Source organism: Pleurodeles waltl, chromosome 12 (assembly GCF_031143425.1).
Source record: "Pleurodeles waltl isolate 20211129_DDA chromosome 12, aPleWal1.hap1.20221129, whole genome shotgun sequence".
In the NCBI taxonomy this organism is placed as follows: domain Eukaryota; kingdom Metazoa; phylum Chordata; class Amphibia; order Caudata; family Salamandridae; genus Pleurodeles; species Pleurodeles waltl.
The window spans coordinates 87,505,330-88,582,639 of record NC_090451.1 but is presented as its reverse complement, the minus strand read 5'-3'; the positions used below and the strand labels follow the sequence as shown (position 1 = coordinate 88,582,639).

General features: G+C 45.8%; 6 protein-coding genes and 2 long non-coding RNA genes across 12 annotated transcripts; 4 read left to right on the top strand and 4 right to left on the bottom strand.

Moving 5' to 3' along the window:
- Positions 1-172,461: 172,461 nt before the first annotated feature.
- NDUFA11 (NADH:ubiquinone oxidoreductase subunit A11) lies at positions 172,462-187,522 on the bottom strand. Its single transcript, XM_069216994.1, has 4 exons — positions 187,366-187,522; positions 182,744-182,836; positions 174,307-174,429; positions 172,462-172,698 (listed from the first exon to the last, which is right to left on the bottom strand). The coding sequence occupies exons 1-4, from the start codon at positions 187,442-187,444 to the stop codon at positions 172,586-172,588; spliced, it is 408 nt and encodes a 135-aa protein (XP_069073095.1). The 5' UTR covers positions 187,445-187,522; the 3' UTR covers positions 172,462-172,585.
- A 332-nt stretch (positions 187,523-187,854) lies between these two features.
- Positions 187,855-214,347, top strand: LOC138267929 (t-SNARE domain-containing protein 1-like). The gene is made up of 2 exons (XM_069217203.1): positions 187,855-189,116; positions 210,401-214,347. The coding sequence occupies exons 1-2, from the start codon at positions 188,615-188,617 to the stop codon at positions 211,378-211,380; spliced, it is 1,482 nt and encodes a 493-aa protein (XP_069073304.1). The 5' UTR covers positions 187,855-188,614; the 3' UTR covers positions 211,381-214,347.
- Positions 214,348-256,932: 42,585 nt separating this feature from the next.
- LOC138267931 (vimentin-type intermediate filament-associated coiled-coil protein-like) lies at positions 256,933-281,469 on the bottom strand. Its single transcript, XM_069217206.1, has 2 exons — positions 280,561-281,469; positions 256,933-262,717 (listed from the first exon to the last, which is right to left on the bottom strand). The coding sequence occupies exons 1-2, from the start codon at positions 280,749-280,751 to the stop codon at positions 262,369-262,371; spliced, it is 540 nt and encodes a 179-aa protein (XP_069073307.1). The 5' UTR covers positions 280,752-281,469; the 3' UTR covers positions 256,933-262,368.
- Positions 281,470-310,910: 29,441 nt separating this feature from the next.
- Positions 310,911-337,521, top strand: LOC138267930 (vimentin-type intermediate filament-associated coiled-coil protein-like). The gene is made up of 2 exons (XM_069217204.1): positions 310,911-311,886; positions 334,369-337,521. Exons 1-2 carry the CDS (start codon positions 311,588-311,590, stop codon positions 334,724-334,726), a joined length of 657 nt encoding a protein of 218 aa, XP_069073305.1. The 5' UTR covers positions 310,911-311,587; the 3' UTR covers positions 334,727-337,521.
- Positions 337,522-360,541: 23,020 nt separating this feature from the next.
- LOC138267797 (calcyphosin-like protein) lies at positions 360,542-452,257 on the top strand. Of its 2 annotated transcripts, none has more exons than XM_069217003.1 (5): positions 360,542-360,658; positions 377,039-377,202; positions 402,540-402,717; positions 426,497-426,706; positions 450,667-452,257. In XM_069217003.1, the coding sequence occupies exons 2-5, from the start codon at positions 377,066-377,068 to the stop codon at positions 450,766-450,768; spliced, it is 627 nt and encodes a 208-aa protein (XP_069073104.1). In that variant the 5' UTR covers positions 360,542-360,658; positions 377,039-377,065; the 3' UTR covers positions 450,769-452,257. The 2 variants fall into 2 exon arrangements, with proteins under 2 accessions (XP_069073104.1, XP_069073105.1); XM_069217004.1 differs by lacking the exon at positions 360,542-360,658 and adding an exon at positions 361,739-361,757.
- A 111,751-nt stretch (positions 452,258-564,008) lies between these two features.
- On the bottom strand, positions 564,009-944,977 carry RANBP3 (RAN binding protein 3). 4 transcript variants are annotated; one of them, XR_011199903.1, is made up of 20 exons: positions 944,840-944,956; positions 869,823-869,930; positions 855,135-855,190; positions 848,494-848,530; positions 816,835-816,921; positions 815,604-815,675; positions 764,101-764,166; positions 750,187-750,279; positions 740,466-740,575; positions 692,864-692,983; positions 650,452-650,543; positions 635,689-635,799; positions 619,949-620,027; positions 612,510-612,612; positions 606,788-606,912; positions 606,487-606,607; positions 605,934-606,076; positions 603,354-603,537; positions 595,457-595,586; positions 564,009-567,127 (listed from the first exon to the last, which is right to left on the bottom strand). XR_011199903.1 is itself a non-coding variant. In XM_069217335.1 (19 exons), exons 1-19 carry the CDS (start codon positions 944,859-944,861, stop codon positions 567,081-567,083), a joined length of 1,776 nt encoding a protein of 591 aa, XP_069073436.1. In that variant the 5' UTR covers positions 944,862-944,977; the 3' UTR covers positions 564,009-567,080. The 4 variants fall into 4 exon arrangements, 2 of the variants coding, with proteins under 2 accessions (XP_069073436.1, XP_069073435.1); XR_011199904.1 differs by lacking the exon at positions 869,823-869,930 and having other exon boundaries at positions 944,840-944,971; XM_069217335.1 differs by lacking the exon at positions 595,457-595,586 and having other exon boundaries at positions 944,840-944,977.
- Positions 944,978-952,257: 7,280 nt separating this feature from the next.
- LOC138266955 (uncharacterized) lies at positions 952,258-961,144 on the top strand. Its single transcript, XR_011199757.1, has 3 exons — positions 952,258-952,366; positions 957,505-957,620; positions 960,570-961,144. It is a non-coding gene; the product is annotated as an uncharacterized lncRNA (long non-coding RNA).
- Positions 961,145-976,296: 15,152 nt separating this feature from the next.
- On the bottom strand, positions 976,297-1,062,567 carry LOC138268185 (uncharacterized). The gene is made up of 4 exons (XR_011199951.1): positions 1,062,362-1,062,567; positions 983,862-983,914; positions 976,807-976,834; positions 976,297-976,685 (listed from the first exon to the last, which is right to left on the bottom strand). It is a non-coding gene; the product is annotated as an uncharacterized lncRNA (long non-coding RNA).
- Positions 1,062,568-1,077,310: the final 14,743 nt, after the last annotated feature.

The window sequence follows — 1,077,310 nt, the reverse complement described above, 5'->3', positions numbered from 1 at the left end:
GTTCCGCGGTCGAAAGACCGCGGCGGTAATTCTGACTTTCCCGCTGGGCTGGCGGGCGGTCGCCTTCAGACCGCCCGCCAGCCCAGCGGGAAAGAGGCTTCCACGATGAAGCCGGCTCGGAATCGAGCCGGCGGAGTGGAAGCTGTGCGACGGGTGCAGTTGCACCCGTCGCGTATTTCACTGTCTGCGCAGCAGACAGTGAAATACATGTAGGGGCCCTCTTACGGGGGCCCCTGCAATGCCCATGCCAGTGGCATGGGCACTGCAGGGGCCCCCAGGGGCCCCGCGACCCCCCCTACCGCCATCCGGATCCCGGCGGTCGGACCGCCGGGATCTGGATGGCGGTAGGGGGGGTCGGAATCCCCGCGGCGGTGCAGCAAGCTGCGCCGCCGTGGAGGATTCAATGGGGCAGCGGTACACTGGCGGGAGCCCGCCAGTGGTGCCGGTCCGACCGCGGCTTTACCGCCGCGGTCGGAATCCCCATTGGAGCACCGCCGGCCTGTCGGCGGTGCTCCCGCGGTCCTCCGCCCTGGCGGTCTTTGACCGCCAGGGTCAGAATGAGGGCCTTAGTAATCAAAATGTAGAAGAACCTAGATTTTTTACGAAAAAAGTGAGAGATGTATCATTGGTTTTTAATGTTTCTACCTGCTCGTGATAGTACAGTGTTCTTTTTTCTATTTTACTGCTACTTAAGCTCGTGCACCTTGAGAAAGTGTGCAGGCCTTTGAGGATCAGCTTCAACAAAGCGAAATCCAATATACTCCAAAGCTATGGCTTGCATTCCATGACCAAAGCGTTTAATGTGGCATATGCACTGTGGAATCCACCAGGTAACCTAAGCAGGATCCCCATAGATACTTTATAACCTTCTCTGTGGGGGGCGTGCAGGTTTGGGAAGGCTGTCTTTCAACTTTAGCACTTTTTAAATTTAATTTAAACTTCACACACTGCACAATATTGAAGCACTTCCTTGCTACAGCATATTTGTCGGTTACCTCTTAATTTATTAACCGAGCTATATAGAGGCTAATGAACCGCTGGATGGTTCCAACTGATTTCTGCCACAATTTCCGATTTGTAAATATGATGTCCTAGAGCGTTCCAACACGCTTTGGGCCTGATTCACAAAGGTAAGCGTACACTGTGTAGTAAGTTTACTACTGTGTTGCTATTCACAACCTTCATGTGTCTGCCACAATTACAGTCTCTACAGTCTTAAAATTAATATTAATAAAAACACACCCTTAGTTTGTGAATACCAAAACATTCGCAAACTCAAGTGTAGGTTTACCTTTTTCCTAAACAGACCCACACTGTTTCCCCCATTTGTCATTACATTCAGGAGTGAAAAATTACAGTTTAGCCACTTTTCCTCATTTTTTTGCTTCTGCAAAATTGTGACAGTTTTCACGGGTTCACACAGAGTTGTTTTGGGGTGAAATTCTGTGGTCTGTTAAATGTCACCAAGCATAGCCGATTGTGAAAAAACTGGTACATGGATTCCACAAGCAGATACCTCCAGGGCAGGTTTCGCAAATTAAGCATTTCAGTGTAAAAGGTTGCCCACTGCTAGGTTTTCCGTTCCCCCTATTGATAAGAGGCAGATCAATGTCTCCTCAGTAAGCCATGGATCACCTTTTTTTTTATCAGTGATGCAGTTAGTTCTTTGGGAGTGTTGTGCTGCTCCACGTGTCCCCTTTTATCACTTCAAAATAGGAGCCTAGGTGCCAAAAACATAAAATTATCACATGCTAAACGTCCACCCTACGGGGAAATATAGGGCTAGATGTATCAAGCTCCCGGTTTGTATTTCTTAAATAGCGAATTTTAAGAAATCGCTATTTGAGAAATGCAAAATGGGATGTATGAAAATTGTGATTCGGTAATAGCGAGTTCTCAAAAATCGCAATCACTATTAGCGAACCACAATTAGGGAATGGGACTCCATTCATTCCTATTGGCCTGTAGGCCCATAGGGTGCGAATGGCTTTGCATTTCCGAATTTGCGAATTCCTGTTAGGAGTTAGCAAATTAGGTAATGCAAATCCCAGAGTGCTAGGGTCCCTTAGGCCCCCTTTGATGCACCCCAAAAAAATATTTGTGGACATGTAAAGCGTACACATGCCCTAGGGGCATGTGTGCGCTACATGTCATTTTTAAAAATGCATTTTTAATTCATTTTTTAAAATTGTACATGCTTACCACCAAACTTCAATTCGTGGTAATTGCAGTTCCTAAATGCCAAATTTGCATTTAGGAAATGCATGATACCTGTGCACTGGTAATGGCAAATAGGTATTCCCTGTTTGCGATTACCTATTCAGGGAATCGCTATTTTATCCTGAAAGGCATTTTTGCATTCGGAAACAGTGGAATTTTGAGATTTGCACTGTTTTCAAATGCAAAAAGCTTTGCTACATCTGGCCCATACTTTCTTATTGTGCTTTGATTATCTCCACAAATGTTGGGAGGGAAGTAAAAGCAACCCAACGAAACCTGATGGTTTGTGAGCTAATCCCAGCTTCTTGATTTGAACACATTGTGTGCTCCTAGGCAAGCTTCTTTGTTTGTCTGTATGTCAGTTCTCTCTACCGGGATTGAAGCTCTTAAGTGCTCCCATTCAGGTCACTGTGTAAACACTGGACTTTTGCAAATATAAATAGTGCTTCTGCCTTGTTTCTGATCCTTTAGAAACCTGATTAATAGTGACCGGGAGGCCTAGCTACCACCATATGAGTGACACAGAGGCCTAGCTTCAACCGTGCTGGGTAGCCTGCTTAGACTCAAGCGCCATCAGTGTATAGATTTTTTCCAATTAGCAAATTAGAACATTTCTCTTGTTCACACTTTGTGGGGCTAAATGTACCAAATAAAACAAGGAAACTCAAGCATCATCCATAACTGGCAAGAACACTAACATTTCATTTGCCATTTGCAAAGCAGGCGTTATGCTAATGGCCAAGAACAGATGTCTAGCGGTCTAGGTAGCATATTCTAGGAGCCTAGAATAATTGCGAGTGGTGACAAAAGGGATTGTAGGTACAAGAGATTGAAGTCCTTCATAGCAATGTGAGCTTCGCACATGTACTCCAACACTGATTTGCATATGTTTGCTTCCATCCTGGAGTGGCACAGTGGGCAAAAAAATAATGGATTGCTCTACGGCCTGAGCTAATTCCAGTGGCTTACACTTTGGTAAACATTCTACCCATCAACTTTTATTATTTACATGTGACGCCTTAAGTATGAAGGGTATATCCAGAATTGTGTCTCATGTTTGCTTCACCTTATGATCTAAAGTGCACCTCACTGAGGAGGCCCAACCAGGCTGAAAACTATGTGTGGTTGCTTGTGTTTCATTCAAAGTAAAGATGTTCTGGCTAGTTGGTATGGACTGCTCCTCCTGGAGCAGGGATAAGGCTGATTTCCATATGGTTCCCCCCATGTGAAGTGACATAGTAGGCAAAAAATGAACATCTAAGACACACTCTGAGTGATTCATAGGGCTGATGTTCTTGCAGGTATTTCACCAATCATCTTTAGCTATTTTGAAATGTGATGCCATAAGTGAGACGGGCATGCCAACAAGTGGGTCGCCTACTCACTGTGCCATTGGATCCATGCATGCTCCACCCCACCGATGAGGCCACACATGGATTAACCTTGGCAGGAGTTCCAAGCAGAAGTAGCCAGGTGGACCTGGACTGGACTATTCCTTTTGGAGGTGGAAGCAAACCAATTTGCATGATATTTTTCTCCCAGTCTGGTGCAGCATAGCGGACAAATCAATTATGAATTAGAAAGCAGGCTTGAGTGATTACCAGTGACTGAGACTTTTACAAGCTTTCCGCTCCTTCAACAAGGATGGAACTAGTTTAGGGTTGATTGTGTTCTAATTTGGAGTGGATGGTCCCCGGCAGTCTGGTTGGACTATTCCCTTTTGAGCAGGTCCAAGAGTGATTTGTGTGTGGTTGTGACCTGTCAGGAGGAGAAGTGGTCTAAAACGTGATGGACTGTAATGCAGCCTAGAGCGACCTCAAATGGGTTGTACTTTTATTGTGGACTCAAGCCACTGCTCTGAATTAAACAGCTAAGAAAGTCATGGTACATCTCAGCAAGGTTCACAACACAGTAAATACATCAATCGGACATCTTCGCAGAGGGCCTCCCCTGTAATGATTTGACACCTAACGCTTGGCTCTGAGGTCAGGAGCGTCATATCACCAGTGACAGTCTAGAAGATCCAGAAGATGTCAAACTTGGAGAAAATGAAGAACAGTCCAACGTAAATAAACATACCCGAATCGAAGTGAGGCAAATCAGTTGTGCTGCACCAGCAGCATTAGGCCCAGCCCTAGCAATAGCACTTCAAGGTCAGTAGAGTCAGAAGTGGTATAAAGACTACCATGTGAAAAAGCACGTGGTCTGCAACCATGGTTGTTAAGACTACTTTGCTTAGTTTTCAGTGTACTCTCTGCGTAATCATTACCTCACCTTTGTTGTTTTTCCCCTCCACATTTCCTTCGGCTCCTTAGCTTTTATTGGTCATGTGACATGCCAATGTCTTATGTTTGTTAGTTTTGTCCCCCTACTCTCAGGCTCACTCCCCTCACTGTGCTGCAGTGGTGAAGGGTCTCCAGGTACATTTGGTAGCCATTGTGCTGCTCTGGATGAAGTCTATGAAAACTCTATTCAAATCCCTTTTGCGTGTTTTCCTTCCCTGATTTGTGCTGTCTTTTCCCAGTTTGCTGATCCCTTGAATCTTGATTTATGCTGTAAATGTCCATGCACGAGTGTTTCTTTCTTTCTTCTTCTCCTTACCCATTTTTTACCTTACATTCTGGTTCTCTTCATAGACCCAGAGATAACATCAGGTGGTTTGCAAATCCATAAGGGAAGAGGTGAGATTAGCCTCAAGATCCTCAGTGCTGTCAGAGCATGGGCGTGACAAGGAATGGCACACAACGTGCATCCCCTTTTGAAAGTGACTACTGTAGCCTCACTGGCTTAACATACACTGGCACTGATGACAGCAAGTGATAATGGTAGAAGTGACCCGTACTTTTTCCTTATTGTCTTCACAACAGAGATGTCTCATGGCCTTGTCTAGTAAAAAGTCTGACAGCGCCGAACCTGGGCTCTTCACTTTATCAGTGTGAATCACAAGTGGAGAAGAAAGATTTACTCGCAGTAGGAGGCTGTGTGAGCAACCAAGACATGGAACATCCTCCCTTAACACATCAGAGCCTTCTTCAGACCTCTGGAGTTCCAAATGAAGTTGAAGACCTGGCTCTTCGTATAAGCACCTTGAAGACCACACACCTACACACCTGCCCAAGCACCTGGATACCCTCTCGGGTGATTAGTGCGCTATATAAATCAACATAACATCACTGCATGGTGTATGCGTGTTGTGCTTCACTAGATGGGAAGGGAAGTGCATCATGGTTTGCCTTTGGATGAATACAAAAATAAAGGATGGGTTTGACTCTGCTTAAAGTATTGTCTAGATTTAGGGATTCCTGGGAGCAGTCCACCATCTGGCTTTTGAAATGGGATAAACTCCAGCTCCCTGGAGCTTCGGGCGGTGATGCCCCTGTCTAGTGCAAAGGCTGCACCTGCCCCTTCCTGCAGGCAGGTATTTGTAGTAAAAAAGGGAAAATGCATCCCTCTTTTTTTGTGCCTTTTGTTTTCCGCATGCTTGCAGGGCACACACAACCACACCGAACCCTCCCAGATGGTTATGCAAATGAAAGGACTAAAGGTCTTATTTAGATATTGGCGGAGGGGTTACTCCGTCACAACTGAGATGGAAATCCCATCTGACGGAATCTAAATCACATTATTTCCGGGGGGATTTAGATTTTGGTGTATGGGATATGTGTCCCCATTGTGACAGAGTAATCCCTCTGCCAATATCTAAATCAGGCTCTATGTCTTCAAGGGCCTGTGCTAAACTCTTGAAGATCTCGAAAACGAGTTGTGAAGCGAAACAGAGAGGATGATCAGAATTCACACTTGAGTCTGCCAACCAAGGATAAATGCAGGACTGAAACCCAGTGTTCCAGTGATTTTTCGCAGTCTTTACTCATCAGTGTTGGGAACAAAGGGGCATCTTTATACTCTGTCTGCGCCGAATGTGCATCAAAAGGTTTGACGCACACTCAGCGCAAACCTTGCCCATATTTATACAATGACGCCCGCGAACGTCAAAATCCCTCCGTGTGTGTCATTTTCTGGATGTGGGAAATCGCCTTGCGTTAATGACATTCAAGGTAGGCGTTCCCATCCAAAAATTGACTTTAAGGCATGTGCGCCTTATTTATACCCCCGCGTCATTTTGACGCACAGGAGGTGGCGGGCCTTAAAAAACGGCACACAGCCTGATGTGTGCCATTTTGTAACGCCTGGGTGAGGGCAGGCGTTAAGGGACATGTGGGCCTACTTCCATGGTCTCTAACCATGGAAGCAGTCAACTGGTGCCCTCCCCTGCCCCCAGGGATACCCCCTGCCACCCCTGCTCACCCCTGGAGGACACCCATGGATGGGGGACCATCCTTGGTAGGTACAGGTAAGTTGGGGTTTTTTATTTTTTAAAGTGGCATGGGGGGCCTAACTTGGGCACCCCTACATGCCACTGTGCCCAATGGCCATGCCCAGGGGACAGAAGTCTCCTGGGCATGGCCATTGGGCAAGGGGGCATGACTCCTGTCTTTGCTAGGACAGGAGTCATTTCAATCGGGGATGTGCATCAAAAAATGGCGCAAGTCTGGTTTGAGCCATGATTTTTGACTCAACCCTGACTGGCACCAGTTTTTGACACACAACCCCCATTTTTTCCTACGCCGGCGCTGCCTGGTTTGAGTCATTTTTTTTTTACTGCAGCGCCGGCTAACGTCAATCCTTAAATAAGGCGCCCGCCTGGCGCGTAGGAATGGCGTTGTCCGGCGGTATTTTTTTTTACGCAAACCAGCACCGGCGTTGGTTTGCGTCAAAAAGTATAAATATGGGCCAAAGACTTCTGAGTCCTGGAGCAGTTGTTTTTGACTGCCATTTCTCCTGCCTGTTAGGGAACTCAACGCGTTTGTCCCGACCCGTCCTTCAAGACGCACTGCTTTGAAGAAGCTGTACGGAAATGAGCAATCACGGAGGAGAAAGAAGTATGTGAAGTATCGGTACAGGGAGGGGCGGTGTAGAAGATTAACTGACAGCCCCACTGTCCAGGAAAAATCATTGCTGTCCGGGGAGGACTAGACATATAACTGCTACTACAGTGTGGGACTGTGGGGTACTGTGGGCCCCCCTCCAGAATATGATGAGGGGCCGAGTCTCCCATATGTCAGAGATATTCATTGGACCTGGGCTGAATATGGGGCTGGGAGCCCCTGGGGATTGGGGGCTCCCTGTGCCACAGGGGATGCTGGGGGCTGCATTACACCCATGACGTGGGGCGTCAAGAATGAAGCCATTGGCTCATTTCTGTGGTGACCCCGCTGCTGTCCGGCCTGCCAGTGTGCATCCCCATCACCACTCCCTGTGGATCAAGCGCATAACCTTGGGTCTGAAACAACACATCAAACATCCAAGGGATTGGAGAAAATAACATTTATTGGCTTGCAGATTGCATATTAAAATAAATTTCCAGAGAGGAACAACTTTGTTAAAAGTGGCAATGCCTCTTCAATATGATTCCAGATCATGCTACAACCATGTATATTCTGGATTTGGTTAAATCCCTTTAAAAAAAAGCACGATTAACGCCATGACATAAACCCTATATGTAGATGTGTAGAGTATAAAGTGATTTTAGAGTCCATTGTTGAAAGAGGAACAAGGCTTTGTATAAAGTGACTAACACCCTTAAAGACATTTTAGTGAATGCAAACTTTATTTGTATGTACAGTCAAAGGCTGAACGACCGCCTTTTGATCCAGAGTCAGTATTTGAACACTGCATGACGGATGGAGTTTTGCCACTGAAAATACACTAAGCATAACAAGAGCCTCGTTTATCACACCGACAATGTCTGCAGAGTTGGATAACTTCTAATGCTGACACTACTGTGCAGAAAGATCTGCACCCCCTCAGTTGGAAACAGCATGCTGTCTTCTTTCAGGAAGCCAATTAGAAACTCCATGCTCGCACTTCTTAAGGAGGAATGTGCCAGTCCAACCACCATCCGTAACTGTCCATGGACTAAAAGTTACACTCGCCATTTGCAGAGCACGTGCTGCACACACTTTTGATCCCATGCAGCAACTGACACGTTAGCCCCAGCATCTTATAAAGTGCCTGGTTTTCGAGTGTCCCGTTATCAGGTGCAATACTTAAATCACACTTGGATGTTCAGAATTTAGGGCCAGATGTATCAAAGTGTTTGGGCTGTTTGCGATTGCAAAAACTGCATTTTGGTATGTAGCCAATCCAATTTGCGTGTCAAGGGCGTCCCTTCCTAATACCGAATCGCAGAGGTATGTATGATTGTTTTGTGACCGTGAATGCGGTCGCAAAAAAAAATCGCAGTTCCCACCAATTTCAAATTGGTGGTAACCCATTCGCACCTCTTCCCCCTCTGTGAATGCATTTGAAAACATTTTTTAACAGCAAGCAGTGGTCCCACGGACTCTGTCTCCTCTTAAAAAATGTAAAGAAAACTCTTCGTTTTTCTTTTTTTAAACACATCCCATTTTCCTTTAAGGAAAACGGGCTGCATTAAAAAAAAAAAAAAAAGATTGCTTTATTGCAAAGCAATCACAGACATGGTGGTCTGCTGAGCCTAGCAGGCCACCATCCCTGTGATTGTAACCATTCACAATGGCTTGCAAATTGCAACCTACCTCATGAATATTAATGAGGTAGGTCCATTTGCGAGCCCTCCTGGAGTTTCATACATTCCAATAGCGATTACTTAATTGTGATTCACAAAAATATGCAATTCGGTAATCGCTATTGGATATAATGATACATCTGGCTCATAGTGTACTTGGAAATTAGCACCTATTCTGAGTTGTTTGGGAATGACATGGATTTTGCTGATTACGGGACAAAGTCCGCATGTTCCGGTAATAACCAAATAACCAGACAATTTCCCTGCGGTAAATGTCGGAATGTTTGAGCTCGTGAAATTTACCAGGGCAAAATTGTGGGCATGTAGTATTTGCTGCAAAACTCATGATTCCCCGTATGTGAAAGTTGCAAGACTTATTGCACATATCGGAATGTAGCGGGACAGTTGTTACAATGGGACTTGAGACTAACAGCATTGTAGAGTAGTACTTCTTCATGATGACACGCCCACTTATTCTTTCCATTACCACTGAAGAAATGGAGTGATTTAACAATGATGAGCAATAGTTGGTTCTCAGTCTGGAGGGGGTGGAGCTTCATAGAGCTGAGTGGCTACCATTAGACTAAAAGGTATATCTACTCATATCGAACACAGACAAGGTGATCAAAGGATTGCTTGCAATAAGTCTAACCACTGGCATTCGCTCGTGATACTATAAATGAAAAGAGTACACTGTTCCAGAGAAATCTGTCGATGAGGACGAAAAAGTGTCAGTAATGTAGCAGGAGTGCCCTCAAGCATCATTCAGCACTAGAATGGAATCTCATTTTTACCCCATAGATAGCATTAATTAATGTCCTCTCGGACCTATAAACATACAGATGCACACAACCCTTGAAACAGTTCACATTCTTGCAAAAAGAGGCATGAGAAAATAGGGAGATGCTAACCCTCCTGATTTGGAGTTCTGGGCAAGGGGAATAGATCACTGCACAGCCGGGAAATCCTGGTCTTCAAAGCCAGGAGGTGTCCCAAAAAGTATGACAAAATAAGGAGAGATTGGATACAAACATAGAAGTATTGGGAAGCCTTCATATTCTTTGTGGGATCTATTTACTACTTACTAACTAACTGGTGTGACTGATCTACTAATGAAATGCAGACAAAAATGGTTGTCCTTTTCTTAATGTCTCAATTCATTGATACCGTGTGTTATATTCGCCTGTCCAATGTGGGTCTATTATACAAATTGCCAATCAAATTGTTTGATTAAAAAAAAAATAATAATAAGCAGCTTTGGTATTCAGCTGTGCCTTCGGCTTGGGTCTATAACTTGGGTTCAGGGCCTTTAACAACCAGTATATGTATAGCCCTCGCATGCAGGCTTTAAAACTGTAATATGGAGGGCTGGGTAAATGAATCCACCGTTCTTACAGTCCTGGTTTAGGCAAGGAACAGTGCCAGCTCTGTTGCCCTTGCAGCTGTGAAAGGAACCTCCACTACATGGCACTAGTATACCATGAAGTGCTCTGCATCTTACAAAGAGATTAAAGAAAATCTAGATGTGCTAAAACGAGAAGCATGTGGATTATACTACTCCATGTAAGGCCTGGGCATTATTTTAATTTTGATCAGGAAATTTGATAATTACATGAATGTTGCTGAGAAAGATTTTCCGCATGAATCAGTTTCTGACAGGCATCAAGTGTGATTTTCTTATGCTAGTTATAACCTTGACAAGCCATACTGCTGAACAAATTTTCTACAATTTTGTTACGTGTGAAAAGAGTCATTTCTCTGTAAGTTTAGGCCTGTGGATATTAAACAAATTCAGCTCAATAGAAATAGTAAATGATTTCACCAGCACTTAACATAGAAGTTTTTCAGTGTTAGCTTTATATCCCAGAACTTAGTATAACAATCATGAACCAAATCTTTAAATTTTACTTTGACCTACAAGGCAACAAATTCAACTTTACTTTTGCATTGTATCAGCTTTTTTGTTGTATCTTGAACTCTCTGGCAATTCAAATTAGGTGTAGGATTCTTTCCATTAAATTTAAATATTTGATTACATTTGGAAGTTTTGTGTTAATGCTCCCTGACATGTTCGCTGACATGTTAATGATTTCCATTGCACAACCAATGATTAATGATATCCAATTTGCAAGCCTCGAAGAGAACCCGTGGTCTCTGTGGTGCTGATCAAAGCTTCCAGCTGTTGCCTTCTAATCCACTTCTCACTTTATCCCTTAGTTGGTGCAATGAAGATATCCCAAGAGTTCCACCGCAGGCCTCATTCGCTAACCGCGATCATCTCCTGCAGCAGGGGGCTCCATACACATGCCGTCTATTTTCACAAGGATGCAATACTGACTTTATCACACTGGAACAAGGGAGCAAAAGTACAATGCTGGAGCCTCATACTACTTCAGTTACTCTTCCCGGGAAATATTTTCATTATTTTATTTGGTCATTTTGTGAAGTGATTCTAACCACCTTGTGTAGTTTTGAGAACCTTTCACGTAATGTACTAATAAAAGTCCAGGATACTATTATTTTTCACATGGCCTGTTTTTCATCTTTCTAGCCCTTACATCTGTTCTAGCACCCAGCGTCCCTTGGGCCCTCACACCTTAATGTCTACCTTCTGTAAACTCTGTAAGCATTGATTGTTTATACATCCAATGCCAATCAATTTCCATAAGGTATATATTATTATCTGCAAGTTGAAGTACTTTCTTGCAGGATGTACACTTTCCTGATAAGGATTATCGACTCCACTCAAGATAACGCCTGACTTTGGAGATGGTTTGCAATCGGCTTGTCAGCCATTATGTTGGTTTCATCCTCCCTCAGCTGTAAGCTAAAGGTAAGGACTAAGGGAGCTTTATTTGATTTGACAACTTGGACACAGCATTGCCAATAAAGTGAGCTGCAACTAGTGGACATTCGTCAATTGACTATATTGAATATCAATAAATTTATATCATGAAATCTACTCTGTAGTCATCCTTGCCTCCTAAAACAGCTCACCAGTAGGGCCAAGCAAGAACCAACCAATTACTGAAGACCTATGATTCTCTTTATAACTCCTCCTTTACCCTAGGTTTTTCATGTTTTAAGTACTTATGTGTAAAGCTTTTGCAAACAGAAGTATGCAGATGCTATAAGTAAAAAAGTGATGGGAGAAATTATTTAAATAATCTGAGCCACTATTGATTGCTCGTCACATTCCAGTCCATTGTTCTTCATCCACTGTGCCATTCTAGACTGAGACCAACCACATGAAAAGCTTTGCATGCACTTTAAAAGCTGATGTGGGATGTTTTTTTTTCATTTTTAAATAAAATAGGGAGCCAGAGTACTTGGTCAGGTAGCAAACCAGGGTTTTTCAAGATGAGCTTTTCTAAGAGAGACCATGAGTAATGTACTAATTACACACATTTGAATTGTAATTAAATACAGTTTAATGTGTTGATGTTCTGCCTTCATGGACATGGCCATGGCAATCTTCCTAGAGAAAACACTTCATACTGAGATGATCCTGAGTGTAAAGTTGAAGTGACCCACTATAATCTGAAGCTCGTGGAGAGCTACCGTAGGTGACTTTAAGCAGTCAAACAGGGCTGCTCAAAAATACTCCACCTTAGCTTCAATGGTTAAAAAAGCATCCTAGTCATTAATTCTTAAGCCTTTTTTCTGCTAGGGGCATTCTGAATGCTTTCATTAACATTTGGAAACCTCAGAGAGGATTGCTTCAGACCTCAATCCCTGGGGAATTATATATGAGCCAGAATTTGCCCATTTCTTACTTAGGTGCCAAAACCAGGGGTGATCAAATCAGGTTTGCTAAAGGTGAAACGCAAAAAGACCCAGCCACCCACCATGCCCAGACTTCTTTCTTCATCTTCTACTTAGCGACTTCCGGTTAGAAGGAGGACAGATTTTTTATTCTTTGAAGGAGATAGGAATGTGTTGCCTTGCATGGGCTGCAATAGGCACCTTTAAAGTCAAACTTCAAAGTGTTGTGATTATATTTATACAGCGCTTACTACCCCTGATGAGGTGTTGAAGTGTTTCTAGTGAGTAGCACGCTACTTTCGGAACCCAAAAGATTAGAAGTGGATTTGTAGAGGGGTATATATGCAGGGCCACTGGAATTATGCAATTGTGCGGCTGCAGAGATTTCAGCATAAATATACATTTGCCACATAATCGATCATCTGCCACATAGTCTGCAGATTTAACAAAAAAATTGTTTCAAGCTCAAACAGTTCAAACATTACTAAAATGCAGCAACATGTGTTGATGCATGCTGGAAGGCCTGTTGCAAAACCGGACTGGTCACCTTTCTGTTGCTTATTGCTATAGTTGGGTGTTAAACTGGTACTAATAAAGTGCAACCAATGCTCAGACAGTGCCATCAAGTTTAACACTGATGAAATAATGTATTATTACAAAATGTGCTGCATTATACTGCATAATTTGTGTTTTCTTTCCACATAATTTTCTCAACCCTGCCACATAATTTGGTCTTCTCCTGTTGCATAATTTCAGTGGCCCTAAATATAATCTGTTAATTGGACTGGTGGACATGTGAGTCTGTTAGTTTGATTGAATACGATAAAGAAGGGATGGGGAGGGAAGAGGCTAACTAATGGTATTTGGGAGATCATATTAATAAGATGAGGTTTGGGATAAGTCAAAGGAGTGATAGAGGTGGAGAGAATCTAGGAAGTGTTATTAGGGAGATCCTGGTAGTAAAATGAGGTTTGGGATGAGTCCAAGGAATGACGCAGGAGGAAGAGCGTTTTAGGGAGAGCATAGTAATAGAACAAGGTCTCGGATGAGTCAGAGTGGAGGTAGAGGATATATTGAGAGGGGTATAGGGTGAGACATAGAGTATTGCATTGGAGGTAGTTGAAGTTGTTTTTTTTTTTTTTTTTCTTCTTTCTACAGTTGGAGTAAAGTAATACATCTATAGATATATTTGTTCATGTATGGATAGTTAGTTAGAAATTCAGACTTTCAGGTGTTGCTGTACATAAAGCTAATTTATTTGTGTGGATATATATATGTGTGTATGTGTGCAATATTTATTTTATTTTTATATTTCCCCTCAATATTTCAGTAGTGAAGCACTTATAGATGTAATTGTTATGATTCTCTTGACATACTGTGATAGATTAAAAAAACAGAGGCCCGTAAGCAACGAATCAAATAGCTTATATGAAAACTATGCAGTGACCTACATAAACGTTAAGCATAAAATAATATATGGGTGTCCTGCACTTTTTAAAATACACCTTCACTTAGATGACCTTGATGTTATATTGCATTCATGACGTACCTGGGAAGCACTTTGGCTCCTTCCCTGACAAGTTAAACTCAAAGCCCTATCACTGTTTTTCAGCCAAACAAGCTCCATGTGCCAGCGCATTCTCCAGAACAAGGCGGTCTGCATGCGCCCTAGCAGCGCTTCGCATCAAAAATGTGTTTCCAATCGCAGATTCCCACGTATTACACAAATTCTTTTTTTAGCATGTTGGAGATGAGAAGAAATTGAAAATATTTTCCAGAAAATTCCTTGTCTGATCATAAAAATTTAACTAGCGGTGCTGTACGTGGGTAGTGGCCAATCAGCAGAAGGTATTTCCATCAATACTAAGAGAGAACAAGGTGAGGCGGGTCTATATATGGAGTTTGACATACGGGTTACTCCATTAGAAATGTGACAGACATTCCGTCTGCCTTATTACAAATGCTATAGGATATAATGTTCTTGTAATAAGGTGAACCGACTATTCGTCACCTTTGTGACAGAGTCCCCATCCACCAAACTCTGGACCAGGACCATGGTTTATAAAATAACCTTCATGGGGAAGATTCCTTGTTCTTAACTACCAATGCTACAATCTGCATTTGAAATCTCTTATCTTATACTACAGTGTTATTTTTTATTTATTACTTATTTATTCAGGTGTGTTGTAAAGTGATGCTCCCCTCCTAGTGAATACTCAAGAGTGCGGTTTCTTTCAAATGTAAGCCTAGGAAACTGGAAAAGCAGGATTCCTATCGACTATGAGGATTGAGTTCGTCGTAAGAGTTCCTTGTGCGAAAATATAGTCTGACATAAATACCGTACCCTAAATATCATTTACAAAAATGCTATCCCATTAGGTGTTGATTAAATGCATTTTTGTAAACAATATTAGGATAAAATATTTACGTTGGATGATATTCTGTCCAGGATATCCCTGTACCATACCAAAGTGTGAGCATGTTCCACTATTCCCCACTCATCATCCAAAATTCTGAGATCTAATCAAATGCTGCTTTTACGGGCTCCATGTTTGGAACTATGCCTCAAGTACAGGGCTCTGTCCTCAGGGTCGAGTTTGGATTTTTCCTCAGTTGTTGGCTCTGACCTCCCAGTGATCTCCCTCCCAGCTTCACTTTCCAGAAGGTTTTGTTGGATGATTCAAGGTGATGTATCTGATGAGAGATTCTCGAAATGGCAAGGTCATTAGTGTGTCAAAGGGAGAATTATTCCAAGGTTGTTTGCTTTATCAGGCCCCAAAACCTGTGTTGAAAATCTGATCATCTAGTCCAAAGCAAGCCTGCCCTGTTTATTCATGCATCTAACATGGCCTAAACCACTACACGATTCCAGATACTTACATTTGGCCAGGCATACCCGAGGGATGGCATAATCACAGGATCTTTGCACTGCTACCATTGCTAGAAGTCTACTGGGTCAACAGTTGAAGACAAAGGCCCCTTAAGTAAATGAGGGGCAAATAGTTTTGTGAATTTTCCTTAAGTCACTAACACCTTTTAAGTGCGCAAGAGGGTGTGGCTATTTTCACTGCATCCAGTGTAGCGGTTCAGCGGTATGGTGAGCCTCTTACAACCCAATTACCACTATCTTTCACAACCAAACCAAGGAGCATTTCATCCTTACTAAGTTAGTGACACACATATAGGGAGTTTGGTCCCAATCCTCCCAGCGGAAATCTAGTTGGCCAACTCCCACATCCCAAGGGCAAACTCATTTGGCCTCATGATGCTGTGATCAATAAGCGATAACTTCATGGTCAGCTAAGTGCACCCGTGTGTGCGGCTCCCACATCAGTTGTCGCATAGTGCCCACAGCCAAGAAATCATGTACATTTTCAGGAAGCTGGCCTTTACCACTGATTAGTTTCTGATGCAGCCGCATTGTTAACAATGCAGAAAGGAACATCGGCGTATTAGGCCTATAAATGTTCCGTCATCTGCTGCTGAGATTTCTTGAATATTTCTTGAATATTAATCACAGACCACGACTGCCATACTGTTTCATTTAAAACTATGCGCTAAACGGGAACACGTGGTAATGATGAAACCATGTAACTTTAACATGACATGTATTTGCAAAGCACATATTCACCACTTGGGGCGCTAAATAACAAATATTTATTGTTACTTAACTCAGTGGCCCTCACCTTATCAGCCTCAAAAGCATGAAAGTCTGAATGCACCCACTATGAATTTAACCTGTGACCAGAAAGTCGAACACAAATTCCCAAGAGGATCCATCAGTTTCTCAGCCAACCGACCCAGCATTGCCATCCTTTTGGGGTCTAAGGATATGAGATTTTACTCCAAGGAACATTCCCACGTGAGAAATGATTATATGTTCAGATATTTCCCTCAGTAGAATCGCTTTATGTAAACAATTGTTTGCAAACAAGCACTAATGTATGTGATTGAAACATGCCATGCATCACCATCCTAGCCAGGCACCTTAAATCAGTGTAAAGGCAGAACTTACCTGTAGCCTTCCACAAGTCAACCACTAGCCATTTGGTTGCCTCTGTTGATTTTATAACATCCATCTCCAGTGGTTCCCTCAGTTTTTTGCCTATCACCACTCATGAAGCAAAGGGAAAGTTCTCCACCTCACCCACAACTCACTCATATCCAGTAGCTAAAACTCTTCAACCAACCTAGCAACTTAAAAAAAAAGTCAATGAGACAAGTCCACCTTTGGCTTCTGATTCCTTCACTCAGCCGAAGCACTTGCTACTCGACCTTTATGTCAAATTTGATCTATACGCCTGGTTAGTGAGTCCAGCCTGGTAACACCCATCCTATTACATAGTCTATCGTGGCACTGGACGCCTTGAATCTCAGCTCTGGATCAAAGTAAAAGCAAAGCCTTCTTGCTACTCAACCAAAAGATCTTCAGTAAACTCCTAGTCAATTCTTTAATCAATGCATTTGTTTGCATTTCGAGGGTGCTCATGGACAACATGTTAATCATCTCAGCTCCACCTCTAAATTGCTCCCTGCGGCTCTTTGTTAAGTGACCTGCATTTCACTATGAACTTATGTCTTGGACACTAATGAAGAAGCAAAATGCAGAGGAGTGGCTTTTTCAAGGCAATGTCTGGCCCTCCGGGCACTTGTTAATCTGATCACAAGTGCCCCCCCCCATTTAGTGCCTTTTTCCGGCTTATTGTGAATTTCTTAGACCCACTTCAAAGTGTGTTCACCACCTTTTGATACTGAAATTACTTTAGCAATGTGAAACAATGCTTCATCCCTGAACCTTTCAACCAGATCCCTCTTCACTCATACTCTGACATTTCAGAATTGCTGTTGTATGTGTTCAGTACACATCTTTCAAGTGTAGATATGGCAGCCACATAGGAAAATTATCGGAAAACATTCTCATAGGTTTCACCGGACTTGAGCTCTCACATTCAAACCGGTGCTGTACTTTTGCCTATCACGGTTGAAGAACTTTGTAACACAATCTTCATAACCATTCCCACTTTCATTTTGCAACTGTCCATCACCCAAGGCCAATAAACCTGCCTACACCTCTGTGCCAAACCATTGCATCAATGGAGTCTGTTTCCTTATTTCTTCCAAAACTTAGTTTAAAAAACATTTTACATGAAAAAACATTTGCTTTAGAGTGAACTCAACCAGAGTAGGCAGTAAATGGGATGCCACTTGTAGGTTCTCCATTTCTTGGTGCCTCACTCAATATCCCCCTAACAACATTTGCTTTCCCACAACACCAGGGCAAGTTGTGACACCTTTCAACGCTCACAAATCACTACTAGCTCCACTTAGGCCACACACCTGAAGCCTCAATCACACATTGCAACCACAGCACATCTGGACAACTCCTCTGCTCCACAACCCCAGGCAACTGAGTACCCAAACTACTGCAGAGGCTGATTAACCCCCTGTTGTTTCGCTGCCTGTGTGTGCATTTCAGCAACAGCTCCAGTGACACCTGAAGATGTTTTCTCTTTGAAGCATATCTCATCTCAGAGACACAATTTTCAAAATAATAAAATAACTCGTTTTCCCAGTCTGTTGCACTGCTCACACAGTCCTCAACCTTTCCTTAATCCAGTTATTATTCATTTTTCCAATATTTCCTTATTTTCAGGTATACCAGTTCCCATTACGTCTAACAAGAAGGAAAAGGCCTGTTACTTCTACCAAAACCATAATCTTGACCTTAACAAGGTACAGTCAACTCTCATTATCACCACCGAGACTCAATTCATGCCCACTTGTGCTGATCCATCCTGGTTGTTTTGGTCATCTGCTCTATTATCTAATTTCAAACACCACAGAAAAAGAACACTATAAATGAAAATGCAACAATATTAATAATTAGAGAGTGTTAGGGTTTTGTAAATAATTTGTTGACTTTTCTGATTCTTCTCCTTGCCTCACAGGGGCCGCCAATGATTTCTGAGTCTAGAAGGCAACAAGCCAAAAAGCAAGTGTAATTAGAAATAAATATCAGAAAGCGCTTCACTGTAGCAAGTAAAGTGACCAACTATTTCAGAAAATTGTTGAAAAATGGAGGCAGGTTTCAGACAATTGATGAAGACACCTCTGTTATAGCTCTGCTACTGCTGTACAGCACCTCCTGCATACCACTGAGCTTTCTCTGGGACCTGTGCCAATCCTTGGAGGGTTCGTTCAAACTCTCACATCTAAAACTACCCAGTGTAAATATTTTGTTAGTACATTTTCAAATCCATCAATCTTTTTTCCTCTTCATTGCTGAATTCTCTGGCCAGCTCAGTTAATCAACAAAAGTTTTTTAAGGAAAGTGATTTCACTGGAGATGGCCCAGAATATTTTGAGACTTGAAAAATGTGCATATGATCCGAGAAATGTCTGGGGCGGTCCAAGTGCCTTTTAACTGCCCGCTACGAACAACCTCGTTCATCATTCATGGTCCCAACCAAAGCAAGTGAGGTCTCTACTTGCAGGAAACTTGGAACTCTCAGCATGTCCCTGTTTAATTTAAAAGAGAGCTCTGTTCACTTGGCTGAAAAACTAGCTCCATTTTATCACTTCCTTCCCCATGTGGAGTTGACGAAGGATACTGATGTCAGAAAGTGATCGGGGCTTGTGGGAGTGTAGAATGGAGTTCGAGAAGATAAGAAGCATTTGTTTGCCAGAGATCTGCGATTAACCCTGGGCTGCCTGAGAGACTTCTCACTTTGAGGCCACTCCGTCAAGTACGTTGAACAAAGTATAGTGGTCACCTCACCATTAATACTGACCACAATATTGAATCTGTATCAAAATAGTCAAAAGTCATTACATTTTGTGCTTGCAGCCATCCTTAGCACTAGTTCTCCATCTTTCTGTGATGAATTATTCTAAACAGGATGTTTGCCATTCTAGATTTGGGGGTGTTCTTTCTGTAAAACAAAATCAGTCCTAAACGGACCACCTAGATTTGCAGTATTTGCAAACTTTAGATATGGCCGAAGAAAGATGTCTGTTCAGCCACTGCAGACAGAGAACTCCGCCTAACCAAAGACAAGGAGGCCCACCCTTCCCCCGGTCAGGGGCCAATTGAGACCATTAATGTTAGGATAACCCCATACATATTCTGAATATTAAAGGTAACACTAACCCAAGCCATATTCAAACTCTTACCTACACAAACATTTAGTCCTCCTGGACACTAGTAAAAAATTTAGTAATGATTTATCTGGGTGTTTCTTTGCAATGGCTTTAATTTGGGGGATCCTTAGTAGTGAGTGGTCTGTCCTGCACTGGACTTTTTTCAACACAATACTGAGGTTCAGGACTGTAATGGAATGCCTGGCGGTCCCAGACAAAAAATATTTTTATAAAATGACCCCCATATCGTGGGATACAACTCCCATTGTTTCAATGCCATTAGCTTATTGTTTTTCAAAAACAAATTCTTACTTTTGGAGTCTGTGTTTTGAAAACAAAAAAGTTTGATGGGAAGGCATTTGAAACATGGTGGGTGCTCACAAGACGTTAGTGCCTTCAGAGAATGGTAGATTCCCTGAAGGCAAAGCTGTCCGCAGGGCTGGAGAAGGTCTCAAGATACGGTGGGTGGTAGCCAGCCAGGTTGGTAAGCGTAATAACGGCAGGCCACCCAACATAGTCTAAATGAGTCCATGACTCCTGTCAAAGTAAATCTAACTTCAGCATGGGAACACCCTCAAACCTTGGGGGTGGTAGACAAAAGGTTTCCTCCACGCGGAAGGTTATTTTTCAAGAGCAGAAATAATGAGCAGATGCCTTTATTGCAGGCTTCCTTCTACGCCAGGCACAACGACACACCACTAATTTATTTCCATAAACCTAAATGAGAATTAGCAAAATTCATCAGGGAATATTCCTGGACAAGTTGCAACTGTGCCAGTTTTAAGAAGTATTCTTGAAATCCTTTGTAAAGGTCAGAAAATCCACGCTCAGATGTAGGTGTATCCCCATAAGTTACACTTTTCACATTTTTTTGCGATTGGGAGTCTGTGTGAGTGACCAGGGAGTGAACAGCAGTGGGCACCAGACTCACTCTTCTAGCAGCAGAAGTTGAGGGTAGCTTGCATCTGCTCTCTGTACCTTTGTTGACACAGAGCCTGCTGGTCACTCTAGAAGAAGCGTGTCCAAGAGAGGGTCAGGAATTCTGGATCCAGATCGGATTTTCAAGATATCCACATAATATGTCTTTACAATGACAAAATCTAAAGGGAATTGTCACTTATGGAACACTGGCATGGATCCGTCCTCCTGGACTTACATTGGACATCCCTTAGATATTGGAACCTTAATATATGGGCATACCAGCCAATGACGTTTGCTGCTAAATTAATCTGTAAGTATAGATTTCTCAAGTCATATGATTATAGGACCAAAATCTGTCAAATTATTCCCCATTCTCGTTTTTATGAAAAAATAAATATATTTCCAAGATTTGGGACCCTGTCATCTGATATTTCCCAAAGCCAGATGTGTCTTGATGTTCTGCAGTTTCTGCCTCGTTTCTTCTTCTGTGTCCATTTGCTGTTTTCAATAATTGAATTATGCTCCCATGCTGAAACGTTTTCTGAGGCATTCGTTTTCTTTCAGCTCAGAAGCGGATGAACTCTGCCAAGATATAACTCCAGTGGGTTTACAAAGTCAGCCCAGGCAAGGCAGGATTCCTACCCTACTATGCGTTCTAAACGCGACTAGGTGACCACCTGCCTCCAGGCCTTTACAGCTACTGTTTCCAGTCCTGGACTTTTGTGCAACATCCTAATGCATTCTGGGTGTTGTGGTCTTGTTTGGAATCCATTTAACGAATTAGACCAACACATCTGGAATCAGTGATTCTAGGTGTAATGTTCAGGACTGGAAACCGTATCTCCAGTAACCCAGAAGGAGGTGGTCATCCTGTCTCTGAGTCACAGCCCGGCACACTACTTTTAGCCGTCTAAAGGATGGGACAGTTATGACATTCAGGCCCGTATTTATACTTTTTTAGCGCCGCATTTGCTTCTTTTTTTGATGCAAAATCAGCGCAAGCTTACAAAATACAATTGTGGACCATATTTATACTTTTTTAGCGCTGCGTTTGCGCCACTTTTTGACGCAAAAACGGTGCAAACTTACAAAATACAATTGTATTTTGCAAGTTTGCACCGCTTTTGCGTAAAAAAAATTACGCAAATGCAGCGCTAAAAAAGTATAAATATGGGCCTGTATTTTGTAAGTTTGCGCCGATTTTGCGTAAAAAAAAGGCGCAAATGCGTCACTAAAAAAGTATAAATACGGGCCTCAATCATCTGAAGTTACTCTTTGCCATGAAGTCATTTTACAGTATAAAAAAACAGAGCCAGATTACTTCAGCTCTGTGTTAGTAATAAACTGTGCCTGAAAATGAGGACAGAATTAAGAAACTTTGTACCAAGAAGTGTGAAGTTCCCTGACTGTGTCTGACTCATAGGTTCACTTTTTCCTACCCATTCCCTGCAGCTGGATGTCTCACTTAGACTGACCACTTCCCTCCAGATCATTACAGACGCCAGAGTATTTATTGCCTTTGCAACCTGACTAAATGCTTGCACTGTGTTCCCACCATTTGTATAATAGAGGAACTTCGTTCCAGCCCTCAAGCAGCCGAGAGGTGGCACCTAGGGCGTGTGCATTGTAGATTATATTTTAAGAAAATCAAAAAAAAGATTTTAGGAAAATTAAAAAAAAGTGTTTTATTAGCCAATCTAATTTATGGAATAGCAGCTGAAATCTGCGAGAAACTTGTCAGATTCAGGCAGTGGTGGCCCGTCCTTTAGGGCGAAGGGGCCACGCCCCCCCACATTTTGCCCCTCATGAAGAGTGTCTGTCAGGCTGAACAAAGGTCAGCCTGACAGACACTTCATGTTCAGGTCAGGCAGCCAGGAGCAGACATGCGCGATTTGCGCAGACTCCTGGCTGCCTGAGCTGAACTTTGCTGAGCTGAGGAGGTCACAGCTCCTATGGGCGTGACCTCCTCGGCTCAGCAAAGGTGCCTCGAGGCCCTCCCCTGGGTGACGAGGAAAGCGTCACCAATTGACACTCTCCCTGGGCGCTTCAGGTTTAAGCCCTGAAGTGCCCAGGGCGAGTGTCAATCAGTGACACTTCGTCACAGAGTGGGGTGGGGTCAGCAGTCTCACTGACCCCATCCCACTCCATGATGAGGCTGGGACTGCTGCCGTCCCTCATTGGCTAATCTAAGGTCAGTCAATGAGGGAAAGCAGCAGTCCCAGCCCTCCTGGGACCTGGAAGCTGAAGGTAAGTGTGTGTGTAATCTAAGGTCAGCCAATGAGGGAAAGCAGCAGTCCCAGCCCTCCTGGACCTGGAAGCTGAAGGTAAGTGTGTGTGTGTGTGTATGTGTGTGATGTTTTAAATTGAATGTTTGGTGCGTGCGTGCATGTTTGAATGGTATGAATGTTGTTAATGGATGTGCGTGCGTGTGTGAAAGAATGAGTGTGTGTGATGTTTTAAAATGAATGTTTGGTGCGTACGTGCATGTTTGAATGGTCTGAGTGTTGTTAATGGATGTGCGTGCGAGTCTGTGTGTGAAAGAATGTGTGTGTGTGTGTGTGTGTGCGTCCCGCCCGCCCCCCTCCCTCCTAAAGCTACCGGCCGCCACTAGACTCAGGGCAAAAAAGAACGAGCGGTGCAAATGCGAAATGTTAACAAACTTTAACAAAGCCTATAGAACTGACTGCCAGCATGTTGGCTTTGCCAGTGATTGTTTTGTTGTGTCAAAGTTTTTTAAAACCTCATTGTTGCGGAAACATTTGGGCTAACATCAACTTAAAACAAATTGGTAACGCAGAAATGTTTGTTTTAGTCTCAAAAGTCACAGATTGCCCCAGCAGTTTCTGGCAAGAAAGGGAACTACTTTGGGTGTGTATATGCTTTTGTGAAAGGGCAGAATGTGGTTACTCACAGTGAAGTTAGCCAGTGACTGAAGAGGGTTGACCCATCACCTCATCCTATATGCTCTAGCAGGTGGATGAAAACATGTGAATCGCAGATCGATTGATGAGGAGGGCTGGAAGCCCTATGAATAAGTCCTTCATTCACATACTTTTAGCATAATCAAAATAGTTTGGTGAACAACAGACCCAAAACAAGCATAGTTAAATCCAATAGTCCTGGCATTGTCTAACAGTCCTTTAGCTTTGTCAATGATTGCTTGTTTCATCATGGGGTTTGGTAAACATTCTTGTTGGTGGATCATCTGAGCCTTGCCCCATCTATGAAAAAAATGGCTAAAAGCATAAATATGTTTTGGTCTCACAATGCACTAGTTTCCCAGTGTAGTTTTTTTTTTACAGTTTTGCCAGGCTACAATGTGTGGATGTGCGGATGTGCTTTTGTGTGGATGTGCTTCTGGGTTGCCTGTGTTCTGATGCAAGGAGGATCTTGCCTGGAGTTCAGGCTAGAGTGTTCCTATTGGAGCAGTGTCAAGACTGGTTTGCATATAGCTGGGTCCAAACTGAGTTAGCATGAATAATGATGGACGGGGATGAAGGTCCGAGTAATTACCAGTGGCTGAGATTAATTCAAGTATTCCATCCATAATGTTTTTCGTATACTTATTTTGTCATCCACAGGCTTTGCCCCAGGGCAAGTGAGAGGACAGAAAGGGCAAAAGAAGGCGGAAGAGAAAGACAAGAAAACAATGACAAACAGAGAACGTGTTGATAAAAAAGAAAGTGCAAGAGTTTGGTAGAGAGACAGGAATTGAGGGGTGATTGAAAAAAGAGGCACGAGGAGGCCACATGACTAGGTAGCTGTGGTGTTCAGCAGCCATGGCATCATGAGATGCAGTTGGCTCCCAAAAAAGGTTACGGCTCCCAATATTTTTTCACAATCAAGACCTGCTTGTCATCTAGAAGTACAGATTCAAGAATCAGCATTGACCTGCATTTTGGGCACAGTCTATAGATGGGTTTCTCCATTGTGTGGTCCTCAAGGCGCTTTATCACCTGTGACCCAGTTGAATAGCTGACGCCATCTAATGGCTACTTTTTGCGTGCCTACAATCATGAAATAATGCAACTGGTGTATGTGCCCATTTAAAAATATTCATGAGAGATGAATTTGCACTTATACCACTGGATTTTACCCTTGCAATTTCCTTCAGGTGTTATCTGGAGTCACTGTAAAAACACTGCAAGAGTAAAACAGCACCCGGTTCTACCAGTTTGTAAATTTGGTTCTGCAAATATTTCCTGATGGTAAATTCAGATTTGGGTCCAAGACACACAGGGTAATACCACCACCTCACTATAACAGTATTTTCTCCAAGTGGTATTTGCTCCTATTACAAGGATGTCACTCCGCATGATTTGCTAATAAAGTTGAGATGAGAATTTAGTGGGGTGTTAATGCCAACATAAAAAGGGGAAGGAACAGAGACGCTGCAGCACGGATCAAAATCAGCAACATACATAGTCAAATTCCCTTTTTTGTTGTATCCTTAATAATGTGTACAATTCTATATTTGCACATACATATAGAATGGATCTTGGAACATTACCTGAATTATTTGTATATGGTGTGTACCTAATCATGGTGTTATCAGACGACAAGTGGAATTAATGGATAGACAAACACAGGAACAGCTCTTAGAGGGCTGAGAGGTTATCTGCCTCACCACCAAGAGGAGAAAAGTCTACTTGAGACCAATCACAAATGAAATTTACAAGCAATCATATAATCAAGAAAAATACTGCTCAGTAGCAATTAGTGTGCCAAGACTGAGGAAAGTGTTTACCCAGATAAGCAGAGAATAAAACAAAGGACCACAACACTCTCCTTTCTACACAACCTTTCTCAGTGTCAAGCAAACATTCAAGTTAAAGCAAACATACGTATTGATCTGTTTAGCTAAACTGTTTCCTGAATTATTTCCTATTTACATTGCCTTATCTGGTCCAGCCAAAGACAACAAAAACAATCAGTGGAAGAAGAAAGGCTCCATGGACAAAGAACATACAGCATCAGAGACTTGATATCCCTTTGGCAGATCTAAGGGAACTTAATGCAGGAAGTCAGCAGTGAACTATGTCAATCCCAAAAACAAATGGATGCAAGGGAGCTGCTTATAAGAAAGGTGAAATCTTCCATAATGCAATTAAAGAGAACTGTCCGTCCTATCCATCTGGGTAGTAAAGGTCATCCATAATTAGGGTGCAATGGGCATCGCTGCCTGCTGTACTAAAGATAGCCCAGCCTGGTCCGGCTCAAACTCAACTACTCAGATCTCAGTAAAGAGGAGGAAGATGAAACAGCTATTGAGGACAGAGAGACTGGTGAGATCTGCTGGACAGACGAAAGTACCAGCTATAATGCTAAGAGGGGATTCAAAGGTTTGCAGAAAGTACCGTGCTGGGGATTCTCGAGAATTCAAAAATTCGGGATATCAGTAACCTAGGAAGAACGAGGAACAATGCAAAAGATGATAGAATATTTTCCTCTGTCAGAAACAGTATTAAGGGTGTAAAGCTTGTAACCCCGAAGAGTGAAGCTAAGGGTCAATCATCTGCTAAATCTATTCTTGGAGCATGCATAGAATAAGATCAAAGTAGCAGATGTCAGACAACCCCATAATCATTGGAACAAGTGTTTGGCTCTGTAGCTTTATTTTGTACCACCAACCAAAAATGGTATGTAAATTAGACGTAGTGACTAGTAATATTATGTTTGTAAAAGAACTATGAGACCAATCCTGAAGAAGGCCTTGTGAATGAGTTTACACTGTGAATAAAGACTGTGGACTCAAGCCAATTTCTGTACTGAAAGCAACTCAAACATTAAATTAATATTACCATTGTATTCTTTGCTACAGCCGCATGCAGACTGTCATTTCAAAATTCAGACAAACTCTACTTAACAGGTTTGTACTTTGTTAAGCAACAGCACAATTGAAAGAATCACACATCTGAAAATATCCGAAATGGGTAAACAACTAAACAACTTGAAGTAGAAAAAAGCCTAATAAAAAATGATGCACATCTGTCAATCTCCCCATAGATATCTAAATAATGAAGTTATATGAATGCTATAAAAAGTAAAATAAATAAACCAAAAAGTAGGATCCAGAGGGCAAATTTGAAGATGTTTGGTTTCCCTGAAAAAATGATTGGTGTATAATAGGTCATCTAAATGTTGGAACACGGTTCCAAGAATTTGAGGCTAAGGTCGTTAGTTGGAGTTTAATGAAAAAAGAGCACCTCTATATGTTGGCAGTGTTCCTACTGTGCCAAACATATGGTTGTCCCGCTCTAGAGTCAGTGAAGCACTAGGCTTACGTAGCTAGAGCCTCAGTCAGCTCTGCCACTATAAACCTGTGACCTCGAAACATGTCCCACCCAATTGATGTGTGACCATCACTCATTTTTCCATGCGCGTGTCCACTACTTGATGCAGGACAGTCACGAACAGAAGAAATATATAATGACCCCACATACAGAGAGGAAAGTCCCTGCTTTTCAGGGCCATTCATTATTGGTTACGGCTTACAGGGTTTGTTTTCTCTGAGCTGGTGGCTCAGAAAACATTTGGTGCTGAAAAGGGAGACCCTAAGTAGGCAACTCCCTTTACTGTATTGAGATCTTCAACATGAGTATAATATGAGATCCTGCTCATTCAACCAATACCATTATAAAACCTCTTCAGAGTGACAAAATTCAGTCAATTATAAATTTATATTTGAGACTTCTAATTGAAAGTTGACTAGGTTTGACTTTCTTTTTGAAGGCCATTCCTAGATTCAAGATGTAGAAGCAGCACCATACACCGAAGACCCTAATATTGATCAGAATTATTTTTTCAACAAAGTTAAGAGCTGTCAGAAGCTGATCTGTCCCCTCCTGTTCACAGAAGAGAATGAGGGACTTACACATTGACTGCCTTTTGGCAACAAGCTCTAGCAAATCTAATAAATGTTGGCAAATCCAACAATATGTTAGCTTTCACACTTTAGTTTACCATTTGACCACTGCCATCAGCCATACTGGATTGTTAAAATACAAAATGCGAAATGGCCAAGATGGCTGCCATGTGCTGGCATTTGTAGCAACACATGCGTCTCATACCGCTACATATGTGATGCATACATCTAAACACTCCATGGCTATTTTGCCTTTTTTTGATGCACCATTTGAAAAATGTGAAGAGTAAATTAATGACAATATTTTTACCAAAGGATAATTAAGGCATTTGAGTATCTGCAAAATTGGTAGAATGTCCATACATATTCTATCTGATCTAATTCAAACCAAATGTGGATGGCCCTCAAATTAGTTGAATATCATTCTTTCTAACAGGCAGCACATACAACAATGTATTCACCTCATTTTAAAGGACTCATTCCCTGCTTTGGTCCAGCATGGTAGAACACATGTATGTAGGGGCAACATCAATAGTCCTATTGCTGTTGAAAAAAGACATTTAAATAGGATAAAAGGGCAGGGTTTTCCTAAATAGGACTAAGATGAAATCAAAACCCCCCAGGCTGAAGGATGTTGTGACTTGTAAAAAAGCAAAAGTTGTCATTACCACTGGAGACCCTTCTCTTGGTGTTTCTATATTTGTTGGTCTTACTGTTCAATACATTAATTTCCAAATCAAACTAACAGTAAGTAGAGGTGGACTAAGGTTTGTTCAACAATATTGTCATTGAGTAGTTATAAGGAAGTAACGTAGAGCTAGTCAAGCAGCATGATAGGATACACCCAACGCCAATCACTCAAGGAGGCAGTAAAAGTTAAAAGCATATTGAACTGCAAAATAAAACACCAACCATGGAGGTATCTTTTGGAAAGGGACATTTCCCCCTTCACCAGCATAAGGCCTTTGCTGGTAAAGGTAAATTTAAACATTCTTCAAAAATATAAGATCCAAAATACAGTCATATCTTACTATGAAAGATAATGGCTGAAATCAAATGGAAGGGATCCATGCACAGAGACTATTGGATGAATGGGTCCTTAAAGACACGTCCTTTAAAAGATTCTCTTATAAACTTTTGCAGAAAAGAGGTTAATACATTTAATTTGAAAAAAATGGTTGAAGATATTTCATCACGATCTGCTGACAACACTCAGATGTAGGGTTAATTATGACTACTGCTCCCCATTGAACACACTTCAATTTTCAAATTTGTGATGCACAAAAATAATGCAATCTGGGTTTAATTCTTTTGGGAATCAGGTTGGGGGACTACACTACTCATAAATCACAACACTGGTAATGTCAGTAACCAATTGTAGTGAAACAGAACACGCACACACAAAGTCAAGTCTGAGTATTTCACTGGCATGTATTAATTTAACAAGCTCCACACCTATAAACTATTGTCTATTTGTATGAAAATACATTTTGCAATCAAACTTAAAGCACTATAAAGATAGTTTTCACACATGCCACAAGTCTCTCTGAAATGTATGCAGGCATTATGGTGGTCATTACGAGTCTGGTGGTCTCTTGACAGCCAGACTCGCAGTGGCGTTCAGACCCCCGCCAATGAGGCGGTCTGAGCGCCACATTATGACCACGGCAGTCGTGCTGCGGTCGAACTGCCGGCACTGCCAGGATTAGTTGTCCCGGCAGTCTGGCGGTTGTGGCGGCCCTAATCTGCCAGGGCAGCGCTGCAAGCAGTGTCGCCCTGGGGATTACGACTTCGTTCTCTGCCAGTGATTTCATGGCGGTAACACCTCCATAAAAAGGCTGTCTGTGAACTGGTGCAGGGGGCCCCAGCGGGGCCCCTGCACTGCCCATACAGTTGGCATGGACAGTGCAGGGGGCCTGCTGGCCAGCACTGCTGCAATGTTCACTGTCTGCTTTGAACAGACTGTCTTTGCAGAACATTACAAGGGTGCTGGTGCACCCTGCATCCTACAGCACTGCCGCTGGCTCCATTATGAGCCAAAGACAATGTTGTAGGGTGTTTCCCGCTAGGCCGGTGGGCAGAAACTCAGGTTTCCACCTGCCGACCTAGCGGGAAACTCGTAGTGGACCCAGCGGGGAGGTAGCCACTATGGCGGCAACCTCCCCGTTGGAAGTTCAGCAGACGGGCAAAACCGTCCACCGAACTTGTAATCTGGCCCTATGTCTGAAGGTATCAGCCTGGTGGATTCTAACAGAGAAATACAAATAAAAAAAATGCCAACTATGTTTTGAAGAAGATAGATTATCAATTTTGATTCTGAGAAAATAAGGAAGAGCAAAACCAAAATAAACTGATGTTTGGAGTATTTTTTTTAAGGTAATGAGTATAATGGGTTACACAATTGACCTTACTTTGAGAATGATGTATTTCTTTTTATGTGAATCCTGAAGGTACCAATCAAATTGTCAAATTGTTCTCTACTAGATTTTTGACTGCAGTTAATCAAGACTTAATTAAAGTAAATTTGAGTTCCAAAACATGTGTTTATGATTTAATGACTGGTCTATTCCATTAATGAAAGGGCATCTCTTAGCTTCTAGGCAGAGACCATTTTTCACCTTACTTTGTTTTAAGAAATAAAGGAAAACTGAGTGCTGTTCATAGGTGTGGCAGCACATGCCTAGAAATGTGCCATTTTTAAAAGTCTGCCTTCCCAACTATGTGAAAATGTATCAATATTTTGGGGCATTTTTGGCCTTTCTCCATTTTTGCCTCCTGAAACAAATTGCAGCAAACAGTGTTTTGCAGGAAAACATTTGTTAAAAAGTGGATTAATAATTTGGGGTGTTTGAGCCACTACCGTAACAACGTACATGCTATAATTTTATCCCTTGAGAAATTGGAGATAGATTCATTCAGTGCAACAGTGAAGAAAACAAAACAATAAAACGTTCAAACCATTTGTGAACAAACAAGGCACATGCACCTAAAAACACCAAAAATGTTTTTAAAAAAAATTATTAAGTGAACCTGATATATGAATTTAACATTTGTAGAGCAAACAGCAGTAGGAAACTTGGAAAGAACCAATCAGCTTCCATGTTTGCAGTAGTCATAGACCTAGGAGATATTTAAGGCTGAGGGTGATGGAGCATGGGTCCAGACTGCCTTGCAAGTCGCACCAGTCAAAAGATTTACCCCTTCAATTGTGGAGGTCAGTAGACTTTGGCGGACAGCATGTCAGTCCACCAAATTTCAACCAGCAGAGCTGGCGGAGGCACCATCAAGGAATACCCTGCTTCCCGGGTCCCTTTCTGTCTATCATGAGATAATGGATGGCATGAGTTATGGCGTGGGTTGTGCTTTGCACTCCATAACTGGTGAATTTCATGCTTTGTCAGTTTGTGTTCACTAAACTGCAGCTAACTTCTAAATGTGTTTTTTTAATTAAATAATATATCTTCATGGCACATAGATGTGGAGTCAATAATAGTAAGTCTGCATTGACCTGTACAATCTCACCTTCGAGCTATGAAGGACGTTGATATTTTGGATACAACATTTTAGAAGGGGGATATTTAAAACTCATTTTTGGGGGGTGAAACACCTTTCATATTTGGACCACTCCAGTAGTCCCATTTCTTTTAACAGAGTCATGAACCAGAGTTTTTTAATTCAAATGTCTCAACTCTAACTTTTGTAAAGTTTGATGTCTTGCTTTGGTCCAGGGGCCATTCGTTTGTCAGACACTTGTTTGGAGAGTTATCAATATGCAATTGTTCCTAAAAAAAAACCCTATATATATATATATATATATATATATATGTGTGTGTCGCTGGTGTTGCAGGGTGCTCATTACTAGAGCTGCTCTCCACCTAAACTTGGGAACTACCCAGAGTTCTCTATTCTTTTTTGCATAATTTATGTGTCACTCTAACCCTGAAAGGGATTTGTTTTGATATATATATATATACATATATATATATATATATATATAAAATTCCTATGCCTGCGGCTGATGCACGGCATCAGCAGTGAGCCCCCTATTAGAAGGCGGTGCGAAAAGAGACAATTGGTAATGGGGCAGCAGGCAACAAGAGGCCAAGACCCCAAAAAAAAGAACCCACCAATGACACAGCATGAGAGCAGCAGTATTCAGGAAGGGCAAGGACAACCTGTGCAGGGATTATGGGGTGGGAGGGGACAACTGAAGAGAGGAGGGAGACAAACTTATGACCACTGCCACAATGGAGTCATCTTGGTGCGCATGATGGGTCAGGGAAAACCTGTTGAGCATGGTGGCAGCGGACAGATGGGGACCGGTGACAGATACGGAAACAGGAAAAAAACAACCTGCCCCAGCCAACATAACATTGCCGCTGGGCTGTACTGAAGTGGGTAGAGAAATCCCACGTAGTTGTGTTTTAGCTGGGACAGATGAGAAGAAACAGGGGGTGAGGACACTGAAAGAAAGCAGCGACTACTAACACAGTATGACATCTACAGCAATGACCGAAAAAGGGGAAACGGCAGGCTAGTTGTCTCACTGGGATATAAATATACTATATCAGGGTAGAGAGCAGAAGCTCAGAGGATGCAACTGGGTAACAGAACTTGTAAGCGCAACTGATTGCCTGCTATCTCCAACATGCTGCATAATAAGGCCCATATTTATACTTTTTTAGCACCGCATTTGCGCCACTTTTTGACGCAAAAGCGGCGCAAACTTACAAAATACAATTGTATTTTGTAAGTTTGCGCCGATTTTACATCAAAAAATGACACAAATGCGGTGCTAAAAAGGTATAAATATGGGCCTAAGTGTGTGAGGAGCTCAGTATTCGGAGTCACCTGGGAGGACCGGAAGTAGTGCAAACGGGTGATTACTGGGTCCACCAAGAGCTGCCTTTGGCTTTTAAAAGTAAACTTGGACCAATAAGTCTAACCACTCCTATGGTACTGTTAGCTGAGAAGCCAAGACTGGCTAAAAGCCACCTCAAGGCCTGGTGTTTCAGGAGGTTAACATTCAAGGAGAGATCTACCACTTTTAGCTCGGGGACTAACTTCAAGTGTGTACTAAACTGTCTGCCAGCTCTGTTGTCTCCGGAGATTCCCAGATATACTTCTGTATACAGATCAAGCTCCAACTTCTGAAAACAACGTGAGTCATACAAACAGAGGGATGCTTTGGACAGAGAGCTTTCCAATTATAGCCATCTGAGTGCCCTTCATTTGCAGCTGTGATATGAATTCCCTTTCCCATGTCCTGATTACTAAAACCCCTTGTTTCCCTTTCAGCTATTGGTGGTGTACCATACAAGGGTCAACTGAGCATTTAAAAAAAAGTTTACAACTCCTTATTGAAACATTCTGTAACAGTGAATGCTGTATTATTGAATAATAATATTCATAAAAGAAATAAACATGTAAGCTCACAAAACCTAGATGTTCCTTACTATCCAAACATAAAGCAAATTCAGCTTTTAACTGATTCTTTCCTAAAATAGGAAATGTGAGAGGAATCAAATATTTAAGTTGGGGTTGACTCACCAAGGCCCAAGTTACAGTCTTTAACCTGCTCTTGTGTTACTGCTGTGCAGATTCCCAACTTTTGTAGGGATTTCACAGAATCACAAAGTGTGTTATGTTATGACTTTCAATAGAATGCACATCTCACCCTGGAGAGCATCTAGACCCAAGACAAGAAGGGGGCTGAGCTGGCCGGTTCTGTGATCTAGGTAAACAGCTGTGCCTTCAGTTTCTTGTGGAATACAACGACAGAGGAGTCAATTCTAATGCGCAGGGGGAGGACATTATTTGCTTATTTGCAGGGTACCATTGGCGCGGCCACCGGCTGCAGGTATGTGGATACTGTGGATGTAAACGAGCAGAAGTTAGGTTTCTGGTCAGAGTGTGTAAGTTGACACTGCTGTTGCGGTAAGCTGGTCCTAAGTTGTGCAAGGCAAGGCAAAGTTTGTGACCTGGCGAAAACCATTCTCTTACGCCTCGTAACAATGGTGGTGTTCCATCCACTTTCCCAACGTTCACCCTTAAAGAGGATAAAATCCATAAATTTCAAACTTTGAAAAAAAAAACAGCATGAGGCAATATACTACAACACTCTGAAAGTTTTCAATTTTGAAAAATACATCCCAGTTTGGCAGTGGGGAGGGTATTGCTGTTGGAATAGGAGCTCAGGCACTTAAAAGGTTAGAGGCATCAGTTCCTCCAGTTCAAATAATGGCCAGAGTTCAAGAAAGACATTTATATTTTTGATTATTTTGACATTTCTCAACAAAAATAATATGTTGTGTTTGTGAAGCATTGCATGTTTGGTTTACCTTATGGTCTAACGCTAACCAAAACGTGCACGGCGGGTCATGATCACCCTGTAGACTTGGATCCTGGGTATCCCACCTTTCACTTATAGATGAACCGCCTCCTGTTGCACTGCTTCAGGACGGCGAAGGAAACCTTGGTCCAGCTGAAGGGGAGAGGGGATGAGAAAAAGTGAGGGAATCCTATCACTATCTGGTCGGAGATTAGGAGACCTGGACTGGTCTTTTAGGACTGCAGGAGGCACAGTCACACACGTTAAAGAAGGCATGTCATTTTTCATACTATAAAGGGAACAGATCACCAATATGTGTACAAGACTTAGACAGCATGGGCCCTTTGGAGTCTCACTGCAACTATTCCCCAGGCAAGCTGTAAACTAAACCGAGAACCGAAGAAGGGCAAATTCCATAGGACCAGGTTAGTTGAGCAAACCAGGATATCTAAAACAGGACCACTGAAAGAAATGAATAACCAACTAGGAAACACCCGAGCAAGTCAATGAGTACAACATAACGAGAACAGAACAAAGGAACTGAGGATGGAAAACAAAAACCACGTGGAAATGAAAAAACGTGCAAACTTATGGGAAAGTGTTGTAACAACTACTATTGTCAGCTCTGAGTTCAGACAGAATCTCTATAAGGCTCTACCTAGTGTGCTGTGGAAGTGCCTGATCTCTACCAGCTCTAAAACACTGGAGGAGCATACATGTCATACATGTCATATCGACCCGGAAGTGTTTGTCCTCCGTGCCTGTAGCTGTCTTGGCCCTGTCCTCTATCTTCTCCAAGTGGGAACTTTCTACACCTTTTCTCTTGGAATGCTGGCAGTGGGTAATCTGCAATATGCATGCCTTTCCATTCCTACTCCTGGTGACGTTTGTGAATCCCCTAAAAGCTATGTACATCTGTGGAGGAATCCTTAGATGTGGGGACATTTTCAGGATTCTTTTTTTATCAGTTTATTAGCATGAACTGGTATTTTAGTTGCCACCAGAACTGCCCTTCTTGTTTTCTTTGTAAGACTAGGGGTCCTAAACATTTCACAATTGTTAACCTTTAAATTAGCATGGTTGCAGCATTTTAAGCCGCAAAATGGCATTTTAGCGTTTACTAAACCCGTTTTTCCGGTGAGGCGTTCGAATCAGTGTTTTGGGACTCATTCAGAATCACAATTAGGAAGGGGCATGAAAGGGACATTCCCTCGGGCCCAGGCTGGCTTACCAGGCACCTGGCATTTTCCTGGTGGGCATGCAGGGCGGGGTTGGTTGTATTGGTGGGGGGGGGCTGCTTTCGTTGCTGGTTCTTTTGCTTGGGGCTGGGGTGCCTGCTTTTCTTTCATGCAGCGCTTTGACTCTTTCCAAACAACGCAAATCAAATGGTTTCAAAGTGCTCTGCTCAGACCAAGCTTGCTTCAAAGCCAATTGTTTTTGTATTTGGATGGTTCCTGTCTCCTGCAGGTTCTCCACAAGCAGCGCAGACCTTCAGATGCCTACTGTTGCTTGGCTTAGAGAGTCAAGTAGATGTATGGAAAGACTTTTCAATTGAAAACAGTGTATTCCTTTATTATGTGACGTTGCAACACATTTCAGTTTATGAAGTTAAACAATACCATGGCGTTGAGTAGCAATTGTTAGGAGTGATTCTAATCGTGATTTAGAAACATTCCTACCCCTGCGCACTACCCTGATGACGATGCTATTAGTGAACCAAGAGGATGGTCAGTTGTCTTCTGCTGCTGAACGTGGCCTAGGGTGGTACAATAGTTTGATTCGCATTATAGTCTTTTTTTGTGCAACACCTACCTGCAAATGATGTATTCCAAGGTGCTCTCATGTGATGATATAGGTAAAGGAGGCATTTTGATAAAAGTAATTACCTAGAATTACACAATTCTGAAAAGTGGAAGCCGGATTAATGCGAGGTTTCCTGGTTTCATGTTGTGCATATGGCCACTACATAGTTATTTTTCCCACCAAAGCTAAACGCTTTGTTTTTAATTATCTGATACTCTAAATCAGTGTATTATGATAAATCAAGTAGTCTATGCATGTTTCACAAGGATTGGTGGTGGTAGTGTTTAGGGAGGCTGATGGTTTAACGCAGACATTAAAATGAAAACCAGAGCACCACCCTTGCTCCGTGCTTTAAGACCATTTGCTCCACATAGCTAAACGTCTTTATTTATTGACACCCATCCTTGAATGAATTCATCCACCCACTAGTCACCCATCCAACAATTCAGATATTAATTCTTTGAGCCCTGCGGCGACGTCTTAAATCACCATCTATACATCCATCCACACATCCATCCAATTATTGGAAAAGTTTTAATAATCAAAAAATGTGTTGTAAAACATACCACACTTGCTATTGGATTCAAAACGTTAATATAGGAGATCACCCCGTGCAGTGGTCACGCTTGCTCGCTGCACTCAGTCGCTACATGCAGTAGGTGACCTGGCAAAACCTGTCCCTGCAGCTTTTGTTCACGTCCCTGCATCGACTGACGGAGGAGGTAACAGACTCACAAAGGGAAAACTGCTGCATCTGGTCTGCTACCCCTTCGGGGATTTTATGTGTTTGTAGCCAATGACAGGAGGTTGCAAATACTGACCTACCTTATTAATAATCCTCAGGCAGGCCATCCTGTGAATCCCTGTGACTGGAGATTTTGTCAAGCGCTTTATAAGTATATAGGTGCATTACAATTTCAGAGACCGCTCACAACAGTCAGTCCGTAATTTACGATCGCTATTTGCAACCTGTCTCTTTCCCAAACTGGCCCATCTTATAATGTTCAAAAATACATTTGCTGCAAGCAGAACTGGTAGAAACTACTTGTAAGAGGCAAACCAGAATTTCCACCTGGGAGAGCATCTATAAATGTGAGTAGTCTCACCTCTGTCTTAAAAGGTTTCACATGGAGTCCAATACAATGCATAGACACCTACAGAGAATGATGCAGACGGTTGAGATTACTGAGTGGTTTCATAAAATAAGCGAACATCCCCTATTCATTCCAAAATTCAGGCTAAGCCTTCAGGGACGGAATAGAAGCTACGACCCGGATGATAATCGCTTTTGCCCGGCCTATGTCAAGTCTTTGAACCCTCCATTATTGAAATCATGTAGTTTGAGAGTCACTGGGTCTGCGCCTCTCCACATTGAATGGTGAAATCTGTTTCGGGGCTCTTTGGTAGTTTGCATAGTCCGCCCCAATAGAGATCCCACCATCCATTCTCTGTACCATCAACATTTTGTAGAATTTGCAAACATCTGCAGCTGATGCCTGACCTTAGAAAAGCCGAAAAGCTTACCATCAGTTCCACTAGCCTAAAAAGCACATTTGAGCCAGTGCCGGCCATAGTGCCAAACCAAGAAACCACATGAAAAGCTGCCGGGAGCTTGGACCGCCTCAGCTCCTTTGTCTCCATCCACTAACCAATCATTCTCAATGTTGTATCCAAAGATGTTCTTACGTATGCTGACAACTTAAAGTCCAGCTTCGAAAATGTCAGATCATATTTGAAAAACAGCTATTTCTTAAGAGAAGTTTTACCAGCAGTGCAGAAAATACTAGCACACATGGAGCAAATCCAAAATAGTTTTTGTTTTTTTCTTCAATTTCACAATCATAATAAAACATGTCATTTTTTGGAGAAGGCACGCTCCAGTAAGTCCCGTGGTGCAGGAAAATCAGTGTTTTTCTGTGTTGTAAGTGAAAGTTAACCAACTGGGCCTGAGGACACACCCCTGGTTGATTTTAAACAATTTTGAATGTTTCTTGCTTAGCACAAGAGGGATTTAGAGGCAGTAAAACGCACTGCAAATTTTCCCAACGAGGTTGTTTTATCATGGGAAATTAAAGACAATAATAAAAGGGTCGTAGAAGCCCTTTGGAATAAATTCAAATAACGTTGGCTTGTTTTTCATTAAGATCTGTTGTAATAGGAAACATATTAGTGGGAATAGGTTTGGGAAAATTGAAGGGGATTAAGGTTGGATGATTACATTCTTATTCACTTTCCAACAAGACTACAGCCTTGGTGTGTGTTTTTACTTAGATCTGTTTCCTTCGCTCCCACACACACAAGAAGGAGGGGTTTAGAGATTGACCAAGCACAAATCAAGTTCTATGCCTCTAAGCATCATTTAAGGACATTAGGAAGTGGATCCCTGCTTCCAAAATAGGAATCTTGACTCACGGATTCAGTTTTTCTGGGTAGAGATGTACTCACCCAAAGGGAAACGCCCACTTTCATCACACACTGTTCTCTTTAGATAAGGTTAGCATAGAAGAGTGGAACAAGCCATGGATTTTGGTGCCGCAGAGCCATATGGAAAATTTTTGGGAACACCACAAATGCCAAGCCATAAGACTATACTCCGAATTGATCAATACTTCAAATGCCAGCATATCCAGATGGTCTGTGCACAACTGAAAAGTAACTTCACATAAACTTCAGAAAAGTAACATCACTTTTTAACTCCTCAGGGGGACCATTGCCATGAAGAGCCTAGCCAAGCAAAGATCTCACTGACGAATCTTCCTTCAATCAAACAATCTATTATTTTTCAAGTATTTATTTGAACAGAGTTAAAGAGAACAGAATACTTTACAGGGATTGTATCATTAATCAATGCACCATGGAATAGGTTAAATTGCCATTTCATGTATCATTTTAAAATTTCAGAGAAAGGATTCTTAGTGCGCTTTCTGAAACTCGTCTATCAAGAGGGTGTGAATGACTTCTTTATAATGATGACAGTTTATTAAAAAAAAAAAACACTGAGGTTCCTTATTCATTCGGATTTATGACATTTCCAAAGTACATTCAGCGGGTGGCTGCAACACCATAGCCAATTGACACAATTTGTAGCAAACTAAGAATCTTAAAGGGGCCACTCAGGGTAAAGAGGTTTGCCAGCTCTGCATTACTAACACTCACCAAGCATAGGTGTTCTAGAATGTTTTACTGGCTGGTTGCTTGATGATGTCAGCTTGAGTTCTGAAATAGGTTGTATGCCGGAATAACGCAGGCCTTTGCATCACGCATTATGCGTCTTTGCCACACATTCCTTTATCACGCATATCGTTACAACGACATGGCTTAGGGAAAGCGTTTGACTTTTGAGAGGCATAATTTACTATTCCAACTCCTGTCTGCTCATCAGTAGGGAAAGCATTGGTCGTTGAAGTCCAACGCCGCTTTCCGTAAGGCATGTTGTTGTAAAAATACGCATGGTAAAGGAATGCGTGTTAAAGACGCATTCGTTGTAACACTTGCGATGTAACAGCATGCGTGGTTCGGGCCACGTTGTGAATGCTGCTTCCCACTGAACTATATTGTGACATCATTGAGCCGTGGCCGCTTTAAGTCCCAGCAGACATCAGCAAAAATATTCTAGAAAACTTATTGTTGAATTTGTCCCTTCACTGAATGTCCTGTTTATGTGTTAGGAAGTATCTTGCCTGTTAGCAGAGAGCGTATTTATAATGAATTGAAGGAGAAAATGCAGAAAGACAAGAAAAATAAATAAAAACAATATGTCAGGCAACTAAATTCCCACTGGGTCCTTTTTGTTTCTCACTTCTCTTAGAAACAGGTCTGTGTTCTATACTTCAAAGCCAACATCTGTCGGATGCATGTTTTCTCCACTAACGTGATCCATTTCCTGGAATTAAAATGAAGGGGGAAAAAAACCTCTGCTTTGCTCCATCGCCAGAAACAATGTGAGCAATGTGCCATGTTATTATGCAAAATGTGCTGTTTGTCATTGACTACAACCAATACCAAACATATGAGAGCTTCTTACAGATACATGCTCGCTTGTGTGTCTGTCTTTCCAAAATGAATTATTTATCAATCAAATTAATGAATCACAGAAGTGCCAAAGAACTGCAATTTAATAATATTCTGGCCACACCTTATGTCTTTAAACACCTCCCACTTGGGAGCTCAGTGTACAGGTTTTTGGATAAAGTTCATGCAGTAAATGAACAGTGTGGGGGTAAAAACATAACATTTTGTGAAACGGCATGGAAGTGGGCTGAGAACTTCCCTTCAACTTTTATAAGGATGATAAGAATATTTATAAAAGTGTTCAAAAGGCTGAGGTATATTATTTGAAAGGACTTGTTGAATGGTTTCTTAATTCACAAGTGTTGCAAAAAAAACCTTAAGAGTCGCAGCACAAACTTTGTAGTAGTTATGAAACCATTCTCTGGCACTATGGAGCCCATGAAAAAGCTTCTGACCTCACTTGCTTTGTGGATTTAATGTTTCTAATTTGTCTCAGCTACAGTAATACTAGTTATCCATTATCTGTGGAAGGATACGTTTCTGAGTGTGTTCGAGTGAAGAGGCCCTCTGTGCTGCTTCACAATTCTTGGTCCTTTCAGAACTTTGAAGAAGCTTGTAAGTGATAAAGACTCAACTGTATCAGTACTACCCCTATTCTTTCTGCGATTTTAAGACAAATAGTTGACTTGGGTGGGAAGTATGAAATTAAGAAACAGAACTATCGAAAAGAATAATGGAAAAACTATTTTCCAGACCCTTGGGCCTTCATATCTGCTATGCTACATTACAGTCACTGCATTTAACTGCCTTATACACCGCCATAAGGGCCAAAAGAAAGTCCCAGATTGCAAATAAATGTTGAAAATGGATCAAGAGTGCCCAAACAACAAAATATCATTTTGCCTGGGGATCCAAAATTCCTAGCAACGGACCTGCTCATAGTCATTATTTATTTATTAAGATATATTTGACAATGAACCTGCGCAGAGGTGATGAATACATAATAGCTGTACAACTCCCCACCTTCTGCCTAGTGAACATGGCTTGGCACAAGAACAACATATGTCAGAGAGCCCAGACTGGAACTTAACATGCCTGTGAAGATGTGGCAACTGCTTGTCTCGCATCCACTAGGGTCTGTTTATCTTTCTAGGGTCTAATTGCAGCGCCCAGACCAACTCACTTTCTCTCTTTCCAAAGAGAAATAAACATGGCGGATGATATAATTACAGTGCTAATCACGCCTACCAGCTCCTGGAACACACACCCAGCAAAATGGGGATTAGGGAGACGTCTGACAGTGTTTAAAGCATCCTAGAGCAGCGCTGGACTTCAGTGCAAGGCCTCTACAGCCACATAAGCGGTTTCACTAGGTTTGCATTTAATTGCGAAAGTCATGGAAAGAAGCTAAAAAGATATAGGTCAGGACAACAACAAAAAGCGGACATGTCTGGCAGTGACCTGAATGAGAGAGGCGATTCCATGTAAGAGAGAAAGAACATTCTAAACGCAGGAGAGAGTTAGAAAATTACAATTCTAGCCAATTCCCAAAGTATAAGAGACTATAAAATGAGTATTTCTGTCTGTAAGGAAATTGTTTGAAAGCCCTTTTGAACATCATTCAAAAAAGCCTTACTGCTCTGAAATAGAATGTTTCTGCATATGTAGCAGGACGTGGGTGACGTCTGGAGCTAGTCACGCAGAGGATGCTTGGTCCAGGCAACGTCAATAAGGACTACAGCATAGCTCCTCAATTGCCATCACCATGACCTCCACACGCTAAGATGCTTTTTTGGGGGCTAAGAGACACCTTTAGTTGACTGGGTAATCTCATGTTTTCCAAAAGGTTCCTAATTATAACAAACTTTTTTTTACACGTATACTGGGCTTTAGGTCTGCCCTCTTTGGTCATTGGTATCATCGATTGTCACCCACGTTTAACTCTTCCCACCCGGCACACAACACGGGCAATGGATCATCTCACTCCATCCACTGGCTGTCTTGTCTTGTCACCGCGCCCCGAAAACGAGCAGACTCCAGTACCTGTCATGTGCACCTTGGCTGCGGCACCAATACTTTTCAATAGTTCTGTATGCTTGCCACTGTTTTGCATATGCCTGCAAAAAAATACAAACTATAAATATTGCATGCGAGCCAAACTGGGGCTAGCCCTGTTGATTTTTCCAGTGCTTGTTGAAATTGGTCGTACCTTGGACCAGTACTGATCTATCTCTCTTCCAGAAAAACTTTAAAACCTGGCTCTTCCAACAAGCTTAATATGATGTTCAGCATTTGTGTCGGCAGCCTACGATTAACGTCGGGACACTCCTTGGAGTATGCGCACGCTCTATTAATCTCTTTCATCATCACCAACATGAAACTGCAAGCATGAGCGTTGTGAAGGTGACTCTCATGGAAGAAGTTGCATGTTATGTTTCAGGAGATCATTCTGCTATAAATTGAGCATAACCTGAAGAGGAGTACCCTGCCCTTCAAACCCTACATCCATCTCCTCTATCTAGAGGTGATGGGTTGGCAGTGATCTCCAAATATGGCAGGCGGTAGTCAAGGAGGTCTTCTAAGGTCATGACCTCAGCCTCCTTGGCAGACAGGGGGTGCGCCCATTGAACTTTAAATCAGCCGCTGTATCCTAGATTTTGACTCCAGTAGATTGTACATTGTAGCTTAGTCAGAGATAACAGGTCGAACAGGATTTCTTTGTTCATTTTTTCAAAGATACTTCCTGACCACCAATGCAGTGTGGAAGATTTGCCTGTGGTTTCTCATAACATGAGCAGGCGTGTGGCTTCCAAGCAGAATGAAAAGCCCTTCAGTTATCTAAAACATCATTGTAGGAAATTGACTCCCTTTTTGCCAGGCCTTAGCTTCTCCTATACACCTTCTCCTGTGTCCTAGTGATATACAAAGTTGTTCTCTAGATCAAGAAGCAGGGGAGCACCGGTCTTTTAGGTGGGTCACTGTAGGAAGTTGGCTCTGTATGTGCTATTTCAAAGTAAGGAATAGCATGCACAGAGTCCAAGGGTTCCCCTTAGAGGTAAAATAGTGGTAAAAATAGATAATACTAATGCTCTATTTTGTGGTAGTGTGGTCGAGCAGTAGGCTTATCCAAGGAGTAGTGTTAAGCATTTGTTGTACATACACATCGACAATAAATGAGGTACACACACTCAGAGACAAATCCAGCCAATAGGTTTTTGTATAGAAAAATATCTTTTCTTAGTTTATTTTAAGAACCACAGGTTCAAATTCTACATGTAATATCTCATTCGAAAGGTATTGCAGGTAAGTACTTTAGGAACTTTAAATCATAAAAATTGCATGTATACTTTTCAAGTTATTGACAAATAGCTGTTTTAAAAGTGGACACAGTGCAATTTTCACAGTTCCTAGGGGAGGTAAGTATTTGTTAGGTTAACCAGGTAAGTAGGACACTTACAGGGCTTAGTTCTTGGTCCAAAGTAGCTCACCGTTGGGGGTTCAGAGCAACCCCAAAGTTACCACACCAGCAGCTCAGGGCCGGTCAGGTGCAGAGTTCAAAGTGGTGCCCAAAAACACATAGGCTAGAATGGAGAGAAGGGGGTGCCCCGGTTCCGGTCTGCTTGCAGGTAAGTACCCGCGTCTTCGGAGGGCAGACCAGGGGGGTTTTGTAGGGCACCGGGGGGGACACAAGCCCACACAGAAATTTCACCCTCAGCAGCGCGGGGGCGGCCGGGTGCAGTGTAGAAACAGGCGTCGGGTTCGCAATGTTAGTCTATGAGAGATCTCGGGATCTCTTCAGCGCTGCAGGCAGGCAAGGGGGGGATTCCTCGGGGAAACCTCCACTTGGGCAAGGGAGAGGGACTCCTGGGGGTCACTTCTCCAGTGAAAGTCCGGTCCTTCAGGTCCTGGGGGCTGCGGGTGCAGGGTCTCTCCCAGGCGTCGGGACTTTGGATTCAAAGAGTCGCGGTCAGGGGAAGCCTCGGGATTCCCTCTGCAGGCGGCGCTGTGGGGGCTCAGGGGGGACAGGTTTTGGTACTCACAGTATCAGAGTAGTCCTGGGGTCCCTCCTGAGGTGTTGGATCTCCACCAGCCGAGTCGGGGTCGCCGGGTGCAGTGTTGCAAGTCTCACGCTTCTTGCGGGGAGCTTGCAGGGTTCTTTCAAGGCTGCTGGAAACAAAGTTGCAGCCTTTCTTGGAGCAGGTCCGCTGTCCTCGGGAGTTTCTTGTCTTTTCGAAGCAGGGGCAGTCCTCAGAGGATGTCGAGGTCGCTGGTCCCTTTGGAAGGCGTCGCTGGAGCAGGATCTTTGGAAGGCAGGAGACAGGCCGGTGAGTTTCTGGAGCCAAGGCAGTTGTCGTCTTCTGGTCTTCCTCTGCAGGGGTTTTTCAGCTAGGCAGTCCTTCTTCTTGTAGTTGCAGGAATCTAATTTTCTAGGGTTCAGGGTAGCCCTTAAATACTAAATTTAAGGGCGTGTTTAGGTCTGGGGGGTTAGTAGCCAATGGCTACTAGCCCTGAGGGTGGGTACACCCTCTTTGTGCCTCCTCCCAAGGGGAGGGGGTCACAATCCTAACCCTATTGGGGGAATCCTCCATCTGCAAGATGGAGGATTTCTAAAAGTCAGAGTCACCTCAGCTCAGGACACCTTAGGGGCTGTCCTGACTGGCCAGTGACTCCTCCTTGTTGCTTTCTTTGTTCCCTCCAGCCTTGCCGCCAAAAGTGGGGGCCGTGGCCGGAGGGGGCGGGCAACTCCACTAAGCTGGAGTGCCCTGCTGGGCTGTGACAAAGGGGTGAGCCTTTGAGGCTCACCGCCAGGTGTTACAGCTCCTGCCTGGGGGAGGTGTTAGCATCTCCACCCAGTGCAGGCTTTGTTACTGGCCTCAGAGTGACAAAGGCACTCTCCCCATGGGGCCAGCAACATGTCTCTGGTGTGGCAGGCTGCTGGAACTAGTCAGCCTACACAGACAGTTGGTTAAGTTTCAGGGGGCACCTCTAAGGTGCCCTCTGGGGTGTATTTTGCAATAAAATGTACACTGGCATCAGTGTGCATTTATTGTGCTGAGAAGTTTGATACCAAACTTCCCAGTTTTCAGTGTAGCCATTATGGTGCTGTGGAGTTCGTGTTTGACAGACTCCCAGACCATATACTCTTATGGCTACCCTGCACTTACAATGTCTAAGGTTTTGTTTAGACACTGTAGGGGTACCATGCTCATGCACTGGTACCCTCACCTATGGTATAGGGCACCCTGCCTTAGGGCTGTAAGGCCTGCTAGAGGGGTGTCTTACCTATACTGCATAGGCAGTGAGAGGCTGGCATGGCACCCTGAGGGGAGTGCCATGTCGACTTACTCGTTTTGTCCTCACTAGCACACACAAGCTGGCAAGCAGTGTGTCTGTGCTGAGTGAGAGGTCTCCAGGGTGGCATAAGACATGCTGCAGCCCTTGGAGACCTTCCTTGGCATCAGGGCCCTTAGTACTTGAAGTACCAGTTACAAGGGACTTATCTGGATGCCAGGGTCTGCCAATTGTGGATACAAAAGTACAGGTTAGGGAAAGAACACTGGTGCTGGGGCCTGGTTAGCAGGCCTCAGCACACTTTCAATTGAAAACATAGCATCAGCAAAGGCAAAAAGTCAGGGGGCAACCATGCCAAGGAGGCATTTCCTTACACAACCCCCCCCCAAACGAAAGAGGATGAGACTAACCTTTCCCAAGAGAGTCTTCATTTTCTAAGTGGAAGAACCTGGAAAGGCCATCTGCATTGGCATGGGCAGTCCCAGGTCTGTGTTCCACTATAAAGTCCATTCCCTGTAGGGAGATGGACCACCTCAACAGTTTAGGATTTTCACCTTTCATTTGCATCAGCCATTTGAGAGGTCTGTGGTCAGTTTGAACTAGGAAGTGAGTCCCAAAGAGGTATGGTCTCAGCTTCTTCAGGGACCAAACCACAGCAAAGGCCTCCCTCTCAATGGCACTCCAACGCTGCTCCCTGGGGAGTAACCTCCTGCTAATGAAAGCAACAGGCTGGTCAAGGCCATCATCATTTGTTTGGGACAAAACTGCCCCTATCCCATGTTCAGAGGCATCAGTCTGCACAATGAACTGCTTAGAATAATCTGGAGCTTTTAGAACTGGTGCTGAGCACATTGCTTGTTTCAGGGTGTCAAAGGCCTGTTGGCATTCCACAGTCCAGTTCACTTTCTTGGGCATTTTCTTGGAGGTGAGTTCAGTGAGGGCTGTCACAATGGATCCATATCCCTTCACAAACCTCCTGTAATACCCAGTCAAGCCAAGGAATGCCCTGACTTGAGTCTGGGTTTTTGGAGCTACCCAGTCCAGAATAGTCTGGATCTTGGGTTGGAGTGGCTGAACTTGGCCTCCACCTACAAGGTGTCCCAAGTAAACCACAGTTCCCTGCCCTATCTGGCATTTGGATGCCTTGATAGAGAGGCCTGCAGATTGCAGAGCCTTCAAAACCTTCTTCAGGTGGACCAGGTGATCCTGCCAGGTGGAGCTAAAGACAGCAATATCATCAAGATAAGCTGTGCTAAAGGACTCCAAGCCAGCAAGGACTTGATTCACCAACCTTTGGAAGGTGGCAGGGGCATTCTTTAAACCAAAGGGCATAACAGTAAACTGATAATGCCCATCAGGTGTGGAGAATGCTGTTTTCTCTTTTGCTCCAGGTGCCATTTTTATTTGCCAGTACCCTGCTGTCAAGTCAAAGGTACTTAAGAATTTGGCAGCACCTAATTTATCTATGAGCTCATCAGCTCTTGGAATTGGATGAGCATCTGTCTTGGTGACAGAATTGAGCCCTCTGTAGTCCACACAAAACCTCATCTCTTTCTTTCCATCTTTGGTGTGAGGTTTGGGGACTAAGACCACTGGGCTAGCCCAGGGGCTGTCAGAGCGCTCAATTACTCCCAATTCCAGCATCTTGTGGACTTCCACCTTGATGCTTTCCTTAACATGGTCAGACTGCCTAAAGATTTTGTTTTTGACAGGCATGCTGTCTCCTGTGTCCACATCATGGGTACACAGGTGTGTCTGACCAGGGGTTAAGGAGAAGAGTTCAGGAAACTGCTGTAGGACTCTCCTACAATCAGCTTGCTGTTGGCCAGAGAGGGTGTCTGAGTAGATCACTCCATCTACTGTGCCATCTTTTGGGTCTGATGACAGAAGATCAGGGAGAGGTTCACTCTCTGCCTCCTGATCCTCATCTGTTACCATCAACAGATTCACATCAGCCCTGTCATGGAAGAGTTTAAGGCGGTTCACATGGATCACCCTCTTGGGGCTCCTGCTTGTGCCCAGGTCCACCAGGTAGGTGACCTGACTCTTCCTTTCTAGCACTGGGTAAGGGCCACTCCATTTGTCCTGGAGTGCCCTGGGAGCCACAGGCTCCAGAACCCAGACTTTCTGCCCTGGTTGGAACTCAACCAGTGCAGCCTTTTGGTCATACCAAAGCTTCTGGAGCTGTTGGCTGGCCTCAAGGTTTTTGGTTGCCTTTTCCATGTACTCTGCCATTCTAGAGCGAAGGCCAAGTACATAGTCCACTATGTCCTGTTTAGGCTCATGGAGAGGTCTCTCCCAGCCTTCTTTAACAAGGGCAAGTGGTCCTCTTACAGGATGACCAAACAGAAGTTCAAAGGGTGAGAATCCTACTCCCTTCTGTGGCACCTCTCTGTAAGCGAAAAGCAGACATGGCAGGAGGACATCCCATCTCCTTTTGAGTTTTTCTGGGAGCCCCATGATCATGCCCTTTAATGTCTTGTTGAATCTCTCCACCAAGCCATTAGTTTGTGGATGGTAAGGTGTAGTGAATTTATAAGTCACTCCACACTCATTCCACATATGTTTCAGGTATGCTGACATGAAGTTGGTACCTCTGTCAGACACCACCTCCTTAGGGAAACCCACTCTGGTAAAGATACCAATGAGGGCCTTGGCTACTGCAGGGGCAGTAGTCGACCTAAGGAGAATAGCTTCAGGATACCTGGTAGCATGATCCACTACTACCAGGATATACATATTTCCTGAGGCTGTGGGAGGTTCTAGTGGACCAACTATGTCCACACCCACTCTTTCAAAGGGAACCCCCACCACTGGAAGTGGAATGAGGGGGGCCTTTGGATGCCCACCTGTCTTACCACTGGCTTGACAGGTGGGGCAGGAGAGGCAAAACTCCTTAACCATGTTGGACATATTGGGCCAGTAGAAGTGGTTGACTAGCCTCTCCCACGTCTTAGTTTGTCCCAAATGTCCAGCAAGGGGAATGTCATGGGCCAATGTTAGGATGAACTCTCTGAACAGCTGAGGCACTACCACTCTCCTAGTGGCACCAGGTTTGGGGTCTCTGGCCTCAGTGTACAGGAGTCCATCTTCCCAATAGACCCTATGTGTTCCATTTTTCTTGCCCTTGGACTCTTCAGCAGCTTGCTGCCTAAGGCCTTCAAGAGAGGGACAGGTTTCTTGTCCCTTACACAGCTCCTCCCTTGAGGGTCCCTCTGGGCCTAAGAGCTCAACCTGATAAGGTTCAAGCTCCAAAGGCTCAGTTCCCTCAGAGGGCAGAACTTCTTCCTGAGAAGAGAGGTTCCCTTTCTTTTGCTGTGCTGCAGTTGGTTTCCCAACTGACTTTCCTGTTCTCTTGGTAGGCTGGGCCATTTTTCCAGACTCCAGCTCTACTTTTTCACCCTGTGCCTTGCATTGTGCTCTTGTTTTCACACACACCAGTTCAGGGATACCCAGCATTGCTGCATGGGTTTTTAGTTCTACCTCAGCCCATGCTGAGGACTCCAGGTCATTTCCAAGCAGACAGTCCACTGGGATATTTGAGGAGACCACCACCTGTTTCAGGCCATTGACCCCTCCCCATTCTAAAGTAACCATTGCCATGGGATGTACTTTTCTCTGATTGTCAGCGTTGGTGACTGTGTAAGTTTTTCCAGTCAGGTATTGGCCAGGGGAAACCAGTTTCTCTGTCACCATGGTGACACTGGCACCTGTATCCCTCAGGCCCTCTATTCTAGTCCCATTAATTAAGAGTTGCTGTCGGTATTTTTGCATGTTAGGCGGCCAGACAGCTAGTGTGGCTAAATCCACCCCACCCTCAGAAACTAGAGTAGCTTCAGTGTGGACCCTGATTTGCTCTGGGCACACTGTTGATCCCACTTGGAGACTAGCCATACCAGTGTTACCTGGATGGGAGTTTGGAGTGGAACCTTTCTTGGGACAGGCCTTGTCTCCAGTTTGGTGTCCATGCTGTTTACAGCTATGACACCAGGCCTTTTTGGGATCAAAGTTTTTACCCTTGTACCCATTGTTTTGTGAAGAGGCTCTGGACCCACCCTCCTGTGCAGGTTTTTGGGGGCCTGTAGAAGACTCTTTACTATTTTTAGTTTTGGTTGTCTCATCACCCTTCCCCTGGGGAGTCTTTGTGACCCCTTTCTTTTGGTCACCCCCTGTTGAAGTCTTGGACACCCTTGTCTTGACCCAATGGTCCGCCTTCTTTCCCAATTCTTGGGGAGAAATTGGTCCTAGGTCTACCAGATGCTGATGCAGTTTATCATTGAAACAATTACTTAACAGGTGTTCTTTCACAAATAAATTGTACAGCCCATCATAATTACTTACACCACTGCCTTGAATCCAACCATCTAGTGTTTTCACTGAGTAGTCTACAAAGTCAACCCAGGTCTGGCTCGAGGATTTTTGAGCCCCCCTGAATCTAATCCTATACTCCTCAGTGGAGAATCCAAAGCCCTCAATCAGGGTACCCTTCATGAGGTCATAAGATTCTGCATCTTGTCCAGAGAGTGTGAGGAGTCTATCCCTACACTTTCCTGTGAACATTTCCCAAAGGAGAGCACCCCAGTGAGATCTGTTCACTTTTCTGGTTACACAAGCCCTCTCAAAAGCTGTGAACCATTTGGTGATGTCATCACCATCTTCATATTTAGTTACAATCCCTTTGGGGATTTTCAACATGTCAGGAGAATCTCTGACCCTATTTATGTTGCTGCCACCATTGATGGGTCCTAGGCCCATCTCTTGTCTTTCCCTCTCTATGGCTAGGATCTGTCTTTCCAAAGCCAATCTTTTGGCCATCCTGGCTAACTGGATGTCCTCTTCACTGGGGCTATCCTCAGTGATTTCAGAGGTGTTGGTCTCTCCTGTGAGGGAACCAGCATCTCTGACTATTATTTTTGGAGTCAGGGTTTGAGGGACCCTGTTCTCCCTAGATAGGATTGGTAGGGGGGAATTTTCCTCCAAGTCACTATCCTCTTCCTCTGAGTTGCCACCCTCAGAGGGGTTGGCCTTTTCAAACTCTGCCAAAAGCTCCTGGAGCTGTATTTTGGTAGGTTTGGGGCCCATTGTTATTTTCTTTATTTTACAGAGTGACCTTAGCTCCCTCATCTTAAGATGGAGGTAAGGTGTGGTGTCGAGTTCCACCACAGTCACATCTGTGCTAGACATTTTGCTTCTAAAAGTTGGAATACTTTTTAAGAATCTACAACTGGTTCTAGAATCTAATTCAAACTTTTACAAACTTTTAAATTCTAAAAGAAATGCTAAACAGGATCTAACACAAGGCCCTAGCAGGTCTTTTAAGAATTTAGAAAACTTTTCAAATTGCAAAAATCAATTTCTAATGACAATTTTGGAATTTGTCGTGTGATCAGGTATTGGCTGAGTAGTCCAGCAAATGCAAAGTCTTGTACCCCACCGCTGATCCACCAATGTAGGAAGTTGGCTCTGTATGTGCTATTTCAAAGTAAGGAATAGCATGCACAAAGTCCAAGGGTTCCCCTTAGAGGTAAAATAGTGGTAAAAATAGATAATACTAATGCTCTATTTTGTGGTAGTGTGGTCGAGCAGTAGGCTTATCCAAGGAGTAGTGTTAAGCATTTGTTGTACATACACATCGACAATAAATGAGGTACACACACTCAGAGACAAATCCAGCCAATAGGTTTTTGTATAGAAAAATATCTTTTCTTAGTTTATTTTAAGAACCACAGGTTCAAATTCTACATGTAATATCTCATTCGAAAGGTATTGCAGGTAAGTACTTTAGGAACTTTAAATCATAAAAATTGCATGTATACTTTTCAAGTTATTGACAAATAGCTGTTTTAAAAGTGGACACAGTGCAATTTTCACAGTTCCTAGGGGAGGTAAGTATTTGTTAGGTTAACCAGGTAAGTAGGACACTTACAGGGCTTAGTTCTTGGTCCAAAGTAGCTCACCGTTGGGGGTTCAGAGCAACCCCAAAGTTACCACACCAGCAGCTCAGGGCCGGTCAGGTGCAGAGTTCAAAGTGGTGCCCAAAAACACATAGGCTAGAATGGAGAGAAGGGGGTGCCCCGATTCCGGTCTGCTTGCAGGTAAGTACCCGCGTCTTCGGAGGGCAGACCAGGGGGGTTTTGTAGGGCACCGGGGGGGACACAAGCCCACACAGAAATTTCACCCTCAGCAGCGCGGGGGCGGCCGGGTGCAGTGTAGAAACAGGCGTCGGGTTCGCAATGTTAGTCTATAAGAGATCTCGGGATCTCTTCAGCGCTGCAGGCAGGCAAGGGGGGGATTCCTCGGGGAAACCTCCACTTGGGCAAGGGAGAGGGACTCCTGGGGGTCACTTCTCCAGTGAAAGTCCGGTCCTTCAGGTCCTGGGGGCTGCGGGTGCAGGGTCTCTCCCAGGCGTCGGGACTTTGGATTCAAAGAGTCGCGGTCAGGGGAAGCCTCGGGATTCCCTCTGCAGGCGGCGCTGTGGGGACTCAGGGGGGACAGGTTTTGGTACTCACAGTATCAGAGTAGTCCTGGGGTCCCTCCTGAGGTGTTGGATCTCCACCAGCCGAGTCGGGGTCGCCGGGTGCAGTGTTGCAAGTCTCACGCTTCTTGCGGGGAGCTTGCAGGGTTCTTTCAAGGCTGCTGGAAACAAAGTTGCAGCCTTTCTTGGAGCAGGTCCGCTGTCCTCGGGAGTTTCTTGTCTTTTCGAAGCAGGGGCAGTCCTCAGAGGATGTCGAGGTCGCTGGTCCCTTTGGAAGGCGTCGCTGGAGCAGGATCTTTGGAAGGCAGGAGACAGGCCGGTGAGTTTCTGGAGCCAAGGCAGTTGTCGTCTTCTGGTCTTCCTCTGCAGGGGTTTTTCAGCTAGGCAGTCCTTCTTCTTGTAGTTGCAGGAATCTAATTTTCTAGGGTTCAGGGTAGCCCTTAAATACTAAATTTAAGGGCGTGTTTAGGTCTGGGGGGTTAGTAGCCAATGGCTACTAGCCCTGAGGGTGGGTACACCCTCTTTGTGCCTCCTCCCAAGGGGAGGGGGTCACAATCCTAACCCTATTGGGGGAATCCTCCATCTGCAAGATGGAGGATTTCTAAAAGTCAGAGTCACCTCAGCTCAGGACACCTTAGGGGCTGTCCTGACTGGCCAGTGACTCCTCCTTGTTGCTTTCTTTGTTCCCTCCAGCCTTGCCGCCAAAAGTGGGGGCCGTGGCCGGAGGGTGCGGGCAACTCCACTAAGCTGGAGTGCCCTGCTGGGCTGTGACAAAGGGGTGAGCCTTTGAGGCTCACCGCCAGGTGTTACAGCTCCTGCCTGGGGGAGGTGTTAGCATCTCCACCCAGTGCAGGCTTTGTTACTGGCCTCAGAGTGACAAAGGCACTCTCCCCCTGGGGCCAGCAACATGTCTCTGGTGTGGCAGGCTGCTGGAACTAGTCAGCCTACACAGACAGTTGGTTAAGTTTCAGGGGGCACCTCTAAGGTGCCCTCTGGGGTGTATTTTGCAATAAAATGTACACTGGCATCAGTGTGCATTTATTGTGCTGAGAAGTTTGATACCAAACTTCCCAGTTTTCAGTGTAGCCATTATGGTGCTGTGGAGTTCGTGTTTGACAGACTCCCAGACCATATACTCTTATGGCTACCCTGCACTTACAATGTCTAAGGTTTTGTTTAGACACTGTAGGGGTACCATGCTCATGCACTGGTACCCTCACCTATGGTATAGGGCACCCTGCCTTAGGGCTGTAAGGCCTGCTAGAGGGGTGTCTTACCTATACTGCATAGGCAGTGAGAGGCTGGCATGGCACCCTGAGGGGAGTGCCATGTCGACTTACTCGTTTTGTCCTCACTAGCACACACAAGCTGGCAAGCAGTGTGTCTGTGCTGAGTGAGAGGTCTCCAGGGTGGCATAAGACATGCTGCAGCCCTTAGAGACCTTCCTTGGCATCAGGGCCCTTGGTACTTGAAGTACCAGTTACAAGGGACTTATCTGGCTGCCAGGGTCTGCCAATTGTGGATACAAAAGTACAGGTTAGGGAAAGAACACTGGTGCTGGGGGCTGGTTAGCAGGCCTCAGCACACTTTCAATTGAAAACATAGCATCAGCAAAGGCAAAAAGTCAGGGGGCAACCATGCCAAGGAGGCATTTCCTTACAGTCACCCTTGAATCAAAATGAGGTGCTTTCCACTTCTCTGTCATTTGGTTGTTGCACCAGTATAAATAGTCCCTTGGGAATCCTATCTCTGATCAGTAGCTGTAGGAAGTTGGCTCTGTATGTGCTATTTCAAAGTAAGGAATAGCATGCACAGAGTCCAAGGGTTCCCCTTAGAGGTAAAATAGTGGTAAAAAGAGATAATACTAATGCTCTATTTTGTGGTAGTGTGGTCGAGCAGTAGGCTTATCCAAGGAGTAGTGTTAAGCATTTGTTGTACATACACATAGACAATAAATGAGGTACACACACTCAGAGACAAATCCAGCCAATAGGTTTTTATATAGAAAAATATATTTTCTTAGTTTATTTTAAGAACCACAGGTTCAAATTCTACATGTAATAGCTCATTCGAAAGGTATTGCAGGTAAGTACTTTAGGAACTTCAAATCATCAAAATTGCATGTATACTTTTCAAGTTATTGACAAATAGCTGTTTTAAAAGTGGACACTTAGTGCAATTTTCACAGTTCCTAGGGGAGGTAAGTATTTGTTAGTTTTACCAGGTAAGTAAGACACTTACAGGGTTCAGTTCTTGGTCCAAGGTAGCCCACCGTTGGGGGTTCAGAGCAACCCCAAAGTCACCACACCAGCAGCTCAGGGCCGGTCAGGTGCAGAGTTCAAAGTGGTGCCCAAAACACATAGGCTAGAATGGAGAGAAGGGGGTGCCCCGGTTCCGGTCTGCTTGCAGGTAAGTACCCGCGTCTTCGGAGGGCAGACCAGGGGGGTTTTGTAGGGCACCGGGGGGGACACAAGTCCACACAGAAATTTCACCCTCAGCGGCGCGGGGGCGGCCGGGTGCAGTGTAGAAACAAGCGTCGGGTTCGCAATGTTAGTCTATGAGAGATCTCGGGATCTCTTCAGCGCTGCAGGCAGGCAAGGGGGGGATTCCTCGGGGAAACCTCCACTTGGGCAAGGGAGAGGGACTCCTGGGGGTCACTTCTCCAGTGAAAGTCCGGTCCTTCAGGTCCTGGGGGCTGCGGGTGCAGGGTCTCTCCCAGGCGTCGGGACTTTAGGTTCAAAGAGTCGCGGTCAGGGGAAGCCTCGGGATTCCCTCTGCAGGCGGCGCTGTGGGGACTCAGGGGGGACAGGTTTTGGTACTCACAGTATCAGAGTAGTCCTGGGGTCCCTCCTGAGGTGTTGGATCTCCACCAGCCGAGTCGGGGTCGCCGGGTGCAGTGTTGCAAGTCTCACGCTTCTTGCGGGGAGCTTGCAGGGTTCTTTAAAGCTGCTGGAAACAAAGTTGCAGCTTTTCTTGGAGCAGGTCCGCTGTCCTCGGGAGTTTCTTGTCTTTTCGAAGCAGGGGCAGTCCTCAGAGGATGTCGAGGTCGCTGGTCCCTTCGGAAGGCGTCGCTGGAGCAGGATCTTTGGAAGGCAGGAGACAGGCCGGTGAGTTTCTGGAGCCAAGGCAGTTGTCGTCTTCTGGTCTTCCGCTGCAGGGGTTTTCAGCTGGGCAGTCCTTCTTCTTGTTGCAGGAATCTAATTTTCTAGGGTTCAGGGTAGCCCTTAAATACTAAATTTAAGGGCGTGTTTAGGTCTGGGGGGTTAGTAGCCAATGGCTACTAGCCCTGAGGGTGGGTACACCCTCTTTGTGCCTCCTCCCAAGGGGAGGGGGTCACAATCCTAACCCTATTGGGGGAATCCTCCATCTGCAAGATGGAGGATTTCTAAAAGTTAGAGTCACCTCAGCTCAGGACACCTTAGGGGCTGTCCTGACTGGCCAGTGACTCCTCCTTGTTATTCTCATTATTTTCTCCGGCCTTGCCGCCAAAAGTGAGGCCTGGCCGGAGGGGGCGGGCAACTCCACTAGCTGGAGTGTCCTGCTGGGTTGGCACAAAGGAGGTGAGCCTTTGAGGCTCACCGCCAGGTGTGACAATTCCTGCCTGGGAGAGGTGTTAGCATCTCCACCCAGTGCAGGCTTTGTTACTGGCCTCAGAGTGACAAAGGCACTCTCCCCATGGGGCCAGCAACATGTCTCGGTTTGTGGCAGGCTGCTAAAACTAGTCAGCCTACACAGATAGTCGGTTAAGTTTCAGGGGGCACCTCTAAGGTGCCCTCTGTGGTGTATTTTACAATAAAATGTACACTGGCATCAGTGTGCATTTATTGTGCTGAGAAGTTTGATACCAAACTTCCCAGTTTTCAGTGTAGCCTTTATGGTGCTGTGGAGTTCGGGTTTGACAGACTCCCAGACCATATACTCTTATGGCTACCCTGCACTTACAATGTCTAAGGTTTTATTTAGACACTGTAGGGGTACCATGCTCATGCACTGGTACCCTCACCTATGGTATAGTGCACCCTGCCTTAGGGCTGTAAGGCCTGCTAGAGGGGTGTCTTACCTATACTGCATAGGCAGTGAGAGGCTGGCATGGCACCCTGAGGGGAGTGCCATGTCGACTTACTCGTTTTGTCCTCACTAGCACACACAAGCTGGCAAGCAGTGTGTCTGTGCTGAGTGAGAGGTCTCCAGGGTGGCACAAGACATGCTGCAGCCCTTAGAGACCTTCCTTGGCATCAGGGCCCTTGGTACTAGAAGTACCAGTTACAAGGGACTTATCTGAATGCCAGGGTGTGCCAATTGTGGATACAATGGTACATTTTAGGTGAAGGAACACTGGTGCTGGGGCCTGGTTAGCAGGGTCCCAGCACACTTCTCAGTCAAGTCAGCATCAGTATCAGGCAAAAAGTGGGGGGTAACTGCAACAGGGAGCCATTTCTTTACACAAGCCCCCCCCAGCCCACAGGCCAGGAGACTCAGCCAACGCTGGAAGAGTCTTCCTAGTCTGTCAGGCGAGGAAGAGTAGAGGAAATGGCTGGTTTGTGGCAGGGCCTACTCTGCCTTACATCCTCCTGTTCAGGTCATTCCCTCTGGGGAACTGACCCACTTCCACAGTGATAGGACCTAGTCTGAACTGCCTCTTGTCTGTGCTTTTTATGTCTTCACCCATTCTCCCTATTTTGAGGTCAGAGGTATCCACCTCTGCTAATCTTATCTTAGCCAGGGTCACCCCTAGCTTACCCAAAGAGGTTACCCAGAGCTGGAGTAACCCCACCATGACCAACAGGGTCAGGGGGCCTAACTTGTTATTTGGCATGGGGTCAGACCACCATGCCAAGGATAGTGCGGCCATAAAGGCTAACACCCAGCAGAGGCCACTGACAGCTGTCAGTGCCCAGAACCACACCTTTAGCTCTTCACCTAAAAGGGAAGGGGCTAAGTTACAGGCTTCTTTGGGTTCAGGTTGCCTGTCTGCTGTATTAGAGTGGGGGGTTACCACATCTTGTAGTAAACACCCTTCTTCCACTCTTTCTTCTGTTAGCGGAGGAGCCACCCACTCAGGTTTAACAGTTGCCTGACTAGCCAGGACTTCTTGTGGGTCAGGTTGGACTTTATCAGGGCCATTTTTGGAGTTCTCCCCTACTGGAGCAGAATCTCCTTGGCTTGCTGTAACCTTGGCTAAAGGTTGTCCACCCTTCCTACTCTGTTTTCTTTTCTTCTTCTTCTGGGGTCTGCTTGCATTTACTGCAGAGGCAGGACTTCCAGAATCCTTGGGAGAGGACTGGCACTGGACCAGTTCCTCTCTTGGGCTCTGACTAACCTCTGGGTAGTCATTTCCAAGGAGACAATCAAGGGGGAGGTCTGTACTGACTACTACCCTTCTCCAGCTAAGAGTGCCACCCACTTCTATGGGCACTAAAGCCACAGGTCTCTTAGTGACCCTGTCTAGGCTAACTCTTACCCTGGCAGTCTCACCTGGGATGTACTGGTTTGAGAGCACCAGCCTGTCATGCACAATAGTGTGACTGGCACAAGTGTCTCTCAGGGCAGTGGTTGGGATTCCATTCACCAGTAGGTGGTGGAAGTGTCTACTTCCCTCTGGAATCTCCAACCCACCTGTTGGGCCCTGTTTCCAGTTGAAGGCTATGAAGACCTCCTCATCTGAGGAGTCATCTCCCATGGCTACACTGGTTACCCCTGGAATCTTGTTCTGGGGTTTGTTTTTGGGACAAGAAGTGTCCTTGGTGTGGTGCCCAGACTGTTTACAGTTGTGGCACCATGCCTTAGTGGCATCCCAGTTCTTACCCTGGTACCCACCTTTGTTTTGGGTTGTGTCTTGGGGCCCACCCACCTGTTCTGGTTTTTGGGGGCCTACAGAGGACTCTTTTTCTTTGTTTCTAGTGTCACCCACTTTCTCCTGGGGAGTTTTTGTAACCCCTTTCTTTTGGTCACCCCCAGTGGAAGTTTTGGTTACCCTAGTCTTGACCCAGTGGTCTACCTTCTTTCCCAATTCTTGGGGAGAAATTGGACCTAGGTCTACCAGATACTGATGCAACTTTTCATTGAAGCAGTTACTTAAAATGTGTTCTTTCATAAACAAATTATAAAGCCCAACATAGTTACACACTTCATTTCCAGTTAACCAACCATCCAGTGTTTTGACTGAGTAGTCTACAAAATCAACCCAGGTCTGGCTCGAGGATTTTTGAGCCCCCCTGAATCTAATTCTATACTCCTCAGTGGAGAATCCAAAGCCCTCAATCAGGGTACCCTTCATGAGGTCATAAGATTCTGCATCTTTTCCAGAGAGTGTGAGGAGTCTATCCCTACACTTTCCAGTGAACATTTCCCAAAGGAGAGCACCCCAGTGAGATCTGTTTACTTTTCTGGTTACACAAGCCCTCTCAAAAGCTGTGAACCATTTGGTGATGTCATCACCATCTTCATATTTTGTTACAATCCCTTTGGGGATTTTTAGGATGTCAGGAGAATCTCTGACCCTATTTAAGTTGCTGCCACCATTGATGGGACCTAGGCCCATCTCTTTTCTTTCCCTTTCTATGGCTAGGAGCTGCTTTTCCAAAGCCAATCTTTTGGCCATCCTGGCTAACTGGATGTCCTCTTCACTGGGGTTATCCTCAGTGATTTCAGCGGTGTTGGTCTCTCCTGTGAGGGAACCAGCATCTCTGACTATTATTTTTGGAGTCAGGGTTTGAGGGACCCTGTTCTCCCTAGATAGGACTGGTAGGGGGGAATTGTCCTCCAAGTCACTATCCTCTTCCTCTGAGTTGCCACCCTCAGAGGGGTTGGCCTTTTCAAACTCTGCCAAAAGCTCCTGGAGCTGTATTTTGGTAGGTTTGGGGCCCATTGTTATTTTCTTTATTTTACAGAGTGACCTTAGCTCCCTCATCTTAAGATGGAGGTAAGGTGTGGTGTCGAGTTCCACCACATTCACATCTGTGCTAGACATTATGCTTCTAAAAGTTGGAATACTTTTTAAGAAACTAAAACTGGTTCTAGAATCTAATTCAAACTTTTACAAACTTTTAAACTCTAAAAGAAATGCTAAACAGGATCTAACACAAGGCCCTAGCAGGTCTTTTAAGAATTTAGAAAACTTTTCAAATTGCAAAAATCAATTTCTAATGACAATTTTGGAATTTGTCGTGTGATCAGGTATTGGCTGAGTAGTCCAGCAAATGCAAAGTCTTGTACCCCACCGCTGATCCACCAATGTAGGAAGTTGGCTCTGTATGTGCTATTTCAAAGTAAGGAATAGCATGCACAGAGTCCAAGGGTTCCCCTTAGAGGTAAAATAGTGGTAAAAAGAGATAATACTAATGCTCTATTTTGTGGTAGTGTGGTCGAGCAGTAGGCTTATCCAAGGAGTAGTGTTAAGCATTTGTTGTACATACACATAGACAATAAATGAGGTACACACACTCAGAGACAAATCCAGCCAATAGGTTTTTATATAGAAAAATATATTTTCTTAGTTTATTTTAAGAACCACAGGTTCAAATTCTACATGTAATAGCTCATTCGAAAGGTATTGCAGGTAAGTACTTTAGGAACTTCAAATCATCAAAATTGCATGTATACTTTTCAAGTTATTGACAAATAGCTGTTTTAAAAGTGGACACAGTGCAATTTTCACAGTTCCTAGGGGAGGTAAGTATTTGTTAGTTTTACCAGGTAAGTAAGACACTTACAGGGTTCAGTTCTTGGTCCAAGGTAGCCCACCGTTGGGGGTTCAGAGCAACCCCAAAGTCACCACACCAGCAGCTCAGGGCCGGTCAGGTGCAGAGTTCAAAGTGGTGCCCAAAACACATAGGCTAGAATGGAGAGAAGGGGGTGCCCCGGTTCCGGTCTGCTTGCAGGTAAGTACCCGCGTCTTCGGAGGGCAGACCAGGGGGGTTTTGTAGGGCACCGGGGGGGACACAAGTCCACACAGAAATTTCACCCTCAGCGGCGCGGGGGCGGCCGGGTGCAGTGTAGAAACAAGCGTCGGGTTCGCAATGTTAGTCTATGAGAGATCTCGGGATCTCTTCAGCGCTGCAGGCAGGCAAGGGGGGGATTCCTCGGGGAAACCTCCACTTGGGCAAGGGAGAGGGACTCCTGGGGGTCACTTCTCCAGTGAAAGTCCGGTCCTTCAGGTCCTGGGGGCTGCGGGTGCAGGGTCTCTCCCAGGCGTCGGGACTTTAGGTTCAAAGAGTCGCGGTCAGGGGAAGCCTCGGGATTCCCTCTGCAGGCGGCGCTGTGGGGACTCAGGGGGGACAGGTTTTGGTACTCACAGTATCAGAGTAGTCCTGGGGTCCCTCCTGAGGTGTTGGATCTCCACCAGCCGAGTCGGGGTCGCCGGGTGCAGTGTTGCAAGTCTCACGCTTCTTGCGGGGAGCTTGCAGGGTTCTTTAAAGCTGCTGGAAACAAAGTTGCAGCTTTTCTTGGAGCAGGTCCGCTGTCCTCGGGAGTTTCTTGTCTTTTCGAAGCAGGGGCAGTCCTCAGAGGATGTCGAGGTCGCTGGTCCCTTCGGAAGGCGTCGCTGGAGCAGGATCTTTGGAAGGCAGGAGACAGGCCGGTGAGTTTCTGGAGCCAAGGCAGTTGTCGTCTTCTGGTCTTCCGCTGCAGGGGTTTTCAGCTGGGCAGTCCTTCTTCTTGTTGCAGGAATCTAATTTTCTAGGGTTCAGGGTAGCCCTTAAATACTAAATTTAAGGGCGTGTTTAGGTCTGGGGGGTTAGTAGCCAATGGCTACTAGCCCTGAGGGTGGGTACACCCTCTTTGTGCCTCCTCCCAAGGGGAGGGGGTCACAATCCTAACCCTATTGGGGGAATCCTCCATCTGCAAGATGGAGGATTTCTAAAAGTTAGAGTCACCTCAGCTCAGGACACCTTAGGGGCTGTCCTGACTGGCCAGTGACTCCTCCTTGTTATTCTCATTATTTTCTCCGGCCTTGCCGCCAAAAGTGAGGCCTGGCCGGAGGGGGCGGGCAACTCCACTAGCTGGAGTGTCCTGCTGGGTTGGCACAAAGGAGGTGAGCCTTTGAGGCTCACCGCCAGGTGTGACAATTCCTGCCTGGGAGAGGTGTTAGCATCTCCACCCAGTGCAGGCTTTGTTACTGGCCTCAGAGTGACAAAGGCACTCTCCCCATGGGGCCAGCAACATGTCTCGGTTTGTGGCAGGCTGCTAAAACTAGTCAGCCTACACAGATAGTCGGTTAAGTTTCAGGGGGCACCTCTAAGGTGCCCTCTGTGGTGTATTTTACAATAAAATGTACACTGGCATCAGTGTGCATTTATTGTGCTGAGAAGTTTGATACCAAACTTCCCAGTTTTCAGTGTAGCCTTTATGGTGCTGTGGAGTTCGGGTTTGACAGACTCCCAGACCATATACTCTTATGGCTACCCTGCACTTACAATGTCTAAGGTTTTATTTAGACACTGTAGGGGTACCATGCTCATGCACTGGTACCCTCACCTATGGTATAGTGCACCCTGCCTTAGGGCTGTAAGGCCTGCTAGAGGGGTGTCTTACCTATACTGCATAGGCAGTGAGAGGCTGGCATGGCACCCTGAGGGGAGTGCCATGTCGACTTACTCGTTTTGTCCTCACTAGCACACACAAGCTGGCAAGCAGTGTGTCTGTGCTGAGTGAGAGGTCTCCAGGGTGGCACAAGACATGCTGCAGCCCTTAGAGACCTTCCTTGGCATCAGGGCCCTTGGTACTAGAAGTACCAGTTACAAGGGACTTATCTGAATGCCAGGGTGTGCCAATTGTGGATACAATGGTACATTTTAGGTGAAGGAACACTGGTGCTGGGGCCTGGTTAGCAGGGTCCCAGCACACTTCTCAGTCAAGTCAGCATCAGTATCAGGCAAAAAGTGGGGGGTAACTGCAACAGGGAGCCATTTCTTTACAGTAGCTCTACTTTTTGGAGACGTCATTCAGACACTTTTGGTTCTCAGAGTCTGACTTAGGCGGTCATTCTGACCGCGGCGGTCGCCGCCCGCCAAGCGGTTCCTGCCGAAAGACCGCACCGTGGTCAAAAGACCGCGGCAGTCAGTCCGGCTTTCCCGCTGGGCCGGCGGGCGACCGCCAGAAGACCGCCGGCCGGCCCAGCGGGACAGCCCCTTCAACAATGAAGCCGGCTCGGAATGGAGCCGGCGGAGTTGAAGGGGTGCGACGGGTGCAGTGGCACCCGTCGCGATTTTCACTGTCTGCTAAGCAGACAGTGAAAATCTTTGTGGGGCCCTGTTAGGGGGCCCCTGCACTGCCCATGCCAGTGGCATGGGCAGTGCAGGGGCCCCCAGGGGCCCCACGGCACCCGTTCCCGCCATCCTGGTTCCGGCGGTGGACACTGCCAGAAACAGGCTGGCGGGAAGGCGCTCGGAATCCCCATGGCGGTGCTGCAAGCAGCGCCGCCATGGCAGGTTCCCTGGGCCAGCGGGAAACTGGCGGGAAACCGCCAGCTCCCCTTTTCCGACCGCGGCTTTACCGCCGCGGTCAGAATCGCCCAGGAAGCACAGCCAGCCTGTTGGCGGTGCTTCCGCCGCACTCCGCCATGGCGGTCATGGACCGCCAAGGTCAGAATGACCCCCTTAGAGTTTGATGGAGAGGTATTTTGTCACAAACATGTCAAGATATCTTGTCTGCCATATTACGAGTGCCATAGGATAGAATGCACTTATAGTAAGTCAGATGGGGTATCCAACACATTGTTGGTGGAGTAACCCTGTCTTTGCAGACTCTAAAGCTTGTCGTTAGTTTGAGAACTGAGAAACTCGGTTTCTGGCCTTCCACAAAAAAATACCCACAACTGACATTAACCTGTTCATCTCCCTGTGGGATCATTTATTCCTTTGTGAATTTGGTATTGGTCCCCTTTGCATTACAAGCAACCCCCTTTGAGTTTCTTGTAAAAGTTGCTATGAATTTCCTGCCATTGAAGTTCTGGTGCTGATAAGATAGCCCTGGTGTATGGGTGAACAGCGAACGCGTTTCACGAATTATTCCTATTTCATGGTTTATCAAATCCCTATTGTGAAGGTTCCTCCTTTCTCAATGAATTGAGCTGCTTCACTTGAAGACGTTCACCTTAGTTTACCAGCTACCTGAAGCATGGGACGAGTAATAGGCACTAGAAGTAAATCCAGGCTCCTGCTTTAAATCTCAAAGACTGAGAAATTAAAGATTCTCATTCTGGCCTTCTCTTGCTAGGCATCCATAGTCTAGATTCACCTCCTGTAGTACTCAGACTCAACACGAACTTGGTGTCTTTCTGAAAAGGGCTACAAACTCACACCCTCTCTACTCACTGGATGTCCAGAAACTGTGATTCCCCGTTCCACTCCATGTTTTTCTTAACTATTACAGGTGCTGTATATTATTTTTATCTCTGAAGCGCTCATTTGCATATGTGGCAATGTTCATGCTATTGAAATATCTGTAATAAAAACTAAATAAATATAAAGACTCAGTTAATTGTTTGTAGGAAGTTGGCTCTGTATGTGCTATTTCAAAGTAAGGAATAGCATGCACAGAGTCCAAGGGTTCCCCTTAGAGGTAAAATAGTGGTAAAAATAGATAATACTAATGCTCTATTTTGTGGTAGTGTGGTCGAGCAGTAGGCTTATCCAAGGAGTAGTGTTAAGCATTTGTTGTACATACACATAGACAATAAATGAGGTACACACACTCAGAGACAAATCCAGCCAATAGGTTTTTGTATAGAAAAATATCTTTTCTTAGTTTATTTTAAGAACCACAGGTTCAAATTCTACATGTAATATCTCATTCGAAAGGTATTGCAGGTAAGTACTTTAGGAACTTCAAATCATCAAAATTGCATGTATACTTTTCAAGTTATTGACAAATAGCTATTTCAAAAGTGGACACAGTGCAATTTTCACAGTTCCTGGGGGAGGTAAGTTTTTGTTAGGTTAACCAGGTAAGTAAGACACTTACAGGGCTTAGTTCTTGGTCCAAGGTAGCCCACCGTTGGGGGTTCAGAGCAACCCCAAAGTCACCACACCAGCAGCTCAGGGCCGGTCAGGTGCAGAGTTCAAAGTGGTGCCCAAAACACATAGGCTAGAATGGAGAGAAGGGGGTGCCCCGGTTCCGGTCTGCTTGCAGGTAAGTACCCGCGTCTTCGGAGGGCAGACCAGGGGGGTTTTGTAGGGCACCGGGGGGGACACAAGCCCACACAGAAATTTCACCCTCAGCAGCGCGGGGGCGGCCGGGTGCAGTGTAGAAACAAGCGTCGGGTTCGCAATGTTAGTCTATGAGAGATCTCGGGATCTCTTCAGCGCTGCAGGCAGGCAAGGGGGGGGTTCCTCGGGGAAACCTCCACTTGATCAAGGGAGAGGGACTCCTGGGGGTCACTCCTCCAGTGAAAGTCCGGTCCTTCAGGTCCTGGGGGCTGCGGGTGCAGGGTCTCTCCCAGGTGTCGGGACTTAGGATTCAAAGAGTCGCGGTCAGGGGAAGCCTCGGGATTCCCTCTGCAGGCGGCGCTGTGGGGGCTCAGGGGGGACAGGTTTTTGTACTCACAGTCTTAGAGTAGTCCTGGGGTCCCTCCGGAGGTGTTGGATCTCCACCAGCCGAGTCGGGGTCGCCGGGTGCAGTGTTGCAAGTCTCACGCTTCTTGCGGGGAGCTTGCAGGGTTCTTTCAAGGCTGCTGGAAACAAAGTTGCAGCTTTTCTTGGAGCAGGTCCGCTGTCCTCGGGAGTTTCTTGTCTTTTCGAAGCAGGGGCAGTCCTCAGAGGATGTCGAGGTCGCTGGTCCCTTTGGAAGGCGTCGCTGGAGCAGGATCTTTGGAAGGCAGGAGACAGGCCGGTGAGTTTCTGGAGCCAAGGCAGTTGTCGTCTTCTGGTCTTCCTCTGCAGGGGTTTTCAGCTAGGCAGTCCTTCTTCTTGTAGTTGCAGGAATCTAATTTTCTAGGGTTCAGGGTAGCCCTTAAATACTAAATTTAAGGGCGTGTTTAGGTCTGGGGGGTTAGTAGCCAATGGCTACTAGCCCTGAGGGTGGGTACACCCTCTTTGTGCCTCCTCCCAAGGGGAGGGGGTCACAATCCTAACCCTATTGGGGGAATCCTCCATCTGCAAGATGGAGGATTTCTAAAAGTTAGAGTCACTTCAGCTCAGGACACCTTAGGGGCTGTCCTGACTGGTCAGTGACTCCTCCTTGTTTTTCTCATTATTTTCTCCGGCCTTGCCGCCAAAAGTGGGGCCTGGCCGGAGGGGGCGGGCAACTCCACTAGCTGGAGTGTCCTGCTGGGTTGGCACAAAGGAGGTGAGCCTTTGAGGCTCACCGCCAGGTGTGACAATTCCTGCCTGGGGGAGGTGTTAGCATCTCCACCCAGTGCAGGCTTTGTTACTGGCCTCAGAGTGACAAAGGCACTCTCCCCATGGGGCCAGCAACATGTCTCGGTTTGTGGCAGGCTGCTAAAACTAGTCAGCCTACACAGATAGTCGGTTAAGTTTCAGGGGGCACCTCTAAGGTGCCCTCTGTGGTGTATTTTACAATAAAATGTACACTGGCATCAGTGTGCATTTATTGTGCTGAGAAGTTTGATACCAAACTTCCCAGTTTTCAGTGTAGCCATTATGGAGCTGTGGAGTTCGTGTTTGACAGACTCCCAGACCATATACTCTTATGGCTACCCTGCACTTACAATGTCTAAGGTTTTGTTTAGACACTGTAGGGGTACCATGCTCATGCACTGGTACCCTCACCTATGGTATAGTGCACCCTGCCTTAGGGCTGTAAGGCCTGCTAGAGGGGTGTCTTACCTATACTGCATAGGCAGTGAGAGGCTGGCATGGCACCCTGAGGGGAGTGCCATGTCGACTTACTCGTTTTGTCCTCACTAGCACACACAAGCTGGCAAGCAGTGTGTCTGTGCTGAGTGAGAGGTCTCCAGGGTGGCATAAGACATGCTGCAGCCCTTAGAGATCTTCCCTGGCATCAGGGCCCTTGGTACCAGAGGTACCAGTTACAAGGGACTTACCTAGGTGCCAGGGTTGTGCCAATTGTGGAAACAATGGTACATTTTAGGTGAAAGAACACTGGTGCTGGGGCCTGGTTAGCAGGGTCCCAGCACACTTCTCAGTCAAGTCAGCATCAGTATCAGGCAAAAAGTGGGGGGTAACTGCAACAGGAAGCCATTTCTTTACATTGTTCAATTGTTAAAAAAGAGACAGATTTACAGAAGGTGTAAAAGGCAATGAATTTCCTGGGGCTGAATCACTGTGCCTGCGTCTGGAGTGGGGAGATCCGATGGCTTCTAGTTGGGCAATATCATGGGGCAGCAGAAACTGTGGAGCTGGGGAGACCTCTACGTGAACTGGTCTCCCACCACACCCTTGCAAGATTCAATGTCTGCTGCATTTCAGCAGCCTTCTGGCCTTCACCGCCATCTTCAAATAATCAACTTTCAAAACAACGGAAGGGTTCTGTTGTTTAGGATTAGCATCAAGATTCACAATCCTTTTGGTCCAGTAAATTAGAAAAAGACAACAAAGGCAACAATGGAATTGCTTGGACCGCTGCTTGTCCGGGGACCGATGAAGCTGGCTTAGCAGAGGGGATCAGGCAGCTACTCATGCCAATGCTAATCATTAACATCCGCGCACTAACTCCGCTCCTATAAACATGGCTCGGCCGATGGAAGAAGGAGCCTAGATCCTGCTCCCAGACCTGCACCCACCCTTCCTCGCGCCCTCCATGCTTCCTTCAGGCCCTCACTAAGCACACTTGGAGAAAGTGAGCCTGGGATTTGTTCAAGGCAGCTGTTCCTGGGGAGGCGGTGGAAACAAACTGACTGACCTACCATCCAGGCTGCCGAACTGAGCTAATCATGTGTGAAGCTGATTGTGAGGAACAGTAGAAGTGACATCTGGTACTAACATAGACATCCCATGGTTCACACCTTAAAAACATAAAGACACTCAAAAGCATCTTATTTGATTCTAAGGGGTTAAAAAAGGGCACGAATAGGAATCAACTTCAAGGCAAACATTGTTCTTATAGTCACTGCTTCTGTCCTTATGACCTCCTAAACTCAGAGATAGTAAAAACCAGTGTCATGGAGAATTAAAAGACATCCCAGGGATACCACTCTTTACCTTTAAGTGTTGTCCATGGTCGGTGTCAGGCCCACTCAAACTGTTAACAATCAGAAAAACTCTTGACAAGAGAACTTTCAGTGTAGAACCCACTGGTACTCCCAACACAACTCAAAATAGGATGGATGGAATGTGAGATGAAATTGGTGTACATGATCTGTGTGCTGAATCCACCATTACACCTGCAGGTGAATCTGACAATGGCCCAATAATGTTCTAAGACTTAAAGGGACTTCATTACTCCGAGACGCATTACTTCCTATCTCAAGTCCTTTCTTCCCTCCAAGGACAAAATTATTTTCCTTTTAAAAAAATACAAGAAGCAAAATTTAAATTACTTAGTATCTGGGCCAGATCTACAAAGCCCTTTTGCATTACTTAACGGTCTGAATCGGTATTTTGGGCTGTTAAGAAATGTAAAACGGCCTCTTCTGATGTTCAAAGGCCTTTAGGAAATCACAAGTTGCAATTTCCACCCTGTAGAAATTGCAATTTGCGATCCCCAGAATAGAAAATCGCAAATAGGGGTTACCTATTTGCGATTCCTATTCTGCTGTCCAAAGCATTTCCTAAATGTGATTTGGGCATTTAGGAAATGCAATTACCATCGACTTGATCGCAAAATGCTTTTTTAAACTGCAATAGAGCACACCCATGCCCCTTGGGTATATGTATGCTTTACATGTGCACCCCTCTTTTTGGAGTGCACCAAGAGGGGCCTTTTGTCCATTGCCATCCTTCGTTGTGCATTTCCCAAATATCGGTTTCCTAACAGGAAATCGCTATTTGGGGAATGGAAAACCGGCCTATTGACACAAATGCAATGGGATTTCTTAATTGCAAATTCCTAATAGCGATTCTTCCTTTGTAGGAATCGTTATTAGGAAAGTGGTATCTCTGTACATAGCATTTTGCATTTTCTAAATAGCAGTTTCTATGAGGTTGCTATTTAGGAAATGCAAAATCGCATTTTAGTACATCTGGCCTGTTCGTAAGTTCTGATAACTGTTTATCAAACTTTTCAAATGTTTTTTCTTTTCTGAAACAAGCTGGCAAAGTAGGAGTTTGTTTCAGAAAAACTAAACAATTATGACCCTCATACCTGCAAGTTTTCACCCTGAGTGTGGGCATCATTATTTTTTTGTCTGGCAGTAAGGGACAGGAAAAAAAGACATTACACCACCCACCCAAATAGGACAGACAGTCAAATGACCTTCCTTCAATCGCCCCTACTCGTTCAGGCCATGAGAGGAAGATTTCTGCTGACAGTCAACAGGGGTTCCGTCTTCAGAAAACGTAAGGTTTCCCAGTCTTTAAATGAGGCCAGCAGTTTCAAGGTTTCTTGGACAGGGTACTCTGATGTATATGTGGCACAGTATCCTGCCTGCCAAACTCTAAGTCTGGTCTCCATCATCAGGGTACCACTTAGACACTTTGGGCCTGATTATGATTTCGGCAGACGGTTTTACCCGTCTGCTGAACTTCCAACACGGAGGTTGCCGCCACAGTGGCTGCCTCCCTGCCGGGCCCATTATGAGTTTCCCACTAGGTCAGTGGGCGGAAACCAGAGTTCACCGGTTCATAATCGAGCAGGTAGCGATACTGTAGGATGCAGGGCGCACCAACATCCTCGCAATGTTCACTGTGTGCAAAGCAGACAGTGAACATTGCGATGGTGCTGGACAAGGGGCCCACTGCACCCGTTCTCCGCCAGCCCTTTCATGGCGGTGAACAAAGTCGTAATGCTTGCAGCGCAGCCCTGGCACATTAGTACCGATACGACTACCAGACCGCCCGGACGACTAATCCTGGCGGTGCTGGCGATCCAACCACGGCACAACCGCTGTGGTTGTAATATGGCCATGAGACCGCCAGGTTCATAATGAGGCCTTTTGTGCGTGAGCATGGAGATGTTGGCTGAATGCGAGCAGAAAGGCTATACGCCAAAAGCGTGGACCACATTCCAAGCCAGATCACTCACAAGAAATGTTATGTTGTTAGTGCAACAGGAAAGGTGCTAGGTTGCATTTGCTCACATGCAAGGGTGTGTACACCCACACTTGATGTGGCTGCCCAATCAGGCAAGAGAATGCACCTGAGAAGAGATTCCAAAGGGGCCACTATTCGGTTTTCAATCTTATTTCCTGGAAATTACTATAGATAAATTATGAAGAAATGCCACAGGTTTAATCATGCATGTTTCCCCTTGAACTATGTGTCATATTTATAACAACACTTTTGAGAAAGGTTCTTTTGTTTAACAAGATGCTGCGCATTTAAGAACATTTCCTTTTGTTTAACAAGATACTTTGTCAAGCTGATAGGAGAAGCCAGGAAACAAACGCTTACAACTAGTTATCAAGCAAAGTAAATAATCCAAGCTGAAACTTTGTGAAGTTGACAAATTGTTGGGAACTTGGCCATGTTGTTTCAAAAAGCACAAGCTTATAAAGACAGACATTGAATATTTCCTCTTCTGCGAATACTTTTTCCTATGAAATCAAGCACGAACTCAGGAACGACTATTAGCATTCACAACTGCGAGAGTAATTAAGATAAGTAACCTTGCATTTATAATTAACACCCAGCTTCATTAAAGATGTTGAGTTGCTAGAAAAACTGGGCTGACTTTTAGAAGGAAAAAGCCAGTAACCAGACATTCTATGCCTCTTATCTGTGCCCCCCCCCCTGCTCCCTAAGGCTCAGATTCAGAATGGAATGCTAAAATGCTGCTTTTAGTGTGTGCAAATGGCTGCAGGCGGTAATTCACCGGGGCTGCTGGCCCAGAAACCAACAGGTCAGTCCTGCCGTGGGCCTAAGACTTAGAGACACCTAGGGCCATATTTATACTTTTCGACGCACAACTGCGCCAACGCAGTTGTGCGTCGAAAAAGTTAACGCCGGCTAACGCCATTCTGAAGCGCCATGCGGGCGCCGTATTTATACAATGACGTTAGCCGGCGTTAGCCGGCGGCGCTGCCTGGTGTGCGTGAAAAAAATGACGTACACCAGGCAGCGCTGGCGTAGGGGAATATGGAGCTTGGGCGCCAAAAAATGGGGCAAGTCAGGCTGAGGCAAAATTATCGCCTCAACCCGATTTGCGCCATTTTTTTCGACTCCCAACCCCCATTGAAATGACACCTGTCTTAGCAAAGACAGGAGTCATGCCCCCTTGCCCAATGGCAATGACCAGGGGACTTCTGTCCCCTGGGCATGGTCATTGGGCATAGTGGCATGTAGGGGGGCACAAATCAGGCCCCCCTATGCCACAAAAAAAAAAAAAATTACTTACCTGAACTTACCTTATGTTCCCTGGGATGGGTCCCTCCATCCTTAGGCGTCCTCCTGGGGTGGGCAAGGGTGACAGGGGGGGGGTCCCTGGGGGCATGGGAGGGCACCTCTGGGCTCCTTCCGAGCCCACAGGTCCCTTAACGCCTGCCCTGACCAGGCGCTAAAAAATGACGCAAAAGCGGCTGGATGTCATTTTTTTTGACCCGCCCACTCCCGGGCGTGATTTTTGCCCGGGAGTGTAAATACGGCGCACATGCCTCGGAGTCAATTTTTTTAGACGGGAACGCCTACCTTGCATATCATTAACGCAAAGTAGGTGTCCACGCTAAAAAGTGACGCAAACTCCATGGACTTTGGCGCTAGACGCGTCTAACGCCAGAGTATAAATATGGAGTTAGTTTTGCGTCGAATTTGCGTAAAAAAAAACGACGCAAATCCGGCGCAAACGGAGTATAAATATGCCCCTTAGGCCCATATTTATACTTTTTTAGCGCCGCATTTGCGTCATTTTTTGACGCAAAAGCAGCGCAAACTTACAAAATACAATTGTATTTTGTAAGTTTGCGCCGATTTTGCGTCAAAAAACGTCGCAAATGCGGCGCTAAAATAGTATAAATATGGGCCCTGCACTCTAGGTTCCCACTATCACACTTTCCCAACTACATACAGGATTTGGTTCTGGCTGCTGATCAACCACAGAACACATTCTCTATCCAAAGTTCCTGAATCACTGCTCTGGCCCTCACTCTTGCAGTGCTACTGTGCACTCGCTGCTAATGATTTAGCTTAGAACTAGACACTAAACCCCTTTTGCATGTAGATCACAACATAAATGTGAGTTTTTGGTCTCAATTCAATCAAGACAAGGGGTGGACAGATCTGCCTCAGCCTTTCGTTAAAGGGTTAATGGGACATTGTGAGATGTTTTCTCTGTGTCCTGAAGAAAACATTTGTGATTAGGCAATATTCTGGTCAGTAGTTTTGTTAACCACTTGTGTCACGTAGTGCAGGTAAGTCAATTCAATAAATAAAGCACTTCCTTTCTACAAAATCGCAATAGAGACAGGGAGCCTGGTGGATCATCGGTGTAGAGTTGTGACATTCGGTGTAAATGCAATATAAGCAGACAACATCCATTACGCCTCTTTAATCCTATTCTCTAGTTACTCAATCAAAACTTCGTTCGGCTTAATCCTCCAATACTTCCTATACATGGGCCAGGCTCTCATCAGTTTTGGAACTCAATGGGGTTAAGATATTTCACAATCCACTTTTGTCCCTTGGCAGTGATTCCCATAATTTTTTCATCATTCAGGTCAGGCCAACCAGCCTGTTGTCGCCAAGCTGCACCTGCTTCTTCTCACCGGCTTGTAAATAAACAATACAAGTGATGTTGCTATGAAACAGTCTTTAAACTCTTCGAATATCCTCTCTCTGCTCACTTTGAGTTTTATCCAGCCCGGTTGCTTAAATTACTCTTTGGAAGCAAATGAAGTTGACAGACTTCGCCTCTTTCTAATTCTTATATTTGTTAAACTTTGTCAATCTAGTAAACTTCAAGAATTTGCAAAGGTTTCAGTAAAAAAACCAAATATCAACATATTTCTTCACATAGGGTTTTGAGGGGAAAATGCCAAAATCTCGAGTTAACCAGAACATTTTCAAAGGAAAAGCTCCCAGTGGCTTTCCTCTTCTGTCCAGGTACCATCATTCTTAAGGCTGTCTTATGTGTGCTGCTGACTAACTTGGAATATGGATTCTGGAGCCTGATTACTATTACTTGGCTGTGCACCTTTACCGGATGTGACAAACACAAACAGGCGTACGAGGGTGAAAAACACATTGGGGGAGGAGAAAAAGACAGAAAAAACGTGGCAAAGGGAGAAATGAGGAACCTGTAAGGGAGAGCTAAAGGGGCAGGAGTATCTGGTGGTGAATGCAAATGCCATGAAGTGGAACCAAGACTTCACAGCCTTGGCGTTCTGCTCAGCATCATTCTGTGCAAAAACAAGGGGATGGAATTCTTGAATTAATGTCAGCTACTGGCAATCGCTTGGGGCTGCATCCCAATCCATTGTTTTTTTGCCCACCATACCATCCCAGTTTGGGCCCTGCCATATGCAAATCAGTCTTGACGCTGCTCCCCATGGGAACAGTCCAGCCCGAACTGCCAGGCCAGGTCCTCCCTGGACCGGAAGCAAGCATCCTGGGAACGCTTTGGGTTATCACCCCTCATCAGTCAGGCTAGCTGGAAACCAGTGACACAGTGACCCCGAGACCCACTTCTGGGCATACCCAGCACACTTAGGGCAGCAAATGTAGAAGTAACAAGGTGATGGATGGAAATAATGCTTGAATAAATCTCAGCAACTGGCAATTGCTGGGGCCGCATCCTAATCCATCATTTTTTTACCCACCATGCCACCACAGCGGTGTGGCAAGCAAAAACGAACGATAGATTTAGGCCCAGATCTGTGAGATGGGGTGAATGTTTGACATTGGTCAGCATTCCATCCATCATCCGCTCTTTGTGCATTCACCATCATTCAGTTTCACTGGCAGATGACTTCTGAGCAAACAAATTGAGCCCCGGTCCATAAATGTTTATAAATTAAGCACTGAAGAGGCTCAACGTACATGCTGCTATGAGTTTTGTTTTCTAAATAGCTCAGTGGGCTAGGCCGTCTGTTGCAGAGGTCAATATGTTGCCTGCAGGTCACAAATTCTTTGTAAAATAGCTTATTGAGTTGAGTGAATTACGAACTGGCATCAAGGGGCTGAGTGCAGACTTCAAGGCATGGGTTTCGTCATTCTCATATTTCTAAAAACGCTTTCGCTTGGTGGTTATAAATGTTCATTAGTAAGTGTAATATAAATTGCGTATTAGTGTAATAACTCGTAGAGATAGATGCACCTGACATTCTTAGAGTGCATAAGTATCATTTACAAATGTAACTTTGTAAAATCAAAAACCTTCCTTTATGTCATTCTTTATCCCTTAAGTGCTTGCGTACTGACACTTGCTGTGTGTCCTTGTATCCAGGGCATTGCCATCAAGGTTCCAGCTAGCTCCCATCCACACGATCAGAGCTGAACAAAAAGAGTGTTGAAGGCCTTTAATCAGGAATTTGTGTCGATCCTAGGTGGAACTGAAAATAAGAGATCTCTTTCACCCACTTCATCTTGCTGTTCTGGATGCAAAAGTCACACAGAGTGCAAGTGATATGTTCAGGTATTGCACCTGGGTGCAAGGGCATAGGCCAGCACCAGCTATGCTAGTTTAAGAGGGGGTGCTTAGGAAAGATTACTTTATTCTAACAACATTCACTGCCAGAATACCTTGCTTGTACAAAGTGCTTTAAAAAATCTTGTTTGGTAAAACAACCTTTCATAACTGTAGCAATTTACATACAATCTTTTTACATGCAATTCTTATGTAATCAGAATTGGTACCCTTTCATCACTCTCAGAAGGATGAAAAGTTGAATCGACCCTGCCAGTATTCAAACCCGCATCTTGCCGATGACACACAGATCTCAGCAGTCAGCGCTCAACACCATGAGCTGTCTTACCGGCTGATCTGACAATCCTTAATGATATCAAGATGGCGAAGACCAAAGGCCTGATCCCGTGCCGAGGAGTTCAGTCTTGTTGAAAGGTCGCTGCATAACCCTGGAAGGCGCGCTGAACTCAACAATAAACGTACCAAGGGCCCCTAACAGGCGCTGGAACTAATGGCTGCTGGTTCCCGCCCAGGCAGGGGCCTTGCAGCCGCCCGGAGCACGCGCACGCCGGAAGCCACGTCTGCGGACGAATAAAGGACTGAAGACCCCAGCTCCTGGTGATAAACTAACAAGTAATCTACTTACAAGAGATAGTACCAGTGTCTGGGGTTAATGAAAAATATTTCACTCATCTCTTTTCGGCTATGAACATGTTCACCCATGTAAAAGTGGTGCAAATTGAATCTGCTCCTTTTCGCCTCTAAATTAATTTTTGGGCGAACTTTCACAGGTGAAAATGGGACTTACAAATGAGAACATTTTGCACCAGTCCTTATAGTGAAAACAATAAATGTGATCTCCAAGTAATTTGGCCTATGTTGGCCTTTGCTAAGCACGACAATGTAGACGATAGACACGTTGGCATGTTCCAGTTACAGTGATATGCGAAGCCAAGCGGTTTAACACATGGCAAGAGTGATGTTGCACATACATCTGCCTTGTTCACTGTGACCTCTGTGGACATGGGATGATAAGGGTCGTGTTTGCACGGTCCATTTCATATCAGCGACAAACGTTCATATGTGAGAAATGTGATTCAAATTAACGTCTATGAATCTCGTTCATTTACAGCAACATGCTATGTTTACATGTGTCCAAGCAACTCATGTTCACATGGGGCTCACGTGAAGTCACATGTCACATTCACGTGTGCTGAAGCTGTGTTTGCTTGGAACTCAGAGCACAGTTCACACATGCAGCAATAAGTCATGATCACATGTAATCTCATTAATGGTGTTTACCTAGGACTATGAGTTAATTTTACATGCAGCTACAAGTCATGACCTCGTCTGAAGCTGCGAGTTATGTTCACAAAGGACTCTGCAACAAGTTCACATGCGGTGACTAGTCACGTTCACATATGACCATGCTACTCATGTTCACACTAGGCTATGATTAAAACTCACATGCACTGACATGCCACACTCACATGGAATGGTGCAAGCCATGTTTGCACGGAACTATGAGTTTCCATGCAGTGATTTCCCATGTCCACATGTAACATGATTCATGTTCACCTAGAACTATGAGTCAAGTTCACATGAAGTGACAAGTCATGTTAACATATGTTGCTGCAAGTATTGTTTCCACAGGACTCTGAGTCATGCTCACGTGCAGCAAAAGACTTGTTCACATATCACAGGCAATTATGAGTCCAGTGCCGGTCAGCAACAACTCACATCCACATGTGAGGATGTGAGTCATATTTATAAGGACTATGAATCTAGTTGCTATGGAGTGACGTCATGTTTACATGTAACCATGTGACTCATGTTATTATGGGATTGTGATTCATGCTCACATGCACCGACGTCATATTTACAATGATGGTGCTAGCCTTGTTTTGACACAACCATGAGCAGAGTTTACGTACAGAGATAAGTCATGTTCACGTAGACTGAGTCAAGTTCATATGAGGTGACAAGTTATATTCACATATAAGATTGGAAGTCATGTTCACAAACTAGTCTGAGCCAAGATCACATGTCATAGTCACACGTGACTGTGAGTAATCTTTGTGCAAGTCTCTGAGTCAAGTTCACTTACGGCAACAAGCCATGTTCACATGTTCCAGCAGGTCAAGTTCTCTAGCACTGATAAAACCTAGTCACCTGTGTAAGTGAGATTGATGTACGCACTAGACTATTGGTCAAGTTCACGAGGCATCAAGTCTAATTCATATGTGATGCTGGAAGTCAAAGTCGGGGGTGCTCAGGGTCCAGTTCACAGGCGGCAACAAATTATGTGCATATGTGACATTATAAGTTATATTCAAATGGGACTAGAGTGAACTTGACATGCAATAACAAGTAATGCTCTCTTTTGACATTGCTTGTCATGTTCGTTTGGGACTATGAGTGAAGTTGACACCCGGCAAGTTATGTTCATATGTGACTGTGTGAGACATTTTCTTAGGTCTAAAATCGTAGCTAAATAATGAAAAGTCATACCCAGATACAAAACTAGTTATATTTATATGCAATAGTGATTCATGTACATATGTGATACAGGGTGACATTCACATGTTGCTATGATGAACTTATATACATGTGCTATTCTGAAGACAGTCAAACATCAATGCAATTTTTACACCGATATCAGTCGAATTTGGTTAGACATACATACAAAAAAATAGATTCTTAAACCAACCACATATAAAGTCAAAAACAATTGTGCTGTAAATTGGTGCACAATTTGTGGGCCGGAATATTTTCCAATGGAAATTTGGGAGCTCAGTTAGAGTTTCAGTTTCTCCGGAGTGTTGCGCATGATGGAATGGGGGTACAAGCCTTTCGCTGAGAAAAGGTAGACGGGTCAATTTTCAAATGCCGCCCTGTGCTGGGTATGCAGGTTTACCACTACTTGCAGAAGAGATATTCCTTGAAGGAGTAGTCTGATAGCTCAGTAGCCGCCTGATACTACGGCAAGGTTAAATGTAGTGCTTCATCAAAACCATAACAAATGAATATTTCAAGTAATCAATTAATTACATTAAATGAATGGTTGATGGTGTTAGTCATCTTTATGGGATGCTGGTCCACATCCTAAAGTATACAAAAAGTGATGGATGAATGCTTGAATTAATCCCAGCAACCGCTACAAGTTTGGATCGCATTCCAGTACAACGTTGTTTTGCACTCCATGAAAACCTCAGCCTGGACCCAGCTATATGCAAATCAGTCTTGACCCTGCTCCGATGGGAACAGTTCAGCCGGAACTGCCAAGCCAGGCTGAGATTAATTCAAGCATTCCACCCATCATTTTTTTCTATATTCTAGCACATCCAAATACACAGCAGAAGAGGATATGTTGAATGGATCTCTTTATTGAAAACTTTTACTTTCAATTTTAGGGATGTCAGGCTAATGTGTTGCTCTGACTACTCAAGATTAGCATATTTTCTGCTCTGACAATCTGCTTTTAATTGCTGTTAGGATCCATGATGACAACTTTTCCAAGGTCAGATGGGACAAGAGTTGGGAACCACTAAACATTTCCACTAAAAATGGCCTACACTGTATCCCTACCTCTACTCTCCTCTGTTATAATCTGGACAGAGGCTCATTTGGCCGAATGCAATAATGATGAACATGAAAAATGCTAGCAGGAGTAAATGTGCCACACTAACGCTAAATCAAATAAATCCAACCCCATTAACACCAAGCTCTATGGGGGCAAGGCTGGGAGTGCACTAGGAACGTCAGCACTGCTTAGCAAATGGTTCTTTGTATTTTGAGAAAGAACTTTGTGTAGGCATCTGAATATATGCCACAGAACTCTCTCGATGTTTGGAAATATCAGCATCCATTATGAGGATTTCAAGTACACGTTTCTTTAGTTGTTTAGGGAGTCCTTGCTAGGCAATCAAGATAATTTGTACCTGCACCAGGACAATGTTACCTCGTGAAACCATTGGATTTTTTAAGTTAGATAACTGAATACAGAGAACCATATTAAGGAACTCATCGTATTTTGATACCTATGTGTCTATCTATATATCTCTCTATACATGTATCTATATCCATATATATATTTATCAAGTTTGAGAAACAGCTATGAATGCAGCCTTGAATGTACAAGAATAGAATTAACTCATATAATAGAAATTTTAGCAGTTTTAAGAATATCAAAGTTCCAACAATATCCCAGAGAGTTGAAGACACAGAGATATTATGAAGCTGTCCACAATTGCTCATTAGCTGTCAGTGACGAGTCAGAATGGTGACATCCAGTGTCCCTAGAATTTCTCTAACCCCCTTCTCTGCTGCCCAGCACTAGTGCTACCCACATATTCCTATTATGCTTGGTGGGTGGTGGAGAAGTGTGAAAAACTCTTCATTGTTACCATTGGGTCCAGAATTCATGTCAGTATATTCTGACGACTAACCATTCTCTGTGAATTAATTGTGGGGCATTGCTACCTATAACAACGGGAATGCCCACTGATCTTACAAACACAACCAATGCATTTGGAATCCAAATACGGCCACCAACTACTCTCACAAGGCAAACCATTTGGTCACTTACATTAGAAAAGGAACCACCCACTCATCTAGCAAATATTACCAATCCACACAGGAGTTAATGGACACCTCCCACATGTCAAAAAAGGAGTCATCTAGCTACTAGAGGCCCAAGAGGACTGTCCATCCCTCTGGAAAGAACTGCTCACCCACAAGAAACACCATGGAGATTGCCCACAGGCAATCACTAGGTGTCTTCCCAGAGTCTACAAACTCATGGTTCACAAAACTGCTCAAACCCATAAAACTGTTTGGAGACCACCAACTCCTAACCTAGAGGTCTACTTGCACACCAATGACTACTCACTCATTATAAAAAAAAAACTGCCCAGCCACAGTGACTCATTGGAGACCCCCAAAGCCACCAACACAAGCCACCTGCTAACTTTCAACCCAAGGCAAACTGCACATTCTCCGACAAAAGCTGTTTGTTCATCTGGTTCTCTGACATCTCTATTCCGAAGTCACCTGTACACAGTGAAGATCTCACTCTCCTGTCACCTGTGCACTCACATCACGTCACCGTCACTTCTAACTAAATCTTCCTGCACACCAGAGTGAAATAAATGGCACCCACTGCCTTCAAACCAATCAATCACTCATTTGTAGAGTGTGTCACTGTCACCCCTGAGGGTATCTGGGTGCTGGGTTGTGAAGTCTCTGTCGAAGAGTCAGGTCCTTAGTCTCTTTCTGAAATCTGCCAGTGAGGGTGCAGTTCAGAGGGGGAGGTCATTCTAGGCCTTGGCGGCGATCTAGGAGAAAGATTGGCCGCCCCTGCAGCTGTGCTGCATTCTGTGTGTGTGTGCGAGGGCCAGAGAGGAAGGACGCAGTGGCCTGATGGGTTTGTGAAGTGTAGACAGTGGTTGATGTAGTCTGGTCCTTGATCGTGTAGGGCTTAGTAGGCATGCGTGAGGAGCTTGAAATGACATCTCTTCTGGATGGGGAACCAGTGGAGCGTTCTGAGGTGGGGGTGATGTGGGTGTGCCTGGCAAGGTCCAGGATGAGTCTGGCGGCAGTGTTCTGTATTGTCTGGTGTCTCTCTGGGGGGATATGCCAACGTAGAGAGCATTACCCTACTCAAGGCAGCTGGTGACGAGGTCCTGGATGACGGTTTTCCAGCTGTTGCCTGGGATCCATCTGAAGATGCTGCAGAGCTTGAGGAGGGTGTGGAAGCAGGAGGAGGATACTGCATAAATCTGCTGCTTCATGGTCAGCTCACTGTACAGCATAATGCCAAGGATGCGAACATGGTCTGTAGGTGTGGGAGCTAGCCACCGGCAATGGTCCGAAATGGAGGTGTTTTTCCTAAAGATCAGGACTTTCATCTTGATGTAGTTGTGCTTCAGGCAGCTGTTTTTTTCCATCCAGTCAGCTACGATGGTTATGGCGTTGCAGAAGTTAATTCTGGTGGTGGAGGGGTGCTCAGTAAGTGAGAGGATCAGTTGAGTATCGTCTGTATATGAGATGATGTTGAGTCCGTGCAATCTAACAGTGTTGGCCAGAGGGGTCATGTAGCTATAGAACAGAGTGGAGCTGAGGGTTGAGCCTTGGGGTATGCCGCAAACTATGCTCTTGGGTGAGGAGGTGAAAGGGGGTAGTCGGACGCTCTGAGTGCGTCCTGTCAAGAAGGCGATCCATTTGAGGGCATTGTTTTGTATTCCAATGCCGTGGAATCTGTTGTTGAGGGTGTAGTGAGAGATGGTGTAAAATGCTACTTATAGGTCGAGGAAGATCATGGCTGCAGTTTCCTCACAGTCGAGGAGTGCTCAGATGTCATCAGTGGCAGCGATGAGTGCAGTCTCAGTGCAATGGTTGGAATGGAAACCTAATTGGGAGGTGTCCAGAAGGTTGTTTTCTTCCAGGTAGCTGGTGAGCTGTTGATTGATGGCCTTCTCCAGTTCCTTGGCCGGGTAGGGGAGTAGAGAGATGAGTTGGTAATTCTTGAGTTCATCGGGGTAGGTGGAGGGGTTTGATTTCCGCATGTTTCAATTTGTCTGGAAAAACTGCTCAGGTGATGGAAGTGTTGAGGATGCTGGTGAGTTCCGTGCTGATGGGGTTGGTTCTGAGGCTGAAGGGAAGGTGGGGGCATGGGTCGGTGGGTGCCCGGGAGTGAATGGATGACATGAATGCTGAGGTAGATTGAGTGGTGAGTGGTGCCCACGTGGAGATCGTACTGTTGGTGTGCCCTAGGGGTTTGAGAGAGCTGACGTTGGAGATAGTGAGTTGGGGTCAAAGTTGTTGTAGATGGTGGTGATCTTGCTGGGACAGTAGTGTCAGAGGGTGTTGTAGGGTTCTTGGGAGGGGTAGATGGTGTTCTCGGTGGCTGCTTGGTTGGAGTATTCTTTGATTATCTTGAAAAGTTATTTTGTGCGGTTCGATGCTGAGTAGATGCGGGTCGTGATATCCACTATCTTGGCCTCCTTGAATTGTTGGGCTGAGGGCTGATTTGCGGACTGTTCTGTTGGAGGGCTTCCTGGTGGATCACCATTGTTTCTCGAGTTTGTAGCAGCTGTGTTTGGTGTCTCTGAGCTTCGGAGTTTACCAGCTGGCATTTTTAGAGGTTTTGTTGGTTCTGGCTGGTTTAAGCGGGGCAACTGAATCTGCACTTTCTGTGATCCAGGAGAAGAAGTTCAGGATGGCCTGATCGAGGTCGGATGAGGCGCTGGGTTTGGATGAGCTGACAGCCTGCGCCCACTGTGATTCAGTTACTCTGCTCCAGTTGTTGTAGTCGGCTTTGTGGTTCCTGGTGGTGGTTTGTTGGACGTCAGGGATGGTGAAGTGGACAATGCTGTAGCCAGACCGGGAAAGTTCTGTGGCATGGCTGAACCTGACTCTGTTGCTGGAGGTGAAGAGTGGGTCGAGTGAGTCTGGCATGTGTGTGGGTACATTTTCTAGTTGGGTGAGGCCTATGTTCTCGTGGAGGGTGGTGGAGATGAGGTTGTTGGGGTCATTGATGTGGAAATTGAGGTCGCTGAGTAGAATGTAGTGGTTGGAATCAATGGCTAGTGGTGCTATGATGTTGGGATGGTGTCGCAAAAGGCTGGTCAGTATTCTGGGGGTCTGTATATGAGGGTGACTCTTGGGGTAGTTTAGGCATAAGTTGGTAGGTGGAAATTGAGGTGTTCCATGCAGCGTGAGGTGTTGTCGTTGGTGGCGATGCATCGAATGGTGTTCTTGAAAATGATGGTGATGCCCCCGCCCTCTTTGTTGGTGTGGTCTCGGTCAATGATCTTGCAGTAGTCAGGTGTTGCGGTGGCAATGTCAGGGTTCGAGGAGGGGTGTAGCCAGGTTTCTGTGATGAAGGCAACATCTGATGAGAGGGAGATGATGGTGTCCCAGATTTCTGTGTCGTGTTTGCATAGGGATCCGGCGTTGAGCAGGATACATTGGAGAGGTTCCAGGTTGACTGAGGTCTTCCGGTGGGTGCGGCGTGGGGTCCTGTGTGGGCTGGCAGCTCAGTGCTATAGGAGAAGCAGGTGAAGGGTCCTTTGGTAGCACGAGGGGATGTGGTGCAGCAGTTGTTGTGGCATTCAGGATTCAAGACTCTGAGCTCCTTGGTGGAGTAGCAGTGGGTGGCTGGAGGTTCAGGGTTCCTGGTCCAGGCACGGGCAGGCACAGATGCGTGCACCCACTGTGCAGTCTCACTGCAGCCTCCATTAGGTAAGTCCTGGGGGGAGGGTGGGACATTGGGTTGCAGAAGGCGGGAAAAGGTGGGAGGAGGGAAATGGGGAAAAGAAGAAAAGGAGCAGAAAAGAGGGGGAGATGGTGCAGAAAACAAGCAGAAAGGAGGAGATAAAGGTGCAGAAAACAAGCAGAACAGAGGAGAAGGTGCGGAGAATGAGTAGAAAAGAGGAGGGAAAGGTGCAGAAAATGACCAGAAATGAGGAGGAATAAGTACCTAAAGGAGCAGAAAAGAGGAAGAATAGGTGCAAAAAACGAGCAGAGCAGAGGAGAAAAGGAGCAGACAACGAGCAGAACTGGGCAGCAGAAGGTGGCAGAGGTCAAGCTAGACAGAGACTCTCATGGGGGAGCTGGCATGAGGACCTGCCCTATTTACCACCATCCACCTGTAACCAAGTGGAGACCATTGCCTCAGTTATCAGGTCACCTGTCCACCTGTGATACCACATAGGGCACCCACCAATCAGATAAGCCATGCTGAAAACCCAGGTGCATGGAGCAGCTAAGGTTATCAGATGACTCCACGTTGCCAGGGATACAATAATCTAGTTCTGGGCTTTCACTTTACAAGCAGTTGCTTCCAGGTATGGTAGTCCTGATGGTACACCTGAAAAAAATCAAGACCACAACCCTAGAAGGCATTAGGGTGTGACAAATGACTTATGGGTGGGACTCGCGAATGGCGCAGGCGTACTGCCTCTCTGGTCCCATCTCTCCTAAGGGACTGTCAGTTCGCCACCTATTTCGGCCCACGTTCTCATAAAGGGTTTGTTTTCCTTCCCTCTGAATAAACCAGCCCTCTCCAGAGAGAGCCTGGCTTGTATTTACCTGCCTGTCTGCTGGCTTGCAATTCAGCATCTCCAGAGACATTTTAGAGAGCGTCTGTCATCCAAGATTATCTGCTTATTTTATGGCAAGGGAATGATAAACACTGAGAAATTACGATGTAAACAGTCATAATCCCTCGCTTGCAGTCCCAAGGTATAAAAGTGTATTTTTAGGATGGCGGCCTCTGCAGAGGGCCTCGTCAGTGCGGGAGGCTCGTGGCCCCGAGTTCCCGCTCAGCGGGACTGAGAACAGGACGTAAACTCGGGACGTCACGTCACCGCGTGCCAGGCGTCAGGCCTCTGGCGCCCGAATGGCCGAAAGACAAGGCGTCAAATGGTGTCTTTTGAAAGCGAATTTTGCAGATAAAGGGGCACTTAGCAATGAAAACGCAGCAAACCCTCACAAAAGCCTTCACAGACAAGGCTGGCATGGTGTTGGGGAGACGATGTTACAGCTTGGGTCGCAGAGCCACAGAACTACACATCTCTCTTTAAAAAAAAATTAAAAACCTGCCTACTTAGCTCACGCTGATTAACGAACATAGAGCCAAATTTGCATACATGCCAACATTTTACAAGTGGAAAGTGGGAGATTTAAATAAAAAAATAATCTGGAGACTGTACCCGTTGACTTCTATTGAAGTGGAGGCAATTTCAGGTGGGAGACCACCAATATCAACCCATTTGTGGCTTTCATTATCGAGAGTCTCATAAATCGGGGCTATTGATATGTATGCATTTACAACAAACATTCTGATGAACAGCTAACCTGGAAAAGAAAAACGCAAAAGTGCCAGCTACAACTGATGCATCAGTACCATTCTTTATGCCAACCACCAGTCTTTGCATGGTCAAGGCTTGACTATGTCAACGTGTGCACCAATGTGGTTGGGTATATAAGTTAACATTGGTTTGGATCATTTACCCAAATTACCAGAGTGTAGCCAACTTTCCTGGACTGCAGTGACAAATGCCAAGCACAACCTTGGATTTCCTGGCCACATTTTCCCGTGGGCTGGACATCCAGTACCTCAGACTGCTGAGGGGTCTGCAAAGGATCCATCAAATCTCCTTCATATCCAGGTAAGAGAGATGAAGGGAGGAGAATGAGGGGTGTAACGCAGGTCGCTGTAGCCCTGTCCCCAAGCTACAATACTATTGTACTCGTAGGCCCATGAGGCCTACTCATCTGGGTGGGAGATGAAGGACATAGGATTACTGTGGGATTTCTCAGAGCGTGGGGTGACAGATTCTATCTATCCAAGTGGGAGATGGTGCTGGTGATGGGCTACCTCTATGGTCCATGTGAAGGGGCAGGGGTAGTTGAGGGGCTATGTTTGAGGACATGACTATCCCTGTAGAGCATTGCGAGGTTTATTGCTGCTGTAAAGGATTGTTGACACTATCTATCCTTTTTTTTAAAAACAAAAAAACTTGTTTTTTGTTTGTAAAGCAAGCTGAGTTAAAAAAAATGCAAAGTTGTGAATTGAGAGACTTAGAAACTCTGTACACCCCTAAACCAAGTCCACCAATAAAGCTCACAAAAGCCAATGACCATCCACCCAGCCCATGAATACCATATTAATCTCTTTTTAGAGCCTCATCTGGTCACAGGGATGGGACTTCCACGAAAATATGGATGTCCCAATTGCCCTACTCTCTGTGCTGAAACCCCATTTAGGGGGCAGCAGTAGGTTTTGATCTCGATGAGGGAGCCGCTGATAGGCGCAGGGTCAGGAATACTCATTTAGCAGACGTACAGGAGAATGAAACAGTGAATAATCCTAGTCTCCCACTAATTGTTTCAGTTCTATGCGTCTTCTACTCCTGTCATTGTAATGTTTCTCTTTCAAATGTACCTTTTACATTAGAAATTGCAAATACTTCTCTATAGCGCTCTGAAATTATTACGCTCAATGATTTGATAACTGCTAATAGTCCAAACATTGCGTGCAGCGCTGTGAAATTCCTTTTACATATACGCCTTCTACTTATGTTGTTATTACCTCTCGTACAGGTTTTGAAACCCAGGTAGTTGGAATCACATTTTTAAAAATAGGCATTGGAAAAGCCAGAGGTTTTACATTGGCTGACAGCCTTTTGGCTTTGTCAATGCTTGTTTGTTTTGTCATGCTTTTTGTGTTGAGAGAGATGGTGTGACCTAGCCATTAAAAAATACATATATAAACACTGGATAAAAAAAAAATATATATATATTTGCCAAAACATGCATTGTCATACATAGTAGTAGTCCTGGCTACTGAAAATAGCTATTTTACGTGTGTGTGAAAAATCAGACTGCCGTCACTCACAGTGAAGTCACCAATGGCTTAAGGGGGCTGACCATTTGATCCAGCTGTATGCTGAGGTTGGCTGAAGAAAAATGTGAATGACACAACAACAGACCAATAGATTAAGAGTGCTGACTGAAAGCCCATTTCTGTTTTTTTATATACATATGTTAAGTAAAATCAAAAGGTCTTAGCTAAAGGCAGACCTCGTAAAATAAAGTGATAGTTCCCATGATTTTTTAAACACATTCTTTGCCAGTATTAACTTGACATGTGCTACACTGGTGACCAGCCCTGGTGGGCCTTTGGAAATAATTAATCAGGAATCTGATCTAGACAGTGTCAGAGGAAGGGGCCCTGGGCTAATCCACAGTCCTCCAGGTCATCCCCTATCTATCACCAGGGGCAGCATGAAAACCGTGGAGGGTAGTCCATCAATTTCAGCCCATGGAAGCATCAGGGCAGGGGGTTGGTCTATTAGCAGCACCACTAGATTTAGCAGGGACACGTGTTGGGTGTGTTGTGCCACCCGAAAAAGCAAATTATCTAGAATTTTGTGCAAATAAGGGCACTAAATGGGATCTTTCTGTGACATTATTCTCTAAATATTATTGAATTCAACACAAATAGTGATACAAAATTGATCAACATGACTTAGAAAAATGAACTTTCTTCTAACAAAGACGCCTACTAATTGTTCATTGATTTTGTTCAAAATGAGGTTACTTCACAATCAATAATTTTGGAATCATAGGCACGCATTTTTTAAGACTACCCTCTATACTTCCAAAAGTTGAATAGTTTGCTAAGCGCAACATTGTTTATGTTTTACACAATGGACAAAACTTTCTTGTATGAGTGACTGCAATTGAAGACCTGGGGTCTGCCAGGTCGTAAAAATTGATCAAATTGTGAAAGTGTAATCGGGGAAGCCTGCAGACATTAATGAGAGCACTGACTGTCCCTTTCACCTTCCCTTGATGGATATATGCATAGTGAAAGCTATCCCACATGGACGTTGTCCACTGTGCAAATGGTTGAGACGTGACAATGACCTTTGGTAACCATTAAATGATTGTCAGTGACACAAGTGGTCAGAAAAAAACGGATGCAGTTCTTTGCAAATTGCAAGAAAAGGCAACATCATTTTGCCAGTACTTTTGTGTTGCAGTTCAAATGGAATCACAATGTTTCTGGTTTGACTGGCATACATTAGTGATTCACAATATTGATTTGTTAAATTGTGTTTTCGTTTTTCCTCCCTTGTAAAGCCCGCTAGGTTGCACAGTGCAGAAATTGCAAGGGAGATAAGCCATCCTATTAGCTTTTTCTGTCATCTTTAGACAAAAGCCTTACAGTCAATCAATCAGGTATTTATAAAGTGCGGTAAATCACCTGTGAGGGTCTCAAGGCACTGGCGTTGCTAGCTGCTTCACAGTGCTCTGTCCTTTTGGATAGCCATGTCTTGAGTCATATTCTGAACAACCAGAGTGATGCTGTGTTCCTGAGGTGCAGGGGAAGTTTGTTCCAAGATTTGGCCACCAGGTTAGATATGGAGTGTCCTCCACTGTTAGATCGTTCAATCCAGGGGGTCTCTGCATGGAAGAGGGAGGGGGATCACAGGTGTCTTGTTGGTTGATGGAAGGTCATTCGTTTGTTGATGTATGGTGGTCCTTCGCTGTGCAGGGCTTTGTATGCATGGGTCAGCATCTTGAACTGGCAACTCTCCTGGATCAAGAGCCAGTGTTGCTTCTTGAGGTGTGGGGTGATGTGAGTCCGTCTTGGGAGGTCAAGAATAAGTCTTGCTGTTGAGTTTTGTATTGTCTGTAGTCTCTTCAGGAAGCGTGCAGTGATTTTTTATTTAAAGAGTGTTTACCGTAGTCCAGCCTGCTGGTGACCAGGACCTGAGCTACGGTTCTTTCTCTAGTTCTCCAGCTTTGGAGTAAACTAGGGTTATTGGTACTATTCAGGAAAAACTGTATGCTCCTGAAGGCCTTGATGCAGCAATAAATGTGCTGAAGTTGTCAAGTAAACTTCTGTAATGCTTCGGGAGTTCCAGCCTATGGAATAGCACAAGTAAAATATTAGTGGTGCTAGGCACTGGTACTAGGCCACAAACAGGTGCATGTGGTGTTATGAAGGCCAGTATTAACACAATTTTGCATCTACAAGTGGGCAATAAAAGTGGTAAAGCGAGAAGGCTGCTCTGGAAGGTGACTCACACCTCTCAAGTAACTCTCATATAAATAATGTCATCCACCTTGAAATCCTTTTTACCCTGCCAACATTCCAACTACGTCCCAAAGATTCCAATTGAAGGAATCTTCCCCTAAAATCTTCTCTCCCATCAACCTCCCACCGCCAGTCTATTCAATGTGACCACCTACCAAGCATGTACCTCACTTCACCCACCAACAACACTCAAAATGCTGAGACCAGCCTATATGCAATAGGGAACGGCCTAAAGACTCACCCAGAAGGCCAATTAGACTATGTTTCTGTGTCAGTGTGTGTGCTGTTCTTATTCTAAGGTGGACTTTTTCTTGATGGTTAGTCCAATACTAATGTAAGTACTAATGAAAACTAACACACACGATCCTAAGTGTGCATGCAGACACACACTTAAATTTCAGCATGCCCATGTAAATGCCTTGAAACATTACATTTGGACATAATTTGCCCCAAGTGTCCTTTAACAGATAATCTCTGTAGTCTTTATATGAGTGCCCTAATATTCTTCTAAACTGACCGTTTGTCACAAACTTTTGCGTAAGTCTGCAGTTGAGATGCTTCTAATACAGTGTCATAAAATGTCTTGAAAGTAGCATTATAGCCATCTGCCGAGAGACAAACCAGTCAATAAAGGTAATCTATGTGAATTCTATGACTGGACAACATCCGAGGACCTAGAGCGAGGGAGAGGGTCTTAAACCATAGTATAGCCTGAAGTAGAAAGCCTATAAATCTATCTGAATAGTGTTATATATAAATTGTTATAAATTTTATTTGTATAGTGCTTACTACCCTTGATGAGGCGTCAAAGCGCTTTGCAGTGAGTAGCGGCTACTCAGAAGCCAAATTAGTGGTCAATTAACTGTTTGTTGGGGTTAGTTTTGCATTCAAGACAGTTTTTTTGTGGTAATTGTCAACATAGGTGTGATCATTAGAGGGGGGCTAGGTGAGGGCTAGGTGAGACACAATTCCTAGCTGGATTTAATAGTTATTGTTATGGTTTCCAAAAAAGCTTTAAGGCAGTTAGGTATGAGATATTTAGAGTGTCTTTTATACAGAAGAGGGATACAGAAGGTATAAAGAAGCGGAGGGCGATTTTGAAAAACATAAGTGATGGAAGGCAAATTTTTCATGCTGAATTTTAAGCGTTAATACAGGTTGAGAATTTTTGCATGCGAATTGTGAATCTAAACCTGTTGAAAGAATCAGTTTCAATGATATTTCTCACAGTATACTACACCATATTTAATACTACTCTATAAAGCATTGTTAGTTGATGCAAATTATATGCACCATAAACAATATATGTTATAAAAAAAATGTTATGTAAATACCCCACCAACTTAAAAAAATTATTAGACAATTACTATAGACACATTGCAGTAACCATTAGCATAGTCAGTGCCATGTTTGTCACCCATTCATTGTCTGGTTTGGAAGGTGCTGTCCCCTTTATCTGCCTCAAGTGCACCCCACAAAACAGACACCACACCATGTCCAGCATAATGGATATGTCTGGGGTCACCTTCTCCTTCCATCATCCACCTTGCTTCCTAATGCACTATTTGAGGGTATTATAGTGTTAGGTTAAAGGGGAAGAGCTGTAAACAATATAATGGAATGTTGGAGAAGAAGACATACATAGACCATTATAGTATCTACTGTCTGCAAACAAGCACCCAACATCCCAAAGTTTCATGATTTACGAATGTGGAAGACGTTTATTTTTGTCAAAATTCTCTTACATTTCAACAACTTTTAAAACTGATGGGGTTGCAGTAAAGTTCACCTCAGCAAGCTCCGAAGGTGGTAGAGCATTTTTAAAATGTATCTCTTAGTGTGTTTTTTTCATGTGTCCTTTTTGTTGCTCTAGTTCAAATCATGGCCATAAGGACTTCTTGTCAGAATGAATAAAGGAGCATGATAAAATAAAGCCACTATTACTATGCCTGTGATTTTTATGGTCTTGCTGAAATAAGTATAGAGGCTTCCTTCCTATTTCTGTTGTCGCAATACAAAAAGTGGACTTTTCAATAAAAATATCTTGGAAAACACATTTTCAAAAATGCAGTCATGAGATTAGGAAGCCATTGCACTTTGTAATGTAGATGCTGATCCTAATAGACAAAATCATCTCACCTTAGCAGATAATGAATCAGGGAACAGTTTAAGGTCGCTAAAAAACACAGCCCGGGGACCATTCTACAGGCATTCCTATGCGGGTTCTGCCCAGACTTTGCATTCCCACTGAGCAGGGCACACATGCTTTCAGTTTCACCTTCGACACTCAACTCCCATTGGGTATCAGCATTAATTAAATTTTCCGCCTTTGTATATTTTCATCTTTGAGCTCTCAGGACATGTCCAGCCGTGTTCCCCTTCCTAGGAGTGACTCAAGTCTTCCACTGAAACTTCATTGCTGGTCTGTGGCAATGGCCTCACCCTTGGCCTTACTGCCTACTGGTTCACAACCGTACCTTTTTAAAATGCAGTCAAACTTTTTCTGACCTGTGCAAGGAAACGTAAGTGCACATCACTCCGGCAAAGTGCTCCTAAGTCATTTAAAGGCATTATTGCTGTATTCACGTCATGGCTGGACCATAGCCATCTACAATGTGTTGCTGTAGAACTAGGCCTGACCCTTACCTCGTTCATAGATTCATTCCAAGAATTATCAGATCCCGAGGCAAATTCTTTTTTACTTTTTAGGTGCTCATTCTCCCCTTTTCAACAAGACCATACTTGAGATGTTCAGTTGCATCTACTGATCTCTTGAGGTGGTTGCCTGTTCTTGGTGTAAATGAAAATCTGTGCTGTGCACATGCCAATTGCAGACTAAAATTGTTTATTAACAAAAGACAAGAATATTATCATTAAGTCCCAGATTCCAGCAGCCAGGGGACCCCCAGCAACAAACAAATAAGCAGTCTCACTAAATAAAGCTATGACACAAATATATAGGGGCGGATTTAAGAGCCCCTAGCGCCTCCTTGTGCGACAATAGTGTCATTTTTTGCTAATGTGGCCCAACGAGGCCAAAATCGCCGCACCAAATTTACAAAGTGCTGCAATGCAACCCTTTGCGCTATATTATGCTTGTGCCAGGCATAATGTATGCAAAGGGGGTGTTCCCCCATTAGGGAGGATGAAAAAATGGCGCAAAGAAATCAATGAGATTTCTTTGTGTCACTTTTTTGGGTACTTTTAACTCCTGCTCAGAGCAGGCAGAACAGCCACATCACTCCCCTTCTGAGAGACCTACACTGGCTCCCCGTGAACAAAAGGATAACCTTCAAGCTCCTCACCCACGCACACAAGGCACTCCACAACACCGGTCCAGCCTACCTCAACAGACGACTCACCTTCTACATCCCATCCCACCAACTCCGCTCAGCCGACCTCGCCACCGTCCCCCGCATCCGAAGAGCGACTACCGGAGGCAGATCCTTCTCCCACCTCACCGCCAAGACCTGGAACACCCTTCCCTTGCCCCTGCGACAGACCGAAGACCTGCTGACTTTCAGGAAGCGGCTCAAAACCTGGCTATTTGAGCAGTAGCAGCAGCCCTCCCCTCTCAGCACCTTGAGACCCTCACGGTTGGTAGTGCGCTCTACAAATACCCTGATTGATTGATTGATTGAGGCATTAAAAGGAGGCACACCATTGTCTACAATGGGCCTCAATGGGCTTTGCAGGATTAGCGTCAAACTTTTTGATGCTAATCCTGCAAAGCTCCGAACCTGCATCAAATAATTTTACGCTAGTTCCCCTAACTACCGCCATGGTGCGCCGTATCTTAGATACAGCGCACACATGGTGGTCTTAGGGGGGCGCTACAGGGCGCAAGAAAAGTGGCACTGCTCTGGGAACAGCGCAATTGTTCTTAAATCAGTCCCATAGTTGTTCCTAAACATCACATGTCAATCTGAAACAAGAGGAGTACACAGGTGCCAGGTCTGAGATCATGAATAAGAGAGAAGACGACCCTCAGCTGCTGCAAGAATGTAAACTTTTTTGACTGAGCGACCTAGTCAACATTGTCTCACCTCTAGAGTCAAGATGTGAACGAGACGCTCAAAATGTCATAGGTGGGCACTTCCGTTAGGCGTGGTTATCATGGGTAAGTAACATCTGCAATAGCTTGCATAGCTGAGCGGACCCGATCTTTCCATTCACTCCTGCTTTTTCAGAATAAGCAAAGCTTAATTTTTAATGAAGTTTGCAGTCAGCAAAAGGTTGCGTGATATAAACCTGCTAAGAGTGCAGTGGGCTTCGCAGACTCAGGATCGGTTCTGCTTTGATGATGAAGTCCACTGCTTTTTCTCCTCTCGAGCCATTCTTCACTTTGCGTATCTGAATATCGCGCTTCCACTACTTTTGTGGTCCTGGAGCATTTTCGGAGACTGGGTGTCCTCTACAGTCGTAGGTTCTTGTTGACCAAAGTCAAAGCACTCTTTTGTATTGTAGTTCTTTAAGGGTTTTGTGGGTATTGATGGGCAGTGCACAGCAAGGGTAGGTGTTTTATATTCAGGGCCACAGGAATAATGCATAATTAAGCATTAACTGCACTTGTAAGGTAATCCATCACCAGATGCCTAATTTCAAGAAATAAAAATGTTTCGACCTCAAATGAATCAGAAGTTCTTTACAAAAGCGTCACCGATGGTACCAGGCATTGGAAGATCTTTTGCAAAGGTTAACTGATAAACCCCCCATTGCTGGTTGGTGCAGTATTTAGGTATAAAACTGGTATTAATAAAATTAAACTGTTGCCCAGTCTGTATTAATATACCTTAACATTATGAAATAGGCATAGTCCTGTCACATAACAATACTTCCGCAAACCTGCTTTACGCTACATAGGTTGCCTTTGCTTGTCACATAATTCGGTCAGTTTTGCACATATTTTGGTCCTCCATGCTGCCAGTGTCATCTTAAAGATCCGGGGTCCCAAGGCAAGAAATATTTCGGGGGCTCTCTTTTGGGACAGCTTTGAATTTTTATTATCCGTTTTTGCTCATTCAAGCCCTATGTTGCCTAACAATATTGAATTATGTATTGAAAGTTAAGATACAAAAATACACAGAAGTGAGCTAAAGGGAAAGTTCACTTTCCTAGGGGGTTCCTTCAAAGGTGGGGTCCCTGGGCAATTGCCCACTTTGCTCATGTCTTAAAAAGTTTCTGCATGCTGCATAAATACAGTGGTCCTCTAACTATTTGGCAGTCGTTAATTGAGTTTTGTTACAGAACTGTATAGACCACCCCCCATCCCCCCATGTGAATCGATGCATATACCAATGGACTTTGACATTTCTCTTCTGGAGAGCAGGGCTGCCTGTAGCTCAGCTTTGGGTTGTTGGTAAGTCATTGTCGAGTGTTTTGTGATGGGGGGACTAAGAACACCAAATTGTATTAGGTGGCCTTCTTAAAAACCCGATACAATTTTGTGAATTATCTTACTGACAGGACAGAAATGACCCCCAATGCCTTGGGCCACTATGCCACTTCCAATGGACTTGGCCAGCGTAGTCTTTGTTGGCAGAACCAGAGGCCACACATCCTGCTGTTTTTCATTTTAGAAAACTCAAATATGATCCGGCTCCCCAAATAATTTTCTCATCATTTTGTTTTCTCTTTGGTCCTGCCAGTTCCCTGCAAACGTCCTCCCTTTTACCAACCATATGGTCCTCTTCCAAGGCCTCAGTCATTCGTCACGGGCTATCGGGTGACGACTGGAGATCCTGGCCAGTCCTTGCGTCCCTCCCTATGATATCTGACCCGGGGATTGGCATCCGGGTCAGCCTGGGCGCCGCTCACCAGAGCTTTCAAGGCTCGTTCTGAGGAAACGCTCCACAGCTGCTTTGATTGAGCGCGAAAACAAACAGCAGCTGGGCTTCCCCGGCAGAAGAAAGGGCACCGAGGCCTTCGAGGCGCGGGAAGTACCTCCAAGGACCCGGCCTGCGGCTCCTAGCGCCGGAGAGCTCCATTTTAACTCCTTAATTCTTTGGGCTAATCAGAAAGTGCTCGGAGCGCCAATGAATGAGTGGAAGCAATGTGTTGTTTTTCCAGTGGTTTTGCCTTTGTAAACATTTCAAGAGATGTCAAGGGGTTCTTATTGCTTGTTTGGAGCAGCGTTGTAAAGTTTGCGCGTCCTGCTGGGTGGCCGTGTAAGAACCGGTGACTGCGCGCCGATGTGCGCCATTCCGGAAATGTGAAATTTAAACAGAAGCATGAGTAAATGAATGAATAATATGTGTGGAGAGCATTACTACCCCCCAACTGTGTTTAATTATACCTAGATTGTGTAGACAGAATACCTTGTCAAAGCATGATAGAGATTCTAACCTCCATATTGCAAGTACCATAGGATATAATGAGCTTGTAATACTGCAGGCGTGGCACCTGAAACATCTGTGGTCGGATATCCTGTCTGCCAAACTCTAAATAAGGCCCCGAGTAACTGAGAAGACCGGCTGGAGAGTAGACTAGAGTGCAGGGAAAAAGTCAAGTTTAAGAGATTTGTCAAAAACCTGATGGTTGATTGCACTCCAGATCTCACCAGAAAGTGAGTTCTGATGTTTGGTGATAAGATGACAAAGTGACACTGTCTAACTGAGCACGAATCTTAGGTACTTGCACAGATGTTGGAAGAATCTGATTAAAGCAGTCTGGAACATCAATAGGGAAGAGAGGCTCTGGGCCAGATATCAAAGGCCCTAGTGCCTCCTTGTGCCACATTAGGGTAATTTTTTTTTTCTAATGTGGCTCAAAGAGGCAAAAATCATCCCGCCATATTTACAAAGTAGCGCAATGCATGCAATGTGCCACTTTGCGACCCCTTGCACCATATTATGCCTGCGTCAGGCTTAATGTATGCAAAGGGGGTATTCCGGCATTAGGAGGCCCGCAAAAATGGCACAATGAAATCTAGAAGATTTCACTGTGCCATTTTTGGCGTCATTTTTAACGCCCGCTCAGAGCAGGTGTTTAAAGGATGCACCCATTGAAATGAATGGTCCTCCTTGCACTTTGCTGCACTAGCGTAAACATTTCTGATGCTAGTGCAGCAAAGCGCCACAATAGCGTAAACATTTTGATGCTATTGGCTAACATGCACCATGGTGCACCATATTGTAAAGACGGCACACCCATGGTGTCGTTAGGTGGTGAGGTGAGGGGGGGCGCAACAGATCTGGCACACCAGTACTGATGCTCCAGATTCTTGTAAATCTGGACCTCTGTTCCAGATAAACGTCCCCGCCCATTAGAAGGCTTGATTGTGAATTTAATGCACTTTGGCACTGGAGGTAAGTGAAGTGTATTGGAAGACTGATCTAGGAGTCCAAGGATGAGGCTGACACTAGGACTGTGTCCAAGTTGTTGATGCTGAACTAGGCGAGCAGGAAGACCACAAATTGTAATACTCCAAGCGGGACAGAATGGCCTGATGGATCACCAGTTTGCCGCGTTTGGCTGAAAATAATGAAATAATCTTTGTCAAAACAGGTACACAGTGAAATACTAAAAACATACAATAATAAGTATCTAGATTACACTGCAGTTTAATCCTTATGCATCTCCATTCAATACACAATATGGCTCAGAATTATTAAGGATTTGCGTTATCTTTGCATCACGCAAGTCAGCACAATTCAACCCAAGTCCTTAAGTGATGTTTCTTAAGGCACGCATGGGTCGATTTGTGCTGCCTTGAGTAACTTTGTAAAGAAATGTAATGCAACACAGTGGCTTATGCTGCATTGTGCTACATTTTCTAGTGGTAGGCATTCTATGGGTGGTGCATGGCATTCCCATGCATCCACCCATGGATTTGACACAATCCCAGATTTACTAAAGTCAGTAAATCTGAGATTGCACTAAAATGGTGTGTCTCCCAAGGATGGCGTAATACAGAGACATTTTTTTATTTTTCCTCATAACTTCCTCTTTCTATACGTGATGCATTCCACATTACACATCAAAAGAGGATATGGCTTCATGGAATTGTTTTTGCCCAGTAATGCATCACTCCCTGCACAAAAACAATCCTGCCTGTAATGCAAGCAACCTGGCACCCTTGCACCACGGTGGAAAGGAGACTGCATTGGCCTTGGGCACCACACATTGTGCCAGCACAAGGACAGAGCAGAAGCGCACCATACCTTATTAAATATGGTGCATTTCTGTTCTCTCTGTTTCACGCAACTCAGTGCATCAAGTTCCCTTGCTCCGTTGACTGAAACTTTAGTAAATCTGGCCCAACATCTATTAAGCCAAAGCTATGTGGAGGTAGCGGTCTCTTAACGCATTAGAACACATTGTGACAGTGGTTACAAGTAGTAGTGTAGACACACAGGCCCTTATTACAATTTTGGTGGTCTTTTTGAAAGATCGCCGAAGCCACGGGTGCCAGAAGACCTCCAGCATTGGTGATTCAAAGACTGCCACATTATGAGTTATGAAATCCGACACCATCGGCCTGGCTGACGGCGGAAGAGGGGCGTTTCCACTGCTAGCACCACCATGCTAACAGGACACCGCCCGCCGTATTACGAAACATAATACAGCGCATCGGTTTCCTGAACGATAGTGCGGTGCTGGTGGTCAAACGCCGAGACCCATCCCCTCCCAGACGACCGCCTCGCCAAGACACGTAGGTAGACAGTCCTAAAATGTGAGTGGGGGGGTGTATGTCAGTGTGAGAGCAGGTGGGGTGTTAGTATGGATGTGTGTGGTGTCTGCGTGTGTATAAGAATGCGGGGGGGAGTGTCTGTGCTTTTGCGAGTGCAGGGGGTATGGGGTGTCTGTGAGTGCGCGTACGCCAAGGGGGGCGTTGTGTGTGTGTGTGTGTGTGTGTATGTGTGTATGTGCCTGTATATTTGTGTGAATGCGAAGGGGAGAAGGGGGTGTCTGTTTGAGTCCATGTCTGTGAGTGAATGGGTGTATCTGAGTGCGTGTTTGGGTGCGAGTGTGTGGGGGTGTATGTAAGTGAATGCGTGTGCAACTAGGGGTGAGTGAATGTAGGTGTGTGGTCGTGTGGGGGTGTGTCTGCCGGTGACAGGAATGGAGATTCCTGTCGCCGGGTGCATGACCGCCAGTCTTTTCGTGGCAGTGCGACTGCCACTTAAATGCTGGCAGTCTGCTGAGTCGTAATACCGATGGCAGTATTATGGCTACCACCGGGCCGGAGGTGCTCACCTCCGGCCCGGCAGTCCGACCACCCTGGCGGTAAGGGTGATGTTTTGTCGGTTTGGCTGAAGTCGTAATATCGAACTCGTAATGAGGGCCACAGTCTTGTGTGCTGAACTTATTTTTCTATCCCCTCACTTTGACCCAGAGCAGCAGAGAGGAAAGAGCCACTACACATTTTTGTTTCGGTCACATATTACGTCCCCACCATTCAGTACCTACACTAAAACAATACATCTTACGGCACTTATTCAAGTCCAACACAATCCCAGATGATAATTGCTCACCCGGTAGACCAATAATGCAGAATATGGTATTTATTGAGTTCGCGATCTGCACATCATTCCAAGTTTCCTGCTCAGAATGCGGCATATCATCGATAATTTAAATTTTCATACCTGATTGCCATCAGCTTTGACTCTTTTCAAGCAATTTTTCTTTATCCCTTTGCACCAGGTTCCTCGTGATGAAACAGGAAAGGGAACATTTCAGCTAGTTACTAGTTGCGCTGAAGTCAGAATTGTGATTCAGGTGCAAAGTGGATTTTCGGACTCAGGATTTGCAGGGACCTTCCAGTGATGCACTGTAACGGATAGATGCTTAAACCCGCAAACCACTTGCAATAGGTAGATTACCAATGGTTTAGAATAAATGGCTAGCAATCTCCTTTCCATTGTGTTTTTTCAATCATTTATGTAGACATGAACAGTATCTTTGGGTCAGTAGTGAAGAACTAAAAACACACAGAACTTCAGTATGGAATAGGAAAAACACTATGGTATTTGAAAGAGTAAATGACATATATTTACAAAGATCATAGCAACCTCAGAAGGTATCCCACGGCTAGAAAATCAGGCACATCGGGCAGCACTTGGGCTACAGTAAGTGCAGCAAGCCAGGTTTTAAGATCTTTTTCATGAAACATAAGATGTTTGCAATAGTGAAAGTTTCGAAAGGAAGAGGAATCCTCCCATTTATCCAAACATGTTTGATATGTAACCTGGTCGCAGCCGCAGACCTAAATCGGATGAAGGAGGGGATCTCCACAAGCAAAAGTTGAAAAAGATGGATCCCTGTGATCAACAGCTTTGTGGCAGATACAGAAGTAGACTCAATCCTTTTTAGTACCGGCAGCCAATCCATTCGAGACAGATGGCTTGAAATATCTTCTCTTTGGAAAAGAACCAGAATTAATTGGGCTACAGTATTCTGAATGACCAGAAGTCTAAAAGTATATTTGGGAAGACCTAGAATGATGCCCTCACCATAATCTAAACATGATGAGACAATCTCTTGGGCCACAGTCTTCTAGTGTCAACCACAAGACATTTCTCAAGGTTCTACGGCCCATATTTATACTTTTTTTGCGCTGCATTTGCATCATTTTTTGACGCAAAATTGGTGTAAATGTACAAAATATAAAGTTTGCACTGCTTTTGCGTAAAAAAATGACGCAAATGCAGCGCAAAAAAAGTATAAATATCGGCCTAAGTGTAAGGAAGCATAAAGCTTGTCCTTTGGCTTCCGGAGACAGAAAGGTCGAGTTGGTTTCAAAGAACTGCCCAGATATATAGTTTAAGTAACCTGAAGTGGTGGCTCACCTCACCCTGTTGGCCACCAGACATTAGTTTAGGGGAATGTGACACCTTCCAAACTGAGGGCATTATTAAGTGTTTGGGAGACTGTAGGAATGTTGTAAATCAGCTGCTATTTCCTGGCATCATGATGGTGGTCATTCGGCCCTACTGAGGGCATGGCGACCTTCCCTCAATTTCCCTGCCCGTGTCCAGCATGCAAAGTATGAAAAACTCTAGCAGGGAAAATGTTAAAGGGCCCCAGTCTGCAGAGAGCGAAATTTCCCTGTGAGTCTACGCCATTTGTTTTTTTTATTTAGAGCTGGGGAAGCCCCTCCACTATGTTGGAGGAGAGTCGCCCCACTGACAAAAAGTGGGGTGGGGTGGGCCAGCCTCTTCTTAGCCAAGTGGAGGAGGAGTGGTATGGGTACTTCTAAGTGTGCATGTCAGTTTGGCTGGTGTCTGAGGCCGGCCAAACTGACATGCGCACTTAGAAACACTCCACCCAGCTGTATTTTACAGCTGGGCAGAGTGCCCCACTTCCTCCCTGAGCGGCATTTCTGCCCGCTCAGGCCAATTGCGGCACTTCTTTCATGCTGTGCAACAGCATGAGAGAGGCGTCATGATTGGTTGGGGAAGGAAGCACACGAGACAGGGCAGCTGGCGGGAGCAATGGATCGCAGAGGGGCAGGTAAGTCTATTTATTTTTTTAACTTCCTCCCTCCGCATGCTGCCACCCCTACACCCCACCCCTTCCTGGCAGCAGCCACAACTGGTTTAGAGAAGCAAACTCTGGAGCTTTTTTGATTTTGGTAAACAAGAATGTTTGCTAAGTGGGCATTTTACATACGAATCACTTTCTGCAACCTCATCTCGAAATGGGGCCAGTCCAACTCTGGCTGACTGGCCCTCAGAGTCTACATAACCACATATGAGTTTCCTTTTTTTCTGAAATCAATTTCAGGCAGATACCCCTTCTCCAGTGATGGGTAGCCAACAGAGAATCATGAAAACAACTCAGTGGAGGAGAAAGAGCTATCCAAATGTGCTGTAAGTTAAGATTCATCAGGTTAGAAGAAAAATTTAAATTGAGCAGCTGACAGTAGAGGAATTTAAATTCACTGTTTTGTTAATCAATAAACTACAAATAGTTTTTACCAGTCAATATTAGGAATTTATCATGTAAACAGACAGAATCAAGTCTTTGAAGACAAATTGGCAATCTTTGGTCAGGCACGATTCAGTGAAGATCAACAACATCTCAACTTTCATATTCTCAGTCGATGTGCGTGTTCACCTTTTTAGGTCTGGGTTTTGTCAGTGTAGCTTTAAGCAGACCTATTAATTATGCTGGACTTAGAGTGAGATTTGGGTCTGCCCGTATTCAGCCATTGTCTTTCTTCGAGCTGCCTTTTTCAGCCATTGGCTTGACACTTTGTCAATCATATCCTGGCTCAGCCCTCCTGAGTAGTCACCTCTCACCTAATGCTATTAGCTAGTCAACTGCTTTGGGTGTATCCTTCCACCTCCTACCTAGTGCTTGCATTGCACTGCATGAGGGAGTACTTTAGAACTAAAGCTGCCTCTGTTCCCCGGTATGCCGGGCTCTAATGTGCTAACCATGCATGCATTAGCACGTTAAACCTACACCTTTCGGCTTTGGCTTGTTAAAGTAATGTTAGTTAGCAAGACTCTATTACAAATGGTAAATGTGATAGAACATTGGCATGCGTTATTTGTATATTGAAACCTACTCGAAAGGCATTATCAAAAGCTAAGTTATAGTGCTCAGAAGTAAAATGCCGCACAGTCATCTGCTGTGTAATCTGCAAAAGCTAACAAAAACATTTTATTGTGCAAATGGGCCCAAATTTACTAAAAATCAGTTTTACTTGTTGCCGTTACGTGGAAGACTCTTCGCAAAAGGTTAACTAGTCACCTTTCTTTTGCTTATTGCTAAGCTGGTACTAGTGAGATGAAACCTTTGCTCCGACAGCGTTAGTATGTGTAAAAAAATGAAGAAAAAATGAAATACTATTAAAAATATGCCACATTATGCCACATAATTTGACATTTCTTACCGCATAATCTAGTCAACCCTGCCACATAATTTGGTCCTCCACTGCCGCATACCTCCAGTGGCCTGCCTGTACTAATATCTAGATGAAAGAAGCATGCAGCGGGAGTCCCCCAGGCCCAGGAGATGCACTGTAGTAACTGGGGCAGTCGCGTGGGCCCAGAGTGAGGATGAGCAGACCACAACACGTTATCACCTCTGTAACTGGAGGGGTGAGTCAGGGTGAGGGATCCCGGTGTACAACAGTTATACAAAAAGTGCATTACTAAGCATCAGTGAAAACATGTGCCTTCCATCTCCACTTCTCCACCTTGTGCAGAGTCAGTGAAAAATGTGATGAAGACAAGGACCTGTCCCTGGGGTGTAAATCTGCCATCATTGGCTCAGAACCGCCCTCGTTTGTTTGGGCTTTGTGGGCTGGTCCACGGTCTGCAGCCCATTAATATCATGAGATGTTCCTTGAGTAACCCGGAGTAATCTTCCTGCTGTAAACAGAGGCGCTCCAGCCAAGCCAGGGGGTATTAGTCATGGCCTGGAGTGTGCCCATAGCAGGAGGCATGTGGGGGAGGCGCCTCCTAGCATGCACCGAGGAGCTGGGGGATGTGGGAGGAAACTGCATGATACTAATGATTAACTTGTAAAAATAATCATAATTTTTATAAATATATATATATATAGGTTTTCCTAGGAGCCAGCCGCTAGTGTTGGCGAATGCTTCTGTTACTGAATACCGAGGCTGCCCGGTCTTGACTTCACATCATCTCTCTCCCACATTGTGCAGTTCCAGTTGTTTCCATTTGTCACTGTTTTCCTGTCTTCCTCCTTCTATCTCTCTTGGATGGCTCCCCTGTCTCTTGCTCTGGTCCTGAGTGTTATGGTCAGTGGTTCCCAACTTGTGGTCCGGGGACCCCTGGGGGTCCGCGAAGCCTTCTCAGGGGGTCCGCGAGAGCCTAGAAAATAAAAAAATATTACCAAATATTGACAAATTAGGTCCCCAGCTTCCAGTAATGACTCAGGCGGGGGTCCCCGGTTTCCCATGATGATTCAGTGGTGGTCCCTGGGTTCCATTAATGTTAAAGTGGGGGTCCACAGAAATCAAAAGGTTAGGAACCACTGGTTATAATGAAAACGAAGTACTGGACCCAAAAATTAAGGTTTTGCACCCTCCACAAACGACAGTCAGACAAATGAAGCACTGATGAGTGCATATGCTACAAAGGCAGGAGGTCTGGCAGTGGGAAAAGCAAATATATTTCTAGGAATTAAACTTTGCAATTTTATTTTCTCTTTACCAGTGATGAATGATCACAGGCCATGGATGCTTTTTTCTATTGCTTCCATCCACCATAAAACATTTCAACAGTATTAAGTAAAAGGCAATAGCATACCACAGGGCTGTGTGCACGGTTACCACACACTTGTAGCTGACACCATCAAGTACCATTGGTACGTACCCGTTCGCGTGTCCTGTCCACCAGCAAAGAACCTAACAGTATTCTATCCCCATTTAGAAATCATTTGCTTTAGGTTATGCGCCAAGCAAATAAAGCCGGTAATTTTTTCAACCATGGACTGAAGGGGTCATACTATCAAAATACGCTTACCTTTATGGTCATATAGTGTATGGTGTACTGGGCTCAAATTCAGAGAGAGGTCTTCCTCCAAGATCAGTTCAGGTATATCCATGACCCTGGGGCGCTGCCCCCCTAAGCTGTATTTTTATAAGCAGTCACGTGGGATTAGTAATGTGTTTGTTGGCATTTTCAACCTCTGGCTAGAGATTTGCTAGAAGCTGTGTTCAATCAGTCCAAATAATAAGAATCTGCATAATTTAAAGGGCCATTCATTTCTTAACAAATTATCCATTAGATAAATAAAGGTTTGAGACCCCCAACAAAGAGACTCATTCTGAGTGATATGCTATGGATGCAGCAAACAGGATAATTCATCCACGCATACAAGGCCCTCCACGATCTAGGACCCGCCTACCTCAGCCACCGCATCACCTTCTACTCCCCCACCAGACCGCTCCACTCAACAAGCAATACCCACCATACCACGCATACGGAAGATCTCCCCTGGTGGACAATCCTACCTCGCGGCAAAGAGCTGGAACACCCTGCCCCTGCACCTCAGGCAGTCACCATCGCTACCTCAATTCAGGAAGGACCTTAAAACCTGTCTCTTCAACTGAATCTCAGAGGACAAACCCTCTCAGTGCCTTGAGACCCTTACAGGTGAGTAGTTGCTCTATGAACCCTGATTCTTATAAGTGATATAGGTTTTGATTTGGATGGGTTTGACCCAACTGTCTGCATCTGATTTTCTACTTGTGCTGAAAAAGGTTGACCATACTTGTCGGCTTACCGAAACACTGCTTTCTCTTCATGTGTGGAAACACTTTGATAGATAAATAAGGTCCTCATATATAGACAAGAAGTAAATCAGATATTTGGGATTCTTACCATGTAGCATGACATGGATGATTATGTACCGACTGACAGCTGGTTTAAAAAATGTACATAAGTGAGGATTGCATGAGTGAAAAGATATGGTGACCCATGTGTCCATGTTGTTATTTTCCAGGTAGGTGTCCAGGTGCCCTTACATAGCAGGTAGAAGCCACACATGCCCATTTATACCCTCATGTTTGTTAGTGACACCACAACATGCCTAGGAATGCCCCATTTTATGCCAGCCAATGATGTTATATTCCAGATATAGCTCATAACCATTGCAATACCCCCATAAGCCAGGTACCCCATCAAATAACATTACAAGAATGTATGTGCCCCCAGGTATTGCTAAACATATATGCACAATGCATAAATGATGTGGGGTATACTGATAGCCAATGAAAACACTTTAAAATTAGATTCACATGATCAGAAGTCTCTCCATTAAACATAAATAAAGCTGGCCTGGTTTGGTGTGCTGGACCCTGCGGTTTTATGTTGTGGGTGTCTAGTAAATAACCCATACTCGTTCACTGTGGTGGGACGCCAGCTCTCCTTAGTTAATGGGCGAATGTGGGTACAAGGGAATGGACTGAGGTTTCCCATCTAAGTACTATGAAAGCAGCAGTATACAATGTCATTGTTTGCTTTGAAGGTCACAGATTCTCTTTGATTTGCTTGTCTAGGTTATTCCTGAATTGGCCAAAGTTGGGATATAACCTTGAGTATTGAGCCCTTTGAATGAAAGCTTGTTGAGTCGAAGGACTATTTGGAACCTGGATATTTATTTCGTCTCCATCGATGACACATTTCCTCTTGCTCAAATTTGGGCCTTGTGGAGAAATCCCTTGACAAACATCTCCTCCCATGCACTCACTACTTTTGGGAGTGCTACTTTCCCAGTCAGACCCTGGAAACAGAATTATTCACGCCCTTGACGGCAGAAAATCTCCAACCGTTTCCAGAGCTGGAACTGTCTGAGGAAAACTTTCAAGGCGTTCCTAACCGTACAGGACATTCCACCCTGAAACTTTAATTCCTCGCCCAGCTAAACTGAACCTCCACACACATAGCTCTGAAATTAAGGCACTGGCTTTCCTTACTTCAAGAATTTAACCCCCTCATCTGTGGTTTTCCTCCTTCACAACCAGTCACAAGCCCTCCAGGTAGAATTAACTTGTAGAAGGACTTTTGTTCTTACTTTTGACCCTGCAGCAAGTTCTGCTTCAGGAAACAGATCCAATTTCACTTTCTCTTGACCATGAAGAAACATCTAAGAATAAACTACCATTGATCTTACAAATGTGTTGTCTCATGAACAGACCATGAATGGTGTGACTTAGATGGTATCCCCATATGGAAAACGGGTTTCAAGCCAGTGTTAGCGAATTCGCATTATATTCAATCAAGACTTTCTCCTGCACTGAGGTTTTCTCCTTAAAAGAGAGAAATCTTTGTGCTGCGACGTGCACGCTATATTCAGTCAGAATTTGGCATCGCTTCTCCATGGATGCCGCTGTAATGTATTCCCTGTGCCCGCTCCTTCCTCCTGTCTGCTGCCCAAGATTACTGTTCATGTGAAGGAATTTCTCGGAAATGGGATGCACTTGCTGAAGAAAATGTATTGATAACATTGACAAATTCAATAGATAGAATGATTTTTAAAAAAGATAAATAAAAATATTGCAGAGTACAATTTAGAACCAAAAAGAACAAAAGATTTAAAACCCAAACTTGAGCGGCGTTAGGCACTTCGTTCAGAAACTAGAAACATTGTTAATTGCTAATATGCTCTTAAAATTACGTAAAATGAGATAAAATCTAAAATTAATTTGGTATAACTGTTTAGATCAACATCTAAAATACATTATTAGTTTATTAGTTAATCCTTCACCTCAGAAATTCAGAGCCTCTGAAGTTGCCAGTAGGATTTACCTATCAAAATGTAAAATATTAGTTTGCTGATTGCGATATGTTTTAGTGATTAGTCGTAATAATGTGGCACAATAAGAAGTGTACTTCTTCAGGATGCCATAATCTTTTTGTATTTCTATATGTCCATATCACCCAAAGGAGATAGATAGAAAGATAGATAGATAGATAGATAGATAGATAGATAGATAGATAGATAGATAGATAGATAGATAGATAGATCATTTTATATCTGTAAAGATACTTTTGGAGAGAGAGTTCTACCTTGAGGAGGGAGTGGTGGAATGGTGCTCTTTGCGTCACTGACTATCTATGTAGAGGATGGAATAATGTAGAGGATCCTCCTTGGCCTGTGCCTTACACGCTCCATTTATGCCTAGGGGCACCTCGATTTCTAAATTGAGCATATTATCTACAGAGGGACATCTGGACGCCTCAAGAATACTCTCAGCTCGGAATGCTCGCAAGCCTTACTCTGGCTGAGGTCCAGCATGAGCCTGTTCTAGCATCGGTGGACCTGATGGACAGAGCCATAGAGTACGAACATGTATTCAAAGGAGATAATTTCACCATCATCCGCAAAAGAGCCTTGTGTAGGCCACGTATTCTTGAGCGCAATAATGCCAGAAATTATCCAGTGTGGCTGGTGCTCTCAGCCCCCGCTTGTTCGAACTCCCTTGAGCTGAATTATGGGGAGGCATACAAAAAACCTTTTTGAATGTATGCACCCAGTCCCAAAGCAAAATGACCACATTTACAGCTAATTGTTTCAATATGGCACTTTGGTGCCCACTGCTGGTCGAAGAGTAAGACATTCCACTTTATTTCAATCTATGGCTGCATTGGCAGTGCTGAACCAGCCTCCAGGGTGCATTCTAAAGACTCTTTTTGTTTCCAACCTATGACCCTTCAGGAAAACAACATTTACAGTTTTCCCTTTGTACATTAAACAGAGCTCCCTTACCTCCTGCGTGCATATCACACAGCGCCTATTGCACCAATGTGATCAGTCACCTGTCTGAGTTGCCCAGTTGTGTCAGACAGGAATCCTTTCCGAGTAGATTTTAAACAAAGCGTGTACTAGGTTAGAAAACCGCAATGAAGTAACAACAAGAGAATGAACTAAATAAACGTAACACTTGAAATGCAGAAAGATGCTACCACACAAGGTATGTTACACGTATAAATTTGACACCAATGTAAAGCGAGCCATCCAACTTCCTGTTAACCTAATGAGTGACAGCCATCTAAGCCAATCACCAATAGGATACCCAACCTCACGCAAGAGAGGCCTCTTTTAGTCTTAACATAACTGCTGGCTTGCTCATCATAAACGTAAAAATGTATGGAAACAAACATATACAAATCAAATCATATTAAAAGCCATCGCTATCACAGTCTGTCCAGAATATCCGACAGTAGAGTTGCTGACTCCGTAGTTTAAGATCTCTTTTTAAGCGTTGTTTCAGAAAACGAGCAATAACGTTCCCTATGTTGGGTGTCGACGATATTTCAAGACACTAAGGCCCTCATTCTGACCCTGGCGATCGGCGGAGAGGCGGCTGTCGGACCGCGAACAGACCGGCGGTCAGAAAAATGGCATTCTGACCGCGGCGGTCACCGCCGCGATCGACCGCCACTTCCCCACTCCGACCGCCACGGCGGTCATGACCGCCGGGCTGGAGTTTGCGCACTCCGGCCCGGCGGTCGTCCCAAGACCGCCAACGGTATCATGACCCTGCCTACCGCCGCGGTTTCTTGCGGTCGGGAACCGCCATGCGAACCATGGCGGTAAGCACTATCGGGGCCAGGGAATTCCTTCCCTGGCACTGATAGGGGTCTCCCCCACCCCCCACTACCCACCCGAGTCCTCCCCCCACACCCTCCACCCCCCTGCCACCCCCCAGAGGTGGTACGAACCCCCTCCCCACCCCCACCCCGACATGCACATACATGCACCCCGACATGCACACACCCCCAACATGCACATATACACACCCCCTACACACACATACACAACGGGGACACATACCCGAACAGCACACATTACCCATAGACACAGCAGCACCCCCCGCCCGCATACACGCACTCACACACCCCCTCTACACACTCCCACGCACACCCCCATGCACGCCCACATCACACAACACCCCCCCTCCCCCTCCCCTCACGGACGGTCAACTTACCTCGTGTGTTGGTCCTCCGGGAGGCGACGGGAGCCATGGGGGGGTGACCGCCAACAGAACACCGCCAACAGAAGACCGCCACACAGATATGTGGGTCGTAATTCTGTGGGCGGTGTTCTGCTGGCGTGGCGGTGGAGGTTGACCAGTCTCCACTTTTCCGCCGACCGCCAGTGTGGCTGCTGGCGGTTTCCCGGCGGAACGCTCCCAGCGGTCGGAATGCGCACAGCGGCATACCGCCGCGGTCGGCGGTCTTCACCGCGGCGGTAACTCGGCGGTCTCGCGAAAAGACCGCCAAGGTCAGAATGAGGGCCTAAATGCTGCTTTGCAGCTTTTAAAGAAAACATAATATGCATCGTAGTCTGTAAATCATGTAAGGACATGTAGTCCATAGGTATTTCATGGGCTTGTTTCATTGGTGTGTTGGCCCATATTGATGTACATAGAAAATAAGGAGATAGTTTGATTTCATCTTCAAACTAATCTGCCGAAATTCTTTGTGAGATGAACTATGTGGAGTCCTTTAGAGCAAGCTTAAGGGACACCTACGGAATGGATGTCCCCCTCTTGGATAGAAGCTGTACGGGCAAACCCCTAGTCTCTGGCACCACCACTCACTGCAGAGTTACATTCACTTTTTTAATAAAGAGAGCATGTCTTTCATTGGTTTGTTGCCTAAATAGTTTGCAAAAGTAAAACTTATTGCAGTTATCTCAAGAAATCTAAATCTTTTAGATTTTAAGAAAGGTGTCCACTGTCTGGAGTTGTCAAAGGTAATTCCTAAATATGGGAATGCCAAGATCTTGTCCAAAATAGATTTCTTAATACAGTAGGCTCGTGATTGACAATTCTTTGGGCCTAATGTCAAATATGGGTTTTTGATGGCTTGGTAGCAAGGTCAACGTTACCCATAGCATTTACATATGGGATATAAGATTATTAAGCCCTTTAAAAGCCCTGGACATTATTTCAGCTTTATCAACGTACAACAGAGATGGGATTGTCTTTCCACATAGTTCTGGGATATCCTGCCGTGGCCCGTCGCTCACGACTCAAGTTTGTGTACAAAGCAAACATTTAAGGCGCTGACCCATATCCTTGACAAATGCTGTGGTAAAATCAAACTGCCTTGTGCATTCTCATATTCAGGATTTCAGGTCAGTTGGGAAAAGGGCAGAAGGACAATCTCAGAGGATAGGACCTGTGGTACACGACCACAATAGCACCACACCATCTCACACTTCAGCCATAACAAATGCAATTCAGACAGGGAAGGAACGGGCGACTGTGGAATCGTGTATAAGCATCACGGGGTCAGACCTTCTAAGGACAGAGGTTACCGCTAGTAGAACCAGTACTTAACCACAGGGTACACGTCTTCTCGCCTGGCAACATTTTGTATTTGTATTGGCTCTCCCTTTTGCTCAATTATCACATCTGACCTTGCATGCTAGCAGATCTGTTGTTTTCCTCCTTCCCAGCTCCATCCCAGGTTAGTTCTCCCCCTGTTCCATCCACAGCTTGTCACTGCCTCTTCTTTGTTTGCTGTTACTCCTTCTATGCGTCTGATGCTGTTTTGGAATCTTCTCTTCCATGGTGTCCTGGAATCAGCACAGGTATCCTGGGTGACATCTGGTCTCATTACTGCCAGCACACAGGTGAAGCTACTAACTCTGACTGCAAATAACATCTCTGCACCAGCTCTTATTTTATAGTTTTTGTGTACTGACCTTTTTGCTTATACCTTACTTAATGTGAAAGGCATGCACCCGCCGACTGAGGTCCAGTGCACACGGCAGGCTTCTAACAGACAGATGTCCACAATGGGTAGTCTTGACAATGTGACACCACAGCTAGCATCATATTGTTTTCTCTCCCCTCCCCATTTCCCCTTCTTTCCCTTGTGAAGTATTTGAATTTTCTGGGATTCTCATCGGATTTTCACTTTCAGCCCAAGCTTCACACCTTTTTCGGTCATCCTTAACCCTATCCCGAAGGACTGGGTTCAATTACTTTTTTCTAGTCAACCTTACTCTGTTTGGAAGAAAGCGCGTGGTGGTGGGATCACATAAATATCATTGAGTCTTTATTTTCTAAAATCTTCATTTTGATACCTAATTGCCTAATGTCCCTGTAGGCCAGTTCACCTGATATATGACTTACAGCACCAACACATGAATAACTCCAAGCAAAAAGCAGAGCCTCGTGGGCAGCTTGGAAGACAAAACACATTCTGGACTGGAGTCTCCATGATGAAAACAAGAGTGTCCCTCTGCTCAAGAGCTGCACTTCACTGGTCCTGTTGAGTATATTCTTCAGCACTTGGCTCACTCACTGTTTTTCTTTGAAGGCGAAGAAAATACCTCTCTGGCTTTCATGCATCTGAACAGATCACTGCACCATTCTCTGGCACAAGAAAGCTTTTTAAAATACATCTTAGAAAAGATTGTTGAGAACCCTCAGTGCTCTCCATAAGAGCAGCTGTGTTTTATACCAGAAGACAGCAGGGTTAGAGTAATTCTAGAGAGAGGAGAGTGTAATTACACCAGCAGTGACAGAAGTGCTATCAAACACCCTTTCACTCTACCGACATCGCTGTGAGATCACAACACCGTCAGTAAAAGTGCTCTTATTCACGAAAATTGCAAGTTAAGAAAAAAAACTCTGAAATTCACTTAAAAACACAGTTAAAGTATAGTTATGAATTACACATGAAAACTCTAAATTTCACAAGTTATGGTTACTTCCACTATACATAACTCATAATATAGCCATGTAAACCATGACTCACACACAGACTGATTGACAGATAGGTGGGTGGATAGTGATGGATGTATATATATATATATATATATATATATATATATATATATATATATATATATATATAGAGAGAGAGAGAGAGAGAGAGAGAGAGAGAGAGAGAGAGAGAGAGAGAGAGGGAGAGAGAGAGAGAGAAAGAGAGAGAAAGAGAGGGGCATTGCATGCACTTCCGGAAACCCAGTCACTCTGAGATTTCTCATTTCATTCCCGAGCAGAGGAAGCTTTGTTAAGCCCTTTTGTTTATTTGACAACTAGAGGCTTACATTCTCAGACATCTCAGCAGGCCCTTCAGGGCTGATGAAAGAGAGCTGAACCTTTCCAAGCATATAAGGGAAACATACTTGGCCTGTCTAGAAATATAGTTTCAGTAGAATCTCTTAAATGACTTTAAGGGCTTAGTGGAATATGATAACAGTGGTTCTGGCCCCAGGAGATGACACCCGACAAATGCTTGTGGCATTGGGAACTCCCACGGTCCAGGGGTGGTCAATGTTTAGACAATTATGTTGAAGAAGTATTAGGAATGAGGGAGTAAGGAATGTACCCTTTAAGGGGATATAAATGCATTTGAGTACCTGCTGCAGCGGTGGGAATGAAGGAGGGCGGAGGGGGGCAAACAGTGCGCAGTTTGTGGCTGCAGGTGATGGCGCCGTCACTCATTTTTCATCATAATCATTTGATCAAGAGAGAGAAATGCAGGAAAGAGATAAAAGAAGGACAAAGAGCAAAACTATGAGAAGGGGAAAAGGCGGGAATGAAAGGGACCTGCAAGAGTGAGCTATAGAGAGATGACGTGTAGGGTGTTGGAAGAAAGTGGCGCGAGGTGGAATAGCGCATAGACAGCTTTAGCATTCAGCAGCACCAATGGAGGGCTCTTAAAAATACTTTGGTCCCATAATTTATTCTTATATACACAAATGAAAGAGTTAGGCTGATGAAATTGGAAATTCCAGACACCCGTGAACATGCCGGAGTTTCTGAAGGTCAAGGGCATTGTTAGCCACCAATGGTCCATGGTCATCCCTCATGCTGGACTATGCACCCCCTCGTCTGAGAGCTTCAGAAAGTTTGCGCACCCCCACTTATGGCACGGAGCAAAGAGCCGACTATATCATCTAGATAACGCCAGGCACAGGGTGCGACCACCTAGGGCTGCACAAACTAGCATGAAATCCTTACATTTGATTTTTGTTTGTCATTCCTACTGTCTTGTAGGTAGGTTGGCCTATAGAAATACCACAGACATATATATTTACATATACATACGTGGAGGTTTCTGACCCTTTTAGATAGGCAGACTGTGGGAAGAACAAAACAGCGGGAAACAACAAAACTGAGTGTAAAAAGTGTACAACCTCCTTTTAGGTCTGGATTTTGACTTTGTTACAGGGCTTCTGCAACATTCTATATATTGTTTTAAAAACACAGAGCGATCTATGCATTTGCTTAAGAACTATGCCATATAAGGGGCCCTATGATGGCTCTATAGGATCGCACTAACTTGTTTAGTTTTATAGAGTTTGCTATTTTGTAGCAAGGGGTACCACATCCTGACTCAGCTGGGCTCCCTGTACTGGACATGAACGTCTCAAAGGCAGAGTCAGCTATTTTAAGATTCCATCCTCTGACCTTCCAGTCGAACACAGATCTGCAGAGGGTGCATTGACTGAACCATCTTAGTGGACGCTAATGCTATAGCTTTCTATAGGGTATCACTTTTCGGATACTCAGTCTTGTTGTTTCCTGCTGTTTTGGTCTTCCCACGTTCTGCCTGTCTAACAGGAAGGGTCAGAAATCTCCATATTTATGTTATTTCTATAGGCACACATAGCCACAAGACAATCTCCAAGAGCACAGCATAGGTCATCATCAGATTTGTTACAGGTTTGAGCTCAAACTGATTCCTTGCCTTGTTAAACCCAGTGGTGGGCAGGCATGGCATCATGGCATGTACTGGCGTGGCGGGCTATCATGGGTAAGAGTCATAGAAAAGAATCAAAGGTAGTGATTCCTTGTTAGTTCATGGAGCCATTTATAATCCAACCCTTATGCCTGGTGTTATCTGGATGACGCAGTCAGCTCTTCGCCCTGAGCCATAAGTAGGGGTGTGCGGAATTTGTGTACTTTGCTTCAGTGTAATAACTCATAATTCCACAAATAATAAATTATACAATATGCAAAACTGGTCTATAGCACTGGAATTAAGCAGCAGGGAAGACCAGCTAATGCAGCAGGGTGAATTACACGGCAAGAAATGGCAAAATTATGTGGCGTAATGTGGAACATTTTATAATAGTAATATTTCATTCTTTTGTCATTTTTATACATGTTAATACTGTCTTGGTGAAGGCTTCTCCTAATTAGTACCAGTTAAACACCCAAATACAGCAATAAGCAACAGAAAAGTGACCAGTCAATCATGACGAGGGGCATTCCACTGCATTTTTAGTAACTTTTGATCCGTATGAGCTACATTTTTTTGTTAAAATCTGCGGATAGGGCAACAAATAGTGTATTATGGGGAAAATGTGTCAAATCTATAATTGTGGAGAAAATTCCACGACTGCAAAATCGCATAATGCCAGTGGTGTCAACTATATGTTAGTACGAAACCCAAGGATAAATAACACGCTAAAAACACACAAAAAACCTTGCAATGCGTTGGATGAAAGGACTGTTACCTACATTAGCAGAATGGCACGCAGACATGGCATACTGTAACACGCAATCTGATGCATATCACGACTTTATGCCACTTCGTAATCGCCCCCGGAATGTATGGGGCCATATCAGGAATACATGATTCGTAGAGCCCTGGAGGCTGGGATGGGAACAGTGCTTTGTAGTGCTTCCAATTCTGAGGATCACTGGTACACTATGACTGGGGGGTGGGGGCTATGAATTGTGCGGAGGATTGTAGTCTGGATTAGGTGAATGGTACCCCTGTGTCTCTAACTGACCACCTTCAGAAACTCACTGTAGCACATACTCAATGTTGGACAGGAAATGGTACTGGGCTATGTTTCTGTTAACCTTTCAAAGGAACTTCTGCATGCCAGCCACCCATTGGCTGTATTGCATATGCTATGCGTGCACTTACTATGTAATGTAACTGAGATTCCCTGATGCTGAGTGATTACATTGCAAAAACTGGAAAGAAAGTTAAAAATAAATACCTTAAATACAACAAACAAGAACAACTCACATTTTGGTCCATCTCATTGCTCTTGTGCCCACAAACCTCAATTTATCCCTGAGCTAAATATTCCACGAGCTATAATGACATAATTTCAGGAATGTTGTGTAACAAACGAAATCAGAATTTGCAAGATTATTCCAGCATAATAGATACTTTGCCCAGGCCTACTTTAAAGGAATTGAAGTGTCCCTATTGGTAGGCGCAGACAAATACAGTACCTTCTCAGGGCTGCATCTAATTGAATCGTCAGAGCACCTTGGGCACACAACAGATGACGAGCCGGTGGGTCTTCCCCTTGTATATGTTACTCACAAGTACTGCTCATGGGATTATTATTGAATCTAGGTTGCTCCCCTCAAGCATCAATTTGTCCTGATGAAGACCCGCCCATTAGGTTTTAATTGGTCTAGGCTTGAAACGGCGGCAACCCCTATTTCTACAGCCTAGGCTGATTACATGGTCCCCAACGGGGCTACATTGATTTATGCACTATACCCATATACCGTGGATGACAACTGTTTCCAAAGGGAGTCTGTCAGAAAGTTTAATATTATAGTGTTTGTTATTGTAATTTGTGGAGTTGATATTGTACTCTTTGCTTTTATTTTTTTCCCCTCACATATGCACAAGCACTTTTTCCGAGCACTTGTATGTCACACAATGGAGCAACCATGAAATGTAAATAATGTAGATATATATCTAATTTAATTTCAATACAATTTTGAATTCAGTTGCATTGATCATTTTATGTGTTGTAATGTTATTGGACTCTTATCTTTATTTTAGGATTGGCATGCTCCCTCTTGTCGGAGTTGAGGGCATGTGACAACCGTTATAGAGGCAGGATTGATCAATTTTTTTATTTTATTTTTATTTACACATACGCTAGAACCAATTGTAGTTTTGTATCATTTAGTACCCAGGTCCTGTTGGCCTATTGGGTAACCCCATTGTTATGTAATGGTATTCAGGGCTTAGCATCAAAAGAGGACTAGTTTAAGTATAAAGGGCGAGTTAAAATTCAGAATATTGTTAATTTGTGTTTATGTGCTCACCTGTCTCCTTCACCTGGCATGTTGTGGAGGAAGGATGCTGTGGGTCACGTACGCATGCAAAGATTCTCAAACCCAATCCAGACCTGGTCCCGGGTTTCCTGAGGCAGACTGGCATGAAAGTAATAATTTATTTAGCCAGAAAGGACTGGGGGCTTGGACCCATACCAGTGGACTATAAACTGTGCATCTGATCTATTGAACTAGAGGTATATCCTGCTTACATTGAATTGCTTTCTGTCCAGGGGCCTAAGCTACCATTGGTGCAGCAGGTACAGTGGCATTAGGGTCCGGAACCCTGAAAGGCCCATTGAACCCTGATAAATGCTTTATCTTAATGCCTCAACAGCAATCAATGGGGCTATTTTTCTTGCTTGCACCAGGGCCTACGTTATCCTTGATATTCTACTGTTTCCGTCTTTGAAATACATATAGCACTGTAGATGGAAAGCTGTCCAAAATGGGGGTGACTTTCATCAAAGGGTTCCAAATGATGTCAGAGGGAAGAAGTCAAGCTAAGGTCATCAGGGATGTCATTTTGGGGCGTGGCCAAGGTTCCGGTGATGGCGCACGTCTGATTCCATCGCTCTGGAGGGGCCGATGGAATAAACCGTCGTAAAGCGAGCCAGTCTGGGCCGGCCGAAGCTTGAGTGTGGGCGCTGTACTGGGGGCCGGCCCTAGATGCTGCCGGGCCCCCGCTGCAGACCTGGAGGGCGCGGAGGAGAGAGCCGGGCTTGATTGACGGGGGAGGAGGCAGGCGGCCCCTCCCCTTGCCTGAAGCCACGGCCTCGTGTGAAGCTGAGGGCCGCTGCAGGAGCAGAGCGGACGGCCCGGGTGCAGTGGGGGACCTCGCTCGGGTCTCCCTGCTGCGGCGGAGGTGCCGAGGCGGGGCCTGTGGGCCCTGGGGGGGCTCCGCCCCGTGTGGCAACGAAACAGTGAAGCCGGAGAGGCGGGCGCGGCCCTGTATCGTGCTGGGGCCGGCCCCCGAATGTGGCACTTGGCCCGGCCGGGGCACTGAGGAGATGATTGGCGGTGCGCCCCCCGTACTGAGAGGGGGCCGTCTGACACGCCAATGGAGAGGGGCAAGTGACCCCGAGAACAAAGTGAGCGGCGGTGAGCCCTGTTGGCTGGGGACCCCCGTGGGCCCCTCTGGGCCCCTGAAGGGCTGAAGGAGGCCAGAACAGGAGGCGGGGACGCAACCCTGCCTGGAACAGGAGCTGGCCCGCGACCGCGCTGGCCAGTAATTACTGAGGGCCGGACTGGGAGCGAGGGGAGGCCGCCCCCCTGGTGAGCTTGAGCTGGTGCAGAAGTGAAATGACCAGTGGAGCTGGCGATTGAGGAGGCACACCCCACAAAGGAACAAAGGATTGACTGCCTGGCAGGGGAAGACCGTTGAACGCCCCAGGTGCCTTGGAGTGCCGCCGACCCCTGAGTGAGTACACTGTGGATGGGGCTCCTGGAGAAACTGGGCCCGTGTGGTGGTGGAGTGTGCCCAGGTGTGATGCTGACGTCACAGAGGAAGCACTGAAGAGGGGGTAACTACCCCGTGAGGGAAGGTGACCGAGCCGTGGCTGCGGCGCGTCTCTGGGCCCGGGTGGTGGGGCGTGGCCCTGGACGCGCACTGACCGGAGGAACGGTTGAGACGACCGGGGCTGAAGTGAGTGGCAGCCAGCCACCGACCGACAACGTGGAGCCCCCCAATCCTGTAACTGGAAGCTGAGGATAGCTGGCGGGGTGCCTGGGGTCCTGCTCGGGACTGCCCGGGGGCCGCGGTGAGACCCGTTGAAACCAGAGCATGGGGACACGGAAGAAGAAGAGCATACAATAACACTCGGGCCGCTTTCTGGGCTTCACGGTGCGACCCCTTACTCGTCCGATGCCCCCCAAGGGCCGACACAAGAGCAGAACCATGGATCCCGCGGTGCCGCCGGTGAACAGAGAGGCGGACCTGCAGGACCAATCACAAGTCAAAGTTCAGGACACCCTAGACAAGATACCCAGGGCGATAGAATACACAAAGACAACACTGCAGCGCAACATCAATCAAGTTGCGGTTGAGGTGGGTCTTCTGAGAGCAGGTCACCATAAACTGGTAGACAGAGTCAAAGAAACGGAATCCATGTTGGCGGATATCGTGCCAAAGCAGAAAGACGTGGTGGCCGAGATGACTTCCCTTGCTAACAGAGTGGCACGACTTGAACAGAGAGCCGAGGATGCGGAGGGGAGAAACAGGAGGAACAACGTGCGTGTGGTGGGCCTCCCCGAGGGGGCCGAGGGAGCGAACATGGTGGAATTTCTGGGGAAATGGTTAAGCACGGTGGTCACACCTGGGTGCCTGACCCCCTTCTAAACGCTGGAGCGGGCGCATCGGGTGCCGTCAAGACCTCTAGCCCCTGGCAGACCTCCCCGTGCTGTGATCGCCAAACTTCTGCACTACAGGGACAGAGACATCCTCTTACAGAAGGCTAGAGAGATGGGCCTGTTTAAAGTAGCAAATGGGGAGGTGACGCTATTCCCAGACTTCACACTGGACGTCCAGAACAAGCGAGCTTCATTCCTAGCAGTTAAAAGGGCCCTACGTGACGAAGGGATCCAGTATTCGCTGCTTTATCCAGCCAGATTAAGAGTGATGATGGAGGGGAAGACCACGTTCCTCCAGTCCCCAGAGGAGGCATGGGAGTGGCTCGAGAAACATGGGTCCCAAACGGTGCGATCCTCACGAGAGGGCCCGGCTGGGAGCAAGGCGTGCCGGGCCCCGAGAGGATGGAGACCCAGAGATCGCCCGCGACTGGCGCCAACACAAACACAGAAAGAGAGGGGCAGGAAGGCAGCCCTTGAGGCGGCAGCCCGTGTGGGTGGAGAGGTGTCCCCCCAGGAGGGCTCTGAGGGGGAGTCGGACAACACATTGGTGTCCTCTGCCGGGGACTTGGGGTGCTCGACCGGCGCCCCGAGGGTGACCCCGGAAACGGCTGACAAACTCGGATAATCCAGGACTGCAGAAGCGCCCGGAGAAATGGCACAACGAGTGAACGAGTGGCCCCTCCGGACCTGGCCACCCCCCTGACTAGAATCTCACCTGTCCAACCAGGCTGGCGAGTACTGCAGTTATGCGTTTGAACAAGTTGCACTGTTGCACAGTTTTCTGGGCAGCCTACAGTTCCGGAGGCGCCCTGGGGAATGGGAGTTGGGGTATACAGTTACGAGTTAAAATGGCAAAGTGGGTGGGGAAGACCGACCATAGAAAGGGTCTGAACCTGCGAAGGGGCCAATCCGAGTCCTGGGCGCGGCAGGTACATTTTTACCAGACTGAACGACTAAGATGGCAGACTACAATTTCTTAACCTGGAATGTCAGGGGGATGGCCACGCCGGCTAAAAGACACAGAATTCTCTCCTACTTAAAGAGAAGGGGCGTACAGGTGGCAATGCTACAAGAGACCCACCTGGCATCAGGGGAGGGAGAGAAACTGAGACGTAGGTGGAGGGGGCAGGTGTTTGCCACGGAGTACTCGGCTTATGCAAGAGGTGTATTGATATGGGTCAGGGCAGGGGTCCCCCTAACGATTGACTGTTCCAACATAGACCGGGAGGGCAGATTTGTGATACTGGAGGGGAAGCTACACGGTACCCCGATAGTCTTGAGTTGCATTTATGCCCCTAATCAGGACCAGGTCTCCTTCATGACAGGTTTATCAAGCCACCTTGCCCGCCAACGCACTGGAGAATTACTAATAGGAGGGGACTTCAACGCAGTATTAGACATAAACACGGACAGGTCAACCCTGCCACTACAGGGGGCAGCGTCAACTAAGATAGCCCAAAGACTAGGTGAATGGCTGGGCACTTGGGGGTTGGTGGACGTCTGGCAAGAGCAACACCCAGATGTTAGAGACTACTAGTTTTATTCGGGCCTCCACCGGGTGCACACCAGAATTGATAGAGTGGTTTGTATGGCGGGTCTGGCCCGTAGTATGACTCACTCTGAATACCTTGCCCGCACTCTGTCGGACCATAATCCCCTGTTGTTGTCGTTGAGGGTGTCGGAAGACAGACCCTCCATACCGTCGTGGAGAATGGCCCCTGCAGCGCTTGAAGATCAGGCGTACAGAGATGCCCTGCGTTGCCACCTGGCAGAATACATTGAGACCAATAGTGGATCCACCCATTCTAGGGCCACAGAATGGGAGACACTCAAGGTGGTGACAAGGGGCTTCTGTCTGGGGCAGTCGGTGGGGGTGAAGCGCACACTTGAGAGGGAACTGACTGCCCTTGAGAAGGATATGCATGAGGGGGAATTGAGACAGGGGCCAGTAGCTCAAGAAAATGAGGAATATAACCGTGCCCGTAGAGAACATTCCCGAATTGAGGAGCGGCTTAGGTGTCACAGCATGCAAAAATATTTGGCATCCCTACAGTCAGAGGAGGGCAGATCGGGGAGACTGCTGGCGTGGCTGGTGCGCCCGAGCGGAGATAGCGAGCCCATCACAAGCGTACTGGACAAAGGGGGACTTTGTAGACTTAGACCAGGCCCCATAAATGACGCATTTAGGGATTATTATACACACCTGTATGGGAGACCTGGCAACTTGGAGACGGAGGCCTTTGATAACTTCCTAGAGCAAATCCCACTGCCGATACTGAATCCAGAAGGGAGGGACAGCCTAGGGGGATCAGTGACAGCGGAGGAGATAAGTGAGGCCATAGCGCAATTAGCCCCTGGGAAGTCCCCTGGTACGGCCGGTCTTCCCATGGATTTTTACAAAAAATATAAACCATTATTGGTTCCCCAGTTGGCGGAGATGTACGCGGAGGCACTGCATCGTGGGAAGCTGCCGTGCACACTACGGGAGGCCTTGGTGGTACCACTCCCCAAGACAAACAACAAGGAAGCATCGGTGACCGACTTTCGTCCTTTATCGATGCTAAACAGTGACTTTAAGATCCTTAGTAAGATCATGGCTGGCCGGTTGCTCCCCCTCATGACCACACTGGTACATGTGGACCAGAACGGCTTTGTCCCCGGTCGCAGCACCTCCCTGAACCTAAGGCAAATCTTCGCTATTTTGCACATGCCCAACGAGTTGAAGCCGCCAGCGGGGGTCTTGCTTGTGGTGGACTTCAAGAAGGCTTTCGACTCGATTAGATGGGACTACCTAAGAGCGTGATGTTAAGAATGGGACTCGGGGAGAGCTGGGTTAAATGGGTGGACCTGTTATATTCGTCCCCACTGGCAAGAGTGAAGACGGGCAGAACAATTTCTAGTGCATACCCAGTATTTCGGGGAACCAGACAGGGGTGCCCCCTGTCCCCACTGTTATTTGCCCTGGCAATTGAGCCCCTGGCGGCCCAGCTGCGGAGGGAAGGTGTGGGTAGGGGGATTGAATGGGGACCAACTGAACATATTGTCTCTCTATACGCCGACGATATATTAATTTATCTGAGGGATGGGACTGATGGACTCCCATGGGCTCTACGGGTCCTGGAGGACTTCCGGGTGGTGTCAGGGCTTCGCCTTAACCACGGCAAAACATTTGTGTTTCCCATGCTGCCCGGCTGCGTACGCCCCGGAGCATGCCTGATGGATGTGAACTGGGCCCCACAGACCTTCAAATATTTGGGCATTCAAATATTTCATGAGCTGAGTGATCTCCGGGATGGTAATCTTGGTAGGACGCTCCGCTCCCTGCGGTCTTCGGGTGGGTTCTGGCACTCATTGAAATTAACAATAATGGCCAGAGTGGCACTGTCCAAAATGATTATGCTTCCTCGCCTCCTCTACTACTTTGCTAATTTACCATTACTGATCCCCCCAGCGTGGTTTCGCGAATTGAACACTTTGCTCAGGGAGCTAATATGGGACGATGGATGTAGACGCACAGCACTGACGACCATCTGCAGACCAACCCACATGGATTGGCTGGGTGCCCCTGTCTTCGAGGCATATTACCTGGCATCCCAATTACAGTGGGTGTCTGGTTGGCTGGTGGGCAGGGGACATTTGGACTTTTGTACCGCCCACGGTGTAATTGATACAGCTCGGATTGTAGGGCATATGGCAGACAGGAAGATTGCCCCATTAGGGGACAACATAATGAATAGAGTTGCGATGACATGCTGGAAAAGGTGCGCGAGAAGGGTCGGAGTGGGCCCACCATGCTCTCCAGCTTTGCCGTTATCGGTCCTTGCTCTGGACCCGGGAGGAAAGGGACCAGGGGGTCTGGGGCTGGGTCCTTGGACAAGAGCAGGAGTAGACACAATTGGGGGGCTCTTCGGTGAGGGAGTGCTGAAGAGCTTCACTGACCTAACAAGAGGGGGTATTCCCCAGGGACAGTTTTTACTCTTCAGGAAGCTAGTGCATATCCTGAAGAACCACTGGGACACGATTAACGCGTAACCCACTATCCACAGGGTGTTACACCTCCTGTTGACATCAGGAGAGGAACCTCATTTGATTGCTAAAATATATTGGCCCAGATTGAGGCCGCACTAGACCTCCTGCATTCCCTGAGAGAAAGATGGGGGAATACGATCGGGCGGGACTTATCTGAGGCAGAGTGGAGCAGAACACTGGCTTATCCCCGGATGATCTCACGTAACACGCGGTTAAGATACATTCAATACAACTATTTACATAGGACGTACCTCTCTCCTCACCGACTGTTCCGCATATATGGGGGGACCCCTAGGACATGCCATAGGTGTGGGGGTGGGGAAGCGGACTTTGACCACATGGTGTGGGGATGCCCGGTGCTCCAGACTGGTTGGAGGGAGATGATGACGATTCTGTCAGGACTATTTGGGACAGAACTGCTGCCCACCCCTGCTTTGTGCTTGCTGGGCCTCAAGACTGGTGCACTGCGGGGGAAGGTTAGGGGTCGTTTCCTGGACCTGACCCTGGCCCTTTACAAAAGACTGATCACGAGGGGCTGGAAGGCCTCTAGCCACCCCTCACGGACTGAATGGAAAGGCGACACTGTGAGATGGACTAGGGATGAACTGCAGGTACTGAAGGCTGAGGAAGCCAGGGGCATCCGTCAGGCCCCCATTGCTCCAGAGTGGGAGGACTTAGTGACGAGCTGGGATGACCTAATGAAGGACCCGATAGGCTCCGAGATAGAAGTAGGAGACGATTAACACACCCAATGGGGTTGGCCCTTGGGGAGGGTTCCCAAAGCTGAAGCCGAGATATTGACGAATACATCAACAGACCGCACCAAGCGATATAGAGCAGAGATGGGTGAGACACAAATTGCCACATCATTGTTGGCAGGGGGGGGAGAGTGGGTGGCTGGCCGTCCCCTGTACATTGACGTGCCCTAGGAGTGACTTCCTTTATCAGCCACAAGACCCACCCACACAAAGCCATTAAGTTGATTTTTTTTATTTATTTATGGTTTAGAGTTGATTTAAGACTGTTATGTGGTCACACAATTCAAAATGGTAACACAGAACCGCAAGGAGCATAACCCCTTAAAGCAAGGATGTTAGTATATTAGATCTAGTGATTAATGAATACAAAAAGATAGATAACAGTACTAAGAAGATGTGTAACAAAGTACATGAAACGTATAACATAAATGCGGATTATTTGATCGATATGTATGATAAGAACAAGATGTTACCACAAATGGACCTGCAAATGTAAGACAGCGAAGTGTTAATAAAAATATATTAAAAAAAAAAAAAAGATCAGGGATGTCATTTTGCCATGATGTGAACCCCCCCCCCTTACCCCCTCAAGGCAACTACCAAATTAAGGAGCATGTGAGTCCACTCTTGATCGAGTTTTGTATTACTTAAATGAAAGTCTATCAGCCTACGTTTCGCTGCGATCAAGCACACCTCTGTGAAGCGTCAATTTCGAGGAAACCTAAATAGAGTTTTTGTCACTGTTTTTGCAGGTGGTGGGCACTAGCGCTCGTTTTTGGAGACCAGGCCTTATTTTTCAGCATCAGACCTTGACCCAGAGCAAGAGAGAGGAAAGAAGAAAAGTGAGAGAAGAGAAGAGGAGCAGGAAAAAGATGGGATAACAGTGACAATAGGAGAACGCAGGGATGAAAAGGAACATGTGGAGTGCGATAGAGAGACAAGAATAATTGGACGATGGTAAGAATTAGGACTAAGGAGAACTCATGACGAGGCAGCTTTGGTATTTGGAATCCATGGTATTTCGATGCAGCACCACAGGGTATCTAGAACATTTTTGGCCTCCCAGTGTTTGTTTTTTTGGCGTTTTTTTTACAAATTAAGATATCGACTATACAAATTTTCGTGATCATTCACCACAATAATTGCTGACCAATCCCACCAAGGGAGTTAATATTCAATTTTACAGAAAACCGCCTAGAGAAAAACATAGTTACACAAGCTGACACAGCAGACCACACAAAGTGCCACATAGTCCTGTTGCTAATGCACTCTTGAGTGTTTTTTTCCTTTGTGATTTGTTACTGGAATCCCTGAATTTATAAGGGGAATGCAAAGAAACTAGACTGGATGAAAAATAAAACTTTGTTTTAGTATAGTGCTTCAAAGTGCTTTGTAAGTAGGAGGTATTGCTGTCACCCAACTTATAGACCTTGAAATTACAAGAGATGTACACCAGGAAGTATATCTAGTAAACATGGTGCATCTATTTCTGGATACACAGGGAAGAGCAATTATTGCGACAGATAATAATCATTCCTATATACATTGTACGTGGACTCTCTTCAGAGGAACAGACTAATGAAAAGACTACCAAAAAATCTACTTTTTCATTTGAGAATCGAATATGAGGCTTCTAAATTTGTTCCTCCACACATTATGCTGGCTCCCAGTGAAGACTCGGATTGCATATTATAACTTCCTTGTGATGTAGATGTTTCTAGATCAATCGACTTATGCATCCGTTAACGACATCTCTGCTTTGCCATAGCCATCTCGACATTCAGCCAACAATTTCTTAACACTGATTGGGTAGCAAGGCTGTCACAGAATTAGAATCCAAATTGTGGAATCTACTTCAAACTGATGTAAAATAAATGTAGGACCTTCCAACCTAAAGCAAAAATCGAGATTCATCCCTTTTGTAGTGCTCAATAGGTAATTGCCCGAGCCCTTGCATGCCTTCGGCCAAAGCTCTATTTAAATACACATGGGATGGGATGGGATGGCACGAGGATGGGATGGGGATGGGATGGGACAAGTAGTGGAAAATCACTGGATGTCTGGAACTACAGCAGTACTTCTAAGCTTGGAAGTAGTACTATAAATAAAATGAAATCTATGGATGTCTTCAATTTCTTGGTTCATTCTTAAAATGAGTTTGTGTTTTTTCTAGATTACAAAAAATCTATGAAAAGAGTCTTTTAAAAAGGTCTGTTAAAACATGTTAGAAACAAGCATTTACAATGCATTGGGTCTCGCGTTTGCTCGTGTTAGAGCCGATCGCGTTGTAAACTCCTAACCCGACTTTTCACCTATCGGGCAAAAGTGCATTTATGCACGTAATCCGAAAAAGTGAAATCAAGTAGGTAAAGCGTTCGACTTCTGCCAAGCGAGATCAGGCTCGTAAATTAGTTTTAAAAAAAGTCCACCAGCCGGATGGAAAACAGCGAGCCTCGCATGTTTTCTGTACTTGGTCGCTGCGCTCGAGGAGGGCTAGCCACCGGAAAAGGCACGACCTATGCGTGCCTTCGACTAATGAAAGCAAGCCGATTTAATTAGGGAAGCCCACGAACCAATAAAAAGCACTGACGTGAAGTTGACAGGGCTTGGGGCCCTTTTCTAAATACTAAAGAGTCTCCCTGCTATACGCATGCGCGAGCGCATGCAAAGCAGGCTCGACCCTAAAAAGGGGGAACACCAAAAAAGCGTTATATTCCAGTTTTGTCAGAGGCCTTCACTAAGTTTCTGAAATGCAATCATGAGTAAATAATTCAAGTTAAACCTTCATAGGGTTTACACCTGCATGGCCTCTGGTCTGATTTTTGCAGTAATGTTTCAGGATGTCAGACGTACCAGGAACAAAGTCTGAGTTGAGAAATCCATTTTCCGGACAAACAGCAGGAGTTGAGTGGAGTGGGTATTCAGTGCTGGTGGTGACTGTGTTGGCTTGGAAGTCATTAAGATGGAGGGGCGATGCCCACTGCCTTTGAAAAGTGTAGCGCATCCTGTATCACTCTCAAGATCCTTGTGTCGGCATAACTCAATATAAGGCACGCATTTTAAGTCTGCAGACGATAAAACTTGAAACAGAAACAAGCATGCTGAGTTAAAAAGCCAGGCATTCGTTTTCCTTTCTCGCTCTGTTAGAAAAGAAAGTGGAAATCCTTCGTGACAAATCAGATATTCAGCATGGCAGTCAGAACGTTCTGCCTCCTCTTGAGGAAATCTTTCAGGTAACAGATATGCAACTGCAAGACACATTTTCTGCGAATTGTCCTTCCAGGCTGCCCTTTGGAAGGATTCCCTGTGGTGGGGAGAACCAAGTGAAGGCTCAAGCCAACCAATGAAGCTCTCAGGGCTGCCTGAACTCAGACAGGAATTCCACATATGAGAGCATGTTGCTGGCTGCTGTGGGTGCTGTCGTTTCACAACTATGCCTTGCTCAAGGTCAACCCAAGGTGAGGAGGTATCTTTCTGGCAAGAGGGAGGTCTACCGTGTACACGGCATGTGTGAAGTTTTGCAAGTTGAGGGATTTTCAACCTTATTGAAGGGTGGTGTTTCAACATCTACTTTCGCCTAAGAAAAGTTTTGTTTTCTAAATTTCCAATTTTGATCTAATTACAAGATAATTATTGCACAAACTGAATCACGAGAGTTAGAAGATGTGTGGAGATATTGCCTTTGCAATGTTCCTTTATGCTGATTTTGAGTGCACAATGGTTTTGCACCGGAAAAGAACAGTAGCATTGTCATTTGCAGGCCCACAATATTTCTTGGCAGTAAAACTGTCTCTGATCTAGCATTACCACACCTTGCTGCTCTTCTCCTGGCACTTTTACCTCCCTATTGTAAATTCCCTCTTTGAAATTAGAGATTTGTGGTACTGTGGTGGTTTGCCTTCATTCTGAGCTGTAGAACTTCAAATCAGGTGTTTTTTTACTAACACAAAATCTTCTATGTAAAACGTAGAGGAGGTGACAAAAACATGGGTGAGGCAAAATGACTCCATGACTTGGAATCGGCGTTACTATTGGTAGGCTGTGACTCCACCCAGGGGAGCATCACTCTCTCACCTCCTGCCATTGACTGGTTCTGTATCATCACCGACTACAAAATGCTTGATTTGCATTGATTGAGGGACCCTGGATCACCACTCATTATAATCTTAATCTCACACATACATTAATTACAGAAAGCTATCACATTGCTTTCTTGTTTTTCAGTGAGGCGGGCTTTTTAAATATTTTTATAAGGGCTCAAAAAGCAAGCCTGACCTATTGACTTTGCCAATGCTTGTTTGAAATCTCCTTTTAACTGCTGGGAGATACCATGCTCGGCTGCAGACCTCATTTTGAATGCCTGGCAGACAGACTCCTTTTCTTAATGACCTCACAAAAGAGAAGAACAGTGGCTGCTTCCAGGGGTCAGGTCGTGATTTACTAATCTGGTAAATTGCTGATTTTAAAAAGTGCACAATATACAAAGTTAGTATATTTTTAAGGCACAGACTAATAGCACCACCCTTGCCTCACCCTTGTGGAGCCAAAAGTTGAAGATCATTGTGCATTGTTTTTACATTTGCTTGTAGCCTTGTTCAGGCGTAAAAAATGCAAGAAAATGTGTTCTGAAGCCAGGAGAAAACAGGCCTGTGTGGACAGCTCATGTGTGACGTCAAACATTTTGAGATACTTGTTCTCTTTCCATGGCTCGTCAACACGTTTTGAAGTAGAACAAAGTGTGCAGCCTTTAAAACCTTGGTCCAATGTTTCTTATATGTAGTCTTTTTTATAGGTTTATGTTTTTTTCCTACAGAAGTATGTCAGTGGGCCCTGCCATTGTGGTCCTTCTGCGTCCATGGTGGATGCCAATACTTAGGGCCTGATTATGACCTTGGCGGATGGGATAATATGTCACAAACGTGGCGGATATCTCGTCCACCGTATTACATGTTTCATTATATCCTATGGAACTTGGAAAACGGCGGGCGGGATATCCATCGCGTTTGTGACAGAGCATCCTTTCTGCCAAGGTAATCGTCTTTCTGTATCTGTGGTTTTCCAGACTCTCTAGAACAAGTATTAGGGGTTTCACTTATGAGGTGACACTGCCTGCTCATCGAGATTCCAAGTGGATCAAATTGCAGAGAAAGGCGAGAGACCAATTGGTTTGTTGGAATCATTATGTAATTCAATATTCTCTTAAGCCTCTTCCGAGATGTCATATATTTCCAACTCTGGTAAGGAAGGCCTTGGATTTCAAGTTATTTTTTAGAGCCAACACTTTTTGGCAGAAAAAGTTAAACAATTACATTGTCCTGTTCTTTTTGACTGATAAGCAGATAAATAACCCCCTAACATGCCCATTCCACAATACATATTTTATGAAGCAATGGAGTGTTCCCTTCCCCAGCAGCCCTGGTCTAGGAAGGGGGCTCTTCGTGACCCCTCTGGGCAGACGAAAGCCTCCTGCTCTGAGCTCAGGCAGCTCTGCCATGCAGCTGGGCTGTTGGGGCGTTCAGCCTCCGCCCCTCTCAGTTCAAGGGGGGGCAGTTCCTAGAAGCTTCAGGCACTCTGGAGAGGAGAGGCGAGGCCTTTATTGGTGCTTGGGTGGGATGAGCCTCTCGTCTTTCACGTTTATTTCCGACCACACACTCAACATTTATTTTCACAGCTCGATTTTCGAAATGTCAGTCAGGAGCAGAGTGTTTTAATCGTTTGCATCTATTTGACAGCAAGAACATTTTAAGCAGGACTGCTCTGCATAGAATGTGTAAGAGTGCACAGATCCAGGTCTATCCTGCGGGGCCTGGGTCAGAAAGGTTTTGCGGGGCCCACTGTAGTGTTCATCTTGAATGGAGAAAAGAGCAGTGTTTGTAGCCATATAATGCCAAGGCTCGTTTGGTTACTGCATTGTGAGTGAGCGGCCAGTCATGCCTTTTTAATATTAATTGTGAGAGTCCTGCTTGTGGCAGGACCTTGCCCCACTTAACTAGGCTCAGGGCAAAGATCCACACCTTACCCCACCCCCTTTAGGTCTGCACAACTTAGGTAAAAGCCGAGGGGTAACAGACAAGACAAAAAGGAGGTTCCTGTCTTTTGGGGCTATGCTGGTGCCAGTGTTTGTAAAATACAGCGCGGAAGCAGGGCGGCTCAATATGTCACCTGTGCAGCCAAGCAAAGTACAGTATACATATGAAACACAGTAGATGGCATGTGAGACACACTCAAGACACATATCAAGGTCTGTGGGCGTGTGTGTCACCTACAATCGACAGGCATGTGAAATATTGTCACGAGGTTTCACAGGTACAGTGAATATTCATTTCAAGAACAATCGACAGGCAGGTGAAATAAAGACAGGAGACATGTCAGATACAGTAGACAGGCATGTCAAGTACAGAAGACAGGCATGTCAAGTACAGAAGACAGGCATGTGAAATACTGTCAAGAGATGTCCGGTATAGTGGAGATGCCTGATAAGTACAATAGACATGTTTGCCAAGTGCAACCAACGGGTTTTTGAAATAGAGTGAAGAAACATGTAAAGTGGAGTGAAATAAAGTTCCATTGAAATGGTTATTTGTTGGATGCATTACATACCTCTTTGCCAGGTTTAATAGTTATTAAATTATTTAATAGTTATTATACTATTGGAAGCCGGATCCTCCACCATCTAAGTCAGTGGTTCCCAACCTTTTGACTTCTGTGGATCCCCGCTTTATCATTACTGGAGCCCGGGGACCACCTCTGAATCTATATTGGAGTTCGGGGACCCCCCCACTGTGTCATTACCGATAGCTGGGGACCTAATCTGTTAATATTATTTCATTTTCTAAGCAGTCGCGGACCCCCTGTGGAGGCTTCACGGACCCCCAAGGGTCCCGGGACCACAGACAGGGAACCACTGATCTAACTCATTTTTGTCATACGAACCTCAAAACAATACACAAAAATACAGAAACAAGTATGCAGCAAATACACAAATCATGGATTGATTTATTTTAGTCAGAAATATTCAATAATTGAAATTTTAATTCTCAGGGGAAGGCTAGAGATTTTCATTTTTTCTAATTGTTTCCTTAAAGGGATGTGCCAGATACCATGCCACTTTTTATTTTTTGCCCCTAATGCATTCTCTCTTTTTGTTTAAGCACAACTTCATTTTTAACCTTCAATTTCAGCCCTTCACATTTATGGAGCATTTTAAAATGTTTATGTTTTCTTTTTTTCCTTCTTGCGTATATATAGTTTATTAATCTGCAATTATTGAATTTTATGAGCAGAGATAACCCCTTGACCAGGCACAATGGCCCCCGGAGGTCAGTGAATAGAAGCTCAGAACCCCTGATGAGGCAGTACAGCTATCACACATTACCTCCCGTCCCTCCCTCGCCTTCCTTTTAACCAATGAGGCACCAAGTGATGTCTGCTGATGGGCGAAACCTGCCCTAGGCGGCTTGTGTTCTGGTTGGATGAGCACCTGGCCAGGCTCTTCGGGCCGGACTGTTCCTCTTGGAGCAGGGTCCAGGCTGACATACATATGGTTGGGTCCAAACTGGGGCGGCGTGGTGAGCAGGAGGAGTTTGGATGCCACCCTGAGTGAAAGCCAGTAGTTAGACACATTACACGCATTCCTCCCATCACAATTTTTTTGTGGGTCTGATGAAAATGTTGTATGCGTAATGACTTAAAAACTGTATATCTGTGCCAAATTGAACAATCTCCTTTCCAAAGAATAACATATATTTTTGTTCATTTCATCAGAGCCCCCCGACCCCCTGTTTAGCAGCAGCAAGCCCCCTGGGGCCGTGAAAGCGCCGCTCTCAGCCCCTCTCGGTCTTATCAATAAAACTTTATTTTATCAAGTCTCCTCACGGAGCTGACACTTGATTCTCGTCTTTTGCTCTGTCCGGCGGTGTCAGAGCTGACCTTATGTACGCGGAATGTAAAATAAGCCGCGTCACCCCGGCCCCGTCCGTGCCTGACCCCGATATCCCGACCAGGAGGCGTGAGTACGGCAGCAAAGCCAGGAGTCACTCGCGTGACGTCATAAGCGGAGGCCCGGCGAGTGACGTCACGGCGGGTCTCAAAGTCCAACCAGGCGTCATCAAAAGAATGGGCCGGGAGTCCTCGTTGGTGGCGACTGCCAGTGATGCGAGTCTGGACATTTCACAAAAATAGAAGGACTAAAGTTTTATATCCACTGGGGGACTCAGATTTAAGCGCTCATCAACATAAAGTCGCACACTAAGGAATTAGGGCCAGATGTAGCAACCCTTTTGCGAGTCGCAAACGGCGAAAATCGCCGTTTGCGACTCGCAAACGTGGGTTTGCAATGCACAAATGCATATTGCGAGTCGTTACCGACTCGCAATATGCATTTGCGACTCGCAAATAGGAAGGGGTGTTCCCTTCCTATTTGCGAGTCGGAGTGGTATGCAACTCCATTTGCGACCGCGTACGCGGTCGCAAATGGAGTCGCAGTTACCATCCACTTGAAGTGGATGGTAACCCACTCGCAAACGGGAAGGGGTCCCCATGGGACCCCTTCCCCTTTGTGAATGGACCCCAAATTATTTTTTCAGGGCAGGGAGTGGTCCAAGGGACCACTCCCTGCCCTGAAAAAACCGAAACAAAAGGTTTCGGATGTTTTTGAAATGCAGCTCGTTTTCCTGTGAGGAAAACGGGCTGCACTTCAAAAAAAAAAAAACCTTTATTTAAAAGGCAGGTCGCTAACATGGAGGCCTGCTGACGTCAGCAGGCCTCCATGTTAGCGAGTGCCTATACTCGCAATGGGGTCGCAAACTGCGACCCACCTCATAAATATTTATGAGGTGGGTCTTTGCGACCCCATTGCGAGTTGCAGAAGGTGTCTGAGACACCTTTCTGCATGTCAAATTGCGACTTGCAATTTGCGAGTCGCACAGACTCGCAAATTGCAAGTCGCAATTTGATTTTTTCCTACATCTGGCCCTTAAATCGCTATTTTTAAACTCAGTATCATACCTGCTGATTAAACTGCTGTCTGAAACCAGCTGTTAACCAGTCCTGCTGTAGAAGACATGAAATGTGCACCCCACTGTTTTTAATCCACGCTCTGAAAACCGGGACCTGAGTCAAATTTGCTGAAATCTGACTGGACAGCTGCTGGAAAAGGGGGACTGTCCCTGGAAATGCCCAACCACCCTACAAAATAGGCCTCACGCCACAGCTAGTCCTCGTCAGACAGGGAGGCCATTCCCGCATCCTCACTGTTAATGTTTGCTGGGTTGCAGGTTCGAACATGGTGAGCTGCATGCTCTGAGCCCCTCCATAAAACAGAGCTTATATAGAAGTACTTGAGGCGGTGATTACCTATGAGTAGGAAAAGAGCAAATCTAATGATTTTGCAGAAATAATGCAATCTTGAAAAACTCTTGCGCTGAAGTAGTTTTCAGGAGCATTGACAGGTATAGGAGCATCATGCCACTGAATGCCATATCCAGAATAGTAGTGTGATTACTAAACCCAGATTACAATCATGTATGGGGAGTGTGATTGGATGGTACTAAACAGCACGCTGGGAGGCTGTTTGGAGATCCCGGAGAAAAATGTGGCGCCCTAGCTAATGGTAGTGAATTAAATGAGGCAGCGGGGGTCTGTATTGTGTTCGCCGGTCAGTACCTGGATGAGCAGCGACTGGTCCCTGAACGCAAACATACCCAGACCTAAGGTAGTGAATTAAATGAGGCAGCGGGGGTCTCTTTTGTGTTCACCAGTCAGTACCTGGATGAGCAGCGACTGGTCCCTGAACGCAAACATCCCTTGACCTAAGGTAGTGAATTAAATGAGGCAGCGGGGGGTCTCTTTTGTGTTCACCAGTCAGTACCTGGATGAGCAGCGACTGGTCCCTGAACGCAAACATCCCTTGACCTATGGTAGTGAATTAAATGAGGCAGCAGGGGATCTCTTTTGTGTTCACCGGTCTGTACCTGGATGAGCAGCGACTGGTCCGTAATACAACCATCCCCGGACCTATGGTAGTGAATTAAATGAGGCAGCGGGGGTCTGTTTTGTGTTCGCCGGTCAGTACCTGGATGAGCAGCGACTGGTCCCTGAACACAAACATCCCTTGACCTATGGTAGTGAATTAAATGAGGAAGCGGGGTCTCTTTAGGGTTCACCGGTCAGTATCTGGATGAGCAGCGACTGGTCCGTGAACACAAACATCCCCGGAGGTCCCCCAGCTCGCCTAAATCAGCGATAGCTGAGCTGCCTCACGCAGATGATGGTTTTGTTGATGTTTGTCAGCCGGGGTGAGAGGGTGATGGGAGGGCAAGGAAGGGGGCAATAGGGGCGTTAAAAACATCACCCGCAGTATGATAATGAAAGACTAAACCACTTGAAACTGGCAAATCAGACAGAAAGGCCCAGGCGGGGACAAGGCTGGGGCAAGATGAGGAGAGCGCTGCTGTTAGCATAACCTTAATGCACATAGCTCCGTGCACCCCTCAGGATATTACGACCCGGGCCCGGGTCCACTCGCCCAGGCTAGAGGCCGGCCCGGCTCACAGTGAAACAACCGGGTCTCTATTGGACCCTCTGTTCATGTCCTTTACTTTGCAGGGGGAAAAAACCTATCGATTTCCGAACAATGACCGTAAACATCGTCAAGGTAATCCATATCAGTGATGCAGTCCCTGTTTACATTTCACACCTGTTGCTTAATCGTGCATTCCCCAAGTGTGTTTCCTTTTTCCGGGATGGTATTATGCTTCTGTGGTTGTTTTTGTGCAGCATATTACTCCTGTATAGTGCTTACTGTGGACTGGCCCTCCTCTAGTGTCTGGGTGCAGGCTCTGGGCTGGTGATGGGCCTGAGTGAAAGCCCAGGGGCTGACTGTGAAGGCAGTGCAGGTGTCTCACAGTGCTTGTCAGTGGGACATAAAGGTGTTCAGACTGCATGCACATCCTGTGCTTGGCCTCTCTGCCCATCGCACAGAGCAATCACCTCTGCCCGTTGTAACTGTGATTCTGTGGGAATGAGTGTGACAAAGGTACACCGCTGTCGAAGGAGAAGCACGCAGGGGAGAGTGAAGAAAGGGGATTTCAGAAAGATGTGGGTGGGAAAAGGTGTTAACATCAAACAGAGCGACTTCAGAGAAAAGTGGCTTGAAGGGACCAACCTGAGTGACTGAGGCACCCCGAAGAACACGAAGCCTTCCACAGACATCAGTAATGGCTAATTCACAGCTCAGTCTCATTTCAAAACAAAATCATTTTCGTTAACTCATTTTCTGATGCTGCTAACAAGCATTGGTAAAGCCAACAGGCTTGTTTAGAGTCAGGCCCATAACTTTGCGATCTGTCTGGCTGCAATGACAGAAGCTCACAGAGAGGGACCAAAATACTGATCAGGGGGTCCGCTGTGGGAAACACAGGGTTTTAATTTGCATATTTTAACTCACACTCTTAATTATATAGGCCACCACACATCTCTTCGTAAGGATACCTACTTATGCTTTTTAGGACACGCCCCTTCTAGAGAACCCTGTCCCACCCCACCGACTTTTCTCATACCCCATCCCATTCATCCCTAGAGCACTTGATATCGTTTAATTCCCAATTTAATAGGGATACAATGCCTTCGGAGAGGTAGGGCTTGCCTGGACGCCTGACCATGAAAGATACAAGCTGACACTGTTTATCAAGAGGTCACGGGAGGCAGAGGCCAGGGGGTGACAGGGCCTGACAAATGGGGATCCAGCCATCCTGGGCCTGATCGTGACCCGGTGTTTGTGCAAAAGGCGGCTTTGCCAGGCCCTGGGTCACGAAATCCCGTGATCCATCAGCGACCAGCTATTGTAAGCCTCACAGATACATAAATATTTATCCATACTTGAAATTGCATTGTGAGCAGGGGATGGGCTCCCCGTGCCGCCTGCGTGGCTTGATGTCTCACCCCCAGACACCTGGCTGGCATGTATCATCCGAGGGTGGGCAGAGGTCGTGTCGTGGTGACCTTGCCGAACTAGAGGTCATGACATGGTTTACACGAGGCATCTGCCCGAAGCTTTTCATCACTGAAGTGAGATGCTGATGTCACGCTCTTCTGTTACAACCGAGAGGATAGCTCAGAGGGTTGTGTGCGCGCTGCTAGGGTCCGAGTATTAGCAGCCATTTACAGATTCGGACCTCTGCAAAGCCGCCTCTCCTCTGCATCCTACACGATCGACGAAGTAATTGTTAGCTGGTTAATAAAAATAAAACAAAACACTGATTCAATCAACAAACAACGGTCCGCGTTGTGATGTGCTCTAGAAAGATGGGCAATATTATATTTTCCTGGGAGCCCAGGCTACTTACCTGCCCTGACTACAATATGGGGGTAGAGCCACTCGGATTGCTGCTCTCTGAAAAGCCCCCCAGAGGGGCACGGATGGATGCACTGATACGCCAGGGGTCTGCAAGTCAAAGGTTCGACCATCCAAAAGGGCCTACTTAACGTTTCATCCTTCCAAGAGCACTGATGGTGTATCTAATCAGCTTGTTTCCTGTTACACCCCAAACTTCAGGCACCACACCTTGATCCTGACTGCTCGCCATCTGCCTTAAATAACTCCCAACTTTTCAGGCACTGCCTTTCATAACCTGCTCTCCCCAAATCTTCACTGAAGCGCCACCTATCTGTGTCAGGTAGTTCACCTTTATCAGCCAAGTACCAGTCAAGCCACACACCCTAAGGCATTCTGGGACACATGGGTGAATAATAGTCTACCACATCATGAATTAATCTTAGTTTCCAATGCATTCTGGGATGTTTAAACATTTGCTTACCAAGCCCAGGCGAGGAACCAGAGCTTAGATCCTATTGCATTTTAAATTTGCAGTTCTTGTCTCCGCTCCAACTACAGGACATATTTTAGATTCGGTGCATCCTGAGCCGTGAACATCTTGTCTACAAAGTATAGTTGCAACATTGCACCTCAGACTGACATCTCTTCTAGAAGGTGAATCCTGTTCGACGCTAGCCAGCCAGCATTACATTTTAAATCCCGGTTACATTCTGGGATATTGAAAGGTTTGTTGTGTGCAAAATCCATGTCACAGATTCCAATAAATTCTGGGACATGTAAATGTTGTTCTACGTGTCAGTTTTTCTTGCTTAATTCAAGGTCATCTATTACATATATGTCCCAATGCATAGTGGTAACTGCTGGGTTACGCAATGTCGTCAATAAAACATCTTTGTAACCTAATTGACATACCTGCTAACTGTTCCCAAGTCATAAATGATACCCCGAGGGAATCTGGCTTCTTAGCCCAGAGAACGTTGCATTCTGGGACTTGTAGTTTCACTTTAACATTGCAATAATGGGCTAGAAATGTCAGCATGCAAAGATTTTTGGGCTAAAATGACAAGTGGCATCATGGCAGCTGTGCTTTTCATATTTGATGGGCTGTTGCACTTAAGAGGAAATCAGCCCCACTCTCCAAGTTCCTAACCATGTTGTGAACTTGTCACCTTTTCACAACTTTTTCACAACTTTAGAAAACAAATCAGAAATCATGTGAGATGTAGGTTGATTCACAGAGCTGCGTGGCCGTTTTTGGATTCCATTTCCTACGTGACTATGAAAGAGCCCAGTTTCCCTCCCTTGACCCATGATTGGTCTCTGCGTCTGCTTTACGCCACTGTTGTTCACTGCGCTCATTAATGACTTGGCAGAGTTTACAGTCCCATTGGAGGAGAAGAGCGGTAACTGAGCTGCAATGCGTCGCTTGCCAATGACTTCATCAGTCGCCATTTTAGAAGAAAGGTCTGGGGCAGGCAAAGGCTGTACGCCTGTAGGGACATGAGCTTACTGCGTGTGGAGATACCAGGAGTTATTCCCATAGTCTGATGTCCCTGTAAAGCTGGAGGAGCAGGGAAGTGTTATTGGGCTTTGGGAGCAGCAGCCCTGAAAGATCAGTGGGGCTGAGGAATTGTCAACAAGGCCTGTCACTCAAATAATGCTAGAGCTAAGAGCATACAACCAGGCCGGTGGCACTGTGCGCCCAATCACAGGACGCCCTGGCAGGCCTGTCCTCTAACTGACTTTTCCACAGCCTTACCACCTTTCAAGGGGTGACACCATTAGCAACACCACCACTCTTTGCCTTTGGTGCCTGGCAGGCAGTGCATGGATATGGCTGAGGGATGTCTATGGGCCATGGCAAGGCTGTTTGCACTACGTCACCAGATCTACAAACCCACGCGGCGCCATTCCGTGTCACAAGACATTAGCTCTCTTCACGCGGTCTCCCAGTGAGGGTACCCATATAAAACTCTGCGCAGAGCTGCAAAACAGAGAGCAGGATTCCAGCACATTGTGTATAAACTTTTGGCAGTCAACGTCCACCAAGGGTTTTAAATTCTCCCTGGAATTTTTGTGACAGCCTCACAAGCCTTTGTAAATTGTTTTGGTGAGTAGGGTGGTTTGCTTGGGCACCCAGCTTCTATGACCCACCCCCTTAGCCCCAAAGCCCCCCCATGTTTGACTTGGTGGCAATTGGCTCAAAGTCCCTCCCATACTCCGGACCCCACCCCTTCAAGGTTCGGTCACCTTCTACCACAATAAAACAAATTAAAAAGTTGCAGGTCTGTATTACTGCAGACACTATGCAGAATAACTGCTTCTGTTAGATTAAGTCAATACCAATAATTTCCCCACATTTGCTCCTGGGGGCCAAGTTTGAGCGTTCGGAGCCTTCATTGGTCATATTCCTGCTCCATATAATAAGACCGTCTTGAGTGATTAAACTTTCACGTTGTAAGTCACCCTCTTGTGTTCAGAAACAAAAGGGACGTGTCCTCCGTGAAGCATTTGGTTTTTGGGTATCTTACGCAAAGCACAAACAAACAGGCCTGACAACTTAAACAAATCACTGTGTGATGAGGGTGGCAGCGCCTTGGAAGAGTGGGGCTTCATGCCACTGTCTGAGATGTATGTCTGACCTGTATACTTTCCCCTCACTAACCGCTCTCCACAACAAAGGTTTCTAAGGGTGCTGCTGATGCCCTGTGGTCTTTCTACATCCCTTAAAGGACATCAGCTGCTTAGAAGGTCCATGGACAACTTTGAAACCCACTCACCTTCTAGCTCGTCTTCTCTGCCACCGTGTGATATCAGCTTTTCACTTGATGACCATGTAACTGGAGCCAATATCATGTGGCATTCTATGTGAGGTGGCAGGTCTCCGCAAACATAGCTCCATGGAACTCCTCAGCGCTTTACAGAGAACTTTTTTTTATTTCAGTCATAGGTTCTCAATCAGGTAGCGCTGTATATAGACCAGAATTGTTGGCGATGAGTGCTGGAGGCGACTTGTTGACACCAGAATGCGATGGGGACAGAAACATGGAGCAGAACATTCCCTGAGATTATTGTCATATTTTGCATCACGTATATTTACGAAAATCTATGTCAAAACATCTTAAAATTTAAGGCACAAGGAGATAACTTGATTTGCCAGCATCACATGACCTTTGGTGAAGCACTGAAGTTGTGACTAGAAAGCGGGAATCCATCATGGAGGACAAGAAATCTCTTCATGCAGAGTCAAATTCACAAGTAAATGTACAGACCTTGGTTTACACCTACGTTTGCGTGTAGATTCACAAATAACTAAATTCTCAGAGTTTTCCTCAATGCTGCAATGGTAAAAACACTTTCTGGAGTGCCCATAAGCAATTACTCCGCCATGATTGTACTTGGGGTACATCTAGCCCAGGGTATATTCTTACTTAGGGTGTGCCTGTACATGCTGATGTTTGGTAGTGTTTTATACCACCATGAAAATACTTTTACCTGTGGGGAAACCTCGTCCACTACTCAAGGTGTATTGTACTATCTAAAAGTGTGTAACTACTCACAAACTTGTATGTTTCTGGATGTCCAGCCAGTTTCCATGATATAGCCATCGAGTAATGCCACTTCTGTCTCAGAGTGCAAATCTGCTGCCACTAAAATTGCCTTACACTGTGTAATATTGAATAAATCAACTTATGAAGACACTTTTTGTGAGTTACATTGTGTGTATCGTAAGACCCTAGCACGCTTACTTCTACATTCTGTTGTACAAATAGGTTTGTGAATCCAGCGGGCTGTCGTTGGCCAAGGAGGCCACTGGGTCGCAAACAGCAGCCTGAGACTACATATCCCGTGATGCCCTTCTTTCCTGTCTTTGAAAATGACAGCCTATAGGATGATTTCCCGACAGCCCTTCTTCTGTTGCTTCAAGTTTCCCGCCACTAAGGCAAACTTAATCTGAAAGTACTTAATTCGTAGGTAATTATACACAAATCCCACAAACATGAAGACAAATGAAGATGGAATGTTCACAAAGTTAAGAAGAATTGTATACACCTTTAATTGTTATTTTTCGTTAATACTCTTAGATGAATCATTATGATTCAATTAATTATACATTGCATGATGTAAAATCTGTCACACCCAGATATTTGCCTCGGCACCAGCAGATATGGGGCAGTAATATCTTTTTCAAAGAGGGACAACATTTCATTTCATTTCAGTTTCCTTAACTCTGCTAAGCGCACTGAAGGCTGCTGGTCAGACGCAAACATGGCCGCCATTTGCCACCTGTAATGGCATTTCACTATGTAAATAAAGCTGCAGCTTGTAACTTTTGCTTTTCTGCGCCACCACTCCCCCTCAACACCTAAAATAAGAGACATACTTTGTTAATGTGAGTTTGTTTTCAATTCCCACTTAAACTAGCTCATTTTGAGTGCAGTGTAAAGTAGCTGTTTTCAATACATTTGCAGATTACTGTTGGTCATCCACCCAAAACTGTTTTGCCATTCGTATAGCATATTACTGATAATTTCAGACATTTCTGTTGAACGCATTGATAGTCATTCAATGCATTTTGGTTGATATGTTGGTCAGAATCTTAAGATTGCATGATGACTTCATTCAGAAAGCAATTTACAAGTACATGTCTGGCTTGCATGTGTAACTAGCCATTCTTTTTTAGGAATGTGAAATTAAATTTAATATTTGTATGTCACTTTGTCAGTTTTGCCCTCGTAAAAGGGCTCCTCCATGTGAGGAAATTCCCTTCTCTTGCAGAAGATTAGACCTCAGAGGGAGGCAACGGTTGAAGTTAGAGGGCAATGTCTTCATACAAGAGTCTAGAGGCACTCAGGTAGGAGGTAGATCTTCATTTCATGGTAGGCCGTTAAGGTTGGCCATGTTACAGCTCCATCTTCCCACCAGCTGTCCGTCTGTCATAGCTTCCGTTGCAGACTACGCTCCAACATTCCATTACATCATTCACTCTCAACTTTCCAGACACCAGCTAAGACATACAGCGATATACACAGGATAATACAGAAATGACCGGGAGTTCGGTGAAAGCCCAAAACCTTTGTGTCTATTGAGAAAGTATTTTCAGGCCCCTTCACAACCTTTGAGATGGTTGCTGATTAGATCCTGTCACAAGCCAGGGTAAATCCAATTGAGTGTTTCCATTGAAATAAGGGGCAAGAAACACCCTCCCCCAAAACTGGTTGAGATGTGTGAGAAAATATTTTCCTATGGAGGGCAGAAAATAGAAAAAAATGGAGCAACAGTGTATGCAAGTGTCTCTCTTTTTTGGGGTGAGGCTGCAAAAAGATATGCAGGTCCATTTCCTTACAAGCAAAAAAGGAATTCATATAAACTTTTCAGGATTATGTAGTCAAATCTAGGGCTCAGATGATGGATTAAATGACTTGCATGGCATTAACCTGCCATGGATTACAGTAATGAATGTATTAAGGACAGTGGATATTCCAGCCATGCCAGTACTGCATTAGTAAAAAAACATTGGTTTAGTCATGATATAGCAGAGAGAAAAATAAGAAGGAATGTATCCCTTACTAAAGGCATTACTTAATATAAACAAAAACTATTTTAGTTGTTTCTTAGAACTTCCACTTGCCCCTCTTTGTGAGAAACAGGCCAAAACTAAATTAGATTTGTTAATTTTTCTTTGCTGTCAGATTTAAGAGGAAACATTGAAACCAGTCCACTTGAAATTTGTGGTTGCTTCACTTTTGGACAGAAAAAATCAATTTTGTTGAACTTTCGGATGTTGGCAGCCGTCCTTTTAATGAAATCCTCTTTACAAAAACATCCCGGCGAAATAAACAGATTATATGATTCTAGCTCGGGTGAGCCAATGTGTAAAAGAAGCCGCCGTAGGGAAATGGGTCTCAGCATTCCACTGACATGTGCGAATGGGCGGGCTTTACGAAGGAAAACTATGGGTAATCATGTCACTACAGCAAAATCATAACAGAGCAGAAGTCAATATGGCCGGACGGTCTCTTGAGAACTGGCCATTGGTGACATTTGAGGGCGTACTGGAACCCTTTGCTGGTTGCCTATATCACTGGCTATAGAAGAGCCCTCTCCCAAGTTTCAAACATCTGAGGAGCGCTCAATATCCCTTTATCTCACACCCTTTTGTTATATAAAGTTTCAAATGTGATGTAATTTACTATATAATAATGGATCAGATGTCCATAATGACTGAATGAATGCCAAATTTCAAGGACAGACATCATGGAATAAATACAAATAGAACAAATGTAAGTGGCAGTCATTCAGATTAAGGGTAATATTTGTCCATAACATCTGGATTCATGCCACGTTTTCAGGATATCCACTTACTTTAAATATATATACAATTGGTGATCATGGGAGTTGTTTAGATTGGCAGTAACCAAGGTTTGTCCTCCATGGCTGGATCCATGTCATATTTCCAGGACATGTGTATTTTGCAATAAATACACATACAATTGATGTAATCCAATGTTTGTCCACAATGGATAGATCCATTCCATAGTTTGGGAATATCCACGTCTTGAGATAAATAAACATTCAACTAATGTAAATGCAAAATATTTAAATTGAGGATATCCAATATTTGGATGGTGCTATCTTTTTATGTGCTGAGACTCCACATTCGTAAAGAGACTACTCGCAAAATGCCTTTGTGAATAGCAAACTGTCGTAAACCTACACAAAAGTGTAAGTTTACCTTTATGAGTCAAGCCCCTTGTATGTAAATGTATCTCATGTTGAGACCCTGAATATCTGGCATGGCTGGCCCATTCTCGCCCAATGTTGAACAGCCAAGACTTAGAGAGCCAGCGCTTATGCTGAACATATTTCCTGGATGCAACTCACACGGACTAATGCTGAACTTCCTTGATTTGGAAAACTAAGAGTTACATTGAACCAATAGCCTGTAAGTGCTTGGCACAGCCTGGAAGCTCTCTGAAGAATACTTCATCCATGAGTCTGAGGGTTTATAACATGCCTGCAAGGAGACAAGAGAAGGTCTGCTTCAGATAGTTAGATCATTGCAGCAAAGAAGTCAATGGTCATCTCAAGTGGGTTGGCAATACTTCTCAGGTGTGTTTAGCAAAATTATCATTCATTCCTAGGAGTCAAGGAAGAAATGGCAACTCACAAGTGAGTCTCTGTCTAGGGATGTTCAGTGTAGTTTCAGTGGGAAAGACCCCAGATCAAATTTGTTGGCTAATCAGTAATGATGTAAACAAGTCTTACCTACATTATTTACATATAAATACATCTCATGTGCCTATCATGAACATCTGGCATAGAGATTGGCCCTCTAGACCAACAGTGAACATCTAGAACTTGCTCTTGTGGGTTAGCTGGATCAGCTGTGGACTTTGGCATCTTAGGGCCTGATTACAACCTTGGCAAATGGGATACTCACAAACCTGACAGATATCCCGTCCGCCATATTGCAAGTTCCATTATATCCTACGGAACTTGTAAAACAGCTGGGGGATAGCCGTCACGTTTGTGACGGAGTATCCCATCCACGAAGGTCATATTCAGGCTCTTACTCTCTGAAGCGGCTTTCAACCACTGATGCAGGATGTAGTATTCTTTTGTGATGCATAAGTGTTTTTTTTTCAAAAAGATGACAGTGCTTGTGCAGCTCTTCTTAGTTGAAAGACATAAATTAAACTACCTTCCTCTATTTTGTTAGTAATGTTTCACTCCCAGAATTCTCGGGTCAGAACAGCTTAAAAAATCACACAGCCCGGCAAATACCAGCTCAATGGATGAATGTGTTAATTGCAGGGCCCTCGGTGTAAGCATGTGGTCACATATATTTGGTCCCAGGTGGGACAGGCAGTAATTTATTCCTACAATGTCAACTAAAGCAAGTGGAAACCTCTTTAGCAGGAGAAGCTGCTATTTATTTTGCACTGCTCTACGATTACCCTAACACTTGTGGCCATCAAGTCCTGTGATACTGGAGAAAAAAGAGGGCAATATCCCTGAGGCCCAGGGAGAAAACTCCCTGCTCACCAGGGTTTTTTATCTTTACTTCTCAGAAACTAATTCCTGCTTTGGGGTTTTTGTTTCTGAAAAGCAAGGACAAGGGAATCACATTGACATTGAGGCAAGCTCAGCTTCCGGACTGCGCACGTGACACAGTTGCAGCTTTTGCTCCCTCTAAGTAGACAATCTCTCAGTAGAGTGGGCTGGTGGTAAAGATCCATGGACCTCCGCAGAGCCACGGGACACACGCCATAGGCCAAATGACGCCCTAGGTCCTCGACTGATGTCATTGTGGCATGGTTTTCAGAAACTGACACTATCTTATCTTTGCTTTTCTTGAACCGCTGGGAATCAGTTATTGATCACAAAACCTTACACCTGCTTCAGAGGTACATGGGCGCTTCCTTCATGTCTGCGGTGAGTCGCAGTCCACTGGTGTACTTAGGCGCCCAGTACAAGTAATGCAGATTTGTGGATGGAGATATGCGTGGCCAGAAATAATATTTTAGGCCGGTCTCTTCACAAATAAATCAACTTGAATGAGTGAATCCCACAGAATGGGAAATAACCTCGTGGATACGTGTCTTCCAGGTCAGTCTGCACACATAACTCATAACTCCATGTGGATTTCCGGTCCCTTTCATCCCTTGTTCTGAGAAGATTATAAGTGACAGCAGCTGGGTGATGCTGCGCAGGTTGGTGGTTGGTGTGGCACTGGGCAGAGAAGGATGGGGCCTGGCATGGGTACCCCTACATGTTACCCTCCCCGCCCCCTCTGCTCTGCCCCTCTCCCTCGGCAGTGGGAGGGTGTCAGGCATGGGTGGGTGACCACAGCCAAACAGAACTTGTAGCCAAATCCTAAAGCGACTTTGCCAGCCTGATACTTTAGGGATAAAACTGTGTCCAGCGTTTGGACATCTGGATGGTTCGGTTACCGGAACACCAGGACAGTTGTGGCTGATCAGAGAGAGAGCCCAGCCGAGGCTAGAGCTCTGTTCAACCTTTAATTAGGCTCTTATTGCTTTTAGAACAACAAACTATTCCTTTTCACTCCTCACAAACAGAGCACAACTAATTCATCTAAAGATACCTTTCCTATTTGTGTCTGGAGTTACCTCTCCTCCTTCGTATGTGTTTGATTTGCCTCCGAACTATGTCGGAACCATACTCCTTGTTCCTGGACCTTTGTTGGACATCCCGCACATCACCAAATGCACAACATATTTAAAATTAATGAAAACAAATAAACATGAGCACTTTACATTTCAATAAATAATGAATGGCTCCACTTGTGAGATAATTAAACACACACCAATTTATTTTGTTTTATTCTTAAAAGGACCCTATTATTTTCTGGACAAGCTCCTTTGGCAGTGACCGAGGAAGACGCCTGTGCTAGGGTGGGCCCAAGTTGACATTTGTCGCGAGAGGGGGTTTTGAGTCCTCTGTCACTTTCTATGCAGCACCTACTCCAATACCGAAGGGCTGAGTGTGAAATAAAATGGCCATATTGTCTTGAATACAGATTTTTTGGGAACCCGTAAAGACTGTAAGAGAACATGCAACTTGTGGTGGAGTGGTGTCTGCTTTCAGGGATAATGGACATCGCCCTAAAATAACTTGTCCACTGATGTATACAGTCAACAGGAAGAGGCTGACTTCCAGGCCTCTGTTTATCCTCAAGCATAAATATCTGGGCGGATAGGTCCCAGTTTTCCCAGCCAGCCTTTTGATGGAATAGTATGGGAATGGACCTTTTGGCGGTTAGAAGCTGGTGTCTTCTTCTCTCTTGGTGGGAGTCCAAAAGAGCACTCAATCACCAATGACCCAGTGACCTTCTACTTGGAAGCCATCGGCTCATCAAATCAATCTAGATTCCACAGCATACATCCTTGAAACTTGGCTTCAGTTTCATCATCTACACCAATCGTGAATAGCGAGCTTGTCTGCCCTAATGGTGGTTCTATCGACCCTGCGTACATTTTGTTGGTCTGGGTTTGGTGTAAGGATGTGGGCCATACTGTTTAGGCAGATTTTACGTTTTGTGCCTTTTGCATTGGGTTGTGTTGAAGATAGGCATGTTAGTTTTGGTGGAGGGATGAATCTTGTATGTTTGTGGCTCTGTTAGTTGCAAGGTAGTTTGCTGCTGGTAAACAGTGTTTGAAACCATTAAGCTGGTGCGCTACTTCTGTTTTGATCCGTCGAAGAAGCAGTCAACATGTTGCAAGCTGAATCGCTTCTGCACCGTTGTGCTGTGTGTGAGTGTGTGTTTTGCGTGTTCTACATGTGTCATATATGTGTTGGCATGTCTGTATGGTTTTGGAGTGTATGTGCAGTTTTGGTGTGTTTGGGACCTCTCACTGTGTTCCCTTCATTTGGAGTTTGATACAGGCTCAGTATTGTATCTTCTGAGTTATGAGTGTTGTGGGCGTCACAATGCTCTGTCTGTGCCTTATAGTGCAGGGACCCAATACTGCTGTATTTGTTTGTTTAACATGATGGGACGTGTTTTCAGCAGTGGGTGTTTTCCTAGCAGTTAAGTACCAAGCAGTAAGTCTGTGTCCTCCCTCCATGTGTTTAGCGCTGTTATTGGAGAGTGACATGTTGGCATTTGTGTAGATTTTAGCACCGTGTGGGCTGCATAAGATTGTCGACAAATTGTTTCATAAATATTTTATACACACTACTGTTGCCCAAAATACTAATGTTGACGTAATCTCTGCACGCGTGTAGCGGTTATCCTTAATATAGGCCTGTTTACCACTGAGGGGCACATGCTAAAGATTTCTGTTATGTTTGCTGTGTCGTTTCCAGGAGGCAGCGATATTTCTCAAGCCTGTGATGCTGTGGGCAGTGAGTTATATGAAGAGGCAATGCACCAACCAGTGGTTAATTTGAGCCGGTTGTTACCGGTTGGGGGCCCCGGCACTTATTTTTGAGGGCCGGCACTAATTTTTCTGCTTCGAGCATTTACTGCGAGCAAAAGACATATATGGGAAAGAGGGAGGAAGAGAAACACGAAAAAGCGTACAAAGGGAAAGCAGAAAGCTGCATGAGTGAGCTCGAGGGGAAGGGAGTGGCTGTAAATGGGTTAAAGAGATCCCAGATGGCCTCAGGATTACGCTGCCTCAGTCTTCTCTGCTCACACATTTAATTACAACAGCTGTGTGTTTCAGATGAGAGCTTTGGAGACCAGCACGTTTTTATTTACAAATTAAGCACTGGAACCGACGCCATGTTTGAGAGTTACACCTCTGAACAGATGACCTCACATTGACCTTTGAGTTCAGGGTGCGTTTCATCTTCAGTTTCTGAGCACATTACGGTAAGGGTCCACAGAAGGAGCTCTTAGATCAATAATTAAATAAGACTTTTCAGGAATGACTTCAAGGCCACGTAGATCATCTCACCTCGTTCACAGACCATTCTTGGCCTGTCAGTGTTAGCAATACAATCTACACTGAGACCCTGACTGATACACAAAAGCCTTTCCAATGTACCCCTCAGTACTTCAGTCACTTACACCAACTGCAAGTGAACCACAACTGCAGAGCACAAAATAAGGAAAATTAATTTTGTGTTAGAATGAATTCTCACACTATCACGCCCTTACTCAAGGCACCCCTAAAATACACTCTCACCGTCACACCCACCATCACAAAGTGCCTTTAGTCCCTGATGTCATTATGACCTTCCTCACACCAGCTACTGCACACTTACTCTGTCACAGGAGCACCATGCTGCCACTAATCTGCTGTGTGTAGTGTCAGTTGTGCGTCACACTCCAGCTCTGCACTTTCTGTGTCACACGTACCAGTACACGCCTTGAGACCCTCATGGGTGAGTAGTGTGCTTTACAAATTCCTGATTGATTGATTGAATGCACCCTTCCCTCCCACACTTGCTATTCTGCTTTTATTCTCGTAGGTCCCATAGTGCACTCTTGCCCTCTTGCACTTATTGTTGCACTCTTAGACCCTGGTTACAAGTTGCTTGTTAAATTCCGTGCCACGCATAAACAGCTGATCATGCCGGGGACCGATGTACGAGTTTGCTTTTATTTCACGCATCCGATAAACAACGATGCGTTTATTGACGCAATATTCAGAGGAAAACGTACGATGCTCACCATATAAGGTGGATTTAGGTGCATTAAACAGAAAAGTACACATGTTATTCCCCACATACTCATAATAGGTGTTATTTATTGGAACCGATAAATAACGTACCCCCTGATATCGTTATTTATCAAGGGTGATAATGTCTCACCTCGTAATCAGGCCTATAGTTTTTCACACGTAGTACTCCAACCCGTGTAGGCCCAAATATTGCACACTTAATACCACAGTATGACTTTGCTATTATTACACTCTTATTGTGTTAAATGTAGCCTTGTCCTCATACTATCTCACCCCTCAATTGCATTCTTACACTGACACGCACAGTATCGTTCTCATTCTGTTGGACAGAGTCTTGCACTCTGACCCTGCGTATCAAGTTTTGCACTCTTACCAGGGTACACCTAATATTACTGCACTATTTTCCTGCTTACCTAGTATTGCACTCTAACCCTATCGCACTTGCATTGCACTCTTACCCTGTCTGACCTAGCGCTGCACATTTAGCCTGTCACACCTTGTATTGCACTCTAACCCTATCGCACTTGCGTTGCACTCTTACCCTGTCTGACCTAGCACTGCACACTTAGCCTGTCACACCTACTAATGCACTTTAACCCTATCGCACTTGCGTTGCACTCTTACCCTGTCTGACCTAGCGCTGCACACTTAGCCTGTCACACCTAGTATTGCACTCTAACCCTTTCACACTTGCATTGCACTCTTACCCTTTCTGACCTCGCACTGCACACTTAGCCTGTCACACCTACTATTGCACTCTAACACTTTCGCACTTGCATTGCACTCTTACCCTGTCTGACCTAGAGCTGCACACTTAGCCTGTCACCCCTAGTATTGCAATCTAACCCTGTCGCACTTGCGTTGCACTCTTACCCTGTCTGACCTTGCGCTGCACAATTAGCCTGTCACACCTACTATTGCACTATAACCCTATCGCACTTGCGTTGCACGCTTACCCTGTCTGACCTAGTGCTGCACACTTAGCCTGTCACATCTACTAATGCACTCTAACCCTTTCTCACTTGCGTTGCACTCTTACCCTGTCTGACCTAGCGCTGCACACTTAGCCTGTCACCCCTAGTATTGCACTCTACCCATTTCACACTTGCGTTGCACTCTTACCCTGTCTGACCTCGCGGTGCACACTTAGCCTGTCACCCCTAGTATTGCACTCTAACCCATCGCACTTACATTGCACTCTTACCCTTTCTGACCTCGCACTGCACACTTAGCCTGTCACACCTACTATTGCACTCTAACCCATCGCACTTGCATTGCACTCTTACCCTGTCTGACCTAGCATTGCACACTTAGCCTGTCACCCCTAGTATTGCAATCTAACCCTGTCGCACTTGCGTTGCACTCTTACCCTGTCTGACCTCGCGTTGCACAATTAGCCTGTCACACCTACTATTGCACTCTAACCCTATCGCACTTGCGTTGCACGCTTACCCTGTCTGACCTAGCGCTGCACACTTAGCCTGTCACACCTACTAATGCACTCTAACCCTTTCTCACTTACGTTGCACTCTTACCGTGTCTGACCTAGTACTGCACACTTAGCCTGTCACACCTACTATTGCACTCTAACCCTATCGCAACTTGCGTTGCACTCTTACCCTGTCTGACCTCGCACTGCACACTTAGCCTGTCACACCTACTATTGCACTCTAACCCTATCGCACTTGCATTGCACGCCTACCCTGTCTGACCTCCCGATGCACACTTAGCCTGTCACACTAACTAATGCACTCTAACCCTTTCTCACTTGCATTGCACTCTTACCCTGTCTGACCTTGCATTTCACACTTAGCCTGTCACACCTAGTATTGCACTCTACCCGTGTCACACTTGTGTTGCACTCTTACCCTGTCTGACCTTGCGGTGCACACTTAGCCTGTCACCCCTAGTATTGCACTCTAACCCTATTGCACTTGCGTTGCACGCTTACCCTGTCTGATCTAGCGCTGCACACTTAGCCTGTCACACCTACTAATGCACTCTAACCCTTTCTCACTTGCGTTGCACTCTTACCGTGTCTGACCTAGCGCTGCACACTTAGCCTGTCACACCTACTATTGCACTCTAACCCTATCGCACTTGCGTTGCACTCTTACCCTGTCTGACCTCGCACTGCACACTTAGCCTGTCACACCTACAATTGCACTCTAACCCTATTGCAATTGCTTTGCACGCTTTACCCTGTCTGACCTCGCGCTGCACACTTAGCCTGTCACACTAACTAATGCACTCTAACCCTTTCTCACTTGCATTGCACTCTTACCCTGTCTGACCTCGCAGTGCACACTTAGCCTGTCTCACCTAGTATTGCACTCTACCCGTGTCACACTTGTGTTGCACTCTTACCCTGTCTGACCTTGCGGTGCACACTTAGCCTGTCACCCCTAGTATTGCACTCTAACCCTATCACACTTGCGTTGAACTCTTACCCTGTCTAACCTCGCACTGCACACTTAGCCTGTCACACTTACTATTGCACTCTAACCCTTTCACACTTGTGTTGCACTCTTACCCTGTCTGACCACGCTCTGCACACTTAGCCTGTCACACCTAGTATTGCACGCTAACCAACACTTTCACACCTAGTATTGCACTTTTACCATGTCACACATAGGATTGCACTATTACTCTCTTAAATGCAGTTGTGCACTTTGACTCTCTCACCTTGTTGTGCATTCTTCTCCTGTTACCCTAGTACACGCAGTGTTGCACTCCTACTTATGGTGTGCAATATTAAAATACAGAGATGGTGAAAAACTATGTTACACCTTACATTGCACCCTTTGTGGATCTTAGCAATGTAACCTCACTGATAACATCTGCCTGCACCCTCAATCAGGCGTGTCGCTCATATGTGAACATGCATCCTCACTGGAGGTGCTTTGTCATATAATATTACACTGTCGCTTAACCAGAACCTATCACGTCACAAGCACTCCTTACCTTTGATACATGTCTCTTATATACCAACACACTCGCACCCCGCCTGTGCCTCTCACATGCTGCTGTGCAATCATACACACTATGCCTGTCACATACAAATCGGCCTTCTATAGTCTGACAGGCTATTAAATGTCAAATGAAGCATGCATTTTGTGTGGTGTGGTTCACCAGTCATAGTCCTGTTCTGTTTCCATGTATGATGGAAACCCTGGCCACGTGCAGCAGGTACGTGGTACACTCATGGCACAAACGTGTAAATGTCTTTGTCCTCAGTGTCCATTGCTTGCCCTAAATTGCTGTATACGACACAGATTTTATTAAATCACTTGCAAGTTAATCTTTGTACAAATTTTGTACAATTTTCACAGCGAATTGGTTTTGGAGCAGCGCATGTCTTCAAAATGGAGTTTTTTTTTAAATGTTCCACGCTATTGGGATGGCAAAGTCAACGCCAATAGAACTACGCAATTCTGTGGCCTCAGTGTTTTTTGCATAACTAGAACTGTGTTAGATTTGCTACATAATCCAGGATCTGATACATAATCTGCAGATTTTAACCCAAAAAAGTTTTTCTAGCTCAAATGGTTTATAAATTGCTAAAAACGTAGCAAAACATGTTGCAGGGCTGTGGAGGGCCCTCTGTAAAGGTTTTCTGGCCACCTTTCTCCTGCCTATTGCTATATTTGGGTGTTAAACTGCCACTAATGAGGTGCAACCAATGCCCAGACAGCGTTAACAAGTATAAACATTTCAAAATAATGAACACTATTCCAAGATATGCCACGCCGCATAATTAGCCTTTTCTTACCGCATAATTTACTCAACCCTGCCGCACAACGTGACCCTCCACTGCCGCATAATTCCAGTGTATATGCCACCCAATCATTCATCACGGCGGGGCATTCCCTTGGGAGGAGTGTGTTGGTATCACACCACAGGCAGTCCGGCCACCCTACCCACGGCCTGCGGCCCCAGGGCTGGTCCAGGAGCCCCCCCCCGCTATAAACAAGGCATTAACATTCCCGGGCCTGCCTCGGGCGGGTTCACCGGTGCCTGTCAGTCATCCAGAGCCGTGCTGGCCCCGACGGCACGCTCCTTACACCGACAGCAAGCATCCGGCGCACGTGCGCCCTTCCCGCCAGCCGGGCCCCGAGCGTCCGGGCCGGGGTCGCCCCCACGGGGCCCCGCTCAGGAGGGCCACGCGCAAACGTCTTCATTAGAATGTGATTGTGTTTGTTGCGTGTAAGTGTTTGCAGCTGAGCTGAGTACAACTTGTTCAGGGCGCTGTCCGGGGCGGAGAGGGCGGGAGCTCGTCTCTCCCTCCCCGCATAATCCGACTTGACGTCCTCTTCGCCTCAGGCGGAGGTGAAGGAGTGTTTGTGTCGCAGGGGTGAATGTTGGGGGCACCAGACCCACTAATTCAGCGAGAGTCTGTTCGGACTCCTCCGGGAGCCCACCCTGACCCGGAAGTGAATGTGCAGTTCGACAAGTCTAGTTCACACTCCCTCCAGCTGTGGAATATACATTTATGGGGGGTGGGCCACATACGTTCAGCAGAAAAAAAACAAGAGAATTTCCATACATTAAAAATACAGAGTGATGATAACACACAGTGACTTAGCTATCATTGGTGCAGCAGGTGCAGTGACACCAGGAGCCAAGGTGTTCGAGTGGGTCCAGCATATTAGGACATTTTACTACCAATCTAGGGGGCGGTGGTGAGCAATTTCTTACTTGCATTAAGATCCCTTGTGGCCCTTGCTAGGCCTCTGTCTAAAGATCTAGTAAGGCACCAGGAACCACTTACCCAGAAAAACAAATCACATGGAATGTTCTGCACAGAAGTTCCCAACATGGCCAAAAATCCATGTGCCAGAAGTTGATCTGCCAGAACGTTTTTTTCAAGAGGTCAACGGAATTTACAGAAGAAGAAAGCCAACAAGGGCCCAACAGCAAGGGGAGATTGGAGGCATTTTGAAGATAATACGTTTGCCATGGCTGTAGAACCTTGACTAGTCACCGAAATATATCTTATCTGCAAAGTTACTTTTACTGTATTTGGATCACTTTTTCTTTTCTTCAGTAATTACGAAATTCACTATTTTAGTCTTAAACCCATATCCAGCCATGTAGTACAATGGGCTGACATCAATGACATAAACATCTATGTTTATGTGCACCTTTAAGCATCGTAGCATGCATGGTTGAATAGGCCATAGGTGAAAATGACCTTTGACCGATGGGGCCAAAGACACTGGTCATCCTGGACCATTTTCATCTCCCAAGCTTGGGCCTCTTTGAGCCATACAAGCAGGGCAACACTGTGTAGACTGCTTGACTCATCTTCTACCCAAGGACCTACTGAGGGATGCTGCACAATAGTGCTGATTCATAAGTAAGCCCCCTTTCTTCTTCGTGGCCCAGCTTAGTTTTGGTCCCAATTTGAGCAACTGGCCTTTCAGCCCCCCTGGCATTATCCTGATGGGTTGCAGGCTAGAAGCTGCTGTCAGTTCAGGATGGGCTTCCATGACCCAAGCGTGCCTCCAAGGTCCCGCTCTAGTCGTGGTTTGCTGCAGTGGAGATGGTTTAAACAGTTTTGCGAGGGCTGTTTTGGTTTCCTCTCTGGCCATGGCTAGCCTGCTCCGTTTCTTGGTAGCTGGGTTGGGTGTAGTGGCTCCCCTTCCAAAGTGGATAGGCAGAGACCCTGTGATCAAGCCGGCTTTTACAATGGGCAAGCTAGGCCCTTGCCCGGGTGCCGACCTGCAGAGGGGCGCAGGACCAGCTTGCAGTAGCCTCCCTCTGACCTGGGTCCATAGTAAAGTGTAATAACCACTGTTCTGAAGTCTGTTTTATTCCCTTCTCTTGCCCCCTTCACCGCCCTGTATCTAACCCATTTTCCCACACACCGACAAAGATGACAAGTTGAAAGAGATGCCAAATCGTGTTTTGCGCAAGGTGCTATCTGAGCGACCGCGAGCTCTGCGCGTGATGCTTCCAGTTTACATAGTAATCTTAAAAATATAGAGATCCGTGCAGCTCAAATTGAAAGGAGAACTTTGGGAATATAATGATCCTATGTACCTGGGAAACAATTTTAGCAGTAACTGCACTCAATGAACATTTAGAGGTTTATAAGGAATGGTTGGGGGTAATAACAGTCTCCAATAAAATAAAGCCTTACACTTACAAATTCATTAGAGCCCTGTTTCCATGGGACATTGATGCACTTATATCCAAATAATATTATTTTAGTGTTTTCTTTATTTATTTGTAGTTACTATAGCTTGTTAGGCGAACAGATTGAAAATCACTGGAAAAAGATATGTGTCAGACGAAGAAAAATTGCATTATCTCCATATATAGTGAGTGGTACAGGCATTTTATTGAACGAGGCTAGAATGTGTTTTGCACTGTCCATGCATTGAGGGGTGCCCCCCACACATGGCATCAGAGAGAGAAAGTGGTCAGAGATGGAACTTTTTGCAAGAAATCGCATGTATTTATTTTTCTCCTGCATTTTTAGACACTCCATCCACAAAAGCCAGCCATGGATGTAAACCTATGTACACATGAATGATATCTACATTGGTGCTTTACATCTGTCCACACAAGGATACCAGTGATGCCTAAATGGTTTTATTGCTGTGTAGTGTCCACCATGACTTGATACAATGACATAGGAGTGAACCCACACAGGAGGTGTGGAGGTGAGGACAAAGTGTGACGTGTCATGAGATTCTGCGAACACTTGTGAGACTTATGAGATTGTGACCATTCACCCGGGGGCGGTAACTGCAGCGTAGGAAGCACATGACTTTTGGGAATCAAAGTCGCCTGAAGAGGAACAGTGTGGCACCAGACTCACAGGTCATGGTTTAAGGCATGAACCTGCTAAGCTCTTAAAGCTTGACATGGCGGCACTTCTCCCATTGCTAAGTCTCTCTAAGATGTCGCTGACGCACTGCTCTGTGGCCAGGAAGGGCTGTAGCAGTGACTGTGTGCAAGCCCCTCGCTTGATGTTCTATCATCCAGAGGCCAGGGATTGGAGGCTCAGGCAGTGAAGACGTGAGACCCTTGGTGGTGAAGTGGAGCCTGTGTGCCCTGCTTTCTGTTGATGGCTGATGTGGCAGCGATACCTGCTTGGAAAGACGATGATGCACCGGTGTAGGACCAGTTCCAAGCTCCTGTGACATGACCCTACTCAATAACTACAACATGGTGTTACCATCCATGAGAGCTTTGGAACCCTATTACTTGCCCTGAGAATTAAGGGATGTGGGTGCATAGTGGCGTTGAGCGTGCCTAATGCCCCTGGAAGAAATAAGAGCAAGGAATCGGGGAAGAAATAGTCTTTCACGCCGTGCCAGTCAGGGAAATAGGAAAACAGTAAATGACCTTGGCTTCTCTATCTAGACCCCAAAAGTTTCTTTACTTTTCCACCTCCTTAATGATTTTATGATTACCACACACAATCCATGTTGCAAAGTTACAAGAGCAGTTTGACTGAATTGAAAATAAAGGTCAACAAACAGAGAAGAAGGTTGATGATTGGACAATACGGTCTTGAACCTGAAGTGGAGGTGAAGAATTACAAATAGACTAGGAACAGCATTATATTTTAAAACCTTTGCAGTATCCTTAAGGTCTGCATGGAACATGAGGTGAGCGACTTGATGATGCTGCACAAACCAAGATGGTGGAGCCAGTTTCACCACCATGTTGGAAATCCACAATGCGCTCCACAGTCAAGGCACGTAGTATCGGATGGGAAACTGCACTGGTCAAACTTGGTAGTCTGCCACAATGACAGACCATCAACCAAAAATGGAAATTTGAAATTCAGAGACTGTGAGGTCCTAGTTTTCCCTTATCTCTCCCACGTCACTCAAGAAAACAAGAAAGAGTCCAGTCATCAAGAAAGAACCTTGGTGAATAGTACATGATGGTTTGGTTCAGTTTCCTAAGGTTATGGTTTCGAAAAGATTCCGTAACACATCAAAATTGTATGTTACGTATAAATAAATTCATCATCTTCAAACGGTGTTGCATCATTGCGAGCAGTGGACATGGTGGTTCTCATGCTTGATTTGTTAGATGTACTCGTGGCCACTGGAACTATGTGGAAGGGGGACACCAAATTATATGGCAAGACAACACCAAATTATGTGGCAAGAAAAGGCAAATTATGCAGCATAGTGCAGCATAGTGCAGCAGATTTTTTGATTGCATTACTTCATTATTTTGTTACTTTTACACATGATAATACTGGCTGGGCAAATATTTCACCTCATTAGTACCAGTTTAAGAATAAAAAACAGAAATAAGCAACTGAAATATGAGCAGTTAACCTTTGCGAAGGGCCTTCCAGTGTGAACAAACACGTCACTACATTGTTAGTAACTTTTGATCTGTTTGAGCTAGAAACATATTTTTTATTAAAATCTTCAGTTTATGAAGCAGATGATGGATTAGGTGGCAAATCCATAATGATGTAAAACAGCTGCAGCCACAGGATCACATCATTCCAGTGACCTTGGTTGTAGTCACATGGGTGTGCAATTCTCCTGATTAGTAATAAATGGTTTTGGGTAGAGACTTTGGTATTTGGAGGAGGGATAATGTTTTGCTAAATGCAATCTCTCTTTGCCTTCTCTCCCTTCTCTTTCTACTCGTTCTGATGTCGTACAGAGGAGCATTGCTGGAGGGTGAGCTTCTAGGGATGTTCATGGGCTTACTCTCCACTGATAGTTACAGGTGATGAGCACTGAAACCTATTTTTGAGAACTGGAGTTATTTTCCAGAAAACAGTAAGAAAGAGAGAATCAGAAAGGGAGAAACAATTAGGAAGAGAAGAGGAAGATAGTGTAGGAAAGTGCCCCTTTTCTTGGCATGGTTACCCCTGTTTCCTGCCTGTTGTCAGTGTGTTTGACTGTGTTCAATGGGATCCTGCTAACCAGGACCCCAGTGATTATGCTCTCTCCCTTCTAACTTGGTAACTTGTACCATTTTCACTCCACATTTGGCATACTGGTGCCCCCATGTAAGTCCCCAGTATATGGTAGACAGGTACCCAGGACACTGGGGTACCAGAGGATCCCCACGGGCTGCAGCATGTACCATGCCACCCATGGGGAGCCCATGCAAAGTGTTCTGCAGGCATGCCATTGCAGTCTGTGTGAAAGGGTGCATGCACCCTTTTTCACCATAGGTCACTGCACCAGATCACTATAAGGCACCCCTAATGACAGGCCCTTCTAGCCCAGAGGGCAGGGTGCAAGTACCTGTGTGTGAGGGCACCCCTGCACTAGCAGATGTGACCCACGAACTCCAGTGCCATTTTCATGCACTTTGTGAGTGGGGGACGCCATTTTACATCTGTACTGGACATAGGTCACTACCTATGTCCAGCTACATAATGGTAACTCCGAACCTAGGCATGTGTGGCAACAAACATGTTGGAATCATACCTCAATACTGTTGCCAGTATTGGAAGTATGATTTCATGCACTCTGGGGGCTCCTTAGAGGACCCTTAGCATTGGGTTTCTAGGCAGTCCAAGCTGCTGCCACCCCTCAGACAAGTTTCTGCGTTCCTGCTGCTTGAACAGCTCAAGCCCAGGAAGGCAGAACAAAGGATTTCCTATGGGTAAGGGGGTAACACCCTCTCCCTTTGGATATAGGTGTTACATGGCTTGGGAGGGGTAGCCACCCCAAGCCACGGGTATGCTTTGAAGGGCACATTTGGTGTCCTTCATGCATATACCAGCGTATACCAGTTCAGAGACCTCCAGTCCCTGCTCTGGAATGAAACTGGACAATGGAAAGGGAAGTGACCACTCCCCTGTCCATCACTGCCTCAGGGATGGTGCCCAGAGCTCCTCCAGAAGGTCCCTGGGTTCTGCCATCTTGAATCCAAGGTTGGCAGGGACCTCTTGGAGCATCTGAGTGGCCAGATGAGGCAGGTGATGTCAGAGCCCCTCCTGATAGGTGGTCAACTGGCTAGGTGACCAATCCCCCTTTCAGGGTTATGTAGGGTCTCTCTCTTGGGTGGGTCCTCAGATTCAGATTATAGGATTCCAGCAGAACTCCTCTGCAACCTCCACTTCGACTTCTAGCCACTGAAAACATGACTGGACCCTCCAGGAACCGACAATCTGCAACCACAAAGAAGACTCTTCTTGCAACATTGTTCCCACGGCTCCTTCCAACATTTCCCTGGCTGTGTATCCTCTGAGGGTGGCAAGTCTTCAGTCTGCAGGAGAAAAAAGAAGGAATCTCCCTTGGAGTTACTCCCCTGCATCCGCAGGCACCTACTGTAACCACGACCGGCTGCATGGATCTTCTCTCATCCTGAGCTGCGTGGATCCTGGTTCACAGGTGGTGGTCCAGAGTAGTCCTCTTGGTCCTCTCTTCCAGCTGTGCAACTTTGGTGGAGGTAAGCCCTTGCCTTCCCACGCAGGACAGTACCCCTGTGCAACACGTCTCTTGTAGCTGCCAAGGATTGTTTGGATATCCTCCAATGGAACTTCAGGCTACCTGCAGCTCCAGCTCTCAGCACTCCTTCCTGTGATGCACAGCTCTCTGCATTGTTCTCCTGCGGCGTGGGATCCCTTTCTGTAGTCCCCGTCCTGAGGGACTCCTGTGGGTGCTGCCTTTGCTCCTGTAGGCCCTCTGGGTCACTGAGGGTCCCCTCTGGCTCCCCCACCTGGGCAGAGTCCTCCTGGGCCTTGCTGGTCCCCAGCAGCACCACTTTTCCACTAAACGCGAATTTGCCTTTGCCAAGACTTGTTGGTGGAATTCCAGTGATTTACTCCTGCTTTCCTGGTCGCTGAGGATACTGTGTTACTTGCCTCTGTAGTTTTCTAGTACTCCCAGCTCCCCTCTACACATTCCACTTACCTAGGTGGGGGTCCTGTGTACACATTCCATTTTCTAGTATATGGTTTGGGCTCCCCCTAGGGTCACAATTGGTTATCTACATTTGTACTGTTTTCTAACTTTTTCTATGCCTATTACTGTTTACTAGTGTATATAATTAGTGTATTACTTACTCCTATTGGAGGGTTACCCTTCTAGTACCTTGTGGTATGGTGTGACTAAAAATAAAGTACCTTTATTTTTGTACAACTGAGTGTTTTCTTTCATGTGTGTAAGTGCTGTGTGACTACAGTGGTATTGCATGAGCTTTGCATGTCTCCTAGATAAGCCTTGGCTGATCATCTACAGCTACCTCTAGAGAGCCTGGCTTCTAGACACTGCCTACACTTCACTAAGAGGGGATACCTGGACCTGGTATAAGGTGTAAGTACCTTAGGTACCCACCACGCACCAGGCCAGCTTCCTACAGATAGGAAACCAATGGGAAAGTGAGAAAGCAGGGATTAAAAATAACCTGCAAGACTGAACTAAACACCCACTGAAGGTAGGGCGGTGAAAGAAAGAGGGAATGTTTTTTACAAAATTGAACACTAGATGTTTGCTCAGGGGTGTACTAATTGATGTATTGCACTACGTGAGACAGTGATTTTGATTTCTAAGTTTGGGGGGCAACTCTAAACCTCTAAAACATCTTCAAAATAGTGCTCAGACTTGGTGGTGGTTCAGGTAAACTTCTTGAAGCCAGTGTCAACCAACGATAGCCAACACAATCAAAAACCCTACACAGGGAAACGTCCACACATCTGATCACTAAAGAACTGAAATGTCTCTAATATAACTGCAAGAATCTAAACATTTACATATGTATTTATTTATTTTACATTTTTCAACACCGCCACTCTATTGACGGGGTGCCTATGCATTTTACATTGAATTAAACTGTGAAGACCGAAGGCTTTATTGCATGGAGATCCTAAAATTGAATAGCGTTAACAATGAAGATTCATAGAATAGACCCTTGATAAGTCAATAATGATTTTGTCACAGATACAGACGTTGCCAGCAGAGGGATGGGATTCAAGCGTGTGCTTATTCAAACTCCATTACCCAAAAGCTCTCTAGCCCACAAGGACCAACTGCATTAATCAATATCTCTTTAGATCAGACGTGTAACAGGTTTGTACAGCTCTAGCCCACAAGAACCAACTCCATGATTCTAAAACTCTCTAAATCAGCTGAGTACAGTCATTCTGCATTAGGAACAACTGCACTGATCAGGTGTGTAGAGCCCTAGTCCATAAGTACCAGCTCCATCGATCAATGGTTCTCACGAACCCTAGTCCTTGAGCACCAAGTCCACTGATCGAGAGGTCTCTAGATCAGGTGTGGAGAATAGGGTTGGGAAGAACTCACTGAGTTTCACTCTGTGCAATTCCACGGAGTTACATAAAAACTCTGCGAGATTAAGCGGGCGGAAAGCGGGCGGAATTCGGGCATGTTGCACTGCTCATGATGAGTTTTAGCACTGGGAGCTTCTTCCCTGCTGCCCCTGTTACATGGATAATTGCACACTTGCTGATAGGTTTGACTACAAGCAAACTTCTTTTTCTTTTTGTGTCTCTCCTTTGCGCTCATGCTTATGGCGGCCATGGCGCTTCGAATCAGCTTGATTATGTCAACTGTTTTACTTTTCATTTTCAATTTAGGTGGCAAGAAAGTCCAGTTAGGAATTTACAATGCTAATAGCTCTAACTCGAGCAAACGTGAGACCCATTGCATTGCAGATGCTTGTTTCTCACTGTCCTCCCTCCTACCTCATCCTCATCTCTGTTACCCTTCTGTTCCACTGCTTAACCTTCCCTCTCTCCACTTCAGTCTTCTTTCTCTCATCAGTTTAGGACCTGAGGAGTAATAGCAGCACTATAACCAGGGCCACAGGAATCATGCAACACAGAAGGACCAAATTATGCGGCAGGGTTGACTGCATTATGCAATTCTGTGGCTGCAGGGTATTCTCGATTATTATGGATTTGCTACTCTTGTCACATAATCCATCATCTGATGCATAATTTGCACATTTTAACAAAAAAAATATTTTTAGCTCCAATGGATCAAAAGTTACAAAAAGCGCAGACGCTTGTTGCTGCACAATGGAAGGCCCTTTGCAAAGGCTGATTGGTCATCTTTCAGTTAGGGATTGCTTTATTTTCGTGTTGAGCTGGTTCTAACGCGGTGTAACCTTTGCTATGAGTGTTAAAGAATAGTAGGTAGTATTAATAATGAAGGAGTATTATAACACAACTTGTCACATAAAACAGCTTATTTTGCCTTTTCCTGCCACATAATTTAGTCAATCTTGCAGCCTAATTTGGTTTTCCCCAGCTGTATAATTCCAGTGTCCCCCGCCGTAAATTAGGAATAGTGTCACAGCGGAACCATAAAATAAAATAAACCACTACCAAGATACATATCCTGACTGGATGGACATTTTCACTTACTTTTCTTGAAATAGCAAATTCCTACACACTGTTTTTACCATAAAATTGTTTTAATCTCTTAATTACTGTGCCATATGAGCCTGCGGTCTCGATACAGTGGGCAGTGTCAGGTGCCCCTTCTATTTACACCTGCACAGTACTAGCAAGCATCCCCTCTGGCCTCACGCCTGCCTCCAGGCACTAATGGTAGCACGAGGCATTGACATTACACATGACAGCTGCACATTTTGACTTTCATAGGGAGGCTGCAGTACTATTTTATTTTTTTGTATTAAGTAGAAAACCAAGTGTTTTTTTCTACTTGTAAATTGGCCTTTGGGGAGCCCAAGCGCTATTTTGGGAGGGCCTAGCCCACCCCCTGGAGCCAGGCCTTTTTAAGCTTAGGGTGACACCGCTTGGAAGTGATGAGTCGCTACAGAAAAAGATATGCGACAAAACATTGCCTCGGTACATGGTCCACCCCAGTGAAAACTAAACAAGAACGTTTCTGAACCCGTCTGCAGAAACTTTCTGGGGGGTACAAAACGGGGTTTCCGATGCTGGACACCAGCAGTGTTGAAAAAAAACTCAGGGTAAGGCAGGAAACTATTGACAGTCGTCGTGTCCAGAATAGGCTAGAAAAGGAAACTATGGCAGGGCCTCCGTGATGGTAAATTCGCACAAATTCTAAGCTCCACGCCACTGAGGATGGAGAAAATTGCTTCGGGCGTTCGGTTTCCGACAGTCTATTTCTTATCTTATACTGCCACCCTCAGGATTCAAGTAGGAATACTGCAGGTGGAGATACTTTGAACAATAAAGGAAATGCAACATGAAAAATTTCATTTTTTCTCTTCAAATATGTGCATCAGGTTGATAAAAGAACCAAGGTGTGCTCCTCTTAACCCGGATGTACACATCTACTATGAGCAATAATGACAAATCGGGAAAAAAGTTGTAAAGGCATGTGCTTAGAAACCACTTTCCTCCGGCTTCGTGCCCGCGAAACGCAGACACTCTACTAAGAACTTAGCGTTCTCTCAGAGATGCAAGCAGACACTCATGCATTAATCCTTTCACTGAAGTGCCTTCTCTGTAGCTCCACGTCACGAGTTACACAATCTTCTGCCCTGTTGCACCAGGGACGCGTGCCAGGATTGTGTTCTAAAAATAGCACCTAAGAAGGAGCTAATTATTCTCCGGGGCTTAGCTGGCTGTGCCCACTTAAGCAGCACTCCAGTGGATCAGAGTGCATTCACACGCACTTTGTGCCTCACAGACCAGGGCCCCTATTATATAACTATCCCGTTTGCGCCTGGTGCATCTTTCAAAAGCTGTACTTGTGCACTGGTGCAGTTACTACCAATGAACTGCCCTCAGAGCGGGTGTGAACTTACACCTGTCCTGTGGGCTGCTTCAAGCAGTCCCTGTGTCCTGTGCTGTAAAGGCGCTATCTACTTGCATTTCGAAGGAGGGACAGAGATCACACTCCAAGTGCTGAGTGACTGCACCCACCTGCCGGGGGATGTCTGAGGTCCATGGGAATGACTATCCCACTTTCAGGGGCTGCCCTTAATGGCGACCACTGAGAGTGCACCATAATTTGTGGCACGCTGTCAGTGCACGTCCTGATTATATTTCTGCCTCTGTGTCTGCTTCAGTAATACAGCGCACAGGCAACATTGTTCTCATTTGCATAGGGCAATGACGCATGCAAGCGAGGTTGCGTTTGCTTCAGATAGTGTTGGTGCAAACAGTATTACAGAAGGGGCCACACAACCATCTAAACCCTCTTGTGTATTGCCAAAGTGTCCTGGGAGCACGAGAAAGGGGGCACAACGCAAGTTGCATCCCTGGGGCACTGTGTGTAATGTGGCCCCTGGTGTGTATCAGTGATAATCAGCCGGGCCAATACCTGAAGATCAAATGCTTGAGACATCCCTGTCCAATTCTCCACCTCACCATTACTAGCACTCTAGCAAATCTGGGCCCCGACACAGGATATTCGGTGCCTGTCTCGTGTCATCCCGCAGACCATAGTACATCCACCCAAGTCACTCAGCTCTGAATGTATCTTCTCCCAGACCAGGATTTCAAAGATCAGCTGTTACCATGGCAGCAGTAGGTAAATCAAGGGGCACATCCTTAGCAAGTGACATCAGGTCATTTGAAGTTTGTTGGATGCAGAAGGTTGTTCACATTTTATATATAAAAATTAGCTTTTTCTTAAGCTTTACATCCTTGAAAACAACCTAAGTTAAGGATGAAATACGTGTTGGCTGCAGGGGCGTATAACTATAGGCAATGGATGACCACCACTCCAAAGAAAGATTGTTCAATTGTATTATAATACGAATTTTAAAAAAACAAGAACTCTTGATTGATATTATTATTTATTATAGTGCTGATATTACAGATTTGAGATGTAAAACAAAGTTATGTTTGAATTTCAGAGAAGTCTGCCTCATTAAGGCATGCACATGGAACTATTCTCTCAGAACATCAAATCCGTGGTAGACAACGCCATGTGAAGCCCAAGGTGCGGTTGCTGTCCATTCATCGTTGTTCACATCAGGAACATCTTGCACAGATGTAAACAAAGCTAGGTGCCATGTGTAGGTGCTTGAAATTCATGAATAAGTTACACATAAAACTGGAGGAAAAAACACCTACTCAAAAAATAATTCTAGTAACAGGCCCTACGAGTGCAGCGTGCTATTCTCTTAGGACCTCAGATACGTTTTTTTTTTTACTGAAGAATTCCTGATTTGGTGCAAATTACCCTTTAAAGTTAAGTAATTTATTTCAAAACCTAGCTCAGAAAGTGAAGAGACATCTGGGAAAATAGTTTGAAGATGTTCGCAATCTTCCCACAGCCACCTCTGACACCCCCTCGGTTCACCCCTCCCCAAACCTATAGTTATGATTTCAGAGCATTCGTCTTACTTGCTTCCACTTTAAACAGCTGTAATGTGCATCTGTAGTTATAAATGTCTACAGTGGCCACTTCAGTGACTCATGGTTGACTTTTTGTTACCTAAATAGCACTCTTTAGTTCTAAGTAATTCTTAGGAACTCGCAGACCTTATTCCAACTCCCGCCGTGACCCTAAGAGAATCTTCTTCTCAGCCAACTCAGCTCAGAGTATCCCAAATCAAATACACCTAGCAAGGCGTAGGTAGGGACCTGTCTGTGGAAGCATTTGCCTGTGACCTTGATGAGTCAAATCAATCCATCAGTAGATTTGTAGAGCGCTGCTTGTCACCTGTGAGGATATCAAGGTGCTTTAGCATGAATGAATGAGTAGCCGTTTTATGAAGCACATTCAGAAGATATTCATTTATTCTCTAATCAGGGCCGGCTTTAGCACTGGTGGCACCCAGTGAAACAATCTTTTATGGCACGTGCCTCACGACCTCCTAGGATTCCCTTTCCACCACCCAGAAAAAGTACCCGTAATGTCCGGAAATCCTCTCTCATAAACATTTCAACCGTTTTAAAGCGCTGGTAAAGGCTGGATTTACTTAAAATACAGATATGATCTTTGCAGCAGGCATAATAACTCTCAATGCGACTTCATGACAAGTCAAAACTGCCAGTAGAAAACTCTCTAGCAGGAACAATAATCACAGGAGTTATCTTGACATTTTTATTGCTGCCTGAAAGTAGGATGCACAAGGAACTCTGCATCAGGTGCTTTTAACTTGTAAATTATACCTAAACACAGTGTACACCACCAACACCCCCACCACCACCAACTGACACCCCCATCCCTGATGTCAGTGCCTCAATCAGGTCAGCCCCCAGGGGGCCGCATCACCCTAAACCCAGCCCTGTCTCTAAATTCAGGTCGCTATCATACTTTTTAGCATGCGACTGCACCAAGTGCCATGAAACACTCTTTTACAGAGGCACTACAGACATAGTTAATAGGGCGTAAAAGAATCAACGCAGTGATATTTGTGGTGTCGCTGGTCGGTGGCACAACCGGCCATCCGCCACCTTCCAGTGGAATGGGGGAGGCTCCTAGCACAGTGGACTTGGATAGTCCCCGTATGTTAAATGTGAATTTCACCTCTGGTTGTTTGTGTTGTGGTTTGCTTTGAGGCCTCCGGCCCGGAGCTATTAAAATAAAGAGAGGCGTGGTCGGGGCAGGCAGAGGGAGCAGCGCAGAGAGCGGAGAAGCATCCGCGCAGCGATAGTTAAGCCGGCCTAGGCCTGACCCGACCGCGTGTGAGAAGCATAATTAAAACAGTGTCGGGAGTGCATTCTTTTCTGCCGCGCCGCATCTCCAAGCTGTTGGGGCCCTAGGCAATCCCCAACACAACATTTGGCGACGAGGTCGGTGGCCCTACGCCGTGGATGTTGCCCCGCAGCGGCCGCAAGTCACGCGGCGCTCGTGCGGCGGGCGCAATATCTCGGCCCATACCTACCAAACAAAGCGGCGGCCGCGCGTCACGCAGTGCTCGTGCCGTTTTGTGGGCATGCTGGTCAACGCCACCACTAGGCACCTCTTCTAATCTCCTGCAGAGTCTGAGGGCTAGTGCAGCACAATTTCCAACCACCTGCAGAGTCAGAGGGCTAAGGCAGAACAACTTCAAGGATCCTGGGCACACATGACCGCTGGATCCCATCAAAACAGCCAGCCTGAACAAAGCTGAGGCCTACAGTGAAACACATCAAACCGCAGTGAGTAAATTGGTGCCCTGTACACCCCGTGCCTACGGTTTTGAGCCAATCAACACCACCGGACAGCATTCCCAATACCGATAGAAACAACCAGGCCCTGCCCAGCCCAACTGGCCATCATGTCTGCCATGCCTCCAGTAGAACCGTTCATTGTCGAAGGAGCCCCATCCGCGCAAGCCCCAAAATGGAAGGAATGGGGGGAAAGAGTACTCCTTTTCTTCGAGGCCACCAAGGTAGCGAATGACCAGAAGCGTGCCATGCTCATCCATATAGGGGGGAAGGACATATATAAGATATCCAAAAACCTTGCGGAAGACATCCCCAAAACACATGTAACGCTCATAGCAGCATTAAATAGGCACTTTGAACCCATGGTCAACACTGATTATGAGAGATTCATATTCAGGCAAGCCAGACAACAAGCGGAGGGGTCGCTGGACGCCTTCCACATGAGGCTGAGAGAATTAGCGAGCACTTGCTGGTTCAATGACGAAACAGAAGAAGTGAGAGGACAACTAATCCAAGGATGTGCCTCCTTAAAGCACAGGGAACGCATCCTAGAAGAATCCGGAAAATCCCGACCGGACATCCTGCAAATGGGGCGCACGAAAGAGCTGTCACGGGCCCGTGTATCACACATGGAGGCAGCCCTACAGCGACCTATAAAAGAAGAGACGGCCAACGCAATCACGGCGCCCACGAACAGACCCAAACAACGACCGAACAAGGCCCGAACAATGCAATGTGAGTATTGTGGTGGGATACCACACAAACCGTCAGAGTGCCCGGCAAGAGGCAAAGTGTGCTCCAGCTGCGGTAAGATAAATCACTTCGCAAAAGTCTGCAGATCCAAGAGAACCGGAAACGCATCAGTCAACACTGCATTGGATGAGGCCCCTCCAAACAAGTCGGAGCATGGGAGTGACATGGACGATGATGAAGCCATGATACACGTAGTCCACTCCCTTTTCACCGTCAAGCACAGCTTCCAAAGTGCCAGATCCACATGGGCAAGCATGAGATCGTCTCAGTGGTAGACACGGGAGCGTCCATCAACCTCCTGGCAGCAGAGGAACACCGCCGGATAGTACCAACTCCAACACTAACTAAGGCAAACGTAAGGGTCTACGCGTATGGGCAGAACACTCACCTAGCCCTGAAGGGCATGTTCCGAACCACCCTCACCCATGGATCGCAGTCCACCCCAGCGAAGGTCTACATGACCGAGGAAGGGAAAGGGATGCTGTTAGGCTGTAAAGCTGCAGAAGAACTGGTGATAGTTACGTTCGCATTTAGCATTCACCAAGAGTCCATAACCGACCTGATAGCCAGATACGAAGGAGTGTTCGAAGGAGTCGGGTGTCTCCAAGACCATGAGATCAAGCTCCACATTGATGAAACGGTACAGCCAGTAGCCCTCGGCCATCGGCGAGTTGTGTTCCACCTTCGGCCCCAAGTGGAGAGAGAGCTGGACCACCTCGAAAAGGCAGGAATCATCGAAAAAGTCTCTGGACCCACACCGTGGGTCTCACCCATCGTGGTAGCGTGGAAACCCAAACAACCAGGGGAAGTCTGCATATGTGTGGATATGCGCCTCCCCAATGCCGCTATCAAACGGGAAAGGCATCTGACCCCCACGATTGACGATATCCTGGGAGAACTCAGCAAATCCCGTTGGTTTTCTAAACTAGACCTTCGGTCCGGATACCACCAGCTTGTGCTAGCAAAAGACTCACGATACATCACAACATTCTCCACACATGTCGGGCTGAGAAGGTACAAGCGGCTGAACTTCGGAATATCCAGTGCCGCCGAGGTGTTCCAAAATGTTATACAAGAACTGTTGGCTGACCTGCCCGGAACCATCAACGTCAGCGACGAGATCCTTGTCCACGCGCCCACCATTGCGGAACACCACTCCTGCCTCCAAATTGTCCTACAGCGCATCCAGCATTCCAGACTTACCCTGCACCGCAGAAAATGTGAGTTCCTAAAGGACAGGATACAGTTTTTTGGCTACACTTTTTCACCAAGTGGCGTAGCCCCAGATACGGCCAAGGTGAGTGACATCAAGAAAGCACCCCCTCCCACAAATATCACGGAAGTCCGGAGTTTCCTAGGAATGGTCAACTACTGCGGCCGTTTTATCAAAGATTTATCCAACCTCACCCAGCCAAATCAAATCATAAACATTTATAAAGTGCGCTACTCACCCGTGAGGGTCTCAAGGCACTAGGGGGATGGGGTTACTGCTGCTCAAAAAGCCAGGTCTTGAGTTGCCTCCGGAATGCGAGGTGGTCCTGGGTGGTCCTGAGGTTGGTGGGGAGGGAATTCCATGTCTTGGCCGCCAGGTAGGAGAAGGATTTCCCACCTGCCGTGGTGCAGCGGATGCGAGGGACGGCGGCGAGAGCGAGGTTGGCGGAGCGAACTTGACGGGTGGGTGTGTAGAAACTGAGGCGACGGTTGAGGTATTCGGGTCCCTTGTTGTGGAGGGCTTTGTGTGCGTGGGTGAGGAGTCGGAAGGTGATCCTTTTGTTGACGGGAAGCCAGTGCAGGTGTCTCAGGTGGGCGCAGATGTGGCTGTTGCGGGGTATGTCGAGGACGAGGCGGGCGGAGGCGTTTTGAATTTGCTGCAGACGTTTCTGGAGTTTAGCGGTGGTTCCGCCACTGCGACTGCCACTGCGGAGTTTAACCAAAGCCTCTGAGCCATGGAAGTGGGGGCCAGCGGAACAAACTGCTTTTGAAACCATCAAGGAAGTGGTTTCCAGCGAAACCACCTTACGATATTTCGACCCAAAACAAAATACAAAGATCGCCGTTGATGCTGGACCAAAAGGACTAGGTGCCTTATTATTACAAGAACAGGCAGAAGGGATGTGGTCCCCAGTCGCCTACGCCAGCAGGTCACTCACTGAAACTGAGCAAAGATATTCTCAGATAGAAAAGGAAGCTATTGCAGTGCATTGGGGCTGTAAGCACTATCATATCTATGTTTACGGCCACCCATTTGTTGTGACCACGGACCACAAACCATTACTACGCCTCTTCAGCGGCACGGTCTCTAAACCTCTGCCGAGGATAGAGAAGTGGATGCTACAATTGCAAGACTATCGCTGCCAATTGGAGTACCGCCCGGGGTCTGAGAATTCCGCAGACTACTTGTCAAGACATCCACGAGCAGCTTCGGACGTAGAGGTCGAGTTAGCACAGGAGACCACAGAGTATGTCAGATATATCACAGACCGGTCCCGACCGATACCCATGTTGATGAACGAAATTGTGCAGCACACCAGAGATAATGAATGCCTACAAAAGGTCCTAGTAGCAATGCGGAACAGCCAATGGTACATTCTAAAAGGACAGCTACTGTTGCTGACCTCAGGATCCGAGTGTGTCATAGGGAGTCTGTACAATGACAGGAACGAACTCACCACTGATGCGGATGGGTGCATACTGAGAGGGAATAGGTTGGTCATCCCGTCATCCCTCACCACCAGAGCGGTCAAATTGGCCCACAACGGCCACCAAGGCATGGTCAAAACGAAGAGCCGCCTCCGGTCGAAAGTGTGGTTTCCCCTCATGGACGAACAAGTCGAGAGTATGGTGAGGTCATGCGTGTGGTGTCAGGCCACTGGGAAGTCAAGTAGACCCACCCCCATAGAGACTGAGCCCTCACCAGAAGGGCCCTGGATGTCTGCTAGCCTGGATTTCGGAAGCTTGCCTGATGGTCGCCACACCATGGTCCTCATCGATGATTTTTCCAAGTACCCCGAAGTGGAGATCATCCTGCCCTCACGGCAGACGTAGTGTTCTCGGGTCTCGAAAAGGCCATGGCCACTCATGGCCTGATATCCGAAATAAAAACAGACAATGGGCCACCATTCCAAAGTCGGGAGCTGGCTGAGTACCTGAGTACCACTGGCACGCGCCATCGACGAATCACCCCACGATGGCCTCAGGCCAATGGGGAGGTCGAGAGGTTCATGAGGACGCTGAACAAAGTGATTTGCATCGCCCTCGCCGGTGGTCAGGCTGTTGACTATGCTATCTTCTCGTTTCTGCGCAATTATCGACAAACACCCCACTCCACCACCAACAGAGCACCGAGTCATGTTGCATTTGGGAGGACCTCCATGGATACTATCCCACATCACTCCTCCTGGAATCCTCCAGCCTTGGCTCGGGACCAAGCTCAGGAGAAGCGACATGCGTCCAACCAGCACGCTAGCCGGGCTCGAAGAGCGACTCCTTCTGACCTCACTGTGGGGGATCAGGTGTTGCTGAAACACGTCCTACCGGGGAGTAAGTTCCGCACGCCCTTCAGCACCGACCTGTGGACAATCATTCACAGAAAGGGATCTGCCGTTGTAGCCCAGCATGGGAGTGAGACCGTCACCCGCAACATATCCTTGTTTAAAAGATTCTACCCTCAAGTGAGACTGTCAAAGAAGATGCTTGTGACACTGGTGATAGAGACCCTTCGTCATTGTCAATCGGAAGTGACAGCCCCAGCTCCCATCCCATTGGTCAACGTGAAGAGCCCCAGATCCAACCCCACCTGAACTGTCGGATATCCACTTGGGTCTGGATTCCACGCAAAGCCGGTCAGGGGCTACCAATTACAATTTGCGTAACAACCTCTGCCCGTCCACGCGTTTGCGTGACCACTTATGTGACGGGTGAACCACCATTTTTGTGTTGTGTTTTATTTGTTAATTATAAATTTGTGGAGGAATGTGGTGTCGCTGGTCGGTGACGCAACCGGCCATCCGACACCTTCCTGTGGAATGGGGGAGGCTCCTAGCACGGTGGACTTGGATAGTCCCCGTATGTTAAATGTGAATTTCACCTCTGGTTGTTTGTGTAGTGGTGTGCTCCGAGGCCTCCGTCCGTGAGCTATATAATAAAGAGAGGCGTGGTCGGGGCAGGCAGAGGGAGCGGCGCAGAGAAGGGAGAAGCATCCGCGCTGCGATAGCTAAGCCGGCCTAGGCCCGACCGCGTGTGAGAAGCATAATTAAAACAGTGTCCGGAGTGCATTCTTTTCTGCCGCGCCGTATCTCCAAGCTGTTGGGGCCCCAGGCAATCCCCAACACAATTATCAAATTAATACTGCTGGGCACTATACAGCAAATGCGAACAAAAAGAATGAAATATTGTCCTATGTCGCCCTCTGGTGGTTAAAATAGAAACGTTTTGAAAAGGTCAATCGCCGGCTTCCTTGGGTACCTAATTTATGGTCCAGGTGAACTGTGACATTCATCCTTTTTTCACTTCGGAAGATCTCATACGTACCCCCTCCCCCTTGCAATGGAGTAGTTTTAGAATTTTATTTTCTACAAAATAACTAGAAAAATCGGCGTATTCTTGTGTCTGAGCTGCCTCAATTGAGCTCGAGCACGTGTAGGCGGACAACCTGCGGTTTTGAAAAACCAGTCTCAAGCGCCTTGAGGCATGGAATACCTTGCTCATATTTCCAAAGCGCCACCTTTTGTAAAGTGTATACCTTCTTGCAGTGGAACCGCTCAATAATTAGTTAAGTACAGTTTTATGGACCTTATATCTCATTAACAAATTTCGCCTTCCCCCACGGCCAGGTCATTGTGAAGCTTGCCAATATCAATTTCGCGAATAAATAGTTGGCATAATCAATGTGGACACGGAGCACAGTCATGGCAAAGGTCATTTCACATGAAAATAGATTTAAAACTTGTCGAGTAGTTTTTTTCTTCATTTATTTGCATGTGTCTTCTTGGTACCTATTTTCACTCACCGACTGGGAAGGGGACGTTCTTTGCCTAGCTGGTCACCCAGACTGAAGTTATTCGGGATTGTCGCCCGCTGGAGGTGGCCCAGCCGATGCAGGCTCGGTGGGTGCGAGACGTTAAGAGCCCTCAGGCTGGATCTCTGCCTTCTGAACATTCTGGCGCCAGTTTTGCTGCACTCACAACTGCAGACTTCTGGCGACCTACAAGTCTCACGCGGGCCTATCCGTCAGCCATCCTCAGATATAAGCACGACCTGCACATCTTTTATGCTGCGCACTTCACACCCATTTAACAAATTCGCACACAATGACTAACTAGTCTTGGTTCACTCCAGCTTAACTAACACACCTGAAAAGAATAATAAATGTGAAGTTTAGGACTAGATAGGTAGGGCCCGGAGGACAGAAGTGGGAGCCCACGGGTACGAGGAATCTACTGGGACGATTCACCAAGCAGTACGAGTATGTAAAAGACAACTCGCCATGTTATTGGAGCGGATAACCATGCAGTGTAGTCGGTATGCTGGGCCATGGCTACGTTTTGTATCGGAAATGTTAGCTATTAGAACCTGACTTCTAAGATAATGCCATTTTTGCACAATATTGCTGATCGTGGGAATGCAAGTATTGTACTAGGTCGCTATCGTTTTTTTTTTTTTTTTTTTTTTTTCCAACTGGATTAGCATATTTTAAGCTCTTTGCTCTATCGGCTTCGATAAGACTAAAGTTTATAATGGTCAAATGTAAAGTTATAATATTTAATTGCTATCTGTGGGGTTCGGGGTGGGAAGATTAGGAGGATTTAGGCTCCTCGCACACTTTGCCTCTATAAGTGTAACGTTTGCAAGTTTTAACTTTGCTGCAATAATATACAACTACTAACCTGGGGACCCTGGATGGAATGATTTTTACACACATGGTTGAGACCAGAAATGGGGTAGGTCTAGTAATTACGTTTTGAAGCATATTTACATTTGATTGAATTTCATGGTTATTGCATTTTGGTGCCCAGGTTTACTACATAATGTTATTTGCTTCTTGCACAATTTTCGGCTGCGGGCTGGTAGTATTGTGTTAGGTGATCACTGCATGAAGTTAGGAAGGTGAATCTCCAATGGGATATACTTCTTTTGCGGTCTTTGCACAATGTGTTATTGTAAGCCAGTGTTGCCATGGTTGAGAGGCATGGATTTGGATTTGAGTGTTTTATGAATTTCTCAATGGATTTCAAGCCCATTGTATCTTTTATGCTATTTTATGAGTTGTGGAGTTTGTATGGCCTAATTGGCCCGATATCAAACAAACAAAATACAAAAATACAACTCCCATAGTCCACCTTTACATACTCTTACACACTTTGTGAATTGGCTCCAGAATATAAAAAATGGGCATATTCAGGAAAACTTTCATTAGGACAGAAAAACATTGTGCACTCTTTATACTTTTACTACTAGGGATTGGAGATTCTCAAAGGTATGGAAGAGTATGAATTAAAAAAAAAAAAGTACATCAGGTGATACTACTCCGGTAATCAAAGATGCTTTAGTGATTCAACCCTCGTGTGTTCTAGGTTTTACTTCTTTGGTCTCCTACACCCAGATAACCAACAACACCTATCAATTCCAAACGCAAGCGCGAACCTAAACTAGGGTTGGTGAAGCCTCGCCGCCACTGTTCAAACAGAATAATATCTTGTCAATGGCATAAATTGTACATCTTTTGCATGGACATCCAATTTTGATCCTTCAACTGTATTCGGGGTTAGAATACGCATCTCATTGAAGATCGCTGCATTCCACAATGAGATTCATTCATACACCCAAAAGAAGTCGGTCTCTCTCGCATTTAAGGTAGGTCTATCATCACCACTGACAAGAGTTAATCACAGATCTTCTGGGTCTCTGGTACCACAGAATGACCCTCACCCTTGAAGGCCATTCACTATAAATTGTCAAGAGTAGCCCAGGAGACGGTGTAGTATTGCAGATCCAGGAGCAGAGGTAGCAGCAATGGACAGAAAAGAGGAAAGTGACAGACACGCGGGGGCTGCAGGCAGAAGCATTCACTGGACTCAGAGAGCAGGTGCCAACCAGTTCCGGTCAAGGAAAGCAAAAGAGTCAAATCCCAAAAAAGGTGATGTACCAAAAACAGAACAGCAGGTTACTCACAAGACTAGTCAGCTCCAGGTAGGCATTACTGAAACTACACAAACTACCTGGACTACTCGGCCTCCATCCACTGGACTGGAAACTCTCCCTCCGGACACCGGCCTCGCCTCTGTGTTCTTAACCCAGATTCTTACTCCACTATGAGAAGCCACGTATCCGTAAGAACACCGCCTTCTGAACCCCAACCATCAACACATTCTCTCTGTGGCTGCTTGTGTTCAGGAGTGTTGGTGCCCCCTCCATCCTTTCCAAGTCCCCCTCCATCCTTTCCAAGTCCCCCTCCATCCTTTCCAAGCCCCCCTCCATCCTTTCCCAGCCCCCCCTCCATCCTTTCCCAGCCCCCCTCCATCCTTTCCAAGTCCCCCTCCATCCTTTCCCAGCCCCCCCTCCATCCTTTTCAAGCTTTGCCTCACTATCCCATCATAAATGCAGCTCCCTTCCCTTCTTCTAGGCCAATGTTCATCGCACAGCACGCCCAAATATCCCTGAATCAGCCTGCGAGTATACAAATCTGAAAAGGACGGGGTTATCTGTATTGCACTTTTATTCAAATGCTTGCACAGTTCACGCTGTAAGTCTAAATTCTAATCTACAGCAAATACTTGGGACAAAAGCAGGAGTTTGATGCATTTATAGGGAACAAACGCTGTATTGTTTCTGAAAAAACGAAAGGATTATTGAAACTGGAACATTTAAAATAGAAGAGGGGTATTCAGATTGGGCAGTGAATCCAGCATGAAAGGTGGTCTCTGGAAGACACTGGCAGGATATTCTTTAAGACTTGGAGAGGGTTGAGATCGAACTATAGTATCGAGCTGCTAGTGCTTCAGGAAGTCCAGCAGGAATTGATTTTGTTATTCACTACCTAATGTCTTGCGTCTCCAATGCTCTTTTCATTTCAGATATCGTGGAAGGCTGAAAGTAAACCAACACCAGAGATTTGGGAATCATTTGAGTAGGCTTAAAATGGCTGACTGCAAGATCCCCCTAGTCAGTCTGTAGTAGAAACACTGTATCAATAGAATCAACTAAAAGCAAAAAAAGAAATAAATGTTATAAAAAAAATAATAAAAAAAATGGGCAGACGATTTCTTAAAATTGACTGCCGATCACCTGGAAGGACACGCGGCTGAGAAGAGACAGTCAAAGAACAAGCACAAAATATACACGCCACTATAACGAAGATTCTTTTAAAAGGGATAGACAATGTCACGAGTCAACTTCGAAAGTCACAGCCAATGCACAGGACTTACATAAAAAAGGTACATTATTGTTCTGGATCATTTGTTATTCTTAGTAGCATTTTGTAAGACAGCAAAATATGTGAGCGATGTTGCTCTGAAAGACAACCAAGAAGCTGCCTAGAGATACTCCTCTTCTACCCAATACTTGGGAATCTCTCTGTATCTTCCTATCACCTTTCCGCACCATGGTTGTCAGACACTAAATCTAACATTTAGTCAAACTGAGCTACATTGTAGTGACCACCAAACATCATAGTGCAACCCTAAGCCCTGTAGATGTCTGAAACTTATTAGGCATTTTAAAAAAGTGACAACGTACAATAAAATACTGTTAATAGAGTTTTTTTTTTAGCAAAAATGGGAACGCCACATAATTCCATAAAAATTATCTCCCATCCCCCAGCTCCAAGTACTTCGACTTCAGAGCAATAATTGAAGATGAAAACGACTTAAGACGATTCACATACACAAATATATTCTTTATATTTTAATAGATAAACCACAGAATAGTTTTACAGATAATAGCTTCCTATTTTACAAGCAATGTTGCAAAGACGGATTCTACAACTCAAGTCTCGCGCCACACTTTGACGCAGTTATAGCCGTGGTGGCCCAATGATTCGGATATTTTCCATCTTGGCGATCTTTGCAAAGGCTGCAATTGTGCCAAAGGCCAGGCATGCGGTTGTACCAGTCATGTAGTTGTGGGCTGTGAAGACAAGGAAAGAAAGATGAGTTGTCAGCAATGTAATCTGGAAACAACCATCTTTTTTTTTTAATCAGTGCCTACTTCTTTTTTGTAAGAAGTATCTATTGAGATAGATACACAAAATAGACAATACATACTGGAAAAACTACTGGGTCACAGAAAACGTACTTTCTAACAGTCAGTGCTTCACTATTGAATGAATTTCAATAAATAACTTGAATTCAATAGTACTTGTTTGTTGCCCTCAATAAAAATTGGTTTTGAAAACGTGTCCAAAAGTGAAATACTGCTCCACAGACACATTCAATTACAATTATTTGTTTGGTTACTTGTGGAGGTGGTTTAGTAGTTTTAATTAGAATGAAACATGGTGGCCTAATCGGATACATGTCTTTTCATCCCAATATATTACAATTTAGTTTCTCAATGAACAGCATTTCAGTGTAAACATCAGATTTGCCATGGGTAATTAAATGGAGAGTGTCATCGATTTGACTGAAAAATGTTTCATTGAAAAAAAGTATTGATCCACAGTAGTACCCCGCCCGGTCCTTTGCCTTAAGAGTTTTGGAACATTTAGCCAAAGCCTACCCTTACATATCACCTGTGAGCCTAAGCTTAACCTCGACTCTGGTTGGTTAGCCTGAAACTCACCCTAACTACATCTCCTGGCTTTCCCTCTAATCACTACCTCTGCACTAAATTACACCAAACCTAGGACCATATACCTAGTCTCATCCCAACATTTATTCTACCCAAGCTTGAGCCCAAGACTCCCAATCTTGACCTAAATTTACATCTTAGTATTATAATTCACACATTGTAATCAATTTAAATGTTTCAAAATACTTTTTCATAAAGTGAAACTGGGACTCGGGAATGTACTGTGATGAGATGGCAGGGTACTTTGGTCGTATCAGATGGTACGTGAAGTCAAGTGTTTCAGATGCTCACTCGTAAAATGACTGCCGGACCAGTGTAGGACAGTGATCCTAAAGTGTTCTGTTCTCTTCCTGAGCAGTATTTGTACGTGTGGCACTCGAGTAAAGAAGTCCAGACAGCTGGCTCAGAGTAAAGCATGCCCTAGGTTCACCGACCGTAATGCGCAATGCATGCCAGAAATGCGTAATCCTGAAGTGACAACTCACTTACATTCAGATGTCAATGCAACTGCTGCACAGTAGTGTTCATTCTTGCTTGTGTGGGTACACGAGTGTGGTGGTTTTAACATAAAATCGCAACAGTCAGCAAGTATTCGCAATTCAATTCACCTCGCGTTCACTTGAGTTAGAGCTGTTAACGTTGTAAATTCCTAACTGGATTTTTCTTGCCACTTAAATTGAAAATGGAAAGTAAAACAGCTGACATAAGCAAGCAGATTCAAAGCGCCATGGCTACCTTGAGCGCGAAGGAGAGGCAAAAGGAAAAAGAAGTTTGTTCGTAGTCAAACGTATCGGAAATTGTGCAATTATCCATGTAACAGGGTCAATGTAAAGCGTTTACCAATGATAACAAAGGGTTTTTGAAAGGCAAGCCCACCAACGAGTGATAGTGATGGGCGTGTCGTTGTTAAAGCCTCAGCCTTGCACAGACTAAGTCACTACTTACTTCTCACACCAAGAAACACTCCAGATGCACATCCACCTGCAAAGTAATTGAGCGGGGAGTCCGGCTTCTCACGGATCTGCGCTGTGATGCAAGTGGTCATGCCAAATATAGCTCCGAGAGAGGCTGTGGACAGAAAGCAAAACCAATTGTATAAAATTACAGAAAAATACTGCATTGGCAATGTTAAAACAGACAATACTGATTAAAGAACAATAGCATTTGTGAGCAAATGTTGGCCAGCGTACCCGGTGATTAAGAGCGGTTACCGCAATTATCGAGTTTACATGTCTAAGGGTCACTCCACGGCCTCCAAGGACACCTCTGATTTGCTTTGTAGTTGGGGTGACCAGGCGTCCCGGATTTGCCAGGACAGTCCCGGTTTTTCTCCAGCTGTCCTGGCAGATTTCGGGACATTTAGCTCATGTCCCGGTTTTTAAAGAGAGTCGCCTGAAAACTGTAAGAAGTGGTTTGTTTTTGTTTTCTAAAGCAGAAATACAAAGCAGGTGTTATTGGAAAGCTATTTAATTAATATGCATTATACTGGCTTTAAAAATGGCATTTGTTTTGTGTTCTTAGTGCCTCTTCTGTAATTCTGTGGTGATGAGCGCTGTCATTCTCGGCGTTCGGTTGAAGAAAACTTGTTGACTTTCTTCTATTTTTGTGAAATGTCCCGGTTTTTGGCTTTAAAATTCTGGCCACCCTATTTGTAGTCCCTGAAACCAGCAGCCGTCTCATCAGATACCACTGCAAATTACACTTCTACTTGTTCTGTTTTGTACTTTCCTACACTATGAAGTTACCCCATTTAATGCCCCTCCTGTATTATCACCAACATTAACTTTCCAAGGGTTTTTAAGGAGTACATGTGCATCACAACATATGTTCCTAAGAAGATGTACAATGAACAGGAAAGATCTCAGCGGGGAAAAGAAAAATGGACAGTTTCTTTCCATCACTTCCGTTCTGCTTGCTGTAAATCTGCCTGGTTGGCGCCTCCTGATCCTAACAGCCCTAGCTCTACTAATGCTCTGTTCTGCTTTCCTTCAGCTCCACTCTGATGAATGTGTGTTTCACTCGCAGGTCTGGCCCTCAGTAATGCCCCACTCTGTCTTATAGCACAATTCCGATTGGCATTTCCTTTCTTTCTTGACCTCATCCCCATTCATGCTCGGTTTCTTTCACTTCCTCACTAATATTTCTTTCAGAAATCGGCCCCCATTAATCCTTACTTTTGTTTCCTATTCGAGTGCCGCCTGATTCTGAACAAGAAAGCGGGGCACACCAACATTCAACCATTGATGACCATCAGGTCTAGCAGTGGATATCTCAAAACTGGCAATGCCTTGGGGTTTGAAGACAGGAATTCTGCTCATGAGCTCAATGGTGCAGACACCTTCCTTTCAGATGACAGACTTAATGGGAACTTAAGCCACCTTTAGTGAGTGGTTGTAGCCACAGTATGAAGAGTGGGCAACCTAACCTTCACACCCTAGATCAGCGGTTCTTAAGCTTTTGATTTCTGTGACCCCCCCCCCCTTCCCACACACACACGTAACCATTACTGGAACCCGGGGACTCCACTGAATTATTACTGGAATCCAAGGACTCCCAATGAGTCACTACTCGAAGCCGGGGACCCAGCATAAGCATTTTTGCTGGTTTGAGACACAAAACAATTCACAAAAAAGAGAGAAAAAAAGTATTCAAACAAATAAATAGATCATTAAATCAGTTACTTAATTTACAAATATAATTTAAAAAAATCTTAATTTTAATGGGAAGGTTAGAGCTTTTCTAAATTCAACTTAGGCCACTCATCGTCCATGCTGTGTTCTGACTGATGCACTTGCAGAGCTCTCACAGATCAATCTGAGGATACTGACTTAATTTTAACAGAACTTTAAAAAAAAAATGTCAATGTAAAAGTTTGCTGCTTTATTCATATACACTTTAATAATGTCATAATCATATTTCATTTCCTAAGCGGTGGTGGGCCTCCGAGAATGCTTCTCAGACTGCCATGGGTCCCCATCCCACAGGTTATGAGCCACTGCACTAAATCCATGATGAACCTCAACAGCGCTCCATCTTTGGCGTTCAGTACGTAAAGTAACCCAAACTACTTATTTTGTGCACCTCCAAGGGAGCACCTGCTTCTGTCAGTAATTTCACATCTGGATTATTTTAACACCATTTATTGTTCAAATTTCTTTATTTAAGATTTTAAGTGTGAGGAAAGGGGGAAGAGAAGAAAAGACAAAAAACACAGTGGGGTGTCACAGTACCCAACAGTCCCCGAGGAGAAACAGGTAACAGGCTGGTTCCCCCCCCTAACATCCCCCATCACCCACCCCACCCCTCCCCTACCTCCTGAGAACGCTAGCTTGTAGTCACAGCTGTAGGACTAAGAATGGGATTTCTAGCACTTCCACCCACCCGTTCGCGCATCAGGGAGTCTCCTTTTCTTGTAAACGAAGATGTCGCAAATATCTAGGACATGTCAATTCTCTAAACTCCCCAGAAAGCAAAGCCAAGAAGGGATGCCATAGCTCACTATAGGAGTACCCCTGTGACATAACGGAAAAGGTGAGCTTTTCCATCCCCAGGAGATCAACCAAATTCTATGTAACCATCCCAGCTGCGTCAGGATTTGAGGCGTTCCCCAATGAGTCAATATGTTTTGGAGAGCTGCCCCCAGTGCTAGACCGATCTGTCGGGCCCACATGGATTTGAGCGGGAATGTTAGGGGGCTAGGGGGGCCTAGTATGATGTATGCTGGAAGGCGTGGGAGTTAGGTGTTCATGTGAGTGTCAATGTCATGGAAGATTCCCTCCCAGTACATGGACAGCTTCGGGCATTACCATAGGATGTGGGTCAAAGTGCCTAAGCTGTTGCACCCCCTCCAACAAAGTGGTGATCGTGTGCGGTCCATCTGATGAAGTCGGGCTGGAGAGAGATACCAGTAAGTGCTATCTTTATGGCAGTCTCCATGCCGGCGGCGCAGCGCGCTGTATGGTGTGCCCTCGAGTGAATCGCCTGCCAGTCCCCCGGCGTCAAAGATCTCCCCAAATCTGTCTCCCAACAAGCCTGACTCAGTATTTTTGGGATAGGGACTGCCCTCTGGAGTAAGTCATATAGCTCCAATATGACGGGTTTATCTGTCTTCCTGGTTAGCAGCCATCTTTTGTATTGTGTGAGGGGGCGTCTTGCTTTCTCCCTATTCGAGGGGTGTGACACCCATTGGCGAATCTGGAGGTAACGCATTCTCTCCGTCTCCGTAAGAGGCTGGGACCCTCTAAGGGCTTCAAAAGAAACTATGCCCCTCTCTTCAAACAAATGTCCAATGGAGCGACGGCTGGGGGCCGTCCAGTCCCTGTAGGCATTGCAGTCCAGGCCCGGGGAGAAATCTGGGTTCCCCACAATAGGCGTTAGGGAGGACAGAAAGGAGGTCAGTCCGCTCAGTCGGGCCGTCTGGTCCCACACTTTCATTGTGGCTGTGGTGGCAAGGGACGAGTACAATCCCCATGGCCTATGGCAGCGCAGTAGGAATGGAATCCCCCACAAGGAAGTGCCCGCCCCTGTACGGTCCATGAACAGCCACCACTTGTCCGATTCTGGTCTGGACCACTCCACCAGGTACCTTAGCTGCGTGGCCTTGTACTATTGCCGAATGTCTGGGATTGGAGACTGGCTATTCTGAGCCTCTTACATCTGCCCCTACCCCTCCAACTCCCCTCCCCCATATACAGCGCTTGATTTTGCTCTGTAGCGCCTGTAGAGTGCCAAGCGGAGGCTCTGCCGGTAGCGCCTGGAAGAGAAAGAGTGCCCTGAAGAGGACTGACATTTTGACGGCGGCTTTTCTGCCAGTCCACGAAATGGGGTATTGTCTCTATTTTTCCAGGTCGGACCTGACACCTCTTAGTAGAAGCCGGTAGTTCCCGGACACAGTTTCCAATACTGTTCTGGCTATCTGAATACTCCTGCCACCTAAAGGGATAGCGCTGTGCTAATTCGTTCACCGTCTCCCTCGGGAGCGTAAGACCGAGCGCCTGGGACTTTTATAGATTTACCCAGAAGCCTGACATCGCACTGAAGGCCTCCACCTCCTCCAGGAAGGCTTGGAGGGCTCTTAAAGTGTTGTCATCTGTCACAACAATGTTGTCTGCATAAAGCGCAATGGTGTACTCTTCCCCTCCAAACATGACCCCTGTAATTTCCGCTATATCCCTCACTCTCTGCGCAAAGGGTTCCATATATATAGAGCGTAAAGTAGGGTGGGACAGCGGGCACCCCTGGCGAGTCCTGTGGCCCACGAGAACGGGGTAGATGTCACCATTCCTTGTGTAAGACTATGTTAAAGCCGCCCCCTATAAGCACTTGCCTATCGTGGGTAGCCATTACCTCTACGAGAGCTCCAAGAATGACCCCACCCTGACCTTCGTTGGGAGCTTAGATAGACGCCATCACCATCTGGGTCTCCCCAATGTGAATTCTATAAGCCAGGAGTCGTCCCCGTATCTCGGCAATCCTGTCACCCACCCTCCCCAGGAAAGAGGGAAACACCAGAAGCACGACCCCCACCACCTTACTCCTGCCGCAGAAGTGTTGTGTAAGAAAAGCTCTAGATCGCATTCTATGCTGATTCGAAGAGACCAAGCGGGTCTCCTGGAGGAGACATATGTCCGCACCCAAGTGTTTTAGGTATGAGAGCAACGCTCTGCGCTTGATTGGGTTATTTAACTCCCTAACTTTGAGTGTAACAATTTTAACTATCATGTGGGTGATGTGAGTGGTGCGATGTCGACCAGTGTGTCCCAGAGTGCGTCCCATTGTGTCCAGCCTGATGCTGGGGGGTCTCAGTCTGGATGTAAGTTCTGTCTGCGTGGCTACTGCTAATGTTCGTCGTGCTCCTGTTTACCCCCTAAAAAACAAAACATATTGATACAACATGGTCAAACAACCCCGTGAAGGGGAGCTGGATAACCCGGCATAGTCCGGAGGTTGAGCCCCAGTCCAGGGAGCCTGCACCTTACGCATTCTGTTGTTTGTTTGGCTCCCCCCACCTCCTGATACTATTACCGTGGCTTTTAGGCCCACAACCCTCACCCTTTGTCCTTAACAGACAACTTCTTGTCCCCATTAAGGGACTCCAGGACTGCTCTCCTTTCGGGTGCCATGGTCTCTCGGTCCGGCCTGGATCTTCCATGTGATACAGTCTGCCAGCGTGCACGTCTCCTGTTTCTGCGTTCCATTGTCGGCTCTCCCTGGCTCTCCCAATAAGGTCCTCCAGCTGCATGACGTTGTAGGCCTCCTTCAGTGAATTGCAGTTGGTGCAGTTTACCCTCACGTCTGAAAATTTGCCAAAAGGGATGACCCCAAGAGTAGGGGACTTTTTTGTCTCTTAGGTGGGAGGTAATCAGTCGAAAATGTCTCTGTTTCTGGAGGGTAATGGCAGCTAAGTCCTGATAAAGGAGCAGTGTGTGACCCCGGAATTTCAGGGGAGGTTGCTCCCTCGCCACTTGGAGTATGTGTTCCGTTAGAGGGAAGTCATGGATTCAGGCCAGTATATTGGCCTGCGGTATGTGAGACGGCCTTGAAGGGCCCACCCTGTGGACCCTATCTATGCGCACTTCTCTCTGAGGATTCCCCCAGGATTTGGTGCAAGAGGGCCTGCACATAAGATAGTATGTCCCCCTTTCCGGTCCCGGTTGGTGCCCCTCGGATGCAGATGTTGTTCCACCTCGACCAGTTCTCCAGGTCCTCTGCGTGCGCCTGAAGTTCTATTTGCTATTCCTGTAACCAAAGGATTTCCTGTTGTAGCTGCTCGATCTCCTTGCCTCTGGCATTTGCATGCTCTTCCAGAGTCGCAATTCTCTCACCTACCTCCTCCAGGTACTGGCGCACCACCTTCAGTTCCTGCGAGGGGTCCCTCTTCTCCACCTTTATGTCGCCCTGGAGCAATGCAAAGAGACCTTCTAAAAAGCACCTTGTAACGGTTGTCCCTGCATCCTCCTCTGTCTCCTCCTCTCTGTGCTTTCCAGTCCCAGGGACACCCGCCTCGGTTTTGCCAACTGGCGGCTTGGTTAACATGACCTTGACGGATCTTTCCTTTTTAGCTCGCATGGGCGCCATTGTCCTACTCACCCTTTGCTCGGCCCCTCGGGCTTCGCACCATTCTCCTCTGCGCGAGGGGTGTGCTGATCCCACCAAGACACTCTTGCGCAGCTCTGCGGTTCACTGCTGTGCTTCTTCCGGTACCTGGTCCCATGGCAGCGCCACTCCTGCCCAATCGGCTTCTCCTGGGTGGCTCCCCAGATCCACCGTCGGCCTCACCCCGCTCTCTCTCGCTCCACTTCCCGGGGCCCAGCCCCCAGTCAGCCAGTCCTCAGGGGGCTCTCCCCACCAGCCTTCCTCAAGCAAGGGGGGGGGGCTGTAGAATCCGCCCCGCCACCACGTGGGCAGGTATCCCCGGCCGCACTCTTTCTGTGCCTCCGCGTTGCCCACCGCTTCGTGCCGGGTCCGCCCTCTCCTCCCCTTTCTTCAAACGCCGGGGACCCCTCCTCTGATGCAGCTCCCCGGGCCTTCTCCAGCCGCTTCCACCAATTCACCTGGCAGGCGGCCCACGTTACCTTTCAGGGCCTCCACCACATTCCTGGCCAGGCCCCGGGTCCACCACTGCTCCCGGCGCAACCAGCCTCCCCAGCGGTAGTCCTAGGCCGATCTGGCCTCCACCCAAGCATCTGGGGCGCCGGGGCACCAGGACCCCGATCCCCGCTGTCCACCGCTCTTTCCTCTGAGGCCAATCGGCGGGCCTCGCCCCAGTCCTAGGTCGTCTCAGGGTCCCGGCGCAGGAATGCACTAGCGCCACCTCTGACGCCACAGCTGCCCAGCTCAGCCACACTGTCCCTCCGGCCAGCAACGAACCACCTTCAGCAGGTCCACCTGGGCCGCCGTCCCCTCGCGGCTACTCTAGAAGCCTGAGTGCACCGCCATTTTGTATCGCCCCAGGTCCGCGGCCCTCACGTTTTATTCCCCAAGGCCAAGCGAGACCCACCTCATGCACCCCTGTAGCCGAGGATGCTGCGCTGGTAGTCCCCCCCCCCCCCCCCAAGGGCAAGAGGCGATGGATACCCTGAGAGAGGGGACGGAGAGGTGCAATTGTGCAACCTATCCATCCGTCATCTTGGTTCCGCCCCTAACACCATTTACTGAGGATTTCCAATACAGACCCTAGAAATATTGCCAAAGATTTAAAAAACTAGCCCCTCGAGTCTTTTGAATGTACTTCAATCATCACACAAAAGCCACTAATACCCTTCAATCAATCTTAATCAAGGAAATGGATTTGAAAGACTGCATGTAGCTCACAGAGCACTGCACGAACGTGCCACAGAGACAACTCTGAGGTGTTTAGCCGGCACCCGCGTTCTGCTTCACACAAGTGACTGACCATCCACAAGGCTAGTTTTAAAGGTTTGGGTTGGGTCTCTACAAATCCAGTGCCCAACCCACATAACTCCAGCCTGCAGCTACAAAGACTTCAGACCGATTTCCTGATGTTTTGTAGAGGTCTATAAAAAGCACTCACTTTAAACACTCTATGGTCTTGGAACACCCTAATCTTACGGATCAACCCAAACAGTGCACCCCGCTATCAGACTGCTAGTTATCTCCACCTTCTCTCCTAGGCTATAGCTTTGGTGGAGGTTCCACCCCCGTCTGTACGTAGCACATACCTCCATGTATATGTTACCTTCCGTTATTCAGTTTCTATAAGAACACTCAAACTCCATGAATGTCCATTCAGATATGTGACAGAATTAATGTTGTGCGCTTTACATTTTTAAACAAATTATATGAATGGAAAAGCTTTGTACAACAAAGCCTATTGTGCAATGTCAGGGAACATGGTGCTGACAAGAGCTTGCTTTCCAAGAGCCTGTATGGTTTAGAACAATCACAAGTGGAACAGCTTTTTATTCTGTGCAGCGTAAGAAAAGAAGAAAAGCTTTTACAAAGGAAGCTTCTCAAATTCTGAGAATATATGTGCATCTATGTGCGAAATAAATGCAGCCTGTACGTTCTTCACTTACAACGTGCACCTCACAAGGAAAACGAAAGAAGATATTTAAGAAAGGCAATCTATCAAGGTTTATGGACTATACAAACCAGTGTAGACAGCATAGTAATGCCCAAGCAAGAAACCTTTTTTTTGGTTTGGATTTTAAAATCAATTACTGTAAATGAGAACACCACAATCATTTACATTAATCGTGACATCTTCTAAGATAGCCATCATCTTCACTAAAGACTGTGCTTCATAAGGTATTTTCAAATCTGATTACGGCTGTCAAAAAGTTCTTTCTGCATTTGGTAATAGTTTACCCTTGTTAGACAATAAATGATGATACCAAAGGCTAGGGTGGGTTGTACTTACCCATCGTGAGAGTGGCCGCAGAAGCCCGTTGTAATCCCTGTAGGGCAGTCTCTGGCTGGTTTACGACAAGATGATAAGCAGAACCGACCAGTCCTGCAAAAAAAAAAAACACAATGTGTCTAAAGTAAGGAATGTCTTCTTAATACAGAAGAAAGGGAGAATTTCAAAGCCAGGCTGACATATTTGGCTTCCTGATTCTTCAAACAAACAAGAATTCATTAAGCAGCAAAAGTGGAAATACACAGATCCTTTCTCTGCCTATTTAACACTCACATTCCCGCCACCACCTGGTATTGGAAGGAAAGCCACAATGCCCCCATCCCAATCTCTGTCAATTCTCCCACCATCCCATTCTTCTGCATGATCTGATTCTCAGAGCACAGAGGAATTTCCTCATGGAGGCAGGTTAGAATTCAGTGAAGTAAAAGAAGGAACATAGTCAGACAAATGTAATGGTATGTTAAGTGTTGGCTGCAAATGTGAAAGATGATTAGAAAACACAAAGGACGAATGATGTTTTGGAATGGTGATGTGACAGCCTATCAGAGGGCGTGTGGCTGATCATGATGATGGTCGTGTACTTAAGTGCCAAAAGGTAAACGTCTTTTTCAACACAATTTAAATAGTGAGGTAAAGGCAGTATATCAGCACTTCAAAGTGCTTGTCGCATTACGCCCTCACGACCCTGCCTAACCAAGGATGACGTTTTGTACAACAGTACCAATAGCCATCCACGGACTGACTGTGGCTAAAACTATGCACCCAGCATCAAGCTTTAGTCCTGGATTTAGCTGACGGTGATAAATTGTGCCAGGTCAGCTTGATGTGAAGGAGATAGGACCCTCTACGAATCTGCAATCGGTAGACCCCCCAAAAAAATAACTTTTTGAAATTTCCCATTATAATCAGTTTATTCCTTACTTCCAAAAATGTTTTAACATCATCAGACAGTTCTCTACACGAATCTCAACCTTCCTGCAAGGGGGTACATCTTTCTCCTTGCATGCTTAAACTATTTCTCTACAATAGCTGGTACTGATATGTATAGAACCAAAATCTCACCTGTAACATCTTCTTGTGTTTTGGTGTCTATAGGCATTCAGGACAGTCCATCGGCAGCTAAACTATGTTCTTCGAGAACAGTCTCAACTACTGCACCTTTCAAAACCCAGAACCACTTGGTCACCCAGAGAGTGGTGTGCTGAAGCCCTTTAGATGTTAAATCAGATGTAAGTGGTGTGTGACCTGCCCTTAATGTGAAAGTCAAAACCCACAAGAACAACTTAAAATCATTATTTGCCCAAAAGCCAGGAAGAGCTTTTCTCCACTTTTGAAATAGTTACACTTGTATTCCTTTAAACTGTGAAATGCAGAGGCCACCTTTCTTTCTCTTCCTTCCACATTTGGGAAAGAATGGTGTCAAGAACTTCAACAACAGCAAAAGTCGTAAGGATAATTTGGTGGTTGAGGGGGAGCACTAATAAATTCAATGTTTATGCACTGAAAAGCATCTTGTCATAATAATTCCCATCTGAATTGAATCAATTTCTTTGGTGGCATATTTGAGGGATATACCATATTTAAAAATATTTTAATGTATTTAGATATGTATTCCACAAGGCCAGAAATTACTTAAATTATTCCTTGCAGGAAGGTGTTGGTGCTTCCTCATCATCCTCAATTTCTTTTGTAATAGGACATGTAGGTGACCTATTGTGCCAACCCAAAGCAACATTTCTTTTCTTCATTTTAACTGTTAAACCTTCCCAGTTGAGAACGGTTAACACCTCGCGTAAGGAGCTATTATGTGTGGCTTCTGACGCACCATGAATTAGGCTGTCATCCTTAAAATGCAGAACGTTTTGGGGATTACATAGGATATGTCGCATTATCCTTCGGAATATGACTGCTGCAGATTTCAGCCCCAAGGGCTATCCGGCAGCACCTATACATACCAAAACAGGTAGTGTATGGCAAAGATCTAGATTCAGGATGTAAAGCGACCTGATGGCAGGCCAACTACAAGTTGCTGAAGCTGAAACAACTGGCTTTACCAATAAAACCAAGCTTTCTATTAATCCTAAATAAGCAGTCTATGTTGCCACAAATCTCTGCATGTAACTCTTTCAAACGAGTACCTTTTCCTCATGCTTTAGTGACAATACCTATTGGGGCTAACAACTCAGCAGCTTCTATGGGTTATATCACACCCTGTTCTTTACATCTATCAAACTCATCCCTCAGAAATTCTTTCAAATGCTGGGGAATATGGGGAGCTTTATGTACCACTGGTGCCACGTTTGATTTTAATGCAACCTTACGGTAAAAGTTTCTGAGCAAGCGTAACTTATTGTAAAACAGTTTGGGAAAATCTTTCCTCATATTCATTTCTGTGAATCATCCAAGTACTAAAAGAATGTGTTGTTTGGGTCTAATCTAATCTCCAGTTCTTCTACACCACTAAAGAAACATTCTGCCATTATTTAATTATTGAAACGGCCACCATTAATACATCAGCTAAGGGGCATAGAGTAGTTTCATTTTAAACACAGAGAAGGTTGTGTTAACTGCCAAAAGGCCGAAAAATGTATGCCCCAGTCTCACAAACCTGCTTTTTAAGAAGGATAGATAAAGTAGGTAATAGAGTTTCACGAACCAGGACACTGGTGTTTTCAGCTTACACGCGTAAGTAAATGAACAAAAGCATAAGGAACTGGACTGTTTTATACATATATATGACATGTAAAGACTTATTGATATAAAAAACACTTATTATAGATTCAATGGTGGTACTGACAACATAATATTAATAACAAAAAATGACAGTCATGTTGCAAATAAATGTCATGATGTTTATTGACTTCTTTCTGGTCAACAGTGTGTGACCACACTGAAGTACCTCCTCACCATGATCAGGGCACATAATTAACGCAATTTAAGGATAGGTGTGAGTAACATATAAATGCATTTAAAAAAAAACACTTGAATTAACATGTAGTGCTGATTTGCAAACATACACTTTCACACTAGTGCTTCGCACTGTCCACCAAATAGTGGAGTGGACTGAATATACATACACATCCTGTAATTTCATTTTATTTGGTTTTTTTCCAACTCAAATTACAGGTTTGCCCAAGAGAGAGACAATCAGGTATGAGAGCCTTATGTCTCGTTAATAAGACTGGACTGGGTGTTAAATAGGCTGGGAAAGCCCTTACAATAAAGCCTTGGTGAAGGTTAATTGACCCAAATGGACATGCCTAAGGTCGAAACATGTTGGCTGTATAAAAGTGGATTGATGACTCATTGTATTTCACCTGATATCCATTCATGATTTTATTTTAATCATATGGAAGATACTCAATTGTTAAATAATAACCTTGTGAGTATAACCCGAGGTATTTTGAAGGTTACACATTGATCTTGCATGTATCCATTACTATTTCATTGAGAACTCCTAAACACTAGTTGAGACTACCAAGGTGGTAACCCACCTACCACAATGTGGAAAAGTCACCTATGAAAAAGCATGCCACGACAATAAGACAGGAGAGCTCTCCGTATTTTCGGGGGGGGGGGGACCTGTGACACACATGGAGAGCTAAAAGAATTTACCCTCAAAGTGTGCCCTAGCATTATTGGTGGTTTAAGTGTATTGACGGAGGTTGTGCTAGGGTACTTTACCTCTGATCTTCAGTGGTGTACATAAGCTCCTAATGCTGTTCAAGGCAGGAACCACTAGTATAGTTAATATACTGGGTGGCGCTTTTCTTGTACACTTAACTTTGTACTATGTAGAACAGATCTAACATATTCATAAACTAGGGATTCTGCTAACTGCATATGTTCAAAATAGTAATTTCCTTTTTACATGTTCTCTTTAGGATACTAATTCATAAAAAGAAAAAGGGTTTTCTAAAAAGACTGTTTCCATGGTTAGAAAAGTGTAATGACAAGTGTATTCTCTTGCACGTCGTTTACTGAATTGCACAACGCGTAACAAAGAAAAGAAAAAAAAGACACAAATCCCCATCTTGTGCTATTCCAAGAAACCTACTTCACTGCGCCTCGTTCACCTCAACTGCCCAAAGTAATCATTATGCCTTGCCTACTGATTTTCTCCCATCAACTGTAGAGTAATCTAGTCTATTTCATGTTTATAATCCAATACTAGTAGTATTGTTAATTTTGTCAACTGTCACTAAATACAGCAATGCCATTCTATGCTCTAAGTTGTGAGGTAAAGGTTAGAGATGGAAACGTTACATTATGTAGTGTTTATTTTGATTTTACACTGCATTGATTTTTAGCTATCTTCAAGGACTCGGCCTGTACGTTGTTTTTTAGTGGCAAGCCACCTTGGCCTTGCTCGACTGTCTTAATACGTTTGCTGTCATTAAAAACCTGCTTTTTTAATAGTTGTAATAATAACACCCCACCCGTCGGCATGGGGTCAGAATGTGACCAGTTAATTCCTCCATCAGCTATGCTTGTCCCTAAATGTCACCAGTGTACCGCAGTGACCCTCTTCTAAATGAGAGCCACATCTGCCACCAAGTCCCAAAATCTCACAGCCCCCACTATGTAGAGTTGTGTGGATTCTGGCAGAACCATGCCCTCACCAACGGCAGCCCCAAGCTTGGTGGGGATCCATGTCTTCTGCAAACAGTCCGTCCCGTCTGCGGCGTCCCAGTACCCCATCTTCAACGCTGCAAGGGCACAGTGAGGCAACTCTCGCGATAAGAGCGGCTGCCAGTCTGGGTCATGGACACAAAAAAAGGACGAGCGATCTGCGAAGGCTAACTGGGAGGCCATTTCGAAAGAGCGCCATCTTCTTCGGGAGAAACGTTGAAACCAACAAGCGTCACCCGAGCGCCCCATGGTCCGAATCGTACGGCTTGCGCTCGTGTAGTTTTATTGCCGGAATAAAATACAAAGTTTGCTTTAAACCATTTTAATAATAATACTTTGCCACCAGTGACGTTCTGTATTTTCGCAAACCAAGATTTAAACATTATTCGTTTTTAATACTGTACAAAATTATGATGCCCGATGTTATCATCATTCATACTTTTTTCGTTCCAGTTTTTACGGCGTTGTGAGCTAATAAACTATGAGCGGTTAAAGATGGCCCCAGGTTGCCCAACTATTGAGGGCAGCGGCCAACTGAAGTCCAGCCTGGCTCTGCCTGTGCAGCGGCGGATCGCCCTGCCCATGCGCACCGCCTTTGTTGGTCTGGTGTACTCGATGCCTTCGGAGTAACCGGAAATCGACGGCCTTTAAAGAGATACTCCAAAAGTTCCTGCTCGGGTATCACTATAATTTTTGCACTATAGACGTCGGAAGCCTTACCGATTGGATGCCTGCCTCGTATTCAAGAAGTAAGTCCCGCTTCTGGCCGCCTGTCTGGACCCATAGACTTTAATGGAGGGTCACACCTGGCCAGGTCTCCTGGATCCAGAGGCTTGAATGTAGGGCCACATCTGGAAAGCCCAAATGGGCCCATGAAACTCAGCCAGCCTCAGCGAACTCCTAGACTTTAAGGGTGTTTCATTCCTAACATGACTCAGTGGATGTATGTGTTTCACGCCTGACAAATCTTAAATGGAATCTAATGTGTGACAAGCTGAGGTTGTATACACCCATGGACTTAACATGAGACTCTGAGCTGTGCAAAAAGACAAAAGTCCTACAATACATACTTAAGAAGGAGTAACATGGAACTCCAAGTGCATGTGTGCCACTAAGTACACAAGCTACCAAAATCACTTATATAGCACATGTATACAGTACGTTATCAAGAGTTGTTAGCTGACACATTGGGCTGGTTTCAGAATACATATTGCTGTATTAACAACATACCAGTATACAATGATCTCAATGCCAAAAAAGACCATGAGGTCCAACCACCTCCCACTTCATCTGGTACGACACTATCCAAACAACATGGATGTCGACAGCAGTGTGAATCCACCTTACAGAATGCAAAAACGAAAGCGCAATTTTACAGAAACAGAGGCGGATATTCTAATTCGCTACGTGATGGAGCACTATCCAGCCCTACACAACAACCAGGGACACAATTTAAATGTTAGGGCCAAGCAGGCCATGTGGCAGCAGGTGACTGATCAGGTCAATGCCATGGGTGTTGAGCGCCGCACTGTTACTGATATCAAAAAAAGGTGGCAGGATGAGAAGCGCCGAATCAGGGATAAGGTACTGCGAATCCAACTTGCTGCTGCATTCCCAGGAGGTGGTCTTGGTAACCACGAGAGGCTGACCGCGAGGGAACAGGCCGTATGTGCTCTCATCAGTCCCCAGACAGCGACGGAGGCTGGTATCGGTGGTCTGGACACATCCAATATAGATCCAGGTATGTGAAAATAAACATATGTGATAATAGCGAGCTTTGCCAAATCCACTGGCGCCTCATCATATCTAGTATGGGCATTCTTAGTTGTATACACTAGAAACTAAACCTTCCTCAACATGTGTACCGACCAGGCAATCCCCAATCCAGCACTTTTCACTTTCTCGCATACTCTCAAAAGCTTGCAGCGTAACTACCATGTAGCTAATCTGTATTAAACCTCTCCCTATAGAAGTTTGGCTTTGCACTCAATCCAACATCCTCATCCATGAACACTCTATAACAGATGACATCACTTCAGAGCTTCATGTATAATCTTATACTCTTTAAATAGGAAACACAACATAAATAAAACAGGTCACACAGTCCATCTCCATGTAGCTATTACATATGAAAATCCTTAACAGTTCTAGCAAATTTTAACTACAAACAGATTTGTTTCAAGTTAGCTTTCAAGGAGAATATCTTCAGGTGAAATACAGAACTTGCTTGCTGTAACCCGATGGATTAGAAATGGCACTGATTATTTCATTTTCAGTACATTGCTCTCCAACAACATTCTGACAATCTATCGGACAAATTGACTGCCTTCATTGGGCATTCGAGTCTCAGATTAGAAAATACCAGAAGCATGTGCAACATTTTGCCATTTAGAGGTGTCAATGCAACCTTAGAAATTTCTGAACAGAAAATCTAAGACTCGTGCTAGTCCATCATGAATTATGTACCCCAATAAGGCCATTAACCATTTACCTCCATTGCTGCAGCAGTGTTCTACTAGTTAAAATCCTGCTCAATCATTATTTTGTGTTCCCACATATTGCTGCAGAACCTCCAAAATCCTTGCATGGTTCCATCACCATAGAAAGTTACATGCCAGTGATATATTATACAATCCGTCAAATAGTGCTGTGTCAGCAATAGCAATTTGTCTGTAATAAAGTACCTTATGCCACAGTTCTGACATTTCTAGATAGAGCTGTCACCGTAGATGGATTATCTTCTCTAATTTTCATGTTTTCAGGATGAAGCAAAAACAGCAGCATCTGTGGGTAATTCAAAGTCCATTTTGAAAAATATTTAAATGATCATTTGAAAACTTTTGCTGTGGAGGTAGTACTTCAAATTGTTTTTAAACCGATTTGAACGTTGAAATTCAGCACCTTGAGCATACACCCGAGTTGCAGACGTCAACGTTGTTTCAATATATGCATTTTGAAACAGCACCCCCCCTCCACCCCCATTTTTCACTATCAATCATTTCGGATCACTCTAACTTCTCTTGGTGCACATCATGATCAAGTGACCTTTGTGGACGAATGTCCATCATAGTAGATGTCACCTTTTGGTTGAAATTCATGATGCCTGGAGGCAAGTCTAGCTACACAAGCATGCAGTTTTCCTCCTCTGCATAATTCTTGCCATCAAGGTAAAAAATATTCCCACGTACTACAAGTGAAACATCACTGTGCTCGCAATAATGGAATGCTTTGGATATCCTAGAATGCAGAGTTCAAGATTAGGAGACCATTTTGTGTGTGGCCATGGGAAGCAGACTTTTCCCACCAGTTTCCCCACAAACCAGTCACGTTTCTGCACATATATTTAGCCACGTATTCAACATGCAAAATGTGGCTACAGAAAAGCCTGAGAGCGATTTTACTGTATATCTGATAATCCTGATTCAGGAGGAAACTCGAGTTTCTGTATCACCTGTTCATGTTAACATTTTATAGATACTAATTCTCAATTGATTCTTCCGTCACAATGGACCTTTTATATCATTAGTTGCCTTTCTTAGTTGATCTCCCAAGTAAACGTCACACCTGTTTTAACAATTATTTGAAGAGCTCTGTTTTATATGAAAATATTTCAATTAAATTAATGCAAAACTTGCACATCTTATGGAGGTGCTGAGTGTTTACGTGGAGAAATTACAAGAACACGTCACTTTAATTACATTTTGTATTTACATAACTTCAAAATACTTCACTTCATTTTGCAGTACCATACACTTAACCTTTCCCAGACAAACATTCCTGGATTTGACAATGTTTACAAATCAGAACAAAATAAAATAATGTTTGTCTACAGTCTTCCCTTAAATCAGTATGTAATTCAACCTTACTTTTTTCACTTCATTAAACATGTTTATCAGACGTTGCAAATCAGCATATGCAAAAACAAGAAAAATTCTCAAACATTGAAATGCACCAGTCCAGGTATGTACTTTCGGCAAATGGTCTTGACTGTGCTTTTAAATCACCTGATTGTATGTTGTACACAATTTGAATTTTAGAAAAATGTCCTCGACAGTCTTAACAAGGGCATAATTTCCTGTATTTTGAAATCCACTTAAATTTATAATTGAGGTTTACTCATTCTACATGTGCAACTAACTAATTTTGTTGGAAATTACAATAGGCAAGCTTCTGTGGAAAAAAAACAATTGGGTTGATACTCCGAACAGAGCACATGTTGTGCAACATTTAAAAAATCATTTCAAAGGTTGAATAGTCTACTCTAAAACTCGGAACCTCACCGGTATTTCCTACTCTTAAATTTTATCCCCCAAAAAGCCTTTTGTACACCTCAAAATATATTGATAATACAAGTTTGGTTGGATTATCTCTGAAACTTCCAGTTTGTAAAATCTTAATAATTAGGTCAAAGCCTACCTGACAGCACAGCTCTATGGCTGAGAAAGGCTTCTTGGGAACATTCTGAAAGTTCCCTGGGAATGCATTTCACCCATTGCTTACCATTAGCTTTATTGTTTGTGGCTGACATTTGCTTGTTTTCAGATTTCTGGCTTTATTTGTTTTAGGCTGGTAGCATTTCTTCAAACTTAGCCTGTTTACCACCTCTCTGATTGGCTCCTTGTATTGTACCACAAATGCTCACTTTCTGGAATTTTGTTTTAGGTTTCACTTAAACAGCACATGCTCTGTCTCTGCGATGCATTTTGTTTACATACAGTGGGCGTACCGCCGGCCCATAACTTACCATTTGTTGGCTTCAGTCTCGCTCTCATTTCCTCCTTTCCCGTTTGTCTTGGCATACCTGCGTCATTTCCTCTTCTTGTGCTTGACCCTCCCCTGGAGCATGGACCAAATACTTGTGTCCTTCCCCTGCTCCAGATTGTGGTGCTACTTTTTTGGTGGTGTGGGAGGTCTCAAGCACGCCATATGAGTGGTTGTGATTTCAGTCCGTCTCCCATATCACCATCTATGTAACTTCTATTCCCTCCCACCAACCCCTTTCCATGTTGCTTCTTTTCCCTCCCATCACCTGCCCAACAATGTAAGTAAATCAGATCATTTATGACAGCAAATAGGTCTCCTGTTGCATACAATACGCATATTGTTGTACTGTAAAGTGTAACTGCGATTCTGCAAGCCTTCCAAAAAAAGAACACTGCAACATTATTTCTTGTCCCCCAAATTATATTTACTGTGTAAAACATTTTTTGTGATGCGTTCTTCTACTTTGTCCAAAATATAGTACTCACCAGTGTAGTGCTTCTGTGAAAGATTGACAAAACCCATGAGAGATTAAGAACCCTGCAGAGCTTGTACTGAGACTCTGATATAGGTCTTTGACTGCATTCATCTAGACCAGTGCACTCTACACAACTCTAGTCTACTCTGCACCACAACACTCTTCGCCACTCACTCTGTGCCACTGCACTCTTTTGTTCTGCTCTTCTCTGCACTCTATGCCACTCCACACTATGTCACTCTACTCTACACCGCACCACTCTCCTCTATGCCACTGCACTTTACTCATCCCTGTACCTCTCTGCTTCACTCTACTCTACACCTATGCACTCTGTGCCACTGCAGTGTGCACTACGCTACGCCAGTCTGCCCTACACGACTCTACGCCACTCTTTGCTGCTGCACTCTACTGTGCTCCACACTATGCCACTGTACTCCACCCCACCCCACCCCACTTCATGTCTCTCTACTCTGCACCACTCTGTTATATGCCACTGTACTCTACACCACCCTAATCTACTCCACTGCATTCTAAGCCAGTTCACTCTACTCTACCCCACTCTAATCCACACAGTGCTGCCCTACTCCACTCTACCCAACACAACACTTTGTGCCACTCCATACCAGGCAATGCCACTACACTCTATTCCTGTGCTCCGCTCAATGTCACTCTAATCTATGTCACACTACTCTACGGCACTCCAGTCTATGCCACTCACTGTACTCCACTATATGCCACTCCACTCTACTGTACATCACGCTACAACACTCCACTCTATGCCACATCACTCTACCACACTCTGCTGTTTGCCCCTCTTCTCTACCCCACTTCACTTTACACTACTTCACTCTAAGCCACTCCAAGCAACTGTATGCCCCTCTACTCCACCGTACAAAATGGCTAAAAGACCTTGGCAAAGACAATAGCTCTTGCATAGATGAAACCTATCAGCGTTGCCAATGCTTATTTTCTTTTTCGTGTGGCACTCCAGGAGAGTAGATGTGCATGCTAGTCCACAGCAGTAAACTGCTGTATTTCTGTCAAAAGGTTTCCTGCCTCCTGTCTTTCTGCTTGAATGATTCTACTTATCTCTGCCTTTCCAGGTCATCTAACTCGCATGCTTGTGAGGAACAATGCTCTGTTTACCAGCTTGTTTACTTTGGTTAGTGCTCTTTACTAAAAGCAACACCCCCAAAATAACAATACTGCAGTTCAGAAGTGAATGAGCAATAAAAGGCCTTTAAACTTTGTTTTCATCTTGTCGCATTTGGTGTGCATTCAAAAGACAGAGGTCAAATGTTAGGCTCTGTCTCTCGGGGAGCTTGGGGTTTACTTTTCTTTCTCCACTGCAAAATGAGAGAATTAATATGACAATCTTACTAGGTACGATAATGTAAATAGGTTATTGGGTGTTTTCTAGCACACAACAAAATATAAATGCCTGTAAATGAACTGTACAAATGTGCCAGAATTAGGAAACCACAAATTAAGCCACCTTTTTTTGTAATTCTGAAATGTGGTGGAAACATTTATTTTAATAGGATCAAAACAAATCAATACACCGGGTGATGTTGATTCCCACATTATTTGTGCGCTGGATAGTTTTATGAGTAAAACTGTATGTCTTTGCAAATTTCAGATGAGAATGTGTTTGCTGTAATGGCATTGCACTACCACACTAGGCATACTCCATTCTGTGCCATTCCACACTACACCACTCTGCACCACTCCACGCCATTCTACTCCACTCCACTCCACTTTCTCTGTTTTTCATAAAGTTTCTCATCCTTGTATTTTTTCTGTTATACACCCTAAATCAGAAGACTTAGCAGAGCTGATGGGTTCCTCCACATGTTGAGGAGCTATTATTATCTAGCTCAATGATTAATTTAAAAACGTGAACCCAACCACTATTTCATCTTTTGAAAATATTAACCCATCCACGAAGTGTTCAAATTTGGCTAGCTACATACATTTCATATAGCTCCTGAGCCTCTCGTCAAGTATGTGCTTCTTTCCTTCCCATGACTGATGGGTTGAATTTTGAAATTATAATTTTTTCCATCTTCATATGCATCTAACTCTTCATCATCAACTTTATTTTCTAAGAGAATTTTCAAAAATATTTTCTAAAATTCTTCTCAATTCTGAGCGTGGAACAATCACCTTTTTTCTAGCTCTACTAAATCACTCATAAGGCAAACCATCTATATACACCTTCTAGTCTATGTTTAGATATGATTACATTGTTGTCCCTCCCTTTAAATTATCAAATACTATTTTTGCAGCATTGAAGTTCGGAAAATATTAATTATGCCCTGAATTAGAACACTAATCTTAACGCTCTAAGCAAGGAGCGCAACTTAATCTAAAATGAGGACAGGGCTTTACATTTAAACAAGTTTCCTACGGACCCTTTTTTTGAAGAAATAGCAAAATAATTCTGAAATATACATTCTGCTGCTTGTGATACTCATTCTTCTTCTCAAGAATAAGTAAGAATAATAAAGGGTGGCTTGAAATCCTATAGCTGGGGTCTGATTCTAACATTTTCCATTGATAGTGGCATGTATTGTTAATCCCCAGATATGCACAAGAAAACACAGCTTTGCAGACACGAAGGAGTGCACACAGCTTTCTCTGATGGAACCTGGTGTGCATTTTCCTCCCAGTAATAACACAAGGACTAATAATTGCAAATAAAAATACATTAATAGCTAGAAACAGTCCAGTCTGTGGTGGCTCTGCAGACCCTGTGACCTGATATGCCAATACCCACCTCTGAGTATTATCAAATAAACAGCTTCACTTTTCACTCCCCTTTTATCCCCCTTATTTAATTTTTGATTTTTTTCTTCTTTTCTTACTTTTTCCAATGGCGCAACATCTGTGGAGAATAGTGGTTAGCCCCAGGCTTGTCTGAAAACTAGTGAAAGAAGCGTTTTCAAGTACATCCCTCTGACAAATTATTCAGCGTGCAGGACTTACAAATAAGACATTTTGGTTAGGTCGCCAGGGCCTGGCTGCTTTCTTGGCTCAGTTCTATGTGACAACTAGACACAATTAATTCACTCTAGCAGCTTGCACTAGCATAATAAAAACCATTCTCATGTAATTAGTAAGTAAAATTATGCCTTTTGCCACATTTTATTCCCTGACAGCCTCACCGAGGCAGCAAATAACAGCTTGTACAGTTCCTAGTAAGCCAGCAATGCTTTAATGTGCATGCATGCAATCATCAGTATTCGTCAGATAGATGACCAGCATAGAAACGATTGTTGAGATGCAGATTTACTAGAGTTTGCCGTTACCAACTGAGATAATGAGCTAGAGTAAACAGCAGGCACCCTCTGTACCGACACAACACATACAGGCCTGCAAAATGAGCAGCCTCGTCCCTGATAGGATCCCATAAGTCTGCTACAAGACCTGCTACTTTTACCTCCAAATCAACATTGCCCACAGTAATCATTCTGCATGAGACGTTTACATTGCTGAGTTAGTAACATAAATATATCTGTAGTGTTCTTAACAAGAATACGTTGTAGTACAACAAAGATGTGGTTCTTCCATAATCCTCACAAGTCATGGAAATGATGCAGTTAAAGCGGAACATTGAAAATAATATAATCCAGATGTGTCCGTGGAAGAAGACTCTCTTAAAGCATTCAGAAAGAATTTTGAGGAAGCTGTAAAGCAGAGGTAGACAATCATGTATAAGCCATTAAATCAAAAGGATGAAAGTTAGTTGTGTCAGATGGAAAAATGTAAGTCAATATCAGTACTCAGAGAACAGGTAGTGAGAAGGAAGAGACATGAAAGTATAAATAATACTTCGAATATATTTCATAAATCATTTTTGCGGTCAAAGGATGAGCAAGGTGAGCTGTGGTTTATAAAGGAGTTGAGTTTCCGTTCCTGTGAGCCTTGCCACTGAGCAGTGGAATCTAGGCTACCACATGAGGGGGCTTTATCAGTTCTCTTAACAGAACATTAGTGACACAGATGGTGTTCTCAGTACCCTGTTTTAGTTGTCCACTTTTGCACTAACATTTGTTATTTGTATTATTTACAATGATCCACTATGCTCTATTTCTTTATTCCGAGTTGCAAGGATGCAAAAAGAGCTGATTGACTGGGGGGGCATGTGCGGCTGGGATTGACTGCAGGGCCTGGCCTGTGACCAGGCCCTGCACCTTACCCCCTATAACCTCCCAACTCCAGCCTTTGGCCATGCTAAATATGCAGCACACTGCGTGCAGAAGCATTATTACATGTGTTTCCCTTCCCGCATGTCTGCGGGCAGGAAAACAGATGAAAACTCTACTTCCAGCAAGCGGAAGCAGTGTTCACACTCCCACTTGCTGGGAGAGGAGTTAGTGTTTGCTTTTACTTTGTGTGAGCTGTCACAGCTCCTGCCAAGCAAAAGCAAACAGCTGTCTCCCAAGGGTGGGCACCTCAGGAGATAGCATGAGCCGGCCCTAGGGGTGGTGGTCCCCAGGGCCATGAATGGCTCCAGGATGCCCCCTCTCCTTTTTTTTTTTGCACGGGGAGGCCCCCTCCCTCTTTTAAAAACAGAATTTGTCACAGGGGCATCTGAATGCCCCAGGAGGGGATCCGTGCGGCCTGCCCCTTTTTTGGAAAAAGACCCAGGGAGTTGATCGTCCCTGGGGCCCGGGGGCTCCGCCCCCGCTCATATATTTATTATAATGTAGCCCCAGAGAGGTGGTTGTCCCCGGGGCATAAGGAGGCACTTGGAGGGGGTCCCGAGCACCCCGTTCCATTTTTAAAAATACAATGTGCATGCCCTCGGGGCCTGGTCCACCCAGGTGCTACTTTAAAAACAGTGCAGGAGACCACGCTTATTTTATTTTTTAATTTACAGCGAAATTTGCTGATATCCACACATTTCACTGTAAATTTAAAAAGAAAAACATTTTGCCTGGGCGGGGTCCCAGGAGGACCCCAAGACCAAGGCTACGAGGTTAGAGTATTTGTACCCTGCCTCCTTTCCTTTCCAAAATGGCTGCCAACACTTCCTAGTTGAGGTGTTGGCAGCTAATCAGATCTCTGCACAAGATCAGTAGTATTTGCAAATTCGTTGCAACCCTAGATATACAAATTTGGAATTCCTCTAATTTCTCAAAAACTACTGAATGGATTTACACCATATAACAAAAGTGCTTTCTGGATCAAGAGCCACCTTTCTGCCAAACTTGGTGTAATTCCGTCCAGGGGTTCGGGCTGTAGTCGTGTCTGAAATCTCGATGGGAATTAAAATGGGAAACACACTTTTTTTTAACCCACCTTTTTCTCAGCCCTGCTTGACGGATCAGCCCGAAACGTTCCATGCACAACAAGAACCATCTTGACACTTTTTGGGGGGAAATTTGATGAAGATTCGTCAAATGGCACCAAAGATATAGCCAAATCAAAACACGCTTTTCCTATGGAAGCTGGGCCGTAACTATAAATACCTACTGGCATATTATACACTTGCAGTCGCTACTGTGTAGTGATAGGTCAGGATTTCTATAGGAAGAGCCTTTTTTATCTTGCTAATAACTTTGGTGGCATTTTACGATCTGCGTCAAACTGTAAACAAGTGTGTTCATCACCTTCCTGGAAAGTTTCTACGTGATCCATCAAGTGGGGGCCACAAAATGTTGATTTCCCATGTTAATTTTCTTTGTTTTTTTTGTTTTTTTGGATGCTTGAGAAACAGTTAATTACAAAATAATGTATCCAGTGAAAGGAAGTAAAAACACCACGTATTCTATTAACATATGTTCTTAGCTACTTTGAAAGTTTAAAATTCCAACACTTCTTTTAAAAAGCATTAACAATGAATTGACCCATAGGCTTACCAGTTCCTTAAATATAACATGAGGTAAAGATAAGCTACATTTATTAATACAGGTGGTTCCCATCAATTACTGAAGGCCCAACCGTCCGCTTCCCTCATCTTATCCCAGGCCAAGGTCTATTAAACAAAGTGCTTAAAGTGCAGAAGAAAAGGGCATAGGTGCAGAAGGAAAGTGCATATTGTGCCTAGTAGAAGAATAGTACCCTTAGGGGTCCAATGTAAACATCCAAATACATATAGAACAGATGCCACTTTGGTAATTACCAGCTGCCGAGAGTTGACTCATTCTTATATATATATATATATATATATATATATATATATATATATATATATATATATATATATATATATATATATATATATATATATATATATATATATATGACGCCATGTGGTAGCTACACTCAAGCGATATACAGCCCTTGATAAAAAAATAAAAAACCTTCACTCTATACTTCCCGGTATCTCTAAAACTCCTAGAAGCATGATACTTGGGGTAAGTTCTGCATCATATTTCAATTAGTCTTTTAAAAATGTTGTGATCTCAGCCTTCAGCGGGTCTAATCTTATGCAAGTTGCAAACCTATTTGTAAGATCCGTCTCGAGTCAATGACACCTCGGGCAATGTGTCCTCTCTACCCTCCCCCACCAAGCTGTTTTGGCATGGGTAATATATAAATCGAAGGCTGTCTTATAATGTTGAGTCTGCGGTTCTGATTACATGAGTAAAATGTAACTTAGCTCAAGAGATTAAAAAAAGGCCCTGATATTTAGTCGAGTTCGCAAGATCATCATGTTCAGAGGTGAGAATCGAATACAATAAACTTATTGAAGATCTACCTCCCCCTTTCAGTATCTCCAAGCGGGTAATCTTTGAGCAGCCCGCCAGTTTTCTTGAATAAGAAATCTTGCACTTGGAAGTATTTAAAAAATCCACTATGCTCAAGCCCATGTCTCTCCTGGAGATCCTCAAATGTTCTCATCCCGGTTCCCTCGAAAAAATCCCCAAGTTTTTGAAGCACCTGCCAGCTCCATTTTGCAAAACAGCCATCCCGAAATAATTCTGGGAGGAGGGAATTATTACACGTTGATGCATACTGATCTAACCTTCCAAGGTCTACTTTCTTTCGCCAAGAATTCCAACATTTACAGGCAGCCTCTAACACCTTGAACCAAACTTTCTTGGAGTAGCTGGGCTCCACCAACATTAGCAATCCGCCATTTGACACAGAATCAATTAGCAATTCATAGATGTTTGGCATGTATTCTGCCCCTTTTGGACCATCCTCCTTTCTTGCCACCAGAGGCTGCATATATTGAAGGTCTGCAGCAATCTGATATAATCTTAAATTAGGCAGGGACCATTCGCCCCTCTCCCTGGGTAAGACCAGATATTTGCTTGCCCTTCTGGTCTTTCCAAATGACCAAATAAATCTAGTTTTTTAATTATATATAGCTGTAGACTCTGTCTGTACAATACTAGAGGAATTGCCCAAAACAGATACAGGACCTTTGGAACAAATATCATTTTAATTATATTGCAACAACCCATTATAGACATGTGCAAAGTATCCCGCCTGCTGAAGTCTTGTTTTGCTTTCCCTAAAATTGGCATCAGATTTAAATTAACTATCTGGTCCACTGTAGCGCTGATGTCAATCCCGAAATACATTGCATGTTCTACCCTCCGGTTGTCTTGTGTGAAGGTATGGTGGGATTGGTCACAAGCAGAGTTTTATCTCTATTCAGTGAGTACCTCGAAAACTTGCCAAACTTACATGCCACCATTTCAATTTCTCCTAAGGCCTCATACGGTTTGGCCATTACCACAACCACTTTGTCTGCATAAGCTAGGATTTTAGTGTCCCATCCACAGCACCTTACTGATATAATAGCTGGGTTGTTTTCCAGCTGTTGAAGTAGGGGGTCGATACACAGTGCAAAGAGTAATGGGGAACTTGGACACCCCTCTATGGCGCCCTGCCCGATTTGTATAATATCTGATTAATCTCCCATCATTTGTAGACAGACAACTGGCCTGCTGTATATAGCCTGAACTGACGTTATAAAACCCCTTCCAAGCCCATATTGATCCCATGGCTTTCCATAGATATTCCCAGTTGACCCTGTTAAATGCTTTTTCGGCATCCAACAGGGCCAGTGCCTTAGGTTTACCAGCAATACTGGTAGCATCGAACAACGTTCTGACCCTTGTAATATCGTTCTGACCCTTGTAATATCGTTAGTGGTATTTCTCCCTGACACAAATCTGTGTTGATTTAGTGTGACCAGTTTATTTATGGCAGTGCGCAGTTGACATACAAGGACTTTGGAGTAGATCTTAGCATCACTATTTATTAATGTTGTGGGCCTGTATGAACTTGGGTTTTACTTGTGTGAAAGGTTCTAGCATAGTTGGTAACAGTGCATTCATAAAAATCTTATAAATTTCCAGAGGGATTGCGTCCGCCCCTTCCGCTTTTCCAGTGGTTAGATCTCGGATCGCATCTTCTAATTCCTCAATCGTAATCTTGGTCCCAAGTCCCTCACGCTCACCCTTGGTGATCCTATCAGCTTTTACATTGCTCAAAAACACATTCATAGATTGTTCGCCTCTGAAGAGGTCGCTCTGTAAAGTTCTTCATAGTACCTGCAAAAAACATCTCTAATATCATCGGGATCTGAGGCCAGCCTCCCCAGTGAATCCCTTATTTTCCTAATTATGCCGGCGGCAACCTTCTGACGAGTTCGTACAGCAAGAAGGCGCCCAACCTTTTCATTATATACGTAGCACTCCATGCGTCTAGAGAGAACCTATTCTGCGATCTTTTTAGCAGAAATTTCATTGATTGCGGCTTTTGCAATTGCAACCTTCTGCAGGGCAGCATTGAGTTCTAAGCCTTCCGCGACATCAAGTACAAGCAGAGTTTTTTTCTAATCTGAGTTTTTTATATATCTCCCTAATCAGACCTTGGGTATGTTTCTGCAGCCCTAGGCCAAAATTTAGGGTTTCTCTGTGGATCCCAGCTGTTAAAGCATCCCATCGTACTTCCACAGGGGCAGTACCCCTATTTAATTCCAAAAAATCCAAAAGCCATATATTTATGACCAACTCCTCCTGCTTCTTTTAAGACCCTCCATGGCAAGTTCTAAAACCAAAGGGTTGTGATCTGACATAAAGCGTGGGTATCGCTCCAAACGCGCCCCCCTTATTAACTCTGGGGTTATGAGGAAGAAAATTTGTTTGTCTGGATTACTATGTGGAGCGGAAAAATATGTATAGCTGGGATCTGGTGCGTTCAGAGTTAACCAAGCATCCACCAGTCCGATCTCTTTTTGTAAACTGTGATGCACTTTGAACACCCCGGGTTTGCGGCCGGAAAAGCTGCCAGAGTTAATTTCCTTGGTTACCTTCAAGCCACCCAAAGATCCATTAAAATTCAGATCACCACATGGGGGGGCGGGCCACTCAGCTAATTCCACTGCCAAAAAGTCGAATACTGCAGGATCATCAAGCACTGAGCCATTTAAAGAGCACAAGGTAAAGCCTCCTGTAGTATGACAGCATTCCGTGACAGCCCATCTTCCATTCTTATCTGCAGCATGCTGGATGAAATGACAGCCCCTACTGCTCGCTAATATGGCAACCCCTCTAGTTTTCGCGTTCTGTCTGGTACATATCACTTCCACCATCCAAAAAGAATAAAATATGTGTCTATTAAAATATTTTACATGTGTCTCCTGCAAACAGTATGTGTCTCCCCTTAGGGTTTTCAGATCTTCAGCTATCCTTCTCCTTTTCTGGGCATTATTCAAACCACAAATATTAATAGAGGCTATACAAAGCTTAGCAATTTTCTCATTGCCAATCAGGTACTGTGCTGAGCTGGCAACGTCTAGGGTCAATCCTATTTACCTTACAGTAATCATGTTTACTGTTTAATCCTACTACCAATTTCCACACCTCACACATTCCTTAGTTCTGTTATATCTTATTTTAGTCTCTACTTTAGCTTTCATAGCACCTTCCTCCCGCCTCTACCTCTGCTTGCTCCATTTTCCAAGCATACCTTTGACTTGCACCCATTCCTCCCTCCCTCACCCATCCCATCCCCCGCATCCCTGACCCTTCCTCTCCCATACCTCCCACCTCTGCCATTTTAAGCAATCAGATCCCCAGTGGTCTGAGTGATAGTTCCCTGAGTGCCCTCTGCAGACCACCCCCCCCCCAGCCAACCGGTACCATGCATATACTCAACCCCCTGGAAAGCCAAACGCATGATTGGGGTGAGGATACAATAATTAGTGAAAAGGGGAAAAAAGGCCCTGTGATTTGCATCATTTATACAAACCAAAGATCATAATTCACAGTACTGGTTCTCATATACCATTGGTCCATTGATCCAAATTACAAATAATAACCCCCCTTGTCATTTATTATAACACTCAACTTTATGAACCCATTAGGGAAAAGTCATCAGACCTACAGTCAAGTACCTATCAAATGAATTAATGTATTACTTCCGGCCCAGGAGCCCACACATAATTTCTTATTTTCTTATTGCAATTACTCCCATTTCTGAGGAATTAATTTATTCAGATATTCCTTTGCCAGAATCTCAGAAGTAAACACTTTAATCCTTCCTTTGACTACTGTATTCATTTGTGCCGTGGCCAGTAAGAAGGCTTCTGCTCCAGCTTCTTGATAAGGCTTAATTAAAAGCTGTAACCTCCATTGGCGTTCTACTGTAGTGTGGCAGATGTCTGGGCATGTGAAGAAGGTGTGGTCCTACACACATCTTGGAGACTCAGGCTGGTCCTTTTAAAAAAGGTCTTGAAGAAGAAAACCAGTATTACTCTTGGATGTTTAATGTCAGAACCTTGATCTTTCCCCCTCCCCTACTTAGGAGGAATCAATGCACCCTCTGTATTCCTGTCTTCCAGTCCCAGTTTGTGATTTCAGGGAAGGCTTTCCTCAGATGGCTAATCATAAATGCCCGCATGTCTTTGCCTTCTGCCCCTTCCTTTATCACTAGGAAGTGCAGATTGTTCCTCCTTTTCGGTTTTGGTAATCTTCCAGTTTCCACATGATGTCAGAGTCTCCTCCCTTTGATTCAGCATGCTCCTTCAGCATCTCAACATCAGCCACTACCATTGATGTTCTTGTTTCAGTTGAGTTCAGTTTCTCTTCAATTTCAACACAGGTCTTAGCAACCTTCCTCACTCTAGTCTGGAACTGTTTGGTAGCCATCCTGGCCCTCCGGCACTCTGTCCGGGTTCTTAGCTTCTTTATTGTGCCATATGTAAAATGTAACATCAGTTTGTCTATGCTAAATATACTACCTGTGAGGTTGTTTTCCTTATGCCCCTCTCCAGTACCATTCTCAGATGAAAAAGTCTCAGGCCTCCCTTCCGGTCATGGCAATCTTGCGCAGGAATAATCCCATTTCAGGGTTGCTGCTCTCTGCCCTGCTATGTTTTGTTCCATCTGTTGATCCAGATTTCACCCTCATTAGCCTAATTTGTCACTGCTGCTGTTTTACTGTGTACCTTGGCGCTGTTGATAGGCTGGTTCCACTATCGGAGGAGAGTCTAACTTCATCCTCACTATGATGAGAACAGCTGCTAATAGCCTGTGCGTCTTCAGTTAGTGAGTAAAACGTTTACCCTCCTTCCCGAGACGAGCCTGAGTTCCTTCTATTCCTTCTGTTCTTCCCTATGTTTTTGAGAAACCCTTCTATAGTAGGGCCCCTACCTGTACCTGTTCAATATAATTTTTGTTTACTGCTCTCCTCAGTGTATGGCTCTGCCAGGTTATCGCTGTTTCTGACACAGACTGTATTGCTGCTCCTTTTTGATATTTCAAATCCACTATTTTTTTGCATTCAGGTGTTGTCCAAACTACCAAGTGGTGGCCCTCATCTTTTCCCCCAAGTTGCTTATTTCAAAAGGTTGACACTCATCCATAAGTTGCAGTCCGCCCTCTCCCCCCGTTGCCCTTTGGAGCGCTGCACCAGCTTGAGTCCGCTTATCATCTGGGCTTATAAAGCCAGCGGTGGGGGAGTCAACGTGCTTGCCCACAGCAGCTTTTTTGGGTAATATTACATCTCTTACAGCCATCTCTTGTCCATTTCTGTTGGGGCGAAGAGAGTCGGCTGTTGCTCTTCTGATCTTCATTGCTTCCGCTTGTGTACCACCAGGAAGGGAGCTTAGCTCCACGCATTCACTAGCCTGCCCCTCGGTGCTAAAGAATTGAGTGATAGTGGGTCGCAGCCCTTCCCCTTGCTTATGAATAGGCTGCTCAATGCCATCTAAAGCCTTAGGGGTAACTTCACCAATTGTAATACTCTTTTTTTTTTTTTTTTTTTTTTTTTTTTTTACTGAACCTTTTACAGTCTAGCTACATGCTGGGGCCCCACTGTTCTGTTCCTGTCCCGTGCTCCGAGTGCCAGTCGACCACCAAGTGTTACATCATCTCTTTTATCTCTTGCAGCACAGGCGTTCTTTTGTGTCATATCCTCCACAGTTACTCTGACCGGCTCCACCGTGCTTGCCTCCATCTCGTTCCTTTTCTAGTGGCTGCCCTAGTCTGCAATCCTGCGTCGGGCTGCCAGAGCCAGCAGAGCCACGTCGTGTGAATCGCACCTTGAAGAAGACCAGGATGCTATAGATGCTGTCTGGGAGAAGCAACTGCGTCTTCCTCGCTGCAAGAATCCAGTAGATCTTGTGAACCCTGGGGCACTCCCAGGAAAACATTGAGCTTCCCCTCACTCCCATCAGCTTCCTCTTGCACCGTAGCGCTACCGCACCCTGCATCCTCACTGCACGCCCACACACACGGATCCGGGGGCGGAGCCTGCAGCCATCTTGCTTCCCTCCTGTTAATTCTCATAGGAAATTGATGTTGCAAATACAGAAAAAACAGCTGTTGGAATTACGCTATATTTGTGGAAAATTTGAAACTTTACTCAGAACGTGTGCTTTTTTGTGATTTAGAGTAAATCCTTTTAGCTGTTTTTAAGAATTGTGCATTTAAGAAGGTACTTCGGGTAGTCATAAAGCAGTTAAAGAAACATATACTCATATTGGTCACCTTAAAGGGTTCAAGCCAATCCTGATTGGCTGGCCACAGCATGAAGGATATGTAATGGCAGCCATTACAGGACTCAGGGATCAAGTCCCAGTGACCTAAAAATAAATGAAAAAAAAAAACATACAGTGGCACACAGTGAGAATACTCTGACCTCAGGGGCATGTGAGGATGGTGATCCCAAAGGGACGGCCCCTTGATTGGCTACCTGCAACACAAATAATGGGCTTTATTACGACTCTGGTAGTCTGAAGACCGTCAGGGTCGCGGTGGCGGTTGGACTGCCCCCACAATATGACCATGGTGATTGCGCCACGGTCGGACCGCCAGCACCGCCAGTTTTCCTCCATTGGAGGGGCTGGCGGTCCCTATCCGCCAGAGCAGTGCTGACCTGGGGATTACAACCCCCTTCTCCGCCAGTGGTTACATGGGCAGTAGCACTGCCATGTAACTGCTGGTGGAGATGGGATGCAGGGGCCCCCTGGCCAGCCCGTCTCAGTATTCACTGTCTGCTTTGCAGATAGTGAACATCGGGACAGGTGCTGGTGCACCCTAAGCACAACATTGCCACCGACTCTATTATGAGCCGGAGACAATGCTGTTGGGCATTTCCTGCCGGACTGATCCAGTGGGCAACTCTTAATGGGGCCTGCAGGATGACAGCTGCACTGGCGGCAACCTGCCAGTCAGGACTTCGGCGGACGGGCTTTTCTGTCCGCCAAAGTCGTAATGACCCCCAATATGTTGTGTCAGCTATTGCCTGGAGTAGAATCTGGTTGATGGTCCTCACTGAAATGCATTGTAGTGAATGGCAGTTTTTGAGGGTCACAAAAAGGAGTACATGTAAAAGGTGATAACAGATTTTAGTCACAATAGTTATCAAGTCAAATAATCTTTATTCAGCACAAACTATAAAAGATAATAAAAAGTGCATATAATACATAAGACAAATAAATAATGCCTTTCCAGCTAAAAAGTAAAATTATTAAAATATCAGTTCATCAACCAGAATAGAAATTATGTAGCATAAAACAAAAGGATAACAATATCCATACAACACTCACTAAAGAGAAAGGTATTATTAGTTGAAAGAAGTTAAAATCATACTGCAGATATCCATCAGGTAGTGCGGAGCAGAGTCAATGCGTCTATCATAGGAAGATAACCTCATACCTTTTTTTGATAGCTAATGCCCTTAGAATGAAATGTATCACCGTGTTGCATGTTTCTATAGTAGAAAGGTGAACAATTCTGTAGAAACACCAGGCCTTCCCAATAAGATCTAAGTTTGGATTTCCATAAAACAGGCAATAAAAAGGAGCATCTAGGCCCTGCATGAACAGTATAAAATGACAAGTACTTTGTTTTGCTGCATGGTCAAACCGACGTGGGGTAATTCCTGTGCCATGCACATTGGAGGATTAAGGTGACCTTGCAGTGTATCATGCAAAGTCTGAAAACGGCGAGATAACAGCAATAGAAAGGATTCATAATCCAGTGAAAATATGGTTCTAGGTTGGCTCTGGTGGAAATTGTTACATACCATTGACACCATAGGCTGCACCCTCTGAAGCCTTAGTTCCGAACAATGGTTAAGAAAACACAGTTTGACTTCTTCGTTACATTTAGGAGTGATCATGAGAGGGTTGGCAAACAACTCTTTCATGCCTATCATTTTGAAGGTATCTTTCAGATATGCAACCCATGGGATCCGGGCAACCCTATTCAGAGCTAGACTGTTGGTAATGCAAGATCTGACCAGAGAAGCCGCCCTGGTTTACTCAGGACTTCACCCTCAATAAGAGCGGGGCAAGACCCTGCTGATCCACCAAATAAGTAAAGCCTACTTCATGGCAGATCAGAGTAGCGGCCCCCTGGGGAACAAAGAGAAACCTTTGTAAAAACGATTTTCAACCTGATGGAGAATATTTGCATGTGCGTACCCCCAAAGACCTGCTCTGTATGACCCTGCAGAACTTAATTTGCTTTTATACAAGTAATTCAATTCTTTAGTAGGTTTCTGACCCAGCCTATGATGGAACCTGGACATTCCCTTTACGTTGTGCTCTGGTGGTTAAAAGTGAGTTTCATTTAAGAGAGGAACTGAAGAGGACCCCTAGATAGTTAAAATCATTCACTTTCTCCAGTGCTGATTTTCCCTTAAAAAGTTTTTTGATTTTGTACAATAGTTATCATTGTTTGTGGTGTTATAATCATGTCAGGAACTCTATTGTTTTCGCCATGTGAAAGATCTTGATTCACTGATGGGCTTGAGGAACCATGTTTGAGAGAAAACATTTTTTTCTAAGGATTGTCTCGGAAAGGGTGTGGAAGATGCTCTAGAACCTAAAATGAGAGCACATTTTCTCTAGGATCACACTATCTTCCTCAGTCATGTGAGAATAAAAGCTTATGTTCTTTGTAAAGCGTACATCCAACAGCAACATTCTAGATTAGGTAACTTTCTAGTCTTCTACTGCAGCTTTACCACAGAGTTCTAATGAACAACTAGACAGCTAACATTTGTATTTATGAGAAAAGTCTGGCAAGCCTGAAGCATATTTGATGGATTCAAAGTCATAAAACGTAAAGCATTTTCTTTTTAAATGAACAAAATGAGGAGGTTCTTTTTGTCAACGAAATTGTGGTTGGTGCTCTGGGTAGCTAAAATGAAGACTAATTTTCTATGGGCTCGCAAATACATTTCTCATCCATTTTAGTAAATCATTCTGAAATGCAGAATCGTTACTTCCATTGCCAGTGCCATTCTATCAGTCAACTCCCTAGTAATCAACGTCAGCATCACCACAGAATTCTAATGAACAGCTGGAGCAAACTATTTTTTATTCATGACGAGAGTGAGACACTCTGAAACTTTATTTTATTGGCATAGGAGATGTTGAATTGAAAGTTTTTACTGAAGAGCAGGCTGAAGTAAATGACCATTGAGATGTTAATGCAGACATGAAACCAGAGGGTTAAAAATGTGCTGGGAGGTTTGGGTTTTTAATAATTTTAGGCATAATATATTTTGAAGGTGGCTGAAAATATTGAAAGTAAAAGATGGCTGCAGAAGTACAGGATTCCCTTTGCACATCTGTTTACTTGGCTCTATCCATCTTCTCAATCGCAGTGTATAGTTTCTATATAATTTGTTTCTCTGAGAAAACAAAGGTTAAAGTGACATTATATTTACGTTACCTGCTAAGACTATAGCATGTTAAAAAACACAGAAATTCATTGAGTTAAAGTTTAGTGAACTAACTATAACTTGCACCCCCAACATGCACTGTTTATGACCCCACATATTACATAACTCATGAACTGCTAAAAGACACTGTTGATTACATCACTCTTGACATATTGAGTCGTAGCCTCCAGCCAGACCATGCTTCCAATCTGGAAAATATATATATTTTATAAATAAACTGAATAACACCCTACTAAGTGTAAATGTCAGGAAGCTTGCCACGCAATGTTTATTCAGTCATGAATATTCTTGAACTATAAGGTGCCAATCCTCATATTGTACTAGTCATTTTTGCACTCTTATCTTTCATGTCAAGCAACCTAAACATCAAGCAACTATGCATATATTACAGTGTTTGTGCCTGCGAGGTGGACAACATCAAGTAAATAATATTTGGCCCACTACTGCGATTCTTTACACAGCATTCTGGTCTCTTTGACAAAGTATTTGATACCTCTCCTTGTCACACCTATGAGTCCTGGGATCTTCAATGTAACCCCTGTCTTACCTTTGCTTATTGTGCCACAACTCGCTTATGTACGTACCAGCCAGGAAGATGTGCACCACAAGCCTGTAGACAGTTTCCCTCCATCTAACCAAATAGTATTTACTGAGTTTCACATCCTGCTACCATACATCATAACCATCCTGTGTCCCAATTCCAATTAACTACCAGGAGCTCCCCCTCCACACCTTTCAAACAAGTCAGAACTTATCCTGGCAAAAAGGAAACATAGCACTCACAAGCTTTAACCTGCTATAGGCACCTCAACATGCGAAGCACACACTATGCGTATGGAGGGCTGACATGTCTATATGTAAACCATCCTCAGAATTCCCTATGACCTGTTTAAGTTACTCATTACTGCTAAAAATTTGTGTTCAGAATTCCGACCAATGGAATTTTACGTCCATAGCACTCAATTACTAAATCTGTCAGGCATTCTACAAAGCCATAACCTACCACAACCCGCTCTTCTCACTGTCGTCATACCTAACTGTATTTAGTTTGGCATCCTATCCTAAGGCTATAAAAACAATTTATCCTAGCTGTTATCTTCCTACATATGCTATATGACATATCCCCTCACCAGCTGTCCCATGAAATACTTTCATGACCACCTTGTCATGTAATTAGTGCCTAAAGACGCACTGAAAATATACAAATTATGAACGTGAATAGTTTCTATGTGACCATAGCATGGCCTGACCAGTACATTGATGACCCATCCCTAATTTTCCTTGGCTGACCAATCGTGCCTTTACAATAGTACACATATGAACCTTGGGAGATGAAATATCAACAACTTCTTCTCCTCCCAGACTTCTGCATTCATTCACCTGTACACAACCTTTCTAACCACTGCATTCCTCCAGATAGCCTTGAAGATGTTCCTTACCTCCTTTGCAAATAGGGGCATTCAGTAATGATCTGCCACAAACAAGGTGCCATCTTGTATTGACATTGTGAATGCTAATGTTGAATCATGTCAGAGAATAAGTCTGTTCCTCTGATAACCTCTGAATGTCACTATTGTTGAGGATTTGACTGTTGTATACATTTATTTCCTATGCAGATGTGACAATTATTAAAGTAGACCCGGATGAGCCAACAACAAGCCAGGGACGAACGTCCAAGAGAAGGGAAAGCCTCCTTGATTTCCAAGCCACACTCAATCATCAAGAGGACTCAGATAGTGAAGATAAGGCACATGCACTGCAGGGACCCAACGCTGTGGCTGCTACCAGCTCTAGGTTGATGGATGCACAAATATCAAGGGGGCAGCCACAGAAATCACACATAGATATCTATGGAACAGTTTCATCACTGCCCACCTCTCACTTGCTGGCAGAAGACATTGAGGAGGAGGATGGGATGCCATCAAATTTGGATACACAGCCCTCCAGCATTGGATCGCCTGGACAGCCTTCTCAAATTACGTCTCCTGAAGGCCCTCCTATCACCAGTCAGGAGGCAACACCAGACAATACCCCAGTGCGCACACCATTGCCACAAATGAGTCACAGTCAGTGGATGCATGGATCTGTGACAAGGGGTGGCGAGAATGGATGGGAGTCAGACTTCTATATGCAGCCAGAGACTGTACAGGAATCACTCACTGCAATACAAAACAGCTTGGAAGGGCTCCGTCAAGACATAAATGGCGTCAGCCAGAGCATGTTGGCACAGACAGATGCAACTTCCGATGTGGCCTCTGCTATACACCATACGCGCCATGACCTGCAGCAGCTGTTGATGGCACAGCATCATGACAGGGTGGCCCAGCACCAGGAACTGATCCAGATTCACCGCCAAACCCTGGATGTGTTTAGCCGCATAGCCACCGCAATAGAGCACTTTGTGGGCTTGTCAAACTCCTCCACAGTTGAGCCTTCTGCCCAGTCGACTACACTGTCCACGCAAACGAGTCCTCCACGACAAGATTCTGATGTGGAGGTACCAGACGCAGTTATGGCTTCACCATCCCGTAGGCCCCTACGTGGCACAGAAAAACGCCGCAGAGGACAAGCACGTCATTCATCACCCGCAGACTAAGTTTCTCTATAGCCCCACACCAGCACTCCTCAAGCCTTCATGCCATATTAGGAATCGTCCTTTATAGTGCATCCCTACTCGCACATGCAAGTGTTGAGAGGGACCCAGACAACCTTACCTTATTTCCGACATGTACCCCCCCCCCAAAGCACCAGCACAATCGTCTCATCTTTGTAATACCACCAACACCCTCATTCCAGCACATATTTGGCATTTGTAGCCCAGGCTCTCTCTATTAGATAGTGTTTGGGCTGGATAGTATGTTTTGATTCTCAGAGACAGTTGCCAGTATTCATGATACAGAATATTTTTCCATAATCTCTGTAGTTGCTGACGATCTAGCCACTATACTAGATCTAATATTCTAGCCACTTAGTTCACTCAGCCATTTTGAGAACAAAATGCCAAATTCGAAGACTTGAAAAATGTTCTGCTTGTCTAGCATGTTTAGTTGTGCTAAGACCTCTACACAAAAATACTTCTAGCTACAAAGGCCAACTATTTACACTGTCAAACTATGTTCTCAAGTAATAGCTCTAAAAAAAACTATTTTAGTATTTCTTGTTGCATACACACTCCTCCTGCACCTGATATATCCCATTACGCCACCAGAGTCTGTGAGATAAATGCCTTCTTCAGTAATAAAAAAATCACAGTTCTTTACAAGTCGTGTCAGAGAAAGTTCACAAGTACTATAATAAACCTCTGTTCCTTTGTCATAAATTTGCCAGACACCTTTTGGAGGACTTCTGATTTTCATTGAAATGCAAGAGGCCACTCTTTAGTCATATTAAATCTTATTATTCCACTCTGTCTCAAACTATTGCCCATTAGCCTGTAGTAGATTCCTTTTTGCTGGTGGTATGATTCATTGAACGCTTAATCCCAGTTTGTCTGAAAGACTTCATTGTGCCTCTGAGATCATGCAAATTGCCATTCCTTCATTAAAACCTTAAATGTGGGAATTTTCTGAGTTTGGTTTTCAGCGGGTGTCCTCCGTCCACAGCTCCATTACTACTTAACAGTGTTACTTCTTATCTCCAAGACAAGCACATGCTGTCCCTTTTTACAGCAGTGAGCCAAACTTGCATGTTCTATACTAATGAGGTCAGTGGTTAAGACTAGGATGAAACAATCAACCTCTGCAGAATAAGAATTAAAAGGAAAAGGTAGATACTTATTCTCAACTCAAACATTGGTATCACTTAATCCTGTATCAATTGCAAGAGTTGGTGGTGCGGGACAGGATTATTTTTAAGATATTTTACTTGGTACACAAAGCTTCATTTGATCATACTCCATTTAATCAATGACCCCGGATGAGGAGCTGAAGCCCTTTAAGACTTGTTTGTTCACCAAATTCAATCACATTAGCACTTTCAAAGTGAACTTCCAGAAGTACAGAGGTACTTTCTATGCAGTCAAAAGTACAGCTTTGTCCATGTCTCACTACCTAACAGATTGCGCTTTCGCTGTCTGTTGGTGACAAATGTGTTCTACAAAGCATTCGACCTCTGATTCTAAAACTTTGTAAGATACTGGCCTGGCATGAAATGAAGGCAGTACATGGCATGCATTGTATTGCAGCACCATGAAACATCTAGACATTAACATGAACATCACACTTAAGCTGACATCCAACCCTTGTGTGTCATTAATGCACCTTCCTTCAGTTGTTGGATAATGCCATGAATGTGATAGAGCATGAAGGTGCCTACTTTGTGGTGCTTCTAGAACTTTAGGGACCTCTAACATGAATGATCATTGAGCAGAAATTAATATTTATTAATTTTCATGGGGACTGTGGGGTTTTGTTGTGCACCACATTTAATCATTTTTATGTCAGTTGTGAGTTTGTTTGGATGAGGACCTGCAGATCAGATCCACTCCTACAGATTGCCTTATGTTGCTAACTTTGTTCAAAATCCACATGGATGCACAGGACTATGTAGTGCATAGCCTGGTATCTCCTTCCACCACTGCATTGATGCCTGTAAGTAGCATATGTGGGAGATGTCCAGTACTTGATGGACTGCCTCTCTGCGGTTGAGTACTGGGTGCCAGATTCACTACCTCAAAATTAAATCATGTTACAACTTAAACTACTTTTATTATAAGCGTAACTCTACCCTCTTCCTGTTCATTCATGACTTTCCATACTGGCTACTTTTTTAATCCAAAATAATGTTGTCCTCAGGCAGGCCATTAAGTTGTGTTTTGGTCTCCTCTCTCAAAATTTAAATCCCCATGCAAAATCATGTACATGTCACTTTACAAATAAGTTAAATCCCTTGTCTCTGATCCTGACTTCAGAAAGAGTATCTAGACCATGTGTTTTTCAAAATTAGAAGTTGGTATAGACATTGTCTGTGGTTGTCCTTATTCTCACTCCTGTCCCCTGTAGGGCGTTCTGTGTTCAGCTGCATAATTGATCGTATGTCTGTAAATTTGAGATTGTTGCATAAATTGTTCATTCCTTTGCTTAGCCATGCCAATCAGGATTCTTGAATATCGTAAAAGGCGTTAAGTTCTCACCAGCCAAATTATTGCTTACAGCAAGTTCAGGGCAACACACAGGATATTCTGCGGTTGATAATCCCGAAGTATAGGCAAGGAAAACTATTCTCAAGCTTTTTCAGCAGCTGCACCTTTTACAGTGGGCATTCACCTGCAGCCCTCCGTACAGGCCTTCCGCAAATTCCCCACTAACACAATGCTTTAAGCTTTTCTCCTCAGTTCCTGTTTAATTTAGGACATTGTAATGTCTTTCAGTTATTGCTCTTCCCTTAATTTTTCTTTTATTTTAAATGGTATTTTTATTCATTTTTTATTTTCTCTATGTCTTTTGTTTTTCAAATTTGCTCAAATATTATCTCAGCTATTTTCATGAACTGTACTACACCCCTTTACACTTGGAGGTGTTGGTGTGCTTTATTTCATGTTAAAAATAAAATTGTATAAAGCTGGGTTTACTGTTGTTTCTTCTTGTGTGCCACATTGGATCACTCAGGAGCCTTGGTAGGGAGGGAATGGTTGTCTTATATGCAAACATCCTAAAGAAAATACCATCCCACAAGTTAGGGGAAGTAGAACATTGCATTTGGGTTGTCTGCATGGAATGAGTGCTTCAAGGAAGTAGAATGGATATAAAAGACAAATTATGTGGAAGTTCTGCCCAACATTGGTTCAGCAAGAACAAATCAATGGCAAAAGATTTTCAAGGTAACTCCTGAGCATACAAAACAGTTGCATTTAAAATTAGTTGTATATGAAGTTTTGGGGCATGTGTCAACCTGATGTTTAGTGTTGAGTTTGGAATATTCCAAGTTGTTTTTCTTTTTAATTACTTTTTCTTTCAGTTGCATAAGTGTGATAAAAGACTAATTAGCCAGTTCCCTAGAACCAACAGCATACATGGACTGATTCCTCAGATTGTTGGGTTTTTGCTAGGCAGTTTGATAGTTCTTGCAGGTGCTGCTAAAAAGAATCCATGCCTTGTTGGATAATTTCACCCTTGATGATCTGCTAATGTTCTTTAAAGGTGGAGCAGTGGAAAAATTGGAGCTTCCGAACCACAATCCAGAGAAAACCTCTATGATTCTAGCAACCTCAATTTATCCAGAAACCATGCAAAGTCAAGTTGGTGTACATGACAAACTATTGGTACAAGTTAACTATTGACTTTGAAATGAGAGCCAGTAGGCCTATTATGTCATGGTGGCCTAAGAAGACTATGCGGTAGAGGTATTCAAACTGAGGGGTTGCATGTTCATGGAGGCACATTTCCTCTGCAAAATCAGTAGATCCTTTGCTACTCTGTCAGGCCATCGGATGGTACTTTCTGTCAATGGAATCAACAGAAAGATGTTGGTCCTCCCAACCCTAAATAGGGCAGGCGCACAGGTTACTTTTGATGTGGTTTGGCTATGATTTAATTGAGGAAACGTTGCTTATGTTTATTGCAGCACCTGGAAATGGGTATCGAGCAATATGAACCAATAAAAACAAGTATTAGTAATTAAGGAATAGCTTAAACAGCTCTGAAAAACTGCTGAATTTGTTTGTTTGTTTTCAGCTGCTCTGAGTTTACATGCTTAAAAGATTTTACCCAGGTGTTCTGCAAAAACCTTGAAGATCTCTGCCGTATTGAGGAGGACACCAGAAATGAGAGGGGAAAGATGTGTCCGGGGAGCTGTTAACAGTGATTGGCAAGCAGGAACAGAGCGAGTCGCGGTTTCAGTATGTCAGAGGCATCGATCCTGCTGAATTTTCAGGTGAGAAAGTCCCGCAAAACCTACAGTGCACAGATCAGAGATCATGCTGAAGACCACACCAACAGTTGCTAAATAAATTACCATTTCAACACCATCGAACTGGAAGTCCACCTTTCTTTCAGCATCTTCCACGTTGAAATAAGCTCTTGAGTTATAAAAACAGCTTAGTAAATGACATCAAGCTTAATACAAGGATCAATGATGAAAGTAGGCTTGATTAGTACTCCCCTTGAAAAGATGCTTAAGCTTCACATTAGGACTGACCCCAAAATAAGGCTTAGCCTCAACGCAAGGAGTTTGATCTAACAAAAAAACAAAAAAAAAGGACCACTAGTTAAGTGACCTGAAAGGATTATATTGAATGGTTGATCGCTTGGCACAGGAGGTTCAGCTTGAATACCAGATGTCAAAAACATTTAATTAGGCCATGTCCTAAACATTGTATTAGGAACGGGCAAAGATTTCACTTCACACAGACAGTCTCCCACATGAACAAGATATCAGACAAGCATTTATCCTTTTAGATCCTAATACTGGTCATCCCTTTACCTCCTTACATCATTGACAAGTCAGGTACAAAAAAAAAAACAGGATTCTCACCCACAAGAAAGCTAGTTCAGTTGAGCCAGACAGTTTCCCCATTAGGAGGACTAACCCGCTTCTGAGGAGCCACATGCCAACATGGCAGTTCTTTCCTGTGGTCACCTGTAACTGTCTAGTACACAGATTCAGAGGAGGAGGGAGGGGAATTTACATGAGGAGTAATTACTTAACATGTTACATGTTGAATAATTATTGGTTTGAATTATCCTGCAAAAAGGCCTAGAAGCATATCCCATTAAAGTGTCTGCCACTCACGAGAGCCACCATATCTTGTCACCAATCACACTGCTTCCTTCACAGCATTGTTATGCCTACTCCTGCCGCTACTGGCGGGAGAACGCTGTCTAAGATTTTAATTTTACTTTGTGGGCACTCTGATTGTCATTTGCACACTTTGCTGCTTGGGGGTGATGCATTTTGAAACAGATGCTTTTTAACGTTTAAAGTCGCTCAGTTTGTGTTCATTTCTGTCACGCTGAGCTCTGTCTGGGATTGGCCGGGGTGGCGAATCAGGCTGTCGTGAGGGCGTAGTCAGTCAGATCTCCTGGCCCCATTTAACTCTGGTGGCAGCGCAGATGTGTTTCTACTGGTGGGTGAACACTAAGATTTCAGTAGTACTTTGTGGGCAATTTAATTGTCATTTGCACACTTTGCTGCTTGGAAGGTGATGCATTTTTAAAGAGACGCTTTTTAACTTTTAAAGTCACACAGTTGGTGCTCATCTCTGTCGCACTGAGCTCCGTCAGAGATTGGCTGGGGGGTAGCCAATCAGGCTGTCGTGAGGGCGCCTGTTCCTATTTAACTCTGGCGGCAGCACGGACACGCGCAGTGGATGCGCCAAAGGCAAGCCTGTCTACGCCTGTCCGGGGCCACGGGCCAGACACTATGGCCAAAAATTGGTATATTTTATCAAAAGACTTCAGATCCCTAGCCTCAACTACCTCCTATCTTGAGGCGCCCCCTCATAGAAAAATTGTCTAAACTGGGAATCCTTCCGATCCAACTTCCAGCCTCTTCACAGTCGGAGAGGCTGCCGTTAGATATTTCTCCCCCTATGATGGTTGATAATGGCCTTTGGCCCTCGTCCAGACATATGTTTAGGGACCTAAATATTGTTTACCGTAACACACATTCTTTAGTTAAGCATCTACCTGAGATATACTATCTTCTTGAATCAGAATCTCCAGATATACTGTTTCTCATGGAAACTTGGCTGACAGATGACTCCATGCCTGATATCTTAGCAGCTCTTCCAAAAATGTATTACTTACTTTATCAGTAGGCACCAGGCTAAAAAAAAAAGGCAGTGGAGTTGCGGCAGTTATAAAAAAGCATTTATCCTTCATTAAACTTTCTCCCTTGCCTCTTCTGATGGCCCAAAACTTGGTAATCAAGTTAGATTTGCCCACCTTTTTTTTTTTTTTTTTTAACTCATTTTTATTGGTTTTACTACAATTTAATGATCATACAGGTATGAAATGTTTACACCCAGTATAAAGGACTCCGTATGCGTATGTTCTTCCATCTGTTCCCATTTCCCTAAATCTTTACAAGCTTGCTGTTGTTCACCTTCCCCCTTCCACCCTGACTTCCTTCCCCAATGAATCATAGTTTGTGATGTACACAGTGTGGTGAGGTCAGTCATATCTTTTTTTCTGTGGGTGGAATAAATTCAGGTTTTTAGTCTGAGAGATCTCTGTCATTAGGTGGGGGTAGTTGGGTCTTACCAGTGCCTCTCTCATCCTGGGTCCAGGGCATTCCGGGCCGTCCCTCTCATAACTTCCGCTATATTGTCCCATGCTCTTGCTACCTCTAAGAGTCTCAGTCCCCTTTTGGCCTCCCTAAGTAGTGCATCTCCTTCACATCTAGCTCATTTTTCTAATTCCCTGTGCCAGCTGGTTATTCTCTGACCAATTGGATTCTTCCAGTTCATTGCAATATCCCTCTTGGCTAGTATGTAATCTAGGTCCTGGAATCTGCTGGTGACCTTCGTTTTAGATGTATGTGGAAACCATCCCAAAAGGCAATGACTCATTGTACAAGGAACCGTCTTATGTATTGCGCCTGCTACAGCATGGGTCACCTCCCCCCAGAATGTCCCAACCTTTGGGCAGTCCCAGAACATGTGCTTGAATTCTGCGCTGAGGGCCCCACATCTTGGGCATGACGCTCCTTCAGTTGTTGAAGTGCCTATTAATCTGTCCGGGGGTTAAATATGCCTGATGTAACACATAAAAGTTAATTACCTTAAACCTGCCATTTTCTCGACCGTTTAGGTGTTCCCTCTAATATCTGCTCCCAGGCCTTGTCAGGGATATTGTTTTCCAAATCTCCTTCCCATTTTAGCCTCAGTGAGGTCAAGGGGAGAGTCATATCAGTTTGTTTTCTATTATATAAATTCGGTATGGCCTTTATCCTTCCCGTTGAGGTCGCCAGATAGGTACAGGTTCTTTGTGCTTGGGGGGTTTGCCACAGCCCCACCCGCCAGTAATGTCGCATACCTGTAGAGACCAAGCCATATAGTAAGAAGTGTCCTCCCGGCAGGTCGAACTCTGTTCTCAAATGAGATAATTATGTGTTCTTTAAACAGGGTCCCATCTGTCAACATCCCTGCCACATACCAGGTATGTAACCCCTCGCAACTGCCCCAGTGTGGCAGCGCCAACAGGAACAGCAGAAAGATGTCTGGAAAGTAGGGAGTATTTATCTTAGTTTTGCGCAGGTAGCTGGCCCAGCATTGTATGATTGTTTTCAGTTCAGGGGAGTCTTTCTCTCCTTTGTTACAACGGATTCCTAGCAATACCTCCTGTAGTCTCGTCAGCCGGAGGGGTGAATGACCTCACCAATGCCTGATCCTCTCTGCTCGCTATCCATTGTGCGAGTCCCTGGAGCTGTGCTGCGAGGCAGTAACCCTAAAAATCAGAGACTGCCAAACCTCCCTCCGAAGACTATCTTTGAGTTTAGTCGGGGCCACTCATCGTCACCCACTGCCCCAGACGAATGATATTACTAGTGCATTCAATTCCTTGAAGGTTTGAAGGTTGCCTTGGGGATCCATACTGGCAATACTGTGAAATAGTATAGTAGTCTGGGCAGGACTATCATTTTAAGAAGCGCTACCCTACCTGCTACTGACAGCGGCAATGTCTGCCAAAAGGCCATGCTAGTCTGAATGGATCGCAGGGCTTTCCCGACATTTCCCTCAAGGATGTCCTGTGGGTCGTGATGTATTTTAACCCCTAAATAGGAAAGACAGCGTTGTTTCCATATGACGGAATTCAGCTCGGGGGGGGGGGAGACCCGGCTGGTCCCAGGGGGAATAGTCAGGTCTTGTCCCAGTTAACTCTAAGAACCAAGATGTCACCAAACTTAGCCAGTATCATTTGTGCCCTCGGTGGATCCCGCTGCATATTCTTCAAGAAGATTAGCAAGTCAACCGCATACAGGGCAATACAGTGACTACCCCGCCAGCTCGTATCACTTGACCACGTACCCCACTACGAGCCGCCGCCGCCGCCAGTGGTTCTATTGCTATCACAAACAGCGGCAGGGGGCCGCCCTGCCTGGTGCCCCCCTCAACTTCATAACTGTCTGATATTGTCAGGCCGGTACGGACTATAGCTGTTGGTTCAGTATATAGTAGCTTTACCTATGTGATGTAGTCGTTCCCCAATCCCATCCTTGCCATCACTGCATACAAGAAACACCACTCTAGGGTGTCAAAAGCCTTCTCAGTGTCCACTGCTAGTACACCCGCCGTCATGGCCTCATAGGAGGTGTCTCTCATGACTGGCAGCAGTCGCATATGTTACCTGCCGTGTTCCGGCCTGGAACAAAACCGGCCTGGTCTGGGTGTATCAACTTCAACATGTGAGGGAGAAGTCTTACTAAGGATCTTGTAGTCCAGATTCAGCATGAACAATAGTCTGTACGCCCCACATTCTGTGGGGTCCTTACCAGGTTTCAGCAGGGGTACTACAGCTGACTCCCTCGCCATCGCTGGCAATATGCCCCTCTCCCTTAGAGGCCATATAGAGGGTTTCCAGCCTTGGGGCCAATAGGTCACCGTACATGACATAAAACTCTACAGGAAAGCCGTCAGTCCCTCGTGTCTTACCTCTGGCTAATTCCTTAACGGCCCTTTTAATTTCTTGCAGTGAAATGGCTCCTCACAGCTGCTCTGCTATCTCTGGTGTAAGTGTGGTGAATGGTATCTGTTCCAAATATGGTTCAGTGGCTTCCCTATCATACTAAAGGGTGCTCCTATATATCCGTTCGTAAAAAGATAGGAAGTGAGTATTAATTTCCTCCTCCTTGTAAAGACTGTTTCCCATTTCTGTCCTCATTTCCATAATGACTGACCCTCTCTTGGTCTGTGATGCCACCCATGCCAACATTTGGCCCGCCTTATCCCTTTCTACAGGAGCTCTTGCTATGTAATTTTTATAATCAAAGCAGCAAAGGCATTCAACATGCTCAGCTACTATTTCTTTTAATTCTAAAATTCCCTGTTAGCGTTCTGGCTGCTCTGGTCTATTCTTTTCTGCCTCTCTGTTTGTTCTCAGCTTCTATGGTACCTCTGAATAAAGCTCTTCACACTCCCACCGCGCCCGCTATGTACCTCCCCCTCAGCACTACTTTAAATGCATCCCATTCAACCAGGGAGCTGCTGGTTGTGGCCTCATTATCTACAAAGAATTGAAATCAATATGTTGTGTCATCTCCCCTTGGTATATTCTGGTTTTAGTTTCCACATGGGGATATGGGGAAGAGGCGAACCCCACCTCTGTGTAAGTAGTATTGGGTTATGGTCTGAGATAGTGCGGGCCAAATACTCGGTGTTATGTATGCTAGAGAACACATCCTGCATGCAAAGAAATGAGTCCAGTTGCACATGTTAATCATGTAGGTAGGAGAAATATGAGTAATCTCTGGTGTCTGGGTAGAACCTCCTCCATGCATCAACTAGGTCCCAGTGTAATTGCCAGGCTGTAAATTGCTGTGCCACTCTTGTGGTTGGGGAGTCATGTAGCGGGGTGGGATCTGTCTTTTGCAGGGTCTGCCACACAATTGAAATCCTCTCCCAATATTAACGTATGTTGTAAAAATAGGGCCAGGCGGGCGGGAAGCTGTGCAAAAAAGGTTCCCTGATGCATAGATATTAATCAATGCAAGCTCCCTGCCCTCCAATCTCTCACATACAGCTACGTATCTTCCTTCTGGGTCTATGCTGCTGTCTAGCAGTGGAAACGGACCCTTTCTCGTATCCATATCAAGGTCACTCTGGCATAAGCAGAGTGTGTAGTATAGTATGCTTGGTCCCTCCACCATTTCTGTATGGCCCTCCCTTCTACGTGTTAGGTGTGTTTCCTGTAGCATTGCCACTTGGACTCCTCTGCAAATACGAGAAAACTTTGTACCTTTTAGTCATTGTGTGCATGCCCCAGACATTCCATGAGATAAATATATATGAATTTAATGTAGCCATAATACCCCTATGTACGGGCGTTTCAGCACCCATCTTGCCCACCCTGATACCTCTAGCCGGCCCGCTCCTCCACACCGTGCACTTGAATTCACAGTTAAGAAACCACAAGACTCATTATTCCTTGTGTAACTTACCCAGCAATGAACTTCCCAACTACCCTTTCCCAGGGCAAAAGAGTTAACACCCCTCATCCAAACCAAAACAATTACATCAACTAGTCTATCGAAGCTGGGAGCGGTCCTCTAGTTTGTGTAGAGGAATCCACTGCGTCGCCTGATTCCCCCCTCCCATCTTTACTTTCGTGATTGTGTTAGTGTGCCTAGCCCCTCACCATCAAGGTTCGTCTTCTCGTTCCCCTCGAGTCAGAAAAGATAACTCAGAGACAGGTGCCGGTAGGTGTGTGATGCTGATATGGACCTCCTATAAAGTTAGGGGAGAAAGGGTTAGCGGATGCAATCCAATGTTCCAGGCGTTACCCTTAGGTCCCGCCTCTTCGAACGAGTGTATTATGTCTGATTCTCAATCTGATCCTGGGTGTTCAATTTCCTCGGTTGGCGTTTGGGAAGGGTAGGCGTCCTGTCCACGCAGGGAAGCCACTGCTTCCATTACCTTCTGGCGTTCTTGTTGCACTTCTCCGTTAGAAGGGTCCAATAGCCTGTGGGTCAGTCTATGACTGGGTCCCCTATTGGGTCTCTGCTGAAGGTTACCTGGGGGACGGATCTCATTTGATGAAGATTGATTGTCTATCCACTGCCAATGGCTCCTCCGGTGAGGTAAAAAATTGCGTTCCTCCCTTGGCCATCACCCTCAGTCTTGCCGGGACCATCATTCCTTACTGGATCCTCATTTGTCGAAGTTTTTGTTTAGCTTCTCTGAAGTTGGCCCTTTGTTTCTGCACTTCATGTGAAAAGTCTGGGGAAAATGCAGACTGTATTATAGTCTACTGTGCTGTTGCAGTTTTTCCTCACTTGGCCCAGCAGATAGCCCCTGTCCCTATAGTGCAGCAGGCGTGCTATAACCGACCTTGGCAGGGCCCCCGGAGGCAGAGTTCGTGCCGGAACCCTATGCGCCCTCTCAAGTGTGAAAAAGGGCAAAAGCCCATCCAACACTTCCTCCTTAAGCCAGCACTCCAGAAACTCCACCATATTATTATTTTCTATGCGGTCAGACAGTCCAATCACAGGAATACTTCTCGATCCATTTTCTGCATCCTCTGCTCGCAGTTCCAGATCATGAATTTGCTTCTCATCTTGCTAATAGTCTTGGCTGCAGCGCTAACCGATGGTAGGATCTCCTCAATTTGCTTCTCTGCCGTAGCTACTTTTTCCCCCAGGCGACGATGGTCATCTCTGAGAATGATTAAGGCGGTCATTCTGACCCTGGCGGTAAAAACCGCCAGGGCCGTGGTCCGCGGGAGCACCGCCAACAGGCTGGCGGTGCTCCTTTGGGCATTCTGACCGCGGCGGTACAGCCGCGGCCAGAAGCGGAAAGTCGGCGTGTACCGCCGGCTTTCCGCTGCCCAGGGGAATCCTCCATGCCATGGGGATTCCGACCCCCATACCGCCATCCTGTTCCTGGCGTTTTCGGCCGCCAGGAACAGGATGGCGGTATGGGGTGTCGTGGGGCCCCTGGGGGCCCCTGCAGTGCCCATGCCAATGGCATGGGCACTGCAGGGGCCCCCGTAAGAGGGCCCCACTTAGAATTTCAGTGTCTGCTTAGCAGACACTGAAATTCGCGACGGGTGCTACTGCACCCGTCGCACCCCTTCCACTCCGCCGGCTCCATTCGGAGCCGGCTTCCTCGTGGAAGGGTGTTTCCCGCTGGGCTGGCGGGCGGCCTTTTGGCGGTCGCCCGCCAGCCCAGTGGGAAACCCAGAATGACCGCCGCGGTCTTTTGACAAGGCATCAATTTTTCCTTCTAGCACTTCGTGGGAAGCTGTAATAGCTTACAAAATGTCTTGGAGTGTCGGGTCTCCCTTCTACTCCATTGTGTTTGTTCTGTTAGTTACTTGTGAGCCGGGCAAGGCGCTTACATTGCTTTCATCTTTCGCCTCTGCATCTTTCTTGTATCCTATTTTACCCATTTCTGGGCTTCCTCTGGCCTGTGCTGTTCTTTCCTGTAATGGCTTCAAGATCTGCCCATCCTCCGGAACAGAGGGTTCCTTCCCTTTTATTAATGCTCCAGGTCGCCAAAATCTATGGGTTCTCCTCTATGGTCCAATCCGTTCTATCTTGTCTCTAAGGTCATCGCAGTACTTTGGTAGGCGGTGGGTCCAGGGTTTCTGTCTCTGGCCTATTCGGTTTATAAGCCTCTCGATTACTGCCTGTTCAGGTCGCTATGGCACTCTCCTCGCTCACGCTCACTCCCTCATCCGGGCCGGGCGGTCCTCGGCTATCCCTGTCTGCTTCTTCTCTTGCCCTGGATCACCATAAAATCTCCCTTCACAGGTGAAGCGCGAGTCCATCTAACCGGTGTTCACATCCGTAGGTTCGCTCAGTACCCTCTTTTTACAGTCTAGTGAGGAAGTGGCCCCAAGGCTTAGCTTCCCCTCTCTGCTGCTCCGGGGTCCCGCCACTATCCGGCATCCAGAATGGAGCAATTTGCCTCTCTCCTACCACAGAGTTGTTGGGGCCCCCTCCTGCATTTGCGGCCGCATTCTGGAGGGGACCGGACCTTTCTGGGTGACAGGATTTTATGGGGTGGGGAAATACTGGCAGGAGCCTCACAGAGAGACTTTTTCCGCCATCGGCGTTCAACCACGCCCCTTCTTAGATTTGCCCACCTCTTCCTTTACATGCATTCTAATGTACAGACTCCCAGGCCATATGCCTCAGTTTCCTTCATCATTGGTTGATGTTTTTTCTACCTTTGTTGTTGATTAGGCAAAGATATTATTTTTGGGTGATTTCAGTCTGTGGACCAATGAGAAAAATGGAGCCCGTATATCTGCGGATCTTACGGACCATCTGTCTAGTCTGAACTTTGATCAGCAAGTGTTTACCTCTACTCATATGGGGGGCCACACACTTGATCAGGTCTGGTCATTAAATTTGAGTATATCCAAGCTTGTGGTTATTCCTTGTACCTGATCAGATCATCATTTAATCAAATTTCATCGACATGAAACAGCGTTAAGGAACTCCTCTCCCTCTCCGGGCACTTTTTATCGAAATTGGAAGCAAGTTAATCTGAATACTCTTTGTCATTACTTGGCTCAGTTCCAACCCTCACTCAGCAAGAGTTTAAATCACTCTGACAGGGCTATCACCACATGGCTCAAGGTAGCCAGCGACATGTATGCCCCAATGCGCAAAACACAATCTATACGCCGTCACTAAGCATCCAGATGGTATCTAAAGAAAGTGAAACTCGCACTACATCAATCGGAGCGGCTCTCGTGGAAGTCATATTCACAGTACAAAAAGGACTGCTTTGTAGAGCAGCTCAAAGCTTACAAGAAATTGATTTGGGAGGCCAAACATTCTTATTTTTCTAACAAAATCTTAAGAGCAGAAAACAATACTAAAGTAGTATTTGACACGGGTACCGAAGTTGCCAACCCAAACCGTTTAAATGCACCGGTGGTCCCTACTCAAATATTGTGCATTGATATGAATTCATTTTTCATCGAAAAAATTCAGACAATAAAAAAATAGCATAGCATTCCTTCCACTTCGTCTGTTAGTGTTGGTCTCCTGGAAGATACAATCCCTACTCAACTGACAGCACTTCCGGCTATCATTAAGATGATTTACTGAAGCTGATGATCAAGGTCAAATCTGGATCACCTAGTGATATCAGCCCGCCCCTCCCCCCAAGCATTCTGGTTTTTCTGAGTCCCCTAGTCCAGCTATCTCGCTGCTCAATCTATCCTTTAACCAGGGTACGGTTCCCCTTACGTTTAAGGAAGCAGTGGTAGTCCCATTGTTGAAAAAAGAGTGAAATGACCCCTCAGTTTTAAAAACTATTGCCCCATTTCCCTACTACTATATCTTGCCAAGATATTGGAAGCGCATATTGCGCATCATATCGGCGCTTTTTTAGAAGACTGCTCTTTCCTGGACTCCCATCAGCCAGGCTTTCGTCCTTCCCATTCCACAGCAGTGATACTAGCTGTAGCAGATGACATGAGAGAAGAAGCAGGCAAAGGATAAGCCCAGGCATTACTCCTGTTGGAGTTATGGCTGCTTTTGACACAGTGGATCATGATATTCTAAGCAACTGTGTCAGGGCAGCTGGATGGCATGGGGCTGCCTGGGATTGACTGGTATCCATCCTATCCGATCGATATCAATCGGGCCGTCTTTACCCTTTCTACTCTCTGAGGTCAGACCTGAGTGTGGAGTACCACAGGGCTCTTCCTTGTCTCCCCTGTTATTCAGTCTCTATATCTGTCCCTTGGTTCATATTCTACAGAAGCATGAAGTGAAGGTGTACAACTCTGCTGATGACATGTAGCTTCTTTTCAATGTGGATGATTCTCCAGAATTTATCATTCTTCCAAGGCACCATGCTCCTCATCCGTGATTGGAAATATTGTCATCAGCTGAACTCAGATAAAACTGAAATTGTAATGACCAAAAATAAATTGTATAAATGGAATCCCTCCTTCTGGCTTGTGGAGTTCGGTGCTTCTCCCACTCCAAAAAGTGCAGTTAAAAGCCTCGGCATTATGGTCAATGAAGACCTCCCACTGAAGCCGCAGATTGGCGCAGTGACCTCGGCCTGCTTTTTTTTTCTGCAAAGTGAAAAAAAAAATGATTTTTTTTTTTCCATTGAGCCTTTTATCCAGATTATAATTGCCCTCATCATGTCACAAATTGATCATGCAAATTCCCTCTATGTGGGCCTGCCTAAGGGTTAGAGTCGGAGACTACAGCTTGTTCAAAATCAAGCGGCTAGATTGGTTTGGCGTCAGCCCAGATTCTGTCATATTAAACCTTTACTGGCCAAATTACACTGGCTCCCAGTCGCCCAGAGAACCTTTTTTGAAACTGGGTGTATTATTTTTAAATTGTGTTATGGTAAAAGTCCTTCCTTTGTGAGCTCCAGAATTCGGAACTATACTCCCAAGCGCAATTTGAGGTCTAGGTGTCAAAATCTATTAGACGTCCCCAAGTCCAAGCAGAAAAAACCGGGGGGATCCAGGTTCTCTGTGCTTACCCCCGGCTTTTGGAATTCATTCCTAGCAAGATCAGAGCGTATACCTTATATGCGAGTTTTAGATCTTTGCTGAAGACTTGGCTTTTCAGACAGGCATATGATTAGCTCTTGCAGCCTCCTTGCGCGTCCTTAGGTCCATGAAACCTTGTTTGGTGTGTGTGTGTGTGTGTGTGTGTGTGTGTGTGTGTGTGTGTGTGTGTGTGTGTGTGCTTTACAAATTAATTATAACAACTCCACATGCCATTTGATTGGCAGCATTTAGTTAGTCCAAGTGGATGAAATGTGGAGAAGAGGGTCCCTTGCAACCCTGGGGCCCCATGGCACTGCACAACCTTTACTATTGAAAGCTGCATCCTGGTAGATCACCAAACAACTGCTTGCACTCAATTTGTCGATGGAAAAGAAGTACAAAGTACCATATAACGTTAAAACCCAGATCAGATAATAAATTACTTCCTAATGTCACAAAATAGCAAAACGTGCTTATACTAAACTCTTGCAGCCTCCCCGCGAGTGTGTTCTTAGTGCCATGAAACCTTGTTTGGTGTGCGTGTGCTTTACAAATTCATTATAACATAACTCCACATGCCATTTTGAACCGTATAAGAATGTTACCTGTTTGTTGTCTATGAGGCATTTGGATACAGTTGACCAATTGACTGTCCCTAACTAATTTTTTGCACAACATATGTACCGTCAAGGGTGAACCTCCTGGAACCATGTGCACTCAGACACTGTATACTTCACACAAACTCTAGGCACATGACATTACCACCCATACTTTATAGTTGGCCGGCGTATTATATCTAGACCTTGATCTGGGTGGCTTTCTGCAACTGCTGTGCTCCATGGGGCCAAAGGAATCACATAACATCCACCACCACCGTGCCCTCAGTGCGCTGTGGCACAGGTGGGGCCACTGGTGCCCCAATCCATCATGCATCAGCTTAAGACTATAAGGTAAGCACAGCCCTCATAGCTCCCTTACTGTGTTCTGGAAGTATCTCATCTCAGCGGATTTACACATTTTTGTACTTACCTTGCTAGGGAGTGCTTCCATGACGTCCTCTGTCTCTGCTCCATCCCTTGAGAGGCTGCTTCTCAGTTGGTCAAGTCTTTCTTCTTTGACTGTTTCAGTCTCTGGTCACAGGTCAGATCCTCTTGCACTTCCCTTTTGTAAACTTCTGAATGTCTCAACGGGCTTCCCCAGTACGCCATGTCGGTGGTCGGTGCACTGTTTTGGGTAGAGGGCTTCACTAGATGAACTTATTGGCTCAACGCTGTTACCAGTTGTAGGCGCTACTGACCCTTGTTCTCCTGCCAGCAGAGTTGAGTTTACTTTGTCCAGTCTGTAACTCCTAGATTTGATAAGAAGGCCGATTTTGCTCTGCACCATCAACCATGGCAACAAGTCCACTGCAATGTATTCTGATCCTCATCCAAATTCAGGGGGCGCCCTCGGGTCATTTTTCTAGCCTCTCTGTTGCTGGTTGCTTGAGGAAAGGCCCCAGTGGTAGGCTGGTGGTATCAGTCTTGTTAACGGAAAGGGTGCTGCATCAATACAAGTAGTTATCTTTCTGGTGTCCGGGGGCTAGCTCTGTATCATGTTTCTCTGGGATGTGGCGTGAAAAGTCACAGCCATTTTCTCTCTGAAGCACATGTTGACTGATGAATGTTCTTTGTGGTGGTGCAATTTATGTTCTGCACCAGGGGGCAGTGTGGCCAGTCACTGGCCCCACACACGTTCCCGGTGATGGCTTTATGCACCATCAAAGCAATATGCAAAACGTACTTCTTCTCCGCTTTCTATATGCTAACAAGGTGCATTGCAGCTATCGTGGTTTTTTTGGGACATGCCTCTTGTTGCGCACTATCAGTGGTTATCTAGTGTTCTTAGCCTGACCCTGTGCTGTGTGTCGTTTCCAAAACCAGTATTAATAATGTGCCCATCACCCAGGCGTTTCCTATTTCGGGGTTGATAAAAACGACTTCCTTTAGGATGAGGTTCACCTAGACCAACACAGAGGATGGAATATGGTGACATTTACAACTCTATGGGGAAAGGGGAACTTTTCCATTCTGTAGGTCGCTGAACTCCTATGAGTATAGTCCCAGGGTGCACTGATTATAGCGATTTTTCTTTTTAGTTTTTATTCTTATCTATTACGATCATCACTTTGGGGCATCTGATTGGAAACATTGTATATAATATTATTACTACATTCTCCTTCTGAATTCTGGGAAAATATAACCTTTTACATCCTTGATGTATGTCACAGAATCATATTCCCCTCTTCAGTTGTTAGCCCCAACTAGATTTTAAATTATTCTTTTTTTGCATAAGTAGAGGCTAACAACGGAAACATAGTCAGGGCGAAGTTAGCCTTTTGTAAGCTCCTCTAGCTATGCAAAGAAATAAATAAAATCTGATCGTGCCGGAAGTGGCCTAACTTTCCAACAACAAATATTTCATATACAGAAAAAGAATTTCGGACTTTAACTAGCTTAAATCCTCATTCGTCAGCACCAACAACCCAGTGATTCTAAAGGCGAGGTCACTGTTTCTTTGGGTTATTACTTCCACTTTAACAGGAGACCGGTGACTTGACACTTCCGTTGGTCTCGTGGCGCAGTAACCTTTGAACCCTCACGTTTCAGTCTGGACTAGAAGCAGCCCTAGTGTCTGACGAAGGAACAGTGAGAAGGAACCCAGCAATAAAGGGGCAGACGGGAGGGAGCGTTCTCACAGACGGTTGTTATGCAAACATGTATTTAGGTGTTAAAAACAGGCAGCTCTGCAAGCCTCCCGGGAGTGTCCTCTATGTGAAACTCGTTAAAAGGCCTGGTAAGTCTGCATTTTGTTTCTGTTTCTTCGAACTCAGTTGCTTTCCTTGAATGACCGAGACAGTATTATAAGTTGGTTATATCCAGCAGTTCGTATCCTGCCGAAGCTATTTGTAGGCGCTGTAAATAAACGTTACTATTAGCCAATTTATTGTACCAAGTTTACTGGCCTCAGAAGGATGGAAGGCTGAAAGTGACCTGCTCCATAAACAAGGCCCGCCAGGGCATTTCCATGTCGCGACAGAGCAGAGGAAAGCAAACATCTTTTATACAAAGAAATCATGTAATCCATGCTTTATTGGTATCATCTATGCTTCTTACAGAACATTTAAAAATAATAAGCGTGCTATGAAGACACATAGGCGGGTCTTAAATACAGACCTGTAGGTGGGGTCAAATAGCTGTTCTGTATGTTTTGTTTTAAAATGTTTTTCTGTGCCTTCATGTAACTCTTAAAACACAAAAGTTAAATTTTTTTAAAAAATAGAGAGCACATTTTAGTTACAGTGAACATGAGGTGTCTACAATTCTTTCTCTTTGTGCTAGTTGTATGTTCAATTGTTCATTCAAGCGTGAAAGAGATACAAGTGATTTACTAGAGGTAAAATGCATATTTGTGTGTGTGTATATGTATGTATATAAGCTGACGTGTATGGTCTACTAATCTAAAACGAGGATGCAAGAGGCTACGTTTGTGCACTAAGGTAAAATCACATTGAAAAGGCCACCCACCTCATTAGTAGAGTTGTTTCCATGTATACTTGTATCAACCATGAACTGGGACAGGAAGCTGTTCAGTTCTTCCTGAGTAAAAGATCGGCAAGTTTATGGGAACACACGATGATGGTAATGGATATGATCAATGTGATCTTAACAAACAATGTTTTTGTGTTTAACAAAGATTGGGATCGACAAAAACAGGGTGTGGCAATGGGCTCCAAATTCTCCCCCTCATATGCGAATCTTTTTATGGGGTGGTTTGAGCATAAATGGGTTTGTGGCCCGTTGTCTACTCAATGGCAAACATATATATTGTTCTGGGGACGGTATATTGATGATTGTTTTTTAATTTGGACTGGTTGTGAACAGAAATTAATTGAATTTTGTACCTTTTTAAACTCAAATACTATGAATGTACAATTTACATATCGTTTCAGCGCGGATAGTATTGAATTTTTGGACGTAGAGGTTTACTTTGCTGATGGTAAAATCCAGAGTAGACTCTTTCGCAAAGTGACTTCCTGTAATTCTGTACTTCATGCTGAGAGTGCTCACCCCAGACACCAAATAGTGTCAATCCCTTATGCTGAATTAGTAAGGGCCCGACGCAACTGCAGTGTGAATGAGGAATTCCTAAATCAGGTGGAAGACATGAGTACGAAGTTTCTAACACGAGGGTACTCTAAGAAACTGGTAAGGAAAGCTCAGATCAGAGCTAAACATCTTGACAGAAGGGATACTTTGAAAAGCAGGGGCCCTATCAAAAGGGTGGAACATGACAACAAAGTACGATTCATAACAGACTATAATGATGCCTCCTTGTTAATGATAAAATTTATGTCTAAACATTGGGGGATTTTATCACATGAGTCCTCACTGAAGGACTTTCTACCTGAAAGAGTCCTAACGACATATAGAAAAGGTAGGAACTTAAAGAATCTTTTGAGTCCTCATTTCACCACCATTGGTGTAGATAAGACGTGGCTATCTACTAGAACAGTAGGTTTCTATAAGTGCGGTGATTGCGGGGTGTGCCGTTGGGCATGCCATAATATCAAAGATTTTGTACAGGGTGACAAACACTACACAATTAAGTCATTGATAAACTGTAATACTACTTTTGTGGTATACATAATACGATGCAAATGTTCTAAAATGTATGTGGGTAGTACAATACGTGCACTCAAAGTGAGAATAGGTGAACATGTTCGGGCTTTGAAGAATTTAGATATTAGATACCCAATTGTTTCACATATTATGGAATGTGACTCACAGACGATCCAGAAATGCTTTGAATTCTTTGGATTTAAACACGTTGTTAGAGACCCAAGGGGTGGTAACAGAGAATTAGCCCTTCAGAAAAAAGAAGCATTATGGATTATGAGACTTAGAACCGTTGAGGTTGGCCTTAACTCTGATAGGGAACTAGAATTTTTCTTGGGGAAATGAAGTAAAGACTGAAATGACTTGTTTATGAAACATGATGATACACAATACACTGTGATGATTACAACAACCAAAATTCTCCAACAATTTACAAATGGTTATTAAGTGCTGGAACAGGAATAAGTCTTTAGTTGTTATATTGATCAAATCAGTTTTCAGCACTCAAACTGATTAAATTATAAATTATGGATTGGTGTTTGATTTGCGGTACATCTATTATCTGAAATTTCGGGCATAGTTTAAAATGTTGATACGAGAGTTTAAATAATTGGTGAATAAGGGTAAAAAGTGGATAAGGTGGATGTTTGGCTTTAATTATGTTTGATGTGATGGGAGTAAAATGAGGAATCAAAGGGTATAACAGTGGTGATTAGTATCCGTCTACAAGGTACATCGTAATTCTCTATAGCTGTCCGAAGTAGAAAGAAGTTTGTCCGGTTTGAGATTGGCTCTTTACTGCGGACTCACTAAGTATTGTTAGATGAGGTACAACGAACATGATCGCTAGTCCGTTGTTTGTTTCTACGATGTAAGACTCAAATTCACCTCGGAAGCATATTTAACTTCCGGGTGAATAAGACGCGTTGTGCGTACTCGCAACACGGCGTCTCTTTACTTTGTATGCCGTTTTGAAATTTTGTCGGAGGTACTCAGGTAAATGTATTGAGATAAGGTAGCGCTACTAAACAGGTTTATTTGCTTTATTAGAAGATTACTAATGGCAAAACAAATTTTTCACATAGATGCGCGTTGGGGCTATCTGGTTAACACATTGTGTTACTCGATACATGGCGTCCTTCATCACCGATTTTTTACTTAAATAACCGCTCTTATTAGCCAGGTGAGCAATTAAGCTAGGGCAGTTTTATCATAAGGGTTATATGCAATTTGGAAGATAACTAATGGTATATTATTTTACATTTAGAGTCGCATTGGAATATTCCGTATAAAAGCATAAGGAATTGATGGAGATCTTTATCATTGGAAGATATAATCGAGGTATTATATGTGAAAGTACCTTTATTTGATGCAAACATGACTTTGATCACCATATGAAGTTATCTTATTGAGTTTTATTTGTTGTTGTTTTGAATACTAGAGACGGATAATTAAAGTCAAGTGGTGAGTATTCAAACAACTAAGACAGGCGTAGCTAATGCAATTCTTGACTCTAATCTAAGGCACCAGCAATAAATAGGATGATTGGTTACTTGAGTACATTATAATTTATAGAGGGCATGCAACACATTGGGGTAGTTATTGACACAGAAAGGTTTTTGCTTATTACTCGGAGGTGTACATTTGGTGGTGTTTATCACTTTGATATATTAACGCATGTTGGTAGCACAATCCCCTTTTCAGGTATACTATAGATGTCTGGGGTTGGGGATACCCCATTGGTGTTTGATTTTACCCTTTGTCATCTTTCACATAATTCAAATATCTTTCCAGTACAAGAGTGCCTTATCTGGTTTACTCAGAATCTTTATATACTTTTAGTTTTTCTGTTGGGACCTTTGGAGACTTTTTTGAATCTTCAAGTTGGAGCATTTTGGTTTTCTTTGATTAAATTATACATTTAATTTGCTTACAAAAATCTTTTCAGCCCTGAAGAAGTCGTTTGGGATGAGAGAAAACACTGTCCCGAGACGAAACACGTGTTGGCTTGATTTGTAAAAAGGCTTGATTTGTAAAGGCTTGATTTGTAAAATGGCTTGATTTGTAAAAACATGACGGATGGACTACAATGAATGTTTGAATTAATTGTCACAAATTGGCTTGAATTGTAAAGACAGGACGGACGAGCTATAATATATGTTTAAATTGATTATTATAAAATGTAATCATATTTACAATTTGTTTTGAGGCATGAATTGTATAATCATGGACACAAAAGTCGTTTTGAATCAGAATACTACTTATGAACAACAATAAATGTTTGGTTTTTGATTGGTTAAACTGAAACTATATTTAAATGGATTTTTCTGTTGGAAAATTATTCTATCAAGATTGGATTCTAACAATTTTTATGAGAGGTACCGCACTTTGTTGCGATTAGGTTTTAGGTTCTTTTGAACCTTTTGGAGGGTTGGGTGATTACCCTCGTGCAGGCATCCTCTTTTCTTGAGATCTTCGGTCTATTTGAATCCTGAGCGCCTTGTGAACCCTAGTATTTCACCCCATTAGTAAGTTTGTTTCCACGTTTAAACTAGTTATGGTATGCAATCTGTGAGGCCGGACACTCTTTTTTTTTTTATGGCAAGTTCTTGCTTCCGTGGTAAGAAACTACAGTATGACATTTGCACTGTAATTATAGTTATACATGTGTGTTTATTAGTACAGTTGCTCTATATAAGGTTTTATTGGGCCATAATTATAGTCACTGTGCGTATATCTATATAGTTGGTTGGTGTTATGGAATGTAATTGGCGTTTTTCCCACAGTAGCAAAACCTTCAAGGTTGCACATAAGTGCCCTTCTGGTGAGGAACTGTTGTGTTGCACTGGGGCATTTCTAGTTCATGAAATAGCACGACACCAGGTGCAGACTCCTGGCTGTTTCATTCTAGGATTTAACCCCTTCGCTGCCAGGCCTTTTCCCCCTTCTGTGCCGAGTCTTTTTTTGGCTATTTGGGGCAGTTCACGCTTAGGCCCTCATAACTTTTTCTCCACATAAGCTACCCACCCCAAATTTGGGCCTTTTTTTCCAACATCCTAGGGATTCTAGAGGTACCCAGACTTTGAGGGTTCCCCTGAAGGAGACCAAAAAATTAGCCAAAATACAGCAACAATTTCGTTTTTTTTAAAAAAAAAATGCGAAAAAAGGGCTGCAGAAGAAGGCTTGTGGTTTTTCCCCTGAAAATGGCATCAACAAACGGTTTGCAGTGCTAAAACCACCATCTTCCCAGCTTTCAGGAAGAGGCAGACTTGAATCAGAAAACCCCATTTTTCAAAACTATTTTGGCATTTTACTGGGACATACCCCATTTTTACTATTTTTTGCGCTTTCAGCCTCCTTCCAGTTAGTGACAGAAATGGGTGTGAAACCAATGCTGGATCCCAGAAACCTAAACATTTCCGAAAAGTAGACAAAATTCTGAATTCAGCAAGGGGTCATTTGTGTAGATCCTACAAGGGTTTCCTACAGAAAATAACAGCTGAAATAAATAAATATTGAAATTGAGGTGAAAAAAACCAGCCATTTTTCTCCACGTTTTACTCTGTAACTTTTTCCTGCGATGTCAGATTTTTGAAAGCAATATACCGTTACGTCAGCTGGACTCTTCTGGTTGTGGGGATATATAGTGCTTGTAGGTTCATCAAGAACCCTAGGTACCCAGAGCCAATAAATGAGCTGCACCTTGCAATGGGTTTTCATTCTACAGGGAGTGCAGAATTATTAGGCAAATTAGTATTTTGACCACATCATCCTCTTTATGCATGTTGTCTTACTCCAAGCTGTATAGGCTCGAAAGCCTACTACCAATTAAGCATATTAGGTGATGTGCATCTCTGTAATGAGAAGGGGTGTGGTCTAATGACATCAACACCCTATATCAGGTGTGCATAATTATTAGGCAACTTCCTTTCCTTTGGCAAAATGGGTCAAAAGAAGGACTTGACAGGATCAGAAAAGTAAAAAAATAGTGAGATATCTTGCAGAGGGATGCAGCACTCTTAAAATTGCAAAGCTTCTGAAGCGTGATCATCGAACAATCAAGCGTTTCATTCAAAATAGTCAACAGGGTCGCAAGAAGCGTGTGGAAAAACCAAGGCGCAAAATAACTGCCCATGAACTGAGAAAGTCAAGCGTGCAGCTGCCACGATGCCACTTGCCACCAGTTTGGCCATATTTCAGAGCTGCAACATCACTGGAGTGCCCAAAAGCACAAGGTGTGCAATACTCAGAGACATGGCCAAGGTAAGAAAGGCTGAAAGACGACCACCACTGAACAAGACACACAAGCTGAAACGTCAAGACTGGGCCAAGAAATATCTCAAGACTGATTTTTCTAAGGTTTTATGGACTGATGAAATGAGAGTGAGTCTTGATGGGCCAGATGGATGGGCCCGTGGCTGGATTGGTAAAGGGCAGAGAGCTCCAGTCCGACTCAGACGCCATCAAGGTGGAGGTGGAGTACTGGTTTGGGCTGATATCATCAAAGATGAGCTTGTGGGGCCTTTTCGGGTTGAGGATGGAGTCAAGCTCAACTCCCAGTCCTACTGCCAGTTCCTGGAAGACACCTTCTTCAAGCAGTGGTACAGGAAGAAGTCTGCATCCTTCAAGAAAAACATGATTTTCATGCAGGACAATGCTCCATCACACGCGTCCAAGTACTCCACAGCGTGGCTGGCAAGAAAGGTTATAAAAGAAGCAAATCTAATGACATGGCCTCCTTGTTCACCTGATCTGAACCCCATTGAGAACCTGTGGTCCATCATCAAATGTGAGATTTACAAGGAGGGAAAACAGTACACCTCTCTGAACAGTGTCTGGGAGGCTGTGGTTGCTGCTGCACGCAATGTTGATGGTGAACAGATCAAAACACTGACAGAATCCATGGATGGCAGGCTTTTGAGTGTCCTTGCAAAGAAAGGTGGCTATATTGGTCACTGATTTGTTTTTGTTTTGTTTTTGAATGTCAGAAATGTATATTTGTGAATGTTGATATGTTATATTGGTTTCACTGGTAATGAAAAATAATTGAAATGGGTATATATTTTTTTTTGTTAAGTTGCCTAATAATTATGCACAGTGATAGTCACCTGCACACACAGATATCCCCCTAACATAGCTAAAACTAAAAACAAACTAAAAACTACTTCCAAAAATATTCAGTTTTGATATTAATGAGTTTTTTGGGTTCATTGAGAACATGGTTGTTGTTCAATAATAAAATTAATCCTCAAAAATACAACTTGCCTAATAATTCTGCACTCCCTGTATACCGGGTATACAGCAATTCATTTGCTGAAATATAAAAAGTGAAAAATAGGTATCAAGAAAACCTTTGTATTTCCAAAATGGCCACAAGATAAGGTGCTGAGAAGCAGTGGTTATTTGCACATCTCTGAATTCTGGGGTCCCCATACTAGCATGTGAATTACAGAGCATTTCTCAAATAGACGTCTTTTTTACACACTGTCTTACATTTAGAAGGAAAAAATGTAGAGAAAGACAAGGGACAATAACACTTGTTTTGCTATTCTGTGTTCCCCCAAGTCTCCCGATAAAAATGGTACCTCACTTGCGTGGGTAGGTCTAGTGCCCGCGACAGGATATGCCCCAAAACACAACGTGGACACATCACATTTTCAGAAAGAAAAAAGAGCTGTTTTTTTACAAAGTGCCTAGCTGTGGATTGTGGCCTCTAGCTCAGCCGGCACCTGGGGAACCCTAGCAAACCTGTGCATTTTTGAAAACTAGACACCTAGGGGAATCCAAGATGGGGTGACTTGTGGGGCTCTGACCAGGTTCTGTTACCCAGAATCCTTTGCAAACCTCAAGATTTGGCAAAAAAAAACACTTTTTCCTGTCATTTCGGTGACAGAAAGTTCTGGAATCTGAGAGGAGACACAAATTTCCTTCCACCCAGCGTTCCCCCAAGTCTCCCGATAAAAATGGTACCTCACTTGTGTGGGTAGGCCTAGCGCCCGCGACAGGATATGCCTCAAAACACGACGTGGACACATCACATTTTCAGAAAGAAAACAGAGCTGTTTTTTACTAAGTGCCTAGCTGTGGATTTTGGCTTCTAGCTCAGCCGGCACCTGGGGAAACCTAGCAAACCTGCGCATTTTTGAAAACTAGACACCTAGGGGAATCCAAGATGGGGTGACTTGTGGAGCTTTGACCAGGTTCTGTTACCCAGAATCCTTTGCAAACCTCAACATTTGGCTAAAAAAACACTTATTCCTGTCATTTCGGTGACAGAAAGTTCTGGAATCTGAGAGGAGCCACAAATATCCTTCCACCCAGCGTTCCCCCAAGTCTCCCGATAAAAATGGTACCTCACTTGTGTGGGTAGGCCTAGCGCCCGCGACAGGATATGCCCCAAAACACGACATGGACACATCACATTTTCAGAAAGCAAACAGAGCTGTTTTTTACTAAGTGCCTAGCTGTGGATTTTGGCCTCTAGCTCAGCCGGCACCTGGGAAACCTAGCAAACCTGCGCATTTTTGAAACTAGACACCTAGGGGAATCCAAGATGGGGTGACTTGTGGGGCTCTGACCAGGTTCTGTTATCCAGAATCCTTTGCAAACCTAAAAATTTGGCTAATAAAACACATTTTCCTCACATTTCGGTGACAGAAAGTTCTGGAATCTGAGAGGAGCCACAAATTTCCTTCCACCCAGCGTTCCCCCAAGTCCCCCGGTAAAAATGATACCTCTCTTGTGTGGGTGGGCCAGGTGCCTGCAACAGAATAAGGCCCAAAACTTGTAGAGATAGAGGGGATAGCACAGCAAGGTTATAAGGACATATTCTTCTTTTATACATCTTTAGGCTGACTCTGCTTTGGGGACCCACATAAGTGAGGTGTCATTTTACTTGGGAGACTGAGGGGAACACTGGGGAGTAGGAATTTTGTGCTGGAGCGGTGATCGTACAAACGAAAGTCAGGAAAATATGCTTTTTTAAGCACATTTTGAGGTTTACAGAGGAGTCTGGGTAAGAAAATGTTGGGAGATCCACGCAAGCCACACCTCCCTGGACTCCTTGGGGTGTCTAGTTGAAAAAAATGTCTGGGTTTGGTAGGTTTCCCTAGATGAAGGCCGCACCCAGGACCAAAAACATAGGTGCCCCCTCCCCCCCAAACACAGGTAGTTTTGTAATATATCATTTTGATGTGTCCACATACGTCTGTGATGTGCCAAACACTAAAATTGTGAAAAGAAACGCTCTTAGGTTATGTGAAAAAGACCCCTCACCCACCAACCAAGTTGGTGGCATGCTTCATCATCGGGGTCCCACCCGAGGCACCATAGCGTGTCACAGGTGTGCTGCGACGCCTGATTACAGCGGAGCAGGTTTTGTCATTTTTACCACACATACTGGTTGGATTTGGCACGAGTGATGGTTCAGTGGATCAAATTTTATTAACAAAAGATTTCACAAAAATGAAATGCACTGTTAATAACTGAAAGGCAAAAAAACTGAACCAATGACTCACAGCTCGTGAGCTGTAAAGCCGCGACAAGGCACCAACCGCTTTACAGTCCATTCACACACCTTTCATACATGACACGCATAAGACCATTCACACCGCCAGCCACGGGCCCAGCACATTACAACACTCACATCGACAGACAGCGCCACTCAAGGGCCCATCACTTACATACGCCCACATGCCTGATACAACAATCACACCAGCTGATGGGAGTGTGTGGACTGGTGTTTGGCTGGCAGTGTGTTGCAGTAGCCAACAGCAAGTCGATATGTACACTATGTACACCCTCAGCCAAGCCCCACTCCACACACAATGGCATCATTTTATTTATTTTTTTAAACAGAGGAACCCCTAAGTAGAAATAATTACAAAACTACAAACACAAAAGCTCTAACTAAGTACATGACAGAAATGCTAACCATGAAACTGAACACATGAAAATACAAAACAGACATGAGTTTACACTCATGGTTGTTCCCAGTAATTCTTCTGGGTGTGGTAATTCTTAAAACAACCACCCACACACAGCCCAGGCTTTGAAGGACAATCTGGGCAGTACATTCGAGTCACCCTCCGGATACCTCTTCGAAGACACACTCTACATTTCTTAGCTGGAAAGTCTTTTTTGGGTGTGGGAGGAATGTGCTCAGCAAAGTGGCGATCTTTTAATCTAGCCACATCCTCCACCACTGCTTCTCTAGGAACTCTGGCCTGTTCCACCACAATAAAGCTCTCTATCACTGACTCCTGAAATTTCACAAATGTCATCTTTGACTCTGGAGACCTATCCTTAAACACAATAAAAGCATTAAAGGTTGCTAAGTGGAAGAGGTGAATTGCTAACTTCTTATACCAAACGTAAGACTTACGAATAGCAGTATAAGGTTCCAACCTCTGATCAACTCTATCTACACCTCCCATGTGCTTATTATAATCTAAAATGCATTCAGGTTTGCGCACTTCAGCAACCTGGCCCCAAACAGTCACGGGGGAAGTACTCTCATCATGGATGGTACTTAGCATGTAGACATCCCTCTTGTCTGAAAATTTCAAAGCTAGCAGCTCATCACTCCGCAAGGCACAGCACTGTCCCCTCTCAAGTTTTTTACAAACAAGCTCCCTTGGATAGCCTTTCCGGTTACAACGAATTGTGCCACAAGCAACAGTGTCCACTTTAAACAATTCCTTGAACAACTGCACTCCAGTGTAGAAGTTATCTACATACAAATGGTGACCTTTGTTGAACAGTTGTCTACCAAGATCCCACACAATTTTCTCAGTGGCTCCAAAAGTGGGAGGACAACCAGGAGGGTCAATATTGAAATCCCTACCAGTGTAGACACAGAAACTATACACATATCCTGTACTACTTTCAGACAGCATATACAATTTAATTCCATATCGTGCCCTTTTGCTAGGAATGTACTGCCTAAAAAACAAACGACCCTTGAAGAGGACCAAAGACTTGTCCACACTTATCTCTTTGCCTGGAACATAGACCTCCGAAAACCGATCTACAAAATGATCAAGGACAGGCCTAATCTTAAAAAGACGGTCAGAATCAGGGTGATCTCGTGGCAAGGCTAATGCATTGTCAACAAAATGCAGCATCCTAAGAAGAAGCAAATACCGATTACGACTCATGGTCGCAGGAAATATAGCTATTGCCATCAAGGGACTAGTAGACCAATAAGAAGCCAGTGACGGCTTCCTTATCAACCCCATCCAAAAAGTCAAACCCAAAAACTTTTTTATCTCCTCCAAATTTGTGGGAATCCACTGGGCAGCTCTGGAGTGTGGCCTAAGTCTAGCAGCGTTGTCCCTCGAATGCTGCTCCGCATACAAATTAGTCTGCTCAACAGTCTCTTCCAAAAACACATCATCCATGAATAACTCAAAGAAATTGACAGGGAAAAAGTTCTCTGTATTGGCGCTACACCCCGGGGGACCAGTAAAGGCAGCCAAATCTGGCTGCTCCATGTTTGGGGCAACCCAGAGATCAGGTCTTATAACGGGAAACCTTTCAGCCCCAGGTTGCTGCACTAATGGCACATCAGTGTCCTCCTCTAAAACAGGCCCTTCATCTACACTGAGTGTGGCTTCCTCATCAGAAGATTCCTCTCCAACAGAAACATCACTGCCAGAATCTCTCACTTCCTCCTCTGCCTCAGATGCAGAGTCCGTCTCATAATCATGATCAGACAATGACTCAAAAAGCATACCAACCACCTGCTGAGCGGTCATCCTGCGGCTAGCCATGATCTTTCCTACTAAAATTAACTGGACAAATTCACCACCAACAACCAGCACTGTGTAAGATAAGTAATAAAGTGTAGCTTTATTAGTAAGAGTTATAAACTCAAAAACTATACCGCTCACTTACCTGAAAAAGCTTGAATCACCAGCAACTACTCTGCACAGACACAGCAATCACCAATAATATCCCACTAAAAAGAAAGAAAGAAAAGCAAATTAGAAATAAGACAAAACAAATATCATTGTGCACAAATCTAAGGGCAATTTCACACACAATCCTACATTTAGTACACCCCTTACAAACGTCATTCATGCATGGCAACAATACTCCTTTGGAGTAAATTGTTTTTACTTACCTAAAACATGCAACTATGCAAACCGCAGGTCAACAACCGCCAAAACCGTGAGGAGCCACAGCAAATAAGAAAATTAGTTACTTACCTGTAACTGCAGTTCTCCAGTATTGGTATCTTTCATAGATTCACATGCTTGAATCATCCCCGTCGTCGAGGTGGGAGCCTCACGGTAAATTTAAATATATAAAAAGCAGTAAGTCAGTAAAAATAAAACCAGTAGGCCCAAGTAGGCCTCATAAGGTATTTTACAGTCTATCCACTTTGTTTTGTGAAAAGACCCAAACTTGAGTATCAACCAATCAGGATTCAGCCCCTCCCAAACACTCCCAACAGAGGCTGAATTCCCTCAGATTTTCTATTAGGAGTGTGAAGTTTAATATCTGTATAATAGGGGAGCCTCTGAGGGGAGGAGGGTGGGTCGCGTGTGAATCTATGAAAGATACCAATACTGGAGAACTGCAGTTACAGGTAAGTAACTAATTTTCTTCTCCAGTATTGGATCTTTCATAGATTCACATGCTTGAATCCGAGTAACGAGCAGTAATGTTTTCTTACTTACTGAATTACATTGACTGTAATTCCATCGTAATTCTATACGTGATGTGATTCACATTAGTTCAGTTTTAAATATGCACTTACATATAATTATATTTATATTCACAAACATACGAATATAAAAGCAATAAAATGTGTGTGGCAAGAAATCCTGACACAGTTTATGCTATTATTATGGAGAATACGACACGTTAAACAGTAGAAGAAAATGAACCATTAATGACCATACCTCGAGTGTGGTGGTGGGATGTGTAAGAGGCTCACCTTAACGAAATAGATGCCTCAGCACTGCTTGTCCCACTGCTGTATCGACCTGGTTTGTCTCCTCTAGACAGTAATGTCTTGTAAATGTGTGTTGGCTGGACCATGTTGCTGCTCTACAGATGCTATGTAGTGGTACACCTGCAAAGAGTGCCGCTGAAGTGGCTACCGATCTTGTAGAGTGGGCTCTCACCTTGGTGTGGAGCGGCTTTCCTGCTTTTGAATGGCAGAATTGAATCGCCAGGCCAATCCATCTTGCTAAAGTCTGTTTGGACACCGCGTGTCCCTTCTTTGTTCCGCCGAACGCTACAAATAATTGATCCGACTGGCGGATGGCCTGAGTTTTCTGTAGATAAAACTTTAAACATCTTTTAATATCGAGAGAATGTAATGTTTTTTCCGCCACTGTTTGCGGATTTGGAAAAAAGGTTTTTAAGATGACTGGTTCATTTAAATGAAATGTTGAGGGAACTTTCGGAATGAATTTAGGATTTGTCCGCAGGATGACACCTGAGTTTGTAAACTGGAGGAACGGCTGTTTGATGGTGAAAGCCTGAATGTCACTGACTCTTTTTGCCGAAGTAAGAGCTAACAGTAACGCTGTTTTCCATGCGAGGAATTTTAGGTCAGCTTTGTGGATCGGCTCAAAAGGAGCTTTCATGAGTTGCATCAACACAACATTCAATGACCATAGAGGCGGGGGTTTCCTAATTGGTGGGAAGACCCGAAAAAGGCCCTTCATAAATTGTTTGACAATTCTTGTGGAACACAAAGAGAGTCTATCTGGTGATCTGCGGTATCTGGAGATTGCCGCCAGATGTACCCGTATGGAAGAATATGCAAGTCCTGATTTTGCCAGGAGGAGGAGATATGGAAGTATCTGTTCCGGAGTAGAAGATAAAGGATGTATATTTTCCGCTGCACACCAAACACAAAACCGTTTCCATTTAAGTCTATAGGTTTTGTTGGTAGTGTCAGCTCTAGCTTTTGCTAAGATGTCTCTACACTCTGGGGAGATTTTGAGATTTAAGTATTCATTGTGTTCAGGAGCCAAGCCGACAAATGAAGAGACGACGGATGTGGGTGTGTGACTTGTCCCTGGTGCATCGTTAAAAGAGTCGGACTCTGTCTGAGTGGTAGATGTGGTCGTTCGGAGAGCATGAGGAGCTCCGTATACCATATTTGTCTGGGCCATCTGGGAGCTATGAGTAGAAGTCGACACCCCTCCGTCTTCATTTTTCTGATGACTCTCGGAATGAGCGGGATCGGAGGAAAAGCGTAGGCATAAACTCCTGACCATCTCATCGAAAACGCATTCCCCCACGAATCTTTTTGGGGAAGCCAACTTGCGTAGAACTGGCATTTCTTGTTCTCGAGAGTGGCAAATAGGTCTAAGTTTGGTTTGCCCCATAATAGAAACAGGCCATTGAGAGTTTTCTGGTCTAGCTCCCACTCGTGATAAGGAATTACTGTCCTGCTCAAGGTGTCTGCTAGAACATTGATCTGTCCTGGCACATGCTCCGCTTTTAGTGAAATATTGTGTTTGATGGCCCATGTCCAAATTTGTTGGGCTAGCTGCGAGAGTTGTAGGGACCTTGTGCCTCCTTGCTTGTTTAGATAAAAAATGCTGGTCATGTTGTCCGTCCGGATTAAGACGCTTGAACATTGTATCTTTGGCAAGAAAGCTTTTAGAGCTAAGTGTATTGCTTTGAGTTCTAGATAATTGATGTGGAGCTGGCTCTCTTGCTGATTCCAGATTCCGCTGATTTGCAGGTCCTGGCAATGTGCACCCCATCCTTCGAGAGAGGCATCCGTTGTTACTATGTAACTTGGTGTTTGAAGAAGAAAAGACAGCCCTTTTGAGAAATTGGTTGGAGTCGCCCACCACCTCATAGTGTTCTTCATTAGAGGCGTTATGCGAATCTTGTCTTCGAAGGAGCCGAGGACCTGTGTCCATTGTATGTCCAATTGCTCTTGCAGGGGTCGCATATGGAGCCTGCAATCTGGGACTAGCGGAATGCACGATGATATCATTCCGAGCAATGATTTGTAGATGCGGACTGAAACAAACTTTTTTCTGGATAGGTTGTTTGCCAACGAGGTTAACTTTTGTTTCCTCTCGTGTGATGGGTACGCTTTGCTGCGTACTGTGTCCAAAATTGCTCCCAAGAAACTCAATTCTTGTTTGGGGTATATCTGAGATTTCTGGTAGTTGACTACAAACCCCAGGCTGTGTAACAAATGAAGGCAATAGGAAATATGATTTGTTACTTGGAATTTTGAGGGTGCCTTTATAAGCCAGTCGTCCAGGTAAGGGAAGACGTGGATACCTGCCTGGCGAAGATGTGCTGCTACTGGAGCTAGCATTTTTGTGAAGATTCTGGGGGCTGATTTGAGACCGAATGGTAGAACCCGGAATTGGAGGTGCATACTTCCTACCCTGAACCTTAAAAATTTGCGATGGTTGCGATATATGGGGATATGAAAATAAGCATCCTGGAGGTCTAGGGATGCCATCCAATCGCCCGTGTTTAAGAGACGCAGGACATCCTGCAACGTTACCATCCTGAACGATTGTTTCTTTAGAAACTTGTTTAGTGCTCTCAAGTCCAGGATGGGGCGCCAGTCTCCTGAGGGTTTCTTGAGAAGGAAAAACCGGGAATAGAATCCCTTGTTCCTTTGAGATAAAGGGACTGGTTCTATTGCTCCTTTTGTTAGCATTATCCTTACTTCCCTGAGAAGTTGGCTCAACCTCAGAGGCGGTGTACCCGATGGTGGGACACTCGGTGGTGTTTGGATGAATTCCAGAGTATGACCTCTGGTCACCACATCTAGTACCCATCTGTCCGATGTTATAGCCTTCCACTTGGGGAAATAAGAATTGATGCGACCTCCGACCTTCAATATTGATTGGGGAGGTATTGAGATTATCCGCTGGTCATTGCTTTCTGCCTGTATCTCTTGCTCGGGCAGCTCCTCTTCCTCTAGCCGGATGTTTGTAAGCTGCGGCTGGTGGTAATCGATAATGCTGCTGTTGTTGATGGTGCTGATGTCCTGGTCCTGTGGAGGAAGATGTATATTGTGACCTGTATTGTTGGTATCCACCTCGAAAGGAGTAATTACCTCTACCCCTTGCTCCACGAAAAGGTAGTTTTTTATATTGCAGGGTACCTAGGGATTTTGCCGTATCGGTATCCGTCTTGATAGCCTGCAGCATATCATCGACATGTTTGCCAAACAAACTCTCTCCATCGAAGGGCATGTCGAGAACACGAGTCTGGACTTCTGGTCTGAATGAAGTAGCTTTAAGCCACCCTTGTCTGCGCAGGACTGCTGCTCCAGCTAATTGTCGAAAGCCAGTGAGGGAAATATCTATTGCACTGTCTATTATCTCTGCGGAAACCCTTTCTCCCTCCTGCAAGACCTTTTTAGCCTCCACCTTGAGATCTTCTGGCAGTGAATCTACAAAAACGGACATGTCTGCCCACATCTGCCGATCGTACCTTCCCAGGATGGCGAGGGAATTTGCCGCCTTGACCGTTACTGCAGCAACCGAGGAGAATTTCTTACCGATATTGTCTAGTCTCCTTCCCTCTTTGTCTGGGGGAGACGCAATAGGTGTAGAGGGGTTTTTGGATCGTCGTTGAGCCGCCTGTGATATAACCGAGTCAGGTTTCGGTTGTGAGACTAAACAGGCCGGAGAATCATCTGGGGCCTTGTATTTTTTCTCTAGCCTTGGCATTTGTGAAGGCACTGTTGCCGGGTTTTTCATTGCTTTCAAACCCTCCTGCCACAAAAAATCCACAATAGGTATGGCTCTTACAGATCTCTTTGATGGCTCTTTAAAGTCATACAAAAAACACTCAGTTTCATGGGAAACAATTTCCAGGCCAAAACGTTTCGCCGCTCTCTCTATGATATTATGGAAACCTCCTATGTCTTCTGGAGGAGAATCCACTGGAGCTGCTGGAGGTGGAGATGGTGTGGGAACGAGATAGTCGTCCCATTCACTAGCAGCTGAATCTGCTAGCTCGCCCTCTTCCCTTTCGTCGTCCGACGAGAGGTAAGCTTCCGGAGCTTGGCTAGTTACAGGTCTACTAGCCTGTGGCGTTTCGGAAAGATTAGTAGTTTGAGCTTGCTGGTAACTCTGAGGTCTAGGTGGCGTGGACTGAGTTGACGGTGGGAACCTTTTATAGTAGTCCTTCAACATATGTTGTAAATCTGTCACTAATGTGCTAGGCATAGCTAGAGGCGATGGTTGGTTTGCCTGTGGATAAGATGTTGAAGCATAACTATGCTGGTAATGTTGATCCTCTTCTTCATCAAACTCTTGACATTTGACATTTAGTTGGGACGGGCTACTAGCTGCCCCAAACATGCCTTGAACGTCATCATCCTCATCGTCTAAAAGATGTTGCGGTGGGTATGGCAGCACCTTACTTGGTGATGTATGCATCGGCAAAATGTCAGATGGCTTGTCCCCTATATTAATAAGGGAAAGGGGTAAGAATCTGGTGGAGTCCTCATGATGGTATGAGGAATGAGCTGGTGAAATGTCCAAAGGTTTGTAAACTGTTAATGCTGTGGTGATCGTCGGATCCATCGTCGACGGTTCCCTCGTCGACGGCTCCCTCGTCGACGGTACTGTCGTCAACTGTACTGTCGTCGACGGGTCTCTCGTCGACGGGTCTCTCGTCGACGCTTCCGTCCATGACTGCGTCTTTTCCTTAGTCGACGGTCCCTTCGTCGACGGGTATTTTAGCGACGACGGTCGCTTCGCCGACGTAGTTTGCGTAGATGGGAGTGCCCTGGATGATTTGTGAACCCAGGAAGCCTCCGCTGTCGACGATGTGGTTGCCGACAAAGCTCTTTTGAAGATTTTTGCAGTAATAATCGTCGTCGATGACAAAGGCGACGACGTCATAATCATCGGTGAGGATGGTGTTGTGAACGTCGACGATACCGTGGTCGCTGTTACCGTCGACACTGTCGTCGACGGGGCGGTCGTCGACGGTTGTTTTTTCACCAAAAAGAGTTTTTCTGACTCTTTTTGTGGTGACAGAGACAGGGATGGTTTCTTTGAGGTGCTTTTCCGGTGTAACGGTGTAGTAGGTTCTGAATGAACCTTTTTTGGTCCATGTTTAACTGCCTCTTCAGTTAAGACTTGTTTAGTCTTTTTGTGCATTTTTCTTGGTGGTTCATCCGCACCTCTATCTCTCTCACCTGTTCTTTTCTGAGGGCGAGAAGTTTGTGGTGACTCTTCGCTGTCTGATGAAGGATGCTCTAAGGCTTTTTGTTTTTGCAGCCATAAGAGAAGTCTACCCTCTCGGTCTTTGAGGGTTTTTTGACTAAAGGTGCGACAGATTTTGCAGTCTCTCACCTTATGGTCTGGATGAAGGCAGTAAATACACTTCTTGTGGGGGTCATCAATATGTAGTCTCTTCTTCCCACAGTTGTCACAGTCTCTGAACAGACCCTTCTTTGCCTTTTCAGACATAGTAAAGTTGTAACTAGTTTCCTGAGAGAAAAAACAATCTTCAGTCAGAAAATAGGAAAAAAAAACTGAGCAGAGCTCAGGGAGACTCCCTTCACACGACGTGCGGTAGAAAATCTTAGGGAATTCAGCCTCTGTTGGGAGTGTTTGGGAGGGGCTGAATCCTGATTGGTTGATACTCAAGTTTGGGTCTTTTCACAAAACAAAGTGGATAGACTGTAAAATACCTTATGAGGCCTACTTGGGCCTACTGGTTTTATTTTTACTGACTTACTGCTTTTTATATATTTAAATTTACCGTGAGGCTCCCACCTCGACGACGGGGATGATTCAAGCATGTGAATCTATGAAAGATCCAATACTGGAGAAAGCAAAAGCTTTGAACTAGAACAAAAAGGAGGATTTTTTTTTATTATCACAAATGCAGATACTTCATCAGTTGACAAACACCCCACCATCAAACATTTAGAAATTGGTGCCTAAGTGGATTCTGCCATAGGGGCAGATGGGCCTACTAAACTAAATAGGCCTATCTGCCACAAGGAGGGCAGAAAATACCTTTAGTAGTGTGTCCCCATGGGGAGAGACCCTTGCCCAAGGGGACAGCCCCCAAACACAAAAAACACACACACACTATCCCTGGTGCCTAAGTGGCTTCTGGGCCTAAAACAATAGGCCCATCTGCCCCCAAGGGGGGCAGAAATGGCCAACAGGTCAATGCCCCCCACAAAAATAAACATTAAATAAAAAAAATCTCTGGCGTTCTAGTGGTTTCTGCCCCCCTTGGGGCCAGATCAGCCTAAAAATAATAGGCCGATCTGTCCCCAAGGGGTGCAGAAATGGCCTTGGTACATGTGCGCCCAAAGGGGGGCGACCCTTGCCCAAGGGGCCGCCCCCTCCCCCCCATCCACTAACACACACACACACACACACACACACACACACACACTATCCCTGGTGTCTAAGTGGCTTCTGCCCCCCCTGGGGGCAGATGGGCCTAAAAAAATAGGTCCATCTGCCCCAAGGGCAGAAATGGCCCTAAAAGACATGCTCCCCAAAGGGGAGTGACCCTTGCCCAAGGGGCCGCCCCCCCCCATCCACTAAACACACAATCCCTGGTGCCTAAGTGGCTTCTGTCCACCTTGGGGGCAGATGGACATAAAAAAAAATAGGCCGATCTGCCCCCAAGGGGGGCAGAAAAGGCCAACAGTTCTATGCCCCCTTGGGGGGGCGCCCCTTGCCCAAGGGGGCACCCCCACCACATAAATAAACAAAAATAAAAACATCCCTGGCGTTCCAGTGGTTTCTGCCCCCGCAGATCAGCCTAAAATAGTAGGCCAATCTGCACCCAAGGGGGGCAGAAATGGCCGTTTATAACTTGCCCCCAAAAGGGGAGCGACCCTTGCCCAAGGGGCCGCTCCTCGACACTCAACAATCACATGAAAATAAAAAATCCCTGGCGTCTAGAGGCCATTCCTGCTGCCCGATCGCATTGCGATCGGGTAGCAGGAATGCGCAATGAGACACTGGGGGAAAGGAAAACCCTTTCCTTTCCCTCTGTGCCTCTTTCTTTCAAACCCCCCACCCACCGGGAAGAGAAACTCACCTCTTCCTCCGTTGGCGCACAGGAAGCAAATGGCTTCCTGCGCGACTGGCACCCTGTAATGAAGTCAGCGCGCGATCCCGCGCTGATGTCATTATGGGGGGGTGGAAGGGGAAGGGCTTCCCCTTCCATCCCTGCCTTTGCGGGGTGGGGGGAAGCCCACAGAGGGAGCGAGAGCGCTCCCTCTGAGCTGTGTGCCGAGGACGTAATGGTTACGTCCTCGGCACAGCAGCACTGTGCCGCAGGGCGTAACCATTACGTCCTAGGCACAGAACCGGTTAAGCAAGTACGCTACTTAGGGGAGAGCGAGTGCCGAGCGTCCATGATGGGGAGAGTATGAAGAATACCATACCTGATGCTCGCCATTTTAGCCCAGGTATAGGGTATTCTTTCTGTAAAATCCTGTTTTAATGAACAATCTAAGTGCATGGAAGTAGCTGAAAGGCCATGGGGCCTATTCACTAACATAAACTGATTTAAGTTTACTCTTACACATTGAATAACATTTGGCCCCATTTAAGAGTGTATAGTTACTAAAAAGTCTACATGTGTAGGTCTCCAGCACCTAATACATCGAGTAAAGTTACTGCCACCAAAAGAAATAGCAGTAAGTCCGGCACCACACTTGGCCAACGGCTGATACGTCATAACTCTTCCATAGAAAACAATGGATGTAGGAACCTAAAATAGAACCAAAGGAAATTATGGTAAATTAAAAAATATATATATATGGACTTTTATTAGAAAAATATATACATTTTAATTCAGAATTAAGAAACAGGTTTTCTAAATATTTAATGTTTATAATATTTTCATAGCATTTTTAATATAAAAAGAAATGTAAACAACAAATGAATTGCAATTCATTCTTTAATTAACCTTTTGTCATTTTTAATACGTAATAAGTAAATATAGACATTTTACTTTATGATTTTTTTAAAATCTTTAACATGTATTTTATTTAATGTAATACATTCCAATTAATTGAATAATCATTTCCCATTCTCGAACACTAGAACGGCTGAAAGGGAGGAACTCAGGTTGTACAAGGAGGTTAACAGTTGTTGGGGCACCCTGAGTAGGGTCACACTACATGCAATGTCTGCACTGGGAGGGGGATAAATCTGGGAAACCTTCGGCGTGGATACTGAAACGGGAGATGGAGGTGCCCCCCATTGTGCACATTAGGAATACAAGTGGCGAGATGCTCACTAAACGTAAGGATATCCTTCGGGTGTTGGTGGAGCATCTGCAGGGGGTATCAAGGGCTGGTGCTCCACTCCTAGAGGATGGCTTTGGGGGGGGGGGGAGGTTCTGCGGCAGATGCGGCTTCCCCGTTTGGAACCGGAGAGTAGGGATGCTTTGGAGGCTGCGATTACTGTGGAGGAAGTGAGTGAGGCAGTTAATGCGATGACCAAGTCCAGGTCTCCGGGTGGTGTTGGTTTTCCGGTAGAGTTGTACCAAGCGCTCTCCCCACTCCTGCGGCAGAAGCTACTGGCGGTGTTTGAGGAGGATCAAGTCCGAGGCATGTTGCCAGAACCCATGCGTCAGGGCATTGTTTGCTTGATGCTGAAGCCTGGAGGGGATCCTGGTGACCCTTCTTCATATCGCCCGCTTACCATGCTGAATAGTGATGTAAAGAGACTGTGTAAGATTTTGGCTACTCGGCCTCGTGGGGTGATTCGGAGCTTAGTGCACGAAGATCAATGTGGTTTTATCCCTGGTCGCAGTACGACCAATAACTTGCTTCGCTTGGCACATGTTCTGAATGAAACCGAGGACGAGGAGGATGAGTTGGCGCTAGTATCATTGGACCTGGGGAAGACCTTCGACACAGTAGAGTGGGGCTATCTCTTAGAGGTGCTGCAGGGCATGGGGTTTGGCCCAGGCTTTTGCGCATGGGTGAGGTTGTTTTATACTGCCCCCTCTGCACGCGTTCGAAGTAGGTGGAGAGCTATCGGACTCCTGGGAGATTGGCAGGGGTACTAGACAGGGATGCCCGCTCTCACCACTCCTCTTTGCCCTAGCTGTGGAGCCGCTGGCGATCTGGCTTCGGGAGGAGCTAGGACCGTGGGGTACGCACATTGTTTCCCTATATGTAGATGATGCATTGGTGTATCTTCAGGAACCCAGTGTCTCAGTGCCTTTGTTGCTGCAGATGTTGGGTGCCTTCATAGTTGTCTCTGGTCTTAAGGTGAATAGGAAGTCTCTCCTGTTTCCCTTGGGGTCCCTTTACCGTGTCCCTCAGGATGATTTGCCGAGGGTAGGACTCAGGCGGGAGATTGAGTTTCCGTTATCTTGTCATATGGGTTACTCACGCTGTGGTGGCGCATGAAAAACATAATGGAGGAGTAGTTACCGGTCTGAATCGTTCGGTCTCATTTTGAAACAGATTATCTCTTTCTGAAATGGGCAGGGTAGCTGTAGCACAAATGGTGTCCCTGCCCCTGTGCCTTTACTTGGTTCAGAACTCCCTGTTTCCGCTGTCCGCTCGGCTCTTCTGCCATCTGAATAGCTTGTTGATCTCATTGGTGTGGGCAGGTCGACGTAGTAGGGTGGCATTGCCTGTATTACAAAGGGATCTTGAGGGAGGAGGGCTGGCGATTCCCAATAATAGACATTATTTTTACGCGGCACACCTGCAACACGCTGAAAAGTGGATGACGGAGTCTGACAACTGGGAGAAGAATTTGTTGTCAGGAATGCTGGGTGGACGGATGTTGGCGCATCTATTGATGTCGGGTGGTCGGTCTGAATCAGTCATCCCCTATTTGGTCAGGACCACTTCCTGGATCTGGGAGCAAGCCATTAAGACTGTGCTCCGACGGGCAACATTTGACAGAGTTGAGGATATGGGACTTAGCACCCTTTAGGGACATGGAAAATCTGATGTCCATGGAGGGTTCAAGGCTGCAAAGTGGTTGGAGTTCTATGCCCCAATGGTGAGTTCATTTCCTTTAATGAAACTCTGGATACGTTTGGTCTGGGTCACGGGCAGTTCTTGCAACATTCAAAAATGAAGTGTGTGGCTGGTAAGATTTGGGGTTATTTTCCGATGGCCCCACCGGTGCTGAATGGACTGATTAATTGGGGCGAGGGGACTCACTTGATCACCCAGTTTTACAAAGCCCTTCGGGATGATCAGCTGGATATGATAAGTGTGGCACGTAGAACATGGGAGCATGAGTTGGGGGAACACATAGAAGAAGCTGACTGGAAACTGGCATTATCGCTGGTGCTCACGGTGTCATGCAAAAATAGGTGTAAGCTGTTACACTTCAACTTCGCGCACAGGACATACCTCACACCTAACCGACTAAATAAGATCGACCCGAGACGTAGAATGGGGTGATCCAGGTGTGGCGCTTTTGGTGCTTCCTTCCTGCATTTGGCTTGGACCTGAAGGATGGTGTATAACTTCTGGCAGGCAGTGGTAGGGAGAGTTGAGGATGTCATGGGATTGGGGTTGGAAGCAACACCAATGACATGCCTTTTGGGAGTAGTGCAGAGACGACAGGGCCGAAGTATCCCATATAAGCTGGCGCTGGTGTTGGCCAGGCGCATGGTAGCTATTGGCTGGATGAGTGCCCGGAGTCCTTCAATCCCATGTTGGATTCGAGATCTAATGGAATGGGGCGCGGCTGAGGAACAGCACATGCGTCTGACACGCAGGGATGAGGGTGCTTTAACAGATGTGGTGGCTTGGGGTGCACTACTGGAACGGTTCACTTGAGTGGAGGACTTAAGTTCTGCAGAAAACACAGAGGATGAGGGTGTTAGAGTACGCCTTGAACCAAATGAGTAGATGACGTCCAACTATGGTGAGGTCATGTTTCTGCTTTATACAATATGTGTAATAACTGGTCTCATGCGGATCTTCCGACGGGGAAGAGGGGGTCTGAGGGAAATTCTGCTGCAGTGGCTGCTGTTAATGAGGCCCTCAGGTACTGTGATATAATGATACGCCCATGTCTCGCAATATCCAGCAGTATGTTTATTGTTGATCATGTTTTTCAAACTCAATAAAAACAGAGTTATAAAAAAAAAGAATAATTATTTGTAAAATAAGTTAATATTATAAAGTTACTCTTAGTAACTTCACATGTAGGTGGAGTGCTCTGTATGGCAAAGTAAATGGAAAAGTGTTTTAAATAAAAATAAAAATACAAACATATTTTACAGTCACTTAAATAACTTTATATATTTAATTGAAGAGCAGCATAATGTCTTACAGCATTAATACCTCAATTTAAATCTGAAGTGTAATTATTTTGTATCTGTTAAATTAAAATAGTATTTTCCTGACTGGTTAAATTATAAAGAAAATACAACCTTAAGTAATATATATATATTTTTAATATGCATTAAAAATTGATTGATATAGATTTAAAGTAATTTAGTTATATTTTAATCCAAATTAGTTATATATTAATTTTTAAACTAAAAACGTGTAAAAATGTTTAAAATTATTTATTTTTAGATTCTCTTGTATATTAAATTACATTTATTTATAGTTTCACTGTGTAAATAAATTGACTCAACATTTGGTGCAGTACTAGATGTTGGCCATGTTTGGTGCTGGACTTATCCTGCTCTGAAGAACTTTTACAACTGTTTTCAGTCTCTTTTGCCCGTAGCAAATTTAGAAGTGCAATTTGTGAATAGGAATGGGCTCAGTCTTAAGTGGCTGGGTGCACCTCTCACCCTTAACGCATCCCGTTTTGTAGTAAGTATTCCCCATTTTCCAGCCACTCCACTCTGTCCATCCGAAACTTAGGTGGTCATTACGAACATGGCGGTGTGGCTCGCCATGCTGGCAGTGGTGGGAAAACCCACCAGCCGGCATGGCGGTCCACACCGCCACATAATGAACACCTCACTCACCGCCAGGCTGCCTCCGTCAGGCAGCCTGGCAGCGGTCATAATCATTATCCGACAGGGCAGCGGTGCTGGCCCTCGGATAATGATTCCTCAGCCTCCAGCCTTTCCCTGGCGGGTTTCCCCGCCAGGGAAAGGCTGACGGAACGGTTGTACCGGGGCACTCCTGGGGGCCCCTGCACTGCCCTTGCACTTGGCGTGGGCAGTGCAGGGGCCCCTGTGCAGTGCCCCATCGCGCAGGTCACTGCCCAATTTTCGGGCAGTGATCTGCCCAACGGGTGCAGCTGTACCCGCCGCACAGAGGCATTGGCGGCGGCTCCATGTAGAACCGCCGTCAATGTTACGGCCAGGCATTCCTGTGGGCCGGCGGGCGGAAACACTGTTTCTGCCCGCCGGCCCACAGGAATGTACATTATACGGCCGTTGGGGATCCGGGGACGCTGGCGGTCAGTGGTTTGACCGCCAGCATGAACACAGTGGTTTCAACCGCCGTGTTCATAATGAGGGCCTAAGTATTAAATTGTATACTTACATGTGTGGAGACTCTACATTTAGGGCGGAGATCACTGCACGGAAAAAGATAGGAGATGCAGAACCTCCGCATAGGTAAGTGACTGTCAATTTGTACAGTTAAAGTAGTACTACTGAATGTACCACAAAATACAGTTTGCGAATAGGCCTCAATGTCTGAATACTATATAAAACACCTAGATATAAAAGACCTCAGTACTTCTTTCTCCAAAATTTACAAGCTAGCTCATGAATGGTCTGAACCACTCTTTCTGTGAGCCAATGCCCTGTGTGGACCTGCATTTCTCTTTTGCTGAGGTCACAATTTTAATAAGTTAGTTGTGGTCATTAGTGGAGACACAGCCTTACAGTTTTGTCTGAAAATATGTCACACACACCGACTTTCATGGTGCCACTGACATCACTGGTATAGTCTACAATTTAGAAGCGTTCGATACAGCACATTCAAGCGTTGTTAGCATTGTGTTGTAGGGTTTGGCAGCATTCTTTGTAACAAAAAATGCTTTAAAAAAAAAATATATCTTTAGAACAGCACAGTTCACTGTAAAAAGTACCAGAAATGCTTGCAGAATCCTTCACCTTACGTGACATTTTACTCAGAATGTTGCTATGGCATTATGATTTTCAAAAAAGAGAACCATAAAAGAGGTGAGGGTATTGCACAACTGTGCTGAAACGAGTATGGAATGCATGAAATGTGGAGGAGTTTGGAAATATATTCTGAACACCCTCTTGACTTATTAAAAAAAGCTCCACTTCTTAATGCTGCTTGTTTTGAAAATGATGCCGAAGCGCATTCCTGCTCCAAACACAATGAAAAATGTAATTGTAACTGAGGGTTCCTTTCACCCTAATTCTGCTCTCTGCCAGGGAATTCAATATCCCCCAAAAAACAAAAGTATGGTTTATAAGCTGAGAGGGGAACATTTAAAACACCTTTCTGTAATATCAGTCCCTGAACATTATTATTAGAATACTGGATAAATCGGGATACAAGGACGTTGAGGTAAACAGTTGGTTACACACTGCATCCATAACTTTCAGTGAGACTTAAAACACTCTTACTTGAAGCTTAATAAATGGCAGAAGGCAAAACACACAAAATAACATATTGACTACAGACTATCGTGGGCTATTGGTGCACTAAATTATAAAAAGCAACACAAGCTATAGCATCAATCAATTTAAACATGCAAAAGGATTCTTGCACAAAAAGTTGACTCAAGTGGAACACCAAATGTCATTGCGTAGTGTAGATGCAAACAACTGATAAATGATGCAATGGTGCATAAGGGCAACGAAACAGGGCAAATACACTATGATTTCTCACAAAGCCAAATCAACATAATTAATTTGAAGAAGAGTGACTTGGCTTTGGGGGAAATGCTATGAAACTAGGTGTAAACACTTGCAAAAAGGAAACTGGGTAATATTTTCAGGCATGATACATATAATGACTGAGAATATTCTACATATTACACACCTGACCCTCAAGGTTTGGTGTGTGCAAAGGGATTTTGTGCTTCATGCTCACTTTTGCACCATGGCACAATGTTAATCCTAAACACAGCATAACTAGTGCGTATATTGGACTGCTCTGTCTAGCTTTACTAAACTCATGTGGTCCAAAATATCATAATAAAAATTTATAAATAAAAAAATCTTCTTCAAGGATTGGCCTGTTCAACTGTCATTCACATTTTACTTCTTCCAATCACAGTATACAAACATGTACGATGACATAGTTCCAATACAACGAGGGAAAAGGAATACTGACTTTAAAAAATGACAACTCTCAGATCTCAGTTTTAACAAGCATCAAACGAGTCAGAGCTCTTAATAAAAGTAAAACACTAATTTGACCGAACTTAAAATAGTGGCACACAAACCCAGGCTAGGCTCAAGCCCTTGCATTGAAATGTTAACTTAAATTTTATTGAAGAAAATAGACACATTTCTCAATCATAGTCGAACATTTTGAATTTGTATTGCAAAAAGGATGGCCAGCATTTTACATTTTTTATTGTGTTACACATCTACATAAAAATGAACCCTCCTGATATACTTTTCACACAATTGTGGTATTTAAAATGTTAATCTCATATAAAACATTAGAATATTGGCATTTTGTATCTATACAAATATATATATATTTCTGTGATATAAAAAAGGAAAATTCATCTTCATATTAGAATTGCATGTGCACCAGCTTCTGTTGTCAATCATTTTATAAGCGTTTGCAAGTTAGGCGGAGTTTGGAAATTAAGTTTTGTTGATTCACATACAATAATCATAATATTTCATATGATACTGCATCTGGCGTTCTGAACCACGATGTCTGAGGTGTCATAGGCTTGTACTCACCTTCCTAGTTACTATATACTTTTATAAGATAACTTTACATTTAATTAATCTAGATGGAAATCATTTCCCAAGTTATTGGTCACACTGAAAACCTGCCATGACTGCAACCCCAAATAATCAAACTTTAGCTTCCCTTCCATAACCATATAGATTTGTATAGATGTTATTATTTAAAACAATATTTTAAGTGTGATCTGTATTAAATACTGAACATTCAAATACATGACCAGGCCCCTGGACACAAGAAATACATAACAGCCATATAATCTGATGATTTCAGAAAGAGAATAGTGTTTGCTTTTGGCACAGACAGTGCAAAATTGCACATGCTAACTTGAAAGAACATGTCCTTTAACTGCATGGTGCAAAATACAAATATTTAATCCCACTGCCCAATCGTACTCAAAGTACAGCAATTATAAATTCACATGTGTGAAGTTTTTTATGAATCCACTGAAAACTACAAAATTGAAAACAAGAGCAACACCGGGCAATATAACATGGGGCCATTCTGAAAACATCCTAACATCAGTATATCTATATTTACACCGCTTGCCAGACAGGTTAAAAAAATAACAAGAACAATGCTTCAATGTATAGTAAGTAATTCAATATCTATGTCAGCAAACCAATGCTTAGAGTGTTTTTCCGTTACTTCACTGCAATATAATCAAGTTTTTGGTAGAGGATTAAGAATCTTTTCAAATCCAGCCCAACCCCAACTTATAAACCTTTGAGATCTATGTGGTGGTACCATGATCTGCTGGCCTTACCACTGCTTCTTAGCAGCAGCCATACACATGTACCTAGGCCTTCTTGCCAATGTGAATAGGGGGACATTCTAGGTCTTAATGTGAATTGAAGGGAATTGGGGCAGAGAATGGTGGTATGCCCTTTAGATGGTCAAACAGACGATGTTGTAAGAGTCATGCTGGAGTGAGGCATACAAAAACAAGAGCACTTTTATGTACCTTTAAGTTACTGTGATTGTTAATCCTTTTGTCATTTATGATAATATATTGATATCTAAATTTTGAAAAATAAATACTACATGAGCAACAATAGTAATAATGAGGAGTGTCTCTCTTTTGTTGTTTTAGAGTAGCATGATTCCTTCTAGTTATGATGCAAATATCCACACTCTGGCACCCGCTACAATCTACTAAGTATATACGTGTGACTCTAAATTAATTTTAATTAAATGTTTCTACAATTTCTGATATGGTTTTCCTTCTGCATTGAAAGGACTATTTGGAGCAGGTTTATGGGTTCTATGTTTATTTTTTAAATACATCCTTCTTTTAAATGGTGGATATCCTTCCAGCTTTTGTTGAGAACACTGACATCAGTGAGTCAAGATCTACTTGTTAACAAGTATAATAAAAAACAATCTTAAAATATAACATACTTAAGAAATTAACATAACTGCCAAATTAAGGGAGAACTTTACTTTCATTAGCAAACGTATGTTAACATTCCTAGAAATGGAAGATTCAAATATACATACCATCCATATCCCCCCCCCGTTTAAAAAAAAAATACATATTCCTTGGCATACTTCTAAGGAGAACCATGGAGAACATGAACAGTACTACACTTCCTGTAAAGTGACATTTCATATAACAGTCACTGACGGTTAATGCAGAGCAAAAGCAGGAAAATCTACACAGCCAATTCAGGCTGGTTGGGGCTCCTTTACTACTTTGGCTATTTTCAGCTCTATAAACAAGTGCTTACAGCACCATACAATAGCTAATCCTCAGGAGAATGTTGAATGAACAGGATTACCCAGAAACAAGTCCCTGAATCAACATCTCCCAAGACATCCTGCCTAGCAAGCTTCGCTTAAGTACAATTTTCACAGATATCACAGTCAGCTCTTCTAAAAGTAAGATTTTTGATAGCATTACATTGCAAAACAAACATCTATTCAAAATACGAAGCAACCAATAAAATAGCTTCTTGGGCGTACACTAGCCAGACAGCGTACACTGACATCAATTTAATTTGTGAAACCCCAATGCCATAACACCCTTTTGTGTTTTTCACATTATTATGCATATAAAAATAATAGGTAAAAAATAGATCCGTAAACTGTGCTTCATCAGTTATTAATAGGAACAGTATACAAACATTGTAACAGATTAAACATGAGGAACGTGGGATAATGAAGCACATTAAGATTGTTATGCCATTCTAAACAGGATGATAAATTACAATGTATGACCTTTTTGGGAGAGTCCAGAACTCTGGCTGTATCATGCTGAATGTGGAGATAGCCATCTTATATGACAGAGGTAGAGCCACATCCTAAAGGTGATGTCTACCCAATGTTCAGGGTAGATACATGTGGTTCACTCTCACCCATCACCTTCAAAGTCTTTGTTGGACCACATTTAGAAAGAATGCAGACATGTGGCCCATGTAACGCAACTCTTAGATCAATCTAACCAATTTTTTTAAATATTCCAAACATATAACACAGAATTACAAGACTTTATCCCAGGTCATCAAATTCACACACTGTTAGCCAGGTACTTAAAAGCATGGCCTCAAGGCTGTATAAGGATCACTTGGCAAAGTGAAATATCTTTATTTTGGCATAAGGTGAACACTTCAGCTTGAACTTGGAGACTAATATTTGAATCCTCTCCATATTAATGGAAAAAAAAAAAACAGAAGATATTCTTCCTTTTATGTCAGAAGGTAGCGCAGACTTTGGCCTTTGATGTATTCACTTATAACTATATATAAAGTTGTAATACCCTGAAAGGCCTTGAAGGAACTCCCTTGTAAACAGAGACATAGGGCCTGATTACGAGTTGACCGCCAGACCTGTGGTGAGGAGACCGCAGACGAGGTGGCTGTCTCTCCACTGCCCCTATTATGACTTTCCCACTGGGCTGCCGGGCAGGAACCATGGGCCAGATGTACGAAAGGATTTTACCCATTCTGTGTCTATGGGAAAAAACTTTCGTACATATGGCCCCAAGTTCCCACCCATCAGCCCAGTGGGAAAGGTGCAGCAGCAATTCCGCCGGCTCATAATAGAGCTGGCGGCAGTGCTGCCGCAGGCAAGGGACACCAGCATTCTCAAAAGGCGCACTGTCTGCACAGTAGACAGTGTGCATTTCGAGGGTGCTGGGCAATGGGGGCCCCTGCACTGCCCATGCTCTTGGCAAGGGCAGTGTTGGGGCTCCCTAGGGTCCTCTGCCAGCCTTTTCATGATGTTTGAACTGCCATGAAAAGGCTGGTGGAGAACAAGATTGTAATCAGCAGGGCGTCATCCTGTTGGGATCGGAGATCCTGGCGGGAATGGGAGTGGGCTGGTTGATCTGCCCGCCAACCTCTTAATGTGGCATTTGGACCGCCACAACCAGGACGGTCCGACCGCCACCGTGAGTCTGGCGGTCTAATGCCCTTAGTGCCTTCTTATTTTGCCAACAGAACAGAATTAAATAACTATATTTGTGAGTTTCCTCAATTTGTTTGCATTCTGTAGAATGTTAGTCCTGCAGGCCAGCAGATAATCACAGCTTCTACGTAATGGCAGTGTCCAGTTGCGGTACAACAGAAGAATCCAGCATTGTCAGGTAGGTATGGTTTCTACGATAATTTGACCCACCTCCGGGTGCACAGGAACTAGAGACCAGTGGTGAAATAGAGATGTTAATATTGTCATGATGAAAACAGCAACACACCCTTTTCCTACTTTTCCTTAACCAAGTCTGTAAACGCAGGAGGAAAACTGTTGTTGGATTGCTCCCACCATTCTTTTTAGAAACAAAAACACAAGAATAAATGTGTTATCGCTGGCAGTCTGTAATCCATATACGCTGAACAGTTGCTATGTATTAACTTTCTGAACACAAATTTGAGACATAATCTATACCTCTGAGGCTTTCCAACTTTTGCCTGTTTATAGTGCATGGTTGGTTCAAAGATGGAGTATGTCTTAGTGTAAATATGCTGTTCTCACATAAAATGGGAAAGGAAGTGAACTGACTCATAGTGGAGGCTTGGCACTTTCACTGGGGACACGCCAACAAACAGTACAATAAGGGAATGACCAAATCTGAAGAATTTGCTGTTGGAGTTGCATGTGTGATGTTCCCAAACTATTGATGATGCCCTCTGAGATGCTTCACCATGCAGGCAGATTAGCTCTACTAGGTCACTATGGCTTCTCCAGCTTATTAAATAAGGCATTAGTAAAGGGGTAGCAGGAAGTGCAATGCCAACCCATCAACCTGCACGTAAACCTATCACAGCATTTAGTGACAGGACATGTGGATAATTAATAGTAATTTTATTCTAGTCTTCTTAATGTACTGTTGAACTCTTCACTTTGGGGACTGGTTTAAATGTTATCAGGGAATGTAAGTGTGCAAGTTGCATATTGTAAAGGTCCAAGCTGCATGCCCCAAAAAGTGTTGTAAAAAGTGCTAGAAAAAATAGACAGTTGATTCTGCTTACAAATTCAGCAAACATCCCACCACCCTTGACGCTAGTAAACATCCCTATAATAAGAAACAGTTAATGGGACTTTGGCAACAAAGCAGACAATAGAAAGGTCATGGCGTCATGTAGTAAGAAGATCTTTTACAAAGACACGTTGAGCATGCACAGAATAGATCCTGGATAAAGTAAGGTACATTTACACCCTTAAAGATGTCTGCTTTTCGTTCTGTCAGAACCACTGACATTTCAACAAAGTGAAATACAGCCAGCTAAAGTAGTGTGGAAAGTCACAAAGCCTGAAAAGAAAGAATTGTGTGTAGCAACCATTCCATAGTCTTCTATTCCAAATACCAGATGGTGAAAGTATGATATACTTTGATAAGATGTGGAAGGACAGAGAGGTCTACCCGTCAGAGAACCCACAGTTCTTGAAGTTTCATACAACGGAACAGATACAACTAAACACATTGGAGCAAAGCTTGTATAAAAAGTAATTCCCACCCTCAGGCACATCCTAATTCAGACAGTAGTGCCAAATAATGTCTTTTCCAGTTCCTGGTCCTCACTATCGTTTTCACAGAGGGAAAAATGATCATTGCTAATGAGCACCCCGTTGCTTTGGGGTACTCTAAAGATCACAGGTGATTCAGAGCTCAGGTCAGATCCTGGAAAGGCTCCCAACCGCTCGCCCTCTGCCATGTATAGCAACAGGCTGTCCAGGAGGGGCCGGCTCTGGCAGATCTTGCTCAGCAGTTGGCTGCGGTGTGTCAGCTGAGAAATAACATCATCCTTCTCCTTGATCACTCCCAGGAGCTTCTGCGCGGTCTCCTCTGATCGAAGGAACCTTTCTTGAAGGTTAGCAATTTCCCTTTAAATAGAAAGAAAATGCAGAATTAAGCAGCTGTCAATTGGTCATTACTACTTTCATGGTTTCCTTTACCCCACCTCACATGGGCTTCCACTTAGATCACCATGCTGTAAAAAGGAATTAAAAAGTTACTTACCTGAAGCAAACATTCTGTGCAAGTCATGGGTCCACAACCATTAATCTGCATCCCTTCATTTAAAGAGCCCGTGAACACTTTAACGAAAGTAGTACTTTGCTCATCACATCTATGAATCGAGTGCCCTCCAAAGGAAACCCTGAACACTTGAGATGAAAGCAGTACTGCACATTTGACTATCAATTCTTTGCCCTCCAAAAGAATCCTCCATGAATTCACTCCTCTCTAAAAGAGATGTCAAACACTTTAAACATCATTTCAATCATGCACATCAGTGTTCCCTCACAATTATGCTACAAGAATCCATGCCAACTCACTTTTACTACTTTCCTGCTAGAATATAGACCTGTCTGGCTGACTTGCCGAGGTTTAGTCAGTTACTGTAATAAAATGAGTTGATATGTTTACAGAGAGGATCTAACAGATGCTAAGCTTATGAGTAGAGACTATAGGAAGGGAGTGAACATCATAGGATGCCAATACGAGATCACAGTCAATGACACTTTGCTTGGAGCAGTAGGAAGAGAGATGGTTAATATTTAGCCAAGAGTTCTAGAGTGGATGCAGACATACGCAATATAAATTTAAGGAAAACAGAATAGATGAAGTTTCACCAATAGTCCCATTAGGAGTAAGGTTACATTTCCTTTAAACCGTCTACAGAAAGGGGATGTTTTCTCAAGGTATGAATTCGCTATTCACTGTCTTTTAATTAAAGGGACAGTTACGCTGAAGACGCATACACCCGGTCACAAGATGATCAGCTCCTGCAAACGAAGAGTACAGATTCATATTCTGAGGCTTTTGAGACAGAGCCAGCGGTAAGGTTTTGGCCCACATGGCAGGCATGAGTATGAACAGAGCGGGTTTTGAAAGACACTGAGTGACCCAAATCAGCCAGTGCAAAAAGCAGCAGTGTCATGGAAATGTTTACAGTTTGACATCAGAAAGGAGATTCTGATCTGGCACTGGAAATTTGCCTGGGCGTACAGTAAGCAGATATCAAAACCAAATCACCTAGAAGAGTCGGATGATATCCCTCTGGCCCTGATCCACAGCAGAAAGGAAGTATGGAAAGAAGGGATAATACGCATAGGGTGCACTCAAGCCTATCTGGAAAGGGATTGTGAAATGAAAGACTAGTACATCAAGGGACTCCCCTTAAAATGAATCTCAAACAGAATGTGCACCTTTTTTCTTTGATTATGGGAACCAACCACAAAACTGTGGCCAAATAATTTAATGATTCTGCACATAAAGTGGATTATTCTAGTTGGTTGCGGACTAGTACAACCTGCTGAGCAGCTTTGAAATTGGTTTCCCGTATTTCTATGTAATGGCTAACTAATCAGATTAGAAATGATCATCTATTCTGCCTTCTTCTCCCAATAGTATATCAGTGGAGTTGTTGTGACTACATTCCTATTGTACTGAGAAAAAGTAAGAAAGTCACGTTTATCACGTGTTTGTGTCCTGTACAAGTGCTGAAGTATAAATGATTTTTAAAAAAAAGCTTCTAGACCAGTGGTTCCCAACCTGTGGTCCGGGGACCCCTGGGGGTCCGCAAAGCCTCCTCAGGGGGTCCGCGACTGCTTAGAAAATTAAATAATATTAACAGATTAGGTCCCCAGCTTTCAGTAATGACTCAGTGAGGGAGTCCCTGGATTCCTGTAATGATTCAGTGGGGGTCCCCGGGTTCCAGTATTGATAAAGTGGGGGTCCTCAGAAGCCAAAAGGTTGGGATCCACTGTTCTAGACTAAACAGTTCTGTGCACACTCTTTAGAGGACAACAATCCTGCCCAGACCTGTAATTGCACACATTCCAAGCTATATATTTTTTGGATTCTACGAATCTTTGGGAGTCACCGCTCTTTACAAATCCCCAACTGCAAAAACAAAAGCCATCCCTGAAAATTAGGCTGCTGGTTATTTGTACAAACGTTTGTTTTATTTTTAAAATGTTTTCTACTTCTGTCTTAGAAACAAGACTGTGAGGACAGGTTTCCAAATAGGGTTCTCAGTTTCAGGATATCAAATATTCATAGTTGGCACATGGATTCTCAAAATCATCTTTGTAATGATGCCTGATCTTAGCCCCATCATACCTAGGATGCAGGTCCCATCACTGTTTCCATTTGTTGAAACCCCATTAAAGTTAAGAAATTATATATGTGTCAGGATTTACTCCAGATAACTCACGTTGAGAAGCATGTGCTAATTGTGGAGGTTTTATGCACGGTGGTTGTGGTGTTCAGGGGGTCAGACTTGTTGCTAATAGGATAAGATGCATTATGGCTGTGGGAAAACTATAGCTTAAAATAACGTAAAGGTATTTCAAACACAAAAGTCAACATGCAGCTTGCTTTCTAGTAGCCGAGCTGAACACAAGTCTTCTAAATACAATATAGTTACACAATTAAAACAGAATACAAAATGTGAAAGTTATCATTGAATTTTGCCATAAAAAGACATTTTGTCAACATGTATTAAACATCATTTTTAGGAACTATTTTTTTTAACGGCGGATTGTGTATCTATCTTTTTGTAAGTAATTTCAGTATCCTAAACCAGCAGCTTCAATCTTTTGAGTTTTGAGAACCCCCACTAAATCGTTACCGGTATCGGAGGGACCACCACTGAGATATTAATGAAAGACAGGGCTCCCCGCTCTAAGACATGTTTATGATTTTGAATCTCAAACAGTACACATAAATAAACAAGTATACACCACACAAATAATCACACAGTGAAATATTTTGTTTAATTCAGTCAAATACAGAAAACGTTTCAATTTTGTTTCTTTATTTGTATATACTTAATTACGTTTCATATATTAATTGTAATATTATTTAATTTTGTAAAACTGTTGCAGAAGCTTGAGCAGGCTCACAGACCCACATGAGTCCTCGGACCACAGGTTAAGAACCACTGTCCTAAATAAACTAATTAGACATGATCATAAACTATATATGTAAAAGTTTGTTAAGGAAGAAAAAAAAAAATACTTCTATTGAAATAAGTAACATGAACGAAAAATAGATGAAGTATAAATCAATCTTCACATTTAAAATAATATATATGTATCCCAACATCTAAAAGGACATAACTGACATAGTAATTTTTAACTATGTTGGTAATGCAGTAGTAGAACAGATGAGAGCAAAAACAGAAACTCATTTTAAGACAAAAGGTTTTGAAATTCAACTTGCCACTTTTTCAAAATTGGCCGTATGGTAATTCCTTTTTATTTTTCTGTATTTTGTTTATTTATAGAGAAAGTTACATAAAAAGCTTTGAATTTTTGATGTTATTGATTATATAGCCCCAATGAAGGGACATAAATATCTATCTTGAAATACGTGTTACCAAGTTTTTAGCAAAAGGTGTTGGCAATTCTGTGGCAACTTTATAGCAATGAGCTTTTGAACATCTTAGAATAAAATACATTACCACTCAAAATAAATAAGCACCTCCAAATGGTGTTCTGTGGTTTTCCTTCTGAATATGATTTGTGCTCATAAATGTGTCAGGATGTCGATGTTATACCCATGGGATTTTTCTCCTTAATATGATTGTGCATCCACATGAGATTTTGCTCGTAAAAGTGACACTTAAATGTGAATAGGCACATGGATGGGGTTATGCTCCCATATACTGCCCACACCCAAATTCATGCTGTCATGTGTGATTTTGCATCCTATTTCTGTACCAAAAAGTGATATTCAGTAGATGCACACCTTTTAAACCTAGTATCTTGCTTCTATGTATTCTTTCTGTATGGACTGCTTTTGCACCTCCGTGCAAACCAACATTCTAATGATTTTGCACCTAAAATGTGATTTTTTTTTTTAGGCCTTCTGTCTTTTTGATTTAAGGGCCTCATTACGAGTTTGGCAGTCCACAGACTGTCAAACAGGCCGGTGGTGGTTGGACTGCTGCACTCCTGGCAATCAGAACGCCAGGTGGCCTCCGCCGGGATCATGGATCCTGACGGGTTAGCGGTGGTCAGACTCATGCTCAGCCATCTTGGCAACGCCATGCTGATCACGACTTCCCTTTCCACTAGCCTTTCTATGGCGGTTGTACCACCATGGAAAGGCTGACGGAAAGGCAGTGCTGGGGGCCACAGGAAGGGCCCCTGCAATGCCCACGTCCATTTCTAAGGGAGCCGAGGCCAATGCAATCACACTGTTTTCACTGGGCTGACTGGTGGAAACATCATAATAATACGACAGAGGTGAGGCCTCCTTGACAGCAGCCTCACCCCTGGCATACTGGCGATCTCAGTGGCAATGCCACTGAAATCTTAATCAGGCTCTAAGTGTCTGAGCATTCTCAGATATGTTGCACTTAGGTTGGCTTTATACCCAAGTGTGATTTTACACCTAAAATGTGTTTCCACATTCTTGCTGATGTTAGAACAGAAGTGAATTTACCCTAAAAGTGTTTTTGCACATAGTGGTGATTTTTGGTCCTACAACTGTATTAACACTCCTGTTAATGTTGCAATAAAGATTATTTTGCACCTATGTGTATGTTTTTGCTGTATCAATTTCCAGAATTCAGTAATGGCACCAATGGTGGTTATGTACCTAAATGTGGTTGGGTACTTAAAAGTTAATTTGCTCCGAAATGTTACAAAATTCCTGCTTGCTGTCTTTGCAAAGGGTGATTTTGCATGTAAAAGTGATTTGCACTTGGAAGAGATTATGCCCCTAAATATTATTCTACTACTAAATGGGATGCGTGCTATTAAAAGGTATTTTCAACTTTTGTTCTTTTTGAGGAAGAAGGTGAGGAGTTTGGCTCCTAAATGTGTTTCTACACTTCTGCTGATGCTGCACCTTAATGTATTTGTCACTCAAATGTGATTTTGCATAGAAATGGGATTTCTGCACCTGAACGTTTTCCAGTGTTATGATGATGCTGCACCAAAGGTGATATTCCAACTCAGTGTGCTTACAATTAAGTGTGACATCATACTGAAGCACACTTTATACATCTAATATGGTATCCTACTTTCTCTATGTACTAATCACTGCAACAAATGTAGTTTTGCACCCATTGTGGTTGTATATCTAAATGGTGTTTTTGCTTCTCCTGTAGATTTGGCAAAAATTGAGTTTTTGCACTTAAATGAGATTTTTAGCAGAACTATGATTTTGCTTCTAAATGTGGTACTACATACCTGCTTTCTTTGCACCTATTCGTGATTGTGAAACTAAAATGGATTTTTTTCACATAAATGTGAATGTTTCTTCTTTTGTTCCAATTCTCAGTAAACTGGCGAGTGATGTGATATTTACCACAACCAGAAAATACCCGTACCATAGGTTGAGTAATTTCCCAGGTGTGATGTATAACTCTTATTCTGATTTTTCACTCACAAAACTGGCATAACATTTGGAATTCAGTACGTAACCACAGAACTCTGCATGTATCTGTATGTAGAAGGTATCTTACACCAGTAGATTTCTGTTGGTATAACTTTCTGAAATTACCTGAGGGAAATTGCTCAGGGTGAAAACATTTCTGTACATTCTGGAATTTCAAACCTTACAGAAACACAAGTTACAGAATTTTATTGGCAATTCGAAATTAGGGCAAGGTACTTAACTTTGGTAACGCCTGATCTGATAGAGACTCCTTCTAGCTGCAGATTTCTCACCTTAGAATATTTCCCAGGTGCCAGACTGTATCCAGAAACTTTTTCTGAGCAGTCCCCTTGCACGCCATTTGTGACGTTGTTCGGCTCCGCATGGTGTTGTCCGCGCTGAGAGTGACAACCACTGTGCTTGTATAGGCACCACCCCAGCGCACTGACCTCAGTTTCATGACTATTTTTCAGAGGGTTGTGAGAGTGCTTGCAGCTTGCATACTCTCCAGGGCATATGTAATAGGCACAAGAAGGACTTTTAATGGTGAGCAATAAGAGTGCAGCCGTGCACGGGCTCCAAAGGTGAGCGCATCAGGAACATAAGACCTAATTTAAGGTATAAAGGTGTGGGAAAAAATATGTTCTAAAGCTGACAGGATATGAGTCACAATGGGTGATATGAACAGGGAGGGTTGGTCTGTTAACCACAAGAAGTCCCAAATGGCTAAAAGGTACCCTTTAACTGTGCCCAAAACAAGGCCTTGGTGGGCGAAGGACAATGCAGGCAAAAGAACTTCAGATAAGGGTGCAGACAGAGGATCAATGGATTTGGGAGAACACCAAGCCACAAATTTGTCACATCAGCAGGCATCTTGATGGAGGGATGCCTGGCCACTAAGATGATGTCACATACTTTAGGAGGCAGATAGAAGACTGTCAGCTGTCGCCAATCAATCTCCATACATGCTGGTGGAGAGTGTGCAGGTTTGCCCTGTTGCTGCGGCAGGTGACCCTTCCGAAGGGGCAGCCTGATCGAAGTACCAATTCTCATGCTCAGGAAATCTAGAGCAACTAGATTTGGGTCTGGTTGTTCCTGATCTTCTTGAGAACCAGTGGCAGGAGTGGTGTCGGTGGGAAGGCATACAGAAGATATGCATTCCACTCACGACTGAACATGTCTGTGAGCGAGAGTTGCCTTGGAAACTCCAGTGTGCAGAACTGCTGACATTGCACATTCTCAGCAGTGTCAATTAGCTCTAACCAAGGTTGTTCTCAATCTGTGAAGACACCTTGCACTACCCCTGGATGAAGATGCCATTTGTGATCTGCGAGGCATCCCACTTGGTGCTACACGATCAGGAATATGACCTGAACGTGCCAACCACATCCAGAGGCCCACAGCTTCCTTGCAATGTCAGCGACTTGACGTTGCAGTACCACATGGCGGTGGTGTAGTCAGTGAACACCTCTTTGATGGATGAAGAAAGGCTTTCACTGCCAAGCTTAGCACTCTCAACTCCAACAGGTTGATGTGAAGCTGAGACTCTGCTGGAGACTAGAGTCCTCTGATCTCCAAATGTCCCAGATGGCTGTTCCCAACCCAGTGGTGATGCATCTGTGACCGTGTGAGTTCTGAGTAGGAAAGAGGAGGTTGAGCCAATCATAGTTCATTAGACACCACTGCAGGTTTTTTGCAGTTCCTTCTGATATCTGAACCAGGTTGGAAAGATTTGCTTGATGCCGAATCCACTTGGTCTTCAGGCCCCTCTGTAGAGCCCACATATGCCAACAAGCATGCTTCACCAGCAGGATGCAGGAGGCCACAAGGCCCAGCATCCTCAGTCAGTCTCACTGAAAACCACAATAGAGGTCGAAACATTGGAACTGCACTGTGTCCAGAATGGCTCAAATGAAAAGGAGTGTCTAAGAAGGAGTCAGGTCTGACTTTGCCATGTTGATGGAGAACCCCCGCGAATGCAGGAGGTCTGCGGTATTTTGAAGGGGGGTGACAGCTGGCTAGGGCGAGCTCGGCCAGAAGCCAGTTGGACAATCTGAAGCACCCACTTGTCCAAACTTACTGTTTGCTACTGGGGCAGGTGGTGCAAAATCCTTCCACCAACCGGCTGTCCAATATGGTGTGAGGACATATTAAAGCAGTTTTGAGGCTGCGGCTGCTGGCAGGAAATGGCAGACTGGGTAGACCTCTGGCATTGGTTCCCATGAGATCTGTAGGAGCCACTTCTGTGGCCATGAAAGGTCTGAGGAGCCAGGTGGCCGTGGTGGCTGGGGGTGAAAGGACGCGGATGGTAGGCATGGAAGGAGCAATAGGCAGATTGTGGCTACCGAGCGGATAAGGTGATCCCTAAAGACCTAACGGTGACCCTGCTATCCTTAAAAAGCTCAAGCATCCGCCTTGACTCCAAAATGGGGAGTGCCATAGAAGGGCATGTCCATTAAGGATGCCTGGGCATCCCCTGAAAAGCCAGTTGACCTCAACCAGGCATAACATCTGGGTGCCAGCGATGATGCAATCACTCTGTTTAGTGAGTCAGTTGTATCCAGTTTGCAGGATATGGTGAACTTCATTTTGTCACTACCATCAGCAACTGTGTGGAAGACTATGGCACGGGCCTCGTCCGAGACCATTGGCAGCACTTGTGCAACCAAATTCTACACAGTATATGGCAGGGCAAGGGCGGTGGAAGGAAATAAAAAAAACCTTTCCAAAGGTGTCCAGCCTCTATCTGGTGGTGTGCCAAGGTTAACTTTGGACATAGAGGCCTGGAGCCCCATACTCTCAGGGGTTAGCTGCTGGGTGAGGAATGCTGGGTCCCTGAGTGCGGGCAGATGACCCTGTGCACAGGAGTGCTTGTGCAGGGCTTCGCCCGGGCCCCAAGCAGGACATCAGTGAGGGTTTCATTAAATGGGAGTATGGGTTTTGAGGGGGATATCCCTGGTTGGAGCACCTCTGTCAAGACGTTTGTTTCAACGTACATTGTAGGCAGCATAAGGTCCAGGACCTCAGCCGCTCTATGCACTCGTATTGCAAAGGAGGACACTTCCTCCATAGTCACTGTAGGAGGAGAGTGAGGCCAGTGTCAGGTGAGGTATCCAGCTCACTGGCATCAGCCAGATCCTCATATCAAATTCCTCCCAAGTTGTCCTCGGACATGGTCTCTTCTAAGGGGCCGGAATAACTATAGGGATTCTCTGATCCATTCATAATCCTCACAGGGCTTTTCTGGGAAATAAGGCTCTGTCCCTGACTCAGACTGACTCGGTCCGATTGATGCTGATGTCAAATGTTACCAGTCAGGCTCCATATCAGAACTAGAAATTATGCTGGGATTGGCACCACCGTAACAAACCTTGTTGGCGGTTGTGGAGATATGACGGGCCAGTCCGGATTCAGGAACAAATCCTGAAAGCACGACTGACGCAGAGGGCGAACCTGCCGGCAGAAGTCCAGTCGGCGTCACTTTTGGACCCATGGGGCCCAAAGCTGTGCTAGAGCGGTCCCACCGCCCAAAATTAGGTGTATGGCCTAATATAATTCCTTTAGTGAGGGGGAGTCACTCTGAGAAATTCTGGAAAGTGCAGGGCAGACCCAGACTCAGGCTCCACGTGAACGACGTGGGAGCGGGGCCTTAATTTGTGGCGTCTTTACTGTGCCTCGTCCAATTACTTGGACCAGTGCGGACAAGTTTAAGAATGCTTCGCCTTCTTTTTGTGGCACTTACCAGAGGGAGTCTGGGATCATGACGTTGACCATCGCAAGTGACTTCAAGAGCAGTCCAGGGACCTTTCTTGCAACCTGGACTAGCAGTGGTGCTGAGTCTAATGACGAGCTGCCAGGAGCTTCATGGATCTCTCATGAATTGCCTTCAGATGCATGATCTTGCAATCCGGGCAGACCCTGGAGTCGTGGTCCAGCTCGAAGCACCAAAGGCAGACCAGGCAGCGGTCTGTCACAGACATTTGCCTGTGACAGGCACCACAAGGCTTAAAACCAATAGGTGTTTTAGCGAACATAGTCTACAAATTATGTAAAAAGTCACAATGGTTGAAAGTGTTTGACAATTAATAAAAAAATCCAGTCAAAAGATGACTGAGGGAAGCTTGAAACAGATCTACGCTGATGGCATGGAAAATGAGGAATTGAGGTCAGTGTTCTGGTGTGGTGTCTATAGTCACAGCACACATTGCCATGTGGAGCCGAACAACGCCACCTGCCGGTGTGTTGCCAGTGACTGCTCAGAAAAAAGTTTATAGATCCAACCTGACACCTGGAGACTGTCCTAAGGTAAGAAATATCCAGCTAGCAGTCTCTATCAGATGTTTTCCACTATCTTGCTGATATTTCATCTGAGTGATTTTGCACCCTTTGTGCTATCAACGAAATCACTCTGTGCTGTCAACCAACCATACTGATGTACACATTTTGCATCTAAATTAACATCACTGCATTTTCTCTCTGGATAAAATGAAAGCCCATGGCGGCATATTGTGGTTCTCCCATACTGAATGTGGCACTCAAGATCAATGCAAACATAAGAGAGGTTCTCATATCAGATCAGACTTCAGGCTATACAAAATGACACTTCAGAGATCCTATTCTTCCTGACATACCCTGCTCGAGAAGAAGACTGTACCTTCACACCGATGCACCAAAACAGGCAGCTAGATCCATCTATATTGCCTTATTCAGTTTAAATATTTACATCAAAACAATTTATCTCCCCCTTCTACAACTATGACTCATGCAGATTAGATTTGACCCACCTGCCTCAGATGTAAATCTGAGATGGGAGACTTCCAGCAAACGGTTTGGTCATGTAAACTTTTTCAGCCTTTTTGGCAGGCTGTGCAGGACACCATATAAACGATCCTGGGTCGCCCTCTAAATGTATCTCCCAAAACGGCACCCCTTTACACAGTGGAAGACAGAGATGTCACTCTTAATCAGACGGCAGTGGGTCATATGGAAAGGAGAAATTGTTCAGAAATGGATAGCACCCGATTCACCACCGACTGGTGGATGGAAGGCCAGCATGAACACTGCCTGTACACTTGAGAAGCCGACTTATGAGGCATGAGGATGCCCTCAAAGCATAGCAAGGCTTAGGATAACTAGAAACCATAAAGAGGGTACACACATTTAAGGGGAGAGAGAAAGAATCACAAACAACCATTTATGTTTATAGAGTTATATTGTCACTTGTCGCAGATTATTACTTGTACTTCGTATGGAACTGTTCTACCTTAGAGGGATGGAGATACTGGAGGCAACATCACCTTAAGAAATGTTTATATTTCCTAATAAATGCAAATAAAAAGAATTGATAAATAAAAATGTCTCAATGAGAGGTCAGTTATTGAAATCAACCCAAACATTGTAGATTCAGTGCAATCCCCTGGCTTCATAATGGACAAGAACCTGAATCTACAACTTAACACTATAACCAAGTGTACATAATTCAAAATGAGAGTGCCACATGGGATCAAACTCCTGCTACTATCCTCGGACTTCAAAAAGTCATCCAGGACCTGGTTTTGTCAAGAATAGAATAGGACAACTCTCTGTTAGTGAGAATTCACGAAATCCACCTGGCTCCCCACATAAATTCCAGGCTCTTGCCAGACTGGTCCTGAGATTCAAGAAGTCTGAACAGAACTCATCCATTCATAGGTCCTCGAACTAAACCAGAAATATGCTCGCACTTGGATTCGTCATCTATAATGCTTTACATGAGGACACCCCTAAATACCTCACTAAGGAAATTCAGGCCTCATAGTGTCACCACCACCCACTGCTTAATTTCAGCCGGTGGGGAGCAAAGGCACTTATATTTGGAGACCGGCACTTATTTATCTGCATTAGACTTTTTCTAAGACCAAGAGATGGAAAAATAAAAAATAAAAGAGGAAAGGCAGGGGAAAGTAAAGACATAAAAAGCGACACAGAGGAAGAAAACCAGGAACCTGCAGAAGTGAGAAAAAGGCAAATGGGGTGTCCGTTAGTGAATTAAAGATGAATGACGTGGATTTAGGCGTACACAACTTTAGAATTCTGGGTGTGCACATTTTTATTGCACCAGTCGTGTGTTTAATGCAGAGGTTGAGAACTGTCACTATTTCATTTACAAATTAAGCACTGCCACCACCTAAGGAGATATGACTGCCTCCGCGGAAGGCAACCTATGCACAAATCAAAAATATGTAGTCATCCTTCAGTGGCGCCCAAACGTAGGGAACGTCATTATCCCAAACACAAATACAATAACTTTATGCATTATTTTTAAAAAGGAACTGACATTTCTGTTGCTTGTGCGCCATTTACTGATCTAGACAAAAAGGCGTATTCACACCTTCTGTACCATAATACCATATACACATCTCCATCGCACTAACCTGTGTGTAACCACAATTTTTGAATAAGCAAAGTTCAAAACACTAAGCTTTTTAAATAGAATGAGATGATGTCCAGTTTTAATAAAGCAAACCAACTATTGTAATTACCACTTTTTCACTAAAAGCTCCCTGTTACCCTTGCGTCTTTTTAGGTTTTGCCTGCACAGAGCTTGCGCTGTGCTTGCAAAGTCTTATGTCACTAAAAAACAAAAATTCCTTAAAGGGACTCAGAACCTGCCCCTACTTCACCCCTTACTCACCTAAACTTCCCGTTTGTTCATCCAAACGTTGCTCCAACATCGCTTTTTGTTGGCTACCATGTCACTTCCTACTCTTCTGTTCTGAATTCTGTTCTGCTTTTGCCGTCATGTGGAGCGTGGTTTTGGTTGATTGGTTACTTCTTAGTGTTTGTACGTGGAAAAAATGAACTGAATGCAAGTCAATTTACATTGAAATCTGTGTGTAAACATGTCGCCCATCTTGCATTGGAGTATCGAGTGCAGATATAAAACAAGCAGCGAGTAGGCTCAATATTTTGTTTTTCATTACTTAATAATTACATTTCTTATGAATTACAGTTGTAAATATTTAAATTATTTGTGTGTTCGTTTATTAAATTACCACTCACTCATTTTTAGGTTTCGCCTGCAGAGTGCTTGCGCTGTGGTGAAACCTTTTGTATTAGAATTAAAAAAAATGTTTAAAGGGCTTACAGCCGGCCCACATCCTTCCCATCACTTACCACCGGTAGACTTCCCAGGTCACACTCCAGGCAACACGCATTTGCTGTATGCAAGACCTGATGTATTCAGTAAAAGGACTTTGATCCCACCTGCTGCTTACCATAGGTTGGCAGCAGTGCCGCTCTTCTTTGCTGCCTCCTAACTGGTTCCCACAACCGATACCTCACTTCTATTCTTGGCTGAGGAGCACCGGCCAAGTACGCCTTGATTTTTTTTTTTTTACTGTTTGGAGGAACTCTTTTTTTTAAATTGGATCTTGCCTCTGCTCGTGTTCTGATGTATGTGTTTGTGAGTCAGCACTTGTGTTTACACGCGTGGTTCGTTTTCTGCATTTGTCCTTTCTTGTTAATTACTTTACACAATCAGAAAAAGCTTGTAGTTATGTCTTATCTGTGTGTGTTTTTGTTCATTTTTCCTGTAGCTTTAAGTAGTGTGAAATCAACCAGAAGGTATTAAATCCTCAACGCAGCTCTCCCAGCACAGGGGTAGAGCTGATACTACAGTATTCGCTGGAAATTAGCCCGATAATGCTTTGCGGGGCATTCCTCTTCCCCAAAGGTTTGCATCCTGTGAATGTACCTTATAAATTCAAGCACAGGTTTAATGCTGGACTTGGGGACGGCTCCACAGTGCTGAACCAAGGGTGCTTCTGTTCTGCTCCTCTCAAACCACAAACAGATGACCAGTCGCCAGGCAATGGGGCGCTGCATGCTTACGTTACATGGTTCCCATCGCTTGCCAGCCTTCCTTTTCCCTCCTCCAGCTGCACTTCACAATTACCGCCTTGGTTGCCTAGCAATAACAAACGCTAGGAGATGGGGCCTGGCTGCCTAGCGCTACCTCCTGCTAAATTCTGGCTCCCTTGTGCCTTCACCTTACTCTCCCTTCTGTGGAATTTGAGGTGTAAAAGACGAAGTACATGTCATGGGTGATTGGTGAGTTTTGGAGGCAGACAGTTCGTTCTCTTTTTCTATCATGTGACGTAAAGTAAACTTAAGGTACGCTGCATGCGCCCTTTACTCTTTGCAACCAGAGTGCTCCTTTTACCTACAGCAAGCACCCAAACTGCGTGTTTGAACTGTAAGTGTCCCGTGCTCCACAATTTCTGCCAGCGTTGCCAGATCCTCCAGGGCCCGGGGTATTTAAATGTTGGCAGCCGCCTCAAAGCTTTTAGTGTGTGCTGCTCAATGTCCAAAGCTTCCAGTGTGCATAGTGATCCCATTGCTAGCAATCTGCTGACGTTGTACTTCCGTTGCCCCTATTTCCCTTACTGTGCAGAACATCTGAAGCGCTGTCAGTGCCAAGTGGTACTAAGCACTCGTGTTCACACACGTGGTTTGTTTTCTGCATTTGCCGTTCATTTGTTCATTACTTTACATAATCAGAACATCCATGTAGTTGTGTTTTGTGTGCTTTTGTTCATTTTATTTTGTGGCTTCACGTAGTGTGAAATCAACCGGAAGTTATTAAATCCTCAACGTGGCTCTCCCTGCACAGCAGGACAGCAGATACTACAATATTCACTGCACTTGAGAAACTTGCCCCATAATGCTTTGCATGCCATTCCTTTTACAAGACACTTTTGCCCATAACTCAGTCTGTGGCAGTTGTAGGCTAACAGGACCACCACCAGAACATTCAGCACAATGTGCTCTTTCAGTCCATGCTATCTTCTGGGTCGCACTAAGTTGGGAGGGGGCAAAATCATAACCTCTCCCACCATTTAATGTCTTTTTAAGCTCACTTATAGCTGGAACAGTTTTTTTGTACCTGAGAGTAATTTGTGTTCTAAGGCCCATGTTTGTAATAATATTCTAGCAGGCCCGCTAAGCTTTTTAATGTGTAATGCACTATGCCCACTACAGACTGAATATATAGTTACACTGTAGTGCTCTCTGCCATTCTTTTTTCATGTGGTTATGCCCTCTAGGGGCTGACTATATAATTACGTGACCATGTTACTTCCAAATGCAATTTTTATTGCGGTGCCCTCTAAGAGATGTTCTGACCATTGCAGTCTACTGCCAAGTGTATAAAGGAATGCACAAACACAGTTTATTCCTGATAAAGTTTTAAGGTGCCGCATGGTTAAATACTTATAAGGTCGCAAAGGGGAGATTGTCTTTGTCAGTTACAACGCCAACAGCTCTAACTCTTGCTAATGCGAGACCTATTGCATTGCAACTGCTTGGTTTGCTTCTTATTGGTCAGCAGCAGCTGCTAACATCATCTGGCTGCACTTCCTCTCTTTGTTCCTCGGCTTCGGCTGTTCCCTGGCATTTGGACCAAGTGCCCTTTCCGGTTGGCGATCAGTGGCTGGCAACCAGTGTCCTTCCACTAGCCACGTTCTTCTGAGGTACTATTTTTTATCATTACATGCCCACACTCTATATGAGATTTGGCTACACCTTATGTTCTATCGGTGTGCAGGTTTGGAAGACGGCCCTGATGCAACAGACTGCATGAATAAATCCCCCTCCCCCTCTGAAGCCCATGAACACCAGGTCCGATAGACCGGTGCGCCGATTAACGTGAGGAAACTCTCAAATGAGGGTGGGGTTCGTTCTGTGGGCAATGCCCGACACTGGTGTGCCCTCCAGCGCCATGTTAAAGCCGGATGCCTTATCAGGGTGCCCTCTGAGACTGAGCCCATTGTAGGCACTAGGTGGACTCGGGGAACACAATTACATTTAACACACTCAGTCCGTCTGACAATCCCTTTCCGTACAAGATCGTTTCTCAGGCTGCTGCAGGCCCATGCTTGCCACAGATGCTCTTTAGCCTGGTGCAGTGCACTTCCCATTTTGGGGCCCTTCACAAATAATGTGTCCCTTGATTTCAGTCATAATGATACATTACTCCTCGCTGTGAGCGTGGTGTACAGGTCCACATTTGTATTAATCGATGCTTAACACAAAATAAAATGATTTACTCTGTCATTCTTGTATCATCATAACTAATCTTTCAGGAAAGAGGGCACCCGCACATGCCGATAACTCTCCCCAAATATATAAAAAAAAAAAGTTGAAAAACTAAGTGTATTTGTGACTGTAAAAGTAGTAAACACTCCAAACAAACTAGAAGCTCCCTGCATAAAAAACAACATGTTTGAAGTAAATGTGTGAACGTTGCTAGGCTGAGAAGAATGTTATGTTTTAAATTCGGGCAATAAAAATATTGCAGGTAACATCATCTGTACTGTAAACATACAACGGTGTATGACTTGTTGCTTTGCTTTCCAGAGAATGCTTATAGTTTTTAAAAGCTAAATCGGAAAGCTTTTCTGTGCCAAGCACCCCCACCACGCAAAATGATTTGAAGTCAAGCTCTCCGCGCCCCCCCCAAACTTTATGGTCGAGAAAGGGGGTGAGAAGGGGTTAGGCAGAGGGTGTGGCTTTTTAAATTATTTCATGGTTACGCATTTAGTCCATAATGCACACTAGATGTACAGTTTATACTATCTTGAATGCATCAAGCAAAAAGAAAAACAAATCAAAACATTATATGATGCGTTATTCCCTATGAACTAAATACAAAAGTGAATTCTAAAACAAGTATGGTGCCCCTTCATTAAACAACTGTGCTCTTCCGCTAGGCCATCACTCAGAAGCCCCCAGAAGATGTCCTACAGCCCCATTATAGTTATGTTCTAAATAGCGGGAAATGCAGATTGTGATTTCTAATCGCAGCAAATCACAGATGTTCCTGCTGAAGAGGGATCAATTTTGTCTAGTGGATATTTTTTTTTTAAGCATTGGCAAAGCCAGTAGGTTTTGCCTATTGTCTGTATCAAGGCACTTTTTTAACTTTAAGTTATATTGCACAGCCGCTCAATTGCTCTGCAATATGTTAAAAAAAAAAACACTGACAAAGTCAGTAGAATTCACATAGGCGAAACCTATTGGCTTTGCCAATGAAAAAGAAAACAAATTTGTATAATTGGGCAACGTTTTATTTCAAATTGTTATGCTCTCATTGACTAATTAACAGGCAGTCACAAGTGCAGTTATCCTGCAGGCATTGGGGTCATGATTTGAATGGTGCTGCAGGTGCAGTAGCACCAGGGCCACAAGGTGTCAGAACCCTTCTAAACACAGATTATTCCTACATTTTACTACTAAACCCACAGTCACAAGTGCAGTTACAAAGTAGGCCGTAGGGTCATGATTTGAATGGTGCAGCAGGTGCTGTGGTACTGGAGTCAAACGTTGTGAGAATTCCTATAAGCACTAAAAATTGCAATATTTTACTACTAACAGGCAGTCACATGTGCGGTTATCTTGCAGGCACTAGGGTCATGATTTGAATGGTGCAGCAAGTGCAGTGGCACCAGAGCCAAAAGTTGTCAACCCCTCTAAACACCAAATATTGCAATGTTTTACTACTAAACAGGCAGTCACAATTGCAGTTACCTGGCAGTTAAAAGGGGCATGATATGAATGGTGCAGCAGGTGCAGTGGCACTTCACTAACTACACATTACTATACTCTAGTGCAATGCATAATAAATAAGATACAAATTACAAGTTTGGAACCCTGGGATATTAGTTCAACATACATCTATTAACTATTAACAGTTTTTCAAATTTAAAACAAACATTTTTATAACCTTTTTCTAATATTAGTTATCCAGTTAGTAAGATAGAATGCAAAAGAAAAAACTAAGGCGAAACCTATTGGCTTTGCCAATGCTTGTTTATTATTCTTAATGCTAGAGTTCTGCTAGTTCTTAAACATTATGAACCTTGACCTGAGGTAAGGTGGTAATAAAGGTTACCAGGAAATCATAAAGTATAAAAGTAAGGTTTAATACGAATGCCCCTCAATGACACTCAAAGCCATCCATATAACTACTCCGCAAAATAAACAACTGACACCTCCAGCTCAAAGATGCACCAATACTCATACTAGTCTTTAAAAAAACCTTGGTGCTTCTCGGTGACGGCTCATTCTGGAAAGAACACTGCAATTAACCAAACCTAATAGCCTTCAGGAAAGTGAAAATCTCAAGACTCACTATTCTCGCACCACACGTGGAAAAAGATCAGAAGTTTGCTTGAAGACAAAAACGAGAGAAGAATGAATTTAAGTTTGGGTTTCCAACACCACATTCACATATGAAGTGGATTTCAGATGCCCAGATTTATAGCAGACTCGTTATCTACCCTTACCATACCTGTCTTTCCCTTCTGTGATCTCCCGGATTGTTGTGCGGAATTGTTCATCCTTCCGGATCAGGCTCTCTGCCTGCTCCCTCACAGTCTCTTCGGTGGTTCCAAGGCGCTGCTCCAGTTCAGCCACCCGCCGGTGTAGCGCCACTAGATGAGCATTGGCCTCCTTGATCTGCAGCGGCGAGAGTATGGACATTGCTCGGAGGTTCCTCACAACACTCTAAATCCTACCTAGGTTCTATCTGAGAAGGCAGAGGAACCTGGGACTGTAAAAACAGATCCAGCATGCGTTTTTCATTTAAAACGTAAAATTTGATATATATGCGGTATTATCAATTTGCTCTTAGCAAATCTCGGTTATCAAAAGTAAAAAGTCACTCGAGTAGATGTATAAACAATTGCTGCGTTATAAAGGCATTAAGTGGGTTACATTTAATCTTCAAAAGACGATCTTTCTGTTCTAGCCACAACTAGGAAACTTTAAAGACAACAACAATACTAATTTCAAGTCTGGACATAACATATGGGCTATATTTATATGTAAAAAAATAACTCAATAAATCTGTAAGGTCTTTTTTACGAGGGAGTTTCGCCCCTGACTCCAGTTCCTATGCTCAGCAGCTTCTAGCAACTGTCCCTGTACCACGAAGGGCATCCTTTTGGGGCTGCAGTCACCCTCCTTCTCATTTTCTTCTCTTAATGTCGCTGTCCCTGCTCAGTTTGTGTCTGCAAGCCGCGACATTGCGGCTGTCCCACAAATCTTGCAATCCTGCTGCCCTAATAGTAGTTCCCTCGCACGCCCTCCTCCTGTACCCCTTCTTCTGGTCCTCCCCTCAAAGTCTGACTCTTGCTTCCTGCTTTTCCAACCAGGAAGTGTACAGGCATCGGGCGAGTAAAAGCAGCTTCCTGATTGGTTAAAGTGAGAGCAGAGCCGGTTGGTGCGTTTCGTGGCTGAGTCGTGCCTGTGGCGATGGAGGTAGGTTTTTTGACAGCTGTTCACCCGAAAGTGAGCCTTGAAGGTTTGGAACGAAACTGAGTGACTTCGCGTTAAATATTATAAAACGCACACCTAAAGAATGTGCCAGTAAGACAACATAAATCTTACCTGCTCATGGGTACGAGGATCCATCCGACAAGTAATTCTGCAGAAAATTTGTGGATATTTCTTGGATCCGTGATCTTTCTTTTTATTAACCCCTTAGCTGCCAGGCCATTTTTTGGCTATTTGGGGCAGTTTGCACTTAGGCCCTCATAACTTTTTGTCCACATAAGATATCCATGACAAATTTACGTCCTTTTTTTCCAACATCCTAGGGATTCTAGAGGTACCCAGAGTTTGTGGGTTCCCCTGAAGGAGACCAAGAAATTTGCCAAACTACAGCGAAAATTTAGTTTAAAAAAAAAAAAAAAAAAAAAAGGGGGAAAAAGGGCTGCAGAAAAAGGCTTGTGTTTTTTTTCCCCTGAAAATTGCATCAACAAAGGGTTTGCGGTGCTAAAATCACCATCTTCCCAGCTTCCAGGAACAGGCAGACTTGAATCAGAAAACCCAATTTTTCAACACCATTTTGGCATTTTACTGGGACATACCCATTTTTACAATTTTTTGTGCTTTCAGCCTCCTTCCAGTTAGTGACAGATATGGGTGTGAATTCAATGCTGGATCCCAGAAAACTAAACATTTCTGAAAAGTAGACAAAATTCTGAATTCAGCAAGGGGTAATATGTGTAAATCCTACAAGATTTTCCTGCAGAAAATAACAGCTGAAATAAAAAATATTGAAATTGAGGTGAAGAAACAGCCATTTTTCTCCACGTTTTACTCTGTAACTCTTTCCTGCGATGTCAGATTTTTTAAAGCAATATACTGTTATGTCTGCTGGGCTCTTCTGGTTGCGGGGATATACAGGGCTTGTAGGTCCATCAAGAACCCTAGCTACCCAGAGCCAATAAATGAGCTGCACCTTGCAATGGGTTTTCATTCTGTACCGGGTATACAGCAATTCATTTGCTGAAATATACAGAGTGAAAAATAGGTATCAAGAAAACCTTTGTATTTCCAAAATGAGCACAAGATAAGGTGTTGAGAAGCAGTGGTTATTTGTATATCTCTGAATTACGGGGTGCCCATACTAGCATGTGAATTACAGGGCATGTCTCAAATAGACGTCTTTTTTACACACTGTCTTACATTTGGAAGGAAAAAAAGTAGAGAAAGACAAGGGGCAATAACACTTGTTTTGCTATTCTGTTTTCCCCGAAGTCTCCCAATAAAAATGGTACCTCACTTGTGTGGGTAGGCCTAATGCTCGCGACAGGAAACGCGACATGGACACAACACATTCTTACATTGAAATCTGACGTGTTTTTTGCAAAGTGCCTACCTGTAGATTTTGGCCTCTAGCTCAGCCGGCACCTAAGGAAACCTACCAAACCTGGGCATTTTTTAAAACTAGACACCTAAGGAAATCCAGGATGGGGGCTCTTGTGGGACTCTTACTAGGTTCTGTTACCCAGAATCCTTTGCAAACCTCAAAATATGGCTAAAAAAACACTTTTTCCTCACATTTCGGTGATAGAAAGTTCTGGAATCTGAGAAAAGCCACAAATGTTCTTCCACCCAGTGTTCCCCAAGTCTCCTGATAACAATGGTACCTCACTTGTGTGGGTAGGCCTAGCTCCCGCAACAGGAAATGCCCCAAAAAAAACAACGTGGACACATCACATTTTCCCAAAGAAAACAGAGCTGTTTTTTGAAAAGTGCCTAGCTGTGGATTTTGGCCTCTAGCTCAGCCGGCACCTAAGGAAACCTACCAAACCTGTGCATTTTTAAAAACTAGACACCTAGGGGAATCCAAGATGGGGTGATTTGTGGGGCTCTCACCAGGTTCTGTTACCCAGAATCCTTTACAAACCGCAACATTTGGTCAAAAAAACACTTTTTTTTACTCACATTTCGGTGACAGAAAGTTCTGGAATGTGAGAGGAGCCACAAATTTCCTTCCACCCAGCTTTTCCCCAAGTCTCCTGATAAAAATGGTACCTCACTTGTGTGGGTAGGCCTAGCGCCCGTGACAGGAAATGCCCCAAAACCCAATGTGGAGACATCACATTTTCCCAAAGAAAACAGAGCTGTTTTTTGCAAAGTGCAACGCTGTGGATTTTGGCCTCTAACTCAGCCGACACCTAGGGAAACCTACCAATCCTGCGCATTTCTGAAAACTAGACACCTAGGGGAATCCAGGATGGGGTGACTTGTGTGCCTCTCACCAGGTTCTGTTACCCAGAATCCTTTGCAAACCTCAAAATTTGCCCCAAAAAACACTTTTTCCTCACATTTCGGTGACAGAAAGTTCTGGAATCTGAGAGGAGCCACAGATTTCCTTCCACCCAGCGTTCCCCCCCAAGTCTCCCGATAAAAATGGCACCTCACTTGTGTGGGTATCCCTCGTACCCGCGAGAGGAAATGCCCCAAAACACTATGTGGACACATCAAAATGATGAAATACTAAACTACCTGTTTTTGCGGGTGGGCCTGCGTTTTTGGTCCTGGGCTCAGTAGCCATAAAGGGAAACCTACCAAACCCAAACATTTCTGAAAACTAGACACCTGAGGAAATCCAGTGAGGTGTGACTTGCGTGGATCCCCCAATGTTTTCTTATCCAGAATCCTCAGCAAACCTCAAATTTAGCTAAAAAATCAAATGTTTCCCACATTTCTGTGTGAGATCACTGCACCGGGAGAAAGTTCCTACCACCCAATGTTCCCCTCAGTCTCCTGGTAAAAATGATATCTCACTTGTGTAGGTGGGCCAAGTGCCTGTGACAGGGAAGAACCAAAAACATGTCGAAATTCAGGGGGAACCAAAGCGCGTCACAAAGGGCAGTTTGAAAAAAAACATTTTTAGGCTGACAAGTGCGGCAGAATTTTTATCGGTATAGATGAGACAATTCTGGGTAGGAGGAATTTTGTGGATTCCTGCAGATTTCGAAAGGTTCCATCAAAAATATGGAAAAAATGTGTGATTTCCAGCAAAGTTGGAGGTTTGCAGGGCATTGTGGATAAGAAAATGGTGCAGGGGTGCATGTGAAGCACACCACCCTGGACTTACCCAGATGTTTAGTTTTCAGATGTGTCTAGGTCCTGTGGATTTTTCTACATGGCAGCGTCCCAAAGTCCAAAAAGTACAACCCTCACCATTCCAAGTGGGACGATTTTGAGAGTTAGCCAAGCTCAAATGGCTCAAATTTAAAACCAAAACCCCAAATAATCAAATCTCCTCTTGCTTGCTATGGGATAAGATGTTTTAGTGTGCGGGGGGAGAGCTGAAAGACTGTTACCCCCTTCAGTTGAGGTGGGGATGTAACCATGCCCATACTGGTTGGTAGCAACCACCACACTATTTTTTTTTTAATTCCGTGGCATCTAGTAGACTTTCTGTCCCCCCTCCCCCCCGGGGATGGATCGGGGGTAATTGGGCAGAACAACTTTGGCCCCATTTATTTGGGGTGGGGGTATGCCATACTCCACCCTATTATTTTGAAAAAAATCTTCCCTGGTTTCTGGTGGGGTAGATATGGCCAACAGTAATGTGCCCCCAAGGGGAGCGACCCTTGCCCAAGGGGCTGCCCCCCCCCCAAACAAAACACACACATACACACACACCAATCCCTGGTGCCTAAGTGGTTTCTGCCCCTCTGGGGGCAGATCAGCCTAATCATAATAGGCCGATCTGCCCCCAGGGGGCAGAAAAGGCCTACAAATATTTTGCCCCCCCAGGGTTCGGCCCTTGCCCAAGGGGCCGCTCCCCTTATACGTAAGTATAAAAAAAAAAATCCCTTGTGTCTAGTGGGCATTTCTGCTGATGCGATCGGGCAGCAGAAATGCTTGCAGAGACATGAAAGGAAAGGCCTTTCCTTTCCTTTCATGTCTTTGCCTGCCCCCTCCTCCTGAGCGGAAGAGAAATGCTGAGCATTTCGTGCTGAGCTTCCAGCACGATGAGAGGTGACCTCTGTTGAGGTCAGAACGTGATCGCGGGCTGGCGTCATCAGACCTCACTGGGAGGTATCGGAGTGGAAGAGGACACGATTCCCCTTCCATCCCCGACTGGGGTGTGTGGAGGGAGGCCCACGAGGGAGCGCTAGCGCTCCCCCTGTGGGCCGGGTGCAGGACAAGCTGGTCTCGTCCACAGCACACGGGAACCATGTGCGAGGACGAGACCAGCTTGTACCGGGCACACTAGGGGTTAATTCCCTCTTCAACAGTATGTTGGAAATAAAGTTGAAAATTCACAGGATAATAAACAAAATATAGTAAAGTTAATATTGGGTTGCATTTGATTAAAATTATAAAACAACGCAAATTCATATAAACATAAAACTATAGAAATGTAAAATGTGAGACTAATCTGCAATACCGAACTTCAAACCCAGTTTTACGTTCAGAACCCGTATCGTGTACTCTAGTTAAAAACAGAGCCTTTACACACTGAGTAAAATTTACAGTGAAAACATTAATGAAAAAATAACTACATATCCTACATTATAGGGATCCTGCGTTCAGTGACGTGTACTGTATTGGAACATATACAGCTATTTCTACCAGTGAGAGAGGCTGAATCGCTTAAAGGCAGGTTAGTATGCTACTTCTTGGGATGCCAACGTTAGACATTTTGTAATGCATTTGAAGTTAGAATTTATCTAGCTAATTATCACACGGTTGTCATTACACTTTGTCAGTCGGCAGCGAGGCAAGCTGGCCTGCAATTAATTATATTTATTTATATATTTTATATAGTGTGAATGTGACAAAAGAGCATTATGCAAAAGAACAAACACACGTTATGCATAATAATAAACAAAATCAATAAAAAACCCAGCAGTAAAAGTCAACCACAACTAATAAACAGAAAAGGTAACCAACAGTAAGAAAATTATGCATATGTGGTGCTATTACAGACAAGCTAGGACAAGGGGGAGGCAACAAAGTGCGTGTTGGGCAGGTATTGAAGGGAAAAAGCACCAAACATGGGCGACAATAAGAAAAGACACCCACTATCCTGGAGTGCTGCATAAAAAAGCAAAAAGCCCACGTTGCTGCCTGACAGATGACAGGACTGGAACTCATCGAGCTACTGCAGTGGTTGCAGCTGTTGCTCTAGTAGCGTGAGTGCGCTGAGCCTCTGGGGACTGCATTTTAGCCAATGCGTAGCACATTTTAATGCATTTAAAGCATCTAGAGATGGTTCTCTTCTGCACTGCTGCCTGACCTTTATTCACACCCACATACCCAACAGAGTTTATCATCCACCTGGAAGACTTTGGTAGATTAATGTAGAATGCCAATGCTCTTTTTGGATCCAGACAGTGGAGTCTCTTCCTTAAAAGGATGAGGGGGTGCGTAAAAAGTAGGCACATTGATGAATTGGCCTACATGAAAGGGCATGACCACTTTTGGCAAAGAAAAGAAGCCCTGGTGCAAAGCACCACTTTGTCAGGATAGATGGAAAGGTAGGGTGGCTTAGATGACAACACCTGCAGCTCACTCACCCTGCGGGCAGATGTAATGGCCACAAGGAAGGCTGTTTTTAATGTCAGAAGCATGAGAGGACAATTATGGAGTGCACATTAAGAAGGTAAGAACCAAATTCAAATCCTTTTTGTTTGTTTTTAATGGTGATGGAGGAAACATCTGGATAAGATCCTTAAGGAACCTACAAAATAAAGGAGACTTAAACAAAGAAGGTTAATCGGGTAATCTCAGAAATGCAGAGAAAGCAGACAGATAACCTTTGAGGGTGCCCACAGCAAAGCCCTGCTGGGCCAAAGAAAGTATAAACAGGAGGACCTCCTAAAGAGGTGCAGAGAGGGGCGTCATCAGAATGCACCATGCTGCCAATTTGTTCCATCAACAGGCATGTACCGTTTTGGTGGAGGGACGCCTAGCTGCCAAGATAACGTTACAGACTTCGGGCGGAAGGTCATAAGCTGTCAACTGCCACTGCTTAATTGCCACGCAAGAAGGCTGAGACTAGTCAGATTTGGGTGGAGAACCCTCCCCTGCTGCTGTGACAGAAGATCCTCCCGAAGGGGCAGTCTGATCGGAGGATCGATGGCCATGTTCAATAGCTTGGGATACCAGACTCTTTGTGCCCAGACCGGAGCCCAAAGGATTGCTTGGGCCTTGTCATTCTTGATCTTCTTGAGAACTCTGGGCAGAAGTGGTATAAGCATAAAGGTGTACAGGAAGCCTGAGCTCCACTTGAGATGAAAAGCGTTGCAGTGTGAGTGCCGCCTTGGAAACTCCAGCACACAAAACTGCTGACATTGCTCATTCTCTGCAGAGGCGAACAGATCTAACCAAGCATGTCCCCACTCCTGAAAGAGACCTTGCGCCACCTCCGGATGGAGATACCATTCGTGATTGACCAGGCATTGATAGCTGAGTTTGTCCGTTCTGGTGTTCAGAGAGTCCGCCAGGTGATGAACCACCAGGGAAATGCCCTGATGTTCCAGCCATGTCCAGACGCGCAGAGCCTCCTGACAAAGGGTCTACTACCCTACCCCACCCTGCTTGTTGCAGTTCCACATGACGGTGATGTTGCCCTTGAACACCTGTACTACTTTCTTTTTGTGAGAGGGAAGAATGCTTTCAATGCCAGTCTGATCATCCTGAGTTCCAAAAGATTGATGTGGAGCCCAGATGGTTCTGATCTCCACCTCTCCCATGGGCCACCCATCCCAGGAGTGACGCATCTGTCACTACTATCAGATATGGTTGGGGAAGGGAGAGGCATCTGCCTCTGACCCAATCACGTTTCATAAGCCACCACTGCATGTCTTGCGCAGTTCCCTCCGAGATCTGGACCATGTTGAAGAGATTACCCTGATGCTTCGCCCACTGAAACTTTAGGTTCACTGCAGAGCCCACATATGCCATCTAGCATGTGTTACCAGCAGGAAGCCATGAGGCCCAGCAGCCTCAGAGTCATTCTCACCGAAATCCAGGATAGAGGCTGAAACATCGGTTTCATAGCCTGGATATCCTGGACTCACGACTTTGGAGGCTAAGCCCGAAACTGCACTGTGTCCAGAACAGCCCCAATTAAAGGGAGCGTCTGGGAGGGAGTCAGGTGTGACTTCGGCACTTTTATAGGAAACCCCAGTGAAAGCAGGAGTTCCGCAGTAGTCTGGAGGTGGGAGACAACAGCTTGCCTTCAACAGCCAGTCATTGAGGTAGGGGAAAACTGAAACCCCTGACCTGAGCAGGTCAGCTGCGACCAGAGCCATCACCTTGGTGAACACCCAAGGGGAGCTGGTAAGGCCAATGGAGAGCACAGTGCACTGACAATGCTTGTGGCCTACCGTGGACCGCAAGTAACGTCTGTGGGCAGGTAGGATGGGAATATGGAAATAGGCGTCCTGCAAGTTCAATGCTACCATCCAGTCTCCTGGGTCCAGGGCAGATAGAACCTGAGCCAGAGTGAGCATTTTGAACTTCTCTTTCCTGAAGAAGAGATTGAGGACCGAAGGTCTTGGATAGGGAGGAGGCCCTTGTCCTTTTTGGGCACCAGAAATTAGCAGGAGTAACAATCAAGACCTACTTCTGGCACAGGGACCCTCTATGGCTCCCCTGGACAAGAGAGCTGTAACCACCTTGCGTAGAAGTGCCAAGTGATAGTGGCATCAAGGGAGGAGAAGTCTCAGAGAAGAGGGAGTAGCCCCTTCAGGCTATTTGCTAAACCCACCTATCTGACGTGATGGACTGCCAGCGGGGCAGGTGCTGACAAATCCTGCATATGACTGGTCCCTGGTGGGGGAGCGACAGTCTTGGAAGGTTTGGAGACTGCTGCAGAGGAGGCAGTGGACTGGCTAGACTGCTAGCTCCCTGATCCATGAGGACGTTGGATCTGTCAGGATACTTCAATTCGATTTCCTCAGAAGCAGAAGATAACTCCTCAGTCCCGACCCGAGCTACTCACAACAAATTTTAATCCTTCGTGCTGAGTACCCCGGAGGGGGAAAGGGGAATGGGATTGTACAGAGACTGCCACAGAGATGATGAACGTCAGTACTCAGTCTGCCTCTTCACGTCTAAGATTGGATGCAGCACCTGCAAGAGTCACAGTCGCAATTACTAGGGACATACAACATCAGTTTTACACTTTCTACTCTTAACACGTAATTCTCTTTAATTCTATTATTTCTTCACTCACCCTGAGTTCTCTGTAGCCTTGCTTCTCTCTATGAATGATAAGCTCTTCTTAAAAATGCTTATTACGGATTCCGGAAGAACTTCTCAACCTTTGTTTGAGATTGGTTTTATGTTGCTATATATATATATATATATATATATATATATATATATATATATATATATATATATATGTTCAATGGCATGTGTAGCTGCAGATACACATGCTGTGCACATCCCGCCATCTGGTGTTGGGCTCGGAGTGTTACAAGTTGTTTTTCTTCGAAGAAGTCTTTTTTCGAGTCACGAGACCGAGGGACTCCTCCCATTTCGACTCCATTGCGCATGGGCGTCGACTCCATCTTAGATTGTTTTTTTTCCGCCATCGGGTTCGGACGTGTTCCTTTTCGCTCCGTGTTTCGGGTCGGAAAGTTAGTTAGAATCTCGGAAAAATCGTCGGTATTGTTTGCGTTCGGTATCGGGTTAGTTACAACAGATCGACACCGAATTAAGAAGAGCTCCGGTGGCCCTTCGGGTTTTTTTTCCATCAACGTCGGGGCCTGGTCGGCCCGGCCACGTGTCTCTTCAAGGCTGATGGATTGGACCCCATTCCGCTTCTGTCCAAAATGCCATAACAAGTATCCATATACAGATCAACATCTGGTCTGTAACTTGTGTTTGTCACCAGAACACAAGGAGGATACTTGTGAGGCCTGTCGAGCGTTTCGGTCCAGGAAGACACTCAGGGACCGAAGAGCAAGAAGACTGCAAATGGCGTTGGCGCCGACAGGACAAGAGCGTTTCGAGGAGGAGGAAGAAACATTCTCCACCCAGGAGTCGGACTCTGAGGAGATCGAGCCCGAGGAAACGCCTAAAACCGTGAGTAAGACGTCGAAACCAAGAACTCACGAGAAAAGCGCTAAAGCCCAGGGGACGCCACCGCCAACAGGCCATGGCTTAACCCGAAAAGTAGGTGACCGTTCATCGGCACCGAAAAAGGGCGAGCTGGTGTCGAAGTCATCCGACTCCGGTCGAGATACCGGCACACAGCAATCTCGGGCCCGAGATAGTGGCTCAGAGAAGATTCGGCACCGAGACAGCGGCACCGAAACGGGTCGGCACCGAGAGAGCACGACGCCGAAAGTAAAAAAGGTTTCGTTGGAGCCGAAAAAAGCAGCCAAAAAGGTTTCGGTACCGAAATATCCGGCCTCGGAACCGAAAACAAGTTCCTACACTGAGGAACAAGGACTGTCCACACAAATGAAGACACATAGATTTGGACAGGAATTACAGGCAATAGAGCCAGATCACACACAAAGACGGCTCTTTATTCAAAAAGATACAGGGAAGATCAGCACTCTTCCTCCAGTCAAAATGAAACGCAAGCTTGCCTTCCAAGACAAGGACAAACAGCCACACGCAAAGGTGGCTAAACAAGTAACACCGCCACCATCCCCACATCACTCTCCGCAACCATCACCGGTAGCCACTCCACCAATGATGCAATCCCCAACTCATACAGGAATGAGTCAAGATGACCCTGACGCATGGGATCTTTATGACGCACCAGTGTCAGATAATAGTCCAGAATGCTATCCAGCTAAACCATCGCCACCAGAGGATAGTACAGGCTACGCACAGGTGGTGTCAAGGGCAGCGGCATTTCATAATGTCAGCCTTCATTCAGAGCCCATTGAAGACGACTTTCTTTTTAATACACTGTCGTCCACACACAGCCAATATCAGAGTCTTCCTATGCTACCCGGAATGCTAAAACACTCCAAACAAGTGTTTGAGGAGCCTGTTAAAGGGAGAGCCATTACTCCAAGAGTAGATAAAAAATATAAACCGCCACCAACAGACCCAGTGTACATTACACAACAGCTAACACCAGACTCTGTTGTAGTGGGAGCAGCGCGCAAAAGAGTCAACTGTCATACTTCAGGAGATGCACCACCTCCAGATAAAGAAAGTCGAAAATTCGATGCTGCAGGCAAAAGGGTGGCGGCACAGGCAGCAAACCAGTGGCGCATTGCAAATTCGCAAGCTTTGCTAGCCAGATATGATAGGGCCCATTGGGATGAGATGCAACACCTTATTGAACATTTACCCAAGGAGTTCCAAAAAAGAGCGCAGCAAGTAGTAGAAGAAGGACAGGGTATCTCCAATAATCAGATACGGTCAGCAATGGATGCTGCAGACACAGCTGCTAGAACTGTCAACACAGCAGTAACAATAAGGAGACATGCATGGCTGCGTACATCAGGATTTAAACCAGAGATACAGCAAGCTGTGCTGAATATGCCATTCAACGGACAGCAGTTGTTTGGGCCGGAGGTGGACACTGCGATCGAAAAACTTAAGAAAGACACTGACACGGCCAAAGCCATGGGCGCACTCTACTCCCCACAGAGCAGAGGCACATTTCGAAAGACACAATTTCGAGGGGGGTTTCGAGGGCAAACCACAGAAGCCACAACCTCACAAACAAAGCCCACTTACCAGAGCCAGTATCAGCGGGGAGGTTTTCGGGGACAATATAGAGGGGGACAATTTCAAAGGAATAGAGGAAAGTTCCAAAGTCCCAAAACTCCTCCAAACAAGCAGTGACTTCAAGGTCACAAATCCCCAACACATAACACCTGTGGGGGGGAGACTAACCAAGTTTTACAAACATTGGGAGGAAATAACAACAGACACTTGGGTCTTAGCAATTATCCAGCATGGTTATTGCATAGAATTTCTCAAATTCCCTCCAAACATCCCACCGAAAACACACTATGTCAAAACAACATATAGATCTTCTAGGACTAGAAGTTCAGGCATTGCTACAAAAAGAAGCAATAGAGTTAGTACCAAAACAACAAATAAACACAGGAGTTTACTGCCTGTACTTTCTGATACCCAAAAAAGACAAGAGTCTGAGACCTATACTAGATCTCAGAACATTAAATACCTACATCAAATCAGATCACTTTCACATAGTTACATTACAAGACGTTATCCCACTGCTCAAACAACAAGACTACATGACAACACTAGACCTAAAGGATGCATATTTCCATATACCAATACATCCTTCACACAGAAAGTACCTAAGGTTTGTATTCCAAGGGATACATTACCAATTCAAAGTGTTGCCATTCGGAATAACAACTGCACCAAGAGTTTTTACAAAATGCTTAGCAGTAGTAGCTGCACATATCAGAAGGCAGCAAATACATGTGTTCCCGTACCTAGACGATTGGTTAATCAAAACCAACACGCTAAGACGGTGTTCACAACACACAAAATATGTCATAGAAATCCTCCACAAACTAGGTTTCTCAATCAACTACACAAAGTCACACCTTCTGCCGTGTCAAAAACAGCAATACTTAGGAGCAACAATCAACACAGCAAAAGGGATTGCCACTCCAAGTCCACAAAGAGTTCACACATTTCACAATGTGATACAGACAATGTATTCAAATCAAAAGATACAAGTCAAACTGGTGATGAAACTACTAGGCATGATGTCTTCATGCATAGCCATTGTCCCAAACGCAAGGTTGCACATGCGGCCCTTACAACAGTGCCTAGCATCACAATGGTCACAAGCACAGGGTCAGCTTCTAGATCTGGTGTTGATAGACCGCCAAACATACATCTCGCTTAAATGGTGGAACAGTATAAATTTAAACCAAGGGCGGCCTTTCCAAGACCCAGTGCCACAATACGTAATAACAACAGATGCTTCCATGATAGGGTGGGGAGCACACCTCAATCAACACAGCATCCAAGGACAATGGGACATACAGCAAAAACAGTTTCACATAAATCACTTAGAACTGTTAGCGGTATTTCTAGCGCTCAAAGCATTTCAACCCATAATAAGCCACAAACACATTCTTGTCAAAACAGACAACATGACAACAATGTATTACCTAAACAAACAGGGAGGCACACACTCAACACAGTTGTGTCTCCTAACACAGAAAATATGGCATTGGGCAATTCACAACCACATTCGCCTAATAGCACAATTTATTCCAGGAATTCAGAACCAGTTAGCAGACAATCTCTCTCGGGATCACCAACAGATCCACGAATGGGAGATTCACCCCCAAATACTAAACACTTACTTTCAAATGTGGGGAACACCACAAATAGATCTATTTGCAACAAAGGAAAACTCAAAATGCCAAAACTTCGCATCCAGGTACCCACAAGATCAGTCTCAGGGCAATGCGTTATGGATGAGCTGGTCAGGGATATTTGCTTACGCTTTTCCCCCTCTCCCACTCCTTCCATATCTAGTAAACAAATTGAGTCAAAACAAGCTCAAACTCATACTAATAGCACCGACATGGGCAAGACAACCTTGGTACACAACACTACTAGACCTCTCAGTAGTACCTCATGTCAAACTACCAAACAGACCAGATCTGTTAACACAACACAAACAACAGATCAGACACCCAAATCCAGCATCGCTGAATCTAGCAATTTGGCTCCTAAAAATCCTAGAATTCGGACACTTAGACCTCACACAAGAATGTATGGAGGTCATAAAACAAGCTAGGAAACCTACCACTAGACACTGCTATGCAAATAAGTGGAAAAGATTTGTTTATTACTGCCATAATAATCAAATTCAACCCTTACACGCATCTGCCAAAGATATAGTAGGATACTTACTACAATTGCAAAAGTCAAAGCTAGCTTTCTCTTCAATAAAGATACATCTGTCCGCAATTTCAGCCTACCTGCAAATTACGCACTCAACTTCATTATTTAGGATACCAGTCATAAAAGCATTTATGGAAGGCCTAAAGAGAATTATACCACCACGAACACCACCAGTTCCTTCATGGAACATCAACATTGTCTTAACATGACTCATGGGTCCACCTTTTGAGCCCATGCACTCTTGTGAAATGCAATACTTAACATGGAAAGTTTCATTTTTGATTGCCATCACATCTCTAAGAAGAGTGAGTGAAATTCAAGCATTTACCATACAAGAACCATTTATTCAAATACACAAGCATAAAGTAGTTCTACGGACAAATCCAAATTTTTTACCAAAAGTGATCTCACCGTTCCACTTGAATCAAACTGTAGAATTACCAGTGTTCTTCCCACAGCCAGATTCTGTAGCTGAAAGAGCACTGCATACATTAGACATCAAAAGAGCACTAATGTACTACATTGACAGAACAAAACTAATTCGAAAAACAAAACAACTATTTATTGCTTTCCAAAAACCTCATACAGGGAATCCAATTTCTAAACAAGGCATTGCTAGATGGATAGTTAAATGTATTCAAACCTGCTATCTTAAAGCAAAGAGAGAGCTGCCTATTACACCAAAGGCACACTCAACCAGAAAAAAAGGTGCTACCATGGCCTTTCTAGGAAATATTCCAATGAACGAAATATGTAAGGCAGCAACATGGTCTACGCCTCATACATTTACCAAACACTACTGTGTAGATGTGTTAACGGCACAACAAGCCACAGTAGGTCAAGCTGTACTACGAAAATTTTTTCAAACAACTTCAACTCCTACAGGCTGAACCACCGCTTTTGGGGAGATAACTGCTTACTAGTCTATGCACAGCATGTGTATCTGCAGCTACACATGCCATTGAACGGAAAATGTCACTTACCCAGTGTACATCTGTTCGTGGCATTAGTCGCTGCAGATTCACATGCGCCCACCCGCCTCCCCGGGAGCCTGTAGCCGTTTAGAAGTTGATCTTGAACATTTGTAAATTTGTAAATATATTACTTTAAACTTCATTATGTACATACGTATTCACTCCATTGCATGGGCACTATTACTAGCATACACAACTCCTACCTCACCCTCTGCGGGGAAAACAATCTAAGATGGAGTCAACGCCCATGCGCAATGGAGTCGAAATGGGAGGAGTCTCTCGGTCTCGTGACTCGAAAAAAGACTTCTTCGAAGAAAAACAACTTGTAACACTCCGAGCCCAACACCAGATGGCGGGATGTGCACAGCATGTGAATCTGCAGCGACTAATGCCACGAACAGATGTACACTGGGTAAGTGACATTTTCCATATAGTTGGTGATAATGCGTTCTCCAAATCAGCTGATGTTAGTTGGTTTCTACTTTACATTAGAGAGTTCAATTACGTTTATTGCATTGGTAATTCTTGCTTGTGAAAGTTTGTTTCTCCTGTCTTATTTTGACTTCTGTCAATACTTGTATTTGTAAATGCTTGATTATTAAAGTTTGTTTCTCCTTTCTTACTTCGACATCTGTCGATAACTTGTATTTGTAAATGCTTGTTTATTAAAGTTTGTTTCTCTTTTAAACTCTACTTTGGTTTATTACCGTTGCATTTGTAAATGCTTACTTGTTAACATTTATTTCTCCGTTACACTCGGCCTTCGTTTATAACCTTGGTATTTGTAAATACTTGCTTGTTAAAGTTTGTTTCTCTTTTGACTTGGTATCTTAAACAGGAACCTTGTAAACATAAGGTTTATTCATACATTAAACTCTGTAGCCTTGCCAAACCTCCACTGGAACAGTCTACTATCAAACTCCTCGAATAAACCTTGACAATATTGATCACGTTTTCTGTAAAATAGTCTCCAAGTGTAATTTTACCTCACAGGAGTTTCTGCTCTGAAGCGCGCTCTCTCTCCACACAGCTGATTCCTGTCAGACCTCAGTTGAAGTGCAAAGCTTCCAGCTGGTGAGCTCGTAACCTAGCAACCAACTGATTGCAAGACTAGAACTGTAACTAACCTTCAGGACTCTCGACGGCCATCTTGAATCTGCTCTTCTTGATTCTTCCTTTGAAATAAGCGCAAGACTACTCTGCAAACCTTCTTCCAGTTTGGGCTTTGCTGTCTCCACTGAGGATATCTCTTTGCATTTCTCAAGCATTTCTTTGCTTTGATTTGGCAAGTTTGTGGGGTCATGACAGTACTCCCCCTCAAGGAACAGTTCTCCAATTTAGGTTTGCCTGGGTAGGTTCTATGAAAGTTTCTCACTAATCTTGAAGCATGTACATACTCGTGTGTCTCCCAGGATCGTTCCTCTGGACCATAACCTTTCCAATCAATTAGATAATAAAGCTTGCCATTACGGATATTGGAATCTAAGATTTGATTGGCCTCATACTCTTCTGCAGAGCTAATCTGGGTAGGACTTGGAGGGGAGTTTTGACGTAAATTTGGAGGACTGTTCTTTAACAAGGAGACATGGAAAACAGGATGTATCTTTAGATGAGCTGGCATCTGCAATTTAACTGCCACTGGATTTATCATCTTGTCAACTTTAAATGGGCCTATAAATCGTGGCTGAAATGTGCGATTTCCTTTGAGACGTAAATGACGAGTGGATAACCAAACTTTGTCTCCTTTCAAATAAATGGGTCTCTCTCTTCTTTTTCTATCAGCCTGAGTCTTATATGAATCTTTTGCTTGAATTATGTTTTTTCTAGCCCTAACTAACATGGTCTGCAAATCCCTCACCATCTCTTCTACTGCAGGCACTGAATCATCTTCTTTACCCACCATTACATTAGGATGTCTACCATGGTTCAGATAAAAGGGGGTGAACCCAGTAGTGGAATGAACAGCATTATTGTATACAAATTCAGCTGCCCACATCAACTCGGGCCATTCCTTCTCTTGATCAAATAAATTGAGTCTTAAATACTGTTCTAACTCTTGATTCACTCTCTCTGTTTGCCCATCGGTTTCAGGATGGTAACTGGTAGAGTAACGAGAATCAATTCCTAATCTTTTACTAAAGGCCTTCCAAAAGCGAGAAACAAATTGGGACCCCCTGTCTAAAACTATAATTTTTGGGATACCATGGGCACGTACTATGTGTTGTGTAAACAACTGTGCAACCTGTGGGGCTCGAGGGATTTCTTTCAAAGGAATGAAATGCGCCATTTTAGTGAAAGTGTCTACAAAAACTTAAAACCTTGGCTACTAGGGAGGTCCACTATAAGATCCATAGTAACAGTATGCCAGGCATGGGGTGCAGTGGGCAAAGGTCTTAACAGACCTTGTGAAGCTGTTCTATTTGAGTTCCCTCTTTGACATTTGTCACATGTTGACACATACTGTCTTATCTGAGTTTTCATTTTTGGCCACCAAAATTCTCGTTGTATCAGATTTTGAGTTTTTTTAATTCCTTTGTGTCCAGCCAATTGATCATCATGATAAGCCTGAAGAATTTTTTCTTGCAGTTCCACAGTCGGAACATACAGTGCACCTTTAAAGTATGGCAAACCATTTTTGATTTCTCTTCCTTGGCCTTCTTTGGACCACTTCAGCATTCCTTCGAATGTTAAGTTTTCTTGAATTTCTTTGGTTAAATCTTCATACAATATGGCAGATATGAACTTCTCTTGTGGAATAAACAAATTCTTTTTCTGGAGGCTCTTTAACTGCACCGGTATCAATTTGAGATAGAGCATCTGCCTTCCCATTTACTTTTCCTGGTCTGAAAGTGATAACAAAATCAAAGTCTGCAAAATATAGGGACCAACACAGTTGCCTAGCTGTTAGAGTTCGAGCTGATTTTAAAAACTGTAAATTTCGGTGGTCCGTGTAAACGGTCACTTTATGCTTAGCTCCCAAAATGTAATGCCTCCACTCACGAAAAGTTTCTTTGACTGCCAATAGCGCCTTATCCGCAATTGAATAATTTATCTCTGGTGGTGTTATTTTTCGAGAGAAATAGGCCATTGGATGTAATTGACCTGTATCTTTATGACGCTGGGAAAGGATACCTCCTATGGCAACATCTGAAGCATCTGCCTCCACATAATATGGCTCATCTGGATTGGGGTGGAGCAAGATTGGAGCTGAGACGAAGGAATTCTTCAAAAAGTAAAAGCATTTTCAGCTTCTTTTGTCCACTCAAACCTCACTCCTTTTTTCCCCAATCGAGAAATGGGTGTAACTGTTAGAGAAAAATTGGATATGAATCTTCGATAAAAAATTAGCGAACCCCAAGAAACTCTGGATCTCTTTGACATTGCAAGGAGAAGGCCAATGTTGCACTTTCTTTATCTAGGTAGGATCCATACTAACTCCTTCTGGTGTCAAAATGAATCCTAAGAACTCAACTCGTTCCACATGAAATGCACACTTCTCCAATTTTACATAGAGATGGTTTTCTTGCAACCTTGTGAGGATGGATCGAACATGGGAAATGTGCTCCTGTAGATTGTCGGAAAAGATTAAAATGTCATCTATATAAACCACAGCAATCCGGTCGAGGAATTCTCGTAATATATCATTAACAAAATGCTGGAAAGCAGCAGGAGCATTGCATAACCCATAAGGCATCACTTAATATTCAAATAATCCATACTGAGTCCGAAAAGCGGTTTTCCATTCATCCCCTGAAGCCATTCGTATCAAATGATATGCTCCTCGCAGGTCCAATTTGGTGTAGATTCTAGCATTCTTTACTTGATCTAATAAAAATGACACTAAAGGCAGTGGGTATAGATTCTTGATGGTAACCTGATTGAGGGCTCGATAATCAATGCAAGTTCGAAGACCCCCATCCTTCTTTGGTATGAAAAATAGTGGGGATGACACTGGGGATTCAGAAGGACGAATAAAACCATTAGCAAGATATTGATCCAAATACTCCTTTAAATGTTGGTTCTCTGCTTCGGTCAATGCGTATATTCTGCTACATGGCAATATCGCACCTGGCTCCAGTTCAATTTTACAGTCATAGGGTCGATGTGGCGGCAATTTCTAAGCCTCCTTTTCATCAAAAACGGCGACTAAATCCTCATATTCTTTTGGGATTTCTGTTGTTTTTAGTGCACAGATCATTGAAGAGTGTGATGATAAACAGGCCGCTTGGGACTTGGTGGACACTTCCACTCCATCATGAAAGAAATTCTCTTTGCAGTAAGAGGAATTCATCTTGATCGTTCTCTTGCTCCAATCAATTTGTGTATTATGTTCTGTAAGCCAGGGCAGACCCAAAATGAGTTGAAATTGTGGAGCATCTATCAAATTAAAGATGATCTGCTCCTGATGCCCACCAAAACCTTGCATCTGAATTGGTTCGGTCTCATGGGAAATGGGTCCTGAAGAAAGATTGGTTCCATCCACAGCTCTTACTACTTCCAAAGTAGATTTCTTGATAAATCGAATACCCATTTTACGAGCGTATTTGATATCACAGAAGTTGCCCGTAGCTCCAGAGTCTATCATAACTGAGATCCCTTGAATTTCCTTCTCAAAGGTCTTAACTGATACTGTTTGTACCAAATGTGGCGCTGCGGTTTGTAAGGTATTTGCCACTCGTTGATCTAAAGGAGTTGTCTTGGGTTCTGCTTTCATCAGGGCAACTCCCTCTACTGATGAAGCTGGCCTTTTCCTGACTGAAGAGCTTTGGGTTTCTTGGGACAGTTTTTAACAAAATGCCCAGATGCACCACAATATAAACATAGTTGATTCACTCTTCTTTTCTCTTTTTCTTCCTTAGATAAAGGACCTCGGATGGAACCAATTTGCATTGGTTCTTCTATCGTTATCCCTTCTCCAGCTCTCGTATGATCATTTCTTACACAATCAATTCTCTGGGGAAATGGTCGATATTCTCTTCTCTTTTCTGCTCTTCGTTCAGTTAACCAGTGGTCAATCTGTAACACAAGATCAATTAACTCCAAAATTTCAGTGGGTCTATTTGGAACTTGTGCTAAGGCATCTTTCAATTCATCTCTCAGTCCCCGATAAAATATGGCGGCTCTTTTTGACTCCGGCCAGGCAGTCTCTACAATGGGTTTATTGAAATGAGCCAGATAGGCTACTAGATCTTTATTACCTTGCCTGAGTTCCAATAGTTCATTGTCAGTGGCTTGAGCTGCAGTTCGCCGATCAAATATTCTTAAGAACTCTTCCTTGAAATTTTGGAAATTATATAAAACAGGATCATTTCTGGAAATTATTGGCATGGACCATGCGGCCGCATCACCTGTCAGATAAGACAATATAAATGCCACTTTGGACTGGTCTTCGGAAAAAATGACTAGTCTAAATAAAAAATGCAATGAGCATTGGGTCAGAAAAATCTGCGCCTTATTTGGATCCCCACCGAAGTGCTCGGGTTGAGCCAAAGGAATAATAGGGGAAACCGCATGAATTACTTTAGTGGATATACCTGCAGACTGTGAAGGGCTAGAGATTTGTGAAAACACAGATTCATTTGATTTAGCGGTGTTCCCTAACTCATGTATTCGCTGTTTTATTTGGACTGTTTCTTCTATGGTGTTATTTAATTGTTTCTGTAACCCTTCCAAAACGGTGGCTACTGCTTTTATATCAATTCCTTCTGCCATTCTGCTCAGGAGGAAATCAGTTTTTTCCCTAAAATTAGGGTGAAGGCACATCAATCTGTCAGGATACTTCAATTCGATTTCCTCAGAAGCAGAAGATAACTCCTCAGTCCCGACCCGAGCTACTCACAACAAATTTTAATCCTTTGTGCTGAGTACCCCGGAGGGGGAAAGGGGAATGGGATTGTAGAGAGACTGCCACAGAGATGATAAACGTCAGTACTCAGTCTGCCTCTTCACATCTAAGATTGGATACAGCACCTGCAAGAGTCACAGTCGCAATTACTAGGGACATACAACATCAGTTTTACACTTTCTACTCTTACACTTAATTCTCTTTAATTCTATTATTTCTTCACTCACCCTGAGTCCTCTGTAGCCTTGCTTCTCTTCATGAATGATAAGCTCTTCTTAAAAATGCTTATTACTGATTCTGGAAGAACTTCTCAACCTTTGTTAGAGATTGGTTTTATGTTGCGCTATATATATATATATATATATATATATATATATATATATAGTTGGTGATAATGCATTCTCCAAATCAGCTGATGTTAGTTGGTTTCTACTTTACATTACATTAGAGAGTTCAATTACGTTTATTGCATTGGTAATTCTTGCTTGTGAAAGTTTGTTTCTCCTGTCTTATTTTGACTTCTGTCAATACTCGTATTTGTAAGTGCTTGTTTATTAAAGTTTGTTTCTTCTTTCTTACTTCGACATCTGTTGATAACTTGTATTTGTAAATGCTTGTTTATTAAAGTTAGTTTCTCCTTTCTTACTTTGACATCTGTCGATAACTTGTATTTGTAAATGCTTGTTTATTAAAGTTTGTTTCTCTTTTAAACTCTACTTTGGTTTATTACCGTTGCATTTGTAAATGCTTACTTGTTAACATTCATTTCTCCGTTAAACTCGGCCTTCGTTTATAACCTTGGTATTTGTAAATACTTGCTTGTTAAATTTCGTTTCTCTTTTGACTTTGGTATCTTAAACAGGAACCTTGTAAACATAAGGTTTATTCATACATTAAACTCTGTAGCCTTGCCAAACCTCCACTGGAACAGTCTACTATCAAACTCCTCGAATAAACCTTGACAATATTTATCATGTTTTCTGTAAAATGGTCTCCAAGTATAATTTTACCTCACAGGAGTTTCTGCTCTGAAGCGCGCTCTCTCTCCACACAGCTGATTCCTGTCAGACCTCAGTTGAAGTGCGAAGCTTCCAGCTGGTGAGCTCGTAACCTAGCAACCAACCGATTGCATGACTAGAACTGTAACTAACCTTCAGGACTCACGACGGCCATCTTGAATCTTCTTTTCTTGATTCTTCCTTTGAAATAAGCACAAGATTACTCTGCAAACCTTCTTCCAGTTTGGGCTTTGCTGTCTCCACTGGGGATATCTCTTTGCTTTTCTCAAGCATTTCTTTGATTTGATTTGGCAAGTTTGTGTGGTCATGACAGGATCCCACGTCCCCAGTCATTGATTGGAGGGGAACGGAGGCGGTTGGGCGCCACTTCTGTAGCCATGAGAGGGTCAAAAAGCAGACTGAGGGGGGAGAGGTGCAGCTGTGAGGCCTAAGGGCCTGGTCATAGCCCTGGACTCCTTAAAGTGCTCGAGGGCAGAGTCTGCTTTGTTTCCGAAGAGACGGGTGCCATCAAAAGGCATGTTCGTAAGAGTGGATTAGACATACCCCAAAAAGCCAGAAGTCCTCAGGTGTGATGCCTCAAGGCCACCGTCGATGCAACCAGTCTGCCTAGTGAGTCAGTCATATCCAGCGCACATCATATTGTGAACTTTGCTGTGTCTCTCTCATCAGCAACAGCTTGGGAGAGAATGGCCTGGGACTCCTATGGGACCTTTGGCAGAACCTGCGCAACCGTGTCCCATAAAGTATGGTTGTAATGGACCAAAAGGCGAGTGGTATTCACAGACCACACTGCCAGGCTGGAGGAAAAAAAATCTTCTTCCCAAGCTGATCCAGCCTCTTGGATTCCCTATCTGGGAGTGTGGAAGGGAATGCACCCTAAGACGTGGAGGCTTTGATAACCAAGCCCTCAGGGGTCGGGTGTTGCATTAGAAACACTGGGCCATTTGGAATAGGTCTATTGCTGCAAGCAATTGTCCTGTTCACAGAAGCCCCTGTGCTGGGTTTGGACCAGGTACTTGAGCAGATATCAGTGAGGGCTTCATTAAAGGGCAAAAGGGGTTCAGAAGTAGAAGCCCCAGGCTGAAGCACCTCTGTCAGGAGGTTAGTCCTGACTGCCACCAGAGGCAGCTCGAGGCCCAGGACCTCAGCGCTGTCTGTACCACCCTTGAGTAGGGCGCTCTCTGCACCACCATTGAGTAGGACATCCTCTCCCCTGTAGCCACATTAGGGGGAAAAATCATGCCAGGTCCATCCGCCAGTCCATGGAATCTTCTAGCTGGTATTCCAAAGGGTCCAGAGGCCCCCCCCAATCCTCACTGTACCCCAACCCAAGAGAATAAGGGTTAGGATTTTACCTAGGGAGCAAGGTCCCTGTCGAAGCTGGAATCAGCACTACACCAGTCCGGCTCTGTGTTGGAGTCAGCAATGAGGATGGGGGTTGACGCCCCCCGGGGGGAAGATGGAGGTGGTACGACCGATGCCGGTTCGGATCCAGGAACAGATCCATGGTTGCCCCCCCCCCCCGGAGCCGAAGCCGCTGGTGTGGAACCCCAGGGGACCCCTGCCAACCCCCTGGGGCCAGAAGGTGCTCTGGCAGATTCAGACTGCCCAAATATGAGCCACATGACCTCATAAAACTCAGCACTTTGGGTGAGGGTCGCACCTGCTCTTAGGAGACTCAGGGAGGCGCTGAGTCGATCCAGACGCAGGCTCCGAGGACAGAGGCCTGGAACGACGATGCTGCTTTTCCCTCGTCGCGTTGGCTGACGAATGGGGTGAAGTGGAAGAACGCTTCTTCTTTTTGTGCCTCAACTTACCAGACCGTCCTAAGGACGATGAAGAATGGGGGGTCCACAACCGTTCTCTAGACCATTCTCTTGACCGAGATCAGGAGCAATATGGAGCCTAGTGTGGGGCCACAATGAGCTTGAGGGGCCACTCTCACAAAGCTTTCGGATTCATGGCCCGGCACTCAGAGCACGGCTTCGGGTCGTGGTCGCGTGCCAGACACCACAAGCATTGGAGGTGCGGATCCATCACGGACATCGCCCAGTGACAGGATCTGCAGGGCTTGAACCTGGTCTTGCGTGACGACATACTCGACACACCAGGAGTGTAGACACTCAAAAATCCTCGACAAAAGTTCAAGTACAAAAGTGCCTGAGGGGTAGCTCTTCTTCGGATCTGCGCTGGCTGACGCAGAAAGAAAAGAACTGACAGTGCGCCAGGGTGGTGCCTATTTAAGATCCTGCAATGTAATAGCATGGGTGTATGACGCCAACAACGGATGCGGAGCCAACCAACGCCACCTGACGGTGTGCAGGGATACTGCTTGAGAAAAATCTCCAGATCCAGACTGACACCTGGTGAAATTCTAAGGTAAGGAATCTGCAACTAAAAGTCTCTATCAGATTTGCATCTTTGGAGATAGATCGATTTTGAGGCAATGATTCTCATGTTAGAGCTCAACCAGGTTGAGGTTAGTTGCACAGTAACTGGTCATGGTTTGCGAGTTTAGAGCTTGATCAAGGGGAGAGTAAAATATTTTTGGAATTCTGGGCCTACTACTTATAATATTTATTTGGTGGTAGAGATACTTGCCACAGTGGCTGTTAATTTATAACTCATCTTGTTGAGAGTTTTTTTTTTTTTTACAATAGTAGCACTGCAGTTAAAGACCTGCAATGGGTTAAACCCTTTCTTTCTGAACCCGTCAGTTCTCTGTAACCTCTTCACAACTGTAAAGTTATCTATGAGCTAAGAGTGCGAGAGCTGTATGACTTAAACGTTTTCCCTGAATAATTTCAAAGTGGGTCCGTTGTCAAAATATATGACTACAAATCTATTTGTAAGGGACAGAATGAGTAAATTAAACTGAGCGAACATGATATATGATTATGCAACGTAGTATGCCAGTGAAGTTGTTTATCAAGATGCTTTTAAAACTACTGATTTGTAGCCAAGGTTTTAGTGAAACTGTGCTACAAATCGCACTGTTTTTAAAAGAATAATAGGGAGTGTAAACTAAAGTTGGATACGTCACTGAAAGCTTGAGCCGGACACCAGTCTCTGGCTTGAGTTCTACTCGGACCCTCAAAAATAAATGGAGCTTACTTGTGGTCTATGCCAACCACCACACTCTAACCAGGGTCTAACCTCATGCACGAAGATTAGAAGACAAAGGATTAACCTAGGTACCCATCTAATGCCTGAACTGCGCAAATGCAAAACAAGAAAACTTGTGATCAATTCCATCGGCCCTGCATACAAATTGTGTGATTCTGGGCAAATATACTATTTCACTGAACCTCCACTTCCTTCGTTATCACATACAAGAGGTCGTTGAAATACGCGAGTTCATGGTCTGTGCTGTACAAAACCTCTTGCGTTTGATTTATTACCTTATATATTTCTTAATCTAGAATAAGAATCTAGACATTTAGGGTACGCGTGACAACTTATTTCTGCTTAGTTCGCTAATGGCACTGTTCTGGGGCAGAGGGATCCGCAATGTTACTTTTAATGTACCAAAGCGACACGCTTCCGTATGTTTCATAAATACAGTTTTTTGAAAACATGAAGAGAGTGTCATATTTTTAAATGATGTTTTTTGGATGCTTTAAAAACAAATATATTCAAGACTGGGCTCTGGCCTGCCTCTCCCTGTTTATTTGTTTAAAAACCCACCTCTATTGTGAACCTTAACAACCGGAGGAGGCTTGGGCTTGCTTGGCACACCATGAAGCATTAGAATCAGCCTTATCACCAATTGGAGCACTGGGACAATTCGTGAGTACACCTGTAAAATATATGCATTTTTTGTTAATTTATGTGAATACTGTAAATTAAAATGCATTATTTGGGTCCTGGTTTGAACATTTCCTTGGTACAAAACCCCCCTCCACAAAATCACTCCGAGGAAGGGAAGCACACTAGCTGCACACTCTTGAGGTGTGGAAATTGTGGCCGGTGTTTCCACTCTAAGCTACCAGATTCAGTTTAGCCACACGAGTCCTAGTTTTGTTCTCCAGGCGCCTATGTTGTCAAACCAATCCAGTATAGGGACTTAGCTCCCATACATATTACAAGGGGCGCTGGACATGTAATTCCAGCCCTGATTTGGCCTTTCATTTGGAGAGGTGAGAACTCATCCAGGGGTTCAGGAGTGCCGAGCAGTCTCCAGATGGGGTTAAGGGTCCAGGGCGACAGATGTCTTCAGTCCCAGAAAACTGCTTGTTTGACCTTGAAAGCAGCGACTTGGTGAAATGTGATCCATGGACGTCTGAATCCTTCTTTGCGGTTTGCTGACTCAGCACAGCTCATGCAGAGCCTCTTGAAACCCAATCTCTGCTTAACGCGGGGCTGCAGAGCTACTGCGAAATGATGGTAGATAATTTCTTCAACTGACTGCGTACTCATTTTATAAATCCCCTAGTCATTTTCTTAAATGCGGCAAGGAAATATGTTTAAAATAAGACACCTCACCAAGGGTAATATGTACTAAAGCATTTTCCCATAGACACAGAATGAGGTAAACCTTTTGATACATCTGGCCCCAAGAGTCTAAGGACTCGCACCGCCTATAGAGACGCTCCCAGACATGGGAAACTCACAGCACATCCATGCATTCCTCACCTAAAAAGGAAGTGTGTCTTACACCTCAGGAGCACCGTACATACTTGCAAATAAGCACACACCCAACCATGGATGAGACACACACAAACAACACATAACCACAGATACAAATACACACATACACAAATACACACATGTAGGCATGACACACATACACTCACGCGCCCCAAATGATCTGCCCATGACAACTGACTTGCCTCTTAGTTCACTAATGGCATTGTTGTCAGGGTTGGGGGAGGCATGAATTTTTTCTAAGTTCATGTTTAAAAACTACCACTTTTCTCCAAAACCTCTCAATACAGTGAAAGAATCCAATCTACTAAGGTGAAAAGATTCTGCATATTAAGGATACACGCAAGTTTGAAGAGACTTTATAACATTTTATGTGTTCGTTGAATCATTTACATGACAAATATTTGATGTCTACTCGTGCACTGGCAAAGGCTCCCCGAGGGCTTGGTTGGAGCTTGGCTGTCCCTGTTATTATTTTCGTCCACATATAAGAACTACAAAGTTATTACCTTGTAAATAAATGCCACTGTGAAAGATGGCCCTCTCAGCCTAAAAAGAATTAGATATGCAAGCAATATTTTTTGCATATGTCTCTGCATGGCGACACACCGCTTTTTGGCAAAGTATATCCTTCTTTTGAAGAGTGCATATAGTTCTTGGCTCTTCTCAGTGGTTAATTTGTAAAATAATGTGCCAGGGCCTAAAATGTTGTCCAGGTACCCACATCCCGCTGTAACAAACATCAGGGTGCTGAATACCAAGGGTGCGTAGTCTTGGTCCCACCTCTTGCCATCACCTGACACTCCCTGCCTCATTATCCTACTCTAGAAGGTTCTTTTACACCCATGCTTCCCCTTTTGTCACTCTTTTTCCATCTTTCTCTTCCTCCTTCTTCGCTTTTTTTGATTGTTCTCTCTAGCGCTGAATCAAAGCCAGTTGAAGAAAAATAATTGCTGGTCCCCAAAAATGAGTGCTGGCGGGCCCCACCTCCAACCACCGACTCAAATTTAACGCTGGCTCTTCTAAGGTGAGATTCAGGCATGGTCAGTGTGGAGTTCTTCCCTGCAAGGACTTGGTTATGTCTCTTTTGGGTTGGGGTGCAGACACATGGATTACCTTCGATCTGTATGTCACCGAAAAAGGCAGAGTGGATTCCACATTGACTACAAATTACCCTGGAAACTAAAACAAATACTACTGACCCACTATAATATTTAAAGTATTTTACAAACTGGCCGACAAGCCCTTGCTAACGCCTTGTACCAGTAGGGTACTTTGAGTGGCATGTACTGTTTTTGTTGAGAGGACCCTACTCTTCTGCCTAGTCTCATAGTGTTACCACCTGGCGAGGTCAGCTGTTACAGGATTGGTTTCCACAGTGTAGCTTTGCCTTTGGAGAGTCTCGATATATCTTTACTTTGTCCTGATTTTGAATGTCTCCTTGGTTCTTCCTTTTCATTCATGTACCCCAAATTTCTTGGCCAGTGTTCATGCTCCTGACACTTTCCATACTCCAATGCATGTCTACTATATGATGAAATGTAAAACGTTTTGCAAATTATCACCTGTAAATGTCAACATTCCACAAAAGGTTGTAACTATACAATTAAATAAATATACAGATGTGTTATTTTTGTATTTTTGCCTATTAAGCATGCTCATATTACAAGTACACGTTAGGTTTCAGCACGTTATTCAGTATATGTTTTTGCCATATCTGAAAAATGTTAAATGCATGGCTGCCAACAGGCCCCATGACACGAGAGTCACAAAGATCAGGTCTGGCATTTGTATGCTGGGACTTGTACATCTCTTAATGTAAAGTTGACATGGAAAGTACATGCTACATGTTCCAGCGTCCAAAATGCAAAGTGCTGGGGCATATATATGTGAATCTGATACTTCTGTAGCTGTTAGGTTTCGTCTACCCCAATAACATGGTCTTGACAGGTATGTTTCAATACATACTTAAATTTAGGAAAGTGTTGTCAAGGGATAGAAGAAGAGTGGCGCAAAAGGGAGATACTTCTTCTGCCCCAGGTCGTCTGTCTATAGGTAGAGAGCCTGTTTTGGGCACCCCAACCTAGGTGTCTAATTGTCCGGTAAGGTATAACCAGTTTAGAGCGAAAGGCGTACATCGTAGAGTCTTGTGAACAAGTCATAGGGTTCAGAATCCGACGTGTTTTGAGGTCGGTAGCCAGTTAAGTGTCATCAGAGCAGGTAGGATATGGTTGGTACACTTTAGACTAATTATAAGACATGCAACACCATCCTGTACTCGTAAGTGTTCACCCATCATCTTGTATGGAAGACCACTAGAGATTCCACTGCAGTAATCGATCAAAGTAACGAGCAATACCGGAATAAGAGCGGTGCTTTTTGGCCTGATAAGTTGAGGTAGGAATCCATGGCGGTCACATACGCTAGAAGACATTCTTTCAGAGGTGCTGACCTGAGGGATATGGGACAGGTTTGAGCTGCCAAATGCCACACTTTTTGAGAAAGTTGTTGAGAAAACCTCAGAGTGAAGGGGCAGTCAAGAGAGAGTATGGCATTGATGTCTTTACCAATTAGCGGAATGCTGGTGTTAGAGTAATTGAGATATAGCAAGTTATAAGGCTCAGAGCATCTGACATGAGGCACTTAGTCTATGATACGCTGCCAATTGCATTTATTGTTTGAAGACTAAGGCTACCAGTCCCAGCATTCTTAGCGATGCTGAATGAAATGCTAGTACTGGTGGAAGGTCACCCACATGGCAGTTGAACATAAACCCAATGAATAAGATGCACTCATAATCCAAAGTCATCTTGAATAGTTCTGGTTTGGAAATCTTTCTGGGGATGAGGGATCCTCAGGCATTTTGTTCAAAGAAGCCACCACACATACTGTCATGATGCATCATTCTTGGAAGTGCGACATAAGGGTCAACTGAAGGTCTCCGGGATCTAACTTGATCATCTGCTATTTGTATATATGTTCTTGCCAACTTACTCCATGCAATGGAAGAGATTGCTGTTGATTTCGATTTAGAGTTACAAAAATACCTTTTTACTAGAATTATATGTATAAAATACTTCTAGACTGCCCTCTTCGTCCAACAGTTTATTATCCTTTCCGACACATTTCTCCCACTACATAATAGGGCAACAGATCATCTCACTTCAGCCATTTGCTAAATCCACTGTGAGTTACGGCATTTTACCCTTTCACACAGGGCACATCTGTACATAAACTCTAGTGCATGTGGCTGGTATGTCAATGTGTGCTTTTGGTAGCTGCTATGTCAATGTGTGCTTTTGTGGCTGCTATGTCAACGTGTGTTTTTGAGACAAAAAAATATATTTGCTTTGAGCTAATGTTCTTGGTCTTTCGCTGACGAGGGTTCAGCGGCGTCCACTGTAATAAAGCTTTGCAAAAATCATGACAAAACAAAACATGCTTTGACAAATCCGAAAGGCTGTCAGCCAGTACCTGACCTACTGGCTTTGCAAAGCTTGTTTTTTGGGTTTGCACGCTGAGCTTTTGGGTTCACGTCTATCATCAGATACATTGTATGTGTGGCTATAAAAGTCCCTTCACGCTTAGAACTGTTGCTTGGGAAAAAGGACTGTTTTTGAAAGATAATGAAGCCGAGGTACAAAGTGATGCATTGATCTGCCCAGGATCACTCGATGGAGTGAGGACTCGGTGCCATAACTTGAATGAATATGTATCTCTTGGCTCCACTGTGCTGGACCTTGATATGTGCTCGTTTGCAATATGCTACATTTCTTTTGCATTTTTCCTACCTTAAACATAACAAGAAAAGAAGGTACAGTACAAACGGCCCCTCTGGCATTGACCCTGTCATTCCAGTGATAAACAACATTGCAAAAGGCGATGAAAAGTACGGCTTTGGCCACCGATCTGTCCGCAGGATGGGAAGGATGAAGCGCATCGGTCATGTGCTGCTGTGAGGAAACCCGCCAATCGGATACAGCACTGCCGCCCACCAATCCGCGGGGAGTTTTATTTGCGCCACTACCAGGGAAGGATGCTTAGTCTCCACTGAAGGGAGGAAACCACTTCCCCGGGGGCCGCAGGAATGGAATTACACTGGGGGCAATTTATGAATAATTAACATTTTGTTAATCAGCGTTCTACAGTCGACGACTCCTGGATCAACTGTGGGCAGGCATAACATTATGGCTTTCGTTTTTCAGACGGAGCGGTTCAGCTGTTCTTGGAGGATGGAAAACATATCCCTCAGTCTTGAAGGAAAAATGTAACCATGCCGCAATTTCAGTGGACTATCCCTATCGCCGGAGTCATGCGCGAGGATGAAACTGGTCTGCGGAGTACCATCGGGCGCACCAAGAAATTATAGGCGGTGAGAGCAGTGCCGAAGTAATCCTGCGGTGGGGTGGGTGTCAAAACTTGGCGTTCTGTTGGCGGCGGGCTGTGCCCCTGCTTCGGTCACCTTCAGACCTACAATGCAGCCTACAAGCAGCCGGATCATCCAAAAAGGTGAAACTGCGCATTATAGCTTCTCATTTTACATCACTTTCGGCAATTGAGGTTGGAGGTGTTCCCTTAGTTCGTGCCCATTGGCCATCAAAACTCTATTGGAGGTCAGCAAGGTGATACCCTAACCTCCCTCCATGGTTCCTGATGTCCTTTAAAAGTAATCTGACCAAGTAGCGGATGTTGCCCTGTTCTCTGGAGTTTCTGTTGGGATTATCCTGGTGCCTGCATTGGCACTCTCCTGTATGTGGACACTTATGTGCAGAGAAGCTGAAGGGCGCTTGGCACATGGCTTTGCCGTCACCAGTGCAGATCAAGGAGGCCAATGCCCATCTGGTGGCAGTCCACCAGCGTGCAGCCGAGCTTGAAAAGCGCCTGGCAGTCGCCGAAGAGACGGTGAAGGAGCAAGCAGAGAGCTTGATCAGGAAGGATGAACTCTTCCACATGGCTGTCCGGGAGATTGCAGAAGACAAAGACAGGTATTGGGCTGTGAGTGAACGAGAGGGGTGAACACATGGGCACGGGCTCCATCAGGTGAAGGACCTCTTTCACTTTCCCAATTGTTTTCTTAAGTGTACTCATGTATTTGATACTGCACCATCATATCACATTCAGGCCTCTTTCATCAGACTGTGAATGAGCATGAGGCTAGACCTCCAAACAATTGGGAAAGTGGAAGACATGAATGAGTGAAGAGTTGTGATAGAAAAACAGGGCCTCATTTAAATTTGGGCGGATATATGAATTGTATTTGTATGGCGCTTACTACCCCTGATGAGGCGTAAAAGCGCTTTGCAGTGAGTAGTGGTCAGTCAACTGGTTAATGAGGTTAGTTTTGCATGCTCATTCCGTGCATTCTGTGGTAATGGTTGACATAGATGTGATGATTAGAGGGGGGCTAGGTGAGAGACAATTTATTGCTGGAATGAATAGATATTGTCATGGTTTCCTAAGAGCTTTAAGGCAGATAGGCATGAGATTTGTAGAGTGACTTGTATACAGAAGAGGGAGACAGAGGATAGAAAGAAGCAGAGGGCGATTTAAAAAAAAAAAGTGATGGAAGGACAATTTTTCATGCAGGATGTTAAGGGTTATAACAGGTTGAGAATTTTTTCAGGCAAATTGTGGATGTACACCTGTAGAAAGAAACAGTTTTAAAGATACTTATCACAGTAAAAAAGGGAAACACAAGAGACCATATTTAATACTATGCTATATAAAGTATTGTTAGCTTATGCAAATTAAATGCACCATAAACAATATTATAAAAAATGGTATGTAAACACCCCACCAACTTAAAAATATACCAAGGCAACTAATATAGACACAATGCAGTAACCATTAGCATATTTAGTGCCATGTTTGTGACCCATTTAATGTCTGGTTTGGAAGGTGCTGTGCCCCCCATATGTCCCAAGAGCACCCCCATAGAACAGACAGCAGGTCAAGCGGAATGGATTTGTCTGGGGCCATCTTCTGCTTCCAGCATCCACATTGCCTCGTAGTAATGCCATATGGTACATCCCCAAAAAGTTGGATGTCCCATACACCGTACCAAGAGTGCATGATTATCAATAGCACTTTAAATATGGTGGAACGGATATCCAGCACTTTCTGGTGCATGTCCCACTCAGCCAAAATCTAAATAAGGCCAATATTTGTTTTGCCATTTACCCCTTTTAGGGTAGGTGTTCAGTTATTCTCATGTATCGTTACAGGTCTTTGAAAAACATGCTCAAGCTTCTCAACTTGGTCCTAGCTCATGAAGACATGTCATTGGGCAGGTGTGACTTACTACTAAGTTTAGAAGAATAAGCCATGAGTAATCGTTTGTGCTATCTGTAATCAACTTTGTCAGTTTCTGCTTTTGAGTAATCTTAAGGGTACATTTAGACTTCTCTTCATGGCACAGATTCACTATTGTACACCTTGTGACACTCGTGGGAACAGAACTACAAAAAGTGTTTTTAACTGGCCTACATAAACTAAGGTTCTGCTAAGAATTATTGTGCTCTGTTCCGAATGAATATGTTTACGTCAAAATACATTTTCTGGATGCAGCCAATAGTTTTGAAGCACTGTACACAAAATCAGTTCAAAAATAAAGATTGCTTTATGTTTCACCTAAAAGTATGTACGAATGAGTGTCCTGTTATGGGCCTCAGTTCTCAAAATGTTTGGTGCACCTACGAAATGAAAAAGGTGCACAAAAAGCTGAATAAATTCCATATTCTAATACACAGGTAGAATTAGAGAAACTTCACTTTGTTACATTATTCTTAATAAGATGGGAAATCCACCGTATGGTTAGGTTAGTATAAAGTTTATTTCGGAAAAAATAATCCATAAATTGTAATTATCAATAAAATATACAGATATTTAATTTTCGATCAATCTTGAATCTCTATTTACATTACTCCATTAAAACACCTAAAATCACAGTATACATAAAAAAAAAAAAACAATTATACATTTAACTGGTGACTAACCGTAAAAGTAATTCTCTTTGGGATACAGTAGAACCATATATAAGGGACTTCTCATTTCCATCTGTTCCATCATCTACTAATACATTATGTAGACTGATACCTTTTACCTAGGATGACACTCTTTCATCCTTCATGATGAGTGTCATCCAAAGGGCAGTTAGATATCTTAAGACAGTCGTATTCTTCAATTGAGGGACGTCTCTGATCTGAGCACGATGGACTAGCCTAAAATCTTAACCCATGCACTTTCCTGATTGGCCACACTGCAAAGAGATAGTTACTTATAATAAAAACCGCATGAGTAGATGTATCAACCTTCATTAACCGCAGAGCCTCCATGTGCCTCTGAATACCAAAGGATTTACACAGTGGGCGTATCCATTTCTGTCTGGGCTTCTTATAAACTGGGCAGAAGACTAGCACATGAGGTAGGCTTTCAATGGCTAGCAGGGGGCACAAAGTACAGACAAGCGAGGGAGCATCATTCGTCCTAGCTTTCCAAGATGTTATACATTTCCCAATTTCAAGTGTGTCATAACGGAATTTTAAATATAGAGTTTTTGCTAATTACTGCAAAGGGATGTCTAAAAATGAAGTGGTTTGCGAGTCTGCCAAGGGAAGGGTTACAATGGAGACTGGTAAGCGTATGCTCCCAGTAACGAGTTTTTAGCTGAGCTTTTGAGGATGCCACCAATCATTTGGGATCTGTCTAAAAGCAACCTAGGCCGAGCTTTTCAAACCAAGATTGGACATACTTGAACCAGGGAACGGTACAGTGGCCATCAAAGGTTACTAGTTCCTTTAGTGCACTCCGATATGGCCGAAGCTCCTCTGTGGTCCAGATCCTCACCCCATATAATAGGGACTTTACTCCAGCAAATTTCATATAGGTCGCTGAGGCTTGATACTGGGCCACAACCCTTCTCTTCTGTATATGGAGAGACAATGATAGCCTGCTGTTGAGCATTTTACTAAAATTTGAAAATGTGCTCCAGGCTTTCATTACCCAGGGACAAAGTTTGCTTAAATGATTTATGAAGTCTAACTGCCATAAACTTCGTTTTCGAAATATTTATCTCCAGGCCCTTGGTAGAACAAAAAGTACTAACATTTACCAGAAGTTGCTTCAATACCAAGGGGGATGTGAAATTAGGAGGGTACCATCAGCAATTAATACAGCAGGCACCCTTTACCCATCCAAATTTGGTGCAAATCTATTTTCCTGCAAAAGAGTCTCCACTATATCATTAACATATAGGGAGAATAGGGTAGGGGTTAATACGCACCCCTGCCTTACCCCACATGGATGTTTTTATGCATTTGTAAATTCATGGCAAATATAACCATTCCATAAAAGGATGGACTTGCGGCCTTAAGGTAGATACCTGCAAATTCTGTGGTCCATGAATATTCGTGAACATCTGCAGGTACTTTCCAACTCAGAAATCACATGCAAAGCTACTGCAGCAAAATACAGAAGTAGTATGAAGGGAAAGGGCAGAGATCACATACACTATTTTCCAGAAAGAAATAATACACAATTGTATTTTGCACGTTTGCGCCGCTTTTGCGTAAAAAAATGATGCAAATGCGGCGCTAGAAAGTATAAAGATGGGCCTATGTGTGCAACTGCATATTTGACTTCCTATCTGTACCATAAAAATACCTCAGAAGACACCAGAAGGAAAAAAGTTATTCATACTGCGTGAGTGGGAATAATATGATTTTTAATGAACCAAACAGGAATGTTTTCAATACTTTGCTGAATGACAAATGGTATACACTATGGATGAATGGAGTGGCAATCTTTGTTGGAGCCAACAAAAATGAGTGAATACTTCTGTAGCTTGAGTGTCTAATACGAGACATGTGCAAAAGGAGTAGCGGCTCCAAGAGGGAAGGTCTTGGGGTCGCTGGTTGCAAAACAGTGCCCTAAAAACAAGGCAACTGAATCCCATATACAGGGATTTGTGGCCCAAAAATAAACCCTTCAGTAGGATCTGTTGCTAAGTGGAAACCAGTACAATCTCCAGGTGACTTCACAGACATGATAAGACTTTAACACTCTTTTAGCTATTGAGATGTCAAAGTTTTGCAGCTGTTGACGTTTAGCTAGGTTGTCCACCAAAGATACAAATGGCTCCATGCGCCAAGACTCAAAAACATCCATGGCTACTACTCAGGGAATGCAGCAAGTTAAACAAGAAAATATATTTAACAATAGATTGAGATTCATTTTAACCCTACTCTTCAAATTGAGGGATGGAGCTGAAGGGCCCCCCATACAAGGAGACCAACATGCCATTTTCCAATGGAAAGTGTATCTGCTTTTGAGCAAAACCTCTGTTTCAACGGCCTACAGTCTGAGAAAGTTGTGGATCATTCATCTTTATGCGGTAAACTGACCGAAGAAGCTTTCAGAAAAATAGGTTGAACATTTAATTGCATGTCAACTCAAGACACCTGTTAATGGCCAGGTTAACCAACTGTTTTCCATTTCTAAAAATTTAAATTTACCTTCAAAATACCTATCAAGATTAACTGATTGCCTTTATTTTAAGTTCAATGTAGAACTGAGAAGAAATGCGCCAATTTGGAACATTTCAGAAACTCAAAACTGCATGAAAGCAGTTGGAAAATGAGAGAATGGTCAGATAGAAGCCATTGGGAGTAAAAGAAACTATCCATGACTGGAGTGTGGGCGGGACTCTTTGGGGGGGAGAGCAAAAATCTTTGAAGTCTAACAGCCCCTGTGGCACAAACTATAATAAAAAAATAATCAGATTGCTGCACACTCGATAGCACACCTAGCCTTTATTTTTGTCAAAAAAGCGCATACTTTTCGAGAGTTAGAGCATAGATACACGTTTCATTTCCTCAGAAAATTATGTCAACACTATTCATACCATTCACTTTCTACGTTTTACCATAATAATACATAATATCATTCTTATCTGAATGTTTGTGAAAGCATTATAGTAGGAGCTCAATAAATCTATCTGCTAGAGCAATTTCACCTGACATTTATACAATCTTATGTTTAAGACTCAAGGGGCAAATTCTAAAAAAAAAAAACCTCTGCCAGGTTCATATTCTATTCCTGCGGCAAATCATTATGTTGCAGTGAAATAATGATACACCACCAGTCTTGCTTAAGAATTTCTGCATCATCCTCAAGAAATACAGGCAACACCAGCCCATACTGCGTATGCTGGGATCACTAGGTTTCAAGAGGCATTCCAGGCGATGATGGGTGTTGAGACTCCAGGGCAATGGATAAGAATGTGAGAAATCAGATAAAGCTAATCACTCAAACCCTTCTAATAGGTGTTTCACCAGTCTCAGTTAAAGGATGTCCTAGCATACGTTTGTTAGATCAAGGAAGTCCACATTCATATTTGGAGATGCTGTCCAGTTTGAAGGCAGCCAGTGCGCGGGCATAGCACACGGAAGAATGGATCTCTGCAACTATCCACAGCTAACCCAATCTACATAGCTTTGCGTCAAGTGATTTGCACAGTCACATCAATACTGTGCACCTAAGACACCACCAGCACAGACAACACCTTTATTAGGAGACTGTAATGAAGTTCTCTCAATCTTCTACACCCTTAATGAAATACTGTAAGGAGCAATTCCTTTACACTGTCTCCAGACTCCACCATACCCACAACTCAAATAGGTTGGTTTGGAACATCTCAATGAAAACATCACTTTCAAAGCACTGTGGTGCCTACAACTTGATAAATGACTATCATTACGAGTTACACACCCCTTACTACAAGACAAATGCTTTAGGCTGGTATCAAAATGCCCAAATGTATATGTGCAACCTCATCCATATCAACTTGGTCAATAGCAGGAAACTCCACATTTCAAAGTTTCCACAACACCCATTCTAACACTTAGCCTGTAATAATAATGTACACCGCAGACTTGAATCAGCCACAAATCTGACATGCAACGTACACATTCATTTAAAAAAAACTCTGCCACAAAGAAAATTGCAACAAGGACAAAGTTGATAGTAAATCTGTTCTGACTTGCTAAATCGTCGCTTGCAGGCTGCATGTTAAAATAATATAAGGTTTTAACCCCTTCGCTGCCAGGCCTTGAACCCTTCCTGTGCCAAGCCTTTTTTGGCTATTTGGGGAAGTTCACATTTAGTCCCTCATAACTATTTTTTGTCTACATAAGCTATCTACACCACATTTGCATCCTTTTTTTCCCAATATCCTAGGGATTCTACAGGTACCCAGAGTTTGTGGGTTCCCCTGGAGGAGACCAAGAAATTAGTCAAAATACAGCTAAAATCTGTTTTGGGGGGAAAAAAGTGCTGCAGAAGAAGGCATGTGTTTTTTCCCTGCAAATGGCATCAACAAAGGGCTTGCAGTGCTAAAATTGCCATCTTCCCGGCTTTCAGAACAGGCAGACTTGAATCAGACAACCACATTTTTTCAACACAATTTTGGCATTTTACTGGGACATACCCCATTTTTACAATTTTTTGTGTTTTCAGCCTTCTTCCAGTTAGTGACAGAAATGGGTGGGTGTGAAACTAATGGTGGATCCTGGAAAGCTAAACATTACTGAAAAGTAGACAAAATTCTGAATTCGGCAAGGGGTCATTTGTGTAAATCCTTCAAGGTTTTCCTAAAGAAAGTAACAGCTGAAATAAGAAATATTGAAACTGAGTTGAAAAAAACAGCCATTTCTATCCACGTTTTCTTCTGTAACTTTTTCACCTATGGCAGATTTTTTAAAGCAATATACCGTTACGTCTGCTGGATTCTTCTGGTTGCGGGGACATGTAGGGCTTGTAGGTTCATCAAGAACCCTAGGTACCCAGAGACAATAAATGAGCTGCACCTTACAATGGGTTTTCATTGTTTACCGGGTATACAGCAATTCAATTGGTAAAATATAAAGAGTGAAAAATAGGTATCGAGGAAACCTTTGTATTTCCAAAATGGGCACAGGATAAGGTGTTCAGAAGCAGTGGTTATTTGCACATCTCTTAATTCAGGGGTCCCCATACTAGCATGTGAATTACCGGCATTTCTCAAATAGACTTCTTTCTTCCACACTGTCTTACATTTGGAAGGAAAAAATGTAGAGAAATACAAGGGGCAATAACACTTGTTCTTCTATTCTGTGTTCTGCCAAGTCTCCCAATGAAAATGGTACCTCACTTGTGTGGGTAGGCCTAGTGCCGCGACAGGAAACGCCCCAAAACGCAATATGGCCACATCACATTTTTACACTGAAATCTGGCGTGTTTTTTGGAAAGTGCCTAGCTGTGGATTTTGGGCTCTAGCTCAGCCGGCATCTAGAGAAACCTTGCAAACCTGTGCATTTTTTAAAACTAGACACCTACGGGAATCCAGGATGGGGTGACTTGTGGGGCTCTCACCAGGTTCTGTTACCCAGAATCCTTTGCAAACCTCAAAAGTTGTCCAAAAAACACTTTTTCCTCACATTTCGGTGATGGAAAATTCTGAAATCTGAGGGGAGCCACAAACTTCCTTCCACACAACATTCCCCCAAGTCTCCCAATAAAAATGGTACCTCACATGTGTGCGTAAGCCTAGTACCCGCAACAGGAAATGCCCCAAAACACAACGTGGACACATCACATTTTCCCAAAGAAAAGGGACATGTTTTTTGCAAAGTGCCTAGCGGTGGATTTTGGCCTCTAGCTCAGCTAGCATTTAGGGAAACCTAGCAAAACTATACATTTTTGAAAACTAGACACCTAGAGGAATCCAGAATAGGGTGCCTTGTGGGGCTCTCACCAGGTTCTGTTACCCAGAAGCCTTAGCAAACCTCAAAATGTGGCAAAAAACACTTTTTCCTCACATTTCAGTGATGGGAAGTTTTTTAAATCTGAGGGGAGCCACAAACTTCCTTCCACCCAGCATTCCCCCAAGTCTCCTAATAAAAATGTCACCTCACTTGTGTAGGTAGGCCTAGTGCCCGCAACAGGAAACGCCCCAAAACACAACACGGACACATCACATTTTTCTAATGAAAACTGACCTGTTTTTTGCAAAGTGGCTAGCTGTGGATTTTGGCTTGTAGCTCAACCGGCACTTAGGGAAACCTACCAACCCCAGACATTTTTCAAAACTAGACACCTAGGGGAATCCAGGATGTGAGGACGTGTGGGGCTCTCATCAGGTTCTGGCACCCAGACTCGTTTGCAAATCTCAAAATGTGGCAAAAAAACCCCACTTTTGCCTCACATTTCGGTGATGGAAAATTCTGGAATCTGAGGGGAGCCACAAACTTCCTTCCAACCAGCATTACCCCAAGTCTCCTGATAAAAAATGGTACCTCACTTGTGTGGGTAGGCCTAGTGCCCGCAACAGGAAATGCCCCAAAACAGAATGTGGACATCACATTTTACAAAAGAAAACTGACGTTTTTGCAAAGTGCCTAGCTGTGGATTTTAGCCTCTACCTCAGCCGGCACCTAGGGAAGCCTAGCAACCCTGTACATTTTTTAAAACTAGATACCTAGGGAAATCCAGAATGGGTTGACTTGTGGGGCTCTCACCAGGTTCTGTTACCCAGAATCCTTTGCAAACCTCAAAATTTGGCAAAAAAAAAACTTTTCCCTCATATTTCGGAGATGGTAAGTTCTAGAATCTGAGGGGAGCCACAAACTTCCTTCCATCCAGCATTCCCGGGAGTCTCCCGATAAAAATGGCACCTCATGTGTGTGGGTAGGCCTAGTGCCCACGACAGGGAAGGGTACAAAACGCGATATGGACACAACAAAATGCCAACCGCTGCCCTAAAATATAAATAACACAAATCCCTGGTGCCTAGTGGGTTTCGATTCCCTACCGTGATTAGGAGAGGTGAGCCGAAAAAGGCCCGATCTAGCCCCAGAGGGGGCTGAAGCTCTGATCAAATATTGCCCCCAGGGGAGCGACCCTTGCCTTAGGGGTCGCTCCCCTAAATAAGCAAGAAAAACATCCCTGGTGTCTAGTGGGTGGGTTCCTGGTCCATGTTCGTGGGCCTTGCCCATGATCGTGGAGCAGGAATACATTCAAAACAGGCACAGGGGGAAAGGAAAAACTCTTTCCTTTCCCCCTGTGTCTTACCAAAATGGTGTCCTTTCTCCAAAACGCGCTGGAAGCAAATGCTTCCAGTGTGTCCCCACCAGCATCGGATGACGTAGGTGTGCTGTGAGGGTGCCAATGTCATCAGATCGCCGGGGGTGGTGGCAGGGGAAGCACTTCCCCTGCCATCCCTGACCGTGGGGTGTGGGTGGGTGACTGAATAGGGAGCTCTAGCACTCCCCCGTGGTCCTGGTGGAGGACAAGCTGGTCTTGTCCTCAGCACAGGAGCCCTGTAGCTGAGGAAGAGACCAGCTCGTCCACGACACGCAAGGGGTTAAAGCCAGTTCTACAAAGATCTATGCGTACACACCAGATTTTGTTGTATAATAATGGTGAGATAGCATTGATGAAGTCGAGCAGTTAGGCTTCAGATAACTTCCTACAAGGAGAATATTCGAAAAAGAGTGCTGATGACTCTTTAAGAGTGATGTTTGTGTTGGGCTTAGATAGAACTGAAACTAAGAAGACATACCACATTCCCTGCACTGACTACGCTAAATACAAAGTACTCTAAGGGCCTCATTTCGGGTTGCGGCAGTCCGACCGCCACATTAAAACCCTGGCAGTCAGACCGCCAGCACCGTCAGGATCCATGATCCCAGCAGCCTGGCGGTGGCAGAGATCGTAATCATGCAGCGCTGCCCTGCGGATTACGACCTTGTTCTCCACTAGCCTTTTCATGGCAGTAGCACAAGCATGAAAGGGCTGGCAGCGAATAGGTGCAGGGGGGCCCCTGCACTGCCCATGTACTTGGCATGGACAGTTCAGGAGCCCCACTAACGAGCAACGTCGCAATGTTCACTGTCAGCTTTGCAGTGAACATTGAGTGGGTGCTGGTGCACCCTGAGGGCTACAGCATTGCCGCCAGCACTATTACGAGCCGGAGACAATGTTGTAGCCTGTTTCCCACTAGGCCGGAGGGGGGAAACTGAGGTTTCTGCGTGCCAACCTAGCGGAAACTCTTAATAACGCTGGCGGTGTGGTCGCCACGAAGGCGCCGACCACCCTGTTGGGAGTTTGGCAGATGGGCTTCCCAGTTCACCAAACTTGAAATGAGGCCCTAAATGCCTTGCTGCTGAATGTGCCCCTGTGTCGGCACAGGAACGAAGTCAGCATATTTCACCAATGTTGGCCCAGATCCAGGCTTCAGCTTAATAACAGATACCATCCCAGGTATGGCTGGCTTCCGAACGTTGTTTTCACTCAGCATGCAAGGTCATGTCGTTTTTAGGGTCGAGCCTGCGAGTCCATGCGTTGGCGCATGCGTCTCGGACTCTGTTGTGTTCAGTAAAGGGCTTGGAGCCCGCGTGTCGCTCACCATTTGTTGGTTTGCGTGGCGCTCTTCTTTAAAGCCACGTAAGTTGTCAAGGCATATCTCCGTTCCTCTGTGTGGAGCAGGGATCAAGCACTAATTGATTTTAACTTAATTAGTGCCCATCCACTGCTTCCGATGTGATCGAGGTACTAATTTGTTCTAACTTCCAGTGCTCCGCAAACCAGCATGGCCCCCGCCAGCAGCAACCACTGCAAATCCTTTAACAACGAAAGGATAATAAACTATGTTTATTATCCTTTCGTTGTTAAAGGGGTGGGGCATTAGTGATGACGACCACTGACGTGAGTGCACTGTGCACTCCCCTCAGTGCGCATGTGTGTTTGGCCAGCCCTCCCCCAGCGAGCTGCTAAGCCCCCTGTAACCTGTGCAAGCCGCGACTGCCGCAAACAGCAGCATTGTGACTGGCAAAAACGTGCCCAGCAGGACAAACAAAATTGCAAAGTTTTATTTTTTAAAGCTAACTTTATTTGGGTGCTGTTGTCAAAAAATGACAATTGTTCAAAATATGCAAGACCTATTGCATTGCAAATGCTTATTTTTCTTGTTTGGAACTGCTAGACTTTACCTAACTGTTCCAATCAGGTAAAGATTATGTCAGAATGTCCACCCCAAATAGGAGCGATAGTCGGCACTACTTTGACCAACAGCCCAATGTCGATCAGGAACATTGGTCTAAGGTGGTCGTTGGTGCAGCCAGCTGTCATGTACCCCTGAAGAGAGCAGGGAAACCACAAGGGCATGTCAAGTTTTGGACGATAGCCTCTGCACCAAATTCAAATTATTGCCCTTTGCACCAATTAGAGGCAAGAAACTGAGAAGTGGGTCAAGATTATTCGTGCTGAATATATGCAACAACCACTCACAAATAAACAGGCCTCCTTACGATAATGGCAAACAGCTTCCCCTAACACTAGTTTATAAAGCTTTTGGTGCAGGGTCCGCAAGGATCAACAAAAATACTGTAAGCAGCTACACTTTTTATCATGAAAAATTCACTCTTCTATCATACAATTATCAAAAGATTGCGAAGAAATCACCAAAATTACCAAGGTCGTCTGGCCTCAAAAGGTAATGCACCAGGGCAGTGCTTAATTTGTAAATAAAAATGTGCCGGTGCTCAAAGCCCTCCTCTTAAACATGCGGCTGCTGCAATTAAATATGGGAGCACGGAATAATGAGGCAATGTGATCCTGAAGCCATCTCGAGACTCTTCAATATATTAAAAGCCACTCCCTGCCCCTTCAACTTACTCTTGCAGCTTTCTGCTTTCTACCATTGCGATGCTTTTTCGTTTTTCTCTTCCTCTGTCTTTCCCATATGTGCCTTTTCCTCGCAGCAAATGCTTGGGGCAGAAGAATAAGGTCCGGCCCTCAAAAATAAGTGCTGGTGCTCAGCACTGGAAACAACAAGCACAAATTAAGCACTGCACCAGGGTTTGCTAAAGATGAAAACTTGGCACTACCAGCAAATAAATGACTGCCTACAGGACAATCAGGAATCAACGTAAATCCTCAATCTGACCGACAAATACTGTTGCTTCTCTCTGTTTCAGATACACAACACGCTTTTGTTTATGACACGGACACCCTTTTGCCGCAGCAGTTAAAACTACAATACCACGAAAAACACAGACCGTTGGTAGTGCATATATTCGTAACGCACACACACAAATTAGATAAAGCATGCAGGCCCTCTACGACAGTGGTTCCTAACCTTATGACTTCCCTGGACCCCCACTTTATCATTACTGGAACCTGGGGACCCCCACTGAATCATTATTGGAATCTGGGGACCCCCCTACTGAGTCATTACTGAAAGCTGGGGACCTATTCTGTTAATAATATTTAATTTCTAAGCAGTCGCGGACCCCCTGAGGAGGCTTAGCGGACTCCCATGGGTCCCCAAACCACAGGTTGGGAACCACTGCTCTACGAGGTCTCCTGCAAGAATGGAAACAGACATGGGCTATCGCTGCCTGTGTGTTACCTCTAATGTGTAGTTTGTGAACCTATTTGTAAACGCTAACTCCAGCTACTCTTTATCACTTTAACTTAACAACTACACTTTCAACTCCTACTAGTCCTACATGTAAATACTTCACTATATTTATCCAACAAGGTTTAATGCATAACACAGTTTCGAACAGGTATGTTTACCTATTTTACCTTCTTTTTTCTTAGTTTTGACTCAAAATTAGGTGTATTTGCTCCTTCTCTATATGCTGCTTTACAGATAACAATAAAACATCGAATTGCACAATGTGTTTCTGTTATACCAATGTCAAAATGACAACATATATATTTACATATATATTCTGGTTCCTTCTCCAGTAATGACATTATATTATGCCAGTCACTCCATTGCGCACACTCTCTCTAACTATATATATATATATATATATATATATATATATATATATATATGTATATATATATATATATATATATATATATATATTTCTTACCTAGTGGCGGCCACCACTCGGCAGTTGTAGTTAGGACCATGTTTCATAGAAAAAGTGTTTTTGACTTGCCTATATCTTTGGCGCCATTAGACAAAACTTCATGAAATTTTCCATAAAAAGTGTTTCCGAGAATCTTGTACATGGGAAGTTTCGGTGTGATCGGTCAAGCGAGGGCAGAGAAAAGGGTGGGGGGGGTCCAAAAAGATTTGTTTACTATGTTAAGTCCCATAGAGCTTTTGAACATGACTACAGCCCAGACTGCTGAACGGAATTACACCAAAGTTGGCTGAAAGGTAGCTTTTGGTCAAGGAAGAAGCCTTTTTTTTGTTTGGTGTCAATCTACCCAGTAGTTTTTGAGATATTAAAAGAAAAAGAAATATAGATATCTAGAGGAGCAAAAGACTCATGAATAATAACAAGCTCGTGCAGAGAAATGCATAGCTCTGAGTGCCAGGGAATTCCTTCCCTGGCACTGATAGGGGTCTCGCCCGCCCCCCACCCCTGAGTCCTCCCCCCACATCCCCCACCCCACTGCCCCCCCCCCCCCCAAAAGGTGGCAGGACACCCCTACACCCAACAATGGAACACACCCCCACCCTACATGCATACAGACACCATCAACACACACACCCGCACACATACCAACAAACATGCCAACAGACACACACACAGTCATACACACACACCTACATACAGACATACACGCACACATACATACAGACATACAAACAGACAGACATGCACACATTTTCAAACACACAACACCCCGCATGCATACATGCACTCACACACCCCCTCTACATACTCACACGCACACCCCATGCACGCACACAACACACAACATCCCCCCACCCCCCTCCCCTAACAGACGATCAATTTACCTTGTCCGTTGATCCTCCGGGAGGGGACGGGATCCATGGGGGCTGCTCCGCCACCAGCACCCCGTCACCAGAACACCACCAAGCCGAATCATGGAACGTGATTCGGTGGGCGGTGTTCTGATGACGGGGCGGTGGAGCAACCTCCACTTCCCCGCCGACCACCAGGATGGCTGCTGGCGGCTCTCTGTCCGAAAAAGGACAGAGGGCTGCCAGCAGTCATAATTCGCAGAGCGGAAAACCGCCTGCACTGGCGGTCTTCAGCACGGCGGTTCCGACCGCCGAGGTCGTAATGACCCCCTATGTGTCCGGCGGGGGGGGGGGTGGTAGTCGCGCTGGTGGTCTTCTATTGACCGCCAGCGCGGATCTCGGCGGGTAAAACCACTGAGATCATAATGAGGGCCTATATCACATATTTTATTTTTTGGGAACAGGTGGATTTCAAACTGGTTACCCATATTACTATGTTACTTGATCTGCAGCTGTAGGCAGTAGGCAGCAATGCCTCCAGCACAGCCCTGGCTGGTTTTAGGTAAGAGGAGCTCAACCTGAGCCAGACCCAGGCATCTGGCTGGTGCGTCATTTTACTTCCACTGGCTCACTCACCTCTAGAGCCCATTCAAACAGGCTCAATTCACTGTCAGCATGCTGGACATGTCCCATGCAGTGCATCAGGTTAAGTATAGGGCACTGTCACAATTTTGCATTTTTACTTTAATAAAGGCCCTTTTAGCACACAGATGGGATCTACAGGTGAAGGTGGGTTAGCCCTTAACTCCGTCTTCGTATAGGGCTGTCAGGTGGCTACCTGACAAGACTGCATAAGTTTGTGAAACTCATCCAAGGCAGAGAGAATCCTTATAGGATGTCAGGGGATCATTTGCAACTCTAAATCTCGATTACAAGTTGTAGCATTACTGTATGAGTATGTTGAGTGTCTCTGACCTGAGATCAGTATTACTTTAGATTTTTCCACCCTACCCATTCGAGGTAGAAATAAGAAAGTTACCTTCAAAATCTGAATAAAAGAGGAAGAATGGAATAATTGAGTGAATATATTATATATATTTTAAAAAATGATGGGCAATGTGATGCTGCATACTCAGTTATTTAAAGTTTCTGTAATAGGTGGTGCTTTTTAGCTAAATTGAAGGAAAACTGTAATGAAAAAAATGCTCTATTTTTCCGGTTACATCACTTTTTCAAAGTTTTCTTGCGAAGAGTCAGCTCTTGTGCATGGTAAGGCTTATCAGGCACACCAAAAGAAAAATGTGAATAGTTCCTTCAGTACTTATAGATTTTAAGACACTTTGGACCTCACTACGAGTCTGGGTGTCTCTTGACTGCCAGACTCGCAGTGGCGTACAGACCGCCGCCAAATGCGGTGGTCCAAATGCCACATTATGACCACGGCGGTTGTGCTGCGGTCGCACTGCCAGGATTAGTCATCCTGGTGGTCGTGGTGGTTCTAATCCGCCAGGGCAGGGATTACGATTTTGTTGTCTGCCAGCAATTTCATGGCAGTAACACCGTCATGAAAAGGCTGGTGGAGAACAGGTGCAGACAGTGAACATTGCAAGGGTGCTGGTGCACCCTGCATCCTACAGCATTGCTGTTGGCTCGATTATGAGCCGTCGACAATGTTGTAGGGTGTTTCTTGCGAGACCGGCAGGCAGAAACTCTGGTTTCCACCCACCGACCTAGCGGGAAACTTGTAATGGGCCCCGCAGGGAGGCAGCCACTGTGGCGACAACCTCCCCGTTGGAGGTTCGGCAGACAACCAAGACTGTCCGCCAAACTCATAATAAGGCTCTTTGTGCAGATATCGTGCTCATCTTGGTCCTGTATTTTCAGACTTTTGGGGGGGGGGACTGCACTTACAAATACCCCATAGAGGTAGGTTTTATAAACCCCACTACTTTTACCATTTAGAATAACCCACTAGTATTGGATGCAACTGTCCTTCAGGAGCAGAGGTGCAACACGCACAGTTGGACGAGTCGTAAGGTTGTTCGGTGGGTCAAAGACATCCACTCCATCTTAGTCTGATATTGCTGCCACCACTGCCCACCGGATAAGGAATATCCCTATATTTCTATTTCCTTTATAATTGACTCCACTGCAGCGAGGGACATTATCAGAACCAAGAGCATTAACAGCATCAATAATAGAAGGGGCCGTGCCCTCGCTCAGCATATGCGTCTGGTACAGGTGGGAGGACAAGCGCAGCTGCTGTAGTCAGCCGCTGCTGAGTGTTGAGCCCTGTGGGTTCACAGAAGCGGCCCAGCTAGGTCTGGGTGAGGCTTGTGAACGCGTCAGTGAGACCCGCTCGTTCTCGTATCTAGAGTGAACCCCTGAGAATTCCGCCCTCTTCAAGCAAGCCAGGAAACCTTGTCAGTACGGTTGCAGAATCTATTTACCTTATCACATTAAGTGCTAGTGCCAAAACAGCACATCAAAGCAGCACACAAGTAGTGAATCCTTGACTTTTGGGGAAATAAGGACCAACTTGAACAAATCCCACCATTGGTTTCTGCCCCTTTCATATGTCAGTAAGTAAGCTAGCATGATGCGTGGTGGCAAGCTTTCGGGTTGATCCCGATGGTGGGAGGATAAGACCCCCTAAAACGAGCAAGGTATTGCCCCCCAGTAAACTCACCAGTAGTATGTTTAAGCACTCCTGGTATTGAAGGGGTACAGCCCACAGAACAGAGGGAACCCAATTTGGAATCATCTTCAATGCCATCAGTAAAAAAAGTGGAGTATAAAATCACAGACTTTTTTTCTACTGGGCATTCACGTTTGCAGGAACAAAAATAAAGTATCGACAGATCTAGCAGATGTGGTAACAGATGTGGTACCAGGCTTAATTCTGAGAAAGATCTCCGCCTGGGAGATCATTCTTCCACTCCGCAAGAGCCTGAGAGGTTGGACTTCAGTAAGGAGAGCTCGAAGGTCAAAACTGACAGACCAGATTGTTCAGGGTCAATTCTAGATCTGGATTTTAGCGTCTGGGAGGATCAAGCCCCAAGCACTCAGACAAGGAAGGAGTCGGATTTGCCAGACTTGGGTGGTATTTCTGACCATCCCCCTGATAGAACTTGTTGAAATGGACTCCCTTGAGGGTGACACTAGTACGGTACAAGGGAAAAACATTCCTCCTCATGAATCCAGCCAAAAGCACTAAGAGGACATGTTGCGTACCATAATTTCCCTTAGTCCATTTCAGGATAGTACCTGCAATTCCCAGCCTCAATCAGATGTTCCAGTCAACACGTGAGGCTCACTTCTGTAAACATTGGACGTCATGGGAACTGCAATAAAGCATCAGGTAGATAAGCAAGATATTCAAGTCGACTTACTCAACATCATGGCTAAATATATCGTGGGTATTGATACAAGCCCTCAATGATTTGATCCAGAGAGCCCAAAAACAGAACTATGTACAACAAGTGGTGTGTGGTTGTGCGATCTCAGGGAATAATCCTCAGATCATCGTCCCCATACTAAAGGATATATTAGTGGAAGTCAAAGCACAGGCCCTAAGTACAAGGGAAAGACTCCTTAGAACTCGATGAATCAGGAAAATGTGAAGAAGAAAACATTGTCATGGAAAATCTGTCAAGAGAACCCTTCAATGCATCTTCCCCACAGGCCACGAGACAAATAGAGCCCGGAAACTCACTTAGCAGTTCACATGAAGGGGTCCACCATACAGGGAGTCATTGCAAGAATCTAAGTACTATTAAAAAAAATTGAGGTGAATGTCTCCCATAGTGCCTCACAAAGCCCAGTACATCTAGGGTCAAAAAGGGAAAAGAAGAAGCAAAGGAAAGCAAGGAAAAAAGCAAAATCAGTTAAACAGAAAAGCATATGTCAATTATTTGCGCATCATACGCAGCCAGCCGTACTGAACGTCAGTAATACTAATGCTAATGCCTTTTCTCCATCTGATACCAAACTATCCGTAACGGTTGAGGAATGTCCTAGTTCAGGCCCAAATTTTCAAAGTCCTTCTGTACCCCTAGTAACAGAGGGCCAAAGACACAAGGAACAAAGCTGTCTCTTTGGACAATCAATGGTGGGAAAACATAATGTAGCAAAAGTGTCATATTCTATCAGTAAGCTGATTAATAAAAACCCGGTTCCCAGGATATGTACGGCAGTAAATTCCCCAACAATCACAGAGTCTTATGGCACTGTAGACCATCAGCATCCAACAACAGAGGATATCAATCAGGAATATGACAAGGTGGGACAGGCCCAAAGATGGAATGAAAGGAGTTCATCCAGCCCTAGCACGCAGCCAAACTGTCTGCCACAGCATCAACCGGACATAGGTTATAAGCGCTCGACCCAGAGCAATGAAGCATTTACGAAAGTTTAAATGGCAGTGACACACACAGAGGCGCATAAACTACTTCTCATTCTGCACTTTAAATCAGAGGGAAATTTTGACATCCTGAATAGAGGAAACATTCTTAAATTGATTGGGGAAATAAGAGGCCTATCCCAGATCTCATTGCTGGATCTGCTCTCTGTTGAATTTAAACCCCATCCACTTGGGTGCGATCGAGAGGCCACACTCACCACTTGGTCCACCGTAGACCATGTGCATCACCTAACGTCATATTCTGACAATTTTTATCATGGGGCATTGAACTACGACAAATAGCCCGTCCTTGCTACCCAGGTCCACTGCGGGCCCCAGGAACTGTAATAAATCAGTGTTAAGAGGGGCGACAGGGGCAGATACAACTTCTTTGGCAAGGGGAAAGTTATCAGTTGTGAAACAGGAATAGGCCACATATTTTGGGCCTCCAAGGAATCTCTCCCTTCTATTTTGCAAAGATGTTCCTGACAGCAGTCAAAAAGTCAGGAACCAGGGTGCAGTTAGTCCATATGTCAACATTTGTTCATGGAACGTCCATGGTATTCAAACACTTTTTACATGATCAAGAGTTGCAATCCTTTTTCCAGGCATACGATATTCTACTCCATGATACTTGAGTACAGAGCTGATTGCAGTGTCCGGGTACGACGTCTCATACATTCCAGCAAGGTCCAATAGCAAATACGGTCATGCAAAGGGAGGCCTGCGACCTTGATTTCCACGACCCTCATATACCATAAAACTTAAATCGATATAGAGTCAAACTGGATCCAGGCAACTAAGATCACATTAGGTAGACCACAGTGCAGCCAACTAGATTTAATCCTCATAAATGTGTACATTCACCCAAAAAAAGCCCATAAGGGGGGGAAATTGGAAACTCTGGGTGAATTCATCAAAACCATACTGAGACAATATCAGGAGTCCATACTCATCATTAGTGGCGATTTCAATCTTAATCTATTGCCCCCAAAAGGAGAAAACACAAAGAACCATAGTGCGAGCAGCCCCAGACATCAGCTAGAGAAACTAGGTCTATCCTTTCTAAATGGAAGCAGCAAAAAGGACTTTCCGGCATCTATTACCTTTGTAAGTGGGAAATAAAGTTCAACCATCGATAACACCCTTATAAATTCCTCTGCTAGGGCCCTGGTAAGGAATTTTCAAATAAAATGCAGAGTGGAGAGTGATCATTTTCCACAAACATTGGAATTCGCTTATAAACCCAAGTTGTTTCAACCCTCGAATGATCTAATAAGTCCTCCAGAGTTGTTTAATCTAAAGAGATTGAAATGGCATGAGAAAGGGATAGCAACAGTGATGGATGAGGTGTACCAGATGGCTGGCGCCCTGGGAGAAAGAAAAACACTTGCGGATATGCAACAAAAGGAGCCTACCTGCAACGTGGATTGGAACAAAGACTGGGCCGTGCTATGTCGAGGCTTGTTGCCAAAATTCCCAGCCACCTCTAACTCAGCCTTCCAGGGATCGTCTTATGTATCCAACAGGGACCGTGTTAGTCAACCTTGGTTCAACAAAGCTTTGCGCAACCAGAAATCACAAATTGCGCATCAAACCAGGAAAATGGTGAAACCGATCCAACGGGGAGAATGCGAGGAAAATCACATTTTATGGACATTGCAAAAAAAGTATTGTTTCGATTGTTGGTCCGCAAAAAGAAGCTATCAAGAACATGCATGGTCCAAATTATTATGGGCAAGCCGAATGCCAAATAGCCAGGTCTTTTGGGGGTTAGTAAATGACCTGGCTGTGGGGAAAAGCAGACATCACAATTGTGGGATAACTCAAGCAGCTGGGTGAGCCATGTCAGTAGTCTGTATGGGCTAACAAACAAGCTGTCAAAAGGCGGAGCCAGGCTTCCTCCCTTAGTGATGGGGTCAGAACCATCGACAAGTAATAATCAATTACTAAATCTCCAAGCCGAGGGCAGGATCTTAGACATCGCCGAAAAGGATGATCAAAAGCAAGTTTGGGAGCTAGCACAACTAGTCGGCCTGATCAAGAAACTGAAGTCCGAAGGGGCAGCTGGACCAAATGGACTCCCGAATACAATCTTCAAAGCCGACCCAGTATATTGGGCACAATATTTTCTGCCACTTTTCAACTCTATCGTCCACATCAACAGGATGCCAGAATCTTGGAGAGGCAGTATAACACATAGCATCTATAAAAGTGAAAATCCCACTCTGCCTTCAAATTATAAGCTAATAGCCCTCACTAACGTAGAAGCCAAGCTATACGGCTCATGTTTGCTGCAGCATCTTCAAGCCTGGGCTGATGAAAACAAGCTATTCCCAAGGTTTCAAACAGGCTTCAGGGCAGGCATGGGAATGTCATTAAATTTAATTGCACTTTCCCTTATAGTGGAAAAAGCCAATCACAAGAAGCTGGGCTTCTATGCAAGTTTTATTGACCTCAGATCGGCCTTTGACCAGGTCCCCAGGGAAAGGGTGTGGGCTAAGCTGGTTAAATGGGGTATCCCCAACAACCTACTGAGGGCCATTATAGATCTCTACGCTGATACCTGGGTCCAGATTAAAATTGGAGATGGTTCGAGATTAACAAATAGAATACCTACAAAATCTGGCCTAAAGCAAGGTTGTGTTCTGGCACCAATTCTCTTTAATCTATACCTGGCAGACCTTGCTGGCATGTTAGCACAAGTGAATAGTCTTCCCAAAGCATTGGGTTCAGAGAGCATTGGGTGCTTGCAATATGCAGATGACATCGTCCTGTTGAGCCATACCCCCGAAGGTTTGCAACTAATGTTATCAGCACTTAACATCTTTATGGCCGAGCAAGGCCTAGAAATAAATCTGGATAAAACTAAACTGATAAGGTTTCTTGGCGCAAATTATAAACAATTTAATTGGTACCTGGGAGAGAAAAAAGTGGAGATGGTGCAGTGGTACAAATATCTAGGAGTCCATGTTAAACCACGCCTGAAATGGAAGCGCCAATTACAGGTGATCAAGGCAAAGGCCAACTCACTAACTTATAGCTTTAACCTGCTCAAAAGGAAGCTGGATTGTTCAAACTGGTCCCATTTATTAAAAATCATGTCTGCACAGCTGCTTCCAGCCATCTCTTATGGGTCTGAAATATTGAAGGGCCGCGAGATCGGTGCTTTGAATAACAGTCAGGTTAAAACATACAAGACCGTTTTTAACATCCTTAAATGTAACTCCCCGGCCCAGGTTAGACTGGAGATGGCCTTGAAAAATCAACATTTCGAGTGTCAGGGCACCTTTCTTAAAGCATCATGGAAGTTGCATGCGGAAGAGGATTCTTCCATACTCTACTCCTGCTGGCAAGAAGTGCAGGCACAGCAACTTGGTAATATGAAAGGAACATGGGGAAGCTACCTAAGCCAGGTTATTATTAGCCTGGGAATGGAAGAAGTCTGGAAATTTAACATTGGGAAGGCTGAATTTAACAGATTAGTTAACATTACTGTTCGTTCACTCTCGCTCATCAAAGACAAAGCCATTCTGGCCAAAAGACGGCATGTCTGGGCAATCTTGGGGTCCTACTCGACATTGTCCCCATAGGGGTATTTGGTTGAGCACTTTTCTGTTCACACGAAACATCAATTCCTGTTATATCATATGGGTTTTTTCGACACCAAAGAAGATCGTCCTTCCTGGAAAGGCCAGAATATGCAGCTATATTTTAGAATCTTTGCTGCATGCCCTTTGCATTTGTCCAGCTTTAGGTCTGGAAAGAAGAAAATTGTTAAAACATGATTTTATAGCTAATAACATCCACTCATGTAGACCGGCAGTAATAATCTGGCTCAAGGGTGAGAATTTCATTTTACTGTAGGGGGGTAAAAATTTTACAACTGCTCCGTAAGAAACCGAACAAGGTGGACTTGGGAAAATTGCTGTAGGTTAGTTCTTAAAGATTCAACATAAACATTTATTTTGGTTAGAAATGTTTTTTAGCTGTTTAGCTTTTTTAACTCGTTTTATTGTCAAGTGTTAATTTTATTATTTGTTGCACGTTTGTTTTATATTGCAATGGTTTTTATTAATCGAGCAATAAAGTTCTACTCACTCACTCATAGCAGGATGTGGATGCAAGACCGGTTTTGTAATTTTCGTGCAATTTGCACATTCGAAAAAATATAAATAGGGATTTTAGTGATTTTATAGACCAGCATTTTTAAACAAAATTGCTGGTGTCCGGAGAAAATATTGTTTTTTACTTCTGTAATGCTAATGTTTATTCACATTTTTGTTTTCACAGAGAAATTGCAGATCTGCAGGAAAAGCTCTGCCGCTCGGAGGAGACTGTTCAGAATCTACTCAGTGAAATTAGAGGGAAAGACGAGATGGTTGCCTACCTGAGACACAGGAGTCAACTGCTCACTGACATTTGCCGGAGCAGGCCTCTCCTCGACACCCTGCTCTTACACATGGCAGAAGGAGAGCGAATGGAGACATTTCCAGAACCAGCCATAACCACAGCTTCACCAGAACACTCTGGATTACCTGAAACAAATGGCTATGATAACTCCAGCTTCAACAGTGACGAATTCTCCCCTAGTGAAGAGGACACAGAAGGCCAAGATTTGGGCCAGACGCTATTTGGCACAACAGTTTGAAAACTTGAAGTCTCTGGATTGTTCATGTTTGTTTCTGCATGAGGATGTTTCTTTTTTCCCCCCTGCTTAACATTTTCTTCTGAGAAATCTTTGTGATGATCCCTTTGTCAGACCCAGTTCCATTCGAAGGTAGTTTCTAAAATGCTGATAAAAGCCTTAAAATGCCTCAACCACAGATCCTCCCAATGTATGGGATCAGCTTATTTTTCTACCCACAACCATTTCTTCAGCTCAGGTTTAAAATCTGGCCATCAGACCAAGTACTTTGTCCCAACCATACAAAAGTACACAATCCAAAAAACTATTTTCAATTAAAAAAGCCTGCAATCTGGCTTCCTGATGCAGGACGAGTCTGTTGCGCTATCTCTCTTTGGTTATCATTTTACTACTGGCCTCACTCACATAACAGACTCCACTGTCTGCTCAGGGTAAATAAGACCCAATATCAACACCAGGGGCATTTGGCATGTTTTGCACCCAAACAAAATGACACATGTTCGGAATTTATTAGGCACAGATTCACAGTTTTTCTCCAGCACTGCAAAAAAACAAGTAGATTGTTGTTCTTACAAGATGAAAATCTCTATGTCCAGGTAATTATTGTTTTTTTCTGCTGTTAAAGTCCAGCAAGTTTGAACTGCAGAAATTTAACAAGCAGTGCAGACTTTATCACACTCAGTAAATACCAGGGACGATACAGTCCGCGCAACCAGGATATTGATCCTTGTGCATACATGGGTCTGGGCACAGGTTTAATAATGTGGGCTACACATAATCAGGCCTTTACTGACTACCTAGGGGCACTTCTGCACAAGTATTTTTCTGCTGTGTCTTTTGTATGGCCATGTGTGCTGTAAGCAGTTCTCGGTCATGATGGTGCATAGTTATAACACAGTATTACACCCACTAACCTCAAAGTTCCATAACAATGATCTGCCCAAGAAAGTATGTGTAAAGGGCTTTTCTAATTTTTAAAGGCAGAAATATGAAAGTTCCATAACAATGATCTGCCCAAGAAAGTATGTGTAAAGGGCTTTTCTAATTTTTAAAGGCAGAAATATGATAGGACATAGGGCACAGATCTTGGATTTAGCTCTCCAGTATTGTATTACATATCACTTACCAAGGAGTAGGCCATACTCATATGTTTTGTTTGTACTAGACATTGTTGGGTAGAAAAAAATGTATCTGTTGAAACCAAGAATTTAAAGGGCCGTATCCATTCTATAGCACAGAACACTTGACACATTGTTTAACTACCTAAAGGAAAAGCAATGCCTTAAATTAATAAATATAATAGTAATAAATGAGATTGAAATTATATTAATGAAGGCACTCTTTTTGTATGTTTTTATTTAGGAAGAGCTTGCTTGTCCTACGTATTAGAAATTTCCAGAGCACTAATAAAAACTGGTTGTATTAGGTTGCTATTCCAGGCTTTAGACTGCCATCGTTTTCCCACCTCGATATTGCACAGTGAGTGGTGCCTTATCCAAGTAAGCCTTCTCCGTATTGAATTTAAAACTTTTGGCTGCATTTGAAGTTTGACGGATCAGTTTCTGCATCACAATTGTGATAGATATCTCGTCGCGCTCACTACAAGTGCCAAAGGATATAATCAGTACCAAATTAATTATGCAGTGGGGAGAACCAAATTATGCAGCAGAGTTGACTACACTGAGTGGAAAGAAAAGGCAAAATATACAAGCCTAATGTGGCACATTTTGTGATAATATCACTTCATTGCTTTGTCAACACAGCAACACTCTCTGGTAACATATCTCACCTTATTAGTAGCAGTTACATATCCAAACACAACATTAAGACCCTGAAAGATGACTAATTAACCTTTCCGAAGGGCCTTCAACAGTGCAGGATCATGTGCTGTATATTTAGTAACTTTTGATTCGTTTGAGATAGAAAACAGAATTTGGGAAAAATCTGTGATGGATTATGTGGTCAATTGATAATCCCACAGAAAATGCAGCGGCAGTGGCAAAATCACATTAATTACAATTGCCCTAGATCTAATGTACTTGTAATAAGGTAGACTAGATACTTGTCATGTTTTTGATGGTGTAATTGGCCGCCAAACTTTAAATCAGGCATGTTGTGTTTATGTGTTATTGGTCTCTACTGTTTGTAGATGTTTCTTATTTCTAAACAATGTATTCATCTCTGAAAATAAAAATATATGTTATGCTTAGCAAATTCTTGCAGCACCAGGAGCCAACTTGAACACGACAAACGCCTGATTCTAGAGCTGACGCAAAAGCAGACCCAACAATTACTTGGTGGGAAAAAAGAAAGTGTTTGTGCAGCTACCAACTTTCTTATTTCTGGTTTTCAGAGCATTGCAGGCACTGACATACACAGTCTTTTACAAAAACCACCCAACAATATATGTCACTACGCAGGCTTCTCTTCATTCTACTTAGTGAGAGTTACCCACTGCCTGATGTACAGTTAAAACTTGCACAAATATTTATAAAGTATAATGTAAAAATGTTCTTTCATGATTTGCTTATCTCCTTTGTTACTCCACTGTGTAGTAAAGAGACCCCCAGGAACATACCTTATTACTTACTGTTTAACAGTCAAGTGCATTACAAACATGTCAAGCAGAAAAAAACAACCCCGTATCTTAACGGACGAGTGGTGGTACTTAACTACTACTTTGGTAGTAACAGGACATCCGTAACACACCTCCTACTTACTACTGACAGAAAAAAAGGAAAATAAAATGTTCAACTCAACAGCTGACTTCCAGGGGGTGATAATGTCTTTGTAATTGTAGTAAAAATAAAAATGTAAAACAAATCATTACTGAGCACACAAAGACTTCCATGTAACAAAAGAACTGGTGTATCGTGAAATTAGGGCTGAATTAAACAACTAAGGGGCCCCTTTAGATTTCGGCAGCCAGCCCGTTTCTCCGCAACAGTGAGGATGTATTTCACTCCATCGCTCTGATGGAGATGCCTCTTGCTGAATTTATAAATGACCCCCAAATTGGCAGTCATTTATAAATCATTAGTAGGTACCACCAACATGGCAGTTGCTGTCAATGCCTTTTGCGGTTTGTTGGAGGGCTCCATCAACAGCACAGAGCCCTGCACCAAACCTTTTTATATTTTTAATATATAAAAAAGAGAATTCGTAAAAGAAAATACCTACCTCTCCATGGGAGTCCTTTTCCATGACGAGGGGAGCATTTTGCAGTTTTCAATGCCCCCTACCACCAGGGTTTTCCTGGCGGTGGCAGGCAGTGAAAACTGACCTCTAATTCTGCCCATCTAAATCGAGTGGTTGGAAATATAGGTCTGTCTCTGATGGCCCTTACTGCCCAGGGCAACTGGAGGGCTTTAATTATGGTGGAGACAGAGTAGTCTCCGCCCTGATTAATCCTATGTCCACATGCATCTAAATTGTGCAGGTGCACCATTTTCTTAGTGGTATAGATACTCCGTCGCCTTTGCAACGGGGTATCTATTCCCCCAAGACACACATCCGCATCTACGTTTCACACATTGAGTATGTATAATCTTTCATTGAGGCTGAAGTTTTCTCACAGAGTGCAGAGATGACCCCGGTACAGGCATTACTTAATTGTAAACAATCTTTAACCGACCTAGAAATACTGTGCAGACAACACAAGTACGGAAGGACCAGACTACCCCAAAATACCTTTAGCGGAAACCTTGTAAACCTGCTTTTTTCACATAAACCATGTCACTCTCATGCCAGCTTATAGTTTTAACCTTGTGGCTCCTATAGTACCAAGCTTTGAACTTATCACGGTATCTTCTGATCTTCTTAGTCATCAACATCCTTTCCAGTACTTTTATTCTCCTTCCATTATTCAGACACACAAAGCTCGATTTATGCCAAGCATTCACTCCTTGAGGTTCACAAATAGGGAATCCCATGCCATACTATTGGGAGTTGTTCTGTGAGCCCATAAGGCTTCATGCAACAAGCTCTTCAAATGTTTCCTTAAATCCATTGTCTGTAAACGTTTAAAAAACTAGCTCAGCTAATCCATTGTTGTAAGGGGCTTAAAGTGCAGTTCTCTCATGTGATATAGCCAACCCTCGCACAAAATCCTGACTGTCCTTATACTTGAATTACACCCTGTTGTTAGTAAAAAGGACATTGAGAGTACCTTCAAATGCCTCATGTAAATGAAAATATTCTACTCCCTCCATCTACCTGCTTATGCAGAAAGTAGCTGTAGGACGCTGGCCTGGCTTGTAGTGGGTACCAAGGGGTACTTACACTCTGTACCAGGTCCAGTTATCCATTATTAGTGTAGAAGAGGTGTTTCTAGCAGCTTAGGCTGATAGAAGGTAGCTATAGCAGAGCAGCTTAGGCTGAACTAGAAGACATGCAAAGCTCCTACTATACCACTGGTGTCAAATGCACAATATCATAAGAAAACACAATACACAGATATACTAAAAATAAAGGTACTTTATTTTTATGACAATATGCCAAAAGTATCTCAGTGAGTACCCTCAGTATGAGGATGCCAAATATACACAAGATATATGTACACAATACCAAAAATATGCAGTAATAGCAAAAGGAAGAAATGCAAGCAGTGTAAAGTTACAATAGATTGCAATAGGAGCACATAGGTATAGGGGCAACACAAACCATATACTCCAAAAGTGGAATGCAAACCACGAATGGACCCCAAACCTATGTGAGCTTGTAGAGGGCCGCTGGGACTGTAAGAAAACAGTGAGGGTTACAAAAATAGCCCACCCCAAGACCCTGAAAGGTAGGTATAAAGTGCACCTACAACCCCCAGAGAGCACAGAAGTCATGATAGGGGGATTCTGCAAGGAAGACCAACACCAGCAAAGCAACAACAGTGGATTTCCGGACCTGAGTTCCTGTGAAACAAGGGGACCAAGTCCAAGAGTCGCGACAATGTCGAGAGTGGGCAGATGCCCAGGAAATGCCAGCTGAGGGTGCAAAGGAGCTGCCACCAGATGGAAGACGCTTGGTGTTTTGCAAGAACGAAGAGGACTAGGAACTTCCCCTTTGGAGGATGGATGTCCCACGTCGTGAAGAAGCTTTCAGAGGTGTTCCCACGCAGAAAGACCGCAAACAAGCCTTGCTAGCTGCAAGGGTCGCGGTTAGGGTTTTTGGATGCTGCTGTGGCCCAGGAGGGACCAGGATGTCGCCACTTGGATGAGTCACACTCACAGAAGCAGGCAGCACCCGCAGAAGTACCGGAACAGGCACTTAGGAGAGGAGTGAACCGGAGTCCACCCGAAGTCAGAAAAGGGAGTCCCACGACGCCGGAGGACAACTCAGAAGGTTGTGCACTGCAGGTTAGAGTGTCGGGGACCCAGGCTTGGCTGTGCACAAAGGAAATCCTGGAAGAGTGCACAGGAGCCGGAGCAGCTGCAAATCACGCGGTACCCAGCAATGCAGTCTAGCGTGGGGAGGCAAGGACTTACCTCCACCAAACTTGGACTGAAGAGTCACTGGACTGTGGGAGTCACTTGGACAGAGTTGCTGAGTTCCAGGGACCACGCTCGTCGTGCTGAGAGGGGACCCAGAGGACCGGTGATGCAGTCTTTTGTTGCCTGCGGTTGCAGGGGGAAAGATTCCGTCGACCCACGGGAGATTTCTTCAGAGCTCCTGGTGCAAGAAGGAGGCAGGCTACCCCCAGAGCATGCACCACCAGGAAACAGGCGAGAAAGCCGGCAGGATGAAGCAATACAAGGTTGCAGTAGTCGTCTTTGCTACTTTGTTGCGGTTTTGCAGGCGTCCTGAGCAGTCAGCGGTCGATCCTTTGGCAGAAGGTGAAGAGAGAGATGCAGAGGAACTCTGGTGAGCTCTTGCATTCGGTATCTGAAGAATTCCCCAAAACAGAGACCCTAAATAGCCAGAAAAGGAGGTTTGGCTACCTAGGAAGGAGGATAGGCTAGTAACACAGGTAAGAGCCTATCAGAAGGAGTCTCTGACTTCACCTGCTGGCCCTGGCCACTCAGAGCAGTCCAGTGTGCCAGCACACCTCTGAATCCAAGATGGCAGAGGTCTGGGGCACGCTGGAGGAGCTCTGGGCACCTCCCCTGGGAGGTGCAGGTCAGGGGAGTGGTCACTCCTTTTTCCTTTGTCCAGTTTCGTGCCAGGGCTGGGGGATCCCTGAACTGTTGTAGACTGGCTTATGCAGAGATGGGCACCATCTGTGCCCATCAAAGCATTTCCAGAGGCTGGGGGAGGCTACTCCTCCCCAGCCCTGACACCTTTTTCCAAAGGGAGAGGGTGTAACACCCTCTCTCTGAGGAAGTCCTTTGTTCTGCCTTCCTGGGCCAGGCCAGGCTGGACCCCAGGAGGGCAGAAACCTGTCTGAGGGGTTGGCAGCAGCAGCAGCTGCAGTGAAACCCCGGGAAAGGCAGTTTGGCATTACCCGGGTCTGTGCTAGAGACTCGGGGGATCATGGAATTGTCTCACCAATGCCAGAATGGCATTAGGGTGACAATTCCATGATCTTAGACATGTTACATGGCCATGTTCGGAGTTACCATTGTGACGCTATACATAGGTAGTGACCTATGTATAGTGCACGAGTGAAATGGTGTCCCCGCACTCACAAAGTACGGGGAATTTGCCCTGAACAATGTGGGGGCACCTTGGCTAGTGGCAGGGTGCCCACACTCTAAGTAACTTTGCACCCAACCTTCACCAGGTGAAGGTTAGACATATAGGTGACTTATAAGTTACTTAAGTGCAGTGGTAAATGGCTGTGAAATAACGTGGACGTTATTTCACTCAGGCTGCAGTGGCAGGCCCGTGTAAGAATTGTCAGGGCTCCCTATGGGTGGCAAAAGAAATGCTGCAGCCCATAGGGATCTCCTGGAACCCCAATACAAAAAAATAAATTAACCAAGGGCCGATAATCAGTCCTTACCAAAAAGGTAACACCTTAAAGGAAAAACTTAAAATTATGGATTGCTGCAACTTATTAAACATGAGATGCAAATGCTACAACTCTTCTCTTAAATTGCAAGAGTACGGCTTCCAAACTATGCAAACTTTTATCCACAATTAAAACCGTCTTCCGTTTACCATCAGCATGCCATGATGTGTTGACATTTTTACCTATTCTTTCCTAACTTCAATGAAAGTTTCATGACACTCATTAAACCAGTTAACTTTTTTTCCCAACATCCTAAAGACTCTGAGGGTGCATACTTTGCTGGCAAGGGTGTTGATACATTTTGAGTAGTAGTCAACTGATCCCAAATACAGGCGGAGGTAGTTATTTTAATGTTCTGGAACAGACACCTTGACCATAGATTCCATCAAATCCTGTTTAGGACTTATACCTTCTCCAGAAATGGTGTGTCCCAGATATGACTCAGTACCTACTATGAACATGCACCTTTCTCACTTTGACCAACAATCCACCCTTCCCCAGAATTACCCACTGTGTCCCATCATGTTTCCAGTCTTGGCCACTCGGTAAAGTATTATACTGGAATAACATAACTTTCTTTACCCCTTCCAATACCCTCTTCATCACCCACCAAAAGCGCACTGCTGCAGACACCAATTCAAAGGGTTTCCTGACAAAGAGGCTAGCTCCCTGTGGTGTCACAAAAGAAGTCAAAGACCTTGATAAATCTTCTAACAACACCTGATGGTATGCTGACGATTTACCTGTAATGTTAAATATCTGCCACACCTGAGAGAGCCAATTCATCTAGAAGGCAGCAGCTGCCATTTTACCCATGTTTTTTGTTTAAATCTCGTAAGTCTATACATAAGCAAATATTTTTTCCTCTATCTTTGGTGCCAAAACAACTGGAGCCAACCATTAAATTTCCTCTATTATGCTAAAATGCATTAACGTTTCTAACTCTCAATTTTTCTAATAGGTAACTCTCTATCTCATGTACCACAGGCTTAGTTCCCTTCTTCAAAACAATCTTGTGTTTGAAGTATTTCAATAATCTTAAACACGTCTCAAAAATTCTGGGAAACCTCTTCACGCTATCATTAGCCTCATTCAAGCTTGCCTTCAAAATAATCTGTTCTATTGCATTGGGATTGACCGTGATGCCTAAATCTTGGTGAGAAGGCGGTCAAACATTTGTGCAAGCTACAGGCCCAACTGACCTCTCTGTTAGTAATTTTTCCCTTACTGATGCCTCAGTGAGGCCTTCACCAAATTCCTCTCTCTGTGTTCCTAATGGTCACGCTTGAATCACTTGCAGCTTGTTGTGCACTGTATGCGTGGAAAACCCCTTTTCAATTTGACCGCCAGGTAGCATAACATCAACATTACACAATATTTCCCTATGCTTTTCAGTCAAGTTGGAGTCAGAATTTTAATTTTGCTGCAGACAGTGTTTGTAACTCTTATGAGGCTACTGTTAGAAACACATACAAGACAACTGTGGCACACACTGCCAATTCATTTGCTCCTACTCTGGTGAATTTGCTCAAAGCCTATACGTTAAATCCAACACAATAAATTCTACAGTAATTTAATCTATTGCAGTGACCAGCGTGAATACTTGATTTCCATGTAGCCAAAATATTCAGGTGGTTTAGTTTGTGTTGAGTAAGCTGGCCACTTGTTGCTACCAATGCATTCTTCCCCCTAAAGCAGTAAGTACAGCCGAGGTTTTCTTGTAACAGTGCTTTAATACCATTAAGAGTGGCAACACCAAGAAATACGAAGCTGGTGGTAGTGCACTTTCCACTGACTTGGCAGAATTCTAGGCTCCAATTTCCAAATTCCTCCCCACGTTTTCCAGCAATGATAATAGTGTCATCCCGAAAAAAAAGAGACAACACAAAACTCTTTCACCAATGGTTCCACTACTCTTTTGCCAGGCCAGGCCGCTGGGCCGGCGGGCAGAAACAGTATTTCCACCAGCGGGCCCAGCGGGGAACAGGGCCGTAACATTACGAGCCAGCTGCAATGTGGCAGGTGCATCAGCACCCGTTACGCATTCCACTGCCCATGTCACATGCATGGGAAGTGCAGGGACCCCCCGAAGACCCCATTCCACCAGCTCTTCCATGGTGGTGTAAACCACCATGGACAGGCTGGCAAATGGGGACTCGTAATCCCCGGGGCAGCGCTGCCCTGGCGGATTACAACCGCCGGGATTGCCACTGGCAGTCAAACTTTGGCGGCTCCGCCACAGTCATAATGTAGCAGTCAGACCGCCACAACCTCAGCGGTCCGATCGCTCTGACCCCACCGTGAGTCTGGCGGTCTGAAGACTGCCAGACTCATAATGAGGCCCAAAATGTCTCAACTTCAAAAAGGCATTTCCGGATCAAAGGACTTTACCAATGCTTGTTATCATTAGCACTGCCAAATTAAAAAAAAAAAGAAATTCCAAAATGTCCACCAGTGCATCATGACGGGTGCGCACTCATTGGCTTCTAAATTTGAATGGTCTTTATTTATTGAAAAATAATTTCAGATGTCCATCTGTGCATCATGATTTTGACATTGTCATTTAAAATTTAATTTACCATCCCATGATGGTTGACATCCATGTTAGAACATTATTATTATTTTTTTTAAAGTATGTGCACAAGTGCATAAAGATAGAAACAAGAGGTGGGTAGCAGGATGCAACATCTGGCCTCTAATAAAATAATGTAAAAAATATTTTAACATCAAGCAGGGGCCATTGTGCAGTCGCTAAGCATCTGTCTTAATCCCAGTTGCCATTGCTGGCTGGCATGGTAGTGTTCGACTGCTTCCTCTTAGTGGCAAAACCCAATCCATAGTTTTTATTCAGGCATGCCTGTTAAGTCTTAAAAGGAGGGTGAATGATACTATAAAAGATGGACATCTGTCAAACCCCTAATTTGTCGTTTTTACTGAGGAAAGACTAGTAGTCCAATGGAGAGTACAGGGTTACACACTGACAACTAACCAGTGCTAACGTCTGAATAGGACTACTAAGTATGATACTTCAAGTATCAAAAGAACTATTGCATTAAACCCAACTTGATGCTCAAGTTGAATTTTATGTAACTTTAGTATGTAGCCATTTTTGTTGCCCAAAGTTTCCCAGTGACCATTTATGGGTGCAGGCCACAAGACAGCCTTCTGCCCTCTTGAAGGGAGATGTGAATCACTTTAAGGAGGGAACGCAAAGGGGCTAACGTTGGGAGAGATGTGAACTCTCCGTGGCAGAAAGGTCAACCAGGAAGTAAGCCCAAAAGGCGAGCTTCAAAGGAGAAGCCGCCTTTAAAGGGCAAATGGACACACTCAAGGGAGGGGGGGGCAACTCTTTTGTTCTTGCAGACAGGTTGGTGTTGATGACAGAGGAGGAAGCCATTGACAAAGCATTTTTTTCGGTGGACCTGTGTCTCCCAGGTAGCTACACCTCTAGGGTGGGCTGGGGAGCAGCACACAAGAGAATGGTCCTGCCATCTTGACATTGGGCAGAATGGTGCATTCTGGGCTACCTAGATGCCACACTTCACAGAAAGTCATCTCTAGGTGGGAGGAGACCTGGTAGCCCATTGGCTAGTAGTAGCTACTTCCCCCGAGGGTACATAATGGGCATAAAAGTGGCACCCAGACCTCTGATCACATCTGTGCTGAAGAGTGGGCCAAAGGGCTGATATGCTATTCCCTTAACCAGCAAAAAGAGTCTGCATGAAGCCTGGTCTGCACCTGCTGCTTCTCGGGCTAGCAAAGAGAGGACTGTTCCTGTGGTGCCATGCTCGATAAAAAGTTGCCTCAGAGCCTCAGACAGAAGGATTGACTGAAAGTGTCAGTCAGCTGATTTCCTGTTACAGCTACAGGGCCACAAACGCTGAAGAAGCCTGCCTTGGAGAGTTTATAGTCAAGAACAGCTGAATGCCAAAGTGCAGCCGGGGAGACAGAGTCTTGACTCTCAAAAGTTTGACCCAAGAATGCTGGACCTGGAAGAGCTGCTGGAGTGCAGTTTGGTCACCCAAGACAGAAGTTACCACCAGTTAAAGGGATCTGCTGGTTTCGCTGTAACTAGTGCCAGTGGAAAATGTTTTTTCGCTGGACTTCCACCGAACTTCAAGTGACATCGACCTCTGTGACCAAAGTCACCCCATCGTGTTTGTGGACTAAGGAGTAGCCCCAGGAAGACCCCCGTTACCGGAGCAGCAACCTCAGCATCTTTTATCCTTTGCATCAGGGCCACTCCAGTAAAGTGTACGGCGGTTCGCCCATACTGCCTGGAACTGGACCAGAGGCTGCTTTGTAGGTGAGGTAACTGTTCAACCAAGCCACTTTAAAATGCTGTCTGCCAAAGTTGGTTGCCTAAGGTCGGAGTGTAATTTACAACTTTATCAAAGTTTGACCATGAGCGCTGTCCATTACAATGAGTTATTGTGTTGAATGAAAAAGCAGTTCATTACCATACGCTAATCCAACCAAGGCCCTGCGGCCAACCCCCATAACCACCCAACCACATGCTGCGCTCGGCCTTTGGCCATGCGCGGCAGAAGTTTGTCAAAGGACCTGTCTCTGGGTGTGAGAATACGAGTGAGAGGGTGCCTCTGGGTGTGAGTAGGTGTAAGAGGGTGTCTGGGTTTGAGAATGGGTGTGAATTGTCTCTGAGTGGGTGTGTGTGGGTGAGTCTGAGTGGGTCTGTGAGTGGGTGCATGAATGTCTGAGTGGATCTATGAGTGGGTGCATGAGTGTCTAGGTGGGTCTGTGAGTGGATGGATGAATGTCTGAGTGGGTCTGTGAGTGGGTGCGTGAGTGTCTGAGTGGGTGCATGAGTCCGAGTGGGTCTGTTAGTGAGTGTGTGAGTGTTTGAATAGATCTGAGTGGGTATGAGTCTGAGTGCGTCTGTGAGTGAGTGCATGAGTTTCTGAGTGAATCTGTTAGTGAGTGCATGAGTCTCAGTGAGGCTGTGAGTGTGTCTGTGAGCCTGAGAGGGTCTGTGAGTGGGTGCATGAATGTCTGAGATGGTCTGTATGTGGGCGCATGAATGTCTGAGTAGATCTGTGAATGGGTGCATGAGTGTATAATTGGGTCTGTGAGTGGGCAGGTGAATGTTTGAGTGGGTCTGTGAGTGGGTACATGAGTGTCTGCATCTGTGAGTGGGTGAATGAGTGTCTGTGTGGGTGTGTCAGTAGCTGTATTGGTGACTCACAAAGGAACCTTACCTGCCCTTTTAATCCAACAAGTGTTACAACTCTGTCGTCCCATCTCTGGGCTGTGCTGTACATGGACTATCTGTAGCCTGGGAATCACCATTAACACTCACCCAGAGTCCCTTTCAGACTCCTGCTTGCTTCCCATTTCGATATTGTATGCTATTGAAGACCTATATTGGACTTCATGTCCCATAATGCACTGCCTAGAAGTTAGTAAGACCTGGAATCTGCTGTCCATTGCTTCCAATGGAAATAGTCTTGCTGTTACTTTGTACTGGATTCTCTCCTTCAGGACCTGTGAGAGACTGAAATTTCACACACCTGTGACCACCCTTGTGCAGCCCAGCCATGTGACTCCACCCTGGGCTTGCTGCTGCCTGGGACTGCTTATAAGCTGCCATTTCCTGACGCTCCCTGTCATGCATTGGAGTTTGTTTCCCTTGTGTGCCAGATCTCTTGTTGGCTTGATTTCCAGTCCTGTTCCTGCTTGCTTCAGCCAGAGCCTGCTCCCTGTTTCCCAGTCCTGTCCCTGCTTGCTTCAGCCAGAGCCTGTGCCTTGTTTTCCAGTCATGTTCTTGCTTGCTTCAGCCAGAGCCTGCTCCCTGTTTTCCAGTCCTGTTCCTGCTTTGCTTCCTAGTTTGTTCCTTCTGTTTATGTTATTATTTTCCCTTTACTTATTCCTTTTGCTTCTTCCTTAGCACCTGTAATTTCTCTTCTGAATCTCAGTCGTGGCCCCTAGTTTCTGTTCTCTTTCTCTGTGATTCCTGATGTCTCTGGTTCTCTTGTAGTTAGCCTCTTGCTTGTTACAGTTTCCTAGAATTCCTGTGTATATTTTGGTGCTTCAGTTCTAGGTCTTACTCTGTAATTTCCTCTTGTATTACTGTGTCTGGTAAGTGTACTATTAGTCCTCACCTGTGTATAAGTGTTTTCCTTTCTACAAGGGTTGGGTCCCGGTCTTTAGGAGGCAATTCCCGCCCCATCATTTGTCTAGTGTTGTATGTAGTCTTGAGTGCATAACTGCGACAGTGTGCCATTGCTGTTTTCTAGGAATTGCCCCTGTGTTTCCAGTTGGACCTACAAGGGCTTGTCTTGTGTAATGTAAGTGCAATCCTTACATACAATCCTGGTTGCGCTCAAAGAGCCCAGAGACAGAATCACTTCTGCTGTCTCCTTTCCATGGGGCTTGGGGCTTGACTACCTGTAACAGTAATCTGTACAGAGGCATTGACGTTCCCTGTTGCTTGGGAAGTTCTGAGCCTTACCTGTGTACAACCTTAGTGTTAACCCAAGTGTGGTTGTCCATTACTGATACGTTCCCTGTTTGGTCACACTACGGTTGCTCTGCCTTCACTATTCTGTTTCTGTGCTTTACTATGACTGTTCACTCCTGGTGTATGCTTTTATCTGATCCTCTGCTTTGATACACTACATCCATAGGAAGATATTCTGTGACCTCAAAGGGTGCTCCGGCCGGAGTCCTGCTAGAACCGCCCAGAGTCCTGACAACAAGAGTCCAAAACTGTGCACAAAATATATAGTGATGTTCTTTCTGCCTTCTTGGGTAAATGTCCAGTATGTATTCTACACTACAGTTGTGTAAAGGAGCACAAGGAAATGTCACCAGTGACCTGGTATTCGCTTTGGCAACTTGATTGTTCCTGTTGTCTCTTTCTCTAGAATTCTGTGATAACATAAATCCTCCTGTAGGGAAGCCCACAAGACTACAAAGGCATAAATCTCCACCTAACCAGGGTCCTTCCTCTTACCTATATGACGTAAGTGCTTCTTTGTTTTGTGGAGCTGTCCTCATATTACGCGGCATTAAGAATGTGCCACCAAAATCGGCGAAAAACGCACTGCTGGGCCCTTTGGTAAGCTGTCATCCTGGTAAAATGCGGGAAGACGTTTGCATACTACTAAAGTGCCCCGTGTTGGGCCAAGCGGCTGCAGCTTACAGGTTATTTTCACATTTATTCCTAGGAACTTTAGACAATGATACAGAAAAAATGGCTGAACTGAAGAACACCTAATTTGTCAGAAAGCTAGATATTTACTTAGAAGGTGTGCTTTTTGTACTTTGGTGTAGAACTGCTCGGTGGTTTTTGAGAAATTAAGGTTCAAACTTTATAGACATATTGACGGATGTACCACAAACTTCAGCGGACCGAAAATTCAAAACATTTAGTGTTTTCATTGGTCCTGGGTGTTTTTTGTGCCTGTTGGCTGGCTCAGTCCACATGAGCTAGCTGTCTAGCTGTACAGAACGTCACTAGGTGGCCGCAGCATAAAAGAAAATGTTGCGTCCACTATTACAGGATATGTTGACTCAGTCCTTGTGTCTGAAACTTTAAAAAAATTAAGAATAGTATATGGAAGGGCCAGGGTACCCTGGCCCCTCTGACAGACACCCTCCCCCACACCTCCCTGACCCAAAAAAAGCACTATGGGCCAACAGGTCTTCTGGACTCTTGCATAAGATTTTGACAGCTGAATTAAGAATCAAGAGGGACCCAGCACAGCCCCTCCCCAATATAGACTAGTTGGACTCTCACAGCCAGTGTAGACCCCTGTGTTTCAGCGGCAGTCTGTGTGAACGGTGGCAGTGTTCGTCCCATTGTAAACTGTGGAAATGGGTAAGGAAAGAAATGTTCTCCTCAAATGGATTTCTAAATATCAAACCAAAAAATAGCTTTCTGATTCAGAACTGGAAGAACATAAGACGCATGGCTCAGTGAGATCTTTGCAGCCACGTGCCACAAAGCTATCCAACCAGATTTTTTAGTCATCAACAAAAATTGTTTTGGCGAAATTGGAGGCATAACTCATCCATTAAAAATATCATTAAAATAACACAAATTGAAAACCACACCATAGACAGCTCTTAATCCTTGATTACAAGATGTCACCCCCACCGCACTCCAACTAGAACTTATTCCATCCTCTTAATGTATAGACCACCACTCAGGTATGCAAACTTTAAAGATTTCTTACTAGATACAGTGACATTTTAGGAAACCTCAACATGTGGCACAGCAAGATGAATGCTATCACCACCAAATGTGATGCCTTCCACCTCCAACAAATTGTTTCTGGCCCAACTCATCCTCTGGACATACTCAGTCTAGATGACATATTTGGGCCATTAGATAAAGTCACGGTTGCAGACAACTCTGATGTAAGCTGGAGCTCGCCTGCAATATCAACACTCCTATAAACTACAACACTTCAAAGACACCACCAACAACAAATGCTCATACAGATAATGATCAAAACCAGACATCCACAAACTCAACTCCCATCTTGAAAGAACCGCAATAAACATGCAACCAAATAACATACAGACGTTCTACAACAACAACTTCACAGTATTGGATGAACGGACACCAAAAAAGACCACATCCAGGGATGACCACAGAAAGACCACAATACAGATTAACCACAGCATTAAAAAATATAAATACAACTCAGCATACTACTCAACTCTTAACTGGGGTCATCTTCTATGCAGATACTCATTAGTTCGCCGAGCCTAGCACGAAATCCACCAATTGTCCAGCCGTGCTTTTATCATGCCTGTCTCGTTTTCAAATGTTCAAAAGCAGAGGAGAGCTGGAGGTATTGTGAGCACCACTGGTGCCCATGCACTGGTGGCAGTCTGGTTTGCAGCTACAGTTAGGGAGATTGTGCAAAAGCTAGAAGGTATTTCACCAGGGAAGATGAAGCAGCATTGCTCTTTTGAACTCACTGTCAGTTCCTTTAGTGGTTTGGAAATAGTGGTTCAGGCAACCTATCCAAACATGACTAGAGGGAGAAACGGTGGTGAGTGCAGTGTACTCATTGAAAGGAAAAAGCAGTTTGGTGTTATTGCCCATGTGGTGCACTGGATAAGTATATGGCGTTCCTCCATTTTCCTTGGGCACTTCAGATGCAGAGGTAGGGGGCAGGCCCTGGTGCCAGAGAAACAACCCAATGAGGGTTCACTGTCCCTCCCTGATTATTATTAAACATCATGGGCCCTATAAAATACATGCTGCAAAGTATGAGTAGAAGTAATAGCAGGTTTTGTGTTCAGAGGAGCTGGGCACTTAAAAAAAAGACTATGTCAAAATGCAGTGCATGGTGCACTAGATGGGCTTGCTCATACCCACAGTTTTTTGGTGTGTTGTCCATGGTAGCCTGGGCAGCTTCATGACTGTGTTTGGTGTGTCACAGTGCGTTACTGACAACAGTGCAGGAGCTGCCATGTGTTGAATGAAGCTTTCTGTTTTGAATGCGTCCAGGCAAGGATGTGTTGATGCTCTCTGGCGCACTGCAGGACAGCCAGAACCTGAAGATGCAGATGTGCTGGAACAACTGAGCAGGCATGAAAGGTCTACACATCCAGTAGTAAGTGGTGCCTTGGATCTAGGTAGACTTTATAGTCCCTCCACTGGTAACATTAGCAGTAAGCTTCAAATAAACTGACCATGTCACCACTGTAGTATTTATTTTGTGTTGATGACAAATGCAAAGACCAGGGCTGATGTATCTGCGTCAGCTCATACAACGTTTTACATAGTCCGATGCTGCACGGTGCAGGGATGCATAATGTGTTTGCACATTACATCCTTGATGGAGCTGCTCATGTAATCAGGGATAAGACCCCCCAAAAAAATAATTTTATTAACTTGGCTCCCACTGACAAAGCTCTTAGCAAGGGTGTTAAGCTCTAGACCACCTCATCAAACAAGTTTCTATTGGATGAGCCTCTCTACTAACTAGTGTTGACACCTGTCCAGTACTTTTTAGGTTTAAGGCTGTAAATTAAACTGATAGCCAGTGTTGGAAATGGCCCTTTTTGAGGGTTATCCCCAAACTTTTTGCCTTCTTCCTCATATTTTTTAGGTCTGTTTTTGCTGGTTTATTGTCTCTGCGCACTTTACCACTGCTAATCAGTGCTAAAGTGCAAATGTTCCCTATAGAAATTGTACTGTTGATTGGTTTATCCATGATTGGCATATTTGATTTACTGGTAAAGTGTACTAGAGGTGCCTAGGGCCTGTAAATCAAATGCTACTAGTGGGCCTGCAGCACTGGTTGTGCCACCCACATTAGTAGCCCTGTAAACATGACTCAGACCTGCCATTGCAGTGTCTGTGTGTGCAGTTTTAAACTGCCAATTCGACTTGGCAAGTGTACCCACTTGCCAGGGCTCAACCTTCCCTTTTACTACATGTAAGGCACCCCTAAGTTAGGCCCTAGGTAGCCCTATGGGCAGGGTGCAGGGCATGTTTAAGGTAGGACATATACTAGTGTGTTTTATATGTCCTAACAGTGAAACACTGCCAAATTCGGTTTTCACTGTGCAAGGCCTATCTCTCTCATAGGTTAACATGGGAGCTGCCTTTAAATATCCTTAAAGCTCAGATTCTCTTTGGAAGCAGATACAAATGTGGAGTTTAGGGTCTCTGGGATCACAATTTAAAAATACATCTTTTAGTGAAGTTGGTTTTTAGATTGTTAGTTTGAAAATGCCACTTTTAGAAAGTAGGCATTTTCTTGCTCAATCCATTCTGTGACTCTGCATGTTTGTTAATTCCCCGTCTGGGTCAGTTTGACAGTTGGGCTGTTCACACCTCTCCTCTAGACAGTGGCACAAAGGGGGCTGGGGTGTAGCCTGCATATCTTGATTAGCCATCTGTGCTGGAGGGGATGGGAGGAGTGGTCACTCACACCTGAAAGGGCTGTGCCTGCCCTCACACAATGCTGTCTCCGACCCCCTGGTGAGTGTCTGGGGCCTGGCCTGGACAAGGAAGGATCTTGCAAACACTTGAGACTTTGCTTTGAAGTTTGACAACTTCAAAGGCAGAACTGGGTATAACAAGAAGACCCAACAAACCCAGACTTTTAGAATCTTTCTGGAATCAAGAGGAACCTCTGCCCAGGAGAAGAGCTGAAGGAGGAGTACTGTCCCTTTGCTGTGTTGCTTTGCTGGACTGGCCTGCAGTTGCTGCTTCTGCCTGAAAAGAGTGCAAAGGGTGAACTTTGCTGTGTGTCCTGCTTGAGAAAGTTCTCCAAGGGCTTGGAGTAGAGCTTGCCTCCTGTTGGAAGTCTCAGGGACAACAAAGAATTCAGTTTCCTCGACCTGCAGCACTGGGAACTGTGTGTTTTGTGCTGCTCAAGAAAAGAAACCACTGTGATGCCGGCAACGACGCCGCTGGCCTGCACCATGACCTGCAGATTCCGCACAGTCGCATTGCCCCGCTTTGCACCGCGACCCTGGTCTCCCCAACGGCGTCATCAGATTACTTCACCGAGCCGCTGCTCGCACCGCAACCTGTGGGCCCCTCACTCCGGCATCGCCTGCTCACACCGCAGCCTGGGCATCCCCGCCGCCGCCGCTCCTGCTGACACTGGCACCGCCGCCTGCACCGTTGCCTGTGGACAACACTCGTGAGGTACACGAAGCACCGTCCCATCCCACACCGCAGCCCCGGTCCACCGACGCCAGCACCATCGACTCCTGTGTCGTCACCAGGCATCCTGCCTGCACCGTGGCCTGTGGACACCGCTCGTGGGGATCACGAAGCACCGTCCCGCACCGCTGGCTTGGGCCTACCGACGACAGCGCTTCAGCAACAACAACAACGCTGCCTGCACCATGACCTGTGGACACCCCACGTTGCACCGGCACGCTTCACAACGCAGCCCTGGTCTCACCGACGTCGCTGAACGCCGTCACCGAGCCGCTGCCTGCACCGTGACCTGTGGGCACCGCACGTCACGTCGTCCCACTTCGCACCGCAGCTCCGATGCCATCCACGCTGGCGCACCTGACTTCATCAGCCTGGAGTTCGATCTGCAACGCGTGTGACCTCAAGGGCCCAACGACTCCAGAACCTACACTGCGACGTCAGTGACGCCGCTCTCCGGAGCTCACCGCAAGGATCACGATGCCCTGCAAATCCAAGGTACTGTTTGCGGATCTTCCCGACACCGTAACTGGCCCACAATGCCGCGGCCGGCCTGAACTGTTGGTTTTGTTGATCACGACGCCGTGATAGCCCTAGGTGGAGCTATCGACTTCAAGGAACGGTAGTTTTGAGTAAATCTTGCAGAATTCATATTTTTCTTACTGTATGTTGGATTTTTATCGCATTTTGGTCTTGTTTTATATAGATAAATATTGGCTATTTTTCTAAAACTGGTGTGGTGTCCTTTTGTAGTGTTTTTACCTATTACTGTGTGTTATAGGCAAATGCTTTACACATTGCTTCTGAGATAAGCCTGACTGCTCGTGCCAAGCTACAAAGGGGGTGAGCAGGGGTTATCTGAGCGGGTATCTCCCTTCTCCTGACTAGAGTGAGGGTCCCTACTTGGACAGGGCACAAACCGACTGCCAACTAGAGACCCCATTTCTAACAGCCAGTAAAAATGTCACTCAGTATTTAACCCAATTGAAATATAAAGTTAAAAGCGGGGTGCAATAAAATTGTTCTAAGGCTGCCTAATGTTTTCCTTAAGGATTATTAAAAGAAAGAGACATAAATACCATGTTAAAAAAATACTGAGCATTTTACAATCTTGGTAACATTCTAGTAAGCTCCTGGTCTTTCAATATTTCCAAACAGGAAAAAAATTGTCAGTATGTTTATAGGAGGAACCACACTTGAAACTTATGAAGAGCAAAATTTGGCAGCATCATCCAACAGTGATGGGTGCGGTAACCTCTGCTGAATAAACATACAGGCCCATGGCGACATATGGCGTCTTTTACATTCAGTAGACCGGGAATACTCGTACTTGTCGTTCATGGCTCACAATCACATTTGGATTTTTTATTGATGGCACACCCGTTGCTTCCCCTTCTGTGAGACCTCAATATTAGACCACTCCCCTATTGCCCTGCAGGTTGATATGGGCCTATCACGGCCAATTCGTAAGCCCTGGGGTCTCAATGTGTCCCGCTATAAACACCTGGTGGGCAAGAACCAGCTCATTCCACATGCAAACTTACAAGGAGAACAATGACGGTTTGGTTGACTCTGCTTTGATTTTATGGGCAGTAGCGAAGGCGACCATCAGCTGATGAGGGATGCAGATCTGTCCAACAGGCAGAGGGAGGAGAATCAGAGGGCACTAGAAGAGGATATAGTCCACCTCATGCATGCCTGCACGGCCCACCCTTCTGCTAGTACAAGGGCACAGCCTTGAGAAGGCGCATATGGACATCAATACTCTTTTTACCTCTGAAGCTGAGTAGGCACTAGAAAGGTTGAAATACCAGCACTACGAACAGGGAGTGAAGGGAGGACTACTGGCAGGGCAGCTAAGGCAGAGAGAGGCAGGCATGGACATTCCTGCTATCATCACTGACTGGGGCGCTGGTCAACAAGCTACTGGAAATTACAGATCCATTTGCATCCTACTATAGGGCCCTCTACTTCTCAGAAACTTCTAGGATTCAGTCCAGATGAACGCCTTCTTGGATAGTATTCACTTACCATGCCTCTCAGAGGAAGGTAGGCAACTGCTTCAAGGCACAATCACTAAAGAGGAGATTGAGCAGACCATCTCAGATCTACGCTATCATAAAGACTCGAGCGAAGACGGCCTCCCGGCAGAGTTCTACAAATGGACCAAATCCGGAGGTGGAGGATCTTCTCCAAGAGGCCTTCACTGAGGCTGATCGCATGGGCTCCTTGGGTTTAATGTCCAACAGGGCACTGATTTTGGTCTTTCTCAAACCAGGAAAAGACCCTCTTTTTTTGCAGCAGTTTTCGCCCCATATCCCTGGTCAATGGAGATGTCAAGATACTGGCCAGTATTCTAGCTGCCTGCCTCAAGCCTGTCCTCCCACCCTCTTATTCAATATTTGCAAGTAGGGTTTGTCCCAGGCCACTCATATCGTAACTATCTTCACGTTAGCTCATGCTATCTGGCTAGCAGCGATCTTCCGGATGATGCCTTGGTACTGTTGTTGAATGCTGAGAACGCATTTGACATGATACACTGGGACTACCTGTTTGCCGCACTCCACAAATTTGGCCTGGGTGATGACAATCTCCAGAGTGAGTTGGCTCTACGATTCCGCCTCGGCACAGGTCAATTGTGGGGGCTTTCTTTCTGATCATTTCCAATCCTTCAGGGGTACCTGTCAGGGTTGCCCACTGCTCCCCCTGCTATTTCTCCTCACGACAGAGCCTTTAGCGACGTCCCTACGCCAATCAGACCAGATCACATGTATCCCTATGCCCAGAAGCCCCTCAACACTGCATTTATACACAGATTACATTTTACTCACCTTATAAGCCTTACCATCCTCCATTCCTGCAGTTCTTGAGATAACGTATGTCTTTGCAGCAATATCAGGTTACATTGTGACCTGGGGAAAGTGCGAGGCCTTGCCGCTGTTGGAATCACAACATGCCACCACTGCTTGTTTTCCATTCCAGTGAAAGAATTCCCGCCCTAGGTACCTGGGCATCCTAGTTAACAGAGGCCTGGAGCGCATGGTGGTGGATAACCTGGACCCACTTATGAACCAAATGCGATTAGGCTTTGTGAAGTGGTCCAACCTGAATCTCTCTCTGGGGACGGACTCAAGCAGTGAAAATGGTTACCCTCCCCTGAATCACGTACATGTTGGGCATGCTTCCCTAACTAATACCCCTATCAACCCTCTGTCAGATAGACAAGACCATTAAAGCCTTCATCTGGGGTTTGGCAAGACCTCACCTGGCAATCCGGAAGCTTATTGCCCATAGATCAGCAAGAGGACTAGGCCTGCCCTCTGGCACATATTACTTAAATGCACCCTCGGGTCCAAGACCCCCTGTTATGGGTTACTATCGAACACAGGTTCCAAGAGGCCTCTTTAGGACTACAGGCCCTTTATCTTCCTGGACCACTTGCTGCCAGATCCCCAAACGCTATGCTGAAAGCCATGTACGCCACCCGGAAATGGGCTCACAAACTCCTTTCGGTTGATGCATATCTCCATGACAAGGCTTTCCTTTGGAACAAGACTGGTATTCGCATAGAGGGGACCATGCTTGACTGGGGCCCCTGGCGCAGAGCTGGGATTCTAATCCTCAAATGTCTCATTTCTGGGGGTGAGCTCAAGTCCTTTAAGATGGTACAGGGCGAATTTGGCCTGCTGCATACTCAACAATGGTGTTATAAATAATTACCTCATTGTCTACTAAGCTAACTGGGTCCCCAACCCCGGATCATCCCCTGTTCCCCAGTGCTCTTTTACCTTAACACCTGGGGTCAGTTTAAAGGTGTGATTTGGGGTTCTACAATCTTCAGTTTTGCCACAACTTCTCCCATACACAACTGGCTTTCCTCAGGATGAATTAGCAGGCTCGTCTGCAGGTGGATTATGATGAGAAGGACTGGGTAGAACTCTTGGAAGCTATGGAACGGGAAGTCCGGGAAGCACGGATGAAGTTCAGTCTATTTATGATTCTTTAGGGTTGGCACTGGACCCTGGCATGGCTTCAGATTGCAGGGTTTCTCCCTCACTCTGCCTGCTGGCGATGTGATCATGCATCCTGTGATATAGTTCACACATTACTGGATTGTACTGCCATTCATCCTTTCTGGACAACATTGGGATCTACACTCTGGGAATCCATGGATTTGCCCTCATCACTTCCGGACCCAGTAATTCTCCTCCATGACTTACTGGATCTTTCCGAGATGACCCGCCATGCCCGTCGTCTGCTCGTCACTGCCCTTACAGCTGACAAGATCTGTATTCTACGACATTGTTGTTCTCTATAACAGCCGTTGCATGAGGAATGACTCGCAGAAATGTACAAGACTTCGTCCTACGAAGAGGTAATTTACAATTTAATGTACAAAGCAGATATTTTTCTTCTCACATGGTCTCCATTTCTGTAGGATGGCCTCCCCCCCAATTTGCCATGACTCTGGATTCTATCTTGTAATTGTCACTGCACCCATCCCCCCCCAGCATTACTATACTTGGACTTCACCTGAATGATCCATCTCCCTACCCTCTCTGCCCTGCGTTGTAGTTATGCCTTCCCTCCCTTCTTTTCCCTCCTGTCCTTTTTTAGGTCTCGCTAGACAGCGCATGAGCTGCCTCTTCCAGGCATGTTGCTTTAGATCTGTGTGCTTTAACCAGACTTGCCACTTTTATTTTGTTCCTTCCTGTGCCTTTAGAAATTCCATGCTTTTTAGTAGTGAATTGTTGCCATTTGTCCCTCCTTTTGCTGTGTTGTTCCCTTCCATGTGCCCTGGCCATGTTACATGTCTCATTGCACTTCTGTCCATTTACCTTACTTTCGACTAACTATTTTTTTTGTTGGTTTATGGACATAAACACAAGCAATCGTGTTTCCAGTCGCTCCGTTCCTGTTTTTTATTATAATTTTTTGTGGCCGTAACACAAGTGAGTCTGTCAGGGGAGCTGACCTCTGATAAAAGCTGCTTAATTACCTCTGCTGCAGCCGGCCCCTTTCACCACTGCTCACAGCTGCTCCCTTTTACCAGACCGGGAAAATGTAAGACTACTTGAAGCGCACACAGGACATGCTGGTAAGAGCCCTCTTGGGGGTTCAGATAAAGTGCACACTGCAGCTTTCACCATTTACTTGCACTGAGCGTAAAGAGCAGTGTTGTTCTTCAGAGTGAACATTTTGTTGCAGCAAAAACATTGCCACCATAACATTATGCATCAATGATATTTATTCTGCTGCAGGAAGCTCCTCCGAGGAGGGCATTGTGCTTGGTTATGAGAACCAAGGCTGCAGATGTTCCCCCAGAAGCGGCCTGTAAACATGACTTGTATGACTCTCACTAGAGCAGCAGAGATCCACACTCATCCCGTTTTTTATTTTTTTATTTTTATCCCACCCGTGTGTACATTAGGGAGAACGTTTTCAGCAGCGTGGGGGAGTGAGGGTAACTTTCTAGGCTTGCTTTGTGCGCTGAAGGAGCCTATGGTATTCCTAGGTTGGTGTCAGAAGGAGCTTGGTCTCTAAATCAATAAATGAATGTGTGATGCTTAAAAGGGCACACTTAAGTTCCAGTGCTACCCTGAAGCAGCCTTAAATCCAACTTGTGGGCACTGTGTAAAACAAAATGCATATGTAAAAGTGTAGTCTTCACATGCTACAATTTTTGTGTTTCTGTTTTTCTGTGTTTCCCTGACTCGTATGATTTGTTTGGCATTTCTCACGTGTAAAGCGCTGAAAGCGGCCCCAATGTAGGGCAACCGTGTGATTTTTAAAAACAAAATCCTGAACGTCAGTTCAGTCAATAGATCACAGTGGGCCTTCATCCAATCACAAAATATATTTAAATTTTTGTTACATTATTACTTCACAGCAATGAGATGTTATGATGTCACAATGCTCAGTCCTAGAAAGGGTGCCTGCCTCAGTCAGCCCATGTTTACTTCCGAATTTACAGTGCCATAAGACAAAAATAGTAAATATGCATTCACATCCAAAAGGCAAGACCTGTTGGCTTGTTCTTTCTTTTCTTCTCTCCATCTTTACCTTATTTTTTCACTCCTGTCCCTCATTTTTCTTTATTTCTTATATTTTAGTAACATTTGGTATTGGTGCATGCATTGCTAACAGCATTTGTGTCTTACTATGAATTTATGCTGGACTTGCAGGTCTTTGAATTTTCTAGTATTTCTCTTTTTGGTACTTAATTTTGGCAATAACATAATTGATACAGATAAATACAACGTAGTCGAAACCGTAGTTTAGTAGCTGGGTAATTTAACTAAAGTCACCGGGTTAAGTTCCTTCCACATCTTAAGGCCTGTCCTCAACTGCCTGAAGGTCTGTCTGCGCAGCACACAATCAGGCGCGTTTGCGCGGGAGAAGTGAGAAAATCATGGGCGAGGCGAGTGCCCGCTCGTCTCGCGCCCACTTTACCAACCGCCACAGTAAACCGTTGGGGAGCAGTCGGCGAGAGGCACCAGAAGAGCGCGCTCGAGGACGTCGCGTGAAGCTGCGCGTCAAGGCGCGAATTACATCCGCCATGTTGGAATAAGAGTTAATACACGTTTCTAAACTTAGCCAAAACATAGATACAGTAGTAATCAAGACACTGCACGATATATCAATTGCCGTTATTTGGAACATCCAACATATAACGTCGAAATAAGTGACAATGAATACCTACATGAAACGTAAAACAAGTAGACGTTTATTGAAGTAAATCTGACGATCGAATAGGGCGTTCTGCAAACTGTCTATTGGGAGGTCCTTAAACCCGCCCTGTCACGCGTTGTGCTCCTACGACGTGCGGCGTCCAGTTTGATTATTCATTAAAAACTTGACGTCAGCCCGCTGTAAATATTGAACTGTTTTAATCAATCTGACTTTATTTTCAAAGAATGGCACCTTCTTTTCCTAGCAGTAGTTTTTCATAAGGAGCGTTTACACTATATCGCTTTCATTTCAACTCGCTATTACACTTATACTTGGAAAGCATTGCGGTTTTAAGACGTGTATTTATATGTATTAATTAGTAACGGACTAGACCAATGCTCAGAAAACTACGTCTGACCCGCAGTCCCTCCTCTATGTCCATAGTTTTCCTGGGGGAGCCGTTGCCAGGACCTCAGGGCGACGCCCAGCCGCATCCCGACCCTTGCCTGCTCTGCGGCTGCTCTGCGGCTCGCGCGCGGGGGGCGTGGTCTGGGGCGGGGTGGGGCTTGCGGAGGCAGGTGCAGCGAACAGCAGCCCGGACACACCTTAAGCAGCAGTCGGGAGCGCGAGACGCACCAGAGGCAACAGAATTTATTACTGGGTAATGTGGCAAAACTTCTGTAATTAGACTGGGATAGTAGTACTACTCAAGGAATATTTAAGTTACAGAAGCGTAATATTACTACGAAAACCGTTATCATGAGATAGATTTAATAAGTACTTGGACAATATTTTGCGAATCCTTATTTACATTAGTGCTTTGCGTATGTATATATATATTATATTTATGAAGACAGGAGAAGGCATCAACATTTCAGTGTATATTGCCTTAACGCTGCTGTAGTTTCTCGATCATCTGTTTATGATCGGGTGCAAGAGCATCTGTTTGTCACTATTATTTCCGTAACTTTGGAATAAATGTATTCGGGATAAATCCAAGGAGCTCCTGCATTTGTGAAGTGTGACTGCGCAGCGCATGGACGCTTTTTTTGTTCAGTGCGTGCATAAAAGAATCACAGTAATCTAACCACATTGTGTAATAGTTTCTGTTTTAAGAGAGGGAGTGGGAGACCGGTAGTCAGGAAAAAGAGTAGTTTATAGTAACAGACATAACTATCCGGAATACAGCAGAATAATGATACACCGAGTATGCACATTTTAAAATAGAAATCATCTGCGTTACACGTTCTAAATTATCACAGAAGAATCTTTGATGCACAGACATTTTGGATAGGGCCTATTTCCAAAGTAATGTTACCTTATGCAATTTTGGCCTCTTGATTCTTCTATTCAGTGTCTTGAGGAGCCTTCCTGTAGGTTGGACCACTGGAGGTCAGAGTCATCTTTAGGCAGACATGCGTCTAATTTCAGATGAATGGAAGTACCCCATGAATATACCTGGGACAGATTCCAGTGGCAGACTTGCACCCAGCCAATGCCAAAAAAGATTTGTCAATTATAAAAAAAAAAAAAAAAAAAAGCATCAGACAGGATAAACAAGCCATTGGCAGTGTATGCGTGAGCGCCTCGTTCGGAGAACAGAGTACAATGTGAATGATCTCTGTCTGCCTCCAGGAGACATTACAGGTTCCAAGCGCCCTCCTTCACCAGAAAGGGGCCCCAGAGACAAGGGGACCCTTTCTATTGAAAGAAACAATGCTCGGATGCTGCCATTGCTGGACTGCAGTACTCCTAGAATGGTAAGTTTGTGGGTTTGAGTGTGGGGGGGGGGGGGGGGGGGGGGGTGCTGTGAGCATTTTATCATTCTTAACCTAGTGCTTCATTGCTCTTCCAGTTATGATCTTAATGAAGAAGTATGTTCTTGTAACCTTTTTCACTTGCTTATGTCCTGGTGTTATGTGCAGATTGTTGGTTATCTCCATAAATTCTCAGTCTGATCTTGTTACTTTCCTCTAAACTTTGTATGTATGGTGAAATGTGGATTGCACTTCCTTAATTTGAAAGAATGAGTTCCAGCACTTATCAGCAATCGGCAGTACCTGTAATGGGATTTTTTCACACTTCATAGCAGAAAACAAGTGCTCTGGCACACTGATTGCTATAAGGAAGCAAATCGCCATGGAGAATGTAAAAGACATTTAAAGTGAGAAGTGGATCATTTGGAAAGTACATTTCAACATGTCTTGTCTTACATTCACTTATAAAACTCATTGCATAATTGTTTATTTATTTACTTGGGTATTTACAGTAACTTTAACATGTTACCCGCTTATTAAACAGTCTCTATGGACCTGACGAATAAGAGCGTGGAGACTGCAGACCTGCACTGGCAGTGGGATGGTCTTCATTATGTGGTATTAATTGTCTCCTTTATTATATTCATGAAAATAATTTGAAAAGCGAAATAACTGGCTTACAGACACGTGCAGGGCAGTGGCACTAATACCTTTTGTAATGATAAGTGTTTTAATCCTATTTTAGGCAGAGCTAAAACGCACAGCGCAGAGATCATAGAAGCCAGTACAGTGGGGAGAGGCAGTCCTGCATCAGGTGATGAAGGCAGCTCATGATTTGGAAAAAATATAAAACATAAAACAAATTGTCCTCACTAGCGTAAAGGAAAATCATACTTTAATTATAGACGCAGAGACACATAATATATTTTTTGCATTTAATTTTCTAACGGTTAGAAGAATTATATTTCCAGTGATCCAAAACCACACTATATGACACACAATGGCTACCATGTTGTCCCCATAAGAAACCCCTCTGCTTCTAGCAAGTCCCAGTTTCAGCTATTAAAATAACACGCACTACATCCAGGCACAGACAACAGTGCCAGTAAATCCAGGTGCAAAACCAAAAATGAAAACACCCTGTTAATACCAGATGCTGGATGTTGCTCCTGTTTCTGAAAGAAGCAAAACAGGAAAATAAATGGATATTGTTTTTATTACCTTTCTGAATTCTACACAGTTGCTGGTTTTCTTGCTGTCTTTTTTTTCGTGAGGTGTTCCTTAGATTCTTGATCTAGGTTCTTTTGACACTGCGTGGATGTCTGTCAAGTTTCATTTTTTGTTATACAACAGATTGTGATGTTATACAACATAATATGAACTCCTCTCAGACTGCGTTTATCAGTATAAATAAAAAGAAGTCAAATGTCTCCTTAAGAGCCATTGACACAACCGGAAGATACTTAATCCCACCTTGAATTGGGAACTGTAGGTAGCAATCTCTATCTGGCAGCTTCCATCTTGGAAAGGGCCTTTCATAAGGTTAGGCCACAGCCCTCTCTTCTAATCATTAGCTGCTGAAATTAAAGGGCTAACACAGGGTCACAAATGAAAAACTGTACGAAGGAAAGCTTGAATACTGTAAAATGCTGAAACATTAGTAGCACTCTTTTATAAGAACATTTGTAAACTGGTAAGAAGCTCACTTATCTTGAGTAGTACTGAAGTAGCAATGCAGCAGATATTGATCCAAACTTGAATTATTTTGATGTATTTTCATATGGAACTGGGTATGGTAATCAGAGAAAAGAGCTTGTACAATTCCTGATGTTTTTCACCAAGCTTCCAAAAATGTGAAAGATATTAAATTACTCTTTCAGAAATAATGAATAATGGAGTTAATTCAAGCACGAAAAATGTCTGTCACAAAATAATGAGCGATTTCTTCTGCTATAGGTAACTTATACAAAGGATAACGAAGTGGCATATGCAAAATGATGTCTACTGTAACAACTTTACTTTCATATTCTTCTGAATATAGAGGCTGAGTTAAGAAACTCTGTAGAGACATAATGCCAGGGTTAAAGATCCAATGGTAATGGCTTCCGATATCCAAAACGTGTAGAGCACAAAGGATTTATGTTTATAAATAAAATGGATAAGTAGGAACAGCTTCTTGAACACGAGAATGAATGGTGGGGCACTAGAAGGGTTGTAAAACTATACCCTGATTAGTCTTAACACCTCCATATCCAAAAACAACAAAGCAATGACACATCTGCATCACATCAAACCGTCAGTGTTGTAAAAAAGGCCCCCTTTTTTGACATGGTAACCCCCACGTTTTTGTCCGGTACTTGTTGCAATTTTGACCGTAGTGCACTGGGTTCCTGATAACAAGGTCCCCAGTGCCAGATCTTTTCCCCTAAAACTGTGTAACTGATCCCCAGTTGGCAATACCTTTAACACCCCTGTAAGTCCCTAGTAAGGACTATAGCATGTATTATGTGACTCTAAGGGGCGCCTCAGCACACAACATGGTGCAGAGAAAAATTAAAACACGACATGGCACTCCTCCTGTGTGCCCTGCTTACAGATACTGCATGCAGTATAAGTAAGCTACTCCTACAGCAGGCCTTACAGCCCTAAGGCAGGGTGCATGAGCAGATATGCCCCTTTGATATGTACGTCGATTCTTAGATATTACAAGTGAACAGGGAAGCCTTTTTAAGTACATATGCTGGACACTGGTAATTAGGAGTTCCCCAGCTACATGATGGCTTCACTGAAACCCAAGATGTTTGGTATCAAACATCTCATATTAATGAATCCACACTGATTCCAGTGTTGTATTTATCGATACATGCACCCAGAGGGCACCTTGGGATACCCCTGAAAAACTGCCAACTACTAGTGTTCTGGCTGACTGTTCCTGACAAGCCGGCCATCACAGACGAGTTTCTGACCCCTTAGAGGTGAGAGCCCACACTTCAGAGGTCGTAAACAAAGTCTGCTCTGGGCAGAGGTGTTACCACCTCCTCCAAGCAGATTGGCCAGTTATCAGAATATCAAGGCAGGGAGCTTCAAAGGCCTCTGCTGCCTTTGTTATGCGACCCCGGCTTCCCCAGTCAGTGGAGATGTCACCCCCCTGCACCGGGCCCAATTGGCACCAAGATAGGCAGGAAAATTAGCTAGTCAAGAAGTGTGCTCCCTATCAGGCTAGCTCCACCCCTAAGGTGGTCTACCTCATGTGAACACAAAACATAGAATTCCACCATCTTGGTTTTTGGTGGAATTGGGCTCACTGGGTCAGGGGTTATGCCCACTCTCCACAGCGAGTGGTCATCTAGGGGATATAGTCACCCTAAAGGTAAACAGCCCATAGGCTACTACCTGTCACACCCCTTAATGACCCTATATTGAGTATTTAGGAGGCACCCCTGATGCCGGGAATTCAGATTCGTAAGAAAAGGCGAATGAAGAGCCATGAGAAAGTGTAAACAGAAGACTTGATGTGGATTTTTGGCACCAAACCCTGACTGGTTGCCCCAGTCTTGATAGTCGCGACAAAGTGACACGTCCTGCAGCTGAGCTTCTGCCAAGGACGCTGGTAGACTGCAATCTCCCTTGAAGTAGAGGAGCTAACCCCTTGCAGTCTGCAGGCTCTGAAGCAGCAGAGTCCGGTTCATTGTCTTGTAGCTCCCAGTCAGCCTGTTGCTGCAACTGCCCAGGAAGAGGTACCTGCACCCCAGAAGGTCAGACCTGTTACCCACCAAGTGTGAAGACACCAGGACCAATCGGAGCCCCACAGCACCAATACCCAGGGTACCAGACTCCTTGCACCAGACCAAGCATATGTGAGTCCAATACAGACTTCCACTGCACCGAGACCGAGCCGCCACTGAGGGATGTCAGCAGCAGAAAGCTCCTCTTCCAGAGTGGCTCAGCTGTCCTGTTTTTGCACCCTCAATTAGTAAGATCGATAGCTGTGTGGGACTTGGACGTGCCCAGCCAACATATTTACTCTGCACCTGAGCATCTCAGTTGAAGGTACCAGAGAATCGAGTGTGCTTTCTTGCTCCCAGGAACCTTGTGACGCAAGCACCCAGTTGGAAGATCCCAGACTTGTCTCCAAGTCCATCTCTGCAGCCTGTTTCCAGGTGGCCTTCCTTCTTTCCTCAGGCATAGCACGCAAAGATGCCAACCCGACCACCACCTTTGCACCCGGACGTTCCAGGGCAGATAATGAGTTACTGCTGGTGGTACTTTGGACCTTGATCCTCTACAACCCGAAGTCCAGAAGGAGACCCCAAGAAACCAACCATAAATAACTGTATGCAACACATGCCTTTTTCTCCATAGGAAAGCTCTGCTACGTAAAGTCGCATTTGGGTGAACATTTTAATTACCTGTAAAAGTCGATAAAAAGTAATTACTTGATAAGGAAGTGCTTGGTATCAAAATTATCATAAAAATACATTTTATTTTTCTAAATTGTTTTCAGATATTTTTTTTGAGTGTGTGTCTCATGTATTGCCTTTGTGAGTACAATACATGCTTAGCACTACCCTCTGATAAGCCTATACTTCTAGCCCACAGAAAAGGCCATTTAATGTTATCATTTGTGTCTCTGTAAGCCTATAGGGGTTTGCCTGGGCTCTTTACACAGCATACCTTGTTTTAGTCCACTATGTAAAGAGGCAGCTTCACAGAAGTCTTTATTAGGAACAGAAATTACTAGGTGACTGAAGTACAACTAATTTCGTCTTACGGCATGTCTTAAAATGAAGGCCCTTTAAATCCATTTGTTATTGAGCAAGTGTTAGAAATGGGGTCTCTAGTTGGTAGAGGTATTCATCTCTGTCCAAATAGGGACCAGAATCCTAGTCAGCGTAAATCACACATAATCCAGCTTATCCTGTGCCCACCCTCTGGTAGCTTGGCACTGAGCAGTCAGGCTTAACTTGAAAGTCAGTGTGTAAAGTATTTGTGCAAAAAACATACAGTAACACAATGGAAACACCACAAAAATACACCACACAGGTTTATTAAAAAAATATAAGATTTATCTGGTTAAAGTGAGGACAAAACAATAAAGATTCAGTAAGCACAAGTTTAGATATCAATTTTGCAAGATTAAAAAGAGTCTTAAATCTTAGAAGTCAACAGTTGTCTCTTGGTTTCACACAGTACCTGGTTTGCGTAAAAAATAACACGCACACAAGATGGCGCTGAAGACGGATGCTCTTTGAAGAGCTCCGTAACGGCCTCTGCCCAAAATCCTTAAAAAAACATCCTACCCCCTCTGCACTACACCGGGGCAGAGAGACTGCCTCCCCGGAGTGTTCCCTCGACGAGGAGCTGCCAATCGAGGAGAGAGACGCAGCCGCGGGGCGATCGGAGCGCTCCCGGGCGGCTGTGAGATCAGCATGGCCCGGCCTGGGAGGCTTCAAAGTTTCCCCGCTGAGGAAGATTGGATGGAGGCAGGGTGCCTCGGAGTTGGACGCAGCGGGGAGTGGACGGAGGTGAGAAGAATCCGTGACGCGGGTCCCTCAATCGATAGCCCTGCCGACGGAGCACCCCCTGGAGCGTTTGTGCAGCGGTGTGGGGTAGGATAGCTGGACACGGGGAACGGTCCCCTAAGGACCAAGAGGAGGAGCCGATACAACACACCAAGGGACGGATAGGGCCCCATATGTCAGAAACCAAAGTCCTTAATAAGGACATTGTGTGGCGGCTGATGGACGCCGAAAACCAAGCGCGGCGAAATAACCTACGTTTCATAGGATTTTCGAAGGGGCTTCAAGGGACAGATATGAACCGATTTTTGGATACATGGCTCTGGAGAGTCCTCCCGCCCAAAAAGTTATCTACTTGTTTTGTGAATGAACAAGCCCATAGATCGCTGGAAGGGAATCCTCCTCCAGGTGCACCTCCTAGACCAGTGATTGCCAGTTTTTTAAACTACCAGGTCCAGGACATGATCCTAATGGAAGTACGTAGAATGGGTGAGGTCCGGTATGAGAGCTCTAAGATCCTGGTCTTCCCAGACTATACTAGAGAAGTTCAGAAACAACGCCGTACTTTTGACTCGGTTAAAGCCAGGCTTTGTGGTCTTCAGCTCCAGTACATGTTCCTCTTCCGCCAAATTGAAGGTCCTGTTTCAGGGGAAAGCTTTCTTTTTCCAATCTCCGGAAGAGGCCTGGGGGTGGCTGGAGGAACACCCTCAGTTCTCAAGGAAAGGAAACGGAGGGACAGATGACGGGCCCCAGGAGAGGGAAGGAGCGAGGCCCAAAGAGTGGTCTCTCCCTAGACGCAGGGGGACAACGAATACTGAGAGGTGGAAGAGACACCCCGTAGCGGCTTCCCTGGCAGACCGGGAGGGGAGCAGATACTTCTTATTCAGAAGGGAATCACAGCATGAGTAACCGGAAGAGAAACAGGAGTGGAGATAGAGATTCCATCACACCAGAGAGTCACTTTGAGTAGGGCAAGGTGTCTCCTCATCTGCTGCTTGAGGTCCTTGACAATTTAGAGAACGGAAAAGAGGCCCCAGAGGCCCATAAGTCCGTAGGGGCAATCATATGAGTAGAGGCTGGAGGAGTGTGGGCTGATCTTATTGCCTCCCCCAGTTGATAGAGACCTCACATATGTCTATTGGTGTTTCTCTAAGGGGGCAAGGAGACTTTTGTGTATTGAGTACTGAACAGTGGGGTCTCCACTTCTGATACTGGGAGAACCCCCTAACTGAGTTTCTTAAGTTTGAACTGTTGTGGGGGGAGGGCGGGGGGGCTACAGACCTCTTGAATCCTGTGGAGCTGGTGTGCGGGGATGAACACTCACAGGGACTATCGGGAGGTGGGGAGGGAGGTGTGTTGGGGTTTCATTCCGGGAAGTTTTGTTCCTTTTTGGTTATCACTTTACACAGTTAAGCCACAGACACAGATAGATGGTTACTTTATTCATAGGGAGGTTGCTTCTCGAACTCCCCCTTTATGCTCCTGGGGGCCTTGGTGGGCGAAGAATTGTACAAATATGGCCAGTTGTTTTAAATGGCCTCCATGACTAAAAGCAAGGAGGCACACAGGGAGGGGGTGAGCAAGGCCTTGACGGTCCTCTCCTGGAGCGTGAACGGACTGAGTGACAAGGTTAAACGCAGTTTTATGTCCCAATATATAAAAAGGCAGCAACTGGATATAGTACTCCTTCAGGAGACTTATCTCCAGGGTACAACGTGCACATTCCTGAGTAGAGGCCCCTTTGTTATGTTCGCGCATGTGGGATATACGTCTGGATCCAGGGGAGTGGCGATCTTGATTCGTAGGTCTCCCCCCTTCCACGTCACCCACCAATGGTCAGATCCTGAGGGCAGATGTGTAGGACTGAAGCGGCTTGGGGGATGGAAGGAGGTTTTGCTTCTGAGTGCATTTGCCTGCCGAGACTCCAGGCCCCCTTGCTGGAGAAGTTAGCAAAGATCCTGTTAAGGGTTACTTCCCCGCTTTATGATCTGGGAGGAGATTTTAATGATGTGATGGAGGTGGATATGGATCGCTCCGGGTCGAGGAAATCTTTGTGTCCCACTACCCCACTCTGTGAGTTAGCTACAGCATTGGGGTTGTCGGACCTGTGGAGAAAGACCCATCCCACAGACAGGAAATATTCCTATTTTTCAGGGACTCATAGGGTGTTCTCCTGACTGGATTTCATCTTTGCCCCGGCTGGAGAGGTGGGCACTATACAACAAGCAGATTACTTAGCGGGAGGGTTGTCGGATCACTCCCCTCTGGTGGTGCGTCTAGGCGTCCGGGTGAAGGGGCACGGAGGGTGGAGGCTGGGAGCACGGGACTTACAGGACTGTGAAGTGGCATGTGGGCTTCGGATAGACACTGAACTATACTTTAGAGAAAATACAGGGTCAGTTGAGTCAGCAGTGGTGTTATCGGAAGTTTATAAAATGGTACTTCAAGATAGTGAGTGCTCAAAATCTAGTAGCCCAGAAGAGAAGGAGAGAAAATGAGCAGTTGAGTAAATTGGAACATCAGCTCCTCGCATTGGAGGAAAGCATAGGACAAGCGCCGATACACTCCGCACTTCGTCAGCTGGAACTGGCGAGAGCTGAATATCAGGAAACTGCAGAAAAGGAGGCTAAGAGTCATTTGCAGGCCGTCCAACATAGACTGTATGAGACTCGGGATGAGGCTGGGAAATTCCTGGCTTAGCTGGGGAGTAAGGAGAAGGAAGCTAGGTGGATACAGGAGGTAGAGACCGAGGAAGGGACTAGGGTGTCCACTGATAACAACACTGCGGAGACCTTTGCCTGCTACTACAGGGACGTTTATAGGGCAATACCACTAGAAAATGTTGAACACATCACTGAGTATTTAGGCAGTATAGATGTTCCCGCCTTGGATGCAGAGGGGCGGGAAGAGCTAGAGGGAGATATCACTTTAGAGGAGGTCACAGCCGCCTTGACAAGGCTCCAACAGGGCAAAGTCCAGGGACCCAATGGGTTTCCGGCGGAGCTCTTTAAGAACTTTAGCGATATCCTGGCTCCCCATCTCTTAGGTACGTTTCTAGAGGCCCGAGGACAAGGAGCTCTCCTCCCTGACTTAAGAAGGGCTGAGATAGTAGTTATACATAAGGAAGGGAGACCCAAGTGGTTGTGTGCATTCTATAGACCGATCTCCCTTCTGAATGCGGAAGTGAAAGTCCTGGCCACAATATTGGCAACTCGCCTAAATGGAGTTATTTCCCCACTAGTTCACATTGACCAGACCGGCTTTATGCCGGGATGTTTCACAAGACATAATTTGCGACAAGCGCATGTTTGGCTGACTACCATAATGGGCCTCCTAGACCCCCATTTATTTTTAGCCCTGGACGGTGAGAAAGCATTCGATGCGGTGCATTGGCCTTTCCTGGAAGCCACACTAGAACGATATGGATTTGGCCGGAGATATAGGGAGTAGGTGTGACTGCTGTATTGTAACCCAGTGGCGGCAGTAAGAGTAAACCGGGTCCTTTCTTCCGATTTCCCCATCGCACGGGGCACGGGGCAGGGATGCCCCATGTCCCCCCTATTGTTTGCCCTCACCTTGGAATCATTAGCGTGTAAGATCCATACTTATCCGGGACTACATGGTTTCAGGCTAAGGGAGGAGGAAGATGTGGAGGAGCGTATTTCACTGTATGCGGATGACATTCCCCTATATGTAGCACACAAGGAGTTCCTTGAAGAGATGAAGTCTTTTTGGCCTTCAGACTTCAGAAAACAGGAGGCAAGCTCAATCCAAGCACTTGGAGAGCACTTCTCAACACAGTCAGAGGGCAGCAGGGCAGCAGTCCTTCTCAGCAAAGCAGTCTAGATGAGTCCTTTGGGAAGCCAGGCAGTTCCTCTTGACAGGTTGCAGGTTCAGGACCAGAAGTGTCTGGGTTGATGGGGTCAGAGATCCAGTTTATATACCCAAGAATACCTTTGAAGTGGGGGAGACTTCAAAGAGTGGTTTTGAAATGCACAAGGTCCCCTTCCAGTACAGGTCTGTCAGTAGGTGGTTTGGCAGTCAATTGTGTGAGGGCAGGCCACTAGCCTTTGAAATGTAAGTGTCAGGCCCCTCCACCCTCCCTGCCCAGGAAGACCCATTCAGTATGCAGATGAGTGCAGGTGTGACTGAGTATCCTGTGTTTGTGGTTGTCAGGGTAAAATGCACAAGGGAGCTGTCAACCAGCCCAGTCCAGACGTGGATTGGAGAAAGGCTGTAAGGCACAGATTGATTTTAAGTGCAGAGAAATGCTCTTTCTAAAAGTGGCATTTCTGAAATAGTAATATAAAATCCAACCTCACAAATAAGTAGGATTTTCTATTACCATTCTGGCCATGGTAAATATGACCTGGTTACCCTTTTCTGATCAGAATCTACCACTCAAACAGTATATCCTTCTACATGCCAAGTCGAAGTGGCAGTGAACTGCACACACAGGCCTTGCAATGGCAGGCCTGAAACATGGTTAAGGAGCTACTTATGTGGGTGGCACAACCAGTGCTGCAGGCCCACCAATAGCATTCACTTTACAGGCCCTGGGCACATGTAGTGCACTGCACTAGGGACTTGCAAGTACATCAGATATGCCTATAGGTCATGATCCAATGTTACCATGTTTAAGGGAGAGAGCATATGCACTTTAGCACTGGTTAGCAGTGGTAAAGTGTGCAGAGTCCTAAAACCAGCAAAAACAATGTCAGGAAAGTGGAGGGAGGCAGGCAAAAATTTGGGGGATGACCACCCTAAGGGTGTCCGGACTAACTGCAAGCTTAACTTGAAGGAAGACTGAGCCATTCTAGCCGCACAATTTAGACAAATCACAGGTTGATCATAAGTGACGATTCAGAATAGCAAGATAAGGTATCAACAAGGGGAATCTTTGAAGTAGGAATATATGTGACACTTTGTGAAGAACAACACCTAGCTTGTTGATTTTTCCCACATTGATTTTTTAGCCACTGCAAATTCCTATGAACAGTTTAAATTTTAAAATGTCCTTTAGTGGCCAGCAAAATATGTCTCTATACTGTACTAGCCATCTTCATGGTTAACAGCTCTCTTTGAAGGGCTAAATAATGTTATTTACGCTTTAACAAACAATGGGGGGAAAAACAGATTAGGGGGGTCATTATGACTTCGGAGGACGATTTACACCTTCTGCCGAAGTCCCGACGGTCAGGTTGCCGCCAGTGCGGCTGCCTTTCCACAGGCCCCTTTAAGAGTTCCCCACCGGGTCAGCGGGCAGAAATGGTCTTTCTGCCAGCTAGCCCAGCAGGGAACGGCCTACAACATTGATGCAGGCTCATAATAAAGCCGGCGACAATGCTGTAGTGCGTATGGTGCAGCAGCATCCGTTACGATGTTCAACATTGTGACGGGGCGAGCCGGGGGGCCCCTGCACTGCCCATGCCAAGTGCATGGGCAGTGCAGTGGCCCTCTTTGGGGCATCCTGCACCCTGACTCCACCAGCTTTTACATGGCGGTGCTTCCGCCATGTAAAAGCTGGCGGAGAGGAGGGTTGTAATCTCCAGGACGGTGCTGCTTTCAGTGCTGCCTTTGCAGATTAGGACCGCCAGTCCCTCGTGTGAAGGAGAACTGGCGGTGCTGGTGGTCCCACCGCAGCACAACCCCCATGGTGTAATGTGGTCAAAGCTTTGGCGGTGGTCAGACTGCCACTGTGATCCTGTAATTCATAAAACGTTTAAAATTAGTAGGGGAATCCGAAACCCAAATGCTATTACCTGATATTCAAAATGCCCAAATTGAGTGCATACATTTGTTTTACTCTCATGGCCCTCCTTTATACAACACCTCGTAAATCAAGTTTGACGACTTCTTATGAAAGTTGAAAAATATAAATTGTTAATTATAATTTGGCATGTTGCATTGATTTTCCCTATGAGGCGGATCTTAAGCTTAGCAAAAACTGAAGAAAGAGCATGGTACTAAATTGGCACCAAACAACGATTAGCTATAATTAGGTTTGACCACTTGGTGACTCATAACAACATGAAGCATAGCAATGATTCATGACAAAACAAAAGAGAGAAGGACTTTGTTCTGTAGACCAGCTGATATACGGATTATGGGGGTCATTCCGACCCCGGCGGGCGGCGGGCGCTGCCCGCCGGGCGGAAACCACCCAAAGACCGCACCGCGGTCAAATGACCGCGGGGGTCATTTCAACTTTCCCGATGGGCCGGCAGGCGATCTCCAAAAGATCGCCCGCCAGCCCAGCGGGAAAGCCCCTGCAAAGAGGAAGCCGGCTCCGAATGGAGCCGGCGGATTTGCAGGGGTGCGACGGGTGCAGTAGCACCCGTCGCGATTTTCACTTTCTGCTAAGCAGACAGTGAAAATCTTTGTGGGGCCCTGTTAGGGGGCCCCTGCACTGCCCATGCCAGTGGCATGGGCAGTGCAGGGGCCCCCAGGGGCCCCACAACACCCGTTCCCGCCAGCCTCTTCCTGGCGGTGTAAACCGCCAGGAACAGGCTGGCGGGAACGGGTGTTGTGGGGCCCCTGGGGGCCCCTGCACTGCCCATGCCAGTGGCATGGGCAGTGCAGGGGCCCCCAGGGGCCCCACAACACCCGTTCCCGCCAGCCTCTTCCTGGCGGTGTAAACCGCCAGGAACAGGCTGGCGGGAAGGGGGTCGGAATCCCCATGGCGGCGCTGCAAGCAGCGCCGCCATGGAGGATTCCCTGGGCCAGAGAAAAAAACGGCGGGAAACCGCCGGTTCCCCTTTTCTGACCGCGGCTTTACGGCCGCGGTCAGAATGGCCCGGGAAGTACCGCCAGCCTGTTGGCGGTGCTTCCTCTGCCCTCCACCCTGGCGGTTTGAAACCACCAGGGTCGAAATGAGGGCCTATGTTCCTTTAACCAACAAATCTGTAATAACAAAGCATAATAGGCAGAGGCTAAAATGTCAAAGTAAAGCATTTTTAGTATGACATACAAAAGAGATCTGCAAAGGTGAAGAGCCCTCCATTACCAAATCTTAACTTTCTTAGGAATACTATTCTTAGTGACCAAGTCCTGAGAACATTCCAAAGGCTTCACTGTCAAGTAGAGCTGATGCTTTTATAATTTCCCTTTCTCGTTCTCAAGGTAGTTGTCAAAAGAAACAAATGATGCTAATATTAATCACAGATTACACACTAAGGAAGACACCGTGCTCTTGTCTTCATCAGAGATGATTGAATTCTCCTAATTTCTGTAGGCCATTTAGATAGGTCTGAATCACGTGCTAACCACCACCACCACATTATTTTGGTAAATGCTTATTACCGATGTTGACACCTTCTTTGTCTGTTTGTACTGCTGTCATTCCTTACAATTGAATAAAATATTGCCACACTCCTTTACTTTGGAAGTGGTCACCAAACGACTTTGTTTTTAAAGGAGGTGTGATTAAAACAATGCTTTTAGTTTTGTGAGTTGCATGGATTAAAAAATTCAACTTTACTAACGTAACTACTGTGTTGCCTGTTTACCAGTATGTAATTCTTTCCTTGAAACTGAGATGCTGGCTGGTTGTTGGCTGGCTTTTCCAGTGTCCTCGCTCCTATCTGCCTTCCTCCATTTTCTGCTTTATAGATTGCTACTGGTATGACATTTCTTAGATCAAGCACACCTAAAATGTGTACATGGCTACAGTTTAGCATGTAATAAGTACATTAAATGAACTTCAATTCAGTGAGCATTTGAGTTATTCAGTTACAACAGCTTCAAGCCCTTTAGCTAGATACGGCACAATATACATGTCTCTCCAGTCTTACCATTTTATCAGATCTTGCAGCTTTGTCAGTAAAATGGTTCCTTCGACTCTTCTAAGTTGACTAAGAACATCAAAGATTATATCATGTGGTTAATTTCACAAAGGTTTCCACAACAGAGGCATTTAGGTTAGTCTTGAACACTAAAGAATAAGAAATGATTTTAGTTGAGTGTTCCAATTTCCTTTTGCAACTAGCCTGGGCAACTGTTCATGGTATTTCAAAGTGGAGACAGAAGCTTTTTTTCTATAAGTAGAAATTACATTTACTCCTGGAATTTCAGACTGTAAAAAGGTGGGTGTTAAATAATAGTAGATGTTTACTTTTGTACATTGTGGTTTTAAACATCTTATTTTAGCAGCCGCCCTGATCCTGCTCGACCTCTCCACTGTCTTTGACACTGTCTTCCACCATACACTGATCAGCCACCTACGCCAGATTGGGATCTCAGACAATGTGCTCGGATGGATGGCATCCTTCCTCGAAGGAACTCACTCAGAGAGTCCTCCTCCGCCCCTCCTTCACCTCACAAGTCAAGTACACCATCAGTGGTGTCCTCCAAGGCTCCTCCCTAAGCCCAACACTTTCAACGTCTACATGACACCACTTGCAGACATTCTGAAATTGCATAATATCAACAGCATCTCCTATGCTGACGACATAGAGCTTGTCCTCTCGCTCTCAACAGACTCCACCAAGATGAAGACCAACTTCCACAACTTTATGAAGAACATTTCAGCCTGGATGAACGACAACTGTCTGAAGCCCAACACAGACAAAATGAAGGTTCTGATCTGTGACAGGCACTCAACCCTCTGGAATGACTCTGGTGGCCAGCAGAGCTCGGACCCACCCCCACACCAAAAGATCACGCATGCATCCTCGGCATCATTCTCAACAGTGAACTCTCCATGAAACGCTAGGTCTACACCGTTTCCTCAGCCTGGTTCCACATGCTCCGCAAGATCTTTAAGTGGCTCCCCATCGACACGAGGAAGACAATGACGCAGGCACCACCACCAAAGTCATGTAGAGACTCCAGATGACCCTGAACGCAGCTGCCAGACAGATCCTAAACCTTCCCAAGAGAACCTACATCACCCAGCACCTGAAGGACCTCCATTGGCCCCCCAATCGCAAAGATGCCGCTGCTGCGCTGGAGGGTGCTCCTTCTCCCACTTCGCCGCCAAAGCCTGGAACGACCTTCCACTTCCGCACTGCACCCTCACTGACCCACTTCAGGGGCTGAAAACTTGGCTTTTCGAATAAACACCTGCAGCAAGCGCCTGGATACCCTCTTGGGTTGGGTCACAAGCCGCCCTATACAAATAAACCAGATTGATTGATTGATAGAAGAAAAGGGTAGAAAGCATACTTGAGTGGAACTCATGGATAAACCATTTTAAGTATTATGGGTCGGTTTAACAGTAATTAAGTTTAAGTATCTCTCTTAATATGCCAAAAGCGCGCCTTGCAAGCCACCTTCACTTAAATGCTTTGCTCACAGCCGCTTTAAAGGTTAGTTATTGAATTTTATATCACATGTTTAATGAGAAGAACTTGGTTTCTCATACACTTTTTAAGTAATAAAAAGGTATATCTGTTACACTACCAATGATCTTGTGTTAAACACGTTTGATGTATGTTTGCTGTACTCCACTTTCTGAATCTCTTTCTCTTTCTTCATTGAATTAATGTCTGACATTCTGCATTATAGTACTATGTTTTTGCTTGTCATCCTTATTTATCATCCCTTGATTATTGTCATCAAAACATTTTAACTCAAACAAGTAAGTCCCCCCGAAAAAGTTTCTTTCCACCTTGATTGCTGGTATCCAGAGGATTTGTTGTGTCAGTTATTCCTAGTTCTGTCATTGTAATTACCATATTCTGGAAGACTTTTAATTTCTTTTGCTGTTTGAAACTTGTTTACAAATTGTATATCTCTTTTGATGTGACCTTTCATATTTTATAGCTATCTAGTTCATGAGCCCTCTTTAAGATGTCCGGTAGAGCACTCCTCGAGCGAGACATGGTTTCCAATGCCAAGAAAAAGATGGATAAGTGCCAGGACCCTGTGGAAAAGCTGAGGCTACAGTGCTTAGCAAGAGGGTCCGCAGGAATCAAGGGCCTGGGCAGGTAGAGTATTGCAAACAGCCTCAATGTTATAGACGCTTAACAAATAATTAACAGTAATAGCCACTTACCCCAAAGTTAGCTTTCTCTGCTTTTGCTTCAGAATTCCTGAGGCGAGACCCTCTAAATAACCACTCAAGAGTTTTGGGCAGGTTTGGCTGTGCAGTTGGGATGAAGGTCTGCTTTGTAAGGCCTAATAAATTAAATTAGTTAGGGGCATCATCTCTTAGAGCACAAAATTACACTAATGAACCACAAATCACCCCTACACACTGATATTTAATTTTCATAGTCGCCCAGTGTAGTGAATGTGTACACACAAAATACATGTTATATTAAGCTAGCAGATAGTCCAGACGAATAACCACACAATGTTTGTAGCATTGCTCTCCTTATGAGGCGATAGACTACATTGCACATATGTAGGCAAAGGCTTTTTGTTGCTAGATTAGAATTTGATTTCTGTATATTTGTAGTGCTTTCTTTAGAGTGTAATATTTAGTTTGTGGAAATGATTAAATAACTACACAGTTCTGAAGGGCTTACTTATAGCAATATAGGTCTGCAGGAAGAACTTATCAATTGAAATGCACTATTTGCCTCAGTGTTTAGATCCATTTATTATTTTTGGAGCTATGCTCTTTAAGACCGAAAAAATAACTTTGAAAAACAAACATCAGAGGAACAAGTTCAAAGAGAATACCTTTATCCAGCCGTGGAGCTGACGCAGTATCAAGGCACATCTTGTCTTCGGAACAATGTGGTGTGATGCGGAAGTTCAGAGAGAGGGCTAATGTCTTGCTTTGTATTTCATCAAGGTGTATTGTGTGTGTTTGTGGTGGGTGTGGTTGTAGGGCAGAAGGGTTGTTGTAACTTGGCAGCTGTGCAAATTAAGTTTGGCTTCCAAATGGCAGCAATCCAAAGACTTATTTGCTCTTCTTTCTGAGTGTGAATATTTTGAAAGTTAAATGGAGGCAGGGAAAATTATAAGCAAGTTCAAGAAGTCTATTAAGGTGGTGTAGTGTTCATCAGTGTGGAGTTTATTTATACTGAGCCGTTACAGAATCTGCCAAGACATTTTGCCCGCACCCACTGCTCTTTTCACAAGAGGATGAAACACTTGGTCCTGGGATATGTTACGATTTTGGATAATTAAAAGGAGCCTAGCTTTTTGTTAGATCTGTCAGGTCCCCTCCCTCCCCAAACATTTTGCGTTCTCTCCTCCTGTTTTGCTGAATTAGTTTTTGTTAGCGTTGCAAGTGCTAAAAGTGCTTGTGCTCACTTCTTTAAACATGGTGAAATTGGCTTACACCCAAATCACACATTTAATTTACTTTTAAGCCCCTAATAAAGTTGTACTATAGATACCCGGGCCTGTAAATGAAATTGCAGCTTGTGTATGCATGTTTACACTACCATTTTGAGCAGACAAATAAACCCCTGGCCAGGCCTAAACCTTTCTTTTTAATACATATACGTCTTACGTTAGGCTCTAAACAGCCCATAGGGCACAGTGCATTGGTTTTAAAAAGCCCGACATGCACTTTTAAGTTTTACACACCTTGGTAGTGAAAAACTCCCAAATTATTTGTTTCGCTATTGCAAGGCTGATAACATAGGAAGGATCACCTTATTAACATTTACTAAGTGATAACCGTGATTGGGAGCAAGTAGGAAACTCATGTTTGGTGTCTGAGAAATCATAATTTAAAACCCTCTTTGATCATAATGTCAGATTTTAAGTTCATGTACTAACTATTTGGTGCTGCAGTCTGTTCCTGGGTCATATGACTAGGTGTAGTTAGCAGTGAGCCTTTGCATATTCCTCCCAGACACTATCATTAAGGGGTACTAGGTGTTGGCAGGATGAATTATCTCTGGCAGGATGAGGGGCTAAACCGTCATCTACCACACTTGCACTTCAATGGAGCTTGCTCAGCACACCCACAAAGGACTTCACACTAACAGGAAATTCCAGACACTTCTGTAAAGGGAATTTCCAGAAGCTTCCCCACTTCAAAGTGGGCCCCAGGTATAAAAAAAGGGACCCTTAGAGACACTTTTCAGTAGATTCATGAACCTGTGGATACTAAACAAGAAAACACCCTCCTGGTAAACCCTGCTGCTTGAGGTCTGCTCTGCTTGCTGAGAAGATTGGACCTGCACCTTTCATCCAGGCTGACCTAACTCAAGGGGTCAGCAGACCGACCGCCTGCTCTGAGCTACAGGAACACAACAACACCAAAGGTCTCTCTGGAACTGCCCAGCTGACCTGCTGCTAATGGACCTGTGTGAGCCCTGATGGCCTTTGCTGGAGTGAGTTCCTGATCCCCAAGAAGTGCCTCCCAGGTCCTTGTGTGCCGTCAGTTTAGCTCCTCCTTGAAAAAAGAAGAAATCCTGTAGTTTTAGGCTCTTTGCAACTGCAAATTGGCCTGTTGCACCAAGATCTTGCAGCTACCGTCAACGCACAACACGAAACACCGGTGACCCCCTGACTCTTGGTGCTACAGTGATTGTCAGCAAGGACTGGTTAAGCACTTCATGCTACAGCATTGACAGCCTGCAGTGACTGCCAATACAAATCTCCAGCAACGACTGTCCGTGACTTCCAACAGGATCTTTGGGCTACAATGACGACTGTCTACAACGCCTAGCCTGCTGTTCGCACAAAACAGAGAAGACCATTTTCAACTCTCCCCTTGCTCTTCACGCTACAGTGATAACCATACACCACACTCTCCCTGCTCCTCACAGCCTCCTCCACCACGAATGGAACTCTTTGCGCTGGACTTTAGAAAGAAAATTTTCAGCAGGACTAACCTAGTCCCTGTATCCGGCTAATGTTCAATTGTGGTCAGCCTGAACTTGTGACTTTTTCACCTTGTCTCTTGTGTGACCAGATAGCCACGAGTGGTGCTTTGTGCTTTTAGATGCTATACTTAACTTAAGTCTTTGAATTTGCATATCTCCGGTTCTACTGATGGGATTTTTGACATTTCCGTGACAAATAAACCAAAATAATTACATTTTACTCTGTTTGTCTAAATTGGCGTGGGATTCTTCCTGTGTTGTGGTTTCACTTCATTATTTTAAATGCTTTACACATTGTGTAGGAAGTTGGCTCTGTATGCACTATTTCAAAGTAAGGAATAGTATGCACAGAGTCCAAGGGTTCCCCTAAGAGGTAAGATAGTGGCAAAAAGAGATAATACTAATGCTCTATTTTGTGGTAGTGTGGTCGAGCAGTAGGCTTATCAAAGGAGTAGTGTTAAGCATTTGTTGTACATACATACAGGCAATAAATGAGGAACACACACTCAGAGACAATTCCAGGCCAATAGGTTTTTGTATAGAAAAATATATTTTCTTAGTTTATTTTAAGAACCACAGGTTCAAATTCTACATGTAATATCTCATTTGAAAGGTATTGCAGGTAAGTACTTTAGGAACTTTGAATAATCACAATAGCATATATACTTTTTACATAAAACACATATAGCTATTTTAAAAGTGGACACAGTGCAATTTTCACAGTTCCTAGGGGAGGTAAGTTATTGTTAGTTCTTGCAGATAAGTAAACCACCTACCGGGTTCAAATTGGGGTCCCAGGTAGCCCACCGTTGGGGTTTCAGAGCAACCCCAAAGTTACCACACCAGCAGCTCAGGGCCGGTCAGGTGCAGAGTTCAAAGTGGTGCCCAAAACACATAGGCTTCAATGGAGAAGGGGGTGCCCCGGTTCCAGTCTGCCAGCAGGTAAGTACCCGCGTCTTCGGAGGGCAGACCAGGGGGGTTTTGTAGGGCACCGGGGGGGACACAAGTCCACACAGAAAGTACACCCTCAGCAGCGCGGGGGCGGCCGGGTGCAGTGTGCAAACAAGCGTCGGGTTTGTAATAGGAATCAATGGGAGACCAAGGGGTCTCTTCAGCGGTGCAGGCAGGCAAGGGGGGGGGGCTCCTTGGGGTAGCCACCACCTGGGCAAGGGAGAGGGCCTCCTGGGGGTCACTCCTGCACTGGAGTTCCGATCCTTCAGGTCCTGGGGGCTGCGGGTGCAGGGTCTTTTCCAGCCGTTGGGATCTTAGAGTCAGGCAGACGCGGTCAGGGGGAGCCTCGGGATTCCCTCTGCAGGCGTCGCTGTGGGGGCTCAGGGGGGACAACTTTGGTTACTCACAGTCTTGGAGTCGCCTGGGGGTCCTCCCTGTAGCGTTGTTTCTTCACCAGTCGAGTCGGGGTCGCCGGGTGCAGTGTTGCAAGTCTCACGCTTCTGGCGGGAATTGCAGGGGTCTTTAAAGTTGCTCCTCTGGAAACAAAGTTGCAGTCTTTGTTGAACAGGGCCGCTGTTCACGGGAGTTTCTTGGTCCTTTTTGAGCAGGGCAGTCCTCTGAGGATTCAGAGGTCGCTGGTCCTGGGGAAAGCGTCGCTGGAGCAGTTTTCTTCCGAAGGGGGGAGACAGACCGGTAGAGCTGGGGCCAAGGCAGTTGGTGTCTCTGTCTTCTCTGCAGGGTTTTTCAGCTCAGCAGTCCTCTTCTTCTTAGGTTGCAGGAATCTGAGTTCCTAGGTTCAGGGGAGCCCTTAAATACTAAATTTAAGGGCGTGTTTAGGTCTGGGGGGTTAGTAGCCAATGGCTACTAGCCCTGAGGGTGGGTACACCCTCTTTGTGCCTCCTCCCAAGGGGAGGGGGTCACATTCCTATCCCTATTGGGGGAATCCTCCATCTGCAAGATGGAGGATTTCTAAAAGTTAGAGTTACTTCAGCTCAGGACACCTTAGGGGCTGTCCTGACTGGCCAGTGACTCCTCCTTGTTATTCTCATTATTTCCTCCGGCCTTGCCGCAAAATGTGGGGCCGTGGCCGGAGGGGGCGGGCAACTCCACTAGCTGGAGTGCCCTGTGGTGCTGGAACAAAGGGGGTGAGCCTTTGAGGCTCACCGCCAGGTGTTACAGCTCCTGCCTGGGGGAGGTGATAGCATCTCCACCCAGTGCAGGCTTTGTTACTAGCCACAGAGTGACAAAGGCACTCTCCCCATGTGGCCAGCAACATGTCTTGAGTGTGGCAGGCTGCTAAAACCAGTCAGCCTACACGGGTTGTTGGTTAAGGTTTCAGGGGGCACCTCTAAGGTGCCCTCTGGGGTGTATTTTACAATAAAATGTACACTGGCATCAGTGTGCATTTATTGTGCTGAGAAGTTTGATACCAAACTTCCCAGTTTTCAGTGTAGCCATTATGGTGCTGTGGAGTCCGTGTTTGACAGACTCCCAGACCATATACTCTTATGGCTACCCTGCACTTACAATGTCTAAGGTTTTGCTTAGACACTGTAGGGGCACAGTGCTCATGCACTGGTGCCATCACCTATGGTATAGTGCACCCTGCCTTAGGGCTGTAAGGCCTGCTAGAGGGGTGACTTATCTATACTGCATAGGCAGTGTGAGGTTGGCATGGCACCTTGAGGGGAGTGCCATGTCGACTTACTCGTTTTGTCCTCACCAGCACACACAAGCTGGCAAGCAGTGTGTCTGTGCTGAGTGAGGGGTCCCCAGGGTGGCATAAGATATGCTGCAGCCCTTAGAGACCTTCCCTGGCATCAGGGCCCTTGGTACAAGGGGTACCAGTTACAAGGGACTTACCTGGATGCAAGGGTGTGCCAATTGTGAAAACAAAAGTACAGGTTAGGGAAAGAACACTGGTGCTGGGGCCTGGTTAGCAGGCCTCAGCACACTTTCAATTCAAAACATAGCATCAGCAAAGGCAAAAAATCAGGGGGTAACCATGCCAAGGAGGCATTTCCTTACACAACCCCCCCAAACGAAAGAGGATGAGACTAACCTTTCCCAAGAGAGTCTTCATTTTCTAAGTGGAAGAACCTGGAAAGGCCATCTGCATTGGCATGGGCAGTCCCAGGTCTGCGTTCCACTATAAAGTCCATTCCCTGTAGGGAGATGGACTACCTCAACAGTTTGGGATTTTCACCTTTCATTTGCATCAGCCATCTGAGAGGTCTATGGTCAGTTTGAACGACAAAGTGAGTACCAAAGAGGTATGGTCTCAGCTTCTTCAGGGACCAAACCACAGCAAAGGCCTCCCTCTCAATGGCACTCCAACGCTGCTCCCTGGGGAGTAACCTCCTGCTAATGAAAGCAACAGGCTGGTCAAGGCCATTATCATTTGTTTGGGACAAAACTGCCCCTATCCCATGTTCAGAGGCATCTGTCTGCACAATGAACTGCTTGGAGTAATCTGGAGCTTTTAGAACTGGTGATGTGCACATTGCTTGTTTCAGGGTGCCAAAGGCCTGTTGGCATTCTACAGTCCAGTTTACCTTCTTGGGCATTTTCTTGGAGGTAAGTTCTGTGAGGGCTGTCACTATGGATCCATATCCCTTCACAAACCTCCTGTAATACCCAGTCAAGCCAAGGAATGCCCTGACTTGAGTCTGGGTTTTTGGAGCTGCCCAGTCCAGAATAGTCTGGATCTTAGGCTGGAGTGGCTGAACTTGGCCTCCACCTACAAGGTGTCCCAAGTAAACCACAGTTCCCTGCCCTATCTGGCATTTGGATGCCTTGATAGAGAGGCCTGCTGATTGCAGAGCCTTCAAAACCACCTTCAGGTGGACCAGGTGATCCTGCCAGCTGGAGCTAAAGACAGCAATATCATCAAGATAAGCTGCACTAAAGGACTCCAAACCAGCAAGGACTTGATTCACCAACCTTTGGAAGGTGGCAGGGGCATTCTTTAAACCAAAGGGCATAACAGTAAACTGATAATGCCCATCAGGTGTGGAGAATGCTGTATTTTCTTTTGCTCCGGGTGCCATTTTGATTTGCCAGTACCCTGCTGTTAAGTCAAAGGTACTTAAGAATTTGGCAGCACCTAATTTGTCAATCAGTTCGTCAGCCCTAGGAATGGGATGGGCATCTGTCTTGGTGACAGAATTAAGTCCTCTGTAGTCCACACAAAACCTCATCTCTCTCTTTCCATCTTTGGTGTGAGGTTTGGGGACTAAGACCACTGGGCTAGCCCAGGGGCTGTCAGAGTGCTCAATTACTCCCAATTCCAGCATCTTGTGGACTTCCACCTTGATGCTTTCCTTAACTTGTTCAGACTGTCTGAAAATTTTGTTTTTGACAGGCATGCTGTCTCCTGTGTCCACATCATGGGTACACAGGTGTGTCTGACCAGGGGTTAGGGAAAAGAGCTCTGCAAACTGTTGCAGGACCTTCCTGCAGTCAGATTGCTGTTGGCCAGAGAGGGTGTCTGAATAGATCACTCCATCTACTGAACCATCTTTAGGGTTTGATGAGAGAAGATCAGGGAGAGGTTCACTCTCAGCTTCCTGATCCTCATCTGTTAACATCAACAGATTCACATCAGCCCTGTCATTGAAGAGCTTAAGGCGGTTCACATGGATCACCCTCTTGGGGCTCCTGCTAGTGCCCAGGTCCACCAGGTAGGTGACCTGACTCTTCTTCTCTAGCACTGGGTAAGGGCCACTCCATCTGCCCTGAAGTGCTCTGGGAGCCACAGGCTCCAGAACCCAGACTTTCTGCCCTGGTTGAAATTCAACCAGTGCAGCCTTTTGGTCATACCAAAACTTCTGGAGCTGTTGGCTGGCCTCAAGGTTTTTATTTGCCTTTTCCATGTATTCTGCCATCCTTGAACGAAGGCCAAGTACATAGTCCACTATGTCTTGTTTAGGCTCATGAAGAGGTCTCTCCCAGCCTTCTTTCACAAGAGCTAGTGGTCCCCTTACAGGGTGGCCAAACAGAAGTTCAAAGGGTGAGAACCCTACTCTGAGGCACCTCTCTGTAAGCGAAAAGCAGACATGGCAAGAGGACATCCCATCTCCTTTTGAGTTTTTCTGGGAGCCCCATGATCATGCCTTTTAATGTCTTGTTGAATCTCTCAACAAGGCCATTAGTTTGTGGATGATAGGGTGTAGTGAATTTATAAGTCACTCCACACTCATTCCACATGTGTTTCAGGTATGCTGACATGAAGTTGGTACCTCTGTCAGAGACCACCTCCTTAGGGAAGCCCACTCTGGTAAAGATACCAATGAGGGCCTTGGCTACTGCAGGGGCAGTAGTCGACCTAAGGGGAATAGCTTCAGGATACCTAGTAGCATGATCCACTACTACTAGTATGTACATATTTCCTGAGGCTGTGGGAGGTTCAAGTGGACCCACTATGTCCACACCCACTCTTTCAAAGGGGACCCCCACCACTGGAAGTGGAATGAGGGGGGCCTTTGGATGTCCACCTGTCTTACCACTGGCTTGACAGGTGGTACAGGAGACACAAAACTCCTTAACTTTCTGGGACATGTTGGGCCAATAGAAGTGGTTGACTAGTCTCTCCCACGTCTTGGTTTGTCCCAAATGCCCAGCAAGGGGAATATCATGGGCTAAGGTCAGTATGAACTCTCTGAACTCCTGAGGCACTGTAGGAAGTTGGCTCTGTATGCACTATTTCAAAGTAAGGAATAGTATGCACAGAGTCCAAGGGTTCCCCTTAGAGGTAAGATAGTGGCAAAAATAGATAATACTAATGCTCTATTTTGTGGTAGTGTGGTCGAGCAGTAGGCTTATCCAAGGAGTAGTGTTAAGCATTTGTTGTACATACACATAGACAATAAATGAGGTACACACACTCAGAGACAAATCCAGCCAATAGGTTTTTATATAGAAAAATATCTTTTCTTAGTTGATTTTAAGAACCACAGGTTCAAATTCTACATGTAATATCTCATTCCAAAGGTATTGCAGGTAAGTACTTTAGGAACTTCAAATCATCAAAATTGCATGTATACTTTTCAAGTTATTCACAAATAGCTGTTTTAAAAGTGGACACTTAGTGCAATTTTCACAGTTCCTAGGGGAGGTAAGTATTTGTTAGGTTAACCAGGTAAGTAAGACACTTACAGGGCTTAGTTCTTGGTCCAAGGTAGCCCACCGTTGGGGGTTCAGAGCAACCCCAAAGTCACCACACCAGCAGCTCAGGGCCGGTCAGGTGCAGAGTTCAAAGTGGTGCCCAAAACGCATAGGCTAGAATGGAGAGAAGGGGGTGCCCCGGTTCCGGTCTGCTTGCAGGTAAGTACCCGCGTCTTCGGAGGGCAGACCAGGGGGGTTTTATAGGGCACCGGGGGGGACACAAGCCCACACAGAAATTTCACCCTCAGCAGCGCGGGGGCGGCCGGGTGCAGTGTAGAAACAAGCGTCGGGTTTGTAATGGAAGTCAATGGGAGATCTAGGGATCTCTTCAGCGCTGCAGGCAGGCAAGGGGGGGGTTCCTCGGGGAAACCTCCACTTGGTCAAGGGAGAGGGACTCCTGGGGGTCACTCCTCCAGCGAAAGTCCGGTCCTTCAGGTCCTGGGGGCTGCGGGTGCAGGGTCTCTCCCAGGTGTCGGGACTTAGGATTCAAAGAGTCGCGGTCAGGGGAAGCCTCGGGATTCCCTCTGCAGGCGGCGCTGTGGGGGCTCAGGGGGGACAGGTTTTTGTACTCACAGTCTTAGAGTAGTCCTGGGGTCCCTCCTGAGGTGTTGGATCGCCACCAGCCGAGTCGGGGTCGCCGGGTGCAGTGTTGCAAGTCTCACGCTTCTTGCGGGGAGCTTGCAGGGTTCTTTAAAGCTGCTGGAAACAAAGTTGCAGCTTTTCTTGGAGCAGGTCCGCTGTCCTCGGGAGTTTCTTGTCTTTTCGAAGCAGGGGCAGTCCTCAGAGGATGTCGAGGTCGCTGGTCCCTTTGGAAGGTGTCGCTGGAGCAGGATCTTTGGAAGGCAGGAGACAGGCCGGTGAGTTTCTGGAGCCAAGGCAGTTGTCGTCTTCTGGTCTTCCGCTGCAGGGGTTTTCAGCTGGGCAGTCCTTCTTCTTGTAGTTGCAGGAATCTAATTTTCTAGGGTTCAGGGTAGCCCTTAAATACTAAATTTAAGGGCGTGTTTAGGTCTGGGGGGTTAGTAGCCAATGACTACTAGCCCTGAGGGTGGGTACACCCTCTTTGTGCCTCCTCCCAAGGGGAGGGGGTCACAATCCTAACCCTATTGGGGGAATCCTCCATCTGCAAGATGGAGGATTTCTAAAAGTTAGAGTCACTTCAGCTCAGGACACCTTAGGGGCTGTCCTGACTGGCCAGTGACTCCTCCTTGTTGCTTTCTTTGTTCCCTCCAGCCTTGCCGCCAAAAGTGGGGGCCGTGGCCGGAGGGGGCGGGCAACTCCACTAAGCTGGAGTGCCCTGCTGGGCTGTGACAAAGGGGTGAGCCTTTGAGGCTCACCGCCAGGTGTCACAGCTCCTGCCTGGGGGAGGTGTTAGCATCTCCACCCAGTGCAGGCTTTGTTACTGGCCTCAGAGTGACAAAGGCACTCTCCCCATGGGGCCAGCAACATGTCTCTGGTGTGGCAGGCTGCTGGAACTAGTCAGCCTACACAGACAGTCGGTTAAGTTTCAGGGGGCACCTCTAAGGTGCCCTCTGTGGTGTATTTTACAATAAAATGTACACTGGCATCAGTGTGCATTTATTGTGCTGAGAAGTTTGATACCAAACTTCCCAGTTTTCAGTGTAGCCATTATGGTGCTGTGGAGTTTGTGCTTGACAGACTCCCAGACCATATACTCTTATGGCTACCCTGCACTTACAATGTCTAAGGTTTTGTTTAGACACTGTAGGGGTACCATGCTCATGCACTGGTACCCTCACCTATGGTATAGTGCACCCTGCCTTAGGGCTGTAAGGCCTGCTAGAGGGGTGTCTTACCTATACTGCATAGGCAGTGAGAGGCTGGCATGGCACCCTGAGGGGAGTGCCAGGTCGACTTACTCGTTTTGTCCTCACTAGCACACACAAGCTGGCAAGCAGTGTGTCTGTGCTGAGTGAGAGGTCTCCAGGGTGGCATAAGACATGCTGCAGCCCTTAGAGACCTTCCTTGGCATCAGGGCCCTTGGTACTAGAAGTACCAGTTACAAGGGACTTATCTGGATGCCAGGGTCTGCCAATTGTGGATACAAAAGTACAGGTTAGGGAAAGAACACTGGTGCTGGGGCCTGGTTAGCAGGCCTCAGCACACTTTCAATTGTAAACATAGCATCAGCAAAGGCAAAAAGTCAGGGGGCAACCATGCCAAGGAGGCATTTCCTTACACAACCCCCCCCCCCAAACGAAAGAGGATGAGACTAACCTTTCCCAAGAGAGTCTTCATTTTCTAAGTGGAAGAACCTGGAAAGGCCATCTGCATTGGCATGGGCAGTCCCAGGTCTGTGTTCCACTATAAAGTCCATTCCCTGTAGGGAGATGGACCACCTCAACAGTTTAGGATTTTCACCTTTCATTTGCATCAGCCATTTGAGAGGTCTGTGGTCAGTTTGAACTAGGAAGTGAGTCCCAAAGAGGTATGGTCTCAGCTTCTTCAGGGACCAAACCACAGCAAAGGCCTCCCTCTCAATGGCACTCCAACGCTGCTCCCTGGGGAGTAACCTCCTGCTAATGAAAGCAACAGGCTGGTCAAGGCCATCATCATTTGTTTGGGACAAAACTGCCCCTATCCCATGTTCAGAGGCATCAGTCTGCACAATGAACTGCTTAGAATAATCTGGAGCTTTTAGAACTGGTGCTGAGCACATTGCTTGTTTCAGGGTGTCAAAGGCCTGTTGGCATTCCACAGTCCAGTTCACTTTCTTGGGCATTTTCTTGGAGGTGAGTTCAGTGAGGGATGTCACAATGGATCCATATCCCTTCACAAACCTCCTGTAGTACCCAGTCAAGCCAAGGAATGCCCTGACTTGAGTCTGGGTTTTTGGAGCTACCCAGTCCAGAATAGTCTGGATCTTGGGTTGGGGTGGCTGAACTTGGCCTCCACCTACAAGGTGGCCCAAGTAAACCACAGTTCCCTGTCCTATCTGGCATTTGGATGCCTTGATAGAGAGGCCTGCAGATTGCAGAGCCTTCAAAACCTTCTTCAGGTGGACCAGGTGATCCTGCCAGGTGGAGCTAAAGACAGCAATATCATCAAGATAAGCTGTGCTAAAGGACTCCAAGCCAGCAAGGACTTGATTCACCAACCTTTGGAAGGTGGCAGGGGCATTCTTTAAACCAAAGGGCATAACAGTAAACTGATAATGCCCATCAGGTGTGGAGAATGCTGTTTTCTCTTTTGCTCCAGGTGCCATTTTTATTTGCCAGTACCCTGCTGTCAAGTCAAAGGTACTTAAGAATTTGGCAGCACCTAATTTATCTATGAGCTCATCAGCTCTTGGAATTGGATGAGCATCTGTCTTGGTGACAGAATTGAGCCCTCTGTAGTCCACACAAAACCTCATCTCTTTCTTTCCATCTTTGGTGTGAGGTTTGGGGACTAAGACCACTGGGCTAGCCCAGGGGCTGTCAGAGCGCTCAATTACTCCCAATTCCAGCATCTTGTGGACTTCCACCTTGATGCTTTCCTTAACATGGTCAGACTGTCTAAAGATTTTGTTTTTGACAGGCATGCTGTCTCCTGTGTCCACATCATGGGTACACAGGTGTGTCTGACCAGGGGTTAAGGAGAAGAGTTCAGGAAACTGTTGTAGGACTCTCCTACAATCAGCTTGCTGTTGGCCAGAGAGGGTGTCTGAGTAGATCACTCCATCTACTGTGCCATCTTTTGGGTCTGATGACAGAAGATCAGGGAGAGGTTCACTCTCTGCCTCCTGATCCTCATCTGTTACCATCAACAGATTCACATCAGCCCTGTCATGGAAGAGTTTAAGGCGGTTTACATGGATCACCCTCTTGGGGCTCCTGCTTGTGCCCAGGTCCACCAGGTAGGTGACCTGACTCTTCCTTTCTAGCACTGGGTAAGGGCCACTCCATTTGTCCTGGAGTGCCCTGGGAGCCACAGGCTCCAGAACCCAGACTTTCTGCCCTGGTTGGAACTCAACCAGTGCAGCCTTTTGGTCATACCAAAACTTCTGGAGCTGTTGGCTGGCCTCAAGGTTTTTGGTTGCCTTTTCCATTTACTCTGCCATTCTAGAGCGAAGGCCAAGTACATAGTCCACTATGTCCTGTTTAGGCTCATGGAGAGGTCTCTCCCAGCCTTCTTTAACAAGGGCAAGTGGTCCCCTTACAGGATGACCAAACAGAAGTTCAAAGGGTGAGAATCCTACTCCCTTCTGTGGCACCTCTCTGTAAGCGAAAAGCAGACATGGCAAGAGGACATCCCATCTCCTTTTGAGTTTTTCTGGGAGCCCCATGATCATGCCTTTTAATGTCTTGTTGAATCTCTCAACCAAGCCATTAGTTTGTGGATGGTATGGTGTAGTGAATTTATAAGTCACTCCACACTCATTCCACATGTGCTTTAGGTATGCTGACATGAAGTTGGTACCTCTGTCAGACACCACCTCCTTAGGGAAACCCACTCTGGTAAAGATACCAATGAGGGCCTTGGCTACTGCAGGGGCAGTAGTCGACCTAAGGGGAATAGCTTCAGGATACCTGGTAGCATGATCCACTACTACCAGGATATACATATTTCCTGAGGCTGTGGGAGGTTCTAGTGGACCAACTATGTCCACACCCACTCTTTCAAAGGGAACCCCCACCACTGGAAGTGGAATGAGGGGGGCCTTTGGATGCCCACCTGTCTTACCACTGGCTTGACAGGTGGGGCAGGAGAGGCAAAACTCCTTAACCATGTTGGACATATTGGGCCAGTAGAAGTGGTTGACTAACCTCTCCCACGTCTTGGTTTGTCCCAAATGTCCAGCAAGGGGAATGTCATGGGCCAATGTTAGGATGAACTTCCTGAACAGCTGAGGCACTACCACTCTCCTGGTGGCACCAGGTTTGGGGTCTCTGGCCTCAGTGTACAGGAGTCCATCTTCCCAATAGACCCTATGTGTTCCACTTTTCTTGCCTTTGGACTCTTCAGCAGCTTGCTGCCTAAGGCCTTCAAGAGAGGGACAGGTTTCTTGTCCCTTACACAGCTCCTCCCTTGAGGGTCCCCCTGGGCCTAAGAGCTCAACCTGGTAAGGTTCAAGCTCCAAAGGCTCAGTTCCCTCAGAGGGCAGAACTTCTTCCTGAGAAGAGAGGTTCCCTTTCTTTTGCTGTGTTGCAGTTGGTTTCCCAACTGACTTTCCTGTTCTCTTGGTAGGCTGGGCCATTCTTCCAGACTCCAGCTCTACTTGTTCACCCTGTGCCTTGCATTGTGCTCTTGTTTTTACACACACCAGTTCAGGGATACCCAGCATTGCTGCATGGGTTTTTAGTTCTACCTCAGCCCATGCTGAGGACTCCAGGTCATTTCCAAGCAGACAGTCCACTGGGATATTTGAGGAGACCACCACCTGTTTCAGGCCATTGACCCCTCCCCATTCTAAAGTAACCATTGCCATGGGATGTACTTTTCTCTGATTGTCAGCGTTGGTGACTGTGTAAGTTTTTCCAGTCAGGTATTGGCCAGGGGAAACCAGTTTCTCTGTCACCATGGTGACACTGGCACCTGTATCCCTCAGGCCCTCTATTCTAGTCCCATTAATTAAGAGTTGCTGTCTGTATTTTTGCATGTTAGGCGGCCAGACAGCTAGTGTGGCTAAATCCACCCCACCCTCAGAAACTAGAGTAGCTTCAGTGTGGACCCTGATTTGCTCTGGGCACACTGTTGATCCCACTTGGAGACTAGCCATACCAGTGTTACCTGGATGGGAGTTTGGAGTGGAACCTTTCTTGGGACAGGCCTTGTCTCCAGTTTGGTGTCCATGCTGTTTACAGCTATGACACCAGGCCTTTTTGGGATCAAAGTTTTTACCCTTGTACCCATTGTTTTGTGAAGAGGCTCTGGGCCCACCCTCCTGTGCAGGTTTTTGGGGGCCTGTAGAAGACTCTTTACTATTTTTAGTTTTGGTTGTCTCATCACCCTTCCCCTGGGGATTCTTTGTGACCCCTTTCTTTTGGTCACCCCCTGTTGAAGTCTTGGACACCCTTGTCTTGACCCAATGGTCCGCCTTCTTTCCCAATTCTTGGGGAGAAATTGGTCCTAGGTCTACCAGATGCTGATGCAGTTTATCATTGAAACAATTACTCAATAGGTGTTCCTTCACAAATAAATTGTACAGCCCATCATAATTACTTACACCACTGCCTTGAATCCAACCATCTAGTGTTTTCACTGAGTAGTCTACAAAGTCAACCCAGGTCTGGCTCGAGGATTTTTGAGCCCCCCTGAACCTAATCCTGTACTCCTCAGTGGAGAATCCAAAGCCCTCAATCAGGGTACCCTTCATGAGGTCATAAGATTCTGCATCTTTTCCAGAGAGTGTGAGGAGTCTATCCCTACACTTTCCAGTGAACATTTCCCAAAGGAGAGCACCCCAGTGAGATCTGTTCACTTTTCTGGTTACACAAGCCCTCTCAAAAGCTGTGAACCACTTGGTGATGTCATCACCATCTTCAAATTTTGTCACAATCCCTTTGGGGATTTTTAACATGTCAGGAGAATCTCTGACCCTATTTATATTGCTGCCACCATTGATGGGTCCTAGGCCCATCTCTTGTCTTTCCCTTTCTATGGCGAGGAGCTGTCTCTCTAAAGCCAATCTTTTGGCCATCCTGGCTAACAGGAGGTCATCTTCACTGAGAGCATCCTCAGTGATTTCAGAAATGTGGGACCCTCCTGTGAGGGACTCACTATTTCTGACTAACACAGTTGGAGACAGGACTTGAGGGGTCCTGTTCTCCCTATTTAGGACTGGAGGAGGGACATTGGCCTCCAAGTCACTAATTTCTTCCTCTGTGAGGTCATCATCAGAGGGGTTGGCTTTTTCAAACTCTGCCAACAGCTCCTGGAGCTGAATTTTGGTAGGTCTGGAGCCAATGGTTATTTTCTTTATATTACAGAGAGATCTTAGCTCCCTCATCTTAAGATGGAGGTAAGGTGTGGTGTCGAGTTCCACCACCTGCATCTCTGTATCAGACATTATTCTGCTAAGAGTTGGAATACTTTTTAAAGAATCTAAAACTGTTTCTAGAATCTAATTCAAACTTTTAACAAACTGTTAAACTCTAAAAAGACAATGCTAAACAGGGACTTAACACACAAGGCCCTAGCAGGACTTTTAAGAATTTAGAAAAATTTCAAATTGCAAAAATGAATTTCTAATGACAATTTTGGAATTTGTCGTGTGATCAGGTATTGGCTGAGTAGTCCAGCAAATGCAAAGTCTTGTACCCCACCGCTGATCCACCAATGTAGGAAGTTGGCTCTGTATGCACTATTTCAAAGTAAGGAATAGTATGCACAGAGTCCAAGGGTTCCCCTTAGAGGTAAGATAGTGGCAAAAATAGATAATACTAATGCTCTATTTTGTGGTAGTGTGGTCGAGCAGTAGGCTTATCCAAGGAGTAGTGTTAAGCATTTGTTGTACATACACACAGACAATAAATGAGGTACACACACTCAGAGACAAATCCAGCCAATAGGTTTTTATATAGAAAAATATATTTTCTTAGTTTATTTTAAGAACCACAGGTTCAAATTCTACATGTAATATCTCATTCGAAAGGTATTGCAGGTAAGTACTTTAGGAACTTCAAATCATCAAAATTGCATGTATACTTTTCAAGTTATTCACAAATAGCTGTTTTAAAAGTGGACACTTTTGTGCAATTTTCACAGTTCCTAGGGGAGGTAAGTATTTGTTAGGTTAACCAGGTAAGTAAGACACTTACAGGGCTTAGTTCTTGGTCCAAGGTAGCCCACCGTTGGGGGTTCAGAGCAACCCCAAAGTCACCACACCAGCAGCTCAGGGCCGGTCAGGTGCAGAGTTCAAAGTGGTGCCCAAAACGCATAGGCTAGAATGGAGAGAAGGGGGTGCCCCGGTTCCGGTCTGCTTGCAGGTAAGTACCCGCGTCTTCGGAGGGCAGACCAGGGGGGTTTTGTAGGGCACCGGGGGGGACACAAGCCCACACAGAAATTTCACCCTCAGCAGCGCGGGGGCGGCCGGGTGCAGTGTAGAAACAAGCATCGGGTTTGTAATGGAAGTCAATGGGAGATCTAGGGATCTCTTCAGCGCTGCAGGCAGGCAAGGGGGGGGTTCCTCGGGGAAACCTCCACTTGGTCAAGGGAGAGGGACTCCTGGGGGTCACTCCTCCAGCGAAAGTCCGGTCCTTCAGGTCCTGGGGGCTGCGGGTGCAGGGTCTCTCCCAGGTGTCGGGACTTAGGATTCAAAGAGTCGCGGTCAGGGGAAGCCTCGGGATTCCCTCTGCAGGCGGCGCTGTGGGGGCTCAGGGGGGACAGGTTTTTGTACTCACAGTCTTAGAGTAGTCCTGGGGTCCCTCCTGAGGTGTTGGATCGCCACCAGCCGAGTCGGGGTCGCCGGGTGCAGTGTTGCAAGTCTCACGCTTCTTGCGGGGAGCTTGCAGGGTTCTTTAAAGCTGCTGGAAACAAAGTTGCAGCTTTTCTTGGAGCAGGTCCGCTGTCCTCGGGAGTTTCTTGTCTTTTCGAAGCAGGGGCAGTCCTCAGAGGATGTCGAGGTCGCTGGTCCCTTTGGAAGGCGTCGCTGGAGCAGGATCTTTGGAAGGCAGGAGACAGGCCGGTGAGTTTCTGGAGCCAAGGCAGTTGTCGTCTTCTGGTCTTCCGCTGCAGGGGTTTTCAGCTGGGCAGTCCTTCTTCTTGTAGTTGCAGGAATCTAATTTTCTAGGGTTCAGGGTAGCCCTTAAATACTAAATTTAAGGGCGTGTTTAGGTCTGGGGGGTTAGTAGCCAATGGCTACTAGCCCTGAGGGTGGGTACACCCTCTTTGTGCCTCCTCCCAAGGGGAGGGGGTCACAATCCTAACCCTATTGGGGGAATCCTCCATCTGCAAGATGGAGGATTTATAAAAGTTAGAGTCACTTCAGCTCAGGACACCTTAGGGGCTGTCCTGACTGGCCAGTGACTCCTCCTTGTTGCTTTCTTTGTTCCCTCCAGCCTTGCCGCCAAAAGTGGGGGCCGTGGCCGGAGGGGGCGGGCAACTCCACTAAGCTGGAGTGCCCTGCTGGGCTGTGACAAAGGGGTGAGCCTTTGAGGCTCACCGCCAGGTGTCACAGCTCCTGCCTGGGGGAGGTGTTAGCATCTCCACCCAGTGCAGGCTTTGTTACTGGCCTCAGAGTGACAAAGGCACTCTCCCCATGGGGCCAGCAACATGTCTCTGGTGTGGCAGGCTGCTGGAACTAGTCAGCCTACACAGACAGTCGGTTAAGTTTCAGGGGGCACCTCTAAGGTGCCCTCTGTGGTGTATTTTACAATAAAATGTACACTGGCATCAGTGTGCATTTATTGTGCTGAGAAGTTTGATACCAAACTTCCCAGTTTTCAGTGTAGCCATTATGGTGCTGTGGAGTTTGTGCTTGACAGACTCCCAGACCATATACTCTTATGGCTACCCTGCACTTACAATGTCTAAGGTTTTGTTTAGACACTGTAGGGGTACCATGCTCATGCACTGGTACCCTCACCTATGGTATAGTGCACCCTGCCTTAGGGCTGTAAGGCCTGCTAGAGGGGTGTCTTACCTATACTGCATAGGCAGTGAGAGGCTGGCATGGCACCCTGAGGGGAGTGCCATGTCGACTTACTCGTTTTGTCCTCACTAGCACACACAAGCTGGCAAGCAGTGTGTCTGTGCTGAGTGAGAGGTCTCCAGGGTGGCATAAGACATGCTGCAGCCCTTAGAGACCTTCCTTGGCATCAGGGCCCTTGGTACTAGAAGTACCAGTTACAAGGGACTTATCTGGATGCCAGGGTCTGCCAATTGTGGATACAAAAGTACAGGTTAGGGAAAGAACACTGGTGCTGGGGCCTGGTTAGCAGGCCTCAGCACACTTTCAATTGTAAACATAGCATCAGCAAAGGCAAAAAGTCAGGGGGCAACCATGCCAAGGAGGCATTTCCTTACAGGCACTACCACTCTCCTAGTGGCACCAGGTTTGGGATCTCTTGCCTCAGTGTACAGGAGTCCATCTTCCCAATAGACCCTATGTGTTCCAGTTTTCTTGCCAGTGGACTCTTCAGCTGCTTGCTGCCTAAGGCCTTCAAGAGAGGGACAGGTTTCTTGCCTCTTACACAACTGCTCCCTTGAGGGTCCCCCTGGGCCTAAGAGCTCAACCTGATAAGGTTCTAACTCCATAGGCTCAGTTCCCTCAGAGGGCAGAACATCTTCCTGAGAAGAGAGGTTCTCTTTTTGGTGTTGTGTTGCAGCTGGTTTCCCAGTTGTCTTTCCTTTTCTCTTGGTAGGCTGGGCCCTTTTTCCAGACTCCAGCTCTACTTTTTCACCCTGAACCTTGCACTGTGCCCTTGTCTTGACACACACCAGTTCAGGGATACCCAGCATGGCTGCATGGGTTTTCAGTTCTACCTCAGCCCATGCTGAGGACTCCAGGTCATTTCCAAGCAAACAGTCTACTGGGATATTTGAGGAGACCACCGCCTGTTTCAGGCCATTGACCCCTCCCCACTCTAAAGTTACCATAGCCATGGGATGTACTTTAGTTTGATTGTCAGCATTGGTGACTGGATAAGTTTGTCCAGCCAGGTATTGACCAGGGGAAACCAGTTTCTCTGTCACTATGGTGACACTGGCACCTGTATCCCTCAGGCCTTCTACACTAGCCCCATTAATTAAGAGCTGCTGCCTGTATTTTTGCATATTAGGAGGCCAGGCAGCCAGTGTGGCTAAATCCACCCCACCCTCAGAGACTAATGTAGCTTCAGTGTGACACCTGATTTGCTCTGGGCACACTGTTGATCCCACTTGGAGACTAGCCATTCCAGTGTTAGCTGGAGTGGAGTTGGAAGTGGTACTTTTCTTGGGACAGGCCTTGTCTCTAGTTTGGTGTCCAGGCTGATTACAGCTACGACACCAGGCCTTTTTGGGATCAAAGTTTTTACCCTTGTACCCAAAATTGTTTTGTGAAGAGGCTCTGGGCCCACCCTCCTGTGCAGGTTTTTGGGGGCCTGAAGAAGACTCTTTACTATTTTTGTTTTTGGATGTCTCAACACCTTTCCCCTGGGGAGGCTTTGTGACCCCTTTCTTTTGGTCACCCCCTGTGGAAGTCTTGGTCACCCTAGTCTTGACCCAATGGTCCGCCTTCTTTCCCAATTCTTGGGGAGAAATTGGTCCTAGGTCTACCAGATGCTGAAGCAGTTTATCATTTGAACAATTACTTAATAGGTGTTCTTTCACAAATAAATTGTACAGCCCATCATAATCATTTACACCACTGCCTTGAATCCAACCATCCAGTGTTTCCACTGAGTAGTCCACAAAATCAACCCAGGTCTGGCTCGAGGTTTTTTGAGCCCCCCTGAATCTAATTCTATACTCCTCAGTGGAGAATCCAAAGCCCTCAATCAGGGTTCCCTTCATGAGGTCATAAGATTCTGCATCTTTTCAAGAGAGTGTGAGGAGTCTATCCCTACACTTTCCAGTGAACATTTCCCAAAGGAGAGCACCCCAGTGGATCTGTTTACTTTTCTGGTTGCACAAGCCCTCTCAAAAGCTGTGAACCATTTGGTGATGTCATCACCATCTTCATATTTAGTTACAATCCCTTTTGGGATTTTCAACATGTCAGGAGAATCTCTGACCCTATTTATGTTGCTGCCACCATTGATGGGACCTAGGCCCATCTCTCGTCTTTCCCTTTCTATGGCTAGGATCTGTCTTTCCAAAGCCAATCTTTTGGCCATGCTGGCTAGCAGGAGGTCCTCTTCACTGAGGATATCCTCAGTGATTCCAGAGGTGCTGGTCCCTCCTGTGAGGGAAGCAGCATCTCTGACTATCACAGTTGGAATCAGGGATTGAGGGTCCCTGGGTTCCCTAGTTAGTACTGGAAGGTGGGAATTCTCCTCCAGGTCACTACCATCCTCCTCTGGGTTGTCATCCTCAGAGGGGTTGGCTTTTTCAAACTCTGCCAAAAGCTCCTGGAGCTGTAGTTTGGAGGGTCTTGAGCCAATTGTGATTTTCTTTAGGTTGCAGAGTGACCTTAGCTCCCTCATCTTAAGATGGAGGTAAGGTGTGAGGTCGAGTTCCTCCACATTCATCTCTGCACTAGACATTATGCCCCTCATTCTGATTCTGGCGGGCGGCGAAGGCCGCCCGCCAGAATTCAGCCCTCCATAATACCGCTCCGCGGTCAAAAGACCGCGGAGGGTATTATGAGTTTTTCCCCTGGGCTGGCGGGCGGTCTCCAAAAGACCGCCCGCCAGCCCAGGGAAAAACTCCCTTCCCACGAGGATGCCGGCTCGTAATCGAGCCGGCGGAGTGGGAAGGTGCGACGGGTGCTGTTGCACCCGTCGCGTATTTCACTGTCTGCCAAGCAGACAGTGAAATACTTGTAGGGGCCCTCTTACGGGGGCCCCTGCAGTGCCCATGCCATTGGCATGGGCACTGCAGGGGCCCTGCGACTCCCCCTCCCGCCATCCGGTTCCCGGCGGGAGAACCGCCAGGAACTGGATGGCGGGAGGGGGAGTCGGAATCCCCAAGCCGGCGCAGCAAGCTGCGCCGGCTTGGAGGATTCCTGGGGGCAGTGGAAAACCGGCGGGAGACCGCCGGTTCTCCCGTTCTGACCGCGGCCAAAGCGCCGCGGTCAGAATGACCAAGGGAGCACCGCCGGCCTGTCGGCGGTGCTCCCGCCCCCGTTGGCCCTGGCGGATTGTATCCGCCAGGGGCAGAATGAGGGCCTATGTTTCTAAAAGTTGGAATACTTTTTAAGAATCTAAAACTAGTTCTAGAATCTAATTCAAACTTTCACAAAACTTTTAAACTCTAAAAGAAATGCTAAAAAGGGACTAACACAAGGCCCTAGCAGGACTTTTAAGAATTTAGAAAAATAGCTCAAATTGCAAAAATCAATTTCTAATGACAATTTTTGGAATTTGTCGTGTGATCAGGTATTGGCTGAGTAGTCCAGCAAATGCAAAGTCTTGTACCCCACCGCTGATCCACCAATGTAGGAAGTTGGCTCTGTATGCACTATTTCAAAGTAAGGAATAGTATGCACAGAGTCCAAGGGTTCCCCTTAGAGGTAAGATAGTGGCAAAAAGAGATAATATTAATGCTCTATTTTGTGGTAGTGTGGTCGAGCAGCAGGCTTATCAAAGGAGTAGTGTTAAGCATTTGTTGTACATACACACAGGCAATAAATGAGGAACACACACTCAGAGACAATTCCAGGCCAATAGGTTTTTGTATAGAAAAATATATTTTCTTAGTTTATTTTAAGAACCACAGGTTCAAATTCTACATGTAATATCTCATTTGAAAGGTATTGCAGGTAAGTACTTTAGGAACTTTGAATAATCAAAATAGCATATATACTTTTTACATAAAACACATATAGCTATTTTAAAAGTGGACACAGTGCAATTTTCACAGTTCCTAGGGGAAGTAAGTTATTGTTAGTTCTTGCAGATAAGTAAACCACCTACGGGGTTCAAATTGGGGTCCAAGGTAGCCCACCGTTGGGGGTTCAGAGCAACCCCAAAGTTACCACACCAGCAGCTCAGGGCCGGTCAGGTGCAGAGTTCAAAGTGGTGCCCAAAACACATAGGCTTCAATGGAGAAGGGGGTGCCCCGGTTCCAGTCTGCCAGCAGGTAAGTACCCGCGTCTTCGGAGGGCAGACCAGGGGGGTTTTGTAGGGCACCGGGGGGGACACAAGTCCACACAGAAAGTACACCCTCAGCAGCGCGGGGGCGGCCGGGTGCAGTGTGCAAACAAGCGTCGGGTTTGTAATAGGAATCAATGGGAGACCAAGGGGTCTCTTCAGCGGTGAAGGCAGGCAAGGGGGGGGCTCCTCGGGGTAGCCACCACCTGGGCAAGGGAGAGGGCCTCCTGGGGGTCACTCCTGCACTGGAGATCCGATCCTTCAGGTCCTGGGGGCTGCGGGTGCAGGGTCTTTTCCAGGCGTCGGGATCTTAGAGTCAGGCAGTCGCGGTCAGGGGGAGCCTCGGGATTCCCTCTGCAGGCGTCGCTGTGGGGGCTCAGGGGGGACAACTTTGGTTACTCACAGTCTTGGAGTCGCCTGGGGGTCCTCCCTGTAGCGTTGTTTCTTCACCAGTCGAGTCGGGGTCGCCAGGTGCAGTGTTGCAAGTCTCACGCTTCTGGCGGGAATTGCAGGGGTCTTTAAAGTTGCTCCTCTGGAAACAAAGTTGCAGTCTTTGTTGAACAGGGCCGCTGTTCACAGGAGTTTCTTGGTCCTTTTTGAGCAGGGCAGTCCTCTGAGGATTCAGAGGTCGCTGGTCCTGGGGAAAGCATCGCTGGAGCAGTTTTCTTCCGAAGGGGGGAGACAGGCCGGTAGAGCTGGGGCCAAGGCAGTTGGTGTCTCCGTCTTCTCTGCAGGGTTTTTCAGCTCAGCAGTCCTCTTCTTCTTAGGTTGCAGGAATCGGAGTTCCTAGGTTCAGGGGAGCCCTTAAATACTAAATTTAAGGGCGTGTTTAGGTCTGGGGGGTTAGTAGCCAATGGCTACTAGCACTGAGGGTGGGTACACCCTCTTTGTGCCTCCTCCCAAGGGGAGGGGGTCACATTCCTATCCCTATTGGGGGAATCCTCCATCTGCAAGATGGAAGATTTCTAAAAGTTAGAGTTACTTCAGCTCAGGACACCTTAGGGGCTGTCCTGACTGGCCAGTGACTCCTCCTTGTTATTCTCATTATTTCCTCCGGCCTTGCCGCCAAAAGTGGGGCCGTGGCCGGAGGGGGCGGGCAACTCCACTAGCTGGAGTGCCCTGTGGTGCTGGAACAAAGGGGGTGAGCCTTTGAGGCTCACCGCCAGGTGTTACAGCTCCTGCCTGGGGGAGGTGATAGCATCTCCACCCAGTGCAGGCTTTGTTACTAGCCACAGAGTGACAAAGGCACTCTCCCCATGTGGCCAGCAACATGTCTCGAGTGTGGCAGGCTGCTAAAACCAGTCAGCCTACACGGGTTGTTGGTTAAGGTTTCAGGGGGCACCTCTAAGGTGCCCTCTGGGGTGTATTTTACAATAAAATGTACACTGGCATCAGTGTGCATTTATTGTGCTGAGAAGTTTGATACCAAACTTCCCAGTTTTCAGTGTAGCCATTATGGTGCTGTGGAGTCCGTGTTTGACAGACTCCCAGACCATATACTCTTATGGCTACCCTGCACTTACAATGTCTAAGGTTTTGCTTAGACACTTTAGGGGCACAGTGCTCATGCACTGGTGCCATCACCTATGGTATAGTGCACCCTGCCTTAGGGCTGTAAGGCCTGCTAGAGGGGTGACTTATCTATACTGCATAGGCAGTGTGAGGTTGGCATGGCACCCTGAGGGGAGTGCCATGACGACTTACTCGTTTTGTCCTCACCAGCACACACAAGCTGGCAAGCAGTGTGTCTGTGCTGAGTGAGGGGTCCCCAGGGTGGCATAAGATATGCTGCAGCCCTTAGAGACCTTCCCTGGCATCAGGGCCCTTGGTACCAGGGGTACCAGTTACAAGGGACTTACCTGGATGCCAGGGTGTGCCAATTGTGAAAACAAAAGTACAGGTTAGGGGAAGAACACTGGTGCTGGGGCCTGGTTAGCAGGCCTCAGCACACTTTCAATTCAAAACATAGCATCAGCAAAGGCAAAAAGTCAGGGGGTAACCATGCCAAGGAGGCATTTCCTTACACATTGCCTATAAGTTAAGCGGACTGCTTTTGTACCAAGCTACCAAAGGATTAAGTACAGTTTACTTTTCCTTGTTTTTGTGGCTCATCCTGACAAGGATGGTGGCTGGTGGTTGAGTAGGTCCGTCATACCCCTGTTACCCCCCAACCAGCACTATTATTTTTCAGGTATAATTAAATATGATTCTTGTAGTTTTGAGAACTCTTGAAATATTTTTAGTCTGTTGAATCATGGTTTCCTACCTCATTTTCAAATCTGGCTGCATTATGGTAAAGGCTTTGGGTGAGAGTTAAATACATTACAGGATTTCATCGCTATGATGTTTATGCAATTTCATCTTGACGTGAAAAGCACAGCCTGCATCTCACTGATACATTTATTGACAAATGTTAAAGATCGAGCTGGGAACCAGCATAACACTGACACTCTTTCACAGTGTTGGCTTCTTCTCTGCACACAAAATAGTAAAATATGAGCATCTGTGTACTTACTCCATACTGTTCACTTTATAATGAAGAATAACAGGCATATTTCTAGAGTGCTGTGGTTCACTCTCCACAATTGTGAGCATTTGGTCCTGTCTTGTGGGCTGAGCAGACCAAAAATGTGACATAATACAGATCAATAGTGTGCTGGAGTTAATTCTTAAGAGACTGTGGTAACTTTGTTAAAATGAAAAACGTGCTTTCTCCCTTAACTCTATCCTTTGCAGGGCTTTTCGAATCATGGATGATAATGGAAGTAGGTCTTTGGACATGGAGGAATTCTCTAAGGGCTTACATGATTATGGTGTAGTTATGGACAATGACGAGGTGGAGACGGTATTCAAGCTCTTTGACAAAGACGGCAACGGGAACATTAATTTTGAAGAGTTTCTGATGGCCCTGAGAGTATGTTCAATCTTTTTCAAATGCATATAATATTCAGTAGATTGCACATGCTTTCTCTATCGCCTTGTGATATTTTGCAAATAATGTTCTTTAAAGTAACATCATGTGAATTGTCTTGCAAAGTATTAATTCCTAATTTTTTACCAAACAGCTTTGAAAATAATCTGCAGAATTAGAAAACATCTATCCTTCACTTGAGCTGATCATCTAAGTGCAGAAAGGGTGTCCCTTTTATTTACGAAAGACAGTAGAGCAGTTTCCGATGGAAACACGGCAGCGCTATCAGACGCTGCGTGGCAAGTACATACACCGTCTTTCTTTTACTTCCCGGACTCTTCGGGGAGATACAGGCAGGGTCTATTTAGACCCTTTTGTTTACATGTCCCAGACTTGGGGTCATGCTTCTTGAGGTTTTGAAGTTATTACGCGTAAGGAATACCTGGCCTTGACTTGGAAGGAACGCGGATCCATTACCTTGGATTCTTTTATAAATAAAAATTTCTTTGGTTTACCTCTCCTCATTTGAGTTAATTCATTATGTGGATATAAAACTGAACACCGTTAGCTACTCTTCTCTAAAAGTTTTTCTAGAGCCTTGAAAAAGTCCGAGAGGACGAAACACGTGTTGGCTGTTTTGGTTCTCATCTTTGCCTGTTCATTCTGAGGAGGCAGACTGTTATTGCAACCTGCCATTTACTTTTTTCAGATGTGGACTTAAACATCTTTGATTTATGATTCAACTACCTAGCACTGAGGATTAAACACTGCATACTAAGTCACCCGACTTTGGACTCACTTATTTGGAGTGCCCTGGTTGCTCTCTTCTTATATCCTTCACTTGAGCTGATCATCTAAGTGCAGAAAGGGTGTCCCTTTTATTTACGAAAGACAGTAGAGCATAGGCGGAAACCGATGAGGCAAGTGAAGGCAACAAATAATGGCTGCACCAGGCATAAAGAGTGTGTGGTGGTGTACAGAAGCCTATAAGCAGCCAGGAGAAGGCAACAAATAATGGCTGCACCAGACACAAAGAGTGTGTGGTGGTGGACAGAAGCCTATAGGCAGCCACAGAAAGAGAGTGATTTGCACTGGACAGCAAACAGAAACATGCATGGGCAAAACAAACAGGTGTAACACATTTTCACCCATTTGGTTCAGGCTTGTACACACCATATAAACATATGTTATGGGTCTTTATACAGCACTTACTTCCTCTGACCAGGCGCCAGAGTGCTTTGCATTCAAGTAACAAGCTACTCTGTGTGAGTCCAATGTTAGTGACTTAGGGCCTGATTAAGAGTACGGCGGTCCGAAGACTGCCCTACTCGGGGTGGCGATCCGGCTGCTGCGACCTTGGCGGTTCGACCGCCAGACTACTATGCTGATGGTCGGACTGCCACAAGACCATCACCAGGATCGTGGATCCTGACGCGTTGGCGGAGCTGAAAGCCGCGTTTAAGCACGGCGGTGCCGATGTCGGCATCACCATGCTGATCATGACTTGCCTTTCCGCTGGCCTTTTCATTGCGGGCACCCCACATGAAAACGCCTTCGGAAATGTAAAGACGGGGCCATGTCATGGGCAGTGGAGAGCCCCCCTGTCAGCACATTCGGAATTCAGTTACGTCAAGTAGTGATCATGCAAGCAGACATGTATGTATCATGCGCACATATAGCTACATTCTGGCAATAGTGGTACTTATGTAATTAATACTAGTTGCAGTCATCCCAGAAGCAACAGATTCCCAGCCACTGGTGGTACTGCTAAACCCAACAAAAAGGGGGACTGGGAGAATTGTGGCGGTCCAGTGTACAGTCTCCCAAACCATTCATATATTAACTATTGAAGTACACTCTTCCGAAATGTGGACGGCCTAAAAAAAATATTCATTGAGAACGTACCAGTCACCCAAAGCATTTGCTTAGTAGGAGCAAGTGCCCTCACCCACCAATTAGGTGGCATGCATCATCTCGGGAGTTGCTACTCATCAGGCAGGTGCTGCAATGCCCAGCGGACCCCCCAAGGGGGCTTTTTGTTCGAGATCTTTTGTGATAATGCCATGAATGTCAAGTCTATTTTGGCTTGAGTGTGAAAGACGTGTGAAGGATTGGGAAAGTGAAATAAAATTGGCTAACATTTTCAAGATACCCATCCTGAAGGACCAGTGACATGAGCTATTTACTGAGTTTGTAAATACCTTCTTAAAAATGTAGCACAACATCCTGAATTCAGTCTGCTAGAATTTGTTCTACACAATAATTCAGATTTCTGTGCAATTATTTTTGCACAGGGATTGGAACTGTATGGCCCACTTGAGACCAGGTATAAATAACCCACTTGCACTGCTCTACATTACCATGCAGTGTATCGTACTTAAAACAACTTGTCTCCTGTAGCCAGCATTGCTAAGATAATTACCAGGAGGCTAATATACCCTGGCACAGTCCAGTAGTCAGTCCGAAAAACAGCTTAAAGGAACCAGACCCTTCTTAGGGCATTTTCTTTTACAAGTCAATAGAGTAACGTTGAACAGACTATGCCTATAGCCTGAGGAGGCAAATCAACAATAATGAGGAGGTTAGTCAAATTACTGATGGAGGTAAGTGTATGTGATTGAAACCAGTCCCGTGGAAGTTCACTGAAGCCATAGGGATGTGATGAGCTATTTTTGCCATCTGATTGTAGCGATCTTGCAAACATAAAACCTACAGCAAACATGCTTGGCCTTGGAAAGCACAAGAGCAATATACGCTTTGTTTTCCTCTGTATCCTCCTCCATGTCATGGAAACTAAAAGCTTTAATCAGGTGTGGCTCATCCCCAGAGGCTGCCATCGGTTTTCCTTCCTGTTCTGTTGGGAACAGCTGTTGACTGTAAGTTTGGCCCCAGTGAGTTGCACCATCGAACTTTAACACACATTTAATTTGCTTAGGCTAAAGAAGACTTTGATAAACTTTATATTTTTTATTTCTTGTTAAGAATTGGATCAATTCTATCACACATCAATTTAACTTGGTTCTAGAAGGCGTTATGAATGAAACAAAAAAACTGTGAAAACCATTAAAATGCATTGATGTTATCAATCCCTTTTTTCTGGCTGTTTGTGTGTTTGGCGGTGGATGTTTTGGTTCAGTTTGTAGTTTTTATATCTCAACCAGAGTCCCATAACTGAGTTTTTTAAATTAAATTTAGAGTAATAACTTAAAATTATTTTTCAAATTTCACAAACTGCAATCATTGCTTTATTTTTGTGAGTAAACTCATGCTACCACAAAACAAAGCATCAGTACATGTAAAAATAATGCTAACTGATTATGCACTCTATTTTATATGTCAAATCAAGGATCATCTAGGTCGAAAACTAAAAAGAATGACTGCTCTCCATAGGGCTAGTTTCATTTTTTTCCCATGAAAAGTAGTATATCACAGCCTTTGTGCAGGATTCCACGGAGACATTCTAAATATGTCAATTTTCTTTTTCGGAATTTTTTTTATATAGGAAAGAAGCATAAATACATCAATTTTAACGGTTTTTCAGCACTATAAATTAAATTTGGCGGAGAATAGCCACCTTCTTTCAAACATTACCAATAAAAAACAAAGCAGGAAATGGAGTCATAGCCATTGCATATTCCATGAAAAGAAATGTTGAGCCTATTAGAATCTCTGAATATGTTCGGTCACAGAATGCATTGTACATTCAGTTTATACTCTTTTCACTCCAGAGAGCAAGAATACACACACATCTCTCAAGGCTTTAAATATATCTAAAAATACATTTCGAAAGTACTTTTTCTAGTTTGCTCATATTCTTTGACTATTGAACATAATTTATTTTCGAAAAGGTAATATTTTTACCCATTTCTTCAATAAAGGTAAACCTCTCTTTTCACAGTTTGAGACACTTTTGAGATAATATATAATGTTGGAAAATTAAAATACCATTGATGTTTTGAGACATTACATGACATTTTAGACGTATGAAATCTTGAGATTTATGGTCTTAAAAAGGATATTACAACAATTTATTTTAAATATATATTTTTAAATGGGTATGCAATGTAATGTTTATATTTGGTGATTATACAGTACAAATATGGATTTATTAAAAAATATATATATGTAAAAATAAAGAATTAAATATTATCAACAGAAAGAGATTGAGCAAGTTGTTTATTATGATGGGTTTGAATATGGCCATATGATAACTACTATATTACCCTTGTGAAATATTTGTTATATGCTATCAACATTAGTAAGGATTCCTATTGATGAAATCCATAAAGGGAATTTTTTATGTTTGTTATATCTATAAAACATTACATATAATATCACCTAAATAATACAGATAAAATGAACATGAAAAATTCACAATACAGAAATACAGCTCTGCTAAATATTTTAAGGGTACAATAAGTAAGTAAACTCATTAAAATACAGATGACCCTTCAACCAATAAATATATTTGTCTGTTTTACGAAACAAGAAACCACAAAGATCATCAGTATTGAATTGATTTTAAAAGCACCATAAAGATTGTGTTTTCTTTACATTCTCTTCTTAGACTATATAGACTAGCTTTGTAAATACCAATATTCTTTATCAAGGGCATTACATTTCCGATACAAAGAGTAAAACAATAGAAAAAGTGTCTGAGACTCTTCCACCAGTAGGCAAAATGGGCAGATTTTGATCTGATGTATATCCAGCAACACAGTAAACAGTAGAATGCATTATCTACATTTTAAGTACAATATTTGGGCCATCAAGGGTTCAATCTCATCAAGGTACATTTCATATTTAGGATTACGTTTCGTGATTCTTTAGGGAGTGTAACATAGCAAATATATTGTTTTAAATTCTTAGAGTTTCAAAATTATACATTTAAGATATGTTTATTACAGTGAAGACTCTTTCAATATCCTCGAGTTGGATTTCAATACCAATTGGATTAGTCCATTTATTAGCTAAAATCATCAGATCATTTTTGACCAGGCTATTCGTGGCCACGTACAATTCTCTGGTCAATATCAGTTTTTACTGGAATATAAGACTTCCAAAATGACTAAATCTGCAACTTAAGGTTATGGGTGATATTCTGATCTAGAGTTACTTATTTGTAAATATTTAAAGAAAATATTGTGGGGTAAGTTAAATATCAGTTCCCCCATCCAAGGTATTTTAATCTCTTAGTGTACCAAGATTTCATTGTAATATGCTGGAAAATAATAGGTAAGCAGGGATTTTTCCACAAGGGACTATAAGGATGTGTAAGTGGAATCTGATACTGTTTACACAATTCATCCCAGATTTTCTTTATACCAGTAATAATCTTGAAGTGTTCCTGTTTGTAATATTAGGACCGATAGGCCACTGAGAAAGTACTTAGCATCATCACCAATGGGTAGTTTATGTATAAGTTGATTTTTAGGACCTGAATTGTCAGTTAAAAGGGAACTAATATAATACCCAAATGCTACCTAATAGTGTCGTTTAGCATCTGGTAATGACCTTCTGCCCTTTTGTATGGGAAGTTTAAGAAATCACCATGCCCTTGGATATACCCATATAAAACGTCCGATAACAGTTTGAAAAACGTTTTATGTACTCATAGAGGTAAAGCCCTGAATATGTACAGAAATGTAGGTAAGATGTTCCTTTTAACAGTATACCCACCCTTTAGCACAATAGGTCAGTGTAATATTGCTAAAATATTACATCGACCTATGATGCTATGGGGAAGTCAATGCCAGGCACACATTTGTGCTACACTTTGTCTGAGCAGTTCTTCCTAATTAAATAGAACAATATTGTTAATTTGGCTTGTGATATTGATACTGAGGTATAGTGCTTAGTGATGTATCTCTTATCTGTCAGTGTAATCTGTGTTTTATGAACTTTGATTTTATTACCTGATAACCCGTTGAATCGGATTGCTTCTTATTCAATATGTGTCATAGCTTGTGCAGGAAGCTGGCCTGGTTTGTGGTGAGCACCTATGGTGTTATCCCCTTATACCAGGTGCAGGTATCTCCTTTTAGTGAGGTGTAGTCAGTGTCTAGGGAGACCGAGCTCTCTAGAGGTAGTTGTGGATGAGCAGCCAAGACCTACCTAGGAGACATGCAAAGTTTCTTCAATACCGTTCTAGTCACACAGCACTTACACACATGAAAGAACCACACAGTGTTACAAAATAAAAGGTACTTTATTATGGTAACACAAATACCAAAATACTAAATAGGCAATACTCCAAATGGAGGTAAGTAAACACACTATTATATGTACATTAGAAGTCAGGAGTTAGCTTAGGATGCAATAGAAAACAGTGAAAGTAATAGACAATACTGAAGGCCTGGGGGGGGACCAAACCGTATACTAAGAAAGTGGAATGCGAAAGTCGGGCCCCCCACCCAAGGAAGTTGAATTGAATACCAGAGTGCCCCGCAGGAACCAGGAGAAAAGAGGTAAGTATCTGGTTCTCCCCAAAACCACCAGAAGGACTTCAGAAAAGGCTAATGCTAGACCCAGACAGGACTGCAAGAAACCAAAGGTGGATCATGAAAGTGGAAGACCGGGGAAGGAAGGGGCCCAAGTCCAGTTCACGTTGGAGTGTCCAGTGGTGGCAGGAGCCACTACCCACCCGTCTGTGGATGCAGGACCAGGTCAGCGGTGGATCAAGGCGGTCAGCAGTGCAGCACTGGAGCACTGGAGCAGCTGAAGAGTTCCTGGAGTGATGCAATCTACGTCCCACGCCAGAAGAAGAATTGTAGTCACTCAGTGGTGTGGAAGAACCACCAACAAGCCTTGACAAAGGCAAATGTTGTTGGAGAAGAAATGCTGGGCTGCCAGGTACCAGCAAGGCCCAGGGGGACTTAACCCACGGAGGGGAATCCCAGGTGACCCTCAGCAGTGAGGAGAGTCACAGGAAGAGGAGGCATCCCCCACAGGCAGCAAGCACAGAAGTTGCGATAGGGCCCTTGCAGCACACCTTGGAAAGAGTCCCACATCGCAGGAGAAGCACGCAGAGGGCTGTGTGTCGCAGAGAAGAGTGCTGGGGCTACATGGAGCTTGAAGATCCCTTGGAGAAGATGCCAACAACCCTTGGTAGCTGCAAGAGAGGCAGTGCACGGGGGTACTGTCCTGCGTGGAGACGCAAGGACTTACCGTCTCCAAAGTTGGACAGCTGGTAGAGAGCACCAAGCTGACCATTCCAGAATACCACCCGTGATGCAGTATCCATGCAGCTCTGGAAGAGAGGAGATCCACAGAGCCGGTCGTCGTTGCAGTTGGTGCCTCCGGATGCAGGGTAGTGACTCCTTCACTCCAAGAGAGATTCCTACTTGCTTCTTGTGCAGGCTGAAGACTCGTCGCCCTCAGAGGATGCACAGCCGGGTAAATGTTGCAGTTGCTGGAAGGAGCTGTAGCTGCAGATTTTAGGTTCCTGTGAAGCCAGTTGGGGTTCCAGTGGCCAAAATTTGAAGAAAACTTTGCAGAGTAGACCTGCTGGAATCTTGCATGTCGAATCTGAGGACCCACCCAAGAGAGAGACCCTAAATAGCCCAGGAAGGGGGATTGGTCACCTAGCAGGCTGACCACCTATCAGGAGGGGGCTGTGATGTCACCTGCCTGTCCTGGCCACTCATACCAACCTTGGATTCAAGATGGCAGAATCAAGTGGCCACATGGAGGAGCTCTGGGCACAACCCTGACAGGGGAATGGTTACTCCCCTTTCCATTGTCCAGTTTTGCGCCAGAGCAGGGACCAGGAGTCCCTGGACTGGTGCAACCCGGTTTATGCAAGGAGGGCACCAAATGTGCCCTTCAAAGCATACCAGTGGCTTGAGGAGGCTGCCCCTCCCAAGCCATTTAACACCTATTTCCAAAGGGAGATGGTGTTGCATCTCTCTCCCAAAGGAACTCCTTTATTCTGCCTTCTTGGGCTTGAGCTGGCGAAACCGCAGGGGGGTAGAAACCTGTCTGTAGGATGGCAGCTGCATGGGCTGCCCAGGAAATCCCTGCAAACTGGTAGGAGCAAAGCTCGGGGTCCTCTAAGGAGCTCCCAGAATGCATGGGATCATGCAACCAATACTGGCAACAGTATTGAGGTATGATTCTGACATCTTTGATACCAAACATGCCCAGGTTCGGAGTTACCATTATGTAGCTGGACACAGGTAGTATGACCCGTGTCCAGTACACAGGTAAAATGGCTTCTGCACACTTACAAAGTCCAGGAAATGGAGCTGGAGTTTGTAGGGGCACCTCTGCTCAGGCTGGGGGTGCCCTCACTCACAGTTACCTGCACCTCTGGGCTAGGATACTCTAGGGGTGACTTGGTGCAGTGACCTAAAGTGAAAGGGTGCATGCACCTTTTTATGCAGGCTGCAATGGCAGGCCGGCATACACATTTTACAAGGGCTCCCGTGGTTGGCATACTACAAGCTGCAGCTCATTGGAAACCCCTGGTGCCCCAATGCCCTGGGTACCATATACTAGGGACTTATATGGGGGCACCAATGTGCCAAATATGGGGGGGGGGGGGTGAAATCCCAGGGGGGGAGGGGGTGAAATCCCAGCTGTCTCCAAATCTGTTTCTAGACCTTTGCCTGGGCATGCAGAGTCTGGATTATGTAGGTTTTGATACATAAAACACTGTTGGAGTATAGCTGGAGGCTCTGGATGTATATTACCTTGGTTGCCACTAATACATTTGCTTATCTTATGCAATGGTTTTTCTTATGTTTTATGTGCAAGGATTTTAGAACTAGATTCACCATCTTCAGTCATGACCTGTGGGTTATTCATGATGAAGCAACTTTTGTTCTGTTGTGCTAGATTCGCCAGGCTGCAGCGTTCAATGATAGCTAGAAAGGCTTCACACTCCAAAGTATCCTGATCGTACATTCATCTAACACTTCCCTTTCCAAGCCTAAGTAATTCCACATTGTTTATCTCTTGAGTTTTGCTTGTGTGCCTTATTTAATTCTGCTGAGTACTTGATTGTGATCCTGCAAATTTATGCTTTTGAAGCCTCCCTGACTCAGCAGATGTGAAACCTGTGTTAAACATTATAAATTCCTGAAGAAAGGTAGCCATCATACTTGTAAGTGGGGACGAAAGTAGAGCATGTAAGAAAGTCCACAGTTTCCTTTTATAATTGGTGTATGGATTTTTAGGCACAAAGTACACGGTGTTATGATCTGAAGTGATCTTCGGCATATGTATATTTCAGAAGCTGTGAGCTCCTCCTTCATCAAGAGCATATCATGTTTATGAGGTCCAGAATAATATGTGTATCATTGCTTGTCTTTTGCCAAAGATCTGCATGCACCTACCTTCTTATAAAGCTTTTTTCAAATCTACTATAATGGGCTGGTCTTAATCATACAGATGTTAGCACAATGGTGTGTGGAACCAACCTTATAACCCATAATGCATAAGCTCGTAATATAATCGAGTATCTAACCTTGCCTGCCAATTCAATGTTTAATTGATTGAAAATATGGGGGTCAGATGTATTTGGGCCTCAGACTGCACATATATAGAATATATAGTTTAAAATCTGCTTCTGAAGTTGTAATTGGGCAATTCCCCAGCTCCCCTGTATATGAGAAGCAGTTTTGTCAACTTTACATTCTGAGCATTCTGGGCTTTCTAAGTCTAGCTACGCCCGGATAGACAACTGTTATGATATATATATATATATATATATATATATATATATATATATATATATATATATATATATATATATATATACACACACAATGAGTTGGTAACCTAATTGTCAAAGAACAGAGCAAGCCTTATATGGAATATGGATTTCAACCAAGCATATTTTCACTAAAAAACAATGGTTAGAGGGACGTTATAGTTATGTTCGGATTTTACATGCACAAAACCATAGAAATTCAACAGTTATAGTTATACTTATCTTAATACATTATAACTCGTGCTCTAAGGTAACTATAACTCACGCCACCAAGCACAGTTTTCTAATCGATAATTTTATTGCAAATGTTGCAGTTATATTATATATTATGTCATAGAAGATGTTATTACTGATGTAATATGTGGGGTAAGTGTCAGTGCATGGCGAGGGTGCAAGTTATAGTTACCTTAGGGCATGAGTTATAGTGTATGGAGATACGTATAACTATAACTGTTGAATTTCTATGGTTTGTGAGTGTAAAGTCTTTACCTAACTATAATGCCCCTTTAACCTTTGTTTTTTTTAAAGTGAATTTGTAGTTTAAAAAAAAATGTTATGTAATTTTAAATTACCTTATGTTAATCTAACCCTCGGTGCTCATGGGCCATTGGCCATGCACTGCAAGAATTCACTGCAAGGGCTGTCCTTCAGATAAGCCCTGCGGCCAACCCCTCGTAGGCACCTAACCCCCTCGTTGGCACCCAACCCAGCGCCACGAATGGCCTTTGGCTGTACATGGCAGGGGTTGGCCGTGGGGACTGACCTGCGGCCGGGCCTTGCAGCCAGTCCCCCGGGGGCACCCAACCCCAATAGGCACCCAATCACTTGCCGCAGATGACCAAGACCACGCTTGGCGGGGTTGCCCGATTTCTCTATGTTCTGGGTTAGAGGTTTAGACATAGTTACGTATTAGGTTTTATAATTTTCCCCTACCTATTACCACTTAATTGAAGTGTTACTAAGTAGGGAAACATTATATATACTTTCTATATAGTTTTTAAAAAATTCACAGAGTACTGCAATACTACCAAGGAAACAAAACAAAAAAATAGTATGTATAAAAATAATAAAACAAAAAACTGTGTAGTAAACTATATTTCAGAAACATAGTGTACTATTTTTTTTTTTTTTTTTACATATTTAATTATTTTTTATTAAAGAAGAAAAATGCAGAGTACCATGCAAATACATAGAAATTACCACAAATCGTATAAACAATTAAAAAAGAAGGTATATTTTTAAAAATGGAACTTGCTAAGTACAAGTGCGATACCTCGCAAACTTTTTTTTAAAATATAGGAAAATATTAATTTCCCTACTGATTAACAATTTTAAAAAGTGTTAATAGATAGTAAATTATGAACAAAATTAACTTTCCTTCAGTAATGCCTTATCTGCTATAGATCCTGTCTAGACTCATATTCCTTACAAAGCCAGGCTAACCTTACCGGGCATCTGGCGTTTGCCTGTGAGGCTGGAAGGGTGGAGCGCCACTTTTGTTTCTGGGGGCTGGTTTTGTAGCAGTGCAGCAGTTTTAAAAGCACAGCAGTTCCTTGATTATCCAACGGTTTTTAGGCAACAATAAATGTGCCAAGATAAATCTGGTGATTAATGTACCTGCTGGAGAGAGATTGGGGTTTTGTATAGTGGCAATTTTGAATCATCTAAGGTAGCACACAGGCTTAATATGCCTGCTGCAAAGAATGTGTACTATTCAGATCACAGAACAGTATTTTATGTGCATAGATCAGTAGGATACTGCTTTTGTCATAAAGATCCTTTTGTTATTGTGCAGTTCATAGGTTACAATCATAATTTAGCGCAGTGAGCTACGAACTGCCATCAAAGAGCTGCATGCAAACTGCATGGTAATGGTTAGAAGAACATGTTACTTACCTTCGTAGCAAATTATTTGGTAGAGGCATATCCTTGTTGCAGATTCATTACCTTAGAATTTCCCTCAGGCGTCAGTCTGGATCTGGAGATTTTTCTTGGAGCAGTACCCTTACACGCCATCAGATGGCATTGGTTGACTCCGCGTCCTTCGTTGGCGTTGTGGTCACTGTGATGACATTGCGGTTGTATATAGGCACCATGCCGGCGTGCTCATGTCAGGTTTTTTTTCACGACTTTCAATGTCAAGAGCGCGGAGCCATGAAGAACACTGAGACTGGTGCACCAGAACTAGGGCCCTGAAAGGGAGTCCCTGTCCCTAGAAATCAGTTTGCAGAGCGGAGAAGATGGGTAGGTCCATAAGGAATCTGCAACAAGAATATGGGGGTCATTCCGACCCCGCGGGAGCACCGCCAACAGGCTGGCGGTGCCCCGCCGGGCATTCTGACCGCGGCGGTTTTGCCGCGGTCAGACAAGGAAAACCGGCGGTCTCCCGCCGGTTTTCCGCTGCCCTTGGAATCCCCCATGGCGGCGCAGCTTGCTGCGCCGCCATGGGGGATTCTGACACCCCCTACCGCCATCCTGTTCCTGGCGGTTCACCCGCCAGGAACAGGATGGCGGTAGGGGGTGCCGCGGGGCCCCTGCAGTGCCCATGCCAATGGCATGGGCACTGCAGGGGCCCCCGTAAGAGGGCCCCACTGTGTATTTCAGTGTCTGCAATGCAGACACTGAAATACGCGACGGGTGCAAACTGCACCTGTCGCACATACCCACTCCGCCGGCTCCATTCGGAGCCGGCTTCCTCGTGGGGAGGGGTTTCCCGCTGGGCTGGCGGGCGGCCTTCTGGCGGTCGCCCGCCAGCCCAGCGGGAAAGCCTGAATGGCCTCCGCGGTCTTTCGACCGCGGAGCGGCCATATGGCGGTTCCCGCCCTATGTCTCTATTCGGTAGCGAAGGTAAGTAACCTGTTCGTCTAGTAGAGACTGCTAGCTGCAGATTCCTTACCTTAGAATAGATAGCTAAGCAATACCATCCTCGGAGATCGATCTGCGAACCAAGATCATACTAGGAAGTCCTGTAGGACCGAACTGCTAAAGTAGCCGTCCCTGCAGTCCTCACTATCTAGGCAGTTGTGTTTTGTAAACATAGGCAGGGGCGCCTACGTTGCTGCCTGGCAGATGTCCAGGACTGGAACTCCGCGTGCTAACGCAGTGGTTGCAGCAGCTGCTCTGGTGGAGTGAGCACAGAAACCCTCAGGGGGTTGTTTCTTTGCATCCGGTCCAGAGCCACAAGGATTACTTGGGCCCGGTCATTCTTGATCTTCTTGAGAACTCTGGGCAGAAATGGTATTGGCAAGAAGGCATACAGGAGGCCTAAGTTCCACTCAAGATGAAAAGCGTCACTGAGCAAGTACCTTCTTAGAAACTCCAGCGTGCAAAACAGCTGACATGTCACATTCTCTGCAGGGGCGAACAGATCTAACAAAGGATCTCCCCACTGCTGAAAGAGTCCTTTTGCCACCTCCGGGAGGAGACTCCCTTTATGATCGACCATGCATTGATGGCTGAGTTTGTCTGCTCTTGCGTTCAGAGAGCCTGCCAGATGTTGAACCACCAGGGATATGCCCTGATATCCCAGCCATGTCCAGAGACGTAGAGACTCCTAACAAAGTATCCATGGCCCCACCCCGATCTGCTTGTTGCAGTACCACATGGCAGTGGTGTTGTCCTTGGACACGTGCACCACTAACCCTTTGAGAGAGGGAAGTAATGCTTTCAATCCAAGCCTGATCATTCTGAGCTCCAGAAGATTGATGTGGACCCTGGACTCAGCCGGAGACCAGACACCTCTGTAGTCCGCCTCCCCCATGTGGCCGCTCCATCCCAGGAGTGACACATCTGTCACTACAGTCAGATCTGGTTGGAGAAAGGAGAGGGATCTGCCTCTGATTTAATCGCGATTCAAAAGCCACCACTGTGGATCTTGCGCAGTTCACTCCGAGATCAGGACCACCTCTGAGAGAGTCCCCTAATTCGGCTTCCACTTGAACTTCAGGTCCCACTGTAAAGCCCTCATACGCCATCTGGCATTTGTGACCAGAAGGATGCCATGAGGCCCAGCAGCCTCATAGTCATTCTCACTGAAACTAGGACAGATGTTGAAACATCGGTTTAATAGCCTAAATATCCTGGACTCGTTTTTAGGATGGATAGGCCCGAAATTGCACTGTGTCCAGAACAGCTCTGATGAAAGGGAGGCGGTTGAGGCGAGCCCACCTTCAACAGCCAGTCGTCCAGGTAGGGTAAGACTGAAACCCCTAGCCTATGCATAAGAGCTGCGACCACCACCATCCCTTTCATGAACACCCGAGGGGCACTGATAAGGGCCAAGGGAAGCACAGTAAACTGAAAGTGCTTGTGACCTACCATGAACCGCAAGTAACGCCTGTGGGCTAGCAGCACGGAAATGTGGAAGTAAGCATCCCGCAAGTCCAACGCTACCATCGAGTCTCCAACGTCCATGGCAAATAGGACCTGAACCATAATGAGCATTTTGAACTTCTCCTTACTGAGGTAGAGGTTGAGGGACCAGAGGTCTAGGATTGGACGAAGGCCCTTGTCCTTTTTGGGCACCAGAAATTAGCAGTAATAACAACCACAACCTATTTCTGGAACAAGGACCCTCTCTATGGCTTCCTTGGCCAAGGGACCCGTAATTTCCTCGCGGAGAAGTGCCAAGTGATCCTCTGTCCTCTGATCGTAGGATGGTGGCATGGCCGGGGGGTAGTCTTGAAGGAGAGGGAGTAGCCCCTTCGGGCTATTTGCAAAACCCAATTGCCATTGTGATAGATTCCCAGGGGGGGCTCATGATGGCGAATCATGCCTTCAACTGGTCTGGGATGGAGCGATGGACTAGGAAGGTTTGGAGGCTGCAGCAGGGGTGGTGGTGGACTGGGCTGACAGCTGGCTTCCTCATCCACGGGCACGCTGGATCCCATGTCCGCGGCCACACAGAGGCTGGCGGCATGTGAAGCACTGTGGCTAGAGGGGAATGGACGTGGTTAGTGCCCCTTCCGTAGCCACAAAAGGGGCAATAATCGCACTGAGGGGTGCGTGGAGCAGCTGCGAGACCAAGGGACTGAGCCATTGCTCGGGACTCCTTAAAGTGCTTGAGCGTTGAGTCCGCTTTGTCTCCGTGGAGACGGGTGCCATCGAATGGCATGTCGATACGTGATTGCTGGACATCCACCGAAAGGCCAGACATCCTTAACTAAATGTGGCACCTCACGGCCACTGTTGACGCAATAGAGCTGCCTAGTGAGTAGGTTGTATCCAACCTACAACGTATTGTGAACAACGGCTTGAGATAGAATATCCTGGGCCTCCTCCAGGACCTGCGTGACCATATCCCATAAAGTATGGAAAAAGCGGCCCAAAAGGCATGCAGTGTTCACCAGACTGGAGGAAGGGAACAACTTCTTCCCAAGCACCTCAGCCAGGAGTTTTGTTCTGACTGCCGTTGGAAGCATCTTTGCTGGTGCATGGGAAGGTCGCGATGGCACTACCGGCGTCAGCATGGAGCTGATAATGGATCCTGGGGTGCCCTCCGGAGCAAGGTCAAAGCTGCTAGTGCAGAACCCGAGGGGACCCCCTCTGATCCTCCTGGGCCCGAAGGCATCGTAGGAAAGTCAGTTTGCCCAAAAATGAGGTGCATGACCCCGTAAAACTCCCTGAGTTGGGCAGGGATGGCTCAGGGTAAGCGCGGAGCGGACCCAGAAGCAGGCTCCGAGGACAGAGGCTTAGAGCATCAATGCTCCTCCAGCGTTGCATTGTCAGAGCAATAGGGACTTCTTCTTGTGACCCCAATGTTCCGAGGACTTAGAGTGGGACAAAGACGAGAGGTGGTGGCTCTTCTCCAGTTCTGCCCATAGGCAGGCGTGGAAAGAAAAGAACTGAGGTCAGGGCACTGGGGTGGCACCGATACACAAACGCGATATCATCACTCCGACTATGGTGCAAGAGACGGACGCAGAGTCGACCAATATCACCTAATGGCACGCAAGGGAACTTACTGCTTGGAGAAAATTCTCTGGATCCAGTCTGACACCTGGGGGAAATTCTAAGGTAAGGAATCTACAACTATAAGTCTCTATCAGATAGTTATGTTTTTTTCCCCAGTCTTTGATTCTCCTAATTTTGCTAAAAGGGTTTGTTTGGGGCAAAATAATTTATTAGTAAAGGCAATCTTAACCACTGTGGTACGTTGGGAATCCTGAGTTTATGCTTCTCCAAACCAAGCACTCTTCAAAAATGTCTACCATTTTAAGTGACCTGTGAATCCTGGACATTGTAGTCCCCCTTTGTCTTATGTAACATTTGCTATATACTGCTTTTTTCTCAGTACGTTTGTGATGTAAAGTGCACCAACACCCTACACTCGTGAGAGAGGCACTATAAAACAAATTAAATACACGTGAGAGAGGGGCTATGGAGAAATGAGAGGCACTGTTAGAGGGTGTTGGTGAGGGAACCATTGAAGAGCCCGAAACAAGAATGCTGTATCCTGGTGCTCTTTAAGGTCATCATTTACTATGCTTTAAAAACGAACACAATTGAATATACAATGAAAAATGTGTTGTAGAATGCACCGTTTTTGCCATTTTCCCCCAAACTTTTCATAGGAGGGAGGGGAAACCACCCAAGTCCCATTGTAGTGGTCACCCTTGATTGGTATCCACTATATGGGGGCTGGTCTGGCAAAATTTACCAGGATTGCTTTGGGTTTCCGGTCCAGCCCTGATTCCTTACATTACAATTATCCCCAGGTGTGAGACTGGATCTGGAAATTTTTCGTGAGCAGTACTCCCTGCGAGCCGGTAGATGGCATTGTTTATCTCTATGTGGCGCCGTCACGTCGCCTGGGCTGGAAGTGACGAGCACAGGGTCTATATAGGCACCAACCCAGCACGCTGATGCGAGTTTCTTTTAACACCAGGAGTGCTGAGCCACGAAGACCATAAACTACTGATTGGTAAAAATAGGGCTGTGAAAGGGGAAAGCTCTGTCCCTAGATATCTGTTTGCAGAGCAAGGAGGATAAGTGGATTGGTGAGGGATCTGCGGCTAAATATTCTGTGTCAGATCAGGTGTTACTGAAGGTAAGTAACTTATTAATCTGTTAGAGACCTCTAGCTGCAGATTCCTTACCTTAGAATAGATACCCAAATAATACCTCCCTGGAGGTGGGTCTTCGCACAACAATTTCACATCAAAAAGTCCTGCAGGACCAAACTGACGAAGTGCCCATCCCTATGGACCTGACTATCCAGACAGTAGTGCTTGGTAAACTTGTGCAGAGATGTCCACGCTTCTGCCTGGCAGATGTCCTGAAATGGAACTCCATGTGAGAACACAATGGTCACAGCCTCTGCTCTGGTGGAATGAGCACCCAACCCTCTGGGTGTTGCTTCTTGCCCAGTGCATAGCAGATTTTAATGCAGAGTATGATACATCAGAAGATGGTCCGTTTTTGTATGGCCTTCCCTTTTTTGACCCCTATATACCCCATGAAGAGTTGATTGTCCACCTGGAAAGTTTTAGTGCGGTCAAGGTAGAATGACAACACTCTTTGGTTTCATCCAGTGGACTCTCTGCTCTTCTTTAGAGGGATGAGGCAGAGCATAAATAGTGGGCAAAGTGACTACCTTTAGCCAGAAAGATGCTCGAGTTTGAAGGGCCAGTGTGTCAAAGAAAAAAAAGATATGTAGGGAGGCTGAGATGACAGTGCCTGTAGCTCACTGACCCTCTGGGCAGATGTAATTGCCACCAGAAAAGCCGTCTTGATGGTAAGGGGTTTAAGAGGACAAAAGTGAAGCGGCTCAAAGGGAGTGAACGTTAAGAAAGTATGAACCAAGTTAAGGTCCAGTTGAGGCATAACAAAGAGAGCTGGGGGAAGACAAATGGGAACTTGAAGAGAGAGGGCTCATCAGGCAGCTGCAGAAAGGCAGAGATGGCATATAAATAACCCTCCAAAGTGCCCAATGCAGAGCCCTCCTAGGGTAAGGATAAACAAAAGAACCTGGGAAAGGGGGCCAGATAAGGGATCAATCTGTTTCTCAGCAAACCATGCCTCAAATTTATTCCAACGACTGACATATACCATCTTGGTGGAGGAATGCCAGGCTGCCAAGATAACATGGCAGACTTTGGACAGAAGGTCGAAAGCTGTTAAATTTTGCTGCTCAATCTCCAGACATGAAGGCAGAGCATTGACAGATTTGGGTGCTGAAGCCTCTACTGCTGCAATGACAGAAGATCCTTTCGAAGGGGCTGCCTGGTGGGAGGACCTATGCCGTGCTCATACACTGGAGAGTATGAGAAGGCCAGAAGACAGATTGATAAAGAGGAATATTTTACAAAGCAAAAATATGAAGTACTGGAACTTGATTGTGGAAGATGGTGTCTTGTCAAAGATCAGGGCTCTGTTGCTAACAAGTATGGTTTGTGTTATACATGTCCCAACAAATAAATGCACAAAGGATCTGGCTGCAGTCAGAAAGCTGATCACCAAGTTCTGGCATCCTGTGCTTACGGTAGAGAATTAGAGGGAATACTGTGATTGGATGGTGATCAGTGGGGTATTTTGAGATGCTGCTCACAGCCTTCTCGGGATTTGGGTTACCGTGACTATGGAGATCGTGCGAGTGCTGCTTTTGCATGTAGTGCAACAGTAAGTTCAGTTTGCATAGGTGTGTTAAACCACAAATAACTGGTTTAGGTTTTGGACCAAATTCTGGGTATTATATGCTGGTGAACAAGTTACTTACCTTCAGCCACTTTTTCTGGTAGATCTAACCGTAGCTTCCTCACATTTAGAAAATCTGCCCTGGAAGTGAGAGAGCAGGGCCGCATATAGGTGCCACCCATACATGCTGACAATTTCTTAATTTTTCTCCTATAGCGCCCGTAGCCACTGATGATGTAAACTAATTGTACATGGCACGTGGCAGTGTGCTCAAATCTAACACGCAACCATATTATACTTTGCAGATGTCCATTCCACAGAAGGAAAGAGGGAGGGCAGTGGAGAATTTGGTGTTAGAGTATCCACTAGAAAGGGCGTTATTTTAGGCAAGTAACTTTGTTCTGATGGATATTTCTAACTGCAGATTCCTCACCTTTGGAATACATTTCATAGCAGGATCTCCCAAATGTGGAGGGCTTGAAAAGCGGACTCAAAGTATGACCGAGCGGCAACATGGCCTTGCTGGTGACCTATCTATCAAGGCAGTAGTGTTTCGTGAACATGTGCACTGCCAGCCACATCGCAGCCTGGCGAAGTCCAGGACAGGCACTTCTCTTGCTGGCATAGTTGTTGCACCTTTCACCACAATGGGCCTGCAAACCCTCAGGGGCCTCTTTTCTCAGCAATTCCTAACATGTTTATACAAAATATTATCCATTTTCCATTGCTCTGCCTTTCTTAATCTCAGCGAAAGCAATAAAGAGCTGTTCATCCACATAAGTCACTTGTGCAGTCAATATGTAAGCTTAGTGCTCTTTAAGCTCATAAAACCTCTGTTCCTCTATCAAGGGATGTGGCGAAGTGAAGAAGGCAGTATGGTAATCGACTGTTGAACATAAAAGGCAACACAATTTTTTCAGGAATGTAGCCTCTAGTCCTTGGAAGCAGATTGCCTGGAAAGAAAGAGTAGGCAGGATGCAACTACAGTTCTGCCGCAAGGTGGAAGAAATAGCAACAAGAAAATATAGTTAAGATTGTCAGAAGTTGTATGGGAAAACTATAAATTACCTTAGCACACGAGAAGCAATTTGAGATTTCACTGGTATATCAAAAGGTTTAGTAGGAAAAGCTTTCAGAATGTGCATCACACCAGGTGACTTGATAAGGGAAGACTGATCTGGCAAACAGACAAAAGCTGAAATGGCGAGCATGTAACACTTAACTGTACCCACTGCAAGACTTTGCTGAGCCAACAACAAAACAAACAACAATGCATCAGAAAGTTTGGTCTGCCGAGTCTCAAGATGATGACATACTTCTCCCACTGGTCAGCTGAAATGGATTACATTGAAGGCAGCATGGTTGACATCCACTACTTTGACAGCAAATCAAAGGACCTCCACCATTGTTGCTCAAACTCCATGGAGGTAGTTGTGGAGATTTGGATGTATGATCCTCTATTTTTGCTAAGAAAGGCGATCCACCCGATTTGGAAGTTGGACTGGAGGGAAAATGTTCAGGCCGAGGAGATCTGGATACCACACTGTCCTTTCCAAATCTGAAACTAACATGAAGTGTGCTCAATCCGTCTTAATTTCCTTCACAACTTGAGGCTAGAGAGGTAATGCTAGAAGGCCATACTGGGGAATCCCAGACAGAAAATGTATCCCAAGAACTTGCCTAGAGTGAACTGTGGTGCAACTGTTTTGACATTGCACATTTATAATGGTGGCAACAGATCTAGCTACTGCAGACCCTACTGTTCAAGGATTCCTAATGCCATCTCCGGATGAAGATGGCATTCGTGGTCCAACAGCCGATGCCTGCACAGTTTATCCGCTCCAGCATTCAGGGGCCTTTAAAGGTGGTTGGCCACCAGAAAGATCTACTAGTGCAGTCATCTCAACAGGCACAAGGCCTCAGTACAGGATTCAGGACCACCCTGCTTGTTGAAGTAGGACATGGTAGTTGTGCTGTCTGAAAGGATCTGCAACAAATTCCCTGTTGGTCTGGAGGAAGTCTTTTAGGACCAGCCCCATTTCACAAAGCACCAAAAAGATTAGCTTGGTGTTCATATCCTGCAATCTCTCCCAATTGGCCCTTTCTTTGTACCTGTGAAGTTTCTTTCACAGCCATGATGCCTGGATGGAGAAAAAAGACTGGGCTACAGCAGATCAGGTTGGCCACCTCAGAAGCTCCCTCATCTGTGCGCTGAGAAATCTGGATGGAATCAGAGACATCCCCGCTGCTGGGCCCGCCTAATCCAGAGGTTCCATTGCAGGGCTTACATATGCAATGTGGCGTGTAGAAGGAGGCGGGTGCACATGGCTAGGAGCCTCTTAACCACCCTCACTAATACTCAAGACTGAGCTGGCAACACCTATAATATAACCTGAATGTTCTCTGACTCGCTGTGGTGGTGTCTAGGATAGCCCAATAATGGGAGGTCTCTATTTGGGTCTCCTATGGGAGTTCAGCGAGCCGATGGAAAACACCAAGAAGGTCAAGAGAATGGCTATCGTTCGGACATAGTATGTGACTGACTGCATCAAACCCACTTTCAACAACCATGTTTCAAGATATGGTAACGCATGCGTCCTGGACCTCACAAGATGAGCTGCAACCATCACCATAACTTTCAAGAGCAACGAGATAAGGCCAAAAGGCAGAACACCAAAATGGAAGTATTCAGATCTCACCAAGGGCTGCAGGTAGTGACTGTGGGACTGCAGGAGGTGTGTCTGAAGGTACACATCCTGAAAGTCTAAAGGACACCACCTAATCTACAGGATACAGGGCAGCAAGAATCAGTGCCAAAATGAGCATTTTTAACTTATCCTTTTGCAGAGAGGCATGCAGTAACCAGGCTTGCTACGGGCCTGAGGCCTTTGTCCTTCTTTGAAGTAAGTAGCACACTTTGCCACCATCAGAGTCAGCACTGGTTCCATGACACTCCTGGTCAGCAGATGATTTACTTCTTGCATTAATATTTGGCATTAGGATATTTGAGGGATATGAGGCATGGAAAAAGAGGACTGCACAATTCATCAGCAATCAGTGTGATCTTCTAGATTTCCAGACGTAGAGCAAATATTGGATCCTGGGCTCTACCAGCTGACACTTGTGAGGGAAGTGTAACCTTCTTGAGTGCCGTCACCTCTTCTGCCTCGGAGAGGCTTTGCTGAATGCTGCAGTTGTCGATATTACCAGTACATAGGCGACTTGAGTATCCCCTAAACGATCTAAACTGTTGGAGAAAATGTCAGACTGGCCCCAATAACCCCACAGAGTAGGTTGTGGCACTACTATATTTAAACCACTCGACCTCTGAGTCAGCTATTTCTCAATAACAAAAACTGTAGATCTGCTTAAAGGACATGACTCTGAATGATGCCTGAATGTGTGCAGAAAACCTAGTTGCCCACATCTAAGCATGTTGCCTAAATATTACTCTGCTGCTGATGGCATGGCGTATGCTACTGGTGGACTTCCTATCGGGGTGTTCTCAAGGGAAGGCATGTAGATTCCACCTTAATTGTTGATGCCTGCACCGCACAAGGGTTTCGGGTGTAGGGTGTTTTGTTAGAAAATCAGGTTCACCTGAGGGCAGTTTACATCTCCAGGCCGCAGGTCGACTGGCCCAAAGAGCTGACCCTAATTTGACCAAGTGGCCAAGAGGGTGTCAGTGAGTCTCTCTTTAAATGTCAAAGGACTGTGATAAAGGTGACCCTGGTGGAGTTTTTTCAGTCAGCAACTGGATTCAGTTTCAGTCGTAGCAATTTAGTGGCTCTGATGCTCTGGGCACTACACCTGCAAAGAAGACACTTTTTTCCTTAGTTGGACTAGGTAGTGAGTCGCACTCGATCTAAGTGGTGGTGTCTAGCCACTGGCATTTGGTCTAGGTGAATTATTTGATCAGCTTAGTTTGGGGGAGGGGGCAGACTGTTCACAGCCTAGCCATCGAGAACATTTTGAGGAATGTTTTATAGGCAGTGGACTGCCTCAGAATTGGAGCCAAATAGAGCCTTCACCCTGTGGTAATACTGGTGGTGTGGAGGAGGCTGAGGATCTCATTCAGTGATCACTGACTATTCCTTGGGAAATCTCATAGCATGACATAGGACTTGAGCTGGCTGATATCAGTTTTGGGGGTGAGAGACTGGTGCCTGGATCGGACCCGATACCTGGCACAGAGGAGACCTAGGAATCAAAGTGGATGTCTGCACCGGTGCGGGTTCCAGAGTAGTTCCCGAGGAGAGCAGTTGGCGGCATGGAAAAGCCAGTGGGCGGAAGTATGACTGGAGACCCATGTGGCTCCAAAGGCACACCAGAGGGTACAAATAGGGTCTGGACTATCAGAATGGTCTCCTTGAAGGCTGCAATTTTATCAAGGGTCGATGATGAAGTTGGGGTGCACCTCTGTGGCAGTGGATATGATTCTCAAGACGTTGGACGTGAGAAGCCCTGTGAATCTCGCTTTCACAATTTTTTGCCTCATTGAGTGGCAGGATGAGGTCGTGGTCCTCTTGGCTTTCTTTGGCTTATGAAGCATTTTTGACTTACCTGATATTTCAAGAAACCAAGTCACTTGAAGCAAGGACACTGTTTCAAACGTAACCTTTAAAGCTTGGCAACCTAGAGTTTTTCCCTACTCTCTAATCTTCATTAGGTAAACTAGGGCATACTTTTCACATGACTTGCATTGTGACCAATCCATAACTGACATCTGTTTCCTGCAGTTGTAGCACAGCATAAATCTTGTTGTCTTTTAGGGAGACACCTTCCTCAACCCACAGTGTACCTTTTTTGAAGTCGTCAGAGAACTGCTAAAGTTAGGAGCTGATTTCCAGATTTGTATCAAAGAGTGAGGAAGGTAAGGTAACGGACATCTTTACACCGGGGTGTTGCCTAGAGGCGTCCCTACTCTGTCATTTCTGGGGCAAATTGAGACTGCTGTGAAGCCATCCAGCACCGTCTTGATGAGTAGAAGCCATTACTGGCAGAAGTTTCTAATCCAGTCTGAAGCTGGGAATACTTGGATGAAAAAAAGTGAAGAATCTGCTGTTAGAAGTATCAATCAGGTTTGTTTTTCTTCAGGTTTAACCTTCTGCCTCTTGGTAGTTTTGAGTTTACATCTTTTGCATTTTTATTACTTTTCATAACTGTTCGTGTTCTTTCAGCGGAAGGTATGTTCTATGGTGCTGTTTTCTTGCCCTACTCAGCTGGTATTTCACAAAATACCATTAGATCACAAGGTTTGTTTTCATGCTTTGACAGATGCACGTCTGGTATTGTTAGTATTGGCACAGCTACTATTTGGTGTAAGTCAGTTTGTACCACTTGCTCTGTGCCTACTGGAGAGTCAAAGCAGTATTGGACCAGTGTAATATGTAGTATTTAGTTTTTAACAACAGTGTTTGGTATTACTTTTAGCCACCAATGTCTGAGACAAGAAAGCGAGTCATCAGTGATGCCTTCAGTAAGCTGGATAAGACAGGTGATGGCGTTGTGACTATTGCAGATCTAAGAGGCACTTACAATCCAAAAAGTCACCAGAAGTACCAAAATGGAGAGTGGAATGAAGATCAAGTTTTCAAGCATTTTCTGGACAACTTTGATTCACCTAATAACAAAGATGGAAAGGTATGTAGACATGTATTTCTTCGTAGCTATTGTTTTATGTTCATATACCTATATATAAAATAGAGGCTGCTATTGTGAACAAGACAGAAAAATAACTTTCTGTGCATAGCACAGTATCTTAATTTAAACCAATGTTAGCCTATGAGTTGAAAGTACACAGCACACTCACTGCCCAGATGGCCACCATTGAATTGATTTTGTACAACATGCAAGTGTGATAGTCGCCAGACAGTGCCCTGCTCTCTGCTACCGTTACCTTAGAAACATCTGAATTTCATCTTTTCACATCACCTGGACACTCAGCTTCACCTACAGCTTCTCAGAGACCTTTTTCTAGGGATTTGTTTTCTTCTGGGATGGGGAAGTTTCACTGATAATGCACCCTTCCGTCAGACAGAATAGATATCTGTCTTCAAGGCCTTTTCGGCTTGTGAATGAAAAACATTCTTTGTGGTTGATCTGCATTTGAAATGCCTTTATTGTCTTTATCTGATACATTAGGCATCCAGTTGCGGCATCGGTGAGACTTTTCTTCAAAAATTTAACATGACAGAGACCGGGTATCTACTCTTATTGCTCCAAGACCACAAAAGAGCTCCCAATACTGGGTATGCCTGCTCTTCAGCAGACTATTCTTCAAAAAGGTACCCCTCCAGCAACTTCTGCTAAAAAGACGAAGGAAAACATGTAGATGTCGGATGTGTTCAGCAAGGACGCACGTGCAAACCTGATATTTGCTCTAAAAAAGGCAGTCCACCTTTCTCGATGCAATCCTATACCATGCTGACACACTGCTCTAAAAAGTGGCACAAAAAAGCTGCAGCAGATGTTCTGGTGCCTTTCTTGCCTACCACATCATCTAAGAGCAAAATATTTCAGGTTTGAAACCACCGACAGGCACATTGTCATAGACAACCTTGTTGTCGCCTTTCAATAGCCATGGGCACTTTGTCAATGGATGTTAGCTGCTTCCTCATGTTTGGCACGTCTGCTGGCTTCAGTGCTGTTTCAGTCAACAGGCTTGGATTTTGGCCAGATATAATTCCAAAATTGCACAGGTGCACCTGAGCTTCACACAACACCCTTTTCCCATTAGATTACTACTGAGATTTTAGATAGAGGATATAGATGTCCTTTCAGACAAAGACTAGTCTGACTGCTTATAGTCCCCAACATTGAGGGTTCAGTACATACCAGGATACTTGCCTGACCCACCACACTATTAGTGCAAAGCTGGCAAATCCAACTGCATTCTAATGGCAGCCTGTGCTCTCTGTTGGTCAGTCAGTTGGCATGTACAACCACCTCCGGTTACTCCACCGCAGATGCTGCCTCTTCCACCTTAGCAACCCGCACTTCCACAACAGCAGCCTATTCTACCTCTTTCACATTCAGCCTAAAGGACATGTGTGCCTCCCAAGGACAGTGGTTGTTTCACTGAAAGGAACTTCAAAGATACAGTTGATGATATAGGATTGAATGATAATTTGGAACCAAAAATTACTAGGATTATAAACCTCAAACCAAAGAAGATCATGAGGCTTGCACAACGGACAGTGCTCAGGAGACACATGCTGCAGCAGATGGTTCACCAGACCAGATGATGTATCCAGGTTACATGCTTGATTGGAGGACATCAACGGAACCACCACCATGTTTTTATATCATTTTACAGAACAGCCTAACAAATCCATAAAGGCTGTCCTTTTAAGGATTTGTTTGCAAGAGGTAGTGCAGCTTAGGAAGATGTTGGTTACCTTTCCAGATGTTGTTCGATGTTAGTGCTGCAGATACCCCAAACAGCATGCCCATTGGGCTATCCGTGCCAGGAATTTGTCATTGCTTCAGCATTACAGCGAATATCGCAGAACCTGATAAAGCCGACCACTACACCTCCAGATATGAAATGACATTTCATGTTTCCAGTGTTTGAAGGTGGTCTGTGCTTGCACCATCTTGGGCTGCTAAGAACTTTCGATATTGAGTGACATTACCCCATTCCTAGAGCTCCTACCAGAAAATAAACGGAATACAGCTGACTGAAGTATGAGGAAAGCAATAAAGACTTCAGATGCAGTTATTAATGCAGCATGTAGGCCTTGCCATTTAAGTGAAGAAGCAGTCCTGTGTCAACAAGGTTGGCATAAGAATTGACTGTTTCACCCCCAAGGTGAAGGGGAAAGTGCTGGAAATGTGTTTCTGATGGATACAACTACCTGTGGATTCCTCACCTAATGAATACTCCCATGGCGCCAGCATTCAACGGAAATCTTCTTACTAGTCTCTGCACGTCGACGAGGACGTCACTCTAGCCCACGCGACGCCGTCTGACATCATACAGGCAATAAGAGGTCCTCGACGACGTGCGGACGTCAGTTCCCTTTTTTCCGTGCATTCGAAACGGTTATCTTCGAGGGAGCAACTGTTACTTTTGTGGTTACAGTGTATTTTTGCTGCGTATTCTTTCGCTGTGGTAATAATGTCGCAGAGAAAGTCTGGATTCAAGCCTTGTCGTGAGTGTGGAGGCAAGATGTCGGTGACGGATCCTCATTCCGATTGCCTTTGGTGTTTGAGCTCCGACCACGATGTCTCGACTTGTGATTCATGCCAGCACATGAATCCGAAGGCCCTCAAAGAACGTGAGGCGAAGCTGTTTATGGCAAAATCGAAGGAAAAGCATCACAAGAAGTCTTCTTCTCCAAGACATCGGCGTCATCGAGACTCCCGGCGCCGTAGAGAATCTCGGCGTCATTCGAAGGAGACTCGTTCCAGGTCGTCGGATCGGCGCCGAAGGACATGGGAGATCAGTCCCACGGTTACGCTGCATCCTTCGACGCCGTTGCCCTCTCCGGCGTCTCCAACTTCACCTGGACAGGCGTCGGTGATTGAGGTATTGGAGCCTCAGGTGTTTTCTCCGGCGCAGACGTCGAGGCCGGCGTCGGGGTCGCCTCCGAGACAGGCACCTCAGTATCCGGCTTTTCCCACCCCTGGAGCCGATAGTTCCGCATTCTTGAATGCGATGTATGCCATCTTCCAACAGATGGCTCCAGGGGGTGCTCCGGCTGGGCCTTTGGCCTTTTCTTTGGGTGATCCTGCGCCTCTTCGGCCGGCACCCTTTATGCCCTTTCTCCCTTTTGGGAACGTGGGCTCGGCGCCAGTGTCGGCGCCGGTGGCCGCTCCGGTGGCGTCAGAAGGATTGGCCCCGGGGATTTCCATCCCGTCGACGTCGGGATTTCGGCCTGTGACTCCGGTGGGTCCATCTGCTTCAGCTGCTTTTTCGTCGGCGCCGAAGTTACCTGTGGCGCCGGACGCGGCGTCCGTGGCTTCTGAAGATCGGCGCCGATCTTCGACTTCGGCGGAGGCATTGTCGACTCCGCGTATTGAACAACGACTTCATTCGAGGAGACGTGCTCTGTGTATTAGAGGAGCAGGAGTACCAACGAGCCCTGGAGGAAGGAGAGCTAGAGGACTCGGGTGATGGGCTGCGTGGTCTGGAGTCGGCCAGTGGGCTGGACACTTCCCCTGAGTGGGATCTTTCGTCCCCGGGAGAATATACTGAGGAGGCTGCTTCCTTTCATGCAGTGGTATGGAAGGCAGCTAGTTTTTTGGACCTGCCTTTGCCGGTGGTGGAGGCTAAACAAAACCTTTTAACAGAGGTGTTACATCCGGCCTCAGCTGCGGCGGAGCCTCTTTTGCCATTTAATGACGCTCTGCTGGATCCGGTGTTAGAGGTGTGGAAGAGGCCGGCATCTTCCCCAGCAGTTCACAGAGCCGTGACCAGGAGGTATCGGGCGGCTCCGACTGACCCTGGTTTTCTATCTAGGCACCCTACGCCGGAGAGCTTGGTGGTGCAGGCCTCCTGTTCATCCAAGTCAGCGCCTGGTTCTTTCCCGACGGTGCCTGGGGACAGAGATTGTAAGAAACTAGAGGCGCAGTCCAAGAAGATTTTTTCGTCCTGCAGTCTGGCGTTAAAAGCCACTAATGCAACCTGTTTCCTGGGGAGGTATATTCATGCTCTGATGGATGACATTTCCTCATCGTTTACAGAGCTTCCCCAGGGTCTTTTGGATCTTGCTTCAAATGCCCAGGCTGCTGCGACCCAGATTATCTAGACGGGACTGGATACCACCGACTCGGTAGCCAGAGCAATGGGCACAACTGTGGTGGCAAGGAGACAGGCCTGGCTCCGTAACTCGGGCTTTTCTGCGGATGTACAGTCCACATTGTTGGATCTCCCGTTTGATGGGGACAAACTGTTTGGGGCCAAGGCTGATTCGGCCTTAGAACGTTTTAAGGAAAGCAGGGCCACGGCTAAGTCGTTAGGGCTCCAAGCTCCTTCTGCCACGGCCTCTTCCAGATTTTTCAGGAGGTTTCGTGGATTTGGGCGTGGCTCTTCCTCCTCTTCCTTTCGGGGAAGATATCAGCAACCTGCCTCTTCCCATCCCTATAGATCTTTTAGGGGGAGAGGTAGGGTCCGCACCAGAGGAGCCTCTCAGCAGCACTCTGCCTCTTCCTCATCCTCTGGCGGGGTGCAGCAGGGGAAGCAGCCTTAGGCTTCCACCATTTCCCACTCACTCCTCTCCTGTAGGGGGAAGATTACAGCATTTTCTCACAAAATGGAAGACTGTTACAACGGACACTTGGGTTCTCAGTATTGTGGGAAAAGGCTACACCCTTCCCTTTCGGGAGTTCCCGCCCCTCATCCCGCCCCGCCCTTCTTATTGTTCAGAAGAACACCTCCTGTTGCTAGAACAGGAGGTACAAGTCCTCCTTTCAAAGGGCGCGGTGGAGTTGGTCCCAGAGCAGGAAAGGGGTCGAGGATGTTACTCAAGGTATTTCCTGATTCCCAAGAAGGATGGTCGTTTGAGACCAATTCTGGACCGGAGGATCTTAAATTGGTTCCTCAAGCAGGAAAAGTTCAAGATACTGACCCTAGCACAGGTGCTTTTGGCGTTGAACAAGGAAGACTGGATGGTGTCTGTCGACTTGCAGGATGCTTACTTTCATATCCCGATACTCAAGTCACACAGGAAGTATCTCCGGTTTATGGTGGGATCGCAGCACTATCAGTTTGCGGTCCTTCCGTTTGGTCTTACTTCAGCACCTCGAGTCTTCACGAAGGTGATGTCGGTGGTTGCGGCAGAACTCAGAAGGAAGGGGATAGCAGTATTCCCTTACTTGGACGACTGGTTGATCAAAGCCAAGTCCCCGGAGCTTGTGTCGCATCATCTGCAGTCAACAACCCAGTTGTTGTTCGACCTGGGTTTTTCGGTGAACAAGCCCAAATCTCACCTAGAGCCCTCTCAGCGCCTCTTGTTCATAGGGGCAGTACTGGATACAACATTGGGTCGGGCCTTTCCTCCGCCTCAGCGGATTCAAGATATTCAGGATTTGGTTCCAATGTTTCGAAATGGAGCGGTAGTTCCAGTCCTCAAGGTCCTTCGTCTGCTCGGTCTGTTTGCCTCCTGCATTCTGTTGGTCACGCATGCTCGCTGGCACATGAGGGCTCTTCAGTGGTGCCTCCGAAGGCAGTGGTCTCAACACAAAGGCGATCTAGAGGGTACTGTCAAGATCTCCAGAGATGCTGCTGTGGATTTGAAGTGGTGGATTGCAAGCAACAATCTTTCACAAGGAAAGCCGTTCCAGCAGTCGCCACCAGTGGCCACAGTCATAATGGATGCTTCCACTCTAGGGTGGGGAGCTCATCTGAGGGATCTGGAGATCAAAGGTCTTTGGTCTCCAGAGGAACAGATGTTTCACATCAATCTGTTAGAGTTACGGGCTGTACGTCTGGCTCTCAAGGCCTTCCTCCCTTCCCTTTGTGGTCAGTCGGTACAGGTCCTAACGGACAATACTACCACGATGTGGTACATAAACAAGCAGGGAGGAGTGGGGTCGTACCTTCTCTGCAGAGAAGCTCTTCGACTATGGTCCTGGGCAAAGGACCATCAGATTTGCTTGATAGCAAACCATCTGGCCGGAGTCTTGAACGTGCGTGCGGACAGTCTCAGTCGCCATTTCTCAGCAGACCACGAGTGGCGTCTCCATCCAGATCAAGTCCGTTTAATCTTCCAGAGGTGGGGGTTTCCTCGGGTAGATCTGTTTGCCACTCGAGAGAACGCGCATTGTCTGTTATTCTGCAGCCTCCAGTATCCGATGCAGGGAGCGTTGGGGGACGCGTTTCAAATAACCTGGTGCGGCCAGTTGCTTTACGCGTTTCCTCCCATACCCTTGATTCCTCGAGTGTTGAGGAAGATTCGCCAGGACCGGGCTCTAGTCATCCTAATAGCTCCGGATTGGCCAAGGAGGGTATGGTACTCCGACCTTCTCCAACTCTCAATGTGCCCTCTGCTCCGTCTCCCTTTCAGGGCAGACCTCCTCTCGCAGTCGCAGGGGCAGGTTCTACACCCCAACCTCCAGAGTCTGCACCTACATGCCTGGAGATTGAACGGGGCAACCTGAGTTCCTTCTCTCTCCCACCAGAGGTAGTGGATGTTATATTAGCGGCCAGGCGACACTCCACTAAATCTATCTACGCTAATAGATGGTCTAAATTTGTTGCGTGGTGTGGAGAGAGGCAGATTGATCCTTTGCATGCTCATCTATCGGACGTTTTGTCTTTTGCTCTGTCTCTAGCGCAGAAAGGTTGTGCAGTGGCTACCATTAAGGGTTATTTGTCAGCCTTGTCAGCCTTCATTTATCTTCCAGACCAACCATCTTTATTTAAATCCCCTATTGTTATCAGATTCTTGAAAGGTCTTCTAAATAAATATCCTCCAAAGCCATTCATTATGCCGCAATGGGATTTGTCCTTGGTCCTGACTTTCCTTATGGGGTCCCCTTTTGAACCTATGCATTCTTGCCCCTTAAGGTATTTGGTTTTAAAAACAGTCTTCCTGATAGCTATAACATCAGCAAGGAGAGTGAGTGAGTTGCAGGCCTTATCAGTAAAGCCCCCTTATACAACTTTTTATGGGGAAAGGTGGTGTTGAGGACCAAGGCTGCTTTCCTCCCGAAGGTTGTTTCACCCTTCCATTTGGCTCAGGCAATTACTTTGTCCACGTTCTATCCTCCGCCTCATCCTTCCAAAGAGGAAGAAAGACTGCACCGTCTGGACCCAAAGAGAGCGTTGAGCTTCTTTATTGATAGAACAAAGGATTTCAGGCTGGAGGATCAGCTGTTTATTGGATACGTGGGCAAGAGGAGAGGAAAGGCAGTCCACAAGAGAACACTATCCAGGTGGGTTGTTCTTTGCATTAAAATCTGTTACTCTTTGGCAAAGAAGGATCCTCCTGAGGGCATTAGAGCTCATTCCACCAGAGCTAAGTCGGCCACTTCGGCCTTGGCCAGAGGTGTTCCTGTGGTCGACATCTGCAAGGCCGCAACTTGGTCGTCCCTTCACACTTTTGCAAAACATTACTGTTTGGATTCTGAGGTTAGAAGGGACGGCCATTTTGCACGGTCAGTGCTGCAGGATTTCTTGGTTTGACCATTTAGGCACCCACCGCCAGGCGTGGTACTGCTTTGGGACTCTATTCATTAGGTGAGGAATCCACAGGTAGTTGTATCCATCAGAAGAACGAGTTACTTACCTTCGGTAACGACTTTTCTGGTGGATACATTAGCTACCTGTGGATTCCTCACGGTCCCACCCGCCTCCCCGTTGCCTTTCTGGTCTTGCCAAGTAATCCTTGAGTACGCTCCTCTTGGTCTTTGAGGATGCAATGGGCGTTGTATATATATTATATGTATATATCTTTGTGTATATACTTGATGTGTAGATATATATATTTTTTTAAAAAGAGAGAGTTATATATATATATAAAAGATTTACAGTTATTCATGCAATGTTGTGTATTTTTACAATGTAATGGGATGTTGCCTTGCTCTTTCATTGCATTGCCTGGTTGTTCTCATGCACGTAAAAAATGATTGGTACTGACGTCCGCACGTCGTCGAGGACCTCTTATTGCCTGTATGACGTCAGACGGCGTCGCGTGGGCTAGAGTGACGTCCTCGTCGACGTGCAGAGACTAGTAAGAAGATTTCCGTCGAATGCTGGCGCCATGGGAGTATTCATTAGGTGAGGAATCCACAGGTAGCTAATGTATCCACCAGAAAAGTCGTTACCGAAGGTAAGTAACTCGTTCTTCATGGCCAGACACACTTCGGCAAACATATAGATGAGGCACTACATGGCTTCAAAATATTTACAGCATTCCCGTTGTGGTGCAACAGTTTCACAAATTCTTTGCCCAACTGTGAAGTCCTGGAGCCTTGAAATTCAGAGTAGGATCCTCACAATATGAATCTCAGAAAAGATAATGTAGTTAATACATTCAACCCTACAATTATAAAGAGTAATTCAGGGCTCAGCAACAAAACTACAGAAAGTCTTTGCAAATGAGAAAAGGAGTGTCTCAGGCTTGAAGCCTAAACACCCATAAATGAGACTTCCAACTACTGGAAGGGGGGTTGGGAGCACACTGCCTCATATCGCAGCACAGTTCACCCCTTTGCATCCTGGTAAATGCAGTTCACAGTTAGCGCTTCCTCGAAAATTATCTGTAGTTTATCACCAAAGTTGGTGCAGACATTGCTGTATATCTCTAGACACGTGTTTCTGGGTTTAGCCCTTCATCAGGAGAGAGTGGAGAACAAAGAATAGTATCTGGGGTTGCTGGAAATGCTGCCAAAATCCTTTCAGTTTAAGTACCACTCACAGGCACACAGGTGCATCTCCAAGGCTCGTCAGCACACTGGCTCAAGGGAGCCTTTTAAACAGGAAGGGGGATTGGGAGCACACTGCCTCACATCCCCAGCACAGTTCGCCCCTTTGCATCCTGGTGAATGCAGTTCACAGTTAGCGCTTACTCGAAATTTATCTGTAGTTTTTCACTAAAGTTGGTGCAGACATTGCTGTATATCTCTAGACACGTGTTTCTGGGTTTAGCCCTTCATCAGTAGAGAGTGGAGAACAAAGAAAATGTATCTGGGGTTGCTGGAAATGCTGCCAAAATCCTTTCAGGTTAAGTACCACTCACAGGCACACAGGTGCATCTCCAAGGCTCGTCAGCACACTGGCTCAAGGGAGCCTTTTAAACAGGAAGGGGGGTTGGGAGCACACGGCCTCCCATCCCACCACAGTTCGCCCCTTTGCATCCTGGTAAATGCAGTTCACAGTTAGCGCTTACTTGAAAATTGACTTCTAACTACTGAGTGCAGCTTTGTCTATCCAGTGCAATGGAACCTTTCAGATTTTGCTGTGGAATGGGAGAAGATCACTTCTGAAGGTTGGGTTAACTGTGATAATGCATTATGGACTCACCCTTGAAAGGGCCATGATGACAGTCAATCTTGGGAAATAATCATCATTTGATACTTCCAGCTATTGAAACAGGAAATTCAGAATGCTTCCTCAAAAGAGGAATAGAGAAAGTGCTGCAACATCAGTACAGTCAAGGCTTCAACTTTTTTTTCCTGGTTAGAAAGAGGCAGCTGGAGACACATATTTGATCTTGGAAAGCTAAGCAAGTGTTTATGGCCATAGTGGTTCCAGCTAGTTACGGTTCAGGAGGTCCTCTACTACAAGGAATAGAATTACTGATATCTCTAGATCTCCCAGATGCTTATTGCATATTCCTATTCATCAGAACCATTCGACATCAGCAGTATCTGAGCTACTGGTAGCTGGACAGCAAGAACCTCAAAGCCCTTAATTCGGTGTCAGAACAGCCACAAGAGTCTTCACAAAGTGTTTAGAGCCAGTGGCAGTAGATCTACACAAAATTTGATGTAAAGGTTTTCCTAACCTAGACGACTTGCTTATAAAAGGATCCACAGGCAGAGGCCGCAGACTGAATGACCATCTTTCTAATATTATTCCATCTAATGGAGTTTATCATGACTATACCCAAATTTTCCAACCAACTAACCTGACTTAGCTTGGAGTATGCCTCAACAATCTGCAAGGAAAAAGTTTTTTTGTTCGAGTGGCAAAACTGGTGCTATAGCCGCCACCATTTTGGTACTTCCAATGCTCCAGTGAGGCTGCATAAGTCATTTCTAGGGCTCCTGTCATCCTACGTTCTGCTTATCCCTTATTGCAGACTGCAGATGCGACACATCCAGCAGGAATCAGTCCTTCAGTTGAGCAAAGATGTAGAATAAAGGGATGAAAATGTGCTAGTTATGTACTGCTTAAATATGGTGATGTGGTGGAGAATGTCAAATCTTACAAAAGGTTCGCTGCCTCATAGTAAAACATACAAAAGATGGTTCAATTAAAGGATGGGTGGGCGTAAGTAAGAACTGAGAACCAAAGGAAGATGGCGAGGGACTGAAAATAGTTTTCACTTAAATGTCCTCAATTTTCAGACAATTAGTGTATGCCTTCAAGCATTGGAACATCAAACGTCTTCATCATTCAAGTTCCCCTTCTGTGCAGCTGAAAGTTCATCCAGATCTTCTGTATGAGTAAGAGGGAACAAATTGCCCAAAACAATCACGTTCCTGAACATCATCTGTGGCCTCCATTCTATACAAATTCTACAGCAACTTTACAAGACTGCAGAGAGGTTTAGATAAAAGCATTTTTCCATCCACTTCCAGAATATACAATGCAAACTGGAACACTTCTGTATCTAGTACATTGAATAAAGTTTAAATTAGCTGAACTAGCAACCTCACAGAATAGTGCTATATTAATTGCATCTACCAAAATGCAGCCTCAAATGTGCTTTTGTAAACGTGCATCTGGCTTCAGTGTTCAAATTCAGAGGTCCACTTATCCTCTATCAAAGGATTATCAAATAATTTATGAAAAGCAATTTCAAATGTATTCTCGTTTGTGCTGGCCACCAGTCCCTCAAACATTCAACACAGGTTTTGGACTCCTCACAACACTAACATTTATACCTGTTCTTATGGCAGAATCTAATTTCCTTTCCTATAAAACTTATTGCCTTGACCTCTTTGTGAAAAGGGAGCTGCATGCACTAATGATCGCTTCCTTTGGTTCTCAAAGGATAAGCTAGTAATGCATCCAGATCCAAAGGTTATGGCAAAAGTACCTTCTGACTTCCACTTCAATGAACCAGTGATTCTTTCTGCGTCTCTTCTTTCCGAATTCCTCCTTCAGTGCTGAACACTGTCTGTATTCTCTGGATGTGTGCTGGTACCTTAAACCTTAATTTGACAAAATAAATGACATACGACAAACGGACTAGATTTTTGTGCCTCTGGTAATCCTGGAAGAGACTGTCCTCTCTTTAAGCAGAGACTTTTGAGGTGGCTCTCAGTCAGCATTAGTTTAATCACAAAAAAGACAAACACACCCCAGATATGAAAAATGACACACTCAGCCAGAGGTATTTCTTCAGTGTCAGCCTTTTATGAAGAAATGCCTCTGCTCTGTATCTGTTGGGATGCAACCTGGAAGAGCAGAAATACATTTACCAAGTCTAGTGCCTGAATACAAATGCAGTTGTAGACTCTTTGACGAGACAAGCAGGTCTATGCATTCTTTTTAAACAAGGTAAGCCTTCTACCCTCCTCCTAATGTATAAATTACTGCTAGCTATGTGATGTGTGTAGGAGGCCAAATCATTGAGGCAGCAGATTGGGACCAAGGTGGAGAATCGGACAATGAATTGAAAATAATGGCAGGTTATGTAGTGAGGAGGTGGCCAAAATGTCAGGATTTACCTTCATCTGGAAAAGGATAATAGAGTTTGCATGAAGAATTGTATCGTCTAGAGCAGAGGTCTTCAAACTGGGGGGGCCTCAAGTGATCCTGAGGGGGGGGGCACCAAACTCTGGCCAAAAGAAATATTATACAGATAACATGCCTTTGTTTTAAGCAGAAGCATGTTATTGCAGTTTTAAAAAGGTGACAGTACTTAACTGCAATGTTTAAATAGGTTTAGACCTATTTAAACATTGCCATCTTTCTAAAATAATTGTGGAAAATTCGGAGGGGGTCCCAATGATTTTTATTATTCAACTGGGGGGGGCGCGGCATTAAAAAGTTTGAAGACCACTGGTCTAGAGGGTAAGTTATGAAGGATGACAGACAGTCTCTTCTCAAGTGAGTAAGGGATATACCTTGCACTTGAGCAGCATGCAGGACAGATCCAGACTAAAGCAAGAGTGAGAGAGCAGTACTGCTGGTCAGTAGTAAATAATATGTTTGAGAGCATTGTAAAGGATTGTGTCTCATGTCTGAGCAACAGTAAGAGCTGATCGGTGTCCTGCTTGCGACCTGGTGCAAGTTGAGGATGGACATTGTTGGTCTTTTTGAATTTCAGCAACTCCAAGGAAGACATGCTTCAACAATTTCGAACTAAACAATCCAATAGATTGTGTGTTGTTACTGTCTGTCCCATATGACACAGGAAAATTAAGTCTTGGGAGAGCAGTTCTGGAATGTGGATACTATTCTAGTCCAGGAATGTGAATCTATGAGTTGCTGGAGAAGAAAAAAGGTTACTCACCAATAAGTACAGTTCTCCAGCAATTGTAATTTTCCTAGATTCACAGAACACCCACCCTCCTCTCAGATAAGTCTTACTTCTAGATCCCATTCACTCCTGAGTTTTGAAAATCTGAGCTTGGTGGTTCTTAGGAGGAGATTAATGCTCAATGCTGTCACATCATTGGCTAATGTTTGATGCTTGTCAGTGAGGTGATGGGCTCTCAAATTAACACTGTCCTTTTTGCTTTTTGACAGTGTTTATTATTGACTTAAAGTACAGTGATACCCTACAAGCAGAGCTGACTGATAGCCAAAAATCAAAGGGAAGCCATTAGCAGATAACTGAATATATATATAAGACAACAAAAGTTGCTGAACTTAGTTCTTGTCCCCATTATCCTGCCAGTGCTCAAATATTTTTGTGGCCTCAAATTCTGTGTGACAAAATTTGACATGCCCATCCCTCAAAATCTTCAGACGAGCAGGCTCTTGGAGAAATATCTGATCGTCGACCACCTTTAAAGGATCAATCAGTTGGTGCCATGTCAGCGTCTCTCCATTGTGGACTTGCAAAAGTCTGAGTGCACACAGAAAGTTACTGAACTCATGTCAGCGGCTGGGCCTTTGAAAAAATTGCCGATGTAAATCATCAGAGGTCAGGGCGCGCCTCATCTGTTTCGAAGTTGGGCCGCCGTATTGGAAGGCGATAGGCCCTTTGTATTTGACAATCCATATCTCAGTCAGATAGCTCGGGAAAGCCTTGCCAAATATGTGAATTATGAATTGACGAGGGTCATCCCCTTATCTGCCCTCCAGGATTTCAAACTCCCTTAAGTTGTTCCATCTTTGATGATTCTCTAAATCTTCAATTTTGACTTGTAACTGTGTGAGCCATCCCTTGTGGGCTCGGATCGACTGAACAGAGGCTGACACCACTTCTTCTGTGTCAGCCACTCGCTGCTGAAGATCCAAAACCTGTTTTGTAAGGGCAGGGACATTACCAGTCATTTCAGCGACAGACTGCTGAAGCTGTGGGCTGTCACTCCTCACCTGGGCATAGTGTTCCTGTGCCTCAGCACACTGTACCTACATAAGTTGAATGATGGCGGCCAGAGTTGGTTCTGAAGTGGTAGAGAGAGCAAATAATAAAAGCTAGCCCCCCCCTCCCCCTCCCTCTGTGACTGATGGCCTGGCAAACACTCCTCTAGACGAGCACCCAGTCTTATCAGGAGGCAGGATAGATGGAGAAACACTGGGTTCCTCCAGAGGACAAGACATATTCAGATGATGGTCATCTGGGGGCGTAGAAGATTTAGAGTCCGGCTTTTCCTTAACCCATTGTTGCAGAGGGCAAACTAAACTGGGGGAGGGGGGGGTGCTGCACAAGTTTATTCTTTTTAACCATGACCCACTTCGTGCCCCCAGAGGCCCTCAGATCAGGAGATTCCTTGATTGTAGCAGAATGAGGTGGCCGGAGAGATGGTGCAGGACCACGTGGCTCAAACAGAAAGAATTCCGTACTGTGGCTCTCGTTGTTATTATTTGGAGGATCCAGCTCCCCTCTGTCATAGCAACTTATCATTAGCTAATGCCACTAAGGGATGCACAGCTATTACACCGGATAGAGCCCCCTACGATATTGCCAATGGTTCGCGGTGGTGTGGTACATGCATGATTCGCCCTCACCGCCCCCCACCCCGGTGGCGGTGGCACCTAAACCACTGTCCTTAGCAGGAGCTTGAGCTTGAGCATGAACTAGGCCAACAACAGAAGTATCATCAGAATGGCCAGAAGACAACAAATTATCAGCAGACAAGGAAGAAACCAAGTTACCTGTAGGCTGCATCCTCGTGGCAGCCTCTTCCACTGAAGATAAATTGTTGCATCGTGTGGACGATTGAATGACAACTGGGCTGGTTGACACGGTGAACGCCAACAGGAAAATGCTAGCAGCAGGCGCAGGTGCAGCGTAAAGTGATGATCCGCAGTGGCTGCCAGTAGCAGGAGTGCTTCTGCCGCTGAGTTCGAGCTACTACGAAGGTATGTGGCCCGTGACAAAAAGCCCTCTAGCAGTATCACATGCTTGCGCTGCTGCTGTGTATAACTGTATCCTTGCCATGCATCCTTGCTGTGTTCTCAGCGTCTCTAGTGTCTCAGGAGATCAGGCTGCCACTTGCTACTCGTCTGGAGGCAAAGGCTGCAAAAAAGAAGAAGATTGTAGCAGTCAAATCAGTCACTAAGGTAGCAGCAGGAATACCTGCAATGGTAACCATAGCCGCACCATTGTAGCAGCAACATGGACCCATGGAGTTGAGGAGCACACACAAAGCAAGTCAGTTCATGCCCTAAGGTAATTATAACTTGTGTAGTAAACTGGTCTGGTGTGTGGTGAGCACCTATGGTGTTATCACCTTATACCAGGTATCCCCTATTAGTGAAGTGTAGGCAGTGTCTAGGAAGCCAGGGCCCTCTGGAGGTAGCTGTGGATGAGCAACCAAGACTTATCTAGGAGACATGCAAAACTTATACCACCACGGTCACACAGCACTTACACACATGAAAGAATCACACAGTGTTACAAAAATAAAGGTACTTTATTATAGTAACACAAATACTGTATTACTGAATAGACTGTACTCCAATATTAGGTACGTAAATACACTATTAATGTAAATTTTAGAAGTCAGTGATTAGTATAGAAAGCAATAGCAAATAGTAAAAACTATAGCAAATAGTGAAGGCCACGGGGGAGACCAAACCATATACTAAGTAAGTGGAATGTAAAAAAACAGTCCCCCACCCTAAGAAAGTGGAATCAGTAGAGGGGAGCTGAAGGAACTAGGAACCCCAAAAGGTAAGTATCATGGTGCCCCCCAGCAACCATGAGAGAAGAGGTAAGTACCTGGTTGTCCCCAAAACCAACAGGAGGACTTTAGAAAAGGACTGTGCAAGACACAGACAAGACTAGAAGAAACCAAAGGTGGATCCTGACAGAAGAGGACATGCAAAGAAAGTGGGCCAAGTCCAGTTCACGTTGGAGTGTTTGGCTGCGGCAGTAACCACTATCCACTCTTCAGGACCAGGTCGATGAAGAAAGTCAGCAGTGCAGCACAGGAGCAGAAGAGAAGTTCCAGAAATGTTGCAAGTGATGTCCCATGTCTGCGGTCGTGCTGCAGTCAGTTAGTGGTGCTGGAAAACCACCCGCGAGCCTTGGAAAATGCAAGATTCAGAGAAGAAGGTTTTACAAGGCGGAAGAGAACGAGCAAGTCGAGGTGACTTGATCCAAGGAGGGGAGTCTGAGGTGACCCGCAGCAGCTGAGAGAGTCACAAGAAGAGGAGGCACCCCCACAGGCGACCCATGGGTAGCAGACACAGGAGTTGCAGTGAGGCCCACTCAGCATGCCTGGAGAAGTGTCCCACGTCGCTGGAGCAGCAGACAGGAGACTGTGCGTTGCAGGCAGAAGTGCTAGGGTCGGGGCTACACAGAGCCTGAAGATCCCTTGGAGGAGGAACAAAGAAGCCTTGGTAGCTGCAGGAGTTGCGGTGCACAGAGGTACTGTCCTGCAAGGAGAGGCAGGGGCTTACCGTTTCCCAAGTTCAACAGCTGGTAGAGAGGACCAAGGGGACCATCTCAGATCACCACCTGTGATGCAGGATCCATGCAGTTCCGGAGGACTGAGGATCTTCGCAGCCAGTCGTCGTCGTCGTAGTTGGGGCCTGCGGACGTAAGTATCTCGTTCTCCCTAAGCCCACCAAAAGGACTTCAGAAAAGGCTAATGCAAGACCCAGACAAGACTGCAAGAAACCAGAGGTGGATCCTGAAAGAGGAAGACATGGAAAGGAAGGCAACCAACTCCAGTTCACGTTTGAGTGTCCGGTGGTGGCAGGAGCCACTACCCACCTGTCTGTGGATGCAGGACCAGGTCGATGAAGCACTGGAGCAGCTGAAGAGTTCCTGGAGTGATGCAGTCGGTTTTCCACGCTGGAAGAAGGATTGCAGTTTGTCAGTGGTGTGGTAGAACCACAAACAAGCCTTGGCAAAGACAAATGTTGTTGGAGAAGAAATGGGGGGGCTGCCAGGGACCAGCAAGATGCATTAGGACTCAACCCACAGAGGGCAGTCCCGGGTAACCCTCAGCAGTGAGGAGAGTCACAGCAAGAGGAGGCAGCTCCCACAGGCAATCCACAGCCAGCAAGCACAGGAGTCGCAGTGGGTCCTGTGCAGCACACCTTGGAAGGAGTCCCACGTTGCAGGAGAAGCGCGCAGAGGGCTGTGCGTTGCAGGGAAGAGTGCTGGGGTCTGGGGCTACACGGAGCCTGAAGATCCCTTGGAGAAGATGCCAACAAGCCTTGGTAGTTGCAAGAGAGGCGATGCACGGGGGTACTGTCCTGCATGGAGACGCAAGGATTTACCATCTCCAAAGTTGGACAGCTGGTAGAAAGGACCAAGGGGACCATTCCAGAACACCACCCGTGATGCAAGATCCATGCAGCCGGTCGTCGTTGCAGTTGGTGCCTGCTGATGTAGGGGAGTGACTTCTTCACTCCAAGAGAGATTCCTTCTTGCTTCTTGTGCGGGCTGAAGACTCGCCACCCTCAAAGGATGCACTGCCAGGGAAATGTCGCAGTTTCTGGAAGGAGCCGGAGAAACAATGATTCAGAGCGGAGTCGTCGCTGGAGTTGCAGATTGTCGGTTCCTTGAGGGTCCATTTGCAGTCCCGGTGGCCAGAAGATGAAGTAAACGATGCAGAGGTGTCCTACTGGAATCTTGCACATCGAATCTGAGGACCCACCCAAGGGGCAGACCCTAAATAGCCCAGGAAGGGGGATTGGTCACCTAGTAGGGTGACCACCTATCACGAGGGGGCTGTGATGTCAACTTCCTGTTTTTTGGTGGTGGCCATCTTGGGGGTAATTCCAGTCAGCAGTCTAGATGCTGACCGGTGTTTACAGGATGATTGGGCCCTCTGTATTTTTATCAAGGGCAACGCAGCCGCACCCGACTGGGGCCGGGGGCAGGAAACTCTGCCCCTCTCAAGCAAAATTCTGTCTGTTCAACGTAGTCCCCACAAGCGCTTTATACCTTAGCTGAAAGACAGAAGTGTAAGGGACATGCTCAGGCTGCCCCTGATAAACTAGATGGAGAGTTGCTATAACAGTGATTGGGCACCTGGATTGATGCCCCGCACTGATAAATTTAATACTCAACATGACTGGTTAAGGAGCTGCGATGGGAAAGAGGACGCTAGCACCAAACATAAAACTGAAATAGAAGACATGATTGTCCACCAAAACTTAGATTGTTTATTCATCACCGAGACCTGGGCCAAAGAAGATTCGGGCCCCAAAATTATAGTGGCTTCCACTCCCGGCTACAAGTTCTTCAGACTTGATAGAACTGCAGGTAGGAGAGGTGGGTCTAGCTATTATTTTTAAGTCAATATATTGTTGTCATGAGGAAGCTATAAATGTTACACCAACAATCTGTGAGAGCGTCTACTTTAAGTTTCATCTGAAAAATATTGTGCTCTTTGAGGACCTGATGATTTATCAACCTCCTGGTCCAAAATCCATTTTCTTTCAGCACTGGCCTGCTGTCATCGAGCCCATCACCATGGCCTCCAAATGTTTTGTCTTGGGAGATTTCAATATTCATCTTGAGGATACTCGGGTCCCCCACACTAGTGAGTTCCTGAACCTCATGGTGAATCTTGATTGGGAACTCAAGGATACCTCATCCACTCACCAGGCTGGCCATCTATTGGATGGGATATTTTCTAGATATGATAATTGTGTTTTTTGGAGAATAGGGCCCTTGAATGGACAGACCACCATCTTCTTACTTTTAGGCTGACAAAGCCTTTGTCACCATCCCATTCTTCCACCCCTTTAATGCCCATCAGACACTGGAATAGAATAAAGGAACAGAAACTTAGTCCGGCACTGACCCTAGGCTGGGAAACAGCTAAGGAACTTCCTCTGTCGGCTGTTGATAGATTTAACTTTGGGGTCAAAATGGCTATTGACCATCTGGCACCTCTAAGAATACCTCACCTCCTGGTCGAGAAAAAAGCTGGTTCTCCCTGGTACACCAAAGACCTTAAGAGCCTACAAAGAACATACCGTCAACAGGAATGTAGGTGGAAATTAAATCCTAACCCAAAGGAAAAAAAGAAGCCTCAAGCTGATCAATAAAGAAGCGATAAATAAAGCTAAAACCGAGTTCTACTCACGTAAAATAAAGGAAGCTAAGAACATCCCTAGAGAACTATTTAGAGTGGTACGCTCTCTTACAATTCCAACTGCCTCTCCAGAACTGGAAAACTCTCAAGATTTTTGTAATAAGGTTGCTAATTTCTTTGAAAACAAAGTTACTCAAATTCAAGCCAGCTTTGCTCAATCTTTTCGCGGGCACCTGACCCCTACAAACACTTAAATAGTTCAGTTAGCAGTGACTCTCCCATTCTTACTGATTTCCAGCCTCTTCGGATGGAGAGGATAAAAGAGCTTCTGATGAGTATTAAGTCAGGTTCCCCCATTGACCCCTGCCCTCAACACGTATTGCAGATTGCTCTGGAGTTGGTGTCATCGGCCCTTGTGCCGGTGTATCAGGAGACCCTGAATATAGGAGAACTTCCCCCTTCATGAAAGGAAGCGATTGTTGTTCCTTTGAAGAAGAAACCTGGTGGAGAGCCGAACGATCTTACAAATCTTCAGCCCATGGCCCTGCTATCCTTCAGGACAATTTTTTTTTTAAAGCACCTTAATACGGAATTAGCCCAATTCTTACAAGACTCAGGCTGCCTGTAAGCTGCAGTGATTTCAGAGCTCCCCCATACCAGTTACCATGTGGAGTCCATCAGGGCTCTTCCCTCAGTCCTACTTTGTTTAATATTTATGTTGCCCTGTTAGCCAGACTTATCCGGTCATTTGGCTTTTTAGCCACCTCCTAGGCGGATGATACTTAGTTGATTATTCCCATCCATAAGGACTGGGAGGAAGCAGCAGGCAGATTCTATCGCTGGATGAGTGAGATTAATAACTGGATGGGCTTTAACTGGCTCAAAATGAATGGCGACAAAACGGCGATCCTTCTCTTTGGTGCTTGTAGGAATCTGTGGAGTTCATGCTGGTGGTCACCATTTTGTGGCGACCTGCCTGTCCCCATCGCCTCCACCAGAAATTTAGGGACTATGTTTGACAACTCTTGGTCCTTCAAGTCCCAAGTAAATTCCACCACCAAAGCAGGCTTTTGGATTCTTAAAACCCTGAAGAAAATTTTCCCTTATCTTCAGAATCCCCCCCCCCCCCGGGCCTCTGCTCGACAAATAACCCCAAAACGTCCTCTGCACAACAAGATCTTGGGCACACTTTTTTTGAGAAGATTTGTCAAACAGTGCCATCAGTATATCTGTCTATTTGTCAAACAGTGTTTATCTATCTATCGCTCTCTCTCTCTCTCTCTCTCTCTCTCTCATATATATATATATATATATATATACACACAACTCCACTGGTCTTCAAACAGTGACGCACTCTGGCTGCTGGTGCAGATAGAGGGTTAAGACCAAAACATATTGTTTAAAGTTCGCATCCGGACCCCAATTTTCCTTCAATGGCGAGGCCGCATCGGCACCAACAGTTTTCACTCACAAACACTCACCAATGTTTATTGCTAAGGTTGTTAACTCTGTTTGAAGTTGCGCCATTGAAGGAAAATTCAGTGGCAATTGGGGTCCGGATGCGAACTTTAAACAATATGTTAAGAACTGTGCATAGCTGGCACTTTAAGTCACGCTACAAATTGAAAAACGAATTAATAACAAATGAAATAATCTCTGAGTCTGGGGAATTATGTGAATAATATTTGTATTGGCACGAAGCACCACAAATAATGAACACTAAGAGATATTAATTTATCTACTACTGAATGAAAGAGCAAAAATCGTGCCAAAAACGCTAAAATGAAGTCAGCAGGCTCAGGTGTGAATCAGTGACTTAACTACCAATCCCAGAATCCAGTATAAAAGCCCTTAATGTGAAGATGGTGGGCTAGCAGCAGACAAAACCACTTGAAAAAGACAGATTGTTGAAACGCGTTGTGGAGTCTGATGGAATTCTAAATTGCACGTTAATAAAGATGTTGGATGACTTAGCCTCCAGGAGTGCAGTGCTCTTTTGTTGTTCGATATATATATATATATATATATATATATATATATATATATATATATATATATATATATATATATATAAAAACCTAGGGGCGTTTGCCACTAGGTAGTTATAGTTAGGACCTAGTTTCTATAGTAAAAGCATTTTTTAATTGCCTATATTTGTGGCGCCGCTGACAAATCTTCTATAAAAAAAAATTAACATTCGTTTGAGCTGCTGTCTGACAGTTTTGGGGTGATCCATCAAGCAGGGGCCGAGAAAAAAGGGGGGTCCCAAAACCATTTTCCCCCATTCAATTTTCCATAGAGATTTTGAACAGCGATAGCGCCCGAACCACTGGACAGAATTATTCAAAATTTGCCAGAAAGGTAGCTCTTGGTGCAGAAAACAACCTTTTTGTTATTTGGTGTAAATCCGTCAGTACCTTTATAGTGATTAAAGAAAAAACAAATTTGTATATGTAGGGCTGCGAAGGCTTTGCAAACCCTCCTGATCTCGTGCTGAGATCTGATTGGCTGCCAACACTTCAACAAGGAAGTGTTGGCAGCATGTTGGGCAGCCGAGTCCCTGAAGAGAAAAAAAGTAAAAAAACTTGAAAAGGGGCCCGGGTATGGACACCCTGGCCTCTTCGCTCTGGTGCTGGGGTCCCAGAGGAACTCCCCAGGGCTTAGAAAGCATTTTTTAAACATTTTCAGCACAGATGATACTTGCAGTGACAGGAGAATCAAGAGCAACAAACTGATAACGTTTGAAGTATTTCCTTATGTTTATTTTGTGAAAGATGTCTGAGTGCCTTTAAAAACGATGGCGCTTTGTTCCACTTTTTGTGAACTGACCAAGACCTTGTTGGGCGATACGTGTGAGCGTGAATAAATCTCTCTAAACAGCATCTCTGAGTGCGGGCAGATTTGTTGATTCCTTGGTGAATACCCCCAATGTTCTACTCTGACATGGAGCACTGAATACTGTCACACACCCAAGGTGTCTGAAATGTTACAGAAATACATTTCGAAAGGCACTTGAAACTTTGATTCTAAGTTTTTTTTTTTTATAATTAAAAAAAAAAACTAAGGTAAGGCAATCAGTCTCAACATGTCAATGTAATTTTAACCATCTGGCACCTCCTTAGGGCCACAGTTCAAGGGTGTAGCTGTCAATAATGCAACTTGTGAAGGGGCCCAGGAATGTCAGGGACTTTGCACTTAAAAGTGGCTCTTTTTCACTACCCACCTGGGGAATTTGGGTCCATTTCCCTTGCTTGTACTAAGGCCTTGGCAACTTTCCTTCTCTACTGCTACAAAGGATATATGCTGTGCATAAACAGGTTAGAATTCACAGTGGCCTAACTAGCGAGGATAGACTTCCAGTTCTTTATTAAAATATTGTTCGGTCAAAAGCTAGAGGATGAAGTGGTACATCACTAATTTTAGGATACACATCTAGGCCAGATGTATCAAAGGCTTTTACCCATTCTGTGTCTATGGGAAAATGTGTTCGTACATATGGCCCCTAATCCCAAAAACATATGTCTTACAATGTACCCAGATTGTCCATTAACTTTCCAATTAATGACTGATAATAGTGAAATAGTAGCCCTAATGGCTCTTAATCAGCCTTGTTGCTAATTTATAAAACACAGAAGTAGCTTAACTGCTAGACTATATATCAGCGTCATCCATTTTCTAATATGGTTCTGAATACTATCTCACCGAATGTTTTAAATCTCTATCAAAAGAATATAATTTATTTACCAAATTCTATTTTATATAAAATTAGAACAATGATTATTGAAGTAATTTAAAATAATATTTGATTGATTAATCAATATACAGAAAGCCAATCCAATACCCACATTTTGGGTTTGGTGGACAATTAGGACATAAATGAATGTTAAGCGGAGCACAGACTATGGAGCATATTTACCAGCCCCTTGCGCCACATTAGCACTGCCATAGCGTAATTTTATTTTAGGCTAAGGAAGTGCGAAGGTGGCTTTTCTGTCGCTCCATATTTACAAAGTGGCACAATGCTTGTATTGTGCCACTTTGCAACCTCTTGCACCACATTATGCCTGCATCAGCCATGTGTGTGCAAGGAGGGGCGTTCCGGCGCAGGGAGGACAAAAAATGGTAAAGTGAAATTTACATTTCACTGCACCATTTTGTCTGTCATTTTTAACGCCTGCTCAGAGCAGGCGTTAAAATGACGCACCCATTATATTCAATGGGCTTTACTGTGCTTTGCTGTACTAATATCAAAATGTTTGACGCTAATCTAGCAAAGCGTCAACATTTCTTATGCTTTCGTGCTAAAGACGGCCATGGTGCCTGTATTGTAAATACTGCTCAACCATGGTGTTGTTAGGTGCCTGTAGGGGAGCGCAAGAAAAGTGGTGCATCATCTATGACCAGCCAATTTTTTGCAAATATGCCCCAACGTCTTTTCAGAAGAAATAAACCACCATCTATGGACCAGATGAGAATCTAGAAAATGTGTGTTTTTGTTGTAAGACCTGAAAATATGTTGGCCTTTTGGTAGCCTCAGCATAGAATATTGCCAGCTTTAGGCATTCAACTGACCTCAGGAATGAAAATAGTTGTCATCTATATACCTGTTTTGACACAATCTCACTTTATTCTTACTTGAACACTAGCCCTCATTGGTGCATTAATTTTATTGATAACTACCTTCACTTTATTATTTCTTACTACAGTAAAGTTTGATTACATCATGGACTGCTTGTTTGCACTTGTGCAGGTACTATCACTTTAATTTGACTAGGAGCAAGACATTTATGTTTATATTCATAAAAAATAGAAGTGTTGTATTTTGCATAGTAAAGGTACACAGGTGATTGCTACTGACTAATCCTGCTATATTGTATCGCTTTTATTATTAAAATGTGTATCTGGTGGAATAGTTTGCAAAATAAAAAATGGCACAGCACTTAAAAGCATCCCTGGGTATATGTGCCAGTCAGCCTTCTGTTCAGTAATTGCGTGTGTAGAACATCTGTTATCAACACCCCAATATGGATCATTTTTCTTTCAGTGGATGTTTCCATTGTCCATTGGTTTAAGATATACATTGATAGTTTCATTGTTTATAGAGCATGCCAAAGCTCATCTGGATCCACATCTCCATATTAAAAACTCATAAAGCACTTGCTAAAATTATATTCAATTATGCTTTTATAAATGATCTGATTGAGACAGAATACACATCCCAATATGCAAATGCCAAATTTACTTTTCCCAAATATGTTCACCATTATCAAATCTACAATTGGATGTTTCCTTTCTTACCATAGGTGACTTCTGAGGAGTTCTTGAATTATTACAGTGGGGTGAGTGCCTCTATCGACAATGACGGGTACTTCGTAGTCATGATGAAGAACGAATGGAAGCTTTAGACCTCTCATCCTCAGTTTTGTCCAGGTTCCACTATGACAATGAGAAAAACTTCAGTTGGTTGCAGGACGCCAGTTAACGTTCTGCCCACATGCCATATGAGCATGCATATTTTTTTTGTTTTTTATTTATGAATCAACTTTGTTTTTTTTTAATTATATTAGCAATTGTCTTGGTGTCGTGGTGACTTACTGACCAAAGGTTTGTGACATAACATCAGGATACATGTTCTGATGTCATATATATTACTTGAAATGAATATGTTTCTTCAAAGGCTTCTCTTTACAGTTGCTACGAAGCAAACAGAAATGATCATTTTCCACATTTTGGGAGGTGTTCCCTCTGAGTGCTGGGACAAAGTCTTAAATTGATTTCTTTGGTTGCTTGGCACAAAGTCTAATATTGTGACGTGCCTTGCTTCTGCTGTTTGAAAACATGGTGTATATACATAGGCTCTGCCTCTTTGCCCAAAGATGTGCATTTTCAATGCATGTTTTACTATAGGTCATCATCATCAGAGATGCCTTAAAATTCACTACCTACTTCTATATAAATTTTGAGTCTGCGGTCTTAGAATAGAGCCATTAATAAAGATTTTGGGGCTAAACATTTAGGAAATAAAGTCAAGTAAAATCTCTTGATTCCTGTTGGATGCAGAGAAGCTGCTATCATTTGGATTAGGACATCCATAATATACAATGGTAATTCTGTCTCCCACAGTCTTGTCGATAGCGGGCTAATTCATCCACCTAAAACTAATGTTCCTTTTAAATTTTAATAGCTTCACAAATTTTATTCAGATGACCCGTCAAATTATATAAATCAACGTGTGATGTATACTTTTAGACAACAGAAAATGGATTCTCTCTCTGGACTGAAGATAAGTGTTAAAGAATCTTTTTTTTCCCAATAAGACATTTTAGAAGATCAGCAGTCATCAATACAGTTTGGGATCTCGTAAAAGACAAACCGTGTGAATCCCTAAGCCATAGGGCAACTGAATGTTCAGTTTTGTCCATTGAACATTCCTTGGACATTCAGCAATCTTTGTTTGCCGGTTGGGTAAGCTTAACAGCTGCACCTGTCAATTGTCTTTTTCTCCCTTCCTGGAAATAAAATTGTGGCACAGTGATGACATCCAAAATGAATGAGGGTTTCACTAGTAGTTAGTGTGAACTGCACCTGGGAATAAAGGGTAGAGTAATGAAATCAAAATACATTTACCCTAGCTTTCCTACTTGTCTCACAATTTATCTAGTTAGAATTAAAACGTCTACTTCTTTCTATGTCCTGCAAGCACCAGATTATTCCAGTAGCGAGAATTGCTAATAATTTGTTAAGGAGCTGTATCCAGGTTGTTTTTATGGCATAGGGTTTGTCTATGTCAACTCAGTTCATGTTAACACTTTAAGAAATGTGAACATACAACTTATATGTTTACCTGTGTATAGAATTCAAAATTGTACATGTATTTTTAACTGTATGCTAATTAAAAAAAAAAAAAACCATACTATTAACCAAACTGCGTTATCTTCTTTCATCGCAATTGTGGTAAAGCACTGGCATACCCCAAAAATATGGAACATAGTAGGCACATTTCTCCATTCATCTATGGGGAGAAAACTGTACAGTTTGAATAGGCAAAATTGGATTTAGGAGACAGATGGCGGCTGGCAAAGAATCCAGTAATAGAAGGGAAGGGCCGTTGGAGTTTGTGGCTGAGTACCATTCCTTGCTGCTTCCCTATATGAAATGTTCATTGTGCTAAGCAAACAGCTTTATGGTAGGAGTTGTGAGACAAACATGCAGCACAAAAAGTTTTTCCTGTATCTTTATAGTTCTATTGGCAATTGAACTCATCCTTCTGAACTGATTGTTCTGGATGATGCGGCTCGGTCTAAGACCATTTATTTCCTAATCATTTATGATGTGCTTTCCTGTTGCCAATTCCATCATTCCTTTGTGTGGATTTTCTAGTTGTTTGCCTTTCACAGCAGTTACAGTGGGAGGTGGTTTACTAAAGGAAGGCAGTATTAAGCTGTAGTTACCAGCAGTATTAAGCTGTAGTTACCTCAAATTAAAATTGAGCTAGTTCTAGCAACATTATTATCCAGGAGGCATGATTAGACAGAACAAGGAACTACAAAATTTCAAAGATGAGTAACTGAATATAAAGTATTGGATACGTTTTGGTGTAAATATGTATTGTCAGTACTTTATTTTGGTTATAAACCAATGAAGTATACATCAAATACATTTTAATAAATACATATTTAAAATACATTAATTACTAAACAATTCTACTACTAAAATCAATATAGGAATATGGACAATAATTAATATTTTATTGAACCTGCTTCTAAAATGTTAACTGTAAAGTCACATCAATTAAAATTTCAGACCCATCTTCCTGCATGTAAAACCCACTGCAAGTAAATATTTACTCCCACCATATACTATATAAGGAATTGCTTCATGTTTCATAATAATAAGAGCCTCTTGGTATTTCTGATCTCTCAAGTCCTACAGATGGGTCTAATCCATTTCCTTCTATGATTGTTATAAACTCGGCAAAAAAATAACACGCGCAATACTTGCATTGCAATCAAAAGTGCATAGTGTGCAAAGTTCAGCTTCTTTGACATTATCATGCATTTCCATTTTACAGTCAATGCTTTTACTTGGAGAATGTCATATCGGAATTTCAAGTATAAAGTCTTAGCTAACTGAGGCTGAATCATATCGAGAAACTCTTCAAAACCTGGAATCACTTGACCATAAGGAATTATGTTGATAGCCTGCCTCGGCTAGAGGTCTGGTGTAAGGCCTTTAAAATATACTCCCAATATATTTGTTTCAGCAGGGACTTTGATCTCAATGTCAGTGTGTGAGGTTCAGTCCAAACAGAAGGTAAACCAAGCTTATGGAACCAGTCTGTATATGACAGAGCCACGGAAAAGTTAAAAAGGTATCAAGTTACATTAATTCCTCAAGGCCTTCCCTATAGTGGGTCAGTTCTCAAGTCGTCCATATTCTTACCCAGTAGAGCAACAGTCTAAGAGGGGCTAAGTGCTCTATTTGTCTAATGTTCAAATCCTGATGCATGGGTACTAATGGTGTTGATATCAGCAGCCCCAATAAACCTCCCAGTAACTTATTTTCACTTAACGTAAGTTGGTTTAAATCTTCTGTACCCCAAAATCAGCCCCTTATAGTGAAGCCGCTTGAGCCTTGTGCTTATAAAACTGTAGCTGGAGTAACCATTTTAATTTTGGAACCTTGATGCGTCCTAGCAGTAGCCCTTGCATTATGAACTAACGCTGTTTTTGCTTTGATTAAATGAGGAAGCCATGAGAGCTTCGAATCTAGGGTTATACTCAAGTAGCTAAAGTTGGTCACAAACTCTAGCTTTTGCTCATGGATTTTTAGGTTTATCTTTGAAATTCTCTGAGGATTAATGGCCAAGCATTTTGTTTTACCAGGATTTATTTCTAGTCCCCTTCCCTCACAGTATGCATTGAATTCATCAAGTAGATACTGAAGGCTCCTGAGCATCTGTGAGATCAAAATGTTATTGTCTGCGAAGAGTAATGCTGGGACATGAACCCGATTAAGCTTTGGGAAATCATGACTTCATTTTTTTAGATGGTCAACTATGTCGTTTACAAAGAGCGAGATGCAAGAACACAGCCCTGCCCAACTCCCCTATTGATGGGATTGGCTTTGTGAGTGCACTATGCTTGCCTCACCACACTAGGGCATAGTTGCCTTGATGCAATCTTATAATTTGAATTAAAAGGTGGTCACGCACTCCCTGTCTCTTAAGGATGGTCCATAGAGGGCCCCTCGGAAGAAGAGCAAAGGCTGCCCTAAAATCTATAAATGCAATATGCATTTGCCCTCTCTTGACTTTAATATATTTCCATAGAATGCACAAGAGCCTCAAGACTGTACTCACACTGGTTCTAAAGCCTGCCTGATATGGGGAGAGAATGTTATCATCCATCCACTCGCTCACTTTTCCAAGTACCTGTCTGGCATACACTTTTTGTAATACATCTATAAGACTAATTGGGCTATAGTTGCCTGGTTTTTGCTTGGTCCCTTTCTTATAGACCGGCACTATTTCGGTTCCTTTTCATGTTCGGTAACTGGCGTTCATGAATCCACTGCATTGGTAATCATATTGATTATTGGAGCCCATACCTCTTTTTCATGCTTAAATAAGTGCCCCGGGATTTTGTCCAGGCCGGGAGCTTTGCCTGGTTTAATAGCCTCCAATGTTTCCTCAGTGCTAAAATAGTTACAGGAAATCATAGTTCTCTCAAGGGGGTTAAAGGAATAACCCTGTCTCTCTAGTCTATGCCCTATGGGCTCAGAATATAAATCTGCATAGTGTTGAGTCCAACTGCCAGGGTCTAAGTGATGTTCAGTGCAAGTTGATTAATTTTTACTCCCATGGGCAATTATTTTCCAAAATGTAAGGGAGTCCCAGTGCTTTACTGCTTCCAGCAAATCCTCCCAATTCTGTTCTTCCCAGTCATTTTCTGCTTCACATGAAGTTCTCTTCTATTTAGCCTGTGCCTCCCACAGCCCTAGTGTATCTCCTTTGTTTAGAGCTTCAAGTAGTGACTTCTTCACTACTTTCCATTCCTTAGAATACCAGGGATTAGACTGGGAGGCTCTCTTGGCGACTTGCCCTTTTTTACACACAGGCAACTTTGTCAAGTACAGCCTAAGGGCTATGACCAGGAACTGATGAATTTCCAAAATTGAGATATCACGAGAACTCTGGAGTACATAAGGGCCCACTATCTGCAAATGTGTTGTAAATACTAGTTAAGATTTCTGGGTTATTCAATACAGCATGCCATCTTTTTGTTCCCAATTACCGGTTGCATATATACTTTGCTCATACCTGATGTTCATGTTTCAGTTGGGCTACCTACTAACATCAAACGTAACAGAAAATGGTCACTATCCTCTCTTGGATCAATTGTAAAGGTCATTAATCTATCCCATAGAGTTATACTTCATAGAATATAATCTAGTCCTGATTGGGCATTACCCCTCTGATTTCACTTAGGAACATTTGTTATAAACAATTTGTGGCCTCTCGCTGTTCTTCTATCATCCCTAAAACATCGCTTGTCGCTTTTTATGTATCTTTGGCCATACTCCACCCTATTTTGTGGGTGGTATGTGTTTCGATTTCCCATCTGGCATGTGAGTGGCCTAAGGTATTGTGGCGCATTACACAGAACCTTCCCTGCAAATTAACCATCTGTGTCCATTGGTCCCCTCTCTTCCCTAATACATCTAATTGTCTGATTGCCATATGGTACATTGCTACTTCTCTGCCACCAAGATGTACCTACAGGCAAGTAATTTGGCTAAACTAAAGCTGGTCATAAAAGTGTGTTTGGAGGATTTTGAATTGGAAGATGAGATAAATAAGTCAATGTAGTACTAGAGCCTATATGTCTACTTGGGGGTAAACCATCATGTCCCTTCAAGTGCATTATAAATTTGTTCACAAGGTGTTTTAAGCCAGCAATCTAATTTGTCAGGATATCTATTTTTACCTTTAATTCGCTCACCTCTTCAGTTGAATGCCCATACCCTAAGATGTTTTGAGGTGGCACTGGCTCTTTCCTCTTTTGGGCCTTCTCTCTTATTCGCTTGTTTGATTGCCTGGTAGGACCTTATCCTTCCGGATTTGCCTCAGTAGCCTTTATTGGCTCGCCAGTTGATAGAGGAGTATATCTATTTGAACAAACAAATCCCAAGGTCGAGTCCCCTTCTCCCCCTTCATCTACTCCTGTATGTATTGGACTCCTTGCTAAATGTAAGCCTGGGAGTTGAATTGCAGTCATTGCGGATTTCCCACTCCCTTCAGTTAACAGAGATTGGTGATCCTTTCGCTCCACAGCATCACCTGATGCTAGTACCTGTCATGTGTCCAGTTCTCTCTGGGAGTCCCCCCTTTTTTGTAGATAGCAGTAATCTTCGAAGTAGATGGTTTACCCAGCTTAGACCTTTAATTTAACATTGTCTCAACCTCCTATATTAAGCATCTATTTCTGCAATTGTGCAATTATGCCCTGCACTCCTTAATATTTTGGGGTGTTTCCCCTTACCAGGTAGTGCTTCCCTTGCCTTACGCTTACCCATAGTTATCACAAGATACCAATCAACTTAGGCAACACTGAGTAACCTATATGGCAGGAAGCTACCTCTCCCTCACAGCAAAACATAATAATCTAATTAACTGATTCTTGGGCAGACTTCCTTCTTCTAATGGAGCCTAATATATTACCAGATTGTCGTACCGCCCCCTAGCTTATTTTGATGATAATTCTGTTTGGCCTCCATCTTGATCGTATAATATCAGCAGGGTGTTCGAATACGAGAACCAGCTAGCCTAGAAGCAACTCAGCTCAATTAGGCAAGAACACGTGTGCCTAAAGCCACATATGGACTCGCAGTCACGAAATCACCAGGTCACCAACGCAAGTTAAATCAGCTGACAGCACCGGAAATTCAGAAAAAAAGAGGGGTGGCCCAGCCTCCTCCAGGCATGGAGGAGGCCGTCCTTGGCCCAGGCGCATCCCGCGCTGCAGGGGAAGAGGCAGCGCTTTATGTGCATTGTAAGCGCCTCCCAAAAGCAGCTGATGTCGATTCAGGAGCAAGGCACCCATGGACAAGTAGTCCAACCAGGGCTGCTGGCAGACAAATAACGAGTGTCACCAAATGTCACAACAAAGAAGGGCATAAATACACCCTGGGACACATGGGCCCACCAGGGCGAGAATGGTTCTCTCTACAATTTGTCCCCCAAGTTCATCTGCTTCCCGTGGGGGAAGAGGTAGCGCTTTATGCATGATGTAAGCGCCTCCCTCACACAGCTGATGTTGATTTGAGGAGTGAGGGATCTGGGGACAGGTAGCCACCAAATGTCTCAACGAAGGGTGAGAATGGCTCCCTCTACAATTTGCCCCCAAAGCACAGCTGTGTCCTGTGCTGCGGGGGAAGAGGCAGAGCTTTATGTGCAATGTAAGTGCCTCCCCCACACAGCTGTCGTTGATTCAGATGCGAGGCATCATGGGACAGGCAGTCCTGCTAGGACTGCTGGCAGACTAATAAGTGGCTCCACATGTCACAACGAAGGAGGGCAGAAATACGCCCTGGGACAGATGCTCCCACCAGGGCAAGAAAAGGCTCCCTATACAATTTGCCCCCAAGTACAGCTGATATATTACATTTGTTTTCTGATGGATACTTCTAACAACAGATTACTTTCCTACAGGGATTACTGAAAAGGTAAAGGGGCATCCTTCTGACATGGTTAACCCCACTTTTTGCCAGGTGTCAGTGTGTTTAGGTTGAATTGCACTGATAACCTGCTACTCAGGACCCCATTGCGCTCTTTAAATTTGGTTGCTAGTGAACTTTTTACAACCACAGTTGGCATACTGGTGCACCCATGTAAGTCCCTAATATATGGTACTTAGGTAGCCAGGGCATTGGTACACCAGGGGACCCATGCAAACTGTCTGCAGTCTGCGCTGAATGGTGCATGCACCTTTCACTTCAGATATAAGGTTTGCCTTATATCATGGTCACTGCACTTAGACACTGTGAGTCACCCCTCTGGTAGGCCCTTCAGTCCAAGGTTACAGTGCATGTCCCTAGGAGTGAAGATACACCTGCATGAGCAGGGTGCCCGTAGAAACCCCACACTCCATTCCCTGGACTTCATAAGTGTGGGGAAGTCATCTTAAGGTATGTAGTGGACACTGGTCAACACAAGTCGTCCAACTACATAATGGCTTCTCCGAACCTAGGCATGTTTGGTATCAAACATGTTGGAATCATGGAACTACACCAATTCCAGTGCTAGTGGCATGATCCCATGTACTCTGGGGGTTCCTTAGAGGATCCCCTAGTTCTGCCTGTGCAGCTTTATGGTCTGACTGTCAGCACACGCTGCAGCCAACCCCAGACACTCTTCTGCCTTCCTGCTTAGGAGCCTAACTCAAGCAGGGGAAGGTAGAACAAAGGATTTCTTGCAAGGGAAAGGTGTGACTACCTCTCCCTTTGAAGTAAGTGTCTCTGGGCTAGTGTGGCCCTTTGTGCGCCACCAGACTGCTTTGAAGGGCACACTTGGTGCCCTCCTTGCATAATCCAGTTTGCACCAGTTCAGGAACCCCTGGTTTCTGCTCTGGCTCCAAACCACACAATTGACAGTGGAGTGACCAACCCCGTCCAACTCCTCCTCTAGGGAGGTGTATAGAGCTCTGCCAGGTGGCCACCTGATCCTGCCATCTTGAAAATAAGATGTGCAGGGGCCCCTGGGAACATCTGACTGGTTAGGCCAGGTAGATGACGTCCTTGGCCCCCTCTGATAGGTGGGTCACTTCAGAGAGTGACCAACCCCCTTCTAGGGTTACTTAAGGGCTCCCCTGGGGGTGCGTCCTCAGATTCGTTAGCAAGACTTCAAGGAACTCTCTGAAAGACATCTTCTGCTCCCGGCGTCTGGAAACCGCTGCTGGTCTGCTTTTGGAACTGAAACAAGACTGTATTCAGTTAGGAAGGCTTCCACTGCAAAATTGTTTCTCCAGCTCCTGCAAGATTTCTGCAACATCCATGGCTGTGCATCTTTCAAGGTCACAAGGACTCAGCCTGCATCCAAGAAGGAATCTCCTTCGGAGTGAAGGAGTCACTCCCCTGCATCTGCAGGCACGTCAAGACAACGACGACCAGCTGGTGAATCCTGCTGTTCCAAGGACAACAAATACTCTGCTCACAGGTGGTGGTTCTATGGTCCTCTCCGGGTCCAACGTGACTTCTGACCAACTTGGGAGACAGTGGACCCTTGCTTCAACCACTGGAACTGAACACCTGTGCACTACGACTGTTGCTCTTGCCAAGGCTTGTTGGCTCTTCCTCCAAGAAGATATCAAGCTCCATTAAGCCCCAGCCTCCAGCACTCTGCAGCTTCAGATTCACCTCCTCCTCTGCAGCCCCTGCGATGTGGCACTCCTGTTTGTTGTGCTGCTGAGGCCTCCTTGCGACTCCCTGTGCCTCTTGCCACTGGGTGACACATGGGGGCCCCTAAAACTCTGGCTGGCTTTCCTTCCTGCTGAAGGCCTGCCCTGACTCCCCAACAAGGGTTGAGTCATCATCATCATTCATTAACTTTATTTCGGTAAGTAAAAAACATACCATAAAAGTACAATACAGGCATCAAGTTTTTTGTTTTTTAGGATTGAAGAGACACTAAAAATATAAGCACAATAAAGAATTTAAAAAGGTAAAAAGAAGTTAAAATCCAAACAAAGTAATCAGAGTATATGTCTCCTAAAAATAGAATGATCCACTCAACAAGGGACCTATTCCCTGCACCCATAGATGTTCGATAGTACAATGAAACAATATCTTTATACTAAAAACTGAGTGTTAAAATCAGACAACAAGAGTCCATAAATATACATACATAAGTTTAAAAGTTAGCTACCCAGTCTTATTCTTTAAAATTGCTAATCTAAGACGCCAGATGGATTCGAGAAATTTTGCCACTGGTAAAACTACCTGGACAGATGAGTCAGATTTGAAAATTCTCTCAACATGAAGATAGGACCTGGCACCTATAGATTTACAAAGCGGAATGATCCAAAGAGCTCTTTGTTTATGATATGCATGGCAATGAAAAAGAACATGTGAGATAGACTCTTCACTTTTACGGCCCATCGGACAGAACTTGGATCTATTGGTGGAACTAAGCCATTTGTACGTTAAAGAGCACAAAGGGAGGGACCCTATTCTGAATCTGACAAAAAGAGCTCGCGCAAATGGAGATAGTGCTATGTCCATGAAGGGCTCGAATTTGTAATGGCATTTGATTGATAGATAACTATCAGACATAGACAGCGGGACAATCTTAGTAAATTGCACAATCTGGACATTATGCCAAAAAGCATCCTTCAATAACTGCACAGCATTTTTAGGAATGGAAAATGAGTCCAACCAATAGGACCCTAGACCAAGATGGGTTAAGGACTCTTTGACATAAGCACACCATTTAGTTTTGATGATAGTGTTACTGCCCACCAGTTTGAGAAGCCCACAGCAAAATGGAGAAAGGGCGTCTGTTGACCAAAGCCGGATCCAAAATAGCAAGGGCCTTAAGGCAGCAATCTGCGAAATAGAAAAAAGATTTAGGAAGGGCACAGATGGAGTAATGGAGGGAACTTTTAACAGCATTTTCAAAAATTGATTTTCTGCCCTTGCCAAATCCACCAGGTTGCAATGGCCCCAAAGTTCGGCACCATATAGGGCCCCCCCCCCCCCCGGCTTGAGATATGTATATTTCAAGGGCGGGAGACATTGCAAATTTGGGAGATCTAGAAGCAAATCTTGCAATGCCACCCGCCCTTTGCTTCAGGCACAATAAGGATTTCTGACAGTGAGCATGCCAAAGGTGCGAGTCTTCCAATTTAATACCTAAGTAGTCGAAGGTGCCCACTCTTTCCAAGGGAGTGCCTTCTAGGTATACCGGTCTCTTCATTTTACACCTACAGTCCCCAAAGACCATATATTTTGTTTTTGCTGAGTTGATTTCCAACCCAAGGTCCTTGCAAAACTCCAAAAATCGAGAGAGCAATCTGGAAAGACCCATGGCAGTTCGTGAGCGTAACAGAGTGTCATCCGCGAACAGAAGACAAGGGAACTTCTGCCCACCCAAATTCGGGGCATCGCCATGACAATCTAAGAGGTATGGGATACATGCATTAATAAACAGTAAAAATAGGATAGGCGCAAGAACGCACCCCTGCCTCACACCTCGTGCTGTTGGAAAAGCTGGGGTCAGGTCGCCAGCCGAACCCCAGCGAACTCTGGCATAGTTATCAGAATAAAGATCTTGATAATATTGATCATAGAACCCGGAACTCCAGTATTGCTCAGGACCTCCCAACGCTTAACACGCGGGACAAGGTCGAACGCAGATTTCAAATCAACAAAGGCCACAAATAGATGGCCTTTGTCTGCGTCTACGATCTTCCACTTGATGGTAGTAAATCGGAAGACCTGATCGATGGTACTGACCTTGTCCCTAAATCCAGCCTGGAGATGGCTTAAAACCTGTTTTTTTGTTATCCAGTATTTTAGTCTGGATAGCAACTGAAAGGAGAATATTTTTTGCAAGTTGTCTAATAGACTGATAGGTCTATAATTCCCTGGGGAGCTCTTATCTCCTTTTTTGTGAATGGGGACAATAATAGCCACCTTCCACGAGTCTGGGTAAGATCAAGTTGTCAAAACAATATTCGATACCCTATTGATGTACCGGGTCCAAACGGATAAGTCTGATTTATACAAATCCGATGGAACACCGTCTGAGCCAGGAGCCTTCCCTGTTCTTTGGGCACAAATTGCCAGCTCTGTTTCTTTTAGGGTAAAGGGCGGCACGGCTGGGAGACACAATAAAGAATCAGTAGGAGTGTTGTTCAAATCCGGGCAGGACCCATAGAGTTCCCCAAAATGGGAGAGCCAAGTTTCTGCATCAATGTGGCATTCAGGAATAAATGAAAGGGTGGGGTCTCTACGTGAGACCAAGGTCCAAAAAAGTTTAGCATCACGAGCACTGGCCGCCTCCGCAAGACACTCCCATAGATTTTCCTCATATTTGAGTTTAGATGATTTGCAAGTAGAAACATAGTTTCTTCTCGCATGTATAATGGCATCCCGGCTCTTTAGCTTTAAAGCTTTGGACACAAGGCTCTTAGCCTCCCGACACTCCTTAACGAACCATTTGCAGTTAGGCAAAGAAGATTTCTTTTGAGTTGTAGGAGGTTTAGTAAAGAGCTCCTTGAGATCCGCAAAAAGAGCCACATGAGAAGACATAACTTCTGAGGGAGATAGAACAGTAAGGTCATCAAAGAGCTGATGGCAGGAAACTAAGGCGCGGAGCTTATCATTAAGCAGATTGGATTTCGAAAACGAAGACCATCTCACCACGCGCCTATTGCTGGATAATTCCAGCAAATCTTTGGAAACATCCGAAACATGAGGTGGAGCATGCCCTATAAAAAGACTTGCATTACATACAATTTGTAAAGGGGCATGGTCACTAGTGCACTGAGAGCCCACCTCTACATTAATTATAAAATGCCAGACTCGCAGATCAAGAATAACGTAATCCAGATTACTACTATAGGGGCCTCTGAAAAAGGTAGGTCTGACAGGGTTGTCATTTGGAAATCGACCATTTCCAAAACGAAGGCCATATGTTACTACAAGATCTATTATCTGCGACACCCTAGGGGGAGTACATGACACTGATTGGGTTAAGAGCGGGGGGAGATTCCATACTTCATCTTCAGCCTGGATAGACTCAGCAAAAGCTGAGTCAAATTCAATTTGAGCGTTAAAATCAGCTGCAATAATAACACAAAATTTAAAATAAAGGTCAGATGAAAGATTATGCAGCAGATGAATAGTATCAGACTGATGGTTAGAGGGGCCTGGTCTGTTATAAATATTGATGCATAACACAGGAATACCTGAGATTGGCCATATTGCTATTGCTAAAATGTCGCAAGAGTCGATAGCAATTTCCTTTACCCTGCCCACCTCAGTCAGCTTGACCCAGGTACATAGACCCCCAATCGCCCTTCCCCTAGAGGACTGGATCGCCTTTTTAGTAAAACAGCAATAGCCTTGCCTGTACACACAATCCGTAGACCAAGTTTCCTGAAACATCCATATGGAAAAAGATTCAACATTAGCCCCCCACTCCGGATCAGATAATTTGCTCTTGATGCCAGCCACGTTCCAAGACAGTAATTTCCCTGATGTAGTACTACAAACTGGCATGCAAGAGTCAGCGTCGGGAACTGAATTGGAAGTCCCATTAATAGTGTAAGATGAAACCCCTATAGTATTGGCGCCCAAACCAAATGAAGATCTTGAAAGTGGCGCTACCTGGGGGTGTGGAACGCTGTGTTTGCAAGAATTAGGGTGGCGTAGTCAATCCACATCTGATGTGTCCCCTGGGGTGACGGGGTCTGGTATGATAGAACCTTTGATGTTACAGACCATAGCAGCCCCAGCACCAGGGAAAGGCAACAAGCCGGGGGGGACAGTAGAAACAGGAACATTGCGAGATATTGACTTGACTCTAGGTGGACGAGAGGACAGAATCTTGTATCCCGTAGCAGGCAGACTTTCTCTAAAAAATATATCAGTCTGTTCTTGATAAGTTGCGAGCTTCCATCTGCAAAAAACCCTTAACTAAAGCGGGGCTGACAAGATTAAGTTTAATAATGTCCCGCCCACCAGGACCTCGCACACGCGAAGCAGAAACAATATCAGCGTGGATGATAGAGCCACAACCCCTAGTGTGGCGAATCCAATACGACACCTTATTAATAAGAGAGGAAGTGTCTTCCCTCGTATGAGGTGAAAGTTGAGGGACATTACACGTCGATACAATTTTGGTTGGGCACGTGAATAAAATAGGCCACAGACTGACCAGGGTTAAAAGGAGAGGATGACGAGTTCACTAGAACTGAGGTCAAGTGATTTCCGTGATGAGGTCTATAACTGGGACCCTTGTCAGTTTCCCGTAGCAGTGGAGAGTCTACTGGCAGGGCAACAGGAACCGAAGGCCGAGAAGCTTGTGCTGGCACTGGAATCGAGATGCACTGAGGGGTTAAGTCAGGTTTTTTGAGGAGTTTGAGGACCTCAAACAAAAGACTCTTCAATTCCCCAACTTCACGCTTTAGACTAGAAACCATTGTTAAGACATCTTCGCTAGGTGGATCACAGTTGGATTTAGAAGGCACAGAAGGCAAAGACTGTTTGGCACCCACCAATTCTGGTTGGTCCAAAACAGAGAACCGATTTGCACATGGAATCCCATTAAGGATGAGGTCGGAAAAAATTACATCCAAATTGGAACCAATACCAGGCGAGGACGAAGAATTGGCCAGACAAGTCAAATTGGGAGGGACAGAAACATGGGCTGAAATTTTCAGAGGCTGTGTATCAGTAGGGTTGTTGGGGCCGGTTGTTAAAAACGGAAGTAAAGATCCTGATTTCAGCCTCTTGCGGGCATTGCCCTCTTGAGGATAGATTCCACTTCCTCAATTAAGTTGTCAATTGGAATGGATTTGCGTTGCTCTATTGATTTGGAGGTTTTGGATTTGGCTATAGCTGGGTCGGGGCTAAAGCGAACCTTACGCTTTCCCATGCTGAATAGTAAAAAAAAAAAAAAGGAAAAGACTCACTCAGCACCGCTGGTCAGCACAACACAAAAAACAGAAATTAAAAAGTGTGGCCCAGCCCAGCCCAGCCTCTTCCGGGCACTGACGGGCGAAGGACGGGCCCGCCCTTGGCCCGGGCGCGTCCCGCGAAGCGGGCGCGCTGTTCAAATTTAAAGGGGGACTTGGCCCCGCCCCCTGGTGCCGGTAGAGAGTCCTCGTTGCGGGCGTGCAGTTCAAATTGAAAGGGGGACTTGGCCCCGCCCCCTGGTGCCGGTAGAGAGTCCTCGTTGCGGGCGTGCAGTTCAAATTGAAAGGGGGACTTGGCCCCGCCCCCTGGTGCCGGTAGAGAGTCCTCGTTGCGCGCGTCCCGCGAAGCGGGCGCGCTGTTCAAATTTAGAGGGGGACTTGGCCCCGCCCCCTGGTGCCGGTAGAGAGTCCTCGTTGTGCGCGTCCATAGGGTTGAGTCACTAGGACTTTGCTGGTCCTCCAAAATCTGCAAACTAGGACTTTGCTGGTCCTCCAAAATCTGCAAACTTCATTGTGACTGTGATTTGCATTTGCCATGGCTTTTTGTTGTTCCTTCCGGCCACTGACCCTCCTGCAATCCGGCAATCGACATGGAACAGCTCATGGGCAACTCCAAGGATCTTCTGCATCCCCCGGGAGTCTTCATCTGGACTACTTCTTTCTCTGTCCAGCAGGAACTTCACCTCCAAGAGGGTGGGCATTGCCTACCTGCACTGTCTGGACATCTCCTAGTAGTCTGGATACTGTCCCCATCTTTTTCAGGTTCCTCTCCACTGGAATCCACCTTTGGGTTCCACCGACCTGGTCCACGGGTCACGACAGCAGCTGGACAACCAAGGCTTCAACTGATTCCAAGAGTTTCCGACACCACTTCACCCCATGCACCTGGGCTCCCGAGTGTAGGTAATCCGGTCTTCTGGGTATCCACGGGTGGGGGAACTCTCCAAACTACTTTGTGCCAACTGGTTTCCTCGGGGTCCACTGCGAAGGGTCCTGAATCCATAAAAATCCAAGCGTGACGGTCCTATGTTAGCCCATGGGACACCGGGCTCGATAAAAACTCTGTACCGTGGACGCCTGTGGGATTTCTAGTACTTACCTCTGATAATTTCCTACTCCCCCAACCCCTGGGATCCTAACACACTTACCTTGACCCAAGGACACACTGGTGGCATGCATGCCCATTGCCAGCACAGCTGCCTGCAGTCCCTGTAATGGGTCAGCCCTTGACCCCTTTGTAGAACCGATCCAGACTTCTACCTCAGCCCCAAGGACAACAGTAGTTCCTTCTGTTTCCGTGCAGCAGCACTGCCAACTATCTCTGTGATGGATCAGCCCTCAAGCCCACATCTGCCCACAACAGGCCCGTGTCATTCTAGGAATAACTAAAGTGCAACCAACTTCACTAGAACCCAACTCACAGTGTATTCCACAACACCAACACTATCAGAGGCTGGAGGCCGTGCTAAACTGCGATTTGGACGTGGTTCAAGACCTTCAAATTGTTCCTCATGATGAGGAAGCGGTCAAATTATTCTACACTGTTTACACCAATAAAGTATTTGTTTTGGACCTACAAAATGCTAGTGGGTTGAATACCTTTCAAGGAAGGGAGTTAGAATGCCCTCCTAGTACACCAACTGAGAAAGCACGTATTTTTCAGTGGCAGTAGTGAAGGCTGTGGAAGTCCTGGACCTACAACTCCCCACTGTAGAAAGAAAGTCCAATCTGTTGACTGAAAATCTTCAGCCTCTGTGCCCTTCAATAAGCCATTTATGGACCCTTTGACAGCCACTTGGACAAAGCTATGCTCTGCCTCTCGTGTCTGTTGAACTGTTGCTTGACGTTCAGGGGTTACTCACAGGAACTGGCGCACAAACAACAACAGCCAGTTCAACACTGACGCAAGCCTTTAGTGGCTAAAACTGTCCTTACCAACAAGGTCAACAATCTTATATCTCCTCCTCCACTGCTGCATCAGATCACAAGTTGCTGTAATTCAGTCTTTTAGGAGCACTCAATAGGTAGGGGGCAGGATCTGATTTTCCTCTCTTGCAAGAAATCTACCATCTCAGATCGATGGGAATTACAGACCATTACATTTCATCTACTTCATCAATCCCCAAAGCAGGCATTTTCAACAGACCATGGTACCCATCTCATGCAGAAGGCCCATATGCTCATCCACAAGGATGACATCAAGAAACGTCTGGAATAGGAGTTTGAAGTAGAAGCAGGGAATTATTTCTGCTACTTCCTCATACCCAAGAAAGGCAGTACTCAGTACCATTATAAAATTCCTGCCTCAGAATGCCTTCTTCAAAGTACTTTCTCTGACTCAGGATTATTCTGGATAATGCTTTTGGTTGTAGGACATTTATTTTCATACACCTGTTGTGCAGTCCCGTGATGTCACCTGTGAGTTAGGGGAGTTCAGAACACTTCCAATTTGCCGTCCTACCCTTTGACCTCACCTCGTCCACTCAGGTGTCCACCAAGGTGATGTCAGTGATCTTGGCTTATTTTCTCAAGTCAGGGACACATATTCCTGTACCTCGATGACTAGCTTTTCAGAGTTGGCAGTCACTGACAACCTCCAGATGATTGCCTTCTGTCCTTACAGATGATTCACTTTTTAGGGTTGCTTCTCTGTGGCATTCAGGCCAACTAATCGCACAATCAGGATATGACCCTTCCTCTCCGATGTTTCAGAACCAATGAAGATGACACTGATGCTTCATGGGCCTCAACCCTGCAGCATCTTCCTCATCCCATGCGTCAGATGGCACATCCTAGTCCAGCAGAGGAATATTTGTTTCAGTGGGGCATAGCAGCCAGAGGAACTGTCCAACACCATCTGTATCACAAAGGAGATGGTCCAGGACCCTCTGTGGTAGAAGTGAACACCAATCTGACCTTTGGCCAGCCACTCTTCTTACCCAACCCAGAACCCTCAATAGTGATGGATGCAACATCTCCGAGTTGGAGGTTGATGTGGGAGAGGTGATCAGGAGCCTGTGGTCTCCAGCACAGCGCCAGCTTCACATCAACCTGTCATAGTTGCAAGCGATCCTGAAATCCTTCATACTGACCTTCAAAACATGGACTTAGTGAAGGCACTCATAGACAATATGACTGCAATATGGTGCTGTCACAAGACGTCGGCTGGAGTCGTGGATCCTGCGCAAAAGGGTCTATGCTTTTGGAGTTAGGTGGATCAGAGTAAGTGGTTTCTAGTGACCAACCACCTGGCAGGTTCTCTGGATTCTCGAGCAGACAAACTGAGCAGGTGTTGGCTGCTGGATTATGAATAATGTCTAGTTCATGTGGTGGCTTAGGATACCTCTGGGCAGTAGGGCGTTTCCTGACTGGATCCTTTCACTAACACTGGGAATATACAGCGTCAAGGCTACTGTGTTGCAGTTTCCACTAGGATCATTAGGAGACCGTAATGGACCACAGGCACGCTGAACACATTCTCACCATTACTTCTACCCTCCCAAGTTATGAAGAAAGTCAGGACAGACTGGGCCCAAATCTTTGAGTGTGTACCAGGATGTCTTGAGCCTTTGCCCTCCGATCCAGCTACTGCTTCAGGAGGACCTCCTATCTAAGCAACAGGGTGATGTTGATCCACAATCTACACCGCTACGAGTGGAGATTCAACAACAAAAACCGAGTTGTTTTGATTTACCATCTGAATGGTGAATCTGATCGTCGCAACCTACATGCCTCAACCACATCTGTTTATTCAAAGCACTAGGAGATGTTTATGGCCTGGTATAGAGACCATAACTTTGATCATTACAAAACAAGTTATCAAATGTGTAGACTGGCCGTGTTGTCATTAATTTGAGCAGATAACGTTTCTGATATAGACTTCCTATAGCAGATTCCTCACCTTGTGAATTTCTCCCAGGCGTCACATTGGATATGGAAACTGTTTGCTAGCCATACCATTGCACATCAGCAGATGGTGTGGTGCAACTCCACATTTGATCCATCAGTCCCTGGATGTGATGTCAGGGTGCCCCCTATATATGCACAACCCTGTGCGCTGTCAGTACCTTTCATTCCATATCTTATGATGTAGGTCCAAAGCTTCTCGAATACTGTCATTCCCACAGAATTTTCACTCTCCAATTATCCATCTAAAGTCTACAGACGTTTCTCTGGCCTACTACTAGAGGCTATAAACAGTGTGGAGACTGTCACTGATAGACATCAATGTCAGATACCAATTTCATCTGTCTTTGGTGTCTTGGATCCAAACACAGACAAGCACTGTGTGAGTGCTGAGTGAAGATGAATCACAAGGCCATTCGTGAGCACAAACCAAAGCTCATTGTCACGGAGCTTCGTAAGGAGACGTCACTCTCTTGTACCTAAAACTGCTCCTGTGACGGGTTGTCATCGAAGTCATGGGCTTTGGTAGGAGAGAAAAGAAACATAAGAGGTCCAAACATGGATCTCGTTGTCCTGCCACTCCCCCCATTCGGGGGCGCACAGCTGCCCATGCACCACTAGGCCACAGTCATTCCCCACACTTCAGGAAAAGATTCCATTGATGATCCTGATGCATCCTGAATCCTCCAGGCAATCAGCAAAGCCACATTTGCAAGAGCAGGAAAATGTCTTAGAAACTATCTTTGGTTCCCCACCAAGTTGGCCTACAGTTGGGATGCCACAAGCAGATCTATCCCTGACACAAACTGTGCTTCTATCCAAGGCTGGCCACTGCCTCCAGCACGGCACCGCCAACCCCAGCTCAAAGAAGAGGAAGTCTTCTCAGCATGATCATAGTTACAGCATATGCTATGTGTGACACATGTTAAAGAGACAGGGTCACAATAGCTGCTAAAAGAGAACTTCTGCGATCAAAGAATCCACCTCTTCCAAGGCCAGACTCCAGAACCATTCAAGATGTGATACTTACATAGTGAAAGTAAGAACCAGTTCATCTTGCTGGAGAACTTCAACAGGCCTTCTGCAGATCAACGTGAGGCTGTCTTGGAAGTGGAAGGAATGGTTTTCTAGAACTGAGAGTGAGGCTTATGTCTTGCTTGACTATCCAGGTCTGCTGGTGGTGTCAGGTCACTATAACAGTATGCGATATTTAGCTCTGTTTTTTGTAGTTTAAATGTTTAGCTTACCCTGGGAATGACAGGAGAGGGAATTACATAATGTGCTAGTTGTGTGCAAGTCCATTAAGACAAATTTATTGTGCAGGAGTTCAGGTAGTTTTGATCTCGTGTTATGTCCTACTGGAATCATATATGTAACTTTTTGCTATGGTATGCACAGCAGCGTATTAGTTGTATTTGGCTTTCTGACATTTCATGATGTGGTGATATTCTGTGTTGTATCCTAGTGGTGCCGTCCATTCCCAGGCATCGGTTGGAGGCTCTACTTTGTTGGCTATGTCTGTGGGTTCCTTTGCTAATAAAATAAACAAGCATTTACAATGCAATGGGTCTCGCATTTGCTCGAGTTAGAGCTATTAGCATTGTAAACTCCTAACCGGACGTTTCTTGCAACATCAATTGAAAAATAAAAGTAAAACTGTTTCACATAAGCCAGCCAATTCACAGCGCCACAGCTGACATGAGCATCAGTGTGAGGAGACACACAAAAGGAAAAAGAAGTTTGCTCGCAGTCAAACTTAATCGGCAAAAGTGCAATTAGCCATGTACCGGGGCGATAGCCAAGGTGGTAACAAAACCTCCCCAAGGAGGGACAAACGTAAGCCATTCAAAAACTTTTGGAAGGGCAAGCCCTCGAACAAGTGGTAGTGGTGGGCATGATGTGGGCGTTGTTAAAAGCCCAGATACATACCAACACAGCGGAAAAGCAGTGCCTGTGCGCTGCTATGCTCGACCCAAAAACAACTTCTACAGTTTGTAGTTCTGCCTACGCCTCATCATTCATAAATAGTTTCATGACAAAGAAGGATTGGCAAAGACAAATAACTCGGGTGTTGGTAGTCAGAAGTTTGGCTTTACCATGTTATTTTTTAGTTTTACATTGTTAGGGGATCTGCTGGGATCACACTAACAAAGACAAAATACATAAAAGCAACAAAAAAAATGGTTTTGGTCTCAAAACAGAACGAGAACTACTTTGTGTGTGATTGTGCTGCTTGTGAAGGGGCAGAATGCTGTCCCTCACAATAAAGTTAGCCAATGACTGAAGTGGGCTGACCCACTGGCACGTATTTAATATTGTAGTGAGCAGCCGAAAAACACGAATGCCATAATAACCAACCAATGAATGAAGGGAGTTGGCTCAAAGCCCTTATAAATAAAAATATATATTTAAAAACAAACTAAAAGGTCTTGCCAGTCATAATGGGCACAAGAGACTTTGAGCTCTGCTGCAGCAGCCGAATCATTAGCTTTCTACAGCTCATCAAGCAACACTGGCTCACTTTTATCCACTTTGTGGTAGCAACAGCATCATATGCTTAACCGAAGGGGATCCCTTCTTTGATGAACTGTAAAGGGGAACACCCTGCAGCAAGATATGAGAGAGTGTGACATGGCAAATCATCCAAAACGTCTATGTTACGTAACAAGGTATCTTCAGTAATGCTCTTTCTGGTAAAGAGTAGCTTCACACTTCTCACCTTATGAATATTCCCCAGGAACCAGACTGTATCCGGAAACATTTCAGCAGTACCTCAGCACACTGGAAAGTGGCGTATTGCTGCTCCGCACTGACAACATTGGGCTCCAGGAATGACGTGAGTGGCCTATATAGAGGTCACTCCCGCATGTTGTCAGTTGCTTTTCAGACTGTCTTCACCCCCAGACAAAGCTCAAAAGCACATTGGAAAACAGTTTGCAGATTCCAAGACTTGCGATATTATTAATGTATACAGTCCTGTCACAGAACTGGGACAATGGTAGGGTTGGTGATGAATCTGCAGGTACAAAGAGTGTTTAACAGAAAGCTACCAAAGGTAAGTAACTTGTTCTTCTGACAGTGACTTCTAGCCACTGAGTCCTCATCTTCTGAGTGGATACCAAAGCAATACCTGTTTGGAGGTGGGTATGAGTGGACTCAAAACACTAAGGCCCATATTTATACTTTTTTAGCGCTGCATTTGCGCCGTGTTTTTACGCAAAACGGCGCAAACTTACAAATACAATTGTATTTTGCAAGTTTGCGACGTTTTTGCGTAAAAAAATGACGCAAAAACGGCGCTAAGAAAGTATAAATATGGGCCTAAATCCTGCAGGACCAAATAGGCAAAATACCCCTCTCGGTAAACCTGACTGTCCAGATAGCAAGACTTTGTGAACATGTTAAGGCATGCCCATATAGCCCACTCACAAATATATAGGATGCCAACACAGTGGTAGCAGCTATGGCAAAGATAGAACAAGCATGCATTCCTTCCAGAGGCTGCTTTTCAGCCTGCATGTAGAAGATCTTAATGCAGAACATGATCCAGAGGGGATGGTTCTCTACTGCATATCCTTGCATTTTTCGCTCCAGAGAATCCCGCAAAGAGCTGATCATCCACTCAGTGGTCTTTGGTATGATCTATGCAGAAGTTAAGTGCCCTCTTAAGGTCCAAGTGATAAAAGCTTTCCTCCTCCGCATACAGCATACAACGCCGTCAGGTGATGGTTTGATCAATGTGCAACAGCATCACAACTTCTGGCAGGAGGGATTCCTGTGTCTGCAGAGGCACTTTGGGGTAAAAGGAAATTTAAGGTGGATTCACACAAAAAGCCTGAAGCTCACTCGCTTAGTGCCAAGGTGATGGCAACGGAGGAATGCAGTCTTGATGGTAAGGAGCCATAAGGAACAGAAGTGAAGCAGCTTAAATGGAGAGCACATCATATACATCAAAACTAATTAAGTTCCTTTTGAGGCATGACAGAAAGAGAAAGGGAAACATGTTGCAGCCCTTTAAAAAAAAAAAATCACATCACAACTGATCTCTTAACAAGGATGGGAGGGCTGATTTGGCAGCCTTAGGAAGGCCCAAGGAGCCAAAGGATAAACTTTAGCAGTGTCCAAAGCCAGACCTTGCCAGCAAGAGATAAAAACAAATGAGAACATCAGGTCATTTGGCATGGAGGGGATCAATATGACGTGTGCCACAACACACCACCTCTAGAGAAGTACAAAGGTGTTCAGCTGTCACCACTCAATCTCCATGCATAAAGGTGGTGATTACGAAGCCACAGAACACTGCACTGTTGCTGTTACAGCATGATCGAAGGACATATGCTCAAACCCAGGCATTCTGGATACCATGCTCTCCATGTCCAGTTTGGAGGCATAATTATGACTTTGGATCAGTCTGTCCTGAGCTTCTTGAGAACTCGGGGCAGTAGTGGCATCAGCAGAAATGCATAGAGGCGTCCTGAATTCCACTCTAGGGAGAATACATCTCAGAGCTTGAGATGCCTTGGAAAACTCCAATGCGTAGAAGTGCTCACGTTGGACGTTCTTGGCGGTGGCTAATAGATCAAGTCAAGACTCTCCTCCCTACGTGGAAGAAACATTGTGCCACCTTCTGGTATAGCTGCCATTCATGATACACCAGGCATTGATGGCTGAGCCCGCCAGCACTGGTATTCAATGATGCTGCCAGGGGAATAACACCAGGAGAGAATTCTGTGGCAGTCCCGAACTTTGTGTGTCTAGAATCACTCCGATGAAGGGGAGGGTGTGGGAAGAAGTAAGGTGTGACGGCACGTTTATAGTGAACGCCAAAAATGACAGGAGGTTATCTAGAGGTGGTTGACCTTCAACAGCCAGTCGCTGAGTTAGGGGAAGACTGTCACCCCTGACCACTGAAGATGTGCTTCATCCACCACCATCCCTTTCATGAACACCAGAAGAGCGAGACCAAAAGGGAGCGCAGCAAACTGAAAATGGTCCTCTGCAACCAGGAACAGCAGGTAGCATAAGTGGGCCAGCAGAATGGGAATATGGAAACAGGTGTCCTGTAAGTCCAATGCTGCCATTCAGTCTCAAGGGATGAGGGCAAACAAGACTTGGACCAGGATGAGCATTCTGATTGTCTCCTTTCAGAGGAAGGAATTGAGAGGGCCTGCGTCTACAATAGGTTGTAGACCTCAGTCCTTCTTGGGCACCAGAAAGTAGCACGAATAACAAGTATGTACCACATCCTCTCAACGGCCAAAAGAGCTTGCACTTTCTGATGGAAAATAGTGAGATGGACCTCTGGCAGTTGCTGAGGGGGCGGTGAAACGCATGGCAGAGAAGAGAGAAAGAGCAAGGCTTATAACTTGCAAACAGTCTGTAGGACTCACTTGCCTTATGTGATAGCCTCCCAACCCAGTAAGAATTAGTGGATAGTGTATTCTGCCTCCCACCAGTTGAGTGTGGTGATAAAGGGGCACACTAAAGAGGTTTGGCAGGTGGGGCTGCAGGGGGTGGGTGTGGACTGGGTGGCTCGCTGACCTTGTCTGTGGGGGCAGCGGGTACACAGCCTCCAAGGTAAAACTGCTGTGTTCCTAGTGATGGCTGGATGTGTTGCCGTTAAGGAACGCCACAGCCAAAGCTGCTCAAGGAACAGGCAAGTCCCATCAAAGGGCATATCGATCCTGGTAAACTGGACATCGCCCGAAAACCCAGTCAAGCGCAGACATGCAAGGCAGGGAATAGCAAAGCTGGTGCTGTTGTGCGTTCTTCTTAGTGCCTGGGTTGGACACCTTATTTTAGCATTAGGCCCATAGCCTGTGCCTTTTACATGTAGGCATGTTTTTATTCATTTCACATTTTAGCACAGCCTGCTTTTAGCTCGTTGTTTTTATTTTTTAATCAGTTCCTTCATTCTTTTAAGCCATAGTTGTTCACACTGCACATTTTATCAGCCCTTTGAACATATTTCACTTTGTGCCCTGTTTAAGGCTGTCATGTTCGGTACATGATAATTTAACTCGTATTGCCTCGCCAGGAGCTCAGGAGTTGGTCCCTAACTCCTAGACATATTAGCACGTCAGGCCTTTTCTTAACACACTGCAGGATTTATTACATAAACATAACATTGGCCTAAGGGGGCCAGAGGGCATTCCAGTCAACTTTGTTGATCCTGGCGCTGACTTCAGCTAAGTGAGAGGATTGCCATCCAGACAACAGGCAGAACCCTTGCTAACCTTTTCAGCTATGGGGGCGGGGACCTTCTCTTAGACCGGGATAGGCAGAAGGGTTACCACAGCTATTCTTTCGGATTTTAGACGTAAGGGATAGGTAGGAATCTTTAGCCTTTAGGATCATTGAAAGATGTTGGAGTTGTTTATCTGCTTCCCTCCGATTGTAACAATGATCACTGTATTAAATTTCATCTGCCTAATTATCGCAGCCCATGCTTTTTATAACTCAGTCACCCACACGCGGGGTGCTGCTGCAGTCTTATTACCATTATAGGAACCGCAAGACAAGGCCTATGGCATTCCAAATAGAACTGGTGGAGTCCAAGCCACAAGGATTTGTGAACCTGGCAGTATCACAGCCATCATAGATCGAAGGTATTTGGGCACACCAGAGAGGACTTGTGGCACCGATTTCCAAAGGGAGCAAGAGTACCATCCCAATAAACAGTTGGCGTTGACAGATCGGACGACAAAGATGGTAGAAGAAAAGACACAGCTGCCAAGCATTTTCACTCCCTCAGATTCCCTATCATGGGAAGTGGTGGGAAATTTGTTTGGATTAGACTGGCTGGCGGAAGCATGCACCACTAGGCTTTCCTGGCGAAGGGTGCTGCAAGAAAAGCTGAGTTGCCTATAGTAGGGCAATGACATGTGGCTCTCTGTCTATTGACTGGGAGGGCCAGAGCATGATTTGGTCCATGCTCCCAATTAGGTATTTCTCAGTGCCTCGTTAAAAGGAAGGCGCTCCGAAAAGGGTTGTCGTGGTTGGAAGACCTCCACTGGGACATCCGTTTTAACCTCCGAGGTGGGGAACTTAAGGCGAAGTACTTTGACCACCCTCAGCATCACCTTATCATAGGAAGAGGACCCTCTTGTGGCCGGCTAAGGAAGAGTAGGAACAAAAAGCTGTCTCAGGGGAGGTATCTTGGCCTGTAGCCTCCTGTGAGGTCTCGTATCACTTGTCATCTTGGGAGGGCTAAGAGAACACAGCAGCTGGATCATAATCATTATCAGAGTTGGTCCCAAAATGGAACAGAGAGAATGTTGTCTAGGCTGCTACAAGTGTCAAGAGGGGGGCAGCAGCGCCTCAGGCGAAATTGGGCACAACATCGTCTGAGGTTAGGCAGACGTCTGAGAGAACAATTCAGGCCTCTTCTTCAGGGGGCAAAGACTGTATCGGCAACAACATGCCTGTGGCCGGCATGTGCTGATGAAAAGTTTCTAGATCCAGTCTGAATCCTGGGGAATATTCAAATGGTGAGGAATATACACCTAGAAGTCTGCCAGAAGTACATAACATCAGCAGCTGAGATGACAGGCCTTAGGCCACACCGACTTAAAAGGTAGATTTTGACAAGAGAAGTGTTTTTCCTCTAAGTATACATTAAAATATTTACTATTTCAAATATACTCACTGTACTTTACTTTCGGGCGTGTCTGAATGTAAACTTGTACATTTGGCCGAATGGGTTTGCTGTAGTGTAAGGGGGTCAGATCTTGGTTGACACCTGCATCTGCATTCACACATGTGATGTTTTTAATTTTCTTGCAAGCAACTGTTTCTTTATATTCCTGTTATTCGACAAGAGTATGTGGCCTCCACAGGAATATATTTATTGCTGTTTTGACATTTTGGCCAGAGAGGTTTGGGCACTTTGAGTGCCCGTTGGATAAATAACTTACTTAAGATAACATTCATTTGACTGGATACTTAAATATGCGTCAATTGTACATGATTAGATTAGTTTACCTTGTTTAAGGGAAAAAGCACAGGCAACCTGGTTAGGAAGAACCCAGTGCACCTTCGGTCGAAAACCTCAGTACCAGTGGCAAAAAGTAGGGATGACCATGTCAAAAAGGGCACTTTTTCACAGCCACCAACTACAAGCGTGAAAAGGGCAGTCCCTGTCTCACACCGATGTAACTCACACCTAGGAAGCCACAGCGGCACCAATTCCATTAGGGGAAAAGCTGACCCAGAACTGTCTTTGCAGAGAGAGTTCCCCATTTCCCTAGACACACATCAGGGGTGTGCCCAAACATTCTGCCATGCTGTTTTTGGCAGAGCAGGACACTCTCGGAATATTAGGGTTGAAGTCCCAGGAACTGATGTCAAAGTGGGTAGGATTGCCCCTGGGAACTTTTCCTTATTGGTTAGAGTCACCTCCACCCACAAGCTAATACCAAGCACTAAAGAGGCCCCGAACTACCTTCCTCAGAAGACTGCTGGACCACATCCCACTTGACACCAGGACAGAAGAGTGGATTTTAAGGGCCAGTTGACTAGCGTCCTGTTAAGCTACAGGAATAGAAAAGCTGAAAGGAGCCTAAAACAACAAAGAGCTCAGCGAGATGGAATCGAAGCCCACTAAGTGGTTGCCAAAAAGCCCAACCCTTGGCTGGTGTTAGCGCATGCTCTCGTCCCCCCACAAGGTTGCAAAAGTGGATACTTAGAGACTATGGCTGAACCTTTTCCTAAAAGAGCCAAAGGTTACCACGTGGCTGCTGCTGAATCGTAGCTGCCGATGTTGCATTGCCAGTCAAATTCAACTTGCTGGTTTGCTCGATTAAAAGCAGAGCAACATGGAGTATTTCACCGTGATCATCAAGCAGCACTCCGCTGTTGTCGAGCCCTGTTGGATTCAGCCAGCAGCATGCCCCACTAACAAGTAAATTCTTCCAGAAAACAAAATGTCAGAAGGTAAACTTTTCACAAGGCAAAGCTGCCTAGCACGACCAGATGCCAGTGGATGCAGATTTGCCCTTTTTGGTGCTAGAACACTTTAAAACTTCTTTCATTACCCTGATCAGATTTTTTGTCATTTTGGTGTCTACTTGTTCATTACACATTTCTCCTACACCAAGCCTGTCTGGTCTGTGTCACAGCTAGCCAAGACTGAGCAAATTTAAATTAAAGTAACCCAGCTGGATCTGATACAGAGGAGTTACATTACTTGGTGAAGTCTCACAACCACCCCAACTAATAATCAATTTTTTCATAGGCAGCACAGAGCACAGTTGAAAGCATACTGGATTACCCTAACTCTGGGCTGGACCAGAAAGGATGTTACTGCGAACTGCTGAATTCCCACATCTGCTCCTGTCTTCAAATTCTCTTCTAGCGGTTCTGCTCTCTCAAAAGCAGGCAGCATATTGCATCCAAACCTCCAATATCTGTTTCCATGCATGGAGATACAGTTGAACCATATTAAAGATTATTTCTTCTGTTGAAGGTGGTGAACGTCATTTTGGATGCTCTTCTCACTTCCACAAAGCTTATCTTTTTAGGCTGTTTTGTGCAGGCACATCTGGTGTGAAGAAATGCAGACTGACCGTTGTGTGCATTTCTGTTTGTGCTGTTGACCTGAAGCCCCTCTCCCAGGTGACCCACCCCCACTACCCAGCAGAGATGCCTATGTCACAACTGTGAAGTCTGGGCGGGGAATAAAGGCCCTCATTATGACTTTGGAGGTAAATCCAGCTTAGCGCTGCAGTGACGGCCGCCAACATACCGGCGCAGTGGCGTATATCCATTCGCCTTGTTATCACACACACACACACACACACCAATCCGTCAGAACACTGCCACAAACACAAATCCGCCAGCCCTAAGGTCAGTGCTAAAGTGGTGGTACGAACACCCATACTGTTACGCCAACAAAACAATGCCCACCACATTATGACCCACGAATCATCACAGTGGACATTCAGTGGCGATAAACCATTGGCGGTACACACCGGCGCGTTCAGAATGGACACCCTAATACAAAACAAAACAACATTGCCCAAAATGAAAATCAGACACCGGACACTCATACACACACCAAACACACACCATAAAACACCTGTACAGGGACCTGAGTCCACACCTCACCCCCAAGACAATCGGGGACCTGGGGTCAGTGGTAGTCGTCACACCGTTCAGGGGACAGAGGCACAGGGACACTGGGAGAACCACTGTTCACCAGGGGGAGAACAGGCCCAGGGAACCGACTGTCCAGGAGGCAGTCACCAATGTCTTGGGGGCTTACCAACAATCCCAGGACAAGCTGGGCAAGATCCTTACCAACATGCAGGAGAACAAGTGGCTGCAGGAAGTACACCATCAGGAGATCAGAGAGGATTTGCATGCCTTCAACACTACCATGGTCTCCATAGCAGAGTTGCTGGCAGATATGGCCAACATCATGAGGGAATGGACAGCACACCAGGGGGCCCCTACCACTAGCCAGTCTGCTGACCAGCCCACCACTTCCGCTGCAGCTAGTGGGCAGGAGGCCCTGCCATAGGACCCACAGGCCACCAGCACCCCTCCCCCTGCAGAAGGTGAACCACCCGCAAACATTCCCTGCAACCCAGACAGAAGCCAGAGAAACTTGCCAAGACCAAGACCACCGCCAGGAAATAAGACCCTCCTGAATGTCCCTTCCTATGGCCCCTTGGACACTGGACCTGTGCCACAAACAGACTGGAACAAAAACCTGGAATAACTTCTACCATCACCCCATTCAATTGCACTTTTCCATCAGTTATTTGCACTACAAAAAAACACTCATGAACATAACCTAAGTGAAAGTGTTTTATGTGATGAAAATGCGCATATATGGAAACAGTTACATCTTATGCAAATGATCTGAACACTGTGATATTATATATTTTAAGACCTGTATCTGTCTGTAGACATCACATCAGTACACTGTTGTCATATCACCAACATCTGCAAAATAAAAAGCCATAGGTGACAATAAGTAGCGATGCAAAAATAGTGAATGTCATCCTGCTACAGCTACACTGAAAACATCACTAATTAGAGGAATAGTCAGTTCCATTGTCTCACCTGTGTGTCATTGGAAGTATTGACGTATAACTGATGTTCTGTTGTCCATATCCTCATCCTCCTCAGGGTCCACTGCTGCCACAGGGGCATTTCCAGTTTCCTCCTGCTAATAAGGCACATGTTGTCTGAGGGCCAGGTTGTGCAACATGTAGCATGCCTCTACCATCTGGCAGACCTCAGGTGAGTAGCACAGGGATCCACCGGTTAGATGGAGGCATCTGAACCTGTCCTTCAGGAGGCCGAAGGTCCTCTCAATAATTCTCCTGGTTAGCCCATGTGCACCATTATAGCGATTCTCAGCCACTGTCCTGGCATTCCTCACAGGGGTCAGGAGCCACAATAGGTTTGGGTAGCCAGAGTCACCTGCAAGTATTGAGGGACAAACAGCCTTACACAATGGTATAGGGTCAACACCAGAAGGCATACACTGACATACATTGGGTGGGGACTTAGCCACACCCTGTGCCTCTGTAGTTGTGCCATCACAATTGGAATGCTGCTATTCCTCAGAACGAAGGCGTCATGCACCGACCCAGGATACTTGGCTGTGACGGGTGAGATGTACTGGTCAGCCAGGCACACCATTTGCACATTGTTCATTCTGGCAGAGGAGGGGGCAAACACAACATGTACTGTCAATCGCCCCGATAATATTTGGTACATGTCCCATTTCATAGAATCCTGCCTTCACAGTGGCCAAATCTTCCACCTAGGGGAAAGCAATGTAGCTGCACATGTGTTTCACCAGGCCAGAGAAAACCCTTGCCAGCACGATTGAGAACATTGGCTGTGACATTCCTGCTGCCAAGCCCACTGTCACTTGGAATGAACCAGTTGCCAGGAAATGGAGCACTGATAGAACCTTCACTAGAGGGGGGATCCCAGTGGGATGATGGATAGCTGATATCAGATCAGGCTCCAGTTGAGCACATAGCTCTGTGATTGTGGCCCTGTCCAGTCTATAGGTGAGGATTATATGCCTCTCCTCCAGTGTAGCCAATTCCACAAGGGGTCTGTACACGGGGGCCTGTCTCGTCCTTCGATTACTCCTCAGTGGTAGGTATCTAAGGGAAACAAGAGTGAGTAGGCTGTCACAATTTAAACAATGGATCCACAACCTCAGTGTACATAGAGCAGGAACGTGATGGGACATTGGGAATGGAAATGTATGTGCAAAAAATTGAATTTATGCAGTTCTCGATTATCTGTATATTTTCCACCACCATGAAATGTCGACTGCCTGTCCTGTATGTAGGGACAAGTGGAAGTGAGGTTACTCCGCCAGCGTTGCAAGTCATGGCGGAAGGCAGTCATGCACCACCATGCTATTCCACATTGGATAACATGGGGCTCTACGGAGTGCATTGGCCAAAGGGAATTACCAGCGGCGTTGACGGTGTACACCGCTGCGGACGTGGCCGCCATTTTCTATCCATAACCTCACTCGATTCTTGACTTTCCACAGGACAACACCTACCTTCGTGTGTTGCTGTGTCTGGATCCTGCCATGGCCCGTGTGACCTAGCCAATGTAATGCCAGTGCGATGCATGGGACACAATCCTGAACCCTGTGTGTGACGGTACTGTGTATGCCATCTGTGGTGTTGGTGCTGTAATTGACCCAGTGCTTACTTTCTCTCTACCCCCATTTGTTTCTTCTGTGATCCTGTACATGTGTGCATTAGCATCATCTGGTGGAGGAGCATGGGTACCGGTGACAGAGGGTGCTGCATCCCTCAGGACCCAGAAGGTAGAGTCCACTCACGCCGAGGGGGACCAGTGGGACGGAGGGCAAGGGGAGCACCAGGGAGGAGACAGGTGGTGTCAACACAGACTCTGATACCTCCTCCGATGGAAGCTCCCTGGTGGGGGCAGACACCTCTAGAACCACCCCAGCTACAGCTGCCACCCCCTATACCAGCATCACCCTATCAGTAGCCCCTCACGAGTTGCTTGTGCCCACTCACCCAGGAAGGTGGGCATCTCCTTCGCCCTAGGCACCTCAGGCCCTACCTCAGTGAGCCCTGCTGCCCTCAGTGAGGAGGCTACTTTCCTCCTGAGAACAATCTCTGTAGGGCAGTCAACCATTGTGAATGCCATCCAGGGGCTGGCATCCCAGATGCAGCAGTGGAAGGCATTCCTGGAGGGCATTCACAGTGTATTGGTGGCCCAACAGAGATTGTTCCAGGCTCTGGCCTCCTCTCTGATGGCAGCCATTGTCCCTGCACCTACTGTCCCAGTCCCAATCTACTCAACCCCAACCCATCCCATGCACACCTACAGACAAGCATGCACACAAACCATCACACAAGAGTGGCACAGACAAACACAGTCAGCACACTTCAGGCAACAAGCGCTCACACACACAACAGACAGTTGCACACATGTAGGAAAGTACCATCTTGCCTGGCATGTTACCCCCGTTTTCACTGTATGCATGTTTGTTTTTGCATATGTGTCACTGGGATCCTGCTAGGCAGGACCCCAGTGCTCATAATGTATGCCCTGTTTGTGTTCCCTGTGTGGTGCCGAACTGTATCACTGAGGCTCTGCTAACCAGAACCTCAGTGTTTATGCTCTCTTTGCTTTTAAAATTGTCACTGCAGGGTAGTGACTAATTTTACCAATTCTCATTGGCACACTGGAACACCCTTACAATTCCCTTGTATATGGTACCTAGGTACCCAGGGTATTGGGGTTCCAGGAGATCCCTATGGGCTGCAGCATTTCTTTTGCCACCCATAGGGAGCTCAGACAATTCTTACACAGGACTGCCACTGCAGCCTGAGTGAAATAACGTCCACGTTATTTCACAGCCATTTTCACTGCACATAAGTAACTTATAAGTCACCTGTATGTCTAACCCTCACTTGGTGAAGGTTAGGTGCCAAGTTACTTAGTGTGTGGGCACCCTGGCACTAGCCAAGGTGCCCCCACATTGTTCAGGGCAAATGCCCCGAACTTTGTGAGTGCGGGGACACCATTACACCCGTGCACTACATATAGGTCACTACCTATATGTAGCTTCACAATGGTAACTCCGAACATGGCCGTGTAACATGTCTAGGATCATGGAATTGTCACCCCAATACCATTCTGGTATTGAGGGGGACAATTCCATGCATCCCAGGGTCTCTAGCACAGAACCCGGGTACTGCCAAACTTGCTTTCCGGGGTCTTCACTGCAGCTACTGCTGCTGCCAACCCCTCAGACAGGTTTCTGCCCCCCTGGGGCCTAGGCAGCCTGGTCCCAGGAAGGCAGAACAAAGGATTTCCTCTGAGAGAGGGTGTTACACCCTCTCCCTTTGGAAATAGGTGTGAAGGGCTGGGGAGGAGTAGCCTCCCCCAGCCTCTGGAAATGCTTTGATGGGCACAGATGGTGCCCTCTCTGCATAAGCCAGTCTACACCGGTTCAGAGATCCCCCAACCCTGCTCTGGTGCAAAACTGGACAAAGGAAAGGGGAGTGACCACTCCCCTGACCAGCACCTCCCATGGGAGGTGCCCAGAGCTCCTCCAGTGTGTCCCAGACCTCTGCCATCTTGGATACAGAGGTGTTGGGGCACAATGGACAGCTCTGAGTGGCCAGTGCCAGCAGGTGACGTCAGAGACCCCCTCTGATAGGTGCTTACCTTTCTCAGTAGCCAATCCTCCTTTTTGGGCTATTTAGGGTCTCTCTTCTGGGCTATTCCTCAGATAACGAATGCAAAAGCAAGACGACTACCAGCAACATTTTAGCGCCTCATCCTTCCGGCTTTCTCGACTGTATCCTGGTGGTGCATGCTCTGAGGGCTGTCTGCCTTCACCCTGCACTGGAAGCCAAGAAGAAATCTCCTGTGGGTCAACGGAATCTTCCCCCTGCTAACGCAGGCACCAAACATCTGCATCACTGGTAATCTGGGTCCCCTCTCATCCTGATGAGCGTGGTCCTTGAAACACAGGAGCTGGGTCCAAGTGTCTCCCACAGTCCAGTGGCCCTTCTGTCCAAATTTGGTGGAGCTAAGTCCTTGCCTCCCCACGGCAGACAGTAATCCTATGTACTGCGTGATCTGCAGCTGCTCGGGCTTCTGTGCACTTTTCCAAGACTTCCTTTGTGCACAGCCTAGCCCAGGTCCCCAGCACTCCGTCCTGCATTGCCCAACTCGCTGAGTTGGACTCCGACGTCTCAGGACCATCCTTTGTAGCTGCGAGTCGACCGCTGTCATCAGATCTTCTAAGTGCCTGTTCGGTACTTCTGCAGGTGCTGCATGCTTCTGCGGGGGCTCTCTGAGTTGCTGAGCGCCCCCAGTGTCTCCTCCTCCAAGGGGCGACATCCTGGTCCTTCCTGGGCCCCAGCAGCACCCAAAATCCTCAACCGCAACTCTTGCAGCTAGCAAGGCTTGTTTGCCAACTCTGCATCCTCCAGCACACCATGGGACATCTTCTGACCAAAGGAGAAATTCCTGGCACCTTCCCGTTGTTGCAGAATCTTTGGCTTCTTCCACCCGGAGGCAGCCCTTTTGCACCTTCATTCGGGGTTTAGTGGGCTCCTGCCCCCCCTGGACACTTGTGTGACTCTTGGATTTGGTCCCCTTCCTTTACAGGTCCAGGAATCCGTGTCCAGTGTTTTGCTGGCAGTTGTTCTTGCAGAATCCCCTATCTCGACTATACTGTCTTTCTAGGGTAGTAGGGTAACTTTACTCCTACTTTTCAGGGTCTTGGGGTTGGGTATCTGGGACACCCTTAGTGTTTTCTAACAGTCCCAGCGACCCTCTATAACCTACCATAGGCCTGGGGTCCATTTGTGATTCGCATTCCACTTTTGGAGTATATGGTTTGTGTTGCCCCTAGGCCTAGTTCTACCTATTGCATTCTATTGTGATTCTACATTGTTTGCACTACTTCTCTTACTGTTACTTACCTGAGTTTGGTTTGTGTATATTACTTACCTCCTAAGTGAGGGTATCCTCTGAGATACTTTTGGCATATTGTCACTAAAAGAAAATACCTTTATTTTTAGTAACTCTGAGTATTGTGTTTTCTTATGATATTGTGCTATATGATATAAGTGGTATAGTAGGAGCTTTGCATGTCTCCTTGTTCAGCCTAAGCTGCTCTGCTATAGCTACCTCTATCAGCCTAACCTGCTAGAAACACCTCTATTCTACTAATGGGGATAACTGGACCTGGGACAAGGTGTAAGTACCACAAGGTACCCACTATAAGCCAGGCCAGCCTCCTACAACACACAACATCCACTGCCTCCCCCTCCCTCACTCTCACACCTGCATGCACTATATCAACAGCCACCATCACCACACCAAGCAGCACACAAACACACCCCTCACTTGCAGACACCTCCACAACATCCATCCACGTGTCCCCTATCCTCTCACACCCTGTCTGCCCCCACCTCCTAAGAGACACAAACGCACGCAGACACCCAACAGCCATCCACCTCACATCAGCACACTGCCCATGCACCTGCACCCAAGTCCAGAATACGTACACCTCCGACAACCACTACCTCAACCTCCACTCCCCTCCCCCATCCCTCATCCCACCCCACCATCCCTAAGAAGCCTTTCCTTGCCCAGCCTGACATCTTCCCTCCCCCTGCATCCCATGTCCTGCCTGTAACAGCAGTGGACAAGGTGCCCTCACCTCAGGCAGGGACACAGCAGCCCTCACCTCCAGCAGAGGGCATGTAGGCCACCCCCAGGGACTGTTGTACAAGGAGCCCCCTCCAGAACCAGTGAGCAAGTTCCCCACCTCAGAGACTGTGACCTTGCACTCTCAAGCTAATTGTAATGGGCACGGATCCCCCTCCAGACCCAGTGGGCAAGTTTCCCAACTCAGCTGAGGTGCCCACCCCCTTCCCCCTGAGGTGCCTGGCCATTCCCACCATGATGCCCCTGCACAGTGTAGTGATGATTACGTCAGGGAAAGAGTTGGGGCTTGGACTGTGGCCATGTGAGCCTTTTGTACTTTGGATTGGCCATTGGCCCTTTCTGCACAGACTTGTGTATTTTGTCACATGGACAATATGGTGGCTGTTTTCATCCAATTACACTTTCAGTTCTGGAATGCTGTAGTCCTTGCATTATTAGGACGTGGGTCTGTGAAATTGTTTTTCGTCTGCATCAGGTTGTGTCTATGGTGTGTGTGTGTGTGTGTGTGTGTGTGTGTGTGTGTGAATGGTGTGTGTTGTGTGTGTATCACTCTCTTTTTCCTCTCTCCCTCCCTTGTGTGCTAGGCGGCTATGCTCACCGTCGTCTTCGTTGGCGTTCCAGTTGGAGCATGGCGTAGAAGAGCATCGGAAAGACAAAGTTCGGGTTCCATGGCAGCCTTGTTCTTCTCTGTGTATCCGAGGGCGAGTCTTTCGTCCTCGCTGTTCTGTTTCCGCCAGGCTTTTGATGGCGTTGGTACCGTCCCGGGAAATCCTGGCGGTGTGCTATGTCTTAATATGGTGGGTGCAACCTTGTCTTCTGCCTGGCTGTTGATGTCTAGCGCCGTGGTCAGTAGTGTTAACACCGTGGCTGTTGGTGTGGTACATTGGCTGTCTATGGGAGTTATCACCGCCATGTTCATAATTTGGTGGTAATTTCCGCCAGCCTGTGCCACTTTATCACTCACTGCCAATGTCATAATGACCACCAAAAGTGTCCTGACTCAGAACAGGTTGGTGTTTGTCTGCCATCACAGAAGAACCCGAGACATCTCCTGCTATATGGATTGCAAGAGGGGACACTGATCCTCGGCCGACTGAAACAGGCCTACATATGGCATTTGGGATGAGAACGATGCACAAGGCTAGGAGTCCAGACAGTCTTAGAGCTGTCCTAATTGAGAGCAAGGATTGAGCAAGAAACATTACAATCCTATCCTGAATCTCCAAACTTGCTTCAGTAGGGAAAAAGCTTTGCAAGACGGTGCCCACGACAACCCTAATGAAGGGTATCTTCTGAATGGGGCGAAAGTGGACTTTGGCTTGTTGATGGAAAATACTAAAGATTTCAGGAGTTTGGTTGCTGTATATGAGTGACTAGTGGGAGTCTAACCTGAGCAACAAGTCGTCGAGGTATGGGCATCTCCACCTTCCACGAGTGCCCGGCGCCATCACTTTCATTAATACCCAATGGGATGAAGTAAGGCCGAAGAGGGAGCATGGCTAATTGAAAATGTTCAGACATCACCATGAACCACAGAGAATGCAGGTGGGACTGCCACACAACTACTGCAAAAGAGGCCCTTTCTTTCTTTCATATATAGCCCAGGTGCATAATCCAGCTGCGTCTATGGGGATTTATCTAGCCCACTGGCATTTTTGAAAACCATATACACTATCTGTAAAGTGGGTGGGGAGCACGTTGACCACCTCCTAGGCATCATCTGTGTCAGGGGAAACCCTTTGAAGACCTTAAATTACAAAAGGGTCCGGTCAGAATAAGGCCTGGAGACCCATGTAGTCAGATACAGATGTTTACAGTACGGTTACAAATTGACTTGTTGCTCCTTTTTGATTTCATAGCATGACAGGCCTGGAGCAATCTGATGAAAACTCAAGGTCAAAGACTGGCGTTGGCAGCGGCTTGTGGCATGTATTGTATTGTAATAGTATTTATATAGCGCTTACTACCCCATACGAGGCGTCAAAGTGTTTTTCGTCGAGTAGCACGCTACTCTGGAACCCAACAAGAATTAGTGATGGATTTGTATCGTGGAATACGAGTACAGTTTTAGTATTATTATGAGTTAATTTGAGCCGCGGATATGAGAGTTTGTTAGACTGACTGGAGTAATGGAGGGGTGGAGGAGGAGGAAATAAATCCAGAAGTGTTAATTGGGAGTATATCCCTCATTTACTCAACCCAAAGGCTTGGGATGAGTAAAGGGGGGTGGAGGAGGGAAGAGTCTATGGTAGGGTTAGGGAGATCATAGTAGCAGGGTGAGATAAATGAGGGAGAATTTAGTAGGGTTGTGTGGGAGGTCATGGTAGTAGAGTGAGGTTTGGTGAGTTAGAGGTGGAAGCGGAGGGAAGAGCTTAGGTAGAGTTATTTAGGAGATGAATGTAGTAGAAAGGATTTGGGATGAGTCAGAGTGGGAATGGAAGATAGTTTGATAGAGACATGACATATGATGATGGGTAGATAAGTGTGATAAGATGAGAGCAGGGATTCATAGATATCTAGTATAACGACCCACCCAGGAGCCATGCATTGACCCACGAACATACCAAGCACAGAAACAACATATTCACATACATACATACGTATATATACATACACACACACGAATACACACATATATGTACATACAATACATAATTAGAATCATAGGTAAATATACTTAGTCAAACAGGTTTAAAGAGTGTGTGTGTATTTTATTGTTATGACATAGTAGCAATACATATTTTCTAAAGAACTATACATAAATAGAAATAGACACAAAATCCGAAAAAATATTTATCAACATAGGCATATGCAGTCCATAGTTGTTTGAATATGGTGGTTATGAAGGAAAGAGCCAACTCTTGAGTAGTTTTCTGAAGACAAGAAAGTTATCTGTGGCTCTTATAGTTGGGGGTAATGAATTCCATAGTTTGGCTGCTTGAACGGAGAAGGATGTACCACCTATAGTCTTTTTCTTGTATGGTGGTGTTCTAAGGCGGGGTGCCAATCTTGAGTGGAGGTTTCTTTGTTGGATGTATTTGGTTATTTTATTTCTGATAAAAAGTGGTCCTGTTCCATGTATAGCTTTGTGGGTGATACAAAGCAGCTTGAAATTGCATCTTCTGGCAACGGGTAACCAGTGTAGTGCTCTCAAGGCAGGGGAGATGTGGGCTTGCGGCTTTACATGTAATAGTAGCCTGGCTGCGGAGTTCTGGATACGTTGTCGTTTTTTCATAATAGATAGAGATGATCCATGGTAGAGGCCATTGGCATAATCCAGTTTGGATAGTACAAGCGAGATAGTAGCTTGCACCTTGTGCGGAAATCCGAGGTGGGGGAAGATGCGTTGTAAAGTCTTCAAGGTGATGAAGCTTTTTTGTGCTAATTTGTCCACTTGGGCATTCATAGTTAACTTGGAATCCATGGTGATTCCAAGGTTTTTAACTTCCTTGGATAATTGAGGAGGTGGTCAAAGATAGTCAGGCCAATCACACAGAGGTTCATAACTTTTCCAGTCACCACATATGAGTATTTCTGTTTTGGAGGTATTTAGTTTGAGATGGCTCCAGGTCACCCACTGATCAACGGCTCTGAGGCAACTGAAGATTTCTGAGTTTTCAATGTTTTTGGGGCATTCTAATTTAAGTAGTATTTGTGTGTCATCTGCATAGTTGTAGCATGTGAAATGGAAATCATTGATCAGTTCTAGTAAAGATATCATGTAGATGTTGAAAAACAAAAGTGAGATGATTGATCCTTGGGGGACCCCTACTTTTGTGAGGTAGGGTTCGGACGAGAAGGGGGGCGAGTGGATGATATTAGATCTTTTTGAAGATGGGAAGTAATCAGTCAAGAGCAATCCCTTGTTTGCCGGCTTCGTGGAGTCTTTGAATTAGGGTGTCATGGTCAACCGTATCAAAGGCAGCAGAGAGGTCCAAAAGAAGTAGTGCAGGAACTCCATTGCGGTCGACTGTGTTTTTAAGATCATCCCAGATTGCTATGAGTGCCGATTCAGTGCTCCTTCCTGGGCGGAATCCAGTTTGGAAGTCTGAAAGTATAGAATTGTCTTCATTGAATTGTGACATCTGGACGAATGCTGCTCTTTCTATCAATTTGCCCAGGAAAGGTCCATTTGTGATTGGTCTGTAGTTGTTGGGGTCTTGCGGTTCTAGGTTTGTTTTCTTTAATAACAGTCGTATGTATGCCTTTTTCAGGTCTACAGGAAAAGTTCCTGTAGTTAAAGAGTTGTTGAGGATTCTTCTTACAGGTGTGGCAGCAGAAGTAGATAGAAGAATGTTCTTGAAGATTTGTGGTGGGCAAGGGTCAGAAGGGCAACCAGAAGGTCTGCTTGCTTTGACCAAATCCATAAATTCACCTTGGGATATTTGGTGGAAGGACTGTAGAGGTTGGGTTGGTTTATTCTTAGAGGGTATTTTAGGAAAGGGGTTGGTGCTGATGGTTTTCTTCTGTTTTAAATAGGAGTCCAATGTGTCTGCCTTGGTTGTGTAGTGAGTTGCCAATTTGTTTGTGAAATCTTGAGTAGTGGGATGACTTCCTTCCATGCATGTAGGTTTTCGAAATTCATTGAGAATTTTATAAAATTCCTTGGTTGTAGATTGAGCATTTTGAATTCTGTCTGAGTAGTACCTTTTTTTAGCTTTTTTGATTGATGATTTGTATATTCTGTTAAGTTTGTGTAGCTGCCGTTTGTCGTGACTGTTTGTTTTGAGCCAGGTCCGCTGCAACTTTCCGATTTGTTGCTTTATCTTTTTAAGTTCTGTGTTCCTCCAAGGTGTTGGTTTTCTTTTGTTGTGTTTAGTTTTTTCTGAGTGATATTAGGATATCAAAAGCTTCCTGTAGCCACTGGAGGGGACCCTGGAGACAAAGTCAAAGCCTGAACGTGCCCATGCACAAATCCCACAGTCAAGTGGCACTGTGATATGATCTGCCATTGAAGTCCAACAGGAGCTCCTTCCAGCTCTGTATGGTCCAGAAGTGCAGCAGAAGGAACTAGAAACATCTAAAATAGCTGTAGCCTGGTGTACTTTAAGGCAGCTACTGAGTCAACAGCCTGAATAATTTGGGGGAATACTGTGACCAAGTGCAGGAAACGATCAGAGTCGGAGACACTTGTAGGGTATGACCCTTTAATGCCCTTACATCTTTTCAGCCGATTTTCAAATTTAGGAACGTGGTCAAGTCCCACATGGGCTTCTAGCGCTAGGGAACAACTATTACTGGAGCTTCAAGCAGGGATGGAACTTCAGGCGGAATGGAGTCCTTGAAATGGACCACATATGGCCCAGCTACTTGAAATAGGATCCATTTTTCAACCTCTTCTTCAGATATATACTTTTGCTTCCTGCGTACATTTACTGCATGACTTCAAGTTAGGACTAGAACCCCAGCACCACTGAAACACTTTGTTTGAGTCGTGACTGACAACAGTTTCCTGCAGTCAAGGCATAGCTTAGCTCCTTTTCTTTTTTTTTATGTGGAGTGGGTAGCATGGGTTTGTGGATGGGACATCATCCCTGGAACACAGTTTTTATTTTTTTTATTTTTTTTAAAGTCATCTGAAAACTGATAAATTTGGGAACTAAACTTTGGATTTGTGCCGAAGGGCATGGATGCCCACAAGTGTGGTACTTATGTGGTTCTCCTATAAAAATTCCACAGGAAAAAGGATTCCCTGCAGAGCTACATTGTACCACTCGCCAGAGCGAAGGACTACTGCTTAGAAAAGTATTCTGATCCAGGCAGAAACCAGAAGATATTCTTAAAAGGAATCGACAGAAGTATCCATCAAAATAGATCTGCTGATGCTGGACTGCAATCCCCTATATCCACCTCTACTCTGAGGCGATCTGCATAGTTACTGGAGTTTATGGTGCGGCTAAGTAGGTTGGCTTTGCCAGTGTTCTACTACCCATGAGTAACAACAAACCTTTTATATTGTTGGTTTAACGGTCACTCTGTGCTGGGCCTAGGCAGAGCTATAAGGTCTCTGAAGTGCTTCAGGCAGAAGTGAGCATTTTCCCTGAATTCATCTAAGCTTGCCAGTGAGGCGACCAGACCAAGAAACAGTGTCAGCAGAGCACACGCCACACTTCAAGTCCTATTTGGATGCCTCCTGTTAGAAATGGGGTCTCTAGTGGGCAGTCAGTTTCCACCGTCACCAAGTAGGGACCCTCACTCTAGAAAGGATAAGGGAGATATGCAGCTCATAAGCCCTGCTCACTCCCTTAGTAGCTTGGCATGAGCAGTCAGGCTTATCTCATAAGCAATGTATAAAGCATTTGCACCTAACACACAGTAATACAGTGAAAACACCACAAAATGACCACACCAGTTTTGGAAAAATTAGCCAATTAATATTATCTGTGTAAAAGAAGACCAAAACGAGACAAATCCCACCTACATTAATAAAGATATGAATTTGACAAGAATTAACTTAAAAATACAGTTCTTTGAAGTTGATAGCTCAGACTGGGGCTATAACGGCATCATGAACAACAAATCCAAAAGCTCAGGCTGGCTGCGGCATCGCAGGGCAGCTACGGTGTCGGGAAGACTCGCAACCAATACCTTGGAAATGCAGGGTGTCATGATCCTCATGAAGAGATCGGGAGTGCAGTGTTGCAGGTATTGGTTCTGGAGGTTGGTGTGTGGGACATCAGGCCCTAGAAGCCAGACACGTTGCAGAACAAACTACGGGCTCATGACGAAGTCAGGAGCGCTGGTGTTGATGGCGTCAGGGCTGCAGTGCAAAGCGGGACGATGCGATGTGCAGTACCCACAGGTCACCGTGCAGGTAGCGGCTTGGTGTCTGTCCTGCGGCATTTGTGAGATCAGGGCTGCTGTGTGAAGCAGGCGGTGGAACACGCGTGGTCTCCAGGTCCAGGTGCAGGCAGCGGCGTTGGCTTTGCTGAAGCTCTGTCGACAGTAGGCCCAAGGCGGTGGCACGACGTGTGGCAGGCTCCAAGCCATGCCTGCGGGTCGTCTGTTGACAACACTGGAGTCGATGACACTGGCATTGGTGTACTGGGGCTGCAGTGTGGGGCGGTGCATCATGTACTTCACAAGCGGTGTCCTCAGGCAAGGGTGTAGGCAGCGTCAGTGTGGAGCTGGGTCATCATGTATGCCAAGGCTGCGGTGTGATCAAGGCGGTGTGGAAAGTGGGGCCCACATGTCTCGGTACAAGCAGCTGCTCGCTGATGGCTTCGGGGAGACCAGGGTTGCAGTGTGACATTGGGCACGGCTCCGTGTGGCGTTGTCAGGACACGGTGCAGTCAGCGGCATCGTTGATGGCGTTGCAGTGGTTTTTCTTCGGTCGTAGCACAAAACACACAGTTCCCAGTGCTGTAGACAAAGGTATCTGAAGTCTTTGATATCCCTGAGACTTACAACAGGAGGCAAGCTCTACTCCAAGCCCTGGAGAAACTTCACAAGCAGGATAAACAGCAAAGTCCAGTCTTGGCGTGCAGTTTCTGATTCTGCCTTAAGGAGGGCAAACACAGCAAAGCGGCAGTACTCCTCCTCCAGCTCTTCTCCTTAGCAGAGGTTCCTCTTGATCCAGAAGTGCTCTCAAAGTCTGGGGATTTTGGTCCAATACTTATACCTCTTTCTGCCTTTGAAGTAGGCAAATGTCAAAGGAAAGTCTGTTGTTGACAAGATTCTGCCTTGCCCAGGCCTGGCTCCAGACACATACCAGGTGGTTGGAGCCTGCATTGTGTTAGGACAGGCACAGCCCTTTCAGGTGTGTCAGCTTCTCCCTCGCCACTCTAGCTCAAGAGACTGATCGGGATATGCAGGCTAGACCCCAGCTCCCTTTGTGTCACTGGCTAGGGGATTTCATAACAGCCCAACTGCCAGTCTGACCCAGATTATGGTATACACAAGTAAGCAGAGGAACAGAATGGTTTAAGCAAGAAAATGCCCACTTTCTAAAAGTGGCATTTTCAAACTGACAATTAAAAAAAAAAACGTTACCAAAAGGTGTTTTTTTAAATTGTGAGCTCCGAGTCCCCGAACTCCAGGTCTTTATCTGCTCCCAATTAGGAACTGCACTTAAAAGATATTTAAAGGAAGTCCTCATGTGAACCTTTGAGAGAGATAGGCCATGCAACAGTGAAAACCGAATTTTGCAGAATTTCACTGTCAGGACATACACTGCACCCTACACATGGGGCTACCTAGGGTCTACCACAGGGGTGACTCATGTGGTAAAGGAAAGGTTTGGGCCTGGCAAGTGGGTAACACTGCACACACATACACTGCAGTGGCATTCTGAGACATGTTACAGGGACCACTTGTAGCATCTGATTTACAGGCTCTGGGCACACACAGTGCACTTCACTAGGGACTTATAAGTAAATCAAATAGGCCAAGGGAACATTTGCACTTTAGCACTGGTCAGCAGTGGTAAAGTGTGAAGAGAAAATAAACCAGCAAAAACAGAGTCCAGCATAACATAAAAACAGGAGGTCAGAAGGCAAAAAGACAGGGGAAACATGCCAAAAGACACCAGGTCTAACATCTACAATCTGTCTTTCACAGATCTGTGAACAGCTTTTTCATTGTTCATGTCATCTAGCAAATTAACCATTAAGTTTGTCCAATTATCATTAGCTGTAAACATAGCAGCCCTGAATACAGGTGGCATCATTAATGAGGAGGGCCAGGTTGCCCAAATCAATTTTTGGCCCAAAAGTCAGGTTCCTTCAACTATTTATCAGGAGGCATTTAGTTTCGAGTTCAAAAAATATTTAGACAACAAACTTTACGGTCGCTAGTGAGCTGGCAAAATGTGGGTAACAGCCTGAGTGGGCCCATTGCACCTGCTCGTCAAGGGACTGCTGGGCAAAAAAAAGGGTTTCTACCATAGTTATGAAAGAATCCAAGAGACCCTCTTTTAACAGAAGCAGTGAAGTTCGCTGCAGCTCAATTATAATCCAAAATCCAAAACTTCAGCTGCTTTTCACACAACTTTTGTGAATAACAAACTTCTTCTAAAGCAGATCCAAACGGTAAGGGATGCCCACTTCTACTGACGTGACCACGTCAGTTGCATTCTTTAGGTTAAAAAATAAGCCAGCATCAGTATTATAGTGGGTAAGAAAGATATCAGCCTTCATCAAACCATCATCCTTTCTGCAGCCACTGCCCTCAAACATTGCAAGGGCACTGGCTCCACCTGGGCAAATCTGAGTTCCAGGATAGTGCTCAAATGAACAAGTTACTTACCTTCAGTAACAATATATCTGGTAGAGACATATTCTAGTTGCAGATTCCTTCCCTTAGAATTTACCCCAGGCGTCAGACTTGATCTGGAGATTTTTCTTTGAGCAGTACCCCTGTGTGCTGTTAGGTGGCATCATTTAGCTCCGTGGGTGTTGTGGTCACCATGACGACATTGAGGTCGTAGATAGGCACCACCCCGAAATGGTGATGTCAGTTTCCTTCCACAATTTTCCACACCCATAGGGCACAGCCATGAAGAACACTGAGAATGGTGCACCAAACCAGGGCCCTTAAAGGGGAGTTCCTGTTCCTAGAAAAATCAGTTTGCAGAGCGGGGAGGATGGGTGGGTCAGTAAGGAATCTGCAACTAGAATAGGTCTCTACTAGATATATCGTTACCGAAGGTAAGTAACTTGTTCATCTGATAGAGACTTCTAGTTGCAGACTCCTTACTTTAGAATAGATACCTGAGCAATAACATCCCTGGTGTTGGGCTGCGAACTATGATTACACCAAAAAGTCCTGCAGGACCAAACTGCCACAGTAGCAGTCTCTGCAGACCTGGCTATCCAGGCAGTAATGTTTAGTTAACATGTGCAGGGAAGCCCACATGACTGCCTGGCAGATATCCAGGACTGGAACTCCGCGTGCTATTGCTGTGGTAGCAGCAGTTGCTCTGGTGGAATGAGCACGCAAACATTCAGGGGGTTGGTTTTTCACTAAAGCATAGCACATCTTGATGCAGAGAACTACAGATTACGAAATGGTCCTCTTCTGCACCGCCCTTCTTTTCTCTGCACCCACATAACCCACAAAGAGTTGATCATCCACCTGGAAATCTTTGGTACAACTGAGGTATAACGCCAACACTGTTTTTGGATCCAGGCGATCAAGTCTCTCCTCCTCATGAGGGATGTGGCAATGCGTAAATTGTAGGCAAGTAGGTGATTGAATGGCCTATATTAAAAGGTGTCACCACTGTAGTAAGGAAGGAACCCGTGGAACGAAGCACCACTTTGTCAGGATGGACAGCTAGAAAGTGTGGCTTTGAGGAGAGAGCCTGGAAATCACTCACTCTGAGAGCAGAGGTGATAGCAATCAAGAAGGCAGTTTAAAGAGTTAAAAGCCGCAGGGAACAGTTGTGGAGCTGCTCAAAAGGAGCACACATGAGATATATGATGACCACATTCAAATCCCACTGGAGCATTATGAACGGCGTAGGAGTGAACATGTGGGCGAGTCCGTTAAGAAACCTCCCAACAATGGGAGATTTGAACACAGAAGGTTGGTGTTGGCTGCTCATCCACAGCTACCTCTAGAGAGCCCTGGCTTCCTAGACACTGCAGACACTTCACTAATAGGGGATACCTAGACCAGGCATAAGGTGATAATACCATAGGTGCTCACCACACACCAGGCCAGCTTCCTACATTGGTGGTGCAGCAGTGGGATAAGACAACTGCAGTTGGCTTACCACTCAGTCACTGGTTACTTTCCACAGGAAAGACCCTTACTAGCTGCTAGGTACACAATACACTTAATTGTTAGGATTTCTAGTCTCCTAAGTTTGGTCCAGCATAGCTCTTGCTCCAACCTTTCTTGGAAGCCTAGTTGTTAGAGTAGTTAGGTACACCTACACCACTCTAGCAAGCAAATGTCTTCAGTAGAGCACAACTCTCAGACCCCAGGCTCTCTCTATGAGGGTATTCCCGTGCAAGAGCTGAGGGGGATGTGTGCCGCTAGAAAACTGAAGACAAGGAGAAATCTCAACAAAAGTCTACTTCTTACCTTACTTCTCCAAGCTGACCAGCACAATGCTGGCAGCCAGGAGGAAGAAGTAGAAACTGACCATCCAGTCCTAGACAGGGTAAACTTAGGCTAAACTTGGAAGGGTCAGTAAGAACCTGGGGAACACCACAGCCCTGTTAGGAGCACTACCAGCAGTGAAGGGGGGGGGGGAGGTGGGTCATTCCAGTAGACCCACCTTTACTTCTAGAGGGTTGGTCCAGAGATTCCCCAGGAGGAGGAATAGATGCTCCTCTGTCCATTTCCATGTCTCCTCATTACCTGAGGGGACCCACTGCTCCAAATCAGGGGAAGATTCCTTAGACAGGGACCTTAGGAAACTGAGGTTGGAGGAGGCCAAGGTGAAGATGCAGCAGCAACAGCTGGCCCTAGATAGGGAGGCTTTGGCAGTGGAGAGGTAAAGACATGGCTTGGGGGGTTAGCAGCCCATGGTGGCAGCAACTTTATCTTTGGGGACACCAGAATCAGGGAGGACTCCTAGGATTCTAGGAACCTGCGCAAGATAATCCCACCCTACAAGGTGGGAGGTCACATTTACAAATGGTTCATTGCTTTGGAGGGGGCATGTAAAGTTCAGAAAGTCCAAAGGCAGTGGGCAGCAATCTTGTGGGTCTCCTTCCCTGACAAAGGCAGAGAAAAATTCTTCACTGTCGGAGAGGAAGACGCAGACAACTATTCAGCTCTGAAAAGTGCTCTTTTAGATGATTTTGTTTTGACAAATTAACAATGCGGGATCAAGTTCAAGGAAACCAAAAAGGAGCCCTCCCAAGATTGGGTAGATTTTGTGTACTGTACTGTGAAAGCTCTTGAAGGCTGGTTGCATGGGAGTAAAGTAAGTGACTACCAGGGCTTATACAATTTAATTCTGAGAGAGCACATTTTGAATAACTGTATATCTATTCAGCTGCATCAGTGCCTGGTGGACTCTGATCTGACATCTCCCCAAGAATTGGGAAAGAAGGCAGCAGGGTGAGTAGGAAAACACACAGGGGGTGACCACAAGAAGGAAGTAGGAAAGCACAAGGATAAGAGTGGAAACAAAGGTAAAACTAGAGTCATCCAGTCCACAAAACTCCTCTGGGGTGATAATAAATCCTCTTTCTCAAATGTTAAAAAGCCTTGGTGCCACATGTGTAAAAACAAAGGCCATTGGGAAGGAGACAGCTCATGTCCTAAGACAGACACCAACACCCCCCTACCACCACCACTTCTACCTCTAGTGCCCCTAGCAATAGCAGTAGTGGTGGTAATAGCACTAGAAGTAATCATTACAAAAGTGTAGCTGGGTTCACCTCGGGGACTGTAGTGGGATCTAGGCTAGTCAGGGAGACCACTGAGGCTGCGTTGGTCTCTGATGGGGGCATGGACTTTGCCACCCTAGCTGCTTGTCCTCTTAATATGGGTAAATGCAGGCAGCATATCTTGATGTTGTGGAGGCTGAGGCCTACAGGGACACAGGTGCCTGTGCCACTATGGTGACTGAAAGACTTGAGTCTCCTGAGCAACACCTACTTGGTCCCACGTACTAACTGACTGGTGCTCATAGTGATACTTTGTGCCACCCCATGGCAGTTATTGATTTCAACGGGGGGGGGGGGTTACTAGCGCTAAAAGGTTGTAGTGTCCTCTGATTTACCCATAGAATGTCTGCTACGTAAAGACTTGGAGACTTCAGCTTGGACTGAAGTGGAATTGGAGGGCCATGCAGCAATACTAGGCATTCCTGTGCACACCTTTGCCCTCAACAGAGCACAGACTAAGAAACAAAAAGAACAGAGAACCCTGGAGCCTGGAACAATGGCGTGGGGCTCCTAAACAAAAGAGCAGAAAGGGTAAAAAGGTACCCCGTGCTCCAGCCTCCAGTCAGGATTCAACTCCTGAGGAAGAAGAATGTACTACTTGGGGGGGATCCTACACCAGAGGAGCTCCAAGCTGACCCAGCTGAGCGCTTGGGTGCAGGCGGGAGGGTTGGGGGGTTAGGTGCACCAGGGAAGAACTCAATATGGAACAGAAAAACTGTCCCACACTGGAGAGCATAAGGCAGCAAGCTGCAGCACAAGAGGCAGGGGATATCAGTGGCACCCATAAGATGTACCCAGATAACAGCCTCCTATACTCAGAAGCAAGGGGCCCTAAACCTGGTGCCACCAGGAGGCTGGTTATCCCTCCGAAGTTTAGGGAGTTCCTGTTAACCCTAGCACATGATATTTCCCTTGTTGGCCACTTGGGACAAAGCAAGACTTGGAACAGGCTTGTCCCTCACTTTCTCGGGCCCCATATGTCAGAAGACACCAAGGAGTTTTGTCGCTCCAATATCACTTGCCAAGCCAGTGGCATGACAGGTGGGCAACCCAAAGCCCCCTTTAATTTCATTACCAGTGGTTGGGGAGGATATCGTTAGCCCCTGGACCCTCCAGAAGCCTCTAGTAATAGATCCATACTGGTGGTAGTGGACCATGCCACCAGATATCCAGAGGCCATTCAGACAGGGGTGCAAACTTCAAGTCTGCTTAGCTTAAAGCCATGTGGAAGGAGTGTGGTGTATTTTATCAATTCAAAACCCCTTACCATCCACAAACACATGGACTAGTTGAGAGGTTTAATAAAAACTCTCAAAGGCATCATGAGACTCACTGAGAAACTCAGAAGGAGGTGGGATGTCCCAATACCTTGCCTCCTTTTTGCCTTTAGGGAGGTTCCTCAGAAGGGGGGGGAGGGGAGGGGGTTACAGGCCCTTTGAACTTGTTTGGACACCCTGTTCAGGGTCCCCTTGCTACTGTAAAAGAAGGCAGAGAGCAACCTTTCAAGCCTCTAAAACAGAACATAGTGGACTATGTACTAGGCCTCAGATCTAGGATGGCAGAGTATATGAAGAGGGCTTCCAAAAGCCTTTAGGCCAGCCAAGAGTTGCAAAAACAATGGCATGACCAGACGGCTGTGCTGTGTACCAGCCAGGACACAATATATGGGTCCTGGAACCTGTGGCTTCCAGGGCACTCCAAGACAAATGGAGTGGACCACACACTATAGTGGAGAAAAAAGGTGAGGTCACCTACTTGGTTGACCTAGGTACTCCTAGAAGCTCTGTAGGAAAAAGCCACTGTTGGTATGGTCACCCCCCACTTTTTGTCTAGTGTTGATGCCATCTTTGATTGGAAGTGTGCTGGGACCCTGCTAACCAGGCCCCAGCACCAGTGTTCTTTCTCTAAAAACTGTACCTTTGTTTCCACAATTGGCACAGCCCTGGCACACAGTTAAGACCCTTGTAAAAGGTACCCCTGGTACCAAGGGCCCTGTGGCCAGGGAAGGTCCCTAAGGGCTGCAGCATGTATTATGCCCCCCTCAGATACCCCTCGCTCAGTACATGCACACTGCTTTGCAGCTTGTGTGTGCTAGTGGGGAGAAAAGACAAAGTCGATATGGCACTCCCCTCAGAGTGCCATGCCTACAAACCACAGCTTGTGTCATAGGTAAGTCACCCCTCTAGCAGGACTTGCAGCCCTAAGGCAGGGTCCACTATACTACAGGCGAGGGCATAGTTACATGACCACTATGCCCCTACAGTGTCTGAGCCAATTTTTAGACATGTAATAGGGTAGCCATAATGAGTATATGGTCTGGTAGTTTGTCATTACAAACTCCACACCACATTAATGGCTACACTGAACACTAGGAAGTTTGGTATCAAACTTCTCAGCACAATGAAACACACACTGATGCCAGTGTGGGATTTATTGAAAAATGCACACAGAGGGCATCTTAGAGAGGCCCCCTGTATGTTCGCCCAACTGCTAGTGCAAGGCTGACCGGTCTGTGCCAGCCTGCCACTTCCAGACGAATTTCTGACCACATGGGGTGAGTGCCTTTGTGCACTCTGTGGTCAGAAACAAAGCCTGTCCTGGGTGGAGGTGCTTCACACCTCCCCATGCAGGAACTGTAACCGGACGGTGAGCCTCAAAGGCTCAAGCCTGGTGTTACAGGACCCCCAGGGCACTCCAGCTAGTGGAGATGAGAGCCCCCACTTTTGGCGGCAAGTCCGGAGGGATAATGAGAAAAACTAGGAGTCACCCCTCCAGCCAGGTCAACCCCTAAGGTGACCAGAGCTGAAGTGACCCCCTCCTTGAGAAATCCTCCATCTTGCTTTGGAGGTTTAGGACCAATAGAGATAGGGATGTGCCCCCCTCTCCAGAGGGGGTGGGCACCAGGAGGGTGTAGCCTCCCTCAGGGACAGTAGCCATTGGCTACTGCCCCCTGACCCTAAAACACCCCTAAATTTACATTTTAGGGGCGACCCTGAACCCAGCTCTTTAGATTCCTGATGAACTTAAGAACGGACTGCTGAGCTGAAAACCCCGCAGAGAAGAGAAGGAGACACCAACTGACTCGGCCCCAGCCCTACCACCCATCTCCTTCTTCGAAAAGCTACAAGAAAAGAAGCAATGCATTCTGCAGGACCAGCAACCCCCGAAAAGCCTCCAGGGGACTGCCTGCATCACCGAGGACCAAGAAACTCCTGTGGACAGCAGACCTGTCAAAAAAGAAGATCAAGAAACCAACTTTAAAGGGACTCTTACCTCACTCCAGAAGTGTGAGTCCAAATACTCTGCACCCGACGCCCCCGGCCCATGTTCAGAGAAACCAGCTATCCAGAGATGAGCCCCAGGTGACTCCCATGACGTGTCCACCCTGCGCTGACCTCTCTGCACCCCCACGACACCGCAGAGAGAATCCAGAGGACCCCCCTGACCGCGACAGCCCGGGACAAAGATTTCAGACACCTGGAGAAGCACTGCACCTGAAGCCCCCAGGCCTGTGAGAAACCGACTACCGGTGCAGCAACGACCAGCAGGCGGCCCTCACCCATGCCCAGTCGATGGCTTACCCGAGAGGCCCCCCCCAGTGCCCTGCCTGCAGCGCCTAAGTGACCCCCCCAGGTCCCACTGAGGGTGTGTTTTTTGTGCCTACTTGGGGCCCCTCCAGTACTCCTCCAAACCCCCTGGACTGCCTTCCGACAACAGGGGTACTTACCTGCCAGCAGACTGGACCCGAGTACCCCCGTCTCCATAGGCGCCCAAGTTATTTTGGCTCCTGTTTGACCTGTGCACCTGACCGGCCCCGTGTTGCTGGTGCTGGGTGTTTGGGGTTTTTTTGAACCCTAACGGTGGGCTACCTATGCCCCGGAGAGTGAATCCGTAAGTGTGGTACTTACCTCAGAAACTGTACTTTACTTACCTCCCCCAGGAACTGTTGAAAATTGCAGTGCCCACTTTTAAAATAGGTTTTTGCCATTTAAAAAAAAAAAAAAGTGTACAATATTGAATCTATTTAAAGTCCTAAGTATTAATATGCAACGTACCATTCATTTACTGTGCTTACCTGCTAAATGAATCTTGTGGTTCTAAAAATAAATTAACAAAATACTATTTTTCTATATAAAAACCTACTGGCCTGGAGTTAAGTCATTGAGTGTGTGTTTTCACTTATTGCTTGTGTGTGTACAACAAATGCTTAACACTACCCTCAGATAATTCTAATGCTCTATTCGTGGTAGTGTGGTTGAGCAGGTAGGCTTATCAATTATTGCATCTGTCAAGCCTCTTGGGGAACCCCTGGACTCTGTGCACACTATATCTCATTTATGTATATTATATACAGAACCAGCTTCCTACAAGCCCACAGGGTGCTTCATGTGAACCGCCTGAAACCCTACTATGACAGGTCTGACATGACCTTGCTAAGGCAACTGATGAGGCACAGGAAGAAAAAAGAGTGACCCTCTCCGACCTCTTCTCCCACAATACAGTGGATGGCTCTGTAGATGGGGTTGTGCTTGCAGACTGCCACTCTGTGTCACAAAACAATGACTGCAGACACCTCCTGGGACAGTTCTCTGAACTGTTCTCCCTGACCCTTGGGTCAAACCACATGGTGTGAATACACCATTGACACAGGTGACAGCTTGCCTGTTAAAAGTAAAATTTACAGGCAGCCTGATCATGTCATGGAGTTCATCAAATATGAGGTGTAAGATGTTAGACCTGGGAGTTATTGAGCCCTCTGACAGCCACTGGGCTGGTCCTGCAGTCCTTGTCCCCAAATCACTTTCCTAAAATGGTAAAAAGGAGAAGAGGTTTTGTGTGGACTATAGGGCTCTCAATACTGTAACTGAAACAGACACTCATCCTGTCCCAAAGGCAGATGAACTCAGATACACTGGCCAAGTATATGAGCACTTTTGGTCCGACTGCTGGCAGATCAAGTTGTAAGTTGCTAAACCAAAAACTGCATTCTCCACTCCTAGTGGGCACTACCACTTCAGTGATGCCCTTTAGATTAAAAGAAATCACCTGCCACAGGTGGACAAAGTTCTCAAAGGTGTGGAAAGCTTCAGTGCAGCCTATCTTGATGATATAGCTGTCTTTAGCTTCACTTGGGAGGACCACCTGGTCCACCTTGGGAATGTATTGGAGGCCTTAGAGAAAGCAGGCCTCACTATCAAGGCCTCAAAGTGCCAGAGAGGGCAGGGAAAAGTGGATTATCTAGGCAACCTGGTAGGTGGGGGCCGGATTCAACTACTGCAGGGCAAAACCCAAACCATTCTGGATTGGACTGCCCCTACCACACAAACCCAAGTCAGACCCCTCCTAGGCCTGACAATATACTCCAGGAGGTTCATAAGGAACTACGGCTCCATTGTCGTCCTTTTAAATGACCTCACCTCTAAAAGGATGCCCAGGAACGTTTTGTGGACAGCTAGCTGCCAAAAAGCTTTTGATGACCTTAAACAGGCCATGTGCTCTGCACCTATATTAAGAAAGCCCTGACTATTCCAAGAAATAAATTGTGCATACAGACGCTTCTCTTGTAGGGATAGGGGCAGTGCTATCCCAGCTGAAGAGGGCCAGGATCAACCTGTAGCTTTCATTAGCAGATTGTTGACCCACAGTTGCTCAGCCATAGAGAGGGAGACCTTTGCGGTGGTCTGGGCTTTAAACCATAGGATGAGTTTGTTTAAACGAGGAAGTGAGGGCCAAATAAGTATGGCCTCAGCTTGTTCAAACAGATGAAATGTGAAAATCCCAAACCTTTGGACTATACAGTGGAACATAGACCTGGGGGTAACCACTCCAGTGGAGATGAACTCTTCAAATATTTCCACTTAGACAATGAAGACTCAACTGGGCAAGGTTAGTCTTATTGTCCTTCATTTGGCGGGGGATTTGCAGGGGTTTATGTAGGAAAGTACCCTCTTTTTGGCATGGATACCCCCACTTATTGCCTGCTGTCAAGTGTGTTTTGACTGTGTTCACTGGGATCCTGCGAACCAGGACCCCAGTGATTGTGTTCTCTTCCTCTATATTTGGTTGCTTAGCACTTAGCACTCTCCACAATTGGCATACTGGTGCCCCATATAAGTCCCTAGTATAGGGTACATAGGTACCCAGGGCATTGGGGCACCAGGGGTTCCGCAAGGGCTGCAGCATATATTGTGCCACACATGGGAGCCAATACAAAAAATGTCTGCAGGCCTGCCTTTGCAGCCTGCGTGAAAAGGTGCAGGCACCCTTTCACTACACGTCACTGCACCAGGTCACTGTAAGTCACCCCAATGGCACACCCTCCTAGCCCAGAGGGCAGGGGGCAGGTACCTGTGTGTGAGGGCACCCCTGCATGAGCAGAGGTGTCCCTGTGAACTCCAGCTTCATTACTCAAGACTTTGTATGTGCAGGGAAACCATTTTACCTGTAAACTGGACACAGGTAACCTGTGTCCAGCTACATAATTGTCACTCCGATCCTGGGCATGTTTGGTATCAAACAGGTCGGAATCATATCCCAATACTGTTGCCAGTATTGGTTGTATGATTCCATGCACTCTGGGGGGCTCCTTAGAGGACCCCCAGAATTGCTCTTACTAGTCTTCTGAGGTTTTCCGGACAGCCCGCGTTGCTGCAACCCCTCAGACAGGTTTCTGCCCTCCTGCTGCTTGACCAGCTCAGGCAGGAAAGGGCAGAACAAAGAATTTCCTGTGGGACAGGGAGGCAACACCCTCTTCCCTTGGAGGGGCAGCCTCTCCAAGCCACCAGCATGCTTTGAAGGGCACATTTGGTGCCCTCCCTGCATAAACCGGATTGCACTAGTCCAGGGACCCCCGGTCCCTGCACTGGCACAAAACTGGACAATGGAAAGGGAAGGCCCCTGGGAGCATCTGAGTAGCCAGGTCAGGCAGGTGACATCACAGCCCCCTCCTAATAGGTGGTCACCCTGCTAGGTGACCAATCCCCCTTCCTGGGCTATCTAGGGTCTCCCTCTGGGGTCTGTCCTCAGATTCGATGTGCAAAATTCCAGCAGGACTCTTCTGCATTGTTTACTTAATCTTCTGGCCACCGGGACTGCTACTGGACCCTCCAGGAACAAACAATCGGCAACTCCAGCGAAGACCCTGCTCTGAAACATTGTTTCTCCGGATCCTTCCAGCAATTGCAACATTTCCCTGGCTGTGCATCCTCTGAGGGCAACGAGTCTTCAGCCTGCACAAGAAGTAAGAGGAATCTCCCTTGGAGTGAAGGAGTCACTCCACTGCATCCACAGGCAGCAACTGCAACCACGACCAGCTGCGTGGATCCTGTATCACAGGTGGTGGGTCTGGAGTGGTCCTCTTTACCAGCTTTCCAACTTGGGAGACAGTAAGCCATCCCAGTGGCCAGAAGATAAAGTAAACGATGCAGAGGAATCCTGCTAGAATCTTGCATGCCGAATTTGAGGATTCACCCAAGAGGGAGGCCCTAAATAGCCCAGGAAGGGGGACAGAGTCACCTAGCAGGGAGACCACCTATCAGGAGGGAGCTGTGATGTCACCTACCTGACCTGGCCATTCAGATGCTCCCAGAGGCCTCTGCCCACTTTGGATTCAAAATGGCAGAATCAAATGGCCACCTGGAAGAGCTCTGGGCACTACCCATAGGGTGGTGATGGACAGGGGAGTGGTCTCTCACCTTTCCTTTGTCCTGTTTCATGCAAGAGCAAGGACTGGGGGTCCCTGGACTGGTGCAAACCGGTTTATGCAAGGACACCGAATGTACCCAACAAAGGTACCCCTCCCAAGCCATGCAATAACTAATTCCAAGGGAAACTGAATTGTCTCCCTCTCCCACAAGAAATCCTTTGTTCTGCCTTCCTCTGCCTGAGCTGGTCAAGCAGCAGGAGGGCAGAAACCTGTCAGAGGTGGCAGCAGCACGGGCTGCCCAGAAGACTGGTAGAAGCAATGTTGGACCTCTTCTAAGGAGCCCCCAGAGTGCATGGAATCATACATCCAATACTGGCAACAGTATTGGGGTATGATTCCGACGTGTTTGATACCAAACATGCCCAGGTTCGGAGTTACCATTATGTATCTGGTCACAGGTTGTGACCTGTGTCCAGTACATGGTTAAAATGGCTTCCCCGCACTTATGACATCCAGTGAAATGGAGCTGGAGTTCGTAGGGGCACCTCTGCTCATGCTGGGGTGCCCTCACACACAGGTACCTGCACCATGCCCTATGGGCTAGGAGGGCCTATCATAGGGGTGACTTACAGTAACCTGGTGCAGTGACCTGTAGCGAAAGGGTGCTTGCACCTTTTCAAGCAGGCTGCAATTGCAGGCCTGCAGACAACTTTTGCATAGGCTCCCATTGGTGGCACAATACATGCTGCAGCCCATGGGGAACCCCTGGTGCACCAATGCCCTGGGTGCCCAAGTACCATATAATAGGGGCATCAGTATGCCAATTATGGGGTGTACAAAGTCCTAAGCAACCAAAGTTAGAGGGAGAGAGCACAGTCACTGGGGTCCTGGTTAGCAGGATCCCAGTGAAAAAAGTAAAAAAAAAAAACACTGATAGCAGGCAAAAAGTGGGGGTAACCATGCCAAAAACAGGGTACTTTCCTACACCATGCCACAATTTTTTTCCAACAACAGGCGTACACCGTTTTGGTGGAGGGTCACTTGGCTGGTGAAAGGTTGAAAGCTGTCAACTGCTGCCGCTCAATCTCCATGCAAGGAGGCATAGACTGGACAGGTTCGGGTGAAGGGCCGTCCCTTGCTACTGCGACAGAAGATCCTCCCGTACGGACAGTCTGATCAGAGGATCGATAGCCATGCTCAACAGCTCAGGGTGCAAGTCTCTTCATGCCCAGTCTGTAGCCACCAGGATTACTTGGGCCCTGTCGTGCCTGATCTTCATAACTCTGGGCAGAAGTGGTATTGGCGGGAAGGTGTAAAGGAGGCCTGAGCTCCACTCCTGACAAAAAGCATCATGAAGCGAGTGCTGCCTTGGAAACTCCAACACGCAAAACAGCTAACATTGCGAGTTATCTGCGGAGCGAACAGATCTAACCAAGGTTCTCCACACTGCTGAAAGAGGCCTTGCGCCACCACCAGATGGAGACTCCATTCGTGATCGACTGTGTATCAACAGCAGAGTTAGTGTGCTCTGGCATTCAGAGAGCCCACCAGATGTTGAACCACCAGGGAAATGCCCTGGCATTCCTGCCATGTCCAGAGGTGAAGAGCCTCTTGACAGAGGGTCCACGACCCCGCTCTGCCCTGCTTGTTGCAGTACCACATGGCGGTGGTGGTGTTGGTGAACACCTGCACCATTTTCTTTTTGAGAGAGGGAAGGAATGCTTTCAATGCAAGTCAGATCACCGGAGCTCCAAAAGGTGATGTGGAGCCCGACTCCACCAGAGACCAGAGGCCTCTGATCTCTGCCTCTTCCATGTGGCCTCCCTATCCCAGGAGTGATGCATCTGTCACTACTGTGAGATCTGGTTGGGGAAGGGAGAGAAATCTGCCACTGACCCAATCTGAAATCGACAGCCACCACAACAGAACCAGTGCAGTCCCCTCCAAGATCTGGACCATGTCAGAGAGATTCCCCTGATGGTACGCCCACTGGAACTTCAGGCCCCACTGCAGAGCCTGCATATACCATCTGGCATGTTGCACCAGCAGGAGGCCATGAGACCCAGCATGAGACCCAGCAGCCTCAGAGTCATTCTCAACGAAATCCAGGATAGAGGCTGAAACATCAGAAACATAGCCTAAATATCCTTGACTCGCTTTTTGGGGGCATGGCTGGAGGGGAAGTGTCGAAGGGGAGGGAGTAGCCCCTTTGGACAATTTGCAACACCCACCTGTCCGTGGTGATAGATTCCCAGTGACGCAGGTGATGGCAAATCCTGCCGCCAACTGGTCTAGGACGTTCCAATGAACTAGCAAGTCTTGGAGGCAGTGGAGGAGTTGAGGGTGGACTGGGTGGACCGCTGGCTCCCTGATCCATGAGCACCTGGGATCCCACGTCCACGCAGAGGATGTGAAGCATGCGGGGGTAGTTCTAGCGTTTACCGGACATCTCACCACTACGCTGCTTCATGGTCATTTATATAGGCTTATCAGGGCCTCCTCATATCTCCATTTTCACGCAAGCCTTTTACGTACGTACCTGCAGCTGCCTAGCGCAGCCACACTTATTACAGTTCTTTACCACTTACTCAGCCTTGATGAAGTCACCTGTGTGACGAAACACGTGTTGGCTGTATCTCCACGATGACTCAATGCTTTCTAAGCATCTACAAATAAAGACACCATCTGCAAACAGGATTTGAGACTCGTTTCAACTATATACTTCCCTCAACCCATGGAACCACACCAGGAATATCTTTTCCTGCTTTACTGTTGGACATGCAGGGGTAGGTGACCGGGAGGAAATTAACGCAGCTGGGTGCCCTTTCCGTAGTCACGGAAGGGGTGAAAAGCAGAGTGTGGGGGCCAAGGAGCAGCTATGAGGCCAAGGTACCGAGCTGTAGCCCAGGAATCCTTAAAGCGCGTGAGCACGGAGTCCGCTTTGTCTCCAAAGAGACGGGTGGCATCAAAGATCAAAGGGCATTTCCAATAAAGATTAGACATCCCCTGAAAAGCCAGACTTCATCAACCAGGTGTGGCACCTCAAGGCCACTGTCGATGCAACCGATCTACCACGTGAGTCAGTCATATCCAGTCCACAACGAATCATAAACTTTGCTGAATCCCTCCTGTCAGTAACAGCTTGGGAGAGAACCGCCTGGGCCTCCTCCAGGACTCGAGGCAGCAACTGTGCGAAAGTATCCCAGAGAGTATGGGAGTATCGGCCCAAACGGCATGCAGTATTCATAGACCACATCACTAGACTGGCGGAAGAAAACACTTTCCAAAGCTGACCAGTATTTTTTGATTACCTATCCGGGGGAGCAGACAGGAATGAACCAGAAGAAGAGGCAGCCTAAATCACAAGGCTCTCAGGTGTAGGATGTTGGATCAGGAATTTTTGGATCCGGTCAGCGCAGGCAGATGGCAGCAGGCAACCGTCCTATTCACAGGAGTCCCTGTGCTGGGTTTGGATCAGGTACCAGGAAGGAAGTCCGTAAGGGCTTCATTAAAGGGTAGGAGGGATTCCAAACTGTTTTTGTGGAGGAACGCCTGGCTGCCAAGATAACGTTACAGACTTTGGGAGGAAGGTTGAAAGCTGTCAACTGTCGCCACTCAATCTCTACGCACGAAGGAGCAGAGTTGACAGGTTCAGGTGGAGAACCCTCCCCTGCTGCTGCAACAGAAGAACCTCCCGATTAGGCGCCGGATCGGAGGCTAGATGCTCATTTTCAGAAGCTTGGGCTACCAGACTCTCCGTGCCAACTCCAGAGCCACAAGGATTACTTGGGACTGGTTGTTCTTGATCTTCGTGAGAACCGGGGGTAGGAATGGTATGGGCGGAAAGGTGTACAGGAGGCCTGAGCTTCACTCGCGACAAAAAGCATCACCAAGAGACTGCTCCATTGGAAACTCCAACATGCAATATTGCTGACATTGCATGTTCTCTTCGGAGGCAAATAGATCTAACCAAGGCTGTCTCCACTGCTGAAAGACCTTGCACCACCTCCAACTGGAGACGCCACTTGTGATCTGATAGGCATTGACGGCTGAGTTTGTCTGCCCTGCTGTTTAGAGAACCTACCAGGTGTTGATCCACCAGGGTCATGCCCTGCTGTTCCAGCCATGTCCAGAGATGCAGGGCCTCTTGAGAAAGGGTCCATGACCCCACTATGCCCTGCATGTTGCTGTACCACATGGGGGTAGTGCTGTCCACGAACACCTGCACTAACTTACCCTTGACAGAAGGAAGGAATGCCTCCAATGCCAGTCAAATTGTCCTGAGCGCCAACATGTTTATGCAGAGTCTGGATTCTGCCAGAAACCAGAGTCTTATGATCTCCACCTCTCCCAGATGGCCACCCCATCCCAGGGGTAATGCATCTGTCACTACTGTAAGATCTATTTGGGGAAGGAAGAGGAGTCTGCCTCTGACCCAATCATGGTTCTCAATCCACCACTGGAGGTCTTTTGCAGTTCCATCAGAGATCTTGACCATGTCGGAGATGTCCATGATACTGCGCCCACTATAACTTTAGGTCCCACTGCAGAGCCTGCATATGGTATCTGGCATATTTTACCAGCAAGATGCAGGAGGCCATGAGGCCCACGATAGAAGTTGAAACATAGGTATCATAGCCTGAATAGCCTGGACTTGCTGCTCGGTAGGATAAGCCTGAAACTGCACTGTGTACAGAACAGCTCCAATAAAAGAGGGCATCTGAGAGGGAGTCAGGTGTTAGTTCGCAACATATACAATGAACCACAGCGAATGCAGAAGGTTCACTGAAGTCTAGAGGTCGGAGACAACAGCCTGGGGAGAGCCTGTCTTCAACAGCCAGTCATCAAGGTAGGGGAAGACTGAAATCCCTGACTTGCGACCACCGCCATCAATCTTGGTGAACACCGAGGGGTGCTGGTAAGGCCAGATGGCAGCACAGTGAACTGAAAGTGTTTATGCCCTACCCTGAACTGCAGGAAACGCCTGTGGGTAGGCAGGATAAGAATATGAAAATACACATCCTGTAAGTCCAGCACTACCAACCAGTCTTCTAGGTCTAAGGCAGAGAAGACCTGAGCCAACGTGAGCATCCTGAACTTTGCCTTCTTGAGGAAGAGATTTACGGTTTGTAGGTCTAGAAGTAGGGCAAAGACCCTTATTCTTTTTGGGTATCAGAAAGTAGCGGGAACAACCACTGCCTACTTTTGATGTTGGGATCCTTCCTATTGCTCCCTTGGCCAAGAGAGCCCTAACTTCCTCTCGGAGCAGTGACAACCTATCCTCCCCCCAGCCTTTGGGAAGCTGGCAGTATGGAAGGGGGGGGGGGGAAATTGGAAAGGCATAGCCCTTCCTTAGTATCTGCAGTACCCATGCGTCTGATGTTATGGGCTGCCAGTGGAGAGGATGGTGTATTCTCTCTACAGCTGGACCAGCACAGTCCTGCAGAGTCAAACTAGGAGGGCTTTGAGGCTGCAGGTGCCGGGAGCTCTGGGGCAGATTACTTTTAGCCTGCAGACCCTCTAGGTCTGAAGGAACCACAGGCACATCCTTACATGGCCTGGGTAGGTTGCGTGGGACAGTGGCTGGCATAGGGTTGGAATGGTACCACACCCCTTCCATAGCCACGAAAAGGGCAGAAGGCGGACAAAGGGTCGCCAAGAGGCCCAAGACGTTAGCCGTAGCCCTAAATTCCTTCAAGCGATCCAGCACCAAGTCTGCCTTCTCGCCAATCAAGTGCCACCATCAAAGGACATGTCCATCAGGTTTGCCTGGACATCCCCAAAAATAACAGATGTCCTCAGCCAGGCGCGGTGCCTTAAGGCCACTGTTGATGTTGTATCTAAGGTACACCAAATGGTGAACTTAGCTTTGTCTCTACTTTCTTTTACCGCTTGGGAGAGTATAGCCCGGGCCTCCTCCGGGACCCGAGGCAGCACTTGTGCAACCGTATCCCATATGGGATGAGAGAAACAGCCCAATAAGCACAAGGTGTTCACAAACTTCAGTGGCAGGTTGGTGGAAGGTAACAAAGTCTTCCCAAGATGATCTAGCCTCTTAGATTCCTTGTCTGGGGGAGCGGAAGGGAATGTGTCATGGGAAGTGGAGGCTTGGACTACCAAGCTCTCAGAGGTAGGGTGTTGACTGAGGAAGCTAGGGTCTCCGAGCAGTGGGCGATCACCCTATTGGCATGAGTCCCTGAGCTCAGCTTGGACCAAGTTCCCAGTAGGACACCTGTAAGTGCTTCATTAAAGGGCATAAAGGGTTCAGATGTAGAAGCCCCAGGCTGAAGCACTTCCGTCAAGATGTTTGTCTTGACAGCCACTGAGGGCAGTTCGAGGACCTCCACTGCCTTACACACCACCACTGCATAGGAACCACCCTCCTCTGTAGCCACAGTGGGGGGACAAAGCAACCCAGTATCTGGAGAACAGTCCAGACCACTAGTCTCTCCTAACTCCTCACACCAGGCCAAAGTATTCTCCAACTACTGTTCCAGTGACCCCTCCCACTCTACTCCCATGTCTGGCTGCATACATTAAGACTCAGGTAATGATCTGGTACCTTTTGGCACCATCGGCGCTGGAATAAGTGTTGTGCCACATCGTTCAGGCTCATCGAAAATCAGAATTGGGCTGGTGGCGCCGGGAGCATGAGCATCTGGACCGGCACCAGAGAAAGTCTAGTAGGTATGACCGGCGCAGGTCCGGATCCAGAATCAGATCCATGAGACCTCACCAGAAGTGAGGTGAAGCTGCCGGCGTAGAACTGGTTCGGGCCTCCTCCGAACCACAGGCGCACTAGAGGGGTCGGCTAGCTTGAATGCAAGGCGCATAGCCTCGTAAAACTCTTAAATGAGAGAGTACCAATCCAGCTCCCGGAAACAGGAGGCGGTGCGGAGTCGAACTGGGCAACAGCTCCACAGAACCGTCTCGCTCACGCCAATGTTTCCTGCTCGTCTCGTCGGCCGACAGCCAATGGACAAGGTGAAGTCGAAGTCCTCTTGGACTGCTACTTCTTCTTGTGCCTCTTACCCAAGTGTCCTGAGGACCTCAAATGGGACAAAGAGGACTTTGGGGCCTATGCAGCAGTCCGGCAACCTCCTTCTCGACCAGGACTAAGACTTCCTAGGAGTCACGTGTGCCAGTGTTGCCGACTACCGGGCTGCAAGTAACTTTAGGGACTACCCCTCAAAGCATTTGGCACCATAGTCCGTCAGTCCAGAGCATGACTTGGAGACGTGGTCCTGCTGGAGGCACCAGAAAGAAACGAGATGGGGGTCCATAACCGACATGGCGTGCTGACAGGCGCCACACAGTTTGAACCCAGCCTTCCTTAATGACATCCTCAACACACTCCAAAAAAAAAAATGTTAAAAAAAGGCCTGTCAAAAAGCGACCGAGGGATAGCTCTCTCCAGATCTGCACTAACTGGCGCTGAAAGGGAAGAATTGACAAACGCGTGTCTGGGTGGCACTTATGTAGGTGACTGCAACATCACTTCCGGCACCATGTGGAGCTGTAGGGAGCCACCCAGTTGAGCTCCAAAGGTGTATTGCTCAGCTAAAGTTTCTGGATCCAGCCTGATGCCTGGGGAAAATTACAGGTGAGGAATCTGCTGCTAGAGTTTGTAGGAAGCTGGCCTGGTGTATGGGGAGCACTTATGGTGTTATCACCTTATACCGGGTCCAGGTATCCCCTATTAGTGAAGTGTAGGCATTGTCTAGAAAGCCAGGGCTCTCTAGAGGTAGCAGTGGATGAGCAACCAAGACTTATCTAGGAGATATGCAAAGCCTATGCAATACCACTTTAGTCACACAGCACTTAGACACATGAAAGAACCACACAGTTGTCACAAAAATAAAGGTACTTTATAAAGATAACAAATACTAAAATACTATATAGGCCAGACCCTAACTGGAGGGAAGTAAACACACTATTATATACACATTAGCAATCAATGAATAGCATAGAAAGCAATAGGCGTTGGTAAAAGCAATAGCAAGTAGTGGGGGTCCTAGGGGAGAGCCAAACCATATTCTAAAAAAGTGGAATGTGAAAGGCAGTGCCTAAACTAAAGAAGTGGTCTCAGTACAGGGGAGCTGGAGGAACTGGGAACCCCAAAAGGTAAGTACCAGGGTGCCCCCGAGCGACCAGGAAAAAAGAGGCAAGTATTGGTTCCCCTAAAACCAAAAGGAGGCCTTTGGAAAAGGACCGTGCAAGACCCAGACAGGACTAGAAGAAACCAAAGGTGAATCCTGACAGAAGGGGACCTGCAAAGGAAGGGGACCAAGTCCAGTTCGTGATGGAGTGTCCAGTTGTGGCAGGAGCCACTACCCACCCTTATGTGGATGCAGAACCAGGTTGACGGTGAATGAAGAAAGTCAATAGTGCAGCACAGGAGCAGAAGAGGAGTTCCAGAAGTGATGTCCCACGTCGGCGGTCGTGATGCAGTCGGTATGTGGTGCTGGAAAACCACCAACAAGCCTTGGAAAATGCAAGAGTCAGAGAAGGTTTTGCAAGGCTGAAGACGACCAGCAAGGTCGAGGGGAATCAACCTGAGGAAGGGAGTCCGAGGTAACCCTTAGCAGCTGGGAGAGTCACAAGTCGAGGAGGCAGCAGGCACAGGAGTCGCAGTGGGGTCCACTCAGCACACCTGAAGAGCAGTCCCACTTCGCTGGAGCAACAGGCAGGAGACTGTGCTTTGCAGGAAGGAGTGCTGGGGGCCGGGACTACACGGAGCCTTAAGATCCCTTGGAGGAAGAACAAACAAGCCTTGGTAGCTGCAAGAGTCATGGTGTGCAGCGGTACTGTCCTGCAAGGAGAGGCAAGGGCTTACCGTCTCCCATGTTGGACAGCTGGTAGACAAGACAAAGGTACCACTGCAGACCACCACCTGTGATGTAGGATCACAGGTGATGGTCCTACATCACAGAGAGAAGATTTACAGTGTGTCATCATTGCAGTTGGTGCCTGCAGATGCAGGGGAGTGACTCCTTCACTCCAAAGGAGATTCCTTCTCACTTCTTGTGCAGGCTGAAGACTCGCCACCCTCAGAGGATTCACAACCAGGAAAATGTTGCAGTTGCTTGGAAGGAGCCAGAGAAACAATGTTGCAAAGCGGAGTCGTCGCTGGAGTTGCAGATTGTCGATTCCTGGAGGGTCCAGTTGCAGTCCCGGTGGCCAAAAGATGTAATGATGCAGAGGAGTCCTGCTGGAATATTGTACGTCGAATCTGAGGACCCATCCAAGAGGGAGACACTAAATAGCCCAGGAAGGGAGACTGGTCACCTCGCGGGGTGATCACCTAGCAGGAGTGGGCTGTGACTTCAACTGCCTGACATGGCCACTCAGATGCTCCCAGGGGCCTCTGCCAACCTTAGATTCAAGATGGCAGAATCAAGTGGCCACCCCTGGGGTGGGGATGAACAGAGGAGTGCTCACTCCTCTTTCCACTGTCTAGTTTCGCATCAGAGCAGGGACCCGGGGTCCCTGGTCTGGGGCAAACCGGTTTATGCAAGGACACCAAAGTGTGCCCTTCAAAGCATACCAGTGGCATGGGGAGGCTACCCTTCCCAAGGCTTGTAACTCCTATTTCCAAGCGAGAGGGTGTTACCTCCTTCTCCCACTGGAAATATATGGTTCTGCCTTTCTCTGCCTGAGCTGGTCAAGCAGCAGGAGGGCAGAAACCTGTCTGAGGGGTGGCAGCAGCACAGGGTGCCTGGAAAACCCCAGAAGACTAGTAGGAGCAATGCTGGGGGTCCTCTAAGGAGCCCCAAAGAGTGCAAGTAATAACACAACCAATACTAGCAACAGCAGTGGGGTATGATTCAGACATGTTTGATATTCAACATACCAAGGTTCGGAGTTACCATTATGTAGCTGGACACACCTGCGCCCAGTACACAGGTAAAATGGCTTCTCCATACTTACGAAGTCCAGTGTAATGAGCTGGAGTTCGTAGGGGCACCTCTCATGCTCATGCAGGGTGCCCTCACACACAGGTACATGCACCCTGGCCTCTGGGCTCGGAGGGCCTACCATAGAGGGTGACTTAGTGACCTGTAGAGAAAGTGTGCATGCACCTTTTCAGTCAGGCTGCAATGGCAGGCCCGCAGACACATTTTGAATGGGCTCCCATGGGTGGCACAATACATACTGCAGCCCATGGGAAACGCCTGGTGCCCCAATGCCTGGTGCCCCATATACTGGGGACTTATTTGGGGGCACCAGTATGCCACTTGTGGAGTGTGCAAAGTCCTACACAACCAAATTTAGTGGGAGAGAGCACAGTCACTGGGGTCCAGGCAAAAAATGAGGGTAACCATGCCAAAGAGGGTACTTTCCTACAGAAGTCTGTATCAGATGTAAAGGTTCACAGCAATTTGAGTCTCAAGATTATGAAGCCTAATAGAGTAATTGATTGGCAAAGGCTGAAGGGGGTCTCAAACCTTGGCAGGAATGCGGTCTTGGTTCTCATTGCCTATTTATATAGAAAGATGATGCTTGCTGATCCAGCCATCTCCAGAGTCATGCTGCCTCCTGACACAGGGGCCAGAACCCACTCCATGCTTATTGCAGTACCAAATGGAGGTCAAGTTGATCTTTAGGATCAGCCTAAGCCTCCTTTTGATGAAAGGCACCCTAAGAAACTTCTGAGCCATCCTTTACGAGTCCTAGTACCCACCCTGACACATTGTGATTATATCCTCAATGTCCTAGACTTGACACCGCGGAGGAAAGGTCTTCAATGCCACCATGCCCAGAACTTCAGTGAACTCAAGTTTTTGCACTGGGCTTAGCAGGGACTTTAGCTCATCGATGATGAAACCCAATGATGTCAGAAGTTCAGCAATCGTTCACAGATGGTCTACATCTGATTGCTAGGGGTGGGCAGCCAACTCCGCTCCTCCAATGGAGTTTGCAGAGTTTTTGCCACTCCTTGCTCTGCTTGTAGAGCGGAGTTTGGCATGAAAGCTGCAGGTCCCGGCTGTGCGACCCCTCTTGTGGCTCTCTCCTGCTCCTCCACATTGCCACCAGCTCCGGTGTGAGCACACTGCTTCTATAATTCTTCAGGTCTCTATGGCAGTGGTTCCTAACCTTTTGACTTCTGTGGACCCCCACTTTATCATTACTGGAACACAGGAACCCCCCCCTGCCCCCCAATGAATTGTTAAAGGAATACAGGGACCCCACTACTAAGTCATTAAAGGACACCGGCCTAAACATGGTTGATGATTTGAACCACAAAACAATACACAAACAAGCATTTGCATTACAATAGGTCTTGTGTTTGTTTGAGTTAGGAGCTATTGGTGGTGTAAATTGTTAACTGGACTTTTCTTGCCACATAAATTGGTCAACCCTGCCTCCTAATTTGGTCTTTTCCTGCCACATAACTCCAGAGGCCTGCATATACGTATATTGAGTTCTGAAGCTGGGGGCTCACTACTCAACCCTTTAAAGCTCGTTCTCACAACTCAGACACATTGTATTGAGACAAAGCAGAAGTTCTGCGCACTTTACCCTTCCTGTTCCTGTCTAGCACCCACACTTTTCACTATCGATGAATCCAGGGTCAGTAAATGAAGAGCAGCTAGGCCTAACGTGATTCATTTAAAAAGAAAGCAGAGATAAAGCTTGTATTGATCCATGTGGACAGCACACAAAGCATAACTTACTTGCTTCTAAGCCAGACTGCAGAGACGTAAGTGTTTTGCAATGAGCTCTTTATCGCAAACTCCATTTTAGTTGCATGATCAGGAGAGGAGGTCAGGACAGATGTATTATCCCCCCTCTTAACTTTTGCATGCTGTGTATTACTCAAATAGTAGGGGGCAGCAACTAAGAAAAAATAGACTGGGACTTCTGCTCATGGACTGGGCACAAAAGTGTCTATTCCATCTGCTCAGGTCGCTGATGCAGCTGCACTGCATCACACAGCGCTTTATCAAAGTGTTGTGTAGGTTCTCATTATCCTAATGAGACTACTGGATTTGAATCACTTGTATTGCATGAGAATGAGTCTGATCCCACACCAGGTGACACCTGTCGGCCTAATACGGGTTTTGTTCAGGCTAACTAGCAGTGGCTCATCTCCACCCAAGAGTAGGGATGATTGGGCAACCGGGCGCATGACAAGTGACTCCTCAAACGAATAGTGGTCACTCCGATCGCATCCGTTTCTCTCAGTTACATTTGTCTCGCATATGCAAGGACAATGAGAGGCACAGTAAGGTTCAATAAGGTTTTATTGACGTAACTGCATCTTAAATAATAATGCATGTATAGCAATAACTAGGACGGTGAAGCACATTCAGATTAAAATTGTGACAAGGAGTAAAACACAAGAACAACACTACCATACGGTCACTAAGATTTGTAGGGGTAGTTCTTACCTAAGCTATGTTAGAGCACAGCATGTTAAGCTCTAAATCTGCCTTTCAGGTTCCCCCAGGGAAGAGATCATCCCCCATACGTGAGCAAGAGGCCTGTAGCCTACATAAGCAGCTGCAGCGAAGTAATCAGCATACAGCCGTGGTCTTCTGGCTGGAATCTCCCTCTAATATACTTGGGTCAAAGTAGTGTTTTTATAATAAAACAGCTGATGTTCCGAGAAAGTATCCCCACGTAAGAGTGGGTATGTTTCTGTGAACATTGGAGGCAAAGCGTACCACTTTTGCCAGCAACCTATCTTACTGCAGCCTTGAGAAAAGCACATAGTGAAAGAGATGTCTTGTTTAAGAAGGCAGTGCTGACCTAGGCTAAGAACAGCTAGATCGAGAAAATAAAACAAGACCGCAAATGTAGCTATTGTTAAAATATTAAAAATAAAGCTGAATCAAATATATATAGCTTAAAGTGCACAGCGGCAAGCCTAGTATGCTAAAATAACATGTCTAAAGCTTATAGCTACAGTGGCTACACAACACCCTCCCCTTGCTGGTTCAAAGCCTAATTACATAAAAAGCTATTCAAATGTATCCTAAGATATATATATATATATATAGGAATGTCAATGACAAGCTAAAGACTTGAGCATGTATTAAAAGGACAATTTAGAATGTTATTTGTGGCGTCAGGGAAAGGCCGAATTTCAAGTCAGTCATTTTGGAAGTCACCAATTGAATCTGGGATAATTGAAGACAGGAAATCTTCAACTTCATCAGGTGGTAAATTAGGAAGTTCGTCGCCAAGGAAAACCAAGGATCATTCATGTTCCAGAGCCTGAGCTTCAGCCAAGGCAGCAACATTCTGTGATGTGCACAACAATGAGTTTAGAGCTGCAAGAGCCACAAACGGCAACTCATAAATACCTTCCTGTAGCAAACGCACCCTCAACTCTCAACTGGTAATGAGACCTCAGAGAGAACATCAACAGATCAGCGTCTAGTGAAGGCAAGCTCTACGTAGAAAAGACAAACAGTGCACATTGAAAAGAGCACCAGAGGCACCAAAACACAGGCTGCACACAATGGAAAACCGGTCTGAATAACAGAGACCAGTCACACTCCAATTGCTCCAGGAGTGATGCTCCAAAGCACTGCATCATGCGTTCACGACACAGCTGCGCTGTTGGAAACGCTTTCAGTCCTCCTTGTTGTAACGGGTTAGCCATTTCGCAGAAAAAGTAGCAATAGCAAGATGAGACCTATTGTAGCCAAAGTTATTGGAAATCCCCCGAAAATACTGGAGAATATTGAGCAGATGGCTGAAGGTATTAAGCCAAATATAGAGGAGAAGATGTGAATGAAACCAGAACCAACAGCCTTAAAGAAATTTGTGATTCCAGTAGTACTGGACGCATTAAATATCCGTCTCACGAGTTCAAAGTGTCTTGGAAAGTTAGTACATAAAAGGGACTGTATCTCTGCCGAAGACCTCGTAACCTGAAGTGAATAGGTTTTTGAAACAAAGACTTGAGTCTGCTCAACTTGTCAAAATTCACATTTGAAATAGCGATATGGGGCCAAATCTCAACTACTTCCCTCTGGCGTGTAGGAGGAAAAAGTTCATTCCTGCAGCATGTAACAATTTTGGAGACTGAAACGACAAACTATTCCGGCTTGCATCCCACAGTAGCTCTCACTATTGAGGAGGACATAGCTGCCATTCAAGAGCACCTGGAACGCAGGTCTAATCAAGGAGACTGGGACTCCCTTCAGATAACAAGCCAAGTTCGCTGCCGAAGCATTACACGTTCCGTGCAAGGATAACTGTTTACAAACCATTGCATGGCTGACAGAAGTCTTGCATTCACTACCGCTAAGAAAGACCTCTTTCATGCCGCTGATACATCTGTACGAGAAGGGTAGCTCCCACACCTCATGGATGTAACTATCTCCTAGCCTTTCATATCTGCCCACTGGAATGTGTTTTAAACAGGATGTGAATTGTAGTGTTGAAATAGGCAGATTGATGACCCTGTGTATTAACCACTCAGCAGATGGTATTTCAGCCACAGTAAAGGGCAACTTTTCTAATTTCTCAATATTTAACATGACATAAGTGGTTCCTTTTTTAGCCATTAGTTGTTGACACGTTAAATTAAATGTTACAAATATGTCCCTTGCGCTAACGTGTTGCCAGGTAATGCGACCTGCCTTCAGTGTTTATAGTGTCCAACCTTACTGCATAATGGATCTTAGTTGACACTGTCCAAGGTGTAAAGAGGACATGTCTCGCTGAATTGTCTATTGCAGAAGAAACAATGTTGTTTAAGGTGTATATCTGGTCGAACAGGGTATTAATCCCATTATCTACAACAGCTAATGCCTTCTGTAAGTTTTCATGGTCTATTTGCCATTACCGGGCAGCAGCTCCTTGTTGAGAAAGCTTCCAAATTTCATTATACACTGCATATAAGAAGCGCTTTCTGCATTGTTTTCTGGGCCTAACAGGAAATCCTGTCAGTCAGTATGATCAGAGAGGAGACTGAGGTGTTCTCTAACAGCATCTAGTGAGGATCTCTTCAACCATTGCTGGCATAGTTTCCCTAAACTGTATGGTGTTACTATACCTGCATGTTGGGATAACACATAGCGAGGGTCCGGCCCGGTTGTTCTTAAAATAAAAAATAAAAAACCTGTGGAGTCTACAAAACATTTATGACACCCATTGGTATCTATTGGCCACAATAACCACCCACCAGGACGTGAAAGTGAAGCATTAAACATCCCGTTCTGGACCCATTCATTCATTGAGCTGATCTACAGTTGCATTTATATACTTTTGCCATTTGTAAAATTTTCAGGGTCAGGAATACTGGGCAAATTCAAATCCTTAATTTTTGCTAAGCCTAAACAGCTTGTCTGCTGTACAGTTCCATTTAAAAATATCATCTGAACAGGTATCAGGCATCCTCTGAATAAAGTTTCCTTTCCCCTTATTTGCCAATGTTTTGTTCCCCACACACTTTTTTAAGTCAAAAGACTTTAACCAATATTCATAGCCTCCTATAGCCAACTGGGAAACAAAGGAATCCGAATAAAGGAATGTTGTATCTGTTAACAATATGTACATTTTCCATAACTGGCAATTTGAAGTAATATGGCTCAGCATTTTTAACATTCTTCCCCCCAAAAAATGCACATTTTTCAGAATATGTTTTACAATTCCCTTGTGGTGGAGTTGAACAATGTTCCCATTGTGTGTAATTAAAATTAGTCTTTGGGGTACTTGCTCTCTGAATAAAATGGTGTCCATAATGATTATAGCAAAACATGTCACCATATTTCTCTTTAGATTGATAAACATCCTCACTTTCAAATACAGTAAAATACTGCAACTCAGTCATCATACAAACAACTGTTTTCATATCCCAGTCATCAGAAACAACTCTAGGTATTATTACATAGTTCATAGAAAGTTTAAACACATATGGTATTTGAATGACCTCCGTCGGGCCGTATATATCAAATGTGACTTTATCCCAAACAATCCCATCAGGAATTGGTATAGTGGAAATTTTCACAAATAACTAGTCTCTGAGGAAGAAAAGTTGGGTTTTAGGACCTCATCCACCAGTTCAACTGTTGATCGTTCAGGAAAGTTCTGACCATGTAGAGGTAGAAAGAAAGTAATAAAGCCAATCCAAAGGAGGAAAGCTAATACAGTCAAAGAAAGCTACAGACAGTTCCATGGGAAAATAATTTGTTTTAAGTCCATTTATCAGCTTCCATGTTTTTGGCAGTTCAAGGGTAGAAGAGGCAAATGAATCCAAAAAGGTGTCATTGAGGTCGGCAAAGTATCCAGAAGCAGTTAATGCAAAAACTGGAGCAGTCTATGAAGGAGGAGAACTACAGGAATCTCCTGCGGTGGTTCACTGTAAATGATGCCATCCGTTTGTGTAGAGGTGGAGTCAAATCGATCAGCAATTTCTGTGTTGCTTGTTGCAAAAGATGTTAGTGGAACTAATGCAAGATCATTTTCCACCCTCCCCAAGCTCGGAGAGGTGTCACTGTTGCTGCTCAAAACTTGTAGAGGGACATCTTGACCAGTAGTGAGAGGGATTTGGGTACTACTGGTTGTTCCGCTTGGTCTGCTGTGCAGGATCGGCAACATAGTGTAACTTGACATTGTCGATGGAGACAAAGCGGTTTTCTTTAGAACCAGGCAGCAGTGGTAGAATAACAGTTCTGGTACCGTGGAGTCCCAGCACTGGAACCGGTGCACAATAGGAAGGACCAAACTCCTTTTTCCACAGCAATTTTGTCACGTACTAGATCCCCAACCTTTGGGATCCAGCCGGTAGATGTTATTGGTACATCCTTAATGCCTAAGGAGGCAGCACTGACAGAAGACTTGTCGTCACTGAACTGTTGTAATTCCTGCAAGACAGTGACAATTTCATTTATGTCAAAAGGTGTTTCTGCTGCCTTCATTTGAGGACCATCAAGCTCTGGAACATACATTCGAGTTCCAAACAGGCACTCATATGAAGTACAACCCCCTTCTAGGCAGATTATTAAGTGCTCTCTCGACTCCATACAGGTGATTAAGCCAACTATGACCCGTATCTAATACTCTGGCTGTTAAGGATGGCTTTAAATCTCGGTTTCATCGCTGCGCGACACTGTTTCCCTCAGGATGAAATGGAGATGAGTAATGGAGTTTGATCCCATAACATAGCCATTTTGACCCTGAAGCCCTTGAGGCAAAAGCAGGGCCCTGGTCCGAATGTAAAGCCGCAACTGCATATGTGCCAATAGACTTGGAAATCTTTAATAACAGTCTGAGCATTGTGGCCACACCCATAGAAATCTGGAGCAGGAGTCAACAGCGACGAAGATGTATTTGTATGCACTGTCAGGTGACCGCAATGGTCCAAGTACACACATTGTAATGAAAATGTCACTTACCCAGTGTACATCTGTTCGTGGCATCAGTCGCTGTAGATTCGCATGTTTTGCATAGCTCGCCATCTGGTGTTGGGCCGGAGTGTTACAAGTTGTTTTTCTTCGAAGAAGTCTTTCGAGTCACGGGACCGAGTGACTCCTCCTTTTGTCTCCATTGCGCATGGGCGTCGACTCCTTCTTCGATTGTTTTTCCCCGCAGAGGGTGAGGTAGGAGTTGAATTGTAGTAATGGTGCCCATGCAATGGAGTGACTAAGTATGTACCTATTTAAGGTTGAGATGATACATATACAAATAGTTGAAGGTAACTTCCAAACTGCTACAGGCTCCCGGGGAGGCGGGTGGGCACATGCGAATCTACAGCGACTGATGCCACGAACAGATGTACACTGGGTAAGTGACATTTTCAGTTCGATGGCATCTGTCGCTGTAGATACGCATGTTTTGCATAGACTAGTAAGCAGTTATCTCCCCAAAAGCGGTGGCTCAGCCTGTAGGAGTGGAAGTAGTTTGAAATAATGTTCTTAATACGGCTTGACCTACTGTGGCTTGTTGTGCGGATAACACATCTAAACAGTAGTGCTTGGTGAATGTGTGAGGCGTAGACCATGTGGCTGCCTTACATATTTCTTGCATTGGGATGTTTCCTAGAAAGGCCATGGTAGCACCCTTCTTTCTGGTTGAGTGTGCCCTTGGTGTAATGGGCAGCTGTCGTTTAGCTTTAAGGTAGCAGATTTGGATGCATTTAACTATCCATCTGGCTATACCTTGTTTAGATATTGGGTTTCCTGCATGAGGTTTTTGAAATGCAATAAATAGTTGTTTAGTCTTTCTGATGTTCTTTGTTCTGTCAATGTAATACATTAATGCTCTTTTGACATCTAATGTATGTAGTGCCCTTTCAGCTACGGTATCTGGCTGTGGAAAGAACATTGGAAGTTCCACTGTTTGATTTAGATGGAACGGTGAAATAACCTTTGGCAAAAATTTAGGATTAGTCCTTAGGACGACCTTATTCTTGTGTAGTTGTATAAAAGGTTCTTGTATTGTAAACGCCTGAATCTCGCTTACTCTTCTTAGGGAAGTAATGGCGATGAGAAATGCAACCTTCCAGGTTAGGAACTGTATTTCGCAGGAGTGCATGGGTTCAAAAGGTGGACCCATAAGTCTAGTTAGGACAACATTTAGGTTCCATGAAGGAACAGGCGGCGTTCTTGGTGGTATAATTCTCCTAAGGCCCTCCATGAATGCTTTAATGACTGGTATCTTATATAGGGAAGTTGAATAGGTAGTCTGCAGGTATGCAGATATTGCTGCAAGGTGTATTTTAATGGAAGAGAAAGCCAGGTTAGATTTTTGTAAGTGAAGCAAGTAGCCCACTACATGTTCTGGAGTTGTGTGTAAAGGTTGTATTTGATTAATATGGCAGTAGCAAACAAACCTCTTCCATTTACTTGCATAGCAGTGCCTGGTGGATGGCCTTCTGGCTTGCTTTATGACTTCCATACATTCTTGGGTAAGTTGTAAGTGCCCGAATTCTAGGATCTCAGGAGCCAGATTGCTAGATTCAGCGATGCTGGATCTGGGTGTCTGATCTTTTGGTTGTGTTGTGTCAACAGATCTGGCCTGTTGGGCAATTTGATGTAGGGTACTACTGATAGGTCTAGCAGCGTTGTGTACCAGGGTTGCCTTGCCCAAGTTGGTGCTATTAATATGAGTTTGAGTTTGTTTTGACTGAGTTTGTTTACCAGGTAAGGAAGGAGAGGGAGAGGAGGAAAAGCGTAAGCAAATATCCCTGACCAGTTCATCCATAGGGCATTGCCTTGGGACTGTTTGTGTGGGTATCTGGATGCGAAGTTTTGGCATTTTGCGTTCTCCTTCGTCGCAAACAAGTCTATTTGAGGTGTTCCCCAGAGTTTGAAATAGGTGTTCAGAATTTGGGGGTGAATTTCCCATTCGTGGACCTGTTGGTGATCTCGAGAGAGGTTGTCTGCGAGTTGATTTTGGATCCCTGGTATAAATTGCTGTAGGAAGTTGGCTCTGTATGTGCTATTTCAAAGTAAGGAATAGCATGCACAGAGTCCAAGGGTTCCCCTTAGAGGTAAAATAGTGGTAAAAATAGATAATACTAATGCTCTATTTTGTGGTAGTGTGGTCGAGCAGTAGGCTTATCCAAGGAGTAGTGTTAAGCATTTGTTGTACATACACATAGACAATAATTGAGGTACACACACTCAGAGACAAATCCAGCCAATAGGTTTTGTATAGAAAAATATCTTTTCTTAGTTTATTTTAAGAACCACAGGTTCAAATTCTACATGTAATATCTCATTCGAAAGGTATTGCAGGTAAGTACTTTAGGAACTTCAAATCATCAAAATTGCATGTATACTTTTCAAGTTATTCACAAATAGCTGTTTTAAAAGTGGACACTTAGTGCAATTTTCACAGTTCCTAGGGGAGGTAAGTATTTGTTAGGTTAACCAGGTAAGTAAGACACTTACAGGGCTTAGTTCTTGGTCCAAGGTAGCCCACCGTTGGGGGTTCAGAGCAACCCCAAAGTCACCACACCAGCAACTCAGGGCCGGTCAGGTGCAGAGTTCAAAGTGGTGCCCAAAACACATAGGCTAGAATGGAGAGAAGGGGGTGCCCTGGTTCCGGTCTGCTTGCAGGTAAGTACCCGCGTCTTCGGAGGGCAGACCAGGGGGGTTTTGTAGGGCACCGGGGGGGACACAAGCCCACACAGAAATTTCACCCTCAGCGGCGCGGGGGCGGCCGGGTGCAGTGTAGAAACAAGCGTCGGGTTCGCAATGTTAGTCTATGAGAGATCTCGGGATCTCTTCAGCGCTGCAGGCAGGCAAGGGGGGGATTCCTCGGGGAAACCTCCACTTGGACAAGGGAGAGGGACTCCTGGGGGTCACTTCTCCAGTGAAAGTCCGGTCCTTCAGGTCCTGGGGGCTGCGGGTGCAGGGTCTCTCCCAGGCGTCGGGACTTTAGGTTCAAAGAGTCGCGGTCAGGGGAAGCCTCGGGATTCCCTCTGCAGGCGGCGCTGTGGGGGCTCAGGGGGGACAGGTTTTGGTACTCACAGTATCAGAGTAGTCCTGGGGTCCCTCCTGAGGTGTTGGATCTCCACCAGCCGAGTCGGGGTCGCCGGGTGCAGTGTTGCAAGTCTCACGCTTCTTGCGGGGAGCTTGCAGGGTTCTTTAAAGCTGCTGGAAACAAAGTTGCAGCTTTTCTTGGAGCAAGTCCGCCGTCCTCGGGAGTTTCTTGTCTTTTCGAAGCAGGGGCAGTCCTCAGAGGATGTCGAGGTCGCTGGTCCCTTTGGAAGGCGTCGCTGGAGCAGGATCTTTGGAAGGCAGGAGACAGGCCGGTGAGTTTCTGGAGCCAAGGCAGTTGTCGTCTTCTGGTCTTCCGCTGCAGGGGTTTTCAGCTGGGCAGTCCTTCTTGTAGTTGCAGGAATCTAATTTTCTAGGGTTCAGGGTAGCCCTTAAATACTAAATTTAAGGGCGTGTTTAGGTCTGGGGGGTTAGTAGCCAATGGCTACTAGCCCTGAGGGTGGGTACACCCTCTTTGTGCCTCCTCCCAAGGGGAGGGGGTCACAATCCTAACCCTATTGGGGGAATCCTCCATCTGCAAGATGGAGGATTTCTAAAAGTCAGAGTCACCTCAGCTCAGGACACCTTAGGGGCTGTCCTGACTGGCCAGTGACTCCTCCTTGTTTTTCTCATTATCTTCTCCGGCCTTGCCGCCAAAAGTGGGGCCTGGCCGGAGGGGGCGGGCAACTCCACTAGCTGGAGTGTCCTGCTGGGTTGGCACAAAGGAGGTGAGCCTTTGAGGCTCACCGCCAGGTGTGACAATTCCTGCCTGGGGGAGGTGTTAGCATCTCCACCCAGTGCAGGCTTTGTTACTGGCCTCAGAGTGACAAAGGCACTCTCCCCATGGGGCCAGCAACATGTCTTGGTTTGTGGCAGGCTGCTAAAACTAGTCAGCCTACACAGACAGTCGGTTAAGTTTCAGGGGGCACCTCTAAGGTGCCCTCTGTGGTGTATTTTACAATAAAATGTACACTGGCATCAGTGTGCATTTATTGTGCTGAGAAGTTTGATACCAAACTTCCCAGTTTTCAGTGTAGCCATTAGGGTGCTGTGGAGTTCGTGTTTGACAGACTCCCAGACCATATACTCTTATGGCTACCCTGCACTTACAATGTCTAAGGTTTTGTTTAGACCCTGTAGGGGTACCATGCTCATGCACTGGTACCCTCACCTATGGTATAGTGCACCCTGCCTTAGGGCTGTAAGGCCTGCTAGAGGGGTGTCTTACCTATACTGCATAGGCAGTGAGAGGCTGGCATGGCACCCTGAGGGGAGTGCCATGTCGACTTACTCATTTTGTTCTCACTAGCACACACAGGCTTGTAAGCAGTGTCTGTGCTGAGTGAGGGGTCTCTAGGGTGGCATAAGACATGCTGCAGCCCTTAGAGACCTTCCTTGGCATCAGGGCCCTTGGTACTAGAAGTACCAGTTACAAGGGACTTATCTGAATGCCAGGGTGTGCCAATTGTGGATACAATGGTACATTTTAGGTGAAGGAACACTGGTGCTGGGGCCTGGTTAGCAGGGTCCAGCACACTTCTCAGTCAAGTCAGCATCAGTATCAGGCAAAAAGTGGGGGGTAACTGCAACAGGGAGCCATTTCTTTACACAAGCCCCCCCCAGCCCACAGGCCAAGAGACTCAGCCCACGCTGGAAGAGTCTTCCTAGTCTGTCAGGCGAGGAAGAGTAGAGGAAATGGCTGGTTTGTTGCAGGGCCTACTCTGCCTTACATCCTCCTGTTCAGGTCATTCCCTCTGGGGAACTGACCCACTTCCACAGTGATAGGACCTAGTCTGAACTGCCTCTTGTCTGTGCTTTTTATGTCTTTACCCATTCTCTCTATTTTGAGGTCAGAGGTATCCACCTCTGCTAATCTTATCTTAGCCAGGGTCACCCCTAGCTTACCCAAAGAGGTTACCCAGAGCTGGAGTAACCCCACCATGACCAACAGGGTCAGGGGGCCTAACTTGTTATTTGGCATGGGGTCAGACCACCATGCCAAGGATAGTGCAGCCATAAAGGCTAACAACCAGCAGAGGCCACTGACAGCTGTCAGTGCCCAGAACCACACCTTTAGCTCTTCACCTACAAGGGAAGGGGCTAAGTTACAGGCTTCTTTGGGTTCAGGGTGCCTGTCTGCTGTATTAGAGTGGGGGGTTACCACATCTTGTAGTAAACACCCTTTTTCCACTCTTTCTTCTGTTAGCTGAGGAGCCACCCACTCAGGCTTAACAGTTGCCTGACTAGCCAGGACTTCTTGTGGGTCAGGTTGGACTTTATCAGAGCCATTTTTGGAGTTCTCCCCTACTGGAGCAGAATCTCCTTGGCTTGCTGGAACCTTGGCTAAAGGTTGTCCACCTTTCCTACTCTGTTTCCTTTTCTTTTTCTTCTGGGGCCTACTTGCATTTACTGCAGAGGCAGGCACTCCAGAATCCTTGGGAGAGGACTGGCCCTGGACCAGTTCTTCTCTTAGGCTCTGACTAACCTCTGGGTAGTCATTTCCAAGGAGACAATCAAGGGGGAGGTCTGTACTGACTACCACCCTTCTCCAGCTAAAAGTTCCACCCACTTCTATGGGCACAAGAGCCACAGGCCTATTAGTGACCCTGTCTGGGCTAACTCTTACTCTGGCCATCTCACCTGGGATGTACTGGTTTGAGAGCACCAGCCTGTCATGCACAATAGTGTGACTGGCACAAGTGTCTCTCAGGGCAGTGGCTGGGATTCCATTCACCTGTAGGTGGTGGAAGTGTCTACTTCCCTCTGGAATCTCCAACTCACCTGTTGGGCCCATTTTCCAGTTGAAAGCTATGAAGACCTCCTCATCTGAGGAGTCATCTCCAATGGCTACACTGGTTACCCCTGGAATCTTGTTCTGGGGTTTGTTTTTGGGACAAGAAGTGTCCTTGGTGTGGTGCCCAGACTGTTTACAGTTGTGGCACCATGCCTTTGTGGCATCCCAGTTCTTACCCTGGTACCCACCTTTGTTTTGGGTTGTGTCTTGGGGCCCACCCACCTGTTCTGGTTTTTGGGGGCCTACAGAGGACTCTTTTTCTTTATTTCTAGTGTCACCCACTTTCTCCTGGGGAGTTTTTGTAACCCCTTTCTTTTGGTCACCCCCAGTGGAAGTTTTGGTTACCCTAGTCTTGACCCAGTGGTCTGCCTTCTTTCCCAATTCTTGGGGAGAAATTGGACCTAGGTCTACCAGATACTGATGCAACTTTTCATTGAAGCAGTTACTTAAAATGTGTTCTTTCATAAACAAATTATAAAGCCCAACATAGTCACACACTTCATTTCCAGTTAACCAACCATCTAGTGTTTTTACTGAGTAGTCTACAAAGTCAACCCAGGTCTGGCTCGACGATTTTTGAGCCCCCCTGAATCTAATTCTATACTCCTCAGTGGAGAATCCAAAGCCCTCAATCAGGGTACCCTTCATGAGGTCATAAGATTCTGCATCTTTTCCAGAGAGTGTGAGGAGTCTATCCCTACACTTTCCAGTGAACATTTCCCAAAGGAGAGCACCCCAGTGAGATCTGTTTACTTTTCTGGTTACACAAGCCCTCTCAAAAGCTGTGAACCATTTGGTGATGTCATCACCATCTTCATATTTTGTTACAATCCCTTTGGGGATTTTTAGGATGTCAGGAGAATCTCTGACCCTATTTAAGTTGCTGCCACCATCGATGGGACCTAGGCCCATCTCTTTTCTTTCCCTTTCTATGGCTAGGAGCTGCTTTTCCAAAGCCAATCTTTTGACCATCCTGGCTAACAGGGGGTCATCTTCACTGAGGCTATCCTCAGTGATTTCAGAGGTGTTGGTCTCTCCTGTGAGGGAACCAGCATCTCTGACTATTATTTTAGGAGTCAGGGTTTGAGGGACCCTGTTCTCCCTAGATAGGACTGGTAGGGGGGAATTTTCCTCCAAGTCACTTTCCTCTTCCTCTGAGTTGCCACCCTCAGAGGGGTTGGCCTTTTCAAACTCTGCCAAAAGCTCCTGGAGCTGTATTTTGGTAGGTTTGGGGCCCATTGTTATTTTCTTTATTTTACAGAGTGACCTTAGCTCCCTCATCTTAAGATGGAGGTAAGGTGTGGTGTCGAGTTCCACCACAGTCACATCTCTGCTAGACATTTTGCTTCTAAAAGTTGGAATACTTTTTAAGAATCTACAACTGGTTCTAGAATCTAATTCAAACTTTTACAAACTTTTAAACTCTAAAAGAAATGCTAAACAGGATCTAACACAAGGCCCTAGCAGGTCTTTTAAGAATTTAGAAAACTTTTCAAATTGCAAAAATCAATTTCTAATGACAATTTTGGAATTTGTCGTGTGATCAGGTATTGGCTGAGTAGTCCAGCAAATGCAAAGTCTTGTACCCCACCGCTGATCCACCAATGTAGGAAGTTGGCTCTGTATGTGCTATTTCAAAGTAAGGAATAGCATGCACAGAGTCCAAGGGTTCCCCTTAGAGGTAAAATAGTGGTAAAAATAGATAATACTAATGCTCTATTTTGTGGTAGTGTGGTCGAGCAGTAGGCTTATCCAAGGAGTAGTGTTAAGCATTTGTTGTACATACACATAGACAATAATTGAGGTACACACACTCAGAGACAAATCCAGCCAATAGGTTTTGTATAGAAAAATATCTTTTCTTAGTTTATTTTAAGAACCACAGGTTCAAATTCTACATGTAATATCTCATTCGAAAGGTATTGCAGGTAAGTACTTTAGGAACTTCAAATCATCAAAATTGCATGTATACTTTTCAAGTTATTCACAAATAGCTGTTTTAAAAGTGGACACTTAGTGCAATTTTCACAGTTCCTAGGGGAGGTAAGTATTTGTTAGGTTAACCAGGTAAGTAAGACACTTACAGGGCTTAGTTCTTGGTCCAAGGTAGCCCACCGTTGGGGGTTCAGAGCAACCCCAAAGTCACCACACCAGCAACTCAGGGCCGGTCAGGTGCAGAGTTCAAAGTGGTGCCCAAAACACATAGGCTAGAATGGAGAGAAGGGGGTGCCCCGGTTCCGGTCTGCTTGCAGGTAAGTACCCGCGTCTTCGGAGGGCAGACCAGGGGGGTTTTGTAGGGCACCGGGGGGGACACAAGCCCACACAGAAATTTCACCCTCAGCGGCGCGGGGGCGGCCGGGTGCAGTGTAGAAACAAGCGTCGGGTTCGCAATGTTAGTCTATGAGAGATCTCGGGATCTCTTCAGCGCTGCAGGCAGGCAAGGGGGGGATTCCTCGGGGAAACCTCCACTTGGACAAGGGAGAGGGACTCCTGGGGGTCACTTCTCCAGTGAAAGTCCGGTCCTTCAGGTCCTGGGGGCTGCGGGTGCAGGGTCTCTCCCAGGCGTCGGGACTTTAGGTTCAAAGAGTCGCGGTCAGGGGAAGCCTCGGGATTCCCTCTGCAGGCGGCGCTGTGGGGGCTCAGGGGGGACAGGTTTTGGTACTCACAGTATCAGAGTAGTCCTGGGGTCCCTCCTGAGGTGTCGGATCTCCACCAGCCGAGTCGGGGTCGCCGGGTGCAGTGTTGCAAGTCTCACGCTTCTTGCGGGGAGCTTGCAGGGTTCTTTAAAGCTGCTGGAAACAAAGTTGCAGCTTTTCTTGGAGCAGGTCCGCTGTCCTCAGGAGTTTCTTGTCTTTTCGAAGCAGGGGCAGTCCTCAGAGGATGTCGAGGTCGCTGGTCCCTTTGGAAGGCGTCGCTGGAGCAGGATCTTTGGAAGGCAGGAGACAGGCCGGTGAGTTTCTGGAGCCAAGGCAGTTGTCGTCTTCTGGTCTTCCGCTGCAGGGGTTTTCAGCTGGGCAGTCCTTCTTCTTGTAGTTGCAGGAATCTAATTTTCTAGGGTTCAGGGTAGCCCTTAAATACTAAATTTAAGGGCGTGTTTAGGTCTGGGGGGTTAGTAGCCAATGGCTACTAGCCCTGAGGGTGGGTACACCCTCTTTGTGCCTCCTCCCAAGGGGAGGGGGTCACAATCCTAACCCTATTGGGGGAATCCTCCATCTGCAAGATGGAGGATTTCTAAAAGTCAGAGTCACCTCAGCTCAGGACACCTTAGGGGCTGTCCTGACTGGCCAGTGACTCCTCCTTGTTTTTCTCATTATCTTCTCCGGCCTTGCCGCCAAAAGTGGGGCCTGGCCGGAGGGGGCGGGCAACTCCACTAGCTGGAGTGTCCTGCTGGGTTGGCACAAAGGAGGTGAGCCTTTGAGGCTCACCGCCAGGTGTGACAATTCCTGCCTGGGGGAGGTGTTAGCATCTCCACCCAGTGCAGGCTTTGTTACTGGCCTCAGAGTGACAAAGGCACTCTCCCCATGGGGCCAGCAACATGTCTTGGTTTGTGGCAGGCTGCTAAAACTAGTCAGCCTACACAGACAGTCGGTTAAGTTTCAGGGGGCACCTCTAAGGTGCCCTCTGTGGTGTATTTTACAATAAAATGTACACTGGCATCAGTGTGCATTTATTGTGCTGAGAAGTTTGATACCAAACTTCCCAGTTTTCAGTGTAGCCATTAGGGTGCTGTGGAGTTCGTGTTTGACAGACTCCCAGACCATATACTCTTATGGCTACCCTGCACTTACAATGTCTAAGGTTTTGTTTAGACCCTGTAGGGGTACCATGCTCATGCACTGGTACCCTCACCTATGGTATAGTGCACCCTGCCTTAGGGCTGTAAGGCCTGCTAGAGGGGTGTCTTACCTATACTGCATAGGCAGTGAGAGGCTGGCATGGCACCCTGAGGGGAGTGCCATGTCGACTTACTCATTTTGTTCTCACTAGCACACACAGGCTTGTAAGCAGTGTCTGTGCTGAGTGAGGGGTCTCTAGGGTGGCATAAGACATGCTGCAGCCCTTAGAGACCTTCCTTGGCATCAGGGCCCTTGGTACTAGAAGTACCAGTTACAAGGGACTTATCTGAATGCCAGGGTGTGCCAATTGTGGATACAATGGTACATTTTAGGTGAAGGAACACTGGTGCTGGGGCCTGGTTAGCAGGGTCCCAGCACACTTCTCAGTCAAGTCAGCATCAGTATCAGGCAAAAAGTGGGGGGTAACTGCAACAGGGAGCCATTTCTTTACAATTGCGCTATTAGGCGAATTTGGTTGTGAATTGCCCAACGATTTTTTGTGCTAGCAGGCTTAACTGCGTGGAGTGTGTCCCCCCTTGCTTGTTTAGATAATACATTGTTGTCATGTTGTCTGTCTTGACGAGAATGTATTTGTGAACTATTATTGGTTGGAAAGCTTTTAGTGCTTGAAAAACTGCTAGAAGTTCTAGGTGATTTATATGCAGTTTTGTTTGATGTACGTTCCATTGTCCTTGTATGCTGTGTTGATCGAGGTGTGCTCCCCACCCTGTCATGGAAGCATCTGTTATTACGTATTGTGGCACTGGGTCTTGGAAAGGCCGCCCTTTGTTTAAATTTATGTTGTTCCACCACAGAAGCGAGAGGTAAGTTTGGCGGTCTATTAACACCAGATCTAGAAGATGACCCTGTGCTTGAGACCACTGTGATGCTAGGCACTGTTGTAAGGGCCTCATGTGCAGTCTTGCGTTTGGGACAATGGCTATGCATGAAGACATCATGCCTAGGAGTTGTAATATCATCTTTGCTTGTATCTTTTGTGTTGGATACATGCGTTGTATGATGGTGTTGAAATTTTGAATTCTTTGGGGACTTGGAGTGGCTACTCCTTTTGTTGTGTCTATTATGGCTCCTAGGTATTGTTGTACCTTGCACGGCAGAATGTTGGATTTCGTGAAGTTGACGGTGAACCCTAGTTTGAAGAGGGTTTGTATGATCTGATTTGTGTGATTTGAGCACTCTATTAACGAATGGGCCTTGATTAGCCAGTCGTCTAGATATGGGAACACATGTATTTGCTGCCTTCTGATGTGTGCAGCGACTACCGCTAGACATTTGGTAAAGACTCTTGGTGCGGTTGTTAATCCGAAAGGCAGTACCTTGAATTGGTAATGTATTCCTTTGAATACAAACCTTAGGTATTTCCTGTGCGATGGGTGTATTGGTATATGGAAATACGCGTCCTTGAGGTCTAAAGTTGACATGTAGTCGTGTAGTTTTAGCAATGGTAATACTTCTTGTAGTGTGACCATGTGAAAGTGGTCTGATTTGATGAATGTGTTCACTATTCTGAGGTCTAGGATTGGTCTCAGCGTTTTGTCCTTCTTTGGTATCAGAAAGTACAGTGAGTAAACTCCTGTGTTTATTTGTGTGTTTGGCACTAATTCGATTGCATTCTTTTGCAATAGTGCCTGCACTTCTATCTCCAGGAGATTGGAATGATGTTTTGTCAAATTTTGTGCTTTTGGTGGTATGTTTGGAGGGAATTGTAGAAATTCTATGCAATAACCATGTTGGATAATTGCTAGAACCCAAGTGTCTGTAGTGATTTCCTCCCATGCTTTGTAATAATGACTTATTCTTCCCCCCACTGGTGTTGTGTGGAGGGGGTGAGTGACATGTGAGTCACTGCTTAGTAGTAGGGGTTTTGGGGTTTTGAAATTTTCCTCTATTCCTAGGGAATTGCCCTCCTCTATATTGTCCCCGAAAACCTCCTCTGTACTGTCCCTGGTAACTGGACGGTGTTGCCTGTGAGGTGCTGGCTTGTGTGCTCCGACCCCGAAACCCCCCTCTAAAGGGTGTTTTACGGAATGTGCTGTAATTCCCTCTGCTCTGCGGGGAGTAGAGTGCGCCCATGGCTTTAGCAGTGTCCGTGTCTTTTTTGAGTTTCTCAATCGCTGTGTCCACTTCTGGACCGAACAGTTCTTTTTCGTTAAAAGGCATATTGAGAACTGCTTGCTGAATCTCTGGTTTAAATCCAGACGTTCGGAGCCATGCATGCCTTCCGATAGTTACAGATGTATTAATTGTCCGTGCAGCTGTATCTGCAGCGTCCATGGAGGAGCGGATTTGGTTGTTGGAAATGGTCTGCCCCTCCTCAACCACTTGTTTTGCCCTATTTTGTAGGTCCTTGGGCAGATGGTCAATGAGATGTTGCATCTCATCCCAATGGGCTCTGTCATAGCGCGCAAGTAGTGCCTGGGAGTTAGCGATGCGCCACTGGTTTGCAGCTTGTGCTGCGACTCTTTTACCAGCTGCATCGAACTTGCGGCTTTCTTTATCTGGGGGTGGTGCATCTCCAGATGTGTGGGAGTTGGCCCTTTTCCTAGCTGCTCCTACAACGACAGAGTCTGGTGGCAGCTGTGTAGTGATGAAAGCCGGGTCTGTAGGAGGCGCCTTATACTTCTTTTCCACTCTTGGTGTGATTGCCCTACTTTTGACCGGCTCCTTAAAGATTTCTTTTGCGTGCCGGCGCATACCAGGGAGCATAGGCAGGCTTTGGTAGGAGCTGTGGGTGGAGGAGAGTGTGTTGAATAAAAAGTCATCCTCGACCTGTGCTGAGTGGAGGCTTACATTGTGAAATTGTGCTGCTCTAGCCACCACTTGAGAATACGCAGTGCTGTCCTCTGGTGGAGATGGCTTCGTAGGGTATGCCTCCGGACTGTTATCTGACACTGGGGCGTCGTATAAGTCCCATGCGTCTTGATCTTGGTCACCCTGGCTCATGGTGGTGTGAGCTGGGGAATGTGATGGAGTTTGTGCTGGTGAGACGTTAATCACAGGTGGAGGAGAGGGTGGTGGGGTAACTTTTTTCACCACTTTTGTTTGTGGTGTTTGTTCAGTTTGGAACTCCAATCTTCGCTTTCTTCTAATAGGGGGAAGGGTGCTTATTTTTCCTGTCCCCTGCTGTATGAAAATACGCTTTTGCGTATGGTCTACATCCGTTGAGTGTAGTTCTTCCTCAAACCTATGCTTTTGCATTTGGGAGGTTAGCGAGTGCTCTTCTGTATAAGAGCCTGAAACTGGGTCGGTTGCAGTTTGTTTTGGCACCGAAACCCTGTCTGCATCTTTTTTCGGCTCCGAGGTGACTTTTCTCTTTTTCGGGGCCGAAACCTCTCAGCGTCGATCTTCTTCGGTGCCGCTGTCTCGGCGTCGAGCCGTGTCTACACCGGTATCTCGGTGTCGATGCTTATCTCCAGCACTTTCTCGGTCCCGAGAAGGCTGCGTGCCGGTGTCTCGACCGGAGTCGGACGATCTCGGCACTGTTTGGGCCTTTTTCGGTGCCGACGGTCGGTCACCGAATTTATGGGTCGAGCCTGGGCCTGGTGGCAGTGGCGTCCCCTGGGCCTTGTAAATCTTCTTCTGAGTGGTTTTCGACGTCCTACTCACGGTTTGTGTATCGTCGAATCCTTCGGAGTCCGATTCTTGGATCGAAAAGGTTCCCTCCTCTTCTTGTTCCTCGAACTCCCGGTGGGCTGTCGGCGCGGACGCCATCTGAAGTCTTCTGGCTCGACGGTCTCGGAGAGTTTTTCGGGACCGGAACGCACGACAGGCCTCGCAGGTGTCTTCACTGTGCTCAGGTGACAGGCACAGGTTGCAGACCAAGTGTTGGTCTGTATAGCGGTATTTATTGTGGCATTTGGGACAGAAACGGAACGGGGTCCGTTCCATCGGCGTTCTTCTGCACGCGGTCGGGCCGACCAGGCCCCGACGGGGGATCGAAAAAATTACCCCGAAGGGCACCGGAGCTCTTCGATCTTAGACGCGGTGTTGAATCTAACTACGCCGACCCCGAACGCAACAATACCGACGAAAATCTTCCGAAATTAGCTATCTTTCCGTTCCGAAACTCGGAGCGACAGGAACACGTCCGAACCCGATGGCGGACAAAAAACAATCGAAGATGGAGTCGACGCCCATGCGCAATGGAGACAAAAGGAGGAGTCACTCGGTCCCGTGACTCGAAAGACTTCTTCGAAGAAAAACAACTTGTAACACTCCGGCCCAACACCAGATGGCGAGCTATGCAAAACATGCGTATCTACAGCGACAGATGCCATCGAACTGGTTTATTTGAAATTAGGAGGGGTGCCTGGGTTGGGTGTTTGACTGTGGACCCCTTAATTTGTTGTCAGATATCTCAACAAAGGACATACTGCTTGGTCTGTTTGTATAGACCTTGCCACCAATAATGAGCCTCCAACAATGATATTGTAGCCGCCACACCAGCATGGGCAGAGACAACCCCTTCATATGCTGCTTTGATCAACTGTGGTCTTTATTGGGAAGTACTAAACCTCCCACACCTGGTATTTTTACTTCTGCGTCAAGGAAACCTCCCATCCGGTAGGAATATTTACTGGGCTATCCTTTAGGTAAAGGTGTGCCACCAGCCGAGGCTTTCACGGCAGCCAGTATTTCATTGTCCCATTTCGTTCTAGAACGAGATACTGACGCAACAGAAGCTACTGCCGATTTGGCTGCTCTGTCAGCCAGTGCATTTCCATCAACGTGTATTCCAACACGATGATGTCCAAGTGTATGTACAACATGGACATTTGGTAGCATTTCCTTCAGATCTGCTACTTTTCCCCACAGAAGTCTGTGTTTGATGTTGTTACCTTTAGAATCGCTGAACCCATTCTGGGACCAATAATGCAGATATATTCATTAAATGACGGGACACAGACAATCAGTGTTAGCTGGCCAGGCTTTGCTGTGGTGCAGTGCAATCCCCTAGGTTTACGTAAAGGTATGTTGTGGATAGAATTTACTACCTTCCATATAGCCATTTACGACAGCGCAAGCAGCGGAGAATTGATGCTTTGTGCCTACAGCAGGTTGTGCTGAGCTATCTGTGTACATGACTCTCTGATACTGATCAATAGGCAATGTATTTGCTGGAACTGGGTATTCTAGTTCATATTGCAAGAATTCTTGATTTTGTAATTTTTGGGTCAAAGATATAGTCAACATCAGTGGTTGTCAGAGACGTTGGCCATTGGATCCAACGTGGATGTATTGCTTTAGCATTTTGAATGCTGGCTTTGGTAACAGCCTCAAGGGCTGGGATTGGAGATACGACAATGTGTTTCCCCTGGGCTAGTGGTCTTTCTTTAATGACAGCCTTCTGAACAGTAGAATTTTCTCAGTGGGCACAAAATGTTGTTCTGCTGTTGAGTACAGATGTGATTTGTATGCAATCGGGACTGTCTCACCCTCATTGAATGTTACATAGGTGAAACCAATGGCACCAGCAATGACTGATGACCAGATGTTTTTTATTGTACATTGTGTGTAATTTTTGTGCTGCAAGCATGTCTTGTTGCAATGCTCTGCGAATGTGTATGTTCCACTGTCCAGAATTTACTGGAAAAGTCAGGACGTATTAAGTCATAACGGTGTGATGCGTAATCTGGAATGTATATTCTGCCAGAATTTAGAAAAGCCAGTAGGGTTTGGAGTTTTTTTTAGTGGTATTTGGAGGTTGCAACTGTGCAAATTTTTCTAAGAATTGTGGCGCTAGGCTCTTTCCTTCATTTGGTAGTTTGTATTCCAGAAACAGGACACTAAAGAAGGCAATTTTAGTTTTTTTGAAGTTGAATTTATAGCCGAATTCGGCAAATCCTACAGCAATGCGGGGTACTCGTCTTAGATGTTGCTGTAATTCATCGTCCGTAAGGTAGATATTGTCTACATAGGACAATGCTTCAGGGTCAATGTCGTGCAATATTGAAGTTACACGAGCCGCAAACAGTCCTGGACTGTTCTTATACCCCTGTGGTAGATGACAGAATTTTTGAGAAAGCCTAGTGTGCTGGAACGTATTAGGTCTCTACTCTCAGGCGCTATATTTTGGCAGAAGAAACCATTTGAAATATCCAATGTTTTGTATTTTTTGCGCACTATGTTGTTCATAAGTGCTGTGCGAGTTTTGTATAACATATGTGCGTGTGAGACTGCTTAAGTTTCTGTAATCTAAGACTATTCTGTACAAATCGTTCGGTTTAGCAACAGGGAATAGAGGATTATTCACAGGGTTCGATTACGCCCTGGTACTCTAGTTGTGAGGATTTCCCTCATGGTTGCTTTAGCATAATGTTTTATTGGATACTGGGGCTGAGGTTGGGGTTGATTCTTAATTGGAATTACATGATAGGGGGAAATCTTTATCCCACCCTACGTGGTGGCTATATAACGTGGGTGCCTGCGCCAATGCCCAATCAATGTCGTAGGATTCTGGGAGCTCATCGGGGACAAGAAGCAAGAAAGAAGGTTTGATAACCTCTTCCCCAGATGGGCAAGTACGGACAAATTCAGGTGGCCAATCCTTTTCGGCCAGTAGAATACCTTAAAATGTTTACAACGTGGTCCCAAAAGTTTGCGTTGATTGTGCATTCAAGGTCTCCTAACTGTATCGTTACTTTGTACACCCTGTCAGGCGTGGAGACACGCATGTCCGCAGTTTCAACTTGTAAGAAGTTATCAGCTGCTCCAGATGCTCTTGAAGATTTCGGCGAACTATTGTGACCTCTGCTGCACTGTCTAGCAGAGCTAGCACCCACGTCTTGTTCTTCAATAGAGCCCTCTTCTTGGGTGGCATGACGAATCACAACGGCTGCCACTTTTCTTTTTAAATTGCATTTTATGTTAGGGAAGTTTCTCTTTTTTTAACAGAAACTTCCGTATGGCGTTGTGGTTCCGGTCTCGGTTTCATGTACTCAGTTCTTTGCTCTGACCGCCCACCACTCACTGTGTTTTTCCAGTGAGTCCTGAAAGGAACGAGATTGGCATGTATCAGTATATTGATATCTGTCAGGCGTTTTTATATTATCTCTATTTCTGAGATTATATTTATTCTGTGGGGTCTCCGTACACGGATATTCTCCCCTTTCTTTTTTAGTTTTTTTTTTTATCCCAGCATTTTTTCAGAACCCTCTGGTGCTTGCTTGGTAGAATCTTTATTAGATTTACCCTGAAACTGTGGCTTAATGGGTCTGGCCCTCAGACTATCTCGACCAATACTAGAGTAGGTCTCTGCAATAATCTTTGGCAGCTTACGTTCCTGATCCTGTGGAGGAACGTCCCAGAGCTGCATATGCACTGCTAGTGCTACTGCTTCCCCTTTAAGGTTACTCAGTATAATGGCAGATACTGTGGCAAAATTGCCCATAAGTTGCATCCCCAAGTCTAGGTCCAGGGCAGCCCCGTATTGATCTTGAATTTGTTTTAACACTTCCGAAGTGTAAGGAAATGCCTCCTTGTTATGGTTACCCCCAGACTTTTTGCCTTTCCTGATGCCAAGTTATGATTTGAAAGTGTGCTGAGGCCTGCTAATCAGGCCCCAGCACCAGTGTTCTTTCCCTAACCTGTACTTTTGATTCCACAATTGGCACACCCTGGCATCCAGGTAAGTCCCTTGTAACTGGTACCCCTGGTACCAAGGGCCCTGATGCCAGGGAAGGTCTCTAAGGACTGCAGCATGTCTTATGCCACCATGGGGACCCCACACTCAGCACAGACACACTGCTTGCCAGCTTGTGTGTGCTAGTGGGGATAAAAAGACTAAGTCGACATGGCACTCCCCTCAGGGTGCCATGCCAACCTCACACTACCTACAGGTATAGATCAGTCACCCCTCTAGCAGGCCTTACAGCCCTAAGGCAGGGTGCACTATACCATAGGTGAGGGCATAAGTGCATGAGCACTATGCCCCTACAGTGTCTAAGAAAAACCTTAGACATTGTAAGTGCAGGGTAGCCATAAGAGTATATGGTCTGGGAGTCTGTCATGCACGAACTCCACAGCACCATAATGGCTACACTGAAAACTGGGAAGTTTGGTATCAAACTTCTCAGCACAATAAATGCACACTGATGCCAGTGTACATTTTATTGTAACATACACCCCAGAGGGCACCTTAGAGGTGCCCCCTGAAACCTTAACCGATTATCCGTGTAGGCGGACTAGTTTTAGCAGCCTGCCACACACCAGACATGTTGCTGGCCACATGGGGAGAGTGCCTTTGTCACTCTGTGGCTAGTAACAAAGCCTGTACTGGGTGGAGGTGCTTCACACCTCCCCCTGCAGGAACTGTAACACCTGGCGGTGAGCCTCAAAGGCTCACCCCCTTTGTTACAGCACCCCAGGGCACTCCAGCTAGTGGAGTTGCCTGCCCCTTCCGGCCATGGCCCCACTTTTGGCGGCAAGGCCGGAGGAGATAATGAGAAAAACAAGGAGTCACTGGCCAGTCAGGACAGCCCCTAAGGTGTCCTGAGCTGAGGTGACTGACTTTTAGAAATCCTCCGTCTTGCAGATGGAGGATTCCCCCAATTGGGATAGGAATGTGCCCCCCTCCCCTCAGGGAGGAGGCACAAAGAGGGTGTAGCCACCCTCAGGGCTAGTAGCCATTGGCTACTAACCCCCCAGACCTAAACACCCCCCTAAATTCAGTATTTAGGGGCTCCCCAGAACCTAGGAACTCAGATTCCTGCAACCTAAGAAGAAGAGGACTGCTGAACTGAAAAACCTGCAGAGAAGACGGAGACACCAACTGCTTTGGCCCCAGCTCTACCGGCCTGTCTCCCCACTTCTGAAGACACTGCTCCAGCGACGCGTTCCCAGGGTCCAGCAACCTCTGAAGCCTTAGAGGACTACCCTGCATCTAGAAGGACCAAGAACTCCAGAGGACAGCAGCTCTGTTCCCCAAAGACTGCAACTTTGCAACAAAGAAGCAACTTTGAAACAACACACGTTTCCTGCCGGAAGCGTGAGACTTTGCACTCTGCACTAGACATCCCCGGCTCGACTTGTGGAGAACAAAAACCACAGGGAGGACTCCCCGGCGACTACGAGACCGTGAGTAGCCAGAGTTGACCCTCCTGATCCCCCACAGCGATGCCTGCAGAGGGAATCCCGAGGCTCCCCCTGACCGCGACTGCCTGCTTCAAAGACCCGACGCCTGGTAAAGACTCTGCATCCGCAGCCCCCAGGACCTGAAGGATCCGACCTCCAGTGCAGGAGCGACCCCCAGGTGGCCCTCTCCCTTGCCCAGGTGGTGGCTTCCCCGAGGAGCACCCCCCTTGCCTGCATCGCTGAAGAGACCCCTTGGTCTCCCATTGATTTCTATTGCGAACCCGACGCTTGTTTGCACACTGCACCCGGCTGCCCCTGTGCCGATGAGGGTGTACTTTGTGTGTGGACTTGTGTCCCCCCCCCGGTGCCCTACAAACCCCCCTGGTCTGCCCTCCGAAGACACGGGTACTTACCTGCTGGCAGACTGGAACCAGGGCACCCCCTTCTCCATTGAAGCCTATGCGTTTTGGGCACAACTTTGACCTCTGCACCTGACCGGCCCTGAGCTGCTGGTGTGGTAACTTTGGGGTTGCTCTGATCCCCCAACGGTGGGCTACCTTGGACCCAAACTTGAACCCCGTAGGTGGTTTACTTACCTGCAAAAACAAACACTTTCCTCCCCCAGGAACTGTTGAAAATTGCACTAAGTGTCTAGTTTTAAAATAGCTATATGTCATTTATGTGAAAACTGTATATGCTATTTTGCTAATTCAAAGTTCCTAAGTGAAGTACCTTTCATTTAAAGTATTACTTGTAAGTCTTGAACCTGTGGTTCTTAAAATAAACTAAGAAAATATATTTTTCTATACAAAAACCTATTGGCCTGGAATGGTCTCTGATTGGGTGTTCCTCATTTATTGCCTGTGTGTGTACAACAAATGCTTAACACTACTCCTCTGATAAGCCTACTGCTACACCACACTACCACAAAATAGAGCATTAGAATTATCTCTTTTTACCACTATCTTACCTCTAAGGGGAACTCTTGGACTCTGTGCATACTATTCCTTACTTTGAAATAGTGCATACAGAGCCAACTTCCTACAGCAAGTGTTGGTGTACCGTGTGCGGTAGTATAGAGCATGGCAAATACCGTGCACCAAGTGTTGAAGTTATCTACTGTGTGAACCATCCCACATGGCAAGCACATTGTTAATATTCTATGCTTATCCTGAGGTCCCGTACGGGTAAATACTGCTTCCAGTGCATTTATTTTTTGAGCTAACCAAAACAATCTCTTCCCGTGTGACGGGTACCTTACCCATAATCAAATATACAGTCGCAGGATAAATACCCAGCATTTCTGCATATGGCTGTGCCGCAGTAGCACATGCTAGGTTTGTATTTAATGTTTGCATTACAAACTGTACTAATAATCTGTATATTGCAGTAAGTTCAGCATATAAACGGCAGACTTCAGCTACTGTTAAGGTTGCTGCATCAGAGTGCAGTGAGTGTCTACGTAGCCAATAAAGGCCAGGTAGGACCATCATTGCTTAGAGGTCCTACCCTAACTGGTAGGATTGTATGTGGTAGGGCGCTATCAAGCCAATTATTATGGTCTTGATAAGATAGAGGTATTTCTAGATATGCATATGCTCTATATTGTGCAGGTATATTTGCAGGTGTGTAGTAGTGAAATGTATTTGTGTTCCCATCGGCTGCTGGAAATGCGACCCAAGAACAGAAAATTCAGTAAAGGGTGGTCACATATTGACTGCACTTGCTACCCCCGTTGTGGGTTTGCCCTGCTGAATAATTTTAGTTGAGAGATAAGTGCACCAAATGGGAATTATCCTTTTAGAGTTCAAGCTTGAACAACCTACAGCACTAGTTAGGTACTCCCTACTTAGCCGAGGAGGAAAATCCTCAATATCACGGACATCTCCGTAAATAGTACTAAGGTGTCTTTGCATGTAGTGAGACAGATATTCAGGAGGACCCCAAAATTAGTGCCTGACCAAACATTGGTGGCACCATGTCGCGTAGGTTCTCATCCTAATGAGACTAATGGATTTGGGCGGCAGAATCACTTGTATTGCAGGGGACTGAGTCTGATCCCACACCAAGTGACACCTGTCGGCCTAATCCGGGTTTTGTTCTGGCTAACTAGCAGTGCCTCATCTCCACCCAGGAGCAGGGATGATTGGGCAACTGGGCACATGACATAAGTGACTCCTCAGGGGAATCGTGGTCACTCAAATCTCATAAGTTTCTCTCACTTACATTAGTCTCATGTATGCAAGGACAATCAGAGGCACAGTAAGGTTAAATAAGGTTTTATTGAAGTAACTGCATCTTAAATAATAAAGCATGTATTGCAATAACTAGGAGGTGAAGCACAATAAGATTAAAATTGTGACAAGGAGAGTAAAACACAAGAATAACGCTACCATACTGTCACTAAGATGTGTAGGGATAGTTCCTACCTAAGCTATGTTAGAGGACAGCATGTTAAGCTCTAATTCTGGTTTGCAGGTTCCCCCTGGGAAGACATCATCCCCCATACCTGAGCAAGAAGCTTGTAGTCTACATACGCAGCTGCAGCAAAGCACTCAGCAATCAGCATACAGTCGTGGTCATCTGGCAGGAATCTCCCTCTAACGTACATGGGTCAAAGTAGTGTTTTTATAATAAAACAGTTGATGTTCCAAGAAAGGATACCCACATAAGAGTGTATATGTTTCTGTGAACAATGGAGACAAAACGTACCACTTTTGCCGGCAACCTATCTTACTGCAGGCTTGAGAAAAACATAGTGAAAGATGTCTTGTTTAAGAAGGCAGTGCTGACCTAGGCTAAGAACAGATAAATAGAGAAAATAAAACATGACCGCAAATGTAGCTATTGTTAAAAAAATAAAAACAAAGCTGAATAAAATATATCTAGCTTAAAGTGCACAATGGCAGTCCTAGTATGCTAAAATAACATGTATAAAGCTTATAGCTAAAATGGCTACACAAAAAAAGCACCAATAAATAAATATATTATGCTGAACAGTCGAAAAGGCCACAGTATAATCACTTTCGCTTCCATACGGTGCATTTGAAAATTTTATGGGCACCAGTCTCCGCATTTACCCTTGTGCCTGAAAGCCACCAGCACATCTGCAGGGACAGAGTAAGCGAAGGGTGATGTCCTGGGATTAGCAGGACGGTGGTAGCTGTATTAATCGCAGTGCCAGTAAAAGAGCTTTTCAAATCGTTGGTCAATGGTTCTGGTTGTTCATCATGTACAATGGCAGAAAGTTGCCCACTGAGATCCTCTCTTTAAAGCAACTATTTCAGCCTTGGCATGTGGGATTTGCAGGATTTGATTTTATATGCAGTGAAAACTGCAATGGATTCTACTGACATTTTAAAAGACAAAAAGTTTGAGCTAAGAACAGGAATGGCTCACAAATTCTTAGAGCACACTACCTGAGTGCAGTGTTGTCTGAAGGGAAATGGGTGCAGCAGCCTCCCATGGTGGTAGTATAAGGGTGGGGGGGCTGCCCTGCTCACTCATTTTCAGCTCACAGGTCCGTGAGACGGTGAGGTCTCTTGGCTGGCTTTAGGATTGCTGGGGGAAAGGTTGCTCGGCATGGGTGGCTGGGCTTTAAGCCATGACCTCCCTCAGCGCGACTCTGGGTGGGAAAATGTGAATACATTTTTTTTTTTTTTTTTTTTTTAAAGCCGAAGCATTTCAGCTCTTCCGCCGCCATGGAACGGAAAGACAAAGGAAACAATGTGAAGTCACTGGTGCTCATGCAAAGCTAGCCAATACCACCAATTGAGTTCAAGCTGCATGCAACTGAGAGCACCATGCAGCATGAAGAGGAGAGACAAAATAAAACAAGCATTTGCTAAACAGGTCTTGCGTTTGCTCAAGTTAGAGCTATTAGTGTTGTAAATTGCTAACTGGACATTTCTTGGAGAAAGAAAAAAAAAAACTGAAAATGAAAAGTAAAACATTTGACTCAAGCAAACCAATTCAAAGTGGCACAGCCTCCTTGAGCCAGAGTGTGAAGGAGAGACACACTCGCAGTCAAACTTATCAGCAAACATGCAATTATCCACGTAATGGGGTCGATGGCCAAGGTGGTAACAAAACTACCCCAAGGAGAGACAAACGTAAAGCATTTACCAATGAAATAATTTTTTTAAGTCAAGCCCATGAACTAGTAATAGTGATGGGTGTGCGGTTAAAAGTCCACAGATAGATTACAACACGTTCGAGCACCTGAGCTCTTGACCTAAAAAAGTATTCTGATGGATACAACTACCTGTGGATTCCTCACCTGATGAATACTCCCATGGCGCCAGCATTTGACGGAAATCTTCTTACTAGTCTCTGCACGTCGACGAGGACGTCACTCTAGCCCACGCGACGCCGTCTGACGTCATACAGGCAATAAGAAGTCCTCGCCGACGTGCCGATGACAGTTCCCTTTTTTCCGTGCATTCGAAACGGTTATCTTCGAGGGAGTTACTGTTACCTTCGTGGTTACAGTGTATTGTCTGCTGCGTAGTCTTCTCTGCGGTAACAATGTCTCAGAGGAAGTCGGGTTTCAAGCCCTGTCGAGAGTGTGGGGGCAAGATGTCAGTTACAGATCCTCACTCCGACTGTCTATGGTGTTTGAGCTCCGACCACGACGTCTCGACTTGCGATTCATGTCAACACATGAATCCGAAGGCCCTCAAAGAGCGCGAGGCCAAGTTATTCATGGCAAAGTCAAAGAAGAAGGAGAAACATCATAAGAAGTCTTCTTCGCCAAGGTCTCACCGGCGTCATCGAGACTCCCGGCGCCGTAGAGACTCACGACGTCACTCCAGCAAGGAGTCTCGTTCGAGGTCACCTTCGGCTCGGCGTCGGAGGACTTGGGAGGTCAGCCCCACGGTCACGCCGCATCCATCGACGCCGTTGCCCTCTCCGGCGTCACCGACTTCACCTGGTCAGGCGTCAGTGATTGAGGTGGTGCAGCCTCTTGTGTTTTCTCCGGCGTCGCAGACGTCGAGGCCGGCGTCGATCCAGGCACCCCAGTATCCGGCTTTTCCCACTCCTGGAGCCGATAGTACCGCGTTTCTTAATGCGATGTATACCATCTTTCAGCAGATGGCTCCAGGAGCTGCTCCGGCTGGTCCTTCGGGGCCCTTGGCCTTTTCGTTGGGTGATCCTGCGCCTCTTCGGCCGGCACCCTTTATGCCCTTTCTCCCTTTTGGGAATGTGGGCTCGGCGCCGGTGCCGGCGTCGGTGGCCGCTCCGGTGGCTTCGGATGGTTGCCCCTCCGTCGAAGTCAGGATTTTGCCCTGTGATTCCGGTTGGTCCATCGGCTCCAAGACCTCGTCCTCCGGCTCCTGCCTCGGCGCCGAAGCTGCCTATGGCGCCGGATGCGGCGTCAGATGCTTCTGGAGATCGGCGCCGTTCTTCGACGTCGGCGGAGGCCATGTCGACTCCGCGTATCGAGGAGAGACTTCATTCGAGGAGGCGTGCTCTCCGTCTTTTAGAAGAGCAAGAGTACCAGCGAGTCCTAGAGGAGGGAGAGATTGAGGACTCTGGAGACGGACTGCATGGTCTGGATACAGCCAGTGGGCTGGACACTTCCCCTGAGTGGGACCTTTCATCTCCAGGGGAATATACGGAGGAGGCTGCTTCCTTTCATGCTGTGGTGAGGAAGGCAGCGAGCTTTTTGGACCTGCCTTTGCCGGTGGCAGAGGCAAAGCAGAATTTGCTGACAGAGGTATTGCATCCGGCCTCTGCTGCAGCTGAGCCTCTCTTGCCATTTAATGAGGCTTTGCTGGATCCGGTGTTGGAGGTGTGGAAGAAGCCGGTGTCTTCCTCGGCCGTTCATAGGGCTGTGGCCAGGAGGTATCGAGCTGCACCATCTGACCCTGGCTTTCTCTCTAGACACCCTACGCCGGAGAGCTTGGTGGTGCAAGCCTCCTGTTCCTCAAAGTCAGCGCCTGGTTCCTTCCCGACGGTGCCTGGAGACAGAGACTCCAAGAAACTGGATGCGCAGTCCAAGAAAATATTTTCGTCATGCAGTTTGGCGAATTTCCAGTGCACAGGACTTCCCAGCAAACGAAAAATAAAAAGAATCTCTTCACGATTTGTTAATTGTGGGAGAAAAAGACTTCATATTGAAGCCCCCCACAAGAAGTGTATATACTGCCTAAATCCAGACCATAAGGTGACAGATGCAAATTTTGTCACACCTTCAGTCATAAAACCCTGAAAGTCAGAGAGGGGAGACTTTTATTATGGCTATAGAAACAAAAAGCTATGGAATGCCTTTCTTCTGAGGAGAGGGAGGCCTCCTCACAGGTTTCTCAATCTCTGCACAACCTCCTAAGAAAGTATTGAAAAAAAATCTAAACACCTTTCTTTGGAACAACAGAAAGTTATGCCTCATCATCATCAGAAACCCAGGTAAAGGCCTTAAAAAAGGTCCACTCAGAACCTACAATTTTGTTAGTAAAAAATAAAAACCACCTCCAAATAGTGCTTCTCTATCACCGATGAAAAAAACAAAAAAGTATCCTACAGACTGACTAAAAAGGCTAGTCGACGAGAAAACTGTAGGCGACAGTCTACAATAACAACAATTACGTCGACTTTCACCACAGCAGTGTCCTCTATGATAGTCACGTCATCGACGACTATCGTAACAGCTAGAATCTATAAGAAGACTCCACCGACTGCTATTCAGCCAACAACTACACATGCGTCGATGAGGAAGTCATTGACGAGGGACAAGCCAACAAAGAGCATGTCAACAAGACCCGCTGATGAGACACACAGCAACAGCTCAGCTAACGAGGGACTCGACGACAAGGGACCTGTTGACAATGCAACCATCACAGACATGCCCGGTGACTACAGACCAGTCGACGATAGACACAGCGATGAGAGAATCGTCGACGACCGACCCGACGGCGACCACGACTGGAACATCAAAATTCCTTCCACTATTCTTGAGAACTGTGGGGGGGAAAAAAAACACAAATATTTTACCAATGCATACTTCCCCCCAAGTAAAGTATTACCGTATCCGCCTCAACACCTATTAGATGACGACAATGACGTATATTCTCAGGACGAAGAAATGTTTGGAGTGGCCAACAGTCCCTCATAACTCAACGTCAAATGTCAAGCCTGGATGATGATGATCAATATCAGGACACCTAATTACTCAGCAAAAGCCCAAGCACATCTGTCGTATTCTGAATATGGTGATAGACACACCTCTGTCCCTATGCCAATGTCAATGGTGACAGATCTACAAAACATGTATGAGTACTATAGAAGATTTCCACCCTCAGTACCAGCAACACCGATCCAACAGCCATATGACCTACAAACAGGACTTCGGACCCCTATACCTAGCCATCTAGGGACACCACTCAGACCAGATACAAATATCACTTCAGGACAGCCACCTCAGGATGACCCTCAGTCCACAGATGAAGAAAGGGAAGAGGGATAAATACCAGAGACCACACCTAGTGAGTGGGACGAATACCTAATTCGGACGTCATCACCACCTTTTGCAGGACCAGTAGACTGGCGGATACCAATCCGGAGAACAATATCAAACTGCCCAAACAGGCTTTAGACAACAGTACGGACAACAGCAAAACAGGTTACCACCTACAGCTGTCTACAGGCATTCCACAAGATTAAGATCCTCAACCCGTGGCAGAGAGCCAGGCAGAAAACAATGACCACACATTCATACCAGCCCCATTTGTGTATCAAAGATTGTAGGCCGCATCACTTACCACGTCCTCCAGTGATCAAGGATAACATTGACAGGTAGGTAATAGATATAGTGTCCAAGGGACATACACTAGAATTCCTCCAGAAACCTCCAAATCAGGACTACCACCTCCACGCTTAAAACAGCTCCTCAAGGAAATATATTCCATGATACGCAAAGGAGCAATAGAAGTCGTTCCAAATCTACAGAGACCGGAGGTTATATTCCTGCTTTTTTTCTAGTGAAAAAGCCTTCCGGGGCTGGGGGTCCCATTCTGGATCTGAGGGCCTTTAACAAGTTCCTGAAAAAACAAACGTTTCATATGGTAACACTTCAGGACATGCTACGACTCTTTAACACAGGGGATCGCATGACATCTCTAGACCTTCAAGATGCGTATTTCCATATCCCAATACGTCAATGTCCTTGGAAATTTCTCAGGTTCAGGGTAGCTGGTATGCATCTACAGTTTCAAGTCCTGCCATTCGGACTAATCGCCCCCCAGAATTTTTACCAAAGTGCTGGCCCCAGTAGCAGCACATCTACAACAACTAGGAATACAGATCTTTCCATGTCTGGAGGACTGTCTCATAAAGGCATCCACAAGAAATCAAGTGGTACAACATACATTCACTTGCCTCAATTGTTCGAAACTCTGGGCCTTACCGTCAGTTATCACAAATCACATTTCCATCCCACAAAGCGGCTGAATTTCCTAGGAGCACTACCGGATACTACCCAAAGCAAGGCATTTATGTCCCAAGAGACAGCAAAACATTTGCAAAATGTCTCACAAGCTATCTGCAAAAACGTTAGTTCCAGTTTGAATCTACATGTCAATCATGGGAATGATTTAGTTATGTATTCCACTGATCCCAAATTGCCGACTGCGTATAGGACCTCTACAGGAACAACTAGACACTCAGTGGCTCCAAGTGAATGGCTCCTTCGACGATCAGATTCAGGTCACATCAAGAATAAAAACTGCCATGTCTTGGTGGAAAAAAAAGTCAAGTCTATTCAAAGGCCTTTCATTTATACAACAAGTGCAGAACTATATAACAACAGATCCGTCGCTCGAAGGTTGGGGTGCCCACTTTCAGGATCTACAAATAAGTGGCAACTGGATGCAAAAGCACAAAACGCTTCATATAAACCAACTGGAACTGAAATCAATACATCTGGCACTGAAGGCTTTCTTACCGAAAATCCGTAACTCAAAAATTCTCATCTGAACAGACAACACCACAAGTATGTTCTACCTGAACAAACAGGGCGGCACAAAATCGTTGCAGCTTTCACGTCAAGCCCAGAGCACATGGAAGTGGGCCATAGAGAATAAAATTTCTCTAAAAGCAGAACATGTGCCAGGACAATCCAACCTCCTGGCGGTCTCTTTGAGCAGAACAATTATCCCGTATCATGAGTGTGAACTCATACAACAGGTTCTCAACCAGTTTTTCCAGAAATGGGGCATGCCAAATCTAGACCTTTTTTCCACATGCGAGAACAAGAAATGCCCATATTACGCAAGCTGGCATCCCCAAACAGTGTTGTGGGGAAAGGCTTTTTTGATGAGATGGTCAGGAAACTATGCCTACGCTCCCCCCGCCCCAAATTCCGCTGATTTCCAGGGTGATCAGCAAGAAGAAAGCAGAGGGATGCTGTCTCCTCCTAGTGGCACCCAAGTGGCCTAGACAGTTCTAGTTCACAGAGCTCCTTCTGTAATCGGAGAAAACAAATGTTCAACTCAGACAGCCCGCCCTACTGACCATACACCAGGGTGAAGTCAGACATCCGAATCCTTCATCTCTGCACTTATCAGCCTGGCTCCTGAATTCAATGAGTGTTCCACCTTAAACATTTCATCGGAATATAGAGAGATATTAGCAAAATTCAGGGCTGAAACTACCAATAAGACCTACAAGCTTAAATGGAAGCTCTTCTGCTTGCCGTGTGTTGCGGAGGTAATCCATCCTATGACGTCACCTTTGGAGCAAATACTTCCTTATATATTATATTTGGCAAAATGCAGACTTTCTTATTCCTCAATAAGAGTACATGTAGTGGCAATTTCAAGATTCTGTCTCTCAGCAGGATCCCTCACTATACTCTTCCAGGATTGTAAAACAATTCCTCAAGGACTTTTTAGGGTGTTTCCCCTGGTGTGTAAACCTCCACCGTTATGTTGCTAAACATAGTGTTAGGACAACTCATGAAGCCGCCTTTCGAACCAATCCACAGGTCAGAATTAAAATTAATCTCTTGGAAGACATCGCTTTACTCACATCAGCAAAGAGCGTGAGTGACATACAAGCCTTCACCATCAAGGATCCTTTTCTTCAGTTCACTCCAAATGGTGTTATACTTCGAACAAACCCTAAGTATATACCAAAAGTACCATCAAATTTCCATCTAAACGAGCCGGTGGTTTTAAGAATGTTTTTTCCTAACCAGCAAACGGCTGCGGAAAACGTTTTATCTTCAAAAAACGCATAGCATACGAAAATCAGACCAGCTATTCTCAGCATATGGAGATACAAGGAAAGGCTCTGCTCAATCCAAGCAGACCTTTGCCAGATGGATCGGATCAGCTATACAGTTTTGTCATGCCCAGTCAGGAAAGCCTTTATGCAGTAGGGTTAAAGCCCACCCTACCAGAGCAGTAGCCACATTGATTCAAACATGTGAATCTATGAAAGATCCAATACTGGAGAACGTGCAATTATCCATGTAACACTGTCTGAATATGCAAGGGGTGACAAACGTAAAGCATTTACCAATGAAATGAAGGGATTTTTGCAAGGCAAGCTGAGGAACGAATGAAAATGACAGACATGAGGTGGGCGTGGTTAAAAACCCACAGATAGATTACAACAGGTCGCAAGCACTTCTGCACTCGACCTAAACATACAGAAACAAGCATGCCATTGAATATACACAATTATAACACATTTTAATTGCCAAACAAAAAAAAGAAAATTTGAATAGGACGATTAGGGCTTTAACTAAATTGAATTTAAGCCCCACATTGTCCCTACTATAGTGTGTTTGATGCACCAGCACTGCTCCCACAAATTTAATTTTTACCCTCCAATTTAAAATTCCTTGACATTTAGAGTACATTTAAAAAATGTAAACTGTTCATTTAGGCACTTTAGATACACTTTATTAATCTGTTAATTTTAATTTTGTAAGCAGTCAAGGTCCCCCTGAGGAGGCTATGGGAGGTTGGGAACCACTGCTCTATGGTGATGAGCTTCAAGTATTCCAGAAGAAATCACTTTCTGACAGAAGTGTTTTTCTTTGGCCTGTTTGAATAAGGAGTGCAAGCGCAGGTACTCAGAAAAAAGATTGAGCAAGGTAGCTGGCGTTACTGGTGGATGCGAAAAGCACCTATGTGCTAAGCAACCTGGCAAAGGTAGTTGACTGTGTGCTGATGAGTTTCCTTTCCACCAAGGCTCTGCTAAGGACAGCCTGGTAAGCAGGAGGAAGAGAAGGTGGGGATGGAAAACCTGGATTTTTGCTTCTGCATTTATCACAATGTTTTAATTCACAGAAGTGTTGTGTCTTCGTTTTTGGAGTTAAGCTTGGAATGTTATTAATTGTGTCTCACTAGTCATCAAATGCCCGACCTGTTGCTCAAAAGAAAACTGTTGCCTTTACAGCCCACACACAGGTCTAATAGGTAAGAGAACAGTGTGCAGGCTGCATAACAAACACCTGCCATTAAACTGCAGCAGACTTCATAAGCAGTGTAAGGAAGTGTTAACTATACATTCCATTAATCCCCTTGATTTGCTTTTCAGTTGCCCTAATCAGACCTGGGCGCATGGTTTCATTTTATGCAGACCGCTCACTTCCTTAATTAGTTTGCAAAGGGATTACTGGGGCCATTGCACAGGAGGAAACAGCAGTTCTGTTTCAGACAGCATGTTTGTGATGCAGGCACGGCATGCCAATCCTGTGAGAAGCAATGTGGTTGGTGTAGGAAAGTACCCTCTTTTTGGCATGGCTACCCCCACTTTTTGCCTGTCAGTGTGTATTGCCTGTGTTCACTGCGATCTTGCTAATCAGGACCACAGTAACTGTGCTTGATCTGTCTAAATTTGGCTGCTCAGGACTTTGCACACCACACAATTGGCATACTGGCTCCCCCATATAAGTCCCTAGTATATGGTACTTAGGTACCCAGGGTATTGGGGCACCAGGGGTTCCCCATGGGCTGCAGCATGTATTGTGCCACTTAAGGGAGCCCATGCAAATGTGTCTGCAGGCCTGCCATTGCAGCCTGCGTGAGAAGGTGCAAGCACCTTTTCACTATAGGCCACTTCACCAGGTCACTGTAAGTGACCCCTATGGTAGGCCCTCGTAGCCCAGACGGCAGGGTGCAGGTACTTGGGTGAGGGAACCCCTGCATGAGCAGTGGTGCCCCTATGAACTCCAGCTCCATTACGCTGGACTTCGTAAGTGCAGGGAAGCCATTTTGCCTGTGTACTGGACACTGGACAGCTGTTTTCAGCTATATAATGGTAACTCCAAACCTTGGCATGTTTCAGTATCAAACATGTCTGAATCATACTCCAGTACTGTTGCCAGTATTGGTTGTATGATTCCATGCTCTCTGGGCGCTCCTTAGAGGACCCCCAGCATTGCTCCTACTAGTCTTCTGGGGGTTTCTGGGCAGCCCACGCTGCTGCCACCCCTCAGACAGGTTTCTGTCCTCCTGCTGCTTGACCAGCTCAGGCATAAGAAGGCAGAACAAGGGATTTTCTGTGGGACAGGGAGGTAACACCAACTCCCTCGGAAACAGGTGTTACATGGCTTGGGAAGAGTAGCCTCCCCAAGCCACCAGTATGCTTTGAAGGGCACGTTTGGTGCCCTCCTCGTATAAACCAGTCCAGAGACCCCCGGTCCCTGCTCTGGTGCGAAACTGGACAATGGAAATGGGAGTGACCACTCCCCTCTCCATCACCACCTCCTCCAAGTGGCCAGTTGATTCTGCCATCTTGAATCCAAAGTGGGCAGAGGCCCCTGGGAGCATCTGAATGGCCAGGTCAGGCCAGCTAGGTGACGTCACAGACCCCTCCTGATATGTGGTCATACTGCTAGATGACCAATCCTTCTTCCTGGGCTATTTAGGGTCTTCCCTTTTTGGGTGGGCCCTCATTTGACGTGCAAGATTTCAGCAGGACTTCTCTGCATTGTTTACTTCAGCGTCTGGCCACTGGGTCTGCAACAGGAATTGACAATCTGCAACTACAGTGACGACTCCGCTCTGCAACATTGTTTCTCCTGATCCTCCCAGCAACTGCAACATTTCCCCAGCTGTGCATGTTCTGAGGGCGACGAGTCTTCAGCCTGCACAAACAGTAAGCAGGAATCTCCTTTGGAGTGAAGGAGTCACACCCCTGCATCCGCAGGCACCAACTGCAACAGACTGAGTGGATCTTCCCCAGAGCTGCGAGGATCCTGCATCACAGGTGGAGGTCTCGAGTGGTCCCCTAGGTCCTCTCTACCAGCTATCCAACTTGGGAGACTGTAAGCCCTTGCCTCTCCCTGAGGACAGTGCCCCTGTGCACTGCGACTCTTGCAGCTACCAAGGCTTGTTTGTTCCTCCTTCCAGGGCTCTTCAGGCCTGTGTAGGCCCCAGCCCTTCTCCCTGCAACGCAGTCTCCTGCCTGCTGCTCCAGCGACATGGGACACTTCAGGTGTGCTGCATGGGCCTCACTGCAACTCCTCTGCCTGCTGCTAGTGGGTTGCCTGTAGGGGCTGCCTCCTCTTCTTGTGAGTATACCAACTGCTGAGGGTCAGCCCGGACTCCCCTCCTTAGGTAGAGTCCCCTAGGCCTTGCTGGTCCTCTTTAGCCTTGCAAAACCTTATTCTCCGACTCTTGCGTTTGTCAAGGCTTGTTGGTGGTATTCCAGCACCTCTGACCGACTGAATCAAGACCACCGATGTGGAACTCACTTGCATTACTCCTGGAACTCCTCTTGTGCTCCACTGCTGACCACCTTCGTCCACTGTCAGCCTGGTCCTGCATCCACATATGGGTGGGTAGTGCCTCCTGCCACAACCTGACATTCCATCACAAACTGGACTTGATCCCCTTCGTTTGCAGGGTCTCTTCTGTCAGGATCCACCTTTTGGTTCTTCCAGTCTTGTCTAGTTCTTGCACAATCCTCTTCCAAACTCCTCCTGTTGGTTTTGGGTAAAACCAGTCACTTACCTCTTCTCTCCTGGTTGCTGGGGGGGGGTCACTCTGGTACTCACCTCCTGGGGTTCCTAGTTCTTCCAACTCCCCTCCGATTCCACTTCCTTTGGTGGGTGACTGCCTTTCACATTTTATTTTTAAGTACATGGTTTGGCCCTAGCCTAGGGCCCTCACTGTTTGCTATTGCTTTTACCAATGCCTATTGCTTTCTATGCTATTTACAGATTGCTAATGTGTATATAATTGCGTAGTTACTTACCTCCAGTTGGGGTATTGCCTATACAGTATTTTAGTACTGGTGTTACTATAATAAAGTACCTTTATTTTTCTAGCATTATGTGGTGCTTTCGTGTGTGAGTGCTGTGTGACTATGGTGGCATTGCATAAGCTTTGCATGTCTCCTAGATAAGTCTTGGCTGCTCATCCACAGCTACCTCTAGAGATCCTTGGCTTCCTAGACACTGTCTACACTTCACAAATATGGGATCCCTGGGCCTGGTATAAGGTGATAACACCACAGGTGCTCACCACACAGCAGGCCAGCTTCCTACAGTTGGTGTACTTTGATTGCACTGAGCTTTAATGTTGAAAATAATATCTTTATCCACACCCTCTGCCTGTCCTGGCAAATGTTAATGTCATGTACGGCATTTGTTCAAGCGACCTTTGCGAGTACCGCTGTCCACAAGATGGCTGCCCTTTCCAACCATCACACACACACATATATATATACAATTTTTTTATGTTATTGTTCATTTCATTTATCTATTAGTCTGTTGTATTAGTTTTATTATTATTTTTGTTGTTATCATTATTATTAATAAACATGGTGTACAGAGTAGTAAGCAACGTGGTTGTAGGAAGCTGGGTTCTTGTTGCAGTACCCCCAGCCAACTTTTTGCCTGGTTTTTGATACAACTTTGAATGAAGTGCACTTGATTTCTGCTGACCAGGTCCCCAGTGCCAGTGTTTGTTTCCCCCAAAACAAGACACATGGTCACTTGGTCCAAGTGGCCAGGTCATTTACTACCTGTCCCTGGTAACTGGTACCTCTGGTACCTAGGGCCTAGGTGCTGTAAATGTCCCTAAGACAAGCAGCACAAATTGTGCCACTCTAAGGGTCCCAGCACTAAACTCATGCAGACTGCCATTACAGGCTGCGTGACCAGGTGCTCCAAAAGGTGAAAACACAACATGGCACACACTTGTGTGCCATGTCCCCTAACACAGTCTGTATTATTTGTAAATCACCCCCTACAGCAGGCCTCTCAGACCTAAGGCAAGATGCATTATATTACAGGTGAGCCCCCTAATTTGTCTGCCGAATCTTAGACATTGTAAGTGAACAGGGAAGCCATTCTAAGTACATGTGCTGGACACTGGTCAATATGAGTTCACCAGCTACAGGATGGATTCACTAAAATTAGTGATGTTTGGTATCAAACATCTCTTATTAATAAACCCTCAGTGATGGATTTATTAATACATGCACCCAGGGGGCACCTTAGAGGTGCCCCTTGAAAACCTACCAACATGCTGGTGGGCTAACTGACTAGTTCTAGCTAGCCTGCCACCAACAGATGAAGTTCCGAACACCCCCCACCCCAGGGTGAGAGCCTATGCTCTCTCGAGGTCAGAAACAAAGCCTGCTCTGGCAGGTATGTTATACACCCACCAACAGGATGACTTGCAAATATGCATTCCAAGGCAGGAAGCTTCAGAGAAGCCCACCGCTTTTGGTATGCAGATCTGGCTCTTCTCAGAAGGAGATGCAGACTCCCCTGACCCACGACCCATTTGGCACCAGGACGGGTGGGAAAATTAGCTATACTGGCGCCATTTTGCTTTTGCAGGCTGGACATACACCTACAGTGGCCAGCCTGAAGTAAACACAGCCGCAGGAATTTCGCCATCTTGTGTGTGGTGAAATTATGAACTCTGGGACAAGATGATGCCCACTCCCTAAAGGAAGTGGTCATTTAGGGGGTGAGGAGCACAATGGACTTGGCACCTACCCTGCCAGCATGCCTGTTGCACCCGACCTTTGTGGAGCAACTGACCTGTCCTGTCCTGTCCTTGCAGCCTCCAAGGAACCGGGACAGCTGCCAGTGCTTTGCAAATCGCCAAGAAGAACTCCTTTGGAGGAGAGAAGCTGCTTCTGTGCATTTACAGGCAACCAAAGAAAGAACTGCGAGGACAGATACTGCCAAAACCAGACGCCGGGCATCACCACTGCACCTGAGCTGCCTAGCCAGAGCTGAAGTGGCTAAATGGTGTCAACGTGGTTCCAGACCCTCCAGGGACAAAGCCCGCCCCTTGAGTTCGCCCAATGTGGACCTCAACGACGGCATCTGCAGCCCCTTTCTGCAGATCTGGCCCCCCCCCCCCCCCTTACCACCTCTGATGAATGAGACCCGACGGTCCACTGCACCTCTGCACCCAGATGCCCCGCACTGATGAGAAGAGGACCACTGGTGTCCCTACGTCCCCCCCAGGCTTGTGAGACCCGAGCCCAATTGTTGGTTCGGCTAGACTGGTCCCCCAGCCCATGCCTGCAGCCTGTTTCTGCGGGCCCGCACCACCGGTGATGGAAATGCGATGGTCCAAACAACCTCTGCACTCGGCTTCCCCAGAGCACAAACAGGACCACTGGCATCCCTACATCCCCTTCCATTACAAGAACTGAACTCCCTTCTGTGGTTTACCCGGACTGAACTCAGTCAACCACTGCAGCATCTTTTTGACTGGACCGATCCCCACTTACTTACACGGGGCCACCGAACGGTTAACTGCACACAGCTGCCCTATTGGTGTGGCCTAGGACTCCGCCCTGTAGTCACCTTAAGTCCAGAAGATTAGTTCTATAAGTTGCTGTGAAGTACCTGTTTGCCGTGTATGTTTTCTCTTCCACAAAGTAGCACTGCAGCTACAGAAAAACGCAGTCAACTTTAAAATCCTAAAAATTCCAATCTTGAAAAGTACTCACCAGAGTCTGGAGATCTTAGTATCTAAATTTAAATGAAAGTTTGTGTTTATTTTCTTTATTGAGTATTTGTTTCAACTACTGCCTTACATGCTTAGCACTACCCTCTGATAAGCCTAAGTGCTCGCCCACACTACCACAAAAGAGTGTAGGAAAGTACCCTCTTCCTTGGCATGGTTATCCCCATTTGTTTGCCTGTTAGTGTGTTGGATGGTGTTCCCTGGGATCCTACTAACCAGGAACCCAGTGATTATGCTCTCTCCCTTCAAACATGGTTACTTAAACCATTCCACCCCACATTTGGCATACTGGTGACCCCATGTAAATCCCTAGTATATGGTACCCAGGGCTGCAGCATGTATTATGCCACTCCTGGTGAGCCCATTCAAAGTGTTCTGCAGCCGTGCCACTGGTGCATGCACCCTTTTTCACTACAGGTCACTGCACCAGGTCACTGTGAGCCACCCCTATGGCAGGCCCTCCTAGCCCAGCGGGCAGGATACAAAGGGCACCCCTGTACTAGCAGAGGTGCCCCCACAAACTCCAGTTCCATTTTCCTGGACTTCGTGAGTGCGGAGACACCATTTTATGCGTGTACTGTACTTTGGTCACTACCTATGTCCAGCTACATAATGGTAATTCCAAACCTAGGCATGTTTGTTACCAAACATATTGGAATCCAACCCCAATACTGTTGCCAGTATTGGAAACCTGATTCCATGCACTCTGGGGGCTCCTCAGAGGACCGCCCAGAATTGCTCCTACATGCCTTCTGGTATTTTCTGGGCATCCCAAGCAGCTGCCACCCCTCAGACAGGTTTTTGTCCTCTTCTTTGGAGTGAAAGTCAGTCCCCTGCATTTGCAGGCACCAAATGCATGACGACCAGCTGCATGGATCTCCTCTCATCCTGCGCTGCATGGATCCTGCCTCACAGGTGGTGGTCCGGAGTAGTCCTCTTGGTCCTCTATGCCAGCTGTCCAACTTTGGTGATGGTAAGCCCTTGCATCCCAACGCAGGGCAGTACCCCCGTGCAAGGTGTCTCTTACAGCTACCAAGGTTTGTTTGCATCTCCTCCAAGGGATCTTCAGACTCCATGTAGCCCCAAACCCAAGCACTCCTTCCCCCCCGCATAGCCCTATTCGTGCTTCTCCTCCGGCGTGGGACCCTTCATCAGTTGTGCTGCGAGGGCTCCTCTGACACTCCTGGTTCCTAGTCCAGTGGGTCTCCTGTGGGGTCTGATTCTTCTTCTGTTGACTCTCTGCGTTACTGAGGGTCCCCCTAGGACTGCCCCCGTGGGTTGAGCCCTGCAGGTCCCCAGCAGATCCACTTTTGCTTCACAGTGACTTCTGCTTTTGCCAAGGCTTGTTGGTGGCTTTTTCATGCCACTGACCGACTGCAATCATCCATCTGGCGTGGGACGTAGAACGCATCTTACAGGAACTCTTTACTTGCTCCAGGGCTGCATTCCTGACTGTCTTCGTCCTACCGTCGACCAACTCCTGCAACCACAGCTGGGTGGGTAGAAGCTCCTGCTCCTTCTGGACTCTTTCGACTTCTGGACTTGGTCCCCTTCTTCCAAAGGTCCTCCTTTTCAGGAATCCACTGTGTGTTGCATGCAGTCTTGTCTGGGTGTTGCATTTTCTTCATTTTCTTCCTTTTGGTGGTTTGGTGAAAATCCAGTAACTTACTCTTTCCTCCTGGTCACTAGGGGGCACTGTGGTACTTACCTTTGGGGTTTCCTACTGGCCCCAGCTCCACTGCAAACATTCCACTTACATAGGTGGGGCTCCTGTGTTTGCATTCCATTTTTTTTTTTTGTATATGGTTTGGGCCCCCCTAGGGTCACTATTGTATATTTGCAGATACACAGTTTGCTGTCACTTTTTATGCCTATTTCTGATAACTAGTGTACATATTTGATGTGTTTACTTACCTCCTATTGAGGGGTTGCCTATCTAGAGTTTTGGTACTGTGCTACTGTAATAAAGACCCTTTATTTTCGTAACACTGAGTTACGACTACAGTGGTATTGCATGAGCTTTGCACATCTCCTAGATAAGCCTTGGCTGCACATCAACAGCTACTTCTAGAGAGCCTGGCTTCTAGTCACTGCTTACACTACATTAATAGGGGATACCTGGACCTGATGTAAGGTGTAAGTACCTTAGGTACCCACCACACACCAGGCCAGCTTCCTACAGAGAGCATTTGGGATGTCATCTGTACCTCTGTGATACCTTTGCTGGTTGCCAGGACTCGCTGCACAGTTTTGGTCCACTATATAAAGAGCCAGCTTCCCAAAGCAGTTAAAAGTAAGGGTGGGCGGGGCTCCATACAACAACTATTGTCCTTGGACGGGTAAAAGACTGAGTACCTGTCAGTTACAGTTTGCTTATGTGCCATTGGGGAGAGGTAAACTGCCAGGGACATTTTTACTGTTCTTTGTGTGAAGCTCTTATGAACTGGCAGCGGCTCCTTAGTGTAGGGTGCACTGTGCGTGTTGAGGATGGAGGAAGCTAGCAGCGCCTTGCTTTTTTATTCACATAGCAAGCACCAGTGCTTAATGAAGTTCAACCAAACACTTGACACTGCAGCAACAAGGTAACAGCTTTACTGCCATACCCTGGGCCTGGGTACCAGTAACACAAGCCCAGGAACAATAGAAAGCGCAAGGCTCTGCATTTCACAACTGAGACCTAGGATAAGTGGAGAGGGCAAGGGTCGCCGTTTTATGTCAAAAGCATCCCAGACCTTCATAAATCACAATGTTCTATTTTGTCTGCTTTATAATATCAGCACGTGGAGTCATGAGCTTTCAAATCACACCACTTTCTGCAACACAGATGATGAAGGACAAAAGGAAGCCTGGTCTAAACTTCGTATAATTCTACAGAGCTTTTATGTAACTGCATAATTTCCCCAGAGTAAAACTTTTGAGTCCCGCCTAGATTTACTGATTCCAGTGAGGTAGGGGAATATATGTACTCACAAAATATGAAGATGGACAGAAAACCACCGCCATCACTTTTGTGAACACATGAGAGGCCAAGGGAAGGCTAAGGTGGAAAACAGTAAACTGAAAATGTTCCTGGCCCATCTTAAACAGCAGGTAACACTTGTGGAACTGCAGGTCTGATATATATAAATAAGTGTCCTGCAAGCCCAAGGATGCCAACTACTCTTTTCTGGGTCAGGGTCTGGCCGAATCTGGGCTGGTGTGATCATGTTGAGCCTGTTCTTCCACAGAAAGATGCTCATTATGTGGAGGTCTAAAATAGAACTGGAGCCTCCATTAGTCTTTGAAACAAGGACATAATACAAACCGCATCCTTCTTACCTCTCCTATTCTGTCATTCCTTTGATGGCACTTTGGACAACAAAAGGTTGACTTCCTGTAGCAAAACTGCAGGGTGCTCCTCCATTCTGTTGGTGAGGAGTAACATGGTGGGAAGGACCTGCAGGGCATACTCCCTTTTGAACAATCTGTAAGGCTGCCTCTGTCACACAACAGATCTCCTGCTGGAGAGAAAATGCATGTTCTGCCTTCAGCTAGCCAGCAGGAGCCCGAATGGGCAAATTAATGCCAAGTAGTAGTCAAAGAAGCAGGAGAGAAAGAATTGGAAGAATGTTGTCCCTCCTGGACTGAATGGTTCCAGTTGCTGCCACGTTTGTGGCCTTTAAAGTTACTAGGTTGGTTGATCCACTACACAGTGGGAAGGATGGCACTTGTCTATTAACTAGTCACCTGGTGCAATCCCTGACATTTCTGCTGACATCTCTGTTGATGCAGTCTGTAGTGTCCATAACAGCTCAGAACCAATACTTAGCCACCTCTTGATCAGCCTGGGTAGTTTGGACCAGCAACACTCTGAAGTTCCTCTGTGACAAACGCCCCGATTTGTCTCATTATGGCCCACAGTACATAAGTGTAACCCCTCAGAAGACAGACTGCATTAATAAATTTGAGTGAAGCGACTGACCGATGAAAACATTCTCTTTACAAAACCACTGATTGCCTTTTTGGTGGATTGGCCATAAAAGAATTTGGATTATCCATACTTGTCCAGGTGGCTCTCCAGTGCTGGGTGCTTGGTTACGAAGTCCTGGTCACCGCAGGCTGGTCTATGTTGCCTTGTCACAGGTTGACTGACTAACGGGAATGAACCTGCAGCCTGAAGGAATTTAGTGAGGATTTCATTAAGTGATAATGGTGCAGAATAAGCTTGCTCTGGTTGAAGCATTCCAGTCAAAACATTTGTATTTGTCTCTACAGTGGCCAACTGCAATTCTAATACTTCGCCTGTACTCAAACCACTGAAAAAGTAGGCTTGTTCTGTGGGTGGTCCAAATGTCAGGGCAGAGATACTAAACTTGAACTTGGCTGGATAAGCACAGGTTTCCCTTTTCTGTTTCAAAGTGTGACACAGGCCTGGATCAGCCCAATATTGGAATTTGGAGGTGGAGGGTTGTGTGTGTCTAACACTGGAATCAAAATTCATCTGCGCTTGAAGTCTGTATTGACGCTGATATGGAGGGAGCCAGTCTGAACCTCGGCCTCTTAGTGCATGTCAGTGTAGGAGTTGCTACAGGTCTTCTGCATTCCCTTGCAGGATGTGGCGAAACAGTCGGTGGTTGTCTGACTAGTGACCCCTTTGGTTCTATAGGGTCATAAGGCATTCCGGAGGGAGCTAGAAAAGCACAAAAAATCTGCAGCATGGCCTCGTTGAAGTTATTTGCTACAGCGTCAAAGATGGCCCAGGGATTGCCGGGATCAACTGAGGGATCAGTTCAGACTCAGGAGTGCGATCTTTATGAAGACATCCTGGCGCCATCTTGCTAGACTTCGAGTGGCGAGATAGGTTATAGCCCAGCCTGGTCTTATTGTATTGTCTCTAGTCTTTCGTTTCGACTTACCAGAAAACCTTAACCTAGAAGTGAAATTCTCATGGGAGTAGCCTTCAACTAGGCCAGGCTTTGGAGAGGTACCTTTGCTCTGACTACAATCTCTTCTGCTTGGCGACTTAGTTTCACCTTTTTTCAGCATATCCTCAATGTAAAGCCTTTAAAAAACAATCTTCTTCCAGAAGCTTTCTCCCAGCCATTTTTTAGTGTGTCCACAATGTAAGCATCTACAAGAGGTCAAGATTAGTGTGCTGCAGTAATATGCCTACCCACTTTGAAACAGCCTTACATAAAACCAAAAAAAATTGTGGCCAAACTTTTTGTTAAAAGTTTTAATGTAATTTCCAAATACATTTGATATGACAATTTTACAATAATCTTTCAAAACACATGGGCATTTTCTGGTTTTACTCGTCACTAATTCACTAAGGCTGAAAGCAGAAAAGTATAACAAGTTTTTGACCTAGACGAACTACATCTTGCTGGACGGGGGTTGAAATTAACATGGGCATATTGGTTTAGTTTTGATCATTTAGAGGTTTAAACACAGTGGATGGCATACGACTGAAGTGTCCCTTTTAAGAATCACATTAAGTGTCCGTTTTTGGTTTAAGTCAAATTATTTCATGAATGCCACCTGTAATTTAGGAATAATTTCACAGTGTAAAATTAAAAAGATTTTTGGGGACTGTGTGTAGAGGTTATTGGCAATACCTCACCATGCCCACCCCAACGCTAAATACAGGGAGGGAAACATTATCCATTTCAATTACTGTTTCCATTAAATGTTACGTCTCCAGTAGTAAATGTGACCAAACAAAACTGTAAAAGTATCTCTGAAACAAATGCTTTAAAAAAGAAATTAGTTCCTTCATAAAAAAAAGGAAGCAAGAAATTGTTTGCACTGTCATACTATGGCCTATGTCACCAATGGTCCTTTCTAAGCCTCCCTCTACTGGTTAATCAAGCCCTTGAAGCAAAGTGAACGTGGACAGCTTTACATACGGTTACACGTTTGCTAAACTGCCAGAAAGTTGTCCTCTCCAGTACCTAGATTCATACTTTAGACAAGTCATCAGGCAGCACAACTGTATTAGACTGAAAAATACGTTTGTAAACGGTCTTCCGTTTATTTTTTTCAACCGGAATTGTTTTAATTTATAATAAAATAGGTTTTTACCAAAGGAATGGAAAGCGTGGACACTTGAGGAGGAAAGAAAAAGTTAATTTTTGAAAAGGAAATAAATAGTTAATTTTGAGCGTTCAATGTCATAAGAAAATGTACACTTTGTAGCCTGAAGGAAACTAAGTACATATTCCGGAACTGGCTATAAAACACAAAATATCACGGATTGAAGATTACCGTGGCCTGCATGGTACACTGTTTCATGTCACATTACATACTAGACAAAACTAAGTCAACAAGTGGCTCCAAGAATGTGACCTATAACATATCCTCAGGCAACCCACGTTAATATTCCTTTAGACTACAGATTTATTATGTGGTCCATGAAACCACCATAAAATATCCTTACTGCTTACTTGAGAAGTTGAAAGGAAGAAATGGTGCCAAAATCCAACAGCAGTAACCGCATCAGAGAGCTGCGGGACTTTCTCTTCTGGACATTGTAGCTTCAATCAATTTCCTCCTGACTCAACAATCTTATTTCCACTCACCAATGTTTCTATACGTAGTGCATGAAACACATCCAATGCCAACAGGTGTGAGATAACAAATGTGTAAAAGCTCTGACAGAGTTTAATCAGAAGCTTTGAATGCAGTCAAAATACTCGTCAGTAAATCGGGTTCTTCTCGGAATTTCCAAACTTAGTTCAATATTTAAAACAATTTCGCACAGGAATGAAATGTACATAGAAATTTCTAAATTTGTTTTTGACTCATTGTTGAAACATCTTTTCAAAAGACTCTTCACCATTACAACCTGATTTGACTTTAACCAAATGTGGAAGATGCAGCTGAAGAACTACAACTTCTATTTTACAAATCAATGACAGGTACCCATTGGCATACGCTGTGCAGTTGTAACATCTAAAAGTGCTCAAACCATCTTCAGTAAGTCACATTCAATATAGTCTGTTCTCTATGTCTAAGACACCATACATTGGAGGAGTTCTGCAATTATCTGTTAACTGTGACATCTACATTTGTGTTCCCATTCAATAAACTTCTGGTTATCTCGAGAAGGGAGGTGTGTAATTAGAAATGGATTCCTAAATAAAATCGACTTTTGCAAGTAGATGTAGGCCTTGAGATCTAGTCACATAGGAAAATTAAATTAATTGTTTAGCTGAAAATAATTGAAAGTTTTTCTAATCTTTGAAACAAAGGACTAGGGGTTTTGTTTTAAAATTTCTTTTCAGAGAATCTGCTCTTCAGATTTTGTGACAGTGTCATCTGCCTATCAACCTCACCCACAAGCACAGTCCGGACAATACATGAAAATAAACAAAAACATACTAGGAAAACATTGTATGGAACACCTATGATGCAAGATATATAGTGGCTTTGCTCTCTTAAATATTAACAGAACAGTACAAAATATAACAGAGCTCACTTTCAAATACACCAGATCTTCCTGAAAACTAAAAAAATAAAATAGATCAGCGCAGTACAAATCCCCAAAAGAGACTACTGGAAACAAGAGGATAAAAAGCAGGTAAGAAATGTCTTTGAGCTGGTTATCGACTGCCCCAAAGAAATGTGGTTGTATTACCTCAATATAGAAAACTACCAAGTGAAAGATTGGAGGTCACAATGAGAGCCAGGATATCCAAAAAATAATTATTTTGTGGTGCTGCCCCCTATATGATCCAGCAAGAAAAATTCAGGAAACCCACCACAAGAGAATCTCCACAGCAAAGAAAGGAAAATGCAGCATCCCTGCGAGGTCACCAGGAAATAAAAAGGAAAGAACGAGGCTGCTATGTATAAAATAAACAGTTAAACTTTCGAAATTTAATGTCAAAAGTCTGATAAAGAGTGAACGACTGACGGGAATGGGGATGGAAGGTCCCAATGGAAATCGTGACAAGTCTTAAGTGTGCCATTTCAATTAAAGGAAACGAAAAAAAGTAAAGTGTTTTTCAGCTCATCAATATGATGAGCAATCATGTCCCAAAGCACATTCAAGGCAGTCTTTAAAGTCTTTAATAATTTTCCTCGTCTTCATTTGTGGAATTGACCGAACCAGACTTCCCCGCCCACGAAAAAATATACTCAAACATAGGACGAAGAGGCAGCGAACTGAAGATTCATATGTTTGAAACCTCAACGCTGCCTAGAACAAAAGCTGGTCTGTGGTGTCCACTGAAGGTCATAGCAAGGTAAGGTGGTCAAGCAACAAATTTGATGGTACTTGGGTTTGTAGTTATGTGCTGCTGCCAACGGTTTGCCCATCCCCTTCATCAACCGGCCCTGTAAGGAAAAAAATAAATACGTTTATCTCCAGGCATGCACAACATGTGTTACAAAAAAACTGCAGCTTACTGCCTGCAACATCAGAGGCACAACATGCCCATTAGCACACACAATATGATAGAGACTTCTAGCTGCAGGTTCCTTACCTTTGAATTTCCCAGACGTCAGACTAGATCCAGAAACTTTTGAGTGAGCAGTACCCACGCGCGATGTCAGGTGGCTTTGTTCAGTTCCACGTATCTGTCGTTGGTGCCAGAAGTGACATTGCGGTCACGATCATCTATATAGGGATCACCCAGGAATGCAGACGCCAGTTCTTTTCGTTCCGTGCCAGTTAGCGCTGATAAGAGCAACCCCTCTGTCTTTTTGACAGGATTTTTTGGCTTTTTGTCATAGTTTTTTTCTTACTGTGTGTCGAGGAGGTCCTCTAGAAAGGCAGGGTTCAAGCCATGTGGCGCATGTTACCGAGCCATGTCAGTTATTGACCCGCACCTTGCCACCTTGTAGTGTATTGAGCGCAACCACGATTCAAAGTTGTGCTCAGACTGCAAGGCCATTTCACTGAAGGCATTGAGGGACTTGGTCCAGATCAAGATGGCGGTCACTGGACTGCTCCAAGAGCCCAAAGTCCTCTTCGTCCCACTCAAGGTCCTCTGGACACTTGGGGTAGAGGCACAAGAAGAAGTCCAAACAGTTTTCAACTTCACCTCTTCTGTCAGCTGATGTGACAAGTGGGGAACGTCGGCATTCCAAGCACAGTTCTGCTCGGCCGTTACCAGGTTAGACTGCGTGCCTCCCCCAGTTTACAGGAGCCAGAGCGACCCCTACTCAAATTAAGAAATTCTACGAGGTCATGCCAGTAGGGCCTATAGATCTTAGGTCATTGCCTGAGCATTTTGTGGAGTAGACATGCATGGGAGAAGAGTGGGATGGGTCACTAGACCCTTTAGAATACCAGTTTTAGACCACCAGTGAGGTTTTCGACTGGTGTGTGGAGCTAAGAGATGCCAGTGGACAGGACACCTCCCCCAGATACTGGTTGGCTCTCTCCACCTACTGTGGCTACAGAGGAGGGAAGAGTCTTATGCAATGGTGGTGAAGAGGGCAGCAGAGGTCCTTGACCTCAAACTGCACTCTGTGGCAGTCAAGACTAACCTCTTGACCAAATTGCTTCAACCTGGGGCTTCCTCATCCAAACCCATATTGCCCTTTAATGAAGCACCTAAATATGTCCTTCGGTGAACTTGGTCCAAACCAGCACAGGGGCTCCTGTGAACAGGACAATTGCCCGCCTCCATCACCTGGCATCGAGTGATCTTAGTTTCCTCAGCCAACACCCCACCCGAGAGCTTGGTGGTCCAAGCGTCATCTTACCATGGCCGCTTTCCGGACAGGGAGTCCAAGAGGTTGGACACACTTGGTAAGAGGAGGCTTTCTTCCGCCAGCCTGACATTATGGTTGGTGAAAACCACATGCCTTATGGGCCGCTTCTCCCATACACTATGGGATACAGTTGCTTAAGTGCTGCCACAGATCCTGGAGGAGGCCCGGGCCATCCTCTCACAAGCAATGAAAGACAGGAGAGACGCAGCGAAGCTACTATTAGGTGTGAGACTTGCTGGGCAGAGTGGGTTTTCATTTACAGTGGCCTTGTAGCGCCATGTCTGGCTGAGAACATCTGCCTTCTTAGGGGATGTCCAGGCCAGCCTTATGGACAACATGCCCTTTGATGGGACTCGTCTCTTCAGAGAGAAGGCACACTCGGTCCTGGAGTGTTTCAAGAACTCGCAGACTATGGGCAAGCCCTTGGGCCTCTCAGTGACCACGCCCCCCCCTCCCTCTCACGCCTAGTCTGCCTTTCATGGATACAGAAGGGGCATCCCACCGTGCCAGGCCTATGCCTACCACTGTCCTGTGCAAGTTCCCCAAGCTGTGCAAGGATGTGGATGCAGTGCATTCTCACCCGTGGGTGTGCCAGCCAGAGGTCGTCCGCCACCCACCCCCGGCAGCTGCAGCGTTTAACTCCTCCTAGTTTGGTTTCCAAGACCATGGGTGCCAAGTTGGAGGGAGAATCCAACATCATCTCGTCCACTGGCAGTCCATTACATCAGGACAAATGGGTCTTGCAGATCATTCAGAGCGACTCCCCTCTCAATATTTCCCTCCCACTATACTGCCATGTCCAGAACGTTTGGCGGAGGATCATGTGACTTTGCTCCGAGAGGAAGTTCCAGCTCTCTTAGCCAAGGTGGTTATAGAAAGGGTTCCGATATCAGAAGTAGGCAGTGGTTGTTAGTCCTGCTACTTTCTGATTCACAACATGAACAAGGGCCTTTGCCCTGTTGCAGACCTGTGAACTGTCAAACGTTTTCTCAAAAAGGAGACATTCAAGATGCTCACTTTGGCCTAGGTCTTGTCTGCCCTACACCAAGGAGACTGTCTGATAGCGTTGGACTTGCAAGATGCATATTTTCACATCTCCATTCTCCCTGCCCACAGGTGTTATCTGCAGTTTAAGGTAGGCCACAAGCACTTTCAGTTCTCTGTGCTACTCTTTGGCCTTACCAGTGTCCTTCGGGTGTTCACCATGATGGTGGTGGTCACAGCTCAGCTGTGCAGGTCAGGGGTTTCAGTCTTCCCCTACCTCGACAACTGGCTGTTGAAAGCAGGCTCGCCCCAGGCTGTTGTCTCCCACCTTCAGACTATGGTGAACCTCTTGCATTCGCTGGGGTTCACTATAAACGTACCAAAGTCACACCGGACTCCTTCACAGACGCTCGTTTTCAGCGGAGCTGTTCTGGACACAGTGCAGTTTCAGGCTTATCCTCCTGAGCAGCGAGTTCAGGATATTCAGGTTATGATACCAATGTTTCGGCCTGTATCCTGGATTTCGGTGAGAATGACTGAGGCTGCTAGGCCTCATGGCCTCCTGCAGACGAAGCATGCCAGATAGCATATGTGGCCTCTTCAATGCAAAAGTTCAAGTGGGCGCAGTATCAAAGGAATCTCTCCCACATTGTCCAGATCTCGAAGGGCACAGCAAAAGACCTGCAGCGGTGGCGCAAGAACCTCGATTGGGTAAAAGTCAGACTCCTCTCCCTTCTCCAACCAGATCTGACCGTTGTGACAGATGTGTCACTCCTGGGTTGGGGCAGCCACCTGGGAGACGTAGAGATCTGAGGACTCTGGTCTCTGGCGGAATCCGGACTCCACAAACTTCCTGGAGCTCCAGACAATCCGGCTAGCATTGAAAGCATTCCTTCCCCCTGTCAAGGGGAAGTTAGTGCTGGTGTTCACAAGCAACACTACTACCATGTGGTACTGCAGCAAGCAGGGCAGGATGGGGACATGGACCATTTGTCAAAAGGCCTTGCGTCTCTAAACATGGCTGGAAGAGCAAGGCATATCCCTGATGGTTCAACAGCTGGCAGGTTCTTTGAATTTCAGGACAAACTCAGCCATCGATGCCTAGCGGACGACGAGTGACGTCTCCATTCAGAGGCAGCGCAAGGACTCTTTCAGCAGTGTAGAGAGCCTTGATTACATCTGTTCGCATTTGAAGGGAATGCGCAATGTCAGCAGTTTTGCACACTGGAATTTCCAAGGAGGCAATCACTCTGAGACCCTGTTCGTCTTGAGTGAAGTTCAGGCCTCCTGTATGTCTTTCCGCCCAAACCACTTCTGCCCAAACTTCTCAAGAAGATCAAGAATGACCTGGCCCAAGTCATCCTTGTGGCTCCTGACTGGGCACGGAAAGTCTGTTATCCCAAGCTTCTGAAAATGAGAATCGATCCCCTGATCAGGCTGCCTCTTCAGGAGGATCTTTTGTTGCAGCAGGAGGGGAGGGTCCGCCACCCGAACTGGTCAACTCTCCACCTCCTTACGGGGAGACTGAGCAGCAATAGTTGACAGCTTTTGAACTTCCTTCCTAAGTCTGTAAAGTTATTTTGACAGCCAGGCGGCCCTTCACCAGAAGGGTATACACCTGCTGTTGGCAACAATTTGTAAAATGTTGTACAGATAAGTCTATAGACCCTCTTTCTGACATTCTTCTCTTGATTCTTATTCTTGCCCAGCAGGGCTCTAGTCTGGGCACTCGTGTTATCCCTCTGCTCTGTCCGCCTTCTTGTGGCTGCCTGACCAACCTTCTTTATTTAAGTCCTCTACTGTACATATGTTTCTCAAATGTCTGCTACATAGATTTCCCCCTTCGCCCTTTAGAATGTCTCAATGGGATCTCAACTTAGTTCTCTCCTACCTTGTGTGCGCTCCTTTTGAGCTGCTACACAAATGTCCCCTCCGACTGCTTACCGTCCAGACAGATCTTCTAGTGGCAGTAACATCTGCCAGGAGGATGAGTGACCTGCAGGTTTTGTCATCAAAGCCTCCCTTATCTGTGTTTCCAGACAAAGTGGTGCTTCACACAAGGGCCTCTTTCCTCCCGAAAGTGGTGACCCCATTCCATCTGGGACCATCTGTCACCCTGTCTACCTTTTACGCTCCCCTCACATCCCTCTAAAGAAGATCTGGACCCAAAAATGAGCATTGTCATTCTACCTTACCCGCACAAAAGAGTTCTGGGTGGACCAACTCTTCGCGGGGTATGCTGGAGCGAAAAAGGTTGGGCAGTGCAGAAAAACCATTTTGCGCTTGGTCTTTCTGTGTCTTAAGGTCTGCTACTTCATGGCTAAAAGCAGCCTCCTGCGGGCTTGAGGGCCCATTCCACCAGAGGAAAAGCTAGGACCCATAGCGTTGGCTTCTGGAATCCCAGTCCTGGACATCTGCTAGGCAGCAAAATGGGCGTTCCTGCACATGTCTGCCAAACACTGCTGCCTGGACAGTCAGGTCTGCAGAGACGGGCATTTCGCCTATTTGGTACTGCAGAACTTTTTAGTATAGTCAATATGTCCGCAGCCCACTGCCACAATGGTATGGCTTGGGTATCTATTCAAAGGTAAGGAATCTGCAGCTAGAAGTCTATCAGATGAACAAGTTACTTACTATTGGTAACACATAATCTGGTAGAAACTATAACTGCAGATTCCTTACACCCATCCATGCCTCCCCGCTATGCAGACAGATTTCTAGGGCTTTCCCCTTTCAGAGTCCTAGTTTGGAGAGGCACTCGTCAGTTCCCTTCATGGCTCTGCATTCCTGGCGTGGAAAGTCGTGAAAAGCAATTGACGTCCACACGCCTGGATGGCACCTTTATAGTTGACCACGACATCACTTTCAGCGCCAACGATGCCGATGTGCAGAACCGAACAAAGTCACCCAACAGCTAGCAGGGGTACTACTCACACAAAAGTTTCCAGATTCAGTCTGACACCTGGGAAATTCTACTGCATTTCTTTTGCCCCTAATTCTCAACTTTTACAAATGTATTTTTTTTTATCATCCACTTGGAAGATTCTAGTGTGAAGGACACGTTTATCGACATTTCTTGAATGCTGTGCCTGCCCTCCCTTGAGTAACGTGGACAACAGGAACTCTGCAAAGTAGAACCAATCACAGTGTAAGGAAGCCCAGCTACACCTCTAGGGCAGAGAAACACCATCAAGTCACAAGTGGCAAAGGTAAAGGGCATCTTAAATGAATGAATGATTGATTTTATAAAACACACTGTCACTTTCAGATATGCATCCTAGCGCTATCGGAAAAGTATTCCATTAACTAAGCTAGATAGGCCACTTTCACCACATGTCCCAAGCCAGGGCTCTTTGAAATCTGTCTTTGAAGAGACTGCAGCCAGACAGGATGAGGGACAACAGTGACACCCTAAATTTAGGATTATGGATGAGGTCCGTGGCTAGAGGGTGGACAATGCTGCCCCATGGATTCCACTAGATGAGGGGCGCCACAGAGATTTCAGTGCCACTTCTCATGTTTTAGATTTTCCAACTGGATAATGCCAGGATAAGCCCAGGTTGTCACCCATTATCCAGTTGTATAATACCGCCCCAAAATCAACAGTGTCACTGTACATACTCTGGATACCGACAGAAGGTGTGATTGCGCTGCTGACCCTGTTGCATGCCCAATGCAAGACCACTGAATGTATAACAAATATATTCAAAGCCACTTTCTCCAAAGTATGTGGGGAAAGCCATGACCCCAAGATTGAATTGAAATACTGCATGTTTTGTGAGACCCTCATAAAGCTGCCAATGGTGGTAGCTGGCCCCGATAACGTAGGATTGGCACCTTTCTAATACTTTTCAAACAATCCTATCGAGAAGGAACTGCAGCACCTTACAACTTTTGGGTGTGGTACTGGTACAAGGCCCCAACTTGCCATTGATTGCAGTCAAGGGCCCTAGCCCACCATTTCCTCAGAGAACCTACACACTCACAGCTCCTGTTTGGAATATTAGCTGAAAACATGATTCAGAGACTGTGGAGATATCAGTGTATACATGTTCACACTACTGTGGCCGTTTTCCATTTTTTAATTCAACAAACATTATCTGTACATCAACCTCCGCTCCAAGAAAGAATCCTGCATGCTGTAGGTTGTCACACGGTCTACATGACTGACAGATTGATATTAAAAATAGAGCACCAGCTTTGAAGACAGGAGAGCATTTTTTCCAGCCCTACTGGCCATTATGTGTAAACTGATTGGTTTATGTCCAGCCCCATAACGAAAGAAGACAGGTGGATCGCTGTGGTCAGGAAGTGGCTGATGACTGCCTGGGAGAGCCTGCATTCTACAGCCAGTCGTCAGGGTAAATGAATATTGGTACCCTTGACCTCCGAAGGTGTGCTGCTACCACTTTAGTTAACACCCGAGGGGCACTAGTTAGACCCGGGGGAAGCACAACAAACTGAAAATCCTAATGTCCCACCACAAACCGCAAGTAACGCAAGTGGGCCTGTAGGTCAGGTATATGAAAACAGGCATGCTGCACATCCAACACCACCATTCAGTCACCAGGGTCGGGGTCAGACAAGACCTAGGCCAGTGTATTTTGAATTTGTCCAGGGGAACACAGAGAAAAGCAGGTCTGAAATGGGACAAAGACCTCTGTCCTCCTTTGACAACAGAAAGTAGCAGGAATACCAACCACGAACCACTTCTGGCATAGGCACACTCTCAATAGCCCCTTTGGCCAAAAGGGCTTGAATTTTCTGCCTAAGACAGACGGACAGCCTTCAGTCAGTCACTGTGGGGAAGGTGGAAAGTGCGGCAAAGTGGGAATGAAGGGGGAGGCTTACCCTCTCTGGACTAGCTGCAGAACCCATCTGTCTGAAGTTATGGTCTACCAACACAGCAAAGAACTGTTGCAGCCTGCCTCCAAATGTGTGGTTGTGCATCACTAAGGGTATGCAAAGGGGTTTGGCAGGTGGAACATTCAGGATGCAGTGGGTTGAGTGGCACACTTATCTGGACCACAGGATCGGTGGGAGCCCTGGCCTCAGCCGCAATAGGTTTGGCACCTGGCTGAAGCTGAGGTGGTTGGCAGTATGGGGTACCTCTGCCGAAATAGTGAAGGGAATGATAGGGTTGCTGCGGCTGGCAAGGTAAGGCAAATAGGCCTTGCCCTCTTTCAGCCAGTCTCCTGCCGCCCCACACCCCAAGAGGAGAGTCCTGTCAAATGAAATGTCTATATAGGATGACTGGACATCACTTGACAACCCTGACAATTGTAGCCGGGCATGGTGATGAATGACGACACTGGTTCACAGGACTACAGACTTGTCAGTCAATACCTGAACTAGATTACCCTTGATAGAATGCAGGAAGGCATTCTGAGACAACCAGACTGCAGGAATCTCCCAAAAAAACAAAAAAAACCAAAAAGAATTCTGATGAAGTGCCTCAAATTTCGACTTCATTAAAATAGTATACACACAGAATGGAGAGGTGGGCTGGATCAGTGAGGAATCTGCAGGGAGATTATCCACTTTAAAGATTGTTACTAGATCTGAGTAGGTTTGTCTGGTAGATATTTCTATCTGCAGTTTCCTCGCCTCAACTAGTAGATCCAAGTTAATACGCTTGAGAGGATGATCAAACCAGGAAGCTTCATAGCACAGATCTGGAAAAGGTGGCCCTTCCCTGAGGACTTCATACACAACACAATATTGCCTATGTAGGTATAGACCAAAGCCCATGTAGCAGTCCAGGAAAAGAACACCCCTGATGCCCTAGCAAGGATCTTCATAGACAAAGTGTAGCAGATTTTTAGGCACACTGATCCAGCAGGAAATTTTGAATAGCTCTGCCTTTCTTGGAATCACCGTAGCCATGCATGGGGAAGCCGATCATCAATCTGGTACTGTGAGGTGGCAAGTTTAATGTTGGGCAGGGGGGAAGGGGAGGATGGGGGTGGAGATGCACGGACTCAGAATGACATCCTGCAGGACTTTCAAACTATAGAAACAGGATAAACAGAAACAGCCTAAAGCTTGCCAACATCAAGCTGAGTTAATGAAGTTCAAGAAAAGGTTTTTTTTCAATAAAGAACCATAAAAGAAGACTGTGCATAGGCTCAAAGGGTGATGTAAACACCAAGTCATGGCCTAACTGAGGCATAACAAAAGGAGAATGCAGAAACATATGGGTGAACTCCTTCAACAAATGTTTAACTACAGGAAACAAATTATGAGATGACCTGTAATCTAAGAAAAGTTAAAAGGGTAGACAAATAGTACTTAACACGGACAACAGCTAGTGGAGGGCAATAAGGTCAGATGAATGTTATGTCATCTGTCACCAGGCACCAATGCAGCTCATGAGCCATCCCTCAATCCAAATCAAATTCAATACAAATGTTGTCCATAAGTACTCCCTAGTGGTAGGCCTACTGGAAGCACAGAGACCACTTGTGTATATGATTCATCAAACTCAACTGTCATGCCGGAAGAAGAGCTTGGTCCTCAATCATCAAGATTATAGCCTGACTGTACCCAAGTGTTTGAGGACAAAGCAAGCCCTAGAGGGAGCTTGTATCCAACTCCGCTCAAGGGAGGCTTGAAGATGCAGCTATTTTAGGGGGGGAGGGTTTAAAAATCCCAGTTGTTACATTTGCAGAGGTATACACCATGTACACAATACTAGTCAGGGTAAGTCAATTACACAAACTAAATTAACCTGTGCTCAACCTCTGGTAGCTTGGCGCAGAGCAGGCAGGCATAACTTAGAAGGCAGGGGATGTGGCAGGGGATTGAAGTGGGAGCTACTGTAACACCAGCACGGAGAGTGCACTTGTCGTGCAATGGTTAGGTGGGCCAGTCGCTGCAAGGCAGTGGTCCGCCCCGGTCAGATGAATGCATCTGGTACCTTCCGAATACCACCGGCTGAACCCACAGGCAGTGGTCTTTCTGATCCCTAGTAAAGGCATGTGAGAGCATGGGAATGGAGCATGGATGCTCTATCAGCGCTGAGCTCACACAGGCGGAGTCGGAGCTGCCCGTGTCACTTTGGCAAACAGCACTATTGTCAGCCACCTTAGCAGTCGGGTTGGGGATCCCGTCGTTCGAGTTCAGCAACTTAAAACGACCTTGCAGGACAGTGGAAGAGCTGCAATGCTGTGCAGATAACAATACAAAGAGCAGGATCCCAGGCACTGGCATGGCACGGTTGTTCCAAGAAGGGGTGTGCAGTTCTTTAGCCGCTCTCAGACCTAAGAGAAAAACAGGGGGCAAGCCAGCACGCCCTTGGAGACACTCTGGAGGTGGTTGTTGGTTCTTGGGTTGCAGGGCAGAGATCAGAGGCAGAGGGCAGCACAAAAGGGCAGAGCAGCAATTCTGGAATGCAGCAGTCTTTAGTCCAGCAGAGACTTCTTGGGTCCAGAAGTGTACTGTTTTTGGGAGGTCAGAGACCCGGTACTTATTCCAAAAAGTGCCTTTGAAGTGGAGGATGGCTTCAAAAAAAAGTCTGTGAAGTGCCTAGCCCCCCCCTTTCAGCTCAGCTCCAGACTATCAGTGGGAGGTAACCAGCCCCTTTGTGCAGACTTTGGTCACCACCCTTTGAAGTGTACGTGTGAGCCCATCCCAACCACTTCCACTGTAGACCTATCAGTATGCAGATAGATGCAGATGAATATCCTGTGTTGTGGGTGTCTGGAGGGGATGCACAAATGTAGCTGTCACCTAGCCCAGGTTTGATGTGTACTAGAGATAGGCTGTAGACACACAGGGCAGTGGGTGCAGAGAAATGCCCACTTTCTAAAACGTTTACCAGTAAAAAGGATTTAAAATTACCATTCCAATAATACTAAACATGATGCAACTACTCCTCTCAGATCTTGAATTACAGCATACAAGTATTATAAGGAATTCCCAATGCTGGCCTATGAGAGGGGCAGGCCTCACAATAATGAAAATCTACTTTGGGAGTTTTTCGTTACCAGGCAATGAGAAACTTAAAAGGTACATATGCTACCTTTTATTTATATGGCACCCTGCCCTATGGGCTACTTAGGTCTTACTTTAGGGTTACTTCTATGCAAGAAAGGGAGAGTTTAAGGCTTGACAAGAGGTTTTAAATGCCAAGTCAACGTGGCAGTGAAACTCTGCATTGGCAGGCCAGAGTCCTGTTTACAGGGCTACCGGAGTGGGTGGCACAATCAGTGCTGCAGATCCACTAATAACATTTCATTTACAGGCCCTGTAAATTTAGAAGAGACATACATGTAAATTAAATCTTCCAATTGTGGATACACCAATGTTACCATGTTTATGGGAGAAGCACATGCACTTTAGAACTGGTTAGCAGTGGTAAGGTGCTCAGAGTCCTAAGGCCAACCAAAAGATACAGCAACAAACAGGAGACGAAAGGCAAACAGTCTGGGGCAAGACCACCTTAAGAATGCCAGGTCTAACACCAGTCTTGGGGAGAAAGGAATCTCCTTCATGGAGCTCTAAGACGCCTTGGGGTGAATGCCAGAGATCCCAGGAAGCCAAAAAGCTGATCCACCTGCTTTTGACCAAGACCATTACAAACAGGACAAGGAATGTGAGGACCATGCACAGGACAGGCAACACAAGTGGCTGCGGAGACACTACACCCTTGCCTTGCTTAGTATCAGCAAGACCAGATGGACACAGTCGAACAGAAAAGACTGGCTCCAGTAGGAACACTGATGCTTTCTGGACATGATGAAGAGAACACCTCCATACACTCAGGGAGTAGCATTGATGCTATTGCCAGCAGCCTATAGAACTCTGATTGGTTGGGAACCCCACAGTTCCTAAATCATCAGAGACCTTCTGCTCAAAGAAAAAGCGGATCAACAGGAATGTTATCCAGTGCTACACACCTACAAACAGCAAAGAGGAAAAAAGTAGTTTTACAACAGATTCCAGTCCATCCCTGAGAAACGCCTCGAGAGAGAGAGAGATATCACAATATTGATGAAGTACTTCAGTACTGGAGGCAATAACACTGGGTATGATGTGCTCATGGGCAAGCACGGCCTTGGCAACATGACTGAAAATGTTGAAAGGCTTGTAGATGTCCGCTCCCTGAACAGTCTGGTGATGTCATACAAAAGAATACACAAGTCAACATGGGTCCCACCAGACCATTCAAAAAGGAATCAGATCAACCATGTTCTCAATGCCAAGAGATTCCGGAGGTCCCTGCAGGATGTGAGAGTGATGAGTGGCGGATGTGATATCTGACCATTGTCTTGTCATGGCCAGGCTGAAGCTAAAGTTGAAGAAAGCAAGGATGCAACAGACTAGCGCATAACACCACCCTCCTCAAAGATGAACGGAAAGAAAATAAGTTACTTACCTGTAACTGTAGTTCTCCAGTATTGGTATCTTTCATAGATTCATATGCTTAGAATAATTCCCAGTCGTGAGGTGGGAGCGCCACTGTGCCATTAGAAAGCAGTGCATGGATAAAGATAGACTGCAAGAGGCCCTGAGACCTTCAGTTTAGTAACCTATCTTCGTTATTTTTTCAAAACACAAACTTAAGCTCCAACCAATCAGGTTGTGTCATCCGGCAGAACACCGCTCTTAGAAGCTTGAGTCCTTCAGATATTAGAGCAACAGTGTGAATAACCAGCACATGAAAGAAGGTGAGCATCTCTGGAGGACGGTGGGTCGCATGTGAATCTATGAAAAATACCAATATTGGAGAACTACTTACTTTTTTACTCCAGTATTTGATCTTTCATAGATTCACATGCTTGAATCAGATTAAGTAGCAATCGAATAAGCACATTTTTGTGAGAAAATTAAAATACACTTTTCAAGTGTGTACATATGTCTATATACATATATGGAAAATTTCACTTACCCAGCGTACATCTGTTCGTGGCATGAGACGCTGCAGATTCACATGCTGTATATTAACCTGCCATCTAGTGTTGGGCTCAGAGTGTTACAAGTTGTTTTTCTTCGAAGAAGTCTTTTCGAGTCACGGGACCGAGTGACTCCTCCCTTTCGGCTCCATTGGGCATGGGCGTCGACTCCATCTTAGATTGTTTTCCCCGCAGAGGGTGAGGTAGGAGTTGTCAGTATATTAGAGGGGCCCATGCAATGGAGTAGTAATGTATGTATCTAATGTCTATTAAAATAATATTTATTTACAATTCTCATGCAACTAAAAACGGCTACAGGCTACCGGGGAGGTGGCATGTGAATCTGCAGCGTCTCATGCCACGAACAGATATACACTGGGTAAGTGACATTTTCCGTTCGGTGGCATGTGTAACTGCAGATACACATGCTGTGCATAGACTACTAAGCAGTTATCTCCCCAAAAAGCGGTGGTTTAGCCTGTAGGAGTTGAAGTCGTCTGAAATAATGTTCTTAATACAGCCTGTCCTACTGTGGCTTGTTGTGTTGCTAACACGTCTACACAGTAATGTTTAGTAAATATATGCGGCGTAGACCAGGTGGCCGCCTTACAAATTTCTGTCATTGATATATTCCCAAGAAAAGCCATTGTGGCGCCTTTCTTTCTAGTGGAATGTGCTCTTGGTGTAATAGGTAATTCTCTTTTTGCTTTAATGTAGCAAGTTTGAATACATTTAACTAACCATCTGGCAATGCCTTGTTTGGATATAGGGTTACCTGCATGAGGTTTTTGGAAAGCTACAAACAATTGTTTTGTTTTACGAAATTGTTTCGTTCTGTCAATGTAATACATTAGCGCTCTTTTTATGTCTAATGTATGCAAGGCACTTTCAGCTACTGAGTCTGGTTGTGGAAAGAAGACTGGGAGTTCCACAGTTTGGTTTAGATGGAATGGAGATATCACCTTTGGCAAGAATTTTGGATTTGTACGGAGAACCACCTTATGTTTATGTATTTGTATAAAGGGTTCTTAAATAGTAAATGCTTGTATTTCACTCACTCTTCTAAGTGATGTGATAGCGATTAGAAAGGCTACTTTCCAAGTTAGATATTGAATTTGACAAGAATGCATAGGTTCGAATGGTGGGCCCATGAGTCGTGTTAATACAATATTAAGGTTGCACGAAGGTACTGGTGGTGTCCTTGGTGGTATGATTCTTTTTAGTCCTTCCATAAATGCTTTAATGACTGGGATTCTAAAAAGTGATGTATGTGTAATCTGCAGATAGGCAGATATTGCAGTGACATGGATCTTAATGGATGAGAATGCTAGATTAGACTTTTGTAAGCGTAACAAATAGCTTACAATGTCCTTTGTGGAGGCATGTAGTGGTTGAATTTGATTAGTTTGGCAGTAGCAAACAAATCTCTTCCATTTGTTTGCGTAACAATGTCTTGTTGTAAGTTTTCTCGCTTGTTTAATGACCTCCATACACTCTTGTGTAAGATTTAAATGTCCGAATTCTAAGACTTCAGGAGCCAGATTGCTAGATTGAGCGATGCTGAATTCAGGTGTCTGATCTGTTGTTTGTGTTGAGTTAACAGATCTGGTCTGTTTGGTAGTTTGATGTGGGGTACTACTGATAAGTCGAACAGTGTCGTGTACCGCGGTTGGCTAGCCCAGGTTGGTGCTATGAGTATTAGTTTGAGTTTGTTTTGACTTAGTTTGTTGACCAGATAAGGAATGAGTGGTAGAGGGGGAAAAGCCTAAGCAAAGATCCCTGACCAGCTGATCCATAATGCATTGCCCTTGGACGGAGGGTGTGGGTACTTCGACGCGAAGTTTTGGCATTTTGCATTTTCTTTTGTTGCAAATAGGTCTATGTTTGGTGTTCCCCAGCGGTGGAAGTGATCCTGTAGGATCTGGGGATGTATTTCTAATTCGTGAGTTTGCTGGTGATCGCGATTGAGATTGTCGGCTAACTGATTCTGAATGCCTGGTATGTACTGTGCTATTAGGCAAATGTGGTTGTGAATTGCCCAATGCCAAATCTTTTGTGCTAAGAGACACAGTTGTGACGACTGTGTCCCCCCCCCCCCTTGTTTGTGGATAGTACATTGTTGTCATGTTGTCTGTTTTGACAAGAATGTTTTGTGGGCTGCTAGTGGTTGAAACACTTAATGCTAGAAAAACCGCTAGCAGTTCCAAGTGATTTATGTGAAGTTGTTTTTTGTTAATTGTCCCATTGACCCTGTATGCTGTAATTGTTGAGGTGTTCTCCCCACCCAATCATGGAAGCATCTGTAGTGATAACAGCTTGAGGCACTGGGTCTTGGAATGGCCGCCCTTTGTTTAAATTTATAGGGTTCCACCATTGAAGCGAGGAGTGTGTTTGGCGGTCTATCAACACTAGATCTTGAAGTTGACCCTGTGCTTGTGTCCATTGTTTGGCTAGGCACTGTTGTAAGGGCCGCATGTGTAGTCTTGCATTTGGGACAATGGCTATGCATGAGGACATCATGCCTAGAAGTTTCATTACAAACTTTACCGTGTAGTGTTGGTTTGGTTGCATGCTTGATCTTACATTTTGGAACGATTGGACTCTTTGTGGACTTGGAGTGGCAATTGCCCTTTGTGTGTTGAGTGTTGCTCCCAAGTATTGTTGTATTTGGGATGGTTTCAGATGTGATTTTTGGTAATTTATAGCGAACCCCAGTTTGTGTAGTTTCTATGACATTGCGTGTGGAGAAGTCACAGTTGTTGAGTGTTGGTTTTTATTAGCCAGTCGTCTAAATATGGGAATACGTGCATGTGCTGTCTCCTTATGTGATCGGCTACTACTGCTAGGCATTTTGTGAATACCCTGGGGGCTGTTATTCCGAACTGTAGCACTTTGAATTGATAGTATATGCCGTGCATTACAAACCTTAAGTATTTTCTGTGAGAAGGATGGATATGTGGAAATACGCATCCTTGAGATCCAATGTTGTCATGCATTCCTCCTTTTTTAATAAGGGAACTACGTCTTGAAGTGTTACCGTGTGGAAGTGGTCTTATTTGATGAAGAGATTCAGTGTTCTGAGATCTAAGATAGGTCTTAGCGTTTTGTCCTTTTTTGGAATCAGGAAATATAGTGAGTAGACGCCTGTTCCTTTTTGATGATTGGGTACGACCTCTATTTGTAATAGGTCTAAGTGTTGTTGGGACAGTCTGTGCGTTTTGGGTGGCACATCTGGAGGGAATGTTGTGAATTCTATGCAATAACCATGTTGGATTATTGATAGGACCCATGCGTCTGTGGTAATGTGTGTCAAGTTTTGGTAGTATGTGGTTAGCCTCCCCCCCACTGGTGACAAGTGTTGGGGTGTTGTGACATTGAAGTCACTGCTTGGTGTGGCTTGGTTCGGTTGGAATTTTCCCCTTCCTTTTGGGAATTGTCCTCTATAGGAACCACAAAACCCTCCCCTTTGGTACTGCGATTGATAGGTGGGTCTGGTTTGAGAGGTGGAAGGCTCAGATGTTTGTTGCCGAAACCCTCCTCTGAATTGTGGTTTTCTAAAGGTGCCTCTGACTTGTGGGGAATAGAGCGCGCCCATGGCTTTGGCCATGTCCCGTGTCTTTTTTCATTTTTTTCAATGGCTGTATCGACTTCCGGCCCAAACAACGGTTGTTGATTTAACGGCACCGCTTGTTGAATCTCTGGCTTGAATCCAGAACTTCGCAGCCAAGCATGTCTGTGAATGGTTACAGCTGTGTTGACAGTCCGTGCTGCAGTGTCTGCTGAGTCTAGTGCGGACCTTATCTGGTTGTTAGATATGGCCTGTCCTTCCTCCACTACTTGCTGGGCACGTTTTTGATGTTCCTTGGGCAAGTGCTGTATGATGTCTTGCATCTCGTCCCAGTGTGCCCTGTCATAGCATGCAAGTAGGGCTTGTGAATTCGTAATTCGCCATTGATTGGCTGCTTGTGATGCCACTCGCTTGCCTGCAGCGTCGAATTTTCTACTTTCTTTGTCAGGTGGTGGGGCATCTCCTGACGATTGAGTTTGCTCTTTTCCTTGCCGCCCCTACAACCACTGAGTCCGGTGTGAGTTGCTGTGTTATGAACACAGGATCTGTTGGGGGAGGTTTGTACTTTTTTTCAACTCTAGGCGTGATAGCTCTTCCCTTTACAGGCTCCTGGAAGACCTGTTGTGCATGCTTGAGCATGCCCGGGAGCATCGGCAAACTCCGATAGGAAGCGTGGGTGGATGCCAGAGTGTTAAAAAGGAAGTCATCCGCCACTGGCTCTGTGTGCATTGCTACATTGTGGAACGTAGCTGCCCTGGATAGTACCTGCGTATATGCAGTACTGTCTTCTGGTGGTGACTGCTTTGTTGGATAACATTCTGGACTGTTACCCGATACTGGCGCATCATATAAGTCCCATGCATCAGCATCATCCTGTGTCATCCAAGTATGTGTGGGTGACTGCATCATAGGTGTTCCCACTGGTGACAGTTGTGGTGAGTGCGGTGGGGACGGTTGTGGTGAGACCATTGGTGGTTGAGATTTGTCTCGAACCACTTTTGCGCCTTACGTTGCATTTCTGTCTCCTGAAATACAAGCTTCCTTTTTGATTTGAGTGGAGGTAAAGTTTGTATTTTGCCAGTCTCTTTTTGGATACGTAACCTCCTTTGTGTATGGTCAGGTTCTTCCATACCTAACTCTTGCTCGAATCTATGTCTTTCCTTGAGTTGGCTAGAAAGTCCTTACTCTTCTGTATAAGAGCTTCTTTTCGGCTCCGAATGCGCTTTTTTCGGTACCAAAGTTTCTGCAATAAAAGTATTTTTCAGTTCAGAGGAGATTTTTCGGGGTTTAGTCGATTCGATCACTTGGTGTCGAGATCGTTCGGTGCCGGATTCTCGACCGGAGTCGGAAGTCTTCGGCAACTCTTTGGCCTTTTTCGGTGCCGATATTTGGTCACCTTCCTTTCGGTGGGTTGAGCCATGGCCTGCTGGTGGTGGCGTCCCCATGGCCTTAAGTGTTTTTGTATGAACCTGACTTTGGGACGGGGCAGGTTTACTCACGGTTCGTTGTACCGTCGAGGGTTGTTCACTTTTGGATTCATCCGAGTTAGTCTCTTGGATGGAGATACTTTCCTCCTCTTGGACATCGAGCTGTTATTTCGGTTTCGACACCATTTGCAGTCTTCTTGCGCGTCAATCCCGCAAGGTTTTTTTTCGATCGAAACGCTCAGCAAGTTTCACAGGTATCCTCTCTGTGTTTGGGTGACAAACACAGGTTACAGACCCGGTGCTGGTCTGTATAAGAATACTTTGCGTGGCACTTAGGACAGAAACGGAAGGGGGTCCGGTCCATTAGTCTGGGCTGACAGGTGTAGTCGGGCCGACCAGGCCTCGGTGAAGAGTGGAAGCCCCGGAGGGCCGCCGAAGCGGTCTTGATATCGGTGCCAATACACTAACACTAACCCGGTACCGAGCGATAAAAATACCGTCGAATTTTCGATACTTTACCTAACTTTCCCGATTCGAAATACGGAGCGAAGAGGAACACGTCCGAACCCGATGGCGGAAAGAAAACAATCTAAGATGGAGTCGACGCCCTTGCGCAATGGAGCCGAAAGGGAGGAGTCACTCTGTCCCGTGACTCGAAAAGACTTCTTCGAAGAAAAACAACTTGTAACACGCCAAGCCCAACACTAGATGGCAGGATAATGCACAGCATGTGTATCTGCAGCTACACATGCCACCGAAGATATACACACACACACACACACACACACACAAATAATAAAACATGTGTGTAACGCATTAGAGGATGGTGGTAATCTCTTACTACAGTGGCTCAACTTTAGTAGAAAAGATGTCATAATAGCGCTTGGTTCACTGCCACTTCTCTGTGATCTGCAGTCTCCAAACAGTAGAGCTGTATAAATATGTCTAGTTTTCCACATCTCTGCCCTACAGAAATTTCGGAGACACACACTGGCAAATAATATTGTTAAAGTCGACCTAATTCTGGTGGAATAAGCACGCATACTTGTTTGCAATGGCATGACAGCTTTTTGGTGACAAAATTGAATGGCACTAGATATCCTTCCTGCTATGCTCTGTTTTGATAGTGGATAACCTTTCCTAGGAGAACTGTATGCTATGAACAGTTGACTGGAATTCCGGAAGTATTTTATCTCGTCAAAGTAAAATGTTAGGAACTTCTTGACATCCAAACAATGCAATGCCCTTTCTGCTGCAGTCTTGAGATCCAGGAAGAGAGTTTTCAAAATTAACAGGAAGTCTTATGGAACATTTGGAATTAATTTTGGATTACTTCGAAAGACCACAATTGTTCCTGAATTGCAAGAAAGGTTCTTAAATGTTGAAAGCCTCTATCTCATAGACTTGTCCTGTTGATGTAAAAGCCAAGAGAAGAGCAATTCTCCAAGACACAAATGTAATGTCCACTTTACAGTTGGGCTCAACAGGGTCTTTCATTAGTTGGGAAAGTCCAGTGTTCAGTTGCTAAAGTGGGGGAGGACGCCTCAGTGGCAGGAAGACCTCAAATAGACCATTGAGGAATTGTTTCATGAGCCCGGTAGACCAAAATGATGGTGATTCCGCTTATCTTCTAAATCAGGAAAGGGTGCTTGGAAAACTTTTCATGGAAGAATGAGAGAGACCCGATCTTGCTAGATGTGGGAGGTAAGGAAGGTTTTCTTCCAGTGCAGATGACATTGGGTGTATGTTACAGCATTGACACCAGATGCAAAATTGCTTCCATTTAAGGCTATAAGTCCAATTTGTACTAGGTGCACAAGCTCTGGCTAGGATATCCCTGCATTCTCCTGGGATGTTCAGATGCCCAAATTCACTCTACTCAGGAGCCAGACAAGTGCAAGGATTTGGGATCTGGGTGTAGTACTTGGTCCTGGCACATGGTCAATAAAGACAGAGATGGTTGCAGCTGGATGTGCTGTCTCTCCGAGAGAAGACTTACCTCATGTACCAATGCTGGTGTCACCACCTCAGGACTAGGAGTTGCGCTTTCATCTTCATGAGAACTTTTGTGAGGAGAGGAATCAGAGGAAAGGCCTAGGCAAAGATTCTGGACCACGCGATCAAAAACACATTCTCCCACAATCCTGGTTGCAGATTCCTGCATGCGTAGAGCCAGTTACGGGATATTGTCAACAGGATTCGGTCTGCCCCATTGGTGAAAAATGCCCTCCAGGATGTCCCGATTTATCCCTCATTCTTGATAAGCGCTTCTCATTCTGTTCAGAGAGTCTGCTATGATGTTTTCCTTCCCCGGAACATGTTCTGCCTTCAGATTCACCTTGTGACGGATGGACCATTCCCATGTCTTTTGTGGTTCTTGGTGCAGCATTTGAGATCTTGTGCCACCTTGCTTGTTGATCTAGTGCATGGTCATAGTGTTGTCTGTGCAGATGAACACCGCATAATTTTGTATCCTGGGAAGGAAGGCTTGCAAGGCTAGATGTACTGTCTTCAGTTCTAGCAGAGTGATGTGCAGTAGCAGCTTAGAGGCCAACCATTTTCTGCTGACTTGCAGGTCCTGCAGATGAGCTCCCCAACCCTCTAAGGAAGTGCCTGTGGTGATGACCAACAGAAGTCTGGGGCATGAAAGTCAGGCCTATGGGAAGATTTGCCTCTAGAGTCCACCAGGAAAGTGCTATTATCATCACTGTGGTGACATGAACAATATTGCCAAAAGAGCCTGTTTGAATCCACTGCCTGTCCAACTCTTCTTCCAGCTGTCACATTCGCATGTGGCAGAATGGCACCAAGGGAATGAAAGATGATATCAACCTTAGTAGGGATTTGTAGAGGCAAACAGAAAGGGACCTTTTTCTTTGCACTAGATGTGCCCAAACCTAGCGATCTGATTTGTCTTTCTGGTGTGGTGTTTCCAGCACTGTCAAGCGAAGCCCCTAAGAATGTTATCTTCTTGGATGGCTGGAGAGCTGATTTTTGCGGACTTAAACGTAAGGCCCAGTTTTTTTTAACAGGTGTTGGTTGACCACTGCGCAGCCTGGCGAGAAGGTGCCTTGACTAGCCAGTCACTGATGGAAGGAAAAGTTTGATGTATTTCCTGCCTTCAGATAGCTGCTACTGGTGCCAAGCACTTTGTGAAAATGCGAGGGGCGGATTTGAGGCCGAATGAGAGGACTCTGAACTGATAATGGCTGCCGGCTACTGTGAATCTAAAGCATTTTTGGGGCTGTGCGTGAATCAAACATGAAAAGATATATCTTGGTGATCTAATGTCAATCTCCTAGGTTTAGAAGTTGTAGTAAATCCTGAAGAGTCACCATGCAGAACATCTGTTTCCTGATATAGGTGTTTAGGTTTCTCAGATCAAGGATTGGTCTCCACTCCCCTGGCTTCTTCCGAACCAAGAACAAACAAGAATAAAAACCTCTCCCCTTCTGGGTTCCAGGAACCCATTCTATGGCCCCTCTGCTGAGCATGGTCTTGACTTCCAACCTGAGGCGATGCAGATGTTTTTGTAAGAACTTCTGGGACGGGGTTGGAGACGCTTTTTGTAAGAATTCCAGTTTGTGGCCGAATTGCATGAGAGCCAATACCCATTGGACCGCTATTTCCTTCAACTCCTGTAGATGTTTGGATATTTTGTCTCAAATACAAGTCACAGGGGATGTTGGTGTAGTCAGTGCCTGAAGTTAGTCATTGACAATGGCTTGCCTCCTTTCCTTGTCGGCCCAACTTCCCTTGCTGGAGTTGCCTGGAGTAGGCCACTTGAGAAGGTTGCAGCTGTTGGTAGTGCAGATGAGGGATTCTATTGAGGGAATTCTGCTGCTTCTCTCTCTCTCAACACCTACGTACATTTTGTCTGGTGGTGTTCTCCAAATCAGTGAATTTTTCGACAAACTTTGTGAAGGTTTTTCTTCCTCGTGTTGGATAGCCAAGTATCCAGACCCAATGGCGAGAACAAATAATTTGAATATAGGGACTAAAGGTGGGAGCTTCCAGAGAAGGGGATTCGACATCACAGGAAGCACTAAAAGTGCAGATCTGTCAACGCTCAACATCACTCAAACAAAGAGGACTAAAAAAAAAAAAAAAAAAAAAAAAAAAAAAAAAAGAGAGAATGCCGGACCCAAACACAAGATTGCAAAATAATTGACAGCATGTGAATCCAGAAAAGATCTATGTTGAAAAATCACAGATTCATGGATCGTTTTGCCACAGAATTCCAGGAAGCAGTAAACCATGGAAACCTGAAAGAAATCTATGACATAACAAGGAAATGTTCTGGCAGATACAGCAAGAAAGAAACACCTGTTAAAGACAAAGCAGAGAAGACAATCATGGGTAACAAAGGCCAACAACAAAGAAGGGTGGAGGACCTTGAAGAACTGCTGAACCACCTCATGCCGCAGTCTCCACCAGGCATACAGCCAGCACACAAGGACTTGCCAATCGACTGCAGGAGACCAACCAGGGACGAAATATGGCAACCCATCAAACATCTGTAAAAATTGGAAAGCAGCAGGACCGGACAACATCCCTGAAGACGCACAAAAGACAGACACTGAAATATCAGCAGACATGCTCTACCGCATGATGTTTGGAAGGATCTGGGAAGAGGAAAAGGGGCCATCTCATCAAGAGCCCCACGAAAGATGACAGAGTAACTGCGCAGATTACCATGGGAAAACTACATCAACCCCAGGCACAGTGTTCAACAGAGTCACCCTGAATAGAATGAAGGAACAAGTCTACGCTTAGTTGCAAGATTAGCAAGTTGGCTTCTGCAAAGATAGATCATGCACAGAACAGATTGCAACATGTGCATCATAATTAAGTAGCCGATGGGATGGAACTTGCCCCTCAATGTCAAATTCATCAACTGTGAGATGGCATTTGTAGAAGCTGAGTTCTGGTTGTAGTACCGCCACCAAACTTTTTCCTGGTGTTTGGTACACCTCTGACTGAAGTGAACTGGGTTCCTGCTAAACAGGTCATCTGTTCCTTCCCCAAAACAAGACACCTGGTCACTAGATCTCCAAGTAACCAGGCCTGTAAGCACCATTGTAAGTCTCTAGTAAGTGGTACCTCTAGTACCTAGGGTCTATGTGGTGCGGAAGGTTCCTAAAGCTGCAGCACAACTTGTGCCACTCTAGGGGATCAGCACCAACCTCATGTCAGACTGCCATTGTAAATTGCGTGATCAGGTGCTCCCTTAAACTGAAAACACAACATGGAACACCGCATGTGTGCCATGTCCCCTAAACACTGCATGTAATATTTGTAAGTCACCCCTACAGCATGCCTTACAGCCGTAAGTCAAGGTGCATTATATTACATGTGTGGACATATCTGCATATGCAGATATGGCCCTGCTATGTCTGTGGCTTCTTAGACATAGTATGTGAACAGTGAAGCCATTTTAAATACATGTGCTGGACACTAGTCAATATGAGTTCTCCAGCTACATGATGGCTGCACTGAGAATTGAGATGCTTGGTATCAAATATCTCATATTAATAAACCCTCACTAATTCCAGTGATGGATTTATTAATACTTACCTTAGAGGTGCCCCTGACAACCTAACCAAAGCTGGTGAGCTCACTGACCAGTTCTAGCCAGTCTGCCACCAACAAATGAGAACCGAATAAGCAAGGGAGAGAACCTTTGCTCCCTGGAGGTCAGAAACAAAGCCTACTCGGGCAGGGGTGTGGAATACCCTTCCCCACAGGATGACCTGCATTTCAAGGCAGCTAGCTTCAAAGAAGCCCACCGCCTTTGGCATGCAGATCTGGCCTTCCTCAGAGGAAGATGCCAACACCCCTCCCCCGTGCCCATCTGACACCTGGACAGGCGGCAAAATTAGCTATGCAGCAGGTGTGTCACATTTCCAGACTGGGAACACCCCTCAGGTGACCTGCCTGAAGTGGACACAACTTAGAAAATGCTGCCATCTTGCATGTGTTGGAATTTAGGAACTCTGGATAGGGCGATGCCCACTCCCCACAGGAAGTGGTCATATATTGGGTGTAGTGACCCTTCAATCCCCTTAAAGTCCCCTAAATTGAGTATTTAGGGGCCCACCTGCTACCAGGACCTCCGATCTTTGCTGGACAAAAAAAAAAAAAAAAAAAAAAAAAAAAAAAAAAAAGGAGTGGACAAGCAGCCTGCTGAACCCGAGAACTGAGGACCGTGACGGACTTGGTGGCAACCATGCTAGCATGCCTGCTGCATCAGACCCTTGAGAAGCAACTTACTTGTCCTGCCGCTGCAGCCTCCAAGAACCTGGGAGAGTTGCCAGTGCTTCACATATTGCCAAGACTAACTCCTTCGGAGCAAAGGTGCTGCTTCCCTGCATCCGAAGGCACCACAGAAAGAACTGAGAGGACCAGGACTGCCAAAAACCCGACGCCTGACATCACCACTGCACCAGAGCTGCCTAGCCTGCGCTGTAATGGGCCAATGGTGTCAGCGTGATCCCCAGGCCCTACAGAGACAAAGCCAGCTTGAGTTCGCCCACTGTGAAATTTAAAATGGCATCTGCAGCCTGTTCCTGCAACCACCCCTCCCACTTCTTTCCCCCCAAAAGCAACCGCAATGGACCAGGAGACAAAGACCAGACACCTCTGCACCCCAGATCGAGAAGAGGATAACTAAGGGTGTCCTCTTGTCTCCCAGCCTCGTGAGACCTGAGCCCACTTGTTGGTTGGTCGAACTGGACCCCCAGTCCACATCTGCAGACTGTTTCTGTGGGCCTAAGTGCAACTGCGATGAACTCCAGCACCCACTGCACCCGTGCCCCACAGCCCTGGATAAGTGGACCAACAGTGTCCCCACATGCCAGAGGACCTCAAGGGGTGAGCCCCCTCCTCACCCCCCCATGGGTTACCCTGGACTGATCTTGCACTCCAACCCCGCAGCAACTCTGTAACCAAACTGATCTCCATAGACTTACACAGGGCACCTGATGCTGAGCTGCAGTCCTGCACCAGGCTGCCCCAGTGCCTCCAGAGGTGACCTGCTGGTGTGGTCTTGGACCTTGCCCCATCCTTACCATAAGTACAGGAGATTTGTCCTGCAAGTCACTGTACTATACCTGAATGCAGTGCTTGGCCTTCCTCCATAGGATAAACATTACCACATCTGCAAAATTCACCAAGTGTCGACTTTTAAAAACTCTAAACGAAAGCCTAACTAAAAGTACTCACTGGATTCCAGTGATGTTGGTATCAAAAGATAAGTAAAACTATGTTATTTTCATTTATTGGTGCTTTATTTCTTTATTGAGTGTGTCTCACTGTACGAGTGTGTGCCTTACATGCTTAGTACTCCCCTCGGATATGCCTAACTGCTTGACCACAATACCACAAAAAAGAGCATTTGGGGTGGCATTTGTGCCTCTGTGGTATTTTATTTTGGTCGACTATATTAAGAGCCAGCTTCCTACGCATCCAACAGAGACCCTTTGGAAACTCCTTTGCCACTACAGTGTGCCATATAAACTCTTAAGAATCATCAAGAACTCTTATGAGGGAATGACCTGCAAGACAGACCATATAGGACAACTTCCAGAATACTTGTGAAGTGAAGACTGGAGTCTGCGAAGGTGGTCTGCGCTCGTCTTTTCTTTTCCTGCAGGCTTTAGACTGGATCATGAAGACATCCACAGCAAGGAGAAGAAATGGGATCAAGTGGGCGCCTTGAATGCAGACAACCTGGCCCTACTATACCATACCAATCAACAAATGCAAAAAAAGACTGACAATGTGGCAGCCACATCAGAGCAACTGTTTTAAAATCTGCAGTGATAAAAACAAAATCCTGAAGGCTAACACGGCCAGCAGAGCTACAGTAACTCTTGCTAACAGTGTACTCGAAGAGGTCGAGGCCATCACCACCTACCTGGGCAGTGTCAGAAAAGCAGGGTGGCACAGACTCTGATGTAAAGCATGGAACTGCCAAAGCACGGACTGCCTTCATTCAGCTAAAGAAGATCTGGAGCTTAAAGGCCCAATGCCACAAACCAATATCAGGCTTTTTAACACCAAAATAAAGTTGGTTCTCATGTATGAAGCAGAAACTTTGGGGCAACAGTGACCACAAGCACAGACTCCAGATGTTCCTCAACACCCATCTGAGGAAAATCCTCCAAAACTGCTGGCCAAACATCTTCAGCAACAACGACCTATGGCAGCAGACTTCCCAACTTTCTGCCAATCAAATAATGAAAAGATGCGGAGGCTGGATAGGTCACACCCTCCGCAAACCCAGCTACAAGACCACCAGGCAAGCCTTAACCTGGAACCCTCAAGGGAAAAGAGGAACACCATAAAACACCTGGCGCCGAGGCCTCATGGCCGACTGCAAGGAGATGGGATATACCTGGAGTCAGCCTGAAAAAAAAGCCCAAGATAGAGCTGGCCAGAGAGTCCTGGTTAACAGCCTATACCACAGGAGGTGCAGTAGGCATAAGTAAGCAAGTAAGGAGCAGAAGGGAGGCAGCATTAGCGGGATGAAAGCTGCTGTTAGTGCGGGGTCCATTACTGGGATTGGAAACTCCCGCAATGAGTGGGGTGTGCTTGGTCTGGAGTCAAGGCTGAATAGAGTGCCAGCAGCATCTCCATCAAGCCTTACAGAGGAAACTTTGTCGCTAGAGTCAGTGAACGTATCTGCAGACTAGTATGCTGGGATCAGGAGCTGTGTAATGAACCCAAAATTTCCTTTTTACCATGCTTCTTGTGTTAATCTTGAATAAAAAAAAATTGTCTCTGGAAGCAGCCTGCTTCAAATGCATGATTGGCAGGTTAGCCAGAATAGTACCAGTTTGGGGCCAGATTATGAAATAATCACCTTTCATTCCCTGATCGCCTTAGCCTACTCAAAAATGCATCTCTTTCACATTCTAAACCCGTTTTTAGTGCCCACGCACAAGACAGTTATAACATGAGGGTCCAAGCACAGTTTAAACACTGAAATATTTCAGCTGAAACGTCGTCTCCAAACACTGCAAAATACAATTTTTGAAGACAATATTCCAAGAAGAGCAACTCTGGTTTAGCTTTCAAGAGCATGGATAAAGGTAACATCAGTGGCACCCTATATGGCTCAATTATCATATGCAGGGTAGCTCCAGGAGCAGTGATGCCACCTATCGGTGCAGAACGTCCTGAAGGGCATTTAAGGAATGAGGGCTGTGCAAGTGAAATTATCCGAAACAAATCTTCATTCTTACCAAATTTAAAGGGGCTCATTTTATCAATATCCTTATGATAAAAGGAAAAGAAGACCATTTGGGGAGTCGAGACTGATACCATAGGGTTAAACAGATCTCTGCAGTGGAAGGATTAGTCTACTGATTCAATTTCCATCCTTCTTACAGTCCATCAGCCATGTTGCACTGGACCTAACATGGCAGCAGAAAATGAAATCTGAAAAAGGTGGAATTGGGGGGTTTCTGATTAACGTAAGTATCATCACAGACATATGCAATTGATGGCATAGCAATTTGCAAAAAGTGAGTTACTAGTGGGAACAACAGCTTGTTAAGTCCTCCATTACATATGCTCAGTACTTTTCTATGTTGTCACTAAAGGAATCAGTCCCACTACAACCTTTCACGCTGATGTAACAAATCTCTGGCTTAGGAGGCACACAATTTTAAAAGCAAATTATAATCTGTATGGTTAGGCTTTTTTGAAGAAGAGTTGCAATGTACTCAGTTGTCCAGGGATGACTTTCCAAGTTCTAAGACGTTCACACCAAGGACGAGTTAGATTTGTCTGCATGCCTGCGTTGCACTCGATCTCTTGGCAGTTTTCTAGAAACTGCATTGAAATTCAATGACTCGTTCAACATTTTACTGTGCAACATACCATTATGCTTTTTGTGCAACAATCCAACTCATCCAGCTGGAAGTATTCACAAATGTATTTAACAGACAAAAGTATTTCATAATTGTAACAGGACACAGACATGTAAATAACATATGTTATTTCTGCAGGGCTATTACATTTCCCTCATGCGAGTCAATTAGTTTTTATTTATTCTCTGGATGAACAACGATTGGTGCACTAGATTTACATCTTTCTAGACCGTCATGTAGATGCTTTTAAAATACCTTTTAACTGCCCCAGTAACGAGTATTTCCATTTTATTGAATAGAGACCTGTTCAAACATAGGCAATTCTATTGTACAGTTCAAATAGAAATGCCCTGAGCAAATGTTAAAGACTACCTGAGGGAGCAAAGCTTCAAGACTAAGTGCTTCTTTTACATGGCTATATTTCCTGCACTGTACAATAAAGACGTACTTAAATTGTAGTGGCCTCTGGCACACCATTTGGAAACAGAAGAGAGGCTGACATATCATTATTGTTTTACTGACATGAAAGGAGAATATTTGGATGGTGTGTGAATGTTTGACAATAGAAAAAATGGCTGTATGATGTCACTATGACAAAAGCAAGGTTTTGGGTACCCGCAACATGTTGGGATACTCGAGTCGATAAGCCACTTCTACACACTCACAGGATGTGCACTGGGAATCAAGAAAATGCGCCATTCCAATATGGACATCTTAACATATTTCACTGTTCTTCAGAACACCACCACTTTTTCTTTTCTTGGTAACAAGCCTTAAGCCAATGACAAAATCCGGGCTCCCATAATATGGAGCCATTTATTGGTGCATGGATGCAGGGAAATGTGTCGAACACTGCCATGATCCACTGACCATTATCAAAAGAGACATTTGCTAGCTGCAGGAATGCCTGTAATGGAACATCCATAATTCTTGAGCGCATGCAAAGAGATTATTGAAAGAACAGCCTGCGTGCAACTCGTTGTGTTTTTATGTTTTGGTTCCTCTCTTAAAAGAGGGAGAGGTGTGGATCAAATCTTAATGGGGGCTGACATGGTGACCAAATCACCGGACCCCTGAACTGTTCTCCTCTCCCACCCCTGAGACTTGACGCTCAGATCTATTGTAGACAGAAGCCTAAATCTCAATGGGGTTAGGGGCAACCTTGATAAAATGTCAACTGGTGGTCTTACCTTTGTCCTCTAGACCACCAATGCTGTCAGCTCTGGCCTTCAGTCCCCTTGGTGACATCAGGATGCAGAGACTGCAAGGGCCTTGGAAGTGAGGATGTCCTAGACATCTAAGGCATTGATCATTGGGATCCTGCAAAGTGAAAACGGTTGGGCAGCTTTTACAGGCTTTAAATGTACTTTTAGTAGAAACCTCAGAGCTGTAAGCATGAAAAGTCACAACAGCGTAAGAATAAGTTTTTTTTTTTTTAGAAAAATTATTAATTTGTAAAGGAAATATGACTGGAGAAATACGGTAGGCCAAGAAAATACGCTAAATTAAAACCAAGTTTAAAATAACAACCACCCAAGTCAATGGCAGAAAAAAACTTTGTGAATGTACTGAAGACCGCCAATAGTGAAGAGGCTATTCAATGGAGGCAATTATGAACTGACAACACCTGCACTTTTGCAGCCGTGAAAAATCTAACATTGAAATCATTGAAGAGAAGGGTCCATTAGAAGAAATCTTTGAGGCAATCCTACTGTTTCGTTACGTACCTAGTTTTAATAGCCGAAAAGAGTCTGTGCTGAAGTAATGCTTTATTAAATCATTTAATAAGTAACTACATTGAATAAATACATCCCCTCTGCTTCGGAGGTGTACAATAACGGTCATTCACTCATATACTGCTGAAGCAGTATGGATTTTGAAGAGTAGCACACTTGTTGTAATGGGTTTTGACCAAAAAATAAAACTCAAAAAATCGATTTTTTCTGTTTCATATTAAAATGTCTTTAGTCACGAGTACGCATTTAGTCTCCTGTTCCAGAAAAACAAAACAGAAAACACTATCTGTTCACAAGTCATCATCTCCCCTTCAGCAGTCTGATGAAGCCTAATTGGTCATGAATGGTCTGCGCTTCGCTGCTCTTCCACATTTTTCAGGAACGTTTTCTACTGTCAGTGTTCACCGCTTCCTCTGCGGTTTCTATGAATGATAAGAGTTAAGTTTAAAGGATTTCCCCATCTTCCAGCTAGCTCAAGCAGAGGATGTCTACATAAAATATGACTGAGATAAAGTTACCTACCCGTAAAACTGCATCTTCGTTATACATCTCGATACACAGCATTAGTAAGAAATGTAAAAACAATCGTTAGGAGAATGAAAAGATAGAATATAAAACCAAAAGCTTAAAAAATAATTTCAAGTATTAGCTATATATATGAATAATCCTTCAATGCAACCCTAACGGTATGAAGTTCTCCAGCACTGCCCCCATTCATAGATTCAGTTGCTTGAATTATTCTCAGTCAGGCTGGGAAGCCGCATACTATGTTTAGGCTATCTGTTTCATTATGTGATACACTCTAGCCTCGGAGGTTCCACAGTTAAAATTTTCGAGGCTCTCCAAGGGTAATTGTACAGCCTCAGAAAAAGACAAGAGGACTGTTAAAAGATAAATCCACTCCTGGGGAAGGAAAACGTACTTATTAAGTTACACAATTGAATTGAGACCAATATAGCTTTCCCAGAGCAAAATGGTATACTAGAATGAGGTATGCCTTAAACCTACAGGTTAGGAATCACTCCTTGTCCCACTGTAAACTAGGTTCTAGGCTGCACACAAAGCTATAAATATATGTCCTCCTAATAGCCACTCTGCAGATCTCACAACCTTTCTGTTGCTAAGAGAGCAGTAGATACCGAGTTGCTTCTGGCACAATGAGCTAACAATTGTCACATGAAGGTTTGTCAACCTAAACGGCAAGCGTAGTGCAGGAAACAAAGTCAAGCCTTGCTTCAATAAGGGATTGCCCTTTTTTGTTAGAAGAAAGGCAACAAATTGCGGGGCACACTGATCAGAGTTTTATCAAAGTAGAAGTTCCAACATTTTTATTGTCAAACAAGAATAACATACGTAGACAAATATGCAGATTAAGGTGAAAGAAGATGCGTAAGTAATAAACATTGGATTCAATAGGTTGTCCTTAAACTTAAGTAAGGCTCTTTGATGTTGAAATCATACATTTCGCTAATCCACGTGGCTTCGGCGATGGTGAGCAGAGGCTTGGCCTTCCATGAGAGGGTGGATGAAAGTCCTATGAACTGCCTTAAAATAAGTCTTCTTAAGGCTGACAACACTCTGTTTAGTCCCCATTTTGAGGGGAGCCTCATTGTTGATGGGAATGTTAAAATGAGTCCCTTCATTAATTTGTTGACTAATCTGGAGTACAATAGAGATTGGTATCCCTAAATAAGAGCCAATGTCATCTAGGTGTATCCAGATCAGAGTAAAGACCTGCTCTAGCAAGATGGATTTGGAACAACAGAAATGGATTTGGAGACATTGAAATTGTATCCAAGTTCGTATCTCATACTCACATTCAAAATCATTTTCAATTTTAAAGTGGAAGGCTTCTTAGCAACTTGCAGAATTTGCTGACAGACCTCACGCTGGTCAGTGCCAAACCTCTGGGCAGTCAATGTCTGGTGTATACTAGCACCACTAGAATCACTCATCAGTACTCCATCGTCATCTTTCACACCATCAAGAGGAATAATGGAAAGGAAGGATAGGCACAGTGAAACTTGACAAACTAGTCCAACGAAAAGACCTTTCCTTGAGACCCTAAACAAGTCCATCTGCCAGGAAGGAGGGGAATCTTGACATTCTGATCTATTGCTAAGAGCCCTGTTGTACAGTCCCCCAACATTGGAATATCAGGAGAACCAGTCAGATGTCAACCAATCATAACAGCGTGCATAGTTCTGCTCAAGCGATCTTTGTGTTGTTCATTCCAGTGACATGCGTTGCTGAAATGGCAACTGTAAACTTGATTAAAAAAAGGGATAAACAGACCGAATCCACAGACAGAAAGGGACCACACCATCCACCAACAAGCTTTTAGATGTAGTACATTTTTTGCTATATGTTCCTCAGGCTATTGGACTACGAATAGAGATTTTGTGCCATAATGGTCAATCATATCTAAAAGGAATTATTGAAGGGTTAAGCAGCTGCCAGCTATCATATTAACATGCTAGTGTGATGTATGAAATAGCTAGATTCATTAAGTGCAATGGGCCTTGACTAATATCAACAGGTGTTTTCAACCTGATTGAGAAGGACGAAAGGCTGAGGCACCCAGGGCTTGCTATGTCTCAAATCTACAGACTGACTTGAGCAGTAGCTTCTAAAATACGAAAAGGCTCTATTGCTCTTCAATGCCTTCTCTTTGAAATCAAAAAGGAAAAATGAGCTTTCTGTAGAAAATGTATGCAAATGGAATTTCAGAGGCTCCAGCAAGCTCTGAAAATTACCAATATTATCCATTGCAGATTCCCTGTGAACTACCACCATGAGAAATAACTATTTCATAGCCTAGCCGTCAAGTGGATGCTCAGAAGGTTACAGACAGATCTTCAGGAGACAACTTGCAAATATCACCTACAGGAACATTACTCACAAAGGCATGAAAAGCTACATTGCCTCTCATGTAATGAACTCTTAGTTTACGTAGTCCAATCCAGCAAAGTTTTAAATTAAATGCAATACAGATACTACCCATCTATCTAGGTGTTATTTATGAGGGCACCAAAAAAATACAAATGTCCCTACTAAATAATATTGGCTTTATTTTAAGAGTGTCCCTTATCTTCTCTTGGAAGTATCTCAAGGGCAATCTTGCATCCTTTACATGGCGCAGCCTCTCCTCAGAGTTGAAATGGTAAAGAAAGAAAAGGAGTTAACAAAATACCCTGAAATGTGAAGAAACCTTGAAGGGTTTTTTAGAAAGAGGAATGGGGATTTGTCAATGAGACCTTCTTATAATGAAATATATTCAGAAGTGCATAAAGCTGTTTTTTATTCACCCTCACGACTAATAGCCAAAACAAAAGCCTTCTTCCATAAGCAATACTGTAGATGGGACTTGTGCCCAAGTTAAAAAGCAGTGGCCAAAAAGCTTGAAAAGATTATGTTCAATAATAGTGAGTGGAAGATCTCAATCCCAAGAAGGCAGATCACTAGATCTGAAACAAGACTGGAGAAAGCCCTGAACTTTCCACGTGAATCAGTACCAAGTTTTGCTCTAAAAGGAACCAAGGGATGTTGTTTAGCTCATATAATCCTAGGTTATGAACCCAGCCAGAGACCTGCCAAACGACTCTTGCTGCTGGCTGCTTTAGGCCCTGAGTTGGGGTTGGACGGCTGTATCAAGGTAAACTGCTTCCTCGTGTGCCTTTTGTGATATAAAGAAAAATGTGGCATGCCCAGAATCCGGTGAGTCACAGACTTCCCTCTTGGAGTAAAGACACTATACTCACTAGTTGGACAGCAACCGGCTACACAGCCAAAAAACAAGGATCACCCACTGGGTGGAGAAGAAGTCAAGAGATGGGGCCATAAGGTGAGGATGAGACTGCAACAGAGCAAGCGTCAGGTAGGGCCTACGATAACTTAGGCAGGCTTGCTCAAACCAATGTACAATGATTGGTCTAAACCACTGCACAAGGCATGCTTTGCAATACAAGGAACTGGAAGAAAATTACAGGAGTTTAGCCAGTGTCTAGATTGGAGGAAGGTGTTATACTCTAGAGACCTTTGCTTATTAGTTGGGAGGGGTGGAAAAATCAGGAAAAAAAAAAAGAATCAAAACATTAAAAGTACAATAAAGGCTATAGTGTTCAATATGGGAAGTTGTTTAGAACACTAATTTGTGTCACTGGACAAAATTTAAGTGGGAAATTGTGTTTAGAAGTGCCACTTACTGAAAGCAACCCATCAAACTCCCCATACATTCTAACATACTGTATTTATAAACCTTCAGACAAACCAAAAGAGTATTTTAAAACCTATTCCTCATTGGAAACCGCTCAAAAATCTTTCAACAAGGGGAATGCGCTTCATACTCCACTCACCTTAGGGACAACAGGAGTTCATATTTCACAGCAAGTTTTTTTGGATAAGGTACATGCAAAGTGAGACTCCCAAAATGGTGAATCTCTGAAAGCTGGACAACTTTACTTACAGGTAACATTTGCTTCTCTACCAATACAGGAGACATTACCCAAATTGTACGAGGTAGGTGTAAAGGCATTTAATCTTAATGAAATGTAGAATGGAAATTGCATGACCCACCATAGTTTTACCATTCATTTCCATGTAGTCATGCGTCTTGGACATTTGTATGCCCTTATTTTAGATGGCTTTACAGATGTCCTGCAGCAGAACTCGAGTCCCATGCTCAGTAGATTTGGAAGCAACATTCTAGAGTTTTTCTTAGCTTTCATGTGGTGGCAAGCAGACTCCAGATCAGGATTCTTTGCTTTGAAAGTGGGCTCCTTCTAAATGATCAACCAGACTAAACAAAAAGTTAGAAATCTAGGTTGAGGTCTTGGGTTTTGCTGAAGCAATGATAGACATTGAGAGGGCGTGAAGGGTTAGTTTCGTTTTGGTAGAAGGATTTGGGAAGAACATACTATTCCACTGTCTGATGGAGCCTTTGAATTAACTTTTGTGCCTGTATAAAATGTGACACTGACCCTAGTTCCACCCTCTCCTATAGGGAGAAAAAAAAAACTTTGTGATCTTTTGTCTCAAATCCATTGATTTTGTTGGCGAACAGGTCAGCTTTGTTAATTGGAATCAAAAAAAGCATGGGGTGTGTGTGTGTGCATCCTCTTGGACATGTCTCGGATCAGTTCACTGGGTGATGGAGGACGGCGTACTGGGGAAAGGCTCTTAAAAAAATGTCATGTGCCCTCCTTTAGAACCCTTACAATATTAGGAAAGAGGCCATACGTTCTTGATCCCTTCTGCCTGATTGGCTTAAGAGTGTCTCCCCTCACTTCGTTTAGCCATGAATAGAGATACACAGACAGGTACATTTCCCAGTCAGACAAGGTCCCAAACATCTTTGGGTATAATAGGGGGTTTTGTTCGACCTAGTTTGTTTATACAATACATTTACAACATTTGGTGACTGGATCGTGGGGGTGGGAGAGAAAGCAAAAACCGTTGAAAACACATCTCAGATCTAGTATCTTTATGTGAATATGTTTATTAAAGATGTCTGGAGAATAAATCTTGCTGGTAAGTAATCCACCTGTTCAACTAGGATATCAGTTGTCAAATCGAACTGCACCGTTGGCCACTTGTACAGTAGGTCCATAGCGAGGTTGCGAACGTCCTGTATTCTCTGCCGTGCTATCTTTCGTTACTGTGCAAAACGCACCACTTTGTCCCATGATCCTGTTATTTTCAGCCAATGCCTGTTTGTTTCAGTACCCGTATGCAACCAGCCAGTAAGAATGTACCAAGAAAGTAGCATCCAAATGGCCTTGCAGCAAAAGAAAATCTAAGTTATTAGGTAGTTTGGGCCAACAGGTAATCCAGCTAATAGCAAGATACCCACTGGGCCATAAAAGTATTGCAGTCAGTCTCATTAAACATTCCCCAGGGAACCTGGATAAAATCATTTTAGAAAAAGGACCCACTTCTGCCTCAGTTCCACATGAACTGTTAAACATACAATGATGGGCATGGTGGTCCAAATGTCAAAACATAAGTCGGTTGCTTTGGCCATTTAAAATAAATCTCCAAACTACCTATGAACACAAAAACGTGCCAAACATAACCAAAGAGATTTAAATACACACAACCCTTCTCTACTAGTGATCTTACTAAAAGACTGCAAACCAGGGATCAGGCATCTTAGAAACCTAGGCAGGTCATCTCTATTGCATATCTGAGACAGGTAGAGGCCTGTGTTTTGCTCACCGGTGACAAATACAAATGCTTCCCGATATAAAAATGTATTCCTTTTTATAGGAAACGACAAAAACAAATATCTGACAAATTTCCTCCAGCTCTTCAAGTTTGAAACGCTGACACAACTTACGTTCCGCATTATCTCTGTGCGGTACACCCTGTAAATTCTGTCAAATTAATTTAATCGTCTGTATCCCCTGTAACATTTTTTGCAGCTCAAATGACCGAGTTTGCTTACCCAGTTACTTGGGACTATTACTGTCATGAACATGTGGCAGTATCATACTTGCTAAATAAGCCAGCCACCTTCACTAGTCTTACTTTCGTGAAAACATGGCTCTGTACAACTTAAGCTGCCCTTTGTCTACTTTTTGCTTTTTCACTCCTGAAGCCTTAAGACACTTTTTAGAGTCAACATTGCACTTCACAATTCAGCTAAAATAAGTAAATAAATTAAATACCATAAATAAAGTGGATTCTTTCTTTCTAACTCAAAACTCCACTGGGTTGCAACGGAGTACAGCTTACTCGCAGTTTTTGATAAAGTACCAGGGTCTATCTGAATCAACCAGGCCAGTAAACATTCAATAAGTATGAGGTTAGTGAAGATCAAACTCAAGAGCACTTAAGAATCAGAGGAAAAAAATGAAACCCTTTTGTAATAAGAAACGAAGAATAGCACCTAGCCTTTGGTCTCCTCTGCATTGTTGCACTCAAAAGATCAACTATCATAAATCGAGGCCTTTGACATACTCTGAATGAGTAGGAGGGTCCAAATTGGGCATTTGCCTGTTCAAGTAGTGCCTTTTACATTTAATTAACTGCAAAACTATACTTGGTTCTAGGCTTAGCTTACCTGCAGGTGGTCATCAGCATCTGAACAAGCCCAGTCTTCAAAAGTCTTGAGAAAACTCTTCTATTAAACTGCATTCCATTAAAGCTCACTGAACAAAATGCCAAACTATACGTTTGTCCAAATAAATGATTAGCTACTGGGAACTCTCAAAGATCAGCAATCTGTCCAGCTCGAGAATAAGGCATAACCCTGATCTCCCAAAAAAAAGTATAGAAAATTAAAGAGAACTTCAGAGTGGGTTAAAGTGATAAGTTCTAGGTGTCAGCCAGTACCCTGCCACAAACTCACCACTTCCGTTAGATCCTGAGGGAGGAATACCATCTTCATCATCACTGTATTCCTCATTGGACTGTGCCACCTCTGGTTCAGGGGCTGTGCTCTTAGATTCTTGTTCTTGCTCTACTCTACACCGCAGGGCTAGTATCCGGTGGTGCAGTGCTGCATACAGTTGTCCAGTATCTTTGGAACTTGCCTGAGTAGATTGGCCAAAAACAGAAGAGATTAAATTGTTAGTGACTGCTCTTCCCAGCCTCTCATCCCAACAGCAGAACTCTTCTAATCCTAAATGTCTATAAACGTTCCTATGTTGTATTACTATTGTTACAGCCAAGTACAATTTTACAAATGCATATGCTCCACAACTAAATGATGTGGTAGCAGGCTTCACACTATTACAGCACAATATGATCAGATGAGAGCACTTTCAACAGAAGATTCTGGTCCATCAGAAATAGGACACCACTTTAGTTGCTTCAAGAGACAAATAATGGAACTATTAGTAAAATCAGCCACAGAACCACCTTCTCGATCCTCAACTAGTGCTGATCCGAACAGAGGTTGGACCCATTTCAAACAGATGTTTCGGATTTGGCAAAACAACTCTATCCACCAAAAACTGCCTAGTCAGTCTTGGAAGAGTTCAACATTTGAGTCAATGACCCCTGGATTCATTCATGCAAGGTCTGACGAAAAATATAAACAACCTGGACTTCACTTAACTGGAGATGGGGCAAAGAAATACTCACCTCTAACACCATCAGTCCATGAGAGTATCCACTTATTTGGGGATATGGACCATAGATAAAAGCTATGCCATCTACTATTAAACCAGAGTTAGATCAGAGAGAACCCGGAAAAGGACCTAGGCAACACCTTTCTCCCAGCAATTCATAACATTGTCCTACTCCCAGGAATTTCTGGGTCTGAAATAACTTCCACACTTTCTACACTTTACTAGGAAACAAAATGTCAATGGAATATGCTAGTTGAGACTGAGCAACAACATTCAGCTTCTAAGGACAGATCCTTTTGGAAGCTATTGGGCTAAATCATGAATCACTTGCACAGTCAAACTGAAGTGCACACTCTTAATAAATTTCCCAAATAGCCGCTCAACTGCTGTAAAAATGACTGAAAAAGAAAAAAACTTCTCAAGTAGAGATCTTCACTAACAAGGTTTAGGTTCAGAAGGAACTGCTCAATATCATTCCTAATTTACCTGCTGTAACCAATTCCTAAATCTCAAAACCCTCAACTAATTATGGAGTCCAAATCATCCTCTACTGAGATGATATAATCTGAGCCAGGGATCCTGAAAACTAAGCCAAAGGCCAAGCAGACAACTCATTTAACCAATGGCCCAATCACATCTATCATCATGATCTTCATCTGCCAGGGACACAGCCTCACATATGCATGCAGACAACCTCCAGATCTAAATAGGGACTAGGGAGTAATTCAGAAGTTTATGCCAAAACACTGGATGCAAAGCAACTGGATACACTTAAATGGACACAAAATAGAAGTTTTGCTTCTAGAATTTGCCAATCATACCTCTTGTTTATCCGGTTGACCACACTCAAGGGCACCAACAATGTAACACCAAATGTTTAATCTAGCGAAGATATTACAGATTAAGAGCTTTTACTCAAATGTCGGTCGACAAAGCCAGCAGTAAAAATATGAACCCCCGGAACATTAAAAAAAAAAAAAAAACATCTAATTGCATTGCTGAATGTTTGGAAAATAAACTTAACACTTCTTGACCAGACAAGGAAGACATACTACTTTCCCTAGCAAACCCTGGTATAGATTATGCAATGCTTCCAAAATACCGACACTCCGCTTTCTTCATTTGAACAGGATTATGGCATTTCCCTACCCCGGACAATTGCTTTCTCCAAAACTGAACACTGTACCATAACAAGCCTTCTTTCTAAATAATAGGCGCTCTCCAGCAAGATGAAAACTACTCTGTTGACTTTATCATTGGCATAAAAAAACAGTGCACTGACTGCTGTCTAAATACTGGATCGCTCTGCACCAGACTCTTGATACCAAACCCAAGACATCAGATGTAGGCCTCACAAAATATAGCTACAGAACCCAACATAATTTTTATTTTGACTCTACAAAGAAAAAGTGATGTCAGATCCCTTTGCATTGAAGCACAATTCAGAAAACACCAACATGTACAGCTCATCAGACAAATTTGTTCTTAACTCAGAGATATCTAAATCTAAGAAGCATTGGTGAGTGACTTCTCTTCTGATCCCAGTCTACCCCTCCCACCCCCCACACTTTAGTATATGTGCGTGCTGGGACGCCACCAATATGGCATGTGCTATATAGACACAAATATAATTTAAAAAATCAAAAATCATAACTATAAAAAAAGACAACGGTCATTCGTGCATAAACAAAGCAATAAACATACATGAACCCCTCAACAAACCAGGTTTAAAATTTGTGAGCGTTGGATTTAAGTCTCTGTACACTGACAGCAATTTCCTAATCATGGGTACCCAACAACCTTCTTCTTTAGAGTGCCATTTGCATGGTTTTATTCAACAGAAGATTCCTTCTCACCGATATGAGGAACACTTTCACTCCTTGGTCCTCTGTGTCCATTGCTGTTATTCGGATACTCTTTTCACTGGCTTTGTCTATCTGCATCTGAGCCCAGAGTTTAGTGTTAAGAATTAACCTCAAACTTCCCTGGGTCCGCATCACTAGAAAAAGAAAAAAACTCATTTATCTAATGCATGGTCATTTGCCCTAACGTTGCATTGCAGAATGTTGGCAAAACAAAATGAAAATGCAAAAGACATGACCAGGATGCCATTCTGCTTTCCATGACAAATCCCAGTCTAGGTTATGGAATGTTTCCAAAACAAGCTCCTAAAGGAGCATATGGAGCTGTATAAGACAAAGGAAGTGTAAATTTACTTGCAACCATAATTCAGTTGGGCTTTACAAAGAACATATGAGTGTGTGTTTGTACACTAGATTAAGAATGTTGTTTTGAACTATTAAACAGATTCAGTTTCTGACCACTCAATAAAATGATAAAATCATAGAAATATGGATGTCCTAAGTTAGCTTCCAAAACCCTAAACCAGTCTCCATCAGCTTGTCTCACCTAGTCGAGACTGCAATGTCCCATCATCTGCTGAAGCCATGTCGTTGAGCCTCAAAAGTCCTCTCCCTCTTTCTACCCACGACTGGGAGGTCTTGTCAAACACAAACAGCTTGCATTGAATCTGGCAGAAAGGAGTCGCATAAAATTTTTTAATGACAGGGACACATTTAACAAGCAGTTTATTTCACACTCAACCCCATACTGTGTAGTCTATATGAAGTTGTATTATTTACGTCCTTAACAATGAACGAATCTGCACAGTCACATATTAGTTCTATTTTTTTTTTTTTTTTTTTTTTACCTGTAATACATTACTCTCCGCCTCTTCCCCAGTTATCACCTCCACTTTTTCCAGCAAACATTTTCTTGCTGTTGCCTTTGTATAAGCTGCAGCAGACTCTGCCAGGGACTCTGAAATACTATTAGCTGTAACAAGGAGATAACAAGCTTTCAGAATTTGGAAACAGAAGATTTACTTAAAAATTCACTTCCACACAGTAGACAACCAAAGAGAAAGCCTAAAATGTCAAGCAGAGAAGCTATATTTGAAGTATTTTAACATCAAAAGCAACTGGATTTTAAAGATCCTCCATCACAAAGGGGGGTGCTCAATGTGACCAATCAATGTGCTGGATCCAGAACTTGAGCCACCTTGCTCACACATCGAGAATTACAGCAGAACAGCTTGCTCTGCCAGTACATTGAAAAAAAATCCAATGGCCCAAAATTAATACAGAAGAAACAGGCCTACAGATATTTCTTATACACCTCACCAGTAGAATCATCAAGGTCTATTCAGTCGATATTCTGAGGAAACCCTGACATGTCCATGCCGAAACGTGTCAACATGTTCACTGGGGTAGGAGATTATGCTACAGGTGTTGACAAACAATAACCAAGGGGGCCAACACTTGGAGAAATCAACCAGGATTCCTTCCCTTCTCTCAATCCTCTACCTGTAGGAAGGAGGACAAGGAGCCAAAAAAACACTATAAAGTCTATTGGCACCCCAAACTTAATTACAATAAATTGACTGAGGAATATCTAAATCATATCTATAAAGAACACCTTAGAGAAAATTCTCAGATTCCATCCCCTGAAAACTCAACCTTTTTCCACACAGGGATTAATAGGTAATAGCTCCAGTGTGATTAACCGACTCCAGTGTAAAACAAAATATAAATCAATAACAAGCTTGGCAAAGGCAATAGGTTTTCCCTTTGTTAGGGCGAGCGTGCAAGTGCTTTTTGACCTGTTGTGAGTATTCTGTGGGCTTTCAACCACGCCCATCACTTTCACTCATTTGAGGGCTTGCCTTTCAAAAATCCCTTGATATCATTGATAAGTGCCTTACGTTTGTCCCACCTTGTGGCAGTTTTGTTACCGCCTTGCAGACTGACCATGTTACATGGATAATTGCACAATTGCAGATGTTTTACTGTGAGCGAACTACTTTTTTCTTTTAGGTCTCTCCTTTGCGCTCAAGGCAGCCATGGCACTTTGAATTGGCTCGCACTGCTGTCCCCCAGCACCTCCCGCCCGTCTCAGAGTCTCCTGTTCGTGTGTGCCTGTCCCCACCACACCTCCCACATCGTTGCTTGTTACTTTTGGTTTTACTTCACAACTAGAAAGTGATATGTGGAAAGATGTATGTTGACCCTAAGGCACACCGGTTTATGATTATTAGTACCTTACAATTTACTTTTTTTTTAAATATAAATTTACAGTCCCCATGTTTGTAGGGCTGTGCAACTTTTATTCAGTGTATTTGAGGCGCAGTAACTGCCACTTGAAAACCAGACTGGGCAGCAGTGTGAAGTGTTTCATTGAAAGCCTTACTGAATGCAGCTAGCCACTTAGCTGACAGTGTTGATTTCATTTGTAGTCTGTGTATTATGGTTATCCGACCTATCTGGATTCAGTCGACCACTGCCACCTGCCTTGACAGTGGTCAGCCATGAAAGGATGCCAGCTAGTGTCACTCAGGGCAGAGAGTGCAGCAATGGCATTTCTGGTTGTAACGGTCCTGGGACTTTTGTCCACACTACGGCAGTGTTGTGAAGTGATCAGAACTGTTATCTGATGTTGCGATCAAAGTACAGGGTTGTCTTAAGCCTTTATCAAGAGGCAAGCATGTGTGTGGCTGCAACTGAAGACTGTTACCGGCATTTGAGTAGCACATTTCCACCTTTCCCATGGCTTCGGAGCACTCTGGCTTCTGAAAGAACCATTCCTAAACGGCCTCTGATTTCTTACTGACTGGACTGAGGAGCACATGTGTTTGTGCATGAGGCGTGCTAGACTTAGATATTGACCGGGTGGGAGGAGTGTGTATTCTGTCTGCAGTTGCATCCATATTCTGGCAGCTTTGAGTCGCTTTGAAAACAGTTGTACTGCAACACAGCTAAATTGTTTATATCGACCACATACAGATGAAACATTAGGTCATCTTAGTAGGATTTGTATACACATCGCACATTTCTGGTCTTTGGACTCCCTTGCCCTTCCTCTCTCGTTCTGCCTTTCTCTCCAACTGCCTCCATCTCTCTCCTCCTTTTCCCTTAAGGTACACTTCTTTTTTTTTTTCCCACCTGAAGTCGCAGATAATTTTTCCCACTGTCTGTCTCTGCTTTTCTTCAACTGTTCCTACGAAGCCACCTTACTATATCCAGACTCTCAAGTCCTCAGATCTTTGGCCAGCTGGCTTTGATACTACCTACCAGGTGCCTGTGAATCCTCCGTTTACGTCATGAGAACTTCCTGTTGCAAATTATGGGGCAAAAATAACAAAACCTGTTGCATGCATCTGTCTTTAGTGGAACATTTATTCAAAGGCTCTTGGTTAAACTCTTAATATTTAGTTTCAAGTTTAGGTTTGAGAGCTTGTGCAAAAAAAAAAAAAAATAAGTAAACTTTTTTGCCCAAAATAATAGAAATAAATATACCAAATCGTAATATTTTCATTTTTTGCTGCAAATAGCGGAAGAAGGTAAATGGAAGTGCTGAAGTTATAGGCAGGGACACTGGAATTATGTGGCAGAAAACCAAATTATGTGGCAGGGTTGACCAACTGATGTGGCAAGAAGTGTCCAGTTATGCATTTAAAACACCAATAGCTCTAGCTCAAGCAAATGTGAGGACAATTGCACTGCAAATGCTTGTTTTTTTCTTTTGCATTCTATCTTACTAACTGGAATATAAATATTAGAAAAAGTTTATAATATTTGTTTCAAATCAGATACACGGTTAATAGTTATTTATGTTGTGATGCGTGTTGAATTCATATCCCAGAATTCCAAACTTTTAATTTGTACCTTATTCATTATGCCACTGCACTAGAGTATAGTAATGTGTAGTTAGTGAAGTGCCACTGCACATGCTGCACCATTCAAATCATGCCCCTTTTAACTGCAAGGTAACCACAATTATGACTGCCTGCTCAGTAGTAAAATACAGCAATAGTTGGTGTTTAGAGGAATAGACAATGTTTAGCCGTGATGCACTGTGCCTGCTGCATCGTTCAAATCATGACCTTATTGCCTGCAAGGTAACTGCACTTTTACAATGTAGTAATAATTTGTGTTTAGTGGAGTTCCTAGAGGTATTGGGCCTACTGCCACTGCACCTGTTGCACCATTCAAATCATGACCCTAAAGCCTGCAAGGTAACTGCACTTGCGATTGCCTGTTTACTAGTAAAATTGAGCAAAAATCTGTGTTTCGAGGGATTCTGATACCTTGTGGCACCAGTGCCACTGCACCTACTGCACCATTAAAACCATGACCCGAGTGCCTGCAAGATAACTGCAATTGTGACTGCCTGTTTAGTTGTAAATTATAGCAATATTTGGTGTTTAAAGGAGGCCTGACAACTTCTGGGCCTGGTGCCACTGCACCTGCTGCATCATTCAAATTATGACCCTAGTGCCTGCAAGATAACTGCACTTGTGACTGTGTTAATGTCACATAACAATTTGAAATTAAATGTCGCCTAATTATACAAATGACATTTCTTTAAAAATTAGTGACTGGTACTTCAAGAAACAAACGCAAATAATTAATCAGAAATGATATTGTTAAGTAATGAAAAAAACATAATGAGCCCACTCACTGCTTGTTTTACATCTTCACTCAATTTTCCACTGCAAGATGGCGGACCTGCTTACACACATTTCAACGTGAATTCACTTGAGTTCAGTTCATCTTTTTGCGCACAAATACCAACAAGTGACCAATCACCAAACTGGAAGGTGTACTTCACCCACACGCCACACAACGGCAAAAGCAGAAATCAGAAGAGCAGGAAGTAACCTGCTAGCCAATAAAATGCAAGCGACGTTGGAGTGACATTTGAATGAACAAAAAGAAAGTTCAGGCAAGTAAAGGGTGAAGTAGGGGAAGGTTTTCAGTCCCTTTAAATAATTTTTTTAAGACTTCGCAAGCGATGTGCAGGCAAAATATAAAAAAAGGGCCAAAAAGATTGAATATATTACAGTTTTCATACAAAAATTATTAGTTAGAAATAAAAAATCATAATACCCTTCTTCAAAATACTTAAGGATATTTCAGGTATGACCAATTTGCAAAGGATGACTACACCATAGATCATATTAGGACAAAATGCAATATCTGATCTTCGAACGGCTCTTGTTTCTCAATTTACCACATTCTTTCATCCTACAAGAATGGAATTTATCTGATACATCCTCTTTGGTTGATGAACTTTAGATATTTCTCTCCAACAACTGATTATATTATTTTCTTCCCACTTGTCACCCTTTATTCCAGTTTGTTTTTGATGTGGGACCGTCAAGATTTCTTCTGATTCAGTGAAACCCAAAGACAGGCACATGGTGTTTGAGTTTATATTCCCATATGCACTGTGCAGCTATGCCTGCCTACATTTCTCTCTTGCTCCCCAGTTACCTTGTCTTCTTGAAGACAATTTATCTATAATGCAATATAGAGTGGACTTTGGGCCAACTCCTTGGTAATGACTGGATGCTGTGATGTCTACCTTAGTGAAATGCTTATTATCCTAAGGCACGAGTCTGTAGCATACGTGTCATTACACAATCTCAGGATGAAGGCCACAGTTTTTTCAAACTTCTAATTGAAAGGCTATAAATGGCGTGCCAGTTAACAGACTCAAGTTTCTTATGTATAGTATTTCAAGCATTAGAATAAGAAAAAACATTGTGTACGGTCATTGAGAAGGAAGCCAAGCAAACAACTGGTAACCAAGGACAGAGTTTTGCATCTAATTGACAAAATATGAAGACCATTTTCCATTCCATTGAACATGGCTATAATGAATTAATTCACTAACTGTTTAAAGAATGGTGGGTATTGTATTAAAAAACAAAACAAAAATAAAAAGTCTTTCAGGAGGCCAACAAAATCATTCACTTTTTTTTTTTTTTAAATCACTGACAGGTTTTTTTTATTTTTTATTACAAAGTGGAAATTATTGTTGCCACATTTACTTTTCAATAGATCTCTAGGAGGTTTGAGATATGAGTTTATGGATGACGAAGAGAATGGTAGCTTCCAAACTGCTCAGGTGTTCAAATACACCTTAAACTTCACACACAAAACAGCTACTTCAGAGACTATATCAGGCATAATGTGAGAATGTAAATAATATTTTAAATTAAAACTACATGCACACCTTGATAGCTGTGTTAAATATCTGTATATTCTTGCAGAACCTAAACTGCTAGGGCATGGAAAATGTACTCATTTTTTTTAGTATAACCTAACCCATGCCTTGGTGCCACAGAATTTTTGGAAAGGAAAATTGTACCACTGGAGAGGTTTGTCAAAATAAAAAGTATACATAGAGATTGTCAGAGTGAAAGATCAAATGCCACAAGGTAAAGCATTGCCACATTAGTACCAGTCTAGAAGATCAGGCAGATGATAGTAGCTTAAGTAACATGGAATGCAATTTTTGTTCTGAGACTTACTTTAAACCATTTCTCCTTCTGCTCATTCATATACAAAGAATAAGTGATAGCTTACATTTTTCCGGTGTGGCTTCCTGTGATGAACTCTCTGAGCCAGACTCAACACCAGCGTTTTCCCTGTTACTCTCTGCGGCAAGTTCATTAATTTTAGGTGGACTCTGATGGAGATAAACATCAATAAGATTCCAAAACTGTTATTTCTAAGAATCAGGCTGCAAGATGAATCCTGAGCATTCAACATCTATTTAACAAGTTGCACGAGAGACTTGGAATATAAATCACAGTTGGAAACTTACAGTAAAGCAAAAGTGCAAGAAACTGAACTTACACCTTTTTTTTAAATATGTTTCTATTGTTTTCATACAGAGCAGGCCAGGAAAAATTCACATTTCAGGTAACAGTAGCATCAACAGTATTATAGTTGAAACTTATGTAGCACTGATGCATATAGAAACACAATTGAACAAAAAGAAAATAAACCAACTTTAAAGTGTGCAAGGGAGAGGCATATTCTACTTCAGCAGGGAGTGTATTGTGGCACTAGGCAGTGGAAAGTTCAGGCAATGTGCCCAGTGTGCGATACAAGCAGAAAGGGCAGGGCTTTTTTTTGGGGGGGGGGAGCTTGCACCCCCAAGCAAGTAAAATCTGAAGGACCATGGGTTAGAAAGATGAGGGTGTCTTTCACGGTAGCCGGGCATCATTCTTTGCCTCCATGTAACCGATATAAGTCTCCCAGCATCGCAGATGCGTCAGTGGACGGTGTTGTGTATAAGATCGAGATTGCAGGTCAGGTACTGCTGCCGGACGAGAGCATGTGTAGTGTTGGCGATTAAAACGGTTCCGCCCCACCGAAACAATGATCATATGCTGTACCGCACAGTGTGTCCGGAAATGGCCTGCACCAAAATCGTGTGTGTCTACTGTAGGAAGCTGACTGTATATACTATACCTAAGTAAGGTACAGTGTGCAGAGTTCAGTGAATCCCCAGAGGCTTTACAAAGCCTGAAGTATATAATCCTAATGCTCTCTTTTGTGGCAGTGTGGTTCAGCAGTTAGGACAGTGCTCCGCATTTATTGTACACACACACAGTCAGAGGGAGGGGGGGGGAGGGGGAGACGCGCTACAGGTCAGTGCCAAAAACACCCTCAGCGGCACAGGGGCGGCTGGATGCAGGGTGTAAACACACCATCAGGCGTCCAATTCTGTTCAATGGTGGAACTTAGGAGTCCCAAAGATGCTGCAGGCGTAATCCAGGGAGTCAAATGAAGAAAACCAACTGCTGGACAGGTACTTAGAGAGCCCACTGGACGCTGCTGGACAATCAGTTGAGTTCCCCAAGGTCAGGGGGTTGCAGGTGTAGGGGTACCTTTCGGCGTAAGGAAATCTTCACCGGAGTCGGTCGCCGTCAAGGGGGGTCTTCTGGATTTAGGCTACAGGGATCCTCGTGTTGACCAGGAGGGGACAGCCTAGGGTGGACTCTAGGTTGGAATCTCCTGAGGAACTTCTCTGGACTAGTGGGCCACCTGGACATGGGCAATGGGTGTCAGGTGCAGAGTGGGCAGGACTTGCGGATCTGGGACGGCTATGGCATCCTTCTTAGAGCTTTCTTTATAGACAGGGCTGCTGTCCTAGGGAGATCATGATCCTTGGGAAGGCAGCCAGTACTTTGGAGGTTCGTAGATGTCGCTGGTCCTGCAGGACGAGTCGTCTTCTTGTAGCTAGGTTCTTGAGGCTCCAGACAGGCTGGTAGGGCTGGGTGTCAAGTCAGTTGTTGTCTTGAGTCGCATTTAGTGGCGCTGCTCTTTAGTCCTTCTTTTGAGAACACCAGGAATCTGAAGTACAAGGCTCAGGTGTACCCCTAAATACTAGATTTAGGGGTGTCACAAGGGTCAGAGGGCAGTAGCCCACTACTACTGTCCATGATGGTGGCTACACCCTTCCTGTGCCCATTTCCTTTTTGGGGGGAAAGGAGGGGAGTGGCAGGTGCACACTCCTAACCATATTGGCTAACACCCTCCAAAGCAAGATGAAGGATTCTGCCAGGAGGGTTTCATCTCAACTCTTGGTAACTGGGGTGTTTGCGGGAGGGGAGGGGCAGCTAAGCTGGACACTCGTCCTAGTGTTTACTAATTTTCCTGCTGAACCAACCGCCAAAGGTAGGGCCTTTTCTGGGTTTAGCTGGAGTGGCCTGAGGCAGTTTAACAGGAGGCAGGAACTTTGAGGCTCATCGCCAAGTCTTGCAGTTCCTGCAGGGGGAGGTGTGAAGCTTCTCCTCCCAGAGCAGGCTTCGTCCATTACCCCAAAGAGCACAAAGGCTCTCTCCCCATTGGGTCAGAAACGTTGGTTAGTGGCAGGCTGGCACAGACCGGTCAGCCCTACACCAGAGGTTTGGGTGAAATACAGGGGGAATCTCTAAAATGGCGTGTGCATTTTTCACTGGTATCAGTGTGGATTTATTGAGCTGAGAAGTTTGATATCAAACTTCCCAGTCTTCAGTGAAGCCATTATGGAGCTTTGGAGTTTGTAATGACAACCTCCTAGTCCATGTACTCAATACGGCCACACTGCACTTACAATATCTAAGAATGCACTTGGACACTGTAGGGGCATATTGCTACTGCAGAGATGCCCTCACCTGTGGTATAGTGCACCCTGCCTTAGGCTGCAAGGCCTGCTAGAGGGGTGATTTACCTATGCCACTGGAAGTGGTTTGAGGGCATGGCAACCAGAGAGGGATGCCATGTCGACTACCCTTTCCCCCCTTCCCCCCCCCCCCCCAAAAGCACACACAAGCTGCGATGGCGGTGTGCAAGTGTTTGGTGATAGGTCCCTTAGAGTGGCATAATACATGCTGCAGCCCTTAGAAACCTCCCTGGCCACAGGACCCTTGATATCACTGGTACTTTTTTTTTTCTTTTTTTTTTTACACACAGGACTTAGATGTGTGCCAGGGGTGTGCCAATTGTGGAAACAATGATACAGTTTTAGGGAAATAACACAGGTGCTGGGGCCTGGTTAGCAGGATCCCAACACAGTCAAGTTAGCAAAAAATAGCAGGCACATGGCGGGGAGGGCTTGGGGGGCTGGTCACCTCACAGAGGCCTGCAACTGCCACACCAAGATTTGTGGGGAGTATGGCAAATTGGGCCTTCCCCCCATGTATATATTGTCTCCAGCAGAGGCAAGCCACAACCATCTGGTGCGTTTCGTCTTGTGGGCAAAATCCTGGGTCGGACAGCCACGTATAAATGTTGGTCCCTGCTAGGATCTGGAGGATGTCTGCTCTCTCAGGACAGAGGGTCGTACCCAGCCATTGCAGTGGCCACTGTAGTTGCGCCACTGCATAATACAGTTCATAGTTAGGAGCAGCAAGTCCCTACTAACACGGTCCGTTGCAGCTTGACACCACCAGTAGTTTGTCTAAGCCCCATGTAAGTTACAGCAGGAAGCCATGGAGTTCCTCAAAGAAACTCTCTCCCCCCTCCCCCTCCCCCTCCCCTTCCATTCCCCCCAGCTAGGCAGACCCTGCGTCCCCACCCAACATCACCGACTAAATAACAAGAGGAAAATTCCTGTGGGAAGGCCCGCTGTTGATGCTGGCACGTCTGGCCCAAGGCCAGAGTTAGTTAAGCTTGGACTACCAATGTCAGCATCAACCCCATTGTACAGTGTAGAAAGCATCGAGAAGAGCTGCATCAATAGTTAAAATCGTATCGCCAGCCATTTGCGGCGAGGGTAGGGCTGAGAACTGTGTCTGTCGTCAAAGTCCCAGAGTCACCAGTGTCTGGACTAGCATCCGAGGTATGGTGCAGTCTGAGGGCCTCAAAGGGGATTGAGATATTTTGCAGCACTTCTGCCACAGCCCGCACTTGCTTCCTGGTCATCTGGTCCTGAGTAGGACAATTCCTGACAACTCGAATTCTCTTGTTGCGGGGTCCGGGTAACAGCCATTCTTCAGCCAGTTGGTCCTCCCCAGAGGCAGTTGGCAGCCCTTAAGCATGAAGCCAAGTTCAAACATCTTCAAGGAATGAGAGAACGTGTGATGTGTCACGGTCCACCACTAAGTTTCACAGGGTACAAAAGGGCATATGTGATTTGTAGCTCCTGGAGTCGTCGTTTGACCCTGACGTAAGAGTTATGAAGAAGCTATCCATCTGACGTGAAGTCTGGGTAGGTTGTGAGCACCCCATGGTCAAATCACCAGTAACCCTTCATTTGGAGCGGCTGCAGAATCACGTCTTAGTAGTTTAGCAAGAGAGGATGTGTTACAGCCCCCGGAAGTGCGATGTGCATGTTCCACAGAAAAGTACTTTGGGACCCTGTTCTCTAACACCATGGACATCAACCAGTTCATAAGAAAAGGTTTGACACTCAGGCCTTCCGCCTGTTCTGGGAACTAATAAATAACATTTCCATGACCAATGACACAAAGTTGTAGGAAAGTACCCTCTTTCTTGGGACGCTTACCACCATTTTCGTCCTGTTGTCAGAGTGTTTGACTGTGTTCACTGGCATCTTGCTAACCAGGACCTCCGTGATTATGTTCTTTCCCTTCTAACTTGGCAACTTGTAACATTTGCACCACACATTTGGCATACTTGTGCCCCCATGCAAGTCCCTAGTATATGGTATACAGGGACCTAGGGCATTGGGGACTCGGAGATCCCCATGGGCTGCAGCACATATTATGCCACCCATAGGAAGTCCATGCAAAGTGCTTCTGCAGGTCTGCCATTGCAGGCTGCGAGAAAGGGTGCATGCACCCTTTTTCACTACAGGTCACTGCACCAAGTCAACCCTATGGCAGGCCCTCCTAGCCCAGAGGGCAGGGTGCAAGTACCTCTGTGTGAGGGCACCACTTCACTAGCAGAGGTGCTCCCACGAACTCCAGTGCCATTTTATGACTGTACTGGACATGGGACCTATGTCCAGCTACATAATGTGAACTCCAAACCTAGGCATGTTTGCTATCAAACATGTTGGAATCATACCCCAATAATGTTGCCAGTATTGGAAGTATGAGTCCATGCACTCTGGGGGCTCCTTAGAGGACCTCCATCATTGCTCCTACCAGTCTTCCAGGGTTTTCCAGGCAGCCCAAGCTGCTGCCACCCATCAGACAGGTTTCTGTCCTCCTGCTGTTTGAACAGCTCAAGCACAGGAAGACAGAACAAAGGATTTCCTTTTGGAGAGTGGGGTAACACCCTCTCCCTTTGGAAATAGGTGTTACGTGGTTTGGGAGGGGTGGTCTCCCCAAGCCATCGGTATGCTTTGAAGGGCACATTTGGTGCCCTCTGGCATTAAACCAGTCAACACCGGTTCAGGGACCACCAATCCCTGTTCTGGCACAAAACAGGACAATGGAAATGGGAGTGACCACTCCCCCGTCCTTCACCAACCCCAAGGGTGGTGTCCACAGCTCCTTCAGAGGGTCCCTGGGTTCTGCCATCTTGAATCCAAGCTTAGCAGGGACCTCTGGGAGCATCTGAGTGGCCAGGTCAGGCAGGTGACGCCAGAGCACCCTCCTGATAGGTGGTCACCCGGGTAGGTGACAAATCGCCCTTTCAGGGCTATTTAGGGTCGGTCTCTTTGTTGAGTTCTCAGATCTGGCTTGCAAAATTCCAGCAGGACCACTCTGCAACCTTACTTCAACTTCAAGACACTGGGACCGAGACTGGACCCTCCAGGAACCAAAAATCTGCATCCAAAGAGACGACTCTTCTTGCAACATTGTTTCCACGGCTCCATCCAGCTTTTGCAACATTTCCCCAGCTGTGCATCCTCTGAGGGTGGCAAGTCTTCAGTCTGCATGAGAAGGAAGAAGAACTCTGTCTTGGAGTGAAGGAGTCACTCCCCTGCATCCGCAGGCACCTACTACAACGACGACCGGCTGCGTGGCTCTCCTTTTTTCCGGAGCTTCGTGGATCCTGCATCAAGGGTGGTGGTCTGGAGTAGTTTTCTTGGTCCTCTGCCAGCTGTCCAACTTTGGTGGAGGTAAGCCCTAGCCTTACCACGCAGGACTGTAACCCTGTGCACTGCATCTCTTGCACCTGCCAAGGCTTGTTTGCATCTCCTCCAAGGGATATCCAGGCTATGTGTAGCTCCAGCCCCCAGCACTCCTCCTTGCGACGCAAAGTCCTCTGCATGGTTCTCCTGTGGAGTGGAACCCTTCTTCAGGCATGCTGCGTGGGCTCTTCTGCAACTCCTGTGTCCCCACCTTGTGGGACTCCTGTGGGTGCTGCCTTTGCTCCTGTGGGCTTTGTGCTGCTGAGGGCCCCCTCTGACTCCACTTTTCGCCAACCACAATCTTTGCTAAGGGTTGTTGGTGGATTTCCTGCACCAACACCCGACTGCAATTCTTCTTCCAGTGTGGGACGTCGCCTGCATCCCTCAGGAACTCTACACCGGCTCCAGGGCTGACCTTCACATCACCGTTGACCAACTCCTGCATCCACAGCTGGGTGGGTAGTAGCTCCTACTCCTCCTGGACTCTTTTGTGACTTATGGACTTGGTCTCCTTCTACAGGTCATCAAGAATCCACCGCTGGTTTCTTGGAGTCTTGTCTGGGTGTTGTATTTTCTTATTTTCCTTCCTTTTGGGTGGTTTGGGGAGAATCCACTAACATATTTTCTCCTGGTCGCTAGGGGGCACTGTGGTACTTACCTTTGGTATTTTCTAATACCCCCAGCTTCCCTCTACACATTCCACTTACCTAGGTGGGGGTCCTGTGTTTGCATTCCATTTTTTTGTGTATATGGTTTGCCCCCCCCCCCCCCAGGGTTGTGTGAGAGTGTACTTTTTGGTACTGTGTCACTAAAATAAAGTACCTATTTTGTAACAGAGTGTTTGCTCTCATGTGTGTGACTACAGTGGTATTGCATGAGCTTTGCATGTCTCCTAGATAAGCCTTGGCTGCTCATCCACAGCTACCTCTAGAGAGCCTGGCTTTAAGACACTGACTACACCACACTAATAGGGGATACCTAGACCTGGTATAAGCTGTAAGTACCTTAGGTACCCACCACACACCAGGCCAGCTTCCTACACAAGTTCTGTATGGCTTTTTTGCAACAACATCTAAAGAAACAACTGTTAACAGTGACAGTGGAAAACACATTTCTTGACACATTACAGGCTATACACATTATCTCACACATCTATGAATTATAGGAGGTTTCAAATTGGTGGAAATTGTAAACTGTATTAACACAAATGCACTATGCTTTATACTGCAATAAATACTACTGTGTATTTGACACAGTACATCTAACATTTTAAACTAATTACCTCACAGGATCAGCAAGCTCAATTAAAACTAAATGCAACACAAAAGGGACAGATAGGATGGTTTTCACAGATTGCTCAGATATATTACTTTTAGAAAAGATAGCAGTGTCCTTGTTCAGCTCTTTAGTGGCCAACAAGCATCCTTCATTGATTAATATATATATATATATTTTTTATTAAATACTACACGAAGAACATACTCACCAAAACTCTTTCACTCATATTCTGACCAAATACAAATTTGGTGCCAGGGGCATCTGCGATGCTTACAGAGTTCTCTAAACTGAAGAGAAATACTGTTTAATACTAGTCAACTACATCAATTTAAGTCCTGTTTTATTTCAGTTTGAAAAAAACTATTTAAAAGAACTAGAGTTTTACAATGCATTATTAGCAGTTAGAATTAGTGTGAAAGGTGCCTACACAGTCTCTAAACACAGCATTTTTTCATAATATACTTAATTACAATGTAGATGAAAATATCCATAAACATAATACCTTTGACCCTTTTCACCGCATTGTGCCATTCCAGTAAGCAGCTATAGATGAGATAATTAATTCACGTCCATGCTGATTTTAGAAGTCAGCAGTTAATTGATGCTAACTCACTATATAGCACCCAATACAAATTCACTTTCATAGCTGTATTAAAGTAATTTCTTGCCTTCCTATACTAAATTCACAAGAGGGCAATAATTGAAACGCACAAAGGGGCTTTTGGTCGGGGATCTTTATCCATTAGTCAGCTCAATAGTCAGTAACCCTTACTTTTAGCCTATCAAAGAATAAAGAACTGGTTGGCTCCCCTCGGTATAACTGACAACCTTTTATACAATATGGATCAGTCACACAGAATATAGGACTTAACTGCAGCCTTTCTGGCCAATGTTTCCTTTTATCTTTTTTTCACTATTTTATATGTTATGTTTTTTTACAAGCACACAGCAGCTCTTCGCACAGTGTTACTGGGCTCTTTGCTAATCTTTTGTGTAAGGCAACCTGTGTGTACTTTAGTTTTAAATTACTGTTTAAAAGTAGCTATAAGCTGCCTCGAGAGTTAAACCAATGTTAGGGACGGCAAAAACCCTTTAAAAAGACAGCTTGTGTTTGGGTGTACATACGTTAGGCATCTGTGAATATGTTTTCCATTCAATACAATACACAACATACAAAAGATGCCCTCCATGCCCATCTCCTCTACTTGTACTGCAAGCTCCTATTCTCACACACCTGTTACTCCCAAGATACTAGGCACATGGTCACTCATTTTTTCTCTAAACGTTTAGATTAACAATTCTGAAAAGTTGGCAAGTCTAGTTTAGCTAGAAAAGTGAAACAAATCCCTATTTGATAGGTCAAGTATTTAACAAAAACAAACAGTCAGGAAAAAACAAAACAAACAGCATCCTAGCACTATCAAGGCTGAAGACCAAAAAAATGTTCATCAACAGAGTTCCTGGAAACACATGGGAAGAGGGCTTAACTGCTAGCTTTCACATAGTTGAGTAAGAAGAAAGATCTTTGACAATGTATTCCTTTCAGAGGAAGAATATCTGGCAGGCTGGTAAATTTGTAAACAGAGCACAGAATCTTAGAGAATAGCAAGCTTGAAAGTTAGTTAACGATCAAATCCTAAATCCAATATTGGAGAAATTTAAATCTGGTGACTGACTGTAAAAGGCAGTAAAAGCTACTAAGGCCACTGAAATGGTCTTGGCAAATGTCCAACAAGCATTTGCAATGCAACGGGTCTCGCATTTCTCCGAGTTAGAGCTATTAGCAGTTGTAAACTCCCAGCCAGACTTTTCTTGCCACATTAAATGGGAAAAAAAAAAGAGCGCGATCACGCTGCTACAGTTCACTCATAGTGAAACCTATCGGCAAAAGCACTCGACTTCTGCCAAGCGAAAGCGCGCTGCGAAAAAAGATAAAAAGTAGTCCACAAACCAAATGGAAAACAGCGAGCCTCGCATGTTTTCAGTACTTGGTCGCAGCGCTCGAGGAGGGCTAACTACCCGAAAAGGCATGACGTATGCATGCCTTCCACTAATGAAAGCAAGCAGATTTTAATAGTCACAGCCAAGAACCAATGAAAGACCCTAATGTGACATGGACGGGGCTCCGAGCCCTTTTCTAACTACTAAAGCGTCTTGCAAGCGCATGCGACGCAGGCTCGACCCTAAAAATGGCAGGTAAAGGAAATCTATACATTTTAATTTAGGAATATGAAATTGCAAAATTCAGTGAGTATAACCTGTTTTCATAAAATAAGGATTGTTATGATTTCCAGAATACAAATAATATCTTGTGGTTTTACCTTTATTTTTGTTTATTTCACATTTTCAACTGTTTAATGAGCATTCACTGCATACCCTGCACATCTGTTCACAAAGTAAATCTTGGTAATAGGACTGCGTGAATAGCAACAGATCTTAATGGTTACTTATTTGTAGTACTGTCTCTAAACTGGAGTAAACTCTGAATATATAAACGTTGCAATAACCCCCTGCTTAGAGGGGAGATGCAGGAACACCTCATTGCTATCTATATATACATATACACACACACACAGCTATAGATAGCAATGAGGTGTTCCTATATATATATATATATATACACACACACACACACACACACACACACACACACACACACACACACACACACACAAGACAGTGGCAGTCACCACTGTGTGTGTAATTATAGTCTGGTCAGAGTTTCCATAGGAGGTGCATTTGTTTGCTACTAACGTTTTCCCAAAGATTTTTTAGCACTTCTGTGCGTTATCCAGGGAGACACAGTATGGACCCAAACCAACCTGGGAAAAATGAAGGAAAAAGAAAAAAACTAAATGTTTTCACACCATAGGTAAAGCAGTATTCACGCAAGTCTTAGCTCAGCGACCTATGAGGTTCCGCAGAACTTACCTCGGCCAACCGCAAGACTCTTGGGGGATACATACTGCTAATGTAAGGTGCACAAACTGAATTCTGAAAGGTCTTGCGGCGCTGTACCATTTTTTGATGCTTGGTGATGGTACCGTAGTACCAAAAATATATATTCCAAAAGTATTATGAAAGTTGTATTGTAGGGTTGTGTGAGTGGTTGGCTGCCTGAAAAGGCTTGAGATGCCAACAATGATGTTAGCTAACATGTCACAAGTGACTCAATAGCGCTCAGTAAGCTATAGGATTTTACCAGATAACCATGACATTTTAACTAATTCAGTTATCACCTGATCCAAGTAGGTAGGACGTGTATGCAGGGGCCTGTTCATGAGGTGTGGGTTGAGGGAGGGGCATGGATGGGAGTAGTGGCGGGACAGGAAGGTTTTTTCTTTTCCAATCAGGAAGAAGCATTGGCTGACCCCCTTGTTAGAAGGAAAAAAAAGCAGCATGAGACTTGGTGGCGCATGATAACCTAACCGTTAATTATTAGACCAAAATTAAAGCATGCATTCATTTCACTCCCCGATTTGTAATCACGCCCTTAGTGGATTTATCAATTTATACAATCATAGCACATGTTCTAGGGTACCCCTTACACAGAGGGAATTATTCTAACATTTTTGACTATCATCAATGGAGGTCCTGGGATGCAGAAGTATATGATGCAGTGCAGTTCCTTTAAATAAAATGGGCAATCTTGATTACTGTTAAAGTCCCTGGTCTAGTGTTAATCATGTAGTCAGGCTAGTAATGATCTAGTGGCAAAATCATTCTTTTATTGCATTACATAATTCCAGGTGGAACTTTCCACGTAAATTAAAGAATACATTTTGGGAGCATACAAACCATTAGTTGCTCATTATCAAACATAATAATTACAGTTCTTCGATTTCAATTGTGTGTTGTAAGGGTGTTGTAAGGGTCTGCCTTATTCCTGACATTAGGTGATTAAAATATTCATACAGTTGCAGACAAGGTGAGCTCCAGAAATATAAACGATGCCTGAATAGGTTACCATACACCATCATGTATAAATGTTTCCCAAATCACAATATGCCATTGGTCTAAACTCCTGAGATGTGTCTACTAATGGGACTCATCTAGTAATGGGACTCCAACCCTCGTTTTTACTTTGGGGAATTGCATCAATTCCGAAATAGGAAACAAGATTTCCTACTCGCACTAATTTGATACTCCTGTGGAAGGAACAACTGATTGGTAGCCAGTCGGATTAAGAAAACAAACTTAAGTTACCCAATATGAAGAGAATCTTTACCTTAAAAAAAAGTTAAATATGATGAAACGGGTCAGTTGCACTATAAGCTTTGTAATCATGCTATCTCAAGATTAACCAACCACCTTGCAAGGCACACTTGACATCCAACAAATATAACTTTTATTCATTTTGTTGGATAAGCAACTACTGATTTATGAGTGCTACCCAAATCTATAAATACTGAATCCATCTTATTTATTCCACACACCATTTTAGTGCGATCCTGAATAGCAAAAGTAGTGTTCCTTACATAAGCATGCACTGGGTTTACCACCTTGTATTTACTTTATGTACTGCATACTGAGACTAACTGGTGGATGCGCGATTTAAGTCGGACGGTTGCTGTCTGTTTTGCAATAGTAATTGCATCTAGTGAACTATCGGTACGAAAGTCTCCCTTTTCACTGTATCCCACACAGAGCGTTTCTGGTCATATATGGTGTCTTTGAACGACTATGCCAAAGAATTATTTGGGGATCCAGGAAGCAGTAGCACTTTCTTCACCACTAAGACAGACTTTTAAAAAACAGAGGGATTCAAACAAACACTTATCAGGCTAGTGAGAGTAGCGTGACATCTATATCCTGTCTGGTGGCATGCAACCCCTTAAAACAAGTTGATTGAGATTAAAAGGGTTACACAAGGACCAGGATTCTTTTACTTTCCTCTTTTTTAAAAAAACCTGACTAACAGCCTGATAAAATGTGTTTACAGAAAACAGATAAATTAGATGATGAAATCACACAAATCAACTCACCCTCACCAGAAGTGATGATCAAAAACCTTCAAATCTTAAAGCAAGTAAGACATGGCTGTTAAAATTATCTGTACGGTGCCTGAATGGCCCACTTCTGCATGGACTATTTTGTCACCATGTTGTTAAAACATACCAAACAATAGGGCATAAACTTTGCCCACTTAAAAATGTGTGTGGACTGCTGAGTGATAACATACAGAGACATAACTGTGGGGTGATTCATTTACTGAAGATACCCAATCTAGCATTCCTTTCAAGGCATCCACAAGATTATATCAATTTCTTAGCAGAAGTGTAGACAAACACCAACACAATGTAAATACATAAATCAATACTTAGATTAAATACAATCAAACAGTTTAGAGGACACCAAGGAAAGTATACCAGTGACCCAGATAAGCAACTTCAATGTACTCTTTGACCACAATATCAACATATGGATTTAAATGATACTGATGATTCGCGACTGGGTAACTGCAACAATTCATGCAGTCTCTGTACCAAATACAAAATATCAGTTAATGCTGAGCACAACTCTTACAGAAAGTATTGCTTAATCTGTATTGGCCTACCTTGGATCTACCATCAGTTTCAGATAAGTCAATAAAGCTTTTGAAGCACTGCAGAGTATAGATCCTGGGAACCAGCACTAATGTGGTGTGTCAGAAGTTAGTGATTTAAGGACCAGAACACCCTGTGCCTTTACTCAAACTGCGTACGTTTCAGTCATGTGAAACTGATAGTGCTCTTGTTTGTCACCAGGGTCTAGAACTTTCATCCACCGGATGAATAGGAAGCCTCAAACTCTTCTAAACTCATACTTATTTTTCATGAAATATATACATCTGTCCTTTGAACTTGTCTTTATTCAAAAAATTAAAAAGAACTGAAAGCTAGAGAAAATTAAAGTCAGCCGTACACGATTTGTCGTGGAAAAACCATTGTTGGTATGGAAAGGAGTACAAAGATTCTTCATAGGACACAATGATGAGAATGATTACGTTCAGTATAAAAAAAAAAATACTGAAAAAAAAAGAATTGTAAATGCATACATATGATAAAACAGCACAGTGCTAAAAAGCAAGCGCAGGTACACAACTTTTTATTGGTACGAGTTAGTGAAAATAACAGCAGCTCTTACTAGTGTTCGCTAATATCAGATTGTCCAATGCACTAACATCTTGGATTACTAATAAAAGAACTAATATACTTGATTGTGTACCTAAACAATCACTGGTGGAGCAGGGATAACAGACAATGTAAAGACTTATTTGGCAGATTAAACAGGTTCTGAAATGAAAATGTCACTTACCCAGTGTACATCTGTTCGTGGCATCAGTCGCTGAAAATTCACATGTTGTGCATAGCCCGCCATCTGGTGTTGGGTCGGAGTGTTACAAGTTGTTTTTCTTCGAAGAAGTCTTTCGAGTCACGGGACCGAGGGACTCCTCCTCTTTGTCTCCATTGCGCATGGGCGTCGACTCCATCTTCGATTGTTTTCCCCGCAGAGGGTGAGGTAGGAGTTGTTTGTTAGTAATAGTGCCCATGCAATGGAGTGAATAAGTATGTACCTATTTAAGATTTAATATATTTACAAATGTACAAAGTTGAGGCTAACTTCCAAACGGCTACAGGCTCCCGGGGAGGTGGGTGGGCACATGTGAATCTTCAGCGACTGATGCCACGAACAGATGTACACTGGGTAAGTGACATTTTCAGTTCAATGGCATCTGTCGCTGTAGATACACAGGTTGTGCATAGACTAGTAAGCAGTTATCTCCCCAAAAGCGGTGGCTCAGCCTGTAGGAGCGGAAGTAGTCTGAAATAAGGTTCTTAGTACGGCTTGGCCTACTGTGGCTTGTTGTGCTGATAGCACGTCTACACAGTAGTGCTTGGTAAATGTGTGAGGCGTAGACCATGTGGCTGCCTTACATATTTCGTGCATTGGAATATTCCCTAGGAAGGCCATGGTAGCGCCTTTCTTTCTGGTTGAGTGTGCCCTTAGTGTAATGGGCAGTTGTCTTTTTGCTTTAAGGTAGCAGATTTGGATGCACTTAACTATCCATCTGGCTATACCCTGTTTCGATATTGGGTTTCCTGCGTGAGGTTTTTGAAATGCAATAAACAGTTGTTTCGTTTTTCTGATGTGTTTAGTTCTGTCGATGTAGTACATAAGTGCTCTTTTGACGTCTAATGTATGTAGTGCCCTTTCAGCTATGGAATCTGGCTGTGGGAAGAACACTGGTAGCTCTACCGTTTGATTTAGGTGGAACGGTGAAATAACCTTTGGCAAAAATTTAGGATTGGTCCTTAGGACTACTTTATTTTTGTGTAGTTGGATAAAAGGTTCTTGTATTGTAAACGCCTGAATTTCACTTACTCTTCTTAGAGATGTGATGGCGATGAGAAATGCAACTTTCCAGGTTAGGAATAGTATTTCGCAAGAGTGCATAGGTTCAAAGGGTGGACCCATGAGTCTTGTTAAGACGATGTTGAGGTTCCATGAAGGAACTGGTGGTGTCCTTGGTGGTATAATTCTTTTGAGGCCTTCCATAAACGCTTTAATGACAGGTATCCTAAATAGTGAAGTTGAATGGGTAATCTGCAGGTATGCCGATATTGCTGCTAGGTGTATTTTAATGGAAGAGAAGGCCAGGTTCGATTTTTGTAAGTGTAGTAAGTAACCCACTACATCTTTTGGAGATGCGTGTAATGGTTGAATTTGATTATGATGGCAGTAGCAAACAAACCTTTTCCATTTGCTTGCATAGCAGTGTCTAGTGGATGGTCTTCTAGCTTGCTTTATGACGTCCATACATTCTTGTGTGAGGTTTAAGTGTCCGAATTCTAGGATTTCAGGAGCCAGATTGCTAGATTCAGCGATGCTGGGTTTGGATGCCTGATCTGTTGTTTGTGTTGTGTTAACAGATCTGGCCTGTTGGGCAACTTGACGTGGGGTACTACTGATAGGTCTAGCAGTGTTGTGTACCATGGTTGCCTTGCCCATGTTGGTGCTATCAGTATGAGTTTGAGTTTGTTTTGACTCAATTTGTTTACCAGATATGGAAGGAGAGGGAGAGGGGGAAAAGCGTACGCAAATATCCCTGACCAGTTCATCCATAGGGCATTGCCTTGAGACTGCCTGTGTGGGTATCTGGATGCGAAGTTTTGGCATTTTGCGTTCTCCTTTGTTGCAAATAAGTCTATTTGAGGTGTTCCCCAACGTTTGAAGTAAGTGTTTAGAATTTGGGGGTGAATTTCCCACTTGTGGACCTGTTGGTGATCTCGAGAGAGATTGTCTGCAAGTTGATTCTGGATCCCTGGAATAAACTGTGCTATTAGGCGAATGTGGTTGTGAATTGCCCATTGCCATATTTTTTGTGTCAGAAGGCACAGCTGTGTCGAGTGTGTCCCCCCCTGTTTGTTTAGATAATACATTGTTGTCATGTTGTCCGTTTTGACAAGAATGTATTTGTGAGTTATGATTGGTTGAAATGCTTTTAATGCTTGGAAAACTGCTAGTAGTTCGAGGTGATTTATATGCAGCTTTCTTTGATGTACGTCCCATTGTCCTTGTATGCTGTGTTGATTGAGGTGTGCTCCCCACCGTCATGGAAGCATCTGTTGTTATCACGTATTGTGGCACTGGGTCTTGGAAAGGCCGCCCTTTGTTTAAATTTATATTGTTCCACCATAGAAGCGAGAGGTATGTTAGGCGGTCTATCAACACCAGATCTAGAAGCTGACCCTGTGCTTGTGACCATTGTGATGCTAGGCCGCATGTGCAACCTTGCGTTTGGGACAATGGCTATGCATGAGGACATCATGCCTAGGAGTTGTAATATCATCCTCGCCTGTATTCTTTGTGTTGGATACATGCGTTGTATAAGTTTTTGGAAATTTTGAACCCTTTGTGGACTTGGAGTGGCCATTCCCCTTGTTGTATCTATTGTCGCTCCTAGGTATTGTTGTACCTTGCACGGCAGAATGTGTGAATTCGCATAGTTGATGGTGAAACCGAGTTTGTAGAGGGTTTGTATGACCTGATCTGTGTGGTGTGAGCACCTTGTCAGTGAGTCGGTCTTGATTAGCCAGTCGTCTAGATACGGGAATACGTGTATTTGCTGCCTTCTGATGTGTGCAGCCACTACTGCTAGGCACTTTGTGAAGACTCTTGGTGCAGTTGTTAAACCGAACGGCAATACTTTGAATTGGTAATGTATTCCTTTGAATACGAACCGTAGGAATTTCCTGTGCGACGGATGTATTGGTATGTGGAAATACGCGTCCTTGAGATCTAAGGTTGTCATGTAATCTTGTTGCTTTAGCAATGGTAACACTTCCTGTAGCGTGACCATGTGAAAGTGTTCTGATTTGATGTATGTGTTTAGTGTTCTGAGGTCTAGGATTGGTCTCAGTGTTTTGTCCTTCTTTGGTATTAGAAAGTACAGTGAGTAAACCCCTGTATTCTTTTGTGTTTTTGGTACCAGTTCTATTGCGTTCTTTTGCAGTAAAGCTTGGACTTCTATTTCTAGGAGGTCTGAATGTTGTTTTGATATATTCTGCGTCTTTGGTGGTGTGTTTGGAGGGATTTGTAGAAATTCTATGCAATAACCATGTTGGATAATTGCTAAGACCCAAGCGTCTGTTGTTATTTCCTCCCACGCTTGGTAATATTGACCTATTCTTCCCCCCACTGGTGTTGTGTGGAGGGGATGGGTGACGTGTGAGTCACTGTTTGCTTGCAGGTGTTTTGGGGCTTTGAAATTTCCCCCTGTTTCTAGGGAACTGTCCTCCTCTGTATTGGCCCCGAAAGCCTCCCCTTTGGTACTGTCCCTGGTAGGTGGACGGTGTTGCATGTGAGGTGCTGGCTTGTGTGCTTTGACCCCGAAACCCCCCTCTAAAGGTTGTTTTGCGGAAGGTGCTGAAAGTGCCTCTGCTCTGCGGGGAGTAGAGTGCGCCCATGGCTTTTGCAGTGTCTGTGTCCTTTTTTAGTTTCTCGATTGCAGTGTCTACTTCAGGGCCGAACAATTGTTTCTCATTGAATGGCATATTGAGCACTGCCTGCTGTATCTCTGGTTTAAAACCAGAGGTTCGTAGCCACGCGTGCCTTCTTATAGTTACTGCCGTATTAACTGTTCTTGCCGCTGTGTCCGCTGCATCCATGGAGGAGCGTATCTGGTTATTAGAAATGTTCTGTCCCTCCTCAACCACCTGTTTCGCCCTCTTTTGTAGATCTTTGGGTAGATGCTCAATAAGGTGTTGCATCTTGTCCCAATGGGCTCTATCATAGCGCGCTAGGAGCGCCTGAGAGTTAGCGATGCGCCACTGGTTTGCAGCTTATACTGCGACCCTCTTACCGGCTGCATCAAACTTGCGGCTCTCTTTATCAGGGGGTGGTGCATCGCCTGATGTGTGAGAGTTGGCTCTCTTGCGAGCTGCTCCCACCACGACCGAATCTGGTTGCAGTTGTGAGGTGATGAAAGCAGGATCTGTTGGAGGTGCTTTATATTTCTTTTCCACCCTTGGTGTTATTGCCCTACTCTTGACCGGCTCTTTGAATATTTTCTTTGCGTGCCTAAGCATTCCTGGGAGCATAGGCAGGCTCTGGTAGGAGCTATGGGTGGAGGAGAGGGTGTTGAACAGGAAGTCATCTTCGACAGGTTCCGAGTGCAAGGACACGTTGTGGAACTCTGCTGCCCTAGCCACCACTTGTGAATATGCTGTGCTGTCCTCTGGTGGTGAGGGCTTTGTAGGATACGCCTCTGGACTGTTGTCTGACACTGGTGCGTCGTATAAGTCCCAGGCGTCTTGGTCTTGGTCTTGATCATCTTGGCTCATGGTGGTGTGAGCCGGGGAATGTGACGGAGTCTGTGCTGGTGACCTTTTTCACCAGCTTTGTTTGTGGTGCTTGTTCTTGCTGAAATTCAAGTCTCCTTTTTCTTATAATAGGGGGAAGGGTGCTTATCTTTCCTGTTCCACTCTGTATAAAAATCCGTCTTTGAGTATGGTCCACCTCGTGGATTGTAACTCTTCCTTGAATGTGTGCCTTTTCATTTGAGTGGACATTGATTGCTCCTCTGAATAGGAACCGGTAGTTGGCTCGGTTGCGGGTCGTTTCGGCACCGAAACTATGTTTGCGCTCTTTTTCGGCTCCGAGGCCACCTTTCTCTTTTTCTGAGTCGAGCCCTCTCGGTGTCGATCCTCCTCGGTGCCGCTGTCTCTGCGTCGAGCAGCTTCGGCTCCGCTATCTCGGCGTCGATCTTTGTCGACAGCACTATCTCGGTCCCGAGATGGCTGGGTGCCTGTGTCTCGACCGGAGTCGGACGATCTCGGCACTTTTTCAGCCTTTTTCGGTGTCGATGGTCGGTCACCGATTTTATGGGTTGAGCCATGGCCTGACGGCAGTGGCGTCCCCTGGGCCTTGTCACTTTTCTTGTGTGTTATTTTCGATGTCTTACTCACTGTTTCATGTTCGTCGAATTCGTCAGAGTCCGTTTCATGGATCGAGAAAGCTCCTTCTTCTTCCTCGAACTCTCGGTGTCCTGTCGGCGTGGACGCCATCTGCAGTCTTCTGGCTCGACGGTCACGGAGTGTCTTTCGGGACCGGAATGCACGACAGGCTTCGCAAGTTTCTTCTCTGTGCTCGGGCGACAGGCACAGGTTACAGACCGAATGTTGGTCTGTATATGGGTATTTGTTGTGGCATTTAGGACAGAATCGGAACGGGGTCCGTTCCATCAGCCTCGATGTTACACGCGGTCGGGCCGACCAGGCCCCGAAGGGGGATCGAAAATACCCCGAAGGGTTTCTGGAACTCTTCCCGATTCGGTGTCGATCCTATCTGATCCCGATACCGTTCGAAACAATACCGACGTATTTTCCGAAGTTCTAACTGTTTTTCTGTCCCGAAACACGGGGCGAAAAGGAACACGTCCGAACCCGATGGCGGAAAAAAAACAATCAAAGATGGAGTCGACGCCCATGCGCAATGGAGACAAAGAGGAGGAGTCCCTCGGTCCCGTGACTCGAAAGACTTTTTCGAAGAAAAACAACTTGTAACACTCCGACCCAACACCAGATGGCGGGCTATGCACAACATGTGTATCTACAGCGACAGATGCCATCGAACCTGAAGTTATAACAGTGGAGCTGCAGCCCTTTCTTTGCTACAATAGGCTTTAATTCTATAATGCAGAATAGATTAAAGCTTGCAAAATAACTGCATACAGTCAAAGCAAAGGAAGTCTTTGAAAAGATTCCCACATCCAATGTTTTAAAGGAAACAAAGAACTGTTTAAGTTACATCTTTTGTTCATGCTAAAACATTAAAACGTCCTGATAACAGGTCCTAAATGTAGCCTTACTGTATCTTAGGCGATCTAGTTCAGCCTTTTTAACTCCAAGTCAACCCGACAAACAGTTTGCCTTAATAACAATCTACAATATCTTCACTAATAGGCTTAGTATAGAATGCTCTGAGATTGCCAACACATGGACTACCTCCTTACCCATCTAGAGAAGACTAACTGATCAGATGGATAAATGTAATCTAGCCACAGGGTAGGTGAAGGAAGTTGGCTCTGTATGCACTATTTCAAAGTAAGGAATAGTATGCACAGAGTCCAAGGGTTCCCCTTAGAGGTAAGATAGTGGCAAAAAGAGATCATACTAATGCTCTATTTTGTGGTAGTGTGGTCGAGCAGTAGGCTTATCCAAGGAGTAGGGTTAAGCATTTGTTGTACACACACACACAGGCAATAAATGAGGAACACACACTCAGAGACAATTCCAGGCCAATAGGTTTTTGTATAGAAAAATATATTTTCTTAATTTATTTTAGGAACCACAGGTTCAAATTCTACATGTAATATTTCATTTGAAAGGTATTGCAGGTAAGTACTTTAGGAACTTTGAATAATCACAATAGCATATATGCTTTTTACATAAAACACATATAGCTATTTTAAAAGTGGACACTTAGTGCAATTTTCAACAGTTCCTGGGGGAGGTAAGTTATTGTTAGTTCTTGCAGGTAAGTAAACCACCTACGGGGTTCAAATTGGGGTCCAAGGTAGCCCACCGTTGGGGGTTCAGAGCAACCCCAAAGTTACCACACCAGCAGCTCAGGGCCGGTCAGGTGCAGCATTCAAAGTGGTGCCCAAAACACATAGGCTTCAATGGAGAAGGGGGTGCCCCGGTTCCAGTCTGCCAGCAGATAAGTACCCGCGTCTTCGGAGGGCAGACCAGGGGGGTTTTCTAGGGCACCGGGGGGGACACAAGTCAGCACAGAAAGTACACCCTCAGCAGCACGGGGGCGGCCGGGTGCAGTGTGCAAACATGCGTCGGGTTTTCAATAGGTTTCAATGGGAGACCAAGGGGTCTCTTCAGCGATGCAGGCAGGCAAGGGGGAGTGGGGGGGGGGGCTCCTCGGGGTAGCCACCACCTGGGCAAGGGAGAGGGCCTCCTGGGGGTCACTCCTGCACTGGAGTTCCGATCCTTCAGGTCCTGGGGGCTGCGGGTGCAGGGTCTTTTGCAGGCGTCAGGATCTTAGAGTCAGGCAGTCGCGGTCAGGGGGAGCCTCGGGATTCCCTCTGGAGGCGTCGCTGTGGGGGCTCAGGGGGGGCAACTTTGGTTACTCACAGTCTCGGAGTCGCCGGGGGGGTCCTCCCTGAAGCGTTGTTTCTCCACCAGTCGAGTCGGGGTCGTCGGGTGCAGTGTTGCAAGTCTCAAGCTTCTGGCGGGAAACGCTGTTGTCTTTAAGTGGCTTCTTTGGAAACAAAGTTGCAGTCTTGGGTAAACAGGGCCGCTGTTCTCAAGAGCTTCTTGGTCCTTTTAGAGCAGGGCAGTCCTCTGAGGATTCAGAGGTCGCTGGTCCTGGGGAAAGCGTCGCTGGAGCAGTTTTCTGCCGAAGGGGGGAGACAGGCCGGTAGGGCTGGGGCCAAAGCAGTTGGTGTCTCCGTCTTCTCTGCAGGGTTTTTCAGCTCAGCAGTCTTCTTCTTAGGTTGCAGGAATCTGAGTTCCTAGGTTCAGGGGAGCCCCTAAATACAGAATTTAGGGGTGTGTTTAGGTCAGGGAGGGCAGTAGCCAATGGCTACTAGCCCTGAGGGTGGCAACACCCTCTTTGTGCCTCCTCCCAAGGGGAGGGGGTCACATTCCTATCACTATTGGGGGGGATCCTCCATCTGCAAGTTGGAGGATTCCTAAAAGTCAGAGTCACTTCAGCTCAGGTTGCCTTAGGGGCTGTCCTGACTGGTCAGTGACTCCTCCTTGTTTTTCTCATTATCTCCTCCGGCCTTGCCGCCAAAAGTGGGGCCGTGGCTGGAGGGGGCGGGCAACTCCACTAGCTGGAATGCCCTGTGGCGCTGGAACAAAGGGGGTGAGCCTTTGAGGCTCAACGCCAGGTGTTACAGCTCCTGCAAGGGGGAGGTGATAAGCATTTCCACCCAGTGCAGGCTTTGTTACTAGCCACAGAGTGACAAAGGCACTCTCCCCATGTGGCCAGCAACATGTCTCGAGTGTGGCAGGCTGCTAAAACCAGTCAGCCTACACAGGTAGTTGGTTAAGGTTTCAGGGGGCACCTCTAAGGTGCCCTCTGGGGTGTATTTTACAATAAAATGTACACTGGCATCAGTGTGCATTTATTGTGCTGAGAAGTTTGATACCAAACTTCCCAGTTTTCAGTGTAGCCATTATGGTGCTGTGGAGTTCGTGTTTGACAGACTCCCAGACCATATACTCTTATGGCTACCCTGCACTTACAATGTCTAAGGTTTTGCTTAGACACTGTAGGGGCACAGTGCTCATGCACTGGTGCCCTCACCTATGGTATAGTGCACTCTGCCTTAGGGCTGTAAGGCCTGCTAGAGGGGTGACTTATCTATACTGCATAGGCAGTGTGAGGTTGGCATGGCACCCTGAGGGGAGTGCCATGTCGACTTACTCGTTTTGTCCTCACCAGCACACACAAGCTGGCAAGCAGTGTGTCTGTGCTGAGTGAGGGGTCCCCAGGGTGGCATAAGATATGCTGCAGCCCCTAGAGACCTTCCCTGGCATCTGGGCCCTTGGTACCAGGGGTACCAGTTACAAGGGACTTACCTGGATGCCAGGGTGTGCCAATTGTGAAAACAAAAGTACAGGTTAGGGAAAGAACACTGGTGCTGGGGCCTGGTTAGCAGGCCTCAGCACACTTTCAATTCAAAACATAGCATCAGCAAAGGCAAAAAGTCAGGGGGTAACCATGCCAAGGAGGCATTTCCTTACAGTAGGCATCTAAAAAGGGAATATGCCTGCACAGACAGGAGAAGAATGAGAACAGGTCAGCTTTTCTTGAAATTAATATTTCTCTATAGTCCAGAATTTATGAATCACATCAATGCACACAACAGACCCATCTAAAAACATGGCCAACAATTCAATTTGGCTCACGCATAGGGCACAGAAACCCTGTATGTCCGGCATAACTGATTTATGGAGGCCAAATATTAAAACCATTTTGTATGAAGAGAACAAATAATAAAAGAGAACCTTATTCTAGAGCTCTGGGGCACAAGTTCAATGTGCATGCATGTACTGACATATCTAATCTGTACTTTATTGGGTCACGATTTGTAAATTAATTTTTAACAGGATGTTAGGTTATATAACAAAAGAAACTTGGATCATAAACAGGATTCAATGAACACAACTTGTCAAACCATTTAACAGATTGAAACATTGCTCCATGTTCCACCGGAGAAATATTCTTAGGTGGACCAAACAGATTGTTTGCTTAAGTACAGCAATAAGGGGATTAACCAAACATGTTAAAAACTATAGCATTTAAGGAAGATAGTCATTCAATTAAGCTTCTGTTCTAGCAAGGACTACAATAAGTTCATTTCTGGAAAAACAACAAAAAGTATGGTGATATTGTGTGTTTCATCTGAGATGAGCTCAAGAATAAAAATAAAATAAATCCCACCATGAATTTTCCTCCTGAGAGTTTATGTCGCTGTTTTTTCTCCCTCTGCTTTGTGGTGTTGGATGCTGGCTTGAACTCAAGATTATGGAAGTCATCTGACGTTTATCGGCACTGGATGCCGATTAAGAGAGAAAAAGAAATAACTTCATACTTAGCAAAAATGTGTAAACAATGCTCAAAACATTCTGTTTCATATTAGTACATGTATATAGATAACTAAGCATATTAAAAAGGCGTGCAAACATTCTGTGTTGGATATGAATTCCAGAAGGCTTGTGGCATACAAGGAATATAATCTCATTCAACAGAAACTAAACTCACCAAAAGGGTGGATACTTTATGGTGAAAATTAGAGTTATCATTGAGCAGGCTGAGGCACCACAGAGATGGGTTGCCAGTTCATGTACAAGGTCAGTGCTAAAAACATTTTTTGCTAATCAATGACATAACTGACTCAAAAATAGCAATACATGTTAAGGTCCTACAGTGAGAGAATAAAATCCTGTAACAGTCCAGTTAGCTTATTATTATTCATATCACTGATAAAAGAAAGAAAAAGTTAAAATGCGAGTCCAGAGTTTTGCAGGGGCGACAGAAATTAGAATTGATACCTGACCAAGGTTGACAAACTCGTTACTCTGAGCCTGTAAGGGGTCACAGCAATTCGTCCGTCTCCAATCGACAAACGTATGACCTTACACGAGTCCTATCCAGGAGAACATCTAAACAGAACATTTCTTTGAAGGCTCCACAATTAGTTTCTATAATTCTGGAAACATTACAGTAAAAAGCTGCTAGGATACCCTTGCTGAGATCAGTACCTGGCATCCCAGTGCAACAGCAATCCCCAGAAAGTGTCTGAGGGAAAATGCAAGGGCATCAAATTCTGTACAGATGACCTCCCAAAACATCGTCAGCAAGACTTTTCTGAAATGCTGCATCAGCATTCACTGGTCTCTAACCAAATTAGTGTAGTTGATTCAGCAGAATTGGCAGCTAGAGAATACTATCCTGGCATATAAATTTGCAGGCGGAGGCCTACCTAAAAGATTATGAAACTCCCTTTTTCAGAGTTGGTTTTGTTTGGGAACACACAAAGGAATAAATGTTAAACACGAAGAACAAGATGGAGATTCTGAAGTGAGTGAGTTTTGAAGATATTCTTGTTCAACAGGTCGTAAAATCAAAATCCCCATCGACAAAGCATCTCATCTCCAAAGGAAGTCACTCATCTGAATCTAATACCCTCTTCCTGTTCTCACTCCACTGGGGACAGCGGTATTCTTGCATCTAGCAGAGGGGACTTCAATTATACGAGAGAAATGGGTGCTAAACATTGCAGCTCATGGATACTTTCAAGCGTTTCAAAGCCATTCCTTTGGGAGTTACTCAAAAACCAACACTGACATCAAAGACACCAATAAAGAAACAAACATCAACATTATAAAAAAAGTGTGATCAAGCTAAATTTCAGACGAATGGTTCAAATTCATTAAGGAAACATTTTGGTTGTTGGCCTTACAACAGATCTACCTGCGTCTGTGGCGCAGAGAATGGATTTCTGCAACAGATGCAGAAGATGCACATTTTCACATTCTAGTGGCAAAGCCACACAGAAAATGTGCAGCAGGAAAACACCCACTATCAAAACAGTCTTCTCTATTAGACTCAAGTCCGCTCCTCATATATTCTCAAAATGTATGCCAATAGAGGTTACTTACGAAGTAAAGAAATGTTCATCAATCCTTTACTGGACAACTGGCACACAGTAAGGAAAACGTGGAGCAGGGTTTTGTGACACCGATGAATCTAGTGTATACTCTGAGTTAACAGATCAACCGCCATAATCCGAAATCAACGTTTGTGCAAAAACGGTCACATTTGGGGACAAGTATACACTATACTAAAGTGTGTATTTTTCAGTGGGGAGTTACTCGCCCAGGACAAATGCTGCATCTAAGGAAAACATTCAACCAAACAGCCAGTCGAATAACCTCCCTTTTAGAATCTAGTACATCCAGTATCTACATTGTCCATGATGGAAGGTTGACCACAAGATCCCTGAAACAATGACCTTAGAACTAACAGTGGCAGAAGAATAGTTGGGAAAACAAATTGATGTTAACCTCTCCAGCAAAATAATCCCCAGCAAGTTGATGCAAGAAGCAGTACTTACTAAAGGAAGCTTCTAAAGAAGCTACCATTGCAGACCATAGTAACATAGCTTTCCTATCAAGATTGGAAGCTCAGTTACAACATTTAAAGGTATGGAGCAATTGAACACTTGAAGATTCATTGTTCCACAAACTATCTAGCACTGAAAGTAGCCCACAAAGTTGTCCACTTTCCCTCAAGACTTGTATACAATCCATGAAAAGAGATCTACAATTCAGATTCAAATGTCTGTTGGGTTTACGCCATGGAACGGCCTCTAAAAAAAATTGGCGGCCGATTTCTTGACCTGGCGTTAGTGCTCTCTAGGAGATGCATTACTATGGGCTGGAAGTCCCCTAGATGTCCCTCGTTGACGGACTGGAGTCGGGCTGTGATGAAGTGGGCTAGGGCTGAATTGCAGGTTTTAAAACGTGTAGAGGCACAGGGAATACGCCAGAAACCCATCGCTTAGCTGTGGGAGGAGGTGCTGGACACGTGGGAGGAGCAGATGCGGGAAGGGGGAGCAGAACTGAAGACATCGGGGGAGGTGACAGATGTGGATCCAGCTGCTGCGGGTGTGAGTGGGGACAGCGGGATGCAGCAGCATCAGGGATGAGTGGAGACTAACCCAGAATCGGGGGAGGGCGGAAGTCTGGCAAGATGTAGATGGGAACAATCCAGTGCTGCCGAGGCCCGAGCTGCGACACTGCCTGGCGGAACGATCTGTTAACTCTAGTGGTAACTTACTAGGAAGTTGGGAAGGAGGTGGGCAGGCCTAAACCCCCATGTCTTATCCTCTGCTTTAGAGCTAACTCACCTCTCCACTGCACCATTATGTTTAGTTAGTTTAGAATTAAAGTAATGATGCGTTATAAATATCGACAGTGGCAGCTCAGTGTTTGCCAGAGGAGTACAGGTGGGGAATGGTCACAATAAGTCTAGATGGAAGGAACACTGTCACTGTAGGGCTGACCAATACTGTACGAAGCGCATGTGAAATATGGATACCTGTACATTGACAACATAATTGAATATAACTCCTGATTCAATATGAGTATGTCACTGTGATAAATTGAATGGATGATGCATAAAAGCAAAATTTTAATAAAAAAAAACAGTTACTGCATACAGTTCTCTTCCAGGGGTATCCTCATCAAAGTCATAAACAACCCACCCTCCTCCCCGGACACACGTCTACTGGAAGTGCAGGACAGACAGTATTTTGATTCAATTATACAAATTGTCACCGTAAAAAGAACTGACCTAACTGTGAACCAACTGTCACCTTTCCTTCACCCCTGAGGCATGGTGGGATACTGGAGGTGCTCAGGGTCTTAAAGGCACAGTGCCAAAGTTTTTATGGTTCTCCTGTGTTAACCTACATGCAGCCTATTGGCTAAGAATGCTTCATTGTTTTTCAATGCAGTTTTCTCTATTTTTTCACTAGAGTTTGCTACTGCTTACTTCCCCAAGCCTAATTTTAGGAGCTTGGGTACTTATTTATGCTCTATTGTAGTATTTAAAAAAAAAAAAAAAAAAAAAAACTTCATAGAAATAAAGCATTTTAGCCTGTTTTTAACATAATAGCCTGCATGACTGTTTGTTACACATGTATAATGTGTATATATTTTATATATGCTCCGGGGTCCCCGCACAAGGGCGGGAATATTCAATGTTTATGACTTTGATGAGGATCCCCTGGAAGAGAAGTGGCTCAATATTTTTAGGTTGGCAGTAATATACAAAACGTTTCCATTTATTTGCGTAGCACTGCCTGGCTGTAGATTCACGTGCTTGTTCTAGAATGTCCATACATTCTAATGGAAGCTGTAGGTATCCAAATTCTATGACCTCAGAGGTCAAATCGCCAAGTTGGACACACTGGGATTGAGATGCCAGATTTGACCTCTGTTCTGTGTTAACAGGTCTGGTCTGTTTGGAAGCTTGTGATGTGGTACTGCTGACCGATCCAACAGTGTTGTGTACCAGTGTTAACGTGCCCACGGGGGACCTATGAGTATCATAGTGAGGGAAGAGTGACACATTTTGTTGACCAGGAATGGAATTAATGGGTGGGGGAAAAAGCGTAAGCAAATATCCCTGACTAGTTGATCCATAGAGCATTGCCCTTGGATTGAGAGTGTAGGTATCTGGATGTGACTTTTGGCATTTTGCGTTTTTGCTTGTTGCGAAAAGGTCTCTGTTTGGTGTTCCCCACATCTGACAGTAATGTTGAATTACTTGTGGGTGAATCTTCCTTTCGTGTATTTGTTGCCGTGTCCTGCTTAGAAGGTCCGCTAGCTGGGTGTGTATCCTGTCAGCAGGTGAATGCGATTGTGAATTGCCCATTTCCAGATTGTTTGTGCTAGAAGGGACAATTGGGATGAGTGTGTACCCCCTGTGTTTTTTTTTTCTTTCAGATAATACATTTTCGTCATGTTGTCTGTCCTTATTATATGACTATTTTGTGTATGGTCTGTGGTTGGATTGCTTTGATGGCTAAGAACACAGCTAATATTTCCAAGTGGTTTATGTGGTAAGTTGATTGTGTTAAGCCCCATTCCCCTTGTATGGTTAGGTTGTTGAGATGAGCTCCCCAACCGGTCATTGACTCATCTGTTGTGATTATGGTCTGTGGCACTGGGTCTTGAAAGGACCGCCCGTTTGTTAAGTTGTTGTGAATCCACCACTGCAGAAATTTGTAAGTTTGGCGGTCTAACACTAGATACTGTAACTGACCCTGTGCCTAAGACCATCGTTGTTAGAGACGCTGTTGCAGTGGTCTCATGTTCAGTCTTGCATGCAGTACGATTGCTATACATGATGCCATCATTCCCAATAGTTTCATGATAAATATTACTGTGTAAGTCTGATTGACCTGGATTTGTGATGGGAGGTGTTGTAAATCCTGTATTCTCTGTGGATTTGGGTAGGCTAATGCTGTTTGAGTATTGAGAATTGCACCTAGATAAGGTTGAATCTGTGCTAGTTGAAGATGAGATTTCGGGTAATTGATTGTGAACCCTAATGTGTGTAGGGTATCTACTGTGTATTGAGTGTGCTGTTGACACTGTAGAATAGTGCTGAATTTTATTAACCAATCATCTAGGTAAAGGAAGACATGTGTGTGTTGTCTTCTGATGTGAGCTGCTACTACAGCTAGACATTTTGTGAAAACCCTTGGAGCCGTTACCTCGAACGGGTAGTATTTTGAATTGGTAGTGGTTGCCTGATATTACGAACTTTAAGTACTTGTGGTGAGCTGGATGTATGGGAACGTGGAAGTAGGCGTCTTTCAGATCTAACGTGGTCCTATAATCGTGTTTTTGTAGTGGGGGAATGATGTCCTGTGGAGTGACCATTTGCAAATGTTCTGACAGGATATACTGATTTAGAGGACTGAGATCTAGAATGGGTCTGGAAGTGCCATCCTGTTTTGGTATAAGGAAGTATAGCAAATATACTCCTGTCCCTTGCTATGAAATGGGAACCATTTCTATTGCCCCTTTTAGTAAAAGAGATTATACTTCTTGTTTTAGTAGAAGAGTGTGTTCTGGAGAGAGTCTGAGAACGAGGGGGAATATTTGGTGGAGTTGAGATGAGTTTTAGACAATAACCACTGTGGATAATTGAGAGTACCCACTGATCTGTGGTGATGTTTTGCCAGTGAGAGTGGAATTGTTGCAGTCTTCCTCCCACAGGAGACGTGTGGGATTGTGGGATGTTTGGGAAGTCTTTGTTTTGTGGATGTGGTAGCACTCTTTGAGGCAGTAAACTTTCCTCTGGCTCTGAAGTTTTATCCTCTTTAAGAGCCTCTAAATGACCCTCTTGCAAAATACTGTTGCGTTTGTTTTGGATGGGAGGTGGAAGCCTCTGTAGTTTGGGGTTTAAAACCTCCCCAAAACTGTTGTTTCCGAAAGGAACCCCGACAAGGTGTGGTATATAGAGTTACCATGGCTTTGGTAGTATCTGAATCCTTTTGGAGTTTCTCAATAGTAGTATCTACTTCTGGTCCGAAGAGAAGCTGTTTATCAAAAGGCATTTTAAGCACTGCCTGCTGCATTTCAGATTTAAAACCCGAGGACCTTAGCCATGCGTGTCGTTGGATTGTAACGCTAGTATTAATACTTCTAGCTGCAGTGTCAGCTGCGTCTAGGGCAGATCTAATTTGGTTATTTGCAATAGCCTGACCCTCTTCTATGATTTGCTGCGCTCTCTTTTGGTGTTCCTTGGGTAGATACTGCAAGAATTATTGCATTTCATCCCAATACGCCCTGTCATATCTTGCCTACAGGGCCTGGGAATTGGCAATATGACATTGGTTGGCTGCTTATGTAGCTACCCTTTTCCCTCGCAGCATCAAACTTCCTACTTTGCTTGTCAGGGGGTGCGGTATCTCCTGAAGACTGACAATTAGCCCATTTCCTGGCTTCACTGACCACAATAAAATCTGGTGGCAGTTGTTGCATAATGTAGACTGGGTCTGTTGGTACAGGCTTATATTTTTTTTTAATCAATTGTTGGGGTTAGAACCCTAGCTTTGACTGGTTCTTTGAATATGTCATCTGCGTGTCTAAGCATACCAGGAAGCACTGGTAAGCACTGGTAGTGTTTATGGATAGAGGATAATGTATTAAAAAAAGAAATCCTCTTCCTTAGGTTCTGCCTGCATTTGGACCCCATGGTATGCAGCTGCCTTAGATAGGACTTAGGTGTAAACTGTACTATCCTCTGGTGGTAATGGTTTAGTAGGATAACGAACAGGATCATTGGATGGTATAGGGTCCGAGTCATACATGTCCCAAGGGTCCACTGTCTCTCCCTGGGAGTAGGTGTGGGAGTGTGATGGTGACTGTAGTGGTGGTGGGGTAGTAAATGGTGGTGGAGAAAAAGAAAGCTGTGGCGAATGTGGTGGAGAAAGTTGGAGAGGTGATGGCTTTGCCTTTCGCTTAAAATCTTTTTCTGGTGGTGGAGCAGAATCAAGAGTCTCTTGAAATGGCAACTTTCTTTTAGTCTGTGGAGGTGGAGAAGCAATAATTTTTCCAGTCTCTCTGTGGATGTGTATTCTTCTCTGCTTACTGTCCATAACCTCCAAAACTGTTTCAATATCAGATTCCTCTATGTTTTTGTGCCCTTAGAGGGTTGTTCTCTGGCTGTTTTGGGCATATATTTTAAACAGCTCGAAAGTTCTGTCTCTTCTGTGTAGAAGGATGTTTTTGGCTCCGAAGCGGTTCTGAGCTTTTTCGGTCCTGAAGACATTAGCCGAGGTTTCGGCTCCGAAGCCAGACGCAGTGATTTCGGATCTGAAGATTGTAGGCATCAGCTCGGCTCAGAGGCGGAGCTTTTTATTCTTTTGCTCGACTCTGGCACCGAAACAGGCATGGCCTGTTGATGGGGTGACTTGGCCTTTTTCGGCGCCGCACCCAACGGCCGGTCGCCAATAACTTTTTCGGGTGGAACCATGGCTTTCCTATTGGAGGGTTGCCTCTACTATTTTCTAATACTGTGTTCCAAAAATAAAGTGCCTTTATTTTTGTACAAACAAGTGTTTTCTTCCTTGTGCGTAAGTACTGTGGGACTCTAGTGGTATTGCATGACCTTTGCATGTCTCCTAGATAAGCCTTGGCTGCTCATCCACAGCTACCTCTAGAGAGCCTGGCTTCCAGACACTGTCTACACTTCACTGAGGGGGGATACCTGGACCTTGTATAAGGTGTAAGTACCAAAGGTACCCACCACTCACCAGGCCAGCTTCCTACAACCACCCATTACCCACCACACACTATCTGAACAGGCAAAGAGGTACTAGCTCTAGACCACTTTCTGTGGAAGCATAGACCATCAAGCACAGAGCCAGGGTCAAAAAACTAACACTGCAAGTTGCACATTACAGGAATGAAGAATCAACAAGCAGAGTCACAGGCCCTTCTTTAAAGAGTGTCACAAATGGGTCCTACGCGATGATGTCTTAAATAGCATTTTCAAAGAATGGAGAACACATTCTGTAGACTTCTTCACAAGGACATAGAACAAAACAAATGCTGAAACTTCACATCCAGGCTACCAGAACAAGTCTCTTGGGAATGCTCTTTTGATCAATTAGCTAAGTTTGCTTCTGTAATAATTTCCACCAATTCTGCTATTTTCCCCAGAAATAGTGACGTCCCAAAGAGATACCCAGCAAAATGATACTAATAGTGGAAGATCAGCTCTGGCATTGGTGGTACCCTGACCTTCTCTAAATGGCCATGGAATCACATATAGGACTTCCGTGCTACCAGACCTACTATTTAGGCTTCAGGGACATATTCAACATCAGACTTGAACATCACTGGATTTGGCTGCTTGGCTCTGAAGAGAGATAGTATGGTCATGTGACTCTTCCATCACCCTGCATGGAAATACTGAAAAAAGTGTAACTTTCCTTACCAAGACTGTTATTTAATTACAATGGAAAGGATTCTGCATTTGGTATCCTGATAATGTGCACAATCCAATCACCTGTCAGGAGGATATTGTGTTGCCCCATCTGCTTAATTCAACCCTAGCCAAGCTACAATTCACATAACTGGCAATTCATTTGTGGGGTTTACAGCTTATAGAAAGAAATGCGTTAGAGAAAGCCCAGTTAAGGGACTACCCAAAGCTAAAATGAATTATCATGGATCACATGTCATGCAATAGTTATTGCAATTGCAAGAGTTAGAGTCATTGGCGTTGTGAATGACAATGTCTTTGCCTATGTGTTGTGTTTTAGTTTGGAGTGTAGTCAATGTATGTGGTGTGGAATTATGTGGGTTGTGTTGGAAGTGTTAATTGTGGAAATGTGTGGAGTATATTTGTGCAGTGGAATTATGTGACGTACTGAATTACAGAAGCCATTTACGCACTTATGACTTGTGGTTGCAACATCATGCCTGATGAAAGCATGGGGGAGTGGAGATATGAGGTATCCTCAGGTGAGTGGTGCAATTCAGAAAGTAGGGAAATTATAGTTTGGTTAGGGGGTTTAAATATCTTTAGGATGGATGGCAGAAAGAGAATCATGGCCCAGAATGCTGAACAATGGAAGTAAATAGTATACAACACTCTGGCCTCAACATATCCACTAGGTATAGCTTAAGAGCAGACAGACCAGCACTTCACAGTGGATGAATGCTTATAATGAAAACAGTTGGAGAAACAGGGTATGACGGCCTTCAGTAAAACACAAAGGCTGGGGTGTAAGTTCATAGGCTGTTTATTTACAACAGGGCAGAAGGAATCACAACACCAAATATGGTACACAAATTACCTTTGACCAACACTTGTTAACCCACAATGAAGATAAAGGGGGACCAAGGCTCATTTAAACACTACACCCCTAGGATCTGGAGAGTACCCAGGGAAACCCAATCATTACATGTTTAAAAGAAGCAAAATATTTTGTATTACTACATTTGTGTGTTTTACATGGTGCTATCATACACTCAAGTTTCCCAAGTCTATGCATGAGTACCTTTTGTAGGCCATGTTATTTTTTTGCCTTCTAGGACTTGTAGTGACGATTTCAAAACAGACAAAAAAAGACTACAGGTGCCACAATGCAAACCAAAAACGTGGCATGGATGGGCTTCTCACACGTGGGCAACTTACGAGCTTTGCACTAACAGTGTGGTAAACAACTCTCAAACTAAGAACGCCCATATTTGAGTCGTTCATAAAGTCTTTCAATCCTGGCACTTAAAGGCCTGGTTATTCCATTTTAAATCCATAACTACAAGTACCAGAAAAAGTAAAAGTATGGACTGGGTTGGCAACTGAGCCACAGATCTAGTAGACTTTAATGCTCTGCTTATAGTTTCACACCACTAAAATTATTATTAGTGTAACCCAACAGTACTCATTTTAAGGACAACAGAAGTATGAAAAGCTGCTGAAATTCAAACCTTTAACCTGCTGCACACACCAAGCGCACTAACCCATTGAGCTATTTTGCTAACCTAGAAGTAAATTATATTAACGTTTGCATTTGCTGGCAAGAGTTGTGCCCTACTGTTCTTTGATATGCAACTGTTTTCAGGATTTATATGACAATTCATGGCTTTCCTATGTAATGTAACACACCCGGAGAGATCTGTTCCTAATGAATTGTTATTCAAAAGAGGCAATCAATTGTTTGCCACAGACACCGCAGGTCCTGGAGGTGCTAAATCTGGTGAATGTTTCATGTCTGTTCCGCTTTCGCTTCTGATCACAGAGGAAGAACGTTGCTCCCAGCTTACTAAGAAACTGCGTGCCTCCTGCAGCAGTATTTGCTATAGAACAATACTATTATTACTCGTTATCCTATAAAACATAAAAGCCATGTAGGAGCTAGAAGATATCCCAAAGTATGCCTCACACGCTATGCTCACTACTCCTCCAGTGCAACACTGCAGTTTTGTTGAATGACTTTCTAAAATAACAAATCAAAGAAAAATGCTATTAAATGGCTTTATTTTCTTGGGCACCGCAAATGGGGCCGCAGACGACGGACTGGTTCAGTAATGTTAACCAACATCCCGGTAAACCCTGTCAAGTCCCCTAAATATGAAGCAAATGCCGAAAGTGTTTATCTGCCTCCCAACTGGGTTTCTGGGTGCAATCTGCTGTGCGCTCAAGCAAAGCAACACGCACGTATGTTTAAATCAAGTCATTAAGAAAGAGCTCAGTCAAAGCCCACTGTCGGAGGAGCGCGGTGCCAGAAGAGGAAAGTTGGTATGCAGCAGGGAAGATGAAACAGAGTGCCCATTTCACATGCCTGTGCCCTGGCGGTGTGATATGAGCCTCTCCCTGGGCAGCCCCATTCACAGGATCCTCGCCTCTCCTGCCCCATAGGGTAGAGAGCCAGACGAAGGAGAGGTTTGGAAATCCCCATGTCTGGCAGCCACCCCCAAAACTGATAGCGAGAAGGCTACTCACAGCATGGTCCGGCCATCCGAAGCTGTTGTCCAGGCGCTGGCTCGCTGATTATCCCTCCCGAGTCTGCCCACAGCCATCCGCTACTCTCACCCCTCCAGCACCATCAACCAACCAAGCTCATGGAATAGCACTACTGGTGCGCCTGCTTGTATTGCTTTTTTTACTGGCAAAAGAAACTTTAACTGTTGGGAGGAGGAAAAACCTGCAAGCCTAGCTATGGCTGTCAAATGTGTAGAGAAAAGAGTGCGCCTGCCCTCTCAGAGCTGCAGAGCACAACCGCTGGTCTTTTCCAGCATGAGAGGCGGTGGAAAGGAGATGCTGCAATAAAGATTTACAGCTCTGTTTACAGAAAAGCTCGGAAAGACAAGCACTCCTTTCTAGGACAGATCCTCCCTAAATTAGCGAGGCCCTCTTCTTTTTTAAGTTTCTCTTATAAATCATAAGGGAACTATTTAGTTTCTACAATCCCCGTCAGCAGCAGATTGCACACAGCAGAGGCATGTTTTAATAAAGAATGTCATTTTACATATCATAACTGCTGAGAAAAAGGGAAGGAAATAATCCAGAAGTGTATCGTCTTTGCCTGTAGCAGTAGACTGGAATCAGGAAGCTTCACAAAATCCTGAAAAATAGAGAGCCCTGTCAGAGGATTATCTCAACTCCACTTGTGGTAGATGATCTGAGATACAGAGGTCTCTTTAACAAATTGAGTTCAAATAGTCTACACCAAATATGTTGAAGTGTAGTCTGCGGTGTCAGAGTATTTACTGCTTTACAAATAACATTTTAGCAAAGCTTACCAGGTCAATGATGGGGAATAAATGAAACGTCCAATCAAGGATCCAATGCTGGAGAACTTGTGAAGTTACCTTGAAGTGCTGCCCCTAGAGATACTAACTTTTTGTCCATGGTACCATTACCGATGCAACTGCAGATAAGACTGTGCTGGTATAATGACATGTACAGCCCTGTGCTCTGGGGTGAACTGTTTCTCACAATTAGAGTGGTTTGATGTGAAACTATAGCTTACTAAGGGTCCTATTGTAGTGGATTGCAAAATATCGGACATCTTGGTGATCAGAGGTCTCCAAGATGTTCTTTTGATGTAGAATACCGAACTCACTAAAGGAGTCTGAAAAGTATTATTTTGTCCTACAAAGTAAAGTAAGCGATGTATTAATACTTAAATATTAAGATCCTAATATTAAGGAGAGAATGGAACAAATAGGTGGGATGGAACACAGATAATGGCTATCTTTGATGCCTCAGCAAGAAATACATTATGGGGGATTTATTACAAAAGCTCACAGTCCATTGCATCCACAAAACTACTTCAAAATCTGCTATAGTTCTAGTTATTTTGTTGTGAAAGCTGAAAGGAACAAGAACAGTTGAAGAAGAGAGGACTACTATAACCTCACAGAAGCTGAAGGAGAAGGCCATTTATTTGTGCTGCAATTCAAATATTACTGACAGCTTGCAGAACAAATCACCAAAAATAAAGCCTCACCAACGCATGCTTTATACTGTACATGGTGTTGCCCATTCTGTGATTACACTTAGCTCCCAAATGAGATCCTCTTCCTAGTTCTAATGTAGAAGGTAAGCATTCAGGCCATCTATCTTAATATAATGTCTTCAATGCCTAAGTGTAATTGAAGAAGTTCATGAATCCAATAGATAACAGAAGACACTGCAACAAGTAGTACATCTTCACCATACTGGTCGTTTAACCTACTTTGGAGCTCAAGAGTAGTCTAAAAAATCAGTGCAAATGTGGAGCATGAGAACATTTCACAGAATGAAAAAGTCCAGAGACCTCTATGATGCTGATGGCAAAGGTTATGATTATCAGTGCAGCCAGTGATGTCAAAGTGAGGTCCATGAAAGCCACAAATAAGATAAAGGCCTCCAACCTGCCTCGAAGACCCTTGTTAAAATTGATTAAGGATCGGTCTTTCTATTAGGAAACCCCTTTTGGTTCTCTGAAACAAAGGTGGATCAGTCACCACCTGGTACTCCAAGCGGACACTGTAGAAAACAAAGGATGTAAGATCAACAATGAATCATGTATAATCTAATCGTTCACTTGTATGGCATGATCACCTTCTTTCACAAAATGTCGTAAACAGGTTAAACACAGTGCTGCATCAAAGTCCTACGTGGTTTGCACTCCAAAAGGAAATTAATACATAAATAATTAAATAAATAAATAAATAAAAATGTCAACGCCCACAAACAAATACTTGTGAATTTTGGAAAACTTACATTATAGGAAGACAGACCTTCTTTCTAGTACCAACACATTTTATGCCAAATACTTAAAATATTACAGTGCACCAATGGTGGGAAAAAGAGAAGGTGGTCTTGTTTCGTTGTCAGGCAGATAAAAAAAAACTGGTGCCTCCGATAAAGTTTTTGTTTATTGCATTCTTACATTTACTATTTTAGTGCAGGCTACGGAAGTGCTCTGTAGGAGAAATCAAGATAAAAACTTCAATGAACCCAAGCAGCCCCCATTTACTAATATTACAGAAGAAAAGCAGAGGAAAGAATGGCAGTTTTTTTAATGTAAGATTTCAACATATTACCAACCAACTGTGCAAGGTATTAGGTGAAGCCAAATCCCTTTTCAGAGGATTTGGTTGCGTCCTGGTTAATCAACAGTAGATCCAAACTAATAAATAGGTACAGAAACCAGATGCAGGCACCCCAGGAAACGGAAAGCAAATATGCACGCAGTGCTGGCCCATTTAAGGTCCTTAAAAAGTGAACTGGTCATTGCAGGGGTGCTTTCTAAATAAAGTAGGCTTAAAGGACGACAATGAGCATCAAAGGAAGGTTCAGGAATGTCATTAAAGATCCAAAAACTGGGATTACTGCATTAGTACAATTTTGTCGGCTCACATTTTAATTGGTTACTAAATGGGGGGAAGAAGTTAAGGCTTAGATATAAAACAAAATAAAAAAAGGGCTGCCTTGCAACTTAGTATTTGAACCTGCAAAACCTTAAACATCAAGACTGCTATGTGCAAGGATCCCTAACTGTTAAAATCTTGTATTACGTTCAGAGCTGTTGGGAAGAAACTGTGAATGACATGGGTGCATACAAGGCACTTTAAGGACACCAGATGATATGAAATTAGATGTGAAATAGTAAAAGAAAAAGCCTCTTCTCCACCCACGGCATGACTGGAGTATAATAAATATAGCAAAAACCAACAGCCAGAAGTGAAGAGAAGCAAACTGATAGGATTAAAATTCCTGGAAGCAAAATCTCAAACTAATAAGTATTCGGTGGAATTGGGGGAATTTAATGAGGAAAATGTAAAAAAAAAAAAAATACACCTGCCTTCATTGTCAGAAACCCATTTTTTTTTAGTATCTATGTGGTCTAGAAATATGGAAATTAAATCGTAACCAACATACCCGCTTACAGCAACATATAGACATTTAAAAGCCAATAACCTTGCTAGACTTGCTTTTGTGAAAAAAAATGCTTACAAAAAAACTATAATTTTAATCAAATATGACACAAAATCTGGTCTATTTGTTGTGTAAATACTTATACTTTTTTTTAGTTGTCCATTTGAAAAAGTTCCTAGTCTCATTTTTACCATGCTGGACCTGAAAGTTAGTGTAAAAACTCTTAGCATCAAGTTTCACCTGGGGCTGATACACTGCAGGAAGTAGTTTGTCGCAGAAGGATTGTCAACTGCAGTCTGTCCATCCGATGAGCCTTCACTTACATCTCCTAGCTGAAAACAACACAGATTTCACAACATTATGCACAAGTAGAAAACTGATCTCCAGCCAACAAAGACGATCCTGACCTTAGTGATGGCACTGCTGGAAAAGAAAATTCAGGCTCCAAACTAATTTTTGTTCTTTTGTGAACAGTTACCTTGCATGACCACAGTGTCACATTGTGAATTGGGATCATCAAAGCAATGCGCAATTTTGAAACTGAACTGCAATACTGGGTAGAAATAGTTTATTTGCATTCCTTTCCTTGTAAGTGGATTCTATCATGGCAAGACCATAGCAGCTCTGTTTCACCAAGCCAAATAGTTCTTATTTTTATTAGTTATTGTTATTGGAAAAATAAGTAGTATCTATTTTCAGTACTTCACTTAATGAGCAAAAAACTTAGCTTTTGAATGTTTTCTTTGCATATTGATGAAAAATATCAAATTAACCGTAAAATGTTACCTTCACTATCAGCATTCCATATCTGAGAAAAAAAAAAATTAATTTGGACTTTGATGTGGGTAATAAAATAGAACATAAAATCACATGCTGTGAAACCTTATCACCCTATGGCGCATATTCCTCCAGGATCCCAAGTTAAAGCACACGCTTTTGAAGGGAGAGAGAAAAATGCTTGGGAGCAGAATACAGAGCAATCAGATTTTGAAATCTACTCAATTCATGCGCTGTGGCTTTAGGTTAAAAAAAAAAAAAAAAAAAAAAAAAAAAGAAGATCTGATACGAGGGGGTATTCCATGTTTCTGCAGATGAGGAGCAGAAGCATGACACGAAAAAGCAACATTTATCAGAAACCTGTGTTGAAAGGAAGGATACGATCATATTTCATTATTATCTCAGGTACTTCATACCTCTTAATTAGAAAACCTTGCCTGAATTACAATGCACTGAAGAGTCAGTCTCTCCTTTTACTGTAGCAGAAGATGTCTACTTGTATATCACAAGTCTGAAAACTATTATTTTCTATATATTAATCCAGAAAAATGGGAGTGGTGATTCACATGCACTCTTCACAAGTGCTAAATGAGTTCCACTATGAGATCCAGCCCCCGCAGGGATAACTAGCCTCACCTTAGATGGCAGTGAGGCAGAAGATGGCAAGGGTTTGGAGCACTGAAAGCCCAGTCCACGTCACAACCGACTGGGCAACAGCTAATGCAAGGTCTTCAACACCTAATGAGAACTTCTTCTGCTAACCCAGAAAACCACTGTAGAAGGCCAAGCTTCAACTGAAATGAGTTTGACCCCTTCTCTCTTTTCCTTTCACCAAATTCAGCTGTAGCTACAGAAATACGTATTTAGTAAGAAGAGGAACGGTGCAGAGTGACTAGTATTTTGCTGAAAGGTCCTCCATGCTTAAGACTCATTCTCTCTATCTTGCACACATCCTTCCCCCGTGTTACTTCCAACATATTCCATCTCTGTCTTTAATTCTGTCAATTCTTCAAATTGATGAGTCTCGCATAAAGCACTACATAAAATCAATATAGCTTTGTTAACTTCATTGATCCATGCTAAATGAGAATATTTTTGACTTGCAAAAAAAATCTGTATGCTATGCATCAAAGAGAACAGCATACTATATTGAATTAAACCTTCATTGGCATACTCTTCCAGTCCACGTATATAAATGCTTTAGGCAGCAATATAGATGCTTCTGAAGAATCAAAAGGATAGCGTACTCTTTATGAACTGCAAACTCCAACTCAAAGATAAGTCCTTCCAAAATGGGCTTAAGGTTCAGATAGATTTCACGGAATTAATGAATAATCTCTAAACACGTCTGCATTCATAATTTTATCTAATTTTCCACTGATGTTAGTCCTAGGATTTAAGAAGGTTTCAAACAAATTTCATAGGATCAATACCTGCCCATTTTACTAAGAGCTAATGGGTATTATTTTTAGTCAATAACCCTTTCTATTGAGCAAAACTCTAACCCCATCAAGCATAAATCATGCACAGAGTAATCACATTCACTCTTCAAAATCACTGAAAAAAAAATGCCCACAACTCTCACATCAATTAGTCATGAGTAACTGCATTTATACAGCAAATGTTTTTTCTTCTTTTTTTTTTTTTTTTTTTTAGCATTAGAGGTGGGGGGCACTCCTTCGAATTAGTAAGCAATTGAATACCATCATCTCTAGGTAGGAATCCAAAACGTATTTTAAAACATCAATCAGGTTCCCAATTCACAGTGATGGGTGGAAAGTGGAACTTGGAAGGGTGTGCAGACACCCAGGAGATAACATGCCAAAGCTTGATATACACATGCATCATTACGTGCTAGCATTCTTTACACCAAGATGAGGAAGGTCAAGGGACCAACCCACAAGAAGGGAAGGAAGCTGAAGATGAGTTACTCGCCTGTAACTATAGTTCTCTGGTATTGGAATGTTTCATAGAATCACTTGCTCAAATCATTCCCAGTTGTCGAAGCGGGAGTCCCACAGTATTATCAAACAGCAAAGAAGAGAGATTTTACATATAAAGTAATGTTAAAGTGCATTCACTTTCACAGCTTATTCACATAATTTGAAAAGACCTGAAGTCCAGCAAGCCAAGCGACAGCACCCTTTAGAACACTCGCCACAGAAGCTTCAGTCTCTCAGATTTTCCAGCACAAGTGAGATAAATATTGAGAGCCTCTATGGAGAGGAGCAGGTCTCATGTGAATCTATGAAAGATACCAATACTGGAGAATGAAAATGTCACTTACCCAGTGTACATCTGTTCGTGGCATTAGTCGCTGCAGATTCACATGTTTCGCACAGTCCGCTGCCTGGTGTTGGGCTCGGAGTATTACAAGTTGTTTTTCTTCGAAGAAGTCTTTTTTGGTCACGGGACCGAAGGACTCCTCCCTCTTCGGCTCCATTGCGCATGGGCGTCGACTCCATCTTAGATTGTTTTCCCCGCAGAGGGTGAGGATGGAGTTGTTTGCTATAAATAGTGCCCATGCAATGGAGTGAATACGTATGTACATAAAAAGTTTATAATAATTATTTACAAATGTACAAATGTTTAAGATTTAAGATCTACTTCTAAACGGCTACAGGCTTCCCGGGGAGGCGGGAGGGCACATGTGAATCTGCAGCGACTAATGCCACGAACAGATGTACACTGGGTAAGTGACATTTTCAGTTCGATGGCATATGTTGCTGCAGATACACATGTTTCGCATAGACTATAAAGCAGTTACCTCCCCTAAAAGCGGTGGTTTAGCCTGTAGGAGTTGAAGTAGTTTGGAATAATGTTCTTAGTACAGCTTGGCCCACTGTAGCTTGTTGTGCATTTAGTACGTCTACACAGTAGTGTTTAGTAAATGTATGAGGCGTAGACCAGGTTGCAGCCTTACATATTTCGCTCATAGGAATGTTTCCTAGAAAGGCCATTGTAGCACCTTTCTTTCTGGTTGAGTGTGCCTTTGGTGTAATAGGCAATTCTCTTTTGGCTTTAAGATAGCATGTTTGAATACATCTGACTATCCATCTAGCAATGCCTTATTTAGAGATTGGATTTCCTATGTGTGGTTTTTGAAAAGCTATGAACAGTTGTTTTGTTTTCCTGATTAGCTTTGTTCTGTCAATGTAGTACATTAGTGCTCTTTTGATGTCTAATGTATGTAGTGCCCTTTCAGCCACTGAATCTGGTTGTGGGAAGAACACTGGCAATTCTACTGTTTGATTTAAATGGAATGGTGAGATTACTTTTGGTAGAAATTTTGGATTTGTTCTTAGAACTATTTTATTTTTGTGTATTTGAATAAATGGTTCTTGTATGGTAAATGCCTGTATTTCACTTACTCTTCTGAGGGATGTGATTGCAATGAGAAATGCGACTTTCCAGGTTCGATATTGCATTTCACAGGAATGCATGGGTTCGAAAGGTGGACCCACGAGTCTTGTTAAGACGATGTTAAGGTTCCATGAAGGAACTGGTGGTGTTCTTGGTGGTATAATTATTTGTAGCCCTTCCATGAATGCTTTAATAACTGGTATTCTAAATAGAGACGATGAATGAGTAGTTTGTAGGTAAGCAGATATTGCTGCGAGGTGTATTTTTATAGATGAAAAAGCGAGATTCGCTTTTTGCAAATGTAGTAAGTATCCCACTATGTCCTTTGTAGAGGCATGCAATGGTTGGATTTGATTGGTATGGCAGTAGCAAACAAATCTTTTCCACTTAGATGCATAGCAGTGTCTAGTGGAAGCTTTTCTAGCTTGTTTTATGACCTCCATGCATTCTTGTGTGAGGTCTAAGTGTCCGAATTCTAGGATTTCAGGAGCCAAATTGCCAGATTCAATGATGCTGGGTTTGGATGCCTGATCTGTTGTTTGTGTTGTGTTAACAGATCTGGTCTGTTGGGTAGTTTGACATGCGGTACTAGTGAAAGGTCTAGTAGAGTTGTATACCAAGGTTGTCTTGCCCATGTGGGTGCTATCAGTATGAGTTTGAGTTGGTTTTGACTCAACTTGTTTACTAGATATGGAAGGAGAGGGAGAGGGGGAAAAGCGTATGCAAATATCCCTGACCAACTCATCCATAGAGCATTGCCTTGTGATTCGCGGTGTGGGTACCTGGATGCGAAGTTTTGGCATTTTGCGTTTTCTTTTGTTGCGAACAAATCTATCTGGGGTGTTCCCCAAATTTGAAAGTACTTGTTCAGAACTTGGGGGTGAATTTCACATTCGTGGACTTGTTGGTGGTCTCGCGAAAGGTTGTCTGCTAGTTGGTTTTGGATCCCTGGAATAAATTGTGCTATTAGGCGAATGTTGTTGTGAATCGCCCACTGCCATATTTTTTGTGTTAGGAGGCACAATTGTGTTGAGTGTGTTCCTCCTTGTTTGTTTAAATAATACATTGTTGTCATGTTGTCTGTTTTGACAAGAATGTATTTGTGTGTTATTATGGGTTGAAAGGCTTTTAACGCTAGAAATACTGCTAACAGTTCTAGGTAATTGATATGAAATTTTGTTTGGTGTACATCCCATTGTCCTTGAATGCTGTGGTGATTGAGGTGTGCTCCCCACCCTGTCATGGAAGCATCTGTTGTTATAACGTATTGAGGCATTGGGTCCTGAAATGTCCGCCCTTTGTTTAAATTGTTGCTGTTCCACCATAGAAGCGAGAGGTATGTTTGGCGGTCTACCAACACCAGATCTTGAAGTTGACCCTGTGCCTGTGACCATTGTGATGCTAGGCACTGTTGTAAGGGTCGCATGTGTAGTCTTGCGTTTGGGACAATGGCTATGCATGATGACATCATGCCTAGAAGTTTTAGCACAAATTTTGCTTGTATCTTTTGGTTTGGAAACATAGCACTTATTACCTTGTGGAATGCTTGCACTCTTTGTGGACTTGGAGTGGCAATTCCCTTTGATGTGTTGATGGTTGCTCCTAGATATTGTTGTGTCTGACACGGTTCGAGGTGTGATTTTGTATAGTTGATGGAGAAACCCAGTTTGTGAAGGGTTTGTATGACATATGTGGTGTCGTTTGTGCACTTTTTTACTGTGTTGGTGTTGATTAGCCAATCGTCCAGGTAAGGAAACACATGTATCTGTTGTCTCCTGATATGTGCTGCTACTACTGCTAGACATTTTGTGAACACTCTTGGTGCAGTTGTTATTCCGAATGGCAACACTTTGAATTGGTAATGTATTCCTTTGAATACAAACCTTAGGTACTTTCTGTGAGAAGGGTGTATCGGTATATGAAAGTACGCATCTTTTAGGTCTAATGTGGTCATGTAATCTTGCTGTTTGAGCAGTGGAATGATGTCTTGTAGTGTGACCATGTGAAAGTGGTCCGATATGATGTAGGTATTTAGTGTCCTGAGATCTAATATTGGTCTTAATGTTTTGTCTTTTTTTGGAATTAGAAAGTACAGGGAGTAAACTCCTGTGTTTTTTTGTTGTACTGGTACTAACTCTATTGCATCCTTTTGCAGTAGTGCTTGAACTTCTAGTCCTAAAAGTTCTAAATGTTGTGGTGACATTTTGCGTGTTTTTGGAGGGATGTTTGGTGGGAATTTGTGGAATTCTATGCAATAGCCATGTTGGATTATTGCTAATACCCAATTGTCTGTTGTAATCTGCTGCCAAGATTGGTAGAATTGGCTTAGTCTTCCCCCCACTGGTGTTGAGTGAAGGGGTTGTGTGACTTGAAAGTCACTGTTTAGGTGGAGGTGTTTGTGGAGTCTGGAATCTTCCCCTACTCCTTGGGAATTGACCCCCTCTATATCCCCTGAAACCTCCCCTTTGGAATGAACCCTGATATGGTGTGGTTCTTGTTTGTTGGCTGGTGGTGTCTGTGGGTTGGCCACGAAACCCCCCTCTAAATGGAGTTTTTCTAAAAGAGCCTCTGCTCTGCGGGGAGTAGAGTGCGCCCATGGCTTTGGCCGTGTCTGTGTCCTTTTTAAGTTTTTCAATGGCTGTGTCCACTTCAGGGCCAAAAAGTTGTTTCTCGTTGAAGGGCATATTAAGGACAGCCTGCTGGATTTCAGGTTTGAAGCCTGAAGTGCGGCGCCAAGCGTGTCTCCTTATGGTGACAGCAGTGTTGACTGTTCTCGCTGCAGTATCGGCTGCGTCCAGTGAAGAGCGGATTTGATTGTTTGAGATCGTTTGTCCCTCTTCAACTATTTGCTGCGCCCTTTTTTGGTATTCCTGGGGAAGATGGTCTACGAGAAGTTGCATCTCATCCCAGTGTGCGCGGTCATATCTGGCCAGCAGCGCTTGAGAATTTGCGATGCGCCACTGGTTGGCTGCCTGTGATGCTACTCTTTTTCCTGCCGCATCAAATTTTCTGCTTTCTTTGTCCGGAGGTGGGGCGTCGCCAGATGTATGGGAATTTGCTCTCTTGCGAGCTGCCCCTACTACTACGGAGTCAGGTGGTAACTGCGAAGTAATAACGCTGGGTCTGTGGGTGGTGGTTTGTATTTCTTATCCACCCTTGGGGTGATGGCTCTTGATTTTACGGGCTCTTCAAAAATTTGTTTTGCGTGCCGTAACATCCCTGGTAGCATTGGGAGACATTGATATTGGCTATGTGTAGCCGAGAGGGTGTTAAATAAAAAATCATCCTCTATAGGATCGGAATGCAGTTGGACATTGTGGAATTCTGCAGCCCTAGCCACCAGTTGCGAGTATGAGGTACTGTCCTCTGGCGGTGACGGCTTTGTGGGGTATGAATCGGGATCATTGTCCGGCACTGGGGTGTCATATAGGTCCCAAGCGTCTTGATCCTGATTATCTTGACTTATGGTAGTTTGCGCTGGTGAGTGCATTTGTGGCGGTGTTTGTGCCGGCGATGCCTGTTGTGGTGGAGAGGGCGGAGGCGTGACTTTTTTAACCACTTTGGCTTGTGGTTGTGCGTCATCCTTGAGAAGTCCGATCCTTCTTTTCCTCATTATTGGGGGAAGGGTTGATATCTTCCCTGTGTCTTGCTGGATGTACAGTCTCTTTTGTGTGTAGTCTGATTCTACACTTTGGAGCTCTTGTCCAAATCTGTGCATCTGGCCACTTATTCCTTGTTCCTCTGTGTAGGATGAAGGTGTGGAACTTTTCGGCGCCGAGAGAGAATCTTTTTTCGGCTTCGGCACCGACAGAATTTTTGTGGCTTTCGGCAGTGTGTCTCGGTGCCGATGTTTTTCGGTGCCGGCATCTTGTTTTTGCCTCTCGGAGCCGCTATCTCGGCTCCGAGGTTGCTCCATGGCGGTCCCTCGACCGGAGTCGGGTGTCTTCGCTATGGGCGTGCCCTTTTTCGGCGCCTTCGACGGGTCGCCGGTTTTATGGGTCGAGCCATGGCCTGTTGGCAGTGGCGTCCCCTGGGCTTTTGTCTTCTCGATGGTTTTAATTTTCGACGTCTTACTCACTGTTTGTTGCTGTTGTTCGACGTCGGAGTCTCCGGATTCTGATTCCGGAACCGAGAATGTTTCCTCTTCGTCGTCGAAACGTTGTTTTGTTGGCGTGGACGCCATTTGTAGACGCCTGGCTCTTCGGTCCCGGAGTGTTTTTCTGGACCGGAAGGCTCGACAGGCCTCACAGGTATCCTCCTTGTGCTCGGGGGACAAGCACAAGTTACAGACCAAGTGCTGATCTGTATAAGGATACTTACTGTGACATTTTGGGCAGAAACGAAACGGGGTCCGTTCCATCGGCTTCGATGTCGCACGCGGTCGGGCCGACCAGGCCCCGATGGGGGAATCGAAGCTACCCCACAGTCTTCCGATGATCGGTGTCGATGTACCTAACTATCCCGATACCGAACGGAACAATACCGACGCTTTCTTCCGAGATTCTGACTAACTTTCCGAACCGAAACACAGAGCGAAAAGGAATACGTCCGAACCCGACAGCGGAAAAAAACAATCTAAGATGGAGTCGACGCCCATGCGCAATGGAGCCGAAGAGGGAGGAGTCCTTCGGTCCCGTGACCAAAAAAGACTTCTTCGAAGAAAAACAACTTGTAATACTCCGAGCCCAACACCAGGCAGCGGACTGTGCGAAACATGTGTATCTGCAGCAACATATGCCATCGAACCTGTAGTTACAGGTAAGTAATTGTCTTCTGCAGTATTGGATCTTTCATAGATTCACATGCTTGAATCAGATTAGCAAGACGTTTTGTAATCTTTTTACATTGTGACCTTATCACCCTTGCGGATGGTGGGTTGTAAAATAATATACATTTTGTAATGCATCAATACAGAAGTATAATGTGCAATTAATTATTAGATATTGAGTAAAGTAGCATTCAAGACAACAGAGACTCACCTTATTGAAATAGATGCAGTAACACTGCCTATCCGACTGCTGCATCACTGCTGTGTGCCGAATCCAGGCACTAGTGCTGACAGTGGGGACGCTCTTACACGTTGTAGCACTGTAGATTTTCTCCAAAGGAACACCTGCGAACAAGGCAGCTGATGTGGAGACTGCCCTTGTGGAGTATGCCGTTACCTTGGAGGACAGAAGTTTGCCCGCTCTGGAGTGGCAAACCTGTACAGTTGCTGAGATACACCTTGCAATGGTTGCTTTAGTAACAGGTGTACCTTGTCGAAACTGTCCATACGTAACCAAGAGTTGCTCAGTTTTATGAAACTGTTTGGTACAATGCAAGTAGAACTTAAGACATCTCTTAATGTCCAGTGTATGCAAAGACTGCTCTGCCAGGGAGGCCGGATTTGGGGAAAAAAAAAGTTTATAAAATGATAGGCTCATTAAGGTGAAACAGCAAAAGGTACCTTAGGAATAAATTTGTATTAGTCCTTAGAATAACACCCTCGTCTGTGAACTGGAGAAAAGGCTCCTGGGCTGTGAACGCTTGAAACTCACTCTCCCTTGTTACGGATGTTAGTGCCAACAGTGTATCTACCTTTTGGGTAAAGAATTTTAGATCCGCATTGTGAGTCAGTTCAAATGGCGGTTTGATGAGTTGGGAAAGAACGATGTTAAGATGCTAGTCCAGCTTGGACTGGAGGGAAAACTTGGAAAAGTCCTTTCATGAATTGCTTGACTACCCTTGTGGAGCATAGCGACAGAGCTGAGAATCGTCTATATCTGGATATTGCTGCAAGATGTACTTTCACAGATGCATGCACCAAACTTGAGCGAGCCATAAGCATAGCCATACGCAGAATCTTTTCCATTTCAGTCTGTAGGACTTGTTAGTTGATTCTGCCCTTTTGCAAGGATAGCCCTGCATTCTTGGGGAATATTCACATTCTGGAATTCATGGAAATTCAGGAGCCATGCATATAATTGGAGAGAGCCTGGATCCTAGTGTAGGAATTGGCCCTGGTTCATTGTAAGCAGGGTTTGCTTGGTCTGAAGACAAACTGGGTTGAACCCAGAAAGCGGGAGGAGCTCCATGAACCAGTATTGCCTGGTCCTCCAGGGAGCAATCAGGATCAACTGGTATCTCTCCACCTGCATCTTTCTGAGAACTCTCGATATTATGGGGATATCCCAGACCATCTTATCAAAAAGGAATTCCCCTATGAACCCGAGAATGGGTGGCGACTGGCGTACAAGCAGCATTTGTTCTCGTTCATGGCAAAGAGGTCTAGTTCTGGTCTGTCCCAAAGTTGAAAAATTTGGTTCAATTCTTCTTGATTCAGCTCCCATCCGAAGCAGCTCTCTAGAGATCTGCTGAGCATGCCCACCAAAGTACTGCTTATTCCTGCGACATGCTTGGCCTTCAGAATTGTAAGCCAGTGCCATAAGTCTTCGGCTTCCTGGAAGACAGCCAACAAGCTTGTACTTCCTAGCTTTTCTTATGGAGCGCATGCTTGTCGTGTTGTCTATACATACCAACACTGAAGGTGTTTGTATGAGAGATAAGAAAGCTTGGACAGTGAGAAACATGCCCTTCAGTTCCAGGTGGTTTATATGCATGGACTTTTGGGAGGTAGACCATTTCCCCTGGATTTGCAGGTACTGGAGATATCTGCCCCAGGGAGTCATTTGTTATGGTGAAGTCGGTTATTAACAGCAAAAACATGAGGCCCTTGGAGATATGGGTGTGGGACCACCACCTCAAAGCTTGGGTCATTTGTTGAGTTATTTTGATGAAGTCGAACAGCCCTTCCATCTGTATCCAATGGTGTTGTAGCTCCTCTTGCAAAAGTCATCTGCAGGAGTACTAAGGGGATGAGATTTATTGCAGAGGACATCATCCCAAGTAATGACTTGTACAGACTTGCAATGAAACAGACTTTTTTCTGGAAATCTTGAGGGCCAGCTGAGTCAATCTTTGCTGTCCTACGGAATAAAAGCTTTGTCCTGCCTGGTAGCTAAGGAGGAGCCTGGAAATGTTTTCTTTTGTTGTGGAACAGCAGACACCTTTTGAAAGTTTAGTGTGAGTCTCAATTTGTGAAACAAATACAATACAATTGGATGCTTGCATCGGTGTTTGCGCTTTAATCAGCCAGTCCAGGTACGGGAATACCTGGAGACAGTGTTTCCTGAGGACAGCTGCTATTGGGGCCATGCATTTGGTGAAAATGGGGGAGCTGATCTGAGACCGAATGGAAGGACTTTGACATGGTAATGGGTGGCAGCTATGGTAAAGCGGTAAAGCAAATGTATTTGAGATACTTGGGATGTATGAAAATATGCATCCTGCAAAGGGGGGGGGGGGGGGGGGGGGGATGGCAAAGTGCCAACTAAGATGGCCGCCATTTAGCAGAGCTCCGCAGTTAGCTTTTTATTTGCCCAAATATCCGACCAATTATTTGAATTGACTGCTGGGAGCGGGGGTCCGGGCGCATCTGGAGTGGCGGGGCAGCTGTTTTGGGAGGGGGGCTGCCAGGATCGGAGCCCTGTGCGCCTTCGTGGGCGGTGCACGAGCGACCTGCGGCCTGGTGACGGAGGTGCGGCTGCAGAAAGTCTGGTGTCGGACCTCGGAGGGCAGAGGCGACAGATGAGGAGAGGTGCTCGATCAGGGTTCCCTGGAGGGTTGGACCAGGCCACGGACCAAGAGAGCGGCGGTCTGGGACACGGGGGGCCTTTCCTTACCCCTGTCTTGCAAATGGAGCCGAATGGCCCAGGGCTTCGGCGAGGTCAGAGGTTAGCAGAGCCAAGAAGCGGAGGGACTAGTGGCAGTCTGCCTCCTGCACGTGGCCTGCTGTGGGGGCTACAGGGCCCAGGACGAGACGACACGCAGGAGTGATACGGCTTGGTTTTGACACCCGTTCTGACAATAGCAGGGCCTCTTTGGGGGAGGGTGGGCGTTCACCCCCCATTTCCCACATTCACCAGAAGAGCCACAGCGGCTGTGTTTGTTGCTTGGGGACTGGCGTGACACCCCACCCCCAAGAGGAGTAAGATCAGGCAGGGAGACACTGGTGTGGGTACAGAACCGCAGGACTGGTACTGAAATTCGGTTGGGTGGAGGAGGGTTATCAAATGGCAGAACCAAGAGCTTGCACCCTTAGGGTCATGGCATGGGATGTGAATGGTCTGTGCAGTTGCATCAAAAGGACCATAGTCTTTTAGTTCCTGCGCAGATATGGCCCTGGTATTTTCTTATTGCAGAAAACGCACCTAAAGGGGAACTACTACAAGGCGCTGGACAGGTTTAGGTACCAACTGGTTGCCCATGAGGGCTACACAGCAGATTCCCAGGGAGTGGGCATCCTTCTTAAAAAAAATCAACACCATTCATTCCGACATGCATCTGGTGGGACACACTGGGACGATATGTGGCGGTCTCGGGGATCTGGGAGGGGCACACTCTTAACATGTGTTCAGTCTATGCTTCGCTGAGAATCCAGGGGTCTACCCTTGTGGACCTGGGTGCATTGCTGCCTGACTTCCCGACGGGTCTCCTGGTTCTGGGAGGTGATATGAATCTTGTGGTTGACCCGAGGTTGGACAGAGTTTCTCATGTAAGGACACCAGACACTTCAACAACATTGAAGTCCTTTTTGGACTACTTTGGCCTGGCGGACTTGTGGAGGGAGCAGAATCCGGGGAAGAGAGAGTTCACGTATTCCTCAGTCCTCCCCATAGTGGCTCATCTAGGCTAGACTATCTATTCACGCATTGGACTCACTTGGGTAGGTTCCCAGAGGCTGTGCAATACCAGAGAGGGATCTCCGACCATCCCCCTGTGAGAGTTACCATGCTGGGTCCTTCACAGTCTTACCCTTAGCTGCCTCGACTGGATCCCTGGTATTTGAGAGACAAATCCTTTGTTGACAAATTAAGGGAAAGGGCGACCCAATACTTTGAGTCTAACGAGTCCATAGCAGAGGCCTTCGCCGCATACTATGAGGAGGTCTATACTTCGGTGACTCGGATGATGGACTGTGTGGACCTCCTACGGGATATCCCGTTACTGGGGCTCTCGAAGGCGGAGAGAGGGGAGTTAGATGCTGAGCTGACGGAAGAAGTTGCCTCAGCGTTACGAGGGCTCCAGTCAGGCAAGGCGGTGGGACTAAATGGGCTCCCGGTGGAGTTATTTAAATTCATGGGAGCAGTGTGACTAAACACATGTTGGCCATGTTCCAGGAGGCACAGGAGGTGGGACTGTTGCCGCTGGATCAGAGGATCGCGACTATCGTGCTGATTCCGAAGAAAGATTGACCCCCGGAGAGATGTGTTTCTTATAGGCCCATCTTCCTTCTTAATACAGAGGTAAAGGTCCTGGCGAAGGTTCTGGCAACTAGACTGTGCGCAATTATTGCTAAGCTGGTCCACTCAGACCAATCCAGCTTCATGCCGTCCAGATCCACACGTCTGAACTTGCCGAGACTCTACAGTGTCTTACACATGACAGAAGGCCAGAATAAGGAACAGGCGGCGCTCCTATCTCTCAACGCCAGATGGCCTTCGACAGTGTGCAATGGCCATATATTTTTGCGGCACTCAGGCGGTTCGGTGAGGGTCCACGGTTCCTGACCTGGATTAGACTGCTATATTGGGAACTGGTGGCCTGGGTACAGGTTAATGATACGTTATCGCAGCCCTTTGCCCTACACAGGGTCACCCGGCAGGGGTGCCTTCTCTTCTCCATTTTATTCGCCCTGGCACTCGAGCCCTTGGCAGAATGAATCAGACAAGATCCTCTGATTCGGGGTATGGACTCGGGTGCAACATGGGAGGAACGCATCTCCCTGTATGCGGACGACATTTTGCTATATGTCACACAACCCCATTGGTCCATCAACAGGATAACGCAGGTCTTTCACATATTTGGGGATCACTCCGGTTACCAGATTAACTGGGATAAATCGCAGGTCTTTCCCCTGGCTGGGGTCCCGCCCACCATGCCCCCAGGCTGTAACATACGGATCTGTGTGGAGGGTTTCAAATATCTGGGGATGTGTCACTAGGAACCAGGAGTGCTTTCTACAGAAAAACCTCCAACCTCAGTTTGATAGATTCTACAGGGATGTGGTCCACTGGAGGACAGTATCTCTTTCTCTCATGGGTAGAGCAGCCCTCTACAAAATGATGACACTGCCTGTCTTCCATATGTCTTCCAGAACACTCCTTACAGGATACCGGCAGAGGTATTCTGGAGTTTGGACCAGGACATCAGACTACTGCTGTGGACGGTGGCTGTTCCCATGTAACATTGTTGAAACTGAAGCTTGGGGTGTATGAGGGTGGGCTGGTAATCCCAGATTTCCTTTGCTATTATTGGGCGACTCAATTGGTCAACATTAATGATTGGGCCTTCGCAGACCAGGAGGACTCAGCGTTTTGGATGGACAGACAGATGTTTGGGTGGTATTTTCTTTTTGGGGGGGGGGGGGAGAGAAATATGAGCCTGCCCTTTATGCCCGTGCAATTTTGTGATCGTTGCCAGTGCACAATGCAACGGTGGTGAAGGCGTGGCATGATGCCACCCATTTTCTGGGCTGGGAATCAACCTTGACACCACAGCCTCCACTGTGGTGTAGTGACATGTTGGGGGACCTTAAGACCTTGGGTGGATTCCGCAAGTGGTCTCTTCTGGGGATCGAACACCTGGGGGATGCCTGGATAGATCAGGCACTTGTGACGTTCGAAGTCCTACAACAAGAATATGCTATGTCAGGAATGGAACAGTTCAGGGACCTGCAGCATGCATTCAGTCAGTATATCCCGGAACATGAGAAGTTGCCAGAGGTGGCTCCTCTGGAGGACCGCATTTTCATGGAACCTCTGGTGACGAAGAACATATGTCTATTGTACAAGATATTGTTGAATAATTCCCCAGACCAGATGACAGCTTTACAGGACAAATGGGCGGTGGATCTGGGTGCATTAAATGACGAGGACTGGGGGGGGGGAGGTGAGACGGGGTCCTAGGGTCGTGGCGATCATAGCACAGTTTAGATTGATCCAGCTGCGGATTCTGCATAGGGCATACTATTCCAGGGTGGTGATGCATAAGATGTGTAAGGCACAGACTGCGCAATGCTTGTGATGATGTGGGTCGGAGGGCACCTTCTATGGACATGCCCAGCTTTGCAGACCTGCTGGCATGGGGTGGCCGGGGAGGCAGCCCGGGTGATTGGAAGGGCGGTCCAGCGGGATACCAAGCTGCTTTTACTGAATTTAGTGGGGGAGGAACATTGGCCGAAACAGCATGCACTATGGTTGACCATAGCAGTAATGGTAGCTAAACACAATATTGCGCAGGCGTGGGGGTACTGAGTCCCCGCCTTGTCTAAAGGACTGGCGGACAGACCTAGGCTTGTGTTGCAGTGCAGAAAAAATAATCTATGAGAGTAGGCGTTGCCCTGGGAAGTGGGAGAAAATTTGGGACGGGGTGGGGGCCTATAGGGGCATGGAATAATCCAATGGTGCAGGTGGGCGGGGAGACACTGAGCCGACTATACAGCTGCAGACTACCAGGAGAGAGGGGGGGGGGGGGGAGAATGCTTGATTGAGAGGTTATATTTTTGATGCTTGACTTCTACTGTAATCCTACTCTGAATTGTAGATAAATGATGGGTCTTATAATGTCACACGCTGTATGGTACAATGGCTGTTTTGTTCAATAAAAATATAATTATCTATATCTATATCTTTGTACAACACGCTCCATTGAGGGGCCACAGACCCTAACAGGGCAGCCTCCGCATGAGAGCGAAGCATCCCATCTTAACATAGAACAAAAGTAGCTAAGGCACCAGTTTGGGATCCATCAAAACATTTTATTCCAGAGTGAACAACAACTCTCCTTTTTCTGACGCGTTTCGGCTCCAACTGCCTTGTTCACAGGTGAGACAATACAAGTGATCACAAAGCCAGTGCTTTTTAAATTGTTGATCATGTGACCTGATAATCACAAACTCCATGTCCCAAGGTGCACCATTCCATGTTCTTAAACTCTGGTGCTGAATCATTGTACTGCATAAAATAGCGTTCGCCGACGAAGAGATGACAGGACTGGAGCATCGACAGCAGAAGTCAAAGGCCTCGTTGACGAGACAGTGGTAACCATTGCTGTAGCCTCGATGGGGAAGATCTCACTGACTGTGCCTTTTTATGGATCTTAAGCCTCTTCGTACACTTCCTCAGAACCGTCTACAAACATTCTGAAGACTTAGTAATTGGTGTAGTAAGCTCAGAGGAAGTAGTTTTTGAGGATAATTTTGACGCTTTGAGTACCCTTCAGAAACCCATGACGGGATGTCTTTAAGGCCTTTCTGCCTTCCTCAGAGGTCTCCTGGTTGTAGTACCTTTCCCGCTTGAGAGACTTGGCAGAAGTGTTACTCTCCTCCACTGAAGATGCATCTTTCTGAGACCGGACCTTTTGGAGCCACAAACAAAGTAGTCTGTCTTTCAATGTCTTGGATGAAAAGGTGTGACATAGCTTGCAATCCTTCACTTTGTGCAGAGAATAAAGGCAAAAAGAGGCAGCCTCTTTATGTGGGTCATCCACATATAGTCTTCCCCCCACCCCAAGATTTTTCGATCTAAAGAGTCTTTTTTTAAACTATCAGACATTCTGATGCCTTTGAGAATCTGAAATTAAGAAGACTGAGCAGCGCTCAGGGAGATTCCCTTCACGCGACATGCAGTAGAAAATCTCAGAGACTGGAGTATCTGTGGTGAGGGTTCCAAATGGTGCGGTTGTCTGACTGGCTGGATTTCGGATCTTTTCAAATGAAGTGAATACGCTGTGAAAGTGAATGCATTTTAACATGGTTTTGTATGTTAAATTTCTCTATACTGCTATTTGATGACATTGTGGGACTCCCACGTAGACGACGGGGAATGATTCAAGCATGTCAATGTATGAAAGATCAAACACTGATAAACTTTATGAGCACCAGTGGGAAACAGGGGATACATTCTCCCTACATTTAAACGCAATTAACATAAGAGAATCCCTCTGCCAAGCCAAAGAGAGGGTGCGCTCCTAGACTGAATGCCATCTCTCAGAAAAGTGGGGAAAAAGGAAAATTAATCCTATTTTATATGTAACCCTCAACAAATCCTTTAGTGGCATGCTTTATCATTGGGTTCACCATGACCCTTACAAGTCAGGATGGACTCAACCTTTTTCCAGGGAGCTCTACGTAAATTAGTGTGTTCAGGGGGCGCTACGTATAAAATAAGTCCTCATCCACTCCTAAGGTGTCCCTTTATTAGTGGGGCATAAGGGAAATGAATAAAAATAAGCTATTAAAACAAGGATACAATGGCCCTATGACTTTGACCTGTAGGGGTCAGGGTGAACCTCCATGATGAAGCATTTCACTATTAGAGTGGGTGAGGATTACATATAAAATAGGATTCATTTTCCTATTTGTCACTTCTCTGAGAGGTGGCATTTAGTTTAGAAGTACACCCTTTCTTTGATTTGACAGAGGTATACTCACGTTGATTGTAGTGGTGCTATTATTCAGCTGTGAAAAAGTAGTTGGCTCAACTGCATGTCATGGTGGTAAGGATACTAATAACAGTTACCAGCAGAGCAAAGAGCTGGATTCTAAGAGTATCAACTATTATATTTTCAGTTAAGAGGAGGAGGGTAATTATAAAAACACATTACAATACTTTGCACCACCCAACACTGTTTGGGAAAATTAGGCAAAAGAAATGGTGACAAATGACTGATACCCACGTTTAATTAGTTAAAAAACAATCAATTAAGTTCAACTGGGATAATCATAAAGAAGTATTAAAAATAAGGAATCATATAACCATCATCAGATTAAATAAGATATTTCTTAAGTCGTGCGCGTGGAACAACAGCTATTGAACAAGGGAACGCAAAAGGCAAGGATAGAATCAAAAACATTGGAAATACTTTGAAAAAACGCAGTGTGTATAATTCTTCACTTAAGAAATGGCTGTCCTAGTAAAACTTTAATGTTTACTTTCTTCCTCAAGGAAGTGCTCTGCCACAACACGTCAAGTAAGTTTGCATCCAACCACTATACATTGCTTTGTTGCTCCCCATTCAATATACCGTCTATTTAACTTTCTCAGATCATGTAGGTGGATCAAACTATCTGGTGTAACAAGTCAAACGGACCGGGGTTATGTCTCTCCGTATCTTCAAAGGTTTGTGACTTCCTGGTGAATTTGAATAATGATACAACTCATTCTCCTACCCTTTTGTGTGTTTTATCACAATTTCCTCTTTAAATCTAACAGCGCAGAAGCTTGGCTAAAGGTTGAAGCAAAACACTGCGGTCTCAGCATTCAAGGATTCAATATGTTTTGGAATTTCTAATACAATGTTTGATGCCACTTCAGAAGTTCCTGGTAGTATCTGATCTGAAGTAACCTTAGGTTGTTGGTATGGAGTAATATGCCTGCCTATTGTGTTCAAATCTGGAGAGTATATTTGTTGCAGCCAGGTGCTGGCGTGCTTTAGTTAAGATGAAGGCAAGAGGTCTATCTACTTTTAGAAATGTTTTTCTTGTGAAGGGGTTAGAAAACTTTGCTTTAACTACAGTTTGAGAACATTTCTTCCTCAATGTTCATAACACCTTTTGTTTGCATACATATTGCTTCAATCATCTATTGCTATGACCGTAGCTGAACAGCTTAGGAGGTGGCAAATTCAAGTAAGTAAATTTTGCCCCCGACACAGACTAGGTTTGCCTTCGAAAGGTTACTTAAAATTATTAATCACCTGTTTTGAGGTGAGAGTACTGGCTTACCACCTGTCGTGAATTTCTATGGCTACTCACAAGACATCTGACAGCAGTATACAAAAGGGGACTGATGTGGTTCTGATTAAATTAGACCCGATATCTAGAGGCCCTTCTCCCCTCCTTTATTTCTAGTAAAGCAAACCTATGCTAGCTAATTCACGTTTAGAGCTAATATTCTTACGACTTCTAATTTATGCTGTTCCTATATTTCTTGTTTCTGTTTTACAGTCCGCATGGGGGTCACAGAGCAAAAGGATATGTCCAGCTTGCTGACTGTTAAGGTCTCGCAGCTCACAATCCCAAGTTTCTCTGAACAACAGGGCACTGCTGCTAGGGGTTTGCCGATTTTTGGCTTACAAATAGAGTACTTTGAGTGGATGGCTTGGTAAGAACCCCCTTAGAAATCCATTTCTAAACACATGCTTCGGAGGTTTTCACCCCAAGGGTTATTTAACTGACAAGGAAGTTTTAGTGACCCAAACAACTCAACTTACCCTACTTTTACTTTCAACCAGGGTGATCCTTTTTTGGTACAGCATTAAGTGGGGGGTTGGGATCCCGGCACATTACAGCCCTTTGAAGATGCAGCAGTCTGTCAGCTTCTTCTGGTCTATTACCACAACACATCAGTAATATGTGGTGACGTAGAATGACATCAATAAAGCTGAATACCTCAAGAGTTAATATACAGCATGAAAGGTGTATGTGGTAGTCACAGTCTGGCCCACAGCACACTGTCAAAGCACTCTCCCCATTCATCTTCCAGTAAAAGGTGCAACTCCCCAAGATGCAAAAAAATGAAATAGCCAATAACCAATTGAGCAGTAGAGAACAAGACTCGCTTATCACACTTACATGTTCTATGAGACCCAATGTCAGGAGCAGTATGGGATTGAACTCCTCAAAGTAAGCCCAAAGTTAGAGCTCTTTTCAAGCTGTCATGCAGTTACAAAGCAAGCTGTCATGCTGTCACAATGAAGCTGTCCATCAATTCGCCTCAGCCTCTAACTCTGAACTGTTTCAGCAACCACGGGGAGAATAGAAAGTTCTCTAATTGGAAAGAGGATTTTGTTTTTAGATACTTTCTAAAAATAAATTTTTTAATCACTTGAGAAGCGGAAGGAGATAGGTTTTGGTAGGCAGCATCAACAGTACCTTTATAGATGGATTAAAAAAAAAGGGCATCCATTCTATTTAATCTGTTTTCTCACTATTTGTTGAGCGTTCGCACTTAAGACTTCCACAGTTGGACATTTTGACTCTTCTGCTATTAGGTGCTAAACAAGAGCTTCAAATATCTACAGCTGCTGCACTAAGGGTCAGGCAGAAAAGTTTAGTGATGAAGGTGCGATGTGAGAGTGCAATTGATATCTTGGGAGAGAGAATTCAAAGCTTCAAAAAAATAGAAACATTAGCAAATTAGGCTATTACTGTAGCTCTGAATAAAAGTACAGACAAATGTGTTACACTGGTGAACGATACCAAAACAGAAATATTGGCTGGAGTGGTTTATGACAATACATCTACAACTGTGCATGTTGTTTCAAACTCAAATCTGCACAACTTGTAATTAAGGACACAAAATCAAGAAATAAAAGTCAGCATGCAAGAACAACTTTCTGAACCAAAATAAGTTTAACTGTATGAATATTAGCAAACATGGTTACTTTCAATAGTATCTTTTTTCAAAAAGGCACTTATTTACTAAAGACAATCACAAATGTGTTTGTCTCCCTTACTCGTAGACATTCTTATTGTGTAATGTACTGAAAAGTTAAGTATTTGGTATGTCCATTGTCAAAAAGTACAGCATATAGTATTTAAGGTAGGACCCTAATGTCTTATTTCAGTCAGAATAAAAAAAAAAAAAAAAAAGATACCCTGGTAAAAAACAATGGCACTACTGACAATTTTACACCACAAATTAGCCACAGATTTAGAGAAGTTATTACTTAAAATGCATAATGTCCTCTTTTGGCTATGAAGAGAATATTTGTCGTACTGTGATTACTGTTAGATCTCATTTGAATTAAATATAACCAAGCACAAGTCATATTGTGAATTTGCATAGTGTATATAAGGAAAGTGTTGCATGATAAAAGGATAGTGTGTTGTTAGGGGCTAGCCCCTCGTCCTTATTGAAATAAAAATTGTTCCCCAGCAGGTGAAAGAAACCCAGACCTTTAAACTGCTTCAACTCCACAAAAAAGGTGAAGTCAAATTTTTTTTTAATCACAAACCTGGTTGAACCCTTCCAATGTCTGTCTGCGCAGACCAGAGTCTGACCCTTTTTCAAGTGGTTTCACTGATATTGAGCAAATATGTCTGTAACATCGTCTTTGAAATTGTTTCCATACAGACACATTCCCACAAAGATCTTCACATTCATACATCATTGGGCAAGAAGTTTCATCTTGTACAAACTCACTTGTGGATATGTTTGTGCATTTCTACTCCTTTTCAGGGCTTAACAGCTTTTGTTTGTTGTTGAAAGATCTTTTCTGGAAACTTAGTGGGCTTGCTACTAGCCCACTTCTTACCACTAGTTAAACTTCTTTGTACTTTCGTCTTCTTGTGTTTGTTTGCCCCTCCCCTTGAATCAATGCTTTTCACTGAAATCACTTGCATCCTTCCACTGCTGATATTAGGGAACTACTTCCTTTTTCTTCAACACTCCATGCAAGTGCATGAGTTTTCTGGCGTTATCCAGAAAGTACTGTTTCCATCCTCAAACCCTGTACACTGTTGCTCTAAGAACATTCCAGCTTGTCTGTAAAAGCACAGAAAAATATATATTTCAGACACAAGTGTAATCTTTAAGGGCTGTTTTGTCTTATTCTTGCATTCCACATACTGCATGAAGACTTTGCCCAAAGGCATTTCTGGCTGTAGTGGCGAGGCCTGCAGCTGCACTCAGTTGCAGTTTGAAGAAGGTGTAGTTATGACTGAAAAGAAGATCTCTTTTCTCCTGGTGTCCGATAACTCAGCTCCCCGGCCTACTACAGAGAAACAGCTTAAGCATTTGGCAGGGGATGCGGGAGCAGCTACCCAGACAGCGGTTTCATCATTGTGGTTCTACCAGTCAAATGGATATTGCGAGTAGGTGAATGTTGGAGCAAGGTATGGCCAGGGGGCTGTTTGGCTGCAACAAACAAGACATGGCACCCAAAAACATGCAGACTTCTTGGGGGAAAGCAGAGAAAAGTGATAATGCAAGAACTAACAGCTACATGGTGACTGGAGGAGCACAGCAGAGGCGGGCTGGGAAGGACATAAGCAGAAGTGGCTTTGCAGGTAGGCGGTCCCTAACAGGACCAAGTAAACTAAGCAATAAGACTGGTGGCAGGAGTTTTAAGGATGTAATTGGCAGCAGCAGTGGGGTACAGATTGTGGTTTAGAAAGTTAGCAGCAGGTTGAAATACAAGCTGCAATCACTGACTTAATCACCAGTGGGGTGCAAGACAACGGAAGCACAGGGCCACTGCTCCTGCATGAAAGCAGTAATATAAACGGAGCACTGGAGCCTGCACAGACTGGAGCAAAATTGGCAATTGGCCCCTTGCAAATGTCAAAAGCCCGAAATGAGACGGAGAATCAGACAGCTGAACTCATGGGATCAATAGATTTGGCTGCATCAGCTGAATTAGCCACCAGCAAAGACAGAACAAAATTGGGGCTCAAAAGGGACAAAGAGGCCTCTCGAAAATCTGCTGACATTCTGACAAAGCCCAATGGAACTAGGGCCAGAAGGAATGGGAATCTAGCAACAGAGGAAACCCTAATTACACAGGAACAAGATGTAGAAACAGGGAAGAATGAGAGGAATGGGAGAAACACAGACTTGTCTAAGGAAGGTGGGGACAAGTTTTACCGACTTACTGAAGACTCGGAAGCCAATAGCAATGGCGGTACACAAAGTGATGAAGATAATTTTTCATCTGATCTGAAGACCAGCCTGTCATCAGCCACTGGCACCACTGTAAAGCAGCTGCAGCAGCAGCGTAAGCACATAGGCACAACCAGGATCAGCAGCTGGAGTGACAGTAGCAAGACAACGCTGCAACCCTTAAATAGGATTACTCAGGAATCAGTCTGTGTAATCCAGAGAAGGGCCCGAGACTCTTACGCCATTCAAAGATGATGGAAAAGGAAGTAGAGAGGTGGAGTCTAAGGGCAACTCAGAGGAAACAATGCTGCAATTGATATATGGCACGATGAAGGAATTACAAACAAACTCGATCAGAAAGCCGCAGGGCCAGGTTGGCAACCAAACAACTTCATGTCACAGTACGAAAGGTAGCTAAGTCCTGTGGGGAAATCGAAGAAAAGCTCAACGCAATGGAGAACAGAGCCTCCACAACAGAGGCAGACATTGAGGTATTGAAAGATCAGGCGGGTACACAAGGAGAGCAGCTAACAGATATCATGTGGAAGATGGAAGATTACAAGAACCGACAGCAGAGGAATAATCTGCGCTTTCTAGGCATTGAAGAAGGGGCGGAGGGCAACAACAGCAGAAACTTTATGATTGATTTACTTCGAAAGTGCTTTCCAGATTTAGCGAAGTGGGACTGGGAGATGGAAGTACAAAGGTGTTACAGGTTTCCTCCTGTTAGGCAATCTAGAAAGCACAGCACTGAAACCAACCACCCGAGGGACATTCTGTTTTTTTCGGTAATTTCCTGTAAGGCAAGCAGTTTTTGAAAAAACACGCCCTAATGCTCTAAAAACAGTGGATAACATAACTTTTTTTTTTTTTTACACAACCAGACTACTGTCATGTTATTGTAGAACACAGATGGAGATTACAACAGCTGATCAAGCCCCACCAGGATGCTGGCGGGGAGAGCTCACTAGCTCCGGCACGCTTGAAAACTATAATTAAGGGACAGAACAAAGTATTTACCTCTGAGATTCAGGCAATATTGCAACTCAATGAGGGGGGGGGGGGCTTGAGGGTGACATCTCGAGAGCCGTCACCCAGACCAGAGAGGGTCTGATTGTCTGGTGCGGGAGTGGGAGGGGTGGTAGGGTAGGGTATAGGGGAAGGATGGAGATAGGAGTGGATCAGGAGAGGTGGCGGTTGGGGGTGCAGCAGGGTGTGCAGGAAAAGGGATGCTTGAGGTACGAGTAGAACAGAGGATGACGAGAGACAGAATGAGGGAAGGAATAACAAATGATGGGGAAGACTAGAAGGCTGCTGAATTAGATTTAAAGTAGAGCTGCAGAAGAAACAGAGCAATAATGTATGAATGTGGTGCTTCTGGGAACTCTTTGAGAAATATCAGATTTATAAATGGCTAAACTTCAGATAGCATCTATAAACATATGTGGTTTATCAGCCCCCGAAAGTAAGGGAAAATAGCAGAAGATTTAAAAACGCTAAAAGCGGACATTTATTGTTTACAAGAAACACACATTGAGTATTGTAACAATCTATACTAGATACTCTTGGGCTGAAGGTAGTGGTACGCTGAACAAAAAGCTAAAACCAAAGGGGTGGCTATTCTAACTAGGAGCATGCAGTGTGAGTTTGCCCGGCCTAGGGCGGATCATTATGGAAGATGGGTCGTGGTAGTGTGCCAATTGAGTAAAACGAGTTTTACCTTATGTTCTCTGTGTGGCCCAGTGCTAGATGACTGGGCATTGTTAGATTTTCTCTCAATTGAATTATCAGAATGGCCGGCCCCTTATATGTGGTGATTTGAATTTTAATGGCTCTTGGGATGGGCTAAAAAATATAATAGATGTTAATACTAAAAGCTACTCAGGCGTAAACTCAAAGTATTTCAAGCTCTTCGCAGCTTACAAAAGGAGGTAGGAGTGGTGGATATTGGGACAAAACTGAGGGGACCAGATCCGGGGGACACATATAACTCAGCCCCCACACAGAAAATTGGCCCGGTTGGACTAATTTTTTGGTCTCTCCTGAATTATTAGAAGGGGCAGATGTGGAACTATATTCTCGGATTACGTCAGACCATAACCCTTTAATCTTAGGGATTAAAAAGGGGGGGTATTAAAAGCAGCAGGAAGGGCTGGACCTTTGAGAGAGGACTTTTGAATGACCCAGGATATTTACATGACATGAACGTAAGGCTGAGAGAGTTTCTTGAAATAAATAGGTCTGCTCCAGCAGAAATTGTATGGGATACTATAAAGGCAGGGATTAGGGAGGAAACGTGGAGGTTCAGCATAAGCCAACAGAACATGCTTCAGAACAGACCCAAGAAGCATATGCAAAGCTTTGAGAGGAAGAAAATCAACTCTCCATGGCTACTGAATGTGGCTGTGATGTTAATAAAGAAAGATTGGCAGAAAAATATCTAGCAAGACGCAAGGAATGCTACGAGTATAGTGAAATAAGTGGGGTGCCTACTGGCGGTACGTGCTCAGCAGTACATGCTCGAAAGGAGGTAGCCACTGGTATAATCAGAGAAATTAAAGATATGCAGGGCAAGCTAGTTTCAGACCCTGAGCAAATTAGAGAAGCCTTCTGTAGGTAATACGCAGAATTATATAAAGCAGCCCCTGAAGTGGAGGACCAAGCATTGAATAATTTTTTTTTAAGCAAAGTAGAGACCAGCAGGATCACCCATGATGAACAGAGGGGATCAGGAGACGAGATTACAATGGGGGAAATTAGAGGAGGCGATCCGTGGGTTACCTATTAGGAGAGCTGTAGGAACTGATGCAATCCCTTTGGAACTAATTAAGCATTTTAAGGCCCTATTAATGCTAATAATGTTATAACTGTTTACTCACATATAATAAGGGGCCAAATCCCCTCCATCCTCGGCATCCGCCAATATAATAGTATTTCTGAAGAAGGGTAAAAATCTGCTAAGCCTTAGCTCATATAGGCCCATTACACTAATAACGATGTTAAGATTTATTCTAAAACTTTTGCAGGTCGCCCATCTACTATTATCCGTAACTTAGTCACATAGAAACAGCACAGGTTTGTTCCAGGGAGGAATACTACATTTTTTCTGGTGGATACAGTAGATACCTGTGGATTCCTCAACTTATGAATTCTCCCAATGCGCCAGCATTCGACTGAACTTTTCTTCCTAGCTCCCCACGCCGACGAGGATGTCACAATTGCAAGGCTCCGCACGCGACTCCGTGTGACGTCATCGTGGCAAAAAGAAGTCCTCGCCGGCATACTGACGTCAGTTTCACCAGTTTTTACGTGCCTTTGAGGCAAACAGGCTAATACCAACCTCACAAGAACAATATATGCCAGCCCAAATACAAATATAAACCACAATATCTGTTTATATATAAACACCAAAAACATATATATACACATTTATAATAAAAGAAGTCTTGGTATGACCAGACAGGCAACGGGGAGGCGGGTGGGACTGTGGAATCCACAGGTAGCTACTGTATCCACCAGAATGAAAATGTCACTTACCCAGTGTACATCTGTTCGTGGCATCAGTCGCTGAGATTCACATGGTATGCATGAGCTCGCCATCTGGTGTTGGGTCGGAGTGTTACAAGTTGTTTTTCTTCGAAGAAGTGTTTTCGAGTCACGGGACCGAGTGACTCCACCTTCTGTGCTCATTGCGCATGGGCGTCGACTCCATCTTCGATTGTTTTCCCCGCAGAGGGTGAGGTAGGAGTTGTACTATAGTAATAGTGCCCGCGCAATGAAAAATGTAAGTATGTACCTATTAAAGGATTAAGTGATATATATACAAATGTACAAAATTGAAGGTAACTTCTGAACTGCTACAGGCTTCCGGGGAGGTGGGTGGGTCCATGTGAATCTCAGCGACTGATGCCACGAACAGATGTACACTGGGTAAGTGACATTTTCAGTTCGATGGCATCTGTCGCTGTAGATACACATGGTATGCATAGACTAGTAAGCAGTTAGTTCCCCATAAGCGGTGGTTTAGCCTGTAGGAGTAGAAGTTGTCTGAAATAGAGTTCTTAATACAGCTTGACCTACTGTAGCTTGTTGTGCGGATAGCACATCTATACAGTAGTGTTTGGTGAATGTGTGAGGCGTAGACCAAGTGGCTGCCTTACATATTTCTTGCATTGGGATGTTTCCTAAAAAGGCCATTGAAGCACCTTTTTTCCTTGTTGAATGTGCCCTGGGAGTAATGGGCAGTTGTCTTTTTGCTTTAAGGTAGCAGATTTGGATGCATTTAACTATCCATCTGGCTATACCTTGTTTTGATATTGGGTTACCTGCATGAGGTTTTTGGAATGCAATAAATAGCTGTTTAGTTTTTCTGATGTTCTTCGTTCTGTCAATGTAGTACATTAATGCTCTTTTGACATCTAATGTATGTAGTGCTCTTTCAGCCACAGAATCTGGCTGTGGGAAGAATACTGGTAGTTCTACCGTTTGATTTAGATGGAATGGAGAAATAACTTTTGGTAAAAATTTTGGATTAGGTCGTAGGACGACCTTATTTTTATGTATTTGTATAAAAGGCTCTTGTGTTGTGAACGCTTGAATTTCACTTACTCTTCTTAGAGATGTAATGGCGATGAGAAAGGCAACTTTCCAGGTGAGGAATTGTATTCCGCAAGAGTGCATGGGTTCGAAAGGTGGGCCCATGAGTCTTGTTAGAACCACGTTTAGGTTCCATGAAGGAACAGGTGGTGTTCTTGGTGGTATAATTCTTTTAAGCCCTTCTATGAATGCTTTGATAACTGGTATCCTATACAAGGAAGTTGAATATGTAGTTTGCAGGTATGCAGATATTGCTGCAAGGTGTATTTTAATAGAAGAGAAGGCTAGCTTTGCTTTTTGTAAATGGAGCAAGTAATTTACTATATGTTTTGGAGTTGCCTCTAGTGGTTGTATCTGATTATGATGGCAGTACCAAACAAATCTTTTCCACTTACTTGCGTAGCAGTGTCTAGTGGATGGCCTTCTGGCCTGCTTTATGACTTCCATACACTCTTGGCTAAGTTGTAAGTGTCCGAATTCTAGGATTTCAGGAGCCAGATTGCTAGATTCAGCGATGCTGGGTCCGGGTGTCTGATCTGTTGGTTGTGTTGCGTTAACAGATCTGGTTTGTTGGGCAGTTTGATGTGTGGTACTACAGACAGATCTAGCAGTGTTGTGTACCAGGGTTGTCTTGCCCACGTTGGTGCTATTAAAATGAGTTTGAGTTTGTTTTGACTCAATTTGTTTACTAGGTAAGGAAGGAGAGGGAGAGGAGGAAAAGCGTAAGCAAATATTCCTGACCAGTTCATCCATAGGGCATTGCCTTGGGATTGCTTGTGTGGGTATCTGGACGCGAAGTTTTGGCATTTTGCGTTCTCTTTTGTTGCAAATAAGTCTATTTGTGGTGTTCCCCAGAGTGTGAAGTAGGTGTTCAGAATTTGTGGGTGGATTTCCCATTCGTGGACTTGCTGGTGATCTCGAGAGAGATTGTCTGCCAGCTGATTCTGGATCCCCGGAATAAACTGTGCTATTAGACCAATTTGATGGTGGATTGCCCACTTCCATATTTTTTGAGCTAACAAGCTTAACTGCGTTGAATGTGTTCCTCCTTGTTTGTTTAGATAATACATCGTTGTCATGTTGTCTGTTTTGACAAGGATGTATTTGTGGGTTATGATTGGTTGGAAAGCTTTTAGTGCTTGAAAAACTGCTAATAATTCTAGATGATTTATATGCAGTTTTGTTTGATGTATGTTCCATTGTCCTCTTATGTTGTGTTGATTGAGATGTGCTCCCCACCCTGTCATGGAAGCATCTGTTGTTATTACGTACTGTGGCACTGGGTCTTGGAAAGGCCGCCCTATGTTTAAATTTATACTGTTCCACCATAGAAGCGATAGGTAAGTTTGGCGGTCTAGCAACACCAGATCTAGAAGGTGACCCTGTGCTTGAGACCACTGTGAGGCTAGGCACTGTTGTAAGGGCCTCATGTGCAGTCTTGCGTTTGGGACAATGGCTATGCATGAGGACATCATGCCTAGGAGCTGTAGTATTGTTCTTGCTTGTATTGTTTGGTTTGGAGACATGTGTTGAATGACCCTGTTGAAATTGTGGATCCTTTGTGGAGTTGGCGTTGCTACTCCTTTTGTCGTGTCTATTATGGCTCCTAGATATTGCTGTACTTTGCTTGGCAGAATGTTTGATTTTGCAAAGTTGACGGTGAACCCTAGATTGTAGAGGGTTTGTATGACTTGATTTGTGTGCTTTGAGCATTGTGTGAGCGAACTGGTTTTGATTAGCCAGTCGTCTAGATACGGGAACACATGTATTTGCTGCCTTCTGATGTGTGCAGCGACTACTGCTAGGCATTTTGTGAATACTCTTGGAGCGGTTGTTAAACCAAAAGGCAATACTTTGAATTGGTAATGTATTCCTTTGAATACAAACCTTAGATATTTCCTGTGTGATTGATGTATTGGTATATGGAAATATGCGTCCTTGAGGTCTAGGGTTGTCATGTAGTCGTGTTTTTTGAGCAATGGTAGCACTTCTTGTAGTGTGACCATGTGAAAGTGGTCTGATTTGATGAATGTGTTTACTACCCTGAGGTCTAGAATTGGTCTCAGTGTTTCGTCCTTTTTTGGTATCAAGAAGTACAGTGAATAAACTCCTGTGTTTATTTGTGTGCTTGGTACTAATTCTATTGCATTTTTTTGCAGTAGTGCTTGAACTTCTATCTCTAGAAGCTGTGAATGGTATTTTGATAAATTTTGTGATTTTGGTGGTATGTCTGGAGGGAATTGCATGAATTCTATGCAATAACCATGTTGGATAATTGCTAGGACCCATGTGTCTGTAGTTATTTTGTCCCATGCTTCGTAATATTGATGTATCCTCCCCCCCACTGGTGTTGTGTGGGAGGGGTGAGTGACGTGTGAGTCACTGCTTGTTGGTAGTGGTTTTGGGGCTTTGAAATCTTCCTCTATTCCTAGGAAATTGCCCCCCTCTATACTGGCCCCGAAAACCTCCTCTGTACTGTCCCTGGTAGGTGGGCGGTGCGGACTGTGAGGTGCTAGCTTGTGTGGCCTGACCCCGAAACCCTCCTCTAAAAGGTGTTTTGCGGAAGGTGTTATAAGATCCTCTGCTCTGCGGGGAGTAGAGTGCGCCCATGGCCTTGGCAGTGTCAGTGTCCTTCTTGAGCTTTTCTATGGCTGTGTCGACCTCCGGACCGAACAGAAGTTTCTCGTTTACTGGCATGTTAAGCACTGCCTGCTGAATTTCTGGCTTGAATCCAGACGTTCTGAGCCATGCGTGCCTACGGATGGTAACCGACGTATTAATGGTTCTTGCGGCCGTGTCTGCTGCATCCATGGAGGAGCGTATTTGATTGTTGGAAATGTTTTGACCCTCCTCAACAACCTGTTTTGCTCTTTTTTGCAGATCTTTTGGGAGATGTTCAATGAGATGCTGCATCTCATCCCAGTGGGCTCTGTCGTATCGCGCTAGCAGCGCTTGTGAATTTGCGATGCGCCACTGGTTTGCTGCTTGGACAGCAACCCTCTTCCCGGCTGCATCGAACTTCCTACTTTCTTTATCTGGGGGAGGTGCATCCCCAGAAGTGTGTGAGTTTGCCCGTTTTCTGGCAGCCCCTACCACCACAGAGTCTGGTGGCAGCTGAGAGGTGATGAATACGGGGTCCGTAGGAGGCGCCTTATACTTTTTGTCCACCCTAGGCGTCACTGCCCTACTTTTAACTGGCTCCTTGAAAATGTCCTTTGCATGGCGTAGCATGCCTGGGAGCATCGGCAGGCTTTGGTAGGAGCTGTGGGTTGAGGAGAGGGTGTTAAATAAAAAATCATCCTCTACTTGTTCCGAGTGTAGTTCCACATTATGGAATAGTGCTGCTCTAGCCACCACTTGTGAGTAGGCTGTGCTGTCTTCCGGTGGTGATGGCCTAGTTGGGTATGTGTCTGGGCTGTTATCAGACACTGGTGCGTCGTACAAGTCCCACGCATCCTGATCGTGGTCATCGTGGCTCATGGCGGTGTGAGCTGGCGAATGTGACGGGGTGTAAGTTGGCGAAGCCGGAGTTACAGGTGGAGGCGAGGGAGGAGGTGTTACCTTTTGTGCTGTTTGTTGCTGAGGAGTAAACTGAAGCGTTCTCTTTCGTTTGACAGGTGGAAGGGTACTGATCTTCCCAGTCCCCTGCTGAATAAAGATACGCTTTTGCGTGTGATCCACGTCAGTGGATTGCAGTTCTTGTTCAAATCTATGTTTCTTCATTTGAGAAGACATAGAATGCTCTTCAGTGTAGGAGCCAGAAACAGGGTCTGATGTCGCTTTTTTCGGCTCCGAAAACCCTGTCGATTGTTTTTTCGGCTCCGAGGTAACCTTCCTCTTTTTCTGTGCCGAAAATTCTGGGCCTCTATGGTCTTCGGCGCCACTGTCTCGGCGTCGATCGGTGTCGACACCGAACTCTCGGTGTCGATGCTTCTGTTTAGCACTCTCTCGGTCCCGAGGAGGCTGCGTGCCGGTGTCTCGACCGAAGTCGGACGATCTCGACACTGAATGGGCCTTTTTCGGTGCCGATTGTTGGTCACCGAGAATTTGGGTGGAGCCATGGCCGGTTGGCAGTGGCGTCCCCTGGGCCTTCTTTCCTTTTTTAAGGTTTGATCTCGACGTCTTACTCACAGTTCTTGTAGAGTGTAGCTCGTCGGAGTCTGAATCCTGGATGGAAAAGGATTCCTCCTGTTCTTCTTCTGTCTCGAACTGTCGACGCTCTTTTGGCGTGGACGCCATCTGCAGTCTTCTCGCTCGACGGTCGCGCAGAGTTTTTCGGGACCGGAACGCCCGACAGGCCTCGCAGGATTCTTCACTGTGCTCGGGTGACAGGCACAGATTACAGACCGAGTGTAGGTCCGTATAAGGATATTTGTTGTGGCATTCGGGGCAGAATCGAAACGGGGTCCGTTCCATCGGCGTTGTCCTCCACGCGGTCGGGCCGACTAGGCCCCGACGGGGTGCCGAAATCTACCCCGAAGGGCACCGAAGCGCTTCGATGTTCAACGCGTCGTCGTATGTGTCTATTTCTAACCGGATCGCAACGATACCGTCGAAAATCTTCCGTTTTCAGCTATCTTTCCGTTCCGAAACTCGGAGCGACAGGAACACGTCCGAACCCGATGGCGGGGAAAACAATCGAAGATGGAGTCGACGCCCATGCGCAATGAGCACAGAAGGTGGAGTCACTCGGTCCCGTGACTCGAAAACACTTCTTCGAAGAAAAACAACTTGTAACACTCCGACCCAACACCAGATGGCGAGCTCATGCATACCATGTGTATCTACAGCGACAGATGCCATCGAACAAAGCGTTACCGAAGATAAGTAACTTATTCTTTTGAGGGATACAATTACCTGTAGATTCCTAACCTTATGAATAGAATCCCAAAGCAGTCCCGCACTCGGAGGTGGGTGCCCGGCTGGTCAAACCAAGAAGTCCTGCAAAACAGAACGTGCAAAATGGCCATCCCTCCTAACTTCCGAGTCTAAGCAATAATGCTTTGCGAAAGTGTGCAGGGAAGCCCAAATCGCTGCCGTACAAATAACTGGTACACCTCTAGCTAAAGCCGAAGTGGCAGTCTTAGCCCTGGTGCAATGGGCCCTAATACCTTCAGGAGGAACCTTCTTTGCTAGCGCATAACAAATCTTTATGCAAAGAATGACCCACCCTGAAAGAGTTCTCTTGTGGACAGCTTTGCTCTTCATCTTACCAACATATCCAACAAAGACTTGATCATCAATTCTAAAGTCTCAATGTAGAAATTCAGAGCCCTTCTTGGGTCCAAGCGGTGCAGTCTTTCCTCCTCCTTTGAAGGATGGGGAGGAGGGTAAAAGGACGAGAGTGTTATAGATTGTCCCAGATGAAAGGGAGTGACTACTTTAGGAAAGAAAGCCGCTCTGGTTCTCAGCACCACCTTGTCAGCACGAAAGGTTGTAAAAGGAGGTTTCACACTAAGAGCCTGAAGCTCACTCAAACGTCTAGCAGACGTGATAGCTGCGAGGAAAACTGTTTTTAAAACTAAAAGTCTCAACGGGCAAGAATGCGTAGACTAAAACGGCGACCCCATTAAAAAAGTAATAACTAAATTAAAATCCCACTGAGGCATTACAAACGGAGTGGGAGGAAACTTGTTAGTTAACCCTTTAAGGAACCTAAGAACTAAAGGGGACTTAAATAAGTAAGGCTGATTAGGAAGGCAAAGAAAGGCCGACAGTGCTGACAAATAGTCTTTCACTGTCGCCACTGCACTACCCCCCTGTGCCAGGGAAAGAGCAAAAAGCTAAATATCAGAAAAATGGGCCTTCAAGGGATCAATTTGTCTCTCCCCACACCAAGCAGCAAATTTCACCCATCTGCTAGCATAGTCTTGGTGGAGTGTCGTCTGGCCGATAAGATAACATCCACCACTTCAGGAGGGACAGAAAAAGAACTCTGATTGCCCAGTTCAAACCCCAGGCATGTAGGTGCAGGCTCTGGAGGTGGGGGTGTAGAACCTGCCCCTGCAACTGCGAGAGGAGGTCTACCTTGTAAGGGAGACAGAGCGGCAGGCACAGTGAGAGTTGGAGAAGGTCTGTGTACCACACCCTTCTTGGCCAACCTGGGGCTATTAAAATGACTTGAGCCCGATCTTGGAGAATCTCTCAGAACTCGAGGAATCAAAGGTATGGGGGGAGAAACACGTAAAGCAACTGGTCACACAAAGACATCTGAAACGCATACCCAAACACTCTCTGCACCAGACACTGGAGGCTGCAGAATGACGGGCAGTGTGCGTTCTCCTGGCAAACAGGTATAGCTGTGGAAATCCACACATCCAGAAAATGTGAAGAACCAGGTCTGGATGGAGATGCCACTCATGATCAGCAGAGAAATGCAGACAGACTGCACGCACGTACGTTGAGAACTCCGGCGAGATGGTTTGCTACTATGCAAATCTGATGGTCCTGTGCCCAGGACCATAGCCGCAGAGCCTCTCTGCAGAGAAGGTATGACCCTTACTCCACGCTTGTTGATGAACCACACCGCGTTAGTGTGGTCCATCAAGACTTGAACTGACTGACCGCGAAGGGACAGGAGGAGGGCCTTGAGAGCCAGACGTATTGCCCGTAAGTCTAACAGATTGATGTGAAACATCTGTTCCACTGGAGACCAATGACCTTTGATCTCCAGGTCCCCCAGATGAGCTCCCCACCCTAGAGTAGAAGCATCCTTTATGACTGTGGGCACCGGAGGTGGTAGACAAAACGGCCTTCCCTGGGAAAGGTTGCTGTCCACGGCCCACCATCGTAGATCCACTGCAGTGTCTCTGGAGATCGTTATTGACTCCTCGAGATCGCCTCTGTGTTGAAACCACTGCTTGCAGAGGCACCACTGGAGAGCCCTCATGTGCCAATGTGCATGCGATACCAACAGAATGCAGGAAGCAAACAGACCGTTCAGACGTAGGACCTTGAGGATTGCAACAGCCGCTCCATTCTGAAACACTGGAATCAATGCCTGAATCCTCTAAGGAGGAGGGTAGGCCCGATTCAATGTTGTGTCCAGTACTGCCCCTATGAACAGGAGGCGCTGAGAGGGCTACAGGTGAGATATGGGCACATCTACTGTAAAGTCCAGGTTGAACAACAACTGGGTTGTCACTTGCAAGTGATGCAGCACGAGCTCTGGGGACCCGGCTTTGATCAGCCAATCGTCCAGGTAAGAGAATACAGATATTTCCCTTCCTTCTGAGGTCTGCTGCAACCATGGCTATCACCTTCGTGAAGACTCGAGGTGCGGACGTAAGCAAAATGAAGGGCCGCAAACTGGTAGTATTGCGACCCTACCACAAACCGGAGATACTTCCTGTGCGACTTCAGAATAGGGATATGAAAATAAGCCTCCTGCAAGTCGATAGACACCATCCAGTCTTCCTTGTTCAACACAAGAAGCACCTGAGCTAGGGTCAGCATTTTGAACTTCTCCTATTTGAAGAACCAATTCAAAATCTGCAGATCCAGGATAGGCCTCAATCAACCATCCTTCTTGGGAATCAGGAAATACCTTGAATAACATCACTGACCCTTCTCCTGCTCTGAAACCAACTCCACTGCACCTTTTAACAAAAGGACTTGCACCGCCTGCTGAAGCAACAGGAGATGATCTTCCGTGCAAAATGAATGATGGGGAGGGATAGGAGGAGGAAACTCCCGAAAAGGAAGGGCATAACCTTTTCCCACTATATTCAGCACCCAAGAGTCCGATGTGATTGACTCCCACTCGTGGGGAAAATGGAACAGTCTTCCCCCTACAGGTAAAACATGCTGGAATATGGAGAGAAAACTAGGGCTGCTTTCCTTGATGGGCTCCCCCAGAGGAAGAGGATGAAGCAGAAAGGCTGCTGAGTGGCTCCTCGCATTCTACACTCCCACGTCCCCTATAAGATCTGTAGGGAGGGTTGGCAGGCTGCTGAACGTTGGATTGTGGCTTTCCACGAAAAGAGGACCCACGGCCAAAACCTAAAGACCTAAAGGGTGCAGACGATGAAGCTTGGAGTCCCAAAGATTTTGCAGTAGCCCTGCTTTCTTTAAATCGTTCCAAAGCCGAATCTGCTTTGGTCCCAAGCAACTTCTCTGAGCCACGCATGCCTCCTGTTTGCTACAGAAGTGCCCATAGCCCTGGCAACCGAATCTGCAGTGCCCAAGCCAGACTGAATGATCTGCTTTGCTGCCGCTTGACTGTCCAGCAGGAGTTCATCAAAATGCCCCTGCACATCCTGAGGCAATCTTGGCACAACAGCTCTTGCAGAGTCCATCATGGCATGGATATACCTCCCCAGCACACATGTAGCATTGAGAGACTTCAAGGCCATACTGCCCGAGGAGAAGCACTTCCTAGCAGTCTGCTCCATATGCTTAGACTCCCTATCAGATGGAGTTGCAGGGAAAGAACCAGGAGCAGATCGTGCAGAACAAGAGGCTTGCACCACCATGCTCTCAGGCATTAGATGTGAGCAAAACTGAAGATCTCCCGGCGCAACTCTATCTCCCAGCCACAGTACTGAAAATCGCTGGAGTCGTGACAGGCTTCTTCCAAAGTTCTAAAATGGGCTCAGTAAGGGCATCATTAAAAGGGAGGACAGGTTCAGAGGACGTAGCCGATGGATGCAACACCTCAGTTAAAATGTTTGTTTTCGTCTCCGATGTCGGTAATGGTAGGTCCAAAAACTCAGCAGCCTTATCACACTGTGGTAAGAAGCTGTCTCCGGTGTAAGTTCTCCTCCAGGGGGATGAGAAATCCCACTCAGGGGATGTATCCAGACTACTAGCAGAGTCTAGGCCCTGAAATTCCCCTAAAGGCTCAGTAATTTCCCCTTCCTCCAACAGCTGTTGATGACACTCTTGCTCCTCCAAGAGTCTCAAGGCCCTCCTTCTCGAGCCTGGACTCCAAACACTGAGTCGACAGAGAATTAGCCGAGGTCGACGACGGCGGTTTCAAAGTGGAAGGGCGCTCCGGCGGAGGAGAGGGAGTCGAGACACTGTGGGTCGATCGGGATCCTCAGGCACCGGTATCAGCGTCGTCAGCACCATCATCCGGGGTAGAGGAGGCAAAATCATTGGCGCCGAGCCAGCCCCTTCACCAGGAAAAAAAAGGGTACAAACAGAGCCTGCTTGTACAGAGCTGGCGACCCCAGCGTGAATGCCAACGCACCCGTGGGACCATCAGGTGCACCAGAAAGGGCCATAGCACTGTTAAATATGCTCAACATAGCATTGAGGAACACTGAAGGATCTGCTCCCGGAGCCGGGAAGGCAGGAAACCTTTGCTCCTCCTGAGGTGTCTGAACTGACTCAGATACTTGCACACCTGACTCCTGATCATGAGTTGACCCAGGAGATAACAGAGTCATAGGGCTCTCAGGGATCTCGGAGATTTCAATCAAAGTTGGTGCCGGAGAAGCCTGGGAACTCTGAGGCTGAAGAGACACTGGTGGGCTGATCTCCCACACCGTGCAGCACCGTCTCAGAGGGGACCGAGACCGATCTCTGGAAGAACGATGTCAAGATTTGTGTCGGTTCCGCTTCTTATGTGACTTTAAAGATCTATACGATGATGTCTCCCTCGCCTTTGATCTTCGGTGACACCTCTGCTCCTTTTTTAGCTTTTGCCAAGAAAAGCTTAGCCTCTTTCATTCAAGGCCCTCAGGTTCATCCGATGGCAGAACAGTGCATTCCTCCACGTCACAGTCTGAGCTCAGACACCACAAGCAATTTTCATGAGGATCCGTCACAGACATGCGACCCCCACATTTGTTACAAGGCTTAAATCCTTATTTCTTTGGTGGAGACATTGTAATGCTCTAGAACAATTCCTCGAAACAGTAACTGCCAAGAGGTAGGAATAAACCACTAGCGCTGAAGGCGCGGAAAAAAGGGAACCATCATCAGCACACCGGCAAGAACTTCTTATTGCCACAATGACGTCAGACAGAGTCGAGTTCGGAGCTGTGCAATTGTGACATCCTTGTCAACGTGGGGAGCTAAGAAGAAAATTTCCATTGAATGCTTGCGCATTGGGAGAATTCATAAGGTGAGGACTCAACAGGTAGTTGCATCCATCAGAAAAGTTATTAAACTGTTCAATGCAATCAACGTCGCTAAAAGAATCCATGGCAATGGCCCTGCTGGATGCTGAAAGGCATTTGACAGGGTTAATTAGAATTATCTGTGGGAAATATGTGGACTGGGAAGTAGTATCATCACTGCAATTAAAGCTACATTCAGGCACCCAAATGCCCAGATACAAGTTGGGTGGCCAATCGAAGGCCATACAAATCGAACGAGGCACTAGAAAAAGGTGTCCATGCTCCCCCTTGTTGTTTGCACTTTATATTGACCGACTGCTACGACAATTAGAAAAGAACCCAGCTATTATGCCAGTAAGTCGTCATGGCTGGGATACTAACATTTTAGCTTACGTGGATGACGACACCGTCGTAACAGCTAACCCGGATGAGGCTCTACTGGAGATCGAAAAGGTAGTATATAATTCTGGAAGGGTATCCGGGTATTTATTGAACAAAGATAAAACCCAGGTAGTGGTGAATGAGCATGTTAAGAAACGATTCTCGAGGGTGGGTCATGCAGTTTATTTAGGGATGCTAACATTTTAGCTTACGTGGATGACGACACCGTCGTAACAGCTAACCCGGATGAGGCTCTACTGGAGATCGAAAAGGTAGCATATAATTCTGGAAGGGTATCCGGGTATTTATTGAACAAAGATAAAACCCAGGTAGTGGTGAATGAGCATGTTAAGAAACGATTCTCGAGGGTGGGTCATGCAGTTTATTTAGGGACTGATATCAGGTCTAATGTGGAACAGATAGTGCAGACCAACTTGACGCCGATAAAAAAAACAAAATTAAAAAAGCCAAATACGATTTTAGTAGATGGAATCATTTGCATATGCCCATAATGGGGGGATGCAATATGGTCAAAATGCTGTTCTTTCCCAAGGTGCTTTATTCCGGGTAATTCAGCTGGAGTTTGGAAAATCATGGTTCAAAGCAATGGATCAGCTAATGATGAGGTTCATTTGGTCCTATGATAAGGTCAGAAGAGCTAGTAAATAACTGACTTTATCAAGGGAAAAGGGGGAGGGGGGAGGAGGTGGTTTTTACCAAATTTAAAACTATCACCTGGCAGCTGCATTCCAATTTATGCACCCATTGATGACCAGTAGAGGAACTGTGAGAGGGGTAGGATATGTTCCAGATATTTATGAATTATTATTTTGGTCCACTGGCTAGTGGTGGTTTGCTGACGTTAACAGAGCCTACTTATTATAAGAAAGTGCAGTTCAAGGTGTTAGATGCCGCTTTTAAATGTTGGAACCCCTGGCGGAAGAAAATACGATTAGGTTGATTTAATAGATAAACTTTGATACAAAGTAACCCATCTCTCCCGGAGATATTTAAGGATAGACAAATGGCAAAATGGAACATTCAGGCAGTGCAAAAGTTAGGAGATCTTCTTGAAAGATCTGGGATGAGAACATTTGAGGATTTGAGGAGAAATATTGCCTGGAGCAAAGGTTTTTTTTTTAAATATCTTCAAGTGAGAGATTTTTTACATAGGAAAACCAGTGGGCTGCCAGGTTTCGCAAAATGTCCTCTTATGGAGATGCTGACAATCCGTGCAAAGACTATAAGCTCACTGTACGCTACACTGAATGCAGAACAGCCAGAGGATTTAGAGAAGCACTGCAAGAAGTGGGAAGCTCGTTTAAACATTAGAGATGCTGAATTTTACAAATCCCTTGAACTCGGCTGTAGCATTCAGATATCAGCATCACTCCAGACACAACATTATAAAACAATCTTTAATTTATATTTTATCTCAGATAAAATAATTAAGTGTGGCAGGACAGAGGGGACGCACTGTCCGAGATGTCAGCTCTTTGGTGCAGACCTCTTACACATGTTTGCTTCATGTATGAAATTAGAACCTTTGAAAAGGGATATTAGTCAGTTTTTAAATGAGGTTGTAAAACAGGATGTGGAACTAACTCCCGAGATTATTGTATTAGGTGTATCTGAAGTAAAAGGAACTGCACGACCAAAGATTTCTAATTTTGTTTTTGTTTCAATGGATATTTACAGGTTATGTATAGCCTCTGCATGGCTGGACGCACAACCTCCAGAATTTCAGCACTGGTTGGGATGCCTCCTAGCTATATATCAGCTCGAGTGCTCACTGTATCAACGGAAGGGGAGGGAAGCGACACGGAAGGGGCAGGCAATTTGGGGGTTGTTCAGCGATTGGATTAGAACTAAACAGCTGGTAGTATGGAATAAAACTGCTGCAGGGAGCACCAGTACACGATTTAGAGGAATACACATCGTACGCTACGTATTTTTCTCGGTTTCTGTATGATTTTTATGTTACCATCTCTACTCTTTCTCTAGGATATTGATCTATGTACGAGACCGCATTTACCAAGGTATACAGCATTCTTTCACTATTGGTGCATTGCTATATTATTGTACAGGAGATCTCTTCCTCCCCTGCTGATGTAATTGATGGAATAAATGTAAAGAACTGTCTCAGGCATCCAAATAAAAAAATACAAAACTTAAGTCAAAAGTGCAACTTATCCTTTATGTAAGCACAGCCACTGGATACTGGCAAAGTAACATATTGGAAGAAAGGACCCATTTCAATGAAAGTGATTATACGGTCAGATGTGTGACCTAATCTTGCCTCACATAACTGCTATGGTCTGAACACAGCAGATGAGAAAACCATTAAAAGCTCACTCACTATTACTGACTCCAGCATAAGTGTCCTCAATTACAAAAGTCAGAAACACATTACTTTGAGAAGGGACTGAAAAACATATGCCTTACACAATCATTCCAAAGTGTGTGGTAGGATTCTTGTCTTTGCAATGCTTAGAGTCAATAAGCAGAAATAGTTTTCTTCAAAGAGTATAGTTGGTCTTATTAAAACATGTAGTAAAAAAAGAGCATGTAATTCCTATGTTAAAGTGTGTCCCTAATTTACCTATAATACAAAGGATTCTGCAATGCCTTTATTAAAACCCATCTTTAATTTCTTTATAATACATGGGATTCTGTAATCCCTGTATAAATGACAGTCACTAGTTTCTTTATTGGCCACTTGTCACACACCAACTCTATGATAAGGAAGAGACGTCAGAACATTATTATAAGGTTATTACAGTTCACTTCTGACATTCCAATGCCTGATGCCAGAGCCAGCAGCTGAGGTGAAAGGTAGGTCGGGTCACAGAGCATAAAGAAAGCAGCTGTTTAAAGCAACAAAGGAAAAACAGCTTTTCTTCTGCTCTACTTTAATAGTTTACAGTGACAAGAAGAGAGAATGTTTATTTTTTGCACTCCTTAGATGGAGAAAAGCTAGACTCTTTCAGCATGTTTCTGTAAGTTTCGTACTACTGCAACTTTTTGTTTTTATTTTTAAACTGACTTGTTTCTAATATGCATTTGCAACAAATATCTAAGTTTTTTGATGGGTTCCATTTTGCACCAGAGGTTTTATTTTTAATCTTTATTTTGCAAACATGCTTGCTATTTCATATGAAAGAGCTATGCACCAAGGTAAGTGGTTTGTGGGAAAGGTGATTTGACATTTTTTTTTTTTTTTATATGGGAATAAAGTACCCCCCTGGGGTATATAAGGATACTGCAAGTCACCTCGGCGTTCCATACCCTTATAAAGGAACTCTGCCTCAGGCCTTGTTCCTCTATACAGTCATGGAACTCCTCAGTGGCTTGCAATATCCTTAAAATGTACGACAGGGAGTACTTTATCCCCTATTTTATAGGTGGCTTGTGACGCACCCAGTTGCAAATTTTAAAGAACAACATCAGACCTGAACTGTAATAACTCAATGCAGTTGAGATCTAACGTCACAATGCTTGCTGCCAGAGGCAGCAGCGTAGGGGAAAGGCAGGCCAGGTCACAGGATACAATTAAAGCAGCTTATTAAAGAACAAAAATTAATCACTGCTTTTCTTTCTTCTGCTGTTTTTCTAACTGTAAAGAAACAAGCAGAACGTAGATATTTATTACGTTTCTTTTTTACACCCTTCAGGCAATTATACAAAAGTAGTATTTCTGCCTGTATCTATTGCACCTTCAACAAAAATCTGACTTGTATTAAAATGATTATACTATTTATTTGCAAAACATATCCAACAGCTTTTTTGATGTGTTTAATGTTGCAGTAGAGATTGTATTTTTATTCTTTATGTTTGCCAACAAGCTCTCTCTTTCATTTCACAGAGCTACCCACCAAGTGTTTAAATTCACGGTACCAATATAGTTTTCATTTTTGACAAGGATTTAAGCGGTTTGTGGAAGGTATGATGGAGTGACTATGTATAATAACAGCTAAAATAACTTATGGTAAGTGTTAAAAAGGATATTGCAAGTCCCCTCTTTGGTCCATGACCGTTTAAAGGAACTCCATAGTGACTTGCTATATCCTAATGACGTACAACAGTGGTACTTTAGCCTTTAAATATCTCCATTTGCCTCAAACCTCCCTCCAGCCCCTCCGAGTGAGGTCCTTCAGTTCCGCATTGTTTCTCTTGAGTATTTCTGTCTCACAGAACTGAATCATTTATAGTTCAAAATAAGTGTGGATTTTCTTTCCTCTTTGCAATTTCCATCATGTGATGCAATCAGAAAAAGTATTAAAACAATTCCATTATGACAATTATCAAAACTGGCACACTGAAATCATGGACTCATTCCATTCCAATTTGGGTGGGGGGTGTGGGGGGTGGGGGGCCATGCATTTGAAGATAAGGTGAAATAGGAAAACAGTTTTGACTCTAACACCCATTATTAACCACCCAGTATCTCAGATATTTACTTTTAATCTATTCCAACTGAAGCAACAATCCAGATAGGTTACTGCCAAGTGGCATAATGGTCTAGCCCTGTTCCATTGTCAATAGCTGTACACAGAAAAAAAACAATTCAACTTTTCAGGGAAACTTTTAACTGTACCTAGAGCTCGGGTTAAGACCAAATCCTGCTAATGATGCAAGTCTCGCTCGAGACATAATTGACCACAATCAAGCTTAATGTTTGACTGCAGAATCTAAAGCAGACGGAAAAAGACATTCTGTTCAAGACAGACCACGCACAATTTGATTGCGCCAATTACCTACCTTAACTCTATCCCTCAGGTTGTGCCCAAACACAAATGCCTCTTGAGCATTTTGCTCATCCTTATGAGAATTTTCATCACCTCTACTGCAGACAGAGTCATAATGTTGACTCTCAATAGCCTATGGAGAAAAGTGTACAATTTTAAATAAGAAACATGAATGAGTTCTCCAGTAACAGGTGACACTTATGCAGAGCCAAACAAGCCATGAAAGATCATGGCAAAGGCTTTGGGGCTAATAAACAAGATGGCTGTAGTCATGAGAATGAAACCTATACTATCTTGATTTTTATCACTCATTAAAAAAGAGAAACTATTTTTAACAGCAGAGATAAAATATTACTAACCTGTAAACACAACTGTAGGAAAGTGTCCCTTTTTGACGTGGCTAGCCTCAACTTTTGCCTAGTATTTGATGCAACTGTGAATGAAATGCACTGGGTTCCTGCAAACCAGGTCCCCAGTGCCAGATCTCTTTCCCTAAAACTGTGCAATTGTTCCCAAATTGGCAATACCTTTAGCACCGAAGTAAGTCCCAAGTAAAAGGTCCCTAAGGGCTGCAGCACGTATTGTGCCACCCTAGGGGACCATTCACCACACTCATGCAGACTGCCACTCCGGGCTACATGACATGGTGCAGACCAAAGTGAAAACACGACAATGGACACATCCTATGTGGCATGCCAGCAGGCACTGCATGCAATATATGTAAGTCACCCCTACAGCACGCCTTACAGTCCTAGGCAGGGTGCATTATAATACACATGTGGAGGTATATGCATGAGCAGATATGCCCCTGTGATGACTTAGTCAATTCTTAGACATTACAAGGGAACACTGAAGCCATTTTAAGGAATGTACTGGGCACTGGTCAAAACTAATTTCCCAGCTACATAATGGCTTCACTGAAACTATGGTGTTTGATATTAAACAACTCATATTAATAAACCCACACTAATCCCACTGATAGATTTATTATTACATGCACCCATGAAGCCTATTAGCACTCTAGTGTGCTGGCTGACTTGTATAGTCCTGCCTGCCACCAAAGACAAGTTTATGACCCCCTACAGGTGAGAGTACAAGCTCTCGGAGGTCAGAAACAATGCTTGCTTCAGAGGAAGATGTTCACACCTCCTCCAGCAGAATGGTTAGTGATTTAGCATACGAAGGCCAGGGACTTCAAAGTCCTTGCTGCCTGTGATATTCTGACCTCAGCATCCCCCAGACCTACAGGATGCCACGCCCTGCCAAAGGCCCATTTGTTACTAGGACAGGCAGGAAATTAGCTACGCTAGGAGGCCTGGAATACACCCATGTCTGACTCACACCCAAGGTGAACTCCCTGATGTACCTCGCTCTATGAACATTCTCCCATCTTGGTTATGGCAGAATTAGCAACTCTGGGACAGGGTTAGGCCCACTCCACAGAGGAAGTGGTAACATAGGGAGTGTAGTGACCCCAAGGGTAAGTATCCCATTGGCTACTACCCTTCACTCCCTGTAACACCTCTAAATCTAGTATGTAAGGAGGGGTAGTGGGCTGGCACCAGGAAAACAGATTTGTCTGCCTGGAGAAAAAGAAGGACAACGAAGAGCCCAGGACATGAGAACTGAGGCCCAGCAACTGAATTGGCACCAACCCTTTCAGCTGTCCCAAACAACTGCACAGACCCAGCTTGTCCAAAAGGCGGTGTCACCTCCAAAAGCATGACCCACAACTTTAACTGACCTGCAACATCTCCCTTGGAGCAGAGGAGCTACTTCTCTGCATGTTTGCAGGCACCAAAAGGACACAAGCCACCCAGTCCGAGGTACAGTGAACTGACAGTGCCACTGAGGCACAAATACCCTCAAGAGCCGAGCCCCATCTTGGGTTTAGCCGGACTGGCCACCCAGTACCCACCTGTGTCTGCAGAAAGAGCCTCTAACACTGTGACCCAATGCCTGAAAGCACCACTGCACCTGTGCCCTACATCCATAGGAGAAGTAGACCAATGGTGTCCACAGGTCTCGAGACCCTCCACAGCTGAGGCCCCCTTTGGGTTTGGCCGGACTGGTACCCCCAGTCCACGCCTGCAGCCTGTTTTTACTGGCCACCACAAACCGCGAGTGTCTCCTGCTGCGCAAACCTGCCAGAAAAATCATCACTGTAGCCGAGTTCCAATGGACCAGTGGTGTACCTACGTGCGTGAGCATCTGAAGGATTTAGCCTCCCTGTAGGTTTGCCTGGACTCACCCCCAAAGTCCCTGCTTTGCTGCCTCTTCGTCACAGGACTTGTTCCCCATTGATATCTGTAGGAAGTTGGCTCTGTATGCACTATTTCAAAGTAAGGAATAGTATGCAGAGTCCAAGGGTTCCCCTTAGAGGTAAGAGTGGCAAAAAGAGATAATACTAATGCTCTATTTTGTGGTAGTGTGTCGAGCAGTAGGCTTATCAAAGGAGTAGCGTTAAGCATTTGTTGTACACACACAAGCAATAAATGAGGAACACACACTCAAAGACAATTCCAGGCCAATAGGTTTTTGTATAGAAAAATATATTTTCTTAGTTTATTTTAAGAACCACATATTCAAATTTTACATGTAATACTTCAAATGAAAAGTATTGCAGGTAAGTACTTTAGGAACTTTGAATAATCACAATAGCATATATACTTTTCAAATAAATCACATATAGCTATTTTAAAACTAGACAGTGCAATTTTCACAGTTCCTAGGGAGAGTAAGAGTTTGTTAGTTCTTGCAGGTAAGTAAACCACCTACAGGGTTCAAGTTTGGGTCCGAGGTAGCCCACCGCTGGGGGTTCAGAGCAACCCCAAAGTTACCACACCAGCAGCTCAGGGCCGGTCAGGTGCAGAGTTCAAAGTGGTGCCCAAAACGCATAGGCTTCAATGGAGAAGGGGGTGCCCCGGTTCCAGTCTGCCAGCAGGTAAGTACCCGCGTCTTCGGAGGGCAGACCAGGGGGGTTTTGTAGGGCACCGGGGGGACACAAGTTAGCACAGAAAGTACACCCTCAGCAGCACGGGGATGGCCGGGTGCAGTGTGCAAACACGCATCGGGTTTCCAATGTAAATCAATGGGAGACCAAGCGTTCTCTTCAACGATGCAGGCAAGGGGTGGGGGGGTGGGGCTCCTCGGGGTAGCCACCACCTGGGCAAGGGAGAGGGCCTCCTGGGGGTCACTCCTGCACTGGAGTTCCGATCTTTCAGGTCCTGGGGGCTGCGGGTGCAGAGTCTTTTCCAGGCGTTGGGATCTGGGAGTCAGGCAGTCGCGGTCAGGGGGAGCCTCGGGATTCCCTCTGCAGGCGTCGCTGTGGGGGCTCAGGGTGGGCAACTCTGGCTACTCACGGTCTCGTAGTCACCGGGGAGTCCTCCCTGAAGTGTTTGTTCTCCACAAGTCGAGCCGGGGGCGTCGGGTGCAGAGTAACAAGTCTCACGCTTCCGGCGGGAAACGCAGTTGTTTTAAAGTTGCTCCTTTGGAAACAAAGTTGCAGTCTTGGGTGAACAGGGCCGCTGTCCTCGGGAGTTTCTTGGTCCTTCTAGAGCAGGGCAGTCCTCTGAGGATTCAGAGGTCGCTGGTCCCTGGGGAGAGCGTCGCTGGAGCAGCGTCTTTAGAAGGGGGGGAGACAGGCCGGTAGAGCTGGGGCCAAAGCAGTAGGTGTCTCCGTCTTCTCTGCAGGGTTTTTCAGCTTAGCAGTCTTCTTCTTAGGTTGCAGGAATCTGAGTTCCTAGGTTCAGGGGAGCCCCTAAATACAGAATTTAGGGGGGTGTTTAGGTCTGGGAGGGCAGTAGCCAATGGCTACTAGCCCTGAGGGTGGCTACACCCTCTTTGTGCCTCCTCCCAAGGGGAGGGGGTCACATTCCTACCCCTATTGGGGGGGATCCTCCATCTGCAAGATGGAGGATTCCTAAAAGTCAGAGTCACCTTGTAGGAAGTTGGCTCTGTATGCACTATTTCAAAGTAAGGAATAGTATACACAGAGTCCAAGGGTTCCCCTTAGAGGTAAGATAGCGGCAAAAAGAGATAATACTAATGCTCTATTTTGTGGTAGTGTGGTCGAGCAGTAGGCTTATCAAAGGAGTAGTGTTAAGCATTTGTTGTACATACACACAGGCAATAAATGAGGAACACACACTCAGAGACAATTCCAGGCCAATAGGTTTTTGTATAGAAAAATATATTTTCTTAGTTTATTTTAAGAACCACAGGTTCAAATTCTACATGTAATATCTCATTTGAAAGGTATTGCAGGTAAGTACTTTAGGAACTTTGAATAATCACAATAGCATATATACTTTTGAAATAAAACACATATAGCTATTTTAAAACTAGACACTTCGTGCAATTTTCAACAGTTCCTGGGGGAGGTAAGTTATTGTTAGTTCTTGCAGGTAAGTAAACCACCTACGGGGTTCAGATTGGGGTCCAAGGTAGCCCACCGTTGGGGGGTTCAGGGCAACCACAAAGTTACCACACCAGCAGCTCAGGGCCGGTCAGGTGCAGAGTTCAAAGTGGTGCCCAAAACGCATAGGCTTCAATGGAGAAGGGGGTGCCCCGGTTCCAGTCTGCCAGCAGGTAAGTACCCGCGTCTTCGGAGGGCAGACCAGGGGGGTTTTGTAGGGCACCGGGGGGGACACAAGTCAACACAAAAAGTACACCCTCAGCAGCACGGGGGCGGCCGGGTGCAGTGTGCAAACACGCGTCGGGTTTTCAATAGGTTTCAATGGGAGACCAAGGGGTCTCTTCAGCGATGCAGGTAGGCAAGGGGGGGGCTCCTCGGGGTAGCCACCACCTGGGCAAGGGAGAGGGCCTCCTGGGGGTCACTCCTGCACTGCAATTCCGATCCTTCAGGTCCTGGGGGCTGCGGGTGCAGGGTCTTTTCCAGGCGTCGGGATCTTAGAGTCAGGCAGTCGCGGTCAGGGGGAGCCTCGGGATTCCCTCTGCAGGCGTCGCTGTGGGGGCTCAGGGGGGACAACTTTGGTTACTCACAGTCTCGGAGTCGCCGGGGGGTCCTCCCTGAGGTGTTGGTTCTTCACCAGTTGAGTCGGGGTCGCCGGGTGCAGTGTTGCAAGTCTCACGCTTCTGGCGGGGATTGCAGGGGTCTTTAAAGCTGCTCCTCTGGAAACAAAGTTGCAGTCTTTGTTGAACAGGGCCGCTGTTCTCAGGAGTTTCTTGGTCTTTTTAGAGCAGGGCAGTCCTCTGAGGATTCAGAGGTCGCTGGTCCTGGGGAAAGCGTTGCTGGAGCAGTTTTCTTCCGAAGGGGGGGGAGACAGGCCGGTAGGGCTGGGGCCAAAGCAGTTGGTGTCTCCGTTTTCTCTGCAGGGTTTTTCAGCTCAGCAGTCCTCTTCTTCTTAAGTTGCAGGAATCTAAGTTCCTAGGTTCAGGGGAGCCCCTAAATACAGAATTTAGGGGTGTGTTTAGGTCAGGGAGGGCAGTAGCCAATGGCTACTAGCCCTGAGGGTGGCTACACCCTCATTGTGCCTCCTCCCAAGGGGAGGGGGTCACATTCCTATCCCTATTGGGGGGATCCTCCATCTGCAAGATGGAGGATTCCTAAAAGTCAGAGTCACTTCAACTCAGGTTGCCTTAGGGGCTGTCCTGACTGGTCAGTGACTCCTTGTTTTTCTCATTATCTCCTCCGGCCTTGTCGCCAAAAGTGGAGCCGTGGCCGGAGGGGGCGGGCAACTCCACTAGCTGGAATGCCCTGTGGTGCTGTAATAAAGGGGGTGAGCCTTTGAGGCTCACCGCCAGGTGTTACAGCTCCTGCAAGGGGGAGGCAATAAGCATCTCCACCCAGTACAGGGTTTGTTACTAGCCACAGAGTGACAAAGGCACTCTCCCCATGTGGCCAGCAACATGTCTCGAGTGTGGCAGGCTGCTAAAACCAGTCAGCCTACATGGGTAGTTGGTTAAGGTTTCAGGGGGCACCTCTAAGGTGCCCTCTGGGGTGTATGTTACAATAAAATGTACACTGGCATCAGTGTGCATTTATTGTGCTGAGAAGTTTGATACCAAACTTCCCAGTTTTCAGTGTAGCCATTATGGTGCTGTGGAGTTAGTGTATGACAGACTCCCAGACCATATACTCTTATGGCTACCCTGCACTTACAATGTCTAAGGTTTGGCTTAGACACTGTAGGGGCACAGTGCTCATGCACTGGTGCCCTCACCTATAGTATAGTATAGTGCACCCTGCCTTAGGGCTGTAAGGCCTGCTAGAGGAGTGACTTATCTATACTGCATAGGCAGTGTGAGGCTGGCATGGCACCCTGAGGGGAGTGCCATGTCGACTTACTCGTTTTGTCCTCACCAGCACACACAAGCTGGCAAGCAGTGTGTCAGTGCTGAGTGAGGGTTCCCCAGGGTGGCATAAGATATGCTGCAGCCCTTAGAGACCTTCCCTGGCATCAGGGCCCTTGGTACCAGGGGTACCAGTTACAAGGGACTTACCTGGATGCCAGGGTGTGGCAATTGTGTAAACAAAAGTACAGGTTAGGAAAAGAACACTGGTGCTGGGGCCTGGTTAGCAGGCCTCAGCACACTTTCAAATCAAAACATAGCATCAGCAAAGGCAAAAAGTTAGGGGGTAACCATGCCAAGGAGGCATTTCCTTACAATATCTATAAGGGAACCAGACGCTGAAAAGCATCTCTGCACATTGTCCCTTACTTATCTTAACACTAGAACACTGATCCTGTAACTTGCTTCTAAATACCCATATGCAATGTATGTCTCTTTTCCAGAAGGATAACATTCCTGCATTAGAGTCAATACAAGTGTATTTTCTGTAATCTTCAAAACTTCTAACTTAAAACGTACTTCCCCAATAACAATGTTCTTGGTGTAAACAAATATATAAAATACAGGTTATTTCTCTAAACTAGCGTCAGTGTATTATTGACTGTGTGTATGCAGCAAGTGTCTAACACTCCTCTGATAGGCCTAAGGCTGCTAGACTACTGTTGGAAATAGCCCTTTCTGCAGGGTTAACCCCAAACTTTTTGCCTTTCTCCTCCTATTTTCCTGACCCTCTTTTTGTTGGTTTTAGGACTCTCAGCACTTTACCACTGCTAATCAGTGCTAAGGTGTATGTGTGCTCGCCCCTACAACATGGTGTAAATGATTTACACCTGCTTGGCTTATTTAATTTACCTTTGAGTCCCTTGTAAAGTGGTATACCACATACCCAGTGCCTGTATATTAAACGCTACTAGTGGGTCTGTGTCGTAGAATGTGCTACCCACAGAAGTAGCCTTTCAAACCTGTCTAAGGCCTGCCACTGCAGGGCTTGCACACACAGTTTACTGCCACACTAACTTGGCAAGGTCAATTACTTGCCAATGTCTAAACTTTCTTTTTACTGGACCTGTCACCACTAAGGTAGGCCCTAGATAGCTTTATGGGCAGGGTGCTGTGTATGTAAAGAACGAGTTACTTACCTTCGGTAACGACTTTTCTGGTGGATACATTAGCTACCTGTGGATTCCTCACCTAATGAATACTCCCATTGCACCAGCATTCAACGGAAATCTTCTTCCTAGCTTGTGCACGTCGACGAGGACGTCACATTTGCCCATGCGACGCCATCTGACGTCATACAGGCAATAAGAGGTCCTTGCCGACGTGCTGACATCAGTACCAACATTTTTTACGTGCCTGAGAATAATAATCCATTGAGATGAAAGAACAATAGCAATATTTAATGACATTGCAAACAACACATCATTGTGAGAAGTCGGTCTACAAATTTTTTTTTTTTTTTGTTTAAAGTAAATAAATATATGAACTATATATATATATATATATATATATATATATATATATATATATATATGGAAAATGTCACTTACCCAGTGTACATCTGTTCGTGGCATTAGTCGCTGCAGATTCACATGCTGTGCACATCCCGCCATCTGGTGTTGGGCTCGGAGTGTTACAAGTTGTTTTTCTTCGAAGAAGTCTTTTCGAGTCACGAGATCGAGGGACTCCTCCCATTTCGGCTCCATTGCGCATGGGCGTCGACTCCATCTTAGATTGTTTTCCCCCGCAGAGGGTGAGGTAGGAGTTGTACATGCTAGTAATAGTGCCCACGCAATGGAGTGAATACGTACGAACATAATGTAGTTTAAAGTAATATTGAAAATGTCACTTACCCAGTGTACATCTGTTCGTGGCATCAGTCGCAGTAGATTCGCATGTTCTGCAATAGCTCGCCATCTGGTGTTGGGCCGGAGTGTTACAAGTTGTTTTTCTTCGAAGAAGTCTTTCGAGTCACGGGACCGAGTGACTCCTCCTTTTGTCTCCATTGCGCATGGGCGTCGACTCCATCTTCGATTGTTTTTCCCCGCAGAGGGTGAGGTAGGAGTTGAATTGTAGTAATAGTGCCCATGCAATGGAGTGACTAAGTATGCACCTATTTAAGGTTGAGATGATACATATATAAATAATTGAAGGTAACTTCCAAACTGCTACAGGCTCCCGGGGAGGCGGGTGGGCACATGCGAATCTACTGCGACTGATGCCACGAACAGATGTACACTGGGTAAGTGACATTTTCAGTTCGATGGCATCTGTCGCTGTAGATACGCATGTTCTGCAATAGACTAGTAAGCAGTTATTTCCCCAAAAGCGGTGGATCAGCCTGTAGGAGTGGAAGTAGTCTGAAATAATGTCCTTAATACAGCTTGACCTACTGTGGCTTGTTGTGCGGATAACACGTCTACACAGTAGTGCTTGGTGAATGTGTGAGGCGTAGACCATGTGGCTGCCTTACATATTTCTTGCATTGGGATGTTTCCTAGAAAGGCCATGGTAGCACCTTTCTTTCTGGTTGAGTGTGCCCTTGGTGTAATGGGCAGCTGTCGTTTAGCTTTAAGGTAGCAGATTTGGATGCATTTAACTATCCATCTGGCTATACCTTGTTTTGAAATTGGGTTTCCTGCGTGAGGTTTTTGAAATGCAATAAAGAGTTGTTTAGTCTTTCTGATGTTTTTTGTTCTGTCAATGTAATACATTAATGCTCTTTTGACATCTAATGTATGTAGTGCCCTTTCAGCTACGGTATCTGGCTGTGGAAAGAACACTGGAAGTTCCACTGTTTGATTTAGATGGAACGGAGAAATAACCTTTGGCAAAAATTTAGGATTGGTCCTTAGGACGACTTTATTTTTGTGTAGTTGTATAAAAGGTTCCTGTATAGTAAACGCCTGAATCTCGCTTACTCTTCTCAGGGAAGTAATGGCGATGAGAAATGCCACCTTCCAGGTTAGGAACTGTATGTCGCAGGAGTGCATGGGTTCAAAAGGTGGACCCATAAGTCTAGTTAGGACAACATTTAGGTTCCATGAAGGAACAGGTGGTGTTCTTGGTGGTATAATTCTCCTAAGGCCCTCCATGAATGCTTTAATGACTGGTATTTTATATAGGGAAGTTGAATAGGTAGTTTGCAGGTATGCAGATATTGCTGCAAGGTGTATTTTAATGGAAGAGAAAGCCAGGTTAGATTTTTGTAAGTGAAGCAAGTAACCCACTACATGTTCTGGAGTTGTGTGTAATGGTTGTATTTGATTAATATGGCAGTAGCAAACAAACCTCTTCCATTTACTTGCATAGCAGTGCCTGGTGGATGGCCTTCTTGCTTGTTTTATGACTTCCATACATTCTTGGGTAAGTTGTAAGTGCCCGAATTCTAGGATTTCAGGAGCCAGATTGCTAGATTCAGCGATGCTGGATCTGGGTGTCTGATCTTTTGGTTGTGCTGTGTCAACAGATCTGGCCTGTTGGGCAATTTGATGCAGGGTACCACTGATAGGTCTAGCAGCGTTGTGTACCAGGGTTGCCTTGCCCAAGTTGGTGCTATCAATATGAGTTTGAGTTTGCTTTGACTGAGTTTGTTTACCAGGTAAGGAAGGAGAGGGAGAGGAGGAAAAGCGTAAGCAAATATCCCTGACCAGTTCATCCATAGGGCATTGCCTTGGGATTGTTTGTGTGGGTACCTGGATGCGAAGTTTTGGCATTTTGCGTTCTCCCTTGTCGCAAACAAGTCTATCTGAGGTGTTCCCCAGAGTTTGAAATAAGTGTTCAGAATTTGGGGGTGAATTTCCCATTCGTGGACCTGTTGGTGATCTCGAGAGAGATTGTCTGCGAGTTGATTTTGTATCCCTGGTATAAACTGTGCAATTAGGCGAATTTGGTTGTGAATTGCCCAATGCCAAATTTTTTGTGCTAGCAGGCTTAACTGCGTGGAGTGCGTCCCTCCCTGCTTGTTTAGATAATACATTGTTGTCATGTTGTCTGTTTTGACGAGAATGTATTTGTGAACTATTATTGGTTGGAAAGCTTTTAGTGCTTGAAAAACTGCTAGCAGTTCTAGGTGATTGATATGCAGTTTTGTTTGATGTACGTTCCATTGTCCTTGTATGCTGTGTTGATTGAGGTGTGCTCCCCACCCTGTCATGGAAGCATCTGTTGTTATTACGTATTGTGGCACTGGGTCTTGGAAAGGCCGCCCCTTGTTTAAATTTATGTTGTTCCACCATAGAAGCGAGAGGTAAGTTTGGCGGTCTATTAACACCAGATCTAGAAGGTGACCCTGTGCTTGAGACCACTGTGATGCTAGGCATTGTTGTAAGGGCCTCATGTGCAGTCTTGCGTTTGGGACAATGGCTATGCATGATGACATCATGCCTAGGAGTTGTAATACCATCTTTGCCTGTATCTTTTGTGTTGGATACATGCGTTGTATGATGGTGTTGAAATTTTGAATTCTTTGTGGACTTGGAGTGGCTACTCCCTTTGATGTGTCTATTATGGCTCCCAGGTATTGTTGTACCTTGCGTGGCAGAATTTTGGATTTTGTGAAATTGACGGTGAACCCGAGTTTGAAGAGGGTTTGTATGATCTGATTTGTGTGATTTGAGCACTGTATGAACGAATGGGCCTTGATTAGCCAGTCGTCCAAATATGGGAACACATGTATTTGCTGCCTTCTTATGTGTGCAGCGACTACCGCTAGACATTTGGTAAAGACTCTTGGTGCGGTTGTTAATCCGAAAGGCAGTACCTTGAATTGGTAATGTATTCCTTTGAATACGAACCTTAGGTATTTCCTGTGAGATGGGTGTATTGGTATATGGAAATAAGCATCCTTGAGGTCTAAAGTTGCCATGTAGTCGTGTAGTTTTAGCAATGGCAATACTTCTTGTAGTGTGACCATGTGGAAGTGGTCTGATTTGATGAAAGTGTTCACTACTCTGAGGTCTAGGATTGGTCTCAGCGTTTTGTCCTTCTTTGGTATCAGAAAGTACAGTGAGTAAACTCCTGTGTTTATTTGTGTGTTTGGCACTAATTCGATTGCATTCTTTTGCAATAGTGCCTGCACTTCTATCTCCAGGAGATTGGAATGGTGTGTTAAATTTTGTGCTTTTGGTGGTATGTTTGGAGGGAATTGTAGAAATTCTATGCAATAACCATGTTGGATAATTGCTAGAACCCAAGTGTCTGTAGTGATTTCCTCCCATGCTTTGTAATAATGACCTATTCTTCCCCCCACTGGTGTTGTGTGGAGGGGGTGAGTGACATGTGAGTCATTGTTTAGTAGTAGGGGTTTTGGGGCTTTGAAATCTCCCTCTATTTCTAGGGAATTGCCCTCCTCTATATTGTCCCCGAAAACCTCCTCTATACTGTCCCTGGTAAGTGGACGGTGTTGCTTGTGAGGTGCTGGCTTGTGTGCTTTGACCCCGAAACCCCCCTCGAAAGGGCGTTTTACGGAATGTGCTGTAATTCCCTCTGCTCTGCGGGGAGTAGAGTGCGCCCATGGCTTTGGCAGTGTCCGTATCTTTTTTGAGTTTCTCAATCGCTGTGTCCACTTCTGGACCGAACAGTTCTTTTTCATTAAAAGGCATATTGAGAACTGCTTGTTGAATCTCTGGTTTAAATCCAGACGTTCGGAGCCATGCATGCCGTCTGATAGTTACAGATGTATTAATTGTCCGTGCAGCTGTATCTGCAGCGTCCATGGAAGAACGTATCTGGTTGTTGGAGATGGTCTGTCCCTCCTCAACCACTTGTTTCGCCCTATTTTGGAAGTCCTTGGGCAGATGTTCAATGAGATGTTGCATCTCGTCCCAGTGGGCTCTGTTATAGCGCGCAAGTAGTGCCTGGGAGTTCGCGATGCGCCATTGGTTTGCAGCTTGTGCTGCGACTCTTTTACCAGCTGCATCGAACTTGCGGCTTTCTTTATCTGGGGGTGGTGCATCTCCAGATGTGTGAGAGTTGGCCCTTTTCCTAGCTGCTCCTACAACAACAGAGTCTGGTGGCAGCTGTGTAGTGATGAAAACCGGGTCCGTAGGAGGCGGCTTATACTTCTTTTCCACCCGTGGTGTGATTGCCCTACTTTTGACCGGCTCCTTAAATATGTCTTTTGCGTGCCGGAGCATACCAGGGAGCATAGGCAGGCTTTGGTAGGAGCTGTGGGTGGAGGAGAGTGTGTTGAACAAGAAATCATCCTCGACCTGTTCTGAGTGGAGGCTTACGTTATGAAATTGTGCTGCTCTAGCCACCACCTGAGAGTACGCGGTGCTGTCTTCTGGTGGAGATGGCTTTGTAGGGTAGGCCTCCGGGCTGTTATCTGACACTGGGGCGTTGTATAGGTCCCATGCGTCCTGATCTTGGTCACCCTGGCTCATGGTGGTGTGAGCTGGGGAGTGAGATGGAGTTTGTGCTGGTGAAACGTTAATCACGGGCGGAGGAGAGGGTGGTGGTGTAATTCTTTTAACCACTTTTGGTTGTGGTGCTTGTTCCGTCTGGAACTCCAACCTTCTCTTTCTCCTAATGGGGGGAAGGGTGCTTATTTTTCCTGTCCCCTGCTGAATGAAGATACGCTTTTGCGTATGGTCCACATCAGTTGCTTGTAGCTCTTCCTCAAACCTATGCTTTTGCATTTGGGAGGTTAGCGAGTGCTCTTCTGTATAAGAGCCTGAAGCTGGGTCGCTTGCAGTTTGTTTCGGCGTCGAAACTTTGTCTGCGTGTTTTTTCGGCTCCGAGGTGACTTTTTTCCTTTTCGGGGCCGAAACCTCTCGGCGTCGATCTGTTTCGGTGCCGCTGTCACGGCGTCGAGCCGTGTCCACACCGGTATCTCGGTGTCGAGGCTTGTCTCCAGCACTTTCTCGGTCCCGAGAAGGCTGCGTGCCGGTGTCTCGACCGGAGTCGGACGATCTCGGCACTGTTTTGGCCTTTTTCGGTGCCGACGGTCGGTCACCGAATTTATGGGTCGAGCCATGGCCTGGTGGCAGTGGCGTCCCCTGGGCCTTGTAAATGTTTCTCTGTGTGTTTTTCGACGTCTTACTCACGGTTTGTGTATCGTCGAATCCTTCGGAGTCTGAGTCTTGGATCGAGAAGGTACCTTCCTCCTCCTGTTCCTCGAACTCCCGTCGGGCTGTCGGTGCGGACGCCATTTGAAGTCTTCTGGCTCGACGGTCTCGGAGTGTTTTTCGGGACCGGAACGCACGACAGGCCTCGCAGGTGTCTTCGCTGTGCTCAGGTGACAGGCACAGGTTGCAGACCAAGTGTTGGTCTGTGTAGGGGTATTTATTGTGGCATTTGGGGCAGAAACGGAACGGGGTCCGTTCCATCGGCGTTCCTCAGCACGCGGTCGGGCCGACCAGGCCCCGACGGAGGATCGAAAAACTACCCCGAAGGGCACCGGAGCTCTTCGATCTTCGATGCGGTGTTGAATCTAAGTACGCCGATCCCGAACGCAACAATACCGACGAAAATCTTCCGAAATTAACTATTTTTTCCGTTCCGAAACTCGGAGCGACAGGAACACGTCCGAACCCGATGGCGGAAAAAAAACAATCGAAGATGGAGTCGACGCCCATGCGCAATGGAGACAAAAGGAGGAGTCACTCGGTCCCGTGACTCGAAAGACTTCTTCGAAGAAAAACAACTTGTAACACTCCGGCCCAACACCAGATGGCGAGCTATTGCAGAACATGCGTATCTACAGCGACAGATGCCATCGAACATATATTTACAAATATACAGATGTTCAAGATCAACTTCTAAACGGCTACAGGCTCCCGGGGAGGCGGGTGGGCGCATGTGAATCTGCAGCGACTAATGCCACGAACAGATGTACACTGGGTAAGTGACATTTTCCGTTCGGTGGCATGTGTAGCTGCAGATACACATGCTGTGCATAGACTAGTAAGCAGTTATCTCCCCAAAAGCGGTGGTTCAGCCTGTAGGAGTTGAAGTTGTCTGAAACAATGTTCGTAGTACTGCTTGGCCTACTGTGGCTTGCTGTGTTGTTAGCACGTCTACACAGTAGTGTTTGGTAAATGTATGCAGCGTAGACCATGTAGCTGCCTTACATATTTCTGTCATTGGAATATTTCCTAGAAAGGCCATGGTAGCACCTTTCTTTCTAGTTGAGTGTGCCTTTGGTGTAATAGGCAGTTCTCTTTTAGCTTTAAGATAACAGGTTTGAATGCACTTAACTATCCATCTAGCAATGCCTTGCTTAGAAATTGGATTTCCTGTATGAGGTTTTTGGAAAGCAATAAATAATTATTTTGTTTTGCGAATTAGTTTTGTTCTGTCAATGTAGTACATTAACGCTCTTTTGATGTCCAATGTATGTAGTGCTCTTTCCGCTACAGAGTCTGGCTGTGGGAAGAACACTGGTAATTCTACCGTTTGATTCAAGTGGAATGGTGATATGACTTTTGGTAAAAATTTAGGATTTGTTCGTAGAACTACTTTATGCTTGTGTATCTGAATAAATGGTTCTTGTATGGTAAATGCTTGAATCTCACTTACTCTTCTTAAAGATGTGATGGCAATTAAAAATGCAACTTTCCATGTTAAGTATTGCATTTCACAAGAGTGCATGGGCTCAAAAGGTGGACCCATGAGTCGTGTTAAGACAATGTTAAGGTTCCATGAAGGAACTGGTGGTGTTCTTGGTGGTATAATTCTCTTTAGACCTTCCATAAATGCTTTTATGACTGGTATTCTAAATAGAGAAGTTGAGTGCGTAATTTGCAGGTAAGCTGAAATTGATGTAAGATGTATTTTAATGGAAGAGAAAGCTAGCTTTGATTTTTGCAAATGTAGTAAGTATCCTACAATGTCTTTGGCAGATGCGTGTAAGGGTTGAATTTGATTGTTGTGGCAGTAATATACAAATCTTTTCCACTTATTTGCATAGCAATGTCTAGTGGTAGGTTTCCTAGCTTGTTTTATGACCTCCATACATTCCTGTGTAAGGTCTAAATGTCCGAACTCTAGGACTTCAGGAGCCAGATTGCTAGATTCAGTGATGCTGGATTTGGGTGTCTGATCTGTTGTTTGTGTTGCGTTAACAGATCTGGTATGTTTGGTAGCTTGACATGAGGCACTACTGAGAGGTCTAGTAGTGTTGTGTACCAAGGTTGCCTTGCCCATGTTGGTGCTATTAGTATGAGTTTGAGTTTGTTTTGACTCAGCTTGTTTACTAGATATGGAAGGAGTGGGAGAGGGGGAAAAGCGTAAGCAAATATCCCTGACCAACTCATCTAGAACGCATTGCCCTGAGACTGATCTTGTGGGTACCTGGATGCAAAGTTTTGGCATTTTGCGTTTTCCTTTGTTGCAAATAGATCTATTTGTGTCGTTACCCAACTTTGGAAGTAAGTATTCAGTATTTGGGGGTGAATCTCCCATTCGTGGATCTGTTGGTGATCCCGAGAAAGATTGTCCGCTAGCTGGTTCTGAATTCCTGGAATAAATTGTGCTATTAGGCGAATGTGGTTGTGAATCGCCCAATGCCATATTTTCTGTGCCAGGAGACACAACTGTGTTGAGTGTGTGCCTCCCTGTTTGTTTAGGTAATACATCGTTGTCATGTTGTCTGTTTTGACAAGGATGTGTTTGTAGCTTATTATGGGTTGAAATGCTTTCAGCGCTAGAAATACTGCCAATAGTTCTAAGTGATTTATGTGAAAGTGTTTTTGGTGAGTGTCCCATTGTCCTTGGATGCTGTACTGATTGAGGTGTGCTCCCCACCCTATCATGGAGGCATCTGTTATTACGTATTGTGGCACTGGGTCTTGGAAAGGCCGCCCCTGGTTTAAATTTATACTGTTCCACCATTGAAGCGAGGTGTATGTTTGGCAGTCTACCAACACCAGATCTAGAATTTGACCCTGTGACCACTGTGATGCTAGGCACTGTTGTAAGGGCCGCATGTGCAACCTTGCGTTTGGGACAATGGCTATGCATGAGGACATCATGCCTAGTAGTTTCATCAGCAGTTTGACTTGTATCTTTTGATTTGGATACATGGTCTGTATCACATTGTGAAATGTGTGAACTCTTTGTGGACTTGGAGTGGCAATCCCTTTTGCTGTGTTGATGGTTGCTCCTAAGTATTGCTGTGTTTGACACGGCAGAAGGTGTGACTTTGTGTAGTTGATTGAGAAACCTAGTTTGTGGAGGACTTCTATGACATATTTTGTGTGTTGTGAACACCGTCTTAGCGTGTTGGTTTTGATTAACCAATCGTCTAGGGACGGGAACACATGTATTTGCTGCCTTCTGAAATGTGCAGCTACTACTGCTAGGCATTTTGTAAAAACTCTTGGTGCAGTTGTTATTCCGAATGGCAACACTTTGAATTGGTAATGTATCCCTTGGAATACAAACCTTAGGTACTTTCTGTGTGAAGGATGTATTGGTATATGGAAATATGCATCCTTTAGGTCTAGTGTTGTCATGTAGTCTTGTTGTTTGAGCAGTGGGATTACGTCTTGTAATGTAACCATGTGAAAGTGATCTGATTTGATGTAGGTATTTAATGTTCTGAGATCTAGTATAGGTCTCAGACTCTTGTCTTTTTTGGGTATCAGAAAGTACAGGGAGTAAACTCCTGTGTTTATTTATTGTTTTGGTACTAACTATTGCTTCTTTCTGTAGCAATGCCTGAACTTCTAGTCCTAGAAGATCTATATGTTGTTTTGACATATTGTGTGTTTTCGGTGGGATGTTTGGAGGGAATTTGAGAAATTCTATGCAATAACCATGCTGGATAATTGCTAAGACCCAAGTGTCTGTTGTTATTTCCTCCCAATGTTTGTAAAACTTGGTTAGTCTCCCCCCCACAGGTGTTGTGTTGGGGATTTGTGACCTTGAAGTCACTGCTTGATTGGAGGAGTTTTGGGACTTTCCTCTATTCCTTTGAAATTGTCCCCCTCTATATTGTCCCCGAAAACCTCCCCGCTGATACTGGCTCTGGTAAGTGGGCTTTGTGAGGTTGTGGCTTCTGTGGTTTGCCCTCGAAACCCCCCTCGAAATTGTGTCTTTCGAAATGTGCCTCTGCTCTGTGGGGAGTAGAGTGCGCCCATGGCTTTGGCCGTGTCAGTGTCTTTCTTAAGTTTTTCGATCGCAGTGTCCACCTCCGGTCCAAACAACTGCTGTCCGTTGAATGGCATATTCAGCACAGCTTGCTGTATCTCTGGTTTAAATCCTGATGTACGCAGCCATGCATGTCTCCTTATTGTTACTGCTGTGTTGACAGTTCTAGCAGCTGTGTCTGCAGCATCCATTGCTGACCGTATCTGATTATTGGAGATACTCTGTCCTACTTCTGCTACTTGCTGCGCTCTTTTTTTGGAACTCCTTGGGTAAATGTTCAATAAGGTGTTGCATCTCATCCCAATGGGCCCTGTCATATCTGGCTAGCAAAGCTTGCGAATTTGCAATACGCCACTGGTTTGCTGCCTGTGCCGCCACCCTTTTGCCTGCAGCATCGAATTTTCGACTTTCTTTATCTGGAGGTGGTGCATCTCCTGAAGTATGAGAGTTGGCTCTTTTGCGCGCTGCTCCCACTACAACAGAGTCTGGTGTTAGCTGTTGTGTAATATACACTGGGTCTGTTGGTGGCGGTTTATATTTTTTATCTACTCTTGGAGTAATGGCTCTCCCTTTAACAGGCTCCTCAAACACTTGTTTGGAGTGTTTTAGCATTCCGGGTAGCATAGGAAGACTCTGATATTGGCTGTGTGTGGACGACAGTGTATTAAAAAGAAAGTCGTCTTCAATGGGCTCTGAATGAAGGCTGACATTATGAAATGCCGCTGCTCTTGACACCACCTGTGCGTAGCCTGTACTATCCTCTGGTGGCGATGGTTTAGCTGGATAGCATTCTGGACTATTATCTGACACTGGTGCGTCCTAAAGGTCCCATGCGTCAGGGTCATCTTGACTCATTCCTGTATGAGTTGGGGATTGCATCATTGGTGGAGTGGCTACCGGTGATGGTTGCGGAGAGTGATGTGGGGATGGTGGCGGTGTTACTTGTTTAGCCACCTTTGCGTGTGGCTGTTTGTCCTTGTCTTGGAAGGCAAGCTTGCGTTTCATTTTGACTGGAGGAAGAGTGCTGATCTTCCCTGTATCTTTTTGAATAAAGAGCCGTCTTTGTGTGTGATCTGGCTCTATTGTCTGTAATTCCTGTCCAAATCTATGTGTTTTCATTTGTGTGGACAGTCCTTGTTCCTCAGTGTAGGAACTTGTTTTCGGTTCCGAGGCCGGATATTTCGGTACCGAAACCTTTTCGGCTGCTTTTTTCGGCTCTGACTAAACCTTTTTTTTAAAACTTTCGCGTCGTGCCCTCTCGGTGCCGACCCGTTTCGGTGCCACTGTCTCGGTGCCGAACCTTCTCTGAGCCACTATCTCGGGCCCGAGATTGCTGTGTGCCGGTATCTCGACCGGAGTCGGATGACTTCGACACCAGCTCGCCCTTTTTCGGTGCCGATGAACGGTCACCTATTTTTCGGGTTAAGCCATGGCCTGTTGGCGGTGGCGTCCCCTGGGCTTTAGCGCTTTTCTCGTGAGTTCTTGGTTTCGACGTCTTACTCACGGTTTTAGGCGTTTCCTCGGGATCGATCTCCTCAGAGTCCGACTCCTGGGTGGAGAATGTTTCTTCCTCCTCCTCGAAACGCTCTTGTCCTGTCGGCACCGACGCCATTTGCAGTCTTCTTGCTCTTCGGTCCCTGAGTGTCTTCCTGGACCGAAACGCTCGATAGGCCTCACAAGTATCTTCCTTGTGTTCAGGTGACAAACACAAGTTACAGACCAGATGTTGATCTGTATATGGATACTTGTTATGGCATTTTGGACAGAAGCGGAATGGGGTCCGTTCCATCAGCCTTGAAGAGACACGTGGCCGGGCCGACCAGGCCCTGACGGGGATGGAAAAAAACCCCGAAGGGCCACCGGAGCTCTTCTTAATTCGGTGTCGATCTGTTGTAACTAACCCGATACCGAACGCAAACAATACCGACGATTTTTCAGAGATTCTAACTAACTTTCCGACCCGAAACACGGAGCGAAAAGGAACACGTCTGAACCCGATGGCGGAAAAAAAACAATCTAAGATGGAGTAGACGCCCATGCGCGATGGAGTCGAAATGGGAGGAGTCCCTCGGTCTTGTGACTCGAAAAGAGACTTCTTCGAACAAAAACAACTTGTAACCCTCCGAGCTCAACACCAGATGGTGGGATGTGCACAGCATGTGTATCTGCAGCTACACATGCCATCGAACACATATATATACCCTATACCAATCCTCAAAACCAAGAGGAGCACACTCAAGAATTACTTGGTTAGACCAAACAGGCAACGGGGAGGCGGGTGGGACCGTGAGGAATCCACAGGTAGCTAATGTATCCACCAGAAAAGTCGTTACTGAAGGTAAGTAACTCGTTCTTCTGATGGATACAACTACCTGTGGATTCCTCACCTAATGAATAGAGTCCCAAAGCAGTACCGCACTCGGTGGTGGGTGCCTGAATGGTTAAACCAAGAAATCCTGCAACACTGACCGTGCAAAATGGCTCTCCCTTCTGACCTCAGAGTGCAAACAGTAATGTTTCGCAAAAGTGTGAAGGGACGAACAAGTTGCGGCCTTGCAGATGTCGACCACAGGAACACCTCTGGCCAAGGCGGCCGATTTAGCTCTGGTGGAATGAGCTCTAATACCATCAGGAGGATCCTTCTTTGCTAAAGAGTAACACATTTTAATGCAAAGAACAACCCACCTGGAGAGTGTTCTCTTGTGGACCGCCTTTCCTCTCCTCTTTCCCACGTAACCAATGAAAAGCTGATCCTCCAGCCTGAAATCCTTTGTCCTGTTTATGTAAAAGCTTAGCGCCCTCTTTGGTCCAAGCGGTGTAGTCTCTCTTCTTCCTTTGAAGGATGAGGCGGAGGATAAAACGTGGACAGAGTAATTGTTTGGGCCCAATGAAAGGGTGAAACAACCTTCGGAAGGAAAGCAGCCTTGGTCCTCAACACCACCTTATCCCCATAAAAAGTTGTATAAGGGGGTTTTACCGATAAAGCCTGCAACTCACTCACTCTCCTTGCAGAAGTTATAGCAACCAGGAAAACTGTTTTAAGAACTAACAGTCTTAAGGGGCAAGAATGCATAGGCTCAAAAGGGGACCCCATAAGGAAAGTTATGCCTCAATGGGATTTGTCCTTGGTCCTAACGAAAGGATTTGGAGGAAATTTATTCATAAGGTCCTTCAAGAATCTAAGTACAATAGGAGATTTAAATAACGAAGGCTGGTCTGGAAGACAAATGAAGGCTGACAAAGCAGACAAGTAACCCTTAACAGTAGCCACTGCACAACCCCTCTGTGCTAAAGACAAAACAAAAGATAAAACGTCTGACAAATGAGCACGTAAGGGATCAATCTGTCTCTCTCCACACCATACCACAAATTTAGACCACCTACTAGCGTAGATAGATTTAGTGGAGTGTCGCCAGGCTGCTAAGATAACATCCACTACATCAGGCGGGAGAGAAAAGGAACTCCGGTTGCCCCGCTCAATCTCCAGGCATGAAGGTGCAGACTCTGGAGGTTGGGGTGTATAACCTGCTCCTGCGATTGAGAGAGGAGGTCTGCCCTGAGAGGGAGACGGAACGGAGGGCACAGTGAGAGTTGGAGAAGGTCGGAATACGACACCCTCCTTGGCCAATCCGGAGCAATTAAGATTACCTGGGCCCGGTCTTGGCGAATTTTCCTCAACACTCGAGGAATCAAAGGTATGGGGTGGAAACGCGTAAAGCAACTGGCCGCACCAGGTTCTCCGAAACGCGTCCCCCAACGCTCCTTGCACCGGATACTGGAGGCTACAGAATAACGGGCAGTGCGAGTTCTCCCGGGTGGCAAACAGATCTATCAGAGGAAACCCCCACATCTGGAAGATTAAACGGACTTGATCTGGATGGAGATGCCACTTGTGGTTGGCCGAGAAATGGCGACTGAGATTGTCCGCACGTACATTCAAGACTCCGGCCAGATTTGCTAGCAAGCAAATCTGATGGTCCTTTGCCCAGGACCATAGTCGAAGAGCTTCTCTGCAGAGAAGGTACGACCCCACTCCTCCCGGTTTGTTTATATACCACATCGCTGTAGTATTGTCCATCAGAACCTGAACCGACTGACCGCAAAGGGATGGGAGGAAGGCCTTGAGAGACAGCCGTACAGCCCGTAACTCTAACAGATTGATATGAAACATCTGTTCCTCTGGAGACCAAAGCCCTTTGATCTCCAGGTCCCCCAGATGAGCTCCCCACCCTAGAGTGGAAGCATCCGTTATGACCGTGGTCACTGGCGGAGGCTGCGTGAACGACCTTCCCTGGGAAAGACTGTCGTCCGCAATCCACCACTTCAAATCCGTGGCAGCATCTCTGGAGACCTTGACAGAACCTTCGAGATCTCATTTGTGTTGAGACCACTGCCTTCGGAGGCACCACTGAAGAGCCCTCATGTGCCAGCGAGCATGCGTGACCAACAGTATGCAGGAGGCAAACAGACCGAGCAGACGTAGGACCTTGAGGACTGGAATGACCGCTCCACTTTGAAACATTGGAACCAAACGCCTGAATGTCTTGCATCCGATGAGGCGGAGGAAAGGCTCGATTCAATGTTGTATCCAGTACTGCCCCTATGAACAGGAGGCGCTGAGAGGGCTCTAGGTGAGATTTGGGCACGTTCACCGAAAAGCCCAGGTCGAACAACAACTGGGTTGTCGACTGCAGATGATGCGACAAGCTCCGGGGACTTGGCTTTGATCAACCAGTCGTCCAGGTAAGGGAATACCGCTATCCCCCTCCTTCTGAGCTCTGCCGCAACCACCGACATCACCTTCGTGAAGACTCGAGGTGCTGAAGTAAGACCAAACGGGAGGACCGCAAACTGATAGTGCTGCGACCCTACCACACACCGGAGATACTTCCTGTGCGACTTGAGTATCGGGATATGAAAATAAGCATCCTGCAAGTCGACAGACACCATCCAATCTCCCTTGTTCAATGCCAAAAGCACCTGAGCTAGGGTCAGCATCTTGAACTGTTCCTGTTTGAGGAACCAATTCAAAATCCTCAGGTCCAGGATTGGTCTCAACCGACCATCCTTCTTGGGAATCAGGAAGTACCTTGAATAACAACCTTGACCCTTTTCCTGCTCTGGAACCAACTCCACTGCGCCCTTTAAAAGGAGGACTTGAACCTCCTGTTCTAACAACAGGAGGTGTTCTTCTGAACAATAAGATGGGCGGGGTGGGGGGGGCGCAAACTCCCGAAAGGGAAGGGTGTAGCCTTTTCTCACAATGCTGGTAACCCAGGCGTCTGATGTGATGACCTCCCACTTGTGAAGAAAATACAGTAACCTTCCCCCTACAGGAGAGGAGTGAGTGGGAATTGGTGGAAGCCTAAGGCTGCTTCCCCTGCTGCACCCCTCCAGAGGAAGAGGAGGAATGCTGCTGAGAGGCTCCCCTGGTACGGACCCTACCCCTCCCTCAAAGATCTATAGGAGAGAGAAGAGGTAGGCTGCTGGAATTTCCCCCGAAAGGAGGAGGAGGATGAGCCACGACCAAATCCTCGAAACCTCCTAAAAAATCTGGAGGAGGCAGAAGAAGTAGCTTGCAATCCTAACGACTTGGCCATGGCCCGGCTCTCCTTAAACCTCTCCAAGGCCGAATCTGCCTTGGCACCAAAGAGCTTGTCCCCATCAAAAGGGAGGTCCAGCAGGGTCGACTGCACATCTGATGAAAACCCTGAGTTACGAAGCCAAGCCTGCCTTCTCGTAACTACAGCAGTGCCCATCACTCTAGCCACAGAGTCAGTTGTATCCAACCCAGATTGGATAATCTGGGTTGCAGCAGCTTGAGCGTCCGACACGAGATTCAACAGCCCTTGAGGAACCTCTGTATGCGTAGATGTAATTTCGTCCATCAGAGCATAAATGTACCTCCCTAAAATACACGTAGCATTGGTGGACTTTAATGCCATGCTACATGACGAGAACACCTTTTTGGATTGCATGTCCATCTTCTTGGAGTCTCTATCAGATAGCACAGATGGAAAAGACCCAGGCGCAGACCTTGCCGAGCAGGAAGCCTGGACCACCAAGCTTTCAGGCGTTGGGTGTCTGGTAAGAAAGCCAGGGTCAGCCGGTGCAGCCGATACCTCCTGGCCACAGACCTACTGACAGCCGAAGAAGACACCGGCTTCTTCAAGACCTCCATCACAGGTTCCAGCAGCGCCTCGTTGAACGGCAAAAGAGGTTCTGCTGATGTAGAGGCCGGATGCAACACCTCTGTCAGCAGATTCTGCTTCGCCTCAGTCACCGGCAAAGGCAGTTCCAAGAATTTAGCTGCCTTCCTTATAACAGTATGAAAAGTGGCCGCCTCTTCCGTATACTCCCCTGGAGATGACAAGTCCCACTCAGGGGAAGTATCAAGGCCACTAGCCGTATCCAGCCCATGAAGACCCTCACAAGAGTCCTCAATCTCTCCTTCCTCCAGGTTCTGCCGATACTCCTGTTCTTCCAGGAGACGGAGAGCACGTCTCCTCGAGTGCAGCCTCTACTCAATCCTCGGCGTCGACATGGCTTCAGCAGATGTCGAAGAACGACGCCGATCTCTGGATCTGTCCGACGTCGGGTCAACAGTCGCCACAGGTCGCTTCGGCGCCGAACCAGGAGTCGGATGGAGAGAAGACTGCTTCGGAGTCGCAGAAGGCCTAGACGGCGTGTAGGAAGTTGGCTCTGTATGTGCTATTTCAAAGTAAGGAATAGCATGCACAGAGTCCAAGGGTTCCCCTTAGAGGTAAAATAGTGGTAAAAAGAGATAATACTAATGCTCTATTTTGTGGTAGTGTGGTCGAGCAGTAGGCTTATCCAAGGAGTAGTGTTAAGCATTTGTTGTACATACACATAGACAATAAATGAGGTACACACACTCAGAGACAAATCCAGCCAATAGGTTTTTATATAGAAAAATATCTTTTCTTAGTTTATTTTAAGAACCACAGGTTCAAATTCTACATGTAATATCTCATTCGAAAGGTATTGCAGGTAAGTACTTTAGGAACTTCAAATCATCAAAATTGCATGTATACTTTTCAAGTTATTGACAAATAGCTGTTTTAAAAGTGGACACTTAGTGCAATTTTCACAGTTCCTAGGGGAGGTAAGTATTTGTTAGTTTTACCAGGTAAGTAAGACACTTACAGGGTTCAGTTCTTGGTCCAAGGTAGCCCACCGTTGGGGGTTCAGAGCAACCCCAAAGTCACCACACCAGCAGCTCAGGGCCGGTCAGGTGCAGAGTTCAAAGTGGTGCCCAAAACACATAGGCTAGAATGGAGAGAAGGGGGTGCCCTGGTTCCGGTCTGCTTGCAGGTAAGTACCCGCGTCTTCGGAGGGCAGACCAGGGGGGTTTTGTAGGGCACCGGGGGGGACACAAGTCCACACAGAAATTTCACCCTCAGCGGCGCGGGGGCGGCCGGGTGCAGTGTAGAAACAAGCGTCGGGTTCGCAATGTTAGTCTATGAGAGATCTCGGGATCTCTTCAGCGCTGCAGGCAGGCAAGGGGGGGGGTTCCTCGGGGAAACCTCCACTTGGGCAAGGGAGAGGGACTCCTGGGGGTCACTTCTCCAGTGAAAGTCCGGTCCTTCAGGTCCTGGGGGCTGCGGGTGCAGGGTCTCTCCCAGGCGTCGGGACTTTAGGTTCAAAGAGTCGCGGTCAGGGGAAGCCTCGGGATTCCCTCTGCAGGCGGCGCTGTGGGGGCTCAGGGGGGACAGGTTTTGGTACTCACAGTATCAGAGTAGTCCTGGGGTCCCTCCTGAGGTGTCGGATCTCCACCAGCCGAGTCGGGGTCGCCGGGTGCAGTGTTGCAAGTCTCACGCTTCTTGCGGGGAGCTTGCAGGGTTCTTTAAAGCTGCTGGAAACAAAGTTGCAGCTTTTCTTGGAGCAGGTCCGCTGTCCTCGGGAGTTTCTTGTCTTTTCGAAGCAGGGGCAGTCCTCAGAGGATGTCGAGGTCGCTGGTCCCTTTGGAAGGCGTCGCTGGAGCAGGATCTTTGGAAGGCAGGAGACAGGCCGGTGAGTTTCTGGAGCCAAGGCAGTTGTCGTCTTCTGGTCTTCCTCTGCAGGGGTTTTCAGCTAGGCAGTCCTTCTTCTTGTAGTTGCAGGAATCTAATTTTCTAGGGTTCAGGGTAGCCCTTAAATACTAAATTTAAGGGCGTGTTTAGGTCTGGGGGGTTAGTAGCCAATGGCTACTAGCCCTGAGGGTGGGTACACCCTCTTTGTGCCTCCTCCCAAGGGGAGGGGGTCACAATCCTAACCCTATTGGGGGAATCCTCCATCTGCAAGATGGAGGATCTCTAAAAGTCAGAGTCACCTCAGCTCAGGACACCTTAGGGGCTGTCCTGACTGGCCAGTGACTCCTCCTTGTTTTTCTCATTATTTTCTCCGGCCTTGCCGCCAAAAGTGGGGCCTGGCCGGAGGGGGCGGGCAACTCCACTAGCTGGAGTGTCCTGCTGGGTTGGCACAAAGGAGGTGAGCCTTTGAGGCTCACCGCCAGGTGTGACAATTCCTGCCTGGGGGAGGTGTTAGCATCTCCACCCAGTGCAGGCTTTGTTACTGGCCTCAGAGTGACAAAGGCACTCTCCCCATGGGGCCAGCAACATGTCTCGGTTTGTGGCAGGCTGCTAAAACTAGTCAGCCTACACAGATAGTCGGTTAAGTTTCAGGGGGCACCTCTAAGGTGCCCTCTGGGGTGTATTTTACAATAAAATGTACACTGGCATCAGTGTGCATTTATTGTGCTGAGAAGTTTGATACCAAACTTCCCAGTTTTCAGTGTAGCCATTATGGTGCTGTGGAGTTCGTGTTTGACAGACCCCCAGACCATATACTCTTATGGCTACCCTGCACTTACAATGTCTAAGGTTTTGCTTAGACACTGTAGGGGCACAGTGCTCATGCACTGGTACCCTCACCTATGGTATAGTGCACCCTGCCTTAGGGCTGTAAGGCCTGCTAGAGGGGTGTCTTACCTATACTGCATAGGCAGTGAGAGGCTGGCATGGCACCCTGAGGGGAGTGCCATGTCGACTTACTCATTTTGTTCTCACCAGCACACACAGGCTTGTAAGCAGTGTGTCTGTGCTGAGTGAGGGGTCTCTAGGGTGGCATAATACATGCTACAGCCCTTAGAGACCTTCCCTGGCATCAGGGCCCTTGGTACCAGAGGTACCAGTTACAAGGGACTTATCTGAATGCCAGGGTGTGCCAATTGTGGAAACAATGGTACATTTTAGGTGAAAGAACACTGGTGCTGGGGCCTGGTTAGCAGGGTCCTAGCACACTTCTCAGTCAAGTCAGCATCAGTATCAGGCAAAAAGTGGGGGGTAACTGCAACAGGGAGCCATTTCTTTACACAAGCCCCCCCCAGCCCACAGGCCAGGAGACTCAGCCAACGCTGGAAGAGTCTTCCTAGTCTGTCAGGCGAGGAAGAGTAGAGGAAATGGCTGGTTTGTTGCAGGGCCTACTCTGCCTTACATCCTCCTGTTCAGGTCATTCCCTCTGGAGAACTGACCCACTTCCACAGTGATAGGACCTAGTCTGAACTGCCTCTTGTCTGTGCTTTTTATGTCTTCACCCATTCTTTCTATTTTGAGGTCCGAGGTATCCACCTCTGCTAATCTTATCTTAGCCAGGGTCACCCCTAGCTTACCCAAAGAGGTTACCCAGAGCTGGAGTAACCCCACCATGACCAACAGGGTCAGGGGGCCTAACTTGTTAGTTGGCATGGGGTCAGACCACCATGCCAAGGATAGTGCAGCCATAAAGGCTAACACCCAGCAGAGGCCACTGACAGCTGTCAGTGCCCAGAACCACACCTTTAGCTCTTCACCTACAAGGGAAGGGGCTAAGTTACAGGCTTCTTTGGGTTCAGGGTGCCTGTCTGCTGTATTAGAGTGGGGGGTTACCACATCTTGTAGTAAACACCCTTCTTCCACTCTTTCTTCTGTTAGCTGAGGAGCCACCCACTCAGGCTTAACAGTTGCCTGACTAGCCAGGACTTCTTGTGGGTCAGGTTGGACTTTATCAGAGCCATTTTTGGAGTTCTCCCCTACTGGAGCAGAATCTCCTTGGCTTGCTGGAACCTTGGCTAAAGGTTGTCCACCTTTCCTACTCTGTTTTCTTTTCTTCTTCTTCTGGGGCCTGCTTGTATTTACTGCAGAGGCAGGACTTCCAGAATCCTTGGGAGAGGACTGGCACTGGACCAGTTCCTCTCTTGAGCTCTGACCAATCTCTGGGTAGTCATTTCCAAGGAGACAATCAAGGGGGAGGTCTGTACTGACTACTACCCTTCTCCAGCTAAGAGTGCCACCCACTTCTATGGGCACTAAAGCCACAGGCCTCTTAGTGACCCTGTCTAGGCTAACTCTTACCCTGGCAGTCTCACCTGGGATGTACTGGTTTGAGAGCACCAGCCTGTCATGCACAATAGTGTGACTGGCACAAGTGTCTCTCAGGGCAGTGGTTGGGATTCCATTCACCAGTAGGTGGTGGAAGTGTCTACTTCCCTCTGGAATCTCCAACTCACCTGTTGGGCCCTGTTTCCAGTTGAAGGCTATGAAGACCTCCTCATCTGAGGAGTCATCTCCCATGGCTACACTGGTTACCCCAGGAATTTTGTTCTGGGGTTTGTTTTTGGGACAAGAAGTGTCCTTGGTGTGGTGCCCAGACTGTTTACAGTTGTGGCACCATGCCTTAGTGGCATCCCAGTTCTTACCCTGGTACCCACCTTTGTTTTGGGTTGTGTCCTGGGGCCCACCCACCTGTTCTGGTTTTTGGGGGCCTACAGAGGACTCTTTTTCTTGGTTTCTAGTGTTACCCACTTTCTCCTGGGGAGTTTTTGTAACCCCTTTCTTTTGGTCACCCCCAGTGGAAGTTTTGGTTACCCTAGTCTTGACCCAGTGGTCTGCCTTCTTTCCCAATTCTTGGGGAGAAATTGGACCTAGGTCTACCAGATACTGATGCAACTTTTCATTGAAGCAGTTACTTAAAATGTGTTCTTTCATAAACAAATTATAAAGCCCAACATAGTCACACACTTCATTTCCAGTTAACCAACCATCTAGTGTTTTTACTGAGTAGTCTACAAAATCCACCCAGGTCTGGCTCGAGGATTTTTGAGCCCCCCTGAACCTAATTCTATACTCCTCAGTGGAGAATCCAAAGCCCTCAATCAGGGTACCCTTCATGAGGTCATAAGATTCTGCATCTTTTCCAGAGAGTGTGAGGAGTCTATCCCTACACTTTCCAGTGAACATTTCCCAAAGGAGAGCACCCCAGTGAGATCTGTTCACTTTTCTGGTTACACAAGCCCTCTCAAAAGCTGTGAACCATTTGGTGATGTCATCACCATCTTCATATTTTGTTACAATCCCTTTGGGGATTTTTAGGATGTCAGGAGAATCTCTGACCCTATTTAAGTTGCTGCCACCATTGATGGGACCTAGGCCCATCTCTTTTCTTTCCCTCTCTATGGCTAGGATCTGTCTTTCCAAAGCCAATCTTTTGGCCATCCTGGCTAACTGGATGTCCTCTTCACTGGGGCTATCCTCAGTGATTTCAGAGGTGTTGGTCTCTCCTGTGAGGGAACCAGCATCTCTGACTATTATTTTAGGAGTCAGGGTTTGAGGGACCCTGTTCTCCCTAGATAGGACTGGTAGGGGGGAATTTTCCTCCAAGTCACTATCCTCTTCCTCTGAGTTGCCACCCTCAGAGGGGTTGGCCTTTTCAAACTCTGCCAAAAGCTCCTGGAGCTGTATTTTGGTAGGTTTGGGGCCCATTGTTATTTTCTTTATTTTACAGAGTGACCTTAGCTCCCTCATCTTAAGATGGAGGTAAGGTGTGGTGTCGAGTTCCACCACAGTCACATCTGTGCTAGACATTTTGCTTCTAAAAGTTGGAATACTTTTTAAGAATCTACAACTGGTTCTAGAATCTAATTCAAACTTTTACAAACTTTTAAACTCTAAAAGACAATGCTAAGCAGGGACTTAACACACAAGGCCCTAGCAGGACTTTTAAGAATTTAGAAAAATTTCAAATTGCAAAAATGAATTTCTAATGACAATTTTGGAATTTGTCGTGTGATCAGGTATTGGCTGAGTAGTCCAGCAAATGCAAAGTCTTGTACCCCACCGCTGATCCACCAATGTAGGAAGCTGGCTCTGTATGTGCTATTTCAAAGTAAGGAATAGCATGCACAGAGTCCAAGGGTTCCCCTTAGAGGTAAAATAGTGGTAAAAAGAGATAATACTAATGCTCTATTTTGTGGTAGTGTGGTCGAGCAGTAGGCTTATCCAAGGAGTAGTGTTAAGCATTTGTTGTACATACACATAGACAATAAATGAGGTACACACACTCAGAGACAAATCCAGCCAATAGGTTTTTATATAGAAAAATATCTTTTCTTAGTTTATTTTAAGAACCACAGGTTCAAATTCTACATGTAATATCTCATTCGAAAGGTATTGCAGGTAAGTACTTTAGGAACTTCAAATCATCAAAATTGCATGTATACTTTTCAAGTTATTGACAAATAGCTGTTTTAAAAGTGGACACTTAGTGCAATTTTCACAGTTCCTAGGGGAGGTAAGTATTTGTTAGTTTTACCAGGTAAGTAAGACACTTACAGGGTTCAGTTCTTGGTCCAAGGTAGCCCACCGTTGGGGGTTCAGAGCAACCCCAAAGTCACCACACCAGCAGCTCAGGGCCGGTCAGGTGCAGAGTTCAAAGTGGTGCCCAAAACACATAGGCTAGAATGGAGAGAAGGGGGTGCCCTGGTTCCGGTCTGCTTGCAGGTAAGTACCCGCGTCTTCGGAGGGCAGACCAGGGGGGTTTTGTAGGGCACCGGGGGGGACACAAGTCCACACAGAAATTTCACCCTCAGCGGCGCGGGGGCGGCCGGGTGCAGTGTAGAAACAAGCGTTGGGTTCGCAATGTTAGTCTATGAGAGATCTCGGGATCTCTTCAGCGCTGCAGGCAGGCAAGGGGGGGGGTTCCTCGGGGAAACCTCCACTTGGGCAAGGGAGAGGGACTCCTGGGGGTCACTTCTCCAGTGAAAGTCCGGTCCTTCAGGTCCTGGGGGCTGCGGGTGCAGGGTCTCTCCCAGGCGTCGGGACTTTAGGTTCAAAGAGTCGCGGTCAGGGGAAGCCTCGGGATTCCCTCTGCAGGCGGCGCTGTGGGGGCTCAGGGGGGACAGGTTTTGGTACTCACAGTATCAGAGTAGTCCTGGGGTCCCTCCTGAGGTGTCGGATCTCCACCAGCCGAGTCGGGGTCGCCGGGTGCAGTGTTGCAAGTCTCACGCTTCTTGCGGGGAGCTTGCAGGGTTCTTTAAAGCTGCTGGAAACAAAGTTGCAGCTTTTCTTGGAGCAGGTCCGCTGTCCTCGGGAGTTTCTTGTCTTTTCGAAGCAGGGGCAGTCCTCAGAGGATGTCGAGGTCGCTGGTCCCTTTGGAAGGCGTCGCTGGAGCAGGATCTTTGGAAGGCAGGAGACAGGCCGGTGAGTTTCTGGAGCCAAGGCAGTTGTCGTCTTCTGGTCTTCCTCTGCAGGGGTTTTCAGCTAGGCAGTCCTTCTTCTTGTAGTTGCAGGAATCTAATTTTCTAGGGTTCAGGGTAGCCCTTAAATACTAAATTTAAGGGCGTGTTTAGGTCTGGGGGGTTAGTAGCCAATGGCTACTAGCCCTGAGGGTGGGTACACCCTCTTTGTGCCTCCTCCCAAGGGGAGGGGGTCACAATCCTAACCCTATTGGGGGAATCCTCCATCTGCAAGATGGAGGATCTCTAAAAGTCAGAGTCACCTCAGCTCAGGACACCTTAGGGGCTGTCCTGACTGGCCAGTGACTCCTCCTTGTTTTTCTCATTATTTTCTCCGGCCTTGCCGCCAAAAGTGGGGCCTGGCCGGAGGGGGCGGGCAACTCCACTAGCTGGAGTGTCCTGCTGGGTTGGCACAAAGGAGGTGAGCCTTTGAGGCTCACCGCCAGGTGTGACAATTCCTGCCTGGGGGAGGTGTTAGCATCTCCACCCAGTGCAGGCTTTGTTACTGGCCTCAGAGTGACAAAGGCACTCTCCCCATGGGGCCAGCAACATGTCTCGGTTTGTGGCAGGCTGCTAAAACTAGTCAGCCTACACAGATAGTCGGTTAAGTTTCAGGGGGCACCTCTAAGGTGCCCTCTGGGGTGTATTTTACAATAAAATGTACACTGGCATCAGTGTGCATTTATTGTGCTGAGAAGTTTGATACCAAACTTCCCAGTTTTCAGTGTAGCCATTATGGTGCTGTGGAGTTCGTGTTTGACAGACCCCCAGACCATATACTCTTATGGCTACCCTGCACTTACAATGTCTAAGGTTTTGCTTAGACACTGTAGGGGCACAGTGCTCATGCACTGGTACCCTCACCTATGGTATAGTGCACCCTGCCTTAGGGCTGTAAGGCCTGCTAGAGGGGTGTCTTACCTATACTGCATAGGCAGTGAGAGGCTGGCATGGCACCCTGAGGGGAGTGCCATGTCGACTTACTCATTTTGTTCTCACCAGCACACACAGGCTTGTAAGCAGTGTGTCTGTGCTGAGTGAGGGGTCTCTAGGGTGGCATAATACATGCTACAGCCCTTAGAGACCTTCCCTGGCATCAGGGCCCTTGGTACCAGAGGTACCAGTTACAAGGGACTTATCTGAATGCCAGGGTGTGCCAATTGTGGAAACAATGGTACATTTTAGGTGAAAGAACACTGGTGCTGGGGCCTGGTTAGCAGGGTCCTAGCACACTTCTCAGTCAAGTCAGCATCAGTATCAGGCAAAAAGTGGGGGGTAACTGCAACAGGGAGCCATTTCTTTACACGGCGTCACTGGCCGAAACACCAAAGCCGCTGGAGTCTAAACTTCCGGAGCCGAAGTCTCTGGAGCCACCGGAGCCGACACCGGCACCGAGCCCACGTTCCCCAGGGGGAGAAAGGGCATAAAGGGTGCTGGTCGCAGCCGAGCACCCATGTTAAAAGCCAAAGGACCCGAAGGCCCAGCCGGTGCGCCACCTGGAGCCATCTGCTGAAAGATGGAAAACATCGCATTTAAAAATGCGGTATTATCGGCTCCAGGGGCCGGAAAAGCCGGATACTGGGGTGCCTGGATCGAAGGCGACACCGACGCCGGCCTCGGCGTCTGCAACGTCGGAGAGAACATTTGAGGCTGTGGAACCTCAAATACTGAAGGCGGTTGGCCCGAAGACCCGGACGAAGTCGGTGAGGCTGGAGAAGGCAACGGCGTCGACGGATGGGGAGTGACTGTGGGACTGACCTCCCAAGTCTTCCGACGCCGAGTGGATGGCGACCTCGACCGAGACCTCTCTTTACTCGACCGACGCAGTGATTCTCGACGGCGCCGGGAGTCCCGATGACGCCGATGAGACTTCAGTGACGAGGATTTTCGATGGTGTCTTGTAGGAAGTTGGCTCTGTATGCACTATTTCAAAGTAAGGAATAGTATGCACAGAATCCAAGGGTTCCCCTTAGAGGTAAGATAGTGGCAAAAAGAGATAATACTAATGCTCTATTTTGTGGTAGTGTGGTCGAGCAGTAGGCTTATCAAAGGAGTAGTGTTAAGCATTTGTTGTACATACACACAGGCAATAAATGAGGAACACACACTCAGACAATTCCAGGCCAATAGGTTTTTGTATAGAAAAATATATTTTCTTAGTTTATTTTAAGAACCACAGGTTCAAATTCTACATGTAATACTTTGCATGAAAGGTATTGCAGGTAAGTACTTTAGGAACTTTGAATAATCACAATAGCATATATACTTTTTAAATAAAACACATATAGCTATTTTAAAACTAGACAGTGCAATTTTCACAGTTCCTAGGGGAGGTAAAGTAATGTTAGTTTTTGCAGGTAAGTAAACCACCTACGGGGTTCAGTTTGGGGTCCAAAGAAGCCCACCGTTGGGGGTTCAGAGCAACCCCAAAGTTACCACACCAGCAGCTCAGGGCCGGTCAGGTGCAGAGTTCGCCCAAAACACACAGGCTTCAATGGAGAAGGGGGTGCCCTGGTTCCAGTCTGCCAGCAGATAAGTACCCGCGTCTTCGGAGGGCAGACCCAGGGGGGTTTTGTAGGGCACCGGAGGGGTGGGGGGACACAAGTCCACACAGAAAGTACACCCTCAGCAGCGCGGGGGCGGCCGGGTGCAGTGTGCAAACAAGCGTCGGGTTTGTAATAGGAATCAATGGGAGACCAAGGGGTCTCTTCAGCGGTGCAGGCAGGCAAGGGGGGGGGCTCCTCGGGGTAGCCACCACCTGGGCAAGGGAGAGGGCCTCCTGGGGGTCACTCCTGCACTGGAGTTCTGATCCCTCAGGTCCTGGGGGCTGCGGGCGCAGGGTCTTTTCCAGGCGTCGGGATCTTAGAGTCAGGCAGTCGCGGTCAGGGGGAGCCTAGGGATTCCCTCTGCAGGCGTCGCTATAGGGGCTCAGGGGGGACAACTTTGGTTACTCACAGTCTCGGAGTCGCCGGAGGGCCTCCCTGAGGTGTTGTTTCTTCACCAGTTGAGTCGGGGTCGCCGGGTGCAGTGTTGCAAGTCTCACGCTTCTTGCGGGGATTGCAGGGGTCTTTAAATCTGCTCCTCTGGATACAAAGTTGCAGTCTTTGTTGAACAGGGCCGCTGTTCTCGGGGGTTTCTTGGTCTTTTGGAAGCAGGGCAGTCCTCTGAGGATTCAGAGGTCGCTGGTCCCGGGGAAAGCGTCGCTGGAGCAGTTTTCTTCTGAAGGAGGGAGACAGGCCGGTAGGGCTGGGGCCAAAGCAGTTGGTGTCTTCTTCTCTGCAGGGTTTTTCAGCTCAGCAGTCCTCTTCTTCTTTAAGTTGCAGGAATCTAGTTTCCTAGGTTCTGGGGAGCCCCTAAATACTGCATTTAGGGGTGTGTTTAGGTCTGGGAGGGCAGTAGCCAATGGCTACTGTCCTTGAGGGTGGCTACACCCTCTTTGTGCCTCCTCCCTGAGGGGAGGGGGGCACATCCCTAATCCTATTGGGGGAATCCTCCATCTGCAAGATGGAGGATTTCTAAAAGTCAGAGTCACCTCAGCTCAGGACACCTTCGGGGCTGTCCTGACTGGCCAGTGACTCCTCCTTGTTTTTCTCATTATCTCTCCTGGACTTGCCGCCAAAAGTGGGGGCTGTGTCCAGGGGGCGGGCATCTCCACTAGCTGGAATGCCCTGGGGCATTGTAACACGAAGCCTAAGCCTTTGAGGCTCACTGCTAGGTGTTACAGTTCCTGCAGGGGGGAGGAGTGAAGAACTTCCACCCAGAGCAGGCTTTTGTTTCTTTCCCCAGAGAGCACAAAGGCTCTCACCGCATGGGGTCAGAAACACGTCTCTCAGCAGCAGGCTGGCACAGACCAGTCAGTCCTGCACTGAACAATTGGGTAAAATACAGGGGGTATCTCTAAGATGCCCTCTGTGTGCATTTTTCAATAAATCCAACACTGGCATCAGTATGGGTTTATTATTCTGAGAAGTTTGATACTAAACTTCCCAGTATTCAGTGTAGACATTATGGAGCTGTGGAGTTCGTTTTTGACAGACTCCCAGACCATGTACTCTTATGGCTACCCTGCACTTACAATGTCTAAGGTTTTGCTTAGACACTGTAGGGGCATAGTGCTCATGCACCCATGCCCTCACCTGTGGTATAGTGCACCCTGCCTTAGGGCTGTAAGGCCTGCTAGAGGGGTGACTTACCTATGCCACAGGCAGTGTGAGGTTGGCATGGCACCCTGAGGGGAGTGCCATGTCGACTTAGTCATTTTCTCCCCACCAGCACACACAAGCTGGCAAGCAGTGTGTCTGTGCTGAGTGAGGGGTCCCTAGGGTGGCATAAGTCATGCTGCAGCCCTTAGAGACCTTCCCTGGCATCAGGGCCCTTGGTACCAGGGGTACCAGTTACAAGGGACTTACCTGGGTGCCAGGGTTGTGCCAATTGTGGAGACAATGGTACATTTTAGGTGAAAGAACACTGGTGCTGGGGCCTGGTTAGCAGGGTCCCAGCACACTTCTCAGTCAAGTCAGCATCAGTATCAGGCAAAAAGTGGGGGTTAACTGCCACAGGGAGCCATTTCTTTACATGTCTCTTCTCCTTTTTCTTCGACTTCGCCATAAAAAAACTTGGCCTCACGCTCCTTCAGGGCCTTCGGATTCATATGCTGACATGAATCACACCTGCCAACATCATGATCAGAACTTAGACACCACAAACAGTCGGAATGTGGGTTCGTTACCGACATTTTGCCCCCACACTCACGACAGGGCTTAAAACCTGACTTCCTCTGAGACATAGTAACCTCAGAGAAAAAAACACAGCGAAAAAACACACTAACTGTCAAACAGCAACAGTAGCTCCCTTGAAGATAACCGTTTCGAATGGCACGGGAAAAAGGGAACTGATGTCGGCACGTCGGCGAGGACCTCTTATTGCCTGTATGACGTAAGACGGCGTCGCGTGAGCAAATGTGACGTCCTCGTCGACGTGCAGAAGCTAGGAAGAAGATTTCCGTCACATGCTGGCGCAATGGGAGTATTCATTAGGTGAGGAATCCACAGGTAGTTGTATCCATCAGAAAGGTAGGACATACGCCTTTATGTACTACATGCCTCAGTTGTGACAAACAGCCTCTTTAGTTTCTCACTACTGTGAGGGATACTCCTCTCATAGGATTACATTGGAAATGCCCTGATCTATGAGGAGTAGTGTGGGCATGTTTAGTAATGTTTGAAATAAAGCCTGACTCTAATCCACGTCTGGGCAGAGTGACAGCTCCACTTGGTGCATACTTTCCAGACAGCCATCACAAAGGAGGGGCTGGGTGTGACAGAAGATGCATCTGCATACTGATAGTCTTCCTGGGATGGGGAAGGGGAGGGTCCTTCACACCCTTATATGTGAATAGGCTGTGTCCTTCCCTCACATAATGGGCTGATGACCCCATACCAATGTCTGGAGACAGGGCTGGGTTGAAAGGGTGTTGTGCTTCACATGAAAGGGCTCTTTTGTAGTTAGCCCCTTAACAAAAGACATTTATGAGTTTAAGTAGAGGAGCTGTAGCCCCCTGATTTTGAGAGCACTTTTGTAACTGGGTCTGAACCGCTGCCAGAAGGAGTGCTGGACTGCACAAAGAACTCATCTGGCCTGCTCTTCTGTTTGTTGCCCTGCTGTCTGGCGTCTGCTGGGTAGCCTAAAGCAGTGTTCCCCAACCCCCGGGCCGCGGACCGGTGCCGGTCCGTGGATCAATCGGCACCGGGCCGCCCCACTGTGGCGTGTGGTAAATGTTTGATCATTTTTCCGTGGCCCGCTTGTCACACAATAGGACAAGCAGGCCACGGAAAAATTATTAATCATTTGCCGGTCCGCGGCGATAAAAAGGTTGGACAACACTGGCCTAAAGGACTCATCTACATTGCTTTTCTGTATGTTGCCTTGCTGCCAGCATGTCCCATGACTCTAGACTGCCAAGGTTCTGACGAACTGCCACTTGAACATCTTGTTGTGTGATGGCCAGTCTATCCCTTTCTTTCTGTGCCTCGCTTGAGTGTTCCCCAAGAGACGCTGTCTCCTGCTCCTTGGTGCTGCAGGCTCACTAATAGCATTTAACTTACAGGCCCTGGATACATGATATACCAATTTAGAAGGGACTTAAAGGTAAATTAAATAAGACAAACAGGTGTAAACCAATTATACCAAGTTGTAGGGGAAAGAGCACATGCACTTTAGCACTGATTAGCAGTGGTAAGTGCCCAGAGTTCAAAACCCAACAAAAAGAGGGTCAGAAAATAGGAGAAGAAAGGCAAAAGTTTGGGGATAACCCTGCATAACCACACTACACCAGGTAGTGCACCCTGGGACCAAGCCCCTGTTACTTGAACTCCTTACGGGGCATACCTCTTTTTGGTATACTATATAAAGGGCCAGCTCCCTACAACAATTATCAACGATGCATTGTTTTATGATAATCCCGAGGACGAGACTTTACAACAAGAGGTATGTGGCACACAATCACATGATACTCGAGGTATAGGCATGATAGTTTGCTCGACACTGAAAGCATACATGGCATATTAGTACAACAAAATCGTGGTTGCTGAAAAAGGACCACTAGTTCACATTCGAGCCATTCGTGAGACAACTGCTTGAGGAGGTAAATCCACAAACTGATCTTAAGCAGTCTTGGGGAAAAAAGTCGAGCTCTACAGCTTAACCCATCATTGGTAGAGAGCAAGACATTTCATATTCCAATAACTAAATTGAAAGTGACGCAGGTTCACTGCATGGATTAGCACAAACCAGTATGGAAAGCATTTAATGGGAAATATTTCACAAGGTGAGCACTTACAATAATCCAATCACTGTTTTGCTGGTAACAAAATGGATGAATAATAAGCACTGCCAAAACCAATAGGTCTCGCCTATACAAGAAGCATTGGCAATGTGTTTTGCCATGTTGTACACCAGTGTGGCTGCTGTTCAGAATGACTAAAGGTTAGTGGTGTGGAGTGTGAAAGTGGAGTGGGGGGAAGAAGAGTGTCAGAGTGGATTTGTTGGAATGTCGAAGAGTGGAGTAGAGGGGAGTGAAGTTCAGTGGCAGAGTGTCGTAGGGTGGAGTTGGGTGGAATGGAGTGCAGTGGGGTGGATTGGATTGTACTGGGGTGGAGTGAAATGGGGTGAAGTAGGTGGGATTGGGGGATTCAAGTGGGGTGGATTGGACTGGGTGGTTTGGACTAGAGTGATAGGGCTGGAGTGGGGTGGATTGGACTGCGGTGGGGTGTATGAGATTGGACTGGAGTAAGCAGGATTGGATTCCTGGATCGAAATAGGGTGGATAGGATTGGGAAGGGACAGATTAGAATGGGGTGAGGTGAATTGGATAAAGTAGGTTGGGTGGACTGGAGTGGGGTAGACTGACCTGGGATGGTGTGGGGTAGATTGGAATGCAGTGGGTGGAATGGAATAGAGTGGTGGATTGTAGTGAATGGGGTGGATTGGAGTGGTGTTTAATGAAATAAGGGGGAAATGGGGTGTGGTGGTCTCGAGTAGGATGGATTGGAACCAAAATAGAATAAGAGAGCACTCTGCCTCACACTCCAGCAGATAGTCAGCCCCAATGCACCCTGGTAAATGCAGCACAAGTTGGCTTTATATCCTTAAAGTAAACTGTAGTTTTTCACCTTAGTAGGTGCAGCGAGTGCTGTTATATCTCTGGAAACGTATTTCTGGGTTCAGCCCTTCATCAGCAGAAAGCAGCTTTATCTGTGGGCTAGCTGGAACTTGTGCTGCATTTACCATGATGCATTGGGGACAACTGCATGCTGGAGTGTGAGCATGGTGCTCCATTTCTGTTATTTCTGTTTAAGGCGGCTCCATTGAGCCAAGGAGCTGACGAGCTCTGGTTGAAGCATCTGCGTGCCAGTGAGTGGTACATAAACCTGAAAGGACTTTTGGCAGCATGTCCAGCAACCCCACAGACCAGACATAGCTGCACTCTGCTGATGAAGGGCTTACCCAAAACCACATGTCCAGAGATTTACAGCACTTGCTGCACCTACTAAGGTGAAAAACTTTAGTTTACTTTATGGATATAAAACTAATTCGTACTGCATTTACCACGATGCATTGGGGCTGACTGCATGCTGGAGTGTGAGCAGGGTGCTCCTTTTCTAGTCTCTAGCTTTTCTTCTTAGGATGGCTTGGAGTAGGGTGGATTGCATTGGGTGGGGTGTGTTGGATTGGAGTTTGGTGGACTGCACTGAAGTGGCATCTATAGGCATTTGGTGGGATGGATAGATTGGACTGAAGTGGGTGGACTGAACTGGGATGGAGTGGGTTGGATTTGGGAGCATAGTGGACTGGAGTGGGGGTAGGTGGGACGGATTGGACTGGAGTGCAGTAGTCTGAACTAGAATGGGGTGGATTGGAAGGTGTGGAATGGAGAAGGTGGGTTGGATTGAGTAGGGTGGATTGGAGTGGGTACATTAGACTGAAATGGGGTGGGGAGGATTGGAGTGGATTGAAATGGCGTGGATGGAGAAGGGTGGATTGGACTGAGTGGTGAATTGGATAGGGGTGGACTGGAGTGGAAGGAGATTGCATTGAGGTCGGGTCGACTGAAGTGTTGTGAGGTGGATGGATTGTATTGGAGTGGGTGCACTGAATGGGATGGGGTCGGCTGGATTGGAGTGGATTGAAGTAGAGTAGATTTGATTGGAGTGGGATAGGCTGGATGGACTGGAGTGCAGTGGACTGAAATGGGATGGGGTGGACTGGACTGGGTGAATTGGAATAGAGTGGGATAGTGGAATGGAGTGGGATGGATCTGAATGGTGTGGATTGGAATGGGGTAGAGTGGACTGAAATGGGGTTGAGTGGAACAAGTGGACTGCATTGAGGTGGCTTGGATTGGCATGGGGTGAGCTGGATTGGAGCGGGGTGGACCAGATTGGGGTGAGGTAGAATGGTTTGGGTGGGGTGGATCAATGGAGTGAGATTGTTTGGAGTGGGTTGAGGTGGTTCGGAGTGGGTTGAGGTGGTTCGGAGTGGGGTGAGGTGGTTCGGAGTGGGGTGAGTGAATATGAGTAAGGTTATTTGGAGTGGATTGGAGTAGGTTGGATTGGTGTGGGGTAGATTGATTGGAGAAGGGTGGACTGGACTGAAGTGGGGTACATTAAGGTGGTTTGGAGTAGGATGGACTGGAGCGGAGTAGGATGGATTAATGTGGACTGGATTGGAAGGGAGTGGGATGAGGTGAACTGGAGCGGGGTGACCCTGGATTGAGGTGGATCCGATAAGGGTGGGGTGGACTGAATTGAGTGGGGCGGACTGGAGGGGGAGGGACAGATTTGAATGGGGTGGGTGGATTGATTTGAGTGGGGTGAACAGGAATGGTGTGGGATGGACTGGTATACAGTGGGTAGCTTACAGTGGTAGAATGGAGTGAGTGTGGTGGAATGGAGGCTATTGAAGTGTGGTGAGGTGGATAGGATTGGGGTATGGTGGGCTTAGGTGGGATGGACTGGATTGGGATAAAAGTGGATTGGAGCGGATTGGATGGAGTGGGGTAGATTGGGACTGGAGTGGACTGGATTGCGATTGGAGTGGGGTAGACTGGATTGAGATCGGAGTGGGGGATTGGAGTGGATTGGATTTGGGTGGGGTGAACTGGATTGGGGTGGTGGATTGGAGTGGATTCGAGTAGACTGGAGTGGAGAGGGATGAGTTGGAGTGGACTGTGGTGGATTAGAGTGGAGTGGGGCCGGATGGGAACTGGAGTGGGGCCGACTGGATTGGGATTGGCGTGGATTAAGATGGGGTGGACTGGTTAGGATTTGGGTGGGATATTGGATTGAATGGGGTGGACTGGGTTGGAATGGAATGGACTGGGTTGGAATGGAATGGACTGGGTTGGAATGGAATGGACTGGGCGAACTGGACTGGGGTGGATTGGATAGGGACTGGCGTGGATTAAGGTGGGGCAGTGGATTAAAGTGCGGTGGGTTAGGGTGGGGTGGATTGGATTTGTGTGGGGTGGATTGGGTGAGGGATTGAATTGGGCTGGCTGGAATAGAGTGGGTGGACTGAACTGGGATGGTATGGGGTGCATTGAATACAGTGGGTGGACTGGAGCAGAGTATGATGGATTGGAGTGAGATGGATGGGAGTGGGGTGGATGGGAGTGAGTGGGGTTATTGACATGGTTTGGGTGGATTGGGGTGTGGTGGGCTTAAGTGGGATGGATAGGATTAAAGTGGACTGAGAGGGGGTTGGTGGGGTGGATTGGGGTGCAGTGGTGTGGGGTGAATTGTAGTGGGGTGGGCTGGATGAATTTTAGTGGGGTGGCTGAGTGGATTGGAGAGAGGTAGGCTGGATGGATTGAAGTGTGGTGGACTGAACACGAATCGGTGGACTGCAATACTGTAGAGTGGACTGAAATTGGGAAGGGTGGACTGGAGGGGGTGAGTTAGACTGGATTGAGTGTGGTGGATTGGATTGGGGTGAATTGGATGGGGTGGGTGGGGTGGACTGGATTGGGGTGGGGTGGATTGTGGTGGAGAGGAGTGGGGTGGATTGGACTGGGGTAGACTGCATTGGCGTGGACTTGGATGGCGTGGGGTGGACTTGAGTGGGGTGGGGTACTGGACTGAGTGGGGTGGATTGAAATGAGTAAGGTGGATTGGAAAGAGTGGGGGACTGGACGGACGGCAGGATTGAGTGGGGGAGTTAGGATTCATTGGAGTGAGCATGGTAGATTGTACTGTGGTGGACTGATTTCAAGTGGACTGGATGGGGGGGTGGACTGGACAGAGGTGGGGTAGATTGGACTGGGGTGATTGAGTGGATTGGAGTGGGTGGGGTGGATTAAAGTGGATTGGGGTGGGGGGAGGTGGACAGAAATGGGGTGGATTGGAGTGAGGTGGATTGGATCGGGTATATTGGACTGAAAGGGATTGGATTAGGGTGGGGTGGATTAGACTGGTTAGCTGGATTGGAATGGGGTGGTGTGGTGTGGATCAGATAGGGGAGGAGTGGAGTGTGGTGGATTGACTAGAGTGGGGTGTATTGGACTGAAGTGGGGTGTATTGGATTGGTGTGTGATGGACTTATTGGAGGGGTGGACTGGATTTAAATGGGGTAGATTAAGGTGGTTTGGAGTGGGGGACTGGAGTAGGGTGGCTAAACATGGTCTGGATTGGAGTGGGGTGGATTCAAGTGGATTGTATTGGAGTGAAATAGACTGGGGTGATGAGGGTCGACTGGAGTGGGTGGATTGGTGTAGGTTGGAGTGTGTTGGATTGGACTGGTGTGCGGTGGATTGAAATGGAGTAGGGTGGGTTGGGGTGGAGTGTACTGGATTGATGTGAGGTAGATTGGACTGAGCTGCATCGGATTGGTCGAGGGTGGACATGATTGTAATGGGGTAGATTGTGGTGACTGGAGTAGGGTGAATTGGGATGGCGTGGGGCAGGTTGTTCTGGATTAATGTGGGGCAGATTTTTGGATTGGAGAGGGGCAGATTGTTTTCGACTCAGTGGGGAAGTGTTTTATGGAGTGGGGCAGTTTGTTTTGGTTTAGATTAGGGTGGGATGAGAGCACTGGGGTGAGTGGTTTGGATTGGATTGGGGCGGATTAGGGTGTACTGCAGGATTATGTGTTAAAGCATCATTTCAGAAATGACACAAATACAGAAACAATGTTGCTTTGCAATATTTTGAACAAGATCATCTTTTGAGAAAAGTGCCCACGAGTAAAAACAGACAACATGAGTAGAATGTGAGAAAAGACGACTTTGCAAAATAAAGGAAAGTTAGCTATAAAAAAAATAAAAGACTTTGCAATTTTATTTGTTCTGCTGAGCACATTTTTGCTAGTCACAAGCCTTCTGTTTGCAGGGAGCTAAAAGTTAAAAAGAACAAAATAGTATCTCAGTCACTGATTAAGTTGAATCAATCAGTTCTAGGTCCTTTCTCCACAGAGAGGAATGGAAATGCTTGTCCTGCAGCGACGAATTACGAGGCTGTAAAGCAGAGTGCCACACAAGCCAACGAATGGCAAGCGACAGGCTCAACCCTAAAAAGTAGGAATTAAATAGTAAATATGTTACTAGTGAGAGAAGGGGGTTCAAGGTAGGTTTTTACAGGCAGGTGACATTAAATCTTAATTGGGGAAGTCAGGAGCAGCAGCTAATACCTATTTAACTGCTTGCAACCTACGGCCTCTTAGCAACCCAGTGCCATCGACCAATCGGTTCCTCTGCTACTCGAACATTTCACAAGTTGTGAGAAATGCAGTATGTTAATTGTTGCCTGGTATGCAGACGGTGATATCGGGACAGGTAATTCATTGTATTTTAGCAATTAAAAACTCCTTGTAATTAACCTCCAGAAGAAATATATAGGGCTACTCAAGATGTAAGCAGCTGTTTATTATTCGACAATGAAGATTCTGCTGCAGCATGTGCATTTATTTCAAACTATTCTGTCATTTTGATACCAGTACACCGTGGCACAGATTCCTATCATACCAACTGACCCCCACTGTCTCGTAAGTACCGTTTGCCCCTACTAACATCTTGAATGCTTGTCCCGTTCTGCAACGTGCAATCCACAGGGGATGAGATTTGGTTTTGTCCCACTCGATGCTGCTCAACTTGCAAGACGAGCCCTTATTTAGTTTTGAAGAACGCCTGTGGGATGTAGCCAAGTAGTAGTCCCATTATCCCCTAAGTGAACTACAGCAGTCTGCCACGCCATGATCGAAACACTGACAATTAGAGCCAAGAATGAATCTCTAAAAGACAATTTGGAGAGGCTTAAGGAATCACTCTCTCTCACGCCGCTCTACCTCAATGCCATGATTTAGGCTGTGCACCTCTTTACCACTTTGAACTTCTTGTATATAATTATTAGGTCATTTTTCACTGTGCCACAGGCACTACACTAATTACAAAAATAAGTGTATATACTATGAATTAAGTAAAACACTGTCTAGTTTTACCAAATACACTTGCGTTTGAATTCCGTGTCAAATGATGTTTGCTATGTTGATTGGTTAACAAAGGGTGTTTGATGAATCGCCTATATATTTTTAGAATCTTTATTGGCATTTTCAGCATACATTGCTTATTCAGTCAAAAGGCAGGGGTCAGCTGGACTGCCCAAATATATGTTAACAAATAACTACTCCCCCCAAACCCTCACTCAAACATCTTCCAGACAGTCGGGGGGTCAAGCATTACGCAACTATGCTGGGCACTGGTGTCTATTCCCCTGCTCCTATTTCTGGCAGTTGTGCAAAACGCAGGTGTTGGTCCATATTTCTGGCCTGAAACAGATCCCAGGGTTTAATTTTAGGCCCACCTTTTGCAGCCCAGTGGCATCTCTACCTGCAGCTGTACTCCCCACGGCGGGTGGGAGGTCCTTCTCCTACCTGGCGGCCAAGACATGGAACTCCCTCCCCACCATCCTCGGGACCACCCAGGACCACTCTGCTTTCCGGAGACTACTCAAGACCTGGCTCTTCGAGCAGCAGTAACCTCTTCCCTCTAGCGCCTTGAGACCCGCACGGGTGAGTATCGCGCTTTATAAATGTTTATGATTTGATTTGCTCCCCTCCCACTCGTGCTCATACAGTCTATACTAGTTACCCTCATATAGCCCACTCTCATGCGGGCACTGCCATCAATTGGAGGCAATTTATCACCAATGGTATAACATTAATTTACTTTCATCATTTGGATCACAAAGAGTGAATATCACGCTTCTGAAAAAAGTATTGTATTATATACAGGGAGTGCAGAATTATTAGGCAAGTTGTATTTTTGAGGATTAATTTTATTATTGAACAACCATGTTCTCAATGAACCCAAAAAACTCATTAATATCAAAACTGAATATTTTTGGAAGTAGTTTTTAGTTTGTTTTTAGTTTTAGCTATGTTAGGGGGATATCTGTGTGTGCAGGTGACTATCACTGTGCATAATTATTAGGCAACTTAACAAAAAAAAATATATACCCATTTCAATTATTTATCATTACCAGTGAAACCAATATAACATCTCAACATTCACAAATATACATTTCTGACATTCAAAAACAAAACAAAAACAAATCAGTGACCAATATAGCCACCTATCTTTGCAAGGACACTCAAAAGCCTGCCATCCATGGATTCTGTCAGTGTTTTGATCTGTTCACCATCAACATTGCGTGCAGCAGCAACCACAGCCTCCCAGACACTGTTCAGAGAGGTGTACTGTTTTCCCTCCTTGTAAATCTCACATTTGATGATGGACCACAGGTTCTCAATGGGGTTCAGATCAGGTGAACAAGGAGGCCATGTCATTAGATTTCCTTCTTTTATACCCTTTCTTGCCAGCCACGCTGTGGAGTACTTGGACGCGTGTGATGGAGCATTGTCCTGCATGAAAATCATGTTTTTCTTGAAGGATGCAGACTTCTTCCTGTACCACTGCTTGAAGAAGGTGACTTCCAGGAACTGGCAGTAGGACTGGGAGTTGAGCTTGACTCCATCCTCAACCCGAAAAGGCCCCACAAGCTCATCTTTGATGATACCAGCCCAAACCAGTACTCCACCTCCACCTTGCTGGCGTCTGAGTCGGACTGGAGCTCTCTGCCCTTTACCAATCCAGCCACGGGCCCATCCATCTGACCCATCAAGACTCACTCTCATTTCATCAGTCCATAAAACCTTAGAAATATCAGTCTTGAGATATTTCTTGGCCCAGTCTTGACGTTTCAGCTTGTGTGTCTTGTTCAGTGGTGGTCGTCTTTCAGCCTTTCTTACCTTGGCCATGTCTCTGAGTATTGCACACCTTGTGCTTTTGGGCACTCCAGTGATGTTGCAGCTCTGAAATATGGCCAAACTGGTGGCAAGTGGCATCGTGGCAGCTGCATGCTTGACTTTTCTCAGTTCATGGGCAGTTATTTTGCACCTTGGTTTTTCCACACGCTTCTTGCGACCCTGTTGACTATTTTGAATGAAACGCTTGATTGTTCGATGATCACGCTTCAGAAGCTTTGCAATTTTAAGAGTGCTGCATCCCTCTGCAAGATATCTCACTATTTTTGACTTTTCTGAGAATGTCAAGTCCTTCTTTTGACCCATTTTGCCAAAGGAAAGGAAGTTGCCTAATAATTATGCACACCTGATATAGGGTGTTGATGTCATTAGACCACACCCCTTCTCATTACAGAGATGCACATCACCTAATATGCTTAATTGGTAGTAGGCTTTCGATCCTATACAGCTTGGAGTAAGACAACATGCATAAAGAGGATGATGTGGTCAAAATACTCATTTGCCTAATAATTCTGCACTCCCTGTATATATAAAGGATTTCATGGTAGGTAATAGTTATTTACCTGTAATGTTGGTTCCCCTCCAATGGAATCATCAATATAGTCAAACACATTTGTCCCATCAACACATCCAAAGTGCCGTTTTTAAATATATAGAGTATGTTTTTTTTAAATAAAAAATATACTTGACAGCTTATAAAAGTCTAGATTAGACAATTTTCATCAATTATATATTTTTTTAACTTAATTGGCTAAAAAAACTAATTAACATTCTGGAAAACACTCCCTGTACTCAGCATAGTGACAAATAACTGCTTTCACACACCTACTTGATTAAAAGAGAATGGGAATAGGGTAGCTTATTAATTGGTCTAAAACGTATTCTGTATCCTTAAGGAATAGCACACCACCAGAATACAATAAATGATCAGTCACTGGCACCTGAGACAGTCTTTTTTTTTTTTTTTTAAACCAGGAATCAAGAATCATAATAGAACGGAGGTTATTTCCTTTGCCGGTTTTGATATAAGTAAGTAGGGTGACTTATGGCTATAATAAGATTCCCATTGAGCAGAACTAGAATTAGCGGTAAATAACTTTTCCTTCTCGTCCTGGGGCTCTTTATTAGTCAGAAGCAGTGAACAGATTAAAAGCCTGTCCCTAAAAAATGCAAAGGAGAAAAAAAAAGAAAAAGAAAAAAAAACAAAAAAAAACTCTACATTAGCCAAACTGTTTCTGAATAGCTAGACCACTTGTCATCTTCTTTGGAAACTGTGCTGAGACAACGATGCGTTGTAAAAGTATGTACAAACCTCAGATTAGCTGCTTTACATGTGTATGCAATGTATACATTTCTTAATGCGGTAGTAGCGCCTTACTAAGTGAAGTTCAAAACTACCTCACAACAGGTGCTAAATACAATTCAATGACTGACTTGAATTACTGTCTTTCAAGAGTTTACGTACTGTTGGTAAGAATGCTCAAAACTAGTAAAAAGAGTGAATAAGAGCAGCAAAGGAAAAATTAAATTACTTTAAAATATATAAAACTTAGGAACTGGCCGTTCAGCCATTTGGATCGGACATGGTGCTACATATACTTTGAAAGTGCGTGTGACGTCACTACACTACTGCCACTTTCATGAACGGACTAAACATTCCTAAATTTTATACTACTGCTCTTCTATATTTGCTTAATTTACCGAAACGAGAGGTGTTTTTCCCACTCTAACATTTCTAGAAAAAAATAAACCAAAAAAGCCCTCCAAAAGTGTAGCAACAATAATAAACTCCACTATGCCGGGCCTCAAACATGTCAGAAATCATTCATTGAACGCTCACCTTATCTTCAGTACCAAATACACTTCTTGGCACAGCTGTGTTGTTTAACAGGCAACTTGTTCCACTGGTGTCAGGAGATATATTTATACCATTGGTACCACTGCTGAGAACTGGAGTAAGAAACAATGAAAAAGTTAGTCAGCTGGGTGAAAAGAGCCACGTGATACTACTAAATATGCATCTTCAACTTTCATGCTATATCATGTGAATCACGAGAGACAAACAAGTGGACGCATGCTACAATGTATAGTATACAAAAAATAACAAAAGGATAGTATATAAACACACAAACAGGTGTGAAAATATGCCATTTATAACCACGACTGAGTATGGGGATGGGCCATGACTCGGAGGTAAAGCCCTAACAATGGTAATAAATAGCCATAGTTTTCTTCACATAGGTTTTAAAAAATATATTAAAAGAGAACCAGGATGCAGAAGGATAATACATTCGTGCGTTGGAGAGAAATCACTTCAAAGAGGCTTACTGGCCAAATATTTTTTCCCTATACAAAATAACTTGTAATCTGTGAGGCAGCAAACAGATTTTCCTCAAATGTGGCACAGTACCAAATGTCCGTACAACTGCTGTAAAGAAAAGGAAAATATAACTCACACTGCCGACATCTGCTTGCTGGTGTAGTGCTTTAGATTCACAGGCTCTGTGAACTCTTAACATCTATTGCTCGGCTCAGACGTTTTCAATCTGTTTTACTTCAAAGATCTTTCAAGTCACAAGAAGAGCTGTGACTTCATGATTAGTGTATAATCCATGTGTGCACAGATTCAATCTTAAACTGTTTTTCACTCACAGAGAGAGTGTGTACAGAGTTTTGAATGAGCATAGCATGGAGCGCTATCTGCATTGAGCAGTGTGCCAAGTTAGTAGAAGAAATCTACTATCTACCCAAACTTCTGGTAAGGAATGTGGGTGCATGCGAATCTACATCACTATGGGCTACAAACAGATGCTTACAAGTACCATTTTCTATCAAAGCATTTGTAGCAGTAGAAACACATGCTCTGCATAGACTATAAAGTAGTACCCTCGTAAAGCAGTGGCCAGCATGTCTGATGCAGATTTCAGAACAAAATCTTTAAGACTGTCAGGACTAACAGCTTGTTGGCAGGCCAGGGTATCCACACAAAAGGTCTTGGTAAACGTGGGGAGGCAGTCCAGGTGGTCACATTGCAGATGTCAGGTAACAGATTGTTGCTTAAGAAAGCCATAGTTGCCACTTTCTTACAGGTGGAGTGTGCCCTGGCCAGAACAAGCAGCACTCTCATATCACTGTCATAGGGAGTGTGGAGACATATGACTAGCCATCTTGCTACACTAACCTTAGAAATGGGGTGGCCTTAGTTAGGCTTTGCAAAGGCTACAGACTTACGAAAGGGCTTCTTCTTGGTAATGTAATCTATGAGAGCTCTTGACGTCTAGCATATGTAAGCTTTTTTTGCTACAGAGTTTGGTTGCAGAAAGAAACCTGGTTGCTCTAGTGTTTAAAATTGAAGGGCGATAACTTCAAGAGAAATATGATTGTTTGGACACCAGATCTAACAATGTGAACACGAAAGAAAGGATCAAGCAGAGTGAGTACCTGCAGCTTGCCAATGCATCAAAGGCCACAAAGAAAGCTGCCTTCCAGGAAAATAACTGGGCAGGTAGGCAACGAGTGCAAAGGTCGGCCTCCCAAAATACTGGTATTCTTTGTGATAAGACCCACCTAAGACCCTTTATGAAAGCCATGCCTGCTGGAATCCTGAATAGAGGTAAATAGTCCCTGTTCTGTATGTAGACTGTAACAGCAGCTAAGTGTAGGCTGCTGTTTGTAGGGATGTAAAATCAATGGCTTAAGTCTGTATATATAACAGGTAGCAGATGTTATCCTGGATGCTAAACTTCACTGTTTCTAAGTGGTTGGAGATGCTGTAGATAAAGATGCTGTAGCGTAGTGGATCAACCTCTTCTAGTTTGCAAAGTAACAGACCAAGTGGGCTTATGAGCTTCCTCTAGAATGGTCATACATTCTTGGGGGTTGGGAGGGGAGGTTTAAATAACCAAATTCTAAAACTTCAGGGGCCAGTTTGATCGGTTGAGTTGACTGGGGCCCCGGTGCCCAAGTGAGAAGGTCTGGACAGAAGGAATGGTTTCTTACCTGTAACTCCAGTTCTCTCGTAGGGGTATTTCCATGATAGTCATAAGCATTGAATAGTTCCGCGCGCCTGCGGGGACCCCGGAGCACTGATGTGAAGTATATTCTTAAGTGCAAACACCAGCCGTTTAAAGAAAAGGTCTGTCAAAAAACACTTAAGAATAACATTGTGCAGCCTATGTGAACAGCTACACAGGCCAAATTGTTGAAAAGAAAATCAATAGTAGTGTAAATTCATGTTCAAACACCTATTTATTCTAGAAATGTAATAACAAATACATTCTCATACTTTATTTACACCTCTGATGAGAATAAAACAATGCAGGGCAGTGTAGCCCATAGGCTGCCATTATACAGAATGTAAATAGAGCTGTGCCTTTAAGAAAAGTAAAGTCTTCCTGTTTCCCATCATGCACAGCAAAAGGCAGTTGCCTCAGTTCTTTTTTGGAGGCTATTACCTGACATGAAGAAAAAACAAAACATTTGTTGGAGTACCCACCTCCATAATATTCATGTTCTATGTCAACTCCACCGGGGAGGAGGGAGGGTTGCTTATGACTATCATGGAAATACCCCTACGAGAGAACTGGAGTTACAGGTAAGAAACCATTCCTTCTCTCGTAGGGGATTTCCATGTATAGTCATAAGCATTGAATAGAGTAGCAAGCCCATCCCCATAGCCGCGGTGGAGTCGATATAAGAATACTGAGAAAAACATGAATCATGCAAACAAATTCTTGAGCAAAGCCTGTCCAACCTGAGCATCTGCCCTAGCGTCTGTATCAAGGCAGTAATGCTTAGTAAAGGTATGGACCGACCTCCAAGTGGCAGCCTTGCATATTTCTGCCAAAGGGACATTTCTCATCAAGGCTACAGTAGCTGCTTTCCCTCTGGTCGAGTGGGCTTTTGGTCTACCACCAAGGGATTTGTTTGCTAACTGATAACATAACATTATACATGAAACAATCCACCTGGATAAAGATTGTTTAGATGTGCCCAAACCTGTTCTGATTGGGCCATAGTTAATAAAAAGCTGTTGTGATTTTCGTAAGCTTTTTGTCCTGTCCAAGTAAAATTTCAATACTCTCTTTACATCCAGAGAGTGCAGAGTTCTCTCAGCAGGAGTAGCTGGATTCTGAAAGAAAGTCGGTAATGAAATTGTTTGGTTCACATGGAAGTCGGAGACTACCTTAGGTAGAAATTTTGGATGAGTTCTCATTACCACTTTTGCAGAATGAAAAACCGTGTAGGGTTCCTGAGCGCAAAGGGCCTGGATTTCGCTGACCCTACGCGCTGAAGTGATTGCCACCAGAAAAGCAGCTTTCCATGTGAGATGCTGCAGCGATGCCTTGTGTATCGGCTCGAATGGCGGCAGCATCAGACGTGATAAGACAACGTTCAGTTCCCATGGAGGAGAAGGCTTTCTAATGGGAGGAAAAACCTTTTTTAAACCCTCTAGGAAATCCTTAATAATCGGAATCCGAAAAAAGGAAGTTTGTGAAGGACTCTTTCTGTATGCTGTTATCGCCGCCAAGTGAACTTTTATTGACGACAGTTGTAAGCCCGATTTTGCCAAACTTAACAAGTATGGTAAGATAGATTGTTCTCCACAAGAAACCGGGTCAATGTTGTTGTGTAAACACCAAATGCAGAATCTCTTCCACTTGCTTGCATAGGCTGATCGTGTGGAAGGGCGTTTTGCTTCCCTCAGAATTTCCATACAGTCCTGAGGTAAGTTCAAATGTCCATATTGCACTAGCTCAGGAGCCATGCTGCCAAACTCAACGATGAGGGGTTGGGATGAGATATCTGCCCTCTGAACTTCGTGAGAAGGTCCGGGCGATATGGTAGCCTGATGTGTGGTTTGAGTGACCGGTGAAGAAGGTCTGGGAACCACCACTGGCGTGGCCACTCCGGAGCAATTAGGATCATTTTGGTCTGAGCATTGGACAGTTTCTGGAGAACTGCCGGAATCAGGGGAAGCGGTGGAAAGGCGTAAAGAAATGCCCCTGACCAGCTTATCCATAGGGCATTCCCCAGTGTCCCTGGATGGTAATATCTGGAGGCGAAGTTTTGGCATTTTTTGTTTTCTGGGGTTGCGAATAGGTCTGTAGAAGGGGTACCCCAGAGTGCGAAAATGGAATGAACGACGTCGTCGTGTAGTACCCATTCGTGGTTCTCGCTTATTACCCGACTGAGGGCATCCGCTTGAACATTCTGGATGCCGGGCAGGTGAGTTGCCACTAGCGACAGGTTCCTGGCTAGAAGCCAATGCCAGATTGTCTGGGCCTCTCTGGATAAAATTCTGGACCTGGTGCCTCCTTGTTTGTTCACGTAGTACATAGTGGCCACGTTGTCTGTCTGAAGAAGGAGAGTTTCCGTTCTCAGAGAGGGAAGGAAGGCTTTGAGCGCAAGGTGGACTGCGCGAAGTTCCAGCAGGTTGATGTGATAGAGACTCTCTTTCTGTGACCACTCGCCTTGGACTCGAAGATGTTCCATGTGCGCCCCCCATCCGAGCAGTGACGCATCTGTTACGATGGTTTGAGATGGAGGTCGTTGTTGGAACGGAATCCCCACCAAGAGATTGCTGGGCAAACACCACCACTTGAGGGATTGTAGGGTGTGAGGAGACAGCAGGACTTTGTTCTCCCAATCGTCCCTCAGTTGACACCACTGATCCTCTAGATTTTCCTGCAATGGTCTCATATGGAGACGAGCATTGGGAACCAGATGGATACAAGACGCCATCGAGCCCAGTAGAGAAGCTATTATTCTTGCAGTGGCTTGAGGTCTTTCCTGCAGTTGTTTGCACTTTTGGAGAATCGATAACCGTCGTTCCTCCGAAGGAAACACCTTTCCTAGCTTGGTATCTACAATGGCCCCTAAGTAATGCAACCTCTGAACAGGTGTTGCTGTTGATTTCAGAAGATTGACTTGAAGACCAAGTTTTTGTAGCAGTTGTAGAGTCCATTCGAAATGCTGCTGTGCCTCGAGATAGCTGGAGGCCTTTATGAGTCAATCGTCTAGATAGGGATAGACGAATATTCGCTGTTTCCTCAAGTGGGCGGCTACTACCGCCATGCATTTGGAAAAAGTCCTTGGCGCTGATTTTAGGCCGAACGGTAGAACTGCAAATTGGTAATGGCGTTTTCCGACAGTGAACCTTAGGAATTTTCGATGTTTCTTGGCTACTGGGATATGGAAGTAAGCGTCGCAAAGATCTATCGCACATAGCCAGTCGCCCTGACGTAAATGTGGGTAAATTTGGTGTAAGGCTAACATCCTGAATTTTTCTTTGCGAATCCATTTGTTTGCTGTCCTCAGATCTAAGATGGGACGAAACTCTTGTTTGTCTTTTTTCTGTACAAGGAAATATCTCGAATAAATCCCCTTCCCATGTTGGCTGATGGGAACGGGTTCTATGGCTCTTTTTTGCAATAGGATATTGACCTCTAACTGCAGAGCTTCGAGATGGTGGTTGGCTGTTTTGGGTGGAACAGATGGTGGAGAACTGGTGAATCTGAGAGCGTAACCATGTCTCACAATATTCAATACCCAGGCGTCTGTTGTGATGCGTAGCCACTCGTCTAGATGATTTGAGATACTTCCCCCTACCGGAGTGGGTAACGGAGGAGGGGGAAGCAAAGATTCAGGGCCTAGACGTGGGAGTTTGTCGAGGTGTCTGGGTCTGAGGTGTTGAACGACCCCTTGTCGACTTTCTGGAGAAGCCCCTCTGATGCTGCTGCTGCTGCTGTTGCTGAGGGCGTGAAGACGACCAATGTGGAGCCTGATACCTGTGGGTGAACAGTCTTCTTTGATATGGGCGGAATCCCTTTCGCTGTTCTTTAGGTCGCTCTATGCCTACCGCTTTTAAGGTATCCAGTTCCGACTTCATTCTGGCCATCTCATCATCGGCATGAGAGCCGAATAAAGTGGAGCCTGAGAAAGGCAGGTTCTGTATCCTCTGCTGTGCTTCGGGTTTAAGCGATGTAAGCCGCAGCCATGCATGTCTCCTGAGCGCTATACCATGAGCATAGTTATGTGCGGATAGAGTTGAAGCATCTGCCGCAGCACTTATGATCTGGTTAGAAACCATTGCTCCCTCGCTCACGACCTCTAGGAAATCTTCCCTTTTGTCCCTAGGGAGATGCTCTGAGAACTGTAGTATAGAGTCCCAGAGGGATCGATCATATCTCCCTAATAAAGCAGTGGCACTGGCTGCTTTCATGGTGATAGATGCCGTCGAGCATACTTTTCTTCCTGCAGCATCGATCTTTCTGCTTTCTTTGTCTGGGGGAGCAGAGGAAGACGGTGACGTCGTATGCGATTTCTTCGCTGCCACTATAACTACCGAGTCTGGTACTGGGTCCGACCTCAAGAATAGAGGATCTTGCTCTGGTGGACGGTACTTTTTAATGAGTCTGGAAGGAGCAGACTTTGTTGTAGCCGGCGTGAGAAAAATGTCCATTGCCGGTTCAATAAGACCCGGAACCAGTGGAAGTAAAGGTCGTGAAGATGTCCTTTGATGCAAGGTCTCAAAGATTACTGATGTCGATTGGGCAGGAGCTGCTAGCGGGATATTCAGCTTGGTTGCCCCTCTCACTAAGACCTCCTGAAATGTGTTGACATCATCTATGGGAGACACTCTTGGGGATGGTGAGTCTGATAAGGTTGGAGAGTAGTCTCGTGTGGACGATGAAGAATGTCCATGATGTGATTGACGACGGTGCCTTGAGGTAGATGTACGCCTCGAGGAATAACCAGAACGCCCTGCAGATCGCGTTGGAGTCCTCGGAACAGGTTCTGGAGGAGGCGCCGGAAGAGGAGCCGTAGGTGTTACCGGCGTCTGTGGTAAAGGCGACTGCCTTTGTGAGAGCTGTGGTGATGCTGGAAGTAGGATAAGCGAGGCCGAGGATTCTGAGGTTGTATAAACCCTTCTAGGCCTCTTAGATGGTCTTCTCGACGTCGAAGCACTCCTCGACGTCGAACTGCGGTGACGCCGAGTGCCTCTAGACGTCGACTCGTCTCGCCGCTGAGAACCTTTCGACGACGAACCTCGACGTCGGTGCAGTGACGGTGAACGCCTCCGACGGCGAACACTCTCTCTCGACGGCGATCTCCCTCGCCGTGTCGACGGCGAGCCCGACTCGGATCTCCTTGGCGTGGACTGTGTTCGCCGTGTCGACGGCGACCCAGATCCTCTCGACGTCGGGTGTCTTCGCCGCCTCGACGGCGAAATAGCTGTCGACGGCGAACGATGTCGTTTTCTCGCCGGCGAAGCACTCCTCGACGGCGAACATGTTGGCGCCGTTCCCTGCTTCGACGTCGACGCTCTCGACGTCGTCGGAGATCTATGTCGTTTTTCAGCAGGTCTGGAAGGATTCATGGAGGAAACAGGTTGAGCCCTGGTAGAAGTCTGACCTTCTCCTCGCTCTGTAGTGGAATGGCCACTTTTTCTCCTGTCCTCTTTCGCCTGGAGTCGGATCTTCTCTCTGTCACGAAGGGTTCTTCTAGAGAAGGTTTTACAGATGTCACACGACTCCGGTTTGTGGCTGGATGGAAGACAAATTATACAGACCCTATGTGAATCTGTTTTAGCCTTCTTTCTTCCACAAGAAGGACATTTATCAAAAAGTGAAGGCATTTCTAACTAGAAAAACCTCAAAATTCTGTCAGAATTTAACAGAAATCAGTAGAAAATGATCACTCAAAGGTAAAAACGTCGAGTGAAAATGAAATTCAGAAGATATTTCAATGAATTTCTGTCACAAAAGCTTTTGTGAGGTAGAGCTCAATGCTTCAGGGTCCTGTCAGCAGGAGCCGGAAAAAAGAACTGAGGCAACTGCCTTTTGCTGTGCATGATGGGAAACAGGAAGACTTTACTTTTCTTAAAGGCACAGCTCTATTTACATTCTGTATAATGGCAGCCTATGGGCTACACTGCCCTGCATTGTTTTATTCTCATCAGAGGTGTAAATAAAGTATGAGAATGTATTTGTTATTACATTTCTAGAATAAATAGGTGTTTGAACATGAATTTACACTACTATTGATTTTCTTTTCAACAATTTGGCCTGTGTAGCTGTTCACATAGGCTGCACAATGTTATTCTTAAGTGTTTTTTGACAGACCTTTTCTTTAAACGGCTGGTGTTTGCACTTAAGAATATACTTCACATCAGTGCTCCGGGGTCCCCGCAGGCGCGCGGAACTATTCAATGCTTATGACTATCATGGAAATCCCCTACGAGAGAACAACAACTTATCTTCAGGAGCACCTGATTTTCCAGGATGAGTGTTGGAGAGGTTTGTCTCATGTTCCATTGTGCATTGCCCATGGTCTAGGGCAGCATAGACGAAGTTTTTACATTTTTAGTTTTCTGGGGTGGTGAACAAATATTTGGAGGACTTTCAGATGTAGTTCCAATTCTTATGACTTGTTTATGTATCCTGCTGATCATATCTGCAAATCCTTCATCCATCCTTGGTAGGTGGTCCGCTAGGAGTTGTATGATGCAGGGATCACCCAACAGCAAATCTCCCTGTGAAAGTGCTCAGAACTGGGAAGAGTGTGTACAGCCATGATTCTGTATGGACTACACTTCAGTCAAGTCTCACGAATGAGCTGGAAGACAGCTTTGAGGTCTAGTTGTATGGACAACTGTTCTAGGTAACTGATGTGGTAACGTTCACATCAAGGGCCAGCACCCCCTTGGACAGTCATGTTGTTCAGCTGTGCACCACAGCACAAGAGAGGTGTCTATGGTGATAATCATCCGCGGCATCAAATCAGAACTCGAAGGGACACATCTGAACCAGAAGGTGGACAAAAAACAATCCAACAATGAAGTCAAGGCCCATGTGCATTACCAGTAATGAGTGGACTCACTATACTTCATGACTTGAAAGATTTCTTCAAAGAGAAACAACTTGCACACGTCTGTGCCCAAGACTAGATGGCAGGAGTGTGCACAGCATGTCTAGCTACAGCTACATATGCCACAGAACATGTTTCTCCTTGAGTGGATAATGGGAAGGTGCTTCTTGATTGATCCGGGAATAAAGTAAAGCTTCTGACGTTGAGGGAATTCTGTTCTGTTGTAGGTTGAATTCTCTAATTTCAACTACAATGTTTTCTGTTTATGATGTTTTTTAATTTGTGGTCCATGCAGTCTGGCCTAATTATAGATTAACAAAAAATATAGGCCCTAAAAATAGAGTATCTGTTTTTGGTACTGTTCTAAATAGCAGAGGCACTCATGATAGACTGGAATGGAGAATTATCCCTCCATGGTCCTGGATCAATGCACAAGAAAACTTTACACATCAATACCACAATATTTAATCAACTTTTCAAGAAAGTCCCAAAGATTATAATAATGAGCTAACCCATTAATTGTGATGCTTCTAAAATATAATATAACTCACATGCATACATGACATCACCCCAGCAACCTTTTATTAAGCATGCAAGGCCCTTAACTTGTATGTTCCCTATCACATATATGGCTGGGCTACAAATGTTATTCATAATATAGAGGTAATTTCACTACGGAAGTTACCTACTTGTAGGAGAGAAAGACTTGGGCTGTGGAGCCTGCAATAACGCTGGACGTAATACACTTCTTTGCTGTTCTTTCGGTTTCTGGCTTGGAAGGCCTATGCAAGTTATTTGAGGGGAAATTTAAAAAATGTAAATACACATGTACAATGCCCCAATTCTATAGGAACTTTGATCTTACACTTTCATGTATAAATTTCAAATGTATTCTTAAGATATTGATTTAAAAGGGTTAAATAATTACATCACATCATCGGGAAAAAGGAAAATGAACATTAAAAGAAGGACAACTGACCTAATAACATGGAGAAACAACACGCATATAAACAGCTCCTGGTCAATGTATCTTGCCTTGAATTATAACGGAAGAATCATTCAATGCTGTCAGACCAGGACCTAAAAATCCCCTCACAAATGTAACATTCCTAAAAAAAAACCTGTTTATTCTGCCTTCTAGATTGGCAGACAACGTAACATTTGTGAAAAGATTTTGGAAAATCCATATTCAGGCTGTACCACCCTGGTTTACTGCCTAAAGTCTTTTAGTACAGTGTGTGTGTTGCCTATTGACTTTTTGAAGGCTGCAAGATGTATATGTCAGTTATGATAATAAATCCCTATCCTGAAGCGTTCGAGGATGATAGCATGTTAAATGGAGTGTAGGGGTCCCCCCCCCTTTTCTATGTCTATGAAACTCTTAAATAGCTCACCAACATGGCCGATGTTCTAATACATGTCTCCACGCCCGCACTTTCCATCTCCGAGGTAAGCCAATGAATCTACATTAATTATAAATTATCTTTGGTCCCTTCGTTGATTTTTCGTTTCAATATAGACTATTCAACCCTCACCACTGCTGCTCGCTATCTATACCGGTACCATGGCAGGCTCTAAGCATAGCTTCAGGCTCGTGCCTTAGTCCTTTTAATCCGGTAGCCCCTAATCTGACTCTGTTTTTTCTATGGCAACTCTTGTTTGTTTACTAAACAATGGGCTTACTTTTGCCTTCGTCTTGGTTGTTACATTTTTCCCTGTACCGTCAGCTCAAACATTACTGTGTTACATCTCATATTATGAATTTATACCACACACAATAGCTGGCGTCCGTTTCTAGTTTTACTACTCGTTTTGCATTTTTTTAAAGATGCTTCTGTTTACTGTTTATTTTTTTTTTATTTTTTTTTTTTAAACAAACTCGCTATATTGTTTGGACCACATATAGTCTCCATTTTTAAAAATATTTTTTCTATATATTCTTTAGAAACACAATGTTGCTATATACATTCTCAAATTTTACCTACCATTCTGTCTTTTCACAGGCATGAAACTTATCATGGTCTCATACAACTTCCATCCTTTTGACACTACGATGAACAAGTTACTTTAAATATTTCTGAGGCATATTCTGCCTGCCCTTTTCATTTATTTGGCACTTCTCAGACCGTGCTTACTTCTAGAGGTATGCTTGTCTCTATTTTTCTGTCGTGATACTTTACTACGATTCCTAGATAGCTCCTTGTATATATTCAATATATAACCAGCATGAATGTTGTTGGTGATGGGACCTCAAACTAACATTCTATTCCCTACATGTTTAAATGCCATCCTGACTACGCTGTGGCACTTAGGATATGTTGACAAAGGTATCAAACTTCTCAGCACAATAAACGCACACTGATGCCAGTGTACATTTTATTGTAAAATACACCCCAGAGGGCACCTTAGAGGTGCCCCCTGAAACCTTAACCAACTACCTGTGTAGGCTGACTGGTTTTAGCAGCCTGCCACACTCGAGACATTTTGCTGGCCACATGGGGAGTGTGCCTTTGTCATTCTGTGGCTAGTAACAAAGCCTGCACTGGGTGGAGATGCTATCACCTCCCCCAGGCAGGAGCTATAACACCTGGCGGTGAGCCTCAAAGGCTCACCCCCTTTGTTCCAGCGCCACAGGGCATTCCAGCTAGTGGAGTTGCCCGCCCCCTCCGGCCACGGCCCCACTTTTGGCGGCAAGGCCGGAGGAGATAATGAGAAAAACAAGGAGGAGTCACTGACCAGTCAGGACAGCCCCTAAGGCAACCTGAGCTGAAGTGACTGACTTTTAGTAATCCTCCATCTTTCAGATGGAGGATGCCCCCAATAGGGATAGGAATGTGACCCCCTCCCCTTGGGAGGAGGCACAAAGAGGGTGTAGCCACCCTCAGGGCTAGTAGCAATTGGCTACTGCCCTCCCTGACCTAAACACACCCCTAAGTTCTGTATTTAGGGGCTCCCCTGAAACTAGGAACTCAGATTCCTGCAACCTAAGAAGAAGAGGACTGCTGAGCTGAAAAACCCTGCAGAGAAGACGGAGACACCAACTGCTTTGGCCCCAGCCCTACCGGCCTGTCTCCCCCCTTCGGAAGAAAACTGCTCCAGCGACGCTTTCCCCAGGACCAGCGACCTCTGAATCCTCAGAGGACTGCCCTGCTCTAAAAGGACCAAGAAACTCCCGAGAACAGCGGCCCTGTTCACCAAAGACTGCAACTTTGTTTCCAAAGAAGCAACTTCAAGACCACAGCATTTCCCGCCAGAAGCGCGAGACTTGCAACTCTGCACCCGACGCCCCCGGCTCGACTTGTGGAGAAACAACACCTCAGGGAGGACTCCCTGGCGACTCCGAGACTGTGAGTAACCAAAGTTGCCCCCCCTGAGCCCCCACAGCGACGCCTGCAGAGGGAATCCCGAGGCTCCCCCTGACCGCGACTGCCTGAACCTAAGATCCCGACGCCTGGAAAAGACCCTGCACCCGCAGCCCCCAGGACCTGAAGGAACGGAACTCCAGTGCAGGAGTGACCCCCAGGAGGCCCTCTCCCTTGCCCAGGTGGTGGCTACCCTGAGGAGCCCCCCCCCTTGCCTGCCTGCATCGCTGAAGAGACCCCTTGGTCTCCCATTGATTCCTATTACAAACCCGACGTGTGTTTGCACACTGCACCCGGCCGCCCCAGTGCTGCTGATGGTGTACTTTCTGTGCTAACTTGTGTCCCCCCCAGTGCCCTACAAAACCCCCCTGGGTCTGCCCTCCGAAGACGCGGTACTTACCTGCTGGCAGACTGGAACCGGGGCACCCCCTTCTCCATTGAAGCCTATGCGTTTTGGGCACCACTTTGACCTCTGCACCTGACTGGCCCTGAGCTGCTGGTGTGGTAACTTTGGGGTTGCTCTGAACCCCCAACGGTGGGCTAGCATTGGACACCAATTTGAACCCCATAGGTGGTTTACTTACCTGCAAGAACTAACAATTACTTACCTCCCCTAAGAACTGTGAAAATTGCACTAATTGTCTAGTTTTAAAATAGCTATATGTGTTTTACTTGAAAAGTATATATGCTATTGTGATTATTCAAAGTTCCTAAAGTACTTACCTGCAATACCTTTCATGCAAAGTATTACATGTAGAATTTGAACCTGTGGTTCTTAAAATAAACTAAGAAAAGATATTTATCTATACAAAAACCTATTGGCCTGGAATTGTCTCTGAGTGTGTGTTCCTCATTTATTGCTTGTGTGTGTACAACAAATGCTTAACACTACTCCTTTGATAAGCCTACTGCTCGACCACACTACCACAAAATAGAGCATTAGTATTATCTCTTTTTGCCACTATCTTACCTCTAAGGGGAACCCTTGGACTCTGTGCATGCTATTCCTTACTTTGAAATAGCACATACAGAGCCAACTTCCTACAGGTGGCGTGAGCACACTCCTAAAGTGGACATCCTGATGTGAACACGAAAAAGAGTATGCCCATTCCCCCCATGAAGTGCTCATGTAGGGAGAGGGGGGGGGGGGGGGAGATGTAGTGACCCTAAGGGTAGACCATTGGCTACTACCATTCACTCCACTTAGCACCCTTAAATTGAGTATTTAGGGGATCCACTAGGGGAACAGATTAAGTCAAGCCTCCGACTACTGGGAATCGAGGAAGAAAGCAGTGGGACCGAAGAGAGCAAGTACAGAAGACCTGCACCAAAGATTGGCATAAAACCCTGCTAGGCTGCTTGCACTTCAACAATCGCTGGAACCAACTTTGCAAAGTTCTGGACAACCTCCCCAAACTCATGGAGGACTCCTCTGCACCTCAACAACCAGATCTCGCTTGGAGTAGAGGAGCTATTCAGCTGCAGGCACCTCAAGCAGCTGTCTGGTCCACTATGTTGCTGATCATCGGGTCCACAGAGGAAGCAAGCTACCAAGAAGGTCACCGAGGCTCTAGAAGCCAGCCCTGGTTCCCCAGCGAGTTTCGAGACACTGACCCCTCCAGGAGCCCAACAGCAGCAATACCCTGGTGTAAGGAGATGCCTCCTTGGCATGGTTACCTCCTAACTTTTTGCCTTTGCTGATGCGAAGTTAAGATTTGAAAGTGTGCTGGGACCCTGCTAACCAGGCCCCAGCAGCAGTGTTCTTTCCCTAAACTGTACGTTTGTCTCCACAATTGGCACAACCCTAGCAGTCAGGTAAGTCCCTTGTATCTGGTACCCCTGGTACCAAAGGCCCTGATGCCAGGGAAGGTCTCGAAGGGCTGCAGCATGACTTATGAAACCCTGGGGACCCTTCACTCAGCACATGCACACTGCCTCACAGCTTGCGTGTGCTGGTGGGGAGAAAATGACTAAGTCGACCTGGCACTCCCCTCAGAGTGCCATGCCAACCTCACACTGCCTTTGGCATAGGTAAGTCACCCCTCTAGCAGGCCTTACAGCCCTAAGGCAGGGTGCAATATACCACAGGTAAGGGCATATGTGCATGAGCACTATGCCCCTACAGTGTCTAAGTAAAACCTTAGACATTTTAAGTGCAGGGTAGCCATAAGAGTATATGGTCTGGGAGTTTGTCAAACACGAACTCCACAATTCCATAATGGCTACACTGAAATTTGGGAAGTTTGGTATCAAACTTCTCAGCACAATAAATGCACACTGATGCCAGTGTGCAATTTATTTTAACATACACCCAGAGAGCATCTTAGAGATGCCCCCTGAATACCAACCCGACTTCCAGTGTAGGTTGACCAGTTTCTGCCAGCCTGCCACACTCCAGACATGTTGCTGGCCACATGGGGAGAGTGCCTTTGTCACTCTGTGGCCAGGAACAAAGCCTGTAATGAATGGAGGTGCTTCTCACCTCTCCCTGCAGGAACTGTAACACCTGGCGGTGAGCCTCAGAGGCTCATGCCTTTTGTTACAGCGCCCCAAGGCATCCCAGCTAGTGGGGATGCCCGCCCCTCCGGCCACTGCCCCCACTTTTGGCGGCAAGGCTGGAGGAGATAATGAGAAAAACAAGGAGTCACCCACCAGTCAGGGCAGCCCCTAAGGTGTCCTGAGCCAAGGTGCCCCCTGCCTTGAGAAATCCTCCATCTTGAGTTTGGAGGATTCCCCCAATAGGATTAGGGATGTGCCCCCCTCCCCACCGGGAGGAGGCACAAAGAGGATGTAGCCACCCTCAAGGACAGTAGCCATTGGCTACTGCCCTCCCAGACCTAAACACACACCCTAAATTCAGTATTTAGGGGCTCCCCAGATCCCAGGAAATCAGATTCCTGCAACCTGAAGAAACAAGGAGTACTGCTGACCTACAAGGCTGCTGCGGAGGAGGAAGACGACAACTACTTTGGTCGCAGCCCTACCGGCCTGTCTCCAACTTCGAAAACCTGCACCAGCGATGCATCCGACAGGGACCAGCGACCTCTGAAGCATCAGAGGACTGCCATGGACTAAAGGACCAAGAAACTCCCGTGAACAGCGGCCCTGTTCAAAACCAGCTACTTCTTTGCAACAAAGAAGCAACTTTCAAAGACTGCACATTTCCCGCCAGAAGCGTAAGAATTCTCACACTGCCGCCGACAACCCTGGCTAGAGATCTAGAGAGCACCTCAGGGAGGACTCCCCGGCAACTGCGAGCCCGTGAGTAACCAGAGACAACCCCCACCCCAGCCCCCACAGCGACGCCTGCAGAGAGAATCCAGAGGCTCCCCCTGACCACGACTGCCTGTAACAAGGGACCCAACGCCTAGAACCAGCACTGCACCTGCAGCCCCCAGGACCTGAAGGAAACAAACCTCAGTGCAGGAGTGACTCCCAGGCGACCCTCTGCCTTGCCCAGGTGTGGCTGTCCCGAGAAGCCCCCCCTGTGCCTGCCTGCACCGCTAGAGTGACCCCGGGTCCCTCCACTGCACACTGCTGCCCCTGTGCTGCTGAGGGTGTGTTTTGTGTGCCTACTTGTGCCCCCCCCTCCCCTGTGCTCTACAAAACCCCCCTGGTCTGCTCCCAATGACACAGGTACTTACCTGCTGGCAGACTGGAACCGGAGCACCCCTGTTCTCCACAGGCACCTATGTGTTTTGGGCACCTCTTTGACATCTGCACCTGACTGGCCCTGAGCTGCTGGTGTGGTAACTTTGGGGTTGCCTTGAACCCCCAACGGTGGGCTGCCTATGCCCCAGAACTGCAACTTGTAAGTGTTTTACTTACCTCCTAATCTAACCTTTACTTACCTCCTCCAGGAACTGTTGATTTTTGCACTCTGTCCACTTTGAAAATAGCTTATTGCCATTTTATTTTTACAAATACTGTATATGATATTGCTTTTATTCAAAGTTCATAAAGTATCTAAGTGAAGTACCTTGCATTTAAAGTGTTTACTGCAAATCTTGAACCTGTGGTTCTTAAAATAAACTAAGAAAATATATTTTTCCAATATAAAAACCTATTGGCCTGGAGTAAGTCTGAGTGTGTGTTCCTCATTTATTGCCTGTGTGTACAACAAATGCCTAACACTACCCTCTGATAAGCCTACTGCTTGACCACACTACCACAAAATAGAGCATTAGAATAATCTAATTTTGCCACTATCTTACCTCTAAGGGGAACCCTTGGACTCTGTGCATGCTATTTCTTACTTTGAAATAGTATATACAGAGCCAACTTCTTACACCGGGGCATTGGAGCAGTTGCAGCATCCAAGGATTGTGTCCAGGAAACACCGAGGAAAACCGACCTGCACGAACAGGAATTTCAGGGAACAGTGAGACCCACTTCGAGAGCACCCTGCAGTCCTGTTTTCCCCTTTTCTGCTTAACAAAGAAAGAGTGAGTCTCTGACCGGCACGACTAGATGTCTCAAAGAACCCCTGCACCCAAGCCCAACAGCCTGAGTACGAGGGAGACGACTGTGTCAAAGGGTCCTGAGACCCTCAGAAGCTGAGCCCACTCTTGGGTTTGGCCAGACTGCTTTACCCGTCACCATCTGCAGCCTCTTTATGCAGAAACCCAGAACTGCAGGGAGCCCCCCCCCCCCACCCCAGTTTCGAGTCAACAAAGGTGTCCCTGGGAACACAAGACTTAAGATCTGACCCCCCCCCCCCCCCCCCCCCCGGTGGTCACCCAGTCAACACTTGCAGTCTCTTTTTCCCAGGACCATTTCCCATTAAAGTGAACGGGACCTCTGATGCTGTAATACACCTCTGCACCTGGATGCTCCAGTGCTTCCTGAAGTGACATGTTGGTACTGTCTCGGACCTTGCCCCATACTCACCATAACTCCCTGGTCCTGTAAGTCGTTAAGTGCCCAAAAGCAGAGTGTTTATTCCCCATAAGATAACGTTACTGCTTGAAGACACAGTTCAAGTGTATTTTATTGTGACTTAAAAATTGAAAGTTGAAAAGTACTTACCTGATTATGATGATCTTGGTGCCTAAATTAATGTCAAATGTGTGTCTCGCTTACTGGCTCTGTACGTGCAATAAATGCCTAACACTATCCTCTGATAAGCCTAACTGCACACCCACACTACCACAAAACAGATTTTTAGTGATATTGTAACCTCTTTCAGACAATAAATGTTGCCCTTGACTACCTGCATAGTGTCCCCTTACATTGGTACACTACATAGATAGCCAGCTTCCTACACAGGCCAGCTTATTGTTCTGAGTTAGTGTTAAAACAGAAATATATGTCCATTACTAATTAAAACTTTCAGCATGGTTCATACTTTCTCACCGAAAGGCTTTGGCATTTTTCATTTTTTCCCCATTGTGAATAAGTCTAGGGATCAATGATCCATCAACTGAAATTTGGGATGGTGCAGATCCTCTTTGGCTGCATTAAAGTGGCAGTAAGGATTTTTTAAGGCCAGCCTTTCAAACGGATTACCCTTTTTCAGCTTTTCATGATGCAAGGGAATAAGAAAGAATATGCTTGAAGCTTTCTCTATGTCTATTTCTAAAGCTACCTAAATAAAGAAAAAAAAAAACATAAGGAACCACAGGATATTCAAGTGTTAAGGGATTCAGTGAATTTGTAGAAACATTTGGTGTTTCTGAATACCAATAAAGAATCGATGCTGAACTGCAAAGAAGAAATTTCAATTGTGGATGACCTTAGAGGGTAAGCAACATTTTGTCAGGTAACAATGAACAATCACCTGTGGGAAGCTTAAAAAAAGTATTGATTTTGGCTTACCATAAAACATATGGTCAAGAACGTTTCAGAGTGACAGAATTCACTGCTTTTCCTAGGCATAGCTCCCAAAGAGATTACTATATGCTAGTTGACCATTAGGCTTTTTCTTTTAGTGAGCTTATGCTACCGGGACTGCATGCATCTCGCCAATGCTTTTCTAATGCTGTTGTAACAGTCACAGAACAGTAAATCTTTAATTGCCACTGTGCTTTTCATGATTAATCTGAAAAACTTCCTTTTGATTCTCCCAAGAAGATATATAAAAAAAAGGAGCCCAGAGTGATGCCTTAAGGAGAAAAGCCAGGATAGCTGAACAGTGGCTGATCAATTCCTCTTTTGAGTGGGCTAACGTTAGCTAATTTTATAGGTCCTCTCTATACAGAACTAGAATAGAAATAGAATACAGTCTTTACCACAGCTTTAAGCGGAAATGATCTCTTCCGCATTTTCAGACTTTAGAAATGATACAGACCTAGCACAACAAATTATATTTTGTAAGACGACTTGAATCAATAATCCAACAGGCTATTTTCTCAATCAGATGCTTCTCCTGAACCACAATACTGCAGCCATTTTTCACCTCTCAGCATTATTAATACACTTAAAATTGAAAGAGATAGGACGCTTGAGATGACAGGTGTTCAGTACTCGAATGGAACTACGGTTAAATTATCACTATAATAGCATGGCTGAGCCACTGCAGTATTAAACAACTGATGCTTAACAACTTGCTATTATGCATCAAATGTTAACAGATAAGTTGTGCGTGGGCAAAGAGATATTTTGGTGCTATTTGCTAACATACTAATGTGAGATTAAAATTGGTTTTAGAATAAACATGATTCAAACAGTATTCAGACATTAGTTCTGTAGCCAGCAGCCTTCTGCTTTGGCTACTATCCAAGGGCACTTAAGGATGCTTTCACTCGCCCTAGACATTTGGGTCTGTATGAAGAGTACAAGATGATTCTGAGGTACCAGGTGCAACTAGAGTTCAAACACCAGACACAGAAGGTAGCCATCAGGTTCTAACTGGACTAGTGGCACACCTCAGAAGAAAAATGGCTTCAACCCTATTCTTACTTGGTAGAAAAAAAAAGAAAAAAAAGAGACATGCATAGGGGGTCATCACACAAAGTCCAGATTTTCTTTAGGTTGAGGAGCTCACAAAACAGATAAAGGAACAGAGGAATATGTTCAGTTTCAAGGTGCGAAGGATGAAGCAAGGGAGGAAGGTGAAAAGAACACATATAGCAACATAGCAACTTAATAGCATTGTTCTAGAGTCTACTGTTGCAGCTAGATCTCTCAGCAGGTCATAAAACATCTCAGTAAAATATCATTTATAATGAAAAAGAAATTCCACACTGGCTATATTCTGTATTGAGGCAGTGCCTTAACTAATATTGGGGGGGGGGGGGGGGGGTTGAGAAATCAGGAAAGTACACCTACATCTTAATAGAAAAATCATTAATTGGAGGCTAGCAAGTACAGGCATGGAGTAAAATGGAAAACAAAATAAAAAAATTCAGAGCAGACATTTGTGTTAAAAAAAAAAAAATGATGAAACTGGCAGAGCCTTCTGTCTAGAAAACATGAAAGTCGCTGATGAGAAAAGATTGGCTCTCATTAAGCTGCATGGTTCTTCCCTATGTTCCAACTCAAATGGTAGATTTCCCTTCCTGGTTCCCAGTCTACTCAAAATCTCAAACATTCCACAGTCCAGGCTGTCACCTGTCAACTACAAGTAATTTTGGAGTTCTGAAAGCTCTGACTAGCCTGGTGATGGTGAATAAACCTTCTCTGATGGGGGAGTGTGTCAATGTTAGGGCTGTAGAGGTAGATTTTTCTCTGTTCTAAAACTTGTCTGAGATCACTCAAGTGGGCGGTGATAATGACTGTTATGAATACTTCATAACATAGAAGGAGGGACCTCAAAGCACTCAAATGTTTGAGCTCAATTAGTCTCCATAGTTGGTATTGAGATGTAGTGAAAATACATGCATGTGCCCAGGGCAGAGGCAGAACTTCCAAAGCCTTGTTAACAGTAACTCTTTGGCCAGCAATGGAAAAAAAAAAAAAAACATTAGTACTAATTCTGGTAGAGTTCTTTAATTTTATTATTTTACTGCTTTCTGCATTAGAACATTATGGGCCATATGCACTAAAGCATTTTCTCAGACACAGAATGGGTAAAACCCTTTGATACATCTGGCCCTTTGACTTTTACATTCTATTTGATGTATATTATTAGGTGCAGATTGTTGTCGGCCTGAAGTTATGCGTAGGTCTTGGTCTATCATTTTCATAGACCAGTGGTTCCCAACCGATGGTCTGGGGACCACCGGGGGTCGGTGAAGCTTCCTCGGGGGGTCCGCTACAGATAAATGTGCATAAATAAAGTGGCTAAATGTGCAATTCAACATTTTAAAAAATACTGTAAATGTCAAGGAATTTGAATTGGGAGCAGTGCAGGTGCATCAAACAGAATATACTATGGACGATGTATGGCTTCAACTGAACTTAGAAAAGCTCCAACCTTCCTATTAAAATTAAAATTTGTATTTATATTTGTTTGTAAATTAAATACAAAGTGCTGTCAGTTGTGTATGGGTTTGATGAATGCTTGCTTTTGTATTATACGTGTATTGTTTTGAGGTTCAGATCATTGCTAGTGTTTAGGCCGTGGTCCCCAGCTACCAGTAATGACTGGGGGGGGGGGGGGGGGGGGGGGGGGGGGGGGGGGGGTCCCGGAGTTCCAGTTATGATAAAGTGGGGGTCCACAGAAGTCAAAAGGTTGGGAAGCACTGCCACAGACCTATCACTGGCGTTCTGTGCTTTCTGTCACTAATTTCACTCAAGCTTAAACATTCATATATCCAACTCCCCTTAATGGATGTTTGTCATTTTGGTCCTACTGAACACATTTTTGCTCTCTATTTTAAAACTGGCTGAGGAAGTTTGTGTTTTGTGTGTTCTTTTCTACTGTGTATGCACTATTTACATACTTTACACTTTGCCTTAATTTAAGCCAGGCTGCTTACTGTCATGTTACCATGGATAAAGCACAGTTTATTTAATTTAATTTGTGTAACATATAGCAAGGTGGTGGCCTTATTCCCACCTCAAATAATCCACTTTTCTACAGTTCTGTTGCTAAAAGTAGAACTGCAGCATTTTGGGATGCTGCTGATCAGGCCATCAAACCATCTAACACTGATGGTACATGCACAGTCTTTGTGGTGGTCTTCTAACTTGTAAAGCTTCTTCCTCTCTCCAAAGCCCACTACTACCAAGGTCTCAACTTCCTTTTTCATGCAGCTCATCTTCTCTTCTGTATGCCTGACAAATGGGGAGGATCCAGAGCAAAGGAGATAAAAGACTTCAGTTAGACATCTGGTTGTTAGATGCAAACAGGACAATCTGTAATTCATGTAGTACTATGCAACTGCTAAGCCAGCTTAACAAGTGAGGCACTAATTGTCTTGTTTTGAAATTAACCAACCTTCCTCAATCATCTCACTGAAGTCTTGTGTCTTTCTTTGGAAAAGTTCTCAGTGAAGCAAGGTCTCCTTGAGCACTTGATCATATCACCTGATCAGAGGAGCAACACTGGCAGCCTTAAGGGCAGTAGCAGAATACCACAGTTCTGCTTTCAGCAGCATTTATTTTTTTGCTTTCCCTGTTGTGGTGAGCATGCATTTCTAGGCTGAGACACTGTGCTTCTTGACTACTGGCACTAGCACAGAGTTTGGCTTTGGATCAAGGACAGGAACTTGTTTGAGAAGTCTCTACTATTTAAAAAATAAGATGTTGATGTCTTTGTTGTTGGTAAAGTCAAACATTTTTATTATGCAAGGTCGAAAAGACCAGTTTCTAGGGGATAGTAAAATCCAAGGCACTGGGTGAGGCAGTAAGGTCTACACAATTGCTGAGCTTTCGCATGAGGCGCTTGAAAAGAAATGTTTAGCTGTGCAGCACATTTCCTAGAATATCTTGGAAAATGGTAATATTGTCCATCAAGACTCTAGCTGGAGATCCAGGGAAATATGGTATCATACATGATGGTTGTAAATTTCCCCTAATAATGAGGTAAGAGGTCTTATAAAATTAAGATTTAATACTTAATGCGATGCATTTAATACCATGTGCATTCACCAAGTGAGGTATGATTTTATGAACACACTAATATGGGACTACAATAATGTGCTTTTTGAGTTACAAGAGAAATCAATTCAAAAGTTAATTCTGTGCTTATATAGCACCTTCTTGAACTCAAGGACATGGTGGAGGTAGATTCAGTGGCCTCAATGGAGTTTAAACTCTGACTGTCGCTAGTATTCTGACAGATAAAAGGCCCCAGAGGGGCTGGTGTTACATCCAGTGAAGGTGCTTCTGCATCAATAACATTTCAACTCCTGACAGCGAACATCTCAGCGTCATACTTCAGCTAACGTCATCTCCTTGACGTAGAGTCCACAACACCAGGAATGTGGGAATTATGCTGCAACTGTTTTAGGCCCCATATTTATACTTTAGCGCTGCATTTGGGCTGCTTTTTGACGCAAAAACGGTGCAACTTACAAAATACAATTTAAATGCTGGATCTCCTCCTTTGGGATCTGACTGGGGCAGAGGGCTTATACGTAGCAGAGGCCGAACTCTTACTGCCCTTTCTGCTTTGTCCTGTGCATTCATGTCTTCTAGCTTTCTAGGCAATTCCATTCCCTCCTGATATTTAATGTTCTTTTGGACAGCTTCACACAAAACCTAGCACCGAAATGTGAACTCAGAAGTTAAACTGGGATCAGAAGTTGTTATCTGCCACAAAAAAACAACACTTCAAAAGAGTTAAGACTTGTGACTAGAAATGTAACAGGACACAAAGTGGAAAGCTTTAAAATACTTTGCAGATAGGAAAACATTGAATAAAGATGGGAAATCCAAGACTTGACGGAAAAAGCAAAAAAACTAAAATGTAGTTCCCATTCTCACAAGCCAGAAAAAAATATTGGCATAAACAGGCAAGGCAGCCCAGTGTTTTCTGTGATTGGAACCAGCTGGGTTTCTTAAAAGGAACGAGTGAAGTTTGATTGCAGCATATTAATGGAGGCAATAAAGTAATACATGTATGACCTCCTTTAACCATCATTAAACACTACTTTAAGCAGCTGTCTGGGATTTTTATACAGCAATATAGTTTTGTAATGCCCTTCATTGGCACAGGAGTGTAAATTGGGAAAAAACGTTTACAAAATAGGACACCTCTATTTACAATTTCACAGCACCATATACACAAATATTTTAGCTTTCATGAATAAAATGAAAAAAAGCATTATATAAAATGAAAAGAGGTAGGCACAAATGCAGAAAAACAAGCAGAACAACTAAAGGGGATTTGTAGCAAAGAAACCAATATCTCACCTGCACTGGGTGCTTGGCCATGAATAAGCATTGGAGGTTTTAACCGAAATACACTGCTCTTTTCTTCTGGAAACAACATGAAAAGATTTGGATTCATTGTGAGAGATTGCATAAAATGAAATATGCAAACAAAAAAAACCATAATGGCTGTGAAAAACGCTTACATTGTTTCTTTTTACCTTCCAAAGTTAGCTTCCTTTTATGAAATCGATGGGAGAAGTATGTTTCTCACTATATTAAAGTATTGGGTACATTTATTTTGATTTGTCATTCATGTTACAACATTTGTTCCTTCTGCAATCAATAACATGATTTTACTGAAACCCATACAGTATTGGCGTTATCCGACAGCCTTTTCTAGGGACATCCTTTAGAAGTACTGACTGCTTTACCAGCATAATCAACTGTACAGCTAGGTAAACAGCTATTGGGACACAACAGCATACTACGGCCGCTCGACCGGGCAGTGGTGTGCTTTAAAAACACTCATGTGGATTGTGAAAGCCAGAACAATTTTAAAAGTAGAGTCAACGTTTTAGTGTTAATACAAAATCTTATATTACAGCAGTTGCAGCCATTTTAGAGGCCGGCAACATTGTATTTAATTGTCAATTAAGCTTTGAATCACTTACAGGTGATTTCCTTAAATGTTTGTGAAAAACTAACGAAAAAAAAATTAATGAATTTAACTTAGCACCCAAAAACAAATATACATGACCAAGCCTGGGTTTAAGGTTTCGTGGTCAAGATAAAAGTTAACAGATTCTATTGCAATGCATTGTGCGGCTCTAGGGAAACTAGAATCCTTTTAAGTAACAGTAAAGAAATTCCTTTCTATGAAGGTGATGCTTAACTGTTTTTTCACATTCTAAGTTAGAAATATAAAGGGTGTAGGAAGCTGGCCCGGTGTGTGGTGAGCAACTATGATGTTATCACCTTATACCAGGTCCAGGTAACCCCTATTAGTGAAGTGTAGGCAGTGCCTAGGAAGCCAGGGCTCTCTAGAGGTAGCGGTGGATGAGCAGCCAAGACTTATCTAGCACAAAGCTTAAGCAATACCACTATAGCTACAGAGCACTTCCATACGTTCCAAAAATAAAGGTACTTTATTATAGTAACACAAATACTAGAACACTGAAAAGGCAATCTCCCAACTGGAGGTAAGTAAACACTATTATATACACATTAGCAATCAGTAAATAGCATAGAAAGCAACAGGCAACGGTAAAAGCAATGGCAAACAGTGAGGGTCACAGGGGAGGGCCAAACTATATACCGAAAAAAGTGGAATGTGAAAGGCAGTCCCCCACTCAAGGAAATGGAATTGGTAGAAGGGAGCTGGAGGAACTAGGAACCCCGGACAGGTGAGTACCAGAGTGACCCCCAGCAACCAGGAGAGCAGAGGTAAGTATCTGGTTTTCCCCAAAACCAGCAGGAGGACTTTGGGAAAGGATTGTGTAAGACCCAACCAAGACTGGAAGAACCCAAAAGTGGATTCTGACAGAAGAGGACCTGCAAAGGAAGGGGACCAAGTCCAGTTCTGGACTGAGCGTCCGGTTGTGGCAGGAGCCACTACCTACCCTTCTATGGATGTAAGACCAGGTCATCCATGGACGAAGAAGGTCGGCAGTGCAGCACAGGAGCTGAAGAGGTGTCCCAGAAATGATGCAAGTGATGACCAACATAGGCGGTTGAGATGCAGTCGGTTAGTGGTGCTGGAAAACCAACAAAAAGCCTTGGCAAATGCAAGAGGCAGAAGAAGGTTTCAAGGCTAAAGAGGACCAGCAATGTCCAGTAGACTCGACCCAAGGAGGGGAGTATGGGGTGACCCTCAGCAGCTGGGAGAATCACAAGAAGGCAGCCCCCACAAGCAACCCACTGGCAGCAGGCACAAACGTCACAGTGAGGCCCACTCAACACACCTGAAGAGGAGTCCCATGTCGCTAGAGCAGCAGGCAAGAGACTGTTTTGCAGAAAGAGGTGCCGCAGGCCAGGGCTACATGGAGAATGAAGATACCTTGGAGGTGGAACAAACAAGCCCTTGTACCTGCAAGAGTTGCGGTGCACAGGGGTACTGTCCTGCACGGAGAGGCAAGGGCTTACGGTCTCCCAAGTTGGACAGCTGGTAGAGAGAACCAAGGGGACCACTCCAGACCACCACCAGTGATGCAAGATCCATGCAGCTCCGGAGGAGAGAAGATCCACGCAGCCAGTCGCCGTTGCAGTTGGTGCCCGCGGATGCAGGGGAGTGACTCCTTCACTCCAATGGAGATTCCTTCTTATTTCTTGAGCAGGCTGAAGACTTGCTGCCCTCGCAGGATGCACAGCAGGGGAAATGTTGCAGTTGCTGGAAGGAGGCAGGAAACAATGTTGTAGAGCAGAGTAATCGCTGGAGTTGCAAATTGTTGGTTCCAGGAGGGTCCAGTTACAGTCCCAGTGGCCAGAAGCTGAAGTAAATGATGCAGAGTAGTCCTGCTGGAATCTTGCACATTGACCCAGAAGCCCTTCCAGCAGCGAGACCCTAAATAGCCCAGGAAGATGGATTGGTCACCTAGCAGGGTGACCACCTATCAGGAGGGGCAGTGATGTCACCTACCTGACCTGCCACTCAAATGCTCCCGGGGGCCTCTGCCCACTTTGGATTCAAGATGGAAGAATTAAGTGGCCACCTGGAGGAGCCCTGGGCACCACCCCTATCGTGGTGATGGACAGGTAAGTGGTCACCTCCCTTTCCTTTGTCCAGATTCACACCAGAGCTGGGACCAGAGGTCCCTGGACTGGGTCAAATGAATTCATGCAAGGAGGGCACCAAATGTGCCCTTTAAAGCATGACAGTGGCTACCACTCCCAAGCCATGTAACACCTTTTTGCAAGGGAAAGGGTGTTACCTCCAACTCCAACAGGAAATCCTTTGTTCTGCATCCTTTGCCTGAGCTGGTCAAGCAGCAGGAGGGCAGAAACCTGTCTGAGGGGTGGCAGCAGCGTGTGCTGCCCAGAAAACCACAGAAGACTGGTAGGAACAATGCTGGGGGACTTCTAAGGAGCCCCCATTGTGCACGGAATCATATAACCAATACTCACAGCAGTATTAGGGTATGGTTTCGACATGTCTGATACCAAACATGCCCAGGTTCGGAGTTACCATTATGTAGCTGAACACAGGTAGTGGTGACCTGTGTCCAGTACACGGGTGAAATGGCTTTCCCACACTTATGAATTCCAGTGTATTAAGCTGGAGTTTGTAGGGGCACCTGTGCATGCAGGGGTGCCCTCACACACAGGTACCTGCACCTTGCCCTCTGGGCTAGAAGGGCCCACCAGAGGGCTCACTTACAGTGACTTGGTGCAGTGGCCTGGTGCAGTGGCCTGTAGTGAAAGGGTGAATGCACCTTGCAATGGCAGGCCTGCAGACACATTTTGCATGGGCTCCCATGGGTGGCACAATACATGCTGCAGCGCATGGGGAACCCCTGGTGCCCCAATGCCCTGGGTACCTAAGTACAATGTACTAGGGACTTATATGGGGGCACCAGTATGCCAATTGTGAAGTGTGCACAGTCCTAAACAATCAAATGTAGAGGGAGAGCGCACAATCACTGGGGTCCTGGTTAGCAGGATCACAGTGAAAACAGTCAAAACACACTGACAGCAGGCACAAAGCGGGATAACCATGCCAAAGAGAGGGTAGTTTCCTACAAAGGGGACTTAAATAGAGCAGTTTTTAAGCTTCATTAATATTTAATTGACCTTAACAAAATATCAATATAAGTTGTGAAAATATACTTTATATTCCAAAAAGAAAAAGAAAAATAAACAAAAAAAAAAATCCACACAATACTAATAGTATTCCACCTTCACTCTCAGAAACCTTCCGTCTCCACATTGATTTGGACTTTATTGGGGACCATGGCCATTATTTTGTTGGCTTTAAGCTTAAATCTATATAAATTTCACATATACCACATGAATATATAATATCACACACATTTTAGAGGCAAAACAGCACTGTAAAGTTGATATTAAAACATCAGCTTGAACGAAAAGCAGACTTTAGCAAAGCCAATACGTCAGGTCCTGAAAGGCAGGATTTTTTTTCCCCCAAAACGTATGGAAGGGGTATTGAGAACTCAAAGTAAAAATGATAAATACTGCCATCTCGGGGTGGCATACATACAGTAAACAGTTAAAGAAAAGGACCTTTCGCACAAAATAATACACATAAAACATGTGAGTGCGCATGGGCAGCGAGCCCTTTGTTAGATTGTTTTCCTGCAGGAGGGTGAAGTAAGGAGTGAAGAATTGTATATGTACAAACACGCACACTATATGGCATGCAGTGCTGCAGATTCACATGCTATGAATTAGTCCGCCATCTAGTGTTGGGCCCGGAGTGTTACAAGTTGTTTTTCTTCTAAGAAGTCTTTTTCAAGTCACGGGATCGAGTGACTCCTCCTCTCGGTCATACTGCGCAAGGGCATCGACTCCTTTGTTAGACTGTTTTCCAGCAGAATGGTGTAGGAAGGAGTGATCGAGTTAAAGAATGTAAATGTACAACTAAATGTAGTAAGTAAATAAGATGTCCAGGCAAATGTAAATATATATACATATGTACAAATAAGAACTGGCACGACTACAGGCTTCTGGGGAGGAGGGAGGGTGCGTGTGAGTCTGCAGCACTACATGCCACGAACAGATGTACACTGGGTAAGTGACATTTTCTGTTCGAAGGCATGTATAGCTGCAGATACAGATGCTATGCAGAGACTAAAAAGCAGACCTTCTCCCAAACCAGCAGTGGCTAGCCTGAAGGAGTTGAAGTAGTTTGAAATAATGTTTTAAGTACTGCTTGACCAACATTGGCCTGTTCCTTTGAAAATACATCCACACAGTAATGCTTTGTGAATGTATGTGGAGTGGACCATGTGGCAGCCTTACATATGTCTGCCATTGGTATGTTCCCTAAAAATGCAATGGAAGCACCTTTTTTCCTAGTGGAATGTGCTTTAGGAGTTATTAAAAGTTGTCTTTTTGCTTTAATGTAACATTTTTGAATACATGTTACAATCCACCTAGCTAATCCTTGCTTAGAGATAGTAGATCCTTTATGTGGCTGTTGAAAAGCTACAAAAAGCGGTTTAGTTTTCCTAAACTCTTGTTCTATCTACATAGTACATTAGAGCTCTTAAGGTCAAGAGTATGAAGAGCTCTTTCAGCAGCTGAGTCTGGCTGTGGGAAGAAGACTGGCAATTCCACTGATTGGTTAATGTGAAAAAGAGAAACTACTTTTGGCAAAAGTTTTGGATTTATCCTAAGTACTATTTTATGTTTGTGTGCTTGGAAAAATGGTTCCTCCACAATGAATGCTTGTATTTCACCAACTCTTCTTAATGAAGTAATTGCTACAAAAAAAAGCAACTTTACAAGTGAGAAATTGAATATTACACAAATGCATGGGCTTGAATGGTGGTCCCATGAATCTTGTGAGTACAATATTGAGATTCCATGCAGGAACTGTTGGGGTTCTTGGTGGAATAATACTCTTAAGTCCTTCCATAAAAGCTGATATAGCAGTAAGGTGAATTTTAATAGAAGAAAAAGCAAAATGTGTTTTTTTTTGTAAATGAAGCAGGTAGCATACAATATCTTCCATTGATGCTTTAAGTGGGTTTATATTTTGGGGCTGACAGTATTAAACAAAATGTTTCTATTTGTTAACATAGCATTGTCTAGTCGTAGGTTTGCATGCTTCTTTTACAACTTCCATACAGACTAATGGGAGGTGTAAATATTCAAATTCTAGGACTTCAGGTGCCAAATCGCTAAATTGAGAACACTGGGATTGGGATGCCTGATTTGACCCTTGTTCTGTGTTAACAGATTTGGTCTGTTTGGAAGTTTGCAATGTGGTACTACTGACCGATCTAGAAGTGTTGTGTACCAGTGTTGTTGTGCCCAGGTGGGAGCTATGAGTATCATGGTGAGAGAGATGCGACGCAGTTTGTTGACCAGAAATGGAATTAAATGGGAGAGGGGGAAAAGCGTAGGCAAATTTCCCTGACCAACTGATCCATAGAGGATTGCCCTTGGACAGAGGGTATGGGTGTCTGGATGCGAAGTTTTGGCATTGTGCATTTTCGCTTGTTGCGAAAAGGTCTATGTCTGGTGTTCCACACAATTGAAAGTACTGTTGAATTACCTGTGAGTGAATTTCACATTTGGGTATTTTTTGCTGCGTCCTGCTTAGTCAGTCTGCCAGCTAGTTGTGTATCTCTGGGACGTATTCTGCTAGCAGGTAAACCTGATTGTGAATTGCCCATTTCCATATTGTTTGGGCTAAGAGGGACCGTTGAGATGAATGTGTTCCTCCTTGTTTCTTCAGATAATACATTGTTGTCATATTCTCTGTTTTTATTAAGACTGTTTTGTTCTTGAGTAAAGGTTGAAAAGCTTTTAGGGCTATAAACACAGCTAACAATCCTAAATGGTTTATGTGATAAGTTAACTGTGTTAAATTCCATTCCCCTTGTATGGGTAGGTTGTTGAGGCGAGCTCCCCAACCTGTCACTGACGCATCTGTTATTGTGGTCTGAGGCACAGGGTCCTAAAATTACTACCCTTTTATTAAATTGTTGTGAATCCACCATTGTAGAGATTTGTGAGTTTGGCAGACTAACACCACTAGATCCTGCAATTGACCCTGTGCTTGAGACCATTGTTGTGAGAGACACTGTTGCTGTGTTCTCATGTTTAATCTGGCATGCGGTACTATTGCTATTCATGATGCTATAATTCCCAATAGTTTCATGATAAATCTTACAGTGTAACATTGATTGGGCTGTATGTGTGAGATTTTGAAAAGCCTGTATCGTTTGTGTATTTGGGTAGGCTAAGGCTTTTTGGGTATTGTGAAAAGCACCTAGGTATGGTTGAACCTGTGCTGGTTGAAGATGAGATTTTTGGTAGTTGATTGAGAACCCTAATGTGTGTAGGTTATCTATTGTGTATTGAGTGCGTTGTTGGCATTGTATAATGTTGCTTGATTTTATTAGCCAATCGTCTAGATAAGGAAAGACGTGTGTGTGGTCTTCTTAGGTGAGCTGCCACTACAGCTAGAAATTGTGTGAAAGCACTTGGAGCTGCTGTTATGCCAAAGGGAAGTACTTTGAATTGGTAGTGTTTTCCTGCTATTACAAAGCTTAGGTATTTGCAGTGAGCTGGATGTATGGGACTAAGAAAGTAAGCATCTGAGATCTAAGGCAGTCATGTAATCTTGTTTTTTGTAGTAGGGGGAATTACTTCCTGCAGAGTTACCATGTGAAAATGTTCTGATAGGATAGATTTAGAGGTCTGAGATTCAGAATAGGTCTGAGTGTACCATCCTTTTTTGGTATGAGGAAATATAGTGAATATACCCCGGTTCCCTGTGGGACTTTGGGACTGTTTCTATTGCTTCCTTTAGTAATAGAGATTGCACTTGCTGTAACAAAACATTTTGTCCTGGGGATAGTCTGTGAGAGCGAGGGGGGGATGTTTGGAGGAGTAGAAATGAGTTCTAGGCAGTAACTATTGCAGATAATTGAAAGCACCCACTGATCTGTGGTGATGTTTTGCCATTGAGAGTGGAATTGTTGCAGTCTGTCTCTCACAGGAGATGTGTGGGACTATGGCATGCTGAGGAAGTCATTGCTTTGGGGGAGTGGTGACACTCTGGCTTTAAAGTGTTGACCTCTGTAAGAGCCTCTAAATGATCCTCTTTGATAGTACTGCTGGGTTTGTTTAGACTGTGAGCTAGAAGCCTCTAACTTGAGATTTAAAACCTCCCCTAAACTGCTGTTTACGAAAGGAACCCCAGTAAGGTGTGGTATATAGGGCTCCCATGGCTTTTGCAGTGTCAGAGTCTTTCCCGAGTTTCTCAATAGTTGTGTCAACCTCAGGTCCAAATATATGCTCCCCATCACAGTGCATGTTAAGCACTGCCTGGTGTATTTCCGGTTTAAATCTGGATGATCTTAACCATGCATGCCTACAAATTGTTATGCTTGTGTTTATACTTCTAGCTGCAGTATCGGCTGCCTCAAGAGCAGATCTGATTTGGTTATTGGTGATTGCTTGACCCTCCTCAACAATCTGTTGTGCCCTCTTTTGTTGCTCTTTTGGTAAATATTGCAAGAATTCTTGCATTTCATCCCAGCGTGCCCTGTCATACCTTGCTAACAGGGCTTGGGAATAGGCAATACGCCATTGGTTTGCTGCTTGTGTAGCTACCCTTTTACCAACTGCATCAAACTTTCTGCTTTACTTGTCAGGGGGAGGGGGGGGTATCCCCTGAAGATTGGTTATTAGCCCTTTTCCGTGCAGCACTGACTACAATAGAGTCTGGTGGTACCTGCTGTGTGATATAAACTGGGTCGGTTGGTGCAGGCTTGTATTTTTTTGGTCTATTCTCGGGGTTAAAACCATAGTCTTGACAGGTTCCTTAAATAGGTCATCAGCATGTCTAAGCATACCAGGCAGCATTTTTAAACACTGGTAGCATGAGTGAGATGAGGAAAATGTGTTAAAAAGAAAATCCTCCTCTAAAGGCTCAGCATGCACCTGAACTCCATGATATGCAGCTGCTCTAGAAATGACCTGAATGTATGCCGTACTATCCTCTGGTGGTGAAGGTTTGGATGGATAGAGGTCTGGGTCATTTAGCGGTATAGGGTCTGGGTCATAAGTCCCAGGGATCCACTGTATCTGTATGTGTATATGTTGGTGAGGGCAATGGTGGTGGGGTAGTAAGTGGTGGAGATAAAGAACGCTGTGGCGAAGGTGGTGGAGAAAACTGTAGAGGTGAGTCTCTTGAAACACCAGCTTTCTCTTGGTTTGTGGAGGAGGTGAAGCAATGATTTTTTCCCGTCTCCTTATAAATATGTATCCTTCTTTGTTTAGTGTCCATGATTTCAAGGATTGGCTGAATATCAGAGTCCTCAGAATGATATTGGGATGTTTCAACTCCTTTAGAGGATTGTTCAGCAATTGTCTGAGCTGTGTTTTAATTGGCTCAAAAGTCCTGTCTCCTCTGTATAAAAGGACTTTTTTTTTTTAGACCCGAAGTGGTACCTAATTTTTCAGTTCTTGAAGATACAGCCTGTGATTTCAGCTTCAAAGCCGGACGTTGAATTTTCGACTTCGAAGAGTGTGGACGTCGTCTCGGATGTGGAACTTTTAATGTATTTGCTCAACTATGGTATCGAAACAGGTGTGGGCTGTTGATGTGGCAATTTGGCCTTTTTCAGCACCAAACCCGCAGGTCGGTCAAGACAATTTTCTTTCGTGTGTAACCATGGCTTTCTTGCAGTGGTGCACCCAAGGCCTTAATAGGTCGTTTGGAACTGGGCGTAGGGGCAGGTGAACTCACATGCTGAGCCGGAGTGATCGGTTGGCTGTCTTCATCCCAGTCTGCTTCGGAGTCTGTGTCCTGAATCGAAACAGTCATCTGTGCCTGCTCTTCTTCCAAGGTGTTGGTGGACTCTGTATGCTTCGATGCCATCTCGAGTCTCCTTGCTCTCCGGCCACGCAGTGTCTTTTTTGACAGACAAGATTCACAATCTTCCTCTTGATGTTCGGGAGAGAGACAAAGATTACATACCACTTAATGATCGGTGTAAGGGAATTTCGTGTGGCATCGACGGAATTGAGTCCGATCCATCAGGGTATGGCGTGGCAGGTCTTAACAGACCCGAGTAGGGCACCAGCGCCCGGTACGGGCGTTGTCTTGTTTCCGACAGTACTATGGGCTCGATTACAGATGGAAACACGATCAAAACAATGCTACTGGTATAATAACGTTAGTATAAAGTTTACAAATCTAAAGTCTCGGAGCGAGAGGAAACACGCCCGAACCAGACAGCGGAAACAAAACAATCTAACAAAGGAGTCGATGCCCATGCGCAATATGACAGAGAGGAGGAATCACTCAATCCCGTGTTTCGGAAAAGACTTTAGAAGAAAAACAACTTGTAACACTCTGGGCCCAACACTAGATGGCGGACTAATGCATAGCATGTGTATCTGCAGCTACACATGTGTGTGTATATATATATATATATATATATATATATATATATATATATGTATGTATATATATATATATATATACACACATACACATAAACACATATATATATATACATATACACACACACAAAGAAAAGAAGATGTTCATACAATGTATACACATATTTACATAAAGAAAGTACTACAACAGCTGCTGGCTTCCGGGGAGGAGGGAGGGCACGTGTGAATCTGTAGCACTACATGCCACGAACAGTAGTATACTGGGTAAGTGACATTTTCCGTTCGATGACATGTGCAGCTGCAGATACACATGCATTGCATAGACTGAAAAGCAGTCCGTTCCTAAAGTAAGCGGTGACGTTTGTTGGCAAGATAAGAAAACAAGTTACTTACCTGTAACTACAGTTATCCAGTATTGGTATCTTTAATAAACTCACATGCTTGAATCATCCCTGAAGTGGGAGTCCCACGGTACCTGAAAAGCAATAATCACCCAAAAAAAAAAAATCCATAGGCTATAATGGTAACCTAAATCACTCTTATGGCCTATCTCAGTCCTTTTGTGAAAAGGACCCAAACCTGGCTGCTGGTGAATCAGGCACCAGCACCCTCTAGAATACTCCCCAGAGAGGCTCTTTCCCTCAGATTTTCTAGCACAAGAGTGAAGACCGTGACCTGAGAAGGAAATGCGAGCGTGTAAGGGGAGGTGGGTAGGAACGCATGTGAATTTATGAAAGATACCAATACTGGATAACTGTAGTTGCAGGTAAGTAACTTGTTTTCTTATCCAAGATTGGATCTTTCATAAATTCACATGCTTGAATCTGAATAGCAAGCAGTACTCTTAATAAAAGTCATGCCCGCCGTGGATGGTGGGTGCGAGCATAGAAATATTAATGAGCATAAAACACACACATATCTATCTATCTATCTATCTATCTATCTATCTATCTATCTAGAGAGAGAGAGAGAGAGAGAGAGAGAGAGAGAGAGAGAGAGATTGTAGGAAGTTGGCTCTGTATGCACTATTTCAAAGTAAGGAATAGTATGCACAGAGTCCAAGGGTTCCCCTTAGAGGTAAGATAGTGGCAAAAAGAGATAATACTAATGCTCTATTTTGTGGTAGTGTGGTCGAGCAGTAGGCTTATCAGAGGGTTGTGTTAAGCATTTGTTGTACACACACAGGCAATAAATGAGGAACACACACTCAGACAATTCCAGGCCAATAGGTTTTTGTATAGAAAAATCTTTTCTTAGTTTATTTTAAGAACCACAGGTTCAAGATTTACAAGTAATGCTTTAAATGAAAGGTATTGCAGGTAGGTACTTTAGGAACTTTGAATAATCACAATAGCATATATACTTTTCAAATAAATCACATATAGCTATTTTAAAACTAGACAGTGCAATTTTCACAGTTCCTAGGGGGAGTAAGAGTTTGTTAGTTCTTGCAGGTAAGTAAACCACCTATGGGGTTCAAGTTTGGGTCCAAAGTAGCCCACCGTTGAGGGTTCAGAGCAACCCCAAAGTTACCACACCAGCAGCTCAGGGCCAGTCAGGTGCAGAGGTCAAAGTGGTGCCCAAAACGCATAGGCTTCAATGGAGAAGGGGGTGCCCCGGTTCCAGTCTGCCAGCAGGTAAGTACCCGCGTCTTCCGAGGGCAGACCAGGGGGGTTTTGTAAGGCACCGGGGGGGACACAAGTCCACACAGAAAGTACACCCTCAGCAGCACGGGGGCGGCCGGGTGCAGTGTGCAAACACACGTTGGGTTTGTCGTTGAAATCAATGGGAGACCAAGGGGTCTCTTCAGCGATGCAGGCAGGCAAGGGGGGGGGGGGGGGGGGGGGCGGGGGCTCCTCGGGGTAGCCACCACCTGGGCAAGGGAGAGGGCCTCCTGGGGGTCACTCCTGCACTGGAGTTCTGATCTTTCAGGTCCTGGGGGCTCCGGGCGCAGAGTCTTTACCAGGCGTCGGGATCTGGGAAGCAGGAAGTCGCGGTCAGGGGGAGCCTCGGGATTCCCTCTGCAGGCGTTGCTGTGGGGGCTTGGGGGGGCAACTCCGGCTACTCACGGTCTCGCAGTCGCCGGGGAGTCCTCCCTGAAGTGTTGTTTCTCCACAAGTCGGAGCCGGGGGCGTCGGGTGCAGAGTAGCAAGTCTCACGCTTCCGGTGGGAAACGCAGTTGTTTTAAAGTTGCTCCTTTGAAACAAAGTTGCAGTCTTGGGTGAACAGAGCCCCTGTCCTCTGGAGTTTCTTGGTCCTTCTAGAGCAGGGCAGTCCTCTGAGGATTCAGAGGTCGCTGGTCCCTGGGGAGAGCGTCGCTGGAGCAGTGTCTTTAGAAGGGGGGGAGACAGGCCGGTAGAGCTGGGGCCAAAGCAGTTGGTGTCTCCGTCTTCTCTGCAGGGTTTTTCAGCTTAGCAGTCCTCTTCTTCTTAGGTTGCAGGAATCTGCGTTCCTAGGTTCTGGGGAGCCCTTAAATACTAAATTTAAGGGCGTGTTTAGGTCTGGGGGGTTAGTAGCCAATGGCTACTGTCCCTGAGGGTGGGTACACACTCTTTGTGCCTCCTCCCTGAGGGGAGGTGGGCACATCCCTAATCCTATTGAGGGAATCCTCCATCTGCAAGATGGAGGATTTCTAAAAGTCAGAGTCACACCAGCTCAGGACACCTTAGGGGCTGTCCTGACTGGCCAGTGACTCCTCCTTGTTTTTCTCATTATCTCTCCTGGACTTGTCGCCAAAAGTGGGGGCTGTGTCCAGGGGGCGGGCATCTCCACTAGCTGGAGTGCCCTGGGGCATTGTAACACGAAGCCTGAGCCTTTGAGGCTCACTGCTAGGTGTTACAGTTCCTGCAGGGGGAGGTGTGAAGCACCTCCACCCAGAGCAGGCTTTTGATTCTGTCCTCAGAGACCACAAAGGCCCTCACCACATGGGGTCAGAAACTAGTCTCTCAGCAGCAGGCTGGCACAGACCAGTCAGTCCTGCACTGAACAACTGGGTAAAATACAGGGGGCATCTCTAAGATGCACTCGGTGTGCATTTTTTAATAAATCCAACACCGGCATCAGTGTGGGTTTATTATTCTGAGAAGTTTGATACTAAACTTCCCAGTATTCAGTGTAGCCATTATGGAGCTGTGGAGTTCGTTTTTGACAGACTCCCTGATCATATATTCTTATGGCTACCCTGCACTTACAATGTCTAAGGTTTTGCTTAGACACTGTAGGGGCATAGTGCTCATGCACCTATGCCCTCACCTGTGGTATAGTGCACCCTGCCTTAGGGCTGTAAGGCCTGCTAGAGGGGTGACTTACCTATGCCACAGGCAGTGTGATGGTGGCATGGCACCCTGAGGGGAGTGCCATGTCGACTTAGTCATTTTCTCCCCACCAGCACACACAAGCTGGCAAGCAGTGTGTCTGTTCTGAGTGAGGGGTCCCTAGGGTGGCATAAGACATGCTGCAGCCCTTAGAGACCTTCCCTGGCATCAGGGCCCTTGGTACCAGGGGTACCAGTTACAAGGGACTTACCTGGTTGCCAGGGTTGTGCCAATTGTGGAGACAATGGTACATTTTAGGTGAAAGAACACTGGTGCTGGGGCCTGGTTAGCAGAGTCCCAGCACACTTCAAGTCAGCATCAGTATCAGGCAAAAAGTGGGGGGTAACTGCAACAGGGAGCCATTTCTTTACACCTTGGTTTGAGGGTGTGGGTAGCTGGACGCGAAGTGTCGGCATTTTGTGTTTTCTTTTGTTGCGAATAGGTCTATTTTTGGGTGTTCCCCAGCGTAGGAAGTGATCCTGTAGGATCTGGGGATGAATTTCCCATTCGTGAGTTTGCTGGTGATCTCGACTGAGATTGTCGGCTAATTGGTTCTGAATGCCTGGAATTTATTGTGCTATTAGGCGAATGTGATTGTGAATTGCCCAATGCCAATTTTCTTGTGCTAAGAGACACAGTTGTGACGAGTGTGTCCCTCCTTGTTTGTTGAGATAATACATTGTTGTCATGTTGTCGGTTTTGACAAGAATGTGTTTGTGGGCTACCAGTGGTTGAAATGCTTTTAACGCTAGAAAAACCGCTAGCAGTTCCAAATGATTTATGTGAAGATGTTTTTGTTGATTGTCCCTTTGACCCTGTATGCTGTGCTTGTTGAGGTGTGCTCCCCACCCCGTCATGGAAGCATCTGTTTTGATCACATCTTCAGACACTGGGTCTTGGAATGGCCGCCCTTGGTTTAAATTTATAGGGTTCCATCATTGAAGTGAGAAGTGTGTTTGGCTGTCTATCAACACTAGATCTTGAAGTTGACCCTGTGCTTGTGTCCATTGTTTTGCTAGGCACTGTTGTAAGGGCAGCATGTGTAATCTTGCGTTTGGGACAATGGCTATGCATGAAGACATCATGCCTATAAGTTTAATTACAAACCTTACTGGGTAGTGTTGGTTTGACTGTATGCTTGATGTTCTACTTTGGAACGCTTGGACCCTTTGTGGACTTGGAGTGGCAATTGTTTTTTGTGTGTTGAGTGTTGCTCCCAAGTATTGTTGTATTTGGGATGGCTGCAGATGTGATTTCTGGTAATTTATAGAGAACCCTAGTTTGTGTAGTTTCTATAACGTATTGTGTGTGACGAAGACACTGTTGTTGAGTGTTGGTTTTTATTAGCCAGTCGTCTTAAGTATGGGAATACATGCATGTGATGTCTCCTTATGTGAGCGGCTACTACTGCAAGGCATTTTGTGAATACCCTTGGGGCTGTTATCCCGAACGGTAACACTTTGAATTGATAGTGTACGCCGTGTATCACAAACCTTATGTATTTTCTGTGAGAAGGATGGATGGGTATGTGAAAGTACGCATCCTTGAGATCTAATGTTGACATGTAGTTCTCCTTCTTTAGTAAGGGAACCACGTCTTGAAGTGTTACCATGTGGAAGTGGTCTGACTTGATGAAGAGATTCAGAGTTCTGAGGTCTAAGATAGGTCTTAAAGTTTTGTCCTTCTTTGGAATTAGGAAATATAGTGAGTAGACGCCTGTTCCTTTTTGATGGTTGGGTACTAACTCTATTGCTTGTTTTTGTAATAGTGCTTGGACCTCTATTTGTAATAGGTCTAAGTGTTGTTTGGACATATTATGTGCCCTTGGGGGCACATCTGGCGGGAAATTTGTGAATTCTATGCAATAACCATGTTGGATAATGGCTAGGACCCATGCGTCCGTGGTAATGTGTGTCCAGTTCTGATAGAATGCGATAAGTCTCCCCCCCACTGGTGTTAAGTGTTGGGGTTTTGTGACATTGGAGTCACTGTTTGGTTTGGCTTGTTTTAGATGTCTGGAACTTTCCCCTTCCTCTTGGGAATTGTCCTTCTCTATATGAGCCACAAAACCCTCCCATCTGGTATTGTGCCTGATAGGTGGGTCTGGTTTGCGGGGTGGAAGACTCTGGTGTTTGCATTCGAAACCCCCTCTAAATTGTGGCTTTCTAAATGTGCCTCTGCCCTGTGGGGAGTAGAGCACGCCCATGGCTTTGGCCGTGTCTTTCTTTAATTTTTCAATTGCAGTGTCCACTTCCAGCCCAAACATTTGTTCTTGGTTAAAAGGCATGTTCAACACTGCTTGTTGGATTTCTGGCTTGAATCCGGAGCTTCTTAACCATGCATGCCTGCGAATGGTTACCGCAGTGTTGACGGTTCGTGCTGCTGTGTCTGCAGAGTCTAATGCAGACCTTTTTTGGTTGTTGGATATTGCTTGTCCTTTTTCCACAACCTGCTGGGCACGTTTCTGGTGTTCTTTGGGCAAGTGTTGTATAATGTGTTGCATTTCGTCCCAGTGTGCCCTATCGTAGCGAGCAAGTAGGGCTTGCGAATTTGCGATCCGCCATTGATTTGCTGCCTGTGCTGCCACTCGTTTGCCCGCTGTGTCAAACTTCCTACTCTCTTAGTCAGGCGGTGGAGCGTATCCGGACGATTGAGAGTTTGCCCTCTTTCTTGCTGCTCCTACAACCACTGAGTACGGTGTAAGTTGCTGTGTTATAAACACAGGATCCGTTAGGGGAGGCTTGTACTTCTTCTCCACCCTAGGCGTGATAGCCCTTCCTTTAACTGGCTCCTGGAATACCCGTTTTGCATGTTTGAGCATACTCGGGAGCATTGGCAGACTCTGGTAGGAAGCGTGGGTGGATGGCAAGGTGTTGAACAGGAAATCATCCTCTATTGGCTCAGAATGCATTGCTACATTGTGGAACGTAGCTGCCCTGGATAGTACCTGCGTATATGCAGAACTGTCCTCTGGAGGTGACGGCTTTGTTGGGTAACAATCCGGACTGTTATCTGATACATCATAAGTCCCATGCATTAGGATCATCCTGTGTCATCCCTGTATGCGTAGGTGACTGCATTGGAGGTGTTCCAACCGGAGACAGCTGTGGTGAGTGTAGTGGGGAAGGTTGTGGAGAAAGCCTTGGTGGTGGGTTTTTTTTCTCTGGCCACCTTCGCCTTCGGATGAATTTCTGTCTCCTGAAATGCCAGTTTTCTTTTGGTTTTAATTGGAGAAGAGTTTGTATTTTCCCAGTCTCTTTCTGGATATGCAACCTCCTTTGCGTATGGTCTGGTTCATCCATACTTATTTCCTGCTCAAATCTGTTTTTTTCATGCATTTGGCTGGAAAGTCCTTGCTCTTCTGTGTAAGAGCTTCTTTTCGGCTCCGAAGCCGCTTTTTTCAGTACCCGATGTTTCCGATAAAGTCTTTCGGTTCCGACGATATTTTTCTCACCTTGGGTGAGTCGAACTCTCGGTGTCGAGAACGTTCGGTGCCGGAATCTCAACCGGAGTCCGAAGTCTTCGGCAAATCTCAGGCCTTTTTCGGAGCCGATGTTTGGTCACCTTCTTTTCGATGGGTCAAGCCATGGCCTGCTGGCAGTGGCGTCCCCTTGGCCTTAACGATCTTTGTGTGTTTTGGATGGGGCAGTTTTACTCACTGTTTTCTGCATCATTGTGGGTCGCTCACTTTCGGATTCGTCAGAGTCCGTCCCCTGGATGGAAATTCTTTCCTCCTCCTCGACGTCGAGTTGTTCTCTCGGTGTCGACGCCATTTGCAGTCTTCTCGCTCGATCACGTAGCGTCTTTTTAGATCGAAACGCTCGACAAGCCTCACAAGTATCCTCCCTGTGTTCTGGTGATAAACACAGATTACAGACCAGGTGTTGGTCTGTATAAGGATACTTTGAGTGGCACTTCGGACAGAAGCAGAAGGGGGTCCGGTCCATTAGTCTTCGACGATGGATGTGGTCGGGCCGACCAGGCCCGCTGAAGAACGGAGGCCCCGAAGGGCTGCCGGAGCGCTTTTGCGATCAGTGCTGATACAATAACACTAACCCGGTACCGAATGAGATCAATACCGTCGATTTTTCTATATTTTAGCTAACTTTCCCGATTCGAAATACGGAGGGAAGAGGAACACGTCCGAACCCGATGGCGGAAAGAAAACAATCTAAGGTGAAGTCGACGCCCATGCACAATGGAGCCGAAAGGGAGGAGTCCCTCGGTCTCGTGACTCGAAAGAACTTCTTCGAAGAAAAACAACTTGTAACACTCCGAGCCCAACACTAGATGGCAGGATAATGCACAGCATGTGTATCTGCAGCTACACATGCCACAGAACATATATATATATATAAAATAAAACCATATCTCAAACCATATTGCATAGCAACTATAGACTATCGCATATAGAATTATATCTACGTATTAAAGGAAAGATCTCACCTTAGTGAAAAGAGATAATGTAAGACAGCCTGTCCAACTAGAGAGTCAGTTCTTTGTGACGATTCCAAACAGTAGTGCTGCGTAAAGGAGTGTAGCCTTCCATGTCGCAGCCTGACATTTTATCCAGAGTAATGCCCTGGAACAGAGCAGCCGACGTGTAGACTGCTCTTGTGGAGTGCGCTCTCGGGCGCTTAGTCAACAGTTTTCCTGCTTTCGTGTGGCAAAACTGAATTGTAGATGCAATCCACCGGGCTATGGTGGCCTTCGTGACCCCTGCCCCTTGCCGTCAATGAGCATAAGATACCAACAGCTGATCTGTATTCCAAGCTGCTTGGTACTTTGAAGGTAAAATTTCAGGCATCTTTTGATGTCCAAGGAATGTAGAGTCTTTTCTGCGATGGTCGACGGATTTGGGAAAAAGATTCTTAGCATTACTGGCTCATTCAGGTGAAATGAGGGCACTTTAGGAATGTACCTGGGGTTAGCCCTAAGAAGGACAAAGTCATCCGAAAAAAATGAAAAGGTTCCTTAATAGTAAAGGCCTGTATATCGCTGACTCTTCTGGTGGAAGTAAGAGCAAGCAGAGTTGCCACCTTCCATGTGATGTATTTGAGATCCGCTCTCTGAATGGGTTTGAACGGAGCTTTCATGAGCTGGGACAGGACTACATTCAGTTGCCACTCTGGCAGAGGTGGACACACCAGAGGAAAAGTGTGGAAGAGGCCTTTCATGAACGGTTTAATAATTCTGGATGAGCCAAGTGAGGGCATATCAGCTGGGCGTCTGTAGGAAGCTACAGCTGCCAAATGGATCTTAACGGATACGTGACATAGCCAAGCCTTTGAGAGGGTGAGGAGATATGAGAAAATTAGCTCTGGCTCAATCTTTAAAGGATGGAACTTGTTCTGCAAACATCAGACACAAATTTGCTTCCGTTTGGGCTTGTACGTCTTATTTGTACTGTGCGCTCGTGTCCTAGATTAAATCAGTCTGCATTCTTCGTCAATGTTCATACCCTGGAACTCACGGAACTCAGGAGCCAAGCGTGCAATTGCAGAGATGCTGGATCCGGATGAAGAATCTGACCATAAGTCTTCGTGAGAAGGTCGTGGTTGCAGGGAAGGCACATGGGATTGGCCACGGACAGGAGTAGAAGCTCCGTGTACCAATACTGCCTGGGCCACCTGGGCGCTATAAGTATGATCCTGCAGCCCTCCGACTTCATCTTCCTCTGGAGTCTGGGGATCAATGGGAGGGGGGAAAAGCGTACGCAAAGATCCCGGACCCTCTCATCGAAAGAGCATTTCCCCACGACCCCGGGAGTGGGTATGGACTGGCGTAGAATTGGCATTTGGCGTTCTGATTGGTGGCAAACAAATCTATGGTCTGTCGTCCCCAGCATTGGAAGACGCCGTCCAGTACCTTCTGGTTGATTTCCCATTTGTGGCAGTTGTCGTCGTCCTGCTGAGAGAGTCCGCCAGGACGTTGTTGACACCTGGCAGGTGCTCCACCCTGAGGCAAATGTTGAGCCAGATCCAAAGAGATTAAGCTTCCTTTGAGAGGAAGAAGGATCTTGTTCCTCCCTGCTTGTTGATACAGAACATGCTTGTTGTGTTGTCCGTCCGGACCAACACCGATGATCCTGCAATGCGTGGAAGGAACGCATCCAACAGATGTATGTGCATTCCTCTCTGCGCATCTGACCATCTTCCCTGAATGCGCGTGTCCTGTAAATGACCTCCCCAACCTTCCAAGGAAGCGTCTGTTGTGATGATAAAGTCTGTCATTGGCGTGAGAAAGGTGAGCCCTTGAGAGAGATGGTTGACCTGAGACCACCATCGCAAAGCCCCCACTATCCTTAGTGTAACACTTGTCAAATCCTCAAAAGGATCCTCGCGACTGGGTCCATTGGAGCTTTAATACCTCCTGCAGAGGTCTCATTCTCAACCTTGCTAGATGAACCAGGACGATGGATGAGGAAATCATGCTTAGGAGCGACTTGAACAGTCGTACTGAAACGGACCTTCTTCTGGAGATGCTGACAGTCAAGTTGGCTAGTATCTGGTGCCGTGCCGGAGTGAGGTATGCCTTGTTTTCGATGGTGTAGAGTTCTGCACCCATAAAGACTATCCTGCGTGTGGGAAGACTGACTGACTTCTGGAAATTCATCGTTCGTCCGAAACTGTGAAATAATTCTAGGCAGGCGTTTGTAGTCTTGGACGCTAGTTGTGATGAAGGAGCTTTTATCAGCCAGTCGTCCAGGTACGGGAACACCTGAACACCCCTGTTGTGGAGAAAGCCTGCTACTGGGGCAAGACATTTCGTGAAAATTCGTGGAGCTGACTTCAAGCCGAATGGGAGAACTTTGAACTGTTAATGGGCCCCGGCCACAGTGTAGCGGAGATACTTGCAATGTTTTACATGTATTGGTATGTGGAAATAAGCATCCTGGAGATCCATTGTTGTCATATAGTCTCCAGGATTCAAAAGGTGTAGGATATCCAACGGCGTGATCATTCAAAAGGATTGCTTCCGTAGGAACTTGTTCAGCTTCCCAAGATCTAGAATCAGGCTCCATTCCCCGGACCTCTTCCTTATTAGAAAGAACCGGGAATAGAATCAGAGTCCTCTTTGCTGAACCGGAACCTCCTCTATCGCTCCCTTGGCGAGCATCAGGAACACCTCCTGCTGAAGCAGGCAAAGATGGAGCTGTTTGGATTTTCCTGGTGGACAGTGTGGTAGTTTTTGTATAAATTCCAACGTATGATCTTGAGCCACTATATCCAGCACCCATTTGTCCGATGTTATGCTTTTCCAATTCTGGAGGTAATTGGAGATATTCGCTCCCACTTGGTGGTTCTGTAAATAGTGGGGAACGGTAGCCGGTGCCTGATAAGAATCATTGTTTTCTAGGTTGATCCCGGGGTTGGGAATTCTGTTTTCTCCTTCCTCCCTGTCTGGCATATGAGGCGGTGGATGGTTGCCTATACTGTTGCTGATATGCCGGTCTATATTGAGGCTGTTGATACTGCCTGTGGTAGGAACCTCTAAATGTTGTATATCCCCTTCCACCCTCAAAGGGCTGCTTCCGGTACTGCAAAGTACCCAGGGACAGAGCAGTATATGTGTCAGCCTTGATGGCCTGCAATGCGTAGTCTATGTGCTTGCTGAAGAGAGATTCTCTGTTGTGCGGCATGTCAAGAATTCTGGACTGCACCTCTGGTCTGAAAGAGGTGGCTTTCAAGCAACCCTGGCGGCGGAATACCACAGCTCCCGCCAATTGGCGAAAGCCGGTGGAGGCAATATCCAGGGCGCAGTTAATTATCTCTTCAGACGTACGCTCTCCTTCTTGAAGGATCTTTCGTGCCTCTGCTTGTTTGCTCTCCGGAATGAGGTCCATGAACGCCTACATATTCGACCACATTTGTCGATCATATCGACCCAAAATCGCTAGGGAATTTGCTTCCCGAACAGTTATGGCCGACATGGACGAGAATCTCTTGCCCACATTATCTAATCTCCTTCCTTCTCTATCAGGAGTAGATATAGGTGCGGATGGGTTCTTAGAATGCCTTTGAGCCGCTTGAGAGATGACAGAGTCTGGTTTTGGATGGCCAGTCAAACATGCCAGAGAGTCCTGAGTTGCCTTATATTTGTTGAGCTTCTGTGGCACTGGTGGAACTGTTGCCGGGTTCTGCATGATCTTGATCCCCTCGCTCCATATGAAGTCAATGATAGGGATGGCCCTCACAGACTTCCTTGCTTGTTCCTTAAAGTCATGGAGGAAGCATTCAGACTGCGAGACGGATGTTGGTAAGTGGAAATGCGTGGCCGCCGTATCCATTAAATTGTGAAAACAAACTAAATCCTCAGGTGGAGAATCTGAAGGATGAGGAGGTGGTGGAGAAGGAGTAGGGGGGGCTAGATAGTCCTCCCATTTCTCACTAGGATGCTGTGGCGTTGATATTTTACCTTCTTTCCCAGATGTCGAAACCTCATCTCTAGGGGGAGCGGCTAACACACATTGCGGAGTCATCCTAGGAGTAGCTGGAGGTGGAAGTACGCTCCGTGGTGTAACAGGAGAAGTTGGAGGCGGTGGTTGTTCCTCCACTGCAGCTGGGAACCTCCTCCTATAATCCTGCAACAACACTGACTGCAAGTCCTGAATCAAGGAGGCAGGCATCTGGACAGGGTCTCTTGGTTGAGGCTGAGGTTGAGGTTGATAATAGCGTCCCTGATGAGAGTAAAGGGCTGATATTGATCATACTCATCATCATCCTCTTCCTGATATTTGACGTGCAACTGGGATGGGCTGTGTGCATCCCCAAATGGACCCTCATCTGACTATTCCCAGTCCAGCAGATGACAAGATAGCAAAGTTGTCACCTTACCTGGTGAAGTATCCTGAGGATAGATCGTGGATCTGGACATTGCTGTGATTTTAACTGTGGCTCGAAGATCAGGAGACCCAGTAGAACTAGGAATAACATCCATTTGACTCACAGGCACCATTGGCATCGTCAATGGTGTCGACAATGGTCCCGTCAACAGCACTGTCGTCGATGGTGGTGTGGTTGACAGAGCTCTCGTCAGCGGTGTTGCAGTAGACGGGAGGTGCATAGGCAATGTTGTCAATGACGATGTTCTCGTCGACGAAGGCGTCAACGTTGACTTGAGAGACTAAGTCTTTTCTGGAGGCTTCGTTGACGGTGGTTTAATGGAAGTAATAGGAGCCTTTATCAAGGACATTGACGTAGTCGTAGCTGACGAGGGTCTCATCGACGAGGTGGTGGAGACTGTAGATGTGAACACCATTGTCACGGTTGTCGTCGGCGACTTGATTTTGATAGATACTTTTCTAGAGGTAGAAGGCTCAGACAAAGGAGAACGGTGAGATGACTCCTCCTTTCGTCGAGGAGTGGATGGCTCAGATAAAATTGAGCCCTGTACGCCTTTTGCACCTTCCTTAGGATGCATTTTTTGCCGCTTTCTGAATCTTTCAGCCTGACCCAGGTCCTCAGATTTGGACTTTTTATGTGGCCTTTCTGACTCCCTCTCCTCACCTGAAGTGCAGGATTTTACCTGTAGCCATGTTAAAAGTCTACCCTCACGGTCCCCGAGGGTTTTTGTAGAGAAAGTGAGGCATATCTTGCAGTCTTTCACGTGGTGTTCTGGATACAGGCAGTATAAGTAGTTTTTATGTGGATCATCCACATGGAGCCTTTTCTTGTCACAGGTCTTACAAGTGCGGAAAAGGCCTTTTCTAGAAGAATCTGACATCTTTTCGAGGTTTTCTGAGAGAAAATCTTCTGAAGAAGTAGAAAACTGAGCAGAGCTCAGGAAGACTCTTCACACGACATGCAGTAGAAAATCTGAGGGAAAGAACCTCTCTGTCAACATCACAGTGGTGCACACTCTAGGACCTGCTCCTATTTGGTATCAATCATCAGGAAGGAGGTTACCTACATGCAGTCATGTCTAAATATCTGAAAGAGCATACTATGTTCGTAATGACTAGTTTTTGGTTTGCTCAGGGATAGAGAATCGTCTTTGGAGTCAGGTGCCTGCGCGATATGAGCGCAGTGTGTAGAGTTTGAAGGAAGCAGGTGAATGTTTCATACGCTTTTTGCGCGCCTTTGTTTCATCCTCAGAGTGCTGGAGGGGACCTGGAGTCCCATTTGTTCTTGCGGCGGCCATCTTGGGCGGGGCACCTTGTGGTGGTTCCATGGACGGGTCACCTCTATTTAAAGAGCCACACCTAGTCCTCAGTGCTAACTATTCTGGAGTTCTTACGAGGATCGGAGCTCCTGTTTCGGTGCGCTTCAATTTGGATTGAAGCTCCTCTTTTCTGACATCTGGTTACTGAAAATCACCTGGAATTTCCTTGTCTGGAGTTTTAAAAGACAGTTTGGCCTAAACTCGGGATGGTAAGACGGATGGTGGTCTTTTCTCCAAAGTTCCATCATCCATTTTCTTGTTACTTTGTATTCAGTCAAAGTTGTTTTTCTTTGGTGGCATTACGTGTCCAGTCGATATTTAATAGCTACTTTAAAAAGGTCAAGTTAAGGTTATTTTTGCCATTAGCAGATACATAATTGCCGTCTTTTCTCTCAAACATGCAAAACAAAACAGGTTTCAATTTGAGCTCTCTCATTTAGCAGCAAGGAGAAAAAGGAGGCAAATTAAATAACATTTGAATTCACAGAAGAATTCTAATGTGTAAATAAATTTTAAAGTTAAAAGCCTGTTGAATGGAATGGCAAATTGTTTGGTGAACGATACCATTTAATGCTACAATTTGAAATCGTGTTGTTGAATTACTGGAAGTGTGAATTAATATTTCTTTTAGGGAATTCTAAACCAACCCTCCATTCAAGAGAATTACGAAGGGTAATTATTTATGGTCTACAGATTTCTTTCCAAAAGAATCTATGACTGATAATTTCTGTTTGGTATCTGTGTTTCTCGTCTTCACAGGTCTCCTTCCCCAATTCCCTTCCCCCCCACTTGGCCACACTAAAACTCTGCGCTGATATAGCTGGTAGAGTTGGAGCTTCCAGGAGGCGGGCCTATTGGCAACGACACATTCATCCCGAGGATTTGGTCTCATTGACACACTCTGGAGAGTATTCTAGAGGGTGCTGGTGCCTGATTGCCTAGCAGCCAGGTTTTGGTTCTTTTCACAAAAGGACTGAGATAGGCTACAAGAGTGATTTTGGGTTACCATTATAGGCTATGGAAATTTTTGGGGTGATTATTGCTTTTCATGTACCGTGGGACTCCCACTTTGAGGACAAGGATGATTCAAGCAAGTGAATTTATGAAAGATCCAATACTGAATAACACATCCACACAGTAGTGTTTAGTAAATGTGTGTGGTGTAAACCATGTGGCTGCTTTGCATATGTCTGCAATTGGTATATTTCGTAAGAATGCCATTGAAGCTCCTTTCTTTCTAGTAGAATGTGCTTCAGGAGTTACTAATAGCTGTCATTTAGCTTTAAGATAGCAAGTTTGAATACACTTTACTATCTATATAGCTAATCCCCCTTTTGAAATATGATTACCTTTATGAGGTTGCTGGAGCCACAAAAGTTGTTTAGATTTTCTGAAATCTTTTTTTCTATGTATATAATGAACAAGTTACTTACCTTCGGTAACGACTTTTCTGGTGGATACATTAGCTACCTGTGGATTCCTCACCTAATTAATACTCCCATGGCGCCAGCATTCGACGGAAATCTTCTTCCTAGTCTCTGCACGTCGACGAGGACGTCACTCTAGCCCACGCGACGCCGTCTGACGTCATACAGGCAATAAGAGGTCCTCGACGACGTGCCGACATCAGTACCAACATTTTTTACGTGCATGAGAACAACAACCCAATGCAATGAAAGAGCAAGGCAACATCCCATAACATTGTAAAATACACAACATTGCAATAAAATGGCTGTAAATTTGATATAACTTTATTTTTATTTTTTTTAAACCAACAAATATATGCAAATCATGTATATACACAAAGATATATACATATATATATACATATAAATATACACAAGTATCCATATATAAAAAATCTATTGCAACCTTGAAGACCAAGAGGCGCGCACTCAAGGATTACTTGGTAAGACCAGAAAGGCAAAGGGAAGGCGGGTGGGACCGTGAGGAATCCACAGGTAGCTAATGTATCCACCAGAAAAGTCGTTACCGAAGGTAAGTAACTCGTTCTTCTGATGGATACAACTACCTGTGGATTCCTCACCTAATGAATAGAGTCCCAAAGCAGTACCACTCCCGGTGGAGGGTGCCTGTATGGTCAAACCAAGAAATCCTGCAGCACTGACCGTGCAAAATGGCCGTCCCTTCTGACCTCAGAGTCCAAACAGTAATGTTTTGCAAAAGTGTGAAGGGACGACCAAGTTGCGGCCTTGCAGATGTCGACCACAGGAACACCTCTGGCCAAGGCCGTAGTGGCCGACTTAGCTCTGGTGGAATGAGATCTAATGCCATCAGGAGGATCCTTCTTTGCCAAAGAGTAACAGATTTTATTGCAAAGAACAACCCACCTGGAGAGTGTTCTCTTGTGGACTGCCTTTCCTCTCCTCTTGCCCACATATCCGATGAACAGCTGATCCTCCAGCCTGAAATCCTTCGTTCTATCAATGTAGAAGCTTAACGCCCTCTTTGGGTCCAATCGATGTAGTCTCTCTTCCTCCTTTGAAGGATGAGGCGGAGGATAGAACATGGACAAAGTAATTGTCTGGGCCAAATGGAAGGGTGAAACAACCTTCGGGAGGAAAGCAGCCTTGGTCCTCAACACCACCTTATCCCCATAAAAAGTTGTATAAGGGGGTTTTACCGATAAGGCCTGCAACTCACTCACTCTTCTTGCAGACGTTATAGCCACCAGGAAGACTGTTTTAATAACCAAATACCTTAATGGGCAAGAATGCATAGGGTCAAAAGGGGACCCCATAAGGAAAGTGAGGACCAAGGACAAATCCCATTGAGGCATCACAAATGGTTTTGGAGGATATTTATTTAGAAGACCTTTCAAGAATCTGAGAACAATAGGGGATTTAAATAACAATGGTTGATCTGGAAGACAAATGAAGGCTGACAGGGCAGACAAATAACCTTTAATGGTAGCCACTGCACAACCTTTCTGCGCTAGAGACAGAGCAAAAGACAAAACATCTGACAGATGAGCATGTAAGGGATCAATCTGTCTCTCTCCACACCAGATAACAAATTTAGACCACCTATTAGCGTAGATAGATTTAGTGGAGTGTCGCCTGGCCGCTAATATAACATCCACTACATCAGGCGGGAGAGAGAAGGAACTCAGGTTGCCCGGTTCAATCTCCAGGCATGTAGGTGTAGACTCTGGAGGTTGGGGTGTAAAACCTGCCCCTGCGACTGCGAGAGGAGGTCTGCCCTGAGAGGGAGACGGAGCGGAGGGCACAGCGAGAGTTGGAGAAGGTCAGAGTACCACACCCTCCTTGGCCAATCCGGAGCTATTAAGATGACTTGAGCCCAGTCTTGGCGAATCTTCCTCAACACTCGAGGAATCAAGGGTATGGGGGGAAACGCGTAAAGCAACTGGTCGCACCAGGTTATCAGAAACGTGTCCCCCAATGCTCCCTGCACCGGATACTGGAGGCTGCAGAATAACGGACAATGCGCGTTCTCCCGAGTGGCAAACAGATCTATTCGAGGAAACCCCCACATCTGGAAGATTAAACTGACTTGATCTGGATGGAGATGCCACTCTTGGTCGGCCGAGAATTGGCGACTGAGACTGTCCGCACGTACATTCAAGACCCCGGCCAGATGATTTGCTACCAAGCAAGTCTGATGGTCCTTTGCCCAGGACCATAGTCGAAGAGCTTCTCTGCAGAGAAGGTACGACCCTACTCCTCCCTGTTTGTTTATGTACCACATCGTGGTAGTATTGTCCGTCAGGACCTGTACCGACTGACCACGAAGGGAAGGGAGGAAGGCCTTGAGAGCCAGACGTACAGCCCGTAACTCTAACAGATTGATATGAAACCTCTGTTCCTCTGGAGACCAAAGTCCTTTGATCTCCAGATCCCCCAGATGAGCTCCCCACCCTAGAGTGGAAGCATCCGTTATGACCGTGGCCACTGGTGGCGACTGCGCGAACGGCTTTCCTTGTGAAAGATTGTTGCTCGCAATACACCACTTCAAGTCCACAGCAGCATCTCTGGAGATCTTGACTGCACCTTCTAGATCTCCCTTGTGTTGAGACCACTGCCTTCGGAGGCACCACTGAAGAGCCCTCATGTGCCAGCGAGCATGCGTGACCAACAGTATGCAGGAGGCAAACAGACCGAGCAGACGAAGGACCTTGAGGACTGGAACTACCGCTCCATTTCGAAACATTGGAACCAATTCCTGAATATCTTGAACCCGCTGAGGCGGAGGAAAGGCTCGATTCAATGTTGTATCCAGTACTGCCCCTATGAACAGGAGGCGCTGAGAGGGCTCCAGGTGAGATTTGGGCACGTTCACCGAAAAGCCCAGGTCGAACAACAACTGGGTTGTTGACTGCAGATGATACGACAAGCTCCGGGGACTTGGCTTTGATCAACCAGTCGTCCAAGTAAGGGAATACTGCTATCCCCTTCCTTCTGAGCTCTGCCGCAACCACTGACATCACCTTCGTGAAGACTCGAGGTGCTGAAGTAAGACCAAACGGGAGGACCGCAAACTGATAGTGCTGCGACCCTACCACAAACCGGAGATACTTCCTGTGCGACTTGAGTATCGGGATATGAAAATAAGCATCCTGCAAGTCGACAGACACCATCCAATCTTCTTTGTTCAACGCCAAAAGCACCTGTGCTAGGGTCAGCATCTTGAACTTTTCCTGATTGAGGAACCAATTCAAGATCCTCAGATCCAGGATCGGTCTCAACCGACCATCTTTCTTGGGAATCAGGAAGTACCTTGAGTAACAACCTTGACCCCTTTCCTGCTCTGGAACCAACTCCACTGCGCCCTTTGAAAGGAGGACTTGAACCTCCTGTTCTAGCAACAGGAGGTGTTCTTCTGAACAATAAGATGGGCGGGCGGGAGGGGGGGCGGAAACTCCCAAAAGGGAAGGGTGTAGCCTTTCTCCACAATACTGATAACCCAAGTGTCCGTTGTAATAGTCTCCCACTTGTGGAGAAAATGCCGTAATCTTCCCCCTACAGGAGAGGAGTGAGTGGGAAATGGTGGAAGCCTAAGGCTGCTTTCCCTGCTGCACCCCTCCAGAGGACGAGGAAGAGGCAGAGTGCTGTTGAGAGGCTCCTCTGGTGCGGGCCCTACCTCTCCCTCTAAATGATCTATAGGGGTGAGAAGAGGCGGCTTGCTGGAACCTCCCCCGAAAGGAAGAGGAGGAAGAGGCACGCCCAAATCCACGAAACCTCCTGAAAAATCTGGAAGAGGCAGAGGAAGAAGGAGCTTGCAGCCCTAACGATTTGGCTGTGGCCCTGCTCTCTTTAAATCACTCCAAGGCCGAATCTGCCTTTGCTCCAAACAGTTTGTCCCCATCAAACGGGAGGTCTAATAGGGTCGACTGTACATCCGCAGAAAACCCTGAATTACGGAGCCAGGCCTGTCTCCTTGCCACCACAGCCGTGCCCATAGCCCTAGCCACCGAGTCGGTCGTGTCCAGTCCAGACTGGATAATCTGGGTTGCGGCAGCCTGGGCGTCTGAGACAAAATCCAAGAGTACCTGGGGAAGCTCCGTAAAAGAAGATGAAATATCATCCATAAGAGCATGGACATATCTCCCCAGAATGCAAGTTGCGTTGGTGGCCTTCAACGCCAAACTGCAAGAAGAAAATATTTTCTTGGATTGCGCATCCAGTTTTTTGGAGTCCCTGTCTCCTGGCACCGTCGGGAAGGATCCAGGCGCTGATTTTGAAGAACAGGAGGCTTGTACCACCAAGCTCTCCGGCGTAGGGTGTCTTGAAAGAAAGCCAGGGTCAGATGGTGCAGTCCGATATCTCCTGGCCACAGCCCTATGAACTGCCGAGGAAGATACAGGCTTCTTCCACATCTCCAACACCGGATCAAGCAAAGCCTCATTAAACGGCAAGAGAGGCTCCGCTGCAGCAGAGGCCGGATGCAGCACCTCCGTTAATAAATTCTGCTTCGCCTCTGCCACCGGCAAAGGCAGGCCCAGAAAATTAGCCGCCTTCCTCACCACTGCGTGAAAGGAAGCAGCCTCCTCCGTATAGTCCCCTGGAGATGAAAGGTCCCACTCAGGGGAAGTATCCAGCCCACTGGCCGTATCCAGACCATGCAGTCCATCACCCGAGTCCTCAACCTCTCCTTCCTCCAGGACTCGCTGGTACTCCTGCTCTTCCAACAGACGGAGAGCACGCCTCCTTGAATGTAGTCTCTGCTCAATGCGCGGAGTCGACATGGCCTCTGCCGAAGTCGAAGATCGGCGCCGATCTCCAGAAGCATCAGACGCCGCATCCGGCACCACAGACCGCTTCGGCGCCGATGAAAGAACAGGACAAAGGGATCTTGGAGCCGATGGACCCACCGGAGTCACAGGACGAAATCCCGACGTAGACGGGATGGAAACATCCGGAGCCAATCTCTCTGAAGCCACCGGAGCAGCCACCGGCGCCGGCACCGAGCCCACATTCCCAAAAGGGAGAAAGGGCATAAAGGGTGCCGGCCGAAGAGGCGCAGGATTACCCAATGAAAAGGCCAAAGGCCCCGAAGGACCAGCCGGAGCACCTCCTGGAGCCATCTGCTGAAAGATAGTATACATCGCATTCAGAAATGCGGTACTATCGGCTCCAGGGGCTAGAAAAGCCGGATACTGGGGTGCCTGGATCGAAGGCGACCCCGACCTCGACGTCCGCGACGCCAGAGACATCACAAGAGGCTGCATCACCTCAACCACAGACGCTTGTCCAGGCGAAGTCGGTGACGCCGGAGAGGGCAACGGCGTCGATGGATGCGGCGTGACCGTTGGACTGACCTCCCAAGTCCTCCGACGTCGACCTCGAACGAGTCTCCTTGCTTGAATGACGCCGTGAATCTCTACGGCGCCGGGAGTCTCAATGACACCGATGAGACCTTGGCGAGGAAGACTTCTTGTGATGTTTTTCCTTTCTCTTCGACTTCGCCAGGAATAATTTAGCCTCACGTTCCTTGAGGGCCTTAGGTTTCATGTGCTGACATGAATCGCAAGTCACAACGTCGTGATCGGAGCTCAAGCACCAGAGACAGTCGGAGTGAGGATCTGTAACGGACATCTTGCCCCCACACTCTCGACAGGGCTTGAAACCCAACTTTCTCTGAGACATTGTTACCGCAGAGAAGAACTACGCAGCAGAAAACACACTGTAACCACTAAAGTAACAGTAGCTAATTCGAAGATAACCGTTTCGAATGCACGGAAAAAAGGGAACTGACGTCGGCACGTCGTCGAGGACCTCTTATTGCCTGTGTCGCGTGGGCTAGAGTGACGTCCTCGTCGACGTGCAGAGACTAGGAAGAAGATTTCTGTTGAATGCTGGCGCCATGGGAGTATTCATTAGGTGAGGAATCCACAGGTAGTTGTATCCATCAGAAAGATGAGAACTCTTGACAGCAAGAGTGTGAAGAGCACTTTCAGCAACTGAATCTGGCTGTGGAAAGAAGACTGGCAATTCCACTGTGATTAATGTGCAATGGTGAAACCACTTGTGGTAAGAATTTTGGGTATGTCCTAAATAATATTTTGGTTTTGTGAATTTGGAAGAAAGTTTCTTCTAAAGTGAATGCTTGAATTTCACTAACTCTCCTTAAAGAAGTAATTGCTACTAGGAAAGCAACCTTCCATAAGAGAAGCTGAAGAGCGCGAGAATGCATGGGTTCAAATGGTGGACCCATAAGCCTTGTGAGTATGATGTAAAGATTCCAGGCAGGAGCTGGGGGAGCTCCAGGTGGAATAACTCTTAAGGCCTTCCATAAAGGCTTTTATGACAGGAATTCTAAACAGAGAAGTATGCTGGCTGTTTTAAAGGTAAGATGATATTCCTGTTAAATGAATTTTTTTAAATGAGTATACAAGATTTGCTTTTTGTAAGTGAATCAAATAACAGACAATATCCTGTACTGTTGCTTCAACTGAATCAATGTTTGTGGGTTGACAATAATATACAAAACGTTTCCATTTAGCAGTATAGCACTGTCTGGTTGTAGGTTTGTGTGCTTCCTTTAGAATGTTCATACATTCTGATGGAAGCTGTAGATATTCAAACTATGACGTCAGAAGCCAAATCGCCAGGTTGAGCATACTGGGATTGGGATGACTGATTTGACCTTTGTTTTGAGTCAATAAGTCTCATCTGTTTGGGAGCTTGTGATGTGGTACTACAGATTGATACAATAGTGTTGTGTACCAGTGTTGACATGCCCATGTGGGAGCTATGAGTATCATAATGAGGGAGGTGTGACAGATCTTGTTGACCAAAAATGGAATTAGTGGGAGAGAGGGGAAAAGCGTTAGTAAATATCCCTGACCAGTTGATCCATAGAGTATTTCCCTTGGATTGAGGGTATAGGTACCTGGACACAAAGTTTAGGCATTTTGCATTTTCGCTTGTTGTGAAGGTCTATGTCTGGTGTTCCCCAAATGCGAAAGTACTGTTTAATCACCTGTGGGTGAATCTCCCATTCGTGTGTTTGTTAGTGTGCCCTGCTTAAGATGGCCACTAGTTGGTTGTGTATCCCTGGGATATAATCTGCTAATAGTTGAATGCAATAGTGAATTGCCCATTTCCTAATTGTCTGTGCTAGAAAGGACAATTGAGATGTGTGTCCCTTCTCCTTGTTTTTCCAGATAATAACACGGTTGTCATGTTGTCAGTCCTTATCAACACTGTTTTGTGTGTTATCTGTGGCTGGAATGCTTTGAGTGCTAGGAACACTGCTCGTAATTCCAAGTGATTTATGTGGTAAGTTTGTTGAGTTTAATTCCTTTCTCCATGTTTCGTAAGATTGAGATGGGCTCCCCAACTTGGCATTGATGCATCAGTGGTGATTATGGTCTGTGGCACAGGGTCCTGAAATGGCCACCCTTTTGATAAGTTGGTGTGATTCCACCATTGCAGAGAGTGGTAAGTTTGGAGGTCCAACAACACTAGATCGTGAAGTTGACCCTGTGCATGAGACCATTGTTGCGAGAGACACTGTTGTAGGGGTCTTATGTTTAGAAGTGCATTGGGTGCTATTGCTATGCACGATGCGATCATTCCCAACCATTTCATGATAAACCTTACTGTGTAAGTTTGATTGTATTGTAGCTGAGATATGCGGTTGTGGAAAGCTTGATGTAGGAAGTTGGCTCTGTATGCACTATTTCAAAGTAAGGAATAGTATGCACAGAGTCCAAGGGTTCTACTTAGAGGTAAGATAGTGGCAAAAAGAGATAATACTAATGCTCTATTTTGTGGTAGTGTGGTCGAGCAGTAGGCTTATCAAAGGAGTAGTGTTAAGCATTTGTTGTACATACAGACAGGCAATAAATGATGAACACACACTCAGAAACAATTCCAGGCCAATAGGTTTTTGTTATAGAAAAATATCTTTTCTTAGTTTATTTTAGGAACCACAGGTTCAAATTCTACATGTAATATCTCATTTGAAAGGTATTGCAGGTAAGTACTTTAGGAACTTGGAATAATTACAGTAGCATATATACTTTTCACATAAAACACAAATAGCTGTTTTAAAAGTGGACGCTTAGTGCAATTTTCACAGTTCCTGGGGGAGGTAAAGTATTGTTAGGTTTTGCAGTTAAGTAAACCACCTACGGGGTTAAGATTGGGGTCCAAGGTAGCCCACCGTTGGGGGTTCAGAGCAACCCCAAAGTTACCACACCAGCAGCTCAGTACACCCTCAGCAGCGCGGGGGCGGCCGGGTGCAGTGTGCAAACACGCGTCTGGGTTTCAATGGTTTTCAATGAGAGACCAAGGGGTCTCTTCAGCGGTGCAGGCAGGCAAGGGGGGGGGGCTCCTCGGGATAGCCACCACCTGGGCAAGGGAGAGGGCCTCCTGGGGGTCACTCCTGCACTGGAGTTCCGATCCTTCAGGTGCTGGGGGCTGCGGGTGCAGGGTCTTTTCCAGCCGTCGGGTTTTTAGAGTCAGGCAGTCGCGGTCAGGGGGAGCCTTGGGATTCCCTCTGCAGGCGTCGCTGTGGGGGGTCAGAGGGGACAACTTTGGTTACTCACAGTCTTGGAGTCGCCGGAGGGTCCTCCCTGTAGCGTTGTTTCTCCACCAGTCGAGTCGGGGTCACCGGGTGCAGTGTTGCAAGTCTCACGCTTCTTGCGGGGATTGCAGGGGTCTTTAAATCTGCTCCTCTGAAACAAAGTTGCAGTCTTTGTGGAACAGGGCCGCTGTCCTCTGGAGTTTCTAGTCTTTCTTGAAGCAGGGCAGTCCTCCGAGGATTCAGAGGTCGCTGGTACTGGGGAAAGAGTCGCTGGAGCAGGTTTCTTTGTAAGGCAGGAGACAGGCCGGTAGGACTGGGGCCAAAGCAGTTGGCGTCTTCTTTCTTCTTCTGCAGGGGTTTTCAGCTCAGCAGTCCTCTTCTTCTTGTAAGTTGCAGGAATCTAAATCTTTAGGTTCAGGGAAGCCCTTAAATACTAAATTTAAGGGCGTGTTTAGGTCTGGGGGGTTAGTAGCCAATGGCTACTAGCCCTGAGGGTGGGTACACCCTCTTTGTGCCTCCTCCCAAGGGGAGGGGGTCACAATCCTATCCCTATTGGGGGAATCCTCCATCTGCAAGATGGAGGATTTCTAAAAGTTAGAGTCACTTCAGCTCAGGACACCTTAGGGGCTGTCCTGACTGGCCAGTGACTCCTCCTTGTTATTCTCATTTCCTCCGGCCTTGCCGCCAAAAGTGGGGCCGTGACCGGAGGGGGCGGGCAACTCCACTAGCTGGAGTGCCCTGCGGTGCTGGAACAAAGGGGGTGAGCCTTTGAGGCTCACCGCCAGGTGTTACAGCTCCTGCCTGGGGGAGGTGATAGCATCTCCACCCAGTGCAGGCTTTGTTACTGGCCTCAGAGTGACAAAGGCACTCTCCCCATGGGGCCAGCAACATGTCTCGAGTGTGGCAGGCTGCTAGAACCAGTCAGCCTACACAGGTAGTTGGTTAAAGTTTCAGGGGGCACCTCTAAGGTGCCCTCTGGGGTGTATTTTACAATAAAATGTACACTGGAATTAGTGTGCATTTATTGTGCTGAGAAGTTTGATACCAAACTTCCCAGTTTTCAGTGTAGCCATTATGGTGCTGTGGAGTTTGTGCATGACAGACTCCCAGACCATATACTCTTATGGCTACCCTGCACTTACAATGTCTAAGGTTTTGCTTAGACACTGTAGGGGCACAGTGCTCATGCACTGGTGCCCTCACCTATGGTATAGTGCACCCTGCCTTAGGGCTATAAGGCCTGCTAGAGGGGTGACAACTATACTGCATAGGCAGTGTGAGGTTGGCATGGCACCCTGAGGGGAGTGCCATGTCGACTTACTCGTTTTGTTCTCACCAGCACACACAAGCTGGCAAGCAGTGTGTCTGTGCTGAGTGAGGGGGCCCCAGGGTGGCATAAGATATGCTGCAGCCCTTAGAGACCTTCCCTGGCATCAGGGCCCTTGGTACCAGGGGTACCAGTTACAAGGGACTTACCTGGATGCCAGGGTGTGCCAATTGTGTAAAACAAAAGTATAGGTTAGGGGAAGAACACTGGTGCTGGGGCCTGGTTAGAAGGCCTCAGCACACTTTCAAATCAAAACATAGCATCAGCAAAGGCAAAAAGTCAGGGGGTAACCATGCCAAGGAGGCATTTCCTTACACTTGAATTCTGTGGGTTTGGGTACGTTAATGCTGATTGAGTGTTCAAAATTACTCCCAGATATAGTTGTATTTGCGCTGGTTGCAGATGACATTTTTGGTAATGGACTGTGAACCCTAGAATGTGTAGGGTATTGACTGTATCCTGTGAAAGGTTTGAATGGTGTTGGCTTTTATGAGCCAGTCGTCCAGATAGGGACAGACAATGTATATGTTGCCTTCTGAGGTTTGCTGCCACCACTGCTAGGCATTTGGTGAATACCCTTGGTGCTGTTACCCCAAAGGGTAGCACTTTTAACTGGTAGTGCTTGCCTGCTGTCACAAATATTAGGTTTTTGCTATGTGCTGGATGTATGGGAATGTGGAAGGAAACATCTTTTAAATCTAATGCTGTTATGTAATCCTGTTTTTGTAGTAGGGGAATGACATCCTGAAGAGAGACCATGTGGAAATGCGCTGAGAGAATGTACTGATTGAGGGGTCCGAGATCCAGGATTGGTCTGAGTGCCATCCTTTTTTGTTATAAGGAAGTACAGAGAATATACATGTCCTTTGTTAAGGTATAGGTACCATCTCTATTGCACTTTTGAGTAGATGTGATTGTACTTCTTGTTTAACAAATTGAGGTGTTCTATAGAAAGCCTGGGCGAGCGAGGGGGAATGTTTGGTGGATAGAGAAGAGTTCTAGGCAATAACCATTTTAGATAATTGACAGCACCCATTGATCTGATGTAATGTTGTGCCATTGTTGATAGAAATGTTCCAGTCTTTCTCCCACAGGAGATGTATACTGTGTGGGGATGTGCAGAAAGTCACTGTTTAGTTGAGGTGGAGGCAACTCTTGCGGTGGTGCATTTACCTCTACCTCTAAAGTTGTTTCCCTTGTAGGATCCTATGAAAGACCCTCTGGTGTAATATTGTTGTCCCTGCTTTTGTTGCGATATAGAGGGCTCTGATGTTGATGGTTTAAAACCACCTCTGAACTGGGGCCTCTGAAAATTACCCTGAGCAGGTGTAGTATAAAGGGCACCCATAGCCTTAGCTGTCTCAGTCTTTTTACATTTTTTCTATGGTGGTATCCACCTATGGGCCAAATAAATGCTGTTTGTCAAAAGGCATATTGAGTACTGCCTGTTGTATCTCAGGTTGGAACCCTGAAATTCGCAACCATGCAAGCCTTCTGATGACCACACTAGTGTTAATACCCCTTGCTGCGGTGTCTGCTGCCTCTAGGGCTGATCTAATTTGGTTGTTGGAGATAGCCTGGCCCTCTGCAACTATCTTCTGTGCCTTTTTTTGGTGTTCGGTGGAAGGTATTGTAAGAACTCCTCCATCTCATCCCAATGAGCTCTATCATATCTGGCTAAAAGAGCCTGAGAGTTGGCAATTCTCCAATGATTAGCAGCTTGTGTTGCCACTCTCTTCCCTGACTATTTGCCCGTTTCCTTGCTGCACTAATAATAGAGTCAGGTGGCAATTGTTGTATGATAAAGAGTGGATCTGACGGTGCAACTTTGTATTTTCTGTCCATCCTTAGTGTAATAACCCCAGCCTTCACAGGCTCCTTAAAAATGTCATCTGCCTGTTCAAGCATGCCTGGGAGCATTGGTAGGCATTGATACTCCTGTGCTTAGAGGATAGTGTGTTAAATCAAAAAATCATCCTCTATTTGATCTGAACGCATCTGCACATTGTAATATGCAGCCACCCTAGCAATGACCTGATTATAGGCAGTGGTGTCTTCAGTTGGAGATGGCCTAGCGGGGTATAAATCAGGATCATTGGATGGAATACGGTCTGGGTCATACAAATCCCATAGGTCTACATTGTAAGGAGTGTCACCTAACTCATCCCCATGTGAGGAAACAGGGAATTGTGTAGTACATTGTGTAGGTGAAGGTGGTGGTGGTGTATCATCACGTGGTGGCGAAGCAGGAAGCAAAGGAGAAAGTGGTGGTGAAGGCTGATGTACTGCCTTTGGTTTCTCCTTGTGCTTGAATATTTTTGCAGGTGGGGGCCCAGCTTCCAAAGTCTCTTGAAAAATTAGTTTCCTTTTAGTTGTATAAGGAAGAGAAGCAATAATCCTTCCAGTATCTTTATGGATTTGGACTTTGCGCTGCTTAGCGTCCATCACTTCAAGTATGGGTCTTATTTCTGAAGATTCCTCTGTAGTTGGAGCATACTTCCCTCCCACAGGTTTTAGCTCCTAAGGTTTGGAGACCAAATGTTTTAATCAGGCCGAGAATATTGGCTTTGAGATGGATGATAGTTTTTGAGACTCCAAAATGGATGATGGGTGTTTTGTCTCCAAGGTGGAAGTCTCCACTCTTCGACTCAATCCCAAAACAGATGTGGAATGCTGTTCAGTGACGTTGAATGCACTTTGGTCTTTTTCGAGTCCAACCATGGCTGGCAAACAGTGGTGGACCCAAGACCAGTGCAGTTGTCTTTTTATATGGTGTTTGGTGATGGGAAGGGGCTGATTTACTCACGTACTGAACCGCTGGAATCGATTGGTTGTCCCCATCGAAGTCAGTCGGAATCAGAATCTGCTATGGAAACTGCAGTACAAGCTTGTTCCTCTCCAAAACTGTTGGGAGTTTGTTCCAACAACTAGGATGCCATCTCTAACTGACACGCTCTTCGATCCCGCAGTGTTTTCTTGGAACGGAAGGACCGACACGCTTCACAGCATTCCTCCTTGTGATCGTGAGAGAGTCAGAGGTTGCACACCGAATGTTGGACGGTGTATGGGAACTTGGCGTGACACCGGGGCAAAAGCGGAACGGAGTCCGATCCATTAGCCCAACATCATTCGACAACCACGAGTTGAAGTAGGCCCGAGAAGGGTGTGGTCGCCTGAAAGGGCATTTAATTGACCCCAACGATACAATCGGATTGAATATAAGTGAGAAAACGCAACTGAAAACGGTACCAACATTTAGAGAAAGAAGAGAAAAGTTCAGATAGTACCGAACCGAGATCTACCGGAGCGAGAGGAAACACCTCCGAACCCGATGGCGAAAGAAAACAATCTAACAAAGGACTCGATGCTCATGCGCACTATCACAGAGGAGTCACCACTTGATCTTGTGACTCGAAAAAGCTTCTTCGAAGAAAAACAACTTGTAACACTCCGAGCCCAACACTAGATGGCGGATTTATGCAAAGCATGTGTATCTGCATCTACACATGCCATCAAACATATATGTTACCCTTTAGACATCTGTTTGTGGCATTTAGTGCTGTAGATTCACATGCTGTGCATACTTACGCCATCTAGTGTTGGGTCCGGATGTAGGCAAGTTGTTTTCCTTTTAATAAGTCTTTCGAGTCACTAGGTAAAGTCACTCCTCCTCTTGGTGATAATGCGCATGGGCATCAACTCCACTGTCAGATTGTTTTCCCGCAGGTGGTGAGAATGGAGTGCGAGTAAGTATCATTAAAGAGATGTCCATGTAAAAGAAGCCTTAAGAAGGAACTGTAATAGCCACAGGTGTCTTGGGAGGAGGGCGGGCGCATGTGAATCTACATCACTACATGCTATGAACAGACACTTACAGGATAAGTAACATATTCCATTTGAGGATGTGTGGCTGTAGATACACATGCTCTGCACAGACTGTAAGGCAGTGCCCTCCAATAAGCGGTGGATAGTCTGTGAATGTTGCAGTTGTTTGAAAAAGGGTATGTTGCACTGTCTGACCTACATTTGCTTGTAGGCGTGTGTAAAGAAATGGCTCCCTGTTGCTCTTACCCCCCACTTTTTGCCTGACACTGATGCTGACTTGACTGAGAAGTGTGCTGGGACCCTGCTAACCAGGCCCCAGCACCAGTGTTCTTTCACCTAAAATGTACCGTTGTCTCCACAATTGGCACAACCCTGGCACCCAGGTAAGTCCCTTGTAACTGGTACCCCTGGTACCAAGGGCCCTGATGCCAGGGAAGGTCTCTAAGGGCTGCAGCATGTCTTACGTCACCCTAGGGACCCCTCATTCGGCACAGACACACTGCTTGCCAGCTTGTGTGTGCTGGTGGGGAGAAAATGACTAAGTCGACATGGCACTCACCTCAGGGTGCCATGCCAACCTCACACTGCCTGTGGCATAGGTAAGTCACCCCTCTAGCAGGCCTTACAGCCCTAAGGCAGGGTACACTATACCACAGGTGAGGGCATAGGTGCATGAGCACTATGCCCCTACAGTGTCTAAGCAAAACCTTAGACATTGTAAGTGCAGGGTAGCCATAAGAGTATATGGTCTGGGAGTCTGTCAAAAACGAACTCCACAGCTCCATAATGGCAACACTGAATACTGGGAAGTTTGGTATCAAACTTCTCAGAATAATAAACCCACACAGATGCCAGTGTTGGATTTATTAATAAATGCACACAGAGGGCACTTAGAGATGCCCCCTGTATTTTACCCAATTGTTCAGTGCAGGACTGACCGCTCTGTGCCAGCCTGCTGCTGAGAGACGAGTTTCTGACCCCATGTGGTGAGGGCCTTTGTGCTCTCTGAGGACAGAAACAAAAGCCTGCTCTGGGTGGAGGTGCTTCACACCTCCCCCTGCAGGAACTGTAACACCTAGCAGTGAGCCTCAATGGCTCAGGCTTCGTGTTACAATGCCCACGGGCACTCCAGCTAGTGGAGATGTCCGCCCCCTGAACACAGCCCCCACTTTTGGAGGCAAGTCCAGGAGAGATAATCAGAAAAACAAGAAGGAGTCACTGCCCAGTCAGGACAGCCCCTAAGGTGTCCTGAGCTGAGGTGACTCTGACTTTTAGAAATCCTCCATCTTGCAGATGGAGGATTCCCCCAATAGGAATAGGGATGTGCCCCCCTCCCCTCAGGGAGGAGGCACAAAGAGGGTGTACCCACCCTAAAGGACAGTAGCCATTGGCTACTGTCCTCCCAGACCTAAACACACCCCTAAATTCAGTATTTAGGGGCTCCCCAGAACCTAGGAACTCAGATTCCTGCAACCTAAGAAGAAGAGGACTGCTAAGCTGAAAAACCCTGCAGAGAAGACTGAGACACCAACTGCTTTGGCCCCAGCTCTACCGGCCTGTCTCCCTCCCTTCTAAAGACACTGCTCCAGCGACGCTTTCCTCAGGACCAGAGACCTCTGAATCCTCAGAGGACTGCCCTGGTCTAGAAGGACCAAGAAACTCCAGAGAACAGCGGCCCTGTTCACCCAAGACTGCAACTTTGTTTCCAAAGGAGCAACTTTAAAACAACTGCATTTCCCGCCGGAAGCGTGAGACCTGCTACTCTGCATCCGACGCCCCCGGCTCGACTTGCGGAGAACAAACACTTCAGGGAGGACTCCCCGGCGACTACGAGACCGTGAGAAGCCAGAGGTGCCCCCCCAGAGACACCTGCAGAGGGAATCCCGACGCTCACCCTGACCGCGACTGCCTGTTCCTCAGATCCCGACGCCTGGAAAAGACTATGCACCCGCAGCCCCCAGGACCTGAAGGATCCGAACTCCAGTGCAGGAGTGACCCCCAGGATGCCCTCTCCCTTGCCCAGGTGGTGGCTACCTCGAGGAGCCCCCCCCCCTTGCCTGCATCGCTGAAGAGACCCCTTGGTCTCCCATTGATTTCAACGACAAACCCGACGCGTGTTTGCACACTGCACCCGGCCGCCCCCGTGCTGCTGAGGGTGTACTTTCTGTGCTAACTTGTGTCCCCCCCCCCCCCCGGTGCCCTACAAAACCCCCCTGGTCTGCCCTCCGAAGACGCGGGTACTTACCTGCTGGCAGACTGGAACCGGGGCACCCCCTTCTCCATTGAAGCCTATGTGTTTTGGGCACCACTTTGAACTCTGCACCTGACCGGCCCTGAGCTGCTGGTGTGGTAACTTTGGGATTGCTCTGAACCCCCAACGGTGGGCTACCTTGGACCCAAACTTGAACCTCGTAGGTGGTTTACTTACCTACAAAAACTAACAAATACATACCTCCCCCAGGAACTGTTGAAAATTGCACTGTGTCTAGTTTTAAAATAGCTATATGTGTTTTATTTGAAAAGTATATATGCTATTGTGATTATTCAAAGTTCCTAAAGTACTTACCTGCAATACCTTTCATTTGAGATATTGCATGTAAAACCTGTGGTTCCTAAAATAAACTAAGAAAATATATTTTTCTATACAAAAACCTATTGGCCTGGAATTGTCTCTGAGTGTGTGTTCCTCATTTATTGCCTGTGTGTGTACAACAAATGCTTAACACTACTCCTTTGATAAGCCTACTGCTCGACCACACTACCACAAAATAGAGCATTAGTATTATCTCTTTTTGCCACTATGTTCCCTCTAAGGGGAACCCTTGGACTCTGTGCATACTATTCCTTACTTTGAAATAGTGCATACAGAGCCAGCTTCCTACATTGGTGGATCAGCGGTGAGGTACAAGACTTTGCATTTGCTGGACTACTCAGCCAATACCTGATCACACGACTAAATTCCAAAAATTGTCATTAGAAACTGATTTTTGAAATTTGAGCTATTTTTTAAAAATTTTAAACGTCCTGCTAGGGCCTTGTGTTAGTCCCTGTTAGCATTTCTTTTAGAGTTTAAAAGTTTTGGGAAAGTTTGAATTAATTACTAGAGATAGTTTTAGATTCCTAAAAAGTATTCCAACTTTTAGAAACATAATATCTAGTGCAGAAGAGAATGTGATGGAACTCGACATCACCCCTTACCTCCATCTTAAGATGAGGGAGCTAAGGTCTCTCTGCAAAATAACGAAAATACCAGTTGGCCTAAGACCTTCCAAAATACAGCTCCAGGAGCTGCTGGCAGAGTTTGAAAAAGCCAACCCCTCTGAGGATGACCTCCCAGAGGATGAAGTTAGTGACTTGGAGGAGACTCTTCCCCCCCCCCCCAGTCCTAATTAGGGAGATCAGGGCCCCTCAAGCCCGGTCTCCAACTGTGATGGTCAGAGATGCTGCTTCTCTCACAGGAGGGTCCAGCACCTCTGGAATCACTGAGGATAGCCTCAGTGAAGATGACCTACTATTAGCCAGGATGGTCAAAAGATTGGCTTTAGAGAGACAGATCCTAGCCATAGAAAGGGAAAGACAAGAGATGGGCCTAGGTCCCATCAATGGTGGCAGCAACTTAAATAGGGTCAGAGATTCTCCTGACATGTTGAAAATCCCTAAAGGGATTGTAACTAAATATGAAGAGGGTGATGACATCACCAAATGGTTCACAGCTTTTGAGAGGGCTTGTGTAACCAGAAAAGTTAACAGATCTCACTGGGGTGCTCTCCTTTGGGAAATGTTCACTGGAAAGTGTAGGGATAGACTCCTCACACTCTCTGGAAAAATGCAGAATCTTATGACCTCATGAAGGGAACCCTGATTGAGGGCTTTGGATTCTCCACTGAGGAGTATAGAATTAGGTTCAGGGGGGCTCAAAAATCCTCGAACCAGACCTGGGTTGATTTTGTAGACTACTCAGTGAAAACACTGGATGGTTGGGTAACTGGAAATGAAGTGCATGACTATGTTGGGCTTTATAATTGGTTTATGAAAGAACACATTTTAAGTAACTGCTTCAATGAAAAGTTGCATCAGTATCTGGAAGACCTAGGTCCAATTTCTCCCCAAGAATTGGGAAAGAAGGCAGACCACTGGGCCAAGACTAGGGTAACCAAAACTTCCACTGGGGGTGACCAAAAGAAAGGGGTTACAAAGCCTCCCCAGGAGAAAGTGGGTGACACTAGAAACCAAGAAAAAGAGTCCTCTGTAGGCCCCCAAAAACCAGACCAGGGGGGTGGGCCCCGAGACACAACCCAAAACAAAGGTGGGTACCAGGGTAAGAACTGGGATGCCACTAAGGCATGGTGTCAAAACTGTAGACAGACAGGGCACCACACCAAGGACACTTCTTGTCCCAAAAACAAACCCCCTAGCAAATCCCAGGGGTGACCAGTGTAGCCATTGGTGATGACTCCTCAGATGAGGAGGTCTTCATAACCTTCAACTGGAAAAAGGGCCCAACAGGTGAGTTGGAGATTCCAGAGGGAAGTAGACACTTCCACCACCTACTGGTGAATGGAATCCCAGCCACTGCCCTGAGAGACACTTGTGCCAGTCACACTATTGTGCATGACAGGCTGGTGCTCTCCAACCAGTAGATCCCAGGTGAGACTTCCAAAGTGAGAGTTAGCCCAGACAGGGTCACCGATAGGCCTGTGGCTTTTGTGCCCATAGAAGTGGGTGGGACTTTTAGCTGGAGAAGGGTGGTAGTCAGTACAGACCTCCCCCTTGATTGTCTCATTGGAAATGACTACCCAGAGGTTAGTCAGAGCCCAAGAGAGGAACTGGTCCAGTGCCAGTCCTCTCCCAAGGATTCTGGAGGTGCTGCCTCTGCAGTAACTGCAAGCAGGCCCCAGAACAAAAAGAAAAGAAAACAGTGTAGGAAGGGTGGACAACCTTTAGCCAAGGTTCCAGCAAGCCAAGGAGATTCTGCTCCAGTAGGGGAGAACTCCAAAAGTGGCACTGGTAAAGTCCAACCTGACCCACAAGAAGTCCTGGCTAGTCAGGTAACTGTTAAGCCTGAGTGGGTGGCTCCTCAGCTAACAGAAGAAAGAGCGGAAGAAGGGTGTTTACTACATGGTGTGGTAACCCCCCACTCTAATACAGCAGACGGGCACCCTGAACCCAAAGAAGCCTGTAACTTAGCCCCTTCCCTTGTAGGTGAAGAGCTTAAGGTGTGGTTCTGGGCACTGACAGCTGTCAGTGGCCTCTGCTGGGTGTTAGCCTTTATGGCTGCACTATCCTTGGCATGGTGGTCAGACCCCATGCCAAATAGCAAGTTAGGCCCCCTGACCCTGTTGGTCATGGTGGGGTTACTCCAGCTCTGGGTAACCTCTTTGGGTAAGCTAGGGGTGACCCTGGCTAAGATGAGATTAGCCGAGGTGGATACCTCTAACCCCAAAATAGAGAGAATGGGTGGAGACATTAAAGACACAGACAAGAGGCAATTCAGACTAGGTCCTATCACTGTGGAAGTGGGTCAGTTCCCCAGAGGGAATGACCTGAACAGGAGGATGTAAGGCAGAGTAGGCCCTGCAACAAACCAGCCTATTTCCTCTACTCTTCCTCGCCTGACAGACTAGGAAGACTCTCCCAGCTTTGGCTGAGTCTCCTGGCCTGTGGGCGGCTTGTGTAAAGAAATGGCTCCCTGTTGCAGTTACCCCCCACCAGGACCAAGAAACTCCCGAGAACAGTGGCCCTGTTCACCCAAGACTGCAACTTTGTTTCCAAAGGAGCAACTTCAAGACAACTGCGTTTCCCGCCGGAAGCGTGAGACTTGCTACTCTGCACCGACGCCCCCGGCTCGACTTGCGGAGAACAAACACTTCAGGGAGGACTCCCCGGCGACTACGAGACCATGAGTAGCCAGAGTTGCCCCCCCAGAGAAGCCTGCAGAGGGAATCCAGAGGCTCACCCTGACCGCGACTGCCTGTTCTTTCAGATCCCGACGCCTGGTAAAGACTCTGCACCCGCAGCCCCCAGGACCTGAAGGATCCGAACTCCAGTGCAGGAGTGACCCCCAGGAGGCCCTCTCCCTTGCCCAGGTGGTGGCTACCCCAAGCAGCCCCCCCCCCCCCCCTTTTGCCTGCATCGCTGAAGAGACCCATTGGTCTCCCATTGATTCCAACGACAAACCAGACGCGTGTTTGCACACTGCACCCGGCCGCCCCCGTGCTGCTGAGGGTGTACTTTCTGTGCTAACTTGTGTCCCCCCCGGTGCCCTACAAAACCCCCCTGGTCTGCCCTCCGAAGACGTGGGTACTTACCTGCTGGCAGACTGGAACCGGGGCACCCCCTTCTCCATTGAAGCCTTTGTGTTTTGGGCGCCACTTTGAACCCTGCACCTGACCGGCCCTGAGCTGCTGGTGTGGTAACTTTGGGATTGCTCTGAACCCCCAACGGTGGGCTACCTTGGACCCAAACTTGAACCCCGTAGGTGGTTTACTTACCTACAAAAACTAAAAAATACTTACCTCCCCCGGGAACTGTTGAAAATTGCACTAAGTGTCTAGTTTTAAAATAGCTATATGTGTTTTATTTGAAAAGTATATATGTTATTGTGATTATTCAAAGTTCCTAAAGTACTTACCTGCAATACCTTTCATTTGAGATATTAGATGTAAAATTTGAACCTGTGGTTCCTAAAATAAACTAAGAAAATATATTTTTCTATACAAAAACCTATTGGCCTGGAATTGTCTCTGAGTGTGTGTTCCTCATTTATTGCCTGTGTGTGTACAACAAATGCTTAACACTACTCCTTTGATAAGCCTACTGCTCGACCACACTACCACAAAATAGAGCATTAGTATTATCTCTTTTTGCCACTATCTTACCTCTAAGGGGAACCCTTGGACTCTGTGCATACTATTCCTTACTTTGAAATAGTGCATATAGAGCCAACTTCCTACAGCGTGCTAACACACCCACACAATAATGTTTAGTGAAAGTGTGTAGCATAGACCATGTAGCTGCTTTAGAAATTTCAGCTATTAGTATGTTGCCCAGGAAAGAGATAAAAGCTCCTATTTTTACGGGTAGGGTGTACTTTAGGAGGTGTGGGCCAAGATCTCTTAGCTTTGGAGTAACATGTCTGAATGCATTTGATTATCCATCTGGAAATACCAGATTTAGATATAGGATTTCCTTTGTGAGGGGGTAAAAAAGCAACAATGAGTTGTTCGGTTTTATGAAACAGTTTAGTTCTGTCAATATAATACAGTAAAGCTCTTTTTGTGTCTAGTGTATGAAGGGCTCTTTCTGTAACTGAATTAGGTTGCTGAAAAAAAGGCTGGTAATTCAACTGAATGATTGAGATGAAAAGCGGAAACCACTTTTGGGAGGAATTTTGGGTTACTTTGAAGGACCACCCTTATCTTTGTGTAACTGAAAATAAGGTTCATCCAAGGTTAATGCATGGAGCTCACTGACAGGCGTAAGTGAAGTGATGGCTGCCAAAAAACGTGATAGTTTAGAGAGAAATCAGGGGGATGGGGGGGGGGGGGGGGGAATGCAAGGATTCAAATAGTGGACCCATAAGTCTGGTGAGTACAATGTTGAGATTCCATGCAGGTGCAGAGGGAACTCTAGGTGGGATTACTCTTAAGGCCATTCATGAATGCCTTAACTGGTACCTTGAAGGATAAGCACTGCCTGTTTTGTAGGTAGGTAGCCACTGCAGCTAAATGCAAACATTCTGAAGTGTTAGCCACATCAAAGGTCTGCAAATGGAGAACATAGCAGACAATGTTTTGAACAGTTGCATTTGATGGATCAATATGTTTACTGTGGTAGTAGAAAGGGGGGAGTATCTTGTGGGGAACTATGGAAAGCTCAAGTAGTGTGGTGAACCATGGTTGTTGAGCCCAAGTTGGAGCTACCAGAATGAGGGTGAAAGAAGTTCGCCTGAGTGTCCGAACCACAAATGGAAGAAGCGGAGAGGTGGGAAATTGTAGGCAAACATCCCGGACCTGTTCATCCAAAGAGCATTACCCTTGGATAATGGGTGTGGGAACCTGGAGGAAAAATCTGGCCATTTTGCATTGTCCGTGGTTGCAAACAGGACCATCTGTGGAAATTCCCACTTGTTAAGGGAGTGGAGTTCCCACTCATGGACTTGTTACCACATCCTGCTGAGAAGGTCAGCAAAGTCTTAGTCCATCCCTGGGAGGTGCTCTGCTAACAGGTGAACGTTGCGATATATTGCCAAACACCGAATCATTTGAGATAGGCGTGATAACAGTAGGAAGTGTCCCACAACACCACCCCCCATCACCCCGGTAAATAAGACATGGCTTCATGTTGTCTGTCCAGAACAAGACAATCTTGCCTATCAGGTGAACTAGGAATGCTTTCAATGTTAGTTGAACAGTTTGAAGCTCGAGTTAGCTGATGTGGAGACTGATGTTTGGTGTGCCACAGGCCTTAAACTGTGAGAGCCTGTAGGTGAGCACTCCATCCTGTGAGGCACGTGTCCACTACGAGAATGATCGGGGGAACAGAGTCGAGGAATGGCCTCCCTTCTGACAGGTTTGTGTGTTCCATTACTGCAGAGACTGATGAGTGTGCTCCCTACCAACACTAGACCTTGTGATTGAGACCATTGGCACCCCAGTCATTCCTGCAGTGGGTGCATCTGTAGTTGTGCATGTGGTACTACTGCAATGCAAGAAGCCATCGTGCCTAAGAGTCGTATAACTGTTTCGACTTATGTGTTGGTGGGGTAAATTTGTTGCAGGACTACTTGGATGTTTTGATCCTGGCTACATTTGGGTAAGCTAATCCCAGCTGTATGTTGAGAATAGCCCGAGACACGGCTGAATCTGTGAAGGATGAATGTGTGACTTTGGTATGTTGATGGTAAACCCTAGGTGATGGTGAAGTAATACAATGGTTTGAGTATGTTGTTGACACAACATGACCGTACTGGATTAGATGAGCCAGTCATCCAGATATGGGAAGACAAGAATGTTTTGTCTGCACAGATGTGTACCTGAGGTAGTTGCGGTAAGCTGGATGGATTGGGAAGGAAAAGTAACTGTCTTCTAAGTCCAGTGCTGACAAAGTCACATTGTCGGAGCAGTGGGATCACGTCCTAAAGAGATCAAGTGTTGCCAAAGTAAACAAGCACTATGCAATTATTGCTGAATCTGACGTTCCAAACACATGGCTACCTGAGAGTTACAGGCTTGTGTTCAATCGCACTCTTTACAGACCAGCTTTAAATAGAAAGATAGAGTGAGCAGCTGTGCAACGAGAGTCTGACCAGGGAGCCTTTCCATGCCGCCTCCAGAAACAAAAGAAATAAATAGGTCCAAGACCAAACACTTAAACCATGAAAAGTTAACAGTAGTTAGGCACTCCTCTCTGGGCGTTACCAAGCGACTAAAAGGAAGGGCTAAAACACAGAATAGCCACTACAAAGGAAGAGTTTCTCAAAGACAACTGAAGTTACCTATCAAAAGCCAATGGGTGGACTGATTACAGCATGTCTGGGAGAGACCGGGCATGCACTGCCTAGGCTCTACCTAAAACGCACTAGTACACCACATCAAAAGAAGCTCCAACAGTTGCAAACATCTTCTCGAACGTTAATGATTTCACTTCTCCCTCAGACACCGTCAACAACATTGCTGGTTCCCTGCAACTCTCAGACAACCTACCCAACTTCTCCCACAGCAAAATTGCATACCAATCAAAGAGAACTTCTAACCTATCCACCACCAACCAAGACGACCAGTTGACCAAATGGACAGCCCTCATCAGAAATGACAAGGCAATTGTGGATCCATCCATCCACATGCCCCAATGGACCCATGCCCCAAACACATCTACAACCTGGGAACATCCCCAATCAGCACCACCCTGACCTACATCAACACCTCCATCACGTCCGCCACTCACTCAGATTAAAGGAAACTCAAAATCAATGCTCTCCTCAGGAAGCCAACAGCTGACTCAAATCCACTTAGGAACTTCAGACCCATCTCCCTGCTTCCCTCTCCAGCCAAAGTGAGTGGGAAGGCCATCAACAAGCAGCTCACAACCCACCTCTAACTTCCCCCATCTTCTAGACAAAGATCAATCTGGATTTAGAAAGAACCACAGCACAGAATAAGCACTCATTGCGGCCACCAATGACATTCAAATCATCATGGACAAATGAGAAACAGCGGCCCTTTTCCTGCTCAACCTCTCTGTGGCCTTTGACAATGTCTCCCACCATACCATCATCAGAAGACTCCATGAGATTGGCATACAAGTATCTGCTCTCAAATGGATTTGTTCCTTCCTCCCAGCAAGAACCCTAAGGTTCAGGCTGCCACCCTTCACATCAGAGACCAATACATTTCTTTGCGAAGTCCCTCAGGGATGGCCCCTTCAGCCCCATCCTTTTCAACATGACACATCTCACCAAGATCGCCTGGCCACAAGACATCACAGTTATCTCCTACACCCAGTGTCCTGGGCATCAGGGCACTCAGGGGCTGCCTCGCTCCAATCACATCAACTGGAGTGTTCCCCACTGGTGTCCTTGGGCCTCAGTACTAGTGGACCCAAAACTGGTTAACCAAATACTTCTCTCCAGCACTTGACTCTCAGGGTAGCGAGACAATGCAGTCCAAGGCTTACTCAAGGAGGTGAGATGGGTTTCGTCAGTCCGAACACAAGGTATACAGTACTACCAGTTGATAAGATCAATGTTCAATCAGTGCTTTACTTTTTTTTTTTTTAAAGAAAAAGCACTTTAATACACATAAGAGAAATATACTACACATCAAAATAGGAAAAACAATGAAAACCAGACATCTCTACAACCCTCTAGGCCAGAGTTCTGACCCCAAACAGTATTATAGGGCCTAGATGCTAAGCACTATACAAACATAGTTAAGCATGCAAACACAAAATTAGCATTGCATATTACAGGGAATCCCTCCTAGCAGTTACTTCAGCTAAACTCAGATAAGAGCCAGTGTCTACCCCAACCCACCAAGCTTCTCCAAGGAATATGAGGGGCACAGGAGAGCTAGAATGTCTAGCAAAACAGCTCAGCTCACTTTAAACATAATGGAGCATTTCACCATACTCCCCTAGGGAAACTACTGTCTCTCAAACACACATCCCAGGGAGACAAAGGCAACAGGACCACAGGCATTGAATGCAGACTTGATTGAGGGGCTAGTAGACCCCCCGCCTCCCAATTCATGCTGCCACTACTGTCAGTCTACCACCGCCTTGGTAGAGAGGGCATTAGCTGCTCTCTGAAATAGGGGTGCACTATGCATGCCCCCCCTTGACCTCCGAGCCAGGCTCTAGGGTCTCAGTCCATGTAAACGGGGAGATCCTCAGTGGACACACGTTTGTCATGTTCACTGAGGTAGGGGTCCAGAACCATACAGTAACTTAAGTGACTTGCCTGTAGACCACCATAAGGCAGGGGAAGCACACTCTCTAGAGACATGCAGAACACTTACTGTCCCAACAACATCCAACTCATCCTCTCTGTGATGGACAAAACAACCACCACCAGAACCAATCTCACCAACTGCATGATCATGGTAGCAGACTCCAGACTGGATGCAAACCAGCTGCCTGCAGCTCAGCTCTGACAAGATGGAAGTATTGGTCTTCGGCAACAAGACCTCTCTATGGGACTCCACTTTGTGGCTACCGGAGTTACAGCCAACAACCCACACCCACAGACCACACAAGAAATCTAGGGATCAACCTAGGTTACAAGTTCAACATGGCACCTCATGTCAACAAAAGGTGCACCTCCTGCTTCAACATCCTATGCATGCTGCAAGAAATCTTTGAATGGTTTCCGCATACCACCAGGCGGTCTGCCACACAAGCACATCACCAGCATGCTGGACTAAGGCAACATTTTCAATGCTGGAGTCTCCAACCAACTCCTACACAGACTCAAGACGATCCAGAACATCGCTGTAAGACTCAGTCGAACTCCCACATCACCCTGCATCTCAAGAAGCTTCACTGGCTCCCCATTCACAAGCACAGCCAATTCAAACTTCACACGCACTCATACAAAGCCATACACAACAAAGGACAAGAATACCTGAACAGTTGCATACACTTTCAACAACCCATCAAACACCTATGCTCTGCCTCATTCGCACATTACCTGCATTTCCAAAATCAAAACTGGAGGTCGTTCATTCTCCTACATCGCACCTAAGACCTGAATGACCTCCCTTTGCACATTAGAGCCTCCTCCTTACTTATGTGCCATAAGAAGCTAAAGACTTGACTCTTCCTATAAGCACCTTGGGGATGACAAAACTACACACCTGCCCAAGCACCTGGATACAATCTCGGGTGATTAGTGTGCTATACAAATCAATGTACCATAACGTTTCTTGTATGTGTTCCCACTCCATCACTTCCAGGTGGTATGGAGTCACCTCAGTGTCTCAGAGCCACCTCCAGGCGTGAATGAGGACTGCCGAAGAATCCTCCAGATGCAGTGTGACACTTGGGGATATTCTAAAGGTAAGGAATCTGCAGTAAGAAGTACGATTAACAGATACTGAAAGGTTAAATGCTTATTTGTGCTTCCATCAAACAATGTATCAATCAGTGTATTCCTACTGGTTCTATGCAATTTGATTAGCCTTTTTAAATCATCAGAGTTTCAAAAGCTTTCACTACTACAGGGAATATTGCTTTATAAAAACAACTACATATTGAAAAGCTCTGGCCAAAATGTTTAATCAAAAGGACTGGCACCGCACCTGGCTCGGAGTCAGAGTTTCCAGTCGAAGGTTGACTGAAGTTAGAAGGCATGAAGACATTGTTTTTGGACACTGCAACAAGGAAAACAAAAATAACAGCATTACTTAAAGTAAAACACATACTTTTAGTGAGTGTTTGGATCAACATGTAACAAATGTCATAAAAATCAGAAATAATCTTTGATAGATGAGTGGGAAACATTTCTATTGTGCAAGAGATCAGCTATTTCGAAAGTATGTGAATTAGGCCTAAAGAAGGCCAGACTGACAATTCACAACAAATAAATGCTTGCAATATATACAATGTAATGAGCACCAAAGTGGTTGACTTAAAAACCCTGGAGGAACCGATCAACATGACCCATCTTAAACACCCTGCTTTAATTCAACAGTAGGTGTTCATATTTCTTTCTTCAATTCATTATCTCAAATGAAAAATGAAGAGTAGTGTCACAAAGATTAAATTAAAATTAAGCTACTATTAAAATAGCCCCACTCGAGTGTGAGGTTCTTTAGTATTTTTTTTTATTTATTTATTTTTTACAAACCATTTCTTTAAATAATAAATAAACAAAATTGATTACATGTCTATCTTCATGCTACATTGACTCAGGTCAATGTTGATCTTTCCATTAAAAAAAAAAAAAGAGGCGTGAAAATTAAAATATGTAAACCAATCTCCAAAATAGGAGAAAGGGGCCGGGCCGTTACATGTGAAGTTGAACAACAACCAAATGATAGGTACCACCGCATGAGGTACTTCCCTGTGTAGTTAATCTTTAAATGTTAAACGTCATTAGTATGACACTAGTTGCAAGCATGGCTTACACCACCATATGTCATGGATGCTTTTTGCTACTAGTCTTCTACTTGGCCACAACATCCTACCAACCTCCTATCTATACTACTGTTACTGTATATTGCAAATAATTACTATTCAACCCACTGACTTTGCATCCTACCTGTCATCATATCTACTTTTAAACCCTGTATGGTTGTCCAGATAATTCAGTATCGTCATCTATGCCCTCAGGCACAGATATGATCCACAGCTACATATGGAAGGAGATCCCATTTACTTTAAGGCAAGAAGTCTATAATCTACTTAAACCTTCTGTCTGACTGCTTTATAAGTATTTTATGTTTAAAACATTGCTGACCACTTTAAATAAACAAGCGTCTCCCAAAATCCTTTCTAGGAACTAAGAAAATTTGAAGAAAACTGACTTACCAGATTGCGATGGAGGGAACTGAGTTAACGAAGATGTTCGTTCCCGCTTTCCTGGTGGGATATAATGCTCATCATCTTTGTCTGAATCTGCAGTTACGCAACAAAAGAATAAAAGGCACAGTGAGTGGACTCATTTACATATATCAGAAAAAGGGTGTGTATGAGTGCATAACTTTCACTATCCAGCTCTGAACTATGCATTTTGAGTTTCCATTTTGGATGCCTCTTGGGCCACTGTCTACATGCCTGTTGAAAAGTTTAAGTATAATAGGCATTAATAAATCTTAATCATAACTTTGTCCAGCAGCATCCAACTTTGAAAAAATTGTGTTGCAGAAAAAAAAGAGCCACTTATGTCTGTGCACTAATGGTCTTTATAACAAACATTTGAGTAACAGTCAAAAAGAACAAGTTACTTACCTTCGGTAACTGATTATCTAAGAGACATATTCTAGTTGCAGATTCCTTACTTCAGAATTTCCCCAGGCGTCCGACTCGATCTGGAGACTTTTCTTTGAGCAGTAACCTTGCACTGTTAAGTGGCGTCAAACGACTCTGGACCCATTGTTGCCGCTGAGGTTGCTGTGATGACGGAGTCAAATATAGGTGCTGCCTCGGCGTGGTGACGTCAGTTTCTTTTCATGACATTCCACACCAAAGCCCGGAGCCATGAAGAACACTGAAGTGGTGCGCCAGAGCTAAGGCTCTAAAAGGGGAATCCTTGTCACTAGAAATCATTTCGGAATCCGAGGATGGGTGAGTCTGTAAGGAACCTGAAGCTAGAATGTCTCTACAAGATAATTTGTTACCAAAGTGTAGGAAGTTGGCTCTGTATGTACTATTTCAAAGTAAGAAATAGCATGCACAGAGTCCAAGGGTTCCCCTTAGAGGTAAGATAGTGGCAAAAAGAGATCATTCTTATGCTCTATTTTGTGTTAGTGTGGTCGAGCAGTAGGCTTATCAGAGGGTAGTGTTAAGCATTTGTTGTACACACACAGGCAATAAATGAGGAACACACACTCAGACAATTCCAGGCCAACAAGTTTTTATATTGAAAAATATATTTTCTTAGTTTACTTTAAGAACCACAGGTTCAAGATTTACAATCAATACTTTAAATGAAAGGTACTTCACTCAGGTATCATAGGAACTTTGAATCCGCAAAATAGCATGTACACTTTTGGCAAAAATGGCAATAAGCTATTTTAAAACTAGACAGTGCAAATTTGCACAGTTCCTGGGGGAGGTAAGTATTTGTTAGTTTTGCAGGTAAGTAAACCACCTACAGGGTTAAAAGTTGGGTCCAAGGTAGCCCACCGTTGGGGGTTCAAGGCAACCCCAAAGTAACCACACCAGCAGCTCTGGGCCGGTCAGGTGCAGAGGTCAAAGTGGCTTCAATGGAGAAGGGGTGCGCCGGTTCCAGTCAGTACCCGGGACTTCGGGGGGCAGACCAGGGGGGTTTTGTAGGGGGGGGGGCAAGCCAGCACAGAAAGTACACCCTTAGCGGCACGGGGGCGGACGGGTGCAGAGTGCAAACAGGCGTCGGGTTTGTAATAGAGTTCAATGGGAGACCCAGGGGTCTCTTCAGCGAAGCAGGCAGGCAAGGGGGGGCTCCTCGGGGTAGCCACCACCTGGGCAAGGGAGAGGGCCACCTGGGGGTCGCTTCTGCACTGGAGGTCGGATCCTTCAGGTCCTGGGGGGCTGCGGGTGCAGTGTCTTTACCAGGCGTCGGGTTCTTGGAAGCAGGCAGTCGCGGTCAGGGGGAGCCTCTGGATTCCCTCTGCAGGCGTCACTGGAGGGGGCCTTGGGGTGGGGGGGAGGGAGGAAGAGGTCAACTCTGGCTACTCACAGGGTCGCAGTCGCCGGGGAGTCCTCCCTGTAGTGTTGTTTCTCCGCAGGTCGAGCCGGGGGCGTCAGGTGCAGAATGGAAAGTCTCACGCTTCCGGCGGGAAACGTGGAGTCCTTTAAAAGTTGTTTCTTTGTTGCAAATTTTGGTTTCTTTGGAACAGAGCCGCTGTCCTCAGGAGTTCTGGGTCCTTTTAGATGCAGGGTAGTCCTCCGAGGCTTCAGAGGTCGTTGGACCCTGGAGGGGCACGTCGCTGGTGCAGGTTTTCTTGAAGTGGGGAGACAGGCCGGTAGGGCTGGGGCCAAAGCAATTGGTGTCTCCGTCTTCTCTGCAGGGCTTCCAGGTCAGCAGTCCTTCGTCTTCAGGTTGCAGGAATCTATTTTCCTAAGTTCTGGGGGCCCCTAAATACTCAATTTAGGGGGGTGTTTAGGTCTGGGGGGTTAGTAGCCAATGGCTACTAGCCCTGAGGGTGGCTACACCCTCTTTGTGCCTCCTCCCTGAGGGGAGGGGGGCACATCCCTAATCCCATTGGGGGAATCCTCCATCTGCAAGATGGAGGATTTCTAAAAGTTAGAGTCACCTCAGCTCAGGACACCTTAGGGGTTGTCCCGACTGGCCAGTGACGACTCCTTGTTTTTCTCATTATCTCCTCCGGCCTTGCCGCCAAGTGTTACAGTTCCTGCAGGGGGAGGTGAGAAGCACCTCCACCCATTACAGGCTTTGTTCCTGGCCACAGAGTGACAAAGGCACTCTCCCCATGTTGCCAGCAACATGTCTGGTGTGTGGCAGGCTGGTAAAACTAGTCAGCCCACACTGGAAGTCGGGTATGTTTTCAGGGGGCATCTGTAAGATGCCCTCTGGGGTGTATTTCACAATAAAATGTACACTGGCATCAGTGTGCATTTATTGTGCTGATAAGTTTGATACCAAACTTCCCAGTTTTCAGTGTAGCCATTATGGTGCTGTGGAGTTTGTGTTTGACAGACTCCCAGACCATATACTCTTATGGCTACCCTGCACTTACAATGTCTAAGGTTTTGTTTAGACACTGTAGGGGCATAGTGCTCATGCACCTATGACCTCAACTATGGTATAGTGCACTCCGCCTTAGGGCTGTAAGGCCTGCTAGAGGGGTGACTTATCTATGCCATGGGCAGTGTGGGGTTGGCATGGCACCCTGAGGGGAGTGCCATGTCGACTTAGTCATTTTCTCCCCACCAGCACACACAAGCTGGCAAGCAGTGTGTCTGTGCTGAGTGAGTGGTCCCCAGGGTGGCATAAGACATGTTGCAGCCCTTAGAGACCTTCCCTGGCATCAGGGCCCTTGGTACCAGGGGTACCAGTTACAAGGGACTTACCTGGATGCCATGGTGTGCCAATTGCGAAAACAAAAGGTACAGTTTTAGGGAAAGAACACTGGTGCTGGGGCCTGATTAGCAGGCCTCAGCACACTTTCAAATCATAACTTGGCATCAGCAAAGGCAAAATGTCAGGGGGTAACCATGCCAAGGAGGCATTTCCTTACACAAAGGTAACAAACTTGTTCATTTGATAGAGACTTCTAGTTGCAGATTCCTTACCTTAGAATAGATACCCCATTAATACCATCCTCGGAGGCGGGCTGCAAACCAAAATCATACAAAAAAGTCCTGCAGGACAAGAATAACCAAAGTAGCGGTCTCTGCAGACCAGACTGTCCAGGCAGTAATGCTTTGTAAACGTGTGCAGAGATGTCCACGCTGAAGCCCAACAGATGTCCAGGACAGGAACTCCACATGTTAACGCTGTGGTAGCAGAGTTGCTCTGGCTGAGTGAGCAGGCAAACCCTATGGGAGGTTGCTTCTTTGCTAAAGCGTAGCACATTTTGATGCAGAGAAGCACCCATCGTGAGATGGTACACTTCTGCACTGCCTTCCCTTTCTTCACACCCACATATCCAACAAAGATTTAGTGCGATTAAGCGAGAACTGCAACACTCTTTTTGGATCCAGACAATGGAGTCTCTCCTCCCATGTTAAGGATGTAGGGGGTGCGTAAAATTGAGCAAAGTGATGGATTGGCCCACATGAAAAGGTGTGACAACCAAGGGAAGGAAGGAGGCCCTCGTGCGTAGCACTACTTTCTCAGGATGTGCAGACAAAAATGGAGGCTTCGAAGAAAGCCTGGAGCTCACTTACTCTGCCAGCAGAGGTGATAGCCACCAATAAGACAGTCTTTAGGGTAAGGAGCAGAAGAAAATTGTGTAGTGGCTCAAATGGAGCAAACATCGATTAAGTGAGGACAAGATTGAGGTCCAACTGAAGCATAATAAATGGAGTTGGAGGATGCAAATGAGTAAGACTTTGAGGAATCTCCCCACAATAGGGGATTTGAAAGGAGAAGGTTGATCTGGCAATCTCAGAAAAGCTGAGATAGACTATAAGTAGCATTTAAGAGTGCCCAAGGAAGAACGCTGACAGGCTAAGGAAAAAATGAACAATAGCACCTCAGAAAGAGGGGCAGACAGAGAATCAACTGACTTGTCCATGCACCATGCCACAAATTTATGCCAACGACAGGAGTAAACCGTATTGGTGGAGGGATGCCAGGCTGCCAAGATAACATTGCAGACTTCGGGTGGAAGGTCAAAAGCCGTCAACTGCCGCCGCTCAATCTCCAGGCAAGAAGGCAGAGACTGAAAAGGTTCGGGTGAAGAACAGTCCCCTGCTCCTGCGACAGAAGATCCTGCAGAAGGGGCAGTTTGATCGGAGGATCTGTGGCCATGTTCTATAGCTCTGGATCCCATACTTTTTGTCCTCAGTCTGGAATCACAAGAACTACTTGGACCCGGTCATTCTTGATCTTCTTTAGAACTCTGGGAAGAAATGGTATTGGCAAAAGGCGTACAGGAGTCCTGAGCGCCACTCAAGATGAAAAGTGACGCAGCGTGAGAACCGCCTTGGAAACTCCAAGGCGTACAACTGCCGACATTGTGCGTTCTCTGCAGAGGTAAATAGATCTAACCCCACAGATGAACAAGGCCTTGCGCCACCTCCAGATGGAGACGTCATTCATGATCGGCTAAGCATCCACAGCGGAGTTCATCTGCTCTGGTGGTCACAGAGCCCGCCAGATGTTTGAACCACCATAGAAATGTCTTTATGTGCCAGCCACGTCCAGAGGCGCAGCGCCGCTTGACAAAGGTTCCAGGACCCCACACCACCCTGTTTGTTGCAGTACCACATGGCAGTGGTGTTGTCCGTGAACACCTGCAGTACTTTCCCTTTGATAGTGGGAAGGAATGCTTTCAACGCAAGTCTGATCGCCTGGAGCTCCAGCAGGTTGATGTGAAGTCAGGATTCCGCCGGAGACCAGGGACCTCTGATCTCCGCTTCTCCCAAGTGGCTGCCCCAGCCCAAAAGTGACACGTCTGTCACTATTGTCAATTCTGGTTGAGGAATGGAGAGGGATCTGCCTTTGGTACAGTCCTGATTCGAAAGCCACCACTGTAGATCTTTCGCAGTCCCTTCTGACATCTGGACCATGTCGGAGAGATTCCCCGGATGCTGCTCCCACTTGAACTTCAAGTCTCACTGCAAATCCCTGCCAGGGAAATGTTGCAGAAGTTGGAAGGAGCCGTGGAAACAATGTTGCAAGCAGAGTCTTTGTCGTGGATGCAGATTGCCGGTTCCTGGAGGGTCCCGTCGCGGTTTCAGTGGGTAGAAGTCGAGGTAAAGGTTGCAGAGGAGTCCTGCTGGAATCTTGCAAGCCTAATCCGAGGACCCACCCAAGAGATACCCTAAATAGCCCTGAAAGGGGGAATTCATCACCTAGCCAGGTGTCCACCTATCAGGAGGGGGCTCTGACGTCACATGCTTGACCTGGCCACTCAGATGCTCCCAGAGGTACCCGCCTACCTTGGGTTCGAGATGGCAGAATCCAGGGACCCTCTAGAAGAGCTCTGGGCATCACCCCTGGTTTCCATTGTTCAGTTTCGCACCACAGCAGGGACTGGAGGTCCCTGAACCAGTGTAGACTGGTTTATGCACGGAGGACACCAAATGATCCCTTTAAAGCATGCCAGTGGCTTGGGGGGGAGGGGGGGCTACCCCTCCCAAGCAATGTAATACCTATTTCCAAAGGGAAAGGGTGTTACCTCCCTCTCCTAAAGGAATTTTTTTGTTCTGCCTCCCTGGGCTTAAGCTGTTCAAGCAGCAGGAGGGCAGAAACCTGTATGAGGGGTGGCGGCAGCAGCTTGGGCTGCCTGAAAACTGCAGAAGGCTGGTAGAAGCCATGCTGGGGGTCCTTTAAGGAGCCCCCAGAGTGCATGGAATCATACTTCCAATACTGGTAACAGTATTGGGGGTATGATTCTGACATGTTTGATTCCAAACCTGCCTAGGTTTGGAGTTACCATTATGTAGCTGGACATAGGTGACTTAAGTACACGCACAAAATGGCTTCCCCGCAATCACAAAGTCCTGGAAAATGGAACTGGAGTTTGAGGGGGCACCTCTGCTAGTGCAGGGGTGCCCTCACAAACAGGTACGTCCACCCTGCCCTCTGTGCTAGGAGGGCCTGCCATAGGGGTGACTTACAGTGACATGGTGCAGTGACCTGTAGTGAAAAAGGGTGCTTTCACACAGGCTGCAATGCAGGCCTGCAGAAAACTTTGCATGGGCTCCCCATGGGTGGCATAATACATGATTCAGCCCATGGGGATCCCCTGGAACCCCAATGCCTGGTACCATATACTAGGGACTTACATGGGGGCACCAGTATGCCAAATGTGGGGTGAAAATGGTTCAAGTAACCATGTTTGAAGGTAAAGCGCATAATCACCGGGGTCCTGGTTAGCAGTATCCTAGTGAACACAATCAAACACACTGACAACAGGCAGAAAATGGGGGTAACCATGCCAAGAGAGAGAATAATTTCCTACAATGAGCATCTGTTTTAATCACAGTATTGAGGCCCCTGTAGTCTACACAAAACCTCATCTCCTTCTGATCATTTTACCATAGTCTGATTTTGGGACAAGGACTACAGGACTAGCCCAGGGACTGTCAGAGGGCTCAATGACTCCAAGGTCCGAAATCTTTTGCACCTCAGATTTGATGCACTCCCTGACATGATCAGGCTGCCTATACATTTTACTTTTAACACGCAAACTGTCACCTGTGTGAATGGTGTGTTCACACCATGTAGTTTGACCAGAGGTCAGGTAGAACAGTTCAGAGAACTGTCCCAGGAGGTTTCTGCAGTCATCTTTTTGTGACTCAGAGGCAGCCCGCAAGCGCAACCCCATCCACTGAGCCATCTATTGTATTGTGGGAGAAGAGGTGAGGGAGAGGGTAACTCTCTGTCCTTCATTAGTATCCATGAGCAAGGTCATATCAGACCTGTCATACTAAGGTTTCAGGCGGTTCATATGAAGCACCCTTTGGGGGCTTCTAGGAGTGCCTAGGTCAACCAGATAGGTGACCTCACCCTTTCTCTCCACAACAGTGTGTGGTCCACTCCATGCGTCCTGGAGTGCCCTGGGAGACACAGGTTTAAGGACCCACACCTTCTGTCCTGGCTGTTAAACAGTCAGCACCGCCGTCTGGTCATGCCATTGTTTTTGCAACTCTTGCTGGCCTGAAGGTTCTTGGAAACCCTCTTCATGTACTCTGTCATCCTAGAGCTGAGGCCTTGTACATACTCCACAATGTCATGTTTTGGAGGCTTGAAAGTTTGTTCCCACCCTTCTTTTACAAGAGCAAGGGGACCCATAACAGAGTGTTCAAAGAGAAGTTCAAAGAGGCTGTAGCCCACTCTCTTGAGGAACCTCCCTATAGACAAAGAGGAGGCAAGGTAACAAGACATCTCATCTCCTCTTGAGTTTCTCATAGAATCCCATTATCATGCCTTTGGGAGTTTTATTAAGCCTCTCAAATAGTCCATTTGTTTGTGGATGGTAAGGTGAATTTATAAGTTCTACCACACTCCTTCCACATGGCTTTAATGTAAGCAGACATGGAAGTTTGCACCCCTGTCTGATACCACCTCTTTAGGAAAGCCCACCTTTGAGATAATTACCAGGATGCCTTTGGCCACTGCAGGAGCTGTAGTTGTCCTAAGAGAAATGGCCTCTGGATACCTGGTGGGATGGTCCACCACCAACAGAACAAATCTATTGCCAGAGGCTGTTGGATGGTCTAGGGGGCAAGATTATCCTCCCCAACCCTCTCAAAGGGCACCCCAACCACTGATAGTGGAATTAGAAGGGCCTTGGGGTGTCACCTATCTTGCCACTGGCTTGACTTGTGACACATGAGCGACAAAATCCTTTGTGTCTTCTGACATATGGGGCCAGTGAAAGTGAGGGACAAGCCTGCCCAAAGTCTTGCTTTGCCCCAAGTGGCCTGCAACGGGATTGTGCTAGGGTTAATAGGAACTCCCTACACTTCAGTTGGATAACCAGTGTTCTGGTAGCACCAGGTTTAGGGTCCCTTGCTTCTGAGCATAGGGGGCTGTTATCCCAGTGCATCCTATTGGTGCCACTAATATGCCCTGCCTCTTGTGCTGCAGCTTACTGTCTTCAGCTCCCCACTGTGGGACAGTTTTTCTGCTCCATACTGAGTTCTTCCATGTTGGGACACCCTGCACCCAAGAGCTCAGCAGTGTCAGCTTGGCGCTCCTCTGATGTAGGTTCTACCCAAGGAGTAGATTCTTCTCCCACATGAGTTGATTCCTCACTGGAGGCTGGAGCAGGAGGTATCGCTTTACCCTTTCTGCTCTTTTGTTAGGAGCCTCCTGGGCCACTGTTCCAGGCTCCAGGGTTTCCTGGTTCCCTGTTCTTTTTGTTTCCTAGCCTGTGCTCTGGTGAGAGGAAAGCTACACCCAGGATTGCTGCATGGGCCATAGCCCAAGCTGACATCTCCAAGTCATTACCTAGCAGACATTCTACAGGTAGCTCAAAGGACACTACAACCTTTTTTAGGGCCAGTAGCCTCCTGTCCCCCCAGCTGAAATCAATAACTGAACTGCCATGGGGTGGCACAGTGTTATTATGAGTATCAGTCACTTGGTACATGTGACCAAGTAGGTGTTGATCAGGAGACACCAGTTTTTCAGTCACCATAGTGACACTGGCACCTGTGTCCGTGTAGGCCTTAGCCTCAACACCATTGATCAAGGGATGCTGCCTGTACTTACACATATTAAGGGGACAGGCAGATAGGGTGGCAAAGTCAGTGCCCCCATAAAGACGAACACAGCCTCAGTGGCTTCCCTAAGGTGATTACTACTAGTGTTAGTGCACCACTACTGCTATTGCTAGGGGCACTAGAGGTAGAAGTGGTGTTGAAGGAAAGTACCCTCTTTTTGGAATGGTTACCCCCACTTTTTGCCTGCTATCCATGTGTTTTGACTGATTTCACTGGGATCTTGCTAACCAGGACCCCCCCAGTGACTGTCTCTCTCCCTCTAAATTTGGTTGCCTGGGACTTTACTAATCCCACAATTGGCATACTGGTGCCCCCATATAAGTCCCTAGTATATAGTACCCCAGGCTTGGGGCACCAGGGGGTTTCCATGGGCTGCAGTATGTATTTTGCCACCCATGGGCGCGCATTCAAAATGTGTCTGCAGGCCTGAAATTGCAGCCTGCGTGAAAAGGTGCAGGCACCCTTTCACTACAGGTCACTGTAAGCCAACCTATGGTAGGCCCTCCTAGCCCAGAGGGCAGGGTGCAGGTACCTGTGTGTGAGCGCACCCCTGCATGAGCAGAGGTGACCCTACGAATTCCAGCTCTATTACACTGGACTTTGTAAGTACAGGGAAGCCATTTTACTTGTGTACTGGACACAGTCACACTACCTGTGTCCAGCTACATAAATGGTAACTCCGAACTTGGGCATGTTTGGTATCAAGCATGTCTGAATCATATCCCAATATTGTTGCCAGTATTGACTGTATGATTCCATGCACTCTGGGGGCTCCTTAGAGGACGCCCAGCATTGCTCCCACTGGTCTTCCGGGCAGCCCGCTCTGCTGCCACCCCTCAGACAGGTTTCTGCCCTCTTGCTGCTTGACCAGCTCAGGCAGAGGAAAGAAGAACAAATGGTTTCCTGTGGGAAAGGGTGGTAACATCCCCTCCCTTAGAAATAGGTGTTACCAGGCTTGGGAGGGGTAGCCTTCCCAAGCCACGGTATGCTTTGAAGGGAACATTTGTGCCATCCTTGCATAAACTGGTCCCTGCTCTGGGGCTAAAAAGGACAATGGAAAGGGGAGTGACCACTCCGTCCATCGCCACCCCAGGGGTGGTGCCCAGAGCTCTTCCAGGTGGCCACTTGATTCTGCCATCTTGAATCCAATGTGGGCAGAGGCCTCTGGGAGCGTCTGAGTGGCCAGATCAGGCAGGTGACGTCACAGCCCACTCCCGATAGGTGGTCACTCTGCTAGGTGACCAATCCCCCTTCCTGAGCGATTTAGGGTTTCCCTCTTGGGTGGGTCCTCAAATACGACGTGCAAGATTCTAGCAGGACTCCTCTGCATCGTTTACTACATCTTCTGGCCACCGGGACTGCAAATGGACCATCCAGGATCAGACAATCTGCAACTCTAGCGATGACTTGCTTTGCAACATTGTTTCTCTGACTCCTTCCAGCAACTGCAATATTTCCTTGGCCGTGCATCCTCTGATGACAACGAGTGTTCAGCCTGCACAAGAAGCAAGAAGGAATCTCCCTTGGAGTGAAGGAGTCTCTCCCCTGCATCCGCAGGCACCCACTGCAGCAACTATCGGCTACGTGGATCCTCTCTCCTCAGGAACTGCAAGGATCCTGCATCATAGGTGGTGGTCTGGATTGGTCCCATTGGTCCTCTCTACCAGTTGTCCAACTTGGGAGACGCGAAGCCCTTGCCTCTCCTTGCAGGACAGTACCCCTGTGCACAACAATTCTTGCAGATAGCAAGGCTTGTTTGTTCCTCCTCCAAGGGATCTTCAAGCTGCGTGAAGCCCCGGCCTTCAGCACTCTTTCCTGCAAAGTAGTCTGCTGCCTGCTGCTCTAGGGACATAGGACTCCTCTTCAGGTGTGCTGCATGGGCCTCACTGTGCCTACTGTCTGTGGATCACCTGTGGGGGCTTCCTCCTCTTCTTGTGACTATCCCAGCTGCTGAGTCCCCTGGACCTTGCTGGTCCTCTTCAGCCTTGCAAAACCTTATCAGATTCTTGCATTTGCCAAGGCTTGTTGGTGGTTTTCCAGCACCACCGACTGACTGACAATCACGACCGCAGACGTGGGACCTCCCTTGCATCACTTCTGGAACTTCTCTTCTGCTCCTGTGCTGCATTGCTGACTTTCTTCCTTCACTGTTGACCTGGTCCTGCATCCACAGACTGGTGGGTAGTGGCTCCCGCCACAGCTGGACACTCCAACTCGAATTGGGCTTGGTCTCCTCATTTTGCCGGTTCTCTTCTGTCAGGATCCAGTCTTCCAGTCTTATCTGGGTCTTGCACAGTCCTTTTCCAAAGTTCTCCTGTGGGTTTGGAAAAGCACCAGGTACATACCCCTTCTCCTGGTCGCACCCTGGTACTTACCTTTTGGGGTTCCTAGTTCCTCCAAGGTCCCTTCTACAGATTCCACTTCCTTGGGTGGGGGGGGGGGCAGCCTTGCACATTCCACTTAGTATTTGGTTTGGTCTCCCCCAAGGGCCTTCACCATTTCCTATTGTTTTTACTATTGCTTTCTATACTAGTCACTGACTCCTAACGTGTACATAATAGTCTTTACTTACCTGCTATTGGATTATTGCCTATTAAGTATTTTAGTGTTTGTGTTACAAAAATAAAGGTTCTTAAGTAGAATAACACTGTGTGGTTCTTTCATGTGTGTAGGTGCTGTGTGACTGTAGTGGCATTGCATAAGCCTTGCATGTCTCCTAGAGAAGTCTTGGCTGCTCATCCACAGCTACCTCTAGAGAGCCCTAGCTTCCTAGACACTGCCTACACTCCACTAATAGGGGATACCTGGTATAAGGTTATAACACCATAGGTACTCACCACACACCAAACCAGCTTCCTACAATCTGATTAAAGCCGGTGTCTGACATCTGGGTTATTCTGAGGACACGCTGGGGAACATGCACTTGATGCAGTGCAGGGTGAGGTATGTTTGGTGTACAAAGTTGAACTTTGTGACTCAGAATCCTGGGTTGCAGGACACCTTCAAAACAAGTTACTGTCTGACCCCCAATGTTTATGTCAATGGGAGTGGGAGGTCTGATTGCCATATGTCTCTAGCTCTTTCAGTCGTTCCCTGTGTAGTGGACTGTCACAACCTCATGATAAACAGGATTTCGACTGCCGATCACGGAGTGGCTAAACATGGGGCATACTTGCGTTCTTGTTCAAAAGTCAAAACCATTGTGCAGGTAATAGGCTATAGTTAGTCCAGCAGCTCCATGTGTAGTTGGAAACCCCTGAATGCAACTTGGGCACACCACCCACCACGCCTGTTGGAGTACAAAACGTAGAATGAGTCTGGGACATCTCGCCTGACACTAAATGCTTCCTCCTATCAGGCTGCTAGATCAATACAGTTGTGGTTCAGGAAGGTCCTGCTGTGAAATGCAAAAAGAGGCACAACTGCATACAACGCTATGGGAGTGTTGGAAGCACTCCACTTTGAATTCGTACAAAAATATCCTTACCATGTGTTCCCAATGTTCTTAGTTCAAGAGGCAGGAGGGATGTGCAAAGGAGCCGCTTCAAGCAGGCATAAGAAAACAAGTTACTTACCTGTAACTACAGTTATCCAGTATTGGTATCTTTCATAAATTCACATGCTTGAATCATCCCGTTGAAGTGGGAGTCCCACGGTACATAAAATAGCAATAATTAACAAATAAAACTTTTTTGCCATAGGCTATAATGGAAACAGTAATTGCTCATATAGCCTATCCATGTCCTTTTGTGAAAAGGACCCAAACCTGCCTGCTGACCAATCAGGCACCAGCACCCTCTAGAACACTCTCCAGAGAAGCTCCTGCCCTCAGATTTTCCTGCACGGGAGTGAAAGATTATAACCTGAGAGGAAATGCGAGCGTCCAAGGGGAGGAGGGTGGGTCACGTGAATTTATGAAAGATACCAATACTGGATAACTGTAGTTACAGGTAAGTAACTTGTTTTCTTATCCAGTATTGGATCTTTCATAAATTCACATGCTTGAATCTGAATAGTCAGCAGTACTGTTGATAAACATTATACCCGCAGTGGATGGAGGGTGCGAGCATGAAAATCTTTTATTCCCAATATAAAATAGTTAGCTCATAAATCTTGCATTATGAACTTCAGAGAAATATAGATACTTCTAAGTACATCTACACATATACTGAACATTCGTGTTATAAATACACATATATATTCATATAAAGATATACATACATACATATACTTATATATATATATAGAAGCATATCAAAGTATATATGATGGAAATCACGGTTATTTGCATATCAAACCATTTCTATATAACCAAGGAAAGGTCTCACCTTAATGAAAGAGCTGGCGTAGAACAGCTTGTCCTACTAGAGAGTTGGTTCTCTGTGATGACTCCAAACAATAGTGCTGCGTAAAGGAGTGCGTAGTTTTCCATGTCGCAGCTTGACATATCTTATCCAGGGCAATACCCTGAAACAAAGCAGCCGATGTGGAGACTGCTCTCGTGGAGTGGGCTCTCAGGCGCATAGTCAATGGTCTTCCTGCCTTGGTGTGACAGAATTGGATTGTCGAGGAAATCCACCGGGCTATAGTGGCCTTGGTGACTCCTGCTCCCTGTCGTCCAAGAGAATAAGATACCCAGAGTTGATCTGATTTTCTGATTTGTTTGGTACTTTGAAGATAAAATTTGAGGCACTGTTTGATGTCTAAAGAGTGTAGAGTTTTTTCTGCGATTGTAGTTGGGTTTGGAAAAAAGGTTCGTAGTATCACGGGCTCATTGAGATGGAATGAAGATGGCACCTCTGGAATGTATTTGGGGTTGGTTCTGAGCATAACGAAGTCATCAGAAAGAAACAAAAAGGGTTCTTTAGTAGTGAACGCCTGTATATCACTGACTCTCCTGGTAGAAGTGAGAGCAAGCAGGGTTGCCACTTTCCATGTGATGTACTTGAGTTCCGCCCTGTGAATGGGTTCAAAAGGAGCTTTCATGAGCTGAGACAGGACTATATTAAGGTGCCACTCTGGCGGAGGTAACCGCTCCGGAAGGGAAGTGCGGAAAAGCCCTTTCATAAACTGCTTAGTGATTCTGGATGAGCCGATAGAGGGCATCTCAGCCGATCGCCTATAGGAGGCCATAGCTGCTAGGTGAATCTTGACTGATGCATGCCAAAGACCAGTCTTGGAGAGTGAAAGAAGATAAGAAAGAATTTGTTCAGGGTTAATTTGTAACGGGTGGAAGTTGTACTGAGAGCACCAAACACAAAATCTCTTCCAATTGAGTTTGTACGTCTTATTTGTGCTCTCTGCTCGTGCCCTAGATAATATCAGTCTGCATTCCTGATCGATGTTCATATCGTGAAACTCTGTACTCAGGAGCCAGGCATGCAATTGCAGCAAAGCTGGGTCGGGATGAAGGATGAGACCCTGATTCTTAGTTAGAAGATTGTGGTTGCAAGGAAGGCGGACAGGATTGGCCACCGACCGGAGTAGGAGCTCCGTGTACCAGTACTGTCTGGGCCATCTGGGGGCTATGAGAATGATCCTGCAGCATTCGGACTTCATTTTCCTGAGGAGCCTGGGAATCAAAGGGATTGGGGGGGGGGGGGAGAAAGCGTAGGCAAAGATCCCGGACCATCTCATCAAAAGAGCATTTCCCCCACAACCCCGGGAGTGGGTATCGACTAGCGTAGAACTCGCATTTGGCATTCAGGTTGGTGGCAAACCAGTCTAGGATTGGCTGACCCCACCGTTGGAAGATGCCGTCGAGTATGGCCTGATTGAGTTCCCACTCGTGGCAGTTGTCGTCCATCCTGCTGAGAGAGTCCGCCAGGGCGTTGTTGACCCCAGGCAGGTGCTCCACCCTGAGGCGAACATTGTGCAGTCTGAGCCAGTCCCAAAGAGACTGAGCTTCCCTTGAGAGGGAGAGGGATCTTGTTCCTCCCTGCTTGTTGATGTAAAACATACTTGTTGTGTTGTCCGTCCTGACCAACACTGAGGACCCTGCGATGCGTGGAAGGAAAGCTTTGAGCTCGAGATGGATCGCCTTCAGTTCTAGCAGGTTTATGTGCATTCCTTTCTGGAGATTGGACCATCTGCCCTGAATGCGCATGTCTTGCAAATGGCCTCCCCAGCCTTCCAAGGAGGCGTCTGTGGTGATGACAAAGTCTGTTATTGGTGCTAGAAACGTAAGACCTTGGGAGAGGTGGTTGGTGTGAGACCACCATTTTAATGCCTGCCGAATTTTTGGTGTGATAGTTATTAAGTTGTCAAAGGACCCTTGCAACTGGGTCCATTGGAGTTGCAGTTCTTGCAACGGTCTCATTCTCAGCCTTGCTAGTCGAACTAGGACGATGGCCGAGGAAATCATGCCCAGAAGCGACTTGAACAGTCGCACTGAAACAAACTCTTTTGTGGAGATTCTGACAGCCAAGTGGGTTAGCTTCTGCTGCCTTGCTGGAGTGAGATATGCCTTGTTCTGGATAGTGTCTAATTCTGCCCCCAGGAAAACTCTTCTGCATGAGGGAAGTGTGACCGACTTCTGTAGATTCACTATTGGCCCTAAACTGTGGAATAATTTTAAGCAAGCGTTTGTCGCTTTGGAGGCTAGTAGCGTAGACGGAGCTTTTATGAGCCAGTCGTCCAGGTATGGAAACACCTGGAAACCCTTGCTGCGGAGGAAACCTGCGACTGGGGCAAGGCATTTCGTGAAGATTCTTGGAGCTGATCTCAGCCTGAATGGTAGGACATTGAACTGATAATGGGCACCGGCTACAGTAAAGTGGAGATATTTGCAATGTTTCTGATGTATTGGTATGTGGAAATAGGCATCCTGGAGATCCAAAGTTGTCATAAAATCTCCAGGATTGAGGAGGTGCAGGATATCGGACAGTGTGATCATCCGGAAAGATTGCTTCCGAAGGAACTTGTTGAGTTTCCTGAGATCTAGTATTGGACGCCATTCCCCTGACTTCTTCTTTATTAGGAAGAAACAGGAGTAGAATCCGAGACCTCGTTGTTGAACGAGAACGGTCTCTATAGCTCCCTTGGCAAGCATAATGAATACCTCCCGTTGAAGCAGACGATTATGGAGAGGTCTGCCTGATCTTGGTGGATGATGCGGTGGTTTTTGTATGAATTCCAGGGTATGACCTCTTGTCACTATATCCAGCACCCATTTGTCTTATGTTATTTTCTTCCACTCCTGGATGTAGTTGGAAATGTTTGCTCCTATTTATTGTGAACATTGGGGAAGCATAGCCGGTGCCTGGAGACGATCATTGCTTTCTGGGTTGATCTCTGCTTTGTGAACCCTGTCTTCTCTTTCCTCCCTGTCTGGCGTAGGAAGCCGTAGATGGTTGCCTGTACTGTTGGTGGTAGGAAGGCCTATATTGGGATTGCTGGTACTGCCTGTGAAAGGAACCTCAAAATGAGGTAAAACCTCTTCCTCTAGCACCCCGAAAGGGCTGTTTCCGGTACTGCAGGGTACCTAGGGACTTGGCAGTGTCTGTGTCAGTCTTGATGGCTTGGAGCGCGTCATCTACGTGCTTGCCAAAGAGATTCGCCATCGTAGGGCATGTCGAGGATACAGGACTGCACTTCCGGCCTGAAAGATGTGGCTTTGAGCCAACCTTGGCGGCGTAAGACAGCGGCACAAGCTAGCTGACGAAAACCAGTAGAAGCTATATCAAGAGCGCAGTCGATTATTTCTTCAGACGTACGCTCACCCTCTTGGAGGATCTTCCGTGCCTCTGCTTGCTTGCTTTCAGGGATGAGGTCCAAGAAAGGTTGCCTATCAGACCACATTTGCTGGTCATAACGACCCAGGATTGCCAATGAATTTGCTGCTCTGACAGGGATTGATGACATGGAGGAGAATCTTTTGCCTATATTATCCAATCTCCTTCCTTCTTTGTCTGGAGGAGTAGTGATAGGCGTTGATGGGTTCTTAGAATGCCTTTGAGCAGCTTGTGAAATAACTGAGTCAGGCTTTGGGTGGCCAGTAAGACATGCCGGAGAATCTTGGGTTGCCTTGTATTTCTTGTCCAGTTTTTGGCGGAGCTGGTGGGACTGTTGCCGGGTTGCGCATAATCTTTGTACCCTCGCTCCATATGAAAACGATAATCGGATTGGACCGTACAGACTTCCTTGACTGCTCCTTAAAATCATGCAGGAAACATTCTGACTGGGAGACAGATGTTGGAAGGTGGAAGCGTGCAGAAGCTCTGTCTGTAAGATTGTGGAAACCACCTATATCCTCGGGTGGAGAATCAGAAGGGTGAGGAGGTGGTAGAGAAGGAGTGGGGGCCAAGTAGTCATCCCATTCCTCAGTAGGATGTTGCGGGGTAGAAATCTCTCCTTCTTCCTCTTCTTCCCCTGAAGTGGAACCTTCATCTCTAGGGGGTGCAGCTAACACAGAGTGGGGTGTCATTCTTGGAGTAGCTGGAGGACGAGGGACATTGGTTGGTGTAGCAGGAGAGACTGGTGGTGGTGGCTGATCTTCTGCTGCCACTGGGAACCTTCTCCTATAATCCTGTAGCATAGATTGTAAATCCTGGATTAAGGAGGAAGGCATCTGTTTAGAGTCTCTTGGCTGAGGCTCTCTTGGTTGGTAATAGTGTTCTTGATGTGAGTAATGAACGAGTTACTTACCTTCGGTAACGACTTTTCTGGTGGATACATTAGCTACCTGTGGATTCCTCACCTAATGAATACTCCCATGGCGCCAGCATTCGACGGAAATCTTCTTACTAGTCTCTGCACATCGACGAGGACGTCACTCTAGCCCACGCGACGCCGTCTGACGTCATACAGGCAATAAGAGGTCCTCGCCGACGTCAGTACCAATCATTTTTTACGTGCATGAGAACAACCAGGCAATGCAATGAAAGAGCAAGGCAACATCCCATTACATTGTAAAAATACACAACATTGCATGAATAACTGTAAATCTTTTATATATATAAATAACTCTCTCTTTTTAAAATATATATACACATCAAGTATATACACAAAGATATATACATATATAAATATAATATATACAACATCTATTGCACCCTCAAAGACCAAGAGGAGCGTACTCAAGGATTACTTGGTAAGACCAGAAAGGCAACGGGGAGGCGGGTGGGACCGTGAGGAATCCACAGGTAGCTAATGTATCCACCAGAAAAGTCGTTACCGAAGGTAAGTAACTCGTTCTTCTGATGGATACAACTACCTGTGGATTCCTCACCTAATGAATAGAGTCCCAAAGCAGTACCACGCCCGGCGGTGGGTGCCTAAATGGTCAAACCAAGAAATCCTGCAGCACTGACCGTGCAAAATGGCCGTCCCTTCTAACCTCAGAATCCAAACAGTAATGTTTTGCAAAAGTGTGAAGGGACGACCAAGTTGCGGCCTTGCAGATGTCGACCACAGGAACACCTCTGGCCAAGGCCGAAGTGGCCGACTTAGCTCTGGTGGAATGAGCTCTAATGCCCTCAGGAGGATCCTTCTTTGCCAAAGAGTAACAGATTTTAATGCAAAGAACAACCCACCTGGATAGTGTTCTCTTGTGGACTGCCTTTCCTCTCCTCTTGCCCACGTATCCAATAAACAGCTGATCCTCCAGCCTGAAATCCTTTGTTCTATCAATAAAGAAGCTCAACGCCCTCTTTGGGTCCAGACGGTGCAGTCTTTCTTCCTCTTTGGAAGGATGAGGCGGAGGATAGAACGTGGACAAAGTAATTGCCTGAGCCAAATGGAAAGGTGAAACAACCTTCGGGAGGAAAGCAGCCTTGGTCCTCAACACCACCTTATCCCCATAAAAAGTTGTATAAGGGGGCTTTACTGATAAGGCCTGCAACTCACTCACTCTCCTTGCTGATGTTATAGCTATCAGGAAGACTGTTTTTAAAACCAAATACCTTAAGGGGCAAGAATGCATAGGTTCAAAAGGGGACCCCATAAGGAAAGTCAGGACCAAGGACAAATCCCATTGCGGCATAACGAATGGCTTTGGAGGATATTTATTTAGAAGACCTTTCAAGAATCTGATAACAATAGGGGATTTAAATAAAGATGGTTGGTCTGGAAGACATATGAAGGCTGACAAGGCTGATAAATAACCCTTAATGGTAGCCACTGCACAACCTTTCTGCGCTAGAGACAGAGCAAAAGACAAAACGTCCGATAGATGAGCATGCAAAGGATCAATCTGCCTCTCTCCACACCACGCAACAAATTTAGACCATCTATTAGCGTAGATAGATTTAGTGGAATGTCGCCTGGCCGCTAATATAACATCCACTACCTCAGGCGGGAGAGAGAAGGAACTCAGGTTGCCCTGTTCAATCTCCAGGCATGTAGGTGCAGACTCTGGAGGTTGGGGTGTAAAACCTGCCCCTGCGACTGCGAGAGGAGGTCTGCCCTGAAAGGGAGACGGAGCGGAGGGCACCTTGAGAGTTGGAGAAGGTCAGAGTACCATACCCTCCTTGGCCAATCCGGAGCTATTAGGATGACTAGAGCCCGGTCCTGGCGAATCTTCCTCAATACTCGAGGAATCAAGGGTATGGGAGGAAACGCGTAAAGCAACTGGCCGCACCAGGTTATTTGAAACGCGTCCCCCAACGCTCCCTGCATCGGATACTGGAGGCTGCAGAATAACGGACAATGCGCGTTCTCTCGAGTGGCAAACAGATCTACCCGAGGAAACCCCCACCTCTGGAAGATTAAACAGACTTGATCTGGATGGAGACGCCACTCGTGGTCTGCCGAGAATTGGCGACTGAGACTGTCCGCACGCACGTTCAAGACTCCGGCCAGATGGTTTGCTATCAAGCAAATCTGATGGTCCTTTGCCCAGGACCATAGTCGAAGAGCTTCTCTGCAGAGAAGGTACGACCCCACTCCTCCCTGCTGGTTTATGTACCACATCGTGGTAGTATTGTCCGTTAGGACCTGTACCGACTGACCACGAAGGGAAGGGAGGAAGGCCTTGAGAGCCAGACGTACAGCCCGTAACTCTAACAGATTGATGTGAAACATCTGTTCCTCTGGAGACCAAAGGCCTTTGATCTCCAGATCCCCCAGATGAGCTCCCCACCTTAGAGTGGAAGCATCCGTTATGACTGTGGCCACTGGTGGCGACTGCTGGAACGGCTTTCCTTGTGAAAGATTGTTGCTTGCAATCCACCACTTCAAATCCACAGCAGCATCTCTGGAGATCTTGACAGTACTCTCTAGATCCCCTTTGTGTTGAGACCACTGCCTTCGGAGGCACCACTGAAGAGCCCTCATGTGCCAGCGAGCATGCGTGACCAACAGAATGCAGGAGGCAAACAGACCGAGCAGACGAAGGACCTTGAGGACTGGAACTACCGCTCCATTTCGAAACATTGGAACCAAATCCTGAATATCTTGAATCCGCTGAGGCGGAGGAAAGGCTCGGTTCAATGTTGTATCCAGTACTGCCCCTATGAACAGGAGGCGCTGAGAGGGCTCTAGGTGAGATTTGGGCTCGTTCACCGAAAAACCCAGGTCGAACAACAACTGGGTTGTTGACTGCAGATGATGCAACACAAGCTCCGGGGACTTGGCTTTGATCAACCAGTCGTCCAAGTAAGGGAATACTGCTATCCCCTTCCTTCTGAGTTCTGCCGCAACCACCGACATCACCTTCGTGAAGACTCGAGGTGCTGAAGTAAGACCAAACGTAAGGACCGCAAACTGATAGTGCTGCGATCCCACCACAAACCGGAGATACTTCCTGTGTGACTTGAGTATCGGGATATGAAAGTAAGCATCCTGCAAGTCGACAGACATCATCCAGTCTTCCTTGCTCAACGCCAAAAGCACCTGTGCTAGGGTCAGCATCTTGAACTTTTCCTGCTTGAGGAACCAATTCAAGATCCTCAGGTCCAGGATTGGTCTCAAACGACCATCCTTCTTGGGAATCGGGAAATACCTTGAGTAACATCCTCGACCCCTTTCCTGCTCTGGGACCAACTCCACCGCGCCCTTTGAAAGGAGGGCTTGTACCTCCTGTTCTAGCAACAGGAGGTGTTCTTCTGAACAATAAGAAGGGCGGGGCGGGAACTCCCGAAAGGGAAGGGTGTAGCCTTTTCCCACAATACTGAGAACCCAAGTGTCCGTTGTAACAGTCTTCCATTTGGTGAGAAAATGCTGTAATCTTCCCCCTACAGGAGAGGAGTGAGTGGGAAATGGTGGAAGCCTAAGGCTGCTTCCCCTGCTGCACCCCGCCAGAGGATGAGGAAGAGGCAGAGTGCTGCTGAGAGGCTCCTCTGGTGCGGACCCTACCTCTCCCTCTAAAAGATCTATAGGGATGGGAAGAGGCAGGTTGCTGATATCTTCCCCGAAAGGAAGAGGAGGAAAAGCCACGCCCAAATCCACGAAACCTCCTGAAAAATCTGGAAGAGTCCGTGGAAGAAGGAGCTTGGAGCCCTAACGACTTAGCCGTGGCCCTGCTCTCCTTAAAACGTTCCAAGGCCGAATCAGCCTTGGCTCCCAAAAGTTTGTCCCCATCAAACGGGAGATCCAACAATGTGGACTGTACATCCGCAGAAAAGCCCGAGTTACGGAGCCAGGCCTGCCTCCTTGCCACCACAGTTGTGCCCATTGCTCTGGCTACCGAGTCGGTCGTATTCAGTCCAGTCTGGATAATCTGGGTCGCAGCAGCCTGGGCATTTGAAACAACATCCAAAAGACCCTGGGGAAGCTCTGTAAATGATGAGGAAATGTCATCCATCAGAGCATGAATATACCACCCCAGGATACAGGTTGCGTTGGTGGCCTTCAACGCCAGACTGCAGGACGAAAAAATCTTCTTGGACTGCGCCTCCAGTTTCTTTGAATCTCTGTCCCCAGGCACCGTCGGGAAAGAACCAGGCGCTGACTTGGATGAACAGGAGGCCTGCACCACCAAGCTCTCCGGCGTAGGGTGCCTAGACAGAAAACCAGGGTCAGTTGGAGCCGCCCGATACCTCCTGGCCACGGCTCTGTGAACTGCTGGGGAAGATGCCGGCCTCTTCCACACCTCTAACACCGGATCCAGCAGAGCGTCATTAAATGGCAAAAGAGGCTCCGCCGCAGCTGAGGCCGGATGTAGCACCTCTGTTAGAAGGTTTTGTTTAGCCTCCACCACCGGCAAAGGCAGGTCCAAAAAACTAGCTGCCTTCCGTACCACTGCGTGAAAGGAAGCAGCCTCCTCAGTATATTCTCCCGGGGACGAAAGATCCCACTCAGGGGAAGTGTCCAGCCCACTGGCTGACTCCAGACCACGCAGCCCATCACCCGAGTCCTCTAGCTCTCCTTCCTCCAGGGCTCGTTGGTACTCCTGCTCCTCTAATACACGGAGAGCACGTCTCCTCGAATGAAGCCGTTGTTCAATACGCGGAGTCGACAATGCCTCCGCCGAAGTCGAAGATCGGCGCCGATCTTCAGAAGCCACCGACGCCGCGTCCGGCGCCACAGGTAACTTCGGCGCCGACGAAAGAGCAGTCGAAGCAGATGGACCCACCGGAGTCACAGGCCGAAATCCCGACGTCGACGGGATGGAAATCCCCGGGGCCAATCCCTCTGAAGCCACCGGAGCAGCCACCGGCGCCGACACCGGCGCCGAGCCCACGTTCCCAAAAGGGAGAAAGGGCATAAAGGGTGCCGGCCGAAGAGGCGCAGGATCACCCAATGAAAAGGCCAAAGGCCCAGCCGGAGCACCCCCTGGAGCCATCTGTTGGAAGATGGCATACATCGCATTCAAGAATGCGGAACTATCGGCTCCAGGGGTGGGAAAAGCCGGATACTGGGGTGCCTGTCTCGGAGGCGACCCCGACCTCGACGTCTGCGACGCCGGAGATAACACCTGAGGCTCCAATACCTCAATCACAGACGCCTGTCCAGGTGAAGTCGGAGACGCCGGAGAGGGCAACGGCGTCGAAGGATGCGGCGTAACCGTGGGACTGATCTCCCATGTCCTTCGGCGCCGATCCGAAGACCTGGAACGAGTCTCCTTTGAATGACGCCGAGATTCTCTACGGCGCCGGGAGTCTCGATGACGCCGATGTCTTGGCGAAGAAGACTTCTTGTGATGCTTCTCCTTCGATTTCGCCATAAACAGCTTCGCCTCACGTTCCTTGAGGGCCTTTGGATTCATGTGCTGGCATGAATCACAAGTCGAGACGTCGTGGTCGGAGCTCAAACACCAAAGGCAGTCGGAATGAGGATCCGTCACTGACATCTTGCCTCCACACTCACGACAAGGCTTGAATCCAGACTTTCTCTGCGACATTATTACCACAGCGAAAGACTACGCAGCAAAAATACACTGTAACCACAAAAGTAACAGTTGCTCCCTCGAAGATAACCGTTTCGAATGCACGGAAAAAAAAGGAACTGACGTCGGCACGTCGTCGAGGACCTCTTATTGCCTGTATGACGTCAGACGGCGTCGCATGGGCTAGAGTGACGTCCTCGTCGACGTGCAGAGACTAGTAAGAAGATTTCCGTCGAATGCTGGCGCCATGGGAGTATTCATTAGGTGAGGAATCCACAGGTAGTTGTATCCATCAGAAATGGTTGGTATTGGTCATACTCATCATCGTCGTCATCTTCTTGATATTTAAAGTGGAGCTGTGATGGGCTGTGTGCATCTCCGAATGGACCCTCATCAGATTCCTCCCAGTCAAGAAGATGACTGGGTACTAAAGTTGACACTTTGCTTGGAGACGTGTCTATGGGATAAATGTCTGATCTGGGCAGAGATGTGATCCTGACCATGGCTCGGAGATCCGGATACCTGGAAGAGGTAGGAGTAGCTTCTATCTGCCTGACAGGTACCAGTGTAGTCGTAGATGGTGTCAGAGTTGAAGATGCCGTGGACGGTACTGATTTTTCTGTCGGCGGTGGTCTCGTTGGCGACGGCTTCTTCGATGGTGTCCTCGTCGACGGTGAGACAGCCGATGACGCTGTCGTCGTTGATATTATAGTTGACGGGGCTGTCGTTGACGGTGTTATAAGCGACGATGTTGTGTCGTCGATGAAGATGTCAACGACGCACTCCGTCCTGGAGTCCTCGTAGACAGAGGTTTGATTGAGGGGATAGGAGCCCTTACCGTTGATGTCAAAGTAGTCGTCGCTGACAATGGTCTCGTCAACGATGTAGTGGAGACGGTAGCTGTTAGTACCGTCGTCGTCGTCACGGTCGACAGTGGTGTCGTCGTCGATTTGATTTTAATAGTCACCTTTCTTGAGGTAGAAGGCTCTGAGGAAGGAGAAAGACGGTAGGACTCCTTTTGAAGAGGAGAGGATGGCTCAGAGGAGATTGCAGTCTGTAAGCCCTTTCCATGACGTAATTTCTGCCTCTTTCCAGATTTTTCTGTCTGCCCCAGGTCCTCAGATTTGGACCTTTTGTGTGGCCTCTCTGACCCACTCCCCTCACCTGAAGTACAGGATTTAGCCTGTAACCATGTCAGGAGTCTACCCTCACGGTCTCTGTGGGTTTTTGTGGAGAAAGTGCGACATATCTTGCAGTCTTTCACCTGATGTTGTGGGTAGAGACAATACAAGCAGTCTTTATGTGGATCATCGACATGGAGCCTTTTCTTTCCTCAGGTCTTGCAAGGGCGGAAAAGGCCTTTTCTAGAAGAATCCGACATATTTTAAATTCTTTGAGAGAAAAAAAGCTTCTGAAGAAGTAGAAAACTGAGCAGAGCTCAGGGAGACTCCATTCACACGACGTGCGGTAGAAAATCTGAGGGAAGGAGCTTCTCTGGAGAGTGTTCTAGAGGGTGCTGGTGCCTGATTGGTCAGCAGGCAGGTTTGGGTCCTTTTCACAAAAGGACATGGATAGGCTATATGAGCAATTACTGTTTCCATTATAGCCTATGGCAAAAAAGTTTTATTTGTTAATTATTGCTATTTTATGTACCGTGGGACTCCCACTTCGACGACGGGGATGATTCAAGCATGTGAATTTATGAAAGATCCAATACTGGATAACTGATCTGACTATATTAAAGTCTTATGTTTTCACAGATTTTCTTTTATTACTACTAATTAGGGTGATATTGATCCCTGGCCTAAAGACTCTTGTAACTGCAGTCTGCTTTTATTCTACCCTCCTTCTCCATCTGTATACGTTCTTGTGTTAGTGTAACGAAAACACCTTTCATAGTACAAAGCTGGCTTTATGTTTTATTAGGTTGGCAGATATTGTCCTAGATTTTAATGGATTTTGTGAGCCAATATCATTTAGAGACCTGTGGCAGAAAAAAAATATTTAGCAGCACCGATTTACAAAGATGTCTAAGTCTCACAAAATGTAAGCTTAACTTTTTGCCTAAATCTGCGGAGGTGAGAGAAGGAGGGGAATTAGCAAGAAGCATGAGGCTACTGTCACTACCTCCCACGCTAAAAGAATGCAAGGGGGCAACAAATAGCCAGATAAAGCCAGCAAATCATCCATCTTTACTCAACAACATTCACTCTGCCCATGGGTACTGTCTCTATCAAAGGACCTAAGCTTCGAAAACCGGATCCATCACTGCTTTACAGCAAAATGTTAACCTTCCACCTCATTAAATGCAGTAAAAGTACAAACATTTATTTAAAGCAGAGCTTAACAAATGGGGAATCGTGTTCATGTCTAACTGCGATTGGTTTTACTGAGTGCCTGACAATAATATGTATGTGATGCATACGAAATCCCCAGGTAACTATTCAAAGACAAGTGTTTTGAATTTGGCACTCTATTCAAATTTCCAAAATGGACACCATCCCAATGATCACTGACCCAAGATCTAATTTACAGAAGAGCATGGAGCACATGAGAGGAGAATGGAGGAGGGGTTTAAGTGATTTAAAAAAAAAAATACAATTATTTTTAAAAATGTTTTAAGAACAGTGGCTTGCTGGGTGGGATGCTCAAGCTGTGAATCACCCAGTAATTAAGAAGTACTGCAAGTATAGTGATCCTTACAGTTAAAGTGGCTGACACATCAACAAAACAAAGATCTGAAAAGCAAACTTGAATCAAACTCACAAGTATACGATTACAGAGATGGTTCTGCTACAAACAAAATGGTATCACTGAAAGTTTTCTTGTAAAACTCTTTATTGACATTTGAATATAACAATCTCTGAAACACAGCACTGTCGTATCTGGAAAGATTCATAATCACCATCTACACCCCTCTTCCACTCCCATTAGTCTCCTTCTTCAGCACTGAGTATTCTCATACCAGTCTCAGGATGTGGCCTTTTTACATCTGGCTGAGCCAGGTCATTACACAGGTGGCCTCTATAGGTGTCCCATTCTTCCAAATGTTACCCTACTTCTAGGGACGCCTGTTTCTTTCATAGGTAACCTTTTCAATCATACACCACTCCATGTCAAGCTTCCAAGTCTCCAGCCCCGGAGACTGCTCTGATACCCAGCCCATGGCTATATTCTGTTTTGCCACTGCGAAGCCTAACCTCATCAAGTTTGTTGCAATCAGCCAGAATCTGTTAGTGGAGACACATACGTACACCCCCTCCCGTCTCTTATGCAGTTTACCACATCAGTAAACATGTCAATTGCTGGGTTTTCCCATAGGATGTGGAAAAAGGTAATCGTCTGTCCACACCCACATAGAGCTATCATCTCTAGCCCTCCCCATTTTGACCACAGGAAGACAGGTGTAGTATGAGCGATGTAGTACTTTCAACTGGACCAATCTAAACCCTGTGCGTATGGCCACTTCCGTGGGGGACGCCAGGGCCTCCTCCCAAATCCTCTAGTTCTTGTTCCCATTGTTTTGACGCACTTCAAGACATCGGACATGTGGTTCAGTAATTTTTATAAATCAGCGACATGGCCTTTTTTTAGGCATGAAATAGTCTAGAAGCCCATCCTACAGCGGGAGGATTCCGGATTGGCAGTCCTTTTGGGTATCACTGCCTTGAACGCATGTTGGAGGTATCTGTAGTCTCTGTGGGCACCAGTTGGCATTCCCCCTGCAGGTTGGGCCAGGAGATATTATCTCCCTGTGACCAAACGACTGCCAACTGAGAGACTCATGTGAGGTCCCATTTATCAAAACCTGGCTGTTTTCGCAGGGTACCCAGAATTTCTACATCGGATAGCGGGCCTGCGTAATGGCGTTCTTCCACCCCAAGACAGAAAGAGTAGCCCTCCATAGGTGCACCCCGGTTCATCACCTCAGTTGCCCTTCCCATATAAAGCGTGTAGGTATCCCTGTCATAGCGCAAATCTATCCATGTGCAACACTAGTACCGCTTGCGAGAGGAAGACTCAGTTGTTAATGGTAGTCAGTTGTGCCGCCAAATAGTATTTCTGGACAACTGGTAATGCGATGCCCCATCATACCACCCCCCTGTGAAGCACAGTGTGTGCCGGGCCACTATCCCACAACAGTGTTTGTCCACCCTCTCAATTGCTTTGAAGTATGAGTTGGGCACCACATGCAGAGCGTTTTGGAGGGCATAAAGAAAGCAGTCCAAGGACATAATATTAAATAAGGCTGCCCTCTCTAGCAGCGACAGCGGAAGAGAGATCCAAGGGCGCAAGTCTCATCTCAGCTTTTCCAACAATGGGGCCAAGTTGTTCTTAAACAAAAAGGTCAGTGTCTGGCATGATACAGATTCCTAAATATTGGATGCCCGTACTCATGACCGCCACCAGACAATCTGTTGCCATGGCATCAGACCAAGGATATAATAAGGATCTGTGCCAATCAATGGTGTATCCAACATATTTACCCAAGATCACGATCTACATTATTCTAGTCAGGGTTAATTCCGGGCTGCTACATAGAGCAACATGTTGTCTGAATATAAAGACACTATTTTCTCATTGGTCCTCATTGCAGAACTCGGACCAGTGGATCTCGGTGGAGTCTATTGCCAGTGCAAAACACAGAGGGGAAGAGGGCAACCCTTCCTGGAGATTGGATTGTCTGGATGACCCACCGTGTGCCAGTGACTCTGAAAATAGGAACCCTATCTATTGCATGAAATGTCAGCTAAAGTCCAGTCTGTATAGAACCTCAAAGATATAATCCCATTCCACTGTATCAAAGGCCATTTTGGCATCTAGTGACAGGAGCAGGGCCTGCTTTTGCAGGGTGGCCATCTGTCCCAACATCCCAATGAGACATGGGAGGTTGAGGGCTGTGCTCCAGGCCATGCCAAGAGCTTGTTTTATTTCCCATCTGATAGAAACGGGGCTGGGTGACTCAGTGAACCGCCCTGGTGATATCTGTCACCTGGGTCTCTGTACTCCCTCTGCTTCAAGGCCAAGGTGTGCCTAGTCTCCGGACATCGTGAGGAGGTGCTCCTGGGACAAAGTATCTCATTCTAGCTCTTCCAACTTAGCGTTCTTGTCCTTTTTAAACCCTGAGATGAGGGAAACTGCCTGGCCTCTGACAACAGTTTTGTAGTCAACCAAGGTCAAGTTTTCAGTAGGGTTCTGTCATGTTTCTCAAACACTCCCAGATCACACACTGTTTTCAAATACCACAGATTTCAGGCCTATGACATGAGCGGTCCACAGTGGAGAGGGGCCCGATATTCCCCCCTAGCAAGGTGGCAAGCATTCAAATAGTATGGTATATTTGCTGCTGTTGTGTAATGAGGTAATCTATGCATGAGAGGGTCCTGTGGGCGCCTGAATGGAAAGTATCAACCAGACGTCCCAGTCCAAGGGCTGAAGCCTGAAAGTGGCAGAGGTCTTGTCCAAGGCTGAGTGTTAGGCTGAAGTCTACAACCCATAAGGAGTACTTCAGAGAGCTGGATCAACAGAGCGCTCATGCTGGGGAATGTGGAGACACTTGGGCACGGTGGGACCTATATTGAGCAGATATTAAGCGTTAGACCCTCCCATAGCCCTGATACACATCTCCCTTGTGTGTTTACCCAGGGCCTCTGAATGGTCAGTGGGAGCAATCGTTTCAGTAGAACACCTACTCCTCTGGAGCCCAACATATAGCCTGAATGAGCCACCATCTTGAAGACCCACCTGAAAAGAGCTTGGTAAGTACTTCCCATCACGAGTCTCATGTAGTAGGACCACATTAGGTGCCTGGCGCCTGAGCTATTGCAGTATCAGGGCTCTCTCGATTTCAACCTCGAGGTGATTTACATTCCAGAACATTATCCCCACAAAGGACCCTTCTGCCACTGTGTCTGGAGCCACTCTGGGTCTGAGCTTTCAAGGGCCCAAAGACTGCCCACCCCCCTAAATTAGCAGAGCACTTGTCACCCCAATAAACAAAAAAAATCATATGGGGGGAAAGGGGGCACAGTGCTCACAGCAGGAAGCTCAAACCACAACCCTCCCAGATGTCTTACTTTATACTGTCTTGCATGCATGTTCTCGAAAGCCACCCAGGCAATCACTTAGAAGGTATAGTAACTCTATGCACCTCTGTTGAGTCAACAATGCCTGGCTTTAGGCTAATGCTTAGATGCTTGTTGGTGGCCCTCAGACTCATCCAGTGTCCTCAAATCTTTTGCTTTGGAGCTCACTCAATTTGCTGTCCTGCGAGGTCTGTTTATGTGAGAATCCTAGGAGCTGCAATCCCCTTCCCCAAAATCTGCTTTGATGCCCCGTTCAGGGCCAGTCTTGTCAGATCACCATTGGTAGGAGTGATTCCTCCCCACCAATTAGTCTCCAAGATATAAAGTCAATTCCATGCTTCTTCCGGGGAACCAAGTGCCAAGTTTTCCCTTCTGCCACCACTCACAGCTTGACTGGGATCATCATTGGCATCTCAATGTTTTCTATACTTCCTCAAAGCCTAATTTTAAGAGTGAAATCTGGGTAGAAGCTAATAGTTGCATTGCTGTACTTATTAGTGTGAGGGCGAGGGAGGTGGTCATGGTGTCCAGCTTGGAGGATCACATCTCTGTATCTACTTACAGATGCAAGCAATGACAGCGTGCCATGCCGCACCCTGGTAGAACGCCTGGAACCCTGTGTGTGTGCTGGATGGAGAAAAAGGTTTAACAGTCCCTTTTGCTTAAGCATATTGTCTTCCAAGAAGAGGTCCACACTTGGGCCCTCCACTCTCTCAGACACCCACCACTCGGATATTGTTTCTTCTACTGCGAACCTCAGTCCTCCAGCCTGGCTTCAGTAACATTTGCACTTGCTCATAGTTTGTTGACTAGTTTTCTTAGGCTTTTAGTTTCTGCCTTAAGGGCTGTGATCGACTCTTCTACTTCTTTTACCTTGACTCCCAAGTTGCAGGGTTCCACCCCGGGGAGTGTGACCTCCATACAGAGTCTAGCTTAGGTTCCAGGGAGACCCTCAACCCTTGTATGGCGTCCATGATGTCTTTAAGGGTGGGTGAGGGTGGGGAAAGGGGGTCTCACTATCCTGAGGGGGAATCTTATCAGTCTGTTGTCTCCCGTAGTGGCACTTTGTCTGTTGTGTCTCTGAGAAGAGTATTTGTCCAGCTATGTCTGCTGGGAGGCTCACGCGCCCTTGTGGCCTGTCATTGTGGGTGTCAGTTCAATATCTGGCCCCTCGGTAGGATGTGATAGTAGTCACAGCCACCTGTGAAAGTCAATCCTGTTTAGGAACTGTCTCCTGCAGCCTCTCTGGTGTTCCACCGTCCCATCAAACAGGATCTATGTTTCAATGGAGACTCTGCCTGGCTACCTGGCAAAACTACAGTAATTCACTACTGGACTTTTCAGCTGGCCTGTGTCTGTGCCATTGTGTAATCTCTCTTGGTCTTACAGGCAGTTCAGGATATTCTTGGGTCTGAAAGGCCCCTGGATCTTTTGTTGTCTCAACTCAGGAGCACTTTGGCCTGTTGTGTATCAGTGCCCAGTGGCCTGTCCTTCCTCTCTGCCCATTACTGTCCCCAGCGCGAGGCTTGCTCAGTGGAGTTGGGTCTCAAGCTGCTACCTTGTGAGGGTAACAGGGAGGCAGAGAGGCATGGATATCAGGGTGGATAGTGGGGAAAAAAATCAGGGACACAGGTGGCTGAGTCGCTTCAACAAGCGGCATCTTACTTGGCAGCTAGCCACTCTGCTCCACCATTTAAAGTTTTTGTACACACTGGCAAAATAATTTCCTCCAAACTTTTAGGATGAATTTATAGAGCTGGAAAATATACAAAGCAGTCCCCAAAAAATAATAATCATATTAATAAATCACAATTATAGAGATGGTTCTGCTAACAAAATGTATGAAGTGGAGTACGTAGGCAGAAGAATGCTTAATATCCAAGGACTACTGCACAGGAAAGTCAACTGTGGGTTTACATGTTAGCAACATGTCTTTACTATGAACGGAAGAACCACAGTGGGCCAAATCATGTCTTACAACGAAAGCAATGTAATTCAGACATCAACATCAGGAAATATAGTCTAATGTGCCATGAATCTAATGCCTAGAGACAGAGAAACTGTAATTGTGTCCCAAATATGAAGCACTTCTTCCAAATGTATTTTTGAGAAATAATGACGAGCAAACTTTTTAAAAGAAAAATGCTCAATCAATTTTTTTTCTGACTACATTTTCTACAGAAACAGACACAATGAGACAGAATTATAAAAGTGAGCTACACAGTCAGTGAAAACGTTAGACTTGTGACTTGTAATAAAACTACACCTCACCATCACCGTCTTCTGGACTTGAGCCACCGGCAGATCTCTGAAACAGCAAGCACAAAAATAAGTGAATGACAGTAAAGCACCAATTCTATTTTGTTTTGATGCAAGGAATGTGCTTAACCAGAATGAAATGTAAAGTAAATTACTCCAAAATGCATGGCTGTTCAAGGGACCTGATCTTATTAAACACAGTTAAACAGCCCCACTTAGGATACCAATGTAACATTCGAAGTAGAAGACGATACTTGTACATAAAAACTCACATTTAGACAGGAAGCTGTGGGGGAAACTGAAATACATCATTCCATGGAAAGCTATAACATGTCTGCTATTTGTGGAAAGATATCCTTATCACAATGTTGATTCAGTTATTCCACCAGTTGTCATAAACACATTAGTTTCCTCCATTTCTATATACAAGCGTATAACAACTTAAGTGCTACACGGGCAGAACATAAATTGGGTCTAGTGTGAAGCATTCCCAATATCAAACCCCTACTGGATAAACTGGTTCAGGAAGTAAAGCTCTGAGACTGAATTCTAAATCCAAGTCTAAAATGGGCTAATGAAGTTAAAACTATGCCCCTTTTCTGTCTTTCAAATCAGTTCTTCTGCTCCTGGAATAAAGAGCTTTTCATTATTTCAAGTCTGTTTAAAAAAAATATTTGAAATCTTGAAAGAAAGTTAATCGATTAGGTGTACCTATTGTTCAAAGGTTAGCTAATTCCCAATGACACAAAAATGACTCCGATCAGCCTGTCAACCACTGGGAATAAATGCTCTATGGTGAGCTAAACTTTTCTGCATCCCCCAAAAGCAAGTCAGCCTAACTTTAGAATTATTTTTTTTAAGCTGCAGAGGAGGAAGCACTTTAATTTGGCTTGGACTAAAGTCACTAAAAGTACCGAAAGCCTGCTGTCCTATTTTTTCTTTTTCACTTGTATAATATGCTCAAACATGGGTGCTAAGGAGCCCACATCTCAAACAGCCAGTAGAAGTTTAAAAATCTTCATTATAAGAAAATAATCCATGGAAGGTGGGAGATGAGAGTCTACACCACACATGATTATTTGAGCAGAAATAACAACAATATCTGTTTTTGATGAATTAGCCAGAAAACAATTAAAAATGCCATGAGATTTCAAAATATCAGTAGAGGTAGAAGTGAAAGGTGCTACCTCAGTGAACACCGAAAACACTGAGAAAGACCAGAGAAATTTGTTATCACAGGGATTCGAAATGTATGTAGAACCTCAATGACATTTTAAGAAAAGCCTGAAAATGTAACCAAAACCTTTTTCGGAATTAAGTAAAATTAGGTGGCTTAAATACAGATGACCCACATCAGATCTCCTTCAATTCTGAAAACATTGCTAGTCAATCAGAAGCTTTGGGTAACTCTGCCATTCGGTACCAATCACTCCCGAAGTCCAGGGTAAGGACCAAGTAACCCAATCCACAGTAAACGGTATTAAAAAACAAACAAACAAAAAGGCTTTTTTTTTTTTTTTTTTAAAGCAACCAATGTCTCCTCATTGGGGTTTAAAAAGTATTGGATAACACAACTTCCTTAAATGAGGACTGAGCACCCTAGAAACAGTACTTAAAAGTGACACCTCTTCACTCAGAACCCTTCCTACTGCGGCCACTCTCCTCACAGTTTATAGGGCAGTATAAGTTATTTAGAACTATAATGAAACACTGACAGTTCATTAAATAAAATGAAACACTGAAACGAGCAATTTAAGATACAGATCTCGAAGACCAACTGCTAAGACTGCTATAATCAGCATTTACCTTGACCTAGAGCCAGCCTATCCACCCCCTAATGGCCAGCATTTGACATTTATGTGTTGCGCTGTCAAATGAAAATCCACTAAGGAGAGAAGTGGAGCGTCATCATAATGATTTTAGAGAGCTATGAAGCCAATACAGGAGACAAGAAAGTTCAGGGCATAGCCTTCCCCATGATCAGATAGCATAGAAGTAAACCAATCCAGGCCAATGCCACTAAAGCATCATCTGAGAAGTAGTAACTCCAGATTACCATTTAAGAAGCAAGTAAACCACTTTAGGACTGTTCTGACAAGGCTACATTCATGGAGATCTATCAGCAGTCCCTCATAATTGATTTAGCACTGTCAAAATCTCAAGCTTGAAACTGAAAACATCCATTCAGCGAAGCGTTCAAGAGCTAAATAAAAATTCCTAGTCAAGATGACAAATTCAGACCGTGCTACGGCTTCAAGAAGAAATAAGTCCTAAAAAGCGGGTTGGGCACACGGGGGATGAATCACTGATGTTGTAATTAGTTTCAATGAGTTCAAAATGCAGGTTGAAAATCAAAAGCAAAACCATTCAACTAAATAGAACTGTGTTGTACACCCTGAATTCGTTCAATGTGTTTTCTGCCCTTCCATGCAATATGGATTGTGTAGGCATCCGATATCTCTTCGAGGGACGACACTTGCAATCAATTTGCTTTTGAAGTTATTGAGGAAGCTATTAACATTCAAACTAAACTGAAGAGTTATGACAAGGGAGAAGAAAGTTAAACAACTAATAACCCTGGAATAGGAACCTGCGTAGTAAACCCTGTCTCACAAACGCTAGGATTCTATTTTTCAGAAAGAAAAATATCAGATTGCACATGGGGGACTGTAAACTTACCGGTAAGATTCTCAGAACTAGAGGCACTGATGTTTAATTCCCAGAGGGAGCTAGCAGCAGCAGTATAGGAGGGGCATACAACATTCAGGAAACAATGTTCTTATTTAATATTGGGCTTAGAAATCAGCCTATCCTGTAGGTTTCAAGCCACTCACTTGAAAATGAGTATCTGCTTCTAGAGGCAACTAAGAAGGCTTTCCCTGTGTGCCAGTAAGGGTAGTAATTCTGCTGAGATTATACTTTCAGTCTGTATTCTCTCCTAAGCTGGGGTGCAGGCCTCCTCACCACCCAGAGGACACACTAACAGCACTGGCTCAGGGCTCTGGTTTCTTTAGTACCCCAGCAGAAAAAGCAGGATGCCAAAGCCAACCTGGGAGTCAGCAATATTCAAACATTGCTTGATCTTCCAATCCTAACCGAGCATCCTGTCCTGGTTGCTGGTCATATTTCAGAGACTTAAGCCCAAAGTCCCAAGTCGGCCCAGTTCAGGCTGGTAAAGGTGTTGCACAAGTTGTCCTAAAATGGAGGTCAGCATCTTCTTCTAGCTTACTGCAAATGGAGATGATCACAAACAGGAAAAGCAGGAAGGGAAGGTTTCAGTCAGGGAGGGAAAAATCTATACTACACGAACAACGAACTGGATAGCTACCAACCCACTATAGACAGTTTTGTAGCGATTAGTCGAGAAGGGATGTATTTCGCAGAGGGACTCAATTTTGTATTTCATGGACAAGTGAGTCAAAAACAAACAAAAAAACACATCCTATAGTCGAACTGTCACACACACGTTACAAATACTCTTAGTACATCTCAGACATGATCAAAGAAAGGGAGCCCCAGTTACGGTGAGTAGATGGGTCTTCACTGTGAAGGAACCGCAAGCAGGCTCCCTACTGGGGTAAGGGCAAAACCAACCTTGTCTCTGAACTAGAACTGCATTTCCACTATTATTAGTTGGTCAATGAATAGTTTGGATTGAAAGTGCCACAGCCACCATCAGAATGGGGGTACAGCTTGACTGCAGAACCCAAGAGCCCAAAACAGAAGATACCCATCTGACCGTGAAATCAGATGTTGTCTGGATAGGGAGACACATGCAGAATTAGCACTAGGCTGTCCTGTGAAAGATCCACTAGCATTCCTACAGTTTAGTGAACACACTGATAATTAATGTATGTCAATCTGCCTATGCGTACATAAACATTTGCATGAAGGCCCGCCTTTACTGTCACTTGTAAGCCATGAAGAACCCATCAGTTAGTGATGGCTTGAAGGAACCAACTATCTATGTAGGGATAGATGCAAATATCTTTTCATCAAAGAAAAGATGCACCTAGTCCTCTCCATTTCCCAAATACCTTGCTGGTTAACTTAAAAAATACTCTGTACTGGAAATACCAAATGCCCAACACTAAATCGTTTGAAACATGAGTGATTTGTGCAGATTGGAAAACCAGAATAGATGATTTGTAGTTTTTTTAGTGTACCTCAAGTATGCTTGCTGTGGATGAAGAAAGATTTGGTAATGTGCCAAACATCATCAACCTGTATCTTGAATTACTTGATTAACATTTTGAGTTCAAGAATAGTCTACAATGCATGCTTTGGTCTTTTCTTTTTGAGACATAGGACAGGTTTGCCTCAGATCTAGTTAGTACAATTCAACAGAACAGGAAGTTACTTAAGTGTTTTTTTTTTTTTTTTTTAAAGATGTGTTGACTCATTACTGATACATGGGTAAAAGCCTTCGGGCCGGATTCTAAACTTGGCGGGCGGCGGGAGCCGCCCGCCAAGGGGGAACCGCCAGAAGACCGCGGCGGTCATTCTGGGTTTCCCACTGGGCTGGCGGGCGACCGCCAAAAGTCCACCCGCCAGCCCAGTGGGAAACACCCTTCCCACGAGGAAGCCGGCTCCGAATGGAGCTGGCGGAGTGGGAAGGTGCGACGGGTGCAGTTGCACCCGTCGCGAATTTCAGTGTCTGCAAAGCAGACACTGAAATTCTTTGTGGGGCCCTCTTACGGGGGCCCCACGACACCCCATACCGCCATCTGGTGGATTCCCATGGGCAGCAGAAAGTCGGCGGTACACCGCCGGCTTTCCGCTTCTGGCCGCGGCAGTACCGCCGCGGTCAGAATGCCCGGCGGAGCACCGCCAGCCTGTAGGCGGTGCTACCGCCAACCACCGCCCTGGCGGTATTTACCGCCAGGGTCAGAATGACCCCCTTAGTTTCCAGACATGTGAATCAATAAACTAAAACTATTGAAACTCGTCAAAGAAGAGCAAGATGGTGAGTTATTTAGGTCCTTAGTTGTTTCTATTCAACACTACGCTTCTAAACTGGACCCGCCTTTCCACTCCCCTCCAACATTGCCAATGTCTAGAAGGAAGCTTCCTGTGACAAACATATATCTGTATCTACCTATCTATCTATCTCTGTATATATTCACCTCCACTCTCTTCCAAAAAGCAAATGATATTGTAAGGCTGAGTACATATCGTACTTTTGTAGTGAACTAGAGTCTGGTGATCTTGGAATCTAGGCATGACAAAAGTGGGACAGAAGAACATGAGATGGCTTCTAGAGACGCTTTAGAATTTATTGGTCAACAAACCGACCAGTGCAATTGAGAATCATATTTGTTGTCAGTAACCATGGATGCAAGTAGCTTTCATATAATTTCATCTGCCAGTGAACAGGAGTGAGGGTGTTGGTTAAAGTAGCAATTGACAAAAAAAAAAAAAAAAGGGGGTGTGAGCTAAATTTAAGAAATGCACTTCTACATCTGGCTTAAAGAATGGACCGGGTAGGTACAACAAGAAGGTGAATATGTGCTGTCATCCAAAGCAAAGTGGACGTCTTAATTCACAAAATGTTTGTCCTACTGTAACAGGGATCATATAGAGTGTAAATGATTGGTGATGTAACTATCCAGTTGTTAGAGCATTCAGTGTTTATCAACTTTGGAGGCTCTACTCCTGTGAACCTATGCTTTTGTGAAGAATCAGGTTTTGCTCAGAGTTTGAGCAGTTTCATGTAGTCGGAGAGTGGGAGTCGGAGTGGGGCCAGGGTCTTATATAAATGAACAATTAAGTGAAGCTCCAAAGCACAATATGGATTCTGTGTAGCGGTTTCCTTTATTGGAACACTGCGTTTCTAGGTGCCTGTGAAAGCTAGGTAAACCCTTGAACCCAATTTGCTTTCTCTGCACTAGAGTTGTACCTGTGACACCAGGATACGCCGGAAAGTCTCTACCAAGAATAATTAACAGAATTCCAAAAGAATATTGAGCTGCAGCTGAACCTATAACAGGATTCCTCTGCTGTTGTGTAAATCAAGGGTGTAACACACATCCCCCTTTAAACAAACTACCAGACTGATCACTGAGTTGCATGCAACATGAAGGACCACTCAAAACCCCACACCCGTTCCGTTAACAGGTATGAAAGACAAGTGTCCGCTCTAAAACCACACATGATTGCAAGTCAACGATGGTGCTATCAATATTGAAAAATTCAGAACTAGGAACAAATCCCAATCAATATGGGAGGTGTAAATAATGTGAGGGAGTTCTGGCACAATATTCTAAGAGAATCTGTGTTCAAGAAGGAAGGAGATATTCACTGACCCTAGAGCCTTTAGTATAATTTTCACCCCAACTGTACAACAATGATATGGTATTCAAACAGTGTTGTAATGTGATATTTAAAAAACAATGGACCAATTTCAATTAGAAAATGGAGCACGGGGTGCTATAGAATATGTGCATATTAAGTTTTAGATTTTTAAACTACTTTTTTGGATTGAGACATATTAGAATAAACTAGACATGGTTGATTGGGACAAGAAACCCTACTAAACTGTTATTTTATTTTTAGCACTGGGCTGGAGGTTGGTGGCATCTAATCAACCAGAGGTACAACTTTCCTGAGAATCTGACTGCTTTTTTGATAGCACAAAAATCTTAACTTCTTACCTTCTGTGCCTTATCCTTCTGGAACACAAAGACAGGTGGAGCAATAGCAGGCTTTTCTATTTAAAAGAAAAGGAGACTTGTCAGCTTGGTTACGTATGACTGGGTAACATAATATAGACTCTTCAATAGTTCAACAAGTCAGTGGCCAAATTATCAATACATCTGCATTTTAGGTTAAACCAGTACATGGCATGCAAGACAAACGTTTTGTAACTTAAGCGTCAGTATCTTCCATAGATTCACATGCTTGAATTATTCCCCATCGCCATGCTCACATCCCACTTTTTTGCTTTCTCAATTGCACCTGTAAAACAATCTTTACAAATGTTTTGCAGGAGCTAATCTAGAAGGTGGCAACTGTATCTGGCTGGGGATAGCTTTTGTAAAAACTCCCAATTGTATCAGCAATTAAGATTTGAAGTTCTCACTCCAAGACAAATTCTGAATTTCAAATGCCATGAAAAGTTGTGAATGTGGATGCAAGAGGCCACCCCTACTTGTTTGCGCTTTGTCCTCATAAGTGCTGTTCCTTTTGATTTCTGCTGAGTTTTATAGTAGTTTTTCCTTAGTGTCATAAGTATTCTAGGCAGTTGAAGGATTGGCGATAATTGACATACTGTTTGCACATTGGGCTATATTGTGAAAAGCTACTCTTGTCAATCTCTCATCTTTAAGAGCCGAGAAATTGGGAGGGTTTGCGAAGCTGCAATACCTAAAGAGAATGTGTAGCGTTGTAATAGTCTTTATGCACTAACGAACAAGTTACTTACTTTCTGTAACATTATCTGATAGAGACTATATCTAGCTGCGGATTCCTAACATTTAAATTTGCCAGGCGCCAGACTTGATGCGTAATATTTTTGCGTGAACATTACCCCTGCGAGCAATCGGGAGGCTTTGTTCAGTTCTGCACACTGGAGGCGACATCGCAGTCACCTTTATAGGTGCTACTCACGCGAGCAGACAATTACTTTTCATGACTTTCCTCACAGGAGCACAGAGCTATGAAGTGCACCGACAGTGTGCCCAAACTAGGGCCCTATAAGGGATCATCCCATACCATACCATACCATATAAATCTGTCCGCACAGCTGGGAGGCATGGGTGGGTCCATAAGGAATCTGTAGCTACATATAGTCTCTACCAGAAAATGGGTTACCGAAGGTAAGTAACTTGTTCATCTGATAGAGACTTCTAGTTGCTGATTCCTTACCTTTAAAAAAATACCTAAGCAATACTATTGCGGCGGTGGGCTGCGGAAAAATTTATTAAACTAGGAAGTCCTGTAGGACTGATTGGGCGAAGTGCCCTTCCCTGTGGACCTGACTGTCTGGGCAGTAGTGTTTAGCAAACGTGTGCAGGGACACTTATGTTGTTGCAAGGCAGATGTCCAGGACTGGGACTCCACATGCTAATGCCATGGTTACAGCTTTTCCTCTGGTGGAATGGGCAATTAAGCCCTCAGGAGGCTATTTTTTAGACAGGGTATAGCAGATCTTAATACAGAAAACAATGCAGCACTAAATGGTTTGTTTCTGTATTGCCCGACTTTTCTTTGATCCAACATTACCCACAAGCAGTTGGCTGTCCACCCGAAATTCTTTTGTGCGGTCAAGGTAGAACAACGCTCTTTTTGGGTCCACAGGGAAGAGCATAAAAGGTGGGCAGGGTGACCGACTGTCCCAAATGGAAGGGGGTCACCATTTTGGGAAGGAAAGAGGCCCTAGTGTGAAGCACCACTTTGTCTGTGGACACCAACAAATAGGTAGGCTTAGATCGCAAAGCCTGCAACTCACTCACACTGCGGGCAAATGTCATCACTAAAAAGACTGTCAAAGGGGACAATTGTGTGGGGGCTTAAAAAGAAGCACACATTAGATAGGTGAGAACTAAATTGAGATTCTGAGGCAAGATAAAGAGCAAAGGCGGAAACATATGCACAAGCCCTTTTCGAAACCTATTTAAATAGGGAACTAAAAGAGAGAGGGTTAGTCAGGCAGCCGCAGGAAAGCATTCAGAGCAGAAAGATAGCCCTTCAGAGTACCCAGAGAAGATCCCTACTGGACAAGAGTAAGAATGAAGAGACGAATATCAGAGAAAATCAGAAAGCGGGTCTATAGAATTTTCTATACAATATAACACAAACTGTTGCCATCAGCAGCATAAACCATCTTGGTAGAGGGCCACCTGAATGCCAGAATAAGATTATAGACTTCGGGAGGAAGGTTGAAGTCTTTCAACTGTCGTTCCAAAATCTTCACAAGGGGGGCTGGGGGAGGGGCGGTTGACAGGTTCAGGTGGAGAACCTTCCCACAACAGAAGATCCTCTGGAAGGGGCATTCTGATCAGAGGATCGATGTTCATTCTCAGTAGCAAGGGATACCAGACTCTGTGCCCAGTCCGGAGCCACAAGGATGACTTAGGCCCAGTCATTTTTTATCTTCTTGAAAACTCTCGGCAAAAGTGGTATGGGCAGAAAGGCACACAGGAGGCATGACCTTCACTCAAGACTGAAAGTGTCTGAGCGACAGCTGCCTTGGACACTCAAATGTACTGACACTGCACGTTCTCTTTTAACCAAGGCTCTCCCAACTGCTGAAAAGTCCTTACGACGCCTCCGAATGGAGACGCCACTAATGATTCACTAGACATTTACAACGGAGTTTGTCTGCCCTGGTGTTCAGAGAACCTGCCAGATGTTGAACCACCAAGGTTATGCCCTGCTGTTCCAGCCATGTCCAGGGATGCAGGGCCTCTTTACAAAGGGCCCACGACCCCACCCCACCCTGCTTGTTGCAGTACCACATGGTGGTGGTGTTGTTGTCCGGGAACACCTGCACTAGCTTCCCCCTGACAGAGGGAAGACATGCTTTCAGTGCTAACTGAATCACCTCAAGCTCCAGCAAGATGATGTGGAGTTTGGATTCCGCTGGAGACCAGGGTCCTCTGATCTCTACCTCTCCCAGATGTCCGTCTCATCCCAGGAGTGACGCATCTGTCACCATCATAAAATCTGATTTGGGAAGGGAGAGGAGACTGCTTTGACCCAATAGCAGTTCATTTGCCACCACTGCAGGTCAGTCCCCTCTGAGATCTGGATCATGTTGGAGACACTAACCTTATGCTGAGACCACAGGAACTTCAGGTCCCACTGCATATCCCACAAATGCCATCTGGCATGATTCACCTACAGGAGGCTATGAGTCTCAGCAGCCTCAGTCATTCTCACCGAAATCCAGGACAAAGCCTGAAACATTGGTATCATAGCCTGGTTATACTGGACTTGCTGCTCAGAAAGATAAGCCAGAAACTGCACTGATCAGCTCCGATCAAAAAGGGAGCATCTGCGAAGGAGTCAGGTGTGACTCTGGCATGTTTATAATGAGCCCCAGTGAATGCAGAGGTCTGCCGTAGTCCGGAGGTTGGAGATGATAGCCTGGGGTGAGTCTGCCTTCAACAGCCAGTCGTTGAAATGGGCGAAGACTGACACCCCTAATCTCCACAGATGAGCTACGACCACTGCCATCACCTTGGTGAACACCCCAGGTGCACTGATAAGGACAAAGGGGAGCATGGTGAACCCATAAGTGCTTGTGGCCTACCTTGAATCGCAGGTAAAGTCTGTGGGCAGCCAGGACAGTGATGTGGAAATACGCAACCCGCAAGTCCAACACTACCTACCGGTCTCCTTGGTCTAAGGTAGACAAGACCCGAGTCAAAGTGAGCATCTTGAATTTCTCATTTTTAGGTCGAGCGCGCAAGCACTTTTACCGGTTGTGAGCATTGTAGGGTTTTTACCAAGCCCATCACTTTAATTCGTCTGTGGGGGGGATAAGAATAAGAATAAGAATAATCACTTGACGTCATTGGTAAATGCTCTACGTTTGTCCTGCCTTGAGGCGGTTTGGTTACTGCCTTGGACACTAACTGTTACAGGGATAACTGCATGATTGCGGATATACTTCAGCGTGGGAAAACTATTTTTTCTTTTGTCTGCGCTTTGTGACTGCCATGGTGCTCAAAGTGCTTACAGCGCAAACTCGAACGACGGTATCATGTTTAACATTACATGCACTCTGATCTGCTTAGTACACATTCTTTGTAGCAGGCACATTAACCCTGTTCGCTACCTTATGATAACCGCAAACTTCCAATAAACAAAAGTATGTTCTCTTGGCTGCCATGGCGCTCACAGTGCAAACTCAATCAGCGGTATCGTTTTTACATTATATGCACTCTGATCTGCTAAGTACACGTTCTTTGCAGAAGGTATATTAACCCTTTGCGCTACCTTATCAGGACTCCAAGCTCCCACAAGACATAAGTACGTTCTCTCTACAGAAAGAACATAAATCACCAGAGTTATTTTGACATATTATACATTGCTTGCACTTTGTGAGTTGCCCAGTACGCTTTCTTTGCAGCAGTCCACATTAACCCCGTGCGCTATCTTATGACACCAAGCTTCCACTAGACAAAAGTATGTTCTCTTGGCTGCCATGACTCACAGCGCTCGAAAGCAAACTCGATCAGTGGTATCGTTTTTACATTATATGCACACTGATCTGCTTAGTACATGTTTTTTTGCAGCAGGCATATTAACCCTTTGTGCTACTTTATGATGATGCCAAGCTTCCACTAGACCAAAGGACGTTCCCTCTAAAAAGAGCATAGATCACCAGTTATTTTGACATTTTTACATTACATAAACTTTGTGTAAATGTGAGACCTATTGCATTGCAAATGCTTGTTGAGAAAGATTGACTGTTCAGAGATCTATAATAGGGCGAAGGCCCTGGTTCCTCTTCGGATATAAAAAAGTAGCAGGAATAACAACCACTGCCTAATTCGTATATCGGAACCCTCTCTATGGCTCCCTTGGCCAAATTAGCTGTGACTTCCTCATGGAGTAACAGTAGATGATCCTCCGTCAAGCGATCTACTGCTGGGAGTATAAGGAAAGATTCAAAGGGAAGGGAGCAGCCCCTCCAAATAATCTGCAGGACCCACCTGTCTGATGTTATGGTCTACTTTTGGGGAGATGACGGATTCTCCCGCCAAATGGACAGCCATGATCCCTTATAAGGAGACTAGGTGGGCTTAGAGGCTGCTGGGGGGTTGGTGGTGGATAACCTCTGGCGGCCAGGTCCACCCACTAGGTCAGAATGCACCACGTCCACGTACAGCTTGGGGAACTTGTGCACAACGGTGGCTGGCATAGAGTTGTAATGGTGGCACGTCCCTTCCGTAGCTGCGAAAGGCAGGCTGGATACATGGGGTAACAGAGGCCCAAGGACTTGGGTAAGTCCTTAAAGCTCTTCAGTGCAGAGTTTGCCTTCTCTCTGAAGAGGTGGGTCCCTTTGAAGGGCGTGTCCATGAGATTGGCCTGGACATCCTCCGAAAAACCTAGATGTACTCAACCAGGTGTGGCATCTAAGAGCCACTGTTGATGAAACCGTCCTGCGCAGTCAGTGGGTTGTGTCCAATCCATACCCGATGGTGATGTTTGCTGCATCTCTCCTATCCTTGACAGCATCGGAGAGGATGGCCCGGGGCTGTGGCAGCACAGCAGTGTCCCACAACTTGTGGGAGTAGCGGCCCAAAAGGGATGCAGGTCTCATCAACTGCAATGCAGGGCTGGTGGAAGAAAACACTTGCTTTCCTAAGGTGTCCAGCCTTTTGGATTCCCTGTCTGGGAAAGCCGCATGGAATACACCATGGGATGTGGAGGCTTACCAGGCTCTCAGGTGTGGGATGTAGGTCGAGGACAGCGGGCAATTGTCCTGTTCACAGTAGCCCCTGTGCTTGGCTTGGATCACATTCCCAGCAGGACAACAGTCAGTGCTTTGTTGAAGGGGAGCGGAGATTCTGATGAGGAAGCCCCAGGCTGAAGCACTTCTGTGAAGAGGTTAGTCTGGATCACCACAGAAGGTAGTTCGAGGACCCCTGCTGCCCTCTTCATCACCATTACATATGATGCTCCCTCCTCTGTAGCCACGGTAGAGGGAGAAAGCAAACCAGCACCTGGAGATGTGTCCAGGCCACCAGCATCTCCCAGTTCCTCATACCAGTCCACAGATGTTGGGAGTGTCCAGCTTGTATTCCAAATGGTCCAGTGACCTCTCCCATTCTTCTCCCATGCCTGGCTGTTCAGATAAATGCTCAGCCAACAACATAGGACCAATGGACCCTGTTGGTGTTGGAGCTGGCGTAGAGTGATGCCGTTCTGAATCCAAGTCATCAGGGATTGGAATGGACTGGTGCTGCCGGTGTCATTGGAGTCGAGACTGGTGGATATCGTATTGACATGAGCAGTGCTAGTCCGGATCAGAGATAGGATCCACAAGACCCCACCGAGGCCATTGCAGCAGAAACTGATGGGGCCCATAGGTGCTCCGGAGTCACCGCCTGCTCGAATAAGCAGTGTATTGCCTCTTAAAACTCCTTTATCTGAGCGGGGGTCGCTCCAGCTCCCAGAAATGGGGGGAGGTGCGGAGTCAGACCTGGCAAATGACCCACAGAACCATCCCTGGAACGAGATGTTCCGAAGTTGTCAGGTCAGCCGAAGAGAAGTCTAAGAACACTTTGACTTCTTATGCCTCTTCCTAGAGTGTCCCGATGACTTAGAATTGGACGAATAGTACTTTGGGCTCCTGGAGCGGTGCCAGGACCTACTCAATTGAGACAGAGACCTCCACGGAGTCGCGCTAAAAATTGTCAGGCCGCAAACAGCTTTAGGGACTGCTCCCTCAAAGCCTTTGGCATCATGGCCCGACAGTCCGAGCACAACTTTGAGTTGTGGTTGTGCTCGACACACCACAAACAGACCAGATGGGGGTCTCTAACCGACATGGTGCTGTGACTAGCACCACATGGTTTGGAACCTTCCTTTCTAGAAGGCATCCTTTGACACTCAAAAAATTACTGTGAAAATGTTTTTTAAAAACCTGTCAAAAAACGACAAAGGGGTAGCTCTTCTCCAGCACAACACTAACTTGCGCGGAAAGAGAAGAACTGTTGCCTGCACGCTAGTATGGTGCATATGTAAGTGACCGCAAAGTCACTCCCTGCACCAACGATGACATGCAGAACCAAACTAAGCAAACTGACAGCGTGCAGGAGTATTGCTCACGTAAAAACCTTTCGGATACAGTCTACACCTGGGAAATTCAAAGGTAAGGAATGTGCAGCTAGAAGTCTATCAGATGTGCTCATGCACATATTTTCTGAATAGATGAGGTCCCAAAGAACCTTTCCAGAATCATTCCTTGACTTTACTCCGAAAGAAAGTGCACTTAAGCCATCATTTTTTCCACAATACAGACTCTTCCACTAGTTAATAGAAACCTACGTTAAAGACATCAAATCAGGATTTTCTCTCTCTCTCATAATCAGTTCTGCCTCCTCTTTTTTATCTTAACACAATTCTAGAAATGTGGAATGCCTGTCCACATTTGCCCATCCTAACAGCCTCAAATAGCAAGCACAATCATAGCCTTACTAAATCCCATAGCCATGGAAGTCATCATCTCGACCATGGCATTGATACATCTGTCATTCTATTCTATCTGTGATTGAATTGGGAAAGTTTTGGCGAGAAGCTGCATCGATAACCAAATCTGGACATGGATGACCTCATAGATAGGCTGCAGGAGAAACAGGAGCATGACATATCTTCTCCAGATGGGGGAACCACTGCAGGAACAGTCACTGCTGTTTTCCTTAAGTTAGCTCTTTTCTACCAGACAACTCCATAATAGGAACAAGCTGTTGCTTATATTAATAGGAACACTGCTTCTCTGACAATCTCAAGGAAAAGCCACATTTATTTGCCACTCTTTAGTGTGTGGAGCATTTAATTGTTATCTTGAGCAGTATCCCCTTGTGATAGTTTTTCCTGTCCATAATATGAAGTGCATTCAACCAGGACGAAGTGACTGGAGTATCATCTGACTTAAAAGGAGAAAGAATCTTCTTAAAAGTTGAAAGTTTGTTGTCGGCGACTTTCAGATGGAGCATTCACAATATGTCTGCCAATGCCAATTTTCATATCATCCTTTCAGGGAAAGGATGAAAGAATTATAAAATGGGGGCTTCATTAAAAGGTTATTTTATTTTCTGGAGCAGATCTAGATTAATAGGTGCTTCCTTATCTCAAGCACATCCACCTGATTCCTCTTCTGCGCCATTTCAATTGAAATCCTCAGAAGGAATTACTTACAGAATTGTCTCCCTGAAATCCTCAGAAGGAACTTCTCACAGAATTGTCTCCTGGGGAATGGGCAAAGTGTCTCTGAACAAAGATTTCTTCTGAGGAAAGGCTGGCATTATTCTAAAGGCTACCAAGGTCGAGAGGAAAAGACGACGAGAAAGAACCCCCTGCAAATCAGAGGCTGCAGTTAGGATACACCAAGTGGAAGGAAAAATGCTCCTTCTGTTGACTCCCTCAAACTGTATCGGACTTACAAAATCCTAGGTACTGGGGCCCTACTGGTACTGGGTACATCAATCGTATCGGTTAAAGTATGGGTGCTTGTTAAACAACTGAATGTTCTATTAAACACTCTTTCTGGGTGTATGCCCATTTCAATAATGTTTATAGCTAATATTACATGACTGACATTTTTAGTACGACAACAGGGAATATTTCAGGCATTTAAATCTTTAAAATGTCCACTGTTTAAGAACCATTCTCTGTTCAAACAATTCATTGATGAGTTACTGCCTAAACAAGAATAGCTTGTCCTAGGTATAATAATTCTGGCTATCAAATATTTTGAATCAAAACAACTCCAAAATGTCTCCCTCATAAAGGGAGCACTCCACATTCTGGATTACACTGGCATTTAGTTCACACTTTAAAACAAAAAAAAAATTGTGTGGTATTAACAGAAAGGGCAACAAGACTGGAATATTTTATGCTCCACTTTTAATTTGTGACAATGCCTCAGTGTTAATTTCCTCAGAGAAGAGGCATTGCCCTATTCACCATATCCGATTAAACACATTGCAGCTCAGGAATAAGAAGATACAACCAAAATGTTCTCAATTACAGCTTTAAAGATGAGTCAAGAAAGTTTCATAGATGCATGTTATGCAGCATTTTATCAAAAAATGTTCTGTGTACATTTGCTCTAACATGATAGCAAAATATTCAAGTTCAGGCTGCATAACGATTTTTAATTTAGAATTACAAGAATACACAGAGAAATAAGTGATGTTTGAGTATGGCAAGCCTAGTCACCCATCGAAGATTAATGCATCATGTGAGGCATACAGTGCTTTAAGGGTGGAAAAAAAGCATAATACACCAGGAAGGAAAATTACAGACCAAAGACGTTAAAGGGGTGATAGGAAACATATGTTACAAGTGAGTAGGCACAGTACAGAAACTGGCGATGAAGAAATAATGCCAGATTCAGATACCATTTTTGGGAAGAGGAAAACTACAGTACTAGCAGATTCGGGTTGTCCATATTCCCTACATGTCAAAATATTAACTCAGGTGGGATTTTAGAGACTAAAAAAAAAAAAAAAAAAAAAAAGAAAAAGAGGTTAAAGCCAGATGATATTAATAGTGGTGGTTTGTTAACGAAAAATTCAGGACATGCAGTAACTCAAAATGTGTACTGAGCCTATACCGAACTAGACCCTAAAGCTCCTACGCGAAACCTTAACTCAAAGATAAATTTCCTTCTTATTTCCAACGGAACAACAGATTTAAACCTGGAGCCCAGATATTAACCTGGGTAACTTAACCAATCACTCCACATAAATCGGAGTCATTGCAAAATCACAACTAACAGAAAAGGTACCAGCTCAGGCCTGATGGAAGAAAACCTTAAACCCAGCAAACTTCAGAACAGTTATACATATCCTACATCTCTACCTAATAGAGGTAACAGTTTGCTCATAAGCTGCACTAACAGCACTCCGGCACTTCTCAAAGGCATTTTATGGTGGTGCCAGATTTATCATACATTTGAGAAAGTGCTACCAAGTAATCCCAGCTCTGATGGAATTATACTGGCCCACACTCCAAGCCTGATAATCTTTAAAACCGGTTGAATTTCGTAATAGCGCCGTGCTAGGAGATCTCTATGTTCAGCACCACGCTAATGACTTCTTCGGCCAAAGAGGAGCATCCCGCTGGGGCCCCATGTATAGAGAAATGTTTTAAACATGTATATTTGAACATTTTAAATGCTGTTGTGGAGGTGGGGCACTATAGATACAGCAGAATGCCCGAGTGCTCATCACAATCACACTTTACTAGGATCCACACCAAGTTTACAAAATTGCTTTATGAGCTGCAGAATCAATTCACACTGACTGGTCTGTGCAAGTTCAATTCTGAAATACTGGAGTGCTTAATGAATCCAAGCAGACTTTACACTTATTTAAACAGTCGGGATCACACGTCAGGTGCTGTAAACCCTTGGGGCTCGCGGCACTGCATGAATGCAAACCACATGTTGGGTGACCTTGCGGATGACTCTCAAATAAGGAAAACTGTAGAACAAATAATTCTTTAACCATTAGAGCGGCAACTTTTCTTACACCTATCTAACTCCAAGCCATCATCCCTTTAGTCTTACTTCGACTCACAAATACCAGCAGTCGGTTCTTCTTTAAACCCAGCACGATGGCCATTCACATAACCAAAAACAAATCGGATGTTCTTTATTCTCTTGCTTCAACTACCAGGTTTCTGGTCGTTTGGTTTTAACATTTAGAAAGTTTTGTTATTCACTGAAGATTAAATGTTCTTAATGTGAGAAATTCATCCTCATTTTTGCATACCAGTTTCTGGCTTTTGCTCGATCTTGGGTCAAAAACATTAAATATTATTGACAAGGAGTAATGAGAACAATTATTCTATCCCTAGAAGAGGACAGACTGTAATGTACACAATATTGTGTAACAAGTAATTAGTCCTGAAGATTTTCTGTAGCTTTCTTCCCGAAAGTATGCATAGTACAAGAACCTCGTGATCAAGTTACTGTTTCTTTTTAATTTCACTGACATACAAATCATTTGACCGCAATTATATTGCAACCGTGCACATTCGGTGGAAGATAGTCCTATAGATAACTACTGCAAAGAGATTGATCAATTTCAAACAGATTAAGTCACAACCAGCACTTGATCTAACATACCAATGGGTCAAGAACATTTCCGTCATGCCTACTTAAGCTTTAAACTACAGTATTCTTAGGCGGCATAAATCGGTAATTATTGTTCTTATAGCACATCTTAAGCAACTAAAACCCCTTTTCACACAAATTCAAAGCACTTCTAGAGTGTAAAGAACGGTCTTCCTTTAGCAAGTAGGAGCACTACTGATTCACAAGTTGATCAGGACACTCATGTGAGCCTGCCTTCAGTGCGTTATAGTACCTGATGGAAAGAGGTGCAAGACAAAGAAGGGAAGCGTATTACTCCTGAATATATGAAACAGACGGGAGCAGTAAGTCCACAAGGTTAGAGTTAAAGTGCTCTAGGAGTCCTTTATTTTGCTAGCAACACAATCTGCATTGCCTCTGGAAACAGGTAATATACAGTCAGTGGGAATAGTTCTAGTAACGAATGGGTGGTGGGGGGACACGCCGAACCTAGCAGCTTCAACAGCTTGCTCCAGAATTTCCTTTTTTATTTCCAGATTTTGCCAATATGTATATAGTGGGGTCTTTGACGCAGTCGCCTCAAATCCAAAGTAACCATCAGTAAATGATAAAGTGATTAACAAACTGGCATTTGTCTGCAGCGAAAATACTGAAAGAAGCCCCGACACTCTTGGTAAAGCATGCCGCCTTGGGAGTGGATTACTGCGGTTTAAAAACTGGACAGAAAAAAACAGACCTAAACAATAAACTAAATAAAACTGCCTGGAAAGGGATACCCAAGGACGCACAGACCATAAACAATGACAATGTTCACAACTAAACGTCAATCCCAATACTGCCATGCCAATGCATCAGCCACAGAAAATCGGAATGAGACATATACGGTCGTGACATAAAAGTACACGGGCAAAAACAAAGCAGAGAATGCCAAGAGAAGTATGCCAGTGCCAATCTATTTATAGATTATGATGGCAGGCTTTCAAGAAAGGCACTGTTACCCATGTAGGGATTACCATTACTCACGAGAACGCAAGCTAGGAAAAGCAGCAACGCCTTCTGTGCTTCGCAATAACAACAAGTATAGGCAATGGCAATAGGTTTCGCCTTTATTTTTTCTTCTGCATTCTATCCCACTATCTAACTGGATTATAAATATTAGAAAAATGTTATGTTTGTTTAAATTTGATACCTTTAATAGTTGTTTATGTTCTGATGTATGTTGAATTAATAAACTATTAACGGTTTATCAATTTTAAACTAAACATTCTAACATTTGTCTAATATTTATAATCCAGTAAGATACCATGCAAAAGAAAAACCAAAGGCGAAACCTATTGGCAAATTGTCAGGCAGACCTGTATCGCCCAGACTCAGGTTTTGACACTGTGCTTGACGGGTGAGCTACACAAGAACGTGGCACGCCATGAAATAATTTTTAAGATGTGAAAACTTTGATTGCAAAAGTAATCCCAGATGCTTCAAAGTAATGTGGACCTTACAAGCCAGCTAAAGTATTCCAAGGAAGAAAATGGAATGTGTCATGATGAACCATAAATATTCATAATCATGACAGGATTGCAAAGTATACTTCTTTCTTTAAAACATATAGGGGTCATTATGAGTTTGGTGGACAGTTTTTACCCCCGCCGAACTTCCGACGGGGAGGTTTCCGCCACACAGGCTACCTCCCTGTCAGCCCAATTAGGAGTCTCCCGCTAGGTCAGTGGGCAGAAACCTAAGTTTCCGCCAGTTGGCGTAGCGGGAAACAGGCTACAGCATTGTCTACGGCTCGTAATCGAGCTGGCAGCAATGCTCTAGCAAGCAGGGTGCACCAGCACCTTCACAATGTTCACTGTCTGCAAAGCAGACGACAGTGAACATTGCAATGGTGCTGGCCAGGGTGGCCCCTGTACTACCCATGCCAAGTGCATGAGCAAAGCAGGGCTCCCCCTGAAACCACTGGCGGAGAATGGGGCCGCTTCCCTGGCAGATTAGGACTCTTGCCACCTCCAGACCACCGAGATCTTCGATTCTGGCGGAGCTTGCAGTTCCTTGGCGGCCCAACTGCCAGGTTTGTAATGTGGTGCTCCAACCGCCATCCCAGAGTCTGGCTGTCTAGTGACCGCCAGACTCCTAATGATCCCCACAGCGTGGTCATACCTTTCATCTTTAATGTTTCCGCTGTTGCTTTATTGTGTTTTACTGGTCATGCTTCCAGCTTTAGGGTAGGAATAAGAGCTTCATAGAGGGCAATTTTCAACACCCAGGAGAAAGACGGCAATGAAAGAAGACAGCATGAGGTGATGAAAGAAGACAGCGAAGACGGAATGCAACTAAGAAAGAAGACTGCATGCAGAAAAAAAAAAAAAAAAAGTATCTTCAGCATCGTAGCCAAAGAAAGCTTAGAAAGAAGTCGACAAGCAGCGAAGAAACAAGACGGCAAGCAGAAAAATAAAAGTACCTTCTGCTTCATAGCCAGAGAAAGAAAGACTATGGCGGCAAAGAAAGAAGACGGTGGCAAAGAAAAAAAGTACCTTCAGCGTCGTGGCCAGAGGAAGGACACTACGCAGTGTCCAGTGGCAAGTGACACGGAAGGTACTTGGTCTGGAGGCAACACAAAGGCATGGGGGGCAAAGAAGAGAGCAGGAAGTGAAGCTAACGTGTTGGACAGTCAGAAGCATGTAAGTCAGAGCGACGTTGGACCAATTCAACTGTAAGTTCAACTTACTAAAGGCCAGTTTCTAAGCCCCTTTTAAGCTTTTTCTTTTATCAACAAAAGATTTCGCAAGCACAGGGCACAAGTGCAGATGAAACCTAAAAATGTTTGAGTGTTCCTCCACAAAACCTTGAAAAACTAGTAGTGACAAAGACAATAGGTAAGGGTTTGTCCTTCATATACCACTGTCTTAGTATAGATGCTAAATGTGAACCAAATAAGTAGCTTGAGGTTTAGCACGCAACCAGGAGATAGCTTCACTCAGGGCTGCAAGCAGCAGACTTCCCGATTCCTTAGAAGAATATTAAGCAATGTAACCTTTCCATTATAAATTAAAGACCAAAAGTATTATTTTATTAAAAATGAAAGAAACCTCTTAGAACAAATATTTCAGAACTGATAGCTGTAGTTCAGGACTAATGGCTATAAATCAGGTGTACCGAAAACAGATCCCGGAGGAAGGAATTTACTACTGAAACATTTTAGTGTAAACAGAACTCATTTACATTTTTAGTAGTTTTCCAATAAGACTGGTGTGGATTAGGCTTCCCATATCTCAAGTGGGTTCTCATGCTGTAAAAATGAAAAAAAAAAAAAAAAAAAAAAAAAGAAGGAGTAAAGAACAGAACAGTAATATTTCAATGGGATGTCAATAGGTTCTCAGTGATGGCCTGGTGCATACATTTCTTGCCAAGTTTGGATTACTTCTCTCCATGAAGTTGAAAACAGTGCAGGGCGATTCAAATTGGAGCAGCAAAAATCTCAAAATTGGATAGTGCTCCCAGGGGATAATGCCCACTATTAAGCAGGTGGCAACATTAACAGCTAACACTTTTATGAGCTCACCTGCTGACGTGTCCTCCACAGTGACCTTCACTTCAGGAAATACCATTCCGCAGGAGCTCACTACAGCTTCATCTGTTCTACTCTCACCAGTTGGGTCAGGCTTCTCCACTGTAGGTGCACAAGGTATCTCCTCTCAGTCTATTCTCTCCATAGCAGGCATTAAGTAATTAAAAAAAGATTATCTTGCCTACACCTATATCTCAGTAACGCTGAAACTACCTCAAAATGCAAGATTTGGAAAACAGCTATCCTATGAAGTATTCAATAACTGAAGGCCACATACATTTATATAAATTTACAGTTATGAAATACCCCTAAAAGTAAAAAAAATTCTGCATATTAAAGTTATTTTAAAAAACATCAAATACACAAGGTCAATACAATAATATTTTGTGAAATTCTACAGATATCTACGGGAAATTATGCTTCTGAGACCTACTTAATGTTATCAAGGGGCAGTACCTTTATGACATCAATACTGCAGTGCTTCATATACTAAGTTAAAGGTGCACTGCGAAGTAATTTACAACTGAACAGCTAAAATTACTTATTCTGTAACAATGTCCCAAATATATAGCATTTTTTCAGAATCTATTCTTACTGACCTGCAAATCCCCTTGTGAAAAACATTTAGAAGAACAAATAAGCATTGTGAAAGTCAGTGGGTTTCCCTCTTTGTTGTGTGTGGAAATGGTAAACTGGCATGTTCCAATGCCCCAAGTGGCACAGTGCATGTAAAACCGGCACAATTACTTTTTTTTTTTTTTTTGGCCCTGGTGCTGCACTAATCTTGTCTATTTGCAGAGGCCTAGGCCTGTCCTTGACAACACAAGGTCCACGACCTGTCCGGGGACCTTTGTGTTGGTTGAGGTAAGGGTGTCACACGAAGCATTCCCTTATACTGCATATCAACTAAGGATTCAGTTCATCATGTAAAGCGATAGTATAGTATTTTATGGCGCGTAGAGGTAAAGGGTGATATTTATCAGGAATCGGGTGAGGGTAGAGGTGAATGTTTTTTATGAACTGGCTTGACAGAGAAGCTGTAGTTGGAAAATTATTTTAGAATCATCAGGAGAGAAATTTAGATCCACCCAAATGCTGAGAGCCAGGAGTACATGTTTTGTTTGCGCAGGCGTTGTGTGGTTTCACAAAAAAAAAAAGCTTTTCCTTCACGCAGGTATGTTCATTTTGCTTATTTATTCACCTGCTTGAGCATGAATTTTCATGTCCATATCCATGGCACTGTAATGCTATTAAAGTGTCTTAGGTAACTAGATAATTTATGCTGTTTTCCTACATGCCCCTCCCCCCAATTTATATCGGATTAAAGCCCGGGGTGGTCCCCAGGGCTGCGGGAGGCTGTGCTGCCTCCCTACCCCAGGCATTATATTGGATTAAAGCCCTAGGGAGGTGGCGGTACCCGGGGCTGCAGAGGTTGCGCTGCCCCCACATTCAGGATAAATAAAAGCCCAGAGAAGGTAGGTGTTCCACAGGGCATCAAAATGCCCTAGGAGGGGAGGGGGCCCGTGCGCCCTAACCCCTTTGTTTATTTGAAAATGCCACAGGATTTAACCCACCTAGGGGACTCACAAGGGCGGGCTCCCGTGCTTGATTTTGTAAGCAATTTTTGCCTTGGAGGGGGTCCCTCTGGGTCCCCAACACAAGAGCCAAGGGGTCAGGTGCCCCTACCCTGGCTCCTTTACTTTTTTCACACTTTTTCTGGGGCTTGGCGGAAGCAGAGTCCAAAGATGGCTGCCAACCAATTCTGGTTTGAAGTGTTGGCAGCCAATCAGAGCTCTGCAGCTCCATGCACAAGCTCTTCTTATTTGCAAATTCGCCTGGGCAAATCTACAGCCCTAGATATACAAATGTATTTTCCCTTAAATATCTCAAAAATTACTGAACTAATTTACATCAAATAACCAAGAGCACAATCTGCAGAACAAAATCTAGCTTTCTGCCAAATTTGGTGAACTTCCATCAAGCAGTTTGGGCTGTAGTCGTGTTCAAAACTCCTATGGGAATTAACATGAGGGAAACATTTTTTAGATGACTCTCCCCCACCACCACCACCCTCTTTTCTTGGCCTCCACTTGACGGCTCACCCCGAAACTTCCCATGCGCAACAAGAATCAACAGCACACTTTTTTTGGAAAATTTTATAAAGATTCGTCAAACGGTGAGAGAGAGAGACACACACACACACACACACACACACACACAAGTAGTATGGGTTTAAATTATAATTTTCAAACATCCATCTCAGTGAGAAAGGAAATTCAAAGATATCTGTTACAGCCCAGGCCTCAAAAAAATCTACTTGCCCACTCGCTATGGCGAGTCAGATTTTATCAGGTCCAAATATATTTAGGACATACTCACCTGTTCTGGTGAGTTGACAAAGAAAAGGTATTCTATTCACTCAGGAAGTGAGGGAGCAATAAAGATCCATTTACATCTTGTTTTTATCTTGTCACATTTTCTCGGTGTTCAGAGACAGAGGTGAGAAGTCATATTACTTTTCCGACTGCAGAGTTCAAGGATTCTTTAAAGTGAACTGTCTGACCGGCTTTACAAAGAGTGTAAAATGAAAGGCTGTAGGGTGTCAGATTTTTCTTAACACATGGCATTTTAATAGCTAGTAAGTCAATTGTACAAACATTACAAAATATATTTCAGTAGTTGTGAAAGACCAGTTTTGAACTTGTGTGATGAAAAAATATTTTATTAGGATGAAAACAAATCAGAACACTTTACTTGGTGATGTGCAAATAATTAATGTTTTCTGAAACCCAGTTTCCTCATATTATTGTTAATATACTATATGGTTTTGTCGTTAAAGTTGCTAGTTGGTGGGAAGGTTTTTGGACATTTCAAAGGGAAATTTACTGTCTGTAAATGACAGTGTGCTACCACATCATGCTTTACTATACATTTATTAAAGGTGAGTGTTTAAATATGAACTGAAAATCACTTCTGCCCCTGCCCTGATGGCAATGCTATTAATAAAATAAAGTGAGAGGTAAGTCATGTATCGTTTGTACCCTATATGTGGGCTAGGTTCATATGGAGGAAACATTTAGTCTATTTAATCAAGCAAAAGTTTTTTTGTACAGCTTAAATACTGAACTCAAATATTTGAAGGGGGGCTCATATCTGAGAATGAAGAAAAGGGCGGCTCTGTAAAATAAAATATTCACATAAAATCACACAATCTGAGACCAGTTTATGGCTCAAGTACATTTCAGTAAGGTTGAGTAGATTATTCAAGTTACTTGACCTGCAGGTCTAGTAAAGTTTTTATGATTTTGAGGCCTGCAGCCCGATAAACTATTTATTTAGATGAGTGTATTGCACCACTGTTTTATTCTCATGCTGGGAAAGCAACAGACTGGAACTGTAAATGTATGGGATAATGATTACATGAATTGTAATTACCTGAGTATTATATCTGCAAGTAAATTTGTTTTACATCACTGATGTGACAATGAGACTCCCCTCAGTTGCTTTATCATATTCAGGGGAGCCACTGTCGTAATTATATGGAATAACAATAATTTAAATGATTGCAATAAACTGTGTTTATATCAGAGAATTAATTTATTTTTTAATCACTCTTGCAATAAAGAAACTGCACTCAGTTGTTAGAATAATTTTGTCTGCAAAAGTCCATTTTGAATGTAATATTCCACACGCTGATTTCAATAACTGGAAACCCAAGCATTAGTGAACAGAAATGTTCATGCAAAACTGTTTGGGAGCTTGATCAGTAATGCATAACAATTTAAGACTACTGACAAGTAACAAGCATTGTTAAAGCCAATATTTCACCCCTAAGAGATGATGTCTTAGCCATGCTGTACACCAGTATGGCTGATGGTCAGCATGGCTAAAAGTTAGTGGTATGGGGTGGGATAGACTGGGGTACAGTGGAATAGGGTTGATTGGGGGGGGGGGGGGGGGGGGGTAAGAGTGAAATGGGTTAGGTTGGCATAGAGTGGAGTGGGGTTAGAGTGGAGTGATTGGGGCACACTGGAATGGGTAGATAGGAGTGGGGGAGTTGGATAGATGAGCATGGAAGACTGCAGTGGAGTTGGATAGATTGGAGTGGGTAGATTAGAGTGTTGTGGATTGGGTAGACTGCAGTTGGGTCAATAGGGTACTGTGGAGTGGGGTAGGGTGACTGGAGTTACATGGATGGGGTGGAGTGCGTTAGACTGGAGGGTGCTAGATTTAAGTGGAGTGTGTTAGATTGGGGTAGGTTGGAGTGTAATGAAGTGAGAGGGATTGGGGATGAGTTAAGTGGAGTAGAATGGGTGGATTGAGTACAGTAAATGGAGAAAGAGTGGGATATCCTGGTTTGCAGTAGAGTGGGGTGGGGAGGAGCCGAGGGTGGGGGGGGGGGGGTAGAGCCGAGGGGGAAGGGGGGGGGGGAGGGTAGAGCCGAGGGGGAAGCGGGGGGGGGGGTAGAGCCGAGTAAAGTGGGGTATGGTAGAGCCGAGTAAAGTGGGGTATGGTAGAGCCGAGTAAAGTGGGGTATGGTAGAGCCGAGTAAAGTGGGGTATGGTAGAGCCGAGTAAAGTGGGGTATGGTAGAGCCGAGTAAAGTGGGGTATGGTAGAGCCGAGTAAAGTGGGGTATGGAAGAGCCGAGTAAAGTGGGGTATGGAAGAGCCGAGTAAAGTGGGGTATGGAAGAGCCGAGTAAAGTGGGGTATGGAAGAGCCGAGTAAAGTGGGGTATGGAAGAGCCGAGTAAAGTGGGGTATGGTAGAGCCGAGTAAAGTGGGGTATGGTAGAGCCGAGTAAAGTGGGGTATGGTAGAGCCGAGTAAAGTGGGGTATGGTAGAGCCGAGTAAAGTGGGGTATGGTAGAGCCGAGTAAAGTGGGGTATGGTAGAGCCGAGTAAAGTGGGGTATGGTAGAGCCGAGTAAAGTGGGGTATGGTAGAGCCGAGTAGAGTGGGGTATGGTAGAGCCGAGTAGAGTGGGGTATGGTAGAGCCGAGTAGAGTGGGGTATGGTAGAGCCGAGTAGAGTGGGGTATGGTAGAGCCGAGTAGAGTGGGGTATGGTAGAGCCGAGTAGAGTGGGGTATGGTAGAGCCGAGTAGAGTGGGGTATGGTAGAGCCGAGCCGAGTGGGGTATGGTAGAGCCGAGCCGAGTGGGGTATGGTATGGTAGAGCCGAGCCGAGTGGGGTATGGTAGAGCCGAGCCGAGTGGGGTATGGTAGAGCCGAGCCGAGTGGGGTATGGTAGAGCCGAGTGGGGTATGGTAGAGCCGAGTTGAGTGGGGCAGACTGAAGTGGGGAGGAGTTGGATATATTGAAGTGGATTTTGAAGTAGAGTGGGGTAAACTGGAATGGATTGGGATAAATTGGACTGGAGGGGGGTAGATTGGAGTGAATTCGAGTGGAGTGGGTTGGACTGGATTGGGTACATTTGAGTGGTTTGGATTGGGGTAGACAGGGGCAGAGTAGGGTAGATTTGAGTGGAGTAGACTCGATCGTAGAGGGCTGAAGCAGGATAGACTGGGATAGAGCAGGGTACATTGAAATGGGGTAGACAAATGGCATGGAGCAGATAAGGAGTGTGGTGTATAAATTGGAGTGGGGTAGATTGGGGTACACTGGGGTGGCGTGAGATTGACCGGAGTGGGGGAAATTAAAGTGGAGGGGCATACAGTGGCGTGCAGTGGAGTGAGTGGCGTAGATTGGCATGTCGCAGAGTGTGTAGATGGCGTGACAGAGAGGAAGGGCACAGACTGTACTAGAGTGGCATTGTGTGGTGTATGCATAGTGGGGTAGCGCAGTGCCATTAAAGAAACACATTCCGAGTGAAATGGCCATTACCATTTGCATCTAAATACGGTTTTATAACACACAAACAATGTGTGCAAATGTCATCATCTAGAGTATTAATGTGTTTTAATTGTATTCATATATTTCCACCACACTTCAGAATTACAAATAAAATATGTACTTCACTTGCACTAATTCTGAATCAGCAGCACAGTTTTTTTTGTTGTGTGCTAGAACAAAAACAGCATTTGCAATGCAATGGGTCTTGCATTTGCTGGAGTTAGAGATATTTGTGTTGTAGATGACAATGTCTTTTACCCATACATTTTGGATAGGAATAGAGCGGATGTGTGTGAAATTATGTGGGTTATGTTGTGTTATGCTATGTTATATTGTGCTATGTTGTGGTATGTTTTGCTGTTACGCTATGCTGTGCTATGTTGTGTTATGTTATGTTATGTTATGCATTGTCGTCTTATGCTATGTTGTGTTATGCTAGGCTATGGTCTGTTATGCTATGTCGTTTTATGTTGTAGTATGTTATGCTATGATATGCTATACTATGTTGTGTTATACTATGGTGTGCTGTTATGTCGTGCTATGTTATGCTATATTGTGTTATGCTATGCTTTGTGTTATGCTAGGCTATGTTGTCTTATGTTGCTATGTTAAACTATGTTTTATGCTGTGTTATGTTGTGCTATACTGTGTTATACTATGCTATGTTTTGTTATGCTGTGTTTTGTTATATTGTATTATCGTGTGCTATGTTGTGCTGTGCTATGCTATGCTGTGGTATGTTATGCTGTGATGAAAGACATTACATTGATCAGTTTATTAACTGTACCAGTATGTACGTCATTTGCACAATAGTATGTAATTGCTTGAGAGCATACATAGGAAGTACTAGTACTCTCTAACACACACCCGTAAAGGAACACTGCAGGGCAATATAAAACAGTTATTTACGGTATCCAGTCGTAAAACATACAGATAAGCACACAGAGACATCGTTTTATTCCAATGGGAATGGGATTCAAAAAATAATGTTTGTGCCATGGGGCAGGGACCATGAGTTACTTTTACGACAGAAGTCAAATGGATTTGTAGACTACAGTCTGTGGAAAAGGGACTCAATTCAGAACATAAGTTAGACGATTTTTTAAGATGAACGGGGGAAAATCCATCCACATTGCCTGGGAGCCCTGGAACTTAGAATGTTTATTTGCCTTTAAGGTTGTTTATCATTTTGATTTTTAAAAGTCAATAGGGGTGATTATATAGACCATAGTGTAGCTTGAATGAATCCTCTTAATGAGGATTCATTTCCAGTTTTTGAGTTATGTGCAATTTTGATTAGGTGTGATTTTGATTACAGAGATGTTTCTTTTGCTAAACATTCATTCGACTTTTTGGGGAACTCTATGTTGAGTTTTTTCTCACTAACAGCGGTTTCTCGAGATAGATCATTCTAGTTCTTGTTCCACACCTATGTGTAGTACGCCTTAATGGTTTTTCTCCTTAGGAATTCTGTTTTGTAAAATATGAGAGATATAGGCTTTGTGAAATAGGACAATGAGACAGTGACAAATGGCTGATTCTTGCAACATGCTGGGAACGGGCATACGTGTGTCTAATTTGTACGTTTGGATCCTGTTGATATGCTGTCAGGGGTTGGGTCCATTATGGTGGTATATAATCAATCGTGGCCTTGTGATATGATCACACTTACTTAAGGACTTGGACATATTAGTCTTTAGGTTGGTTCTGAGTGGATGACAGTTGTATAAGTATGATTATGATTCGTAACCACTCAAGCCTATAATGTGATTGGATGAGGGAATACAGGTTCACTTTTAAGTGTTGCATAAAGTTACAATATGGCAGAACCTAGTGACGCCACAGATGAGTGCTTCTTTTCGAAAATGTGTGACCAGTGGGAGGGAAGGCAATGACCCTTAAGGTTGGGATATAAAAAGTATGCAGCTGAATTTGAGGGTGAATGGCCCATTGGAAGTGTGTGTCAAGCATGTAATTGCTTAAGTAGCTAGGGCTGGTGGGATACTAGCGACCTAAGTCTGGTTGGATGAGGATCCATGAGGGTTATTGTGCTGGGGTTGGTGCTCGGAGATGGAGTACACCGAGGTGGAATTGAATACTGGTGAATTTTGGGACGTTGGTCTCCTTGGGTTTATATTTAGACTTGTGCTGGGCCAGGTCTTTTAAGAAGTAATTGACAGTAAACGATAAAGCCGCTTTTGGGATTTAGTTGTGGGGGGAATATGTTTGACAGGATATGTGCATGTTACTGCTCAATTAAATGTTCGTTGGTTATGGATTCATTTAGTGGGTATTCTTACATTCCAAGATGGGGGAAATGGTTATGTCTAGTTCGGTGCACGTTGGGTAGATGTGACTCTGAATGTGACTGCGGATAATTGATGAAGGAGCTTTTGAGATGTAATAATGGGAAGTGTGAGAGGATGCATATACACCACTGTCTGGATTAAATTATAGTTGGTTGTGGATTAAATTGGTGGGTATTTTTACATTCCAAGATGGCGGAAAATGTTATGTTTAATCGGGTGGGCGCTGGAGGGATAACTAATTATTTGAAAGGCTTGCAGACCTCATTTGGTACCTATATACATATGGTCTATTTTTTAATTATTTTTTTAAAGTAAAAAACAGGGAATTAAATTACTGAAGGAGACCTGAATCAATGATATCCACGACTAGTGCAATCAAAGCTGAATTGATAGCACAACACTTTCTAAGGAGTAACAAAAAAAGTTAGTGATGACAGCTTAATTAAATGAATAGGGAATACGTGAATGCAGTAATATAACAGACTTTGTGTTTTGATTGTTGTGATTTAGAACAGCATAATATATGAATTGATGAATGTGTATACATGTTATTGACTCTTAGATATTGTGTACCAACACTAAGTATTACTCAGACAATATAGCACTGATGTGTGACTCCTAGATTTGTTGGCTGCTGCTGGGAATGTGACAGAGAAAATGAGTGTATGAGTGAGTGAGTGAATGCGAGTGTGAAAGAGAATGTGATGGGATACTTGCAATTTTGTTGTTTGCTCTAGCAAACTGCAGGTAAATATTGTCTCACATAGATACCCTTGGAAAAATACTGAGGCAAGCTTCATTTGCAGGAGTTCTAAGCATGGCCGACAGCTATGACAAAATAGTGCCAAACTGGCGTTCTTGGCATAAATAGCATCAATGGTAAAATAATGGCACCGGCATATCAGAAGGAATTTGTGGCATATAGGGCATCAAATAAAAAAAAAAAACGTAATAGGATGCCAGTGGCAGAATGCTGGTACTAGCACAAATCAATGTAATTCATTGAAAAAATAAAAATAATCAAGCTCGAGGGGCATATGATGTCACTTCCTGTTATGTCATTAAAGGCAAAGGGTATGTTATGTCACTTCCGCTACCCCTGGAACGTAGATGAATCAACACCCATGATACTTGGGTGTCCTCTTAAGCAGACTCCTCCTTGCTTTACTGAAAGTAGTATCTTAATCTGAGAAGCCAGAACTCTTACTCAGAGCAAGCTCCTGAGGAAGCTTCAGTTTATGCAAACCACTATTGTTTGTGCCCTCTATTAAATAACGTAGGTAAATACAAACCACAAAACTGTGAGTGGAAAAAAAATAAAAACAAATAAATAAATAAAAAACCTGAATTGAGACCACCGCAAAAAATGTGTGCTCCTAATTATTTTAAAAATGAGAAAAAATATAATTTGTCTCTTTTTTTTAGGGTCAAGTCTGCGGCGCATTCGCTTGTGCATGTGTTTCGCTAGCGAGACGCTTTAGGAATTAAAAAAGGCTCGGAGCCCCGTCCACGTCATGGCAGTGTCTTTCATTGGTTCGTGGGCTTGCCTGTTAGAATCTGCTTCAATTCATTAGTGGAAGGCAAGCATACGTCATGCCTTTTCCGGTGGTTAGCCCTCCTCAAGCGCATCGACTAAGTACAGAAAACATAGGAGGCTTGCTGTTTTCCATCCGGTTAGTGGACTACATTTTCTCCATTTTCGCAGGGTGATCTTGCTTGGCAGAAGTCGAGCGCTTTGCATAATATCGACCCTGGTACACAGTTAATTGCACTTTTTCCGGCTACGTGCATAATTGCACTTTTGCCGATAGGTTTCATTACGAGTGAACTGTAGCAGCGCGATCGCGCTGTTTTTTTTCTTTCAGCTTACATATAGATCTGCGTGTATGTAGAGACCCAGCGCCAAACATGATTATCACGCTTAGTGCCCCACATCGGGACAGCATTACCATGGTTTATGTGGCAAGAAAAGTCCTGTTAGGAGTTTACAACGCTATTAGCTCTAACACAAGCAAACGCGAGACCCGTTGTATTGCAAATGCTTGTTTAAATATATGGCCAAGAAAGAAATCAACATTTGGTCACATAAATAAGTAGAGATCCAATCAACAAACTAAACCTAGACTAACTAAATACGAAAAAAAATAAAAATCACCAAGCATTTTTTTCAGAAAGCAGCTGCTTGTCAAAGACAGATGGCAATGACAGAAGGTATCGGAGAAAAGAAGACAACCGAGTGCTTGTGCATCAACCGGATACCGCTGCCATGAAAGGTCAAAAGAGAAGCTACCAAGGGTACAGGAGTTGCCCTCTTTATGCAGTTGCCAGGAAAAGCACAGAGCGGTCACGCGTTAAAAGAGAAACACAAATAGGCAATTAAAAGCGTTTGCACCGGCTGTGGGGACAAAAATCCCCTGGGGCAAAATTTAAACTCATCAGACAGTCAAGGAAAAACAAGCATGTGCAATGCAGTGGGTACTACATTTGCGTGCATTAGAGCTATTAGCGTTGTGAACTCCTAAACGGACTTTTCTTGCCACATAAACTAATAATGAAAAGTAAAACAGTTTTACATATGCGAGCCAATGATTGCCATGACATGCAAAGCACTCTACTTCTGCCCAGCGAGATCTTGCTGCGCAGGAAAGAGTAGTCCTGAACCCAGCTGAAAACACAGAGCCTCATATGTTTTCAGTTGTTTATCGGCGCGCTCAAGGAGGGCTAAACACCGAAAAAGGCATGGCGTATGCATGCCTTTCACAAATGGAATGAATCGATTTTTAAAAGGCAAGCCCACAAACTAATGAAAGTGACGGGCGTGACATGGGCGGGGTTAGAAGCCCACAGAGATGACAACATGGTCTAGAGCACTTGCGCGTGCTCGACCCTAAGAAACGAGCATTGCCAACCTTGATCAGATATAAGGCGTAGTCACAGTCAAAAATAAAGGGATCCACACCTTTATTAAATTTAAATTGCTTGGGAGGCACATGGCCTAAGCCACAATACCATTTGACGCATTGACTGACTGTTTCACTGCTGGTGCAGGCCTGGGGAGACCTCCCAGCACTCAAAGGCCAACCTGAAGCAGATTTGGTCTGAAAGAGCCCCAAGCACTATAAGTGGACCTCTATGGAGGTAAAGAGTTGTGTTGAGGGCGAGCAGATGGCAGCGGGTCCGATAGGAATGGCGAGGTGGACAACATAGCAACTGCAGCCAAGGCAGGGGCTGCACCCTAGGCAAGAGTAAGGACTCCATAATACAGGAAATGTGGAGTGGAGCGATACCCTGGGCCCCATAAAGTATCCATGAGCAACACGAATGGGGCCCTGGCGGTGGCCTTTTGAAAGGAGGTGCACCATTGGCGTTGTTTTAATGGGTCGAGCACACCAGGCTTAAGTAGCTAAGGATTGGTGAGTTCATAGGAGGGGGCGGGGCTTCAGGGACAGTTTGTTACCTCAAGGTACTTCCAGAGACAGTTTAGGCATGCTGTGGTCCTGTTGACAGCTTAGCATAGGTACTTTTGATACCCAGGTTGAGGGTTTATATTTTAGAATAACAAATATAAAACCTTGTTAACATGAAAGGTCATGGCGGAAGACAGAGGTGCTGTCAAGGAGGAGCTCAGAGTATTGTGTGCAGCCAGGTGTGATGATTTAATTACGCCTAGTGTGCTTAACCAAGAGTGTCTTAGCCTTGAGAGGCCACATCTCAAGGTAGTGAGTGGCGTTGCAGCAGCCATTTTTGCAAAATCTCCGTCTTTACATATAAACAAGGCTGCCAAATCAAGAGTCCTATGGGGCTCAGCAGGAGCGCTTGAGAGGGAAGCATTGAGGGGGGAGCGTAACATCGGACAGGAATGAAAATGACTATGGGAATTCCTGTTAGATAGTCAGCGCGCTGCAGAATGTGATCTCTTTCTGTGCAGGTGAAGAGAGCAGAGCTCTCAGGAGGCGCATCTGGGGGCGGGGAGCTTATTAAAGAATTCACCAAGAACTGAGTCAGTCCCACCATGAGTTGAGATAATGAAGCCTTGCAAACAGGCATCTTCGGGCCCCAGTCAGTAAAATGCTCAAACACCAGGGACCGCACGCAGGAACACTCGGCACAGAGCCCACAAAGAGCAAATATAGCGCAAAGGAGACACAAAAGAAAAAAAGTAGTTCGCCCACTCTAAAGTATATCGGCGATTGAGCAGTAATCCATGTGACAGAGTTGTTCCAAGGTGGTAACAAACGCCCAGGGCGGGACAAACGTAAAGCATTTACCAATGTCAAAGGATTTTAGAAAGGCAAGCCCACGAACGAGTGAAAGTGATGGGCGTGGTTAAAAGCATATATATATATATATATATATATAGATATATAAATGCAACTCTTGCGCACTGCTATGCTCAACATAAAAAAAAAAGAAAAAAAAATAATAAGAACATCTCTTCTCTTCTTATATGGATATTCAGCAGGCCTGTCACAAATTCTCACTTTGACGTTTGAGAAAGAAAAATAAACTCCAAGCTCCCTGGAGGAGAGCGCCTGACTAGTTTTTTTTTCTTTTCTTTTTTTGGATTATGAAATTACACAGCGAATTCCCAACATATAGAACACAATCAACAACAAAAGAAAGATTGCAGCTTTCCAAGAACACTGCAGCAGCCTTCTCATCAATTGTCCCCACAACCGAAGTACGCAGATTGTGGGTCGTAGACTGGCCCGGGACAAACCCCAACTGATCCGGAAGCACCATCTTCGGAAGCAGCGGCTGTAACCTCGCCGCTATCATTGTCGCCGAAAACTTATTATCTGTGTTAATCATAGAAAGCGGGCGATATGAGTCACAGCAATGTGGGTCTTTGCCAGGCTTAAGGATCGTAGCGATTAAGGCCTTGGAGAGAAGCAGGGAAGATCCCAGCTTCCAAAGCATCCTCATACACATGCAAAAGCCGGGGGGCAAGAATATCAGCAAATTCCTTGTAGAAGGCTGGGTTTAGCTCATCCAAACCGGGGGACTTTTCACCAGGCAAGCTCTGAATTGCAGCCTTCACCTCCTCAACCATGAAGGGGGCATCAAAATACAGCCTGTGCACATCATCAAACCAGAGGAGGCTAATCTTTGAGAAGTAGCCCTGAGCCGCATCAGCATCTAGCTGTGGGGGCTCAGCATATAGATCCGCGTAAAAATCAGCGAATACCTGCAATATTCCCTTTGTTCCCGCCACTCGCTCACCTGCAGCATCATTGATTTCTGTAATATAGTCACTGGCCCATGGTTTGCGCAGCATGTTCGACAGAGTGCGACCAGCCCTCTCACCCTCACCATCCTCCTAGCTCTGGCGAACTTACCCAGGAAACAGGTCTCACGGACTGAGGCCTCCTCATACGTGGACACCGCACTCTGCAGGGCCGCAAGCGTAGCTACAGACCAGTCTGTCCCCAAATGCTGCTCTAACGCCACAATCAGTGCCTCCAGATCCGCCAACTCCAGGCACAGCGATTTTAGAAGCCCATATTGCTTCGAGAGGCACACCCCACGGATCACCACCTTAAAGGCCTCCCACAGTGCTCCAGCAGATTGCACTGACCCCTCATTCTCAGCAAAATAATGTGTCATCACCTCACGGACCTCCTCTCTAAACGCAGAGTCCCTAAGTGCCCCAGGAGGCAGGCGCCAAGTAAATGCAGTAAATGCACGCCTCGGACCCCCAAGCACCTCCAACACCAACTTTACCGGGGAGTGATCCGAGAGGGTATGCACCAAATGATCCACCGACCTAATCCAGAGCTCCACACCCTTCGTCCCAAGCCAGCGATCAATACGCGACCAACTTTTCTTGGCATAATTAACACACGTACCCTCCCACATAGTCCCATGCGTAACCCACCACAAGTCTACCAGTGAACCTGTGGTCATCACAGAAGTTAAGGCCTTGGCCGCAGCAACATGATGCACTCTGGCCAGACTCTCTCGATCAGCCACAGAGTCCAAAATTACATTGAAATCCCCCTCCCCGATCACAGCCCCGTTGCCGAGGGAATCAATCAAGCGCCACATCTCATGAAAAAACCCAGGGTCGTCCGTACTGGGGCCGTAAACTGACACAAGCCTGCAGTCCCTGTCTAAAAGCATGCCGCTCAGCAAAACATCTGCCATTAGGGTCCACTATTACTTTCTGCGTGCGCCAATGCAAGCCCCTGTGCAGTAGGATTGCCACTCCTCTTGCGTATCTCGAATATCCTGCGCAGTGATATTCCCCAATCCAACCTGCCTTCAGGCGGTCCTGCGTCACCGCTACTAAGTGTGTCTCCTGCAGCATACAGACATCAATTTCTTGGCGCTTAATGTAAGCAGACACCAGTCGTATTTTACACGCATCATTCAAGCCGCACACATTCCATGTTAAACATCTAACCGTTGTCATGGTCCCTACATACGCACAGACATTTGATCAACAGCAACGCCAGCCATGTGCAGCCCTCCAGCTCTGCCAGTCCCATAATGAGAAAAAAGAAGAAAGACAGATGGGAGAAAAAGAAAAGAAAATCAGAAGAAATACATGCCTTTCCCCCACCCACTCAGACTCCCCCCCCCCCCCCCCAACCAGGACAAATATGTAAACCCCCCCCCCCCCCCCAAAAAAACATTCAGACCCCAACAACGGCAAACATTATGAAAGGACTCATCCAATAGGCGTGTGATAGACCGTCCACCTCACCGCCCGAAGAAGCAGGAGGAAGGTGGGGCATAGGGCACAAAATGCAAAACTCTCAGAGCGGCAAATGTAAAGAATCTCCCGATATGCAAGCGCCCCGGCTCCCCCCAAAGAAGGGGCCCCTGGACCCGCCACATAGCTCGAATCAGTCATTATCACTTCGTTCTGCACGCCCGTCTCCACGTGCCGCCTCATCAGCAGCTGCCACTTTCTTAGGAACTGTCCTAGCAAACTTCGCCGCCAACTTAGGATCTGTTAAGGAGTGCAGTTTACCCCCGTGCTGTATCTTCAATTTTGCAAGATAGATGAGGGAGAATCTAGCATCCGTATGGCTCAGAGTACGTTTGATCGGCACAAAATCTTTCTGAGCAGCCTGCACACGGAGTGTAATCCGGAAAAATACTTAATTCGGAGTTCTTATATATCACCGGTCTGCGATCCCTGGCCAATCTGAGGACCGCATCCCTATCGCGATAGGTCAACAGGCGAGCGATGACGGGGCACGGGGGAGCGCCAGGCGGGGGCCTAGGCCCCAATGATCGATGCACCCTCTCCACCACCAGCAGGCGGGAAAGTTATCCCGGAAAAAGGTCGGAAAGGATGCGCTCAACAAAATCCTCCATCCGACCCATGTCCGTGGACTCCGTAAGACTAACTATACGGATGTTGTTGTGCCGCAATCTGGCCTCCAAATCTTCATTTTTGCTGCGGATGACCTCCAGTACTCATTCCATACTGGTCAGCTGTTCGCGGGCACCATGGCGCTGATCCTCCAACTCAGATGTACGTGCCTCCAGCTGCTCAAACCGTGAGTCATGATCATCTACCCTCGCCTTGATTCGGTCTAGTTATTCAGTCAGATCTAGTTTAGCGTCAATACCGGAGAGGCTGCTTTTGAGATCTAAAAACATAGCTTTGACCTAGATGTCGGCCGATCCTGCATCAACCGGTGCCTCCTCCGGCTGAGAGGTGGATGTGCCACCCTCCCTCTTACCGGCAACAAAAGTAATCTTGGACTGCTTGTGATCCGCCTTTCCCATCCTCACAGCAGCAATATCCCAGCAGGCAGGGGGACCACCAAAGGCAGATGGTAAAAGAACCGAAGCCCCCACGGGTCACAGATCACGCAACAGCACTCACCACCCTAATGAACAAGGTGGCCGATTCCGCCGTGCAGTCACCGTGCCTTCTAAGTTCCACCGTTATCACGTTCGCCAGCCCATCTCCAACTCAGCAAGCGGTCCCATACTAAAGCTGGCCAGCAATTCCATGAAGATCTTCTCACGTAGGGAACCACAGACGCAACGCCCAGTGAAATCACCGAGGCACCAACTCCCATGCACCCCCACTCTGGGGCAAGGGTGCCGCAGCTTCCCAGGACCAGTCCAGGTGGACCCCAGCACGGAGGGGCCCCCCAAAACCACAGAGGAGGCCCACCCGAGTCCAAGGCAAGCTGCGTCCGATCACTCACCAGTCCACAGGGCATCAAAGAAGCGTCCAACCGGGGAACCCCCGCTGCTTCCACCACACAAGGGATTGACTCGGATCACTCCAGGCCTATCTCTTTGATACTCTGGGGGGGGGGGGGGGGAGAGAGAGTGGCACTGGATCCACCAGCTCCCCTCCGGCATGGGGGCAGACGCAGGGCCCCAGCACCGGTAACCCAAGCCCAGAGCAGGCCATCGGGAAAGAAGAAGAAAAGAAGAAAAGAAGAAAAAAAAAAAAAACAACTCGCAGCTCCCGCCACGAGACAGTGATGGTGACCGGGAAGGAGCCGCTAGAGAGGCGAACCCTACCGCACGCAGATCCGGACAGGCAGCCGAAAAAAGGAGTTCTACCCGGCTCTCAATGAACCGCGGCAGCCGGCCTCGCAGCGCCGGCCTCCAAACTGGCCTGAAACTGACTCGGCAAGACTCTGCACCCCGGGGAGGCAATCGCGCACCGAGCAAAACCAACACGGAGCGCGCTCAGCAGGAGGAGGCCTTTAAGAAAACGCCCCTCCCGCGCTTCCGAGTAAGCCGAGCCGCGAGGCCTCAGAGGCAGCAGTAACGAAACCGGGGCAAGAGGCCCCCTCCAGCGCCCGCCGAAAATGCCAGTCGAGTCACCCCGGTCCCAGAGGGGGCCGCGGGGGTGAAGAAATTAAAGTTGCCGTTCCGGGAAGGATAAATGAGTCGGAAAGGCGCTCAGCCCAGCAGAGCCTCACGAGGTGACGGCCATCTTGCTGGCTGGCCTAGCCACGCCCCCGAGGAGAGCACCTGACATTCGACCCCCGTCCATGACTGCACAGCAGAGCCTGACATTCAACCCCCTCAGTGAATGCACAGCAAGCAAATGTGACAAGATCCGAACAAGATTTAAAAGCCCTTTTTTTTTTTTTTTTTTTTTTTTTTTTTTTTTTTTACAGAAAGTAAGTTAGTGACAAAATACATTAAACAAAAGCTTGGGCAACAGAAGAACGAGTTACTTACCTTCGGTAACGACTTTTCTGGTGGATACATTAGCTACCTGTGGATTCCTCACCTAATGAATACTCCCATGGCGCCAGCATTCGACGGAAATATTCTTCCTAGCTTCTGCACGTCGACGAGGACGTCACATTAGCCCACACGACGCCGTCTGACGTCATACAGGCAATAAGAGGTCCTCGCCGACGTGCCGACGTCAGTACCAACATTTTTTACGTGCATGAGAACAATAACCCAATGCAATCAAAGAGCAAGGCAACATCCCATAACATTGTAAATCACACAACATTGCAATAAAATGGCTATAGATTTAATATAACTCCCTTTTTTTTTTTTTTAAACAAACAAATATATACTAATTATGTATATACACAAAGATATATATACACACACACACAAATATCCATATATACAAAATCTATTGCAGTCTTGAAGACCAATAGGAGCGCACTCAAGGATTACTTGGTAAGACCAAAAAGGCAACGGGGAGGAGGGATAACAAATGGTTTTGGAGGATATTTATTTAGAAGACCTTTCAAGAATCTGAGAACAATAAGGGACTTAAATAACGATGGTTGGTCTGGAAGACAAATGAAGGCTGACAAGGCAGACAAATAACCTTTAATGGTAGCCACTGCACAACCTTTCTGCGCTAGAGACAGAGCAAAAGACAAAACATCTGACAGATGAGCATGTAAGGGATCAATCGGTCTCTCTCCACACCACATAACAAATTTAGACCACCTATTAGCGTAGATAGATTTAGTGGAGTGTCGCCTGGCCGCTAATATAACATCCACTACATCAGGCGGGAGAGAGAAGGAACTCAGGTTGCCCCGCTCAATCTCCAGGCATGTAGGTGCAGACTCTGGAGGTTGGGGTGTAAAACCTGCCCCTGCGACTGCGAGAGGAGGTCTGCCCTGAGAGGGAGACGGAGCGGAGGGCACAGTGAGAGTTGAAGGTCGGAGTACGACACCCTCCTTGGCCAATCCGGAGCTATTAAGATGACTTGGGCCCGGTCTTGGCGAATCTTCCTCAACACTCGAGGAATCAAGGGTATGGGGGGGGGGGGGAACGCGTAAAGGAACTGGGCGCACCAGGTTATCTGAAACGCGTCCCCCAACGCTCCCTGCATCGGATACTGGAGGCTGCAGAATAACGGACAATGCGCGTTCTCCAGAGTGGCAAACAAATCTATCCGAGGAAACCCCCACATCTGGAAGATTAAACGGACTTGATCTGGATGGAGACGCCACTCGTGGTTGGCCGAGAAATGGCGACTGAGACTGTCCGCACGTACATTCAAGACCCCGGCCAGATGATTTGCTACCAAGCAAATCTGATGGTCCTTTGCCCAGGACCATAGTCGAAGAGCTTCTCTGCAGAGAAGGTACGACCCTACTCCTCCCTGTTTAAGTACCACATCGCGGTAGTATTGTCCGTCAGGAGCTGTACCGACTGACCACGAAGGGAAGGGAGGAAGGCCTTGAGAGCCAGACGTACAGCCCGCAACTCCAACAGATTGATATGAAAAATCTGTTCCTCTGGAGACCAAAGCCCTTTGATCTCCAGATCCCCCAGATGAGCTCCCCAACCTAGAGTGGAAGCATCCGTTATGACCGTGGTCACTGGTGGTGACTGCGCGAACGGCTTTCCTTGTGAAAGATTGTTGCCCGCAATCCACCACTTCAAGTCCACAGCAGCATCTCCGGAGATCTTGACAGCACCTTCTAGATCTCCTTTGTGTTGAGACCACTACCTTCGGAGGCACCACTGAAGAGCCCTCATATGCCAGCGAGCATGCGTGACCAACAGTATGCAGGAGGCAAACAGACCGAGCAGACGAAGGACCTTGAGGACTGGAACTACCGCTCCATTTCGAAACATTGGAACCAACTCCTGAATATCTTGAATTCGCTGAGGCGGAGGAAAGGCTCGATTCAATGTTGTATCCAGTACTGCCCCTATGAACAGGAGGCGCTGAGAGGGCTCCAGGTGAGATTTGGGCACGTTCACCGAAAAGCCCAGGTCGAACAACAACTGGGTTGACTGCAGATGATGCGACAAGCTCCGGAGACTTGGCTTTGATCAACCAGTCGTCCAAGTAAGGGAATACTGCTATCCCCTTCCTTCTGAGCTCTGCCGCAACCACTGACATCACCTTCGTGAAGACTCGAGGTGCTGAAGTAAGACCAAACGGGAGGACCGCAAACTGATAGTGCTGCGACCCTACCACAAACCGGAGATACTTCCTGTGCGACTTGAGTATCGGGATATGAAAATAAGCATCCTGCAAGTCGACAGACACCATCCAATCTTCTTTGTTCAACGCCAAAAGCACCTGAGCTAGGGTCAGCATCTTGAACTTTTCCTGTTTGAGGAACCAATTCAAGATCCTCAGATCCAGGATTGGTCTCAACCGACCATCCTTCTTGGGAATCAGGAAGTACCTTGAGTAACAACCTCGACCCCTTTCCTGCTCTGGGACCAACTCCACCGCGCCCTTTGAAAGGAGGACTTGAACCTCCTGTTCTAACAACAGGAGGTGTTCTTCTGAACAATAAGATGGGCGGGCGGGATGCGGGGCGGAAACTCCCGAAAGGGAAGGGTGTAGCCTTTTCCCACAATGCTGATAACCCAAGTGTCCGATGTAATAGTCTCCCACTTGTGGAGAAAATGCCGTAACCTTCCGCCTACAGGAGAGGAGTGAGTGGGAAATGGTGGAAGCCTAAGGCTGCTTTCCCTGCTGCACCCCTCCAGAGGACAAGGAAGAGGCAGAGTGCTGCTGAGAGGCTCCCCTGGTGCGGGACCTACCCCTCCCTCTAAATGATCTATAGGGGAGGGAAGAGGTGGGTTGCTGGAATTTCCCCCAAAAGGAAGAGGAGGAAGAGCCACGTCCAAATCCACGAAACCTCCTGAAAAATCTGGAGGAGGTAGAAGAAGGGGCTTGCAGTCCTAATGATTTGGCTGTGGCCCTGCTTTCTTTGAACCTCTCCAAGGCCGAATCCGCCTTGGCCCCAAACAGTTTGTCCCCATCAAACGGGAGGTCCAACAGAGTCGACTGCACGTCCGCAGAGAACCCTGAGTTGCGGAGCCAGGCCTGCCTCCTTGCCACCACAGCCGTGCCCATTGCCCTAGCCACCGAGTCGGTCGTGTCCAGCCCAGACTGGATAATCTGGGTTGCGGCAGCCTGGGCATCCGAGACAACATTCAAGAGTCCCTGGGGAAGCTCCGTAAATGAAGATGAAATATCGTCCATGAGAGCATGGATGTATCTCCCCAGAATGCAAGTCGCGTTGGTGGCCTTCAACGCCAAACTACAAGAGGAAAATATCTTCTTGGATTGTGCATCCAGCTTTTTAGAGTCTCTGTCTCCTGGTACCGTCGGGAAAGATCCAGGCGCTGACCTAGAGGAACAGGAGGCTTGCACCACCAAGCTCTCCGGCGTAGGGTGTCTAGACAGAAAGCCAGGGTCAGATGGTGCAGCTCGATATCTCCTGGCCACAGCCCTATGAACAGCCGAAGAAGATACTGGCTTCTTCCACACCTCTAACACTGGATCAAGCAAAGCCTCATTAAATGGCAAGAGAGGCTCCGCTGCAGCAGAGGCCGGATGCAGTACCTCAGTCAGTAAATTCTGCTTCGCCTCTGCCACCGGCAAAGGCAGGTCCAGAAAGTTAGCCGCCTTCCTCACCACAGCGTGAAAGGTAGCAGCCTCCTCCGTATATTCCCCTGGAGATGAAAGGTCCCACTCAGGGGAAGTATCCAGCCCACTGGCTGTATCCAGACCATGCAATCCATCACCAGAGTCCTCAACCTCTCCTTCCTCCAAGACTCGTTGGTATTCCTGCTCTTCCAAAAGACGGAGAGCACGCCTCCTCAAATGTAGTCTTTCCTCGATACGCGGAGTCGACATGGCCTCCGCCGAAGTCGAAGATCGGCGCCGATCTCCAGAACCATCCGACGCCGCGTCCGGCGCCACAGGCAGCTTCGGCGCAGAGGAAGGAGCCGGACGAAGAAATCTTGGAGTCTCCGATGGACCCGCCGGAGTCACAGGACGAAATCCTGACGTCGACGGGATGGAAACCTCTGGGGCCAAAACCTCTGGAGCCACCGGAGCGGCCACCGGCGCCGAGCCCACATTCCCTAAAGGGAGAAAGGGCATAAAGGGAGCCGGCCGTAGAGGCGCAGGATCACCCAATGAAAAGGCCAAGGGCCCCGAAGGACCAGCCGGAGCACCTCCTGGAGCCATCTGTTGAAAGATGGTATACATCGCATTCAGAAATGCGGTATTATCGGCTCCAGGGGCGGGAAAAGCTGGATACTGGGGTGCCTGGATTGAAGTCGACCCCAACGCCAGCCTCGACGTCCGCGACGCCGGAGACATCACAAGAGGCTGCATCACCTCAACCACAGACGCCTGTCCAGGCGAAGTCGGTGACGTCGGAGAGGGCAACGGCGTCAATGGATGTGGCGTGACCGTGGGACTGACCTCCCAAGTCTTCTGACGCCGCCGAAGGCGACCTCGAACGAGACTCCTTGCTGGAATGACGCCGTGAATCCCTACGGCGCCGGGAGTCTCGATGACGCCGATGAGACCTTGGCGAAGAAGACTTCTTATGATGTTTCTTCTCCTTTCTCTTCGACTTCGCCATGAATAGTTTAGCCTCACGTTCTTTCAGGGCCTTCGGATTCATGTGCTGACATGAATCACAAGTTGCGACGTCGTGGTCGGAGCTTAAACACCATAGACTGTCGGAGTGAGGATCAGTAACGGACATCTTGCCGCCACACTCTCGACAGGGCTTGAAACCCGACTTCCTCTGAGACATTATTACCGCAGAGAAAATCCATGCAGCAGAAAATACACTGTAACTATGAAAGTAACAGTAGCTCCCTCGAAGATAACCGTTTCGAATGCACGGAAAAAAGGGAACTGACGTCGGCACGTCGGCGAGGACCTCTTATTGCCTGTATGACGTCAGACAGCGTCGCGTGGGCTAATGTGACGTCCTCGTCGACGTGCAGAAGCTAGGAAGAAGATTTCGGTCGAATGCTGGCGCCATGGGAGTATTCATTAGGTGAGGAATCCACAGGTAGTTGTATCCATCAGAAGGGATGAATTCAAGCTGAACCACCTACAGCAATAAAGCCAGCAAATAGAAAGCCAGAAAGTGTGATTTACAGACTGTTAGACCTGGCGTCCTTGGGGTGGTCTTACCCCAGACTTTTCCCCTTTCTCCTCCTATTTTTCTGACCATCTTTTTGTTGCCCTTAGGAATCTGAGCACTTTACCACTGCTGATCAGTGCTGAAGTGTGCATGCTTCTCCCCTAAAAACATTTTAACATTGGTGTAACCACAATTGGCATATTTAATTTATCTGCAAGTCCCTTGTGAAGTGGTACACCATATACCTAGGGCCTGTAAATTAAATGCTATTAATGGGCCTGCCGCCCTGACGGTGTCACCCACGTTGAGTATCTCTGTAAACATGGCTCAGGTCTGCCACTGCAGAGACTGCGTATGCAGTATCATTGCCGCTCTGATTTGGCATTTAAAACCTCTTACGAAGCCTTAAACTCCTCTTTTATTTACATATACATCACCCTTAAATTAGGCCCTTCTGAGCCCATAGGGCAGGGTGACATGCATAGTTTTTTTTATTTCCTGGTAATGAAAAATTCCTGAAGTCGTTTTTCATCACAGTGAGGCCTGCCCCTCTCCTAGGCCAGCATTGGGAATTCCTTATATTACCTTCAAGCTGTAACTCCTGATCTGAGAGAAGTAGCTGCAGCATGTTTAGTATCATTGGAATGGTAGTAATAAATCCTCTTTACTGGTAAGGTCAGATTTATTATTATACAAGTGTCATTTTTAGAAGTGGCCATTTCTATGAACTCGCTGCCCTGTGTGCCTACAGCCTATCTCCAATACACAACTGGCTTGGGCTAGCTGACAACGCCGCTTGTGTATTCCCTTTAGACACCCACAACTCAGGACACTCAACTGCATCTGCATACTGATGGGTGTTCCTTGGGAAGGGCTCGCACTTATACCTCAAAAGGTAGTGAGCAGAGACCACAGAAAGGGGCTGGTTACCTCCCATAAATAGTCTGTAGCCAAGGCAGACATGAAAGGGGGACCTATGCACTTCACAAGAACTTTGTAGTCAACTACTCACCCCACATTGAAGGCACTTACTAGTATAAGTGCTGGGCCCATGACCCACTAAAATTAGTACACTTCTGGACTCAAGGAAACCCTACTGGAGTAAAGACTGCTGTGTGCCAGGATTGCCACTCTGTCAAGACTGCTTCCAGGGACTGCTGCCCTGCCGCCCTGAGTGACTACGAGCAGCTTTTTGCTTTCCTTTGCTGTTCACTTGCAACTTCAATCGCCCAGAGCAGCTTTGCTGAACTTTTGCCACTCACTACTTCAATCACCCTGAGTGACTTTAGCAAACTCTGCTGCTTGCCTCTGATCACCTGGAGTGCCCCTTCTAAACTTTTGCCACTCGCTATTTCAATCACCCAGAGTAGCTTTACCAAACTTTGCCTGGCGCTGCTTTAATCATCCCAAACGGCTTTGCACAACTTTGCTGCATGCAACTACGATAACCCGGAGCAGCACTGGTAGCAGTCACTGCTTGCATTCTTCCAGCACCTGAAGCAGCCTTGCTAAACTCTGCCACCTCACAGATCCCCTGCCGTCCCCACCTGCTTCCCCAGTGACCACCCCCGGGAATCACTCAACAGCTTCCTGAAAGGAGCACAGCCAGGACATTATTGTAGTCTTTGGAATCAACATGCACTCGTGCCGAGGAGTCGCCAACACCTCCTCTTAGAACTCATCACTGATTACCAACCAAGTTTTATCTGAGTCTGCAAAGCAAATATTTTACCATTTACAAATTGGGTCTGTCTCACTCTGATCTTAAATTAAGCAGAAAAACAAGCTTGATTTTTCTGCATCCATGTGGTCTTTTTGTGGTTTACCCCCTGTGATTGTGTGTGTGCTGCACAAATATTTTATACATTGTTTTCTAAGTTAGACCTGCCTTCTCTGCGCCAAGCTACCAGAAGGTAAGCACAGGCCCATTTATGTAATGTAATTTACTTGCTATGACTAGGATTGTGGTCCTACTTGTACAGAGTGCCTACCCCTGCCAAATAAGAGAACCCTATTTCTAACACAAACCCAATAGAATGTAACAGACAGAATGCACTCCTAGGTCAGTTTTCTGAATTTCCCAAAGATGTCTTCATCATACCAGACTCTTGGTCCTGGAAGCGGGCTTTTTAGGTCAAGCAGGCAAGCACTTTCACCGGTTTTAAGTATTGTGGGCTTTTAACCACGCCCACAGCACGCCCATCACTTTCAATTGTCCGTGGTCCTGCCTTTCAAAAATCCTTTATCATCGGCATATGCTTTAGGTTTTGCCCTCCTTAGGGCGGTTTTGTTACCACCTTGCAGACTGCCCCTGTTACATGGAGAACTGTACGACTGCGGATATATGTTTGACTATGAGCAAACCTTTTTCTTTTTGTCTCTCTCCTTTGAGCTCATGCAGACCATGGTGCTCTGAATCGGCTTGCTTATGTCAACTGTTTTATTTTTCATTTTCAATGTAAGTGGCAAGAAAAGACCAGTTAGGAATTTACAACGCTAATAGCTCTAACTCGAGCTAACGCAAGACCCACTGCACTGCAAATGCTTGTTGTTATTTGGTGTAAATCCGTTCAGAAGTTTAAATTTAAGAAAACATTTGTCGCAAAGACTCCACAAACCCTCTCGGATCTGATTTGCTGGAAACGCTTCAACAAGGACGTGTTTGCAGCCATGATTTAAAAAAAAAAAAAAAAAAAACACACACACACACACACAAGGATAGATATATATATATATATATATATATATATATATTTTTTTTTTTTTTAAAGAGGAAAATAACAAGGGTAGGCAGAGCAAGGTCACCCTGGCACCCCAAGAGAGAAAAAAAAAAAAAAATATATTTTGGGCTTATTTTTTGCCGGGTGTAGTGGCAGACCCATAAATCTGATGAAAATTTAAATAAAAAAAAAAAACACAAAGCGCAGGCTCCTGCGCTTGTCTAAGTGCAGCCCCCGGGCGAGCCAGGTCCGGGGGGGTATTGAAATTTTGAATGCATGCGGTACGGGTGGAGGGGGGGGGGGGGTTGAGGTGTAGGTGTGTTCGCCTGCCCAGCCCCCCCACCATCTCTGCCCTCCCTCCTCCCACACACGCAGTCTCATGGACCACCCCCACATAATCTGTATACTGGGGGGGGGGAGAGAGAGAGTGGCACTGGATCCACCAGCTCCCCTCCGGCATGGGGGCAGACGCAGGGCCCCAGCACCGGTAACCCAAGCCCAGAGCAGGCCATCGGGAAAGAAGAAGAAAAGAAGAAAAAAAAAACAACTCGCAGCTCCCGCCACGAGACAGTGATGGTGACCGGGAAGGAGCCTCTAGAGAGGCGACCCCTACCGCACGCAGATCCGGACAGGCAGCCGAAAAAAGGAGTTCTACCCGGCTCTCAATGAACCGCGGCAGCCGGCCTCGCAGCGCCGGCCTCCAAACTGGCCTGAAACTGACTCGGCAAGACTCTGCACCCCGGGGAGGCAATCGCGCACCGAGCAAAACCAACACGGAGCGCGCTCAGCAGGAGGAGGCCTTTAAGAAAACGCCCCTCCCGCGCTTCCGAGTAAGCCGAGCCGCGAGGCCTCAGAGGCAGCAGTAACGAAACCGGGGCAAGAGGCCCCCTCCAGCGCCCGCCGAAAATGCCAGTCGAGTCACCCCGGTCCCAGAGGGGGCCGCGGGGGTGAAGAAATTAAAGTTGCCGTTCCGGGAAGGATAAATGAGTCGGAAAGGCGCTCAGCCCAGCAGAGCCTCACGAGGTGACGGCCATCTTGCTGGCTGGCCTAGCCACGCCCCCGAGGAGAGCACCTGACATTCGACCCCCGTCCATGACTGCACAGCAGAGCCTGACATTCAACCCCCTCAGTGAATGCACAGCAAGCAAATGTGACAAGATCCGAACAAGATTTAAAAGCCCTTTTTTTTTTTTTTTTTTTTTTTACAGAAAGTAAGTTAGTGACAAAATACATTAAACAAAAGCTTGGGCAACAGAAGAACGAGTTACTTACCTTCGGTAACGACTTTTCTGGTGGATACATTAGCTACCTGTGGATTCCTCACCTAATGAATACTCCCATGGCGCCAGCATTCGACGGAAATATTCTTCCTAGCTTCTGCACGTCGACGAGGACGTCACATTAGCCCACACGACGCCGTCTGACGTCATACAGGCAATAAGAGGTCCTCGCCGACGTGCCGACGTCAGTACCAACATTTTTTACGTGCATGAGAACAATAACCCAATGCAATCAAAGAGCAAGGCAACATCCCATAACATTGTAAATCACACAACATTGCAATAAAATGGCTATAGATTTAATATAACTCCCTTTTTTTTTTTTTTTTTTTTTAAACAAACAAATATATACTAATTATGTATATACACAAAGATATATATACACACACACACACACAAATATCCATATATACAAAATCTATTGCAGTCTTGAAGACCAATAGGAGCGCACTCAAGGATTACTTGGTAAGACCAAAAAGGCAACGGGGAGGAGGGATAACAAATGGTTTTGGAGGATATTTATTTAGAAGACCTTTCAAGAATCTGAGAACAATAAGGGACTTAAATAACGATGGTTGGTCTGGAAGACAAATGAAGGCTGACAAGGCAGACAAATAACCTTTAATGGTAGCCACTGCACAACCTTTCTGCGCTAGAGACAGAGCAAAAGACAAAACATCTGACAGATGAGCATGTAAGGGATCAATCGGTCTCTCTCCACACCACATAACAAATTTAGACCACCTATTAGCGTAGATAGATTTAGTGGAGTGTCGCCTGGCCGCTAATATAACATCCACTACATCAGGCGGGAGAGAGAAGGAACTCAGGTTGCCCCGCTCAATCTCCAGGCATGTAGGTGCAGACTCTGGAGGTTGGGGTGTAAAACCTGCCCCTGCGACTGCGAGAGGAGGTCTGCCCTGAGAGGGAGACGGAGCGGAGGGCACAGTGAGAGTTGAAGGTCGGAGTACGACACCCTCCTTGGCCAATCCGGAGCTATTAAGATGACTTGGGCCCGGTCTTGGCGAATCTTCCTCAACACTCGAGGAATCAAGGGTATGGGGGGGGGGGGGACGCGTAAAGGAACTGGGCGCACCAGGTTATCTGAAACGCGTCCCCCAACGCTCCCTGCATCGGATACTGGAGGCTGCAGAATAACGGACAATGCGCGTTCTCCAGAGTGGCAAACAAATCTATCCGAGGAAACCCCCACATCTGGAAGATTAAACGGACTTGATCTGGATGGAGACGCCACTCGTGGTTGGCCGAGAAATGGCGACTGAGACTGTCCGCACATACATTCAAGACCCCGGCCAGATGATTTGCTACCAAGCAAATCTGATGGTCCTTTGCCCAGGACCATAGTCGAAGAGCTTCTCTGCAGAGAAGGTACGACCCTACTCCTCCCTGTTTAAGTACCACATCGCGGTAGTATTGTCCGTCAGGAGCTGTACCGACTGACCACGAAGGGAAGGGAGGAAGGCCTTGAGAGCCAGACGTACAGCCCGCAACTCCAACAGATTGATATGAAAAATCTGTTCCTCTGGAGACCAAAGCCCTTTGATCTCCAGATCCCCCAGATGAGCTCCCCAACCTAGAGTGGAAGCATCCGTTATGACCGTGGTCACTGGTGGTGACTGCGCGAACGGCTTTCCTTGTGAAAGATTGTTGCCCGCAATCCACCACTTCAAGTCCACAGCAGCATCTCCGGAGATCTTGACAGCACCTTCTAGATCTCCTTTGTGTTGAGACCACTGCCTTCGGAGGCACCACTGAAGAGCCCTCATATGCCAGCGAGCATGCGTGACCAACAGTATGCAGGAGGCAAACAGACCGAGCAGACGAAGGACCTTGAGGACTGGAACTACCGCTCCATTTCGAAACATTGGAACCAACTCCTGAATATCTTGAATTCGCTGAGGCGGAGGAAAGGCTCGATTCAATGTTGTATCCAGTACTGCCCCTATGAACAGGAGGCGCTGAGAGGGCTCCAGGTGAGATTTGGGCACGTTCACCGAAAAGCCCAGGTCGAACAACAACTGGGGTGACTGCAGATGATGCGACAAGCTCCGGAGACTTGGCTTTGATCAACCAGTCGTCCAAGTAAGGGAATACTGCTATCCCCTTCCTTCTGAGCTCTGCCGCAACCACTGACATCACCTTCGTGAAGACTCGAGGTGCTGAAGTAAGACCAAACGGGAGGACCGCAAACTGATAGTGCTGCGACCCTACCACAAACCGGAGATACTTCCTGTGCGACTTGAGTATCGGGATATGAAAATAAGCATCCTGCAAGTCGACAGACACCATCCAATCTTCTTTGTTCAACGCCAAAAGCACCTGAGCTAGGGTCAGCATCTTGAACTTTTCCTGTTTGAGGAACCAATTCAAGATCCTCAGACCCAGGATTGGTCTCAACCGACCATCCTTCTTGGGAATCAGGAAGTACCTTGAGTAACAACCTCGACCCCTTTCCTGCTCTGGGACCAACTCCACCGCGCCCTTTGAAAGGAGGACTTGAACCTCCTGTTCTAACAACAGGAGGTGTTCTTCTGAACAATAAGATGGGCGGGCGGGATGCGGGGCGGAAACTCCCGAAAGGGAAGGGTGTAGCCTTTTCCCACAATGCTGATAACCCAAGTGTCCGATGTAATAGTCTCCCACTTGTGGAGAAAATGCCGTAACCTTCCGCCTACAGGAGAGGAGTGAGTGGGAAATGGTGGAAGCCTAAGGCTGCTTTCCCTGCTGCACCCCTCCAGAGGACAAGGAAGAGGCAGAGTGCTGCTGAGAGGCTCCCCTGGTGCGGGACCTACCCCTCCCTCTAAATGATCTATAGGGGAGGGAAGAGGTGGGTTGCTGGAATTTCCCCCAAAAGGAAGAGGAGGAAGAGCCACGTCCAAATCCACGAAACCTCCTGAAAAATCTGGAGGAGGTAGAAGAAGGGGCTTGCAGTCCTAATGATTTGGCTGTGGCCCTGCTTTCTTTGAACCTCTCCAAGGCCGAATCCGCCTTGGCCCCAAACAGTTTGTCCCCATCAAACGGGAGGTCCAACAGAGTCGACTGCACGTCCGCAGAGAACCCTGAGTTGCGGAGCCAGGCCTGCCTCCTTGCCACCACAGCCGTGCCCATTGCCCTAGCCACCGAGTCGGTCGTGTCCAGCCCAGACTGGATAATCTGGGTTGCGGCAGCCTGGGCATCCGAGACAACATTCAAGAGTCCCTGGGGAAGCTCCGTAAATGAAGATGAAATATCGTCCATGAGAGCATGGATGTATCTCCCCAGAATGCAAGTCGCGTTGGTGGCCTTCAACGCCAAACTACAAGAGGAAAATATCTTCTTGGATTGTGCATCCAGCTTTTTAGAGTCTCTGTCTCCTGGTACCGTCGGGAAAGATCCAGGCGCTGACCTAGAGGAACAGGAGGCTTGCACCACCAAGCTCTCCGGCGTAGGGTGTCTAGACAGAAAGCCAGGGTCAGATGGTGCAGCTCGATATCTCCTGGCCACAGCCCTATGAACAGCCGAAGAAGATACTGGCTTCTTCCACACCTCTAACACTGGATCAAGCAAAGCCTCATTAAATGGCAAGAGAGGCTCCGCTGCAGCAGAGGCCGGATGCAGTACCTCAGTCAGTAAATTCTGCTTCGCCTCTGCCACCGGCAAAGGCAGGTCCAGAAAGTTAGCCGCCTTCCTCACCACAGCGTGAAAGGTAGCAGCCTCCTCCGTATATTCCCCTGGAGATGAAAGGTCCCACTCAGGGGAAGTATCCAGCCCACTGGCTGTATCCAGACCATGCAATCCATCACCAGAGTCCTCAACCTCTCCTTCCTCCAAGACTCGTTGGTATTCCTGCTCTTCCAAAAGACGGAGAGCACGCCTCCTCAAATGTAGTCTTTCCTCGATACGCGGAGTCGACATGGCCTCCGCCGAAGTCGAAGATCGGCGCCGATCTCCAGAACCATCCGACGCCGCGTCCGGCGCCACAGGCAGCTTCGGCGCAGAGGAAGGAGCCGGACGAAGAAATCTTGGAGTCTCCGATGGACCCGCCGGAGTCACAGGACGAAATCCTGACGTCGACGGGATGGAAACCTCTGGGGCCAAAACCTCTGGAGCCACCGGAGCGGCCACCGGCGCCGAGCCCACATTCCCTAAAGGGAGAAAGGGCATAAAGGGAGCCGGCCGTAGAGGCGCAGGATCACCCAATGAAAAGGCCAAGGGCCCCGAAGGACCAGCCGGAGCACCTCCTGGAGCCATCTGTTGAAAGATGGTATACATCGCATTCAGAAATGCGGTATTATCGGCTCCAGGGGCGGGAAAAGCTGGATACTGGGGTGCCTGGATTGAAGTCGACCCCAACGCCAGCCTCGACGTCCGCGACGCCGGAGACATCACAAGAGGCTGCATCACCTCAACCACAGACGCCTGTCCAGGCGAAGTCGGTGACGTCGGAGAGGGCAACGGCGTCAATGGATGTGGCGTGACCGTGGGACTGACCTCCCAAGTCTTCTGACGCCGCCGAAGGCGACCTCGAACGAGACTCCTTGCTGGAATGACGCCGTGAATCCCTACGGCGCCGGGAGTCTCGATGACGCCGATGAGACCTTGGCGAAGAAGACTTCTTATGATGTTTCTTCTCCTTTCTCTTCGACTTCGCCATGAATAGTTTAGCCTCACGTTCTTTCAGGGCCTTCGGATTCATGTGCTGACATGAATCACAAGTTGCGACGTCGTGGTCGGAGCTTAAACACCATAGACTGTCGGAGTGAGGATCAGTAACGGACATCTTGCCGCCACACTCTCGACAGGGCTTGAAACCCGACTTCCTCTGAGACATTATTACCGCAGAGAAAATCCATGCAGCAGAAAATACACTGTAACTATGAAAGTAACAGTAGCTCCCTCGAAGATAACCGTTTCGAATGCACGGAAAAAAGGGAACTGACGTCGGCACGTCGGCGAGGACCTCTTATTGCCTGTATGACGTCAGACAGCGTCGCGTGGGCTAATGTGACGTCCTCGTCGACGTGCAGAAGCTAGGAAGAAGATTTCGGTCGAATGCTGGCGCCATGGGAGTATTCATTAGGTGAGGAATCCACAGGTAGTTGTATCCATCAGAAGGGATGAATTCAAGCTGAACCACCTACAGCAATAAAGCCAGCAAATAGAAAGCCAGAAAGTGTGATTTACAGACTGTTAGACCTGGCGTCCTTGGGGTGGTCTTACCCCAGACTTTTCCCCTTTCTCCTCCTATTTTTCTGACCATCTTTTTGTTGCCCTTAGGAATCTGAGCACTTTACCACTGCTGATCAGTGCTGAAGTGTGCATGCTTCTCCCCTAAAAACATTTTAACATTGGTGTAACCACAATTGGCATATTTAATTTATCTGCAAGTCCCTTGTGAAGTGGTACACCATATACCTAGGGCCTGTAAATTAAATGCTATTAATGGGCCTGCCGCCCTGACGGTGTCACCCACGTTGAGTATCTCTGTAAACATGGCTCAGGTCTGCCACTGCAGAGACTGCGTATGCAGTATCATTGCCGCTCTGATTTGGCATTTAAAACCTCTTACGAAGCCTTAAACTCCTCTTTTATTTACATATACATCACCCTTAAATTAGGCCCTTCTGAGCCCATAGGGCAGGGTGACATGCATAGTTTTTTTTATTTCCTGGTAATGAAAAATTCCTGAAGTCGTTTTTCATCACAGTGAGGCCTGCCCCTCTCCTAGGCCAGCATTGGGAATTCCTTATATTACCTTCAAGCTGTAACTCCTGATCTGAGAGAAGTAGCTGCAGCATGTTTAGTATCATTGGAATGGTAGTAATAAATCCTCTTTACTGGTAAGGTCAGATTTATTATTATACAAGTGTCATTTTTAGAAGTGGCCATTTCTATGAACTCGCTGCCCTGTGTGCCTACAGCCTATCTCCAATACACAACTGGCTTGGGCTAGCTGACAACGCCGCTTGTGTATTCCCTTTAGACACCCACAACTCAGGACACTCAACTGCATCTGCATACTGATGGGTGTTCCTTGGGAAGGGCTCGCACTTATACCTCAAAAGGTAGTGAGCAGAGACCACAGAAAGGGGCTGGTTACCTCCCATAAATAGTCTGTAGCCAAGGCAGACATGAAAGGGGGACCTATGCACTTCACAAGAACTTTGTAGTCAACTACTCACCCCACATTGAAGGCACTTACTAGTATAAGTGCTGGGCCCATGACCCACTAAAATTAGTACACTTCTGGACTCAAGGAAACCCTACTGGAGTAAAGACTGCTGTGTGCCAGGATTGCCACTCTGTCAAGACTGCTTCCAGGGACTGCTGCCCTGCCGCCCTGAGTGACTACGAGCAGCTTTTTGCTTTCCTTTGCTGTTCACTTGCAACTTCAATCGCCCAGAGCAGCTTTGCTGAACTTTTGCCACTCACTACTTCAATCACCCTGAGTGACTTTAGCAAACTCTGCTGCTTGCCTCTGATCACCTGGAGTGCCCCTTCTAAACTTTTGCCACTCGCTATTTCAATCACCCAGAGTAGCTTTACCAAACTTTGCCTGGCGCTGCTTTAATCATCCCAAACGGCTTTGCACAACTTTGCTGCATGCAACTACGATAACCCGGAGCAGCACTGGTAGCAGTCACTGCTTGCATTCTTCCAGCACCTGAAGCAGCCTTGCTAAACTCTGCCACCTCACAGATCCCCTGCCGTCCCCACCTGCTTCCCCAGTGACCACCCCCGGGAATCACTCAACAGCTTCCTGAAAGGAGCGCAGCCAGGACATTATTGTAGTCTTTGGAATCAACATGCACTCGTGCCGAGGAGTCGCCAACACCTCCTCTTAGAACTCATCACTGATTACCAACCAAGTTTTATCTGAGTCTGCAAAGCAAATATTTTACCATTTACAAATTGGGTCTGTCTCACTCTGATCTTAAATTAAGCAGAAAAACAAGCTTGATTTTTCTGCATCCATGTGGTCTTTTTGTGGTTTACCCCCTGTGATTGTGTGTGTGCTGCACAAATATTTTATACATTGTTTTCTAAGTTAGACCTGCCTTCTCTGCGCCAAGCTACCAGAAGGTAAGCACAGGCCCATTTATGTAATGTAATTTACTTGCTATGACTAGGATTGTGGTCCTACTTGTACAGAGTGCCTACCCCTGCCAAATAAGAGAACCCTATTTCTAACACAAACCCAATAGAATGTAACAGACAGAATGCACTCCTAGGTCAGTTTTCTGAATTTCCCAAAGATGTCTTCATCATACCAGACTCTTGGTCCTGGAAGCGGGCTTTTTAGGTCAAGCACGCAAGCACTTTCACCGGTTTTAAGTATTGTGGGCTTTTAACCACGCCCACAGCACGCCCATCACTTTCAATTGTCCGTGGTCCTGCCTTTCAAAAATCCTTTATCATCGGCATATGCTTTAGGTTTTGCCCTCCTTAGGGCGGTTTTGTTACCACCTTGCAGACTGCCCCTGTTACATGGAGAACTGTACGACTGCGGATATATGTTTGACTATGAGCAAACCTTTTTCTTTTTGTCTCTCTCCTTTGAGCTCATGCAGACCATGGTGCTCTGAATCGGCTTGCTTATGTCAACTGTTTTATTTTTCATTTTCAATGTAAGTGGCAAGAAAAGACCAGTTAGGAATTTACAACGCTAATAGCTCTAACTCGAGCTAACGCAAGACCCACTGCACTGCAAATGCTTGTTGTTATTTGGTGTAAATCCGTTCAGAAGTTTAAATTTAAGAAAACATTTGTCGCAAAGACTCCACAAACCCTCTCGGATCTGATTTGCTGGAAACGCTTCAACAAGGACGTGTTTGCAGCCATGATTTAAAAAAAAAAAAAAAAAAAAAAAAAAAAAAACACACACACACACACACACACAAGGATAGATATATATATATATATATATATATATTTTTTTTTTTAAAGAGGAAAATAACGAGGGTAGGCAGAGCAAGGTCACCCTGGCACCCCAAGAGAGAAAAAAAAATATATATATATTTTGGGCTTATTTTTTGCCGGGTGTAGTGGCAGACCCATAAATCTGATGAAAATTTAAATAAAAAAAAAAAAAACACAAAGCGCAGGCTCCTGCGCTTGTCTAAGTGCAGCCCCCGGGCGAGCCAGGTCCGGGGGGTATTGAAATTTTGAATGCATGCGGTACGGGTGGAGGGGGGGGGGGGGGGGGGGGGGGGGGGGGGGGGTTGAGGTGTAGGTGTGTTCGCCTGCCCAGCCCCCCCACCATCTCTGCCCTCCCTCCTCCCACACACACAGTCTCATGGACCACCCCCACATAATCTGTATACTGGAGACACTAATACACCCCTCCCCCCCCCCCTCCCTTCCCTCGGGAAGCACCAACTCCCCTGTGCTAATTAGAAAAAAAAAAAAAATGCAGGTGTTGGGGGTGGTCCCCCCCACCCCCACTGCACGCTTAAAGTATTTAGACTCAGGGAGGTGGCGGTCCTCGGGCTGCATTTTCCCAGGTGAGGTGGTGGTCCCCGGGAATAACTTCCCTTTTACCTTTGTTTTTTCCACTTGCACCGTTTAAGAATCCAATTTAAAAGAAACATCCGATAGTCAATTTTGTTTGTGTCGCGAGCAGCGTTTAGGTGAATAAACCTAGCCGTGCAGCAGTCTGTGCACTGTGAGTACATATCCAGCTGCACTGCTGCTGCCTGCTTAATGTGAGAAATGTGCACTTCTACTGCATGGGATATGCAGAGTGTTAGGTTATGTTATGATGTGCACTGAGGGAATGAACCACACACTTCCGCCATCAGTGCTGTACCAATTAGGTGAGATAAAGGGCCACTGCTTCTGCAGATTAAGTGGGAACCTGTGTGTTGAGCTTACACAGCTAATAGTGTTGCAGAAATGTCTGTTGCTACTGGTACCTATTTTTAACTCTACTCTGGCACACTCTTCACTGGCCGAAGCAGTACCACCTTATCCCTCCCAATTGGTACAGCAAGGTAACGATCACTCTTTAAACTCAAGTGCACGAAAACAGATTGAGGGAAACAATGGAATAATCAAAGACCACTTAGCAAAGGACAAATTTGGCAACAGCTAATGGAATGGCAATTAATTTTCCATTTGATGGTCGTCAGCCACACCCATGAAGGGAACTACAAAATATCACACTACACTTGTCCATACTCTGGATAGGTATGGTCATTTCTGGAATAAATCACTGCATATTACCTCAATGGAAAAATACCATATTCAACTATCTAGGAGATAAATTGAAGCTGAACCCCCATTACTAAATTCGATGGGTCGTAATGTTCCCGTCTTAATTGCACTAATGAATCAGTAAGGTCTTCAACAGTTTTCTTATTAAACGTGTTGGATACACATATATTAGAAATATTGAGGTTCACTACCCAATTAAGGCACCAGAAAGAAGGCTTGGATAGGCAAGATTCTACTTAAGTGCTCTTAACCCCTCAGGAGCCCAGGATGTAACAGTTACGTCCTCATTTGCACCGTTCAAGTGCCGAGGACGTAACTTACAATGGCCACGGACAAGGATGGAAGGGGAAAATCGCTTCCCCTTCCACCCCTGCCTCCCCTTCCACCCCCCCTTTCACCCCTGCCCTCCGTGGTATCTGATGACATCAGCGCGCGATCGCGTGCTGACCTCATCAGAGGCTGCCCCCTCCAGGCTGGAAGCTCAGCAAAAGCATTTCTTCTCCGATGATGTGGAGGGGGCGAGAGGGGCATGAAAGAAAAGGCCTTTCCTTTCATGTCTCTCTCTGCACTTCTGCTGCCCAATCGCAATGCAATCTGGCAGCAGAAATGTCCACTGGATGCCAGGGAGTTTTTTTTATTTATTTGCACGTAAGGGGAGCAGCCCCTGGGCAAGGGTCGCTCCCCAGGGTGGCAAATTAACTTAAGGCTGTATCTCCCACCGTCTATTATAATTAGGCTGATCTGCCTCGACAGGGGCAGAAACCCCTAGACATCAGGGATATATATGTTTTTGTTTTTTAAATATGTGCCTGGGGGCATAATTATCTTTAGGCCATTTCTAACCCCCCCCTCCTGCCTCCCCCCCCTCAGGGGCAGATCAGACTATTTTTATTAGGCCAGTCAGCATCCAACAGGGGACAGAAACCACTAGACAATTGTTTTTTTTTTTTTTTAAGGTCAGTTTCATGCAGGGGGAGCGACCTCTTAGGCAAGGGTTGTTTCCCTTGGGGCAAATTTATTTTAGGTCATTTCTGCTTCCCTTGGGGGCAGATCAGCCTATTTCTATTGAGCCGATTTGCCCCCGGGTGGGCAGAAACCACTTAAGCACCACGGACTGGTGTGTGTTTTGTTTGGGGGGGGGGGGGGGGAGGAGGAGAGGTCGGCCATGGGCACATTACTGTTGGCCATCAGCCCCTAAGGGGGGCAGAAAGCTCAGAGACCAAGAAAGTTTTTGTTGGGGTCAGGGAATAAAAAAAAAAAAAAAAAAATAGGGGTGGTGGCGGCTACCAACCAGTATGGGCATGGGTATGCCCCACGCCAACTGAAGGGGGGTAACAGTCTTTCAGCTCTCTCCCGCACACTAAAACATCTTATCCCACAGCAAACAAGAGGACATTTGATTATTTTGGGTTTTGGTTTTACATTTGGGCCACGAGAGCTCGTCTAACTCTCAAAATCGTTCCACCTGTAACGGCGAGGGCTGCAGTTTTTGGACTTTGGGACGCTGCCATGTAGAAAAATCCACAAGACCTAGACACATCTGAAAACTAAACATCTGGGTGGGTCCTGGTGGTGTGCTTCACATGCACCCAGCACTATTTTCATACCCACAATGTCCTGCAAACCTCCAACTCTGCTGGAAATCACACATTTTTGTGATGGAACCTTCCGGAATCTGCAGGAATCCACAAAATTCCTACCACACAGCATTATTGCATCCATGCCGATAAAAATTCTGCCCCACTTGTCAGCCTAAAAATGTTTGTGTTTCAAACTGCCCTTTTGGACCCGCTTCGGTTCCCCATCAATTTCAACATGTTTTTGGCCCTTCCCGGTCACAGGCACTGGGGCCCACCTACACAAGTGAGGTATCACTTTTACCAGTATACTAAGGGGAATGTTGGGTGGTAGGAAATTTGTTCTGTGTGGGATCACCACACCGGGAATGTGGGGAAAATGTGATTTTGTAGCTAAAGTTGAGGTTTGCTGAGGATTCTGGGTAAGAAAACACAGGGGGATCGACGCAAGTCACACCTCTCTGGACTCCCTTGGTAGGTTCCCTAAAAACTTAATAAACACCCCCCAACCAAAACATGTAGTTTTGAATTTGATAATTTTGATGTGTCCACATAGTGTTTTCGTGGGCACTAGGCCTACCCACACAAGTGAGGTACCATTTTTATCGGGAGACTTGGGGGAATGCTGGGTGGAAGGAAACGTGTGGCTCCTCTTAGATTCCAGAACTTTCTATCACCGAAATGTGAGGAAAAAGTATTTTTTTCTAATTGTGTGGTTTGCAAAGGATTCTGGGTAACAGAACCTGGTCAGAGCCCCACCCCATCTTGGATTCCCCTAGGTTTCTAGTTTTCAAAATGCACCGGTTTGGTAGGTTTCCCTAGGCGCTGGCTGAGCTAAAGCCCGAAATCGTCAGCTAGGCAAAAAACAAGTCAGATTTCAATGTAAAAATGTGATGTGTCCATGTTGCTTTTCCTGTCGCAGTCATTAGGCCTACCCACGCAAGTGAGGAACCATTTTTATCAGGAGACTTGGGGGGGGGGGGGGGGGGGGGGCAGAATAGCAGAACAAGTGTTATTGCCCCTTGTCTTTCTCTACATTTTTCCTTCCAAATGTAAGACAGTGTGTAAAAAAAGACGTCTATTTGAGAAATCCCCTGTAATTCACATGCTAGAATGGGCACACCCCGGAATTCAGAGATGTGCAAATAACCACTGCTTCTCAACACCTTATCTTGAGCCCATTTTGGAATAACAAAGGTTTCCTTGATACCTATTTTTCAGTCTTTATATGTCACCAAATGAATTGCTGTGTACCCGGTATACAATGAAAACCCATTGCAAGGTGAAGATCATTTATTGGCTCTGGGTTCCTAGGGTTCTTGATGAACCTACAAGCCCTATATATCACTGCAACCAGAAGAGACCAGCAGACGTAACTGTATATTGCTTTAAAAAAGAAATCTGACATCGCAGGAAAGTTACAGATTAAAATGTTGAGAAAAATTGCTGTTTTTTTTCATTTCAATTTCAATAATATTTTTCATTTCAGCTGTTATTTTCCATAGGAAAACCTTGTAGGATCTACACAAAGAAACCCTTGGTGAATTCAGAATTCAGTCTACTTTTAAGAAATGCTTAGCTTTCCAAGATCCAGCATTGGTTTCACACCCATTTCTGTCACGAACTGGAAGGAGGCTAAAAGCACCACAAAAAAAAAAAAAAAAAAAAAAAAAAAGGGGTATGTCCCATTAAGATGCCAAAATTGTGTTGAAAAATGTAGTTTTCCAGTTCAAGTCAGCCTGTTCCTGAAAGCTGGGAAGATGGTGATTTTAGCACTGCAAAAACCATTGTTAATGCAATCTTTTTTTTTTGGGGGGTGGGGGGGGGGGGGGAACTGGTGTTAGAAAAAAAACACAAAACTTTTCTGCAGCCCTCTTTACCCCATTTTAAATTTTTTTTTTTTTAAAGTAAATTTTTACTGTATTTTGGCTAATTTCTTGGTTTCTTGGTCTCCTCCAGGGGAACCCACAAACTCTGGGTACCTCTAGAATCCCTAGGATGTTGGGGAAAAAAGGATGCAAATTTGGCATGGGTAGCTTATGTGGACAAAACGTTATGAGGGCATGAGTGTGAACTGCCCCAAATAGCCAAATAAAGGCCTGGCACCTGGGGGGGTGGGGGAGGGGTTTGGCCTGGCAGCAAAGGGGTTAAATCGAGATATGCTCTAAATATATGGTTAGAACCCCTACTGCTCTAGATACTCTTGCTGTTTCAACAGCTTTAAACTCACAAACCCAGGCTGGACTACTGCACTGAAAGTAGACTATTCCTGAAAGCATGATATGGCTAAAGCTAAAATTAAATCAATAAGGTTTACCATTCCAAAAATTCTTATCTGTCTCGTCTGCCCTTATTCCAAGGACAAATGTGTTTGGTGTGCACCTGCATTGCCAAAGCAGGAGCTTTATTAGTGAATCATGTAAGGACTAAAAACACTTCATAAAAAGGTAACCCGGAGGCCAGCCAGCCCTAGAAGTTACCCATTGTATGCACCAACTTGTCCTCCACTTGGCAATAATCCTCATCATAGGAAACTTTAAAGGTGGATCCTGATAGGAGAGTAACCTGGAAGGCTCAAGAACATTTTTCACAAGCTTCTCATGCTGGTTGTATTCGAAGAAGTTTAAATAAATAAAAAATATTGGGCCAGTTATAGGTACTCCCCTGCTCCATTCAATGGAAAGCATAGCTTCAATTATTGGGGTGGAACACGTCACTATGGTAACATTACTTTTATTCCAACATGGAGGTGCCTTAAACCTGATGTGCACAGATCAGACGTTATACTTCAGGGGCCCTACAAATGTGCATAGATTTACCTGTGTATTTTCCTGACAACATACTTCTATCAGGCATGACTGGTAGAAGCTGCAGCTTACCACACTGCCCATAGCTTCAACCTCCACTAGATTTCTGATCTTGATTTACGTCATACCCAACACGGATATCACGGTTGCTCTAATTAACTCATTCCTACAAAGTAAACTGTTCAACAAGAATGCTTAAAGCGATAGCGTGTGTTTTGTCTCACTTGTTATGACCACTTTAGAGCAGACAGTCCATTTGCCCAGTCCGTGCTCTCCCACAGATCCAAAACTTGATATGCTCTGTACAGACTGTTGAAGTTGAAGTGACGTCTCACACAGAATATCGGAATTGGGCATTTGGTGAGGTTTAATTATAATAATAAAAAATAAATTAACAAAATTAAAAAAAAAAAAAAAAAAAAAAAACACCACACACTTTAATGCACTGGGTTAGTAAATCAGGCCAAATTGTTCCGAAAGTCATCAGCCTTAGCAATTTGGTTTAATAAGGTGCTAGCTCCTGCATTTGCAGTCCCATTTTAAAAGTATCTCTCACAAAGGACATCATCGAACGTAACCTACTTCGCTTTCCAAAATGCATTTACAATTAAAATTCCAGATGTTGCGACGGGCTTCCCCCAGTCAACTTGTGAGTATTGTTACCACGTATGGAATCAGTGAAGACAACAGATGAGGCTTAAGATTGTAAGAAATAAAGTAGGATGTTGAGTGGTAAGCACTTTCACCCGTTAGTTAAATTTTGGTGAGAAATAGAACTAATTAGTTCAAACAACCAGCCAAGGGTCAGATTAATGGAACATTAATATGAAGAGCATCAAAGTCTGAATTGAGGTCAACAGAGACCAAGTCAAAGGGGCTTTCCTGGTTATTTAAAATGTCGTCCTGTGAAACATGCAATAAGGAGGTTGCTAGCTCTATTTTATTTAGTGATCCTTGTTGTAATGTGGTGGATGCTCGTGTGCTCTACAGGGGCATTCTCAAGGGGGTATTTTGATTTCATAAATCTTTCAGACCACAAAATATGAAGCATAGGTATTTGCGAGCTCCCGCCTACAAACACCTAGACTCGTATCCTGCGAGGCTAGCCTTGTGCCTGCAGGTTAGACAGCACAATAACGATGCAGAGTGCAAACTTACAGCACAACACTAGAAGTGTACTGCTCTGAACTAAGCGCACTTTAAGTGGAAAGGACGTTTCTGACAGGCACCCATACACCGCTAGATCTTCAATACTTACTTTCTCTTAACTAGAACTCTGGAACCTGAGCCACAAATTATGAGACTCACTGGCAGAACTGACTTTGGTAACCGCACAAACTTACAATAATCAAATACTGACTATTCTTAATACTTCATGCTAAAAACGTAATAGGTGTGTTGGGCTGAAGTGTGAGGACAGAATAAAGCTCTTTACTTAGGACAACGTATAAAGAAATGGACCCACCCCCCTTCCCCAGCACTTTGAGTACTTTATTAGGGTCGCGTATTGCTTGCGAGATGCTTTAGTAGTTAGAAAAGGGCTCGGAGCCCCGTCCATGTCACGTCAGTGTCTTTCATTGGTTCGTGGGCTTGCCTTTAAGACCCGCTTGCTTTCATTAATGGAAGGCATGCACACGTCATGCCTTTTCCTGTGGTTAGCCCTCCTCGAGTGCATCAACCAAGTACTGAAAAATTCCGAGGCTCGCTGTTTTCTGTCCAGTTTATGGACTACTTTTTCCATCTTTTTTTGTAGCGCGATCTCGCTTGGCAGAAGTCGAGAGCTTTGCATGAAATAGACCCTGTTACATAGTTAATTTCACTTTTGCCGGTTACGTAGATAATTGCACTTTTGCCGCTAGGTTCCACTACGAGTGAACTGTAGTAGCGCGATCGCGCTCCTTTTTTTTTTTTTTCTTCATTTAATGTGGTAAGAAAAGTCCGGTTGGGAGTTTACAACTTCTAACAGCTCTAACTCTGAGAAATGCGAGACCTGTTGCATTGCAAATGCTTGTTGGTTTTCTGTAACAAAGGGGTTTTTAACGTCATTTAAAATAAATACATCTCAAAGTCCCCTGGAAAATAGGGACATTTTACTAGATGAGCTGGGTTTCGCTTCAAGAGGAGAAAGCCAGAGCAGTCCAGTGCAGCATTTTATGGGATACCCCACAACAAAGATTAATATCCACTGAGTCACTCTAAATTCAAGAACAGCATCAAAACATTTCGGCTCGGGTGCGTTTTCCTGTTGGTAAAATCCTTCTTGTTCAGTCTGAACAATGTAGTTAATCCCACCTAAGATCCGGAAGCTGCTCAGCTACGATTGGTAGCATAATCCTTCTTAATAATGCGACATTCCAAAACAAAACAATGCACAACAGAGCTATTTTATAAAAACAAATGCTGATAAATCGAGGTGCAAAACGGCTGCAAGGTGGAAACGCACTCACAAACACACACTAATATTTCAGTTTATTAAAACAACGAGTACTACAGGACTCTGCAAATCTTTAAGTAAACCAAAAGCAGACCTAACACTTATATAAGTGGCAATAATATGACCGGTTAGATCTGCCTAGAGACTACTACAAATCCTGATTTTAAAACAAAGTGTAGAAGATTAAATACAGTTAAGTACAGTTTAGATGTGCTTTGGCATAAACAACTAGTTTCACTTTACCAAAGCCTTGGAAAAACGAATGTAAGTCAACAATAGCTATGAGAACTAGTAGTTTAATACTTAGCAGGCTTCAAGTGACTATCTAAGACACTGCGAGGACCAACAAAAGCTTGCATTCTCCTCGTACTTCTTGAAGGCTCATGCAATGTCTGTCAAATAGTTCTCTATGGATAACAGACGCCCTGGAAAATAACAGGAACGCCTCTCAAATAGTTTTACTCACGTTAACCTTTGGCCGGGCTCAACATTTCTCCTACAAGACAGTGGCATGATGCTGGTGTAAAAATAGACGTTGACTCACTCGTGGGTGGCAAGACTGACCGCTGGCAGTGATCTGCAAGCGGTCCCGAGTAAGAATTGCGCCGAGACCCTAAAAGATTGTGGCAGCAAGTGGGCCAAGCCGTTTGCGCCCTCGGGGCAGAAGCCCACACGGCATGCATTCTGGTCACAAGCTAGTCACAAAACTAGAAATGATAAGTAGCAGCCTGCAGTTGCTTTGTGTTACATTAACACTGCAGCTGCTTTATCTACTTGCACAGCCAGGGAGTAAGTACACTCAGTGATAGGAAAAAGAACCATAAGAAATCCTGAGTCCTGCATGCACAAAATTGCTGACCTGTGGGTAGACAAGCATTGTCAAAGCCAGAAGCGGTTTGCCGATCTGACCTATTGGCTGGTCCATATTTTTAGCCATGCTCTACATCATTGCTGCTGTGCTGCGCGGCTATTTGTAGGCACATGTTGACGCAGTTGCCTTGTCATTCTGTAGGCCCACACACAGGTGTTTATCATGAATGTATGAACCTTCAAAAACTGAGCATTTTTTTTCTTCTTTATTTACTGATAAAAGACAAGTCAGTAAATAAATAAAAAAAATTGGATGGGGCAAAAGCACTCCTTGAAAATTCAAGACATAAATGCTTGATAAATAAAAAATAAAAAAATATATATTTTTTTTTTTAAAAAAGAGATGACCAGAGCAGCAGCAGGGTGAGGAAGCGGTGCAGTCAAAGCAAAGTCCAACAGGGGACAAGCAGCTTACGCAAAAGCCACAGGGGCCGTGGGAGTATTTTGGGATACAGGCAAGTGCACAGATGCGAGAGTGCAACTTTAGAGCTGGTTCGGGGTGGTGGGGTTAGATCACATGGGCAAGATAATATAATGTGGAAGGGGAAAAAAAAAAAAAGCACACATGGGAGAAAGTTCTAACACATGCACCCTCATGGAATGCTTAAACAAATAAGTAGTTCCCCAAAAGCAAGTAGTAAAAGCACGAAGAAAGCCAGTCACAGAGTTGGCAAAGAGGCTATTCTAGATGGGCGGGACAAAATAACACTGACAAGTCGAGATATAAATAAGAAGCAGGAAAATGAATGACAGTTAAGCCAACCAATGTTAATTAATGGCTGAGCAAGCCCCTTTGTGTTTTCAATGAGCCCGCAATATGTATATAGCAAGCAGAGGAGCTTGCTCTGTTTTGAAGGCTCGACCTAAAACAGTGTCATTATGGTAAACAATATGTGCACTAAAACATTAATAAGCAAGACTTATGAATCCATTCCAAAAAACCTGTATATGACCTTGCGGTCACAGGTTCAAATCAAGGCAGTTAATGTATCAGCCTTATGGGGTGAAAAAAAGAAGTACAGCTGAGTTAGAACAGCACCCCAAAGTAGCTCAAAACTGGTGAAAACGCCACAGAACTACAAGTTACACATACTAAGATACATGCATCTTATGTTAAAAATAAAAAAATAAACTACACGAGGTTGCATGTAATTTTAAGAGCAGTAAACCTTGAAATTAAGAAATACAGCACTGTATATGTAGTCCATTAACCAAAATAATACAGTATAGTGTTTGTGTGTGAGGCAGTTTCTTCAATGCTGTGAAGGATCCATGATAGATACTGTCAATACTGATGGGCAATAATTATAGTCAAACTGGTTAACCAAATAATTCCTTTCTATACACCTAAAGTACCAAGAGTTGCAAGTTGTACAAACATTTAAAAAAAAAAAAAAATTTTTAAAAAAACACACTTTACACCACGAGGTGAAACGGGGTTTGAAACTCGAACACTGTCAAGTATTGACACGTATATTAATCCACTTAGATTATCCTTGCAATGCTACACATTTGAAAAATATTCACCACAACGATGCTCCGCACAACAAAAGTAGAGTTGCGCTCTTCTTTGGCTGCAATTACTGTCTTTTATTGGCTCAGATGCACAGTTTACAAAGTCAGACACGTTTCGGTCCTTCAAAGACCTCGCTCACCAATACAAAATACAGTCCTTTATCCCTAAAAAAAAAAAAACTAAAAAAAAATACTCCACATTGTTCATATTAAAATCTTCTGTTGTTTTCCTGGCAGGGGTGTGGGATTTAATAAAATATTTACTGGTCCATGGGAGAGGGTGCTGCATAAATTTACTTGTCCTGTAAATAAATCTATTTTTCTTTTTGGTGATATGTAGTGTGGTGAAAAATGATGGCAGCAATCTCATATTAGGGCTCTGATATTAGCCTCTCCAATTATGCCAGGGCTCGTACTATAGTAGGGCTTGAATACTAACAATTTATTTATTTTGCCACCTTTCCACAGATCTAAATACTGGGGTGGGAGCTAGCAGTAAGCAATAGTTCCAAGGTTTGAATGCCTTTTATAGTATGTGCCAACCTATTAACTCATGTTTCAAGGGTTTTCACTCGCTCTTCTTTAATCATTTCTCATAGTGAGAAAGGTTGGAAATATACTCCTGACAAGGGTCAGACGTAAAACTTATTCCATGGATGGAGAGAAAAAATAAATAATTTAAGGGAACTTGTAAACACAACAGATTATCACATGAGCAAATATATTATATATATATATATATATATATATATATATATATATATATACACACACACACACACACATACACACACATTTGCACGTGCTAAAACACAGATCACAAATATTTTCTAGGACTACGATTTCCTGGCCTACTTCTGTAAATTAATGAAATAAGGAAATCTGCACTAATTCAAACACACCTACAATGGGTGCACTTTTGTGACATTCTTTAAGAAATGGGCCTCTAGTTAGGACTGGTGTTAACCAAGACCCTTTGTATTATCAAAAATATCTGTCCATCTATCGGCTTGCCTCACTGTGACTGATCCTACTTGCAGAACCTGCTCCTACTCAGTGCCTGAAAAAACTCCCATGTGACAAGTTCAATGCCCTACAAATTCATGTTACATTACAATAATCATAATCTGCTTTTTCATAAGGAGCATGCCAGCACATAAAGTAGTTTTGTTCAGTGCCAGGAACTACTGTGGCAATGTGTGCTCATCACGACCAAAAATTATTTTTGCTAATATTTGTTACAATGAAGAGAGCCCAGCAGCTCACATAATAAAGTTTTACAAAAGCCAAGTCAAAACAGACACGCATTGACAAAACCAAAAGACTGACCACCAATGTTAGACCCATCTGGCTTTGCCAGTGCTTGTTTATATTCATGTTTACCATAATCTTGTTGAAACTGGTTACACTGATTTTTGATTACGAATATTTTTTGCATGCATAAACACATTTAACTAAGTAATGCTTCAAAGAAATGGTATCTGAGTTTCACAGTAGTTTAGCACAAAATGTTTTTCCAGTTGCAAAAAAATATCAATCTTGCTTTCAATCTTTTGCAAAAATTTGCATTTCAGAGAGCAATCTGAGCATTTTACGCAGCTTATTTTAAACTTTGCAAACATGTGTACATTTTTTTTTACTGAAACCACCATCAGCATTGTAGTCCGAGCTTACAACATTTATTTAGAACGCTCACCCTAATAATAAAGGTTTTGTATTATTGAATCTTAAATACAATTTCGAACAACACTGACACATGGACGTATTATCTCAACTGCAGACAATTCCTTTCCCCGCTATTTAATGTGGTACTGTAAACTGGCAGCCACAGGGTTTGTGCTGCAGGCGGTTGGGCCTATTTGTCCCAAGGACAAAAACTTGAAAACTTTTTGTCCTTGACCCTAAAAAATAGTTCCTGTGCATCAGCTTATAGCAATTCCACAGACCTGCCTGGGATTTGTAGTCCTGAATTTTCTCGTCTTATTACAAAACATTAATGCAAACCTTCTCCCAATTTTTCATTTTACCGTACTTTTGTTGCCTGTGCCCATCCTGGAAAACCTCGATTGAAAAGTCAAGCATGCACACTGAATTCTCACAATACGCTACAACCATGTAATTAGTCCCATCAATATTTACAAATCCCACAATATTTTGTGCTCCCCACACCATTTTTTTTTTAACCACATGTGGGTTCATACCAGTCACTGACTTAAAGTATGTAAGAGGGAAATATAAACAAAGCAGAATAATGAAATTATCAAACCATATTTTTTTTGAACCACCATTCAATGCATTTTGGTTTATGCAGGCCTACACATTAAAACAATTGGCCTTACCTAATGGAGAGTTTGAAGTTATCCCTCCCACGCTTCCCCTCCTACCTCCCCATTACCAGGGTGTTTGGTCATCCCACATTGCTTTAAACTGCAATTCCTTTGTAAAGGAGGAATTTCTCTTATAAGTCCATATTAACATTCATCATTTTCCCCGATTCACATACTATGTTTATAAAAAAAAAAAATATTTGTATCACTAGTACCATAACTTTCTTTGTGAGAAAGGCAAATAGTACAACATTGTGTCTTGATTATTCAATATTGTGTAAACATTTAGGTACAATGCCCTTACATTCATCTTGGTTTATTTATACTACTCTTGTGTGGAGATTTATGAATTGGAATCAAAACTAATTTTGGTCCATATCTAGCCGTGTGGCTACTTACGTGTCCCCATCATACATTTCCAATTCACATATGGACATGCAGTTCCTCCTCCTAGTTTAAACCTTTAAGGGTCAATGTCCGGAGTAGCAGTATATAGCGAAATTCTGTCTTAACGTTCGTTCCCTATCACCACCTCGTTACCACTTTCCAGCACGGTCAATGCTATAGTATTTCAACTATTTACAATCACTATTGTGAACCACTTCCATGTGTCTGGCAATCGCATTCTCCTATCTTTATTCACTGTGGTTCTAATATGTTCAATTATCCTTTTCCGCAGTTCACAGATTGTGCTTCCAATATATTTCATACCACGTGGGCACTCCACCACATATACCACAAACTTGGTTCTACATGCAATGTGTTGCCTAGTTTTCAATTTTTTTGTTTGTCGCAATCAAAAATTACAGCATGAAGCTTTCACATTTCCAAAACCCCCAAACGGGTTATGCAACTTTCCTCCCCCCACCACAAAAGGACTATGAACTAATTTGTCTTTCAAATTTGTTGCCCTTCTAAAGGTTACCTCAGGATGATTCCCTACAATACCACATACCGGTACATCCATTAGCAATAAGTCCCAATGTCTCTTTAATGTTTCTTAATTTCTTTGATTCCATTGAGAACGTTGTTATTCACTTGATGGCTTTGGATTCTGTTCCCTTTTCTTTGATAATTTGTGTTCTTTCGACCTTTTCCAGACTCCTTGTGATCACTTCTTTAGGGTAACCCCTATTCCTAAATCTTCTGGCTATCATGCCACTGTGTTTTTCTTGCTCTGTTTTTGTGAGCAGTTCCTTTCATACAGAGAAATTCCCCATATTAAACACTCCATTTTAAACACTGATGACAACTTTCTGCATGTAGAAGTGCATTGGTGGATGTGATTTGTCTATACACTGCAGTCTGTCTTATCCCTTCAAAGAGGTATATTTCTGTGTCCAGAAATATTACTCTCAAATCACTCAGTTCATATTTAAATCTTAAGTTAGCCATGTTACTATTCAAGACTGAATATATCTTGGGATTTTTGTATTTTTCCACTCATACTGCTCCCAATGAGTGTATTATTTCATCCAATGATTCTTCTTCCTCATCCCAGTCTTTTTCTTCCAAAGTGATTACATATTATATGTCTTTCACTAATAAATGTATTGTTTGTTTCTCCACTGAACTTAATTTTTGTTTTTTATTTTCTGATTTGGCAAACACCTTCGCCAGATATGTATATATATATATACACATATATATATAAAATATATATATATATATATATATATATATATTTTTTTTCTTCTCATACAAGTCAATATGCCTTGTTGTACAGAAATTAAGGCCCTTCTTCAACATCATAAGTTCTCCATTTGTCCTTGTGGTGAATATTGGAGAAGCATGGTCCAGCTGCAAGAGTACTGCACCCCGCTTGTCCAAGACTACCAATGTTCAAAAACAGTGAACTCAGCAAAGAAAATACTTTTGAAAAACACACTTTTTTTTTATAGCACATTAAAGGCACAGTAATTAAATCGCGACAACCCAAAAAAGACTCAGTGCCTGGTAACTTCATGACAGAAATACAACTTCAAACACTAGTAGGGCACTTTCATGATAAGGAATTATGCCGAAATATCATGGAGCCCAAAGTCAATTTTAACCGATGGCAGTCGTCGCCAAGGAGCACCTGAGCAATATGCTGGTTGCAGCATCCTTAAATGTTCCTGTTGGATCTAGCCCTTTTGGCAGGGCTAGCCCCAATCTTTTTGCCTTCCTTCTATTTTTCTGACCTTTTTTTTTGTTGGCTCTAACACTCTGGGCACTTGATCAGTGCTGAAGTGCATGTGCTCTCCCTTCTAAACTTGGGATGATTGGCTTACACCTGATTGGCATATTTAATTTACCTGTCTCTTGTCCAGTGGTATCCCTTAAACCCAGGCCTGTAACTTAAATGCTACTAGTGGGCCTGCAGAGCAGCTTGCGCCTCCCACAGAAGTAGCCTTTCAAACCGGTCTCAGGCCTGCCACCATAAGGCCTGCATGCGCAGTTACTGCAGCACTGACTTGGCAAGTCAAACTACTTGCCAAGGCCTAAACTCCTTTTTTACTAAATATAGGTCACCCCTAAGGTAGTCCCTAGCTAGCACTAAGGGCAGGGTGCCGTGTATGTAAAAGGTAGGACATATGTTTTTATGTACTACATGTCCTAGTAGGGACAGCCTATTTAGTTTCTCACTACTGTGAGTGCTGCTCTTCTCACAGGACTGCCCTGATATGCGTCTACGTGGTATTTTCTGATCTATCTTTGGAATGGTAGTAAGAAATCCTGCTTATTGGTATAAGTGGATTTGTTATTAGCATTGTAGAAATGCCAATTTTAGAAAGTGGGCATTTCTCTGTGCTTATAACTAGAGCTTTTGCAGCCTGACTCCAATCCACATCTGAGGGAGAGTGACAGCGCCCCTAGGTGCTTACTTTCCAGACAGCCATCACAAAGGAGGAGCTGGGTGTGACAGAAGAGACATCTGCATACTTATTCTTCCTGGGCTGGGGAGAGGGAGGGTCTTTCTCACCTTACATGTGAATAGGCAGTGTCCTGCCCTCACACAATGGACTGATTATCCCCTACTCCTGGAGATAGGGCTGGGTGGAAAGGGTGTTGCAACCGGGTTGAAGTTACACCCCCCCACCCCACCCCCCCAAACCATTTTTGAGTATAAGTAGAAGGGGCTTGCCCCCCTGATTGTTAAAACACCTTTGGAACTGGGATGGAACCCCTGCCTGAGGGACTGCAGGACTACAAAAAGGACTCATCTGGACTGCTTTGTGTTGTCCTGCTGCCTGCAGAGTGGCCCAAAGGAATCATCAGGATTTTTTATGCTTGTGGTCCGGCTACCAGCTGCCCTGATTCTTGGAGGGCTAAAATCCCACTACCAGGAGGAACCACCATAGTGACCTATATGTGCTGGCCTGCCTGCTTTTGTCCTAAGTGTTCTCCTGGAGGTGGCCAGGAGACACTTAGCGTGGCCCAACCATATCACCCTTCCTTCATTAGCGTACTCTACTAGCACATAGGGAGCGCTATATATGGTGGGTTTATTTGAGTGATGTGCCTCCCTAAGCACATTGGGAGGACTGTCAGGACCCACCCCGTCTAACTTCACCAGTGCGTGGCCAAAGTTCTGCAACACTCAGCACACCTTGTGAAGTTGAGGAGTGCCTTGCAACATGAGTGACTGGAGACAGAGCGCAGGCCAGAAGGGAGGAGGTCACCGCATGAGACTGTCACCATCATACCTCCTGGGTCCACTGAACTCCGCCATTTGTCACCTGAGCTCAGACTTGGCAGTGCATGGCCATCAGGAGCTCACGAAGAAGGGGGCTCAACTCCTCACTGAAGGGTATTTTCTATAATGCGTGACTGCACAGAAGAGATAGGGCCCTCTCCCACGACCTTTGCTGCACCGATACAGGCGCCCACCCCTCTCCGAATGCGAAGCATGAAGCCAGAAGGTTGCCCAGCATCAAAAGGAACGTTGCAAGGAATCTGTGCGGTCTGGCTCTGCCCAGAGGGACCACCCACATCTCTGCAGCAGCCAATCTCTGCTCCCAGGAATACCGGGAGGAAGAGACCAGCATTGCTTCAGGCCAGCCGGATAGAGCAACCAAGCGATGCGTGGTGCCCATTACGAGGGAAGCCTTCTAACACAGTCCGCCTGCTTCCCTGCACTCCTGACCAGTACTGTAAGGCATGACTGGCGCAGCCCCTGGGAAAGAGGCTAGCTACTAGGATGAAGTGCTGCATGTTGGGATGGACCAGTGGAGGCCTCCCCTGTGGGGAACCTGCAGCTGCCCCAGCGGTCACCTTTCATCCTTTGCATGCAGGATACCTGGTGAGGTCTCCCCTGCCAACAGAGGTGCGGTTGCCCTCCTCCCCTTCTCACACCCCTTTAAGTGGAGGCTGTTAGTACAGTGGCCCCAGTGTGAGGACACAGGTCCTGGGTGTTCGTCAGCCCCAAGCGAGGCGGTGTCTTTTCCATGAAGCGACCACGCATGTGGGGAGCGGTTTCGCAACCCTCTGTACAAAGAGTTACCGTAATCACAATAAGAGTACAGGAGCTCCTGTGGGAACGGCTGTATTCCTATCATCGCCTCTCATATGTTATAGGTTCCGCTGCACTAGGTCTTTACGGCTGTGTTAGTGAATAATCAACTCAGTTACTGATGGCAGGAATCCATTATCTGCTGCATTCTTTTTGTGGGGTGTACCCAACACTGTTTCCAGAGACCACGTGATTTGAGCAATAATAGTTCTTCTATAATGTTTTATAGAAAATGTGCAACTTGGGCATGTTCCTCTATCGTTTGCACACGATGATGACCTGACAATTCCTTAGTTGGCAAAGTAATATTGACTTATGTATTTTTTAATCTACAGTTTAGTGTTTTATGCAATACAGATTATTTTTAAATAACTTGTGGCATTTTCTTTGTGGTGTATTTATAATGTCACGGGTGGGTGTTATGCAAACACTTTACACATGACCTCTGGGATAAGCCGGACTGCTCGAACCAAGCTACCAAGGGGGTGAGCAGGGGTTAGCTTGGGTGTGTAGCTTCCTTGCCCAGACTAGAGTGGTGGTCTCTGTCTGGCTGACGTGCCTACCCTAGCCGACCAGGAAACCCATTTCTAACAGTTCCTCACCAGATGGTCTGTCATTCTAGTCTTCTTTTGTCAGCACTTGGGCACAAATAACATGAGGACCTGTGCCCTCACACATCTTAATGCTATTATCTTACCCTAATTTACAGCCAGACCTCAGCTTCTCGCAACCTCCAAGAATCCGTTGTCAATCTTTTAAACATTCCGTTAATGCCAAGCATTACAAAGTGGACTGAGCACAGAATGTAACCCACCCTCTGGACAAAGGCCTCGATAGTAGCAGTAAAATGGGTCCTCCCCACAGCCACACAAAAGGTGTGACAGGGCATGGGCAATTATGGAAACCTCTAAATCTGCTAAGTAGACATCATTTTTTTAAGAGGGAAAAGTGGGGTCAAATGTAAGCTGGTGCTGTACTGAACTCTTCAAAAAAGTGTTAATGTTGCATTTAAAAAAAAACAATATCTGGATAACTACCAAAAACTCCTACAAAGTAGGCTTCAAATTGGACCACTGGTTCTAAATTTAGCTATTCTTTCCTCCTTGAGGCTGGTCTCCAGCCCCAAGTAAATTAGGTATAAATCCCACTGTATTTTTGTCACTCTATATCACAGGACAGTGCAGAAAACAATTGCCTAACTTGCTACTAGATTTCCCCACATCTCTTCAAATTATGTCTCATGTCTAATTTTCAGTTAATGGGTTATAACGTTGCAATCATTTTACTAACATACGTACACTGATTTGCACCATTGAGGTTCAAACCCTATTCACCATCTCCTTTCATACAAGTGTGAGCGACACCTCAGCAAGCGCCAGGAAGGAGGAAGGTTCAATAAGACGTTATGGACACTTCTGGATGTCTGGTCATCAGTGTTTCCTGAAAACAAGGAAAAAACTGGCAATAGAAGAGAGCAAGCTTTCACTTGCATTAGCCTACTACTCATCCTATAGACTATAAGAAAGGGTTGTGGTACCTCAGCAACTCACCCAAAAAAGAAGAAAGGTTAGCCAGTGATGGTGTCAGGGGACAACTGAATAAAAACAAAGAAATTACATATCTCGCCACACAAGATACCATAAATAAAATGCAAAAGTTAAATATGTACAGTCAATAAAAGTATGTTTCATTGCTGTAACAGGACCAGCACTTAAAATCAAACTCTGTATAAAAGAGCAGTTACAGGGTTATGAAGATCAACCAAGGGGGAGTGGCCAAGATGGTCCTGGTCAGCGCCCCTGGAGGAGCTTCTTAAGGGCAGGTGCGGACTTCCTGAGTCCCATGAGTGCGGACGGCTTGAGGGACAGGACTCGCGGAGAGGCGAGCAACTCCTGGTGGCTCGTAGGATCCCGGACCTCGATCCACGAGGAGGGCCGAGAGGCGGGTCCGGTCGATCGGCAGCGGTCGGGCCTGGCGGACTACAGCGGGGCGCGGTGAGTAGCCCTCCCTCCTGTCCCCGCCCCTCCTTCTTCGGCAAATGCCACGCAGCGCTCCTGGAGGAGCCGGCCCTGTGGCAGCGGACCTTCGGAGGCCCGCGCAAAATTAACAGTGAAAAGGAAAACAGCCAGGGGACGGACGTGTTCTGGGTGGGCCCCCCGAATGGGGGAAATCCTGCCGCCTGCTGGAGTGAGGAAACAGCCCCCACCGAAGACGCCAAGGCAGTTGAATTTTGCAGCTCCTAGTGCCTAGAACAGGCACACGTAGACCTCGATTGGGGGCGAGGTGTGGAGAGGGGAGGTCTACCGGTGGAGAGACCGATTAAATAGAGTGCCCCCACCCCCATCTGCTTCCCCTCGCTTTTTCCGAAGGGGTGAAGCGGCGGCAGACGTAAATCGTACAGTGGCCCCATCAAGGGGGTAAAAAACTAACAAAGTCTGCGGAATGGAGGACCTTTATCTCCCACACCCCTCAGCCCTCGTTTGAGTAGGGAAGATTGCCGGAGACACAAGTACCAAACCAGGGGCCCAGAGTTGAAGCGACGGGCTGCAGGAAATAAACGGTTGGGCCTTTATAGGTGCAGAAAAGCGGGATTTGGTTTTTGAACTGGGACACTGCCCCCCTCAACGCCACAAACTAAAGACACTAGCGAACAGCCCGATGGTAATGTTGGTTTCCGAACTGGCTGCTGCTGCTACCTGGTGAGAACAGGGAGGGGACTGCAAAGTTCAACAGGGGAACTGTCGTGACAGGAATCTCCCCCCCCCCCCATAAATTACAGAGACTTTTCTTAACGTGTAGCAAAAGAGAGCCCGCACAGGGTGTGTGTCTACGTTGGCCTGAAGGAACAGGTCCCCTATGGAAATTAATGTACACTACTCATATTGAAACGTTAAACCAAATCACGGCGGAGTGACACTAGGCACAGGACATGGCAGGGAAATCCAAGGCAGCTAAAGCCCAGGAGCGGTCAACGCCCAGGATAACATCAGGTGAACAGCAAACAATGCCTAATCTATTATCCCTGGAAAACACGTTGCAAGCCCATTCGACTCAATTTGAGAAAATCCTGCAGGCAATAATGGACTCCAAATCCTCACTAGAAAATAGAATTGATACTGTGTCCCAGGACCTGAATCTGCTAAGGGCGGATCATCGTAATTTGACAGAAACAGTTGGAACAGTGGAGGACACGCTGAGCGGGCTCAACCCACTGGTATTAGAAAATCAGAAACAAATCAGACGCTTGGAATCCGAGGTGAAGGTCCTATGGTGACGGACTAAGGAGGCGGAGGCGGAGGGCAGGTCCCGGCGCAATAATGTCCGCTTTTTGGGGTTTCCCGAAAGATCAGAAGAGGATTATTTTTGGAACAATGGCTGATCAAAGAAGTAATGCTTGGTGCCCCATCAAAGTTTTTTTCTGTGGAAAGAGCACACAGAGTCCCAGGGAAACAACCAGCTCCAGGGATGCAGCCTAGACCGTTGATAGCAAGATTTTTAAATTATAGGGACAGAGACGCAATACTGCTACACTTTCGCACCAAAGGCCCTATTCAATATGAGGGCTCATCTATTACGGCCTACCCGGACTTCACCCAAGAAGTACAGAGACAATGCAATTCCTATATGAAAATCAAACAATGACTTCAGGAGCATAGCATTAAGTATGCCCTGAAGCTCCCTGCTAAATTGCGAGTGATCTCAGATGATAGAACACACACCTTCCCCATCCCTGAAGATGCGTGGACATGGTTGCATGCCAAAGGGCTGGCACAACCCCAGGAAGGCACGGGGGATAGTGGCGAATGGATCACTTCACCAGCACGGAGGAGACCCAGGAAACGTTCTAAGTCACAACCCTCTGAAAAACAAGCAGCAGCTGAGATAGCAACGGTATTGAAGGAGTTGACTGCACACACAAAACCCCTTTGGCGCGCTGCGCACCAATGTAAAAAAAACATACAGACTCTGATTAAGCTAGTTCCGATTCGACGATACTGGAGGCGCTAAGAGGTCCGAAGTTAACACCCAGATCAGCGGATGCATTGTGATGATAAGAGGAAGGAGGGGTGGAACTGTATCATTCCTCAATGGACTCTGTGGTACAACTATGGAACACTGGCACAGAGGGACTAGACTGATCAAGTAAGACACGGCCTTTGCACATAAGTACTAGCTGGACCTCTCGCTCACTTTATATATTAGTAAGTTATAATATTGTACCCATGGAGTTGGTGAGGCCAGCTCACCCCAGGGGCGCCGACATACGTAAATCTTTTTTGTTCAAAGGTGGGGGCCCCTTATAAGGGTCACCTCCTAATGTTAATATGCCTCCCCACCAGGTATCCGCATGGATACAGCTTTTCTTTATAAGAAGTGTGTTGTGTATTTTGCCTATACAGATGGCTGCTAGAACTAAGCAAGTTCAGCATGGTTGTTGGGGGATTAGTTGGGGAGGGTGGCGGGTGGAATGTATTTACTTATGTTTATTAGGTCTTTTCAAACAAGATATATTTTGGCACAGCTGTTAGTTTATATTACAAGCAAGAAACAGAAAGAAATAGCTTGGGGCAGGGTGGCAGACCAGTTCAGGGCACATACACAAACACTTTACAACAATATTGGTGCAGTTCTCAAACCACGTTATGTATGAATGCAATATAATTACGTGGAACGGGTATAAGACACCGTATTAATGCCCGCCTTAAGCGCCAGGGGATACATATTGCCATCCTGCAAGAGACGCACTTACTGGAGGCCGATTTGAAAGTATTAAGGGGGGCGCTGGGGAGGACAGATCATGGGCACATCATACTCTGCCTATGCAAGGGGGGTATTGGTGTGGATAGCTCAGGGGGTACCGTATGTCCAACACACACATAGAATAGATCAAGGGGGCAGATATGTGGTAATGGAGGGGCAGTTAGATGGTAGACAACTCACGATAATAGGGATGTACGCCACTAATAGTGCACTGCCTGAATTTTTGCGTACACCGATACCAGCCTTGCTAGTCAATCCTGAAGCACCAGCTGTGTGGGGAGGTGATTTTAATAGTACACCAGATAGGATACTTGATCGATCAATCCCACCCCCGAGAGGGCTACCACACGGGAGGGCTACTGGTCCACTGTTGACATGGGCGGGAGACATGAGACTAAACGATCTCTGGCGTATAAGTCACCCAATGCAACGGGAATACTCTCTATTCAGTACCCCACAAGGTACACACCAGGATAGACATTACGTGGGGAACCCATGAAATATGTTCCCTAGTCAAGGACACTGAATACCTGGCCAAAACGCTATCTGATCATTCTCCACTTAGGCTAACGCTGTGATGGGGAAGGAGACACTCCGCGATCCCCACTTGGCGCCTGCAATGGGAGGCTCTTCTAGATCAGGGTTTCAGGGAGGAATTAAACACAACGATAAGACACTATTGGGAAATAAACAAGGGCTCCACAGATACAAGAGCGAAGGAGTGGGACGCGCACAGTCATTGTCCGGGGGGCACCATCTATCTGCCAGCTGGGGGGGGGGGGGGGTTTAGGCGCTTGCTTCATGTTGAGGTCACCAAATTGGAAAAAGATGAGAAAGCTGGAAATCGCAGTGGCACAAAACGGGGCACCATATAAAGAACTAGGGAACATAAGCACAAAATATAACAGGGCAGATTTAAGGCTTCGCTGTCATGACTACAATTATTACTTAACGCAACTACAAACAGAAGGAGATAGGTCAGTGAGACTGCTGGCATGGCTACTCAGAGAGGATCGCCAGCAAGCCCCTATAGGGACTACACGACTGGCTGATGGAACTATGGCCACTAGTCAGGAATTAATAAATAAAGCGTTTGAGGATTACTATACAGGCTTATATAAGGGACAGGCAACATGCACTACCCAACAATTGGGGACTTTTCTTGGAGAGGAGACCTTAGCACAATTGTCACAAGCAGATAAATAGACATTAGAGGCTCCTTTAACAATGGAAGAACTGGAGGCGGCCATAGCACAGATGTCCAGGAATAAAGCGCTGGGAACAGATGGCTTGCCAATAGAATATTACACCACTTACTCAAAACACTTGAAATCACACTTGCTGGCAGTGTCTGAAGAGGCGTGGTCCCGCAAATTACTCCCGCCTACACAATGGGAAGCACTGATAGTGATCCTGCCTTAACAGGGTCGTGACCTTACAGATGTTAAGTCATACAGACCACTCTCGCTACTAAACCTAGATGGCAAAATATTGGGAAAAATCCCGGCAAATAGGTGAGCTCCCATAATACACACCTTAGTACACGAAGACCAGAATGGCTTCATCCCAAAACGCAACACATTTTTTAATATTCGCAGGCTGCCGAGTATAATAGAGGACACTCAGTCAGAGGCACACGAGAATGTGGCAATATCATTGGACATCGAGAAAGCATGCGACACACTGGGGTGGGTCTACCTGTTTGTAACTATGCAGAGTATGGGGTTTGGCCCTAGTTACATATGTTGGGTGCAGACATTATTTGCCGAAACCCAGGGCCAGAGTGAAGACAGGAGGCATTGTATCCAACAGCTTCCCCATTGAAGGGGTACCAGACAGGGGGGCCCAATATCTCCCTTATTGTTCGCCATCGCGATGGAACCATTGGCATCTAGATTACATGCGGATGGGGAGCGGTGGGGAGTGCTCAGTGAGGGAACCCCCCATATAGTCTCGCTATATGCGGACGATGCCCTGATATACATGAGAAGGGTGAGTGAAACCATCCCTTTGGTGATATCCCTACTGGAGGAGTATGGAAGGATATCGGGATTGATGGTGAACTGGGATAAGTCATGTGTGTTCCCACTGACTGAATGACTCACTGAGAATAGGGAGTCTGCACCAGCAGGGTGCTTGAAATGGTGCTTTGACACCTTCAAATACCTAGGAGTTCAAATTTACCATAAGCCTGGTGACCTGAGGGACGGCAACTTAGGGCGCGTGCAGAACTCCATGAAGGGGTTCTTGTGTTTCTGGTGTTCACTGTCGCCACTAGGTAGTGGCGATAGCGAACATGCTACTACTTCCACACTTCTTTACTTTTCTGTGGCATTGCCGGTTGTAGTGCCTAAAAGTTTCTTCAGTGAATTAAACACAGTATTATTGGGACTTATATGGGGAGGGGGCAGAACCAGAGTTGCTCCTGCCACCCTGCAGCGTCCATTAAGCAAGGGTGGACTGGGAGCCCCAAACTTTGAATTGTACTTTGCGGCTGCGCAATTGCAATGGATACTAAACTGGATACAAAGACCTGAATCAGCTGAATCCACATGGATCATGAAACAGCTGCATGGCGTGCCACTGATCACATGGCTGTCGAATACTTTAGCAAGAGGGTCCTCCGGTAACCCATTAATGATAGCTGCACACGGTATATACAAAAGGGCCGACCGGGGATCCCATACTCCCCCCTTACCCCCCTAGGACAAATCCCAGGAAAGGGGAAATATAGCAGGTACGCATTCTACCACAGTTTGGGCAGAGGCGGGCATACTAACGGTAGGAGACTGCTTTGAGGAAGGAGTACTAATGTTGTTTGAATCCATTAAAAAATCTCACTGCAGTGGTGTAGGAAAGTACCATCTTGCCTGGCATGTTACCCCCATTTTTCACTGTATATATGTTGTTTTAGTTGTATGTGTCACTGGGACCCTGCCAGCCAGGGCCCCAGTACTCATAAGTGTGCCTGAATGTGTTACCTGTGTAGTGACTAACTGTCTCACTGAGGCTCTGCTATCCAGAACCTCAGTGGTTATGCTCTCTCATTTCTTTCAAATTGTCACTAACAGACTATTGACCAATTTTACCAATTTACATTGGCTTACTGGAACACCCTTATAATTCCCTAGTATATGGTACTGAGGTACCCAGGGTATTGGGGTTCCAGGAGATCCTTATGGGCTGCAGCATTTCTTTTGCCACCCATAGGGAGCTCTGACAATTCTTACACAGGCCTGCCACTGCAGCCTGAGAGAAATAACGTCCACGTTATTTCACAGCCATTTTACACTGCACTTAAGTAACTTATAAGTCACCTATATGTCTAACCTTTACCTGGTAACGGTTGGGTGCTAAGTTACTTAGTGTGTGGGCACCCTGGCACTAGCCAAGGTGCCCCCACATTGTTCAGGGCCAATTCCCCGGACTTTGTGAGTGCGGGGACACCATTACACGCGTGCACTAAATATAGGTCACTACCTATATGTAGCTTCACAATGGTAACTCCGAATATGGCCATGTAACATGTCTATGATCATGGAATTGCCCCCTCTATGCCATCCTGGCATAGTTGGCACAATCCCATGATCCCAGTGGTCTGTAGCACAGACCCTGTTACTGCCAAACTGCCTTTCCCTGGGTTTCACTGCAGCTGCTGCCAACCCCTCAGACAGGCTTCTGCCCTCCTGGGGTCCAGCCAGGCCTGGCCCAGGAAGGCAGAACAAAGGACTTCCTCAGAGAGGGTGTTACACCCTCTCCCTTTGGAAAATGGTGTGAAGGCAGGGGAGGAGTAGCCTCCCCCAGCCTCTGGAAATGCTTTCATGGGCACACATGGTGCCCATTTCTGCATAAGCCAGTCTACACCGGTTCAGGGACCCCTTAGCCCTGCTCTGGCGCGAAACTGGACAAGGGAAAGGGGAGTGTCCACTCCCCTGACCTGTACCTCCCCTGGGAGGTGCCCAGAGCTCCTCCAGTGTGCTCCAGACCTCTGCCATCTTGGAAACAGAGGTGCTGCTGGCACACTGGACTGCTCTGAGTGGCCAGTGCCAGCAGGTGACGTCCGAGACTCCTCCTGATAGGCTCCTTCAGGTGTTGCTAGCCTATCCTCTCTCCTAGGTAGCCAAACCCTCTTTTCTGGCTATTTAGGGTCTCTGTCTCTTGGGATTCCTTAGATAACGAATGCAAGAGCTCATCCGAGTTCCTCTGCATCTCTCTCTTCACCTTCTGCCAAGGAATCGACTGCTGACCGCCCTGGAAGCCTGCAAAACTGCAACAAAGTAGCGAAGACGACTACTGCAACTCTGTAACGCTGATCCTGCCGCCTTCTCGACTATTTTCCTGGTGGTGCATGCTGTGGGGGTAGTCTGCCTCCTCTCTGCACTAGAAGCTCCGAAGAAATCTCCCGTGGGTCGACGGAATCGTCCCCCTGCAGCCGCAGGCACCAAAGAACTGCATCACCGGTACCCTGGGTCTCCTCTGAGCACGACAAGCGAGGTCCCTTGAATCCAGCAACTCTGTCCAAGTGACTCCCAGTCCAGTGACTCTTCAGTCCAAGTTTGGTGGAGGTAAGTCCTTGCCTCCCCACGCCAGACTGCATTGCTGGGAACCGCGACTTTTGCAGCTACTCCGGCCTCCATGCACTTCCGGCGGAAATCCTTTGTGCACAGTCCAGCCTGGGTCCACGGCACTCTAACCTGCATTGCACGACCTCCTAAGTTGTTCTCCGGCGACGTGGGACTCCTTTGTGCGACTTCGGGTGAGCACCATTTCACGCATCCTCGTAGTGCCTGTTTCTGGCACTTCTGCGGGTGCTGCCTGCTGCTGAGAGGGCTCCTTGTCTTGCTCGACGCCCCCTCTGTCCCCTGACGCAATTGGCGACATCCTGGTCCCTCCTGGGCCACAGCAGCATCCAAAAACACTAACCGCACGATTTGCAGCTAGCAAGGCTTGTTGGCGGTCTTTCGGCGGGAAAACACTTCTGCACGACTCTCCACGGCGTGAGGGATCCGTCCTCCAAAGGGGAAGTCTCTAGCCCTTGTCGTTCCTGCAGAAACCTAAGCTTCTACTGCCCAGTAGCAGCTTCTTTGCACCCACAGCTGGCATTTCCTGGGCATCTGCCCATCTCCGACTTGCTTGTGACTTTTGGACTTGGTCCCCTTGTTCCACAGGTACCCTTGACTGGAAATCCATTGTTGTTGCATTGCTGATTTGTGTCTTTCTTGCAGAATTCCCCTATCACGACTTCTATGTCCTTAGGGGAACTTTAGTGCACTTTGCACTCACTTTTCAGGGTCTTGGGGTGGGCTATTTTTCTAACCCTTACTATTTTCTAATAGTCCCAGTGACCCTCTACAAGGTCACATAGGTTTGGGGTCCATTCGTGGTTCGCATTCCACTTTTGGAGTATATGGTTTGTGTTGCCCCTGTCCCTATGTGTCTCCATTGCATCCTATTGTAACTATACATTGTTTGCACTGTTTTCTAATACTATTACTGCATATTTTGGTATTGTGTACATGTATCTTGTGTATATTGGCTATCCTCATACTGAGGGTACTCACCAAGATACTTTTGGCATATTGTCATAAAAAATAAAGTACCTTTATTTTTAGTATATCTGTGTATTGTGTTTTCTTATGATATTGTGCATATGGCACTAGTGGTACTGTAGGAGCTTCACTCGTCTCCTAGTTCAGCCTAAGCTGCTCTGCTAAGCTACCATTATCTATCAGCCTATGCTGCTAGACACCCTATACACTAATAAGGGATAACTGGGCCTGGTGCAAGGTGTAAGTACCCCTTGGTACTCACTACAAGCCAGTCCAGCCTCCTACAAGTGGGACCAGGGCAATTTACAGCATATTATTCTATATGCCACTTAATTAAGAAGGCGTGGTCATCAGGTGACCAGGAACCAACTATCTCCCCAGCGCTGCACCATATGTTGTTATACGACAATACAACTAAAGTCATAACAAATACATATAAAGTTTTAAACATATTCCCCAAAAACGGATTAGAAAACGTTAGAACCCGATGGAATGCTGTTCTACCGAACCAGCTAACATCTGGGGAGTGGTCGCAGGTCCTAAACCACACCCGTAGGGTGTCAAGAAATCCCAGGTTCCGGTACACCCAATTCAATTACACACACCAGAAATACCTCGCACCTGAAGTGTATGTTCCCTGGGGCGGACATTCTTTGCCCTCGCTGTGGCTTCCCCCCGTCAACCCATTTCTATCATATGGTCTGGGAATGCGGTCCCCTGGAGATGGAATGGCAGGGAGTAGTGGCTGACATTTCAGAGATAACAGACCTTGTATTCACGCTAGATCCCGGCTCCTGTCTACTGGGAGTTAGGATAAGGGAAAAAAAGCACAGATATATTCACAGGTTTGCAGACCTAGCTTTCATAATGTACAAAAGGTTGATTGCTATGAACTGGAAAGCCCCTAAAGTGCCAGATCTGAAAACATGGCGTGTCTTAACACTGCGCACGCACAGCGTATCAGGTATTACGTAAGTTATTAGACGAAGGTCAGGCGCACACTGGGTGGGATGCCTGGGAAACATTTGTCGCCAAACTGGAGGTTAAAAACGATGAGCGCCCACCATGAAACCAGGTGGCACCACGAAACGCAGACGGTGGACATCCCATACACAGCCCCCCACGGGCCACATGCGCTCCACAAGGAAGTAACAAACATAAAATTGGAGCATGCACTATAAAAGATGCTATTGTATATCAAACCCTGACACACACAAAAGATGTAAAATAAACAATGGTTTCCGTCAACTGCTAATTATAGTTCTAGTTATAACTTGTGATTCAGTTGCGTACTGCAGAAGATGAATACTGTGGATTGTGATTGGACCTAAGTTGTTACTCACGTTATAGGTTATCTTGGACCAGCTAAATTCTACTATGACAATGCTACAATGGTCAATAAATGTGCAGAAAACAATAAAAAAAAGAAGTTAAAAAAAAAAAAATATGAAGATCAACCAAAGCCAACCAGACACTTCTCCAAAGCCAGAAGTGAAAAGAAAGATCTGGTGCCCTTAACTGTCAGATATCACGCTCAGACATGTAATGATTATCTGCAAGTCCTCAACCATAGCTTAAACAGACACCTCTTTGGGCGGTACTAACGAACTGGGCTACAATGTTCTAGTGGCACCCGAATACTCACTCCCTTGAGACTTCAGTTATCTGGGCATTTATCTCCATCTTTCTGGATGGTGCCCTGAAGTCTGGAATGAGCTGCTCCAATAGGAAATTACAGCACGACTTTGTGGGTGGGGTATCAAAAACACCAGTCTATGAAAGGAGACATAGTGTAGCACACACCCTTTGGCGGCAGAATCTTTTGCTTTGCTGCTGAACATCTCAGCACAACACAGATGACCTCCAGTAGACTTTCAGACTAGAGCAAACTGACAGTAAACAGAAGGTCAGAAAACCTTGAACAAAGACAGGGAGAGACAGTGTTCCCAGCCAAGCAATTCTTATGTTCCTACACTGAGAATGCCATTCTAACTTTAAGCAACAAAAAAAAATTATATATATATATTTTACATTTGTTCTACTAAAATCAACCCATCACTATGGAACCATAACTTACTTATACAAGAAGAACAAATCACTGTTCACATGATAAGAATCCATGGGGCTTGGATTTAGTCCTGCTCTCTGCATTAATGTTAGCATCTTTTTGGTTCAGTTTTTCATCCGCTCCCAACTAACTGGCTGAGGGACGTCTACTTCTGCTTTTTTTGGCCGTGTACAAATCTCACACCTTCAAATCTCACCCCAAAATGATGAAAGACTATGCATTACTAACTTGTTTGTGCTATTTCAGGACTGATCTTGAAAATATAAGACATTTAGCTGCTCAGACTCAGAGAAACAAATGTATCTCATGATATAATGTAGACTGATAAAGCATGCATCCAACCCCTTAGTGGATCTTGGCGCTGAATAATAAATGTTACCAACTCAATTACACTAATTTTATGAACCTGCAACCACAGGTTTCTGGAGTGGATTTATTAGTTCAGTGACTCTTCAGACCCAGTACTGTATAGCTTTTACAAACTGGTATTTTCTAGGTGGACGCAGAGGGCCTGGTAGATATGGAATTTTTATTTATTGAGTATATTAATGAATGGCACAGAGTTGACAAGCTACAAGAAAACCAAACATTTGCAATGTAATAGGTCTTGCATTTGAGAGAGCTAGAGATATTGGCATTGTAAACGACAATGTCTTATCAATGTGTTTTGGAGTGTAATGGATGTATGAGCAGGTGCAGCTGTAGCACTGTCTAGAGGACTGAGAATGAGGAATTACCGGTGGGAACAGAGTCACAGCTGCAGCACTGCTTGGAGGACTTAGAATGGAGAAATTATAGGTGGGACCAGAGAAGCAGTTGCAGCACCATCTAGGTGACTAAGAATGTGGAATTGCCACTGGGTGGAACAGAGACACAGCTGCAACACTGCCTAGAAAACTTAGAATTGGGGGTTGGGGGGTTACTGACCAAAACAGAGAAACAACTGCAGCATTGTCTAGAGGATTGAATGAGGAACTGCCGACAGGACGAGAGAAGCAGCTAGCAGCACTGTCTAAAGGATCAGGAATGAGGAATTACCACTGGGACCTGAGAAGCTGCTAGCAGCACTGTCTAGAGGACTTAGAATGAGGAATGAACGAAGGGACCCGAGAAGCAGCAAGTAACACTGCCTATAAGATTAAGAACGAGGAATTGACACTGTGACCAGAGAAACAGCTGCAGGACTGCCTAGAGGACTTATAATGGGGGGTTACTTATGGGACCGGAAAAGAAGCTAGCAGCACTGCCTAGAGAACTTAGAACGAGGAATTACAGATGGGACCAGAGAAGCAGCTACCAACACCGACCAAAATATGAACATTATAACCAAGGAGGTTGCACGCTGAAGAATACAGGTTTAAACTGGCCCAGGCGGTTTGTCCCCGACATCTGCCGCAGAAATGTCCTAATCAGAACCTGAGGGGTGGTGAAATGTCTTTAAAACACTGCCGGTTTACATGAAGACAATGTTTTTAAAGTTAATGTATAATATGTATGTGTATCACATGGTTGTGTCAACATATATTTTAACCCTTCAAGTACTTTGTAATCAAGACTTTTCTTGCACTATATAACATGTTGTTTCAAAGTTTCATATTTGGTACATTGGCAGTGGTTAATTGAGGTTGTTTAGAGCATGTACGTAAGGGTCCACCAGCAACACAAAATTATTTTGTACTTTAACTTACTAATGATTAGCCTTAGTATCTTTGTTTTATGATATATTGTAGTATCAGCAAGTTGTTGAATACACTAACAAATTTGACTTCTCATAGCATGAAAGGATTGTTCGAACAAATTTGGGCTGTTTAGCTATATCCTTAGACAGGAATAGGTACATCAGTAGTCTCTCACTATTTTGGTCCACTATTTAGTTGAAATAATGTAAACCCCCTGGTGACACTCACAAACTTATACTGTTTTAAGGATTAATGTTCTAACCATACGTCTGTTTCGAAGGCATTTTCCTCTTCTAAGCACACTGACACACACCAGGTGTTATTGATTTAATTCACAAATGAATACATTATTTAAATGGTCTGAACCTCTCGTTTTGTCATTTTGTGTGGTAACTCTCAGAATTCATTCCTCCATACAAACGCTGTTAAGGAGAGCTCAAATAGTACTTGCATTTCAGTTTCAGACAAACCTCATTGCAACTCTGCCAGGCTGAAGTCTGTGGTCACCAGGTTACACTCCATTTGCTCTTGGTGCACTGCTGAGTCTGGACTGGACAGTGGTAGGATTACACCAGCAGCCTTCTGTGGCAGATATGTTGGTGTGCTAGGCTACTCAATGACCGCATGGTATTCTCCACAAACCATCCCACCATCGGAGAAGGTGCACATCCCAACAATGGATGCTCGTGGCGCTCCGTATGTGTAGCTGTGGTGGAAACATGCATGTAGTGTACAATACCTAATAAAATAACTTATTTAAAAATAATTCTTGTTAATCACATTAAAAGCATGTCACAGAGCTCCTAAAAGAGCACTGTTTTCTGAAGGGTGAATTCCTGTGTAAATCATGCAGCCGTTAAACAGCAGCAGAGTTTTTTCAGTGACGAACACAGTTCTAAAATGAGACATGTTGTAGAATGGCGAAGGTGAACCAAAACCCAGAGTCTTGGGGTAATCGTGCAGCCATGTTATTGCTATGGACAGCAAAAACATTAAGGCTGTGATGCCTGGCAGGGAGGAGGGGCCATCACATGCCGTTACAGGAGGAAGCGTGTGAACTTAGTGTCATGGACAACAAAAATGATCACTTCGTGAAATCGCTTGGTAGGTAACTAAGCACAGAGAGGAGGGATATTTAGAATAATGCACCAATAAAAAGGAAGCATTTAAGACAAGTACAACAAAGAACGGAAGGCAAAAGTGGGTGTGGTTAAAGCCCATAGATTAAAAGCAATATGTCTTGCATATAGCGCTGCCTAGGCTCAACCTATCAAATAAAAAATAACAAAATAAAAATACAAATTGTCAGAAAATACATAAACATATCCTTAACGACCCACTGCCGTTAAGGTGCTATTGTGATTTAATATACACCCATCACTTTCCGAATACTTCAGTGAGACGGGTATGTTCACAAGCGGGCCATGTGCTCATTGAACCATTAGAATCAATTAACACCCAACAGAAGAGCCCCAGTCAGGGTGAAACCAGGCTTGGGCTGCTTGGGTTCCGATTCAGGGGTGAGGGGACTGGCAGTTCGGTCTGGATTGTTCCTATATTGAGCAGGGTCAAGAGTGATTTGTGAACGGCTGGGTAAAAACAGAGGTGGCTTGGAGTGCAAAGTAAGATGGACTGGGATGAAGTCCAGAGTGATTATCAGTAGCTGAGATTAATTCAAGCATTCCACCTGTTGGAACAGGTCATTTTAGCAGGGTTATCCCAAAATGTTTTGCTTTTTTCCTCCTATTTTTTCTGACCTGTTTTTGTTGGCTTTAGGATTCTGGGCACTTCACCACTGCTAACCAGAGCTAAGATGCATATGCTGCCTGTGTAAATTGTATTGGTGATTGGTTTATCCATGATTAGCATATTTGATTTACTGGTAAATCAAAGGCTACTAGTGGGTCTGCAGCATGGACTGTGCCACCGGCATGAGTAGCCCTGTAGACATGTGTCAGACCTGCCACTGCAGTGTCTGTGTATGCAGTTTTAAACTGCCACTTCGCACTGGAAAGTGCACCCACTTGTCAGGCCTAAACCTTCAGATTTATTACCTTTAAGTTACTCCATAAGGTAGGCCCATGGGCACGGTACAGGATATTTAAAAAGGTAGGACACGTAATGTGTTTTACCCACCCAGAAAATGAAATACTGCTAAATTCAGTTTTCACTATTGTAAGGCCTTTCTCTCCCACAGAGTAATATGGGGTTTGCCTTCAAATATCTTGCAAGTGTAATTTCCCATTGGGGGCAGATAGAGTTATGGAGTTTAGTATCTCTGAACTAACAATTTAAAAAATACATCTTTTGGTGAAGTTGGTTTTTGAACTGAAAGTTTAAAAATTCCAGTTTTAGAAAGTGGGTATTTTCTTCCTTAACCATTCTGTGCATCAGAGAACTACATGTCTGGGTCAGGATAACAGTTAGGCTGTTTATAAATTCACTCTAGACAGCCACACAAAGGGAGCAGAGGAGTGCCCTGTGTTCCCCAATGGATCTTTCTGAGCTAGAGTGGTGGGAGAGGCAGACACTTGCACCTGAATAGGGCTGTGCTTGTCATTACACAAAGCAGTCTATTACCCCCTAGAGTGTGTCTGGGGCCGAGGCAGGGAAACCCAGGGTCTTGTGCACTACAAAGATTTTTCTTTGAAGTTTGCCTACTTCAAAAGACAGAAATGGGTTTAAGTACTGCACCTCTGCTCGCAGCTTCTGTCCTGGAAGTGGAAGGACTGGGCTTTGCTTTCTACGGGCTTGAAGTGAGCTTACTTCCTGTTAAGTCTCAGGGACATCAAACACTTAATCTACAAGTACCTGGGCTCTTCTGCGGAGATTCCCGACTTGCCAAGTGGTGCCAACTCCAATCCCTGGACTATTGGAAGTGTAAACTGGTGACCTGAAGCAGAAGATCCACGCACTGATGCGCCACAGGTAAAGTAAATACAAAAAATATATATATATCTGTCTGTGTGAATCCCTTACAGACTCGAGTGAGGGCCCCTACTTGGACAGGGTGCAAACCACTGCCACCTATAGACCCCATTTCTAACACCACCCATCAAATTTCTGTATACTTTATTATCCATGTTTTATTCTCTTTATTTTCGGCTATGCACACGACATAATGGAAGTGGGACCAATGCATCAAGATTGCAATGTGCCTCAACTAAGCTCCATCTCAAGAGTTGAAAGTTTATGTTTATTAATTTCAATCTACAGCCATGGTGAACCTGAAGGGGATTAAATCAGAATTTATACTGGCTTCTGGAAAACGTATCCCTGAGAAATAATGTGACCTCAAACAACCAGACCTCGCTAATAGCTACTGAATATTAAATAGGAGGTTTTTAGGAGTTTTCAGGCGAATAGGCGTAGTCCCATTTCAGAACACTTCTGCCCCATCCGTAATAAGCACTGGACTCAATACCAATCTATCTCCAGAAAAGGCATACACAGACGACTCCACCAGAACCTTTAGGTTTTTCAGCGTAAATGCTATGCTAAGTGCATATCACAGAACCATAAAAGTAGGTAGTTGCTAGCAGGTAATGCATATCCTGTACTAAAGTAAACTAGTCTGGCTAGCACACTGTCTCATACACAGCAAGTAAGTTGTGACCCGCAGCATAAAACGGCCTACAAAGAACACCCTGGGTTTGTGTCATATTCAAGGGAAACCTTAAGGACACTGAAATCACTCCCCACCTTAAGGAGTCAGTTTAGTTAAGCAGCTTAATGTACTAAGCACCAGTAGGCCAACCTATTTATGTGTGACACGTCCCTACAGTAGGTTATTATGAGCTTTCTGAAAAGCAGCTACACTGCTGCCATGAGAAGATGTGACCTATCGATTCTGGGCAAATAACTTAAACATAAATTTAAATAAGTCCAATGTAATCTGGTGTTCCTATAAAGCACTCTACTACCTTTGGGCCAAGTTTGCTTTATATGAACATGCCAAATAAGTGTCTGGACCAGTCATAGGCATGTAGAGCACAAACCAGAGGTAACAGCTACCAAGTGAACATAAAGGAAATCTGTATGTTGAAATGGGGTGTGACGAACCCCTCATCAGTCAGCATAGCAAATCAGGCCACTGATGATCTACGATGACAAAGATTTTATAAAAAGGTATCATGACCCAAGCAGAGAGACAGGCCATCTAACAATTATAAAAAAATAAAAAAGGAAGAATACACAACTGAAGCTGCGGGTAAAAAAATATGAATGTAACACTCTTGCCCAAATGAAGACAGAATCGAAGCAGAGTGCCTGCCCTTCATTTTATCAAATATGTCATAGGCTTTCAGGGTCATACAGCCCTGCAGATAAATCTACAAGACCCAGACACACCTGAAAACCAAACATGTGGGCGAGCCCAGGGTGGTGTGCTTCACATGCACCCAGGACCATTTTCTTACCCACAATGCCCTGTAAACCTCCAACTTTGCTGGAAATCACAAAAATGTGGGGAAAATGTGTGATCGAACCTTCCGGAATCTGCAGGAATAGACAAAATTCCTACCACCCAGCATTGTCACATCTAAACCGATAAAAAATCTGCCCTGCATGTCAGCCTAAAAATGTTTTTGTTTCAAACTGCCCTTTTAGACCTGCTTTGGTTCCCCCATCCCCCACCATAACACTATGGGATTCATGCAAGTCACACCTCCCTGGACTACCTTGGGTGTCTAATTTTCAGAAATGTTTAGGTTTGGTAGGTTTCCCTATATGGTTCCTGAGCAAAGGATCAAAAACACAGTAGCACCATAATCTACGTCACGTCTGATCAGCTTTTAGAAGGGATGCCACTTCAGAAGCCCACACTGAGTGATAATCGGGGTTCACAGCAACAGTGTGTTCAGTACCTACCTAAAATAGGCTCTTAAAGACATTTGCAACATCAGTCAATGGAACTGATTAATTACAGCAGCCTGGGAGAGGGGGGGGGGGGGGGGGGGGGGGGACGGTCTAGATGCAGACCAGAGGGTACCCTCAGACAACAAAGGCACTCCCCTTCATTAAACATGTACCTGTGCAAATGACCTGTTCCGCAATCCCATCTGCTTAGCACTATGCGAAGGAAAGCCTCAATCTGGTGCAGATCTCAATTAAAAAGAAACTCAAGGGCATTAAGCTTTTGGTTGGAATATGCCTAATTCAAGTAAGTAGGGATGCACACACGATATGTTATAAAAAAGGAAAGACAAGCGGCTTTCCACTTGACAGGAATTGCAATTGTTTCAAGTAGAACTACAATACAACCAACATGTTTAATCTCACAATCAAAACTCCTTCAAGGTTTCAAAAGTGGATATACAATAATGCAAAGTTTCCTTATATATAGAAAAGTCAACGTGGCTCAACTGATCTACTGGCTAATAGCAATGTTACTGGCCAATGCTGTACATCATGAAGTACGTGACAGGAATGCAAACAGTTTCATTGTTCAGAGGATATGCTTGCACCATACAGGCACACATCTAGTAAATCAAACAGTGGCTCTGTTAAAAAAAAAAAAAAACAACATCCTTTCTGATTCAAGATGAGGAATGCCACTTGGATAAGTAAAAAAAAATAATTAAAAAAAAAAAAAAAAGTAGTTTACTAGTGCCCACCAATTACAAATAATAATGAGGACCAAGGGAGCAGAAAGAAGCAAAGTAGTGAGCTAAGAGAGCAGGTTGAGGAGAACATGTGGCGATATTTAGGGTAAAAGAATACAAAGAAAAAAAGGAAAAGATAGAAGAGAGCAAAACTGAATACGTGGGTAGGGTATAGCATCAAAAGGAAAAGCAGTACAGAAGGGAAGGACGAAGTGGAAAGAGGAAGCAACAAGGAGCATGGATGCATGTATTTGGATGGGAGGAGGAGCGCAAACACGTGATATACCAAGAACACACAGGCACACTCGTGGAATTCTGAAAGACAAAGAAAAGAACAGTTCCCTAAATACGACCAGTAGAAGGATACAAGACAGCCAACCAAAAGGCATGTTACAAGGTTATACTCCAGGGGAGGCGCATGCAAGAGGATGAGGGCAAGCCCCTGATTAAGAGGCAGGCAAATGAGAGTGACAAAGGCAACAAATGGTAAGCGGCAGGTCAGCTCTAAGCCCTCTAAGATTCTGGTATGGTCCATAAAAGGCTTTTGCCTACAGTCTGCTAGAGGTTAACTAGAATGCAACACCTAAAAAATTTGAAAAAGGCAAGTTACATAATATTAGATAAGAGAAGTTATTTCACGTGCAGGAGCAGACTTGGATTAGAATTAGAGGCACACCGCTGATCAACCGAACAACGCTGGTGTGACATGTTGATAGACGTAACACGCAGAAAGGAAAAAAGGCAATGTTAATTGAATACAATTTTTGTGGTCTTGAAGGTGTGATAATAGGATGGACAAAAAACACGTGTCACTGTATTACTTCTCTATTAGTAGAAATAAACAACTGGCTGTCAATTGGAAATAATCCCAGCTGTGCTTGTCCATAATAAAGTACTCTATGATCTGACTCACGTAGTTTAAACAGTATTGGCGGTACTCGGAAAGGCTTTGTGCTAATCCACTGCGGTCTTGCAACAATACATACTGCTTTTAGACGTGTTTTATTTTTCTTCGAACACTACCTGTTTTTCTGTGATTTTAGGGGCATCTTTCTAAGGCAAGAACAAGAAATAAATCAAAGCCCCATTTAGTTTCTGAAAAACAAAATAACGCCAAATGTATTCATTCTACTTAGTTAAGAATTACTGTATCGCAGAAATTAAGTATAAAGGCATTTAATATTGAAATAATATGAAGATTGAAACCAGGTTGGTGTAAAATCGTCTGTAGATAAATGCAAAAATAAACCCGTCATAAATGTGATAGGCACAAGTTATTTCGCGTTGTGACGTGAAACTAGAAAATAAACTGTGCGACCGTAAGGTAACACAATTAAAGCATCACTCCCAAGTCAGCATTCCTTTCTAAAAGAGAACATTAGGGTCAAGATTTCACCTCTCACACCAGTCTTACGTTCTGCAAAAAAAAAAAAAAAAAATAAATAAATTCTGAAACGCAGATGGTTCATGCCAAATGTTAATCGTGGAACATGACGGAGAAAAAATAAAAACATTTTTAAAGAGGAATTCTAACAAGAAGTGCTACCTTGAAATTGCAGTTCTATATTTGAGCGCTGGCTGTCAGTCACTATATGCAGAAACGCATGATGCGGACGGGGGGGGTGTTTATGGCCCCGGTTCTCCTAAATAGTCTGTCAGATACTGGCGATCAGTCAGAGCCTCAAGCTTCGCTCCGCACTTGACAACCAGGGCTACAGGTTGCTTGGTATTTATTATTGATGCATTTCTATTTCAATTTACCCGTGTTTATTTTGTGAATAAAATTAACCTGCAACTGGTATAGCACAAGATAAATGTACAAAGATGTGCACGTGGATGCCTGACGGGTCGCGGGCTTTAAGAAGCCATACACTATGCATCACTCATGTGCCATACGATTGGCTAAAAACAGCATCGTCGTAGTAAAAGACATGCATGCCACCCGTTTAAAGCTTTATTACGAAACTTCGTTATTTGTGTTTGATAAACTCTCTTTCCGAACATTCTACGTAGGTATACTGTATATTTCGTGTTTAAACTTTCACTTCAATTACTAAATCTCCGATAGTATCATCTGATGTCAAGGATCATGAATGAGCACCTCGACAGCCGATGCAATTTTTGGAAACATGTAAAAACACCATTTATGTATGTACTGACAGGACTTCAATGTATTCGTTATGAAAGATATTGTCTACCTAGCGATGACGCATTTTTATTATGCCATTTGTTTCTTTCAATTGCACAGGACAGGTTTGAGTACTTGGCTACATCACTGATTATGGGAGCATGCCTATGTAATTATGAACCTAAGTTGAGCATAGAGTTATAGATACCGACCTTCATCTGACACGGTTGAAGAACGCGACCATGCACGTAAACACTCCAGGCAAGAAATCGAATTAGCTTAAACTGCACATATATATATATAATAATAATAATAATAATAATATACACACACATCTGACGATATCCGACTTGAACTTTCTAGATGGGTTGGCTGTATACAGAGCGACATAATGTAACAATCACCCTCCTGCTAAACCCGTGGTATTTACTTGACCCACGCTTCTCAAAACAGTGAATCACAAGATGCAAAATTAATTTGCATATTGGAGGTTGGGTAGAAGAAAATAAGTAAACAGAAGAACGAAAGCTGTCTGTTACATATCTACGAATGTTGATCCAACATTTTCATTCTATAGAATGTGTAGTTTTGAAGGACTGTCCAGCTGGCTGGTGAGCTCCTTTGCTGGATGTTAACATATAACATTTCCTTATCAACGTTTCATACTTGGCGAGGAAGTTATTCGCTGTCACTATTAAATCAGTTTTGAAGCAAGGTTTAAACGAAATCACTGTACATCTATAGCACTGCAGAACGTCAAACACATGAGATTCTCTGGATCTAGAATAGCAAAAAAAAAAAAAAAACGACCCACCTATAAATTGAAAAAATACGAACGCGCAGTCTGAACTCAAGAAATATTCATTTGAATGCCTATAAGACGTGGTGGACACCACAAACAGGCTGCTTCGCTGTACAGGGATCATGTGGCACGCTCCTCGAGAAAATTGACACTTGTCCAGCATTTGAGAAAGACAGGCTTTCAATTTGACAAAAAGATGTCATCAAACTTGAACAGATGGAGCGCTCATGGCATCCAACCGGGTGGAGACCTGTCTGGCGGCATTTCCAAAAGTTGCTAGAACGCCGGTTAATGTAGTACAAGGAGAACATTGCCATGGCTTCAGGAAATACACATTCCAGAGATAGCGGCCTATCAGAAGCAGGTGCCCGTGTGAGTAAACACAAGCGCCTTATACGCCCGTATTCTTTGTTAAGCCAGTTCAGGTTTGTGGAGGCGGGGTTGGAGCGGGCTCCGGGCCCGCCTGCTACCCTAAAGTATGCCCCCGCCCAACCGGGCGGCCTGGTTTATTTCCATGTAAGAAATGGGCGCGCTCTCACCTCCCCCCAGCCTGGTGTCTTCACCCCCTTGCCGAACAGTGCCCCCTCTTTGGCCTCCCAAAGGAGTAGCAAAGGTAAAACTGACGCTTCCGTGCTGGCAAGCCCTTCCCGCTGTCCAACGGCCGCCGCCCCCTCCCTTACCTTCATTCGCAAGGTCCGCCATTTTACTCCCCTCGGGATTTCCCACAAAGCACCGCGGTCGCCCGCCTGCGAAGCCTGTACTGAAAGCCACCGAGGCCGCCGGCGACGCGTGCGCACTGCGTTCAGGGCCCTCTTTACCCCGCCGGAGACGTTAGGATGGATCTTGCGCGAGCCAGTTCTAGCTGGCCTCACCTCGCGCCAGTAAATTCGGTCGCCATCTTGGAGGGACAGTTATCTTCCCGTCGAGTGCAGAGTCCAACGCTTGAATGCTCATTAAACTTATAGCACTTGAAAACAGAAATTGGATTCCTAACATTATATCAAGTATTCCACATCATTGTTTCCAAAAGTCAATAAATGTACAACACTGTTTTGTAAAATAAGCTTTTGAAGTTTTACATCACTTAGTGATACCGACCATACAGTCGATAAAGATATATTTAAAGTAAACATTTTCTAGCACTATGTTTTATTTACTGTCCCGGCCCTCTCCCTTTCAGTGGGAAAATGTCCTTGTTCAATATGGCGGAGGAGCAAACTTCGCTCACGTAAGACTCGGGGAGCAGACTTTTCTCCAGCCGAGGAACACAAGCATTGGCATAGCCAAAGGGTCTCGTCTTTGGGACCTTGTTAGTGTTTAGCTATGCAGCACATTATCCTGGGTAGTTCACTTGAAAGCAAGGATTTTTAAAGGACACCGAAATAATCAAATACAAGTGACTAATAATAATAACCGTTTTAACTGGGTTGTTACAAGCTTCAATAAGAAAATGAAAAGCACAACTTTCACCCTTCTGAAGAAAATAAAGTCAGTAGCACTGAATTTGGTAAAGATAATACCAATTTAATCTGCAGGACAAATGCTTAAATCCTCAAATACCTAACTCAACAAGGGTCAGATGACTCCCAGACCTATGCAGCATGTGTTCAAGTTACTAAGGTACCTCACAATTATATTTTCAGGAAAATTTGGGGTTACATTTCCTGGAGAAGTTTGTGTTTGTGACCACTCCAATAAGTTATATTTGTCTTTTTTTAAGTCAGTAAATTTGGCAGATTGTTTCCTGGTGAGGTGGAAGGAAAATGAAAACATTAACTTTTTTTTATGCACTAGTTCCCTCATATCCCCACAACCCAGGATTGGGATAGTTAATAGGTTTCCAGGTCCCATCATAACACTCAAGACAGCCCTTTCATCATTGTACGCGTTTGTTGATCCCCTAAAAGCAACTGTGAATGTTTATAAAAGCTGCAGTTTGAGTCTCAGATCCCAGCGGCAGAGGAAGAAATACAACTACACATGGTGTCCAGAGCACAAGAATGTAGAAGTTGAGCTGAATTGCTTCCATCTATTTACAGTTGTCTTTACAGAAGCTCAAGGAGATAGTAATGTGACCACGACAACCAGGGGCAACCGCGGGTGCCAGCAGGACCTTGGAGTGAAAGTATAGCTTTTGAGGCTGCTCACATTTGGAGTTTACAGAAGCAAAACGGAATACAGGAATACACACCCAAGACCACATGGTGTCTGTAGCGCTTTCAAGGAACATATTGTAAGAGGCGGGGGAGCTGTAAGCAGCTAGTACGGGGCAGGAAACAGCATCATATACTCTTATGGAGTGCTGTAAAATGCAAGTATTAGAAAAGAACTACTGAAAGCTTCAAGCCAGTTACAGTTTGGGGAGCTGTGGGGGACATGACACATCAGGTGTCCTCCGGTGCCCAAGATCGGAGACTCAAACTGCTGGTTTTGTAAACATTCACAGTTGCTTTTACAGGAGTGCACTATTACTCATGGTGTAGGGGGCACATTAATGTAGGAGTCCAGCTGAATAGTTCTATCTATTTACAGTTGCCTTTACAGAAGCTGAAGGAGCGACACAAACATGCCCAAGACAACAAGGGGCGTCCATGGGTGCCAGCAGAACCTTGGAGTGAAAGTCAATTTTTTGAGGCTGCTAACATTATGATTATTGGAAGCACGAGGAAATATGGAAATGTGCACCCATGACCACACAGTGTCTGCAGTGCTTTTAAGCAACACAGCATGGGAAGCTAGGGATCGGAGAGATGGGGTGACAAGCAACTACAGGTTATACATCTTGATCTCGAAGGTAGCCTTACACTTAGGAAGCCTCAATGTTCACATAAACTTTGTCATACCTTTACATTCATATTTTTTCATTTCAAAAGTCGTCCTTTCGTCTGCAATGCTTCAAACGTCCCTTTATGTTGTAGCTGAAACCATCAACATAGTTGGGGCTCAGGACTAAATAACATGGCACTTCAGTCACCTCTGATGATGTTGTTCGGTCCCCACAAAACACGCATCAACATGGCGGCTCTCACAGTTCAGATGAGAGTCTCAGAGCCATTGACAAAGAGAGCAGACTGAGCGTGCAGAGTCTTCCATATGGGCTGGTGTAAAAGTGGCAGCCATATCAGCAGAGAAGACACAATGGCATAAACACAGTTAGATACTCACTTTGAGCTGGGCACAACATGGCACCTCTGTAGTTCTGAAACAGGAAGCCAGGAAACCAACGCTGCACACACAATGACGAGGGAATCCCCAGAAAAGCCAGCGAAGTCTGGGGCTAGATCCATCCAGCAGTGGTCTTGTCAAGAGACTCCACCATCCCCACTCCACACCGGAGCACACATGAAAACTGCAGACTGTAGCCCCAAGTGCTTTCAGATAACACATACAGACAACACGCACTCACTTTGCACAACATGCAACATGAGAAAAAGGATGTTTGTTTATGCGATAACAAAACAGTGATTTTGCTGAACCGATAAAAAAATAAAATAATTCACAAACGCACACATGCGCTACTTTGTTGAAAACGAACTTGGCACCGATGGAAAAAAGTTACAGTACTCTCGTGAACATTTATGGTTTGTTTGCTTTCAAGGGAAGAGGGAGGTCAATAGGGGCGGGCTTTAGAAAGATGGCCACTACCCTCATAAGTACACAATACTTACACCTCAGTGCATGGTTGCATTTTGTATGTGATGCAAATCGTGCTGTTTGTTTTACTGAGGACATTATTTACTTCCATTGGCTGAGCACGTTTGGAATGCCAATAAACACAAGGATCCTAAAACACAAGTTGAGGCAGAAGAAACAAGTAGTGCCTTGAAACTAACGAATACAGCTGATTGTGAAATGATCAATGTAACAGGGTCAGTCTCCAGGGTGTGACCAAAAGAGCAAAACGAGGGGCAAATGTTGACCTTTCACCAAAGAAAACAAACACATTTCAAAAGGCACATGAAGAAACCAATTAAAAGCAATGGCCGTTTTAAAAGCCCACAGAGTGAACACAGCATGTCTCAAAGACAGCACATGCGCGCTGCCTAGGCTCTTCTTAAAATGCCAAAAATGATATAAAGTAATTGCATTAATTGGAGATTTAACAGATGCTGGAGCTGTCAACGTTTTATGTAAAATTCTACTATTTGTAGCATTTGGGTTAAAACACGTGACATTTTGACACTTGTGGATTTGCTGTTAACGTTGCAAGTATTGTCTCAGAAATTGAAGCAAGTCTCCAACATGCTATTGGGCTAAAAAGTCATCAGTGTCAGAAAATGAAATATGTGTATATGTAATCCATCCATTGCTAACAAGTTGTCACTGCGCTTATGTGTGACTTTTCCATGTTTTCGGTTCTATCATGGCACGCTTTTTAACACTTTCTGTATGACACGTTATGGTTCCCACCTTTAAGCCATCCCTCCCAATTCAGGCAACAGACTACCGATTTCAAGGTGCATCTCCAGCCTCCTGATTCCTGCATGTAGAAACCTGATTTGGAGTTTTATAAAACTGCCTAAAATAAAATGCTGATGTCTGCCACCCACTCTCTTATCTCCACCCCCAAGAATTACCTCTGAAAACAGAGGTTAATGTTTTGTCCTTAATTCTTGGAAGGGAGATTAGAGCATGTGAAAGGCTTCAACATTTTATTTATGAGAGGTTTATATAGTGAAAATAAAAACAGAGTTTAAAACTCTGTTTTTGTTTGCACTGTGTTATTAAACTGACAATAATGAAATGCTGATTGTCTGTCATCATAAATACCAGTAGACCCAATTCACACAGATTGCCTCTGCTTCATTATAATTCAGCAGGGAAAATACATTCCACCAACTATGTTTTTTTAAATCTCCCACTTGCCTACTCTAAAATGTTGATATGTATGCCTTTATTTGCTGGCCTGCATTTAAAAAAACACTGTCCAGGCTAGTAAAAGGTGGACAAAGTGGCAACTCCAGTGAGAATTTGTGTAACACTTTACAGTGATTAGAACCCGAGTTAAAAGAAAGATCTTCCAGGAGTCATTCTGAAGTCATCCAATTACTTCAGCAGGGTTACTCCGGTACTCATCTAGTGAAGTCATACCAAACAATACTATATCTATAGTTTTACTCGCCTATATGCTATGCGTGACTCCAGTCCGTATTTTTCATTTGTAATCTGGGACTTATAGTCTTGTGTATTCAATTGTAAAAAAAAAAAAAACGACTGGAGCAGCTCCTCACACATGGAACCGGGAAACCTGCAAGCTAAATTTGTGTCAAAATATTTAAATGAGCGGACTTCAGAGTGATCCCAATATCAACTTCTACTTAACTAGTTGTGATTACTTATTTGAAAAATGTGTGATTAAATTTAACTACTACCGGATTACTTCATGACAACTAAGGGATGAGAGCAGATTACTTCACAATGACTCCATGATAACTAGAGCATGAGATCAGATTACTTCTCCATGACTTTACTACAACCGGATGTCAGCAAATTACTTTTTGTTGTCTTCAGGACTGGTTCAGGACGTGATTTTATTACTTCACAATGACTTCATGCCTACTTCAGGATGTGGTATATTACTTCTCAATGACTTTTTGACTACTTCCGGATGTAATTGTATTACATCACTATGACTGAATGCTTCTGGTTAGGTGTTTACTACTGCAGCATAATTCCACGATGACTGCTTCTACCAATGCCATTTTCTGTGACTAATAGCTCTCCCAGTCGTTCCAGTAGACTTCAACAGCACTGAAGTGTACTGTGTACTGTTAAGCAAAAACAGAGTCCCTCAATAAGTGAATGTCAGAACCTGCCTCACATAAAGTTGTGTTAATGCTATAATTTCAGCAATTATCACAGCAACTGCTAAGTCTGAATAATGTATATTTAAAATTACATGGGGAATAACATATGAAATAACATTTGTATACATCATTCTCAATTTAAAGGGGTTCACAGTAGCTTTAAGTGATGCATAGTAGCACCCTTTTCTCTGAATGGAAACTATCTTGTTAAGTGCACATAAATTCACTTACCACATATGATTTTGTGCACCTAGAAGAATGTATAAATGATTGCCAGAGAGAAATTGTGCTGTGAATTTAGTCCACAAATCTCACTCTTGTTGACAAAACATTCTTTTAGTTATCGATGGCAGTGTCTGAGTAATCATAGGTAAATGCAACATTTGAGATACAGAAGCACTGCGGGAAGCTATGGGTTAGAGGTTGTTGATAAATATGCAGAGCGGACTTCATATGCGTTCTGAGAATTCATGCCAACAGACCCAATTCAGTCAGGAGACTCCCAATTTATAAGTTAAAAAATGGCTTGATTTTAATCAATGCATAAAAATAAATTCCCCCAATTTATTCACTGTTTCCTTCTTCCCTGCTTTGAAATGTTGGCAGCTATATCTGAGTGGTGCGAGTGAGTGGTTTACTCAATGTGAGAGGAATACAGATTTGAGTTCTATTGTGAATCATTTTGCTTGGTGAATTGTAAGTATATGTTGTTGCATATGATGTGTGGAGAATGATATAGTGAGGTATGTGAGAATGAGTCGGTGGTGATATGAGGGACAAGTGTGAGAGGGATAAAGAGAATGGTGGCAGGTTTGAGGGATTTGAGTGACTTTGGGTGAGCAGTTGGATTAGAACGGTGTGAATAGCTGAGTTGGTATCAGTGGGTTGCCGTGTCAGCGGATGGCAGAGGCCGGAATTAGTAGGTGCTGTTGAGTGGCTATAGTTTGTGTTCAAAGTAACTGTGTGATGTAGTGAGTGAGTGATAATACCTGGTTGATGGTATGGAGTGCCAGCAACCAAAGAAAATGGTGGTGTTGCAGGAGGCTGTTTGGAGTGACTGCTGTTGTGTGGTTATGGTGAATAAAAGATGTGAAGTAAGTACCATCAGTGGTTGTCAGTCAGTAGGGTGTGTGCCAAGTATCCCTTGGCAGGTGTTTTAAGAGTGGTGTAATAAGTCACGCTGTGACTGGTGCTGTATTGAGAACGAAAGTGTGGCAGGCACGTGGATTAAATGGTTCTAGGGGAATGGGTATTTTTGGGTGTGGTCCAGAGAAGTGGGTAATAGGCTGTGAGACTGTGAGGAGTGACAGTGCTAGATGAGTGGCTATTTGTGAGGCATGCAATGAATAGTATTCTAACACATAGCTGGTAAATGGCATAGTTCTTGATGGTATTTTTGAGTAAGAATGTTTATAAGTGCAAGTGGATGTTGAACTGGTCAGCTATATTGCAAGGCAATATTCATGTGGAAAATGTATGAGGACAACAGATGCTGAGTGTGGAGACCAGATATGAACAAGTGTTACATTGCATAGAATGAAAAATCATAGAACAGAACAGTGTGTACATGGCATTTTAAGACTGAATATACAGAGAGTTGAGCATTGGTTATGGATTTTGAGAGGGTACAGCATGACTTGAGGTCTAAGGATATGGCATCTGAAATATGTTGTGCGAAGCAAATTCATAAAGGAGAAATGGAGAATCCTTGTAGAGAGCACAAGCCTACTGAATGTTGAGAATGGGTATGGAGAGCTTAAGTGAAGAGTAGATCTAAAGATCAGATCTCGGCTAGCAGCTGGAAAGCAGTTCCAAGGAAAGACATAGGGGCACTTTTGCAAGCTATAGATGAGCAGAGGTAGAGTGTTAGTAGCTATTTAGTGGAAATGGAAAGCTCATATCAAGGTAGAAGAGTGGATGTAAAGGCAGAGAAGTTTTAAAGCATGGAAAAAGTGGTCTGTGGCCCAGGGCCCCATGCCTTTCATGGGACCCTCTGACAGAGCCAGCTCTGTTCTGCGGAGAGGCTTGCGTTGATGAACTTGAATAATTCTTAAACAGCTCTGCTAAACATATAGTTTTCCTTGTGTAATGGGTTCTTTATCCCGAAACAAAGAAAAAGGATATTGGAATAATGTGACAGGTGCAGAAGGTGAGGGTTTAGCTAATTTATTTGTGCTCTGTTTTTAAGGATGGAGCTTTTTATCCCATGTTTCTTGTTCACATGGGTAGCTCTGTTTTAGTCCCAAAAATATATCACCAAAGTTCCCTTTCTCTTCTCTTTCAGGGTTCTGGTGATAGTCCATATGTGGCCGGGTCCAGCTTTGGGAAGGGGTCCGATCTTCCTCTACGTCAGTGGCCCAGACTCTCCAAAGGACATAGAAAGAAGGACAACAAAAACAGGTAAGTGGGATATATATAATGTAGGTATAGCGGGTTAGTAGGGTGGTGGGGTGGAATAGGTATAAGTGAAGGGAGGTGAGGGTATAACTGTCCTTTAGTTTGTGGTTAACCCTGTGGGTGTTCTCAGGAATTCCCTTCTTTAGAGAAATCCTCTGGCCCTCGGTTTCTTTGTGAGGTTAGGTTTTATTTTAGGGCTCTCCGTCATATGGTCTCCCCTTCCCTGCAGGACCTCCCTCTCTTTCCCTTATCCCCCCCTATTCCTAATAGCCACCCTGACCCAAGCCCCCAGCTGCGGTACGAACGTACCTGAGGTGGCCACGCCCCTCCGGGGACGCGGCTGGCTCTTTGGCAGTCTCCCGGCTTCTCTCTGACGGGGGCGGGAGAGCCCCTGTACTTTTCCCTCTTCTCTGGATCCTCCGCTCGTTCAACGGGTTCCTTTCTGTCGGTCCTCGACGTCCGGGTTTCCTTCGCTTCGGGTTGCGTTCGCCGAGCGTCTTCCTCCGTCTCTCTCTCTCTCTTTCACGTTCGGGTCCGTCTTTTCTTTCGTTCTTCGTCCAGACGCCGAAGGCGTCTGACGTCATAAGCCTGCGTCCCTCTCGAGTGTCTCGGGGCCCGGTAATTGTGGCCGTCACAATATCTTGAGAACCGGCGTCCGGAGACGTCCGGTTACACATCCCCTCCCTTGAATGGGGCTGTTCGAGACCCAAAGGTCCCGGGAACCGGGATAAATAGTCAGCCTGTCCCATAAGATCACCAGGGAGATGGCAAACCTGGAAGGAGAAAGGTCGAAGCTCCATAAACCATCTCAATATGCGACTGTTAGTATCCTTATATCTCGAGAGCCAGGTGAGGGGAGCGTGATCCGTATATAATAGAAAGGATCTTCCTAGGAGGTAATATTGGAGGCTTTCAATCGCCCACTTGATGGCGAGACATTCACGTTCTATAATGGGATATTTCTGCTCCCTGGGAAAAAGTTTACGACTAATAAAGACCACGGGGTGACTGATATCATTCTCATCTTTCTGAAAAATCACGGCCCCCAGACCCACGTCTGAGGCATCCGTTTGGAGGTGAAAGGGGATAGTGAAGTCAGGACATTTTAAAATTGGTTGGGTAGTGAGATATCTTTGTAGGGTCTGGTAGCTATGGGATTGGACGGAGTTTAACTTCGTGATATTTTTGGGCTGACCTTTCCTCAGGAGGTCAGTTAGGGGAGCGGCCACGGTGGAATAATGGGGTATAAATCTTCGATAGTACCCTACCAAGCCTAAGAATGAACGGACCTCCTTTTTCGTTGTGGGTGTATCTATCCGTAGGATGGCTTCAACTTTATTCATTTGTGGTCTAAGTATTCCTTTCCCTATATGATATCCTAGATAAGAGATATCATGGAAGGCCAATCGACTTTTGGAGGCGTTGGCTGTTAATCCAGCCCCTCGTAATGCTGTAAAGATTTTGTTTAAATGTGCCAAGTGGTCCTCCCAGGTCTCGCTGTGGATAACGATATCATCCAGATATGCGGCAGCGTATCTGGTATGAGGTCGTAGAATGGTGTCGATGAGACGCTGGAAGGTGGCGGGGGCCCCATGTAACCCGAAAGGGAGAACATTAAAATGATATAGTCCTGAGGGAGTAGAGAAGGCCGTTTTCTCTTTATCTTTTGGAGCCAAAGGAATCTGCCAGTAGCCTTTGGTCAAATCGAGTGTAGACATGTACTTAGCTTTTCCCAACTTCTCTAAGAGTTCGTCTACCCTTGGAAGGGGATATGTGTCGAACTGTGATATAGAATTGACTCGTCTAAAGTCAATACAGAAACGTATAGACCCATCTGGCTTTGGCACTAATACGACCGGTGAACACCAGGGACTCTGGGAAGGCTCTATAATGCCTAGGTCTAACATCTTTTCTATTTCGTGTTCTACCAGAATCTTTCTAGCTTCCGGGATACGATATGGCCGTAACCGTACGACCTTGCCAGGTGGTGTTATGATTTGATGATGTACCAACTTGGTTCTGCCTGGTATCGAGGAGAACACATGGGTATGATCATGGAGGAGCTGGGTTAATTGCTCACTCTGTTGAATCGAGATTTCGCTATTTATGGGAGGCACCTCGTTTCCGCTAGGATGATCAGTGGGACACCACCCTATCTCCAATTCCCTAACCGTGTTAACTAGGCACCCCCTGGTCGGTTCTCCCTGTGGCTCTTCCCACTTTTTTAATAGATTGACATGAAAGATCTGTGACCGGTTGGAACTATCTGTGAGCTGAACCTTATAGGTCACGGGTGTTACTACCCCAATCACTTTATAGGGTCCCTGCCACTTTGCTAGCAACTTGTTGTCTGAACTGGGGAGAAGCACTAATACCTTATCTCCTAGGGTAAAGGTCCTTAATTGAGTATTCCTGTCGTAATATCTTTTCTGCTTTTCTTGAGCCTTCTCCATATGTTCCCTTACGTTTTCCCACACGGTTTGGAGGTTGGTTTTTAACTCCTGGGTATATTCCAAGAGGGATTTTTCTCCATCCTCCTCCTCCCATAACTCTGCAGCCATATCTAACAAGGTCCTGGGCTGTCGTCCGAACAATAATTCAAATGGACTATGGCCCGTGGATGCTTGCTCATGGGTCCTGATGGCGTATAACACTAATGGGAGCTTTCTATCCCAGTCCTTACCTGTCTCTGAAATAGATTTCTTTAGTAGAGTTTTCAGAGTGCGGTTATACCTTTCCACCAAACCATCCGTTTGAGGATGATAAACCGCCGTCCGCAACTGTTTGATCCCCAGAAGTTGACATATTTGTGACATCAAGTTGGACATGAACTGGGTAGCTTGGTCTGTTAATATTTCTCGGGGAAAACCTATTCGGGAGAAGAACCCTATCATTGCATGGGCTACGCTCTTGGAGTTAATACTGCTGAGTGGAATGGCTTCTGGGTATCTGGTGGCATAATCTACCAGTACTAGTATATAGCGGTAGCCCCTGGAAGAAGGTAGGAGAGGGCCTACGATGTCCATTCCTATTCTTGAAAAAGGGATGTCTATAATGGGAAGCGGTTGCAAGGGAGCTCTTCTTTTGGGACCAGGATCAATCATTTGGCATTTAGGACATTGCTGACAGAACCTCCTAATCTGTGAAAAGACCCCCGGCCAGTAGAACTTCCTCAACAGATATTCTTCCGTTTTCTCTCTTCCATAGTGACCACCCCCCCGGCTGGCTATGGGCTAGGTGTAGGACTTGTGGCCTATAAGGTTCGGGGACTAATAGCTGCTTCCTTTCTTCTCGGTTATTACCAGTGACACGGTATAACAGATTTTTGATTATGGTAAAAGAAGGGCTCTTGTCTTGGGGGCCCCGGGGTCGTGCACTTTTCCAGGCATGGATCAAACTCGGATCTTCTCTTTGACAACTACGGAATGGGGGAAGATCAGAAAGGGTAAGGACCTTTGTAATTACCCTGTTTGGACTCATATTTCCTTGCGCGTAGACTTTTCTGGTTTCTCTTTTTTCTTTTCGGGAGGGTCTGTATCAAACCACCGGCGGTGGTATAGGCATACTAGAAAAAGGAGCTCTTTTCCACCATGTACTCATGTCCTCAGAGTCTTTTGTACTATCAAGAAGTTCAGAAAAGTCAGGGAAGTCGGTTCCTATGATAGCCTCTTCGACTAGTCGTTCCACCACCCCCATCCTTATGGGGACTTCTTTTCCCTCCCTTGACAGGGTTGTCCAGATTAGGGGGTATTCTCTCGTATCTCCATGAATACAACATATGGATACCGTAAGTCCTGAAGTAAAAGGGGGGCTTTCCAGTAAATCAGTACGAATTACGGACTGACTGCAACCTGAGTCGATGAGTGCCACTGTGGTTCTTCCATTGATAACAAGTCTCTTCTTGTATCGGGTTTCCTTTCCCCCTGTATAGAAGACTCTCCCCCTAGTAACTCCTATTTCCATCGGTTCTGGTTTTTCCATTTTCAGCGGGCAAACCCGGGCGATATGCCCCCACTCTCCGCAGCTAAAACACTGTGGTTGTTGCATATAGGGTCTTTCTAGTCCTCGCAATTTTCCCGGGTCCTCAGTGGTTTTTCGTCCTAGGGATGAGGAGGGTCCGAGATTCTGCCGGATGGGGTTAAGTGTTGGCCGTACGGGAGGGATTTTGAACTCGAGGGAGCGGTGAAAGGCACAGGCTAATTCAATAGTGATGTTAGTATCTGGACTTGGGTGTTGCTTGATCCAATTACGGGTGTTGGTGGGTAGGGCGTCTAGATATTGTTCTAAGAGAACAACCTCAATGATATCCTCCCTATTGGTCCCAATGGGACCTAGCCATTTGAGACCCAAGTCCTTAATCCGGAAATACAGGGCCCGGGGATTCTCGGAGGGTCCCCACTTGGCTTTCCTAAACCGGACCCGGTAGTGTTCTGTGTCAAATCCCACTCGCTCCAGGATACTCTTTTTAATATCCTGATAGGGTGTCATTCCGCCTGGGTTTACCGCTTGATAAGCCGCTTGGAGAGTTCCTGTTAATAAGGGAGCAATATATTGGCCCCACCTATCCTGGGGCCAGGTGGCGGAAGTGGCAACCCGCTCAAAATTGGTGAAAAAGGCGTCCGGGTCTTCGCCTTCCTGATATCGCTGCAGGACCGAACTGGGTACGTTTGGATGCACCCGGGTGGCGGCAATAGTATCCGTGAGGTTTTTGATGGCAGTCTCATGAACCAACTGATTGTTGGCCATGATAGTTGCCTGACTTTTAAGAGTGCTTTGTAGGGCCTCCCTTTCCACTTTAGCCTCCTTCTGTTGCTCTTCCCATACAACTTGCATATGTCTCTGCCCTGCGGCTAGCTGCTGCATCACATCCGATAGGGTGGGTGTACCCTCCATTGTCTTAGATTACCTGTCGTTGTTCCAATATCCCACTTCTGACACCACTGTAATGGGTTCTTTATCCCGAAACAAAGAAAAAGGATATTGGAATAATGTGACAGGTGCAGAAGGTGAGGGTTTAGCTAATTTATTTGTGCTCTGTTTTTAAGGATGGAGCTTTTTATCCCATGTTTCTTGTTCACATGGGTAGCCCTGTTTTAGTCCCAAAAATATATCACCAAAGTTCCCTTTCTCTTCTCTTTCAGGGTTCTGGTGATAGTCCATATGTGGCCGGGTCCAGCTTTGGGAAGGGGTCCGATCTTCCTCTACGTCAGTGGCCCAGACTCTCCAAAGGACATAGAAAGAAGGACAACAAAAACAGGTAAGTGGGATATATATAATGTAGGTATAGCGGTTTAGTAGGGTGGTGGGGTGGAATAGGTATAAGTGAAGGGAGGTGAGGGTATAACTGTCCTTTAGTTTGTGGTTAACCCTGTGGGTGTTCTCAGGAATTCCCTTCTTTAGAGAAATCCTCTGGCCCTCGGTTTCTTTGTGAGGTTAGGTTTTATTTTAGGGCTCTCCGTCATATGGTCTCCCCTTCCCTGCAGGACCTCCCTCTCTTTCCCTTATCCCCCCCTATTCCTAATAGCCACCCTGACCCAAGCCCCCAGCTGCGGTACGAACGTACCTGAGGTGGCCACGCCCCTCCGGGGACGCGGCCGGCTCTTTGGCAGTCTCCCGGCTTCTCTCTGACGGGGGCGGGAGAGCCCCTGTACTTTTCCCTCTTCTCTGGATCCTCCGCTCCTTCAACGGGTTCCTTTCTGTCGGTCCTCGACGTCCGGGTTTCCTTCGCTTCGGGTTGCGTTCGCCGAGCGTCTTCCTCCGTCTCTCTCTCTCTTTCACGTTCGGGTCCGTCTTTTCTTTTGTTCTTCGTCCAGACGCCGGGGGCGTCTGACGTCATAAGCCTGCGTCCCTCTCGAGTGTCTCGGGGCCCGGTAATTGTGGCCGTCACAATATCTTGAGAACCGGCGTCCGGAGACGTCCGGTTACACCTTGAATTTATTTTTAATGTAGGTGATGTGTGAGAGTTTATTACAGACATTTTGGAGAGAAATGTTGTGTTTGTTTTTTGCAACATCCATTAAAACGTTTCTTTTAATTGAGAACAAGAGACCTCACATATGAGAAATTGGAGGTTGTCACAAATATTATTTTCAGTAATATTTACAATATTAAAAGACCACATCACTATCCCTTAATATGTAAACACAGTTAGAATTTGGATGTGCCTGTGTGCTGTTAGTGACCTGGCCAAAGAGAGCGCGAAAGAGCTGAAACCTGGTCATATATTCAAAGCTGGTCTGAACAGGGGCCCCTAAAATACATTTGGCCCAGGGTCCCCCAAATCTTTAAGATGTCCGAGTGTAAAGGATGTATTTAAAGGGTAGTAAGTGCATACAGAGAGGAAGTAGAATAAAAGGATACCTTTCCTCATCAAACTGGAAAGTGACAGTTGTCCTGTTCCCCGTAAATGACGTCACTTCCGTTACTGGGATTTCTGGTGCCCATGACAGCCCGACCCAGAACTGACATAGGTGGGTCACGTGGATTGTGACATCATGTGATCATGTGTTAGTCACGTGCCAGGGTCCTAGCCACAGTGTCTAGGGGTAAGGGTTGTGTAAAAAGGGTCCCTGTTGGTGTGCGCCATGTTTCTGTGCCTAAGGGGACAAGTCTGGACATGTCAGACAGTCAGGACCTTGTGGCTGCTGGGTGTTTCCTTTCGAGGGGAGGAGCAGTGGAAATGTAAGGCCAAACCTCCACACTGCTGGCTAATCCAAAAAGGGGGCTGGTCAAATGGTGCTATGGTCATGCCACGTGGTTAGGGTTATGCATAACCCCTCAACGTATGAGAGCCACCAAGGAGAACAGGTGACAGTGATGTGTTGTAGATGAGTACGCCCTTTTGAACCATAGAATACATATAAGGAGCCTGCTACAGCCATATGCCAAACCACGAGCCACAGATGAAATAAATAGATTGGCAGGTCATTATAAAGAGATACAATCCTCTCAACAAAAAGGCAGCCTCCTCATGTGCCCTGAACACTATCAATCGATATTATCGTACCCTAACACCTTCTGTGATGGATTAGAATGCACAGCCATCTGCCCCTAAAGATGGGTGTTCTGATGTTACAGGATTTCAAGAGGACCTCTACCACTGGCTTGAAAAGCTCAGCCTCAAGGACTTGCCGCAACTGATATCCCCTATTAAGGCTTACAGCAGCGGTAGCGAAGCCTCGAAAGGCGAATAAAATGTTGCAATCAACTTCATCGACACTGAAGATGAGGAAGAAGCTATAGCACACACAAATTCGTCGGTCTATGAAGATATGGGCTTTCAGGAAGACCCTGCTCCTGAGGCTGTCGTCGTTCAGCCGTCAAGTGTAAACTCTGGCGCTGATTATGCACCAATGGACCTATGCGACTCCCAAGTTTTCAGAGCAGCCGCTGAGTGTAGTGAAAATGACAAGGTTAGTAAAAAAAAGAGAAAAAAAAACTCTATAGACCCTAAACGTGTACACAATGATAGTTTACTTTTAACTAATAGTTTGTCTTTCTTTTTGTTTGACCCGAAGAAAGCATCCGCAAAAAGAGATGTGATAGAGAGGTCGGTGCCAAAGGTTAACATAGTACATTTTTTACTGCTTATGCTGTTCCAAACAGTCTGAAGCTATTACAAGCCAGAAAAAAGAGCTGTGTAAGAAATGTGTTTGTACCTATAATAGCACAGATTTTGAAAAGGAAACTCCGGGGCATCCCCTATGATGCCATATGTCCTGTTACGGTTTTGCGGCGACTGTTCTGAACACCTGACTATTATAACTTTTGTTACTGGCATAAAATTAACAATCCACTACAGGAGGCTCACAAGTGTCTATACGAGTTGTACACAGCAAGAACAATTCGCCACATATGTAGCAAGTTAGACCCGCACAAGGTCTATAAGTTGTTGAGGGTGGTGTACGGGTTGTCTGAGGAAAATAAATATGTCCACGCTGATATGATTAAGTTCTTGGCAGCAGCGTTCAATGAGATCCGATACGCGAGCGAGCCATGCTCAAAACTCGAACGTACATGCAAGGGATGTGTACCTATTTTGACTGAAGATTTATAGAAATGGTCATAGAAAGACGAATGTTTAATATTTATTATAAAAATAGAAAAATCGTGCCATTAGTCCCACAAAGGCTTTTTTTTAAAATACAGAGTCCTAGGGTAGTGCGTCATAACTGTTATTTAACGTTACATACTTACTCACTTTTAGGACGAGAATCAGAATGTCGCTGTGCAAGCTGTCTATGAGTTACACCCTGGATACATATGCATTGCCAGAATGGTATATGTGCTGATTAAAGAAAGAATAGCTGAAATACACCCTGTAACTCTGCACCATCTGAACATTTCTGAGCCGTCCGCGACGATGCTGTGTGACATTCCTGCATGTATAACCAGATGGTGTATCAAAGCATGGAAGCCTACAATGGATAAATACTGGAGCGTGTACAAAGGCCATATGCAGGAGTAAAGATATTTGCCGATGACAGTGTTACACACAGCTTTGGAGCTTCTGACCACTAATTATTTCACAAATAGGGGTTTTGTATTGTCAGGCCTAGAACTGTACGAACTTATGAATGCTGTCAGTATCCTAAGTGTACAATATTATAGAAGGGGTGAGAGGGAAGTTGTGTCTAGAGCTATCAAGTGTTTATCTATAAAAATAGCAAAACTTGTGACGCTGAGACCGAGTAGTGGCATGGCCCCTAGTAGTGTATGTAACATGTGTCATACTATGTACGCATAGTGAAAAGTCAACATACTGTCCAACAATACTGCCCGTTAGACCAGTAGCTAGAAACTGTAAAATATGTCATGTTTATGCTGTGCTAATATTCTTTATTTTTAATAAAATGGGCTCACAAAAACATTGTCTTTCATTTCATGGTTTCATGGTAACAGCTGATAACATGTCTTGTGGTGGCGGTTTAAGGAAGCTTTATTATGATACAAGTGGTGTTGGTAGCTTTGGGGGTGGCGAAGCATTGTTTAGAAGGGCTCTAGTTGAAAATTAGCCAGTAAACAGAGCATAGGTGAAGATGTGGTTATCTGGGGAAGAGGCGTATTCACTCCATAAGCCCACCCGGAAGCGTTTTAAGAGACGACCTACAATCCTTAACACTAAAGTAGATTATCAATGGCAGGCGGACATAATCAGTCTTCAAGATTTAGCAAAGCATAATAACGGTGCTCAATACATATTAGCAGTCATAGATGTATTGTCCAAGTACACTTACTCAGAAGCCTTAATTGATAAAAGTGGGAACAGTGTGACAGCCTCCTTTAAAGCCATCTTCAGGAAAGGACTAACCCCTCAAAAACTGCAAACAGACACTGGAAAACAGTTTTTAAAAGGAATGTTTCAGAAATTACTAAAACAGCACAATGTTAAATATTTTGTAACGCACACTGAGGTAAAAGCAGCCGTTATAGAGGTTTTTAACAGAACCTTAAAGTCTAAGGTGTGGAGATATTTCACGGCCTATAACAGTTACCGATACGTGGACGTACTACAGGCTACAGATTTATACTACAGGCTTTTATAGACTTTTATAAAGCCACTTACCACAGAACCATCAAAACGTCACCCTTAAATGTAATGACAGATAATTAGTTAAAGGTGTGGAGAACTGTGTATGGTAACCGGATCGCCAGAGGTGTAAAGAAACCTCTTTTAAAAGAAGGCGTCCATGTTAGGGTTTCAAAATTTAAAGTGGTCTTTACGAAGGGTTACCAACAGACTTTTAGTGACAAGATATTTATAGTGGAAAGTCTGGAGCTTAATGTCGCGCCGCACCGCGTGGCGCGAGCCGAGCGTTCGGCACAAGCCGGGCGTTCGGCTCGGGCCGCGCATCGCGTTCCTAAGACGCGGCGCGCCCCGAGCCTTTGCTGCACCCTGCGAGGCCCCAGAACTTACATGGGGCCTCGCTCTGCTCTCTCTCTCCGTTTTGTTGGGGTCTCCTGACCCCTCTTACCTGTTTTTGCTCCTTCTTCTTTCTTCTTTTTTCTTTCTTATTCTTGGGTCTGTTTATTGCACTTTCCTCTATGTCTTTTCCCCCTTCCCAGGTTACCTTTTTCTTCCCAGCATTCCTCCTTCCCTATTCTCTATGGTTTCTACTCCATTCTGTTCTATCTACTTTTCCCTATCTAAGATGGTGTCCTTTTTCTTCCTGTGGGTCACTTCCTGTTCTTTGGTATTTAAGGGAGGTGTTTTCTTCTTTTCTTTGCGCTGCAACACTCTCTGTTCAAATGGTGTCTTCGCTCCTGATTTCCTAGCCTTTTGGTTCTGGAATTCGCCAATTCTGTGTTATTTGCCTTCAGTTCTTTTTGATTCCTGTTCTTCTGTTCTTGTTTTCAGGAATCTTTCTGTTGGAGGTTTTTTCCCCTTTTTTGGAAGTTTTTTTTTCCCTCTGGCGCTATTTTCTGAAGGTCACGGTCTGTTCTTGGTGTTTCCATTGCCTACAGCACTGTGGCTACCAGAAAGAGTCGCCCCTTTTTGGGCCAAAGCCGAACACTCAAGATCCACGCCACTAGATCTGCAGATTCCAGGCGCAAGCAGCACGTGAGTCGTGACAGATTGCAGCGCCAAACCATCCCGACGTCTTCAAACACCATGGATGACACAGTGGTGGCTGCTGCAGATCTGGATCAATCTCTCCTGACGACGATTCAGCAACAAGCTCAAGAATTACAACAACTACGCAGTGAGAATGCTGCGTTACGACAGGCTTTGGCTTTCCGTAGTGGTGATGTTCCGACGCTCTCCGCCTCTACCCATCGTTTTTCTGGTGAACCAACCAAACTGCGTGAGTTCCTTGATTCATTAACAGTGTACTTCACCTTCCGACCCACCCAATTCTCCCATGACAGAACAAAAGTGGGTTATCTCATCAGTGCCTTATCCGGTCCTGCCTTGGCCTGGGCAACCCCGATGGTATCATCCAACGATCCGGTATTGTCGGACTATCCCGCCTTCGTGAATCGCTTCAAGCAAATGTTTAGTCGTCCGGGATTGGAGGCCTCAGCGGAAGAAGCCTTATGCGACATTCATCAAGGCTCACAAGATGTCCTTCAATACATAACACGCTTTCGTCAGCTAGCGGCAGAGACCACCTGGGTAGAACGTACTTTGGTGACTTTGTTTCGTAGAGGACTCAAAGAAGAAATAAAAGATGAACTAGTACATTCCACCAGAGTGGAAGATCTTCATGGTCTGATGGATCAAGCCCTTTCCATCGAGTATCGCCTTCAGGAACGGAGATCGGAGAAGAGAAGGAGTAGAGGGTCTTTCCAACCAAGCACTTCACAAGTTTATCCACATCGTTCTGAGGAACCTCGCCCCCCTGCTAGAGACATCGAAGGAGAACCCATGCAGGTGGATACTACTCGAGGCCCTCTCTCCGCTAGCGAGCGGGAAGACAGACGAAAGAAAGGGTTGTGTCTGTACTGCGGTTCTGCCGGCCACATGCTTCGTACCTGTCCAGTACGTCCATCAAGGCCATCGGGAAACGCCACTTCCCGTCCTCTGTAAGAAGGGAGGGGACGGGATTATCAGCTATACCTTCCATCAGTTCCTTTAATGACAATACCACATCCTTGTTTATAGTACCAGTCATGTTACAATTTCCTGACGGCCGTCAAGAAAAGACTATGGCACTACTAGATTGTGGAGCTAGTGGTATTTATATGGATAAGAAGTGGGCCACTACTCAACAAGTTCCTACACAACCTAAGGAAATTCCCGAACAAGTACACACAGTGGACGGATCCTTGATATCCTCGGGTCCAGTTGATACAACTACCCTGATGCTGAGTTTACAGATCGGTAACCATCAAGAACACATCTCCTTTGATCTCATAACATCCCCCAACCATACCATCATTATTGGAATTCCGTGGTTCATCAGACATAATCCATATGTGAACTGGGCAACCCGGACGGTCTCCTTGTCTTCACAGTTTTGTCACGAGCACTGTTTTGCTTCTGACAAGTATTGGTCACCTAAGAGATCAATAATCACGGAAGGTACTACCGGTTCGACCATTAATACAGTCCAAGGAGTCCCTGAACACTATTTGGAGTTTCAAGATGTATTCCAAAAACCCTCCAGACCTGTGTTACCTCCACATCGAGATTACGATTGTGCTATTCCCTTGGAACCTGGCACTATCGTTCCTTTTGGAAGGATGTATTTCCTCACGGAACCTGAAAAGGAAGTACTAAAGGAGTATTTGGAAGAAAATATACAAAGTGGTCTTATTGTTCCATCGTCTTCCCCGGCCGGGGCTCCTCTCTTTTTCGTACCCAAGAAGACAAAGGATCTTCGTCCTTGCCTGGATTTTCGAGGCCTGAATAAGATAACTATTAAAGATCGTTATCCTTTGCCTCTCATCAGGGATATTCTAGAGGCAGTCAGAGGAGCTCAACGGTTTACCAAACTAGATCTACGGGGAGCCTACCACCTTTTACGCATTAAAGAAGGAGACGAGTGGAAAACAGCCTTTAGGACTCCATTTGGTCACTTTGAATATAAGGTAATGCCTTTTGGTCTCACTAATGCCCCCGCAATCTTCCAGAGGTTTATGGACTCAGTGTTTTCTGATCTTCTGAACCAGACAGTTGTAATCTACCTAGATGATATTCTTATTTATTCTAGAAATCCCGAACTCCATTCTTCCCATGTGAAACAAGTCCTTCAAAGACTCCGGGCACATCAACTATTTTGCAAACCAGAAAAGTGTGAGTTTGACAAGACGGAAGTCAAATATCTGGGTTATCATTTAAGTCCCACCGGCGTAGCTATGGATCAAGAAAAGGTACAAGCTATTCTAGATTGGCCTTCTCCATCTTCTATTAAAGAAACACAATCTTTTCTATGATTAGCGAACTTCTATCGGCAATTCATCTTAGACTTTGCAAAACAAACTAGCCATATAACTCACACTTTAAAGAAGGAAAATTTAACTAAAGGGTTTGTCTGGACTAAAGCGGCCGAAACAGCCTTTCAAGATTTAAAGAAGGCATTCACGCAAGCTCCCATCTTAAGACATCCAGATACCAACAAACAATTTATTGTCGTTACCGATGCTTCTGAAAAAGCCATTGGAGCCGTCCTACTTCAACAACAAGAGGACGATGGTCTTGAACATCCTGTTTTCTATTTGTCTCATATACTCTCTATTGCAGAACAACATTACTCAGTACTGGAAAGAGAATTATTGGCTCTGAAAACAGCGTGCATAGAATGGAGACAGTTTCTGATGGGTTCCAAGGAGCCTTTTGAAGTGAGAATAGACCACCGTAACTTACAATGTTTACGAAATTTCGTATGCCAGAATAGTCGTCAAGCTCGTTGGGCCTTCTTCTTCAGCCAGTATGATTTCTACATTACTTATATTCCTGGCTCCCAAAACATTCTGGCTGATGCTCTGTCTCGTCGTTATCCAGATTGTACTCCTGCCCCATCTCAACATCTACTGGAACCTAATAAGATCATTGGGGTAGCTCAGTCTTTTCTGGAAGAGGTACAACTGGAATACTCCAATCTATCTGATCACGAAGTAGAGAAATTAAGGCCTCTATTACATAAGAGACAAGGATACTATTATTATCAAGACCTGTTATTCCTCCCTACTAACAGAGTTAGAGAAAAAGCATTACAAATGTGTCATGATTCACCAGTTGCTGGTCATAGAGGCATCAAGGCCACACAAGAACTTCTTTCACAATTTTTCTGGTGGCCTACCTGGAAACTGGATATTGAAACATACGTTCAGGCTTGTCCCACATGCGCTCAAGTCAAGATTCCCCGAACCAGACCTGCAGGATTACTCCAGCCTTTGCCTGTTCCGCCAACTCCATGGCACACCATCTCTACTGATTTTATGTGTTCGCTACCACCTTCAGCAGGAAACCGGGTAATCATGGTCACTGTGGATTCCTTTACTAAAATGGCTCACTTCACTGCCCTGAAAAAGCTACCTACATCCCAAGAACTAAGCCAGATATTCATCGACCATATCTTCCGTCTTCATGGACTTCCACATACCATTGTATCTGATAGAGGACCTCAGTACATTTCCCGGTTTTGGAGATATTTTTGAAAAAACACTTAATATCAATAGAGCCCTGTCATCGGGCTTCCATCCTCAGACCAATGGACAGACCGAGCGCCTGAATCAAGGATTAGAGCAATACCTTCGTTGTTTTTGCAATTCTACCCAAAGCAACTGGAATACTTATCTCCCTATTGCTGAATTCTCCTACAATAATTCTGTCCATAGTGCCTCCAAGACCACTCCTTTTTTCTGTTCTTATGGCTTTCATCCTACCTCTTTCCCTACTTCTTCTCGGTCTCCCTCTCCCCTGCCCGCTATCACTTACTTTTCCAAACGCCTTCTACAAATCCATAGACTAATTCGATCCAATCTATTACACACCAAAAGATATATGAAGAAAGTAGCAGACAAGAAACGTAGGACCACTCCGGACTACCATCCACAAGATAAAGTTTGGCTTTCTTCTAAATTCTTACCCTCACGTCTTTCTCAGAACAAGTTCACACCTCGCTACTACGGGCCTTTCCGTATTCTCCAGTTGATTAATCCTGTCACTGTCCGTCTTCACTTGCCTCACACGTGGAAAATTCATCCACTCTTTCATGTCTCCCAGCTCAAACCTTATGTGCCGGATCCTTATTCTCGTCAGTTTTCCTGTCCTCCTCCTGTCTTAGTGGATGATGTTCCTGAATATGAGGTTCAGGAAATTTGTGACTCTCGTCTTTTTCACAAACGTCTGCAGTATCTGATTCATTGGAAGGGTTATCCTCTCAGTGAATGTTCTTGGGAAGATGCATCTTCTGTTCATGCACCTCTTCTGATTCAGCGCTTTCACCGTTTATTTCCTCTCAAACCAGGGCCTTCGGGAGGGGGGCCTACTGTCGCGCCGGACCGCACCGCGTGGCGCGAGCCGAGCGTTCGGCACAAGCCGGGCGTTCGGCTCGGGCCGCGCATCGCGTTCCTAAGACGCGGCGCGCCCCAAGCCTTTCCTGCACCCTGCGAGGCCCCAGAACTTACATGGGGCCTCGCTCTGCTCTCTCTCTCAGTTTTGTTGGGGTCTCCTGACCCCTCTTACCTGTTTTTGCCCCTTCTTCTTTCTTCTTTCTTCTTTCTTTTTCTTGGGTCTGTTTATTGCACTTTCCTTTATGTCTTTTCCCCCTTCCTAGGTTACCTTTTTCTTCCCAGCATTCCTCCTTCCCTATTCTCTATGGTTTCTACTCCATTCTGTTCTATCTACTTTTCCCTATCTAAGATGGTGTCCTTTTTCTTCCTGTGGGTCACTTCCTGTTCTTTGGTATTTAAGGGAGGTGTTTTCTTCTTTTCTTTGCGCTGCAACACTCTCTGTTCAGATGGTGTCTTCACTCCTGATTTCCTAGCCTTTTGGTTCTGGAATTCGCCAATTCTGTGTTATTTGCCTTCAGTTCTTTTTGATTCCTGTTCTTCTGTTCTTGTTTTCAGGAATCTTTCTGTTGGAGGTTTTTTCCCCTTTTTTGGAAGGTTTTTTTTCCCTCTGGCGCTATTTTCTGAAGGTCATGGTCTGTTCTTGGTGTTTCCATTGCCTACAGCACCGTGGCTACCAGAAAGAGTCGCCCCTTTTTGGGCCAAAGCCGAACACTCAAGATCCACGCCACTAGATCTGCAGATTCCAGGCGCAAGCAGCACGTGAGTCGTGACACTTAATGAGGCTAAAGGACTATAATGGGGAAAAGGTGTCTGGCATCTTTTACAAGGAGGAGCTACAGAAGGTACCTAATGATCCACACAGGGTGTATAGAGTTGAAAAGATTCTGAAAAGCAGTTTATCCAGCACTCTGTAAAGCTCTAAACAGGCGTGAGCGGTTGTGAAACATACTATGAAGATGTTTATATTGTTACACACGGTGGGGTACTCTTTAGTGTACTTCCAACACAGACCTGCGGTCTCATCATCGATAATCTCACAACTGGACACCTCATAACACGGGGAAAAAAGGTACTTAAACAACTCATCAGGATCTGATATTATGGTCGTGTTAGACAAGTTTGTACACTGTGCCAATTTCCCCCCTAAGGAGTATAGGCAGAGTTTGGCTAACTGCCAACAGGTAGGGTTGATCTCGATAAATTCGAGTCTCAAGCGTATACCCTCGTGAGTGTAGTAATCATCTATGTACTTTTGCTTAGAGGCCTCATTGACACACCACTCTGGAAACCCCTAAGCCTCCTGTTTGTCTCTTAGAAACAGGTTGATATAGTTAGGAAAGAGTTGTGTTGTCGTCCTTTCAAAGTGCCATATTTACACTATTTTGCCAAGTCGGTCTCCTTCCTCTAGGGCCTTTTGTACCTCAGTGCTATACCACGTACCGATCAGCATCCTTTGCTCTTCACTGTGTCTACACACGCTAGTCTCTTTACTTTCAGCGCATGTACGACATAGTGGGAACATTAGCTTACCGTCGACTCTTTACGGTAGTGTAGGGAAGTAAAGATGATGGGGCGGGTAGATTTGGCACTTAATGAGCCCAAAGTATTCTCCAATGGGCTTAAAGTCCCTATAGATGATGGTGGGGTGGCCTACAGGGTATATCCTTTGCCTGTTTATAAACGGATACAGACTTGTGAAATCGTAATAGTTTATTTTCTCACCCTCGTCCACAGCCCTGTACAGCTGTATAGCATTTGTATGTCCCCCAAATAAGGCGTCGCGGGTTCCATAGGCTCAGGTAACTGGCGACTCTTAATGAAAGATGCAAGCTCAGCATTCGTTGTTAGCATATCTAACCATTCATGCTCCCAAAGGGTTCTCATGACAAAGCCACAGTGTTTAACATATTGCACCTTCATCAGTGTACGACAGTGTAAGTGCTCAAACTTGGTGCCCAGCAGCCTGTTAAACTCATGGGGTTTGTAACAATGAAGACAACTGTGGTAAAAACACCAGTTGTATTCAAAGGCCATTGGCACACCATTAATTATGGCATAACCATCAAGATAATAAGGCCCCAAGTGGTATTCACCACCCTGTAATGCGTGTTGAATGGCTATGCTTTCCTTGTCCCAGATATACATGAGCTATTGGATAGAGGGGGTTGAATGACGCTTCTGTTTACCGTTACAGAGGTCTGGTGGTACTAGGGCGATGCTGTACAGTTTAAAAAACAAGTGCTTGTAGATAGACATACACATGGAAGCCAGCGTGATATTTTGGAAAGGGTCTATGTGTTCTACAGTCTTTGTCATCTAGGGTGTGTTGTGCTTCAAAACCTTCACCTGTTTGGTCATCTCCACTGCTACATCTCTGAAAAGGTTGCAGGCTTATCGTGAGATCATTACATCTGCCTGACAGTACGCTTTCAACTTGGTTTGAAAATGAAAGTTATTTTTATGGTTTTCACCGTACCATTGTAGAAAGCTCTCTTTCTCAGCAGGCATCATATACTCGACCCCGTAGCTGGCGGGCGGAGGCATGGGACCCTCCTAATTCTGGTTGGCCAAGGTGGTGAAAAAGTGGGGGAAATAACCTTTACAACCTTGGAAACCAAAGGTTTTCAGTAATTTACTCTATTTCATGGGTAGAAAATGTAGGGTATCGATGAACCTTATTTGAAAAGCCACCGCCATTAACAGCATCAGTTTGGAGCCCTGGATTATGAGTTCTACAGCCATCTTTTGACAAATCATGGTCTGCCACATAAACAAGGAGTTGTACGCTTTCGAGTTATGAGCCATCATAGTATACCCTTTGAATTTTGGCTGCATGAAAGTGGCAAGGAAGTCATTCATGCACGTGCGCCCTTCAAACTCCCAGTTGTCATTGGAAGTTAGATGATGAGCATAAATATAATTAGGCTAGTGTACACCTGTCTCCTGTGTACACTCTATATGGAACACTATGTAGTCTTCAGTTTTGGTGTGAAGTCACCCCTTATCCATGTAACACTTGTGCTCTGTCCCAGCCTGAAAATACACCTTACACCTGGGACACTTCACGCCTTTGCATTTATGCTCATAGAGGACATAACGCCCGTGAGCCCTACAGTCTATTTTAGGGAAGCAACTAACAAGTCTGTTGTGTATGCTCAAGGAGTTTTGCAAGCAACAAAACAGATTACACGTGCAACACTGTACCGTCTCAGCTGCCTCAATACACCTGCCCCTCTGACACATTTTGCAGTGCATTTCACACTGGTGAGTTGCCTGAGCACTGTAGATATGGTCACAATGGGGGCACACGTACTTGGCTCCTAGAAAATCCTTCAGGTTCAAAGTACCATAAAAGTGATTTTCATGATGGAAAACCTAAACGGTCTTGTTTTTCGCATGCTCCCCGGTTGTGAAGTACTTCCAGGAGACATTGTGGTAAAGAACCTTTACTGTAATGGCAAAATAGTTCTCAAAAAGCCCTAGGTCCCAAAAACCGACCATTCTGTTGTGCGGTATTTCAAGAACCCGATGGGCTTCAGCCACTCTTGACAAAATATGAGCATTGGGCGTAGTGTGATCCACCAGTAACCCCACTATGCTAGCAGCCAGATATGTGTTGGATGCTCCTCTGTTAAATTTGAGCAACCAGCGTTGTTTCTTACCAATGATCTTACTATACAATTTACTCTTTAATGGTGTGGAAACACCACCCTCACGGCCCGAACAATGAGGGCTATAACTCTAAAGGTGCTGAATGCTACTACTTCTGCCTTACCGTGTGTAAGGAAATGCCTCCTTGGCATTGGTTACCCCCTGACTTTTTGGCTTTGCTGATGCTAAGTTTTGATTTGAAAGTGTGCTGAGGCCTGCTAACCAGGCCCCAGCACCAGTGTTCTTTCCCTAACCTGTACTTTTGTTTTCACAATTGGCACACCCTGGCATCCAGGTAAGTCCCTTGTAACTGGTACCCCTGGTACCAAGGGCCCTGATGCCAGGGAAGGTCTCTAAGGGCTGCAGCATGTCTCATGCCACCCTGGGGACCCCTTACTCAGCAAAGACACACTGCTTGCCAGCTTGTGTGTGCTGGTGAGGACCAAACGAGTAAGTCGACATGGCACTCCCCTCAGGGTGCCATGCCAACCTCACAGTGCCTATGTAGTATAGATAAGTCACCTCTCTAGCAGGCCTTACAGCCCTAAGGCAGGGTGCACTATACCATAGGTGAGGGCACCAGTGCATGAGCACTGTGCCCCTACAGTGTCTAAGCAAAACCTTAGACATTGTAAGTGCAGGGTAGCCATAAGAGTATATGGTCTGGGAGTCTGTCATGCACGAACTCCACAGCACCATAATGGCTACACTGAAAACTGTGAAGTTTGGTATCAAACTTCTCAGCACAATAAATGTACACTGATGCCAGTGTACATTTTATTGTAACATACACCCCAGAGGGCACCTTAAAGGTGCCCCCTGAAACCTTAACCGACTAGCCGTGTAGGCTGACTGGTTTTAGCAGCCTGCCACACTAGAGACATGTTGCTGGCCACATGGGGAGAGTGCCTTTGTCACTCTGTGGCTAGTAACAAAGCCTGCACTGGGTGGAGATGCTTATCACCTCCCCCTGCAGGAACTGTAACCCCTGGCGGTGAGCCTCAAAGGCTCACCCCCTTTGTTACAGCACCACAGGGCACTCCAGCTAGTGGAGTTGCCCGCCCCCTCCGGCCATGGCCCCACTTTTGGCGGCAAGGCCGGAGGAGATAATGAGAAAAACAAGGAGGAGTCACTGGCCAGTCAGGACAGCCCCTAAGGCAACCTGAGCTGAGGTGACTCTGAGTTTTAGAAATCCTCCATCTTGCAGATGGAGGATTCCCCCAATAGGGATAGGAATGTGACCCCCTCCCCTTGGGAGGAGGCACAAAGAGGGTGTAGCCACCCTCAGGGCTAGTAGCCATTGGCTACTGCCCTCCCAGACCTAAACACGCCCCTAAAGTCTGTATTTAGGGGCTCCCCAGAACCTAGGAACTCAGATTCCTGCTACCTAAGAAGAAGAGGACTGCCAAGCTGAAAAACCCTGCAGAGAAGACGGAGACACCAACTGCTTTGGCCCCAGCTCTACCGGCCTGTCTCCCCACTTCTAAAGACACTGCTCCAGCGACGCTTTCCCCAGGGACCAGCGACCTCTGAATCCTCAGAGGACTGCCCTGCTCTAGAAGGACCAAGAACTCCCGAGGACAGTGGCTCTGTTCACCCAAGACTGCAACTTTGTAACAAAGGAGCAACTTTAAACTAACTTGCGTTTCCCGCCGGAAGCGTGAGACTTGCTACTCTGCACCCGACGCCCCCGGCTCGACTTGTGGAGAACAACCACTTCAGGGAGGACTCCCCGGCGACTGCGAGACCGTGAGTAGCCAGAGTTGCCCCCCCTGAGCCCCCACAGCGACGCCTGCAGAGGGAATCCCGAGGCTCCCCCTGACCGCGACTGCCTGCTCCTCAGATTCCGACGCCTGGTAAAGACTCTGCACCTGCAGCCCCCAGGACCTGAAGGATCCGAACTCCAGAGCAGGAGTGACCCCCAGGAGGCCCTCTCCCTTGCCCAAGTGGTGGCTACCCCGAGGAGACCCCCCTTGCCTGCCTGCATCGCTGAAGAGACCCCTTGGTCTCCCATTGAAACCTATTGAAAACCCGACACGTGTTTGCACACTGCACCCGGCCACCCCGTGCTGCTGAGGGTGTACTTTCTGTGCTGACTTGTGTCCCCCCCGGTGCCCTACAAAACGCCCCTGGTCTGCCCTCCGAAGACACGGGTACTTACCTGCTGGCAGACTGGAACCGGGGCACCCCCTTCTCCATTGAAGCCTATGCGTTTTGGGCACCACTTTGACCTCTGCACCTGACCGGCCCTGAGCTGCTGGTGTGGTAACTTTGGGGTTGCTCTGAACCCCCAACGGTGGGCTACCTTGGACCCAAACTTGAACCCCGTAGGTGGTTTACTTACCTGCAAAAACTAACAAACTCTTACTCCCCCTAGGAACTGTTGAAAATTGCACAGTGTCTAGTTTTAAAATAGCTATATGTGATTTATATGAAAACTGTGTATGCTATTTTGATTATTCAAAGTTCCTAAAGTACCTACCTGCAATACCTTTCATTTGAAGTATTACATGTAAAATTTGAACCTGTGGTTCTTAAAATAAACTAAGAAAATATATTTTTCTATACAAAAACCTATTGGCCTGGAATTGTCTCTGAGTGTGTGTTCCTCATTTATTGCCTGCGTGTGTACAACAAATGCTTAACACTACTCCTTTGATAAGCCTACTGCTCGACCACACTACCACAAAATAGAGCATTAGAATTATCTTTTTTTGCCACTATCTTACCTCTAAGGGGAACCCTTGGACTCTGTGCATACTATTCCTTACTTTGAAATAGTGCATACTGAGGCAACTTCCTACACCGTGCAACAGGTTACAGAGATTCTTTAGAAATTCCACAGCGTCAAACACATCACAGGGTGTCCGATGTATGAACAACTGGCGGTCAATACCCTGCCCCTGGAAATGCAGTTGGAAGTAATCATTAGGACCCACATTGTGTAACAACCTTTCTATGAGTGTTTGTATAGCTTGATGGATGGCTAAATCCCAGTGATCAGAGGAATTTATACGGTCTAGGTTAACAAACCTGAATTCCTTGTAGTGTTCTGTAGTGCTAAACAGTTCTATAGTACGACTGTACCTTCTAACACTTTCTAATAGATACAGGTTCTGAATCCTCAACTTGATGTCGCTGCTGGCTTGTTGGCTCCATTGGGTATCATTCTGGGGTAGCTGACTAAGGTTCGGTGTTGGTGTGTTTTTAAGCCTCCTTGCAACACATAGGGGGTGATTCTAACCCCGGCGGTCTAGGTCGGCGGGAGCACCGCCGACAGACCGGCGGTGCCCCGCAGGGCATTCTGACCGCGGCGCTTTGGCCGCGGTCAGTGCAGGAAAACCGGCGGTCTCCCGCCGGTTTTCCGCTGCCCCTTGGAATCCTCCAAGGCGGCGCAGCTTGCTGCGCCGCCGAGGGGATTCCGACCCCCCCTACCGCCATCCAGTTCCCGGCGGTCCGCCCGCCGGGAACCGGATGGCGGTAGGGGGGGTCGCGGGGCCCCTGGGGGCCCCTGCAGTGCCCATGCCACTGGCATGGGCACTGCAGGGGCCCCCGTAAGAGGGCCCCTAAATGTATTTCACTGTCTGCTGTGCAGACAGTGAAATACGCGACGGGTGCAACTGCACCCGTCGCACAGCTTCCACTCCGCCGGCTCGATTCCGAGCCGGCTTCATCGTGGAAGCCTCTTTCCCGCTGGGCTGGCGGGCGGCCTGAAGGCGGCCGCCCGCCAGCCCAGCGGGAATGTCAGAATTACCGCCGCGGTCTTTCGACCGCGGAACGGTAACCTGACGGCGGGACTTTGGCGGGCGGCCTCCGCCGCCCGCCAAGGTCAGGATGAGGGCCATAGTTTGGCATTCTTTAATTTCCTTATTAGTTGCCTACAGCGTCTAGCGCCACTAGCCCACCACTGTTTGTTACAAGACCAGCTGTTTTTAGGTAACCGCCTGCATGCTATTTGAACAGTCGGTGTTGTATTTACGGGCTGTGTCCTTGCAAATTTACCTACTACAGCCACGGCTAAGGACCCTTCAGGGTGTTGGGGGGCTACTAGTCTCTGAACTGTATCCTTTGAGGTTCTAAAACGCCCAATGTTTGTGATGTTCTCTCCTGACTTTATGTTTTAAGGCCTAGCAGGGGTCGTTTTATATGTCATGGTATCTGATTTTGGGGCTTTTAAGGAGTCGTTGGGGCGTTCCAGCAGATTTTTACTTTTGAGCGCGTTTAAGACCCTTAGAGCTTTAGTGAGTATATCAACGGTTTTGTTTTTATATTTAGACCTCTGGACACCCTTATTAATAAAGGTGGATCTTACATTGCTTAGGGTGCCCCGACAGCCTAGTCATGCTGGTATGTTGTCTATGTCTACAGCGGCTGTTTCACAAGATTGGACCACCTCCCTTCTATACCTTGCCAACCTCTGGATTAACGCTCTCTGGGTGGCTCTGGAGGACCCAGTATCGCACCCCCCTTCTCCAGTCGTAAGGTCTTGAGGTTTAGTCTGGATTTTAGTTTTCTAACGGCTTGCTGTATTTCTTTCATATATTTTTCCAATACCTAGTTGTGATCTAACGCACCATATTTAGGATTGTTACTTGGGGCATTAGATGTGTGGTGCATATTACTCTGGGCCACCCCTGTTGCAGTACCACTGATAACATCAATAACCCCTTTCTGAATGAGAGGGTCTGGACGGGTAAAAATAACACAGGGCCCCAATGCGAGCACCCGGGTGCTTCGGAGGCCTGTTCCTTGCTAGACGGGGTTCCAAAACACTGATTTTGTGACCGTCTACCTCCTATGCTGCTGTCAGGGTATGTTTAGGAGGAGGGGGAAGACCAATGTGTGCATGCACTTGATGTAGAGCTGATGCTGATAGGGTCGTACGCCCCAAGGGGTGTAATTGGTGACATCAGACATGGGGAAGTTAAATGGTGGTCGTAACAACTCAAGACCACGGAGGCATCGTAAGCGCTGGGACTGGCATTGGGTGATTAAGGTATGGATGACTGCAATCCATCAGAGGCCGCTCTAGAAGGCCCACTGTGCGCTGCTGCAGCTGTTGCTTCAGAACTCCCCGGCACACCAGCTAGTGCCCTGAGAAGTCCAATACAACCAGAATAAGGGTCCTCTATTGGGGTGTCCAGAAGACTAGGAGGGCTAGTTATACAGGGTGTTGGTGCTAGGTCGCCACCATGCACATCTATATTAGACTCCTCAAACAGTAAGCATTTAGACCGTTGCGGATTATGTGGAATAGCCTGAGGCGTAACTGTATTTTTAAAAGACAGGTCGAAAGGCAATGATTGTAGCTCAGGGGGCTCCTGTTTCTTCCTGCGGTTCTTTAAGGATACCCAATTTATTTTAGGTTTGTTGCACTGGTTAGGATCCCAACCATTGGTTCTACAAGATACCAGGTGTTGTGTGTCTGAGCGCTCCACTGTCAGTGTGTCCAAACCTTTGCATATGTGGAGTTCCTGTAGAAGTGTCACGGTACTGGGCACAGCCTTTATTATTGCAGGTGTAGTGAAGGGCTGTACCTGGTCTATGACAGCTGTCTGCAGAGCCGGTGTATGGTTTGTCCTGGAGCCCTGCGCTGTTCACGGTTGATACTGAATTCTTGATGTTTGAAGGGCCGCTGTTTTGTCATTTAAAGGCGTTGTTGTCCGCTTAGCCTTATGGCTGACTCCTCCAGAGCTCCGGTGTGATGACTCTATGATGTAAAGATAACAAAATACATATTAGGTATTATAACTGCTATATCCTAGAGGAGAAAAAGGTTTGAGGAATGATAAGGTTAGGATTAATTTGGCTCTACAGTTTCTAAAACACACCTGCTGTGTTCCGTTGTGAGGGTCCTTCCTTTGTAGGGAGAGAGATAATAACAAGTTTATTAGTTAATTAAAACCATAAAACTTTTCCTTCCACGTAAACAATAACAGAACAATTTTAGTTCAAAAAGACAATTACAGTTCTTTGGCTTAGGGTGAAATGGTAAGTAAAATTTCCTTCCACATACATTTTTTTAGAAAAGACATACTAGTGCTATAAGGTATTGATAATAGGGCAACAGAATAATCTTATTGAAGGTAAGAAAAAATACAGCGCAAAATAAAATCTTGTGATTAAAAGGAAATGATATATGAAGTTTTCCTTCCACAAAGAAATATAAACAGTAACCCAATGAGGTATTGGTAAAAATAGTGCAAAGTGGGAAGAGACCTTCTATCGATTTTATTTACCCCTACTTAAGTCTGGTTTTTGGTACCAGACTTTATTATGACATAAGCTAAACAACCCAATGGACTACCTAGGAGCCTTCCCTTCTTTAAGATGTTCAATGCGGGTTATAGGGATTTCGCTATCGTTTCAGCCCTCCCTCTGAGTTGGTTATTTCGAGAGGCTGTGGTTTTTAGAGTGAAAATTTCCAAAAATTGAACCAGCCTAATGTTCAATATTGTATTTCGAGGGTTAAAGGCTGCAATTAATGCTTGTCTGCAAGATCTAATTTTTAAACCGTTAAATTCTTTTTTTAGTAAGAGTCTCCTTTCAGCCGCCAGGGCTGGGCAAATGCAGACCACATGCATCAGGTTTTCATCTACTAGATGACAGAGACGGCACTCCAGGGAGCCTACTTGCCGCTCCTTCTTCCATTTTGGCGTGAGGTCTAAAGTAGGGACTTCACCCAGCCTAAGTCTGAGAAAGGATTGCTTGATTTTCCTTGAGTAGGGGCCAGCCATAAGTGGTGATTCTTTAAATGTTTTGTAGGAGTTAAGAATCAACCAACTATGCTCCCTTTTGGCCAGTGAGATCTTATCTTCTAACAAGCTCTGTAATTTACTTGCTTTATTCACTGCTTTATTGAAAATGGGGATGGGTAGAGACCGGTTCCATACATCATCTAAGTTCAAAAGATTCTTACTTTTTTCTAGATACCTTATGTAGTTGGGGTTCCCTCTTTCTAGGATAATTTCCTGCCAGACTAGATTGGCTAAAGACCCTTTTGAAGCGCGACTCAGTTTGTAGCAGCATTTAATGTATGCTGGCGGTCGGGCTAACGACTGTTTGACCAGCATAAATTCCAATCTGACCTGGGCTGGCGATGCACGTCCGGGCAACCGAAAAACGCGCTTATAGGTTTTTATCAGAAGTTTATCCAGAAGACCTACTTCCATCCCCCTCATTATTTCGGTCCGATAGGTAATAGATGGAAGTAGTTTCGCTCTCATTACAGCTGTTAATGGGTTCAGAGCATGACCACAGATTGAGATTGCTAGCTTGCAAAAGGCGTAAGTAAGGGCCTGCGTCTTGTTTTTTTTAGCCTCTTTTTGTGGCGTGTAATTACCTCTAGCATCTACCACCAATCCTAGGTATCTGTATGATGTTACTTCCTCTAGGGTTTTCCCATTCATATGCCATTTGCCTTGCGTGGTTGGCCTGCGGTTTAAGGTAATCATTTTAGATTTTTTATGATTAATTTCTAAATCATTAGAACCTGAGTATTCTTCTAATGCCTTTAACAATTTCTGCATGCCTATACTGGTATTACTGATTAGTAGTAGGTCATCTGCATATAATAGGTTGGATACTTGTTGACCGCCCAGTGATGGAGAGTGGGATGAGTGACCATTTAACTTGGCGGGGAGATCTGCTATGTACAGGTTGAAGAGTGCTGGAGCCAATACACAGCCTTGCTTCACCCCCACTGTTGTTTTGACTGCCCTGGATAGGTGAAAGCCTTCCCCCAATTTAACCTTTACCCAAGTATCAGAGTATAACATTTTGATGGCATTTAAAATAGGGTGTGGCAGCCCCCACTGTAGTAATTTGGCCCACATTTTGCCATGGGGGACACAGTCAAAAGCAGCTTTAAAGTCAACAAAACATAAATAAGTTGGAGTCCCCTTTGCTTTTGCTCTGTTTATGATCAAACCTAGCCCCATAAGATTTGTTAATGTTCCTTGGTGCTTGGTAAACCCGGTTTGATTAAAGGGTAGAATATTGTTCTCTGTAATCCAGGTTTCTAGATGTTTAAGCACACAGCAGGAAACGTACTTGAGGTCAACGTCTAAAAGAGCGATTAGTCTGTAGTTGCTTGGGGAGAGCGCGCTCCCACCCTTATAGATGGGGTGGATTATTGAGCCTTTCCAGGATGCCGGGACAATGCCTGTTGTGATCACCTCATTAAACATTGCTGCCAGGAAATTGGCCCATCTTTCCGTGTCTTGTTTAAATAGTGCTTGCGGTAGGCCATTGGGGCCAGGGGCACAGTCCATTCGTGACTTTCCAATGATTTTTAATAGTTCTGGTGCCGTAAATTTCAAAGGTTCAGGGGTGTTGGGATCCCCACCAATCATATATGACTGCATTTGGTTGATTCTTTTAGATGTGACCTTAAATGGGGTACCCATACTTCCTCTGTTATGTTTGCGTTATTGCCTGCTTTTGCACCATTGTCTATTGTATTGATGATTTTCCAAAATCTTTTGGAGTCAGATGATTTGGTCGCAAAGTGTAGTTTGGCCCACAGGGCCTCCTGTTGGCCTTTTTTAAAGGTCCATAGAACCCTTTTATACAATTTCCTTTGCTCTCTAAGGGCGGTCAATATTGATCCATTATCTGGGCATTTACGCAGTGACTTTAATAATTTACCTACTGCTGCTTTCCTTTTGCGCACTGACAGCGGTAAAAGTGAACTTTGGCGGTGATTCAATTGTGCTCCCTTTTTCGTGTTACTTAAGGAATCTTTTTTTATGAGGTTGTGGGCAAAGTTCTCCCAGACTGTTGTCAACTTTGCCCCACCTGTGATGGTTGATTCTAGGTTCCGTAGGGCCTCTTCTGCCTGTCTTTCAATGGTGTCAGAGGACCATTTGAGTCGCTTTAGATTTTCGGAGCCTAGTGTCCCGTTTAGGGCTGCCACTTTCTCCGTTTTTTGCGGTGATGCACAAATCCCAAATACCTGTGGTTTGTGGTCACTTTCCGTGCGGTCCATAATGGTAAAGGTGTTTACTAACTTATATAAAGCAGGGGGCACCAAAGTGTAGTCTAGATAGGAGACCGACTTCCCAGAGAATCTTGTCCATGCCGGTGGAATATCCGGGCACTTCCGTCCGTTTAGCGCGAAGAGGCCTACTAATTCACAGGTGCGTATGAAACTCTCCCCTATTTTATCTTTCCTACGTTTTTTTGGGAGGGTTTGGGCGGGCATTCTTGCAACTGTTTGGATGTGATCCTCACTGGGATTGTGGAATAAGCCGAGATTGAAGTCGCCCGACATTAACCAGAATGCTGATTTTATTGTTCCTTTTATCCTTAATAGTTGAGTTAGAAGTTTGTTTGCTTCAATTTTTTTTTTTTTTAGGATTGATGTATGTGTTGACCAGAATCAATGGCTCCTGTGTGTTTTTCCCCCAATCGTCTAGCTGGAGCAATTGGAAAGGTTGGTCTTCCTCCTTATGCTCAGAGATTTTTACCAAAAGGCTGGTGCTAACGTAAATGGCGAGGCCTCCCTTTGGCCTTCCACACCTATTTGTTTTCGTTGCTGGGCTAAGGTATTCCATGAATCCGATTATCGGTATTGATTCCATTGCCCAGGATTCCTGTATGAGTAAGATGTCGAAGGAGCTGAAAAAATGTATTACTGCAGGATCCTCCAGTTTTGACCGTAGGCCACCGACGTTCCAGGAGCAAATGGATAAAATGCTGTGTGCGGGTTGATCCTTACCAATTCAATTATTGCCCATCGGTCTTGGGGGTAAAACCGTCGCTACCCGTTCCCTATCTGGATACTTTTGTTGACCCAAGACCACTCTTTCCCTCCCGTCTTCTCTCCATACTTGGACTGTCAGCGGGTGGTTAGGAGGATTCTCCTCACTACATCTTTCTTCAATGGGTCTGCTGGCCTGATGTACTCCTTTCAGAACTGACCATGTGCCTTTGAGGTGAGAGTTCCCAGGTGTTGTGAGGCTAGTAACGGAGTTGGATAGCGGTCTCCTTTGTAGGTGGTTACCTCAATGCCCCAGGCTTTCAATAGGTCCTTTCTATTCAAGATCCGCTTTGGGATATCTGGTGCCGAGAAGATGGTGAGTGTTGGATCCGTGTGTTGGTTGCCTCTTGCTTGGATAAATGTTATAGCTGCCAGGTCCTCCGAGGCTACAAACTGAAGATCCGGTAAGGCTTTTATGATTCTTAAGATCGAAGAGCGATTAAGAACATCTGTGGGGGACCTGGAGGTGAATTCTGGAATCCAGAGTAACTGGAGGGTATTCGTGTCTGTTATACGTGACTGATTTTGCTCTATGCGCGGGTCTTGCTCCATATAGCCATCTTCCCTCTGACTAATGGCAGACTTGCTGCCCAAATTGACCAGTGTTAGTTGGGGAGGCAGCGCAGGTGTAATGGGTTTAGGTTTTGTGCTCTGCTGGACCCTTGTGGGGCTTGGTCTTCGGTTCGTTATAGTGCCAATCGCTTCGGGAGGTCTCAGGGGGGACCTTGTTAAGTGGGTGACGTCTGCTGTGGCTGGGAGTGTTGTCACATCTATTATTGTGTTAGAGCTTGTACTTGTGTGGGTAGTAATGATTCTATTATACCCTCCATTTGACGTCGCCTGGTCTTTAGATGGGTCCTTTGATGAGTTGAATTGATGGGGTTGGGCGGACTTCCTTCCCTTCCTTGCCCGCTTTCATTCTCTTTTTGAGAGGGTCCGAGTTATGGGAAACTCAGGGTTCCCAGGCTTATTGTTGGGCTGTAGCGGAGGATGATTCACCATGGGTTCCCAGTGGACACTTGCTAGATGGCGGCTGTCAGCAAATATTCTCTCCTCACTTAAAAACGATGAGACAGGCGCAAGGGAGGAAAGGGGCTGCTGCTCTTTTTGTTTCTGCTCCCTCGGAGTAGATTTTAGGATGGTGGCGAGTGGTTTAGGCCATGTATGTTCATCCTTCCGGGTGGAGCGGATTTCTTGAAGTATTCCCTCTAAGATTTGCGGCAGTTGAGATATCTTTTCTACTACCTCTTTACAGGAACAAATTGTATAGTCATTAGAGTGAGTGACTTGCGCCCTTGTTATAAGTGCGTTTAATTTTTCCAACTTGCTGTCAATCCCGGAGACAAATACTGCCAGGGTGTTTAGGAAGTCAACTTGAATGTCCATTTTGTTTGAATGAAATTGCAGCGCCATGACCGTTGCTTGCATTGAATTTAGGATTGCAGCCCACATTTCTTCTGACCTGACTGCCACGGGGGCTTGTGACTTTAAGTCGGGCGCTTGGTTACCACTTGATAGAACTTTGTTTATTGTTGTTTTATGGGGGACTTTCTGTGCCACTGTCACTGTTTCTGTTTTTACTGGCCTGTTTGTGATGACCTGTTCTATACCCCAGAGGTCCTGTTCTTCTTTTTCACAGTTATACATTGGGAATGAGTGAAGTTTTGGACTTTGACAGAATGGGCCACCTTCCTGAGATTCTTGTTCTAAATGTTCTGCGATTGCTACCAGTTCTGAGTCCAGGATGGGTAGTTTCGCTGGACTAGATGTCCATTGGCATTTAGTGGCGTCTAGGGGTTTATTACATAGAGTTAAGTCTTGCCTAGGATTGTAGAGGGATCCTGGTGAAGGGGTAGCTGGCATCGCATTGTCCTGAACTATACTTGATGCGTCTACTTTCGTGGGGTGATTTTTCCTGATCACTACTGTTGGCGATAGGGTGGGGGAGGAGGAGAATTCATTCTGAGTTTCTTTTTGCTGCTTCCTTGCTGTTGCTGGTGTTGGCTGAGTGGGGTTATTTCCCCAAAACCTGTTTGGGTTGGAGCCAGGGAGTCAAACCTTTTTCTGGTGGCAATGGTACCAGCAGTAGGGAAATAGTCGGTTATCTTGTGATGCTTGGGAGAGGCTATGGTCTCTGGAACCCCCACCGGCGGAGTCGCCGGTTTCCAAAGCCGGGCTCCCCCCAGATCGTTTCTTCCATGCTTGAAATTTGGTTGCCTCCCCCGCGTGTGCCCTTTGTTAGGTTTTGCCTCCTGCCTGGGAGGGGGTGGGGGAGATCCTGTTCGCTGCTTGCTCTCCTTTTTGGGGTTGCTTCATCCAGAGCCAGGTCTCCCTTCCTTTTTCTCTTTCCTTGTTTTGCTGGACGGTTGGTAATACTGCCTCGTGCTTTGCCTGATCTCATGATCGGTATGTTTTGCTGCCTTGGAGCAGGATGATTTTGGGCGGGCTGTTGGAGTGAGGGAGAAGGGCCTTGTTGGGCCTTGTTGTGATTTTTGTTGTTTTGGGGCAGTTAGGAGTGCCGTCCTCCAAAAAGAGGCTCTAACGGATGTTGGTATCTGAGTGTGCGATCGCCCTCAGGGGATTTTGGAGTTTTTGAGGGCCCGAGTCCGGAGATACTGGACCGTGCCAGTCCTTGTTGTGTTGTGTCGGTCTCTCCCGCACCTGGCACTTGCTGCCCTGGGCAAGGGCGGGTGGAGGAGTAGGGTGTCCTTCCTTAGGAGCTGTAGACTACCTTTTGTGGACGGTCTTTTTAGCGGACCCCTACCACCTTCTGCGTCGCTGGCATGCGGACCGCTTGTGACGCCAGGGGGCTGGCAAAAAGAAGAATACGTGTCACATTAACAATATAATACACTGACTATGCAGGCTTTCTGAGGGTACCATCTACATGGTTTTTATTGGGCTTTTTTATTTTTCCACAGCACTTACACAAGGACTCATTTTATTTACCCGCAAAATCTGTATCATAAGACATTATGCCTGGGCCTTCTTGAGCCTGGAGGATTTGTTGTAGAGCACCCACCGCCAACTGTAGTTCAGCATCATAAATAACAATCAAGACAACTTTGTTTAGGATGAATGTTGACAAGGTTCTCTGAACTATAAATCTCTAGATACATATACCTTGTTGCAAAGCATCCATTTCCTCTGGGGACAGAGGTTAGCTCTTGGGGATTCTGCGTACAGAAGAGACAAAGAGGACTATTAGCCCCTAATGCTTTTTACGCTACATTCATAATTACCTGATGGCCACTCATTTTAAATTATATACTAGTCCTGCATAATATACTGATGGAACCATAACTCAACGACCTATAAAAGCATCCAATCCTGGAGACATAGCTGGTGAGTAAAACACATAAAATATAAACATAAAGATCTAATTACAGTTGCCTTTTTACACTATTTGTACAGAACTACAATGGTATAGTTTGAAGACATGTTCCACATACTTTCAGAGGTATATACTAATACATATGTTGTATTTCAAAATACATTTTTACATACACAATTAAAAATAAAATTCATTTTAAGCAAGCTCTCTCATGATCCTAGCTGTTAAGGACCCTACCAACCCACACAAAACTACACTACAACGTTCTGAAAGTACAATACACAAAACATCTTGTTCACATTTCTCAAACACCAAGAGCTGTTTATCAAAGGTCCATAGGGTGGCGCCAGTGCACAACATAAGATATAGGAATCTGTCAATATGGCATTATTTTTATCGCTCCAGAAACATTTGCATCCAGCATCATTTACACACATTACTGTGTCATTTACAGTCCTTGTAATGCCCCATAATTACAATAATGGGGCCCTGGGTCCCACCCACCATTACAGACGCATTGTTAGGGCTGGGCCGGCGTCTCTGCTCAGGTCCCAACAATGAGTATATAATGGAGGGTGGGGACCCTGACTGTGCGTGGTCGGGGTCCCCGTCCCTCCATTATATACTCTTTTTGTGGCGGGCAGAGACCCCGGCTCTAACAGCACCTCTGTACTGATGGTCAGGACCCAGAGCCGCGAACGGTCAAGGTCCCCGTCCTGCCATTATATAGGTACTGTTAGGGCCAGGGTTTTTGCCTGGTCCCAACAATGAGTATATAATGGAGGTATGGAGACCTCCACTGCACGCAGCCCGGGTCCCCGGTCAGCCCTAACAACACCCCTATAATGGCTGGACGGGGACCCAGGGCCACGCGCAGTCAGGATCCCCGTTCTGCCATTACAGAGGTGCTGTACGTTGTGTAACGGAGGGCAGGGCCCAGCCCTAACAACCAGGTGTTGCCCTGTGCAAAAGTCTTTTTTGGTTTTAGGTGCCCTCCCCACCCCATTACCACCTTCTTGGATACCCTCACGACCATTTGCAAATCTCTCAATAGCACCCCTTTCAAATACATTTGTTTGTTTTAAAGAGCTTGAAAAGGCTGACTTTACTAATCCACACAGCTGTCCATAAAAAATATAGTTCTGTTCTTTGCAGCTGGCATAGTATACCTATACGCTACTTTTTGGCAAGGCAAAGCCCTAGCATGAACATTAATTACAAGAGGTATCATGACATTATAATTGCTTCCTGAAGGCTGGACGACCAAGGAACCTTTCGTTAGATGTTTTTAAATCGCAAGTTTCATAGGTTATCGCTAAACACAGCGCTCCCGTGAGGTCAGCACCACCCATTCCAGATCAACACCCGTTGCGGCCGCACTGCTCGCACCACCCTAAAGATGGTCCTGCTAACAACCTTTAAAACATACAGGTTAGATAATCATATTTCAAAAAACAGCACAGTAGTAAAATTGTACGGGTCTAAACTACATAGCTAGGGCTTACAATTTTAAAAACGTTTAATCATCATGCATATTGTACTATAAATTTAGACCTTCTATTTTTACCCTCACCCTTGTTTTTACCTTTAAAACACAGTTCCCCTCTATAAATTAAACAGACACCTCAACAACATATAAACATCTGTCTCAAATAACCCTGTGCAAAAATTAAAACCTAGGCATTACGCTCCGGCTCTGAAGACTATAGTAGGAGACACAATATTGTAAATATAAAAACAGTCCTTAGTTATTTACCTTCAGTCGTAGTTGGGTAGCATCACCAGTTTGCGCTCTGCCCTTCATGTTTTCTGCCTTGATGGTCCTGATGGTACTTGCTCTCCACAAACTTCAAATACGTAGTTCGGAAAAAAGAGGTCTGTGAAAGTGTTTTGTTTTATTCTAGCCTCATTGTGCTAATTATGCACAGGCTTTGTGGAGGGTGGGGCCCAGAAATAGACATCTGTTTTAGGTGTGCATTGCATGTCATCTGCTTATTTCAAACGTTTTTAATTGCACTGTCACTTTATACTTTGACATTTGTTGATCACCTTTGAACCCTATCCTGGGAAGTTTCGGGGGCAGCGTCTGTTTTAGGTTTGCATTGCTTGTCATCTCCTTGTTTCAAACCTTGATTGTGTGGTCAGTTTACACTTTGACATCTGCTGACCGCCCTTGAGTCCTGTCCTGGGAATTTTTTGGGGGCTGACATCTGTTTTAGGTTTGCATAGCATGTCATCTGTTTGTTCCAACCTTTTTTAATTGCATTGTCTGTTTATACTTTGACCTCTGCTGACCACATTTGAGTCCTATCCTGGGAACTCTTGGGGGCAGACATCTGTTTTAGGTTTGCATGGCATATCATCTATTCGTTTCAAACCTTGATTGTGTGGTCAGTTTACACTTTGACATCTGCTGACCACCCTTGAGTACTGTCCTGGGAACTCTTGGGGGGAAGACATCTGTTTTAGGTTTGCATTGCATGTCATCTGTTTGTTTCAAACTTTTTTGAATTGCATGCCCTGTTTGTACCTTGACCTCTGCTGACCACCCTTGAGGCCTGTCCTGGGAACTCTTGGGGAGCAGACATCTGTTTTAGGTTTGCATTGCTTGTCATCTGTGTTTTTCAAACTTTTTTAATTGCATGACCTGTTTATACTTTTCCCTCTGCTGACCACCTTTGAGTCCTGTCCTGGGAACTCTTGGGGGGCAGACATCTGTTTTAGGTGTGCATTGCATGTCATCTGTTTGTTTCAAACTTTTTTAATTGCATGGCCTGTTTATACATTGACCTCTGCTGCCCACCTTTGAGTCCTGTCCTGGGAACTCTTGAGGGCCGACATCTGTTTTAGCTTCCCATTTCTAAATTGAATGTTTGGCGCTAACAAAAGCCAAATTTGACCAGCCCCCTTTTTGGATTAGCTAGCAGTGTGGAGGTTCGGCCATACATTTCTACTGCTCTTCCATGTGAGGAGACACCCCAGCAGCCACAAGGTCCTGACTGTCTGACATGTCCAGACTTGTCCTCTTAGGCGCAGAAACATGGCTCACACCAACAGGGACGCATTTTACACAGCCCTTAGCCCTAGACACTGTGGCTAGGACCCTGGCACATGACTAACACATGATCACATGATGTCACAACCCACATGCCCCACCTACATCAGTTCGGGGGCGGGCTCTCAGGGGCACCGGAAGTCCCAGTAATGAAAGTGATGTCATTTCCGGGCAGTGGGACAACTGTCACTTTATTCTACTAGGGGATGTAGATGGTGGCTAAAAATGGACTGTATTAGCATTGGGTGTTATGGAGTGAGTGGTATGCATGGGGGGGAGATGATGTAGACCCCGGAGAGAGAGAATGAAAGGGGCTGAGATCAGTGGGTGTGATAATTAGCAAATATAAAGGGAGAAGAGTGAATGTAATTCACTGACAGCAAACGTAGTGGGCAAACAGTGGCTCAAGCAGATGTACTGGGTGGTGAGAGCATATGGAACTTTGAGAGTCCATGCAGAGAGCTTCGATTGGTTATGTTTGGTGGACAATAGATGTTGAGGTTGGATATAGAGGGTGGGCAATGAATGTAGACTAGCATTGCAAGTTCTGGGTGGACAACACGTGACGGAGTAGATGAGTATGGAAAATAAAGAGCAAAATGTGCAAAGTATATGGTATTTCTAGAGTGCAACCTGGCCAAAAGGCAGGGGAGCATTGTACAAGGTCAAAGACAAGCATAAAGTTTACCAGTGATTGGAGAGGTAGCTGGTTTATCGATCGTTAATGCATTGTGATGCCGTTTTTTTTTTTTCAAAGTTGAGAATTTAACTCCTTCATAAATTGGAGCAGCATTGGGGCAGACTGGGTGGATACAGGGTTGTTGTTCCTGATCCAAGGTGTATAGCCTGAGAAGGTCTGTGCTGTATAGTTGTAAACTGGTAGGTACCAGCCTAGCTGTTTACGCACTAACATTCAGGTTCAGTTCAGGCATGTTGCATGTGTAAATGGCAGTAGCAGACTGGTTCCATTTCGTTAAGACGTGTATCAATAATTAAAGGAATTTAATAATAATGCTTTGACAAACATGATTTGTTGGAGAACTCAACATCCGCCTTGTTTCCTCTTTTTTCCTCTTCTTACCCTGCACTCTGAAGGCGTCCTCGATGCAAGAGTGCCCAAAACCACATGAGATAGTGAGCTTTTCTGCAAGGTAAGCTGGTGCGCTAGTTGCAGTGGCTTTATAAATGATGCAGCTGGTTTTGAAGATGGTGCAGGCCGGCAAGGGGAACCAAGGGAGTTCCATCATGATGGGAGTGTGTGATCATATTTCTATACCACCTGGATGAGACATGATGCAGGGAGTAGGATGCCCCTAATGTGTGCCAGTGTGGAGTCAGGGAGTTCAAGTAGTAGGCATTGCAACCATCCAGATGCAATTGTATGAGGGGATGAACATCAGTTCTGATTTTGCTTTCTGGAAGAAATTGTTTGACTTACTTTAGAAAAGAGATCTGGTATCCACCAGTCCACCTTTTGTTTTTTGGCAGTGTGTTCCTTGAGGGTCAGGTTGGTGTCCAGGGTGAATCCAAGTGCTTTGGCATATAGTAAGGGTTGGGGTTTGAAGTCAATAACGTTCATGTCCTTTGTACTTTATCTTGTTTGTTGTTCTTGGCAAATAACTGGAATTCTGTCTTGGTTAGGCTAAGCTTCAGGTAGGCGCTCGACATCCAAGTCTTCATGATATGCAAGCAGTGTTGGAGGAACAGGAGACTCTCAAGTAGAATTGGTATCATTAAGATATTGCTGAATCTTGATTCTGTTTTCTGTAAGGAGAGCACCAAGTGGCTCAATGTAACGGTTGAAAATGACAGCAGACAGTATGGAACCCCGAGGGACGTCCCAGGTGACATGGCTCTTTTATGACCTGGAGGTGCCCATGTAAACAAACTGGTGTAAGTTAGAAAGTAGGAGAAGAACACAGGAAGGACATTGCTGGGGAGTCCCATTTGAGACTCAAGAATGAGTAAGAGGGTGGATCGGTCCACTGGGCCTAAGGTAGCCAAGAGGTCCAGCAATATCAGATGGCAGGGGTCATTTTCATCTGTTTTTCAAGAGGGCATTGTCTACGATATGCAAGGTAATGGTCTCCGTGCTGCAATGTGATCTGAAGTGAGCCTGGGAGTCGAACAGGAGATGGTCAGCATTGAGTTGATCTTGGAGTTGAACATAGACTGCTTTGTCAATACTCTTGCTGATAAATGACTGATGAGTGATGGGCTTGTAGATGGGGAGGTCATTACGGTGTACTGTATGTTTCTTTAGTAGTAGTAAGCACTGGCCTGTCTTGATTGCTTCTGGAAAGACACCACATGTAGGGGAGGCATTGACAATGGTAAGTACAGTGCTTAATTTGAGCCGGAGGTTGTCAGTGTGGCCACTTACATTCATTTTTGAGGACCAGCTCTTATTTTTCCTCCTCAGACATTTGCCAAAAGCAAAAAAGGGAAACCACACAAAGTGGAAGATGAGAAAGATCGAAAAACTTTCAGAAAGGAAGAACGCAAGGACCTTTGAGAGTGAGATTAAGAAGCAGGGATTGTCTGGTAGTGAATTAAAGAGGCATGATGTGACTCAATACTACGCAGCATTGAAATTTGACATGCTAACTATAATTGACTTTAATTAATTGGAAGAATGACCGAGGGAGATTGATTGTATGAATAACTGGGCATAAAAATATTGCAAAATTAAGCCTAAAACAGAGAGGCATCAATACTAGTTCCTCTGAGAGTTTGGTATAAAAAGATCTGGAAATAGCAACATGAACTGACTCCCTCTCAGGCAATGACTGAGAATGCAATTGAAAGAAGACATTAGGTAAATTCAGTTCTTATTGTAGTGGAAGTATCTTTCATTAAAGACAACGAGGTGGTGAAGTAAAGGAAGATGGTAGAATTTGAAGGGAATATAACAAGAAGAACAGAGATATTTTGAGGAAAATATTGAACCTGCTAAAAAGAAAATCATAATAAAGGGTTTGTTGTTTGTTCTCTCACTTGGGGATGACCATTTAAGATAAAGGTTGATTTAAGTTATTGTTGCAGGAAATTGAAGGTCAAACTGTTATTTCCACAGCAAGATGAGAGTATGCCACTGAGCAACTATTTTGGATTCAGTATATTATATCTGAGAAACTCCTTATGAACAACTGATTTTATCAAAACATTGAATTTATTGATTCATTCAGCTGTCTCTGGTGTTACTTCTCTTCACTTCAAAAGCTAGGTGAGATACATATACGTTATGTTACAAAAAACACAGTGACCTCGTATGTTCTGATAAGACTTTGAGTCTAAAATACATTGATATAATGGTAGGTGTTAGAAATGGGGTCTCTAGTTGGCAGTCAGTTTACACCCTGTCCAGGTAGAGATCCTCGCCCTAGTCTGGGTAAGGGGGATACCCATCTCAGATAATCCCTGCTCACCCCCTTGGTAGCTTGGCACGAGCAGTCAGGCTTATCTCAGAAGCAATGTTTAAAGCATTTGCACACAACACACAGTAACAGAGTGAAAACACTACAAAAGGAAACTACTCCAGTTTTAGAAAAACAGCCAAGATTTATCTGTGTATAACAAGACCAAAACGAAAAAAATCCAACATACTGTAATAAAGATATGAATTTTGCAAGAATTAACTTAAAAATACAGTTCCTTGAAGTCGATAGCTCCCTCTGTGGTTATCATGGCATTGTGAACAACAAATCCAACAGTTCAGGCCTACTGTGGGTTCACAGGCCTGCTACGGTGTTGGGAAGACCCGCAAAGAGTACCTTGGATATGTAGGGCATTGTGGTCCTCACGATGTGATCTGCAGTTCAGTGTCACTGGCGTCGACAGGTGTCGGGAGGCGTTCCGGAGATCAGAGCAGGGGTAGTTGGGCCCTTGAAGTCACCCGCGTTGCAGATCGAACTTCAGGCTGATGATGAAGTCAGGAGCGCTGGCGTCGGTGGACTGGGGCTGTGGTGCTGGATGGGACGGTGCTTCATGCACCTCACGAGCGGTGTCCTCAGGCCATGGTGCAGGCAGTGGAGGTGGTGTCAGCATAGAGCGCCGTCATCAGGGATACCAAGGCTGCAGTATGAGCAAGGCAATGCGGAGTGCGGTGCCCACAGGTCACGGTGCAAGCAGCGGCTCGGTGGCAGCGTCTGGTGGTGTCATCGGTGAGAACAGGGTTGCGGTGTGAAGTGGGGCACATCTCTGTGCGGAGGCATCAGGTCACAGTCCAGGCAGCGGCGTCGTGGTCAGTGTGGTGGTGGTTTTTATTCTGTTGCAGCACAAAACACACAGGTCCCAGTGCTGTAGGCAGATGACCCAAACGTCTTTGACATCCCTTAGACTTCCAACAGGAGGCAAGTTCTACTTCAAGCCCTTGGAGAAACTTCACAAGCAGGATACATAGCAAAGTCCAGGCTTTGTCCTCTTTGAGGCAGAAGCAGCAACTGCAGGCCAACCCAGCAAAGCACATATGGCAAAGGGGCAGTACTCCTCCTCCAGCTCTTCAGCTCTTCTCCTTGGCAGAGGTTCCTCTTAATCCAGAAGTATTCTAAAAGTCTGGGTTTTAGGGTCCACTACTTATACTCATTTCTGCCTTTGAAGTAGGGAAACTTCAAAGAAAGGTCGCTGTTGTTCACAAGATCCTACCTTGCCCAGGCGTGGCCCCAGACATACTCCAGGGGGTTGGAGACTGCTTTTTGTGAGGTGAGGCACAGCCCTTACAGGTGCAGGTGTCAGCTCCTCCCTGCCCACGCTAGCCCAGAAAGACTCATCAGGATATGCAGGACACATCTCAGCTCACTTTGTATCACTGTCTAGAGGGAATTCACAAACAGCCCAATTGTCTGTCTGACCCAGACATGGATTCCACAGGCAGGCAGAGGCACAGAATGGTTAAGCAAGAAAATGTCCGCTCTCTAAAAGTGGCATTTTCAAACAGACAATCTAAAAAACAACTCTACCAAAATATGTAATTTTAAATTGTGAGTTTAGAGACCCCAAACTCCAAATCTCTATCTGCTCCCAATGGGAAACTGCACTTAAAATATATTTAAAGGCAGTCCCCATGTTAAACTATGGGAGAGATAGGCCTTGCAATAGTCAAAACCGAATTTGGCAGTACTTCACTGTCAGGACATGTAAAACACATCAGTACATGTCCTACCTTTAAAATTCACTGCACTCTGCCCATAGGGCTACCAAGGGACTACCTTAGGAGTGACTTACATGTAGTAAAAGGGAAGGTTTGGGCCTGGCATGTGGGTACACTTGCCAGTTCGAATTGGAAGTGCAAAACTACGCACAGACACTGCAGTGGCAGGTCTGAGACATGTTTGCAGGGCTACTCGTGGGTGGCACACTCAGTGCTGCAGGCCCACTAGTAGCATCTGATTTACAGACCTTGGGCACACTAGGGAAGTACTAGTAAATCAAATATTCCAATCATGTATAAACCAATCACCAATACAATTTACACATGAAGCACTTGCACGTTAGCACTGATCTTCAGTGGTAAAGTGCGCAGAGACAGTAAACCAACGAAAACAGAACAGAAAAATAGTAGGAAAAAGGCAAAAAGTTTGGGGATAACCCTGCAAAAAGGGCCATTTGCAACAGTAGGGCTTAATTAATTATTAACTCAGCTGATTGCTGCTAGGAGGTATGATTTATCAGGAGATAACTGAAAATCATATATTATCAGAATTTGTGCAACTTATGAATACAAAATCAAAATCGACACAAATCTTCAACATAGTGAGGCTTATGTTAGTATCAATACCAAAGATACAAGCTCTTGATATTTTAATTTTCCATCAATCCAGTGTTGCACATGGTAATTAAAAATCACAAAGATAGACATCAGCTATAAGGGTGGTGTAAAATATCTGGAAGGAACTCTTTACCATTGCCATTGTTTTTGAATAGTGAACCCATTTTACAATATTTTGTGATTAAATCTGGGTTGTCTATTAAAAATACATCATCAATCTTGAACATTTGGTAAATCAATCTGACATCTTTTCTTAAATCAGAGATGTTTGATATTAATTATCAATATATTTTTAGCATTCCTAAATCTAATCCAAAACAATGTTCACAAGCATATTGATGGTTTATACATACAAATCTATAGGTTGAATGTGGGGGTTTAATATTTCTCCAAGTTGTGCAATTGTCAAGACGATTACCATATTTTAGCTAATGAAAAACAATAATAACAAATTGTTGTTTGCTGGTGATGTATTGATTCCGTTTTTGGGAGAATGGAAAAGCTGAAAGAGTTTCTTGTGGTGTTTGAAGGTTGACTGGAATAGATAGATGGCAATGTAAAATGTTTTAAGGGCATTATGTAGTGACATAATTATGATGGCAACTTCAACAATGCCAGAATGACTGAAACCTATTACATAAAGACTTTATAGTAATTAACCTACCGCTACTTTCTACCCTAGCAACAATATGTGGTTGCTCCATATGCTCATCTTATACATGTTGACAAAATGGTTTCAAATGTATCTATTCACAGGAAAACTAGAGACATGGCTAAGGTATAAGATACATGGATACAGCGAACCTGATTTACAAAAAATGAAACAAGTTACAAACTTGTGAAACTTTAATCTCTTCAGAGAATGAAAACTCTTTCAGTGGACCAAGAAATAGCATTTGTGATAATCTCCTCCCACATTGTAACACTATAAATCTTTACTCTGGGTTCAAAAGAGACTTTGGGCCTAATTACGACCTTGGCGGATCGGATACTCTGTCACAGATGTGACGGATATCCCGCCCGACGTTTTAAAAGTTCCATAGGAGATAATGGAACTTGTAATACGGCGGACGGGATATTCGCATGTTTGTGATTGAGTATCCCATCCACCAAGGTCGTAATCAGGCCCTTTGTGTTTATTTGCAAAGTTGCTGCTTTTTTTCATACTTGGGCACTGAGCACTCAAGTGACTCTTTTATGGTGGCTAATGTTTCGATTCCAAATATGCTTTACCTTCAAATGCCATAGGCACATGCTTTTGTGTAAAATATGAAACCCGTAAAGCATAATACCAGCTAAGCTTAGTATATAGGAAGAAATATAGGGGGTCATTCTGACCCATGCGGTCTTGGACCGCCAGGGTCACGAATGACGGAAGCACCGCCAACAGGCTGGCGGTGCTTCAAATGGCATTCTGACCGCAGCGGTAAAGCCGCGGTCGCCCTGCCGGGGCCGGCGGTATTCCGCCGTTTTTGCCCCAGCTGGGAGAATCCGCCAGGGCAGCGCTGCAAGCAGCGCTGCCATGGGGATTCTGACCCCCGTACCGCCAGCCTATTTCTGGCGGTTTTCACCGCCAGGAAGAGGCTGGCGGGAAGGGGTGTCCTGGGGCCCCTGGGGCCCCTGCACTGCCCATGCCAGTGGCATGGGCAGTGCAGGGGCCCCCTAACAGGGCCCCGGCCAGCTTTTCACTGTCTGCCTAGCAGACAGTGAAAAGCGCGACCGGTGCAACTGCACCCGTCGCACCTCCGCAACACCGCCGGCTCCATTCGGAGCCGGCTCCTGTGTTGAGGCCTCATTCCCGCTGGGTCGGCAGGCGCTAACTTGGTTAGCGCCCGCCGGCCCAGCGGGAATGTTGCAATGGGGACCGCGGAAATTTGGCCGCATGGCGGCCAAATGGCGGTTTCCGTCTGGCGGGCGGCGGTAGCCGCCCGCCAGAGTTGGAATCACCCCCATAGACTATTAACACAGCGTGACCCATATTGTAATTACTTGTGGCAACTTATTGACATTGTGTACACTGTAAAACACAATCCCTGAGTAGCCTTTTAATTTTACTGGTGGAGAGGGACTGTAAAAAGCAAAAAAAGAAGCCACCTGATTGTCTATTCTAAATAAGGAGGATGATTGGATGGCTTTCCTCCCACAGCCTGCCTCAGGCTGTGCGTGGAAGGTTTACTCCAACAGAGTAATTTGTCTCTGTTGCTGAAAACGAGGCGGTCTGCCCAACTCAAAATAGGGAGAGCGGCCCCTGAGTTTGGTGGATGGGCTATTCCGTTGCAGTTGCGACGGAGCCCCCTGTCCACCAAACTGTAAATGAGGGCATAAGCCTTTAAAAGTTCAGGATTCACTAGCTTCTTTTTTTAATCCTTGGAAGGATGTCTTCAGCACCTTTGTTCAATAAAAGTCAAAATCATTGATTTCAAGTGTCAACCAGAATACTTCTCTGAGTTCATCAAGTCTGTGATAACTCCATGTGAAAGCTCGATGAGTTGCAATCTCCTGTAAGCAAGGTTCTGACTGCAGCAGCTCAATATCGCAGTAGCCTAGCAAGGAACTAAATGATGAAAGACTCTCTAGATCTAAGTTGGCACGCTGCAAATATGAATTCTAGAGGAACCCATTTTGTTCATTGACTAACGAGACATGCTCTCTGTCACCAGTCCCCACCTCCAGCCTTGCAGCTGCAAGAAGGACTGCATTTATTGGTGTCAAATCTATAATCGTGAATCAATGCTTGAATGCCTAGTTAAGGGCATTCTTTGGGACGAATTGCTGTGCTCTCTGTAGAGTGGCATAGTGAGCATAAAACACTGGGCTGGAATGAGTGGCTGGAGCAATTCGCAAATTGTTTAGACTAGTTACCCATTTCACCCACATGTTTTTAATTGTTTTTCATGGTTCAGGTAATTCACCAGTGCCTTCCCATGATCAGTCTCAACCAGTGATAGAATGACAGCTGCTCATAATATTTATGGACTGCATATGCCTTGAGTAGGTTAATAATTTATTTGTGCAATAAAACTATTGTAGGCTGGCATCGACATTGGGATCACTGACAGAATATCGGAAACTTAAATATTATGTGGATAGAATATCGTGTCAAAAGTATTTAGGACCTAAATATCGAGGAGGTAAGTACAAATGGGTATGTATAGATTTACTCTTCAGAGCCTTTAGACCCTATGGGTGATTAGCCGCGCTTTACAAATTCTTGATTGATTGATTGATAGACTGTTCTTAACCCCACATCTTGGTAACATGAAGATGTATATATGATCTAGGCACACATATGTGAAATTATATATACTAAAACTTAGCATACCTATAGAAACTTACCTTCACAATATATTTGTCCTCGATATTCTTGACACAATATTCTTGACACAGTATTTGGTCCCCTAATATTTCTGTTTCTGATAGTCCGTCATAACACCACCCACGTCCTCATGGCTGAATTACTTTAGAGAGCACCAGATGTCCACCCCGCATGAGAGATTTTCAATTTATCTAAGATGAAGCAACATTTGGTGCCTCCAGGCGCCCACGTAGATTGTTATTGGTGACCTATTGGAGTTTCTAATGATAATGACCTCATTGTTTTTAGATAATGGTACATAACACACTTCTACCTCTTTGAAGCGCTAAACTGTAAGAACATTAACAGTGACTGATGTCAATCATTGATTAACATTAAGACTAGTTGCAATTATTAAGGTGTTTGCCTTCTAATTATTAACTTTTTGCGTCAGTGCAAAGATTGCCTAGTTCAACTTAGTTTGCACTGTAGTTTCACTTCCACTGCAGTTGTCAGATATTGAAATATGCATTTTTGCCCATCAGAATCATCAAAAGCAGGGAAAGATGCTGCATTTTACACAAATTTAACATGCACATCAAGCCACATTTATTGTGTGTGCGTGGCCACTAAATTTGCAAACAGCTAGTTCTCTCCAAACGTGTTTGTTATTATGAGGCAACACTATTCTGGGCAAAATGACAGTATTTGATGTCTTATCATATTACGGCCAGTATCCCCGGTGATGCTGTCTTTCTATTAGTACCACAATCCTGAACCCTGTGAAGCGGCTCGCAATAATTATACATTTACTTTATATAATAATGTAATCAGTTTCCAAAAAAAGTAAACGTTATTAGCAGTAATGATATTCTATTTCCTTGTATTGTTTATGTAGAGTAATAAATCATTCGCTTTTGATGACTGGTCAATAAAACAAACACACCTTTATTATTATGTATAAATACTTAGAACTATTTTTCAATCAAGGTCTCCCTTTCACTTTAATTCTAACAGCTTCCCATTTAATGGAGCAAGCTTTCCATTTCTTAAGAATAAAAAATGTAAGATATTAAAATCTGAGGAGTAAATTTGTTGTCTCCGGCGGAGATATCGTGAGTGAGTGTGTGCTTTTTAATGATCTAAGTGTTTTTTTCTGAACTCTGCTGGGCAATATTCTCATAGTTTTAACACGCGCTAATTCCTTTTTATAAAATCTAGTCACTATTTTAACTTTTTATCTTGATCTCACTGTCATTTACATTTCTGCCTCACCTCCAGGTCCATGCTACAGCCGGCTCGTACTCCGAGTTTAGGGCCTGTTAGAGCCCTCCCCAGTCGGCGTAGCGGCGGCCATTTCGGAGATAGGAGGCAGTTGGCGGTCTAGTTTTTAACTGGCAAGCTCAGCTGGCCGGTTCCCCTTTCCGCATTTAAGTGGATGGGGATGCCGCCGTGCCGCTGGCGCACCGAAGGCGTGTTTAAGGCAAGCCCGTCGGCGCCCGTCCGCACCCGAACGGGGCCGAGGACCAGTCACTGTGCCCCGGGTGCTTGCGCTTCCCTACTCCAAAAATATTCCAGACAGGAGCTTCTGGCTCTTAAAACTAGGGTGACACCTAGGCTTTGTGATCCCGCGGACCCAGAGAAATTAAGGGGATGGAACTGCAGGATATGCGCGTGGCACCCTAAAGTAACACCACATAACGATAGTCAAGCACCCGAGACACAAATTGTGCCTCTAAGCAGCAACCTTGCAGGCACTATTAGGCCGCATATGATTTGTGGGTTAATTAATGCCCATTCTTTGGGCAAGCACTCGCTAGAAATAAGGGACCTGATTGAAGCTGCCAATCTTGATTGCCTCTTCATTACTGAAACCTGGGCCAAAGAAGACTCCAGCCCGGACTTCCTGGCGGCCTCCCCCCCGGGCTACTCATTCTCAAGACTCGATGGCTGGGGAAGAGGGGAGGTGGGCTTGCGGCTATTATTAGGAGCAACCTCCATTGTACATTTGAAGATTTAAATGTTAGCTAGGCTGTTTGTGAAGGGGCATACTTTAAGGTACGTCTTCAGTACACCTTACTCTTTGAGGGCCTGTTAATATATCGGCCACCTGGCCCCAAGAATGACTTTATTTCCACTATAATAATTGCCCTGCCTCCCAAAGCTGTAATATTGGGTGACTTTAATCTCCATCTGGAAGACAATCTGGACTCAGCTACTAGTGAGTTCTTAGGCCTGATGTCAAGTATTGACTGGGATCTCTCTGAACATGCCCCCTCACATAGCTCTGGCCACACGCTGGATGGCACTTTCATCCGGCATGATAATTTTACCAGGCTAGATAACATGGCCTTGGATTGGACAGATCACCATCTGTTGACCTTTAAGGTAGCCGGCACATCATTAACCACCAAAGCTCCCCTTGCTCCCAGGCTCGGCAGGCCATGGCACAAGGTGAAGGATGTGAGCCTGGCCAGGGCTCTTAAGTCAGGTTGGGATCAGGCAAGAACACAGGGTTTTTCCTAAATTGGAGGCTTTTGAAACAGGGCTTAGAGTGGCTATTGACACACCGCCCCCCCCCCCCCCCCCTTGCCAAACTAGGTCCCAAACTAGGGTGCCCCCCTTCAGCGCCATGGTACTCAGAGGAACTTAAAAATTTGCAGAGACTATACCGTAGTCAGTAACGTAGATGGAAGGCCTATAAGACCGTGACGGAGAGAGGCAAACTCACGTTCTCCCTTGAGAAATATAAATCAGCTATTAAAAAAGATAAAACTGAATACTTCTCTCATATAATCAGAGAAGCATAGAGTGTACCGGGGGAACTCTTCAAAGTGGTCTGAACTCTAACCCTCCCGCCCGTCTCTTCCGGCCTGGAGAATTCCCCCACCTTCTGCCAAAGAGTTGCTGACTTTTTCAAGAACAAAATTGTCCAGCTGCATGCGAATTTTGTGCAACTCCCCCCGGAAAGGGATGGAGGCAATTGGGAGGGAATCTCGCTCTAAGATTCCAATCTTAAGCTGACCAGTTTTTCTCCCTTATCGGCCAAAAAGATTACCAAACTATTGGCAAGAGTCAAGTCTGGCTCACCGAATGACCCCTGTCCCCCATGGATACTAAAGTTAGTACCAGACTTGGTTTCGGCTGACTTGGAAGCAGTGTATGCAGACATTCTAGGGGCGTATTCCCTCTGTCCGGAAGGAATCAATTGTGATCCCTCTTACTAAGAAACCAGGCAGGGAATCTAACAACTTAAAAAATCTACGACCAATCTCCCTATTTCCCACCATGTCCAGGATTCTGGAAAAACATCTTAATACTGAATTGGCTGATTTTCTACAGGCCAATGGAGGATTTGATCCCTCTCAACACGGGTTCCGACAAGCTCATAGCACGGAATCCACTTTGATATCCTCTGCCGATATCATTTGCAGAAGAGTGGATCAGGGGGAGGGCGCCATCCTTGTCCTACTGAATCTTTCTGCGGCGTTCAACACCATATCCCCGCAATTGCTGATTCAGCGTTTGCATCAGGCGGGAGTTAGAGATAGGGCACTTGACATTCTTAAGTCTTTTCTTACAAATACATCAATCACAGTGTCCTGCGGAGATTACAGGTCTATTTAATTTCAACTACTGTGTGGGGTTCCACAGGGGTCCTCGCTCAGCCCTACTCTGTTTGATCTTTACGTGGCGCCACTGGCTAGACTGGTGCGTTCATTCGGCGTTCAGGTCGTGTCTTACGCGGATGATACTCAGCTGATTATTCCGGTCTCTCACAATTGGGAGGAGGTGGCGGACAGATTCTTTCAATGCATGAGAAAGATCAGCAGCTGGATGACCAGCAATTGGCTCAAACTCAATGGGGAAATGACAGAAATTATTTTCTTTGGCTTAGACACTGAACTATGGAGCCTCCGCTGGGTGCCAGAGTTTTGCAGTGAGTGCACAGCTCCGTGCTCGTCGGCCAGAAACTTGGGCATTGTGTTTGATAGATCTCTTTCATTTGAGCAACAAGTTAACCAGACGGTTAAATGTTGTTACTTGGCATTGAGAATGCTTAAGAAAATGTTTCCCTTTTTTCAGGTAGACCTGAAAATTGAGGTTGTCCTGGCGCTTGTGATAGTTAAACTGGGTTACTGCAATGCCTTAATGTTAAATATTAGCAAGTCCGCACTCCATTGGCTACAGCTTATTCAGAATGCGGTGGCCCGTCTGGTCCTAAACCTACCACGCACCGCATCAGCCAGCAGGAGCCTTAGACAACTCCACTGGCTTCCGGTGGAAAAACTGATTAAGTTTAAGACTCTCTATTTAACCTATAAGGCCCACCGTCAAGATGGCTGTGATTATCTTCTCTGCAGCTCATCTCTGTGCCTCGCTTCCATAGGGCGAGATGGGGGGACAAAGCCTTCTCGGTGGGGGCTGCCATACTCTGGAACGCCCTCCCCTCTGCCATTAGGCAGGTAGATTCTTACTTCTTTTTCAGAAAGAAATTGAAAACTTGGCTGTTCTTCCATCAGGGAGGCGGTGAATATGGAACGGTCACGGCGACGGTTCCCTTTCTGTTTTGTACCCTTGTGACTCACCGGTTCTCCTCAGCGCTTCGATGCTACGGCCGGAATGCGCTTTACAAATACCTTACAATACAGTACAATATAATTAATGATATTAAATGATGCTGAAGCTGAAATAAATTATATTAAAGGCACCCCAGGGCACCCTGATATTCGCAGTGATGTACAAGCTTTATATAAAAAACTTTCAAAAATAATGAAAAAATGATTACAATTAACAAACGGTGAACGAAACATTTTGCACACCTAAAAAACGTGCACTGGAACGCGACTTTCCACTAGATGGAAGCAGTGCCAAAGAAAAAGTTAATCTTCTAGCGAATTTGGTAACAGGTGTGTATCACTTTCAAGAAACGTGATAAGGATCTAATTCATTGTAGATGGCAGAGAGTCACAGTATGGTAATTTAGGCGTTTTCTATTTGTACGTGGCCTTTTTGTACTGTCAAATGTGTCAGTATGCAGAACGCCGTCTATTAGGTGTGCGTCTTTCGAATTATTGTAGTAAGGTGACCTGATTTTTGAAAATCAAAAACAGGGCCATTTCACAAACATAGAAGTAGGACTGCAATCTCACATCCACCAATTGGCACAGACTAAAACACAGCATAATCAACATTGAAAACGGAGACAACAAAGCATTAAGGCGACTAAGATACATACATTTTTTCCACAGTATTTTTGAGTTAATCAAATTGATTCCTGAAACGGCTGCTAACTTATCCTGCTCTGGAACACATAAAAGCGTCCACCCCTTTGTGTTCAATATCCTCTATAAAAACTGGGACATGCGCTGAGTTTAGTGAAACCCACACTATAGATTAGTGGTTCCTGACCTTTCGACTCCTGTGGACCCCCACCTTATCATTACCGGAACACGGGATCCCCACTGAATCATTATTGGAATCAGGGGACCCCCACTGAGTCATTACTGAAAGCTGGGGACCTAATCTGTTAATATTATTTAATTTTCTAAGTAGTCGCGGACCCCCTGAGGAGGCTTTGCGGGCCCACAGTGTGCCCCGGACCACAGGTTGGGAATCACTGCTTTAGATCATGAAAACCTAGGACTGTCTGTACAAATTCTAAACACCTGTTCACGCTAGATTGGAGCACTGCTGGGAAGGGGTCTGGTGTATTTGGCTGGCTCTTGTGATCTTCCAATAAAACCATGTGATTGTGAGTGTTCGAAGGGTCTTTCATGTTCCCATTATTTTAGGTCATGTATTAGAATTTGGCAGATAGGATACCCTGTCACAAACATGACAGATATCTCCTCCTCTATGTTGTGCAGCATTCTTGACATATGGTGGGTGGGATGTCTGTCATGTTATGCTAGGGTGACCGGATGTCCCGGATTTCCCCAGACAGTCCTGGTTTTCAGAGGTCTGTCCCAGCGTCCTGAAGCTTTTGACAATTTTAAATACAAGTACCGTTTTTTGGGAAGATGTGTTGCTGCATTTCAGGCTTGGAACACTGAAGATGCTTTTATTTCTGCATGTGTCTCTAAAATCTCAAACAACTTAAGCAATTAATCTCTTTTTGTTTCAGGGAGTGCAGGGGAAAATCATCTGGAGTTGCAGTTCATGGAGGCGAGAAGGGGACTGTGGGCCAAGGAGGAGGTCGCACTGTTCTGCCATAGCTAATATTTTATAAATGGAGCCTTAAGAAGAGTTAAAAAAAAACAGAACAAGACTTAAACCTTCAGAATGAGTCTGTGCTGGACACCATTATACTTCATAAACCAATTTCAAATCCTTTACCTAAAAATGTTTGAAAGTCACTGTCACATGCTGTATGTGTGTGTGTGTATACATATATATATATATATATATATATATATATATATATATATTAATTACCTAGTGGCAGTCACCGCTAGGTAGTTATAGTTAGGACCATTTTTTGCATAGACAGAGCGTTTTCTGTTTTGCCAATAACTTTGGGGCTGTTTGACGAGTCTTCACAAAATTTTGATCTGTCAAGCGAGGGCTGAGTAAAAAAAAAACACCTTTCCCCTATTCTATGTCAATGGGAGTTTTCAATTTTTTGAACACAGCTACAGCCTGAACCACTGAATGGAATTACACCATATTCTGCAGAAAGCTAGCTCTTGGTTCAGAAAGCACGCTTTTTGTGAATTGGTGTAAATCCCTTCAGTAGTTTTGGGGAAATTAGAGTTTAAAAAATATAGATATATAGGGACGCTGATCCTAAGTGAATCCAACTGTCCCCGGGCTGATATCTTTTTGGCAGCCAGCACTTCAACCAGGAAGTGTTGACAGCCATCTTGGGACTTGGCTTCAGCCGAGTCCCACAAAAAAAGATTTAAAAGAAAGAAAAGAGGCCATGGTAGGGCCACCTTTACCCCTGGGCTAAAAGGCATTTTTGTTTTTAAATGTGGGGAAAATATCCCCAGGGCTAAAAGGCATTCTTGTTTTTAAATGTGGGGAAAATATGTGGATCCAGATCCGTGGATTTGCCCCACATTTAAAAAAAAAAAAAGGCTGGTTTCCCCTCATTGGGCTTCTATTAGCCCCAGGAACAGGAACCTCCCGGGCAATGATGAAGTAAATGCGGGGAGCTGCGCAGCCTCCATGCAGCTGCAGGTTGGCTGCAGGGCCTGGCCTCGGCCAACCGCCACCACACACAGCCAAAGTCCATGTGCGGCAGTGATTTGATTAACGTACAGTAATGAAAATTACTTTACATTTTTTTAAAAACTGAAATTCCCTGAAAAAAATCAAAAGTTACAGGGATGATATAGTTAGGAAATAGAATTAAAAAAACAAAGAAATTCACCTAAAAAAACAAACTTTACAGGGACATTGTATATGGTTTCTGAATTTACGCCTACAAAACCATAGAAATTCAGCAGTTATAATTAGAGTTATATCAAGAAACTAAAACTTGCGCCCTAAGGTAACTATAACTTGCACCCTCGCCATGCAATGCTAATTACCCCAGATATTAGAGCAATCATGACAATTTTTATAACATCATTAAAAATATCATTGAATCATTAGTAGTCAAATTAATGAAGTAAATACTATGCATGTCCGGGGCCCAAGTTATAGTTACCTTAGGGCACAAGTTATAGTTTCTTGAAATAACTCTAAGTATATCTGTTGAATTTCTAATGTTTGTACGAGTAAGTTCAGAACCTAATTATAACGTCTATGTAACCTTTGGTTATTTATGTGAAATATATATATATATATATATGTATATATATATATATATATAATATAGAGAGCAAGAGAGAGAGAGAGAGAAAGAGAGAGAGACAGATAGATAGATATATTCACTAAAAAAACAAATGCTAGAGGGACGTTATAGTTAGGTTTGGATTTTACATGCACAAAACCATAAAAATTAAACCTTACTATAGCCATCTACCAGCAATCGCCAGTAGGAAATACACATATATATGTGCGTGTGTATATAATTTGTCTTTTTTATTGCTAGCATTTAGTCCTACCTCTATTTCCCACCTCTCCCGGTGTTTGTGTTTCAAAATCTGGTCAAATTCTTTGTTTCCATGAATGGAACTGTTTCCAGGAAGTATGTTGTAGGAGGCTGGCTTGGTTGTAGTGGGTACCTAAGGTACTTACACCTTATACCACGTCCAGTTATCCCTTATTAGTGAAATGTAGTCAGTGTCTAGAAGCCAGGATCTCTAGGGGTAGAGTGCATGAGCAGCCAAGGCCTAACTAGGAGACATGCAAAGCTCATGCAATACCACTGTAGTCACACAGTACTCACACACATGAAAGAAAATACTCAGTGTTTCAAAAATAAATGTACTTTATTTTGGTAATACACAAATGCCTAAAATACCTTAGAGACTATACTCCCTTAGGCGGTAAGTAATACACACAGTATATACATTAGAATGTTGAAATAGCTGTAAAAACAGTTAGAAAACAGGGCAAATTGTGAAAATCACAATAGTTAGAAATGGCCTGGGGGAACACAAACCATATACTAAAATAGTGGAATGCGAAAGTCAGTTTCCCACCTAGACAAGTGTAGTGTGTAGAGGGATGCTGGAAGTGTAAGAAAACACCAAAGGTAAGTAATAGAACCCACCCCAGAACCCAGGAAGCAGGAGTAAATCACAGTAACTTTCCTAGAAAACACAAGAAGATATTATAGAAGATTTTGCAAGAACCAGAAGAGACTGCAAGACACCTTCAATGGATTCCTGGACCTGAGGATCTGTGGAAGAAGGGAACCAAGTCCAAGAAGTACTGAAGAGTCCAGGGAGAACAGGAGCCCCTGCTAACCCAGATGAAGGTGCAAACGAAGAACCACTGGGAAGAAGAACAGTCAGTACTGCACACAAGAAGATGGATGCTGGTTCCTGGTTGGTGCAGATGTTGTCCCACGCCGGATGGATGATTGCAGTCTGGTTTGCGTCGCTGAATTCCGCCAACAAGCCTTGGCACACGCAAAGCTTGTGGTTAGCAGAAAATGGCGCTGCCCCGGACCTCTACCCAGGAGGGGGAGACAGAGAGGGCTCCCAGCACCTCAGAGAGCCCTCAGAAGTCAAGGCAGCGCGCACAGGAGTCCCACAGCATGGGGACAAAGAAGGTGCAAAAGGAGGCCCACGCAGCACTACACAAAGGGATCCTTTGCCGCCGGAGAACAACGCAGGAAGGAGTGCTGGGGGTCGGAGCTGCATGATGCATGAAGAACTTTGTGGAAGGATGCCAACAAGCCTTGGCAACTGCAAAACACCCAGTGCATGGGGGTACTGTCTTGCATGGGGAGAAACGCTCTTACCTCCACCAAAGTTGGACAGCTGGAGTTCAGGACTGTCAGGACCACTTCAGTCCACTACCCGTGGTGCTGGATCGACGCACTTCTTCAGGAGAAGGGACCCAAGTCACCGGTCATCGCTACAGAGGGGTGCCTGCTGAAGCAGGGAAGTGACTCCTCCACTTCAAGGGAGATCCCTTTGTTCTTCTGGTGCAGGCTAAAGACAGGCAGTCCTCAGAAGATGCACGACCTGGAAACAGTTGCAGTTGCTGGCAGGAGTTGAAGATACAATGTTGCAGAAGACCTCATTGCTTCTTTGTTGCAGTTTGTAGAGTTCCTGGAGGGTCCAGATGCCATTTTGTCATTAGAAGGTGAAGTAAAGGATGCTGATGATTCTTGCTGGAGTCTTGCAATCCGAATTGGAGGAAACACCCAGAGGTGAGACCCTAAATAGCACTGAAAGGGGGATTGGTCAGTTTCACAGGTAAGCACCTATCAGGGGAGGGCTTTGATGTCACCTGCTGGCACTGGCCACTCATATGTTCCCAGAGTGCCCCACCACCTTGGAATCCAAGATGGCAAATCCCAGGGACACTCTGGAGTAGCTCTGGGCACCACCCCTGGGCTGGCAATGGGCAGGGGAGTAGTCACTCCCCTTTCCTTTGTCCAGTTTCACGCCAAAGCAGGAACTGGGGGTCTCTGAACTGGTGTAGACTGGATTATGCAAGTAGGGCACCATCTGTGCCCTTCAAAGCATTTCCAGAGGCTCGGGGAGGCTACCCCTCCAATGCCTGTAACACCTATTTCCAAAGGGAGAGGGTGTAACACCCCGCTCCCAAAGGAAATACTTTGTTCTGCCTTCCTGGGCTTGAGCTGCTTGAGCAACAAGACAGCAAAAACATGTCTGTGAGGTGGCAGCAGCTGGGGCTGCCTGGAAAACCTCAGAAGGATGGCATGGCAGTACTGGGGGTCCACTGTGGAGCCCCCAGAGTGCATGGAATTATACAACAAATGCTAGAATCAGTATTGGGGTATAATTCCAAGATGTTAGACACCTTACAATGCCATATTCAGAGTTACCATTGTGCAGCTGGACATAGGTATTGACCTATGTCCAGTGCAGGTGTAGAATGGTGACCCCGCACTCACGAAGTCTGGGAAAATGGTCCTGGACATCGTGGGGGCACCTCTGCTAGTGCAGGGGTGCCCTCTCACACAGGTACTTTGCACCTAGCCTTCAGGGTTGGAAGGCCTGACATATAGGTGCCTTATAAGTGACCTGGTGCAGTGTAAATGGCAGTGAAATTGTCCCTGCACCATTTCACGCAGGCTGCAATGGCAGTCCTGTAGAAGCCTTTGCATTGGCTCCCTATGGGTGGCAAAAGTAATGCTGCAGCCCATAGGGATACCCTGGAACTCCAATGCCCTGGGTACCTAAGTACCATGTACTAGGGACTTATAAGGGGTGACCAGTATGCCAATTTGAAATGAAATACTGGGTTACCAGTGTGCTGTGACAAAATTGAGAGGAGAGAGGGCATAAGCACTGAGGTCCTGGTAAGCAGGATCCCAGTGACACAGTCAAACACACCGACATCAGGCAGAATTTGGGGGTAGCATGCCAAAAAGAAGGTACTTTCCTACATATGTCCCCATTCCCTGTATTAGTAGTGATGTGTTCTCCATTCATAGGAGTTTCTGAGCCTCTGGTGTGCGAGTTAGTGTCTAACCCTCTCTCACTATCCCAGTGCAAGTATTATTGCTAACCCAACTCTAAAAGCATGCAAGACAGAGGTAATCTAACAATACCACATATACAGCACAGTAAATGATACTGACAACTCATTTTGTGGATAAAAATTGTGTCACATGTTTATTGGTTACACAGATTGGGTTGGCTTACTGATGATCTAAGGGTCGGATTGAACAAGTGGACTACAAAAGAGGCCCTGTCCTACAGGCTGATCCGTGTTAATAACCCAGTGGCCTTCACAACACATATTACTGACGCTGTGAGGCAGGGTCGGCTTTAGGAGGGTGAGACTGGTGCAGCCGCACTGGTCGCTGACGAGGAGGCAGGTGCTGACCTCAGGGGAGGGGGCGCTGTGTTTAGCAATAACTTACTAATTAAAAGCACCTGAAGCAAAGTTCCATGGGGGTCCAGCTGCCAGGCAACAGTAAAAATGTCAAGATAACTCTTGTGATTAATGTTCCTGACAGAGAGAGATCAAAGTTTTGTCCAGTGGCAGTTTTGACTCGCCGTAAAGTAGCGCAGAGGGTTAATATGCCTGCTGCAAAGAACAGATCTGTATTTTATGTGGATAGTTGAGTGGAATAGTAAAACCAGCCTTTACCAGAGCTTTAGAACAGATTAAATCTATGTTCTTGGGGGACTATGGAAAGATGAGGGGCACTTTTGCCGGTGGTAGTGCATGAGTCCGAGGAGGAGGCCATGACGGGGGCACCCAAAAAGATTGTTGCCCAGGGTGCCACCAGTGCTAAAGCCGGCCCTGCTGTGAGGCAATAAACAGAGGGGTGTGACTCTGCACTTATTGTTGCACAACTGGAACACATTGCCCATCCATAGCTGCCACATTTTCTCAGGCCCATGCATGATGTGTTGTTCAAATTTTTTCTTTGAATGCTGGAACTTGTAGTCATGTTTTATAATAGCATAAAGACTACAAGTCCCAGAATTTCCAGAAAACCCTGGACTGGAGCAGCACATCACACACTGACCTCAGAAAGTTTGCAAGGATGTCCATCCTGTTCTCAGGGATGTAGCTCCGGGGGAGGGCGGGGAGTTGGGGTGTTGCACCCCCTGAAAACTGTATTTTGTAGTAAATACTAGAATACAAGTGGTTTCAAAGGGTTATTCACCTGGGATTTTTACATGCCCACACTGACAAAAACACACACTCTCTCGTCTATGTTTTGCAGGCCTAAAATGTTGACGAGTTTGAAAAATACTGCGTTTTAAGTACCCCCTCACAACCCACACTCCTCTCTCTTTCCATTGTCCTTTAAGCCCCCTCATGTCCTGCTTCTCATATCATGTGGTTTAACAAGATGTACCAGCCTGATTGCTGGGAAATCTGAAGCCTGACAGCCCCCGCCCCCAGTTTCTAAACGAGGCGACCTGTTTCCTATTTGAATCAAAACATCTCCGGAAAATGGAAACACGGCAAGCGAGATTTTGGCGCCATCTAGTGGAATTATCGGTCTTAGCTCCCTCGTCGTTCATAAATAAGCCACGTTGCTTTAGCATCTGTAACTTAATCGTTTGTCACACGAAAGTAGGCTCTCCGGGAGCGAGGCCTGGCGAAGAATGACCCCCCCGCCAGCCACAGGAGCTGGGCCTCCAGGTGTATGTCTCATATGTCTCAATATACGCAGCAGCAGGCGCCCCCTTGCCGCTGTCTGCTTGCTTGTGGCGACCGCTTTGTCTTTCCTATTCCACGGCCTAATTCTACAATGGAGTTCACGGTGTACATTCCACGTGTGCAGTAGTTTTCCATTGGGAAAACAATCTTCATGTAAGGGAGACAGTTTATAAGTTTGGTAAACCAGTGAACACCCGCAAAGTCATCACCTTCTAGCTAATCACAAACACGACCAACGCGTCTCTTCACCCAATTTTCACACCAACACTTACAGCCCAAAGAGTGTAGCCAACGTATGCAAAACATGAATGAAAAACACAAACTCTCCCATATATTCTGGGGATATAGGAAAGAGGTTTACAAATTATTTTTCGTAGAGAGAAACAGTGAGTGACGTTAAAATGCACATCTGTATTCCTCATGCACATCCGCCGTGCTTACGTCAGAGATGCTGACAATCTGCAAGAACACGAAGAACTCCGCGAGGACGCGCATCGAAGTTTATGTACTTTAGGTACTTTCTTACACGTTCCCTCTGAACGTTTTTGGATTCCACGCTCGCTAATTTGCATGCACATATTTGCTTGTTGGAGTGGAATCCACAAAACCTGGACACTTGGGGTGCTCTTCCGGGGACCGTGACACTTGCAGCTGACCAGGAATGCTGCCGGAAACATTTTTCTATTCCAAGAATGAGTAAATCGACCCAAAACATAGGAGTAAACCTCTGGGTGATTGTTTTTAGTGTCTTTGAGAATCGGGCCGATGGTTAATAATTTTCTGATTCTTTAGCTAATGTAACCCAGTGAACCTTCTAAGGGACTCATTAAGAGCACTCAGGATTTAGGTGAGAAAATGAAACTGGGACAGGTGAGGGGTGAAATGTTGGATTCTGGATAGTGTCTCTGCACATAAATCCATCTGTATGGAGCTATTCTGCCTGGAATAGGGAATGTCATGGAGACCTATTTTGAGGCTGAGGATTTCGGGCCACATAAAGGACCCTTTTGCTATCAAATGAGGTAGGGGATTCCCAGTGTCGGTCAGGGGCTGTGGGCAATGTGGTGAGGAAGGCATCCGCTTTAAGGGGACCATGTGGCTTGGCTCCGAAGGGGTGTTCCAGACTTAGCCACTGAAGAAGCATGCCTTACTGAGGAGTGAGCTATGTAAATGCCGACAGTCCCTGACCCCACTACCCTTTCCACCATGCCCACAGCCATTTCACCACCTCCAAATGCCTACTATTAAAAAACGAATAGAACATTTTTCATTTTTCTTTTTTAAACGCATCCCGTTTTCCTTTAAGAAAAACAGGCTGCATTTAAAAAAAAAAAAAAAAAAAGATTGCTTTATTTAAAAGCAGTCACAGACAATGTGGTCTGCTGAGCCCAGCAGGCCACTATCCCTGTGATTTTAGCATTTCCTAATAGGTCGCGCATTGCAACCAACCTCATAAATATTAATGAGGTAGGTCGCTTTGAGACCCATTAGGAAACTCAAAATGACACTTCATGAGTTTCATACATTAGAATAGCAATTACTTAATTGCGATTCACAGGGAATCACAATTAGGTAATTGCAATTTAATAAAATCATACATCTTGCCCATTGTCCGGTATTCCAGGATGCAGGAATACTGGGAACACCAGAATTGCACATAGCAGGACCCCCTTTGGAAGCACTGCTGTCACTGAACCACATTAAGGGCTCATTGGTTTTGAGATCTATGCCTGAAAGTAACCCCACTATAGAATATCATAGCTGGCCTTTCACCCTACAATTTCCCTCCATATATGGCAGAAGCACATAGCCATTCTGAACATTTATACTGCTTTACCTATTCTCATCATGTGATTATACTTCTCATGGGGAATAATGTGTATAAATGTATGAAAGAATGCACCAGCTGTCCTTCGTAATGGGGTTCTGAATTGACTGTCTACAGTCTCTAATGTGTGCATTAACAAAAACTGGTTTCTGTGTAATGCAGTATGAGCTATCTACTAAATCTCAAACATTTGCTCAGACGTGTCAAATGGCTGAAAAATGTGACTGTGTTCAGGTGAAAATGTACTTCGTTTTGAATAAAAAGTGCAACAACAATATGTCTTAAAATAGGACCCCAAATTATATTTTATTTCACATTCAAATTAGTCAAATTTAGTGCAAGAAATGCTTTTTTACCCCATAATGTATCAATCAATCATTGAGTGATTTCTAAAGTGAGGCTAATCACCCGTGAGGTCTCAAGGCGCTGCAAATTCTTCATGAAGGTGAGAGGTCAGCAGCACAATTGATGCACAGTGGGTTGCATGTCACAGTATCCTGTACAGAAATACCGTCTGAATGAACATTGTGTCCTAAATTTTATTTGTCGACACATTAACTCTACAGTTCCTATTATTAAGTGTGATGGTGCAATATTTTGTAAATGATATTCAGGACACAATATTTAAGTTAGACGATATAATAACACTATGGGGGTCATTCTGACCTCGGCGGTAAAAGGCGCCTACCGCCGGTCAGAAATCCTCCATAATCCCGCCGCGGTCGCGGAAACCCGCCACGGTCATTCTGACCCGCAGAAGGCAAACCTCCGAAAATCCGACCGCCACAACAGACCGCCAGACCAGCGGTCGGCGGAAAGGTGGAGGTGACCAAACCTCCACCGCCACGCCAACAGAAATACGCCCATGCCATTACGACCCACGAATCCACGCGGCGGTCATTCAAACGCGGTATTCCATTGGCGGGACACACCGGCGCGGTCAGAATACACACAAACGAACAAAACTCAGCCACATTGGACGATTTGAATCCCACACACCTGATACACATACACACACCACTCCCACACACACAATACAATATAAAACACACACCCACATCACCCACAAACCCCTACGCTTAAAAATTCGTAAAGAAGACAAGAGCGAGACACCAGCATCCAAAACATAACAGCCACAGCCACTCAACACCATCACCCACACACTATCCACACACAAAACAACACACACCACCACACTCAACTCACTTAAATACACATACTCCACCCCACACATCATACACACCACCCCATGGCACCCCAAAGACAACCCCGCTTCACAGACGAAGAACTCAGGGTCATGGTGGAGGAAATCGTTCGGGTAGAGCCCCAGCTGTTCGGCACACAGATACAATACACCAGCATTGCCCGGAGGACGGAGCTATGGCAGAGGATTGTCGACAGGGTGAACGCAGTGGGACAGCACCCCAGAAATCGGGAAGACATCAGGAAGCGATGGAACGACCTACGGGGGAAGGTGCGTTCCATGGTATCCAGGCACAACATCGCCGTGCAGAAGACTGGCGGAGGACCCCCACCTCAACCCCCACAATTCACATCATGGGAGGAGGAAGTCTTGAACATCCTGCATCCTGACGGCCTCGCAGGAGTCGGCGGAGGAATGGATACTGGTAAGTTGAAGCTTCAATACTGCTTCCCCCCCACCTGCATGCCAAATCATACCCCAACCCTCACCCCCATCCTCGAACCCCACCCTCACCCCCATCCTCGAACCCCACCCTCACCCCCACCCCCACCACCATCCTCACCCCCACCACCATCCTCACCCCCACCCCCAGCACACCTATTCCCCGCCAATGTCTCACCATCACAACCCACACATCCCAAAACCTAGGCCTGCATGCGTCCACTAAGCATGGACACCCATCACCAAAGCATGCCCAATGCATATACACATCCCCCCCACAAGCCACCCTCACCCAAGCCCCCACACACGAATGCCAGCACTTGGGGACACGAGAACCCACAGATACACCCATATGCCACACATTGAAACTATAACCATACCTCTATACCCCTGCAGGACCCGACCGTCAACACACCGCGGCAGAGGGGCCAGAATTATCCACACCCCCCACCCAAGAGGCCGTCAGCGATGACAGCAGCTCTGTCGATCTGGACACCGATGACCAGCCCGGACCATCGGGGACCTCTGGACAGTCGGTTCCCCTCACACAGGCACAGGCCACTACAGACCCTAACCCCTCTGGGAACACCAGCACAGCTCCCACCCAGCGGGCCCATGCCTCTGTCTCCAGGGCGCGTCAATCTGCGGTGTGTCTACCACTACAGGGCACCCAGGATAACCCACCACCCCAACAACAACAGGGACCTGGGGGCAGTGGTAGTGGGCACACCGGCCAGGGGGCAGAGGCCCAGGGAAACAGGGCAACTCGGCGGGCAGCTGTGCGACAGGGGGGGGAGGAGAGGCCCAGGGAACCCACTCTCCACGAGGTCCTCACCACCATCATGGGAGCATACAACCGCTCCCAGGAGACGATGGCGACGGTACTGGCCCGGTTCCAGGAGATCCAGGTGCTGCAGGAGGAACACTATCGGGGGTACAGGGAGGACATCAGAGCCATCAACACCACCCTGGTTACCATGGTAGGGCTGCTGCAGGACCTCGTAAACAGCAGGGCGGACACTGAACAACACCCAAGGGCCCCTGCCACTAGCCTGGACCAAGAACAGCCATCCACCTCCGCCGGCGCTAGTGGACAGGAGGCCCCCGCACAGCAGCAGCCCACCAGACCCCCACCTCCTGCAGGAGAAGAACCACCCCGCAAGAGGGCCCTGAGATCTCGCAAGAAGACAGAGTAGGATGTCAAGACCCCCGCCAGCAAAGGATACCACCTGATGTCATCCCACTGTCCCACATTGTCACCCTGTCCATCCTTGAACTGCCCATGCTCCATCTCTCCACAGGCCTCTGGACAATGCACCTGTGTGACTGTTACTCTGGACTCTGCCATGGACATTCCTTCACCATAGCCCCCACCCACTTGAAACCACCCATCCCATTTTGAGCACTTCAATAAACACCTATTTTGCACCAAAATATCAGGAGTCTGGCTGTGATTTCAATAGATTGTAATTGACATGACAGTGCAAATATGTCCTTGTACATGGTGAAGTCAACAAACAGCTGCCACAAAGCTGTAGTCCATGGGGAAACGAAGCACAGGACTCGTAGTGGGGACCCCAGATCTGAAATAGGGAGGGAAAAGCCAAAACTCAGTCATCATACACTGGGGCAAATAGACAGGCAGCAGAGATGCTGCAGAGTAGTTAACATTTACTAAATTATCTTTGAAATGTTACCTGTGTCCTATTGGAAGTACTGTTCAATGATTCTGTCCCTGTTGTCTGTTTCAGCCCCGTCGTCTTCCTCCTCGTCACTCTCCTCAGGTTCCACCGCTGCCACAACACCACCGTCTCGACCATCCTCCTGCAGGAAAGGCACCTGGCGGCGCAAAGCCAGGTTGTGAAGCATGCAGCAGGCCACGATGATGTGACACACCTTCTTTGGTGAGTACATTAGGGATCCACCGGTCATATGCAGGCACCTAAACCTGGCCTTTAGGAGGCCAAAGGTGCGTTCGATCACCCTCCTAGTACGCCCATGGGCCTCATTGTACCGTTCCTCTGCCCTGGTCCGGGGATTCCTTACTGGGGTCAGTAGCCACGACAGGTTGGGGTACCCAGAGTCCCCCACTAGCCATACACGGTGTCTCTGTAGCTGTTCCATCACGTAAGGGATGCTGCTATTCCTGAGGATGTAGGCGTCATGCACTGACCCTGGGAATTTGGCATTTACATGCGAGATGTACTGGTCAGCCAAACACACCACCTGGATGTTCATTGAATGGTAATTTTTTCTGTTCCTGTACACCTGCTCCCTGTCTCTTGGGGGAACCAAAGCCACATGGGTCCCATCAATGGCACCAATTACGTTGGGAATATGTCCAAGGGCGTAGAAATCACCCTTCACTGTAGCCAATTCGCCCACCTCAGGGAAAATTATGTAGTTCCTCACGGATTTCATCAGGGCAGACAACACTCTGGATAACACCTTCGAAAACATGGGCTGAGACATCCCGGAAGCAATTCCCACGGTTGTCTGAAATGACCCACTTGCCAAGAAATGTAGTACTGACATGACCTGCACCAGAGGGGGAATCCCTGTGGGTTGGCGGATGGGGGACATCAGGTCGGGCTCCAGCTGGGCACACAGTTCATGGATAGTGGCACGGTTAAGACGGTAGGTCAGGATAATGTGGCGTTCTTCCATTGTCGACAGGTCCACCAGCGGTCGGTACACGGGAGGATTCATCCGTCTCCTCGCCCAACCCAGCGGACGGTGCCTAGGAAGGACAACATGGAGCACACAGTCAAGCAACCCACAGGTACGTACTCACAGCTAGCACAGTATACGATTCTCTATGCAGTGAATGGCGTGTCTGAGTGGCTATGCAAGGCCTAGGCCTGTGTGACACAGTTGAAATTGAGCCATGTGGGCCCTGGAAATGGCGGCTGCCTGACCTGTGAAGTGTGACAATGGGATGTGAGGTCAATGCGCTGGCGTGGCACACCGCGGCGGGCGGCGGGCGAAGACCGCGGCGCGAAGCCGCATTGGTTAACATTGAAGCCTATGGGTTTCAGGAGCCAATGGCGAAGGGCGCCGGCGGTGGCGGGACGCACCGCCGCGGTACGCACCGCCGCGGACGTGACCGCCATTTTCTATCTACTTATCCACTTGCGACTTGAACTTTCACAGGAGAGGACCTATACTGCAAGTGTTGCTGTGACCTCGGTCTGGAAGGGACAATGGCTGCTGCGACTGGGGAAAGGGCCCCTGCCTTCACTGGAGAGGAGTTGGAGAAACTTGTGGATGGGGTCCTCCCCCAGTATGCGCTACTCTACGGTCCTCCAGACCAACAAGTGAGTTTAATTCAATATGGATTTGGGGCCACTGGCTGGCTTGGGGGCCTGGCGGGGATGGGGGGCATGTTGGGGCTGGCGGGGGGCCTGGCGGGGGGGCCTGGCGGGGATGGGGGGCATGTTGGGCATGGCGGGGGGCATGGCGGGGGGCCTGGCGGGGATGGGGGGCATGTTGGGCATGGCGGGGGGCCTGGCGGGGATGGGGGGCATGTTGGGCATGGCGGGGGGCATGGCGGGGGGCCTGGCGGGGATGGGGGGCATGTTGGGGCTGGCGGGGGGCCTGGCGGGGGGCCTGGCGGGGATGGGGGGCATGTTGGGGCTGGCGGGGGGCCTGGCGGGGGGCCTGGCGGGGATGGGGGCATGTTGGGCATGGCGGGGGGCCTGGCGGGGATGGGGGGCATGTTGGGGCTGGCGGGGGGCATGGCGGGGGGCCTTGCGGGGATGGGGGGCATGTTGGGGCTGGCGGGGGGCCTGGCGGGGGGCCTGGCGGGGATGGGGGGCATGTTGGGCATGGCGGGGGGCCTGGCGGGGATGGGGGGCATGTTGGGGCTGGCGGGGGGCCTGGCGGGGGGCCTGGCGGGGATGGGGGGCATGTTGGGCATGGCGGGGGGCCTGGCGGGGATGGGGGGCGTTGTGCCACTGGAAAGGAAAATGCTGAGAAACTTGAACGTGGTATTTCTCCCTCCCTGTACGTGTCACATAGGTCCGCGCCCATGAGAAGATCGGGATTTGGCGTGCCATCGCCAAGGAAGTCCGGGCCCTGGGGGTCCACCATCGACGGGGCACCCACTGCCGCAAGAGGTGGGAGGACATCCGCCGCGGGACCAAGAAGACCGCCGAGTCTCTGCTGGGGATGGCCTCCCAACGTAGGCGGGGTGCCTGCCGTCAACTGAGCCCCCTGATGTTCCGGATCCTGGCGGTGGCCTACCCTGAATTGGATGGGCGCGTGAGGGCAGCACAGCAGACACAAGGGGGTGAGTACAAGCATTATCTACTCTGTTGTCGCGCAGTGGAGGTGTCTGGGTGGGGGAGGAGGGCTGGGGGTCCCCCTAGGCCAGGGCGATATCTGTAGGCTGGGCACCCCCGTAAGCCCCTGTGTCCCCAGCCACCACCCTCAGTAGTTTGTCAGTACAGCCATCCCTGGGCCGTGTCATCCATGGGTGCAGTTGTCAACTCTAGGCGTGTAGGCCATGTTCCACGGAATGCGTAGCGTACCCCAAGTGCGCAACTTAGTGCAGGGGGCATCTGTGTCTGTCATGTCCGCTAACTGTACCGGAGATCCATCTACTCAATATCCCTTTATTTCTCTCTCCCCCCCCCTTTTTGTTTGTCTTTCTGTGCTTGTGTGCATCAGCATCATCAGGCGGAGGAGAAGTGGCATCGGGGCAGGAGGGAGCTGCATCTCACATGGCCCAGGAGGGCCATGCCACAGAGTCAGACTGGACCAGTGAGACGGAGGGCGAGGGGAGCTCCACGACGGGGACGACTGGAGCCTGCAGCGACACGGACACGTCCTCGGAAGGGGGCTCCCTTGCGGGGGTGGCACCATCCGTGCCCCCCGCCATTACAGGTACAGCCACCACCCAGCGCACCATCTCCGCCCTCCCAGCAGCCCCTCCGCGTTCGCCCCGTGCCCGCTCTGCCAGGAAGCCGGGCATCTCCTTCGCCCCAGGCACCTCAGGCCCTGCCCCTGTTACCCCCGCTGCCCTCAGTGAGGAGGTCATTGACCTCCTCCGAACGCTCATTGTTGGGCAGACTACCCTTTTGAATGCCATCCAGGGGGTGGAGAGGGAGGTTCATCGCAGCAATGCGTACCTGGAGGGCATTCATTCGGGTCAGGCTGCCCATCAGCGATCGTTCCAGGCTCTGGCCTCAGCACTGACGGCAGCCATTGTCCCTGTCTCCTGCCTCCCTCTACTAACTCCCTCCTCCCAGTCTCCTGTTCCTCTGCCTGTCCCACCCACACCATCAGACCAGCCTGCACACACCTCAACACCCAAGAGAAGCTCATCCAAACATAAGCACCACAGATCACGCAGACATTCACACACGCAACATTCCGATGCAGACATGCCAACAGTCACTACCACCTCTGTGACCCCCACCTCCTCGTCTCCCTCCTCCCTCCCTGTGACGTCTACACTCACACCTCCATTCACCTCACCATCAGCCAGTGTTTCCATCACCAGCACACCCTCCACTCCAGTCCGCACACGTGCAGTCACCACCCCCACTGCCATTTACACGTCCCCTGTGTCCTCTCCCACTGTGTCTGTCACCCCCTCTTCCACACCACACAAACGCAGCCACCCACCCACCCAACAGCCATCCACCTCACGACAGCCTATCCCTCCTGCACCTGCACCCAAAGACAGCAAACGTGATTCACCTACAACCACATCCTCTCCCTCCACTCCCATTCCCACTGTACCTACCACTCTCCATTGTCCCAAGAAGCTCTTCCTCGCCACTACTAACTTCTTTCCTGACCCTGAGCCCCCCCCTCCTTCTCGTCGGGGTAAGAAGAGCACCTCAGCCACCACCAGCCCTGCAGCCCCCTTGACAAGGGTGCAGGGGTATTGGAGCCCGCCAGCCCGCATGTCTGGATCTTCGCCCAGCAGCAAGGGGACAGCCAGCCCACCCCCTGGGAAGAGGAGCAGAAGGCGGAAGGGGCGCCGCAGGAGCCCGCCTTCTACATCCCCCCCGGACACCACCCAGAGACAGTCACCAGCCACAGCTCCAAAGGGAGGAAAGGGCCACAGGCCGACGACTAAGGAGGGCAAGGGCAGCAAGTTGGAGAGGTCAGGCAGCAGGCCTGCTGCCCAGGAGGAGCCCACAACCCCCATAGCCGCTGCCCCGGGAGGAACCGGCACAGCTGCCCCGGGAGAGCCCACCACCCCCATAGCCGCTGCCCAGGGAGGACCCAGCCCAGCTGGCCAGGAGGGCCCCACCACCCACAGCCCAGGTGGGCAGTGAAGGAGCACCATCCCCGCTGCCCAGGAGGGCACCACCAGGCAATTAGCAGTTGGCCATAGACCGTCCGCCGTCTCAAGAACCGCTGAACTGGGCCCCGCCGTCTCAAGAACCGCTGAACTGGGCCCTTCAAGGCAAGAAGCGCTGAACTGGGCCCCGCCGTCTCAAGAAGCGCTGAACTGGGCCCTGCCGTCTCAAGAACCGCTGAACTGGGCCCCGCCGTCTCAAGAACCGCTGAACTGGGCCCCGCCGTCTCAAGAACCGCTGAACTGGGCCCTTCAAGGCAAGAAGCGCTGAACTGGGCCCCGCCGTCTCAAGAAGCGCTGAACTGGGCCCCGCCGTCTCAAGAACCGCTGAACGGTGCCCCGCCGTCTCAAGAACCGCTGAACTGGGCCCCGCCGTCTCAAGAACCGCTGAACGGTGCCCCGCCGTCTCAAGAACCGCTGAACTGGGCCCCGCCGTCTCAAGAACCGCTGAACTGGGCCCCGCCGTCTCAAGAACCGCTGAACTGGGCCCCGCCGTCTCAAGAACCGCTGAACTGGGCCCTTCAAGGCAAGAAGCGCTGAACTGGGCCCCGCCGTCTCAAGAAGCGCTGAACTGGGCCCCGCCGTCTCAAGAACCGCTGAACGGTGCCCCGCCGTCTCAAGAACCGCTGAACTGGGCCCCGCCGTCTCAAGAACCGCTGAACTGGGCCCCGCCATCTCAAGAACCGCTGAACTGGGCCCCGCCGTCTCAAGAACCGCTGAACTGGGCCCTTCAAGGCAAGAAGCGCTGAACTGGGCCCCGCCGTCTCAAGAAGCGCTGAACTGGGCCCCGCCGTCTCAAGAACCGCTGAACGGTGCCCCGCCGTCTCAAGAACCGCTGAACTGGGCCCCGCCGTCTCAAGAACCGCTGAACTGGGCCCCGCCGTCTCAAGAACCGCTGAACTGGGCCCCGCCGTCTCAAGAACCGCTGAACTGGGCCCTTCAAGGCAGGAAGCGCTGAACTGGGCCCCGCCGTCTCAAGAAGCGCTGAACTGGGCCCCGCCGTCTCAAGAACCGCTGAACTGGGCCCCGCCGTCTCAAGAACCGCTGAACTGGGCCCTTCAAGGCAAGAAGCGCTGAACTGGGCCCCGCCGTCTCAAGAAGCGCTGAACTGGGCCCCGCCGTCTCAAGAAGCGCTGAACTGGGCCCCGCCGTCTCAAGAACCGCTGAACTGGGCCCTTCAAGGCAAGAAGCGCTGAACTGGGCCCCGCCGTCTCAAGAAGCGCTGAACTGGGCCCCGCCGTCTCAAGAACCGCTGAACGGTGCCCCGCCGTCTCAAGAACCGCTGAACTGGGCCCCGCCGTCTCAAGAACCGCTGAACTGGGCCCCGCCGTCTCAAGAACTGCTGAACTGGGCCCTTCAGGGCAAGAACCGCTGGCCCTTTGGCAGACGTGGCAGGGCAGGATCTATCTCGGGCAGGGCTGCAGGATGTCCTCTGGCCAACTTGCCTCCTCCAGTGGCAGTGGGGTCTGTTATGGACTGTATGGACTGTGGCTTTGCTCTCCCCAGGATGGCCCAGTGGGCAGGCCACCCACTGTATGGACTGTATGGACTGTGGCTTTGCTCTCCCCAGGATGGCCCAGTGGGCAGGCCACCCACTGTATGGACTGTGGCTTTGCTCTCCCCAGGATGGCCCAGTGGGCAGGCCACCCACTGTATGGACTGTATGGACTGTGGCTTTGCTCTCCCCAGGATGGCCCAGTGGGCAGGCCACCCACTGTATGGACTGTATGGACTGTGGCTTTGCTCTCCCCAGGATGGCCCAGTGGGCAGGCCACCCACTGTATGGACTGTATGGACTGTGGCTTTGCTCTCCCCAGGATGGCCCAGTGGGCAGGCCACCCACTGTATGGACTGTATGGACTGTGGCTTTGCTCTCCCCAGGATGGCCCAGTGGGCAGGCCACCCACTGTATGGACTGTATGGACTGTGGCTTTGCTCTCCCCAGGATGGCCCAGTGGGCAGGCCACCCACTGTATGGACTGTTTGGACTGTGGCTTTGCTCTCCCCAGGATGGGCCAGTGGTCATGGAGTCCCCTCGTGGATCTGGCGTCGTGTACTCAAGTGGCTGAGGTGCCCCCCCTTCCCTTCCCCCTGAGGTGCCTGTCCTATTTTCTTTCTGATGCCCCTGCAGTGTTCTCTCCGTGGAGTTCTTGTCGTGGGACTGGGCCTTGCCCCTTTGCACAGGACCCCTGTGATCCACGGACAGTGGTTGGACTACATTTAGTAGCTGTATATATTTTGTACATAGTTTATTTATTTATTGGGATTAATGGTGTACATATTTCAATATATCTGCCCGTTTATGATCTCTTCTTTTGGTCTTTGCATTATTTCGGAGGGGGGTGGTTTGTGGGTTGTGACAGTGATCTGTGGGAATGCATTGATGTGTGTGTTGTAGTGGGTGTGGGTGGGTGGGTGTGTGCCGGTAATCTTTTCCCTCCCCTGTGTCGTAGGTGCCGTACTCACCGATGTCTTCCGCGCCGCCGGGCGTGCTCCTGGTATATGAGGAGGAATAGGAGTGCGGGGATGACCTGCAACTCTGGCTCCATACTGCCGGAATCTCGCGTGGAGTGCGTAGAGGTGAGCGTTTTCCCGTTCGTAGTCTGTTTCCGTCGTGTTCTTATCGGCGGTGCTCCCGCCCCGGAAAAGGTGGCAGATTGGTGGGTCGTAATAGGGTGGGCGGTACTTTGTCTGCCGCCGGGCTGTTGGCGGGAACCGCCGCGCTGTTTGTTTGTACCGCTGTGGCGGTCGGAGTGTTAAGTTGGCGGGCTGTGTTGGCGGTTCCCGCCAGGGTCAGAATTGCATATTTTAGACCGCCGGCCTGTTGGCGGCTTGGCCGCCGCTTTATCACCGACCGCCAGGGTCAGAATGAGGGCCTATATTGGCAGGACACTGTGCAGTAGTGTAGAAAACCCTACTTTATACCCATCTTCCTTGTTGCTTCCAGCAGTGCGTGGGCTAAAGCTGCCCTGTTTTTGTCACATATGATTTCAACAAGAAGCCCCCTGGAACCAAGATGCCATATAATGTGGGTATCAGAGTCACTATACTTTTTGCCATGTATTGCATAATAAAGATAGCACATCTATTACATTGCTATACAAACTGCATCGCATGGTAAGTTCATTATAAGAGATGTGGAGTACATAACAGTAAATATATCATTACCCTTTTATGGAATGATAGGCAATGTGCAATAGTTCTATAGGTCGATTTTGTCTACCTCAATACCATGACACACAACCTGTTGTGGAATTATTGACAAGGGTATTCATTGATAGATTGCTTTCAGTCAGGCGTGTGACAGCCACCATTAAAAAATTATCAGAATATATAGCGTAATGCTGCGTGCAGGGGAAGGCCAGCATAAAATATAACAAATAGGAGAATTTGCCTTGAGTAAACTTGGGTAGTTAACACAAGCTAGTGTCAATATTTGTATATTAATATTAATTCATATTTGCCTCATTGAAGATCGTCAAAAGTAAAACAAATGAGTTGCTCTACAATTTATCCTCTTCTTTGGTAACCTTGGCAAGGAGCATCTGATTGGGGTTCGCAACTTGAAGACCTTCTGATGTGTTTTGTCACAGGCAAAGTTGTAATAATGAATTTGTCCCATTTATAGTACCTTATACTCAAATACCCACGGCTTACATTCTCCTACAAACATCAATCTCTCAACCGTATGGACCCTACATTCCGATAGGGTGCCAAACTCTGGATCTTAAGGACAGCAATCCCTTTTGTTTTAGAATAGTTTATGACTACACAACTAGTTCCCATTTAGAATCATTGTGAATAGATTTGTCTTGATATCCTGAAGATCTGCCACTGTCCCATCCATTTATGTATTTATTTTTGTATCTATTTATTTTTGTATTTCTTTATTTAAAGTATTTAGTACAGTATGGGTGGAACCACAGGACAGTGGAGCACTTTACATTTAACAGCAAATAAGGGTCATTACAAAAGAAACTGTTAGAATTTAGTATAGGGCAGGGAGCATAGCCCATAAGATCAGAGTCGTGAGTATAGAGAAAAATGCTTTCCCAGTAAACTGTAAGCTATCCATGTTCCAGAAGAACATTGGGAGGAGTTAATCTAGCATCAGTCACAGAACTAAGGTCTGAACAATGGGTTTTTAAATCGCTCCTGAAAGCAATAAAGGTTGGGAGTTGGACTCATGTGATCTGGAATAGAGTTGTGCAGTCCAGGAGCTAGACACGAGAAAGCCAAGTTTGTAATCTGAGTTTTCTTGCCTTTGGAAATTTCAAGAACTAAGGGGCATATTTATACTTGTTTTTCTCTGAATTGGCTTCATTTTTTTACGCAAATTCAGTGCAAGACAAACTCCATATATATACTTTGGCACTAGACCCGTCTAGCACCAAATTTATGGAGTTAAATTCATTCTTTGGACATGGAAACCTACTTTGCATCAATGAGATGCAAAGTAGGCGTTCCCGTGCAAAACATGACTCTATGGCTTTAGCGTCATATTCATCCCCCATGCTAAAATCACACACGAGGGGTGAAATAATGGTGCAAAGCTTGCTTTGCACCATTATATAACCCCTGGGCCAGGGCAGGCATTAGAGGACCTGTGAGCCTGTTTCCATGGTGGAACACCATGGAATAAGCCCACAGGTGCCCTCCCCAGGCCCCAGGGACAACCCCACCCATACCAGAGGGACAGCGGAGGATAGGGGACCCCACCCCAGGTAACTATAGGGAAGTACAGGTACGTTTTTTTTTTTTTAAGTGCCATTGGGGGCCCTGAAGTTGGCATCCCTACATGGTACTGGGTGCATTGGCCATGCCCAGGGGACCCTGGTCCGCTGTGCTGGCCACCGGGGTGGTGGGGATGACTCCTGTGTTTTCTAAGACAGTAGTCATGTGGTATGGATGGTTTTGTGTCAGACAATGACACTAGGCAGGTTAGAGGCATTTTTTTGTTACTTGAACCTGCCTAACATCATTTTTTGGTGCAAAACCCCCTTCTTCCATACCGCAAGCCCCACCTGGCTAACGTCATTTTTTGGGGCAAAACCCCTTCTTCCATACCGCCAGCCCCACCCAGCTAACTTACTTTTTTTAACGCTAGCCTAACCTTTGCACCAGCTTGCACCATTCCATAAATATGATGCCCGGCTGGTGCTCAGAAATGGTGCAAGCCGGTGCTAAACCTTTTGGTGCAAAACTGCATTGGTGCAGTTTTGCACCAAAAAGTATAAATCAGGGCCTAAATTAGCTCCCATTTACCACTGACCTCTTTTAGTTTGAGCTGATTGTTCAGATATGGAGGTAGACATTTTGGACTGCTTTATACATGATATACATGATATGCATAGTCTTGATGTAAACTCACCAAGTCATCGAACGTGCTTTATGATGTGGTGATAGTATCAGAGTCGTTCGCTTTTGCAACACGTTGAGGAGCCATGTTCAGTATGGCTCAAAGTGGTGCACATTGAAAACTGCCTGCTAGTGTGGTGTTCACTCAATCTAAATAATTGAGCACACGGTCCTGTACTGTGGCTCTGTAGTTTGGAGTGACAATAGTTGGTTTTAGTTTTCTGAGTAGATGGGAGAGATTCTTGTTTAAGATGAAGCCAAGCAACTTCACCCATGGAGCCAATGTTGGGTACGTACATAAAGCATCAGGTCAGCCATCTCGTGACTGGGGATGGATATTCAGTCAACAGCAGGAGAAGGAATTTGGTATTTTGAGGGTTCCATTTTAAGGAGAGTGATTGCATCCTGGTTAATAGATTACAGGGGAAAGACTTCAGAGTTAGCATATTTGTAGACATTTTTAGGTATAGCTGGCATCAACTGAACAGTATGAAATGGAAATTTACTTTTCTTACAGGATTGTTGCTAGTGGTTCCATATATACGTTGAATACGTGAGGTGAAAGGATGGATTCTCATGGTACACAATATTTCACTGGAGATGAAGGAGTTTCAAAGTCATTGAGCTTTACATGGGCTTTGTAGCTTGGCATTTTCCATTTGGAGATGAGGTTTGCACAATAAGTTTGCAAGAGGAAATGGATAACCCTAACATTTGAAGAGGTTGCAGGGAAAGGAGGTTCTAAATGGGGAAAAATGTTCCCCGCAGAGAAAAAAATAAACAAATAAAAATGTGCATTTATACTAGGGAATCACATTCCCCCTGTGCCGAGACCTCACATTTGGAGAACTCTGGACAGGGAGAATAGAAGCATCCTAGAAATGTCACATGAACTTTTAGGAATATACACTTAAACCTGCATCTGGTGCAGCTTTCCATGAGTACCCTAGGAGTGTGTGTGAATGTCATAAATTAGTAAGTCTACACTCACACTGTGGCTTAAATCTGTCAGTGTGGATTTACTACTTTACTCCATTGTTCTTTGCACTATGAAGAGGCCTGCCTGACATCCATGGCCACAATATGTACAATCACTAATGGTAAAGATACCCACCCGGTGATGCAACAGACAGCAAACCTTATCTCCCAATTAGTGCTTCGAAGCCACAAACATGGATGCCCTTGCTCAGATTGAGCTCCTTGATCCAGACTGAATTCATTGAATGAAGCCGCGGGTTGGAAACAGATACTAACGTTTTCAGAAAATACTTGAAAACAGAGTTCCAATGTGCATGTAAATAAATCTCACTGTTCTGTGGACAGTAACAGAAGAACTTTGGGCCTGGATCCAGCACTTGCCCATTGACCTCTAACTCCTGTTTATTTATCTTTATCAAAATGTCTGAAGTTATGGAAAGGAGACACAAAGGGTCAGATTTCTGAAGACTTTGAGCTGCTGTAATGTCACACAACGATGCAAAATCTTGAAACAGTATTTACTTTCCAGCACAATTTTTTTTAAAGTGTCCATTTTAAGCTAAATTTACACTTGCCACTGTCTTGTGTCAAGGGGGCTTTACATGGGTGTGCCTTTGGCATTCCAGCGAATCACCCACGTTTTGAATGGTCAGACCTGGCTTTATGTAAAAAAAAAAAGAATGCCTTCAGTATGGTCTCCCATCACACATTCTTCACAAGGCTGCACAACATAGGCATCCAAGGTGCTGATCTCAGGCGGATCGCCTCTTTCCTCACCAGAAGAACACAAAAAGTCCACCTTCCCATCTTCACCTCCAAACCCAAGCAAATCATCTGTGGAGTATCCAAAGAACCCTCGCCCATCCCCTCCCTCTTCAACACCTATATGACCCCTCTGACCAGCATTGTCAAAACCCACAGACTCAACGTCATATCCTACACTGACAACACAATTCATCCTCTACCTCTCTGAAGACACCACCAAGACTAACTGCCACAACTGCATGACAGACATTGTCAACTGGATGAAGGACAATTGTCTGAAACACAACACAGACAAGACAGAGGTACTGATCTTTGGAAACAAAAGCTTCCAGTGGGATGCATTCTGGTGGCCCTTAGAACTCAGGCCTACTCCTACTCTCAGTGACCATGCTAGGAACCTAAGCATCATGCTGGACAACAAGCTAACCATGACGACTCAACAGTCGTGTAACATTAGCCACTGTAGTGCAGGATGGCTCTGAGTTCTCAGGGGCTACCTCAGCCGCATGCAGTCATGCACCATGCACTGGCCGGCACTGTGCACTGGTGGTGGGCCCCCTTGCCTGACAGCTCCTGATTGGGTCGTGGGGGTCTCCATGTACTTTGCAGGGGAGCCCCTCAAGTTTCATTATGCCACTGCGACTCAGGTCAACTCTGTCTCCTCCACCTGCTTCTTCACCCTCCGCATTCTTCATAAAATATTTAAATGGCTACCCCACAGCTGAAGATGCACCATCACCTAGGCCCTCATTTCCAGCAGACTGGACTATGGCAACACTCCCTAAGCAGTGATCGCAGCTCACCTCCTCCGGCAAATACAGGCCATACAGAATGCTGCATCCAGGCTCATTCTGGATTTCCCTACACAGACCCACATTATCCTGTACCTCAGGGAACTCCATTGGCTCCCTGTGCAGAAAAGATGCAAATTCAAGCTCCTGAACCATGCATACAAGGCCCTACACAACTATGGATCCGCCTATTTGAACCACTGCCTGAACTTCCATCAGCCCACCTGACACCTCCGCTCTGCTTCCCTTTCTCTAATGCTCACACCCCACATCTAGCGTAGCAGATTCAGAGGTCGCCCCTTCTAACTACCTTGCAGCAAAGACATTGAAAAAGATACCCTTTCCTCTCCGGACCCCCCCATCTCTTCCAAAGTTCTGAAAGTCCCTGAAGACCTGGCTATTCGGCTAAACAACTGGAACCTGTCAGTGCTTGGATACCCTCATGGGAGACAAGAAGCACTCTAAAAATCCACTGATAGACTAATTGATCGATTAGACCTAATTCAGGCGGGAAACTCTGAATTTTGTAAGCCAGAAATGGCTTTATTTTAACAGTCTCCCACCTAAAATTGCCTTTACTTCAATGCAAGTTCATAGGGAAAATGAAACCCCCTGTTTTTTTAAAATACCCCTCTTTCTAGTGACAACAGATTGGCCAGATTACATTGCATGCATCCTACAGTCTACAGCACACACCAATCTGTGGAAAGTTTTGCACAGGTTTTCGTTCTCAAAGAGCACACTTCTAGTACAAAACCTATGGAAGACATAGCACCCACATCTTTGCACTATGATGCAAGACTGCATGCGTGGCCCTAGACAGCCTGTTTGTGCACCAGCACAGGAAAGAGAGCTTGAACAGGCTATATTTACTTTTAGCAACTTCGGTTGCTGTACTGTGTTATTTTGTATTTTTTGAGGACTATATGAAAACTAAATGAAATGAATATATTTTAGCCGTTTTGTGGTGCTACCTGCAGCCAGAGCTGCCAATTTTGGAACTAAGCAACAGGGTTTGAGTCTCGGCATTGGCTGAACATTCTGTGATTTGGGGTAAATTCCTTAGTCCCCCCATGCCTAAAAAGCAAATGTGACCTTGTGTAATGTAACTGGTGCTCGTGTAAAACATTTCAGTATTTTCGGGTCAAAGAAATAAACTTGGCATTGTGTGAAAGTGCATTAAGTGACAGCAACACCACGTGATGGTGTGGGAGTAGGCAGCCTTCCTGGTGCAACACAGTAAGAGAACAAGTCAATACGATATAAATAGCTTTATTGTCATATTATGACAGGCAGATATGGCCAAAGTAAACATATAGAGAGCATGAAATGGTACATGCTTACAGTTTTATACATTGGCCATCCAGGCTGCTCTAGCACTGTGCCGCACTTTTCATGCCTTCTCTATATTTGCACAAGACACACTGGGCGGCCTATCCCTAGTGGCGCAAATTAAGTAAAACGTAGAAGAAAAAGTGGTTCCCAGGTGATAATTAGCACACAAGCCTAAAGCTATATGTCTTTGAGGATAAAACACATAGGCCCTCATTACAACATTGGCGGTAAATGCCGCTTACTGCCGTGCAGAAGACCGGCAACACACCGCCGCGGCAGTGGAATACCTCCACAGCTATTACGACCCACAGCTCGGAATCCGCCAAAATCCAGACACCCACACAAGTCCGCCACACCAAAGGTCAGTGATAAACTGGCGATAACAAAACCTCCACGGTCACGCCAACAGGAATACGCCCACACTATCACGACCCACGAATCCATGTGGTGGTCTTTCAACCGCGGTATTCCATTGGCGGTACACTCCGCCGCGCTCAAAATACACACACACTAACAAAACACTACCACATTGGGCCAATCGGAATACACACACCAATCCCACACACCCAATACAATATAAAACACACACCCACATCACCCACAAACCCCTACGACCACAATTGCTAAAGAAGGCCAAAGAGAGACACCACCATCAACAAACTAGCATCTACAGGCACTCAACACCATCACTCACACAACATCCACGCACCTCACACAACACACAAACACATCCCCTCACACATCACAACACACACCACCTTACACATCACCCACACCACCCCATGGCACCCCAAAGACACCCCAGGTTTTCTGAGCAGGAGCTCAGGGTCATGGTGGAGGAACTCATCCGGGTAGAGCCACAGCTATTCGGATCACAGGTGCAGCACACCACCATAGCTAGGAAGATGGAGCTATGGCGCAGAATCGTGGACATGGTCAACGCAGTGGGACAGCACCCAAGAACTAGTGATGACATCAGGAAGAGGTGGAACGACCTACGGGGGAAGGTACGTTCCGTGGTCTCAAGACACCACATTGCGGTGCAGAGGACTGGCGGCGGACCTCCACCTCCTTCCCCACAACTAACAACATGGGAGGATCAAGTCTTGGCTATACTGCATCCTGAGGGCCTCGCAGGAGTACCAGGAGGAATGGACTCTGGTAAGGCAAATCTTTCACTACTTCATCCCCCACCCTACCTGCATGCTATCACATACCCCCACCCTCGCCCTGACCCCCATCACTCTAACTCCTCACATATATCCCACTATCACAACCCACCCATCCCAACACCAAGCCCTGCATGCAACAACAAAGCATGGACACCCATCACCAATACATGGCCACTACACATACCCACACAGACCCCAAACCAATTATCACACAAGGTCCTACACAAGAATGCAAGCACTGGGGTACAGGGTCACCCACCCATTGCACACCATGGCACACACAGATGCAATAATTATGCCTTTACACCCCTGCAGGACCCCTACCCAACGTCACCGGACAGGAGGTTCCAGACATGTCCACTCCCCCCACAGAAGAGGCCCGCAGTGATGACAGCAGCTCTGTCCACCTGGATCTAGATGACCAGCCCGGCCCATCTGGGACCTCAGGACAGTCGGTTCCCCTCACACTGCACAAGCCACAACAGAGCCTCCCCCCCTCTGGAAACACCAGCACAGCACCCACCCAGCGGGCCATACCTCTGTCCCCAGGACACGTCAAGCAGCAGTGTGTCCACCACTACTGGTAACCCAGGATAACCCACCACCTCAACAACAGCAGGGACCTGGGGGCAGTGGCTTTGGGCACACGGTTCAGGGGACAGAGGCCCAGGAACACAGGGGAACTGGGAGGGCTGCTGTGCGACAGGGGGAGGACAGGCCCAGGGAACCCAATCTCCACGAGGCCCTCTCCAACATCATGGGAGCCTACCACCATTCCCAGGAGACGATGGCAACGGTACTGGCCAAGTTTCAGGAGACCCAGCGGCTGCAGGAGGAACAATATTTGGGCTTCAGGGAGGACCTCAAAGCCATTAATTCCACCCTGGGCACCATTGTAGGGGTGCTGAAGGAACTCGTCAACACCAGGAGGGACACTGTGGCACAAGAAGGGGCCCCTGAAACTAGCCTAGAAGATGAACTGCCCACCACCTCCGCCGGCGCTAGTGGACAGGAGGCACTGCCACAGGACCACAACACCAGCACACCACCACCTGCAGATGGAGAACCACCCCGCAAGCGGTCCCTGAGATCCAGGACAAAGACAGAGAACAATGCCAAGACCCCTGCCAAGAAATGAGACCACCCTGATTGTCATCCTTTTGTCCCACTTTGTCACCCTGTCCATCCATCAACTGCCCCAGCTCCACTTCCTATGCCCCTTTGGACAAGGCACCTGTGAGACTAATAGACTGGACTCTGCCATGGACATTCCTCCACCATCACCCCTGACCATTTTACAACCCCCTCCACTATTTAGCACTTAAAGAAACACCCTTAAATCACAACACTACCTGGAGTCAGTCTGTGCTTTTGAAAATGTGTATTTTCAATAACTGAGCAAAAATGCAATATCCATTGTATTGTCCACATACCTATGTCACACAGCTCTAGTCCATGAGAAAACAAAGCAGATGTCACACAGTGGGACCCACATCTGTGAAACTGAAAGGGAAAGTGACAACTCAGGGTTCATACACTGGGTGAAAGTGACAGACAGATGAGAGGTAGAACAAGTGTATCAGATGTAGCAGGCAGTGATGTCTTCTTACCTGTGTCTCACTGGAAGTATTGATGAATCACCGTGTTTCTGTTGTCGATGTCCTCTTCTTCTGCTTCCTTGCCTTCACTGTCCACAGGCTTCACAGCTGCCACAAGACCTCCATCTGGACCATCCTCCTGCAGAAAAGGCACCTGTCGCTGCAAAGCCAAGTTATAAAGCATACAGCAGGTCACGATGATCTGGCACACCTTCTTTAGTGAGTAGAATAGGGAACCACTTGTCATATAGAGGCACCTGAACCTAGCCTTTAGGAGGCCAAAGGTCCTCTCTATAACCCTCCTAGTTCGCCCATGGGCCTCATTGTAGCATTCCTCTGCCCTTGTTCTGGGATTCCTCACTGGGGTCAGTAGCCTTGACAGGTTGGGGTAGCCAGAGTCACCTGCAAATGTCGAGGGACCATTGTTAGACACACACTAACCCTTAGGGACAATCCCAGGCCCAGACAACTATTCACACTGCATACGGTCCATGTCCTCACCTAATAGCCACACACGGTGCCTCTGGAGTTGCCCCATCACATAAGGGATGCTGCTATTCCTCAGAATGTAAACGTCATGCACTGAGCCAGGAAACTTGGCGTTCACATGAGAGATGTACTGGTGAGCCAAACACACCATCTGCACATTCATTGAATGGTAACTCTTCCAGTTTCTGTACACCTGTTCACACCTGTGGGGGGTACCAAGGCCACATGTGTACCATCAATGGCACCTATGATGTTGGGGATATGTCCCAGGGCATAGAAGTCACCTTTCACTGTAGGCAAATCCTCCACCTGAGGGAACACGATGTAGCTGTGCATGTGTTTCAGCAGGGCAGACAACACTCTGGACAACACGTTGGAGAACATAGGCTGGGACATCCCTGATGCAATGGCCACTGTTGTTTGAAAAGACCCACTTGTCAGGAAATGGAGTACTGACAGCACCTGCACTAGAGGGGGGATTCCTGTGGGATGGCGGATAGCTGACATCAGGTCCGGATCCAACTGGGCACACAGTTCCAGGTTTGTGGCACGGTCCTGTCTGTAGGTGACAATTACATGTCGCACTTCCATTGTCGACAGGTCCACCAGCGGTCTGTACACCAGAGGATGCCGCCATCGCCTCACCTGCCCCAGCGGACGTGCCCTATGGACGAGAACAGCGAGCAGAGGGTCAGCCAACACTGAGGTACGAAAACACAACTTTATTGCACACATTTTTCAATCCGCTATGTCCCTTTCGTAATGTGTATGCAAGGCCTAGATATGTGTGACGCATGTAAAATTAATGCCATGTGGCCCCCTGAAATGGCGGCTGCCTGATCTGTAATGTGGGACAAGGGGATATGAGGTAACTGTGCTGGCGTTGTAAACCATCGTGGTAGGCGGTCGAAGACCGCGGCGTAATCCTGCATTGGTTAACATTGGACCCTATGGGTCCCAGGAGCCAATGACGATGTACGCCGGCGGTGACGGTACGCACCGCCGTGGACTTGACCGGCATTTTCTGTCTTTTCACTCACTTGATACCTGATCTTCGACAGGAGAGGACCTACACTGCAAGTGCTGCTGTGACCTCAGTCTGGAAGGCTCATGTGTCTGGGGAAAGGGCCCCTGCCTTCATCACGGGGGAGTTGGAGAAACTAGTTGATGGGGTCCTCCCCAGTACACGCTACTCTACGGTCCTCTAGACAAACAAGTAAGTACACTGTGAGCATGCTGTATGGGCAATGCCTGTGTGTAGTGGTGTGGATGGAAAATAGGGGGGTGGAGAATGAGGCGTGCATGAAACGACGGTGTGTGCATGCGGATCAGTGCAAGGGTGGGAACGTGGGCCAATGACTGTGACGGTCCGGGCGGTTATATCTCCTCCTTTTCCCCTGTACCATTCTTGTAGATCAGCGCCCACCAGAAGAAGGATGTTTGTCATGCCATCGCCAAGGAAGTCCGGACCCTGGGGGTCCACCACAGACGGAGCACCCACTGCCGTAAAAGATGGGAGGACATTCGCCGCTGGAGCAAGAAGACGGCAGAGGCCCAGCTGGGGATGGCCTCCCAACGTGGGAGGGGTGCCCGTCGCACCATGACCCCCAGATGTTCCGGATCCTTGCGGTGGCGTATCCGGAGTTGGATGGGGGCTTGAGAGCATCACAGCAGCCACAAGGGGGTGAGTACACTCTCATTCATCTGAATCTGCACGCATTACGAGGTGTGTGGGTGGGGAAGGTGGGCTGTGGGTTCCCCTAGGCCAGGGCGAGTTTAGTAGGCAAGGTCCCTTCGTAAGGCAGGCCATGTGGCACCCCACCACACCAGTGTTCAGAGGCAACTACACCTAGGACCAGATGTAGGTAGTTTCAATTTTGCAATTTCCGATTCGCAAAATCGGATGCAGCACGGTGTCTCAGACACCATCTGCGATTCGCTATGGGGTCACAAAGACCCACCTCATTAATATTAATGAGGTGAGTCGCATTTTGCGACCCCATAGCGAGTCCCTGCACTCACAGGGATGGTTGCCTGCTGAAGACAGCAGACCTCCATGTCTGTGACTGCTTTTTAAATAAAGCAGTTTTTAAAAAAATTTGCAGCCCATTTTCCTTAAAGGAAAACGAATTGCAAAATAAAAAAAATACCGAAACCATTTGGTTTAGTTTTTTCAGAGTAGGCAGTGGTCCATTGGACCACTGCCTGCTCTGGAAAAACATTTTGGGCGATTTTCGCAGTTTGCACCATGCAAAATGCTTCCTACATCTGGCCCATATTGAGGCTCGTGTGACATTCATGTGTGCATCAATCTGGCATAGGCCTTGTACCCCATGTCCCTGTGAATAATTAGGGAACTCTAAGTGCACAGCGTAGTACAGAGGTCTTCTGTGTCTGTAGTGTCCACCAACGGTAGCGGTATTGCATGCACTCAACATGTCTTTCTTCTGTCTTCCCCCCCTTTTTTTGGTCTCCCTGTTGTTGTGTGCAATAGCATCGCCAGGCGGAGGAGCAGTGGCACCAGAGCAGGAGGGAGATGCATCCCACATGGCCCTGGAGGGCGAGACAACGGAGTCTGAAGCCACCAGTGGGACAGAGGGTGAGGGGAGCTCCACGGCAGGGACAGGAGTTGAGACCAGCGACACGGACTCCTCCTCTGATGTGAGCTCCCTTGCGGTGGCGGGCCCCTCTGTGCCCCCGCATCCACAGGTACAGCTGCCACCCCCCTACCAGCACCGCCTTCCCAAAAGCCCCTCAGTGTGTGCCCCTTGGCCGCTCACCCAGGAGGGTGGGCATCTCCTTCGCCCCAGGCACCTCAGCCCCTGCCAGCCCTGCTGCCCTCAGTGAGGAGGCCATTGACCTCCTCAGATCCCTCACTGTTGGGCAGTCTAACATTCTGAATACCATCCAGGGTGTAGAGAGGCAGTTGCAACAGACCAAGGCATACCTGGAGGGCATTCGTTCTGGTCAGGCAGCCCAACAGCGAGCTTTTCAGACTCTGGCCTCAGCACTGATGGCAGCCATTGTCCCTGTGTCCAGCCTCCCCCTCCAACTTCCTCCACCCAGACCCAAACCCCTGTACCTCAGCCTATCCCAAGCACACCATCAGACCAGCATGCACACACCTCAACACACAAGGGAAGCTCTGACAAACATAAGCACAACACATCCCACAGGCACTCACACAAGCATCATACCCATGCAGACATACTAACAGCCACTGCCTCCACTGTGTCCCCCTCCTCCACGTCCTCCTCCTCTCTCCCTGTCTCGTCTCCACTCACACCTGCATGCACTACATCCTCAGCCACTGCCTCTATCACCAGCACACCCATCACCACAACCCGCTCACATGCACTCACCACCCCCACTACCATTCACACATCCCCTGTGTCCTCTCCCAGTGTGTCTGTGAGCCCACCTCCCAAGGTACACAAACGCAGCCACACACCCACCCAACAGCCATCCACCTCACAACAGCCTCCAGCCCATGCACCTTCACCCAAAGTCAGCAAACGAACACCACCTACAACCACTACCTCTTCCTCCACTCCCAAACCCCCTCCATCTACCCGTCCCAGTGTGTCTAAAAAACTTTTCCTGTCCAACCTTGACCTCTTCCCCTACCTCCCCCACCCCTTCAGTCCCCTAGGGCACACCTTTTCAGGTCCCAACCCAGCACCTCAGCCACCACATCAGCGGGAACAGTGGTGCCAGCAGTAACCGGCTTCTGGAGTGCGTCAAGCAGCAGGGCAGCCAGTGTGACAGGGAGCCAGACCACGGACAGTCCCCCACCTCAGAAGCATAAGAAGTTGGCCACTGCCCAGAGGGTAAAACACCTGCCACCAAGGGCCCTCACAGGACTACAGTTGGGAGTGGGAAGAAAGCTGCGCCACCATCCAAGGTGGGGAAGGGGCACAGAAAGAAAGGGAAGTCGCCGTCAACCTGCACGGCGGACAAGACCGCTACCAGCACCGCTGCCCAGGACACCGCCGCCAGCAGCACTGCTGCCCAGGACACCGCCGCCAGCAGCACTGCTGCCCAGGACACTGCAGCCACCAGCACCGCTGCCAAGGACACCGCCGCCACCAGCACCGCTGCCAAGGACACCGCCGCCAGGACACCGCCGCCAGCAGCACCGCTGCCCATGACACCGCCGCCAGCAGCACCGCTGCCCAGGATGCCACCAGCACCGCTGCCTAGGATACCCCCGCCACCAGCACCGCTGCCAAGGACACCGCCGCTAGCAGCACGCTCACTGAGCCACCCACCAATACCGCAGGCCCATGAGCTCTGTAAACACTGCCGCTACTGAGGCCGCCACAAGCAGGGCGAAGCACTCTGGGCACAAAGCCCCCTCCAGAACCAGTGGAGATTCACATCTACTACTTCTGTCCTTGGCAAGATGAAGCACTCTGGGCACAAAGCCCCCTCCAGAACCAGTGGAGAAAGACATCCACTACCTCAGTCCTTGGCAGGATGAAGCACTCTGGGCTCAAAGCCCCCTCCAGAACCAGTGGAGATTCACATCCACCTCCTCTGTCCTTGGCAGGATGAAGCACTCTGGGCACAAAGCCCCCTCCAGAACCAGTGGAGATTCACATCCACTACCTCTGTCCTTGGCAGGATGAAGCACTCTGGGCACAAAGCCCCCTACAGAACCAGTGGAGACTGTTATCCACTTGAGAGAATGTGGCTTTGCACTCCCCAGGATAAAGCAGTGGGCAACCCACCCACTGGAAATACTTCAGAGACTGTGGCTTTGCACTCCCCAGGATAAAGCAGTGGGCAAACCACCCACTGGAAAGACTTGTGAGACTGTGGCTTTGCACTCTCCAGGATAAAGCAGTGGGCAAACCACCCACAGGAAAGACTTGAGAGACTGTGGCTTTGCACTCCCCAGGCTACAGCAGTGGGCATGGAGCTCCCTCGTGGATCTGGCGTCGTGCACTCATCTGGCTGAGGTGCCCCCACTTCCCATCCCCTGAGGTGCCTGTTGTATTTCTATCTGATGCCCCTGCAGTGTTCTCTCCGTTTTGATCGGGTATTGAGTGTGGGCCTCGCCCATGCATTTTGGGCCCAGTGGTCCACGGACTTAAATGGTGCAATACCTGGACTTGTATTCTTGGTGTATATATTTGTATATAGTGTATATATATTTTTGAGTACTGGATTTTAATAGATTACAATGGTTACAATCATTTCCTTTTGTCTTTGCATTCTTCCGGGGAGTTGGGGGGTGTAACTGTAATGTATCAACATGTATTAGTGTGTGTGTTGTGGTGGGTGAGTGTGGCGGTGGGGGTGGGGTGTTGTGTGTGTGTGTCACTCTCTTTTCCCTCCCCCCTCCCCTGTGTCGTAGGTGCAGTACTCACTGTGGTCTTAGCCACCGGCGTTCGTGCTCCTGGTAGAGGAGCAGGAAGACAAAGTCAGGGAGAATGTGGAGTTCCGGCTCCATGGCGTCCTGGTTTCTCATCGGGTGTGTAGAGGTGAGCGTTTTCCCTTCCAAGTCCTGTTTCCACCGTGTTTTTGTTTGCGGTGAATCCGCCCCGGAAAAGGTGGCGGATTGGCCTGTTGTAATACTGTGGGCGGTACATTGTCTTCCGTCTGTCTGTTGGCGGTTACCGCCGCGGTGTTTGTTTCTACCGCCGTGGCGGTCGGAGTGTTAAAGTGGCTGTCTTTGTTGGCGGTTTCTGCCATGGTCGTGATTCCATTTTTTTTTCCGCCGGCCTGTTGGTGATTTTACCACCGTGTGACGGGGTCCTTTATCCCGAGTCGAGGGGATATTGGAAGAAGGTGACAGACGCAGCACTTAAGGGTGTAGTACGTTTATTTATTTCTTCTTTGAGATTGTAGCACTAGCTTTTCCGCCAAAGTGTTATATTCCAAGTCCAAAACTAATATATAAATCCCTTTTCTTTTCAGGGTTCCTTGATGTTCCCGGGACAGCCTGGTCCGGTCCGGAGGGAGAGGTCTTGTTCACCCGGCTCTCATGGCCCCAGGATTTCCCAAAACAAAGAAGGAGAAAGGAACAGGTAAGTGGGGAAATTTATCTATATAGGGTTAATTGGGGTTAGTAAGGAGTGAGAGGGGGGGGTTTGTGTGGAGGTGGAGGAATGTGGGGGTACGTTTCTCTTGTGTCTTCCTTTCGTTGTGCCCTGTTTGTGACCCCCTTACAGTTTTATCCACTGGTCTGGGTACGGTCCTTGTGGGGTTACCCTTCAGTTGACTGTGGTGCTGATTAAATAGGATCCCCTTCCCTACACGACCTCAGCCCTCTCCTCTTAGCCCCTTTAAACCCAGCCTACCACCCAGAACCCCAGTCCCAGCCCCGGTACGCTCATACCTGACTTGGCCACGCCCCTCCAGGGACGTGGCCGGCTTGTAGGCGATCTCCCGACTTCGTCTCGACAGGGGCGGGAGGCGCCCAAGGGTTTCCGCTCTCTGTCCGCTGTTCCTTCTCTACGGCGGGGTTTTCCTTCTCTCTTGGTGGTCCGCGGCGTTCGTCTCTCCGGCTCTCCCTGACGTCGGCGTCTCTCTCTGGGTCGCGCGACTCTCTCTCTCCGTCGGTCGTCCCTCCTCCTTCTATCTGACGGATGACGTTGGACGTCATCACGTCAGGAATCCCTCGGGTGCCCCCGGGGTATCCTCCGGCGGCCGTTCGCTCCGACCCGGAACCGGCGTCCGGAGGCACCCGGTTACACATCCCCTCACATGAATGGGGCTGATCGAGCCCCACCAGATCCGGAAACCGGGACAAATAGTCAGCCTGACCCATAAGGTCACCAGGGAGGTGGCAAACCTGGAAGGAGAAAGGTTGGAGTTCCATGAACCATCTCAATATACGATTGTTGGTATTCTTATATCTTGAGAGCCACGTAAGGGGTGCATGGTCCGTATACAGTAGGAAAGGTCTGCCCAAAAGATAGTATTGGAGACTTTCGATAGCCCACTTAATGGCAAGACATTCCCGCTCTATAATGGGGTATCTTTGCTCCCTGGGAAATAGCTTACGGCTAATAAAGACGACGGGATGGCTCACTCCGTCTTCATCCTTTTGAAAAAGAACGGCCCCTACCCCCACGTCGGAGGCATCCGTTTGGAGATGAAAGGGTTTGTCAAACTCAGGACATTTCAATATCGGTTGAGTGGTGAGACACCTTTGCAAGGTATGATAACTATGAAGTTGAGTCGGGTCTAGTCGTGGGATGTTGTTGGGCTGTCCTTTTCTTAAGAGATTGGTTAGGGGGGCAGCCAAACTGGAATAGTGGGGAATGAACCTTCGATAGTACCCTACTAGACCTAAAAAGGAACGAACTCCCTTCTTCGTGGTGGGAGCATTGGTGTGTAGGATGGCTTCGATTTTATTCTTTTGGGGTCGAAGTATACCGTTGCCAATGTGATAACCCAGGTAGGAGATCTCACTAAAAGCCAGTCGGCTCTTGGCGGGGTTGGCTGTCAGTCCAGCCTTCCTTAAAGCCGAGAAGATGTGGTCTATGTGGACCACATGGTCTTCCCAGGTCTCACTGAAAATAACGATGTCATCCAGATAGGCCGCCGCGTATCTGGTATGAGGTCGTAATATGGTGTCAATGAGACGTTGGAAGGTGGCGGGGGCGCCATGTAACCCAAAAGGGAGAACCTTAAAGTGATACAATCCTGAGGGGGTAGCGAAAGCCGTCTTTTCCTTGTCTTCGGGACCCAACGGGATCTGCCAATATCCCTTGGTCAAGTCAAGGGTAGACATGTATTTCGCTTTCCCCAACCTTTCTAAGAGCTCGTCTATCCTAGGAAGAGGATAGGTGTCAAATTGTGATATGGAATTGACCCGTCTAAAGTCAATACAGAAACGTATAGACCCATCAGGTTTGGGTACCAAGACCACGGGCGAACACCAGGGGCTTTGGGAAGGTTCTATGATGTCTAGATCTAACATCTTCTCGATTTCGTTTTCTACGAGGGTTTTCCTAGCTTCAGGGATACGATAAGGTTTTAGTCGTACGGTCTTCCCAGGTGGTGTGAGGATTTGATGATGTACCAATCGTGTCCTACCGGGTACCGAGGAGAACACCCGACCGTGTTTATCGAAGAGATTCTTCAATTGTCTATTTTGTTGAATCGAGATCTCTGTATTAATGATAGGAACCTCTCTCTCGCCAGGGGGATCAGTGGGGCACCACCCTATCTCTAGTTCCTTAACGGTATTAACTAGGCAGCCGTGCCTTGGGTCGTTCGGAGGTTCTTCCCATCTTTTTAATAAGTTAACATGGAAGATCTGTGACCTAGGGGGAGTGTCGTTAAGCTGAATTTTATAAGTTACGGGGGTTACTAGTCCTGTTACGGTGTAGGGTCCTTGCCACTTGGCCAACAATTTGTTGTCTGAACTGGGAAGAAGAACTAGCACTTTATCTCCTAGGGAAAAGGACCTCAATTGGGTATTCCGATCATAATTCCTTTTCTGTTTGTCTTGGGCCCTCTCCATGTGTTCCCTTACGCTTTCCCATACTGTATGTAGGTGGGTTTTTAACTCACGGGCGTACTTTAGAATGGTTTTTTCCCCGTCTTCTTCTTCCCACATCTCAGCGGCCATATCTAGTAGGGTCCGTGGTTGTCGCCCAAACAACAGCTCAAACGGACTATGGCCCGTAGAGGCTTGTTCGTGTGTCCTGATTGCGTATAATACTAAAGGGAGTTTCCTATCCCAGTCCTTACCAGTCTCCGAGATAGTTTTCTTTAGTAGTGTTTTGAGGGTACGGTTATATCTCTCCACCAAACCATCGGTTTGTGGATGATAAACCGACGTCCGTAACTGTTTAATCCCCAATAGCTGACATATTTGTGTCATCAGGTTGGACATAAATTGGGTACCTTGGTCCGTTAGGATTTCTCGAGGAAACCCAATTCGGGAAAAGAACCCTATCATGGCGTGAGCAACACTTTTGGTGTTAATACTAGAGAGGGGAATAGCCTCAGGGTATCTCGTGGCGTAATCTACTAATACCAATATATAACGATAGCCTCTCGACGAGGGCAGAAGAGGGCCAACGAGGTCCATCCCTATTCTGGAGAAGGGGACATCAATGATGGGGAGGGGTTGTAAAGGGGCCTTTCTCCGTGAGCCTGGGTCAATCAATTGGCATTTTGGACATTGTTGACAGAATTTCCTAATCTGGGAAAATACCCCCGGCCAGTAAAACTTCCTCAACAAATACTCCTCTGTTTTCTCCCTCCCATAGTGTCCACCCCCGGGCTGGCTGTGTGCTAAGTGTAGAACTTGATGTCTATAAGGTTCTGGAACTATCAACTGTTTCTTTTCGTCTTGGTCTTTGTAAGTGACTCGGTATAATAGGTCCTTAACTATGGTGAACGAGGGACCCTTATCCTGGGGGTTCCGTGGGCGTGCACTTTTCCATGCATGAATTAAACTGGGGTCTTCTCTTTGTGAAGTCCGGAAGCTGGGAAGAGCAGTGAGGGCGAGGACCTTTGTAATTACCCTGGTCCTGCTGGAGGGGTCTTGGGTATAGGCTTTCTTAATTATTCTTTTCTCCTTCCGGGTGAGTTTAGGTCATACCCTCGGAGGTGATAGAGGCATATTGGAGAAAGGAGCGTCCTTCCACCAGTTGTTGGTTTCTTCGAGCTGTCTAAGGCTGTCTAGGAGTTGCGGGAACTCCGAAAAGTCAGTTCCTATAATCGCTTCTTCAACCAGTTGCTCTACTAAACCCACTCTTATGGGTATTTCTTTTCCTCCCCAGGTGAGGGTTGTCCAGATTAGGGGATATTCTCTGGTTTCCCCATGGATGCAACAGATTGATACCGTGAATTCCGAAGTGTAGTAATGTGCGTTGAACAACCCGGCCCTGACCACAGATTGGCTGCACCCTGAATCGATGAGGGCCACTGTGCTTTGCCCATTGATAATCAGTCTCTTTTTATAAGGGGTGTCTCTTCTCCCTGTGTAAAAGACTCTTCCCCTTGTGACCCCTATTTCCATGGGTTCTGGTTTTTCTGTTTTCAGGGGGCAACCCCGAGCTATGTGGCCCCATTCCCCGCAACTGAAACACTGAGGTTGTTGTATATAGGGCCTATCTAGTCCCCGGGATTTCGCTATGTCCTCATTGATTCTTCGTCCCGCTGTCGAGGATGTTCCCGAACCCAGACGCAGGGGACTAGGTGTTGATCGGGGGGGGTTACTTTGAATTCAAGGGAGCGATGAAAGGCACAGGCCAACTCGATGGTAGTATTGGTACCCGGGTTTGGATGTTGTTTGATCCAGTTGCGTGTAGACGGAGGCAGAGCGTCCAAGTATTGCTCTAAGAGCACGATCTCAATAATGTCTTCCCGATTTGTCCCTATGGGACCCAACCATTTGAGACCCAGATCTTTGATCCTAAAATATAGGGCCCGGGGATTTTCATTGGGTCCCCACTTCGCTTTTCTAAACCGGACGCGATAATGTTCAGAATCAAAACCCACCCGTTCTAAGATGCTCTTTTTAATATCCTTATAGGGGGTTATTCCACCGGGGTTTACCGCCTGATAGGCGGCTTGAAGAGTCCCTGTCAATAAGGGGGCGATATATTGGCCCCATCGCTCCTGAGGCCAAGTAGCGGAAGTAGCAACTCGTTCAAAATTGGTGAAAAAGGCATCGGGGTCTTCACCTTCTTGATATCGTTGTAAGACCGAACTGGGCACATTCGGGTGTACGCGGGTAGCAGCGATGGTATCTGTGAGATTCTTAATGGCGGTTTTATGAACCAACTGGTTGTTGGCCATTATGGTGGCCTGACTCTTAAGGGCATTTTGTAGTGCCTCTCTTTCCAATTTGGCCTCTTTTTGTTGCTCTTCCCACACTAATTGTAGGTGTCTTTGTCCGGAGGCCAACTGTTGCATCATATCGGATAGGGTACACTTCTCCTCCATGGTTGGGAAGTCTCTGTCGCCTATTCCAACATCCCACTTCTGACACCACTGTGACGGGGTCCTTTATCCCGAGTCGAGGGGATATTGGAAGAAGGTGACAGACGCGGCACTTAAGGGTGTAGTACGTTTATTTATTTCTTCGTTGAGATTGTAGCACTAGCTTTTCCGCCAAAGTGTTATATTCCAAGTCCAAAACTAATATATAAATCCCTTTTCTTTTCAGGGTTCCTTGATGTTCCCGGGACAGCCTGGTCCGGTCCGGAGGGAGAGGTCTTGTTCACCCGGCTCTCATGGCCCCAGGATTTCCCACAACAAAGAAGGAGAAAGGAACAGGTAAGTGGGGAAATGTATCTATATAGGGTTAATTGGGGTTAGTAAGGAGTGAGAGGGGGGGGGGGTTGTGTGGAGGTGGAGGAATGTGGGGGTACGTTTCTCTTGTGTCTTCCTTTCATTGTGCCCTGTTTGTGACCCCCTTACAGTTTTATCCACTGGTCTGGGTACGGTCCTTGTGGGGTTACCCTTCAGTTGACTGTGGTGCTGATTAAATAGGATCCCCTTCCCTACACGACCTCAGCCCTCTCCTCTTAGCCCCTTTAAACCCAGCCAACCACCCAGAACCCCAGTCCCAGCCCCGGTACGCTCGTACCTGACTTGGCCACGCCCCTCCAGGGACGTGGCCGGCTTGTAGGCGATCTCCCGACTTCGTCTCGACAGGGGCGGGAGGCGCCCAAGGGTTTCCGCTCTCTGTCCGCTGTTCCTTCTCTACGGCGGGGTTTTCCTTCTCTCTTGGTGGTCCGCGGCGTTCGTCTCTCCGGCTCTCCCTGACGTCGGCGTCTCTCTCTGGGTCGCGCGACTCTCTCTCTCCGTCGGTCGTCCCTCCTCCTTCTATCTGACGGATGACGTTGGACGTCATCACGTCAGGAATCCCTCGGGTGCCCCCGGGGTATCCTCCGGCGGCCGTTCGCTCCGACCCGGAACCGGCGTCCGGAGGCGCCCGGTTACACACCGCTTTAACACCGACCGCCAGGGTTGTAATGACCACCGATATCAGCTTCATGAGTGCCGCAAAAATTCACAGACTTTGCAGTAGGGCAAGCACAATGTAATTGTGCGTGAAGTATGTGGTAATGGTGTCCTCAGTAGGTCTGTGAAACACACTTAAGAGGTACCCATTTATGAGGAAAGTGCAGGGGCGCAAGGATTGCCCCGTAGCCTCTGAGGCGCATGGTGCCACCTCAACCTTTCAGGGAGTCCACAAACTTTCAGAGTTCTCCATTCAGCTCAAGGCCCATTAATATCTGTGAGATGTGGGGCATTTGGGGTCCTTAACCACATCCTGCAGGGGGAGGGTGGGGCTTTATTTTGCATTAGGCTCCTGAATAAGTGACATAGGTATATACAAAAATGCTAAAACAAAACAAACCTCCTGCACACGTTACAGAGAGTATACAATGTATTTAAACAATCCCATTAAAGTAAGGATGTGTAGAGAATCAGGATTTAATCAGTCAGAAAAGGCCAGAACGCAGAATAATCCTCTGCATTATTCTACGCTCGCGGAGACGCTGCCCGATAAGCCCACGGACTTATCAAGGTCTGAATGTTTGCCCTTACACTTACTTCAATACTACGCCTTTTCATTCAACTTGATTGAAATATTGGAAATATTTCAGTACAACGATTTTCTACGCATTGTATGCCTGCTTGAGATACCTTTCGACTGGGACTCACAGTTATAATGACTTGTTAGTACCTGTAACCAGACAGGTCCTTTATTCCTCGAACAGCCCAAGAGTTACCTATCAACATTTGTGACGTCTATGGAACTTTTGTGGTCAGCCTTGAAAAAGTCACAGTAAGTGACGAAACACGTGTTGGCTGTTTGGTCTTCATGCAATAAACTGACTGATCACATCCTAATTCTCTACGCATCCTTACTTTAACTGGATTGTTTAACTACATTGTGTACTCTTTGAACTGTGTGCGGGAGGTTTATGTTGTTTATGAATTTGTATTGGTCTCTCTGAGATTAATATTATAAAAGCTCTGGTAGTAGGGCATCTATTACCTAACCAGCACAGTTCACATACCATTTCCTTTTATATTTACTTCCCACTACTATTGTGTAATCCTTATGGGAAGTGCAGTTTTCATTTCCACTACTACCTAGTTCTTGAGTTTTACAAAAATGCTAATGCAAGGCTTCGGCCTTCGTCAGAACAAGTGGCCAGAGGGTTAGGGGATCAGTCCAACAAATACCTTGGGCCTTATTTGAGGTTCGGCGGGGTGGAATGAGTGCATTAATTCAGCAGCCCTACTACCCCACCAAACCTGCATTTTCCCCACTCTATTTAGTGTCAGCAGTACTTATAGATTATTGTTGGTAGAGCTTCCGCTGGCTCCACTCATGACTCCTGACCCAGCGGTCCACCCGCCACTAGACCGCGGAGGAACAGCGGCAGTCGTCCCTCTCTCAAGGTCGGACTACCGTCCCACTCGGCAGGGAAAATGTCACACAACCCCATGTGCTGTGAAACAGCTCTTGGCATGCTGGGGCCATTGAGCTTTTATTTACCATGGTGTCAGCTCCCTTCACAACATTTAGATACCCACTGGGTCAACAGGGGTCTCTAAATACAGCAGTCGCCCCCCACACTAAGATGCTGGAGGTCATGAGTCGTGCCCCTGATGGATGAAGGACAGCCCCAGGGGGTGTAGTACCATTGGTGCAGCAGGTGGAGGCACCGGGACCCAGAGCCCTGAGGGGAGGGGCCCATTAAACCCTGATAATTGCTGTATTTTACTATCCCAACTGCAGCCAAAGGGAACAAGGGCCAGATGTATCAAAGGTTTTTACCCATTCTATGTCTATGGGAAAATGTGTTCATACATATGGCCCCAAGTTCCTTGCTTGCACCAGGGCCCATGGCATCCGTGCTACACTACTAACCAATCCTTTAGTTTAGGTCAGTTTTTACTTGAACAGATCCTTTCCGATACCTAAAGGGTTTTGGAAAGGTAAGTGGGCAGGAAATGGCCAAGTATACCAGTTGGATACTGCGGGAAAGTAATTCCGAGATGGAGGGGATTTACTGAGTATTGCAAGTTGCACCCTATGTGTCCTCCTAGAAATGGGGAATTACCTTGAGAGTCATGAACAACTGCACCCAATCCAGTGCTTAATTTGTGCTTATTGTTTCCGGTGCTGAGCACCGGCATTTACTTTTGAGGGCCGGGGCTTATTCTTCTGCCTCAAGCATTTGCTACGAGCAAAAGACATGTATGGGAAAGACGGAGGAACGGAAAAACGAAAAAACGTCACAAAGGGAGAAAGTAGAAAGCTGCCAGAGTGAGCTGAAGGGGCAGGGAGTGGCTGTAAATGGATTGAAGAGGCCCGAGATGGCTTCAGGATTACGCTGCCTCAGTATTCCGGGCTCGCAATATGCAGCAGCCGCGTGTTTTACAGGAAGGCTTTGGGCACGGCACCTTTTTATTTACAAATTAAGCACTGACCCAATCTCTATGGTAAGTCCGCATTTCCCCAGAGAGTTTCAGCCAATGATTCTGCAGAAGCGTCCTCCGAGGGAATACAGCAGACCCGCGGAGTGACTGTGGAGCCAGTCATCCCCAGAGTGCCTTATAAATCATGTTATTGGCCACATCAAGATCATTAATGGAGTTTGTTCAATATCTTATTACTTGCGCCTCTCCTCTTCACGATTTCCAGTCCTTACTCAAGACTACAGAGTGGGCTACCACTTACAAACAGGGAGCGTCACACTTTCTTAATGTTCCGATCAGCAATGTCCCTTTCCTGGGCCTGGCACTGCAGGTGTCGCACAGCCCTGTCACTAGCAATCAGTCCACGCCGGCGACTGAAATCTTCTGACCGGTGACCTGCACCCTCCATATATACCAGTTTGCTCCACCACTTACACTATAAATAAATGTCCACTTGCAGGCTTGAGGGGCATGAAAAACATTTTTTTTAATTTTTATTTTAATTTCACAAAAAACAATAAACTAGCTATTCACTCTAGTTTGTGTTACCTCTAAGTTTTAGCAGATAATATTGCATATTTTATCTTCATTATTTTGTCAAATTAGACTAAAGTGCTTCCGTTTGTCTAGTCCTTTTGTTTAAAACGACGGGTATTTATAATATTTTGCTGAAACCAAGAAGGAAATACGAAGAATTAGAGTTATAGAAATGTATGTAGCTCTGAGGTAGTGAGTGATTATCATGAAACATGTTTGCGTAAGAGTGTGAAAAATAAATTTGAATAAAAGAGTGGAGAAATGTGTTTTTTGTGCCCCTCAAACTAGCTAAAGGCTGTTGCTAATAATACACAAACAGCTGGTTTTGGTCAGGAAATTCAACATATGATTCAAAATTAAAGAGCCTCAGTTCTGTGATAACACAGATGAATGAATATCCCAAGTGTGAGAAATATTCCAGGGGGTCCCAAGCTGAAGGCTCAGATTAGCTCTTCTCACACTATTGTCTGTGTGCTGCTGCCTCACAGGGTTGCAATGCCTGCTTTTAGAAGGGTTTTGTTCACACATACACTTGAACTATTTCCGAGCTTGACACCATAGCCTTTACCAGCAAAAAATGACTTCACCTCAATGCATACCCTTCACAGGCCTCAAAATATCTCCAGACTGTGATTCCCCCTGTGAGCACTGCTCATCTTTCAAGCTTCTCACCTTCAGAAAGGGTTTAAAGGGCCAACCCCTTATGTTACTTGTATTTTTCAAATAACATCCTCTATAACAAAAGACAAGGAGATACAACCATGGGTCATAACTAGACATACCCTCCACGCTTAGGGCATCACAGCACAACAACATAGTGATGGGTTGAACACTCCACAAGTCTCGCGCGCTTCCCCAGGGTCTGTACCATTCTTGTGGATTGAGGGGATATTTAGTGTGTTCCTAATTTGCTGTCGAGTGACCTAGAACATTAAGATCTGTAAAGAAAAATGACCAGACTAGGACCCATAAAGACATAATGATGAGGGTTTTGGGTGCATTGGACAATTTTGGGAATTCAAATATTGGAGGGTACATTTGGAAGACAAGGCGGGAAGACCGCGCAATGGTTGTTAATGTAGAAAGGATTGAGGGCTGGCAACAGAGAGAACAATCTGCAGTGGCTGAGAATGGAAAGAACACTGTGCAAGGGCTAGCAGTGTGGGCACAACTGAGCAAGGGCTATCAATGCGGGCCCAACCGAGCAAGGGCTACCAATGGAGAGAATAGTGTTCAACGGCTAGAAATGGAGAGACAACTGTGTAAGGGCTAGCAATGGAGAGACAACTGTGTAAGGGCTAGCAGTGGAGATACAACTGTGCAGGAGCTAGCAATGGAGAGACAACTGTGCAGGAGCTAGCAATGGTGGGCGTTTTGTGCAGGGGCTAGCAGTGGAGGGACAATTATGCAAGGCTAGCAGTAGAGAGACGGCTGTGCAAGGGCTAGCAGTGGAGAGACAACTGTGCAAGGGCTAGCAATGGTGGGACAACTGTGCAAGGGCTAGCAGTGGTGGGATAATTGTGCAATAGCTAGCAGTGGAGAGACAACTGTGCAAGGGCTACCAATGGTGGGAGTTTTGTGCAAGGGCTAGCAGTGGAGAGACAACTGTGCAAAGGCTAGCAATGGTGGGACAATTGTGCAAGGGCTAGCAGTGGAGAGACAACTGTGCAAGGGCTAGCAGTGCGGGCACAACTGAGCAAGGGCTAGTAGTGGAGAGACAACTGTGCAGGAGCTAGCAATAGAGAGACAACTGTGCAAAGGCTAGCAATGGTGGGCGTTTTGTGCAAGGGCTAGCAGTGGAGGGACACTTGTGCAAGGCTAGCAGTAGAGAGACGGCTGTGCAAGGGCTAGCAGTGGAGAGACAACTGTGCAAGGGCTAGCAATGGAGGGACAACTGTGCAAGGGCTAGCAGTGGTGGGATAACTGTGCAATAGCTAGCAGTGGAGAGACGACTGTGCAAGGGCTAGCAATGGTGGGAGTTTTGTGCAAGGGCTAGCCGTGGAGAGACAACTGTGCAGGAGCTAGTAATGGTGGGACAACTGTGCAGGTGCTAGCAGTGGAGAGACAACTGTGCAGGAGCTAGCAATAGAGAGACAACTGTGAAAAGGCTAGCAATGGTAGGCGTTTTGTGCAAGGGCTAGCAGTGGAGAGACGGCAATGCAAGGGCTAGCAGTGGAGAGACAACTGTGCAAGGGCTAGCAATGGTGGTGCAACTGTGCAAGGGCTAGCAGTGGTGGGATAACTGTGCAATAGCTAGCAGTGGAGAGACGACTGTGCAAGGGCTACCAATAGTGGGAGTTGTATGCAAGGGCTAGCAGTGGAGAGACAACTGTGCAAGTGCTAGCAATGGTGGGACAACTGTGCAATAGCTAGCAGTGGAGAGACGACTGTTCAGGAGCTAGCAATAGTGGGCCACTGGTGCAAGGGCTAGCAGTGGAGAGACGAATGTGCAAAGGCTAGCAGTGGAGAGACAACTGTGCAAGGGCTAGCAATGGTGGGACAACAGTGCAAGGGCTACCAGTAGAGAGACAACTGTGCAAGGGCTAACAATGGTGGGACAACTGTGCATGGGCTAGCAGTGGAGAGACGACTATGCAAGGGCTAGCAATGGTGGGAATTTTGTGCAAGGGCTAGCAGTGGAGAGACAACTGTGCAAGGGCTAGCAATGGTGGGACAACTGTGCAAGGGCTAGCAATAGTGGGACAACTGTGCAAGGGCTAGCAGTGGAGAGACGACTGTGCAGGAGCTAGCAATGGTGGGACGACTGTGGAAGGGCTAGCAGTGGAGAGACAACTGTGCAAGGGCTATCAGTGGAGAGACAACTGTGCAAGGGCTGGCAATGGTGGGACAACTGTGCAAGGGCTAGCAGTGGTGGGACAATTGTGCAAGGGCTAGTAGTGGAGATACAACTGTGAAAGGGCTAGCAGTGCGGGCACAACTGAGCAAGGGCTAGCAGCGGAGAGACAACTATGCAGGAGCTAGCAATTCGAGAGACGAGTGTTCAACGGCTAGCAGTGGAGAGACAACTGTGCAAGGGCTAGCAGTGGAGAGACAACTGTGCAGAAGCTAGCAATGGTGGAACAACTGTGCAAGGGCTAGCAGTGGGGAGAGGACTGTGCAAGGGCTAACAATGGTGGGACAATTGTGCAAGGGCTAGCAGTGGAGAAACAACTGTTTAAGGGCTAGCAATGGTGGGACAACTGTGCAGGAGCTAGCAATGGTGGGACAACAGTCCAACAGCTAGCAGTGGAGAAACGACTATGCAGGAGCTAGCAATGGTGGGACAACTGTGCAAGGGCTAGCAGTGGAGAGTCGAAGGCACATGGGCTCTCAGTGGAGAGACAAATGTGCAGGAGCTAGCAATAGAGAGACAGCTGTGCAAAGGCTAGCAGTGGAGAGATGACTGTGCAAGGGCTACCAATGGTGGGACTTTTGTGCAAGGGCTTGCAGTGGAGAGACAACTGTACAAGTGCTAGTAATGGTGGGACAACTGTGCAATACCTTGCAGTGGAGAGACAACTGTACAGGAGCTAGCAATAGTGGGACACCGGTGCAAGGACTAGCAGTGGAGAGATGACTGTGCAAGGCCTATCAGTGGAGAGACAACTGTGCAAGGGCTAGCAATGGTGGGACAACTGTGCAAGGGCTAGCAGTGGAGAGACAACTGTGCAAGGGCTAGCAATGGTGGGACAACTGTGCATGGGCTAGCAGTGGAGAGACAACTATGCAAGGGCTAGCAATGGTGGGAATTGTGTGCAAGGGCTAGCAGTGGAGAGACAACTGTGCAAGGGCTAGCAATGGTGGGACAACTGTGCAAGGGCTAGCAATGGTGGGATGACTGTGGAAGGGCTAGCAATGGAGAGACAACTGTGCAAGGACTATCAGTGGAGAGACAACTGTGGAAGGGCTGGCAATGAGACAACTGTGCAAGGACTATCAGTGGAGAGACAACTGTGGAAGGGCTGGCAATGACGGGACAACTGTGCAAGGGCTAGCAGTGGAGAGACAACTGTGCAAGGGGTAGCAATGGTGGGACAACTGTGCAAGGGCTAGCAGTGGAGAGACAACTGTGCAAGGGCTAGCAGTGGTGGGACAATTGTGCAAGGGCTAGTAGTGGAGATAGAACTGTGCAAGGGCTTGCAGTGCTGGCACAACTGAGCAAGGGCTAGCAGCGGAGAGACAACTATGCAGGAGCTAGCAATGGAGAGACGAGTGTTCAATGGCAAGCAGTGGAGAGACAACTGTGCAAGGGCTAGCAGTGGAGAGACAACTGTGCAGAAGCTAGCAATTGTGGAACAACTGTGCAAGGGCTAGCAGTGGGGAGAGGACTGTGCAAGGGCTAACAATGGTGGGAAAATTGTGCAAAGGCTAGCAGTGGAGAGATGACTGTGCAAGGGCTACCAATGGTGGGACAACTGTGCAAGAGCTTGTAATGGTGGGAGAACTGTGCAAGGGCTAGCAGTGGAGAGATGACTGTGCAGGAGTTAGCAATGGTGGGACAACAGTGCAAGGGTTAGCACTGGAGAGATGACTGTGCAAGGGCTAGCAGTGGAGAGACAACTGTGCATGGGCTACCAATGGTCGGACAACTGTGCAAGGGCTAGCAGTGGAGAGACAACTGAGGAAGGGCTAACAATGGTGGAACAACTGTGCAAGGGCTAGCAATGCTGGGACAATTGTGCAGGGGCTAGCAATGGTGGGACAACTGTGCGAGGGCTATCAGTGGTGGGACAATTGTGCAAGGGCTAGCAATGATGGGACAATTGTTGAAGGGCTAGCAGTGGAGAGACGACTGTGCAAGTGCTAGCATTGGTGGGACATCTGGGCATGGGCTAGCAGTGGAGAGATGACTGTGCAAGGGCTAGCAATGGTGGGAATTTTGTGCAGGGGCTAGCAGTGGAGAGACAACTGTGCAAGGGCTAGCAATAGTGGGAGAACTGTGCAGGAGCTAGCAATGGTGGGAATTTTGTGCAGGGGCTAGCAGTGGAGAGACAACTGTGCAAGGGCTAGCAATAGTGGGAGAACTGTGCAGGATCTAGCAATGGTGGGACAACAGTGCAAGGGCTATCAGTGGAGAGACGACTGTGCAAGGGCTATCAGTGGAGAGACAACTGTGGAAGGGCTAGCAGTGGAGAGACCACTGTGCAAAGGCTAGCAATGGTGGGACAACTGTGCAAGGGCTAGCTATGGAGGGACGATTGTGCAAGGGCTAGCAGTGGTGGGACAATTGAGCAAGGGCTAGTAGTGGAGAGACAACTATGCAGGAGCTAGCAATAGAGAGACAACTGTGCAAGGGCTAGCAGTGGAGAGATGACTGTGCAAGGGCTAGCAATGGTGGGAGTTTGTGCAAGGGCTAGCAGTGGAGAGACAACTGTGCAAGTGCTAGCAATGGAGGGACAACTGTGTAATAGCTAGCAGTGGAGAGACAACTGTGCAGGAGCTAGCAATACTGGGACACTGGTGCAAGGGCTAGCAGTGGAGAGACAACTGTGCAAGGGCTAGCAGTGGAAAGACAACTGTGCAAGGGCTAGCAATGGTGGAACAACTGTGCAAGGGCTAGCAGTGGAGAGACAAATGTTCAAGGACTAGCAATGGTGGGACAACTGTGCATGGGCTAGCAGGGGAGAGACCACTGTGTAAGGGCTAGCAATGGTGGGAATTTTGTGCAAGGGCTAGCAGTGGAGAGACAACTGTGCAAGGGCTAGCAGTGGAGAGACAACTGTGCAAGGGCTAGCAATGGTGGGACAACTGTACGAGGGCTAGCAGTGGTGGGACAACTGTGCAAGTGCTAGCAATGATGGGACAATTGTGTAAGGGCTAGCAATGGGGAGACAACGGTGCAAGTGGTAGCAATGGTGGGACAACTGGGCGTGGGCTAGCAGTGGAGAGACGACTGTGCAAGGGGTAGCAATGGTGGGAATTCTGTGCAGGGGCTAGCAGTGGAGAGACAACTGTGAAAGGGCTAGCAATAGTGGGACAACTGTGCAGGAGCTAGCAATGGCGGGACAACTGTGCAAGGAGCTAGCAATGGTGGGACAGCTGTGCAAGGGCTAGCAGTGGAGAGACCACTGTGCAAAGGCTAGCAATGATGGGACAACTGTGCAAGGGCTAGCTATGGTGGGACAATTGTGCAAGGGCTAGCAGTGGTGGGACAATTGTGCAAGGGCTAGCAGTGAGAGACAACTGTGCAAGAGCTAGCAGTGCGGGCACAACTGAGCAAGGGCTAGTAGTGGAGAGACAACTGTGCAGGAGCTAGCAATAGAGAGACAACTGTGCAAAGGCTAGCAGTGGAGAGATGACTGTGCAAGGGCTACCAATGGTGGGAGTTTTGTGCAAGGGCTAGCAGTGGAGAGAACTGTGCAAGTGCCATCAATGGTGGGACAACTGTGCAATAGCTAACAGTGGAGAGACGACTGTGCAGGAGCTAGCAATAGTGGGACACTGGTGCAAGGGCTAGCAGTGGAGAGACGACTGTGCAAAGGCTAGCAGTGGAGAGACAACTGTGCAAGGGCTAGCAATGGTGGGACAACTGTGCATGGGCTAGCAGTGGAGAGACGACTATGCAAGGGCTAGCAATGGTGGGAATTGTGTGCAAGGGCTAGCAGTGGAGAGACAACTGTGCAAGGGCTAGCAATGGTGGGACAACTGTGCAAGGGCTAGCAGTGGAGAGACGACTGTGCAGGAGCTAGCAATGGTGGGACGACTGTGGAAGGGTTAGCAGGGGAGAGACAACTGTGCAAGGGCTATCAGTGGAGAGACAACTGTGGAAGGGCTGGCAATGTTGGGACAACTGTGCAAGGGCTAGCAGTGGAGAGACAACCGTGCAAGGGCTGGCAATGGTGGGACAACTGTGCAAGGGCTAGCAGTGGTGGGACAATTGTGCAAGGGCTAGTAGTGGAGATACAACTGTGAAAGGGCTACCAGTGCGGCTACAACTGAGCAAGGGCTAGCAGTGGAGAAGCAACTGTGCAGAAGCTAGCAATGGTGGAACAACTGCGCAAGGGCTAGCAGTGGGGAGAGGACTGTGGAAGGGCCGACAATGGTGGGACAATTGTGCGAGGGCTAGCAGTGGAGAAACAACTGTTTAAGGGCTAGCAATGGTGGGACAACTGTGCAAGAGCTAGTAATGGTGGGAGAACTGTGCAAAGACTAGCAGTGGAGAGACGACTGTGCAGGAGCTAGCAATGGTGGGACAACAGTCCAACGGCTAGCAGTGGAGAAACGACTGTGCAGGAGCTAGCAATGGTGGGACAACTGTGCAAGGGCTAGCAGAGGAGAGACGAAGGCGCAAGGGCTCTCAGTGGAGAGACAACTGTGCAGGAGATAGCAATTGAGAGACAACTGTGCAAAGACTAGCAGTGGAGAGATGACTGTGCAAGGGCTACCAATGGTGGGAGTTTTGTGCAAGGGCTAGCAGTGGAGAGACAACTGTGCAAGTGCTAGCAATGGTGGGACAACTGTGCAATAGCTAGCAGTGGAGAGACGACTGTGGAGGAGCTAGCAATAGTGGGACACCGGTGCAAGGGCTAGCAGTGGAGAGATGACTGTGCAAGGCCTAGCAGTGGAGAGACAACTGTGCAAGGGTTAGCAATGGTGGGACAACTGTGCATGGGCTAGCAGTGGGGAGACGACTATGCAATGGCTAGCAATGGTGGGAATTTGGTGCAAGGGTTAGCAGTGGAGGGACAACTGTGCAAGGGCTAGCATTGGTGAGACAACTGTGCAAGGGCTAGCAATGGTGGGATGACTGTGAAAGAGCTAGCAGTGGAGAGACAACTGTGCATGGGCTAGCAATGGTCGGACAACTGTGCAAGGGCTAGCAGTGGAGAGACAACTGAGGAAGGGCTAACAATAGTGGAACATCTTTGCAAGGGCTAGCAATGCTGGGACAATTGTGCAAGGGCTAGCAGTGGAGAGACAACTGTGCAAGGGCTAATAATTGTGGGACAACTGTGCAAGGACTAGTAATGGTGGGACAACTGTGCAAGGGCTAGCAATGATGGGAAAACTGTGGAAGGGCTAGCAGTGGAGAGACGACTGTATGGAAAGTAGCAATGGTCGGAGAACTGTGCAAGGGCTAGCAGTGTAGAGGCGAATGTGCAAGGGCTAGCAGTGGAGAGGGGACTCTGCAGGGGGCTGCACTGGAGAGACGACTGTGCAACGGCTAGCAGTGGAGAGACGACTGTGCAAGGGGTACCAATGGAGAGAAGAGTGTTCAACGGCTAGCAATGGAGAGGCGACTGTGCAAGGGCTAAGAGTGGAGAGATAACTGTGCAGGAGCTAGCAATGTAGAGATGACTGTGCAAGGACTAGCAATGGAGAGTAGAGTATTCAACGGTTAGCAGTGGAGAGACGCCTCTGCAAGGGCTAGCAGTGGAGAGAGGACTGTGCAAGGGCTAGGAGTGGAGAAACAACTGTGGAAGGGCTAGCAATGGGGGGGAATTTTGTTCAAGCGCTAGCAATGGAGAGAGAACTGTGCAAGGGCTAGCAATGGTGGGATAACTGTGCAAGGGCTAGCAATGGAGAGACGACTGTGTGGAAGGTGGCACTCTTGGGAGAACTGTGCAAGGGCTAGCAGTGTAGAGGAGACTGTGCAAGGGCTAGCAGTGGAGAGACAACTGTGCATGGGCTACCAGTGGAGAGAGGACTCTGCAGGGGGTTGCAATGGAGAGGTGACTGTGCAAGGGCTAGCAATGGTGGGACAACTGTGCAAGGGCTAGCAATGGTGGGAAAACTGTGCAAGGGCTAGCAGTGGAGAGGAGACTGTGCAAGGGCTAGCAGTGGAGAGACAACTGTGCAAGGGCTACCAGTGGAGAGAGGACTCTGCAGGGGGTTGCAATGGAGAGGTGACTGTGCAAGGGCTAGCAATGGTGGGACAACTGTGCAAGGGCTAGCAATGGTGGGAAAACTGTGCAAGGGCTAGCAGTGTAGAGGAGACTGTGCAAGGGCTAGCAGTGGAGAGACAACTGTGCAAGGGCTACCAGTGGAGAGAGGACTCTGCAGGGGGTTGCAATGGAGAGGTGACTGTGCAAGGGCTAGCAATGGTGGGACAACTGTGCAAGGGCTAGCAATGGTGGGAAAACTGTGCAAGGGCTAGCAGTGGAGAGATGACTGTGCAACGGCTAGCAGTGGAGAGACAACTGTGCAAGGGCTAGCAGTGGAGAGACAACTGTGCATGGGCTAGCAATGGTCAGACAACTGCGCAAGGGCTAGCAGTGGAGAGACAACTGAGGGAGGGCTAACAATGGTGGACCAACTTTGCAAGGGCTAGCAATGCTGGAACAATTGTGCAATGGCTAGCAGTGGAGAGACAACTGTGCAAGGGCTAGTAATTGTGGGACAACTGTGCAAGGACTAGTAATGGTGGGAAAACTGTGCAAGGGCAAGCAACGATGGGAAATGTCACGACTCACGTGCTGCTTGCGCCTGGAATTTGCAGATCTGGTGGCGTGGATCTTCAATGTTCGACTTTGGCCCAAAAAGGGGCGACTCTTTCTGGTAGCCACGGTGCTGTAGGCAATGGAGACGCCAAGAACAGACCGTGCCCTTCAGAAAATAGCGCCAGAGGGAAAAAACCCCTTAGAAAAAGGGGAAAAACCTCCAAACAGGAAGATTCCTGGAAAAAACAAGAACAAACAAACAGGAATCCAAAAGGAGCAAAAGTCAGGAAACACAGAATGCTGAAATCCAGAACCAATAGGTGAGGAAATCAGGAGCGAAGACACTAACTGAGCAGAAAGTGTTGCAGCGCAAAGAAAGAAGAAAACACAGCCCTTATATACTAAAAAACAGGAAGTGACCCACAGGAAGTAAAAGGACACCATCTTAGACAGGGAAACAACACATAGAACAGAATAGAACAGGAACCATAGAGAATAGGGAACAAGGAATGCTGGGAAAGAACAGGAAGCTGGGAAGGGGGAAAAGACATAAAGAAAGGCACAACAAAAGACTGCAGAAAAGAAGAAAAAGAAGAAAAAAGGGAAAGAAACGAAAAAAAAGGTAAGAGGGGTCATAGACCCCTAGTATAGTGGAAAGCAGAAGGTAGAACGAGGCCCCATGCAAGTCTGGGGCCTCGAAATGCGCAGGAGAGGCTGGGGGCGCGCCGCGTCCTAGCAACGCGTTGCGCGGCCCGAGCCGAACGCCCGGCTTGAGTCAAGCCCTCGGCTCGCGCCGCACCGCACGGCGCGACAGTAGGTCCCCCTCCCGAAGGTCCAGGTTTGAGAGGAAATAAACCGTGAAAGCGTTGAATCAGGAGAGGTGCGTGAACGGAAGATGCATCTTCCCAAGAGCATTCACTGAGAGGATAACCCTTCCAATGAATCAGATACTGAAGGCGTTTGTGAAAAAGACGAGAGTCACAAATTTCCTGTACTTCATATTCAGGAACATCATCCACGAGTACAGGAGGTGGACAAGGAAACTGACGTGAGTAAGGGTCAGGCACATAAGGTTTAAGCTGAGAAACATGAAAGACCGGATGAATCTTCCATGTATGAGGTAAGTGAAGACGGACAGTGACAGGATTGACCAACTGAAGAATACGGAAAGGCCCATAGTAACGAGGTGTGAACTTATTTTGAGAAAGACGTGAGGGTAAGAATTTGGAGGAGAGCCAGACTTTATCTTGCGGATGATAGTCTGGATTGGTTGCACGTCTCTTGTCTGCAGCCTTCTTCATAGATCTCTTGGTATGTAACAAATTAGATCGAATTAGTCTATGGATTTGGAGAAGGCGTTTGGAGAAATAGGTAATGGCGGGTAGAGGAGAGTTGGATTGTGGAGAAGTAGGAAAAGAGGTAGGATGAAAACCATAAGAACAGAAAAAGGGAGTGACCTTGGAGGCACTATGGACTGAGTTATTGTAGGAAAATTCAGCTATAGAGAGGTAAGTGTTCCAGTTACTTTGAGTAGAATTGCAAAAGCATCGAAGATATTGCTCTAGTCCTTGGTTCAGACGCTCGGTCTGGCCGTTGGTCTGAGGATGGAACCCTGAAGACAGGGCTCTATTAATATTTAGTGTTTTACAAAAATGCCTCCAAAATCGGGAAATGTACTGAGGTCCTCTATCAGATATTATGGTATGTGGAAGTCCATGGAGACGGAAGATATGATCAATGAATATTTGACTTAGTTCTTGAGAAGTAGGTAGCCTTTTCAGGGCAGTGAAATGAGCCATCTTCGTGAAAGAATCCACAGTGACCATGATGACCCGGTTTCCTGCTGATGGTGGGAGTGAACACATAAAATCAGTAGAGATGGTATGCCATGGGGCCGGTGGAACAGGCAAAGGCTGTAGTAATCCTGCCGGTCTGGTATGGGGTATCTTGATTTGGGCACATATGGGACAGGCCTGAACGTATCTTTCCACATCCAGCTTCCAGGTAGGCCACCAGAAAAATCGTGAAAGAAGTTCTTGAGTGGCCTTGATGCCTCTATGACCAGCTACAGTTGAATCATGGCACATTTGTAATGCCTTTTCTTGCACCTTGTTAGTAGGGAGGAATATCAGGTTTTGATAATAAAAATATCCTTGTTTCTTATGTAATAATGGTCTTAGTTCTTCTATGTCGTGGTCCGATAGGTTGGCGTATTCCAGTTGTACTTCTTCCAGGAAAGACTGAGCCACTCCAATGATCTTACTGGGTTCCAGAAGATACTGAGATGAGGAAGGAGTACACTCTGGATATCGGCGAGACAGAGCATCAGCCAGAATGTTTTGAGATCCAGGAATATATGTGATGAAAAAATCGTACTGACTGAAGAAAAAGGCCCAGCGGGCCTGACGACTATTCTGGCATACAAAATTTCGTAGACATTGTAGGTTACGGTGGTCTGTCCTCACCTCAAATGGTTCCTTGGAACCCATCAGAAACTGTCTCCACTCAAGGCAGGCTGTTTTCAGAGCCAATAATTCCCTTTCCAGTACAGAATAGTGTTGTTCAGCTGTGGAAAGGATATGAGACAAGTAGAAAACAGGATGTTCAAGACCATCATCCTCTTGTCGTTGGAGTAAGACAGCTCCGATGGCTCTCTCAGAAGCATCAGTTACGACTATAAATTGTTTGGTGGTATCTGGATGTCTCAAGATGGGGGCTTGGGTGAAGGCTCTCTTTAATTCTTGAAAGGCTGCTTCAGCCGCCTCAGTCCAGACAAACCCTTTCTTTAAATTTTCCTTTTTTAAGGTGTGAGTTATGTGGCTAGTCAGTCTGGCAAAGTCTAGAATGAATTGTCGATAGAAGTTTGCTAACCCTAGGAAACATTGTGTTTCTTTTATGGAAGAAGGAGAAGGCCACTCTAGGATAGCTCGTACCTTTTCCTGATCCATAGCTATGCCGGTGGGACTTAAATGATAGCCCAGATATTTGACTTCCGTCATGTCGAACTCACATTTTTCTGGTTTGCAAAATAGTTGATGAGCACGAAGTCTTTGAAGAACTTGTTTCACATGGGAAGAATGGAGTTCAGGATTTCTAGAATAAATAAGAATATCATCTAGGTAGATCACGACTGTCTGATTCAGAAGGTCTGAAAACACTGAGTCCATAAATCTCTGGAAGATTGCGGGGGCGTTAGTGAGACCAAACGGCATAACCCTATATTCAAAATGGCCAAATGGAGTCCTGAAAGCTGTCTTCCATTCGTCGCCTTCTTTTATGCGTAAAAGGTGGTAAGCTCCTCGTAAATCTAATTTAGTAAAACGTTGAGCCCCTCTGATAGCTTCTAGTATGTCCCTGATGAGAGGCAAAGGATAACGATCTTTAATTGTTATTTTATTCAGACCTCGAAAATCCAGGCAAGGACGAAGATCCTTTGTCTTCTTGGGCACAAAAAAGAGAGGAGCCCCAGCCGGAGACGACGATGGGACAATAAGACCACTCTGTATATTTTCGTCCAGATACTCTTTTAGAACTTCCCTTTCGGGTTCCGTGAGGGAGTACATCCTCCCAAAAGGAACAATTGTGCCGGGTTCCAATGGAATAGCACAATCATATTCTCGATGTGGAGGTAGCACAGGTTTCGACGGTTTTTGGAAAACATCCTGAAACTCCAAATAGTGGTCTGGGACCCCTTGGACCGTATTAATGGACATACCAGAGGCACCTTCAGTATCTAAGGATCTTTTCGGAGACCAATACTTGTCGGAAGTAAAACAGTTCTCATGACAAAATTGCGAAGACAAAGACACTGTCCGGGTTACCCAATTTATATACGGGTTATGTCTGATGAACCACGGAATTCCAAGAATGATGGTATGGTTGGGGGACGTGATAAGATCGAAAGAAATGTGTTCTTGATGGTTTCCCACCTGTAGACTTAACATCAGGGTAGTGGTGTCTACAGGACCCGAGGATATCAAGGATCCATCCACGGTGTGTACCTGTTCGGGTACTTCTTTTGCTTGTGTAGGAACTTGGTGAGCAGCAGCCCACGTCTTGTCCATGTATATACCACTAGCACCACAATCTAGTAATGCCATAGTCTTTTCTTGACGACCGTCAGGAAGTTGTAACAGGACAGGAAAAATGAACAAGGCGGTTGTATTGTCATTAAAGGAGCTGATGGAAGGTATAGCTGTAGATCCCGTCCCCTCCCTTCTTACAGAGGACGGGAGGTGGCGTTTCCCGAAGGCCTGGGCAGACGTACAGGACAGGTACGAAGCATGTGACCAGCAGAACCACAGTACAGGCACAACCCTCTCTTGCGTCTGTCTTCTCGTTCACTAGCAGAGAGCGGACCTCGGGTAGTATCCACCTGCATGGGTTCCCCTTCGATGTCTCTAGCAGGAGTGCGAGGTTCCTCGGAACGCTGCAGGCAAGCTCGTGAGCTACTTGGCTGGGAAAACCCTCTACTCCTTTTCTTTTCCGATCTCCGTTCCTGAAGACGATATTCGATGGACAGTGCTTGATCCATCAGGCCACGAAGATCTTCCGCTCTGGTAGAATGTACTAGTTCATCCTTTATTTCTTCTTTGAGTCCTCTACGAAATAAAGTTACCAGAGTACGTTCCACCCAAGTGGTCTCTGCCGCCAACTGACGAAAACGGGTTATATATTGCAGGACGTCTTGCGAGCCTTGTTGGATGTCACATAGGGCTTCTTCAGCAGAGGCTTCCAATCCAGGACGGCTAAACATCTGTTTGAAGCGACTCACAAAGGTGGAATAGTCCGACAATACAGGGTCGTTGGAGGACACCATCGGGGTTGCCCAGGCCAAGGCTGGACCGGATAAGGCACTGATAAGATAACCCACCTTGGTCCTGTCGTGGGAGAATTGGGTAGGTCGGAAGGCGAAGTACACTGTTAATGCATCCAGGAACTCGCGAAGCTTGGTTGGTTCACCAGAGAAACAAGGGGTAGAAGCGGAGATAGTTGGAACATCACTGGTGCGGAGAGCCAAAGCCTGTCGTAACGCAGCATTTTCATTGCGTAGTTGTTGCAATTCCTGAGCTTGTTGCTGAATCGTGGTCAAAAGAGATTGTTCCGGATCTGCAGCAGCCGCCACTGTGTCATCCATGGTGTTTCAGGACGTCGGAATGGTTTGGCGCTGCAATCTGTCACAACTCATGTGCTGCTTGCGCCTGGAATTTGCAGATCTGGTGGCGTGGATCTTCAATGTTCGACTTTGGCCCAAAAAGGGGTGACTCTTTCTGGTAGCCACGGTGCTGTAGGCAATGGAGACGCCAAGAACAGACCGTGCCCTTCAGAAAATAGCGCCAGAGGGAAAAAACCCCTTAGAAAAAGGGGAAAAACCTCCAAACAGGAAGATTCCTGGAAAAAACAAGAACAAACAAACAGGAATCCAAAAGGAGCAAAAGTCAGGAAACACAGAATGCTGAAATCCAGAACCAATAGGTGAGGAAATCAGGAGCGAAGACACTAACTGAGCAGAAAGTGTTGCAGCGCAAAGAAAGAAGAAAACACAGCCCTTATATACTAAAAAACAGGAAGTGACCCACAGGAAGTAAAAGGACACCATCTTAGACAGGGAAACAACACATAGAACAGAATAGAACAGGAACCATAGAGAATAGGGAACAAGGAATGCTGGGAAAGAACAGGAAGCTGGGAAGGGGGAAAAGACATAAAGAAAGGCACAACAAAAGACTGCAGAAAAGAAGAAAAAGAAGAAAAAAGGGAAAGAAACGAAAAAAAAGGTAAGAGGGGTCATAGACCCCTAGTATAGTGGAAAGCAGAAGGTAGAACGAGGCCCCATGCAAGTCTGGGGCCTCGAAATGCGCAGGAGAGGCTGGGGGCGCGCCGCGTCCTAGCAACGCGGTGCGCGGCCCGAGCCGAACGCCCGGCTTGAGTCAAGCCCTCGGCTCGCGCCGCACCGCGCGGCGCGACAGGAAAACTGTGCAAGGGCTAGCAGTGGAGAGACGACTGTATGGAAGGTAGCAATGGTGGGAGAACTGTGCAAGGGCTAACAGTGTAGAGGCGACTTTGCAAGGGCTAGCAGTGGAGAGACAACTGCGCAAGGGCTAGCAGTGGAGAGGGGACTCTGCAGGGGGTTGCAATGGAGAGACGACTGTGCTACGGCTAGCAGTGGAGAGTCGACTGTGCAAGGGCTATGTGGCAGTGGGTGTGGCGATAATAAGGACTATGAGGCTCAGGTGGGGTGTGAATGATGACTTTATTTAATTTTAGAGGTACAAGTTAGTCTTCAGAGTTATTTGGCTTGTGGGCTCTCAGTACTAAGTTGTCTCTTCTTTTCCGAGGGTTCCTCTTGAGCGGCGAAGATACTCTTCGTGGGACTCCCAGGTATACCGGAAACAAGAGGAATGGAGATATGGGTGAGTCTAGGGTTTGGTGATGGATGTTTAGTGTCAACACGAGAGAGAGAGAGAGAGAGAGAGAGAGAGAGAGAGAGAAAGAGAGAGAGAGAGAGAGAAAGAGAGAGAGACCGTCCCCTAGGATAGTGTGATGACTTGGAGATCTGAATATAGAGGATTAGTCACCTTTGAGTGTTTTCGGAGTGACAGGTTTTTATTTCTGTATGTGCTCTTATTTTTAGTGCTTTTATTTCCTCCCTTCTAGTGCTCTTATTTCCCAATATTCTATTGCCTCCCCTATAGGGCTCCTATTCCTTAATGCCCTTCTTCCTTCCTTCTAGCACCCTTCTCCCCCTCCTCTCTCCCTGTAGCCCCCCTCCCCTCTCCTCTCCCTTCGTCCCCCTTCCCTTTTAACCAGAAACTGTCCTGTATGCAGGACCGTACCTGGTTGAGCCACGTCCCTCCTGGGACGTGGCGGAGTTGGCGGAGTTCACGTTCTTCTGGTTCCTCTCCGGTTTCTATCCGTTCCTGGACGACCGGTTTCCGGGGCTCTCTTGAGGTCGGGCGTCCTTCTGTCTCCTCGGGTCCTCCTTTCGTCGCTCCTCCGTGTCTTTCGGCATCTCCTTCCTCTCCTACGCGCCCCGCGCGTAGTCCGTCGTCCGTTTTTACTGTTTCGGGAACCCGGATATCCGGGTTCCCGGCGAGGCAGGCGGCATCCATGTTGCTATGACGCCCAGACAGGGCGTCGGCAAGGAGAGAGAATCGGGACTCCGTTCCCGATTCTGCTCTCACGGTAGCCGGAACATCCGTCTGCCGGCTACAGGCTACTAATGGAGATAAGAGTGTTCAACGGCTAGCAATGGAGAGATGCCTCTGCAAGGGCTAGCAGTGGAGAGATGACTGTGCAAGGGCTAGCAGTGGAGAGACAACTGTGCAAGGGCTAGCAATGGTGGGAATTTTGTTCAAGTGCTATCAATGGAGAGAGAACTGTGGAAGGGCTAGCAATGGTGGGACAACTGTGCAAGGGCTAGCAGTGGAGAGACGACTGTGTTGAAGGTAGCACTCTTGGGAGAACTGTGCAAGGGCTAGCAGCGTAGAGGCGACTGTGCAAGGGCTAGCAGTGGAGAGACAACTGTGCAAGGGCTAGCAGTGGAGAGGGGACTCTGCAGGGGGTTGCAATGGAGAGGCGACTGTGCAGGGGCTAGCAGTGGAGAGACGACTGTGCAAGGGCTATCAGTGGAGAGACAACTGTGCAAGGGCTAGCAATGGTGAAGAGACAACTGTGGAAGGGCTAGCAATGGTGGGCCAACTGTGCAAGGGCTAGCAGTGGAGAGACAACTGTGCAAGGGCTAGCAATGGTGGGACAACTGTGCAAGGGCTAGCAGTGGTGGGACAACTGTGTAAGGGCTAGCAATGATGGGACAGTTGTGCAAGGGGTAGCAGTGGAGAGACAACTGTGCAAGGGCTAGCAAAGGGTGGGACAACTGGGCATAGGCTAGCATTGGAGAGACAACAGTGCAAGGGCTAGCAATAGCGGGACATCTGTGCAGGGGTTAGCAATGATGGGACAACTGTGCAACAGCTAGCAGTGGAGAGACGACTGTGCAGGAGCTAGGAATGGTGGGACAACTGTGCAAGGGCTAGCAGTGGAGAGACTGTGCAAGGGCTAGCAGTGGAGAAACAACTGTGCAAGGGCTAGCAATGGTGGGACAACTGTGCAATAGTGAGCATTGGTGGGACAACTGTGCAAGGACTAGCACTGGAGAGACGACTGTGCAAGGGGTAGCAATGGCGGGACAGCTGTGCAAGGGCTAGAAGTGGAGAGACAACTGTGCAAGGGCTAGCAATGGTGGGACAACTGTTCATGGGGTAGCAGTGGAGAGACAACTGTTCAAGGGCTAGCAATGGTGGGAATTTTGTGCAAGGGCTAGCAGTGGAAGGACAACTGTGCAAGGGCTTGTAATGGTGGGACAAGTGTGCAATGGCTAGCAATTGTGGGAGAACTGTGCAAGGGCTAGCAGTGGAGAGACAACTGTGCAAGGGCTATCAGTGGAGAGACAACTGTGCAAGGGCTAGCAATGGTGGGACAATTGTGCAAGGGCTAGCAGTGGAGAGACAAATGTGCAAGGGCTAGCAGTGGTGGGACAATTGTGCAAGGGCTAGCAGTGGAGAGACAACTGCGCAAGGGCTAGCAGTGCGGGCACAACTGAGCAAGGGCTAACAGAGGAGAGACAACTGTGCAGGAACTTGCAATGGAGAGACGAGTGTTCAACAGCTAGCAGTGGAGAGACACCTGCGGAAGGGCTAGTAGTGGAGAGACAACTGTGCAGACGCTAGGAATGGTGGAACAACTGTGCAAGGGCTAGCAGTGGAGAGAGGACTGTGCAAGGGCTAGCAATTGTGGGACAATTGTGCAAGGGCTAGCAGTGGAGAGACAACTGTGTAAGGGCTAGCAAAGGTGGGACAACTGTGCAAGAGCTAGCAATGGTGGGAGATTTGTGCAAGGGCTAGCAGTGGAGAGACGACTGTGCAGGAGCTAGCAATGGTGGGACAACAGTGCAAGGACTAGCAGTGGAGAGACGACTGTGCAAGGGCTAGCAGTGGAGAGGCAACTGTGCAGGGCCATCAATGGTGGGACAGTGGTCGTCTATCTGGATGACATTCTGATATTCTCTGTCCACCCAGAACAACACACTAAACATATACTCCAAGTATTAGAAAGGCTTAGACAACATCATCTATTCTGCAAGCCAGAAAAATGCGAATTTGATCAAACTGATGTAAAATACTTGGGGTATTGCATCAACCAAGTAGGTGTTGCCATGGATTCAGACAAGATCCAAGTCATTCTGGATTGGCCGTCCCCCTCCTCCATCAAGGAAACTCAGTGTTTTTTAGGACTGGCCAATTTCTATCGTCAGTTTATAGCCGACTTTGCCCAGCGAACCAGTTATATTACACAAACCTTTAAGAACGTTTTTTTGTTGGACCAAAGACGACGAATCCGCATTTCAAGAGTTAAAACATGCCTTCATTCAAGCTCCCATTCTACGGCATCCAGACACCACCAAACAGTTCATTGTCGTTACAGATGCCTCAGAAAGAGCAATCGGGGCTGCCTTGCTACAAAAACAAGATGATGATGGGTTAGAGCACCCCGTATTCTACCTTTCACATGTACAATCCGACTCCGAACTTAACTATTCGATTTTAGAATGAGAACTACTCGCCTGAAGACAGCTTGCACTGAATGGAGACACTTTCTTATGGGATCGAAAGAACCTTTTGAGGCACGGACAGATCATCGGAATTTACAGTGTTTGAAAAACTTTCAATGCCAAAATAGTCGGCAGGCTCGATGGGCTTTCTTTTTTAGTCAATACGATTTTTACATCACATATATCCCTGGTTCCCAAAATATTTTGGCAGATGCTCTATCTCGCCGCTACCCTGAGTGTAGTGATTCTCCTGTGCAAAACCTATTTGAAAATAATAGGATCATTGGGTTGGTACAATCATTCCTAGACAAAGTTAAAACTGAATATTCCAACCTTGAAACAACTGAGATGAACAATTTACGACCGCAGCTCCATAAAGATCAGGATTACCACTATCACAAAAAGGGTTTGTTCCTACCTACTAAAATAGTCCAAACTGAGGCCCTACAAATGTGCCATGATTCCCCCATCGCAGGTGATCGTGGTATGAAGGCTACCCAAGAGCTCCTGCTTCGCTCTTTTTGGTGGCCCACACTTAAAACAGACACTGAAAACTATGTGACTTCTTGTCCCATCTGTGCACAAGTCAAAACACCTCGTAATAAACCAGTAGGATTACTCCGTCCTTTACCTGTTCCACCAGGTCCGTGGCACCCTATATCCACTGATTTTATGTGCTCTTTGCCTCCTTCGGTTGGGAATCGGGTAATAATGGTAACGATTGACTCCTTCACGAAAATGGCACATTTCACGGCATTAAGGAAACTACCTACGGCAAAAGAACTAAGTCAAATCTTTATTCAGGAGATCTTTCGGCTTCATGGCCTGCCGCAAGTCATTATCTCAGACCGGGGTCCCCAATACATCTCCCGTTTTTGGAGACAATTTTGTAAGACACTAAGGGGGTCATTACAACCCTGGCGGACGGTGTTAAAGCAGCGGTAAGACCGCCAACAGACTGGCGGTCTTTTTTTTAGTATTATGACCATGGCGGTTACCGCCATGGTCATCAGCCGCTTCTCCGTTCTGCCCGCCAGGGCGGAGACGACCGCTGGGCTGGAGACCTGGGTCTCCAGCCCGGCAGCCATCACAATTCTGCCACCGGTATTTTGACCCGGCTTACCGCCGTGGATTTCCAGTGGTAGGAACCGCCATAAAATCCATGGCGGTAAGCACTATCAGTGCCAGGGAATTCCTTCCCTGGCACTGATAGGGGTCTCCCCTACCCCGACTCCCTCCCCTACACTCCCCACCACCCCTGCCACCCCCAAAGGTGGCAGGACCCCCCCTCCCCAGCCCTCCCTTCAACATCACATAACTCACACACACACGACACGCACGCAGGCACCACCAACACACACCGACATACATGCCTACATCCACACACTCAGTCAGACACGCGCACCCATATACAGACATACACGCACACATCCATACAGACATACATACAGACATACACGCATTCACTCCCAAAACACGCAACACCCCCGCAAGCATACACGCACTCACACACCCCCTCTACAAACACAGACGCACACCCCCATGCACCCACACAACACCCCCCACCCCCCTCCCCTAACGGACGATCGACTTACCTGTTCCGTCGATCCTCCGGGAGGGGACGGGAGCCATGGGGGCTGCTCCGCCGACACCACAACGCCAACAGAACACTGCTGCGCCGAATCACAGGACGTGATTCGCTGGGCGGTGTTCTGTTGGCGTGGCGGTGGAGGTGGAGCAGCCTCCACTTCCCCGCCGCCCGCCAGTATGGCTGTTGGCGGCTCTCCGTCGGAAAAAGGACAGAGAGCAGCCAACAGTCATAATATGCCGAGCGGCAAACCGCCACTACTGGCGGTCTTCCGCACAGTGGTCCCTCGGCGGTCTTGTAAAAAGACTGCTGTGGTTGTAATGACCCCCTAAGTATAGAGGTGGCTTTATCATCTGGTTTCCATACCCAAACTAATGGACAGACAGAACGGCTGAATCAAGGCCTTGAACAATACTTACATAGTGTTTGTAATGCTATGCAGAGCAACTGGTCTGCGTACCTACCACTTGCTGAATTCTCATACAACAAATCGGTACACAGTGCCTCGAAAGTATCTCCTTTTTATTGCTCTTATGGATTCCATCCGAAAGCCTTTCCTATTCCTCAGAAAGAAACATCTACTCTCCCTGCCATTACCTCATATGTCCGCCAACTACGTGGTATCCAACGTGTCATACATTCTAATCTTTTAGCCACAAAGACACGCATGAAAGAATGGCTGACAAGAAACGTTGTGAGGGCCCACATTATCAGATCAACAATAAAGTCTGGCTTTCCTCTAAATTCTTACCTCTTCGACTAACTCAAAATAAATTCAAACCCCGGTATTATGGTCCATTCCTGACCCTTCAAAGGATCAATCCTGTTTCTGTTCATCTTCGTTTGCCTCAGACTTGGAAAATACATCCTGTATTCCATGTATCTCAGCTTAAACCCTATGTCCTTGATCCTTTTCGCAGACAATTCACCTGTCCTCCTCCTCAACTGGTTGACAACGTGCCTGAATATGAGGTCCAGGAAATCTGTGACTCTCGGGTCTTCCGTGGTCGTCTCCTATACCTCACTCATTGGAAGGGCTACTCTATGAGTGAATGCTCCTGGGAAGACGCACCTTCGGTTCATGCCCCTCTTCTGATCCGTCATTTTTTCTGTCTTTTCCCTCACAAACCTGGGGCCTCGGGGGGGACCTACTGTTGCGCCGCGGTGGCCCACGGCGTCTCTCGGCCGGGCCGCAGGTGAAGCCGCGGCCTGTGTTAAAGGCCCTTTTCTCCGGCCGCGCGCTGTTTTCTTGATGCGGCGAGGCCGGAGGCCCAAATTTGGGCGTCGGTCCTCACCGTGCACAGCGCGCAGCGCGAGTGTTGTCGTCGGGTCTCTGCGCCCCCCCCCCCAGCATCCCACTTACTGGGTACCCGTTTTCAGGGCCTTCCTTTCCTCCTGCATGGTTCTTGAGCCATGCCTTCTCCTTCCCAGCATACCTTGCACCTCCCTTTTTTACTATGGTGTCTTTTCCTATCTATTGCTATAGCCCCTTCCGAATCCAAAATGGTATTGTTACTTCTTCCTGTCCATCACTTCCTGTCTAGGGGTATATAAGGGGAATCATTTCTTCTTGTCATTGCGTTACAACACTTTTGCTGTGGTGGTCACGCTCTGGCTGGTCTTCGCTTGGATGCCAGTTGTTCCTGTTTTTTCTTCAGCCTTCCAGTATTTCCAGGCTCCTGAGTGCTAATTCCTTGTGTCCTCCTTCTGTTCCAGGGAGTTCCTGTTGGAGGTACTTTTCCCCTGGGGGGTTTTCCTCTGGGACTCCTTCTGGAGTGCACGGACTGTAGTGGCGTACTATTGTCAACAGCACCGTGGCTACCGGATGGGGTCGCCCCTACCTCAGTCAGAGCAGGACTTGCAGGAACCGGGGCCGCACACCATCCCTCTCCGATACAGACGGTAAGCCCAGGGTGAATCGTGACAAACTGTGCAAGGGCTAGCAGTGGAGGGACAACTGTGCAAGGGCATCAGTGGAGAGGCAACTGTGCAAGGGTTAGCAATGGTGGGACAACTGTGCAAGGGCTAGCAGTGGAGTGACAAATGTGCAAGGGTTAGCAATGGTGCGGCAACTGTGCAAGGGCTAGCAAAGGTGGGACAATTGTGGAAGGCCTAGCAGTGGAGAGACAACTGTGCAAGGGCTAGCAATGGTGGCAAAACTGTGCAAGGGCTACCAGTGGTGGGACAATTTTGGAAGGGCTAGCTGTGGAGAGACAACGGTGAAAGTGCTAGCAATGGTAGGACAACACTGCAAGGGCTAGCAATGGTGGGACAACTGTGCAAGGGCTAGCAATGGTGGGACAACTGTGCAAGGGCTAGCAGTGGAGAGATGACTGTGCAGGAGCTAGCAATGGTGGGACAACTGTGCAAGGGCTAGCATTGGAGAGATGACTTTCCAAGGGCTATCAGTGGAGAAACAACTGTACAAGGGCTAGCAATGGTAGGGCAACTGTGCAAGGGCTAGCAATGGTGGGACAATTGTGCAAGGGCTAGCAGTGGAGAGACCACTGTGCAAGGACAAGCAATGTTGTGACAACTGTGCAAGGGTTAACAATGGTGGGAGAACTGTGCAAGGGCTAGCAGTGGAGAGACAACTGTGCAGGAGCTAGCAATGGTGGGACAACTGTGGAAAGGGTAGTAGTGGAGATACGCCCATGTCAGGGCTAGCAGTGGAGAGACAACTGTACAAGGGCTCGGAATGATGGATCAACTGGGCATGGGTTAGCAATGGTGGAACAACTGTGCAAGGGCTATCAGTGGAGAGATGACTGTACAGGAGCTAGCAATGGTTGGACAACTGTGCAAGGGCTAGCAGTGGAGAGACGACTGTGCAAGGGCTATCAGTTGAGAGACAACTGTGCAAGGGCTAGCAATGGTGAAGAGACAACTGTGGAAGGGCTAGCAATGGTGGGCCAACTGTGCAAGGGCTAGCAGTGGAGAGAAAACTGTGCAAGGGCTAGCAATGGTGGGACAACTGTGCAAGGGCTAGCAGTGGAGAGACAACTGTGCCAGGGCTAGGAGTGGAGAGACAACTGTGCAGGAGCTAGCAATGGAGAGATGACTGTGCAAGGGCTAGCAATGGAGAGAAGAGTGTTTAACGGTTAGCAGTGGAGAGATGCCTGTGCAAGGGCTAGCAGTGGAGAGATGACTGTGCAAGGGCTAGGAATGGAGAGACACCTGTGCAAGGGCACCAATGAAAGGGCTAGCAATGGTGGATCAACTGGGCATGGGCTAGCAATGGTGGGATAATTGTGCAAGGGATAGCAATGGTGGGACAATTGTGCAAGGGCTAGAAGTGGAGAGACAAGTGTGCAAGGGCTAGAAATGGTGGGACAACTGTGCAAGGGCTAGCAATGGTGGGAGAACTGTGCAAGGGCTAGCAGTGGAGAGACAACTGTGAAGGAGCTAGCAATGGTGGGACAACTGTGCAAGGGCTAGCAGTGGAGAGACGACTGTGCAGGAGCTAGCAGTGGAAGGACAACTGTGCAAGCAGAGGAGAGAGAATTGTGCAGAAGCTAGCAATGGAGAGAAGAGTGTTCAACAGCTAGCAATGGAGAGACAACTGTGTAAGGGCTAGCAATGGAGAGACAACTGTGTAAGGGCTAGCAGTGGAGAGACAACTGTGCGGAAGCTAGCAATGGTAGGGCAACTGTGCAAGGGCTAGCAATAGTGAGACAACTGTGCAAGGGCTAGTAATGGTGGGAATTTTGCGCAAGGGCTAGCAGAGGAGAGACAACTGTGCAGAAGCTAGCAATGGTGGGACATCTGTGCAAAAGCTAGCAATGGTGGGACAATCGTGCAAGTCCTAGTAATGGTGAGACAACTGTGCAAGAGCTAGCAGTGGAGAGACAACTGAGCAAGAGCTAGCAATGTGGGAGTTTTGTGTTAGGGCTAGCAGTGGAGAGACAAGTGTGCAAGGGCTAGCAGTGGAGAGACAATTGTGCAAAGGCTAGCAATGGTGGGGCAACTGTGCAATAGCTAGCATTGGTGGGGCAACTGTTTAGGAGCTAGTAATGGTGAGACAAGTGTGCAGGTGCTAGCAATGGTGAGACAACTGTGCAAGGGCTAGTAGTGGAGAGACGACTGTGTAAGGGCTTGCAATGGTGGGACTTTTGTGCAAGGGCTAGCAGTGGAGAGACAACTGTGCAGAAGCTCATAAAGGTGGGACAACTGTGCAGAAGCTAGCACTGGTGGGACAACTGTGCAAGTGCTAGCAATGGTGAGACAACTGTGCAAGGGCTAGCAATGGTGGGAGTTTTGTGCAAGGGCTAGCAGTGGAGAGAGAATTGTGCAAGGGCTAGTAGTGGACAGACAGGTGTGCAAAGGCTAGCATTGGTAGGACAACTGTGCAATAGCTAGCATTGGAGAGACGACTGTGCAGGAGCTAGCAATAGTGGGACACTGGTGCAAGGGCTAGCAGTGGAGAGATGACTGTGCAAGGGCTAGCAGTGGAGAGACAACTGTGCAAGGGCTAACAGTGGAGAGACGACTGTGCAAGGGCTATCAGTGGAGAGACAACGGTGCAAGGGCTAGCAGTGGAGAGACGACTGTGCAGGAGCTAGTAGTGGAAGGACAACTGTGCAAGGGCTAGCAGTGGAGAGACAACTGTGCAAGGGCTAGCAGTGGAGAGACAACTGTGCAAGGGCTACCAATGGACAGACGAGTGTTCAACAGCTAGCAGTGGAGAGACAACTGTGCAAGGGCTAGCAGCGGAGAGACAATTGTGCAAGCAGAGGAGAGAGAATTGTGCAGAACCTAGCAATGGAGAGAAGAGTGTTCAACAGCTAGCAATGGAGAGACAACTGTGTAAGGGCTAGCAATGGAGAGACAACTGTGTAAGGGCTAGCAGAGGAGAGACAACTGTGCAGAAGCTAGCAATGATGGGACATCTGTGCAAAAGCTAGTAATGGTGGGACAACTGTGCAGGTGCTAGCAATGGTGAGACAACTGTGCAAGGGTTAGCAGTGGAAATGTGACTGTGCAAGGGCTAGCAATGGTGGGAATTTTGTGGAAGGGCTAGCAGTGGAATGATAACTGTTGAGAAGATAGCAATGGTGGGACAACTGTGCAGAAGCTAGCAATGGTGGGACAACCGTGCAAGTCCTAGTAATGGTGAGACAACTGTGCAAGGGCTAGCAGTGGAGAGACAACTGAGCAAGGGCTAGCAATGTGGGAGTTTTGTGCTAGGGCTAGCAGTAGAGAGACAATTGTGCAAGGGCTAGCAGTGGAGAGACAATTGTGCAAAGGCTAGCAATGGTGGGGCAACTGTGCAATAGCTAGCATTGGTGGGGCAACTGTTTAGGAGCTAGTAATGATGAGACAACTGTTTAGGAGCTAGTAATGGTGAGACAAGTGTGCAGGTGCTAGCAATGGTGAGGCAACTGTGCAAGGGCTAGTAGTGGAGAGACGACTGTGGAAGGGCTTGCAATGGTGGGACTTTTATGCAAGGGCTAGCAGTGGAGAGACAACTGTGCAGAAGCTCGTAAAGGTGGGACAACTGTGCAGAAGCTAGCACTGGTGGGACAACTGTGCAAGGGCTAGCAATGGTGGGAGTTTTGTGCAAGGGCTAGCAGTGGAGAGAGAATTGTGCAAGGGCTAGTAGTGGACAGACAAGTGTGCAAAGGCTAGCATTGGTAGGACAACTGTGCAATAGCTAGCATTGGTGGGGCAACTGTGCAGGAGCTAGCAGCGGAGAGACAACTGTGCAAGTGCTAGCAGTGGACAGACAACTGTGCAAGGGCTAGCAATGGTGGGACCACCGTGTAAGGGCTAGCAATGATGGGACAGTTGTGCAAGGGGTAGCAGTGGAGAGACAACTGTGCAAGTGCTAGCAATGGTGGGACAACTGGCATAGGCTAGCAGTGGAGAGACAACTGTGCTAGGGCTAGCAATTGTGGGACAACTGTGCAGGGGTTAGCAATGATGGGACAACTGTGCAAGGGCTAGCAGTGGAGAGACGACTGTGCAGGAGCTTGCAATGGTGGGACAACTGTGCAAGGGCTAGCAGTGGAGGGACAACTGTGCAGGGGCATCAGTGGAGAGACAACTCTGCAAGGGTTAGCAAAGGTGGAACAATTGTGGAAGGGCTAGCAATGGAGACACAACTGTGCAAGGACTACCAACAGTGGGACAACCGTGCAAGGGCTACCAATGGTGGGCCAATTTTGGAAGGGCTAGCAGTGAAGAGACAACTGTGAAAGTGCTAGCAATAGTGGGACAACTGTGCAAGGGCTAGCAAGGGTGGGACAACTGTGCAAGGACTAGCAATGGTGGGACAACTGTGCAAGGACTAGCAGCAGTGGAAAGATGACTGTGCAGGAGCTAGCAATGCTGGGACAACTGTGCAAGGACTAGCAGTAGAGAGATGACTGTGCAAGAGCTATCAGTGTAGAAACATCTGTACAAGGGCTAGCAGTGGAGAGACGACTGTGCAAAGGCTAGCAATGGTGGCAATTTTGTGTAAGGGCTAGCAGTGGAGAGAACTGTGCAGAAGCTAGCAATGGTGGGACAACTGTGCAGAAGCTAATAATGGTGGAACAACTGTGCAGGTGCTAGCAATGGTGAGACAACTGTGCAAGGTAGCAGTGGAAAGACAACTGCACAGAAGCTAGCAATGGTGGGACAACTGTGTAGAAGCTAGCAATGGTGGGACAACTGTGCAAATGCTAGCAATTGTGAGACAATTGTGCAAAGCCTATTAGTGGAGAGACTACTGTGCAAGGGCTACCAGTGTTGAGACAATTGTGCAAAGGCTAGCAGTGGAGAGAGAATTGTGCCAGGGCTAGGAGTGGAGAGACAACTGTGCAGGAGCTAGCAATGGAGAGATGACTGTGCAAGGGCTAGCAATGGAGAGAAGAGTGTTTAACGGTTAGCAGTGGAGAGATGCCTGTGCAAGGGCTAGTAGTGGAGAGATGACTGTGCAAGGGCTAGGAATGGAGAGACACCTGTGCAAGGGCTAGCAATGGTGGGGCAACTGTGCAAGGGCTAGCAGTGGAGAGACAACTGTGCCAGGGCTAGGAGTGGAGAGACAACTGTGCAGGAGCTAGCAATGGAGAGATGACTGTGCAAGGGCTAGCAATGGAGAGAAGAGTGTTTAACGGTTAGCAGTGGAGAGATGCCTGTGCAAGGGCTAGCAGTGGAGAGATGACTGTGCAAGGGCTAGGAATGGAGAGACACCTGTGCAAGGGCACCAATGAAAGGGCTAGCAATGGTGGATCAACTGGGCATGGGCTAGCAATGGTGGGATAATTGTGCAAGGGATAGCAATGGTGGGACAATTGTGCAAGGGCTAGAAGTGGAGAGACAAGTGTGCAAGGGCTAGAAATGGTGGGACAACTGTGCAAGGGCTAGCAATGGTGGGAGAACTGTGCAAGGGCTAGCAGTGGAGAGACAACTGTGAAGGAGCTAGCAATGGTGGGACAACTGTGCAAGGGCTAGCAGTGGAGAGACGACTGTGCAGGAGCTAGCAGTGGAAGGACAACTGTGCAAGCAGAGGAGAGAGAATTGTGCAGAAGCTAGCAATGGAGAGAAGAGTGTTCAACAGCTAGCAATGGAGAGACAACTGTGTAAGGGCTAGCAATGGAGAGACAACTGTGTAAGGGCTAGCAGTGGAGAGACAACTGTGCGGAAGCTAGCAATGGTAGGGCAACTGTGCAAGGGCTAGCAATAGTGAGACAACTGTGCAAGGGCTAGTAATGGTGGGAATTTTGCGCAAGGGCTAGCAGAGGAGAGACAACTGTGCAGAAGCTAGCAATGGTGGGACATCTGTGCAAAAGCTAGCAATGGTGGGACAATCGTGCAAGTCCTAGTAATGGTGAGACAACTGTGCAAGAGCTAGCAGTGGAGAGACAACTGAGCAAGAGCTAGCAATGTGGGAGTTTTGTGTTAGGGCTAGCAGTGGAGAGACAAGTGTGCAAGGGCTAGCAGTGGAGAGACAATTGTGCAAAGGCTAGCAATGGTGGGGCAACTGTGCAATAGCTAGCATTGGTGGGGCAACTGTTTAGGAGCTAGTAATGGTGAGACAAGTGTGCAGGTGCTAGCAATGGTGAGACAACTGTGCAAGGGCTAGTAGTGGAGAGACGACTGTGTAAGGGCTTGCAATGGTGGGACTTTTGTGCAAGGGCTAGCAGTGGAGAGACAACTGTGCAGAAGCTCATAAAGGTGGGACAACTGTGCAGAAGCTAGCACTGGTGGGACAACTGTGCAAGTGCTAGCAATGGTGAGACAACTGTGCAAGGGCTAGCAATGGTGGGAGTTTTGTGCAAGGGCTAGCAGTGGAGAGAGAATTGTGCAAGGGCTAGTAGTGGACAGACAGGTGTGCAAAGGCTAGCATTGGTAGGACAACTGTGCAATAGCTAGCATTGGAGAGACGACTGTGCAGGAGCTAGCAATAGTGGGACACTGGTGCAAGGGCTAGCAGTGGAGAGATGACTGTGCAAGGGCTAGCAGTGGAGAGACAACTGTGCAAGGGCTAACAGTGGAGAGACGACTGTGCAAGGGCTATCAGTGGAGAGACAACGGTGCAAGGGCTAGCAGTGGAGAGACGACTGTGCAGGAGCTAGTAGTGGAAGGACAACTGTGCAAGGGCTAGCAGTGGAGAGACAACTGTGCAAGGGCTAGCAGTGGAGAGACAACTGTGCAAGGGCTACCAATGGACAGACGAGTGTTCAACAGCTAGCAGTGGAGAGACAACTGTGCAAGGGCTAGCAGCGGAGAGACAATTGTGCAAGCAGAGGAGAGAGAATTGTGCAGAACCTAGCAATGGAGAGAAGAGTGTTCAACAGCTAGCAATGGAGAGACAACTGTGTAAGGGCTAGCAATGGAGAGACAACTGTGTAAGGGCTAGCAGAGGAGAGACAACTGTGCAGAAGCTAGCAATGATGGGACATCTGTGCAAAAGCTAGTAATGGTGGGACAACTGTGCAGGTGCTAGCAATGGTGAGACAACTGTGCAAGGGTTAGCAGTGGAAATGTGACTGTGCAAGGGCTAGCAATGGTGGGAATTTTGTGGAAGGGCTAGCAGTGGAAAGATAACTGTTGAGAAGATAGCAATGGTGGGACAACTGTGCAGAAGCTAGCAATGGTGGGACAACCGTGCAAGTCCTAGTAATGGTGAGACAACTGTGCAAGGGCTAGCAGTGGAGAGACAACTGAGCAAGGGCTAGCAATGTGGGAGTTTTGTGCTAGGGCTAGCAGTAGAGAGACAATTGTGCAAGGGCTAGCAGTGGAGAGACAATTGTGCAAAGGCTAGCAATGGTGGGGCAACTGTGCAATAGCTAGCATTGGTGGGGCAACTGTTTAGGAGCTAGTAATGATGAGACAACTGTTTAGGAGCTAGTAATGGTGAGACAAGTGTGCAGGTGCTAGCAATGGTGAGGCAACTGTGCAAGGGCTAGTAGTGGAGAGACGACTGTGGAAGGGCTTGCAATGGTGGGACTTTTATGCAAGGGCTAGCAGTGGAGAGACAACTGTGCAGAAGCTCGTAAAGGTGGGACAACTGTGCAGAAGCTAGCACTGGTGGGACAACTGTGCAAGTGCTAGCAATGGTGAGACAACTGTGCAAGGGCTAGCAATGGTGGGAGTTTTGTGCAAGGGCTAGCAGTGGAGAGAGAATTGTGCAAGGGCTAGTAGTGGACAGACAAGTGTGCAAAGGCTAGCATTGGTAGGACAACTGTGCAATAGCTAGCATTGGTGGGGCAACTGTGCAGGAGCTAGCAGCGGAGAGACAACTGTGCAAGTGCTAGCAGTGGACAGACAACTGTGCAAGGGCTAGCAATGGTGGGACCGCCGTGTAAGGGCTAGCAATGATGGGACAGTTGTGCAAGGGGTAGCAGTGGAGAGACAACTGTGCAAGTGCTAGCAATGGTGGGACAACTGGCATAGGCTAGCAGTGGAGAGACAACTGTGCTAGGGCTAGCAATTGTGGGACAACTGTGCAGGGGTTAGCAATGATGGGACAACTGTGCAAGGGCTAGCAGTGGAGAGACGACTGTGCAGGAGCTTGCAATGGTGGGACAACTGTGCAAGGGCTAGCAGTGGAGGGACAACTGTGCAGGGGCATCAGTGGAGAGACAACTCTGCAAGGGCTAGCAAAGGTGGAACAATTGTGGAAGGGCTAGCAATGGAGACACAACTGTGCAAGGACTACCAACAGTGGGACAACCGTGCAAGGGCTACCAATGGTGGGCCAATTTTGGAAGGGCTAGCAGTGAAGAGACAACTGTGAAAGTGCTAGCAATAGTGGGACAACTGTGCAAGGGCTAGCAAGGGTGGGACAACTGTGCAAGGACTAGCAATGGTGGGACAACTGTGCAAGGACTAGCAGCAGTGGAAAGATGACTGTGCAGGAGCTAGCAATGCTGGGACAACTGTGCAAGGACTAGCAGTAGAGAGATGACTGTGCAAGAGCTATCAGTGTAGAAACATCTGTACAAGGGCTAGCAGTGGAGAGACGACTGTGCAAAGGCTAGCAATGGTGGCAATTTTGTGTAAGGGCTAGCAGTGGAGAGAACTGTGCAGAAGCTAGCAATGGTGGGACAACTGTGCAGAAGCTAATAATGGTGGAACAACTGTGCAGGTGCTAGCAAT

Coding starts and splice junctions, on each gene's coding strand:
- NDUFA11 (XM_069216994.1), bottom strand. CDS start 187,444: ATGGGGTACTGGGACGCCGCAGACGGGACGGACTGTTTGCAGAAGACA. Junction 182,837..187,365: donor CAAGCTTGGGGCTGCCGTTG/GTGAGGGCATGG, acceptor TTTTTTTTGCAG/GACTGGTCGGTTCTGCTTAT. Junction 172,699..174,306: donor AGTGTTTCTTGGTGTGAGAA/GTAAGTAGTGAC, acceptor TTGTCTTCACAG/CCCACAACTACATGACTGGT.
- LOC138267929 (XM_069217203.1), top strand. CDS start 188,615: ATGATCTCAATGCCAAAAAAGACCATGAGGTCCAACCACCTCCCACTT. Junction 189,117..210,400: donor CACATCCAATATAGATCCAG/GTATGTGAAAAT, acceptor TTTCCTATGCAG/ATGTGACAATTATTAAAGTA.
- LOC138267931 (XM_069217206.1), bottom strand. CDS start 280,751: ATGTCCATACTCTCGCCGCTGCAGATCAAGGAGGCCAATGCTCATCTA. Junction 262,718..280,560: donor ATCACAGAAGGGAAAGACAG/GTATGGTAAGGG, acceptor TTCTATTTAAAG/GGAAATTGCTAACCTTCAAG.
- LOC138267930 (XM_069217204.1), top strand. CDS start 311,588: ATGTTGCCCTGTTCTCTGGAGTTTCTGTTGGGATTATCCTGGTGCCTG. Junction 311,887..334,368: donor ATTGCAGAAGACAAAGACAG/GTATTGGGCTGT, acceptor TTGTTTTCACAG/AGAAATTGCAGATCTGCAGG.
- LOC138267797 (XM_069217003.1), top strand. CDS start 377,066: ATGTCCGGTAGAGCACTCCTCGAGCGAGACATGGTTTCCAATGCCAAG. Junction 377,203..402,539: donor GGAATCAAGGGCCTGGGCAG/GTAGAGTATTGC, acceptor TATCCTTTGCAG/GGCTTTTCGAATCATGGATG. Junction 402,718..426,496: donor AGTTTCTGATGGCCCTGAGA/GTATGTTCAATC, acceptor TATTACTTTTAG/CCACCAATGTCTGAGACAAG.
- RANBP3 (XM_069217335.1), bottom strand. CDS start 944,861: ATGGCGGACCTTGCGAATGAAG. Junction 855,191..869,822: donor TGTGGAGGACACGTCAGCAG/GTGAGCTCATAA, acceptor TCTTTTAAATAG/AAAAGCCTGCTATTGCTCCA. Junction 740,576..750,186: donor CAAGTCTTTCTCTCCTACAA/GTAGGTAACTTC, acceptor TTCTTACTCCAG/TTCTCAGCAGTGGTACCAAT.